Consider the following 1,153,433-nt stretch of genomic DNA (forward strand, 5'->3'; position numbering starts at 1 on the left):
CACATAAAGGCTACCTCTGAACAAAAGTACCACCGATACTAAATTTCAGCTGGCTTAGATGACTGGGAAACCCACTTCTACACCTTTTCTCTTCTCACAGATGATGAACCACTGGACATTGTTAAGTTTTGCAACAGATCAAACTTTTCTGCATTTCTATAACTGCATGGCATCTTCAAGGCTCCCCTATCTCTTATTGTAGTAACAGCAGCCAGGACAATCAAACTCAAACTACTCCTCCATATCTTCCATGGGCTCCCTCAAGACACACTGATGTTCAAGGGGTGTTTTGTAGGAAACTGATAGTATTCAAATCGCTATCACATGTTGGCACCAAGCCTGAACCTAAGATTGGCTTTTGTCCTGGACTCGACATGCATCCTCACTCATTGCCATATAGGGCACTGTTTAGTCAATCATATCTTGACGCCAACCATAACCCCACTTTGTTACACAGAGCCTAAAAACTCGAAATCCATAGAGATGATCTTATTGCTCCTCGTAGAAAATTACAGTTTGTCACCCTCTTACCTGAAAAATCACCTTAATTGAATATCAGAGCACGTGTACAACAGGACTCAACTACTGCACTTCTGTTCTTCCTCATCTACCTCAGCCCAATCTCAAATCATCGTGTAACTGGAAAAAACCGCCCACTTAGCACCCAGTGCCTTTAATTCTGTCAGTTCAAATTGGATGAATGATTATCACTTCAATGTGAATGCAACAGAATGAAATACAACCATGTGACCAATGTACCAAAGGAACTGGAGCCCACCACCTCTCAACAGTTAGGTACCATACCTTGGTGTCATTATGGACTTTGAGTTCTCAATAATCCCTCATCATGACTAGGTTATCAAATCATCATTTTATTCAATGGCTGTTGAAAAGCAGTTTTCCCTCCTGGGAATCCCACTATTGCCTTGAAATCTATCTGCTATGCTACACCAACCAGATCTAACTGGAGGTAAAAGCTACCTTCTCTATTGGCTCCAAATACATTCTCTTTCTCATCTAATACGTGCCATACAGTCTCCCAGTAGCCAGACAGATTACTTTTAAGGCACACAGCATCACAAATTGGGCAGTCAATGGTGTAGGTCCCCTGTTCCTGAAACAAAATTTCGAAATCTACAAAATTAAGGAAAGGCCATAGAAGATATACTGCACGTTGCTAACCATGCGTGAGAGGTCAAGTACACTTTGCAACTGCAGCTCTAATTGCCCAAAACTGGACAATAGTTTGTGGTCTGATTGCATGGCAGTAGATAAAGCAACCATTTGTGCAAGTTTCGGCTTGCACCTGATTTGGACAAGAATTACAAACAGCTACAGAGCCTCATGATTGACAGAAATGCACTTTGCAAATGCCAACTCTATTCAATATGTGTCTTAAATGTGCGGTGTTAGAACTGGGGGTCTCTAGTTGGCTGAAGCAGTTACCTTAGTCCAAATAGAGACCCTTGCTTCTAGGCAGGGAAAGGAGGGACACCCTCTTTGATAGCCCCTGCTCACCCCCTGGTAGCTTGGCACGAGCAGCCAGGTTTATCTTCAAGGCAATGTGTAAAGTATTTGCAACCACGCTCCCAGTGACACAGTGATGACACCACAAATGGACACCACACTGATGTATAAAAATAGCGGTATCTTTATCAAGAAGAAAAATACGGTAAGAGCACACAATAAGGATCCAACATATGCGTATTCGTAATATTTCACTTTGCCGGTTATTAGGCCAATTTACACTTGTAGGTTCTTGCGGTATTAATGAGTAGTTCACGATGTTCAAATGCAGTCCTAATGCAATATTATGCAGTTCGTAATGCAGTTCGTATTGTCAGACTAATGCAGTTCGTAATGCAAGAATAATGCAATCCTAAATGCTAGTAATCAGTTAGTTCGTAATGCAAGAATAATGCAATCCTCAATGCACGTAATCAGGCAGTTAGTAATGCAAGTATAACGCACTCCTTAATGCAAGTAATAAGGCAGTTCGTAATGCGAGAATAATTCAATCCTTAATGCACGTAATCAGGCAGTTCGTAATACAGGAATAATACAATCCCTAATGCAAGTAATAAGGCAGTTCGTAATGCAGGAATAGTACCAGGCCAATCAATGCGATTAACGCGGGCACCACTAGGCCCCAACCACAGATAACAGTCCTGAACCTCCGGGACTGCCGGGCAGGTACGGGCCGCTCGAGGACTCAGCGTGTCTAACGCAATGCAGCAGGAGAGAGACGGGAGCACTCCTGTACTCCTCCTGCACACCTCCCCGGGCCACACACGCTTGCGGCTCCTGACCGGGGTCCAAGCCTTACCTGGGGAACGTGCTGCCTCGCTCTCTCTCTCTCCGCTCGTCTGACATCCTGCTGGGCGCTCCCGATGATTATGCAGCTCCAATGCAAGGCAACGCTGTAGCCGGACAGGTTACGGTGCTGTCCTCTCCGTTGCGGATGATCTTGGGCTGATTCCTCTTGCGAACAACAATCACGATTACCTCTCGACTTCCTTAGCTTTACGAAATCCTTCAGCACGTTGCGGCTCGGGCAGGCGGCGGCGATCTTGATTCGCAGCCTCCGTTACGATGACTGTTCGGCCCACAAACAGCTACACAGCAGCGTGGATGATGATTCACGCTGCGGGGGCACTGCAGTCACGGGGCACTTTCCAACCAGCACCATGGACCCCACGGTAGTCTCAGGCTGCACGCGCACAAAGTGTCGCTGAGACTCGGATGGGCTTCGGGCCACTCAGTCCCTGGGCAATGCTTACGAAGGTCTTAGGCTGCAAAAAGCACACGCACACAGCGCCGCTGAGACATAATTGGATACTTTGATGTTCCTGAGTTTCCACAACAGGGAGCCAGCTCTCCTCTGCCCTTGGAGACAAGTTACTTCGGGACACAGCAAAGTGCTTTCAAGCAGGGGGACACAGCACACAGCAAAGTCTCTTAGCCTCTCCTTAGTTAAATCAGCAAACTGCAGGCCAGCCCCAGAACACACAGCAAGGGTCAGTCCTTCTCTTCAGTCTCGTCAGCTGTTCTTCCTTGGCAGAGGTTCCTCTTGATCACGAAGTAGTTTCAATCCTTTTCAGTCTTGATCAGTCCAATGTTCAGGGGTTTCAGCTCTCATAGTTATACCTCTCAATGTCTTTTAAGTCTTTGTGTTTCAGGGGGCACTGACCCCTGTCCAAGCCAGTTCTGGGAGTCTTCCTGCCAGTGGCACCTTCTTCCTTTGATAGTGAGGGTCTGGTTCCTCAAACACTCAACAGGATGTGGAGTCATTGTTTTATGGCAGCATCCCAGGCCTCTTCACCTCCAGGGGGCTACTGCCCCTCCAGGGGGCTACTCCCCACTCCACTCCAGATGCAGGTCAGCCTGTTGCTGTCTCACCTACCCCTCCCCTGGGTCAAGACACTTCCCAGATCCTATCACATTCAAATCCAGACAGTCAATCCACAACCAGGCACAGACACACAGAATTGTTAGAACAAAAAAACCAGCGTGGTTTCGAAACACACAATTCAAAACCACCCTCACAAAAAGATGTGTTATTAAATTGTGAGTTCAGGCACACTAAACTTCACCTCTCCATCTTAAGCCTATGGGAAGATAGACTGGAAACATATTACACAGCCTTCCCCATTCTGTCCTATGGGCAAGATGGCCTTGCAACAGTGAAAAACGAAATGGAGAGTATTTCACTGTCAGTGTGGAAACGTACCTTTTTAGGGGTACACTGTTGCAGGGTCGCCCTTTTGTCCACGGGTTCAAAGACCAACAAAATAGAGATCGGCACTGGAGTTGGAAATAAATAACAAGTTTAGTAATCACTCATGAGTGGGACCATATCCACACAGCACTCTCAAGTGCTGCCTGAGGTAATACCCTGAATTCACAGAACACAGGTCTTTTGTACAGGTTTTCTTCACTGTAAGTATGAGAACAGAAATAGGGAGAACAAGTTTTAGAAATATTTATCGGCAAACAAGAGCAGATGAATAACCACGTGGTCAGCAAAGTGGGAGGGGGAGCAGGAGTGCTTATGGCCAGTGGTGGCTAGTGGACTTGGAAAGTGGTGAGGCAAAATAATCTGCAGGTGACCATCTCAAAAGACCCTGCCTCTCTACTATTCGGTTCCTCCCATACTGCATTGTGCAGGAATGAAGGACTACTTTTACACGCACATTATAATTGTGCACGCTTAGGCCCAGCCCTGGCATGTTTCTTTCTCACCCCTCTGAACATCGCTTAGGACAGCCCAACTATTTTCACATAAGTTGCTCTCTAGCCAGCAGTGTAACAACTGTGCAGCCTCTTACTAGAAGATGGTAACTGCACATGGAAGCGTAACTCGCATGTCTCTGCTTCATTGCATGTTTAAGCACAGACACAAGTTCACCACGATTGTTTGAAGAGTCTGAACCTCACGCTTGACACCCAAATTCTTTCCATAAACCACACAACAAATCCAGACTTGGCAACCATGCACAACAAAGAGAATAGCCTCTTTCCTAACAATCAAAAGCACCTTCGGAGCCTTGTCATTGATAAAAGGCACTATGCAAGTATTACATTGCAATGAAATACACTGGCTGTCATAGATCAAGCAACAAACCGTTATCCCTTGCTGGCACAGATGTTTTCCCCATCCGAAAGAACGTGAATCAGGTGTTGTTCAGAAACCTTGAAGCTGTGCGCTTTTTCCTTTAGCACATCATTCTCATCATTCTATGCAATCATCTAGCAACCCACGGTACAGCTAGGATAGTAACAAACTATATTTGTTTTATTTTAAATGTGTAGCGGAACAGCTGCTTATTTTGCACAGAATAAACAGCCGCCCAAAAAAATGCAGAGTTAAAAAATCGCATCAACATGTAAATAACGTGAAAAGATAGTACATTGGTCAATCAGTTAATAGTAATTATATTCTTAACGTTTGCCAAAAAGATCACCCAAAACACATACTTGTGCATATACAACAATTTAAATCACTTTATTTAAAAGTATAATCCTATACAGTAAGGAGCTTTACATTTAATGTATAATTTAACTACTTCAAATAAGCTAAATTTGTGTTATGATTGGATAGCATTATTGGCTATCTTCTGGGGCAGTATTTTGAACGTACTGACTGCCATCCGAGTTATACTTCCCCAACTAAAGGCAAACATACACAATCATGCAGCGGCGGCCTGCATGCTTGAGGGAGGGTGGGGGGGTCGCGGGTGGGAAAAAAAACCCAATTAATAGAAAACATACCTGAGTGCCGCTGGGTACCGCACCGTCTCCACTCCTGGCCGGTCACGCTGTACTGGGTCCGAGTGTTCCAGCTGCAGGAACCGGATGCAGGCAGCTTTACCGTTTATGTTTCTGCCTTCTCGCACCACGAGAATGCAGTGAGGCGACGCCCCCACGCCCTAATGGGGGAGCCGCCACTGCTTATGGCAGCAGTAAATGGTTGAGAAGTAACATCTGAGACCAGGTGCTCGGCAGCTACAAACCCTCAGCACGTACATTGCTTTTAGCTGATTCAGGAAGTCAACTAAAATAGAAAGCACAAGCAGAGTGAAAAGACGAAAGAATTACAAAGGAAACTTAAATAGACACCACAGCCGAAATGGCTGTCGCTTATGCCAAGTAAAATATTACACGTTTTCCACAGACGGCCCTTTTGACATAAGCTAAGACATTTTCTTATGCTTTAAAAGGGGTATGATAAATATCATGTATCTCAATCAGCATCATATCGCTGACTTCTCGGTCTATTGCTAAATTGGCATTTACATTTTGGACATTTGTTTTAGATGGTAGACAAGTAGTACAATTGGAAATACATAGGGAACAAAGCATTGGCCTGCATTTGATACATAAACAACAAGAGAAGAGAATTGCAATAATTATGAACAAGGCCAATACAGAAAATACGCTCCAGAACCATCCAGCCCAAGTCCATGTTCCTGAATCTTGACGTATCTCAGTGGCTATTTTATGCATTTTGGAAATAGCATCATAAACAGAAGGGGCGTGGTCAGGGATAAAGACACTACAACTACTACCGATAATGCGACATGCTCCACCACGATCAGCAAAGTCACAATTCTAGTATTTTGGAGTTCTTCTGTAATATTTCCAAGCGCCATTGCTGTCTGATTACTCACAGCCTCTACTACACGGGTTAAGTGCCTGATTTTCCTGCTATTCAAAACCGCACCAACAAAGAAAAAGAGTCCCAAATTGAAGTCAGCATATTGCTGTAATGCAGTGTCAATTTGATCCGATTCATCATTATTTATAGTTATTTTGAATCGGTTCAAGGAAATGTCATTAAACAGTTTTTGATCTTTATGATAAGATGCTGGTGCTAGGAACACAGGAGGAAGCAAGAAGGACACATAGCATGTTCCGGACCATCAGATTGGTAGATGATAGTAGCCTTTACTCCCACAAATGAAATAAGTTTTGTGTGAGGATAGAAAACTGCTATTGTTTGTTCCAGTAATGTTCAATACTGTAGTACAGTCACTTTTTCCCACTGGAATACTACCAAAACTGCTCACACAAAGATTTGTTGGGACTATAGTAACAGCGATAATAAAAGGCCCGTTACCCTTGGCCGTTCGAGTGTTGGGGAAAACATAACATGTGGACGAATTTCCTTTGCGATACTCCTCCATTTCCCATACAGTTCCTTTGGCTTGTGGGTCCCCTTCCTCATCAGTCCTCCTCTATCAGCTAGAGTGATATTAGCAATTTCAGAGGTCCACAACAGTGCGAACCAGGCTCTACAGGAGCCATTATGCGAGAATGGCAAGGGAATGAAAGGCGTTCCTCCCTTCTTCTGATGAGCTGGCATCATACCACATACCCAGCAGTTGGTAGTGTTTGTAGCATTATGAGTATGATGCAACATTTGTATGACAGTGTTATTGAGATACAACATTCGGTGCTTTTGTTCATGGTAGGGAAGAGTAAAATAATAATGTTTGGTGGGGGCAGGAGTAGTAGCAGTCAGTAAGTTTCGAGCCGGAGCTACTTCCTCTACAACCCACATTATGACAGCAATGATGACAACAGTCAAAGTTAGTCCAATAGCGAGCATCATATATTTACTACAGACTTTTGCAGCACTCGATTTCTTCTCCTTCGGCATGTTCATTTCGTCGGTAAACAACAAAACAGATGGTGCCCCAAGGTCCTGGGCAGGCGTTGGTTTCTTCACTAATGTTGAGATGAGTAGTCACTAATAGGCTACCCCCCTTTGTAGTCAGTCTTTAACCACCCAGGACAGTGGCTTAAACAGTCTCTTTCTGTGCTTAAATGTCTTTCTTTCTGGATCGAAGCAGATATCTAGATACACCAGGGATCGTGTGGTCCGGGAAGATTCCCTCAGGTCTTTCAGGTGACACAGCTCGTCCTTTCTTGGTGACCAGGATGTCGCGGTGAGCTGTCAACGATCCTGGGCTCACGAGGGCATTCAGAGCTTTACGACAGTGGGTATCATGCATCCAATTCTGATGGTTGGTCACTCGTACCGCAGTTCTGGTAACCAAAAGGACTTGTCCCAGTCCACGCCAAGGCGCCAAGGAACTGCTCCGCTGGAAGGACTTAGTCAAGACAAAATCTCCAGGCCACATATCATGGCCATCACCCTGCGACCTGTCTGGAAGGGCTTCCCGTACCTGTTGATAAATAAAAGACAAGCTGTCAGTTAACTGGGAAAAATAGTCACTCATCAACACATGGGGTACATCATGCATAGGGCGAGGCTTAGGGATTCCCCAAATATTCATAGGCCTGCCAAACAACCTCATATGGCGTAAGGCAAGATCATGTATGTGGTATTGATCTGATAGAAAGTAGTGCTAGGGGCAGGGCATCAGGCCATTTCAAAGACGTGGAAGCCTGTATTTTAGCCAATTTCAATTTGTTGTAACGCTCCACCAAGCCTGCTGATTGTGGGTGGAAAGCGGCATGAAATTTCTGCTTAATCCCTAACCCCTTCATGACATTTCCGACAACTTGCCCAATGAAATGAGGTCTGTTGTCACTCCATTAGACCCGACAAATGCCGAATTGAGGGAAGAACTCTTTTAGGAGAACTTTCGCTGTCGTGAAAGCTGTATTATCCTTCGTAGCATACACCTCCACCCATTTACTGAAGGCACAAACCACTACTAGGACATATTTTAAGTTATGACAGCGCTCAAACAATGTATTCCATTTGCAGGACCTCAAAAGGTGCAGTTGGTGTTGCAAACCCTCCTGTTGGAGTTTGCGTTCTCTTTCCAGGATTATACAGAAGACAGACCAAACAAGACTGGACCATCTTTTTAGAAGTGCCGGCATTATCAGGATGATCCCAAACTTGCATAAGTTGTTTTGCCATTGAGGATGCACCAACATGTGCCGGCCTATGTGCCATGTGAATCAAGGGGTATAAGTAAGCTGTGGGTAACTTCCATTTGGTCATATCTTTATTCCTCCAGCAGCCCTCATCATCCTCTTGACTGGCATCATGCCAACGTTCAGCTTGTGACTTCACCACATACATGGATGTGGTACTTCGCGGCATTGCGGTTTCACATGCTGTGTAATCTGCAAAGGCATTACCTGCTCCTATTTTATCAGTCACTTTCTTGTGTGCACTACACTTAACAATTGCCACTTTCTTAGGATAGGTTAGAGCAGTAAGTAGATTATGTACTAATTCTCCATGCACTATCTGTGTCCCATGTGAGGTGAGGAAGACCCTTTCTTTGCATAATAAAGCCAAAATTGTGCGCCACCCCGAAAGCATACTGGCTGTCAGTAAAAATATTAACAAGCAAACTGTACTAAGTTCACACATTAGTGCAATCAATTCGGCCACTTGGGCTGACTTCTGTGGGATGCAAGCTGTTTCAACTACTGTCTGAAGTGTTGTAATCGCATAGGCAGCAGATGTGGTGCCATCAGGCAATTTTAGACATGAGCCGTTAACCCATAACTCCCCATCAACGCTAGAGAGAGGTGTATCTTGTAGGTCAATGCGGCCTTTTGCTTGTTCTTCAGTAAGGAATATACAATCACGTGACTCTTGCGACTGTGGCTGAGTAGATGGAAATGGCAACAATGTGGCAGGGTTTAGTGTAAAACACCTTTTCAGTGTAATATGAGGGGCCAAAAGTGTCAATTCATATCCTGTCAAGAGAGCACTAGTCAAATGCTGTGTTTTCATTTGATTTAGCAAAGCATCAACAGAATGGGGAACTAACACAAGCAGTTTATGTGACAAAACTATTCCTTCACTCTGACGTATTGATACAGCCGTTGCCACCACAGCTGGGAAACATCCAGGCAGCGTTTGGGCGACTGGGTCAAGGACTGCTGAGAAATATGCACAAGGACGTTGCTTATCACCGTGTGTCTGTGTTAAAACCGAGAGGGCACAACCTTCCATCTCGTGGACATAGAGTGTGAAAGTCTTAGTGCAGTCTGGAGTTCCTAATACTGGTGCAGAGCAAAGAGCTTGGCGTAACTGTTGGAAGGTATTCTGACATTCAGTAGTCCATGGGAGGGCATCGGAGTGTCTTTAGTCAAAAGGGCCAACAAAGGTTTAATAATGTCTGAAAAACTAGGGATCCACTGCCTACAAAAAGAAGTGAGGCCAATAAGTGCAAGGACATTCTTCTGAGTACGGGGCACGGGAGATCTCAAATAGTCTGAATGCGGTCTGGTGTAAGTGCACGACCCTCCTTAGACAGGAGGTGACCTAAATAGGTAACTAGCTGTCTACAAAATTGCAATTTCTTTCGCGAGTCTTTGTGATTGTGAGAGGCAAGAAATGATAACATTAACAGTGTTCCTTCTTCACACTGCTCAGGGGTATCTGCAGCTAACAAGATGTCATTGACGTACTGGATAAGAGTATCCCCTTTGGGTACAGGAAAAGAATCATGCTGCCTTTTCAATGCCTTACTGTAAATTCTGGGACTCTCTGTATAGATCTGTGGAGCTCTACAGAACCAGTATGATCTATTTTTCAGGGTGAACCCAAACAAATAACGGCTGTCAGGGTGAATGGGTATCGAGAAGAAAGCATTCTTCAAATCGATCACTGAAAATGTAGTGGCAGTAGGAGGGACCATAGTGAGAAGTGTAGTAATATCAGAAACCACTGGATATTGGGGCACTAAAATTTTATTAACTTCTCGCAAATCAATAATGAATCTGTAGATTTTAGTGTCAGTGTCTTTTTTCAAAATAGGAAGGATAGGGCTATTGCAAGTGTTATAGGGGACCTCTTCCACTACCCCCACTTTAATCAACTCCTGAACAATATGTGCTAATGCCTCTTCATCTTCTCAGGATATTTTGTATTGGGGCAGTCGAGGCAATGAGACACCCTCCTTTACTTGAATATGTACAGGTGGAATAACCATTTGACCCACATCAGTATCTGATTTAGCCCCTAAAGTACTGGATAAGGATGCCAGAGAAACATCCTCATTGATAAGACAAGATCTCTCAACCATTGGATAATTGTCATTCAAAATAACACGTACACCTTTCGGAGAACAACGTATTGTGGTACGAAAACATTTAAGCAGATCGATACCCACAATATTGTCAGGTGTGGTAGGGGAAAGCAAAAATGGACATGCTGCTGTGAATTTATCAAGTCTGAATTCAAGTGGCTGTGAAAGTGGGCTAGGTGTAGGTGTCCCATCAAATCCTATCGACGTTATCATTGTGCCAGACAGAGGAGCCCAAGGAACCAGTTTTTTAGACAGTGCACTACGAGTAGCCCTTGTATCAACCAGAAACCGATCAGTAGATCCCAAGACGTTTGCATCAACATAAGGACCCATTTAATCTACTGGTACCTCAACCGGTTCGTTACCCCATCCTAGGCATCCCTATGCATAATCGGAGTCCGCAAGGGCATCAGCACAATAATCAGACATTTGATATTGATTTCATCTATCAAAAGTATTAAAGTAATTTGGTCCTTGTTAAACTGCCTCAAACCTGGGAAGAGCTCCTGTACCTCCCGTTTCCTGAATTCCCTGGGCGTCCTCTCATACTTCCCCTTCCCCGCTGATACTGCTGACCTCGCAAAAGAAGGCACTCAGAACGCCAATGTCCAGTCTCTTTATAATAAGCACACTGATCAGGGGACAAATTCGCTCGAGGGAGAGGGGGCACTCCAGGTGTATACATAGCACGTCCGCCTCTTCCACCTCCCCTAAATGGTGGACCATATATTTGAGCCAACATAACTTTTGTCTTTAACTTCTTAACCTTCTTATCATCCCTGCCTTTCGCTTCCTGTTCCTGACGCTCATAATATTGGACCATAGTCCAAAGGGAAACTGGGGAAGACTTAGTCCAAGAACTCTCACTGGCCTTTAAACGACTAGCTATTTCCGGTAACATATTAGCGACAAATTTATCGACAAACAAATGCTTACCCGTATCATCAGCCAATGACTGACCACTAAAATCATGGAATGTTTCCTCAAACCTTGAAAAGAAGTCAGAAACTGACTCATCTGTTTTCTGTTTACAGGACACCAACGTATCATACAAAATATCCCTTTGCATCATCCGAAGTTTTATCATCATTGGTTCCCGCACCCTTCAGAGGAACATACAGGGATACAGCTTCATGCATAGGTTTCACAGTAACTGTAGTACTACTGGGTGTAGCCTCTTCCACCCGAGCATCTACATTTTGTGCTTGATATTGAACTGCTTTTATACCTCCCCGTTTTCTAGCTAATTCTTGCTCCTTTTGTAAACGCAATGTTGCGACTCGTATTTTAAAAACTCGTCTAATCATATCAGATAGGTTTGAAAAAGGAAAAGTCCCCTCTGTTAATCGTTTGTAATCAGTATTTATATCAGCTGGCTCTAGTTCCTGAGAAATTTGTCTATAAGGAAATATTACCTCCCAAACTAATTTTTCTACAAAATAAAATTGCTCTGCGCTGTTCCACTGTTGAACCATAGTTACAATGAGCAATGCAGAGTGAGACCGACGAGCCTCCTCCCTAGCAGCGGTTTTTAATTTATAGTTTTCTGCTTTAGTCAACGTAGATCGAGTCTGTCGCCCATCTTGTTTATCTTGTTCTTTGTCGTCTGAAGACAAATGCTCATCGTCAGAAACCTCAACAGGGGAACTTGGAGTGGGACATTTATACAGGGTGGGGGGTGTTCTAATAGGATGCAATCATCCTTAGATGTATAAAGTAGGGAATTGAGATGGCGCCTAATAGGATACTGGCCATTTATCTCTAATCAACGTTCTCTATCTTCTTTTTCTGTTTTTTCCTTCTTTTCTTTATTTTTTAATTCTAGCGCTTTTTGATATATCGCTTTTTGTTGTACTTTTTCTGCTATAGCTTCTGTTCTTTTTGCTCTCTCTCGCACTTCTTTCTCCCACATACGCACACAATCAAACATATCCTGTCAACTTTTTCTTTTAAATAAACACTGCTCTACATATTGAACCTTTTTAAAATCAAATTACCCATTCACTGTCCATTGTAGATCAGAATCTTTTTTTGTGTATTTGTTCCACAGTGGACTGTACATTATGGAAGAAATACCATATTTGACATACATATCTCGATTAGACGTCCCTTCTGTGGGAGCTGGCTGACTTTGTGCTAAACTTTCTTTGGTACCTCCAGAGCAGCAACACCACCTACTGAGTGTGCTGAGAGCAGGCATGTTCTACAAATATTAGTAAAATATTACTATTTCAAATAAATATTTCGAAAGGAGAAAAATCTCCACTTTACCTGCCTTCAAACTTTCAAAGATAGAATAACAAATTCAAACAAAAAGCCCAGGCTTAACAAATCAAGAGTGCCGCTTTAGCGATCTTACCAAACAGAAGACTCCAACTCCCACCTGTTGATCTCCGATCGACCTAATGGTCACTCCAAATTGCGCCAAAGAAAACCGCAGTTGAGACCGGCCACCACCTGGAGGCTCAAATCGAGGAAACCGGAAAAGTCACGTCGGCCTGCAAAGACAAAGGTCTCCTCAGCAAAATTTCGGTCCTCCGTCAAGACCGCTCCTCCGGACAGCCACGTCTCCAATGGGGCCCCACGAGTCGGTCGTCAACTGTGGAAATGTACCTTTTGTCAGGGGTACACTGGTGCAGGGTCACCCTTTTGTCCACGGGTTCAAAGACCAACAAAATAGAGATCACCACTGGAGTTGGAAATAAATAACAAGTTTATTAATCACTCATGAGTGGGACCACATCCACACAACACTCTCAAGTGCTGCCTGAGGTAGTAACCTGAATTCACAGAACACAGGTCTTTTACACAGGTTTTCTGCAGTGTAAGCATGTGAACAGAAATAGGGAGAACAAGTTTTAGAAATAGTTATCGGCAAACAAGGGCAGATGAATAACCACGTGGTCAGCAAAGTGGGAGGGGGAGCAGGAGTGCTTATGGCAGCAGTAAATGGTTGACAGTTAACATCTGAGACCAGGTGCTCTGGCAGCTACAAACCCTCAGCACGTACATTGCTTTTAGCTGAGCCAGGAAGTCAACTAAAATAGATAGCACAAGCAGAGTGAAAATACGAAAGAATTACGAAGGAAACTGAAATGGACGCCACAGCCAAAATGGCTGTCACTTATGCCAAGTAAAATATTACACGTTTTCCACATCAGGACATGGTACACACCTCAGTACATGTCCTACCTTTCACAGACACTGCACCCTGCCTAGGGGGGTACCTTGGGCCTACTATAGGGTTGTCTGATGTGCATGGAAAGGGAAGGGTAAGGCCTGGCAAGTGGGTGCACTTGTCAGGACAACATGGCAGTTAGCAAACTTCACGCAGGCACTGCAGTGGCAGGCCTGAGTTCTCTTTTGAGGGCTACTTATGTGGGTGGCACAATTAGTGCTGCAGGCCTACGAGTAGCATTTGTTTTACTAGCCCTGGCACACAAAGTGTACTTTACTAGTAAAACAAATATACCAATCATGGAATCACTAATCCATACTACTTTATACAGGGAGCACTTGCACTTCGAAACTGATCAGCAGTGGCAAAGTACCCAAAGCATCAAAGTTGGCAACACCATGTCAGAAAAAAGGTCTAGGGGGAAGGCAAAAATTTTAGGGAACTTTAGCCAAAAAGGGCAAAGTACAACACAACCCTCTCCGAGCCTAAAGCCAGGGTAGACCAATCAACTACCTTGATGGACTTCCCTACTTGGGGCAATAGAACACGGACACTGGCCCGCTACTCTATGCCGTCCTGACCCTAGGGGGTTCCCTTGGTCACTACTCTCTGGGCCAACTATGCTACTCCACGGGTACTTCCTGGCAGTCGGGGGCCCTCTAGTGGTGCTGGTTCTTTGCAAACTCCCACCTAGAGCTGTACCCCTGGAAGACCCATCGGGCAGGATACTGTCTCCAGTTATCCTGCCCTCCAGGTTAGAGGTGGTTTTACCCCGGTCACTTCTAGGGGACCCAACCCGTCTGACTGGGCCCTGACCCAAGGGTTTTTCCTTGGGGGAACACCCCCCTTAACCTTCCATTTAGATTTCTGTGCCTGCCATTTAGGAATGGCACCCACAAACTTCAGGACTGCGGGAGCTCTGGCGACATACGCCCCACGTTCTCCTGATGCTAGGTGACCTTCCTTACACAGCTGGCAAATAGGCGCTAGGCCTCCAACCTGGTGCTCCTCTAAGGAACCCTCTAGTCACTGGGGTGAGGTTGTGGACCCCCGGGGACGCTGCTCACACTCCCTCCCTCCCTCTCCTTTGAGACAGGGCGCTAGCCCGCAGACTCCCCCCCTACTCTGGGACCTAACTGCTCTACTTTGCTTCTTTTCCCTCCCTAATGCCTCCTCAGACCCTTGGACCCATGACCAGGGGTCGGGCTCTTATGCAAGCTCCCGGGAATCAAAGAGCTCACACCCTAACAAGTGTTGGCGCAACCCTGGAAAATAATTACTGAGCCTAGGCTCCCTGGGGGCCAAATTGAGCAACCCCTTCAAATCATTTGCAATGCTAACCATCACCCAATCATCCAGTGCACACGTGTAGGCATCCCCCCCATTCACCCTGTGGGTAATCTTGCACTAAGCCTTTGGGAATGTATACTTTACCCGCTGGTACTGGCTGTGCGCTGCCACCATTCGAACTGGACTCCATCTGTTTAGCCTTGATGTCCAGTTCCCTCATGCTTAAATCTTCTTCTCTTCGTTCTTGCTCTCCTCTGCTCGCTTTTCACTTTCAATGAGCAGCTTCTTCTCATCTGCTTGAGCCTTCAGTTTCAAAACCTCCAACTCATGCACTCTGACCCTTTTGTTTTCCTCCAGATCCTCTTGGGAAAAACTCCTCCCTGAATGGTTACTACCAGCCCCTAAGGCTGGCCTTCCCATTAGCAAATCCTGTATGCCAAATCCATTCCCTAGGTCATCCTCATCCACCTCAGCATCACCTGTCTCCTGAGCCTCTTTGGCTTCCCACCAAGCCCTCAAGGCCATTTGCACCTCCTCCTTCTTGGCGCTACTTTTGATGGGACATGCCAAAGCTCTGCAGAATTGCCTCAATTGATTAACTTTGTAGGTAAGCAATGCCTCAATGTTGAATTCCAATTCTGCAGCCTCACTGGCTTCTTGACTCTTTTGAGACATGATGTGTGGCTTCAAGGTCGCTCAAAAATAGAACCAAAAATCAAGAACACGATATGTGGTTGCGTCGTGGTTTGCGCTAAACTAGTGATGTACACTAATCACTGTGAGTCAGTTGCAAATACACGTTCAAATCCCACCGCACCCACCAATGTTAGAACTGGGGGTCTCTAGTTGGCTGAGGCAGTTACCATAGGCCAAATAGGGACCCTTGCTTCCAGTCAGGGAAAGGAGGGATACCCTCTTTGATAACCCCTGCTCACCCCTGGTAGCTTGGCACGAGCAGCCAGGCTTATCTTCAAGCCAATGTGTAAAGTATGTGCAAGCACACTCCCAGTGACACAGTGATAATACCACAAATAGACACCACACTGATGTATGAAAATAGCGGTATCTTTATCAAGAAGAAAAATACGGTAAGACCACACTATAAGGATCCAACATATGCGTATTTGTAATATTTCACTTTTCCGGTTATTAGGCCAACAAACACTTATAGGTTCTTTTGGTATTAATGAGCAGTTCACGATGTTCAAATGCAGACCTAATGCAATCTTATGCAGTTCGTAATGCAGTTCGTATTGTCAGACTAATGGAGTTCGTAATGCAAGAATAATGCAATCCTAAATGCTAGTAATCAGTTAGTTCGTAATGCAAGAATAATGCAATCCTCAATGCACGTAATCAGGCAGTTAGTAATGCAAGTATAACGCACTCCTTAATGCAAGTAATAAGGCAGTTCGTAATGCGAGAATAATTCAATCCTTAATGCACGTAATCAGGCAGTTCGTAATACAGGAATAATACAATCCCTAATGCAAGTAATAAGGCAGTTCATAATGCGAGAATAATTCAGTCCTCGATGCACGTAATCAGACAGTTCGTAATGCAGGAATAATACAATCCCTAATGCAAGTAATAAGGCAGTTCGTAATGCAGGAATAATACCAGGCCAATCGATGTGATTAGCGCGGGCACCACTAGGGCCCAACCAGAAATAACAGTCCTGAACTTCCGAGGGCAGCCCCGGGACTGCCGGGCAGGTGCGGGCTGCTCGAGGACTCAGCGCGTCTAACGCGATGCAGCTGGAGAGAGATGGGAGCACTCCTGTACTCCTCCTGCATGCCTCCCCAGGCCACACACGCTTGTGGCTCCCGACCGGAGTCCAAGCCTTACCTGGGAGATGCGCTGCCTCGCTCTCTCCCCGCTCGTCAGACGTCCTGCTGGGCGCTCCCGATGACGACGCAGCTCCGATGCAAGGCGACGCTGTAGCCAGACAGGTTACGGCACTGCCTTCTCTGTTGCTGACGATCTTGGGAAGATTCCTCTTGCGAACAACGATCAAGATTACCTCACAACTTGCTTAGCTTTATGAAATCCTTCAGCACGTTGCGGGTCAGGCCGGCGGTGGTGCGATCTTGATCCGCAGCCTCCGTTAGGATGACGGTTCGGGCCACAAACAGCTACACTGCAGCGTGGACGATGATTCATGCTGCGAGGCACTGCAGTCACGGGGCACTTTCCAACCAGCACCACGGACCCCACGGCTGTCTCAGGCTGCACACGCACAAAGCATCGCTGAGACTCGGATGAGCTTTGGGCCACACAGTCCCGGGGCAATGCTTACGAAGGTCTCAGGCTGCAAAAAGCACACGCACACAGCGCCGCTGAGACACACTTGGAAACTTTGATGTTCTTGAGTTTCCACAACAGGGAGACAGCTCTCCTCGGGCCCTTGGAGACAAGTTACTTTGGGACATAGCACACAGCAAAGTCATTTTAAGCAGGGGGACACAGCACACAGCAAAGTCCCTCAGCCTCTCCTTAGTTATATCAGCAAACTGACGGCCAGTCCCAGAACACACAGCAAGGGTCAGTTCTTCTCTTCAGTCTCTTCAGCTGTTCTTCCTTGGCAGAGGTTCCTCTTGATCACAAAGTAGTTTCAATCCTTTTCACTCTTGATCAGTCCAATGTTCAGGGGTTTCACCTCTCATAGTTACACTCCTCAATGTCTTTGAAGTCTTTGTGTTTCAGGGGGCACTGACCCCTGTCCAAACCAGTTCTGGAAGTCTTCCTACCAGTGGCACCTTCTTCCTTTGATAGTGGGGTCTGGTTCCTCAAACACTCAGAAGGAGGTGGATTCATTTTTTTTATGGCAGGAGCCCAGGCCTCTTTACCTCCAGGGGGCTACTCCTCCCCCTTACACTCAAGATGCAGGCCAGCCTGTTGCTGTCTCACCTACCCCTCCCCTGGGTCAAGACACTTCCCAGATCCTATCACATTCAAATCCAGACAGTCAATCCACAACCAGGCAGAGACGCACAGAATTGTTATAACACAAAAAACAGCCACTTCTAAAAGCGTGCTTTCTAAACACACAATTCAAAAAACATCTTCACAAAAAGATGTGTTATTAAATTGTGAGTTCAGGCACACTAAACTTCATCGCTCCATCTTAAGCCTATGGGAAGATAGACTGGAAACATATGACACAACCTTCCCCATTCTGTCGTGTTGTCAAGATGGCCTTGAAAAAGTGAAAAACGAAATTGAGAGTATTTTACTGTCAGGACATGGTACACACCTCAGTACATGTCCTACCTTTCACAGACACTGCACCCTGCCTAGGAGGGTACCGTGGGCCTACTATAGGGGTGTCTGGTGTGCATGGAAAGGGAAGGGTAAGGCCTGGCAAGTGGGTGCCCTTGTCAGGACGACATGGCAGTTTGCAAACTGCACGCATGTACTGCTGTGGCAGGCCTGAGTTCTCTTTTGAGGGCTACTTATGTGGGTGGCAAAATTTGTGCTGCAGGTCCACGAGTAGCATTTGTATTACTATCCCTGGCACTTTACTAGGGACTTTACTAGTAAAAGAAATATACCAATCATGGAATCACTAATCCATACTACTTTACACAGGGAGCACTTGCACTTTGACACTTATCAGCAGTGGCAAAGTACCCAAAGCATCTAAGTTGGCAACATCATGTCATAAAAAAGGTCTAGGGGGAAGGCACAAAGTTTAGGGAACTTTAGCTAAAAAGGGCCAAGTCCAACATGCGGTTAAATATTTTTCTTTAATTTGTCTTTGACTACATAGAGACGTGAATTTTGGCAGCAAGTAAGGTGGTGTATTTTCATTGCATTGGAATGAACTTTGGAGTCATTTTGCCTTATATCACCTGTAAATTAACATTTCCTTGCTTCAATGCAATCAAGCAAGGAACTGTTACTGTTCTTGACCAAATCAATACCACTGAGGAACATAAAAAAAAAAAAATACAGCACCAACATTCCAAGGTGTTGCCATTTTAACTCACAATAGGATCATGAGAAACAACAGTTTGTAGATTATGATTTGAAAGAAGTTAACATACTTCACTACCAACTTCGTAAACATAAACTGCCCATTTTGGAAAGGAGTTTTTTCTCTCTACAGTTTTCCTGCCAGATCTGAAAAGTCCTCAATGAATTTTAATTCCTCATAGCAGGCAACTTTTCTTTGGAACCCTGACTTTATCACTAGAAAAATCTTTCCACATATATTTTTCTAATGTGCATAAGATAGAAACCAACATTTAATCAGAAACACCATAAGACATTCCCAATGTTTGAGGCCTGATCTAGAGTTTGGCGGATGGCTACCCCATCACCACTGTGACTGATAGCCGGACCGGTGTATTATAAATGCCAATGGTCAAATTCACTTGTAATATGGTGAACAGGATATCCGTCACAATTGTGATGTAATAACCCATCCACCAAATTCTAAATTAGGTCCAGAGTCTGATGATCTGCCTCAGTAAGCTTTTATTTCCTTCAAGATGCTTGTCACCATTCATTCTGAAATTTTTATAATACAAAAAAGAACAAGTTCACCCCAGACTCTTGTCCAGCAAAACCTAGACAAATGTTGTGGGAAATGTTAGCCCCTCCCATATATTAGCTTATAACTGCATCTTTATCAACTGGCTATATGCTAGCTGTGATTTAATATCGACTAATGATGTCTTGATTGAAGACGTATTCTCTGGGCCTGTCATGCAGTAACAGATTTCAATCATTCTCATACTTCCCCTCAACAACAAAGTTGCTGGAGCACACAATGACAGGCAAATTACAGAACAAATTTAGAGGACAAATTTGGAGTCTAGATCACTACGAGGCAGGGTCCGGTCCAGGAAAAAACACTGATTTCATTACTTTACTAGTACTGGATAACCTAAGAATCTATGTGGTTGGCTGTTGTGTCAAAGCTCTGATCCTTTTGAACCTTCCAAAGACATTCAACATAATTGAAAATGCTCTCATGCTTTAACATTTCTCTGAGACAAGCATTAAGGACATGGGGCTTGATTTGGAATTTGGTGGATGGCTCACTCCATCACAAACATGACAGATAACCCATCAGCCTTATTACAAGTTCAATATTTCCTAGGGCACTTGCAATAAGGTGACTAGAGTATCCGTCACCTTTGTGATGGACTGCCCATCCCCTAAACTCCAAATCAGGCCCAGGGTCTTCAATTCCTTTCTGCATACCAGACTCAAAAGGTATCCTCTCACCTTTTAAATCATCCCTCAGGCCTGTTTAGTCGATTGTGGAGTTACTGAGCGCTCACATCTTTCTCCTCCCTAATCAACTACTACCGTCTCCCATCAGCAGCTCTCCTGCACTCTCCTGGAATACATTTCACTCAATTTTAAGGGATTTGTACAAGTAGTCTCAGACAAATGGAAAATGCTGGTAACCCAGGGTTCTAGTAAGAATCCTAAGCAATCTGATTGACACAAGCTTCTTTTACTCAGTAGTTCAAGGAAGTTAATACAGGGTGTTTTTCAGCCAGCGAATCATGTCTTCTTCTTTCGTTCTATCCACCTCTGTGTGATAGTGGTGGATAAATTAGACTATGGCAACAAAACATATCTTGGTCTACCCACCTATGAAATTCAATGGCAGCAACACATAAAACACTAGAGCATGACATATTTGAGCTCAAAACATTTAAGCATGTTTTCTCTTGTCTCTGCTCTCTATACAGCCCACCTATCCAAAATATTATACAATTTAAGGCTAATGTGTAGCTCGTCTAGCCTATTGTAATATGGACCTGTCATTTCTGAGGAATCCAAAAGTATAATCTCGGATGCTCCCAACACTGAAAATCAAAAGCACTGCTACAAATTCCACTAGCTCATTCGAAAGGGAATTTAGTGGCAAGTAATTTGAGTGCAAAGATTGCAAACCTCTGGAATCCTCTCCTGGGCTCTGTCAGAATTGAGCCCAGTTACTTAACTTTTGTCAGCAACTTAGAGCCTAGTTTTATCCAACATGGAGCTCTTTGTATCAGCCCTTCCCTCCCAAAAGTAGATTCTTCCATTGTCAACTGTTAGTGCTGGCACCAATAGAATTGGGGAGGGGGGGGGGGGGGGGTCAGAAAAACAATTCACATTATACAGTATCAGCATTTCTGGGGGTTGGATGACACTATGCTTGCTGCAGCACTTTGTGTCAAAACAGCTGTTATTTGAGCTTTCTTTTACCTTGCTGCTTGGCCACCTAGTGGTAGTACTGTTTGACTGTAGGTGGACAGTATTGTGATCCCTGAAAAGAGACTTAGAGTAACAGTTTATTTTATTTGGCCACTGAATTTATGGTTCATCACTCAATTACCTTCCTGAGCACTATATCTGAAATGAAAGTTTTGTGGGGTTCCTGTCAAAGAATTGGCCCTTCAGAGCTAGCATGTTAGTGTGCGGGATGTAATGAGGAAGAGGGATGAAATGCAAATGCTTAATCTTCATTACAGTTAATTTTATTCTCCCTGGGCGGTATGTACTTTCAAACCAAAGATTTCCTGAGTTTTCTGAGACACTGTTAAATGCAACTATACCTATGTGTTGACGTCCCTTCTTCAATGGGCACTAATCCAAAATATAACAGTTGAATAATGCTGAACTGAATTTAAACTTTTAAGATAGGCCATGTCTTAGTTATCTGGCATCCTCTTGAAAAGTAAAAAATTATTCGAAAAAATGAAAACCTTAGCTAAGCAGTTGTCATATTGACTCACCAGTCCTGATTAAAAAACTGCACTTCTGTAGTAACTTACACTTTTGTAGAATGTCCAGCACTACAGATGGCCAGCTACTGGTACTGTAACACCCTCCCATTGAACATAATGAAAGTATGGACTTAAAATAAAACCCCATATGAAATAATATTTAAAATAGTCAAGAATATAAATAAATATAAATTAATGGCAAAAAAAGAAAACAAATAATACATATTTATTATTTAATTATACATTATCGAGTAACCTATTTTGATTTAAAAAAATAATGTAACAAATAAACATAGGATTTGCACCCTTTATCCAAATCGTCTGATAATCTTAACACATCCTAGACCCCTACACATTACACCAGAAGCTCGACACACCATGTATATTTGTGCAGTAAATGATCATATGTGTTGACCTTAACAACATTACGCATTATGTTACCATATTGTTTATACATGAATACACAGGTCTAGATGTAACCAAGAAGCATTTCTAGTTCAATTAACGGGATTTTATAGTTTGCTTAATGTTGGAGACATACCCAATTACCACTTTACGGGACTTTCACGCTCAACTTTTTAATGTTCTATATGGACTTCGCCAGGATATCCTTGCATGGGTTTCTCCATAATTCCATGGTACAGACTAGGGGCCCGAATCACAGAACTAACTTAAGACAAAAACCTAAACTTACTACCATTTTGGTATTCACAGAAGGCACTTACTCATCAATGAGTAAGTGCCTTCTGTGAATACCAAAATGAGTAAGTGCCTTCTGTGAATACCAAAATGAGTAAGTGCCTTCTGTGAATACCAAAATGGTAGTAAATTTAGGATGTTGTCTTAAGTTAGTTCTGTGAATTGGGCCCTACGTCTCTCTGAGACTATTATGTGGTGGGCGTTGTTTATTTTTCTTACTTGAGTTTCTATTTGAGTTTCCATATGATTTCCTTGTGGGTTTCTGTGTCCCTACTAACGTTCTTTCCAATTTGTTCTTCTACTACACCCTAACATCCGTCTTTCTTCCTTGTTCATCTCTTTGCCCATTAACACGTGGCCTTCACTCCCGATCAAGCAAAGCAATCATAACTTGCACCTCTCCATGAGATACCGGTCACCATTTTATGCATACCATTCTCTAGCTTTCTCACTATGATCAACTTGAAGGTTGCCTCTTGTAAAACCAAAGAACCTTACCTAGCCACTGTTTAAGAGGAGAAAAATCTCTGAATACTGCAATAATCAGAAAGGAGACTTCATCTTCCTTCAAGAAACCAAAATTGATTACGGTAAGCCTTGTCATTACATAACAGTTGGCTCAATGATTTGGCATGCTCTGAGCTAGTAGCCAAAAATAAATACTTTATCACTTTAGTTTTGAAAAGATCTGGCTCATCCATCATCAATGCAGGATAATGAAGGCAGATGTCCTATAACTAGACTTTAAAATGGCAAAATGAACTTTATGTTCTAAACATTTACGCTCCAAAAGGAGATTCCTGCTCAATTCTGCACTTAACTCAGAATTATCCCTCCTACCATCTGATACATGCATTGTGCTTGTAAGTGACTTTAATTTACCTATGGGCATAATGCCATATACATAATCAGCTTCAAATTTAGCCCCCGTAGAGCTCATAAATCTATGCACAACCTATGCACGACCCACGATCTTACCTCCATTTGGAAAGTACACAACTTCAAAGGCAAGGACTTCAACTTATTTTACCGACCCACTCCCACTAAAGTTACTCTCCTATTGACTGCCTACTGGTTATCGTCACCCTTTTCAATCAAAAGAAACATCTTCAGTCGAACCAGTTGTGAGCTGTGATCATGCCGCCATCACAAATTCATTACTATACAAAGGAATAACATTATTCATCCAAGCAAAGACAAACTCAGTCTCTTCCCACTGACCCCATTGATTGCCCAAAAATGCTCCATTAAAGGTCAAATAATAAGTTGTATGTCCAGAAAAACAGGGATATAAAACATTGCCTTGACTCACTTGCCAAAGAAATCAACTCATAAGAGCTACCCAAAAGACACTAAAGATTACAAACTCCTAAAAACTAGCAAATATCTGAAATACGAGTACAACACAATCATTAGTAAATAAGAACACTAATGGTGCAAAAAACCCTCTTTCACCTCAACAACGTCGGAAAAGCCCTTGCCTCGTTCCTTATATTTAGAAAGAAAATAAATCTGATAACTGGCATAAAAGACACAGATGGCTCAACGAAGAACAAAACAAATGATATATTGAAGGTATTTAGGAATGTCTATGCCCCTGTTTATAACTCTACTAGCATTCAGGGAGGCAGACAAATCCTCATGGAACAGAATACTAGAAAGGGAAAAAACAATTTTAACTTTCATCATAACTGCAAAACTTAAAACTGCTTTAAACTAATTCACAACATTGGGCAATGTTTTTGGTACTGGGGTAAAGGCTAGATTTGGGATAATCCTAAAAAATTGAAAAGATCACTTAATTCCAACAAACTACAGACCAATTCCATTAATAAATATGGAACAACAATCTATTTAAAAATACTGGCCACACACATAGAACCCATAATCACCAAACTAATCCACAACTCCTCACATCAAAGGAAGACTTACTAGTGACAACATTTGTAATTTGTCACATCCTTGAATAGGCCAACCTCCCCATCTCTCCTGCAGTGGCCATAACCGTAGGTGGGGGAAAGACCTTTGATAAGGTGGTGCGGCCATATATAGAAGCAGCTTTACACCAGTGTGATTGAGGCGGTGTGTTAATGAAAAATGACCATGGCCCTGCATGCAAGTCCAATATCAACTATTAAAATCAATGGATTCCTATCAGAGCCCTTTGCACACCGTCAATACACACAACAGGGTTGTCTCCTATCCCCATGTCTTTCACTCCTAGCAACTGACTCCCTTTTAGAATTACTAAACAGCTCCTCACATATTAAAGGTGTCTGCTTTAACTATGACCAGTTTAAAGTGACAGTGGACGACTTATTAATAATTACGAAAGATGAAGAAGCAGCCATCCCATCCACTATAAATATAATGCAAAACATCTCCAAATGTTCAGGATGTTGTGTAACTAAAGAAAAAACAGAAGTCATGCAACCCAACTCACACTGCTTCCCCCACATGTATTGGTAACACAGGTCTACACTGGCAATCAAAACACATCAAATTTCTTGGTGTCTAGTCCTGTCAGGATATCAATGAATCAGTCAAATATAATGAAGAAAGAATAAGGGGGAAAAAAATCATCAAGGCCCCATCTAATTCTTGGTCTGCTAAATATATATCTTGGTGGAGGGAAGAGGAGAATACTAAAAATTATGACCACGCCCCTTGCAAACTTCTTATCCAGCATGATAGCCAAAGAACTCTACAATAACGTTTTTCTACAATAGACAAACTTATGTCAGATTTCATATAGAACATAAAATAAAATCTCACGTACAAAAAAAACTCTACCTAAACTACAAGGAAGGAGGGTGCAAATATTTAACTGGCTTAACTACCAGACTACATATCTTGCTACCCAAGGAGCCCTCAATCCCTTTGGTTACACATTGAACAATACCTTTTGCTTCCTTCTATATCACCAATTTTTAATATTGACAATGTCGTACTCAATTTTCCACACTCACAACACATTTTTAGACACAGCTAAAGCCTTATTCATGGTTGACAAAACTAGGTCAACTACAATAACTTACTTAACCTCACATGCCCATGGAATAACAAAAAAATAAACATGGTAAACTCCTCAGCAATTAGTGCAGGCTGGGCATCAAAAGGAACAGGTCTTGTTAAGAATCTCTTTATAGGTCTGGAACCTTTAACCTTTGCTGATCTCCAACTTAAATATTTTCTATCCAAACTACACTTGTATGATTTGCATAAGGGAATTCAATTACATAGGTAGGGAACCCCCTTCGGGGGTGACCTGGACTAAAATATGTATCAATGGCCTACGTAACAAAATTAACCCTTTCCTCACCCAATCCAAACTCTTTTAGCTGTACCTATTACACTGGACTTCTGACAAACTATCCAAGCTGAAACTGCTAGACAGAAGTGTATGCTGAGACTGCAAAGAGGCCTATGGCAACTTGGAACATATATTTTTCAGCTGTAAACTGATTATTTCAGCTTTCCTCTATCTTCAAAACCAATACTGAGCTAGACTTTCCAACTGTAATACTATAGGCCCCTATTGTTGCCAATACAAACATATCTGTCTCCAACAAAGATAATGCACTATTAGATCACTTTGTAACTGTTACATTACAATCATCCTTACAGAATGGAAATCCTCTAACTATATATCATTGCATACCTGGGAGGCCCGGGTTCTCTGCATAAGAAGCGCACACAGCTCACATGACAGCCTCCCTGGGAACTCCAGAATATCTCAAAGAATATGGAAAACTCTGGACTGCTTCACACAGGAATCCCCTTTAGAATTAGATCCACAACACCCTCTTCTCTCTCGACCTACTTGGACGTATAATTAACCCTAACTGTGGAAATCTAGGCACCTGGTAACCTCTCTCTTAACACCCCCTTGCCTATCTTTCCCTGTCTCCCTCTATCTCTGAGAGACATTACTGCTCCACATTGCTCAGCTAAACAAATGGTATAACTCTTTACCCTCACAAATGTTATACCCCAGTATTATCTGAAACTCCCCCTAAACACAAGACTTAGATAGTCCACACCCATTCGTTAGTGAACATTTTATACTTGTTTCATTCAGCCTTTCCAAATGGGTCATATGTGATGCAGGATTTACCTTTTCTTTACCATATGGTTGCTCAACACAACATTGAATACATAAGATTGTACCTCTATGTCTGTTCTGTAATGTTCCTGATTTGGTTTTTGTTCTGCTATAAATTCTCAATGAAAATAAACGGTAATAAAAAAACAGCGGATATTTTTGTTCCCAAGGCAAGAGGAGGGCCAAATATGTTATTAAAATTAAAGCCTAGGGACTTTCCTGGATATGACTCACCATCTCTCTGTTGCAAAAAGGATAAGGAATGGTATATAAAAAAATCAAAGGGCATGATTCACAAAGGTATTAAACTATAAGTATTAAAATATATTTATTAAATAAGGCTATTAAATATTTTTACTAAATAAAGCATATGTAATATTTATAGATGTTGTTTAGCATTAGTTTACATTTGTTTATATTTTTAACTGTTTTTAATAATAAAATCTTATTTAACATCATTTTCTGGGGGTTTCATATTAAGTCCCTACCTTCATTATATTATATGGGAGGGTGTTGCAGTACCACTTGATTGGTCATGTGTAGTGCTGGACCTACTACAAAAGTGTAAGTTTATTACAAATGTATAAGTTACTACAATGTGCAGTTGTGAATACCAAAAGGTAGTAAACTTACTGAAAAGTGCAGTTTGTGGGTCAGGCCAAAACAGTTCCACATTACGAAACAGAAATTGGGTTTAATTTTGGCTTATTACTATCAAATGGAATTGTAACATACTTAGCCATTCGCCATTTGGAAAAACACACATGGGTCTTTTGATGGGTTGTATTTATTTTGCTGTCTTTGGATTTAATTATAAAATCCGGTCACTCCGGGTCTGGTCAAATTCGCTTTTCTTTCAGCCACTGCCGGATGGATAAAAGGCCAGAATACACTCTACATACTATGGCACAGCTCATTTTTAATATTAATCCATTTAATAGCTGCACCACCTTCTGCTTTTAATCCAGGAATTTTATGGCCTGGCTCCGTAAAAACACAGCAAGAAAGATTGTCTATGCAAAGAAAACAACAATCAAATATCAGAAAACTCATTCTTACCATGTTCCTTTCTCCATCTCCGCAAGTCATCCTTCTCCCCTTCTATTTCAGCCATCAGTCCCCGTTATAGGGCTAGGCAATACTAGGCAACTATCACAAGCGATCCCAGCAGAGGGCACACATATCACATATAAGTGGTCAGTGTGGCCATGTGGCCAAGGCTCGAGCTGGTGAAATGTCAATTCATCAAGGGTAGCAGACATCCTTATACTTGGCCCTATGAGCACCACTGCATGTCGGGCACTGTTCTTCAGTGCTTAATTTGAGCGGTGGTTTCCGGTGTTCGGCCCAGCCCTTAATTGGTTTCTGGTGCTCGGCACAGGCACTTAATTGTCAAAATGCGCTTATGACAGTCTGTCACATGGTGGTGCTGCTCATCTTATTTAGAGATGAGCAGAACAGGTTCTTTATCAATGCAATATACATTAAAAGTAACTAATACCTGCCTCCCCAACCATTCCTTTAGCTTTAGGGACCTGGAATAATCTGATCTGTACCACTTGCAGGCGAGGGAGATGATTGGTAGTTGTTTTGGTACTGTCATTGGCAGCAATATTTGCTGCAAGCTGCGGTGGCCTCCTAGTCAGGGCCCTGGCATTTAATATTAGACAAATAAAGCACTGCTGTTCCTAAAAAACCCACCAGCGAAAGAGCATTGCTGCACTGCCTGCTGCTTTTTTTTTGTTTTGCAAATTAGGAAGAATATTTTTACATTTTTATTATTAACCCCTTATGTGCTCGTGACGGAATGGTTCCGTCATGAGCACCAGTGTTTCTGTGCTCATGACGGAAACCATTCCGTCGTGTGCATAGGCCCACAAAATCCCTCTGTTGCAAACAGCAGAGGGATTTCCTATTTTTTGTTTTTGCCTCGTGAGGTGGGGAAGAGCTTCCCCAATCTCCTGAGGCTTTGTTTTTCTTTCAATGTAATGATGACGCGTGCAGACGTCATTACATTGAAAATGAAACTTAGTTTCAGTTTCATTGTTAGGTGTTCGTGGGGCTATCTTAGCCTCCCGAGCACCAAATTACATGGGCGAGGTATTGTTGGAAAGGGGAAAATCTCCCCTTTCCAATGGTACCCTTCCATAGTGGATCCCAGCATGAGGATCACCCCAGGAGGGCAATCCCCAAGCAGGGATCCACCCACTAGGCACCACCAGGGAGGGGTGTGCAGCCCCTTGGGCAAGGGCCTTTGCTCTCCCCATAACAAATGGCATAATCAGTCTTTCTGCCCCACCTGGGGGGCAGTAGCACCCTAGATGCCAGGGATTATTTTTCTTAGGTCAGGGGTGGGGGATGCCCCCACCCTTCCACCCCAATAAAGGCGTCTTTCTGTCCCTCCAGGAGGAAGATGGGGCAATAGCCCCTGAGGTGTACCCCTTTAATTTATACCCAGGGGTGGGGGCTGTCCAGACTGGGCCTGCCAATGCCCCCACCCAAAAAATAATTGCCACAATCCTTCTGCCCCTAGGAGGTTGATAGGGGTCAATAGCTGCTTATCTGTCCCCTGGGGGGAGGGCAGCAAGCCCACTAAGCACCAGGGATATTTTTTTTCACCAAAGACCAGGGGTGGGGACTGCCCAGAATGGGCATGGCAATGCCCCCACCACAAAACAATTGCCACATTTTTCTGCCCCCCCCCCCCGGGGAGCAGATGAGGGCAATATCCACTTATCTGCCCCCTGGGGGGCAGAAAGCCCACTAGGCACCAAGGGTTCTTTTTTTTCAAAGTTCAGGTGTGGGGGCTGCCCAGAATGGGCATGCAGTTGCCCCTACCTCCCTAAAAATTCCACAGTCTTTCTGGCCCTCCAAGAGGCAGAAGGGAGTAGTAGACCCTGATCTGACCCAGGAGGGGGAGGGCAGGAAGCCCACTAGACACCAGAGATTATTCTATTTTCAAAGTTCAGGGGTGGGGGCTGCCCATAATGGGCATGACAATGCCCCCACCCGCCCCCAAAAAATGGCACACACTTTCTGCCCCCCCAGGAGGCAGATAGGGGCAACAGCCCCTGATCTGCCCCCACTCAGGAGACCAGGGGGAACGCGGGGTGATAGGAAATTTGTGCCAGACCGGTGATCTCATAACTTCCCCACCCAGAAATGTGAGAAAGATGTAAAAACAATTCAGCGAAATTTGAGGTGTGCAGGGGATTCTGGGAAGGAAAACGTCGGGGGATCAACGCAAGTCACACCTCATTGGACTCAATCGGGTTTCTAGTTTTCAGAAATGACTAGGATTGGTAGGTTTCCCTAGATGGCCGCCGAGCCAGAGATCAAAAACGCAGATGACTCCCTTGCAAAACAAGGTCTTTTTGTAATCGATAATTTTGAAGTCTCCACAGTGCATTTTGGGCCGCTTCCTGTAATGGGCACTAGGCCTACCGACACAAAGAAGGTACTATTTTTACCAGGAGCCTTGGAGGAATGCTGGGTTGGTTAAAGTTTATTGCTCCCCTTAGATTCCAGAACTTTCCATCACAGAAATGTGAGGAAAATGTGTTTTTCCCCCAAAGTTTGAGGTTTGCAAGAGATTCTGGGTAACAGAACCTGGGGAGAGCCACACAAGTCACCCCATCCTGGATTCCCCACGGTATCTAGTTTGCAAAGATTTACAGGTTTTCTAGGTCTCCCTCTGTGCCGGCTGAGCTAGAGTACAAAATACACATCTAGGCACACTGCAAAAAAAAGGGTCCGTTTTCTGTGAAAAAATGCGATGTGTACACGTTGCATTTTGGGCCATTTTCTTTCACGGGCACTAAGCCTACCCAGACAAGTGAGGTACCATTTATATCGGGAGACTTAGGGGAATGTTAGGCTAGGGACCAAAATCCACAGTTAGGCACATTTGGAAAAAAGGGTCAGTTTTCCCTGGAAAAATGTGATGTGTCCACATTGCGTTTTGGGCCGTTTCCTGTTGTGGGTACTCAGCATATCCACACAAGTAAGGTGCCATTTTTATCGGGAGACATCAGGAAATGCTGGGTGACTGGAAGTTTGTGGGTCCACGCAGAATCCAGAGCTTTCCCTCGCGGAAATGTGAGGATTCTTTTTTTTTATATAAAGTTTTGGGTTTGCAAGGGATTCTGGGTAACAGAACCTGGTGAGAGCCACACAAGTCACCCCATCTTAGATTCCCCTGGATGTCTAGTTGGGTTTGCTAGATTTCTTAGGTGCCGGCAGAACTAGGGTCCAAAATGCACAGCTATGCACATTGCAGAAAAAAGTTCAGTTTTCATGGGAAAAATGTGATCTGTCCACATTGCGTTTTGGGATGTTTCCTGTTACGGGCACTAGGCCTACCCACACAAGTGAGGTACCATTTTTATAGGGAAACTTTGGGGAATGCTGGGTGTGTGGAAGTTTGTCGATACAGGCAGATTCCAGAACTTTTGATCACATAAATATGAGGGAAATGTAATTTTTTTTACAAAAATTTTAGGTTTGCAAAGGATTCTGGGTAGCAGAACCTGATGAGAACCACACAAGTCACCAAATGTCAGTTTTCACTGGAAAAATGTCATGTGTCTACTTTGCGTGTTGGGCCGTTTCCTGCCGCAGGCACCAGGCCTACCCACACAAGTGAGGTAGCATTTTTATCGAAAGACTTAGGAGAACACAGAATAGTAGAACAAGTGTTTTTACCAATTGACTTTCTGTGCATTTCTGCCTTCCAAATGTAAGACAATTTATAAAAAAAAACATGCTTGTATGGGTACCCACAATTTTGGAGATGTGCAAATAACCAATGCTTTTAAACTCTATATTTTGTTCCCATTTCGGAAATATATGGCGTTCCTTGGTACCTATTTTTCACTCCTTATATTTTACCAAATGAATTGCTATATGTCTGGTACACAATGAAAAACCATTGCAAGACGCAGCTCAGTTATTGGCTCTGGGTTCCTCAGGTTCTTGGTGAACCCACACGTCCTATATATCTCTGCAACCACAAGGGACCAACAGATGGAACAGTATATTGCTTTAAAACATCTGTCATACTAAGAAGTTACAGGTGAAAACATTGGCACAAATGGCTTTTTTTTTCAACTCAATATTAAAAAACATTGGAGGATCTAAACAAATGACCCCTTGCTGAATTCAGAATGTTGTCCCCTTCTTAGAAATGCATAGCTTTCCGGGATCAATTATTGCTGTTACATCCATTTCCACCACTAACTTGAAAGGAGCTTGAAATCACAAAAAATAGCAAAAATAGGCTATGTCCCAGTAAAATGCCAAAACAGTGTAGAAAATGTTGGTTTTCTGACAAACGTATGCCTTCCCCATCAAGCTGAGAAGATGGTGATTCCAGCACCACAAATCCTTTGTTGATACTATTTTCAGGGGAAAAAACAGACTCTGCAGCACTTTTTTCCAATAAAAAAAGCTCTATTTTGGCTAATTTCTAGGTCCCCTCCAGGGGAATCCACAAAGCCTGGGTACCTTTAGAAACCTCAAATTTTTTAAAGAAAAGGGCGCAAATTTGGCGTGGATACCTTATGTGGACAAAATGTTACAGGGGCCTAAGCGCGAGCTACCCCGAATAGCCCACAAAAAAGGCTTAGCACGAGGGGGGGGGGGGCAAGGCGTAGGGAGCTAATGGAGTTGTGTTTGTCAAATACAGGCTGTCAAATGAAATAATGCATCTGTTGTGACATATTGGGTTATCACAGTAGCAACATTGTCAGTTCCCCAATGTGATTTTTATAACAGTTAATTATCACCTTCATGCATCACAATTTATGACAGTGCAAATAATCTTTATACCTGACCTGGGAGGTAATACTTCTGGGTTTTATGAAAGGCTCTGCAGGTCACGGTCAGCCTCCGACCTTGGGGTGTGCCGTGTGCCCCCAATTACCCCTCTGCAACAAACATCTGCTACTGTTCTTAAATACAATAATGACAATATTTTTCTCTACTTCTCACATACAGTAAATCTGTTTACTTTCCTCTTTGGAAAGGAAGAGAGTGCCTTTCTGAAACCTGGAACACAGAGCAGGACACAAACACATGCTGACATGCATTGGGTCTGATAGTTGAGAAGAGGGACATTGCTTAGAAGTAGGGGTCGTCCACCCTACCAACCAAGACCCAGTGAATTGCTGGAATGGACGTCTGTATGGGGTCGGAAAGGTGATATACTCTAAGAAGGGTTGCCCGGGGAAGTTCAACAGGATCTTGGGTAGGCGGAGCAAGTTCTACAGCCTAGTACCTAGCTGCTCACAAGCGTTCACGCAGCACCAAGTGAATACTGACTGACAGCGAATAGGGCCTGGATCCCAGTGGGGGATGTGGGGCTGAGCTGCAGGAAGAGGTTAATGGCATTGGATGAGCTCCAGGAACTGCAGAGGGAACTACCGGTGCCCTGAGGAAGCACCCTAGGGTCTGTCCATACACTTATGATTCCCATCACTCATATACCTTTATAAGGTGACATTACCTGAATGCTTTAATTTGCATCCTGTTATGTGCTCTCTTTGTTTGTTTGTAATTAATGTAAAAAAAAATGCTTAGTAAAACAAAGCAAACACATGATGACATGCTACGTTCTGTTTGTTGGTGCATAAAGATATAAAGCATTAATGATATAAAAACAATGATCTAAAAATTATTAATTCAACATAGTTTAAGGAAAAGTATGCATTATTTCCATCCAATATCTGAAGGGGATGAGAGGTAGCCCACTGCTTCAAGCACCAGATGTGTGCTGGCCTATCCAAGTTGCCTTTCTCAAAAAGTGTAATGTTTCACAACACTGGCCCTTTTGTATGTTATAGAGTTTTAGCTGATCAATATCAGTTGAAGACAACTACAGATCTAGTTCAATAATGTAATGTTTTTTCTAGTGAGAGCCAATCTTCCCAATAATTTAAATAAGCATTAGAAAAGCCAATAGGCCTGGCTGTAGCAATATTCCATCACTCAAAATGAAGAGAACCAGAAGTGGGCTGACAAGTTACTCCACACTGTATGCTATGGTAGGCAAAAAAAAAGTGAATGACATCTGGACAGATCAATGGTTGAAGAGGGCTGACCGAAAGCTCTTGTATGTTTATATTTATGTATGGATTTTCATTATGTTATATTTGGGAAGACGTGAGGCTGGGGACCAACTAAACCTGGCTCTAGATCAGACATAAAAAGAGAGTTTGGGCCCCATTACGATGGCGGGCGGACCGCTACAGAAATTGGGACTGACCGCCAGAGGTGCACGGTCCCAAGAGGCCAATTCGGATGCTCCCGCCACACTGGCGGGCGCATTCTGGCCTTTAACATTGGGGACGGTGCTGCTGGTTGAAGCTCCGTCCGCAATGTTAAAAGTGCATGGTTTGCATTGCCATGCATAATGTGACAGGTACCGCGCGGTGCCTGCCACCTTGTGTATGGCAATGTAGGGGGGTACCATAGGTACCCCCAAGTGGAGCCCCCCCACCCCCCCAGGGGCCCATAACGGGCCACCAAAGCTCTTTCCGCTGGCCTTTCCATGGTGGCATCACCACCATGGAAAGGCCTTTAAATTTGCACATCATAATATGGATTGCGGTGCCTGCTCGGCACTGCCACCATATTGTGCCCCAGATCCGCACGACAGGCAATCGTAACAATTGCCTGTCAGCGGAAAAGTGGCAGAAGGTCTCTCCGTCCACCGCGGTACCCCACCATACTAATATGGCGGGGGGTAAATCAAGTACAGATGGCAGGCGGATCGCACCCGTCATCATAATAGGCCCCTAAGGGTCTAGTTTGGCAGCTGAGTGGGAGCGCAAAATCCTTCAATTTGTCTTCTTTTGGAGAATCCTCTGATGGAATTACCTTATAGTATTTAAGAGAGCGGTCCTTCTACTGGAGGATTTACAATTGGTCAGGACATCAGAACATTCCTGAAGTTCTGACAATAAAGGGCTAGGGGAATTACAGATACGGTAGAGTTTTTGTTAAGAAACATCACAAGATGTGGTAGCTTGCCTGCTTCTAAAAATCCCCAAATTCAGCACCACTTCAAAGAGTATTTGGGCTCTTCACTGGTTGCCTGTTGATGAAAGGGTCAAATTTAAGGCCTTGTGTATGGTGCACAAAGCACTGCGTGGATCTGGCCCTCTCTACTTTTAGAAGACTTTCACATGGCATGTCCCTCGACGTGACTGAAGATAATCTTCAGCTAAATTAATGGTCACTCCTAAAATAAAGAATGCTAACTGGGCAGGCAGAAGGTTCTCTTACTTGGACTACAAGCTTGGGAATCTTATGCCCTTTTCTATGACACCTCAAACAAACTGCGCTCTCTTTAGAAAATCTTTGAAGACATGGCTCTTTGTCTCCAGCACTAAGTAGGTCTTTTTTTCTCTGTCAGCACAGCTGTATGACACTAGCGCCAAGACGCCTCGGCATTCGCATGCTTTAGAAAAACCTTAGTTGCTCACGCCCGATGGTCCTTGATTTGATAATTCCTTTACTTAAAAAAATGAATTAGAAAAGCTCTACTGTAGTTCTTTGAAATATTCGTCCAGGTCATTGCATTAAAATTACCACTGGGTGCAAAAGATTTTTCATCACAACTTCCTGAAGATGAGATCATTGTTTGTAACATCAACCTGCTTCTTACCATATTAAACTGACCCTGTAATCTATGTTGCTTTTCGCTGCAAGAAGTACAGCAATGTGTTAAAGGTAGCCCAAGACAAACTAAATCCACATAAAGGTGTGGGTGGCCAAATTCAAAGTGCAGGAGTTTAGAGAAGCACTATCGCAGGGCATGCATTATGTTGCTGCTTGTTCCTTACTAACCTGCAACACTTCTGTGTGTATACGTTGTGTAGCAATAGCATGCATGAAACTACTGGAAAACTATCATCCAGGTAACTGCTATGCAAATAGGTGCACTTCTGAAGCATCAAAGAAGCAAAACCTGGGGGCGTGGCTTGCAGCCGAGCATAATGGCCGCAACATAACTGAGCTACGGCTAGCACAACGACATCCCCTAATAATCCGACCACTAATCCACGACAAAACTGGCTCACAAGGCGATTTCTCGGCCTCAGAACACTGAGGGCTCGTTCCGGCCAAGTTTGGAGCAGAGACAGCATTGATTTATCGATCCGCGGACAGGTGACGAAGAGCAGCCTCATGCGGAGCACCGGTCTCCCGTACTCAGAGAGCCCATGGCCCCACCCGGCCTGGCGAGACACTCGAAGAGCGGTGAAAGGTAGGCAGCGCTGGACGCGCTAAAGAGACTGTGCCTCGACGGCCTCACCGCACGACGCAGCTCAGCACTGAGAGGGCCCCCGCAAGACCCGCTCTAAGCGTGCAAGCTTCCGGCAAAAGAGAGAGGCCCTGCTGCGCCCCACGGTTCCCATCCTGCGGGCCCTCACGGCCCCGTGCGGGAGGATGCCGGCGGCGCTCACAAGCCTGTGGTGCGTTTCGGTCCAGCCAGGACCCGCGACCCGATCCCCTGTGGCCCCCAGGCATTGCGGATGAGAGGGGGCCAGTGGGAAAAGAGATAACGAAGGCCCCTTAGAAGCTATTTTTCCACCCGGCCAGTACCACGGCCAAAAAGGAAGGAGTGTGACGAAGGGGAACGCGCTACGACTCACAAACGGTGAGTACGCAACCTGGCGGCCCGGCCCCACGCATTCTCCGTGACACTGAAGGGACCCCATGTCACCCTGGTGAAACGGGAGGCTTCCAACTAGGAAACAGGATCTCCTGGCACCCCAGGGCCGTTACCACATGAACAGTTACTACACGGGACAAGGGGCACAGAGACACATGGGGGAAGGATTATAACCCCCCCCCCTATAATTCCAACCTTCCAACTACCGCACAGCAATAAAGCGCCAAGACCAGCAGACGGGGCCTGCTGCTAGTGTGGGTGCCACGCGTCCTGACTACTTCAAGGATCCATTTACCTTAGGCTCATCACTGACATTAGAGGAAGCGTGCAGCACTGACGATACCACGTAGATAACCACATCCTGCGGAGCTTGAATAAGGCACTGGTCGGCCCGCCACTGTCCGCAGACTACCACCCCATAGTACCAAGACAGCGCTCAACCTGTTCCGGGACAAGCGACCATCGTAGGCCCCCACATAGTTAAGCAGGAAACCCGACAGGCTGCAAAAGTGACACGCAGTCACGAGGCAGGCGGCGGTGAGTACTGCGCAACACCAGACTTCCCGCGGAGAGGATCCAATGAGGGGGCCAGGGTCAACGCGCGACCCAGTAAGCCAAATTGGACAAGTACACGTTATCCAAAGACGCTACGGACACAGCCACACAGCGGGTGCCTACGGTAGTCAATGTCACGCCCGAGGGCCAACAAGAAGTCACAACGCAAGATATAATGTCCGCTTTGACATACGTCCAAACAACAGTGGGGTCTATTTCTGCAGATGTGTCGTTCCTTCGAGCAGACTTCCAGAAAATGGCTTCTAGATTGACCGAGGTCGAAAACACAATGGCGTCACTCACGAAAGACACTGCCACCCTACAGCGAAAGGTCCAACAATTAGAAGCTCAAAACCGACAGATGGCAGCTAAACTGGACGACCAAGAAGGCAGGTCGAGATGCAACAATGTACGTATTACAGGAGTTCCGGAGTCCAAGGGGGTGCCAGCCATGGACCTCTACATAGAGGACCTCATCAAGACCCAGCTTCAACCAAGGGGACTCTCCAGTTTTTTCTCGGTGGAAAGGGCCCACAGAGTACCGGGCGGTAAACCAAAATCCAGAGCACCCCCGACCGATCCTGGCTAGGATTTTTAATTTCAGAGACCGCGACGCCATCCTCCAAACAGCAAGAGTGGCTCCTCCACTGCACATAGAAAACTCAGTAATCTCGTTCTTTCCGGACTACACGGCGGCGGTCACCAAGCAGAGAGGGAGCTTCCTTGAGGTCAAGAAGGAACTTAAATGCAGAGAGCGCACCTATTCCATGCTCTTTCCTGCAAGGCTTCAGGTGATAGCAGACGGCAAAACCTGGTTTTTTGAAACACCAGAAGACGCCCACGAATGGCTGGAGGGTTGACGGTGGTCAATGGAACAAGAAAAGACAGTAGACAACAACAACGTCCCCCCTCGGAGGCGGCGTCACAGGGCCGGAGACAAGTAGGAGGAGAAGATTACCAGCCTCACACGGACACAGAGCATTGAACCACCAAGGGTGGCTGACACTGACTTTGCATCGACGAGGCCACGTAACAGAGACATCCAATCACCCCACGCCATGATGCACTACCACAACTCGGATCGCCCAAGATGGTCCGGGACTGGCTCACTAGAGTCGTACTATTGAACTTTGTTTCCCCATTTCGATGCCGTACTTACTGCAATGATTTGACCTCTCCAAAGTCTTTAAGCAAAGGGATGTTCAAAGTGCTCCGGATGTCCTCTCCCTCCTTACGCAAGTACTGTTTATGGGACTAAAGCACTCTTCACTGTTGGGGTGGCGGGTAGTTGGAAATCCGTCTAGCAGGGAGGCAAGGAGGGAGATGGAAGGGGGGGTTTTGGTTAAGGTACTGTTTAAGTTTGTAATTTTTATTTTAGGTATGTTTGTTTAATGCTGATGCCATACACTTCAGGGTTAGTACACAGGGAACCCACCGACTCGCGTGCACGACTCCAATGTCCCATTATCGCCTTACAGCCCCGGGAAACATAGTTTCTGACCCCTTGCATTCATGTCTGGAAGACACACACAAGCCCAGCCCGCATCTCACCATCATATCTTGGTATGTTAATGGCTTAGGTAACAAAATAAAAAGAGGGCTGGTACTACAATATCTCAAGAGACAAACTCCATCGGTGGTCTTTCTACAGGAAACTCACTTGGTGGGAACAGCCACCAAAGCACTGGATAGATGGGGGTTTAAAATGATAGCGCACTCCGAATTCACCACGGGATCTAGAGGGGTGGGGATACTGGTTCGTTAAAGTTGCCCGTTGATAATACAGAGCACCCAGACAGATGACCAAGGGTGCTTTTTGGCACTTTCTTGTCAGTGGGAAGGACAAGCTTACAACCTAGTCTCAGTATATGTTCCCCCTGCGGCCACGGTATAGCTTTCCCAGCCTCGGTAAGTTCCTGCTTACTTTACCCCTTGGGGAACTGATCATAGGAGGTGACTTTAACGCCATTCTCAACGCCTCCTGGGATAGATTGCCACTGAGAGACCAAGGGAACCCCTTCCCACAATTACGAGATTTCACGGAAGCGCTTGGGCTGGTGGACATTTGGCGCGCACGTCATCCCATGATGCGCCAATACACATATCACTCAGGAGCCCACAATAGTATGTCCAGGATTGATTATATCTTTTCCTTCCTAACAAGCCTAGAGATGGTCACGGAGATCACGCACCTTCCCAGAGGAATATCTGATCACTCCCCTATATCGGTAACATACACATCACAACACACTGGACGGAGATGCATTTATCCAATATACCCAGGATACTTGAGGGTCCCAGCTATTGGGGAAAAATTACACAAAACCACAAAGCACTACTTTCAAGAAAACACACACTCTGTGGCTTCTCCTAGTACTCTATGGGAGGCATACAAGACAGTGATACGCGGTCAGGCCATATCCTCAATTACTTCACACAAACGGGACAAGGCCCGGCAGGTACAAGAGCTCGAAAACTCAGTGAGTCTAGCAGAAGACGAATACACAAGAGACCCGACTGATGAGACAACTCATAACCTAGCCTTAGCTCAACAAGCTTACAGGGACTATGCATGGGAACACGCCAGGGCAAGAGCTACAAAAACGCAGCACACTATTTATGAAGTGGGAGACAAAGCCAGTAAGTTTCTGGCCTGGCTAGATAAGAAGGAACGTGCTAATCACTGGGTGGCCCGACTGCATTTGGCTTCTGGGGAGGAAATAACAGATCCACAGGACATAGTTGCAGTCTTTGCGCGACACTAAGAGACAGTGTACACACCTACTACAGAAGCCACCGTAGAAGAGAATTTGGCCTTTCTCAAAAACATACGTCTCCCAACTTTGGCTACCCAGGAGGTGGACACATTGGATGAGCCACTTACAGTTGACTAAATCACGGCTGCGATTAGGGGGCTGCAACAGGGCAAAGCGCTGGGTCCCAACGGTATTCCCGTGGAACTCTACAAAAAAGAAGCAGAGAGGCTAGGGCCTCATTTATTAAAGATGTACGAAGACAGTCTAGACAAGGGAATAGTCCCCAGAGACCAGAGGATAGCGACTCTTGTGACGATCACCAAACCAGGCATGCCTCCTCAGGACTGCACCTCCTACCGTCCAATTTCACTCCTCAATGTAGAAGCAAAAATATTAGCGAAAGTACTGGTATCCAGACTCCAACCGCACCTCGCTTCTCTTATACACCCCGATGAATCCGGTTTTATGCCGGGCCGTAACACAGCAATGAACCTACGACGGCTCCACGGCGTAATGGCCCGTATGCCCACTATCCAAGAAGAGGCGGTCATCCTATCATTAGACTCCAGTATGGCCTTCGATCGGGCGGAATGGTCCTTCATGTTTGCAGTGTTACAACATTTTGGCTTCGGCCCCAACTTTTGTGCCTGGGTCCGGCTACTATATACGCAACCCATGGCACACGTAGTAGTTAATGGATGAATATCTGAGGACTTCCCTCTGGGGCGTGGGACCAGACAGGGTTGTCCTTTGTCCCCGCTTCTATTTGCCCTGGTACTTGAGCCACTCACGACTTGGATAAGAAGAGACCCAGTGATACGAGGATTGTGATGGACAGAGGGGTGGCAAGACCGTATATCATTATACGCAGATGATATATTATTGTACATGTCCTCCCCCAGCCGTTCAATTAATTGTCTCTTAGATATCTGTGCGTCCTATGGCAGATTTTCAAGATACACGATTAACTGGGCGAAATCGGTTCTATTTGTTCTCCACGGTCCCCCCCCCCCCGCGCTTACCCAAGTGAGTGACGATACAACTCAGGAGGGATGGTTTTAAATACCTGGGCATCCATATCACACCAGACCATACACAATTCTATGAGCGCAACCTCGTGCCCCCTCTCCTGAGACTCAAAAACGACGTGAAACACTGGCACGCACTACCTTTGACCCTCCTGGGCCAAGCGGCATTATTCAAAATGATGGCTCTCCCAAGGTTCCTACATGCCCTACAATACACGCCAACCCCTGTCCCCAACTCCTATTTCAAAGCCATCGAGGCTGAGGTGGGACTGCTCCTCTGGGACAGAAAGCCACCTCGCATAGCCATATCCAAACTCACTAGGAGCTGCTACGATGGTGGAATCGCCCTGCCCAATGTGCAACTATACTACTGGGCCTCACAACTTATAGTGGTAAATTAATGGGCACACGCCTCGCAGGAAGAACTAGCCCTCCGGCTTGACAGATACACCCTTGCTACTGAAGGAACCCTGTTGGCGCTATACAACAAGGCCAAGAAAAACGCGCTGATTGGCTCCACTGCACATACAGTATATACGTGGTTCGTGGCGCAGCGAGCACTCGGCTGGGAGGGAGCCTTCACCCAACTCACACCACTGTGGGACACACCAAAACTAGGTATGCTTCGCAACAGTAAAGGTTTCGCTCAATGGGACCTTCTTGGTATCTCTAGAGTTTGAGACCTTTGGAAGAAGGGAGAGATAGTGACGTTTGCCCAGCTGCGCACAACGTATCAAATGGTTAATTCGCGATTCACAAATTGAACATGCACTTACAAAAGCCATACCCCAAGGTGCCGCCCTCCCCGAATCACCACCACTCGAGGACCGCCTCCTTACAGACCACCTCACCAAAAAAGCAATCTCTCTCACTTATCGCAAACTAATCAATAATCAGAAAGATCACACACACCTTGCGACAAAAATGGCAGGTCGAACTGGGGGACATGGATGACCAGGACTGGCAGGAGGCATTGGCATTCCCGCGAGAGGTGGCAGTTCCGTCCCGACTACAACTTGTGCAACTGAGAATACTGCACAGGACGTACTACACTAGAACGATGCTTCACAAGATTGGACGGACTGAGACACCTTTGTGTTTGCGGTGTTGTGGGCAAAAAGGCACATTTATCACACGCTGTGGGATTGTCCCAACATAATACACTACTGGGAGACAGTCTTGGCAACAATCACCCGAGTCTGTGGCTTCGAGGTCCCCCCCGGAACCACGGAGGTGCCTGCTCAATATTTGGGAGCCAACAGACCTCAACCATGCAGCGCAGGCCTGGGCGACCCTTGGAATTACACTAGCTAAACGGAATATCGCACAGCAATGGGGCGCACCTACTGCCCCCCCCAACATCAGCACTGGTGTCAAGACCTAGATAGAGCAATGGTGGCAGAAAAGGCAGTATTCATACACAGAGGGTGTCCTCATAAGTGGGTGCGAGTGTGGGGCAAATAGAATTCATTCCGCGGCAAGATTTTTGCCCCCCAGCGGAAGAATCGGACCCAGATTTAAGCGACTAACCCACAGGAACTGTCGTAGAACCGCCTAAATACCCGTAATTGGGGATTCAGAAACTTATGTATGTTGTATTGTGGAGTAAGGCAACTATGTATAATGTATCACCTGACAAACTACCCTGCAATAAGTATATCACGATATTGGCAACTGATATATGTAATCAGCATTGTTTTGAACTTATAATAATAAAACAAATAAAAAATAAAATAAAAAAAGAAGCAAAACCTCATGTTGCTTTCCCTTTCATTTTAAGAAAGTGTCCTGGTTTTAAGCACCCTTTTCCACGTCTCAAACTCCTAGTCCTCATTTATGAAGTGTGCAGCCTGACTCCCGCTCAGCCTTACAAGATTTTGCTTTACGTATGGCGGGTGCCAAGGATAATGGGATTCTGATCTTTTTATCGTATACAAAGCTCTGCCTAAAGCCTACTCCCTAGACTCCCTCTTCACATTAAAAGTATACTGTAGCTCATGGGTACTCACAAACATTTCCCCAGAGGCCATAAAGTTTGGTCTGTGATGTGGCCGAGGACCTCACTGATGTCTGCAGGGTGGTGGTCAGGGGTGGGGGGTAATTGGTGGTAAGGTAGGTGTAGGAGAAACAAAGCATATACATCTAGTTGCTGAATTGCACAATGTGAAACCAGAAAATCTTAAATTAATCCTGGTTTCCCCACTTAACCAAATAGTGTGATCCTAGGCAATAGTTTTATTTCACTTTCCTTTTTCTGTTTCATTATCACGTATCAGAGGACCTCGAAATACGTGAACTTTACAAAACCTTCTCATGTGTTTGATTTAATAAACTATAATGTTGTTCATGTATAACGGAGCTCAGGCTACCCAAAGAGTGCACATAAAAACTGATGTGCGTCTTGGTTCACAGCTAACATTGCTGTCAAGGTGGTGGGTAGAATTAATGTTTCTAAATTCATGTTTGAAAACTATCATTTTTAGAAGAAAATAATATATACAATTCTCAATGCACTGATTTATTCTGGTGTTCTAAGATGAAACGGTTGTGCATGTTAATGAAATACACTTTTCAAATTTTAAAGAGACTATAATTTTTTTAACACTTTTGCCACAACATATCTTTAAAAATGAAAGTGTTCCTCAAGTTAAGTAGTGCAGGACACCCTAGTTTTTTACTTTCCTTAACTTCAATTAACCTTAAAAAAAAAATTCTGTTCAATTAACATTTGTTTTTGTTACTGCTAAGTCAAGTAAATTGCAGCTCAGTTCTGAAGTTAACAAAGGGGGCCCATGTAAAGGTCAAGAGAGCCGCATGTGGGCCCCGAGCAGTGCTTAGAGTATCACTGCCTAGCTGATCCCTTTTTGTTTTGGTCCACACTTAATCACAGCAGTAAGCTTCCATTCCCTTCATTGCCTTAACTTACTGATGCATTTCATAAATATGTACACTCTGCAGAATAGGTACAGTTTAAAAATATGCAGGGAAAGAAAAAAAAGTTGTCAGAGGACATGTGCCAATTAAGCGATTAAACAAATGCACTTCCTATTTGAAGACACCATTTTATAAATGTAAAGACAACAGGAAAGGGGTCAAATGCGTACAAGTGAAACCCTCTTTTTAAATTAGATAGTACAGCTATAAATTCTGTATAATGCTCGTTTGGTCTGCTTAGGATGTAAATCAGAAAATGAATACAATATTTAGCCCTATCCTGAATTCAGGTTCTTATGTTCCACTGAAAGACAAATAACTGTAATTGCAGTGATTAAATATGCCGCCATAGGTTGGTTTTTATGTTGGTGTGTAATGAATTGTGTATATTCTCTATAATGTTTCCCCGTCAAGACTGCCCCATTGAAACTGTAGTGCTTTTATATGTCACTTTTGTGTGTGATGAATTGTGTTTTATTTTATGTTTTATACTTTATATGTGTTCTTAATGTAGTTTTTCTTTTATGTATATTTGATTATCGAAATAAAGATGCTTTTGACTGACTGATAAACTGTAATTGTATTCCTTTTTCCCGATATTAGTGTTATTCGAAACGTTTTGTTAAAAATATGCTGCCAAAATACTGTATACTCTTGAGAACAAACAGATGCAAATGAAACCCCAATACTTGTAACAGTAGTGATTGTAGATATCCAGATAGCATAGTATAAAACAGTACATGTTGTCTTCACAGTAATGAATTACAGAGTTGTGTTACTCTTTCTCTGCTATTCACCTTAAGCATGACCAGTGACTCAACTATTTCTAACCCAATTTGTGCAATTTTCATGTTTGCAATTGTGGATGTTTAATTTGTTTAACCCATAAGTGTTGAGAATCCTTTCCAATGCTGGGGTAGTTTGCGCTTAACCCCTTAAAACATTTTTTACACATAAGATATCCAGGACAAATTGGTGTTCTTTATTCCCCACATGTTGGGGTCTATAACGATTTGCAGTTAATGGACCTGCAATATAGCCAATTTTTTAATGAAAATGAGATAAAAACAGTAATGCAAGAAAGCGCATGGGTTTTTTACTTCACAAAATGGCATCAAGAAGAGATTTGCTGTGGAATGATCGATTCCTTCCCAGCTTTCAAAAGCAAGCAGAGTAGTGGTGGTTAACAAATCCGATATTTGTGGTTCCTATCTATTTGTGATAGAGGTAAAAAGAGTTGTTAAACCCATTGGTGACCTCAGAAAGCCATACATTTCTAAAAACTGGACAAAAACCTTATTTCAACAAATGTTTGTGTAGATCATTCACGGCTAAAAAAACTAATAAGTGAAATAAAAGTATTAATGAAAAAATAGAAATAGTTGATTCATGGAACAGGAATGTTCTTTGCATAGTGCGTAGTCTTGTTCCCCTGCCCAGAGTGCCCAAATGTAAGTATCTGCTATCCTGGTTTTTGATTTTGCTCATAGCCTCACAGAAATCTAGAGCACTGCTTCCCAAACGTTTTAAAACCATGACCCACTTTTCAGTACCACAAACCTTTGCAACCCACCTAACTTTAATAGACCTGACAGAGGGGATTATTTAATGTAATAAAGCATTGTGTGGTAGGTCATTGTAATTTGCAGACAGCACATATTCCATTGAAATGGTCCCAACATTTGTGCAAACAGAGTTTTATAGATAAAACTCTACTGCATGCAAATGAGAATATGTGGAAATCAGATGTCAGTGAATATTTGTTATTTGTGCATCACCAAGTGTCTTGATTTGATCTGATCGGCCCAGTGCTTTAAATGGGCCGGTACTCACCGGTACTGAGCACCAGCACTTCTTAGTTTTAACTCTCTGAGTACTGGCACTTCTCTACTGCCGAGGAGAGTACCGGTACTCATGAAACGCTGGTGCTGGCGGCCGGTCTCTGACAGCCCAGTCACTTCTGTAGACCTGAGCCGAGCCCCTGCTGAACTATTCAGCTTGGGCTCATCTGCATACCGTCGGTGTGTTCACCATCATGCTGTGTTGCGAACACAAAAATCGAGGCAGCCCGGTGACAACGCTATTCAGAAAGCCATGGGAGGTAACCAGGTTCAAATAGCTTTAATCCCACCTGACTCTTTTGTTAAGTGTCTGCTTATCCCTGTCTGCTTGCCTGTGATTGTTTTTGTGTGAGAAAAATACGAGAGAAAGGGGGAGAGAATATAGACACTCATGGAAGGTATATCAAAGGAAATGTGTGGAATGCTTGTGTGTGCACGTCTGCTTGTTTCTTTCTGTGTCGCTCGAGAATATATAGTATTGTGCCAAGCAACAGCAATTAACAGTATTGATGTTGCCCATTTTAAAAAATAAGGAAATGTTAAAATATCACCGCGTTTGGCTTTCCTTGTGTAATGAGTAAACAAACCTTCTTTGAAAGACATTTCTCACGTGTTTTGGTATGTGCTGCAAGTAGTATAGAAGTCAAGAAGTATCGGCATGACTTCTCCCAAGCCCCGCCCACTCGCCACATTTAAATGAGTACCTGCACTATTTTTCCCCCATTTAAAGCACTGTCTGATCCTACTAACATCTTTGTTTCTATCACACTTCAGAATATCAAACAAGAAGCTTAGTAATGTTTATCTAACTGCTGATTATGTACAGTTATATTAGAGGTATTTACATTGTGCATTAGGAAAAGTACCAACCTCCAGCTTTCCCTTCACAGTTCATGTACTCCAGCAGGATTGTCACATAATTCACTAGATTTTTCTTTCTTTGACTGCAAAGGGAGAGGAGTTTGTAAACACCAGTCTCTGTTAAAAAATAAGCAGAAGAGACCATAACCTAACATTTGACCTCTGTCTTTGAAGTGAAGCAAATGTGACGTGATAAATGCAGAATTTAATTAGAACTTTTTTATTGCAGGAACTTGAGCAACCCACCAAAAATAGGCTTGTGACCCACACTGATCTAGTGTGTTTGCAGAGGCTTAGGCCTGTCCTTGAGTGAGGTCTTGACCCCTGTCATGTACCCTGGATAGGAGGGATAAGGGGTCTGCACCAAGTTTGCCCTAATTCTTCTGACAGTGGACTATGTCCTGTTTATAGTTTTAGCTTGTAGATCGGTGGTGGCAGCATAATGTATTTTGTTTATCTACTGTTGTGACCAGACCATTTCATTTCATCTTTGGGCACAGTCTCTTCAGGAGCACAGTTCAGAGCAGGAATTACAGACTGACATCTGCAGAAGGCCCTGCTTGAATCTGGTACCTACAGGCATATACAGAACTCCAGATGGCAGTACCAGTTGCACCATTCTGTTGCAATCTTCTTGAAGTGAAGGCCATGGCTGCCATAAGCATGTCTCCTTCCAGAAGCCAGAGAGGTCCAGAAGGTGTTTGATGGGCATCTAAATTGCCCACCTTTATTCCAGCTGCAGTTGCAACTCTTAATGAGGTACACACTTTTGAATGAGCTGTGCTGAATGATGTTACAGAAGCTAGGTTCCAGAAGACCTTATCAGAACATCACCAGAAGAGATAGAGAGAAGCAATACATTCCTACCGGATAATAGACCCATTACCATAAAACATGCCAATTTGGGTGGAGCAGAGGTGATTATGTTTACTGAAGATTACAAACAGGAGTGCCTTCACTTATTGGGAGACACCAATCTCTACAGAATCATCACCTATGACCCTACTAAAGATTTGAATCGGCAAATATGTTAAATGAAGCAGAGACATGTGGCTGGATAACCAAAAAAAAGCAGACCTTTAGTTTACCTGATGTCCGAAGATTCCTTACTTTTACTTTCTTCCTAAGATCCATAAGGGGAGGATACCCCAACTGGGACACACACAGTGTTGAATATTAATATCAAATTCTGTGATCATTTCCTGCTATCAATGGTGGATACACCCACTTTTTGAAAGATACCAAAGATGTCCTGAATTTGATCAATGCAATAAATCAGGGCGGAACCATGGACCTACTGATAACAATGGATGGATAGGCCCCTTATACCATTACTCCACAGGACGCAACCCTGAAAGTAATTGAAGATTTGTTGAGAACATCATACTAGATTTCTCATACTCCGGTCCACTTTATTATGGAAAGTGCCACCTTGGCTATAAAAGAAAACTATTTTCACTTTGGAAAGACTTTATACTTGGAACTCCAGGGAACTTCAATGGGCAGTATTTTTGTCCCAAGTTTAGCATGTCTTTACATGTACCATTTCGAAAAGACCTATATACTTTCAGACACTACCCCTTCAAAACAGAGATCCACTTGTGGCATTGATTACATCTATGACACCTTAATCATCTTGGGAGGGGATAAACATCTACTGGAGAACTTAAGTGGATAAACTTGATTGATTCAGCTTGGGATTTACCCACGCAGTCTCAGAGCAAGATATTTCTTTTTGGGATTTTTCCATTAAAATTGAGAATGTTTTTTGAAAACTAAAACTCATAATAAAAACAGATTGTTCTTCCTTAGTGCTCACCCAAGAGCACTAAGGATGAATTTTCTACAACTATGCAGAAATTGCAGTGATATTGATGACTATAGTAAACAACTGGAAAAACTAACTGAGAAACTCAGAGGGCAGAAGTGTCCAGAGAACATCATTTGGAAGGTTAAGGAGAGGGCTAGGAATGGGGCATTTTGAACAATGTCGATTTACCTTCCAAACACCATTATTTGCTTTTAAATGATCAAGTAGGGATCTCTTGGTACACACAAGACCCCCAAACAAAATGTCAGATTGAGAAGATCACAACTTGGCTCCTCCTCCCAGTATCCATGTGGACACTGCAATGTTTGTCACCTTGCAATCAAAGCCAAAAAGATTGATATAAGTCTACAGACAAAATTACACATTATATAACATACCAATGGTAATACTAAGAACTGCGTTAATCTGGTTATCTGTGAATGCAAGTCTCAATATATAGGAATGAATCCAAGATCAGTCAAGATGCGTATAAATGAACATAGAAGTACTTTTCGATGCAGATGCAGAACAGCAAAAATGAACAGCAACTTACTTGAACTGAACCATACCCCTGATGACATGACATTGGTCTTTCTGGAGACAATCTATGAGAATGAAAACACCCTGGAGAGACGGTTTGAGAAAGAACAGAGATGGATTTACAAACTTCGTACATAAGTAATGTGCCTGAATGATGACATTCCGTGGTCCCTTTTATCCAAAAGCTGAATCAATACAATAAATACTAGGACAGCATCTGGCACCTATAATTGCTAAGAAGTATGTCGGCTCATAAAGGGACAACAGAACAAATGTTTACATATAGTACTGTAGGCATAAACGGGACACATTAGAGCCACTGGTTACTTGTTTATTACTTTTTTATAGCTTTAGTCTGGGAGTAATGACACATCGAGAAGACCATTTACATAGCGTTACTGCTCCTGAAACCACACCATGCACTATTTCCATACCTCAATCTTTGACATTAAGGTTACTCATGTGCATTGATAATTTGAACACTGAGCTTTGGGCAGATCTAGAGTAGATCCTGGGACAAACATAAAACCTACATGGTACCATGTTATTCTACTCCAGTGCTGTGGCCAAGAAGAAATGTTGTAGCACAGTCTTAATCCAATATTAAAACTCTGTTGATGAACTGACAAAGTAAATAATGAATATTAAAAATAAATGTTTTCAAAATTATGATTACAAAGTAACACAGGTACTTAAAATGGTTTATTATTTCTCAAATCATCAGGATATTGATGTAGGCATAATTTTAAATGTATCTCTAGAACAGGTATTCATGCAACCAAGATGGCGCCCATGGTGGTTTGGGTTGCGGCTCCAGATAAGTTGTAGATTCAAGAACTATGTCTGCGCATTACTCCGACGTGGTGACATTCTGCTCAGGCCCGATGAGAGCTGAGAGACTGTCTCACATTCACAGTTACGTAGTTGTGTCTTGGACCATGAAGACGGGTAGGCTAAATTACACAAAGCAAGTTCTAGGTGGGACATGCTGATTTTCACTTGTCTTTTACTATAAATGTACTTCTTCACAGATTGGCAATTTAACAGTCCTCTTCCAATGAGTTCCCAAAGGGCCTGATTACTTGGGTATTCGGGTGAGAGAAAGCTCTCTGGCAACATGGCATGAGTGTGAAAAATTGATAGCCAACCAACTGTGGCTGTAAAATATTGCAGTGGGGTGATCAATGATGGCACTATTTGTGTGCATTTTTCAACAAAGAAACTTCTTGCATGTGGATAAATGCTCGATGATAATTAACACAATTGTCAAATAAATATGGAATTGGCTATGTTTCTATATGTTGTTTGTCTTGTTTGTATATTAGTTACAAATCTTATACTTCAGTAGAACTTTATCTCCCAAATTGGGGAGTAAGTTGCAACAATTTGTTTTGTATTATGTGGTAAATAATTTAATTACCGGGACTTAATTTGATACAGAAACATAATAAAAATAGCTCAGTAAATAAGAGGCAGAATCCGTGGTATTAGAGGTTCGGAATGGGCTTTATTCCAATGGACGATTCGAATCGGTTGCTCCAAGTTCCGTCACCACGAAGGTTCAGGAAGTGAAGTACATACTTTATTGATAATTAATCACTTTTATACAATAGGCATTACAGTGAAGCAAATGCAAGAGGCGTAACAATTGATAGTGTAGATAAGAGATACATACGTAGCAAAAATAGGCGTAACTGGGTGTGACTAAAGAACGTCATCAGGTGTGATGTCATAATAGGGTGGTTCCATGAAAGAATTTCGCAATGTCAGCAGAAATACTTGGCAGAAATGCGCGCGCAGCAACATGACGTGTGATTGACGTGCAACTAGGGGGTGAAGGGGACTTGACATTTAGCTCTACATGTGGCGACAGAAGTCTGGAGGGTCAAGTCAACCTAATCCCAAATCATATCTAACATCCTATGTTTAAAGAACTATGTTATCCAAAAGAGAGGTCTCTTAGAGTAGAATCTTATTCTATACTGACTATACTGACTGTTAGTGCGTGTACAAGCGTCTAAGTGTCTACACTAGATGCGAGGGCAGAAGTCTTCCATAGTAATAGGGCTATGAATTACTTGCATAAAGACAGAGAAGCCGGGCCTTTGCTCGGTAGCTGGAAGAATGTTTACTTAAACTACTAGACAGGAATGCATTGGGCAGGGAGCGGAGCAGATAATTTCGAAGGTGAAATACAGTTTTTGGCAGGCAACAGGCTGATGTCAGGCTTCGTGGGCCGCGCAGGGAATGAGACAAAGTTCATGGTCACAGATGCAGGCTCAGACTGGAGCTTTCAGAGGCAGAAGGCAAGAAAAGCTTGATGACAGAATCAGGGCCTACTTGCCTGGACTGTAAAATGGCATAAGTGAACCATATAAAGCCGGTGGCCTTTCATACTTAGGAATGGAATATCCGGCATATTCATGGCGGATCTGAAAGAGGACATGTTGACGGTGGACGCACATATGTTTGCGTCTTCATAACTGGAACTGGAGGGAACATACATGTACTTGTGATTCATACATGAAACCGTTGGGGTCCAAGATAGGGGACATAACTGATCAGAAAAATCCATATTTCCACATTCCCTCCTTGTCCCCTACTTGCCCGTTAAGAGATATCAATCTTCATCAATCCGTTGATCTGTTCATATAGCATCATTTGTTCTTCTTTTTTCTTCTGGGATGGATGAAATCTGGATGGTGGAATACACGATGTGGCACACAGACCACAGATCGCTGGTCCACATTGTAGACATAGACAGCAACTGAATAGTATGAGAAGGCCAATACCTAGGAAGGATAGGACCTTCCATCCAAAGGTAGATAATACACTCCAAAACCAACCGGACCAAGTCCAGGTGCCTGGGTTCTGGTGTATCTGGCTTACAATCTTATGAAGGCGAGTTATGGCTTTATATACAGATGGCGAATTTTCTGGTATGAAAATGCAACAACTTGATCCGATGACCCTACAAGCTCCGCCCCTATCGGCCAGGATGACGTCAAGGACAAGACGATTTTGAAGCACAACAATCCGCATAGCAGACTGCTCTTCTGTTAAATTGCCTAAGGCGGGAATAGTTTCGTTCACTACTGCTTCAAGGGTTCTAGTTAATCTACGTATCAGCTTACTATTAGTAACGGTACCTATATAGGGAAAGAGACCTTTATTGAAATCTGTGTATTTTTCCCATGCTGTTTCAGTGTAATCGACTATTGGGAGATCTCTCCTTACTCTATTATATACTAAATGAGTATTTCTGTGATAATCAGGAGGAGCTAGGAAAACAGGTGGCAAAAGAAATCCAATGTAGCAGGTACCATCCCAATCTAGAGGCAAACGTACATATGCCGTCTGACCACATATGAAATAGGAATGGCGGGAAGCTCTAAATGTAGACTTGCCTTGATCACTAAATTCTACTACAGTGGTGCATCTACTATGGCCCATATGTATGGAACCATTCTTTCTTACACATAATTCACCTTTTACTGGAAATATTGACATAGCGGGCAAAATTGGAGTAGCTTCGGATTCGACATTTAGGATCATAAGATTAAGCGTAAAATTACCTAATCCATACACTTCATTTTCTAGATCAGTTCCTGTTCTCCTGGGAAGTCCCTCCTTGTTAGGGTAGCAGACTTTAAGTAAAACTAAGTTCAAATTTCCCCATACCCAGTTATCTTGATAAACTGCAGAATTCGAATCTAGGGAATTAATTAAACTAAACCATGCTCCACAGGAGCCGTTGTGTGTGAACGGGTATGGAAAGAGAGGTAGAATTCCTTTATAATTCTGATAGGGAGGGAGTCGGCCACATATCCAACAATTTGTAGCATTGCTAACCTGATGGGAATGATGTAACATACTAATAAACGTGTTATTGCGCAGCGCAAATCTATAAGACAGCTCAAGCGGAGGTAATTCACTAAAAGAATGTTCAGCAGTAATATTATAAACATGTCTAAAAATAGGATAATATATGTGCAACAATATACTTGCAGTAATTATTAAAAGACTTAAGAAGAACAAAATTAATAACGTCACTGTGCAATGACTACGCAGTGATTTACAGTACGCATGTCGTTTCAACATTTTTCGGGGTTGTTCTCTATTCAGATCTAAGGGATACATGTCAGAGACAATTCAACCGCTTCACCTTGGAGAGGACTTAAACAATCAAATTGCTTGACTGATTAGATCTGAGTTTTAGTTTATAATGTTCGTGATTACTTGTGTCAACCAAAGGAAGTTTTGAGTCAATGGGTGAAGACACACGAGGTGTGGTATTTACATCCGATGGTAGTCCATGAAATTTCTTGATATGACTTGAATGTATCCAGCCTTTCCTGCCCTCGATCTTCACGGCTGTCCTTGTGGTGAGCAAGACCAGTTGCGGCGACCTCCACCTAGGATCCAGCTGAGTCTTCCGATCGAAGTTCCTCACTAAGACCAGGTCCCCCGGGACTACGTCATGGGGTTTCACCTCAGTGTTGTCAGGAAAAGCTGCAGCTACCTGTGAACGACAAGATTGTAGTGCAGACATCAAGGAAGCATATTACAGTCTTCCTCCAACTTTTAAAGGGGTAAGCGGTAGAGTAGGTGGCAGGTGGCAGTTGTCACGGCTTCTTAGACGTATCACGTCCGCGGTAGGAAGACTTTCTTCTGCTTTGTGAATAAGAGGTAGTTGGTTGTTGCCTGAAGGATTGTTGACGCTGAAAAGAGTAACGTTGGTTACTCTGATAGGACTGGTATTGTCTTTGCTGATTATAGTCTCCTCGACCAGAGAAGGATCCACGGCCTCTAGCGCCACGAAAAGGTGGTTTCTGAAATTGAAGAGTACCGAGAGATCTTGCTGTCTCGGTATCCTTTTTAATGGCCTGAAGGGCCTCATCAACATGCTGACCAAAAAGAGACTCGCCGTCAAAGGGCATATCAATTATTTTAGCCTGAAGCTCCTGGCGAAAGGATGTAGCTTTTACCCAGCCCTGTTGTCACAGGACTGCGGCACCTGCCAGTTGCCGAAAACCTGTAGATGCAACATCCACAGCCGAATCAATCTCAGCCGAGATTCGTTCCCCCTTCTGAAGAATTTTGAGCGCCTCAGGCTTAGAGGGCTCAGGCAACATGTCGATGTAGGGAGAAATGTCCGACCACATCTGTCTATCATATCGACCTAGAATGGCCAGTGAATTAGCTGCACGGACGGTCGTTGCTGCCATGGTCGAAACTTTCTTCCCAGTAGCGTCCAGATGTCTCCCATCCCGATCAGGAGGAGCTGACAGTGGAGAGGAGGGATTCCGCGCTCATCGTTTAGCTGCTTGGGCGATAACGGAATCTGCCTTTGGCTGACCTATCAGATATGCTGGCGAATTGTCGTCTGGTGCCTTGTATTTCTTCTCGAGGCGGGGCAAGACCGCAGGAATAGAAGCAGGAGCTTTCATAACCTTTAGTCCTTCCTGCCAAATAAAGTCAATAATAGGAATCGACCGTATCAACTTCCTCGGTTGATCTTTAAAATCGTAAAGGAAACAATCATCCTTCTTTGTTTCCATAGGAAGGAGGATCCGTTGTGTTGCCCTCTCCATGAGAAGATGAAAACCTCCGATGTCATCTGGAGGAAAGTCAACTGGAGCAGGAGTAGATGGAGACGGATTTTTTATCTGGTAGTCGTCCCATTCTGTAAGGATTGATCTGTCATCCAGTTCTCTTTCCTCCCTATCGTCATCCGTGGTTTGAGCATCCTGATAATGATGCGAAGGTACCGAAGAATGTGGTCTGGGCGACCTCAATGCTGATGAAGATTGAGGAATAGGTTTAGGTTGTTATAGAAGAAGCCGATTCAGATGGAGGGAAACTGCGATAATAATCGTTCAAAATGTATTGTAGGTTATTTAGAAGAGCCAAAGGCATTTGGACCGTAGGAATTGGGTCTGGAGCTGAAGCAACAGTCTCCTGGCAGAAATCATCTTTTTGATCCACATCTTGATATTTAATGAAGAGCTCGGAAGGGCTCCTGGCAGTACAAAACCTATCGCCCTCATCCGATTCTTCATCATCCTATTCATATTCCAGCAACTGCTCAGGTAACACAAGAGGAACCTTAGAAGGGGAGGTGTGAACTGGAGAGAGAACCTCCAAGGAAGCTCCACATCTTTGTAGCAAAGAAGGAGTTGCTGTCGACAGAGGCAACCGTGTAGACGGTGCCCCAGACGATGTTGTGGGCGTAGACGGAGACCAAACCTGAAGAGCTGTGCATGAAGACAGTTGTAGTGTCGAGGAGGTAGCCGCCGACGAGGTAGTCGTCGATGAGGCGGACGATGATGAAGTGATCGTCGACGAAACAACACTCGTCGACGAGGCAGCCGTCGACGAGGCGGCTGTCGACGAGGCAGCCGTCGACGAGACTCTCAACTTTCACCGTCGAAGGAACTTCCACGGTAGATCTCACCTCCTTCGTCGACGAGACTGGCTTCACGGAGACGGATACCAGCGTCGATGGTGATGATGCCGACGACCTTATCATCTGCGACTTCGGCGACGAGAAGGTAGCAGTCAACGTCGTTGTCGCGCCGACGGAAGGCTTCGTTGACGAAGACATCGTGGTTGAGCTCGTCGACGAGGGACCCCATTTCTGAGGTAAATCCCTGTCAGAAACTTGTTTTGAAGCCTGAGACTTCACAGTCTTTCTCGGGGGCGTAGAAGGAAGAGTTTTACTCTTAGAAGGTGGAGGAGCCTTTTTTGAAGTAGAAGGCATCTCAGCACTCATAGAAGTGTGCTGTTTTTTCGACACCTTAGCCCCAGGAAAAGATAAATCTGTGTCAGCTGTCCTCTTCCTAGAGGAAGTATCTTGACAGAGGCAATACTCCCAACTTCAGAAAAGGGATTGTCCTGCTCTTTAATCTTCTGTAGCCACAGAAGTAGACGCCCTTCTCTGTCCCTCAGAGTCTTTTGTGGGAAAGTTATGCAGATCTTGCAGTCTCTCACCTGGTGGTCAGGATACAAGCAGTAAATACACTTCCTGTGGGGATCTTCTGAAAACAGCTGGAGCTTCGCACAACATTCACAAAGTCGAAAGAGATATTTCTTTGAAGAAGACATCATAAAATGAAGAATTCCTGAAGAAACCAGAGAATTACTGAGCAGAGCTCAGGGAGACTACCTTCACACGATGTGCAGTAGAAAATCTGAGAGCCTGAGCCTCAGAGGAGAACATTCTATAGGGTGCTGTCGCCTGACTGGCTGTAGTTTGGACTATATATAATGACTTGGACGAGCCATGAAAGTGGAGAACTTGTTCCTTTTGATTTCTGGCTACTTTACTTCCTGGTTCTAGGTTACCTATGATATGGTTTCTATATGCATGTATATTGCTATTTTTATGTACCGTGGGACTCCCACTCCGACGACGGGGAATGATTCAGGCATGTGAATCTATGAAAGATACCCCAATAATGGAGAAACAAAATTACACATGGTCTGTTTTTGAAAAATGTGAAAATTCTGGCTTATGTGTATTAACTGCATTTTTCCAATTTTCTCTGATGCTAGCCAAACATCCCATGAACATTTTCTGTTTGAAGATTTCCTTTACAGGACATACTGGAACTGGACATGATGATGCAAAAGGTTGCAACCTCAAATAAAATACAGGTAGGTGCCTTTGAAATCAGTTGGGGTACTGCCATTGACGGTTCCATAATGGGTGGGACAGCTGGAGGGGTGCATAGGGTACGGCTAGGCTGGGAACAATGAAGGAGGTTAGGCGGAGCTGGGGTACACTTTAGAAAGGTTGAACAGGCGGGCCATAAGTCCCAAAATCAAAGGGAGACAGGCTGGGGGGGGGGGGAAGGTTCAATGGAGGGGAAAGGATCAATGACAACCCCCAATTGTCTTGCATAGCCCCTTGTGTTTTTGTACTAACAAACTGCTACACAATTTTCTTCATAACCATATAGTAAAAGCATACAGAATTATAGATGAGTAACAGTGAATTATGGGATGTTGTTCACCAAGGGGTTTTAAATGACATCAAATAGGCAACTCAAGCTAAGCTAGAGTTGTCTATGATGTCACTCAGACCCATGAGGCGAAAAAAAACCCGCAATTCACTTTTTACCCATCTATAATTTTGTTATGTATGGCCTTCAAAATCATCTGCCCCTGCTTTGATATGCTATGCAGTGACAGAGAAGTAATGGGGGGAGACAAACTAGTTACTTACCTTCGGTAACGCTTTTTCTGGTGGATACAGTATCTGCCTGTGGATTCCTCACCTTGTGAATATCCCCTGCGCCAGCAACATTCGGAAACTTTTGTAGCTCTCCACGCCGACGAGGACGTCGTCACAGAGGCACGGCTCCGCTCACGTCACTGGATCCATTAGAAGACCTCCTCGGCGTGATGATGTCAGTTCCGCCCTTTTTTCCGTGCCTTCGAGGCACGCGGACGGACTGACAGCAATATATATACAGTATATACAGTACATAATATACAAAACGACACACACACAGTGTGGAGATAATATAGGAAGGCAAAAGAAATAACACACTGCCTTTGACAGTAATAAATGCATTTTGAAACACCATCATCAGAATTGTAGGTATACAAGGGTGGACAACGGGGAGGCGGGTGGATCAGTGAGGAATCCACAGGCAGATACTGTATCCACCAGAAAAAGCGTTACTGAAGGTAAATAACTTGTTCTTCTAATGGATGCATCTGCCAGTGGATTCCTCACCTTGTGAAAAGATTCCCACAGCAGTCCCACTCCCGGAGGAGGGTGTCCACCCTTCTATACCACAAAGTCCTGAAGGACGGAACGAGCAAAGTGTCCGTCCCTCCTCACCTCGGAATCCAAGCAGTAATGCTTCGCGAAAGTGTGGAGGGAGGCCCAAGTTGCGGCCCTACAAATGTCATCCACAGGAACACCTCTAGATAAGGCAGATGTAGAAGACTTTGCCCTGGTAGAATGAGCCCGTATACCCTCTGGAGGTTCCTTACCGGCCAAAGAGTAACAAATCTTGATGCACAAGATAATCCATCTGGAAAGGGTGCGCTTGTGCACGGCTCTGCCTTTCCTGCAGCCAACAAAGCCCATGAAGAGCTGGTTGTCCACTCGTAAGTCCTTAGTCCTATCAAGGTAGAAGCTCACCGCCCTCTTAGGGTCCAAGCGGTGAAGCCGCTCTTCCTCCTTGGAAGGGTGAGGGGGAGGATAGAAGGTAGGAAGGGTAATGGATTGCCCCAGATGGAAAGGAGTTACCACCTTAGGCAGAAAAGCAGCCCTGGTCCTGAGTACCATTCTTTCAGCATGAATAGTCAAGAACGGGGGTTTTGAACTCGGAGCTTGAAGCTCACTTATCCTCCTTGCCGAGGTAATAGCAATGAGAAAGACTGTTTTGAAAGACAACAGCCTCAAGGGACACTTGTGCAAGGGCTCAAAGGGAGAACCCATCAAGTAAGTTAAGACAAGATTTAAGTCCCATTGAGGCACAATAAAAGGAGTAGGCGGAAACTTGTTTGTAAGGCCCTTAAGGAATCGTAATACAATAGGTGACTTAAACAGGGAAGGCTGATCCGGCAAGCAAAAAAATGCCGACAAAGCCGACAAATATCCCTCAACAGTAGCTACAGCAAAGCCCTGCTGAGCAAGAGAAAGAGCAAACTGAAGAATGTTGGATAAACGAGTCCTCAAAGGGTCAATAGACTTCTCTCCGCACCAAAGAACAAATTTAGACCACCTATAGGAATAGATAGATTTGGTGGAATGACGTCTAGCAGACAAATTTACATCTACCACATCTGGCGGGAGAGAAAAAGAATTCAGGTTGCTCCGTTCAGTCTCCAGGCATGAAGGTGTAAGCTCTGGAGGTGGGGGTGTAGAACCTGCCCCTCCGACTGCGAGAGGAGGTCTGCCCTGAGAGGGAGACGGAGCGGAGGGCACGAGGAAAGGTGGAGAAGATCTGTATACCACACCCTTCTTGGCCAATCCGGGGCAATCAATATGACTTGGGCCCGGTCTTGGAGAATCTTTCTCAGAACCCAAGGAATCAAGGGTATGGGAGGAAACGCGTAAAGGAGTTGTGAGCTCCAACCCAACTGAAAAGCATCTCCCAAAGCTCCCTGATTCGGATACTGGAGACTGCAGAATGACGGGCAGTGAGCGTTCTCGTGAGTGGCAAACAGGTCCACCCGAGGAGATCCCCACATCCGAAATATGTGCTGAACTACCTCTAGATGAAGCCTCCACTCGTGGCTGGTGGAAAACTGTCGACTGAGATTGTCTGCACGCACGTTCAGAACCCCGGTCCAAGTGATTTGCCATCATACAAATCTGATGATCCTGAACCCAGGACCAGAGATGCAGAGCCTCTCTGCAGAGACAATGCGACCCCACTACTCCCTGCTTGTTGACATACACATCGCGGTAGTGTTGTCCGTCAGGACTTGAACCGACTGACCGCGAAAGGAAGGGAGGAAGGCCTTGAGCACCAAACGTATCGCCCGTAATTCCAGAAGGTTGATGTGAAGCAACCTTTCCTCTGGAGACCAAAGACCCTTGATCTCCAGATCCCCCAGATGCGCACCCCACCCTGTGCATTCGTTATTACCGTGGCCACAGATGGAGGAAGATGGAAAGGCTTTCCTTGAGACAGATTGCCCTCCACACTCCACCAAGACAGATCCGCTGCAACTTCTCTGGAGATCCTCACAGACTCCCTGAGATCTCCCTTGTGCTGATACCACTGCCTGCGGAGGCACCACTGGAGCGCCCTCATGTGCCAGCGTGCATGGTTGACCAACAGAATGCAGGAAGCACACAGACCGAGCAGACGAAGGACCTTCAGGACTGGAACGACCGCTCCATTGTAAAACAAGGGAATCATTTCCTGTATGTCGAGAATCCTTTGTGGAGGTGGGAATGCTCGACACACAGTAGTGTCCAATACCGCCCCTATGAACAGGTTGCACTAGGTGAGATTTGGGCATGTTTATCGAGAAACCAAATTTGTACAACAGAGGAGTTGTATCCTGGAAATGATGAAGCACCTTCTGTGGCAACTCCGCTTTGATCCGCCAGTCGTCAAGATAGGGGAAAACTGGAATCCCCGACCTTCTGAGATGGGCTGCCACCACTGCCATCACCTTGGTGAAGATTCGAGGTGCAGTAGTAAGACCAAACGGAAGGACCGCAAACTGATAATGTTGCGACCCTACCGTAAAACGGAGATACTTCCTGTGCGACTTCAGGATGGGGATGTGAAAATCGATCAACACAATCCAGTCCTCCTGTTGCAGCGCTTGAAGAACCTGCGCAAGGGTGAGCATGTTAAACTTCTCTTGCTTCAGAAAAAGATTCAAGATCCTGAGGTCCAGGATTGGACGCAGCCTGCCATCCTTCTTCGGAATCAGGAAATACCGGGAGAAGCATCCCTGACCCCTTTCCTGCTCTGGAACCACCTCTATCGCACCTTTTTTTAGTAACGTTAGGACTTCCTCTTGCAGGAGAAGAAGATGGTCGTCCGAGCAAGCACCTTGGCAAGGAGGGTAATTCGGAGGAAATTCCCGAAAGGGAAGAGGGTACCCATTTTCTACAAGATCTAGAACCCAAAGGTCTGTAGTAACCGATTCCCAATCTTGTAGAAAATGGGTAAGCCGGCCCCCCACAGGACCAACATGATCCAGAATGGTGGATCCAGGGCTGCTTTGCAGTGGTGGGAGGGACGGAGGAAGAGGAAGAGGAAGAGGAGGAGGAGAGCTGCTGACCTCGAGCACGACCTCTGATTCTACCCCTGTAGCTCTTATACAGGGTGTTCTGTTGCTGTTGTTGCTGCTGCTGCTGGGGCTGCCTGTAGGTCCGAAAGGACGATCTTCCAAAGCCCCTGTACCTCCTAAAAGAACCCCTAGGTTGTGTCTGCAGACTCAGAGATTTGGCCGTGGCTTTGCTTTCTTTAAATCTCTCCAATGCAGCATCTGCTTTTTTACCAAAAAGCCCAGAGCCGTCAAAAGGCAAGTCCAGAAGAGTTGCCTGCACATCAGGGGAGAACTCAGATAACTTCAGCCACGCACTCCTCCTTGTGGCAACAGAAGAGCCCATGATTCTAGAGACAGAGTCCGCAGTATCCAGGCCACTCTGGATAACCTGACGTGCAGCCGCCTGAGTGTCTGATAACACCTCATTAAAGCTCTGTCTATCCTCCTCTGACAACTTAGTGGCCAGTTGTTTAGCTGAATCCATTAGAGCATGGATATATCGGCCCAAAAGACAGGTGGCATTTGTTGATTTTAAAGCCATACTGGCAGAGGAGAAGACTTTCTTGGCTGATTGGTCAAGTTTTTTAGCATATCTGTCACTAGGTGTGAGAAGTTGGCCTGATATATGATGTCACTAATTCTAGTGTACACCTTGTATCAGTCCAAACAACCCTCATGGTGATTGGTTGTAAAGTCAACCTTATAGACCAGCTATCCTAGTGGTAGCATGGACAAGAGCAGTCTTAGGCTAAACTCTGAATGGCATGTGAAGCCAGCTGTTATACCATATGTAATCCCTTGAATACCAAATGAAAGGACATCACAACAGATATATATAAAAATAGAATGTATTTATTCTAGTCAAACCCTCAGCACTCCTTATGAGATTCGAGGTAAGTACAACACAGTCTTATTTAAGCATACATTAAGTCACACAGGTAAGTAATACAGTTAGGCCCTAGGGGCCACACAAATCATATACTAAGTAAGTGATATAAGTACCACTGTCACGAACACAGGATAGGCCTAGGCCTAGGGAATCGCTGGGGCTACACTATACTACCAAAGGTTAGGAAGTGGGAGGCCCACGAGATTCAGGTGCAGAGTGGAAACACTCACGCGTAATGCGTAAAAGTCGATAGAAATGGAAGTTGTTAGAAATTAACAGTTTTAGGACACTTCTGGTATAGCTAGGAAGTCGAGACTCGGAAACTAGACCCTTGGATAGTCAATACCCTTGTGAGCACCGAAGTACTCAAGTTACCTAGCCCACGGGCTGCGGGTGCATAGGTGTGAACTTGCGTCGGGTTTCGTAGTTGACTCCTATGGATGCCTGAAGGAAAGTTGCTGACAGGCGGTCAGTGAAGAGTGTCCGGTGGATCCCAAGGATGGGATCAAGAAGGAAGGAACCTGCAAGCAGAAGGGACACCAGCCTGGAGCGAGGAAGGACCAGGCGATGTTGTGAAGATGCAGGTGAAGAGGTGAAGCTTGTCGCAGCAGCCACGGGGACCAGGAGGCGTCGAGGACGACCAGGGCCAGGAGGTGAGCTGTCCCACGAAGGCTCTTGCTGTCGGCGGCGTCGAAGTCGAGTCAGGACCCAACAAGCCTTGGCAAGCGGAACCCACGCAGGATGGAGGACTTGCTTCTGGTGCAGACCAGGAAGGTCTGGGGTGCTTCTCTTTCACAGAGGAGCGGGTGCCAGTCTGGAGGAGCCGGACCAGCAAGATGAAAACAAAGGTTTGTCGTCACAGAGGTCACTAGCCAACGGGCCAGCAACCGGACAACGCTTCGAGCAACTCAGGTACAGAAAGGCCCCACGCAGAACACGTGAAGTGTGGGGAGCTGGTCTTCTTTGCAGATGGTGCTCGGGATGGGGGCTTCTCAATTCCCCAAGCACAGCCTCGAGGGAGCCTCGGAAGTTGGGCTAGTCAGGTACTAGCCACTTTTCCCAAGTCGCCGGTCCCACGTCCCTCGTCGCCTCCACGGGTCTCAGCTTCGCTGTAGATGTGGATCTGGGTCAGAGGTGTCTGGAAGTCTTGGCGCTGGTCAGTCTCTGCAGTCGTCCCTCGTAGGAACAGTCGCAAAGCAAGCAGCGGTCGCTGGATGGTGCCTGGTTGCCCAGGGTGGTCACTCCTTGGCCACAAGGGAGATTTCTTCAGTCTTCTTCCTGAGGTCGAATGTCGAAGGTCCAGAGTTTCTGTTCAAGTTGCAGATTCAGGTTAATCTAATTTCTGCAGGGCTCAGCTACCTACTAATATACTGGGCTAGTGGGCTGGGCTACCTGCAAGGTCCCTCCTATGGGTGGGACCAGGAAGGGGAGGGGTTACACCCCCTTTCCTTTGTCCAGTTTCGCGCCAGAGCTGGGGCTGGAGTGCCCCAGCGCTGCTTTAAACTGGACTATGCATGGGACACCTTGTGTGCCCCAGGCAGTGTCTAGTTTCTTTCAAGCCTCCCTGCCCCAATACACTAAATCCTGTCTAGGGTGGTGCTCGCACCTCCCAAGGCAGGAAACCTATTGTCCAAGCCTCCCTCGCTGGAAGGACTCCCAGCAGCAGGAGGTCAGACTTGTGTCTGTGGCAGCAGCATCCATTTTGTGATGCTGGGGCTCTGGTTAACTTTAACTGGGTAAGTAGGTTTCAACATGTCTTCTCCCTCTAGAAGGGAGGAATGATATCCTCATGGCCAGAAATGGTATGGGGGTATTATTCCAAAGTGTTAGACACCTTACACGACATGTTTCGATAAATCCAAACCATAGTTACCATAACCGTTTAAGATTATAAGGCACTTTAAGAGTATATGGTAGGCTATATCATAGAACAGCTATAAGGACATGGTTCCGAAAGCTGCAGACAGGCTCAGCTCATGCTAGAGCACCATCTCACATGTTACACAGCACTCTGCTTCCAGGATTGTTAAGGCCTGCCATAGGAGTGGCTGATAGGTACACATGTGTCTATATATAAGGTAGGTATAGGAATACTACACCTAAGCAAGGAGTGATTACACAACCTTGCCCCAGCTGAGTGATCAGCCAGTTGTGTCATAATGGAAGGCCAGGGGTGACAGAATACATGCTGCAGCCCCTGGTAGGCCTAGGGTACACCTATGCCCTGGGTACCTAAGGTACACTGTACAGGGGCCAATAAGGTGACCCTAACCAATTGGGTTATGCACCTAAAGTACATAGTATCAATTTAGAGAGAGAACAGCTGGGCTGTGGGTCTGATTGGCAGGCCCACAGCCACATCTAAGTCGAAAACCAGTGAAGCAAAAGCAAAAAGTGGGGGTGAACATAGAAAGCAGACCCTACTCTCCTACACTAGGGACTTGGGGAAAGGCACCAGAAGATCTTTTAGAACAAGCAGCCTGAACCACCAGACTCTCCGGAGAAGGATGGGAAGTCAGAAAGTCTGGGTCCCCTGGAGCCGCCCTATATCTTCTTGCTACAGTTTTAGAGACCGCAGGAGCTGAAAAGGGCTTATGCCATACCTCCATGACCGGTTCAATATTGGCGTCATTAAATGGAAGCAAGGGTTCCGATACAGAGGAGGGAGAATGTAAAACCTCTGTGAGGATGTTCGGCTTAAACTCAGCAGATGGTAGCTGCAGATCCAAAAGCTCCGCTGCTTTTTTAATAACTGAGTTGGAGGGAGCCACATCTTTTGAAGGAGTATCAGCTGGAGGAGTAATCTCCCACTCAGGTGACAAGTCCAAGCCACCAGCTTCTTTCAACTCCTCAAACAAATCATCAGTCTCCATGAGCTCACCCTCTTCCATCTCCTCAACCTGGTACCTTTGTTCTTCCAGTACCCTTTGAGCTTCTCTCCTGGATCTAATTCTCACCAACAGGAGTCGGCGGCGCCGTAACCGACTCAGACGGCGCCAAAGCCGGCATCGAACCCGGATCCAGAGGAGCAGCCGGAGTCGAACGAGGTCGAGCCGGAGCCGGTGAAGATGGAAGCGGCGTTGATGTCCTCGGCGCCGGAAAAGGCCAAGACGGCGTCACCAGGAAAAAAGGCATAAAAGGAGCTTAAGGGTAAGCTTGAGGAACTCCCAAGTTGAAAGCCATTGGACCCATGGGACCCAAAGGCCCTCCAGAGGGGTACATTGCTCTAGTGAAGACCCCATACATCGCATTTAAATGATGTGTTGGATCTTGACCCGGGCCTGGAAAGGGAAGATATGGCTCAGGTTGAGGCATAACCGGACTTGGGCCGATCGGCGCCGACGGTGGAGCCAGCGGAGTCGAAGACTCGTCCGGAGCCGGAACTTCCTCAACTGGAGCCGGAGAATGAGCTGGCGTCAGAGATGGAGCCGGAGCCAGAGAATGCTCCGGTGAAGCCGCAGGCGAGGTCAGGCCAACAGGAGAGGCAGGAACAGAGACAGGAGAAGGAGACACAAAGTCCTTACGACGTCGAGAAGGTGAGGTCGATCTCGGAGCCACTTCCCTATCCGAACAATGTCGAGAACCATGCCTGTTCTTCTTCTTGGACTTCGAAGCATGCCCCGACGTCGACCTCGACCCCGACCTTGACCTTGATCTTGATCTTCTTCGACCTCTCTTCTCCTTTTTCATTCTGTCAATGAATAACTTGGCCTCTCTTTTCTTCAAAGATTTTGTACTCATCTTGCGGCAGCAAGAGCATCCCTCGACATCATGATCCGACGAAAGGCACCAGACACAGTCCTCGTGCGGATCCGTGATGGACATGTGTTTACCGCACTCCCTGCATGGCTTGAATCCGGACTTCTTAGTCGACATTTTCTAACAGGAAACAAAAAGAAAGAGAGACACCAGCAGAAAAACAAAGTAACCTGCCAAAGCTACGGAGAGTCCCAGAAAACCGTTAACGTCAACGGCGCGGAAAAAAGGGAACTAACGTCATTACGCCGACGAGGTCTTCTTATGGATCCAGTGACGTCAGAGGAGCTGCGAGCAGAGCCGTGCCTCTGTGACATCGTGGAGAGCTACAAAAGTTTCCGAATGTTGCTGGCACAGGGGATATTTACAAGGTGAGGAATCCACTGGCAGATGTATCCATTAGTAATACACAATATGGCCTCTGTTATGAATCCCTGTCCAAAAGAAAAGAAAAACAAAAACGTACCTGCCATCCTTGATCCACCCCCACCACATTCCCTGCCTTATTTCCAACTCCTGCAGCTACGCTTCTTTCAAAGCAGACAAGCACCACTGCGCTGATAGGCTCCGAGAGAGCCCTGTCAGCATGGAAAGCCTTTATGATATCACAACAGTGGGTGTCCAGTTTAGTTATCAACTGTGCCTATGTCATAGCAGTGGATTATGAGATTCAGTAACTGAAATAAACGATAAAGGCTTTTCATGAGAGCCATACATAACAAAACTTTTTTTTAAAGTCAGCCATCATATTATTTGTGCACATTCTCCTCAGCCCTATCACCCGTTATTTTCTTAGTCACATTCAAATGTGCTTTTTACCTTTGAACTCAGATACACTGGTTCTAATCTCAGTTTTGTCAACTGAGCAAAACCATGTGATTGTGGGAAAATTGAGGTCTCCCTTAAATTCTTTTTCAACCCAGTGATGAGACTTTTTTGAGCTACTCGTGGTACTTCACGCTTAGGCCTCCATAACTTTTTTCCAGATAAGGTATCCACGTCAAATTTGGACCCTTTGTTCCCCATCATAGGAATTGGAAAGATACCCAGGGTTTGTGAATTTCCCTGCAGGGGCTAGAGAAAAAAGCCAAAATGTAACTTTTGTCTGGGTACAAAAATAAGAAAAACATTGAAAATACCAAAAGTATTAAAAAGTCGAAGGGGAGATCTCTTCCTCACCCCAAACATCTGAGTAGTGAGTGTGATAAATTAAAAACTTGTTATAAACGTCTCTCAAGTGCAGGCAGGATGTGCTTGTAAGCAATTGGCAAAGCCACTGTTATTCCTCAATATGCAATCCAAAAGGAAAACACAGCACTTAGTTAGTCAACCCCTTAATATATCCAGGCTGTTAAGTGTTCTTGCCAATATCAAAAGATTAAGGAAGATCTGCGCAAAGGACCTGGCCCTGGTCGGTTTCATGAAGGCTGCAGAGTAAAAACTAACTAGTTTGTTGTTTGTGTCTGAGGAGATAAGGAACTTGGTGGGGCCTTCTGCCTCAGCCTCAGCAGCTAATGGCATTAGCCTTTGTGATGGAAGTGAGGCAATATGTGCACCTGCTAGCAAAGCAGGGGAGGACTCATACTGAATCACCTCCATTTTGAATCAAACATGGAGGATTAAAATGTAACCAGGTGTTAGAAATGGGGGTCTCTAGTTGGCAAGGGCTTGCACATTTGTCCAAATAGGGACCCTTCTTCCTAGTCAGGGTAAGGGAGTTACACTCCTAAAATAACCCCTGCTCACCCCCTTGGTAGCTTGGGACGAGCAGTCAGGCTTATCTTAGAGGCAGTGTGTAAAGCATTTGCATATAACCAACAGTAATACAGTGTAAGCACTACAAAAAGACACCACACCAGTCTAGAAAAATATCCAATATTTTTATATACTTAAGACAAGACCAAAACGATAAAAATCCATCATACAGTACTTCAAAATCTTCCGTTATCCAAATAACCTTGTAAAACAGTTCCTTGATGTCGATAGCTCCGTCCGGGGCTATCACGGCGTTGTGAGCAAATAAATCCAAACAGTTCTGGCTGACCGCGGCGTCGGGGGTCAGCTACGGCGTCGGGAAGACCTACACCCAGTACCTTTAAGAAATGCAGGGCGTCGATGGCCTCTCATTGAGCTTCCGAACACATGGCGTCGGTAGGCATCGGTTCTGGAGGTTGGTGCAGGAGTTGTCGGGCCCTCGAAATCAATCACACGCGTTGCAGATCGAACTCCGCTTTGTTGCAGTCAGGAGTGCTGGCGTCGGCCGGCATCGGGTGCTGCGGTGTGAAGTGCAGCGGTGCGGTGTGCGGTGCCCACAGGTCGCGGTGTGAGCAGCGGCTCGGTGGCGGCGTCAGATGGCATCGTCGGTAACATCAGGGTCGCGAAGTGAGATGAAGGTGGTGCTCGCCACGGTGCTGGCAGGTCAAGGTTCAAGCAGCGTCGTCGTCGTTGCTGAAACGCTGTCGTCGGCTGACGAACTGGAGTCGATGGCACCAGCGTCAGTAGGCCAAGGCTGAGGCGCGGGATAAGGGCGGTGCGGGATGAGGGCAGTGCGGCATGTAACTTTGAGTGGTGCCCTCGAACCACGGTGCAAGCAGCAGCATCGATTCCGTTGTGGAGCGGCGGCGTCGGGGTTACCAAGGCGTCGTCGTGAAGCAAGACGGTGCGGCGTGCAGTGCCCACAGGTCGCGGTGCGAGCAGCAGCTCAGGGGCGGCGTCAGCAGGCATCGTCGGTGAGACCAGGGTTGCGGTGCAGCATTGTGGCGGTGCCCTCTGCGGTGCCTTCAGGACACGGAGTCGGCAACGGCATCGTAGACGGCATCGAGTTTGAAGTCTTTGCTGTTCCTGAGACTTCTTGAACAGGGGGCAAGCTCTACCTCAAGCCCTTGGAGAAACTCACAAAAGTAGATTGCAGAAAGTTCAGTCCAATCCTTTCACTACCCAAGACAGAAGCAGCCACTGCAGGCCAACACAGCAAAGCACATAGCAAAGTGGTAGTTCCCCCTCACAGCTTCTCTAGCTCTTCTTCTTGGCAATCTTCTTGATCCAGAAGAGTTCTGAAATCTTTGGGTCTGGGTCCCAATATTTATACTAGCAAATACTTTGTCCTCTGAAGGCAGAGGGTCCTGTACCTAGTTCAAACCAGTTCTGGGTGCATTCTGCCGGTGTGCACCTTCTTCCTTTGTCAGTGTGGGCCAGGGTCCTCAGACACACCACAGGAGGTGGAGCCAGCATTGTGAAAGGCAGGCACAGCCCTATTCAGGCCCAGGTGCTACTCCTCCCACCCATCTAAATGCAGATAGGTCTATTCAGCCCTGTGCTGACTCACCCTGTCTCCTGGAGTCTCCCCCAGTCCCTGTCACTCACAAACCAGACAGACAATACACAACCTAGCAGAGGCAGGCTGGATGGTTAGGCAAGAAAATACCTACTTTCTAAAAGTGGTATTTTAAAACACAGAATGTTAAAACCATCTTCACTAAAAGATGTATTTTATCATTCTGAGTTCAGGCATACTAAACTCAAATTTCTACCATGTTCCCTGGGTCAGTTAGGGTTATAGGATGTTATAATCAAACTGCCCATTCTGGCCTATCGGGAACAGGTAGCCTTGCAATAGTGAAAAACGAAGTAGGCTATAATTCATTATCAGGACATGCCACACACCAGGGCATGTCCTACCTTTCACATACAATGCACCCTGCCCATAGGGGTACCCTGGGCCTACCTTAGGGGAGACTCACATGTAGAAAAGGGAAGGTTTAGGGACTGGCAAGTGTGTGCACTTGCCAAGTCGACATGGCAGCCCCAGGCTCTGCAATGGCAGACCAGAGTTACACTTTACGGGCTGTTTGCATGGGTGGCACAATCCAGTGCTGCAGCCCACCAACAGCATTTGATTTATGGGCACTGGCACTCGCAGTGCACTTTACTAGGGACCGACTCATAAATCAAATAGGCCAATCATGGAAACAACAATCCATAACAATCAATCAAGGAATTTGTAGAGCGCACTACTCACAAGTGAGGGTCTCAAGGCACTGGGGGGGGGGGGCGCTGCTACTGCTCGAACAGCCAGGTCTTGATTAGCCTCCTGAAGGTTAGTAGGTCTTGGGTCTGCCGTAGGAGGATGGAGGATGGCGGCGAGGTAGGAGAACGATCTGCCACCGGAGGTTGCTCTTCGGATGCAGGGGATGGTGGCGAGGGCACAGTCAGCGGAGCGGAGCTGGCAATTCGGGATGTAGAAGGCGAGTCGTTTGTTGAGGTATGCTGGTCCGGTGTCGTGGAGTGCCTTGTGTGCGTGGATGAGGAGCTTGAAGGTGATCCTCTTGTTGACGGGCAGCCAGTGCAGGTCTCTCAGGTGGGGTGTGATGTGGCTGTGTCGAGGGATGTTGAGGATCAGGCAGGCCGAGGCGTTCTGTATGCGTTGCAGTCGTTTCAGCAGTTTGGCCGGGGCTCCCCCTTAGAGGGCGTTTCCGTAGTCCATCCTGCTGCTGACGAGGGTCTGGGCGACCGTTTTTCTTGTGTCGGTGGGGATCCACCTGTAGATCTTGCAGAGCATGTTGACTTGTTTGGTCATGGAGAGTGTTGAGTCGAGGACGAACCCCAGGTTGTGTGCGTGGTCGGTGGGCGTTGGTGCTTCTCCCAGGGCGGTCGGCCACCAGGAGTCATCCCAGGTTGAGGAGGTGGAGCCGAGGATGAGGACCTCCGTCTTGTCCGAGTTCAGCTTCAGACGGCTGTTATTCATCCATTCGGCGATGGCTTTCATTCCGTCATGGAAGTTGGTCTTGGCGGTGAGGGGGTCCTTGGTGAGGGAGAGGATCAGCTGTGTGTCATCGGCGTAGGAGATGATGTTGAGGTCGTGCAGTCTGGCGACGTGGGCAAGCGGGGCCATGTAGATGTTGAACAATGTCGGGCTGAGGGATGATCCTTGGGGTATGCCACAGATGATCTTGGAGACTTCGGAAAGGAAAGGGGGGAGGCGGACGCTCTGGGTTCTGCAGGAGAGGAAGGAGGTGGTCCATTCCAGAGCCTTGTCTCGGATCCCTGCGTTGTGGAGGCGTGTGCGTAGGGTGCGGTAGCAGACCGTGTCGAATGCGGCTGATAGGTCCAGGAGGATGAGGGCTGCGGTTTCGCAGTTGTCCAGCGGGGCCCTGATGTCATCGGTGGCGGCGATGAGGGCAGTTTCGGTGCTGTGGTTGCTGTGGAACCCAGACTGGGACGGGTCCAGGATGTTGTTCTCCTCGAGGTAGCGGGTCAGCTGCTTGTTGACGGTTTTCTCGATGACCTTTGCCGGGAATGAGAGCAGGGAGATGGGCCGGAAGTTCTCAATGTCCCTCGGATCTGCCTTGGGTTTCTTTGGCAAGGCGTTGATGTCGGCGTGCTTCCAGCTCTCCGGGAAGGTCGCGGTCTCGAAGGAGATGTTGATGGCCTTGCGAAGATGGGATGCGATGGTGGCGCTGGCTTTGTTGAAGATCTGGTGTGGGCACAGGTCTGACGGGGAGCCGAAGTGGATGGTGTTCATGATTTTACCTTTTTACACGTTACACATTTTACCACAGGAGCACTTGCACTTTACCACTGATCAGCAGTGAGAAAAGTATGCAGAATCATTACACCAGCAAAAACAGAGTCAAAACCGGGAAGTCAGAAAGCAAAAACTCAGGGGAAACAAGCAAAAAGATGCCAAGTCTAACACATGTCCCCTCCAGCTGAAAGTAGGGAGAGCTACCCACTATCCTGGGAGTTCTCTTCACTAAGGCGGAAGAACCTGGACAGACCATCTGCGTTGGTGTGTTCTGTGCCAGGGCGGTGTTCCACCATAAAGTCCATTCCCTGTAGGGAGATGGACCACCTCAGCAGTTTTGGATTCTCACTCCTCATTTGCATCAACCATCTGAGGGGCCTTCGGTCTGTCTGAACCCGGAAGTGAGTCCCAAACAGGTATGGTCTCAGGTTCTTCAGTGCCCAGACCACAGCAAAAGCCTCCCTTTCTATGGCACTCCACCTCTGTTCCCTGGGGAGTAGTCTCCTGCTAAGGAAGACTACAGGCTGGTCTAGGCCCTCTTCGTTCAGTTGTGAGAGCACCGCTCCCACACCATCCTCTGAAGCATCAGTCTGCATGACAAATTCTTTGAAGAAGTCAGGTGCCTTGAGCACGGGTGCTGTGCACATGGCTGCCTTCAGGGCATCAAAAGCTTTCTGGCAGGACTCAGTCCAGATCACCTTCTTGGGCTACTTCCTAGAAGTCAGCTCTGTTAAGGGGCAACAATGGTGCCGTAGCCCTTAACAAACCTCCTATAGTACCGGGTGAGACCTAAGAAGGCCTTCACCTCTGTCTGGGTCTTGAGGGTCTCCCAAGCCAGAATGGTGTCAATCTTGAGTTGTAGGGGCGCCACCTGGCCGCTTCCTACCTGGTGTCTCAAGTACACCACAGAACCCTGCCCGATTCGGTACTTACTGGCCTTGATCGAGAGTCCTGCCCCTTGCAGAGCCCTCAACACTTTACCGAGGTGCTGTAAGTGTTTTCCCAGCTGGAACTGAACACAGCAATGTCATCCAGGTAGGCGGCACTGAAATCCTCCAGTCCAGCCAACACCTGGTTGACCAACCTTTGAAAGGTGGCAGGGTCATTCTTCAACCCAAAGGGCATCACCCGGAACTGGTAATGACCATCTGGGGTTGAGAATGCTGACCTCTCCTTGGCCCATCAGTTAAGGCAATCTGCCAGTACCCAGACGTTAAATCAAATGTGCTGAGGAACCGGGCAGCTCCCAACCGATCAATGAGCTCATCAGCTCTGGGGATAGGGTGTGCGTCAGTCCTCGTGAGGGTATTGAGCCCACGGTAGTCCACACAAAACCATAGTTCTGGAGTGGCACCGGGTGCAGCAGCCTTTGGGACCAAAACCACTGGGCTGGCCCAAGAACTGTTGAAGGGCTCAATCACCCCTAACGCCAACATCTTAGAGACCTCCTCCTTGATGCTGGCCCTGACCCAGTCAGTCAACCTGTAAATTTTGTCTTTCATAGGAGGGCTGTCACCAGTGTCCACATCATGGGTACACCTGTGAGTAAGACCTGGGGTCAGAGAGAACAGTGGGGCGAACTGTCCCAACAACTGGCGACAGTCCCCCTGCTGCTCTGGGGTCAGTGTAGGGGAGAGGACCACACCTTCCACTGACCCATCGTGCTCTTGGTAGACAGGAGGCCAGGGAGAGGCTCACTCTCCTCTTCTACCCCATCATCTGTCGCCAAGAGCATGCTTACTTCGGACCTCTCGAAGTGGGGCTTGAGGCGGTTCACGTGGAGGACCCTCAAAGGGTTCCTTGGAGTCCGCCAATCAACCAGATAGGTGGCGTCACTTTTGCGCTCCACCACCTCAAATGGTCCAGTCCACCTGTCCTGCAAGGCACAAGGTTCCACTGGGGCCATGCCCACACTTTTTGCCCTGGTTGAAATTCGACCAGAGTGGCATCTGGTCATACCACTTCTTCATTTCTTCCTGGCTTGCTTCTAGGTCCGCCTGAGCGAGTTTCCTGAAGCAGGCAGTTTGGTTAAGAGGACGTCCCACTTACGCCTCATGGGTTCTGTTAGACCCTTAATCATGCCCTTCATGGTCTGGTTGAAAATCTCCACCAGACTGTTACCTTGTGGGTGGTAAGGAGTGGTGAACTTGTAGGTTACACAGGGATGTCATATACTTGGATATGAAATTGGTCCCCCTGTCAGAAACCACCTCTCTGGGGAACCCCATGCGGGAAAAGATCCCCATTAACGCCCGGCCCACCACTGGCGCCGTTGTTGTCCTGAGAAGGATTGCCTCCGGGTACCGGGTGGCATGGTCCACCAAGACCAGGATGTACCTATTGCCCATGGCTGTCTTGGGATCTAGTGGCCCCACAATGTCAATCCCTACCCTTTCAAAGGGTGTCCTGACAACTGGAAAAGGTTGGAGAGGAGCTTTGACCTTCCTCCCACTCTTGCCACTTGCCTGGCAAGTTTGGCAAGACCTGCAGTGTCCATCTGACTGCCTCTGCAATTGGGGCCAAAAGAAGTGGGTGACAAGCCTGTCAAAGGTCTTGTCCCGCCCCAAATGTCCGGCCAAAAGCACGTCATGAACCAGACCAGGTAGGAAGGTCCTGAAGCGCTGGGGTACCACCAGCACACGGGCTGACCCACGCTCAGCAACCTTAGGCTCACTATACAGGAGACCATTCTCCCAGTAGATCAGATGTGACCCAGACTGATCACCAGCTGCCTGGTCTGCAGCCTGCCACCGCAGACCCTCCAGAGTAGGGCACTCTTTCTGCTCCTTGCAGAATTCCTCCTTGGTGGGACCCCCTTCTTGCTGCCAAATGGTCAGCTCAGAGATGTCCCCCAGCTCTGCTACTTGTTCCCCTGTAGGCACTGGGGCGTCCACCTCAAGGTCAGCCTCCTCCCGGACCGTGGGAACCTCAGGGGCCGGTTTCCACCGCACCCTGCCCTTTCTCTTGGCAGGGACTTGGGCCACTGTTTCAGGCTCCAAGTCTCTCTTGATCACCCTTTTTGGCTGCCATTGACTGAGTAGACACGCATGCCCACTCTGGCAACCCAAGTATCTCCAAGAGAGACCTGAGCTCAGCATCCTTCCATAAGGACTGCTCCAGGTCGTTACCTAGCAGACAATCTACAGGCATAATAGGGCTCACAACCACCCTGAAGGGACCTGAGACCCCCCCACTCAAAGGGAACTTGCGCCACCATACACTGGCGCTCTGAGTTGTCCACAGCAACTACTTGGTGGAATGCCCCTGGGACTATAGATCTGCACAACATAGACTAGAAAAGTGCTCCCACGCAATCAAATTGTAGAGCCCCTGAAAATCTGTCACATTACTGCCCTTCACCCAGCCATCCAGTGACCTGCAAAACATATCCACACATTCCAACCAAGTGTCGGCTTCAGACTTTTTACTGGACCTAAACTGATCCCTGTACTTCTCAGGAGTGAGACCATACCTAGTGAGAAGAGCTTCCTTCATATCCGCATAGGTGAGGTTAGGCCCCTTACCCAAAGCTGTATCCCTGGCTTCCTCTGGAAACAGAGGCCACAATCCTGCTGCCCAAATCTTCTCAGGGGCCCCATTCAAGTGTATCGCTGCCTCGTAACCCTGAAACCACCTCTGTAGGTCATCCCTCTTTTTGAACTCTTTGCCCACATTCTTAGGGATGTGTACAATTCTGTCTGCCTGTCCTGATGAGTTGCTGCCATCATCTGAGCTGGGTCTACTCATTTGATCCAGCTCCTTCATTCTGAGCTCATAATCTAACATCATCCTTTTTTCTTCCATGGCTAGTTTGAGCTTCTCTAACTCAGCTGCTACCTTCCTTGCATCACGCCTGTCCTCCAGCTCCTCTGGGGACAAGCTACTGCTGCCTGGCCTGGAGGGTTCCCCCTCCCAAAAGCACACCCACCCTAGAAATCGGCTCCTCCGCCTCTCCATTGAGGATACCAGACTGCTCGCTGGCCTGTCTGGCTGCTACCCAGGCCCTCAGAGCCTTTTGTAGCTTGTTCTTCCTCGTGAGGCCTCTGACTTGGACTTTCAGGTTCTTGCAAATCGCTTTAAATTCTTTCACATTGTAGGATTCCAACCTATCCTCAAAGGCAATTTCCAGGGATGCAACAGATGATGCTCTTGATTCAGGCATGATGAAGTAGCAAGTTTAAACTGGCAAGATCAAAAATAGGCCAAAAAGAAAAAGAACCAGTATGTGGTACGTAGTGATCTGCGATATGATAGTAGTACACACCAATCACTGTAAGTCAAGTGCAAACACAAGTACTATACTCACTGCGGACAACCGACGTTAGAAATGGGGGTTTCTAGTTGGCAAGGGCTTGCACCTTTGTCCAAATAGGTACCCTTCTTCCTAGTCAGGGTAAGGGAGTTACACTCCTAAAATAACCCCTGCTCACCCCCTTGGTAGCTTGGCACGAGCAGTCAGGCTTATCTTAGAGGCCGTTTGTAAAGAACAAGTTACTTACCTTCGGTAACGCTTTTTCTGGTGGATACAGTATCTGCCTGTGGATTCCTCACCTTGTGAATATCCTCTGCGCCAGCAACACTCGAAAACTTTTGTAGCAGTCCACGCCGATGAGGTCGAAGACGACGTCACAGAGACACGGCTCCGCTCGCAACTCCGCTGACGTCACCGGCTCCATAAAAAGACCTCGTCGGCGTGATGACGTCAGTTCCGCCCTTTTCTCCGTGCCTTCGAGCCACACGGACGGACTGACAGCAATATATACACAGTATACACAGTACATAATATATAAAGCAACACACACAGTGTGGAGAATAAGTAGAAAGGCAAAAGAAATAACATAATGCATTTGACAGTAACAAAACACATTTTGAAATACCACTAATAGAATTGCAGGTATAGAAGGATGGACAATGGGGAGGCGGGTGGGTCAGTGAGGAATCCACAGGCAGATACTATATCCACCAGAAAAAGCGTTACCGAAGGTAAGTAACTTGTTCTTCTGATGGATACATCTGCCAGTGGATTCCTCACCTTGTGAATAGATTCCCACAGCAGTCCCCACTCCCGGAGGAGGGTGTCCACCCTTCTATGCCAGAAAGTCCTGAAGGACGGATCGAGCAAAGTGTCCGTCCCTCCTCACCTCGGTGTCCAAGCAATAATGTTTTGCGAAGGTGTGGAGGGAGGCCCAAGTTGCCGCCCTACAAATGTCCTCCACAGGAACGCCCCTAGACAAAGCAGAAGTGGAAGAGTTTGCTCTAGTGGAATGAGCCCTTAAACCCTCTGGAGGTTCCTTACCAGCCAGGGAGTAGCATATCTTGATGCACAAGACAATCCATCTGGAAAGGGTGCGCTTGTGCACCGCTCGACCTTTCCTGCAGCCAACAAAGCCCACGAAGAGCTGGTCATCAACTCTGAAGTCTTTCGTCCTGTCCAGATAGAAGCTCACCGCCCTCTTAGGGTCCAAGCGGTGAAGTCTCTCCTCCTCCTTGGAAGGGTGAGGGGGAGGATAGAAGGAAGGAAGGGTAATGGACTGCCCCAGATGGAAGGGAGATACCACCTTAGGCAGAAATGCAGCCCTGGTCCTGAGTACCATTCTTTCAACATGAATGGTCAAAAACAGGGGTTTTGAACTTAGAGCTTGAAGCTCACTTACCCTCCTTGCCGAGGTAATTGCAATGAGAAAAACCGTCTTAAAAGACAACAGTCTCAAGGGACACTTGTGTAAGGGCTCAAAGGGAGAACCCATAAGATAAGTCAAGACAAGGTTCAAGTCCCATTGAGGCACAATAAAGGGAGTAGGAGGAAACCTGTTTGTGAGGCCCTTGAGAAAACGAAGAACAATAGGTGATTTGAATAGACGGCTGATCCGGCATGCAAAGGAAAGCCGACAAAGCCGATAAGTATCCTTTTACAGTAGCCACAGCAAAGCCTTGCTGAGCAAGAGAAAGGGCAAACTGCAGAATGTCAGACAAACAAGCCTTCAAAGGATCAATTGATTTCTCTCCACACCAGAGAACATATTTAGAATACCTATAGGAATAGATAGATTTGGTGGAATGACGTCTGGCAGAGAAAATTACATCTACCACATCAAGTGGGAGAGAAAAAGAATTCAGGTTGCCCCATTCAATCTCCAGGCATGAAGGTGTAAGCTCTGGAGGTGGGGGTGTAGAACCTGCCCCTCCGATTGCGAGAGGAGGTCTGCCCGGAGAGGGAGACGGAGCGGAGGGCACGAGGAGAGGTGGAGAAGATCTGAATACCACACCCTTCTTGGCCAATCCGGGGCGATCAATATGACTTGGGCCCGGTCTTGGCGAATCTTCCTCAGAACCCGAGGAATCAAGGGTATGGGAGGAAACGCGTAAAGGAGTCGTGAGCCCCAACTCAACTGAAACGCGTCCCCCAACGCTCCCTGCATCGGATACTGGAGACTGCAGAATAACGGGCAGTGAGCATTCTCATGAGTGGCGAACAGGTCCACCCGAGGAGTTCCCCACATTCGAAAGACGTGACGAACCACCTCCGGATGGAGCCTCCACTCGTGGTCGGCGGAGAACTGCCGACTGAGACTGTCCGCACGCACGTTCAGCACCCCGACCAGATGATTTGCCATCAGACAAATCTGATGGTCCTGAGCCCAGGACCATAGACGCAGGGCCTCTCTGCAGAGACAAAGAGACCCCACCCCTCCCTGCTTGTTGACATACCACATCGCGGTAGTGTTGTCCGTCAGGACTTGAACAGACTGACCGCGAAGTGAAGGGAGGAAGGCCTTGAGTGCTAAACAAATCGCCCGCAATTCTAGAAGGTTGATGTGAAGCAATCTTTCATCTGGAGACCAAAGACCCTAGATCTCCAGATCCCCCAGATGCGCACCCCCACCCTAAAGTGGATGCGTCCCACCCTAAAGTGGATGCGTCCGTTATCACTGTGGCCACCGATGGAGGTAGATGGAAGGGCTTTCCTTGGGACAGATTGCCCTCCACGCTCCACCAAGACAGATCCGCTGCAGCTTCTCCAGAGATCCTCACAGACTCCCTGAGATCTCCTTTGTGCTGATACCACTGCCTGCGGAGGCACCACTGGAGCGCCCTCATGTGCCAGCGTGCATGGTTGACCAACAGAATGCAGGAAGCAAACAGACCGAGCAGGCTAAGGACCTTCAGGACTGGAATGACCGCTCCATTGCAAAATAAAGGAATCATTTCCTGTATGTTGAGAATCCTTTGAGGCGGAGGGAATGCTCGACACACAGTAGTGTCCAGTACCGCACCTATGAACAGGTTGCGCTGAGAGGGCACCAGGTGAGATTTGGGCATGTTTATCGAAAAACCCAATTTGAACAACAGCCGAGTTGTATCCTGCAGATGATGTAGCACCCTCTCTGGCGACTCCGCTTTGATCAGCCAGTCGTCCAGGTAGGGGAAAACGGAAATGCCCGACTGTTAGAATCCGGGGTCTCTGGTTGGCGCAGGTATGCACTTGCGACAAGCAGGGACCCATTCCTCTAAGTCAGGGCGTAGGATTACCTCTTTAAAAATAACCCCTGCTCACACTCTAGGTAACGTGGTGCGAGCAGTCAGGCTAGATTTCCAGAGGGCATAAGGTTAAGCATTCCAGATGTCCCACACAACAATCACCAACCCACCACACAGAGACACAAGGCTGTATTTATGTAAAAATAAGGTTCTTTATATAAAAGATTTCTTTAAGCAGGTTTTCAAAAATACAGGTCTTCACTTAAATAAGGTTCCAGTTACTTGTATTACTTTTAGGCAGTCCACAGTTCTCAAAATGGCAATTTTCTGGTCAAAATATACTTCCTTGGGGGTCCGTGCGCTTCGTAGCGCCTCCGGTATGCTTCGTACCGCTGTTTGGACGCGTCGTACCGTTTCCCACGCTTCTCGCGTGAGCACGCGTACGCTGGACTGAAGCCGTACGGACTGTACCCTCGTAGGTACGCGTCGTACAAGTCCGGTACGCCTCTTGCCGAACCTCACGCTTCTTGCGTGAGCACAGTCTATGTATTTAATGCTGTACGGGCCGTACCTTCGTACAGCTGGGTCGCACGGTTCCAAAACTCACGCTTCACGCGTGTGAAGCGTAGCGGGACGATGGCACCGTACACAGCGAAGGAAGCTGCGTACAGGGGCGCTGCAGCTGACAGTACCTTATTCTTCGGGGGCAATGTTCGTGGCAGCCTCAGGAGTCCACAGAGGAGAGTCCCACGTCGCGTTGTCGTCCCTCGTGGTCAGTGGGCGGCGATGCTTCGTGGGGCGCTTCAGGACGTTCCCAGGCACACAACGAGGTTGGAAGCAGGAGGAGCAGCTCCGGGGTGATTTCTAGCGCGTTGCAGCGCGGTCAGCTTTACTCAGATGGCGAACAGTGCGTCGCAGGTCCTTACAGGGATCTCCACGGCCAGGGGTCGCAGAGGCTCGGCGCTTGGAGCCTTGTCAGTCTCTTCCTTACTTTGCGAGCTACGGCTCGGGGGACAGTTGCTTGCTGTGCTCGGGCCAGGCAGGCAGGCCTTAACTGTACTCACAGCAGCCCCGGTGGCAGAAGTCGCGGTGCTCAGTGAGATGAGGGGCACAAAGGTTCTCTGGGGTCAGCGTTACAGGATCGCCTCCAGCAGCTTCTCTTCTTCTTGGGGAAAGGTAGCGCCCACTGTTCCTGGGGCGCAGTTCAGGGGGCAAGTTCACCAGCAAGCCCTTGGAGATTGTTTGATAAGCACAAGTTGAATTTCAAAGTCTTTCAGTCTTTTCCTCCTCTCCTTCAGCAGCAAGGCACCCACCACAGGCCAGTCTCTCAGGCTTAGAGAAAGTACTCCTCCATGCAGCTTTCCCAGGTCCTTCTCTTCAGGCAGAGTTTCTTCTTGGCGCGAACAGGATCTGATTTCTTAGGCGCAGGGCTCCTTCTTTTATAGCACGTTTCTTTTGTTCATTGTCGCCAGGGGGCCTGGGCCTGGCTCAGTCCAGTTTTGGAGCACTTTGTTGTGGTCACTCTGCTCTTTCCTTTCAGCAGCAGGGCAGAGACATCAGCCGCTCCACAGGGGGCGGAGCCGGCATTGTGGTGGCAGAGCACAGGTCTATTCAGAGTCAAGGTGTACTCCTCCCACCCATCCTGGTGTAATCTCTCTACCCACCACCTGGCAGCCAGCCTGTCTCCTGGAATTCCCCAGCCCTGCTCCTTACTGTTACTAGGCGGAACACACACACACAGCAGAGGCGGACTGAAATGGCCAGGTCAGTAAATACTAACTTTCTAAAAGTAGTATTTACAAACACAGGATATTAAAATAAACTTTACTAAAATAAGTATTTTATTATTCTGAGTTCAGGCATACTAAACTTGACTTTCTACCATGCTCTCTGAGTCCCCTGGGATTACAGCGTGTAGTAATTCCAGCAGCCCATTCTGGCCTATGGAGAGCAGGTAGCCTTCAATAGTGAAAAACGAAAATGGCTGCAATTCACTATTAGGACATGCCACACACATCAGGGCATGTCCTACCTTATACCTACAATGCACCCTGCCCTTGGGCCTACCAGAGGGGTGACTAATATGTAGTTAAGTGAAGGTTTGGGGACTGGCAAGTAGGTGCACGTGCGCAGGTTCTGCAGTGGCAGACCTTAAAAACATTTTACTAGGCCGCTTCAGTGGGTGGCACAACCAGTGCTGCAAGCCCACCAGCAGCATTTGCATTTACAAGCCCTGGCACTCCTGGTACACTTTACTAGGGTCTGATAGTAAACCAAATAAGCCAAACATGGACACCAATCAATGTATACATTTTACCATAGGGAGAGCATATGCACCTTAGCACTGATCAGCAGGGGTAAGGTGCCCAGAGTCATAAAACAGCCAACAACAGGTCAGAAAAAATACAGGAGGAAGGCAAAAAGTTTAGGGATGACCCTGCAAAAAGGGCCAAGTCCAACACAACCCCCTTCCAGCCAAAACGCAGGGTATACCAATCACCACCGTGATGGTCTTCCCTGCTTGGGGCGATAGAACAAGGACCTGGCCCGCAACTGCAGGGGCAGACTCCAGTTCTATGCCAATCTGAACCTATTGGACTCCCTCTGTCCATACCCTCAGGGCCCACCAAGCCAGTCCATGGGGAACCCTTCTCCTCACCTGTGGACACCACCTGTGCAGCACCTAACCTTAACTGGCCCACAGGTGTGTCCCAACAGACAGACAGCAAAATGCTACAGTGGCCACTGACAGTAGTCAGGGATGAGACCCAGGCCGTATGCCTCTCAGGGCTCTCAAACCTTTGTGGCCCCAGGGAGCGGGGGGCAGTAGCCCCAGGTGCTTGGCACCCGTTGTCTATTCTCCCTCCTGTCGGGTCAGGTATGACATCCTGGCACTGACCCACCAGCCCCAGGACTGTACCCGGCTGCTGGACCAAAGACTGGGGTGGCCTCTCCCACACCCGGTCCTCCTCCTTGGGGCTCTGTACCCTCCCACCTGGAGTGGTACCCCCTTCCAAAATTGCCAGGGCCCCTGGGGCAGGTGTCCTGCGCAATTCGCCCACCAGTTCAGGGGTTCTATCCTGCAACTGGGCGTCCAGGTCAGGGGGAAAACCCTGAACCTGGCCCTCCAACCTAGGGTCTACACCCTTCAGTTGAGCCGGGGTCAGAGGCGAGGACTCCCTCCCTCTGCACCCCCTTCCAGATGGCTGTACCCTCCCAACTGGAGCAGTACCCCTAGAAGCAACCTGGGTCAGGACACTGATTCCAGTTGTCCCACCCTCCAGGTCAGACAACACCTGACCCTGGCTTCCCAACCCTGGGACCAACCCATGCGGTTGAACGCTTGCTTGGCGCACCAGGACTTTCCGGGGAGCACGCATGCCCGCCCTGAGGGTGACACATAACTCATGTGTCGTGTGACAGTCTACCTGGCGCTGATCTCCCGACCCCTGTCCATCTGACAGTGCCTGAAGATCCCCCAGGACAGAAGTGGTATCACCATGGTCATTCACTGGTGACGCAGCCCTTCTGGTTGGCCCCTGACCCACTGGTTTTTCCACTGGGAACTCTTTCCCCCTCTCACCCCTCAATCTGGACTTCTGCACCCTCCCAACTGGAGCGGTACTGCCAGACAACAGAACTGAGGGAGGCCTGCTTACAGACACTCCCCGATCACCAGACACCAGGGGATCCCGCACAACGGGCAGCCCCTCAGGACAGACTAGGCTCCCCACCTGGTGTTCCCTTAAAGAACCATCCAGGCTCTGAGACGGAGGTTGGGCACTACCGGGACATAACCCATTCTCACTCCTTCCCCTTAAAGACAGGACGTGAGGCCCTACACCCCTCTCACTACTACAGGACCTAGCTGGGCTACTCTGAGCCACTTCCACCACACTGGGTTTGAAGATTCCTGAACCATTCCTCTCTGGATCACTCCCCAATGCCTTTCCAGACCCTCTGGACTCCACCAAAAGGTCTGCCTCCAATGTGAGCTCTCTGCGGTCAGAGAACTCACCCTCACACAGGTGTTGGCATAGCTCTGGAAAACAGGAACTTACAATATGCTCTCCCACAATTGGATCACACAGCCCCCTAGCAGGGTTAACCAAACTATCCTTCACCTTACCATCCAGTGCCTCACACACATACTCCACACCACTCTCCTGAGACTGGCAAGACAGTATCTGACTGTCTCTGTCACACAACCCACACTCTTCTGGGCAGTCTTCACACTCATATACCAGGCCTTCAATTTTGGGGGAACGCCTCTCCCTGCACCTCTCATCTAGAGTCAGTAGAGTGTCCCTCCCGCCACTAGGACCATGAACCCCTGCGCCAGTTACCCTATTCCCTTCAGGGATACTGCGCACTACGGGAGCTACCCCATGCCCTTGAACCTCCTGATGTATGTTAACCCCCTCCTTCAAGTCAGGCGCTACATCTCTGGGTGTGCGTACTACTCTCTCAGCACTAGAAAATTCAATATTGCTGCCACCATCTGAGTTGGATTCCTCCTCCCACTCAGAAAAGCTCAATCTCTGAGCTACGCACCTTCCTTGCTGCTAGGCTGAGACACTCATGGCCTCAAGCCTCTCGAGCTCCATATCAAGTTTCCTCATTATCAAGTCGTGCTCCATCTGAATCTTTCTTTCTTCAAAAGCCATTTTCTTTTCTTCCAGAGCCAGCTTTTTGCTTTCTAGCTCCAATTGGCTTTCTAATTCCAGCTTTGCCAATGTTATCTCATGATCCCTGGTGGCCTGTCTGTCTGCCAGCTCCTCTGGCGACAGGCCTCTGCCAAAACTGCGAACGCTTTCCGCTGGTTTCAATGGTGTAACTTCCTTAGTTGTACCCCTTGATTCAATCCAGGCTTTCAGCGCCTTGTAGAGATCTGTTTTGTTCTTGCAGCCTGCATAGGGAACCTTGAGTGTCCTGCAGAAGTACTTGAGTTCATCTCTCTTGTAGTTGTCCAGCTTTGACTCATCCCATTCCAATTCTTCTCTTTCAGAGGTTTCAGAGGTCATTTTCTCTATGCTGTTTGGACCCGGCATGACTCCAAACACAAGGGATCTTCTTTCTTGGCAAGCGAAGTTAAGCTTTTAAAGTTCTGTGGCTCAAGCTACTGGACTGTCCTCACTGTGCAATGGCTAGTAATCACTGCGCAGACACAAAGAACGCAAATCCGTAAATCCTCACCGCTGCCACCAATGTTAGAATCAGGGGTCTCTGGTTGGCGCAGGTATGCACTTGCGACAAGCAGGGACCCTTTCCTCTAAGTCAGGGCGTAGGATTACCTCTTTAAAAATAACCCCTCTTCACCCTCTAGGTAACGTGCCGCGAGCAGTCAGGCTAGATTTCCAGAGGGCATAAGGTTAAGCATTCCAGATGTCCCACACAACAATCACCAACCCACCACACAGAGACACAAGGCTGTATTTATGTACAAATAAAGTTCTTTATATAAAAGATTTCTTTAAGCAGGCTTTCAAAAATACAGGTCTTCACTTAAATAAGGTTCCAGGTACTTGTATTACTTTTAGGCAGTCCACAGTTCTCAAAATGGCAATTTTCTGGTCAAAATATACTGACTTGGGGGTCTGTGCGCTTCGTAGCGCCTCCGGTACGCTTCGTACTGCTGTTTGGACGCGTCGTGCCGTTCCCCACGCTTCTCGCGTGAGCACGCGTACGCTGGACTGAAGCCGCACGGACTGTACCCTCGTAGGTACGCGTTGTACAAGTCCGGTACGCCTCTTGCCGAACCTCACGCTTCGTGCATGAGCACCGTCTATGTATTTAATGCTGTACAGGCCGTACCTTCGTCGGGACGCCTCGTACAGCTAGGTCGCACGGTTCCAAAACTCACGCTTCACGCGTGTGAAGCGTAGCGGGACGATGGCGCCATACACAGCGAAGGAAGCTGCGTACAGGGGCGCTGCAGCTGACAGTACCTTATTCTTCCGGGGCAATGTTCGTGGCGGCCTCAGGAGTCCACAGAGGAGTGTCCCACGTCGCGTTGTCATCCCTCGTGGTCAGTGGGCGGCGATGCTTCGTGGGGCACTTCAGGACGTTCCCAGGCACACAACGAGGTTGGAAGCAGGAGGAGCAGCTCGGGGGTGATTTCTAGCGCGTTGCAGCGCGGTCGGCTTTACTCAGATGGCGAACAGTGCGTCGCAGGTCCTTACATGGATCTCCATGGCCAGGGGTCGCAGAGGCTCGACGCTTGGAGCCTTGTCAGTCTATTCCTTACTTTGCGAGCTACGGCTCGGGGGGGCAGTTGCTTGCTGTGCTCGGGCCAGGCAGGCAGGCCTTTACTGTGCTCACAGCAGCCCTGGTGGCAGAAGTCGCGGTGCTCAGTGAGATGAGGGGCACACAGGTTCTCTGGGGTCAGCGTTACAGGATCGCCTCCAGCAGTTTCTCTTCTTCTTCGGGAAAGGTAGCGCCCACTGTTCCTGGGGCGCAGTTCAGGGGGCAAGTTCACCAGCAAGCCCTTGGAGATTGTTTGATAAGCACAAGTTGAATTTCAAAGTCTTTTCCTCCTCTCCTTCAGCAGCAAGGCACCCACCACAGGCCAGTCTCTCAGGCTTAGAGACAGTACTCCTCCATGCAGCTTTCCCAGGTCCTTCGCTTCAGGCAGAGTTTCTTCTTGGCGCAAACAGGATCTGATTTCTTAGGAGCAGGGCTCCTTCTTTTATAGCAAGTTTCTTTTGTTCTTTGTCGCCAGGGGGCCTGGGCCTGGCTCAGTCCAGTTTTGGAGCACTTTGTTGTGGTGACTCTGCTCTTTCCTTTCAGCAGCAGGGCAGAGACATTAGCCGCTCCACCGCATTGTGGTGGCAGAGCACAGGTCTATTCAGAGTCAAGGTGTACTCCTCCCACCCATCCTGGTGTAATCTCTCTACCCACCACCTGGCAGCCAGCCTGTCTCCTGGAATTCCCCAGCCCTGCTCCTTACTGTTACTAGGCAGAACACACACACACAGCAGAGGCGGACTGAAATAGCCAGGTCAGTAAATACTAACTTTCTAAAAGTAGTATTTACAAACACAGGATATTAAAATAAACTTTACTAAAAGAAGTATTTTATTATTCTGAGTTCAGGCATACTAAACTTGACTTTCTACCATGCTCTCGGAGTCCACTGGGATTACAGCGTGTAGTAAAATATCCAATATTTTATATACTTAGGACAAGACCAAAACGATAAAAATCCACTATACAGTACTTAAAAATCTTCAGCTATCCAAATAACCTTGTAAAACAGTTCCTGGATGTCGATAGCTGGGGCCATCACGGCATCGTGAGCAAACAAATCCAAACAGTTCTGGTTGAGCGCGGCGTCGCGGGCCAGCTTCGGCGTCGGAAAGACCAGCAAACAGTACCTTTCAGAAATGCAGGGCGTCGATGACCTCTCGTTGAGCTTCCGAACACAAGGCGTTGGTAGGCGTCGGTTCCGGAGGTCGGTGCAGGAGTAGTCGGGGCCCTCGAAGTCACTGTACTGTTATTGGATGGTTCCTGGGACCAATCCCACAGACACCGAAGTCATCTGCGTGGTGGCTGCTACTACAGCTCTTTCCACTGATCATTTCTTTGACAATTTTTGCTGCGCTAACTTAGCTGCTGCTTTCTCTGTAATCTCCTGCTTGGTTCTCTCTTTCTCCTGCTTATTTTTTACAAAATTGATTCTATGTGCTGTATCTCTGTGCAGGGTTTGACTTCCAATGCCAATATATTATCAAGATTATCCTGCATTTCAGAGGGTAAACCCGTATTCACTATATTTGTAAAACAACACAGCATTTCCCTCTGTTACTTCTCAACCCTGGCCTACTTCTTGAGTCCATTTTTCTTTCATACTGCTGAGAAACTGAGTGGGATCCTCATTTGGCTGCACTGAGTGAGCCATGAGGGAACCAATGTCTGGCCTCTCAGAATACATTTTCCTCAACTGAACCCATACTACTGTCTGAACTAAATTAGATGGGGAGCCATCATACAGCGTCTCAGTGATGGCAACATTTCTCACGCCACCTTTCTGAAATTAGTTTGTCTAATTTTCGATTATAGAGCTAAGTAAACTCTTTATGTAACCTTATGCCAGGGTAATACCTTCAGTTTGGTTTTCAAAAGCTCTAATACATTTCCCTGCTCCCTCTGTAAGTGGTGGTAACAATTCTTTAAGATCCTCCTTGTACGTTTGTGGCCAAGGAACATAATGCGTTCCAGGTCGCTTGCGTATCAGGGGCATCTGATATATGGGAGTGACAGAATATTGGGGGTTGTGCTGTCTGGCATATTTTTGCCACATGTGCAAACATTTCCACATGTAGGAATAATCCCAGCGTGGATCCCCCTCACCATAAACAATACAATCCTCAGCATTTACCATGTCACGTGGATCAAAGGACTCTTCTCATGGCCAAAGACTCATCTGTGGAGCTAAATCTTTAGTCCATACTGCTAATTTATCCACATAAGGTACAACACTGTACCAACTGTTTTCTCCTTCAGCAACTATATCAATAAGGGTGGCAATCAGTGCTGTGTAAAACTGATTGAACACTCATCTGCTGCATTGCTCCATTATTTAGTGGCAATCCTCCCATAGCTTCACAAGATCCCATCCTGGGATCTGGCTGGCCATGTGTTCTATGAAACCGCAAATGCTCAAGCTCAGTCACTCTGGGTTTCCTAGTTCTGGAGAACATGTCCTCCTAAAATCTTCACCTCTTCCCTGTGCCATAATAACAGTCCTGTCTACACAGTCATTCCATCTAGCATCATCTGCATCTCTTCATTGTGGCGTAGACATCCGTTCCCCAACGACCCTTCCTGTTACATCCCTCTTCTGTAGTACGTAGGATGTTGCTGTTGAAACATGCAACTGATTGTCACTGTCTCCTGGACCCTGCTCTTCACCTCTATCCTCCTGGGGAGAGGATGGACCAAAATGTAGTGTAAACTGCGTTCCTAGTTGTTCTCAAAATTGAGTCAACCACCCTTACTTGTTGTCTGGGAGATCTGGTATGTCTTGGCTTTGACATCTGTGGGGCAACATTAGGGGATCCTTTTGGGGATTGTGTTAGAGTCAACTTCAGGATTCTTAAGTCCCACTGAGGATTCCTGTAGTTGAGTCAGTGGATAAATGTCAGGTACCTTATAAAAAGTATTTATAGGGCCACATGGAGGTGGGAGAGCAGATGGGGTGCTAGGGGTATCAACATTTGAGGAGTCCTTAGACTTCTCACAAATAACTCACCATAATGGTAAGGTGGCTTCTCGCTTCTGCAATTTAGCTCCTGCATACATACACTCAACGTGTGTAACAATGCGCTCTAATATTTTGTCATTAAATGCCCCTTCCATTGGTCAGGGATATGTGTGACTCTGAGTAGGCTTAGACCACTCCTGACAAAATTTCTGTAATTTTTTTCTGGTTACCTGGAATAGTCCTTTGCATGCGCTCTAATGGAGTCTCCATAATCCCCCTGTATTTCTAACAACTTTTACAATTTAACTTTTATCTACTCAATATTTTTCTTTTAAATGTTGTAACCCTAGTCCTCAAACAAGAATTCCATCAATTAGTCTTTTCAGTCATATGTTAAAGATTATACGTCATAACATTATGCAACAACATCACTCCGTGGCCACATTTCTATGTACATGCACACACATGCTGCATTCACCATCAACGTATTTAAAATACGAACACTTCAACTACTTGTAAATGTTAACGGCCATTGTTTTGACTCCAAACTGTATATCCTGTTGGCAAGAACTGGCCACTTCCCTCCATGCTCAAGAGAGGATAACCCTTCAAACCATCCATCTCAGACCATGAAATGACTTCTGGACATTAGGTTCAGAATGGTAATTTGAGCGTTCAGATGGCATGTGGATGTAAGGTTCAACAACTTGGGCCTTTCAGTCATCCCTCTATGTCAAAATATTGGAACACGTATTAGAAACCCAACTTCAAATAACCCACATTGACCACTTCCAACTTTATATTGGGATAAACACTCTACTGACTATGCACCACCTTAACTTAATATTGTGCAACACATGTACACTATCTTGCATGCAATAACCTTATATTTACATTACATTTGTGTTTACCATTGCCAAAGAGATAAGTCATACAACATACAAAACTGGGAACAAAGTCTGCATTGTCCCCACCTCAAAGACAGCGATCTCTTGCTCCTACCCGCTCTCATGAATAGGCAAAACTTTAGACAACACGGGGCCTGCTTACCTCATCAAAGATGCACAATGATCTATGCAGCAGAGGTATGCGGTATTCCAGTCACAGCAGTCGGTTGAAGGACTCCTATGCCCGCTTGCCAAATTTTGCGGGGTAAATGAGATAAAGAAAAAGCCAAGACTCCTCTAAGAAAGGCAAACACAGCTTTTTAGTGCTGCGGCTGGGAGAGTAGCTATCACCACACAGGTACACAGCTGATCTCAATTTGCTGCTTCGCAGGCAGCCACTTATAAAGCAACATGACCAATGATTATTACAAAAGTTCAATTATTAAGTTACTTAGTTACATATTGGTTACGGAAAATTTCTTGTCACCTGTTCCCCTCACCTCTTAGCCTATTTCCTACACATTCTTGATTGTAATTCTAACAAGTCATGTATTCACTTCTTTTGAATGCATGTGTATTTTATCATTCTGCTTCCAAGACTTCTTATCAGATTCTGTGTACTCTTGGCTAATTCAGTCTCCTGCTCCCATTCTTCAATCATGTTTGCAACTTAAAGGGACAACTGAATATGTGCTCTTGCTGAGATCATAAATTCATTCAAGCTTGCAAATACAGGTTTTCCTTTAACTAAGACCTTGCAGGTCATGTGCTATGTTTTCTAGTGAACCCATCAACTCTTCTTGCATCAGAATGAGATTTGGGCCTGCACTGCTCATTCACCATATATCCTTTTATATTGCTTTCCACTGTTGTTGTCTTAGCATAATTTCTTCACATTTCATTTCCTTTCCAACGCCCTACTAAAGACCCCAACCAACTCAGCAACTACCGGCCCATCTCCCTGCTCCAATTTCCGACCAAGGTCCTAGAGACGGCCGGCCATTAATCAACACCTCACCAGCACCTGGAACAGAACCAGCTCCTCGGCAACTCCCAATCCAGCTTCCACACCAACCACAGGCGGCCCTGATTGCAGCCACCGCCGACATCGAACCCTCCTCGTCTAAGGTGAACAGCGGCACTAATCCTTCTCGACCTATCGAAAGCTTTCGACACGGTTTTCCACCCTACGCTCAACCCACGGCTGCACAACATCGACATTCAAGGGGCCGTCCTCAAATGGATCGCCTTCCTCCTCACTGGAAGAACACAGAGAAACAGCCTAAGACCGTTCCCTCCTGAACCCAAGGAAATCACCTGTGGTGTACTTCAAGGCTCTTCGCTTAGCCCCAACCTCATTAACACCCACATTACCCCACTGGCCAACACCGTCAGACCCCATGTACTCAACATCATCTCTTACGCTGCAGGGGTGTGGAATTCCTATAGCCCTACGCCCAGGACATATTGTTTGGGGTCAATGACAACAGGTTTTTATGTTTATTTTGTCCTTGGGACAAGTAGGCCCAACCCCCTGCAGCAAACCCTTTGGCTTCCAGTTTACGGGAACACATTATGGCTCAGGGAATGGAAATGTCTGCGGCTAAGGTAATATTTGTGTCCCTATGCTAATGCTATTCAAACTTGTATTTATGGTACATCATTACAAAGCCATTATTATTAGAGTGAGTGCTCGGAGGAAATGTTGGAAGCTCAGACTGCACTAATGACACTGGTTTGAGTATTAAAGTGGGTACGCATGTTTGCAAAGTTTAATATTATGAAGCTACTTATAATGCGCCCAGAATGCTCTCTGATAAGATGCAAATATTTGCAGAAGCTTGAAAGCAAGATTGACGATTCCTTGCTTTCAAAATAAAATGCAACTAGGAAAAAAAACGTTTTGCTAAATTACTGTCAAATTTTAGGAGCCATTTAGTTGAAACATCAGTTAGTAAAATGCGTTGATACATGCTAGTATTTCCCCAAAAATAGTCATAATGGAAAATCAATGTCAGTGTAATCAGTTTCAACAAGTTTATGAGAAACATGAAAATAAACAATCATTGGCAAAGTCAATGGGTCTGACATTTGTGGTCAGCCCTTTGGTTGTCAATGCATTTGTTTTGACACAGTGTTTGTAAAACATTATTGTTGTAGGAGATGTTGGGCACTCTCTATTATAACAAACATTGGCAAAGTACACAAATATTTTTTGTCTCAAAAAGCACACACTGCAACAGCAGTTCCATGCAGTGAACAAAACTTTGTGTGCTGATATGCTTCTCGTGAAAGAGCAGAATGCTAATTAGATGTCCAACTCTTAATAAAAGTCACTAAGGTGCATCAATGGTTTATGCGCTTGCATTAGTGCAGGTTTACGGCTTTCATGAATTCACACACATTTATGGAAGTAGGCCTAGACATCATACTCCTAAAAAATATTTGTGAACTCCCTTTTAGCATGAGCAAATATGCATACACAGATTTAATCTGTTGAGCCTTTACAAGTTCACTTTCCCTCCGACCACTTTTTTTTCCAACCCTGGAAGAAGTTTTACTTCTGCCCTTGTCAAGTAGTAGTTTTCCAGCCTTTCCCAGTATGGGAGTAGATCTGGTGAAAACCCCTAAAACATGGAAGTTAGTAGGTTTGCACAGACTCAAAATGGGCATTCCAACTCTGGAACTATTGCTTACTGCTAACTCCAATCCCAGTATGCAGATCTGCAGAAAGGTGGCAAAATAAGGGAAATACTAGTATTCAGACCTTACTATAGAGTATAAGCCCTGACATAATTAGAGAGACTATTATCAGAGCTCTTATATCATGAGAGTGATGCCATAATTTGTCGCTGCACTACATGACAAAGGGACATGTGGATTTTGTTACAGGACAAGTAGATTTAAGAAGCATCCTGTCCCATGGAGAAGTAGATATTTTATTAACTCCACACCCCTGCGCTCACATGCAACTCATCCTCTCCTTCTCTGAGGACTCCACAACCCCCACCAGGACAGTTTCCTCAATGACCAACGTCGCCAACTGGATGAGGAACAACTGCCTAAAGCTCAACTTGGACAAAATGAGATACTGATCTTCGGAAATAACCGCTTGCCCTAGGACGACTCTTGGTGGCATGAGGAACTGGGCCCAGTACCAACCCTGTCTGATCATGCTAGAAACCATGGCATCATCCCGGATAGCAAGCTAACCACGACTCCCCAGATGAACACCGTCTCCTCCTCCTACTACTTCTTCATCCTGCACATAATCTTCAAATGACTTCCACAGAGCTCAACATGCACCATCTCCCAAGCCCTGATTACCAGCCGACTGGAATACGGCAGCTCCCACTATACTGGAATCGCAGCTCGATTGACTTTGTTGCTGACCTTGCAAAGGAAGATGGCGGGTTGAACCGCGCTGAGGGGGGCATTTTCTGTTGCCGCTCACCGGCTCCCGGTTCAGACTGGAGATTCGGCGTGGAGAGTGCTGCAGTTGTTCTTTCTGTGTGGCGTGACATCCAGAAACACTACAGGAGAAGGAAGATGGCAGGGTGAATTGCGCTGATGGGGGCATATTTTCTGCCACATTACTGACCGCCACGGCTCACAGGCTCCTGGTTCCCAGCTCATTCTGGAGATTCGACGGGGAGAGTGTTGCGGCTGTTCTTTTGTGTAGTGCGATGCCCAGAATCATCACGGGAACCACGTTATAATTCTCTTGTGCCCTAAATTATAAGCTCCATACAAGTAACTTTTAGATTTGTTTACGTAGCTGATGGTGAGTTGCTGCGGGCTGATGGAGGCATGGTTTCTGCCGCATCCCTGACCGCTGTGGCTTTTCGGCTTCTGGCTTGGTCTGGAGACTTGACAGTGTAGATCTGTGGGTGTGCCCTGCCCCTTCCGTGAAGTTCCTGCTCTGTGTTCGACAGCTGCCCAACCCACCGGCTGATTACGCAGGCGGGAGGTGTGTACCATCCTCCGCTCCAGCATACTGCTTAGCGGGTTCCTGGCTATCTGGTGCTCTGCTGATCAGTCCGCATAGATTGGCGGAGCGGAGAGCTTTCAACACCGAGGGGCATCCTCCGCTTGGTCTCCTAGCCTTTACTTGGTGATGCTTCTGTTTGTATGCCGCTGCTTTGCATCAGTGGTGCTCTGAGGGCACAGGGCTTCTGGAGATTGACTGGCTGCACACGCGGATCTGCTACTTGTTATCTCCAGTTCCAGAGCAGCTCAAATTTATTTAGTGGTATGACGCCACAAAAGGGGACTGTGCTACAAGGAACATTTGGAGCTACTAAAGGGAGTAATGTGGATACACCAGAACTGGATGGCAACAATGTTGGGTGCCCAATTTTGAAAGCTTTGCATTCCAGAGCAGCGAAGGACTATATGACACCCTATTACTTGATGCATTGATGGCAGCAGCTTTGGCTGGAGGGCATGCGGTTTCCTCTTCCAGTCCCTTAACTACTGATAAAGAGGCCAGTAGACACGGTACAGAGTCTGGGGAACTATCCGCGATTTGTCCAGCTGACGGCCTCCAGCCCCATCATCATGGATCTCACAGCGTGTTGTGCACTACGTCCCTGCACATGAATGACAACGCTATTCCTTTGGCAGAGCATCAGGCAGACCACCAGGCACTGCATGTTATTACAAAATCTGTAAGTACTGTTTCAGATTCTTTCGCATATCAGGAAGTGGTGGTCGGGGTTTAAACTGCGAGGGGCCAGGGCTGGGCTAGGACAGCAGGATGGCATTCTGGATTTCAGATATGTGGCCATGGGCCCTCTCTTGATGTATCTGTTGTTCCTCCTGGCACCGAGGATTGGGTGGACTCCTATATGGGCAATCAGCAGGAAGGGGGCCAGCCTGCCTTAAAGAGCAAAGGTAACAGCAAGAGTAACGGCAAACAGTCAGCTTTAAAGCCGCATGAAATTCTTCAAACTGGCAAAACTCTGAGGCAACGGCAGACTAACGGGTCAAGAGCTTCCGGGGCAAAGGGTAGCCCACTCAGGAATTGGGTTACATCTAGGGGTGAGGTGGAGGCATTTATTTCCCAATAACCACAAAACAACCTGGGTCTGTGCAGAATCAAAAAGATAAACCAGGAGACAATACTCACAGCTGTTCTGACATCTCTTTAGGAGAGAAACCCTTCTAGAACAGGACCCATCATTCACAGAATGTGGTTATTTGTCATCATTTGGGTCTGTGATTCTCAGAGTGACGAACCTAGTCTAGACATATTGACCAGGGAGCGCACAGAGAGAACGCAAAAAAGGGGGTTGCTGTCAGATCTCAATATGTGTCAAAACGACAGTGTACCCAAAGGTTGTGAAGGGGATCCTAGAAAAATCAGCACTAAATAATAATTGGTGAAGATAAAAATGACTAGAGGAAATCAAATGTTCTTTATTAGCAGAGTGCCCCTGTCATAATTAAAAAGCAGTATGGCAACTTAGCAAAAATTCTTTATCATTATGCTATTGTCCATATTAGTAGGGTCGACATGTTTCTGCCCAATTTGATCTATAAGTATCTGGGCTTTCCTTAGGACCTTAGATGCTGCTGCTATAGTGAAAAAATGTGACAAAGAATATGTCAAAAATTAGTTTAAATGAAATTGTTTTTAAATGAAAATCCTACCGCACCGGTCAATTCTTGAATTTCAAGATATCGTGAACCGGATACCCATGATCATTGGGTTGCGCCCTCACCTCAACCTGATCCTTACTCAGGGAAGGGGGCCCCGCTCTCTCCGTCGGTACCCCAGGGCGGTCTTTGAGCCTGTCAGGAGTCCAAGCGGCCGCTGCGGAGAATAAACGATTCTTAGAAAAACAATCTCCTCTCACCTGTTCTACTCCTCACCTTCAATCATCTTTAAATGCATCCTGCAGCACCCTCTCCAAACTTTCTGCTGCTCTGGTATATAAGGAAACTGCCATAGAAGAAGACCTTCAAGAACCATCCTTATCAGCAATCATGCAGATACTGCAGATTCAGCGCTCTGACACAGAGTCATACTACACTCAGTCAAGGGCAGAAAATGTGAAAACACAACAAGCAGTTTCAGATATGGTGGGAAGGATCACTAACCTCACCCTGGAGATTGCTGAGTTAGAGTTACAACAACGTGTTTCTGACGCTGAGGAGTGGGGACAGCTACAGTTAAAGCAGTTGGCAATCACGATCGACAGCTGTGGCCCTTCAAATCAAGATTGAAGATATGGTGAACCGACAGAGGAGAAATTATTTGAGGATATTTAGAATATCGGAAGGAAGGGAGGGGAGCGGCCCCGACGATTCATTGTGCAATTGTTTGGCCAGGGCTTTCCGGACGGATGGATTGGGACTGGGATTCTCCGATTCAATGGGCTCACCGCCTTCCTTTGCATCGCAATATGGATAACTCCAACTCCATGCTGCATTGTCCAATTTTAATCTATGTTGGAAACATTGTTCTTAGACAAACGATCTCTCTTAAAGCTTGCCCAGATACACCAGTTATGGTTGATGCAATTTCGATCCAAGCCTGACCAGATCTCTGCAAATCCACCATGGACAGACGGTGGAAGCTCGTCAATTTATTGATCCTTTGAAGGTCATTGGGGCACAGGTGTTCCTCCAGGAACCTGCCTGGCTCAAGATCATTAAGGATGGCTGAGTACAGATGTGCCACTCGGAGTATGACACTTTGCATGCTTCGACTAGCTTTAAGGGCTCTTCCAATTAGAACTGTTTATGATCGTAATATTACTAATGTATTTTCTTGAACTCTTTTTTCTCTTCTGCCCCTACCACCTCCATGTCCTTTTGTTTCACTTTTGCTCAGCTCATACCCAGTTTCAGATCCTTTTTTGATTTTCATGCTCCTGATTGGGCTTAGGGGCTAGGGCTGGTGGATCGGGGAAGCAGGGACGACATCAAGCACTGGCCCTCATCTGGATTATCAGGGCACGGACAGCTCTGAGGGTTGGGGTGATTTCTTCTCACCATTATCGGGGGTGCGACCAGGGGAGGGGATGTGGTTGGGAAGGGTGGTTAGGTTATATCACTCCGGGATGGAGGGAACAGCTTACAATGTGACTGAGGATGGGGGGAGAGTAAAATAAGTCTTAATATTTTTGAATTTCTCAGATTTTTTTAGTGTATACACAAATTTTCTTTTTTTGGGACCTTTTTGTGTGGTGATGTGGGTGCAGGATTAGGCAGTATAATCTGTTGGGTTAATAGCTAGGATTAAATGTATGAATTGGAATATTTCTGGCCTAAACGTGTGATGTAAGCAACAGGTGGTCAGGGAGGATATATCGACTTACAAACCACATCGTTTGGCCTTAATATAGACCCACTTGGCGTATCAGGATCGTCTCTTACTGAAACAAATTGGATGTGACATTGTGAGCACCACCTCACAAATGGTTTCTGTCTGGGGGGTTGGTTTACTAACAGCAAAGTAGTTTCAATGCAATATCTTGAAAGCCGCGGCTGATCCAACAGGGAGATCTCCCAACTGCTCTTGTATTCCCAGTTATTTGTTATCTGTGCACTGTATGGGCCAAACATTGACGATCCTGAGGTTTTGGATATACTTTTCTTAGAGCTTTTAGACTGGGTGGGGGAACAGATTATTATGGGCAATTTTAACTGTGTAATGGATTATAGTACTGATTCAACCAATCATAAAACTACACCTCGTATGACTAGGATTAGGACTAGATCTGATCCGGCTCCATAGGCTATTTGATACATGGAGGATTTTGCACCCAGCTAATCCTGAATATACTTTCTATTAGTGCCCACATAGGCAGTATTCCAGGATTGATATGATGCTATTCAGAAGGCCTCTATTAGTAAGTGCAGAAATAGATCTTTGCCCTAAGATCGTATCAGATCACAACCCACTTTTATTTGAATTCCGCCTCACTAATACACAAGTTACACAATCTAAGTTTTCATCTCCCCACCATCTGTTGACTATCGATGACTATCAAACATATACTACAGGCTTATTAAGGGAATTCTTTGTCAATAATACAGGTATTGCAATACCCTCTATTGTCTAAGATTCTATGAAAGCTTATATTCGAGGCACCACACTGCGGTTTATCATCAAAAAAAATCGAGTGACTTTGAATGCTGCACGTCAACTGCAGCAAGAAATCCTTCTGCTCAAAATTTCCCATGCCTAGGCAATTGTTCAAGGCAGTATGGACGAACAGGTTATCTGTTCACAACTAATTGAAAAGCGGTCTGTGTTAGGGCAGGTCTTAAAAGAGCAGATTGCCGCAAAGAATGTAAAAAATAAAGCTCTACAATATCAATATGGTGACCGGGTCGGGCGAGTTCTAGCTCAGCAAATCTCGGATAAGCAGTCCAAATGTATGATACAAGGTCTTAAAGGCGTAGATGGTAATCTTCATACGAACCCCGACTCTATTAGCAGTTCTTCCTGTTTTATCAGGATCATTATTATTAGCCTTATACAGACTGCCAGTCAGAAACTCCGATATACATACAGAGGTGTAGGTTGCCCCACCTAGAAGCCGATCAGGTAGGCGAGTTGGATGCCCAATGTTTTGCAGATGAGGTGGAGGCATCCTTGGCAGCACTTCCTTCTTGCAAGGCGGCAGGGGAAGACGCTTTCCCCTCAGAGTTCTAAAAAGCTTTTAAGGATATACTTGCTGGGGAATTCTTAATGCTGGCACAGCATATTTTTGAAGGAGGTCAAATCCCTGACTCTTGGAAGGTAACTAATATTATGGTCTTTCTGAATAAAAGTAGGCCACCAGAGGACATGGGGTCATATCGACCCATCTCCCTGATAAATTTGGATACCAAATGGTTTGCTAAGGTCTTAGTGATAAGACTTGCCTCTTTTGTTCCGAGGCTAGTCTCTGAGCAACAGCATGGATTAGTGTCAGGAAGGGATACCACAAGTCACATAAATACAGTCTCCCCGTTCGATGTTGCAGGGAAAACCGATACTAGAATGGGTATGGTCCTTTTAGATACTGAGAAGGCTTTTGATCATGTTGCATGGAATTTTATTTGGGCTACATTGTCCACTTTTGGGGCTGGGGATAAAAGTACACAAATACTCCAAGAACTGTACAAGATCCCGCGTGTTAGGGTGATACATCTTGGGAGGTACTCAAGTACACTGCAGATAGACTGTGGAACTCGTCAGGGATGTCCGCTGTATTCTCTGTTATTTGTGTTATATAGTGAACCATATTTGAGATCGTTGTTACTGAACCCTGGCATTTTATCACCGAAGTTCAGTGGCTATGATCTCAAAATCACTGCTTCTGCCGATGATGTGACCATACATGCTTCAGATCCGCTTTATGCCCTGGGACAGGTTGTAAAGGAGGCTGCTGAGTTTGGTAAGCTTTCTAGGTAGAAGTTAAATATCTGTAAAACACAGCTTCTTATTAATTTCTAGATAGATGCTCCAATGGCAGGGGTAGTTCCGACCTCTATTTATCTTGGTGTGAAACTTTGTCCGGAGGTGGGGGAAATAATTAAGTTGAACTATGAGCCTCTCTTAAAATCGGTCAGTGACAAAATGAAGACATGAAACAAATTATCACTCACTATAATCGGCCGATGTAATATCATCAAAATTTGTATCCTCACAAAATTTCTTCATCTATTTCGGGCTATTTCTTTGCGGATCCCGGACTCCTTCTTTAGATGCTTGGAAGGAGCTATAGAAAGTGTTTTATAGGGTTACAGGCGAGCGAGACGAGCAATCGACTAATGAAGCTACCATATAAACGAGGGAGTGCTACAACTTCCCGATTTTAAGTTGTATTTCTGGGCTGCATTCTCGAAGCATCTGCATGACCTGTTAGTCTTGGCCGACTCAGATCAAACAGATTTCTGCTATCAATTAGCGCTAGGTGTTGACTATAGGATTTTTTTTTAACCAAATTGGGGACCAAAATTATTACAAAAGGGTCCGCTTTAAGGTCTTGAAGGATGCTATTCGCATCTGGTAGGAAATCTAACAAATATTCAATCTCCTTTTTAAATAATTCAACGCCATTGTGGGACAATCCTGTCTTCCCATCAGTGTTTCAAGATGCAAACGGGAGGGCCTGAGCTCGATATGGGGTACAGACCATCAGACAGGTGTTTGATGTGAAGCGCTTCTGTTCTTTTTCTGGTTTACAGGCTAGTTATGGGCTTCCACATCACTTTTTCTTTAACTATCTACAAAGCAGAGATTTTTCTATACACGTTGCAGCTATCCGATGGATTTTGTAGTTTCAGACCTAATGGTCTGTCTTTATGCAATAGGCAGAAAACCAACGATAAGCTTGGTATATCATGTTCTTTGTCAGCATCTAACGGACGATATGTTACTAGCTTTAAAATGGGGTCGGCAACTTGGTGCAGACATGCGTGTTTCAGATATACGGAGTGCATTGGAGATTGTTGACAGATCAGTCCATTCTATCAATCTGAAGCTGCAACAATTCAAGACTATCTGTCTTTTATATTTAAACAGCACTGGTCCGTGGAGGGAGTTCCGTGGGGCGGAAAGGCGGGGCGGGGGAGGGGCAGGGTGGGGGGTACTAAACACCGGAATAGGTAAGTAAACAATTAAATAAATAAAATGAATTTCGTAGCGCGCGCTGCACCGCATTTTGTGATGCAGGGCGCGCTACGAAATTAGTTTTATTTATTTAATTGTTTACTTACCTCCAATTATCCATGTTCCGGTATTTAGTACCACCCCACCCTGCCCCTCCCCCGCCTCTCCGCCCCACGTAACTCCCTCCACGGACCGCTGCTGTATTTAAAAACCCAAAATAATATCTAAATGGAGGTCTAAGACTCTTTGAGATAAAATTAGGTGTCCTAAATGAAGGCTACAGTCAGCAGATAGGGCTAATATTTTTGTATGCCCTGCTCTTCAGCAGTATTGGTCCAATGTAACTAAGTTAATGTCTCATAGTCTTAGCTTACATATGGTCTTTTCCCGTAAAGAGATTTTGATAGGTGTTAAATACAAATGTGATGGCGGCATCAAGGGTTTAGTGTCAATAGTGATAGTCTGTGCCGGTTATGTGTGGCCAGTGTTTGGATCGCAGAGGCTCTCCCTATAGCAACTGACTGGTGGCTGCTCTTGAGACAAATATACAAGTCAGAGTGGGCCCCTGCTAAATCTAGAGGCCCTTTATCACTCAGGAAATTAGATAAAACCTTGGTGGGTCTCAGCTGGGACATGACACAATTACTAACTAAAACATTTTTGTTAGTATTTAGGAATATATTAGTTATATATTGTTTTATTTATATTGGTGTATGTTGTTGTTTATTATTATGTGACCAAAATGACGCATTCTGTTTTATATAGTTGTACTCTTATTTCTTGAGACTTAGGTTTTGAACATTCTGACTGGAAAAAATGAAATAAAAATTAATAATAAAAAAACAAGCATTGGCATAGCCAATAGTTCTCGCCTTTGGGACCATATAAGGGTTTACCCTGCAGCACATTATTCTGGGTGCAGTACACGGACGAGTTCATTAACCCCTTACACTCCATCCACCTCTGCAAACGGATGACACAGCTGCAAGAGTGTACTTAATTTGCAGTGGTTTCCTATGTAACCCTACAACAGCTGGTGCTCCGATTACAAATTAAAATTTAAATAATGAATACATTTGCTCAGAAAAAAGAGCTTGACTTTTAAAATGCTATGAATATTTCTAAAGACACAATATGTGCAACATAGAAGCCAGCCGACTACTCAGTAATCTTAAAGGTAAGCAAACGAAATGCAGAAGAAGACTCATGCAGCTTCCAAAGTACACCATTTGGTGAAAACAGAACAAAGGATTCAATTTGAAAAGGAGTTGGTGCTGAGATTAGTAGCAGATCGCACCCCAAAAGAAACGCATTATACTGTTGAACTACCAATGAACAAGGCATGTTGTTAATGGTCAGACAAATGAAAAAATAGAGTGAAAGCCATAAGTACAGCAAATGTAACTTAATAAAACAGTCACTTAAGTCACTTGTGAGTTAACACCGGTAACTCGCAAGCAGCCGTTGTGACGGCTCCAAGAAAAACGGTGATGCCCTATTAGCATGATCAAACTAATCAAAGAACACGTTCAGTATAAACCCATCAGGAAGTGAACACTGTTGGTGCGGCACATGAAACTTGTTAAGGCAGAATTAAGAATAAGAGCAAATAAGAAAGAGCTGTTGTAGTGGCTTCAAGAGAAACATTTATAGTCTGTTGGCATGATTTAATTGATTGAAGAGCACGTTTAGAATAAATCTATCAAACCAGAAAAAAAACAGCCATCCTTAAGTTCATACAATTGTGTAATGGAGGCTATATCAATGGCAACGCCAAATTACAGTAAAAACGTAAGCCAAAGACTTCCTTTGTGCGTAATCTATGTCATATGCAGACAAAATCTCACAGATCGGCAAAAGTCACCAAGTGATTACCCATGAAGCATATTATCCTGGGTGCTGCACACGGGCGAGTTCATTAACCCCTTACACCCACCCACCCCCGCTAACGGATGAGGCAGCCACAAGAGTGGACTCAGTTTGCAATGGTTTCCTTGTTACAGTGAACAATTTGGCTTTTCATATTATTTAAAAAGCAAGCGCTTAAGTGCACACAAGAGATGGTATTCCAAATAAACCTTAGAAGACGGACTAAACATGTGAAATCTCTACACCACACACACACTAGAGAATAGCCCAACCCTATGCTTGCAGGGAAAAGCCTAAACAAAATAATGCTAAGCTGGTAATCGTAGGATTTGGCACAACACAATAAATGTAGTATATAAATTGTATTGTTCTCCTGCTCCTAGGTCTCCTCACCTCGGATCCTTTCTCTCTGCCGAAAGAATACGAATACTCGCTTGTCGTGGACCTGGAGCAGAAGCTCCAGAAATGAAACAATGTGTTTTCAGTTTCAGCGTGGGGAGCCTTATTCACTAGAACAACACTGAAAGCCACTTGAGGGAAGGCAATAAAAACTTCAGCCAATGCTGAGAAGCCATCCGGTAAAGGAGAGTCAATGGCAGTAGCTCCGGGAAACGGTGGCTTCTGGGCATAGAGCGGATGAGGTCCGGAAAAGTGAGAAGGTCCATTACAAAATCAGTATCAAAACGAAAAAAGGGGGCCACAAGAGACGTTGGAGCCACTATCACCTACAGATGAAGATCTCTGCAAAATAAGGGCCATTAAGGGAAAGGACAACTCGAACGACACCAACTCCGCCAATAAAATCGGCGACGACACGGGCTGCCTTTGGTCCACTGGCACGGATCCCACTAAAGACTACAACTTAAAAATCGCAACGGACCCATGCAATTCAATAAAACTAAGTAAGCTAACAAAAGGAGCGAAAAGAGAAAGAACCGAAGATCTCATAACCATTGACGGAGAACCAGCTAGGAAAATTTCATATTCTTACCAACCAAAAATCTACACAAAATTTGCGTTCTTAAAACAACCAGGAGCAGCAATTTTCACAAACAATGGAAACCTAGACGGTCTACCAACTCCACTGGAGCCTGGGAAGATAGAATATCCACCATTTCACGAACAAAAAATACCGGAATTAGAAAGAACGCCAAAAGTTACAGTAGTGGATATACATACCGCTAATAACCTTAAGACATCAATTGAAAGCAGCTTAACAATTAACGATGAAGAAGACGGAACAGTATATTCATCAGCAGACCCGCCAGTGGAGCTCAACAGTCAACTAGACCCCGAACTGACAAACCCTCAAGGCATACAGACTCAGCGGAGGAGGATAAAAACAGAAAGCTCCCCAGCTAAGAATATAATACTTAGTGGATCAAGTATGGACAGAGCATTAGATGTCTCCATTATTTTAGAACAACACGACCCACAGGATTGGGGAGATCAACAAACAGGTCCGCCATGGCAAAAACCTCGTAGCGTGCGGGATGCTAGGTTAGTAACATCACGACAAAATAGCAGCCTTTCACCGACGCGGAAGAGTGCAAAAGACGGCCTCCACACGGCCCCAAATGAGCAGAGCGATATGGGCCGCCCCAACACGGCAAAAAATCGGCAAAGGGATACTCCACATATTATAGATAGCGACATGTCTTTCCTTGCAACACAAGATTGGCAAGATCTAGTGGCGGCATACAATCTAAAACCCACTAAAACTCCAAGCACCAGGAGACCAGAGAGCGAGAGTAAAAGCTCGCTCATTACCTTCTGGGCAAATCTACTAAATACAATACAACTATCAGCAGCAGCCTTACAATATCAATCAGAGAAATTAGACATGCAGTTAACAGTACTGCAAGCACTAGCTGAATTCACTTCAGGGATTGAGAAGAAACTAGGCGACTTAAATGGCTTAATAAAAAGGGGTCAGGAAGCAGCAGAACTTTCTGCTATAACAAGAACAGAATGCGACTGCTCCCCAATAATTAACAAATTATCGACATTACCAACCATGCTAGAGAACCTTTTGGTCAATCTGAAGCCAATCGCACCATCGGACTAGACAGATACAGCCAAGGAGGGAATCGTCATAAGGGATTCCCAACCAGACGGAACCACAGAAAAAGCAGAGAACGGGTTGTTCCAAAACGAGAAGACCTGTTCCACTATTGCCAGACAACCGCCAAAGAACGCACTCCCAAACCTCTCACCTCAAGAAATAACCACAACAGAGGTGCCTAGAAACTCACGAATCCGCCGAAAACAAAAAAGGAAGGGCAGGAAAAGGAAAATTACAGCCATTGCCCATGAACAGGAGGGGCACGCAGTGGAATCCCACTGCCAAGTGGAACAAGAAGAGTTGGCGGGACTTTTAAACCAGGTCGAGCAGACCTCGCCCCTGGGCAAAAAAACGTTAACCACAAGGACCCCCATCAAATCCAAAGTCCCGAGATCAACGGAACTATTAGAGACAGCAATAGAACACCCTGGGTACGAGGATGTTATAAAGGCACAAGGCTTACATCAGCAGGAAAGATTCGAAATCTGACACATGCAGCACAGTAAGGAGCCACAGACAGCTGGCCAAGAGCCACGCCACAAAATGTGAAACAGTTGGCCCTGGAGCAGGAATCGGAACAACTTAAAACAAGGGGAACTTCAGCCACAACTGATAATACCAATGATCAACCCTTGACCGGGGCCAACAATTCCGAACAAACCGCAGCCCGAGTATCCAGAGACACTTCAATAAATAAGACAGATATACTAATATTCGCTCCAGAGTACAAATCTAGGGGCAGAATGGACACCTTGAACAGAGGAAATATAATTAAATTAATTACATCTATCAAAGGTCTGGAAGGCATCACCTCAACCGATTTACTTCAAATTGAATTCCAACCTGTACTCGACCAGTCCAAACTAGAAATGACAAAGACAACATGGGCGTCAAATGATCTGGTCGACCGGATTTTAGGAGAACTTAACAAATTCGCTCAATGGGGAATAAGGCTGGAACCAGGTAGAAGGCCAGCCTACCCAACACCGTTTTTAAAGGAGAGTGAAAAAGAACACCCGCTCAAAGCTACATCAATTCTAAAAGGAGCCCTTAGCCAGTCGCCAGGCCGCCAAGGAAAGTCCTTATACACTAAAACGGTACTAACGAAACCCATAGCTTCTAATCTGGACATAATACAGCGAACAATAACAAACAGAGGTGGGCAATGACAAGGATCCCCTGTGCAGCCCTTAACACACACAATATTGAATAACTTTAGAGTATGTATTTAGAATATCAATGGCTTGACTGACAAACTGGATGATCCCGAAACACTAAAATACTTAAGGACATTTGACTTGATATTACTACAAGAAACCTGGGAAGAAGCTGAGATAGCCCTTGAAGGCTATATGACGCAAATCGTCCCAGCTACCAGGACCTCACCCTTTGGCCGTAGCTCAGGCGGACTAATGATCCTTGCCTCAATCCTCACAGTAGGATCAATGAAGGAAATAAAGATTAAAAGAATAGCTCCTAACGTCATACAGGAGACTGAGATAACCATTAACACCAGAAAGCCAGACCATCGCCTGGTAATAGTTAACTCTTAAATACATCCGAAGCACAGACGGAAAGGTGCAAGAGAGCTGGTCAAAGAGATAGCACGAATCATGGATGAGGGGGAAGCTGAAAATGTAATCTTGGCAGGAGACTTTAACCTCTTTCTTTTTGGATCTGCAATGGACGATGATTTGGCACACAAACTTAACAGAGCCTGGGGAATACCAACTCAGGCTCAACCATTTCCAACTAAACAAACTAATTGCTCGAACCAACTGCTAAGAGAATTAGAGCAATTAAACCTCAGGGCGCTGACTGGTCGGTACAAAGAAGATACCCCTCCAGCATCAACATACCATTCGGCAGCAATTTCCTCCTACCTAGACTATGTATTTGCAACTCTCCCTCTATTTGACATCATTAAATCATTTAAGTTGGGTGTTAGTGATCAAAGTGACCATTTGCCACAAGAAATCGTTCTAAGGACAACTAGAGAGAACCCCACGGAAATCAGGGCATGCGCTAGATCCGAATACACATCAGACTTCAAACGTATAAGATATAAACAAAATAACATCGAAGAACTGTCTTTAAACGCGAAGGAGCTTATTCATCAGGGCAATCTGGTTGTAAACCCGATAGAGGGCTGGGAGTGGTACACAAAGGCTCTGGGGACCAAATACGCAACAAACCCAAGGCCAGTCAAAGGCAAAAATCCTAAATCTGTATCGAGCAAGACAAACATGCTGGAGATAAAAAGAATTAAACGGAATATAAAGCAAACTTTAAACCAACTCCGTATACAGCAAAAAAAAAGGGCCTTTACAAGATGCTCTACGCGGCTTAAAAGCAAGCCTAAGAAAGGCAACTTGGGAAATCAAAAGACAGGTGAATGATGAACTCTGGGCAAAAATAAAGTACGATTCGAAACTAAAAAACAGTGCTAAATTCTGGCAAACAATTTACAGCTTGCAGCGGCCATGCCATCAAGGAATAAATTCCTACATATCAGAGGCAACCTGGGCTGACTACCTGCACAATCATTCTAACCAAACCGATGAAGGTAACCCCACAGCCCTGACAATACAAGAAACAGATAACAATCAGAAGGATAATGAAAAAGGAATGACTGAAAAAGTGCCCAGAAATTCCAAGGTAAGCACAACGGAAAAATACGACCAAAAGAAGACTGATGGGGCAAAGAACAACAACAGCACATTAACAAGGACCATAGAGAATAAAATCATTATAACAGCGGATCGGATAAAAACTCAAATAAAGAAGGGGAAAATGGAAGGAGCCCCAGGCCCAAATGGGATACCATTGATGATATTTAAACAGGACATCGGATTCTGGAGCAATACTCTAGTACCGCTCTTCGTGGGCATACAAGAATTAGAAACCTGCCCGGAATCCTGGCAAGGATCGACCATAAGCCCAATTCATAAGCAAGGAGACAGGAGTGATTCTTGCAATTATCGGTTGATCGCTTTACTTGACATAGAAGCAAAATATTATGCTGGCATTCTACTGGATGAATTGACATCTTGGGCAGCGTCAAACCATATAATCCCGGCAAATCAAACAGGGTTCTGCAAAGGACAAGGAACTACCACCAATGTTATGGCACTAACTCTGCTGACAGACGCGGCCAAAGTAGGAAAGAACTCGCTGTTTCTATGTTTTATGGATTAGAGCTCAGCCTTCGATCTTGTGGACCGGGGCAAACTCTGGCGAAAGCTTGACAAATGGGGGATACCGCAACCCCTCCTGAAGCAGCTAGTCTTACTTCACACCAACACCTGGGTTAAGATTAAGCTGGGAGATGGGACGCACCTCTCCAGGCGAATCAATACCTCTACAGGACTGAAGCAAGGGTGCGTCCTAGCCCCTACTTTGTTTAATCTTTTCCTGGCAGATTTACCAGGGGAACTGGACAGCATCAATTCGCATGCCCCACGGTTGGGGGACATCACGCTGTCCAACCTCTTCTACGCTGATGACCTGGTTTTAATAAGTCGAACTTCAATTGGCCTTCAGCAACTTCTAAACACTACCAGCACATGTTCACAGCGTAATGGATTAAAAATCAACCTAAAGAAAACAAAAACCATGGCTGTGAATTATAAGAAGGCCAGGAAAAACTGCTGGTATCTGGACGGACATAAACTGGACCATGTAGCGTGTTACAAATACCAGGGAGTCCTAGTAGACAGTAGAGGCTCGTTCAAACCGCAATTAGAGATGTTACAATGAAAAGGCACCATGAGTTGTCTCGCGATGATCCCCTTGAAGAAAATATTGCCAGACTATACGCTTGACCCGTTTCTACAAGTATTGAGAGCTCGCCTTCAACCGATGCTAACATACGGGAGCGAATCAACTTTTGGAAAAGATGCTCTTACCCTCGACAGAGTGATCAGCAAAACTTACAGATCCATCTTTCGGTTACCCAACTATGTATCTCCTGCGCAAATCCGTTTGGAGTTCAAAAACAGACAGTGGAAAGAAGGGGCAGCTTCATAAAATGTTGGCATAAGATTAGAAACGCACGCAGAGCAAGGCACCCTAAATGCCCATCTTTGGACTGAGCTGCAGCGACGAGAACGATCACACGCAAAGAAGTATCTGATGGAATCGTTGGAAGTACTCGAACTGTCTGACCTCTGGAACGCCCCAGTAGATCACAAAAATTTTAAAAAACTAGTAACAAAGGTTACAAAAATAACATCGCTATTAGAGGATAAGGAAACTCTAGCAAAAAGGGCACACGGATGGACAGTCCTAAACGACTATAAAACACTAAAGACTCAAGCGTACATGGACCACGGATTCAAACAGAAGACCAAAGAGAAATTTTTAAAACTGCGACTTGGCATATTACCAATTCTCCCTCACCTGGCTCCATGGAAAAGGAATCAGGAAGACAAAACTTGCCGTCTCTGCAGTGCAGGACCTGAAGATCTAATCCACATAATATGTATCTGCCCAACCTTAATGGACAAAAGGAGATCCTTATTACGCGCAATATGGAACCAGAAGGGCATTAGAACCTGTAGACATGCAGTCAAATTATGTTTTAATCCGCAGGAGATCCAATTAAACTGCAGATTTATAAAATACCTTGACGTAGTGGCGGAGAGAATTAAGGAGACACAAAATGAGGAAACTGAGTAATAAACAGACAGTGCCTCTGAGTATAATTTATGGGCTATAGCTCTAATGAACAACACCAAAAATGTAAACTATTAACACGAATTTCATAATTTTAACTTCTGACAATTCATTTTTACTTTTGATGTGTATCTCTTTTAAAGCTGTATATCTTAAATTGTAAGTTTTAATTAACTATGCAATAAACTTATCTATTCTATTCTAACTACAAAAAAGATGCATCGCATTTACAATACATTTCTTTTGCACATGCTCATCTCCTAGACCAATTAATCTGCTCTGGAGTTAATCATGCCTGCAAAGTAGAGTGCTGAGGTCGAGCTGTAAGAGGGGAGAATCGGAAAGCATAGACCAGCGTTCAAACTTAGCATAACAGCGGGAAGCTGAAACATCCTGTGATTTAGGGCACATCCCTTAATCTCCCGTGCCTGAAAAATGAATGTGTGTCTGTAGGGCAATGGGTGCTCATGTACAGCGCTCACATACCTGCTGGTTGAGTTTGTACTATATAACACTGCAAAAAAAAGCAGTGTTGGAAGAGGAATGTCACCTCCAGCACTGCCTACCATGGCCTTGACCTTCCAGCAGAATACACATATCTGCTCCAACTCAGCTGATGCTGACAGACTGGTTGGGCTACAACTGACTCAGCTGCCTCTAGTTCTCTGAGGACTCATCTATGTACCATGCCTCCACCATGATTGCAGCTCTGCTGACGCACATAAAAACAAGCCCAATTCCCTTCAAAAGAAAGCACAAACAAAGCAAATATCTTTCCAAAAGGAAGCCCAACTGCAGTGGATATCGAAAAGTTGAAAAAGGCGAAATAAAGACAATTAACAGAGCGGGAGGCACTGCTTGGGAGGCAGCACTAGCACAACTGTAGAATTAAGATGAGATGGGAGGGAGGAATGCTACATTTACATATAAGCAGTGGTGGTGCCAAAGCTCAACAAAGGCAAACAGTAACAGACTAGGAAACCAAGAAAAAAAATAGTCCTCCAAAGAACATATGAAGAACCATTGCGTAATGAGACAGAACTTAGTCCATGATGCTTGGGAGGAACGGAAGAGAAAAAAGAGGGACAAAGAGGCAGGGCTGGCCACTAGCAAGCAAGGATTTTTAAAGGACTCATGTTTGTTCGCAGAATAAAATAATAATAAAAAAAAAAAAAAAGGATTTTTAAAGGACACTGAACCAAACAAATCAAGAGCAGGGGGATGGTTATAAGACCACAAGAGAAATTACAATAGGTCTCAAATGCTCAACCTAAAAAGGAATCACAGCTCACCTCCTCTGCAGACTTCAGGCCATACAGAATGCAGACGCAAGACTTGTCCTACCCGATGAACCTGCATCACCCCTCACCTGAAGGAACGCCACTGGCTCCCAGTACAGAAGAGATGCCAGTTCAAGCTTCTAACTCACGCATACAAAGCCCTTAACAACTACGGCCCTGCCTACATCAACTACCACCTGAACTTCTACCAGTCCAGCAAATACATCCCCACGGCCTCCCTTGCGCTTGCAAAACCCCACCCAGGATCTGCTGATGCAAACGCAGTGGACAGTCCTTCTCCTACATCGCAGCAAAGATGTGGAACTACCTCCCCCTACAACTCTGCACCTCCCCTTCAATACCAGATTTCTGAAAATCATTGAAGACCTGACTCTTCGACTCAACCACGGGACCCCGTTCAGCAACTGGATACCCTACCGGGTGATAAGCAGTGCTCTAGAAATCAGCTGATTGATTGAGAAAGTGCCTCCCCAATCGCCACCACTATGGGCAGTTGGTCGATGGGCACCTGCCAGCAACAGGGGATCAAAGGCAACAGAGTATCCCGTAACGCCGGGTGAACAGTTTCATGGGGAGGTCGAGGTCTACTCGAGTACAGTGAGGCATAATAATCAGCAAAAACATGCTCCACATCAAGGGCCTGTAAAGGAGCCTCCCAGACTTCTCTCCATGCTCGTAAACCCTCTGCATGGAACCCCTCCAGCAACATCTTGCCTCCTCTAGCAAGACGTGACGCAGCTGTACCAGGGTCCGTACCAGCCGACGGTCAAGCTCAGTAGAAGGCCATCACTGGGCCTGGTGTTCTAGGGAAAGGACTCGGCTCTCCAAGGCCATCGCCTACGCCATCCTTTGGGTTTCCTGGTTTCGAACATACCCTTTACCTAAGCGTTGTAAGGTGGGTTTACTGGCCTCCTACATCGTGCCTGGACATTCTACCATTACCCCAATTTGGAACAAAAAGGGGAATGATCCGCATTTTCCCCGTGGAGGGTCTCAATTTCTGAGAGCTGAAGGACATCCACGGCAGGAACACAAAGTTAATATGAGACATGGTTTTGTATGCGGCCGAGGTATGAGCAAAGGTAGAATCATGGGGATGCTACATTAACCATGCATCTTAGAACACCAGGGAAATCTTCCCGGGCCTCAAGCTGACGAAAGTATGTGGTGGCCTGGCCATGAGGGCCAGAGGTATCCAGCTCAGGATTTTAAACAGTGTTAAAGACATGATCCGACCACAGTGACACCATGTGTGAGGGTCAAAAGAAAGGCCCTACGTGACAGCAGCATACTATAGAGCTAAAGCTGCGGAACAGACAAAAAATTAGTGTCAACCCTCCAACAGACCCTCTATCCTCACATACCTCCCCAGGGAGTCCACATGAGAAGCAGACCCCACCAATGGAAATCCCCGTGCAGCAAGATGGCCACTCCTCGAGAGCCACAGGAAAACCCTGCATGGTAGATCCTATCATATCCAAAGCTGCTCAAAAAAAGGCCATGTGTACCCAACAGGTGAGTCTCCAGAAACTCAAGAACCACCAGCTGGAATCGCTGTACTTAATGAAGAACAATTGACCTCTTTATGTGATCCAGCAGACCGTTCACATTCCAAGAGAGGCTCCTAACCGCCACCATCAAAGCAGAGAGGCAGTCGGCATGGCCTGGAGACAGGGACACCTGGGGCCTAGGGAGGGCATAATCCCCGGTGGGACAGCTGTGTCACTGACACGAGGTACGTATGGATGGAAATGTAGTAATCTGGCAAGAAGTTGTAAGGTCAAACTCTTAACAACAAAAAGAAAACCCGAACCCCTCAACTACCCAGCTTCTACCCCAAAAGCATCCGTTATCCTAATCCAAAACGTAAATTAAACAATCAGGCCAAAGGCTAACAGTTCCAACAGTCCTAGATGGCCCCCATGTCAATAAGATGCTAGTACCCGGCAGCAATCAAGAGTGAAGTTCCACATGAAACCTTCAAGGGAAAGCTTCAAAGGGGGGCGGGGGTGTCACAGCTGCGATGCTGTCTGCTACAGTCCAGGACATGCTCAGGTTCTGGTATCTTGTCACTAGCCTCACCACAAACAATCCAGATGAGGAAAGCAGGATGTGTTGCTCCATCAGATAAACAATCTAGGGCAGCCCCCACCAATGGCCCGATCCACAATGGTCGCCGACACAGCAGGTATCCAATAGTAAGGGCCTCTCATCTGGTGCCGCTTCAGCCGTGGTGGGCCGCAGTAATACAATGGGCAGAGGAGTGCCCCCGGCCTCCAAGTGTCACTCCAGTATCTCCCCCAGCAGCAGGAGGGGGTCTCACCATGAAGGGAGATTCCCCTTAAAGAGGCCAATGCAAGGCCCCAGGACCTTCAATGGTAGGCTGATGCAGAACGGCTTACCGCAAGCCTCAGAGGCACCACCAGCATCCACACTCCCCGAGGATCAAGGGGACTACGGCGCTACCTGTCGCCGCACCTGCCTCCAGGCTCCAATCCCACGTCCTGCAGCCCTCCAACACATAGGTTTGATATGGTCACTGCCAGCATGATCTCTGCAGGGGCCGCCATCCTAGAACAGGACCAATGCAGCAGGAGTTACCTTCTGGGTGGTCGTGCAATCCGGTGGCTCCAGCGCTACCAACTTTACATCTGAGGGGTCCCCCGCAGCCCCAAACGCATGGGACGAGAGAAAAGGAAGCGCTGTCAGGCAAGGATGTCTGAAGATGTCAACAAGACCTCAGGAGCAACATCAACTAGCGGCCGTCATCTTGGCTGCCATGCCCTCCCCACCGCTAGGCTGCTGTCTTCCAATTCTGCATTTTGTTGAGGGCTGCGCAAATTAATTCCCTAGTTATTGGGTGGTCCCTCCTGCATGTCCCTCAGTAGACGAGAAAGCTCTGCTGATCTCAAATAGACAGGTACCTGGCAGTGATCTGGTACCACCCTCTGTGTGTACTCATGTTGCAAGTTTAACAGAAAGGCCTCATTGATGTCTGCTTGAGTATGCTGTACGCGTCCAACAGCAGTCTTCAGTCTTGTCTCCCTCCTTGTATAATCATTGTCGGAACCTTGCATAGGTGTATTTATCCAGTCTATAATATGCTTTGTTCAAGTAACATTTTACGTCCACCAGAGCCTTTAGGTCTCCCTCCCACCCACCAACCAATGCTTCCCCTCACAGACCAATTATCCTGCCACTCCCACTATGCTTCCTTTATCAGCCCTCAGAATCAACACCCTCATGGCGTCCCACTATGTTGCTCTGTGGGCAGTTGACCTCCAGTTTTCCTCAGGATACCTAGCTACAGTCTGACGGAGATGGTCAGCGAACTCTGCATCATAGGGGCATGTATGCTCAGTCTCCAGGTGCGTACACACGCTCATATCCTCCTGTGCCGGTGATTCAGAATCACGGGAGAGTGGGCTGAGACACCCAGACACATCACTTCTTCACACTCAGCATTGATCCTGACTGATAAAAAAAAGTAAACCTGTCAACTATACGCACTGCGTGATAAGTAGGAATAAATCCTAGTCTGTGGGTTTTCGAGTCGCCATGGTTTTAGTAGTCACATATGAGTGGTGGCCTCTAGCAGTTGCATAGTCATTTTGGTTTGGAGTGCCTTCCATTGCCTGTCCAATTTTGAGCATACTACACAATTGAAGTCACCTGCCCAGATCACGGGAGTCCCTAGGTGTGGTACTGTCAACTCCTGCAGTTTAGGTATGAAGGTAGTATTGTAGCTTTTTGGGCACTAAACGTTAATAAGATAAACAGGTGTTCCATCCAGGACCCCCACTAATATATCTGGACACTTCCTCTACCACAAAGGGCTCTATTTCACCCACCCAAATTAACACCCGCCGCGACATAAGGGGAATATACCACAGAGTACAACTGTCCTTTCCATTTTGTAGCCAATTTGGCATGTTTCTGCAGTGTTGAGTGCCGTTCCTGGAAAAACACTATACTCGCTAGTCGTCGCCTCATGTAGAAAAAGACCCTATGGCATTTACGATAATCCTTCAATCCCCGAACATTCCAGGTAAGTAGAGTAATCTCAAAGATCATTGCACTGTACACAGACCCTTTTCTCCCAAGCAGCCCAACGATGACGGAGATGTAATGGAAAGCCAGTCCTTCGCCTTGAATGCGTACACATTGTCGTGGATCCCCATTTAAGTGCTATATAAAAGAAACAGGCAGCAATAATAGTCCCCCCACCACCAGACCCAAAAATTGACGATCATCTCTGAATAATCATACGTGAACCTGTCCACCAGATCCTGCATAGTCCTGGTCCAGATAAAACCCCATCCCCCATCACACAAAACCAAATAACCAAACAGTCCCCAACTATGCAGGACAAACCCACAGACAACCAACCTGAGCACCAGACCCCCAGTCTCTAAGGTCATATAGGTATCGTCGTGTCTGGCAAAAAAAAAAAAAGGAGGGGCGCTTACAGGCAACACTCCGAAGGTGCCACCTTGCCCGTCCCACCAAACATTCGTACCTGCATGTTGAAATCTTGCAACTGGGTACCAAAAGTCAGAAAACCTCCAGCCAGCAATAATCCTATTTAATTCTACATCAGGCCCACTGTTCCATGAGTTTTAATCTTTAGTAGCCAGGGTTCCATCAGCAGCCACTTCACAATGCCGTGGAGAGCTCTTTATATATTTGTTTTTATTGATGATCAGACACATAACACACCTCTGACATTACATCACTTGGTAATTATACAATGTTTAAAGTCCATATCTCCTCCATCCAGGACACACAGTTAACACAGTATTGTTGATTGCCATGTTTGGTATCACCAGTAATAATCAATACAAATTCCATCATAACGTACATCTCAATGTCCACGACAATTACTATATTTGCCAAGGCGTGAAAGGGCCTCCAATACACTTTATTTTGCATTGAGCGTTTATTCCTCTGCTTGTACAGATCTTAAGTACTGTATGAGCGGGTCCCAAAAGTCTTTAGGGCAAGAGGCTTCGGCAGCTCTTCTGCATAGCCTTCTAACTGCTCTTTGCAATAAATCAGGTCTGTGATTCACTTTTTTAAATGTGGTAACTGTTTACTTCCCCATTTCACTGCAACTCTTCTTTTGGCCAACAGTAGTGCTACAGCCAGTAATATATGCCTCTGAACCGGTTTTATTTTGTGTATCCCCAATAGGCAAACTTATGGGGTATTGGTTCTGCCAGCATTGTTCCCACGGTACTTGTCACTTTCTGCCAGTAAGGTTGAATTTGTGGGCATGCCCAGGCAACATGTATAAAGTCTGCCTGTGTAGCGCTGCAACGCAAACATTTATCATCCTCCCAGAGGCTATATTAAATATAGCTGCGTTGGTGTATATTATATTTGCTGTAAACATTTAAAATGAATGATCCTAAGATTACAGTTAGGTGTAAGCATTTGTATAAGTGTGCAGCTGTATCCCCAATCTTCTTTAGATAATGGGCTGCCTAGTGCACCCTCCCATCTTTTTAGAGCCCATTCCTGTTCTCTAAATTGCTCCCGCTGGGCAGCATTGTATAGGTTAGTTATGTGACGTTGACGTGTAGGTGATGGGAGTAGTATTTGTACAATGTTATGAGTTGGTAGCTCATTGGGGAATGTGGGGTAGATGTCTCTCAGTGCTGCCCATAATCTGAGGTAGGCAAATAACTTTAGCAGTGCGCGATGTGCTGCTGACTTGGCGTCTGTTTGAGATATAAATTGGCCATTGGGAAATATATCACCCATTGTGTGCATGCCCATGTTGTTCAGGAGTTTAAGCGTTTTATTCTCTTGTTACTGTTATTTGAGTTTGAGGGTGTTGCCGGAGCATATACAGGAAATGTATTGGCTCGTTTTGTCAGTGTGTGCCATGCTGCTGTTGTGTTACGTACCAGGTTAATTTCGGCCCGTGGGGCATACTGCTTTGGCTCTGATAGAAGAGCAGTGAGGGGTGTTGGGTGAGCACTTTCCACCGTAATATGGGGTATATATGCATGCGGGTGTATCCAGTAGTGTGCGTGTTGTGCTTGGGCACAGTAATAATAATAAAGCTGTAGATCTGGAGCCCCAAAGCCCCCTTGTGCATATGGCCTTGTTAGTTCCTTCCACCACACCCTTGGCTGCTTACCTGCCCATGTGAGCGCGGTCATGCATATACGTAGCCTTGTGAAAAACTGTTGCGTGAGCACAACTGGCATGTTTGTGAATAAAGAAAGCAGGGTAGCACCACCATCTTCTGTATAGCAAGTCTGTCAGCCATTGAAAGTGGCAGCCTAACCGATCAGTCCACTTGACCTTCCAACTTTGCAAGGTCCGTGCCATATTTTTCGCGTATCACTAACTCAGGGTCTCGATGTATCCATACCCCTGAGTATTTAACCAGCTCTGTTCACCACTGCAGGTTATAATCTATTGTGGGTTGTTTTGTAGTGGGTGTCAGTGAGATCACCATGGATTTGGTCCAATTCATGCTTAGTGCCAAATAGTGTTCAAATCGTGAGTATTGTCTTATTAGTGGGTTTAGGTTTTCTTCGGATGACGCGTGTAGAATACCATATCATCCGCATATGGCGATATACTGACACACCCGTAGTTTGAACTGTAGTGCTGTGTTTGCGTGTTTTTGCTGGATTTTGCATGCTAATGGTTCGAGTTTCAGAGTAAATAATAGTGGTGAAACTAGGCACCCTTGTCGCGTTCCCCTATAAATATGTATAGGTGCAGCCGTAATGCCATTTACCCAGAGTCTAGCGCATTGCTCTGTATAAAGTAACTTGATCGAGCGCAGGAACAGATGCAGGAATCCCATATTTCGCAAAACAGAGAGCATGAATAGCCATTCTACTGAGTCAAATACGGACTCTGTGCATGAGCTAATTGTGCGAGTTGCTATCCAATACTCTATTCTAGACCATGTATTATGAGTTGTGGAAATTGGTTCCCCCTCCCAACATTCCCCATTTGGCTACAAAAACTTGGTGTGGTGTACACATGTGGGTAGGAGAGGCCGGCCGATAACCCCGGCAATGGGATACCTGGGGGGACGCATATTTCTAGTATGCGTTTGCATCAACATAACATTTGTCAACAAAATTGTCGTTGTCCCTTTGACCAATACAATTTCACTCTAAAACTCTTAATCACATCTGATGCCCTTAATGTTAACTTTGTAATAATGTTCATATGCTTATCTTCTATAATGACACTTATCTGTGGTTTTAAGTTCTCTTATCTGATGCCACCGTAGTTTCGGATATCGTTGAGAGTCTCAGATCGGGCCATCATTCCCTGTCGTCTGGACCAGACATCTGGCCTTGGTCATCAGCTCCGCCTCTTGGTGATTTCTGCTGTGTGCCCCGTTGTCCTCTCCACTGTAGATATTGTAGCAAATCTTTGGGATCATTACAAATGTTATTCTTGCCGTCATCCGAGATCCTGAGGCAGGCTGGGTATAGCATTGCGTATAGTATTTTTAAATCTTGGAGCTTTTTTTTTCCACCACCATGGATTTCTTTCCCGCCTCCTGGACCAGGGGTATGAAATCGGGATACATGGAGACTTCGGCACGCTCGTGTCTCAAAGTCTGTAGCTCCCTAGTGAGACGCACCGCAGCATCTCGATCTTTGTAATTAAGTAACTTTGTTATGATGGGCCGTGGTCTGGCCTATGGTGGCGCCAGAGACCTGTACACTTGCTCTACTATAAACACTTCCGAGAGGGTCTCTCTGCCCGGCAGGTCTGCTAAGAACTTTGATACATTTTTCCATGTTGCCGGTGTTCGTCGTCTGTGCAATCCCTATTATTCTAAGCTTGTTTTGGCACAATCGCGCCTCCAAATCTTTTGTCTTCGCCTGAAGAGCTGTCAGGACTTTCTCCATTTTCTCATATTTTGTACTGAACTGGCGTTGGGTATCCTCAGTGTCCGACACTCTGCGTTCCACCATATCAATGTGTTCTTCATGTTTATCCAGGCGCTCTGACATGCGATCTACACGGTATGTTAACGCGTCTATTTTGCCATCTATGTTAGTTAGGGTGGTTTGCATGGTAGTTAAGCTTTGCTTTAGGTCGCCACACACCTCTGTATCGAGAGGATGTGGCAGTATCTGCATCTTCCTGATCTTCCAAGCACGGTCCCATTGTTTTATGTTGGTCAAATTGCAGTTTAGACTGCATTTTGTCTGCTTTCCGCATGGCTTCACGGGGCGGTGGTCCAGGCAGCTGCCTACCGAGATAGCTGTGGGGCGCACAGTCACACATTCAGTACTGTTTTTTGTTTGTTTTTATTTTCCCCCTGCCTTCTCAGTGATCACTGTGCAGTCTTATGCCTCTGGTGCCAATGTGTGGTACGTGCGTTGTTCCACCTATCAGCAGCTCGTGTTCCCTTTTGTGTGTGCGCGATAGGTTATATCCCAGTGCTGTCTGAGCCCATAGACTGCCGACCCGGGAGGAGGGGGGGGACTTCATACCGCCTAATGGGTATCAGGCCTTCTCCCTCATGGAATATTTTCCTCTCTGCTCTGTCAGCCCAAGCACCGGCTTCCAGACAAAGAGATGGGTCCCCAGTTCACCGTAGCGCAGGCGGGCCGCAACTAGGCCCTGTCCCTGCCCGCCCCACCGACTCACCAGGGTAGCATCTCTTGTGCGTGTCTCTGCCGCCGCATCGCCCCACAGCCAGGGACTCCAGAGGGGCCGAGCCCTCCTGCAACAGCATGCACCAGGGAAGTGCTCTAAGTTCATTCCCTCCAGCTCAGGTCAGCGACTCCTCTCCGGCAGTCGGGCGACCCAGGGGCTTCAGCGACTGCTTCTTTTTTTTAGGGGTTCATGTCGGCCTCCCCCGCCCCAATCGACAGCGCTCGCTCTGGTGTGGGCGCGTGGGAGTCACGAGCAGGCCCAGCTCCCAGCTCAGTCACAAGCCTTTGCAGCAGTGGGTGCCCAGACTTACCGGATGAGCAATGATCCATCCACATTCTTTCTTCCCCCCCTCACAGCTCCACTTAAAAGGTCAAGGCAAGAAGGGCAGTCAGTGGGGCTCGCGCTCCTTCGGCAGCACACAGTATTCTCTGCGGCAGGGGTCGACTCTCCCTCCAGCTTCAGACTCCGAAAGCACCCGGTGAGAGGCCCCAGTCTCCACCTGCATCCGCTAGGCCTCACCTCGTCGTCACAGCTGCAGGCGATGCGAGCGGCACACACAGCCCTGCTTTTCGGGCCGGGAGCTCTTCTCTGGTGGCACCGGCTTCCAGGTGTGTAATACAAATATACGGCACGGTGAGCGTGGCTTTATGATGCAGGATTTTTAAGGATTTTGCGAAGCGGCTAAAGGAGCTCGCTCAGTGAGTGGTCATCTTCAGGCTTGGCAAGCTCCACCCACCGGAGAGCTCGCTTATGATGGCATTGTGGGTTCTTGCTGTAGGCTTTTGCCGGTGTTAGTCGATCGCTGGGAGCAAGGGTATCCTCCGCTCCTACAGCCACAATAACTGCCTAACCAGTTCTATGCGAGTTACGGAGTAAAGAAGTGAGACTACCGTCCTGGATTAACTTACATTTGACCGGGTATCAGAGCATGTACTTTAGCAAAATATAACAATTGCACAGACTTGGATGCTGTGTGCACTGTTGACTCAGAACCGAAGTTCTTCACCAGATTAATAATAATCTGAACATCAATCTGCTGCTCACTCTATTATTTAAGCATTTATTTCCTTGGACATAATATATAATTCATTACATTTGGTACCATACTAATAGTACCAGGTGCTCGATTCCTTACAACAAAAAGTTATTTTGAGCACAGTTTGTTTTGATACAAATTATATGACAGACATAAAAACATAACTTTCTATGCACTACATAAAAACAATTTTTTTCTGTTCATTATCATGCCCGATGCATTTCGGGACTTCAAGATCCCTTCCTCAGAGGCATAACTGAAACCCAAAAGAAAATACAATGTGTGTAGACAGCACACGTAGCGGTGTAGCACCAATTGATTATTGTTTTACAAGCGATTTGTATATAAGAGTTAACAAATGGCCACAGGAGTGCACCTCCACACCAAATACTGCAGAATGTACTTTAGCCCATCCTCTCAGTCTTCTCTTGACACTGTCTCGAAAGGCTTCCTGTCTTGTTGTACATGGCATGTGTAGCCCTTGTAGATAGTTTGACACCTTCATAGTGTGCTGTGTCATTGCAACAAGCCCACAGGAGTATAGCGTCCATCTCTCACAAGTTAAGTAATCATGCTATATTTGTTTGCGGGGTGCTCTGAGGCAGCAAAAGTGCCCTGCAAGCAGCAGTGGCGGCTGGTGACATTTGAAAGTGGTGTGGCGTAAAATGATCACAGTACTGCACTGAGGCGAGCGAGCGTAGCGAGCGAGCCTAAACAACCTACGGGGGGTTCGGGGGTCCTCCCCCGAGAAAATATTGAAAAGATTGTGAATAAATGTGGCATTCTCAAGCAAATATGAGGAAGCAGGAAGGTTAATAATGCAATACACCCAGGTTATTACATTATCTAACCAATGCATTTGTATGTTAAACTGGTACCAATAAGGCAACATCTTTGCAAAGACTGTTAGTATGTAAAACTGTCAAAATAATAAAGTATTATATAATATACTTCATTACGCTGCACTTTTTTTTGCTCCATAATTTCGTTAACACTGCGGCGTAATTTTTTCCTCCACTGCTGCATTATTCCAGGGCCCAAAGCAGGTAGCACACTACTGCTGAAACAAGGCCAATGGAGGTCCCAAAGGGTGAGGTGGACTGGCCTCAATGGTCCTGTGACCTCAGTGACGGAGTCACTGTCGCTCTAGGATGTGCTGCTTAATAGGCCTGCCCGCAAGACAGGAGGCGAACTTCGGAATGGATTGTGGTGGACAGGCCTTCAAGGTTAACCCACACTTGCCTCCGCTAGGGTCTAGGATCCACCTGCAGGTGCTAAGACACCAGGGCTTCTAAGGTCTAGCAAGGCATTCTCAGGTCTAGCATGGGAATGTGCTCCCTCAGGAGAGTGGTCTGGTGGACTGGTCATGAAGGCTGAAACTGGTTCGCCAGTTCCAAATTCAGCAGCTCTGGCCGTAGTGCCACATCCTCTCCCACACTGAACACGTTACTGCCCAACTGAGAAAAACTCACACTTCCTTCAGCTCAGCTACAACCCAATTGTGCCCCGCTATAAACACCTGGATGCGACTCAATTCAAATTATGCACTAGACGACAGTAATATGCTGCCGGGGAAAAAAAGTAACAACATCCTGGAAAAAGCAAACACTCAAAGGGAATGCAAAATTAGGTAAAGTATGTGAAATGCAAGCAGGTACAATAAACAAAATGGTTACCTTAAAGCTTTTACACTCATTCAGAAATCAGTGAGTGATTTTGCCGAAAAGTCAAGGACATGGCTACAAGGCCTAGAAGGTACCGGTTTGTGTCCATTGCGTATATCCTTACAAAACGTAAGAAGTATGGTTTAAAAAGACCACTTCCATGAACACATAGGTGCGGTACACATTTTGTTTTCCAATCCACCCATCAACCAGGTATTGCAGTACCTCTAGGAATGGTGCACTTCCCCACCCAGGGAAAACAATGATGGTCAAAAAAGAGACAAGAAAACAAAGCAGAGTGGCGCTAATGAATTTGGGTGTGAATAAAATCAATCTAACCTATTTGTGACCACTCTGTATTGCTTTATTTAGATGTTTTTCATATATTGAACATTTTATTTCTCTCTGTCCTGAGGCTGCACTTTGGAATAGAATGATATGTCAAGCAAAAGTGTTTTTCTGTTTTTGGATCCATTTCACAGGGGAACAAATAAACGAAAGTAGAGGAAAAAAGAGGGTAAGAGTTTCAGAAAGACAGAAAGAGAGGGAAGAAGAGGAAGAAAGAGAGGGACGTTTGTCGCACCCACCTGTCTTTCTCCAAACTGGCCTCTCCCTAGGTCATTAAGAGAACCTTTCCCCGCCTGTGCTCTGCTTTGGTCCGACACCCCCCTCTCCCGAGGAGACCACCACAGAGGCCACTGAGTCTGCGGACATCCATCCATGCAGCGTTAACAATTGGATATCAGTGGGTGTGGGCATGCGGATTACAGAGCAGGGGTCCCCTGCCTTCTGAGCAGCGAGAGCTACCGCTGGACTAGGACACCTATTGCGAGCTCCTGCCTCAAATATATGGCTTTGGTAACACCGAAGGGCAAGCCGCGGGAACACGGACCTTCGAGCACTCAGTCTTGCTGTACTCAGTGCACAGCATTGATGGCAGAGAGCTGTATTGGGTAAGATTCATCAGGGTGGCTCTCAATGACCAGTTCGGCCTCTGTACTCCGGTTTACATCGAACCTGTGCGGTTCGGGTGTCTCACCTGGGTTTATGGCCTCCTGATCATGCGATGACACCACTCACTATGAGAGCCAGGCCCTCCAAGACCTTCAGAATCTGCCCAATAGCCTTACAGTCCATCAGTTGATGTCCAGAAAGTGGCCCAGTCTTTATACTCAAGATGAAGAACGGGCAGAGGCAGGCTTCACGGGGCTCTACAAGGAAATATATCACTGCAGTCTCCCCAGTACTGGTAAGAATACCTTTGAGACAAACCTGAAACACTAATGAATCAATGAAGTGATTGCTCTAGGAAGGAAATTACCTTTGAAGGAGAAAAGAAAGGAGAGAAAAAAAAAATAAACCAAGAAAGAAAAAGGGGAGCAAGGAAAGAAGGAATGAGAAGCATCAGAGCAGGAGAAGTGGACACTGTCCTCGACTTCTCTGGGCAAAAAGTTAAAAACAGAGTCCTTTTCCATGTCTGTTCACCCGCCCGTCCTCTGACGGCCACAAACGCCAAGCCTCATCTATAAACCGTTGCTATTTTTGCCGTCCTGAGGCGCGTTTTATCACAGAAATAACACCAGTGAAAGAATCAAAACACAACTCGCACTACACCACAGTGCAAACAAAGTACTTAACACATCGAGCACCACACAACAGTTGTGGGCGGCGGGCATGACTGAGGAGGAGGGGTACGCGCGGGGGTGGTTGGGGGTTTAATTTAATGATAAAAATTACTAGGCATCTCCTCCAGTCCCGGGTTGCATCACGTCCCCTCTGCAACGTGGTGGACCGCCGTGGAACAAACTTCTCCCAGCTCTTTCTTTTGCCGCTCAACAGGAAACTGCCAAATCAGGAGACTGGATGCGACGGGGGGCCGGGCGGCTGGCATTTGATAGGGCATGGGGCGACTTTACGAAAAACACGTCACCGCCCGAGCAGGAGCTTATCTCCAGACTCCTGCACTACATTAGGCATGCGCAGCATGCCTAATGCTTTGTTAATGTGAGTGAGGGGCTTTGCTCCTCTCTCACATGTGCAGACAGTCCATCTTCTAGACTCCTGCTATCGGCTGTGTGCGCAGTGCCTTGACACATGCGCACTTTCCCCCCTGAAACACAGGCCGGCCCGGAAATGTAAACAGACGAATTGTAAAAGCTGTCAATTCGTCTGCTTACATTCCTGTTGGCCGAACTGCAGTGAGCAGTGTCTTTTGTAGGGCGCTGCCCCAGCGCCCCTAATGGACCATCCGCCACTGGCAAGCAGGCTCTACTGTAAAGTAGTTGGACAGGCCGTTGGGCTTCAGCACATTCAGGATCCATTCTTCCAGAAAGAGGTCTATCAACAAGGCCTCTGCTCTTTCCAGGGAAACCCAGGAATTGCAGGTTGTTACATCTGGTCCCTACCTCCACGTCTTCAGATCTCTCTTTCAACCCTCTCATCATCTCTTGGACTTTGATCACTGTAACACTTATTTCTGTCATAAAGGGCCTGAAGCTCCGACACCAAAGTCTCCATTGCTGTTGTCCTGTCGGTAAGCTTATGGAGATCCGTGTGGTGGAGGGTCATTTCAATTGCTACTGTGTCAATTTTACGTTCTAGAGCTTAGCGAGAATCTATAATACCTCTCATTAGATCCAGGGTTGATGGCTCCACAAGGCCACCAGCTCACTCCTTCATGACCATGGGGGGTTTCTGGTCTCTCCATCATTGCTGTAGTGTATTGTACTATTTGGCTGCTCCGCGTCTGCTTACTCACTTTGCCGTGCACCATAATGAGTATTGTGCAGACGAAAAGGGCCCCCAAGACACACCCTTCCCACTTCAAGGCAGCAAAGCGTCCCGCTTGCTATGGCAGACTCAGGTCCATTCTTCTGGGGGAATACACCTGCCAGTAATATGCAGGGTAGGCCCATGGTAGAATCCGTCTTGTGTCCTCAGTCCTCACAAATAGTCACAGCTGTAAGATCAGTGCCAAGGGAGTCTCCCCAGCAGGGTGGCATAGATTCAGCCAAAATCCATTGCGGGCCTAAGGCTCCAGCAGTCAGAGATCTCACCAGTGCTTCTGATTGGAGCTTAACACCCAAGAGCATTCCACTGCCAGCTAGGCCCAGTGAGCTCAGCCGCTTTCTCTTGCAGGGCTTTATCCGCTAAGTTTAGAGTCGGCTTGCTGCCTCGGTCTCTCAGAGTAGGGCCGGAAAGGCTTTGGCTGCCCTGCCTTTAATTACCCCCTCTATCATCCTGGAGGGCTTATGGTTATACCACAGTACCTTAACCACAATGGCGAGGCCGACTCCCCCTCAAGCAGTTGTCGCTCCGGGTCCACAGGATACTACAACTGAGGCAGCCGGCAGCAGCAATCTTTGTCTCCAGGTTCTCCTGTGCATGCTGGTATGTTGCTCTTTTTCCTTTGCAACTGCCCATTCGACTCCTCCTCTGGAGTGGGTCTGTCATTTTTCAGGGCCCAGCTGATAGCAGTTCAAAAGATGAAAAGTAACCTGCTGTGCACAGACAGTGCAGGACTATAGGTGCCCCGTACTCATGGCGTAGGTCCAGGGGCTCACATCACAACCTGTTGCAGGATGTAAAAGGATTATCGGGTGGGATAAACGGAGCAGCACAGAAACAAGTCTACTCCGCCATCTTGCCGGCTATGTCCCCATCACAACTTAAACCGGTCTATTTGTGACTTTATGAATTGTTTAAATGGTTCATAATTATCAAAAGTACTCCGATGTACTAGATGTTTGTAGGTCAAACAAGTTAATGTACCTGGACAGCCAAACGGAGTCTGTCTGAAACATCAAGTCTCAGTTTAACTAATGCCCAATAGAAATACAATTGCAAAAAGAACTGTTAATGGACAGAATGCAGAACAATGTCATACATTCACGCCAGTGCAGAGATCTGGGCCTAAATCCATTGTTTTTTTGCTCACCATGCCATTCCAGTTTGGACCCAGCCATATGCAAATCAGTCTTGACCCTGTGCCCCATGGGAACAGTCCAGCCCAAACTGCCAGGCCAGGTCCTACCTGGACCGGAAACAAGCATCCTAGGACCGGTTTCGGGGTTTCACCCCTCTTCAGCCAGGATAGCTTGATTCCAGTGGCATGGAGAGCACGGGACTCACGTCTGAGCATACCCGTCCCACTCGGGGTGACAAATGCAAAAAGAACTGTTAATGGACAGAATGCAGAACAATGTCATACATTCACCCCAGTACAGAGATCTGGGCCTATATCCATCGTCAAGCTATCCTGGCTGATGAGGGCTGAAAGCCCGAAACTGGTCCTAGGATGCTTGATTCCTGTCTAGGGAAGACATGGCCTGGCAGTTCAGTCTGGACTGTTCCCATGAGGCACAGGGTCAAGACTGATTTGCATATGGCTATGTCTGAACTGGGGTGGCATGGTGAGCAAAATAACGATGGATTAAACCCAGATCTGTGATTGGGGGTGAATGTTTGACAATGTTCAACATTCCGTCCATCATCTTTTTGTGTTGCAATAGAAATACAATGCCATGAGAAATAATAGCCATCAGACAATTTTCAATGGTTTGAAGACACCACAAAACAATGTGCCCAAACAAAATATTTCCATCCAAGTGGGTAAAAAGCTTCTAAATGGTACAGTGTAATAGAGAAAGGCCCTAAAACCACTATGGCATGAAACAATGCTCCTCAAAATACTGGACACAGTTCAGGTGGACTGATAACTAGGTTACATAATTCAGCCTCATTCAAAAGTGTGATAGAGTTACTTATGATAATTATCGACTGAAATAAAGAAACTTTTGTAGTACTGTTCTCAGCTCACATCTCAACTGGTCAATAGTTGTACTAGTAAAAATTAAAAATAATAATGGAGGGTTATATTCTGTGAAGATGGTAAAGAAAGGTTTTGGTAAATTCTACTAGTTCGTTTAGCTGAGTAAGCTTAAATAAAGTGGCTAGTCTCTGCATGGTAAGCATATGTCAAGATAATATGCGCACTAGATCCAAAAGCCTTGGGCCACTCACAGCTATACCCTAAATAATAATTTTATTGTTATAATATTCACAGTTACCAAGAGCTCTGCTTTTGATAATTTACAGATTCAATCAAGAGGTCTTTATAAAACCCAGATGCACTCAGTTTGCTCAGGATTAAAAGTGGAAACCATATGCAGCTTAGTTAATGAAGCCACCTAGATTCATTCAATCAGAGGTTTGTTCTTCAAAAACAGCAACATCAGTTCAAAGGGCTACTCATGACAATACTTAAAGTCCAACAGAGAGTCGCCACTGATCACACTAAAAACCACTCACAGCTTCTTAGTTGATACGACTCTTATTGATATCACCCAGAACTCTGGCTTCAAAAAATCCAGTCACTTAAAGTTCAATGGTTGTTAACTGCACTCTCCTGTAGAACTTCTCTTAGTAACACCCATAGTTCTTCTTTTGATAATGCAGACCAAGTATAAACCTTTTACTTAGCAATATCCATACTATCACTAGATCTTATTGAACCCAATCACTAAGAGATCTCCCGGTAACATCCACTGTCACTCAGAGCACAGTCTGAGGCAGAGGCCAGCTACTCTCTGTGGCATAGACTGTGCCAACTGCGCAAAGGTTTGTTCCCCACAGCATACAATTTACAAAAGTGAAACCAAGGCCTTCGTCAGGCAATGACCATACAAAGTACATATGTTACTAAGCAAAGCCCTCTTCAGGATTCCCCCTCGGCAGGCCTACTAATTGGAAACACAGCACAGACTATAGGCGAGTGGCAGCCACATACACAGGGAATACAATGAGAAACTGGTCCCTTCAAACAAAGGGAGCCCTCCCGATCTCTGTGAGCTAAGATAGCAGTATAAATAAATTGCTATTTGTTATTTTGTATGAGGTGCATTCCTTTGAGCTTTTGCTACCTTTTATTTATTTAAGATAGGTGCCAATTTGTGGCACTTAAAATATTTCGTATCCCCAAGTATCCTTTTAAACAAGAAAAATAAAGGTTTCCCAACTATGTCAGATTAAAGGAATTTATGTGCTTTTTTTTTTTGTAGCTCCTGAAAGTGCGTTGTGTTTGGCAAGCACTGTTTTTCTGATTTCTTCTCAATATCACTGCAGGCCGTCTAAACAACGTGAAGGGATCTTTTTGGTAGGGTGTGCAATAAAGATGTTGTTGGTCAATCCGCCACTCAACTCTGCAGGATCAGGAGTGTACTCAAAATCAGTAGGTGAGTGGGTATTACAGTATGACAATTCAGTGCATTCATGTAGCTGCTGCACAGACCCCCCCCCCCCTCCCAAAAAAAAAACTTCAAACCAAGGATATACCAAGACCAATGATGTTATAACCAAATATATTAGATTCTAATGTGTTTTATTTTTGTAGCTCAAAAAGGTGTGTTGGGTTTGGTAAACACTAACTACATCATTCACAAAGCCCCGAAAACCCCAGCACAGGTAGGCTTTAGCTAAGCCATGCATCATAAGATGTTCAACTCCAAAACTGACTCTCAAAGAGCTAAAACATACTACAATCATAGTGATTATAATATGAACTTTAGTGGCTTGTCACCTAACTATAGGACTATGGTTCTTCTGCATTTTGAAAAGCTTTTAATTGAAGGGTTAGCATGTTTGTGAAATGCAGATATTCTGTTATCGTTTCTCTTCTCATTTGTTTCCATTTGAAGATTTTTCCGAAATGCCAAACCACATTTTGCATATTGGAGGATCGAGGAGCTGCATACAGGTTTTTGGACACTGGAGTATACCATGCTGTGGAAGAAAAATGAAAACTCTTCTTGTTAATAAAACACCTCAATGAAACCAAATAAAACCATTAGACATTGAAAACCAGTCACAACGGGAATTAGAATCAGCTATATATTCTTTAACTGGTCAAATGAAATGGGTCTGGCATATACCACTACAAATATGTTAAATGACAGTTACTATTTTGTGATACTGCTATCAATACGCAACATTTTGTAATTCAAAATAAATCAGCACGCCTCATAAGTTCAATTAAGTGTAGAGTTCTATGGTACAGCGTGCAATTTTTACTACACAAGTGTAATCTTGCCTAGACATGATTACTGGACTACCCTAGCTGACACAATTTCCCCAATTCCCTTGAGCAAATACGGAGTGTAGTTTTCTTTCATGCAATACTTGGTTTGCACAGTAATGTATACGCTGAACTGTGAAACTGAATGTGTGCCGAGTTAGCAAGGACCACCATATGACTTATACAATGGATAGATGCAGCTTCGGATGGTGATAATGTTGATCATGGGATAAAATATTTTGTGAAAGTCAAGAAACATGTGGCATATGTAAAACCCATAATTCTTGTGATAAAAAGTAAGACTTCGCCCGCCACTATTCATGGTTATAAATACTTCATATGTGTGTCAGTGGTAGGGAAGTTAACACCTAGCTGAATAAAGGGATAGAAAATAAGGCCCTTATGTATCAACACGTTTTCTCAGACACACTTTGATACTTCTAGCCCTAACTTCGGCTACTTCAAATATGTTGTCAGTAGCAACCCCTACTATAGAGGCAGGATACAATCTATGAGTGAACCCTACCCATCGCATATTACACATTAGACATCCTCACCCACGCTCTGGATCTCTAAACTCTTAAGTTAAAGCGGGTCTCCTGAGAATCACATGCTTTGCCCACCAGGTAAAGTAGGTCTGAAAGCGACTGGCTGGGCTCCCTGAAGGACAATGTCTTCTAAACAGGTCTGTAAGGCAGTGCTGGTTGCTCTCCGAATTTTCCCAAACTTAAAGCCTTCTCTGTGGCCTGCTTAGAAGACTCACAGATGCAGCGGGGGAGGGGTAAGCATGCTGCTGCACACTCTACCCCTTCATCGCCCTGTCCTGGAGCCATCATTGTGCTATCCATTGCTGGCCCCGCAGAGGAAAAACTCACATTAGCAGCCGGGGCACATAGTGGCAAAGTACATCTCTGAATGGGCTGTAGAAATTTCCTTTACTAGACCTGCGGGTCTAGTGACTTAAATAATCTACTCAACCTAATTATAATGCTCTTGACCCATTAACTGGTTTCAAATTATTTAATCTTGGGCAAGTATTTTAATTCACTGAGACGCTATTTTCTTCTTTATCACATATGAGAGCAACTTAAAATACGCACGTTCAGCTGTACAGAAAACGCTCGTTTGATTTAATAGACTAAACATTAGCTCCATATAGAATGCAAATCTAGCCACATATAAGATACACTTGACTACAGACTTGCCTCTTAATTCATTAAATGCATTGTCATCAGGGCTTGGCCAGAAATGTCTCTCGTATCATGTTTAAAAAATATCACTTTTAATAAATACATAATAAAAGCATAAAGTAGCAGCCCACTGTTATTTGCAATCAGCAGATTTTACATTGAAATGACCACAGAATTTGTCACTGACGTGTGGTTTTAAAACTATATAGTGTACAATGTTTGGAGATAAAGTTTCTGCAAATATTTGTCATTTGCACAACACCAAGTAAAGTTTTCCGATTTATTTTCCTCCAATATAAATCTTTGTTTGCACCACACTTAATACAAAAAAAAAAGTTTTCATAATTTCTTATCTACTTTTTCTATTCATTTACAAGCTGTTCACATGCTGTTTTAGAGGGAGAAAAATGACATTTTACTGCATTTTGTTTCACAATTATTGTCAAATAGCTCACTTGACAAAAAGCATTAACTGTAAAAAGAGAAAGAAAAGTAAACACCATTTTCCAGGAACACATGAGCAACAATTAGTAAAAAGCCAAACTGACATTTGACCTCTGTCCTTGAGCAGTTTGTAAATGTGTCAAGCTAAAACAAGATTCTATGTCAGGACTGGAGGCGAGGATTATGCCTTCTTTCTTCAATTTATTCCAATAGCAGCATGAAGTTAAACAAGGACTACGTTTCCCATGAACCATAGGGAAAAAGGTAGTCACAAAAGGACAACATGGTAACGACCAATCAACAAACAGCAGCAACTGTACTCCTGAGGCGGAAGCCGGGAGCGTTACTTGTGTTTTAAAATTTGAGTGTCACTTTGTGTAAATTGTGTTCTTAACTTACCTCACTTCGGCTAATTCCTGGGGCAGTAACCCATATCTTGTCAACCCGCGCAGCGGATCTTAACGCTGTCGCGGACTTTGACAAAACAAACATTTGCTGACGCCATTGGCGGCGTGCACCGAGGCCACGCCCCTTCGAGGCCACGCCCCCCGCCCAAGCTTAAAAGGCGCTGAGAACTAGCGCCTGTCCAGAACTGTACTCCTGAGGCGGAAGCCGGGAGCGTTACCTGTGTTTTAAAATTTGAGTGTCACTTTGTGTAAATTGTGTTCTTAACTTACCTCACTTCGGCAAATTCCTGGGGCAGTAACCCATATCTTGTCAACCCGCGCAGCGGATTTTAACGCTGTCGCGGACTTTGACAAAACAAACATTTGCTGACGCCATTGCCGGCATGCACCGAGGCCACGCCCCCCCTAGCGCCTCCCCTACTATAAAATATGTGCATTTGGCGGAAGCGCAGCGGGCGCGTCGTCAGCGCGCCGAAGGCAAGCCCGTCTGCGCCAGGACGAGCCTAGGGCCAGACACCCTGGAGTTTTCTACTCAATCAAGGCTATCATACTCCAGAGACTTCCTGTTTCAACTAAACCAGCCCCCCCAGCCTTCTTGTACTCATATCTTTAAAGGGGAGAGCTCTTGTGTCCATTGTCCTCATTGCCCATTTAAACTTACTCCAGCAATGACAAGTCAGGCCCCCCTGACAATCATTAATATGGCCTTGTTAAACTGCAGATCCCTGCCCAAACACGCTCAAGAAATCCATATGCTACTAGAAGAGGAGCAATTGGAGATTCTGTTTCTTACTGAAACATGGCTCGCTCCAGACTCAGACTCTGATGTTGTACAGGCGCTTCCTAAGGGCTATCTTGTGCAACACTTGGACCGAGTGAAGGGAAGGGGAGGAGGGATTGAGATTATTCACAAGGACCAATTTTCATGTAGATTTCATGACAGCCCCCTATTGGACTGTGAAAATGTACACTTTAGCATTCAATTGTCCCCATGTAACTCCCTTTCAGGAGTCCTCATCTACCGTCCACCAGGGGCCCTGGGACAATTCTGTAGCTCCCTCTTGGAATTCTCCACGGCTATGACCAGCACCTTACCCAATTTTCTAATCTTAGGAGATCTTAATATTCATTTTGATAATAGCAATGACAACACCACCTCAGAATTGCTTTTATACCTGGCTACTCAGCACCTCCACCTACAGAGCGACCAACCTACTCATACTCTTGGACATTTACTTGATCCTATTTTATGTAACATTGCTGATCTTAAAATAAATGTCCCGATCCCTCTGCCTTGGTCGGATCACCTGCTTATCCCCTTTAGGTGGGAGATTCCGACCATCTCTCCTCCTAACCAACCTCCCGGCAGACCGGCTCGTCCCTGGGCCAAACTAGACACCGAAAAATGGAAGCAGGTCTTGGAATTTTCTAAGCCAAACCATGAAACTGACCCCGTAATAGGGGATGCGGAGTTTTCTTCCTGGATCGAGAACTCTCTCAACACGATCCTCCTAAAAAAAACGTACCTTAAATCCCGCAAAAAAATTCTCTCCATGGTTTACCCAGGAGACTCGCCTTCTGAAAAAGCTCTGTAAAAGGGCGGAAAGAGTGTGGCGGAAAGATTTCGACCCTAATAACAAGAGGGACTACAGACTGGCCATTCTTAATTACAAAAATGCCCTGAAAAATGCCCAAACAGCCTTTTTCCAGGAGAAAATTAGTGCTGCAACTTGCTCGTCGAGGGAGACTTTCCGAATTGTAAAACAACTTTTAAAAACACCAGAGCCCATATGCTCGACTGACCTCTCGGACAACCATTGTAATGAGCTGGCCACTTATTTTGATCAAAAGATTCAAAATATTCTTCAACAACTTCCCCCGCTCACCCCTATGGACCCCTCATCTATGCCCCTAATGCAAGTCCAGAACCTGAATACGGGACTTGACACATTCACGCCCATCAGGAAGGACACCTTATCCCCCATCCTTCAATCACTTAAAAGTGGTTCACCATCTAACCCCGCCCCAGTCAAAATCTTAAAGCAGGTAGCATCCACCATTCTTGCGCCAATGGTAAACTTAATTAATGCCTCTCTAGCAGATGGAATAGTGCCCCCTAGCTGGAAGAAGGCGAAGGTTAGGGCCCTACTTAAAAAACCCAATCTAGACCCCCTCAATCTATCCAATTTTAGGCCTATTTCTCTCCTTCCGTGTATCAGCAAGATGACAGAAAAATTTATCAATGCCCAGCTGTCTAATTACCTGGAATCGAACGAACTACTCAAACCTTCACAGACAGGCTTTCGCCCTGGCCAGGGTACTGAAACAGCGATGGTGACGGTGGTCGAAGAGGCCAGGAAGATCATGGATGCAGGAGGATCAGTGGCAGTGATCCTCCTGGACCTAAGCGCGGCCTTCGACACGGTCAACAACCAGATCCTGGCCCAGCGGCTTAGAGATCTTGGGATCACAGGTGCTGCCCTGTCCTGGTTAAAATCCTTTCTTCATTGACGCTCATTCGAAGTGATAGAGGGTAGTTTCCTCTCCAAAGAGACCCCTATACGTTGTGGAGTGCCTCAGGGCTCGTCCTTGAGCCCTACGCTCTTAAACGTTTATATGTCCCCACTGGAAAAGATTGTCACACCATATGGTATCAAACTCCTGACGTATGCGGATGACACCCAGCTGGTTGTCTCTCTTAGTCAGCATGAAAATCCTACCATCGACCTTTATTCCTGCCCGAGAGACATAGCCAGCTGGATGGACAGATCTCACTTGAAACTTAATAGTGACAAGACTGAGATTCTGGTGATGGGGAATCAGTCCCACTTTCGTCCGGACTTCCTCTGGCCCCCATGCATGGGCAGGCCTCCAACCCCCAAATCTGAGATTAAAAGCCTCGGACTATGGCTGGACCAAAATCTTACCATGCATACCCAAGCAAGGAAAACTGCCGGAGTCTGTTATGGTCTCTTGCGCTCCGCCCGGAAGATTCTACCATTACTCCCTTTCCAATCGAGGAAACTCCTGATCCAAGGCCTCATTCTGTCAAGGTTGGATTACGGAAACGCACTATACCATGGCGCACCAAGGAAAGTAACAACTAAACTCCAGGTAGTGCAGAATACGGCCGCACGGATTCTTACCAACACCAAGAGTCGTTGCTCGGCCAAGCCGGCCATTAGAGCGCTACACTGGCTGCCCGTCTTGGAAAGAGTGCAGTTTAAGGCGCTCTGTCTAACACACAAAATTCTCAACTGGAAAGCCCCCCTATCCTCAAAGATCTGGTGACTCCTTACATCACCTCCAGATCCCTCCGATCTTCTAACGCCCACCTAACTCTGCCACCTAAGATCAAGAGAGCACGATCGGGAGGTCGTCACTTCTCTTACGCCTCCAAACAGTGGAACTCCTTCCCCCCTAATCTCCGTGCACAACCTAATCTTCTAACATTCCGAAATTTTTTGAAGATCTGGCTGTTCCCGTAGGCTTCCCCTCTTGATTTCGCCTGTACTACTGTTCAGCGCTGGGACGCTTACGGGCAGCCATGCGCTCTAGAAATCTTCTAAGATAACATAACAAAGCGAAAGCGTCCCACATAGTCCTTTGCTAGTGTCCTCTCTTCCTCTTTCTTCGCTGCTCCGCAGCAACACAAGTACTCTTCAGTTTTTTATACTGTGTAGTGCTTAATGGAATGTTATTATGCTTGCTAGCGTTTGCTCGGACTGGAATTCATGGATATGTTAATTCCACATTTCTTGTGAAGGTTTACCTCGTGTCTCATTAGTGGTTGGTTTATGGGTGTCGCGCTTCACGGCGCTGCTACCCCCCTTTTGTATGCTTAATAATTGCTGATATTTTGTTGGTGCTACACGCGTTTTCGCGCTGCGGCGCGTGTGTGTTTGGTTCAAAGGCACCGCGGGGTCGAAGATTTCCTCGTCCCTACGCGGCGCGTCGCTGACTTCGCTCTTCGGACCTCCCGCCACTAGAGGGCGTGGGGGATCGCGGACGGCGCGTCGCGGTGTGGGATTCTCTTCAGGGAATTCGAACTCTGCGCGTGCCGTTCGTGAAGAGCCCGGTCTGAGGAGAACGCCCACTTTGGGGTCTGTAACAGCAATCGGCGGTAAAGTTAACCCGCGATCGGCCGTACTTGCACATTACACTCTGTTTTTCGGCTGGATTAGCGTTAAGAGTTTTAAAACAGAGTCCTGTATATATCTATTGAACGCCTCGTGTAAGGTCTTGTACTTTCCGTGTTCAGGGATTCTTGAAGGGAGCCAGACCGGTGAGCACCCCTCTCCTGGCATTGGGGGTGTAGTGTTTATGTGTATCTGTTTCTGCCAGCAGTGGTCCCTTGGGGCTTGATCCCCTGCAATTGCGGCACTTCAGTTCCGCCAGTGAGTTGGTTGACACCCAGCCTATTGTTGAAGGCCTGTCTAAGGGCCATTTAAGTTGCCACTCCATTGTCTTTGGTGATATCATGGAGTATTATGACGAATTCTCAGAGGAGGAGGACCCTCTAGCGGAGATGCCCTAGGGGGATGCCTTTTATGAGGCGGTTGACTCCTCGATTTACCAAGCCGTGGGTCAGGCGATATCCCCCCCCTCGAGGACAGGCTTTCACGCCAGATAAAGGAGGCGTTTTCTCGCCTGGAACAGCGTATAGGTTCCCCGGCCACTCTGCCTACTCCCTCTGTTACCCTTCCCACAGGTTCCCTGCCGAACAAGCGCCCTCGGGTTCCCGGAGTTGATTCTGATGCTTTTGATCGTTTACGGTAGGCTTTCCTGGACAAACAGGCGGTACAGCCAAGTGTTGTCGCCCCCCCTCCACCCCCAGAGATACGGATCAGGACGCATCAGGCGATCCAGACTCGGATCCCAGCCCTTCGAGACCGTGCCTCCCTCCTCGGCCTACTGTTTTCCCTTCGGTTACCTTGGACATGTTGGATCCAAACGATATTATTCATCACCGCTCTTCGGAGTGGGTACCTGGGGAGAAGGTGGCGGCTTATGTCGCAGAACACATCCGTCGGCCCTTAGAGAAAGAGGCCCGTAACTGCCTGCGGGCGGAGTGCCCTCGGCCCTCATTGGAGGGTAAAGTAGCTCTCACCCCCGAAATTGACCCCAGAATGTTCACTTTCTTACAAAAGTTCATACGGGACCCCAAAAAAGGGATTGATAGGTCCTGGAGGGCTTGCCAGGACAAGCTTCTGGACGCCCTGGGACCGGCTACTAAAATTTTAGATATGGCTGAGGAGGCCAAGGAGTCAGGATTTATTATTTCCCCGGAAACCCTATCCAACTGGGCTCAAAGGGTGGTTATTTTTCTGGGTAATGCAAATTGCGCCCTTTCTACAGAGCGCCGTAGGTCTCTCCTTATAAAGATAGATCCCAAGTTGGGAGACCTGGCGGATTCCGAGGCTGGCGCTGTGGCTCAAGGGGGCTTGTTTGGTGAGCCCTTTGTGAAGGAACTGGGCAAGTTTGTGAATACCTTCACATCCCTCGACAGGGCACAGTCCACCATCAAGAAAGTCTTTCCCCGTGTTTTTTGCGGGGCCGGCCGAGGCAGGGGCCGGTCGAGGTCACCAGCAGGGTAACCAGAGAGGGTACGGTCAGGTGCAGGACCAGTACCGATTCGGGAATTTCTACCCTACAAGAGGCCGCAGAGGCAAAGGAAGAGGCTTCCGAGGAGGAACCACCGCCTCAAACTCCGGCGAGTCTTCACATTTTTTCCCCGTCAAAAATAGGGGGGCGGCTGGCAAGTTGCTTCCAGGCTTGGTTGTCTCTCACGCACGATGCTTGGGTCCTCCAAACGGGTCAGGGGTTCCATATAGACTTCATGGGGTCCCCAGTCCAGCGGGTAAGTCCCCGACCCATTCAGTTTTCGGCCCTAGATGCAGCCCTGGTGGACGAGGAGGTCGCATCCCTCCTGCAGAAGGGCGCCATTCTCCCCTCCTTCCACCATTCAAGGGGGTTCTTGAGCAATATTTTCTTGGTGGACAAATCAGACGGCGGCAAGAGACCCGTCATCAATTTAAGCGAGTTCAACGAATGGCTAGTTTACCGCCATTTCAAAATGGAGGGGATTCACCTCCTGCGAGATGTCTTGCGACCCCACGACTGGATGGTTCGCCTAGATCTCAAAGACGCCTACTTGGCGATTCCGATTTTCCGTCCACACAGGCGGTTTCTTCAATTCACCTGGCGCAGCCGTGTTTACGAGTTTGCTTCCCTCCCGTTCGGTCTCGTCGGCTCCGTGGTGTTTCACCAAGGTTCTCAAACCAGTGGTGGAATTTTTGAGAGCAAGAGGGGTCAGGATGTTCGTGTACTTGGACGACCTCCTTTTGATGGCCTCATGCCCGTGCCAACTGGAAGCTCAACTCCAGATGGCGGTGGGTCTCCTTCAGGATCTCGGGTTTGTCATCAACCAGAGCAAGTCTCTCTTACATCCGACCCAGTCACTTATCTTTCTGGGATTCGTGATCGACTCAACGTCATCCACTCTCAGCCTTCCGGCTAAGAAAATCTCCAAGATCAGGTACGAATTGCGTCGTGTCCTAGCAAGGCAGAAGGTCTCTCTCCGTCAGCTCGCTCGAGTTGTAGGACTCCTGTCAGCCTCCATTCAGGCCATATTTCCAGGCCCGCTTTATTACCGGGCCTTGCAGCGCCTCAAGGCTTACTTTCTCAGGAAAGGTTTCCCATACTCTCACACGGTTTCACTCACTCCAGAGGTGAATGCCGAGATCCAATGGTGGCTGGACCATATGGAAGCCTGGAACGGCCGAGCAATCTTTGGGTCAGCCCCGGATCTGGTAATCGAATCAGACGCCAGCAGAATGGGCTGGGTTGCACGCTGCGGGGAATTGTCCACAGGAGGTTTGTGGTCTCCAGACGAACAGAAGTTACACATAAATTGTCTGGAACTGTTGGCCGGCTCGTTTGCCATACGTTGCTGGACGAAAGACTTGGTGCGGTCGTGTGTTCTGCTGAAAATGGACAACATTTCCACAGTCAGATGAACAAGTTACTTACCTTCGGTAACGCTTTTTCTGGTGGATACAGTATCTGCCTGTGGATTCCTCACCTTGTGAATATCCCCTGCGCCAGCAACATTCGGAAACTTTTGTAGCAGTCCACGCCGATGTGGTCGAAGGCGACGTCACAGAGACACGGCTCCGCTCGCGACTCCGCTGACGTCACCGGCTCCATAAGAAGACCCCATCGGCGTGATGACGTCAGTTCCGCCCCTTTTTTCCGTGCCTTCGAGGCACACGGACGGACTGACAGCAATATGTACATAAACAGTATACACAGTACACAATATGCATATCAACACACACAGTGTGGAGAATAAACATCAAAGCAATAGAAATAACATAATGCCCTTGACAGCAAGAAACACATTTGAAACCATCAATAGAATTACAACCATAGAATTACTGGTATAGAAGGATGGACAACGGGGAGACGGGTGGGTCAGTGAGGAATCCACAGGCAGATACTGTATCCACCAGAAAAAGCGTTACCGAAGGTAAGTAACTTGTTCTTCTGATGGATACATCTGCCAGTGGATTCCTCACCTTGTGAATAGATTCCACAGCACTCCCCACTCCCGGAGGAGGGTGTCCAACCTTCTACACCAGAAAATCCTGAAGAACAGAACGAGCAAAATATCCGTCCCTCCTCACCTCAGCATCTAAGCAATAATGTTTTGCAAAGGTGTGAAGGGAGGCCCAAGTTGCCGCCCTACAAATGTCCTCCACAGGAACACCCCTAGATAAAGCAGACGTAGAAGACTTTGCCCTGGTAGAATGAGCCCTCAAACCCTCCGGAGGCTCCTTACCAGCTAGGGAGTAGCAGATCTTGATGCATAGTACAATCCATCTGGAAAGGGTGCGCTTGTGCACCGCACGACCCTTTCTGCAGCCAGCAAAGCCCACAAAGAGCTGGTCATCAATCCTGTAGTCTTAAGTCCTGTCCAGGTAAAAGCTCACCGCCCTCTTAGGGTCCAAACGGTGAAGCCTCTCCTCCTCCTTGGAAGGGTGAGGGGGAGGATAAAAAGAAGGAAGGGTAATGGATTGCCCCAGATGGAAGGGAGTTACCACTTTAGGCAAAAACGCAGCCCTGGTCCGGAGCACCATTCGTTCAGCATGCACAGTCAAGAATGGGGGTTTAGAACTAAGAGCTTGAAGCTCACTTACCCTCCTTGCCGAGGTGATTGCAATGAGGAAAACGGTTTTAAACGATAACAGTCTCAAGGGACACTTATGTAAGGGCTCGAAGGGAGAACCCATAAGATAAGTCAGTACAAGGTTTAAGTCCCATTGAGGTACAATAAAAGGAGTAGGAGGAAATTTATTCATGAGGCCCTTGAGAAACCTAAGCACAATAGGTGATTTAAATAAGGACGGCTGATCCGGCAGGCATGGAAAATCCTTTAACTGTAGCCACAGCAAAGCCTTGCTGAGCAAGAGAAAGGGCAAACTGCATAATGTTAGACAAACGAGCCTTCAAGGGATCAATTGACCTCTCTCCACACCAGAGAACGAATTTAGACCATCTATAGGAGTAAATGGATTTGGTGGAGTGTTGCCTGGCCGATAAAATAACGTCCACCACATCCGGCGGGAGAGAAAAAGAATTCAGGTTGCCCCGCTCAATCTCCAGGCATGAAGGTGTAAGCTCTGGAGGTGGGGGTGTAGAACCTGCCCCTCCGACTGCGAGAGGAGGTCTGCCCTCAAAGGGAGACCGAGCGGAGGGCACGAGGAGAGGTGGAGAAGATCTGTATACCACACCCTTCTTGGCCAATCCGGGGCGACCAATATGGCTTGGGCCCAGTCTTGGCGAATCTTCCTCAGAACCCGAGGAATCAAGGGTATGGGAGGAAACGCGTTAAGGAGTCGTGAGCCCCAACTCAACTGAAACGCGTCCCCCAAAGCACCCTGCATCGGATACTGGAGACAGCAGAATGACGGGCAGTGAGAATTCTCGTGAGTGGCGAATAGGTCCACCCGAGGCGTCCCCCACGTCCGAAAGACACGACGAACCACCTCCGGATGAAGCCTCCACTCGTGGTCGGCGGAGAACTGCCGACTGAGACTGTCCGCACGCACGTTCAGAACTCCGGCCAGATGATTTGCCATCAGACAAATCCGATGGTCCTGAGCCCAGGACCACAGACGCAGGGCCTCTCTGCAGAGACAAAGAGACCCCACTCCTCCCTGTTTGTTTATATACCACATCGCGGTAGTGTTGTCCGTCAGGACTTGAATAGACTGACCGCGAAGAGAAGGGAGGAAGGCCTTGAGTGCCAAACGTATCGCCCGTAATTCCAGAAGGTTGATATGCAGCAACCTTTCCTCCGGAGACCAAAGACCTTTGATCTCCAGATCCCCCAGATGAGCACCCCACCCTAGAGTGGATGCATCCGTTATCACTGTGGCCACCGATGGAGGTAGATGAAAGGGCTTTCCTTGGGACAGATTGCCCTCCACGCTCCACCAAGACAGATCCGCTGCAGCTTCTCCGGAGATCCTCACAGACTCCCTGAGATCTCCCCTGTGCCGATACCACTGCTTGCGGAGGCACCACTGGAGCGCCCTCATGTGCTAGCGTGCATGGTTGACCAACAGGATGCAGGAAGCGAACAGACCGAGCAGGCGAAGGACCTTCAGAACTGGAACGACCGCTCCGCTGTAAAATAAAGGAATCATTTCCTGAATGTCGAGAATCCTTTGAGGAGGAGGGAATGCTCGACACACAGTAGTGTCCAGTACCGCACCTATGAACAGGTTGCGCTGAGAGGGCACCAGGTGAGATTTGGGCACATTGATCGAAAAACCCAATCTGTACAACAGCCGAGTTGTATCCTGCAGATGGAACAGCACCTTCTCCGGCGACTCCGCCTTGATCAGCCAGTCGTCTAAATAAGGAAAAACCGAAATCCCCGACCTTCTGAGATGGGCTGCCACCACCGCCATCACCTTTGTGAAGACTCGAGGTGCCGAAGTAAGACCAAACGGGAGGACCGCAAACTGATAATGTTGCGACCCTACCGTAAACCGGAGATACTTCCTGTGCGACTTCAGAATGGGGATGTGAAAATACGCATCCTGCAAGTCGAGCGACACCATCCAGTCCTCCTGATTCAGCGCCTGAAGAACCTGCGCAAGGGTGAGCATCTTGAACTTTTCCTGCCTCAGGTAAAAGTTCAGGATTCTGAGGTCCGATATCGGACGCAATCTGCCGTCCTTCTTCGGAATCAGAAAATACCGGGAGTAGCATCCCTGACCCCTCTCCTGCTCCGGAACCACCTCTATCGCACCTTTCTGAAACAACTTCAGGACTTCCTCCTGCAGGAGAAGACGGTGGTCCTCCGAGCAAGCCCCTTGACAAGGAGGGTAATTTGGAGGGAATTCCCGAAAGGGAAGGGCGTACCCATTTTCTACAAGATCCAGAACCCAGAGATCTGTAGTTACAGATTCCCAATCTTGCAGAAAATGGGTAAGCCGGCCCCCCACAGGACCAGCATGATCCGGAATGTCGAATCTAGGGCTGTTTTGCGGTGGTGGGAGGGGCTGAGGAAGAGGAAGAGGAGGAGGAGAGTTGACGGCCACGTGAGCGACCTCTAAGTCTTCCTCTATATCCCTTGGAGCCTTGCTGCTGTTGCTGCTGCTGCTGGGTTGGCCTATAAGAACGAAAACTCGCCATTCCAAATCCTCTGTACCTCTTGAAAGTACCTCTCGGCTGGGATTGAAGGCCCAACGACCTAGCCGTAGCCTTACTCTCTTTGAAGCGCTCGAGAGCAGCGTCAGCCTTCTTCCCGAACAGACCAGACCCATCAAAAGGTAAGTCCAATAAAGTTGACTGGACATCAGAAGAGAATTCGGAGGTCTTAAGCCATGCACCCCTCCTGGTGGCAACTGAAGACCCCATGACCCTGGCAACTGAGTCTGCTGTATCCAGGCCACTCTGAATAACCTGGCGAGCAGCCGCCTGGGCATCCGATAGAACTTCATTGAAGCCTCCTCTATCCTCCTCTGACAGTTTTGGCGCCAACTTTTTAGCCGAGTCCATAAGCGCATGGATATAGCGCCCCAACAGACAAGTCGTATTTGAAGATTTTAATGCCATACTGGCTGATGAAAAGACCTTCTTGGCCGATTGGTCCACCTTCTTTGCCTCCCTGTCCCCTGGGACTTGAGGAAATGCCCCTTTTGACCGTCCAGAACAAGCCGCCTGAACTACTAGGCTTTCAGGTGAAGGGTGTGAAGATAAAAATTCAGGATCCCCTGGAGCCACCCTATACCTTCTTGCGACTACCTTGGAGACTGCAGGAGCCGAGAAAGGCTTGCGCCATACATCCAGCACAGGTTCCAAAATTGCTTCGTTGAAAGGCAACAGAGGCTCTGAGACCGCAGTTGGAGAATGCAACACCTCAGTTAAAATATTGGACTTGAATTCGGTGGATGGCAATTGAAGGTCCAACAACTCCGCAGCCTTTCTAATCACTGCATGATAGGGTGTTGCGTCTTTAGAGGGTTCGTCTGATGGTGGAGTGATCTCCCACTCCAGAGACAAATCCAGACCACTTGCCTCCTTCAATTCGTCGAACACCTCATCGGATTCGACCAATTCCCCCTCTTCAGCCTCTTCCATCAGAAAGCGTCTCTCCTCTAGCACTCTCTGCGCCTCCCTTCTCGAACGGATCTGCACCTGCGGCGTCGGCGGCGCTGTGATCGAATCCGACGGCACCTGCAGTGGCGTCGAAAGCGGATCAGATGGAGCAGCCGGCGTCGAACGAAATCGAGTCGGTTCCAGCGAAGAGGGAAGCGGCGTCGATGTTCGACGCCGGCAGCTGCCAAGACGGCGCCACTGGGAAGAACGGCATAAACGGTGCTTGAGGGTAAACCTGCGGCACTCCCAGATTGAAAGCCATCGGACCCATAGGTGCACCAGAGGTATACATGGCCCGTGAGAACACCCCATACATTGCATTGAGATAATGCGAGGGGTCCTGACCTGGAGTAGGGAAAGCAGGATACTGGTCAGGTAGCACCGGACTCGGGCCTATCGGCGCCGACGGTGGAGCAAGCGGCGTCACAGACTCACCCAGAGCCTGACGATCCTCATCCAGGGCCGGAGTCGGAGACGGAGCCGGAGGACTTGCAGGATCTGGAGACGGAACCGGCGCTGGAGATGACACCGGCACCGGGGATTCAGCCGGAGCCGGCGAAGGCACCGGAGAAGATGGAACCGGAGGCGAAGTCGGGACAGGAGAGGGAGACACTGACTCTCTCCGACGTCGAGCCGGCGATTTCGACTTTGACGTCGAAGCTTTATGATGCGACGAATGCCTCCTCTTCTACTTATGCTTCTTGCTCTTAGAAGCATGTCCCGAAGTCGACTTGGAAGCCGACCTCGACCTGGATCTTCTTCTTCCTCTTTTCTCCTTCTTCATCCGGGCGATAAAGAGCTTTGCTTCTCTCTCCTGAAGAGCCTTCGAGCTCATTTTCCTGCAACTCGAACAACCTCCCACATCATGGTCCGAGGACAAACACCAAACGCAATCGTCGTGTGGGTCGGTGATGGACATGTGCTTGCCACATTCTCGGCAAGGCTTAAACCCAGACTTCCTTGTCGACATTTTTAGAAGATAGACAGAGAAATCCAGAAAACATACAAAGTAACCAGAACAGCTACCAGTAACGATTCCCGAAATCCGTTGGCGTCACCGGCGCGGAAAAAAGGGAACTGACGTCATCACGCCGATGGGGTCTTCTTATGGAGCCGGTGACGTCAGCGGAGTCGCGAGCGGAGCCGTGTCTCTGTGACGTCGCCTTCGACCACATCGGCGTGGACTGCTACAAAAGTTTCCGAATGTTGCTGGCGCAGGGGATATTCACAAGGTGAGGAATCCACTGGCAGATGTATCCATCAGAAATGTAAACCATCTGGGAGGCACCAGGTCCAAAGCCCTCTCGGATCTAGCGGAGAGTTTCTGGCAGTATTGCCTGGACAGCCAGATTTCAGTCACAGCAGAGTATCTCCCTGGCCGGGACAATTTGGAGGCGGACTTCCAATCTCGCCACTTCAGAGACTCCAGCATGTGGATGTTGGACAGGGTCATATTTGCGACTATGAACGAGCATTGGGGCCCGTTCTCAGCTGATCTGTTTGCGTCCAGACTGGACCATCAGACACCTCGGTTTTTCAGTTGGAGGCCGGACCCGTTGGCGGCGGCCACGGATGTGTTCCTCCAAGATTGGAGCTTGGAGCAGGGGTACGCGTTCCCCCCGTTTGCGATGATCACGCGCTCTTCAGCGCAGGTTCGCAGGCAGAGGGCGGACCTGGTGATGGTCACTCCCCTATGGAGGTCGCAAGTTTGGTTTCCAGTTCTAAGGGAACTTTCCTGGGATTTTCCAATCCTACTCCCCCAGTCTCCCACTCTTCTCAGGAATCCCGACGGGGGTCTTCACCCGCTAGTGTCATGTGGGATCGCTGTTTCTCATGGTGTGGCGGATTCCCGGGGTAGATGGGAAACCCCAGGACTTTCGCGAGCGGTTGAGAGCCTCATCTCGAAGGCTTGGGCGGACAGCACAGTTAAAAGATACAAGTCCGCGTGGAACCGATGGGCCAGTTGGTGTATGCGACGGGGTTACGATCCCTTGCTCGCAGACGTGGTTCAGGTAGTGAATTTTTTGGCCCAGCTAGCGTCTGAAGGCTTGGCCTATTGGTCCGTTAATACCTTTAGGTCGGCTATTTTGTCGGGTCACGCCCCGGTTAATGGCGCACCCCTTGTGGTTTGCAGGCTGTTTAGGGGGAGTGAGGCTTTCGTTACCTCCGGAACCTCGTTACTCCGCCTTGTGGGACTTGAATCTGGTTCTTAATCTTTTTCTCCCCTGGCAACCTAACCGGTTTCTTTCTCGGAAGGAGCTTTCAGCGAAAATGGCGATGCTCCTTTGTTTGATCTCTTGCAGGAGCGTCTCGGATGTTCGGGCCTTGGATATTTCCGGAAGGATGTTCACCCCTGACGGGGTCACCTTCACTCTGCTACGGCGTACTAAATGCCTTCAGTGTTATTTAGTGCATCTACCTCTCCTGCAGTGCGGGATGCTGAACTTTGCAGTTGGGCCGTGAAGAGGCACTGAGAGGACCACAAGCCCCAGACTGCACAGCCTTTCATACCTGGGTCACATCTTCAGCGCGCTATTCAGTGCGCCTAACTCTCCCACAGTGCGGGACACCAAACTTTGCAGTAGGGCCAGCGGGGGCAATGAGAGGACCACAGTCCCAGGCTGCACCACCTTTCATACATGTGTCACACCTTCAGCGCTAATTGGCGTGCCTATCTCCCCCACAGCGCAGGATGCCCACGGGCCAGGACAGGGCCTGTCTTCACCAGGAAGAAGCTGGGCTGTGTCCCCCCTCTTTAGTTCTTCACCCTTGGTTTTGGTGGCAGATATTTCTCTTTTGACTGCATCCTTGCGGGGTTGAAGTGGGATATTGTCCCCCAGCCATTACCAGCCTTCCATTAAAAGGGTAGCCAGCACGGTCTTCAGCCACCGTTTATGTTTACACTGTTTATCGTCTTTATGGTTTGCTGTGTAATCTAGTGAGCGCCATTGTCTTCTGACTTTACATTATTGTCTTATTAAATTTTGTATATAATGTTTGAATTTGTGTAGGGGTATCACTTGCGGAGTCTTTTTTACTGTATATATTTTGTATTATTTTTTTTCTTTTGTTCGATGTGATTTATATTCTATATCTTCCGTATTCTTTTATATGGAATATACTACTGGAACCCTTGTTAGGATTCCAGTCTTTACCTTGCCTTTGGTTCAGGTAATAAGGCTGCCCCTGTTGGTGGTAACCACTTATGTAAGTGGGCACCTTGCACCAGTCCAGACAACCCTTCTGGTGATTTAAGAGGTTTTAGACAACTTTAGAAAACTCTCTAAGTGGTAGCTGTGGAGAGCTGCCTTCAGGCTTGGTCCAGAAGGAGTGTCAAAGGAGCTTGTTTTACCAGGATGTGGGTCCACTTGAGGGTCACACTAGTTTATTTTAGGCTCCCCTGATGTGTCTGTGTTCGGCAGCAACCATTTTGTACTGTCCGGGTCTAGAAGGCTGGCACCGGGAACACCAAGAGCCTAACCGAGGGCTCTTCCAGTGCTTGGAATCATACCTCCCACACCGTTTACCGTGTGGGGGTGTAATTCCAACATGTTTGATACCAAACATGATAGGATTAATTGCAGCCAGTTTCGAGATGGTCATCGCGTAATTATGCGGTGCCCCTCTAAATAGTATATGGCTGCTTCACTGACAACCCGAGAGAAGGTACTCTGTAGGCTGTAGAGTTGTCCTGCTCATGCAGGGGCACCCTCTCACTTAGAACCAATCACTCTGCCTTAAAGATTGCAAAGGCCTGCTAGAGGGGTGACTTATAGGTTTTAAGTGCAGGAACCCTAGATATAGGAAACCTATATCCTCAGTAAGTGGTGCAAGCACCAACGTACACAGGCTGCAATTGCAAGCCTGTAGTTCCATTTCAGATGGTCTTTCATGGGTGGCATAATACAGGATTCACCCTATGGGAGACCTCTGGGGAATCTATGCCTTGGGTACATGAGGAGGACCAGGAGCTGTGCATGAGCTGCCCCACGAAGGATGTTGAGTGCTAAGGAGGGGGTCGGTGTCCAGCGGGGGAACACCAACATGGTTTGGCAAATGCAACCAACGCAGGAAGTGAAGAAGGAGCAACCTCGAGATCAGCAAGGTCCAGGAGACTCACCACAAGCAGGGGAGTCAGGGTAGGCCTGGAGGAATCAGGGGACCCCAAAAGAAACAAGTGTGACCCTCAAGTGAACCCACAGACCGGAGGCACTGGAATCGCGAGAGGACCTCAAGCAGCTCACAAAAAGATACACGCCACGATGCGGGGTGGCTGAGGATTCTGGTCACTGGCGGTGCCAGAGGTTGGGGCTACTCGGAGCCCGAATGTCTTCTTGGAAGAAAGCCAAAAAGCCTTTGCAACTACAAGTTGATGCGGTGCACAGGGTTCGGTTATTGCAACCCCCACAAGGGATACAGGCCTACAACTTGGTGAGAGGGCAGGGCAGGCCTCGGGAGCAGTGGAAAACCACCACCTGTGTTGCAGAACCTTACGGAGTCTGCAGGAGCACAGGATCAGTAGACCGGTCAAATTAGTTGCATTGCCTGCAAATATAGGGGAGTGACTCCTTCACTCCAAGAGAGATTCCTTCTTTAATGCTTCACAAGCCTTGGAAGGTTCCTGTATGATGCACAGGCACAGACGATACAGCAGACTGGAAAGGAGACGAAGTCAGGCCTAAACGAAGTCCAGAGTACCCAGATGGTAGAAGAAGTGGTGTCTGATCTGAATCCTATCCCACAATGAATCTAGGGACCTACAACCAGGTAAGCCCTTAAGTACCCTGAGGAATGGTTTGGGATGATTAAGGGGACCCTCCCAGGGGAGGGTGACTCCCAGGACTGGTTTGAACTGGACTATGCACAGGGACACTAAATGTGCCCCTCATGCAGACTTTGTGACGCTGGCATGCGCACCCACCCGGTTCCAATACCCTAAATCCTGTCACCACCTCCCTGTGACAGGATGCCTATTGTTCTACCTTCCCCTGCTCGAGCTTGGCTCAGCAGCGGGAAGGGCACACATGTGTCTCTGGTCAGCAGCAACCATTTTGTGCTGTCCGTGTCTAGAAGACTGGCACCAGGAACACCTAGAGCCTAACGGAGGGCTCTTCCAGTGCTCGTAATCATACCTCCCACACCGTTTATGGTGTGGGGTTATGATTCCAACATGTTTGGTATCAAACATTATAAGAATAATTGCAATCAGTTTCGAGATGGTCATCGTCTAATTACGCAGTGCCCCTCTATATAGTATATGGCTGATTCGCGGACAACCTGGGAGAATGGACTCCGTAGGCTGTATGGTTGTCCTGCTCATACAGGGGCATCCTTTCACTTAGAACCAAGCAGCCTGCCTTCAGGATTGCAAAGGCCTGCTAGAGGGTGACTTATAGGTTTTAAGTGCAATGACCCTAGGAACCCTATATCCTCGGTAAGTGGTGTAAGCACCAACTTACATAGGCTGCAATGGCAGGCCTGAAGTTCCATTTTGAATGGACTTTCATGGGTGGCATAATACATGCTTCAGCCCATTAAAGACCTCTGGGGAACCTATGCCGTGGGTCCATGGGTAGCATATACTAGGGACTTACAAGGGTACCCCAGAATCCAACCTGGGGTGTACCTAAGTACCGTACATAACACTTTAGGGAGAAAGCAGATAGACTAGGGTCCCGATTAGCAGGATCCCAGTCAGACTAGTCAAATACACCTTAGCACCAGGCAAAAAGTGGGGGTAACCATAGAAGCAGATCCTACTTTCCCACCGATCATAGCTTAGTTCCTGCTCTGGTTAGTGATTTTGTGTCGGATTGCAGGATAATACCAACTACTGTGAGTGACCACAACCCATTAGTAGTATCTGTGTCTTTGCGTGCTGAAAGCCCCCTGTAAGCACCTGTGTTATTAATGTAGTCCCTTTTAGAACAAATGGCGTCTGGATCAAACGGTTGGGGGTTAACCCCTTATGTGTGCTACAAAAGCTGCATACTCCGAATACAGTGGAGTTTAATTATTGTTTAGGCAACAGGGTGGATATTGTGGGGGTGATTTGTGCATTTGACGCAATAGCCAGGCCAGTCAATGCCTCATTGACAAGACATCCAAGACCTAGGCTTTCGAAGAAACAAGGATGGTTCGACCACTCGTGCACTCAGGCTGCTAAGCTGTTACGGACTGCTTTGCGCAGTTCACCCAGCGACCATTTTGCCATTAAACTACTAAGAAAGGGCTATAATTCAGCACTAGCCTCTAGGAAAAAGATGCACAGGAAAGAGGCATGGTTAAATTTGGCCCAGGCATCTTAGATGAAGGATGCCACCTTATTCTGGAATATGGTCAACGCCCCTTTTTTGAAGGGCAAAGCTGATCCTGAATTCATTTATTTTATTCCCCTCCAAGCCAGGTTCAATCATTTTTCTGGAATCTTTGGCTCCCTTATGGATGATGACTGTATGAGTACCAAATAAATTAGTAGGCCCCTGGAGGGTACCTGGACGAGGTCCTTTCTGCTTTAAACCGCAGCGCCGGGGTAAAGTCTCATGTCCTGATTGCGCCCCATGGGTGCTTTCAGGGAATGGTTGAACTTTAGGGTCTCATCTTGCCTTGTTTGTTCAATGCAGCTGCAGAGGGTACGATCCCTCCTAGCTGGGCTGACTATCATAGTGCCTATTTTCAAGAAGGGTGATAGATCTGACCAGAAGTACTATTGTCTCATTTCCCTTTTAGACTCCTCAGCTAAAATGATGAGTGGTAGAGTTCTACTACAGAGATTAGAACAATGGGCTACCGATAATTCTATACCCTTGGAGGCCCAATATGGTTTTAGGAGGGGCCAAGACATAGCAGAGCAGTGTGTTATCCTGGACCTGCTCATTGGGAAATATACTACGACTAAATCGTGCTTCCTTTATTTGTGCTTCGCTGACCTAAGCAGCGCTTTTGATTTGGTGGATCACTTGATCCTTTGCTCCAGAGAACACTTATCTTTTTGTCTCAATTGTACGAGAACCTGTTGGCTAAGGTACGTTATGGCCCCAATGGGGAATATTCCCCATCATTCAAAACCATGAAAGGACTCAGACAGGGCTGCGTCCTGGCCCCCTTTTTATTTTTCTTATACATTAATGGGGTTGACAATGCCCTCATGTCTCTGTAAGCCAACGCAACTAAGGTTGCTGGCCGGTTGGCTCCAGTGCAACTGTATGCCTATGATGCAGTCCTGATGTCAAGGACCCTAGTCGGCCTGCAGAGACTGATGGACACATTTGCTGATTTCATGAAGGCCAGCAAACTAAACATTAACAATGCCAAAACAGTTAAGATGCTATGTGGGTCAATGACCCAGAAGTGCAGGTGTTTTTACATCAAGGGCTTACCTATTGCGAGGGTCAACTCATTTAATTGCCTGGGAATTATTTTTGCCGGTAGTGGTTCATGGTTCCAGCATATATACACAACGCTAGATCAAAATGAGTAGAGTATGCAAGGATATTTTCAGGTTCTGCCACAAACTAGGCAGCCGCCCTGTTAAAGAAATGGTTAACATCTTTGAAGCCAAAGCACTGTTAGCCCCGATGTATGGAGGGGGCTTGTGGGGATATTCGCCTGGTGGTACTCTGAAGGCCGCGGTGAGTACCTTTCTCAGGCATTTGTTATGTACTCCTGCTTCCGTTTCATCTTACATTATTCACAAAGAGGTTGGACTAACTTATTTGGAGGATTTACTCTGGCGTTTAATCTGGTCCAAAACTGAAACGGACATTCAAAAATCTATCATTATGAACTGTTTAGCACTTGATCATTTTTTGCCTTTCTGAGCTCAGAAACCCACACAGCTTGCTGGCCCTGCATAGAAAAAGGTTAATGCCAAGTTTCTAGATGCTAGGTCTGAAAACAGGGCCCTTACTGAGTCCAGAAAATCCAGACGCGTCCGATACGTCTATTGTTTTGCAGGATGGCTTCCACCCATACCCATGATATCAATTTTACAATACCGTTTTGTTCTAACTAGGTTGTGGGTGGGCATAGTGCATGACCTTGTTGCCGACCCTACCATGAAGCAATGGCCCAGTGATTTGGTGCTGTGCCCATGTGACGGCACTTCCAAACACAAAACTCAGCATTTTATCCTATATTGCAGTTTTTTAGATAGACTGAGGAAACACTATTTGAAACCGCTTTTCTTAGCAAATAAGGTTTGCGATTATTAAGCTGCTTTGAGATTTGTGTGTGCCCTGGTGGGCCATTTTCTATGTCTTAGTATTGCTTCATTTATTTGGGGAGCAGTCTGAACCAGGAAACCTATTGTAGCAGATAAAGATTTTAAACTGAACCGATTTACTGCACAGAACTTCAAAGAGAATAAATTCCACAGCAGGCTTTTCCCCAGTACCTACAGTCCAACAGAACTCTATTCACAGTCTAAATATATATATATATATATATATATATATATTGAATTTCACTTCTCTGCATTCCCCTAAACTGCCTGACACTGAGGAACTCTGGTCTGACTTTTCTGCAAAGTGTAAGCTGCAGGTGGTAGAGACAAGAGATACCCAATGGTATTAAGGGGCCATGGGTGTAAATATTTTGAAGGAACAATGGTCCTTTTTTGTGGTTACCATAAACCACATTACATATAGGTTTAATGAAATCTATGCCAAGTGTCCAAATGGAAAATCAACTGCATTTATTAAAAATCGTAGCACATCAATGAGGTGGGAAAAACAAACAGAAAAGAAGTTTAAAACTTCTAGGCTCAGATATTTTTATAGGACTACAATGAAGGCAAAATAATCATGTCACATATATCCTAAAGTAAAAACGTTCATGTTTAATTACACAACAATAATCTGGGGTAGGCAACTGGGGAAGAGGAGAAAACTGGAAAACGCATGCACTGTCATGGAGTGCTTAGCCAAAAAGGAAAAAAAAAGTTTCCTTAAAAGTAAGCAGCGGGAGGATAGCAGCGAACCAATGAGACAGGTAATAAGAGACTTTGCTCCATGGGAGGGACAAACACAAGATGGACAAGCTGTGGCAAGATAAGCCACTAAATAAAAAGCAAGCAAATGCAAGTCAATGTAAATATTTATTAGGCATGATTTAGTTAATTTAAACCATTACATGATGTAAAAACGTACTGTTTAATTTGTGGGCACTCAATTAAAAAATAAGGACATTCAATAAATGGTTGTACACATTTAAACTGCAAAGTGCCTAAGCTCTTTCACCATTTAGATGTAATCTAATAAGAAAATAAGAGCTATCTAAACTAAGATCATTACATAAAATTGCCTAATTATTCAGATAATTCCCCTTATAAAGTGATAGTACATGCAATCATCAAGTCAGTAAATTAGATGCACTTTGCACTCACTAAATTGATAAAACTCTAACTATTTTTTGCATGCAGCAGTTATGAGAGTGGCCATTAAGTTCAGTCAGGGGGGTGGGGGGGAAGAGACATTCTAACACTAGTAAAGTAAGTCTAAACCGGTTGGATCGCATCCCATAGGGCCAGGCAATCAAAACTGATGTTTGTAAAAGGGCTGAAACCAACAAGTATAAACAGAGCGAGAGAGAGTGATCGTATTAAATGGCAGACTAAAATAGAGTCATAATTAAACGGTTTATATTTCGATAGGACCAAGTGAGCCGAGCTAGATGTTCACGGGTTTCTTGGGGTAATAGTCAATTATTCGTTTTTGAACACTATTCAAGGGTTGGGAGTCCCCTAATGGCATTGAAAGGAATCTCTGAGAACTCTGACGAATTTCCCGCACCTTGATAAAGAAGTTGCATTGGATTGGGAGAAGCATATGGAGGATGCCTCCACACAAGTGCGGACACCATTTGTCAAAATATTGGGTTTAGTACGGCACTCCTTGCGTCATCGAGGGTGGGGCAGCAGCACAGAAGGTGGAGCTTTGCTTCCTGCTTGTTGTTGCATAACCTGCAGGCCCCTTTATCTGGGTTTGCGCTTGCCGGGTTAAAATTTGCTGTTGGCCGGCCGAGCAAACGCATATACATAATGTCTCTGCATGCCCTGCTGTTGTAGGAGACTGAAACATATGACTAAGGTCTCCCAACCAGGTATGATGAATTTAGAGGGTGGACCTTAAAGCAGCAGAGCCTTGTTGGAATGAAGCTAGCCGTAACTGCCTGTTAACGACATTTTTCCACTTCAAAAAAGGTGATGGAGTCAAGAATAAGCACTGCTGGTTCAATTTGAAAAGATGCAATTGCCCTTTGTAGTTGCCTGGTCCATGGGCTCCCTGGGTTCTAAGAAATAGCTACGAGACGGGCCTTAAGAGAATTCTCTGCTGCTTTCAGAGTGCATGTATAGCATTAAAAAAAATCTGACTCACAAGTTAGGGTTTGATTTAACAGGCCAAATTCCAACCAGGATCTTGATCTGCGGAGGTGCCTGGACAACTGAAAAATTCTCTTGTGCCCTAAGCACTGTGCATTCTCAAGACAGCCAGAAAAAGCCACGGGAAAGCCTGGTGGCCACATTATTAGTGCTGGAAGAATAGAGATCTGGATAACTTTGATTAATGATGCCGCAGAGGTACTGTTTAGGGTCTTATGGAGGCTGGATAAACCATAAATAATGGCAGTTGATTTCTTTTTTAGCAAGATTTTATGGGCTGAGGATTGAAAGGACTCGGTAAACCACACCCCCAAAGAGTAGTATTTCACTGCCTTGGTGATGATCTTGGGCCCCATGCTTCATGAGAGGAATTTCTTATCCTTGTAACAGCCAAAAATTACAATTTTAGGTTTTTCCTGATTACTTGTAAGAAAATTCCTGTTGTTGTACGTATGAAGGCTGGTTAGTGCTCACTGTAGACCCACTTTCGTATGATCCATAATTATTATGCCATCAGCATATTGTAAAATATGAAGAGACTGGGGGCCTCATTGAGGGACAGCAAGGCTGATGTTTGCCAGTGCTAACCTCAGATCTCCTGTGTAAAAATTAAAGAGTAGAGGAACGAGCACACAGCCTTGCCTCAAACACAGTTTCATGGTAAATTTGGGGTTGAGTGTGTGCCGGCCCATTCTCACAAGGCCCCCGGTTTCAGAGTAGTGGGAGATTATTGCCCTAAGAAAGTTGGGGAAATACCCCAGAATGACAGCTTCCTCCAAAGCGTCGGTCAGTCCACCTTGACAAAAGCTGCGCATTAATCAATAACGTAGCAGAAGAGAGGTAGCTGGTCCCTTTGTGCTGCTTCGTGGCTCAGGGCAGCAAGTGCTGGGATGTTATCAATGGTGGACTCTCCTCTGCGAAAGCCTGTCTGAAAGAATGGAGGGAGCCGATTGTCTGATACCCAGGCCTCCAGTCTTTTTTTTTTAGTAATAATCAGGCATATGCTTTGGCCTGGAGGTCAAGCAGAGCTATCGAGCGATAGTTGGCCTGCTTTGTTGGGTCACTTTTCTTACATTTTTGGGCAATAAGTAGAACTTCTCCAAGCCTCTGGAATTTGTGCCGAACTAAAATCGTTGTTGAATAGCGGGGTTAAGACCTTTGCCCAGCCCTCAGGAGCACTCTTAAAAATTCCAGCCAGAAGACCATTGGGACCTGGCGCCCCAGTTTTTAGGTCTCGCCTTGCTATCGCGTAAGAGATTGCAAAGCGAGACTATAGAATACGGGTTTCAAAAGTGCTCCCAATAAGCGGATTGCATGGCTAGCACGCGCACAATCACGCGCATCGTGCCGCCATGCAATCCGCCTTTTGGGAGCACTTCAAAGGGTCCGCTTCCCCGCCCCCAAGCGCGCACACGCGAGCGCCACACTCCGCCGGGCTTGTTTTTCTTTTTTTTAAAACTTCAAGCGCGAGGCGCGCGTGCGGCCAATGCTTGTTGGTTTAACATCAATCGTCCTTTGGTTTATCAACCGTGAGAGGAGCGCATCGTTTCACTAGTGTGCCTGGCAGGAAGAGGCTTCGAGCTTTTATACTCGAGAGAAAATGGCATGTAGAAGAGAACATCTCCGACTTTTTACTTTAATGAGCTCGCGCCCGTTAGGGACACCGCGCACACTTTATTGATATTTTCGCGGCACTTTAGGTACCGCGCTTGTTTATTTAATTGATTGGCCACGCGGGCCGCTTTTACCGCACTTGTTACTTTAATGATTTCTCCTACTGCAAGCACGACGACATGCTCTGCTTACATTTAGCGCGCCATGTGCGCTTTCACTTTTAAAACATCCATGACAATGGCGGCGCTTCGTATCTAATGCCACAGGGCATTCCAAATATTTTTTTTCAGGTTTCGACTGCGTTGGCGCAAGCTTTTCAGCTGGTGCGTGGGTGGGTGTAACTTTTTGCAGGTCGGCGTCGATTTCCCTGCAAGCGCCGTTAATTTCACAGCTGCTGCATGGAGTACCATGCTTGTTTATTTAATTGATTGGCCGCGCGGGCTGCTTTCTCCGCGCCTGTTACTTTAATGATTTCTCCTACTGCAAGCACGACGATACGCTCTGCTTACATTTAGCACACCATGCGTGCTTTCACTTTTAAAGCATCCGTGACAATGGCGGCACTTCGAATCTAATGCCATAGAGCAGTTTTCTGCGTTGGCTCAAGCTTTTCATCTGGTGCGTGGGTGGGTGTTACTTTTTGCAGGTCGGTGTCGATTTTCCTGCAAGCGCGGTTAATTTCACAGCTGCATGGAGATCGGCTGCTTTCCTTCAACTAGATGGGACGGGAGGAGGGAACACACCGCTTCCCTTCAGAGCCAGGGCGGGCGCTGGCAGCGAAGGCCTTGACATAGTAAGACCCAGCCCACTATCTCAACGTATTATTTCTTTCAGAGACTAAAGCATGACGGGCCGGGGAGGAGCTCGACGCGCTCAAGCTTTTCAGCTGGTGCGTGGACGGGTGTTACATTTTGCAGGTCGGTGTCGGTTTCCCTGCAAGCACCGTTGATTTCACGCTACTGCATGTATTGTCACCGAGAAAAGACTTTTCGGGGAACAATCGCTGTTTATTCACTCAGTGTTACACGCATGTTCAACTAGAGGCGCATTATCAGAGACCGGGAACACGTGTCTCGCTTTAACTCAGCAAAAACAGAACATCTCGTGGTTCACAGCGCTAACACACAAGAATGAGAGTCTCATTTAAAACTCCAGGGTGACTAATTTACACAATTCATATCCAACCGCGACTCACTGTGAGAAGAAGCGCCGTCGCGACAACACTCTAAGTGACCACGCGTGCTCTACGGGAACTGCCTCAACTGAACAGGGAAGGCTAGAGCGGCCCATCAAGGGCTATGTATCCATGAGGAGCTGTGGAGACGAGGCTGAGTTGCGCCCCGTTTTGCAATTATCAACAAGACAAGAAAGATGTCACGGAACGCGGATAGTCAAGCTCACAGTGAGCAATACTGTAGTACCTCAATGCACCTCATTCTACACTTAGCACTCCCCGTTCCATCACTGGGACCGGCATATTCTGTAGTCAGTACTGCTCAGTCAGTACATACCTGTCCTGACAGTGTCACTGTTCCCCCTGGAGCCCAGGCACAGCTCAGTCAATACACCTCAGCCCAATGGCACCCATCTTATTTCAGCATTTGACAGCCTTTCCATTCGCCTCAGTCCCATCCTCACCCAACACCACCCTTGCGGTGTCTCCTAAAATACATCAAATTTTTTTAAGGTGAGGTTTGTACACGATGTCTGCTTATTTTGTAACTCTGTTGTTGTGTTCTAAGACTTTACCATCCTATCGCATTGAAAATATACACTGTCCCATTTGGCGCTCAGTAAACTCTTACAAAAGGCTAAATGCTTAGTATTTCGTAACATGTGCTTGTGAAATTATTTTATTTTAAGACGTTATGTTTTTGTGTATACTATTTTATCTTTCACTCACTTTATGCTTTTCTTTATTTTTTGTTTGTTTTAACCTCTTAAACTTTTTCCCACAGGTTTTAGTTTATCTCCTTTTAGAAATGGTTTTTGTTGTTTTCTAGTCTTCCTTTCGGTTTTTCTACTGTTTTCCTCTGTCATTCATTCTCTTTCTGTTTAGCTTCTTTCTGTCACGCTCACGAGCTCATCTACCTCTCCCTCCCCTCCCTGAGTAGAGTACCTGAGTGCACTGCCCCAGTCCTCTCCTACCCTCGCTGCATAACTAACCACTTATAAGGTTCCAAAGGCGAGACCTATTGGCTATGCCAATGCTTGTTTTAATAGCCTTGATGAGTTTAGAGACTTGGACTGGTGACTTTAGGTCCTGTCTGCCACGTGGGAGTTGATCGACAGGCACCCGTTTGTCCATACAGCCTGATACTAAAGGGTGGCTGGAGAACAGATCTGTTACATGTGTCAGACTCCATTTTCCCTCGTTGGGTTTGAGGATTTTAGTTTGTTCACTTAGTTCCAGAAGTGAGCAAAGGTTCTGTCCTTAAGCATTTGATGTACTTTTAACCACTCCATTTCTTACAGGGCTTTCTTTGCTTTCCGTATGGCTTTTTAAAATGCCTTCTGGGATTCTGTCACAACCCTTCAATTTGTCATAGTGTTGAGCTTCCATATACGGAAGCCGTTCCTTAGCTGCTTCTGCTTCGTAATCATACCTTGATCATGAGATTGGTTGCGCTGGACTTTCCTTGCTGGCTTAGGGGGATGTTGACAACACCCAGTTTCCAGTATGGAAGTCTGTGGTCAATATACCCAAATTATTTTGCACCATCCCCTGGGTAAAAAGAAGGGCCAATGGTCACCCTCCGTAGCCATTTGGGGACCTGAGAAGTATCTGTAGGCCTCCATTTAATCCTCCTGACTAACTTTCTTGCGTCTACGCTTGTTTAAGTGCCCACTGCATAATATTTTGTCCCCATAGACAACCCAAGGTTAGAGTCGAGGGATTGTGATAACTCACCCTTGTTAGGGATTTTGAAATTGAATAAATGATTCTCTAGCGAATCAGACATTAAAATGTAGTCTATTATTACTTTAAATGTGGAGCGGGCCTGTGATGGGGATCTGAGCCCATTAACACTTGTTCAGCAGAGATTAATTTGAAAGAGGCCAATAGTTTTTTATGCTCCTTGGTTGTTCTAGTAGTAGTAGGAGCCTTTCCTAAGGCCATAATGTTGAAATCCCCTGAGAGCACAACTTCATGAAGGGGATGGCCAGGAGGATACTTTCTAGACTGTTACAAAGGGTGTCAGTTACTTGTTGTTTAGAGTTCTTCTGCGAGTTATGATAGCAGCTAATCAAAAGCAGGGAGAAGTTCTTCTGACCAAAGGTTAACCCTGAAATTGTTGCAACTTGCAGCGCAGGTTGTTTTGATTAAAAGTTACGGCTTCAAATTTGTCCATTTGCTTTATAAAGATTGAGACACTGCCCGATGACCTTCTGAATAGGTTAGTATGTTTGGCAGGCTTCATGAGCTCATAGAAGCCGAGTAAGACTGTGGGGTTGAGTGCCCATATTTCCTGTAGGCAAATGATTTAGCTGTTAAACAAGAACGTCACTCCAGGTTTAGGTAAGAGGTTTATTTTCAAACATGCCACGTTGATTGATGTAATTATGAACTTCTCCAATAACTGTTTCCGCAGTAGGCAGCAGAATGGTTGAAGGTGGTTAGGAGTAAGTATGTCAGGTGCCACTTTAGGGGTTAGCCAGCTGGTTCCATTCATCGGTGTTGCGAGTCTTTGTCAAGCATCTTACATTCCGTTGGTTGTTAACATACAATACTTCTAGAGAGTTTGTGGCTTTCGTGGCACTTGGTAGCCAGTCTAGGGTGGCACCCCATGCACCTTTCAATACACTTCTGTGTCGCACGATAGGTTCCTGCACTAGTAATACATGGGGATATTTTGGTGGATGAAGCGTTTGAGGCACAATACCCCATTCCTCAAAGATTTTTTATTAACTCAGCATGGCATCCCTGATGTCAGCCCTTTCTCATGCAGCAATTGTGGCATCTGAGATTCCTTTTCCCGGGATCTGAACAAACTTCGCAGAGGTTTGATTAGGCAATGCTAAGTCCTTCAATGTTAGAATATGTTGGGTTAAACGGAGCAAGTTACCTCTATTTAATAATAGATGAAGGGGCCCATTAGCAGTATAGAGTGGAATGAAAGCCAGACCAGAGTAGTCCTTATGATCTATGGGCGGGGCTACCCTGGTAAGGTAACTTGAGGTTTCAACCCCCATTATGGCTGGACAGTTGTATGCGTGTTCCGCCTAAAGTACAGCTTGACTGATATATAGTCAAGTAATCTTCAGATACAGATGACTGACAAATTTATATTCTTCAGAAATAACCACCACCAGAATATTTTTGATCCTCTTTGAAATAACTTGACCCACAGTAAATTTTATATGTATACATGAGGTGCGGTAACTGAAGCCAATAACTACCTAGCATTTTATTGTTTTGACTGATTGTATGTAAGCTTGCTGATTAGGCCAGATTGTCTCCAGCTGCTGGGGGGTTGATCTTTTTGTATGAGCCTGGTTGCCCCACCAGTATCATTCCAGCCATTAGGCTGTTGGACTTGATGCTGGCTCTAGTTAGTTGTTTTTGACTCCGTTACCATCACATCAGATGAGGGGTGGGCCTAGAGCTTCTGTGGGTCTGTTCTAAATTGAAGTTCGGTCAGTTGTACGCGGTTGCTTGGGCTAAGTTCTTGGTAGGGATCGGCCAGTGAGCATTTTGACAGGTGTTTTCAAACCAGGGGGGCAGTCGGACTGTTGATAAGAATAACCCTGGAAGTTGCATCGGTTTGGTAAGAGGCTAAGTTGGTACGTAACTGCGCTGTATGTGCCCTAGAGGCAGGTTCAGCTGATAGTTCCCTGAACCACGGCCCGATTAAGGGATGAGCCCCTACAGGTGTAAATTCTGTTGTGGCAGGGATAGCATTTATTGAAGCGGACTCAGCCCGCTGACTGACCCAACTCATGGTGGAGAGGGTATGGGGGGGGGGGGGGGGGGGGTTTGGGGGGTTTCTGGTATAGGTGCTGCACTGTCAACTGTACTAGTGCATTCGTGTAATGTTTTTCATGCCCGATTGTATCTCTGAGACGGTTGTAGGTCTCGTTGAGGGCCGGATATGTGGGAGCTTCCAATTAGTACCTGTTCAGTGTTGCTTTTGAAAAATAATTCCGGCCCGTTAACTAAAATCGGGTCAGCTGATATTTTTGATGAGCTGCCTGATTCAGAGTCCTGGTGGGCAGAAGTACACAACGTGTTTTGCGGGGGTATGAAAGGCTTGTAGACTCCATGGGCCCACTGCTTGGTTTGGGGGGTGAGTTGAATGTAGGGAAAAGCTTTGTGATGCTACCCTCTTAGTTCGTGCAAGTAGCGCTTTTAGACCTAACTATTAGAGATCTTTGTTTTGTATGGCACTGTTTTTCTGACCGTCTAGAAAGGCTAGAAGAATTTGCTGAAGCTGATGGACCCAGTGATTTAGAAGGTTGAGTTAATGCAGACTTGCCAGTCGGAGATTGGGAGGCAGAGCCCATGGTGGAGCCAGAGGTACGTGTGCACAGGTATGGTGATGATTGTTCCTCAATTCAGTTCCTAGGGAAGCCGGTGGTTCCACAGCTAGAGGAGACTTGACATCCATGTTGATTAAATTAGGTAGAGGGATTCTATCCAGGGTTGAGTCGTGTAAACTCTTTTCCGAGGGTATGTGTTGAATTCATAACACTGTCCACAAGGGCAGGGGTGTGGAATTTAATAAAATATCTTTTCCATGGGGCAGGTTGCTTCATAAATCTACTTGTCCTGTAACAAAATCCTCTTGCCCCTTTGGTGCCATGTAGTGCAGCGACAAATTATGGCTGCAATCTCATTATATAAGAGCTCTGATATAGCCTCTCTGATTATGATAGGGCTCATACCATAGTAGTGCTTGAATACTTGCAATCCCCTTATGTTTCTGCAGATCTACATACTGGGGCTGAAGGTAGTGGTAAGCAATAGTTCCAGGGTTAGAATGCCCTTTTGTTGCCACATTTCCGCAGACCTACATACTGGGGCTGAGGGTAGTGGTAAGCAATAGTTCCAGGGTTAGAAAGCCCTTTTGAGTCTGTGCAAACCTACTAACTTGCATGCTTTAAGGGTTTTCAACAACTCTTCTCTAATCTTTTTCCATACTGAGAAATGTTGGAAATTTACTCCTGACAATGGCAGACATAAACCCTCTTCCAGAGTGGGAAAAAAAAGTGGTTGGAGGGAAAGTGAACTTGCAAACACTCAGATTTTCACATTAGCAAATCTACACATGCAAATTTGCTCATGCTAAAATGCAGTTCACAAATACGTTCTAGGAGTACTATTTCTTGCCCTATTTCTGTAAATTCTTGGGAATTCACGAAAGCCGTACAGCTGCACTTAATGAAAGGACATACCATGGGTGCACTTTGAGACTTTCTTTAATAATTGGGCGCCTAATTTGGTCTGGCGTTGGACGTGACCTTTTGGGTTTATTAAAATGTTGTCTCGCTCTCTGTATCGGCTGACTTCACTGAGTGACCGCATTCTGCTCTTTAACAAGGAGCATATCGGCAAACAAAGTAGTTTTGTTCAGTGCCAGTAACTACTGTGGCAGTGTGTGCTTTTTGAGACCAAAAAACAATTTTAGCTTTTGCCAACGTTTGCTATGATGGTGAGGGCCCGGCAACTCACACACGAATAAGGTTTTACAAAAACCATGCCTAAACAAGCCACACATTGACCAAACTAAAAACCTGAACACCAATTTCGGACCTACTGGCTTTGCCAATGCTTGTTTATTTGTTTCCCATAATCTTATTGAAACTGGTTACACTAATTTTCCATTATGAATATTTTTGGAAAATACTAGCATGCATCAACACGTTACTAAATAATGCTGCAAAGAAATGATACCTGACATTTTACAGTAGTTTAGCAAAATGTTTTTTTTCCTGCTGTCATTTTTTTAATGAACATTTTATCTTTCTTTCAAGCTTCTGCAAATATTTGCATCAAACCAGAGAGCATTCTGTGAGCATTATACATAGCCTCATATTGCTAAACTTTGAAAATGTGTGTACACATTTTTATACTGGAACCAATGTCAACAGTGCAGTCGGAGCTTACAACATCTACTTAAAGCGCTCACCCTAATAAAGGCTTTCAATTAATGAACCATAAATACAAGTTTGAACAGCATTCACATATGGGCAAAAACATTACCTTAACTGCAGACAGTGCCCTTCCCTGAGCCATAATGTGGTACTGCAAACTGGCAGCCAAAGGGTTTGTGCTGCAGGGGGTTGGGTCCACTTGTCCCAAGGACAAAATACACATGAAAACTTGCTGCCCTTCACCCCAAACAATATGTACTGGGCGTCGGGCTATAGGAATTCCACATCCCTGACAAGGGACCATAGTATTTCTGGTAGTGAACTTAATTTCTCCATTAGTGGGGAGCATAGGCAAACCTGGTCCAACTCTGGCTGCTCAAATAGACTTTCCAATGACCTTAGCCTACGCTCTAAATCCATTAAGCTGAAGGCAATGGATTAAATTAAATCAATTTGAAGTTCCATCGTTTGGGTTTGCTAAAGATGAGCCTTGGCTATCGTACCTTGCTTAAAGTTAAGGGAGGCCAGTGTTACACATTCATTGTGAAGAGGGGAGTAACAAAACGTTTGTGTTGCAGTGAAAAACGTTCCTCGTTGCCCATGATGTTTTCCTCCAAGAGCTATTTAGCCATGCAGGTGCTGTATTCTCAGTTCGTGGCTGTGTGGGAACAGACAGTGTGAGGATCGGTAGGCAATGTGCCGTACAAAGAAAATCAAGGATCGACCTGTTCGAGAGACAGGACTACAATTCCCATGATTCCTGCTGAACCAGAAGTATGAAAGCAGCTTCTGGGTTCAGCACGCTGCAGATTATTCTTGCCGGATCTCCGAAGGAGGACTTGCTGTGCGTTTGTTATCAGAGTTTTCTTGTGGGTAAGGGTGCAGTAATCTAAGTTTGAGCTGTAAAAGAGTGGCGGAATGAAGGTCAGCTCCGTAAGCACCGCTCCGTTTTAACTTTAACAAACGAAGCGAACATTTATTACTGTGTCGGGAAGTGTTCCCGTGAGACGTTTTAAGGTGAGAAATTTGCCAGTGTTATATTTAAGAATCAATTCACGGTTCGGTGTATATACACTTCACCTTGCCAGGATAACTTGTTCTTGTCTGGATTTTTGTGAGAGAAACAACTTTGAATGTTCCCAAAGAAAATACGAAGCCACTGCATGGAATGAACGTGGCATCCCTGCAATATTTTTATCGATTTTTGGAGTATTGATTTTGTTACTGAGGATAAGTCCTAAGGATCCTATGAACTATAAAAAAGAACTATCCGCTATGAGAATGAATAATCACCGATTACTTGATTGCGAGTATAAGACTCTGTAGCCCATTGGAACATTTATTACTTTTTGTATTTTTTCTTTTTGATATCTTAACAGGGCATTGTTGAGTTCTCGTTGGTTCAATTCCTGTAAGGTTTGTCTTCTTGTTTTATTTGGTAGGTATTCATGATAATAGGAAGGGTGAAGGAAAGCTACCAGTACAAAGTTTTAGATAGATACACCTTCTTTTATATTGCATTATTACTCGGATGAAAAGAGGATAGGGCAATACTTGGCCTATTGTTTTTGGACACAAAGTTATCCAGGGTTATTTTATTTTGCAGGCAATATATACATATATTAGTACAGAAGAATTGTGATGATAATTAATCGTTCAATATAAAAGATCTTACGTTATGTTTTACAAATCTCCTTCCCTGCTGTTCCTTCCCCCACTTGGTCATCTTAATAATCTGTACTGTTATAGCAATCAAATGTAAGGCTATCAAGAGGTGGACCACTTTGAGCAGCAAGATGATCCCGATGGACTTAATTAATGAGACGCAACAGAATAATCTGCCCAGGGAGTATCTGCCTCCTCGTTGGTTCGCTGTCTAAATGGCCACTCTAGCTGATGAACTAGCTACTTTAGCTGTGGTCCAACAGGAGGTTACCACCTCTAGGTCAGAGACAGCAGAACTACAAGCTAGGAGGGATAAAATACAAAGAAATCCCTTTGATGCAAGTAATGTGAGAGGCATAAACCCAAATACTTCCTATTTCAGGAGAAGTTGCCACACCAATTCCGTTAGCAGCCCCCGATATGTTATATGGGGATGTTACTAAGGTACAGGTGTTTTTACACAAATCTTGTTGCATTCCACATACCGTCCCAGACCGTTTCCCACTAATTAAGCTAGAGTAGCTTTTATGATCTCATATTTAAATAGAGATGCTGCTCAGTGGACAGTATCACTGGTCAGACATGATGATCCCTTGTTGTATGACTGGAACGGATTTAGTCAGGAATTTGAAAAGGTGTTTGATAGGTGAGCCATGACGTTTTCAGCAGACAGAGAACTGCTAGAATTAAAGCAAGGTAATAAAGAGATAGTGGTATATTTGAACACTTCGTATCAGAAACCAATTGGCCTGAAGGAAAAAGATCTGCTCTTTTTCCATCAAGGATTGCGAGACGAACTTAAAGATGTGTAAGAGCAAATAGATCCTCAACCCACCAATTACACAGAGTTAATTAATCTGACATTAAGAATAGATCATCGTCTGAGTGAAAGCAGAGGAGACAGAAGAAAAAAATGATAGGAGTGCACCACGATTTGAGAGACAGCACAATGTGGGAGTGGAGTCCAGTTCCACAGTAGAATCAAAGGAGATAGGTTCTGTCAGTGCTTCTCTTACACAAGAAGAAAAAGAAAGAAGAACACGCTTTGTTTATACTGCGGAAAAAAGGGTCATTATTTGAAAGACTATGATTGAACCAAAGAATTGGGTAGGGTGGTCTAGGGTACCTGCAGTCAGTCCAGAAAACAAACTAGAAAATTAGAATGCTCATGGAAGGTGACAGGGAGTACCTTGAGCAATACTGATACCCCTTCTTTGATGGATATATACCAAGATTCAAGAGAACATCTTTTTCTATCAATTCGTTTACAGACTCAAAGGATGGCAATCTATACGAGCCATGATTGATCTAGGAGCCACAGGCATTCATGAATGAACAATTTGCAAAAGAATTACAATTGATACTAATAAAAAAAAAAAAAGACCCGGAACATGTATCAGCTGTAGATAGGAGGGAACTCACCTCTGGTCCCATCAGATGCATCACTGATTTGCTTTTTCTCAAAAGTCAAGAGAACCAGGTAGAGACCATGCAATTCAACATCATCAAAGCACCTCAATATGGTGTAATTTTTGGGTTGCCTTGGTTGAAATAACAATCCCACCATTAACTGGCAGAACCAACAATCAGGTTTACCTCTCCTTTAGGTCAAGAGCATTGTACAAAACAAATAAACTCGGTACACGCATTAACTCGTGGACATAGTATAGCTACAGCTGCAGAAAAAGAAAACCACTTTACTGTCTCAGTATTTAGAGTATCTTGACACGTTTAGTGAGCAACAAGCCTAGGTTTTACCTCCTCATAGACCATATGACTGTCAGATAGACTTGGTTCCTGGATCTGTGGCACCTTGTGGGAGAATATATGTGCTCAAAGAACCTGAGAATGAACACCTAAAACAATACATCGAGAAATATCTAATGAATGGTTTTATCCGACCGTCCAAATCCCCTGCTTTGTCGCCACTGTTTTCTATACCCAAGGCGAATGAAGAACATATATTGACTTTCGTGCTCTTAACCATATCACGGTGAAAAACTGTTATCCACTCCCCCTGATCCCAGTGTTACTGGATCAGGCTAGAAATGCAAAAAATATACACTAAACTGCATCTCAAAAGGAGCATATCATTTGGTGAGAATAGAAGAGGGGAGGAGTGGAAAACAGCATTTAGGACACGTTATGGCCTTATGAGTACACAGTAATGCCTTTTTGGGTTGTCCAATTTTCTCAACAATGTCCTACGGGAATACGTGGATGTGTTTGCAGTTGTATATATTGATGACATCCATATCTACTCAAACTCAATTGCAATTCATTCACATCATGTACGCTTGATGTTGCAAGCTTTGAAAGAAAGCAGCCTATATTGCAATTTCGGGAAGTGCAAATTCCATGTAAATGGTCTATACCCAAGAATGTAGAGGACATAGAATGCTTTTTGGACTTTTCTCATTTTTATCCAGGATTCATAAATCAGTTTTCTAACATGCTGGCTCCTCTTACTCGTTTACTGAGAAAAAATGTTCCTTTTATTTGGTCTGATGAAGCGAATCAGGCATTCAACCAGCTGAAACGAGCATTTACTACTGCTCCCATTTTGGCACATCCCAATACAAAGCTGCCCTTTATTGCTGAAGCAGACTCATCAGAAATTGCCATTGGGGCTATTCTGTCTCAAAAAGGTGGGTTAACCGGTCACATGCACCCCGTGGCCTTCATGTCTAGGAAACTGAATGACTGAAACAAGTTATATCATTGCGGAATAATAACTTTTGGCCATCAAAGATGCTTTTAGCTAATGGGGGCATTACTTAATGGGAGCAAAACATACCATCACTGTGTATTCAGGACAAAACAATCTGCAGTTTATGAATGTTGCTAGGCATCTATCTCCTAGACAGTTATGGTGGATGTTGTTTTTTGTGATAACCTTCAGGCCAGGTGTGGAGAATGGAGAAGCAGATGGTCTTACAAGGCAAGAAACCATGGATGGAATTTCAGAATCCACCCCTATATCTATATTAAAACCAACTCAAGTAATTGGTACCTTACAAACATGTGACTTTTTACAGAAAATAATCAAAGAGGTCAGTTCTAATAATTGGAAGGAGTGGCTTAATCAACATCCCGAATAGCAGATAAAAGGAGGTCTTCCTACGTGTGGGGAAAAATTGTCGATTCCTAACAAATGGAAGTGTTCCGTTTGGGTCATGAGGTACCCAGTGAAGGACATAATGGGGTGGAGAAAACTCTAGACAAAGAGTATTACAACAAATTTGGTGGCTCATGAAATGTGAAAACATACCAGTTAGAATACGTGAATGCCCTATTTGTGCACAAGCTAAATCAGATCACAGGAAACCACATAAATTACAGCCTTTGCCTACCCCTGAGAAACCATGGGATATTATAGCTTTGTACTTTATCGTTGGATTACCTACCAATAAGGGTTGATCGGTCATTTTAGTGGTAGTCAATTGTCTGACAAAACTAGGCCACTTTATGACCTGTACTCAGCTTCCCACGGCTGGACAGTTGCCACAAATACTGTTGATCCATATAGTTAAATTGCATGGCTTACCTAGAATTGTGGTGTCAAATAGGGGATCATAAATAGGGCTCCCGGTTTTATGGTATTTATTTTTCTCACATTTCCGTCTGTATTTATCCATATTTATTTTTTGGTCATTTTATCTGTATTTATCCATATTTATTTTTGTCGCAGGAAAAAAAAAAAGAGGCTGAAACTAGTATTTTACCACATTTATTTAAATTGACATGCACACTTTGAGAGTGCAGGCAAGTTTCTTCCTACCCTGATGAGGCATGCCGCCCTCCCACCACAGATCGATCCACCCCTATGGCCCTACTGAGGGAAAGCATGCTCTCCTGTCTGGTGGCTGATCGGCAAGGGGACGCCCTCCCCATCACTACCCAAAGAGGTGAAACCTCTATAGCGCCTAGGGCCTATGAAGACTAGCAATATGGAATAATTATGGCCCGGAAATCCCGGAATGGAACCACCTTTCTATTATACCCGCAGGATTTCGTCACCATCACATGCCCCACTCTTGCCCGCCCTGTGTGGTATGGATAGGAGGTATGAGTGTTGGGCTCACCTCGCTTGAAAATCGCCAGCGTTGCAAGGCATATCTGAGCTCACTCAATCCGTCTTGGGAGCCACAATCTCAGGTTCCTTTGGTACCTGCCAGGGGTGCCTCACTCCTTCGTAGGACCCATCCCTCTGTTTCATGGGACAGTCGCTCCACCTTCAACAATCTACTATATTTTAAAATAAATGGTGTTCTTAATGCGCTCCCCTTTGACCCCCTCCGTTCCGTTCGAGCTAATAGTTGTTAGAGGCATGTCTGCCCCCTACGTGCCCTGCCACATCAACCTCCTGCACCCTCCCCTACAACAACAAAAACAAAACGTTGCTGGGGCTTCAGTCGATGTCCTGGGGTGTTTTCACACCTCTCAATGGACATCGGCTGCTTGCACTGCTCCAACAATTTACACCTTGCCGGACCACTGCTGTGAGGGGTCCTGGAGCTCTGTAGAGACACGGCGCTCCCAGCTGCACTTGTTCACCCCTCTGTGGAGCGGCAGTTTGAGGGCAGCAGTTTACGATTTCTTTCAGCAGCCTCTGTGCACCTCTGACTCAGATTTTTATAGGAGGAGCACATAGGCGGCAGGAGCATCTGTTTTGTAAGTATTTTCCCGTTTCTATATATAAATACAGACAAAAACCAAAAGGTTTTCCGTCTGTATTTATATGTAAACATCTGTTTAAACGAAAAACCGTGAGCCTTAATCATAAATTACAGCTCATTTTTGGAAAGTATGATGCAAGGCATTACAAATCAACTCTTTCAAGTATACCAGCTTTCATCCTCGAACTGATGGACAGACAGAGACTGAATAAGACTCTAAAACAGTATATTCGCTGTTATGTTGATATAAACACAAACTCCTGGGTGGACATACTCTGGGTAGCTGGAATTGCACATAACCGTGCAATACGTAGTTCCACAAAAGTAGCCCCCCATCTATAGCACATATGGTTTCCATCCACGTTTCATAGATTTTTGGTACCCAGGATCTATATAAAGTGTTCCTGAAGAAAAAAAGAGGATATCACAAATACATCAGACTTTGAAGCAAACACAGGAAACTCTGAATCACTCTAAAGAGAGGTATAAAAGCTATGCAGACAAACATGGAAGTTCCGGACCTGTAGATCATGTGGAAGACATGGTATGATTATCAACTAGAAACATCTGCTTTCAAAGGTATAGTGAATAATCCTCGATTTATTGGACCATACAAAATCCTCAAAAGGGTGAATCCTGTAGCAGTGAAGTTAGTATTAAATCTTTCAGAAACCATCCCGTTTTTCACGTATACTTGATTAAACAATCTTGGGTTGAGTTAAGTCCAGCTTCTGCTCCGATGGTGGTTAATAATGAGTCGGAGTATGAAGTAAGAAAAATACTGGATTCAAAGTTAAGGGGAGCTAAATTGTGGCATCTCATTTCTTGTTAAGGATATGGTGTTGAAGAGCATTCGTGGGATCCTGTGGAAAATGTGCATGCTCCAAGATTGTTAAGGTTATTCCATGCCGCAAATCCAGGAAAACCTGGTCCGGGCACATCACCTTCGGGAGGGGGCTATCCTGTTACACATTCATTGCAAAGACGTCAGGGGAGAATAAAGAAACGTTTGTGTTCCAGTAAAAACTGTTCCTCATTGCCCATGATGTTTTCCTCCCAGTCATTCGGCCATGCAGGTGTTGTATTCTCAGTTGGTGGCTTAGTGGGAGCAGACAGTGTGAGAGACTGTAGGCAATGTGCCGTACAAGGAAAATCAAGAATCGACCTGTCCGAGAGACAGGACTACATATCCCATGATTTCTGCTGTACCGGAAGTATAAAAGCAGCTCCTGGGTTCAGCATGCTGCAAATTATTCTTGCCCGATCTCCGAAGCTGAGCTGCTGTCGTTTATCAGAGTTTTCTTGTGGGTAAGGGTGCAGTGCACCAATCTAAGTTTGAGCTGTTAAAGACAGTGGCGAAATGAAGGTCAGCTCCATAAGCCCTGCTCGGCGTTAACTTAAAAAAGGCGAACATTTATTTCTGTGTCGGGAAGTATTCCCGTAAGACATTTTACGGTGAGGAATTTGCAAGTGTTATATTTAATACTCAATTCACGGTTCGGTGTATATACCTCACCTTGCCAGGATAACTTGTTCTTGTCAGGATTATTTTGGTACTGAGTGAGAGAAACATCTTTGAATGTTCCTGATGGAGCAGGTAGTGCAAAATTTTGTATACCTCCTCTATTTTTGCATGAAAATACTAATTATATAATCTATTAACTATAATATTATTAAACGAGTGTTGCATGAATAATAGTCAACATCATTAATACTTAAAGTACATGTGGGATTTGCATTTTGCATGGCTAAATACCCTTTATAACTAAAATCTGTACGCACATTAATAATAGTATATGTGGTAATAGAATACTGCATAATATATGTTGCTTTGTGATATTGCACCCTCGAGGAGGATCGAAAAAGGTGAATATAATGGCTTTAAATGTTGCTGTATGCTAGATAAATACAAACACATAAAGGGATTAGTAAGGGGTTAACATTAGAATCACTATTTCTATGAATTAATTATTCTGTTGTGTTTGTTTCGCTTAAGTTGGCATCTGGGCCTAAATCCAATATGGCCGCTGTCACCACACACCGAAGTGGCCACTGTCTCATGAGGTGCGAAGTGAGCTGCGCATGTGCGAGAAATCTCCTAAGCCTCGTAGCTATCTTTGTTCATCATGTACCCGGTCAAGGATATGAAATGGGACGTTCGCCAAGACAGGGGAACAATCAACCTTACAATAAACCAGAACAAGCCGACATTTCGCTGACCAATGACCTCACCCCTCGAACTGTACTAAGAATCTGGAAATATAAATCGTACGATCTCAATTAGCCAATCACGACTGTTCTAAAGCTTAAAAATGTATCTTCTTCAAATTGATTGTATTATAAAAAGGGTAGTAGAATAGGGAGAAATTATGACGGCTGCTCTTCCCCTTCTTCTTTTTCATGACTTTGTTCGTGACGCTTTCCCTGATGATCCAGATGCTGCCCGACCGCTTGATGACGGCAAACTTTTTCTAAAATCCACGGGCTATGATAGATGCTTGCACGATCTCTTGTCCTTTGATAAATTGGGGACTGTAACGTGCTGTGCAAAGGACTTTGAGCTTTGGCCTGTTTTTCAGATGATTTACTACAAAATTTGGTTATGCAGAGCCAATGAATTAGAGGACTTCAGATAGCCAGATTAGGTAAATATGATGTTCTGTGATTTATTTGAATTGATCTACAAATTCTAAACTTTGACGAGACAAATGCAAATAAAAATCATTATGAAAATTTAGATAAACAATTATTGATTAACGAGAAATAAGGAGTTTGTGGTTTTTCATTAAGAAAGTTTAGGATTATGAGTCTTAAAATGTGTTTTAGCTGGTTCTAAGTCACCATCAACCAATCCAACTAAATTGGTCCATTGACCAAGTGGGTGGAGTGCCTTGATGTTTAGGATTAAGGATCTATAGGCGAAGGATGTTAATGTATATTTTGTAAAATAACTTTTCTCTCCCTATAGGTTATAAGGTTTCCCCCACACATGTCCAGCGCTTGAATTACTCATCCCTCCTGTGTGTGCAGACTCGTGAGAGAGACGTGCGAGTGTTGGTGTTATGGGCCCCACCAATGACTGTGTGTGTGAATAAGCTAGTGTGACGTCGGGTCTGCGACGCAGGGAGGCTATCGGTAAATGTTATTCCTCATTCTTCCCAGTCTGGAGCTGGATCAGTTTTTCTGGTAGCAGTATGATGGTTTTTATTGTTTTGGTTTGGTGATTTTTGCATGTAAATTGCTTATTGATTGTGAGAAAATATTGGTTTATGTATTAACTCTATGTTGAGTCGCGTCGAGTTCTACGTTGTTTGACGGCTTCTGGGATGTAGGAAGTCGGAAGTTTGTAACAGTTCCGTAGTAGAGCAGAGGTAAGAGCTGCTCTTACCTCTGCTCGTGTGACGAGCAGAGGTAAACGTGTGACGATTGAAGTTGCACGACGCATTGTCTGGGTTTGATTCGGTAACATCGTCATGTGTTGCCATTAGGGACATTTTCTGTATGAGAGAAATGTATGGTAGCGAAGGTCACCTGTGAAATTTTGGTCTTAGGTACCAGGAGTCTAAAAGGCACTCTGATTACGCTTATCACTGGAAAGGTAATAGGTGTTCCCTAAGCTTGCTAGAAGAATAAAGTAGAGGGAAGTGCTACTTTATTAACGAGTCTCATAATTCTGTAGTAGGGAAGACTGTTCGCTGCTCTCGGGAAAGACAGAATTCTGTGCGAATGAACTCATTTTCCGTATGAAAGTGCGTGAATGAAATATTCAGGTTAATTGTGAAACGCTGGTTTTATTTCTCAGGAGCAGAGCGTCTCCAACTAGGTGTCTTAATTCTGGAGAAACGGTTAGCTAATGCTTGTTAGAAGGGTAAGGTAGAGGGATGTGCTACTTAATCAACGGAAGTAACGATTCTGTAGTAGGGCAGAGGTAAGCGCTGCTCTCGGGAAAGACGGAATTCTTGTAAGAAAAGTCATTAATTATTCTTTTGTTAGCGAAACAGATAATGGTGGCGTTTTTATATGATTACTAACAGATTTGTGAGTAAAAAAGAACGAAAGAAAGTTTGCCAATAAATTTTGTAAAGGAGGGGTCAGCAGAAGCAGGAGCAGCGAGAAAAGCTGACGTCAGAAAGACCGCGCTGGGATTGGCTAGTCAGTAAGGAACGTAGACGCTCCTGATCGTTGCGTTAGTGTATGCCGCACTGAGATTAGAGAATTACAGGGTGACGTAGACGTTGCGGATTGGTGCGTTAGTGTGAGTCGCGCTACGATTGGTTAAAACAACAGAATAGTCGTAGGGAAAATCTCGCGATACACGGAAGACAGAATGATGTATTACGATCCACCAGAAAAAGACCTGGTTTGGAAAGATCAAGAGTTTATTCAAAAAGGACAAACAGATTGTGACTAGAGAGGGAGAGTTGCTTCCTCCACCAAAATCGCCCGCATCATTCATGGTAACGAAATACGGCTATCATACATGTATTTGGTTGGACAATTGGGCAAAGTATATAAAAAATGATGGAGTGTTAGCATTTCCGGAACACGGTTCATTTAATTTAGCGGTTTTAAGAAATTTGAGAGAGAGAATGATGAATCTAGAACCGAGACCTAGACCAACACAGTTTGAAGTATTGACAGAATGGGAAGATGAGATGCATGACAGAGAACGGCAGAGTGGTGGAAGGTACAAGTATATGTTTGGTAGATCATATGGACAGGAGAATCATGATGAAAGAATGAGGAGATGGTGAAGCGCAAATATGACTGAGGGTTTATTTCCCGTGAGAAATGCTGAAGAAATTAGCGATAGAAAATGTATGGAACAAAGAAATAATATCGAGTCAAAAGGGTATGGTGTGCATGAATCGGAGGATGATGTTCTTGACGACATGTTTTATAAAAATCCACCCTCTTATCAGTCAGATTCCACATTGACACCAAGTGCCCCAATGAGAGAGACTCCACGGAATATAAAATTTGAATCAGTATCACAAGAGACAGGAAGAAACAATCCTTTTAAAGAAATAGAGCAAACACAACATGGTAAAACGGGTAATGAAAATTCAGCTGAACTAGCGAAAACCACTTTAGAATTAACTGAAAAGATTATGGAATTAACTAAAAATTTGGAAGCCGTAACTGTTCCTGTAACCATAGGACCTGTAATGTCTATTTTTGATAAACAGAAGGATAGTGAGCATTGTCTGACGATTCCTTATAACAGTAATAAACAGAGAGGCCAGAAAAGAATATAGACAAGAACCCATGGAGACAAAAAAAAAGTATTTCAGAACAAAATACACCTAAAAATTTGACAGTAAATCAAAGTTTAGTGGATAGAATAATAATGACGACAGAATCAGTTCCAGGATCACCAGAGAGATTAGCACAACAGAACACTGAGAAAGATAATGTACGGCCTACTTCAGAAGGATTAAGTGAACGGCTAAGGAGTTTACAGCAGAAAGATAAAGAATTCCAATCTATAGATGTGGCCAAGCTGAAGATTGTTTTGGAAGAATTAATAGTAGGGACTATCCCCACGGAGAAGTTAAAAGCCTATCAGGACGAAAAATTATTATTTTTATGTAAAAGTATAACTTAGAGAGCAAGAAATCTACATGAAAGACTAGAAGAAGTAGCAAATGAAATGGGCATAGACTTTGAAAGAGTAAAAGCCTTACAAAAACCCTACAGAGTAGATTTTTCTGAAAAGGATATTGAAAATCTAAACACCGCAGGAAGAACAACTCAGATTAAAGACATAATCATTTTGTTAAGGAAGTGGGGAGATGTAGATAAATGGAAAAGTAGGTGGTTCCGGAAACAAGAAGATGTTTCAGACAAAACCTTTGCAGCTTTCCCCGTAAGAGAAAAGGAAAAGGTAATAACAGAATGTCCCATGAGAGAAATTCCAGGAGGAGGATATGTACATGTCCCTTGGAATAGACAAGATATTTTGTCATTTACCAATGATTTCCCTCGACTACGCAAAAAGCAAGTGGAGTAGTATAGGCAAGTGGATAAGTTCGTAAAATTATCAAAAGTTTTATGGATTGATTTAAATAGTCTTTTTGACATAATAGTACCAGCAGATTTATAGACAGAGTGCAAGATTATGATTAGCTGGCCTACACAAGAATACCCTAGAGACCCAAAAACGGGAGCCCCTGAGCCCGAGGTAATGAAGAAATACGAACAGGTAATTACCTTTCTGAAAAACAAAGTACCTCCCAAAGAGACTGATTGGGTAAAAATTGACAGGACTCATCAGGAAGCTAAGGAGTCGGTATATGCTTATTATGAGAGGTTAATCCTCGCCTTTAAGCAGTTTAGTGGTGATGAAAATTTGAGTGAAAAAGATTGAAGTCATTTTGTATACCGATATGTATATGGGCTGCGTCCAGAAATAAGTGAAATAATTAAACAGCATACAGTGGACTGGCAAAATAAGAAAATAGATGAAGTACTGAGACATACAAAATATTTTAGTCATGAAATTGAAGCCAAACAGCGTAAGTTAAAAGAAAAAGCTATGTGGGCACAGGTCAAGGTGGCAGAAAGACAGGAAGCTCAATTGATTGAACAGGTCAATAGTGCAGGTATGAAACCGAAATTTAATAATGGAAAAGGAAAGGGACAATTTAATATAGAAGAAGCCAAAAAGAAGTGGCCATGTCATAATTGCGGAAGAATAGGGCACTGGAAATCCGAGTGTAAATTTCCCCCCGAGTACTAATGGTGATAATGCATCATTGAATTTGCAGGTGCAGAAAGAGGTGAGTTGTCCACCACAGCGACAGCAGCAAGTTGTTGCCCAACAGAATCAGGCATCAAAACCGCCTTTTCCACAGAGCGTAAATCCTCAGAAACACAGTAATGAGACCGGATTCTACAGCGAAGAACAGGTAACTAAACTGCCACGCGCTAGTGCGGTTTCGCAGTATTGGCTACAACGCGATGAGTGAGTCAGAATAAAGTTATTGACGGTGCCGAGGGGAGGAAGAAGAGTGCGTACTTGGCGCAACTCTAGAAGTAGACCAGACCAGTCCTTTTGTGGATGGAAAGGTAAAGGATGAAAATATTACTTTCCGAGTAGATACTGGTGCTACTCGATCCACAGTCAGGTCAGCTGATGTTAAAAACTTTCCGCTCTCGGACGAAACAATCCAAGTAGTTGGAGTATCCAACAGACAGATTAAAACGTATCTCAATGAACCAGTAAAGGTCAACATTGGGAAATTTTCTGAAATGCACCGCTTTGTCGTGTGTGCTTCAAACCCTGTAAATTTGTTAGGAAGAGATTTGTTGTGCAAAATTAATTGCACCATATTTTGCACTCCCGATGGTATAGCATTTGAGACCCCTGACGAAGATGTACTGTATAAAATGACAATGGCCAATATGGAAACCGAAATTACTGAAGCATTTGCTGTATTTAACCCTGAAGAACTACCAAAAGAACTGAAAAAGACAGTAAAGGCAGAAGTCTGGGATTTCACAGGAGAAGATATGGGATTAATGAAAAATGTAGATCCTGTAAAAGTGACAGTAAAAGAAGGAATATGTTACCCAAATATTCCTCAGTACAAAAATTGACAACCGAAATAATTGAAGGAGTTACTCCTATAATAGAGAAAATTATCAAACGAGGTATTTTGAGAGAAATAATGAGTAGTCCATGTAATTCACCAATTATGGGACTGAAAAAGCCTAATGGAACATTTAGGATAGTGCAAGATTTGAGAAAAATAAATAAGATTGTTGTGCCATGTTGTCCTATTGTACCAAATCCATCTGTGATTTTGTATCAGATTCCACATGATGCAGGATGGTACACAGTGATTGATCTGTGTCATGCTTTCTTTTCCATCCCATTGCATCATGACAGTCAGCAGATTTTTGCGTTCCGTTTCGGCGAACGTATTTTGGCATGGTGCCGAATACCACAGGGGTATACAGAGAGCCCCTCAATATTTAACCAGATATTGAAGAAGACCTTAGAAGATCTAGAGATGTCCGAGAGCTCAGTACTAGTCCAATACATTGACGACCTGCTTGTGGCGTCAAAAACACGAGAAGCTTGTGTAGTGGATACCATAGCATTGCTAAATCATTTAGCAGATGGAGGACTTAAAGTATCCCCATCGAAATTGCAATTTTGTCAGAAAGAAGTACAATATTTAGGCCACAAAATTGAAAAAGGACTGAGAAAAATAAAAGGAATGAGAGCCCCAATGACACAAAGAGAAGTAAGAATGTTTCTAGGAATGGTTGGATATTGTCGTCAGTGGATAAGTAACTTTTCCCTGATTGCAAAACCTTTGGTACGCCGGACGAGAAGTGATGTAAAAGACCCCATTGAATTAAATAGGGAAGAACTAACAGCTTTTAAACAATTGAGAGACAGTTTGCGTGAGGCACCAGCACTTGGTATGCCCGATTATGAAAAAGAGTTAGAACTATACTGCAGTGAAAGGAATGAATGGAAAACTGAGAAGACCAATTGCATATTTTTCAGCTATACTCGACCCTGTAGCTGTAGCATTGCCAGTTTGTTTGAAATTGGTGGCTGCCACCTGTAAGAGTCTGAAACAGAGTGAAGGAATTGTGATGGGATATCCTGTGCGAGTGTTTGTACCTCATGATGTAGCAATCCTTTTAATAAGAAGCCGCACTCAGTTCATGTCGCATAGTCGGCTGACTAAATATGAGAAAGTCATATTAGGTGCAACAAATGTGAGCCTTGTGAGATGTCTGAATGTGAATCCTTCAACGTTATTACCTTATGCAGAAAATGTGGAAGTGAGAGACGATGTGGATCATGACTGTTTGGATGTACTTGATTTCTATACCAAACCACGTCCTGATATAAAAGATGTACCTTTGTCAGAAAGTGACTACGTGATGTTTGTGGACGGGTCATGCTTGAGGACAGACGAAGGAAATCTGAGTGCAGCATATGCAGTATGCACAGTTGCAGCAGTAATGGAAGCATCTTACCTAAAAGGAGTAAAATCAGCCCAGGTAGCTGAGCTCTTCGCATTGACAAGAGCATGTAAATTGGGAAGGAATATAAGAGTGACTGTGATAACTGATAGTCAGTATGGCTTTGGTGTCGTACATGACAAATTTGAGTCACAGAGATGATTTTTTACTTCAAGTGGAACCCCTATAAAGAATGCTGAAGTGGTTGGGAAATTGCTTGAGGCGATACAGCTGCCTAAGCAATTGGCTGTTGTGAAGTGTGCTGCACATTCGAAGTCCGGAGATTATGTAGCAGTAGGGAACAGGTATGCTAACGATATGGCTCAATATTGTGCGAGAAACCAGAATTCAGTAAATTGGGCAAAAGAAAAGGAAATGAATTCATATCCCTTGTTGTTTACTAACATTGTGAATACATGGGAAGAAGTGAGGCAGTTACAGGAAGAAGCAGGAGATGAGGAAATGAGACAATGGGTAAAAGCAGGATGTGCACCAAGAGAAACAGATCATGTGTGGGTTTATCGGGATGGAAGACCAGTTATGCCTGATAGCATGATGTCAGCCATGGCACGGATATATCATGGACAAGCACATGCAGGAAGAGACGCAATGATTAGAATATTTAAGCAGTCATGGTATAATGCAAAATTCAGGCTTGTAGCTGGTCAAAGATGCCTTATTTGTCAACAGTTCAATCCTGGAAGGAAAACAGTTGTAAGTTTAGGAACGATAGGTCGAGAAGGAGGGCCTTTCACCAGAATGCAAATTGACTTCATTGAGATGCCTCCCTGTTTTCTAGATGGGTAGAAGCATATCCCACACGAAGAAGTGATGGAATTACAGTAGCAAAACTGCTTTTGAGGGAATTCATCCCTAGATTTGGGTTTCCAGTTACAATTGAATCAGATAGAGGAAGACATTTCCATAATGAAATCATGAAGCTAATTTGCGAAGCATTGAATGTACAACAAAAACTGCATTGTGCCTATCGTCCACAGGCTTCTGGTGTGGTGGAACAGGTAAATGGCACTATTAAAAACAGGCAACTACCTCGAAACACGTGTCCAGGGATGGCTAACGCAACATATACTGTTCTTTATACATCGTGGCATAGGCGTACCCGCCGTCGCCACTACATCTACCACAGTCCCTTGGGGCAACTTGCTGGTGTGACGAGCAGTGTGCGACCAACCTTTGCATAATTTATTACGGCTCCCTTGAGCCAACGGGCTGACGAGCCTTGGATCTGCACCTGCGCGCCATGAGAGATACTTGACCTGTTTTAATTACATTTTGGCAGTCCACGCGGCACCCCTTTACACTGACCTGCTCCCTGCTGACGAGAGGCAACTACCTCGAAACACGTGTCCAGGGATGGCTAACGCAACATATACTGTTCTTTATACATCGTGGCATAGGCGTACCCGCCGTCGCCACTACATCTACCACAGTCCCTTGGGGCAACTTGCTGGTGTGACGAGCAGTGTGCGACCAACCTTTGCATAATCTATTAAAAACAGATTAGGAAAAATGTGTTTAGCCACAGGACTGAAATGGCCTCATGTCTTGCCTCTGATACTCATGACTATTAGATCAATTCCAGACAGACACACAGGTTTGAGTCCCCACGAGATTGTGATGGGGGAGAGCAATGAGACTTATTCATACCAGTCAACAAGTTATTGCCCATCTCTGATGACTTGGTGTTGGATTACTGTAAGGGGCTGGCTGACGCCGTTTATTCTGTGTTTCATCAGGTTGGATCGGATACCACCACCCTTGAAAAGAAGCCAGCTCATGATCTAAGCCCAGGTGACTGGGTGAGAATTAAAGTGCACAGACGAAGGAACTGTTTGGTCCCACGTTGGGGAAAACCACGACAAGTGATTCCAACTACGACCACAGCTGTGAAGTGTGCAGGAGTAAAGAACTGGATCCATGCCAGTCATACTCTGCGAATTCCAAACCCAGTGGATAACAAGGAAGGAGAATACTTTGAAGAGTTAAAAACTAGTTCCGAATCTGATACTGAGGGCACCAGAACAAGACAAAATCCTGAATTGGGGAGTCAGAACCAAATTTGACCATTGCCCCAGAGAACATGAGAAGAAAGTTTCAGATCTCAGACACCAGCTCAGACTCAGAAACTGAACAAGCACAAGTACATACTGGACAAGAGAAAAGCAGTGAAGAGACAATAAAAGAAATTTTCGATAAGGAAGTCCCTGATGAAAAGGTGAGAGAAATTCCACCTGAAGTAACAGAAGCAGATGGTCAGGTGCCAGATACAGAGAGAGAGGGAAAGATTTTTGCGGAAGACCCCCGAGGAGTTGTAGGGAACTCAAACATCCAGCTAGAGGAAGGGACAGTTAGTCAGCAGGAAGATTGTGTGCAAGAAACACGAGGAGGGGCTGGAGAACATGGCGGCCAGCGTCTAGCGGGTCGCGGAGGTGCCGCCAGAGCGTTGCTAGAATAGTTTCGATTCCCATGCCCTAGATAGCCAAAACAGACAAGCAGAGTTTATAGCGGAGACCCGAATATCCTCTCTTTAGACTCCAGTCCCTAGGTTTACTTTAAAATCTTTTTCTCGTTTTTCTCGTTTCTCGCTTCCCGTTTTTTTTCCGTACTCCCAGCACTCACCGTGGATGTGCCGCTTGGTGGTTTCCGTTCCTGTAGTGAGGTAGCGAGGTAGTGGAGCAGTTGAGCGTTCTCCTCTGGTGGAGGGCCTCCTGGGCCTTTGGGATCGGCGCTTCGTTTCAGGGTGGAGGAGACGGCGGAAGCAGCAGAGCGGCCGTGGAGGAGGGCGGCCCTGGCGCTCCGAAAGGGAAGAGGTGCGGCTGCTAGAATCTCCTTCCGGGGGAAGGGGGGTCACGGAGCCAGTGGGCTGGAGGGTCTGCCAGGGAGAAGAGCTGCGAAGAGTGCAGAGGAGTCTCTGGACATAGCCATTTACGATTCCGGTGAGTTGGCAGACTCGTGTAAAGTTCAGTTGCAAGAGACACTATTGGGAAGTGAGAGCTCCTGTAGCATTAGCACCGGGTTAAACGATTTTCAAGGGAGGTCTCCTTCGGTTCTCCCCCCAGGCTCACATCCACACCCACGATATCTCTTAAGAAAGATTAAGAGAGAAAGAGGAGGTAAGGGAGGTGAAATAAAATTAATATCAGGAGGTGGAAAAGCGGAGAGAGAGGAGGACAAAAATAAAACGGTGAAGAGAACAAAAGAAAGGAAGACTACCATTCGAAAGGAGAAATCTAGGCAGGACATAAGGGTTACTCCCTCCTTAAGGACTTTTTTTAAGGCTATACCTCAAACCAAACAGTTTTCCTTGCAGAGAGCAGGATGGAGGGGGAGAAGAGAGATAAAGGTGAAAAGGCAACAGAAAAAAAAAAAAGAAGAAGATCGTAGAAAGTGAGATTTCTAATAGCACGCCTATAGAGGTCAGTGAGTGGAGTGAAAACATCTCCCCTAACAGATACCAAATTCTGGCTGAGGTTCCTGCTGAGGTGGTGCTCTGCTTGGGTTTTCGGATCAGATAGAACCCGCTCATCAGAGCCTCACTAACCCAGCCAGAACGTTACCCCCTCCCTAGAACCTATTTACAATCCTACAACCACATATATCTATCACCTAAGGACAGGGGATTCCTACTATGCATACCAAGATCTCATAAGTGGCAGCCTCGCGGTCCCATACGAACCCAGACCTCTCTGCCCATACGACAGTATCACAAGTGGCGGCCTCGCGGTCCCATACGAACCCAGACCTCTCTGCCCATACGACAGTATCAGCACAATCGGCGGCCTCGCGATCCCCTACGAATCCAGACCTCTCTGCCCTATACGACAGTATCACAAGTGGCGGCCTCGCGGTCCCATACGAACCCAGACCTCTCTGCCCATACGACAGTATCAGCACAATCGGCGGCCTCGCGATCCCCTACGAATCCAGACCTCTCTGCCCATACGACAGTATCACAAGTGGCGGCCTCGCGGTCCCATACGAACCCAGACCTCTCTGCCCATACGACAGTATCAGCACAATCGGCGGCCTCGCGATCCCCTACGAATCCAGACCTCTCTGCCCTATACGACAGTATCACAAGTGGCGGCCTCGCGGTCCCATACGAACCCAGACCTCTCTGCCCATACGACAGTATCAGCACAATCGGCGGCCTCGCGATCCCCTACGAATCCAGACCTCTCTGCCCATACGACAGTATCACAAGTGGCGGCCTCGCGGTCCCATACGAACCCAGACCTCTCTGCCCATACGACAGTATCACAAGTGGCGGCCTCGCGGTCCCATACGAACCCAGACCTCTCTGCCCATACGACAGTATCACAAGTGGCGGCCTCGCGGTCCCATACGAACCCAGACCTCTCTGCCCATACGACAGTATCAGCACAATCGGCGGCCTCGCGATCCCCTACGAATCCAGACCTCTCTGCCCATACGACAGTATCACAAGTGGCGGCCTCGCGGTCCCATACGAACCCAGACCTCTCTACCCAGACGGCAGTCTCATACGACAGTTCATCCTATGATCACCATAACATACAAAAAGGGAATCAGTCTCACTATTCATCAGATCACACAAGGATTGCCAGTTCGGGCATAGCCTGTTCTCAGGTTTGAGGGGCTCCTCTTTCCCCTATTCAGTTACCACTTACCTGATCAGGGTTAACATCTGTTCATGTAGCCGCAGCTGACTAGAAGAATAGGCTACCCTCTTATACAAGAACACACAGCACATGTTGGTTCACTACAAACTGGATACTTTATTACTCATTGCACATACAATCACATAACATCACGATATAACACATAACCTGCAAAGAAAAGTGAAAGATTAAGTTGTACACTCTAATAAGAAAGGGTCGACATCACCTTAGTAGTATGTAGCCTGCACTCAGTGGTCATCTAGGCTCCCTTCTCATCTGTGCCTCAGCTCGCCTGGAATCACCCTTCTCCGAGTCACTGGGACCTCTTCCTTATCGGCTACTCTCTCCTCTCTGGTTATTCTGTTAGGAAAGCATCTGTCTCTCAGTTCTTCTCCGCCTTCAAGATGGCGTCTGTCTTCCCTGGAATAAGTAGTAGCTTTACTGCTAACGGCTAGATGCCGCCTACGGACTGAACTTGTAACTGCCTCAGACTTTCACTAATATAGAGGGGCATTTCCTCATGGAAAATTCCGGCCCGTAACCTGCCGCCCACCAAATTCTTGTACCTCCCCGTACCAAGGACACGTTCCCAGCCGGCCGGCCTGATGTAGTTTCTTCGGCATGAAGAAAAATACAATCCTTCGATAAGGGCCGGCCTGAACCGGTTCTCTCCAAGCGAATAACACCTCATAACTAAAACACCACATTTGACCTAGAAGCATCCCAAGCTGCCGGAACAGAAAGAAAGATGGAGTCTCTCCCGTTTGAGGCCTACCAGGCCTGCATTCAGCACGGCTCCATGAAATACCCTCACTACAGGACAGGTTATCCCTAATACTAACGAATCTATCCCCTAGGCTATATGTGCAAGCCCTGATCTATGGGGAAGAGCACAGAATCACGTCGAAGTGCCTAGTAAATAGGCTCCATCCACTACTCTAACCCTTAGGCTTGAATGGTAAGAGACTGAAGTCACATTCAATCACCTGTTAATACAAGAAGACCGGGAAAATCGAGCAGAACAGGTGGATATTACTATGAATACCCAGAACCCCCTAGTGCCCCAAAATAAATCACAGCAACAATTAATTCCCAAAGTTCGGGGTCAAGATCTAGACGACCTAGGAGCGTTAGGAGGGGCTTCGGGGGAGGAGTTGATGCTGAACGGGATGTTAAAGGCTCTTACAGTGGAGATAAGGTCTAGGTTTGAGACATCAGAGGAGAATCAGAAAGAGATAAGACAAGCTTGCGATAACTTGGAAAAAAAGATTGACGATCTCAGTAGTAGAACGGCCCAGTTGGAGGAGGAAGTGAAGGAGATGAGGGAGCGAGTAAGCTTAAATACAATTGAAATTACGAAGATGAAGTCCTCTGAGGGGGAGTACTTGGAGAGGGTTGAGAGGTTGGAAAACTTCCAGAGAAGGAATAACATAAAACTTCTAAAGGTCCCGGAAGGTAGAGAGGGGGGAGGATATAAAAACTTTTGTAGTATGAATAATTAAGAAAGAACTACAGCTGGAAGAGTCTGAAGATGAAATAAGTAAAGATATCCAGCGTGTGCATAGAGACCCGTTCAGGTTAAACTCAAATAGGAAACAACCTAGGAAAATTTTGATTAATTTTTTAACATTGTCCCTAAAGGAGAAAATACTTTCTAAAGCACTGAGTTTGAAATCAGTAGAAGTAGAAGGTGAAAAGTATGAATTTCGTTCGGATGTTTCAGCTGCTACCTCAAACAGGCAATGGGTGTTAGGCAAAAGGATGGATCAGCTGAGAGGCCTGGGAGCGGTGGTTCAGTTAAGATTCCCTGCTTATTTAAAAGTGATGATTAATAATAAAATGCTTATTTTCCATTCTGCCGAAAAAGTAGATGAGTTCTTAAAGAACTTTCAAGCTACTAGAAAATAAAAAATAAAAATTTATTGTGGTCATGTCGGCAAATAAACAATACAAGTCGTAAGGGAAGAAGGGGTATGAAAGAGTGATGACATAGCTTTTCTTTTTCAAGGGTGGAGGTGTTAAAGAATGAGAGGGGGAAAAACTTTTTAGAATGTCTGGGGTTTAAAAGGGAAGGAGAAAAATAAAAAGAATATTAAAAAAAAGAAAAGAAAAAAAAAGAAAGAAAAAAAACAAAACAAAGAACTTGAAATATAAAATATAAAAATATAACTATTGTACAGATAGTTGTTGTTCCTCTTTTTTTCCCTTCCCTAAGGGCCTTCCTCTTTTTTTTTTTTTCTAAGGTTCCTAATAGGGCATGGAAAAAATACTTTTTTAAACTTGGGTGGTATACGCTCTGGGGGAAAATCCAGATGACCAATTGGTCATTGAGGATGTGGGGTGTGGGTTCTCTATGGGGGGGGGGGGGGGGGGGAGCACACAGGGTGGGGGGCAGAGGGAAATAAATTTAAAAAAATAAGTCCTCTATAACCTCTTATAATTTGTTCATAGAATTTGGACACTTAATAGCAGTAGAAGATGGGTAGTAAAAAAGTTGGCAACATACAAATATTATCCTGGAACGTAAATGGCCTAGGGGTAAGGAGTAGGAGGATGAAAATACTTCAGTACTTGAAAGATTCTCCAGCCCATATTATCATACTTCAGGAAACTCACCTGACCGAGAAAGAGGCAGTGGAATTATTTAAGTCTGTGAAATGGGTGGCACAGTTTGCATGTACAGCACAGACAGCAGTGACTAAAGGGGTGGTGATTCTATTGAAGCGTGGGGCTCAAGTTAGTTTAGATTCCTTTACATCAGATAAGGCAGGCAGATGGATAGTTGCTAAAGTTAAGATCTCAGTTAAATTATTCATAATAGCAAGATATTATGGGCCAAACCAGGATGATGTGAGACCCTTGCAAGATCTTTGGGAGAGGCTTTTAGACTAATCTGATCCAATTATCCTGGCTGGTGACTTTAATGTAGTGCTGAATAAAACATTAGATAGGTCCATATGCAGCAAAGCACAAATAAACCCTAATATGCTCAGATTAATTAAACAAATTATCGAACATTTAGGGCTGTTTGATATTTGGAGATGGAAAGCAGGTGAGAAAAAGGACTTTACTTTCTTTAACAAAAAATATAGACATCAGTCCAGAATAGATTATTTCTTGGTTGACTAGAAGATTAGAGATGAGGTACAGCAGGTTGAGCATATAGGAGCCCATTTGTCAGACCACTCGGCAGTAATGCTTATCTTAAAGGTTAAGGAGGTTGCGGTTCAGTCTAGATGGACTCTAGACCGCACAATTTTACTGGAGGAGGAGGTGATACAAACACTTAAAAAAGAAACAGAAGAGTTTTTGGAAATCAATTGGGGATCAGTGGCCCCTGGTATTGCTTGGGATACTTATAAGGCGTTCCTGAGGGGGAGGCTAGGAGCTCTAGGAGCTGAGAGAAGGAGAAACTACTATAAAGAAGTAACATCACAGGAAGGAAAGATCCGTTCTTTAGCAAAAGAATTAAGAAACTCTAGCATAGATGAGCAGACGAGGATTAGTATCCTTCAAGAACTGTTGCTACAGAAGGCTAATATGTCAGTGGTAATACAAGAAAGGGTAAGAAAGAGATGGGAAGCAAGTCAAATGGCACATTTTGAGTATAGTGAAGGGTGTGGGAAACTCCTAGCTTGGAAAGCAAAGAAAGAACAACTGAGAAATAGGGTTGAGGGAATTATCAATGAACAAACAGGCAAGCTAGTTGAGGACAGTGAAGGGATTGAGCAAGTTTTCCATTATCATTTTAATAAAGTATATCAGGAAGATCTTAAGCCATCTAAAGATACCCTTAATAAATGGGTAGGATCAGGTATGGGAAATTCCTTGTCAAGGGAAAAAGCGGATCTTCTTAATGATAAAATAAAAGTTCAGGAAGTGGGAAATATAATGGCGCAACTAAAGAAGGGGAAGGCCCCAGGGCCAGATGGCATTCCACAAGAGGTTTATAAAATCTTGGCGGATACTTTAGCTCCCATCCTAACTAAAATGTTTAATGAGCTGTACATTGAACATGAGGTCATGCCAGCCTCCTGGAAGGAAGCCACGATTGCCTTGATACTGAAACCTGGAAAATGCTCAAAAAAATGTGACTCATACCGCCCCATATCCCTACTGAACAGCGACTATAAGATCTACACGAAGATTCTGGCGGATAGATTAAACGGGCTGATGGTGGATTTAACTCATGATTACCAAAAAGGTTTTACCCGAGGGAGGTTTTTGAAAGACCTGACCTTCTCTCTGATCGCCACGATTGATCAAGCATCTGCTTACAATTTACCCTTAGCCTTGGTGGCCTTGGATGCTACCAAGGCTTTTGATTTTTTTTTTTAAAACATAGTTTATTGGTTTTTTGCGCAACCACACATAAAGCCTTACACAATTTGTTTCGCCATACTTCCTGAAAATAAAGCACAAGCCCCCCGCCAATCATACAATACCAAACGCAGGGTCATAGAAATCCCTCCCAGTCTATAGCTACCAAGGCTTTTGATAGGGTAAATTGGATATATCTGAAGGAAGTAATTACATCCTTGAACTTAGGTATACATTTTAGTAACACTTTGGCTGGTCTCTATCAAGCTCGAATTCTAATTAATGGTTCCTTGTCTTAACCAGTAAAGATCTCAAGAGGTACGAGGCAGGGGTGTCCCCTATCGCCTTTGCTCTTCAACCAATATATAGAGCCTCTGGCTAGGAAGATCAGAGAAGAAAAGCGCCAGGATGCCCGTAGGGCGACAGCCGCGCTATACAAGTTTCACATCAATCATCAATCAATCAAGATCCAGAACTTCAGCCATTTAGATTTGCTGGTTGGGAGAAAAAACTGGGGCTTTATGCTGATGATGTAGTGATCCTCTCTACAAATATAAGAGAAACCTGGCCGCGCTTAATGGCCTTAACAACTGACTTTGGGATGGCCTCTGGTTACGAGGTTAATGAAGATAAGTCCGAAGTTATGACTTGGAATATAGAGGAGTCACCTGGGAAGGATGAGATTAGATATTTGGGAGTAATGATACCACATGACATTGACAAGATAGCAAAACTTAATTTTGATAAGGTTCGGAAGGAAATCGTTAAACTTCTAAAATCCTGGTCTCACCTCCAATTAACAATTTTCGGAAGAAGTAACTTAATTAAAATGGTAATTCTTCCAAAGCCTACTTTCCTCTTTGACGCAATACCTCTACCTTTTAAAACGCTATGGCTTAAGAAGCTACAAGGTGACTTGGGTTCTTTTATTTGGGCAAGCAAAGGACCAAGAATAGCGTGGAAGAAGCTACGAAGAAGGTCTGAGAAAGGAGGAATAGCTTTACCAGATCTCCTCTTTTACTCATGGGCTTTTCTTTTGAAGAATGGCAAGTATCTCTTTAACTCACCTAACTCCTCAACCGCAGGAGGCTTGTGGTATACTATAGCAAACCTAGAATTAGGTGGGAAGGAAGGTTTTATTTTTAAATATGCCGACCCCAAATTCTTTAAAAAGGTCAGGTTGAAAATCTTGAAAGGGTTTGCAGAGACCTGGTATAACGTGAGAAGAACTTTGAAAATTCCATACTATAGTCTTCTAGCCCCTATCTGGGACAGCCCCGGCTCTCCAGAGTGGACAAAAAGCTTGGCTAAACCCCTATTACAGGGAGGTCTTAGACAATGGGACCAGCTAATAAAGGATGGGAGACTTATTTCCTGGGAGAGCTGTAGTCAGATCACAAATTTCAGTCTCTCCAGATTCAAATACATACAAATTCAGAGCTGGTTCTCTGATCCACGAACAAAAATAGGGGAACAAAATGAATTAGAGTTTCAACTTATGCTGCAACTACGTCGAAAAAAGGAGGTGGCGATGATCTACTGGTTATTGGTGGATGCTGACGATGGAGATTTTACGCTTCCAATGGAGCTGTGGGGGAAATACTTGCCGGAATCATCGCTGGAAAAGTACTGGCAAGTTTCTATGGCTATGCTAGTTAAATCAGTTAAACCCGCGCACCTGAGAAGAAATCATCTCTTTTCCATCCATAGAGCATACTGGTCACCTCTGAAGTTGTCAAAGTTTGGGAGAAGAGGAGAAGTTCTTTGTCCAAAATGTGGTAAAACGAAGGCAGATGATGTCCACATGTTTTTAGAATGTGAAAAGTTGCAAATCAATTTGAATGAAGTGACTGTGATGTTATCCCAAATGCTTAAGCTGCAAGTTAAGGTAAGCGTCTTATTTGTTATATTTGGGCAATTGGAGCCCGAAGAAAAATTTATTAAAGATCAGGCGAGACTTACCTTTTACATTGCATTGCTTGCACGAAGAGAAATTTGCAAACTGTGGGTGTCTCCTCTCTCCCCAAATATAGATAACTTGCTACATTCTGTTAACTATATAGTCACCTTAGATGCAAAGAGCACTAGAGATGTACAGTTTTGGCTCCCTTTTACTGAATGGTGTAATGAGTTGAATAATAATAGGTAATCCCTCAACGGTCCTATGATTATGCCTACTAGCCTCGCTAAACATTCGGGTTTATGATGTATGTGCCTTGGTTTCTGCTGGGCGAAAAAAAAGAGAAAGAAAAAAGCGGACAAATTGGTACGTTTCCCTCTTCTTTTCTCTTGTACTCTTACACATACCTACCCGTATTGCCAAAGCATAAAGGGGCAAAGGCGTCAGGTGCCCATCGAAATGTGCAAAAGAGGAAGAACGCTGTCTTGTCTTCCTAATAAAGAGGCTTATGAGGACTTTAAGGTTAAAAAAAAATATATATAAGAAACACGAGGAGGGACAGAAGTAGGGAAAATTGAAAAAGTGGTGGAAAGAAAAAACAGTTGAAGGTAAGAGTCAAGTTGAAACAGAATCAGAAGACAGTGATGAAGAGGTACCTGAAGGTCAAGTTCTGAGGAAAAGAGCATGGAGAGCTGAGAAGAATGATAAAGGAAATACATTGAAAAGATCAGCAAAAGATTAAATTTGGCCAAACAAAATAAAGAGATTGAGATACAGATTGACACGAGTGAATTCACCTAGAGCTGAACAAGTGAATGAAGTATCTAGTCAAGAAAAGTTGAAAGACGAGGGAAAAACGACAACAGAGGAAAATAAGAGAACAAGAAAACCTAACCAGAAGTATAAGTCGCCGGAATGGTCATATGTGGCGCTGCCTGAAATAAAAGAAGAGGCGGATAGCCAAGAAAATCCAGAGGTGACTGTACCAGAAGTGGTTGAGGAAAACGAAGAATCGGAAATTCTGAGAGTTATGTTGTCCGACATTGGAGAAGAAACGGATGTTCAGGAAGTTCTGTATCAAGATTGTGAGAGAAAAGTGAAAGACGATCAAATGCCAAACTGAAAAGGCCAAAAGTGATACTAATGGAAAGACAATAAATAGCTGGAAAGGACATAACTGATAGAACCAAGTAGGTGCTTAGAGCCTTTGGTTAGACAAAACTAGTTGTGAAGTAGAAGAGGCTAAGTCAAAAGACACTGATCATTTTTCGAAATGGCAAACACAGAAAGTAGAAAAACTAAATGTGTATTTCTTAGAAGATGATTCAAAATGTGTTGTTGTTGTACAGGATTACTAATGCTTCTGTGGAGCGCGTTAGTGCTAATGGTTTTATTTAAGGTTACACTAGAAACTATGGAAGGACATAGTAAGAATAAAACTAATGTAGAAAAGATTCAGGTTGTCTATCCGACTAAAATAGATAGAAATTACTTACATAAAGACAGGTCCATAAATGATTTCTCCAACAATGCATTTTCAAAATTATTGTATGAATATGTAAAGACAATGGACGTGAGGGACTGTTACGTCTGCATGCAGTTACCTGCATCTGTGTCTGAGGGAGTGACCTATCATCACCTCCCAGTAACGTATGGAATAACATGTAGTGTAATAGCAAGTTTGTTTTACAAGATAGGGAAATTAGAATATTATTTTTCAGATGTAGATAACATTTTCACAAGTGCCTCTAATTAAATTAAATAAAGTAAAACCAGCAAAGGTATTAGGTGAATTTTTCTTAGAAACTAAAGAACTAACATTAGAGTCCATATTTAGAAATAATCTAACTTATAGTTTAAAAAAGGAGGAGAAAGTGTTCTTGGATATGGTTGAAGAAAGGAGATTGAAAATGCAAAAGAAAGCATCTGAGGGAAGAGAGGAAAAGACAGTCTGGGATGTTGAAAAGAAAAAACATTTGAAAGGAGAAGCTAGTCCAACAATGGCTTTAGATTGGCCTCAGAAAGGAAAGTTGCGTATTAGAAGGAATCAAACTGCATATGATAATTATTTTGTAGGTAACAGTGATTGCCAAGATACATATCGAATCATGGGTGGATGGGGATTTAAAGGAGGAACGATCCTGTTTTTCCTGGATTATATTTTATCTGCTGGAACAAAGCATTTTATCGATTACCAGATCACTGGTTTGGAACGTTATGTGGGCCTGGTTTCCCCAAAGATATTCCATGTGGGAAGAGGAAGAGATGGTGTACATGAGTTATGTAGACAACTAACACGTAGAAAGAGAGAATCTTGGTCAGAAATTGTGGGAGACATTTTTGGAGCATTGATACCAGCAGTGGGAATATCTCTGAATGCACATAAAATTAGAAAATTATCAAGAGTAGTGGATCGCTTATCAACAAGCACCGCTGGAGGATTTTTATTGGTAAATACAGAAATGGTTGCCATGCGTGTCATGGTAATGCAAAATCAACTTGCCCTTGATATTATTTTGGCAAAAGAGGGTGGAGTCTGTGGAATGCTGAAAGTTCAACATTGTTGTACTTACATTCCTGACGAAAGTCAAGATCTAAAGTCATTCATTAGAAATATAACTGATTTGCATGAGGAAATTGCACCACTGGAGGTTGAAGGTGTTTGAGAAAAGATTGGAAAGAAATTATCTTCTATTAAAGATTTTCGATTAAAATTAGGTAGTACATTTATAGGTAAAATCTTATTTCCACTAACCTGTGTAATTTTTCTAGTATTATTTTTAAGACTAGGGTGTTTATGTTGCAAAAGAAAGAAAATACAGAATAATTTAATAAGAGAAACTTTGAAAAAGAAAGAATAAAAGACGAGAAGAGAATTTGAAGAAGTAGAATTAGAAGAAATGAAAGATAGTATGTATAGAAAAGCGAGAGGAGAAGAAATTGGGGAAACAAATGTGAACTAAAAATCAATGAATTTGTTTTCTTTTTATAAATTTTACAAAATTTTAGGTATTGTGGTGATAAAATCACCAAAGGGGGGATTGATGGAGCAGGTAGTGCAAAATGTTGTATCTCCTCTATTTTTGCATGAAAATGCTAATTATATAATCTATTAACTATAATATTATTAAACGAGTGTTGCATGAATAATAATCAACATCATTAATACTTAAAGTACATGTGGGATTTGCATTTTGCATGCCTAAATAACCTTTATAACTAAAAGCTGTACGCATATTAATAATAGTATATGTGGTAATAGAATACTGCATGATATATGTTGTTTTGTGATGTTCCACCCTCGAGGAGGATCGAAAAAGGTGAATATAATGGCTTTAAATGTCGCTGTATGCTAGATAAATACAAACACATAAAGGGATTAGTAAGGGGTTAACATTAGAATCACTATTTCTATGAATTAATTATTCTTTTGTGTTTGTTTTGCTTAAGTTGGCATCTGGGCCTAAATACAATATGGCCGCTGTCACCACACGCCGAAGTGGCCACTGTCTCATGAAGCGCGAAGTGAGCTGCGCATGTGCGAGAAATCTCCTAAACCTCGTAGCGACCTTTGTTCATCATGTACCTGGTCAAGGATATGAAACGGGACGTTCGCCAAGACAGGGGAACAATCAACCTTACAGTAAACCGGAACAAGCCGACATTTTGCTGACCAATGACCTCACCCCTCGAACTGTACTAAGAATCTGGAAATATAAATCGTACGATCTCAACCAGCCAATCACGACTGTTCTAAAGCTTAAAAATGTATCTTCTTCAACTTGATTGTATTATAAAAAGGGTAGTAGAATAGGGAGAAATTATTATTATGACGGCTGCTCTTACCCTCCTTTTTCATGGCTTTGTTCGTGACGCTATTCCTGATGATCCAGATGCTGCCCGACCGCTTGATGACTGCAAACTTTTTCTAAAATCCACGGGCTATGATAGATGCTTGCACGAGCTCTTGTCCTTTGATAAATTGGGGCCTGTAACGTGCTGAGCAGAGGACTTTGAGCTTTGGCCTGCTTTTCGGACGATTTACTACAAAATTTGGTTATGCAGAGCCAATGAATTAGAGGACTTCAGATAGCCAGATTAGGTAAATATGATGTTCTGTGATTTATTTGAATTGATCTAAAAATTCTAAACTTTGACGAGACAAATGCAAATATAAATCATTATGAAAATTTAGATAAACAATTATTGATTAACGAGAAACAATGAGTTTGTGGTTTTTCATTAAGAAAGTTAAGGATTCTGAGTCTTAAAATGTGTTTTAGCTGGTTCTAAGTCACCATCAACCAATCCAACTAAATTGGTCCATTGACCAAGTGGGTGGAGTGCCTTGATGTTTAGGATTAAGGATCTATAGGTGAAGGATGTTAATGTATATTTTGTAAAGTAACTTTTCTCTCCCTATAGGTTATAAGGTTTCCCACACACATGTCCAGTGCTTGAATTACTCATCCCTCCTGTGTGTGCAGACTCGTGAGAGAGACGTGCGAGTGTTGGTGTTATGGGCCCCACCAATGACTGTGTGTGAATGAGCTAGTGTGACGTCGGGTATCAGTAAATGTTATTCCTCATTCTTCCCAGTCTCGCGCTGGATCATTCCTAAAGTAAATACAAAGCAACTGTGTGCAATGAACATGGCATCAATATATTGATTGACTTTCGGGGTACCGATTTTGTTACTGAGAATAAGTCCTAAGGAACCTATGAACTATAAAAAAAGAAATATCGGTTATGAGAATGAATAATCAATGATTCCTTGATTGCTATTAAAGACTGTCACCCATTGGAACATTTATTAGTTTTTATATTTTTTCTTTTTGATATCTTATCAGGGTATCATTGAGTCCTGGTTGCTTCAATCCCTGTGAGGCTTGTCTTCTTGTTTTATTTGGTAGGCATTCACGGTTGTGGGAAGGGTGAAGGAAAGCTACCAGTACAAGGTTTTAGGTAGATAAATCTTCTTTTACATTGCAGTATTACTCAGATGAAAAGAGGATAGGGGAATACTTGACGTCTTGTCCTTGGGCACAAGATTATCCAGGGTTACTTTATTTTGCAGGTAATATACACATTAGTACAGAAGAATGGTGATGATAATTAACTGTACAATATAAAAGATTTGCTGTTTTGTTTTACAGATATCCTTCCTGGACGTTCCCTTCTCTTTCTTCCCTCACTTGATCATCTTAATAATCTGTGCTGTTATAGCAGTCAGATTTAAGGCTTTCAAAAGGTGGATCACTTTGAGCAGCGAGCCGATCCCGAGGGACTTGATTGAGACGCATCAGCCAGGGTAGAACTACAGGGCTTGAAGGGAAAGATGAAGTTGGGTCCCCTAGTTAAGCTGGAGTGTCGGGCTTTGTTTTGAGCTCATTCCTGAATGCTGGCGTTTGAGCCAGTGATGCTTCCATTTGGGCTTCTAGTTGGACTTCCAGTGTGGCAAGGAATTGGCCTGATAGGTTGCCAAGCTTCTGGTCGGATATACTATCCCTCCTAGGCATTTTTGCAGGCGATTGATAAAATTATGATTCCGGGATGATTACTGGCTCTGCTTTTGGGGGTGTTGCCAGAGATGAAAGCAAGAGAGTTCTCGCTACCATGCGCATGAACTTGCACTGTTACCGTGACAGCGCCCGGGTGATGCTGCCTAGGATGTTCACTGATCAAGTAGAGGTTTTCAAGTAAACACAGAGTTTACTGATTTCTCCACAGCGTTTGACAGAGTTGATCACCAAACACTGAAGAAAGCTTCTTCTTTTGGAGTTCCGCACCACCTTTTGGGTCTTATAATAGCTATTGTTTTTCTAACGAAAATATGGGAGATGTTTTGTTAAAATTATGAAAGCTTGTGAATGTCATTCCCAGTAGATCCTGTGCAGAGTGACCTGTGAGCAAGACACTCAAGAAGGGTTGTCAACAGATATCAGCAACATGATATTTTTCTGAGCTCCCTTAGCAGATTATACTATTGGGATTGAATGCTTTGACCTGCAAATTGCAAAGCAACCCCCAACATAATCTCTGTATTCTCCCTTTTCAACCCCTCTCTCATCTTCACCAGTGACAAATAATAGGTGGTTTAGATCTTGAATAGATAGCTGGCACAAATCACAGCTTGTTTTCTTAATCCGGGTTTTATCACAAATGCCAGTAATCACCCAAAAGGGAGCAAATATAGTATCACCAAGAGCATCAGCATTCTGATATTACGGGTAGATTCCATACAGTCAAAGATTATCTCAAAGGATGTTTGTAGTAGACTGGAGGCTTTATACTCTGCAAATGCCGCTTTTAATATGCATCACTGTTTTATTATTGTATGGTATGTGGACCTCTGTAGGAGTTCTGTATCATAATAAACTGAACTGAAACAGTGACAATAAACCTAACCAATGTGCATGCTACAAGCCCCTGTATGTTTTTGTGCAGTCTGGTGGGCTTGTCCGAAAAATATATTGCCCTCAGTAAAAGATGGATTACCCAGCTGCTTTTAGATTTGCTGATTAATCAATTGCAGACATTTACATGTCTTTTGGGTAACACGTAATCTAGAGAAATCATTTGTTTCTTCTTTAGCCATCTTTCTTTTCTCTCGCTTCACAATACAACGGACCCTCTCTTTCCATTTCAGCCTGATACATCTCCAGATCAACATTACCCGTTAAGGAGCAGTTGTTTTTTTAACAAAAATATGGGAAATGTTTTGGTGAAATTAAGAAAGCTTGTGAAATGCATTCCCAGTAGATCCTGTCCAGACTGACCTCTGAGCAGGACACTGAAGGGTTCTGCACAGATAGCAGCAAAGTGCACTATTCTTCTGAGCTCCTTTAGCAAATTATACTATTGGAACTGAATGCTTTGACCTGCAAGTTGCAAAACCAACCCCTCGCATAATCTTTGTTCTCTCCCTTTTCAAACCCTCTCTCACCTTCACGTTTCTCTATCGGGTTCTTCCCCTCTCCTGATCTTGCCAATCTTCTCTGCCTCTTTCTCCCACAAGCTTTCTCTCTGTTCCTTCTATCTCGCATTTTGTAAGCCCCCTCTACCTTACCAACAATCTTTCTGTATCTCTTTCTCACTCCGTTCTCTTCCTCTGTGATCCTCTTGTCTCTTTCGCCATCCATTTTCTGTCATATCTAGCCCACCCTTGCTTGCTTTCCTTTTTTTCAATGTTCATGGTCACTGTTCCAATCTTCTGTTTCTCCCAATCAATATGTATCTGTTGGAAATAACCACCTTTTTTGTTGTATTCCCACAGAGTGTTGCCTTCTTTTGCTGAAACCATTTTAGCTGGCCACAGGACTCAGCACACTTTAGTCCTGCTAACTCATGGTAACTTGCTAATCTCTTTAAACAGTTCGAATTGGCATATCCCTAATTAGCTCATTTTTAATTCCTTCGTTTTGGGAACAGCATGTATCCAGTGCCTTAAACGTAAAGGCTGATAGGGGGCTCTAGCTCACTGTGGCACCCACTAAACCAGTAGTGTAATGTCTCCATGCCTGCATTGCAGCCTGGGTGTGCAGTTTTAAATCGTCATTTTGACCTGGAAAACAAACCTTTTGCCAGGCCTAAACATTCCTTTTTGATACTTCTAACTTAATGCCCATAGGGTAGGGTGCATGGAATTTAAAAAGTGGGGTATATTTAATGTTTTACATGTCCTGGCAGTGAAAAACCTCCAAAGATGTGTTTCACTGTGGCAACGCTGGCACTCCCACAGGTTAACACTGGTTTACACAATTATCCTTAATTAATAGCTAAATTCAGTTTGTAAGTAGCTAGAGAGATGGTTCAAGGACTCATTTTAATAGTAATTTAAAATCCGACTTAATTGTCAAGTTGTATTTTATTTTCCTGTTTTGGAAATTATACTTTTAGAAAGTTGTAATTTTCATGCCAGTATCGAGCCGTCACTTGAGTCCTGCGGTGAGATGTATATTGCTCCCAGACAGTGGACAAAAAGAGTGAGCGAGAGCAAGTGTGTATGTGTGTGTGTGTGTGTGGTGGGGGGGGGGGGGGCTGGAGTCCACCATTCAAAGAATGGCCCAGGGTCTGTGCCCAACCCATTCCGGAGCTTTAAAGGATGCCTACCTTGACATTGGAAGATAAAGTTCACACCTAGGTTTGCCTCCCTTTTTGTCTCTCTACTCAGGCCAGAATAGGTTTACAGGGTGAACGAAGGCTTGCCCTTAACCTCCAGACTGCCACAGAACACAAAAGTGGACCCCTCAGACTTTATCTCAGAACACTCCTAGACATGTGAAGAATCAGAATGATCACTGTGTTGAAGAAAATGAAGGAACACTGGACCTGCTCGTTTCTCTCTAGGCGTCATTTAGCTGACCTCCTGTTGAGTTACAGAGACCCAAAAAGCTTCCAGAGGCCGTTTTCCTGCAGCTGCCCAGTACCAACTGGACCTGCCCAGGACCCTGATGCTGGCCTCTGCTGGTGTCAGTCTGAACCTTCAAGAGGTGCCTCCCAGATCCTGGTCCCCTGGCTGGTGTTATAATGTTTCCCTTCTGTAACCACACTGTAGGATCTGAGAACTTAAAAACTTTTTACCAACTTTCTGCCTGGAGAACCAACAGAGACCAGGGTCATTGTCGATTCGCTGGTCAGACTCAGCTTGCTAGTTTGACCTGCTGAAGGAGAGCTGACTTTTAGAAAAGGTTCAAAGTCTGAACGTAGAATGCTTGAAAGCTTCACCAGGACAGACACCAAGTCGAAGCTGATCACGTCAAGAACTTCCTGGGCACAGACTTCGCCCACTTGGAGCTTGACCGCCTTCGTCAACAACCACCCTGGGACCCCACTCTTCAGCAACCCAATTTCATCAAGCCCCTTTTCGGCTCCACCCTGCAGCTTGCCCTGCCGACAACCACTTTCTCTCTATAAAAGTTACCAAGAAAGAAGATACACTTTCCACTGGGACAAAGCTGGCCCTTGTATTTATCTCATGCTCCATCATAATCAGCTTTAACTTTTGACTATGATCCGGTTTAGCACGACTAGATAATCATGGTTGGCACATTGTAGCGCTATTTTTAATTCAAAATTTCAAAACTCTTATCTCTGGTTCTACTAATTGGAATTTTGTTTGCTTTAGTGTCTTTTTATTTATTAAAACATGTCTGGTTTTTCTAAATTGGTTTGGGATTTTTCTTGTGTTGTACTTTCACTTTATTGCCTTTTAAGTTATAGGTTAAATATTTTACATATAGCCTCTAAGTTATGCCTGGATGCTTTGTGTCAAGGTACCAGAGGGTTGAGCACAGGTTTCTTTAGTGACTTTTGTGGTTCACCCTAAAAAGAACTGTGGTCATTATTTGCGGTGAGTTCTCACCCTCCTCAACTAGTACTCCAATTTCTTACAATAACCCTTTCTTGTCCTACCTCATAATTTCTTTCAGTGTAACACTTTCTTCCTCCACCCATCTTCCTTTGCCTCTCTCCTATATTTCACACACTTTTTCTGGGCCCTTGTCATACTTACGTTTGCTTTTTTTCTCTGCTAGAATAGCCTCACCTGTTGAACTTATGAGCTAGGAGTAGAAGGCAGAACTGCTGGTGATGCTAAAATCCCCATAGGACCCTCTTGCACAACAGCCCCTCACCTTTCACTGTCCCCTGTGCACATCTGATTTTGGACATCCCTACATTGGCTTGAAAAACTAGGCACTCCTTTCAGTAAATACTGAATTTGAGCCTACTACCCAATAAGTTTGGGAGTAATGTTGTGAGTGTTTGGGGGTGAAGGGCAACGGGTCTGTCTCCCAGACACTTGCAAGTACAGACTCAAACCTGCAGTATCACGCCCGAAACGCTCTCACAAACAATTGTGTTTACAGAAAAATCGGGGTGGGGCAGTTGTTGATGTTGCACTGTATGCTGGGCATTCTCACCCAAAACTGTCAAAAGCAGTGCTTCCTCACCAGGAGTGCTCTTATAGTAAACGTTTTTTCAAGCATCCAACACTTTCACAACATTAGAGCACTCTGGCACCCATCACGTTCGCCACCCTATCGCTCTTCAACATAAGCACTATCTCACGCTCACTCTTGCACCAGCCACCCTCAACACCTGAACTCTCTGGCACGCTCATCTGCTGGGAACAAATAAGTTGTTAAGTTTGCCAACTCTGAGAAAAAGTACACCTTCGGAAAGAAGAATTAAAACTAGAGCCTCATTTACACAAATATCGATTTCCTCCGCACCCTGTGGACTCCTAAAGCTGTTCAGCGGTGTGTTGCCTTTCCGAGTGCAGCATCGTCCCCTTGAGAGCGCTTCATTCTGGACTGCAGCGCGGTGCCCTTGCCGAGAGAAACTCAGCTAAGTGCGTAAAAATAAGGTGCCGTATCAGTCCGGTCTGCAAAGTTGTGGCCACTACCGAGTGTGAGACTCGCCCCAGTTAGCGAGAGCGCGGTGCCCTGCCAGACCCCGGGCTGCGCTCATGTAGACCCAATGCTACAGCTGGTGCCAAAAGCTTCAGTGTACTGTGCAGCCGCTATCCGTGGTGCTGTACTCGGGCGCTCTGCTTTCCAGGAACAGCGCTGCAGCATCAGTGCCATCGCGCGATGCTGCCTTTGCATTTTTCACATTCTACCGACGACTGCTTCTGAACTGTCGACTTGGAGACGAGCAGTCTTTGGTGGCACTTTAAGCAAAGATATTTACTGCGACTGTTGACAACCACAAAGAAGTGCATTCAAGTCACTCGGCACTGCAGCACCAGGATGGCATTATCTTCCCATTTACTGTACTATTGCTTTGGGAACACGCCTCTTACTTAACCCTCACTTGACATTGCACGCCTTAAACACATTATATAAAGCTCGTTTCTCCACAAATTATCACGTTTTCATTCGACGTAGAAATCTACCGAAATCTAAATCTGTTTACAGTGCATGGCTCTACAACACATTTAAAAACAAAACTGCGTTTCGTCTGGAGACACACGTGCGTTTTTGTTTCCGTCTATACCGAACTATCCCACATCAGACTGCACAAAACTCTTGAAGGAACCTTCTGTGTGACTACCCTCATAAATCATAGGCGATTCCCGGTCTGTGCACATACTGCCAGGAAAATGGGCATCCCTGTCTAGTCTACGTGTATACACAGTATATATACTGCGTGATTTACCTAGAAGTGTGTGTAGCCTGAGGATACCCCAGTAAGAAAAAATACATTAAGTATAAATACAAGGGTGGGGGCTAACACCCTGTCTCGTAAGACGAGTAATGTTTTCCATAAAGTAGCTCTTCCTTGTAAGAGATTTTCATGGCGGAAGACGAATGTGACGTGTCAAGAATTCAAACTTTGTTACATCGCAATGTTTGCTTCTAACAAAATGCGCCCATCTGGTTTGCAGTGTTCCTGGATTTGGGGGGGGGTTTATGGCATTCTAGATAAGTACACCTGTGTTGGCATCTTTAATACACGTGCTCCCACATGCACGCATTCCTGCGGAACACATTCGACATCAAATCCACAAGGCAAAAGTGTATGAGAGGGTTACTTGTGCGCAAACGAAAGGCTGGAGCAGGTGTAGGTGGCAAAGCGCGAAATGTTTACAGAGTTAGCTGAATAGGTACAGGCTGACCCTATCGAAAAGTACATGGGATTAACATATACATGGTACTGTGTTGTGGTTTCAGAGTAAAATATCAATTACGGGCCCGGGTAGCCTCTCCGGGAGAGGACAGCCACCATCCTTGCCACTGATGCGGGCACGGCTTTGCACCCGTGCTACTTAAGCGAGCATCCGTCTCAAGGTCCAAGATAGCGTGTGCTTCCCGACGAGCTACACTTAATGGGCATCTCTACCCAGGTACGTACCAAGGATGGGGAGCTCCGCGACAGCCCGGGGAATCACCCTTACAGCCTATCACACACATTAGATAGCAGTGCCCCCTCGCCACTACTGTAGACTGACAGGGAAACGACCAATAGCTCGGTCCCCTTGTTGCCGTAGCAACGCCTTGCGCACCCCAGTTGGACCTATCACAGCTCCGCTGGTAGCTGACAGCAAGGTAGTTTGCGTTGCGCCCATGCGGAGGAGGAGAATACTGGACGCAGGCAGTGGCTTGCTGTCAGTGAGCGCAGCAGAGGTGCGCTGGCGCGCGGAGGAGGCAGAGGAGGTGCTCTCACGCACACACACGCTAGGCGCCTATAAATCTGCCCGCCAGGTCCAGCCTCCCTCTGCCAGACACCGCCTCCCTTAGCAGCAGCAACCCGCACCCAGAGATGCGGCAGCCTCCTTCGGAACCTAAACACTAAGAGCAGAGCCCGCCGCACCCCTCCACGCACCAGCTGCCATCAGCACCTGCCAACAGTGCCGGGGACCCCCGCGGATGCGTGCCGCCCACATCTCCGTCACACTTCTCGCTTTTCTTTGAAGAGCTTCCCTCTTCCCGGGATTTGCACCCTTGGCTTTTTATTCTCAACCAAGGACTGACAGGTAAGTTGTGGGTTCGGAAGCCATCCTACACAATTACTGTGGAAGGGGCAATGATGAACTGTTTGCATCCATCGGTACTCCGATGTCCCAAAATCCATCACAGCACAGGCACATTGTGTTTAATATAATTAAACTAAACTGTGTGGGACCATGATACATAAAGTAGGAGGTTTTCTTTTCTCTGGCGTGGGATCAATGCGTTATCTTTTTTAAACACATGCTAATTAAAAGTTATACTTAATTATAAACCACTGCATGAAAACTGCTCCTCTATTTTGAAGGCGCTTGCTTTCTCTTGCTGGGCTCAACTCCACAAACTGCATGCCACCGACGCACCGCACCACTGTCTCCCTGCAAACAATTTAGTTCCGACAGTGCATGTGAACTGCAAACAGCAAGGCTTCCATGAAGTTACTGATACCCGTCGTCATGCTATCTTCGCATGCAGTGCAAGTGCACACATTCTCAAAATTGCCCCAGGCTTTATAAATTCGATTCTATGTGTAACGTGCGTGCCATTCTGTAGGGGCAGGCGTATCTATTTGGTCAGTTGTACTGCGATTTGAGTATGAAGTACCTTTCTGCTAAAACTATTGCCTAAATGTGTATGTTGCACAGGAGCTATACATGCATGACGCAGGTATGCTTGAGATCCGGTGGCATGGGACAGATCCGAGGAACATGTTCAGTACCGATACGCCTTTGAGATGGGTGGGAAGAAGGATTCTGCAAAGGATGTCGTCCAATCAGCGAGGGCAGGATTCAGGACCCGGACCAGAAGCCAGCTGGAGACTGCACAGCAGCTGGTCAGACATGGAAATGCCCGAATTACTTAGGACACACAAAAAAAAATGAAAAACTAGGAGCCACCTTTAATGTGAAAAAACTCGGACTAACGGGGAGCACATTTTCTTTGTTCAAGCTGAGCCGAGAGGTGATTAAAACCAGCCAAGGACGCATTTCATCCTAACAGCCCACCTCCCATTCATTCAGCCAGAACGCGAAGAGAGGGATCCGTACGTAAAATCCCAGCTCTAAGCATCCATGCCTTCAAGAACAACCGTCTGTCTGGTTATCCCAGGCTACCGTGAAGGGCGTCCGTAGGTGGAAGTGGGACCACCCGCTACCGACCTCCCTAGCGCGATCGGTGTGAAGGGGATGTTGCAGATTTTAGATCTTCCAGCCTACTTCTAAATTACGAAGAGATAAAAACTCAGAGGATGCGAATCCTTGGCACGGGATTCCGTTTCTCCCAAGCTTGGGACAAACGCATTTGAAGTAACGGAAATGTGAAGGCTGCCTGGGTGGGGCACAGTACCCTCTGGCCAGACTGTCAGTTTTTGCCTTCACCGGGCGTGATGCTGCCACCCCCAGGCCACACTGGAAACAATGCGTTAACGCGAAGCACTGCCCAACAATAGTTGCCTATAACTGGTGTAACATCTCTTTTCAAGGGCTGGAAAGAATGTGCATGTATTTTAACCAAGGAGGCATACTGGCACTTGCTGCATCAGAGTTGTGCAGCAGGTACACGTCCAGTATGGTTTCTTAGTAGTAGCGTTTCCTTGAACTTTTCTTAGAGTACGGTTGCAAGCACATATTACTAAAGATAACTCCACTGTTTTGGGGTTATGGTTTGCATATATGCCCCCTCCCATTTAGGATCCAGACGATTCCCGTTGAGGCAGATAGCTGCAACTATTTTAAAGCTTTTTAGGGTTAGTGAAATTATGCTACAGTTATCAGATAAACTTTTATGTTGGACAATCAACTAATGAACCACGAAATGACCAATTTCCTGCTGCACCCATGAAAAGGTTATCATCACGAAAATGTAGTTAGTATGAGAAGTTAAAGATGGGCCAGAATATTGATGCAGAGAACACTCACTGTAACAGAGAGTTGGTAGAATACGAATTACACAAACAAGCACATCACATTTCCATAGTGACTCTTTTTGGAGGAAATGCTAACTTTCTAACTTTTTATTGACATAATCTACATGCAATATCCATCACTGTAAAGTAAGTTAGTAGAAATAACAGCTTGTATGAAGGATTTTTTAAGCTATTGAGCAAGGAATGTCAAGGGAGCTGATCTTTTCCCCAGAAGAATATATCCCCCTAACTGAGAAATAAAGTACTGAACAAAGGAACAGATGTAAGGATCAAGATGAGATCACTGTTATGTTTGAGGGGAACACCCCCATGCCCATGGAGTGGGTGGTCTAGCCTGTGACCCGGAAGAGGTCAGGGAAATAAATGGGGGCTGGACCGGATGATCCGGGTCAGTGCACCGTAGCACATACACTGCGTAGGTCTGAGTTATTTCCTCTCCCCGAGTCTGGAGATTATGCCGTCCGCCTACCTGAGCGCTGATATCCCCTGGGCCCCTTAGCACACAACAATCACATTTAGAGGCTTTCCTTAAGACACAATTAACGGAGGAATTTTGATGGCTAAAAACGAGTCAGGTTAGGGTTGAAAATCTATGCGGTAATTTGAACACACATCTAGGTAAGTTTGTGCTACGAGATATGATCTCACTCTACTAATTCTGTCCTTGTATAGAAAGAGACGAGCGCCAGATGTGTGGTTGTCAAAATCATATCAATGGCACTGTCCCTAGTTAAGGCAGATCTGCACCAACGTGGATATATTGGCCTAACTCCAATTTGCGTTTCAAAAGCTCTTGAGATGGTGATGAATATTCTGGATTGTCGCATAAAGACACTGATACATTCTTCAGACTAAAAATGAATGTCAGGCTATGGTTGCAAATCTCTTTGACTGGTGTGATTTGACTGTTAACACGGAGACGTCCTGCCATAACACTTTACATTTTATAACCCCAAAAACCCATAAACACCGCCTTGAACATCGCATATCAGTTTGTGCTCAAGGGCAAATCAAACCTTCGCATCCACGTAGCTGCGGGCAACAGGTTATCACCGTTCCAGGGGAATAAATTTAAAAAACCAAATAATTATATATATATATATATATATATATATATACAAACACACTAAAAGCACGCTAGAGGGTTGAACCACCAGCAACACCGTTACGCTCTTCAGTCGTGCGCGGGACTGTAGAGGACCGCCCCAAGGGCGAGCAGCGGGACCTACGTGCAACAGCCACGCCCAGCATTACAAACAGACGGAAACGATACCGTGAGTTAAGGCCTTTCCAGTTCACAGACAGGCGAATGGTTGCAGAAACCCAGCTGCTTCCCACGCAGTATATGATGATGGCGCAAGATTCGCGCAGGCACGGAGCAGCCGTTAAAGCGCAGCACGCGGAAATCACCTGCGCTCATCATCATCCGCTCCGCGAGGCCCCTCAGTCGGTTACGCATGCGCTCTGCGCGCAAGCGTCTCGCCGGTCTTTGCGCGGTCCGGCCCCTCGCCTATGACGTACCCTCTGGAAACTATAAAGGTGGGCAGGGAAAGCGCGCGCGTCCGGTTCCATCAGGAGATACGGAGTCTGGGGCGCGTGGTGAAGGTCCTCGGAGGAGGCCCCGGGCACCCTCCTTCTCCAGCCCACCTCTCTTCCACGTCCGAAGTGCAGGTGAGAGTGCGTAGTACGGGTACAGAAGCGGTGAGTAGTCGTGCTTTGGGCCCCGCGGTACTGTTACCCTGCCGCGTATGGTAACAGCGGTCGCGGCTATCTCTATTGTTGCAAGTAATGTTAATGAAGGGCGCGTGCTAGTAAAGGACACGTGCTCGTGGCAGAGTCCTGCGTCGCGAGCCGAAGGAGAAACATTCACGGATTGGTTTACGCAGTCCTTTCTCGGCCGCCCTTGCTAGTACATGTGACGAGCTCAAGCACAACCGCAGCCAGGACATTCTACCTTTTAACAACATTGATCCGCGGGAGTACACCATTTTAGGCCCCTTCAGGTACACTGTACCGCTTTCTAAATCCCGCAACACCCAAGGCACTCTAACGCACTCGCTTGAGCGAGGTTGACTCGCTTACCCGAGTTTGACGAAGGTGCCGCCTTCGGGCAGGCTTCACCGTTATATCGTGGAATACGAATGATAGGCGACCTGGCCTGAATTTTTCAGTGCGGGCCAGTTAAAAATAAAAAATAAAAAAATATAAATATATATATATATATATATATATATATATATATATATATATATATATATATAGGAAAAAGAACGAAATACGGTTTTCCCTTTTGAAAAATAAATCAAGACGGCAAACAAAAAAGAAAACCGAAAGTTTTGGAAAGCAGTCTTAAATTCTATATGCATACCAAAGCATGGAGAGTTATGTTACAAAGAAATGAGAATGTTTCACGTTTTCCATGTACCAGATCTTGGCCATACCAAAACAGCATAATGAAAACAAATGTTCAGTGTTTTTATTTTTTTAATGATTGCCAACTTAGTAAAGTCCTTCACAGCACACCTACCTGTCAAATTCTCATGTTATGTCAAGTGAGATCTCGAATTTTGTTTAACTTTTAAAAGTAGCCTTCTCAACCAAAACCCTTTATTCTGGTTGGCCAAATGATCAAAGACCTTCTGAAAGCAGTGGCCATGCTTTTAGACCCGTTGACCCCAATAAACTGGGCTGACCGTTAATCCTGGACATGTAAGTAAATATGGACGTGTTCAAATAGGAATAGTCCAACCGCAAGGAGGTAGACCTCGTCCTGATGGTTCCTGCTATTTTGTCAATCAGCGAGGAGCAGTTTGTTTGGTGGTACCCTGTGGACTAGCCGTTACTTTAAGGGTAACCTAGTCTGTATGGCACTGTGAAAAAGATTGAGTTGAATTTGGGCCTGTGACTCACGAGTGGCTAATATTCCTGGTAACAAATAGTTTTTTTTGGGTGAATTCAAAGCCGAGTTTCTACTTGCCTTAATTTCCGTCTTTGATCTTTTTGTTTCTCAGTTTTTTTAGTTCTTGGCCTAATTTTTGTGTCCTTGTCAACTATATTACTAGATCTGAACTGTTATTTAGTACTGAGGTAAGCGAAGGAAACAAGATTATGCCTTCTCTCTGCACATGCTGTACCGGGAAGGCAGTCTTTTAATGCGGCTGGACCTATCGGCAGTGTTCTTTCTCAGTGGGTGTGAGAAGTGTGTATGACCAAGGCAGGGCTTCCTCCCCGGCCAAACTGTGTATCAGGCATAATGAAGCTAATGAAGCCACACTTTTGAAGTTAGCTAAGAAATGAACTCAGATGAGAATTTCTTCCACTTTATCAAACTCCCTAAACAAAAGTTTAAAGAGAAAAGTTAAGAAAATGTGTCATGGTACTAAAAGAAAAATGCAACTGCAGAAATTACCACAATAAGTTGGATCCTGCCTTAAAGCTAGGCAAGGGAAATTTGTTCTGTGCACATATTATACTTGGGTGTATAATGATACTTGTGACCTGTTCATACTTAAGGAATACAAAGGGTATGCATAGCAGAATACATGCAGAAACTTAGCAGTGGTTCTTAAGAAAGCAATCATGTTGATGGAGATCAGCAGAAAGTACTTTACTGAAATTTTTTGACAAGCTTCACAAACCAGTGGTAGACTTTTTCTACGATGAGCTGACATGGGCTTTAGTAACTGTCGACATACGTCATATGTGCAGTGGGAGACATGGAAATGTTTAATTCTCCCAATCTATAGTGAAAATAATGTAGACCTAAAAAACACAATATTTTGTAAATTGATGTTAGTGACAAGATAAAAGAATGGCTGGAAGCAGAATATAAATAATAAAACAGACTAGTAGCTGAAGCCTGATGACCAAAGGTTTCTCTGTGCATGTATATCACATTTTTATTTCTAGAAATAGTATAGCAAGACGCTGTCAAAGCCCAGATCTAAAAATGTGCTACTTTCAGTATTTCTTTAACCATTGTGTGAGAGTGTGCTTAGTCATATTTTTCAAATAAAAGTAATACAGAATGCTATCAGTTTTGAAGAAGAAACCCAGCTCTTATGAACCCGGTTGAGTGTTGGTAAGTGGTAGAAATACATTTTTTTTCCTTTTTCATGCAATTGATATTTAAAAACTGGATTTCTACTTAGAACTGCTTGGATTTCATCTGGCACATAAAGCCATACGTCTATTACTGTGCCCCTATTTGGAATTGCATAGATTTTAAGCGTATATTTTGAAACCTCTTTATTCAGTATATATGGTTTACTTCTATTTGCCAAACTGGCAAAGCAGCAGTCTTTCTCTTTCTAGTGAAGTACGGTTCTCCTTCTGTATACGAACGCCAGGGTGAAGGTGGGCGCAAGGGTTGAGGACTCTAGTCACCATAATATTTATCTAGGTTTGAATGAGCTGTGTACAGCAGTTTTACCACCTTTATTAGAATGGGTTTGGCACCCCGATCGACATAAACTGACGATTTTGCCCTAAACTCCCTGGTATGTTTTACTCAAGATAACTTGACTGCTATGGTCATCAACCTGAGAAAATGAATTCACAGCATATAAAGATAGCAATTTTCTATGGATATTGGGAAGCTAAAGTTGTGTATGCGTTACTTACTTTGGGGGGGACAGACATTTGTATAACTTGAAAGAAGGTAGATTCTCAGAAGGGTGCCTTCACTATATTTATCAAACATGAGTAGATCTATTATACAGCTTTCAATAGCATTCAAAACAAAGGTTGGTCAGTGCCGGTCTATTAGGTTTGCCTTATGTGGGTTGCCGCTTGAGAGCCTATTCTTATTTGCATGTCAAAAAAAGTAAAATAGTTTGACATACTACCCCCCCAGCTTGTGCCTCTGGTTTGAAATGATATATTTTGTTTTGGAAGTGGATGCATGCTCATCTCTGTTCTTGATATAAATGAATACGCTTAAATTACATATTTTCCAATATTCATTCCAGCAAACTGTATCTAAGCAATAGCATTTTATCTTAGGACAGTAATAATTGATAAAACCTGATTAGTTGTTAGTTGTCTACTTTAGTAGGAGGGGAAAGTTTAAGTGGTGTGATTTTTCTAAAAATAAACAGTTGAGCATTATATCTAACTTATTTTCTTTACATAATTTAAAGTAGCAGTTCAGAGGCTATAATGCAGTAGGCACCAAATTGAGAAATGTGCTGCAGTATTTAACTGTTACGGGATTATCACTATCAACTTGGTATGCACTGCAACCCGTCAAACCCCACGTTTCTTAAGAGATGTCTTTGTCTCATTGTCCAAGAGCAGCGGAGATAATTTTAGATCTGTTGCCAAAATACAGCAGCACATTGAAGTTCACAGCTAAATAATAAAAAAATAGTCTTATGGGTAAAGGCCGAGTTAGAAATGATCTATGGGGTGGAAATGTTTACTTAACATGCACAGCACCCTTTTGTAAACAAATTAAAATAAAATGGGATAAAACCACATTTTATCCTAATATAACATCAGTGTATACATAATCAAATTAGCAGATTTCACTCTTTTTCAGTGCCATGTGTTGATCTGGAACAAATGTCTTTGAGCGCCACCCTAATCAATGGGGACAAATGTATAAATCAAGTGTTGCTCTTAAATTTATAAGCAGTTGTCTTCAGTAATCGTCACATTCAAATCTTCAGATTGACTCCTAGTTGATCACAGTTCATTTACATTTTACTAAGTTTTTTAGGTGTTATTATCCGAATACTGAAACTAGTTTTAATGAGTAATATAATTAAGAATGTCCTCACACCAGATTTTTTTTGCACGTCTGATATAGCCGCCTTTTTCGATTTTAGAAGCTAGATGGTCTCTTTTTTTTGGAGCAATAAGTCTTAAATTATAGTGTAAGTGGGCTAATAAGCACAATATCTAAAAGATAGTCCTTGCCAGACTAATTTGTGCCAGTGGAGTTAAGCTGCTAAATGTCAACTCAAATTAACGATTAGTTGTTTAGTTGGGTAGCTACATTCTATGATATGGACAGAAGTTAGTTTTTGAAAGTTTGGCAACCTATTTTTTTTTTAAGGATTTGATTCTAAACTGTCCACTGCATAAAGAGTATAGGGCAAGATCAGATGATTCCATAAGTCCTAAATTACATTCTACCGCACTATCAAGGGCTATCCAAGTTTCTAGTCTTAGTGAGTGATAGATACTTTCAAAGGTGATATGAAGTTGGGATCTTTAGGTTAGCTGATCTTTCATGATCAGTCTTTAAAATCTTTCCAGCAACTAGAGTCTGATCTTCATAAACATGCCCCTGTATCTGCATCTCAAACACTTTCAAAGAGTTGGCAGTGCTTTTTGTGACTTTTAAACACCACGCTTTTGTAGGGTTTGTTGAGCGCCACAACAGTAGATGTGTTCTAGTCTTGTTTTGTCAATGCCTAGCCTAATTCGTTTTTATTTGTCCTCTAAATGGTCTCATTGGCTTTTATACCCTTTAATGTGGATAGAATTGTTACAGTACTTTTGAAGTCTTTCTTTTATTGCTCCTGCTCCACTTGCGGCCCAAGTCTACCTCTCCCTGTTTGATTTTATTTAGACTTCCCATCAATTAACTTAACGGGACAATGAAACTAAAGCTGTCCTATGTATGAAATTGACCCGACAGATAGTAGATCTGCTTGAGACCGATCTTGTATTGCAAGATTTTTGGCATAACTTTAGAAACTTAGTTGCTTGCTGCATTTATATGCCCTGAGCTTGGCACCATGTAACGACTGTGAAGACGTAGTAATTCTTTTATGCTGTAATTTCCTCTTTCTTGCAACAAAAAAACTGGAGAAGTATTTGCCCCTCATTTTTCAATATTGTTGAATAAACCTTGAAGCATATTAGCTGGAATATCAAATAGCTATTGGACTGTGCACCTAAACTCTATTTTCTTTGCTGCTGGAGGCACAAGTGCCTACGTAATATTGCCGATCCTTGTGAACACGCAGCTTCTACTCCTATGTTTTTTGTTGCCTTTTCTTCCGCCTTCTCTTCTCTTCCCATTCCGTTTAGTTTTCTCTTTATAGTTGGTGATATTTTGATGCTTTTAAGACTGTGTAATTGCTGCAAATTATTTGCTCTCCATTTACAGGAAGTTTTTCAGGAAAGGAATTCTGAAACTTTGTATTTCATTCCTTAAGTGTTAAGCATTTGCTCGGAAAGTCACTTGTATTTTAAATGTATAATTAATTTGGATTTGTTCTGGCTACATATGTGAAATAGTTATGAATACTGTTAAATTAAGGCCATTGCACTGTTCTTTGATTGTTTTTTATTTAAACATTTTCAAAACATTGACAACCATAAAAGGTATCGGCAGGTGTGTAGGCATATAGATCTCAAGCATAAAGTTCAGCACATTTACATTAATCTGCCATGAAGAATGTTATTAGAGCAGGCAATAGTATGACAGCAGTAAAATGTAAAAACAAGTTGAGCAGAGCATTACAGTACAGGAAAGGACATCAAACAACATTCATGGTAAGCAAGAAAGAGGTTAGTGGGTCCCATATGTCACGAGGTTTTGAGGCACGGGCCAGTTCTTCAGCATAGCAGGTGAGTTGATCTCGACAGTATACCATGTCATGCAACCATTGCTTATGTGTCGGCGCGGGCCTACCGCACCCGTGTATAGAGACTACGTTTAGCCAATAGCAGAGCCACAGCCACCAGTTTTTTAATAGAGGCTTTAATATTGGCAACATTTCCCAGCAGGCATAGTTGTGGAGTGCATGCTATTGGTGTCCCCACCATCATTGTCAGACTATGCGTGACCTGTGTCCAAAATGTACCGACCTTTGGACATGACCATGCTAAATGGTGGAAATCTGCATCTGGTGCGCTGCATCTTATACAACTGGCAGATTCTGGTAGACCATATTTATAAAGCTGAGCAAGTGTATAATGCATTTGATGTAAATATTTGTTTGCTGTTAGCTGTCCTGTCAACCTGCAGCATTCCCTCCAAACCTCTTCCGACAGTGGTTCAGAGAGAGTCGCACCCCACGACAGTCCCATCCTTCTGTGAGGCGCAATATAATCGTGTGATAAGCTTGAAACGCAACAGAGTGGTCTAGATGATCTGTAGTGCCTCCAGGGTCTGTGGTTCTGCAGGAAATTGTGGGCACAGCGTACGCAAAGTGGAGCGCAATCTAGTGTATATGAATATTTGCATTGCAGCATTCTTTCCATCTTCGAGGAACGCTGAGACCTTTACAAATTGCCCCCCCAGGAAACACATCACCCATTGTTTGCATTCCTACTTCATTAAGGATTTTAAGCGCACCAGTTTCACCTGACACTGAGATCGCAGCATGGTGTAAGAGTGGCATATTTGGCGTGTAAAGCGGCAGTTTCTGTGCTCGCCTCTTAAGTTCCTGCCCGTGCGTTGCACCGTATCTATCTCCTCCTTTTTAAATATGGTGTGCTTGTTTACAATCCTAGCTTTAAGTGGTTATGGATGTATGGCACCTGCTTATACCGCAACATGAGGAATGTAGGCCAGTGCCTGTTGCCAGTAGTTGGCATAATATGCCTGAGCGCAGAGATAGTACAGCTGTAAGTCCTAAGCAGTGAACCCACCCATGTCATAGGGGAGCGTTAAGACTTCCCATTTAACTCTCGGATTTTTCCCTCCCCATGCAAGTCTAATCAGCAAAGAGCGAAGCGTAGCAAAGAAATGGTGCGTTAGATGGACAGGAATATTCATATATATAAAAACCTTGGAAGCACAATCATTTTTATCAGTGCTATTCTGTCGGCAAGTGACAACTGCAGTTTTATCTATCTAGCCACTTCGTCTTCGAGCTGTGTGATGGCTTTTCCATAATTAGTTTGGACAATCACCTGCGAATCCCTATGAATCCATATCCCAGGTATTTTACAGGGTCTGCGCTCCATTCCAGCAGATAGCCAAGCTCTTATCTGTTGGGTGCTGTTGGTCAAGGGTAGGACAATTGATTTAGCCCAATATATACCTAGCCCGGAGTACCATTCAAAACGTATATTTTCTCTGATAAGTTGTTCGGGATCACAAACATAAAGCACCATGTCATCTGCGTACATGGAAACTGCTAGAGATCGCTGATAAAAGCGCAGTGCTGCCTGTGGATATTGCTGCCGTAAGATGCACACCAGTGGTTCTAACACCACAGCAAATAGGGGCGACAGTGGGCACCCTTGCCCTGTACCACGTTTCTTAAATGCATCCGATGTCTGCCCATTGACCCTCGCGCGCGCCTTAGGGTCCGTGTATAATAGTTTAATCCAGTTTGTAAAAATGAAGGGCACCCCATGCGGTGTAAGATTGCACACATATACGTCCAGGAAATAAAATCAAAGGCCTAGCAGCGCCCAGTAGGACTGCCACCGCAGGCAAATTCGGTTCCAACACATGCAGTACTGCAAATAATGTATGTAAGTTGTGTGATGTAGATTGAGCAGGTACAAATCCTGATTGATCAGGAAGACCTATTACAGGGAGTAGCAGGTGCAGTTGGCTAGCCTGCACTTTAGCCAACATTTTACCATCGGTAGTGATCAATTATAGGGGCTCATACGATTCACAACTGTCTGGCGCCTTTCCAGGCTTTAACAATGTTATAATCAGTGCTTCTCGCAGAGTGGCTGGAAGACACTGTCCTTCGTAAGCTTCCATATACATCTCAAGAAAACAGGGAGACAATATGTCAATTTATTCCTTATAAAACTCCTGCTGGCAAGCCATCTGTATCCGCAGCCTTCCCGTTCGGCAGTGCGGTGATGGCCTCCCAAATTTCATCCAGTGTTATTTGATGCATTAGAAAGTCCTGCTGTCTTCGCGAGCCACACAAGTGCGACATCATCCAGGTATTGCGCTATATCTGCCTCCCCTGCCGATTGCACTGTTCTTTGATTGTTGATTAGTATTGGACTGAAAACATTCTAGGAAAACTTTGAACAAAAGTGTGCTATCAGTAATCGCAACGCTTTGTTCTCCTCAGGCCAATTTCTTGGTCATTGTTAATGTTAAGCAAGTAATGTTTTTTATCATGGAAGTTGATTTCCTACACCCCTTGAATTACCAACCTTTGGACATTGGTGTTGCTGCTTTGGTTAATAAATCCAGTCTGTTGAGGTCCTGGCTCTTCCAGTTTTCTTGGGCAGTCTTTGATAGCCTTTCAGGGCACTTAGAAGCACATTTGTAATTCTGCTGGTCAGGACTAAGGCTTGATACTCCAGAGCCTAAACGGGCAACTATGCTTATCATAATACAAGAGCATGCGTCTCTGCCTGGGATTTTAGGTAATCTGGGTTAAAATCTTAGCATTTTACCTCATTGGATACATAGTCTGTGCTGAAGGGCTGAATATCCGTTTCCACTAGAAATTGAGTACACAGGGAATGTTTTGCCTACACAGCTCATACTTTATTTCTGAGCAATTTGAATCTGTGAGTTAAATGTACCAATTCCGACCTTCTTTAAGCCAATGTAAGATCAGAGCGGTTACTTTGATGAATTTATTCGCATCCATATAGCTGTTGGGAAAGGTCGCTGGATGTGCAATATTTTATGTAGCAAATACTCTTGTGAATTAATTTTGAAAAGAATTTGTACTTTTTGGCTCAATAACGTATAGAAGTACTTGGCAGTTTTAGAACCACTGTAAAATATAGATATCTATCTATGCATGCTTTGAGACTCACCACAATTGGAACATGCAGCTAGATTTAAATCATTGATTGTGTAGTACCTTAAGCAGCTTATACCTAATTACGATGGCCTTTTTTAATCTTTTATTGAATGATTACTCTTTAAATCAAATCTAGTTTGTTGTATGGGGCCCTTATTAGACTGATGATGTGTTCAGTAGACACAATTGACGTTTGTTTGACACAAATTGTTGGGGATTACCTTGCCTACATAGTTAGAATGAATTAAAACAGGTAGTTTATATTTGGCTAAGGGCTATTAAGATTTCGTAATTGTTTTGTTATATTCGTAGCGTCTGGCTCTATCAGTTGCTAATCATAAGAGGAGGTGGTTCTTGATCCTGTGAAATTAGTAAATCTAGTTTCTTTTAACTCCTTGTAAATTTTTGTTTTAGGAGTGAAACTGTTTTTATTATTAGACATGTCTTTCATTAAACTAATCTGATTGAATGAGTTAAAATACAGCTTAAATGTAGCATTAGCATTTAGTATTTTTTAGTTTTGATTGCCAAGCTAAAGAAACTTTTAAAATTGTCATCTTTTTACATATACAAATATACTAATCGAGTACATGAGAATTGTTGGTATTTAATATGGTTGCCAATTTAATCATAGCATTCTTTCAGTCCTCTTCCCCTCTTATTTATACAATAAGCCCAACTTTTTCCAACACTTACATGGCACCCCTGGCCACATCCCCCGGCATGAACATAATCTTCTACGCCGATGACTCCGCTCATCCTCTCTCTCCTCAGACCCTGCCAACACCATAGCTAATTTCCACAGGTTCATGACCAGCTTCGCAGGCTGGATGCATTGTAGATGCCTCAAACTCAACACAGACAAAACAGAAATACTAATCTGCGGGAGCAGCAACTCCATGTAGGGCAACTCCTGGTGGCCAAAGAAGCTTGGCCCTGCACCCACACAGCACGCTGGAAACCTCACAATAATACTCCACAGCAGGCTCTCAACGAGGAAGCAGATAAACTGTCTCATCCTCTTGCTTTCTCACCCTGCGCTTACGCAGAAAAATCTTTGATTGGCTCCCCTCTGAAATCAGATGCACAGTCACCCAAGCCCTCATCACCAACTGTCTGGACTAAGGCAACTCCCTCGTGTAGGGATCACAGTTCAACTACTAAACAGAATCTAGACCATCTAAAACACAGCAGGCAGGCTCATCCTTGACCTCCTGAGGCAGACTGACATTTCTCCCTGTGTCTGGTTAGCCTCGGGGATAAGCGGAGCTCTACGAATCATATTTGATTGATTGTAAGACTGATTAGTCTTGTTTTCTTTTTTTTGTTTTTTTTGTTCATAAGCAAGTTTATTCCACTTGTACACATTAGTCAAAGGAATGTTAATCCTTGTATTTGATAATCTTCCATAGTCCAACAATATGCAATAATGTCTCATCTTTATTACACAATCATAACTTCATTCTAAAATGAGCATTTTATGTATCGGACAATTCTAACTGTAATAGCCAAATAAGTATAGCCTTTACCAAATTGTGGACCAAATCTGTCCTCTGTATAGTACTTACAAAAAAATATATAATATGTGCCTACTTTTTGTGAGTAGATATTTCATGTAGATTGTCCAGATCTAATTCTTCTGTTCTGTAAGGGTAATATTAAACTTTAAATCAGTACAGTAATCCTATAATGCATACTTGGTAGAGGCCACTTCTCTTTTGAAATACTTCCAGACATGTTGTAGTGTAGTTCCAGGAACCAGGAAAAACAGTACATTTTGTTTTAGCCAGATTACTTGGTTGTGCATTGTGTGCCAACATTTAAACTGTCCTCTGTAAGCCCACCTCTGAGATGTTAAGGTGACTTTTGCATTGTGACATAATCATGCATTCAAGGCATGCTGTGATTGTTTTAACCAAGCTGTTTATCAAAAAAACTAAATAAGCATTCCTATCTTGATGATGCAGCGACCTTTTCTAAGCATTTATTTTCTTTATGTAGTGTTTTTTTGGATAGCAATTTTCAGTTGCTCCTGATAGACTGGAAACTTCTTTAGCAGCACAATTGAATAGAAATAACTGCACCCTTCCATGCCAGTTCATTTTTGGTTGCAGATTTTTTATAAAATTGTTCTGCATAAAGAACTCCGATAGCAAACCTGTTGTCACAAAGCCAGTTTACCTGATTCCTATTATCCTCTTCCTTTTTTAACAAAAACTGCCAAACATGCTTATCCATTTAGGCTGTTTGACATCATTTCTTAATATAGTCTTGTTCACATGTCGCCTATGATTTGGATTTTTGTAAGAGAACCTGGTGCTAAATCAGAGTTACTTATTCATTTTTCTTTTATTAACTTTTCCTTTAGTGCAGTTCTCATTCTCTGAGATTGTATTTAGTGATTTTCATAGTTGGACTTGGAATGTAATGCAATGTGTACAGGTAATGTACCCATGTACTGTAAAGTGTTCCTTTTTACATGGGTTGCTACTGCCATAGGGTTGTAGTTTTAGCTTAAAATGTCATGGTCCCCTTTGTAAAGCACATTTCATATTATGTCTCTTTGCTCACTCTCCGTTGTAATCTCTGGCCTCTGCTTTGAACACGTGCTCTTTGCATCCTTCCCACCACTATTCTTTTTAACATTGTAGTAAAAAAGCATTGTTAGACTGACTTGCATCAGAGTGGGTGGGAGTTCTACTTATTACTTAATCAATTAGCGAGTAAGAGCCAGTGCAGCAACCTTTTAACCCTTTCAACTGCAGATGCCCCCCCCTAAAAAAAAACTGCACCGAGTTTTAAAACAAATACTTTAGGCAGTTCCCGTATAAGCCTTAATACCTTTTTTCCCCTCAAAAGATATCATTACTAAATTTGTCCTTTTTTTCTTTCCGTATGCTGGATTCTAAAGGTACCCAGGGTTTATGGATTCCGTTGGAGGAAACTGAGAAAATAGTCAAAATGTAGAAAAAATGTGCTGTGCAAGACAGTTTTGCCTAAAAAAATTGCATCAACAAAAGGTTTGTTGTAGTAAGGACACTCTTCCCAGCTTTCAGGAACAGAGTTCTAAAAGCAATATTTTTTAGCTGTTTTTGTAATTTTCTAAGTGATAGTCAATATTTCCTGTTTTTACGGTTTATATGTACTTTCACTTTGTGGGAGGAGCGGAGGGGAGGGGAAGAGATGTGAAACTAATAGTTTTGGATAGTTGTCAAGTTTCTAGACATTCTAAAATCAGCAAGTGCCAGTTGTGTAGATAACTAGTATATTTCCAGAAGAAACTGACAATTGAAATAAAAAAAAAACTAAGTAGTTTGAAATAGAAATGGGCAACAATGATTTAATTGGTAATTTTTTGCAAGCAGCGAGTATAAAAAAGTGAGTTATGTTTTTCGGACCCCTCCAGTCATCAAAATAAATAGCTTGATTATATGAAAATGATACCTTAAGGCATCCAACGTACTTCTGTTTATAACGGTGTACCAACCATGCATCAATTTGTAAGGTAAAATCTGAGGAATGAAAAATAGTTATGGAATCGTGTGTATTTTCTAAATGTGTTCAACAGTTTGAGTTTAGGAAAAGTGGTTATTTGCACTACTTTAAATTTGGGGCTTACCTCTAAAGTCCTGTGACTCGGAGGGTGGTTGTCAAAATGTTTTCTTCAGCATTGACTTAAATTTGCAAATGGATTGACAGTCAATGGATAATGATTTCTAGTATTCTGAGGTATCATACTTCACCCAATTAAAATGGTGCCTGACTTTTGTGGACGTGCTGATCAATTTCAACAGGAATGGCCACCAAATGTAACGTGTAGACATCAAGATTTTTCCTTGGAATGTTTGTTTCTCTTATAGTGGGTAGTTGTGCTATTTGTGCCCAGGGTCTACTCGCATCCAGGGACATCTACCAGACCCAGATATTTATGAAAATTATACACTTGAGTAAGTTAAGTGTCGTATACGTGGCTCCCACTACTTTTTCTTCTCCATATTGCCCTGCAAGTGTCAAAATTTGGCTGTCAATGGGGTCTTGACATGGTTATGTTCTTTGTCTATTTCTATGCCGTATATTGAGTCTAACCACACACAGGGTGGCAGTGTTTCAGTAAGGCAAAGGGTGGTAGGTTGTCCAGGGTGGTGATACTTGCTCATTGGCTGCAAGTACCAGAGTTGTGTTACATAGTTAAGGAAGTGTTTTTGATCTTGACCAATTTCTTTGGGTTTTTCAGGGAATTCTGTGTAAGAAAGTGTGGTTACCCATGCAAATCACAACTTTAAATGACCCTCGTTCTCTAGGTTTCAGAAAGACCCATTATTGATAGGGGTAGCTGGTTGTTGGCTGAAGCAAAGCTTGAATACTGCAGCTATTCCCATTGCAAGTGAAATTCAATTTGAATGTCTTTGGGCGTAGTTTAAAACATGGGGCAATATGTCAAAACTGTCTAAGAAATCCAAATTTCGTCTCCATTCCCATGGTGATAACTTCAGTATTCAAGCTCAAGGTCCCGGAGGGGACAAAGATCAGGTAAAGGCAGACTGGTTGGGCTCTTAAAGTTGGGGTGTGCCGCATGGTGCCAAGATGGACTCCCATCCTCCCTCTCACCTCCCCCAAGAACTCTTTTAAAAGAATGTCAAGGCACATTTAAAAAAATTAATTTCAGGGCCTGTATTTTATATTAGATACACGGTCCCGGTTTGTCCAGCAGGTGATCCATTATTATGCGTCCACTGTAGAGCCGGTCAGTGCACCTGGGTACAAAAAAATGACACCCTTGTCACAAGCACCAATTCTGTCAGTCTGAGTTTGCACTGTGGAGAGTGCATTGGTGAAAGATAGAACAAGTTGAAACTCCAGTTTCATTTTTCACTGAAGGTTAACCATCCTCTCCTGGAAATAGGAAGATGTCTGGGGGTCCTTAGGACTGCTGTACTCCATGACCAAGAGGCACCCTCTTCTTCTGGGACACCATGACTGTGCATGACTTGTGACGCACAGTCGTGCCTCCTTAAAGGTTCACCTGCATACCACATTTTATTTTACAGCACGGGTAACTGCAGTAGCTCCTATCGCGCAAGGAGCAGACACAAATCCTAATTGTGACTGAGGCATTTTGAGATAGGACCTCATGTGTCTAGTGCGCTTTCATACCACCCCCTTCCGTTTCCGGTGGTCAGATAATGGTAAATCATGCAAATGACCAGCTCCTGTATTGATCCACAAACATCAATCCACTAGAAATGTCATTGGGGATGCTAGAATCTGCCCTATCGAATAATGCCTCTTCTGTTGTGCCTTTAAGCACCAAACACAGTGAAACTAAATGGAGCCTAATGTCTACTTACATTGACTTCAACACGCCATGCACATTCATTGTCATTCAGGGAAAAAGCCTCAGGCTGCGGAGGGATCTCCTTTGGGAGAGCACCAATTCCTCTTTTCAGCGAGAGCACAAGACGTTCATTCTAATGCTCTATAAAGGCAGTGCAGAGAACGTGATGGTATTTACTACCTCAGTAAAGATCAGTGGTCTTCAAACTTCTTAATGCCGCCCTTACCCCCTGTAAAAAAAAAAAAAAAAAAATCTAAAACTGGCCCCCTAAAATTTTTTCACAATTCTGCTAAATTGACAACCTTTAAATACATTTAAACATTGCAGTTAAGCTCTGTTACCCCTTTTATACATACTCCTAGACTGGATATAAATGGCAGGATGTTAGTGATGGCCCATTACAAAGTGGCTTACTGACGCTCATTTGTTTTTTTTATCACTTAAAACATGGTGTTCTTCTTGGACAAAGCCTGCTCCCCTAAGATTACTTAAGGCCTCCCCAGCTGGCCCGCTTCCAGTTTGCAGACATCTAGTATAGAGGCGTTTTACAATTAATGGAAAACAAACAAGTTGTGCTTTGGAAAACTACCTCTTTCTTGAGATATATAGTAGCCCAAAATGTGAGGCCTCTGAACATTGCCAGCTTGGAAATGGTGAATCTTTCACACATCAAATTTAATTCACCAATGAACCTTTAGTGTGCAGTAAGAAACGGATCTTCTCTATAATGAGATGTGCTATAGAGGTTATTCCGTTTGGCTAGTCGAGATCCGTATCTTTGCTTATTGTAAGTTTGATTTTCTTAGTGCATAAAAACATACAAGTGGAGTGTAAACTAGCTTCTAAAGCTGTGCTAATCTGTGGTTGAATATGCGGTTGCTGACACTACCCTCTTTTGGGTGCTGGATAAAGTGTAAACCACAAACAATATTTAATTATAATCAGAACTTGAAGTAAAAATTGAGTCGTAAGGGCAATTTGCTTGACATTTTCCTAAAGGTAACTGCTTTTAGCTACTGTGGAAATTAAGCACTGCATATTGATTCATCCTAAATGGATGTTCTACAGCTGCAACAATTTGAAATTGAAATGGGACATATGAAGCTTTTTAAGTAAACGGGAAACCGTAGCATACATACTAATGCGTCCAACTAAACTCAACGTTTCAAGAATGGCATTGTTCAACCACTCATCTATTTCTATAACCTAATGTCAACTTTTATTAGGGACAGTCTCAGAATTTGATCGTCCTGAGCCTCCTATCCATGTAAGATTAGAAATTATTTACGGAATTATTTTTGTCTGCGCTCATTACTCCTTTTCAAAACAGTTCATAATGGTGTTTATAATCACCTATGTCTGACTAATAAGAAAATCTCTATGTAAATCTAATTTGAAGTGTGGTTCTTTCGAATGGGCTTTATCCTTTTTTAAAAAAATCATAGTAATTTGTCAAATCTCTGTTTAGCTACTATGCTGCGTTCTTGAGTGTTAAAAAAAAGCCTAGAATTTCAAATGGACTATTTAATGAATGTTACCCCCAACTGAAGCACTTTATTGCTCGCATCTGAGGATTAAGCAAGTCGTCAAGTGGCATTTCTTGGGATAGCCCTGCTAATACTTCAGATAGAACTTTCAGAATCTAGGTTGGCCCCCACATAACACAAGGCACACTTTATCTAGACATTGTACCATTGGTGGATGCTACCACTGTGAGGTCACATTTGTATATTTCCCCACCACTAGCCTTTTCATGGCAGTAAGCCTGCCACCAGAACAAGACTGGTGGTGGGGAATTCCTCTGCCGCCATGGGGATGCATTCCTGTTTGCGTCCACCCCAAGTTCCAGCCAGTATGGGCTTCATAGTCCCTGCAGTTCTGAAACTTCTTTTGCGTTCCCATTGCGGTGCCTGTTTTCAGGGCACCGCAGTGAGAAAGGCAAAATAAAAGCCCACCAGACACAAGTTGGGCTTGTGATCTGGCGGGTGGGCTATGCATGGCTTTGGTGGTGCTGTGCCGGCGCAAAGCAGACTCAGCACTGCTAAACTCGTAACCAGCCCACTAGTTTCTATGCATATTTCAGGACTTTATTGAGCTTTGCTAAGTTTCTGCAATTAACTTCATAGTTGATAGCATTTAGTCATTAAATCGGTCTTTACAACCTCTTCTAAAAACTCCTTATTTTACTAGTGTACACCATTTATTTATTTTCTTGCCAATAGTTTGTGTAGAGACTGGCCTTTGTTATTGGGTAGGACAACATAACATTGCATGCACAAATGTTTTGCCAAACAAACACGTGCATGTGCATCCTTTCGCCATTTTAGTAGCCTCCAGTTCACTTAAGGCCTATTGGAATGACACCCCGAAATAGTTTTCGTGAGAATGTGAGTACATTCTTGTCTTTTGTCCATTGCCTGTGACCATACCCTTTATAAACAACACTAAAAAAGTATTTATGCCCTTTACAAGTAACTCTAAAGTACTCCAGTATTGCCAGAAGAACGCAGGAAGTTCAAAAAGCAGCAGGTGAGTTAACATGGTCTGTTAAGTTAATTTTCAGACTTATTCTGTTGACACTTATTAGATCTAATTGTAGATCATCCCTCCGTTTTATGACCTTACTGTTACTTCTTAAGTATTGGCTGCTGACAGCATTGTATATACAGTAACTTGAAATGGACAGTCTAGGGATGGCATGTGGGTATTGCGATTATTTCTGATAGAATTTCACAATTTATATCCAAATAACCATGTTCATCTCAGTGAATATACAGTACACGAAGACAAGCGGCAGCCTCCTTTATAAGGAATTAGTTTAAGGTTTTTGTTACTGCCTCAAAAAACTTGATGTAGAAGTCTCTGTAAGAGGTGTTTCAGTTACTGCAGTGGAACAGTTTGCACTTGGTGGTGCTGCAGATGAAGAAGACTCATTTAGCCCCACAACTTTTCCTGTGATAGAAGGCTTTTCTAGATAGTCAATTAGCGGTCATGTCCCTTACGTTAAGGCAAACTAAATACACTGTGTGGAGACTCTAAATGTGCATCAGTCGCTCGTCCGGCTGTAGCATGCTTTTTGATGGACAAAATGTTCTCTCAACAGTGTGATTTAGCCCTGGATCCACTTAGTTTAGCTCTGTAATTGAGAGTGCTTCTCAGTAGGGCAACGCACATGTAAAATGGAGTGATGGGCAAGAATTCCAGTGAGCACTAGCAGCAAATTATTAGTGTTTAGTTTTGTTAAACTGTTTAGAGGGGCAAACACATTACAATTTATATATTTGAAGCTTTAAAGGTTACCTCATTTTCCCAGTAAATGACAGACTGACAGAATTCAGAAGTGTAATCAGATATATTTGAACTTTGGCAACAAATATCTGTTAATCAAAATAACTTGAGAATGTATCATGGCACAATGTACGTGAGATACATAAGGTGAAACTGGCTATAATCCTACTGATAAATAGAGGGCTGCACATTATAGGGCAGCTAAGCAGAATGTTTTCATTCAGATTGCAGCCATTTGCTACTACTTTAACTTTTTATTTTTATTAACTGTAAACCTGTTGATATTGTTACACAGATGAGCCCCTTTAGCTGCTGTGGCTCTTCTAGTCTGTGCTGAGCTTTTTTTGTTATGGTTAGGCCATCATAACTTACTTTCTAAAGTATCCAGGCTAAATGTGGGTCCTATGCTCCCAACACGGGGATTCTGAAGGTACTCAGGGTTTTTTAGTGCCCCTGCAGCTAACCGAGAAAATAGCCTTGATATATAACCCCCCCCCCCCCCCAAAAAAAAAATGGTGTCACCAAATGTATGCTTTGATGGCGATCTTCCCATGTTTCAGGAACAATCAGACTTGTAAAAAAAATCTTTATGTTAACTGGTAGACCATTTTTCCTTGTATCGACCTACTTGCAGTTTAAGGAAACTGGCGTGAACCGGAAGGCTATAAGTTTCTGAAAACTAGGTAATGTCAATTCATCAATCGGACTTTTGTGTAGATTGCTCATGGTTTTCCCATTCATGTTGATAAAAAAAATAAGAATAGGAAAAACTAGCAATTAGTGGCAGTGTATTGATCTGTATTTTTTTGCACCGAAAGTAGATTTACTAACGTAGCATACGATTGTGTCTGCAAGTCCCTTCTGGTCGCAGGGGTATATAGTGTAGGTTGGCCAAAAACGGAGCTGCATTGTGTAATTTTTTGTTTGAGAGTGCAGCAATTCATATGGTAAACTCTAATGGCTAAAAATGGGTCCGAAGACAACCTATGCATTTGTAGGTGTCCGTTGTATTTTTTACACCTCAAAATTTGGAGTTATCCATGCTGTTTTTTTTTCACGAGGCATTTTGCAAAATAGGTTTACTTGCACAACTGCTTACATTTGGAAGCCAAACATGGAGCGAACTCAAATTGGCAATGACAAATATTCTGCTACTGTTTCTGACCTTCTTACGATTAAAAAAAAAAAACCACTGTATGCCTGGCCATAGCACTGGTGACTTTAAAGGCACCAAAACGCTATGTGGAGACAAAATATATTTTGCTTTAAAGCGACCATTTTTGGCAATGTGGGTACCTGCAGAATTTGGGCTTGGGCTTTCCGGCCATCACCTGAGGAAACCTACCAGACCCATACAGTTCCTAAAAGTAAACACCTAGGGATATCGGGGGGGGGGGGGGGGGTGGCGATTTCAGTTTTATTCTTGCCCACTGTGCCCTGCAAGTATCAAACTATGGCAACAATTTAATATTTTTCTCACATGTTTGTGTGGGAAGGTTGTGAAATCTATAGTAATTAATAAAATTCCCACCACCCAGCATTCCTTCTCTTCTCCAGATAAAAACGATACCCTATGATTTGCTGGGCCTGGCTCCCACAACAGGAACAGAAGTTTTCCTCTTCGAGGAACTAAGCTCAGCCCCCAAGAAAGAAAGTTCCCTAGTGCGTGTGCCTAGTGGGAATCCTTCCTTCCTGGTTGAGGTTTGTTGCTCCTTTTGTGATACTACAGCAGGAATCCATGGCAGAGGGGCATCATGTGAAAAGGGAGACGTTCCCCTTTTTAGTGGTGTTTGTTTAATGAATATTGTCCAGGGGTAAGCAGAACATCGTTGGCCATGTCCTATAAAAATCAAAATAGCTGCCCTACTTCTTTTTTTTCCCTTTCGGGTGGGGTTACATTGGCACACCAAGAAAGCAGTAATACTTTAATTTGCCCCTTGGCGAGTAGATTAGTGTCCATCGGGACCAACCCCCCACCTTAAAAAACACCCTGGGGCCTAGTAGTAGTTCATGCTCCGGGACTGCATTGTTATAATTCCTGAGTAGGAATACTTTTGTCAGAGGCATCACTGGAAAGGGAAGTGTCTCACTTGGTGCTGGGCCCTTGCATTGGAGGAAAAATGCTTTTGGAGCGGTGGAGCTAAAGCCACCTGTTGCGGTCCCTGCCGTTGTCCAGAAGGTTAATGACGTCAGTGTGCTATGGGCTGATATTGATTGTGGTGGGAGATAGGGGGATAATGTGTAAGCGCTTTCGTGTCAGCCCCTGCCATTACCTTGATTGGTGAAGCCTTTGGTGCATTTACTGTTGCTGTCAGCTGCACTACAAAGGTAGTGCTGTTGATGGGAATGTGCCAGCAGCTGCATTTAAGAGGTTAATGATACTCCACCGTTAAATGAAGCAGGGCTAATAATGTAGGGACAATTCAAGAATGCGTCGATTTGCCTCTACAAAAGCTGCTGGTCACATAGATCTGGGCAGCTAGTTCTTAGCTTGTCGTATTCTAGTCACATTTTTAGTGTTTGATCACATGACAATTTCTGCACTAGTAAAATGTTAACTCCGAGGAAATGTAGGTTGTCCTTTCAGCACGCATATTTGTTAATGCAAATCTTTTTTCTTCCCTAGCCAGCATTGGAGCATTTGGATTTTCTATGCTTTGGCTCTTCTTTTAACGTAAGTCTTCCTTTTTATTCAGTACTCAGTTATGAATTAAATATGTTGCCACATTGCAATTTATCTTGCAAACTGATAGACTGGTGTACTATAACTTCCTGAAGATCCATATGATTTTTATGCTATCCACTAATCACATGATTACCGAAGTAATTTGTGTAGTGAGTTGCCTATTGCATGCTTTATCCCGGCGCTATCCAATCTCCGAGTTACTTACAGAGAAATTAACCTATAAAGAGTATGGTACATTTTATATCCTCACTCGGATGAATGTAATCTATTTCTCCAGTTTAGGTGCTTTGGCAAAATTCTGGTGTGAAAGCCATTATTATATTTAGTGGTATGTGAAACAATTTGGCTAATCAATAATTAATACATTCAATTTTAGTCCTTTGATCCAGACGTACTATTACAATTTTTTCCAAACAATTAAACAGTACATCGACCCAAACAAGTAAATGTTTCATTACCAGGGGCAATACATGCGGCAGATGATACTTTAAATAAAATGTTTTAGAAGGCATGTGCAATTGTGCAACAGCCAAAAATTGCATTCCTAACGCGCCTCAATTCGTATGTTGCAAATGGCATTTCAAGTGCACATCCTATATTATACATTGCTATATCCCTTTATTTGGAAACAGTATGCAATGATTTATAGTCAATGGTTTAAAAAAATCTTGAACCAATTCTGTGCTGAAGATGTACAGCTTGCTCTGGATATTGCCATAAAGTGACTGTCGGTAAATTCAGCCATTGAGAAAATTAACATCTCCATAATGTGAATATACATATAACTAAATATAAAGAATCCATGTTGAATTTTCTGGACAGGTCCTAGAAGAAATCCTACCTTATAGCCCCTGAAAAGAATGACGCTGTGATAGGTGCATACTAATATTAAAATGCCTTTTGTGTTATGTTGTGTATATAAGACCAATTTAATATGTGTGATAATTCATGGAATTTAAGTCATTCACTCAACCAAGGGATCTTATAGGAGAGCTATTATGTCTGAGAACATGTTGCCCTGGGTATATGAATTTGCAGCAAGTCACAGAAATACATGCGGTTTTGTGAGTTCAGTATGTCATGACACCCAACACAAGCACTCAGTACACCCTTTAGTGTCTAAAACATTCTCTAACAGAAGAGACATTTAAGAGTACTTGAAAAATGTGAGTGATAGGATTTTGCAAAATACTGTATTCAAATGCAAAGCGGTTTCTCTGTCCGTGTTCCATTCTTCAGAAAGTCAGTCACATGAAATTTATTTAAGTTGTTCCCGGTTGACAAGGAAGGAACGTATGCAATCTTGTCTGAAGTTGCTATTTTCCCCTACTGGAAGATTCTATGGTAGCCAATATCGAGTAGTTTTTGCATAAGGTTTTCTGTGCCATGGATGACTGCAAAATTATCTAAATATTACACATTTTATGCCACAAATTTTGCACACGCCCCTGTTAATAAGACTTACCTCTGTCTTGCCAAAGCCACTTAACTAGAGAAATAATTGAAGGTTGTGCGAAATGAGGATGCCAATACACCTAATTTTCATAAAATCTAAATTCTCTATGAATAAATTACCAGAGCCTAACGATCACCGAATATGTACTGATTAGACTTTTACTATTTATTTGTTCATATCCGCTTTGAAGATAATCTGTACAGTGTTTAGCAGCTGTGGTATTTAAAATATTGGCAGTGAAAGAATTTTTTTAAATCAGAAGTGCTTTAGTTGAACAGCAAATTCGTCCTTTCATAAATCTATAAACGCTGTCAAAGACTTACGTTCGTTTCTTGTTCCTAGTGCCTAGAGCTAGAATTGATAGGCTTCGAAGCAGTTTTGTTTCACGTACTAGTTTAGATTGTTCATTCTAATTTTCCTGTGGTGGGGTAGTTGGTGGTTTGTTAGGCCTGAGGCATCACCACTTTGAAGAATGTGGCCCCTTGTTTCAGTGATTTGAAAACCCATTGCTTAGAAAGGATGTTAATTATGCTTGTGACATAGGCTGCACGATCGAAGGAACCATTTCCTATAAACTGTAGTAAATAGCACCTGCAGAGGAGAGGTCTCTGTGCTGGACCCTGTACCTCAGTCTGGGGTTTACATGTAGTGATTGAGTAATGTAGTTCAAAGCCTAGTGTGAGAGCAGGGAGATAATTCCAAGTTTGTGAAGAGGATTTGACTGTGTAGATACTTCAGGTAATCTAGAACAGTTGTGAGCTACCACCAGAACACTGTTGGCTGTGATTGGTATATTTTTGTTCCTCTTAATTGAGCCTCGTGAATCTCAGGGGCATCCGTTAGGGTGGATAGTGGTTTCTCATTACTCTGCTGCTTACTGCTGGCGTTGGTGAACCTCTATTTTGTGGGACTGCAATAGATTGTGGCTCCAATTTGATTTCTTACGTTGTGGGTGCTATGTGCCAAACAACCTTATAGTGCCTCAGTTCTATAGGTTAAAGAAGGAAGGATTACCCTAAAGTGTACTATTGGGAAGGTAATTCTATGTAAAGATTGGCGATGCTTTCGCCTGAGAATTATTGCACTGTCTAAATGTGGTCATTCTTTAAGAAATAAAAAGTTTGGGTTCTGAGGCTGTTGCATTGTGCACAGATTAGATCATAATTACTTATAAATCATTTCTTTCTCATTTGCTAATACTTAAAGCAAAGGGGTGCATTTTTCATTGCTGTTCATGCATGTGCAGTGTAAAGTCTTGTTTTGAGCAGGGTATTTTACACTTGGCTGATTTATTCTGGTTCTCAAGGTTAGTTGGCAAAACAAAGACATTTGGTAAGGTTTTGTAGCGCGTGATAACTCTAGCCTGTCTTGACACTAGTTCTGGGTGCACATTAAGTTAGGTTTTTTTTTTGTTAAACCTTTTTTATTGGATTTCATCAGCATACACGTCATACAGTTAGCACACTTCATAATTGACTGCTGTAGTATTATAAACAACATTAACAGTGTCATGACCATGAGCAGCGAGACAATTGAGCAAGTAATTGATCAGTCACACTATGGAGGGAGATCTCCTGAACCCTGCCGCCGGAGCTGCCGGGAGGGAACGCGAAAGCGGTCATTGGTAAGGTTACCACGTTTCTCCGACCCGTATGACCATCTCTAGTTCATAGTCCCCTGCAAGAGGTTTCAGCAAATGGGTTCCATAGTTAACTTGGGGGTCTGTAACTCGGGGAGTGAGGGGCAGGGGCAAGTGTAGTGGAGCTCCGTGCCATTCCATCACCTTTGGGCCCTTTTCTCTATCCTGTTCAATATAGTGTATCCGGGATGGTGGCCCGGTTAGTGGGCTGGAGTAGCGGGGGGGGGGGGGGGGGGTAGGGGGAGAAGGAAGGAGGTACGTGACCGGATTAACATGTGCTTGGTCCAGGTGCCACCTGGGCTTCTAGCTGACCCTCTGCGCCACTAGCGTGTGTTTGCTTGAAGCCATGTAGGAGCATCACCCATTCTAGTGAGATGGGACACCGTCGTATGCCACGAGCTTCCTCCTAACGGAGGAGGTCTTCTTCAGCTGTGGCCCATTTCTTCACTGCCCCCCACCATGCCGCTATTGGGGGACCCTCTGGTGCGCGCAAGTTCATTGCCACAGCGAATTTGGTCTCAAACTTCTTTTGTTTATTGCATTTAAAGATGCCTAGAGCGCATGCCTCCCATGTGTGAAACTGTTAGGCCTGTGACTGTACGGTGGTGTGCACTGTCGTCCATAGGGTTTGTATGTAAATGTAAATGTCAAGGTACTTATAGAGCGCACTGTCACCAGACGGCCACCTTGCGGTGTCGCCTTTGCGGTTTCCTGGCGCTGATACTCATACCGTTGTGGAACCCCTCCTGGCTTTCCCTGTGAAGTGTCCACTCCTGGGCACCCCCAGGGTGAAGCCAGGCATCCTTAGCGCTGTTGGGGCCGGTGTGGAGGCTAAGCCCAGAGTTGCAGCGTGGGGCCCGTGATTAGAATAGGCACCGAGCGAGGCGAGAATAGACAGGTCCGAGGAAATTGAGCCCGAGCCCCGCCGAGGCGGGAATCGAACCCTGGTCCCTGGCCAGAACTCTGCTTCAGGGTCTGCCACTCTAACCATTGAGCCACACTACTCCACATCACGGGGCATGTCCAAAACATGTGTATAAATGGGGCATCCGGAGTGTGGCAGCGGGGGCATTCGAAGTGGGATGACGGATAAAAGCTTTTAAGCCGCGCCGGCGTGAGATAAGCGCGGTGTAACACGTTACACTGGAAATTTTTGAATCTTTGGTTGCGGGACACTTTTTTGTGGTGTTCTAGGGCTGTCAGCCACTCTCTATCATGGAGGCCGCGGCCGAAGTCCTCCTCCCAACGGAGCCGTAGTCGTGTCAGTGGCACGCGTGTTCCATGATGGATTTATAGATCCATGTGATATGGTGTCTGCCCCCCCCCCATATGTAGTAGTGTGCAATACCTGGTGTGGCGTGGGTTCCCCGTCCCCCAGTTCCCAGATCCGTCTGCAGTCCGCCACTATCTGCCTGTGTAGTAGGAATTGGCCGGCAGGAAGCCCGCTTCCTTCGGCCAAGTCTTTAACTGGAGCAGTTGTCCATTGGAGAATAGGGCTTCGGTTTTGGTGAGCAGGTGTTCGGTCCAAATACGAAGCTCTCCCGTAGTGTAGAATTCATGCCCTTTAGGGAGTCCCGCCAGCGGTAGTAGCGGGGAATATAACGGGGTGCCCTTGGACAAGCGGTGAATCCGCATGGTACAGGTTCTGGCCGTTTTGACTAATAATGGATGCGATGGGTTGGGCTTGGTACCCGAAAGGAGCACTGATACCTGTCCGGCCTGCTTTCGTTTCCCCTAGGTTGCGGTGCGCTGTCCAGTTTGATAGCCACTGTAGCTGCGCCGCTAAAATTATACTTTGAATGATGGGGGCGCCCATCCCGCCCTTGTCGAGCGTCAGCTGCAGGGCCGACAGGGCCACTCTGCGGCGGCCCCTCCCCCAGATCAGTGAGATTAGTAATGAATTAAGCTCTTTGAAGAAGGTCCGCAGTGGGATAACTGGGATATTAGTAAAGTAGTAAAGAAGCCGGCGAACCATGATCATTTTGGATAAGGCTACCCTCCCGATGGGAGCCACAGGTAGAGTCTGCCAAAAATTGATTTGACTCCTAGTCCTCGGAGGGCCCAGTAGTGGTTGCCCTCCAGGAGGTCACGGGGCTCATGGTAGTCTGACACCTAAGTAGCACGGGGCATCGACCCTCCATGCTAGTGAGGCCTCTCCCAGATGAATTTCCCTGTGTGGGGTATTCCGGTGCAGGGGATAGAGGATTTTCCCAGTTCACCCGTAACTCTGCAGCCTTCTCGAATTCTGCGAACGTGGTCCATAGGGTGGTGAGGTCTGCCGTGGGGTCTCTAACATAAATGAGGAGATCATCCGCATAAAGGGAGACGCAATGTGTGCGACCTCCCAATGGGATGCCCCAGTGCTCGCCCACCTCCCGCAGTCGTGCTGACAGAGGCGCTCCATGGCGATGGCAAAAATGACGGAGGACAGGGGGCACCCCTGTCATGTGCGGCGCAGGATCGGAATGGGAGAGGAGACACAGCTACCTATTCGAACCCTCGTAGTAAGGTCAGTATACAATAGCCGGGTGTACGCTATAAATTAGGGCCTTATGGCCCACCCTCCGAAGCACCTGAAAGAGGTATTGCCACGCCAGGGTGTCGAACGCCTTTTCGAGGTCCAGCACTAGGCACGCTGCATGTGGGAACCTGTCCCTCACCCCATCCTGGACCTGGAACAGCCGACGTATATTCTGGGAGGTATTCTTCCCGGGGACAAATCCACTCTGGTCCCTGTGCACTAGCCTGGGGAGAACTTCCGTGAGTCTATCCGCCAGGACCCTCCCCAAGATTTTGCAATCTGTAGTCAGGAGGGTGATAGGGCGATAGGATGCTCGGAGCAGGGGGTCCCGATCGGGCTTGGGGAATGTTACCAACACAGATTCCTGCATCGATCGAGGGAGCAGACCCACATCTAGTGCTTCCCGAAAGACTGTCAAGCTGCGGGACCTGCTGCTGGGAGAATGCCGAGCGAGTACAGTTCTATCAGGAAGCCGTCATGCCCCGGAGCTTTGTTTTTGGCCAAGCGGTGAACGGCGGATTTAATCTCCGCTGGTGTGGGTGGGTCAACTAATGTGCGTTCCTCATCCATGATTAGGACTATGGTGTTTGTGGTGAGTATATCATGAATGTGTCTCCCCCCCCCCCCTCCCCCCCCTTCCCCCCGTCACGTGTCGGCTCCTTGTAAAGCATGGTGTAGTACTCATGGAAGGCCCATAAAATGTCCGCCTGTGTCTAGACCACCTCCCCCGTGGCATTGCGGATGCCGGTAATCTGTTGTGTTTGCGCGTCCTGACGAATGAGCCAAGCTAGCAGGGTACCTTCACGGTTTCCTTCCTGGTGGGACTCTAGTGGTGTATGTGCAAAAATTATATAGCGCCGTAGATTGGCACACGCCTCCTCGTACTTAGTTTTGGTCTCCGCTAGTTGCGTGGGGGGGAGCTCCTGTTGATCCGCCGCTTTAGGTAACTGCGCCATTTGTTCTGCGTTTTGGACCGCCCTCTCTAGTGTGTGTTTCACTCCTGTGATTTGCCTGATGCAAGCTCCCCGTAGGACCACTTTAAAAACGTCCCATTCTAGGGACCTGGTCGATGCAGTGCCCGTATTGTCGACAAAGTAGTGTTGAATGGTTTCTGACTGTTCGCGGTGGAACACAGGGTCTGTAAGGCAGTCTCTGGGGAGGTGCCTAGTAGTGATCAGGGGTACGGGGGTCGCCATGCAAGTGACACAATGTGTGCGTCGTGATCGGAAATGACCCTGCCCAAATAGTCTGAATGTCTGATGTGTGGAAGGAGAGACTGAGTACCCATGAAGCGGTCCAGGCTGACTCGCAAGTTGTGAGGTGTCGAGTGAAACAAATATATTTTGGTAGTAGGGTGGGTATGTCTCCATGCATCCGCTAGGGACCAGTGGGCAGCCCAGGCGCGGAATGCGGCTGAGTGCCCATGGGCTGGGGATTGCTTGGTGGGGGGGGGGGGGGGGTAAGATCTATCCAGTGTGAGGTCCAAGGAGCAATTGTAGTCTCCTCCTAGTATCCATGCAGAAAGTGTGAATCCCGCCAGGGCTGTCGTCAGGGTCCCCCAAAAAGGTGTCTGATCAATATTGGGAGCATAGATGCTGGCGACGAGGATGGGCTGCCCATCTAACAATCCTTCTAGTAGTGCGTATCGGTCCTCGTGATCCACCCTCCTGCCGGTTTTGCGAAAGGGCACTCCTGGCAGAATCCAGATCAGCGCACCTCTCGCGAAGGCCAGGTAGGTTGTGGCGCAAAAAGAGCCACGCCATTTCTTTTGGAGTTTGCGCAATTCCTTCTTAGTGAGGTGGGTCTCCTGGAGGGAAATGATCTGCGCCTGCTGCGGCTTAATATACGCGTATATTGCATAGCGCTTCCTGGCTGTGTGCATCCCTCGCACATTGAGGGTTAAAAACTGGAAGTCTGCGTGTGCCATGGTGGAGACAAGGTCATGCCCTGATAGCGCCGGGCCTCTGGGGGAGTGGAGACTCCTAGCTTATGGGCATTGCGCGTGGAGCTGTGTGGGGTTGTAGGTGCGTGCCCCTGCCCTGTAAATGGGAGGTAACAAGAGATCATGGTAAGTGGGGGAGGTAAACTACGAACTGGGGTCGGGAAACAGTCCCAATACTGGGGACCTATTGCTGGGAGCGATACGTCCAAACAGGCGCTCTGGAGGAAAGAGCGTGCACAAGAAATTAACTATGGGGTGGTGGTACGTGCATGCGAGGGTGATCCTTGGGCGGGTCCGTGAAGGATCATTGTGCGTTGTCTGGTCCTTGGCAGTATCAGAACAGTGTGACATGTATAGCGTGAGAGGACTGCTGTTGTGTCGGAGGCTTCCATCCCTCCGCCAACAGGGCCACCCCTCATTTACGTGCCACGAGAGACTGAGGACAATGTTCCTATGACAGTCCTTTATATATGACCTTGCAGGTTTCCTAACTTATGAGATCTGCTGTCTGGGGGGTGACTCGGGGCAGGGTGATCGAGTTTCCTTTAGATGATGCGATGTCGCTATCGTCTTCCTCGCCGAAAAGAACAGGCGTTGGGGCTCTGTCCATGTCATCTGAAGGCGGTGAGGCCAGTAATGCTGTTACGGCTCGTAGGACGTCTCTGCGTTCCTGCATGATTTGCTCCAGATCCGGGGAATCTAGTGCTGGGCTCTGTGCTTTCTTGTTCTCGTTATTGCGCCCTCTGTTTGGGTTGTGCTTTTCTGGGACGCGGCGCTCTGGTTCTGTCCTCGCATGGTTCCTGATCCGGAGAGTTGTGGGCAGTGCATGTCCGCCCAGTCCCTTGCCTCCTTCGCACATGTAAAGAATAGGGCAGAGTCGTAGATAATTGAGTCTGGCGGGAAATAACAGAGTATTGAATGTAAAGCCCGGCGCCCTGGTCTCTTTTTGCCCAATGTGGTGCCTGACCTCTATTTTGGCCGACCGTACTTGGTCCGGTTCGCCTGCCTGTCACCGGTTGCCGTGGGTTGAGCGGCAGGGGGGCTCCGGGAATCCGTCTGATGCGTGAGGCCCGCCTGTCTGCGGTGCTCTCTCCGCTGAATGCTGCTGCCGGTGCTCAGGGTGCCGCAGTTCGTCACCACCCGGTTCCCCCTGGTTATCAAGTGGTGTCTCAGGTCGCACCACCCTCAGCTCACCGAGACCCTCGTAGATTAGGCGCGGGCTACCGCCATCTTGTCTCTCCGCATCGCGACCTTCAATGACTGTTTTGCCCGCGATCCCAGTCGTCTGCATCAGGGGTCAACGCCTTCAGGTGCTCCGCACCCTGCTTGGCCACGCCCCCATTGTTAAGTTAGGTTAATAGGAATAAAGATAGATCTTTAAGGCTTTTCTAAATTTTGAAGGGTTTCTATCCTGCATGTAGAGGAATTCCTCAGCTGCGTAGCTGTAATTGAAAATTGGCTGCAGACCCTATTGAACCTGGAAATTTTATAATTGCATGATTCCTACCTTAGATCACAGGCATGGAATTGAAATGTGTAAATGGCATGAAGACTGCTGCTAAAAAATGTTTTTTTAAATGTTACTTTTATTAGTAACAAATTCCAGTCATCACTGTTATAAATTGCAGACAGTTCAATCTTAAAATATCAGGCATGGATTACTGAACATAATCATACAATCGTTCAGTCATGCAAAATGTGAAATGTTCCCCCTTAGCCATTTCTTCCAATTCTACAGTCCGAGACATACAAGGATTTCCACGGTATGCATTCCACCCACTCCGTTTTCTGTCCCATTTCTTAGGGCATTGTCTGCATTTGAATACTTCTTTTTCTGCTACCATACATTTGCCCAGCTCAGCCACCCAGACATTTATGGAGGGTCTCCCTGCCACCCTCTGCTTCATCGCGTTGGCTCTCATAACCAACACATAGACCAGGGTAACTAGTTCTACTTCAGTAAGGTTGGTTGGCTCCCAAATGTCGAGGAGCCCCAGTGGTGGCGTGAGGCTGGTTGTTTTGCCCAGTGCATCTTGCATGTGTGTGGTTGCCCCTCCCACATGGGACGCAGGAACGGGCAATCCCAAATACTATGGTAAAAGGTTGCAGCTTGGTGACACCCCCTCAAACAAAATGCATCCTGTTGTGTCCCAATTTTAGCCAATGTCACCCCGGTGAGGTACGTTCTATGCAGGACTTTAGTTGGATCAACCGAAAGCGAAGTGAAATGGCTGCCTTCCCTTGGCGACATTAGTGCAGTTTGCCAATCGTCATAGTCCATGTCACCAATGTCAGATTGCCACCGGCTGCGAAGAGATAGGAAAGGGTCAGGTAGGTTATTACACAACTTGCGGTATGTTAGGGAGATTGCCTTGACAGGAAGTGATTCAGAAAGTAGGCGGTCCTCCAGTGGAGATGATTCCGGAAGGTTACTCAAGTCTGGGAGGAGCAGTTGTTAGAGCATGACGAACTTGCAGGTAGCGAAACACCTCCCCCTGGGCCATTTTGTATTTCTCCATCAGTTCCGGAAATGAGAGGACCTTGCCCTTTTTCACAAGATGCCCTATATTGGAGAGGCAGATCTCGTCCCATTTGTCAAACCCCGGATGATGGCACAGGAGTCCTAATTTCTTGGTGTACCACAATGGAGTGGACTGCGTTAGTACATCTGTCCAGCCCAATCGTTTGGTCGCTTGGTGTCAGAGTTGTACCGTGCATGCTGTGGGGCCCACAAACCTCCCCCTCCTAACCTTTGAGTAGATGGCACCCAGATACCCTTCCCATTTGCGGGGTCTAGCGGAGAGTGGTACAACCAGCGGTTCACCACTACAAGCTGCGAAGCCCAATAGTCGCATGTCTGGGAGGGCGATCCCTCCATCGTACCACCCCTTGGACAGTTTATGTAGTGCAATATGCGGCTTCCCTCCGCTCCATAAGTGACCTCACCTCGCCATCAACGTTTTAAAAATACGAATCGGAGATTGGGCATGGGCAGTTCTGGAGGACATATAGGAACCGGGGAGGGCCAGCATCTTGAAGACGGCCGCTTGGCCCAATAGAGACAGCAGTAGGGATTTCCAGTGGTTGACATCTTTTCTGAGCCTATCTAATGGCGCAGCGAAGTTCCTTTCATAGGAGAGGCAAGGGTCGGGGGGTTATAAAAATCCCTAGATAACGAAAGCCGACAAGGGCCAACTCCAAGTCACAGCTCTGGGGCAGTCAGGGAGTCTGGCCATGGAGAATGTATAGTACTGATTTCGTCTAATTAATGGCGTAGCCTGAGTATTTGCCAAAGTTGGTAGCTAAACATTATTTTGTTGATCATGCAGAGTGATTTAATGTTGAAGTTGTCCTGGACAGGGAAGCCAGTGCAGAAAGGCAGTCGGTGAAATGTGGGCATTTATTTTAGGTTTTCGTGTTCTAGCTGAGCATTCTGAATTTGTACTCTGTTCAGCTCAGATTTAGCAAGAACCAGTCACATAGCATTGTAGTTATCTAGCCATGATAAAATAAAAGCATTAACAATTAAAACTTGATAATGAAATACAAGAAGGATGCATTTCAAAATTCATGTAATAACATCATATTCTAACAGTTAACTTGAGGATTTCAATATTCTGTGATTTATTTGTATCCACATTTGTTTGAAATACAAGAAGGGCTATCAAAAGCCTAGGCCAAAACTGGTGAGACTTAAAAATGCCTAATTAAGCAAATGCATAATCTCAATTCTACCATCTGCCTTGTATGACTTCTGAAAGTGTGCAGTAGTAGAAATTAGATTTTTTTACACCTTTAGTACCTTGGTGTCTGTGCATGGGAAATGAGCCACTAATAGACGAATCGGATGAGCTTATGGACATATATCTGAACTAAAATGATGATAGTAATGAGGGATCCTGTTGCCAATCCAATGTGGATAAGTGAAGTCGGGCGCAATGTAACTTCGAAGGTCTGATTATCATAGAAATCCTGAAAGCAAGCAAGAGCTTTGTCATAAATGCCCATGAGTTGATTGGAAGTTTTGTAAAGCACTTGAATGACCGAGGGCATCTTGGCACTGCTGCCCAGCAAATGCCCGATTGCTACAATGATAGAAGTATTGGTTACTTGGTTATTAAGAGCCAAGTTTTCAGGGCTTTTCTAAAGAGCCATAAATTGGGACTGTTCTTTGTCTACAGGAAGTGTTCCAAATTTTGGCTGTACCTTAAAGAAAAAAAAGCTCCTTCCACCCCAGTGCACTCACTGTTCTGGGGATTCAGTAGGAGATAACGTGCATTTCTAGTGGGTGAGTACCAGATCAAACGGTTCTTGAGTATTGTGGGCCGGAACCAAGCAGTGCCTTGTAGGCTAGACACGGATTTAAATGTAATTTTTTTATCGAATGAAAGCCAGTGCAGTTTTTTCAGGCATTGGGACACACTGTTATTGTGGGATATCCAGCAGGAAGCTTGCATATTCATTTTAAAGCTGCTGTAGCTTTTGAAGATATTTGTTTTAGATGTTTACATAAAGGGCATTTCCATAGTCCAATTTGAGCAAGGCTAGTGCTGTCACAAGTGTCTTTTGTAGGTCTAGCGGTATAAAGGGGTGGATCTTCCTAATCGTCTTTAAGATGGACTGTAGAAGCAAGGGTGCTAATCTGATGTTTGAAGGTCAGTCTATTATCAAAGATGAAGCCTAAGCTTTTCATGGGGGATGGAGGTTGCCCAAAGCTCTTGGCCACCAGCTAGGTGACCAGAAGGAGGTGTCCGTACTCAGGAGCAGCACCTTTGTTTTTCCACCGTTAAGTTTTAAGCAGTTGGATCTCATCGATTGATTTACCTGAGTTATGAATTTATTGAAGCATTCTGTTACTTTGAGGTTGCTGGGTACTGAAACAACAAGCCTTTAAGGTTGCTGGGTACTGAAACAACAAGCTGAGTATCATCAGCATAGGAGACAACTGAGAAGCCGGAGTCTGTAATGATTCTGGCCAGTGTAGTAACAGAGATTAAAGAGGGTGGGCTCAGCGAGGAGCCCTGTGATACCCCACGAGTCAGTCTGAATTTCTCAGATCAGCAGGGTCCCATCTCCATGAATTGAACCCTGTTGGATAAGAATTATTTAAACAGCTTGAGAGCTGTTCCTTGTATTCCTAGATCTGATAGCTGGTTGACCAATAGTTCATGGTTCACAGTGTCGAAGGCTGCAGACAGGTCCAATAAATTCAGGGCAGCCTTTCCTCCCGAGTCCAAAATGGATCTTAACTCTTCTGAGGCCATAGCCAGGCTGGTCTCAGTGCTGTGTCCCTTTTGGAAACTATATTGGAATGGATCTAGTAGTCTTTTGGTAGTTATGAAAGTTAAAAGTTGTATGTTTAGGTCTTTTTCTAATACCTTTGCTGGAAAGGGTAATCTGGAGATCGGCCTGTAGTTAGGTTCCAATGGATCTATATTCGATTTTCTTTTGGGTGGGAGGACCTAGGCTATTTTTCAAACATCTGGAAATATGCCCGATTTGATGATCTCATCATATATGACCACCAATTGCTCACTCATTTCTGAAGCAGGATGGACTATTCTGGGGGACAAGGGTCCAATGGAACCCCAGATTTGGATTTCCTTACTAGCTGTAGAATCTGCTCTGTTTGGTGGAAAGATGCTAGAAAGTTGGCGGCGGAGGGTATTGTCAAGTCTTATCTGGTTTTCAGTTGTATTCACGTTATCGAAAGTTTTATGAACTTCCACTTTACTCTTAAAAAAAAAAAAAATTAGCTCAGGAACAATTTCCATTTAGCTGAAGATACTTACCGAACAGGGCTACTGCGTATGGCTTATAATGTACTTGTGTTACTGCTCGCTGCTTCCAGCTGTTAAATAACTATTCAATAAAGAGTTTAAAAAAAAATTTAGTGAGGGAGTTAGAATTCCTCATTACCATCAGTGTCACAGGGCTCTGGTATTATTTACAACCTTTAATGTCAGTAAGGGTTTTTTTGGTAAAGTTCTTTGCCTGTAGAATTCTTGTGGAGAAATACTTGCTTTACTCCTCAATTACCATTTTTTGTGATCTGTTTGAGTTTAGCTTTTCTTTTCTAGTGGATCATAGTTCGCGCTCTACCGTTTAATTTTTCTGTAAACCAGAAGGTGTTTTCTGACATAGTTTTTGTGGGGGCTAATGGATAGATGGCTGTTTTAATCCAAGATTTGTACAGACAGGCTGCAGTGTTGACTTCCAGGGTGGAGTTAAGCTTGGAGCTGAGTAGGAGTGATTGTAATTTAAGGTAATCAATGTTTGTCTAATGACGGCTTTTTGTTGCTGTGCGGGGTTGAGGTCTCAAAAAAGGCTGAGTGTTGCTGATTCTGAACATTGCTTTGTGGTGTGACCAAAGGATGGGCAGTACTTCTGTGACCTTTTAAGGTTGGGTTAGATGTAAAGTTACTAACTAGAGTGTGACCTGCAACGTGGTGGGTGGTGCTCGACCAGTTGCCTCAATTCAAAGTTAGCCATGGAATCTACCAAGAAGGCCATATCACAGTTTTCTGATTTTTCTAGATACAAATTAAAGCCCCCCCCCACTACTGAAAAGTCAGCTGAATCAATACTTGATTCAATAAAATAGCTTAGAGTTAACTAAGGCGTTTTTTGAGCACAGTGGCCGGTATACCAAGAGGCCTCAAAGTATAGTTTTTATTCAGTTTGATTTGAAAGGATAGAACTTCGTAGTCAGAACCACTTCCAGCTGAGGAGCCAGAGACCAACAAGTTGTTTCTAAACACAATTGACAATCCCCCTCCTCACTTATCTTCCCTGTTGGCTCTAAGTATTGAGTAGCCCCTGGAATTGCTAGGACCAAATCTGGATCGGATGTTTGGCCGGCCTACGCCTTGGTAATACATGCCAGATCCAGCTTGTGTACATAACATCTGCAAATTCTAGTTTGTGTTGTATCAGTGATAGTGCGTTGATGAGCATTCCACAAAATCTGTTAAAAGGTGCTGGTTGCAAAGGCCTAGTTTTTGCAGAGAAGCTGGCTTTTATCCTGTCAGATTTCAAACATAAATTGTAAGAAGCATATTGCATGTGCTCGACCTGTGGGTCTAGTAAGGCAAAATTAATATTCTTACCTGCCATGTTCAATGTCATTAGTTCCTCCCTGAAGTATTTAAATTTGGACACATCTCCTGAGGAAAAACAGGCAGGAGTTGTGGCTCTGGGTGTAGTCTAGGCGCAGACAGGTTTGCTTGCCTTTTGGCATGTGTCCCCTGCATGTACGTGCTGACATGCCTATAAATATCATTCAATTAGTTTAGCTCCAGTGGTGAGCAACAGCATAGATGGCTACAGTACCACTGCACCTCCCAGAAGTCAAGACACGCCTGATATGAGTGGTCAGTTAGTGACTAATGGTTAAACCTGATAAAAATAAATGTAGCTGCAAAAATTGTAACTGATTATTGGCTCTGATAAAGGTCCGCCATGAGTGCAGACTGCCCTTTTCATTAGACTTTTTTTTTTATTTTTTTTTTTATAAACCTTTATTGGTACATAAAGCAGTTACAAACCCGGGCCTGAAACCATCACAGTCGGCCAGTAGTACAGAGTCGATCAAAGCAAATCAGTCAATCCACAAGAGTACAACAACCCGCCTCCCAAATGCCCCGTCGTAACTCAGGATAGTATCGGTACCATATCGGCACCAGGATGAAAGAGGTTTCTTTTAGAGTTTTAAGAAGGAACAGGATCTAATGCCGCACAATCCAATAATACAAAGGACAGGGGTTACCACAGCTCAGGATATTCACAGGCGGGACTACTGTAGGCAGGACGTTGGCGGTGACGCACCTTAAACAGGATAGACAATGAGCTATACAATTCGCCCACCAATACAGATTCATGCCCGCTGCAATATAAAAACGTTAAAGAAACATCCACCCCTGTAATCTGTAATACCAGGACGTATAGAGAGGAACCTGTGAGACAGTTCCCAAAAGAAATAAAAAAGAAAGAGGAGAAGTAAGAGAAAGCCAAGAGAGACAAAGAATAAGAAAGAGGCCCTAGGAACATAAAAGGAAAGAACAGTAGTACCCCTCCCCCCTAACCCCCCACCCTGCACCTCTGCCAATGGCTACGGCCTCCCCCTTAACAGCGTGCCTGTCGCCCGGTGTACGGAACCCGAAATATAGAAGAAAGGAGAAATATAAAGGAGAAAGATATATTGGGGGGTTCACCAGTACAGGCCCCCGGCCCCTCCGCGTAACTTACAGGTATATCCGTTCCGCTGCAGGACAGCCGAGGAACCCATCGACTCAGAATAGCAGTCGCCCCGCCAGCCCCCCCAGTTACCCCCCTGTCAGCATCTGAGGGAAACAATCACTATTTCGTAACCCAGCCCCACCCGGCCATTATCAGAAACATGTCCCAGTCCACACAAAACGTAGCCAACAAAGCACCAAGAGTACAATAGACAAGGATATCCAAAGAAGAGTAGGAGTTCTTCCAATACGCCAGGACACGACACATTGCACAGCCGTTCACAGCCCACAACCGCCTCCCACGCAGCAAGACATAGTCCGGTTCAGGAAGAGTAGGCAGTTCAATTTAAATGGGTTGCGCGACGATGTCTGCCACAAGGGAGAGGGCAATAAAGGAGTCCCCACAGTCTCACATCCGATGGAATCCCCGAACACTCCATTAGTCCATGGACCAAGTTCCATTCCGACGATGCCCTTTGTAGCGATCAAGTAGACCCCAGTCACCAACGTCCACTCATCAGCAACGTATAGGGTCCCGTAGAGATACCCATCCGGGACATACCACAGATCGTAGAGGGAGTCACCAGGCAAAGGCACACAGTGAAAATACCGCATCAGGCTCTCTCATACTTCCACTTATGCCGGGGACTAATCGCCATGCGAACCAAACCCACTCGCTGTGCTTCCAAAACACGGGAAGGGGCTTCCGAACTCCACACTCCTTTTGAAATACGCATCGCCATCGACTCGGGCGGGCAGGGTTCCATGAGGGTATCACTACCAAATGGGGCGCACAGCATTAAAGCCACCAGAGTTCACACTAGAGCCTCCATCATTTGTGCCATCCGGACGTCTCCCCGGTGGCACCCGTTGTGATAGCCATCGCAACTGCCCCCCAGAGGTCTCATCTGCGCCACCCGGTGTCCGAACGACTCCAAATCGCCATGCAGCAATCGGCCCCGATCCGCCGAATCGCGGGATACAGGCAGCAGCTAGCGGGTCGTACCAATCTCCAACAGAGAGACACAGAGCAGCGTCACACGTCCACATTTAGCGAGGCAGCGTTCGGGTGGGTGGGGGGGGGGGCCCGTCCGGCATGAGGGGACTGCACTCAGCAATGGGCGCTAGGATGTTGTTCAGGGCGGGTTCGAGCGCCCCCGCGGGTGACCGTGTTTTCCCGGCCGTTGTTGTTCCACTCACCACCGGCTACAGTATCACGTGAGGTCCCGGCTCCGGGACCCGCGTAGGCCACACCGACCGGGAAGCACATCTTCGTCCCTGAAGCTCTGAGAGCCGCCGGAGCGACTCTCGGTGAAATCGGTCCTTCTCCGACATCCAGGAGAGTGTCGGCAGAGCTGCCCCGACAGCTAGGTCCAGCAGCAAAAAGAGAGAGTCGACGGAGCCGGGAGCCCGGGCGGCCATCTTGGCCGCCGGCCTGGCTCCGCCCCCCTTTTCATTAGACTTGATTGATATTGCAAAACTGCTGATAGGGAGTTGTTGGTCACCATTGCTACTTTGAGGGCAATGAGATTGAGAGTAATGTGCCATTGACCTTTGCTAATGGACACTGATCACTGCTGTTAAACGTACGAGTGGCTGGCAGGGTATTTGTCGAACCTTGAGTCCGCTATCAAAGCTAGACCAAAGTGCTTCTTCCAGAGGGGAAAAGCAATCTAAATAGGAGGATGGTTTGAGTGGTGTATCTGCAAAAGGATAAATGGGTGCTATGCTCAATCATGGAGCACCAGTCTTAGTTTGACAAAAATATGTATTCTTGTATGTGTAGAGATGCCTCAACATTTGCAGCACTTTTGAGTCAGTCGAGGTCAGACTAGTGGACGAGAATATAGCTTCTTCCACATTAGGCGTGCTGAAAATGCTATTGGTATGAATGGATTTGGTGGTTTTAATCATGGTCTTGTAGGTGCTAAATTGTTTTTTGGCTTTGAGGTTTGTATATCCGCTCATAATCTCTGCGTCAAGCACATTAGAATTTCATGTTCTTTTGCAATTAAAATCTTTGAACCATTTGCTTTGTGCTTGATTTTTGTTGAGATGCACTGTTTCAGTTGAAACCATATTAAGTGAGATCTTGACATGATTTAAAATTGTAAAGCATAGTGAGAAAGATTCAGTGTTGGAAGAAAGGGCACTTCAAAGAGTGGTCGAGACAAATCGCACAAATATTTTTCCTGTATCTTTGATATTTGCTGGTACTGTCCTGTTTGTGTGGAAGGCAAGAGGCGCATGAATTGAATTCAAGATTGAAATGTCAAGAGATTGTATGGTGGATTATATCTATAGGTGATCGCAATTAATTAAAGTTAGCTCAAGCATGGGCTTTGCTACGAGTAGGGCAAATCCATTAATAAGCTGTTTGACAGGGAAAGGGTGGTAAACATGGATATTTATGACCCATTATAATAGTCTTACTGACATCAATAGCACAAAAGGTCAGTCCTGCAAACTGATTCAGTGTGCTTTGTGGAAGCCTGAGGGGGCCATAAAACACACTGCAGCTCTAATAAGTGAAAAAATACTGGAAAAAGTACATAGTTTTTACCCACTAGAGATTAGGCAGTCCCCCATGTAGTGAAAAAAACCCATTATGTAGTGGGAAAAAATGTAGGTGGTGTGTGTACAAGATGTACTCCTGTTTAATATGGGAAGTACAGAGACTTATCTGGGTTGTTTTACACCTGTGGAATTAGGTCAGATACGTGATGTCTGTGGACATCTGAGGTCAGCTGGTCCTTGTCTTCAACTGGTTTTATGTACTAGTTCTTGGATGTCGACTGCCGCACTATGGCCAAACAAGAAGGTAGAGCTAATTGATCCAGGTTCCCTCTTGATCTTCCCTTTGCAGTCAGCCTGAACATCCTCTGCAAATACGAGACCCCTAATGCATGCAGCAGGGCTACTGATAAGTGTATAGATGGCAACAAGTAACTGTCTCAAATTGGAGTCTACTGGGACACAGCATCCGAGTTCCTGTCCTATTTGGAGAAAAGGGGAGATTTACAGACTGTCTGAGAGGAAGGTTCTCAACTAGCTGGTGTCATGAGCTTTTGGACAAAGGCTGCTGAAGTGTAATTAAGTCAGAGCACCCGAAATTTGTTTCCATTTCTTGCCCTGTAACGTCTGGCACTGATGACCACATCAGCTATGGACCAAGGTCTAATTTAAAACCAGCTTGGTTGGTGTCCAGGAAGGAACCCCGCAACCCATTCCTAAGGAGTCAGAAGGATTTCTACTTGGTGAAGGATGATGCCATCTAAGAAAACCATATCTCAAAAACACAAGAGCAACCCATATGTCAATGTGAACTGGGTAATAGCTAATAAGCGGACTACAATTGTTCACAAGGATCTCATTTAAAGAAAAGTTTGCTTGTTGCAATGATCTTTCAATGACTCTCACATGAGCATAATAAAAGATCACTTCAATCTTGAGGTTTAAATGAATTTCCACACTGTAGCGTTTGCCTAATGTTTGTGAATGAAATAGCCCAGAAAGAATTAATAGTTAATACTCCTGCCAAAATTAATAACTTTTATTTTAAATGCAAAAAGGCTTAGTAAAGAGGTAAATTAAAAACTACTCTCATAACAAGACATCTATTGATAAAACTTAGGGACATATTGAAAAATTAGAGAAAAGGTGACTTACGGGTTCCCAGTGTAGGGACCATAACTAACATGTAACAAAACACAAGTGACTTTATTGAAAAACTGGTTATTGGGGTAAAAAGATGTCTTCTGTGATTGATACAGTATTTCAGATCAAGGACCAGAGTTATTTTTCTGGGGCTCTCAAGACTATCCTTATTGGTTGCAGACGACGTTTCGACTCCACTAAGGATATGGGGGTCTCTTTAGGATGGAGAATTCTGGGGACTAGTGCTACATAAGTTCCTGTTGTGATTGCCAATTCACTTGGTGGCAATGTCTTCTAATTACCAACAGTCCACACCCTTAGTTCAAAGAATCTGGGTGGCTGTTCTGAAATAGGCAGTCTCGTGCAGATGAACTCTTCAAGCTTGAGCCCTTACGGTATAATGCGTCTGTTGTAGGCAGGTATGTCGTCGGCAACCAATAACCTGTTTTTCAATAAAGTCACTTAACTGGGGTCACGAGTCACCTTTTCTCTAATTTTTCAATATTTCCGCAAGCTTTATTGATAGATGTCGTGTTATGTCAATAGTTTTCAATTAACCTCTGTACTTACCCTTTTTGCATTTAAAATAAAGGTTACTCGTTTCGGCTGAAGTGACTAGTTAATATTCTTTCTGGGTTACAATGTGGAAATTAATTTATACCTCTAGATTGTAGTGATCCTTTTTATGCTCATGTTAGTCATTGCAAGAAATCATATTTGCATCAAGCGATACTTTTCTTTAAATTAGTTCCTTGTGAACAGTTGTAGTCAGCTGATTATTTAAGAAAGCCAAGCTAAAGGCTAAAGAGACAAGACTACTTTTCTCCTCCAGAACATAGACTTCCAGGAGCTTGGAGAGGATACAACTAAAGGTGCTTAGTTATGGGAGTACCTGAATTGAGAAGGGAGAGACACTTCTAATGTTCAGTTTGCAAGAGGTTCAAGGGTCCATGCTTTATATTGAATAGATGATGGCTTCTTGAGGCGTGTTGGAATCAGTGTAGGACTGCACACCAGAGACAACAGGTTGATTTGGCATTTGGACCAGAAACCTGCATAGATGGAGAAAAAACTAGGTGAGCAAAGATTCTGGCGGATGACTTGAGCAGGAAGTCACTGTGCTTAGAGCTACAGATTGCCAACCGAAGGTCCTTCCGGGTTGATTTCTAGCTATTGAATCATGATGAAGCAACTTGACAATACCATGTAGACTGCTGATTACCAAGGATAGTGTTGAAGTAAAAGCATATGGCACTGGAGTACTGTAGAGCAGGCCTTCCCATACTAGTCATGCAAAATTAGTTGGGTAGACAAGAATTCCAAACGGTTAATGAGCTATTGATTCTGGGATATGAAGTGTCCATGTTTCCTACCATCAAGGTCAGCGATGATGAAAAGACTGTTTTTACCTGCCGCTGGCGTAGCTAGAGACTTGAAGTCTCGATGGAGAAATGTTGCAAAGCCCAAGTTGGATGGAGCGGCCTGATTTGCTCTAAGGTTGGGAGAAGTCAAGTTTACACAAATTTGTATTTACTTTAAGGTGTAGAAGGCAATTATGTTGTGGAGTGTAAATTGTTATTGCTTCATTCACTGTTGCAAGCCCTACTTGAAAATGTTATCTGAAAGGGACCGTTGGGTATAGATTCCTTACCTTTGAATTAGCCCCAGGTGTCAGACTGGATCCGGAGAATTTTCTGTAGCAGTACCCCTGCGTGTCAGTAGGTGGCGTTGGTCGACTCTGCGTCCATCGTGGGCGCCGGGATAACGTCGCGGTGTCTACTTAGACACCGCCTCTGCGTGCTGACGTCAGTTTCTTTTTCCACCACAGCCAGCGCTGATCTGGAGAGAGCGTGCCCCTTAGTTATTTTTTGAATAAATCTTTTTCGACTTTTGTCGGCTTCTTTTTTTGAGTCTAAGACTTGTGGTATCAAGAGGAATGTCCCATCGTTGGACCGGCTTCAAGCCTTGACAACTGTTGCAAGTTAATGTCAGTCACAGATCCTCACCTTGTGTGTCTGATGCCTGTTGTACGACCTGAAATCGTGCTCTGACTGCTGGGTCCTGAATCCGAAGTCTTTGTGGGAGCGGTCCCAAAAGCTCTTGGAGGCCCGGCAGTGCGCTCCACGTTCGAGGTCCCGGTCAAGAGGAAGGTCTCGGAACCGTTCGCGGAGCCACCACCACTCGATATTTAAGTCTTCGCACTCCTCTGGTAAGTTTAAGCACAAGAAGAAGGTGTAGAAGCACAGTTGCTCTTTGCCTTCTCCCCGTACTTTGCTGACGCGACTCTGGACCCCGGAGCATCGTTGCTCTCTAGCTGCTGTCAGAGCCTGCTTCTGGGATGGCTCTGCGCTTCACTCCTTTTCCTGGAACTAGAGCGCCCCCTGCCCAGCTTCGAGCCTTTTACGAGGCTCTATATAGTCCCACGGACCCAGATGGGGGCCCTGGGCCTTCAATGCCAGCGGCTCTGGCGACAGAGGGCCCTGCTGATCCAGGTACTGGATACAGATCCATGGCGGTCGACCTCGCGGTACCTTCCGCGGCGCAGATTCTGGTGACTATGCCCGTCGTGCCCCCAAACGGCATCAACCCCAGCCTCACCCCGGACTTGGACCGACGTCGGTAACTGCACCAGAGGGTACTTTTGTACCACTTTTTATCCCTGGCGTTCCCTATCGCCGTGAGTGGCAGCCAGAGGATGGTGAGGACTGGGAGGGGTCTGGCGACCCTTTAGCTGTCCAGCTCGAGGAGCCAGACTGACCAGAGGAATTGTGTGATGCCATAGGTTTGGATACCTCCACAGATCTTGGAATTCTCTCCCCTTCTACTGTGGCTACAGAGGAGGGAGCTTCTTACGCAGTGGTGTTGCATAGGGTGACTGGCGCCTTGGGCCTTGAGCTTCCTACGGTGTCCGTCAGGCCTAACCTCCTGACCGAGGTACTTCAACCAGCAGTGGCCTCTAAGGAGTCCCTGCTGCCTTTTAATGAAGCCCTCACAGACTTCCTTCTGGGCACTTGGTCCAAGCCCAGCACAGGGGCCCATGTGGACAGGATTACTAACGCCTGGCCTCGGGCAACCCACTTTTCCTCTCCCAACACCCTACCCCAGAGTGCTTGGTGGTCCAAGCCTAGTCTTCTAAGGGCGCATTCCCTACTCCAGATAGGAAATCCAAGAAGCTGGACCACCTTGGGAACAAGTTTTTTTTCTGCCAGCTTAAAGCTGCGGTCTGTGAACACCGCATGCTTCTTGAGTCGCTATTCCCATACATGTGGGATAGGGTTTGGGATACAGTTGCGCAAGTGCTGCCAAAGTGCCCGGAGGAGGCCTGGTCCAGCTAAGTTTACCACTTGCTGTGGGCTGGATACCGCCAACTCTCTAGGCAGAATGGTTTCCACGTCAGTAGCCTTGAGGCGCTATGCGTGATTGAGGACGTCTGGTTTCTTTGGGGATGTCCAATCTACTCTTTTGGACATGCCCTTTGATGGCCATCACCTGTTCGGCGACAAGGTGGACTCTGCGCTCAAGCGCTTCAAGAATTTTAGGGCTAAGGCCAGATCCTTATGCTTCACGGCAACCTCTCGCCCCATGCAGTCTGCATTTCGCAGCTACGGTAGGGGTGCCCCACCACGTTCCCCCCCCTGTCTGGCCACAAGACTGCGCATGCTATCCAGCCTCTGTATAGCAGCGGACGTGGGACTGGGGGACGGTGGGCTAGTCCACCCATAACCCCCCTGCAGTAGCCTTCACACTCTCCTAGTCCGACTTTCCAGGGCCACCAGTTGCCAGTGGGCGGCAGGGTCTGCCTTCACCTCCCCCACTGGCAAAACATCGTTGGACAGGTGGGATTTGCAGTCTCTGAAGGAGCTATTTCCTCCCCTTCAAGACTACCCCTCCTTCCATGCCACCATCCTTCCGTTGCATGTAGGAGTATCACTTGGCCCTTCTCTGACAGGAAGTTGCAGCTCTCTTGGCCAAGGGAGCGATCGAAAGAGTCCCTGTGCCAGAAATTGGTTATGGTTGCTACTCTCACTACTTTCTGTTACCCAAGAAGGACCTCGGGGCCCTCAACTGCTTCCTCCGGAAGCAGAAGTTCGAGATGCTCACATTGGCTCAGGTACTGTCTGCCTTCGACTCCGGAGACTGGATGGTAGCGTTGGACTTGCAGGATGCCTACATCCATATCCCCGTCCAGAATGCCCATAGGTGTTACCTGCGGTTCACAGTAGGCCACAAGCATTTTCAGTTTACGGTGCTCCCCTTTGGCCTTACCAGCACCCCGTGGGTGTTCATGAAAGTGATAGCGGTGATCACAGCTTATCTACGCAGATCAGGGGTTCTGGTCTTCGCCTATCTCGACAACTGATTGTTGTAGGCGGGCTCCCCCCAAGCAGTCGTCTCCCACCTCCAAACTATAGCAGACCACCTGCACTTGCTAGAGTTCACAATCAACGTGCCAAAGTCACACCTGACTCCCTTTCAGAAGCTCCTTTTCATCGGAGCAGTCTGTGCTGGATACAGCACAGTTTCGGACTTAGACTACCGAGCGGCGAGTCTGGGATATTTGGGCTATGATTTCAGCCCCTAACCCAGAGTTCGGTGAGAATGACACTGAGGCTGCTGTGTCTCATGGCTTCCTGCATCCTGTTGGTGGATCATGCCAGGTGGCATATTCGCTACGCAAATAAATGATGGACGGAATGCTGAATAAATCATACATTCATCCCCAGTCAAGAGATCTGGGTTAAATCCATCGTTCTTTTGCTCACCATGCCACTCCAGTTTAGACCCAGTCATCTGCAAATCAGTCCTATTCGGGACCTGAAGTTCCAGTGGGCGCAGCATCAGGGAAATCTTTACGATCTCGTCCACATCTCGGAGGTATACTAGCATGTACAATAAGTACTGGTGCTTGAGCTACTGCCCTTTTAGATACTTCCCATCCCTTTACCATAGTGCCCCTCTTAGGTCTCCTTAGGTTTATTCTCTGAGCAGTTCAGGTGCAGATTATTGGAGTTCAGTAGTGATGTTCAGCACAGTCCCTTACATGGTCTCGCTACAGTGGTTGTCTCCATGTTCTCTCACCGGCAGGTGGGGATCCGGAAAAACAAGTCAACTAGCGTCCATGTCTGATATGAGATGCTTTTTAAGGAGCAGGTCTGTCTGAGTGAGCCCTGGCATGGTTTGGCAGCAGAAGCTGCTGTCTTAAGTCAGTTATTGAAGACCTATTGGTTGATGGTGCAGCCCTGGGCAGGCTATAGTCTGAGTTGCACAGCAATGTGTAACAGGTGGGCTACCACATGAACAGGGTCACAGTAGCACAATGGCATTTGTGAGGCACACTCTTGGAATGTAGTAGCATATGCTACGGGCACTGTTCTTGGTCAAGTTCAGCTGCCGATCCAAGATTCCATCTCGGAACCATGATTCTGGAGTGACCATTCTCACCACTTATAGGGTTAGCACACTCCACTCTTCCTTATCCTGGCCGATCCTCTCCACACCGGTATCTTCTGGCACTCCCTGGACAGTAACACAGCCTTTAGGCTTGTCAGGCTCCTTTTCTCTCTAATCAGGCGAGGTAGCTTATAGGCATGCCAGGTCAGAGGAACACCTTCCAGAAAGACTTCAGGGGATGTCCCTTCACATCTGGAAAGCTGGCTGCCCAGCAGATTCCAGCTCTGGTTTTACAGCAGTCCTGAGTACTCTACGGGGCATTTGCTTTTTTTTGGTCAAAACTTGGAATTGAAGTAAAAAGTGGATCTGTGGATCTCAAGTTTATACAGTCATAGCAGTAAGGAGATATTGATCCAGTAGTTTGGATGGTTCTCTTTTCAAGTGTCCCCTCTAGGCTGCAGCTTTTTGTAGTAGGGTGGTGCTTCTCACAGCAGGGTGGTCTCCAGAGTGGAGAACTGAAAATGTAGACAGAAAGGTATGTGCTTTGTGCACCTGGCTGTCACTAGCCTCACTAACTGCCAGGTTAAAGACGAAAGGCTTGCCTTGCCCAAGGGATACAGTTCACCTTGGACAACAGACCCACCATCTATCTTCACCATCTACCAGATGGCAGTGCAATGGAAAGATTAATCATGGCTCCTGTCAGCAAAAGGTCTAATTGAATTTCTAAAGGAGATGGGTCTACTACCCCACCCACTTCAGTTCCTCGGTCCCCCTCCAGCTTTAGTAATGTCAGAAGTGAACTTCCACTGCCTGGTAAAGCAACCTAACTGCCATCTTGTACACAAGAACAGGCCAAGGGCTTTCAAGATCGAAGATAGACATCCATTAAGCTGGCTAATTCCTAAACCCAACACATGCATTACACAGGCCACATTCAGAAACATGCATACAGTACACTTGGGATGAAGGTGCTAGTGTCTGGGTTGAAGCACTCAGGCCTTAATATGAATAACGCAGAAAGTTCTGGTCACAATTACTGGTTCACAAAACATTGTAGGTTCCCACCAACACTCTACACCCCGGAAAGTAGTTTACTGTCAGTATAATGAAGGCATGCTTCGAGTGCCATTCGGGTCACAGGAATGGCCCAGGATCTCACTCAAGTCAAGGGACAAGCCTATTCCTCTGCACGAGCAACCCTAATTTGTGAGAGGCTAGGAAAAATCGGGAACAAGGATGCCAGATAATTGCTGTTGGATACCTGAAGTAGGAGTACTCAACTGCATGCCATGCCGGGGCACTTCCTATCCCAGCAGCCAGAGTGAAAGGAATGACAAATGGTATAGAGAAAGTGAGATACGGATTTAAGAATAAATGTTTTTTTCTCAAGTGTGTGTACATGTTAGATTCTACAATACCTCATAACTTAAGCATTGAGAAAATACCTGTATTTCCCCTATTATTTCCCCTATAATGACTATTGCAAATGTCTGCTGCATCCCTGATCTCTCAAAATGTAGCAAATAGATAAGCTTTTACACCTGCATAGACATATATATCTTCACGAAATACAACTTTTGACCAATTTGAGGGGTACGTTCCTTAGTTAATTTATACAAACAAGCATTGGCAGTGCCAATAGGTCTGACTTTGTGCGCACTCATGCCAGACCTAAAAGTCCATGTACGTTAATGACTGCTTTCCTCCCATCTGTGCTGCCGCCTTGGGAAAGCGCCATAAATTCTGTAGTTACCTAAATAACTTTGATAGCATTGCATGCGTGCCCTTGAAAGTTCGAACTCAGACAGCTGGATAAATAAATAAAGATGATCACAGCTGTGTGGAGAGCAAGCACTTTTTTTATTTGTGGAAGCACACAACTTTTGCCCAATCAAATCATGTACTTTTTGCTCCCAACATGTGGGCAGCTCCCGAGTCCCTCTCCTGGTGATACTAGCATAATTGTCTGGCAACAGCTGCGCTGTCAAGCCTGACCATAAGAAGGGTTCCCGAAATTAATGTATTGAGTGCACACTTGAGTAAGTAATTGTGGCTTGGATCAATGCAGACATGTTCTGTTGATTACATAGATTAAAGGCTCGGAAAACAAACTTCTAATAACATTGCTTTTACCAAAAATGCAAAATGTAGTGTGGTGTGAGAAAGTGCCATACTGTTGGTGAATTAGCAAAACACATAAATCAAAAATTTTCCAACATTAACATTTTTTTAGGTGAAGATAAATAACCCCACTTCCTGTGACTTGAACTAATTTAGTTGTGTGTTGTCTGTTTTGTGCATTTACTTGCCACCAATGCTGCATGTTTATTACTTTAATTTACACAGTGATGTTCTTTATGCTCTAACTTTCTCAAGAACGTTTTTTGGGTATTTTGTTTTGCATTCTGAGTAAGTTTTATGTAGCACCAGAGTTTTTGTGAAACTGGAACCCTGGCAATCTTCTCAGTGCCATAATTTTCACCTTAAATGTGCATTTAATATATTTCCCTTTGAACTCTTATTAATCGGATAATGTACCTAGTTCCCAAGAGAACAGTGTTGCTCTAAAGTATGTATGCTGTTTCCTCAATGAGGCAAATGAAATGTCAAATCCCGCAGTTTCTGTTGAGTACCATTAAAAAGCCATCCCAGTTTGGTTTGGAAAGACCTATTCTTTAGTTTGGATTTTTCACGTTTTTCGATTATAAAACTCAAGAATTGTTGAATTAGTGACTAGTACCAACAGGTTGACTCTGCTCTCTTGGAAATAAATGAATAAATTTGAAGTTTTGCAGGGGATTTCGGTGTAAGAAAACTGGGATCCACGCAAGCCACACCTCTTTGGAGTCCCTTGGGTGTCTAGTTTTCAGACATTTCTGGGTTTGGTAGACTTCCCTAGATGGCTGCTGAGCCCGGGACCAAAAGCGCAGGTGATTCCCTTGGAAAATCAGGTAGTTTTGTGATAGATAATTTTGATATCTCCAGAATGTTTTGGGCTCTTTCCAGTCACATGCACTTAGCTCACCCACACAAATGAGACAGAATGTTTATCAGGAGACCTGGGGGAACAGTGGGTGGTAGGAAATTTGTGGTTTCTCTCTGGTTCTGGAGGAATAGAGCACAGTAATGCAAGGAAAATGTGACTTTAGTCACATTTTGACGTTTGCAGGGTATTTAGGGTCAGAACCTGTTGGGATCCACGAGAGGCACACCACCCTGTACTCTCCTGGGTTTTAAGCTTATGAAAATATCTAGAATTTATAGATATTCTCTAGGAGACAATGTACACCTTGGCAGAGACAGAAACGACAAATGTACTGCCCATCTAGCCATTCCTCAAGTACACACATACTGGTTGGATTTGGCACAAGGGTGAGTGAAAGTTGAGAACGTACATTTTTATTTAGAGATTCCACAAAAATGAAATGCACGGTTAATAATTGAAAAGTTTTAAACCTTAACCCATCACTCAGCTCATGAGCTGTAAAGCTCATGAGCAAGGCACAGACCTCTTTACGGCCAATTCACATTCCTTTCATACGTGACACAAGACCATTCACACTACCAGCTGTGTGCGCTGCACATTACAGCTCTCATCAACAGACAATGTAGAGACCATGTACACCTTGGCAGAGAAAGACAGAAAAGACAAATTACTTCACAACCATCTATTTCTCAAGTAGTCACACATACTGACTGGATTTGGCACAAGGGTGAGTGAAGGTTTAAAGCGTTAAGTTTTATTAACAAGAGATTTAACAAAAAATTAAATGCACTGTTGATAATGGAGAGGTTGAAAACCTGAACCAATGACTCGCAGCTTGTGAGCTATAAAACAGTGGCAAGGCACCAACCTCTTTACAGGTCAATCCATACCTTTCATATGTCACACACAAGACCAATCACACTGCCAGCCGCAGTACCAGCACATTACAACATGCAGATAAACAGACAGCACCTTTCAATGTCCCATCATTTTCATACGCCCACATGAGACCGCAATTACACCGACTGGCGGTTGGAGTGTGCACCGGCATTTGGCTTGCAGTATGTAGTGATCAGCAGCAAGTCGCTACTCGCACACTGCCAGCCAAGCGCCAGTCCATGCACACTGCCAGCCAAGCGCCAGTCCATGCACACTGCCAGCACATTTTTTATACAGAAAGAAAATAGATGAGTTGGAAATAGATCCAAACTAGAACTACAAACAGCTATAACTAAATAAATCACAATAATGCCAACTGTAAAATATGAATGAAAAATATAAAACAATACAGACCAGTTTACTTTTACGTTGACGGATGCCCCAAAAAACTAGGCTGCATGTGGTACAATTTAAAACATGTGGTCACACACAGCCCAGGATTAGGATAATCTGGGCAGCACATGGATACCTCTTCAGGCACTCTACATTTCTTCAGTGGAAACTTTTTTTTTTTTTGCTGTGGGAGGAAAGTGATCAGGAAAGAGGCAATCTAGCCACAACTCAATCACATCACTGCTTCTCTAGGATCTTTTGTCTGTTCTACTGCAACAAGGCTGCCTATCAGACTGCTGAAACTGAACAAATGCCATCTTTGACTGTGGAGAACAATCCTTGAATGCAACAAAAGCATTTCTAAATGGAATAGATAGCCAATTTCTTATACCAAATGCACGCCTCACGAGCAGCAGTGTAAGTTTCCAGCCTTTGATCTACTCCATCTACACCACCCATGTGCTTATTGTCATCTAAAATGCATGTTTGTGCACTTCAGCAATCTGACCTGCATACAGTCACATGTGAAGCACTTAAATCATGGATGTTAGTCAACATCTAGATCTCTCTAGTCAGAATATTTCAGAGCTAGTTAATCGCTACCCAAAGCACTGTCCCTTCTAGAGGTTTTTTAATTTATTTTACTAACAAGCTATTTTGGGTAACCTTTACTGTTAGAGCGAATTGTGCCACAAGCAACAGTGCACACCAGTATAAAAGTTATCTGTGTATAAACAGTGACCTTTGTTAAAAAGTCCTGTATCAAGTTCCCACACAATTTTCTTACTAACTTAAAAAAATGGACGGACAACCAAGGAGGTCAATACTGGAATCCCTACTGGTGTACACCCTGATGTTAGACACATCCAGTACTACTCTGACAGCATATACATCTTTTTTCTTTTCTTTTCCCCATAGTTTTATATAGAGCGAACTTGACCAGAAGGTATCGGCGCTTTACATGGGCACCAGTGATGCTAATGTCGTAAATATTCATTTTTGTTTGGCACGGGGAGATTCGGTGATTTGCCGAGATTCACAGGATGTTGAGCGTCCCTGCTGAGACTCTAGCCCGGTTCCCCAGCTTTGATGTTGACCGCTGTAGCCGTAAGGCCACATCCGCTCTTAAAATCTTAACTCCATAACATACCCTCTTGCTAGGGATGTACTGTCTAAGAACCAATCGGCCCTTGAATAGGGACAAAGACTCAGCCACAGCTATTTCTTTCCCTGGAACATAGATCTCTGAATAGCGATCTAAGAGTGATCAAGGACAGAGCAAACCTTAAAAAGACTGTCGCAATCAGGTTGATCTTGTGGCAACGCTAAAGCATTATCAACAAAATGCAGCATCCGAAGAAGCAAATACCAATTACGACTCATGGTTGCAGGAAATATAGCCGTTGCCATCAGGGGACTAATATGAAGACAGCGACAGCTTCATTATCAAGAAAGTTAACCCAAAAACGTATTCAACTCATCCAGATTTGTGGGAGTCCACAGAGTAGCTCTAGAGTGGGGTTTAAGTCTGGCACTGTCTTCCTTCATATAATGTCCAGCATACATATAAGTCTGCTCAACAATCTCATCCATAAATACATCATCCATAAACAGCTGAACAAAATGTATAGGCAAAAAGCTTTCAGTATTCACTCTACATCCTGCAACACCACTAAAGGCAGGCACAACCGGCTGCACCATGCTTGGGTCAACCCATAGTCCAGCACTTCATTGGGAAGCCTTTTAACACCAGGCTGCAAATCCAGATGCCTCTTGCTGCGCTGTAGGCACATCAGTGTCTACTTCTACAACGACGCTTCATTTGCTATGAGTGTCCTCATCAAGCGATTTTCTCTTGGACAGAAAATTCATTGTCCGAATCCTGGCCTTCCTCCTCTGCCTCAGATGCAGTCTCTCATAATCATGGTCAGAAGACTCAAAGCATACCAACCACCTGCTGAGCGAACATCCTGTGGCTAGCCATGAGCCTTACTAAGAAAAGTAACTTGACTGACAACACTGTATAAAATGAGTCAAAAGCAAAGTGTGGCTTTATCAAACGGAAAGTAAAACTACTGGGATATGGTAAAATCTAGAAAGAAAGTCCATTACAAAGCACATGAAAACCTATCTACTCTAAAACGATACCACCCACTTGCCAGAGATGACAACACTGAGGATAAACTGCACTTACTCTGCACAGACAGCAAACTATAAAGACTCACTGGAAAGAAAGGAAAAAAACTATACACAAGGCAGTAAACAAAGTGCACAAATCAATGTTACTTTGAAAGACAATCCCACAAAAAGCGAATAAAATAAATTATACAAACCGGCAAAGGGATACACAGATGAAAAGGTTACAAAATGAGTAGCTTACCAACCACAACTCCACAAACTAAATATCTGCCAAAGCTTCATCCGCAAACAGGATTCATCAACTTGAGAAAGGAAATGATTGACTCTACAATAATAAAAGAAAATTAAAACACACAAAAATAACAAAATATCAAAATTCACTGATCTTCCCCAAAAGGAAGCGTGGCACAACCTTACCCCAGAAGCATCACATTCATAACCTTATTCCCAGGTGACTCAAGTGTTACCACCCTCTCTGAGTCAACTCGCAAATTTCTCATGGCAGCAACATCATACCAAAATTCATAACAGCACAAAAATTCCCAATCTGCTTTAAGGGGATGGCATAAAAATAAATACGGAACATGCATTCCCAAGGGGGTCGCTCCCCTTCAAAACAGAACTCCCAGGTGTCTAGTGGGCTTCTGGGCAGATCGACCTAAATATTACCCATCTGCCCTCTGGGGGGGGGGGGATGGAGTAACCAAAATAAACTCCCCGAAGGTAGTGCTCAAACAATTGCTGATGGTTTAGTTTTCCCCGAGGGCAAACTGGCCTTAAAAAAAAAAAAAAGCTGCAGAATCAGCCCTGAGAAGGGGGTGTGAAACACGGATAGAATAAGCCCTCAGAGGCGAGACCCTTGCCTAAGGGGTCTTCCCCCCGCCTCCAACTACAAAAAATCCCGTGTGTCTAGTGATGATTCTTGCTCTACGATTGCTGCCCCACCTGCGATCGTGGAGCAAGAATCCATATTCATTTTTGTAAGACGATAGCCTTATCAATGTGAATAGGGCATTTACCAGGGCGTATTCATAAACACTTGTCGATCCCGTGTTGATGGGAATAGTAGCGAAATACATCAGCCGGTCAGTTATGATTGAGCCCGACAATGTGATGTGCCCGTTAATCTCTAATAGAGCTATCTAACTTCAATTCAAGGGGAGTCTGCGCTATGTTTTCCCGCTTAGAATACTAAATATATGGCGACCTCAAAAAATATACCAGATAAAGCGTGCTCCCAAATACCAACTATCGGCCAGATCTGTTGCAGTCTTGGCTGCTGCTCAGGAGAGGTGGGTGGTTCTCTCCTCCTTGTAGCACCGTACTAATTGACCAAATTCTGAATAACTCGAGTGAATATTTCTAGCAGCGCCTTCCCTATGTCCCATACCACTTATCCTCTGTGTAACAGGGCTAGTGGTAGTAGGTGGGGACGCATCAGCACGTTTTTGGGGATAGCACTTTTTATCAACAGAATTTGACCCTGATTAGGAGAATGCAGAAAACAGAAGGAAAGAGACAAAGATGGAAAAAAATGACAAAACCTCTACATTGAAATACACACAAACGAGCAGTAATTAAGCTGGTAGCTTGTGTAGACCTGGTCTGCCATGATGACCTAGGAACAAAGTACCCTGTGCAAGTTGTCTGGTCTCCAACTACTGCAGATGGCAAGTATAATTTGGGTTAAGAGTTAACAGGCCAACTGTCCTCATTGTATCGTCCATTAATTGATTTTCCGATGTGATGACTCTGCTGGAAGGAAAAAATAATACTGTCAATATTGAAGTTTCCTTACTAGGAAATTTCCTTACTACGAAAATGTGACAGTGAGTTAGTACGAGGTGGGAACTGCAGACCTGGTAACACTTTCCTAACATTAGTAGAGACCATGCAAACTAAAAACACTGATACAAGCTCAGATGAAAGATGTGGAGGGAAGGTAATCGAGAAACTATATTTAGTTGCTCTGTGTTCTGAAGGCAGCAGAGGGTCTTTGCACAGAATGGTTTGTTGTAGACATGATGGCAGCAGTACTCCAATCAGTGCTTAATTTGCAATAGAATAACCGCCAGCTTCTAATGTTTGGCAGCAGCATACCAAGAAAGTCTAGTCTTAATTCCACCCTGTACCTCTTTCATCCACCACCATACCCTACCTGTCCCTTTATCATACTTTTGCAGGTTTTTTCACGCCTGCCTTTGTCATTTTATTCCATCATAACTGACCGACTGATGTATTTCGCTACTATTCCTATCAACACGGGATCGACAAGTGTTTATGAATACGCCCTGGTAAATGCCCTATTCACATTGATAAGGCTATGGTCTTACAAAAATGATGTTTCCTATTAGAATAAGCCAGATATTATGTTAAGTTTAGATCTTCGCCACAGACTGCTAGGTCTTGGGATGTTGGTTAGATACTAGCGTCTGCTCATATCTTTATTGTAGCTTTGATACAAGATACTGGATCCAGCACACTGGAAGAAAATTACTCTGATTGCCATCATATACCCACGCCTGAGGGGGTCAGAATTGTCACCACACGTAAAGTAGGTACCTTGGCATTAACGTAGATTATTTGACATGATTTGATGAACTAATAACTATACCATATTCGGGCAAGCAATAATTGCAATTCTCTTTCCTTTGTTCATACATAGTGGTGTTTTGAGAAAAGATTAAGGTCTGTGTGATTTTATTATTTCCCTTTATAATTGTGTGTTTGATAGGTCACTTAGCACATCTATTGAGTTGTTGGTCATGGTGTCTCTGATGGTTAAGCGTCTATATTGGTGAATACACACATTAGATATATCATACACATAACACACCATAAATATCGATTAAGGTCTAATCACTGATGTTTGTGTCAACAATACTAGGATGACTTAGATATAGGACGAATATGTAGCAAGCCAGTTTAACTGGTGTGAAAATGTTGATTTCTTGTTAATACACTTTATATTGGTACTGTACGAGTCACGGTGATTTTGAATTTGTTGATAGGTGTCTTTAATATTTATATACTCTATCAACATGCAATAGGCACTTTATTTTTTAATGCACACAGCTCACGGTGGAGGTCAATGGGTGCAATGTCGTAGAAATGTAAACTCATTTCGCAACTATTACACAAAATAGGGACTGTGGTCTATTTTTCACATAGCCTCGAGAAAGTCTCATTTCTATATTACGAGAAGAAACAAAACGTGTTGGCTTTGGGCTCACAGTCACAAGATTGAACAACTGAAGGAATTTGGCAAAAGAATTAAAGACCAAAGATGCCATGATACTTGTTTTGTGCTGTGGATTAATATTGCATTACTGTTGTTCCTGTACGAATTTACTTTGTTAATTAACAGTGAGAATTCACGTGTGCTAAGGATCTGTGTGAATACTACCACTAGCTCAAATTAAGTAGCACTTGAAACCCAAGAGACTATCACACTACTTCACGGTGGAGATGGCTTGCAGATCACTAGTTTCCCAGTCAAGAGCAGTTCTAGCCTGCCTCCAGTGTCTGCTATGGTGATGAAATCATGCAGGCAAGAACACAAGGTCCAATATAATTCACAAACACCTATTCCTGACTTCACCGAGTCAGCATGAAGTAAAGGTGGAGCTTCTACATGGGGAAGATTTCCTGTAACAAAGGCGCCTACCATGCTTCAAGGTAATTGCAGAACGAGGGCGTGGTGCTTGCTTACCCTAATAGGAGGCATGATAAAGGCTGGAGGCTAGTGAAGTAGCACAGAGAGCAGAGGCAGTGCAGATAGTGGTGAACATGAGCCTCTAAGAATAAGTGATGTCAGTAACAATAGATCAACACAAGACCAAACGATGGACCATAGTCCACCGAAGAGTCACCAAAATGAATATACCAAAGCAGTGCCAGAAACTAACACGTCCTTGAACCTAATGAAGTCTGCAAGGGCATGTCTCATTGGACCCGATGACTAACAGATGAATTAGGTGAAGTATACTATTTAGGGAGTACTGAGTGGCACAGAAGTTTGTTTCCCCACATAAAGAACTGACATTTGTTACCCAGTTCCATGGCGCTATACCACAAGGGGTCCTTGCTTAGCTAGCCATTTTTGGAGCCGATCCACATTTTATCTGGTTGATATTCTGTTAAGCAGGTCTGCCTCCTTGTCGTTTTCTCTCACTCTCTAAGCAACTGACAGTAAAATATTTCATTGGAAACCCCGGCCTCTGCCCTTCATACACTTTTATGTTTGCACCTCACTGTCTTACTTCAAACTAAACCGAACCCTGATACTCCATAAATTCATACAGTGAGTTTTAAACTGCCAACCTCTATCACACAATGTCTCAGGCCATCATTGTGGACTTGTGCTGATCTGGTGGGGCGCAGGATGTTTACATTGTACCAACAGCCTATGGCCTATACAATTTTGAATATTTAGGAAAAAGGTAAATCAAAGTTTTTTTTGCCCCCCACCAGCTGGCATGCCCCTACGTTTCTTAGTATGTTCTTTAGCAGTCTACTTTAGGACAGGTGCATTCTACACCTCCATTTAAAGGGTGGTGATCCTAATTAAAATAAAAATACTACTTTATTTTGAGAAAAAATATGAATTGCCCAAAACAGGAGATATGCTGTATGGACGTGTCATGTGAAACATATTCTTAGACTGTACCTGTCTACCCAGGCCTTCAAACTGCAAATTTGAGCGTCCTGTGTATACTGCAACTAAATTTCCCTCCATTTGAAAACTAGGTGTTGACTTTAATGTGGTGATTGAAGCTTGGGCTAGGTTGCCTAGGAGGCAAAGGAAAGACCAACAGCATCAAAGTGTCCAGGCTTCTCCTGGTTATGGACATGCTGTATAGAGGACAACATGAAACCGTAATGGGTTTCTATTTTGAGGTGCATAGTTCACAGTAAATGATTGACTACATATTCACGACCAACACTGATTTGCTCCTTCATTCTTCTTGGCAAGCGGAATGCCATCACAACCCCACTGAATATAACACTAGCATTCAGAAGGGGAAGACCTACCTAGAACTGGAGGCTACCCACATGGTACTTTAAAGGAGTGATATAGAGGACCTACAAATCTCAAATAGTTACTTTAAAGAGAATGAAAATATTGGGTTAAGTCTGACATCACTTGCAGGCTAATAAAACCCATCGTGAGGGTTTGTATAATAACCACATCAATGGTTGAAGGATGAAATAGGGTACAGAATTATCAGGCCCAAAATGAGATCAGTTCCCTGGAGTAACTAAAAATGTAACTGCAAATGTCTCAGCCTGAGGTAAGAGTGTAGTGAAACGTTCCAAAATGTGGCACAAATGCACCACCTAATAATTTAAGGCAACCTTTATGCACTGGGGGAACAGCACAAGGCAGTTGTTGGCATGGCAAATTAGGAAGGACAAAGGTGCAGGGGATATTGAGGCAATACATGCATTAAACCCCAAATTGATGCTCTGAAACCCAGAGTAGACGGACATGTAGAAGTGAGATTTTGATCAGTCTCACTGGTGCAGGGACACCCTCTGTCTACGGGTTCACAAATGAGGATCAACACTGGAGTGGAAACAAAATAAAAGTTTACTACACTCTTGAGAGGAGTCCCATCATTCAGACCCTGCAAGTGCCCCAGGGAGGGAACTGATGAGCACAAGTTCAAACATGGAATTTATACAGTTTGGTGCCTTGTGAAACACATTGGAAACCACTTCAAAATGATGAAATGCAGACTATTTCCTGATCAATCCCCACCCACGTCATCATTGTAGATAAGCAAGGGAGGTTACAGGCGTTGGTTGGCTTATAGATTAAACATCTGTGTGCTCAGGCATTTCGGCAGGGCAGGGCCTCTACTTTGGCACGCAAGTATTATCAGCACAACCAGCTTTTCAATTAATACTTAACTCCTGACTTTGCAAAAAGTCCCTGCAGGAACACAAAATGGGTGTTCACAGACAAAATGGGGGAGAGCGGAGGCTAACTTAACAGAATACATTTTTTACCGTTTAATAGTCCCTCATTTTAGCCTCTGCTAAGCACATTTTGTCTAATTTAATTAGAAAAAGATAAATATTCCAGGTACAATACGGTTCATAAATACAGAAAACATAAGTTAATAGGCTAAATCAGTGTGTTATACTACAACAGCTTAAATTACTCCATCATAGTTCAGACTTCTCATATCTATGCTCATAAGATAATCCGTTGCTGGAGCATAAGCTCATTAATATCATGAACTTTTTCTTTCTTAGGGATACAAGACATGCATAAAGAAGTGCAGAGGGGACATATTACAGGTATACACTGGATGCAAATACAACAGCCTAGAATAGCACCTACTACACAAGCTACTATAAGCAATTTCCATCCCCATGACGTAATAATTCCCCAGAACCAACCAGACCAGGTCCATGTTCCAGTGTCTTGGTGTATTTCAGTTGCTATCTTAAGTAACTTGGAGATGACCTGATAAACGGAAGGTGTTATCAGGAATGTACACACCGCAACTAGCTCCTATGATTCGGCATGCACCACCACGATCCGCAAGGATAACATCTAGAACCATGTGGTTCTGCAAAACTACGAGTCTTGCCGCCTGGAGTTCCTTGGTGATGTTACCTAGAGCTGCTGTGGTCTGATTAACTACTGCTTCAACTACTCTTGTGAGTCTTCGTATATTCCTGCCATTGAGGGGCAGACCAAGAAAAGATAACTAAATTCACGTCTATGAATTCCTGCAATGATGTATCAGTCTGATCCACTGTTTTGATATCTATCATTCTCTTGGTCCTAACTGGGAAAGAATTGTGAGGCACTAATTGAGTTTTGTAGTAAGAGGCTGGAGCCAAATAAACAGGAGGGAGGAGAAAAGATAGATAGCATATCCCTGACCACTCTTGTGGTAAATAGAAATAAGCCTCATTCCCACAAATAAAATAACCCACAAATAAAATAAGTATTATGGGATGCAAGAAAACTACTGTGATTGGGGCTTGTTAACTTCAAAATGGTACTGCAGTTACTTTTTCCTACAGGAATAGGACCTATACGCCTTATACAGCGAGGGGCTCGTGCTTCGGTTACTGTTATAACCGGCAACCCTTGCTCCGATTTTGTTCCTATTTTCCGTGGAGTAAGAACATACTTAGTGGCATAATCATTATGACCATTGTATTCTTCTACTTCTAAATCTGATCCTTTTGCCTGCGGGTTACCATCTTCATCTGGATAACATGACGTATTTAGCTCTTTATTAAGACTTCCTACATCGAAGCTAAAAATCTTATTAACATGTGCTTCCCATAAGACTCTCCGAACCAAGCTGTGCAAGTGCCGTTGTGGGAGAATGGGAGTGGTATGAGAGGCGTTCCCCCTGCACCCTGCTGTACAGGTAACAATCCACAAACACTACAATTAGAAATATTAGTAATGCTATGGGTATAATGCTACATTTAAATAAATGAATTGTTCTTGTAAGAAAGCCTATGTTTCTCATCTGTTGGTGAAAGAGTAAAATAATAATATTCCGGCGGTGTAGGTGTTGGGCGCACAAGCATATGCATAGGAAATTTCAAATGTAAAAACCAGGCTATTACATAAATACCTATAGCACTAAATAAACTTGCTGCCAAACAAATGTCCATTTAGGTTTAATATTTTTCTCCGTAGCGTGTTGAACATCCAGACGATTTTCCTCCATGATAGGCATTCACAATATCGAAGTCAACAATGTCTCTCACTGTATAGTCTCTTGTGATTTTTTCCAACTCAGTTCATAAATGTTCTTTCGCAAATGTTACCCTAAATTCGATACATAGTCAATAAAGGAAAAAGCAATCATTTGGGCAGACTAACACAATTTCACTTCAACATGCTCCACGCCAGGAGCTGAACAAAAACTTTGCAGTTCAAAGAGGACTATGGCAATAAGTCCGTTTAGCAGGTACTCAAGGAAGGTCATCCACAAGTTCATCTACGACTGCCTGAAGGACTATTAGATATATTGCCTTTTTCAGAGGATGCAGCTCTGTCCCGTGTAATATCCAGTCGGGGACGAGTCGGGGAACTGAAGTTGTGGTCCAAGGTAGGCAACGGCTATTTTACTTCATCGGATTCCTTGGCCAAGTAATGGAAATTTTAGATTCTATTTCCAATCCTGGACTGAGTATTGTAATGCAAACAGTTTCAGTCGTTTTCTGCACAGTAAATCCTCTTATTCTTTCCATTCAGATACTGCAGGACGGATACCACAAATGTAGAAGTGATGTTGAGAATCAGGGTATCTCACAGATTCAAGATGCTCAGGTCACAAACCTCACCTGAACCTAGTTCGGCCGCTTCTGTAAAACACAGCCTCCCACCAAGTAGGCCCTCTAACCGGACCAGACTTGCCAGACCCTTTTTTCTCAAAGTCTTTATTCAGATGGTAGCACAAGGTCTCAGATTGTACCCCTCTCTTCCAGCTACTGTTGGATCCGTAAAGAGAAGTTCCTCAGGTGTGGCACAGTAACACTCCGTCTTTTCCTCGCTGCTGAGAATGTGTGCAATTCCTGCATTGTCAGTTTCCATTGTCTGAAGCAGATCTGCTGGCACTTTCTTACAATGGGTGGCATGCACCCAATTTCTGTTAGTGACTCGAACTGCTGTCCGTGTGGTCAATAGGACTTGCTCAGGCCTCTTCCAGCGCGACTCCAGATTCTTTGAGCGCTGAATATTTCTAGTTAGAACCCAATCACCGGGCTGCAGCAGATGCCTGGTACCGGCAGAATTGTCAGGTACAGTACTACATATCTGTTCGTAAATCGAAGAAAGATTGTCAGTTCTCTCCTATAGTTTAACAAAATAGAATACTCAAGTTCTCTCATTTTCTTAGGTCATGGAGGACCCCATCCATTCATTAGCCTCCCGAAAACAACTTCATAGGGCGTAAGGCCTGTTATACTGTGTGCCACTGCACGAGTCGCCATGAGTGCTAATGGCAAAGTGTCAGGCCATTTAAGTCCCGTAGAGGCCTGCACCTTGGCCAACTTAAGTTTCGGGGTTGCATTATAACGTTCTGCTAATCCTGCTGATTGTGGATGATTGGCAACATGGAACTTGTGACGTATGCCTAGACTCTCAGTAATCAACTTGATAACCTGCCCAATAAAGTGAGGTCCATTATCACTCCCCAAAATTCTACAAATTCCAAATCTCGGGAGATATTCTTTCAGTAATATCTTAGCTGTAGTGAGTGCAGTTCTATCTTTTGTAGGATAGACCTCCACCCACTTACTAAAAGCACATACTATTGCTAAAACATTTTAGATTGTTGCATCTTTAAAAAACTACAAAATCCATCTGCAGAACTTCAAGTGGTGCACTGGGTGGGGAAGACCCTCCTTTTGGGGTAGCTACACCTTTCCCGGGATTATGTTGCAAACAAATCATACAATGTTTAACATAATATTCAGCTGTCTTTTTTTTTTTTATGTCTGGATGTTCCCATACCTGCTCTAGTTATGTAGCTATGCTTTTGGCGCTGACATGTGCTGGAATGTGCGCCATAGTGACAAACGGTAAAACATAGGAACTCTGCCATTTCCACCTGTCACCATCTGGCCCTTTCCTCCAACAGTTTTCACTGTCCAATATTTCTGTCTTTTCCAATTGTTTCACTTCCTCTTTTGTTGCCATCTGTTAGATATATCTAACCTCTTCATGTACATTATACATTTTCTCTGCAGAGGAATACATTCCATACATTTGTCCTTGTTGACTACGTGCTGTTTCTTTTGCTTTGCTGTCTGCAAAAGCATTGCCTCTTCCTACATAATTACTACTTTAAGGAGGCAGTGCTGATCGACAAAGCAATTCTACTGATTCTGAATCCTCATCTAAACCCTTATTAGCCATCTCTCCCCTAGCCACATATGCTTTACAACATAGTTATCTGTCGGGATATAAAAGCCACAAAGCCAGAAATTATAGGGGCTTTCGAGCGAATATGCGCCCAAATATCAAATGATCTGATGATAACTTCTAGTCAGCAAGGCGACCAACCACACAAATGGTTTGACTCAGACTGCTCGAAAGCTCATAGGGTTTTAAAAAAAGCACTGCTATCTACCCCGAGAGATAAGGCCCTTATTGCTAAACTGAGGAAGGAATATAAGTTAACCATTAGCAGCATGAAAAACGCTATTAAAAATGATGCATGGGAAAAACTACTCGAAACAGATGTATTGCGCGATAGTAGCCAGTTTTTGGCTATTAACCAGCCCTTTTTCTCAGAATTAGACAATATGATAATGGACTGTGTAATTAGCGATGCTAAATGGCTGCTCCATTTCCAAGAAGTCTATGGTAACATAGATACTGACTCACAATATAACCCACCATTCGCCCTTGCGTGTGCTCCCCTTCTTTTTAACTGTGAGGAAGTGGAGAAAGCAATTTTGGAGACCTCTAGAAACAAAGCACCCGGGCCTGACGGTGTGCCAGCAGATCTCTACACCTATTCACCAACATTTTGGGCAAAGGTGTTAACTAACGTTTTCTGTGCCGCAAATGGCAATATTCTCCCCTCCACATGGGCTACCTCAATTTTTGTGCCGATTTTTAAAAAAGGGCAGCGCGATGACCCGGGGTGCTATAGACCCATTTCCCTGTTAGACTCTGCGATTAAGATACTGGGCAGAGTCTTATTGCATACGTTAAGGGATAACATAGAGAGCAATGGGGGTCTCTCTAACATTCAATATGGTTTTAGAGAGCAAAGAGGCACCTTGGACCAATGTTCGAATCTCCACCTCCTGATTTCCAAGTATACGGTGGCCAAGGAGGGGTCTTTATTCTTGGCATTTATGGACCTCTCCTCGGCGTTCGATTTGGTAAACAGGTCTAAGCTGTGGCTAATCCTATTAGTTTGGGGTTGACCAAACACTCGTCCATTTCATGGCATATCTTCATTAGGAGCTGTTAGCTGCGGTTAGGGTCACCAGGGAGGGCAGGTGTACGAGACGATTTAAGTCAGAGAAGGGGGTTGCATCCTGGCCCCCCTCCTCTTCACTATTTACATCAACGGCCTAGGAAAACATCTGGTGGAAGTGGGCGCTGACGTTCCGCGTGTAGGAGAGAGCTTAATTTCAGCTCTCCTATACGCGGACGACGCAGTATTACTAGCTCGTACTGGCGTGGGCCTTCAAAGATTGTTGGACCAATTTGTTTTTTTTGGACCAGCTAGACTTGAAGATAAACGCCAAAAAGTCACACACAATGGTGGTTGGTCAGCATAGACGTAGGTTAAAAGTAAAAACCTTTTTCTGCAAAGGGGAGGTGGTATCCAGGGTGGCTGTCTTTCCCTATTTGGGTGTCCTTTTTGACGAAAAGGGGTCATGGGCCCCTCAAATTAAGGCCAAGAGTATATCCATGGCCCGTTTGTCGTCGGCCCTTATGGGATTCTCAAAGAGGCTTGGGACAAGGCCTATGGAGGCTCTTCTAAAAGTTTACAACACCAAATGTTTCCCGATTGCCTCCTACGGATCACCTCTGTGGGGTTATGTACCTGTGGAGAAAATACAAAGAGTGGAGAATAGATTTATTAGATACCTTTTGTCTGTCCCTAAATCCTCGCCGACCTTTTCTATTCATTTGGAGGTGGGTCTGGACTATGTCAGACAGGTTGAAACTGGCCCCATTGATCTTTTGGGTAAAAACATGGCTTAATTCAGAGTTAACCTTGAATCATGCCATTATGGCAATGGATCTGGCTAATAAAATACCCTGGCTGGTTTATTTGAAAAAAACTTTTCAACAGTTGGGCCGTATAGAACTCTTCCAGTCGCCATCTTGTATCAGGAGGGAGGATGTCAACTGGATCAAGACGCAATTCTTAGACAGGGCCAGATTGGCTCGTGAGGAGCAGGAACTTGCGAAACCAGCTGCTAGATCTCATTTTATGTTAACTACTTCTCCCTCACTAGAGCCTTATCTCATAATTGTTACTAAACTCTTTCATAGGTTCCTGTTGACTAAATTTAGGTTTAATTTGATCCATTTTACTCTGGGTAGTTATCCATCATGGGCGAAACCAGAACCGGGCCCCCCCTGTAACTGTGCTACATTTTCTCAGCAAGACACTATGCATTTCATTATGTTTTGCGAGACATACAGGGACATAAGGAAAAAATACCTGTTACCAATCCTGAGAGAGGCTGGCTTTACTCAAGTTATGCCTGCATTAATTTATCTCCAGCTCTTGGGCTCCACCCGCATCATCTTTTGTGTGGCCAGTTTTTTAGTGGCGGCAATTGGGATTAAGAAAATGAAAGCCCCACCTAATGCATTATTTTAACCAATTATGTTTTTAAGTAGATTTTAACATGATCAACTATCCTGCCCTAACTAAAAAATGCTTTTTATTGTATTTATTTTTAGATATGATTGTTCGTTTTAAGTTGTATGTATGTAAATTTTGTCTTTTATGATTTTAACAAATCGAATAAAGTGTATTTGACTGACTGACTGACACATATGCTTTTTAGGTCTTGCTTGACCCAGTGCATGCGCTGGTCTGGCAAGACTTTTTGTGAGGGCTCAAAAAATGCTACCAAGGCCAGCCTAGAGCTACTGTGCATGTGCGTGCGCGCGCGCTTAGGAGCAGAGGCTGGCAAACCTAGTCATGCTCATTAAGCGCCCGCAATCACTTTCACCCGCGATCACTTTCGCGGCGCCCCTTTGTTCTTGTTTAAAGAACATCAAAGAACATGTTGTGTTAATGCTTTGCTGCGCCCGTTTGACTTAGTGTGCTTTCTCTTTCCACAAACTCGATGTTTGTGTGCCTTTATTTTGAGATGCTTTTAGTATTACAGTTTTGTGACTTGAAGAACATTAAGGAAATGTTAACCCCTTCGATGCTCATGACGGAATGGTTCCGTCATGAGCATCGGTGCCCCTGTGCTCATGACGGAACCATTCCGCCATGAGGCCAGGGGCACGAAATCCCTCTGCTGCAGACAGCAGAGGAATTTCTATTTAATGCCTTTGACCTTGGGAGCTGGGGAAGAGCTTCCCCAGCTCCCAAGGCCCCCTCCCTGGATTCTGTGCAATGAAGATCAGCGCGCACGTCGCGCTGTCTTCATTGCATAGAAACCGAAACTGAAATGAGCCTTTAGGCTCATTTCAGTTTCACTTTGTATGTGCTCAGGGGGCTATCTCAGCCCCCCCCCGGGCACATAGTAAGACGGGAGAGGTATCATTGGAAAGGGGAGAATCTCCCCTTTCCAATGGTACCCCTCCCCAGTGGATCCCTGCTTGGGGATCGCCCTAGGAGGGCGATCCCCAAGCAGGGATCCACTCACTAGACACCAGGGAGGGGGGAGCGGCCCCTTAGGCAAGGGCTTTTGCTCCCCCAAAATATTTTTAGTGCCATTTAGTCTTTTTGCCCCCCCTGGGGGGCAGATGGGGGCAGTAGCCCCCAATCTGCCCCCCCCAGGGAAGCAAAAAGCCCACTAGACACCAGGGATTTATTGTAAATTGGGGTGGGGGCTGCCCAATATATGCATGCCCATGCCCCCACCCACCCTCCAAAAATGACTGCCTTTCTGCCCCCCCTGGGGGGCAGATGGGGGCATTAGCCCCAAATCTGCCCCCCCCCCCCCCCCCCCGGAGGGCAAAAAGCCCAGTAGACACCAGAGATTTTTTAGGCAAATTTTTAGTTAGGGTGGGGGCATTGGCCTGCCCGTTTTGGGCAGCCCCCACCCTAATTAAAATTTGCCCAAAAACTCCTTGGTGTCTAGTGGACTTTCTGCCCCCCCTGCGGGCATATGGGGGCATTAGCCCCCAATCTGCCATGCCAGGGGGGCAAAAAGCCCAATAGACGCCAGAGTTTTTTTGGGGCTAATTTGAATTAGGGTGGGGGCTCCCAAAACGGGCATGCCCATGCCCCCACCCCTGCAAAAATAACAGCATTCCTGCTCCCTGGGGGGCAGATGGGGCACTAGCCCCCAATCTGCCCCACCGGGGGGGGGCAAAAAGCCCACTAGATGCCAGGGATTTTTTGGGCAAATTTTAATTAGGGTGGGGACATTGGCATGCCCGTTTCGGGCAGCCCCCAACCTAATAAAAATTTGCCCAAAAACCTCCCTGGCATCTAATGGACTTTCTACCCCCCCTTCCCCGGGGCAGAAGTGGGCTTTAGCCGCCATTCTGCCCCACCGGGGGGGGCAAAAAGCCCACTAGATGCCAGGGATTTTATTGGGGCAAATTTGTATTAGGGTGGAGGGTCCCAAAAAGGGCATGCCCATGCCCCTACCAAAATTACAGCCTTCCTGCCCCCCTGGGGAGCAGATGGGACAGTAGCCCCCAGTCTACCACCCCGGGGGGCAAAACACCCACTAGACGGCAGGGATTTTTTGGGACAAATTTTAATTAGGGTGGGGGCATTGGCATACCCGTTTCGGGCAGCCCCCACCCTAATTAAAATTTGCCCCAAAAACTCCCTGGTGTCTAGTGGACTTTCTGCCTCCCCTGGGGGGCAGATGGGGGCGTCAGCCCCCAATCTGCCCTGCCAGGGGGGCAAAAAGCCCACTCACGGGTACTTGGGCCTCCCACACGAGTGAGGCACCATTTTTATCGGGAGACCCGGGGGAACGCTTTTCCCTACTGATGACGGAGAAATCCAGAAACACGTGTCTAGGGATACGCTTTGAAAATTATGGTATTGAGCCAAGAAACTTTTCGAACTTTGTTCTGTGCCAAAACCAATGAACTACATCTACCACGATGCTTAGAGGTAATGACGCTGCGATGTGAAGTCAGTGTGCTCCCACCCCCTTTTTCATGGTAGGAAATTTGTGTCAGCCCGCTGATGCCACAACTTTCCCACACAAAAATGTGTGAAAAAGGTGAATTTTTTAGCTAAATTTAAGGTTTGCAGGGCATTCTGGGTAAGGAAACGTTGGGGGATCCACGCAAGCCATACCTCCCTGGAAGCCGCCGGGTGTCTAGTTTTCAGAAATGCATGGGTTTGGTAGGTTTCCCTAGATGGCTGCCGAGCACCGGGCCAAAAACCCAAGTGACCCCCCTTGCAAAACCAGGTGGTTTTGCGATAGGCCATTTTGTGTGGGTTTGGTAGGTTTCCCTATGTGCCGGCAGAACTAGGGTTCAAAAACTACAGCTAGTCACTTTGCCAAAAAAGGGTCATTTTTCACTGCAAAATTGAGGTGTGGCCACGTTGCGTCTTGCGCCGTTTCCTGTCGCGGGCACTAGGCCGACCCGCACAAGTGAGGTACCATTTTTCTCGTAGGACTTTGGGGAACGCGGGGTGGGTGGAAATTTGTGGATTCACGCAGATTCCAGAACTTTCCATCACAGAAATGTGGGGAAAATGTGTTTTTTGTCAATTTTTTACGTTTGCAAGGGATTCTGGGTAACAGACCATGGTGGGAGGCACTCAAGTCACCCCATCCTGGATTCCCCTGGGTGTCTAGTTTTCAAAAATGTATAGGTTTGCTAGGTTTCCCTAGGTGCCGGCAGGGCTAGGGCTCAAAAACTACAGCTAGTCACTTTGCCAAAAAAGGGTCATTTTTCACTGCAAAATTGAGGTGTGACCACGTTGCGTTTTGCGCCGTTTCCTGTCGCGGGCACTAGGCCGACCCGCACAAGTGAGGTACCATTTTTCTCGTAGGTCTTTGGGGAACGCGGGCTGGGTGGAAATTTGTGGATCCACGCAGATTCTGGAACTTTCCATCACAGAAATGTGGGGAAAATGTGTTTTTTTAGTAAATTTTTTACGTTTGCAAGGGATTCTGGGTAACAGAACATGGTGGGAGGCACTCAAGTCACCCCATCCTGGATTCCCCTGGGTGTCTACTTTTCAAAAATGTATAGGTTTGCTAGGTTTCCCTAGGTGCCGGCAGAGCTAGGGTTCAAAAACTACAGCTAGACTCTTCGCAAAAAATGTGTAAGTTTTCAGTGTGAAAATGTGGTATGTTCACCTTAGGTTTTGAGCCACTTCCTGTTGTGGGCACTATGCCTACCCACACAAGTGAGGTACCATTTTTATCGGGAGAGTTAGGGTAGTTCAGACTTGAAAAGCAACTGTTATTACCTATTGATTTTTGATGCATTTTTCCCTTCCAAATGAAAGACATTGTGTAAAAAAAGTCATTTTGAAAAATGACCAATAATTGTCATGCAAGTATGAGTATTCCCAATTTCGAAAATGTGCAAATATGCACTGTTTCTAAACTCTGTAATTTGTTCCCATTTCAGAAATACATAGGTGTCTTTAATACCAATTTTTCCATGAATACATTTTCACACTATAATTGCTATATACCCGGAACTAAAAAAAAAAACCATTACAAAATGCTGCTCAGTTTTTTTACTCCGGGTTCGTTGGGCTCTTGGTGAACCTACAAGTCCTATACATCCCCACAACCAGGAAGGTCCAGCGGATGGAACGGTACATTGCTTTCTAAGAGATGTCATAATTAGAAGTTACAGGTGAAAACGTTGAAACAAAAGGCTGCTTTTTTCAACTAATTTTTTATTTTTCCTATATTTAACTGTTAGTTTCTTTAAAGAAACCTTGATGGATCTACACAAATGACCCCTTGCTGAATTCAGAATGTTGTCTACTTTTCAAAAATGTATAGCTTTCCAAGATCCATTATTGCTTTTCTACCCATTTCTACCATTATCTGGAAGGAGGTTGAAAGCACAAAAAATTGCAAAAATAGGCTATGTCCCAGAAAAATGTCAAAACTGTGTAAAAAAAAAAAGTTGGATTTCTGACAAAAATCTGTCATTCCCTAAAAGCTGGAGAAATGGTGATTTCAGCCCCACAACCCCTTTTTTGATATCATTTGCATGTGCCAGCCTACTAGGGAGCTCTCAATCTATTTATATATTATATATTGGGTTCTTATGGTGTGCCTGATGCCTTCTCTTCTGTATAACAGAACAGAATAGGCAGGTAGGTTTGCTATGCTTGTGTCCATTTCAGTCTTCAGGTAATGCATTTGCTGGACCAAAGGCCGTCCAATCGGAACTGGCATGGTTCAGGCCCTGAAAGCAAAACGCTTGACAGTTGCACTTAACTTTGCAAAACGTTCTATAAGGAGGAATGATTTTAAGAGGCTGTGAACATGCAGGGACAAGTGATATATAGCAGTACTGACCACTGCTAAACCCTGCGGAGCACAGATTAGGAACTCCAGCATTGTCATGCACACTACATGCAGTCAGAGGGATTCAGCGACACTTTCTACACTGATTTAACACTGCCAGTAGCACCACTTGGTGCAGGTAAAAGGACATTTAGATCACCATAATTTGCTTCAACCTGTAGTGTCTTGGTCTGGTTAGGAGTGTGATAGCTTTCCATTTTTAAGAGTACCATTTTGGCGTGTTGAAATTGACAGATGTTCCGATTGTGTCCCCAGGTGTTGCCATGCTGAATCTTGTGCTCTTGGCATGGAATCAAAACTGAACAGTAGTTCCCATTAGTGTAGAGTAAAGCACTCACTACGAAAATGTATTTCTTGGGTTTTTAACGAGAAACATGAAACCGGCGATAATGAAGTTTGAATTCCCATAATGTTAACTAGTTTCTCGTTTTATACAAATTGCTAACAATAAAAATATATTTAATCAGTCATAGGTAAGTAAAGAATGAGTAATGAATTGCTGTCCAAGAAGGTGCTTAAAAATGGTTCTCGCATCATAGAATTAGAAGTGTGAAAAAAAACGAACTTGGTATCGTTTTGTATTACATAAATTACAATTACAAAACTGACTTTGAATCAGTCATGTGGGGGACATATGAAGGACGTTCGACAAAATTAAAAAGGGTGCTAAAATTTGGCGAGTACCAGCAAGAAGGTACACTTAACTGGGCTGTATGTAGGCTCACAGTCCTAGGTAGAAAGAAAATAGGGGGGGGGAAAGAGGTTGTTAGTGTATGGGTGAGCACTTGTGTACTAGTGACTCTCCAACTAATTATATGCATTGAATTAATAAAGGCCTACTGGAAACAAAGGACAAATTCAAATCGGGCACTAAATGGAATCAACCCATTAGGCATCCAGCCAAGTGGGAAAGACAGATAAAGAATGACCACTGTTGCGTCAGATAGGGGGATACGCCACTAATTGAATGGAACCAAGGAAAACACCTTGCCAATACAGGTAGTGCTCCCAACCAGTGGTGTGACAGCAGTTAGTTATCCGCAGGAGGCAGCTAGATGAGTGAGAATAGAATTATTAATGGACAGAACTGGAATCGGCTCTGTGCGCATGAGTATTCGTGTGGACAAAGGAAATGGGACCTTTTTTGGCGATGGGCCAAATCAGACGAAACAAACACACCTACAGAGAGATAAACGTTCATAGTTCAAATATCGATTTCAATCCAGTAATAGCTGAGAAATCGAACGACCATGTAGAAAAAGGTAAGTATGACTTCATTGACACTTGAACATGCCAGAAGAAAATTATATAGCAACCATAGTTATACATTTTATTGCACCTTAAACAAATAAGAAATCTGAATTGCAGTTCAGTGAACGATATATAGTTCAAATAAAATGGTTTTTTATGGAGACCAAGGTAATGATTTCACCAGTCTGTACCAATCCTCCCTTTTGTTGAGGCTATTAACACCAATTTACAACAGAGAAAACAGTAGAATTCTTTGATAAGTTTGACAAGGGCCCCTATCTCCTGAATTGAATACAAAGTACCTGTAAATGCTTGTAGTGTATAAAGTAAGACAAGAGGGACATTGGCAAACTTGCACCAGATTCTACTCCGATGTTGGTTCTTTAATTTTGATTTTCCTTTTGGATGGTCTGCCAACTATAAAGGCCATAAAGACATCAGATGCTGTAATGCAGAAGTCATTGAATTTACAGAAGTGGCTATGTGAGAGCTTTAGTTTGGAGTGAATATGCAGTCAGTTTCAACAGTTAGCGTACACACACTACAACTGCATTTATGAATGAAATTACTGACCAGAGGGGATGGCTCCATAACTCAAGCAATCTATTTTTAGCAGTATTGATGGGTAAGTTCGTACAAACCAAGCTGGGCTGGCCTTTGCTCAGTGTCTCCCTGGGCAAAACTCGAATTTGCCCAGTTCCTGCGACCCAATTTTTTTTTTCTACAGAAAAAATACATACCATCCACTCAATTACTTATGCACATAGAAAGCTGCAAGATCTGCAAAGAGGTTCAAGAATGGTGTTTATTTTTCTTCTTTTTGGGATCAAGTAAACAACTTAAATAAAATATACTTTCCAAAAATAGTACGTAAATTTTTCTGTTAGCTTAGACTGGATGATGATTTTGTGCAGCCATTTTTCACCGAAGGCCACATGTATCATAGAAATTTAAATTATCTTCCTTTCTGTTTGCAAATTAATTTATCAGATGGGGAAAAATCAATTTTGTTTGAAGTCCTTTTCAATGGAAAGTACTGCAGGTGTCACCAACCTCTGCTCATATTGGAGTACAAATACGTTGTAATTAGCTTCAACTTGTACGAGATTTGTTTTCACTGGCAAGAGACTGGTGCTACCAGAAGTATTCCTAAAACAACCCAGGCATTAGGGAAAGCATCCTGTAGATTACAGCAGTGAATACATTGAAGTATAAAGTGGTTTCTCAAAGTTGTCTGGAAGCATCTCCTTGAGACCAAGAATCTTCATCTTTGAGGTCCACTGCATCAGTAGCCACATCTCTGGCAGAGGTTAGTGCCATCTTAAAATTACTGCATTACCAAATAGAAGCACACCATCAATTGTTATACAAGAAACCCCATACTGCATTAAGTTCATTCATTAGTTTGAACGTTCTTGGATGGACGTTATTGCTTTATCAACAAACTCTGAACAGTTGCACCCTAAACTCATCTATAGGTTGATGGGGAGCATCATCCTTGCACTCAGTCATATTGGACTTTTGGTTTGGCCAAGTGATCTTTCAGGTTCCGTCCTTTGCAAAGGGAGAACATCGATAAAACCGAGGCAAGGCTTCCAGCACCTAAAACAATCCAGTTTTTTTGTCAAATAACAAAAAAGATATTGCAGAGCACTGCCACCCAGCAACTCATGCAAAGATGTACACAGAAATGACACTGACACTTTCTGGAGCAAAATAGGACAAATTGAGAGCAATGCAGTTGCAATAGTACCCAAAGAAATAAAGAGAATCCTTCCCAGCTGTCTAGATACTGTACCCCTACATCCACCAGGCACTATTACATATCCCCTATACCGGGAGGGATGCCAAGTCTGTGGGCCTGGCTACTTAAACGGGTTCCAACTCCAGGCCTGGATACTCTGGCCATCGCCGCCAAATTTTATAATGTTTAAGCGGGCACTCCCTAGCCAGAAAGCTAGGGATTTCTAGCCCCATATAGAAATCAATGCCATTTTCCCAAAGGGATACCGAGGGCGCCCTCGGAGCCTTCCACGCTTTGGCAATGTCCCGCTTAGCCAAGGTGAACCCCAGTAGCATAAGATGGCGCTTGTATATGTTCCCTCCTAATTCGTCCATCACATGTAGCAGTACCAGCTTTGGGGAGCTCCTATCCCAGCACCTCAGAGGCACGACAAAACTCCCTGCCAAAATTCGTGCTAGGGCACTGCAGTGCCAGATAGTGTGCAGTAGATTGCCCTCCTCGTCCTGGCATCGGAGACACACCGGGGAGGCCACCGATCCTGCCCTCCAGAGCCTGACCCTCGTAAAATAGACCCGATGGCGATATTTAAACAGGATAGGGCGAAGGCTCTCAGCTATGGATGCACCCTGTGGGGAGGCCAGGGCCTCCACCCAGTCCTCTTCCTCCAGCGGGCCTATGTCCTCCTCCCAGACTTCCCTAAGACTCTGTAATGTGGGGGAGCAATGCGTGACCAAGGACTGGTAGATCTTTGTGATTTTGCAGTTGTGAAGGTCCCCCATAAATATCTTAGCCTCTATGGGACTAAACTCAGCCAAGGACCCCAACCCCTCGATATATGGGGTGATAGCATGTCGGAACTGTAGGTATCTGATTGGGTTTTAGGCATTTGAAAGTCTTTTTGGAGATCCTGAAAGGACTTCAGAACCGAGCCCCGCATGACATCCCCACGAGTAGAAATGCCGATATGGTCCCAGCCTCGAAAACCTGACAATGTAGCCAGTTGCGGCAGTCGCCCATTGTGCCAAAGGGGAGTCTCCCAAGTTAGCCTGTTCCACCACCTGGTCCTCTGCAGCGCCTGTCGCCAGATTTGAAATACAAGTTTTGTAGCCGGGGGCAAGGAGCTGCGTATCCATGCCGAATAAAGTATAGTATGTAGGGTGTGGTCCCCCATACAACATCTCTCGACCGCGTAGGCTGGATCCGCACTATCCCCATACCACCACTCGTTGAGGACTAATAGGTGGGAGGCCATATAATAGGACAGGATATCAGAGGTTGCCAAACCCCCACAATACGTGGGCCGAAAGCATTTCCGCAGGGCCACTCTCTCCATTCCACCCACCCACAAAAACTGACCCATGGCCGCATTAACCCGTCGGAACCATCCGGGAGAGATCGGATATGGATGGTTTTGCAATTGGTAAAGGAGGTGGGGAAGGGACACCATCTTAAAGATAGCCGACCGGCCATATATTGATAGGGGCATATGGGACCACACTTTAAAATCCTCGCGCACATGATCCCATACAGGGGATAGATTCCATTCCCATGAGACGAGTGGTGAGTCCGATATGAACACTCCTAAGTACTGCAAGCCCCCAGAGGCTACCTAACAGAGGAGGCCCAGGAACCAGGGCCCGCCCCTCCCCCAATGACCCATAGAGTAGATTTGGGAGGGTTCATCTATAGGCCCGAGGTCTCCCCAAAGATTTGCATAATGCGCAGAAGACGCGGTCCCGTCCTGTCGATATCCGTAAGAAAGAGGACGTTGTCTGCATATAAAGCAATGCGATCCGACAGGCCCGTCACCCACTCCAGACCAGTCACCTGGGCATCAATCCGTACCCAGGATGCTAAGGGTTCCATTGCTAGGGCGAACAAATAGGGGGACAGCGGACTCCCCTGCCTAGTGCCCCGTCTGATAGAGAACGTGGAGGAGACAGAACCCGCCACCCGTACAGACACAGTCAGGTCTGTATATAGGAGAGTGATATAGGACAAGAAGCGTGCTCTGAAATGTAACCTATGGAGGAGAGCGAATAAATCACCCAGTTGAGGGAATCAAAGGCCCTATCCATGTCCGCAAGCAATAGCGTGGCCTGCTCCCCCAACCCCTGGGCGGTAGCCACCGCCACATGGGTGCGGCGAATATTGTGCCGAGTCGCCCGCTGAGGCATAAACCCGGCCTGATCGGGATGAACCAGAGATGTAATAGGTGCACGAAGGCGGTTGGCCAGAGCCTTGGCCAGCACCTTAGCCTCCACATTAAGAAGAGAGATGGGGCGATACGACGCATGTTGATCCGGAGGTCTTCCGGACTTATGAAACACTACGATCTCTGCGTGTCTCCAATCACGGGGCAGGCATCCTCGCTCCCTGACCTCCTACACCACTCCCCTGAAATGTGGTCCCAATTGCAAAAAATAGCGTTTAAAGAATTCACATGGGAAGCCATTGGGCCCTGGGGCCTTCCCGGGCTCTATTTCGCCCAATGCTGCACCCAGCTCCTCCTCTGTGAGCGGGAGATCCAGCTCCTCGCGCACATTGTGCTCCTGTAACCCTTCCTGAAACTGATGTATATCTACTTCTTATGGATACATCTACCCACAGTTTCTTCACCTTGTGACTAATTCCAGAATTTAGATTGGTACAAGAAACAATGCCATGCTTTGACTCAGCGCTGGTGTGGCGCACCAAAAGATTCAGCTGTGACTCTGGATGTAATGCCTCTTTAGTATTTGTTAGTGTACTGTACTGACTTTGGTTCCTGTTTTTCTGCTTGCCAACAAGGTCTAGCTCACAAATTCGACAGTGACTAGGTCAGATATCCTCCCCAAAGGCCCTACGGCTTTGAGCATTATCAACTGTGCAGCAAGAGGTTAATTTCAGGCACTTTTGATGAAAATAGGTGGTGTTGGAACATGATGCAACAGACTACAACATTAGCATCTCCATACACTTGAAGGTCTATTTTTGGTAAGGCCAGCTGGTTGACTGCCAAGCCAGCTACCTCTCCTTATGGTCCCCCACCGTGTCTAAAGACAAGACAGGATTTTCCTGGTTCATCGACTGACCTCCCTTGCAGGTCAAGGTAGTCTGATTTGGTTCCTGGGTCTTTTCAGTACCCTGTGGGCCACTATCAAAGGGTGGAAGCCCATTCCTGCAGGCTTCTCAGCTCCAAACAAACTTCTATGAACTTTGGTCTAGATGCCTGTGGTGCAATTGAAACAGATTAGGGTGCCGTCCCCCTGATCACTCACTCCCTTCTTCAGGGCTGATTTAAATGGTCAATGCGACCTACAGAGCCTGCACGGGCCAAGGAGTCAATAGAGAAAAGTATAATTTAGAACTATAAAAAGTAACAGTTGAAATAAAAAATTGAGTTGAAGGAAAGTCATTTGTGTGTAATTTGTCCTGTAAAGTAAAATGTATGTTGAGGCTAATTTTAATAGCGAACCATATTGCGAACACTTCCTATGGCACAAAGGTTTGCCAATGATTTTCGATTCAGATGCCATTAGCGAAGTATCTTATGGATTATGTCTGGATAGATGCCATCACTTCTGCCACCTTGCAATACAGATAGCAAAATCTACTTGGACATTAAAATTACATTATCCTAAATACTTCACGCGAAGGAGACCTATTCCACTTTGCCCCTGCTTCAGGGAAGGTGTCCTCTTTAACAGCAGTTGTCTGGAAGGCAGTAGAAGCCTTGGAATAAACATTCTTTCTTTGAAAATGAACTCCAACTTTCTGACAAGTCTTGCAATCCTCCTCAGCTTTTGCAGAGCCCTTTGCTCCATTTAAGGAATTTCTTCTAGACCCTATGTCTGCATGAGGGAAACCCTTATTGGGCTCAGTCCACATCCAAATAGCTGGAGACACAGGCCTGCACTGGGTTAATCTTACTTTTTGTCCTTCCACCTATTACTGGAGATAGGTGGCTTAAACATCTTCAAAGCTCGGCTAAGCAGTAAGTCAAAAAAGCATGATGCTCTGGGTCAAAGTTTTTGCGACCAACAGCTTGTCTTTTGGCATGTCAATTGTCCTTTGACGTCGAAATAACCATGCCTTTTGGGTGCTGGTGAACTATACCTTTGTTGGCTTATGAGGCCGTTTGAAGAAGCCATCTCAAGTGACCCCCTCCAATATAAATCCACCAATGAAGGTGGTGTTGGGGGGCAGAAGTCTGGCCAATTGCCTCCCATCCTTGTCACTTCCTCGGAAGTAGCCGCCACAGACTGCTGGGTGATCCAGTTGACCTGCTGAGGTTGTGCCTTTTTCTTGCTAGGAATCCCTTTCAGGGTCTCCTAGCAGCTCATGCCTTCATGTAGGCAGAAGGCCTTGCTTTACTGGACAGAGCCATTGAAGTGGTGTTTCTGGAAGGGCAGGCATGGGAATTTATTCTTTTGTCCCCAAGAAGTAAAAAGGCATAATGCCTATCCTTGACCTCCACCTTCTGAACTTGTTCATGGGACAGGACAAACTGGTTCTAGTCTGTGAGCAATTCGCAGTTGGCCCTTGATCACAGGAGACAGGTTGGTTTCCCTGGACCTCCAAGATGCCTTTATTAATCTTCAATTGTCCCTCCTCGTAGACACTACTTGAGGTTCTTTGGGACTTTACACTTTCATGTTTTGTCCTCCCATTCAGACTGAGGATTCAGAGGAATCTACAATGCTGCTGGTAGTGAGTAATTGCTGCAGAGCTCCCTCCTATCACAGGAGACAACGTCCAAATTCTGTCACAGTACCACCACGGCCCATGCTATCTACAAACAGGTGCCCCATGTTGGAAAGTGATTAGTTTCTGGACGTTAGTACAGGGCAGGGAATGTTTCACAGTAGCGGCCCTTTTCACAAGTGAAAGCAACATCCTGAGGTGAGGAGTCTTCTTAACATTGGATATCCCTTCCTGGACCTTAGTCACCGAAGAGATGAGAACTGTTGCGTGGTTATATAGGCCCTGGGTACAAACACTTCCATTTTAAATGCTCACGTTTAAAGTTGATGTCTTTTTAAACAATGACTTTTAACACACATTTGCTTGCGCAGCCTCAGAAGTTAAAATACTCTGGAATGGTTTTGCTCAAAGTTACCCTTTTTCTTTTTTTTTTTGCACACTATCCGGCGCTGGGTCATTTTGTACAAGGACTTGTACACCAAGCAAAATTTCGTTTGTCTGTTCGGTGGCAGCCCTGGGTGGATAGAATCCACAATGACGAGAGTACCAGGACTTGAGCACGGAACAAATGAGTTCAGTTAATTATATAAGCAACACTGACTTTGTTTAGGCAGAGGAGCATGTTGATGGATTGTCGACGGTAGACCCATGCCTGAATTTTAGCCCAGCTGAGTACCAGCTCCAACCTGAAGAGGATGGCCATCTGTTCTACACCAAGGCTGGCTGCCAAATGCCTGCAGGCAAATGGGAAGTTAGACCACTCTGAGGTATACTGGCAGACCCGTACGTACACTCTGTGTTTTATAGGATAGGCAGCGCTAGGTTGGACTGCAATTATATATATATATATATAGGTCCGTGATGATCAAACCGGCAAATTCCGCATGATAACCACCTTCTCGGAAGATGCCGACAGTCTAAGACGAATAATGAGAAAAAACTGGCACATATTAAAAACTGATGCCATCATTGGCACAGATATTCCAGCAGGACCATTAATCACCTTCAGAAAGGCCCGATCCCTCAAAGATAGCCTGGTCCACAGCCATCTAGACACTATACCATCTAAACAGGGAACCATTAGTGAAATGAAGGGTTTTTTCCCCTGTGGGAGATGTAAGGCCTGTGCGTATAGTAAAAGGGTACTTACGTATGAGATCAAAGGCCTGAAAGCACCTAAAAAAATCAAGAAGTTCATGACCTGTAATACCACCCATGCGGTCTATTGCTTGAAATGCCCCTGCGGGCTAAGATACGTAGGGAGTACGATACATTGTGTGAAACTTAGGATCTTAGAGCACATGCGTGCAATAGCCAAAAAAGATTTTAATTATCCTGTGGCACGCCATTTTGCCCTTAAACACAATAGTAACAGGGATCTGTTACAGTACTTTAGCATAGACTGCATTCCATTTGATGTAAGGGGAGGAGACAGAGTTCTGAAGTTGCGGAGACTCGAATCACGATATATTATAGATCTCCAATCCAAGTCCCCAAATGGGTTAAATGGTGGGGAAGAATTGACAGTTCATCTGGGCAACTAATTGTTGTGTAATTCAAAGTGATCTTTGATCGTGGAAATGTTGACTGGTGAAAACCTGGAACATCGATAGCCTTTGCCGATTCACGGCTAAATAATGACAAACGAGGGAAACATGTAACATAATTTGTTTGATGCAATTAACTGATCTACGGTAAAAATGCAATGAATTGATGGGTCATGGCAAGATTATGATAATAGAATCGAGCATGATTATGAATTGGGTCGTAAAATGCTTAAAATGTTGTATTCAATCAACTTTATTTAAAAAAAGGAGCTTGCACAATTGACCATTCCAAGATGGCGCCTGTAATGGAAATGCGCCAGTCCCCTGTCTGTGTTTAGGCTGATCGATGTAACTCTTTTTAATGGCGCCTCACAGCGCGTTAGGCAAACACTGAAGAAGGATCTATTCTGAAACGCGTCTGTTTGCATTCGGTTTAAATTATTAAAATCTGCTGAAACGAAGCCCCGTGAGTGCCGTCTTTTCCTTCCAGAAAACGGAGGAATCTTTGGAGCCCATATATATATATATATATATATATATATATATATATATATACACACATACACATACATATACATATCATTAAAGCAAAGACACGATGGTTGAATTCATTCTGTTCACTATTTCTGTAATGCTGGTAACATTGCTAGGCTCCATTCTATTAATTGCAGCCCAAATGTTTTACACAAGCGTACAACTGCTTAAATAAATTGTTGAAATGCCAATTTGCCTACTTCTTGTGTCTCCCTCTGTGCATGCTTGAGTTAATCACGAAAGGGTAGAATCTGTTTCCACGATTTCCTTGGGGGAATTAGTGTTGTCATGTTCTGAGTTTGCAGACACCATCCAGTGCTCTGTCAGTTTAGGAACCCAGATGTCTCACTGTTTGCTAGCCAGTAATTAAGTCAACATATCCTGATGGTGTGCACGTGCTCAGTCCCACATAGTTTTGACATTTGTTGCCTAAGCGCACATTCTTACTGACAAAGTAGGAACCGTACGACAAATCCAGGTCACTGATAATTGGCTGTTTCTAGGCCTGCATAATTTCTACGAAACTGGTAAAATAATTTGATTGCCACTTGGGTTATGTAAAAATGCCAAAGCAGCAGACCTACATTTTTCCCAGTTTGGATGCAGGTGAGTTATGTTGAGGCATGTTGAATGTCTTTGGTTGCTGGAATCTCTACTCTTGTCTGGTAGCTGCATTTATATTCGCAAATCTTTGAATTATGGGGAGAGGGATTAAATGTATATGGGGCCAGGACACTGAAGGTCAAAAGTGAGGATGCCACAATTTTATTTTACTTGAGTTGAGCCTAATTATACAAATGGAGAACACAGATGTAATTCCTTTCTCCATAAGCTATCTGACCTAGCTACGAGTTGTTAAAGGTGATAACTCATTTTTTTCCAGTGACCAATCAAAATCAGCTGATTTCCCTGGGAAACTGGAAGAACCCATCACAAGACCAGAAGAAAATGTTTAATTATCCGGTCTCACCCATTGTATTTTATGGTGGCTACTTAGAGTATAAAGCTATGCTACAGACACAATAGATATTTCATTGCTTTTAGTAAGTGTCCATAACCTTGAAATACCCATTTTCAGAATAAGATGTGGCACACTGAGGTGTAAATCCTTTGAGATCAATAATGTGTTTATTGATATTGGCTTAAAATATTAAACTGTAATCTTTGTTCAGATTTTTCACCTTAATGCCAAGGTTGAGTGCTGAGGTACTGGTCATTTGAGGTGGGGGCTATGAAATGGGTTCTGCTGTAAACAATTTAAGTAGTGCCAAAAGTCACAACCACCTGTGGTGTCTTGCGAAATAGAAATGGTGGAACCCTATTGGCTCTTGAGAGACTCAGTAGAACTCTGACGTAAGTGTTAGAGTGGAATGCATCAAAGGCTGGTTTAGAATGTTGAGTTTGAAGTTGCACACAGACTATTAAAGAAGTGTAAAACTAAGCTTCATGTGTGGTGTAGTCATTGGCAGGTCCCCTGGCTGGGGAAGACGCTACCACTGGCGATGAGCTAGTAAACAGAAAAAAATTGAGTGTTTTCCGCGGTCCATGCAAACTGCTCGTGTGTGCCACGTGTGTTGCAGTCAAAGTACTGAATCAACGCTTCACATTTGTGAAGTCAAAGTGCAAGTCTAGTCGCTGTAAAGAAGTTGGAAAAAACGAAAACATTGCAAAGAAATCTACATATCTGAACGAGAAGCTGCTGGTCAGAACGTACATCAAGGTACAGTGCTGCTACTCAGTATAGTCTCATGAAATCCAGAGCATTAAGGCCAAAGGCAGTTATAACGAGGTTTTCAAAGACCAGCTATTAATAATCACAAGTTGCAAGATAATGTTCGAATTTAAGTGGTGAAGACCTAGTGCACGCAAAGATTTCAAATTATAAAAGGTATTTACTTACCTGAACCATCGGAGAAAAGTGAGCCTGTACGATCTCCGCACCAACTGCTGCTGCCCAGGCAAAGTACAGGGTTTGTGCATACAATACTGGTTGGGTAATGTCAAGCGGACTAAAGGGCCGTGAAGGCTGTCTAAACAGGAAACCAGCAGTGGGCGACCATCAAAACGGTCACAGATCTCTTTGGAGTACTGAAGTGCTGCTTTTCCAGTGGAGGCAAAGACTAAGGCAGTCTTTTCAAGAGTCATCAAGGATGATCCAGAGGCCAGCACCTGTGAAGGCCTTAGTGATGGCTCACATGAATGTATTCAAGATGAACTGCCAAGGGACCCGGAGAGAGCTCCACCCTTAATATCAACTTCTCCCAGAAAGTTACAATGCTGCCGCTTTCCTGAAACCACCCTAACGGTTCAATAATGACAAAAGTACAATATTGATGATAGATGGTCTGCTTGGATAGAGAAATTGATTTTGTTGATGCACCTGTTGAGACAGATGATTATAAAGTATGTCAGAAATTATGTTGGTGATGGTGTTCAAGTCCTAAAGTAAATACTGCTAACTGATGAAGTCACATCAAATGAATCCCTTTCCTCCTTCGACCCCCCCCCCCCATCTCTCCCCCTCCCCCCCCCCCCCGCTTTGCTAAGCCTTTTTTTTGTGGCTATTTAGGGTAGTTTGCTCTCAGTCCTCCATAATCTTTTGTCCGCAAGGTATCCACTCCAAATTTGAGTCCTTTTTTCCCCTAACTTTCTTGGGATTCTAAAACTTCCCAAGGTTTGTGGATTCTCCTGGCGGAGACTGAGGAGTTAGCTATAATACAGCTACATTGTTTTTTGGGGGAAAATGGTTAAAAAAGTTCTGCAAAAAGAAAGTTTTTTTTTTTTGTCTTGCAAATGACATCAATCAAGGGTTCACTGTGCTAAAATAATCATCTTTCCATCTTTCAGGATGAGGCAGACTTGAATCAAAGCCAAATTTTTCAGCACAGTTTTGAGATTTTGGTGTGAGATAGCTCATTTTTCCTATTTTTTTTGTGCTTTCATCCTGCTTTCTGTTAGTGGTAGAAGCGGGTGGGAAACCCATGGTGGATCGTGGAAAGCTCTACATTTCTGAAAAGTAGACACAATTCTAAATTCAGCAAGGGGTTCTTTGTGTAGATGGTTCAGGGGTTTTCCTACAAAAAGTAACATTAGAAATATAAAATGTAATTGAGTTAAAGGAAAAAGTCATTTGTCTTGTTTTCATCTGTAACTTCGTACTATGGCAGATTTTCAAAAGCAATATATAATTACGTCCGCTGGACCCTTCTAGTTGCGGGCATATAAATGGCTTGTAGGTTCTCGAAGAACCTGAGGTACCCAGAGCCAACAGCCGAGCTGCACCTCACAATGATTTTTCTTTGTGTACCGACTATACAGCGATTCATATGGTAAATTATAAAGAATTAAAAAACTATCTTGGAAAACTCTGTTTCTGTAATGTACACCAAGTACTGGGTTTAGAAGCATTGGTTGTTTGTACCTCTGAATTTATGGGTTCACTTGCAGGCATGTGTTCAGTGGGCAATTTGTTAAAAGCTTTTTGTTACACATTTCTTTACATTTTAAAGGCACAAATGTAGATCTATTCAGTTGGTAACATATGTTTTACTAGTCTGTTCCCACATGCCTCTCATAAAAATGTTGCCCCACTTTTGTGGCTGGGCCTTGTGCCTGCGGCACAAAACCCCCCAAAATGTGACCTAGGAGACCTCTTTCACCCAGCAGAATGAATGTTTTTTTTTCTGTATTTTGCACTCTGGATTTTGGGCCACAGCTCAGCTGGCACCTAGGGAAACCTACTAAACCAGCACATTTTTTTTTTTAAAACAGATTTTATTGGTCAATTTGCATATAGGTCGCAGAGCTCTGCCCTCCATAGAGCCCCGACCAAATCGAAAAAAAACCATACCTTACAACAACCAACTTTTCCCCCCTCCCTCATAAACAACCAAGCAAAACAGACATTTAACGACCTTGCCCCCCCCACTTCCTCCACCCCCCCCAAAGGTCACACTAGTCCATTTCCCTCCCGCTGCAGCACTCCGCGGGTCTCACCCCAAGCCCACCACCCCCCTTGCTCCTGCCCACTCCTCCCCATAAGCCAACCTCCAGTCTTAATTCAACTGCCTAGTCTCCTCCACCACCGAAGGGTCTAGCCAGAGGCCCCTGTACTCCGCCCATCTCTTCCATATTCGATAGTGTTTACGCGGGCACCCCCTGGCCACGACGGTAGGCTGCTCCAGTCCCATGCAGAAGTCTAGACCATTTTTCCAGGCCGCCACAGAGGGAGCCCTCGACGCCTTCCATGCCCTAGCAATTTCTCGTCTTGCCAAAGTTAGGCCCAGGAGCAGGAGATGACGCTTGTATATATTCCCCCCCCCCCCCACCCCTGCCATAACATGCAGCAGCGCCAGTTTCGGTGCCAGGATAAGTTCCCACCCCAGTACCTCTGAAAGACAGGCAAATACTCCCCTCCAGAAGCGGTCCAATGCCGCGCATTGCCATAGTGTGTGTATAAATGTGCCTTCCGCCCGTCCACAACGAAGACAGTCCGGACTGGCAATCATTCCTGCCCGCCACAACCGTGTCCTAGTGTAGTACACTGTGTAGGTATTTGAACTGGACAAGGTGTAAGCGGATGGCTATAGAGGCCCCCCGCGGTGACGCCAGGGCCTCCGTCCAATCCTCCTCCTCCAGTTCATCAACATCCGCCTCCCAGTCCTCCCGTAGTTTCCGTAACGTAGGGGAGCAGTGTATAACCAGGGACGTATAGATGCACGAAATCTTTTTGTCATGCATGTCCCCCATAAAAACTTTCGCCTCAACCGGACTGAACTCTGGTATGGACTCCAAGCCCTGCACGCTAGGAGACCGCGCATGACGCAGCTGTAGGTAACGATAGAATTGCGCCTGTGGCATATGGAACTCCTGAAGATCCCTAAAAGATTTCAGGGTCGTGCCCCTCAGGACATCGCCCAGGGTGGAGATGCCTATGGTGTCCCACCCCCGAAGGGCCGCCATCTGTGGCAACCGCCCATTATCCCACAGAGGAGTTTCCTGGGTCAGGACATACCACCATCCCATGCGCTTCAGCGCCTGTCTCCAAACCGTGAACACCACTCGAGTGACTGGTGGCAGCTGACTCCGCAGCCTCCCCGAGTATAATATCGTGTGCAGCGTGTGATTCCCCATGAGATAGCGCTCCAGGGCATACGCCGGGTCCCCCCTTTCCCCATACCACCACTCGTTGAGGATCAACAGGTGTGAAGCCTGATAATACGAGAGCAAATCTGGAGACGCTAGACCCCCGCTAAGTAGATAGGAAGCACGTACGTATGGCCACTTGCACCTTCCCCCCCCCCACCCCCCCCTCACCCAGAAACTGACCCAATACAGAATTCACCACCCGGAACCATTTGGGCGGGATCGGATAGGGATGGTTCTGTAACTGGTACAGGAGTCTGGGGAGCGCGACCATCTTGAAGATGGCAGATCGACCAATCCGCGTCAGTGGCATGCGAGACTAGATCTGAATGTCCGCCCGAACACGACCCCATACCGGCGTCACATTACGCTCCCAGGCCACTGCCGGTACATCTGAGAGCACCACCCCCAAGTATTTCAAGCCGCCTGCCGCCGACTGGACCTCGGTCGCCCACGAGCCCAAACCAGCACTTTTTTAAAAACTAGACACCTTGTGGAGTCGAAGGTGGGGTGACTTGCGTGGCTGTCAGTTTTTTTTTTTTTTACCCAGAATGCCCTACAAAGCTCAAACATGGTGTAAAAAGAAATTTTCCTTGAAATTATGTGAGGATAAAGTCTTGGAATCTGCATGCAGCCACACATTTTCTACCACCCAACGATCCCCCAGGTCTCCCAATAAAATGCTACCTCACTTGTGTGGGTGAGCCAGCTGCCTCCCACAGGAAAGGGCCCAAAATGTATTGTGAAAATATCAAAATTATTGATCACAAAATACCTGTTTTTGCAAGGTGGCACCTGCATTTTTCGTCCCTGGCTTGGCGGCCATCTAGGGAAATGTAGCAAACAGTCAATTCTGAAAATTAGACACCCGGTGTAATCCAGGGAGGTGTGGCTTGTGTGGATCCCTTAATGTTTTCTTACCAAGAATCATTTGTGTGGTACTATTGTGGGATCACTGGGCCGGCACAAATGTCCTACCATGCAGCATTCCCCTAAATCTACCGTTTAAAAAAAAACACAAAAAAAAAACCTTCCCCTCGAGTGGGTGGGCCAAGTGTCCGCGACAGGGAAGGGGACCAAAACGTATAGCGATCTTCCTTTTGTATCCACCTTGGTTCCGCCTTAGTTTTTTGTTTAAAACTTTTTTAGGCTGACTCTGCTTTTGGGCACCCACACAAGTGAGGTATCATTTTTATTGAGAGACCTGGGAAAACGCTGGATGGTAAGACATTTGTGATGGCCTGAACATCCCATAACTGTCCACACAAAGTATAATGAGAGAAGAAGAAAGTGGGAAAAACCCACTCGGTACCTCGCACTGTTCACTGAGTGGGAAAAAATCCCTAGGTACACATTATTACAAAACAATTTTTAAAGGATTAATTCTTAATTACAAGCAAAATAAATGTGTTGATAACTTTCAATCAATTTTAGCAACAAGTGAAGAACAGAAGAATTTAATCATCACGTAAATATTGTTCATTTCACAATATGTTAAACAGCACGTGAATGCATAATATTCAAGTTACAGAAGTGTCCAATAAATTGAAAATTCTAATATAATGAAGAAAAAATCAAGTTGTATTTGTCTTCATTGGTGTTGAAGCCCAATGCATTTCGGGATTTGTAGAATCCCTTCGTCAGGGGCAGTCTAAAACATAAGCAGAAAACAAGACATATGTCTGGACAGTGAACTTTTAGGATTCAAACAGAATTTAAACTGATGCCTTAACGGTGGAGACACAAACGTGTGAAACCTTAGTGTTGGTTACCAATGTTAAAAGTTCGTGTGCACATGTTCCAAAAAGGTGGAGTTATTCAGCAGGTATAGTGGGGAAAGAAACCAGTGTACAAAGAACCCTGGTAGAGAGGGACACAGCAGAATGCTGTGGAAGAGGCTAGTACATCTGGTAAGGAACGTGAAAGAATCTGAACGTGAGAGATAATCGCCAGTGCTGTGAGTAAAAATGAACGGGAAGGCGCTCACCTCAATATGACAACAATGAGAAACCATGTGAAAATAGTGAAGAAACGTTCAGCCAGTGGTTTACTGGAAGAAAACTCTTCAAGTTCTGCAGAGTGGGGAGAAAAAAATGAAGCGACGATGTAATGGGTTAAAGGAGGAGATTTACTGCACTGTCCTAATTATTCGTGGGAAAGTGAACTGTTACCTGAAGTCTCAACGAGACTGGAGAAACTGAGTATCCGAGTGGAGCTCGTGGGATGGGACGTTAAGCGAGAACGAGTGCTGGCGCAGAAATGCATCAACAGGTGAACGAGGAATCTGCAAACATGGAAAAAATTAGCCTGCTGGACAGTAGAATGCCAGGCGGTGGTTCGTAGTGAGAACAGGATAATGAACACTGGTGTACCTGGAGGCCGCAGGTTGATGGATCGGGGCGTTCTGTCGTTTGAAGGAGAACCGGAACTCGTCTCAGGGAAAACGCAGTGATGCGTGAATGGATGACAGCAGAGTTAAGTGGACGTGGAGGAATGGAGATAGAAATGAGACGGGGGTGAACCGAAACGGCAAGATTAACGATGGTGAAAAGCGAGCTAGGAAGATTCCAACCATGTAAACCATGAACTCGGGGGTGAAAAAATGGAGAAAGCGTCCAGAAATGAGACGGGATATCAATGAAGATGATCCTGAAAACGTGGCACTGCTGACAGTGAATGGAGACATAAGAATGCTGTGTGTGAACAATAAAGTTTTGTGGAGGAAAAAAAGGAGTGTTCAGTAAAGAGAAACCAGGAGAACCATGAAATACCTGAATGCGGAAGGAGTCTAGTAGTTGCGTATGATGTATGCGTAATTGCGACTAGTGTCAGCATAATGAAAGTGGTATAAACAAATTACATGTATGCTATATGCTCAGCGAACACTGATACAAAAAGCAATCATTTGATGATGGTCAAAATGATGGTTAAGTACAAAACAATGCATGTATGCAACTGTACACAGAAGACAATAATACTGGAAACAGTACATGGATGAACGATAAATACATGATAACCGACGGGATGAGAGTGTAAGTTCAGTGTTGTTAGATAGATTACACAAGAAAAAACGTAGAAGTGGTGTCCACAATGTTTGTTTCAAAGGGGAACAAAACCTTAGAGGTAACAACTCGTATCAATGCGATCATTTAATCCATATGGAATCAAAGTATTTAAAAATTTGATCCAGTGGATCTCTCTTTGGAGAAGCTTTTGGGTACTGTCTACTCCCGGTTTGGGTTTAACAACTTCAATTATCTGAAATCTAAGTTGTGAGATGGTATGTTTAGTTTCATGCCAGTGAATTGATAATGGCGAAGTAATACTGTGGTTCCTGATTTTACTTTTGTGTTCGGTAATTCTGACTTTAATCTTTCTTTTGGAAAATACTTTGATTCCATATGGATTAAATGATCGCATTGATATAAGTTGTTACCTCTAAGGTTTTGTTCCCCTTTGAAACAAACATTGTGGCCACCACTACTACGTTTTTTCTTGTGTAATCTATCTAACAACACTGAACTTACACTCTCATCCCGTCGGTTATCATGTATTTATCGTTCATCCATGTACTGTTTCCAGTATTATTGTCTTCTGTGTACAGTTGCATACATGCATTGTTTTGTACTTAACCATCATTTTGACCATCATCAAATGATTGCTGTTTGTATCAGTGTTCGCTGAGCATATAGCATACATGTAATTTGTTTATACCACTTTCATTATGCTGACACTAGTCGCAATTACGCATACATCATACGCAACTACTAGACTCCTTCCGCATTCAGGTATTTCATGGTTCTCCTGGTTTCTCTTTACTGAACACTCCTCTTTTTTTCCTCCACAAAACTTTATTGTTCACACACAGCATTCTTATGTCTCCATTCACTGTCAGCAGTGCCACGTTTTCAGGATCATCTTCATTGATATCCCGTCTCATTTCTGGACGCTATCTCCATTTTTTTCACCCCCGAGTTCATGGTTTACATGGTTGGAATCTTCCTAGCTCGCTTTTCACCATCGTTAATCTTGCCGTTTCGGTTCACCCCCGTCTCATTTCTATCTCCATTCCTCCACGTCCACTTAACTCTGCTGTCATCCATTCACGCATCACTGCGTTTTCCCTGAGACGAGTTCCGGTTCTCCTTCAAACGACAGAACGCCCCGATCCATCAACCTGCGGCCTCCAGGTACACCAGTGTTCATTATCCTGTTCTCACTACGAACCACCGCCTGGCATTCTACTGTCCAGCAGGCTAATTTTTTCCATGTTTGCAGATTCCTCGTTCACCTGTTGATGCATTTCTGCGCCAGCACTCGTTCTCGCTTAACGTCCCATCCCACGAGCTCCACTCGGATACTCAGTTTCTCCAGTCTCGTTGAGACTTCAGGTAACAGTTCACTTTCCCACGAATAATTAGGACAGTGCAGTAAATCTCCTCCTTTAACCCATTACATCGTCGCTCCATTTTTTTCTCCCCACTCTGCAGAACTTGAAGAGTTTTCTTCCAGTAAACCACTGGCTGAACGTTTCTTCATTATTTTCACATTGTTTCTCATTGTTGTCATATTGAGGTGAGCGCCTTCCCGTTCATTTTTACTCACAGCATTGGCAATTATCTCTCGCGTTCAGATTCTTTAACGTTCCTTACCAGATGTACTAGCCTCTTCCACAGCATTCCGCTGTCTCCCTCTCTACGAGGGTTCTTTGTACACTGGTTTCTTTCCCCACTATACCTGCTGAAAAACTCCACCTTTTTGGAACATGTGCACACAAACTTTTAACATTGGTAACCAACACTTAAGGTTTCACACGTTTGTGTGTCCACCGTTAAGGCATCAGTTCGAATTCAGTTTGAATCCTAAAAGTTCACTGTCCAGACAAATGTCTTGATTTCTGCTTATGTTTTAGACTGCCCCTGACAAAGGGATTCTACAAATCCCGAAATGCATTGGGCTTCAACACCAATGAAGACAAATACAACTTGGTTTTTTCTTCATTATATTAGAATTTTCAATTTATTTGACACTTCTGTAACTTGAATATGATGCATTCACGTACTGTTTAACATATTGTGAAATGAACAATATTTACGTGATGATTAAATTCTTCTGTTCTTCACTTGTTGCTAAAATTGAAAGTTATCAACACATTTATTTTGCTTGTAATTAAGAATTAATCCTTTAAAAATTGTTTTGTAATAATGTATACCTAAGGATTTTTTCCCACTCAGTGAACAGTGCGAGGTACCGAGTGGGTTTTCCCACTTTCTTCTTCTCTCATTAATCTCACATCCGTGGGGACAACGGATGCAGTACCTCAGCACCCTTATTGAAATTTTTCACCTTTACAGGTTAAAAAATTATTTTCAGTACTGCCTACAAATTGGTGTGCTCCTTACACCCATTTTCCCTTCACACACAGTATAACACATATTTCCTTAGTGATCTGTTTCCAAAAAGATGAGGAAAAAGTGTTCTCTACAGATTATACACACAGTAAAAGCAATCACAGGCCTACTGGTTGGATTTGGCACAAGAGTAAGTAAATGGTTCATAAAAAAAACTTTATTCACCAATGACTTTACAAAATAAAATCCTCAAAGTAACTTAATAATTTCAACATTAGATCAAAGAACCACTTACAGCTTGTGAGCTGTAAAGCCACGTCCAGTCCATTCACATGCCTTTCAAGAATTGGACTCAAAATAAATTTGCACTGCCTGCTGCAGCCCAACACAATACACTTGTATTTACAAACAGTGCCATTCAAGGGCCCTTCACTCTCATGCACCAAGAGGACTAACACACCAATAATGACACCAAGCACCCACACTTAGGACAACTTACACACCCACCTCAAGCAAGCCAATAAACATACTGGCTATGCGCACTGCCCGGCAAGCGCCAGCCTGCACACACTACCTGTCAAGCGCCACAGTGCGTGCAGTGCCCGGCAAGCGCCACAGTTTGCGCACACCCCCGGCAAGTGCCACAGAGCGCACACCGCCAGTCTACATATGCCGCCAACCAAACACCAGTGCAGCAAGACCGACAGCCGAGCTCCAGTTCTCACGCACAAACTTCCCTGGTGTCTAGTGGTTTTCTGCCCCCTGGGCAGATTGGCCTAAAAATATGGCCAGTCTGCCCCCGGGCAGAAAACATCCAAAACACTGCCCCGATAAAGGGGATTGACCCTTGCCCAAGGGGCACTCATTGAATTGTGAAAAAAGTTTTCCCAGATGCCTAATGGCTTTCAGAAGATATGACTGATCTACCCCCAGGGGAGGCAGAAAACAAACAAAACATTAACTAAGAGGAGCAACCCTCTCTAAAGGTGCCACCCGCCGAATTGAGAAAACAATTATCCCTGGTGTCTAGTGGGTTTCTGCCAACCTTGGGGGCAGATCCGTCTAAAAATATGGGCGGGGCAGGAACAGCCAAAATATGTGCTCAATAAAAGGGGAGTGACCCTTGCCAAAAGGTCTGCTCCCCTTATTGTGCAAACAGTCCCTGGTGTCTAGTGAGTTTCTGCCCTCAGCTTAAAAATATGGCAGGTAGATACGGCCAAAATAAAAAGGGAGGGGGGGGGGGGTGATCCTTGCCTTAGGGGACCGTTCCTCAGCATGCCAAATACTTCTCCCTGGTGTCAGCCCCGGGGCAGGAACAGTCGAAATTTGGGCACAAATGAAGGGGTGCAACCCTTGCTCAAGGGGCAGCTCCCTAAAACACAATCTCTCGTGGCCCAGTGGGTGCTTTCCTTCTGTGCGGTTGTGGGCCCACCCATGATCATGCAGCAGATATGCACTGTAAATACACCAGGGGAGTTGCTGAAGAAATGCACTGTAAGGACACCAGGGGAGAGAAGAAAGTCCACCCCTTGCCTTTCTACCCTCCCTTCTGGAGGTAACGTAGCATGTTTCTCCTATGCGCTTCCAGCGAGTTTTGGCATATTTTGAGGTCTGTGTGTACCGTGCTACCGGCAATGGAGGCGTTTGTAAGGGGCCTAGTGGGGCAGCACTAGCGCTTCCAATACTGGTAGGTTCCAGGACGGCTTGGAGCTGTCCTCAGCATTGGCCCATTGTGTCTGAAGAAGGCTCCAAGCCATCATGAGCACTTAAGGGGTGTAAGGAGTGTTGAAGCTCAAGTTTAAAACCATTGCCAAATGTTGATTACTAACTATGCGTTGTGAACCAAGAACACCAGAAAGTTGGTCTGACATTCTCTTTGTGGAGAGACTGCAAGTTCAATGCATTTAATGATGAAGAATCTGTCTTAGACTTGATTGCTTGTCAGATCCATTCAAATGATGAATGCTGAGAGAAACTTAGTCGGGAGCGAGTATTGATGGTTACCAGAGCGGAAGAGCGTGCTGATGGACAAGCTGCTTACATGGAGGCTGGAGGAGCTGAGAACGAATCACTCAGGAGTGTAAAAGGAAGCCAAAACAAAAGACTGAAGGACTCAGTGATGTGTTAGATGTGGATTCCTATTTCCACACAAAGCTAAATGTCCTGCTCTTGGACAGCTGTGGAAAGGAGAACTATTTTGTGACAGTTTGCAAAGCAAAGTAAAAATGGCTGCCAGAACATTCCATACGCAACATTCGATGCACACCCACAAGGCCAATGTGTGTCGTCAGCTGAAATTGACACTGACCGAAGTTGATGGTCGTCCTAATCGGCAAACCATTCTGTGTATCAAGTGAAAGTGATGAAAATGATTGTGCTATGTCAGTCCTTACCTCAGAAAGATGTGCACATGTTTGTTTGGCCACTTGTGTAGGAAATTGTCAGTCAAAGTAAGATCGACATGCCGAAGCACCAAAGTCGTTCAAACATTGTCTGAAGATTACACTGAAAGTAAATGGTGGTTAGATGCCTTTCATTATCGACAATGGTGCATCAATGAGCATTATGCCTGAGCAAAAATTTTGAGTTATCTCCATTGCAGCAACTTGGACCATCAAAAGCATACAGCTAAAAAGTCATGGTTCATTTGTAGCGACAATGAAACACAAAACAAATGTACAAGCAAACATCCATGATCTTTCAGGCACGGCGTCAAGTGCTGGTCTTCTCCGTTTTAGCACAGCCGCTGATCTGAGACTGATTTGTGTGAATTGCAACAGGAATGCTCACCCCAAAATAGTAAATCAGTTCCTGTTTATTGGTTTGGGCAAACTTGAGACTATAAATGTAAAAATGCATATTAATGAGGACTTCCGTGCTGTTCCTCAGGGACTTCGACTAATTGCTTTTCATTTGATGGTGAAAAAATGTGAAACGTTATGAGTGTTCAACTGGTCCAACGGCATGGGTTTCTCCCATAGTGGAAGTGTCTAAAAAGGATAGTGAAGGTGCTGTACGCATATACCTTGACATGGCAAAGGGGGCAATTGCACAAGAATGACGTCCAGGTCCACATATTGCTGACATAACCACTTAAATGGGGCGAAGGTCTTCTATCTCCTTTATTTAAATAGTTAGTATCAGAACTTGAATATTGCGGGAATATTACAACCTTTTCTACACATTTTGGTCTGCTTTGATATACAAGACTACGTTTTGGAGTGTCATCTGCTGCCAAACTGTTTCGAGAAATAATTAGACATCATACAGCTTGTCATGAAAGCTCATACAGATGTATGTCATTTGCTTGCTGAAGTAGGTTTTACTTTGAATGCAGAACAAGCGTGAGTTCCATAATATAAAGTTAAACTTTTTTGGCCAGATCTTTTCTGCTGGAGGTATGACACCAGATCTTGCAAAAGTAAAAGCCTTGCCAAATGCTGATCCCCACCCCCAACAAGATTTTTCGATGGTGCGTTCATTTCTTATCACGGCCAGCTACTGTTCCAGATACCCCAAGACTGCCACTTAAGTGCTCTGTTGATAGACTTGGCTATTAAAAAAGTCATTTCTTTGGTCACATGAATGTGAGAAAAGGTTTAAAAGAATTAAGACTTTGAAAATGCTAAAGAATTGACTTACTTAAATACCAAACTTCATACACAGGTTGTTGACGCTAGCCCCGTCGGGTTAGACGCTATCCTTCACAGCCAACGCTCGAAGGCATATTGTGGGATATGAAAGTAGAAGTTTGACTCAAACAGACCGTGCTTACTCACAACCTGAAGGAGAAACCTTAGCTTAGTATGGGCTTGTAAATATTTCCAGGTCTTCCTGTACGGAAAGCCTTTCATATTAGTAACAGATCTTCAAGATTTAATGATTATATTTGGCAATCTAAGGGCCAAAATGTCTCCATGCATTGGACGATGTGGAACTACAGTTCCAAGAGTATAATTACACCATTGTGCATCATCCATTGAAAGATCAAAACCCCACTGTCTACTTTTCTAAAGTACCTATGCAAGTTCACAGTACTCCCTCCAAGACGGCAGAGGCCTGTATTAATTTAATTGTAAAATCAAGCACACTAGGTGCTATTTCATTTGCCCAGATAATCACTGCCATGATAGTGAACTGTTAAACCTGAAGGACATAATTACGTATCAGTTGTGGAACCAACACCCTCGACAGTTCACCAGTGAGGGTGAATATCAAAAATACAAAAATGTCAAGGATCAACTGCCTATAACTCCGGAAAGAGTTATGCTGTGAGGGTTGAGGTTTCGGATTCGGAGGAGAGTGAGACAAAATAATTGAAGTGGCCCATGAAGGACATCGTGGAATTGTTGCAACAAGCTCTCCGAGACTGTCTGGTTTCCTTATTTTGATAGAGTTTAAAGGGAATTAAAGGCCTATCATCTCTGCAACTGCCTTTCTACAAAAACTACTCACCACATTTTGGGCATGTCAGAATTTCCAAAGCATGCATGGGAGAGAATAGCCATTTAATTATTTTTTGGTCCACTCGACAATGGACATCAGCTGCTGGTGATTCTGGGCAAGTATTCACGATTTCCATTAACTGAAGATCTTTCATCTACTACCCAAGAACAAGTCATTGATAGACTAGATGGTATCTTTGCAATATGGGGTGTTCCAGCCATAGTGAAGTCTGTCAATGACCTGCCTTTCAATAGTCAAGAGTTTAAAGATAATGTTTTGGGAGCATTTAATATAAAGTAGAACAGCTCACCTCTTTGGCTGCAAGCCAACCAACTTGTTGAGCGTTTTGAGTACCCTAAAGAAAGTAGTGGAACGTGCTAATCTAGAGAAGCTTGATTTGAAAACTGTGTTGAATTCTACCTTGATAGGTCATCGTTCGACACCCCACTCAGCCGCAGGTGTGTCTTGCGACATTGATGTTCGGGAGTAATGAACACCAAGTTGCCCTAATGGACCAATTGGAGAAAGAGAGATGAGAAAGCAACTCATGAGAGACTTGGTGAATAAACAAAACTGGAGTTTATGCTGACCAGACAACTTTCAAAGCTCACCTTTAGGAAAAGAGTTTGAGTGCTTGCACAACGGAGGCGGAGAAGAAAATCTGATGCTCCATTTGATACTGAACCTTTTCAAGTGGAGCCTACCAAGGGACACATGGTGACTGCCCAGCGCCCTGGGAAGTCTATTACCAGAGACTCTTCTCACTTTAGGCCATTAATCGTTCATCAGATCTTACTGTTGGAGAGATTGGTTCTGAACTGTCAGTGACTGCTTTTACCTCTACACTGCTGGCGCACATCTCGGACATTCCTGATTGTTTCCAGGTTTCCAAGAACAAGATCATTTCGAACAATTAAAGTGCCAAAAAGATTGGTTGAAGAGATATAATTGTGTATGGCTGTCTATTGTGTAAAAATTATTTTTTTATTTTATTTAATAGAAGGGTAGATTTATTGTCTTGCGACTTAGAAATGATGGAACCTTTTGGCTCCCAAGGGACTATGTAGGACTCTGATGTAAGTGTTAGAGCGGAATGCATTGAAGGCTGGTTTAGAATGTTGATTTCGCCGTTACACGCAGATGAATGAAGACGTGTAAAACTAAGCTCCATGTGTGGCTTAGTAATTGGCAGGCGAACATACTACACCACCTTCAGTGTGAAACACTTATTTACATGTGGGTCTGTTGGAATTTAAACCTTTTATACAAAGTTCTCTGATCCCTACGAAAACCTCATTTGCATTTGATTGTACACCTATCCTGATTAATTTACTGTGGAGCGATCTGAGCTAGAAACTTGGATTGTTTTCCCCATAAAACATGCAAACATTTTGTACAAGTGTTACATTTTATTTTTTTAAAGGCTCCGCCTCACTGGCTTTCTGAAATGATTGAACCCCTTGGACTTAACTAATGCTCCCAGTTTTCTATGTATCTGTAAAAATCAATATAACACAAACTATTTACTTATTGTGTATTTATTTTTACATAGAGATTGAAATGATTGAATGTTAAGTTAGAAACGTGCAAGATTTCTAATGAAGCTTAAACAGCTGTAGATGTGCACAAAGCGTAAACTAAAATATGCATATTTCATAAGTGTTTTATCATCTGTGGGTATTCATGTCATTGAAATATGCCAGGAGTTCCAGTAGGAGTGTACATTTATGGTTATATAAGTGGCAATTTACTAGTTTCAACTTTATTTTTTTAAGGAACCCAAGTAAAATATAAATGAAGATAAGTACATTTAGCAAAACATAAATATGGAGTCAAAGATAGTGGTGCAATGCTAATTTAGGAAGACAATTAGTTGTGGATTATTTTCAAAATTGGATGTAACTGTTTCAAAGGCTACATAGCTAGTCAAGTAATGCGCTGTGGAGGGTATGTATCTGCACATTCATTTAAAGATCAAATTATTCACTTAAGTAATTTTCCCCCAGCGCTTCACTTTGTACAACATGTTGTACCACACAAAAGTGAAGTAAGTTGTACACCTCAGTCCTGTCTGAAATGGCAGTGGGGACAATGACATCCTGCCTCTCCTTTCTGAGCTTAAACTGCATATGGATTACTTTTTCTCTGTTACATGAATGCAGTTTGTAACGTGCTGGTCTTGCAATGTCTTCCACAGTAGATTATGTAAAAGCTACTGCTTCTACAGCAGTAAGACTATCAACAGCTTTCGACGTCTTTAGGAAAGACCTCGTTTTCATGGGGTATTCTGATGGACAACGTAAGAGCAGTATGTTGCTAACAGGATGAGGCGGGCAGCCAATTTTGTATACTATGTGCAAGTTTCTCAATTCCAGTTATGTGATGAAGTAGCTGGTAAATTGTATCAACTCCTCCCATGTAGTTGTAATCCGGTATACAGGTGGGTTTTTGTACAACCAACTGGCTCCAAACTGTGACCAGGGAAGTGCTCTGGCTGTGAATGGTAGTGATAACTTGTGCTTGCTGCTTGTCTGCAAATGTGTTGCCTAGCAGTTCATTGCAAACCACTGCTTTTGAGGGAATCCTTTGTAATGACTTAAAATTGTACCCTGAGCCACAGTGCTAGAGTTGTACAGTTTGCATAACAGCTAGACTCCTGTATAGTAGTTGGGCAAAATAAGGTTACATACAACCTTTAAGTAGTGACTGCACAAGCTCCCACAGTCTTTTCACTAATTCAGAATGTAGAAGGGCAACTGCAGTATTTAAACTGGAATACTTACCCGTATATCCTTCCAGGCATTATAAATTACCAGTGGAGCTCTTGCACAGCATGCACAATTTGATGCAGTAACAAGCTACTTTGCTTGGTCTACTTCCTGAACAGCAGCTGCCCTTTGTCACCTGTTGCATTCTTCCCCAGAGTATAAATCTCTAGAAATGGGGCAGAAAAATGTTCTGCAACAGGCCAAATTATGAACCACCCATCAGTCTCATTGGTCCTGGCGCAGTGTAGCAGTTATTCGTGAAATGCAGCATACATTGTAGAATCTAACCACAATCTTTACCCATGACCGATGCAAAGCTTGGTGTTGCTTTGTCAGCGTTGACTATTAACTCTGTACTTTGAGTTTGTGCACTAATACTACACGTTTTCTAACTCAAGTGAAGTGGAAGTAGACAGGTGTGCCCTACAATGAGGTGCCAGAGTGCCTCCATGCTCCGTTAAACAGTTGTGCACATAGATGAATTTGGTGCACAATTTCCTCAAGGAACGTATTGTTAACAAAAAGGTCAAGGTTGTTGATAGGCAATCAAATTGCAGTATTGACTTTACATCCAGCGGCTGTAATAAAGAGGGAATTTGTGGCTGTAATCTATTAAGGGGCTGCCAAGTGAGCATTCTTGTCTGTGCTGTGCAGTACCTGCCTGTATTCTGGATTGGGCTGCACTGCCACGGCGTCAGCTGCACCGATCGTGTTTGTGAATTGTTTGAGGGTGTTTTTTTGGGTGGACTACACCACCTTAATTTGAGCAGGGGTGCTCTATCTAAAATAGGGAAATGCACGTGTGAGATGCAGGAACTGAGTCAGAGTGGCCCCGTTTATTAAAGAACAATTTAAACAATGAATCACCTATTGCTATAGTAGTCCTTGGCACTCAAAGGAACTTTGTGAGGATGCTCTCTTGTGGGTTAATGTCCAACAGTTCTTTCCTGCTTTTCCTTTTTTGCTGAGGCATCCCTACAGTGGGGTGTACAAGCATTTGAAGCAGTACCAGGGAACAGTAGCATGAGGACTGGCACTAAAGGCTCATAAGCAACTATAGAAGGTCTACCGCTGCTTCTGAACTAAGTGGGTGCTAGCAAGCTAATGCAGTGAATGCTTATTTGACAGCCTTGTAATTGCCAGAACGATGCATGTCCTGGTCGTACTGAACACCTGTAGGCAATGCATATGTGTGAACTTATAATAACGTTTTTTGTGTTTGATTGAGAGCTTTTGAATCAGTGTACAGTAGAGCTTTGCAAACAGTTTGTACTTGTGATTACTTTTGAAATTATCAGTAGCAACAGGTTTGGTCTCCTTGAAGCCCTTACACCCCCCACATTTTTGTAATCTCATACAGAGGCTAGTTTGTACAACATTTGTCGTTTGGTCAAGGGATGCACCTCAGGTGGGAGAGGAACATTAGAGGCAAATCAAAGTCCTCACGACAATTCCAAAAACAAAAGATCACATTAACATTTCAAGCTCAAAGATTGGAATCCAGTGCCTAAAAACTCTGATACCCAAGCATCTGCATTTGTGAATGAGCCCAAAAGCCCACCTGCAGAATTTTACACCTATGTATCTAGACACTGCCATATGCCTAATTATTACTATCCTGCTAGTTATCAAGAGCCAAGTTTAATGTTCATTGTTATCTGTAACATGTAAAGCACTCCGTTATTTTGGCTTGGTCGGTCACATTTTTACAGTTCTTGAGAATTAAGGATCTATAACAATTTCATGCTTAGCACAAGACTTGTTATGGAACATGTGTACTTAGTCATAGGATTGCAGTGCTGAAATTTTGTGTGATTGGATTGCTAGAGCTTCCCAGCCTCCTTACTGCCTTACCTGTTGACTTCAAATAGTCTTTGGGTATTGTTGCTGCATCTTCTTGGATGGCCATAATGTTTAATATTTATTCAGCCAACCGATGCACCCCCACACCTCTAACAGGAGGCTGCCACTCAGATTGGATCTACGTTCCAGGATGTGAGACTGAGCATTAATTCAAGTAATGTAATATTTATTTCCTGATTAATAAAAATTACAAAATAGCACAAGATTAAAGAGCCTCATTTCGCCAGTGACATTCACTTTGAGCAAATATAGAACAGAATTAATACAATAGCAAATATGAGTTATTAAAACAGATTGTTCATATCAATACAAAAGAGTTTAAGTGTCTAGTTCATCAATCCATTGTCAATGTATTAAAAATGATTGAGAGAAAATAGCTTTTTATAAGCAGTGTTTAAAACTGTAACTTAGTGCAAAAGAAGTAGATCAATGCCAACAGTTTAGGATAAACATTTAAACTTTATTTCCACCAAAACCACACTTAAAGCGACAAATTATTGGAATTGATTTGCCAAATAGCCAAACCCTAATTAATTGATGACATGTTCTCCTTCCTGCTTTTAAAAACAATGGCTTTAAAAGAATACTTTGTGCCACAAGAAAATAAGGACAGACCCAAACAATGTGTAATAAGGTTACTTGTGCATAATTACAGTCTGCAGCAGTTGGTTGTTCAATGTGGTATTCCATCCTTGGTTGGTTATCTGCCAAGACTTAATTTAAAAAGATATCCCCCATACTTGACAGAAAATATGTAGACATGTAAGGCTGGATTTCCAGTCTATCAAATGAGTTTCACTACCTAAGCATGCGTCTTTGCTGCCAGTGCATCCTTATTAGCTGTAAACAAGTACTTTTGTTTTGTGGTTCTGGAAGAGTTTAAGGATAAACTACTTATTTTCTAAAGCTCAGACTGCAGCTCAGAAGTCTGGAGACAGTTGCATAAATACGATCTCCAAGCACCAGCATGGGTCGAGTGATATTTTTCCTGCCAACACAGGTTCGCCTAAGTGCCTGTATCAGATAGAAAATACATACATTAGAGAACCACCACCTGTCTTACTGAGACTTGGCTTTTGAGACCAAACTCTAGGTGAACTTCAGTTTGACCAATTTCATTTGGAATCATAAACACCGAAGTACATGCTGTGATCTGAAGTCCAGTAATTTGGCATCCTTCCCTTTTAAAGATAACTGAACCATAAGTGAAGCCTGGAATTAGCTTGGCTCTCAATGTTCACCAGATGGTCATGTGGTTAGCACCTAAGTTTCTCTCGTAATTTAAACGCTAGAATATAGAATGATGCCTTAGTTTGTAAAACACTAAAATGCCCTTTAAAATAAACCATTTTCATCAATTAGGATTCCCAAGTACTTAAAGCTCCTAAACGCTTACATTGACATTCCTTTAGCTTGCCACACTCTAGACTTGGCTATCGATGCCCCTATTGACATATCTTGGTTTTAACTCAAGACAATTCATAGTTGTATATTCAAAAGAATGCGTCACTGTAGACCTATAGGGTTCTGACTAAGTAGGATCGTATCGTCCGTGTATTGTAAATATTTTAACAGTTTGCAAATTCAGGCGGATGGCCTTTGTTCTTATCCAAATGCAGGTACAAATCTGCCATAAAAAGAATAAATAAACATGGAGCAAGTACGCATCCTTGTTTTAGACCACTAAGTTGATTCGTCAAGACACAATGACACTATCACCTAACTTTACCTGAACCCAGGTGTTTGTATATAATTGAATTGCGACCAGTAGTTTACGACGAATGCCCCATCCTAATAATTTTTTCTATAGCATGATTTGTGGGACAGTCAAATACTGCTTTTAGATCTACAAAACAGACATATAGATTGTTTTCAAAACTGCATTCTCCAGTATTGGGGTGTCTTTCATAGATTCACATGCTTGAATATTCCTCGTCGTCGAAGTGGGAGTCCCACGGTACATAACATAGCAATGTAGCACTAACATAACCATAGTATAGGTAAGAAAAAACCATAGAGTAGCATTGAATCATAGAGCTTTATAGAAAGAAAAGCTTGTCGCCTTTATAACCTATCAGTCATTGTGACTAGTCCAAACTCCAGCCAATCAGGCGCTAGCACCCTCTGGAATGTTCTCCTCAGAGGCTCAGGCCCTCAGATTTTCCACCGCATGTCGTGTAAAGGGAGTCTCCCTGAGCTCTGCTCAGTTTTTTTCTCATTTTTCTTCTCAAACAACTATTTTGTCTATAACCAAGAAGTCCCTCTTCAGATCCTGTGGGACATGTGGAAAACAGCGACTTCATTCTGAGGACCCTCATAAGAAGTGCATTTATTGCCTCTACCCTGAACACCAGGTAAAGGATTGTAAAATTTGCAGGACTTTCTCACAAAAGACCTTAAAGTACAGAGAGGGGTGTCTTCTTCTGTGGCTCCAGAAGTTGTCAGATGTGGAAAGTGTTTCCTCGGTCCGGACTACTTCATCCTTGAAGAGAGCCAGCGAGTTTGAGAAGGTTTCTCCTAAGACTAAGGTGGTGGAGAAACATCATCAGTCCACAGACCTGCTTTCAACATCAAAAAGGGTGTTTCCTGCCCCTCCGTCGGTCTTCACCCTCTAAGCCCCCGAGATTTGACTCTCAGGCGTCCAAGACTCAGTCTGAGCAGTTTGTGCCTAAAAAACGTCTAACTCGTCGACGAGCTCGTCGTCGCTCCCTCCGTTGACGAGGACTTCTGTCGTCGTCTCTACGACTACGACTTCAACTTCTTCGTCTATGGGGGGCGCTAGCGAGCCCGCAGCAAGATGGCTGCATACTAGTGCAGCTCTGCTGGTCGGGGCCACCATCCGCTAAATATCCTGATTCTCTCACGCGAGAGTGCAGTTTGCTGCGGTGTAGCCGACCTCTGTGACTGGGGTGCGACGATCGCTGAAGGCGCGGGCGCTATCGGTGCACGCTGTGGTATGTGGGTGAAGAATCCGGCCCGCGTCTGCTGCTGAGAAAATGGCGGCCGGCTTTCTGTGACCCCGGGGAGTGCCTGTCGAGCCGCGCTGCGTTGCCGCGGAGTGCGGAGCTCGCTGGACTGCCTGTGGTCTGTCCTGCTCGTGGGAGCGAGCTGTGCAGAGACCGCGGACCACGGAACAGCCGGCGGCGGAGAAGCTCTGAGGCAGCATTCCTTACCGGGTGAGTGCGCGGTGGCTCGGCTCCGGCGCTGGCGAGCTAAGCTTCACTGCCAGCGCTGGATGCTGTGCCGCGGCGGTACCCCGAGGAGGGCGCTGCTGTATGGTGCGTTGCCTGGCCACCTGTTAAGTTTACCGGCGATAAAACGTACCGGAGAACATCTCCAGTGCTGACGGCTCCCGCGCTGCGACATCGTGTGGCTGCCTGGTGGTGGCGCTGTGCGGCTGAAGACCCGCATATTGTCTACTGCTACGGATGCCATCGGCTTGAGGAATCTGCCGGTTTGATATACGGGCACCCGATGAATTGCTGGCGTTGCACTGAAGGTAGTACACAGCGGTGCAAAAGGGGGGTGGTTGTACCGAAAGTGACCAGCTGAACTTGGCCCGTGCGGCTGGCATTTGTGATCAGGCTGACTGGGACTGTTGCTTTCAATACTGCCATGCTTTATAGTGCGGCCAACTCTGGGACATCTTGACCCTCGGGGCATATCCTTGGTTGCTGCACACAGGATAGGCGGTCAGCCAGGTGTTGTGCTCGGGCAGCACGGGGGTGTGCGGTGTGGCATCGCCTTGAATGGACGGGGACACTGGGCCATTGCTGTGCTGATATTTCATTCTTTGTGTTCCAAGCTGCGGAAGTTCCATCCTTGCGTACTGAGTACAGGACAGTGCTACTGGTGTTGGGTCGGAGGCTCCTGACCTGTGCATGGGTGTCTGCACCGGCAGCAGGCGCGTCTGGCTGGTGTGTACGCCTCGACAATGGGCAAGCCGGAGAAGCAGGTGCAATCCACGTTGCCATTTGAATCAAAGCGCCAGAAAAAACAGTTAAACCCCATAGCAACCTCGGACATGGAGACGGAGGTGGAGGCTGGTGGCATCAGTAAGCTTGAACGGATGATGGCCATGCAGCAGAGCTTGCATACTATAGACAGTAAAATTGATTCACTTAATCTGCGTATGGACGGTATGGCGTCTCGGCTGGACAGGCATGACGAACGCATGACCGAGGCAGAACAGCGCATTTCGGCTACAGAGGATACCGTTGGAGGTGTCGCATAGACCTGCGCACAGATGGAGAAGCTGTTGGCAGTGATTAATGCGAAGAACGAGGACTTGGAAGCCAGGTCCAGATGCAATATTCTACGCATTATTGGGGTGCCTGGATCTACGAATATAGGGAAAATGGAGCTATACGTTGAAAATATGCTTAAGACGCTGTTTGGTGCAGAGAAATTTTCTCACCTGCTGGTAGTGGAGAGGGCGTATCGATCTCTTGCACCGCGTCCAATAATCGCCAAGCTCCTCAATTATAGGGATCGTGATGTCGCGCACCAATCGGCGAAAGAAATGGGCACTACAATCTATCAAGGGGTGGAAATTCAGCTCTTCCCGGTTTTCACGACGGTGGTGCAGCAGGCCCGGCGCGAGTTCCAGCAGGTAAAGAAGCGACTGCAAGCAATGGCAATCCCATATGCGATGCTGTACCCGGCCCGGCTCAGGATTCAACATGGCAGCAAGCCCAAAATCATCACGACGCCGAAAGATACGATGCTCTTTATTAAACAACTCGATCGAAAGGGAAAGACAGCTGTAGACAGGTCTGGAACTGATACTGAAGATTAAATTCAATACCTGCAGGGTATGTATGGTCTTTGGTACTGGTGTCTGCGAACTCCTGGGAGGTGGGCCCGCGGGTGATTTATACACTAACTATACTGCACTCTATTTTTTTTGGTAATAGCTGATGATTTGGACCTGTATTAGGCAGCAACTATTGGAATTCTGTGGTCCAGATAAGTCTTTGTGAACTTCAAAGGGCTGGCGAGAGTGGCTATGTACGGCATGTCTAGTACAGGGAATATGTGGGAGCAGGGAGTGGCGCCCAGGGTTTTAACACAGTTATTGGAGAAACCTGATTGTACGGGGTGCGACACTACCTCAGCGATCTGGCATGGTGGTACTAGTCTGGTTCTGAGCGGGAGCTGTCGATGCTACGGAGCCGGCCCGTATTGTGTAAGTGGGCGACAGCGCATACGACTATAGTCTACAAGTATTAAATGTTGCATGTCCTTTTTTGCACTGTTGGAAGTCATCTGGTACAACGGTTGTCGTACAACATGCTATACTCTGACAAGATGAGGGAATTTAGATATGGCCCTGACCCACCCCTCATCCCAACGAGGGGGAAGCTGGGCGGCTGGTGTCCTCCATAAGGGTACGCCCCAAGCAGTTGTGGGTATGCTTATTGGGTGCGGGCGGATTTGCTGCTCACGGTGGGTGGGGGGGGTTTGTTTGATGGGTTGTTTGCACTGGGGATGCTTGGCATAATTGGGATGCTTCAGTGGGTGGGGGGGGATTGTTGGGAGTCTGTTGAACTGCAATAAACTGCGAATCAGAGTGCATTGTGGGGGACGGAATGTGATGTATAATATGCATATGAGTTTCAAATATGATACACACATTGAATACAGGGCAGATGGCATCTGAGATAGGCAAGCTTACATGGATAACGTGGAATGTCAGGGGCTTGAACAATCCGAAGAAGACGAGGCAGGTATTGGCCTACCTAGATAGGCATGAGGTACAGGTGGCGCTCCTCCAGGAGACGCATTTGAATAAGCAGGAGGCAGCTGAAAATGTGGCCACCAGATGGGCTGGGGCAAAATGGGCGTCGTCCTACTCCTCTTACGCGAGGGGTGTCATGATCTTAATCAAGAAAAATATTCCCTTTATGGCCACGCATGTGGATAGCGACGATAGCGGTCGATATATTATAATACAGGGAAAGCTATGTGGCATGATGGTGACTCTTATCAATATATATGGTCCTAACGTTGATGACCCCGGGTTTTATGATACGATCTGGAATAAAGTCCATGATCTGCAGCCAGCTTCCATCATTTGTGGGGGGGACCTGAATGTAGTCCTGGATCCGGCCCTGGACCGACAATCTAGTGGGGTACCCTTAGTCAAAAAAGCTGCGCAAGCCGTTCGAAATAGTATGAAGGAACACTCCCTCATTGACCTCTGGCGGCTGAGGCACCCGGGTGGGCGGGAGGGAACATATCACTCATATGCGCATCGCTCCTGGTCTCGCTTAGACTATTGGTTGGCTACTGCAGAAGTCAACTCCTTCATTACCGAGGTGCGTCACTTGCCTGGCACGCTCTCGGATCACTCCCCAGTGCTGTTTTCAATGCTCGTGCCCACATACGATCTGCCTGCATTCCAATGGAGATTACAGGCAACGGCCTTACAGGACCAGGTGTTCCGGGAGGGCGTGAGGGATGCCATTAAACATTATTTTGATGAAAACGTTGGCTCGGTCGACAATGTGGGTACGGTATGGGAAGCTTTCAAGGTAACGATCCGTGGTGTGTGTATTGGCTTACAGGCAGGTGTGCTCAAATCACTTCGGGGCTCTATGAAACGTTTGGAACAGGACCTGATTGACCTGGAACGTCAATATGAAACCACGTCTGACATGACTACCCTAGCATTGATCAGAACTAAAGTCACTAAATACAATGATTTAGCGGACTCTGAAGTGAAGTATATGTCCCGGCGTTGGACAGCCAGATATTATGGGGAGGGTGGACGGCCAGGAAGGGCACTAGCCAATAAAATTACAATGAAATGGGCAAAAACCACTATGGTGCAATCTATTGTGGATGGTGATGCTAGACATTGTGACAGCGCAGGTATCCTTGACACCTTTGTACGATATTACACGGATATGTATAAATCTCGACAGACAGCTGGGGATTATGACATAGCGCAATATCTGGAGGATATTGCCTTTGGTCTGGTTGTCAAAAAGACAGCAAGATTTTCTAATGCACCCTATAACGGCGGATGAAATAAGGGATGCGATCCGCACTTTGCCTAATGGCAAAGCTACGGGATCGGACGGGCTCCCTGTGGAGTTTTATAAGGAATATATAGACCTGCTGGTGCCGCAGCTGCATACCATGCTTGAAGATGCGTTTGACCAGCAGAAATTGCCGGACTCATTGCGTGAGGCATTGGTAATCACCTTATTGAAGCCGGGGAAGGACTCTGATAAATGCGAATATCGGCCGTTGTCCTTAATGAACACTGACGTTAAAATACTAGCAAAGGTTCTGGCCACCAGGTTACAACTACTATTACCAGTCATGGTGCCGCCGGATCAATCCGGCTTTGTCCCTGCCAGATCCACGGCTCATAATCTGCGGACGCTCTTCGCGGTCCTGCATCTGCTGGAACCCACTTTGCCTGCTGCGGCAGTCCACTTGGATGCCGCGAAGGCTTTTGATTCCATTTCTTGGCGCTACATGATAGCTGTGCTTCATCGAATGGGTGTACCCTTTGTTTTCACTAACTGGGTCAAGTTACTGTATGCTGACCCAGTAGCTCGGGTGCGGGTAAATGGTAGGACGTCTGGCCAATTCCCCATACGACGTGGAACGAGGCAGGGCTGTTCTTTGTCACCAATACTCTTCGCGATAGTGCTGGAGCCGCTTGCTTGTATATTATGACAGCGCCATGCAAAGGCAGCGCTCCGCTTTCATCAGAGACCATTGGTGGTCTCCATGTACGCGGATCACATGGTGTTATATGTACGTGAACCAGTATTGTATCTGGAACAACTCATTAGAGAATATATAAGGTTTGAATGGTACTCCGGTTTGGGAATTAACTGGAATAAATCAGTAGAGATATCCCTGACCGCATGTACGGCAAGGTTTGACTTGGGATTCACATTAGTGTGGAGTGATGATCCAGTTAAATATCTAGGTGTGTGGATACACGGGGATCCGCAATGTGTCATCAGGGAGAATTATGGTGCCGCGATCACCAGACTTGAGGAACAGGTCGCCAGATGGATCCGTCTGCCTTTGACGTTTGCAGACAGGGTGGCTCTAATTAAAATGGTAGTATTACCGAAGTTCTTGTACTTCTTTGTCACCATACCCATAATATTGAAATCGCACTTCTTTTGTACACTTAACGGATTGTTGATCACGTTGGTCTGGGGGGGGGAAAGCCGCGTGTCAAATGGGAGGTCTTGACGCGTCCCTATGAGCTGGGAGGCTTTCGAGTACCAGATCTGAACCTCTACTATTTATGTGCACAGGCGCAATATGCCTTCTTCTGGCAGAACGCGACCCCATACACACCGCATGTAGCGGTTGAGGCAGGGGCTGTGCGACCGCTACCACTGAAAGCGATGATTGTAAACACAAATACGGTGTTTGAAAAGGGTGAGATTGATACGTTACAATGCACAGCTCATGCGTGGAAAACTTGGGAGATGTGCTAAGAGGCTGCCATTGTATGCACCGTCAATGCCGCTTCTGCATTATGAGGGTATATCGGTGACGGGTGAACGGGGCTCACTCAATGTTCTGCAAGGTGCCGGACTGTACACGATGGGTGACGTATATCCTGCTGGCTACTTTGAGCTTCAGGCCTTTGTGGGGATGGGGGGACAGCCTGCAATGGCGACGTTTATATATAGTAGGCTGAGAGCTGCGCTGAGAACATTACACCCAAGTTTTCCGAATGAGCCACCGACTCTTAACAGCGTTACAGATACTATACACCTTACCAACCCGTACTAAATTAATTACTAGGTTGTATAATGCCTCACAGGCTGATGAGGTGGTTGTTGCTTTGGGTCCTAGGGATAGATGGAATGCTATGTTGCCACAGCCGATCACAGTCGCAGAGTGGGAAGCATGTTGTAGGCTAACAGGACAATATGCAGCTACTGGGAACTTGCGGCTGATCCACTACAAATATTTGCATCAAATGTATTATACGCCAGCACAGCTGCATAAATATGGTCTCAGGGAGTCCCACCGCTGTAGACGCTGTGGCACGGATAATGCTGACTTCTGTCACTTGGCATGGACTTGTCCAAAGGTGTCCGTATTCTGGAGCGAGGTCATAGGGTCCTTAGCGGAAATAATTGGTGAACGGGTGACATGCGTTATGACATTATGCCTTCTAGGTAATGTGTTGAAGCTTAAAGCCTCTAATCGGAAGCTGGCGGCAATGCTGTTATTGTTGGCGCGCCGTAGGGTTTCCATTCATTGGGATGGCAGACCTGCACCACAGATAGCGCACTGGCTCAAAGATGTTGCCTATTGCCGTGATCAGCTGGTAAGTTATGGGGAGGAGCTGCCTCAAGCCACGCAACCGAAGGACATTTGGGGACCTTTCAATGCTTATATATTAGCGCATTCTGCCTTCAACTAATGTCTCCAGATATGCCTATGCGGATGATGTTTACCTCACTGCCAGGCCGAGTGTTTCTGAATTGTCATTGAAGTAAATGATACTATTCTGTCTTGTCACTGTGTACTCTGTAATATGGCTGCAAGGATGTACATGAATTATTGATTTTGTTAACTGAAAACTTTTAAATAAAATAATGAAAAAAAAAAACTTCTTCGTCCATGATGCCAGCTATGATCCTGTTATTGGCGACATTGGTGTCTGTGAAGGTGAGACCTCTGTCGTCTACGGTGCCTTTGACTTCATCGACGGCGTCTTCCAAGCATAAGAAGCATTCGTCGACGCGCACTTCAATGTCGACGAAAGGGTCAGGTTCGTCGACGGTGGCTCAGTGACAACATCTCTCGTCGACGGCGACAGCGTCGACGGCTGCATCCATGGATCTAGTTCCTTTGAGGTCTACTGGTTCTCTGCTTCAACACCAACAGTCTTCTTTGGATGACTTAATGCCAATTCAAACGGCTTCTCATTCTCCCGCAGAGCTGTTTTCTTCTGACGCAGGTGACGATGATTCAGAGGAGGATGACTGGTTTCGAGCTGCTCGCAGTCCCTCTAAGCTTCTGATTAAATGTCAGGATTTTGATGACGACCAGGAGTATGAGGACTTTTCAGGCCGTACCAACCTACAATCTCCGGATTTTCCCATGGGGCAAATGCCTATATCCCATATTTCCAACCTTCAATTCATGCTGGATAACTATTACCGTCGTTTTCCGAACTCAGTCCAGGTCTCTCCAGCACCACAAGTGCCTCTTCCACCTCTGCTTCTGGCAGAACCGCTTTCCACGCCTTCTACATCGTTGTCACGGTTACAACACCAGGTCACTGAGGAGGATAATGAGGATGATGCTGACAGAGAGGAGGGTGAGCTGGATGATTCCCTCCTCTCGGAATGCGACAATTATCAGATTCAAACACCGCCCCCCACCGCTCCAGCTCCTCTTGATTCTCCACCGGTGGACATGAGGATTTCATGTTCTCATGGAAAGGGTGGCGAAGCGATTGCACCTCCCTATGGTCACTAGAGAGGAGGATTGTTTCTTGTATGACTTTAAAGATCAGCCACAGAAACAAGTTTGGGCTATTCCCATCATTGATTTTATTTGGCAAGAGGGTCTCAAGCTCATGCAGAACCCTAATTCCATTCCTGCTGTCCTGCCACGACTGGATAAAAAGTACAAGGCCTCTGCAAATTCGCCTGCTTGTCTTATTGCACTGCCAAAACCTGGTTCCATTATTACTCGGGCAGCACAACATCGTGCCAGGAATCCCTCGTCTCCATTATCTGCTCCTCCGGACCGTGAGGGCAGACGCCTTGATGCTATTGGTAAGAAGTTCTTCACTATGGCGGCAACTACAGTCTGGGCGGCCAATTCTTTAGCTATCCTCGGCCGTTATAACCGACAAATGTGCTCGGACATTTCTTCCCTTGTAGATTTAATACTAGAACCTTCTAGGCTGAAGCGCTGAAAATTTCTTCAGGAAGTGGAAAGGATTTCCTCGGAGATTGATTGTGCTGTTGATGTATCTTCTACTGGCTTTCGTCAACTGGTAGGCGCGGCAGTCCTCAGGCACTCCTTTCCGTCAAAAGGTGCAGACGAAGATTTTGGACATGCCTTATGACGGTGAATCACTGTTTGGCCAACACACAGATGGTGCCCTTCAGACGATCAAGAAGGACACAGACACTACTCGTGCTCTCTGCACTCTTCAATTTTAAAAACACAGCCCTTCGGGGTGCGAGGGGTCGTGGCTCCTCCTCTTCCTTTTGGGGAGGTTCCAATCAGTACTGATAGTACAACTCTTTTCAAAGCCAACAACGGTACTCTTCCCACAATCGTACAGACAACCGCCGGCGGCATCTTACAGACAGTACAGAGGTAAATCCTCTTATAGAGGAAGGGATTCCTCTAAGAAACAATGACTTTTTCCATCTGCCATCCTTGATACCTTCCACCCTCTCAAAGGTTGGAGGTTGAATCTCCCGCTTCTTCTCCAAATGTTCACTGATTACTACCGATCAATGGGTCCTGGATATTGTGCGCAGGGGGCACGCTTTGGAGTTAGTAAAGTTCCCTCCCAATTCTCCACCGAAGGAACTTATAGGTCAACTCACAATCTTATTGAGGAAAAGGCGCGATCAAAGTGGTTCCAAAACTACAAAGGGGCAGAGGATTCTATTTGAGGTTCTTCCTTATACAGAAAGAGTCGGTAGACTGACGCCCCATTCTAGACCTACGCTCCCTCAACAAATACCTCAAAAAGCAAACGTTCCGAATGTTCTCTCTTCAGGAGGGGCTTCCTTTACTATTCCAGGACGAGTACATGACCACACTGGACCTCCAAGATGCCTATTTTCACGTCCCGATCCTGTCCAGACACACACAATTCCTCTGATTCAGAGTGGCTGGGAGAGATTTCCAATTCAAGGTCCTTCCATTTGGCCTTTGTTCTCCACCCGAGTGTTTACGAAGGTCCTGGCACCGATGGCAACTTATCTTCGTCTACAAGGAGTACACATTTTTTCCTATCTCGACGACTGCCTTCTGAAGGCACGGCCGTTCAAACTGGCATCCCTACACACTACTTTGCAGGTCCCTCCTCCAGTCTCTTGGCCTTACGTTCAACCTGGAAAAGTCTCAATTTGTTCCCGCTCAACTCAGGACGTTCTTGGGGGCCATCCTAGACACCAAACGGGCAAAAGCCTTTGTGTCACACGAAAGGCGTCCACGCCTTTGCAACCTCCCGGTTAGAAAGGTCCATTTCTGTTCGGAACTTGAAGTCTTTCCTAGGGATGTTGTCCTCGTGCATTCCCCTAGTCCCTCACTGCCGCCTAAAAATGAGACCCATCCAGGAGGAGCTCAACAAGCAATGGGCTCCAGTTTCAAGATCCTTCAACGATATGATCAAGGTCACATCTCTGATGAAAACGGCTCTGTTCTGGTGGACTCTCGAAACAAACGTCTCTTCAGGTCGTCCGTTTCTGGTGGACACCCCAAGTTTCACTCTCACAACAGACGCATCTCTCGAAGGGTGGGGAGCGCACCTTCAGGGCCTCAGTCAAAGGACGGTGGGATACCCACCAGAGGAGTTGGCACATCAACCTTATGGATTTACTTGCCATTTTTCTGGCGCTAAAGGCTTTTCGCACCATCATCCTGGGAGCTTCGGTGTTGATCCGGACGGACAACACAACATGCATGCACTATATAAACAAACAAGGGGGCACATGGTCCATTTTGCTATCCCTTCAGGCTCAAAAAATCTGGGACTGGGCAATCCAGCATCAAATCACTCTGACGGCAGTGCATGTTCCAGGAGCGTCAAACATTCTAGCGGACTCTGAGCAGGTCAACCTCTTCCAACCACGAGTGGGAATTAAATCAACCCACACTAGATCGTATCTTTCGGTTATGGGGTTCCCCGAATCTGGATCTGTTCGCAACCAATCTGAACCGCAAATGCCAGTTATACGCAAGTTGGCTTCCCCAACCAGAGTCGTGCAGGAATGCTTTTTTGATGAACTGGTAAAAAATATATGCCTACGCTTTTCTGCTGATTCCTCTGGTCCCCAGGGTTCTAAGGAAAATGGGGAGAGTTCCTTGCCGCATTCTGCTAATAGCTCCCAGGTGGCCTCAACAAATATGGTTTACGGAACTCCTGCTCCTGTCGCAGTGCGACCCGATTCTGATCCGCTCACTTCGGATCTTCTGACAATGGATCAGGGACAGGTTTGTCATCCCGATCCGGCATCTTTTTGTTTAGCGGCATGGAACCTGAGCACTATGAGTTTGCCAACTTAAACATTCCTTCAGACTGCAGAGGTTCTTGCTAAGGCTAGGGCAGCCTCCACTGTGAAGACATACAAACTCTAATAGAAACGGTTCTGTCTGGTGTGACGCTGCTCAAGTACACCCTGTTCATTCTACACCAGATCAACTTTTGCCTTTCTTTCTACATCTAGCAAAACCAGGCCTCTCGCATTCTAGTCCTGAAGTTTTTCTGGCAGCAATCTCAAGATTTCGACAGGATGGTCCTACCTCTCTTTACTCCTCCAGAGTAATTCAGCAGTTAAAGGGCCTTTTTCGGATGTTCCCCCAATTCGTCGACCACCTCCTCCTTGGCACTTAAATGTTGTATTGAGACAGCTCATGAAGCCCCCATTTGAGCCAATCCATAAGGTCGATCTCAAATTCGTTACTTGGAAGACTTCGCTGCTGTTGGCTCTCACTTCTTCACGTCGAGTCAGTGACATACAGGCTTTTACTACTAAACCGCCTTTTCTTCAATTTACCAAGAACTCTGTCATGCTCCGCACCAATCTGGCCTTTATCCTGAAAGTGCCATCTGATTTCCATCTTAATGAGCCGGTCATTTTAAAAACATTTTTCCCTAATCCTCAAACATCCGCAGAGAGGACACTCCATTCTTTAGATGTCAAAAGATGTCTGAAATTCTTTCTTCAAAGGACGGCTAGTATCCGTAAGACTGGTCAACTTTTTGTAGCCTATGGACGGATGCGAAAGGGGCATCCAGTCACCAAACAGACTATTGCACGCTGGATGCTGGATATCTACTGCAATTTCTTTTTGCCATCCGCAAGCTGGAAAGCCACTTACTGCTACTGTTCGAGCGCATTCTACCAGAAAAGTTTCCTCTTCTACTGCGCGGTTCGCTGGTGTGCCTCTTCAACACATCTGCAGAGCTGCAACATGGTCCAGCAGGCACACCTTTACCAAGCACTACTGTCTGGAAGCTGCTGACAATGCTGAGACAGCCGTGGGGCAAGCGGTCCTACGTAATCTCTTTAAATAAGGTGAGCCTCTGTTGCTTCCCTCCTCCTGTATACAAAGTACTGTTTTCTTTATGCTTCAGTATCTCTATCGTACTGTGTTTTATGATTGATTTATATGTACCTTGTATTATCTTGGTATCACTGCTAACTACTCTTATTCAAGCATGTGAATCTTTGAAAGACACCCCACTACTGGAAAAGAACAAAAGTTACTTACCTGTAAACTGTGGTTCTCCGGTGTTTGGTGTCTTTCATAGATTCACGTGCAACCCACCCTCCTCCCCTCAGAGGCTCGCCTCTTCTCCGAGACTCTTTTGTCACTCTTGTGCTATGAAAATCTGAGGGCCTGAGCCTCTGAGGAGAACATTCCAGAGGCTGCTAGCGCCTGATTGGCTGGAGTTTGGACTATTCACAATTACTTTGATTAGGTTATAAAGGTGACAAGCTTTTTCTTTCTATAAAGCTCTATGATTCAACGCTACTCTATGGTTTTTTCTTACCTATACTATGGTTGTTATTGCTACATTGCACTGTTATGTACCGTGGGACTCCCACTTTGACGACGGGGAATATTCAAGCTTGTGAATCTATGAAAGACACCAATACTGGAGAGCCACAGTTTACAGGTAAATAACTTTTGTTCTTCTCTGCCATCAGGGTTAGTTGCCCCTTACGAAAACCCAGTTGGATTGGAATTAGATGGTTGTCCTCTGACTATTCTTCCAGTTCCTCCAATAAATGGGTGGCAAAGACTTTTGCCTCCACATCTGTTAGGGCTATTAATTGGTCGGATTTTCAGATGGACCACTTTTGAAAATAGGCTGATGGCTACTTCCTTGCCATGTGTCTGGGACTGCATTCATTAGTCACACCTCATTATATAGAGGAGTCAGGACCTCGGCCCACAGATCTGGATGTGCTTTAATAATGGCATTTGGAAGGCCATTTGGGCCTAGGGCCCCATTTTGTCAAATCTGTCATATTAAGGTGGATGCTTTTGTTTATAGGATCCGGTCCGAATAATGCTGCTTAATCAATTTCTCTACTTAGATTCATTTGAAATAGTACACTTTTGTCTGCTCCATTTTCCCGAGCTGTGGAGGGATTATCAGGACCATACAAAGTAGCGATATAATCAGCCTAATCGTTTTCAGTTATTCTTCACTGCAGGCCCCATTCCTAACATTTTCGAGTTCATGAATTAGCCCCCGAAAGGCCTTGCAGTTGTGTGCCTTACTAGCACTTAATCTATTCCATAGTTGCTGCTGTTAAGCGGTTTTAGCTTTCCATATTTCCTGCCTGTAAGCCCTCTTAGTCTCCTCAGTTTTCCTTTAAGTGTATTCTGTTAAAAGATGTTTGACTGTATAATGCTGCTGTTGCTCTGTTGAGAGCCTTTTGTTGGTAGAGTACAGACGTATACCACTTTAAGATCGGAGTGGTTTAGCTTTTAACCCATTTTTGGCAAAAATTTATAAACAAGAGATTTGTAGAAGACCTTCCATTGTCCACCATTAGTTCATTTGCCTTAACCCTACTACATGATCCAGTTAAAGATTCTGCAAATTTCTGAAGTTTATCTAGTTTTATCTGAAAGCCAGACTATTCTTTTTAGATTATAAGCAGATGATAGTTGTTGTAGAACCATGGAGTGTTCCATATGGCGAATAGACCAGTCTAAGGTTAGTTCCTGAGTGTTGTGATCACTTTCTATTCTCTGTATGATACAGCGTACAATATTACCGGCCAATTCCTGCGTAATAAAAGTATCATCTATGGAACTATGTTTCAGATTTTTAAAGTTGGTACTAGGTCAAGTAGGGAAGCAGATCCATCATTAATGCATGACTCTTGTGCAACCGCAGTGGTGTGTTTTAGAAAATCTATGACCATTCTTAAAGAGGTCTTGCCACAATGCTTTTATGCTGGCGAGTGGAAATCTTCTGCAGATTGTAACTGGTCGAGAGCATCAATCCTCCACTATGCCAGGAGTAAACCTTACTTCCTTTACCAGTTTCATCGTAGCATACCGTTTTCTTCCATAAAAGGTCATTTGGATGGCAATATTGGATTACAGTGAATGCACTTTCCCGACATTTTGCCATCCTGCTGATGAGGCCTTTAGTGAAAAGCTCCTTGATACGTGATAGTAATACATGAAGGGAAGGATATTTAGAATCCTAGTTCTCCATCGTATGCATCTTCTAAAATATAGAAACCATTTCCTGATAAAGCCAGTTGAATGGTCACAAATTATCAACCTGGAGCAACATGCTCAGCACTACACTCAAACTCGAAGGGGGGGGGGGAGGGGTATTGAATATTTGTTATGTTTATAAAAGGGTGACCAACAGAGGGTTAATAGTTTTTTATGCCATATTTAATCTAAATATAAAAAAAAAGTCTATTGCAGGAAAGATTTCTTTGAAGTATTCCTCAAATACAGTACACTATATAAAAAGAGAAATACCCAAAGAGCTCTGAACCGCTGATAAATGTCTGTGATGATACACATGCATTTGTGCCCCGTTTATTTTTGCTGGTTTACATCCACATCGATTTACTTATATAATCTGGCAAGTATGGACTAGGTCGCCCCGTTCATACTGGGGCATTTTTATCTACCGGTCTTATTTCAGTTTCTTTCGATTTTCATGTGATTTTGTCCTATTCTTTCACTTGGGTTGGTCAGCTCTGCAACAACACACTGTCTCCTAAGTCACACAAGCAGATTGCAACAGGTAATATGCATACTCCGTTGACAGGAACAGTGTGTCTGCACAACATGAACCATTGAGACGAGTTGTAAAAAAATCTTGTTTGAATGCAAGCAGTGAAACCAGTGTTGAGGGGAGCTCTGTACCGAAATATAGTTCTGAGTAGCTGTCCTAAGATTAAGTAGACCCTGCCTATTTAAGGGTCTGCTCTCCCACCACTCCCAAAGAGGCGATTCCGTCAAATAGTGCGTACCAGCATCACCCGGCCAATAGACCTTGTTTGCATAACCATCTTTTCCACAGTGCTGGACATTTTGTTGCTGTACTTTGTTGTCCTACTTTGTTGTCCTTGTCCAAGGCCTAGGAAATTTCTATTTTCCCAGAATGTAAGAGTGTTCTGATGCCTTACCTCTTTATTCCAGCCACACTTTTAGATAGCCTGTTCTGCCCAGACATGTTAGTCACTGGCTACTGTTGAATCACAAGTTCAATGTTGCCTCTCCTGAATGCAGTGCCACCAGTTTGTTGCCCCAAGAGAAAAATCACAATTCCCTCCATGGGCCTATTTTAGCGACTGCTTTTCATTCCTCTCATCGACTCTGCAGTGGGCAGACTGTGCCTTGAATTGTTTCAGCTAGTCAGTGATACCAGGCTGGAACCTGCATTGCAGACACATTTTTTATCCTGCTGCTCTCTCCCCCTCAGATTGTGCAGATTTAACGTAGACTATTCTCTGGCCTAGTCTGCCTCACCCTGCTTCAAAGTATCTAAGACAGGAACTCTTGTTAGCAGAGACAGTTTTCCACCAGATTTTTGGTATTGCAGCCCCCTTTGGCTGGCCTTGTAGCTGGAGTTAGTTTTTTCATGGAGTTATGTCTAAAATTTGATCTTCTGGGAAGTTTCCAAGGGAATGGAGCGCACCAAGATTATCAAGTCAAGAAGAGGCAAATGGAAAGATCGAGGATCCCACAGCAGAACAGGTTATAAACTGGACAGGATAGCTGGGACCTCAGGAGAACCTAGTAGGCAATCCCAGTGCCGGCCCCATACGGGACTTCGCCTAGAACTCCCCTGAGTGGGGTGAATAGCTGCAGGGGAAGGGACAATGGGTCTGGTCATGTGTTGGTTAGTGACCAGGGAGGCTTGAGGGTGTCGAGCATGCCTGGGGAGGGAACCAGGCAGTAGGAGGGGTGCGGGTCAAGGGTTGCGGAGAAAGGTTCCCCATGTGTCCGAAAATCTATCATAATGATTGAGTCTAGCAATGGCCGCCTCAAAAGCAGCCACCTGAAACAATTCACGGAGTCATTCCTCTGATGTCTGACTCATGGGTGACCGCCAAAGTCTCAGGATGCAGATCTTGATGGTGGCCAACTGTTCGGTTTTTAAATGCTTTAACTAACAGGCTGGAATCTCAAGGCTGCAGTGGTTTTATCACATTATAGCTTTCTGTAGATCAGTTCAATGCTGTCATGGTGTTTGAGGTGTGGTGCCTGTCCTCACAGCACCAACAGTCCTATTAACTATATTTTCCTCACTGGTCGCAGATTCGGCTTTACTTCTCCAGTGGTCCATTGATCTTAAAGGATAGTATAGCTGATCCTTCTTTAAAGCCACCTCCCATCGAGAGAGGTTGTCTGATCCAGATATGGATCAATTGTTTTTATGCTTTTAATCATGAGGATGTGAATCCTGCCCATAAGCGTGTTCCTGTGCTGTCCATTGAGTTCCAGTCCCTGGCAGGTAAATTCAAACTCGTTTTTATGTTAGTTTTCTCAATCCCATCGTCCAATCCCTGTGCTTTTTTTGGAACCTCAAAATCTCAGATAGGCACAAGAGCTACAGAAGATGGCACCCACCAACCCAGTAGTGTGGTTCTCTGGAGAGCAAAAACAGGGTTTATGAAAATATTTGTGTCTGTTAACTCCCAGGCCAGTGAACAGTAATAAGGTTTTCCTAAAACAAAAAAGGTTCTTAACATCGAGGATACTAAATGTCACAAATTGGCTCGATTAGTCAGCCCTGCTGTCTATTGATTTTGCCACGATATAGTTTACAACTCAACCACGATTGGTTGTCCCATATCTCTGCGTTCAAGGACCTAGAGGAACTTTGTACCGTTGTATTGAATCTTGGGAACTGCTCTAAAGCTGTTAATGTCCATCGACCTTGTACACAATACTGTAACAGTCATGAACATCAGTCTTTCCATTTTTAATCGGACCTGGATGAAGGTTTTGGACTAGAGCAGGTTGGCAGGGGAAAGGGAATAAAATGGCCTGTTTGATGGAATAAACCTTTTTAATCATTTGACTGTGCTACGTTACGGCAATATGAAGAGTCACAGACCAATTGCTCAACACATACTCCGTGCTGGTTAGACACTAATCCTGTGGCTATCTGGCTTGTGCTTTGCAGTTTTTGAAGAGGTTCACCAATTTCCCTAATCCTCTGTCCATTCCTTTGAGGAACTCTCAGTAAAAGTTGTCTCTTACAGGGCAGCAGTATTAGTCGGTTGAGGGGGGAGGGGAACAAGCCATCCCTGCATTGTCTTATCTCAATCCTGATTGTTCACACCACATGTATGGCCGCCTTTTCTATTCCCTGAACTTGTCTACTAATACTTAAAGGCTGCCAGTGATCAGGGTTGTCTTTTTTTCTTTAACTTACACATCTGCCTTCATTGCATCAACTCTGCCTTGTTTGGGGTCTACTTCTGGAGGTGTAAAGGCTGCTCTTCTGGACCATAGAAAAGTGTCGCCACTTCGGCTACTTAGAAATTGGCAAGATAGGATTTTTCTTCCTCCATGTTTTCTGGTGCTGTGAAGGTTATACAAAGGTTGGGGTTAGGATCGAAATAAAAAGTAGGATGAATTTACTTTTACTAATTACTGAATGCATGTAGGCATTCTATTCCCAGCACCTTCCCGTGACATCTGTCATAGCCATATTGCTGAGCTCCAAGTATGGTCTTGAGGGTGTTTGAGGCCAAAATCGGGAGACTTTAGATGATTGAACAGTCATCGAGTTTTGTTTCTGCACACTGTTGACATTTCATTTTTCTGCCAGAATTGGGAATGCTTCAGGTCACTTACCGTGATGAGACCATTTCATGGTGAAAGGCCATGTGAAAACCTAGGCATGGCTTATTGTGACTGCACTATTCCTTGTGTTGTGGTAGCAAAACTGATTTGCATGTAGCTGGTCGGTCAGCAGAAGGGGTGAAAAACGATGTACTGGAATGGGGCCTGAGCAATCGCCAGCACTGAGATTAGTTTAAGCATTCTTTCTATCACATAGTTTATTGGAGTATACACCCTTAGTGTAAAGGGTAAACCCATACATGTGGGTCCCTAGCTCAGTGTGCCACAACTCACGCTATATTTTGGGGACAAGAACTTTGTAGGCTGAAACCGGTCTCTTGTTGTCTGTGTTCACTTCCAGCGGGGAACTTGCATAGCAGTTCAGGCAGACTGCCTGAACTGCTACTGTTGGAGCAAGACTGATTTGCACATGGCTGGCTCTGTCTAAATTTGCGCAGTAGACAAAAACTGATTAACTGGAATTCATCCTCAGCGAGCACAAGCGGCGGAAATGAATTCAAGCATGTTTAATCACGTCAGTTTTAATATCCACCTGTGCCTGCATGTGTTGCTTGACATGTCCCTTTATTTGTCTTATTGGTGTGTGCCTCTGTGCATCGTGACGCTTGTATATGTGCAACCACATTGCATGATACACCTTTGACAACAAACAACTGAAATAGCCCAAACCCTTTGGCGTTGTTAATGTTTGCAGTTATGAATGGTTCAACGCTGCATTCACTTATTCTCTAGCTTAGTATACACTTTGGCGGTACTATATTCCTTTTACATCCTTGGTGTTTTTCATCGTTTGGTGGTAGTGTAATCAAAAACATGTCAATTTGTCCAAACAGGTTGTTTTATTTTATATTGGCGTGCCTAGCTATGTGGTTGCCAAGAATCCCGTGTTATGGTGATACATTTTTTTCGCATTTAGGGCACGCTTTTCCTGGACATGGATCTTTTTTAGGTCTCGCCTGACCCAGCGCATGCGCTGGTCTGGCGAGACTTATTGAGAGGGCTCCAAAAAGTGCTACGAGGCCAGCCTAGAGCTACAGTGCATGTGCGCGGGCGCGCGCACCGCTTTTACAGCGATTACTTTCGCGGCCGCTTTGATGTTTGATCGCGATCACTTTCGCGGCCGCTCAGCATAGCCAATAGGTCTCGCTTTTGGGACCTTATAAGTATTTAGTTATGCAACTGTTGCATGGCTAAACACTTATAAGGTCCCAAAGGCGAGACCTATTGGCTATGCCAATGCTTGGTTTTTCTTTTTTACAAGTGTTAGTTCCCAAATCCCAGCAAGCAAAATATTGCTTGATTAAAAGCCTAGGACTAGTTGAAGGTGTCAAATTTCGAAGTGCTCTCTATAAGGTGTCATCTTGTGCTTCCCTTGCTTGCTGTATATATTGGTTCGCAATTGAGTGACTGGTTCGTGTGTACGCATGGGTATATATGGTAGTAGGGTGACCAACTGGCATTGGTGTAAATTCAGGACGGTGAGTGTAAAAATTCAGGACAAAGGGTCAAAATTCAGGACACAAATTCAGGACAGGAGGTCAAAATTCAGAACAAAGCTTCAGGACAATAGGTACGTTTTACAGAAACATCAGAGGAGGTCGCGCAATAGTATATAAGTAAGCCCAGCCATATCCAAACATATTCAACCATTTGCAAACCTATCTATCATTTCACTCATCCATCCCTTCATCCATCCTTTCACTCATCTATCCATCCATCCATCCATCCATCCACCCACCCATCCACCCTTTCACCCTATCCATCTGTACACTCATCCATCCACTCTTCTACCATCCATACATTCACTCATCCATCCAGCCATGTACCCTTTCACCCATCCAGCCATCATTCACTTACTCATCCATCCACTCATCCATCCACTCATCCATCCACTCATCCTTCCACCCATCCACCCTTTCAGTCATCCATCCTCCCTTTCTCTCTCCATCGACCCTTTCACTTAGCCATCCTTCCTTCCATCCACCCACCCATCCATCTACTCATACACTCATGAATCCATCCATTGACCCTATCACTCATCCATCCTTTCTCTCATCCATTTATCCTTTCACTCCTTCACTCATCTATTCATCCTTTTGTCCATCTACCCTCCCTTTCACTCACTCATCCATCCTTACATCCACCCTTTCACTCATCCGTCCATCCATTCACCCTTGCACTTATCAATCCATCCATCCTTTCACTCATCCATCCTTTCACTCATCCATCCTTTCACTCATCCATCCTTTCACTCATCCATCCTTTCACTCATCCATCCTTTCACTCATCCATCCTTTCACTCATCCATCCTTTCACTCATCCATCCTTTCACTCATCCATCCTTTCACTCATCCATCCTTTCACTCATCCATCCTTTCACTCATCCATCCTTTCACTCATCCATCCTTTCACTCATCCATCCTTTCACTCATCCATCCTTTCACTCATCCATCCTTTCACTCATCCATCCTTTCACTCATCCATCCTTTCACTCATCCATCCTTTCACTCATCCATCCTTTCACTCATTCATCCTTTCACTCATCAATCCACCCTTTTACCCATCCAGCTTCCCTTCCACCCATACATCCATCTATTTACCCTTTCTCTCATCCATCCTTCCACTCACTCATCAATCCATCCATCCTCTCTCATTATCCATCTATTCAATCTTTCATTCATCCATTCACCCTTTCACTAATTCATCCAGCCATCCACCCATCCCTTCACTTACTAACTCGCTCACCTTTTCATATTAATTTTGAACAGAGGCTTTTTGAGAAGAGGCCCATCAAGAACTTCACACTCGCTGCAGGAGCCATTCCAGGACTGGGACAGAAGCCACCCAGGGCGGAGACAGGATCCACCACAGGGGGGGACAGGAGCCATCACAGGCGGGGGGGGGGCAGGATCCACCACAGGGGGGACAGGAGCCATTACAGGCGGAGGGGGGACAGGAGCCACCACATGGGGGGGACAGGAGCCATCACATGCGGAGGGGGGGGACAGGAGCCACCACATGGGGGGGACAGAAGCCATCACTGGGGGGGGGGGGGACAGGAGCCATCACAGGAGGGGGAACAGGATCCACCAGGGTGGGCATGCAGTATTAAAGTATGATCTTGGCCCCTCCAGGGTGGGGTAGGGCTCCTCACCCCCTCCTGGACAAGGCAACGAGAAGACAGGCTCTCTTTCCAAAATGTTAGTTTTGCCATCCCCCACTGTGATGTACAGTACTTAAAGGCGATACTCCAAGAGAACTGATTTAACGGATTGTCCTCCAGACTTTGTTAATCAGTGTGGGTGCGATTGTGCCATTTCTTTATTTTATTACATTATAGACTGCATGTTTGAAGAACCGAGGTTTGCTTACAATTTAGTGACAGTAATTAAGCTCTGTGAAGAGAACCACGTGCTGCCTGGGGGTAATCAGGGCCGGTTCTACGATTTTTGGGGCCCTGGGCAGGAAGGAATATGTGAGGCCCCTCCAAATTGCAGAGACTTGAGCATTCAGGGCTGTTTGCATCTGAATAGATGCCCCTGCGCCTGAAGCCGCAGCCCCTCCCTCTCAGTCACCTTCAAGCACCTCTTAACAGCTCATCAAGGGCGGAAGGTGTGAGGGTTGCCATCCCGCTATGCCTCTCCAATGCTGCTGGGTATCTGAGCTTTGGTACTGCATCGGAGTCTGTTACACCCGACCTAAACAACATCGGAGTCAAGAAGGGAGGTGGGTGGAAGCTGTGCCGGCTTTAGGGTGGTGCGACCGGTGCCCGGTTAAAATTACGGACAAATGGCGTCCGTTAAAGAATCCTTCACGGACAGACGGCCGAAATTACGGACTGTCCGTGAAATTTACAGACGGTTGGTCACCCTATATGGTAGAATAACGGTACCGACATCTAAACTGCCCCTGTTAATCGCCGCTGGCATGTCGTGTTCTAAAAGTGGTTTTCGTAAGTTTGTTGGATAGGGAGAATGCACTGAATGTGGAGCAGGAGGTTGCCTGCCTCTGTACATGCACTGTATAAATGGCAAACTTCACCAAGTTTATTTAAAGATTTAAATTGTGAGGGTGCACACCCACGCGAATGAATGAATGAAATTATATTTATATAGCGCATAGCTACCCGGAGGCCTCCTAGCGCTTGTGGACAACGGAGAGTGTAGAAAGAACGAGGGTTACTTAAAAGCTGACAGAAAGAGGTGGGTCTTGAGGTGTTTGCGGAAGAGTGAAATGTTGGGTTCGCCACGGAGCGTGAGTGGGAGGGTGTTCCAGAGGTTGGAGGCATTCAGAGTGAAGGACCGTCCGCCCCACCTCGCTCTTTGGACTTTTGGCGGCGCGGTTAGGAAAGTGTCACTGGAACGGAGAGTCTTGGTAGGTTGATAGGGTACAACCAGGGAGTGCATAATTTGGGGACCATGTTTCCAGAAGGATTTGTGAGCTAGGCACATGGCTTTGAACTGTATCCTGGCGCGGATGGGCAGCCAATGTAAGTATATTAAGGCAGGCTTAGCTGACTGTCTTCGGGGGATCTGTGCCAGGTGACGCGGAGCACAATTTTGAATCACCTGCAGTTTGTTTAAGGTGGATTGAGGAGCGCCTAGGTAAAGTGTGTTCCCGTAATCTAGACGGGATAAAATCAAGGCTTGGACCATGATTCTCCTGACTTGGAAGGGGAGTAGGGGAAGAATTTTCCTGATCAGACGTAAAAGTCCGAAGCACATGGCCGAAAGCTTCGTGGTCTGATCATTAAAGCAGAGGGAATTGTCGAGCCAGGTGCCGAGGCTTTTAATTTGGTGCTTTGGGGTTGGCATAGGTCCCATACAGGGTGGCCAGATGAAGGAAGGCGAAGGGGACTTTACTAGGAACATAAGTTCAGATTTTTCCCCATTTAATTTAAGGTGCGAGTGGTGCATCCAATGGGCGACTGCCTCTAAACAGAGGCCTAGGGTGTCAGATGAACCCTCAGGGTGGTTGAGTGCCACCACCAGTTGGGTATCGTCTGCGTAGGTGATTATTTTAATGCCGAAGGGAAGCACTATCTCGGCTAGCGGGGCCATGTAGGAATTAAAGCGGGTGGGGCTTAGTGAAGATCCCTGTGGGACCCCACAGTTAAGATGCCACTGCTTGGACGGGGCTGTCCCCTCAAATACCTGGTAGAAACGGTCCTCTAAGAAGGACTGAAACCAGGTAAGTGCTGTTTTTGCAATCCCCATGTTAGTCAGCCGATCTAGGAGAAAGTTATGGTTGACAGTGTCGAAGGCGGCACTGAGGTCAAGTAAGATAATGGCTGCTGATCCGCCCTGATCTAGGAGTTTTCTGGCTTCTTCCGTAACAGCAAGCAGGGCTGTCTCGGTGCCTAGCTGGGGACGGAAACCTGTTTGGGAGACGTGTAGCAAATTATTGGATTCAAAGTAATTGACTAGAGTAGAATTGATATGGCGTTCAATCAGTTTACTCAGCCATGGGAGGAAGGAGATGGGGCGATAGTTAGGCAGGTTAGAACGGTCCAGATTAGTTTTTTTTACAAGCGCTCTGACCTGGGCGCATTTCCAAGCCCGGGGAACTCAGCCAGAGGAAATGGAAGCGTTAAGTATGTCCATAATTACTGGACCTACCGTGTGCTGTACCAGGGATAGTTGTGGGGGGGGGGTGGCAGGGTCCGTAGGAGAACCAGAAGTAACCCTGGTAAAGAGAGTATCCAAAGCTTTTGCGTTGAGCAGGGGGAAGTTTTCTAAGGGCTTCGTCAATCTGGTTCTGGAACTGGAGTCCGAAGGATCGGGCACATAAGGGGAGAATGACTGACGAATTAGTTGGATTTTATCATTGAAATATTAGGCCAGCTTGTTACAGTGGTGGGAGGGGTCCTCAATTTTGGGAGGTTCTTGTGGAAGGGCATAGAGGGATTTGGCTATTCTGAAGATTTCTTTGGGGGCAGAAGCAGCGGCATTGAGCTTGTCCTCATAGAAGTGTATTCGGGTAGATTTGATCTCCGCTTTGTAGGACTTTAATGCTTCTTTGTATTCGGATTTCCTATCCTCCTCGTAGTTTTGTCTCCATCTTCTCTCTAACGTCTGCTTGATTGTTTGATTTTCCTAAGGCTAGGAGTGTACCAAGGTGCAGATTTCTCCCTGAATTTCTTGTGGGCTGGTACCTTAGGCAGGAGCGAGTCCAGCGAGTTACAGATCCATGCATTGAAGTTATTATTCGCCATCTCAGGATTAGGGTCGTGGATGGGTCTGCTGCTGGATAGTTTTGTGGACCAGGTAGTGGCAGAGAGCTTCGCCCATTTTCTCTCCAGTGTGATTGTAGGTTGCCGGACGGGAATTGAGGTCGCGGTCTCCCAGACCATGGGAACTAGAAAGTGGTCAGTCCAAGGGAGTGGGATAGGAGTGGCCACTGAAAGGTTTTGTGCGTTACTAAACACGGGGTCAAGGAGGTGGCCTTTATCATGGGTTGGAAGGAGACTTTTTTGGGTAATTTGTAGAGCAGAAAGGCAGGTAGATAGCGAGATTAACAGCTCGTTCTGCCACAAATGACGAAAGGGACAAAAGGAATTGGCCAATGGGACCAGGAGGTTGATAAATCAAAAGACCAGAAAAGGTGCAGGTGGGGGAGAATTCCAGGGCGAACTGCATACTTTCGCAATCGGGTGGGCCCTCTGAGGATGAAGAACGGCAGCTTGTATGCATTTTATATATTATGGCTAATCAGCATATACGATAATCAGGGGGAAGAGTCTGGACGATATCTGGTGCAGAGTTGTTGTGTAGCCAGGTTTCCGTTAAGAATAAAACGTCTGGTTGACGGTCTTCTAGTAGAAGGTGGAGTGCCGTAGAATGTCTGGGGAGGAAGCGACAATTTAGCAGGAGCAGCATTAGAGGTGGTGTGGGTATATGGGGTTCTTTGAGGTTGGGTAACAGTGAAAAGTGGCAGGAGGGGCAGGAGGACTTATTGGTAGGATTAATGGAGTGTGCGCACTTCGCAGGGATGAAGCCCCTTAGGGTTTTGAGAAAGTGACCACTGTAACGAATATGGGTACTAAATCCGCCAGGGGTTATGGCCCCCGGTCGCGGACGGGCGCAGACGGGCTTGCCTTTGGCGCGCCCGCTGCGTGCGTCCGCTGCGCGACAGGAAAAGCATCAGGTTAAGTACAAAGTCAGCGTGAGTGCGAGAGCGCCGATTGGCTGACTGTTAACCTGGAAATGACCTGCCTAAGAGGTGCCTCCGACCAGCCCTCCGCTCAACGGCACAAGCCGAGTCGGACCGGGGCTTAGGAGCACTCCAAAGGATGTAGCAGGTGAGTGTGCAAATATGCAAGACAAAACAGTATTTACAAATAGCAGCACGATGGGTGAGGCGATAAAATGATTAAGAGCAGCCCTAAAGTAATGTTCTTGATAAAAGCGATAAAAATTATGAACAGTTAAACACAGCTAGCGGCAGCACCTCTTGGATTCAGGCTCTGCGCGCGTCCGCTATAGGGTGTTGCCACTTTTGTCTTCACAAACGAGAGGAACTTTCCCGAATCTCTGAAATGGGTTTCAGTTCCATCACTAGATGGTAGGATATCCAAAAATTAGGGATAGCAGTGACTTAAAGTAGGGGCTAAAGGTCCACATATAGTTACATTTCTCGTTTCTGGTAAGTCGCTGTTGCTCAATAAAGCCTGTTTTACTTGGCGCAGGGAGTGCTCATAAGGTAAGAAATATGTATTCAATTCTAAATAAAACCTGCTGTGCTACTTGGGTGCTTTCACCGTACCTTTTGTATACATCTGATTACATTTAATATGAAATGTTGTAGTGCTAATTCAATTGTAATAGGTCTCACGTGGCATGTGTATTTAAAAAGGGTTATTCTTCAAAAGTATCTAGTTCCATCCTATGATGATCCAGTGGCAACATTCCCATAGAGCAAAGCTCTTTGCATGAAGAAACTGTTTTGAAGTTTTAAATTGCATCCCATTTAAACATGTTTTACCAGTTAGAAACAATAGACTGGAATTGCCTCAGTGAATCTAGGAGATATTGCATGGATATGCTGATTGCTGAGAACAATGTATTATAAATGATTTTAAAAAACTTGCTGTTTTTATCTTTCGAATGTGTAACCTAACATTCAGTACTTTCTTGTGTCCATATTTGCAGACGGCAACTCCAAAATAACATGGCAATCAGAATGTGTGATGTGGCTTCTCTGCTTAGAAGTGGTTCGTGGGCAGCAGAGCCTTGGACTGGGGTCTGTGGGATTTTTCTTGAACTTTTGTAGGCTTCCCATGCTTGTTAATGTGCGGAGACCATACCAAACTCCAACATGAACATTAACCATTTTGACTAAAATTGTATCAAACTATATTTTCTTGGCCTTTATAAAATCTGGTCTTTCAATTTGGTTTGCAGCATGGTCTGTATCTTGATAGTGAAGCAGACAGAACGATTCGTTTGGTATAGTCTAAACACAGAATGTTTGTGCTTTGTTCCTTACTGTGAAGTAAAAATACATGTGTTTAAATGTCATATTAATTCAGACTGTTCAGAAAAAATTGTGGTTGCACTAGGGCATATTGTTTATTTTAGTTATTTAGCTCTGCTCTGGAACAGATTGTAGACGTTTTTCTGTGATTGGGATGTTTTATGAAGTTTTCTAAACTATGAACAACCACACATCATGATAAATCCTTTTCTTTCAAAGAGTTCTTAATAAACCCATTTGCGCAAGTTACCTTACTGTATTTTGCAGAAAGTTCTACAGATTGCTTTTTCAACAGCCCCTCATAAACCCTCCTAAAGAATACCCGCTATTTTCCAACACATAATGGGTCATGGCCTCAAATTGTTCTCTAAATGTAATGTATAGCTGCTTGTTTTTCTTGTCACAGCCAACCATTTACCCAAATATTACACTGAGTGAAAGTTAAATCTTTAATTTTCCATGGTATGTTTAACGAAAACTTGGGTGGGAGGGTCTTTAGTGTCAGGGTGCCTCTGTTAAACTGTCCCACAAAACAGCGTCCTTGCCTTTATGAAATGCATTATTTGTTTGAATAACTCCGTTCTTTACACGATGCTTCTTAGGCGCTTGTTATTTATGATTTGCATTTGTTGGCTGTAGTCTTTATAGCACCTTGGATGCTTGATGATTAAACATAGCATCTGAAACCGCTAGGACACCATACTTTATGAACATGTCAGTGCAAAGCATATGTCAAACCTATCGATAACCTCAACCTAGTCTCAGCAAAAATATAGGAATGCATCTAGCAGGTACTGCCAGAACTGCAGATATTTAAAATTAGAGACTGTTTTAATACTAGACTTCGGGCATCTGAAACCTCGCCCTGTGCACTCTGAACATTCTTGTGTGATTTTTAATTTGTCGAATCATTGTTGATCGTTGTGTGGATATTTCCTTGCTTGTGTTGCTTACCTTGGGGCACTTTATCCTTTTGAGCCGACTCAGGTCCACTGCGGTCTCATCAGTAGACTGAGTGGAGAGGCAGCCCTGTCGGTGGTCGATTAGTCAGTCGACGTCAGCCATCTCATGTTGTTCACTTTGTTTGTTACTGGGCCTTGGCCCTCGCACATAAATTAGGCCCTCATGCGGATGCGCAGCGGGCGCTACAAAGGCGCGCCCTAGGCAAGCCCTTCTGCACCCGTCCACGCCTAAATGCTGCCAGCCGCCAGAGAGGCTGCTCCCCGCTCTAAAGAGGTAGATCATAATGCCCCCACTCACTTATTCTAAATCTGTGCTCGTAGAGATCGGAAATGAGACCAAAAGCACATGGTGTAGGTGGAAAATATAATTGAGTAGTGGCCCTCTCTTTGGCAAGTGTTGATACTGCAATCTGTCTCTGGCACCACCTCCTCCTGTGGCTGGTCATCTTCACTCTTACCCCACAATCTCTCAAGGTTCAAACAATCATGCGTCCAGTAAGATGACACATAAGAGAGGGAAATTATACAATCTACAGGGTCTGTACTTCAACGCGACGTCTATTCCTAAACACGCAGCTGAAATCTGGGATCTGTTAGATTCCCTTAAACCAGACATCTGTTTCTTCACGGAAACTTGGTTGCACAGGCTTGCCGCTCCAGCCTGTGCTTTTTCAGGAGAGTACAGAGTCTCTGGACTTGATGTAGTAGGGAAGAGGGGTGGTGGCTTAGCCATTGCTACTCGCTTACCCCTAGGCATAAATTATTTGGACACAATCTCCACCACTAGCCTAGAGTTGATGGCATTCAAATTGGAGCTGGCACATGGCCCAAATTGGTTGGGGGTTGTGGTTTATCACCTCCCAGGTGAAAATAAAAAAGAGCTTTTTGTACTTCACTATTGGAATTCCTTGCTCCTCTCACCTTGCAGTCAGATAACTTCCTACTAGTAGGAGATTTCAAACCACCACTTGGACATTACTTCCGACCCTGATTCGGTATGCCTGATAGCAGCTATGGAATCTCTTGTTCTCTCTCCTAAAGTATTCAGCCCCACTCATACAGCGGGACGTACGTTGGATGCCACCTCGAACATACAGGACCTAGTAGCGGAACCTCCTATAGCCTTGACTTGGACAGATCACTTTGCTCTAAAATTCTCGTTAGAAATTCCTAAGCCTATTAACAAACCTCAGTATCTCCGGGGATCTCGGAGACCTTGGAGGGAGGTAACCCTTGCCTCCTTCACCTCCGCGTTCACAGCCCCAGTCCATCGCGACTGTGTGGACAGTGATGCAGCACTGGAAACGCTGGAGGCCTCGGTGACTAAGGCTTTGGACATTATTGCCCCATGTAAAGTAGGCAAGATCTGGGAAAATTCAGCCCCTGCACTATGGTATACCAACAGTCTTAAAGAAAAAGCCGCCTGTAGAAAAAGGGAAAGGAAATGGAGAAAATCAAAATAGGAGGTGGATAAACTAGCCTATAGAACAGTCCACAGAGCATACTTAAATTTAAGTGTAACACCGCTAGAAGATCTCGCCTAGGGAATATAATTAGCGAAGCTAAAAATTCCTCCAAAGAGCTGTTCAAGATTCTTAAAGAGTTCACCAACCCGAGGGTTAATAATCCTTCTCTCCCGTCAACTCAAAAGTTGTGATAATCTTGCTAATCACTTTAAGCTAAAGATCGATAAAATCTATAGCTCTTTTAGCACAGAGGGGGAACTTAGCGTGGTATATCACAATCCTGAAGATTCCATCTCTTCCCCATTGGAGGTTTTTAACGCCATCTCGTTGGAGCAAGTCCAGTCTTAATTGGCACACATACAATCTGGCTACCCTCTAAACCTTGCCCCTCCTTTAATCATCTCTGCTCTTGCCCCGGACCTTGCGGCTCCGATCACTGAAGTCTGTAATTTATCGTTAGCCACTGCCACCTTCCCTCAGAAATGGAAGAAGGCTCAAATAAGACCCTTATTTAAAAAAAACTGTCCGAACCCATTCGATTTGCAAAACTATAGACCCATTTCTTCCTTTTTTTGTTGAAAATTATGGAAGCTCTGATTAACAAACAGTTAACTGAATATCTTGAACGGAACAACGCACTTGATGCTTCTCAGTGAGGCTTCAGCGCGTCGTATAGTACTGAATCCGCACTAACTGAAGTAACGGATACGATTAAGCTGGCCCTAGACAAGGGGACACCAACTGTTGATTCTCCTTGACCTGTCAGTAGCGTTTGACACCATCTCTCATCGAATCCTAGTGTATAGGCTACGAGAGATTGGTGTCAGTGGAACGGCATTAAATTTGTTTGAAAGCTTCCTTGCTGACAGAACACAGCGAGTCCAACTAGATTCATTTATAACTCAGACCACAGCTGTAGACAAAGGGGTCCCACAGGGTTCCATGTTAAGCCCCACTTTATTCAATATCTGTGTCTTCCCTGGCCACCATTATATGTTGTGGGTTTGATACCATCTCGTATGCGGACTATACATAATTGTTATCCAGTATTAGGGGTATCTTTCATAGATTCACATGCCTGAATCATTCCCCGTCGTCGAGACGGGAGCCTCCGGTACATAAAAAAGTAATGTCCTATAGACATACATAGAGAAAAATAGGTCTAAGGGTCTCCCCTTAGTAGCCTATCCTAGTCCTTATGTAAAAAGGACCAAACTCATAGAGCCAGCCAATCAGCCATCACCTCCCTCTAGAAACTTCCTGGCAGAAGCCTCAGTCCCTCAGATTTTCTACCGCACGTTGTGCTAGGGAGTCTCCAACCTGAGTTCTCCTCAGGATTTCTTTCAAGACAGATTGTTCACTTTTTTGGTGACTTTCTTCTTCAGGGACTTCAACGCAGACTACTTCAGGCCTCTTATTGCTGCAGTGAGTGTTTATTTCATCTACAACTCCTGGCATGTCTGAATCCCAGAAGAAAGCCCTTTTCAGGGCTTGCTCTTCATGTGGGAAGAAGAGGCTTCATGTGGACGACAAGCATGACCTATGCTTGTATTGCCTTTATCCGGACCACGTCCCTAAAGACTGTAAAATATGTAGGTCTTTCCCTCATAAGACCTTGAGAGACAGGGAGGGTCGCCTGCTTATCTGGCTGGACAGGCTCAAGGACAGAGAGAGTGTGGTGTCCTCAGAGGCGAGCTTTTCCGGAACCTCTGAAGTCTCCCTGAAGAGGCCGAGAGTGACATCTCCTGGCCCCTCAGACGCTCCTCCTATGAAGACACACAAGAAGTCTTCAGAGGCAAGATCTTCAAAATCTTCAGTGTCTGACAAGGACTCTCTCACTTTTAAGAAGCCTACTCTGTCGGCCAGCAAAATTGCGACACCTTCCTCGGCGCAAAAAAGGCCATCAGGACATGTCTCCACAGCGACGACGACCGTGCCCACAACGACAGCGTCGTCAGTCTTCTCGTCGACGACGACTACCCCTTCATCATCGTCAGCAGGTACTCCTATCTCGTCTATTATACTGTTAAAACAGTCGTCGACGTCTAAGTCATCGTCGACGACGAAGATTGTCCCGTCGACGACGACATCGATGAGGAGCCCACCGTCGACGGAAGAGTCGACGACTAAGACGTCGCGTCATCGACGACGAAGGCATCATCGACGAAGGCATCATCGACGAAGGCATCATCGACGAAGGCATCGTCGACGAAGGCATCGTCGACGAAGGCATCGTCGACGAAGGCATCGACGACGTCGAAGGCATCGACGACGTCGAAGGCATCGACGACGTCGAAGGCATCGTCTACGACCGCATCGTCGACGAAGACATCGTCGACGAGGACACCGTTGGTGAAAGCCATACCGTCGACAACAGTGTCGTCGACTGGAACGTCGTCATCCATGGGTATTTCTGAACCAGCGCAGAAATCCGTACTCTTAGGACTATCAGCACGGAAGACAGCAGGGGTTCCTGTACAAGGATCTGCTTCTGGCAAACTGGCCAGACCACAGATTACACTGGAAACGACATCTCCAAGCAAGGTGCAAACCAATTTGCCTATGGAGATTCTTCAGAGTGAAGAGTCTGAAGAAGAGCTCTTTGAACAGGCACCTTCCCCTTCTGAACTGTATGTCAAATGTCAAAGCACGGACGAGGAGCAGGAAGATATGAGCCGGCAGGAGCGCCCCGTCCGGGAACAGGTTCGCACGGAGGTCACTCCGATGGTATGCCTTCCTCTGTCAATAGTTAGACCTCAAATTCCTTATCCGGGACTACAAGCAACGTTTCCCAGAATCGCCGGCGCTGGACGCAGGGGTCCCAGTGCCAACTACAAACCCACCAACGACAGCCCCAAGGCAATCACGACCGGCTACGCAGGTCTGCCACGAGAAACCGCCACCTCAGGTGATGGTCATCGGATGAGGAGGCTGAGGAGATGGAAGAAGGAGAGGTCGAGGGAGACCAGTCGGACCAGGATGAGGAGGAGGAGTATGTGGCATCCTCACCACCTTCCCCACAACCGCGCCAAGCTGATTCACCGCCAGTGGATATTGGTGGTTTTCATAAGATAGTTGAACGGGCAGCGACGCGGTTTCATATGGTCATGGAGTCGACGGAGACTGAGTGCTTCTTGCATGACTTTAAGGAGCAGACGAAGAAGACGAAATCGATCCCTATCATCGACTTTCTCTGGGACCAGGGAAAGAAACTAATGCTGACGCCGGCTTCCGTTCCTGCGGTTGTTCCACGCCTGGATAAGAAGTACAAGGCTCCGTCCACGGCGCCAGCTTGCCTGACTGGCCACCCGAAACCGGATTCGGTCGTGACCCAAGCGGCCCAGAAAAATTCTTGTAATCCCTCCTCTCCTCTGTCAGCCCCACCGGACAAGGAGGGCAGAAAATTGGACACAATTGGCAAAAGGTTTTCGACCACTTCGGCAATGACCATCAAGGTGGCCAACTCCATAGCCCTTTTAGGGCGTTATAACCGCCAACTTTAGGAGGATATAGCCCCATATTTAGCAGAACTTCCGAGCACAGTTCAGGAGGAGGTAAAGGCACTACTTTCTGAGGGCCAGACCTCTGCGGCCGAGATCATTGATTGCGCCATAGACGTGGCCATGACAGGCTTTCGTCAACTGGCTGCGGTCCTGCGCCGCCAAGGATGGCTGAAGGCAACATCGTTCAGGCAGGAAGTGCAGACGAAGGTGCTGGATATGCCCTTCGACGGACAACATCTATTTGGAGATAAAATTGACGAGGCGCTCCAAGCTATTAAGAAGGACACTGACACGGCTAGAGCGCTTGGAACCTTGCAGGCAAGGAATCAGTCCTTTCGGGGCAACAAATCTAGAGGCCAGTCCTCCTACAGAGGATCCTTCCAGAATAGGTCCTCGTATTCCTTCCAGAATAAGACCCAGTACCAGCAAAAGCAGCAACAAGGTCGGCAGTCGTCTTATGGAAGATCTAACTTCAGGGGTAAGAACCAAAAGAGGGGCACCGGCGGACGCCAGTGACCAGTTACTCCAGCCAGTCCAGCTACTATCTCCCTCTTCACAAATTGGAGGAAAATTGACCCATTTCCTGGAAAATTGGCGCATCATCACCACAGATCGCTGGGTACTCCAACTCCTCAGATTCGGCCATTCCCTAGAATTTACCACCATCCCGCCTGCAACCCCTCCCCGCAGGTTCCCACACAAGCATCTACGGCTGCTGCTCCGGGAAATATCGGAGATGTTGAAGAAAGGAGCGATCGAGCGGGTTCCATCGGCTCAGAGGGAGAAAGGATTCTACTCCCGCTTCTTTCTGATACGCAAGAAAGAAAAGAAGTGGAGGCCCATTCTAGATCTCAGGGCACTCAACTCTTTCCTGAAGAGTCAGTCGTTCAGGATGGTGACGCTCCAAGAAATCCTAGGCATTCTAGAGGAAGGAGATTTCATGACATCCTTGGATCTTCAGGATGCCTACTATCACATCCCGATACTCAGGGGGCACAGAAAGTTTCTACGTTTCGAGGTGGCAGGACAGCACTACCAATTCAAGGTCCTACCGTTTGGCCTCAAATCCGCTCCGCGGATTTTCACCAAGTGCCTTTCTCCTGTGGCAGCTTTCCTACGTCAAATGGGTCACCAAGTTTTCCCCTACCTCGACGACTGGCTGGTCAAGGCGCCCACGGCTGTAGGCGCAACCAAATCCTCCAACGCCTGTACCAATCTTTTCCAACATCTAGGATTGACTCTCAATCTTCAGAAATCACATATGTCCCCAACAAGAAGCATCACCTTCCTCGGGGCGACCTTGAATACGGAATGCGCGAGAGCATTTCCTTCAGACGAAAGAAAAAACAAGATCATATCGCTGGCCACGGCGGTGGCATCAAGGAAATCCCTAAGAGTTCGCACCTTCAAATCACTCCTGGGAATGATGTCTTCTTGTATACTACTCATCCCTCACTGCAGGCTTCGGATGCGTCCATTGCAGGAAGCTCTCACGAACCAGTGGACTCAGAGTACGGGTTCGTTCGAGGACATTGTGAGGATAACACCGCGAATATCCAAGAGCCTCGAGTGGTGGAAAGATTACAGAAACCTGTCGAGGGGACTGCCGTTTCTGCTTCCAGCAGCGCCACTTGTGATCACCACCGATGCATCTCTAGCGGGCTGGGGAGCTGTCCTTCAGGACCTCAGAGTAAGTGGCAAATGGTCAGATCAGGAGCAACGCCTCCATATCAATCTTCTGGAGTTGAGGGCTGTGTATCTAGCGCTGCAAGCCTTTTTACCACGCATCCAGAACTCCCAGGTGCTCGTCAGAACGGACAACACCACGACGATGCACTATCTAAACAAACAGGGAGGAACGCGTTCGCTCACTCTATCGCACGAATCGCAAAAGATCTGGAACTGGCTTGTTCTCCATGGGATCACCCTCAGGGCGGACTATGTCCCGGGCAAGGACAACACCATTGCGGACGCCCTAAGCAGGCAGAAATCCCTCTCCCACGAATGGGAGCTCGACGAGAGTGCACTAACACACGTATTCTCAGAATGGGGAGTCCCAGGAATCGACCTGTTCGCCACCAGGGAGAACGCCAAATGCCCAAGCTACGCAAGCTGGCATCCCCAACCAGAGTCGCTCGGAAATGCCTTTTCCATAGGCTGGTTCAGCGTATTTGCGTACGCTTTTCCACCGTTCCCGATGATTTCCAGGGTCCTCAGGAAGATGAAGGCGGAGCCCTGTACCCTGATCCTGATTGCCCCGTACTGGCCGAGGCAGCACTGGTTCTCGGACCTTCATCGCCTCTCCATCAGGACACCGATTCGTCTAACACAGCACCCGAACCTGCTGACAATGTCCAACGGGCAGGTGCAATTCCCGAACCTGCAATCGCTCAGGTTATCGGCCTGGCTCCTGAGCACAGAGAGTTCTGTCATTTGAACATCCCGCAGGAATGCAGGGACGTGCTAGCAAAAGCAAGGGCGGACAGTACCAACAAAACCTACTCTCTCAAATGGAAACGCTTCTGCGTATGGTGCTCGGAGAAGGGCCTGAGACCACTTCATATCACGCCTGAACAGATATTGCCATATCTACTGCTCTTGGCACAGTCCGGATTAGCGCATGCATCCATAAAGGTGCATCTGGAGGCAATTTCACGTTTTACCAGGACTTCCAAAGGCCCGTCTCTCTGGTCCAGTAGACTTATCAAACAGTTCCTTAAGGGTCTATATAGGTCTTTTCCAAGACCTCGACGGGTCCCACCGACATGGCACCTCAACTTGGTCCTTAACCAACTCATGAAGCACCCCTTTGAGCCCATTCATCGAGCTTCCATCAAGTACATCTCCTGGAAAACGGCTCTGTTACTTGCTCTAACATCTGCCAGGAGAGTCAGCGAGCTGCAAGCTCTCTCCATTCAGGAGCCCTTCATGCAGTTCAAACAGGACAGGGTGGTGCTGAGGACAAATCCCAAGTTCATATCGAAAGTACCTTCAGACTTTCACCTCAACGAGCCGGTGGTCCTACGTTCCTTCTTTGCAAACCCTACCACGGCAGCAGAAAGGACGCTCCACTCTCTGGATCTCAAACGGTGTCTTAAGTTTTATATAGACAAGACAAAAACCTTCAGAAAGTCATCGCAGCTGTTTGTGGCCTACAGCAGGCCAAGGTTGGGTATGCCTCTAACAAAACAGAGCATCTCGAGGTGGATCTCCTCAGCAATAGCATTCTGCCATGACGGGGCCGGACGGCCTTTAAGAGACAGGGTGGAGGCGCACTCCACCAGAGCGATGTCCACATCGGCAGCGCTGTTCGCTGGAGTGCCGATTTTGGACATCTGTAGAGCGGCGACGTGAAAGTCACCGCACACCTTCTCCAGACACTACTGCCTGGATACTGAGCTTACGAAGGATGCTGCAGTGGGCCAGGCGGTACTTCGCCATCTATTCCAGTGAGGTGAGCCTTCCAACATCCCGCCATCCTGGTATGCACATTCTTTACTAATTTACTGTTTTGACGTATGCCAATGTTTCAACCTGATATGGTAATATGTGTATTATCTAAATATCTATATGGCATGTTGCATCAGAAATGTGCATAATGTATTGCTAACTACTCTGATTCAGGCATGTGAATCTATGAAAGACACCCCTAATACTGGATAAGAAACGTGTTACTTACCTGTAACAGCAGTTATCCAGTATTGGTGTCTTTCATAGATTCACATGCAACCCTCCCGCCTCCCCTGGAAGGTCTCGCGTCTCTATCTATATTACGCCTACCTAGCTTGGTGCGTACGAAAATCTGAGGGACTGAGGCTTCTGCCAGGAAGGTTCTAGAGGGAGGTGATGGCTGATTGGCTGGCTCTAAGAGTTTGGTCCTTTTTACATAAGGACTAGGATAGGCTACTAAGGGGAGACCCTTAGACCTATTTTTCTCTATGTATGTCTATAGGACATTACTTTTTTATGTACCGGAGGCTCCCGTCTCGACGACGGGGAATGATTCAGGCATGTGAATCTATGAAAGACACCAATACTGGATAACTACTGTTACAGGTAAGTAACGCGTTTCTTGGTAGTAAAGGTTAAATAAAATTCCTGCGGGGGAGGGGTGGGGGGGGCGGCTGGCAAACATGAGAGGCCCATCTCCTCGTGTTGTGAGTAGCGCACAATGGCCCTAGAGTGATGTACCTCTTTAATAATGGCTTTCACATTCGTGGTGATACATTCAGGGTTGTCATAAGTGCCCCAGTCCTATCTCTTGGAATTTGTCTCTTGAGAATCGGAGCCATGGGATCGTTTAGACATTGTCCAGATTAGTACAATCTTTAATTAGTTCCCTTGAGAACATTAATTCGTCAACCAGCCAAATCTTTGCCCAAAAGAGCGGAGGGGCGCTACCTATGTGGCCCCCTCTGCAATCTAACCCCAGTTCTTGATGGCAAGAGTGTAGGGACCCTATTCGGGGTCATCAATAACCTTTTTATAAATTTTGTTTTCAAAACTTGTAGTTGACGGCTTTTGTAGTAACCCCATTCACTGCCTTATAAGTTGCTACCGACAAACATTTAGCCTTGTAAAGGGTACCCAGCGCTCTCACAGGCTTGTGTCTTAGTTTGCATGCCAAGCGAAAAAGCCCCTCCACGGCCCTACTTGTGTGTTTCACCCTTGCTGTTATAAGTGGTTCCCAATTCATCTGGTTAATGAATAGGTTTCCTAAGTAAGTGAAGTTGTTCTGCTTATCAATTCCTTTGACCCTTACAGGAGTTGAAAAAAACAGACATGGAGACAATAATAGATCAAGGCGTCTTAATTCACACCACACATGGCAAGTTAGGCCTTCTACTAATACAATCTCCATATTCTGTATTCCGTGACGCGCACAAATGTTTGCAAGCACCATCACACCCTCAGCACTTTTACACATCTCATTGTTAACTAATCCACTAATTCACAGGTGCCAGAAAGCTTGAATAACCAAACTCTTTGCAGCCACTTGAGCAAACTTACTGGCCTCAAACTACGTACAACATCTTTAATATGAAGAACCGCAATTGAGGGTAAGCACCGCATCCTGCAGTCTCATCTTTTTAATATACTGCAATTTACAATTTTAACTGGGGTCTGGATTTTGCAGCACACTCCTGACTTACCATTTCAGAAACATTCTCGTACTGCATTGCTTCCACTCATCAGGAAAGTTAATCGAAGAGTGACCAGTAGCATGTAACTTCGGCATTTATGTACACAGCCATAGCTTCCGAGTCCTTCCACCAACACAGCTTGCATCTCTGAAAATTGTAAATTTTCCAAAATTCTTCTGTTAACTCGCTGCATCTGTCAGCAGGCCTGTAAAAGGCGGTTTACCAATGTTGGAACACATTCTGTTCTCACAAATTCATATATCCTATTAGTGCATAACTCCTATCAGTCATTACAACACCCATAAAAGTACTTTTAAAAAACACATCCTTTAAAGTACAAATTGTCAGTACCTATTTTTGGTGTAGAATCCACTTCTACTGATTTAGACCTACAGACTCAAATCACAAGTCTATTCCAATTATTCCTCTTGTGCACCTCTGGTCCCATAATTTTCCATACACCTGATGAGAACCAAACACAGGTTCTAACAGCATTGTAGCTGTGACTATCATACTGCTGTCAGCCAAAGGTACACAGTTTAACGGCCCTTTCTGTCTGGCTTTCCATCTTTGGTCACCACCCTTCTTTCTCAGCTACTATTGACGTACTTCTTACTAGAGGCACTAGTGTGATATCTAAACAGTACTACACCTGCAAGTATTTGGAATTAACAGATAACCCCTTTAAATATTTGCCTCTTAAGTACTATTTGCCTCTTACTTGTGCTTAGCCCTTTGCATAATCTACGGTCAGATCACCAATTTGTCTTCATTTATCCTGGTCAAGCCTCATAGCAAAATCTGTCCTGTGAAAGTGCACATCCTACAGCACTTTTATAGCACCCGTCACTCAGTTGATACCACCATTTTATCAAATGTATTTCATGATTTAAATTCTGACACTTCACCAAGGGGTCTGTCTGCGATTAACTCAGTATATATGAACAATTCCTCAAATGAACTAAAATGAAGGTTCCCAAATTTAAGGCCGCTTTCAGTAAGGGTATTTCTCTTTGGTTGTTTCAGAGCGCATGAGACTTTATAGTAAACCCACTACCACCAATCCTGACAACAATCAAGTCAGAACTTGGGCCCAGGAAAAGCTAATTTGGTACATCTTCATCTACCTTTTTCAAGAACTCCTAGATCACATTTTATACAGATATGTTGATAGTTTGCTCTACAGATGTAGAATATGAATCTCCTTGCCCATCTGATCCACTAGTAGATAATTTTAGCTCTGGAAGCAGGCATGCACCCTGAGCATAATGTTATTTGCTTGCTACTTTGTTTAAAATGTATGTATGGTGACAAGGAACAGAGCAAGTTTACAATACCCCATGGCAGGGTTCTGCAAAGTCTGTCCTGGAGAGTTGGGTCCAAGCCAGTTTTTTAAGACAACTGCATTTATCTAAAGGGGGATATGTAAACATTTTTGGCAGGGATCTGCCCCTCTCGGTCCAACTGTGGAGAACCCTGCCGCAAGGGAAGAACATTGATATCTTCTTTTAAAGTCTGATTGTGGCTCTGGGACTCAGTCATGGGCAAAAAGTGTCATTTTCCTATTTCAGATGTCCTAAATTAAATTAGTCAGACCCTGACAAAGATTAGATATGTGTGAACCATGGTCCATGGAATTGATCACAGGTCTTAAAGGTTTCCAAACATAGTTACGCCTACTTTCACAAAAAGGTGTTGGAACAAAATCCGACCATATATTACACATGTTCATTTATGTTTGCCAAAACTCCTGTGGGCCTAACTTGAAGACTGGGTCTATTAAGTCCTGAATATTTTTCCCTTCTGCTAGATTCATACAGAATTCATCTCAACAATTCACACATGCCTTTTGACTACTGTTGGCCTGTGATCTAAAAACATCACCAATACCATACCTTGTGGCACACACCACTGCAATATGGTAACCTGCCGTGTAGGTACAGGAAAAAGTAAATCATTGCAACACCCAAGAAATGTAGTGAAAAAACTTGAAATTGATGCATCATGTTCTCCAGAGATCATGGTGAACTATGGTATAAATAAAAAATGACACATTCCCTATGAAAGCTTAAGGTAAACACTTGTTTGCAATTTAAAGTTGGCTGTGCAGCTTACGATCAGTCTCCTTCATGTACTGTTCATGACTTCGAGAATGGGTATGTAGAAGACTAAAGGTGTGATTCATGTTCCTCAGTGCCTAAGAAACTCCAGATTAACAGGGCAGTCCTTATCCTGCAGGGTCTGTAAATTGGTTATTCCAATTTAATGACACTTAAAATTTCCCTGCAGGCAATGGTATATCCATACATGTCTACCTGATGTAAAACACACAAAACAAAGTGCCGCATACCTTCACTAAAATTCACTTCGTATTAAAACTGTTCCTATGGTAGCAAAACAATGAATAAGACTTACTGGCTTAGCATGATTAATCATACTTGACTTTAGCATTCGCAGTTGAGAATAAAATCATTAAAATTCAAATTGAATAAATCACCAGTTCAAATCATTTCTTTAACCACAATATAAATTATTGCATAAGCAGTTACAAGTACCACTGACAGTTATAACTCACTTTACTAGTTTTGTCTTGGTCTTAGAGTTTAACTTCAGGAATTTCTGACAAAATATCAAATCACCCCCCTGGAAACCGACTTTAACTGCTTGCTGACATGTTTGTAAGGTATTTCTAATAACCTGTCTCAGCAGTACTTTGCGCTCGCCTTTAGTGCTGGGCAAGTACATACAATGACAGATGCTTTCCTTAAAATAATTGCAAAGACAACATGACTTCTGAGAATCTTCTCCAGATGGGCAAATTTAAACGAGTTTGCAAATCACCAAGTTGCTAACATAGCAACATAAATTTTGGTTTGACTGTTCAAGCCCCCCCCTCAAGTATGATTGAAATTTTAGGGGGCCATATGATTCTATAATCATCCATGCATGGGCTCTTTTAGACAGTACAGCTTTATCCATTAGGGTTGAAGTCTTTTTTCCTGATCCATTTATGACTATTGAATGTAGTTTGGGAGAAAGGTAAGGCCCTAAGCTCCTCTGCCTAAAAAGTACTTGGGGCCAAATTAAAATAATTGTCCGCTGCGGTATTTTTTGTCACTTATCGCCTCCCACACTATAGTGCCTAACGTAAGGCTTGGATAATTTTTTAGCTGCAACATTTCAGACACGTACCCATACTGCTCATAAACGGTCTCCTAAGGCCAAACTCTAAATGGGTTTTGATGGGCGAGGCCTGCCTAGGTAAATTAAAAGGGCGACGATAAGTCCATACAATCACATTATCTATTATTTTGTCCTCCTTTCCTGTAAGTATCTTGACTCCATACATCAGAGAAAGGACGTGCTTAGCAGCCATTACTTGTAAGAGTGGCTGGAGGAACAAGCCTTTTAAGTAATTCCGTAATTAAGAGAAAGCGGCAGATAGTGTATTTTATTGTTTGAATTGCTGTTCTCTGGTTCTTAAATTAACCTCTTGAGTCAAAAATCACGCACAAGTATTTGTACTCTGCTACAGATTCCATAGCTCTCGTCTACATAAAATGGTGGTGAAGATTTTCCCCTTGACACAAGAATAGTTTTTTTGTTAAGATTGTCTTAACATATGATCTGCAGCGTAGAGTGGTTATAGTAAAGCGCTGCAGATCTACCTTTGTATAACTACATATGAATATTAATTCCAGTTAGGCCTCAGCTGGTTTAAGGGAGTTTTAGTTGAGTTCAATGCGAGACATTAGTAATTAGAACTAAGAGTTATTTCCTCTGCACATTTTAAAATAGGCAATATATTGCCTTTTTCAGTAATTTGCAGTCCCAAAAAAAGGATTTACAGATGAAATGCTCCAAACAAACTTGAATAGTTTATTTTTCATGGAATTTTATTAAAGCTCTGATTTAGAAAAAATAATTTCATTCAGCTTGTAGCATTTTTGTAGTACTCAAGCAAAATGTATGCGATTATGATAATCCATGTTCAAAGTGCCCCAATGGTGGTTCAACAGGGGCTATTTATTTCAATTAGAACATTGTGTACTGGAAAAGCAAACTTTAAAATAAAGAAATAAGTTATAGATGTCATAAACCAACAAATTCAAGTCATTAATGGACTGATGAACATAAAACAAGATCCATGGTTACACAATTATTAGATTATGTGAAGTATTTGAAGAGGTCTCATTGATGTGAATAGAAAGTGTAAAACGTAATGACATGTGAGTTGTAAGGCTGTTGCTGGTATCCACCATCAACAGAATAGATCTTGTAAAGTTCAAATAAATATTAGGTGCACCATCGTAAAATTAAGTTCGTATGAGACGCATGATGAGTGAAATACTTTCATGTAATTGAGCAGTTACTGGCACTATCAATCTACACTCTTAAAAAAAATGAGTAGGAAGTGTCTGTCAGATGGAAGCCTGCATAGTGGGGGCAACCACCTTTACAGCCCTGCTCTTACCTCATAGTCAAGGTGTTGTGTCTTTACCAATCATGCATTTGCTACTAATGGTAAGTATTTGGAAGTGTGTGTTTAGGGCTGGGTCCAAACTGAGGTGGCGTGGTGGGCAAAAAGCAATGGACTGGGATGCGGCCGGAGTGTTTGCCAGAGGCTGAGATTAATGCAAGCATTACACCAATCACCTTGTTTTTGCATTTGACACCCTAAGTGCGCCAGCTATGCCCAGACATTGGTCCCCGTTGCACTGTGGCACTGGAACCAAGCTATAACCAGCTGAAGAGCCCATAATGGTGCAACCGGTCCTATGTTTAGGGAGGGCCTTGCTTGGCAGTTCTTGTTGGACCGTTCCCATGAGGAGCAAGGTTAAGACTGATTTGCATATGGCTGGGTCCAAACTGAGGTGCCATGGTGGGCAAAAAACGTTGAATTGGAATGCGGTTTGAGTGATAGCCAGCGGCTGAGATTAATTCAAGCATTCCATTCATCCGCTTGGCCTTGCATTTGAGGAATAGCAAATTACAGCAGTAATGCGGTATTTGTAATTAAGTTTGCTGCTGTGTTCATAACTTTACTGGGGTCTATTGATCTGCCCCATCATGGCGTGATGCAGGGATTGGTCAAAGGTTAGCCATGTCTATCCTTTCAGATGCATAGCAGAGCTCGTAACACCTTTATTGCATTTTTGAGTCTCAAATGGGTATTGATTGAGGCACAAAGGATATTGCTCTTGTGTATAGATATTGTTTATGATTTTAAATTTTCCTTCGGAGGTGGCAGATTAGAGAAGCGTTAACATGGGCCTTATCAGTATTCTTGAACTGACATTTGAAATTACTATTTCTTGCAATCATAGTACATCTTGAGTAGAGAAACACATTTTATTGTGTGATGCTTAGTAAAGTGATTTTTGCAGGAAGGCTGGAGGTAGTGACCCATTCATCAGTGTAGTATGGTGCCCAATGATAGTTGCTGTGACACATGCAACACCTTTTGATATATCAGATGAGGGTGGTAAGCAAAATGTTTAGACCACTGACTTGGGGTTAGAGTCTTTTTGTGCATGATCCTTTGAGATTAGGTGTTAGGGGGTCACAAGAAGGCATGTAATCCTCAAGTAGGAACTGAGAATAAGTAATGGGTGAAAGCCAAGCTTTTCTGATAGTGAAAACATGCAACCATCAGGGGTTCAAGATGAGTGGTATAAGTTCTGTTACCTGAAAAACCCCTAACATTGTGGAGGTTTACTGTGAACCTGGACATCTACTATTGAAGATAAATGGCATTTTATGGTTGCAGCTAAAATGTTTGAAAGTCAGCTCCTCAGTATTTGCTAGTGTCCTAACTAGCAAATGTTTCCTACAATCTCTTGACATCACAACCCACATTGTGTGGTTCTGGATTCCTGGCAAAGGTTATTTTTAGCTTCATTAAAGATCTTTGGTGCTTAGTTTTGTATCTGATTGTTATGCTGCCACCGAGTTTTGAGATTTCCTTTTGGTACTTTTAGCCTATGCTACATAGGATAAAGTTGAGTAAGATGGGTAATCATCCGTGCCAAAGTCTGGCTTCCAAAAGGAAACTGTGGAAGCTGCTTGATAGAAAGGCATATCCAGTCAGTTTTCTACTCCTACTCTCAGCTTTCCTGTTATTTCTGAAGTGTGTTCTGGGTAGAAGTAGCCCTGACTACTTTTCTTACTGCTCTGATGTTTAGCATTGTGTTGTGCTACTCAGATCTTGTGTGAATGTAGAGTAGTTCCCTTTTCTCCACTTTCATCAAGCTCAACACAACGAGAAGCTTTACTTCCTGGGAGAGAAAAGGTAAGTAGCCTGAAAAACCAATTTTGCTGTAATTCTTCACGGTAGCATATTGTTGCATGAAGTACCGCTGGATATCTCCGCAATCGGCTGGAAAAAAGATACAATTGTTTTTTCTGCAAGCAAATTACTACTCTACTGCCACTGTGCAAAAGGCAGTGCATATACTGTGTGCTAGATATTGGCCATGACCACAAGCCAACCTGTCATAGGCTCTGTATGAAGCTTTGTAGAAACTATACAGTGCCTAGTTGGCCGCCACTGTATGTTTAGTTTCCAGGTTGCCATAAAAATATGGATTTCTTATTTTGGTAATAATTTTGGTATTTGACGAATATTCACAAATCTTTCCAGAAAAATTCATCCACTTGAGCTACTTCGTTTCTGGTAGATCTGTAAAGCGGGCCCCTTGAAAAACAGAGGTACCATAATGCGTTTTCCCCATTCATTTTCTATAGGGCATATAGTCACAGCTACAGCCAAAACAGCTGACCGGAATTACACCAGGATTGACAGAAATCTAGATCTTTGACCAGGAAGTGTGCTTTTTTGTGATTTGGTGTAAATGTAAATCTGTTGGGTAGTTTTTGAGACACTCTGGCTCAAATCATTTTGGTTTCTAGATGGTTTGATAACTGAAAGTCCTGCTGGAGACCAACAGGCAAGCAACATCAAATGGAGCAATCTGATTGGCCAAGGAGGCTTTTTTCCTGTCTGCCCTCTCGCTCCTGCGGAAATGAGGCTCATGTTCTGGCTGGTCACAACATGATGAGAAATAATGCGACTATCACAGGACAGGAGGCCCCCGGGGTCAAATCTTTTTTTTTTTGAGGTTGCCATGATCCTGCAGGAGCCAGTGTGCCTCACATCCGCCAGAGCACGTACTTGCTCCTGTGAGTGTACAGCAGGATCTGACGAGCATCAATAAAGGGGGGATGAGTGTCTGGTTTTAAGCTGCGCATGGTCGGAGGCTGTGCGTGGGGGGTGGCTGCTTGTGAGAAGTTCACATAGTGAGGTATGGTAAAAAAAAACATTGCTTTACACTGAACACTTGAACTTCACTGAAAGTTTAAAGTAAAGTTATAGCTATGTATGGTAATATCATACTTTACAGTAAAAAGCTTAGAAGTTCACTGAAAAAGCCAAAGGTTAAAGTGACCTTATAGATGGATGAAATGGTCAGTTAAAATGTAACATTTTAAACTAGAAAAATAATTTTTCCAGTTATAGTTTACTGAAGTAACTATAACTTACACCCTTGCAAAGCACTGCTTGTGACCTCACATAACATCACTCTTGATGTTCTGGCATCACTGACATCTGAAATTACATCGCTGATGACAAGGGTGCATGGTGGGGGTGCGGGTGCAAGTTAGTTACTTCAGTTAACTAACTATAACAGGTTAATTTCAGGGCTTTTTAGTTTAAAAAGTTACTTAGAACTCAAATTTTCACCTAACTATAGCACTACTTAAGCGTTAGATTTTTTTTCTCAGTGAATTTCTAAATTGTAAATAAGATACTGCCAGATCTGTTGTTTTAACCTTTGGTAGTTTTCAGTGAAAAAAGTGGTGTGTGTGTATATGTGTGTGTGTGTGTGTGTGTATGTATATATATATATATATATATATATATATATATATATATATATATATATATATATAATACATACTCACTGAAAAAAAAACAAAAGGGTCAGTGGGATGTTACAGTTAGGCTGTTATTTCACTCATACAAAATAAGGGAAATTCAGCAGTTCTAGTTACCTTAGCTAACTATTAACTTACGCCCCCGCAATGCACTGCTTCGGACTTCACTTATTACATCTTTTCTTTCATTTTTTTAAAAACATTTTTTGTTGGACTCCTCTTCAAGCAGAGTCCCAAGATGGGTGACAACACTTCCTGGTTGGGGAGTTGGCAGCTAATCCAATTTCAGTAGGATTTTGGCTCCCAGATATCTATAGTCTTTAATCTTCAATATATCTGAAACTACTGAACAGATTTACACCAAATCACAAAAGGTAAGCTTCCTGGGCTAACATCAAGCTGTCTGCCAAATTTGATGTAATTCCGTTCAGTGGTTCGGGTTGTAGTAGTGTTGAAAAAAAATACCCATAGATGTAACATGGGGGAGACACGTTTTGGGTCCCTTTTTTTCTTAGACCTGCTTGAAGGATCACTACAAAATTTACTAAATAAACCTGTACTTCTGTTAGCTCAATCAAAAGGCCAGCCAATGGACCTTTGTAGTCACCTCTGAGAGCCCTTTGTTGAAAGCAAGCAGATCCAGCCTTCCTTCAGACAGCTGGGCAGTCCTTTTTCTGAATCTTCCACAGGTCAAGTAGTGGTCTGAGGTTGTGTAGGTGCCACTTTTATCCTCAGTGCCAGTCTGTGGGTGGAGGATACCCTCCGGGGTTTGACTTCACTGCCTAGGGTCAAAGGGCAGGCAGGCCTAGGTGTGAACTGCATTTGTCAGTTGCATGGTAGGCAGTCCTTAGAAGTCAGCAAGGGGGCGGGCAGGCTCCGAGGCTACCCTTTGAAATTCAGGAGCTGGTGAGTACAACCCCCAGTGACATGCTGGTAATCACTGAGCATCACCTTGTCCCACTAGAGGGGAGCCATTCAGTCATGGGACACTGGCAGAAAGGCACATTTGGTTTAGCCAGGAAAATGCGCTTTCACGATAGTAACATAAAATCACACCTTACCATTAAAGCGATTTCAAATTGCAATTAATTTGAGTGGGTATAGTATTTTCAATCTGACCCCAAACTGAAGTGATCACTTAAGTGAATAATGTAACACAGTGCTAGTCTATAGGTGAGATAGCATTACAACAGTGAAAACTACTTTTTTAGTTTCTCACAGTCACGGTATGTGAAACGTAAATCTACATACATGTCCTACTTTTTAAATACCATGCACCTTGCCTTGAGTGATTGGGGCTCCCTTACCAGTCACTTATAAGCATTAAGAAGGAAGTTTTAGGCCTGGCTAAAGATTTTTCATACACAAAAAGGAGCTACAGAGGGACTAAAGAAATATCAAGGGCGCCTTCCACTCTAAATACCAAAGCCAACAACACAGCCCTTGACAATTTTCACACCCAACACATAATATAGAAGTATATCTAGGGCACCACCCTCGTCCCAACGTCCTTTTTCGGGGGAGTTCAAGCTCTGATAATGGTCAGACCCTGTGCCCAGGTGTGATACTTTTCAAAGCCTGGTGCCAAGGGAACTACAAATCAAAAGTTCCTAAATATATATATTATATAGGAAGTGCCTCACAAGTAACCACTGAGGCGGTGGCTATAACTTTCCAACTGGCTCGCTGTATCAATGGTCACTTACCTATAGTGGCAGGGGGAACCAACACCATGCCAGAAGCTGATGGTGCTCACGGTGTTATTGTTCTATAAACAAAACAATCACCTGATGGTCCTTATTAAGGAAGAAATGACAATGCGGTCTCCTTCACAGAAAACATTAAAAAGGAGTCCTATGCGGAATATCACATCTTTATTCTAAACCTATGCTCAAGATTAAAAACTAAAGTGCATGTTTAGACCATTTTGTTGTGAACAGCCAACATGTTTATTTGCCACACAAGTTGCTGGCAAATTCTTCAGGGCATGAAGACCAATATTCACCCAAATATTTTGCAGTGGACCTTCATTAAAACAAGTGGACAGACACGGTATAAAAACACATTACTCCCCACTATTTTCTTTTGTAACATTGAAAGGTATATTTACCATATGACCCCAAGGTGAACGCCTGCCGATAGGCCATAGGAAAGTTTCTTCACAAAATTTGTGGCTGGCTAAAAGGAAATGTGGTCAATCTGATTTAAATATGCAATAGTTTTTATGGGAAGGGCTACACCAGCAAACAATTCCCTGCAATGAATATGTTGCTCTGCGCAAACTTGTATATCGGCTCTGTGTTGCATGTGTCTCTTAAAAATGCATATCCGGGTATGTAATACCTACCCCACCTCTGCATATATGGGTAGTGTAATAGGCCCCGAACTTGCTCACAGAAGCACTCACTGCATCTATAACTGGCCCCCGTTGTTCTACTCACTGGCCGCATAGCAGGAAAGAAACATCCCCGTTAGAGATCTTATCACCTCCTACAACTTACTGCCGATGCTGACAGACCGCATTTGTGACCACTAGGCCAACACCAGCACTGGGAGGTCATTTACAAGAACGCTCCAAAGTAGTACATCATTGCAATGCGCTCACTAGACTCTTAACCATAATGGTTGCCATATTGGGTAGACCTCAAGCTTCAAAGTGAGCGCTGACTTCTATCAATATTTTAGTATGGCCAAAATACATCCTCGTAGTCTGAATTTTATCATAAGGTTGAAAACGTTTCGTGATGTACTGCAAAAAAGACATTAAAAAGGAGAAACCAAGCAGCTGGCACCACAAACACACTGAGAACAAATTTGACTTTGGAAAACAAATGGGTGCTCGCTTAACATGAAGTGCTAAGTACACTACTTGCCGAATTTTAAACTGAACGCCCGATTTGACACAAAACCCAAAGTGTATATGGAGATATATTCATGGAGAAACTGTCTTCACACTGGCAACTAGTGAGTAGCACATTCACAACGGCAATTACCTGTGCTGTCAACATAATCATAAATCATAAGGGTGAAGAACTTTGTAAATTTACAAAAAGGGGCACAAAGGGAAAAACAAATAGATGGTGTTGCAAGCAAACCAAAGACACGCACGTAAGTGGATGCCATCTTAACACTGAGCGCTCGTCCCACTCCTTGCCCATATTTATTCTTCTTTTCCGTTTTAACTCAATGTATACAGATGAATATACAGGGCAAAGCTGCCTTACCACTGGCCATTGACTAGCAACACATTCACAAAAGTAATTACCTGTGCCATCAATGCACAGGAAGTATGTTACCACACCTAAAAGAGCATATACTTTTTAATGGGTGTGAAAAAATGGTTGAGACACCTCCTTTTCCTCGAGGGACCACTATAAAAATATGGCCATCTTCAAGGTGGTTGTAAGCCTCCCACACCCAAAATGCAAGATATGATCTCAGTAAAGGATTACCCACAGGGCTTATGACATTCAACCAATTTATTCAGCCACACTTAACCTTTTTAGAAAAGAACAAGCATGCGTCTTTTCCTACTAGTGCCTCTTCTGCTCCCACATGTCTCTGATCCATCTTTTCACGAACCGTCCGCTCAATATCCAGAGGACCATGCCCCTATTCCTGAAAATGCTTTACCACAGGTTTTCTCCATCCTTCGGATGCTGATGTGTTCCTGTATCCTGATTTTTACCTTGTGGGCAGTAAGTGAAATATATTGCAAAGATTTATTTTGACTGGTCAAAATTGGCAGTTTAAAACTGTACACAAAGGTTGCAGTGGTAAGCCTGAGATATTTTAAAGCACTACTTTGGTGGATTGCACGACGAGTGCGGCAGCCACTAGTAACATTTCATTTACAGGTCCTGGGTCCATGTAGTATCATTTAATAGGGACATATATTTGTAAATTAAGTGTTCCAATTAGGTATAGTCCAATTTTGCCATGTTTTTATGGGAGAGTTCAATCACTTTACCCAATTAGCAAAGAAAAATTGAACAATTCAAAAAGCCAACAAAGCCGGTTCGACAACCGACGGCAAAAATCTTGGGTCATCCTGAAGTGAGGGCTAGGTTGTTTGTTCCGAAGAAGTTAGTGAGGGCTTGCGAAGCTGAGTCCGACATAGTCTGAGTCGGTCCAAGTGGTTGCAATGTGAAGACCAGCGTTGAGAATGTGTTGCGCAGCGGCTGTTCCGAAGCAGTGCTGCTGGGTGATGCATCATGCTCAGTTGGTTCTGCCCACAGCACCATAGCTGGGTTGGCAGAGCGCCTTCTGGATCACTTCCAAGGGTCCAGGGCTGGGATGGCATCATGTGAGGGACAAGGCTCACAGCAGACTGAGTCCATGTGCTGGGTTCAAGATGGTTGGAGCCTGTTCTGTCCTTGAGGCTTCTTATCAGGTCAGCCAACCATCCCTTGGAGTCACTCAGGTTATCTTGGTATCAAGATTCAGGTCCAGCCCTTCATCCAGGCATCAGGGTATTATACTAGCAGTTCTTCATGCAGAGCAGCACAGCAGTCCTTGTCAGTCTTCCACAGGTCCAAAGTTGTACTGAAAAGTTGGGTCTGAGGGTCCAACAAGTATACCTGGTGTCCACTTTGAAGGAGAAGGTTCCTGAGGTTTCCACCCCTAGAGGTGTTTGGAAACTAATGCCTACCTTCCTTGGCAATATTGTCCTGGATCACTATATACTAGTGTCCAACCTATTTTGAATGTGCTCAGGTAAAGCCTTTTTGCAAGTCTGGTAGGTGACTGCTCCTCATCAAGTCAGAGTTGGTGCTTGTTTCACTGTCTGGGAGCAATGCACGAATACAAACTATACCGAGTCATGTGACCCAGAATGCAGGCAGCAGACAAAACGGGTTGGAACAAGAAAATGCCAGCTTTCTAAAAGTAGGTACTTCAGAATTGTTACTTAAAATCTGACTTCATCATTAAAGAGGGCTTTAAATTGCAAACTCTACATTCCTACCTGCTCCCAATTTAAAGTTATCATTTATTAAATGTAATAAGTTAACCCAATGCTATCTTACGGGGCCGTAGGTCTTGCATTAGTGAAAAACAAATTTAAGTTTTTCACTAACAGGAGATGTCCAACTTTTTGGAAATACTGCACCCTGCCCTCTGGGTTGTTTATTTCCTACCTTGAGAGTGACTTGTATGTATTAAAAAGGAAAGTATAAGCCTGGAAAAAGGTTTATTTTGCCACGTCATAATGGCAGTTAAAAAGTACACACACATGCGGCAATGGAAGGCCTGAAATGTTTAAAAGGCTACTTGACTGGGTGGCACAATCAGGGCTGCATGCCCACTAATCGCATTTAACTTACTGGCCATGGGTATATGTAGTACCCCTTTACCAGGAACTTAAAAGTAAATTAAATGTGCTTCTTTGATAGCAGTTAACTTTACCATTTCTAAAAGGGAGTTCAAACACGTAAGCACTGTTTAACTGTGGTAAGATGCACAAAGTCCTGAGACAAAAAAAACAGATTAGCAAATAAAATGGAGGAGGAAGGCAAAGGCTTTGTGAAAGAACACCCTAAGGCTGTTGAGTCTTTAATATTTATCTGTTTATCTTGATCTCATAATTTGAGTTATAGTTCAGGGTCCTCCTCATAAAATCTCTTGACACCATGCTAGTTATGTTTATCAATTCACTTAATAGATGCCTTAACTCTCACTAACCACCATATTATCTTCATATGTTGTATGTTTGCACCATTCTGAATTGTTATGAGTATGGAAAGTGCCTTGCACTCTCCTCTCCCTTGTCATAGATGGCCCAATGTTGGTTGGCAACAATCCTGTGTCCACCCAAGGAGGGGAAAGGCTGTAGCATACTGTGGTCTTGAGGAGAATTGGGTCTGTGTTGGGGTGGGGGGGGGGGGGGCAGGGATTTTCTCTTCAATTAAGCTTGTGTTCTAAAGGCTTCAGCCTCCCTTTGGGGTATCCAGTGTGTACCCACAACTTAAGGTGCCACAAGATTCCATGCCCACCACCCTGGGGAACGAGGCATGCTAATTGCTGCTGCGGGCTGTTAGTGAACCCCTATGCCACAGGTCAGGAATCCTTTTAACCTACAGACTGCATTTTTTTTAAGACAGATTTTTGCTTCCACATCCTGGACATGCTGCAGTCTTGGAACAGAGAGCAGTGTTAACCCTATATGCTCAATGTTTTCACAGTTTGGTGCAGTCGTTTATTTCTGGATTGCTGTCCATGTTCTTTGGTTAAGGGTCTGTACTAATTATTCGACCAACCAAGGTATACAGTGAGAAGGGGAGAACTCTGGCTTTACCTTTAGAGTCATCCCTTTTGCTCATTTATGATGTTGAGGTCCTATACTAACCACTATAGAGGTAGTGCAGAGGATGAGAACACATCCTTGTCACTGGAGGAGTTAAAAATGTTCTAAGAACTTTTTGAAAATTAATTAAAAATAGGAAGTACTTGGATGAGTAAGAGTCCATCCCATTGCAGTAGTAACCACCTTCAAAAACACACCAAGGTGATTGGTCTTCACTTGTGTTAAACTATAGTGATGTACATGATTTCAGGATGAATGCAGCTTTTTTTTGTTTCTTCCCTCTATAGATGAGTTCATTTCAAAGCAACTAGTAAACCATAATTGCTAAAGAGCTTTCAAATAAGCTGTGGTGGTCAATATTCTGGAAAGGTGCAGACCAAGGAGCTGATGTGGAAAAAGCCTGAACTTTCCAGTGGAGAAATTCCAAGACTACTTGTATCTAGATGTGTATGTCACAAGCAAGATGCAACATCAGGCTCTTTCCAAACTCTGACAGCAAATAGGGGACCACGACTGCAGAGACAACCTGAGGGCACTGGTAACTTTGTAAGGCTCTGTAGGCTTTTTTGGGCCTAGACCAATCCTGGTGTGCATGTCAGAATATACCAAGCAGTCCTAGTTTTTTTCCTAAATGATGAATTGAAGTTAGCAATCGCGCATTTTTAAATCCATTTGATAAATGCACTAAAACCCTGGATTATAAGGATTGGCGTGGCAAAATAATTGAAACTAGAATGGATCTTTTTGGCCTTAATGCACTGGGTATGCAGCCTTCCTGCTGCCCTGCATACTTTTCAATGCATGACTTTTCACTCCATTCTACTGCGGCAAAATAGTGCAGCGGTTGCAGACAGGGACATGTCTCGAGCAAGGAGTGAAGTATGACAACCATGAGTGGGTACCGGAGGGTAGGGTGGGCACCCCTTAAATAAAAAAGCAACTTATGAGGGATGCATGCTGCTGAGCCAAAAACACCCCGTTTGTGTCCCTCCCCGACTCTCAATGATTTACCCCATTACAAGTTCCTCTAGTTCAAAACTGGTAAGTGGGAGAGTTACTCTTCAAGATAAATGGAGCAGCTCGAAGCAGTCAACCATTCTGATGGCTGATAAAACATGGAATCTCCTTTAGCGACCCACTCATTGCCTCTTGATGACCCTTCATCCCATTATCAATTTTTGATTGGTGTTCTTTTTTAGAATGTAGAGGCAGGTTTGCCTCCCAACATGTTTGCATTGCAGTCCTGGAAAAAATTACATTTAAATGTTGCCATGCCTGTAGGTCTAGTAACATATATTCTCCTGCAACTTAATCAAATGCCCTCGACCTTTGACAAAGACACTTTTTACATTATTTGTGGAGTGGGCGTGACCTTCTGTAACATTGGTCAGGAACGAACTCCTAGTTGATTCAAATGCACTTGTACTCAATTTGGGTTCTCCAGATGTTTTGTCATACCCTACTATCTCCAAAAGGTGACAAAAGACCCTTAGTTTGATTGTCTCGGACCTGATTTGCAGACCTATTTCTGTGGAAGCTAGTTGTTAGTGCAGAAGACCTTCCTACTCAATGATCAGTTCAATGCATACAGCACTGCAGGTGTATTTTCACATCTGCTGGTTTAGTAAAAATATGAATGTTCTTTAGTTTTATTCACGTTTTTTGGACAGCTTACCATTTCCTAGTCTCTCTTGCCATTATCGCAAAATTCGAAGGAAGCATAACGGCATAATAGAGAGGATAGTCATTGGTGTAAAATGTATATTTTGAGTCGGTGCATGAGTATTTGTTTTCTAACATTGCCTTAAATGCACCTCCATCCCCCTAACATGACGCAGTTTAACCTCTCCAGGATGTACCTGCAACTTATAGCTGCAGATGATTGCGCCAATTAAGCTGCTATGCTGAAGTCATCAGATGGCTCTGGTACATTAACCAAGAACATGAGAGGTTCCCTTATAAATGGACTGCATTGCTAGTTGTATCGTTAGTTAATATACAAAAGTGCTTTAGGTAAAGGTTGTGTAACTAGCAAGTGGTATAGACTTTGTTCTCTTAACCCATCAATCATAATTATTTTGTTTACTAAAGACAGCATCGCAGTGCTGTTGCCAAGGCATCACCTTCAATCATGTGGGCGTAGCCTGCTAAGATGGCAGAGTAGACGTTTCTGCTTTCACTTCCGTCGATGGCAGTAAAATCCGACAACATCCTGCACTATTCTATCTGTTCCAACCATATGAATTATCATTTAGGACTACTTACACTCTCCTAGTGATGTCTGAACAGGGAGAACGACCACCCACAGGGTGCACGGGATCCCTGAGAAGCAGACCGACTGCACCATTTTCATTGCCATATGGCAGATTGGAGGTGACTTCCTTGTGAGAAAGCGACCCTGCGCTTACCTGAAGAGAGGTGGTTGATGGGGTGTCACCACAATGCCAGAGGAGAGCCGTGAGCATAGCTGTCGAGTACACAACTTAAGGCCTCTGATCATGGGCTCCTCGGTGGTCCAACGATGGCCGAAGGAGTGCGCTGGTGACTGTGTGGAGGCCTGAGCACCTACGAGAGGCGACGGAGTGGCTTTCAGAGAGGGTGTTGCTTCTGGGCGGAGCCGAGGATCTTTCCAGCGGGTAGTTGCAGAGTAGGGAGTCTAGCCTAGCCTGGGCGATCCTGGCGGCGTGGCTTATGGATCCTGGATGATGCCTGCCGGGGATGTGCTGCGCTGCCGATACAATAGGCTGGGAGGCGGAGGCCTTTATTAAAGAGAGGTGGCCAGGGCAACCATGGACGCTGGGACTCTCAGGCTAAAACGGCGAGACCAAGTGGTAGCTCCGTGGTGCTTGTCGCCTGCAGCGGCGGCCTGGTTTGAGAACAAGCGAGTATCTAGGTGGAAGACGGCGGACGAGCCTCCCCCCCCCCCCGTCCCCCCCCCGAGCACATGGTGAGTCATAAGCGATGCTGGGAGGCCCTTGAAGGGGAGCAGCTCAGAGACTGGGCATTGCGGCCTTCATTGAATGAATGCACTTCCTGAATACACAAGACACAGGGAATACCATGAAAAGCCCCGGTCACTGGACAACAGTATCCTCGCAAATAGGGTGCTACAGACAGGCAGCTGCAAGTGGATCCCCCTGAGTTGGCTGTTTGGGGGAGTGGCCCCTGTGCTCCAGCCTGAAAGGTCTTGAAACATGGGAACAGATTGCCTGGGAATTATGGCAGTCCTTCCCCGAGGAGCTTCCTAGTTTTAATGTATCTGAAAGAAACACGTAGTGATAGATTCCTTACCTTAGAATTACCCCCAAGCGGCAGACTGGTTCCGGAAAGTTTTGTCAGCAGTACCCCTGCGCGTCGGAAGGTGGCATTGTGCGGCTCTGCGTCCGTCGTTTGTGTCGTGGTCGCCGAGATGACGTTGCGGCAGCTACTTAGACGCCAACCTCTCGCGCTGACATCAGTTTTCTTTTTCCGTGCCAGCAAGCGCAGATTCGGGAAGAGCAAGTACCCTCAGTCACTTTTGACTGAGTTTTTTTGAGGCCTTTTGCCTCGATCGACTCCTGGTGTCGTAGGGATGCCCGGTTTTAAGAACTGTGGGGACTAACACCGCATGATGTTGGTGACGGACCCGCACCGCGTGTCTCTACTGCCTGGGACGTGGCCACGACTCCAAGCCTTGCCCCGACTGCCGGGCCATGGCGCCCAAGACTTTGCAGGAGCGGTCTCAAAAGTTGCTGGAAGTCCGGCAGTCAGCTCCGTGCCGCTCAAGCTCCCGGTCCCGTGGGAGGTCAAGGGACCGGTCGCGTAGCTGTCACCATCGTTCGTCTGGATCAAAGTCTTCGCACTCTGGTCAGGTAAGTTGAAGCATTCCAAAAAGAAGTCGAAGAAGCGTTGTCGCTCTTAGACTTCCCCTCGCCCGTTGCGGCCGAGGGTGCGGGTGGTGCCAACCCGCAGCTCCGGCGGAGCCTGCGAGGTCGCCTGCTGGCCTACCCACCTTTTCCGGGTTAGTCGGCGATGCCTGCTCAGGTGCAAGAGTTTCTTGCGGCCATGGCTCGACTCTTTGGGCCGTCTGGCCACGCCGGTGTGTCTCGACCCCGCGGCGCTGGTGGCTTCGGCCCCGGCGCCGCCACTGGCTTCGGCCCCGGCGCCGCAGGACCTCCCTGGATCAGGGCTCAGATCCCGGGTGACACCGGTTGACCTCATAACACCTCCACCTGTGTCGACCCTTCCCCCCCCTCCGGCACCACCTCCGACGTCGACCCCGGTTTCAGCCCTGAACCGGACGCGGCGCCGAATCGGCGTCGCACAACGGAAATTCTGACGCCGATTGGGCCTCTCTACCCCTACGTCCGTCCTCCTTATTTTTAGCCTGTTTAACAGACTTCGGAGGAAGGGGAGGACTGGGAGGGGTCTGAGGACCCTCTCACACAAGAGTGTGACTATGATCTGGACTGGGCAGAGAATTTGGGGGCTGCCAGCGTTCCCGACACCTCACCTGACCTTGGCATGCTGTCTCCTCCTTCCGTGGCTACGGAGGTAGGAGCAAGTTATGGAGTGGTGCTGCGTAGGGCAGCTGAGGCCCTCCACCTTGAACTTCCTACAGTGGCTGTCAGGACTAACCTCCTGACAGAAGTGCTTCAGTCGGTGGCAACCTCTTTGGAGCCCTTGCTGCATTTTAATGACACGCTTTCAGACGTTCTTTTGGGCACTTGGTCCAGGCCCAACACGGGCTCCTGTGGACAGGAACGTGGCTCGACCCCATCGCCCGGCTCTGGGCGATCCCCCCTCTTCCTCTCCCAACACCCCACTCGTGAGAGCTTGGTTGTCCAAGCCTCTGCTTCCCAGAGCACGTTCCCTTCTGCACCTCCGAATAGGGAATCCAAGAAGCTGGAGCAGCTTGGCAAAAAGCTGTTTTCATCTGCCAGGTTAGGGCTGCGGTTGGTGAACACCTCATGCCTCTTGGGCCGTTATTCCCACTCTGTGTGGGATAAGGTTGCACAGGTGCTGCCCCACGGTCCGGAGGAGGTCTGGACAGTCCTTTCCCAAGCTATAGCAGCTAGGAGAGACGCAGATAAGTTCACCATTCGTTGTGGGCTCGACACCGCCGGCTTGCTGGGGAGGGCTATTTCCACGACGGTGGCTCTTCGGCGCCACGCCTGGCTGAGGACAACAGGCTTCTTGGGAGATGTCCTGAACACTCTGATGGACATGCCCTTTTGGCCATAAGGCAGATAGTGTGTTGGAGCGCTTTAAGGACTCACAAGCTACGGCCAAGTCCTTGGGCCTGTCAGTCACTCAACCTCCTCTGCCTTCTGCCTTTCGCAGCCGTGGAAGGGATGCCCCAACACGTTCATTTCAGAGCCACCGGCCCGCGCAACAGCAACCTCAACGCGGCAGAGGATATAGGAACCGCCGGGGTGGTTCTGGGGTCCAGCGGGCGGGTCAGTCCACCTCCACCCCCGCAGCATCCACTTCCAAGCCTTCCTAGTCAGTCTTTTCAGGCCCATCAGATGCCAGTGGGCAGCAGGATTTGCCATCTTCTCCCCCACTGGCGCAACATCACCTCGGACAAGTGGGTGCGTCCAATAGTCAGAAGGGGCTACTCCCTCCCCTTCGAGACTACCCCTCCAGCCATGCCACATCAGTACCACCGCATGTCGGGGGACCATCTTGCGCTTCTTCAGCAGGAAGTCACGGCCATCGAGCGCGTTCCTGGGCTAGAAGTAGGTTGTGGTGGTTGTTCCCACTACTTTCTGGTCCCCAAGGAGGAAAATGGCCTGCGTCCTATCTTGGACCTCAGGAATGACAACCGCTTCCTCCGGAAGGAGAAGTTGAAGATGTTGACGCTAGCTCAGGTCTTGTCTGCCCTCGACCCTGGAGACTGGATAGTAGCATTGGACTTGTAGGTCGCATATTTCCACATCGCCGTCCTGCCAGCATTACCTGTGGTTCACTGTAGGCACCGAGCACTTTCAGTTTACCGTGCTCCCCTTCGGCCTTACCAGTGTCCCTCGGGTGTTCACGAAAGTGATGGCGGTGGGCGCAGCTCATCTGCGCCGATCAGGGGTTCCAGTCTTCCCCAATCTCAACGACTGGTTGTTGAAGGCGGGCTCGCCCCAGGCAGTCGTCACCCACCTCCAGACTACGGCCGACCTCCTGCATTTGCTGGGGTTCTCCATTGTGCCGAAGTCACACCGGATTTCCTCTCAGAAGCTCTTCATAGGAGCGGTTCCTGAATCTGCGCAGTTTTGGGCTTATCCTCCCGAACAGCGCGTCCGGGATATTCAGGCTATGATTCTGATCTTTCAGCCTCTATCCCGGGTTTCGATCAGGATGACCCTCTGGCTCCTGGGCCTGATGGCCTCCTGCATCCTGCTAGTGGATCATGATCTATTCTGCAGATCGAATGAATGGCTGGTTCCTCCTTGGATTCTTGTGTTTTGGAAGGGTGGCGATCCAAATGTAGTCTTCTCCAGCTGTTTGGTACCTCTCCCACTACAGTTCACTGATACCAGACAGCTGAGACCGATGTCTGCCAGAGAGTAACTGTCTTGCGTTTTTCTTTTTTTTTTGAGCAGTACTAGTAGCATGCTTTTATTGGCTGGTTCGGCACATTTATGAATGTGGGAATTCATGCTCTTATTCTGAAGTGGTGAAACAAATTCACATTGTTTACTGCCAAGTTTGAATTTTTACACCTTTTTAAGCAGGCTACTGCTACACCCAGGACATCAGGGAACGCGGTTTCCCCCTGATCAACTATTGATCTGCTATCATCCAGTACAGCTAACAAAGTAGACTCAGTGCTTTTATTAGGTCAGGAACCTGTCTGAAAGGAATCCAGCAGCTTTCTCTAAAATATATTCAATTTGGCATGAGTGACCTTCCGGACCTAGAAGTCAGCCAACAAGAATACAAGAGGCTAGCAAAAATCAGCACAAAACAGCTTTCTTCATTAGAATATAAGGCCAGCATCTCTGCACGGAGTCACGATTGGATGACCCTACGCACCTACTCTCAGCTGAAACCCCAAAGCTATCTAATGATTACCTTTAATGCACGTACCAAGCTCCAGTTCCTAAAGCTGAGAATGGGGGTGATTCCTACGATCTGTCACCTCCCAAAAAAGGTAAAGAGACTGCACCCAGGAAATGTTGGCTTTGCGGCCAACACAAGGAACACATAACTTGTGTGAATTTGTTTACCACCAAGTTTGAATTTTAACACCTTTTTAAGCAGGCTACGGCTCCTGCTCCACCCCCACCCACTCCACCCCTCCCCCACCCACTCCACCCCTCCCCCACCCCTCCCCCATTGCACCTATGTATAAGGAAGCATCAATGGCTCTTATGGTAATAACCTCATTTTAATTGTACTTTTCCCTCGTTACAAAAGGTTAAGTGAAACAGGCAAATAGGTAAATCTTACATACAGATAAACATTATGAAGAGGCTGAAATCCGGCGGAAGGCCCCCAGGAGGCACACTGACCAGCCCGGTGAGGCGCACGACACAGGAGGGGGGGTGCCAGATCCGCCAAAGAAAAGCGCGGCTTGCCAGGATAGGCTCGAACCCCATCTGGAGAGGCCTCCCAGGGATTGCGGCAACGTGGAGGCGGCGGGCGCAGGAGCAAAGGAGACTTCGGGCTCAACTGAGTCCTGCGGGACCATGCGGATTGGCTGTACGTGTGGGCCTCACACTCCTGGCAACGGACTATGACAGAGGCCGGGCATGTGGATGGCAAGAGAAGGTCACCAGAGAATCCACAGCAAGGAGAGAGCCCCGATCGTCACAACTCGGGAGTGCGGAACACATAGCGCCCAAGGAGAGGAGACCGGGAGCTTGCCAGTTGAGGCTGGGATAGGAGGCATTCGAGGGACAAGCACTAGCAGCGGCACATGAGCCTCTGCCCGACGGTTCCCCCACTGGAGCCCCTGGCGCGTTCACGTAGTTCACAGTGAAACTTGCCCAGCGGCAGCCGTGAATGCCCTCAGCGCAACAATACTTGATGGGGCGCATGAGGGCCAAAATGCAGCAGGGACCGCCGCGAGCTGGCACCCTGGACTCACAGCGTACAAGGGAGGAGAACGAAATGGAGCTGGCGACCACAGCACTGGCAACAAAAATGGATTCCGTCCTCGCGGATGTGGAGAGAATAGGGACTGCACTAGAGCAATCCAGGAAGTCATTGGAAACGCGGATCGATAAGGTCACAACTGACTTTACACTTCTACATGCGGACCACCGCAAACTGACTGACAGGGTTACTGCTCAAGACCAAATGCTTCAAGATCTCCAGCCGGTTACTCGCAGTCATGCAGCTGCATTGCAAGATATGCTGGAGCGGATACATGCCCTAGAAGACAGGGCGGAGGACGCAGAAGGGCGCTCGCGGCGAAGTAACATTTGAGTGGTGGGATTGCCGGAGGGGGAGGAAGGCAGACACCCTGAACAGTACACAGAGACCTGGCTGCGAGACCTACTCCCGCATGGAATGCTATCGAAGCAATTTGCGGTGGACAGGGCCCACCGGGTGCCAGCCCAGAAGCCTCAACCAGGAGCCAGACCGCGACCATTCCTGTTTAAACTCCTTAATTACAGGGATAGAGATGCGATCCTGCGGGAGACATGGAAATTGGACGAACTGATAGTGGGCGGCAGCCGCGTGATATTTTTCCCTGATTACACTGACCTAGTGCAGCGCCATAGGAGTAACTATATGACAGTAAAACGACAACTCCAGGAGCTTGAACTTCCATACTCCCTGTTGTTCCCCGCCAGGCTACGAGTAATAGCGAAGGGTGAAGCACACTTCTTCGACACACCTGCGGAAACGTGGGACTGGCTGGAGGAATCGGGTCTTTGGAAAGGGAAGAGGCCACCAGAACCGGAAGGTGGTGATACTGTAGGCAGGAGAAGCAAAAGACGACCACGCCGCAGGGCGCGCCGAGGAGCGGCGGCCAGTACGCTGGCCCCTAGTCCAGAGAGGATGAGAAGGGAGTGTCAAAATGTCCTGGAGCGGACACGACTCTAGGCGCACCGAGCTCTCCAGCATGCCGGGAGACCTGCAGACAACTGACGGTGGTGGCAAGTGGAACATAGATGCCTTGGACCGAACTCTCCGAGCTATGTATGCCGGTGGTCATTCTGCAAACAGCGGAGGATATAATATGATGTCAAGGCTGATGCCACGAACACTGCAGATGGACGCGCAAGCAAGTACTACATTGTGGAACTGTGTTGGTTTGCGTGTAATGTGGAAGGGGCGGGCGGGACTGGCAGGGTACCTGGTGCACCAACTGGCGTGCAGCTGCCGGGGCTCTACCTCGGGTACATCAAGCCGCCTGGTGGGTCCTAGAGGGGGGAGCCCTTACGCACACGTAGCTCCTTTGTGCCGACGTTTGAGGGTTGCTAGCTCAGCGAAATAAAATAAACGGATCACGAACGGCGCACCGCATGCGTGGGACGGTCATGACAGGTTGCTTACCGTGCACACACCCCGTCGGGCCGTACACTGGCCTAGTTTCCTTTTCCCCCCCATGCATGGTCACATAGTTTGGACGGACAGCTTCCGGATTTCCGCCCCACACGTTATGTCCTTGTTGGTTCCTAAACTGTTATGGTTATCGCATATCGGTTCGCAAGAAACTGGGCACGCTTGGAGCTCACAAAACCACATCCCACCTCTTGTCCCCCGGCGGATAACATTTCCTAACAATGGCAAGAGTTAATATGATCGCATGGAACATACGCGGTATGCACACACCCTCGTGCAGATATTCCATGTTAGCTTATCTTCAACGACACTCAGTAGGCATTGCCCTACTACAGGAGACACACATAACACAGCTGTAGCTTGATCGGCTGCGTCGGCGTTGTAGGGGCCAAGTATATGGCACTGTGTACTCGGCGCATGCTCGGGGCCTGCTTGTTTGGGTCAGGGCAGGTGTCCCATTTGTTTGCAAAGACACAGTAGTAGACCCAGAAGGCAGATACACCCTGGTGCGTAGAATGCTTAATGGTCAACACATATTGCTGGTATCGATATATGCACCAAATGCTCGCCAAGAGCCATTTCTGACACAGCTGTCGCAGGTGCTCACACCATACGCTGGTCTCCCCTGGCTGCTAGGCGGCGACTTCAACTCAGTATTCGACATACATATGGACAGATCCTTCCCCCCCCCCCCCCCCCCCCTCTCTTCGGGTTACGACTGCGAGATCCAACGCACAGGCACTCATGGACTGGCACTCGCACTGGGCGTTACTTGATGTGTGGCGGGTCCACCACCCATCAGATCGGGTTTACTCCTTCTATTCCGCGACACACGACCTGCATGTCAGGCTGGACAGGGTGGTGGGGTCTCAGTCTCTATTGCTGTTAATCGAGGCCTTGGAATACTTAGGCCGGACACACTCCGATCATAACCCCTTACAGTTTCACATCAGTTGGGTGGCCGATCGACCCCTTACCCCCACATGGCGACTCCAACCCAGGGCGTTGGAAGACCCTGAGTTCCGCTCGTCATTGGAGACGGCCATTCTGACATACTTCGAACAAAATGAGGGCACGGCCAGCACCGCGCTGGTGGAGTGGGATGCCCTCAAAACGACAATCAGAGGTCACTGCTTAGGTGCCACTTGGAATATACGGAAACAGCTGTCGATGGCCATCGTGCGTATAGAATCGCAATTACTGCCATACGAGCGTGAGGGGGAGGGGGGAGGTAGACAGTCGGGCCGCCTGAAGGACCTTCGAACGCAATTAGCGGAGCTCCTAGAACGGCTGCGATGCCACAACTATGCAGCCCATACAACCCGCACGCACGCTACAGCGGACAGGGCGGGCCGCTTACTCGCTTGGCTGTTGCAGCAGGATAATACTTGTGCTCCGATTGCGGCGATACGTACAAGGGCGGGGGAACTGGTGTATACGCAAAGGGAGATCCACAAGGTTCTGGTGGACCACTATGCACAGCTGTACCAGTCACAGATTCACCAGTTCGGACTTCGAGCTGGGGGCCTTCCTGGAAAGGATCCAGTTGGCCACGGCCGAGCACCGGGAGGCGCTTAATAGCCCCATAACTCTGGAAGAGATAGAAGAGGCTGTTGCATCCCTGGCATCCGGGAAAACACCAGGACCGGATGGCATACCGGCCAAATTTTATGAAGCGTATCGGGAGTCCTTTGTGCCGCAATTGCACGTGCTCTACTCCAAGGCATTGGAGGAAGGCGCGCTTCCCCATTCTATGCGCGAGGCATACTTGGTATCCTTGCTGAAGCCTGATCGAGACTTTACGGCCTTGGGATCTTATAGGCCGCTGGTGCTTCTGAATGCCGACTATAAAATACTCGCCAAATTTTTGGCGGAGTGTCTCGCGCCAGTGGTCTCAGCCCTAGTCCATAGTGACCAAAATGGGTTCTTGCCTAAGCGGAGTACGTCCCTGAATTTGAGGAGATTCTTTCGAGTTGCGACAAATTGGGTGAGAGATTGGCCCAGAGCGGGTTGCCTAATGCCGGACTTAGAGAAGGCCTTTGATTGTTTGGAATGGAGGTACTTGGCGACACTATTGCAGCACTATTACCGAGGGGCAGAATTTTTACAGATGGTAGGCCTCTTGTATAGAAACCCCACAGCGCGGGTAAGGTTAGGCCCGTACATCTCTGAAGCAGTGCCGGTGTGCAGAGGCACAAGGCAGGGGTGCCCGCTGTCGCCGCTCCTGTTCGCGTTGGCGATTGAACCTCTAGCGGCGGATATTCGTGGCTTGGTGGGGGAGGGTATTCCGCTGGGAGTCGCAACACATCAAGTGTCACTATACGCGGATGACCTGCTGGTTTACGTGAGAGACATTAAGCATATCCCGGCCCAGCTGGCCCTTATTCTGCTGGATTTTGCAGCTATCTCGGGACTGCAGGTAAACGCCAGCAAATCCTGTATATATGCGTTCGGAGGGGGCAGGCAGAATCCTGGGTACACACTTAACGGTAGAAGAGTGGTGTGGAAGGAGGACACCTTCCGATACTTGGAAATACACATATACTGTCAACCGCTGGACCTGTTAGACGGGAATGTAGGTAGAGCTGTAGCGGCTATTAAGTCGCAAATGCGTTTTTGGGGCACGCTGCCACTGACAGTTACGGGCAGGGTGGCACTGTCCAAAATGGTGATCCTTCCCAGACTATTGTACTATTTTGCCAACCTGCCATTATACATACCGGCGGCCTTCTTTGCCACGTTCTCTAAACTGCTTTGAGATTTCATATGGGGGAGTAGCCGCCATAGGTTGTCCCTAGCGAAATTATATCTGCCCACGGATCGGGGGGGGGGCTGTCGGCGCCCTGCCTAGAGCACTACTACTTAGCAGCACAATTGCAATGGATCGCCCACTGGGTTGCGACTGTGCTACCCAGGTATTCTCTGGAACGGCTTCTTAAGCTTTTCCACCCAGCTGTCAAGAGCGCGACGCCAACACCGATCCTCCTGAAGGTGGCATATAAATGATATCACAGAAGCCTATTTCTCATCAGAAATCTGATCCCCCTATGCGCCGCCGCTGCCATTAGAGGGTTTTCCCAGCGGGATACAGACACTTACCCCTCTAGCTCTGGCGAGTTGGAAAGAGGCTGATATACAGACTTTAGGAGACCTATACAGAGACGGCTCGTTGGCAATGTATGAATCGTTCGTGGAGGAAGTGGGACTCCCGCCAGGGCAATTTCTCATGCAATGCTCACTAGTTGCAACTCTGACTGCTAAATGGGGGGACATGTCAACGGAGCTAAAATAGCACCTTACCATACAATACCTTCACGTTATGGGGCGCGGTAGACACCTGGTCCGCTGGTTCGCAGCGTCTCTACGCATACATGCAGCGATTACACTGGAGCCCCTCCGACACAAGTGGGAAACTGATCTGGGGAGGCCATTAGCTGACAGGGAGTGGGAACAGGTATTGAAAGGGCCAGTATGCATCCTCAGGAATATGAGGCTCTGGCAGATGCAGCTGTTTACAGTACATAGAGCATAACTAACGCCGGAGGCTGTCAATCGGTCTTTCCATCGGGTGGATGCGGTGTGCCCCAGATGTATGGAGCCTGGGGTGGGTCTTGTTCACATGCTATGGAGCTGTCCGAGGATACGCTTTTACTGGAGCGCGATCAGTGAACTGCTCCATGTAAGTACCGGCCGAACTTTGTCCTTTGAATGGGAGGTGTATCTGCTGCACCAGTTTCGCAGAACCCCAGCCATGAAGGTGTCATCTAGGTTCATGGATTTGGGAATAGCGGTTGCCAAACGATTACTCACCAGGCGATGGAAGGCACGGGATCCACCCCACGTGCAGGCATGGGGACACCCGTTTTATGCATCGGCTAGGGCAGAGGGGACAGCCATCAGCAGGGAGGAAAAGTTGGGATTAAGGAAGGAGCCAATAGCAGCTCAGTGGGAAGGGCTACTCCAGGCACTCCAGAGGGGTGAAGAGGAACGTATGAGGGGACAACCTGAGGGGAGCAATGCAGGCCCAGGGTAGACGTCAGAATCAAAAGTGGGGTGTGTGTGTGCGTTGCTCCATGTTTCATGTCTCATGCTTCATTTACGTGTCATTTCACAGCCTCACAAGGGGAGAAAATGATAAGCGCCATTGTGGGGGGATACGAGCCTGTTTGTAATGCTGGGCAAGGCTGCCGGGGAAGACCAGGAGGGTGGGATGGGGACATTGTCATTAGCGCCGATCTGAGTTGGGATTGTTGGGTATTAACTGTTTTTTTTACACTATTAAGTCTGTTAGCCAGTTCAGGAGGAAATACCAGAAGGACTTCTTCATGGGACTCTCGAAACTATGCGGTAGTCGTGTAGGGGTATATCCCACGCAGAGCAAGCACTGAATGTTATTCCTGCATGCCCCCTAGTGCGACAGTTGTGTCGGGGATAGGTATGAGGCTAAGGATATGTGAGATGGGAACTGGTACCTATAATGATTGGGTGACACCATGCATGGAGTGTAATTTGTTTATGATGGCTTTCAAGCAACTGTAACCTTTAAAAAGTTTAAAACTTAATAAAATAGATTTTTTTAAAAACACACAAAAAACGAAGAGGCTGAAATCCGAACACTCAGTTTATACTTGAGCTTTCCAACATTTCCTGTCAGGCTACAGTTGGTAGCTTTCCCAAATCCTAATACTTAAGTGTTTTACACTTTGGATTTTAGAAGACTAACACATTGTATGGGCAAGACTGAACTAATTTGCCAAAGCCAGCAATGTGTGTAGCATTGGTTTTGTGGCCTGCAGTACGATAGGTAAGTTTGACAGTACTGTTGCAAAACCGATTGGAGGAACAATAGTTGTCACTGTTGGAAAAACAAAGCTTCACTCGGCTGCAGGCGCACTCCACTATGAGACGTTTGTTATATCCTGTTAATCATCATTTGTAGAGCAGCAAAATAGTAATCCATTCACATCTTTACAAAACCGATGAACGGAACATGGATGCTTTATTTTTTTTAAAAAAATCCCCAATGAGATAATAGTTTGTCAGTTGTGGTCCTAAGTTAAGAGAGAACCGGCCCAAGGATTCGTTTTTGGCCACCGTATGACAGTGTGGTCAGCAGAGAGCTGGTGCATTCTATTACAGATTTACTTCAAGTGTTGGGAAATAGCTGCACATGAGAAATGTTTAGCAGGACACTACTGGGCTTTGTAACGAATAGGATTCACTAAGTGAGGCATTGCTGTTTCGCAGTCAGGCAGAATTCTTGACTTTGGAGTCAGTTGCTTAAAGAAAACCAGTCCTAAAAGGCAGATGGAAATATTCCTTTTCTGCTAAGCTTCTGGTCTCGGCCTAATACAGGTGAACACCGTTTTGAAATCTCCGCTCTTATGAAAATAATAATCTCTTAATCCCTGGTTGTCCAAAATTGACCTAACGTTTAGCAAATGGTTATTTGACACCAGAGTTGAAAAAGTAGCTAGGCTTCTGACCGCCCCAGTTAGTCTGCAACATAAAGACCAGTTAAAGCTGGGTTGGGGGCTTCCGCTTCAGCTGTTTCAACTCTAGTAGTCTGTAAACCTTACTCCACTCAAGATAGTTTTCATAGGTACTGACTTGGGAAATATCAAGCTTCTACTGGTGTGGTTCTTTTCCAGGTGGGTGCAGTTCATGGGACCCATCTTCACTCTACAGTTATGAGAAAAATGCCATGAGCAGGCAAGTTATCCGGGGCAGAACCTAAACCCCCTGAGTTTACGGACCTGTTACGGTCTTGGTCTTATGGAGCCATTAGAACTTCCAGTTAGAGACGTTTTCAGTCATCTAGGAGGCAGAGAAAAATAAACCCATTAGGCGAGTATTCATGCATATTTTTTAAAAGGGTAGGCCAGTCTATATTTGGCAATAACCACTGGGAAATCAGTTTAGAGTTTCCACAAAATGACACCGTTTTCGTTTCAGAAATGTGTACTGCATCCGGTGTCCCACAGTAGCGTGTACTCCAATAAAAAAACGATCTGCATTCATTCGGACACACTTTTGTCATTTTGCCCAGGGCCAGCTCGTGCCTGACTCACTTACAAGTATCAAACATTTTCACCCCTGCAGTTTCCATCTGCTGCCCTTCATTGTTGGGAAGGACTGTGCTGTGACTGGGATGTCCTTTCTTGACTGATCAATTGTTTGGACATGGATGTGTATGACTTGGAAATGGGGAAGACCGATTTCTACTTAGCCACTGTCTCCCAAAGGGAGATTAGGGGCGAAGTGTGACTATTGGGCTGAATCGCCGTGGCCCCTGCCTAATTGTAAACAGTTGCCAAAGGTCAGGCAGTCAGTAAGTCAACTTGGAAAACTGACACGTTTTTTTTGTTTATATTTTCACCCTTGTAGACTTTTCCTAAGTTGCGAATTCGTTTTCGTCTATCGTCTATTGTCACATTTTTAACTCCGAGGTAGGCATCCTTTTTTCCTTACCTTGTGTTAACCTTTGTAGTAGGTAGTGGTAAATGTCTTATTCATTACTTTGCATCCCACGTTAGAACTTTGTGTAGCTGTACAGAAATGTCATGCACATTTACAGCTGACTAGTGTCAAATATGGAAGTTTAAATAGCCTGAATTTCTTGTAAACACAGGCTCTGTTCCTGCCGATCAAAGTTGCTGACAAGAACAGTCTGTTCTCTATGGATCCAAGTGGTCAAATATTGAATCTCAGATTTAAACTTCATGCAACTGTGCATAAACTTTGCGCAATTATAGAGCTGACTGGAGAAATATAAAGCATGGCATTTTAAATAAAACCGGTTTTCAGTTTTAGGGCAGCAGGAAGCTGATTAGCTGGCCCCAAATTCTGCACATGCCAAATATCGGAAGTCTGAAGTTAAAAAAAAAGAAACATTGGAAAGAACATGGTAAGAAAGATCTATTTCCTACAACTAGGATTTGAGTTCTGCCACCCTGTTACCTCTAGCATCTGTTTACGTTTTTGTCACTTTCTCGGTATAGTTCTCAGTAGCTTCCAAGCTGTTTCTTTGTATCCTTCACTTGGTTTCTCAAGCCTTACCATCTAGAATAAAAACACAATTGACAACGTATCGAGATAAAAAAGGAATGCCTGATGGTAGATGTAAAAATATGCATTTATGACAAACTGCTTAAAAGTGAAATACTAATATCAAAATAAGCTAGAGAAAACATTAAAATGTGGTGTACGCTGGCCCCGTTACAAAGCACAGAATCACAGAAGTTGTGAGGTGCCACTTTGTAAGAGGATGGTGATTGCTAAGATGAACCCTTTGAGTTGGGGCTTTGCAAACAGTATTTTAGGTGGTTATGCAGTAGAAGCATTCCTCTCCAGACACTGTTTAATCTTTTCAACATTTTAATTTTTAATGACTGTACAGTCTAGCTTCTGGAAGGACGTCCCATTATATTGCCCTGAGGTTAAGCTTTTGGCAGAGTTCATGAAATTAGTCCACAACCACTCCATGACTTGCAGGCCTTTGCACAGGATAGCTACATTTTAGCTTGAATATAGGATTGAGGTCAAAATTGGTATGAGTTCTGAGCTGTACTTGTACTGATTTTAGACTAAAAGTGGATGGGACTACAGCATCATTGACGTTGTTCTGGGCCCGATAAAATTCTTTGTGACAAATAGGAGCCAGGCTCATCATTTGAGCTTAGTCCTACGCAGGTATGCTACTGAGGTCCGCAAGTCGAAATAGTATTGCCTTTCCTATTCAGTTGTTACATGCTATTACTTTCAAAACTGTTGAACTTTTATACATTTATTAGGCCCGTGTGTATATATAATTTGCCAAGTAAAAGCACGGTCTGCTTTCTTACTGACGCTTCAGTCAAGCGTTTCTTTGTAGTGCAGTCCATCACGGAGTGACCAGCTGATTTAATATTCCAACAAGTTCACTCATAACGGGGCCAACACGGACACACTTGTGTCGGCGTATTTATCTTTTACTCCACCAAAGCACACAATTACCAACATGTTACTAGGATTACTGGTCTTGTTCACCATTATAGTTGAAACGAACTGGTGATTGTGTGCTTTGGTGGAGGAATAAAAGTAAATACACTGACACAAGTGTGACCGTATACATATTCACTAAAGAACCAAAGGTCACAGGGACGTTACATTTGGGAAATAGAATTTTAAAAAAAGCATTAGAAAATCACTGGAAAAACCCAAGGTTACAGGGACTTTTAGTTGGGCTCAGATTTCACTAGTACAAAACCATAGATATTCAACAGTTACCTGAGCTAACTAGAACTTAAGCCCCCGCCGCCGCTAAGCAATGCACTGCTTATGACCTCACATATTACATCACTGATGACATCAACCAGTGAGTATTTTATGAGAGGTTCTGACACTGAAAGATATATGCTGAGCTACTGCATAGGTTAAATTACTATTTCTGTACTATTTGGTGTTTATATTTCTAACACGTATCATCTGAAATATAATCCCTTTTTTAAAGTGGGTGTATAGTTTGAGTGAACTAGTCTCTATGCTGACATGTCCCCTGTTGATTCATGTGTGTGGTAGTGCTTTGCGACAGTCTACGCGGTTTGTTGTTACTTCACTCCACAGTGATGGCTGAGTAGGGTTGTGTTTCACGACATACTGACCACTTTGCTTAGACCTCTCCTTCATGATGAATGATTGTAGAACTAGTTTTCAATAAATTCATCAGAGCTCTCTAGGGTGATGGTTCATTGTAGTAGTGGTTTGCAACAGTCTGACCTCTCTGCTGGATAATTTTACTAGTGGTTTTTGACAGTGGCCTGTTTGCTAAGACCTCTCTACTGGGTGTGCTGTAGTGGTTTGTGTAAAACTGACGTCTGCACTAAAATCTTTTTTGCAGGTTGACAAATGGTGGTGTGCGATAGCCTAGCCTGTACTGTTAGATGTCTTGGTTAGCTCATTAGTGTTTAGAGTAGTGGTTTAGAAGAGACAGGACTATCCACTGAGAACTCTCTCCTGGGTGAAAACTGAATGTAGTAGTTAAAGTTGCAGTGAGCTCTGCTGTACACCTTTCACCTGTCTTTATTTTTATTTTTAAATTAAATGGTATTTTATGAAGTATATTGAAGTTTACTTTGCTGGATGCAGTAATGTCATTCGAGATGTCATCAGTGCTGCCACTACCCATGTCATGAGTGATGCAATATGTGTGTTCATAAGCAGTGCATTGCATAAGTTATTGTTGGCTCAGGTGACTGTAACTGCAGAATTGTTTTTGTGTGCAAAATCTGAACCCAACTATAACGACCCCGTACCCTTTGGGTTTTTTTCTGTAAATTTAGACTTTTTTTGTACTGCTTTTTCCTGACTGACATCCCTGTAACCTATTTTTTTGTGAATTTCACTTGATTGTTTATGTAAATTGTACTGCAATTTGACCCATAAGGTCAGTTTACTAATGTACATTTCCACAAGTTTATAAAGGCATTTTATTCAAACAATTCATTCTTATGATATATTTTAAAACAAAATGGTAAGGTTTCCTATGTATTATTTCTATAAATGCAATGTACGAAGTTCTTTAAAAGAAGAAAACCATATATATAGCTTAGTATTTGGAAGCCTATCTGTTTCACAACAGATTAATTTAAGAGCAGTGAATCCGCAGATCCGCATCAGTGCTGCTGCAGATGTGCTGCGAATGCAGAGACCCCCAAAGCTCAACTTCTCATTGGAAACAGTAAGTCTCCACATATGCACATTGCAAACTACTCCCTAAAGGAGTTAGTTACTTATATCTCTCCGAACCAGGGCTCCACCTTTTTATGGCTTCCTTTGCTAGGTAGGCATTTTTAAAGTAAGTATGTCTTCTGCTGAAGAAATAGGAGGAAGGACAGGAGAAAGACATGTCGCCTCCAGTGAAATCCTCTGACTCGTAGAACTTTTCTAAAAATCATTGCATATTAAGAATTATGAAGAGCTGAGAGGGAAGGCGGCTTAGCATAAACATGATTGTGGAAAATGCCACATGCCAGTTGGAGTGAAAATGTAATCCGTTACTCAATTCATGGATGCTGTGAACAACCACAATTGTGTGGTTTTTTTTTTACCCCACAGTTCCCCCCCTTCATTCCTGTCCGGCTGAAGCTGGTTGCTTCTTCCATGTTGTCTTCCCTTACTCCTTTTACTGCCCTTGTTATTTTCCTTGCATAACCTAAAATTCTCCCCCCCCCCAAAAAAAAAAAAAATTTACTTTTAGAATCACCATCTGGTTAAAGAAAGGTAACTCAATTTTTTTGTTCTTGTGCAATTGTATGTTTAAGAGTTTGTTTTTCCATTTATACGTGTATCATACCCTCAAATTGAAACCAAGGTAGCATATTGGACTACTTTAATATTTACCAAGGGGAATAAAGCTATAAAGTGGTAGATGACACTAGCAAATATTTTGCAGTGTCACCTAGAATACAACAAATGCAAGTGGATGTTCAAGTGCCTGTGTGGGTGCGTGATTGGCTGTATGGATGTTTGTGTAACTGGGTGTGAGTGGCTGTGCGGGTGAGTAGCTGACTAGATCTGTGCATGTCACTGGCTCTGTGGGTCTGTAAGTGGCTGTGTGAATGAGTGTATCTGGGGTGTTGTGTTTGGGTGTATGGCTGTCAGTGGGTATGAGTGGTTTTATGGGTTGAAGTGGGTGACAGTATGGTGTGTGAATGGGTGTGAGGGGCTTTATAGGTGTGCGTAAATGGCTGTGGGGAGGTGTGAGTGGTTGTGATGCGAGTCCCTTGTGGGTGTGTATGGTATTGTGGGTCTGAGTGGTTGTGTAGGTGGGAGGGAGTCTGGGCTGCAAGCGATTTTGTGGGTCTGAGATTGGGTGTGTGGCTGTGTTGGGGTGTGTTGCTGTGTGGGAATGTGGGTGGAAGTGGATGTGTGGGAGTGACTAAAAGAGGGTGTGTTTAGGCGAGAGTGCCTGGGTGCGTGTGGTTTTGTAGGTGTGGCTGGGAGAGGGTGTGTCTGGGCGAGAGTGGTTTTGTGGGTGAGAGTGACTTTGTGGGTGAGTGATTGTATGGGTAAGTGTGTTTTGGGCTGTGAGTGGTTTTGTGGGTCTGTGAGTGGGTGTTGAAGTGGCTATTAGCATGAGTGTGTGAATAGGTGTTTGGGTCTAAGTGGGTGTATTTTTTTAAATTGGGGACTAGATTCACGGATCCACCACAGAGCACACGGGGTCACGCTGAGCGCCGCAATGAATCAGTGGACCCTTGTGCACTAAGGTATTTGGACAATTTCTTGCCTATGAGTGGTCCTTCAGACTCCATCTGTCCCACATGGTCAGGGGACCTATATCTGGGCCCCTTCTAGCATTTATTTTATTTTTCTGCCTGGACAGTTAGGATGCACAAAATGGGGGCCACAACTTTCCACTCAGGTTCCTGCCAGCCAATCACGGCATTGCTGTTGGCGTGTGGGTCTGCCTCAGTGGGTCCATGTCTCTAGATATACATACATTTTAACTGGAGAACTCTAAAACTACTGAGCAGATTTACACAAAGTTACATAAAGCACTCGTTTTCAACTAAGATCAAGCTTTCTGCCAAATTTGCTGTAATTCCGTTCAGAGGTTCAGGCTGTAGTAGTGTCTAAAATCCCTTCGGAAAATTGCATGGGGAGAACTCGTTTTGGGACCCCCTCTCTTTAATCTGCCCCCGCTTCATGGATCACCCCGAAACTTTTCAGACAGCAGCTGAAGTGACTGGCATACTAGTTTCTAGAATTTCATGAAGATTCGTCAAACAGTGTCAGTTATTAGGTATACAAAATAACGCTCTTCCTATGGAAACTAGGTCCCAATATAACTACCTACTGGCAACTGCAAGTAGGTTGTGTATTTTAGCAATGTTCCAAAAAAAAAGTGCCCCGGTAATTTTTGTTGCACACTAAGTTTCAGGGCGATCCGTCAACCGGGGGCTGACAAAAGTTGAGGGGAGGGTCAAAAAACGTTTTTCCCAATGTTAATGTCCATAGAGATTTTAGACACCACTATTTCCTGAACTGTTTGGCAGAAAGGTAGCTCTTGGTCCAGAAAGAACCCTTTTAATTTGGTGTAAATCAATTCAGTAGTTTTGGAAATATTAAATAAAATCCAAATTTGTATATCTTGTATATCAAATTCTCATGATCTTGTACAAAGATCTGATTTGCTGCCAACACTTCAACCAGGAAGTTTTGTCAGCCATTTAGTACTTGGCTTCAGCAGAGTCCATGAAAAAACATTTGAAAAAGAAAATAGATCACTGTAGGAATACACTGACCCATCTAGCTTTGGTCCTGGGACCCCTCAGGTCTAAAGTTCATTTTTTAAATTTGGGCAGGAATTGTGCTGGATCCGCGGCTCCTGCTGAAAAAAGAAAAAGAAAAGCGCAGGATAAAAAATGGGGGGTGCTCTTTTGAGCCCCAGGGACCACCACCTTTCCGGAGCTTCATTTTAAATTTCGAAGGGGGTCGTACAGACCCCTCTCCTGGTGGCGTGTTCAAGCCCGTGGAACCACCACCTCCCTGGGGCTGAATTAAAGTAATGGGGGCCTATAATGAAATAAAAAGGAAGTGGGGGCCAGTCGGCCCCCCTCCTAGGCCATATACTTCCCCAGGGACAACGACCTCACCAGGGCTGACCCATGCAGATCAAAGGAGAGGGAGTGGCTGCGTGGCCGCCCTCCTTGAGCCATACATGGCCCTGGGGACCGCCGCATCCCCGGTCTGGCTTCTGCTATACCCTGGGGTGCCCACCCCTAGGACATCGCAGTTAGCTTTTGCTTGGTGGGAACTGACCGCTGCCACCAAGGGAGACCATACACTTCGGTTCCAGTAAGCGGGAGCAGTAAAAATGCTCTGGCCCGCTGGAAGTGGAGATGTCATCTCTTTCCCTGCCCGCAGACAGGCAGGGAAAGCAATTAAACATATTGCTCCTGCACAGCTGGAACTGCCTTTCCAGCAGCACCCTCCGTACAGCAGCAATGTTGGCTTGCGTAGGAGGTGGGGTGCTAGCTAGGACCATGGGGGCCTTGAGGCTCCCCCTGCAGAAAAGAAAGGCATAATAAAGGTCAAAGACATGCAGAAAGAGGCAACATAAAGGTGATAAACTAGCAGAAAGAGGAAAAATAATGAGCAACAGAGGAAAATTAAAGGTGAGAAAGGAGCAGAAAGGCAGAATAAAGGTCAGTAGTGTGAAGAGGTAGGCTAAAGGTCCGAAACAAGCAGAAAGAAGCACAATAAAGGACAAATGAGCAGGAGGAGGCAAAATAGAGGTTGGCAACAAAGTTGGGAAACCTACATAAAGAGGCAAAATGCAGCTCAGCAATGAGCAGAAATGCAAAACAGGGTAAAACTGAGGCAGAAAAAGCAGAAGAGGCAAAATGGAGCACCCTAGACAAACACACACTCAGACCCACTGAGGGGCTCTCACACCCATTGACAGACTTACTGAGACAGTCCTGCACTCACTGTAAAAGGTTAGTGGTTACATTTAGGAAATAAAATTTAAGTCCCCCTAATAATTAACTTAAATATAAGGTTACAGGGACGCTGTAGTTTGGAAACATAAAAAATAACTTTGAAATCCACAGAAAAAAAGCCATGGTTAAAGGGACTATATAGTTAGAAAATAAATTTTAAAAAATCCTTAGAAATGCATAGAAAAAAACAAAGGCTACAGGAACGTTATAGTTATGCGCAGATTTCAGGCATACAGCCACTCACACACCCACTCGGTCACACAGCCACTCTCATATGCTACAAATAGTATCACTCAGTAGTTCAGAAAGTATACTATTTCTACTTATGTAGTACCTTGGTATAGGAGTTTCTCTCATCAAGTTTTATAAAACATGCACACACTGTGGTTGATGTCATTAGTGATGTAATTTGAGATGCCATCAGTGATGTCACTGACCATGTCATAAGTGATGTAATATGTGAGGTCATAAACAGTGCATTGCGGGGGCGTAGGTTTATAGCTAGCTCAGGCAACTAAAACTGCTGAATTTCACTGGTATTGTATGAGTAAAAATTGAGCCTAACTATACCGTCTCTGCAACCTTTGTTCTGTTTCCCTGTAGATTTTGACAGTGTTTTAAATTCTATGTCCTGACTATAACCTCCCTGTGACCTTTGTTTTAAAAAAAATATATTTTCTAAGGATTTTTACATTTTATTTCCTAACTATAACGTCTTTGTAACATTTGGTTGTTTTTTCGTATAGAATGCCACTCAGTTGGCGGATTTCGGCTACTGTCACGTGTAGAATGCGTAGTTACCGATAAACTCCTCACATTGGTTTCCTTTTGGCACAATAGTCACTTCGTTTCGCAAGTGCGACGACTTTCCTGGTGCTTGCCAGCAGCCGGGCAACCCTCAGCAGCCAAAGGGAGTTCATTCCCCAAACAGAGTGCCAGGAGGCCCCTGTGCAGTGGTTGAGAAAGAGGGGCCTTCAAAGTTTCAGCAATCCGGCCATGGGGGACTTGCTTGTTGCAACAGTAGGGGTCCTTGGCCCCCAACGTCCTTCAGCAGCCAAAGCGGAGTTCATCCCCCAACCAGTAGTATGCCGGGAGACCCCTTTCGAGAGTGGTTGAAAAAGGGGGCGGGTTCTCCGTCGCAGCATTTCGCAACAAGCTAGTTTCGGAACTTGATTTTGCCTCTTTCTGCTAGTTTCTGACCTTTATTCAGCCTCTTTCTCCGATTCCTCATGATCACGGGCGGGGGGGGGAGACTCCAGGCCTCTGCGGTGCCAGCCTGTTCCACACCTGCCGGAGCTGAAATTTATGTCACACACAAGAAGCTGCTTAACATTCAGGTTCCTCTGTGTGAAAGAAATGTTTCTGTTTTCCTGATCGCTTGACAGCGGGCAAGGTAACTGGCAAATGCTCAGTTAACAGCACGCAAGAGCATTTCTCCGCTCTCACTTGCTGGAAGTGGAGTGTTTGCTGTGGGTTGGCGAGAGTAGTTCAAGCTCCCACCCAGCCATAGTGAACAGCTGGCCCTGGTGGGTGGTGGTCATCAGTGCCATATATTGCTCCTGGAAAAGGGCAATGCAGCCCACCTCCTTTCTTCAGAATGGGTTGCCCTGGGGAGGTGGTGGTCCAGGGGCCGAAAATGGCCCGGTAGGTAGACTGTGCTGCCCCCTCCTTTTTAAAATACAGGCCTGGTGAGTTGGTGGTCCCTGGAGCATGGAGGTCCATGCGCCCCTCCATCTAAATTTAACAAATGGTCCTGAGGAGATGGTAGTTTCCGAGGCCTGGAGTGATCTGCTGTCCAGCATCGTTTACTATGAGCCCCGGGGAGGTGGTGGTTCCGGGGGCATAATTAAGACCCAGGAGAGTGCCCCTGTGCACCCCTTTCTTTTATTTCCCACATTTTCACAGGACCTGACCCACCCGGGGACTAAACCTTACAGAAGAGTAGGAGCCTGTGTCTCTTTTTCCGGCGGAAGCAGTCGAAGATTGTTAAACTTTTTTTTTTGCCTTGGCTGAGTCCTTGTGGGATCCTCACCCCCAAGAGGCCTAGGTGTTCAGGGTATTCCTACCCTTCCCCTTTTCTTTAAAAAAAATAAAAATTGGTGGGACTTCCTGTTTTGAAGCTTTGGCAGCCAGTTGCATCTCAGCACAAGATCGTGACGGTTTGCAGAGCCTTTGCGTCCCTATTTATACAAAAATATATTTTTTAAATAACCAACTACTAAACAGATTTACACCAAATCAGAAAAAGGCACTTCTCTGGACCAACAGATACATTTCTGCCAAATTTGGTGTAATTCCGTACAGTAATTCGGGTTGTAGCTGTCTAAAGTTTCAATGGGAATTAACATGGGGAAAATGCGTTTTGGGCCCCTCCCCGCCCCCTTTTTCATGGCCCCTGCTTAATGGATCTCCCTAAAACTTTCAAGACCGTGGCTGTAGTGGCAAACTAGTTTTGAAAATTTCGGGAGGATTCGTAAAAGTTATAGGCAAAACTAAATGGTTTTCCTATGTAAACTAGGTTGCAATTATAAATACCTACTGGCAATTAATATCTCTCAGCCAGTGACCTGGATTTTGAGCTACCTTAACTCTCCTGTCTCAATCATTTCACCTCCAAGCAAGTCATTGATTTGTTGATAGGTAGCTAGTAATTCTCTAAGCTAATCTTAACCTCTGCGGTTGTAGTCCTTAGCACACTTGCACTCCCATTTGTGAGATGAAAGGTTGCGGAAAGCCCAGGTGGAAACCTGCTCTAAACAGTCTTAAATTTGAAAGTTACGGATCCTCTGACAAAATCGGCACAGTCAATATTAACTGCTTCTGCCAATTAGCGTGCATGAAACCAGTTTTCTAGAGCCAACGTGGCAGTCGGGGGTTTAATGGACTCTGTTGTACCTTGGCCTAAGAGAATGAATTCTGCTTAGAGCTCTTTTAGAAACGCACGGCTTATTGAATAGGTTTGAACATATCTGCTTAGCTCTGCCACCTTAACCTTATGACATGACCTATATTTTTAAATCGCACTGAATTGTCCACTGGGTTCTTCAGGCAGCAACCCCCTTAGTTTATTGCTAGCAAATTGTTTACATTTCTTTTCAAGCTCTTATAGCCTCTAACTCCACTGGATGTTGTATAAACAAAAGTTTCAACTTGTTAACCCAGGCTTTCATTGAGCCCCAGCTAAACCTTGGAATGTTTAGACCATCCAGCAGCTTGAATTTATTTTCAGTATTGAACTTTGACAGTCACATAGGGCTTTAGCTGCCGTGGTAACCATGTCAAATATTGCCCCCTCGTTAAGCACCAAGGAACTTCAGTTGATGTGCATTCCAAACAGTACTTGGATTGGGTTTTAATAATCAATAGATAATGAATATTAGCAGCCAAATATTTGTTTTATTGCGTACCATTTGGGAAAATGCGAGAATGGGGCACTTCGTAACTAGTGTCAAGAAAAAGCACCTTGTGACTGAGTTGGTTCTTGTCAGGATGGTTAACAGTCAGGGGATCCACAGTGAATAGACATCCTCTTGTGGTATCATGGCATGAATCCCCAAAAGCCCTAGGACACAGGTGACATCTGCCTCAGCCAGAAAAAGACTTAACTTTGCAAAATTGCTAACATTGTGTGATATATACTTTCCCCGATGCAAGAGAGTAGCCGATTGTTTTCTCCTTTTATTGCTGTTGTCAAATTGCACCTCCAGAATAATTACCATCACCCACATGTTCAAAAACCTATATTTGGTGGTTTATATTTTACTCAAACCTAGTCAAACACTAGAGTTTAGAAAACGTAGGTCTGCTTTTTATTTAAATTACAAATGTCCAATATTTTTCCTTGGTTCACACCTTTCAGTCCTTGTTGCTCTAAACCTTGGATCTTTTGATGGACTGCCATCTTTTCTCTGTTCTATCTTCCTTCCAGCTTGTCTCATGGGTGTCTTAAAACAATATTCCTGAGTGTAGGGAAAGGCTCCTAATATCTAGAGAAGTAGCAAACCTAGTGAGGCTGTCGGAACTATGTATAAGGATAGGTGTTACGAGTTTTTATTGATCCTATAGAATTCTACTTCTGTAAATCAGAAGGTAGTCTTTGGCTAAGTACACCTTTCAGAAAGGGATTCTGTATACACTGAGTGGAAACAGTGGACAGTGAATTAGGCCAGGGTGCAAGATGAGATTGCTTGATGGCACATCAATAGTATTAGTTGTGGTCAGCCACGAGATGAGGTGAGAGGGGAAGGATTATTGATGGGGCAGATGTGTTTAAACAAAACAACTGACTGTATCCAGAGTTGACGCTTCAGTAAACGCAATTAAGTCTGGATATTCTAGAGAGGAAGGGAGGAGTTTAAAAAAAAAAACGTTTTAAATTACCCTCACACTGACTTGGAAGGATACATAGTATTTTATTGAGTGGTCTAAAATAAGCGCAACAGGATTCCGAATTGTTTAACTTTCACCACATTAGCATCACCCAATGCCACTTTCATTGCTAGATGCAACAGAAGTATTGCAGGATTATGTAAGTCACTAGTTACTATATTTAGATTTGAGACAGTACTTGCAGGTAAACTAAAACCAACGCCTTCCATAATGAAGTAACTCCGCTCTCAACCATGAAGAATATGCTATTTCATAAAGAACACCTTTGCCCATTAGTTATTTTGAAATTAAATCCCAGTCTTGTAAATCTGCTATCACCAGCAGCAGTTCATTATTGGTTGCCTTTAATGTTATAATCAGCACAGATTGACAAGTAAGAGCCGCAGTCCTCTTCTGATCTAGTCTTTTCCACTCTTATTTTGGCCATCTACACCTCTAATTTAAAGTTGCATCTTCCTGCATTCCCCTAATATCCTTTTTAGGTAAAGGAAAACATTGTCACTATAAGGAATCAAATGCATGATTATGGGAGCCAGAAAACAAGGCTACAGTCAGTGTGAGCTGTGACTTAGCAACACTATGGCCCAAATCTGACCCACAAAGTTGACCTGGTTGCTGTAAGTAAACACCGCGGTAACTGTGGTGGCAATGCTCCTTCTGAGAATATGCGTGCAGTATGTGTGCACTAGGCGAATAAATTCAGATGCAAGGAATTTTCAGTCACTAGTGAAACAAGCATTTGCAATGCAATAGGTCTCGCATTTACACGAGTTTGAGCTATTGACATTGTAAATGACATTGCCTTTTATTTTTATTTTCGTTTTTAAAACCTAAATAAAAGGCATTGTCATTTACAATGCAGTAGCTTAAACTCGCCTAAATGCGAGACCTATTGCATTGCAAATGCTTGTTTTTATCAGGGTTAGTTCAGTGCTTAATTTGAGCTGGTAGTTGCCCTTATTTTTCCTCATCAGACATATGCCCAGAGCAGGAGAGAGAAAACACAAAAGAGGGGAAGAAGTAGGACATGAATGACAGAAAAACAGTGACAAAGAAAGAAAGAAATGAAAAAGAATCTGAAAGAGGGAGCTAATGGAGGGGGGTGGATGGTGGTGGATGAAAGAGGTATACGGTGGTTTTAACACTACGTAGCCTCTGTGTTTGGCACCCTCGACATTTGATAGCACCTGCCACGTGCTTCTGAGGAAAACGCTGGGCCCCAGCACTTATTCTCATAAAAATTAAGCACAGGGGATTGTTGCCCAGTTCCATTGCATGTCACTTCAAGCTTGGTGAACAAATAGCCAATCAGGTGTCGCACATTCCTTCAATGGCTTGCTCTTTGGTGCGGGTGCCATTTCGACTCTGGTACATTGACTCATGGTGTTATTTTACCTTCTTCTAATGCGTTTAATTTACCTTGCACAGACATAAACACCCAGTAATAAAATCTTAAGTGGCTCAAGCTTGCTCCCCTGTTCATTTATCATTTCTGTGACATCACCAAGGTGAAACCTAAAGCACAGTGCCGAACGGGGAAGCGTTGGGATCGGAGATGTGCAGTCTGACACTATAGTGAGTGACGCCATCACCACCCTAGGGGATACAACATTCTGTGCCAATCATGATTTCAATAAATACTGTCACCAGATGACAGACTATGAATGTCTCCTCCAAGGGGAGAGAAGTTGGCCTAAGGGCTACGGCGGTCGGCGTCAAGTCGGGGGAACCGGGCTCGAATCTCGGCAAGGACGCGCGACATCCTGTGATTCTGGGTAAATCGTTTAATCTCTCCGTGCCTAACAAAAACAAGATGCTGCTAGAGCGACCATAATAGGATTGAAAAAAGCTCCGGACAGACCAAATAGAATGAACCGTGATGGGCCACACGCTATTCGCTGACATGTTGGAACTTTGCGGAAGATGCAAAACTGAAAGTAATTGCAGAAAATTTACTTTTTTTAAGGAGACCTCTTTAAAAACCTCAGTAAAAACGATGCGTACACAACATTCCTCCCGAATATATACAAAAGCTTCTTGTAAATTAATAAAATACAGATTCATTGTTCACAAATGACATCCTAATATTCCCTTCAGCTTGTGCAGTGGTGTGGAAAGGGCTCCGTTTAAAGATGGCGGCTCCAGTAGCATATCATTGTGGAACAAGTGTAGCATGGCTCCCCCCGCCTACCCATCGGGTGAGTGGTGGTGTAGGGACAGAAGCCACATGACCTCCGCGGGATAATGCGGGTCATGTGCCTGGTAGCTCACTCTCCGATCAGGCAAACGATAAGAGCTACATAGAGAAGAGGAAGGTGTTTCGGAAATATACAGGCAGCAAGCAACGCAGGACTCGAAGACAACTTAAGTTCAAATATGGACTGCGGGGTGATCACCTCCAAAACCAGACTCCTTCTGATCAGCCTCATATTCTTGGTTGGCGTGTTCTTTCTAAGCGGTTAAAATTTTAAACAAGCTGTCTCCGTGGAGCCAACGGGAAAATGGAAAGTGAAAGTGCATGAGTCGGCTGCAGAGTTAAAATAGTTTGGAATAGACCTTTCTCACACTTTGAAGCTGAGTTGAAGAATCTGTATGTAGCTACCTAGCTAGGGTGAAAGAAAGGTGTCGGCTGATTGACATGAAACTGAAGAACAAGACTGTGTGGTTGTCTCAGACTTTAAGTGGCTTGAAAAATTACTAAGCTCTGGGGAAGCTGTGTAAATTCATGGTTGAACCGAGACAGGTCACTAAGTGAGATTAAAACTGTGTGGCCTAACGGCTAGAGTGGTCAACTTCGAAGCTGGGGAAGTGGGTTAGATTCTCGGCAGGGGCGCTCAGCATCCTGTGATTCTAGGCAAGTCACTTAATCTCCCCATGCCTAACAAAATGAACGTGTCCGTCTGTAGCGCAGCTGGTGCTCATGTAGATTGCTCTGATACCTTCAAGTAGAGTTTGCTCTATATAATTTTGAACAAAAAAAATTGATGTCAATCTCCTGGGCTTCAAGAATTTTCCTCTGGGTGCATGCATCTTTTGCATACAAGACTCAGTGTTAGACGGGTAAGATATTTTTCTGCATGTTTGTAGCAAATGGAATCTGCCCATTTAGTCCCCTGGATTTTTTGCCTCTTATTGCTTGTTCTTTAGACTTTAACTGTGAATCTCTACTGGAGTCTGACCCGTGACACATCCACAGAAAATGGCCTGGTGGTAATAGCCGCCAGTGTCTATCTTTTAAGAAGAGGCTGCTGCTGCCCAGTTAATGTAGGACGTTCTGAGCTGATTGCACATGAATGTGAGGGCTGTATGTGAGACTACTGTCTTAAGCAGCTTGAATCTGTGCACAGGTAGCCTGTTGCAGAAGGGTCTCTTCAAGTATTGATTCTGACCTTGGGTAAACCTTATAATGCGAGTGGGCATTCATAGTGTAGATCTGTAGTGCTTACTGAAGGTATGTGATGCTTAAACTGTAATGTGTCTCTACCCGGAGAAGAGCATTATGCTTTCATCACTTCAATGAATGGCAGTCATGTAAAACATCGGAAACAAACACTATCCCGTGACAATTAGGGATCAGTTTCATTGGAGTTAAACAAAGGTCAACCAATCTGGACATTCCGAGGCCATCCTCCTCGTTCTTTACTGATTCTCCAAGCCATAAAATAAGTACAGGCTATGTGCTTTTTTTTTTTTTCTTGTTGCCTATGTGCTGTATTTTTCTGCCTTAATCAATATTCCCTTTTCAGGTTGTTTAACTGGGCCTGCAGAAGCGCTCTCACTTTTACACTGTGCCATGCTCTCTTGGAGACGCGCCGGGACTGTGTGGTCCTCCAACCGCTGGATGGTGCCTGCATACTTTTGAGGTTGGGCCATGATTGCAGATCTGATTCCTCTAAGGTGCGATCGGAACGGTCAAGGCTGCTGACCCCCACGAGCCCCAGCCTGGAGTAGCTTGTTACCTCCCCAAGGCAGGGTGCCCCGTCCCTCTTTGATGATTAAAGTGGCACTTCAGCCAGAAATAGATCCCCACATGACGAAATTCCTTGCTAAATACATGCGTGATCCCAAAAAGGGCATATGATCTATCCTGGTGGTCCTGCCAGGACAAACATTTAGATGTAGCAGTCTCCTGACCAAAATACTTGATGTATTGTTGGAGGATGCCAGGGCCTATGGCTAACTAATTTCATCCGAAGTTATATCGGGTTGGGCGCAGAGGGCGATGAGTTTCCTTGGCAATGCCAATTGCGCCCTATCTACTGAAAAGATCCCTCTTAATAAGAATTGATCCCAACTTAGATCTTGCCACCTCCAAAGCGGGCCTGTTAACGCAGGGCAGCTTATTTGGTGAGACGTTCATCAAAGAGCTCAGAAAGTTCGATGCAAAATTTTGCTCCTTAGAAAAGGCACAGTCTTCAATAAACATCTTTACCCCCATGTTTTCACCGGGACTGGCCTGGGAAGAGGGCACTTGGCCAGCCGTGGACAGCAACAGGCGTCTTTCAGAGGCCCACCCTGTAGAAGGGAACAATTCCAGGATCAATCCCAATTTGGAGTATTTTACTCCACCCGCGCATTTCACAAACATTGCAGCACCAGAGGTAGACACCCACAGTACACCTCACTGTGAGTGTCCTCCCATTTTCCTAACTAGAATTGGGGGCAGACTGGCACACTTTATACACAATTGGAGAACTCTGATGTCCGCTTGGGTCCTGCTGTCTGTCCAAGGATTTCAAATCGAATTCTATGGCTCCTCTGTCCTGGACCCCACAGCCCCTTCATTTCTCTGCAGAGCAATCGCCCTTGGTAGCAACAGAAGTTCAAGACCTCTTAGCCAAAGGGGCCATTGTCAAGACAACCCTGCACCCTTGCTGTTTCCTCAGCAACATCTTAGTGAACAAATGAGATGGTGGAAAACGCCCAGTGATCAGACTCAGTTCAACAAATGGCTTATATACCTTCATTTCAAGATAGTGGATTCATCTCCTCAGATCTCCTCCTCCTCAAAGACTAGCTAGTATGTCTGGATTTAAGACTAGTACCTCGCAGTTCCCATATTTCCCCCTCACTGTCACTTCCTCCAGTTTCAGTGGCTCTACATCCTTTACGAGTTTACTACTCTTACATTCGGCCTCTCCTTGGTTATCCAGTATTAGGAGTGTCTTTCATGGATTGACATGCCTGAATCATTCCCCGTCGTCGAGACGGGAGCCTCCGGTACATAGAAAAGTAATGTCCTATAGACATGCATAGAGAAAAATAGGCCTAAGGGCCTCCCCTTAGTAGCCTATCCTTGTCCTTATGTAAAAAGGACCAAACTCTTAGAGCCAGCCAATCAGCTGTCGCCTCCCTCTAGAACCTTCCTGACAGGAGCCTCAGTCCCTCAGATTTTCTACCGCACGTTGTGCTAGGGAGTCTCCAGCCTGAGTTCTCCTCAGGATCTCTTCAATACCAACTTGTTCACTTTTAAAAGTGAGTTCTTTCTTCAAGAACTTGAACAGGATTACTTCAAGCCACTTATCACTGCAGTAAGTGATTTATTTCTTCAAAATTCTGGCATGTCGGAATCCCAGAAGAAAGCCCTTTTCAGGGCCTGCTCTTCATGTGGGAAGAAAAGGCTACATGTGGATGACAAGCATGACCTCTGCCTATATTGCCTTTATCCTGACCACATACCTAAAGACTGTAAGATATGTAGGTCTTTCCCTCACAAGACCTTGAGGGACAGAGAGGGTCGCCTGCTCATCTGGTTGGACAGGCTTAAGGAGAGGGAAAATGCGGCATCCTCAGAGGGAAGCTTTTCAAGGACCTCTGAAGTTTCCCTGAAGAGGCCAAGAGTGGCGTCCCCTGGCCCCTCAGACACTCCTCCTATGAAGGCACAAAAGAAGTCTTCAGAGGCAAGATCGACAAAATCTTCAGTGTCTGAAAAGGATTCTCAGGCCTTTAAGAAGCCTACCCAGTCGTCCAGCAAACTTGCGACATCCTCCTCAGCGCAAAAAAGGGTTGTGGCGCCAGTCTGTCTCCACAGCGACGACGACTGTGTCAACGACGACCGCGTCGTCGGTCTTGTCGACGACGACCACTCCGTCGTCAGCAGGTAAACCTATTCCATCTATAATACTGCTGAAGCCGTCGTCGACGTCCAAAAGTTAGTCGACGACGAAGATTGCCTCGTCGACGATGGCATCATCGATGAAGAGCCCCCTGTCGACGGGAGTGTTGACGAGGAAGGCGTCGACGAGCGCATCGTCGACGAGCGCATCGTCGACGGAAGCATAGTCGACGAAAGCATCGTCGACGAAGAAAATATCGTGTACGGAGGCACCGTCGCCAAAGGTCGACGGAGGGATCGTCGTCGACATTGGTCATTACTGAGCCATGGAAGAAATCCAAGCTGATAGAAACGTCGTCTATGTCCATACCACCGTCGACAACGCCAATGACGACGGCAGGGGCTCCGGCAAAAGGTTCTGTGTCTGGCAAACTGACCAAGAGGCAGATTACACCAAAAACAACGTCACCAAGTAGGGTGCAAACTCATTTGCCTACGGAGATTCTCCAGAGTGAGGAATCTGAAGAAGAACTACTGGATGAGGCTACTGCCCCTTCAGACCTTCACGTGAAATGTCAGAGCATGGACGAAGAACAGGAGGAGATGAGCTACCAGGAACACTCTTTCCGAGCTCAGGTTCGCACGGAGGTCACCCCGATGGTATGCCTTCCCGTTTCAATTGTAAATGACCTTAAATACCTTATCCAGGACTACAAACAGCGTTTCCCGGAATCACCGGCAACTGGGACAGGGGGCCCGACGCCTACTACAAATACACCAGCGGCAGCCCCAAAACAGACACGGCCAACTACTCAGGTCCGCCATGAGAAAGTGCCACCTCAGGTGATAGAATCATTAGATGAGGAGGCGGAAGAAATGGAAGAGGGGGAAGTCCAAGAGGACCACACGGATCATGATGAGGAGGAAGAGTATGTGGCATCTTCCCCAGCTTCACCCCAACCGCGCCAAGCAGATTCACCGCCAGTGGACATTGGCGGTTTCCATAGAATAGTGGAAAGAGCAGCAAAGCGATTTCATATGGTGATGGAATCGACTGAGACCGAGTGCTTCTTACATGACTTGAAGGAGCAAACAAAGAAGACAACGAAGTCGATCCCAATAATAGACTTTCTCTGGGACCAGGGAAAGAAATTGATGCTGACGCCGGCCTCTGTACCTGCGGTTGTTCCGCGCCTGGATAAAAAATACAAGGCTCCAACCACAGCGCCAGCTTGCCTTAATGGGCACCCGAAACCGGATTCGGTTGTAACCCAGGCGGCCCAAAAGAATTCTCGCAACCCTTCCTCTCCTCTGTCAGCCCCACCGGACAGGGAAGGCAGGAAGTTGGACACAATCGGTAAAAGGTTTACTACGACATCGGCCATGACCATCAAGGTGGCCAACTCCATAGCCCTGTTAGGGCGTTATAACCGCCAGCTTTGGGAAGATATAGCCCCATATATAGCGGAACTGCCAGACACAGTTCAGGAGGAGGTCAAGGCACTGCTTACGGAGGGTCAAACCTCGGCAGCTGAGATCATTGATTGTGCCATAGATGTAGCCATGACGGGCTTTCGACAACTAGCTGGTGCAGCAGTCCTGCGCCGTCAGGGATGGCTTAAGGCAACATCATTCAGGCAAGAGGTGCAGACGAAGGTGCTGGACATGCCCTTCGATGGCCAACACCTTTTCGGGGACAAGATTGACGAGGCGCTCCAAGTGATCAAGAAAGACACTGATACTGCTAGAGCACTTGGTACTTTGCAGGCAAGGAATCAGTCTTTCGAGGCAACAAATCTAGGGGCCAGTCCTCCTACAGGGGATCCTATCAAAATAGGTCCTCGTATTCCTACCAGAATAAATCCCAGTACCAACAGAAGCAGCAACAAGGTCGTCAGTCTTCTTATGGGAGATCAAACTTCAGGGGCAAAAACCAGAAGAGGGGCACTGGCGGACGCCAGTGACCAATTACTCCAGCCAGTCCAGCAACTATATCCCTCCTTAAAGATTGGAGGAAAATTGACCCATTTCCTAGAAAATTGGCATCTCATCACCACAGATCGCTGGGTACTCCAATTAATAAGATTCGCCCATTACCTGGAATTCACCACCATCCCACCTGCAACCCCTCCCCGCAGGCTTCCGCACAAACATCTACGACTGCTGCTCCAAGAAATATCTGCGATGTTGAAGAAAGGAGCGATCGAGCGAGTTCCATCGTCTCAAAGAGGGAAAGGATTCTATTCCCGCTTCTTTCTTATACGCAAGAAGGAGAAAAAGTGGAGGCCCATACTAGACCTCAGGGCTCTCAACTCTTTCCTGAAGAGTCAGTCGTTCAGGATGGTGACGATCCAAGAAATACTAGGCATTCTATAAAAAGGAGATTTTATGACATCTTTGGATCTCCTGGATGCCTACTACCACATCCTGATACTCAGGGGGCACAGAAAATTCCTGAGATTCGAGGTCGCAGGACAGCACTACCAATTCAAAGTCCTACCGTTTGGCCTCAAATCCGCACCGCGGATTTTCACCAAGTGCCTTTCACCTGTGGCAGCTTTCCTGCGTCAAATGGGTCACCAAGTTTTCCCCTACCTCGACGACTGGCTGGTAAAGGCGCCTTCAGCTGCAGGCGCGACCGAATCCTCCAACGCCTGCACCAATCTTTTTCAACACCTAGGATTGACTCTCAATCACGAGAAATCCTGCATGTCCCCAACAAGAAACATCACCTTTCTCGGGGCGACCATGAACACGGAATGCGCAAGGGCATTTCCTTCAAAGGAAAGGAAAAACAAAATAATATCTCTGGCCACGGCTGTGGCATCAAAGAAGTCCCTAAGAGTTCGAACCTACAAATCACTCCTAGGAATGATGTCTTCTTGTATACTCCTCATCCCTCACTGCAGACTCAGGATGCGTCCATTGCAAGAAGCCCTCACGAACCAATGGACACAGAGTACAGGTTCGTTCAAAGACATTGTGAAGATAACACCGCAAATATCCAAGAGCCTGGAATGGTGGAGAAATCACAAGAATTTGTCTATAGGACTGCCATTCCTACTTCCAGCAGCACCTCTGGTGATCACCACCGATGCATCCCTCGAAGGCTGGGGAGCCGTCCTACAGGACCTCTGAGTAAGCGGCAAATGGACAAATCAGGAGAAGCAACTCCATATCAATCTTCTGGAACTGAGAGCCGTGTATCTGGCGCTACAAGCCTTTTTACCACGCATCCAGAACTCCCAGGTGCTCGTCAGAACGGACAACACCACGACGATGCACTATCTCAACAAACAGGGAGGAACGCGTTCGCTTACTCTATCACGCGAATCGCAAAAGGTCTGGAACTGGCTTATACTCCATGGGATCACGCTCAGGGTGGACTATGTCCCGGGCAAGGACAACACCATTGCGGACGCCCTAAGCAGACAGAAATCCCTCTCCCACGAATGGGAGCACGACATGAGTACGCTGGATCACATATTCTCAGAATGGGGAGTCCCAGGAATCGACCTGCTTGCCACCAAGGAGAACGCCAAATGCCCAAACTACGCAAGTTGGCGTCCCCCAACCAAGGTCACTCGGAAATGCCTTTTCCATAGGTTGGTTCAGCGTATTTGCGTACGCTTTTCCACCGTTTCCAATGATTTCCAGGGTTCTCAGGAAGATGAAGGCGGAGCCCTGTACCCCGATCCTAATTGCCCCGTTCTGGCCGAGGCAGCACTGGTTCTCGGCTCTTCATCGCCTCTCCATCAGGACGCCGATTCGTCTGAAGCAGCACCCGACCCTGCTGACAATGTCCAACGGGCAGGTGCAATACCCGAACCTGCAATCGCTCAGGTTATCGGCCTGGCTCCTGAGCACAGAGAGTTCTGTCATTTAAACATCCCGCAGGAATGCAGGGACGTGCTGGCAAAAGCAAGAGCGGACAGTACCAACAAAACCTACTCTCTAAAATGGAAACGATTCTGCACATGGTGTTTAGAGAAAGGCCTGAAACCACTCCATATCACACCCGAACAGATATTGCCATATCTACTACACTTGGCACAGTCAGGACTGGCGCACGCATCCATAAAGGTGCATCTGGCGGCCATTTCACGATTCACCAGGACTTACAAAGGACCGTCTCTCTGGTCCAATAGGCTTATCAAGCAGTTCCTAAAGGGACTATATAGATCCTTCCCAAGACCTAGACGGGTCCCACCGACATGGCACCTCAATTTAGTCCTTAACCAACTCATGAAGCACCCTTTTGAGCCCATTCATCGAGCATCCATCAAGTACATCTCATGGAAAACGGCTCTGCTGCTCGCTCTAACATCTGCCAGGAGAGTCAGCGAGCTACAGGCTCTATCCAAATAGGATAATAGACAAATAGGCAAATAATGGACAATGGATCGAAGGCCGCTCTGATATTACTCGACTTATCAGCGGCCTTCGACACGGTCAGCCACGAAATCCTTATTACACGGTTAAAAACAGCATACATACATGACACAGCATGCGCTCTCACAGCCTCCTACCTAGAGAATAGAACTTTCTCAGTAGAATTAGGAGAAGCGAAATCCAAGCTGTTCAATCTACCATGCGGAGTCCCGCAGGGCTCATCGATGAGCCCTACTCTTTTTAATTTGTATGTAGCCCCACTTGCACAAATAATAAGGAACAACGGCTTCACTCCTATATCCTACGCTGACGACACCCAAATTGTGGTGTCAATAAGCAAGGAGGTACAGGACACAGCAGAAAAATTTCAAATCTGCATGACAAAAATCAGTCAATGGATGAAAATGAATTGCTTCAAACTAAACGGGGACAAGTGAGGTCATGATACTAGGAAGAGACACAAACATATGGTCCCCCATATGGTGGCCTAAAGATATGGGAAGATGCCCAGAGTCGTCAGAAAAGGTAAAAAAACCTAGGGATCATGTTAGACACTAACCTTTCTTTCGACGCTCAAGCCAGCAAACTAGCTTCGTCACTCTGGTACATTCTAAAAATGATCAAAAAGATTCTACCGTACTTACCGTATGATTCACGCAAGACAGTGGTGACAGCACTAGCCTTGTCCAGACTGGATTACGGGAACGGGTTATACGCCGGAGTAAGGAAGAAAATCCTACTTAAACTACAACGCCTGCAGAATGCAGCAGCCAGGTTGATACTAGGAATACCAAAGTTCGAACAAATAAGCCATAAACTAAAAAATCTGCACTGGCTACCAATTGTAAGTAGGATACACTTTAAATCATTATGCTTAGCGTACAAGGCACTAAATGGAATTGGATCACAATTTCTAAAAACACATCTGCAACTATATGAGCCAAACAGATTACTCAGATCCAGCCAAACGAAATGCATCAGGGTCCCTAGATTTCGGAAAACCAACTGGGGCGGAAGAAGCTTCCTGGTACACACAGCAAGAATATGGAACCAACTACCTCTAGACATAAAAACAAGTCCATCCCTGAAATCCTTCAGAAAGGAAGTTAAAACATGGCTTTTCTCCACACATCTGTAGTCAACATCATCAGACCCAGTGGTATATCTCAGCGCCAAGACTCCCTCGGGAAATCGCGCGCTATACAAATAGACAAATCAAATCCATTCAGGAACCCTTCATGCAGTTCAAACAGGACAGGGTGGTGCTGAGGACAAATCCCAAGTTCATACCGAAAGTGCCTTCAGACTTTAACCTTAATGAACCGATGGTTCTACGTTCCTTCTTTGCAAACCCTACCACCGCAGCAGAAAGGACGCTACACTCCTTGGACCTCAAAAGGTGTCTAAAGTTTTACATAGACAAAACAAAGAGCTTCAGGAAGTCATCACAGCTATTTGTGGCCTTCAGTAGGCCAAGGATGGGTATGCCTCTAACGAAGCAGAGCATCTCAAGGTGGAGCTCCTCAGCGATAGCATTCTGCCATGACGGGGCCGGACGGCCTTTGGGAGCTAGGGTGGAAGCGCATTCCACCAGAGCGATGTCCACATCAGCAGCGCTGTTCGCTGGAGTGCCGATTTTGGACATATGTAGAGCGGCGACGTGGAAGTCACCGCACACCTTCTCCAGACACTACTGCCTGGATGCTGAACTTATGAAGGATGCAGCTGTGGGCCAGGTGGTGCTTCGCCATCTATTCCAGTGAGGTGAGCCTTCCAACATCCCGCCATCCTGGTATGCACACCTCTTGCTACTATGATATATTGATGTATGCCAATGTTTTAAAGTTGCATGGTAATATGTGTATTATCTAAAATGACTATATGGCATGATTACATCAGAAATGTGCATAATGTATTGCTGACTACTCTGATTCAGGCATGTGAATCTATGAAAGACACCCCTAATACTGGATAAGAAACGCGTTACTTACCTGTAACAGCAGTTATCCAGTATTGGTGTCTTTCATAGATTCACATGCAACCCTCCCGCCTCCCCTGGAAGGACTCACGTCTCTCTTTAACTGTATTACGCCTACCTAGCTTGGTGCGTACGAAAATCTGAGGGACTGAGGCTCCTGTCAGGAAGGTTCTAGAGGGAGGTGATAGCTGATTGGCTGGCTCTAAGAGTTTGGTCCTTTTTACAGAAGGACAAGGATAGGCTACTAAGGGGAGGCCCTTAGGCCTATTTTTCTCTATGTATGTCTATAAGACATTACTTTTCTATGTACCGGAGGCTCCCGTCTCGACGACGGGGAATGATTCAGGCATGTGAATCTATGAAAGACACCAATACTGGATAACTGCTGTTACAGGTAAGTAACGAGTTTCTTCTTCACCAAGATCCTTAGACCAGTGGTGGAACACCTTCGAGCCAGAGGGGTATGCCTAATATACCTGAACAATCTCCTACTGATGAACCAGGATCAGGGAGCCTTACAAACTCACCTCCAATGGCGGTCTCCCTCCTGCAATCTGAGGGTTATCTCATCATTGAAAAGAAGCTTGTGTTGTCCCCAACACAGTCCATAGTCTTTTTAGACTTTGTGGTAGATTCTGTCAAGCAATCTTAAGTCTTCCCTCTAGAAAAAATCGCCAAGATGCAACAGAAGGTAGCTTGCACCTTGGTGAAATCGGCCACGTCCCTCCATCAGGTGGGCAGAGTGCTCGGTCTTCTCTTCTCATCCATCCAAGCCATATTCCTGGGTCCCATGCATTATAGGGCCCTCCAACGACTCAAGATCTCTCACCTCCGGGAAGGACTAACGTACTCAGTGTGTGCCCCTGTCCACTGACAGCAAAGTGAAACTCCAATGGTGGCTGGCGCATATGAAGCCTGAAACAGCTGCGCTATCTTCAGGTTGCAACCATACCTGGTAATAGAATGCCAGCAGAGTGGGCTGGAGGTGCGATGTGGGGGGGGAATTCTCCACAGGAGGAAAATGGTCTGAACGAGTTCTCTTCACATCAGTTGCTTAGCGATAATGGCAGGCTCCTTTGCAGCCAAATGCTGGACAAAGGATTGGATTAAATGGACTGTTCACTTAAAACTGGAAAATGTAGCAGCATTCCGGTATATCAACCTCTGGGGTGGGGGAGACAAGCAGGTGGCATACTGGCAGTCCCAGCATCTGAGAGGGTCCTCTATATTTCGGGACCTGGTCAGTGGACTGATTTGCATCCAGATTGGATCACCAAGTCAACAAATACTTCAGTTGGACACCGAACCCCTGGGCTCAGGCAACTGATGCATTCATGCTGAATTGGGAAATGGAGAAGGGTTACTTACCTCCTTTCTCAATAATGATGAGGTTGTCTGCTCATGTTCGCGACAGCAAGAAGAGGTGGTAGTGATCACACCCCTGTGGAGGTCTCTAGCATGGTTTCCAGTTCTGATATAACTTTGTTGGGATTCTCCAATCCATCTACCCCTGTATCCGACAATCCTCTGATCCCTCAGGCAATCCCAACTAGTCTCGGAGGGTTCTCTGCAACTCATGGCATGGAGGATTACCAGGAATGGAGGCATTTCACTGGTCTTTTGCGACTCGGTGTTGATCTCCTCTCCAAAGCATGGGCTAATAATACCACTAAGAGATGTAGATCAGCTTGGTCCAGATGGTTGGGTTGGTGTCATCAACTACACTTGGATCCCATGGGAGCCTACGATGTCCATCATGAATCCTTTGGTACTGCATGCTTCGAAGGGCCTGACCTACAGAACGATCAACACCTTCCATTCTGCAATTTCTGCATATCGCTCTCTGATTGACAGACTCTCTGTGGGCAAACATCAGCTGACACAAACGTCCTTGGGGGATTAGACTTTCTAACCCCCTGGAACCGAAATACTCTATCTTTTGGTATGGGAACGTGCTTCTTAATCTGTTCCTCTCTTGTCCAAGAGACGAATACTTGTCTAGGAAGCAATTGTCTGATAAACTTGTGTCCCTCCTTTGTCTGATCTCTTGCAGGTGAGTTTCCAATATCAGGGCTTTGGACATCACCGGTAGGTTGTGCATTCCAAAAGGGCTCACCTTTCACGTTTCCAGAAGGACTAAAACTAATTCCAGGGTGATAACATACTCTGCATTACCTCATGCTCCTAAGTCGTGTAGTCAAATGTATTAAAGCCTACTAGGCAATGACAGAGCATCTTCATCCACATGGAAAGCGGCAACTTCTGATCGCCGTCACTAAGCCACACAAAGCTGTCTCGTCCCCTATCGCCAGATGGGCAATGCAGGAGGCTGGCATCAACACTCACATTCAGGGCTCACTCCTTCAGTGGAGCTATGGTTTTAAAGGTTTTCTCCCTGGGCGCTTGATAAGAGATCCTGCACTCAGCAGACTGGTCCTCCGCATCTGTCATAACTTTAATTTTTAGCTGCTTCACAACTTTGTATCCTTTGTGATACGTTTTGAAATAGAGTACTCTTTGCCTCCAGGTCCTGACATAGAATATAAAACGCAAGTACTTCAGTTTTAAATCTATATGTTGTAATGCCAATAAAGTTTGTACCTACATATTTACTAACATTTTCAGGCACATAGTTCATGCCGTTATGAATGACGACAGCAGTTTCAGAATGTGTTCAACGTTTTTTGTTTCAGGAAATTATTTGGGCAAGCAGGACAAATGGTTGCTTACCGCTGTTTATCGCTCATAGAAAGAGTAAGTTAGGACACTGTTGTGGGACTAAGTGGTTAACCTTTGCTGCACTCCAACAAACTTGATCCCTAAAGTTCAAGGGACTTGTGTTTTTTTTCCTGATGTTTTACATGGATGCTGTTCATTAAAGCGAAGAAAGAAAGCATAATCCTCACCTCTGTGTCCTTAATAGAGTTGAAACTTTCTGTGGTAATTACACATCCAGGGTTGCTTTTCTCTTTCTTCCAAGGCCAGTAGTGTACAAGTCAGTAACCTTAAGCTGAATGCCTAGATAACAGCTTTTCCTAGAACATTCCCCATTCCAAGAGAATTATCAATACATCATAACACATTCCACATTATAATACATCTGAACACATCTCCCCCTTTCACAAACTAAACAAAATATACATTAAACATTTTAGCATTACAAAAAGCATTACAAATTGCAAATATTATGTTCAATACAAAAAATGCAACACATGGAAACCTCAATGTAAAAATACCCTAAACAGAGAGTACTCATTCCCCAGTAACTGAACCTTTAACTTTGCATAAACTTTCCATACGCCACTCTTTTCAATCATCTAATCTCACAACCAACTTCACTACCATGATGACCTTCTGAGGTTGAAAAAACTTGCACTCCTTTCTTCACATGACATGTTGTCTTTAACACCACCCAACCGCCACACTTCATACACAAGTGCTTTACTCCTTTTCAGTTAGCATAATTTTTTTCATTTTTCATATGTCAATCTGCCTCTCTCAGCCTCATGCTCTCGCAATCTACCCACGCCTGATCTTTCCCTTAAAACCACATGGGAGACTCATTTGTTGCTGGTTCCCTGCATTTAAGAGCTATTAATGGAGATACACCAGTCATAGAATGAGGTGTCATCCTATGAGCCCAAATCATTTTATCCAGCTCATCCTTCCATGCCAACCCGTTTTTCAGGGACAATTGAATATTATCCAGTATGATGAGATTCACCCTCCCATCAGCCCATACGCCTGAGGCCAGAACTGTGCCACTCTGTCATATCTGATGCCCAGTTTTGAAAGAAGCTGTCATAGTTGTGGAGACCAATTGCACTCAGTTATCAGTGACCAACACTTTAGATATTCCTTTTTCCAAGAACACCTCTCAAGAACTTCATGACATTACTAGTCGTAATCTGACAAACCATTTGCTGTGGTAATCCACCAGAACAGCCAAGAAATGATCTCTTCTTCCTAGCTTCTCTACAGGACCAAAAAAATATACAACCAGGTTTTCCCACGGCCGAGCAAGAAGCTTCATGCTCATCAAAGGTGACTGCCTAACCATTTTAACCATGTTACTATTACATCTGAAAGAGACACGTTAGTGATAGATTCCTTACCTTAGAATAATCCCCAGGTGTCAGACTGGAGCCGGAAAGTTTTGCTAGCAGTACCCCTGCGCGTCTGTAGGTGGCATTGTGCGGCTCTGCGTCCGTCGCTGGTGTCATAAGTGCCAAGATGACGTCACGGAGACTACATAGGCACCACCCATGCGCGCTGACGTCAGTTCTTTCTTTTTCTGTGCCAGCAAGCGCAGATCCGGTTAGAGCACGTACCTTAGTCACTTTTTGACTACACTTTTGAGACTTTTTGTCTCCCTTTTTCTCCTTGGTGCACATAGGGATGCCCGGATTTAAGCCTTGTGGGGCCTGCTGTTGCAATATGTCGGTGGCGGACCCCCACAATGTTTGCATCAACTGCCTGGAGACTGACCACCATTCCCTGTCCTGCCATGGAAGCTGCTGGAGGTCCGGCAATCGTCCCAACGCCGTTCCAGGTCGAGAGACCGTTCCTGGGAACGCTCGCGGGGCCGCAGTCGTTGCTCCTCGGGCTCCAAGTCTTCGCCCTCCGATTCTGGTAAGCGACGACATAAAAAGAAGTCGAAGCGTGTTTGCTCTCCGACGTCCCCCCCCGTCGGTCCTCGGATGCGGACGAGGGGGACAGGGGTTCTGCCCCTGCGGCTCCTTTGGAGCCTGGGAGTCCCGCTGCCTACCCGCCTTACCCGGGTCCATCGGCGACTCCCGAACAGGTGCAAGACTTTCTTGCCACCATGGACCGCCTTTTTAGGCTTTGGGCTCCCGCCGGCGCGCCTTCGGGCCCCGCGGCCACGTGTCCAAATCCCGTTGGGCCGCCGGCGGATCCAGCTTCGCCACCACAGGATCCTGCGCCGTTGGCTCTGGCCCCGGTGCCACGAGGTCCAGCGCTGCCGGCTCCGGCCCCAGAGCAACCCTCAGCTCCGCCTCCGGCGCCGCAGTGGGTGCAGTTTGTCCCGCCCTTGCCCCGGTTCCAGGACCATTTCGTTCCTACCTGGGATCCTCATTGGGAAGCGGTGCCAGCTCGGCCAGCAACGTTCACGGCGCAGTTTCCGGCGCCGTATGTTCCTTCTAGGGCTCCAGCTCTGCTGCCGCGGTCTGATTCCCCTGCAACAGAGGTGGAGGATGACTGGGAGGGGTCCGAGGACCCTCTGGCCCATCAGTGTGACTCCGAGCAGGACTGGGTGGACGACTTGGAGGACGCCGGCGACCTCGATGTCTCTTCTGACCCGGGGTTTGCCTCTCCCCCGCCTACTACGGAGGAGGGTGCTTCCTACACGATGGTGCTCCGTCGGGCTGCTGAGGTCCTCAACCTCGATCTTCCTACGGTGGCCCTCAAAACTAATCTCCTCACTGAGGTGCTCCAGACGGCGTCTACTTCGTCGGAGCCCCTGCTTCCCTTTAACGACGCCTTCACAGACGTCTTGTTGGGCACTTGGTCCAGGCCGGCCACAGGGGCCCCTGTGGATAAGAATGTCGCCAGGCGTCACCGCCTGGTGACCCTGAGTTGATGACCACTCATCCCACGCCTGAGAGTCTGGTCATCCAGGCCTCGACGTCAGAGTGCTTTTCCCACTGCTCTGCCGGATAAGGTCTGGAACAGTTCGTTAAGCGGTTGTTCTCTTCGGCCAGCCTGGGGCTGCGGTCGGTGAACACCACCTGCTTATTGGGCCGCTATTCCTACGCGGTGTGGGATACGGTTGCTCAGGTGTTGCCTCAGTGTCCTGAGGAGGTCCATGCTGTGCTTTTCCCAGGCAGTTGCTAAGGGTAAGGATGCGGCTAAGTTGGCCATTTGGTGTGGTTTGGACACCGCTGACTCGTTGGGCAGGGCGATTTCTACGACTGTGGCGCTGCGTCGTCACGCCTGGTTCGATCTAAGGATTCTCGCCTGACGTATGGACATGCCCTTTGATGGCACTTGCCTGTTTGGCGATAAGGCCGACAGTGCACTGCAGCGTTTTAAGGACTCGCGGGCCACGGCCAAGTCCTTGGGTCTTTAACAAAAAGCCCGGCCACTACTGGGTTTCGTTCCTTTTGTGGCCACGGCAGAGGCGCCCAGACACGTTCCTTCAGGATGCCTGTGCAGAACTAGCCTCAGTGCGGACGTGGTTTTTGCAGGGGCGGGTCTGGGAATCAGCGTGGGGGTCAGTCCACCTCCGCCCCCGCTGCTTCTACCTCCAAACCTTCCTAATCCGAGCTTTGGGGAGCACCCCACGCCGGTGGGTGGTAGGATCTGCCACCACCTCCCCCACTGGCGTGATATCACATCGGACAAGTGGGTGTTGCAGATCATCCGCAGAGGTTACTCTCCCCTTTCAGTCCTCCCCTCCAGCCATGCCACCTCGGTGCCACCGCATATCTGGTGATCACTTGGTACTTCTCCGGCAGGAAGTCACGGCCCTCTTGGCCAAGGGGGCCATCGAGTGGATTCCTGGGCCGGAAGTAGGGAGTGGTTGTTATTTCCACTACTTTCTGGTCCCCAAGAAGGACAAAGGGGGCCTGTGCCCCATCTTGGTCCTCGAACGTCAGTTGCTTCCTTCGGAAGGTGAAGTTCAAAATGATGACTCTGACTCAGGTCCTGGGTGCCCTCGACCCTGGAGACTGGATGGTAGCGTTGGACTTGCAGGGCGCATATTTTCACATCCCTGTCCTGCCGGCCCACCATTTTCAGTTTGCTGTGCTCCCCTTCGGCCTTACCAGCGCCCCTTGGGTGTTCACAAAAGTAATGACTGTGGTCGCTGCTCATCTGAGCAGGTCAGGGCTGTCAGTCTTCCCTTACCTCGCCGACTGGTTGTTGAAGGCGGGCTCGCCCCAGGCAGTCATCTACCACCTTCAGACTATGGCTGACCTCCTGCATTTGCTGGGGTTCTCCATCAACGTGCCGAAGTCGCACCTGAATCCCTCTCAGAAGCTCCCCTTCATCGGAGCGGTACTGGATTCAACGCTGTTTCGGGTTTATCCTCCCGAGCAGCGAGTCTGGGATATTCAGGCTATGATTCCGATCTTTCAGCCTCTGTCCCGGGTATGTCAGGAGGACCCTCCGGCTTCTGGGCCTGATGGCCTCCTGCATCCTGCTGGTGACACATGCCTGGTGGCATCTGCGGGCTCTGCAGTGGGACCTGAAGTTCCAGTGGGCGCAGCATCAGGGCAACCTTTCCGATCATGTCCAGATCTCTGAGTGCACTGCACAGCAGTTGCAGTGGTGGCTCACAAATCGCGATTGGGTCAATGGCAGATCCCTCTCCCTTCCCCAACCGAAGCACACAGTGGTGACGGATGCGCCCCTCCTGGGATGGGAAGGCCACTTGAGAGAGGCGGAGATCAGGGGCCTCTGGTCTCCGGCGGAGTACCGGCTCCATATCAATCTGTTGGAGCTTTGGGCGATCCGACTTGCACTGAAGGCATTACTTCCCTCCGTCCGGTGAAGTGTGGTGCAGGTGTTCACGGACAACACCACCGCCATGTGGTTTTGCAACAAACAGAGCGGGGTGGGGTCCTGGGCCTTATGTCAGGAGGCTCTGCGCCTCTGGACATGGCTGGAACATCAAGGGATCACCTTGATGGTTCAACACCTGGCAGGTTCTCTGAACGCCAGGGCGGACAAACTCAGCCACCAGTGCTTGATGGATCACAAATGGCGTCTGAGCCCGGACATGGTGTAAGGTCTCTTCCAGCAGTGGGGAGAGCCTTGGTTAGATCTATTGGCCACCGAAGAGAACGCGCAATGTCTTCAGTTCTGCGTTTTGGAATTTCCAAGGCGGCACTCGCTAGGCGACGCTCTTCGTCGCCAGTGGAGTTGCGGTCTATTGTACGCCTTTCCGCCTATACCACTTCTGCCCAGAATGTTGAAGAAGATTCGGCGCTACCAGGCCCAAGTCATCCTTGTGGCTCCAGATTGGGCACGAAGATACTGGTATCCCGAGCTACTCGGCATGGCGATCGATCCCCCGATCCAACTGCCTCTTCGGGAGGATCTGCTGTCGCAGCCGCAGGGGACGGTCCTCCACCCGAACCTGTCCAGCCTCCACCTCCATGCGTGGAGATTGAGCGGCAACAGTTGACAGCTTTCGATTTTCCTCCCGAAGTCTGTGATGTCATTCTGGCAGCCAGGCGTCCCTCCACTAAGACTGTATACGCCTGCAGGTGGAACAAGTTTGTGACATAGTGCACAGCTAAGGCTGTGGATCCCCTTTCTGCCCCTCTTTCTGAAGTCCTTCTGTTCCTGCTTTCTTTGGCCCAGCAGGGCTCTGCTCTCGGCACTATCAACGTTTATCTTTCGGCCATCTCCGCCTTTTTACGGCTTCCAGATCAGCCTTCCCTTTTCAAGTCCCCGGTTGTAACCCGTTTCCTGAAAGGCATTACGCACACGTTTCCTCCGGTGCCTTTCATAATGCCTCAGTGGGACTTAAACCTTGTCCTGACATACCTGATGTGCGCTCCCTTCGAGCCCCTTCATAACTGTCCTTTGCGTCTTCTCACTCTCAAGACTGCTTTCCTGGTAGCTATCACCTCTGCCAGAGGAGTGAGTGAGCTCCAGGCTCTTTCTTCCAAGCCTCCTTTCCTTTCTGTTCATCCAGGCAAGGTGGTTTTAAGGATCCGTCCTTCTTGCCAAAGGTTGTCATGCCCTTCCACCTCGGGCAGACAATCACGTTTTCCACCTTCTTTCTACCTCTGCATCCTTCAGGAGAGGAGGAGAGGCTCCACGTCTGCACCCAATACGTGCGCTCGCGTTCTATCTGAAGCGTACACAGCAGTTCCGGGTGGATGACCAGCTCTTTGTTGGCTACGTGGGCGCCAAAAAAGGTCGGGCTGTGCACAAACGGACCATCTCGCGGTGGGTCGTTCTGTGCATCAAAGCATGTTACTCCTTGGCTAAGAAGGAGCCTCCTGTGGGGCTGCGTGCCCATTCGACCAGGGCTACTGCAGCCACTACTGCCTTGGGACGCGGCGTTCCCTTGCAGGACATTTGTTAGGCAGCTACGTGGGCCTTGCTGCACACGTTTACCAGGCATTACTGCCTTGACAGTCCGGTCCGGAGAGACTGCTTCTTTGGGCGTTCTGTTCTCCGTGACTTCCTGGTGTAATCTTGTTCGCAGACCAACCACCGGGGTTGGTATTGCTGGGGTATCTATTCTAAGGTAAGGAATCTATCACTAATGTCTCTTTCAGATGCACAAGTTTCTACTTGTGTAACGATATATCTGTAAGAGAAATTGGTTAGTGATAGATTCCTTACCACCCCATCCATCCTCCCCGTCCTGCGAACTGATTTCTAGGGTTGTCATCCCCTTTTCAGGGCCCTAGTTTCATGGCACCAGTGGTAAGTTTCTTGCATGGCTCTGCGTTCCTGGCGTGGAAATTCGTGTACAGAACGGGCGTCCGCGCGCATGGGTGGCGCCTAAGTAGTCTCCGTGACGTCATCTCGGCGCTTACGATGCCAGAGACTGACGCGGAGGCGCACGACGCCACCTACTGACGTGCAGGGGTACTGCTAGCAAATCTTTCCAGATCCAGTCTGACGCCTGGGGATTATTCTTAAGGTAAGGAATCTATCACTAACTTACGTCTCTTACAGATATATCGTTGCACAAATAGAAACTTGTGCTGCAGGCATAGCATTCATTCACCACTTCTTCCACCTCTTTATCCATCCTTGGCCACCAAAAGGACTGCCTCACCTTTTTGTTTTTAAGTCCCTCCACTTTTTGTTTGCTATCCCCTCCCTTTACATCTCAGCAACACGCACACCGACCAGAAGAAGATTCGTTGTAGCGATATATGCCACTGATTTAAAGAGGCTGCTCAACAAATTAAGGTTGCGCTATGCTGTTTGAGTTCAGGTAAGGGAACTTCATGACAAGCTCAGTACAGCCAGCAGTGCATGAAGCAGTGTATGTTGGAATCCAAGAAAACGCATGTGCCTACCTAACAATGTGCTCTTGAGCTACAGCGCATGAAGCCAATACCGCGTTTACATTTAAACGCATCGCGTGGCCTCTAAAAATATACACAAGCCGGCTTGATAACGTGCGCTGAAGCCAAAGCGCATACATCTAATACTGCATTTACTCTTAAACGTGCTGCCAACCAAGTCCAACTACTTTATGTGCGCAGCTAGTCAAATCCAATCAATTTATTCACTACAGCTATTAGGCAATTTCCTTTTTCATGTTTTCTCTCCAAAACCTAGAATCGCATTAGTAAAGGATATGCTAAACATGTAAATTTTCACAATTCCTGCACACTTAAAACCTTGCAGGGTACTGCCCACGTACTAAAGCATAAATAACTGAGTTCTCGGTGAATCCTCATTCTCCTGCTCATTTAGCACTGTTCCACCTTCCTGTAAATAGTGCTTATCCAAGGGTCAAGGTTACTCCACTGACCTCTGTCCCTGCGCAGAGCCACTCCTAATATTTTGTAGTAATAATACACATCCACAGTTACTTCTCTCCTTTATTCCAAGACAAGTAGTGGACAAATCAGTAACCGTCAGCTGAATGCCTGGATAACAGCTTTTCATAGAATATTCCCCATTCCAATAGCATCATGAATGCATCATAATACACTCCACATTCGAATACATCTCCACACTTTCCTTTACGAAATTTCGGTAAATTTATATTTCACATAGGTGAATTGTGCACTAAAGTACAGTTTTGTGCTGCCTAGGCATCCGGGTCCAGCGAAGTATCCATGTAGAGGTAAACATGATTCTAAGTGTAGAATTATAGTTCTTGACATCATATCTACACTTCTTATTGCACTTTAAGAATTGTCATATTTCCCTGGATCAGCTAATAACCAGATTCTGGGCTTTTGCCCCACTCCCCCTAAACTGGGCTTAGTTACTCTGCAGCAGGATCAAATGCCTCCCTGTTAACAGTGCTTGATACGTGGGCTGGAAATTCGTTACTTAGCTTGTCACAATCCACCTGGCCTGCGACATCCCGGGTGCTGGAAACAAAGGGAGACAGACCTCTGGAGCCAAACACAGAGGGGGCTCACCTTTGAAGTGTTTGGTGTGAATGGATCATGCCGCTGTCAGCTAGGCCTGGAGCTCAAGCTCTCGTGGCAGCTCTTTTCCACAGACATCAAGTTAACATATGAGATCATCTCAGAATTCGGTGCAGAAGGTTTGAGCACGATTCAGTCGGTGCCCGGTTTCTAGATCTTTTCCTCCCTCACTTAAAATCCCCTGTACAAAGATGAGAAGACACAACCTGGGAGTGACCACAGCAAAAAAAGGCCCAATGGAAGGGTAGACTTTGACCCCTGTTGACCCCCCAGAGCTAGGGTGTGACTCTAATGCCTCATTGAGTAGGGCCCCCTTATGCCCCATAAGTAAATGTTGCTTGAATGGAACTGCTGTTGGATCCTGGATGGGTTTACCTGGGGCTTTGGTGAGCTGGCGCTGGACTCGGATTCAATTGTCCTGCAAGTAACAAAGAGGCTTTGGAACCTGTAGAGTGCTGCAGGGAGGGCGTGTTGCTTGTTGACTGCAAAGCCATCCCCACAAGCAGAAGAGCACCAGGGAGAACAGGTCTTGCACAGAGAGCCAGAAAACCAAGCTCTGTGCAAAAAGAAATGCTCCTGGTGGTTAGGGCTGGCACTAGGAGCAAAACAACCCCTGGAACATAGAAATCCGACCTATGGGACCCATGATAGTGTGATCTCAAAGGAGACCAGGCAGAGGAGAAAACGAATGGAGCTTTGTGGTGGATTTAAAAATCCCTCTGGTGAGTACCAAGACCCAGTGCTTGGCACTAACTTGATTTATTGTTGATGACGGCTGCATGAGTGGGCCCCCCCCTCATTGTTCCAACTTGTAACCCCACTGACCCCTTCACCAGGGGCTGGATGCAAGTCTGGCTGTCTTGGGACCCCATTTCCCAGGTCAAAAAACAGAAGGTAGAGGTCTTCTGAAAGAACAGCCACGGTTACCGCATCCCCTGGGACAACAGTGGAAACTGGCCAAGTATGTTGCCTGCCCCCAAGTGATCGTGTCTGCGGGGGGCCTCCTCTCCCTCATTATCTACAGCCAGCATGAGCAGGGGAAACTGCATAGCTCCCCCTACCACGTGAGCAGAGAGATCCTAATTCTGGCTCACGAGCTCTGCACAGTAAGTGATGCACATCTGTGGGGAGCCGCCTGGGGTCACGAGGGCTTCTGAGTAGCGAGAAATGCGGGTATTGGAACACGCACTATAACAGTGTTGACGAAGATGTGAAATCGTAGCGTGCACTGGAGGTATCGCCCTCTAATTAGAGTGTTACAGCAAATCCATGTGGGTAGTGCCGCTTACATCAGCGACATCCTCCTGGGCACAGCTTAAAACCTGCGAAAAGCAGGGTACAAATGATCAATAAAGGTGATTGAGAAGCATAGGCTAATCAAATGTTCATGCTTCCACTGTTTATTCAAAGATGTTGTGGCTTCATTTAAAAAGTAAATCAATTGGCTGTATACATATGCATCTGTATATTTGAAACCAATCTCCCGATGCATTTCGGGTCGGTCGCCCTTCGTCAGGGGAATTATCTATAAGGAATACAAGCAGAGAATATCAAATGGTCATCAAAGAAGGGCTGGGAAAAATATTCCTACTCTTGAAAAGTGTGTCAACAGAAGTTGAAATCGTAAAGCTGAACGGGTGTCCCCACGACCTGAAGATGAGGTTAGGGTTAATAGAAGATGCCATGTAGAAAGTATACGGCGTGGTCTCGCTAAACAGAGAGTACCAGAAGCTATGAAGTGAACTCGGGGCGTAAAAACGAAATAGGGTGATGCACAAACACAGGCGTTATGTTAAACAAACAAGACCTTGGCAGATCAAATGGTGAGATTATTACATGCGTAAAAACGCAATGCAGTGATGTGCAAGGACGTGCGTGATGTTCAGTGGGTGAACTACTGGCAAATGGAATGGTGAAAACAGCAGATGTGCTGGCGGACTCGAACGTGAAAAAAAAGTTATGTGCTGAATAAACATGCGCTGCTGCGATGAACGACAAATGCAAGTCAGTGTAAGTGGGTTAATAAAGTTAACAACTATAAAAGATGTGAGAAACACAATCTGAAAACTCACGTTTCACGATGAATACAGCGGGCGTGTGTCAGAAGGTTAGTTGCACTCGATACGCGAGTGATGCTGGTTAAGTAATCAAGTATAGCGTGATGTGAAGATAAAAAAGGGGCCAAGTGTATCAGTGAATGGTGTCCTACACATGCGGGTGCCAATTTGGAGTATGGAATTGAAACTGGAATATGTTGCTAAAGTGATGTGGACTAAGATATAAAACAAACCTGTGGTATAAATGTAATTTCAAATCGGAGAATAATTAATATGAAACTTGAGTACTGTGATGCGAAAGCACATATTAAAAAAAACATACAAAAGGAAATGCAAATGACATATGGAGAATAAAAATTAGTTGCGTGGGGAACTGTATATGCAATGGTACTCTGAGTGGCCCGAATAATCGTGAAGAGGCATGAATGATAATCAGAGTGCATAGACAGCGGGGTGCAGCAGTTTTTGGGGATGAGACTGGGTGAGAAACATTGAAAGGAACGAAAGAAAGGTATATAAAAAAGGTGAATTATGTGATGGAATAGATAATAAATGTCAATGGCCGAGGTAATGGATGTGAAAGTTGGAGAAAAAAAAAGAGAATGAGAGAAAAGTCAGGCAATAGAAATCCCTGAATGTGTTGAGAACACATGGCAAGTTTCGCTGGTAAACACGTAGAGGTATATACTGGCAAAACGGAAAGAAAGATCAAAATCCGAATCAATGAACATAAGAGCAACAGCTGCACCAGAAACATCAAATCAGTCATTGCCGAACATTTAATTGAGAATCGTCATAACATCAGCCAACTACAATTCAGTCCTTGAGATAATCGACAAACGCGAAGGCAGAGACAAAAACTTTCTTCTACAAAGAGAAAACCGTTGGATTAGGTTCTTGGACTCCATGAAACTTAACGGTCTCAATGATCGTATGGAATTCCAATGTTACTTGTGAAACTCATACAGTGTGCTTACTTCACACACATTCTGTGACTCCTATTGTCTGATGATTATTCTTTTAATATCTCTACGTGTTTTCCAGCAAAACTTGCAAAGTGTTCTCACAACACATTCAGTGATTCCTATTGCCTGACTTTTCTCTCATTCTTTTTTTTTTCCAACTTTCACATTCATTACTTCGGCCATTGACATTCATTACCTATTCCATGTCATTCCCACAATTCACCTTTTTCAAATAACTTTCTTTCGTTCCTTTCAATTTTTCTCACCCAGAGTCTCATCCCCACAAATTGCTGCACCCCGTTGTCTATGCGCTCTCAGGGTTGTGGAATTTAATTAAAGATCTACTTGTCCATGGGGCAGGTTGCTTCATAAATCTACCTGTCCTGAAGAAAATGCACTTGTCCCTTTTGTGCCATGTAATGTGGCGACAAATTACGCAGCAATCTCATTATGCAAGAGTTCTGATAAAGCCTCTATAATTATGCCAGGGCTTATACCATACTAGGGTTTGAATACTAGCCATTCCCTCATGTTGCTACTTTTCTGCAGGTCTACATACTGGGGCTGAAGGTAGTGGTAAGCAATAGTCCAAGGGTTGGAATGCCCTTTTGAGTCTGTGCAAACCTACTAACTTGCATGTTTTAAGGGTTTTCACCAACTCTTTTCTAATCTTTTCCCATACTGAAAAAGGTTGGAAATGTACTCCTGGCAGTGGCGGACGTTTAACTTCTTCAGGGTTGGGAAAAAAGTGGTTGGAGGAAAAGTGAACTTGAAACATTCAGATTTTCACATGAGCAAATCCATACATGCACATTTGCTCATGCGAAAATGCAGTTCACAAATATTTTCTAGGAGTACTATTTCTTGGCCCACTTCTGTAAATTCTTGTGAATTCACAGAGACTGTATATATGCACTTAATGCAAGGATATATACCAGGGATGCACTTTTGAGACTTTCTTTAGTAATTGGGCCTCTAATTAGGCCTGGGGTTAACCATGACTTTTTCTGTTTATTAAAATTATGTCTCTCTCTCTCCTTCTCTGTCTATCAGCGGGCTTCACTGTGAGTGACCGCATTCTGCTCTACTACAAGGAGCACATTGGCACACAAAGTAGTTTTGTTCAGTGCCTGGAACTGCTGTGGCAATGTGTGCTTTTTGAGACCAAAAACAGTTTTTTGCTTTTGCCAATGCTTGTTAGAATGGCGACGGCCCTGCAGCTCCCACACAGGTTTTACAAAAACCATGCCTAAACAAGTCGCGCATTGACCAAACCAAAAGCCTGACCACCAATTTCAGACCTACTGGCTTTGCCAATGCTTGTTTATTTTTGTTTCCCACAATCGTATTTTAACTGGTTACACTGATTTTCCATTATGAATATTTTTTGGGAAATACAAGCATACATCAACATGTTACTAAATGATGCTGCAAAGATATGGTACCTAAAATCTTACAGTAGTTAAGCAAAATATTTTTTTCCTACTTGCATTTTTTAGTGAACATTTTGTTTTGAAAGCAAAGAATCATCACCGGTGCTTTCAAGCTTCTGTAAATATTTACATATAATCAGAGCATTCTGGGAGCATTATAGATAGGCTCATATTACTAAACTTAGAAAACGCGTGTACACGTTTATACTGGAACCACCGTCAGTAGTGCAGGCAGAGCTGACATTTACTTTTAGTGCTCACCCTAATAATAAAGGCTTTGCATTAATGAACCATAAATACAAATTTGAACAGTGTTAACACATGGAAACACATATTACCTTAACTGTAGACCATGCCCTTCTTTGATCCATAATGTGGTACTGTAAACTGGCAGCTAAACTATTTGTGCGGTAGGGGGTTGGGCCTACTTGTCCCAAGGACACAGACATTAAAACGTGTTGCCCTTGACCCCAAACAATATGTCCCGGGCGTTGGGCTATAGGAATTCCACATCCCTGTGCTCTGATTATCATTCATGCCACTTCACGATTATTAGGGCCACTCAGAGTACCATTGCATATACAGTTCCCCAAATAACTCATTTTTATTCTCAGTCATTTGCATTTCCTTTTGTATGTTCTTTTTAATATGTGCTTTTGCATCGCAGTACTTAAGTTTCATTTTCATTATTCTCTTGTTTGAAATTACATTTATACCACTGGTTTGTTTTATACCTTGGTCCGCCTCACTTTACCAACATATTCCCGTTTCAATTCTATACTCCAAGATGGCACCCGCATGTGTAGGACAACATTCACTGATACACTTGGTCCCTTTTTTATCTTCACATCACGCTATACTTGATTACTAACCGGCATCTCTCGCGCCCGCTGTATTCATCGTGAAGCGTGAGCTTTCAGATTGTTTCACATATTTTGTAGTTGTTAACATTAATAACCCACTTACACTGACTTGCATTTGTCGTTCATCACAGCAGCGCATGTTTAATCAGCGCATAACTTTTTTTCACGTTCGAGTCCGCCAGCACATCTGCTGTTTTCACCATTCCATTTGCTAGTATTTCACCCACTGAACATCACGCGCGTCCTTGCGCATCACTGCAGTGCGTTTTTACGCATGTAATAATCTCACCATTAGATCTGCCAAGGTCTTGTTTGTTTAACATCTCGCGCGTGTTTGCACATCACCGTATTTTGTTTTTGCGCCCTGAGTTCACTTCATACCTTCTGGCACTCTGTTTATCGCGACCACGCAGTATACTTTCTACATGGCATCGTCTATTAACCCTAACCTCACCTTCAGGTGGTGGGGACACCCGTTCAGCTTTATGATTTCAACTTCTGTTGACACTGTTTTCAGGTGTAGGGATATTTTTCCTAGCCCTTCTTTGGTGACCATTTGATATTCTCCGCTTGTATTCCTTATAGATAATTCCCCTGACGAAGGGCTACCGGCCCGAATTGCATTGGGAGATTTGTTTTAAATATACAGATGGATATGTATACAGCCAATTGATTTACTTATGAAATGAAGCCACAACATCTTTGAATAAACAGTGGAAGCATGAACATTTGATTTGCCTTTACTTCTCAATCACCTTTATTGATCATTTGTACCCTGCTTTTTGCAGGTTTTAAGCTGTGCCCAGGGGGATGTTGCTCATGTAAGCGGCACTACCCACATGGGCTTCTGAGTAGGCCCACATCCACCTGAAACTTCTGTGCCTTCATCCTCCCAAAATGCTTTCAGGGGATTCAGAGTGGGACGGAGGCACCCAAAAATGGGACATGTAGCTCAAGGCCACATTACAACAAACGTGTGGCACGAGGCTGCTTCGCAAGGAAACCAACATGTGAGCAAGCTGCTCATTTGTCACCACATTGGCCTTTGAGCGTGTGCCCCATTAGCCACAGTGAGTGCTCATAGCATACTTTATTTCTTTTCTTTTTATGCTTGAAGTGCCCCACGAGGTGCATGGACAACAGTTTCCTAAAGGTTTTGCGGACAGTGCTGGAGCACTGTTTGATGGTCGGTCCTATGGCTGCAGTTTAGTAACAAGTTATTGATTGCAGTGTTTTATTAATAGTGTATGGTCGACTATACAGGGATTTACAGTGTCAAGAAGGTTACTGAATATTGGTACTACCCCCGTTGACGTCAAAAATGGGTTACAACATGTATTGCATTCTGGTACTTTCCTTATTGATTTCAGTGGTGTTGCTACAGTGAAATTTAACATTTGTGGTGTGGTAACTTTTTATAAAGTCAGTAGGCCTGCATTGTTGATAAAATTGTGGTATTTTTTCTAGTTTAGGTGGGAGTTATTGTGTCTAAGGTTCAGAATCCACTAGGGGTGTAATGGGAATGAAGGTGTCACCAAAGTTACTTCTCTCTACCTGATTGTATATATTTGTAATGCTTCGTATACAGTGCCATAAAAGTATTTTTCCTTTTTAAAAGGAAAAAACCCTGCACTAAGTGGACTGTAGCTTGAGAGTTACCTAGACATTGGACTGCTCTCCTTTACTAGCCTGAGTGAACAAATGCAGTAGGTACTTGGTTCCCAGTTGAGACACAATTGTCGACTTACTACTTGTGTAGGACTTGAATCCATCAGTGCTAATAACTCTATCTTACAATGATTATTTCCTCATACTTAATACCCCTTGACCAGCTCCCTCGGAGCACAAGCACTCCGCATCCTCACAGTAATGGCTCCTATTAACAAGTTGCTCCTTGCTGGGGAGCAGGCACCTTCTAGCAATTAGCATTTTTTTTTTAGCTTGCTAACCATATTTTTTGGACCAAGTTATTCGATCTGGCAGGCTCTTTTCAGGCCGAGGAGTTCAAATGTTATGGAACCCGCAATGTAGTTTAATGAGAATGTTGCTGTTAAGAACCCTGTCCTCCATTAGAACATCATACCTGATTATTCTTACTGTGATCTTCTAATTCCTAGAGCTTGATAAAAGTTTTAGAAAGAGGTCCACACTTAACCTTCAGGGTGACCAACCTCAACACAGATTCACCCTTTATTGAAAATTATTCAACAGAATATTTATTGGTAAATCCATAATTATTATATGAAAGAAACATGTAGTGATAGATTCCTTACCTTAGAATTACCCCCCGGCGTCAGACTAGATCCGTAAAGTTTTCGTCAGCAGTACCCCTACTCTCCGGAAGGTGTCGTCGTGCAGCTCTGCGTCCGTCATTGGCGCGCTGACGTCCGTTCTTTTTTTTTTCTTTCGCAACAGCAAGTGCAGATCCAGAGAGAGCGGTACCCCTAGTCATTTTTTGATTGAGTTTTACGAGGCCTTTTCGTCACTGTTTTTTGAGCCGTTCGACTCCTGTTGCTGTAGGGATGACCGGCTTCAAGTCTTGCGGGACTGTCATCGCATGATGTTGGTGACGGACGCGCACTGCGTGTGTCTACTACCTGGAAGAATGTCCACCATGGTCCGCCTCTTTGGGCCGTCGCACCCCACCTGCGTGCTTTACGGCTCCGTGGGCCCGACTGGGGGTCCTCGCCCTTTCCCATCGGCGGCTCCGGCCTCGCTGGTGGCACAGACTCTGGCCCTGGCGCCACAGGGCCCCCAGGGATCCAGGCCTGGATCGATTCCGGTTGACCTTGTGACACATCCACCGGCACCACTGGATGACGTCATCCCCGTTTTCAGCCCCGATGTGGACACGGAGCTGGAATGGCGTCATTAGTCGCCGATTCCGACGCCGATGTGGCCTTTCTACCGCTATGTCCAACCTCCTTATTTTCGGCCTGTACATCAGCCTTCGGAGGAAGGGGAGGACTGGGAGGGGTCTGAGGACCGTCTTAGAGCCCAATGTGAATATGACACGGACTGGGCAGAGGAGCTGGGGGATGCCAGTGGTCTTGACACTTCTCCTGACCTTGGCATACTAACTCCTCCTACCGTGGCTATGGAGGAGGGTGCAAGTTACGCAGTGCTGTTGTGTAGGGCAGCCGAAGCTCTCCAACTCCCTACAGTGGCTGTCAAGACTAACCTTCTGACAGTAGTGCTTCAACCGGCGTCTACCTCTGAGGAGCCACTGCTGCCTTTTAATGATGCAATTTGACGTTCTTTTGGGCACCTGGTCCAGGCCCAACACAGAGGCTCCTGTGGATAGGAACGTGACCCGATGCCATCGCCCAGCCCCAGGCGACCCGCTTTTCCTTTCCCAACACCCCACCCCTGAGAGCTTGGTTGTCTAAGCCTTCACGTCCCAGAGCGCATTCCCTTCCGCACCCCAGGACAGGGAATCCAAGAGACTTTTGGGAAGATTTTTTCTTCCTCCAGTTCACGGCTGCAGTCTGTGAACACTGCATGCCTCTTAGGCCATTATTCCCACTCTGGGCGGGATATGGTGGCACAGGTGCTGCCTCAGTGTCTGGAGGAGGCGCAGACAGTTCTCTGTCTATTGCTGAGGGAAGAGATGCAGCGAAGTTCACAATTTGATGTGGCGTTGACACTGCCGACTCGCTGGGCAGGGCGATTTCCATGACAGTTGCACTCCGCCACCACGCCTGGCTGAGGACTACTGGCTTTTCGGGTGATGTCCAGAACACCATGATGGATATGCCCTTTGATGGCATTCGCCTTTTTTGCAACAAAGCAGATAGTGCGTTAGTGTTTTAAGGACTTGCAGGCTACGACCAAGTCCTTGGGCCTTTCCGCCACACGCCCTCCTCCCCCTTCTGTTTTCGCTCCTTTTGTGGCCACGGAAGGCCCGCCCCGACATGTTCGCTTCAGAGCCACAGGCTGGCGCAGCAGCAGTCTCCGCGCGGACGTGGGACCCACAGGGGCGGGTCAGGGGCTCAGGGGGTTAGCGGATGCCGGTCAGTCCTTTAACCCCGGCCACCACTGTCCCAAAATCTTCCTAGTCCTGTTTTTCAGGCCCATCAAACCCCAGTGGGCGGCAGGATTCGCCATCACCTCCCCCACTGATACCATCGCTACGGACCGGTGGGTTTTACCAATAGTCTAAAGAGGCTACTCCCTCCCCTTCGAGACTACCCCTCCAGCCATGCCACCGTAGTACCACCGCATGTTGGAGGATGACTTGGCACTTCTTCAGCAGGAAGTTTTGGCCCTCTTTGCCAAGGGGGCCATCGAGCGCGTTCCTGCGCCAGAAGTAGGACATGGTTGTTATTCCTTCTTTCTGATGCCCAAGAAGGACCAGGGCCTGCATCCTATCTTGGACCTCAGGGGCGTCAATCGCTAAGGAGAAGTTCAGGATGCTAACTCTGGCTCCGGTCTTGTCTGCCCTGGAGCCAGGAGACTGGGTGGTAGCGTTGGACCTGCAGGACGCGTATTTCCACATTCCTGTCCTGCCGGCCCACAGGCGTTACCTGTGGTTCACGGTAGGTCACGAGCACTTTGTTAACCCTGCTCCCCTTAGGTCTTACCAGCACCCCTCGGGTGTTCAGGAAAGTGATGGCGGTGGTCGCAGCTCATCTGCGCAGATCAGGGGTTCCAGTCTTCCCCTATCTTGACGACTGGCTGTTGAAGGTGGGCTCGCCCCAGACAGTTGTCTCCCACCTCCAGACTACGGCCGACCTCCTGCATTTGCTGGGGTTTTCCATCAATGTGCCGAAGTCTCACATGATTCGCTCTCAGAAGCTCCTCTTCATCAGAGCGGTTCTGGATACAATGCTGTTTTGGGCCTATCCTCCCGAACAGCGAGTCCAGGATATTCACGCTATGATTTTGATCTTTCTGCCTCTATCCTGGCTCTGCAGTGGGACCTAAAGTTCCAGTGGGCTCAACATCCATGGCAGATCCCTCTCCCTTCCCCAGTCAGAGCACACAGTAGTGACAGACACGTCCCTCCTAAGCTGGGGAGGCCACATGGTAGAGGTGAAGCTCAGAGGCCTCTGGTCTCTGGCGGAGTTCAGGCTCCATATCAACCTTCTGGAGCTTCAGGCGATCCGTCTTGCACTGAAGGCATTCCTTCCCTCTGTCGAGGGGAAAGTAGTGCAGGTGTTCAGACAACACCACCGCCATGTGGTACTGTAACAAACAGGGTGGGGTGAGGTCGTGAACCCTATGTCAGGATGCCCTGCGCCTCTGGACATGGCTGGAACATCAGGGCATTTCCCTGGTGGTTCAACACCTGGCAGGTTCACTGAACGCCAGGGTGGACGAACTCAGCCGCAGGTGCATGATGGATCACGAATGGCGCCTTAACTCTGACATGGCGCAAGGTTTTTTTCGACAGTGGGGAGACCCTTGGTTAGATCTATTCGCCACCGAAGACAATGTGCAATGTGAGCAATTTGGCGCGTTGAAATTTCCAAGGCGGCACTCGCTAGGCGGCGCTTTTCATCACGAGTGGAGTTGTGGTCTGTTGTACGCATTTCTACCTATACCACTTCTGCCCAGAGTGCTGAAGATCAGGCGCAACCGGGCCCAAGTCATTCTTGTGGCTCTGGACTGTGCTCAAAGAGTTCGGTATCCCGAGCTACTCAGTATGACTATCAATCCCCGATCAGACTGCCTTTTCGGGAGGATCTTCTGTCGCAGCAGCGGGGGGGACGGTCCTCCACCTGAACCTGTCCAGTCTCCACCTCTTTGCATTGAGATTGAGCAGCAGTTGATTCCGTTCGACTTGCCTCCTGAAGTCTGTGATGTCATTCTGGCAGCCAGGCGTCCCTCCACTAAGTTGGTATACGCCTGCAGGTGGAATACATTTGTGGCATGGTGCACAGCAAAGGCTGTGGATTCCCTTTCTGCCCCTCTTTCAGAAGTTCTTCTGTTTCTTCCTTCTTTGGCCCAGCAGAACTCTGCTCTGGGCACTATCACGGGCTACCTTTCTGCTAGTTCTGCCTTTCTAGGGCTTCCTGATCAGCCCTCTCTTTTCAAGTCCCCTGTCGTAAATAGATTCCTCAAAGGCATTACTCATCTTTTCCCTCCTATTCCTGTCGTAATGCCACAGTGGGACTTGAACCTGGTTCTTACATATTTAATGTGCGCTCCCTTTGAGCCTCTTCACAACTGTCCTCTTCGTCTGCTGACTTTGAAGACTGCCTTCCTGGTTGCCATCACCTCTGCCTGGAGAGTGAGCGAGCTCCAGGCTCTTTCTTGTAAACCTCCTTTTCTGTCTGTCCATCTGGACAAGGTTGTGTTCAGAACCCGTCCATCCTTCTGCCAAAAGTTGTCACTGCTTTTCACATCGGACAAACCATAACTTTGCCAACCTTCTTTCCGCATCCTTCCAGAGAGGAAGAGAGGCTCCACCGCCTGGATCCAAAACGTGCGCTCTCATTGTACTTGAACCGCCCACAACAGTTCCGGGTGGATGACCAGCTCTTTGTTGGCTACGTAGGTGCCAAGAAAGGTCTGGCCTTACACAAGCGGATTATCTCCCGATGGGTCGTCTTGTGTATTAAAGCCTGTTATTCTCTGGCGAAGAAGGAGCCTCCGTTGGGGCTGCGCGTCCATTCCACCAGGGCGATGGCTGCCACTACGGCGTTGGGACGTGGTGTCCCCTTACAAGACATCTGTCAGGCAGCTACATGGGCCTCGCTGCACTCTTTTACTAAGCATTATTGCCTGGACAGCCAAGTCCGGAGAGACTGCTTCTTTGGCCGTTCTGTTCTTTGGGACTTCCTGGTGTGATCTTGGTTCGCAGACCCACCACTGGGGTTGGCATTGCTGGGGTATCTTTTCGAAGGTAAGGAATCTATCACTAATGTGTTATTTTAAGAGGCACAAGTTACTTACCTAAGGTAACTATAGATCTGTAAGAAACATTAGTTAGTGATAGATTCCCTACCGCCTCACCCATCCTCCCTGTTCTACGAACTGATTTCTAGGGTTAAGGTCATCTCTTTCAGGGTCCTAGTTTCAAGGCATCAGTGGTCAGTATCTTGCATGGCTCTGCGTTCCTGGCACGGAAAGTAGTGTACAGAACTGACGTCAGCACGCGAGGGCGGCGTCTATGTAGCTGTTGCGACGTCATCTCAGCGACCACGACGCCACCTTCTGACACGCAGGGGTACTGCTGACAAACTTTCCGCATCCAGTCTGATGCCTGGGGGTAATTCTAAGGTAAGGAATCTATCACTAACTAATGTTTCTTGCAGATATATCGTTACCGAAGGTTAGTAACTTGTTCTTTAGATCAACAGATTTGAAGAGCAGGAAGTTTGTTGAAAGAAAGCCAACTTACTCTTCCTACATTGGGGATGGAAAACTTGTATGAAAATCACACAGGCACAAGGTAGATGTGTGGCAAAAGCTGGCTTAAGTACACCAATAGCAATGGCTTTAATTTCACACAATAGAGCACTCCACTTTTAAACATTGTAGAATCCCTAACAGCCCTGTAGAGCACAGTTATCTGGACTGAAGACTGCTTTATTGCCTTTGTTCCATCTCGAGGCACTCTTCTGGCTGTAGACCTTTTGATTTCACAAAAAGTATGTAAATATACTTAATTGAAGGGGCTTTTCAGCCAGCTTTTATCATCCATTACATTTTGCTTCTTCCCACTACAGCATAGGGCAGCAGGTAAACCTACTTAAGCCACTGGCTAAATCAACTTTGAGCGACTGTAGTTTCCTGCTTCTCAAAGACGCATTTACACACAACGTAGTTCCCTTTTGTGCCATTGTTTGTTTTTACTTTTAGTGTTTCTTTGTGATAGCTGGGTGATTTCTACCAGTTTTTCATGTGAGCTCAGGACTCATTCCACATTTATCAGTTGTGGTCTCTTGCTAATGCTGTTGTAAATACCTTCTGGGGTGGCCTTTATCTGTCTACTGCATACCAGATTGTGTCCATTTGACAATGTTCTTTGTAAAGTTATCCACTTAAGTATGCATGCAAAGAAGTGCATATAGAACTCTCCTCCAGTATGACATGCCCAAATGAATTTTAATTGACTACAGTTATATCTGTATACACTGCTTCTTGAGCTTTCTGCATTGCTTTCTTTCAGTGCTGTTTGTTGTGTTCATATAGACTTATAGTTACTGTATTACTAATTGATGATGTGCTGTTTAACATTTGCTACTCCATCTGTCTTTGCCTGTCTGTTTATATACCTGTTTGTCTACCTTTCTACTGGTTAGTTTTTCTCCATCTTATCTATGCATTCCTACCTATCCCTCTATGCAACCTTCTCTATCTAGCTTTCTATGCAACAGTCTTTGTTGCTAGCTTTACAACTCAAGCTAGGCAGCCCTCTTTCAAGCAATCTAGACATGCCTCTCTGTATTGCTATCTTTACCACTATCTGCTTATCATTTGGTATAGCTATGCGACGCTGTCCCATCTATGCAAGGCTATGTATTCATTTTTGTAATACTGTCTATACAACCCTTTCTTTGCAAGCCCCTGTCCTTTTAATGCTCCCTCTCTATTTGTTGTAAAGATTTATAAATAATATTCCAAACAAAGCATTTGCAAAGGCAAGAGGCTGGCAGTCAATGCCAGAAAGTGTGGCATTTGAGGTCTGGTGTTAGCCAAGACCTTTTGATTTCACTAACATATGTATAACATAGTTAACCTTTTGGAGTTTTCAGACTGCTTTTTTTTTTCTTCCACCCACTCCATCACTCTCCATGAGACCCACATCAACCGTTGGCTGACGTCATTGTTACAGTACGCTGCCCTTTCACAAAGTAGCTTCCTTGCTAAATGATTGGTGGCCAGTGCTATTGGCTTTGGAGAGTTTAAATACTGCACACCACTCACCCAGCTGGTCCTTGAGAGCCAGCACATATTCTCCTCATTGGTTATGCATTCCCAGCACCTGGTACCACAGTGTGCGGTATTTCAGTACTTAAAATCTGAGTCGACTGAGGCAGGGTTGGGAACTAGTTTAGTACGTATACTGGATTTGAGTTATGATGGTTAAGCAGCTTTGGACAAGTTGCAATGATTGTCCTGAGGCCTGTATGTTGTAATACATGGCTTGCCAATGTACTTTACTAGTGATATAGTCCTGTAATCCAACTATTTTTGGGAAACACCTGTTCCCGTCAAGTCATTTATATTAGTCTGAACTACCTGTACTTTAGACCCCTTTTCATTAAGCCAGAACGTTCTTTTCCTTTAGCGTTGCATGAAGCATTATTAATGCATTGTAATTGGTTGGAGAGAGCAATAAAATAAACACAACATCTATGTTGCACTCTGTCAACCTATCATTGGTTTTGGCGCCCATTGAACATTTGTTAGTTGACTACATGAAAGAAATGCATCTAAGCATGTTATGGGCTAACATCTGCAAGTTAAATTTTCATCTGTCACTTAATCTTACTGGAATGGCCATGTTGGACATTTTCATGATGCTCCATAAACCTCTGCCACTCTGGAATGGTATACTTTCCCATGCTGTTTTGGAGATTCTAGCAGCTCAGACCTTGATGCTACCTGACTCCAAGCATCTCTAAGCCCTGCCCGTGATGTCACCATGAAAGCTTTTCTTTACAACCAACCTTTATGACTTCAGTGTTCCTTAAGACTGCATCTCTCATGCCAACCACTGAGGGAATTTTCGTGCTGCTTCCACCCTCAGTCAGTGTATATTATCAGAGTGTTAAATAAAAAGGTTCCTACCTGATTTCATGGCAAACTTTGCACAGCAGCTCCATAGGGCTCTGATTCGCCAGGCTAGAGCAGCTCTTCTCAGATCGTGTCTTTAGTATGTGAAATACATCGTTTGGGCGCATAGAAAATTTGGAGGGTTGCAAGCTCAACTTGCGTCATAATTCAAATGCTTACCTTTACACAAAATGCAAGTAGCCTTGAAATGTTTCAGGAAGGGGACATTCATTAAACCTTTTGCCCATCTTCAGAAGAAGTTTGTTCTTCACCATCAGTGGTAGAGGAAGCTACCAAAAGTATTGCCACTGCAGAAACAAGACACAACATCTTGACTTAAACCCCTTGCTGCCATTAACTGGCAGTAGTTCTGGTTTCCAGAAAACAATGCTTCTCAGTCTTTGCATTCCACAGTTTTGATTTATTCTTTGTTTCAACTCAAAAAAAGAGGCACAATTAAAATACTCAAACCTTAAATCATTAGGGTCCTAATTATACAGAAATATTTTTAATAGATTTCCCCCTCACACCCCGGTTTAAGTTTTGCTATAAAGAAATACATTTTATACTACATCTCTTTAAAACTCTATTCACTGAATGGGAGACCAACCAATATTGGTGTTTTACTTGACCAGGATAAAAACATCTTAAGCGTTAACGTGCAAAAGTTAAGGTTACAACCTGGTCTCGCAGATTGTAAAGGAGAAATTTTAAGCCACTGCATTAGCGAAGAATACATCCTCCTAAAACTTCAAGCTAATGCAGTGTAAGCTGCCACACATACAAAGGTATGGTAGATCAGTTATATGAACCACCCATTGCCTCCGTTCAAAAACTCACTTTGTGGTTTAAAAACGGGGGAAGAAGAAATTGTTCCCTCAAGTAAGGAGTGCAAAGTAGCATGAAATGTTTCAGAGCTTCATGTTCACTTAAGTTGCAAGGGTCAGTAATATCAGTATTTCCACTCCATTTCTTTTATCATAAGAATGGTAGTGTGCCCATTCTGAACATAGCAGTTATTTCTTGGCTTCTGGGTGAATTGTATCTAAATGTGCGGTTGATAGCTTACAGGCGTTTAAATCTAGTTAGAAAGACGTCTAACTCAAGTTCCGTGCTGAGACTTTATTGAAACAAGTTTGGCTTTCCTAAACTTTTCCTTGACGACTTGAAACCACTGCTCGGCTTGTGGTTCTCAGTGAGCTCCACATGTTGTAGCCATTTTACTACTATGCCACTCTTTAATATGGGCATAATTTAAATAAGCAGTCTCTGCCATGTTTGTCTGCAGGATTGACAAATAGAGCATAGTCTTTAGGCATATGTATCATTAAAGATTGTTTAAGCCCATTTCAAGTCTGTGCTGCCACTGGTATGCCAAGGTGTAACACTGACTGTAAAGGGGTTTAAATATTTGGGGTAGATATTGGCCTGATGGAAGCCCCACAGATCTGCCACTAAAGAGCATAACTAGCAGTATTTGCTCTCTGTTTGAAGGATTGTCTTTAGTGTAGGGACTCCAATGTTCCTGCTGAATTGAAGGACACCGTTTGCATTCTACTGAATAATAGTGAACATTTTTAGGTCTCTGCTAGACCGCTCATACGCTGCCTCGAAGAGACATGTATTCAATATGCGGGATTCAGCCTGCCCACAGGCTTCCCATTTGCTGGCTCCAACGCTGCTCTCCTGTTCTTTCACCATATTTGTCCATGGCATGCATTGATCATGCCTCTTCCTGGGTTTAGTACTCCCCGAGAGAATAGACCAATTAGTACTATCCATCAACTGCTCCCATTTTAGGTACTGTTTTAAGAACTACTTTTTTCTTTGTTTGTGAGCACTTCACAGGAGTGTTTGTGTTTTCACTTGCTCCGAGCTACGTTTCTGTAAACAGACCTGTAAATCTTGTTCTCATCTCGTCACATAGGCTCTGCATTGAGACCAAGATTAAATCTCAGACACTTTTCCAGGGCGCCTGTTTATTTTTCTTGACACACAATTGATGGATGGAATGCAGACCAAATAAAAACATTCACCCCCAGTCAAGAGATCTGAGTTAAATCCATTCATTCATTTGCTCACCATGCCAAACTTTTCTTTGTCAGACTTCAAAGTGAGAGGATATTTTTTGTTAATGTCCCGGTGTTGCTTGCCTCTCCCCAATCCCCTCCCGCTTCGCTGCTTGCCCCCTCTGTCCATCTTGCCTGTTATAGTAGTATGTTCTCATTTGCTATGACTTCGCCCCTGTAGTCATTTTTCAGTTTCCACTGGATGTACCATCTCCGCTTTCCCTGCTTGCACACATGCCCCTGTACTTTATTTGTTTCTGCAATATTTGGGAACCACGGTAAGGTCAAATGGAGGCAGCGGAACACTTGAAGCCTGGAGGAGTTCAGCGACTTCATGGAGGTGCATACCCCATCGCAGCGCACCGCTGGGGTCCTGTGGGTCTACGGGGAGAGCCTGCACCACAAGTTAGCAAACATTTTTTAGGGTAGTATTACCATGGGACCAGTGGTGCCAATCTCTGCACACTACATAGACATCCCCTGTGAAAGCCAAAGGGCTTCCTGCCCCTGGCCTGTTTCTCAAGTAGAGAACCTTGTTTGCTATATTATCAATCATCTGTCTGTAGCTCCGGCCCTCATGTGGCACAGAACAGCGCTACTGCCATGTGTATGAGAAATTTTGTAGAAAGAAAGGAAGCCCTAAAGATGTGCATTCTAGCAGAATCTCCTCAGTTTAATCATGATACATTGTGCACTTTTTTTTAGGTAACTGGGCTAACAAAAGCGTGCAAGAGTTCTGCAAATGCTATACGTATTGCCTAGTTGAGGGTGAATGCACATCTCTAAGTAAGGAATTTGTGCTATGCGTCTTCCAGAGTGGCTGCTCAGGCTCCACAATCTGTATCCCAGGTCGGCTCTTGGGCCGTATTCTTTCTCTCAGAGCAGCTACTGGAGCGCTGTCTTATCTATTGGGTCGTTTCCCTTTTAATGCAGCTGCCCTGGCGCCAGTTTTTAAAGTGCTTCAGCTGCACACAGTGTTTATCCTTCATTACTGTGTTGACACGAGTGATGGACCTCCACAATGCTATACGTAACCCAAAAAACATTGACCTATTCGCCAACACCCATACCAATTTAAATAATGTGGGGCCAGGGCACAACTTGGCCTTAACATTTGCTCTGATCGAAAATTGGATGGTACATTTTGCCTTTTTGCTGTATCTAACCATAGCGTAAGTATTATGGTGGAAAAGCATCCCTTGCTCCTTCATAGTAAAGTTCTGTTTACTGAATTGAAGGTGTACTTTAGGTCAATGAAGGTTAGGATCAAAGGGGGCATTTTTATCTAGACATATTTGATCTTTGTAAGTATATTCTCATTGCCTGGTTCACTCTGCAAAGGCAGAAGCTGATGTTCCTTTATACATTTGCAAATGCAATTAAGCCTTAGCCTTCCACAAATGTTGCCTGCCCCGTCCTAGTATGATATTGGCTGGTAGTTCAGGCGATCTGCAGAGGATCTTTTTTAAATATAGTGACTATAACAGCTACCATCCAGGACTGCGTAAATACTCTACTGTTCCAGATGATGTTATATACATCTTTGAGAGTAGATTGTTATAAAACACATATGGTGAAACTGTCTGGACCTGCAACCTTATTGTTAAACTGGCAGCAAATTGCCTCTTCAGTTTTAAATTTGTTACATTGCTTTGATTGCTGGAGATAAAGCTTTCTAGTTTTATCATTTAAGTTACTCACAAGACCATGAAAGTGAGACCATTCTGCAGCCCCCTACGCCCTGGTCTAGGTTTGTTGGCAGGCCACTATGTACCTTTTTTTTTTTTGGTTCATAATCAATATACTTTATTTGGTTTTTACAAAAAAAACCAAAAAAGTGGGACTTAGTTATTCTGTACTTTGGCGCTCAGGAGAATTACCTATAACTGTTAAGAGCATTGCTTCTTTGCTTTGGAGTGTGGTTGCCATTCCATCTCCTTGGAGCACCGTACACCAGAATTGTTTAGACTTCTAAATTAGGAACACACGTTTGTGCAGACATACGGCCTAGCCACTATTTTATATTGTTGATCCCCAGCTACCTACGTTCAATTTAGCACATTAGAACAAAGACACTTGGGTTAAAATGCATCTTCTTAAAGGTGTGTTCCTTTTGTTTTAATGCTTTTAAAATGTTATCCTGTTTTTGTTTCAAATCTGTTTGAGAATACACTGTCCCTTTTAACCATGTCTCACAATATACCTGTCATTTTTCCTTAGTGCTGTTAGCATCTATTCCAAAACTTTGTGGTGGATCTGCTGCTTGTATTTAATTCAACTTATGATTTACTTCAGTTGCTCCAAAAATCGTTCCATCAGGAGCCTTGTGTCTCCATCTGTGAGTTGCCAGATGGAGGCATTTTTTTCATACCATTCATAAATGTTGTTTGAAGGTTCATTAATGGAGTTTAAGGTTGAGTTTAAGTTTGTGTTTTTTTCAATTCTATCTGCTGGATGCTAAGCATTGTTGGATGACCTCACTGTCAGACTATGGATATCCTCAAAGATGTGATTAGCCTGGCCTTCAGAATAGATGCTTTGAAGGTCACTTGTAGTCCTTATTTTTTTGGACCGCCTGCTCCTTGCTTCTTATTGAAGGATTGTGATCGGCGACAATTTGGTTCCCTTCTGACTAATTTTCAGTGTTAGCCAGGCAATCTCTATATTGAGCATGGGCCCAAAAGTAGGTAACAGCAGGTTATGATAGCTTCTTAATCTTGGATAAAGTCACGCACAAACAATATATGTAAAGGCATGCAAATAAAGATGCAATCAATAAGGTTACTCCAATTCCTTGCCCCGTAGGTAATGATTGGAGTATCAAATTGTGTGCCCATTTAGGATCTGTAGACCGCAGGAACCAAACGTGGTGAGAAGTAGTCCTTTGCTGGTAATCCGTGGGCCCTACAAGCCCAGTTCTGGTTTTTGCACGGCAGTGTCTTCTGCTACAAGATCTTGATCAATAAATCAATCCGGGGTTGGTAAAGTGCAGCTACTCAGCGCCAGCGTCTCAAGGTGCTTGGGGGAAGAGGAGGCAGCTCCGTTGTGTGCTGGGGTCATCCAAAGAGCCAAGGGGAGAGGATGTGGCCTAACAAGGATGGTCGACCTCAAATCTGGGGAACTGGGTTCGAGTCTTGGCAACGATTCACAATATCCTGTGATTCTGGGCAAATCACTTAATCTTCCCGTGCCTAACAAAAATGAATGTGTCCTCATGAAATGCAACTGGAGCTCGTGTAAAGCGCTCCGATACCTTCGGGGTCAAGTTTGCGCTATATAAAACTCCGGGGAAAAGGTCTTGGTCCTTCCTGAACTGGAACAGTGTGGGAGCTTGCCGGATGTGGAGAACAGGTCGTTCAAGTCCTTGGCTGCGAGGTAGAAGGATCTTGCTCCCATCATCTTCTTTTGGATTTGTCTTTAAATTAGTATTGCCTATCCCACTTCTGCAGGAGATTACTACATCTTATAAATCTATTATGGTTTCAGAACTACAAGGATGCCCACCTGGGGGTAAATAAACATTGAATATTTCTGTTCTTGAAGACTTATTCGAGAAGAATGTGCCGTAAATTGGTATTTGGAATAGTATTTACTTGAACCTCTATGCAAGTTCCATGGAGATCCAGATTGGTAGGCCACTCTTAGATTGACAAATTTCTGATTTTATGTTGGGCACACAATGAGCTGTGTATCCATCCATGTGCATCTCTTCGAAAGCACAGGTGTACTGAAAAATCATTTTTGTCTTCGATTGATGACGTTCAAGCTGATCATACTGGTCGTCCACGCTTTTTCCACGTTCTTGTATTATTGGAGTCCACTAACAAATCTCACAACAGTCATGAACTTTAATCTCACCCAAGTTTCTCTGCACACCCTTTGCTGGAAAGATTGATGGTACAAGCCTCTTCCACAGAGTTGAATTTGATCACTTTTTCCAATACCTAGCCCTGTCCTCTTGGCCCACGCATTAAAACCTTATGGGAATTGTCTGCAAAGCCTATTACAGGACTTCCTGACCAGATGGAGAATCCCACTTCGGACCTAGTCATGAATACCTTGAACACCACCAGACACACATCAAAGTACGGCATGGACTCTGCTGACACAACGGCTGGTTCTTTTTCCTCTGTTTATCTTACACTGGCATACCTGATTAGTTTCACAGGCTTTTCAGGAGATGTTCGGTGGCATTTATGAATATGCATTTCGGTGGCAAGTGGCTCTTCAGCTGACCGTTCTCTGGAACGATTTTAGAATTGCACCCAAGTGCACTCGCTGGACTTAGTCTCTTGAGTAAAACAGTTCATTAGCATTGTATCTTCTTCCAGGGCTCGTGTAGGTAATATCTCTCATGACATTGGCCTGCTTCCTACATGGTTCAGTCTCCCATCAGGTTTATTTCTCCCTTCAAGGCTGGGTGGACCTAATAAACCGCAGTAACAACTTCAATCTCCCCATCCTCTGCGTTTGCCACATAAAAACCTCTTTGACGCCTCCCCTCTTTACGACCAGATTCTAGTCGAAGGGAAGGAGAAGTCTCGGACTTTATCACCAATTGGGAGGCGATCACAGTGGATCATTAGGATGCTCCAGCTTAACCAGGTCTACACCCTACCTTTCCTATTGTTCCTACTGCGCCACCCTAATGTCTTGAATTGCACCCAAAACTTGCTTCAATTTTGGTGGTTGAGACTCTTAGCGTCTTGAGATAAGACGTCAGGATTTTACTTCCTCTACTACTTGGTCCTCAAAAAAGGATGGAGACTCCTTCATCTGGGGAGCCTTTCATCTATGTGCAGATGTCAGATAGTCATCCCAAACCTCCAGTTGTTGGATGTGCTTCTCCATACTCACAGTAGGTTGTTCCTTCAGTCCTCTGCAGCTGCAAGCAGTTATTAAAGACACTTGCCTCTGGGTTGGAGTACTAGTCCGGGTGTGATAATGGAATAATACATTTTCAGGGCAACATCTGCACATCCTTATGCTTGGTTTTTGAGCAACTGGCTTTGCTCTGATGGCCCTCCCATTTCTTCCAAGTCATCCAGACAATAAAGCAGCTGCCCTTTCCTTGGACATGACCATGTGGGGTTTTGGATCCCATCTTGCCTGTGGTGGTGGGCAATTCAGGAATGTATGTTGGATAGCCACACCTTGTGCTCTATGTCATGGAGAGTGTACATGCACTCTGTCTCCTGTATAGAAGACAAGACGAAGTGGGAGCTTCACCCCAACATGAAGGACATGATTGTCTCCAAACATGGGAGTGCATGAGTGAATGTCTTTGCCATGGCCCTGAACAGGGAATGCCCTTGGTTTTGTGTCATACACTTCTGCCTGAATGTTTCCCTGAAGTGGGGCCTTTAATTTTACTTATAAAAACGAATAAACCTTGGAAGAGGTGACAAACAAGTCAGTTAAGTGTCCAATTTATAATTACAATGAAGGCACCACGCTGTGGGTGGGGAAGTTTGGTTAAAAAAAAGGCAAGCTTAATATAAGTTTTTTTTAAATCATGTTAATTCTTATCATGAAAAAGAAATTTTTAGATTTCAAAATGGAGGTAACAAGAAATGCTACAGCGCGTACTCGTTTGCTGTAGGTTTGTATCGTTTGACCTTCTGCATTTTCTCTTGCCCATCAGGGTTTGGCAGTTGCCAAGCTGTCTTTCTGATCAACCCTCCCAGTTCAAGTAGGCCCTTATGGCACACTTTCTGAAAAGTCTGCCATACTTGATTTCTTCCACACCTTCTGTTCTTCAGGGGAATTTGAATTTAGTGTTCACTTTTTCCACGCCTTTACACAGTTGGCAAGTTTGTTTACTTCCCATGTTATAGATGTTAACTTTGGCCTATTTGGTATCTTATGTCTACCCCCCACAAACAAAACCGAGTGCTTTGCTGGACCCAAGAAAGGCAAGGTCTGTGGTAGGGTTGAGCTAAATCGGACCGCATGTTAAAGCGCTTGAAAAGCATTTTTTAATTGTTCGATTGTTCCTAAAGAACAGTGCTCTTAAAAATCGCGTTTTGCGCACAATTCACTTTTGTATCTGTGTTTTAAAACTACATTGTTTACTTGCCTGTACTCACGTTTCCGGTCCGTCACCTCTGCCTGGTGCCGATTGTACAGAGAAAAGCTTCAGGCTCACTCCCTCTATCCTCCAGACCACCCCCACTTCCCGTTGGTTGGCGGGCTGTTTGGTGGGATTTTGGCAGACATAAAACAGGTTATTTTGCGCCACTCCGCGGATTAAGGTCTGTGGTAAGGTTGGGCTAAATCGAACCGCATGTTAAAGCGCTTGAAAAGCATTTTTTAATTGTTCTATTGTTGTTCCTAAAGAACGGTGCTCTTAAAAATCGCGTTTTGCGCACAATTCACTTTTGTATCTGTGTTTTAAAACTACATTGTTTACTTGCCTGTACTCACGTTTCCGGTCCGTCACCTCTGCCTGGTGCCGATTGTACGGAGAAACGCGTCAGGCTCACTCCCTCTATCCTCCAGACCACGCCCACTTCCCGTTTGTTGGCGGGCTGCTTGGCGGGATTTTGGCAGACATAAAATGTAATGCTTTCCTAAACGAGCAGCAGGCGCGCCAAAGGCAAGCCCGTCTGCTGCCGGCAGGAGCCACTCCTTATGCCCATTCACATAGATATTCTTCTAATGAGCTGAAACTGTGGCAGGGTAAAACTCAAATTAACAGGATTATTAAATTGAACCTTGAACAGGTGAAAATCTTCACACGAAGACACGATTTTCCAGAAGTAATTTTAGAACCCTTCTCCCCCATGAATTTATCCCGGTCCATCCCATCCCCCTCCAAGGGTCAGAAACCAATAGGACACTCAGTCTACTATTTAAATACCCGATCCTTGGTGAAACACCAAGCCGAAATTTTATTGCTTCTCCAATCGGAAAATCCTGATATTCTCCTCTTAACTGAAACCTGGTTGACTGATGATTGTGCCCCAGACATCTTAGCGGCAATTCCGGATGGCTGCTACATCCTTTAGGCTAATCGGCCCATGGGGAAAGTTGGAGGTGAGGTTGCTGCTATAATTCGTAAGGATTATCAATTCACTCGCCTAGAAGCCACTGGTTTGCCCGCCATTGACTTCCTTATTTTAAAAATCTTTTCCTCCCAGCTATCTTTTATTTGTGCCCTTTATTATAGACCTCCGGGGAATAGGCCTGCTTTTCCTCAGGCGTTGGGAGAAATGATATCTCAATTCGTCATCAACCACGTCAGGATAATTATAATTGGGGACTTTAGTTATTGGCCTAGTGACAATCTGGAAAGCCCTAGTTCAAGGGAATTTGTTGACTTGCTCTCTGGGATGAACTGCTCTTATCATGTGAGGGATGCCACCCACATAAAAGGGCATACTTTAGATCAAGTCTGGACCTCTAATTTGGAGATTTCCACTCCTTTGATAACTCTGTGTGCTTGTCCGACCACCATTTGATTAGATTCACTCTTTGATGCACTCCTTCTCATAAACTATCAACTATCAACCTATGCCTGGAGTTGGCTAGTGACTGTCGCCCCCCCCCCCCCCTTAAAAAAAACTAAGCTCTTGAGACCTCACAACGCTCAACGGTGGTTCCCGGAAGATCTTAAATTAAAGAAACTTGAACTTAGACAAGCAGAACGCCAATGGCGTCGTCACTACCTGCGAGAAAAAAAAGGTTCTTTTCTAGCCCTGATGAAAGAATATAAAATTTTGATTATTCAAACGAAGGCTAATTATTTCTCTTTAAAAATAATCAATGCATCTAATAAATCCAAAGATCTTTTCTATAGTTGACCAACTCTCAAAACCAGATAGTCACGCCAAAGCCGGTTCCTTCTCAGTCTTTGTGACTCTCTCAACTCATACTTCTTAGAGAAGATAGCCATCATCAAGGCTAGTATTTCTCCTGTGGCTTGTCCTCCACTGGATCCCAATAATGATCTTAGCCCTCACCACCTTGACAGAATCGCTCGGATTTCGGCAGAGACTCTCCTGAATTTATGAAAAAAAGGTTAGTTCTGGTTCTCCCCTGGACTTTTGTCCCCCTCACATTCATCGGGAAGCATTTACCATATGCCCAGACCCTCCTCGGTCATTTCTGAACAACTCACTTGAGCTTGGCATTGTCCCCGATTCTTTTAAAAGAGCAGAGATTATTCCAATTTTGAGGAGAGCGGGGCGCCAACCCGTCGGCTGTTAGTAATTATCGGCCTATTTCTCTGTTACCCTACTTAGGAAAAGTCTTAGAGGCCCATGTAGCCAACTGCCTCAGCTCTTTTGTATAACACTTCCAGGTTTTGGACACACGCCAAGCCGGCTTTAGACCCGCACACTTGACTGAGTTAGTTATTCTCACTGTTATGGACGTGCTCGGGGGGGGGCGGATACAGGCACCACCCAGGCCCTGATTCTGTTGGATCTCTCAGCAGCTTTTGACATGGTCGCTCATGGTATCCTGATCGACCGTGTCAGCAATGCCGGAATTCAGTGTCTGGCCTTAAAGTGGCTTTCCTCCTTCCTGAGTAATCGGACACAAGCGGTGCGCCTTGTCAATTTCTCCTCTAACAAAAGAGATATTACCTGTGGGGTAAGTTACATTTTTAAACCTAACAATCTGTGGCCTGAAAGTCAGTGATAGTTTTGCCCATGAGGGCTTCACTCATTCATTTTCTTAGGTCTACTTTGAACATAAACATTTTATTAAATCTGACTTGTGTGCATTCGATATGACACACGGGTCTGTTGGGGTGTGAACTTAGCCCGAATCGTTTATTTTGATGTTGGCAGACATTGGATAGGTCTGATATTTTTGCACCCGACATAGATTCTGACCTCAATTAGTGTAAAATTACTATTGTAGAATTTATGAAGTGCTTCATAACCCTGAAGAGGCACCAGAGTACAGATATGGTTCTGTAGGATGTATGATCATCACTGGTTGGAGCTGTGATGTTGCAAGTAGTTTCTCATGTGAGGAGTGAGCTTTTGTACTCCTGGTATTTTTTTTTCTTTCCAGTTAGCTTTGGCGTCTTGGGGAAATAATTGAGGACACTGGTTTGTGTATTGTTAATGTGTGGATGGAGAGGAGTGTACGGCCTATGTCGTGCAAGTGTGGCAGACTATTGAGTGTAGCAAGCGCATGATATCTGCATGTGGTTGTGCCTCCCAGACCTGAGCACCTTGACCAAATATTGCTTTGAATCCTATATCTATTGTCAGTCAGTCAAATCACTTCGATTAATTTAAAATCATAAAAGTACAGTACACAGCTAACATGGACATTAAATACAAACATTCAGACAAAATATGTAAACAATCCTTCTTATAAAATTAATTATAACCAAAATCACAGACTTTGGATTTACATATATAATAACAATTGGATATCTAGACAATATTAAATGACAAATATCTATTTTTCTTAAGCCTCATAGCAGCAACCAAGAAACACGCAATATTAAAAATATCCCATGGAGTATTCAATGTCTGCAGATAGAGTAACGCTGGTCTAGCCTGCAGAAAACTCCTTCCTCTCAGGATGGGAATTAAATACTTCTTCGAATAACAGTATAAAAATGACAAAACCTCATAAAATGGAGGGTATCCTGGAGAGAATAATTATCACATTGACAAGGGTCTGCATTCTCAGGATTACACCACTCCTGGAAATCGCCTAATAAAAAAGGAACCAAATTAAAACGGAACCTAATTAAAAGCCAACGATGAAAGGGCTTATTTACTGTTACCAAATACGGTTCAATACAGGTATTCGTTTTTGTTAAAGAATGGGCCCTAACTAAGGGTTTATGTCCTCATGTTCTTCCCTTTCCACAGACAATAGATTCTTGAAATTTGTTTTCACCCACAACACATCCTCCTTCCGGATCTTTTCAGGGGCTTCGAATAGCTCTGGCCGCCCCAATTTAGTTAACATACGTTTAACATAAGACAACCACTTAATCTTGTTAGAATTATCTAAATAAACACAGTTTCGTAGGATCTGGTGATTCAAGGTCAATTTGGGGTTTAACCAAGTTTTGAGCCAGAAGAGCAACTGAGCTGTACTCAAATTGTCAGAAATATAACCTATCCCCAGTTCCTGATGTATAGAAAAAGTTGGAGTAGATTGTGGGACTGATAAAAGGCTGCGTAAAAAATGTATTTTCAGCTATTTGGATACCAGCCTGTTCTTTAAAACCCCATATAGAGGAACCATAGGCCGCAATCGCCAAACACTTTGCTCTATATATTTTCAGTATGCTCTCAATCGGTCTGGCCCCCAGACTCTTTGCGAACCCCATTAGACCTAGAGAGGATCGAATAATAGCATTCTTTTTAATTTTCTGTTGGGGTATCCAAGAAGACCCATCGTCAAAAACAACCCCTAAATAAGTAAAGGAAGAGACCGAAGTCACTTCCAGCCCATTACAATAAAAAGATTTGGATTTTCTAACTCTATGACCAGATGACATAATATGAGACTTTCCAATGTTTACTACCAAATCCAGCGACTGCATGTGGGCCCCAAAGGCATCTAAGAGCCGCTGGAGACCCACCGCCGTAAGTGCTAGAAGAACAGCGTCATTCGCGTATAGGAGGACCGGGATTGAACATACCGCGTGTAGGAGACTGTCCTAAGACGCCGCCAAAAGTGACTTGTCTAGGTCATTGATGTAAAGGGTGAAAAGCAGAGGCGCCAGGATGCACCCCTGACGGACGCCTCTGGCTGTTTTAAAGGAACTTGAACATTTGCCATCCTGTGAAATCCTGACCGAAGCAGTAAGATCTTAATGAAGATAGGCCAACAAAAACACTAAAGATGGGTCAAGACCTTTATCCATCAGAATAATCCATAGCTTTGACCTGTTGACCAGGTCAAACGCTGAGGCTAAGTCCATAAATGCCATCCTTTAACAGCCTTGTTTTGCCACAGTATATTTACTGATTAATAGGGACAGATTGAGGCACTGGTCGATAGTGCTTCTACCTTTTCTAAACCGGTATTGTAAGACAGAAATAATATTCTTCTCAGTAGCCTAATCCAAAATTTTCGTTAAAATCACTTTTCCTAATATCTTCACAGAAGAGTCAATCAGGGATATTGGTATATAACACCGCGAGTCCCCTCTTTGACCCTTTTTAAAAATCGGGATGATAATCGATCGGGACCATGATGCAGGAAACCCTAATATACCGGAGACATTAAAACGTTTACCAAAATTTTTGCTCAAAATTTGGGTTTGCTTTTATAAAGATCTGCAGGGACACAGTCAGGGCCTGGGGCCTTATCACTAGTAGTCTCCCTGATTGCTTTCTCCACTTACTCTTCAGAAAAGACAAGTGGAACTAAGGCTTGATCAGATGATGGTCTAAAAAACAAGCCAAGAGCCTCAGTAGAGGCATAGATTGCCTCAAAATGAGACAACCATCGAGCCTCTGTGATGTTGCATTCCTGAATCTCATTATCCATACCAGAGAAGAAGGGGGTGTTAATAATTTCCCAAAATTTTGATCTATCCCTTAGTACCTCTACTGATAACAACGCATGCCATGCGTCTGCCTTGATCTCTGCTTTCCGGCTATTAATAGCTATTTTATACTGTTTCCGTAAGTCAGCAATTAAAACCCTATCACAGGGTAGACTTTTCAATGCTAGAATAAGGGATCGATGAGCATGTGAGCATTTATCAAACCATTTTAAGCCACGTAACGTTCTTTGTTGGGAATTGACTGTTAAATCGCTAGCTATTTGGTTACAAATAACCTCAAAGGCTCTAAAAATAGCATCCTACGGGCTAGAGGGGTCAGCATATATTAAGATGTTCGTTCCCTTTGCTTTTCTCGCACAGGTCTGTAAGGAAAATATCAGGCATAACTTTAGACCATCTGAGCCTTCTCCCCTGATCACAGGTAGTCACACTACTAGGAGCAGAGTGCCTACTACCAAAGGCCAATAAACCGCAACTTTTGTCTAGTTCCAAAATGACAGGGTTATGGTCACTAAAAGGCGATTCCCTGGCATTATAGAAAACTACTTTATCTAGTAGCATAGGAGACAAAAATATACAATCAATAATGGTGTCTCTGGCCGCAGATTTAAATGTGGGGCACCGCTCAGTCATTAGCAAAACCGGGTTCAAAAAGGTCAGCTTTAGACAAGAGAGACTCTAAACCCTCCCCCTGCTCTGAATGTTCAAAATGGGGGGTCGTTGCAAAGTTATAACCAAAATCATCTTCAATTTGGCAGTGCAAATCGCAAAGATGTATATTAAAATTACCCATAAAAACAACATAGTACAAAGTGGATTGCATTCCCCTGTAATTTTCTAAAAAAAAGTTTTAAAATGCTCAAATGTTGATTCCTGAAATCATTCTCCCCAGAATTATAAAAATTCACAAGAAGTATCTTTGGATAGTTTGGGGAACATATTTTTACTACCAGACAATTGAAGGAGTCTATCAATCCTTTTTGTGAGACCCCTTAGTTTTAAGGACAAAAGTAACATAAGACCACCTTTTGCTCTTCCAGCCGAAGCAGCTCGGACTGGTAGGAAATAGGAACTGAAACCATCCAACCAAAAATTATCCCCCGTCCCAAGTTTCCTGAAAGGCGATTATATCAAATGTTTTTATAAAATCTAGCCAGTTAGGATCATCTCTCGTAGATCTTAAGCTCGCAATGTTCCAGCTAATAATTCTACAATTGGTTGGATTTACGTCTCCAGTATCCTCTCGAACATGAGTAATGTGAGGCAATTCCGATAAACAGATCTCACTCCCAGTATCAATGCCAGCCAAGTTATTAGCGCTAGGTACAAATTAACTAACCTCTTTCTCCACAAGTCAATCATTCAACTCCAACTGGCTTAATGGAGAGAATCTATTTGACAGTGGTAGGCCCGCCTCCTTGGGTCCTAACCACACACCTGTGATATTAGGAGGCGAGGCTCCAACCCCCCACACAATATTGTCTGTTCCCTCCTAGTGATGCAAGTATTTTCTAATTGTGGATTCAGTATTGAAATCTTCATCAAAATGTCAATACCCCTTTATATTTTGAAAAATGAAGAAAGTACATTGAAAGAGTTCTCTTTCTTAACCAGTGTGGTTGCTCCGAAAGAGGACATTTGTGTTCTAGTATTTCTTTTACATTATCAGTTTTACAGGTTGCGAGTTACGGGGGGGGGGGGGGGGGGGGGGAGATTGCTGGCTTGCATGGTGGTGGTTGAGGCCTTTCACCTCTCGTGTCACAGCGCCCGACCTATTGTTTCTGAAAACGAAGTATTCCTGTGTAAGCAATTGACTCGGAGGTGAGTAGTCCAAGACTTTCCAGGGGAGGTGGTGTGGGGGTAGAGATTCGAAACACAATCGCACTGTGGAGCTCCGTGACAGTTAAGGTATTTAGCATTTTAAGAAGGGAAAAGTACATTTACATAACGTGCTTTGTTACTGAGCTGCAGGCCAGTCTGTTGATACCAAATGTATTAATGGTTAGACACTGTCATTCTCGGTCCTAATCCATTTGAGCCTCATTGGAGCAATGATCACATTTAACTTGTCTCATACAAGGGATGCCAGTGCAAGGAGCTTGCTAGATACGCTGTGCTGGTGAGGCCACCCTCTGTGTTTCCAGTGGAACTGCAGACACCACAGGTGTTCAGTGGGTGCAGCTGCAACCGCTCTGGTGTTTTAAGTCAAGCCCATTTGGCACCCCTCTACCCAAATGGTGGCGAGAACAAACTCCCAAATCACTGCTGGTTGACAGTCCAAAGTTGGTGCCTGCACGCGTTGCAGTTCTTGGGGACGTAGCATGAGTAAAATGCATTGGAGATTACACTTAGTCGGTTCAGTGAACCAAGGTCAGAGGGCAGAGGAAGGGAGAACACTAGTCAGCTCCTGACCCATCCCTCCTGGTTGGTTGTGACCATGGGCAGCAGTCACGGTTGAAAACTACATAGCAGCATGCCAGCTTCATTTAGGTGAGCAGGAAGACCGACAACAGCACTCATAAAGGCAGTCTCTGCTTCTGAAGAACTACAATTGGGTTTCTTCTCTGGGCAGGTTTCTGCAGAGATGCCATCCGTGGATATCATCTTTGCGTTTATTGATTTGAGTGTATATTGTATAATATTAGCTTTATGCTAGTTTGATAGAGCATCAGTTATTGTTTTTACATTATATTGCTTTACAGAATTAAAGGTTCAACAAGATTAATATGTTCTTGCTTTTGACCTCATTCGATAGTAGGCCTACCCTTTTCAAAATCAGATAAGTGTACTCAAGCGGAGTACAGACCAGTAAAGGCACAGAACATTTTAAACTTCCTGTGAGACTGGGTTTGAGCAAGCAAAGCTGTAAACTACCATCACCAACCAGCTTGTCGGTGCGGCATCTAGTGCTTGGCACATCATAGTGCTGGCAGCCTAAGGAAAGACAAAGTCTTGTACACAATCTGAAGCGGATGGTTCGACTTTAAGGAGTTTGTTGGGAACTTTGGTTACATGCCCGGTTCTAGAGGGTGGGCCAGGACCACCCAAAGAAAAGCCCTAGCCCGCACATTCAGAACTGGAAAACCATCTGTAGGAGAGTAGGGTCTGCTTTCTATGTTCACCCCCACTTTTTGCTTTTGCTTTACTGGTTTTCGACTTAGATGTGGCTGTGGGCCTGCTAATCAGACCCACAGCCCTGCTGTTCTCTCTCTAAATTAATACTATGTACTTTAGGTGCATAACCCATTTGGATAGGATCACCTTATTGGCCCCTGTACAGTGTACCCTAGGTACCCAGGGCATAGGTGTACCCTAGGCCTACCAGGGGCTGCAGCATGTATTATGCCACCCCTGGCCTGGCCTTCCATTTTGACACAACTGGCTGATCACTCAGCTGGGGCAAGGTCGTGTAATCACCCCTTGCTTAGGTGTAGTATTCCTATACCTAACTTATATATAGACACATGTGTACCTATCAGCCACTCCTATGGCAGGCCTTAACAATCCTGGAGGCAGGGTGCTTGGTAACATGTGAGATGGTGCTCTAGCATGAGCTGAGCCTGTCTGCAGCTTTCGGAACCTTGTCCTTATAGCTGTTCTATGATATAGCCTACCATATACTCTTAAAGTGCCTTATAATCTTAGACTGTTATGGTAACTATGGTTTGGCTTTATCGAAACATGTCGTGTAAGGTGTCTAACACTGTGGAATAATACCCCCATGCCATTTCTGGACATGAGAATATTATTCCCCCCTTCTAGAGGGAAAGGCATGTTAAAATCATACTTCAACTGTTAGCCTCTGACCAAAGCCTCAGCATCACAAAATGGATGCTGCTGCCACGACACAAGTCTGACCTCCTGCAGCTGGGAGTGATCCCAGCCAGGGAGGCCTGGACAATAGGTTTCCTGCTTGGGGAGGTGCTAGCACCTCCCCAGACAGCCTTTAGTGTATTGGGGCAGGGTGGGCTGAAAGGAATGAGACATGCCTGGGGCACACAAGGTGTTCCTTGCATAGTCCAGTTCAAACCGGCGCTGGGGCACTCCAGCCCCAGCTCTGGCGCGAAACTGGACAAAGGGAAGTGGGTGTAACCACCCCCTCCCAGGTCCCACCCATAAGGCGTGACCTAGCAGGTATCCCAGCCCCCCAGATTAGTATAAGAGTGGGAGTTGGGCCTCAAGACTTTAGATTATCCTGAACCTGCAAAACTGAACAGAAACTCTGGACCTTCGACATTCGACGAAAGAAGAAGACTGAAGAATCTCCCTTGTAGCCAAGGAGTGGCTACCCTGTGCAAACAGGCACCATCAAGAGACTACCCTTTGCTTTGCCCACGTTCTACGAGGAACCGACTGCAGAGCCTGACCAGAGCCTTGACTTCCAGACTTCTCCGACCCTGATCCACATCAGAGCTGAGATCCGTGGAGGCGACGAGCGACGTGGGACCGGCTACCTGGAAAATGTGGCTAGTAACTTAAAGCGCAGCTTCTGAGGTACCCTCGAAGTTGTGCACCGGGGATTGAGAAGCCCCAACCCCAAGCACCATCTGCACCGAAGATCAGCCCCCCACACTCCACGAGTCCTGCGTGGGGCCCTTCAGCATTTTCCTGCTTGCCGCGTCTGTCCGGTTGCTTGCCCGCTGGCTAGTGGCCTTTGTGACGACGCACCCTGAAATCTTCTGCGCTGGTTTGGCTCCTCCAGACTGGCTCCCGCTTCTCTGCAAAGAAGAAGCACCCCAGACCTTCCTGGTCTGCACCAGAAGCAAGTCCTTCGTTCTTCGTGGGTTCCGCTTGCCAAGGCTTGGTGAGTCCTAGTCCAACTTCGACACCGCCGACAGCAAGAGCCTTCGTGGGACAGCTCGCCTCCTGGTCCTGATCGTCCTCGACGCTTCCTGGTCCTCCTGGCTGCAGCGACAAGCTTCACCTTTACCTGCACTCTTCACGACATCGCCTGGTTCCTTCCTGGTTCCACGTGGTCACTGGCTAGTGACCTTGACTCTGTCCCTTCTGCTTGCAGGTTTCTTCTCTTCTTGATCCCAGCCTTGGGATCCACCGGACACTCTTCACTGACTGCCTGTCAGCATCTTTCTTCAGGCATCCATAGGAGTCGACGACGTAAACGACGCATCTTCACCCCTATGCACCCGCAGCCTGTGGGCTAGGTAACTTGGGTACTCCGGTGCTCATCAGGATAGTGACTATCCTAGTGTCTAGTTTTCAAGTCTCAACTTCCTAGCTGCTCCGGAAGTGTCCTAAATCTACCGTTTTCTAAACTGTACTATTGCTATTGACTTTTACGCATTACGCGTGAGTGTTTCCACTCTGCACACGAATCCCGTGGGCCTCCCACTTCCTAACTAACGCTAGTGTAGTGTAGCCCCAGCGATTCCCTAGGCCTAGGCCTATTCTATTTCCGTGACAGTGGTTCTTATACCACTTACTTAGTATATGGTTTGCGTGGCCCCTAGGGCCTAACTGTATTACTTACCTGTGTGACTTAATGTATGCTTAAATAAGACTGTGTTGTACTTACCTCTAATCTCATAAAGAGTGCTGAGGGTTTGACTAGAATAAATACACTTTATTTTATATATATATCTGTTGTGGTGTCCTTTCATTTGGTATTCAAGGGATTATATATGGTATCACAGCTGGCTTCACATGCCATTCAGAGTTTAGCCTAAGACTGCTCTTGTCCATGCTACCACTAGGATAGCTGGTCTATAAGGTTGACTTTACAACCAATCACCATAAGGGTATTTGGACTGATATAAGGTGTACACTAGAACTAGTGACATCATACATCAGGCCAACTTCTCACACAATCTACTATTTCTTCTCTCCCCCCCCCCCCCCCCCCCCCCCCCCTCTCCCCTAATGTTTCACAGGGGCCTTCCCCTGAGTCTGCCTAATCGTAATTTTCATGTTTTACACCATCAACGTGGGCTAGTAGACCTGGGGACAGGTTTGCATTCACGTTTGAAGTCAGCAGTGTCTCAAACGAAGAGCACGGGTAACCTGAATATTTTCACTTTAACGGAATCCAGGCTACCAATCAGTTAGAAGTCGGAAACAGTGATGACAAATGCTCTGCAAATGTTGTGGCCTTCATTAGAAAAGTAAAGGAAAATGTTTAAATTCTTCCTTCTTTTAAGGCATCCCTAACTTGCAGCAATTTATTAAAAAAATTAATTGATCAAAAGAAACATTTCATCCCATCATTGAAGTAAAGAAAATATTTTATGCATTATTCCATTAATTCTCATAACATTTGTGTGTGGCGTGGTTCTACGTGGTAGAATGGTGCGTTGTAACTCACAGGACACCAGGTCCCATCAGTCAACTGAGGATGTCATCGTTCTGAAGCTGTCAAAAAATCTGATAAAATCGGTAAACTTGTTGATTAGTGCTACAAAACGTCATATTATGCAGTAGCAGTTGCCACATAAAGAAAAGTTGTAACGCTATTTAAAATACCTTCATTCGTAAATTTTGCACAAAGATGTATCTTGTATTACTGATTGTTCACAAGATTTGCGTACATTTCCCCTTGAAGCAGACTCTTGAACGTTGTTTGTGTCACAGTGATGGCTACTTTTTGTTTTTCTTCTTCAGAGGATGCACCAGCTTTCCTACCCGCTGGTCTGAGCATGTATGTTTCCATAGGCAACTGCAGTGTTCTTATCCTGTATAAGTAAAGCTTATTTTCTGCTCAATTCAGTGGATGCATGTTAAGCATAATTTACATAATTGCAAATCAAATACAAGTTGGAATACACCCACACATCTAAATAGTAACCGCTCAAGCGTTCTGTTTCGTCTTGCATTAAGGCACTGCTCGGAGTTCTAGAAGTTTCACCACTAGAGGCAGCAGCGGCTTCTCCGTTAAGGCGGAGTTGCGTCACCCCAACTGCCAGCAGCCAAGAAAATGAAAAATACAATGATAAACCCTTGTTCATTATTGTTTTGTTTTTGCTCTCGGAGCCAAGGTTTGGTGGTGGGGCCAGGGGATGACCGGCTCGTTAAGGAATGGTTGCACTAATATTCAGTGTGCATGACTGGCTGACCAGCCATCTCAGGACGGCCAAACCGTCATGCGCACTAAAGCTCTCTCTAACACCTGGTTGGGGAGAGCAGGTACCGGCTCCCAGTCTAACTGGGAGCGCAAATGATAAGCATTCAGGCCAAATCCTGATGCTGCTTTGAGCAGAGTGAAAGCAGCATCAGGATTGGCCGTAGTGGACTCTGGAAGCCTGTGCCTGCAGGGAGAGGAGCGTTATATGGCTATGCGGCTGGTAAGTGTTTTTTCTTTTCATTCTCCCCTCGCCACTCTATCGACACTGGCTGCTACTGACTAGTGGTAAGGCTACTTACTAGAGATTAGAATAGCCCAAAAACACTATTACTGACACTTGCCATCTCAGTTGTCCACACACAAAATGGAACTGGATGGATGGCCTCCAATTCAAATGGAGAAAGAGATATGTTTAGAAAATGTGATATTGGAGGAAGTATTTACATAAACACCAAGAGTTATCAGCAAGATATGCTTGGTTCAATTTAACATTCTCCATAGTGTACTACACTACGGTTCATCTGTGGATTCTTGGATTAACTCATGATAAAATATTCTTATGAGCGGTGCTTAATTTGAGCCGGTGGTTTCCAGTGCTCTGCACAGCCACTTAATCGATTTCCGGAGCTCGGCACGAGCACTTAATTGTCAGCACTACACTTAAGATAGTCTGCCACATGGTGGCGCTGCTCCTCTAATTTAGAGATGGGCATAACCTTTTGCTTTGGGTACCTGGAATCTGAACTGTCGCACTTGCATGCGAGAGAAATGGTAATAGTTTTTGCAGTGATGACGGGGGCAATGGATGGTGCAAGCTGAAGTTTTCTCCTGGGCGGAGTCCTGGCACTTATTTTTACAAATTAAGCACTGCTTACGAGGCTATGGTCCAGAGGGTACTTTTATGTACACATTGTAGAGATGATTGATTAAAGAGGAATACTGCAAGTACTTTGGTAGGAAGCTGAAGGAGAATTTGCCGTTCCTCTAGCTAAGATACAGCACTGTTAAACAGCCCATCACCACCAGCCATTAAGGAGTGGCCCCACAATATGGACTGGTAGTGAGCAAGGAAGAATGCAGAGGGAGGGGCTGTCCGAAGTTATGTTTTTTAAAAACAATTGGAGGGCCGAGAGGAACATACATGATTTGCTTAAGTGAGCAGAGCAAGCTAGATTTAACTGCTTGTAAGTGTACACGTGGATTATACAAAAACTATTTTTTTAATGAACATAAATGAAAACCAATAAAATATTTATTTTGAAAAATTATCTTCACCCTATAAACTAGGAAATCCTTGCTCACGGTTCACTTACCTTTGTTTTTGTGTAACCACATGTACATTCCAAGATGGTATCCTAAATTTGGTAAACTTTATTCAAATATTGTAAAAGGTTAGCCAAAAATGGATTTTGTTTTCCCATTATAAACACTGAAAGACACAGTTGAAAAGAGTTATAAATATGGCTGAAATGCGGAATATCATGGCTATTCATCAGTTATGGTTAACAATGTACACCACTCTCGCAGTCAGCCATGTTCTTTTCTTTGTTTTTGTTTCATTGACAGATTTGTGTGTTGAACACGGTGAGCGATGTGATTTATGGGCTGTGCATGCCGATTGCTAACCATATCGAGTAAAGCTAGAACAGTTTTTTAGTAAAATTGCGCGTAGAAAGAAACTAAATGGCAAACTGTGTGTTAAGGTATTAGCGGTGTGCAAAATAGTTGGAGCTGTGCACCAGATTTCAAAATGCTACGCTATCAAAGTAAAAAGAAAAGAAAAAAGCCCCATAGGGAGCCTGTGTAGCAGTAGCAACGTTTCTGCTGTTGCATATGACCATGAGCTTGTTGCACTCCGGCCTCCTAAAGGTCTGGCGACCAGCACCCCTCCTTCACCAAAGCCCGAAGCCCTGGTGCAGGAGTTCTTGCATCAAGGAAAGCGCAGTGTGTAGCTCATTGGGTAGTTATTGTATTTAAAAAGTTAAAATTTGACCAGTCAGATCACCGAAATGCGTTGGTGTATTTTTTTGGCCACTGCCTTTCATCTCAATGGCCCACTCATGGTTTTTGGTGGCCCTCACGGATCAAAAATCTTGGAGTGACCTGTTTGGATCGCTTAAACTTTTTTTTTTTTTAAACCAACGTTTGGCCTGTTGGTGCGATAATCAGTTGTGCAGCCGTCACCATAAGAACTTCAGTTTAAATAAGGGCATTCTGGGAGAAAGCGGGGCTATTGAATCTCAACACCTTATTTTTTGTTGCCAGCCTCTGTTTTGTAATATCGGGAGTAGACCGCTGAGTGCCAGCATTCCAAGTGCTCCTAACATTTAAATAACTGTTTTTTGATTTCGACATTAGCCAAGTAAGGATAACTGACGAGATAACTAAAATGCTGCATTTCGTATTTAACAAGAGATTATCACCTTACTGTAAACTGCACTATAGGTGTTTGCTTCACTCACGCTTCTGCTAATGAGTTCTGGATGGTTTGCTAAAGTGGAATTGATTGTTTTTTGTACATCTATTCTGAGGTGTTTTTCTTTCATTCTTTAGCAGGTAATTGCTGCTATGGAAACACAGCTTTCCAATGGTCCAACTTGCAATAACACAACAAACGGTCCAAGTCCCATAAATAACAATTGCTCATCACCTGTTGATTCTGGAAACACAGAGGACAGCAAGACCAATTTAATAGTCAACTATCTTCCCCAGAACATGACGCAGGAAGAGCTGAAGAGTTTGTTTGGCAGCATAGGTGAAATTGAATCCTGCAAATTAGTGCGGGACAAAATTACAGGTATGTCATTTCTTAGCTGATGTTCTTGCTTTAATATTTTTAAATAACATTTCATATTGTGATTGAAATAAATTATTGTTTTACAATCTTGTGATACTTGTCAGTGATGTTTCGTTTACAACTTTCTACTGCGGCATTGTGTCATCATGTGTTAATTCTAAGTGGAGGTATCCCAAGTTATCCTTCACCAAGAGATTCTGCCCATAAAAAATGAATTGCAGTTACTAGAGAAAGATATTGTCCGAAGAGCCCCCTTTGTACTTTTGACCTCTTTGTCAACACGAGACCTAGAAACACAATTTTTCACTTTTTGTTTTAAAAGCACTTTCCTCCTTTGGACTGTTTGACATTCGATTTTTCTTCTATGGTTACCAAAGGTTTTTTTGCGGTGGCATAAATTCCCTATGCAGATGAGGCAATTTTTGTTCTGAGGGCTTTGGGACATGGTTTCTACATTTGTTTTGTACAGTGTCCAGGTGAAAAAAATGATTTTTTTACATTTGGTGAGGAGTCCTTTCAGGACGGAGATTAAATTGTGGCATTGATGTTTTTGGTTTGCAAACATTTTATATAAAAAAACTTGAAGAGAGCCAATCAGTATGCATTCCACATTAGGTGCAATTTCCTACGCCAGTTTTCCTGCCATTCTAAAGTCTATTTGGCTCCTAGTGTTTAGAGCTTAGGAAAGCTTTGGTGCCTTCTTTGTACCCACTACTGTGGATTGCATATGTTCTATGGTGTTTTTCTCGTTTGTTTTTTTTAGGTAATCACTGCTTTGGAACGCAGCTTTCTAATTGTCTGATTAGGAATAACGCAACAAATAATTATCTTTGATTCTCAAAAAGTGGAATATCTGAAAATGAGGGCTCCCTGGAACATATTATGAGCTTTTGTTTGAGAACTTTCACAAAAGATTCCCAAACAAGGTAAACATTTTGTATAGCTTTTTTCAATTTAAATTTAAAAATGTGGCCCAATTTGGGCATACATTTGGCTGAAAATGAGTTTTTAGAAAAACAAAATTGAGGAAAATGTATCTCCCAGACATATACTACATATGTTATTACACACTCTTAGCTTAACAAACGATGCAATTTTATTTGCATAAAAGAAAAATTTACATTTTAGAATTTAAAACATAGATAACTTTAAAGACCTTCATAGCTCTTTCCACGTAACCATTAAAGTGGATAAAATTGTGTGGTGCCTAAATACACACATTCTAGAGAGAGGAGAGCCTGGAAAGAAATGCACCTTATTGCAGCTGAATAAAAGGATAAGAGAATGAGCCTATATGTCTCAAACACGGTATCCTCTAGAGACCTGCAAGTCTCATTGTTCAGGTAGCACTTTGAAAGGGCCCTGTCCATAAAAGCAGGTGTATTGCCTAGAGTCAAACTCTGTAGTGGCTCAAAACTTCATGGAATTACTGGTCCACCATATCTGGACTCCTCCTCCCATCCTGTCATATTAGCTAAACTGCTCATAGGCGGTTGCATACAAATACTGATTTGGGGTGCAGTGTATTCGTCAAAGGGCTGCCCATCACCTCAAATGTATATTGAGTGGGTCTAGCTGTCTCGCAGAAATATTATGCATAGAAATTAACTTGAGAATGGGCAGTCAGCCGATGTGCACTATGCTCCATGTAGGGCATTTGAATATAATTGCACTAGGTTTAAAACAATACCTCCCAAACATTTTAGAAACCAGAGACAATGTTTAAAACAAACTTTCACAACCCACTTAGCTTTAATGGGCACGAGGCGGGCGTTTTTTTTAATGTTACTCAAACTTTTTCTAATGCACTGTCATTTACAGAGCACTTTTCCCATTGAAATGGCCACTGAATTTGGATGGACATATATCTGAAAGAGACCATTAGTTATGAGTTCCTCACCTTAGAATTGCCCCCAAGCATCAGACTGCATCCGGAAATATTTTTCCTCAGCAGTAACCCTGCGCATCGGTAGGTGGCGTCGGTGGACTCGGTTGGGGGTTCTAGGCCTTCAATGCGGCAGCTTCAGCTCTGGTACCGCAGGACCCTCAGGGCTCCAAGCCTGGATCCGTATTGGTGCCATTTGACCTTGTGACACCTCCTCCAGCTCCGAATCCATTGGCGACACCTCCGCCCCCTCCGACGCCAGTTGTGTCCCTTACCCACGGCGACCCCAGCCTCCCCCTCGATATGTACACGGAGCCGGGCCGACATTGGGACCGGCGTCGACCGGGATTTGTGTATCCCAGTTCTCCCCTGGTGTTCCCTATCGTCCTGAGTGCCTACCAGAGGAGGGTGAGGAGGACTGGGAGGACCTGTGGACCCTTTGGCAGACAAGTTGGAAGAACCGGACTGGAGAGAGGAGTTACTTGAGGCCATTGGTCTGGACACTTCTCCAGACCTTGGCATGCTTTCTTCCCCTACCGTGGCTACAGAGGAGGGTGCATCATACGCATTGGTGTTGCGTAGGGCCACCGAGGCCTGCTTCCTATGGTGGCGGTTAGGAATAACCTCCTGACCGAGGTGCTTCAACCGGCAGCGGCCTCTTAGAGCCCCTGCTGCTGTTTAATGAGGCCCTCACTGACATACTTTTGAGCACTTAGGATGATTGCCCGATGCCACTACCCGGCTCGGGCGACCCCATTTTCCTCTCCGAACACCCCTTCCCTGAGAGCTTGGTGGTCCAAGCCTCGACATTAAAGGGCGCATTCCCTACTGCACCACCTGATAGGGAATCCAAGAAGCTGGACCCCCTTGGGAAGTTGTTGTAACGCCCTGAACGTCTCAGGATCGTTTAACAGACACGACAATGAGGACGCAACCACTTGTGAAGGGTTAGTTCTTTTAATGAAGGCAAATAAAATACAAAGAACAAACAAAGGTTATAGCCACTGGAATCCTCCAGGCTAAGTACGTTACCAGCCCACAGCACGGATGGTCCTAACCGTCCTCTGCATATACGCCGATCCCGGCGTATGCCAGCAGAGGGCAGAAATGAAATGGCCGACAATGCCAATCGGTAGGCTGTGAGGGGCACGAAGAGTGTTGGGGAGAATCGAGGAGTCAGGGAAACACCCAGCCGGGGTCTCTACCTGAAGGGAGCAGCCGCTCAACCTCTTCCTCAGACTGCACCGGGACGCGGAGTCACCTCCTGGTGATGCGTCACCGATACCCCAATCACAAGCAAGAAGACTGAACCGAGAGCAGCCGCTCGATCGATCCTGTGGACTTCCGAGTCTGTAACGCGGCAAACACCTCCTGGTGTGCGTTACAGCTGGCAGTCCCTGTGTCTCTGGTCGGGCTGGGAGTTACGACTCCAACCAGCAAAAGCGCCACTGCGCTTGGACTCAGCCGAGTCAAAAAGCGAAGCTCAATGGTTGACCGGTAGAGCTTCCGGGTCCTTTACAGGTGACGATGGGGCAAGACACGGCCCAGGGAGTAACGACTCGACCTACCTCCGTTCTTGCCTTACTGGAGCACCACTCCGGAACACTGCTCTTCACGAAGCAGGTACGTCGGTGTAAACACTATATCCGACAGCCTTGTACCTCCCGGTTCCTCCCTTTATAGGGCGTGTTTTCCTTGAGTTATGTAACAGCTCTCCTGTTTACATAAGGGCGTGTTTCCCTTGAGTTATGTAACAGCTCTCCTGTTTACATAAGGGCTTGTTTCCCTTGAGTTATGTAACAGCTCTCCTGTTTACATAAGGGCGTGTTTCCCTTGAGTTATGTAACAGCTCTCCTGTTTACATAAGGGCGTGTTTCCCTTGTATGACAGGAATTCTTGACAGTACATCCTCCCTCTCAGCGGCTCCCCACGGGTCCAGCGCTGGCAGGAAAACGCCGATGGAACAAGGAGACCAAGCGCGGAGCATGAACCCCTTCAGCCGGTTCCCATGAATGCTCCTCCGGGCCATAGCCTTTCCACGCAACCAGGTACCACAGCTTCCCCCTGCGCCATTTGGACGCCCGTATGCCCGACACTTCATACTCCACCTCCGACTCCACGCATACCGGCCTAGGTGTCCCAGACGGCTTGGAGGGTGCTGGTTTGAGCAATGATACATGAAAGACAGGGTGTATCCGCAATGACTGGGGCAAGCACACCTTCACGTTCACGGGACCCATACACTTGGTAATTCGATAGGGGCCCATGTACTTGGGATGGAACACACTGTTCTTTCGAAACCTCATGTTTCTTGTGGATATCCAGACGTAGTCTCCAGTGCGGTACAGTGGCCCGGGCCTTCTCTTCCTATCTGCCGCAGCCTTGTATCTTCTCTTGGCCTCTATTAGGACAGCCCTTGAGCGCATCAACGTGTCTTTTATGTGTGCCACCCTGTCCGCTGTGGCGGGAATCCTGTCCTCTCTGAACGGATGTAGAAATGGCAAGAACCTGGGATGTTGGCCATAGTTGCTATAGAACGGAGATGACTGTGTGGAGCTGTGAGTGGCGTTGTTATAGGCTATCTCTGCAACCCATAGCAAGTCGACCCATTCTTCCCTGCCCTGGTCCACAAAACATCGCAGATACTGTTTGAGCGTTTGGTTCAGGCGCTCGGTTTGGCCGTCCGTTTGAGGGTGGTAGCTGGTGGACAGGGCGGTCTTAACATGCAGCGCAGTGCACCAAGTCTTCCAGAATTGGGCAGTAAACTGCGACCCCCGGTCCGACACGATCACCCCAGGTAATCCATGCAGTCGTACCACATTCTTTAGGAGTAGTGACGCCAATTCCCCGGCCGTAGGGACTCTCTTGCAGGGGATGAAGTGCCCCATTTTCGTCAAGTAATCCACCACCACCAGTATTGCCGTCATCCCCTGGTCTACCGGTAGGCCCACCACGAAGTCCAGTGATATGCTATCCCATGGTCTATCCGGGGTCGGAAGTGGATGTAAGAGCCCTTGGGTTCGGCCATGGTCGGCCTTCATGGTAGCACACGTAGGACACTCCTGTCCCCACCTCCTGACATCCACTCTCATGGTTGGCCACCAGAAATGCCGTCCCATGCTAGCCACCGTTTTTTCAAAGCCCAAATGACCTGCGCATGGAGAGTCATGGCACCAGATGAATGCTTGTTTCCTTAGCCTAGGCGTGGGTATCAATAGGCACCTGCCCTTCAGGGGTATCCCGTCCTTCAGCTGCCATTCTCTGTGACTGAGGAGCCACCTCCGCCACGCGAATGACCTGATCCCTCTCTTTATTCCCCTCAGGAAAGTATCCGGTTGGATAACCCCCAATACCATCCTCGGGGAAATGATGGAACGCTCGGTTGCAGGCAATGGTTCCTTAACTGCAGATTGACGGGACAGGGCGTCCGCCTTCCGGTTTTCCGTCCCCGGCCGATATGTGATGCGGAAGTTGAACCCCGCAAAGAAGATCATCCACCGCAGCTGCCTGGGAGAAAGGTGTCTAGTGGCCGTCATGAACTGTAGGTTCCGATGGTCCGTGTACACCGATACCACATGTCTTGCCCCCATCAACCAATGCCTCCATTCGGTGAAGGCGTCCTTGATTGCGAGAAGCTCCTTCTCCGCAATATGGTAGTTGCGTTCGGCGTCGTTGAGTTTGCGGGACATGTACGCAACGGGATGAAGCACCCCTGTGTCGTGGTTGCGTTGGGACAAGATAGCCCCCAGCGCCACATCCGACGCGTCCGCTTCCACCACGTAGGGGAGATCTGGATCGGGGTGAGCCAACACCGGCGCCTTACCAAAGGCGCTTTTCAGGGCCTCAAAGGCTTTGTTCGCTTCAGGGGACCAGACAAACACCTTGGACTTCCTCAGTAGCTGTGTGATTGGGGCCACCACTCCTGAAAATCCATCTATAAACCGCCTGTAAAAGTTGGCGAAGCCAATGAAACTTTGGACGTCCTTCACGCTTTGGGGCACCGGCCATTCTTTCACCGCCTTGATCTTTCGTTCTGCCATCTCCTGTCCCTCTGGACTCAGCATCACTCCGAGGAATTCCACGGATGTGACGTGGAAGTCACACTTGCTGAGTTTACAAAACAGCATGTTTTCCCTCAGCTTTTGGAGCACAGCTTTGACGTGGTGTACGTGCTCCTCCACACTGGACGAATAGATGAGGATGTCGTCGATATATACGACCACGTAGATATCCAACTCCTCTCTGAATACCTCATTCAAAAAGTACTGAAAGGCTGCCGGGGCGTTGCACAGACCGAACGGCATGACGAGGTACTCAAAAAGGCCGAACCTGGTCTTAAAGTCGGTCTTCCACTCGTCTCCGTCCCTCATGCGCACCAGATGGTATGCCCCTTTCAAATCCAACTTGGTGTAGATACGAGCTTTCTTGACCTGTTCCAGAAGTACACTGATGAGAGGCAAGGGGTACCGATTTTTTATGGTTATCGCATTCAATGCCCTAAAGTCCACACAGGCTCTCAGCTCCCCATTAGCCTTCGGGATGAAGAAGAGTGGCGAGGCGGCCGGAGACTTGGACGGGCGGATGAATCCTAGCTTGAGGAGTTTATCCAGGTACCCCCGGAGATGCACGTTTTCAGGCTCCGTCAGGGCATACAGCCTGCCGCTGGGAACGCTGGCCCCTGGCACCAGGTCGATCTGGCAGTCAAACTGTCTATGTGGTGGTAGCACTTCCGCCTTCACCTCATCAAATACATCCTCAAAACTGTGATAAGCCTGGGGGAGAGCCACATCTTTTTCTGCCGCTGTAGCCACCGTCTGACTCCCGCTCTCATCTGCGTCAAGGGATTCCGTTCTTATTCCACAATGCAGGATGCAATACGGTGACGTCATTTCGATGCGATGTGTTGGCCAATCCACAAAGGGGTTGTGTTTCTGTAGCCACGGCAATCCCAATATGACGCCATATTGGGGCGCTCGGATGATGTTAAAATCGATTTGTTCCAAATGGTTCCTCCCATATCTCATCGGAAGGACCCCCGTGTGCTGTCCGATGGGCCCCGTCACCAATCGCCTTCCGTCTACCGCATAGACGTCTTCGGGTACTGCTTTGGGAAGAAGCACTAGCCCTAGCCTGCATGCCTCGTTGTGGTCCATAAACATGCCAGTGGCCCCTGAATCCACCATGGCCACAACGGGTATCCACTGGTCATGCACTCCCACGTGCACCGTGATAAACAGGTGTCGTTGTCCCTTAGTGACCGAGTTGGAAAGTGAAGGGATGGATGAGTGACTCCGAGATGCCCCTTCTCTGGTCTTGGAGTCCTCTAGTTTTCCGCCGGTATGTCCACCACGGCTGTTACCGACCGGTTGGCCCGATAACGTGACGTCTTCGGTTTGGCAGGGCATTCACGTACGTAGTGGCCTTTTTTGCCACAATATAGGCACAATCCTTGTTTACGGCGTGACTCTTTCTCCGTGGCTGTGAGGCTCGCTCGTATTGCGCTGATGTCCATGGGTTCTCCCTTGTATGCGGTGGAAGTTTCAGGACTTCCCACCGTCACATAGGATGGAAGGGATTTTCCTTTTCTCCCATGATCCCCCTTTCTTTCACTTAGCCTATGTTCCAGCCGTAATACCAGGTTGATAAGGCCCTCACATGTCTTGGGTTGAGGGTCAATATGAGCCACGGCGTCCTTGAGCTCATTGCACAGCCCTTGATGGAAGAGCGCCGTCTGTTTAGCAACAGGCCACTTGGTTTCCGCAACCAGCCTTCGGAACGCGTTGAGATACTGCACCAGGTCGTTGGATCCCTGTCTCAACTCAAGCATTTCACGGTCCGCCGTGTACGAGTCAGCCCTTCTGTCGAATACCTTCAGGAATTCCTCGCGAAAAGCACCCCAATCACATAAGAGGGGGTCGTCCCTGCTCACCAGAGGTACGGCCCATTGTGCCGCGTTTCCAGCCAAATAGGATATAAGGAAAGCCACACGAGCCTGACTCGTGGGGAACGCCTTTGGTTTGCACGATAAATGTAGCGCCACTTGTGTGAGGAATACCTGCACTGTGTTAGGATCCCCACTGTACCTCTCTGGTGTTGCCAAGGGGATGGCTACCGGCATTTCCACTACTACCGCAGGGGTCTGGTTCGTGAGGGAGGTGCTGGGCGTGAGCGGGTCCAATTGGATAGCATCCAGTCTGGCTTTTACATCGGCTGTTTCTTGCCTAGAGGCAGCCACTTCAACTTGCATGGCCGCTAAAGCAGCCAGCACATCATCAAGTGTTGCCATGTCTGTTATCGACCGGGAGACAGTTAGTGTTATTAAGGTCGGATATTTTGTAACGCCCTGAACGTCTCAGGATCGTTTAACAGACACGACAATGAGGACGCAACCACTTGTGAAGGGTTAGTTCTTTTAATGAAGGCAAATAAAATACAAAGAACAAACAAAGGTTATAGCCACTGGAATCCTCCAGGCTAAGTACGTTACCAGCCCACAGCACGGATGGTCCTAACCGTCCTCTGCATATACGCCGATCCCGGCGTATGCCAACAGAGGGCAGAAATGAAATGGCCGACATTGCCAATCGGTAGGCTGTGAGGGGCACGAAGAGTGTTGGGGAGAATCGAGGAGTCAGGGAAACACCCAGCCGGGGTCTCTACCTGAAGGGAGCAGCCGCTCAACCTCTTCCTCAGACTGCACCGGGACGCGGAGTCACCTCCTGGTGATGCGTCACCGATACCCCAATCACAAGCAAGAAGACTGAACCGAGAGCAGCCGCTCGATCGATCCTGTGGACTTCCGAGTCTGTAACGCGGCAAACACCTCCTGGTGTGCGTTACAGCTGGCAGTCCCTGTGTCTCTGGTCGGGCTGGGAGTTACGACTCCAACCAGCAAAAGCGCCACTGCGCTTGGACTCAGCCGAGTCAAAAAGCGAAGCTCAATGGTTGACCGGTAGAGCTTCCGGGTCCTTCACAGGTGACGATGGGGCAAGACACGGCCCAGGGAGTAACGACTCGACCTACCTCCGTTCTTGCCTTACTGGAGCACCACTCCGGAACACTGCTCTTCACGAAGCAGGTACGTCGGTGTAAACACAATATCCGACAGCCTTGTACCTCCCGGTTCCTCCCTTTATAGGGCGTGTTTTCCTTGAGTTATGTAACAGCTCTCCTGTTTACATAAGGGCGTGTTTCCCTTGAGTTATGTAACAGCTCTCCTGTTTACATAAGGGCGTGTTTCCCTTGTATGACAGGAATTCTTGACAGTTGTTTTCTTCCTCCAGCTTAGATACTGCAGTTGATGAACACCGCATATCTCTTGGGCCTTTACTCCCACCCTGTGGGACACGTTCACGCAGGTGCTGCCGCAGTGCCCGGAGGAGGCCCGTGCCGTTCTCTCCTGTGCAGTTGCCGAAGGGAGAGAAGCAGCGAAGTTCAACGTCTGTAGCACTGAGACGCTACGCCTGGCTGAGGTCCACTGGCTTTTCGGGTGATGTTCAAGCTACCCTTGGGCATGCCCTTTGATGGCCATTGCCTTTTTGGCGACAAGGCAGACAACACTCTTGAGCGTTTTAAGGACTCCAGGGCTACGGGCAGATCCTTGGACCTTGATTCCACCTCTTGCAGTCTGCTTTTTGCCCCTTTTGTGGCTACGGAAGGGGTGCCCTGCCATGTTCCACCCAGCGCCACAGGCCTGCGCAAGCTGTCCAACCTCTGCGCAGCGGGGGATGTGGGACCCACAGTCATGGGTCTGGGAGCCAGCGGGCTGGCCAGTCCTCTAGCGCCCCCTCTGCAGCAGCCTCCAAGCCCTCCTAGTATGACATTTCAGGGCCACAATTCGCCAGTGGGCGGCAGGAAGGCAATTGCCTCCCCCACTGGCTCAACATCATGTCACACAGGTGGGGTTTTCAGATAGTCTGAAGGGGCTACTCCCTCCCCTTCGAGACTACCCCTCCATCCATGCTGCCTCAATTCCATCGCATGTCGGAGGATCACTTGGCCCTTCTCCACCGGGAAGTTACAGCTCTTTTGGCCAAGGGAGCCATCGAGCGAGTTCCTGCCCCAGAAGTAGGTTGTGGTGGTTGTTCCCACTACTTTCTGGTGCCCAAGAAGGACAAGGGCCTGCGTCCTATCTTGGATTTCAAGCACGTCAACTGCTTCCTCTGGAACACATTCAAAATGTTGACATTGGCTCAGGTCCTGTCTGCCCTTGACCCTGGAGATTGGATGGTAGCGTTGGACTTGCAGAATGCTTATTTTCACATCCCCGTCCTGCTGGCCCACAGGCGTTACCTACGGTTCACGGTAGGCCACAAGCACTTTCAGTTTACCGTGCTCCCCTTTGGCCTTAGCAGCGCCTCTCTGGTTTTCTCAAAAGTTATGGTGGTGGTCGCAGCTCATCTGCGCAGATCAGGGGTTCCAGTCTTCCCCAATCTTGACGACTGGCTGTTAAAGGCGTGCTCGCCCCAGGCTGTCGTCTACCACCCTCAGACTACAGCCGACCTCCTGCAGTCGCTGGGATTCACCATCTACGTGCCGAAGTCACACCAGATTCCCTCTGTGAAGCTCCTTTTCATCGGAGCGGTTCTGGACACACTGTAGTTTCAGGCTTATCCTCCGAGCAGCGAGTCTCGGATATTCGGGCTATGATTACGATCTTCCAGCCTTTATCCAGGGTTTCTGTCAGAATGACCCTGAGGCTACTGGGCCTCATGGCATCATGCTAGTGGACTATGTCAGGTGGTATATGCGAGCTCCGAAGTTCCAGTGGGACCTGAAGTTCCAGTGGGCACAGCATCAGGGGAATCTTTGCGATTGCGTCCAGATCTTGGAGGGCACAGCATACCAATTTCAGTGGTGGCTCACAAACCAGGATTGGGTCAACGGCAGGTTCCTCTCCCTTCCCCAGCCAGAGTTCACAGTGGTTACAGATGCATGACTTCTGGGGTGGGGCAGCCGCATGGGAGAGGCGGATATCAGAGGCCTCTGGTCTCCAGTGGAGTCCGGGCTCCACATCAACCTTCTGGAGCTTTGGGCGGTCCATCTTGCACTGAAGGCATCCCTTCCTTCTGTCAGAGGGAGAGTGGTGCAGGTGTTTACGGATAACACCACCGCCATGTGGTACTGCAACAAACCTGGCGGGGTGGGGTCGTGAACCCTGTCAGGAGGCACTTCGTCTCTGGAAGTGGCTGGAACATCAGGGCATGTCCCTGGTGGTTCAACATCTGGCAGGTTCTCTGAACGCCAGGATGGACGAACTCACCCACCGGTGCATGATGGATCACGAATGGCGTCTTTACTCAGATGGTGCAAGGTCTCTCTCAGCAGTGGGTAGAGCCTTGGTTAGATCTATTTGCCACCGAAGAGAACACGCAGTGTCAGCAGTTGTGCATGGAGATATTTCCAAGGCTGCACTCGCTAGGTGACGCTTTTCCTCACAAGTGGAGTTGCGGTCTTCTATATGCCTTTCCTCCTATACCATTTCTGCCCAGAGTGCTGAAGATCAAGCGCAGCCCGGCCCAAGTGATTCTTGTGGCTCTAGACTGGGCACGAAGAGTCTGGTATCCCGAGCTCTTGCACATGGCCATCGATCCTCAGATCAGACTGCCCTTTTGGGAGGATCGTCTGTCGCAGCAGCAGGGGACGGTATTCCCCCGAACCTGTCCAGCCTCCTCCTGCTTGTGTGGAGATTGAGCGGCGAAAATTGACGGCTTTTGACCGACCTTCCTCCCTCCCGAAATCTGTAACGTTTTCTTGGCAGCCAGGCGTCCCTCCACCAAAACGGTACGCCTGTAGATGGAACAAGTTTGTGGCATGGTGCGCAGAAAAGGCTGTGGATCCCCTTTCTGCCTCCCTTTCAGAGGTTCTCAACTTCATTCTTTCTTTGGCTCAGTAGGGCTCTGGTCTGGGCACTCTAAAAAGCTATCTTTCGGCCTTTCTTGGGCTTCCTGACCAGCCTTCTCTTTTCAAGTCCCCTATTGCAAATCGCTTCCTTAAGGGCATTACTCACTTCTATCCTCCAATTCCTTTCGTAATGCCCCAGAGGTCTTAAGTCACCTTATGTGCGATCCTTTCGGGCCGCTACATAATTGTCCTATCAAACGTCTGACAATTAAAACTGCCTTTCTGGTAGCCATCACCTCTGCCCGCAGGGTGAGGGAGCTTAAGGCTCTTTCCTCCAAACCTCCTTTCCTGGCTGTTCATCCGGACAAGGTTGTCCTTCACACTAGACCTTCCTTCCCAAAGTGGTTACCTCTTTCCATAAAGGACAGACCATCACTTTGCATACCTTCTTCCCGCCCCGCAACCTTCTTAAGAAGAGGGGCTCCACCGTCTGGATCCAAAATGTGCGCTTTCATTCTATCTGGATCGCACAAAACTATTTTGGGTGGATGACAAGCTTATTGTTGGCTATGTGGGCGCCAAGAAAGGTCAGGCCGTGCAAAAACAGACCATCTCTCGATGGTTTGTTTTTTGCATCAAACACTGCTATTCCTCAGGGAAGAAGGAACTTCCAATGGGGTTGCGCGCCCATGCCACCAGGGCGGCGGCAGCCACTACTGCTTTGGGACGTGGAGTCCCCCTCAGTGATATCTGCCAAGCAGCCACGTGGGCTTCATTGCACACGTTTACTAAACACTACTGCCTGGACAGCCAAGTCCGGAGAAACTGCTGCTTTAGCCATTCAGTTCTCCAGGTCTTTATGGTGTGAACTTGGTTTGCCCACCAACTTCCCGAGTTGGTATTGCTGGGTATCTATTCTAGGTTGAGAAATCCATAACTAATGGTCTCTTTCAGATGAACAAGTTACTTACCTTCGGTAACGATACATCTGTAAGAGACCTATATTAATTATGGAGTCCTCACCGTCCCACCCATCCTCCCTGTTCTGCGAACTGACTTCAAGGGTAAGGGACTCCCTTTCAGGGCCCTAGTTTTGTGCACCAGTGGTCAGTGTCTTGCATGGCTCTGCGCTTCTGGCGTGGAATGTTGTGTAAAGAACTTAAGTCAGCGCGCAGGGGCGGCGTCCAAATAGGTACCGCAACGTCATTCCAGTGAACACTACGCCAATGACTAACGCGGAATCGACCGGCGCCACCTACAGACGTCCGGGGTACTGCTGAGGAAAAAATTCTCCAGATCCAGTCTGACTCCTGTGGGTAATTCTAAGAGGAGGAATGCATAACTAATATATGTCTATTACAGATATATAGTTACCGAAGGTAAGTTTCTGTAGTAGGGGATCTCTGTGTATAGTCATAATCTAGTGAATAGTCCCGCCCATGTGCGTGGACCCCGGAGCAATAAAAAATAATCTCTAAAGGTGACAAATCATGCAGACCTGCATACACCTTTAAGAGAGAATTTAATTTAAAGACAGATAATGCAGCCTTTACTCAAAGGCTACACTGTCCAGTACTTCAACTAGAATTCCACCAACACCCACAAACAGCACTGCCTGTCCAGTTTTTCTCCACATAGGAAAAAACCCTGCCTCTACCAGCAAAAGCCTCTGGAATGATAGAGAGAAAGGAATGGACAGACAAGCCCCATAGGCTGCCATTATGTGGCTTAGAACAGGATACTGTGCCTTTAAGAAAACTTTCCAGATTTCCAGAACTTTCCCCAGTAACCCAGAATGCCCAGCAGGTCCCATTTACTTTCAGTTCTTTTTTCCGGCTCCTGCTAGCATGACCCTGGAGCATTGAGCTCTCCCCTTTTCAAGGGTTTTTTGGAGATTTTGGCAATTTTTTGTTACTTTTTGCTAGTGTTAGTAGCTGGTACTGTCAACATGCCTGGCTTGTTCGACAAGTGCCCGGAATGTGGTCGAAAGAAGGCTAGAACTGATCCACACGAGGTGTGTATAGGTTGCCTTCCCCAGTCCCACGTGCCTGAAAGCTGTACCATCTGCCACTCGTTCTCAGCCAGGACCCTGAGGGACAGAATGAAAATCAGGCTTCAAGTTCTGGAGGAGAGAAGACTGAAGGTATCAGGTGGGTCTGGAGGGGCTGATTTGGCCCATACTGAGGCCCCTGGGGGGCTCCCCAGGGGCAGGAAGACCAGTAAGCGCTCCCACTCCCCGTCGACGTCGAGGGCGTCGACTGCGACGTCGAGGAGGATGACCACCGTCTGTTCGCCGTCTCCCCAGGGCTCTGGGGAGAAGCGGCGTCGACGATCGCAGTCGAGGGACCTGAATAGGCCGCCGTCGACTACATCGGCGTCGTCGGCGACGACACCGTCTTCGGCCCCGTCCAGCGGTCGGCGTCGATCGGACCCGGCGTCGGCATTCGCCGTCGAGGGATCGCCGTTCGCCGTCGATGAAGAAGAGACAGTCGACGTCGCCGCAGATGAGATGGACGTCGAGGCGAAGGTCGCCGTCGAGGCGGAGGTCGCCGTCGAGGCGGAGGTCGCCGTCGAGGCGAAGGTCGCCGTCGAGGCGAAGGTCGCCGTCGAGGCGGAGGTCGCCGCCGAGGAAGAGAGAGTCAACGGAATCGGTGTACTCGGTGGTGTATACGCCTCCTCGGATGCCGCCGTCGCCGCCGACTCCACCTCCACCACCTCCACCAACGCCGCCTCCTCCACCGCCACCTCCACCACCGCCACCCCAGCCGCGGACGCTGCTTCCGCCGCCCCAGCCTCAGCCGCTGCCACGCACTCCTGTGGGACCGCCGCCGGTTCCCCCGCGGTCGGTTTCCCTTCCAAGGTACCTGACTCCGCCGCAGGGGACCTCAAAGCCACGATGCCCGCGGTCGCCTGGACCGGCTAGACCGGCGGACAGGCCGAAGCCGAAGAGGTCGCGCTCCCGCTCTCACAGGAGGAGAAGGTCACGGAGCCGTGGACGGTCCTCGTCGGACTCAAGATGACGCCGTAGGAGGTATAGGTCCAGGTCGCACACGCGCTCCTCGGACAGGGACCTTTCCCCGACGCTGTCGGACTCCCCGGGGACTAGGGTGTCTCCGGTGGACGACTTGGTCTCTTTCCAAGAGGTGCTGTTGCGAGGGGCTGCAAAGTTGGGTATCACGGTGACGGTTCCAACACCCACGACGTCCGTGATATTCGAGACGCTTTATAAGAAACACCTGTCTCGCCCCCTACTGCCTCTTGTACCAGGACTGGTGGAACCCACGTTGGAGCTGTTCCACACTCCCGCGACGACGAAGGCCGCTCCCTCCAGGCTCATGAAAAAGTATAGGGCCCCGGAGTCGGATCCTTCCTTTTTGAGAGTGGACCCGAAGCCGGATTCGGTGATCGTGACAGCGGCTAGAAAACAACATGCGACCGCCCCGTCATCCACGGTTCCGCCTGACAAAGAAAGCCGCTGGATGGATTCTGCGGGCAGGAAGGTGTGTGGGACCGCCGCCACCACCATGAAGGCGGCGAGTGCAGGGGCTTTGTTGGGCCGTTACGACCTGGCCCTGTGGGAGTCCCTGCAGCAATATGCGGATCTACTGCCACGGGACAAGAAGGAGGACTTCTTGGAGACAGTGCGCGAAGGCATGCTGGTTTCTAATCAAGTGATCAGCGCAGCGGCGGATGTGTCTTTATTGGCCGCCCACGCCTACTGTCATGGCGTCCACCAGCGGCGTCATTCGTGGTTGCGCCTGACGTCCCTCAAGCCAGAGGCGCAGCAACAAGTGGCCAACCTGCCCTTCTCGGGGGAAACCCTGTTCGGGAAGCATGCGGACGATGAGATGGCCCGCATGAAGGCGGAGGCGGAAACCCTGACGGCCGTCGGGTTGGAAAAGGCCGAAAAGAAGAAGCGCCCGTTCCAGAGGAGGTTCGGGTCTTCGGGCAGAGGGCGTGGGCAGGGCTCGGGACAGCAGCAGCAACAACAGCAGCAGTTCCGCAAGCACTTCCAGAAGCGCCAGAGGGGTAGAGGAGGCCAGCAGGCTACTACCACGACCAAGGGCCCGGCCGGGTCTCGGCCCTGAGCGGCTACTTCCCCCTCAACCGTTACCCACTCCAGTGGGGGGAAGCATTCCATTTTTTCCGGCAGAGTGGAGAAAAATTACTCCGGACAAGTGGGTGCTGAATATTGTTTGCAATGGATACAGTCTTCGGTTTACCAGCCCGCCTCCAGCGATTCCGCCGGTCAGCTCTCGATTCCAGCTGAGAGAGCTCCAGGCGGAGGCAGACATCTTGTTGAGAAAAAAGGCGGTAGAAGAGGTACCTCTGTCTCAAAGGGGAAGAGGTCTGTACTCTCGGTTCTTCCTCGTTCGCAAGAAGGACAAGAACAAGTTCAGGCCCATTCTGGATTTGCGACAGGCAAACAAATGGATTCGCAGAGAGAAGTTCCGCATGCTTTCGTTGCACCAGATTTACCCTCAGCTGCAACGGGGAGACTGGCTCTGTGCCATAGATCTACAGGATGCGTACTTCCATGTGCCCATAGCGAGGAAGCACAGGAAGTTCCTGCGATTCCAAGTCGGCGCCAATCACTATCAATACACAGTACTGCCATTCGGGCTAAAATCTGCGCCCAGGACCTTTTCGAAGTGCATGGCGGTGGTGGCGGCACACCTGCGGAGGAACAAGGTGTTTGTCTACCCGTATCTGGACGATTGGCTGATCAAGGCATCATCCTTCGCGGAAGCGCAAGAACACTTCCGATGGACGTGCGAGCTCTTGCACAAGCTGGGGTTACACGTCAACATGTCCAAGTCGGTCACGACTCCGGTCCAGTGCATACAGTACCTGGGGGCCTCCATCGATACGCAGTCAGCAAGCGTGTCTCCTTCGGAGGAGAGACGGTTATCACTCCTTCGGAAGGCTCAGGACCTCAGGACTGCTCCATCGACGACAGTGAGGAAGGTGTCTTCTCTACTGGGATCGATGGCCTCCTGTATCTTCCTCACGCTCGGCTACACATGAGACCACTGCAGGAGTGTTTGGAGGATCAGTGGGATCAGAGGACAGGCTCTTGGGACGACAAGATACGTCTGTCGCTGCATGCTCTTCAGTCTCTGAAGTGGTGGTGTTCGGCGGAAAACCTCCTCAAGGGGGTTCCCTTCCACAAGGACATTGCCACGACGAGTGTCGTGACGGATGCGTCTCTCCAGGGCTGGGGAGCGCATTCCGGGGACTTGCAGATTCAGGGAAAGTGGTCTGCTTTGGAATCGACGTACCACATCAATTTCCTGGAACTCAGATCTGTCTTCCTGGCACTGAAGGCCTTCCTTCCGTCCTTCCAGACCAACTCGCTGCTGATACAGACGGACAATACAACCACGATGTATTATCTCAACAAGCAGGGGGGGTCGAGATCGCGCACTCTGTCGCAGGAGGCGCAGGTGATCTGGCTGCTGGCCAGAGGACTGACTATTACGGCCACGCATCTGCCAGGAGTGCAGAATGCTCAGGCGGACGCCTTGAGCAGGCTGATTCAGGAAAACCACGAATGGGTCATAAACGACGAAGTACTAGGAGAAGTCTTCGCAAGGTGCGGGACTCCAGACGTAGATCTGTTCGCCACCGCCGAAAACAGCAAATGCCGAGACTTCGCATCCAGGTACTACCAGCGGGGGACGCTGGGGAATGCGCTATGGATCGATTGGTCGAACAGCTTTCTGTACGCTTTTCCACCCATTCCCCTGATTCCGGCAGTGCTCATCAAGCTGTCCCAGTCCAGGGCGCGGATGATCCTGATCGCCCCGGAGTGGCCCAGGCAGTGGTGGTTCACGGACCTGCTTCACCGGTCTCTCCTTCCTCACATGCGGTTGCCGTGCAGGCCGGACCTTCTCACGAAGTTTGGGGGGCAGATGGTGCACCCCAACCTCTCGTCTTTGAGTTTGGCGGCATGGCTCCTGAAATAGTGCAATATGGCCATCTGAATCTACCAGACGATTGTATGGACATACTGAAGGAGTCTAAGCGACCTTCCACTAGGACATCCTATGCTTACAAGTGGAAGAGGTTCTGTATCTGGTGTAAGTCCAAGAACTTTGATCCGACGACATGTAAGGAAGATGTCATCCTTCCGTACCTTTTACATTTGGCGCAGTCTGGCCTTAATTTCCATTCCATTAAGGTTCATCTGGCTGCTTTGACTGCTTACAGGAAATGCCCTTCACAGACTTCCTTCTTTCAGATCCCTGTGGTCAAGGATTTTTTGGAAGGCTTGAAGAAAGTGTTTCCTCCCGTCAGACTTCCCTCGCCTTCCTGGGACTTGAATGTGGTGCTGTCCAGACTGATGAAGGAGCCTTTTGAACCCATACACAAGGCTTCGTTGCAGCACCTATCCTGGAAGGCGGCGTTCCTAGTGGCCATTACATCGGCCCGCAGGGTGAGTGAACTTCGGGCTTCATGTTGTCAAGAACCTTATACTGTATTTCATGCTGCTAAGGTTGTGATGCGTACTCACCCTAAATTTCTTCCTAAGGTTATCTCTGACTTTCATGTCAACCAGACTATAACTTTACCTACGTTCTTTCAGAATCCCTCTTCGCCAGCGGAAAGGTCTCCATTCCCTAGATGTTCGGAGGGTGTTGAAATTTTATCTGGATAAGACCAAGGATATTCGTAGGTCTGACCAATTGTTTGTTAATTATGGCTCAGTCAGGACTGGTCTTGCGACCTCTAAGCAGTCCATTTCTCGGTGGATTGTGTCCTGCATACAATTGTGTTATCAAAATGCTAATAAGACCTTAGGGGGTAAACCTAAGGCTCATTCCACCAGGGGCAAAGCTGCCACGACGGCTTTGCTGCGTAATGTTCCGATTGCGGAAATCTGCAAGGCGGCCACTTGGAAGTCGGTCCATACCTTTGCTGCGCATTACTGTCTGGACTCGAAAGCCAGGGCAGATGCTCAGGTTGGGCAGGCTTCGCTGCGAAATTTGTTTGCACAGTAGTGGGTTTGTCTTGTTTGTTCTCCACCGCTGCTGTTGTGTGGGGATGGGCTTGCCATTCTATTCACTAGATTATGACTATACACAGAGATCCCCTACTACAGAAGGAGTAGTTTCTTTTCTGTAACTCCAGTTCTGTAGTAGGGGTATCTCTGTTATAGTCATAAGCGCCCGCTCTCCTCCCCGGTGGAGAGATATTTATTCATATGAAGAATGCTACAGGTCTGGCGTGCTGCGCCTTCAAAAAGAACTGAAAGTAAATGGGACCTGCTGGGCATTCTGGGATACTGGGGAAAGTTCTGGAAATCTGGAAAGTTTTCTTAAAGGCACAGTATCCTGTTCTAAGCCACATAATGGCAGCCTATGGGGCTTGTTTGTCCATTCCTTTCTCTCTATCATTCCAGAGGCTTTTGCTGGTAGAGACAGGGTTTTTTTCCTATGTGGAGAAAAACTGGACAGGCAGTGCTGTTTGTGGATGTTGGTGGAATTCTAGTTGAAGTACTGGACAGTGTAGCCTGTGGGTAAAGGCTGCATTATCTGTCTTTAAATTAAATTCTCTCTTAAAGGTGTATGCAGGTCTGCATGATTTGTCACCTTTAGAGATTATTTTTTATTGCTCCGGGGTCCACGCACATGGGCGGGACTATTCACTAGATTATGACTATAACAGAGATACCCCTACTACAGAACTGGAGTTACAGAAAAGAAACTACTCCAACTTGTTCTTTAGTGTAAAGATATATGGGGCACAAACTGTGTGGAAAAAACGGGTTTCACTGACAGTTGTATCATTTGTGTCACCAAGTAAAGTGTGATAATCCTATTAAAATCTTTAGGTCACCACATAATTACAAAGAAAGTTTTATATTAGCTTTCTTTACTGCTGATTATGTGCAGTTCATTTACAGGTGTTTGCATTTTATTGCAAAAAAAGTGCCTCCTACAGCTTTTTCTTTAACACTCCCTGTACCACATCAAAAGTGTTATTTAATTCGATACGCTTTTCTTTCTGACAGCTTAGTAAGAGGTGTTGTTAAACACCAATCCCTATGTTAAACATAAGCTGCAGTTTGTGAGAAGACATGGTGTATGATTTGATCTCTAGCTTTGAAGCCCAGCAAACGTGTTTGGATAAATACAGAATTTAAAGTCACCTTCATATATTGCATAGACTTTTCGACCTACAAGAAAAATTGTGCGGCCCTCTGTTTGGAAAACAGTCGTTTAGACAGTTTGTTTTGCAAGGAATGTAATGAACAAAAAAGGGTGTTATTGTTACTGCCTTAAATAGTAGAAGTAAATACAGGATTATATAAATGTATGAACCATGGTTTCCTCAACCACCTTGTACTGAAATTGTTTGTTGCCATCTGCAAGTCTACCCTGATCGCCTGTGTAAGTTCTTGCATGAACCTGTAATGGACCCATACATAGCGTTAACTGAAAATATTGGCGTTCATACCGCACTTTCCAGGTGCTGATCTGGCCATACAAGATAACAGATTGTAATTGTAGAAACATTAAATATTGGGTGAGAGGGATGTTGAACTGCCTTTGGAGCATGTTGTGCAAATAAATGGGCATTTTCCAAAACTTGACCAAGTGTACGCACTCCTCGCCATTCCCTTTGATGTGCAATAGTATCCTTAAACTGTCTGAGAGGAGCAAATTGTGCCAAGGAAAGGAATAAAAACCAAGGGATGACCTAGAATGCTATTTTAAGGTGCACCGCTCACTTCTTGTGCAAACTAAAGCTACTTAAGTTCTACATTAAGCTTTTCTTCATGCAGTTTTTATTTGCTTTTCTTGTCCGTTGACCTCTTGCGAGTTGTCTATTCTAGCATGAGATTCTTCCTCTAAAAAGAGCTTTCTTCCCAGCCATCTGTAGCACCACCTCCAGTCTACTCTTTCTATACTGTGGATTATTATTGAAGGGAACTGCCATCTTTTACTAAGCACTCAAGAGTAAATAAACGTTGTTTTTACACACAGTGCTTTGAGTTATGGGTTTGGGCCATTACCACTTGCTCCACCATTGTCAGGCAAGTTCTTCCAAACCTTTAGGACTTAAGACAATTAAGCAATCTTTTGATAATTATTGCTCCGGAACCACTGGAGCCAGATACTACTTAAAGCTCATTGATTTGCTAAACACCTCTTTATAGGGCTTTCAGTTCCAGGCTGTAGCAAGGTCTAGTAGCTGGAACTTGACCTTTTATGGGGGATGTGGTATAGGTTACCTAGTTCTGCTAGCACTTGTATGACTAAATATATTGTTAAGCAGTCCTTTTGAAAAAGAAATGAGACCTAATGAATTGCTTCGTAATTCAGCTAGTTGTATGGCAGAGAATCACCAAGTCATTTATTCAATAATTGTTTTTCTTGCGACCTGCTTATATTATCGTCCAGAACTCTGTTGGGACAGCCTTAATACATGCAGCCGAACAGTTGGTTTATGTGGGCACTGCCATCTGATACCTTGATTATTTCTGTCAATGAGACAATGCCATTTACAGTACAGTATTGGCTGGGCATCCTTGCTGCTTGGGCATTCTTTGCCAGCAGTGTTTACTGTTCTCTTCACTGCAGTTCGTGAAGTTAGCTGTTGCAGATTGGTAGAATGAAGGTTTTGTTTTTAGGGGGGGATGGGTGGTGGGTAGTCAGACGAGAGGCACATTTCTCATTTGGATCAGTGCTGTTTTAAGGTGTTACAAATGCGAATAAGTCTAGGGACGGACAAGAGCACACGTTGAATTGATGTCTTGCGGATGTTTTCACAAGCGCAGTTACGGAGACACCGGAGGCCTAATGCCTTGGGTCAGTGTTGTTTGCAGACAGTCACCTATGCAGCAGCAGGTGTAGGGACACTTTTTCTCATCCAGCGGTTTGTCACACTCAGAATGGCAAATGGGGAGACAAGCCCTCACACAAGTCAGGCATGGCAGGGGTTGACTGGCCTTCATTCTCAGTTGTCTCCATTCTCTGTTATGAACTAAGGTGTGGTCTTCACACACAAGTTACTCATCTTTATTTTGATTCATCACAAACCTTGATCTGAATCCAACCTTCGGTGGATCTATCGTGAAATATTTCCTCCGTTATCTATTACCACCATTCGGGCTGTCCTTGTTTCCTTCTTCTTGAGGAAGACTCGTTGTGACCACCTTCAACTTACGCACTCTTCTGGGTCGAAACGTCGATGTGCTTGTCTAAATGCAAACCATACTCTCTTCACTCCGTGCGAAAGGCATACTAAGTCATAGTCCGATTGGAGATTCATGTACTTGTGGATTACTTTTGAATAACCATTTTAACCTAGTTCAATAGCACTGTATATATTGTACTCGCATTCAGCACTTTTGTCACTCTTGTGCCGTTTTCAAAATACCTTTGCCTGTGACAGCCTTACTGTGTCATTTCTATAACAAAAAATGTAAAAAAAAAAGAAAGTGATTAATTGTTTAATAAATTGATTTATTCATGATTGGTGTTTTCGGTGTTTTTTCTTTTTTTCCCTTTAAGTGTAGGAGCAATTGATTTTCCCTACACTGTCTAATATTTAATAAGTGGGAAAGCAATTCTGTACCCAACAGAACCAACATTACTTTACATTATAACTTAAGATGGAAGCAGGACATGACATTTATTTCCACAACACACCATTTTACAGTTCCTGCAACCATTTCGCGATCTGTTAGGCTGTGGTGGCCTCCCAGCTCATTGCGATGTTTTGCTTGCCCAAAAGGTAGGGCAGGATCAAGAAATCAAGGCGTGTAGCTCATTTGGGCCATGTGAATCTTTCAAGTAGTCACACTGTAATTGTCAAGGGCAGCTGTCTGCCCGTCAATTCCATTTAAAAAAATCAAGGATAACCATTAAGTGTATATGTGGGGACAGTACTAGGCCATATAAGTCTGTCTCGCGGCATGGCATCTAGGACACTCCAAAGAAAGTCCCAGATAGATTTTCGCTAGTCGGGCTGGGGACAAATATATGCAGTGTGAGTAGGTAAGTTGGGTGTATTTAAAGCGAGGGTTCCTGTTAACTCCTTTCATGTACGCTAATATCTTATCCCACTCCTTGGTAGTGAGGTTTCTATCCATCCCGTGTTCACTTGGTTTTTATAGTGCAGGTGGGGGTCAGAAACAATGGTATTAGCGCCCTGTGCATACAGGGGACTGCTGTCGTATTTACCCCGTGCGTTAATGTGGATAGGGCATTCACTATATCTGGTTCCTATTTTCCCACTCCTCATGGGTCAACAATTGCTTTTATCAGTGCACCCTACAGTAGGAGCTGCCTACTATTTATCCCATAAGCATCATGCAGAGTTTCAAAGGCCAGTATTTCCCCTTCGTTGTATAAAACTCCCATGGCAGCAATTCCTGCCTGGGCCCCGGCTTTTGTGGTATGTATATCCACCACATGAGCTGTGACAGACATCACTCATATTGGGAGTTGGGGGGGGGGGGGGGGGGGGGGGTGGTATGGTATGGTAGACTTGAACCTGCTTCTTTACAGTATATATTCCAGCATACTTTTATAGTTCTCTAGGATATGAGGCATTCTTTTTGGTTCCGCAATACAAGGCTTGAGGTTTGTCCTCTGTCTAGCCATTCCTAAAAGATCCTGTCTTTCTGGGTCAGTGTCTACCCCCAACCAGTGTGCCAGTCAGACCAGTTGAGCTGGTCTATCGTAGATAATCTGGATTGAAACCCCCCATGCCACCTATATCAAAGGGATTCATTGCTTTTGTAATGGAGAGCAGTTGCTGGTGTCCCCAAATCGCCCCCGAGAATAGGTACCTCAGTTCCCTGAAAAACAACCCTGACAGAGTAAAGGGGCAAAAAAAGTATAGCAGCAAAGGGAGAACAATCATCTTTAATATGGGCATCCTCCCCAAGGGGAGGCGAAGCCAAAAGGGAATTGGATTTCTCATGAGAAACGCATTTGTATAAGTTACCTTCCTTGAGGGCTCGATCCGTGTGGTAGATCTGCACCCCGAGATATCTAAAGGTGATGTGTTCTCATGCCTGAAGGCTACCCAGGAATGGAGAATGTTCCTAAAACAGCATGGTGCACTGCAGGAACAAACAGGTTTGTCCCAATTAACCTGTAAACCCGACACCTCCCCAAACTCGCTTAGCCAAGTGTCCGAGTACAGATGCTGGCCTCCCGGTCCCTAAGGAACAACAATGCATCATCTGCATGCCATGCCCCTGCATGGTAACTGATTAAACTTTGATCTGCCAGGCCCTTGTCACACAGAATACACACAAATGGTTCCAGAGCCAGTATGAATAGATTAAGGGACAACCCTGCCTGGTGCTTCTTTGCAAACTCCACTTGTTGAAGTAAACCCTCTCTGTGCGTACCCAGGCGAGTGGTGGTGTGTACAGCAGTTGCATCCATTTAACGTTGGTCCCCTTTATCTCCAAAGTCTACAGCACTGCAAAGAGGTAAGGCCATAGGAGGGTCAAAGACTTTTTCTATGTCTAGGGAGGTCGATTAGGGAGTGGGCGGGTCCCGACTCGCCATGTCCATAGTAAGGTGCAGCCGGCGAAGACATGGGTTTTTCGATCCCAAGATGAACCCACACTGGTCTTGGGTGTACTTGGCCCGACAGGTGAGGGAGAAATCGATTTGCAATTGCTTTCACCTATATTTTATATTCCGTTTGGAGCAGGGATGACAGTCTGTGGTACAGGACACATCCATGGGATCCCAGCTGTATTTTGGCAGGATAACTGGCAGCTTCTGTTGTGGATTCAGGGACTTCCTCATATTGAAAAGCTCCCTTGTACATAGTGTGCAGTTGGGTCACCTATCTGGACCTGAAGGTGGCATTGAATTTGGAGGGGAGACAGTCTATTCTGGGTGACCTTCCCCCTGGCAGTTGATCTATGGCTATCTTGATGTCTTGCACTCCCAGGTCTGTATTTAAGGCCATAGTTTGGGTGGCCGTGAGTGATGGCAGTTGCGCGGACCCCAGGAACTGGGTAATCGGGCTGGCTGTGGGACCTTATTGGCTGTGTACAGTGTTTGATAGTAATACACAAACACCTGCCTACCTGTTCTGCGAAAACCTTGCCATCATTTGCCCGTATAACCCATATAGGTCTGCGGGTACTGTCAGATGGCTCAAAACACAAAAGGAGAGGGGGAGTGTACACCACCACAAGTGCTCCCAAAGTACTGACCCAAAACACAAAGGTATGCGTTCTACAACGCCATTTTTCAGTGTTCTGGTACAACTCACTGATGCCAAAATTGCCAAGAATTTGGCTTGGATAGGGGTAAGCCCAAGGGGAGAAGAAAGACATCTGATTGGAAGAGGAAGCCTCACTCACATAATGTGACATGCTTCATCATAGGCAACCTCTCCACACCCTGGTTGGAAACACCACCAGGGCTGACTCAAATTATTAAATTCGATGGAGGGAGTTCTTATATAAGATAAATCCATACAAAATTCGATCTACCTATAGGTAACTGGGTTTACATTTCTATTAGTGGTGGTCTCTGGTGCATCTAAAACTATGCAGTGAAATGAGCACAATGGCTCAGACCATAGTCTTATCGCCAACATGTTTCTACCCTATTCATAGTAGCCTATATTGGTCGAGGGCATCTGTCAGGGCTAAGGATACCGAAAGACCTAGAATAACATACTTAATAGTAAAAGGTTAACCATGCACTAGTAGCACCAGAGTGAATCTTACCTGGTCTTAGTAAACCCTCACTAAAGGGATGCCCATCAATCTGGGAAGGGACAATGTCCCCTGAAGTCATTTATTAAGAGGTACACCGTGCAGGGGCGCCTATCATCCTTCCTCTCCCAGCCGCGATGGGAAGATATTGAGTATTTTGTGTGTGATGTCAGACACCATTGCTGTGTGTTCCTTTGAGGGGGCCAAAGGAGGAGGCCGTGATCCTGTTTAGGTTTCCTGGCATGAGACCGGCCGAGACAGAGGGGGCCGTCATCGGGTGAAATTGGAGATCAGAAGTTTTGGTCTCCTGCAGAGAGCCAGCTCCACATTTTGGAGATTCTGTCCATCTTTCAGTCTCAAAGCCTTCCGCCATCCATCAAGGGGATGCTGGTGCACGTCCCCATGGACAGCACAACTGCCATGTGGTACTGAAACGAGCAAGGTGAAATGGGGTATTGGATACTGTGGCAATAGGGCCTACTATGTCCGAGACTGGACCAGTCGAACAAGTTTTGGCATCCAACCATCAAGTTGGAAAAAAAAAAAAAGCATGAGCAGATCAGAAGTCAGCTGGTGTATTGCAAGTGGTGTCTCTGTCCCGGAGATACAAGGCCATCTTTTATTAGTGGGGTATGCCCTGGTTGGCTCTGTTCATCACCGTGAGAATGTGCAGTGACAACTCAACACAACTGAAGCGTCCCCTGAGAAAGTCAGTGGTATTAATTTTGCCTACAATCGGGTACATGTCTACTGTATGTGTTACTGCCACTGCCTCTAGTTCAAGTGGGATCTCCTGTATCAGCAGTAGTAGAGGATCCTGCACCTCAGTCTCTTCAACTTACACCTCTATGCTTGGAAAATGAGCGGCCACAGTGATCAAGCACATTCTCCAGGTGGTGGTGGTGATCACTTCACAGGACAAATTTGTGCGCTGGCCCCAAGGACTTGATTTACTTATTTTTCCGCCTTCACCAGGAGTTGAACAGCACAAGCTCAGTGATGGCACTATTCTGTGGAGTGATCAATAGGAATAAACCGGTCCTTTATAGCCTGCCACTGGAGTGAGGCAGACTGGACTGAGTAATTTTTATACTTCCGCTGCTGTGTGCTTAACTTGCCCCTTGGTTAGATGTGAAGTGCTACAGAATGCAGGAGTGGTGACTGCACTTGTGTATGCGCCTGGGGAGGGTACTGTATAGGGCTAGAGCTGTGCCGTGTGTGCATGGTGAGTGCATGCAGTTGGTGAATGTATACTTGCAAGAAGTAAAATACATGAAGGGTGTAGTATTGTGCAGCGCACGCATGGTGAATGTGTGTGCTAGCTGTTTGTGCCTGCAAGTGGCACAATACAAAAGGGCTACAGTACTGAGCAGTGCATGCAGAGTAAATGTGTGTGCTGAATGTGTGCTTGTGGTAGCACAATTAATTGAGGTAACACTGCGGTGCAGGGTGTGCGCTGTGTACATTGAGTGCAAGCGTGTCTATTGGTACATTACATGGAGGACCCTGATTTTCATATTGGGAAACCCAGGCCTACCTTTTGCCTTTTGAAGGCATGAGGAGGTGGAGGGATTCCCCCAGACAGATGTGTATTGCTGCATTCCTGTGAGCTGGGTGGGTTACAAACTGGAGGGAAAAGACTCCATTTACATTTCAAAAGACTGCTCTTTGATTCAGTGACAGATCACAAAGAAGGGGCCTGGACACTTATGAGGAAGATGAAGTGGATAAGGGAATCGTAAAGATTAGGGCTTGGAGCCTGAGATTAACCTTTTGATGCACATATCACTGTGGAAGACAACCAAGCGTGAACTCTAGTTACTCCTATGGCCTGCGCTGTGACAGGTGGCTTTTCAAGCAGGAGAGAAGGATGTACTTCAAAAGAAGCAGAGCCTCAATATAAACCTTCAAAGGCTCAGACCCTAAATCACATTTCGTGTCTTGAAATGTACTATAAGATGGGGAAAGTTGAAACCCGAACATTTGTCATCCACCAAGCAACCAGATGTGCTTTGTGAGCAAGTGAAGCACTACAAGAATTCTACCTGTGAGGCTGTGATCAGTACTGGGGGCCAATGCCGGCTAGTGTCCTGCTGGCAGTGGGGACAGCACCCAGTGAAACCAAGACCACTTGCTGTCGAGCTTCAGCGCCTGCCTGCTTGCCGAGACCAGTGTGCCTTGTGAGGAATAGGAAAGTGTTGGAGGGAGCGAAGTCCAGCTGGGAGACATGTTGAGTGGACTCCTTGTGCAAGGAGATAGATACTTCACCGGTCAGATCATTACCAGTGTGCATATTCGTCGGCGAACCTTGTATGCCCTGAGAAGGCTGCCGTGAAGATAGCCGTGAGTAGAGTGCCATACCAGGAGAATAAAAGCTTGTACAGCCATGGTGCAGCAACCCTGTATTCCAGGAGGTTCTGCTGTGGAAAATACTGCCAGATACGGTGTGTCTTAGCTGCAACCTCATATGCCAGGAGGGGCTGCTCTGGTATGCCTTTCTGTGTGATGAGGGCTGGCGCCTTGATTGGTAGTGTTACGGCAACCCCATATGCCTTTATCAAGAGTGCTGTGGAGGATCGGGCTGCCATCCAAGAACTGAAGTCATTTGACCTTTAGGTTACAAGGAAGCATCAAAGATTGCACCCAAGTTGCTCTCATGCACTGAGGAATGCAATCTTAACCAGGATAATTGAATTCCAACTCCCTTCTTCCTGCTGGGGAGTGTGGAATTTGCTGTGTGGGAGGAGCATCAGAGCACCTCCGATCGCTGCTGGAGCTGGCCGCAAAGGCTTGAAAGAGAACCTGCTCCTGTCTAGTGCTGCCGTGCCTCCTGCTTGCAGCTGACTCTACAAAAAGGACTAGAGCATTGTGAGTGCCCGCAGAAGGGGTACTCACAGATTCTGCCTCACTGCTGGAGCGGGTAAGGCTGGTTATAGGCTTTTCAGGCCCAATGAGACTTGCTGCTAAGAGAGATGAGGTGCCAAGACACTTTTGACTATTTTCTGAGATCCGTAGAGGACTTGTGAATTAAGGATCACTAGGGAACATTCCCTAGATGTGGCCATCAGTGAATGGGAATAACTGATTGTAGGAAAGTTGGATCTGCGTCTTATGGTTACCCCCACTTTTTTTGCTTAATGTGATACTGTTTTGGACTAGTCTGACTGGGATCCTGCTAATCAGGACCCCAGTCTATCTGCTTTCTCCTTAAACTGTTATGTACTTGGGCAAATTCCAGATTGGATACTGGGGTACCGTTGTCAGTCTCTAGTATATGGTACCCATGTACCCAGGGCATAGGTACCCCAGAGGCCTCCCTTGGTCTGAAGCATGTATTATGCCACCCATGAGAAGCCATGCAAAATGAAAACTACAGGCCTGCCATTGCAGCCTGTGTAAGATGGTGCATGCACTACTTAAGATAAGTTTACTACATCTAAGGGTCATTGCACTTAAAACCTCCGAGTCAACCCTCTATCAGGCCTTTACAATCCTGAGGGCGGGGTGCGTGGTTCTTAGTGAGAGGGTGCCAATGCATGAGCAGAACGCCCCTGCAGCCTACAGAGTCTGTTCCCCTAGGTTGTCAGTGAAGCAGCCATATACAACATATAGAGGGGGAGTACGCAACCCCGTGATGACGAACTCTAAAATGGCTGAAACAAACCCTATTGTGTAGGATGTCAAACAGGTGCGAGAGGTATGATTCCACCCCTCAGAAGCGAGCTTCATGGGGTCCCTGGTGTTCCCGGTACCAGCCTTCTAAGTCCGAACAACACAAAATGGTTGCTGCCGACCAGAGACACATTTCTGCCCTCCTGCTGCTTAGCCAAGCTCAAGCAGGGTAAGGCACAACAATAGGCATCCTGTCACAGGGAGGTGTGACCACCTCCCAGACAGGATTTAGTGTATTAGGGCTGGGTGCATAGCCCAGTTCAAACCAGTCCTGGGAGCAGTTTCCTCCTGCTCTGGCACGAAACTGGACAAAGGACATGGGAGTAACTTCCCCACTGTCCAGACCCTCCCCTGGGAGGGTCCTCTGAATCTTGCCAGCCCTCTTCCATGGGTACATAAGGGCTTACCTGGCTGTAGGACCCTAGATTCGACATGGACAAGATTCTGAACAAGAAACCACTGAACTTCTACCGTCTGGACACTCTGGACTTCGTTTGGGCCCAACTTCATCTCCCACTGACTGCTGCATCGTCTGTGCCCGTTCACCATACAGGATCTGTGCAGACCTGTGGAGCATCAAGTACAACCGAAGATATCTCCCTTGAAGTAAAGTCACTCCCTTGCATTTGTAGGCACCTCAACACTGCTGTCCGATCTGCTGACCTTGAGCTACTACGGACTCCGGCGGCTTCAGCAACACAGAAGGTGGGTTGCTACGTCCCTCAAAGTCTAAGCTGTCCTCTCACCAAGTTTGAGGTCAGAATCCCTCATGGGGGCTGCAATACCTGTACCCCTGTGCATTGCGTACGTTTGCAGGTGCATATGCTTGTTGGCATTTCCTGAACAAGTACATTAGGCTCTGAGTGCCCCAACCTCTGGCACCATTTCCTACCAAGAACTTAGACCTCCTCTCACCGAGTGCTCCGTAGGCTGCTGTTTGGTGAAATCGCGTGAGGTCCTCTCACGACTCCTGTGCCTCCTGCCTGTGAGTCCATTTGAGGGTCAACTTTGCTTTTCTGGGGCTCCCCTGGTTTCTCCAGGCTCGCCCTGACTCACCTGTTTGGTGGGTCTCCTGGACCTTGCTGGTCCGAATCGTACACATCTTTAAACTTCTGCATGGGTTGCCGTTGCCAAGGCTTCCACCAGACACCGACCCCTGAGCACTAGACATCCTTCGTGGGATAGCTCTTATCCTGCTCCTGGTCGTCCTCGACATCTCCTGGTCCCCATAGCTGCAGAGTCAAGGACTCCAACACACCTGAAGCACCTGACATCGATGGGCATTCATCTACTGAGCCCCTGATCACTCCTGAGTGATCCAGACAATGTCCCCTCTGCTTTCAGGTTCTCTTAGACAAGAAGCCACCTTTGAGTTTCAACGGACACATTTCTTCCTTCCAGCAGAGGCTCCTCTTCGAAGTCCTCCATTAGGTTTGACGGCGGTTTCCGACACCACTTCAGATCTGTGCACCTGGCTTTCCTGTGATAGGCAACTTTGGTACATCGGTATCTGCGGGTGGGGTGGCTCTCCAACCTTCTGTCTTCCACGGGGTCTCTTCAAAGTTCAGTGGGAATGGTCCTTAAACTCAAAAACTTAAACCATGACTTTCCCAAAGAATTGTACAGAGCACACAGTAGTGTTCCCACACTGCACCCGTCCTCCGTGGGGTCCCTATCTACTCACCGTGGGAGGTTCTTTGCGGTCCCAGTGATTCTACGTCCTCTTGATACTGTCTTGACTAGAGTCGTGGTTCCTATACCACTTTCTTAGTATATGGTTTGGTCCCCCCTGGGGCCCACTGTGTATTAGTGCTATTTACTGTAATTTCTGTGCTTAAGTATTGTGTACTTTGTGATTATCTCCGTGTAGGAGATACTGTCGTACTAAATAGTGTTATATTAATAAATATTTTTATAACTACTGTGTGGTTTTCCTTTCATTTAACCAATACTATAAGGTTACATTCTGGTAAAACAAGCTGCTTAACATTCCTTCAAGACTAAGCCTTACGGCTGCTCCCCACAGCTACCACTTGGATAGCTTTCTAAGGTTATCTTTGACCTCTTAAATCGCCATAAGGGTTGTTTGGACTGGTGCAAGGTGCCCCCTTTAATTAGTGGACAGCATATACCAGGCCAACTTCTCGCACTGACCAAGTTTACAAAGCGCGGGTGGGACCGGGATTTGCCAGTAAAACACTAGAGCTCCGACCTCTGAGAGAAATGTTTGTTTATCCATGTCGTAACACTTCTGTGAATGCACGGAGAATTAAAATACGTTTCTAGTATTTTATAGGACATTGATTTATTGACACTGCTGTGTGCTCTAAGTTTTGAGTTGTGATCACTAATCTTTTTCTCCCCCCAAGGGAGGCTTGGACTGCTCGTTCACGCCAACCACTTAGTGATAGTGAAGTGCAGAAGGGGTGCTTGACCCAGTTGCTCAGGATCCATAGTAGGTTGGAGCCGAGACAAAAGGAGTAAAAAGCCTCAACCCCACGGTTGGATTAAGTAGCCCCTGTGTGCCTTGTTGCAAGGGGTTCTGAATAGGATTTTCTGCCAAAGGTGTTTACTCCCTTCCACATAGGGCAGTGCCGTTCTTGCTGGCCTTTTGTGCTCCACCTTGTACCTCTTAGGAAGAACAGCTAGAACGGATTCACCGCCTCGACCCTTAGAGGATTTAGTATTTACGTTGATTGAACCAGAGTATACAGGTAAAATAACAAGCTTTTCGTTGGTATCTCTGGAGCAAAAAAGGGAAAAGCGGTACAGAAGAGGACCATCTTACAATAGTTTGTCCTATGCCTAAAGGTCTGTTACCTAGCTAGAAGTGCTGCAGCAACAAATGATGGACGGAATGCTGAGTGAATCAAACATTCACCCCCAGTCAAGTGATCTTGGTTAAGTCCATGGTTCTTTTGCTTACTACACCACCCCAGTTTGGACCCAGCCATCTGTGAATCAGTCTTGACCATTCTCCTCATGTGAACAGTCCAGCCCGAACTTCCAGAAAAGCTTTGCCAATCTGTGAGGTCAGTGTATGAGGCTACTTAGCCACTTTAATAGGTATTGCTGGAAATGAATACAGAACTGCAGCATCCCAAAGGAAATGATGTGGTTGTGTTAACTAATCATTCTTTCCTTACAAAATAGGGTGACCCAGAACATCTTATGAGTGCAGTCATTTCAGCAACCAGGGCCGAAACCAACATTCGTGAAAGATGTATCACTTCACAAATTTGCTATCTGAGGTTCAATTACAGTACTGTACACGTCTTGCTCCATCGGTTTTTGCTTTTAAGGGCAGCCAAGCTAAACCTTAGGGTGAAATTACTCAATCTACAGGGAAAGCAAGCTTGTCTTAAAAACAGAGCATGTAGTCCGGTGTGCAGTGCAGACTGTTTTGTAACAGAGCGATAGAGCTCTGTCCGCATCTTGTAAGTCTTTCAGCACCTCATCAGGATAATGAAATGACAGCGAACCTGGTAAGCAAGATTGTCTTCAGTCAACTACAGGAGAGAGCTTTCTGCAAGTGGAAGCAGGCAATATATTCCATAACTGCCGACCTTCACAGAAATCTTCTATGCTGTCAGATCAAAACAAAGCAACATCTGGTTTCGTGGAATACCCACAGAGGGATTCTCTGGGAGAAACCACACCTCTACTGTGTAGAGTCCACAGTATATTTTTCTTTATCTCTGCTTCATAAGGTGACCACAACTCAGGTTCTTGTTTGCTCCCTCTTCAGCCAGATGCACATTTAAATCTGACTGAGTTGAGTGGAGTGTGACTTCCAGTGGTCTCTTTTTAATAGGCAATTAGTGTTGCAGAGCAAGGAACACTTGTTCCGTCCCAACCTTGTGAACAAGCTTAATGACAGTCTTTAGGTTATAGCTGTGTGGGCTGCTTCATGAAATGCTATATTTTTGGCAGATAGGTTATACAATGAGAGATTATTACTCTAGTCTGTGGTCAGTCTTTGCTTCATGGTGCTGCAGTATTCCTTGGATACTTTGCAGGTGCAAACAATTCAAATTCATTTTTTTGTCAGCTAGCAAAAAGACGTGAAAAGTGCCGCAGAGAAAACAGAGTATTGTGGATTTTGCTTACATCTTTTTAACAGACCAGGCATTAAATTCCCAGTGACATCAAGCTTTTTTCAGGGGTCTGAAAAATGTCTACTCTTACACTTCCCTTCTACTTTGGATCTCTGTCTGCCTGCAGTCTTGGTTGTTCTCCACTTTTTGAGCCCATGCATCACTTCCTTCTGCAATTACTCACCTGGAAGGTTGATCTTTTGTGGCCATTGCATCAACCTGACATGAAAGTCACATACAGGCCCTTTTGACATAAGTAACCATTGATTTTTCTTGTGTGAATCCTTCTTACAGCTGTTGTAAGAGTTCCAAGTGTAAAGGGATCCTGTTACCAACCTGTTTCTCTAGCATTACAAAAGTTAAATCCCAGGAGAGAAATCGCCTACTATATCTGCAGAATGTAGTTATTTTGAGTGTATGTTAATGTCTTAATTGATATTGAAGTTATCACATTGCTGCAATGGCCGGGAAACACAATTTTCAGATCTTTACTTTGGCACCAAAGAGCTGCTATGAAACAGCAGTAAAGTCTTCCAACTATCTGTTTAGTGCCTATTTATCATTGGTTAGGAGTGTCAAGCCAGGTTCTTGCAGGGGTCTTGGTGTAATTGCTTTGCAGAGGCACTATGTGGTGTTTCTCATTTTTTTCAGAGCATTGCTTAAAGGTTGATTAGGCTCCTTAGTTTGCTAGAGCGATCCTTTTTGCTTTAATTCACGGTGATGGTATTCTCAGCCGTCCTCCTTGGCTGCTTTTGAAGTGGTTTGTTTAATAAATCTGCTAAATTTGGTATCTATTAGAACAACTTATTCCGTACTGCCCTGTCTTCCCTATCAAGGAAAAGTGCATTGACAGGATTGCTTAACATTTAGGCATCCACACTTCACAGCCTAAGCATTAGCGGTGGGCAGAACTAGTGCAGTTTCTCTCCTCGGAATTCCACTGAGTTGCATACAAACTCCCCGAGATTCCGCAAGCGGGCAGAATCGGCATGTCAAACTGAATTTTAGCATCATAAGCTTGTTCCGTGCAGCAAAATCCGTGAGAACGGCACCACGCGATGTGGCAGCTTTGTTGCTGCTACTGGCGTAGATTTTCTCACCATAAATTTGCCTGTGATATCCTACATTGAGAATCTCACCTGGTGCCATCCTTGCACCTCAGAATCACTCTAGGGGACACCAGTTCTTACGACGACTTGCTGTAGGGGGCAGAAGGTGTTTGATTTAAAATTTAACACCTTCCCTACTGTTGCACAGACTGGAGTTGGAATAGTGAATTACACTATTCCAACATCCATCGCCCCCTACAGCTAGTTGTTGTAACAACTTGCTTTGTAATGCTATGCTATATAACATTGTAATTGAATGCGTTGCATCACATTTTGTCACATAATCCCGCAGTGTGGTTGGCATGTTTTTGCCAGAACTGTTGCAAGTGTTTGTGGAGTAGGCAGAACTCCGCCAGTGGAGCGGAAATTATCACCCACTCTTACTATGCATTGGTGTGCATAGAACAAATAGACAATACTAACATCACTGATGCATGTGTCACTTTATACACAGTATAGGAACAAACAGGAGTAAACCCAGAGACCAGGTTGAAATCTGGGTAAGGAGGTTTAGAAAAACAAGGTCTCAACCGATATTATTGAGAGAACTAATTATCAAGCATGTACACGACATTACAATAAAAGAAAGTAGGGAGACTCATAATTTGATTTAAATGTGTTCAAGGCATCATATATTTGGATGAGTACAAGTAAATCGTGGAGCAGTAAAATACAATGGTTGTTGAAGACAATTGGAAACAGTTGTATCAGCTCTGTAAGCATTTATTGCATAGGCAACCCGAAGACTTTGTGCACGCAAGTGCTTGTGACACTCCAAGCTGAATGGCGCAGGTGACCAGTGGAAAAAACAGCGAGGGTGCAATGTGAGTAAGTGACCAGTATATACAGAAGAACTTATGGTTCATAGAGTATTATTTACAAAGATTTATCATGTATTTCAGACATTTTTTAGTGAACCATGGTAAAAAGGCGCCAGAAGTAGCGCAGCTATGTCGACAGGGTTTCGATCCTAGTTACTTGGGCTTATCATCAGGACCAGGTTGCCAGTTGAAAGTGCTATACAGGGGAGGCTAAAGGGGAAAATTAGACCTGGGGAGGGGGAGGCACGAAGAGACAGCAGGTGTGTGGCGGATGTGGACAGTGATGCCTACCTGAAGAGGGAGGGAAAGCGATGGAGGGGAAGTGGATAGGGCAGCAAGGCTTGTCCCACCGGGAGGGAAGCTATTCAATGTGAAGAGGTCCTGCGGAGAGCGGGGGTAGAGAGAATAATGAAGAAAAGGATGGTGTTGGTCAGGGAGGACGTGCAGCTGTCAGGGGCAGTGTCCAGAGGTGTACTTACCAATGGTGAAGTACGTGGAATTGGAGATGGTATGAATCCCGGTAGGCAGGTAGTTTCGGCTAGCGGACGGTGCAAGGTTGGGTTGATCCAAACAGTAGAAGTACTGTAAGTCCAGTGCCATAGGAATCCGGAAGGTGACTGCCTGAAATTCAATGGGCCGCCTGAGTCTGAGTGGATAATGGAATGCGGGCAAGACACGGCGCGGAGAGATGTAGTCCAAACTTACCGAGGAATTAATCAGGAGGCGTGTGCCTGGGTGTCAGTGTGCGCTTCAACAGGGTCGGAGCCCTGATCCGCTGTTGGCAGGCTCGGGGAGCGGGTGGAGAGAAGCAGCCGGAAGCGTCCTCCCTAAAGGATAGGAAAACGGGGGTGAGAAGTGGAACCCGGAGGGGGACCAAGTACGGGAGGAGCGGCGGCGGAAGTATTGACCATGAAGTGACTTACCGCAGTGTAAATGAAGCGGCCATGCGGAAGGCTAGGGAGTAGTTCTGTGGGCCCTGGGTTGGGTCCCCGATCTGCAGGAGGCTGCCACGGTGGTGATACTGTGTGGATCTGGAAGTTAGGGTTTAAGCCGGATACTAAGTAAGAATGGCGGGTGTGATGTGCAGTGCATCAACTTCATGCCGCTCCGGGGGGCGGGGCTTGGCAGATCGGCATAAAAGGGGGAGATCTCCGAGACTGACAATGTGTGCCGGATGGCGGGCAGGGGATGAAAATAACATAGGGGATGGGAAAGAGGAGGGGGTTGGGTGGGGGGCGAAAAAAAGGAGCAGAGTATAAGAGGGGAAGGTTTAAATAATCAGTTAGAGAATATCAAAGATACAGAGTTACAGCAATGAATAAATAGAACACAACAGTGCCATGTATTAGAGTGATGTGGGCACACATGGATAACTATGGATCATAACAGATAAACCTTCAATTCGGTGGAAGGACATGTCTATAGTATATTGATCTATTGTGTGTGGCAGAAAAGTTATTTAGTAGAGGGACTTCAACCGGAATCGTGGTGGGTAGCTGAAGGTAACATTAGGGTGAGCCATAGGTATACAGATCTCAAGGATGGGTAAGTCTAATAATTACAGTTGGATGGTACTGTTCCATTCATCGATGGTGTTTAGTCCAAGATTCACAGAATTGCATCTGGTGAACCACTTGCATTCACTCTTATTCAGTAGTAGTTGTAGATTGCTGCCCCTGGTAGGTAGCGCTGGTTGGTCAATGACCTGCCACGTCCTTTCCAATTCACTGTTTCTTCTTGAGGTAATGGGACACCAATGGGGCGGTCATGACTTTGCAGTGAATGCAGCATCTGAAAGAAACACGTTAGTTAGATTCCTTACCTTAGAATATCCCCAGGCGTCAGGCTGGATCCGGAAAGATTTTTCGTCACCAGTACCCTTGCGTGTCGGTAGGCGTCGTCTGCGACTCCGCGTCCATAGTCGGCGTCGTGATTCCCTGGATGACTTCGTCGGAGTACTTAGACGCCGCCCTCACGCGCTGACGTCAGTTTTTCTTTTTTCTGCGCCAGTAAGCGCAGATTCGGGAAGAGCATACCCTTTAGTCACTTTTTGACTAACTTTTTGGACTTTTTTGTCTATTCTTTTGAGTCGACCTAGACTCCTGGTGGCGGTAGGGATGCCCAGTTTCAAGCCGTGTGACGCCTGTCACCGACTGATGTCGATTACCGATCGCCACCGTCTGTGTCTCTACTGCCTTGGGGCCGACCATGATGACCAGTCGTGCCCCGACTGCCGGGCCTTGACCTCAAAGGCTAGGCGGGAGCAGTCCCGCAAGCTCCTCGAGATCCGGCAGTCGGCTACGCGCCGCTTGAGGTCCCGGTCGAGGAGGAGGTCGAGGCACCGGTCGCGGAGCGGAAGTCATCACTGCTCGTCGGGTTCGAAGTCCTCGTATTCAGGTAAGTCGAGGCACAGTAAGAAGTCGAAGAAGCAACATCGCTCTTCTGACTCCCCTCTCGCGACTCGGCTGAGGGTTCGGGTGGCACCACCTGCGCGGCTCCGTCGGAGCTGCGGGAGTCGCATCCGGCCCCATACCCTCCGGTCCCTGGGCCTAATGCGACTTCGGGCGAGATTCGGTACTTCCTCGTGGCCATGAGGAGTCTTGTTCCGCCGTAGAAGCCTGCCGGCGCGCCTTCGGGCCCCGCAGGCCCGACTGGAAGGCCTAGCGAGCCGGCGGCTTCGGTGTCGTCGTCAACTTCGGTCCCGACGCCGCAGGTCCCTGTGGGATTCAGGCCTGGATCCTGGTCGATGCCAGTTGACCTTACGACCCCTTTGCTGGCGCCGACCCCTATGGTGCCGCCCCCGGCGCCATCTTCAGACAACGCCGTCCACAGTTTTAGCCCCGGACTGGCGTCGGAGCGGCGGCGCCATCTCCGGCACCGATGGATGAGCATTTCATCTACCGCCCGGCTCCGTCCTGTCTTCCTGTCTACCATGAGACGGATGACGGGGACGACTGGGAGGGGTCTTAGGACCCTCTGGCACGACAGTGCCAGTTAAGTCAGGACTGGGCAGACGAGCTGGGGGATGCCATTGGTCTCGACACTTCGCCTGATACTGGATTCATCTCTCCTCCCTCCGTGGCTACGGAGGAGGGTGCAATTTATTCTGTGGTGCTGCGCAGGGCTGCCGAAGCCCTTTGCCTGGAGCTCCCTGCAGCGGCTGTGAGGACTAACCTCCTCACTGAGGTGCTTCAACCGCCAGTAAGCTCTTCGGAGGCTCTACTGCAGTTCAGTGAGGCATTCACTGACGTTCTGGAGTGTGCTTTGTAGTGTGTTTTCTAGATCAAAACAAAATGTAATTTCTGTAAATGAACTGTACAGATATTTCAGAATATAGAAAGCACAAATTAAGTAACATTTCTTTGGTAATTCTGTAGTGTTTGAAACAATTTAATATGACAAACAAATCAATATGCTAGCTGATGACGTTTTCTCACATTTTGTGTGCAGTATACTTATCAGTAAAACTGATGTGTTGTCTGTAATGGCAGTGCGCCCCCACACCATGCATACCTCACTTTTTACCCCACTCTACACCAACACTAGACTCCATTCCACTCCACACTGCCATTCCACATCACTGCACTTCACACCGTTGAACTCTACACTGCTCTCTGCCACTGAACTCTCTTCACCACTCTACGCTGCTCTATTACACTAAATCAATGCACTCTATGCCTCTCTACTCTGCACCACTCTACTCTGCCAGTTAACTCTACACCACTCTACCATCTAGCACTGCACTCTACGCCACTGCACTCTGTTCAGTACAACACCACAACTGCACTCTATTCCACGCCGCACTACATCCCTCCACTGTAATCTCTTCTGCAACACTGCACTCCACACCACTCTATGCCACTGCACTTTGTGCCACTCTAATCTTCTGCAGTCTACCCTGCACCACTCCACACCACTTCCCTCTGAATCAATGTACTCTTCCACTCGGTGCCACTTCATTCTACACCAATGCAGACTATGCCACTGCAATCTACTTTAGGTCACTGTAGTCGGAGCCAATGCACTCTATGCCAATCTAGTCTGCACCATTTTACTTTACACCACTTAACTATAGTCCACTCTAAACGGAGTGGGAAAAACTCAATGAGTGGAATTTTGCACCCAGGCCTAGTGCTTATTTCTGTCAATCTTAGTGAGGTAGAGGTTCTCAAAGCGGATACGGACCACAGCAGCTCCGTTCATCAATGTTGACATCTTTGATGGTAGGTTACAGCATGGAAGTCTTCATGGTCTTTGGTACCCCACCCTGCTTAAATTTTGCGTCAGTGACATCTCATCCAATACAGTCTTCAACATCAAACCCTGAAAAAGATGTACAAAGTGCAGAGGTGTATGCTGAAAGTTGCATTCAATATTGTCAAAGAAAGCAAGGTAAAGCACCCCCACCAGCAAAGAAATGTGCTCAGCTGAAGATATTTCTTGTAGGAGTGGTCATGCCTCCACAAGGTATGGAGTATATTAGATTGCTTCTTTGTATACTCATTAAACACGAGAAAAGGCCTGACACTCCAGAGTCAAATCAGGAACTGTAACGGGAAAGTCAACTTTGCAAATTACGCTGGCACCACCTTCCAGGAGGACTATGAGGCATGTGGTAAATGGATGGTATGGGCAGAAAGATATCTGGGACATTGCCCCTTATAAAGCAAATGTCAGTGTGCTCACTAGCTCTGGCCAGGAAAATCGGTAAAGTTGTTCTTTGCAAAGAACTAGAAAGCAGAAAGGATGATTATTGCAGAGCTGCTTCTTCGCAAAATGAAGGCATATGAATGTTAGGGGGTTCAGTTTCACTATTTCTTAAATTATTTCTTCAGTCCGGTCTCCCCATGGAGATTCATTACTTCTGTGCATTTCCACATGTATATCTCTCAATAGAGCCTAGAGACTCTGAATTTAATGTTTGCGTCTTAAAGTTGAGCAGTTAATGCCGCCATGGTGTCTTATGAGCTGGTCAGGAAAATTCACCAGTTTTTTCCTGAAACTTAATTCCATTCCAATTGAAATGTTCTATCTGTAGTTGATCGTGAAAAACAATTATCCCCTCTAGCGGCACCATCTTGTACCAATGTGCTTTGTCAAGTTGCATTCTTTCTTGCATCGGTTACTGGTCTGCTGTTGGAGTGTAGTGCATTAGACTATCATTTCCTCAAAAATAGCATGCTCAAATATCCCTTGGCCAAATGCTACTTTGAAAGTTGCATTTGTTTCCTGATCAGTGATTCTGCTCCTCGGTAATGCATGTATTGAAGCACTTGAGCTTTTTACCATTTTTTTTTGGTCTGTGTTTCTAAACGCACAATATAATTGGTACCTCATCTGAAGAACATTTTACAGTTTCCTCATTACAAGGGTAGATTCTACTTTTATGGCATCTTCATTTGTTCCTAGAATTTCATCTGTTTTTCATCTAAATATTAACAAATGTGTGATATAGCAATGGATAATAAAAAACTTGAATGGGCCAGACCTTTAGGAGATCTTATAACCTTCTGCCTTTTTCTCATGATGGGCTTAATTATGTAAGAGAAGCTGCATTTTGCTCTCATGAATCAAACTTAAATCACATCCATTAGTCTTACCCCAATGGTGCTCCTTTTTCATGCATTTCTAAAATATGACCCAAAGACGTAGGTGCCTTAAGCAATCTTGACATAGGAACCAATGTTTCCCATCAGTGGTGATGCCAGGGAAGTCTGATCCCTTTTAGCCTCTGTCTGTAGATGTTTGTCGCAGGAAAATAGAAGTTGTTTGTGCCCTTTTTTGCCCTTTTTGAGGCATCGTCTCCTGACATTTTTCAGCATCAATACAGATGTACATTTAAGCTGTCTCTTTGGCCTCTACAAATCTCATGTCACATTGTGATCACTATGCATGTCTCACTGGCGCCTTCATATACCAGCCAGTCCCCCAGATTCTCCTAGCAATTTTATTAGTGGCACAGGGATGTGTTTACCACATTATCCAAACGTATTCCTCCCTCAAATTTAATAACACTAATTAGTGTGTGCAGGTGTCCTGGTAAACATTCTAAATGAGCATGTATCCGCGTTTTCTGAAGAATGCCTTTTACGATTATTCATCTGGAGAACATCAGTACATTCACCAGTACATCTTGACTAGCGACCAGAAATTTGTTTAAGAAGCTACAATCATCTCGTTCTCAAACCGGTCATATCGCAAATCCGATCTAGGTCCTGAGTAATACATTGTTCCTTCCAGACCTTGGAATGGTTTTTCTAGGGTTCCTGATTTTAAGTACTTAGTGTATATAGGTTGATTTGTTAGTTGCCAATGAAAAGTCGTAAAGTTGCACTCGTTTTATTTCAGCCACTGGTCTCTAGGGCTTTACGAATGAATTTGCTTTAGACATTCTAGACCTACTAAAGAGCTCTGCACTAAGTTACAGAAGTCAGCTTGGTCATAATGTCGGTTTCTCAATTGAGCCTGCAGTTGACAATACCTGTACTTTTTTGGCATTGTCGATTCTTATTTTTTACATGCACCTGTTGTAACATGGTCAGCTCTAATTTAAGTAGCTGGTTTTGATCCAAACTGGGGCACTGAAATTGTTGCAGAACCTGTTGCTGATGGTAAGCAACATGTTCTGCAACATTTTGTTTTCCGCTATCTTGTTGCAAGCTTTAATAAAATTGTTACCTAGTTGCTATGCTTTGCTAGATTTCGATAGGTACATGAAGTTTATCAGGCTTGTAGACTACCAAATACAACTGGATGTATAATAAATGTACCTATTAATATGCACCATTATGTTCACATTAAAGACTGTTTTCTTACTCCGATTTCACTGTAATCATGATTCCAGCACTATTCCAGAAGCCGATTTGCTGCAATATTTTGTTGTTTAAGTTTTTGTAGATAGCCATGATAAAGTAGCATACTTTTTTGTAATGAAGTGTCCAAAAGGGTCTTGGGGAACACTGCAGATTTGAGGCTCCTGATGCTTTTGGAAAGGAATGCTTCTACTTTGGTGCTTTATTTCGAGGCCCTAAACTTCAGTTATGTCAAAATCTCGTTCTTTTCTACCACTTGCACTAACCTGGATTAAACAAGTCTTATTGTTTGCAGTATCCTGAAAACACGATTGACTCTTTGCACAGGGTACATGTCAGTACTATCCTATGACATGACCAGGCTTAACATCAGTGCAGTTCCACGTGCCTTGCCAAGGTTAAAAGCATAGCAAGGACTGCACTCCATGTCAAATCTTAGCTATGTAAAGTAAGCTTTTTGTTAATGCTTTTAACATAGATTCGAGACCGCAACATATGTCAAAGTTCTATAAGGGTTTAGTTGGAGTTTGATTTATCCTCTGAGACGAATGTCCGTTGTCCATAAAAGGCAGAACTCGTAGCAGAATAAGGACCTTCCTTCCACCATATGTACGGTTTTTATGTATCCGTGCCAACCTGAGGGTGTCACTGGACATGGCGGACTTCTGCATTGGGTTCTCCTACACGATATCTGATCTCTGTAGCCCTTAATGATCTTTGTTCGTATTACAAAGATACCATTACCTGTCTCGATGTCCTGCTCACTGTCCTCCGTCCTCGTTAAGGCCAGTCTCCGCTTCAATAACATCAATTAGTGTTGTTCAGACATTGGTCTGTTGGTCCCGATTAAACAAGCATTGACAACACCCGCTGCTCTGCTCTTGCCGAGTTGTTCAATGGTTATTCATTCATTTTTCAATCCAAATGTCACAGCACTAAAAAGGAAAGTCATCACGTAAACACAGCCATTTCGAACTGACGCACTCAATAAATAAACTCCTAATTTACAATGGTGTGCCGTTTGTCTAAATATTTTATTTTAGATTTTTAAAGCTGTGCCTTTTATGCAAAGGTTTTAAGTAACTATGCTAACTAACTTGACTTTCAGGTTGCAACAAAAACGTCCGCTTTATAAAACATTAACACATGCAGCTGTTTTAGTAGGGATATTAAGCTTTCAACTGCAACGTGCATTTAGGAAAGACTAAACCACCAGCTAAAAAAGCTTAGAAATCACACGAATTTACAATGTTACATTGTCACTTAATTACTTAGTAACAAACTATAAAATGATGGGCAAGCAGAATAAACTGGTATTTAAAGTTGATATAAATAAAAGCACACTCTGGACCACCTTTGCAACTGAAGCAAAAGAAACAACTTTTAAGGTGTATGTAAACAATGTGCGCATTTTTGTGCGTACACTCTAAAATGGAGAGGCACTGGTTAAAGTGGGCTGACCCATTGCTGCATGCTGTGCTCAGTGGAGGCAAAATGTGAGTGACAGTTGAACAGACCAATGAAGCTCTGACAAAAAGCCCATCAATGTTTGTATAATTTGGAAAAATAATTACCTGACTAGACAGTTAAAACAGTTTTAAATGCCAGACCTAAAATTGAGATGATGGAAACAGACTGGGAAGTGAGGAGACGCATCACAGGTAAAGGTAAATCAGATCAGATATGTTTGCAGACAAGCCACAGGTAAATGAATATCACCACAGAACCTAGTTTGTGTTCAAGACTGCTAGTGACAATTTAGCCTTTAATGCTTTTCTTCAACTGTAGGTATATCGACAGACAGTTCGTTCAGGTAGAATACACCGTGTCATTAACAATATTGGTGCAATGTGTACAAGTCCCATTTTGGTCTATGCTTTTTTTTCTTATCATGTCAAGGAGGCAACTGCTCAGATGAGGTTTGTTTTAATGTAGACCAGTTTGTATCCAGAATCCTTAAAACTCTCTTGAAGGAGGACAATGGCCCAAAGTGACTTAACATGTGAAGGACCATGATGTTTCTCTTTCAGGCTTTTATTTCAGTGGACACTGTAATTTATACCCGTAAAGCATAGGGTAGCTTAAAAATTTATTATTATGTAGAAAGACAGACCTGCCCTGCTTTGTATTCTTTCCGGCAGAAAAAGAAGCCCTTGTCAATTCTGAAGCACAAGATATATCTTTATTTAATAAGCTAGAAGAAGTTGTTTATGCAAAAGTTGAAATGGTATACATATCTCATCTGTCTCTATCCGCTATTCTCTTTGACAAGGTATGCAAGTAAATGAGTTCCATTGCGTACAACATGTATATTTTTTCCTCACTGATAATTTACAACATTAAATTCTGTGGTACGCCTAGCCCACTAATTTATCAGATTATAACTGGAAGTAATGACTGTTTTAGAATACACTGGTGGATTCCAATCAAGTCATTAAAAGAGGCCTAAACCTTTTTGATAATATATTCTGTAGTACAGGTTTAGTATTGGCATCCCTTGAACTGTGGGAAAAGCTTTGTTTGCAGGCAAAGGGCTTCAGCTTGCCTTTCGGTTCTGAAGAGATTAGGAACCTTTGTCACATCACTGTGAGCCAGTCATTGAAGGCACTTGCCTTGTACAGACCGATTGACTCATAAGTTCTCGTTTTTAAGATTTAAGCAGCTGGCTATTAAATTATCTTATTATCTGAACCATAGACTTGGAGCCCAAAAGAGCATGCCATTCTACTTACAGTACTATATTTTTATTCAAGAAAAAACTGGTGTAGCAGGGCCATGTTGGACCTGCTGAGTTTCTTTTAAATCTCACGCAGCCAATTTCTGAAGCGGATGTTGGTAAAATAGTGTTCAGAATTAGTAGTTTTTAAAGATACTATCAAAGGAGCTTGAAACTTACCAGCATTTTCAATAGGTCACACAGTAACTATATAGATGCTGTCTCTATGGCCTTTACTTTGCTTTATGTTTATTGACATGTTATGTATTTTGGTCTCATTCCTATTTGGATGATTAACCAATCAAAGCCTGATTGCCCGAAGAAGCCTTCTGAGACCTTCATCTAGTGTGTAACACTTCACAAGCAGAACTTATGTCTATCGAAGCAAGACCGTTTTAAACTTTATAGAAACTCTTAACAGAAGCCTCTGTCTTCCGAAATCAAACAGGTCTTGAAATGCTTCACTTCAAAATGAAAAGGAATGGCCAATGCTGGTTGGTTTCAGTGGTTAGTAGGCTCCATGGCACATTGTACAATTGTTGTTCCTCTACCAGACCTGAAAATGATTCCAACACCTCTTGACCATTCATTAGAGCCAAAGGGGTACCAGAGAACAGTACGTTCGAGGCATATGAGCTGCAGATCACACACTTAGGATGAGATAGCCATCTGGTGTTGGGCTCGGATGCTTGCAGGTTGTTTTCGTCTTCGGAAGAAGTATTTTGGTCACGAGATAGGTGACTCCTCCCTTGGACTACAGTGCGCATGGGCATCCACTCCATCCTCATAGATTGTTTTTTTCCGCCATTGGGTTCGGATTAAACTTTTCCACTCCGGTAGGAAACTTCTAAACCAAGCTTTTCGAAGCGAAAAACCTTCATAATTTTCATCGATACACCTTTACTCGACATCGAATTCATCGGGCCGGTTCCGGACGTCGACGCGGGCGATTAAACCTATCCGCGCCGTGAGGCCTGCGGCTCATGGAAAGGACGCAGTTAAAAAAATGCCCCCAATGTGGAGCAAAATTCCCACACAGTGACCATCACAAGGTCTGCAACCTGTGCCTGTCGCCAGAACACGACGAGTCCAGCTGTCCAGCCTGCGCCGAATTCCGATCCAAGAAGACCATTCGGGATCGAAGAGCTCGACGCCATATCATGGCACACAGACCAGCTCCGGAACCAGAGGACATCTTTGAGGGCCCCGATGTCCCGGAAGAAGATTCCGAGGAACTGCACATTATATCAGAAGCAGACGACTCCGACGACCCCATTACTCCGGGGCAACGCGTGAGTACCGATGCCCCTACCCCAACCCCTCCAAAAATGGCATTGGTCAAGACTTCGCCAGCTGGCCCCAGTCGCGACCGAAAACAACCTTCAGAAGCCCCGCCTTCGGGCTCGGCTCCGAAGAAATACAAGCCTTCAGGTGGCTCGGGCCCGAGCAAACCACATATTATTGTACCCCCAGCACCTTCGGCACCGAAGACACAAGACCTCTCGGCACCGAAGCCGGCTCCGGCACCTTTGGCACCAAAACCATCGAGGCCCATAGACAAACCGGCTCCGAAAGCTCCCAAGCTTAAAGACTCCATTTCGGCACCGAAACCTTCATCGGCACCGAAACCCTCATCGGAACCGAAACAACCGGCTAAGGTCTATACTACACCTCCTAAAGACTCTACCGATCACCCAAAACCTAGATCGGAACCGAAAAAATCGGCGCCAAAGTCTGTTCCTGAAGACCAAGAACTTTTCCACCCAGTTCCAACACAAAAAAGGATCTATATAAATCCAAAAACTGGACATGTCACTGCTGTGCCATGTAAGAAAAGGAAGCTAGACACAACACCTTCTCCAGCTCCTGTAAAGAAGGACTCCGCCACTTCACCCATTCCTCCTTCCTGTACGACCTCTTACCCCACCCCCCCTGCCTCCACCACCATTACCTCCACCATCTCCTTCACATACACCACCTCCACAGGATGATGATGATGACCTAGGGGGAGGGGGTGATCCGGATGATCTTAATGATCCTTTCACAAATCCGGATATTGTACCATTGGACGACTGGGCTTACCCTCTGCCTGATGTACCTGATCCTACTACATACCCTTCAAAACCCTCACCTCCAGATGACCACCTGGGGTTTGGACAACTAGTACACAGAGCAGCACTTTACCATGGCGTCACCATGCACTCAGATGCACCCTAGGAAGACTTCCTTTTAGACACTTTTGAGCAGTCTTAGAAATCAGTTCAAATTTTACCTATGATTAAAAGGGTCATAAAACACGCCACAGAAGTTTTTAAAGACCCCGTATGGGCCAGGGTACTTAACCCTTGAATTTAGAAAAAATATTGACCTGCCCCAGAAGATCCTTCTTATATTAAAGGACAGCTCCCTCTGGATTCTTTGGTGGTTTCCAACGCAAGGAAGCGGGCTAATTCCCAAACAACAGGAAATACACCGCCCCCAGACAAAGAATCCAAACTATTAGAAGCCTCGGGCAAAAGTGTAGCAGCACAAGGAGCTAACAATTGGCGTATTGCCAACACACAAGCCCTATTGGCACGCTATGATAGGGCTCACTATGATCAGTTAGAAGATCTCATACAACACCTACCAGACCAATACAAGACCCAGGCAAATGACCTTATACAAGAGGGAAAGCTCATCTCAAATGCCTCAATTAAATGTGCACTTGACACCGCAGACACTGCCTCTAGAGCAATCAATACAAGCGTACATCTTAGACGCCATGCATGGCTACGTATTTCAGGCTTTAAGCCAGAAGTACAAAGTACCATACTTAGCCAACCATTTAACCAAAAGCAACTGTTTGGACCAGCAGTAGATACTGCACTTAAAAAAAATGAAGAAAGACATCGAGACTGCTAAGTCCATGGGAGCATTGCAGTCTCCACAACCACGTGGCTCCTTTCGACGCTCCTTCTATAGAGGAGCATCCAAAAATATTGGAGCAGACACCTCCTCCACGTTCAAAACCTCTACACAAACATCCCCCAATAGAGGATATTTTAGAGGAGGATATAGGGGAAACAACACCAAGGGACGAGGTCGAGGCAATACCAACACTCGTACCTCCCCCGCCACTAAACAGTGACTTTCCTCCACTCCCCCCAGACCATTGCACGCCAGTCGGGGGAAGACTCAAACAGTTCCTACCTGTCTGGAATTCCATTACAACAGACAAGTGGGTAAGACAAATTATCCAGTATGGTTACTGCCTGGAACTCACAAATGAACTGGTCAGGCAGATTTGCGTACGCTTTTCCGCCTCTCCCACTCATTCCATTCGTGGTACGCAAGCTCAGGCAACAGTCTCTCAAGCTGATACTAGTAGCTCCCAAATGGGCACGTCAACCCTGGTTCACAACACTACTGGAACTCTCTCTAGTTCCACACCAAAGACTGCGCCTCTCCCCGTCCTTATTAACCCAGAACCATGGAGAAATCAGACACCCCAATCCACATCAACTGAACGTAGCGATCTGGCTCCTGAAGTCCTAGAGTTCGGTTACCTCAACCTACCACCAGACTGCATGAATATTATAAAGGAAGCCAGACGGCCTACTTCTAGAGCCTGCTACGCTGCAAAATGGAAAAGATTTGCCATTTACTGCACTAACAATGATATACGTCCACTGGATGCATCCATCCAGAACATCATTTGCTACTTACTACACTTTGAAAAATGTAATTTAGCGTACTCATCCATACGTCTCCACCTAGCAGCATTAGCAGCCTACTTACAAAATCGACAACACTTGTCACTATTTGAAGTGCCTGCGATCAAAGCCTTCATGGAAGGTCTTAAAAGGATTATTCCTCCAAGATTACCACCCTCTCCAGTGTGGAATTTAAATATTGTTCCCACTAGGCTCATGGGTCCCCCATTTGAACCTCTGCATAAATGCGAACTACAATTCCTTACATGGAAAGTGGCTTTCCTTATTGCTATCACATCCCTTCGAAGGGTAAGTGAAATCCAGGCTTTAACCATACAAGAACCATTCCTACAACTACATCGTAACAAACTGGTTCTTAGAACAGATCCAGAATTCCTGCCAAAAGTAATTTCTCCATTCCATCTTAACCAATCAGTCGAGCTACCAGTGTTCTTCCCAAATCCGGACTCCGTAGCTGAAAGAGCTCTTCATACCTTAGATGTTAAAAGAGCCCTGCTGTATTACATTGACAGAACCAAATCTTTCCGCAAAACCAAACAATTGTTTGTTGCTTTCTCTCCACCACATAAAGGCAACCCCATTTCCAAATCGGGGATAGCCTGGTGGATAGTTAAATGTATCCAAATATGTTACCAAAAAGCTAAACGCACTCTAACAGTTCCCCCTAGAGCGCACTCCACACGCAAAATAGGGGCTTCCATGGCCTTCCCTTAGAAGATATTTCTAAGGCAGCCACATGGTCTACAACACACACCTTCACTAAACATTACTGTGTTGATGTGCAAGCCAAACCAGCTTCTGTGGGTCAGGCTGTCCTTAAATCTTTATTCCAAACTGCTGCAACCGATACAGGTGACCACCGCTAGGGGAGACACTGCTGTATAGTCTATTCTAAGTGTGATCTGCAGCTCATATGCCTCAAACGGAATATGCTACTTACCAGTATGCATCTGTTCTTGGCATGTAGAGCTGCAGAGCCACACACGCCCACCCACCTCCCCGGGACCTGTATCTGTTCCAGCATTGTCTTAGACATGACACATGGACATCCTTTCTTTATTCTTACACACTCCATCATTTCCCATCATGCGAAAAATAATCTGAGGATGGAGTGGATGCCCATGCGCACTGTAGTCCAAGGGAGGAGTCCCCTATCTCGTGACCAAAAGACTTCTTCCGAAGACAACAACCTGCAAGCATCCGAGCCCAACACCAGATGGCGATCTTATCCTAAGTGTGTGGCTCTGCAGCTCTACATGCCAAGAACAGATGCATACTGGTAAGTAGCATATTCCTTTCCTAGGAATGTCTAGGAAGTTAAATGTGTCTGCTTATGTTTAGCAAAGACCTTGACACTTCACAAAAATTGTCGATCTCAAAGCTAAAACCTGTGCCATCATCTGCACTTGACAGAGTTCATTGAAGATTCAACCCCCTAATAGTTAGAGTTGTGAAGTGGCTGTGAAAAAGGAAAACTACGCAAAGCAACAAAATATTCATAGGCCTAGGTTAGTGTCCCCTTTGATGGAATAGTGTCTGAATTTGAAAAGATATAACTGTTAAATTTTATCTTGACTAGCTGTGCTAATGCAGGAGCAGACCAGGGTCCATTCCCACTCAATTTGTCTTCCAATTTAACTGGGACTGATTCCCTGTAAAATTGTACTACTGTGGCATTCTGTCTAGAAGAAATCAAAATGCAGAAGTGTCTGCTTGAGCAGACGTTATTGTGATGTGCATATTGGACATGTGGACCACTTCTGTTTCTTTAAAGACCCACATTTTTTCCAGAGAGCTTCATGTTTGAATATTTGCTTTGAGTTTCTGAGTGGGGAGACGAGCCTTGATTGATGCACATTGACTTATGAGTGATCAAAGCATTCTTTATGTAATCATTCCCTGTCAGTTTTTTAAATAGGATTATCCACACATTTATTATGTGCATCAACTAACATGATCAGACTTCCTGTCAGTTTTTTTTTCTTCTACATTTTATTTATATACTGGCCGCTAGTTTGGAGGAAGGGACTGATTCCCTTCTTACAGCTTGCATATTCGAAATAGAGAGCTCATTTTACAAGATTATAGCCTATGCGAACATGCGCATTTCTGATAATTACACTAAGTGTGCTTCCATTAAGAATTTGAAAAGAATAAAGTGCAAAAGCAAACTGCTCTTCCTCTCTAGTCCAAATAAGAAATTGAACTCTTAAAAAGCATTTGTAGATGTCCTCTTGAGGGATTATTCGGGAGACTGAAGAAATTGCAGTAGGTTCTTATAAATAAAATCTTGCATGTAAAGCGCCAGAAACAAGAAGAACAGGAGTGATCTGTTCATAAAGTATTTGTATATCTAGTAGCAGTTTTAATGGTGTACTTCATTTGGATCGATATTTTAGCACTCCTTTTTTTTTTTAAGCCTTGTTCAGCCTCTGTTATACTAATGTTTAAAATAGTTCAGTAGATCCTTTTATGCTTTTGTAGCAAAAGGCTTGCGATGTAGGCTTTGAAGTCTTGATGGACTCCATTTTATCCACAATACTTCAGTTCCTGCTTCATGCTTTCTTGCAGTAAAAATACAAGTCTTTGTGTTCGGAACAATTTGTTCAGAAAGTCATAGCCTGTATTAATTGGATACGATTGAGAGAAACTCGAAACAAAAACTACCAATTGCTGGTGATAGTTTATAAGTCTAAATGTTGTGGCATTAGTCCAGCCTTTCCTGGATTTCATGTGCATTCCTCAAGATCAAATGGGACCTTGTATTTTTTCAAAGCTTGCACCCACCACAGCTGTTTGCAATGTGGGCCACTTACGCTTTTAAAGAAATGCCTTCCTAATAAGTCTTCCACCTTCAATTAATCTTTTAGCTAGGAAGCTCAGTCAGTCCTTTGCTTGAACCTTGGCCAGACATGCTTTTTTTTTTTCTCGTAGCATTTTGGGTTGTGAAGTCAATAGTCAAGCAGTTGTGAAGGACAGAGGGTATGGGAAAAATCTTTATAGTAATTAACATAGTCGTAGTCCTTATTGTTACGCAAAACCCACCAAAGCAACACATCATCAAGTAATGTGTATTCCAGCCTTGTGTGACAGAGCATAGACACTGAGAACAAGTGGTAACTGGGCTGGTGCTGTTTAAAAAATATATATATATATATATATCTATAGTCCATTCTCTGGGGAATGAATGGATGTGCTGGGTCCCCTGCAAAGTTTTAAAGGGGCCTTCTTGTGACTGGAGTCATTCTTGAATGTCTATTGTCGGTGGTTGTTAGAGATACACGACTGTAGAGAATGTTTTTTTCTACACTGGATGGCCCTCTTAAAGTGTATGCTACTTTTAGAGACCTTTTTTCCGGACCACCCAGCAGAGCAAGCAGATCCTAAATTAGGATGGAGAATAAGCAAGGACTAATTTTCCATCAGGTCCATGGAGCTGCACTACTTCTCAACCCTGCACTTAAAAGCTTTAGTCATATTTCTTTCATGTTAACACCCTTAACTGATAACTTGCATCATAACAAAAACTTTATTGAGAGGCCTTTAGCAAGGATGAATCCAGTTGCTTTTGAAGTAGTTTTTTTTCTATGATCATGGCACCGGAAATATGAATTCTATGTCCGGACCAGAGGCGAGGATTATGCTTTACTTTCTCCACTTTATTAACAAGCAGCCATTTTAAAGAACTTGTAAAAGCTAACATTCCAATAAAATGGGCCCAAGGGATTAAAAACCCCTGTGTGACAGACTCCAGGGAGCGTTTATCAGAAAGGCCTATTACTGATCCCTTTCCACAATTGAAGCTGCCTAATAGCAGACTACTGACCCGTAGTATATGGGGGCATAACAAGGGGCGTAAATAGTTTAAAGAAACCTGCCTAATGGCAGTCTACAGACCCAGGCGGGCGTGAAGGCAGACAAAGGCTCCACCGCAGCACTGCTCGTCGGCTGAGAAAAGCACAGAATGCCGTTAGAGCGCACTCCGCGGAATGAAGTTCACACAGGCTCCCTGGAGGAGCGGACCGCAAGCCTGCATCTCATAAACAGCCATTAGGGAGTTGAAGCTCCCACGGCCGGAAACAAGACGGCCCGAGTAGCGGGCGTACTTGTGATGAAACGTAACGTGGCAAAAAGAATTAACAGGGAAACACTGATGTGAAACCATGCGACCAAACGTGCAGCAGTGAAAGTTAACGCGCTAGCGCGTTCGGTCGGGATGGCTGTCACCACTCCCAAAAATACAGTGAAGGGCAATGCACTAGCGCGTTCAGTCGGGACGACTGCTCCACATCAGAAATGCACAGGCGGTGTTAGAAACACCCGCTAAGCGCGCCACAAGGCTATAACGCCAGTTACAATGAAGCAAGAACCGTAAGGAGAGGGTAAAAAAAAGTGCAGATACGGCAAAGTAGTCAAAATATACACAACACAATCAAACAAATACGTGTGAGATATAATTCACAAGAACCAGGTCACAAACCCATTGAACAGAACACAAATAGAACATTGTCTGAGAAAAAAGTGAAGGCACTGATCTGGCTGCAAGCAGCGAAGAAAGAGGGGGAGTAGAGGCTGACATATGACTATGAGGTGTCGGAAGCCCTGTGATTGGTGGATTCCCACGGAGACACTGTACATGGACTGCATACTCTATTGTTCTAAACTCTATTCCATTCCCTATGGTTCATTGAAATGTTAGTTTTTACCATTTCCTTAAAATGGCTGCTTGTTAATAAAGTGGAGAAAGTAAAGCATAATCCTCGCCTCCGAGTCCCTAATAGAATTGAAACTTTCTGTTACGATAGCTAGGAAATTTTTCATTCAAGATTGAATTAATGGATAGCATTGATACTGTTGAGTTACTGGAGCTAGCCGTGCAGTCACATATGCTCAGCAGAGATGTACATTGTTTAGGATATCAGTTAGGATGTTGTGATATATTAGTTGGCATATTCTTGTAAATGGAACTTGAATTTACAGCGTTATTGAAGTCATTTGTGTGCACTGTTTTTCATTAATTGCTCTTTAATACGAATGCTCAACTGTCATATTACATTGAAACGTTCATTTGTACAGATGTGTACCATTTTCACACTTTATTTTTCTTTCCTCCATAACTGAGGTGTGCATGTTTTGATAAATTGTAATTGATTGTTAAATCGCAGTATTCCTGCATGATTGTAGTGCATAGCAGAGATGCTTTGTAGTATTGTTCTAAAAATGTGTGCAGTACGTTTTCACACAAGCTAAATTTTAGTCTTAATTTGTTTAATATCGTCTTTGCCAAGGTAATTGTACCATTTAGAAATGCTGGTGTGTAAAAGGACATATGGTCTGGGAAACTAAACACATTAAGTTTTATATGGGGATGGCAAAGTGACATGAAAACTTAAAACCTGTGTCTGATTTGTTCGAGTCAACATCATAAAATAATTCACGCCCAGTATTCTTCATTTTTATGTAGTTATTGTAAGATACTGTTGATTGTTTACAAGCTTTATCCGAACATTAAGGCAATCACTGGCTACAATGTGTTTTGCCCTTGACAGTAATACTAGAATGTCTCTAGGAATTAAAATAGACGTTTGTAAACAAAAACCAATTATTAACTTGGAAACATATTGACAAAACTAAAAGGTTTGTGTTGAAACGTATTGATCTCTTCATTATGGATATAGGTTTCTCATTAAGGGAAATCTAATGAGAATGCATTTTTGCTTGGTTAAATGGTTTACTTTCCACCCCCATTGCCCACTCCTGCTGATTCACCTGCGTTTTTTTTTCTGCCATGCTTTGCGGACTTCTTACCAATTCTGGCAAACGATAAATAGAAGGTATGTGGAGATTGTTTTTATGCTTACACTTTATCCCACTTGTCTCTGCCCTTGTTTTTCTTCACACTTCCACCTCTTTCCTATTTAAAGCTTGGCAGTTACGTTGGGAATTGCTCAGCTACATGGGATTTGATATCCAGAGGCAGTTAAAAACACTTGCATGTATTGATGTGGCGGCCTTCTTTCTAAAATACACTGTGCTTTAATCACCTGACACCCCTAATTGTTCTTTTTTTATTTTGCGAGTGGTGCGATTTGAGGCATGTAAAAACTTTGGGTTTTGTGTATATTTTGCAATGACAGAGTAGCAGTATCGCAGCATGACTGCAATGGAGCTGAATCAATGATTTATAAAAACAAGTTTTTAAAGTGACACATTACACAAGCTAATTTGGAGCAACCCAGCTATTGTCCAATGACGAAGAATCAATCAGTTGATTTGTAGGGCGCTTCTTGACACCCGTTAGGGTGTCCAGGTGCTGGCATGATCCACTTGATTACCCAAATAGCCAGGTCTTCAGGGACTTTCGGAACTCTGGAAGAGATGGGGAGGCCAGTGGATAAGAGTTGCTGTGCCGCTAGGTAGGGGGAGTGACCTATGCATCTACTAGGTTGTATGTGGAGAGTGAGGGTTTCAGAAAGGGGCACAGAGCGGAGAGGTCTGGTGGGCTGATAGATGTTCATGTGGTGGTTCAAGTAGGCAGGTCTGCAGTTGTGTAGGACCTTGTATGCATGAGTCAGAAGCTTGAACTGGCATATTTTTATTACAAAGAGAGACTGGAGTTCCCCGAGGGAGGGGGCAATGTAGTTTTGTCTAGGGAGAACCAGGACGAGTCTGGCTGCAGCATTCAGTATGGTTTGTAGTAGGAAGAGGTGAACTGCGATTCCCTGCGTAGAGCGCATTGGCCTAGTCCAGTTTTTGGAGAGTAATGCCTGAATGATGATGCCTCTTCTTTGGGGTAACCCTTTGATATCTTATGAAGCATGTGGAGGATGAAGAAGCAGTAGGAGATGCAGTTGGCATGAGTCGTCATGGTTAACTTGTTTTCCCGAATGAAGCCTAGGTTCCGAGCGTCTTCAGTGTGGGTAGGATCAGGTCCGAGTTTTGAGGTCCACCACGATGGGTCCCATGGGAAGCTTTTGTTTCTGAAAATCAGTACTGCTGTCTTGTCCGTGTTGAGAAACTGAAAGAAATCAATAATGGAGTAGTCCATAGTATAAAGGGGCTCTTCAGTTGTCTTAAAACGCAGTGCTGTTGAAAAAGCACTGATGAAACACAGTTCCTTTGCAGTGTCATCAGTCTCTTCACCGAATAATCCCATTTTCTAAATTGCCTTCTAACGGCATTCTTTGGCAAATCTTTAATTTAAGTTTTAATTGAAAAAACTATATCTAAAAGTCAGTTTCCGTCTGGCTTTAAAAAAAAAAAAAATTTTAGTTACAGAACCAGAAAACGTTTTCCACACTGAATGGTTCTGCCATTATTGTTTGTTAATGGTTCTCTGACCAGTGGTAAAGCAGTGATAATAGGGTGAGCTGGATTTGTATGCCTTGTTTGATCCATTGTGTTTTAAGGTATTGTTTTTGCAAAGTTAAGTGGCATATTGGGGTTGTGCTGTTTTTTTTTTCCAGTGAAACTTCCCTTTTTACTTTTAGTGTCTACCACCTTAACGTTTTTGCCCATACACTGTAGCAAAGCACCACATCCACTCTTCAATACCAGAACCTGATGGACATACCTTTTATACATTTAAAATCCAATCCCCTATCCTTAAGAATGAAGCAATATTAGACCACTAAAGATGTAGTGGTCACTGCTAAATGTTTCATAGTGTATGAAACACCTGGGGATAGGGAAGATGCTCTGCTCCAGTTGAATCAGTTAGCGTATCTACCATTCATCCACTAATTGATGTTTAAGGTCTGCTATCCATCTTCCTAGTAAACTAAAGACATGACTATCTTTAAGTTTTCACTCTTCTATGTTACCCATACAAGGATCCTTTTTCTTTGCCAGACATTTTCTGAAGCTAAATGGTCAAAACTAGTTCAAATCAAACATTGTTTTTCTATTCAGAAAGTCAAATAGCTATCTGGAGATGATTTTATTGATAACTGGTTTTAAACTGCCGCCAAGAGGTTGCATTTCTTCAATTAAGACTATGCCGTACAGAGCACACACTGAAGTGTCTCTTGGTGCTTTGGTATTCTTTTATTACTAAGCTAAAAATCTATTACTCGCTTGAATGGGGAAATATAGAACACTAGGATTCACTCCCATAATCTGCACACCATAGGATGGGCACATTACCTACTGAATATCACCAGGACAAGCACATCTAGTCAAGGGCACCTGTTCAGTATATTGTTTTCAGTACATGCAAGAACAGTTCTACTGTCATTTGTAATAAAATAGATTGGCTCTACATAATTTTTAGTAATCTTTTTCTAACCTAATAATCTAAGCAGAGATTAGTTTAACAACATTTCTTGGCATTGTTTGCTTTCGAGCAGGGCTTAAGTCTTCAAATCCCAATCCAAGCATTGCATTCTGATTTGTTTAGTCTTTGCTGAAAACTCGGATATTTTATTGCTACACTTAATGCCCTCCGCACTTACGCAGTCCACTTTTTAGATACTTTACTCAACTTTAGCGAGCTGGATGTAATTCATTCTTCCCCTGAACAGAGGACTTTGGGTTTTTTGTTTCTCATCTTGCAAATTGCTTATATTAGGAACAAGATTTTATCCCATACCAAAGATATTTCTTTTTAAAACCACACTTCAGTGGACCGTCATGGGGGCTGTAATGGTGAAGACAGCAATGTGGGTGTTCCATATGCATGTTAACACATTTCAGGCTTCATTATTTGAGAAAAGATCCTTACCTTTATTTGTGAAGCTTTCGAGAGGGGCTTTAACAGTCATTATGCAGTTTGAAGTTTTGACAACTCCAGCCCCAACCAATATAACTGGGCTAGAACATTCTTTCAACTGACCCACTAAAACAGATGAATCGATCTTTACTACACTAGCCACAACAATGGAAGTCATGCTAGTACCGTCTGTACTGACCCTGCGAAACATTCATTATTTGTTTTACTAGGTCTGTCAGTGCTTGAAAGAACACCCTCCTTTTGGTCGAAGGGTAGAGTAAAAGCCTTTTTCTCACTGAGATTTATGCTGATTTCCATGCATTTGGCAAATTGAAGTGCAGTAAGCCTTCATTGACTTGTACACAGACATATAAGCTGTGCAGATCTTCTGGATGTTGGTCACATTTTGGACCTGCAAACATCTGACGTACTAAGTAAAAACCATCATACTTGAATGAGGCACTGGGCCTTTGAATGAGGGTAATAGGAAGTGTGCCCTACAATACTTAACTGCTCAGCCTTGCTCTGCGGTTCAGAAATCTGGCTCAGACAGAAGAGCGATATTGAGGCATCCATTGACTGAAGTGTAGCAGCTGAGTCTATTATTCAAACATGACCATTCCTTCAAGGATTTGAACGGAGCTAAACCACTCATCACTGCCCATGGACTTGCATGGGTAAGTAATGTTAATCTAATTGTTAGACTTGTTCACTCATGTCTTTCCTTGTGAAGGTAAAAGGACATTACATTTTTGTATTTGTCATAGCTGCACTAACCATTCCTGATTGTAACGAAGTAATATTAAAGAAAGGGCACTGACTTGTCAATATTGTAGTTTGTTGCAGTATCAATACTATATAAATTCAACATCTTTCCCGAAATAAGTCTTGATTGGTAAGGTTTCAAAGTTCTTTTGAATGAGTTGTCTTAAACTGATGCAGCCTTTAGAACAGCTAATTTTGCTTGACTGAGGTACCAGAGCTGGAATGGCTTTAACAGCCTTTTTTATATATTTTCGAACAGGTCGGGGCACACTTTGTCCTGCCTTTTCCGGAGCCTTGGTATATATTAGCTTGATGCTTTTTAAGTTCCTCTCTGGACAACAGGTTTACATTGACTTCAGCCAAATCAGTTTCTGCAAATTTACTATGCTCATCTAAACCCCTCCGGTTACCAGTTTAACTGACACTTCAAATAATAGACCAAGGCCTTAAAGGGTTCTAATACCTCGAAAAATTATGGGTTATTGCTTTCCACATCCAAGGTCACATTACACTTGCCTCTGATGTCTTTAGCTCTGTCCTACAATGGCAGTTAAGGCTACCTGTTCCTTGGGTGATGCTCATTAATAGCATATGAGTCCTTACTGCATGCTGTTTCTTTTTATTTCCCATCATGCTGACATGAATGTGGCCATGATGATGTTTCTTTTGCCAGTATAGTGACAGATGCCTATGAGCAACTTTTTGTTCCTTCATCTGTTCACATGGTTTTGACACCAGAGAGGAAAACTCCAATATCCTGATCTGCAACTGCATTTTTTCATTAGGGTTGTTTTTGGCAGAACTCATCCCAATCCATTATCAAAGATACCAAATGTAGCCAAAATCTTAATATTTCCCTCCATGTCCCTTATACCAAATTAAAGTAGGCAGTCGATGGACCCCTCTAAAGATGCTGTCTCGAGGAAAGTCTGAGCCACAGTGCTCTTCCTCCTGAGATCACGGTTGTTGGTTACCTTTTAGAAATGTGTAAACTGAACCACCACAAGCGAATTAAAGTAGTATAAGTTATGGCAGAATCAGGGGTGTAACAAAGGCCCCCGCAGTGCGGGGGGCCCCGGCCTCCAGGGGCCCCCTCAGCAAAGTATCATGGCCTGAGAGCTCCTGAGTGAGCGGAAGGGGGGGGGGGGGGCTCCATGTACTTTGCAGGCGGGCCCCCTCTACTTTTGTTACGCCACTGCGCAAAACCTGGGTTATGTAAAGGTTCAAGAGAAGCCCTTCATGATAAAAGGATCATTTAGCTAGAGAAGAGAAAAAAATTAGCACAGGGAGGAGGCATCTGGGAGGATGCATTCAGTTAATGATGGCTAATATATTGCAGTTCTAGCTTTAGGAAAACATTTGAGATGAGGGGTGAAGTTTGGGAATGAATCAAAACGCCTCTTTATCCATAATTGGAAGAAGATAACCAAATGCTAGTAGCAAGCACGTACAGCCTATTGTAAGAACACTGGTTCAACACAAACCCGCCCAAGTGGTTGACATTCTTAGAATTAAGCATCATGCACTTTAACAATTCCTAACCCACATCAGCACTTGAAACATGGTAGTGTTTTAAAAGTTGCAAAACATAGCACTTGTAAACCCTCATTCACTTTACCCTCAATGCTCTTTACTTATTGAGCAGAGAGAATGTTATCTAGTTGATACCCAAAGTTAAACATTTTGTGGTTAACCATTTTACAGTGGCTAATACACTGGATTAAAATATGATACACTGCCATTATTGAAGAAAAAAATGGCAAAAATCTATAAAGAATAAATGCAGATTTACATATTTAGGTGCAAAAGTGGACCAACGTGAAGGGTCAATCCAGTGAAGGATAGGGTAATGAAGTGGGAAGTTAAGTGACTGTTTTGATATCAACGTAGTGAGCCTTCCTTTTCCACTTAAAATTATCTAGCGTGTGAGCTGCGCTTAGCTGGTTGGGGATGGTGTTCTAGAGAAGTGGGCAGAGTAACTAAAAAAATCTGAAAGTTTGTCCGCAGGGATGTTAATGCAATTGGAAGGTGCAAGTTGGCTGATCATAGTAGAAAAATAGGAGTATATTATGACATTAGAGCAGATAAGTAATCTACAGCAAGGTCAAGAATGTTTAGAGTACAAGGGTGAGTATTGCTTAGATTCCCCTGTTTGGCAGTCAGCCCTGGTAATTGATGTCTTTGGATGGGTAGACCAGTGATGAGGCATGTTATAAAAAATCCTAGTGACAAAAATTATACTGGGGATCCCTGGTACCAGGGTTCCTCATGGGTGGGGGGGTAGTATGGGTGAGAGTTTGGGGTTAGGTTTGGGTGTGAGTGGGGGAGGGTGGGAATATAAGCAAAACTCATCTTTGTTTTGGCTGCAGGCATGTCCTTTTTTCTTAATGTTGGTTAACTTAGTCAAGATTTGTAAGTTTTTTTTCTATAGTCTTTATCGCAATGAGTAACCTTAAGATTCTCTCCTGGAATGTTAATGGCCTGCGCACCAAGCCTAGGGTAAATAGAATCCTACAATATCCAAGGGACTCGGATGCGCAGGTCATTATTCTCCAGGAGACTCACTTGGTTGAGAGCGAGATATCTGCATTGGTTAAAAATAATAGGTGGATAGATATATCAGTTTCTACCTCACAGCCGCTTAATGTTAGAGGTGTGTCTATTTTCTTTAAGAAAACTATTATTACTAGATTAGTTAGCCAGGTGGTAGACCCGGCTGGGAGATGGGCAATTGCTATGGTAGAGATAGGAGGTTTTCGAATAACATTGGTAGGGTATTATGGGCCTAATAGAGATGACCCCTCAGCATTAGAATCTCTATTTTCACAGCTTTTGCACTTCCCTGAACCCACTATTATTGCAGGGGATTTTAACATCGTGCTTGATTACGCTCTAGATAAAACGCCATCGAGTCGACGGCAAATTTTTTCTAAGTCTAGAGCGCTTCTACTTAATTGTATGCAGCAATATGGGTATATTGATATCTGGCGGGTAAGGGTAGGCCAGCAATCTGGTTTTTCATTTTGAAATTTTAAATATCGCCACCAGTCTAGGATTGATTTCTTTTTGACTAGTCGCAATTTGCAAGGTTCCATAAAGAATGTGTTATTTGCCTTCTCATCTGTCGGATGATTCTGCAGTAAAGTTAGATCTTGTAGGCATCATGGAGCTCCCTAATAGATCATGGTCTTTTGATCGCATTTTTCTTTCATCATCGGATGATGTTGCATACCTTAAATTGGAGGCACGTGAATTTTTGCAGCTAAATAAATACAGCTTGTACAAATACTGTATGGGATTCGTTTAAATGCTTTCTGCGTGGAGCTATTAAAAACAAGGTCACATTTCGCAGAAGGCAATATACCCAGGAAGTAGCGTCTATTGAAGCCAATCTCCTATTCGCGCAGGCGGAATTGGATCTCTGTAGTAGTAGCAATAATGTTAGTTTTATCTCAGCTAAAAAAGCGAAACTGCTTGAGCTGAAAACGCAATTGGCTTCGGTTCTAAGACAACGCCTGCTTTGTAGATGGGAAGTTAGCAAACTGGCCCAATTTGAATTTGGTGAAGGGGAGGGCAAATTGCTTGCCTGGAAATCCAGAGCTGACCAGGTCCGTAATACTATTAATTCAATTACTTCCAGCTCAGGGTCCATAACGTCTGATGCAGAAATCAGAACGGCATTTAAAGATTTCTTCCAGGAGATTTATCAAGAGGATAAAGTCATCTCCCCAGAATGTATTAGGGAGTGGTTAAACAACATATCCTTACCTTCGCTCTCGTCAGACCAAAGAGCCTTCTTAGATATGGCAGTTACGGAGGAAGAAGTGGTAGCCGCAATTTGCGAAAGCAAGTGTGGCAAGGCGGCAGGGCCTGACGGCCTACCGGCTGAAATATATAAGAAGCTGGTAGAAGAGATTTCTCCTCTTCTGGTGCTGCTTTTTAATCAAATATTGCAGGAAGGGGTACTTCCTCCTAGCTCCTGGAATAACGCCTCTATCACTTTGATACTCAAGCCCGGTAAGTCCCCCACAGACTGTGGGTCATATCGTCCCATTTCCGTTCTCAATGCTGACTATAAAATCTTCGCATCGCTCTTGGCTATGAGATTGGGTAAGGTAGCTTCGGACCTTTTACATCCTAACCAGAAGGGCTTTGTAAGGGGTCGACAGCTCTTTGAATTAACCTACGATTTAGTGGGTGCTATAGATATGGCTACTACTAACTCTTTGCCATTTGCTATCCTCACGTTGGACGCCACCAAGGCATTCGACAGAGTCAATTGGTTGTACCTGTTGGGTGCCTTGGCCAAGTTCAACGTGGGTGAGGGCTTTCGTAGAGCTGTACGACTTTTATATCATAGTCCATCAGCATCCGTTCTGGTTAAAGGGGGCCTATCCGAGTCCTTTAATATCACAAGAGGGGCGCGGCAGGGCTGCCCTCTCTCTCCACTGCTTTTTGATCTCTATATTGAGCCTTTCGCCCAGACATTGCGGGATAATGATATTATCAAGCCGTTTAAGTTTAAAGCATGGGAGAAGAAGCTGGCCCTGTATGCGGACGATGTTATGATCTTAACATCAGAGATTAGTACTGCCTTTCCTACTGCCATCAAACTAGCCTTGGAATTTGGGAATGTTTCGAGGTATGAGGTGAATGCCTCAAAAACCGAGATGATGGCTTGCAATACGGATCTAACAGGATTTACTGTACCACTCAGCACAAGCCTGAGATATTTGGGGCTCAGAATTAATCTGCAGTAGCTAAAGAATGTCGGAAATTAATGGAAGCATGGGGACATCTCTCCTTGTCGGTTCTGGGATGTGCAAATCTGGTTAAATGTCTTTTTTGCCAAAATTCTCGTTCTTATTTAATACAATCCCACTTTATTTTGACAAATTTTCTTTGACTAAGTTGCAAGCCAATATTAGTTCGTTTATTTGGAAAAAAAAAGAATGTTAGGATTGCATGGAAAAAAATTAGGCGGCGTCGTGAGAAGGGAGGATTGGCAGGGCCTGATCCACAAATTTTCTTTGACTAAGTTACAAGCCAATATTAGTTTGTTTATTTGGAAAAAAAAGAATGTTAGGATTGCATGGAAAAAAATTAGGCGGCGTCGTGAGAAGGGAGGATTGGCAGGGCTGATCTACAGATTTATGCTTGGGCATTCCAGCTATCTCATGCCCGCATGCTGCTAAAAATGCCACTCAATCAGGGGGTAGGGACAATGTTTTCGGCTTTGTTGGAAGGTGAAGGATTTGGACAGTCTGGTTTTTTACTTAAGTTTGGTGATCCCAAGTACTTTAAGAAGGTTAAATTTAAGATACTACAGAGTTTTGCTAAAACTTGGTTTAATATTAGATCATCTATCAAACTGGGATACCATTCGGACAGAGCACCTATTTGGGATCTACCGGAACACCCGGCCTGGACAAGGGATGCACTATCAGCTCCAATGAAAGAGGCGGGTATATCAACTTGGGGAGACCTATTTGCTGAAGGGGTGATGCTTCCTTGGGAACTCTTAAGCAACAAAATAGGTCCCAATTTTTCTAGGTTTAAATTCCTCCAAATGTCAAGCTGGGCACAGGCTCTTCATAGTCAAAATCGTCGTAAGAACTTTTTAGTTGGGGGCAGCAGTCAACTGTTATCTCTTCTATTGGACAAACCACCTGTCCAAAGAGATTTCCCTGTGGTATAATTTAATACTTGAAGAGATTGACGGGGAATTTAATCTACGTGAGCAACTTTGGGGCCCCGTGGTATCCAGCTGCAATGTGCATGATTTTTTGATAAAATCCTGCACAGTTATGTGGGATATAGTTAAGCCAGCTTGGCTTCGAAGAAATCACCTAGTTACTATACATAGGGCATACTATTCCCCACAGAGGCTGTGCAAGTTTTCTAGTGACAATCAGGTTGCTTGCCCTCGATGTGGCTTGATATCAGCTTCCGACATTCATATGTTTTTTGAATGCCCTAACCTGTCATCCTATTGGGACGCCATCGCCAAGAATCTTACTGTTTCTTTGGGTTTTCCTGTCGTTATTGATCTTAGACTAGTAGTCTTCGGAATGTTTGACTTGGTTCGGAGTCCAGTAAATAATCTACTTTTCTATTGTATGCTGGTAGCACGCAGGGAAATCTGTAAACGTTGGAAAGAACCTGATCCCCCAACTCGATTTGATTGGTGTTTATCCATCTCCCAAATCTCGAACCTCAACCTGGCCAGGTCTGGAAATCCAAGGAAAAGAGCTTATTGGATTGCTTAGCGGATGGGGTTTGTCTCCCCCCCCCCCCCAATCAACACCCAATCCCCCCCCCCCCCCCCCCCCCCGTCCGATGATTATCTAGCCATGATACAATCTTTTTGCCACCTCAAGTAGCTCTCATTTGCCTGAGTGGTCAGCATTGGCGTCATTGGCATATGGTCAGCAGTTGCCGACTTAACTGGGCTCTGGGCTATATATGATATTGGCTGTTGCTGTAGAGTTGGGTCCTCTTCGGTAAGCTGCCAACCTATACCAGTTGAATACTGAGTCAGCACGCCTTTTATCTAATAAGTCCTTGCTGCCTTTTTTTTTGTACAGTCTGGCCTTGCAGTCATGATAGAGATGAGGACAAAAAGAAGAAAAAAAACAAAAAAACTAAAAACAAAAAAATTATACTGGGGATCTGTTAATAAGGTATAATAGAGCTTCCACATCCCTAGCTTATTTTTCAGGCAATTGGCCTTGTGTAATGGAAGATTTGGGAGGATCTTTCAGAGGTGGAAAATTTGAACAATTCAGAAGTGATCTGTAAAGAAGGAATATTATTCCAAGTGCATACAGGATATATTGTGTCTTGCTTTCTGGACAAATAAAAGGAAGATGAGGAATTAGTGAGAGAAGAAAGTAGGGAAGAATGGTGGTAACGAACTTGTTAGGGAAGTATAATACATTTTAGAGAGGTTGAGCCAGTAGTGAGTTGAGGAACACTGTGTCCCAAAGCAGTTGATTTCTAGATTGGAAAATGTATGAGCACACAGCACAGGAAAAAAATATGTTCGAGGCATATGAGCTGTAGATTGCATTCGTTTGCATAGATCACCATCTGGTGTTGGGCTTGGATGTTTGCACTTTATTGTAGAAGTCTTTGTAGTCACGAAATAGGTGACTCCTCCTTTGGTTAGTAGTGCGCATGTGCATCGACTCCATCTCTATATAGTTTTTTCCGATATCTGGTTCGGATGTGATTTGCTGCGCTCCGGGTCGGTGGTGTTCCGGTTCCCCTTCGATGCGCAAAACTCACCGCTCGACAGTATTGTTTCAATCGCAATCTCCTGATGCGCATCTACTTTCCAAACAGATTCTCGAGTCCGGTCTTCGATGTGGGCCGGTAGGCCGATCGGCGCCATCAGCCAGCATATGGAAAGGAGTCCATTTAAAAAAATGCAAGTGTGGGGCTAAATTCCCACACACAGATCTCCACGAGGTCTGCAACCTCTGTCTCTCTCCAAGACACGAGACTCGACACTGCCAGGCCTGTGATTCTTTCAGGTCCAAGAAGACTATACGTGATCGCCGGACTCGACATCACGAAATGTCCAGATCAACTGTCTCGGTGCCGGAAGACATCTTCGAGGCAGGTTCCGACGATCCCAAACCGGAAACAGGAGATGAACAAGCCAGCGTCTCCGAAGCAGATGACTCAGACGCCCAGTCGATTACTCCAGGTCAACGAAACGTGAGTACTGACGTCGACGCCCCGTCCCCGACAAAACAAAAGGCTTCGGTAACCCCTTCACCTTTGATCTGGGTCGACACCGTGATACTGCTTTAGAAGCCCCGCCTCCGGGCCCGGCTCCAAAACCCAATAAGCCTTCAGGCAGCTCAGGATCGAGCCGGCCACATCACGGTACCGAAAAACCCTCCTCTGCACTGAAACATAAGCCCAGTGTACAGTCGACTCCAGACTCTTCGGCACCGAAACCCAAAATGCCAGAAACTTTGGCACCTAAGCAAACTCCATCCAAAACTTCGATCCGAAAAAACTGCTGAAATCTTTGGAGTCGAAAACACCACCTAAGCTGAAGGACACAAAAACTCCTCCTACAGCTAAGGAAGATAGGCCAAAACGCCACTCGGAGCTTAAGTCCTCTGCGCCGAAAAAATAGTGTATCCAAGGAACTTATCCATCCAGATGCACCGGATCCTAAGCCAAAGACATTGTATATTAACCCCATTACTGGGCAAGTCGCCTCTATACCACCTAAAAAGAGGAAATTGGACACCTCTAACACCTGAGATACCCTCAAAGAAACAGCTCAGCCACCTCACCTATGAGGCCTTCTTCACCACCTCCACAGCTTTCAGCCATTATACTTTCTCCAGCACACTCTCCAATACCTCCTCTATCACTTGCAACACAAGATGACAATGAGGATTTAGAAGGTGGGAATGAAGACCTAGACCCACCACATCATGATACAGATACTGATGATGACACCCACAGTATTCCACCTCATGACTCTTGGGAATATTATAATGTCCCAGATATATACCCCGCCAGACCATCCCCTCCAGATGACAACGTAGGGTTTGCGCAACTAATAAATAGAGTTGCACAATACCATGGGGTTCAACTCCGTTCAGACCTCCTGAAAGAGGATTTTTTATTAGACTTTTTCGCAGCCTCAAAAAACAACAAGCACTCTCCCAATGTAAAGGGATGATTAAGCATGCCCCTGAGGTATTTAAAGACCCCGTCCGAGCTAGCGTACTCAATCCTAGAATTGAGAAAAACACAAAGCAGCTCCAAGTGATCTAGTTTACATAAAAAGTCAATTTCCTCTGGACTCATTGGTAGTGGCGATGGCCCGTAAATGGGCAAATTCCCAAACCACAGGTGATGCACCTCTGCCGGATAAAGAGTCCAAATTACTAGACGCATCAGGTAAGAGTTGCGTCCCAGGCGGCAAACTTCTGGCGTATCGCCAACTCACAAGCCTTACTAGCAAGGTTTGACAGGGCTCACTATGAGGAGCTTGAAAAACTCATGCAGCATCTCCCAGACCAATATAAGACCAAGACAAACAATCTTATACAAGGGAAATGAATTACAAACACCTCAATTAAATGTGCTGTAGATGCAGCAGATACTCGTATTAATTGTGAGAGATGCTGTATTACTGTGCAGACATGCATGGCTACGCATATCTGGTTTCAAACAAGACGTATATTCTACCATCCTCAATCAGCCCTTGGATCAAGAACACTTTTTTGGACCTACTGTGGACACATCTTTAGAAAAGATGAAAAAGTACACAAACAGCCAGATCCATGGGGGCTCTACAAGCAACAACTAGTAGAGGTTCCTTTCGTTGCTTCTCTTATACGGGCTCCTCCAAAACAACTGGCACAGAAAACAGCTCTTCAACATACAAAAGCTCCACTCGAACTTCCCCTAGCAGAGGATATTTTAAAGGGACTTTGAGGCAATAACGGGGGCAGAGGACGTGGGTCTAATTCCCGCAACTCCCCCACCACAAAACAGTGACTTCCCTCCACTCCCCCCAGACCACTCCACTCCGGTCAGGGGAAGACTATCACAGTTCTTACCTGTCTGGAACTTACTTCTAACCCCCCCCCCTGCATACCTCCCAAACAACGTCCATGTCAACAGAAAATCTAACGCTTCTCAAGCAGGAGGTTCTCTCTCTCTTGCAAAACATGCAATAGATCCGGTTCCCCTACACCAGCAAGGTACAGGGGTTTACTTACTTTATTTCCTCATTCCCAAAAATACCGGCTCTCTCAGGCCAATATTAGACCTCAGACCGTTAAACCTGTACATACAGTCCGACCACTTCCACATGGTCACGCTACAACAGGTCCTTCCACTGCTCCAACAAGGTGATTTCCTTGCCACTTTATATCTCAAGGAAGCCTACGTCCACATTTCTATCCACCCTGCTCACAGGAGGTACCTACGGTTCGTAGTGGACGGACAACATTACCAATAAGTCCTTCCATTCCGGGTCACAACAGCCCTCAGAGTCTTCACGAAATGTCTCGCAGTGGTAGCAGCCTACTTAAGAAGACAACATATTCATGTGTTGCCATATCAAGACGACTGGCTCATAAAAGCCTAGTCATGCAGCAATTGTGTACAACAAACACACAACATGATTAAGCTGCTGCACAACTTAGGATTCACAATAAACCTCACCAAGTCATATCTCCAACCGTCCCACACCCAACAGTATCTAGGTGCAACAATAGATTATACCAAAGCCCTTGCATACCCCAATCCAGCCAGGATAGCCATAACAAAATTTCAACCGCAACACACACTACCAGCTCGAGTGTTCATGCAGTTAACAGGAATGATAGCCTCTTGCATCTTAATTGTCCCTTACGCAAGACTCCAAATGAGTTTGTTACAAGAATGTCTAGCACAACAGTGGCGGCAGTTCTTAGACCCGGTTCCACAAATAGTACAAACAGCGGACACGTCGCTCACCGGCTGGGGAGCTCATCTCTTAAACCACACCATTCAGGGTATGTGGACCCCTCAACAGAAACTCCTCCACATCAATCACCTGGAATGACTGGCCATATTTCTCGCCCTAACGTCATTTCAAGAATATCTCCTAGGCAAAACTGTCCTCGTCCGTACCATATACAAAAACAAGGGGGGGGACATACTCTCGGCAGCTTTCACGCTTAGCACAGAGCATTTGGAGATGGGCCATTCCTCAAAAGATATACCTTTTATCAGAGCATCTACCTGAGATACACAATCAAATTGCATATCTGCTCAGTCGTCAACAGTAGATTCACGAATGGGAATTTCATCCGCAAGTTCTTCATCAGTTTTTTCAAATGTGGGGCCACCCAGACATAGATTCTGTTTGCCACACATTTGAACACAAAATGCCCAAGCTTCGCCTCCAGGTATCCACACCAGTTGTCCAAAGGCAATGCGATCTGGATGAACTGGTCAGGCAGATTTGCATACGCTTTTCCGCTTCTCCCCCTCGTTCCGTTACTGGTGCGCAAGCTCAAACAGTCTCTCACAATGATCCTGGTTGCTCCAACATGGGCAAGACAACCATGGTTCACAACACTGCTGGAACTCTCAGTAGTTCCACACCAAAAGCTGCACCTTTTGCCAAAGCTTCTCACACAGAACCATGGAGAGATGAGACATCCAGAAACAGCTCAACTGAACCTAGTGATCTGGCTCCTAAAGTCTGAGTTTGGCTACCTCAATCTCCCACCTGACTGTATGAACGTCATTAAAGAAGCTAGATGTCCTACCACTAGAGCATGCTATGCAGCTAAATGGAAAAGATTAGTTATTTACTGCAATAACAATACTATCAATCCACTAGATGCTTCAACTCAAAACATTATCTGTTATCTCCTGCATCTACAAAGATGTAATCTAGTATATACACCCATACGATTACATCTTGCAGCTATAGCAGCTTACCTACAGAACAGACAACACTTGTCATTATTTAGGGTACCTCCCATCAAAGCATTCATGGAAGGCTTTAAAAGAACAATTCCTCCCAGAATTCCACCCGCACCAGTATGGAATCTAAACTTTGTCCTTACTAGGCTCATGGGTCCCCCATTTGAACCTTTACATAAATGTGAGTCACAGTTCCTCACATGGAAAGTAGCTTTCATTGTGGCCATCACATCTCTCAGGAGAGTAAGTGAACTCCAGGCATTAACCATACAAGAACCATTTTTGCAAATACATCGCAACAAAGTGGTTCTTAGGACAAACCCTAAATTCTTACCTCAAGTAGTTTCAGCTTTCCATCTTAACCAGTCTGTTGAGCTCCCAGTATTTTTTCCTCAACCAGACTGAGTAGGTGAATGAGCTATTCTTCACTACATTGAAAGGACAAAAAGTTTCTGGAAAACTAAACTTTTCGTAGGTTTTGCACCGCCACACAAGGGCAATCCTATATCAAAAGCTGGAATTGCCAGGCGGATCATTAAATGCATTCAAATATGCTGCCAAAATGCAAAACGTACGTTATCAATTCCCCCTAGAGCGCATTCCACACGCAAAATAGGGCCATTCATTGCATTCTTAGGAAACATCCCCATGGATGACATTTGCAAAGCCGCAACATGGTCTACACCGCACACTTTCACAAAACACTACTGTGTAGATGTGCAGGCAAAACAATCTAGTGTGGGCCAGGCTGTACTAAGAACACTTTTTCAAACTAATGCAACACATACAGGTAGCCACCGCTAACTGGGTAACTACTGTATGGTCTATGCAAAAGTATGCGATCTACAGCTCATATGCCTCGAACGGAAAATGCGATTTACCAGTATGCATCTGTTCTTGGAATGTAGAGCTGTAGATCCGCATTCGCCCACCCGTCTCCCCAGACACCTATGTGTTGCAGTACTACCTTACTTAGATACATGACACATGGACAACTTTTCTAGTTCTAACTAACTCCATCATCACCCTTTATGGCGCAAACAATCTGGAGATGAAGTCCATGCGCACTACTAACCAAAGGAGGAGTCGCCTATCTCGTGACTACAAAGACTTCTACAATTACGAAGTGCAAACATCCGAGCCCTACAAAAGATGGCGATCTATGCAAAAGTATGCGGATCTACAGCTCTACAGGCCAAGAACAGATGCATACTGGTGAGTAGCATTTGCCTTCACCTTACAGATAAGAGCGAGTGGGTCATGATGCCATGAGCTGCAGTGTGAATTTAGAAAACCAGAGGCGCTTCGAGTGAGCCTTAGCTTAATCCATGCATTGATGGTGTTAATTTTGAAGTTGAGGATTACAGGAGACCTGGAATGAAGTGGTTAAAGAAGTGGAACATTACTACAGTGCATTGCATTTGATTTCTGGAGGCGTTTGATGCAAAGGTAGTAGACTGTAACAAAGGTTGCAGAAAGATTAAGTGTATGAATGGAGGCAAGAGCATTGTGCTCAGAGGTGATCGCTTAAAATGTTATGGCAATGTCGATGGAGTGAGGTTGGTAGTTTTTAAATTAGATTGTAGTAGGTGAGAAGAGGTGAGCAGATTAAGTGCCAGTGCGACAGCTGTAAAGAAAATGTTGTAGAGAGACGTGGTTGTGGTTTGAGAAAGGGGAATGTACAGTATTGCCATTTTTTCATAAAGGTAGAAAAGCTGATTTAAAACTTTTCAATTGAAAACTTGGCCATTGGATTGTTAAAGTTCACCACAAATTTTAAAGTCGTAGCCTCCATCGGCTGAGAGATCATAGAATTTTTCACTGCTAAAATCGTTGACGAAGACCACCACTGCAGCATCTAAGATGTTGACTACCACAACGCTGAGCACACTGTCTACAGCCTTGTCCTCTTCGACAACGACCTCCTCTTTGACTCAAATCCTCATACCGTCGATGATGAAAATGATTCCTGCCAAGTCAACGACCACAACTATCCCTCAACTCCCTCAACCACATCACAGAAACCTCTGTCGACCTCATCAAGTGAAATTCAAACCGCTCACACCAGAACATACAACACCCAGTAAGGTGTCACCATTATCTATCCACCTTGTGCATGATGATGATGCCGATAATACTCCTTTTACCCTCCTCAAGAGATATTCCATCAGCAATATCAAGAGATGGTATGTCTTCCTTTATCACTAGTATCTGACCTACAAGTTATGATGGACACTGAAAACATTTCACACAGTCTCCTTCAACTAGGCAGACTCCTCCATCTGCAGGGTCCCCACCGGTGCAACCATCAACCCCTCAAGCTCCACGGCTGTTACTTCTACCTTCCTCTATGAGGCATACCATACAAATTGTCACCCTCCAGGATTCTCTATCTTCAGATGATGACGGAGGAGGGTGAGTTGTGTGAAGCTCATAATGAGTGGAATGACCATCTTCTGCCAACGTAATCTCCAACGCCACCAACTGTGGAGTTCCTTCCTGAATCAGTAGGGGGCTTCCATTACCTTGAACAGGCCGCAAGGAGATTTCAAACTTCTCATTCCTACAGACCAGACTGTTTTCTCTGATTTTAAAGAGCTCTTACAAAAGAGCATTGGGGCTATGCCCGTTGACTACTACATCTGGAATTAGGCTATAAAACAATGAAAAATCTGGCCACAGTAGCTGCTAACACGCTTCCATAAAAAATGCAAAGTCCCGAAAGACTCCTGCATTTCTCATGTATTTCTCATTGGGTATCCCAAACCAAACTCAGTTATTATACAAGTGGTCAGGTGCTATTCAAAAAACCCTTAAACACCTATTTTGACACCTGCGGACAAAGAGGATAGGCACCTTGATAACATCTGAAGGCGTTTTTTTTCTCTGCATCAGCTCATACAGTGAAGAGGCAAATTCTGTTCCTAGGAGATACAATAATCAGATCTGGTTGGATATCGATCCATACATCTATAAACTTCCTAATGTAGAGGCAGAAGACAAAGATCTTGCAGGAAGGCGAGCGCACTTATCTGAGATCATTGATTGCACCATGGACATTACCAGTAGTGGTTTTTGACAACTAGCAGAAGCGGTGATTTTAAGTAAGGGCTGGCTCAAGGCCACCTTCTTTAGGCCAGAGGTTCAAAGTAAGATCTTTGACCATCCTTACAATGGTGAAGTCCTCTTTTGGAAACATGTGTGATGTCCTTCAGGTCATCAAAACAGACCCTGACATGCCAAATCATTGGGAAATGCACAATTCAGAAAACTGCCTTTTCGAGGCGTAAAGGGAAGAGGACAACCTTCCTATAGAGGAGGCTATAGGTAATATTGCTACCCAGCGTATGCAACTGATTCTCTGCATTTTTTTACCGAATACCAGCAAATACATCTGCCACAGGCGGCCTATACTAGACCACTTTCAATGGAAAAATTGAGATGGCAAGGAAAGACTACAAGCGGACATCAATGACGAAGTACAGGCACCGGCCTCCTCCCCCCCCCCCCCCCCCCCCCCCCCCCCCCCTTTCCTTTAATTTGCCGTGGAGGGAGGATAACCAATCGCCTTCAACACTGGCAAGAGATCACAACAGACCAATGGGTCTTTCACTTTATTCAATTTGGCCATATCTTAGAATTTATCCAAAAACCACCATCAACCCTAACCCAAAACTCCACGCAAACACCTTCAAGCAACTCTTCAGGTTGTAGATCAAAACGATGCTCAGAAAAAGAGCTATAGATTAAGTGCCTGTAGCTCAAAATGAAAGGTGTCTATTCCTGTTTCTTCTTGGTCCTAAAGAAGTCAAAGGAGTGGCAACCTATCTTGTACTTGGGCAGCCTAAACGGTTCTCTCAGGAAGTAGCTGTTAGGCATGGTAACACTGCATGATATACCTCCGCTTCTAAACCAAGGCGACTGTCTACCCTCGATCTCCAAGATCCATATTTTCATGTCCTCATCCTTAAACACAGAAGATTTCGAGGATTCACTGAAGCTGGCAGCCATTACCCATTCAAGGTGCTCCCCTTGGGCCTAAAATCATCCCCTCACGTTTTCAAAGTGCTTGTCACGTGTAGTGACTTTTTCTGAGACAACAAACATGGTGTTTCCTTATCTTGACGACTGGCTAGTCAAAGAACCTCCCCGTCAGGCCATTCAAAGGTTAACAACCGCCTGCATAGACCTCATCCACAAGCTGGTTCTCTCACTGAACCCACAGAAGTAAGTCCTTTCCATTTGCTTCCACAAGTCCCTCTTAGAGATAACCTTTTCTGTTCCTGTAGTACCATTCTGTGCATGTGTCTGCTACAAAAGGAATTAGATGGACAGTGGTACAAACTGCAGGTTCTTTTGACAACCTCATCCAAGTAACCTTGGGCAAGATCAAGGCCTTGTCCTGGTGGACACAGCAAGCCCATCTGTCAATCGGGTCTGTCTTTTGTAAATCCAGCTTCTCCTTTGATCATAATCACTGACGCTTCCCTAGAGGGTTGGGGAGCTGATCTACAAGTCCGTGTCAAATGGCAACCTTCTCAGCTACTTATCCACGTCAATCTGCTCGAACACAAAGCAGTACATCTAGCCATGCAAGCTTATCTTCCCAGAATAAAATTCTGCTGTGCTCATCCACAGACAATGCTACCACAATGCACTACCTCAACAATCAGGGTGGCACAAGATCTCACCTGTTATCCCAAGAAGCAACAAATAGCTGGGAATGGCCCATCTTTCAAAGGGCATCTCCCAGCAGAACATATTCCAGGGAAACAGAATATCATAGCAGACACACTCAGCAGAATAGGACCACTTGCCACGAGTGGGAAATCGATCAGAAAATCCTGGAGAACATCTTTCACCAGTGGAGCAAACCGAATCTGGACCTCTTCGCAACACCCCACAACCAGAAATACCAGTTCTAAGCAAGCTGGCATCCACAGCCGGGATTGTGGGAGAATGGATTTTCAATTGCGTGGTCCGGAATCTTTGCCTATTCCTTTCCTCCGATTCCTCACCGCTCAAAGGTCCTCTTGGAGATGAAAGCGGAACCATGCAGGATCATTCTCATAGTTCCTACATGGCCATGTCCGCATTTGTTCACGGAGTTACTCCTCTCCAGAGGCATCTTATTTGGCTGAAACCGCTACAGTCTCTACAATCAGCCTGTGCTAAGTACTGCACCCAGATCCCAAATCTCTTAACTTGTCAGCCTAGCTCCTGAATTCAATGAATTTGTGAATCTAAACATTCTACTGGAATGCAGAGAGCTCTTATCCAGAGCTTGCGCAGACAGCACAAATAAGATGTATTTCCTCGAATTGAAACTATTTGAAATCTGGTGCCAGAGTGCCAATGTGCATCCACTTTCACCTAAACCAGAAGAAATCCTCCCTCATCTTCTGCACCTGGCCGAATGATCAGGCACATGGTTATGGTCCTAAACACTCGTCAAACAATTCCTTAAAGGATTGTTCAGCCTTCCCCAGTGAGGCGTCCTCCACCTCTTTGACAACTGAACACTATTTTCACAAATAATGAAAGACCCTTTTAAGCTTATCCACAAAGCGGAGATTACACTTCTGTCCTGGAATGTAACTCTACTCTTGGTTTTAACATCAGGCAGAAGAGTTGGTGAGATACAAGCTCTCACTATTCAGGAACCTTTCTTTCAATTTAGGAAGGTTAGGGAAATTCTTTGCATATAACCCAAATTCATTCTAAAAGTTCTATTCCTTTTACGTCAATGACCCAGTAATTCTGAAAACCTTTTTTCCAGTCCCTAAGACGCCAGCAGACTGGGCATTACACTCGTTGAATGTCAAAAATGGCTTAAAGTTCTACCTAGATAAAACAAAAAGCTTTCACAAATCTAACCAGCTATTTGTAGCATTTAGTGTACCAAGGAAAGCCCATGCTCTCGAAGCAGAGTATAGTTAGATGGATATACGGCGGCATTCAATTCTGTCAGCAGAAAGGTAGCACGCCACTGTCCATAACGGTGCGTGCTCATTCTACAAGTACTATGTCTAATTTAACGGCATTGATCGCCGATGTGTCTCCAAGAGATTTGTAAAGCAGCGACCTGGAAGATTAGACACTTTTTACGCAGCACTGCTGCTTGGAAGCAGCAGTGGGCTAAGCAGTATTGTGTATCTTTTCCAGTGAAGGTGAGCTATTAAGTTGTTCCTGCCATCCTCTTACCCCTTATGCACATTTTACATTGTATTTCTATGCATCGCTGGGAAAGTGTTCTTTGTGTTTCTATGCCTACTTGAATATATTCTAGATTTTAATAAAATATGCTATTCAACTGCTATTTAGTCGGATTAAAACATGTGAATCTATGAAAGAGCCAATCCTGGAGTAAAATAATAAGTTACCCTTAACTGTAGTTCTCCAGTATTGGAATCTTTTTGTAAATTCACATGGACCTCACCCCCCTCCCCTGGGAAGCTCACCTTCCCTCTGTAGTTATCTACACTTGTGCCCTAAAATCTGAACGCCTGGCACTTCACAGGAGTGTTCCAAAGGGTGGGGCAACCTGGTTGGTTGAAACTTAAGTTTGAGCTCTATTTAAAAATGACTAGGATATGTTACTAACCTAAAGGGTCTGGAGACTGTACTGGTCTATACATATCATTGCACTGCTTTTGTATGGTATCATGGGACTCCAATCTCGATGAGTAGGAATGATTCAAGCAAGTGCATCTATGAATGATTCCAATACTGAAGAACTAGAGTTACAAGGAAGTAACTTATTTTTTTATGGTTTAAAAATTGTTTTTGTCTACTTAGTATTTCTATGTCTTTGAGCATCTGACACGTGACATGAACAAGGAATGCAGGCTGTATAGTTACCTAGGAGAGTAAGTACAGTAAGTCACTTGTAGAACACTTAAAATCAGGTTACCTAGTTATTGCCCTTTCTTTGAAGATGACATTCACCCAAATATTTTTCATACGATATGTACTGGTGCCATTTGGTTTCTGAGTTTTAATTAACTAAAGTGTTGCACCTTAAATTGGTGTTGTCTATCAGGCTAGTATAATTAAGTGATCGGCAAGAGCAATCAATAACTCTATGCTGGGGGTTACACATAAAATATGGAAAAGGTCGCCCTCCAATCCAGCAGGTTACATGCAGAAACAGTGGAGCCTGCTTCTGCTATGGCACCATATCGCTCATTTTCACCTAGTGAAGAAGAATGTCCTAAAGTAAATGTCAGCTTCTTAGACGTCTATATATGGTTGCCTACCTGTTAAGCAAATACATTTTGAGGAGTTGTTTGTTATAGGTAGGTCCAGTTTGCTACCAGGAGAGTGATAGAAGTAAAATGCACTCATTTTCTGAAAAGACAATAAGCTGCCCCATAAAAACCAGAAGAATGTAAAGGAGCATTCACATCTGTATGGTGACTCTACAAATGCCTTTATCAGCCAATTCACAGTGTAGTAGCACATTCTGCCTTCCATTTGAACAAACTGGCCCTTTTCCATTCAGCAATGGAGCGCACTCCCAGAAAGGGCAGACTGCTATATGTTTTTCGGTTTAAATATTTGTATTAAGTGAAAATGTAAATACACATTCCAATAAACACTACTCCTTAACATTAGCACCATCTTCATCACACTTGCTGCTTTTGTTTGCAGAGTTGGTAGTGATTTTTTTTTTAATGGGAAAAACTGTTTAAAATCTTTTCTATTTCAAATCATATAGCACCAACAGCATATAACCTAATTCTTAACCATCTGATATGCAATGCACATAGACCTGCTTTTTTCGTATCCATGTGCCTTTAGTGTATAAAACTACTCGCACAAACTTTGAAATCTGTGCACATGGCCACTCACTGACTCGCCTGTACCTAATCCTGCCTTATTTCTGAGATTTACTTAGATAAGAAATTTCACTTACTGGGTGAACTCCTCTAGCTTGGTAAATGGTTGTCCCCTAGATTTCTTATAATAATTTCTAGACCTTAATGTGAGGGGTGCCTGGTCTTTCCAAGGTGATTAAACTGTAGTGTAATTGCGCTGTTTCATATAGCAGCTTTTATTGAGTGAGACTGTGCCCTCTTCACTCAGGGCGGCAGCTGATTCAGCAAATCCAGCATATCCTAGATGAATCGACTATTTCTTGAATACAGATTCCACCACTTTAAACATGGATTTACTGAAAACCTTGGTTTCTTTAGTGCTATCTTTTAAGGTTGAAATTTACACATAAAAACAAACACATTTATTTTCAGGCTGCCCTTTACACCACGGAGATAAAAATCTTCTGCATCTTTCATCTGTTATTTTTTGTGAGGAGTACCCCTCTACACCAAAAGGTGGTGTCGGTCTACAATTCGTGGGGTTGTCCACACCGTAACTGATGTCTGTGTCACCTATATAGGCGCCACCTTGGTGTACTGAGTCAGTTCTTTTATTTCCACACCAGCCAGCCCTGATCTGAGAAAAGGGCTACCCTTTTGTCAGCTTTTAACAGAATTTTTGCAACATTTTGAGGATTTTTTTCTCCTGGTGTCGGATGTCCAGGAAAACCGTTTCACACCCTGTGGCGCATTTCAACGACCTTGCCTGTGACGGAACCACACCTTATTTGTTTATGGTGCCTCGTGCTCCGATTGCCAGGATATGGCGCCGAAGGCTTTGAGGGAGCGGTCCCTGAAGCAGCTGGCAGGCCGGCATGTGACTCTGCAGAAGTCAGTCTCGGTCAAGAGGGAAGTCCCGGGACTGTTCCAGAAATCCGAAGTCCTCTTCGTTCCACTCGAAATTGTTGGGCCATTCAGATAAGAGGCACAAAAACACAAGAAGTCAAAGCACTTCTTGTCAGCCGACTGACATGCCGATAGAACATCAGCATTTGAGGCCTGGTTCCTTGGAACCCACACCTGGGCCGACTCTGTGCCTTCCCAGTTTTACACGAACCGGAGTGACCCCATATCAAATTAGTTTTATGAGGCCATATGTCTCATACCCAAGTGGTCCGACCCTTCTGACACGCTTTTGGCCCCCGCGGAGTCAGAGGTGGTCCCTTTTTGTTCCACACAGGCATCTTCGTGGGCCCCCATGAATCCGGACCTGCGCTGATCGTGCCATTGCAACCTTCCCCAATGCTGATACTCCTAGCACCATTGTGATCCCAGAATCAGACACTGCCGATGTAGATTCTGGTGCTGAGAGGACCCCCATGTCCTAGGTAGGGGCTTGAGCCCTATTCAGAGGGACTAGGCTTTGGAGGAATGGGAGGGGTCTCTGGACCCTTTAGAATACCAAACTTGTAATCAGGATAGGGGCTGGTGTGAGGAACTGGGTGATGCCAGCAGACTGGATACCTCTCCAGATACCGGCATGCTTTCTCTCCCTACAGTTTTACAGTGGAGGGAGCTACATATGCAATGGTTGTGCGGAGAGTCGCTGAGGTCCTTGACCTTGAGTTGTCCTCCGTGGCAGTCATGACCAATATCTTGACCTAGGTGCTGCAACTGGGAGTCTCCTCCTGTGAACCCCTACTGCTGTTTAACGAAGCCCTCACCGATGTCCTTCTAGGGACCTGGTCCAAACCCAGCACAGAGGCTCATATGAATTGGATGATTGCCCACTGCCACCACCCTGTTCTCGGGGACTCAAATTTCCTCGCCCACCACCCTAATTCGTAGAGCATGGTGGTCCAAGCCTCTACTTCCCATGGTGCATTCTCTGCTGCTTCCCCTGACAGGGAATCCAAGAGGCTGGACATCTTGGGAAAGAAAATGTTTTCTTCACGAAAGCCTTGCCCAATTGCTGCCACAGTTCCTGGAGAAGGCCTGGGCCATTCTCTCTCAAGCAGTCACAGACTGGAGGGACGCAGAAATGTTCACTATACTCAGTGGATGGAACATGACCGAAGCGCTTTAAGGACTCTAGGGCTACAGCCAAGTACTTGGGCTTCTCATTGTCCCACATGATCCCCAGCCATTTTTGGCCATGGAAGCAGTTTTCAACTGCACCAACCCGATCTAATGATCCGCGCAAGCTTCCCAGCATCTGCGTGGAGAGCGCAGTTCCTACCAGCCTCGTGGACCAGGTAGCCAGCTGACTGGTCCAGCTACCAGCCCAGCTCTGGCAACTGCAGCTTCCAAACCTTCCTAATCTTGCCCTCCTTGGATCAAGGGCATCCAGTGAGTTGCAGGATCCACCATCCTTGACCACTGACAGTCCAAACATTAGACAGGTGGATTGTGCAGATCTGAAGGGGGCTACCCCCTCCCCTTCGAGCCTACCCCTCCCTCCATGCCACCATCTTATAAAATGCAGATGGAGGATCACTTGTCTCTGCTCTGCCAGGAAGTCATGGTTCTCTTGGTCAAGCGAACCATAGAGGGGGTTCCATACCAGAAGTAGGTTGTGGTTGCTATTGCCGCTACTTTCTGGTCTCCAAAAGAACAAGTCTTTGCCCTGTCCTAGATCCCTCAATTACGTCCTCAGAAAAAAGTTCAAGATGTTTACATTGGCTCAAGTCTTGTCTGCCCTGGGCCCAGGAGACTAGATGGTAGCGTTGGACTTGCAATACTCCTATTTTCACATCCCCCCCCCCCCCCCATACCCCCTTCCCCCCGCCTGCCCATCGGCACTAACTGCGGTTTACAATAGACCATGAGCATTTTCAGTTCACCGTGCTCCCTTTTGCTCTTACAAGCGCCTCTCTGGTGTTCAACAAGGTGATGGCGGAGGTCGCAGATCAGGGTTGCCAGTCTTCCCCTATCGCGACTGCCTTCTTAAGGCGGGTTCGCCCCAGGCTGTCTCCTCCCACCTACAGACAACAGTGGACCTCCTGCATTTGTTGGGGTTCACTAACATGCCAAAGTCACACCTGACTCCCTCTCACTCCCTTTCATCAGAGCTGTTCTGGACACCCTGCAGTTTGGGGCTTGTTATATTCAGGCTATGATACCAATGTTTCAGCCTCTATCCGGGGTTTTGGGGAGACTGACTCTGAGGCTGCTGGGCCTCATGGCCTCCTGTGCCCATCTTGTGAAAAATGCCAGATGACTTATGCAGGCTCTTCAGTGGGGCCTGAAGTTCCAGTGGGAGCAGCATCAGGGGAATTTTTCTGACATAGTCCAGATATCAGAAGGAACTGCAAAGGACCTACAGTGGTGGCGGACAAACTGCGATTGGGTCAGAGGCAGAAGATCTCACAGTAGTGACAGATGAGTCACTCCTGAGATGGGTTTAATGAAAGGTCTCAGATCTCCCCTGGACCAAGGTATGTACCGTCACTTTCCCAGGGAGAGACTATCAGTTCCAAACTTATGGAATATAACATATACACAGCACTTCCTAAGGTGGGCAAACTTTCAACACTCCCCCAAAGGCAAGCCAAGAAAACAATATCACATGAGTCTCCTCTAGACCAAGGTAACACACACCACACTTCTCTAGAGCGAGATATACTTTGCACATCACTTGCCAGGAGTAGAACAACTTCCTATAACACAATTACCTGCTAGAAGGGAATTCACCCATCCTTCTACAACAGAATACTTGGCCAAGAAGAGTCCACACCTCCTGCTATAAGGAAAAGACGAATTGGTATATCTGGGATATATTTATTAGTAAATAGCACCACACGGTAAGCCAAAAGCACCTATCATAGCAGACTCTAACATATCAATAGTATGATTGAAACACAATCAAGGCAAACATATATGTAGAAATCTATATATGTATATAAATGTATGGAACCTGAAAATAGTTACAGTAAGCAAGAACAGTAGGAAAACTAGAAATTAGTGGAACACCTCACCAACTGTCTGTCCGGCCCATGACACCTCCTTTAGTACAAGTGGAGACTCAAGACGAAGCTCCTGGTGAGCCTTACCACCTTTTCCCAGTCCGTACCACTCCGCACTAAGGCCACAGCTTCCGCTGGCCAGCCATCTGTTATGGCTTCAGAGCAGAGCGAGCGCATTCCTCTGACAAGATCCAGTTCTTTCTGGTCAGTAAAGTGCGAAAAACAAGTGAAAAGGAAAACATGCCCTTCTCACCTAGTGAAGCTCAGAATATGGCGACAGCTCAGAAAAGAGTCACTCAAGCATAAGCCTCTATTCACACAAAAGAGCAAAATTAGGATGCAAGATGACATGAGATCAGGCGAAAGCCAATAGAAAGCACTGCCGTTAAGCAAGATAGTCAGAAATCAGAATGACATGAAGCCGTGTCAAAGGCAATAGTTCAACACATAATTCACATAACCCAAATAACACTATAGACTTTTTCCCTCAGTATACAACATTGAGCACATGTGCGCACCACCACCCACAACACTGCACCTCAACATCCCATACCTTCTATTCTTAGCAAGACTATTCTACTGAAAGACACAAAGATTACAGGGCAGAAGAGAAGCAGACATATGCAGGGCCATCCTATGTTAAGGCTAGGGTAATATAACACATTACAGTCAGTACAAAATGATGGTGGTTGAGGGTCATCATAGGGTGTCAGACAACAAAACATAAAAAAAACGTAGTTACTACAATGGGACAGCCACCTGGGAGATTTGGGAATCGGAGGACTCTGGTCTCTGGCGGAATCCAGACTCCACATCAACATGCTGGAGCTCCGTGCGATCTGACTGGCTTTAAAAGCCTTTCTATTCTCCTTCAAGGGAAGGCTAGTTCAGGTGTTCCCGGACAAAACTGCTGCCATGTGGTACTGGAACAAACTGGCCAGGTGGGGTCATGAACCTTTTGTCAAGAGGCTCTGCATCTCTGGGCTTGGCTTAAATAGCAGGGCATATCCCTGATGGTTCAACACCTGGCATGTTCCCTGAATGCCAGGGCTGCCGAACTCAGCTGTCAATGCCTAGCAGATCACAAAAGGCATGTCTACCTGGAGATAGTGCAAGGTCTTTCAGCAGGGGAGGGGAGAGCCTTGGTTGGATCTGTTCACCTTCGCCAAGAACGCACAATATCAGCAGGTGCTAGTCTCCAAGCTGTCTCTCACTCGAAGACTTTGTATCAAATGGAGCTCAGGCTTCCTGTATGCCTTTATGCCTATACCACTCCTGCCGAGAGTTCTCAAAACGATCAGGGATTACTGGCCACAAGCCATCCTTGTGGCTCCAGACCGGGCACATAGTCTGGTATCCCAAGACTCTGAACAAGTGTCGATCCTCTGATCAGGCTGCCCCGTTGGGAGGATCTTCTATTGCAGGGGAGGTTCCTCCACCCGAACATGTCCACACTCTGCGTGGAGATTGATCGGCGGCATTTGACAGGTTTCGACCCTCCTCCTAAAGTCTGTAATGTTACTCATGCTACCTGGCGTCCCTCCACCAAGACGGTATATGCCTGCCATTGGAAAAAAAGGTGTAGCAAGTTGTTCATCCAAACAAATTGATCCTTTTTCTGCCCCTTTTTTTGAGGTACTGTTATACATTCTTTACCTTGCCCAGCAAAGCTCTGATATGGGCACTCAAGGGCTATCTTTCTGCTCTTTCAGCCTTCTTGCAGCTGCCAGACCAACCCTCCCTTTTGAAGTCCCCTGTGGTTATTAGGTTTTTGAAGGGTCTTGTACATTTGTTTCCCCCTTTCTTTATGGCTCAGTTGGACCTTAACTTGTTTCTCACATTTTTGATGTGCACTTCTTTCGAGCCTTTGCACTATTGTCCCCTCAGGCTGCTCACCATGAAGACAGTCGTTCTTGTGGCAGTTACATCGGCCAGGAGGGTGAGTGAACTGCTGGCTTTGTCTTCCAATCCTCCATTCTTCTTAGTGTATCCGGACAAATTGGTGCTTCACACTAGGGCCTCTTTCCTCCCGAAAGTGGTAATACCATTTCACGTTGGCCAATCCGTCACCTTTCACCACCGTCTATGCGCATCCACATCCCTCCAAGGAACTGGAGCGACTCCACCCTTTTGGACCCACAAAGAGCATTGTCATTCTACCTTGACGGCACACAAGAGTTCATGGTAGATGATCAACTCTTTGTGGGGTATGTTGGTGCGAAGAAAGGTCAGGCAGTGCAGAAACTGACTTTCTCTTGATGAGTTGTTCTCTGCATCAAGATTTGCTACGCACTGGCCAAGAAGCAGCCTCCTGAAGGCTTATAGGCTCATTCCACCAGAGCTAAGGCTGTGACCACTGCGTTATCATGTGGAGTCCTAGTCCCGGACATCTGCCAGGCAGCAACGTGGGCTTCCATGCACATGTTTACCAAGCTTTCCTAACAGGACAGTCTGGTCCGCAGAGACTGGCTTTTTGCCTGTTCGGTCCTGCATGGTTTCCTAGATTCAATTTGTCCTCGTACCCACTACTGGAGATATGTATTGCTTGGGTATCTATTCAGAGGTAACTAATCTGCGGCTAGAAGTCTATCAGATGAACAAGTTACTTACCTTTTGTAATGCCTTATCTGGTAGAGACTATATCTAGCTGCAGATTCCTTACCCATCTACCCATTGTTGCCGCTTTGCAAGCAGATCTCTTGGGTCAGTGCTTATCCCTTTTAGGGCCCAGTCATAGAAAGTAACTGATGTCAGTGCGTCGAGGAGGTGCCTATATAGGTGACAGACGTCACTCGGAGCGGACTGTCGCCACCTACCGGCACACAGGGGCACTGATCACAAAAAATCTTCTGTATCCAAACCGACACCTGGATAGATTCAAAGTTTAGGAAAGTGCCTCTTTTTTACATGGTTAGCACCCCACTTTTTGCCTGATATAATTTCAAACTAAGTGCACTGGACCCCTGCTAACCAGGTTCGCAGTGCCAGATCTTCTTCCTAACAAACTGTACCACGATTAACGCAACTCCTGTTTCCCCTGAAATCCCAGTACATTGTACCACTCGTACCCAGGCCATGGGACAGATGGTCCCCTAGGGACTCCTCACCCGGACCAGGAGGTGATGCTATTACAGGCTGTGTCCAGGTGCAGGACAAACAAAAAAGTCAACATATGACACAGCCCTGTGGGCCATGCCACCATTACACTGCATACAATATAGGCAAGTCACTCCTACGGCAGGCCTTCAGCTTTAAGGTAATGTGCAATATATATTATTTGTGAGGGCAAATCAGAATGATCAGCTGTCCCCCCTACAATGTCCAGTCCATTCTGGGTGTTGTAAGTGAACAGGGAAGTCATAAAGAGCACATAGGCTGGATACTTGTCAGAACAATATTCCTAGCACCATGATGGCTTCATTGATTTCTAAGATGTTTGGTGCGAAACATCTTGTCTTGATAAATCCTTGCTAATGCCAGTATGGTATTTGTTATTAAATTCACACAGGGTTCCTCTGAAACCTGCCCCTGTCTAGTTTAGCCTGTCTGCCATCACCAGGCATGTTTCTGGACCCCTGGGTAGAGATCCAACGCTTGACAGATCCAGAGACAATGCCTACGCCCCCCCCCCCCAATAACGCTTCCCCATCGCAAGATCTTCCTCTGCAGAAGCGGGAACTTAAGACATGCCACCTTTGAGCTCTGCCTCCAGGCCTCTGCTGTTAGCAGATAGTGAACGTCCCTCCCGCAAGCTGCTCCCCTTCTGGTGGGAGGACTGGTTGGAAAATTAGGTAAAGTAGGAGCTGGGTCTACCTTCACCCCAGACCACCCCTCAAGCGGGGCAGGCAAGCTAGACCACACTTTTCACTGGCCACCATCTTGAGGAGGAAGATAATAGCCTATTGGGAATCAGGGTATGCCACCTCCCACGTGGGGTGACCATAAAGAGGATGTAGGCACCCTACAGGCTGGCAGTCCATTGGCTACAACCTTGCCGCCACTGAAAACGCCCCTAAATTTGGTATTTAAGTGGCTCCCTGAAAACCTGTATTCAGATTTTACGGACACAAGACAACGGATTACACTTGCGGTTCAAAGACTGGAGGCCGATGCAGGGGAAACTGGCACAAAACCTCGCTGCTGCTCAAGACTCAACTCCTGCAACCTGCTGTCCTTCCTGACACATGTGAGGCCTCCAAGAAACCCCAAAGCCCTCCAGCCTTGAAAATTGCCAAGAAACTCCTTTGGGCTAGAGGCTCTAGTCCCCGCAAAATGCTGGTTAAGAACCACAGTAGTTGCAGACCGGCACTTTAAAAGACGCAAGTCACTACTGGGAAAAAAAAAACAAAGAAATTGCAGCATGCCTCCATCACCTCGAGGGATCCTCTAAGCACAGCGGCTGATGCTGGAAAGCCTGTACCCTCCTGCTGGTGGCCCCCATGGCTTAAGCATAGTTGACGCAGCGGCCTCTCCCCATGACTTCTGCCCTGCAACCTACCTGTGGGCTGACCTTTGCTGGAGAACTCCAGCATCCAGCGCCCACGACGTCTGGTTCTCCTGCTCCAGGTGCATCTCGACTCCTGCTGTACCCAAGTCCTGGCCCTCAAAAGCCCTTCATCCAGCCAGTGAAATCCTCCGACCGCCTCTGGTAGTGTGGCCCTCGAAAACCCATTAGCGGAGTCCTCCTTCCAGCGACCACAAGGGTAACTGCGTCGGTAGTACTCCACCATCCAAGACTACACCTTCATCCCAGCATCCGTGACTGCTGGAGTTGGCTGTGCTTCCATAGAATACAGTGTCTTGCTGCCGGCGAAGGGAACGGTGTTGACGGTCTACTGAAATCCATTATAGCTATGCTCATCCCGGGATTACTCCGCTGAGTGCAATGGCAAATATTTGAAGGTTTCAACCACTGTGTGCCTAAATACTGAAAGTTCTGCATACTCTGAACTGCATTGCCTTTTATTCCGAACACCACAATCTACAAAGTATTAGAAGTAGTTTTTAAACTGTGAAAAGTATATCTCCGATTTGAAGTCTTGCTTCTCAAAACATAAATAAAAATGTTATTTTTAGGCAAAATTGGTCTTGAATGTATTCTGGTCTCATTTTTTGTCCTGAGTACAACAAATGCTTAACACTCCTCTGAACCTTACTGCTTGCCCACACCACCACAAAGAGTTTGTATTAGATGCTTGCTGCCTCCATCGTCCTCTGGGGATATCGCGCAGTCTTTAAATAGTATACATAATTTTAGTACACTACAGGGAGACAGTATCCTGCACAAAGACGAGGAATATGCAGCTAGATGTACTCTACCAGATACGGTATTACCAAAGGTAAGTAACTTGTTCTTTAGGCTGCTATGCTCTTGACCGACAAGGTTTTTAGTTTGAAATGCTCTGCTGTCCTTTTTCCCAATCATCTCCTCCATAGTGCTTAAATCCAGTGCAAGCATCAAATCCTGTTTATAGTCCATGAGATAAATGTGGCTTCCAAGTCAAATCATCATGGATGGTAGGCGGGCATTTAGCAAATTCCTTTCTTCTGTTGTGCCAGTATTCCTCAAAAGTTCCTGTATCAATTCATACAAGTATTGCCTGTGTTAGGTATTCCTTTACTGCTTTTTAAACAATCCATGCACTCTGGGTGTGCCAAGCGGTGAACCTTCTCCAGTACACACAAGTCAAAGGTACAAGGATAAACTTGTCTACATTATAAAGCACCGGACGCAATTCATACAATAGTATCGCTATCGGTCATAAATATTTGGAAATCGTCTCTGGCAAGGAGGGTTTTTTCAAAATGATTGAAAACAGTGTTCTGTCACCTAATTTTGAGCAGTGTTTTGACTCCGCTCATGTATTTCTTAATAATGTAGAATATCTTCTCTTGCCCCCTTAAATTCTCATCTGATATATGCACTCCAACATGGATTTATCACAGTTATCTGGGACTTTTACAACACACTTTCAATTCTGGGCTACCTCTGGCCTCCTTTTGTGACTCTAGAATAGCCACCACCAAATTTTAAGATGTTTCAGCAGTCTTTAGTTGAGAACAGTGCACCAGTTCTTAGTCACTTTGATGCCAAGCTTTCACTGGCCACAATTGTCTTCTTTTACATTAATCGTATCAATTTGCCTGCTCTAATCTAATTAAACTATTTGTGTTGTATTTTCCATCAAGCAAACCTCTAAACCATCTTGGCCAGTAATGGTATCCCATTTGTCCTTCACCACACGCAAACCTTTCTAGGAAACAAAGTGCAGGAAGTATTTTTATTTATCTTTTTGCATTACAGAACAAAGTAAAAACTGTCAACCGGGCTTATGAACTCGTATGATAGGTTTGTTGGATGCATAACATGTTTGTCGGTCACAAGACCAGGGGATTTATTTCCCATTAATATTGGACTCTCTTTACTCCATCCACAAAAGGTTCTTTAAAAGTTTAAAATGGCTGTGGCAGCGGCGTTGTCACTTAGTGCCATACATCTTTATGATATTTTTATTTAGATCAGATTGTTAAACTTGAATGGAGTGCTAGTCTTTTTCTCCTCTTTCAGGACGAATTGCCCCTGGAGCAAGCCTTACTTCTGTAGCTACCAATAATCTTAATTCAAATGATAGTAGTAGCTTATGGTAATCAACCAGCATGCTTTCTGCTGCAAGAATTCTTATCTGGACTCAATGTCCAAGTCCTGTATCTCCACAGATTCCTAGATTTTTATTTCTGGAAGATTGTCGTTTAGACTTTTAACAAAACTTAACTTGTTGCAGGCGAGTGAGGCCTCTAAAAGAAAAGAGATGCTGATTTAATTTTAAATTTTCAAGCTTAAGCATTTCAATTTCCACTAGCTGAAGGTAGTAACTACAGGTTGGGTCCTGAAGTAAAGACAAAAAGGATAAGTTAGGTTTTTGCTTGATCTGGGTACCTAATTATTCCTGTCTTTCAGGCCCACTGTCAGTATTTTACATTGATGGAACTGCAACCACATCCCACCAGTAACTTCTCTAATTTCAGTCTAAATGTTTCATTGTATAAGTAAAATTCGGCACATTTGTAGCGCACTGATCCCCTCCAGAACTTTATTTTCCAGGTAGTGTTAAAATAGAATTGGTTTATTCATCTCTTATTTCGAAGTCTTACTTTAGGTTGCTACAGGAGAGCTCATACAGGCTGAGGGTAAGCTAATCACTTACCAGTGTTTAGGCTGAACTTGTCATGGATAGGCTCTATAGGTTTTTGTCCCTTTCTGGATGAGAAGCTCAAAATATTCCAACCTGTTGCTGCACATCATTTTAGCTCTAGCGTCTCTCAAGTACACTCTACTTCCTTCTCACTTAATTCTTGGTTACAAAAGAATTGACATTTTAATCTCCCGAGTCTCCTCATGTGGCCTAATGGACTTCTGCCTCTTAAACACCCAAACAGTTTAGGTCCAGAGACTTGTTGTTGTCATGGCGGCTTAAATCCATATGGTCTGTCAAAGCTATCCATTTTAGCTGTTAGCATTGTGATAAGATCACATAGCTCCAGAACAAATTGCAAAATATTTTGTGGTTTCCCTACTCTTTAAACTTTCAAAGCTCTCTATATTACTGTGATCATATGACAGTTTTTGGGAACACCTTTTAATCTGTTTTCAATCAACTGCCAATGACTGGGAGGATCTTGTGCTTCATGTAAATGTTTTGCAGCTCAAGCCTATACTTTTGTTCCTCAGAGGTTTGCACTAGCTATGCAAGGCAGAGCTTGGGAGGAGCAAAAAGACACCACTGGCTTACACAATATTAGTATTTAGTACAGCAATTCTTACATCTTTTGCCAGGTGGTGCAATAGATGTTTTGAATTGGAACTTTAGTTAAAGCGTTTGAGTTGAATCACTCCAAATGTTGATAGGTAGTGGCTACTGTTGTGTTGGAAAGTGGATCAGGTGGAGGGTGATTCTTTTCCATCTTCCTTCCTTAGCGTCCATCCTGCAGAGTCGTTTAAAATCCAGAAGTAAATCAGGTAGCCCCAACTGTCTTAAATTGTTTTGTTCAGTCTGCATCACCCCAGTAAGGCTTATTTGTTGCCGTAAGACTTTGTCTCTGGAGGTTAGTATTCCTATCCATCCAATTCATCATAACCTACTCAAGACGTTTCTACCAGATAACCATATAGGGATCAGTGGATTCTGGGTAGGTACTGCATTATGGACAAGAGAAACAGCTTTACTCCTTAAATTCTCGTGTCCCAAATGTACTTGCCAGATTCCAGTCTCTCCTTGGACGGCCTCCAGTTTTTTGTGACTTGCAGAAAGTATTTTCAATAAAATGATACCTTCAGTGGCCCTTATTGGAATGCCATCTTACTGATATGTTTGTCAGCGAATGAAACATACTTTTGTAAAAGACCTGGTTATTAATGGATATTTGCTTGTAAAGATTTGTGTGAACCATTTCCAGGCTTCGGACTGTATATTTTGCTCCACATGACATAACTGGAGTTGCACGCATGATAGAAACGTCTCCGCTGCATGAGACGATACAGTGCTGCTGATTGTTCCGTTTTTTCTGCGCCTCTCCATAGGATCCATAGCCATTCCTTGTACAAAGGCACTGGTGTTTGTAGGTGCTCATTTGAGTTGAAACAGTCTTCTGAAGTAATCCATTCTAGAGAGGTATAAATGGTTTCTGAAACCGATGATCTTTAAAGGTCCCCCCAATCTCTGCATTTGAAGGTAATCCAAAAGCAGGGGGTAATTTGGGCTTTGGCAACCCTTATACTTCACTCCTTGATACCATTTTGAGTTGAGGCAACATGTGTTTCATTAGAGGAGTAATAGAAACATTACCCTTCTTTGCATAGGGAACAGTGATACAGATGGTTCTTTTTGGAGCTTAAGCCAAGATTTTTCATGTCTACTCCAGTATCGAAGAGTTCATCCTCTTCAAGGCCATCTTCTGTTTCAATGGCAAGCCATTTGACTTGGTGGTTAAAAAGGTGAGCCAAATACAGACGGGAATGCAAAAGGATGTAGTTGATAAGTGAGCAACAGCGCTACAGTAGAGGCAATTGCATCCCTTAGGAACAGCTTGAGTAGGATATTGAGTCACTCAAAGTTTCTCTGGAATGACGAGGGCAGAAATTAGGCACTCAGGAGTTCACCTAAAGAGATGTGACAAAACATGGTGAGATCCTCTCGGGCGTGCACCTAGACCTCCGCATGGCAGGGTGCTATGAGGAAAAACAGTACAAGAAATAATGCATCTCCTTCCCAGACATGGAACCTGACCAAATAAGAGCACTGGAATCCTATCTATGTTGGCATGCTGGGATTCGATTATTACATCTTCCCCAAGGATGTCCTCTATCTTCACCTCCAGCTGAAGACCGTGCTCACTGGCAGTTTGGTATAACCATTCAGTGTGAGTGCAAAGATTGTTAGCTCTGGAACTGGACCTAGAGAGAACAGTTTTGCTCACTCCTGCCGAACAATACCTGGAAAAAACATAAGGGCTTCCTTCTAGCACGCTGGCTCTGGCAAGATTTGTCATGAGGTAGGATATGAGACTGTGCCAGACACTTTTGCATTTATCTAACCATTATTACTAAACCAGTTTAACTGTTTGCTTTTGCTGCATGCGATCATTCCTTGATCTCTGGAAAAAAGACACCCTGAAAAGAAAGCATGAGTAGGAAGATATCCATTGTATTCATTAGCCTACAAGTCTTCTGTGCATTACTGCTTCTCTTGCATGACTGAGCAGTGGTGGAAAATGGCAAAACGTTTTGTTCCTGACAAATGACAACCATCCATGGCCATTGAGGACAAAGATTTACATCATGTGTGCCACAGGCAAGTCTTCTGCTGCTAGGCGTGGCTGAAGTGTACTCTGTTTTGGCCAGAGGTACTGTGTTCTGTATGCTGAAGCAAATCCTTTTTTCGCTCACCCTGCCTACGGAAGTACAGAACCTCTTCCTGTACAGGAAATTGGGCTGCCATTGTGAAGATCCCCACTAAACTTGCCGGGAATTGAACAGAGTGGGCAGTCTCAGCATGTTAGGGGAATAATCTTGCGTGGAGGCTAGATCAAGCAGAGGAGGATGCTTGATCTTTGGGGCATTGTGATCACTAGAGCATGCTTTTCAGTTAAAAAAAAAACCTTTATTCGGTATGTATAGAACCATAAAAGTATTCATACATTGAAAACTGATTGCATTATGGATAAAAAAACAAGACAAATAGCATCCAGTGTGCAACACAGGGCCAACATTTTCACATCTAACAACGAAGTAAGTTAAAACTAAATACATTACATATAAAAGGAATCGGGTATTAAAAAACGGGGCAGGTAACGCGTGTACTACGACATGGGGCCAAAGTTAATCACATTTAAAACACTTAAAATATTATATTTAAAAGGCAGCACAAATTCTTAAGACGTTGGGGGGGTCATTGCTATAACGATGCAACAATACTCTTACGTGCATTAAAAGCATTTATAATAAGTGCTACATTGAGGCAAACCCTGGCATTGTTCAGTTCGGACAGGTATTTTATTGCAGCAAGATGTGATCCTCTGCTATATTCAAGTAAAAGTGGTTTTAAGTAGTCATTTCTAAAAACCTGTGTAAAAACCATAAAACAGCATAAAGTGCTCTGTTTGCTCTGTCACATGGGCAAGAAATCGTGGCTGGAGGACAAATCTTCATATTAGGGAAGCCACCAAATGGTGAGCAATTCCCAATCTAATACAAATCGGTGCATAAGATTGGGAATGTATGTTAAGTAATCCTGACAGCCCACATTGGAGGGAAGTGATAAATAAAATGTTAGTTAGTTTTCTACATTCACAATCAAGTCGAACTTCCCTCCTATGGTTCATAAAAGTTTCTCTAACGGCCAACTTCCTGAGTAAAGGATTAGTCATATTGACATCTTGAATAATTTACTGTACAATTAACTGATTAAGCTTAACCAGGGAATCTTCATCGCATTATCTAGGGTAAAACAGTCTAAAATAATTGACTTTGTAAAACTGGTTTCTTCCTTCGACCATATGGAGTGCCAGAGCAATAATGGGCGAGATGCAACTATATCTATAAGATACTGTAGCCCCACTTCTTTGTGTATAATCGCAGAAGATGCAGAGGTGGGTAGACTAAGGAGGTGTTTGAGGGAACTATTTTCCCCTGTCTGTAATACAGAACAATTATGATATCCCCAAATACCAGCCCCATAAGTTGCAACCAGTAAGACTCTTGCCTTATAAATAGTTGTCATCTCCTTGACCGGCCTAGAGCCCAGTTGTGCTGAAAATCTAAAAATACCTTGAGTACTTCTAGCTATTTTGCTCCTGACATTGGTAATCTCACGAGTCCACAATGCGCTACCAGAAAAAATAATGCCCAGGTAGCAAAACGGATAAACCGGGTTCACAGGCGATTTATCCATAAAAAATGTTCTACTTTGTTTGTCCCGTGCCCCACAGACCATAGTACGAGTTTTACTTTTATTAAGAATTAATTTCCTGGCAGCAATAAAAACACTAGAAGCATTCATTAAACGTTGCAGTCCCACTGGAACCCTGGCCAGCAGAATGGCGTTGTCTCCACTTGATACGGGTCCCGTTGGTCTGAGTGGGGCAATATTAGTAACACAACTAGGGGAAGTATCAGAAGACTTGTCCCAAAAGAAGACTGACAGGATTATACAATTATGGTTGCTCATGCCCGGGCGTGCAACCGATAAAGGGTTACACCACTTATATACGTTAGATGAGATTAGAGCGTGGTCGATAAGAGGTTGAATTTCTCCCTATAAAGGTTGGAGTGTTTCCCATCACTATCCAGGGCATTTTCCAGTAATTGAAGATCAAACTTAGTGATCATAGAATTTAATAAATAACAATATATTTATTATGGGGGAAATGCAAATATCCAAATCCAGCCTCATCTGTCATCCCACATACCAGAGTGGGGGCATGTATGAATGTTATAATCTCCAACCCTTAATAGTATAAAACTATTTGTAATGGACTGGACAGGGGCCTCCAGACCTCCTTCGAGAGCTAAAACTACCCTCCCCCGGGTATTATTAAAAACATTTTAAAAATTAACCAGGAACTTGCCCTGAACTCCCCAGAATGACAACCATAGGATTAATGAGTGGGGGCCAGTAGATATTTTCCTCTTTAAACTTACAGGATGTTTGTTTGATATTAGGACAATAAGCCCCCCTTTAACTCTCCCTGCTACGGATGGTTCATCCTCCAACTAGTGAGTTGTAAAACCCGCAAAATAGGCTTGGTACACCAAGTTCTCCAGTATAGGGGTGTCTTTCATAGATTCACATGCTTGAATATTCCCTGTCGTCGAAGTGGGAGTCCCACGGTACATAACATAGCAATGTAGCAATAACATAACCATAGATGGGCAAGAAAAAAACATAGAGTAGCATTGAATCATAGAGCTTTAGATAGAAAACACTTGTCACTTTTATAACATATTACAGTCATTGTGAATTGTCCAAACTACAGGCAATCAGGCGTTCGCACCCTCCAGAATGTTCTCAGAGGCTCAGGCCCTCACATTTTCTACCGCTCTGCTCAGTTTTTCTCTTTTTTTCTTCTCAAAAAAAGCTTTTTGTCATGTCTACAACCATGAAGTCCCTCTTCAGACCTTGTGGGACAAGTGGAAAACAGCGACTTCATTCTGAGGACCCACATCAGAAGTGCATTTATTGCCTCTACCCTGAACACCAGGTAAAGATTGTAAAATCTGCAGGACTTTCTCTCAGCAGACCCTTAAGGACAGGGAGGGGCGTCTCCTTCTGTGGCTACGGAAGTTGAGGACTATGGACAACCCTTTGTCAGATGTAGTGTTTCCTCAGTTCGGACTACTTCATCTTTGATGAGAGCCAGTGAGTCTGAGAAGAGTTCTCCTAAAGCTAAGGTGGCGAAGAAACATGTTGTCAAGTCCACTGACCGGCCTTCCACTTCAAAAGGGGTGTCTCCTGCCCCTCAGAGTCTGTCTACACACTCTACGCCCCCGAGATGTGACTCTCAGGCGTCCAAGACTCTACCTGAACAGCTTTGGCCTAAAAAACTGGTTCGCTCGTCGTCGCTTCCTCCGTCAAAGAGGACTGCTGTTGTCGCTTCTACGACAACTTCGACAACTTCATCTATGATGCCAGCTATGATCCTGTCGTCAGCGACATCTCCGTCGACGTTGGTGTCAGTGAAGGTGAGGCCTCTGTCTACGGTGCCTTTGACTTCATCGACGGTGACTCACAAGCAGAAGAAGCATTAGTTGACACGCACTTCCTCGTCGACAAAAGGGTCAGCTTCATCGACGGTGGCTTAGTCGTCGACGGTGGCTTAGTCGTCGACGGTGGCTCAACAACGATGGCAACTTTTCTCGTCGACTGCGACAGCGTCGATGGCTGCATCCATGGATCTGGTTCCTTTGAAGTCTTCAGGTTCTCTGCTTCAACGGCGACGGTCTTCTGTGGATACTTTGACACCAATCCAAACTGTTTCGCTTCCTCCGGCAGAACTGTTCTCTTCTGACACTGGTGACGAGGAATCGGAGGACGACGACGCATTTAGGGCTGCTCGCAGTCCCTCAGAGCTTCTGATTAAATGTCAGGATTTTGATGACGACCAGGAGTATGAGGACTTTAAAGACCGTGCCAACCAGCCTGCACCGGACCTTCCTATGGAGCAGATGCCTATGTCCCTTATTTCCAACCTTCAATTCATGCTGGATGACTATTACAGACATTTTCCAAACTCGGTCCAGGCTTCTCCAGCACCACAAGCGCCTCTACCACCTCTGCTTCCTACAGAACCATTTTCTACGCCTTCTACTTCGGCATCCAGGTTGCCACACCAAGACACTCCTCATGTCATTGAGGAGGAGGATGATGATGCTGTTGATGACAGAGGAGGGTGAGCTAGATGATAGATACCTGTTCTTGGAATGGGACAATTATCAGATTCAAACGCCTTCCCACCACTCCAGCGCCTCTTGATTCTCCACCTGTGGACATAGGTGGTTTTCATGTCCACATGGATAGTTTGGCAAAGAGATTTCACCTCCCGATGGTCACTAGAGAGGAGGATTGTTTCTTGTAGGACTTCAAGGATCAGCCACAGAAACAAGTGCGTGCTATCCCCATCATCGATTTTATTTGGCAAGAGGGTCTCAAGCTCATGCAACATCCTAATTGCTTTCCTGCTGTGCTGCCATGGCTAGATAAAAAACTACAAGGCCCCGGAAAATTCGCCTGCTTGTCTTATTGCACAGCCGAAACCTGATTCCATTATTACTCGGGCAGCACAACGTCATGCCAGGAATCCCTCGTCTCCAGTATCGGCTCCTCCGGATCGTGAGGGGAGACGTCTTGACGCCATTGGTAAAAAATTCTCCACTATGGTGGCAACTACGGTCAGAGCGGCCAATTCTCTAGCTATTCTTGGCCGCTATGACCGACAAATGTGGTCAGACATTGCTCCCCTCCTAGATTTACTACCAGAACCTTCTAAAGTAGAGGAGCTTAAGATTCTTCAAGAAGGGGAAAGGATTTCCTCGGAGATTATTGATTGTGCTGTTGACGTGTCTTCTACTGGTTTCCGGCAACTGGACGGTGCTGCTGTTCTCAGGCGGCAGGGCTGGTTGAAAGCCACTTCTTTCCGTCAAGAGGTGCAGACGAAAATATTGGACATGACCTATGACGGTGAATCGTTGTTTGGCCAACACATCGATGATGCTCTTGAGATGATCAAAAAGGACACCGACACTGCTCGTGCTCTCGGTACACTTCAATTTAAAAAACAGCCCTTTCGGGGTGCGAGGGGTCGTGGCTCCTCCTCTTCCTTTCGGAGGTTCCAAACAATACCATTCTTCTCAAGGCCAACAACGTTACTCCTCCCAGAATCAACAGTCATACAACCGCCAGCCGCGTCTTGCCGACAGTACAGAGGTAAATCCTCTTATAGAGGAAGGGATTCCTCCAAGAAACAATGACTTTTTCCATCTACCATCCTTGAGGCCTCCCACCCTCGCAAAGTTTGGAGGTCGAATCTCCACGCTTCTACTCCAAATGGTCTCTGATTACAACCGATCAATGGGTTCTGGATATTGTGTGCAGGGGGCACGTTCTAAGGTTTGGCAAGATCCCTCCCAATTCTCCACCCAGAGGTGGTCCTCCTGCCCATCTGAAGGAACTTTTAGGTCAACTAAACATCTTATTGAGAAAAGGCGCGATCGAAGTGGTTCCGAACTTACAAAGGGGCAGAGGATTCTATTCGAGGTTCTTCCTAATTCAGAAAAAGTCGGGAGAATGACGCTCTATTCTGGATCTATGCACCCTAAACAAATACATCAAGACGCAAACATTCTGCATGTTGTCGCTTCAGGAGGTCCTTCCTCTACTGTCCCAAGGAGAGTATATGACCACACTGGACCTTCAGGATGCTTATTTTCATGTTCCTATTCTGCCCAGGCACAGAAAATTCCTCCGATTCAGAGTGGCCGGGAAAGATTTCCAATTTAAAGTCCTTCCATTCGGCCTTCGTTCTGCACCCCGAGTGTTTACCAAAGTCCTCGCACCGGTGGCAGCTTACCTTCGTCTACAAGGCGTACACATTTTTCCTTATCTCGACGACTGCCTTCTAAAGGCACAGTTGTTCGAACTGCCATCCAGACACTACTTTGCAGGTCCCTCTTCCAGTCTCTGGGCCTTACGTTCAACAGAGACAAGTCTCAATTTGTTCCCGCTCAACTCAGGACGTTTTTTGGGGCCATCCTGGACACCAACCTGGCCAAGGCGTTTGTGTCACACGAAAGGCATCAACGACTTTGCAACCTAGCGGTCGCCCTCAGGTTACAGTCAGTTTCTGTTCGGCAGTTGAAGTCCTTCCTAGGGATGTTGTCCTCTTGCATTCCACTAGTCCCTCACTGCCGCTTGAAAGTGAGACCAATCCAGGAGGAACTCGACAAGCAATGGGCTCAAGTCTCAGGGTCCTTCAACGATATGATCAAGGTCACATCTCGGATGCAAACAGCTCTGCTCTGGTGGACTCTCGAAACCAACGTCTCTTCCGGACTTCCATTTCTAGTGGACGCTCAAAGTTTCACTCTCACAACGGACGCATCTCTCGAAGGGTGGGGAGCACACCTTCAGGACCACACAGTAAAAGGACGGTGGGATACCCACCAAAAGACCTGGCACATCAACCTTCTAGAGTTACTTGCCATTTTTCTGGCGCTAATGGCTTTTCGCGCCATCATCCAGGGAGCTTCGGTGTTGATCCAGACGGACAACACAACATGCATACACTATATAAACAAACTGGGGCACACGGGCCTTCTTGCTATCTCTTCAAGCTCAACAAATCTGGGATTGGGCAATCCACCATCAAGTCACTCTGATGGCAGTGCATGTTCCGGGAGCGTCCAACATTCTGGCGGACTCTCTAAGCAGGTCAACCTCGTCCAATCACAAGTGGGAGTTGCATCAACCCATGCTGGATCACATCTTTCGGTTAAGGGGCCCCCCCGAATCTAGATCTGTTCGCAACCCATCTGAACCGAAAATGCCCATCTTACGCAAGTTGTCTTCCCCATCCAGAGTCGTGCGGGAATGCCTTTTTGAGGAACTGGTCAAAAATATATGCCTACGCTTTTCCACCGATTACTCTGGTCCCCAGGGTTCTTCGGAAAATGAAGAAAGAACCTTGCTGCATTCTTCTAATAGCTCCCAGGTGGCCTTGACAAGTCTGGTTTACGGAATTCCTGCTCCTATCGCAGTGCGACTCGATTCTGCTCCGTCCACTTCCAGACCTTCTGACCATGGATCAGGGACAGGTTTGTCATCCCGACCCAGCTTCTATTCGCTTAGCGGCATGGAACCGGAGCACTATGAGTTTGCCAATTTAAACATTCCTTCCGACTGCAGGGAAGTTCTTGCTAAGGCTAGAGCAGCCTCCACTGTGAAAACATACAAGCTCAAATGGAAACGTTTTTTCTGTGGTGCGACGCTGCTCAGGTGCATCCTGTCCATTCCACACCAGATCAACTTTTGCCTTTCTTTTTACATCAAGCAAAATCTGGCGCCTCGCATTGTACTCTTAAAGTTTTCCTGGCTGCCAACTCCAGATTTCGACAGGATGGTTCCACCTTTCTTTACTCTTCCAGAGTCATTCAGCAGTTCTTCAAGGGTCTTTTTAGGAAGTTTCCTCCAGTTCGTCGACCGCCTCCTCCTTGGCACTCAAATGTTTTATTGACACAGCTCATGAAGCTCCCATTTGAGCCAATCCATAGGGTCGATCTTAAATTCGTTACTTGGAAGACTTCGCTGCTGTTGGCTCTCACTTCTTCACGTCGAGTCAGTGACATACAGGCTTTTACTACTAAACCGCCTTTTCTTCAGTTTACCAAGGACTGTGTTGCTCTGCACCAATCTGACCTTTATCCCCAAAGTGCCATCTGATTTCCATCTTAATGAGCCGGTCATTTTAAAAACATTTTTCCCTAATCCTTGCACATCAGCAGAGAGGACACTCCATTCTTTACATATCAAGAGATGTCTAAAATTTTATCTGCAAAGGACAGCTAGTATCCGTAAATCTGATCAGCTTTTTGTAGCCTACTGACGGATGCGAAAGGGACATCCAGTCACCAAACAGACTATTGCACGCTGGATATCTACTACTATTGCTTTTTGCCATCAGCAAGCTGGGAAGCCACTTACTGCAAATGTTCGAGCGCATTCTACCAGAAAAGTTTCCTCTTCTACTGCGCTATTTGCTGGTGTGCCTCTTCAACACATCTGCAGGGCTGCAACATGGTCCAGCAGGCATACCTTTACCAAACATTACTGTCTGCAAGCTGCTGACGACGCTGATTCAGCCGTGGGACAAGCGGTCCTACGAAATCTCTTTAAGTAAGGTGAGCCTCTGTTGCTTCCCTCCTCCTGTATACAAGGTACCATTTTTTGCCTTATGCTTCAGTTTCTCGTTGTACTGTTAATTATGATGTTTTTATATGTACTTTGCATTATCTTGGCATCACTGCTTACTTTTCTTAGTCAAGCATGTGAATCTACGAAAGACACCCCAATACTGGAGAAGAACAAAAGTTACTTACCTGTAAACTGTGGTTCTCCAGTATTGGTGCCTTTCATAGATTCACATGCGAACCACCCTCCTCCCCTCAGAGGCTCTCCTCTTCTCCTTGACTCTTTGTTACTCTTGTGCTATTAAAATCTGAGGGCCTGAGCCTCTGAGAACATTCTGGAGGGTGCTAACGCCTGATTGGCTGGCGTTTGGACTATTCACAATGACTGTAATATGTTATAAAAGTGACAAGTTCTTTCTATCTAAAGCTCTGAATCAATGCTACTCTATGGTTTTTGCTTTCCTATCTACAGTTGTGTTATTGCTACATTGCTATGTTATGTACCGTGGGACTCCCACTTCGACGAGTTATGTACCGTGGGACTCCCACTTCGACGGGGAATATTCAAGCATGTGAATCTATGAAAGACACCAATACAGGAGAACCACAGTTTACAGGTAAGTAACTTTTGTTCTTTCTTGGATGCATAATATATCTAAGTTGCTTATAAACTCCATCCATCCTAAGATACCCTGTTTCTTTGCTAGACCCCCTCCATTCCAAGTCTCAATTCTATACCCATTAGCCGTTCCTCCATCACTACTACTATGTTGTGCTAAGTTGGATGGGGCAGTTGCTATATGTGTAAGATCTACTGCACCCTCACAAGGAGGCGGTAGGGGGGCCAATAAGACTACAGTATTGCAGTGGCCCCCAGGGGCCAGATGTGTATCATCTTCCTGCCCTTCATGGCCCCTAGGGGCCAAATGCGTATCATCTTCCCGCCCTTCACAAAGTGAAAGCACCTTCATTGTAGGTTTCGGTCGGTTATCATATAGCCCCATCTCACGTCAATAGATAGCCTGGAGGTCACTCAATGTCTGGTATCTGTTGGAAACCACCACTGATTGGGGGGGGGGGGGGGTGTATGCTCGAACGGGGTGGTTAATTAGTGGGCTTAGCCTAATCGTGTTAGGTATAGAGGACTGGAGGTGCCTATAAAAGAAACCCAATGGCTGGAGGGACATGTTATAATCTGATTAGGTGTGGCGTACCGCCCCATAAGAATACCCTTGGCACACCTTGGGTGCCTGAAATTAATTACTATACAATCTCCATTGTGATTTTTCCTCAAGGGGCCGATCCAGGGTACTCTTCTTACGAACAATATTTGTTGAGCGTCCCTTACCGGAAAAGCATGCTTTCCCTGTAGACCTGGAAGGAGAATTTCTCTGCTCCTTCACACATCCCTCTGCTGCTCATTGTTTTACTCTTGCAGTCAGAGTTTTGTTAGACATCAATAGTTTGAATGCCTGGTAGTCAAAAACATGTGGGTTGCAGCATCTTTTAGTTTATGGACATATCTTGAAAAAGCAAATCTGTAGCAATTCTGTAAAGTTAGCATTTTAATCGCATTTGCCAATCTGCTGTCAGCTTGCTTTGTGAGACTCTGGATCTGAGACGTTTTGGGCTTGTGGAATTTGCAACAGCCTCTTGCTCTTAGGACAGCTGGTGTTGGCTGACTGGGCTGCACCTGAGCACTTTTGAATATTTGACCAAAAGAACTAAAGTAGCTTTTCACACGTTCCCACATAATGCTTCTACTATCTGATAGAGAATTCTAGCTGCATATTCCTTACTTTAGAATATCCCCAGGCATCGGACTGATCCAGTAGATTTCTGAGCAGTACCCCTGCACACTGGAGGGTGGCATCATTTGGCTTCACATCGGCAGCTTCCAAGTTGAAAGTGACCTGAGCAGTACCTGTCTAGTTGCAGCCCCAGTGCACTGATATTGGTTCTTTCCTTTCCGCACCAGATATCACTGATATGACCTGCCCCAGTCATTTTTGACTGCCTTTGCTGTGACTTTGTCAAGTCTTTTTCAGAGTTCTCTCCCAGTGTAAGGATTTTACTGTAGAAACAGTCTTGTTTCAAGCCATGTGGAGCATGTCACAGGCAGATGTTGCTGGATTTTCATGCAACATAATTTCCTCTTGAACTTTGATTCAGCCGCCTTCTACATACCTTTGCATTGTTACTGGTTCTTCTTAGTATCCCATGCCTTTTTCTCTGGATAGGCCTGGAAAGGAATGTTGTGAGGGGTCTGAGGACCCCCTTATGTTTAGCAGTATCCCTTAGATGAGGTGTACTTTTATGAGGAACTAGTGGAGGCCAGTGGGCTAGACATTTCACCTCCTACCATGACTACGGAAGAGGAAGCCTCTTTCGATATGGTTTTGCGTTGGGTGGCTGAGCTATTGGAACTTCAGCTGCCCCCAGTGGCAATCGAGACGAACAACTTGACAGAGGTTCTTCAGGCGGGAGTTGCCTCCCCCCGAATCATTACTCCCATTTCTTGTTTGGGTCCTGGTCTAGGCCATTCAAAGCTGCTCCTATGCATAGGATTGTTGCCATGATGGCCAAAGAGGTCAAGGACTTGCGCCTTAAAATGGGTGAATTGGAACAGAGAGTTGACTCAGTGGAACGCTCCGGAGATGCCAGAGAGGAAGAGCTAGAGGAGTGTTGCAGAGAAATCTTAGAACTAAAAGATCGCAATGCTGACCTCAATTTTTATCTGGAGGGTTTGCAAAAAAGGTCCCGTAGATCCAACATCCGCATTAAGGGTGTCCCACTGCAGGCTGATGCAGGACACCTGGAAGACTACGTTCTACCTTTGTTTCACCATAAAGTCCTGGTTCGAGAAGGGAAGGATCTCCTGCTAGACAGTATGCAAAGAGTGGGCGCCAGACATCGGCAAGGGGCACCCAGCAGGATATTCTTACATGCCTCCCTGTCTACAAATAAATGGAGATAATGACTGCAGTACGTGATCAATCTCACATATTATTCGAAGGAAACCAAGATCGCCTCTTCCAGGACCTGTCTAATATCACTCTACAACGAGGGCGTGCTATGAAGCCCATAATGGAGTTTTTGAGAGACCAGGGAGTGAGATACAAATGGAGACATCTTTCGCCTGGGTTTTGCGTGTCAGGGTGAAACCTGGGCAGTCCGCACACCGCCAGAGGCGGCAGTGATTCTGGGTATAAAGCTTGAACAGGGGCCCTCTCCCCAATGGAGGCCTTCCCCCTTTGCCTCCCCGAGAAACACACCGCAGGAGGCACTTGAGGAAGCGACCGCAACTGCAGCTAAGCAAACCAACCAAAACCATCAGAGAACTGTCAGCTTTACTCCAACAGCTTACAGACCAGCATCAATCCCCAGAGAGTGAAGCCGAGTGACTGTGACCGGGCCAAAACCTGAGATGAAGATGGGAAACGCTGATAAACATTCGTACTGCAGAGAGGTCAGCACCTCGCGGTGCCAGGTCGGGCCTGCAACGGAGTAGGAGGCAAACTCACCCTCCCCCGGTCCGTCTTCATTTTAGTAAGCATCAGCCAGTAGCAGCGGAGGCTACGGTACTCCTCACTCTTCTCTTAGGTACCGGCACAAGCGACCGACGACATGGACCCTCACTACAGAAATGCAAGTTCGGCACCAGTTGGTGCCAGTGTTTCATTAGTTTTAATGTTTGTACGGTGGTTGTATGTTAACATGCTGAAAAGTCAGCTATACTGTCATACTTTAATACGCTCACACGGTACAAGGCCACAGCCCGTCATGACCAGGGTCCAGATAGCTGTTACTCAGTCCACGGTATGGTGCACATAGTAGGATTGAACATGAGGGGCCTGAACTCGCCAACTAAAAGAATCGCACTACTGGCTCAGCTTAGGGCGCGACTTGCTGTGATATTTCTCCTACAGGAGACCCACCTCCTGAAAAAGGACTGAAGTAGAATGCGCTGTAAATGGTTTGACTGGAAGTTCTGGTCCTCCGTGCAGGGGAAGAAAGCTGGAGTCGCTATCCTAGTGGACACACAATTTCAAGGGCAAATCCTTCAAACTCACTCTGAAAACACAGGCCTCATGATGGCTTTGTTTATCCCACTCCAATCAGACCTTTACAATGGTCTGCATCTATGTCCCCAACGACTAAGAGCACTATTCTCACTACACCTGACACCAACCTAGTGATGGTGGGCTACTTTAACTTATTGCCAGATGCTTCTTTAGACAGGATACCCCAGACACATGGAGGACACTTAACCCCACCACGCAGTCATACTCCTTTTTCTCGGCTGCACAACAATCGTATGCTGGAATCGACTTTTTTAATCTCTGCATCAATGCTCCCAATGGTAACACAGGTGGACATTGAGGTAGCATCCATACCAGATCATGCCCCCATTCAGCTTAACTTGGGTCGCGACCAGTAGTCCGGGATGTAAAACGTGGCGTCTCAACCCTAAAATGCATATCCTAGAACGCGGTGGTCCAGGAAGTGGGGAAGGCTATTATAGCCTATCTCGAAATTAACAACACTCCACCCACAGCAATAGCAACACTCTGGGAGACACTCAAGTAGGAGTTTGGGGAACATGTATCGCCATAGCCATGCGCCACAACAAGGAACGCGTAACAAAACGTGCAGGCCTAGAGAAGGCAGTTAAGGATTTAGAGGAAGCACACAGACATACAGGTTTGCATAGAACCAGACGTCAAATGACCATAGCGCAAAAACAGCTCAGGGCCCTCAACATGGATGCTGCAGAGCATGCATTACTGTGCACATGACAAATATTACGCGGGGGAAATAAGGCCAGGAAACTATTGGCCCATAGATTACAAGCTCCGGTACACTCCCGACACCTGCATGGCATGATAGATCAAGCTCAGAAGCTTATAATATGGGACGAAGCCATCGAGGCTGAGTTCGGACGATTCTGTGCACAGATACATTGGCGCGGATGGGCAATCATCGAAGGACTGTCCACCCTATATTGCACAGACCCCATTGACAGCGCTACCAGAGCACACCGCTGCATCTTGAAGGCCGACATAACTGAGCAGGAAGTCCTAGAATCGATGGGGAGAATTAAGCTAGGGAAGGCGCCAGGGCAAGATGGGTACACAGCTGCCTTTTACAAGCTGTATGCAACACTATTGTACCCTGTGCTAGCCCTGCTATATAACTCTTTTAGCACCTCTGGGGCACTTACCGATGATGATGTGCACAGCGATTATAACTGTACTGCCTAAACCGGGGAAGGACCGCCAGCGCTGTGCGTCTTACCGTCCCATATCACTAATCAACGTAGATGCCAAAATCTTTCCAGGGATACTGACATGCAGACTAGGGAGATATATGCCTGATAGATCCTGACCAGTCTGGATTTATACAGAGCTGCACATCTGGGGATAACACCAAGCGGCTTTCCCACTTGCTGGACAAAACCCAGAGTGCCCTAACAGACTTAATTTCTGTCCAGAGACACCGAAAAGGCATTCGACCGTGTGCACTGGCCATTGCTGCGGGCGGTGTTGGAGGCTGCTGGTCTGGGTCCCCGCTTCCAACAATGGATTTGGGCTGGCTACGCAGAACCAAGAGCGCTGGTCCGAGTCAACATTGGCTTTCTCTATCTCTAGGGGGACGTGTCAGGGATGTCTTCTTTCGCCACTCCTGTTTGCGCTCTATATGGAGCCTCTAGTCAAGTCAATAGCATTTGTATCGCGCACACATCACTCACAAGAGTCTAGCGGAATGCTTTCAAAATCACCCCTGTATAGAGCGAGTTTGAATTGGGGGTCGGGGGGGCAATCCCATAAAAAAATCCCTATATGCGGAGGAAGTGTTGTTGATCATCACAAAACCACAACAGTCACTGCCCCCACTACTAGATGAACTCACTGCATTCGGCAAGTCGCAATATCACTATCCCACACGATGAAAAATTACGCCTTGCCATGGACTTTCCCTTCACATGGGCAAAGCCGGGAATCCCGTACTTGGGTATCCACATACTACCTACTATAGATAGCTCGGTATCACATAACTATTCCGAACTCTTGAAAACAGTGCAATCCCTCATCCAATCCTGGCACTGGGCCACATCTCCTGGCTGGGACGTATAGCAGCCATAAAGATGACTCTATTGGCTAAGATTCTTTATCTTATGCAGGTAATGCCCCTGATGCCGCCTGCCTCTACCCTAAAGAAGCTACAGTCCACCGTAGAGGTCTTCATATGGAGTGGCAAGTGGGCTAGAATGGCCAAGGAGCGGACATATCTCCCAGTCGCCAAGGGAGGGCTGGGTATACCCAACCGAACACATTACGAGGCTGCGCTTCATGGTGAAGTGGCAACGTCCACTAACCGAGAAGTACTGGTGATTTTTAGACCAGGCAGTGGCTGGGAAATATATGAAAAATACCATGGCTCCTGCGTAGAAGTCGCCCACCGGGAGTTTACATCTCCCCAGTGGTCGGGCCACAATAGGAGTTTGGGATAAGACTTGCTCTCCTAAACGGCTCTCTACACTGATCTCCCCGCTCAGACCAATCATAGGTAACACGGACTTCCCTCAGGCAATGTAGGAGCGGACTTATTCACGTTGGCAAGAAGCCAATTGCAAACGCTATGTTGATTTATTTGACGTACGGGGCCTGCTAGACTTTGCGAGTGTGCAACAAGATTTCGGGCTCCCAGATTGAGTTTTGCACTATGTGGCAGTTTGGCCCTGTGCAAGCAGGCTACTGAATTTGTTTGAACTTTGGCTTTTGTCTAGAAAAGAGGACTTTTGCATATTGTCGGACATAAACTCATTCCTAATCACCGTAGCTAACTCTCTGCATACACCTGCAAGGAAGTGGTGGGAGATAGTGTGAACGCAAATTCACTGACACGGAGTGGACAGACCTTTTACATCGCAATTGCGCAACGGTCAAAAGTTCCTCCGTGGCAGAAAGATGACCCATGTTGGCATCACTGCACTCACTCAGTCACGCACTCCCATTTGTACTGCACTGCCCCAAACTCCACCGTTACTGGACGGACATTCTAGCGGATTTCGATCAGATGTTTATTACAGAAATGCCCTGCTTCCCCAGCTATGTTTTACTGGGACTGCCCAATGTTCAGACATATCCACTACACTCCAATAAGGGGAAGGATATCACCCCGGTGCTATATGCAGCGATGCAAGTCCTGGTATCCAAATGGGGCACTGACACTATCCCAACGCATGCAGACTGGCTGCAGCACAAACTCTGGGACTTATTAGGAATGGAAAAGTTAACGGCAGTTAAGTCACACTATACCCAAGTTCGAGAAAACGTGGGAAACTTGTATAAAGCACCATTCTAGAGTGTACCATGAACTCACATGCCTCGGATTATTTGCGAGTACTGCGAATTATGCCCAGCACCCATGTCGACAACCAAGATTAATAAGAAGTGTGATGATTAACCTAACAGAACTGTGAACGATAAGCATGGACTGTTCTGTTCCTTTCTTTATGTTGGACCTCTCCCCTTTTTCCTTATCTCCCCCTTCCCTTGATATTCCTTCTTGTGCCTTCGCCGGCCAATGGATGTAGGCGAAGCAAGTTGTGACCCAAAATTACCAAAAAATGATACCATCCTAAAAATCCTCTGTATTTACTCTGACGCCTGAGGATGTTCCAAGGTGAGGAATCTGCAGCTACATAGTGTACCCGATAACTCATTACGAAAGGTAAGTAACTGGTTTTAAAAGTACAAAAAGTAAGAAACCTACATCTCTAAAGGCAAGAGCTGATAAGCAAATGCAATGAAAAAGTAAATAGAAAACTCTGCACTGTTGTGACTTTGATATACTTTAGGCGGACTGTTGGTGGCATGCCAAGCAATGTGTGGCCCCTCTTTTGATACTTCACCAGTCGTTGCTGTTGGGGGCTGGGCACTGTGGCATGCACAGCCTGTCATTCATTGACTGCAGGAGCCACTGAAGGGGAGGGATGGAGAAGCCATTTAAGAGACTTGGGGTTATCATACAGAGCCTGCATCTGCCATGATGGCTATTTAATTAGGAACTTTTAACCTCATAGGGCAAATCTTTTAATAGCCTAACTTAGGGGCTAACCTGGTAGCACAGGGTACAAGAGCTGAGAACTAATCAACCAATAGATACAACAGTGTAGTGCTCATCTTTTATATAAAAGTAAAGTACTTGAGCCGAATTAAATACTACACAGTTCAGTTGGAATTTTCCCCAAAAGGTAATAGGTTTATATACCTTGTAACAATCTCCAGTATGTTACACCCTCACCTTTTTTATACCCTCTACGGCAAATCTAATGTTTAGAGGTATATACGTTAAATATGCAAATTACTACACTTTTACCTCCACTGGTTAGATGTACAACTCAGTTTATTCATTTTCACCCCAAGTATTAACTTGGACAGAAATTCTCAAATCTTTGAGCCATTATTTTCGCAGGTTATGCTCTGCTTGTACATTCTCACAAGTTTGATTGTGTGCTATAGCTGACATAGCCTATGTTCCCACCATTTGCAGTTGGCTGCTCCTTGCTGTGAGAACCACATGGCGGTTTCACTTTGGAATGGGAATCACTGGGCAAGATTAGCATTGCAGTTCCTGCTTGACAACATGTCTTCGGTCCACCCAGCCAAGTGCAGACTGATACCCAGGTAGTCACTAGCATTCTCAGCTGATATCAGTAGTTGCAGCCTCACAGGCAGATATAGTCCACTGAAGCAGTGACATGGCTCCTCTTCTGTGGTGTTGGCAGGTTCACAGAGGCTGCCAGCAGGCACAGCGGTATTTGTGCTTGTGAAGTCTTTGTGCAGTTAACAGGAAATGTGTAGAGACTGGGAGACTCCACACTCATGCCATGGGTCACTTGTAGCTTTGTTCTGTGGTGCTACCCACCGTTTCTGGTTCCTTATGCCGAGAACACTGTTTTTCACCACTAGACTGGCTAACCACTTGCATGCTGTGTCAGGCAGACTCCTTCCCCTTCTGAGCAGGTATGCATGCTTCTAGGCACTGGACAGACTTTCTTCTCCTGGGGAAGAAAGTGTAGACTTCAGGTGATGTCCCTTCACCTCTGTGAGACATGCTTACAGGCAGATACCAGCCCTGGTTGCACATAGGTCCTTTGAGTACTCTGCAGCGTGCTCTTTCTTGGTCACAAAGAATGTGAAACTGGTTGTTTGAATCCCACTTTTTAACATACGTTCACCACAGGAAATGGATCTTTCATTTTCAGAACTGGATTGGGTTGATTCTCTTTCAGATGTCATTTTCAGGGTTACCTCAATTCACTGACTTTGTATAAAGCGATCATCCACACAGCAGATAGCAATTCGCCTTGATTTAGGCTGGAGTGCCCAAAACGTAGACTATGAAGTGTGAATTATCTTCCCGTCATTTCTCTCACTTTCCTGAAGTAGTAATCTGGGACAGAGAAAAGGGTAAGCCTAGCCTAGATATGCTCTCACCTTGAGCAACAAACTGTAGTCCTACTTCTCACTACTGCAGTCTTCCAAATGGCAGTGCTCGAAGAACTAATATGTAATCCCTTGCTTGAAAGCCCTCATGGAATTTCTGATGGGGGTGCTCTCTAGCCTCCTCACTTTAGTGTCTAGGCCTCCAGCCACGGGAAATACAGTCAATATGCTTACACTGACTGGGCGAAGTGGTCTTCACCCTCACTCTCTTGCCATGCTAAAACGGGAGCATCTGAAATGGACCCACGAACCCCAGTTCTCATACTTTCACAGTCCTACTACCATGCATGTGCTACTCACAAACTGTGCTCAGACACACACATACTCAACAAAGGCACAGGGAGTTAATGGAAGGTTTTAAGTTTCGCATAGAGCTTTACACAAGAGGCATCAGATTGTGTGCTCACTGACAGGAAAAGGTCTGGTCACATTACAGATTCACAACACACATGTTGGCTCCATTGCTCATTGTGAGACACCCAGGGAATGGCGAGTAGCCCACTGCCTATTATCAAGGCATGTTTGCTATGGTTCTCAAGGTCACAGGACTGGTCCCTGACCTCACATCCTTAAGAACAGGCCTAGGCCTCTGCCCAAGTGCTAGGTCAAAGTGACAGTATGCCCAAATAAGTCTGTGGCCACAGCTTGCGGGGCCACTTACTGATCACTTTTAGTGATCAGTAAAGGCATTGACAATGACCATTGCTACAGTAGGCACAGTGTTGCGGTAGTAAAGCAGTTTACCCTCATTGTTGGCAAACTCCTAGCTGAGGCATTTTGAAGGAAGCCAGGATTGCCTAATCCCATCCATCTGTTGCAAGTGTAATACTTCAATCTGATAGTGGTCGATTGAGTGTAAAGTTGTCTCCCCACCCCCCAATCTCCCGGTGGGGAAGCTCAGTTTTGATCTAGCAGTTGGTTTTCCCTTGCACCTTTTCTGATTTCGAAGGTTTAACCGCATCCACCTACGGTTGACTGTCTTGAAGGTCTCCCTGGGCGTATATAAAGAATGAGGCCAAGCCAATTTTTAAGGTTTTTTTTAACCAATTTTTATTAGGTTTTGCTCACAATACATATAAAGTCAATCTTTAATTTGAAGTAAGACTTTGCCTCTTCCCTGAGATAGGTAGAGAAGGCCTTATTGGTCATTTTATAGGTGCATGTTCAGACCCCAGGTTAGACATTAAAGCTAGACCATAAAAAGTAAAGTTGAGAGGATTGATGAGGCATCAAAAAACATACGGGTAGACCCTGAACTGGGGAACCCAATAGGGCAATACATCGCAACCCTAAGCTGAGTACAGGAGTGGGGAGGCTAGCTGTGAGTCACTCTTCAGTCTCTCCCAAAGGTTATGTTCACCCCTGAATTCACATTGCAGTCGCTGCCAATGATTGTGGATCCTTGCGTTACCTCTGTTATGAGTGCACCCAGTGAGTCTAAGCTGGCATGTGATAATTGATGAGCACATATACATATAATCATCGTTCACCCCAACATGCCCAATACTGCCATGTCCCGCACTATCCATCTGAGTACGATTTGGTAACCGTAAGAGGAAATTATTTCCTAAAGAATGCTACCCCCATGTGAAGTCCTTGAGCAGCCATTATGGACCACACAATTGTAATCCCTGTTCAAGAAAAGTACCGTTGGTACCCAAATTATGGGTTTCCTGTAGCATAAGGACACTGGGTTAATATATTCTCGTTGACCGCCTCTCCCAATTCTATGCTGGTTAACATTTCAGAACTACTTCTGAAAATATATCTGCAGTCCTCCACAGTCCCTGTCAGCCCATATGAAAGTAGAATATTATGAAGCTGTTACAGGACCAGTGTGCAGAGCAATGCATATGTAACCCGTAGACCCCACCTTCTGCCTAACCCCTCTAGCCTTTCCATCCTTGAAGTAGATCTCCCAATCTGCGTCCCATTCCTAGGGCCATAGAGAGCTGGAAAACCAGAAATGAAACTAGATTCCCATCCTATGTCCCAGCGTTTGCCAGTGTTACAATCACATCATCTTCACCACCACTAACGGAGTGCACAATCAACACCCCGTCCCACAACTCCAAGTAATCTTTTGCATAGTCAAATTCTAGAAAAGAGTGAAACTAGAAAGTATAGTGCCTTACTTTTCTGAGCTAGTGGAAATGGTTAAAGGAAAGCTGGTGAACAAAAGGTAGAGCACTGCTTCACAATATGGACAAATCCCGTTGCATCTCAGGCTAAAAAAAGCCATGCTCAGAGTAGGCATATCCTCAAAAAGGGCCATGAATATGGGCTCCAAGGGTCACCACTCAAAATTCCTTCCCCTCTGCAAGCCACAGTGGAAAGCAGCAGAAATAAAGTATTGACCCCCCCCCCCCACACACACACACACACACACAAATTGTAGTCTCTTGCCTGCTGTACCTTCTGCATACTTCATCCGGTCTTCAGTGTGCTATGAGGAGTCCATCAACTTCACCAGCCTGCCTTCCGTGAGCTTAGAAAGCATTTTAAATCACTTTAATTCAGTCCTCGGCCACACTTGTGATGAGGCAGGGAGACAGAGTGCTGACTACCCAATTTTCCCTTCAGGCAGGGAACCAGTATCTTGAACTTAGTTTCAGTGAAAGTAGCATGATCTTCAGTAGCCACTTCTTTTTTGAGTTCCCACTTGCATGCCCAATCTAAGAGTCTGCCTACTGCATTTTTCCATTTTGTTTTGCTGCAGGACAGAATCAGTTTTGTCTTTCTCCATAACTTCTTGTCAAGAGCTATACAAGTCAGTGGAGTAGTAAGGCGCAGGCAGGTCTCCATATGTTAAACTTCTGAAACCTATGTTTCCCCAAAGGATAGCTCACACACAGCTACTCCTTCATTTGAGCCCAGCACCAATACACTTGTGGCAGGAACAGCCAAGCAGCTTTTGCATTACCTGCAGTCACCTCTGGTAGGACCAGCCATCAGCAAATCCGGAGATTATAAGAAGGGTGCTTTGTTTAGGGTGAAAGAGTTTGCTCAAAAGACAACATAGTCCCAGTGTCAGCTGGCAGAGTAAATTGTAAGCAGATAAAGTGAGAGGCTGGTCATTGAAAACCCCAGACCCCACCGACTATCAACTGCATAGGTGGACTGGCATGGGTGCTGGGGCCCTGGATCACTTCAGGTCTGCATGTTTGAAGATGGGCTCTGCTTATAGGCTGAAGTAGCTGACTAGGGCCAAAGATGCAGATTGTGGGGCCAGCCGCCAGTACACCAATTCCCACTTCGACATTAGCAATCACTCCTGGGACAGGGAGGGAAAGCAGGACAGTCCCAAGATGGAAGGTGGGCCACATACTCTACACAGATCTAAAAAAAATAGGGCCTCAATGCCTTTTGCTTCAAACTCATGGTGCCTACCGCAGTTGCCACCAGCTTTCTCCCTGGAGCCAGACAGTGGTAGGACAGGATCCTCATGCTCATGGTGAATGATAGCGCACATCCATACATAGCAGTTTTGTTGCCAGGTGGCAGTTTCACTTTGGAACAGATGTGGCCCAAGGGGCTTCCCCCAGCAGCACAGTCCTGGGAACCCACAGCTTTGTGCTGCCCACTAGCAGTATGACCCTGGGTAGGCTGTCAAACTCTTAAAGGCCGCAGTGTAGTGTGAGTGGTGTTCTTTGAGGCCCTGGGGTCACCTCATGTAACTCCATCCAAAAGGCATAAGGACTAGCTGTAATCCTGGTACGCTGCCCACAGCAGTGTTTTGGTGTCCTGCAGTATCTAAGGGGAGCTAGCCCTCTTATTTGAGGGTTGGGGTGGCTTCCATGTGGCCTATAGGAGCAGGTGACAAGGACGTGGGGGCAGTGTGACTTTCAGATGAACAAAAGTGATGTTTATCTGGAGAGGTGTGTGCTATAATCCAGATTGCCCCTGTAATCCACACAAGTTGTTGCAATTCAGAATGCTCTAGTCTTCAGAAGGCTATTGGAAAATGTATGGAGTGTGGCACAGGGAGCTCATTTAGAGCTGATATGCCAATTGGCAAGCCAAATCACACCCCCAACTTCTTAGTCATTCTTAATACCCAGAATAACTTTCCTCTATGTTGATGATACACTTCATTTTTTGCATTTGTCATTTTTATTGCCCCTTTCTTTACCTTTATCCCTAAATATGACCTGTCATTAGTTCTTTAAATGCTTCCCATTTTGAACAGTGGCCTACATTTTCCTAATGTAAGCTTTTGTAGCGTTTAATGTTTGGGCCAATTGCTTTAATAAAGCATAGATCATTAAAGCAGCTTCTCTGGGCTCTCTTTTGATGCTTATCCTTGTTGTAGGTTTTGCAGATATTTGCAGCATGATCTGAAAGGTGGAAAGCATTGGTATTTTGTTAGGTAATTAGGTATGTAATCAAATCTCTCCCTGGAGGCTTTGGGCTGGATGCATTGACAAATCGCTGCCCCTCGATTTCTTAAATGACAACTGCCTACTACCTCAAAGGTCTTTAGCTTTCTTCTTCTAATTCTGTTATCGTTCTACTCTCACATCCTTAAATGCATTAAAATAACTTCCAATATAGTAAGGTTCATCAAACCAGCCACTTGCAATGTCTGTCTCCCTAGATGGGTGATCTCATCCTTATGTAGATCATGTCTTGCTACACAAAAGTATAGTCTACCATTGTTGATCAGTTCTGCAGTGACCCATCTTTTTCAGTTTCGGGCATTTTCTTTCACATTTTATAACGGCTACTAAACTGATATGAACCTGAAATAGCCAATAGTATGTGCATTGTTTGTGCTCCATTTTAGCCCAATTCATAGTTGTTGGAAAAGGCAATCCATCTAATAAAATTTAGCTACAAAACCCTTACAGATATTCCTTTTCTGATCTTGCAAAGTTTCGAAATGCCACACTGAAGAATTTATTTATCTGTTTATGATCTGAGGTCAGATTTTGTTCTGTGTTCTGTAATACTGTAGTGAACTTGAATTGTTTCCTAACCTTTCGCCAAGTTCTTTCACTTAATCAGAATGTTGTCTTTTTGATTAATTTCTCTGCCCTTAACTACATTTTTATTTGAAGGTTCCTTGGCATTCATGAATTGAAGGACAGGTAGTTGCTAAAGTTGTCCCTCAAGCGATAATCCCTCATTTGACCCCCCCCCCCCCCCCCCCCGTCCACATTTTCCAGTTTAATTAATCGCAGGACTGCTGGGCTTTCTCTGATTCCAAGATCGACTGTGAAGTGACAACTGCTGGTCAGATTTTAATGGGAAATCTTATTTGGAATTTTTGCCAATTTTAACAAAGTTTGCCAATGTGTTAACTGCATATGAGTCATTATTAGCAATTGTGAAGTATTGTTCAAATATACGATGCAAGACATTACATTTGATGCAGTTAAAACCCAGGACCTTTAGTTTTTACTACCCTAGAGAAACCAGGAATTCACCTTTACAAAGCATAGGGATGATCTTTCTAAAACATGTTTAGGTGTTGGGAAACACTCAACGGGTGCTAGTTTTACCTTTATATGGTGGAGGTATCAGTGGTGTTTTTTGTGAAGCTATTGGTTGCACTGGTGTTTTTTGCTTTTACCTATTATTCATGTAGAGTACAGTGCATATCCCGCTGAAGACCACCTTTTCAAACGGCACATGGATCTGAACACCATGAAGTATAAATAAATTGAAGTGTACATAGTGCAGGTCGTACATGTTAATAATTTGAGTAGTAGGAGACGGTGGTTTGATTTGGCATATATCACTGTAACTGCGTTACATTATGGAGAGATTAGATTTTTACGAACTATATTTTGTTTTAATTAGGACAAAGCTTGGGGTATGGCTTTGTGAACTACGTTGATCCCAAGGATGCTGAAAAAGCTATCAACACCCTAAATGGATTGAGACTTCAGACCAAAACAATAAAAGTAGGTGTCAGTTTTTAAATTGATGTATGTATTCTTCAGTAATTATACATGGAGTCAATTTAACTGGATGGTTGGGCAGAATGCTGTCTTTTTTCAATCTTTTCCTCGAGTCATATAACCGTATATAAATGTGCCAAACATGGGCTGTGCCTGTACCAGTTGTATGTCCTGGAAAGCAGTATTTAACTCGTGAAGGTATTTTTCATCATATTTGGGAAATCTTTTTGTTGTAAAACATTAATTTATCCATGCTTTGCTCTGTTTCTCTGCTTAAGATGGGGCAGTTCGGATTTTGTCTTGGCGTTCCATTTGAGAAGGTCATTTTTGTTGGTTTTTTTTTTTAAATCTTAATTTGCATCTATCCAACTCTGAGCCATAAATGGGTATGGAATTGAATATCTTTTTCCAGGCCTTTTTCCTTTCAAGAAAGTCTGGTCAGCTCTTTAGAGCCAAGGGATATAAAGCACCATTAGAAACCATTTTCTACTGTGGCCGTTGTTTGCTCTTTCAAGGGCCATAGCAACATAGGGTAACTGAATAGCCATCTTAGTTCTCCATGTTGCCGCCTAGAGCCAAAAATACACATGCTTCACCTACGCTTCACATAATCACAATGGGTAGTTTTCTATACTACACCTTTCCGGATAGATCCCCATGCACCTCCCTGCATGCATCCTTGGCTATCTGGAGGCCTCTTATCTAACTACACTCACAAGACGTCCAGGCATATTGTACATGCGAGAACACTAAAAAGCTAAAGCCGCAAAGTTATAGCCCATATATTGCAACAAACTCCCTTGCTGAGAGAAACCTCTTAGGCTTTTGCTCTGCACACAACGGCATGCTGTGTAGCTTTGTGAATTTCTTAGTTTCCTGAAACCTATGTACATTACTTTAACTGCCATACTAAGTTGTTGTCCTGTCCATCTAAGATTGCCTGCTTCTTTTTCTAGTTGTCTTTCGACTTCTGGCCTCTCAGTATCTGCATCTCTTGGACACATGTCATTGAGTGAGCTTCTTTAGAAGGACTGGTCGCTCCGAATCATGCAGTGTGTCAAGTCTTTGGCTGAGAAATATCACCTGTTCTACTGTATATTGGAGTTTTTTCCACCACTCGCCTTTTTGTTCTTTTAGCTATGCTTATTGCTGACTGCATCAAGACCTGAGAACATCTTTAGCTCTGTCACTTGGCATTGGCATATACTCAAACCTCCTTCACAGTCCTGTACACATGCACCATTTGTGAAGCTCCTCATTACCTAACCAGCCACTCCTTAACGAGTCAACTGCAAAAGCAAGAAGGTGATGGATGGAATGCTTTTTTTTTTTGGTCCTCATTTGCCTTGTTCACACAAACTACCATCGTTTCCACCCTGAAGTGTCCCAGACCTCATTCGCTAAAGAAAAATATGGAGGGGATTCGCTCTTATTTGCCTTTACTCGCCCTCCGGTTGCGACATCACTCCTCTTTTGCTTCCAATACTCACACAAACGCCACAAGCCCACCAGCTCAATAGAGAATGGTGCCAGCCGAGGTGGCGAGAGGCTTAATCATTGTACTCCAGATCTAAATCCTTACTTGCTGCTCACAACTACGTAGAAGGGGTGTCCAAAATTCATACCTGTTTTTCCCCTTATCTGAGATATCCGGCCTGGCAACATTCATCACGGATTTTAACCAGTCACTACAGCTCGGGGGGGGCCTCTGATACCCATTGTTTGCAAATCTCTCTACGCGCCAAGAGCATGGCATAAAATATCATTTTTGCACTATTATTATAAACTGTAATTTGCAGATCCAAACCTCCAAAAATGACCAGAAAAACGCTTACCTTCAAAACATTTAAGACATTACTCACGACCTCCCAGAATGGCTGGTTCTTAGGACAGTGTACAAACCTATGCAGGTCATCTTCCCTCTTGCTGCTGCAGTTTGGACATGCCACATCGCCACGAGCCCCAAATTTAGATAACCTTTGAGGGGTGCAGTAAGCCCTATGGATGGTAAAAAGATGGTTCCTCATCAGGTATGCAGGTTTAACAATTTTGTATAGCATAAACATAGATATTTGCCATTGGTCTTCCAGTGTAGTCTCTGGCAAGCATCCTCCCCAGAGATCCTCCAGCAAGGTGAAAACCTATCATCCATCTCGATCATAAGCCAGTACCACAGCACAATTTATTTCTTTGTTACGACCCCCAACAGCAATCTCTCCTCAAGTTCATTGGGTTCCCCTATTTTTACGTTCATGTCTTGATACCAGCTTTGAATTTGGAGAAACTTGAATCTTGAAATCCTTTATCCCATTTACTGTATACACCATTCCCACGTAATCAGATGACCCTCCTTAACTAGATGTTTCCATCTTAGTACACCAGCCTCTTTCAATAGCAATGCCAGTAGATCTTTTGTCCTTTCTGGAGATCCAGGACCCTCCCATATCGGGGCAAACTGACTGAAATATGGCAATTGTATGACTTTTTTAATTTTATACCACGTCTCAGCCATGCCCGCCAAGATCTTCAACCTAACCTTTTTAAAGTATTTTAGATCTGCATATTTATACAAAAAAACACATTCTGCTCCCTTCTCTTTCCTCAACATCACCTCAAACATTTTGCCTATCTCTGTTTTTGTTGATCTATCCAGTAACATTCTGCCATTCGTTAATAGAAAAGCCCACGAGTAAAAAAGAAAATCTGGCAACGTGACCCCTCCTTTCGCCAACAACCTACTAAGCTTCTTCCAGGCTAACCATGGTCCTTTTGGATGACCAAATTAAATACCGAATCTGCCCTTTCAATTGAACAAACCATTCTTTCTTAAAAGGCAGAGGAATTGAGTCCAACGAAAAAGTTAACTTCGGGAGAATTATCATTTTTACGAGATTTACTTGGCCAAATAATGTTAATGGCAAATGCATCCAGCTCTCCAGACAGTCACTTCTTTCCTAACCTTTTCAAAGTTTTCTTTGGTGAGCTTTGTAATATCCTGGGTAATCTTAACCCCCAAATATCTCATTTCCTTTTTACACTTTCTCTCGCCAACCTCCATGTCAGGTCATGACTGCCGTCTTTAACTTATTGATCTCATAACCTGGGATTTTCCCAACATCTGTTAACGTTAAAACCGAACTTACTGTTTTTTCTAAATTGGTGCTAAAAATTAAAATATCAGCCTATAACCCTATTTTCTTGCTCCACCCATTAAATTCGAATGGGGTGATGTCTACATTATTTCTGATTTTCCTGACTAGCGACTCAATGTACAAATTAAACAACAATGGTGACAGGGGGCAACCCTGCCTAGTGCCCCTTGTAATCTGAAGAGCTTTTGTCAATCCTCCATTAACCAAAACCCTGGCTTCAAGTGTAGAATAGATTCCTTTCAGGATTTTGCTGAAATTGGGACCCAAGTTAAGACTTTTGACCACCGCCTGCAAATAAACCCAATTCACCCTATCAAATGCTTTGGCAGCATCTAGGGCCAATACTGCCAATGGAAGCTCATAAGCAGAGGCCAAGTCAATAGGCATTGATGGAATGCTTGTATTAATCTCAGTCACTATCAATCACTTTGTGCCGCACACTAGTCCATGGAATTTTTGCCCTCTATGCCGCCAGCAGTTTGGACCCAGCCATATGCATATCAGTCTGGACCCTGCTCAAGTGAGAACAGTCCACCCTGAACTGGCAGGCCAGGTGCTCTCTGAAAGGGAAAACAAGCAACCCAGTATTGGTTTTGGCCTGATTAGGGCTCATCAGCCATGTATAGTATTGCTGGGTAACTTAAAACTTAAAAAAGACACTCCTCTTTGGCAATGCAAACGCAACCTTTTACTGTTGTGAAGTGGAGATCGACCCTCAAGCAGGCAGTCGGTCTCAATTTGCTGTTTCAGATAGCTTATATACAAAATTAGATAATAATGTATTACAGGACAGCAAATAACTTGATAATTACAGATTGAACGTGGAAAAATACTAAAATGTCTTACCTAATCCTCTATGCATTCTTTATTGCAGCTTCTAATGATGCTTCTTTGTTCATAAATGCATGCATATGTGTGGTAAATAGGATTTTAGAGGCCTGTATGCTTTCATTGTGCACTTAAGAACCCTGTTTCTTGAGTAATTGAATCTCCTACTCTATTGTCTAATCAAGTTTCAATCCATTTGGAAACATAAAATGCGTGCCAGTGAGCCTGTGTGCTAAAGCCATAAATTCCTTCAAGCTTGCTAAACACGAGTTGGCCTTTAAATGCAACCCTTTCAAGTTATTTTTTCTGTTATGTCCTCAGGTGAACTCTTCACCACTCTTGTCGGCACGAGATTTTGGTCTACACTGTTCTTTCATTATGTAATTTTGTACACACATTTTACAGGTCTGTTGCCCCAGGTTTTCATATTTCATGTTTTACCCAACATTCCCCCCTCTAGTTGATATTTCAATTACTGGATCTAAAACTTGGTCTACACTTGGCACTAGATTATATATTACCCTGAGAATCTACTACATATTGGTGTCCCAACTGGAAATATCCATTTTGCCTTTGCAACTATTCTTCTACAACATGCTAGGATCAATTGTGCTGCACAATATTTTGAGACCACAATAGTTGGCAACATGGCTCCGAACAGTCCCTGCATCCAGGATGCCAGTAATGACAACCACCCACTAAACCAATTATCTTGGGCACCTTCTTCATCTACCATTTTCTTTTGTAGGTTATCAGCGGCCATACATACACTGCATAAAGTTCCATTATGTGCATCATTTCGTGGGATAAAAGTACAGCACACAGTTAAGAATTTTGCGCACACCCCTCCTGGCATGACCGTCATAAGTTCATGCACATAGCGGTGCTGCATTAAAATCAGTCTCGTAGCTCACAGCTTTCTTATTCCATTAAATGCATCTTTTGCAGTATTGATAGTCGTGAGAAGCTCCCATCGATTTATCCTCAACCATCTAGCTGTTGCCTTCGCCTGAACAAACCACACAATGCTCCCAAAAAACAACAGCACTCAAAGTGCTTGTACCATAATATTCTCAAGTTCTCTTCCTTTGATAATAATGTAGCAAGGTCGTTAGAAGGCTCATGGGGTGTTCATGCAAAGCTGACATATTAATTCCAGGAATAACCAAAACAGGAACGTGCAAGGTGACCGTTGCGCAGAGGCGCCCCCCGTGTTGTGGTATCTGGGCATACCTTAGCTCTCCACACTGCCAGTAATAGTCCATGAGGCTGGAGGTGCCCCCATACAGGACTGTTATGTTGTAATCCTACAATTAATGTTCTGACCTACATTAACAGTGCTATTTCCTCTGAAATGAACAGGTATCTCATCCCTTGTCATTTCCCTATTGCATTTTGACTAACATGAGTGCCATTCCATAAAGACATAACCCTACAGGGAAACTTCAATGTCTGGATGACACTGATTATGGGCAGAGACTGATCCCGTGACTTTAAATCTTGGCCTATGAACACAATCTAGGGGTAGAGTGTTTACTAAAGAGCTGTTCGACTCAGTGGGTGGGTGTGTTACTCCTAAAAATCCTAAATCTAAGACCTTCTGGATCCAATCTACAGTGGTAGGACAACCTGTCTTAATACGTGATAACTCTTCCTTAATGTCCTGTCTATTTGTAAGAATGTATATCTGAAAGCGACAATTAGTTATGGGTTCCTCACCTTAGAATTACCCCCAGGCGTCTGACTGGATCCGGAGAATTTTTTCCTCAGCAGTACCCCTGTGCGTGGATAGGTGGTGTTGGTTGACTCTGCGTTCGTTGTTGGCATCGTGGTCGCCGGAATGACGTTGTGGTATCTTAGACACCATCCTCGCAGTCTCTTTTTGACTCCACTTTTTGCGATTTTTATCAACTTTTTTGAGTCGATCGACTCCTGGTGCACAGAGAGATCTCACTTTGGACTGACTTCAAAGCTTGCGACTCTTGTCGCAAATTGATGTCGGTCACGGACCCGCACCTCGTGTACCTTTGGTGCCTGGAGCGTGACCACGACCTGAAATCGTGCTCCAACTGCCGGGTGATGAACCCGAAGTCTTTGCGGGAGCGGTCCTGAAAGCTTCTCGAGGCCTGGCTCTGCTGCGTTCGAGGTCCCGGTCGAGAGGGAGGTCACGGGACCGGTCGCGGAGCCACCACCACCACTTGTCATCAAAGTCTTCGTCTTCGGGTAAGTTGAAGCACAAGAAGGTGAAGCATTGTCGCTCTTCACGTTCTCCCCGGCCAACGGGTGAAGCGGAAGGTAGTAGTCTGGCTCCGTCCATGGAGCCTGTTGGGTCGACTCTGGCCTTCCCTCCCTTTTCCGGGACCTGAAGCGACCCCTGCCCAGCTTTGAAGCTTTTACGAAGCCTTACACCATCTTTGGGCATCCAGGCTCTGCCGGTGTGCCTTGAGGCCTTGCGGACTCGGTTGGGGGCTCTCGGCCTTCGATGTCGGCGACTTCGGCTCCTGCACCGCAGGGCCTCTAAGGATCCAAGCCTGGATCCGGATCGGCACCAGTTGACCTTGTGACACCTCTGGCGCCAAATCCAGTGACGACACCCCGTGCCTCCGATGCTGGTTGTGTCCCAGCTGGCGTCAACCCCGGACTCCCTGCTTGATGAGGACACGGAGCTGGCCCAAAGTCGGGACCGGCACCAACCGGTTCTTTTGTACCCCTGTTCTCTCCTGATGTTTCCTACTGTCCTGAGTGGATCACAGGAGAGGTTGATGACTGGGAGGGGTCTGTGGACCCTTTTACAGACCAGTTTGAGGAACCGGAATGGAGAGAGGAGTTTGGTGAGGCCAGTGGCCTGGACACCTCCATAGACCTTTGCATGTTGTCTCACCTTACCATGGCTACGGAGAAGGGTGCATCTTATGCAGTGGTGTTGCGTAGGGCAGCCAAGGCCCTAAACCTCGAGCTTCCTATGGAGGTGGTCAGTACTAACCTCCTGACAGAGGTGCTTCAACTGGCAGCAGCCTCTTTAGAGCCCCTACTGCCGTTTGAGGCCCTTACGGACATCCTATCGGACACTTGGTCCAAGCCCAACACACGGGCTCCTGTGGACAGGATGATTGCCCGATGCCACCGCCTGGCCCCAGGCTACCCAATTTTCCTCTCTTCCCATCCTTCCCCTGGGAGCTTGGTAGTCCAAGCCTCAACGTCCAAAGGCGCATTCCCTAATGCTCCACCTGATGGGGAATCCGAGAAGCTGGACCACCTTGGGAAGATGTTTTATTCCTCCAGCCAGTGGTGAACACCGCATGTCTATTGGGCAGTTACTCCCACTTGGTGTGGGACACGTTGCGCAAATACTGCCACAGTGCCCGGAGGTGGCCCGCGCCATGCTCTCCCGTGCTGTTGCCAAAGGAAGACGCCGCGAAGTTCACCATCCGGTGTGGGGTGGACACCCCCGACTCACTGGGCAGGACGATGTCCACGTCGGTAGCACTGAGACGCTACGCCTGGTTGAGGCCCACTGGCCTTTCGGGGGGTATCTAAGCAACGCTTTTGGACATGCTCTTTGATGGCCTTCGCCTGTTTGGCGACAAGGCAGACAACGCGCTCGAGCGCTTTAAGGATCATCGGGCTGCGGACAGATCCTTAGGCACTGCTTCCACCTCCCGCCCGGCACAGTCTGCTTTTCACCCCTTTTGGCTACGGAAGGGGTGCCCTGCACAAGCTGTCCAGCCGCTACGTGGCCGGGGACGTGGTTCCCACCGCCGTGGGTCAGGTGGCCATCGGCCGGGTTAGTCCACTAGTGCCCCCTCTGCAGCAGCCTCCAAAACCTCTGAGTCTGGTCTTTTAGGCCCATCAATGACCAGTGGGCAGCAGGATTCGCCATCACCTCCCTCACTGGCTCAACATCACGTCGGAGAGGTGGGTTTTGCAGATAGTCCAAGGGGCTCCTCCCTCCCCTTCGAGACCACCCCTCCAGCCATGCCACCGAGATACCACCGCATGTCGGATGATCATCTGGCCCTTCTCCAGCAGGAAGTTATGGCTCTCTTGGCCAAGGGAGCCATCAAGCGCGTGCCTGTCCCAGAAGTAGGTCGTGGTTGCTACTCCCACTACTTTCTGGTCCCCAAGAAGGACAAGGGACTGCATCCTATCTTGGACCTCAGGGACGTCAATTCCTTCATTTGGAAGGAGAAGTTCAAGATGTTGACGCTTGCTCAGGTCTTTTCTGCCCTCAACCCGGAAGACTGCATGGTAGTGTGGGACTTGCAGGATGCTTATTTTCACATTCCCGTCCTGCCGGCCCCCCGGCGTTACCTGCGGTTCACTGTGGGCCCGAGCACTTTCAGTTTACCGCACTCCCCTTTGGCCTTACGAGCGCCCCTCAGGTGTTCACGAAAGTGATGGCTGTGGTCGCAGCTCATATGCGCAGATCAGGGGTTTGTCTTCCCCCTATCTCGACGACTGGCTGATGAAGGCAGGCTCGCCCCAGGTAGTAATCTCCCACCTCCAGACTACAGTGGATCTCCTGCATTTGCTGGGGTTCACTATCAACATGCCGTAGTCACACATGACTCCCTCTCAGAAGCTCCTTTTCATCGGGGCAGTTCTGGACATAACTCAGTTTCGGGTTTATCCTCCCGAGCCGCGAGTCCAGGATATTCGGGCTATGATTCCGATATTTTAACCTACTATCCCGGGTTTCGGTCAGACTGACCCTGAGGCTGCTGGGCTTCATGGCCTCTTGCATCCTGCTGGTGGATCATGCCAGATGGCATATGCGGGCTCTGCATTGGGACCTGATTTTCCAGTGGGCACAGCATTGGGGGGAATCTGTCCGGTTGCATCCAGATCTTGGAGGGCACTGCTCGACAATTGCCATGGTGGCTCACAAACCAGAATTGGGTCAATGGCAGATCCCTCTCCCTTCCCCACCCAGAGTTTACAGTGGTGAGAGATGCCTCACTTCTGTGGTGGGGTGGTGACATGGGAGAGGCAGAGATCAGAGGCCTCTGGTCTTCGGAGCAGTCCGGGCTCCATATCAACCTTCTGGAGCTTCGGGCGATTCATCTGGCACTAAAGGCATTCCTTCCATCTGTCCAGGGAATAGTAGTGTAGGTGTTTACAGACAACAACACTGCCATGTGGTACTGCAGCAAACAGGGCAGGGTTGGGTTGTGGACCCTATGTCAAGAGGCTCTCCGCCTCTTGACCTGCCTGGAACATCAGGGCATATCCCTGGTGGTTCAACACCTGGCAGGTTCTCTGAACGCCAGAGCGGATGAACTCAGCCGCAGGTGCACAATGGATCATGAATGGCGTCTTAACTCTGAGGTGGTGAAAGGTCTCTTTCAGCAGTGGGGACAGCCTTGGTTAGATCTATTCGCCACCGAAGAGAACGCGCAATGTCAGCAGTTCTGTGCATTGGAATTTCCAAAGCGGCACTCGCTTAGCGACTCTTTTCGTCGCGATTGGATTTGCGGTCTTCTATACGCCTTCCTCTTATACTACTTCTACCCAGAGTGCTGAAGAAGATCAAGCGCAACTGTGCCCAAGTCATTCTTGTGACTCTGGATTGGGCACAAAAAGTCTGGTATCACGAGCTGTTGCACATGACCATCGATCCTCCGATCAGACTGCCTCTTCGGGAGGATCTTCTGTCGCAGCAGTAGGGGACGGCCCTCCACCTGAACCTGTCCAGTCTCCTCCTCCTTGCGTGGAGATTGAGCGGCGGCAGATGACTGCTTTCGACCTTCCTCCCGAAGTCTGTAACGTTATCTTGGCAGCCAGGCGTCCCTCCACTAAAACGGTGTACGTCTGCAGCTGGAACAAATTTGTGGCATGGTGCACAGCAAAGGCCGTGGATCCCCTTTCCTCCCCTCTTTCTGAGGTTCTCTTGTTCCTCCTTTCTTTGGCCCAGCAGGACTCTGCTCTGGGCACTCTTAAGGACTATCTCTCAGCCATTTCAGCCTTTCTTAGGCTTTCTGATCAACCTTCTCTTTACAAGTCCCCTATTGTAAATAGATTCCATAAGGGCATTACTCCTCTCTTCCCTCTTATTCCTCAAGTAATCCCTCAGTGGGACTTGAACTTGGTCTTGTCTTGCCTTATGTGCGCTCCCTTTGAGCCGCTACATAATTGTCCTCTGTCTTTTAACTATGAAAACTGCCTTCTTGGTTGCCATCACCTCTGCTCGCAGGGTGAGTGAGCTTCAAGCCCTTTCTTCTAAACCTGCTTTCCTGGCTGTTTATCTGGATAAGGTTGTGAGGGTGGCGTCTAAGTAGATACTGCAACGTCATTGCAGCAACCATGACGCCAACGACGAACCCGGAGTCGATCGATGCCACCTATCGACGCGCAGGGCTACTGCTGAGGTGAGGAATCCATAACTAATCTGTCTCTTACAGATATATTGTTACCGAAGGTAACTTGTTCAACACTTCCACTAAAGAGTCGTATTGTGTAGCGTTCATAAAATAATTTTCTAACTTAACATTTTATTTGCATTTGAGCCTTAATCCTACACAAGTAGAAATGTAATAAACAACGTTGTGCTTCGCACTTTTGTAGAATGTACCCTATCTGATCCTGTGGCATGAGGAATTGGAGAACACAAAATACGATTTGTTGGTACTTTTTGAGCCTATGCCTAACATATGCTGATACCACATTATCTGACAGTCTGACTGGATAGTATCAAGAGAAAAAAATGAAATAAATAACTTTTGTGATGTACTATAAAAATAAATTGTCCAAAAGCTGAATTGGACTGAGTATTTTTACGATGACAATCTTATATCTTGATCCGTTTACATTGTTTGAGGGTTGGCTAGATGCTGGGTTCAGACGAACATCTATAAGATGAAAACAAACTTTCCTGCCATCCACCTTAAGGGTGGTGGGGGTCAATATGATTAGTGTACGGTCCGTCGAATTTTCTCCTTCAACTTTAGAACAGTTTCATATAAAGATTTTAGCTCGTATGTGCACAACTGGGTCAACCTCGGCAGTGGTGTGCTTCTCCTTTTCTTTGGTTACCTGTTTAGAGATGAACTTTGTAGCTTTGATTAATTTGAAAAGATACACGTGCATTTCATCATTCAGGATTTCCGCTGTGCTTTCTCCGTGCACATTACTCCTAGTAGCAGGGACTTGTGTATTCATGGATCACATAGTCACTTTCTGATGGGGTGTCAGGTGATGATCAGAACTAGGTGTATTCCTAAGGGAAAAGAGTGCTATTGGTAGACAATACAAGTACTTGTTGTGCAAAGTAGCACATAGCTCACTGATCTTGCTTTTGAAGAGGCAGTTCAGGCCCTCAACGATACCATTACTTTTTGCGTATTGTATGTGGAGAATAATTTGTTTTAACCCGAACTGTCATAATATGTATGAAAATTGCATTTACAAAGTGGGTGGAGTTATTGAATCTTATCCCATTGGAATTCCCCATTGTGGAATTACTTAATGAATCAGAAGTGTAGCTGCTGACTTAGCGTCTCAGTTGACACATGGTCCTGCTTCAGTCCATTGAGAGAAAGGGCAAACAATTATTATGATGTACCTTTAGTTGCTGCACCTATCAATCGCGTCCACATGGAGGGCTTTAAAAGGACCGTGTGGTTGTGGAATGATGGAATTTATTATGTTCACTGTGGGATTAGGAGAAAACTGATGGCAGCCAATGTAGATATGAAGATGCATGTTAAACATGTTGTGCAAATTGGGAGAAAACCAGTCTTGTATTTGCATAGATGAGTGATCTCTTGAAGTAGGAGCTGGTAAATGCAACTGATCAAGAGCTATTGTAAGAAAAGCCTGTGACAGCCACTAGTTTACCTGTAGATAGTTGTCTATATATTAGGTCGTCCCCTGACTGGGTGATTCCTCTATCCTCCCTTAACAGTTTTTCGTGTGGAGGAGCAGCAGCTTGCGGATGTTGACGCACTATCTCAGCATAATGAGGCGTTACATTGTCTGTGGTAGAATTAGATTCAGCCTCACGCGGTGAGACAGTCTGAGCCACCAGAACAGTGACATGTTGTGAACCTGATGACACGGGTGGGTAGGGGTGTGCCTAGATCCATCTTTAGCGGTCCATTCTACTAGTGCATTACCCTGAGACACTAAATCCTGTTCACTTGTATATGCTGCACATTTCATGCTGCCTTTGGTAATGCAAGTGCCTCTATTGGAGTCTTTAGGTGGTTTCTATGCAGGACAGGACTTAAGGAAACCTCTCCTGCTCCATCTCATAATGCTGGAATGTACAGTGGTTGTCACGTGCTGAATTGGAGTAGATTGTAATGACCGTTCCTGCTCCTTGTTTAAAAGCCATTATTAATGTTATTCTGCTGCTTGCGCTGGTAATGTAAACTGCTCTACTATTTGGAGTATATCGGTAAAATCATGCTGTTGTGCTCTGACTACTCCTGCAATTCCTGTATCTTGGTCAATAGTAGAACAACCATCAACAAAATAGACAATGCTGCCTGGTATAGGATCCTCTTCAGCTTAACTAGATTCATTAGCAATATAAGTTTGTCATGTGCATCATTCCCAGAGTCTAATATTGGATGCGCAAAGAATGTTGCAGGATTCACCATATGACAACTCACAACCTTCAAAGATGGTAGTGACAGTATCACCTTACAGTTTCTGATCCTGCTGTTTCAGGGGTTACTCATGGTCCAGAAGCGGACAATTGTCCTAAATAATTGGACTCCCACCTGACCATACTGGTTTTTCTCTACTTTGGTTCTCTACGACAACTTCAGCGAACAGACTCTGGACACCACCACCCTCTCCACCACCGACAACCAGCCAACCATCACCGCCTGGAAACCTGCCACCACTGAAGACACCGCCATGACCATGGAGAACACCCACTCAGGAGCCTCCACTGACCCCTGCCCACCACACATCTACCACAGAGCCGCCATAGCACCCGAACTAGGCCGGACCATCAACGCCTCCCTCGGATCCGGCATCTTCCCGATGACTGGAAGCAGGCAGAGTTCAAGCCCCTCCTCAAGAAACCATCGGCCGATTTGACGAACCTGAAAAACTACCGGCCCGTCTCTCTCCTTTCCTTCGCAGCCAAAGTCACCGAGAGATTAATCAACGCCCAGCTAACCACCTTCATTGAGCCCAGCTGACCACTTTAATTGAAGAGAAGACCATCCTAGACTCTTCCCAGTCCGGATTCCGCAGCAACCACTGCACCGAGACCGCCCGCCTCGCCGCCACCGATGACATCTGCATGCTACTTGACCAGAGCCACTCATCTCCCCCCCCCCCCCCCCCCTTCTCCCAAACCTACAGAGATCAACTGTGGAGTACCCCAAGGATCCTTTCTCAGCCCCACGCTCTTCAACATCTACATGGCCGCCATAGACAGACAGCATGGGTCAGCATAGTATCTTAGGCCGACAACACCCAGCTCATCCTCTCTCATGAAGAACCCCGAAGACACCAGACTCCGCTTCCAAGAAGGAATGAAAGACGTCGCGGCCTGGATGAGTGACAGCTGCCTAAAACTGAACTCGAAGAAGGGAGAGGACGTGCTTCTAACACCCGTAACTCCCCCCACCGCAAAACAGTGACTTCCCCCCACTCCCCCCAGACAACTCCACTCCGGTCGGGGGAAGACTATCACAGTTCCTACCTGTCTGGAATTCCATCACCACAGACAGGTGGGTGAGACAAATTATACAGTATGGTTACTGCCTGGAACTTACTTCTACCCCCACCCCATACTTCCCAGACAACGTCCAATGTCCACAGAACATCTAACACTTCTCAAGCAGGAGGTTCTCTCTTGCAAAAGCATGCAATAGAACCAGTTCCCCCTACATCAACAAAGTACAGGGGTTTACTCCCTTTATTTCCTCATTCCAAAAAAGGACGGCACTCCCAGGCCAATCTTAGATCTCAGACCGTTAAACCGGTACATACAATCCAACCACTTCCACATGGTCACTCTACAACATGTCCTCTCACTGCTCCAACAAGGTGACTTTCTTGCCACTCTAGATCTCAAGGAGGCCTACTTCCACATTCCAATTCACCCTGCTTACAGGAAATACATATGGTTCGTAGTGGACGGGCAATATTACCAGTTCAAAGTACTTCCATTCGGAGTCACAACGGCACCCAGAGTCTTCAGAAAATGTCTTGCGGTGGTAGCAGCCCACTTAAGAAGACAACACATTCATGTGTTACCTTACCTAGACGACTGGCTCATAAAAGCCAAGTCACGCAGCAATTGTGTACAACGAACACACAACACAATCCAGCTGCTACACAACTTAGGATTCACAGTAAACCTCACCAAGTGGCATATCCAACCGTCCCACACAACAGTATCGAGGTGCAACAATAGATAATACCAAAGCCCTTGCATACCTCAATCCAGCCAGGATAGACAGTATGCAAGCTCTCATAACAAAATTTCAACTACAACACTCACAACCAGCTCGGGTGTACACTCTCTAAAGCTTTCACGCCTAGCACAAAGCATATGGAGATGGGCCATTCCTCAAAAAATATACCTCATCAGAGCATCTACATGGGATACACAATCAGATTGCCAATCTGCTCAGCTGTCAACAGCAGATTCACGAATGGGAACTTCATCCGCAAGTTCTTCATCCATTTTTTTTTCGAATGTGGGGTTACCCAGTCATAGATCTGTTTGCCACACATTTAAACACAAAATGCCCAAACTTCGCCTCCAGGTATCCACACCCACTGTCCAAAGGCAATGCGATCTGGATGAACTGGTCTGGCAGATTTGCGTACACTTTCCGCCTTTCCTGCTCATTCCGTTACTGGAGCGCAAGCTCAAACAGTCTCTCACAATGATCCTGGTTGCTCCAACATGGGCCCGACAGCCATGGTTCACAACACTGCTGGAGCTCTCAGTAGTTCCACTCTGAAAGTTGCACCTTTCCCCAAAGCTTCTCACACAGAACCATGGAGAGATACGACATCCAGAACCAGCTCAACTGAACCTAGCGATCTGGCTCCTGAGGTCTTAGTTTGGTTACCTCAACCTCCCACCAGACTGCATGAAGGTCATTTAAGAGGCTAGATGTCCTACCAATAGAGCATGCTATGCAGCTAAATGGAAAAGATTTGTTTACTGCAATAACACAATCAATCCACTAGATGCTTCAATTCAAAACATTATTTATCTCCTTCGTCTACAAAGATTTAATCTGTCATACACATCCATGAGATTACATCTTGCTGCTATAGCAGCTTACTTACAAAACAGACAATACTTGTCATTGTTTAGGGTACCTGCCATCAAAGCATTCATGGAATTCCTCCCTCTCCAGTATGGAATCTAAACATTATCCTTACTAGGCTATTATTATTATGATTATTATTATTATTATAGTTTGTAGAGCGCACGGCTACCTTCAACGGAGGTGTCCCGGCGCTAACAGTGGGTGCAGAGAAGTAGGGGAAGTCACCAAATGCTAGGGGAGACTAAAAAGCCAGGTCTTCAAGAGCTTCCCGAATTCAGATTTTGACTTGGCCTTCCGAAAGTGCTCAGGCATGGAGTTCCAAAGAGAAGTGGTTCTAACAGGGAACGATCAGCCACCCAGCCTGGCTTTTGCAAAGCAGGGAGTGACTAGAAGTTCCTGATGATTGGACCCTCGACTGATGGTACTTTCGGAGTCTCTTCATCAGATACTGAGGGCCCGTGTTTCTGACTGCTCTATAGTCGAGGGTCAGTGCCTTGAATTCTATCCTCCTCTTAACGGGCAGCCAATGCAGGCTGCGTAGATGAGGGGATATATGGTGTCGCAGTGGTACATTTCTGATGAGCCTGGCAGCCACGTTCTGTATGATTTGCAGTTTCCTGATCAAGTAGGCTGGCAGACCCAAATACAGGCTGCTGGCATAGTCCAGCTGAGACGTGATCAGAGCATGGACCACCGTTTTCCTACAATCCATGGGCAGGAAATGAAGAAATCTCCGTAAGGACTTTATTTTCCAAAAACAAGACTAGTAGACCTGGCTTATCTGGGTCTTGCATGAGAGAGTTGAATCAAATTTAAACCCTAAGTTCCTAGCAGAGGAGACAGGAAGAGAGGGAGGATTAAGTTCCGACGGCCACCAGAGGTCGGTTTGTGGTGGAGATGGTCGATTTAAAAAAAAACGAACCTCTGTTTTATCATTGTTCAGCCTCAAGCAGTTGTCAGTCATCCAAGATGATATGTCAATCAGAAACTGAAGTTGGTAAATGCTGAGAACACAAGCTGAGTGTCATCAGCATAAGAGACAACCCTTACACCATGCTGCTCTATTAGTGGAGCAAGGGGAGCGAGTTAGACATTAAAAAGAGTTGGGCTTAGGGCTGAGCCCTGAGGGACTCCGCAAACCAGGGGGCGACGGGGATGAGATATGGGGGTGAAGGAATACTTTCTGGGACCGGCCCTTAAGAAAAGAGCTGATCCAGGATAAGGTGGTCCCAATCACTCCCAGCTGCCTGAGCCTGTCCAGAAGGATCTTATGTGACACCGTATCAAACGCTGCGGACAGGTCCAGTAGCCACCAGCATTACACAGCTGCCCTTAGCCATGGTCTCCCGTACTGTCTGCTACTTCCAGTAGAGCTGTCTCTGTGCTGTACCCTGACCTAAAGCCAGATTGGAATTCATGGAGTAGTTTGTTAGACTCTGAGTTCAGATAGCTGTTTCTGCTCTTCCTTCTCAGGGATCTTGGCTAGTGCTGGCAGAAGGGAGATGGGCCTAAAGTTTTTCAGTTTTGCCGGATCTGCATCCTCTTTCTTGAGGATTGGCTGAACAAGTGCTGTTTTCCAGGTAGGATATATGCCTGATTTCAAGGATGAATTCCAGAGCATGTTTAAAGAGGGATTAAGTAGTGGTGCCAGCAATTTGAAAAACCTAGCCGTACAGGGATCAGTTTGAGAACCAGATTTCGTTTTGGTGGTGGAAGGTTGGCTGAGGTGCGGCTAGCGGCTCAGTCAAGGAGAATGAAGAATAGATAGCTTGTATTTTCTCCTGAAAGAAGGCAGAGAGATCTTCACAGGGAGTGGCTGAGGGAGCTATGTTGCTTTTCATCATCCCTGGTTAAATGAAGCCTTGGACGATCTTAAAAACTTCTTTGGCAGAATTGTCGGAGGATTTAATTTGATTAGCAACATAATCTCTAATGGACATGCGCTTCAGCCTATGAAATTGTTTTAGTGTTACTCTATATACACTCTTGGACTCTGTGTTGTAGGTTTTCCGCCAAACCCGCTCAAGTTTCTTGCAAAGGCTTTTCTCTAGCCGAAGTTGCGGAGTAAACCAAGGGGCAGAAGGTTGATTTCTAGCCAATTTCATGGTTTTCATAGGGGCTATTTTATCAAGTGCTGACGTGACCCAGAGATTAAAAGTGGCAGCATCACTGTTCGGTTCCCATGTGAGCAGCATAGGGCTGTTTAGTAGTGCACGGCCAATTGCTTCAGGGGTGACTTTCCTCCAGTTTCTTCTATCTTCAAATTTAGGTTTCACATGACTGTTACACATGGTAATGGTCAGGCTAAAAGGTATGAGACTGTGATCTGACCATGTAAGGGGAATGGGATCCTCTATTGTTAGGGGATCCCAATCCCCTTACATGGTCAGATCACAGTCTCATACCTTTAAGGCTCATGGGTCCCTCATTTGAAACTTTACGTAAATGTGAGTCACAGTTCCTCACATGGAAAGTAGCTTTCCTTGTGGCCATCACATCTCTCAGAAGAGTGAGTGAACTCCAGGCATTAACCATACAAGAACCATTGTTGCAAATACATCACAACAAAGTGGTTCTTAGGACAAACTCTAAATTCATTCCTAAAGTAGTCTCAGTATTTCACCTTAACCAGTATGTGGAGCTACCAGTCTTTTTTCCTCAACCAGACTCGGTAGCAGAACGGGTTCTTCGTACACTTGACGTCAAGAGCTATTCTTTACTACATTGAAAGGACAAAAACTTTCAGGAAATCTAAACAATTTTTTGTAGCTTTCTCACCACCACATAAGGGCAATCCTATATCAAAAGCTGGAATTGCCAGGTGGATCATTAAATGTATCCAAATATGCTACCAAAAAGCAAAGCGTACATTATCCATTCCCCCTAGAGTGCATTCCACATGCAAGCTAGGGGCATCCATGGCATTCTTAAGAAACATCCCCATGGACCACATTTGCAAAGCAGCAACATGGTCTACACCACACACTTTCACAAACTACTGTGTGGATGTACAAGCAAAACAAGCTAGTGTGGGCCAGGCTGTATTAAGAACCTTTTTTTCAAACCACTGTGGCACATACAGGTAGCCACCGCTAGGGAGAGTACTGCTGTATAGTCTAGGCACAAGTATACGATCTACAGCTCATATGCCTCGAATGGAAAATGCTACTTACCAGTATGCATCTGTTCTTGGCATTTAAATCTTTTTCTATTTCTTCCTAACTCCATCACCCTTTATGGCGAAAAACAATCTTGAGATCGAGTCGATGCCCATGCGCACTGCTAACCAAAGGAGGAGTCCCCCATCTCGTGACTACAAAGACATCTACAATAACAAAGTGCAAACATCCGAGCCCAACACCAGATGGCGATCTGTGCACAAGTATACGGATCTACAGCTCTACGTGCCAAGAACAGACGCATACTGGGAAGTAGCATTTTCCTTACTGTCTATGCAGAGCATGTGTATCTACAGCCGTACATGCCATCAAATGGATTATGCTACTTACCCTGTAAGCATGTTTGTGGCATGTAGTGCTGTCGATTCACATGTGTGCACCCTCTCTCCCAGACGCCAGTGGCCGTTGTAGTTAAATTATATTTACATTTAGCATGGACATCACATTTGACATATTCCTTACACTCCTTTCTTGCCCGCCTGCTGGAAAACCATCTTAACAAGGAATGTGTCCATGCGCATTATCACCAAGAGGAAGAGTCCCTCTACCTCGTGACTCAAAAGACCTCTTTGGCAAAAAAAACAAAAACTTGGACAACTACAAAAAAATACTAGATGGCAGTATGCAGAGCATGTGAATCTACAGCACTACATGCCATGAACAGATGCTTACAGGGTAAGTAACATAATCCTTATTCTATACATCAGAGGCTAACCCTTTTTTCACTACATGATAAAATACAGCATTTCCTCCTGTTACTTCCCAACCCTGACCACCTACTTGGATCCATTTTTCTTTCATCCTATTAAGGAACTGAGCAAGAGCCTCATTTGGCTGCATTGAATGAGCCATGAGAGATCCAAGGTCTGGGCTATCGGTTGCATTATCCTCAGCTGATCCCAAACCATTGCTCTAACCAAATTAAATGAAGACCCATCATCTCAGTGAGGGTAATGTTTCTCACTCCTCCTTTTTGAAAGAGTGTCCGTTTCATTTCCCACAAGCAGATTTTGTCCTATACTGCCAAGGTGATACTTGCAGTTTGCTTTTCAGAAGCTCTAATCCATTTCCCTGCTTCCTCCGTGAGCAGCAGCAACAATTTTCTAAGATTTTCCTTGTCCATTTGTGGCCAAGGAACATAATGAGATACTCCTGGTCCCTTGTGTATCAGGGGCGTCTGATGTAAGGGAGTGGTACAACACTCGGGGTTGTGCTGTGTGGCATATTTCTGCCATACTCGCAAATATTTCCGCATGTAGTGATAATTCCAGTCTGGATCTTCCTCACCTTAAAGAAGGCAATTCTCAGCAGTGGCCTTATTCATGGGCCCGTCTTTGAAGCTAACCTTTCAGTCCAATCTACGAAATTATCCACATACGGCACACAATTGTAACAACTATTCTCTCCTTCAGCAACTATCTTACTGTGCAAAACTGAATAAACACAATTTTGCTGCACTGGACAATTCTCCGATAACCTCAGGCGATCCCATTCTCGGGTCTGGCTGGACACGTTTCCTGAAACCGCAACCCCTCAAGCCGTCGGTCTAGTTTTCCTAACTCTATAAAACATCCTACTCTTTCTCTGATATCAATGCGTTTAGGCAATCCCCTGGACATTTTTTGTGATCCTAATCGATAAGTTGTCTATCTTGAATATCAACATCATAGGTAGGGGGGCCTAGCCTTTGGGGTTTGAAGCATTTCAACCCTACTATCCACACGCTCAATTGTAGACTCTGTTATTCCCCTCAAAACTTCCCAGAATCTATCCTGAAAAGTCATCACGATACCCTTCTCTCCTCAATTCCCTTGCATATCTCCAACTCTCACTTTCCAGTAGCCATTCTTGAACACTTAATGGTGAGAGCATTATGTTTCCCATCTTTCAAGTTGGTAGACTTCCTTCAGTCCTGTCTCTTTCTTGGGATACTGCCCGCCACACCATACTACAGCCCTATCCACATAGTCACTCCATCTAGAATCATCTGCATCTCTTCGCTGTGGAGTAGCCATTTGCTCCCTAACTACCCTTCTGTTGTCTCCTTCTGTGCAACAGATTCTATGTTGCTGATGAAATATGACTGGTCATCCCTATCTCCAGGACTTTGCTCTTCACTTATTTCCGCCTGTGGAGAGGCTGGATCTAAATCTGGGGTCTCCAATATATTCGCCAGTAAGAGCTACCTGTGTTCAATGGAAATCTAGAGCACCTAATATTTAGCATAGTGAACACATCAAACCAGACTACATTAGTGACCACACTTTTCACGTTTTTAAGCAGTAAACCTGTCTATACATCATTCAAGGTTGCTAGCAGTAATGTAAAAAAGGCTTTGCCAACTTGGGATGCCTTGTCATGGGTAATACATGACAGCCATAGCTGCAGTGCCCCTGGCACCAAGGTAATAATGTTAGTAATAAGTCTCCCCAATGCCAAATTATTTATCAGTAAAGAGCACATTTATATTTATTTTGGAATTTTAACCATTTCCCAAGACATCAGCTTATAAGTTTAAAAATAAACAAATCTGTGCCTCAAATGCTCTTTTCAAACTTGGTAGACCTATTTAATTGAGCCAAGCAAATGTTTCTGATTTACTAGACAGAACTGCACACAGGAAAACTAATTAAAGGTAGCTGGAAAGCTACAAGAAGCTCATAAGCCACTGTTTGGAGAAGCCTGATCTAAATGTAGTGCAAACTGCGCTTCTAGTTGCCCTAACAACTGGGAGTCACCTACCCTTACTTGATGGCTACGTGCACCTGCATGTTTTGTCATTTTGTGGGGTAACATTAGCAGTAACTTTTGGCAATAGTGAAGGACTCAATCTTGGGGTTCTTCAAATCCCACTACTGCTTCCTGTAGGTGCACCAGTGGATAAATACTAGCTGCCTTGGAACAGGTACTCGTAGGATCATAGTGGGATGGGGAACAGACTGGGTACTCAGGGTATCGACTTTTGAGTAGTCCTTAGGCTTCTCACAAAAAACTCTCCATAAGGCCAAAGTGGTTTCTTGCTTTTGTAATTTAGCTCCTGCATATTTACTTCTAAGATGCGTAAAAATACACTCTAATATTTTATCATCAAATGTCCCATCTTTTGGCCCTCGATATGTATGCTTGAGTGGCTTTAAACCATTCTAAACAATATTTTTGTGCACATGCAGAACTTCAGAAAACATGGTGTCTGCTTGCCTCATCAAAAGATGCGCATTCCTTGCAGCAGTAGGTAGGTAGTCTTCCGGTGTCAGCAGTTAGGTGGGGCAAAAGGGACTCCAAGAAACTTAAAAACTTGAAAAATGAAAAAGACAGACTCCTCTTTGGCAATGTAAAGATGGCTCTTTACTGTTGTGACAGGGATGTCAGCCCTCCTCATGCAGGCAGCCAGTCTCAATTTGCTCTTTCACAGACAGCTTCTTTAGACAGCACTTACAGGACAGCAAATAATTGACTTTATAATGACAGATTGAAAGTGGAGAAACACTAAAATGTCTGAGACCCCGTAATCCCAAATCTGGTGAACGAATGACTGCAGCCGTCTGCTTCGTCAGATGATATATGATCTGACGGAGCTGACTGCTGCAGTTATTCGTTCACCAGATTTGCCGCTTGCTAGCCTTTATCAAGGAGGCCCAGGCAGCCACACTGTACACGCTTAGTCTTTTTAAAGACTCATCGTAACTTTATGCCCTGAAGAAGTTCATTGTTATGAAAGAAACGCGTTGGCTGACAAATTCCTGTATTTGGGTTCTTGCAATAAAGGACTGTTTAAGGCAACTTAACCAAGACTATAAGACTGCACCACTCCATATCTTGGGTTCAGCATTTCTCTGCTTTGCAGTTAGCACCAAACAACGGCAGGTGCTGGAGTGGTTAGTGCACACCCAACCTGATTGACTGTGGAACTTTATACAAAGGAAACACAGCAGGGGAGTGTGGTCATTGTGTCCGCCGTTGTCTTTAACTGTACTCTGCTTGAATACAGTACAACAACGCTAAAGGCAGTGACAACCAGGTACAGAGATACTGGGATAGCATAGTGCAAGGAAGTGCTGAAAGCAGAAATACTAATGACACAAAGGCTAAAGGCAGAAACAAGGAATACTGCAAAGAGGAGTGGGGAAGATTCAGTGCAAGAAAAAGCTGCTACTCCCCGCCAAGCATTGCGCATCCCAAATATATATAGCGGGCTTAGCTATCCAAATGTTAACACATGGTTAGTGTTTAAGGTGCCTGCTCAAGGGGTCAGTAGATGATACTGGAGCGGGCTACGCACTCAACAGGATACTGTTGCATCCCTAAAACTACTGCTTCGCTTAGATACCGCCAAAAAGCAGAATATTGGTGACAGATGGACTTCCTGGATTGAATCTTTCGATTTCATTGATTCACTGGAAGAAGTAAATAACAAAAGGATCATTAAATATCTAATGAATTTTGCGGTTGAAGGAGTAAAAAGTGATGAAGAAAATGCCACTCGTGATGAAGTGACGTACCGTTGAATCAAAGAAGTTAAACACCAAGTTCAGTCCAATGCCAAATGTAGACCATGAAAGGTAAGTTTTCAGTTGAGAAAGCCAGAAAACTGGTGAAACGATGGATAATTTTTAGAAAGACTTGATTCGCTAGTCAAGCTTTGCAGGCTCAATAAGCTCAGCAGTGAAAATGCCATGCATCTCAGAGTAATATAGTTGTCTCTCCGATTTCTTCAGACGAATGCTGAAATATACAATCTGTTTGGAGCGAGTACTTCTTGCTGCCAGTGTGGAAGAGCTGACAGACAAGCCGCTAACATTAAGGCAGGAAAGGCCCAAAATGAATATGCCCTTAGTGTGACAATGAAGCTGAAACGTACTGTAGAAGGCCGCAAAGTAATGTCTCCAAAGAAAAAGTTGCTTTGAATGTGGATTTTCCTTTCTACATGAAGGTGAGTGTCCCGCCATTGGACAGATATGCAAAGGCTGCAACAAAGAGAACCATTTTGTAATTGTTTGCAAAGGAAAAAGTGTGTCACGTCGAGAAAATAAAATGTGGCAGAAAGTTCCAGAGACGTTCCAGCCACACCCACAAGGCCAAGCGCCAACATCAGTTTAGGCAAGTAGAAACTGAAGATCTGTCGTAGAATTTTGTCTAAAGTTCGTCAGTCATCGTCAAGCTACAGTGAGAAAGAGGAGATTGCGATGGCAATATCGACCACTGGGCAATGTGCGCATATAGGATTATCTTCTTGCAAGGAAGAATGCCAGTCGAAGCGAGATGTGAAGTGTGAAATTCATACGGACATCATCCCAAAAACGCACTGAAGGTGAATGTGTGCTCCATACCTTTTTTGTCATACAATTGCACTTCGATAAACATTATGCCAGTGGAAAAGTCCAATGAACTGTGTTCAGTGCCCCGTTTAACTCAAAGCTAAAGTGTATATGTGGGCTGCTTCAACGGCACTGCAAAGTTAAGGTTCATTTCTAGCAACTGTGAAGCATAAAAAGACGGAGGTACAAGCACCAATTAATCTTCTGCAAGGCACTTTGAGTGCATGGGGCTGATTTCTGAAAACTACGTCCATGCCCATCATGAGATAGTGAGTCAGCTTCCATCCTTGTTTCATGGACTGAAACGACTTGAGATAATGAAAGTGCAACTTCACATAGATGAGGATATCCATCCTGTTGATCAATGACATTGGCGAATTGCGTTTCATGTGCAGGAGGCTGTTGGGTAAACTTCAGACACTATTAAAGCATGGCATCATTGAGTGATCCATTGGTCACTCATAGTGGTGGTGCCTAAGAAGGATAGTGGACGAGCCGTGCACATCTGCATTGATATGCACCAAACTAACAAGGCTATTGGAAAGAGAACGACATCCAGGTCCACATATTGCTGACATGATTGCACAGCTGAATGGTGCCAAAGTCTTTTCCTGCCTTGATTTGAACAAAGGGTATCGCCAACTTGAACTGGAAGAAAATTGAAGGTACTTTACTACCTTTGTGACTCATGTTGGTTTATTTAGATATAAAAGACTACATTTTGGAGTGTCATCAACTGCAGAACGTTCAGGATGTCATTCTTCGCATAATACAGCCAGTCGCACAGGCTTTCAATTACAGTGATGACATTGGTTTTTGGACCACACAAAAGGAACATTATAAAGCTCTTAAACAAGTGCATTGTATACTGGCTGATGCAGGTCTCATTGTAAGCAGCAAAGTGGGTTCCATAAAATAAAACTCAAGTTCTTTGGTCAAATCTCTGATGGGGGAATGACTCCAGAACCAAATAAGGTACAAGCTTTGTCATCCACTCGTTACCCACAAGATGTAACTATGCTGCACTCCTTCCTTGGTGTGACCAGCTACAGAGCTACAGTTCAAGGTACATATGTGACTTTGCCACTGTAAGTGCCCCATTGAGAGATTTAATGAAACAAAATGCTCCATTTCGATGGTCACATGAATTTGAACAAAGCTACAAGCAACTGCGATTGAGAATGCCACCATAGGTCTACCCCTTCATTTGTCTTTTGCAATTCCCTGCTACTTAAGTGGCTTCTCTATATATTCTTTGCCCCATCACTGTAGCTATGCTCCATTTCTGATTGGATTAGTTGTAACCGTTCACTGCTGCTGTGAAGACTCCAACTTAATTTCCATTTTAGCATTCTATGAGTGAATCGTTTTCTTTATGCCATCTCTCCGGTCTCTGCCTCCCCACGTTTAACCGTATTCTTGAACTTTCTTCTCTATTTCCATTTGGCGGACATCTCATGCCTCCCCCTTCCATTTCACCTTATATTTCCTGCTCCCCTGAGGTGCTCTCTGCTTTTTTGCCCTTCTTCAAAATCTTAGTGCAGTTAAGTAGTCATTACCACAGATAATTACTACTACGAGGGACTAGGCGTACGCACTCACCAGTGATAGTATTTCAGTGATTTATTTTTTCCAAACTGTTAAGTTGCTCGTCCTTGCATGCATGTGAACACACAAGCGACAGGCTTCAAGAAAACTTGAGGACAAATAATTTGCTACATTCCTGCATATTAATCAACCCTATCTATGTCCTGTTAAGCTAAATGGGATCTGGGGGATCTTTGAGCATAAACGTGCAAACATTCATTAAAACTGAAGCAAGAAAGACTCTCACCATCTGCTAATTAGCTGAGATTAGGACAGGCCAAAAACATCACAAATATTCTCTACTTACAACATTTAGAAAGGGCCTAGATGAGAGCCGGTGAAGACAACACATATTAAAGAAAAATAAGGAGTTCTTAAGTTATCGAAAAATCCACAAAAAGAAGTGATGGAGAGGAATTGAGCTCAAAAGGTCTGCGAGGGGATACAACTACTAAGATCATCAGACTTAAAATATAACCTGACAGAACATTTTACATAACTAACTAATTATGGGGTTTGAATTTATCCTGCTACAACATGTCATGTAATACCGGAGTAACTACTGTGGACACACCAGTAATATGCAAACGTTTTCACCTTTCACATCTGCACCAGGGATCATTAAATAATTCATGCTCAATTACCCATCAAAGGATTTTCTAAAATGACCGTATTTTTGGGGCAATCATAAAGATTCTTTCCTCCTCTAGGCAAACCTAGTGGAAATTACAATATTTACCTGCTTATAGTGTTTTTTTTATTGAAACTCGAGCATAACCAACTCAAACATTTCGCCTGTGTAGCTCAAGGCGCCTGGCACCAAGGAATGAGTTGGAAAACCTCACCACTGGATCTCCTTATTTTTGGTGACATTTATGGTACCATTGCATGTTGTGGGGCAGGATGGAGGTATTGTTGGAGTACTGGTGTTTTTCAATATTTGAATACCAGTGCATGGCTCAAATGAGTAAATGGGTGTATATCAAGAGCTCGTAGATATCTTATGTTGTACTGGAATTAAGCAGATGACGCTCTAGTGTGAGACTGGGAAAATAAGCCTCTTTCGATATCTGTTCAGTGCTGATGTCCCAGTCAAATCAATAAAAGCCTGATTAAGGCTCCTTCGCAGCAGTCTTGCTTGTCCTTTCATTAATTTGTGCCCAGAAATCTAATTCCCTAGTAACAATATGCAACTGTCTTAAAAGAAATGTTGGAGGGCAGGATGTGACCTTGTTTATACTGCCAGGTTCATAGGGTTTGAAAATATTGGACATGTGTGGAGTGGTTCCAGCAGAAGGGTAACATGGTCACTCCATATCAGTTTTTTTCTGCCTGTGTAGCAACCTTACCAAGCACCTGTGCAGGGTGCCAATGTAGCTAGAACGTATGACAAATAAGACTTCTCAGACTGTAGAGTTAACACTTTAGAGTTTTCAGGCGCATGAGTGGAGCTTGAGGCAGAAACCCTGCTCAATTACAGACCTGAAAAGGATTATCCAGCTGCTTCTTAGGATGCCCTTCTAATTACTCTTGCTCATTGTCAGAAAATGCACAGTTGTAGGCATGATCACTATCTTAATGAAGTTGCACAACTCCTGCTCATGTTGCCGTCTTTGACTGCTTGTGGAAGTGTTTCCTTTCATGTGGTGAAATGTCACAAATGTATTAGTAACCCTTCCATAAAGATTTAATTGCCTCTGTGCATGTTATCTTCTGGATTACTGGGCCTCCTATGATTACGCCCAGTATGAAAATATATAGTGTTGCACTGCTGATTTTACTAGTTTGGCTCTATGTAAATGTGTATGCAAGAAACCTGAAAGCCTCCCACTCTACTATAATGAATACTAGGGCACAGCTGACAGCAAATACAATCATAACAGCTCTCCCACTTACTCTAAAAGTATAGGACAGAACGTCATGCAGTTAGGCTATCCGGGCACCCTCTGCTCTTATTACAAGTTACCAAGGTGCTTCACTAACCAGCTAGCTAGCCCCTCTCCTGATCCAATGGCATTGATTTTGATTGTGCCCACTGGCTACCTATTTAAACCCCGCTAGAAGAAATGCTGTGCACCACCGAGTATCGCTGTTGACTAGCATAGAATGTTTTACCCTAGTCTTCCTTCAATTGTGGACCATTTTCGTCTTCCAACTATTGTGCCAAATTCCCAAACACTATCTCACCATATGTATTAAATTTCATAAACTCATTTCTGCGACGTCTGAAATTCTTTGTAGTGGTCCTTAACACCATATTCATTGACGAGCCCTGATGGTATTTCATCTATTAATCTGCACATGTAATTCAGATAATCTCCAAAACTCCTCTGTCTACACTGGCATGGTCCCAGGCAGTGCAATTGCTCTTCATTAAACAAACTGCCTAGTTTCTTTGGATCAACGTCAACCCAAAAGGCCGGTAGTGAGTAAGGATTACTAAGATAATGAATCCCATGCAACTCTTTGCACAGGAATACTTGACCTTCATATAGACCTCCAGTTTCTGGCCTATCTGTGGAGTTGCACCAAAAGAGCTCAACTGCCCTCTTCCCCCACCAAGTGCAGAAGATTGCAACTGTAGCATGCTTCAGATACCATTAAACATCTACTTAGCACTTTGGTTTTAGGGATTTCTTGCATATCAGATGGGCACTGGTTCTGTTCCCATTTCTTTTTTATTTCTAATACTACCAAATATTCAGAGCTTTTTCCTCTGCTACTTCAAAAGTTACATCCAGTAACTTCATTAAAGGTTTAATGTTTCATAGCCATGCCTGTTAGAAACAATGTATGTACACCAGTTAACCTTACTGAGATGTCAAGATTTCTCAAAATGATTCTCCTTAGTTAAATGATTTAATATATAGAAAAGCATGTCTTATGTCTTTCCTATAGAGAACAGTTCAATCACCTTAGACTTAATAATGGAAGATGATGGGGTGTGTCCAGGAACCAGAGAGGTTTATTCAGTCATGTCTCATAACTCTTATCAGAGATAGGACAAAAACCATTTGAATTGATTACCATTTACCATTGTTTGCAAGGTTTGATATTGGAAGTGACCGTTCCCATGTGTCTGGTCAAAGCTCGGTGACATCCAGACAAACCTTGTAACAAGTATTGGTGTTGTCCCTGAGCCACAGGAGCTAAATAGAATAGTTAGCGCTTTGAAATGGCAAGACCCTCATTTTTCACTTGGTAGTGAAGTTGAACAGTCTTGGCTTGCTCTTGAAGGTTGGTTCTAGAAGTTATATGTATGTGTGTGTATATATATCTATCTATATATGTGTGTGTGTGTGTGTATATATGTATATATATATTAAAATGTGTGTATGTGTGTGTAAATATATGCTTTTTGGGCTCTCTTGCTAGAAATGACTCTGTAAAACAGAAAAAACTGGAATAATTCTTGTGTAACAGATCTCAGCATGAAATCTGTGGGTTAGGGATTGTGAGTGTTTTATCTCCTCACAAGACTGAATGACACGTTTACAGCTGCTGACTCAGCATTTTTAACTGACAAATACCTTAGTTCTGTGCCACAACCTTGGTCTCTAAAAGCAATGCAAGTGTTCAGTGTATTGGTATTACTCTGTGTGGGAGGTGTGCCCAGTAGGTTTGACTAGGATGACTGCATTCCTCTGACACCTGTCCCAATACAGTTGAGCTTAACCAGTCAGCGAGGGCAGCAAGTGAGGCAGTTTCTCAATAATTCTTGCCTCTTCAGCGCAGTTGACCAATGGGGACCAGATGCTAGAGCAATGTCCGTTGGTAGACGACTGGGTGGTGGGATCAATCATATGGCTCTAAGCACACCTAAGGGAGCGCAGACGCCACAGCTGCTAACTGAAGCAACATGCAACTATATGGGCTACAGATGAAGGGGCACTTATCTGTCAGTACCTACAATCCAAGTATCCACACAATATTGATACCTCTTACTAAGAGGAAGATTTGAGGGGTCCTTTTAAACAGGAAGGACCCACAGCAATTTCCCCATTTGGATTCAGGTTAAAAACTCTGTGAACTACTACTGTAAATCAGTTACTTCCAATCATTCATGTCAATGGGGAATTAATCATCCATATGTTTCCTTGAGTTAACCTTTAAAAGCCAACCGATTCTGATACTGTGTTGGTTACCAAAATCCTGGTTAGCAGTTGTAAGGAGGCATGCAGCAGGATTCTCCTGCTCAGGAAAAGCTACTGGATCAGTTAGAATGAGAAAATGAGGAGCTCGTGACGAGGACATTCAAACAGTCACAATTTGTCCTTTTGTTTTTTTCCACACTGGTTTTTGGAAACCATCAAATTTGGGCAGCTTGCAGCAAAACCTAGGTGTTCAATTTGTTTTCATCTAACTTCTGACGTATTAGTCAGTAATCACGATAGCTCGGTGATGCCTAGGGCATAAATGTGTATGACATTCACGTTTTACACTCCAATGCACCTAGTCCTCATTAAGTCATGGTTACAGATTTAAATCCCATTTAATGTGTGGGCTGACTGTAGGAATTGAGTACACAGATAATGAATATATCCTGTAGTGTTTCACTGTTTTAAAAAGGAAAGGATGGCTCTCTCCTTTAGTTTATTACGCATCGATCAGTAGAGCCAGGTGGTTTAGCCTACACATTTTGCATTCTAGTGTTCATTAAGTATTTTGCTCTCTCAATAATGTGACTAATCTCTGATTCCTGTACTAAATGAATATATTGAGCGTCACCATCATGGGATTTACTTTTGAAATTTTTAAACATGAGAAGTCTGCATGTGTGGATTCTGGAAAATTATTTAAATAACGGTATAATGTAATCTGTTTTACAGAGAAAATATGCCTAACTACAGGGACTGTTTTAGTAAAATGCACTTAAAATCCAATTGTGGTACTGGCAAGCCCCACATTGAAAGAATCTCATTTCAATTCTTCAGTTAAAAAGGGGAGAATAAATTGGCAATTAATGTGGACATTACTGTTCCAAATATTTGACATGCCTACCTCAACGCACCAAGGATCTGTGTCTTAGAATGCACTGTGATATAAGTGCATGGTATTCTAGTGGCACTTTCCATCAGTACCTAAATCTTTCATGGTTTCGAGAGACACTTGTTAAAGAATGCCCTCTTAATAGTTTAGAGTTGTTTATGAATACAGTGCACACAAACTTCACTTGAGGGAGCCGCAGTAGTTGACAAGATCACTAACTATGAGCACTGAAGCTTTGAAATCCACACTGTTTTTTTAAGCTAACTGTGTTCAGTTCAGAGGAACAAGTCTCTAGAGAATGATGGTCCCTTTTTGTAGAATTGCCAAACCGGAAGCGAGAGAAAATAATCCGATATTATGGAAGTCCTATCTGTTCTCACTGATTTAGTTCTGATAGACTACTTCATCCTGTTGATGCTTCACTCCACAGTAGCAAAATGTGAGTTGTACTTTGGTTTCAGGCGCATTCTTTTCTATGATCAACCACGCACACAACCTTTGTACTGGATTCTGCACCCCACCATTCCATTGTTGGGAAACCAATCTTGCTCCTCGCCTTATGAAGCTTCCCTAAGACTAGATGTTATCAAGTAAGGTACTACATCTTTTCTCCGGGGAAGTGAATCAAGGTTTTTAAATTATGTAAACTAAAATTATATTCATGCATTTACTGGAGTCTGTAAAGTCAAAAACCATGCCCATGGCTGAGAACTAGGATCAAATTTGCTTTTATCTGCATACCGGAATGCTCCTTGATATTTGTAAACATTTCAAAAGACTAGAATAGCGATTCTTAACCTGTGGTCCGCGAACCCCTTTGAGTCCGCGACGCCTACTCCGGGTCAGCGACTGGTTAGAAAATTCAACATCTATTTAAAGTGTATATAAATAATAGTGTAAAATCTAAATTTTGAAAATGTAGCGTGAAGGAATTTGAAACTTGCGGCCAAAAATGAAGTTGGTGTCCACAAATTGATTCTGGGAGCAGTTCAGATTAATCAAATAGAATATTTGGAATATAATATGGATGATGGGTTGCCTCAGTTGAATTTAGAAAAGCCCCAATGAATTTGTGTATGTTTGTTTAAATGCATGTTGTGTATTGTTTTGATGTTTAAGTCATCAAAATTACTTGCAGTCCCCAGCTTCCATTAATGGATATGGGAGTCTCCGGATTCCAGTAATGATTGAGACTCCACAGAAGTCAAAAGGTTAAGAACCACTGGACTAGCTCACCTATCTCCTTTAGGCTTTGAGGGCTGCAGGAGATGGGAGAAGGAGCAAACAAAGTACATTGCAAAAAAATGAGTTATGAGAAATCTGTTTATCAGAAAAGATACAGGGAGGCATCCCTATCAAGAGATAATCAGGATTACCAATCTAGGTAAGAAAATTTAGTAAAGGTCTGGTGGGTAGATGAAAGTGTATGCAGCTGTTAATGTTCTGATCTTGTGTAGGTCTTTGTATGTGTGTGTGTGAGAAGTTTGCATTAGCTGTGCTTGTGAATGGGGAGCCAGTGAAGCTTCTTGAGGTGTGGTGTGGTGTGGTGTGATGTGGGTGTGGCTTGGAAGGTCAAATATGAGTCTTGCAGTGGTGTTCTGGATGGTCTGGAGTCTGTGCAGGAGTTGTTTGAATATTCTTGCATAGAGATTGTTGCCATAGTCCAGCCTGCTGGTGATTGCTTGCTCGATGGTCCTTCTGGTGTTCTGAAGCAACCATTTGAACATTGAGCTTTTCTTGTAAATAAGGTGTTTAAAAGACCCTTCATGAGATTCCGGTATATTAGCTGTTTAAGCTAAAATTAAAATAGCGGGAAAATCCAGGACACATTTAAGGATCTTGTTTAAATAACGCAAGTTATTTGGACCCTAACTTGCCAGATCGACTTCTTTATACAGATTCCTTACCTTAGAGTTATCCCCAGGTGTCAGACTGGATCCATAAATTTATCGTGAGCATATCCCTACGTGCCGTCATCCGCGCCAGAAGTGATGTGAATGTTTCCTATATAGGTGCCACCCTGGTGTGTGGTGACTACCTTTCTTTTCTACCGATGCCATTCAGCGCAGATCCAAGGAGAGATACTCGGTCATTTTTTAACTGACCTGTTTTTACTTTTTGGTAAAGTCCCTTGTATGATTTTCTCCTTTTGTGGTAGGATGTCAAGCCTTGCGGTACTAGTCTCTGACAGATGTCTGTGACAGGCCCACACCTTGTTTGCCTCTGGTGCCTAGAGTGTTACCAGGACATGAATACCTGGTTTGATTCTCGCCTTGCACCCCAAGATTTTTGAGGAAGCGCTCCCTCAAGCTCTGTGCAATGCTGCAACAATCTCGTTCCTGGTTGAGAGTAAGGTCGTGAAACCAAAGATCATTGCAATTGAAGTAGTCTTCGAGTAAGTCCCACAAGAGAAATAAAGAACTCAAAGTGGTCTTCTGTTCGCCCCATCCATCAGTTATCTGTCAGCATGGAGTGTCATCATTTGTGGCCTGGCTCTGTGGTTGAGCCTTCACCTGGGCTGCCTCTGCATCTCCCAGAGTTTCCAGGAGCTAGAATGGCACCTGCCCAACTTTGTGAATTTTGAGGCCATGCCTCTCCTAGTTGGGCAGTCTATTCCCACTTGCGTGCCTTCGGCCCACAGGTTCAGGAGGGACCGCCACTGATTCTCCGTGACAGTTCCATCTCCCGCTCCAGTCGCGGACATCACAGATGGATCTGGAAGGGCTCCAGTGGTACCATCTCAGCCTTCTCTGGCCCCAATGCGAACACTCAGTGCCGCTGTCCCCATTCTCTTCACCAACTCCGAAACGGAGCCGGAGGGTTGTCATCCAACACTGGCTCCAACTGGAGCCATGCCATCCAGGTCCTATTGTTATGGTTTGTCACTCGGAGGATTGATAGGGGTCGCTGGACCCTGAAGAATACCAGAACTTAGACCCGAACATGGACTTGCATGAGGAATTGTCAGACGCCAGTGGACTGGACACCTCTCCAGATGCTGGCATGGTCTCTCCTAATGTGATGACTACGGGGGAGGGAACCTCTTTTGCTATAGTAATAAATTTGGCTGAGGCCCTAAACCTTAACCTATCCTCAGTGGCTGTCGAGACTAATGTCTTGACAGAGGTGCTTCAGTCGGTAGTGACACTCTCAGAACAACTTCTCCCATTTAATGAAACCCTCACAGACGTCCTGCTTTGGACTTGATCCAAACCGCGCACAGGGGCTCCTATGAACAAGACGATTGCCTGCAGCCATCGCCCTGCCCCAGGGAACCTCAATTTCTACACAAACCCCAAACCACTATTCACCCCTTTCGTGGCCACTGATGGAGCTTACAGCTATTTCTTCACCCGCTCAGCTGCCACCACGCGCAAGCTTCTCAGCCTCTGCAAAGCTGAAGATGCAGTGCCTGCAGACCCTATGGGTCGGGCAGCCAGAGGTCTGGCGAATCCACCCACCCGGCAGTCACTGCCTCCAAACCCCTTTAGTTTACCCTCCTACCATCATGGACACCCAGTGGGAGGCAGGAAACGTCATTACCTGCCCCACTGGAGGTCAATAACATCAGGCTGTTGGGTTCTTCAACTTGTCCGAAGGTGCGACTCACTCCCCTTGGAGACGTATCCTCCACCTGTACCACCCACTTAGGACAGACTGGGAGGACCATCTCTCCTTGTTCCACTGGGAAGTAGCTGCTCTCTTGGTCAAGGGAGCCATAGAGAGGGTGCTGACGTCACAAGTAGGTCATGGTGGTTGTTACTGCTATTTTCTGATGCTCAAAATTTACTGAGGCCTTTTTCCTATCCTAGATCTGAGCCCTCTCTTTCTTCCTGAAAAAGGAGAATTCAAAATGCTCATGCTCACTCAAGTGCTGTTTGCCTTGGACCTGGTAGACTGTAGGGTAGTGTTGAACTTGCAGGATGCATACTTATACTTTCTTGTCCTGCCTGCCTACAGGCGTTATCTGCGGTTCAGAGTGGGCCATGAGCACTTTCCGTTTGCCGTGCTCCTTTTTGGCCATACCATTGCCCCTCGGGTGTTCACTAAGGTGATGGCGGGGTTGCAGCTCAATTGTGGAGATCAGGGCTGCCATTCTTCACCTTGGCTTGACGACTGGTTGTTAAAGGTGGGCTCGTCCTAGGCTGTAGTTTCCCACCCCAGGCTACAGCCAACCACCTGCACTTGCTGCAGTTCACTATCAATGTGATGGTCACACCTAACTCCCTCTCATATGCTCCTTTTCATCGGAGCTGTTCTGGACACTGTACAGTTTCGTGCCTATCCTCCTGAACGCCAAATCCAGGGTATTCAAGCTACGATACTGATGTTTCAACCTTTATCCTGGATCTCTGTGAGGCTGAATCTGAGGCAGATGGGCCTGATGGCCTCTTGAATCTTGCTTGTAAATCATGCTCTCTGGCATATGTGGGCTCTACCGTTGGACCTGAAGTTCCAGTGAGTGCAACATCAGGGGAATCTAACATGGTCCAGACTAGAAAGGAACTGCTAAAGAACTGCACTGGTGGGTAAGTAACTGCGATTGGATCAGCAGCAGACCCCTCTGCCTTCACTAACCAGATCTGACAGTGGTGACCGATGCGTCACTCTTGGGATGGGACGACTATTTGGGAGAGGTGAAGATCAGAGGTCTTTGGTCTTCGGCAGAATCCGGACTCCACATCAACCTTTTAGTGCTCCGGGCATTCGGGCTAGCATTAAAAGCCTTTCTGCAAACAATTAGGGAAGGCTAGTGCAGGTGTTCCCGGTCAACACTACCTCCATGTGGTACTGCAACAAATGGGGGGGATTGTGGACCCTTTGTCTAGAGGTCCTGCATCTCTGGAAATGACATGGCTGGAACATCAGGGCATATTTCTGGTGGTTCAGTACCTGGCAGGCTCTCTGAATGCCTAGGTGGATGAACTCTGCAAAAGGTGCCTTTTGGATCATGAGTGGCGTCTCCACCTGGAGGTAGTGTACGGTCTCTTTCAGCAGTGGGGAGAGCCTTGATTAGATTTGTTCACCCCCTACCCCCTGAGAACACAAATGTCAGCAGTTATGCACACTGGAGTTTCCAAGGTGGCTCTAGCTCCAAGAAGCTTTCTTGCTTGAGTGGTATAATATAGTCATAATTGTAAGCAAATGCTTTTTTGAAAAATACCTTTTTCTACCCTATAGAAGCTGGGGTGTGCCTGGACTGTCATCATCCAGGACACGGAATGGAAGACTATTTTCCAAAACGTTACCCTCTAGTGACCAGTCCTGAGGGCTTGCCAGTGTAGGAATTTGGGTGGAAGTTTGCCCAGGGGACACTAGGGTTATACTGAAGCTGCTTTAGTCTTCATGGGTGGATGGATGTTGAATCCCTGGCCACCATACCTTGTAGTATAGTGAAGTAAAGGCAGTAGCCTAACATCAACAGGACCAAAGTCGAAACTCTGAGGGATGTAGCAGCCAGCATGACCACTGTGGTGGATAGGCTTGTTTCCTTGCAACAAATTATCCCAGATGTTCTCCTTGAACTGACTTTCTCTGACAATGTAGTTAAGTTCCATCCCATGGCAGTGGTCAGCTGTGGTTGGGAAGGGGTTATTGCCTGAACGTAGCTGTGAGTCCTGCCATCCCATTGTAGTGTCTGGAGGAAATGACTTAGAAATTGGTTTTGTATGAGTTGGAAAGTAAGACCTGTGCAGAAATGCTGGATCTCTTCGAGTGGGTATGTGGCCCATACACCAAGTCTGGAATGGGGTATATGGCCCAGGACCCTACAACCAAGTGTAGAGGCACAACATGAGAAACCAGCATCCAAATGTCCCCATAGTCCAGAAGGAATCTGCACAACCCCCTCTCCTTGGGTGAGGATCTGAAATCTAAAGGGAAGACGCCCCTCTGGGAGACCTGCCAGAGCTTGCTAAACTGCAGGAGGACCCTCCAGGAAAGAATATCAATTCTACGTATGAAATGACAAGGGAATCTGAATTTTGTTAAAGACACGGAGTATAACAATATGCATTCATCCTTTAATGTAAATCCACACAGCCACTTAGGACATACATCATAAAGAAAACTGTTCCATTAAAGAACCTTCTGGCATTAATTAGGCCCATGCACCTCAAAATCTGCCTCTTTGAAATGCGGTGAGAAAGTCTTTCCTTGTTGAAACATAGGTGAAACGATTCCAAGAACAACTGAAGAACGTCATACGACTGAAGTCTCATAGGATCACAAGGATACAAGAAAAAATCAGATGACAACAGTCCTTCAAGGAGAGAATCAAATCCAGAAATGAACTACTGGACATTATCTGAAAGCAAGAGATGATGTTAGTATTTTACCTCTCCTCAAACAAAAGTTTGACAGCCAATCAGCATTGTAACAATAGATAATAAAGATTGCAAAACAAAATATTCCTTATAACATTAACCGATCATAAACTCTACACCCAAATGTTAAATACTTATTCCCATAAGGAACACAACACTAATTCCACTACTTACCCCTTTTTATTTATATATATATTTGGAGCCACCAACACCTCAAAAGTGTTTGGGGGGGGGCGGGTTTATAATATAAGTTACGTCAAGCTTTATAATACCCTCTGTGTCTATAATGAAATTGATATTCTCCTGTCATTTCATTAGGAGAATCGCTATTTCATTACAAGACTGGATGCTACCATTATGAATGTTGGTAGTCCTGCAAAACCACATCTGACGCGTTTGATTGGCTTACAGTAATGCTTTGCAAAGGTAGTAGAATTGTAATAATCAGCGGCTTTAAGAATGTCCTCAAGTCTGCTACCCTTCCAAAAGGATTGGCTTGCCATATCTCCTCTCATAGAATGAGCCTGAAATCGCTATAGGTCAACACCCATTGATTGCATGGTCCATTTAACCCATCTTGCCATTGTATCAGATGTCTCAGCATTAAAAGGTTTCACAAAGGATATTGGGAGTTGGTCTGTACCATCGGGTCGAAGTTCCTTCGTTCTTGAATCATACACTTTCATGCAATTAACAGCACACAATTGCTTGCAAGAGTCCTATTTCGGATAAAATATAGTCAGACATTTTTACTACTTCTAACCAACTCACCTTACGCCAAAGGCGTCATAAACTGTTACTTACTCTAAAGCCAATATCAGATAGCCTGCGACAGGATAATAAACAAAGCATGGAAGCAAGTTTGATCGAAAGTCTTTTGAGAGCCAAGAATTCATGACTTGGCCATGAAGAAAAAGGTTTCAAGACCAAGTTAACATCCCAAAGCGTTTCATACCCAGCTGAAATGGACGACCTAAAGCAATTAATTGTTCTATAGGTAAGGCCCTTATCAAACTGTTCCACCAAAAAGTTCACAACAACAATAGGTGCCTCTGCAAGATCCAGGTCCCTTTCCAAAAACCAACATATCCATGTACATCAAATATCTTTGTATCTACTGCAGGTTCCCAAGGTCCAGGACTCCTCTAGAGTTCCTCAGCTCTCCCTGAAAGGTCTGACATTTCCCTGGATCTCCTGATAGTCTCCGGACAGGAAGGGGTAAAGTACCTGCAGAACTAATAAGTGTGGCGTGGAGTTCTCCAACCACATCTCTTAGAAGGTCCTGCTCGGCAGGAAGAAGGAAGGGAATGTCTCAAGCTAATTCTAGCGTCATCGGAAACTAAGCGTGAGATGGCCAAAAAGGAATTATCAGTACGGGTGAGCATCTTTCCTGTCTCACTTTCTAAAGCACCCGCTGAATCATTGCAAAGGGCGAAAGTGCATAAGCTTCCTTCCAGCCTTTTAGAAAAGTGTTCACTGCCAAAGCACTCCGGTCTGGCATCCAGCTGAAATACTTGTCTAGCTGAAATGTCAGCCTGCTTGCAAAGAGATCTAATCTTTGCAGACTTCCAGTGACAGTAATCTCTTTGAACCTAGAGTTCCAGTCCGCCAATACATTTGTGTCCTCTGGGAGATACTCTGCTCTTAGGCTGATGCTGTGCTCCAGACAAAACATCCAAAGTATTCTAACTAAATCTTAAAGTTTTGAGGATTTTGAACCCCCCCCCATCAGATTTTGTATGACACTGCTGAAACATTGTCAATTTTTAGAAGAACGGCTCTGCCTTGCAAACTGTTTAAAGCTCATAAGGGGGTTAAGACCCGCAGTCAATTCCAGATGGTTTGTGATGAGACCTTTCCTTGTGAGGTCAGATGCCCCCTGTGTTCTGTGTACCTAGACAAACACCCCAGCCATAAAGGCTGGCATAGGAATTCATAAATTCTGGAGAGCAGCCAAAGATCACCTGGCCATTCCAGGCATCAAGGTTCTCCATCCACCATGTCAATTCTGACCTGGTCTCCTGATCTCTCAGGAGTAGTATGACTAACATTTTGAAGTGTCTATAAACAAGATACCTGTTTAGGTCCCTCAGATTTATTACCCTTGTCCTTCTTTTCGATAAAGTGTGCTCATGAAAACCTTGTACTCGAAGGGTACTTCAACTATAGTGCCTTTTTGTAGCATCAAATTCACTTCTTCCTCCTCTACTTCCTCCTGGTTTAAAGGAAGAACTGGGCTTCTAGGAAAAAAGGATTGATGGGGAGTCTCTAGAATCTATCCTGAAAGCTTGGACTGTTTCTAAAATCCTTGGGTCCGGAGTAATTTTTCCCCAGGCCAGGGAAAATAATCTGGGACGGCCCCCATTATTCACAGGAAAGAAGGGACAAGAGGAATCTTTGTACTCACTCTGTAAACTAGTTGATTTTTGACCACGAGACCTGGATCCTCTTGCACGGTAGGAACGTCCTCTCGGTGGGTAAAATGAAGCTGAGGCATTGGACTGAAGCCTCTTCCAAATTTTCTGCACAAATTGGAGCCTTTGTAGGCAAGGCCGGCAGCAAGGGCCCTTCTGCCTTCCCGGCCAAAAACTTAAACACCATTCTTATGCTGGATTTAGCCTTGTCGAGAGCCTTAAAAGTAGCCACATATTTACTTAGCGACTTGATCATATCCTCCCCGAAAAGGAAGCTCCTTGGATTGACACAGGGTTCCTTCTCAACCAGCTCCCCCAGCTTAGGACTTAACCTGGTGAAAATGACATTACGCCATTCTGCTTTTATTCCAGTATAGACATTGCCAACAAGAAATATTGCCCTCTGGCTCCAGCCCCGAGAAGTTCAATATCGACATGGGTCTGACTGATGTAAGCTTCCTCTGCTAGATCCATTATTTTAGCAAGGGGACCTAACACATCAGGAGAGAATTTTTGAACAAAGATTAATATATAGACTCCGGACTAACCTAAACGGGCTCAATGATGACATTCTGTGGGGAAACATGATCTGAAGAGATTACAGCCCCAGCAGAGATTTGTGCCCCTCCTCCCAACTACTGTCAAATACATACACTGATGTATGTACAATTATGCCAGAATTTTGGCATTACAGTAATGGACATATGATGTCCGGCATGACGTTAGTGATGCAAAAGCAGCATTAGTGTTTATTAGCGCATACTAACCCTCCCAGAAGAATGACAACCAACTAAAAACCATTCTTTTTAGGTTTATTATCACCATTGACTGCCCTCGGGTGATGGACAGAACTCAGTAGTGTTATCCCCACTATGGTCCACGCTATTTGTGAACCGTCAGCTGTTCCCATCAACACTGATAAAATATTACAAAATAGAGATATGTATTCATACACCTTTCTGCCAGTACAGTGTCAGTTATGTACACTAATATTAGTCTCATGTAATATGCATAACACACCAATAATAAGGAAACAATGATATCTGCCCAACAAATAATTTGTAGGAGCCCGCTTAGAGCTCCAACAGCAAATGAATGCACTGCCATTCCACAAAAGCCCAGCGAGGCGACGCAATACCAGCCCATCTGTAAACCCAATTTTGAGCCTGCTCGAGAAGAGAACTATACTACCCAGAAGTACCATGTAGCATCCACACGCGACCACGTAACACCCTCACGTTACTCACAAGTCTCCCGAAGCTCCGGGAGGCGGCCAGCCTTTATAAATGGCCAATCTCCGACCGCTCGCTGTACCAACGGCAGAGAGAGTGGTTCGACTGTAGGTGTGAATACACAGTGTACCATTTGACAAAGTGATTCCTCAACCCTGCTGTGTGTGGGCACAGGTCCCTGGTGGCGGGCATTACAACTATGTTAACATGCCATTAGGCAGTAACGCACAAGTATAGTGTGAATCGGGAGTGTGTGAGTTAACCATAAACAGTGAATCGGGAGTGTCTCTGACCCTTGAGACCCGGGTCTTTTACCATATGATCCTCACCAACTGAGATCGGTCTGCACGTACTTGAGAATATAATTGCGGGCTTGGCGCTCTTTCTAGTGGCATGAATGAATGATGTCAACCCTTTCCAGTCATGGATTGTTGTGTCACAGGCCTGGTATATGTTTGAGAGGCCTTACATAATGACATCTAGCCTTTACAATTTTAGATGACCCTCTCAAAGAACCTAAACAGGATATAGTAAACTATGTGGTAGACCTGCTGAGAATATGAAAAAAACAAATCAAAATGTAGAGGCTAGAGAGAAGCTGGCTAAGTACGGATATGACCAGAGAGCTTCCTTATTGGAGTATCGGCATGGTCAAAATGTGTGGGTTGTAGAGCCTGTGTCTGCCAGGGCCCACCAGGACAAGGGTCCTGGGCCCTACATGGTGCTGGAAAAGATCAGAGAGGTTACTTACCAGGCGGATCTGGATACTCCCACATGGGTATCCATGTCAACTAGTTAAAACTCCTCTGTGAAACGGTTGACAAGACGATGCTCATGGTGACTGATGGAGGGGAGTGGGAGAGAATATCTAAACCTCTTAGCCAGTAATGCCAAGGATAAGTCAGTGGAGGGAGTTAGTGTCCTCTTCCTCATTGTCTGAACAGCAGCAAAAGGACCATCCCCAATTACTGGAACAGTTTGCTGGTCTGTTTCGCAGACACATGGCCAGCCCCCGTGTTGTGTGCATGACACACAGTGGTGACAGTTTACTGTCAAAAAATACATCAACAGACTGCCGGATTAGGTCATGGCCAGCATTAAGGCAGACATTAGCAAATTGTTGGACCTGGGGGTGATTGAGCCCCAGCAGTCCCTGGGCCAGCATTATGGTGCTAGTGCCCAAGGCCAATCCAAAAGACAGGGCCCTAGAACTCCAGTTCTGTATAGACTACTGGGGATTCATTGCTGTCACTAAGACTGACGCACACCCCATGCCCAGAGCACATGACATAATAGGCAAACTAGGGTCTGCCCAGTGCCTCTTTGCTTTTAAACTGATTCGGTTACACGCTGATTGCTCTGAGGGAGCAAAGGAGAGGTTAGCATTCTACCCTCCTGAGGGCCACTTTCAATTTAAAGTGATGTTCTTTGGCCTGAAAAATGCCCGGTCTCCTTCCAGAGGCAGGACAATAGGGTACTGTCTGTGTTGGAGACCTTCAGTGCAGCTTATCTGGATGATAAAGCTGTCTTAAGCTCTACCTGGCAGAAGCACATGTACAACCTCTCCAGCTCAAGATCCAAACAATCATTGCTTGGGAGCCTCCCAAAACCTAGAGCCATTCTGGGCCTGACTGAGTATTACAGGAGATTAGTGGAGAAGTATGGCAGCAATTGTATGAGCATAACTAAAGAGAGGCTTTGGCTCTGCCCACATGTTCGGAGCGAGGAGCATGTTTTGATTGGGCCATTTATGGTGTATTTCTCTGGCAGCAGCCCTGATGGGAGGGCAGTCATTAATTTACATGGATGTTTAGGTCTGGCTTGACAGTGCAACTGCCACTTGACCTTTTAACTACACCAATATTCTACAGATTTTTGCTTCAACACAAATGCATATCCTTTCCCGTGGTGTTTCGTGTATAGTACTTGTATGGTAATGCTTCACACTACCATACAGCATTTCTTTAAAGCCAGACCTATTGGCTTTTACTATGCATATGTAATACTTACAGGTTACCCAGAGGTAGGCCCTAAATGCCCATAGGGCGTGGTATTTATTAGAACTGCTTTTCCAGGGATGCACCTCAGGGATGTGCTCCGAGCTCTGCCCAAGGAAATGAAGGACCATATTGGCTTTAGATAGAGAAGAGCACTGTGGAATAGTTTACTACTGGAATATTTTGCCCCCTTAGTTAGGGAGTGGCCAGGATATTCACTTCCCACTCACATGCGGACAATGAGAATGTATCCTCGGTTTCCCCTTTAGAACACCCGGACCTGTAGAAGATAGGACTGTGCCTGCTCTCAAACCTGTGGAGAAGAACCCCAAGGGCTGGACCAACTCCCTTAAGGTATCCAGAACTGATGAGTGGACTCCAAGGGCTAGATGGGTAGCCTCCTGTTAAGCGCCAGGAACACAAACGCTGCAAGAAGCCCAAATCTATGCAGAGCCGGTTGGTGACTTCTGGGAGATTGTGTTCTAACCAACACGTGGTGCCAAAAATGCCCTTTTTTTGCCCACTGAAAGTTTTCTGACATCCTCAAAAGTTTCCAAGTTTGAACGAGGATTTTACTGGGTCCAGTGCTGAGCAGAACCCCGATGATAACTCATTCCTTGACCCAAATGTTGCCTGCTTGGAGTTTTCCGGTCATTGAGAGCCTCACACTTCCTTGTTTCAGCCGGCTGCCATTGATGGGCTCTTCTTTTAATCCAGCTTGCACCATGACCCTATGATTACCTCGTTGGTGAGGACTTTACACCAGAAAAGCGACTGCATATGAAGATGAACTTTACTTTGGATGAACTTGGTCTCTTCATCTGACCCTCACTCCATAACCGTTGACCATGACCAGATATAGCCGCATTTCAAGATACCCAGCCGCGGTTGGCACGTTGTGCTTTTTGGCTCAAGAAACTACAACTTTGAAAAATCATAGCTCCATTTCTGATGTGTGACACTTTGGTATCTAGTTCATTCAATTTTACCCTATTTTTATAAATTGTATTTGGAGTTTTTTTTATTTTTTTATTTATTTATTTATTTATTTTTTAACTGTTTTGGTATTGATAAATGCCCTAAACGTTTCTCCTAGTTTAAATTTGTCTGCTCAGTGCTACATCTACCAAGGGTTGAGCTCAGGTTTACTAAGACATAACTTACCTAGTACGTAATAGCACCATTATTAATTGAAAATAACTCCCATCCACTTCAACTAATAAACTCAATATTTATTTCTGCACTTCACTGCTCCTTGTTTATTTCTAGCAGCCCTACAATTAGCATTCAATAAAAGAAAAAGCATTTTTTTCATTCCTGAATTTTAGTGATAATTCCTTGTATAAAATTGCCTTGTTAACATTTAGGTCCGCAAACACTGGCCTACTGTTCGACCCGACAGTCTTAGGGTGGTCTTCCCCCTACTTTCTTCCTTCCGTCTCCTCTTTTCTCGTTCCTCCTCCTCTTCTCTGTCCTTATTTTTGTTGGTATTAGGACTCTAGCACTGGTTGGCAGTGGTAGAGCACTCAAAGTGCTTTTGTTCTCTCTCCTAAACATGGTAATATTGGTTCATCCCCAATTGGCATATATAATTAACTTATAAGTCCCTACTAAAGGTCTAATATGTATCCAGGGCCTACAGCACTGATTGTGCTGCCCACTTAAGTAGCCCTTTAACCATGTATCGGGCCTGCCATTACAGACTCTGTGTGCAGTTTACACTGCCATGACAACCTAGCATAATAAACCTTTTGACATGCTTAAACCTTCCTAACGTAGGACCTGTACAACCTAGAAGGCAAGGTGCAATGTATTTAAATGGCAGGACATGTACTTTAGTTTTGTGTCCTGGTAATGAAAAACTCACTACTGAAAGGCCCATCTCTCCCATAAGTAACATTGGGATTACTTTATTTAATTTTAGAAGTGTAATTTCCAATTGGGAGGCGAGAAACCCTTCAAGTCTTATGTCTCTGGACTCACAATTTTAAAATTCAAACTTATTGTGAAGTTGTATTTTAAATGGCAAATCTGAAAATGACACTTAGAAAGTTGGCCTTTCTTGCTTTAGCCATTTGTGCACTTAGCGCCTCTGATCGCCACACAACTCGCCGAGTGGGGCATCGGCGTTCAGATGATGCCGCACCTAAAATATACACATGTCCTAGCACCAGTTATTGAGGGCAAGTCACCTTGGTCGGTCCTGCATGGGACAAATCTTGTAGGATCCCGGTGCGGTAGTCGGTCAGGCCCCAGGGACCCATTGGGCACTAGGATCTCATATCAAAACCATCGTGACATTTGGGCACCCCAACCCCCCACCCTTCCCGCATTAAAAATCAGTTGGAGGCACTGTCGAGGAAAATAGATGACCTCTTAAACAAGCACCAAACACACCAGGTCATTCTGGCCAGGGACCTTGATGAAGCTGACTTCCCCTCCTTGGGGACAAGGCAGGGCAGCACATCTCCACGGCCTTCTTAGCAATCATAAGCTGACCTCAACCCACACATTGAAAAAAGCCTGTTCGAATTCTTCGGGATTCCTCAAGAATCAACTACATCATAGCCAGCAAAGGGATTGCAGCCAGATTAGAAGATTTTGAAGTTGAAGATCGGACGGACAGCGATCACAGACCACTAAGAGTGGTGTTCCAGCTGGAAGTCCCGTCAGCCAACATCCTTCAAACCATTGGCGAGTCAAGAGGGGAAGAAAAACAGTGTCCTGAGGAGGATTAAATGGTCCGATAAGATAGGGAACAAACTCTATTTGTGGCTGGAACAGAAACAGGAAGGGTGCTTGTCTCCTTCATTCACACCCATAAACCATTGGGAGAACATTATTAAGGAACTACAACCAAAGTTTGGGAACCCCAAGTCTCGACGCCCCAGGCCCAAAGGGCAAACAAGAACTGGAAGCACTTGGCCAAGCAAAGGCATACAAGAATGCAAACGGCTCCTGCAAAAGGCCCTCACATTAAAGAGGGGGCAGACAAACTGAGGGTCCATCCGTTGCATCGCTGAGGGCAGCACTAAGGAAGAAACTATGGGAACATAAAAAAGCCAATACGGAAAGGGAATGGCTAAAAGTCTTCTCCCTGCTTAAGCAAAAGAATCTAGCGGGACTATGGAGACACATAAATCAGCTGAGCCGCCGAGGGGTCCTGAGAGCAAACGGCATAGCAGATAAGGATTGGATGCTATACGTGACGCGGCTATATGCAACCGCGCCTATCAACACAGACTGCATAGAAGAGACCAGTCGTGGGGCGGGTCGAGCCCGGCAAGCCAGCACAAAGCCAGGAGACACGACCCACAGCCCAGGCAACTCGTCTATGGACAACAGACCCCTGGCTGATGCACATCGCACTCCACCAGCCTGGATAAACACCCAAATGGTCATTAAGACTATAAATAACATGAAGAATGATGGGGCTCCTGGGCCCAATGGGATTCCAGCACGGGTCTTCAGAATGACCCGCCTTCTGGGCAGCAACCCTAACCCCGCTCTATAATCACACCTTCCTGACCGCTATAATCCCCGATTCTTGGAGGGGCTCAACATTGGACCCCATTTTCAAAAAAGGGCATCGCCTAAAGCCATCAAATTACAGGCTCCTCGTCCTGCTTGACCTTGAAGCCATGGCTTACGCCCGCTCACTATTGAAGGATCTGGTGAAGTGGGCCGAAGAGAAAAGTATAATACCCTTCTACCAGACTGGCTTTAGGTCACAGTCATCGACCTTGGACAACGTATTGGCGTTGGTGTACTTATCATCCCAGGCAACTCTGAAGAACCATCCTCCACTCTTCTGCTGTTTTGTGGACTATAGTACAGCGTTCGATAAAATCGTCCGCAAAAGATTATGGTGGAAGCTAGAAAACTGGGGCATTCCACCAAACCTTCTGAAGGCAATTAGATCACTTCATAAAGACACCTGGGTGTGGGTCAAAACTAGTGGCTGCACAGTGACCCCTAAAATAACCACGGAGAACGGGCTGAAGCAAGGATGCGTGTTTGCCCCCATCCTTTTCAACTTGTACACTGTGGATCTGGGGGAGGCCCTAAAAGGAGCTAGTCTAGTAGCCCCTAGACTAGGAATAGTGAGGTTGCCGGTGCTACAATACTCCGATGATACAGCTATATTGTATCACACGAAGGTGGGATTACAAAGAGCCCTAAATGCATTAAACCGTTTCAATAATACCAACAACTTGACAGTTAACCCGGGAAAGACCAAGCTTGTCATTTTTTGGACTTACCACCTGAAGAAGATAACACATTGGTTAATGGGAAATTTGCAAATTAACTTGGTGGCTTCATACAACTACTTAGGGGTTTGCCTGATGGAACTGGCCAAGGACAAGGCCTATCTGAAACAGCAGAGCTCCAAGGCCAGCAAGGTCACACACCTACTAAAACAACTAAGCCATCGCCTGATTAGCTCGTCCGCTCCTCCAATATTAACTGTCCTGAAAGCGAAACGTTTACCAGCTATCAGCTACGGTCACCTGGCCTTCCCCGGGTTACAGGATGCTTTCTTCAACTCAGCCCAAGTTAATGCATACAAATCAGTACTACACATCCCGAGGTCAGCAAGGCTTAGCAAGGCCAGACCTGATATGCCAGGGGGAGATTATAAAGCTATACTTAAGAATACTAAGGGCGCCGGCCAATTCTCTAAAATATCAACTGAGATCTATCTTCGAGGGGTCAAGCACGGCCTGGCACACCAGCCTAAGAAAAGCATTTACAACACTGAAGATCAAGGAAGAAAGCATATCGCAGCTGGATATCCCCCTGAATGCTTGGAAAAGAGCCATAAATAAACAAGTGTGAGAAACCTCTTTTGATCTCGACCTCAAATCTCTCCATTCAAGCTCCCACTTAGATCCACTGAATAATTACTACACGGCAGGTAAAGAACAACCTTACCTAAGCGAGGCTCACTCCCCAAACAAAATCCTTTATATGAGCCTAACCATATTAGGAATTGCTGATTTTAACCCCGCATGGGCCCGAACGGGGGAATCCATAATCTGCACACTGTGCCTCTACACTACGGAATCCTAGCTGCATCTATTATGCTGTTGCCCCAACATTAATAACGAACGCTGGCAACTTCTGCGCCCGATCTGCGTCACCAATGGAATAAAGTCCTGTAGCGAAGCGTCAGCCTTGTGCCTATCTACCACTAACACGACGACTCTAGCTAGATTGGCAAAAAATATCCATCAAATCAGGATTGCCCTAAAAGCTGCGAACGAAAGCTATCAAACTCTGGTGAAAGGTACTGGAGATTCAGCGGAAGAAAGTGGACCGGCTTTCTAAAAAGCTCTACTGCTCTAAGCACCTCTAACACACCCTTTAAGACAGCGCCATTCCAAGATTGTGAATCGGAGCGCCAGGGCGTTCAGTTCATCACCCTGTAACGCATTCTATTTTTCTAGGTTAAAAGGGGACCCTATGGAGGTGCGCAAGGCCAAACGACAAAGACCACACACTCTGAAGGTCGAAAGTGCTGTCACTGGGGTGGGGCGCTAAATTTTATTTAACATAAATTTAAGCTTTTAGTTTCACTGTTTTAGCTTTTATACGCTGATTGTTTTTACTGTAATGATTTTAATGAATTGTACAGTTAAACAAAAACTATCCAGCCTCCGATCACATGACATGTATAATTGGCAGTTGGGCTTTGGTACCTAAGGTGTGTCAGTGGGTAATCTCTATCAGAATGGAACGGAGGAGCTGGGCACCGCGTCACATCTGAATAGGTAGAGTCTTGTCCACATAGAAAGGGCTGTATACCCCCCTGTAGTGGGGCAGGAAGGGAGGACATCTGTGCACGTCAAAAGCAAGTCTTTGAAGAGTTGGAGGTGCATACTGAGAATCTGGTGCAAGCCTCAGAAATTTTAGGTCCTAAGTTATGAAAGGTGCAGAATTAGTTCCATAGTAGCAACTTTGGTGCAGCAAACACATTGGCCATCCTTGGACAGTACTGATGTCAAATGCATCATTGTAGGATACAACTTATGATCCATGTTTGTCACCTTCATTAACACCCTGCAATAAATGATCCGGACTTTCATAAAGCGATTCCCTCATTCATCATTAAGCTTAACAGGGCCGCCTCTATTGCTTTCTCAGCAACATCCTCTAGTGTCACCTTCAACATGACAGCCAGATGGCTAATTTATTACCTGCACCGCCTTGGTGCCTTTTCTTGTGCCCCCAACTCCTCTGGACCTGGTAGATGAAGACTCCCTCTACAGCAAAGAATGCACTGACACAGAAGAGGCCAAAGGTGAGATCTTGGAGAATTAGCCAATGGAGAGTGAGGGCGATCACCAAGACATGGAGGAATGGTGGGATTTCATTGTACCTAAAGAGATCAACCTCTCCATACCCAGATTATTCAGATGACATTACCTAGTTGCATGCTTGGTGGAAAAAATCCTTTAAATATGCTTTAAACGAGCAGCCCAGGAGGAATGCAAACTCATCCCTATTTGGGATCATGTATGCTAAGAGGGGTTAAAGTTCATGACTACACATGCAACAGTACAAGCAGTAGTATTGCACCTTGACAAAATAGAGACCTGACTATGCACCAGCATGCTTAATCAGTCATTCCAAACTGGACTCTATAGTGGCAGTGTTTCATAGATGCTTCAGAAATAAAACCTACTCCACTGTCTCAAACATGTGTATTGAGAACTGGGTGTCCAGAATTAGTTCCATATTGCGAAATTTCATCCCAGAGGAGATGTAAGAAGCTAAAGCCAGAGAGAGCCTAAATTAAGCTGTTAACGCTGGACCATACTTAGCCAATGCTAATGTTTACCATCTAGCTGTTGCCTCAATGCTCAGTGACCAGAATGGGTTAGTCCACGTTTTCACCCAGAGTTCTAAGCCAAGATACTTGACCTTTGACGGACACTTTATTTAGCAAACATGTTAGGAATGTTGGGTGCTGCAGAGCATCAAGACAAACTGTGATACTGTGCTCTTTCTATGTGCTTTATAATACAGATGGGGTCCTTCAATGTCCTTTTGTGTGTCTAGGCTTAGAGGAGCATTAAATTAATAAGGAGGACATGGTTGTCCATACGATCCTAGTCTGGTTACAACCAGGTATATTCCACCGCCATAAGCCAAATTTGCCAGAGCTGTCACAGATGAACAGGATAGAGGGGTGCAGTGGGATTGCACTTCCAGGACCATACCAGGCACTCTGGACAACCCTTGCTTCCTTCCCCAATTACTTTCGTAGACTGTGACGTGGACAATCTCCTGCTTTGTTCCCGAATTAGCTTTCACATTTGAGTTCACCAGACTATGCAGCCGAGACAACCTTTAATTTTTTTTAAGGCTATTATCCAACCAAAGTGTACCACCACCTGTGACTAAGAATGTCGCTGAAATGTATTTATTTTTAAAAAAACTTTATTTTTAGTTTTTCAGATATATAAACACTACAACAAACCCAATGGGATGATGTTCCATACGCATACATCACGTTATCGTGTCATGTGGAGATAATTCACAACTTCTCATCCATATAGTTCTATACTGCTAGTATTATTAGAACAGTCCCGTAGCAGTGCAAAATCATATCAGACTTGATGCATAACATGATCTGTGACAAATAGCCCTCATAGGATTCCTCGGTCGTTCCCTCCCTAGAAGTGTATAAACTCTGATAGTAATCTGCAAAAGAGTCAAGTATAGCTGGTGTATTATCTACTATATCGCCTGCACTATTCAGTACATTGAATATTAAGTTATCCCCTTTCGGAGGTCTGATGGTATTATCAAGTGTGGAACTGGGTCTGTCTCCTTCCGCATAAGACCCGAGCAGTGGCGTATTTCCTCATGTGCTTTACTTCACTGTCTGCTAGTTCGTTAAATTCAGTGATCAAGGATCGCATCTGAGCAAGTGTAGCGGGATCACTTGAGTGTTGGTGCTGCCTTTCTAGATCTTTAATAGTGGTTTCTATGTGCACCATGCGATTACGGATAGATTTCAAGACCCCGGCATGCTTGGAAATAGAGATCACTCTGATGTAAAGCTAAATGCTTCCCAAAGAGAAGCCATTTTAGTCACACTGCCGACGTTAGATAAAAAATATTCATCAATTGCAGCTCCTATCTCAGCTCCAAACACAGAGTCTAATAATGAATACTGCGGAAATCTCCAGTTTTGCCTATGTGCCAAAGTATTTCCAAGTTTTAATTTAAAAGCTACTGGGGAATGATCCGACAGCGAGCGTGCCAGATGTTTAAAGTCTTGTATCAATGTAAGCAGGGTATATGACGCAAACCAATAATCTATTCTCGTGTAGATATTATGATCCTCCGAGTAATGGGTGTAGTCCCTACCCAGGGGCACTATATGTCTCCATACATCTCGCAGGCCTTCAGTCTGTGCTATATCTGCGATTGCTCGAGCTGCTCTGGAAGGGGGTTTGTTATTCCCCCGGGATCTATCTAAATCCGGGTTTTGAACACAATTAAAATCTCCACCCCATAACATTGGCAGATGTGCGCAACTTGTGATCTTCCTATGTAGCGTCTGATAGAATGATGGGTCATCATAATTTGGCCCATATGTTCCTATCACTAATACTTTGTCACTTTCTTTTCAACATTGTGCTATTATATACCTTCCACTAACATCTGCCTCGATTACTTGTATCTGTATCCCCGAGCCCCGTCGTACCCAAAGGAGCACTCCTCTTGAATGTGATGTAAATCCTGCCGCTACACAAGTGCCTCTCATCCTTCTGGGGGTCAACAGCCCAGTGGAGGGAGCTAAGTGAGTTTCCTGCAATATGGCCACATTTGTAGCATGTCTATATAAGTACGCCACTACTTAGGGTATCTTTCTACTGTCGTTTAACCCTCGTACGTTCCATGACACAAAATTAATAGTTCCATGTGTATCTTGCCTAGCCATGTATCATTATTTTCATACAATCCTTACTGCAGGTGTTGTCATAATACCTCTATATTCTGCTGTATGTGACCAACTTAATTTTGTCATGCCTGTCAGTAATGTCCTCCAACTCCCGCCCATCCCCCTCCACCCACGCCATATCTTTAGAACGAGATACGGTCAATAAACTTTCCTTTCCCCGCCCCCCTCCTGTATTTAGGCTCAACAACAAACATGTGGTATACACGTGAGGGTTATGGCGGCCTGACACAAGATATAGAGAGGGTAAAGAAAGACCGGAACCGCTCACAATAGAAATTGCTACCAGGGTGTTGACAGTGTAAACATTTTTAAAATCTATAAATCCTAGCATTCAGACATTATCTTAAAGATGAGATTGTGACTCTCAAACCAGCGTATTGGACATCAAAATAGTAACTTTTCAAAAGTTGCTTCAGGCACCGGGATTCACTTCACGTGTGGTCATACTGTCTCTGGGGAGTTTCCACTTCCTGCTGCTTCCGTCGTATTCTCTGTCCCAGTAGTAGCTGAATCAACCTTTGTCACTTTGACGGCGCTGTACTTAAGGTCTTTTTGTAATTGCGTGGGATCCACATAAAATCTAGGTTTGTCATCAAAGTTAACTTTGAGTTTGGCAGGATACAACATGGCGTAGTCTAACTGATGGTCTCTAAGCTTCCGCTTCACTGGGTCAAACTTTTTACGTGCTTCCTGTACTTGAGGCGTAAAGTCTGGGAATATAGAAAGCTCCGAGCCTTCATACCGGAGTGTTTTCAATTCACGTGCTTTACGCAATGCTGCATCACGATCCCCGTAATTAAGGAGTCTAGCAATCGCCGGATGTGGCGTTGCTCCCGGTGGCGGCCGTGCGGCCAAGAATCTGTGAGCACGTTCAACCACAAAGATCTCTGAGAAAGTCTCTGCCCAGAAGCTGAATCAGAAGTTTTTCGATGAAAAGTTCCATGTTCACTGTTGCTGTGGATTCTGCCAGACCTATAATACAGATGTTATTGCGCCTCGAGAGCGCTTTAATATCCTCCGCCTTGTCTTTCAAAGTTGAGATGGCTTTCTCCATTTGTTTCTAGGTAGTTCCCATGTCGTTTTGCAGATCCTCCGCCTCAGAGATCCCGCGTTCAGCCATGTCGATTCGTTCGGCATGCTTGTCCACCCTTTCGGACATCCTGTCCATTCGATATGAAAGCAAATCTGTTTTATTATCAATGGTGGAAAGACTGCATTGCATTGCTGCTAGGATCTGTCTGATATCACTGTCGGAAGTTGCGGGCTCATCAGTCATTAAGGCCGGCGTGGCATCCAAGTCCTCCTCCCGCAATCTGGATGACTGTCTTTGTGTGAAAGTAAGCTTGGGTTGGTTTTTGTCACCTTTGACCATGTCTGCACGCTAGTTTATCCCCCTTGTACCTCGTGCGATTGTTAGAACAGTTCATCTGTGGCACTGAGATGTATCTCGGAACAGTGCGGGCGCCATGCCACTTCTGCACTGTGCCTACAGTTCCCTGCACAACTTGAATTGTATTATGGCATAGGCAGGCAAACGTGACGTAGGCTAGGTACTTTGTGTGTCTGTGTGTTGAGTGAGGAGCCAATGGCCGCTACTTATTCCCAGATTCCCAGATTTCTGCTGCGTGTAGAGTTAAGAATACTCTGCAGTGTAGGAGTAAACATTCAACGTAGAAGCCCCACTCCGTGCCGACAGTACACATGTAGTTACACTCCGCCGCACACAAATAGATACCACTAAGGGCTCACCACCTTTCGCACTCTACAAGGCCTTTGTTTCTTTATTTAATGGCAGATATTATACAGGCCCCCTGCTTTTCCACAGGATCGCTTCGGGTGCTTCCAACACTGCTCTGTTTATGACTTGCCCCCAGCAGCTACAACTTACGTCCCTTTATGGAGTTGGGCAGTAGGCTGTGTTGGGACTGGACCAATGGGGCAACCTGCGTGGTGGCCCTTTCTGTGTAGAAGTACGCACTTACAGCTCCTAGCGTCACAACTGTGCAAATGGTGGTAGAAATACACTCGTAGATTCCCGCCAACTTGACATGTGAGCCACGGTACCCCAGGGCGCACAGCGGGTAGCCCTCTATAATTTCTGTGTGAGTTGGGAGTTCGCAGCGACGCAGGGCACAGCGTCGTCCTTCTCGGGTCACGCAGCTCCGCACTGTCCGCGACGAGGCGGCTTACCGGTCAAGCAGGCAGCGAAGGCACTTCATTCCACTCGAGTGCGTACGATCCGATTTCGGCCTCTGAGTCAGCAGCTTTCGTCACTCCGCGACCGGACTAGCTCCGATACTCGCGCATAGGGTAAGGGCCAAAATGAGCGGCCTCCGGTGCTCTTCTGTCTCGCCGCCGTGTAGTGTGCTGCAGCAAACTCCACCGAGTCACTCTCGCAGGGTTTCGGGGCGCTTATCTGTAGTCTGGGAGAGTATTTACACCCTGGCAGCAAGGATATTTAAGGATTTATTCAGGCGGATTGCCGGAGCTCACTCAGGCGGCGGCCATTTTTCAGCCAGGCAAGCCACGCCCCCCGTCGCTGGAACTTTTTCTTCTGAAGGGAATGATTGAAACGGTGCTGAAGGTCCAAAGAAACCTGGGCTGCTACTTAAGATCTTCCTAGTGAAGGAGAATTCAGATCCATCATAAAACTCCAAAAACCACTTAGATTCTGAAAAATCAATCCTTCCCGATGCTAACCATGTAAGAGTTCCTTCTGTTGCTACTCAAAATGGAGCAGCTCACTTACCCAGACATACAGGAAATCCATTTGTATGTCCCATATACCAAAACAATAGGCAGTGTTGATGTGGTGGTGGTGGTGGTGCTGCAGCAGTTACAGTTCAGATCCCTCTTCCATTTTGAAAAACTCACACTTCTCCTCCCATCCCAGATAGTCACTAGCTGCCTCTCCCCTGGTGCAGCCAGTGATCAGGCTATCTGGTATACCCTTACTTGAATGACTGGCTTATGAAGGTACTTTCTGCAGTCTGTCTCTACAACGGCTTTCAGAAGTTTTCTTTCATGAGTTAGGCCTGAGACTTGTCTCCCAAAAATCTTCCGACCGTCTTTCTACACATTTTCTTGGAGCAATCCTGAATACAGTTTGGCAAAGTGTTTCTAAACATTGGCTGCAGAAATCTGTCTGAAAGATATTCCCAGTCAGGGCCTCCAATCCTTACTGGGCCTTGGTCATCTTGCATAGGAATAATACCTCCTTACAGGTCTCCCCTTCAGACTTGGACGATCAGACTAGTCGTGAATCCTTCCATGGAAGGTTGGGGAGCACACATGCAAGAGCTATCCAAAGGGGGTCTATGGCCTGAGCAAGAAAAACACTCCATAGAAAAATCTTTGAGCTACAAATCATCGAATTGAACATCCAAGCATTCCTGCCACAGCCTGCAGATCTGGCTGTGCTGATTAGATGACCGCTATCTATTAAATCCCCAAACAAGGAGATGTAAGGACTCGCACCTTTGAGTAGCAGCTACTGTGCAACTGTGCAACCGCGAGCAAGGTTGATATAGCTGAGGTCCAGAACAAACAAGCTGGGACACTAAGCCACCCTATCCGATTACACAAGTGGGATCTTAATCTGGAACAGCTACAGCAGATCTTCGAAAAGTTCGGCCATTGAAGACTATCTTGTCTAATGAAACCACTATTGCATCTTCTTGGATAGTGGCGTGGCGCCCCAATACTCAATGAAGTCTACGCAAGTTAAGTGCAGTGTTTCGATGTGGCAAAAAGCCCGATTGGTCGGGATGGACTAGTTTGGCTATTACTTGCCTTAGTCGGTTCGCCAGTAGCTTTGCAAGTATTTTAGGCTCTACATTTAATATGGAGATGGGTCTATATGAGGAACATTCAGCTTTAGGTTTCCCTGCCTTCGGAATAGCCACCAGCGTGGCAATGCATAAATACATTTTTAAAGAGAAATAAACCGTTCTTAGTCACGTTTGGGTGCCAGAGTAGGGGCTGCCATCTAAGAAGGATATTGTCCACTGGCTTCATCACACACTGCCTTCTTTATGACCAGATAATAGCCTGTTCCACGAAGAGCAGGTCTGACAGGTGCGCTGTAAGTGGCAGTACTACTCCCTGATTCCTGCCTAACATTCTTGTGGAAAAGCAGCCACACATTCACTAAGTGCTACTGTTTGGACTTAAATGCAGCAGCTGACTCTTCAGTGGACAAAGCCTGTTTTGAAATTCAATATGCTATTGGCTCCTCTGATTCAAGTATGTGGACCTATGAAAGATCCAATGCTGGAGAACAGTCTAGTTACCTGGATCTCCAGTTTACCAGTATTGGTATCTTTCAGATTCATACATAACCTCACCGGTCAGAGGATCACTTAATACTCTTGCTATCCTTCATACTTTTGTTCAATCTGAGAGATGGTGACCTCTGTGGGATGTAGTAAGCTCAGCCCTTAAATCTCATTGGCTGAAGTTTAGATTGTTTTCAAATGAGATAAAAATGCCACTAAAAATGATTTGGGGCCAATGGCTATTTTAGCACTGTATTACTAGTAGTGCTGGGGCTTCCCAGCCTGACAGTTGAGAGACATTCAGGCACGTGAGCTGTGGAAGATACCAGTGATGGACAATTGACCTTACTGGTAAGTAATACATTTCTTCAGCAGTTCTTGTACATCAGACCTCCATTAAGTGACCCACCTTCATCGTAATTAATCTAAATGTGCTTACAGTCAGGTTATCTGAACCAAAAATGTAGCGAAGTCCAAGTTGATTCAGGCTATGAAGTGCAGATTGTGATAGGGACTGGCATGAGTGAATCGGTCTTCCTGTGATTTTTCCCTTCTAGTGCAAGTTCTTGTGATCCTTCCCCCTAATTAAATGTTTTTTCCAAAAATAGTAGGTGTTTAGTAATGGATAAAGAGTAGACCTTGCTCAGAGAGTAACTTATACCTAGTCTACCATTTATTTTTCAAACTCCTTACTGTGAAATTTAAATACATTCATATAGTTCTGTTAATTTCAGGTATCCTATGCACGACCAAGCTCTGCTTCCATCCGTGATGCAAATTTGTACGTCAGCGGCCTACCAAAAACAATGACCCAGAAAGAGCTAGAGCAGCTATTTTCCCAGTATGGGCGCATTATTACTTCACGAATACTAGTGGACCAAGTCACTGGTGAGTAGGCATCTGTTCCACAATAGTGTTTTCTCTTTTTCAGGTAGGTATCTTATTCTGCCTCAAAGAAGCAATAAATATACTTGTAGACTATAATCGGTGGTTTTAATATGTACATCAGCATATTTAATTTTAAAGTGGAAATTTTTATCAATATGCATAGGCCATAATAGACGAACGGTGTACTAAATAGGCCTATGTATTCAGTCTAAAGAAGCAATTTCACGAGTGAATGCAGTTGCCATATTCCGTCCAAATAGCTGCAAATTAATAGTTATAATTTCTAGATAAAATGTAAAATGCTTTAAACTGTATAGTCTAGAATAGTGGTTCTTAACCTTTTGACTTCTGTGGACCCCCACGTAATCATTACTGGAGCTCTAAGACCTCCACTGAATAGTTAGTGGAAGCCTGGCTCCCCAGCTTCTACATTTTCAATGATTTGAGCTGCAAAATAATACACCAAAAAAAGAAACCAGCATTCATCAACTACACAAATGACATAATTAGATTTAATTGTCAAATATAAAAAACCTAAATGTTAATGGGAAGGTTGGAGCTTTATCTAAATTTAATTGAACTTGCTCACTTTCCATACCATCTTCGGTTTGATGAACTTAAACTGTTCCTACAAATCCATCGGAGGGCACTGACTTATTTTTTTTGTTTTGCCTTTAGACTACTTTACATTTACTGAACACTTTTAAAAATTACATTTTACATTGTACTTTAGTCTTTATTTTGTTAATAATAATATAATAATTTATGCAGTAGCTCGTCCCCTAAACTGGCTTCACAGACCACCAGGAGTCTCTGAACCACAAGTTAAGAACCATAATTCTAGGAGATACACAATGTTCAGACATGCATGTTTTTTGTTTAGTTAAAATGTTACTACTTTGTTACTAGTCTGATGATTGCTATTAAGTTGCATCGTTGTTTCAGATTAAAATGTGATTCTGGCCTGTATAGTCTTTTAGATCCAGCATGCAAGTTTTGCTAAGACACTAAGCTTACTGTTTTATTTTATTGCGGAACTCATTTAAGTTTGCTTAAAATTGTACTTGAATTCCCGGAGTTTATATTGGTTTGTCCGACACACATATTAGTTAAACCTGTGTCCATTCTGCCGTGCAGACTCTGGCGGGCGCACATGCGCCCGTAGTGCTGAGAACCATATGTCCCACCTGCGAAAGTAGGTTGGTGTGCTTACTAGCGTACGTGCGCCCAGGTAATGAGGACTATCTGTGTTTTAACTACCTGTGACACCTGCCCGTCTCGTAGGTTAAGCATGGGGAAGTGGATGACATTACTTCAGACTGCCATAGTGGATTGCTGTGGAGCAGCCTCATAGTGTTTCGTATCAATGGATTTGCAGTGTAACCCCTTACATTGGCATAGCGGGTTTTGGCATTACTCATTTAGAAATGCCACCTATAGAATATGGACAGTTCGAGGCATATGAGCTGCAGAATTCACACTGTGCATAGATCGCCATCTGGTGTTGGGCGCGGATGCGTGCACCTTGTTGTTTCTAGTAAGAAGTCTTTGTAGTCACGAGATAGGTGACTCCTCCCTTGGACGACAGTGCATATGGGCATCGACTCCATCCTCATAGTTTTTTTTCCGCCATCGGGTTCGGATGTAACTTCAGCGCTTCGGTTCAGTACTGTGTTTTTCCTACCTTTCGAAGTAAACCATCGCAAGCGCGACTGTATTGTTTTCGTTAGCGTGCCTTTCGACGCACTAACTCACAAACTCAATTCCGGTCATCGACGCGGGCCAATGGGCCTATCGATGCCATTCGGGCCTACGGATAATGGAAAGGACTCCATTTAAAAAATGCCCCCAGTGTGGAGCTAAATTCCCACAGTGACCAACACAAGGTCTGTCTCTCGCCCGACCACGAGGAGAACAATTGCCAAGCCTGCGCCTCCTTCCGCTCCAAGAAGACTATCCGTGATTGTCAGGCTTGACGACACGTCATGGCGCAACAGGCTGCTCCGGTGCAGAGGACATCTTTGATGAAGGCCTTGATGTTCCAGAGGCAGAGGATTCGGAGGATCTTGATATCGTATCCGAAGCAGATGACTCCAACTCCGATGAACACATCACTCCAGGTCAACGAGTGAGTACAACTGCCCCTGCCCTAACCCGACCCGAAAAGCAAAAGGCTCCGGTCAAGACTTCACCTGAAGGCCCTATTCGCTACCGAAAGAAACCTTCAGAAGCCCCGACCCTGGGCCCAGCTCCGAAGACAAAAGAGAAGCCTTCTGGCATCTCGGGACCGAGCAAGCCGCACCCCAGTGCCCCAAAAACATCGTCTGCACCAAAAGCAGGAACACATCCTACTCCCGCGGGCTCCAAAAAGGCCTCGGTACCGAGCACCTTGGCACCCAAAGAACACAAGGCCTCGAAACCGAAGACACCTCAAACCTTCGGATCCAAAAAAGATTTTGAACACGACACCAAAGCCGAAGGGGACACAAACCCCTTCTGAGGCTCCGGATCCAAAATCCAAACTGCATTCAGAACCGAAAAAATCGGCGCCGAAGGCTGCCATCGAAGAGGAAGAACTATTTCTGCTGGATCCCATCAATCCGAAGCAAAAAACTCTCCATGTGGACCCTAAATCGGGACATATTGTCGGCATTCCACACAAGAAGAGGAAATTGGACACCCCACACATCCCTGAGGTGCCTGTGAAAAAGACTGTGCAACTTCACCTTTAAGCCTCTTCTCCCATTCTTCCTCCTAAGCCTACCTCCCCTCCAAAGTTTCCCATACTCTTCCCCCCCCCCTGCTATTCACCACCACCACAGGAGGAGAGGATGATGATGACCTAGGGGGTGGGGGAGGAAATAATGACCCTTTCACTGATCCTGATGATGACCATACCACCAGACCCATGGGACAACTACAATGTCCCTGTAGATCCTCCAGATCTTCCGGATCCAGATGCATACCCCACTAGACCGTCTCCCCCAGATGACAACATTGGGTTTAGTCCGCTTATTCTTAGGGCTGCCCAATATCATGGCGTCCAAATGTATTCAGACCCCACATAAGAAGACTTCCTAGTGGACACTTTTGCACAGACACAAAAGACAGTTTAAACACTGCCCATGCTCAAAGGTGTCATTAAACATGCTCCAGACGTATTCAAAGACCCAGTCAGGACCAGAGCTATCAATCCTCGGATAGATAAAAAATATAAACTCGCCCCTAATGATCCCACTTACATTAAAGGACAACTCCTCTTAGATTCCCTGGTAGTGTCCAATGCCAGAAAGCGTGCTAAAACTCAAACCTCCGGTGAAGCTCCACCTCCAGACAGAGTCTAAATTACTAGATGCTTCAGGCAAACGAGTGGCCTCCCAGGCGGCTTATTATTGGAGGATAGCTAATGCACAAGCATTACTTGCCAGATACAATAGGACTCATTATGATGAACTAGAGACCCTCATGCAGCACTTGCCTGACCAATACAAGGCCAAAGCCAATGATCTGACTCAGGAAGGCAAGTTGATCACCAATGCATCCATTAAATGTGCCCTTGATGCAGCAGATACTGCATCCATATCAATCCACACCAATGTGTTACTACGAAGGCATGCCTGGTTGCGCATTTCTGGGTTCAAACAGGAAGTGCAAACTACTATCCTCAATCAACCGTTCAATCAGGAACAACTTTTTGGCTCGGCTGTTGACACACTTTAGAAAAAATGAAAAAAGACACTGACTGCAAAATCCATGGGAGCATTACAGTCTCCATCTTCATGAGGCTACTTTCGCCGCTCCTTTTATAGAGGCGCATCCAAAACCATCAGTACAGACACTGCCTCTTCCTCCTATAAACATCCCACACGAACATCCCCCAACAGAGGATATTTTAGAGGTGGATATAGAGGAAATAACGAGGGAAGAGGCCGAGGTAACACTCGTGCCTCTCCCACTAAAAAACAGTGACTTCCCTCCAGACTATTCCACTCCGGTCGGAAGGAGACTTACAGTTCCTATCTGTCTGGAATTCCATCACTACAGACAGGTGGGTAAGACAAATTATCCAGTATGGTTACTGCCTGGAACTTACTGCAACTCCCCCCAACATACCACCCAAACAGCGACCAATGTCCGAGGAACATCTAACGCTCCTCAAACAGGAGGTTCTCTCACTGCTTCAAAAGCATGCAATAGAGCCAGTCCCCATTACGCATCAAGGAACAGAGGTCTACTCCCCGTATTTCCTAATCCCCAAAAAAGATTGGACTCTCAGACCAATACTGGACCTGCGACCACTCAATCTCTACATAGTCAGATCATTTCCACATGATCACTTTTTATGTAAATCATTTTTATTGATTTTCACAGCATCAATATCAGTGCACAGTTATAACCATACAAGAACTAGTAACTGTAGGGTGTCCCCGGCCGTAAGTGTCCATATGATGCTCCATAGGTGGTACAGATGCTCCATGTCCAGCCACTGGGAATCACCCCCCCACCCCTCTGAGATCCCACCCCACCCCCCCTCCCCGTGGCCTCTGCAAAGCGTCCGAATAGGTAAGTGCCAGCCTGGGGTAGCGCCGGACCACATGATCACTTTTCAACAAGTCCTTCCACTGCTTCAACAAGGCGACTTCCTTGCCACATTAGACCTCAAGGACGCCTACTTCCATATTCCCATACATCCTGCTCACAGGAAATATCTAAGGTTTACAGTGGACGGCCAACACTATCAGTTCAAGGTTCTCCCATTCGGAGTCACCACAGCACCCAGGGTATTCACAAAGTGTCTTGCGGTAGTAGCAGCACACCTGCGAAGGCAGCAGATCCATGTGTTTCCATACCTCATACCTGGACGACTGGCTAATAAAAGTCAAGTCGTACAGCCAGTGTGTTCACCACACTTGCCAAACGATTCAGCTACACAACTTGGGGTTCACAGTAAACTAAACCAAGTCGCACCTTCAGCCCTCCCACCTTCATCAGTATCCAGGAGCCACAATAGACACTTCCAAAGCTCTAGCATACCACAATCCAACCAGGATAGCCAGTATGCAAACCCTCATCACTAAATTCCAACCCCAACGCACACTCCCAGCTTGAGTGTTTATGCAGCTCATAGGAATGATGGCCTCTTGCATTTTCATTGTGCCTTACGCAAGACTTCAGATGCGCCCTCTACAGGAATGCTTGGCACGTCAGTGGAACCAGGCTCAAGGTCAACTTACAGATCTGGTGTTGGACAGCCGCACACATTGCTCTCTGCTGTGGTGGAACACACAATACCTTTCCAGAGGACGGCCATTCCTAGAGCCAGTTCCACAGATAGTGCTAACAGCGGACGCATCACTCACCGGCTGGGATGCCCATCTCCTAAACCACACAATTCAGGGCAGGTGGACCACTCAACAAAAAGTGCTCCACATCAATCACCTAGAATTACTGGCAATCTTTCTAGCGTTAAAGTAATTCCAAGCACATCTTCTGAACAGGATTGTCCTAGTTCACACCGACAATATGACCGCAATGTATTACATACAGAAACAAGGAGGGACACATTCTTTGCAGCTGTCTCATCTAGCGCAAAGTATATGGAGATGGGCCATTCCACAGAACATACATCTTCTGGCAGAACATCTTTCAGGAGTAAAAAATCAGATTGCAGATCTGTTGAGTCGTCGGACTCAGCAGATACACGAATTGGAACTTCATCCGCTAGTTCTTCAGCCCTTTTTCCACATGTGGGGCCACCCAGACCTAGATCTGTTCGCCACACACAAAAACACAAAATACCCAACCTTCGCCGCCAGGTTCCCACACCCGTTGTCCAAGGGCAATGCGATATGGATGAACTGGTCAGGCAGACTTGTGCGTGCTTTCCGCCACTTCCGCTCATTCCACTAGTAGTACGCAAGCTCAAATAACAGTCTCTCAAGATGATCCTAGTTGCTCCCACATGGGCACAGCAACCATGGTTCACAACACTCCTCGAACTCAGTGGTTCCACACCAAAAACTAGATCTCTCCCCAACCCTGCTAACGCAGAACCATGGAGAGATAAAGCATCCGGATCCGGCACAACTGAATCTAGCAATCTGGCTCCTGAAGTCCTAGAGTTCGGTTACCTCAACCTCCCACCAGACTGTATGAACATTATTAAAGAAGCCAGGCGTCCCACTACTAGAGCTTGCTATGCAGCTAAATGGAAAAGATCCGTCATTTACTGCAATATCAAAATTGACCCGCTAGATGCTTCAATTCAGAACATCATTTATTTGCTGCATCTACAAAGATGCATTCTAGCATACTCCTCTATAAGATTACATCTGGCTGCCCTTGCCGCCTACCTGCAAAACAGACAACATTTGTCATTGTTTAGAGTACCCGCTATCAAAGCCTTTATGGAAGGCCTTAAAAGAATCATTCCACCCAGACTGCCACCCTCTCCGGTATAGAACCTAAACATTGTCCTTACTAGACTCGTGGGTCCCCCATTTGAGCCTTTACACAAATGTGAATTGCAGTTCCTTACATGGATAGTAGCTTTCCTTGTCGCAATCACCTCACACAGGAGAGTAAGTGAGATCCAGGCTTTAACCATAGAAGAACCATTCTTTCAAATACATTGTAACAAGGTGGTTCTTAGAACAAATCCAAAATTCCTTCCTAAAGTAATCTCTGCTTTCCATCTTAATCTGTAGAGTTCCCAGTGATTTTCAAAAACCCAGACTCCGTAGCAGAAAGAACTCTTCACATACTTGATGTCAAAAGGGCTTTACTTTATTACATTTACAGGTCTAAACCTATTAGAAAGAGAAACCAACTGTTTGTATCTTTCTCTCCCCCTCATAAAGGCAATCCCATCTCCAAAGCCGGAATTGCCAGGTGGATAGTTAAATGCAGTCGAATATGCTACCAGAAAGCGAAACGCACATTGACATTCCCCCCCTAGAGCGCACTCAACACGCAAACTAGGGGCTTCCATGGAATTCTTAGGGAACATTCCCCTGAAAGACATTTGTAAGGCCGCAACATGGTCTACATGTCTTCACCAAACATTATTTTGTAGATGTGCAGGCGAAGCAACAAGCTTCAGTGGGCCAGGCTGTTTTTAAAACGCTGTTTCAAACCACTGCAACGGATACAGATTACCACCGCTAGGGGAGACACTGCTTTACAGTCTATGCACAGTGTGAATTCTACAGCTCATATGCCTCAAACAGAAAATGCTACTTACCAGTATGCATCTGTTCTTGGCATGTAGAGCTGCAGAATCTCACACACACGCCCACCCACCTCCCCGGAACCTGTATCTGTTCCAGTATTATCTTGCTTAGATACATTACACATGGACACCTTTTCTGTTTCTTACAAACTCCATCATTTCCCTTCATGGCGAAAAACAATCTGAGGATGGAGTCGATGCCCATGCGCACTGTCGTCCAAGGGAGGAGTCCCCTATCTCGTGACTACAAAGACTTCTTCCAAGACAACAAGGTGCAAGCATCCGAGCCCAACACCAGATGGCGATCTATGCACAGTGTGAGATTCTGCAGCTCTGCATGCCAAGAACAGATGCATACTGGTAAGTAGCATTTTCCTTTCTATCCTGCAAGGATCTCTGGGCCGTGGTGTCTATCGCCAGAAGACACCAGGGGGAGCACATCTGTGCATTCCGCAAGCAACAGCCATAAACCATGCGCATACCACAGGAACGGCAGACCTCTGACGTTTGTGGGCCAAATCGGATAGATTGAAGGTGGAGGTTGTGACACTTAGCCTCAAGGGGCCGGATCATGGCCCCATTAAAGATTAAGATCTCTACTTCATGGCTCCATGGCAGACATGCCTACAATTTAGGGTAGACCTCTGTGGTTGAAAGGGAAAACTCCTCTAAACCACAGTCATTCGCGTTCAATCTCTCTCATATGACATGCCGACTGCATGCTCATTGCGTGCGGTGTCCGATTCACAGGGTGCGACTCTCGGAGGTGGGGTGTGTACCCATAGTAGTCCCTCATTCTTCCTCCTGTGGCTCTGCTGAACTTGCACCTGTGTGTGACCGGACTTGTCTGGTGCGACTCTCGGGGGTGGGGGGTGTACCCATAGTAGTCCCTCATTCTTCCTCATGTGGCTCTGCTGAACTTTCACCTGTGTGTGACCGGACTTGTCTAGTGCAACCTGTATCGTCGGGTACCAGACATTGTGCCTCCTTTCCAAGGTGACGTGGAATTTGCAACTCCTCGTGCTTGAAATCGGAAGTGCCTTGTGCGACTAATACCAACACGCACCATGTGCCGTGCCTGGATCGCCTGGTCATGACCCGGATCATTGTGTACCGATCAGGAAACCTCGTATCAAGAGGCTCCCGTGTTACTCTCCATTCATCGATTGTTCCTTTTTTACCCTCATTGGGACAAACTGCCCTCTCCACACCTGGCCCCTCCAGAAGACATCTTGGCGCCAGGTAGTCGAGAGAGAGATTGACTGGATTGAAGGAACGCAGCTGAGACAGTTCCGAAGCGGGTCAGGAGACACTGGGTGAACTTCCCTATGGGTTGCTAAACTCGCCCTTGTCTTGGTCTACCTCCTAATTAAAACTGCTACATATTCCCTCCTGCTTCCCGAGGACCCAGACAGTGCGACTTCGGCCCCGTGCAGCCCAGTGTCTGAGGTTGGTTATCTGCCATCTGGGGTATAGGACAATCTGGGTGAACTAGAGGGTGGTGAGAGGCTTGGGCTATGGAGTCTGCAGAGTGTGAACCATTGATCTGCTGGGTACCAATGGCACTGACGCCCATAAATGGTTACACTGCCGCGACCGAGCCAGCAGTTAGCTCCTGAGGCTTGAGCCGGGAGCAAGTATTACGCCAGTTATTGGTACTGTTTTACTGTTTACTTTGGTGACACTATTTTTAAATCTGTGATTATAACTTTGTTTTCACTCGTTTTTATTCAGCGCGCCGTGTCTTGTAAGCATTTACTTTTAAAACTTACTTGAGTCAGCATAGTGTTGTTGCGGGCGGTGGGTGAGTCTTGGGATTCCGCATAGACTTCCCCGAGACGGTCGGAGTAGCTCCGCCATCTTGGATAGGGGGTAAGTTGGCGGTGTAGTTACCCGGCCGGACCCTCCCAGACGCCCATAAATGGTTACACTGTCTGCGCCCGTCCGCGCCGGACCGGCGCAGGGCGCTGGTACCCTGGGTAATACCGTACCTGATCCCATCAAATATTCACTCGAGGAACTTATTGCCCTGGCCACTACCTGTCCTACATCACTCTGGCTTCCGCATGAACAGTCTTTTCTCTGTAAACTATGCTCGTTTGAACTGACTCCGGCCCAGAGGGTTACGTGCCCATCCGGGTTTAAGGAATTTAAATTCCTGAGCCTTAATTGCCGCTCCTTGAGAAAGCACCACGCGGAGGTCTTTGACCTTCTATCCGATGAGTCTCTAGATGCTCTCTTTCTCACAGAGACCTGGCTTAACCAGGACGTCGTGGCTATGTCTTGGCTGGCTCTCCCGCCTGGATATGTATTAAAAACTCTGAATAGGGAGGTGGGGAGAGGGGGTGGGGTAGCATTGGTAGTCAAGGAAGCTTATAGGGTCAGTTTGGAGAGTGAATCTATAGAGGGCTGCGAATGCGCCTCGTTTAAAATCAGGCTAACAGATCATTTTTCACTGGCCGGTCTCCTGATCTATAGGCCTCCCGGTCCAGCAACCAGTTTCAGGGAAGACCTACTAAATAAAGTGGGTCACCTTGCTAGCAAGGCTGCCAATTTTACCATTTTGGGTGATCTCAACCTCCATTTTGAGAACACTGAAAAAGTGGAGATTGTCAGTGTTTTGGCGGACCTAGAAGCCTTCCAATTAAAGCAGCACGTGCTTGAGGCTACTCATGTCGCTGGTCATTTATTGGATCCAGTTATTTCTAATCTTTCTCATATTATAATGCGCACTCCCATCCCACAGGCTTGGACTGACCATTTTCTGGTCTCCTTTTCCCTGCAATTTCAGACTAAGGCTGAGTCCAGCTACCCCTCAAAGACCCTGAAACGCGCTTGGCATAGGTTTAACCCAGAGATCCTCTCGGTTTGGTTATCTAGCCACCAACCACAGCTACCCTTGTGCGCAGATGCAGCGAATCAGTGCTATCATGATTGGCTGACGGCAGGCCTGGATAATCACATTCCTGCTAAATGGGGAAGGAAAGGTCGCGGGCCATCTAACCCGTGGTTTAACTACGCCCTTTCACTGGCCAAAAAGGGTTGTAAACAGTTGGAGCGCATCTGGAGACGCACTTATGCTGTGACTGCAAAATTGGAATATCAAACAGCCCTCAAGTTATACCATAAAGATATTCTTGGAGCGCGGGCGGATGCTGTGGCCAGCAAAATTCTGGGCAGCTCCAACCCAGCCAAGACTATTTTTTCTTCACTGGGCGACATGAAGAATTCCGGCGGCAATGGGGTTTCTCCGTTTGCCTCCAATCACCAATGCGATGAGCTTGCCCTACACTTTATCAATAAGGTGGAACTGATCTATCAGGGACTTCCACAAGTAGTTCCCCTGTCTGCAGAGGCGGACCTTTTAGGGAGTGAGATTGTGGATGGCTGTAGTCTGGTGGTATTTCCTTCCATCACGCCTTTGGAGTTTGGGTCTATGCTCAAAAATTAAATCTGGCTCCCCTGCTGACCCAGTGACTCCCACTCGCTTTCGTCAGCTCTATTCTTCCATCTAAGAGGTTTGCCTGGACGTGGTTAATCGATCACTGTCTACGGCATCAGTTCCACGAGCCTGGAAACATGCTAAAGTCGTCCCTTTGTTGAAAAAACCCTCCTTAGCCACTTCCGAGCCAGGAAATTATCGTCCCATTTCGCAGCTACCTTTTCTGGCTAAAGTGACGGAGGCGCACGTTAATTACATCTTGGCTGGCTTTGTTGAGCAATATGCCATATTTAACTCCACACAACACGGCTTCCGACCCCGGCACAGCACTGAATCTGCACTTCTGGGTGTGTCGGAAACGATTAAGAGCCATTTAGACGTAGGTGATTCACCGGCCCTGGTCCTTTTGGACTTAAGTGCCGCATTTGATACGGTATCTCCTAAAATACTCCTGAAACGCCTGCAGGATATTGGGTTCAGGGACCTGGCCGTGGCCTGGATTAAGTCATTTTTATCAGACCGATCTTTTCAGGTCTCGGCACCTCCCTTTACCTCACAAAAGTGTGCGCTATACCAGGGGGTACCACAGGGCTCCATACTAAGCCCACTATTATTCAACCTTTATGTCAGCCCATTTGCGGAGCTGGCTAAGGGGAGGGGGCTGTCATTGGTATCATATGCTGATGATACCCAATTGATAATAGCCTTCTCTAAGAAATGTACCACCAATTTAAATAACTTTAGGGATGATCTGCTGGCTATCTCTGACTGGATGGCAGTAAACTGCCTTCAGCTGAACTCCGGGAAATCTGAAATCCTGCTATTCGGGAAGGATAGGGAGTTATGGACTGATCTCCATTGGCCGGACCGTTTAAAACCTGCCCCAGTCCCTATGGATACTGTAAAACATCTTGGGATATGGTTTGACCGAGGAATGACCTTCGAGAAACAAACTAAGGCCGTTGCTGGGGTTTGTTTCGGACTCCTACGGTGTCTTAAGCCACTGCTCGGGTTTTTTCCCCCTCCGATGCGGCAGACTATTGTCCAGGTGCTTCCTAAACTTCATTGGCTGCCGGTGGGTAAGCGGATACAGTTTAAAGCATTGTGTATCTCGCACAAGATTTTAGCAAAGCAGGCTCCGCCGGGCCTTTTACATTTGTTGGAGGCTTATGTACCTGAGCGCTCATTGCGATCTGCTGAACAAACTTTGGTCTGTGCTCCTCGAGTGCGGAGGGCCAGGGCAGGGGGGCGCTCGTTTCGGTACCTGGCGGCCAAACTGTGGAACTCACTTCCGACATCTATTAGAATGATTGCTAACCATCTGGCCTTCCTTTAAGGCTTTGAAGACTTGGATTTTCCCCCCTTCTACCATTTAACTACTGTGACTTGCTCTGGCTCTTGTTTCTGGCCCTTGCTGCTGCGCTGGGACGCCTCGTTGCTGTGGCAGCCATGCGCATTATAAATCTTTTAATAATAATAATAATAATACTGCATTGGGGTGCTGAGTGCGTATGTGAAAGTGCATGCCGTACGGACTGGCTGATACCTGTCGCCCTGTGTAGCAGTGCAGAGTGAGTGTGTAAGAGTGATCCTGTGCTTCCCTCCCGTGATTGACAACACTGGCCAGCAATTCCACTTTATACGTTGTTTGCCAAAAGCACAATGCATTGACATTGGGCTTTCCCGTGTGGGTTTGGCCCACGGTGTTGCTAAGTTCTATTTTCGTGTATGTACATAATTTTGATAGCTTACTCCGCATAAGGGTTCTCTCTTTCTCTCCCTCCCCCCGTACCTCCCTCCCTCCCGGGCTAGGGGGTATGGGGGAAGAGGGGGGTAGATTAGGAATTGTCAACAGTGTGCAACTTTTGGTATCATAATGCAAGTGGGACTAATACTGCTAATAATAGTTCCAAATGTTATGCCCAGAACTATATGATGATCATTTTCGAATTAAATAAGTGTTGAAAATGGCTTTACATTCATCCTGTGTGAAGTCTTTTTTTGTAGTGTCTACACATTGCCTCTGAGTAAGCCTGAATGCTCAGAGCCAAGCTACCCAAGGGTGACCACGGGTCATACAGCAAGTGTAATCACCTTCTCTTGATAGCAGTGATAGCTCGGCCTGACTGGGGGCATCCTTTCAGCCAACCAGACACAGCCTGTTCTAGCATTTGGTGGTAAAGTGGTGGAATTGAACAGCAGCGCACTGTAAATAATTGTACTATGACTTCACAAAGGCAAGTGTTCCTTTGTTTCCAAAGGTGTCACTAGAAAGGACAGAGGAGTCCCGGGGGTTGGGTTTGATGTTCTGCTTCTACTAGTTTGCCAACATGTCTGAGCCTGAGGGTCTACCTGAGGTAGTGGTTGACCTGGCTGAGTTGGACACCTATACAGCGGCACAGCTCAAGGAGGCCTGCGGGGCGAAGGCAATAACTTGTAGGGGGTAAAGCCAAGAGGACGGATTTCAGGGAATCCTTGAGGCCTGAGCAGAGGCCCATCCATGAGGGGGAGGTGACCATTGGAGGAGAATCAGAGCATGCAGAAGGGTTAAAGCCAGTCCCTGATGTACAACTTAGAGGGGAGCACCCTCTTATCCCAGACCCTGGTGACCCCTCTATACCCAGCAGTAGAATGGCCTGAAAGAGCTCGTCTCCGATGAGCTAGAGGACAGGAGGGAAGAAAGGAAATTGAAGTTAGAACTTGCCTGGCAGGACAAGGAGCTGGCCCTAGCCCTTGCCAAATTAGACAGAGCAAGCTCTGGCTGTAATGAGACTAGCCTTAAAAAAGAAAGTTGACCCATGACCTTAGCCTCAAAGATTTGGAACTTGGAGGCCTACAATTAAGGTACAACCAAAGCAATGTTGGTAGTGCCCCACAGTGTCTAACAGTGAGAATAGAGGTTGAATCCCAAAGGATATGGTTCAGAATTACCAGGTGGGAAATGACATCTATAAGTGGTTGGCAGCCTAAGAGGCTGCTGTGAAGGTGCACTAGGTCCCAGAAGAAAGCTGGGGAGGTAGTTTATGGTGGTACATGCCCTCAGGGGGGGGAGAGACACTCTCTTAATACTGGACATGGATGACAAGACTAGCTACCATGCCATGAAGACTGTGTTGGTCAACAAGTTTGGACTGACCCAGGAAAAATACTGCCAACGGTTTAGGGCCAGCCGCAGATTATCCATGCAGTATTGGGTCGACGACTTGGATTACGCAAGTAAGGCACTGAGGAGTTGGGTGTTGGGCAGTAAGGTTAAGGACTATGAGGGATTGTACAATTTAGTCCTGAGGTAACAATTCCTAGAGACCTGCTAAACCAACCTGCGCCAACACCTGGTTGACAGCAAGCTGGTTGATTACCGGAAGTTTGCTGAGGAAGAGAACCTCTGGACCGGCACCAGTGTGTCGAAGAAAATAGCTTAATGGGACCCCCAAAGAGGGGGGGGGGGGGGGGGGGGGGCTAGGTTCCCAACAAAAAGGAGGACAGGGTGACAAGGACTCTTCTACATGCTTTTGGAAACACTCCCCGGGAAAAGGGTCACACCTGAGTTCCAGTCCGGTATCCCAAAGAAAACTTCCCCTGACCATAGTTTGCAACCAAAGACCCCTATGTGCTATCAGTGTTATGGGCAAGGGCACTACAAAGGAGATCCCAAGTGCCAAATCTGTTGAAGGTCTCGGTAAGCTCCTCCATGCCAGTTGCTTGTCTGTTGTGTAGTTACCTGGAGCACACTATGGAAGGAAGTTGAGCTCCGGGCTCATGTGGAGATGTTGGACTTAGCTGGCTGGGTCTGTGGTACTGCACAGTCAATGGCTACCCGAGAAGGAACTGAAGTCTGGAGCAATGGCCCAGCCCCTGCTGCTAAGAAGGGGAGGGACAAGGAAGGTCCGCCTCGGAATGTTCTTATGGTGAGGTAAATAGAGAACCTGCCGAGGTCACACCGGAGTCCACTGAAGAGGGTGTCCTACCAGAGATTGCCGTTTGGCAAGTGGAGAAGGCCCCACCAGAGAGTATTACTGTAGGGCAGGGAGAGAGTGCCTCACCCTTCAGGGCCTATAGCGACAAGCTAAGTCCCATGCAGCTGGTGATGAATCCGGAACTCATCACCTATACTGAGAGGATGGCCTTGTGTACAGTGAGTCTAAGGCTCCTGACCATGGGACTCGCGGGGCTCTGGTGGTCCCATAGTGTTGTTAGCCCTTCCTACTGGAATTGGCCCATGACATCCCCCTAGTAGGACACTTGGGCCAGGAGAAGATCTTTGCCCAGCTCGCACCTCATTTTTATTGGCCTAGACTCAGATGCATTCTGCAAGAGCTGCGTGACCTGCCAGGCAAGTGGCAAGACTCGGTAAAAGCTTAAAGCTCACCTGAACCCCTTGCTCATTGTTGATGCACCATTCATGCAGGCAGACATCGACATTGTCCGGCCTAAGGACCCAATAAGGGCCTCATGGCACAGGTACATCCTGCTGCTGGTGGATCATGCTTCGGTACCCAGAGGCAATCCCTCCGAAGACCACGACCGCGGGGGCGAAGGCCCTGTTGGGGATTGTTTACCAGAGTGGCATTTCCCAAAGAGGTGGTGTCTGACAGGGACATGAACTTCATGTCTGCAACATTCAGGCTTTGTGGAGTGACCTATATGTTCTCCACCCCCAAACCAACAGGCTTGTGGAAAGACTCAACAAGACCGTCAAAAGCATGATCAGAGGCCTGCCAGAGGCTCTTAGGAAAAAATGGGATGTCCTCCTACCATGCCTATTTGCCTACCGGGAGGTCCCTTCAAAGGGAGCGGGGGTTAGCCACTTTGACCTCCTGTTTGGACATCCAGTCAAGGGACCTCTGAGTGTGGTCAAGGAGGGCTGGTAGCAGTCTCCCTAGAGAAAGCCCTGAGATGTCGTAAGCTACATGCTGGCCTTCCGGAGCCAAATATCCACGATGTGAAAGCAAGCACCCCACAACTTAGAAGCCAGCCAGGATGTCATGAAGGAGTGGTACGAAAAGAACCCTACTCCAGTGGAATGGGCACCAGGACAAAAAGTGTGGGTTATGGAGGCTGTGGAGACAGGAGCCCTTCAGGAGACTGATGGACCCAGTTCTATAGGGATTGAGAGGAAGATGGAGAGCACCGACCTGGTGGATCTCAAGACCCCAATGCAGCACCTCTGGGTACTGGTGTTGGATGGGGAGGAGGAAGAAGAAAGTGAGCCGATTCCTGACCACCTGGACTCAGGAGATGGATGGGTTGGTGAAAGGAGTAATCCTTTCCCCACCTCGACTCCTGATCAGCAGAGCTATTGTCACTGAGTGTTGGGACAGTTTCCCTCTTTGTTCTCCCTTATCCTAAGGAAGAATCACTTGTGCTCCGATGACTTGGACACAGGCGTCAACCTCCCTGTCAAGGGCAAATCTCACAGGTTGTTGACTAAGGTGAGAGCTAGAATCAAGGAAGAAACGTTTAAGATGCTAGATTTAGGAGGTCATAGAACCCTCCAGCAGCCCCTGGTCTGGTCCGGTGGTTCTGGTACCAGCGTGCACCACACCTGAACTAAGGTTCTGTGTGGACCAGAGGGGACTCAACACGGGGACCCGGCCAGACCGCTAACCAATTCAATTGGTTGTTGAGTTTATCGGCAGGTTTGGCGCGCGGCCCGGTATCAAAGTTCCTTCGACCTCCGCTCCGGGTACTGGCAGGTAGGCCTCACCGAGGGAGCCAAGTAGAAAACTGCCTTCTCCACTCCAGAAGGGCATTAGCAATTCAGGGGTATGCCATTAGGACTCCAGAATGTTAATCCCCCTGCCCCCTTCCAGAGATGGTGAACCAGGTCCTTGCTGGTATGGCAGTTTTCTCAGCTCCTTATCTGGACATCATTGCCATCTTCACTAACAGCTGGGAGGATCATCTTTCACCTTTATGAAGTATTTCAGGCCCTGCAGCAAGCAGGCCTGGCTATCAAGACCAGTAAGTGCCCTATATGGCAATGATTGGTTGTGTTATTGGGACACCAAGTGGGCTGGGGTATGGTGCAGCCCCTCCAAGTCAAGGTGGAAGCTATCCTGGCTTGGGAGCCCCCCAAATCCCAAACAGACGTGAGGGCCTTCTTAGGCATTGCCAGATACTACCGGAGGTTCATTAAGGGATAAGGCACCATTATGACCCCTTGGCCGAACTGAATTCGCAGAAGTAGCCCAGAAGTGTAATCTGGCTGAGGCCTGCCAAACTGCATTTGACTCCCAGAAGCGCAGGCCATGTGCTCAGCTCCTGTGCTCCGAGAGAAGTCAGGGGTCCAGGAGTTTATCGTTCAGACGGATGCCCCTGAACATGGTATAGGGGCATTACTGTCTCAACTGAACAAGGAGGGCCTAGACCAGCCGGTAGCCTTCATCTCCCTGAGTTTACACCCACGGGAGCAACAGTGGAGCGTGATAGAGCAGAAAACTTTCCCAGTGGCTTGGGCCCTGAAAAAAGTTGCAACTGTACTTGTTTGGCACACACTTGTTGGTTCAAATGGACCACAACCCCCTCGGGTGGCTAATGCAGATATGGGGAGAGAATCCAACTACTGAGGTGATCCATTTCCTTACAGGGGATGGACTTTGGAGTAGAACACCGACCAGAGCTCGACCACTCCAATGCTTTTGGGCGATCTCGGTCCTAACTGGATCCTGGGTAGAATCTCCCCACTTTTGACTGGGTAGGGATGCATGTTGGGCCTGATACTAGTTGGGTAGCTTTCCCTGAACGTTTTAGCTTTTTCTGCCTGGGTTTGCTGATTCTCTGAGGCCATCAGGCTCTGGGCACTTTCATACTGTAAATAGTGTGAAAGTACATGTACTCTTTCTATCGGGGTTGGGAAGTGGTGCTGATTCAGTGTGCTGCAACACAGGCAGAGCTTTCATTGCAGACCAGTGGGTGCACACTGCCATCTATCTTGAGCAAACTCATCGGCACCTTGCCATTGTAGGCTGCTGTAAGTGCTTACCCATACCTTTGGTGCCCGTGATTGTGTGTGCCGCCTGCCAACGCAGGCTTGTGCACAAACATGTATTAGTTAAATCAGTGGGGACACTGTTTGTGCAAGGAGCCAAGAAGGGGGGACAATGTTTGTTTGTGCAAGGAGCCAAGAGGAGAGAGCACGTACCTTGGGGCCCGCAGGCAGACACCGTCTTCACGCGCGCTGGTAATCCTGCAGCCGCGTTCTGCCATTCACGACACCGCACCACCGGACTACATTCCCCAGGCTCCCGAGCGCCACTGGGGTATTTCCGCCCGCCGTTGCGCTAGGAGGCGCTATAAAGCGAGAGGCTCCCTCGGTGGAGCGGGGGACACTGTTTGTTTGTGCAAGGAGCCAAGAGGAGAGAGCACGTACCTTGGGGCCCGCAGGCAGACACCGTCTTCACGCGCGCTGGTAATCCTGCAGCCGCGTTCTGCCATTCACTACACCGCATCACCGGACTACATTCCCCAGGCTCCCGAGCGCCACTGGGGCACTTCCGCCCGCCGTTGCGCCGGGAGGCGCTATAAAGCGAGAGGCTCCCTCGGTGGAGCGGGGGACACTGTTTGTTTGTGCAAGGAGCCAAGAGGAGAGAGCACGTACCTTGGGGCCCGCAGGCAGACACCGTCTTCACGCGCGCTGGTAATCCCCCGATAAGTACACAAGTTCCTCTGATACCTGCTGAGAGCCTGTTGGAACTTGGTATCTGCGAGTCGGCCCCTATAGCTGCTTCCACGGTTACAGCCCAGGTTCACATGGATTCTTCAGCTTCTGATACATTTATACCGAATGATATTACTGATGAAGTCACCTCTGTTGCTAGACCAGTCAGGAACTGTAGGATGCAGCATAGCAAAAGGGGGGGGGGAGAAGTCTAGTAAAAAGGGTTGACATTACCAAACAAGTACAGGTTAATTTTGATGAGCCCCCAAACTCTCTGCCACTATATTTTGTTAGGCGATTTTAATGTGCACTTATGTAGTCATAACTGCTTGTTGATTGACATTGATGGGCCAGATTTCACATCCCCGCAACACTTTGAGCATTCAAAAAAGGGGGAAGCACTGGAGAAACTCTTATCTGAAAATGAATTGTATGACCCAGGCTTCTTCGATCAAAGGTCACGGGTTCCCACTTTTATAGGTAGGGATAGTGATACAATAATTGACTACATATTTCTATGTAGTTTTCTATAATGCTATACAGTCAACTTTTAGTGACCATAATCCAGTGGCAATTGAATTGTTAGATGGTTTCTCTTTTTTAAATACATCCACCCCCTTCATGATGATTGCTGAAGTGAAGACAAAAGATCAGGGGAGGAGGCTAAACTGGAGCAAGGTAATTCCAGAGGAGTTTTTTAACACCATTACATTAGAGGCGGCTATGGATCTAGAAATATGTGGAGATCAACATTCTACGGGGAAGCAAGTAATATCCTCGTATGAAGCTATCTGCCTCAAAGTGGCAAAAGAGCTAACTAGTAAAATTAGACCAGCCACTAACAGTTTAGTTATGGGCTGGTTTGACCATAAATGCACTAAATCCTATAACAACCTCAAAAAAGCCCTTCAGGCACGCCCGAGGAATAAAATTCTGGTGTCACAGCTCAGAAGAGATTATAAAAAAACGTTGGAGGATAGGAAAAAAGAAATTAAATATAATGCCTGGGTTGAACTTATGGACAAAGCTACTTTAAAAGACAGCGCAAAATTTTGGTCAATTATTAACACGCACATTTTTTCTAATATTAAAAATAATGTGCTGGAAACTAATATTGCAGAGGAGGATTGGCTGAGCCATTTTGAAAATATATATGGCAGCCACCTCGAATTAGAAACTTTCATGGAACAAGCCTTGGAACCCACCTTTACGCCAGTTAGGTTCCATTTAGGAGAGGTTACCAAAGCGATTGAAGATTCTGCAGGAAAGAAGGCCCCTGGACCAGACGGAGTCCCAACCGATATGTACAAGGCCAATCCTTTGTTTTGGGCCAACATACTGACTAATGTATTTAATAACTCGGCTTGTGTTGGATTCCCTAAATCGTGGTCCAGGTCGGTTATAATACCGGTCTTTAAGAAAGGTCAAAGGGCAGACCCCAGATGTTATAGGCCCATATCCCTGTTGGATTCCTCTATAAAGATCTAGGGGAAAGTTATCCAAGCTAGGATAACGGGGTGGGCCTCTGACAATAACATTCTGTCAGATGCCCAATATGGCTTTAGAGCTGGGCGGAGTACGGAGGACCAATGTTTGAACCTTCACCTAATAACAGCCAAATACACCAAGGCGGCCAGGGGCTCCATTTACTTGGATTTTATGGATTTGTCCACAGCTTTTGACCTCGTCAACAGGTCTAAATTGTGGACAATGCTCCTGGAAATGGGACTTGATAGGTCCCTTGTGTACTTCCTTGCTGAGCTCCACAAAGACCTGAACGCCTCTATTAGGATGACGTCCGAGGGGAAATGTACGTCCAGTTTTAAGTCCAGCAGAGGGGTACGACAGGGATGTATATTAGCCCCTATGCTGTTTACATTATATATTAATGCCCTGGAACATAATCTGTTGGCAGCAACGCCGGACATTCCGCGCATGGGAGGCACCCCGATTCCGGTCCTCCTATACGCGGATGATGCCGTTCTTCTGGCCAGGACTCCCTTGGCCTTGCAAAAATTGTTGGACTCGTTTGGAGACTTCATGAAAAGCTTGGACCTGGTAGTTAATAACAGCAAATCACATGTGATGTTGTTGGGTCGAGCAAAAAACAATGTTAAGTCCGTCTTTTGTGGGGGAGAAGAAATCTCACGAGGGAGAGTATTCACCTACTTGGGAGTAGTTTTCGATGACAAAAGTTCTTGGTCCCCCCAGCTTTTATTGAAGGCAAATTCCGCGAGAAACTCTTCTGCGGCAGTACTAGGTTTTGCAAAAAGGCTGGGAGGAAAGCCGGTCGAGGCAATATTAACAATTTATAAAGCCAAAAGCATATATATTGTTAGGTACGGGGCATCAATTTGGGGCTACATTAAACATGATGTGATCCAGATGGAGGAAAATAAATTTTTGCGCTCCCTTCTTGGCCTCCCACAATCAACCGCTTCCTATTCAGTCCACTTGGAACTTGGGATTGGTTACATAAGACATAATTAAACTAGCACCTTTATTGCTATGGATGAAAACATGGTTAAATTCGAATCTCTCCCTCAACCATAAAATCCTAAAGGACTGTATTAGATTAGACAATAGGAATAAAATCCAGTGGTTGTCTAATATTGAGATGTTAGCTGCATACATGGGGAGACCAGACATTTTTTCTAATCCAGAATCCCTATGTAAGGCAGATCTTGAGTGGGTAAAATCTAATTTTATCAAATTAAGAGAGGCCGAGCGAGAGGGAGTTGAACTTTGTAAATCCTCGGTCAGGGGGCATGTCTTGGTAACCCCGTTTCCGGGGATGCCACTATACCTGACAATAGTCACCAATTCCTTCCATAGATGGTTGTTGACTAAATTACGGTTCAACCAAATACATATGGTACTATGGGACGTGGAGGGTTGGAGTAGACCAGAAGACGCTGTACCTTGCAAGTGCGATGACTTTTCCCCTCAAGACACCATGCACTTTCTGTTCTTTTGCCCATTTTTTAAATACGCTAGGAAAAGGTTTATCATTCCACTGTTAAAAAGTATGAATTTTATTCAGTGCAAGCCAGCCCTAATGTTTTTAAACCTGTTAGAGTGTCCATTAATTATGTTCTGTGTTGCCAGCTTTCTAGCAGCATCTGTCAGAGAGAGGAGGGCCAGACTAAAAACTGTACAAGATGTTGATCCCCTCTAATAACTGAAAACTGAATCTGTATTAACTGCTTAAGTGGGCTATGGTTAATTATGAATTTTTAATTGTTATTGTATAGTTTTTATTTGTATATTGGTTATTAATTAGATTTTTAATACTTCTGTACTTGTATAGCATACTTTTATGATTTTAAATAATCGAATAAAGTGGTTTTGACTTGACTTGAAATCAGTGTCCAGTCTGCTGTGTAGACTCGGGTGGGGGTGCTTGCACCCCTGGTGCTGGGAACCATGTGTCCCACCTGTCCTCGCAGGTTGGTGTGCGCACTAACCCTCTTGTGTCCAGGTAGTGAGGAATGCCTGTTTTCACTACCTGAGGCTTGCTCTTCCAATAGGTTAACATGGGGAAGTGATTGACATTACTAGTGGATTGCAGTGGAGCAGATTCATGATGTTTCTTATCTGTGGATTTGCAGTGCCAAACCCTTTCCATTGGTAAAGGGGGTTTTGGCATAACTCCTTCTGAAATGCCAGTTAAAGAATATAGACATTTCTTAGCTCCAAGAGTCTCTGGGACCGTGATGTCGGCCTCGGTGGATACCAGGGCATCTTTCATAGATTCACATGCCTGAATCATTCCCTGTCGTCGGGATGGGAGTCACCGGTAAATAACAAAGCAATGTCTAGAAGACATAGAGTAACAGGCCCCAAAGGGCCTTAGCTTAGCAAGCTATCCACGTCCTTATGTAAAAAGGACCAAAGTTTGGCCAGTAGCCAATCAGCTAGCACCACCCTCTAGAACCCTCCTGGAAGGAGCTCTAGTCCCTCAGATTTTCTACCGCACGTCGTGCTAAGGGAGTCTCCACTGAGCTCTGCTCATTGCTTCTGGATTTCCAGTGCTTTCTACTCAAAACTTTCTTGATTTGTCATGGCTGATACTCCTAAGAAAGGACTCTTTAGATCCTGTGCTTCCTGTGGGAAGAAACGGCTTCACGTGGATGATCAGCATAAGGACTGTCTTTATTGTCTGTACCCCAGCCACAGCGCCAAAGACTGCAAGGTATGTCGTACCTTTTCAACTAAGACCCTGAAGGATAGAGAAGGGCGCCTTTTAATCTGGCTGCAAAGGCTGAAGGACAAGGACTCCATGGTGTCCTCTGAGGAGAGTGAAAGTTCTATTATTTCTTCACTCCTCACGCAAACGACCAAGGGCGTCATCTCCGGGCCCTTCGTCGCAGCCACCTCTTAAGAAGACACACAAAAAGTCTTCAGAGGTTCTGGCCTCGCCTCTGCCAGGAATTTCCTCTCCTCCAGATGTCCAGGTTACTTTTAAAAAGCCAGTTTCTGCCCCATCGCCGACGACAACCTCGTCGACGGTGGCTCCATTGACGAAATGACCTCCATCGACGGCAGTCTGTGTAACCTCGTCGACGATATCTACTGTCACGTCTCATTCAACGACCACGTTGACGACGACGACGACACCATCGTCGACGGCAGGTAACATGATCTCGTCGACGCTGAAGATCAGAAAATCGTCGTCGACAGCTAAGCTGACGACGACATCGTCGACAGCAGGATCGTCGACGTCCGCTCCATCGTCGAGGCCCGCCTCATCGTCGAAGAAAACATCGTCGACGAGACCTTTGCCGTCGACGACAAGTACACCGCCTACCATTCTACCGTCAACGGGCCCGTCTACGGATATTGACTCTGAGATGCCCAATAAATATGTGCACCTCAAAATCACCAAATGAGCACTAACTCCGGCCCTTACATCGCCCAGTAGGGTCTCCATCTTACCGCCTGCTCAACTTTTTGAGGAGGAAGGTTCAGGGGACGACAGTATGTTCCCAGCTGCGACAAGCCCTTCACAGCTACATGTGAAATACCAAGATACCTCAGACTGTGAGGACATGGACCAGGATTATCAACAGGTTCCACCTCCACAATAAGTGCGGCCACCACCTTCCATGGTTTGCCTGCCTGCATCACTGGTCACGGATCTCCAATTCCTGGTCACGGACTACAAACAGCGGTTTCCGGCGCCTCCTCCGATGCCAGTTGCGCCGCCAACACCAAGGCCAAGACCGCCGCCATTGGTACTGCCATCAGAGCCTACTCCAACGCCACTTCCTCCCACAACAGATGAGGAAGATGAGGAAAAGCCTGAAGAGGGAGAACTTCAGGAGGTCCATTCTCATCATGACGAATGGGATGATTACATCCTTCCCTGCCCGACTTCTCCTGCCCCTACCACGGCCGACTCGCCTCCAGAGGATATTGGCGGCTTCCATAACATTATAGAGAGAGCGGCCCAGCGCTTTCAAATTCCAATGCCCTCGCATCAACAAGACTGTTTCGTTTATGATTTTAAGGAACCCTTTAAGAAGTCCGTACGGGCAATTCCACTTATAGACTACATTTGGGAACAAGGAATTAAAATTATGCAAGATCCTTCCTCTGTTCCTCCAGTGTTACCACGCCTGGACAAAAAATATAAAGCGCCAGACACAGCTCCGGCTTGTTTCACGGGCCATCCGAAGCCGGATTCGGTCATTACGCAGGCCGCACAGAGGAGGTCAAGCAACCCGGCTGCTCTATTGACAGCTCCACCTGATAAAGAGGGCAGGCGCTTAGACACCATAGGCAAATGTTTTTCTTCAATGTCGGCCTTAACAGTGCAGGCCTCTAACGCCCTGGCACTTTTGGGGCGTTATAATCGTCAAATGTGGGCAGACATTGCACCATACATGGCAGACCTGCCAGAGGAATCCAAAGACGATGCAAAAAATCTTGCTCGAGGGAGAAAGATCTGCCTCTGAAATAATAGACTGTGCAATGGATATTGCTTCCACTGGTTTCCGACAACTAGCGGGCGCAGCAGTTCTCCGACGCCAGGCTTGGCTAAAGGCAACCTCCTTCAGACCGAAGATCCAGACCAAGGTGTTGGACATGCCGTACGATGGGCAACTTCTTTTTGGCACCCACATTGATGAGGCATTACAGGGGATTAAAAAAGATACGGATACTGCCAGGGCGTTGGGTACCTTACAATTCCGGAACCCTTCCTTTCGGGGTTCCAGGGGAAGAGGTCAATCCTCTGGTAGGGGAGAATTCCACCAACGCTCTTCATTCTCCTCCTCCCAGCAACACCGTCCGCAATATCAACAGCGACAACAATCCGCATACTCAAAGTCCTCCTTTCGTGGTAAAGGTGGACGCCAAAAGGGAACCGCCCGACGGCAATGACTTCCAACTACGGCCGGTCTCCACCTTCTCGCCACCCTCCAAGATTGGCGGCAAAATTTCCCACTTACTCCACAACTGGCAAAGAATAACTAGGGACCGTTAAGTTCTACAATTAGTACAATTCGGCCATTCCCTGGAATTCATACAAATCCCTCCTCACACCCCTCCCCGCCCAACACTTCACAAAAAACCTACGTCTGTTACTTTTGGAGGTGAAGACTATGCTCCAAAAAGGAGCTATAGAGCGAGTTCCCCCCCAAACCAATGGGGGAAAGGGTTCTACTCCCGCTTCTTCCTCATCCGGAAAAAGGAAAAAAGAATGGAGACCAATATTGGACTTACAGAATCTAAACAAATATCTGAAACAGCAGTCGTTTCGTATGGTCACCGTTCAGGGGGTATTACATCTACTCAATGCGAACGACTACATGGTGTCGTTAGACCTGCAAGACGCCTATTTTCATATTCCGATACATCGCAACCACAAGAAATTTCTACGATTCGTGGTGGCTGGCAGACATTACCAGTTCCGGGTTCTGCCGTTTATCCTCAAATCGGCACACCGCATTTGCATCCAAATGTCTAGCTCCAGTGGCGGCCTACCTACGCCATCACCATCATCAGGTCTTTCCTTATCTAGACGACTGGCTGGTCAAGTCTCCCATCTCTTCAGGGCGCGTCCAGGTCTTCCAACGCCTGTCTAACGCTCTTCGATTCACTAGGGCTAACTCTCAATCACGAGAAGTCCGTCCTTCAGCCGTCTCAGCGCATGAACTTTCTGGGCGCTACTCTGGACACGGTACTACGGAAAGCTTTTCCATCGCAGGAACGCAAAGACAAGCTGCAGTCGTGAGCTCTCCGGATAATGTCCGAAAAGACGCTGTCAGTGCGTCTCTTCAAATCCCTTCTCGGGATGATGTCTTCTTGCATTCTCTTGGTTCCGCAATGCCGTCTCCAAATGCGACCCCTTCAAGAAGAACTGTCGGATCAATGGGTACAGTGTACAGGGTCCTTCGACGTCATCCAGGTCACCCCGGTGATCAGGAAGTCTCTACGATGGTGGGTGTGTCCCCAGAACCTTTCAAAAGGCTTGCCTTTCTTGCTTCCTGCAGCACCTCACATAATCACCACGGATGCTTCCCTGGAGGGCTAGGGGGCTTTCCTTCAGGAGCTTCAGATAAGCGGGAAATGGTCCCCTACAGAGAGGGCACTTCATATCAATCTCCTGGAGCTGCGCGCAGTCTACCTGGCTCTGGTGGCTTTCCTCCCAAGAATCAAAAACTCCTTGGTGCTTGTCAGAACAGACAACACAACGACAATGCACTATTTGAACAAGCAGGGAGGAACACGCTCGCTGACACTCTCGAGAATCGCAAAGAATTTTGAGTTGGCTACTCAGTCACAACATCTCTCTTAGAGCAGATTATGTGCCAGGTGTCCACAACGTGTTGGCAGATTCCCTCAGCAGAAGGCAGTCAACATGCCACGAGTGGGAACTGGACCAGCAAGTCCTCAACAGCATCTTCGATCAATGGGGCACCCCTCTTCTGGACCTATTCGCCACCCAGAACAACGCCAAATGCCAACACTTTACAAGCTGGCATCCCCAACGAGGGTCTCTGGGGAATGCCTTTTCGATAGCATGGTGCAACGTCTTTGCGTACGCCTTTCCGCCGTTTCCCCTGATTCCCAGGGTGCAACGGAAGATGAAAGCGGAGCCCTGCACTCTGATATTGATAGCCCCAGCTTGGCCACGCCAGCACTGGTTCACGGAGCTTCACCTCCTCTCCCTTGAAGCTCCAATCAAACTGAAACAGTTTCCATCTCTGCTAACGCTCCACAATCAACAGGTTCAGCATCCGGATCCGGCATCTCTCAAGTTATCTGCATGGCTCCTGAGTTCAGAGAGTTCCAGGGCTTAGACATTCCTCCGGATTGCAGACCAATCCTAGCTCGGACTCGAGCGGATAGCACCAACAGAACATATTCATTGAAATGGAAACGATTCTGCATATGGTGCAAAACAAACAGGTTACACCCTCTTTCTTCGACCCCGGAACAGATTTTACCGTACCTCCTGCACCTCGCAAAATCTGGTCTAGCTCATGCCTCCATCAAAGTACACCTAGCAGCGATATCTCGCTTTAGGAGATCCTCTAAAGTTCCATCTTTGTGGTCTCACAGACTTACCAAACAATTTCTTAAAGGACTGTTCAGAACTTTTCCTCCAGTAAAGCCTGAACCACCGGCTTGGCATCTTAACACGGTTTTGGCTCAGCTGATGAAACACCTGTTTGAGCCAATCCACAGAGCAGACCTTAAGTATGTATCCTGGAAGATTGCACTTCTACTGGCCCTTACCTCGGCAAGACGAGTTGGAGAACTCCAGGCGTTCTCAATCCAAGACCCTTTCATTCAGTTCAAACGGGACAGGGTCATTCTTCGAACAAATCCGAAGTTTATTCCTAAGGTTCCGACTCAGTTGCACCTCAATGAACCTATCATACTACGTTCATTCTTCCCGAATCCACACACAGGGGCAGAAAAGGCTCTTCATTCATTAATTGTTAAGCGCTGCCTCAAGTTTTACATTGAAAGGACTAAAACATTTCGGAAGTCTAATCAACTTTTTGTGGCATACAGTAGGCCTAGAAAAGGGCTTCCGCTCACCAAACAGAGTATCGCCCGCTGGATCTCTTCAGCCATCACCTTCTGTCACCAACAGGCAGGACGTCCACTGCAATCAGCAGTTCAAGCCCATTCCACAAGGGCGATGTCTACTTCCATGGCACTGTTTGCAGGAGTGCCCATTGTGGACATTTGTAGAGCGGCCACATGGAAGACGTCGCATACATTCACCAGGCATTACTGCCTGGACACGGAGATCATGAAGGATGCTGCAGTGGGTCAAGCGGTACTCCGTCATCTATTTCAATAAAGGTGAGCCCTTTCCTTTTTTCAGCCCGCCATCCTGGTCTCTTTACACACATTTCGCACTATGTTTACATTACCTGAGTCATGGTTCTCTGATACTTTATCTTTCACATGTATATGTTATTATCTAGTGACTGTATATTTACTGTACCTGCCGAAATGTGCTTTGTATTGCTTACTATTCTGATTCAGGCATGTGAATCTATGAAAGATACCCTAATACTGGATAAGGAACATGTTACTAACCTGTAACTGCGGTTATCCAGTATTGGTATCTTTCATAGATTCACATGCAACCCACCCACCTCCCCTGGAAGGGCTCTCTTGGATCTCTCAGTGATACAACTACTTAGCACTGTGCTTACGAAAATCTGAGGGACTAGAGCTCCTTCCAGGAGGAATCTAGAGGGTGGTGCTAGCTGATTGGCTGCTGGCCAAACTTTGGTCCTTTTTACATAAGGACGTGGATAGCTTGCTAAGCTAAGGCCCTTTGGGGCCTGTTACTCTGTCTTCTAGACATTGCTTTGTTATTTACCGGTGACTCCCATCCCGACGACGGGGAATGATTCAGGCATGTGAATCTATGAAAGATACCAATACTGGATAACCGCAGTTACAGGTAAGTAACGCGTTCCTTTCGCAGGGGGGGATATGGAATGGGGGGGGGGGGGGGACGACGACATGTGTGCATTCCCCAAGTGACAGCCAATAACCATGAGCATCCCTCAGGAACAGCATACCTCTATGCGTTGAGAACCAAATGGGATGGATTGAAGATGGAGGTTGTGACACTTGGCCTCGGGGGGGCGTATCATGGCTCCACTAAAGATTAAAATCTACATTCCACGGTACCACTTCAGACAGGCCTACAATTTTGGGGAGACATCTGTAGTTTAAAAGGAAAACCTTGTAAACCACCCCTAACTTGAGACACAACAGTATACATACAGGTGCCGTCCTTCAGCAAAGGATGAAATACGCTTGGGGGGTCGTAGGACCAGAGAGCCTGGACTGCACGGTGTACATTGCCAGAGGAGTCTGTTGCACACATGGAGGATAAGTGTCTGAATAGTGGCTGGCCTGGGCTGAAGACCTGCTGAAGGTTGTAGGAGTCTGTTGCACACATGGAGGATAACTGTTGGAATAGCGGCTGGCCTGGGCCGAAGACCTGCTGAAATGTGCTGTTCGGAAGTGTACTCTCCAAGGGCCTGACTGGGGGCTTCCTGTTAGCCCGGAGATCTCCGGGACATCAAAGATCTCCAGCGAGGGACCTACACCATCTACCTGTCTCACCTGGAGAGCAGTGCCCTCTGAAGTGCCTACCTTGGCTACTGAATCCCAACGGGAAGCGTGGTGTGCGCATTGAACTAAGACTTCTGTCTGGAGACTGTATTACCTAGTACAGGGCCTCCAAAATATTGCAGTTTCTAGGACATGTGGTTCCTGTACTGCGGGGACACATCTAATTGTTGGTGAGCAGATACACTGATTCCTGGACCGGTCGTAGTGCCTCACTTTACCTCATGTGGCTCTGTTGAACTTGCTCTTGTTTGTGACCAGAGACTGGTGTGGTGCAACCTGTATCAACAGGCACTGGACATTGTGCCTCATTTCGAGAGAGGTACAAAATTGCATCTCTTGTTGTGCATGACTGGAATTGCCTGGTGCAACCATCTCAATGTGCACCGGTCCTTTTGCCTCCTTTCCAGGGAGGCGTGGAATTTGCATCTCGTGTTTGAAATCTGAAGTGCCTTGTGGGACTCGTACCAAGGCGTACCATGTGCTGTGACTGAAGTTGTGTGAGCACGACCCGGATCATCGTGTACTGATCATGACGCCTCATTTTGAGGCTCCCCTGTGTTACTCCACATTCATTGGTTGTTCTCTTTTTGGCCCTCATTGCGACGGACCAACTGCCCTCTCCACACCTGGCCCAAACCCCCCCCCCCCCACCCCCCCCGAACACATCTTGGTGCCAGGTAGTAGGGAGAGAGATTGACTGGGTTGAAGGAACACGTCCAAGACCATTCTGAAGTGGGTCAGGAGATTGTTTGACTCCTTTGTGTTTTGAGACCTGTGGGTGAAATTCCCTAGTGGCTGCTAAACTCTCCCTTGTTTAGGTCTACCTCCTAATTTAAACTGCTACATTTTCCCTCCTGCTTCCCGAGGACCCAGACAGGGCGTCTTTGGCCGTGTGCATGCCCAGTATCTGGGGTTAGATATCTTCCATCCGGGGTATAGGGTAACCGGGGTGAACCAAAGGGTGGAGGGAGGCTTGGGCCACAGTCTGCAGAGGGTGACACTTTGACCTGCTGGGTACCCGTGGCTCTTCATTAGAGTGCTTAGTGCAAATGTTTGTGTAAGCGCGTTTATAGATTGGCTGATACCTGTTGCCCCGCGTAGCGGTGCATTGTGTGTTAGTGATCGTGTGTGGCTCGCCAGTGATTTAAGACACTAGCTAGCGGTGTCGCTTTATACGTTGATTGTTTGCCAAAAGCACAATACATTTGCCATTGGGTCTTCCAGCGTGGCTTTGTCTCATGGTGCTGCTAAAAAAAATTCTATTTTCGTGTATGTACATAATTTTTATATCGTGCGCCACATAAGGGTGCGCTCTCTCACTGGGGGGGGGGGGGGGGGGGGGTGAAATTAGGAATTGTCCACAGTGTGCATACTATTGGTATCATAACAGGAGTGGGCCTAGTGCTGCTAGGGATATTTTGGGTGTGTTTTATGCCCAGAAGAATGATGTTAATGTTATAATTAAATATGTTGAATATAAACGTTCTTACATGCATTTTATGTGAAGTCTTTTGCGATGCTCTGCCTGGCCGGGTGTATCCCTTCTGCCAACCAGACACTGCCGGTTCCAACACAGATGATGAATAATATACTTCTGCACATGCCTGAAGCTAAGCATATCCAGGAGTGTTGCTATGATATTTTTCCATGCAGATTCAAGAAACTTTAGTAGCTTGTTTTTACTGTGAGTTGAAGAATGGTTGTGAGAAAGGGAGCACATAGCATCAGTCATTGATGGATTGTTTAGGACTCCCTCGCACCTGGACTCTAATCTCTACTCTTCATACCTATGAAATCAATATCCTTGTGTATTTTTAAAAGTGGCCACACTTGAGTCTCTGCACCCTGGGGTGAACATCGGACTTTGAGAGGATCAATTAACAAAAGCAAGCCTTGGAATGGAGGTGAACCTTGGACGGTGCCAACATACTGCCTGCCATACACCTCCGTGAAACCACCTTTGCAAATAAGGACTAAAAGGGATCCCTTTACCTCCTGCAGCACCAATCCTCAGTCCAAGACCAGTACAAGTCGATGTTAACTAGCCTACCCATGTGACTGTACATCTGTTGCTTGACCAGAATTTGACTGAGGTCTGCCAGTGGTTTTCAGGTATTTTGGCTAACTATAAGCCCATTTCCTTGCCACCTGCATTCTCTCCATCTCAATCAGCTTTTCTCCTTTGTCATAGCACAGAATCTACTATGGTGGTAGTCTCTGACACTATCAAGTTGGCGTTTGACCAATGGAAACAAGTTGCATTACTGCTTTTAGATCGGTTGGCTAAATTCAATACAGTATCTCAACCTATTCTTCTTCAACAATTGGAAAATATAGGGATAGGTGGAGCCGCCTTGGTCTGGATCTGGTCCTCTCATTCCAATAGAAGCCAATCTGACTGGATGCTGCCTTCTGCTTCGCAGTTTAAGCTTCTAAATGTCGGTGTTCCTCAGGGCTCCCCCCTGAGTCCAACGCTGTTTAATGTCTATGTGACTCTTGGTGGAATCATTTGGGTTAGAGGTGGTACCCTACGCCGTCTCACCTGGGACAGCAATATCCCAAATGCCCAGTGTAGATTTAAGGCTTGCCTGTCAGCAGTATTTCAGTGGATGCGTCGGAGCAATTTACAATGTAACGCGAGCAAAACAGAAATAAGTATTTGGCTCGGCTCCACCCCACCATCACCACTTCGCTTGTAATGGAGCATACTGGCCCAGTTTTGCTCCAACTCCTGCCTCTGTCATATGAATTGAAGTTTGATAATCGAATATTCTTTCGTCCCCAGGTAGACAGTGTGGTTGCTGTTTGTTTTGGACTACGGTGATCTATTTTTTATTTTTTTTTAATTTTTTATTCTTCGACAAATATTGATAAACAACAAGAAATATCAAAAGAGCAGCATCAGAAATGAAAGACCCCCCAGCTTGACCGATTAAGCATTTTCCCCGATTTAAAAATAAGACATTTTGCAAACATACACATCTTCGAAGCAATTTTAATAATCCAAGCAAATAATAATCTTTGCACCCATACTTGAACAACAGTAGAGGGGAGGGGTTGATATTAATCACTATTCAATTTAGTACAGTACAACGGAGAGACTAAATAATAAAAAATACTTCATTGCATAAAAAAAGACAGTGGTATTCCCCGTTTAGTCAACAAGATTTGCAATTGGTGCCCAAATTCGTAGCCCTCTCTCTCTTCTTACGTCCTTTTAGTTAATAAATTGATGACTCGATATTATATACTGCAAGTAAACGTGCCCGCCAGTTAGAGAAGGTCGGGGATCAACACTGATCCATTGGGAGGTTATATACAGGCGGGCAATAGCCATAGCAATAAACACTAACTATCTCTGATCTTTCCCAGCAGCCTGTTACATTATTGCTAATTCCGGCGATGAGAAAAGCAGTATTGATTGGGACTGAAATACCCAATGTCGTAGATAGGAAGGTTTCAATACCGTAAATGAATTCTTTTAATTTTGGGCCTGAGTAAAACATGTGAACAGTGTCTGCTGCCTGAAGATTACATCTATTACATTTTCCTCCCCTAGTACCCCACCATTTAGCAAACTTCGCTGGAGTATAATATAAATCAAATATTGACATAAAATGTTGGCTCCTTACACTTCCCGTAATCAAAATCTGGTTTGCTAAGGACATGGATTCTTCAATATTCATTTCTTCCTCCCCCAACTGATTGGCCTACTTTTCTGTTTGAATCAGTAAATCATTCGGGAAGGAGTCAAGCATTGTGGAATATAGCTTTCTCAGCCAGGCCTTTTTTTGCACCAATTCGATCAGAAGTATTTTTTCAAAATTGGAAGCCTCTCGATAGGATCCTTTTCCCAAAAAGCTCTGGATTTGCAGATATTTAAAAAAATCACCCCTATTCAACCCATACTCTTCCTGTAGATTTGCAAAAGATGCCATTTGTCCATTACGATAAAGATCTCCCAATACATGAATACCCTTACTGCCCCACTCAGGTGTAACCTGATCCCGAAAAATTAGTTGTAAGAGAGGTGTAGTCACCAATGGGGTATAAGCATTAAGATTCGAGATCTTTAGTTTTCATTGAACCGGTCTCCACACCTTGAACGCTGCTTTCACAATTTTAAATCTTGTCTTTTTATAATATCTGGGTTCGAAAATCGACACAAAGCAGCACATAGCTCGATTCCCCAATCCAAGTTGATAAATAGATGGGCGGCACGCCATTGGTATAACAGTTTTGGCGGACTACTGTGATCTTTAACAAAGTTTTCTGTTTTCGTTGCCCATTCAGTACCAGAAGATGGGGTTACATGCTGTTAATTCTTCTTAGCTAGACTATGCTATTACCTGTATTGGGATCTAGCAGCTTACCAGCTCAGACTCCACCTGATGCAGAATGCTGCTGCTTGGCTCTTAATAAAACTTCAGAGAAGTCAACATATCAGACATCTTAAAGAATTGCACTGGCTGCCAGCCAGTGAGAGAGTTCGGTTCAAGGGGCTTATGCTGGCCCACAGAGTTTCATCATACAGGTCAAAGGTATCTGGCTAATAGGCTTACACCTTACCTTCCTGAAAGAACCTGCCATGTTGGTGGTTGTCCCTAAAATGGAAAAAAATAGGTTGGTTCATCCTTCTAGTCTCTTGCCCCCTCTACATGGCATTCTCTCCCCTGTCACCTGCGGGCCTTGAAGGATGAGGGCTGTTTTAAATCCCGCCTTAAAACCTGGATATTTGGGCTGGCATATCCTTCATGTCCCAGCTTCAGATAGTCAGTTAGCCTTAGCTCTGGGCACACTCCGAGTAGCCTTGCACTGTATAAAAACCATGATTAGTTGAGGGGAGAATCTGTGGCTTCTTGGGCCACAGCTACTTTGTGACTAGTTGGCCAGCAAATCATGATGGAAAATAGACAGTAAGGCACTAATCCAACACTTCGGATCCAAATCATCAGCCAATGGTTGTAAGCCAAGTGTGAGACCTAGCCCTTTTTCTAGGGTCTCCACCAGATGTTTTCCTCCTTTAGCTGAGCCCATTTTTGGTGGCACTAGGATTCTCTGCACTTTTTAACTGCTAACCAGTGCTAAAGTGCTTGTGCTCTCTTCTTAAAACATGATCAAATTGGCTTATACCTAATTGACACATTTAATTTTCTTGTAATTTCCTAGTAGATGGTACTACATGTACCCTAGGCCTGTAACTTAAATGCTACTAGTGGGCCTGCAGCAATCCTTGTGCCACCCACTGAAGTAGCCTTTTAAAACACATCTCAGGCCTGCGGCTGTAGCCTGTAATTCATTTCTCATCTGCTGTTTCGACCTGACAAACTAGACCTTTTCTCAGGCCTAATCCTTACTTTTTAATCCCTATAGACACACCTAAGGAAGGCCCTAAAGGCTCAAAGGACAGGGTGCATTGTATTATAAAAGTAGGGCACATGGATTTAAGTTTTACATGTCCTGGCAGTGAAAAACTCCTAAGGTCTTTTTTCACTGTTGTAAAGCTTTTCCATTGACTTTCACTAGGTTAATTTATTGCATTCAGTTGGTGATAGCTTTCGATTGGGAGCATATAGAGATATGGTGTTTACACCGAAAAGAATTGTCATTTAAAATTCTCTTTAATACTAACATTTGCTTTTAAGTAAATCCTGAAAATGCTACTTTTAGCAAGTTGGCATTTTATTTCCTAACCATGTGTGCCTTCTGCCAGTATCTTGGGTCACAGGACTGTGAATGGCTTTGCTGTTGGGGTTTTTGTATTCCTTTCCGACAGTGACACAATGGGGACTAGGTGTGGACAAGTTGGGCTTCCTGCTTGAATGGGTGGGGCAGAGCTGTACTTAGCCTGACTTATATTTCAAAGACTTTGCCTCCAGCACACATGAACCTGACACAGATCTTTTTTCACCCTTAAATCATTGAGCCTTGACAGGGCAGTGTGGATAGGCCAGGATGTCTCCTCACTTCAAAGACTGGTACCAGGTATGAATATTGTACCCTCAGAACACCTCCCAAATGCACTCCTGGACCTGCAGACATTACAAGAGGAAGAACTGCCTTGTTGCCCAGATGACTGCCCTGCTGCTTGAAGCCTGTCCTGATCTCAGAGAAGAAAGACTGGACCTGCTTCCTTAATCCCAGGCTACTTGAATGACTCCAAGGGTCAGTAGGCTTACCTCCCGTTCTGAGCTACAGGGCCACAACAAGCACCAGAGACTTCCCTGCAACTGCCCAGCTGACTTGCTGCGACTAGGCCTCCCTGAATCCTGCTGGTCTCTGCTAGAGTACGTCCCTGATCCCTAAAAGGTGCCTCCCATGTCCTGCTCCTTGGACATCAGATTGCACTCCTCTTCAAGAAAAGGAGGCATCCTGAAGCTTTGGGTCTTCAGGAACCGTCCTGTTTATACCAAGACTCTGCGAACCCTTGACAGCTGCTGAGAAGCTCCGCTGAACCAGGCTCTTTGTGCTGCAGCCACAGACGTCAGATCTGCAGTTTGCACTACAGCAACGTCTGCCAATGCGAAGCTCTAGCAACAACAGTCTGCCAGGCCTGCTGGTTGTTTCAACAATGACCATCCGGAACGCTATCCCTGCTCCTCACGTCCTCGTCCCCCGCAAAAAGAATTCTTTGCACGATGTCGAGAAGGTAACTTTTGGCAGGACTAACATATTCCCTGCATCTGGCTCTCACTCCATCAGTCAGCCTTGACTTGTGACTTTAACTGGTCTTGCATGACCAGATGACCGCGAGTGGCTCTTGGTGCTATTAGGCGTTATACTTCAACCTTTGAAACTGCACATCTCCGGTTATAATAATTGGGTTTTGTCATACTGATATTATTTATTATTTACACTATTTTTCTAAATTGGTTTGAGATTTCTCTTGTGGTGTTTTGACTTCATTACTGATTGTGTGCTGAACATATGCTTTATACTTTGCCTCTTAAGTTAAAGCTACTTTGTGCCAACCTACCAGAGGGTTACACACAGATTTATTTAGTGACTAAAGTAGTTCACCCAAACAAGTATTGTGGTTTTTGCCTGGGTGGGGCTTCCACTCCTCTCAACCAATAACCCAATGTCTGACAATAAAATACTAATTTGAGCTTCTTGTTAAGTCCTCCCTCGTATGGAACCTTGCACCATGCCCAAAAGAGCAGAGTTGCCTGGGATGTGTGGTTAACTGACACTGCTAATACTATATGCTGCTTGGCCGAACTCCCTGGTCTCTGCTGAAGGGTACTTAGCTTTGCCCTACTTGATGTTCCTAATTTCCCATTTGGCCAAATATGGCAGCTTCACCAATTTATTCATTTTTTTAAAAACTGGTACCGAAGTCTCCCTCAAAGAGCATGTCGAACTGTGTTAAATTAAATCCAAGCTTTGTTTAACTGACGCACAGGCCTAAGGGCAAATTAAATCTGCTTTATGTACAACAATCAGGAATAAGTAATTTCTAAATTAGGAGCACTGTGCCAGGTGGCGCCCATACCCTGTACAGTTTCTTGTACAATTTGAAGTATTGCTGGTTTTTCTTCATTCTTGTTATTTAGTGTGATCTGATTCTTGGCTCTAAGTTATAATGACGTCATTGTTTTACTGCTTCCTGGGCCCTAGACTATTAAATGTCACTCGCTTAACATTTCATACACCTAGATGCAAGGAATTAAGCCAACATTTATTAAGGGGTACGCCAAGTTTTTCTCATGGCATGCTGCATTGCATTCCTTATTCATGGGTTGGAAGGTTGGCTGTGATGGTCACCACGACTCATTAGCTTTAGTTATATGGAAAATAAATGTTGGGTTGGTGTCCAAGGGTGTGTGTTGGAGGTGAAGGGCAATGAGGAAGCCCTGTTGGTGGGGTGTTGGACATAGATGGCAATCAAGATAATGTTAAGCATTTTCATAGTGACACAGATATTGTAGGGCCTTTATAATGACAGAACCTTTTGATACAACATAAAAGAATCTAGGCAGGGTTACAGTTTCCTAGAGCAGCTTCTGATCAAAAATAGCTGAGCAATAGCAAATGTCCCATTACACTACTGAACAGGTATGGCAAAAAGTGTAAAGCATTTGAGCAAATGGCCATCTAACTGCACCATTCGCCTTACCTTTTACTCAGTCCAGTTAAATGAGATTCTGGCCAAGTTTAGCCAGGCTACGTTCTTTAAAGAAATGTTTGCACGCCCTACTCCCACTATATTCCACGGCAGAAATTGCATTATTTTGAGTTGAACATCACCACAGAAATGTAGTTAGCTGTTAAATTGCATGAAATTTGAAATATATTTTACACTGATTATATTTTGATTATCTTCTTTAAGGTTTATTATTTTAACTGTAGTGATAGGACATTCAGGGCTATGTTGTGGTGTAAAACCTGCATCAATACCTATTGCATCTTGAACTTAAATTGAAAGATGTCGATAGATATATTTAAACATTTTTGCCCAATATTTTGTTAAATATCGGAACTGGAAAAAACCTAAATCATGTGTTGCTAAAAAGGAAAGGTTACCCTTTAAAGGCTGGAAATGCCAGTTATTTGCAGGTTTTCCTAGGAATTATAGTCTGCAGAGTGAATTGTGTAATGTAATCCCAGATCATTGATTTGTGGCAAAATGATGGGATGAGATGGCAAATAAAGTACTATAGGAAAGTATAACTGAGCTTTTGAATTCTGCACAACTGAAGCAATCTAGTAATGCACTCCAGACCTCCTTTGCCCTGACTCATTGTTTCTGAAAAAGTGATGTATGTGATAATTGTGAAATTTCGAATAAATCTTTTACAGAAAGTTCTAATTCCCTGTTGTTTTTCTTGCTCAACATATCCCTGCCGAGTCTTGATCAACATTTGTTCTCTACTCTGATAGACTTCTAGCCACAGATATCTTACCTTAGAATTATCACCAGGTGTCGGACTGAATCTGGAAATTGTTCTTGAGCAACCCTGCGTGCCTTTAGGTGGCGTTGTTCGGCTCTGCTTGGCGTCATCCACGCTGAAAGAGACGAGCACAGTGGCCCTGTAGGCGCAAACCCCGGTGTGATGGCTTCTGTTCATTTCCGGCGACAACGCAGATCCGGGTAAATAAAACTAACCCTAGTCAATTTTAGATTTTTTTTTTTTTTTAAGTTTTGTCGAAGTATTTGAGGTATTTTCTTCCTGGTGTTGCTGGTATGTCATCCAAAAAGGCTGACTTCAAGCCCTGCGTACCTGTCACTGCTCAAAGTTGGTGACGGACCCGCATCTTGTGTGCCTCTAGCGCAGCCACGATGTGAAGGCCTGTTCATATTGCTGCTCCATGCTTGATAGAGCGATTCCTCAAGCTCCTGGTGGCTCGACGTGCAAAGTAGTGATGATCCAGATCCTGGTCGAGGGAAAGGTCATGGGAGCAGTCGCTGAGTCAGAGAAGCTTGTTGCACTCAAAGTCCTTAGGCCATTTGTATAAGTTTCATGACAAGAAGATATCGAAGGGTACGTCGACTTCACCTTGGCCAATGAGACAAGGGTGTGTCCCTCGAGGCCTGTCTCTGCGGTTGTGGGTCTGGTCAGTCCACCCCAAATCCCTGTCGCCCTCCCTCCATCCCTTGACCGCCAAAGCCTCCAAACCCTCTTATCTGCCCTTTTACCATCATGCGATACCAAAGGGGATGATGGACGGAGCGTTTGAGAAAATCAAACTCACCCCTAGTCAACTGATCTGGGTTTAATCCATCATCATTCTTTAGCTCACTCCACCACCCCAGTTCAGACATGGCCATATGCAAATCAGTCTAACTCTGTGCCTCATGGGAACAGTCCAGCCCGAACTGCCAAGCCAAGTCTTCCAAGTACTGGAAAAAAGCATCCTGGGACCAGTTTCGGGTTCATAACCCTCATCAGCCAGGCTATCTTGAATCCAGTGGCAAAGTGAGCAAGGGACCCACGTATGGGCATACCCTGCCAACTTGAAGGCGATCAAAGCGATACCAAAGGGAATGATGGACGGATTGTTCCCATGAGGCACAGGGTCAGACTGATTTGCATATGACCATGTCTGAACTGGGGTGGTGGAGTGAGCTAAAGAATGATGATGGATTAAACCCAGAACAGTTGACTGGGGGTGAGTGTTTGATTTGCTCAAACGCTCCGTCCATCATCCCCTTTGGTATTGCTTTGTTCGCCCTAAGTTGGCAGGGTATGCCCAGACGTGGATCCCTTGGTCACTTTGCCACTGGATTCAAGATAGCCTGGCTGAGAGCCTTGGTTAGATCTGTTCGCCACAGTCATGAAAGCCCAATGTCAGCAGTTCTGCACGTTGGAGTTTCCGAGGAGACCCTCACTCTGGGATGCTTTTCACCTCGAGTGGCACTCAGGCCTCCTATACATGTTTCTGCTCATACCACTCCTGCTCCTGTGCTCGGTCTGGTATCCTGAGCTAATGAGCTTAGCAATTCGTACTCTGATCAGGCTGCCCCTTCAAGAGGTCTTTTGACACAGCAGCAGGGCAGGGTTCTCCACCTGAACCTGTCAACGCTCTGCCTTTTTTCGTGGAGATTGAGCTGCGACAGTTGAGAGCTTTCAACTTTCCTCCCAAAGTCTGTAATGTTATTTGGCTGCCAAGCGTTACTCCACCAAGACCGTTTACGCCTGCCGTTGGGCAAATTTTGTAGCATGGTGTACAGAAAGACAAATCGATTCCCTTTCACAGGTTTCCTTTTCATCCTTTCACTTGCTCAGCAGGGCTCTGCCCCGGGTACTCTGAAGGGCTTGCTCTACGCTGTTCCAGCTTCTCTGCGGTTTCCAGCCTTCCAGTAAAAGGACAAGTATAATCAATTGAGGACTTATAAAGCGCGACTACTCACCCGTGAGGGTCTCAAGGTGCTGGGGGGGGGGTAGGGGCTGGGTCTATGGTTAAGTCCGAGGCAGTTCTTGAGGTCCTTTTCTGAATTGCAACAGCAATGGTGATTGGCAGGGAGTTCCAGGCCTTTGCAGTGAGGTAAAAGGATCTTCCTCGAGCCGTGGTCTTGCGGATCCGTGGGATGGTGTCCAGGGCCAGTTAGGTGAGCAGAGATGTCTGGGGGTGTAGAAGGAGATGCAGTGGTTGAGGTATGCAGGTCTGGCATTGTGGAGGGCTTTGTAGGTGTTTGTGAAAGCTTGAAGATGATTCTCTTGTTGACAGGCAGCCAGACAGTCAGGCCGGTGATGTGGTTGCCGCGTGAGATGTTCAGGATGAGTAGCGTAGGCGTTCTAGATGGTCTGCAGTTTCTTTTGGAGTTTCTGGGTAGTGCCAGCGTAGAATGCACTGCTGTAGTCTGCCACTGATGAGTAAGAGGCTCTCTGATCCAGGGTCTGTGCACCCTAGACCTAGGAGACTGGATGGTAGCATTGGACCTCCAAGCACGGTTTGCTTTGCTCCATTTTGGCCTCGCCAGTGCTTCTCCTGTGGTCCATAAGGTTCTCAGTTTCCTAATGTGTACCCCTTACAAACCAATGCACAGATGTCCATTACACCTCTTGGCGTTCATTACACCTCTTGGCATTGAAAAAGGTCTTTCTTGTTATAGTAACATCACATCTTGTGAGTGAACTTCAGGCCCTCTGTCCAGCCACCCTATGCCCCCTTTTTATCCAGAGAAACTGATGGATCTCAGTCTAGCGGAATCTACCATAACTGCTGTCAACCCACCTTGAGGCTGAAGTTTTAACCACAAAATGAGCTTTGATAGTTTGTTCAGTCTCTTCTCTTCATAGTGTTGGAAATGGGAGTCTCTGGTTGGCAGGATTTACTCTGTCCAAGCAGGGAACCTTCTAGTTAGGGGAAGGGGGATTACATTTCTAAAATGACTCCTTCTCGCTCCCTTGGTAACTTGGCACGAGCAGTCAGGCACATCTCGGAGGCAATGTGTAAAGCATTTGCACATAGCACACAGTAATACAGTGAAAACTCTACAAAAGAACACCACACAAACTTTTTTTTTTAAAGCAATATTTATCCATGTGAAACAAGACCAAAACAACAAAAATCCAACAAAGTTATAAAGATATGTATTTTGCTAGAATAAACTTAATACAGTTCCTTGAAGTAGATGGCTCTGTCCGGGACTATCACGGCATCATGAACACACAAATCCAACATTTAAAGCCGGCTGCGGCATCACAGGCCAGCTACGGTGTTGGAAAGTCCGGCAAACAGTACCTTGGGAAATGCGGGGTGTCATGGACCTTGCGATGAGCTCTGAAAAGGCGTTGGTTCCAGGGGTCTGTGCAGGAGTCATCGGGCCTTCAAAGTCACACACGTTGCAGATCAAGCTTCGTGAGGTTGAAGTCAGGAGTGCTGACGTCAGGGCTGCTGTACAAAGTAGTGCGCTGCCCTCAGGTCGCAGTCCAGCATTGTGGGTTAGACTAGAGCTGCGGTGCAGACATGTCATGGTGGAAGCAGTGGTCTCGTTGCTGAAGTGCTGTAGTCTGTAGACTACCTGGAGTCTATGGTGTCGGTGGGCCAATGCTGCTGTGTGGGACGGAGAGGTGCATCATCTAACTTAGGAGCAGTGCCTCCAGGCCACAGAGCAGGCAGCCACATCTATGTTGGCGTGGAGCGGCATAGTCAGGGATTCCAGGTTGTCAATGTGAAGCAGTGTGAATTGCTGTGTCCCCAGGTCACAGTGAGACCTGGGATGCGGTCTATGCGATGCACTCTGCGGTGCCAACAGGTCACAGACCCGGCAGCAGTGTTGTTGACTGCGTCAGGTTACTTTTTCTTCTGTGGCAGCACAGAACCGTTTCCTGTGCTGTTGGCAGGTGAACCTGAAGTCTTTGATGGTCCTCAGACTTTTTGAACAGTGGGCACGCTCTACCTCAAGCCCTTGGAGAAACGCAGGAAATAAGTTGCAGAAAGTTCATCTTAGTCCAGTCCTTTAACTGCCCAAGAGAGAAACAGCAAGCCAACCCAACAAAGCAGCACAGCAAAGGGGCAGTAGTCCTGGCAGCTCTTTTGGCAGGTCCTTAGTCCAAAAGAGTTCTAAAGTTCTGGGGTCAGGACCCCAATATTTATACTACTTTTCCCTTTGAAGATTTAGGCAGAAACTCCTTCTTGCTCAGTAAAAACAAGTTCTGTCCTGCCTGGTCCAGCTTGACTACAGGAGGTGGAGACAGCATTGTGCAGAGCAGCCACAGCCTAATCAGGTGTCCGTGACAACTCCTTCCACCACTTTATCCAAGGATGACCCATTAGCAGATAGTGCAGACACTCACAAAGGAAGTTGAGGTGTGCCCTCTATCAGCCCTAGTCAGTCCTAAACCAGACGGGCCAAGCAAAACCAAGCAGGCAGAGGTACACAGGATGGTTATACAGGAAAATGCCCACTATCTAAAAGTGGCTTTTTCAAACGCCTAATTTAGAAACCATCTTTACTAAAAGATTGCTATTAAATGATTCAATGATCAGCTATGGGAAAGACAGCTTTTCATTAGTGAAAAACTAAATGCATAGTATTTCACTATCTGAAAGAAACAAGTTATATATATATATATATATATCAGCAAATGCTCGCTCTACGCCTCCATGCCACACCGCTGGAACAAAGCGAGAAAGGACCCAGATAGGTGCTTGATTAGTTTATTTTGCAAGCACACATTCCACCATGACGCGTTTCGGCAGCTCCTCTGCCTTGATCACATGACAGCGCTTACACGGAAGGAATCCATTTTTAAAGTGAAATTGCAAGGTCACATGGTACAGTAAACATGGAAAACACTGCAACGTTACAACAATGTGTAATTTAAAAGACAGACATCAGGTTTTACAATTTTATCGCTAAATGCCTATTATAAAATCACCTAATTATCATGTCAGTTATTGGTAAGATCATTCAATGCTTCATATCTGTAGAGTCATTTTTAAGGTTGAATACTGGCTTAAATGAATAAGACCTACATGTTTTCCATTTGTTAGCGTAAGTTGTTATACATGGGACCTAAGTGAAAATTAAATGTACCCGTGTATCCAATAACTATTGAACAAAGATTTAAAAACTAGTAAGAGAGCCGGTGTTAAAAAATTATTTAAAGTGCAAGTGCGTAAAAAAGTGCTTAAAAAAAGTGTATTGAGGGACTGGTTAAAATATAACCTCCCTCTGTTCATAATTAGAATAATAGTTACAAGGATTTTTTCTAATATCACAGACTTTAAATGTCTGAGCTATGTGTTCTGACTAAATATATCGTAGGCTGAAGTTGTCCATGTACCATGTGTTTACTAGTTGTGACAATTGTGGTCTTATGAACAGACAACACATGTGTTATAGGGGATTAGATGACTGCCAATTGCCTCGGGTCACTATTTGAGTATACTTAGCCGAAGAGCAATCATAGATACATGTATGGACTTTAAATATATAAATAGATACATTCTTAAAATATACACGTTATCTGAAAAAATCTCCCCTTACAAAGTAGGTAAAATACCAACATTGTAACTTTATTGTTGTCTGCAAAATTAGATGAGTCGAACAACCTTAAATCATCAAACATTAGATCAATCAAGTTGAAAGGAGAGACATAGATTCATACATCGGTAGTAAAATATGTTGAACATAAAATGCGGGTATTAAAAGGAGATTCCTTTCACATAAATATTAAATATTATATATTAAATATTAAACGAATATGATGTTAAAAATAATTATACTTATTCATACATACAAATCTGCATCCTAACATATAATACTACCTACTGACTGTTATTCATCTCTAATAATGACTATAGAAGGAAAAAGAATGCCAATTTCAAACTGATGCAAAATTTCTAGTCAAGGTATGTGTGCAAATCCTCGCTAGTATTCAGACCCCCCGGATATTTAGTATCTAATTCTAAAATGTAGCGTGTTTCAAGGCGCCGGAGTTTTTGTTCCCGATCCCCCCCCCCCCCCCCCCTCTGCCAAGTGGAGGTATCGCATCATTAACAAAGTATTGGAGATGTTTTAGGTTATTGTCATGATGTGCCTTAAAATGCCTAGCTACAGGATAGCTTGGGTCACTATTGGTGATGGCTCTAATATGCTGCAATATGCGCTTATGAACTTGTAACTTCGTGCTACCTATATACAATGGGTTACAGGAGCACTGTAACACATATAGTGCAAAATCAGTGCGACAAGTCAAGTGTTGTTTAATTTCTCTTGTCGCACCATTAAACGCTGTCTGATAAGTAGTTCTGTTTAAAGCATAGTTACATGCTTTACAGACAGAGCATTTAAAAAAGCCCTTCCTGGCCACCAACCAACCCACTTTCTCGCTTTCCTCAGGGTTTTTCTTAACTAGGACATTAGCCATTGTAGCCGCTCTTCTATATGTAATAGCAGGCCGCTTAGGCAACAGTGTACCAATTATAGGGTCATCATGAACTATTGGCCAGTTCCTTCTTATTATAGTTCTTATTTGTTGCTCCTGCTTTGAATAGGTCAGAATAAGTCTAGTGGGTTCAGCAAGAGTCTGTCCTTTTTCCTTACTCTTTTTCACGCTTTGTATGAGCTCATGTCTTACAAGTCTTTTTGATTTATCAATCGCATTTTTGATAGATACATTTGTGTATCCCCTATCAAGAAATCGCTGTTTACATTCCTGTTGCTTAATATTGCAGTCCTCTTCCTCACTACAAATTCTGTGGATTCGAAGCATTTCCCCATAGGGAATGCTGTGTAGCAGATGCGGAGGGTGAGCACTTGAAGAATGTAACAGCGTGTTACCTGCTGTTTCCTTGCGATGTAGTGAAGTGTTCATACTGTTTGTTATATTAACCTGAACATCTAGGAAAGTTATGCTTGTATTGCTTATAGTAGATGTGAACTGTAAATTTACATCATTATCATTCAATGACTTAACAAATTCAATGGCTTTGTCCTGGGTTCCCTGCCATACAATAAAGAGGTCATCTATGTAACGTAACCAGCATATAATATTCTCTTTGTAAGTCTGCTCATACGTTTTCATAAGGACCAGCTTCTCCCACCAGCCCATGAACAGGCAAGCGTAGCTCGGGGAGAAGCTGGCCCCCATAGCTACGCCTTGAATTTGCTGGAACATCTTATGTTTGAACATGAAAAAATTATTCTCCAGGCAGAAACCCAACATATCCATTATCATCTTGTTATGCTGTGCATAATACAATGGTCTATTTGTCAAAAAATGATCAACTGCTTTTAACCCATCCTGATTCCTGATACATGTGTACAGTGAAGATACGTCTAAGGCCAGGAGAAAATACCCTTCTTGCCATTGGATATTGGCGATTTTCCTGATGAAGTCCCCAGTGTCCTGCACAAATGATTTTAATTTTTTCACATGGTCTTGAAGAAAAAAGTCAATATAACGTGACATGTGTTCAAGTGGCCCATTGATGGCTGATATTATTGGTCTTCCGGGGGGGCTTGTGAATGTTTTTATGGACCTCGGGGATAAAGTACATAGATGGAGTTTGTGGATGTTCTGTTTTTAAATATTTGAACTCTTCCATAGACAGAAGCCCCACACTTTTCCAGGCCAATAATTTTGAATGGAATTGGTTTATCATAGCTTTATACTTCAATACTGTACTTCTACGATAACATTGCACATCATTCAACTGAAAATAAGCTTCTTCCAAATATTCATTCATAGGCCATAGTACAATATTTCCCCCTTTATCAGAGTTTCTGATAACTATTTTGTTTTCTTTTTTTAGTTTTGTCATCAGTTTATTGTATTGTCTTTCATGATTGGTTATTTTCCTTTTTTGTTTGTTGATGTTAATGTTAAATTTTTTGATTTGAGCCACGACCTGTTCATTAAAGACGTCGATGGAATCACGGGGCATAATGGGCATAAATTTAGACTTTATTTTAAAGGGAGTAGTTGGTTTTGAATTAGTGTCGATTTCCAATGATCGATCTGTGGCAAAAGATTCAGAAGAGAGGCTTTGGCTTAGTGTGCCCACGGATGTATTCGACTCCTTTGCCAAGTCCTGCAGGTTTTCCAGGGTCTCTAAATCTGCGACCAAAAGCCCACAGGTGTCATTTGTGTTAATCGCCATATCCGTATTTTCCACTCTAGACCGGGATTTGAGTTCATGGAATTTTTTAAGTTTCAGCTTACGGATGAATTTATAAACATCCACGCGGGTCGTCGGATAATCGAAGTCAGATTGCGGACAGTATGACAACCCTAGGGACAGTAACTGCTTTTCGGCCTGGGTTAAGTTGATGTCAGCCAGGTTGATTATAGTTTTGGCCGTCGATGAAGTAGGAGGGGAATTGTTTACTGCCTGTTCCTCCATGCTCCCCGCCGTCCTCTCTCCCTGTTTGGATGCTTGTTGTAAGTGGCGTTTCCTTGCTTTTCTCCTTTGCCTTCTGGACGTTGTTCGTCGTTTTTTGCCGGTTGACTACGTGGCCTTAGTGTTTCCCGTCTGCTTCTCCTCATGTAGTCAAGTTCCTCCCCCAGGGTAGGTTTGATGGCATTCAAATGCATTCGATCTGTTCTTCCTTCCGCTTCTGACTCGCTCTCCACTGCTGAGCTCAAATCAGAATCTGTTTCATCTTGAATGTTGGGTACCGGGGCGGTTTTATGAGATTGTCCGTGTTGACCTGCCGCCGTTGATCTGTATACATCGAATTTGCGTGAGAAAGTAAAGATCTGTCCGCTTGCATAGTCATCTTTGTCCCTTTGGAACTTGAAAGCCTTACGTTGTTTGATTTTTTCTTCCTCTTTAGATAGTCTGTTGACCATTTCCTCATGTATTTTATTTTGGTGGGGGTCACCCAATGCCTTTATTTCTGCTTCCAGGGCATCTATTTTTAGTTGTAAGACATCACGGTCTATGGCAGCATATTTAACCAATATTTGGACCAACCTCCTTGATGATTCTAGGTTGGTTTCTGCCCACTCAGCCATCATTAGGGGGTTCGGGGTATCATAACTGGGGGCTATCATGATTCGTAGTCCCCTCTGTATTCTGCCCACATCCAAATATCCCTGCAGGGATTTTGATTCCCACCATTTTGACTGTTCCTGCCGCATAAGTTTCTCCAGTATACGATATTTGTCTTTTATTCCTTGTTCATTAGTTGTTTCCTTGTTAGTCCCCCTGATTGTTTGGGATTGTGATGTCGAGGGTGTCAGTAAACATCCCTTCCGCAGCCGATTCTCTACTGCGTAGCGCTGCGGTGGACATGATATGATTGCAATGCGTGTTCCTATATAGTGACCCATAATGGAGCCTGCCCTCTTTAGATTTGAGTCAGGAGCAAGTCCCTCGGGTGCACGCCTCCCCACCTGTGCTCAATTATATTTATATATATATATATATATATATATATATATATATATATATATATATATATATATATATATATATATATATATATATACACACATATACATATATATATATATACACACATATACACATATACTTTATTGTTGGATAGTTAAAACCCTTACAATTTAAAGTCTTGCAGCATGACATAAAATTAAGAGACACTATATAAAGTTGCAGATGAAAACAAAATTTACATTTTACTTAAAACTCTGCGGCGCGTCATGGCAAACAGTGTTTAGTTCGGAGGAGGGTTTAAAGTCTGCAAATTATTGTTAGTCAATAGCAGTTGCTAAACCCGATGGTGGGGTTTCACGCTGCCATAGTGAAAGTTAGTTGGGGGCACCAGTGGTTAGCAACAGTTTATGTGCCTTTGTGACTAGTTTAATTAGGCCGATGTTCAACTTCGTGTTGGCCGGATTTAAGGCAGCAATTATGGCTTGACGGCTGATCCATTCTACGCACAGTAAAATTAGTCTGGCGGTGAGCAGTTCGGGACATATGCAGACTGTGTTCCTTGTCTTCGGTATGGTAACCACACATCCTACATTGAGTTTGGCAGTTGGGGAGGCGCCATTGTGGTAGATTCTTTAAAAAGGCCATTCACCCAACCTTAAAACCAGGTACTTTCTTTTCCAATAAAGTGCAGACGTGCTTAACAAGTAGGGCAATGCGACTCCTGGCTTGTAGTTAGTAGTGTTTGCCTGGAGGGTTGTGTTCAATACCCTCCAGGTGCGGGTGGGAAGCAGAGCGTGAGTGCGAGTGGCTAATGAGATTTGACGATATTTGTTTATTGCCTATTTTTCGTTTTTGCTATTTTGCACATTGTCTTCTGGCCTCATTTTAATCCGCTTTATTTTAAAAATACTCAGTTTTTAAAGATCTTACCCCCTGGCTCGTAGTGGAAGCTGGGTTCTGCCGTCACTTACTGTAGGCGGTTCCGGTGAACGGCAGCCAGTGCTGAGGCAGCAATCTACTTGCTAATGTCATTTAAGCACACCCGGACGCGCGCAGCGGGCGCGCCAAAGGCAAGCCCGCCTGCGCCCGTCCGCTCTCGTGCCGGGCTCAGGGCGAGGAACTCTGCCTCTCCAATAGTGATCACCAGATCCTACACGAGGGACATGCTTTTGAAGATGATTCCTGCTACCAGCATCTCCCCCTGCCCTAGATTTTCTCCTTTTACGCAAGCCAACTCTCTGCCGGCATGCTGCGAAGGCTGCCTAGGCCCACTTCCATTAATTTTGGATGCCCCCATTAAATATTTATCACCAGGTTGCACGATACTTAACCCACCCAGGACGGCATCTCCTTTTAAATGTCTTCTGGTGAATGCCCGTTCCCTAGTTAAGCACAGCCACGAATGCTCCCTCCTGATTGAGGAGCAGGATGTTAAGATGGCCTTTATCACCGAATCCTGGACAGACAAAACATCTGGACCAGAGTTCGTGAGGGCCTCCCCTCCCGATTTTCTCAGCTACAGCCTTGATCGCCCGTTAAGGAGAGGTGGCGGCTTGGCAGTGATTTACCACAAAGATCTCAATCCCATTTTTGAGGGCGCGTCCAATAGCGCGTGCGAAGCTTTATCTATAAACGTACGCTTCGGCCCTCATGACACACTTAAGGTGATGCTTATCTACCGTCCCCCAGGTACTAAAGGGGGTTTTCTTAACTCCATTGGCCTATTATTGGAAGAAGGTCTTTGTGCTAAAACGTTCACCACTATAGGTGATTTTAATTTTCACCTTAACGACCCTCTTGACCCAGATACGGCTCAATTGATTGACGTTATGAGTGCAGTTGATCTTCGGCAACAGGTACTTGGTCCCACTCACAAAGCTGGTCACACCCTGGATGGGGTCTTTACTAACTCACCATGTCTGTCAATTGTTGACATCATGCCTCTACCTTGGACTGACCACTCGGCTATCCTCTTTCAGATTTCCCAATCAGCTCCTTCACAAGCACATGTAGTACTGACTAGTTCAGTCCCAGACTTCCTCCCTAATATAGAGGAAGCGGCTAGTGCCTATGATGACTGGATTAACTCAGCTTGCCTCAAGCTTGCCCCTGTAAAATGGTGCTTACCTAAGCGCAGGACACCCTCTGCCCCTTGGTTTTCACAGACCCTCCAAGAGCTGAAATCTGAGTGTAAACGCCTGGAGCGGCTTTGGCGAAACGGCTATCTCTCCATTAACAAAGAGAGGTATAGATCTCGCCTCCTAGATTACAAAAATCAGCTGCTGTCGGAAAAAAAGGCCTACTTTTCTAAAAAAAAAAATCAATGAAGCCAAATCCTCTGTAAAAGAACTTTTTAAAACCGTCACAACTCTTATCTCCCCCCCTAAATCCATCGTACACAGCAGTGACGAGCTCTGCAACACTTTAGCGCAATTCTTCCTATCTATAGTGGATGGTATTTTTTCATCCTTTAACAAACCCACTAGACCTCTTTTTGAGGCAAGCTCGTATCAGTTGTCCTCCAACTTCACATCCATCCTTGATAAGTTCACGCCACTTTCCACTCAGATGGTGGCTAATCTGGTGCGGGGTTGCAGATCCGGCTCTCCGAAAGATCCCTGCCCTGCTTCAATAATTAATCTATCCCTTGACATCATTGCAAATACCCTTACTCCCTTACTCAATCAGATATTGGGCTCAGGACACTACCCTCTGGCCTGGAAAACAGCTTCAATCCTTCCTCTCCTAAAAAAACCCCAATCTTGATCCCAAGGACCCCACTAATTACAGGCCTATCTCCCGTCTTCCTTTTCCTGCTAAGATTCTGGAGAAGGCGATGAATATCCAACTCAGCCTGTTTCTTAACACTTACAACTTGTTGGACCACTCACAATATGGGTTTCGAGCTGGGCACAGTACCGAGTCGGCCCTGCTGAAAGCAACAGAGATTAGGGAAACCGTTGATCAGGGTGGCTCAGCCATCCTGATTCTATTAGACTTATCGGCGGCCTTTGATACTGTGCACCATGAGATACTATTGGAACGCCTATCCCAGATCGGGATTCAGGGCTCTGCCCTAACCCTCCTGAGGTCCTTTTTAACCCACAGAACTCAAAATGTAGAAATGGGGACTTTTTCTTCTAAGTCATTCGTTTTGCCTTGTGGAGTCCCGCAGGGGTCATCGCTGAGCCCTACGCTCTTTAATGTTTACGTGAAGCCCCTTGCCCCTCTGATACGATCTTTTGGCCTTAGGCTAACATCCTACGCCGACGACACCCAGATCGTGATATCCCTAAACAAAGGGACGGAAGCAATTAAAGCGTCCATCTGCCAGAATTGTATGATTGCCATCACTAGCTGGATGGCCAATAATTGTTTGAAACTGAACGCTGGCAAAACGGAGGTTATCCTGTTTGGAAATAAACCCCGTTTTTGGTCTCAAGCCTGGTGGCCTAGTGATCTGGACCCCCCTCCCCTGCCTACTACCAAAGTAAAGGACCTGGGGGTTATTATTGACAATAGGCTTTCTTTTGAGAATCAGGTAAACAGAGTGACCTCTACCTGCTTCCTAACCATCAGGACGCTGAGAAAAATCAAACCCTATCTATCTACTGATAGTTTTAGATCTGTGGTGTCTGCTCTAGCTCTGTCCCACCTGGACTATTGTAATGGTCTCCACCTTACTGTCCATAAAAAAACATCTTAGTAGACTCCAGATGGCCCAGAATGCGGCAGCTAGATTGTTGACTAATACACCCAAGTTTGTATCCGTTAGTAAAGGTCTTCGAGACCTGCACTGGCTTCCCATGAAACATCGGGTGCTCTTCAAGGCCCTCTGTATAGCACACAAATCGCTACACGGAGTGGGACCATACGATCTTAGGAAACGTTTCCAGTGGTATCACCCGCAGAGAGCTCTTCGCTCCAGTGAGGCAAAACTGGCAGTCATCACCAGGATAAAAAAGGCCAACTGGGGCGGTAAAAGCTTTGTGCGGAAGGCATCCTATGCTTGGAACGAACTGCCTCCTTCTCTTAGAGCCACTTCTGACCTACTCTCTTTTAAAAGAGGCTTGAAGACCTGGCTGTTCTCTACCAGGCCTTGACACCGCCCCTGGTATTGAGTCTTGTTCATTTCTCCTTCAGACACTCTGCTACAGCGCCAGGACACCTTCGGGTATTAGCGCGCTCTACAAGCTTACATAACGTAATCACTGCTCAGGCGTGCTTCCTTTTTGACAATGTTGCCCTGTCCGAGTGAAAGGACCACAGCCTGACACTCTTCTTGATGACTGTTTTTAGTGCAGACTGCAAGGGATTTGATGCCCAGAATTCCTTGATACCCAACAGTTGTAAACTGTGGTTCAGGTGGTGCCGATATTTGTTGGTGGCATGACTTTTCTGGATTTCTTGCCATTGAATGGCCTCCAATGAACCCTCACGAGCTTGACGCAGCCTGTTGCAGAACTTAATAAATGCGCCTGCTTCTATGCCGTGGTGGTCGAGTAGACCTAGTTCAAGGCGGACTTGTGCTGGTGATGCTGACTTTGGTAGGTAAAATGCACATTTAAAAATTGTGATTGATAGTTTGTTTAAAAGAGTATTTGTGGTGCCCATCATGATCTCATGGCCGTATGTCAGTGCGTTCGTTATCTTTGCCTTCATCACTTTCAGCATTAGCGAAAAACTAGAGCCTAGTAGCTTCTTGGACAATTTCGCAGCAGCGACCTCTATGGCCAGGGCTTTGGTCCTCAGTGCTTCTTTCTGTTTAACGAAAGAGCATCTGGAGTCGAGAGTTATCCCCAGATATTTGTATTGAGATGTTGCGTCAATTTTTAGTTTGTTGAAATACCACCCTCCACGCATCTTTTGTTTCCGAAAGGAAATTTTTTTTTTGGCTAAGTTCAGCTCTAGGAAGTTGCTTCTGGTGTAGTGGAGCAGCTCGTTGTGTAGCTTCTGCAGGCCCACTTTCGTGTGGCCAAGCAGCACCAGGTCGTCGGCGTATAAAAGATTACTGATGCGCACTCCGTCTAGTTTGGGTGGGTGGCAGTTGACCCTGTCAAGAGTTAGTGAGAGGTCCGATATAAACAGGTTGAATAGAAGTGGAGCTAACACGCAGCCTTGTTTTACTCCACTTCTTGTCTTAATCTTTTCTTGAAACGTGGGAGCCTGCACCCAGCTTGATTCTGATCCACGTTCCAGAATGAAGTTAGACTATGGCAAGGAGCAAGGACCGGGGTACGCCCCATGATTTTAATATCTTAAAGAAACACGTTAGTTAGATTCCTCACCTTAGAATATCCCCAGGCGTCCGACTGGATCCGGAAGATTTTTCGTCAGCAATACCGCTAGGCGTCGTCTGCGGCTCCGCGTCCGTCGTTGGCGTCATGCGCCGGAATGACGTCGTCGGAGTACTTAGACGCCGCCCTCGCGCGCTGACGTCAGTTTTTCTTTTTTCCGCGCCAGTAAGTGCAGATCCGGGAGAGCTACCCCTTTAGTCAGTTTTTGACTAACTTTTTTGACTCTTTTTGGTCAATTCTCGACTCTGGTGCCGGTAGGATGCCTGGTTTCAAGGCCTGCGACGACTGTCACCGACAGATGTCGGTGACCGATCATCACCGCCGGTGCCTGTACTGCTTGGGCCTCGACCACGACGCGGCGTCACGCTCCGATTGTATGGCCCTGACCTTGAAAGCTAGGCGGGAGCGGTCCCGCAAGCTTCTCGAGCTTCGCCACTCGGCTCCGCGTCGCTCTCGATCCCGGTCCAGGAGGAGGTCCAAGGATCGGTCGCGGAGCCGCACTCGACATCGTCACTCGTCTGGCTCGAAGTCTTCGTGTAAGTCGAGGCACTCCAAGAAGTCCAAGAAGCGACACCGCTCTTCGGACTCCCCTCGCCGGTCGCGCGATTAGGCAGAGGGTCCGGGTGGTTCCACCCCCGCGGCTCCGCAGGAGCCGCGCAAGTCCCCATACCCGACGGTCCTTGGGACTGACGCGACGCCGGCCGACGCGACCTCGTTACGCCTCCTCCGCCGACACCGATACCACCCCTCGACGCCGGCTCCGGTCGACGTCGATCCCCGGTTCAGCCCCTGTCCCGGCGCCGCATCCGTCGCCGCTAGAGACACATATTGTCTATCGACCGGCGCCGATCATTCCTCCTGTTTACCAGGAATCGGATGACGGGGGCGACTGGGAGGGGTCTGATGACCCTATGGCCCTTCAAAGCCAACTTGCACAGGACTGGGCAGATGAACTGGGGGAGGCCAGTGGGTTGGAAACCTCTCCAGACACTGGATTCATCTCTCCTCCGACTGTGGCTTCGGAGGAGGGTGCAGCTTTTTCTGTGGTGCTGCGCAAGGCGGCCGAAGCCCTTGGGCTTGAGCTGCCTGCCGTGGCTGTGAGGACTAACATCCTCACTGAGGTGCTTCAGTCTGCCGCATGCTCCACTGGGCCTCTGCTGCCATTCAATGAGTTCCTCACTGATGTTCTGCAGGGCACCTGGTCCAAGCCCTCCACAGTCCCTCCTGTGGATAGGAACGTTGCCAGGCGCCACCGCCCTGCTCCGGGCGACCCCAGTTTTCTGTCCCAACACCCCACCCCGAGAGTCTGGTTATCCAGGCCTCTACCTCCCAATCCTCCTTCCCGTCCGCTCCTCTGGACCGGGATTCCAAGAGACTGGAACAGTTTGGTAAGAAGCTGTTCTCTTCGCTCAGTTTGGGCCTGCGGTCTTTGAACACCGCCTGTCTCTTGGACCGTTATTCCCACTCTCTGGGGGATGCGGTGGAGGACGTGCTGCCACTGTGCCCGGAGGAGGCCCGTGCGCGGCTTTCCTCGGCCCTGGCCGATGGGAGAGATGCAGCGCGCCATGCAATCCGATGTGGACTCGACACTACGGACTCGCTGGGTAGGGCAATTTCTACCACGGTGGCGCTTCGACGTCACGCCTGGCTGCGGTCCACGTCCTTTTCGGGGGATGTCCAGAGCACACTCATGGACATGCCTTTTGATGGCGCTCGCCTTTTTGGCGAGAAAGCGGACAGTGCGCTGGCTCGCTTCAAGGACTCCCGGGCTACGGCCACGTCCTTGGGCCTCTCGGCCCCGCGGCCACAAACTTCCGCTTTTCGCTCCTTTCGTGGCCAAGGAAGGGGCACCTCCTCACGTCCGCCTAGCCACCGGCCGCAGAACCAGCCTGCACGCGGTCGCGGACGTGGTTTCCGCCGAGGCGGTACCGGAGGACGACGCGGTCAGTCCACATCCACCCCGGCAGCATCCGCCTCAAAGCCTTCCTAGTCCGAGCTTTCAGGCCCATTCCACGCCAGTGGGCGGCAGAGTTCGCCATCACCTGCTCCACTGGCGTTCCATCACGTCGGACAGGTGGGTGCTGCAAATCGTCCGAAGGGGCTACTCCCTCCCCTTCGAGACGACCCCTCCAGCCATGCCACCGCAGCACCACCGTCTCTCGGGGGATCATTTGAATCTTCTCCACGAGGAAGTTTCGGCCCTCTTGGCCAAAGGGGCCGTCGAGCGCGTTCCGAGCCCAGAAGTAGATCATGGTTGTTATTCCCACTACTTTCTGGTTCCCAAGAAGGGCAAAGGGGGCCTACGCCCTATCTTGGACCTCCGGAATGTCAATGCCTTCCTCCGGAAGGAACGGTTCAAAATGTTGACTTTGGCTCAGGTTCTAGCTGCCCTAGACCCTGGAGACTGGATGGTAGCGTTGGACTTGCAGGACGCATATTTCCACATCCCTGTCCTGCCTGCCCACCGGCGTTGCCTGCGGTTCACGGTGGGTCAGGAGCACTTTCAGTTCACCGTGCTCCCCTTCGGCCTTACCAGTGCCCCTCGGGTGTTCACGAAAGTGATGGCGGTGGTCGCAGCTCATCTGCGCAGATCAGGGGTTCCAGTCTTCCCCTATCTCGACGACTGGTTGTTGAAGGCAGGCTCGCCCCAGGCAGTCGTCTCCCACCTCCAGACTACGGCGGATCTCCTGCATTTGCAGTGGTTTTCCATCAACGTGCCGAAGTCACACCTGAGCCCCTCTCAGAAGCTCCTCTTCATCGGAGCGGTTCTCGATTCGGCGCAGTTCTGGGTCCATCCACCGGAGCAGCGGGTCCGGGATATACAGGCCCTGATTCCCATCTTTCGGCCTCTATCCTGGGTTTCGGTCAGGCTAGTGTTGCGGCTTCTGGGGCTGATGGCCTCCTGCATCCTACTAGTGCATCACGCCAGGCGGCGCATGCGGGCTCTGCAGTGGGACCTGAAGTTTCAGTGGGCCCAGCATCACGGCAACCTGTCCGACCATGTCTTGATCTCGGAGGGCACTGCACAGCAGTTGCAGTGGTGGCTCACGGACCGCGATTGGGTCACGGGCAAGAGCCTCTCCCTACCCCTACCGGAGCATGTCGTAGTGACTGATGCGTCCCTCCTGGGATGGGGTGGCCATATGGGAGAGGCGGAGATCAGAGGCCTCTTGTCTCCGGCGGAGTCTCGCCTCCACATCAACTTGTTGGAGCTGCGAGCGATCCGACTTGCACTGAAAGCCTTCCTTCCCTCTGTCCGGGGAAGTGTCGTGCAGGTGTTCACGGACAACACCACCGCCATGTGGTATTGCAACAAACAGGGCGGGGTGGGGTCGTGGACCCTTTGTCAGGAGGCTCTGCGCCTCTGGACATGGCTGGAACACCAGGGCGTCACCCTGGTGGTTCAACATCTGGCGGGCTCTCTGAGCGCCAGAGCAGACGAACTCAGCCGCCGGTGCATGATGGATCACGAATGGCGTCTGAACTCCGAGGTGGCGCAAGGTCTCTTTCAGCAGTGGGGAGAGCCTTGGTTAGATCTATTCGCCACCGACGAGAACGCGCAATGTCAGCAGTTCTGCGCGTTGGAATTTCCAAGGCGGCAATCGCTCGGCGACGCTTTTCGTCGCGAGTGGAGTTGCAGTCTGTTGTACGCCTTTTCGCCTATACCACTTCTGCCCAGAGTGCTGAAGAAGATCAAGCGCGACCGGGCCCAAGTCATCTTGGTGGCTCCGGATTGGGCACGAAGGTACTGGTATCCCGAGCTACTCAGTACGTCTGTCCCTTCGGGAGGATCTTCTGTCGCAGCAGCAGGGGACGGTCCTCCACCCGAACCTGTCCAGCCTCCACATCCATGCGTGGAGATTGAGCGGCGGCAGTTGATGCCATTTGACTTGCCTCCTGAAGTCTGTGATATCATTCTGGCAGCCAGGCGTCCCTCCACAAAGACAGTATACGCCTGCCGGTGGAACAAATTTGTGGCATGGTGCACAGCAAAGGCTGTGGATCCCCTCTCCGCCCCTCTTTCTGAGGTTCTCCTCTTTCTTCTTTCTTTGGCCCGGCAGGGCTCTGCCCTGGGCACTCTGAAAGGTTATCCTGCTGCTCTCTCTGCCTTCTTACGGCTTCCAGATCAGCCCTCTCTTTTCTAGTCCCCTGTAGTGTCACGCTTTCTTAAAGGCATTACTCACACGTTCCCTCCTGTCCCTTTCGTAATGCCTCAGTGGGACTTGAATCTTGTCTTGACATTCCTGATGTGCGCTCCCTTTGAGCCTCTTCACAATTGTCCTCTTCGTCTTCTAACTCTTAAGACTGCTTTCCTGGTAGCCATCACCTCGGCTAGACGGGTGAGTGCGCTCCAGGCTCTATCGTCCAAGCCTCCTTTTCTATCTGTTCATCCGGACAAGGTTGTCCTTCGGCCTCGTCCTTCCTTTTTACCGAAAGTGGTGACCCCCTTTCATCTTGGGCAATCTGTCACCTTGCCCACCTTCTTTCCGCCTCCGCATCCTTCCAAAGAGGAAGAGCGGCTCCACCGTCTGGATCCAAAACGTGCGCTCTCCTTTTATTTGGACCGCACTAAACAGTTCAGAGTGGACGACCAGCTTTTCGTTGGCTACGTGGGTGCAAAGAAGGGCAAAGCTGTACACAAACGGACCATCTCCCGGTGGGTCGTTTTGTGTATAAAAATCTGTTATTCCTTGGCAAAAAAGGAACCGCCTGTTGGGCTGTGCGCCCATTCTACTCGGGCCACAGCGGCTACTACTGCTTTGGGACGGGGAGTCCCTTTGCAGGACATCTGTCAGGCGGCAATGTGGGCTTCGCTGCACACGTTTGCCAGGCATTATTGCCTAGACAGCCAAGTCCGGAGGGATGGCTTCTTTGGCCGTTCTGTCCTCCAGGACTTTCTGGTGTGATTTTGGTTCGCAGACCCACCACCGGGGTTGGTATTGCTTGGGTATCTATTCTAAGGTGAGGAATCTTAACGAACGTGTTTCTTTCAGATGAACAAGTTACTTACCTTCGGTAACGATGTATCTGTAAGAAACATTAGTTAGTTAGATTCCTCACCGACCAACCCATCCTCCCCGTTCTGCGAACTGACATCTAGGGTTAAGGCTATCCCTTTCAGGGCCCTAGAATTTTTTGGCACCAGTGTCGGTCTCTTGCATGGCTCTGCGTTCCTGGCGCGGAAGGCTATGTACAAGAACTGACGTCAGCGCGCGAGGGCGGCGTCTAAGTACTCGACGCCAACGACTGACGCGGAGCCGCAGACGACGCCTAGCGACGCGCAAGGGGTATTGCTGACGAAAAATCTTCCGGATCCAGTCTGACGCCTGGGGATATTCTAAGGTGAGTAATCTAACTAACTAATGTTTCTTACAGATACATCGTTACCGAAGGTAAGTAACTTGTTCTTTTGCCATAGTAAACCCTGGGGAACTCTATCAAAAGCCGCTTTGAAATCTGCAAAGCAGCAGTGGAGTTGGGTTTGTTGGACTTTCGCTTTCTCAATCAGGACGGAAAAGTTAGTTATGGATTCCTTACCTTAGAACTACCCCCAGGCGTCAGACTGGATCTAGAAAGTTTTTTCATCAGCAGTACCTCTGCGCGTCGTAAGGTAGCGTCGGTCGGCTCCGTGTCCGTCGTTGGCGTCGTGGTTGCCGGGATGACATCGCGGCAGCTACTTAGACGCCACCCTCGCGCACTGACATCAGTTATTTCTTTTTCCGTGCCAGCCAATGCAGATCTGGGAAGAGCGGTACCTCAGTCATTTTTAGACTAACTTTTTCTCGACTTTTGTCTACGTCTTTCTCGAGTCATCGCACAAGGGATGCCCGGTTTCAAGGCTTGCCTTTCCTGCCATCGCATGATGTAGGTGACAAATCCGTACCGAGTGTCTTTTATGCCTGGAGCGCGACCACGACACCAAGTCGTGCTCCGACTGCCAGTTGTTGACGCCAAAGGCTTTGTGGGAGCGACCCCGAAAACTGCTTGAACATCGGCTCCGTGCCAGTCGAGGACCCGGTCTAGAGGGAGGTCGAGGGACCGGTCGCGAAGCCATTGCCATTTCGGCTCGAAGTCTTCGCACTCTGGGTCGGGTAAGTCGAAGTATAAGAAGTCGAAGAAACCTCGTCGCTCTTCGACTTCTCCTCGCCGGTCAGCCGATACGACGAGGCGCGCGGGTGGTGCTACCCCCGCGGCTCCGCATGCGGAACCCAAAGGGTCGACTCTGAGCTTCCCTTCCTTTCCGGGACCCAGAGCAACTCCAGCCAAGCTTCGTACGTTCTACGAGGCGATGCATGCAGTCTTTGGGCAGACCGACCCAGCCGGCACGCATTTGGGCTCCGCAGACTCTGTTAGGTGGCCTAGGTCTTCACTGACGGCGGCTCTGGCGCCGCACGTCCCCCTTAGATCCAGGCCTAAATCTGGATCGGGCCAGTTGACCTGATTATACCTGCACGGGTGCCGCTTCCGACGGCACCACTCCTGTGCCAGACGCTGGTCAGCCCCCCGCCGGCGTCGACCCCAGCTTCCTTCCTGACGTCAAGACGGTGCCAGAACGGCGTCGGTTGACGCCGGATCCGGTGCCGGATGGGTTTTTCATGCCCCTGTTCACTCTTGGGTTCCCTTTCCAACCATAATGGCACCCAGAGGAAGACTGGGAGGGGTCAGGTGACCCTTTAACTGACCAGCTAGGGTCTGAACAGGACTAGAGAGAGGAACTGGGGGATGCCAGTGGTCTAGACACTTCACCCGACCTTGGCATGCGGTCTCCTCCTACCGTGGCTACGGAGGAGGGAGCATCATACACTGTGTTGCGTTGGGCGGCCATGGCTCTCAACCACGAGCTTCCTACAGTGGCGGTCAGGACTAACCTCCTGACTGTGGTGCTTCAACCGGCAGCGAGCTCTTCGGAGTTCCTGCTGCAGTTTAATGAGGTCCTCACTGACGTCCTCTTGGGCACGTGGTCTAGGCCCAACACGGGGGCTCCCGTAAACAGGATGACCGCTCGACGCCACCGCCCGGCTCCGGGTGACCCCACCTTCCTCTCCCAACACCCCACCCTGGAGAGCTCGGTGGTCCAAACCTCCACCTCCAAAAGTGCCTTCCCTACTGCTCCACCGGAAAGGTAATCCAAGAAGCTGGACCATCTTGGGAAGATTTTCTCTTCCGCCAGCTTAGGACTGCGGTCCATAAACACCGCATGTCTCTTGGGCGTTATTCGCACTCAGTGTAGGATACGGTGGCGCAAGTGCTGCTTGTGTCCGGAGGAGGCCCGGGCAGTGCTCTCCCAGGCTGTCACCGCTGGGAGAGATGCGGCCGGACAACGCCGACCCTCTGGGCAGGGCTATTTCAACGTCGGTAGCGCTTCGCAGCTACGCCTGGATGAGGTCCACTGGCTTTTCAGGGAATGTCCAGAACACCTTGATGGACATGCCCTTTGATGGGCATTTGATCGCCTTAGCGAAGCTGTGTGCAATGCTCGCTGGTGGTGTTATTGTGAATTGGAACTGAGCAATCACTGTGAGCTACGTATTTTTTTAAACAAAATACAATAGTATTTGGTTTTGCCTGTTTTTACATCCTTTTATCTTGCTCGGAGTGGGGAGTGGGAGTCTGCTGCCATTTTCCTATTTTGCACTGCACTTTCACGGAGCCTCGCTCCGAAGAGGATTGTTCCACTTCCGCCGGTTAGCGGTCTAGTGGCTCTTGGGGGAGTACTTTAGGAGCATGCTGTTGCGCCCGCACAGCGGGCGCGCCGGAGGCGCGCCTAAGGCATGCCCGCCTGCGCCCAGGCAGGGCCCAGGGCCAGACCCCCTGGTCCCCCTATACCATGTAGACGACAAGTTTATACGGTGGAGGAACTACAGTTGTGGAATCATGCTGACAAAGGCTTACTCTGTCATAAACTGTCTCTGGACAATATTCCTAAAGCTATTGATGCAGTAGGAAGAGCTGATGGGGCTTTAATGTGTAACGAGTGCATGTGTTTGATCCCAACACCGCTTAATCTTCCTATTAGACATAAGGAAACCTCTCAGGTTGCGGATACTAACACTGGAATGGCTAATAACCTGAAATGTGCCCTATTTAATGCCAGATCGCTTGTTAAGCATTCGGTCGAATGTGCTCTGTTTCTGGAAGTCAATAATAATATTAAATTGGCCTTTATTACAGAGACGTGGTTTGACAGTACTTAAGGTCCTGACCTGGTTAAAGCCACGCCTAACGGTTTTTGCTGCTATTCTCTTGATCGTACTCACAAAAGGGGTGGAGGACTAGCAGTGTTATATCATGATTCACTGACACCTCATTTCCTCCCTATCTACGACCTCGGATGCGAGGCTCTGTCTTTTAACATTTGCTCCACACTCTACAAACCTTTTAAAGGGATTTTAATTTACCGCCATCCCGGAGGCAAGACTGACTGTTTTTAATTCTTTGAATATATTATTTGAAGAACGCTCGAGTCAACAAACATGTGTTGTGCTAGGTGACTTCAACTTTCATCTAGAAAATCTGGATGATCCTAACACAGCCAGGCTTATTCACACCATGGCCCTAGGGGGACTTGAACAATTGGTCTCCTCCCCCACTCACACGAAAGGTCATACCCTTGACGGGATTTTTTCAAATAACTATGACCTAGGTAACATTTCCGTTCTCCCTATTACCTGGTCTGACCATTTTGTTGTTATTTTTGATCTTAAGTATGCTATGAGGGGTCCTTCCGGCCCTAAACATAAGAAGGAGATTACGATTAGGGCTTGGAGTAAAATCGATGCCAAACATCTTGATTCTTCCCCCTTGGACTCAATGCCTACATTTTCGCATGATCCTGAAGTAGCTACAGGTTTGTACAACAGTTGGCTAAAAGATGCATGTTTTTACGCAGCACCCCCCCAGAAAATTGATCCCGAGAAGGGCCTTACCCCACCGCTCCTTGGTATTCTGGAGAGCTGAGGGATATCAAATTAGTTTGTAAACGGGCCGAAAGGTCCTGGCGTAAAAACTATGCTATAGCTGATAAATTGGTGTTTAAATCAGCGATTGCGAATTATAAGCAATCCCTTTTGCTAGCTAAAAAAATAATATTTCTCCTCTCAAATTATGAAAGCGAAATCTGATACAAAGGAGCTTTTTTAAACTGTTATTAAACTATCCAACCCCAGGACACCTAATGTACCTATTAGCCCTGATTTTTGTAATACTGTTGCCGTTTTCTTTAAGTCTAAAGTGGAAAGTATTTTTTCCTCCCTGTCAGACTTGGTTAACAAAAATAATAATGATCCTATTACCGCTGGACACCGAGGATACGATGAAAATTATGAACAATACTAAATCAGGGTCTCCGAGTGATCCCTGTCCTACTTGGATCATTAAGCAGATTGCAGACACTACCTGTAGGGTTTTAACCCCTCTGTTTAATGATGTATTTCTCACAGGAATTTTTCCTAGCTCTTGGAAAAAAGCCTCAGTGCTTCCACTGTTAAAAAAAAATCGCTTGATCCCAAAGATCCATCTAATTATCGTCCTATTTCCAGACTTCCCCTACCAGCTAAAATGCTCGAGAAAGCCATTACCAGTCAACTTAGCGATTTTCTTCTGTCCAACAATTCCCTGGATCACACTCAATTTGGCTTCAGAGCGTATCATAGCACTGAACTTGCGCTTCTCAAATCTACTGAGGAGATTCGGGAGGCATTGGACAAAGGAGGGAATGCGATGCTGATCCTTTTAGACCTATCCGCGGCCTTCGATACCGTGCATCATAAGGTTTTGCTAAATCGGTTGTCAGAGATCGGGATAGGAGGACAAGCATGGAATTTGCTAGCTTCCTTCCTGAAGGATAGATCACAAATAGTCGAACTTAACGGTGACTCCTCTGATCCTTTTTCCCTGCCTTGCGGGGTGCCACAGGGCTCATCCCTCAGCCCTACACTTTTTAATATTTATGTGGCACCCCTGGCTGGCATTATCAGATCCTTTGGGTTTCAGCTCACTTCCTACACAGACGACACGCAAATTGTGTTGTCTGTGATGGAAGGAGCCGAAAAGGAAACGGGCATCCGTTTCTCCGAATGCATGGTGTCCATCTCCAAGTGGATGTCTGCTAATTGCCTCAAGCTTAACTCTGCTAAAACAGAAGTGATGTGTTTTGGCAATAATCCTCGGATGTGGACACCTGATTGGTGGCCTGACTCGCTTGGTCTCTGCCCCACACCCTGTAGTAAAGCTAAAAACTTGGGAGTTGTGATGGATGTTAAACTTAACATGGGGGACCAGGTGAGCAGGGTTGCTTCTGGATGTGCCTTGGTTCTTAGAATGATCAGAAAAATCAGGACTTATCTATCCGAAGGGTGTCTCCGCACGGTGGTGACTGCTCTTATATTATCGCGTCTTGATTACTGCAATGGCCTTTATGTTAATCTGCAACTTAAACATCAAAATAGGTTGCAGGTCATTCAAAATGCCGCGGTCAGGCTCTTGACCCAGACGCCCAGGAATGTGTCGGTCAAAGGAGACCTGAGGAATCTACACTGGCTTCCCATCCATCTGAGAGTTCGTTTTAAAGCAGCGTGCATAGTGTTTAGAGCCTTGAACGGAAATGGACCCAAGTTTTTCACAGATAGGTTTTCCTGGTACACCCCCGGCCGAATGCTTAGATCTGCCGGGGCCAAGCTAGTGAAAACTTCCTGCATTAAAAAGGTCAACTGGGGAGGAAGGAGTTTTATTTATGGAGCTTCAAAAATCTGGAACGAACTTCCCCTTAAGCTGAGAAATGCCTCTGACCTCGGCTTTTTCAGGAAAAATCTTAAAACATGTTTTTTCTCTCAGTGTAAGGTTATCAGTGCTCAGCGCCAGGACACCGTAAGGTAATCGTGCGCTTTATAAACTTTAATAACATAACATGGGCGTCGTCTTTTTGGCGACAAAGCAGACTGCGCCTTAGAGCGCTTCAAGGACTCACGGGCTATGGCCAAGTCCTTGGGCCACTCCTCCCGTCCGGTGCAGTCTTATTGCCCCTTTCGTGGCTATGGAAGTGGTGCCCCGCTACGTCCCATCCATGGCCACAGGCCGCAGCAAGTTACCCAACCTTCGCGAGGCCGGGGACATGGGAACCAGCATCGTGGTTCAGGGGGCCAGCGGGCGGGCCAGTCCACCACCGCAGCAGCCCCCAAGCCCTCCTAGTCCGACCTTTCAGGCCCATCAAACGCCAGTGGGCGGCAGGATTCTCCATCACCTCCTCCACTGGCGCACCATCACTTCGGACAGGTGCGTTTTGCCGATCCTGCCACTTCGAGGCTCCCTCTCCAGCCATGCCACCTCGTTACCACCGCATGCGGAAGATCATATTGCACTTTTCCAGCAGGAAGTTACGGCTCTCTTGGCCAAGGGAGCCATCGAGCACGTTCCTGTTCCATAAGTAGGTTGTGGTTGCTACTCCCTCTACTTTCTGGTTCCCAAGAAGGACAAGGGCCTGCGTCCTATCTCGGATCTCAGGGACCTCTATCGCTTCAGCCGGAAGGAGAAGTTAAAAATGTTGATGCTTGCTCAAGTCTTGTCTGCCCTCGTCCCACAAGACTGGATGGTAGCGTTGGTCTTGAACGCTTATTTCCACATCTGCGTCCTGCCGGCCCACCAGTGTTACTTGCGGTTCACGGTAGGCCACGAGCATTTTCAGTTTACTGTGCTCCCCTCTGGCCTTACCAGCGCCCCTCGGGTGTTCACGAAAGTGATGGCGGTGGTCGCAGATCAGGGGTTTCAGTCTTTCCCTATCCCGACGACTGGCTGAAGGCTCCCACCTCCAGACTACGGCCGACCTCCTGCATCTGCTGGGGTTCTCCATCAATGTGCCGAAGTCGCACCTGATTCCCTCTCAGAAGCTCCTCTTCATCGGAGCGGTTCTGGACACGGCGCAGTTTCGGGTCTATCCTGCCAAACAGCGAGTCCGGGACATTCGGGCTATGATTCTGATCTTTTAGCCCTTGTCCCGGGTTTCGGTCAGAATTACACTGAGGCTGCTGGGCCTCATGACCTCCTGCAGCCTGCTGACCAGTCATACCAGGTGGCATATGTGGGCTCTGCAGTGGGACCTGAAGTTCCAGTGGGCGCAGCATCCAGGGAATCTGTCCGACTACGTCCAGATCTTGGAGGGCACTGCTCAACAGCTGCAGTGGTGGCTCACGAACTAGGATTTGGTCAGTGGCAGGTCCCTCTCCCTCCCCCAACCCACCCACACTGTGGTGATGGATACCTCCCTTCTGGGATGGGGGGCCACATGGGAGAGGTGGAGATCAGAGGCCTCTGGTCTCTGGCGAAGTCCGGGCTGCACATCAACCTTCTGGAGCTCCGGGCGATTTGTCTTGCACAGAAGGCATTCCTTCCCTCTGTCTGGCGAAGAGTAGTGCAGGTGTTCATGGACAACAGCACTGCCATGTGGTATTGCAACAAACAGGGCGGGGTGGGCTTGTGGACCCTATGTCAGGAGGCCGTTCCACTCTGGACATGGCTGGAACATCAAGGCATTTCCTTGGTGGTTCAACACCTGGCAGGTTCTCTGACCGCCAGGGCGGACCAACTCCGCCGCAGGTGCATGATGGATCACAAATGGCTTCTTCACTTGGAGGTGGTGCAAGGTCTCTTTCAACAGTGGGGAGAGCCTTGGTTAGATCTATTTGCCACCGAAGAGAATGCACAATGTCAGCAATTCTGCGCGTTGGAAATTCCAAGGCGGCACTCAATTGGCGACACTTTTCGTCGCGAGTGGAGTTGCGGTCTGTTGTATGCCTATACCACAGAGCAAAACCAAAGGAAATGATGGACGGAGTGTTGAACATTGCAAGCACTCGCCCCCAGTCAACTGATCTGGGTTTAATCCACCACCGTTCTTTAGCCCACTCTGCCACCCCAGTTCAGACATGGCCATATGCAAATCAGCCTGACCCTGTGCCTCATGGGAACAGTCCAGCACGAACTGCCAAGCCATGTCTTCCCTGGACCGGAAACAAGCTTCCTAGGACCGGTTTCTGGCATTTCAGCCGCCTTCAGCCAGGCTTGCCTGAATCCCCTTTTCCCCTTTTGGTTTTGCTTTGTTCTCCCTAAGTTGGCAGGGTATGCTCAGACGTGAGTCGCTTGCTCACTTTGCCACTGGATTCAAGCTAGCCTGGCTGATGACGCTGATTAGCCAGAAACTGGTCCCAGGATGCTTTTTTCCCGGTCCAGGGAAGACATAGCTTGGCAGTTCGGGCTGGACTGTTCACATGAGGCACAGGGTCAGACTGATTTGCATATGGCCATGTCTGAACTGGGGTGGCAGAGTGGGCTAAAGAACGGTGGTGAATTAAACCCAGATCAGTTGACTGGGGGTGAGTGCTTGCATTGTTCAACACTCCGTCTATCATCCCTTTTGGTTTTGCTTTGTATGCCTATACCACTTCTGCCCAGAGTGCTGAAGATCAGGCGCGACCCGGCCCAAGTCATTCTTGTGGCTCCGGACTGGGCATGAAGAGTTTGGTATACCGAGCTGCTCAACATGGCCATAGATCCTCCAATCAGACTGCCTCTTCAGGAGGATCTTCTGTCACAGTAGCAGGGGACGGTTCCTCTACCCGAACCTGTCCAGTCTCCACCTCCTTGCGTGGAGGTTGAGCGGCGGCAGTTGACGTCTTTCGACCTGCCTCCCGAAGTCTGTGACATTATCTTGGCAGCCAGGCGTCCCTCCACTAAGGCTGGATACGCCTGCAGGTAGAACAAATTTGTGGCATGGTACACAGCAAAGACTGTGGAACCCCTTTCTGCCCCTCTCTCTGAAGTACTCTTGTTCCTTCTCTCGTTAGCCCAGCAGGGGCACAACTCTGGGCACTATCAAGGGCTACCTTTCAGCCATCTCTGCTTTCCTTCGGCTGCCAGATCAGCCTTCTCTTACCCCAGTAGTAAACCGTTTCTTGAAAGGCTTAACACATCTCTTTCCTTCAATTCCTTTCGTTAAGACTCAGTGGAACTTGAATCTTGTACTGACTTACTTAATGTGCGCTCCCTTTGAGCCGCTTCATAACTGTCCTTTATGTCTCTTAACTCTTAAGACTGCTTTCCTGGTAGCCATCACTTCTGCTAGAAGGGTGAGTGAGCTCCAGGCTCTTTCCTCAAAACCTCCTTTCGTGTCTGTTCATCCAGACAAGGTGGTTCTCCGAACCCGTCCATCCTTTCTTCATAAGGTGGTCACTGCCTTCCACATCGGGCAGACCATTACTTTGCCCACCTTCTTTCCTCCTCCGCATCCTTATAAGGAAAAAGAGTGGCTCCACCGGCTGGACCCAAAACGAACGCTCTCCTATCTGGATCACACGAAACAGCTCCGGTGGATGATCAACTTTTTGTTGGCTACGTGGGTGCAAAGAAGGGTCGGTCCGTACCCAAACGCACCATTTCTTGATGGGTCGTGTTGTGTATTAAGGCTTGTTACTCTCTAGCTAAAAAGAAGCCTCCAGTGGGGCTGCGCGCTCACTCCACCAGGGCGATGGCAGCCACTACTGCCTTGGGAAGAGGAGTACCTCTGAATGACATCTGTCAGGAGGCCACGTGGGCATCACTGCACACGTTCACCAAACACTACTGTCTGGACAGCCAAGTCCGGAGAGACTGCTTCTTTACCCGCTCTGTTCTCCAGGACTTTCTGGTGTGATCTTGGGTTGCAGACCCACCACCGGGGTTGGTATCGCAGGGGTATCTATTCTAAGGTAAGGAATCTATAACTAACGTGTTTCTTTCAAATGCACAAGTTAATTACCTTCGGTAACGATGTATCTGTAAGAAACATTAGTTATAGATTCCTTAGCACCCCACCCATCCTCCCCGTTCTACGAACTGATTTCTAGGGTTAAGGACATCCTTTCAGGGCTCTAGTTTTGTGCAACAATGGTCAGTGTCTTGCATGGCTCTGCGTTCTGGCGCAGAAAGTTGTGTACAGAACTGACGTCAGTGCGCGAGGGCAGTGTCTAAGTAGCTGCCGTGACGTCATGTCGGCGACGACTGACGCGGAGCCGACCGACCCCACCTTCCGATGCGCAGAGGTACTGCTGACGAAAAAACTTTCCGGATCCAATCTGATGCCTGGGGTAATTCTAAGGTAAGGAATCTATAACTGTTTCTTACAGATTTATCGTTACCGAAGGTACGTAACTTGTGCATAAGGACATGTAAAACACTCCACACATGTCCTACCTTTAACATACAGTGCACCCTGCCCATGGGGTTACCTTGGGCCTACCATGGGGTGACTTATGTGTAATAAAAGGTAAGGGTTAGGCCTGGCAAATGGGTGCTTTTGCCAGGTTGGCATAGCAGTTAAAAACTGCACGCTCAGACACTGCAGTGGCAGGTCTGAGGCACTTTGGAAAGGCTACTTGTACGAGTGTTTTTGAGTGCTGCAGGTCCACTAGTAGCATTTGATTTAAGGGCCCTGGGCCCACACAGCACACTTTACTAGGGACTCAACAGTAAATTAAATCGGCCTATCATGGAAAACCAATCATAGCACAATATACAGTAGGAGCATTTCTGCCCTGAATATCAGTGAAAAAGTGCGCAGAGACACTAAACCAGCAAAAACGAAGTCCAGCATACCATCAAAAACAAGAGGTCAGAAAGCAAAAATACAGCAGAAACCTGCAAAAATATGTCATGTCGAACATACAGCTTCCCTTATAGGTGGCTGTGATTTAAATTTAACAGAAATTTCATGATTTCTCTCCGCAAGGAACTTTACTACAACTTCCGTACTTAATCAGGCCATTCATAGTAAGATTCAGCAGTATTTTGCAAACTTATAAATTATGGTTTTCAGTACAGTGTGCTACTATTTGCATGGACAATGATTGGCATGCACCAGTTGTTAAATACATTTTCTACTTTCTTTTTGTATGTAGTCAATTACATACCCTTAAGCAAAGCTGCAGAGTATGATATGTTTTGAGGTTTTTCTTTAACCATCTTTCTTACCCATCTTGCAACTTTCAGGGGTGTCAAGAGGCGTTGGATTTATCAGATTTGATAAAAGGATTGAAGCTGAAGAAGCCATTAAGGGTCTCAACGGCCAGAAACCACCAGGTGCCACAGAACCAATCACCGTAAAATTTGCTAACAATCCAAGCCAAAAAACAAATCAGGCTATCCTTTCTCAGCTATACCAGTCCCCAAACAGAAGGTATCCAGGACCGCTAGCTCAGCAGGCTCAACGTTTTAGGTAAGGACAATATTAGTAATTTTGTTTTCAGATTACAGTGCTTGACTGTCAGCATCTAAAAGCTTGAACTCTCAATCCGATAACAACAACCCTGTATTTGAGGTTTATGGATGGTGTATTGTGAGGTAGCAGAACCTGTGTATATTAAATTGTAATAGTTTTTCTCATTGAAATAGCAAAGTTCCCAGATTACTTTACCCATTCTTTTTCAAAACCTTTCTTTCAGAAATCAGTTAATATGATTTGTCTCACTCATGCAAGATGTTGGCTCAGGGATTGTGCACAGAGACTTCAAATTAGCACTACATTGACTCCATTAAAAACAGTCACCCTTGGATACGACACATCCTTAAGTCTTACTGTTCATAAATAAACTTGAATGCACTACCTCAATCCATTCTTAAGTCTTTGCTGATGACAACATCCCTGTCGCCCATTACAGATGTTTTGTTATTCCCCAGGGTTTTCACTGCAATAGTTGTGATTGCAGTTTTAGAGAACCTTCGATTCAATAACATGCTGCGTTTTTGATGTTTGATTAGTCCACTGACTACAGCATCGTCAACCAGCCCAGTCTCTTTCAAACACTTAACAGTTTAGTATCTGTGCATCTGTTATGTTTTCATAATCTAACCACTGATTTGGGAGACAAATGCTGTTCAAGACATCAACCAAGGTGTTTAAAAGTGATATACTTAAAAGCTCTCTGTTGTATCCTCTTTTTAGCCATTTTTTGCAAATATTGGTTAGTCCTTTAGCCTGCCTTGAGGCAAGCAGAAGAGGAAAAAAGATGAACACTCAGCCATGATAAATAATAAGTTTCAGGACGCCTTAGAGTGGAAAAATCATAGGTGAGGGGCCAAGATGAGCATCCTAAACATAAATTAGAGATAAAATCTGAATGTTCTCCACATTCTCTAAAATCTTTAAGGCTTGGTTTTAAACAACTGTCTTTCAAAGTTGTGGATAGCAAACCTTTCATGTAACCATTTTTTCAATTACATGTAAAGAACTTTTCCATTCCTGTGCAATAGGCAAATTTAACACCCCTAGAAAGACAGGTTTCCAAATTGATTTACTAAATCCCATCATAATTAGCACAGGATCATATGTAGCTTTATATTGTGTGGCTGCAGATACTGAGAAAACGCCTGAATCCAGTAGGGGATTAAACTCTGACAGGTAGCAAACCTACATCCCCCGTTGGCTGGTAAAATTGCATTTGGGGCATAGATACCTTGAGTTGTGATCCCATTTATTTAACTTAAGGTAAAATAGAAAGCAAACCAGTTAAGGTAATGTAACAATATCTAACATTCATTGCTCTGGGGCCCTGAGGGAGGTCACACCAAAAAAAAAAATATTGACGATACAGGAGCGTTGGGAGGCACAGATTGAACACTACATATATTTTCACCCAATCTTTTTCTGTCCTATGTGTTTCTAAGGCACATCTATGAAAATGAAGTTTAAGCTCCTCCAATACAATGGGGTACATAGAGTGTATTTAACCCCCAGAAAATTGCAGTCTTCATACCCGGAGTGTTCACCAGAATGTCTGGGGGGGTTGGGGCAGCCGGTGGATTTTTTACGCATGTTATGTAACTGTCCCTATATTGATGAATAATGGCAGACCGTCCATTGAAACTTAATACTGCCACGGGGTGGGAGATACCTAGGGAACCATTGCAGTGCTTGTTTGGGTTAATACCGTTTCGTAAGAAAAGAAAACTAAGCAGGCGATTTTTGGTGCTGGGACTGTTGCTAGCCAAACGCAGGATTGTAATAAGATGGTTGTCCCCTAGATGCCCAAAGATAGAGGACTGGGTGAAAGGCAGGTTTGAATGGATAAGCGCTGAAGAATGCCATATGAAGGCAACCAGAAGGGATGAAAAAGTGAGTGACGACTTGAGAGTGTGGGCAGCAATGCTTGCGGAGCTGCTTACGCCACCAGATGAGTTGCCTCCGTAGAGCGTAGGGGGCGGGTACAACTCTGGGCCAAAACACAGGGTCACATCACACCAAGAGTATCTGGGCGGACAGAAAGCATGTGTTAAATATTCGTATATGTAGGCACATGAACGGAGAATGTGGTCCCTTTCCTAATCAGGAATCTGGAGTTGCCCGCATAGCTTTAGTTTACTGAGCTTCGGGTGGGAGAGGTTGGGTGGGGAGGGGCAGCTAAATGGTGTATACATTCGTATGGTTAAGATAATAGTTTGATGTTTTGAATGTAACGTATACAATATTACTACTTATTTGAAATGCCAATAAGTATATATATATATATATATATATATATATATATCTCATTCATTGCTCTAAGGCTCATTTTAATTAAATGCACCAAAATGTTAGAGATCTCAGCTCTAAGCCATCCAGAACATTTTAATGCCTGATCACAGAGATGATCCTCTATTAAAAAAAAGGTGAATGAGAAGTTTTCTTTGTCAAACCTTGCAGGTTGAGGGCAGGCAGTACATCTGATAGGGTACCTATATTTTTGGAGATTGAAAGCGTTCTAAGTTGTAGATAACTATATCAGGTAGTTATTTCAAATTCATTGCTAAGTTGATGAAATTATTTGAATTACCCTGGGAGAAGATGCAATGTCCAAAAGTTACTTTGAGCCTCAGGGACTCCCTGGATAAGTCAGTCTATCTGAAAGAGACTATTAGTTATAGATTTCTTACCTTAGAATTACCCCCAGGCGTCAGACTGGATCCGGAGAATATTTTCTTTCGTAAGTCGACTCCGCGTTCATTGTTAGCATCGTGATCGCCGGAATGACGGCGTGGTATCTACTTAGACGCCGCCTCTGCGCTGATGTTCTTCTATCTATTTCCGTGCCAGCCAGCACAAATCCAGAAAGAGCGGTACCCTTAGTCATTTTTTGACTAGTGATTTTTCGACTTCTGTCAGCATCTTTTTCGAGTCCTTTGACTTGGGTGCACGTAGGGATGTCCCATCGTCTGACCGACTTCAAGCCTTGTGACTCTTGACACAAGTTGAAGTCAGTCACGGACCCGCACCTCGTGTGCCTTTGGTGCCTGGAGTGCGACCACAACCCTAAGTCGTGCTCCGACATGAACCAAAGTCTTTGCAGGAGCGGTCACAAAAGCTTCTGGAGGCCTGGCTGTCAGCTCCGCGCTGCTCAAGGTCCCGGTCGAGAGGGAGTACGTGGGAACAGTGGCAGAGTCACTATCATCACTCCTCATCAAAGTCTTTGTCTTTGGGTAAGTGGAAAAACAACATTTGATGGACAGAATGCAGAACAATGTCATACCTTCACCCCAGTACAGAGATCTGGGCCTAAATCCATCGCTTTTTTACTCACCATGCCATTCCAGTTTGAACCCAGCCATATGCAAATCAGTCTTGACCCTGTGCCTCATGAGAACAGTCCAGCCCGAACTGCCAAGCCAGGAATTCCCTGGACTGGAAACAAGCATCCTAGGACCGATTTCGGAGTTTCACCCCTCTTCAGCCAGGATAGCTTGATTCCAGTGGCATGAAGAGCACGGGACTCGCGTCTGAGCATACCCGTCCCACTCGGGGTGACAAATGCAAAAACAACAGTTGATGGACAGAATGCAGAACAATGTCATACATTCACCCCAGTACAGTGATCTGGGCCTAAATCCATCGTTTTGTTGCTCACCATGCCATTCCAGTTTGAACCCAGCCATATGCAAATCCGTCTTGACCCTGTGCCTCATGGGAACAGTCCAGCCCAAACTGCCCTGGCTATCCTGGCTGAAGAGGGGTGAAACCCCGAAACCGGTCCTAGGATGCTTGTTTCCGGTCCAGGGAGGACCTGGCCTGGCAGTTCGGGCTGGACTGTTCCCATGAGGCACAGGGTCAAGACTGATTTGCATATGGCCAGGTCTAAACTGGGGTGGCATGGTGAGCAAAAGAATGATGGGATTAACCCAGATCTCTTGACTGGGGGTGAATGTTTTGATTTGTTCTGCATTCCGTCCATCAATTGTGTGTCTTTTGCTTTCTCGCCCTTAGGGTAAGTGGAAGCACATGAAAAAGGCGAAGAAGCACCATCACTCTTCGCCTTCTCGTCGGCCGGCAGGACACGCAAGGTAGTTGTCCCTCAGCTCCACCCGTGAAGCCTGCTGAGGCAGCTCCAAGCTTTCCTCCCTTCCCGGGAGCCGGAGCATCCCCTGCCCAACTGTGAGCATTTTACGAAGCTCTCCACTCCATCTTTGGGCAGCCCGACTCTGCGGTTGTGCCTTCAGGCCCCGCGGATTCAGCTGGGGGCTCTAGGCCTTTGATGCCAGCGGCTCCGGCCTCGGCGCCGCAGGACCCCAGGGATCCAGGCCTGGATCAGGAAAGATCCAGACTATCTCACGATGCCTCCTCTAGCTCCGATACCTCTGACAATGCCTCTGCCACTTCCGACGTCGGTTGTGTCCCCAGCCGGCGTCTACCTCAGCCTCCCCCTCGACTTGAACATGGAGCCGGACCGGCGCCGACCAGTACTTTTGTACCACTGTTGTGGCAGCCAGAGGAGGGTGTGGAGGACTGGGAGGGGTCTGGTGACGCTTTGGCAGACCAGCTTGAAGAGCCGGACTGGAGAAAGTAGTTGGGTGGGGCCAGTGGTCTGGATACCTCCCCAGACCTTGGAATGCTTTCTCCCCCTACTGTTGCCACGGAGCAGGGTGCCTCCTACGATGTGGTGTTGCGTAGGGCAGCTGAGGTCTTGGGCCTTTAGCTTCCTACTGCATCAGTCAGGACTAATTGCCTGCTTAGGACTGCAGTTGGTGAACACCGCATGTCTCTTGGGCTGTTACACACACTGTGTGGGACACGGTTGCGCAAGTGCTGCCACAGTGCCCGGAGGAGTCCTGGGCCAAACTCTCCTGTGCGGTCGCAGAGGGGAGAGACGCAGCACAGTTAGCCATCCGTGTGGGCTGGACACCACTGACTCGCAGTGTAGAACGCTTTCTACGTCAGTAGCCCTACAGCGCTATGCCTGGCTGAGATCCACTTGCTGTTTTTCGGGATGTCAAATCAACTCTTATGGACATGCCCATCGATGGCCGTTGCCTGTTAGGCAACAAGGCGGACAGTGAACTCTAGCGCTTCAAGGATTCTAGAGCTATGGCCAGATCCTTGGGCCTCGCTGCCACCTCTCGTCCTGTGCAGTCTGCCTTTCGTGGCTACGGAAGGGGTGCCCCACCATGTTCCACCCAGGGCCACAGGCCGGTGCAAGCTACCCAGCGTTTGCGCGGCCAGGGACGTGGGACCTAACTCTGTGCATCTGGGGGCCAGCGGGCAGGCCAGTCCACCAGTGCGCCCTCTGCAGCAGCCTCTAAGCCTTCCTAGGTCAATCTTTCAGGGCCACCAGTTGCCAGTGGGCAGCAGGATCCACCATCCCCTCCCTCATTGGCACATCATCACGTTGGACAGGTGGGTTTTGCAGATAGTCCAAAGGGGCTACTCTCTCCCCTTAAAAACTACCCCTCCATCCATGCAACCTTAATTCCATCGCATGTCGGAGGATCACTTGGCCCTTATCCAATCGGAAGTTACAGCTCTCTTATCCAAGGGAGCCATCGAGCGAAGTAGGTTGTGGTTGTTATTCCTACTACTTTCTGGTGCCCACGAAGGACAAAGGCCTGCTCCTATGTTGGATCTCAAGAACGTCAACCGCTTGCTCCGGAAGGAGACGTTCAAAATGTTGATCCCTGGCTTCAGGTCCTGTTTGCCCGCGACCCTGGAGACTGGATGGTAGCGTTGGGTTTTGAGGGCGCTTATTTTCACATCTGCCCACTGCCAGCCCATCTGCGTTTCCTGCGGTTCACAGTAGGCCACGAGCACTTTCAGTTTACCGTGCTCCCATTCAGCCTTACCGGCGCCCCTCGGGTTTTCACAAAAGTGATGGTGGTGGTCGCAGCTCATCTGCGCAGATCAGGGGTTCCAGTCTTGCCCTATCGCGACGACTGGCTGTTGAAGGCGGGCTCGCCCCAGGCGGTAGTCTCCCACCTCCAGACTGCAGCCGACCTCCTGCATTCGCAGGGGTTCACCATTAAAGTGCCAAAGTCACACCTGATTCCGCGCAGTTTCGGGCCTATCCTCCCGAGCAGCGAGTCCGGGATATTCGGCCTATGATTCCGATCTTTCAGCCTCTGTCCTGGATTTCTGTCAGAATTACCCTGAGGTTACTGGGCCTCATGGCCTCCTGCATCCTGCTGGTGGACTATGCCGGGTGGCATATGCAGGCTCGGCAGTGGGACCTGAAGTTAGTGGGCACAGCATCAGGGGAATCTTTCTGATGTCGTCCAGATCTCAGAGGGCACTGCACATCCATTGCAGTGGTGGTTAACAAACTAGAATTGGGTCAACTGCAGATCCCTCTCCATTCCCCAACCAGAGTTCACAGTGGTGACAGACGTGTCACTAATGGGATGGGGTGGCCACATGGGAGAGGCGGATATCAGAGGCCTCTGGTCTCTGGCGGAGTCCAAGATCCACATCCGCCTGCTGGAACTCCTGGCGATTCATCTTGTACTGAAAGGATTCCTTCCTTCTGTCAAAGGAAGAGTAGTGCAGGTGTTCACAGACAACACCACCGCCATGTGGTACTGCAACAAACAGGGGGGTTGGGGGGGTTGTGGACCCTATGTGAAAAGGCTTTCCGCCTCTTGACATGGCTGGAACATCCGAGCATGTCCCTGGTGATCCAACAACTGGTAGGTTCCCTGAACACCAGGGTGGACGAACTCAGCCACCGGTGCATGATGGATCACGAATGGCATCTTCACTCGGAGGTGTTGCAAGGTCTTTTTCAGCAGTGGGGAGAGCCTTGGTTAGATCTGTTCGCCCTCGAAGAGAATGCTCAATGTCAGCAGTTATGCGCGTTGAAATTTCCAAGGGGGCACTCCCTCAGCGACGCTTTTTGACGCGAGTTGAGTTGCGGTCTTCTATATACCTTTCTGCCTACACCACTTCTACCCAGAGTGCTGAAGAAGATGAAGCGCAACCGGGCCCAAGTCATTCTTGTGGCTCCAGATTGGGCAAATCTAGTCCGGTATCCGGAGCTCTTGAACATGGCCATCGAACCTCCAATCGTACTGCCTCTTCGGGAGGATCTTCTGTTGCAGCAACAGGGGACAGTCCTCCACTGAACCTTTCCAGCCTCCTCCTCCTTGCATGGAGGTTGAGCAGTGACAGTTGACAGCTTTTGATCTTCCTCCTGAAGTTTTTAATGTCATCTTGGCAGCCAGGTGTCCCTCCACTAAAACGGTATATGCCTGTAGATGGAACAAATTTGTGGTATAGTGCACAGCCACTCTTTCGGAGGTTCTCCTCTTCATTCTTTCTTGGCCCAGCAGGACTCTGCTCTGGGCACCCTTAAAGGCTATCTTTCGGCCTTTCTATCAGCCTTCTCTTTTTAAGTTTCCTATTGTAAATAGATTTCTTAAGGCAGGGATGTGGTATTCCTATAGCCCGGCACCCGGGGCATATTGTTTGGGGTCAAGGGCAACAAGTTTTCATGTCTATTTTGTCCTTGGGACAAGTATGTCCAAACCCTTTGGCTGCCAGTTTACAGTACCATATTATGGAGCAAGGAAAGGCATTGCCTGAAATTAAGGTAATATTCGTGCCTATGTGTTAATACTGTTCAAACTTGTTTTTATAGTTCATTAATGCAAAGCCTTTATTAGTGTGAGCTCTCCAAGTAGATGTAAGCTCAAACTGCACTTCTGACAGTGGTTCTGGTATACAAATCTGTACACACGTTTTCAATGTTTAGCAATATGAGGCTAGGTAGAATGCTCCCAGAATGCTCTCTGATCAGATGCAAATATTTGCAGAAGCTTGAAAGCAAGATGGATGATTCTTTGCTTTCAAAATAAAATGTTCACAAAAAAATGCAAAAACATTTCGCTAAACTTCTGTAAAATTTTAGGTACCATTTCTTTACAGCATCATTAAGTAAAGTCTGTTGATGTATACTAGTATTTCCCCAAAATATTCATAATGGAAAATCAGTGTAGCCAGTTTTAATAAGATTATGGGAAACATACAAGTAAACAAGCATTGGAAAAGCCAGTAGGTCTGAAATTGTTGGTCAGCCTTTTGGTTTAGTCAATGCGTGACTTGATTTGGCATGGTTTTTGGAAAACCATATTGGTGTGGGGGCTGCCAGGCCCTCACCATTATAACAAACCTTGGCAAAAGCAAACATTGTTTTGGTCTCATCATACATTGCCTCAGTAGTTCCTGGCACTGAACAAAACGACTGTCAATATGCTCCTTGTGAAAGAACAGAATGCTATCACTCACAGAGAAGCTAGCCGATAGACCGAGAGAGAGACAAAATTTTAATAAACACAAACGGTCATTGTTAACGCCAGACCTGATTAGGGGCCTAATTATTAAATAAAGTCTCAAAAGTGCACCCATGTCCTTTCGTTAATTGCAGATATACAGCTTTCGTGAATTCACAAGACTTTACAGAAGTAGGCCAAGAAACAGTACTCGTAGAAAATATTTGTGAACTGCATTTTAGCAAGAGCAAATACGCAGGAGTAGATTTGCTCATGTGTTTGCATGTTCACTTTGCCTCCAACTTTTTTCCCAACCTTGGAAAAAGTTTTGTCTGCCGTTGTCAGGAGTACATTTCCAACCTTTCTCAGTATGGGAAAATATTAGAGAAGAGTTGGTGACAAACCTTAAAACATGCAATTAGTAGGTTTGCAGAGACTCAAAAGGGCATTCCAACCCTGGAACTGTTGCTTACCATTACCTTCAGCCCCAGTATGTACATCTGCGGAAACGTGGAAACATAAGGGAATTGCTAGTATTCAAACCCTACTATGGAAAGAGCCCTGGCATAATCAGAGAGGCTATTTCAGAGCTCTTATATAATGATAGCTCCTATAATTTGTCGTCACATCACATGGCACAAAAGGGACGAGCGGATTTTGTTACAGGACAAGTAGATTTATGAAGCAACCTGGCCCTTGAACAAGTAGATATTTTATAAAATTCCACACCCTTGCTTGAGGGCATTACTCACCTCTTTCCTCCTATTCCTTTTGTAATGCACCAGTGGTCTTAACTTACCTTATGTGCGCTCCTTTCGAGCCACTACATAATAGTCCTCTCAGTCTCTTGACCTTAAAGACTTCTTTTCTGGTTACCATCACCTCTGCTCGCAGGGTGAGTGAGCTTCAGGCTCTTTCTTCTAAACCTCCTTTCCTGGCTGCTCATCCGGACAAGGTTGACCTTCAAACTAGACCTTCTTTTCTTCTTAAAGGGGTTACCTCTTTCCACATAGGACAGACCATCACGTTACCCACCTTCTTTCTGTCCTGCACCCTTCTAAGGAGGAGGAGAGACTCCACCGTCCGGATCCAAAACGTGCATTATCCTTTTATTTGGATCGCACAAAACAATTCCGGGTGGACGATCAACTCGGTTTGCTATGTGGGCACCAAGACAGGCCGGGATGTGCCAAAACGGACCATCTCTCGATGGGTCGTCCTTTGCATTAAGATCTGCTACTCCTTGGTGAAAAAAGAACCTCCAGTAGGGCTGTGCACCAATTCCACCAAGAGGACGGCAGCCACTACTGATTTGGAACGTGGAGTCCCCCTCGGTGATATCTGCCAGGCAGCCACGTGGGCATCATTGCACACGTTCACTAAGCATTACTGCCTGGATAGTCCGGTCCGGAGAGACCGCTTTGGCCGTTCAATTCTCCAGGACTTTTTGGTGTGAACTTAGTTCGCAGACACACCTCCTGTGTTGGTATTGCTGGGGTATCTATTCTAAGGTAATGAATCTATAACTAATAGTCTCTTTCAGATAAACATTTTACTTGCCTTCGGTAACGATATATCTGTAAGAGACCTATATTAGTTATAGATTCCCTACCGCCCCACCCATCCTCCCCGCTCTACAAACTGACTTCTAGAGTAAGGGACGCCCTTTCAAGGCCTTAGTTTTGTGCACCATTGGTCAGTGTCTTGCATGGCTCTGCGCTTCTGGCACATAATGCCGTGTAAAGAACTGACAGTGTGCAGGGTGCGGCGTCTAAGTAGATACTGCGACGTCATTCTGGCGACCACGGTGAACGCGGAGTCGATGGACGCCAGGGGTACTGCTGAAGAAAAAATTCTACGGATCCAGTCTGACACCTTGGGGTAATTCTAAGGTAAGGAATCTATAGCTAATATGTCTCTTACTTATATATTGTTACCAAAGGTAAGTAACTTGTTCAATTGGTAATCCGGTCCAATATAGAGTAGAAAAACAACTTGCAGACATCTGAACCCAACACATGATGGCAGGAGTATGCATAGCATGTGAATTTGCCACACTACATGCCACAAACATATGCTTACAGGGCAAGTAAAATTTTCCTTGCCTAACGAGATTGAGTAAATTCTATCTCTTCTACGATCCCTGCGACATTTTTAGACTCCACCTCATTTGTCCGTGGTTGGGGAATGTTTACACAGGTTAAAACCAATGATGGCTTTTGGTTAAAACTTTAGAAAAGATATGGCCGTATAATGAGTATAAGCCTAGTACTTTAACAGTTGGATCTATAGTGTCAAAATTTAAAGATGGATTTCGATATCTAAAATCCATAAAGATTCACCATTGTGTTGTAGGGCTCACTTGGATAAGTGTAAGGCTGTTGCTTCAACATCGTGTCCCATGACCATGTCATGAGTGATGTAATATGGGACGTCATCAGCAGTGCATTGCGGGGGCGCGAGTTATAGTTAGCTGAACTAACTATAACGGGGAAATTTCAATAGTTTTGTACGAGGGAAATGTCCGGCTAACTATAAAGCCCCTGAAACCTATGTTTTTTTCAGTGAATTTCTATGTTTTTTTTAAATGCTAATTCCTAACTATAACATGCCTGAAACCTATGGTTTTTTCAGTGAATTTCAAAGGTTTTTTAAATGCTAATTCTTATCTTTAACTTATCTCTAACCTATAGTTTTTTTACTGAATTTCATAGGATTTCTAAATCTTTACTTTTCCGTGTATCAATTGCTTTATTTGTTTTTATACTGTTTTTCATCATTTTTTTAGTTCTTTTTTTCATATTTTTTTTAAAAAAATTACATGTTTTTAATGAGAATTTAAAAAAAAATATTTGTAAACATTATTTAAACTCTATTTTTTATTTTATTTTTATATATTTTTTAAACTATATGGTTAATATTTTTTTTTCAATTATTTTTTGAAGTCGCACACCCTACGCGAGAGGAATGGCGCACCCTACGCGAGAGGAGTCGTGCACCCAACCCGTGCACACCAGGATGCGCGACTCCTAATTTTACCGTAAAAAAAAAAAAAAATAGGCCCTATCACTAATTTTTATTATCCCCGGGGCTTATAAAAAACGTTGGGGACCGTGGGGGGAGCCCCAACGTCCCCACGGTCCCAGTCGGCTCCCCGCGTCCTTCGGGAGCCGGCATTGCTTTTCCACATGGGGAGCTGCTGACATGCTTCTCCCTGTGTGGAAAAGCAATATGGTTTGGATTTTGAAAGAGTGAGCAGGTTTCCCTGCTCTCTCTCAAAATCCAAACGAAGTTTGCTATGGGAGGGCGTGAGACTCCCGCCATCTCATAGCAAACAAGTGTCCTGGGGTGGGCGCCCCAGGACACTGCAGGAGCCGGCCCTGGAGGGTGGCGGTCCCCAGGGCCCTCGAGGGCTTCAGGAGGGGGGATACGCAGCCCCCCTCCCTCAATAAATAAAGCCGCGGGGCTTGGAGGGCCCCCCATTAAATTTTACGGTTTTTGCACCTGGGATTTGGCCCCCCCAGGGGATAATTATTAAAGAAGCGTGGGAGCCCGCGCGTTGTTTCTTACGGCCAGATCCTCACATCCAGCGCGCATTTTGCTGTTAAAAAAAAAAAAAGGCCCTGGGAGTCCTTCTGTGACCCCTAAGCAGGTCTAGAGGGTCAGACTATTTCTACCCTGCCCCCTTTATATGTTTTACACACTTATTCCACAGACTTCTTCAGCCTAGCTTCTACCGAGGCACAAAATGGCTGCCAACAGTTCCTGGTTTCGAATGTTGACAACCCCTTGACAGCCAATTAACATTCAGCGCGTGAACGGGAGGGTGCACGCAGGGTGCGCTCAGGTTGTGCATAGGGTGCGCGGATCCTCCGAGGCCATAGATATATATGTACTTTTAACTGTACTTTTCTCAGGAACTACTCAACAGATTGACACCATTTAAGCAAGAGGCACGAGTCTGAGCACTACCTCTTTGCCAAATTTGGTGTAATTCCGTTAAGCAGTTCGGGCTGTAGCTGCGGCTAAAGGTCCTACGGGAAAATGCATGGGGAAGACACGTTTTGGGACCCCCCTTTTTTCTCGGCCCCCGCTTGACGAATCACCCCGAGACTTTCAGGATAGGAGCGGAGCGGACCGGAGCTGGCCAAAAGTTTGGAAAATTTTGCGAAGATTCGTCAACCGGCGCCAGACTTATTGGGAATAGAAAGTTGCGGATTTCCTATGGAAAATAGGTCCTAACTATAACTACCTACTGGCAACCGCCAGTAGGTAATGTGTATGTATATATGTGTGTATTTTCTCTGACATCCTTTGCTTATCAGTACTGACATTACTTTTTAGCACAATCATCATCTCATGTGTATGTGATGCTTTGTATTTGATCCCTGATGTCATGAACAATGGAGCTTTTCAAATGTGTATGTAACTGGAGTAATGCTTTAGCCGAGATTTGATACTACTTTAGGAAAAGAAAGTTTCAAGTTTAGTTTGGCACTCAAATGGTGCACCTGATAAGTCTGTATTAAAATGCATACAGTCTAAGTATTTCCCCCAAGATGATTAATCTTTCCTTTAGGTTGCTGCATTCTACCTGCCCTTTTTATTGCTGCTGCTGTTTCAATATTACAAGAAATCTTGTTAAAGATGAATGAGAAATTTCCTAGCTATCGTAACGGAAAGTTTAAATTCTATTAAGGACTCGGAGGCGTGGCTTATGCTATCACTTCCAATGCTTTATTGCACAACAGCCATCTTCAACAACTTATCCCTTAGACCACATTTCCCAAACATCCTTGGGGGAAAAAGGTCAATAACAAAAAACAAAGAAGGGACAACATATACCACAGTCCATCTAGGCCAATCACAGTCCAGTGACCCTCTCTTAGTCCGCCCTCGCTGCCTTGCTCATCTTCTTTGTTTGCGGCGAAGCAACATCTTCCTGATCAAGTGTCCTGTTTCCTGGGGGGGGGGGGGGGCTGGGGGTTCTGGTAATCTCTCGGAGATCTGCGCTGGGATAATCCCCTCCTCCGAGTCCTTAATGGAATTGAAACTTTCCGTTACGATTGCTAGGAAATTTCTCATTCTATGGCCGGACCAGAGGCTTCGGATTATGCGGCTTCAAAGCTTACTTACCAACAAGTGGGATATATCAATGACCGGTTTAAAATAGAATCGTTTAAAAGTGGAGTTTGAAGACCAGTCCGCTGCATTCATAATGTCCTCTAAACGAGCTCCCAGAGAAAAAGCTTTCGAGGCCATGGCGCCTCTGGCTGAGTGAGCTCCAAACTGCCGTAGGCTAATGCCTGCCTCCTTCATAACCCAACGCAGCCAGCATGCGATAGGTGATGAAACTGCCTTGTGGGTCATTTTAAGCGCAATCGAGAGGATGGAGCTCCTCCGACATCTCCTCATATGCCTTCAGGCAGCGCACCATACAGAGAGTCTGGGAACGCTGGGTACTCATTAGTCCGCATGTGTGTCTTAGTCCTGCGACTAACAGTGAAACAAACACCCGAAGGAGAAAAGATTCTGCCTGTGATATCCAGTGCGCGCACATCCGAAACTCTGCTGCATGAAATCAAACAAAGCAACATCGCCAACTTCGCAGACAGTTCTTTGCGGGAAAGAAATTCATTGGGCTGCCATGAAAGAAACAGATTAAGCACTCTGACATCCCAGAGCTCCGAGTACCTGGGTTCCGGAAGAAGCGATAAACTCAGACCTCGCTAGAGCCTGCAAACGAAAGGATGCTCTCCCACTGGCTTCCCATCCAGTGGATAATGCCCCACTGCGATCGCCGAACGGAAAGCTTTGACCGACCAGTAAGCGAGACCCTGCTGAGCTAGGTGTGCCCAAAAATTCAAAACGTGGACTAAGTCTGCGCCCACGGGTTTACAACCCCATCGCACACACCGACACCATCTTGTCCAGGCTGAGCGATAACGCTTGACGGTACTCTATGACCAGGCCCTGGACAAGAGGTTCTCAGCAGACTGCGAAAGGCCCGGGATCGACCATCGTCCCCTATAATCCACCACGCCATGAGATGGAGAGAGCCTTCGAGAACCATCTGATGAGGAACTCCGTCGGGATTGAGGAGGAGCTCTGGAAAGAGGGGGAGTGGGATTGGCGAATCCCAAAAAAGTTCCAGAAGAACCGGAAACCACACTTGAGACCTCGAAATGGGAGTGATGAGGACCATGTGGGCTCTTTGTCACCGTATCTGGGCAGACACCCGAGTGTTCATGGCGAAGGAGGGAAACGCATACGGGTCCTCCTGCGTCCAATCCTGCAGGAACGCGTCCGTGGCCGCCACCAAGGGATCCTGTCTCCAGCTGAAGAAACGAGGAAGCTGGTGATCCAACCTGGAAGCAAAAAGATGCACAGAACAAGGACCCCGAAGGTCCTGCACCCGAGAAAAAACGTCCGGATGTAACTTCCACAGACGGGAATCCCGAAAATGACGCGACTGCCAGTCGGCCACCAAGTTCTCCCGACCCGGGAGATACTCCGCTGTCAACGAGATCCGATTGTTGAGACAAAACTGCCAGAGATTCGCAGCCAGGTCCAAAATCACACTGGAACGAGTACCTCCCAGGTGATTTATTATATACCTGACCACCGAGACGTTGTCCATCTTTAAAAGGACGCAACACCGGACCCTTTCCTTGGTCCAACAACGCATGGCGAAAGAACCTGCCAAAAGCTCTAGGCAGTTGATATGAAGCCCTTGTTCCTGAAGGGACCACGAACCGCCTGTGGAGAAATCTCCCCACCTGGCGCCCCAGCCCGACCTGCTCACGTCTGATTCTATGAACAGGTCTGGGGTTGATCCAAAGATCGCTCTCCCATTCCATGCTTCGATGAGGGAGAGCCACCACTGAATCTCTTCTACCGCTTCCCCCTTAAGGGAGACTGGATGGGAGTAAGAGAGCCCTTTCCGTAAGTGCTTGGCTTTGAGCCGTTGCATTGCTCGATAGTGAGGAGGTCCCGGGAAGATAGCCTGAATCGAGGCTGACAATAATCCGACGATGCACACTATCTGCCGCAGGGGAACCCTGCCCTTGGCCAAAGTGCGCCGGAGCTCGTGGCGAATCTTTGCCACCTTCTGCGAGGGAAGACTGAGTCGCCGACGTAGAGTCCACCACGGAACCTAGAAAGATGAGTCGTTGAGCAGGCACTAAGAGGGACTTTTGGTGTTGATGACAAACACTAAGCTCTCTAACAGAGTTACGGCCTTCTGTAACTGGTCCCGAAGCGTTCCCCGATCTTGGGCCAGCAAGAGCATACGTCCAAGTAAACGAGGCGCGTGCCTCTCGCCCTGAGGTACTCCACCACCGGTTTGAGAACCTTGGTGAAGCACCAGGGGGTGGAGGCGAGCCCGAAAGGCAGGGTGGTGAAGTGGTACGCCTGGCCGCGCCAGAGGAACTGCAGAAACTTCCTGTGAGGAGGGAAAATAGGGATGGCTAAATAAGCATCTTTTAAATCCAACCGGGCCATCCAATCCGCGGGCCGGAGCATATCCTGAAGGAGGTGGATACCCTCCATCTTGAAATGGCGGTAAACCAGCCATTTTGTTGAAATCGCGCAGATTGAGCACCGGGCGTTGCCCCCCGTCCGTCTTGTCCACCACGAACATGTTGCTGAGGAACCCGCAAGGATCTAAGACTGTGTGGCAAACCGCATCTTTGTCTAAGACCTCTTCGGACCAGGAAAACCGAATGGGATTGGGTGGGAAGGGCTGACTGGGTTTGCCACAGAACTCTATTTGAAACCCTTGCACAGTCCAGGATCCAGGCGTCTGACGTGATCGACCCCCATACTCTCCGAAAACGGGCCAAACGACCCCCCACTCTCACCTCAGAAGGGGAAGAAACACTTAAAGGTATTAGCGAAGTTATCCCCGCTGCGGAAACCTCTGCCCCTGGAGCGTCGACCTTGGGACGGGTAAAAGTTGGAGTACCATGCCTGCTTTTGGTACTGCCCTTGTCTGGAGCCTTGTCCCCTGGCAGAGTTGGAGTTGGGACCCTGGCACCTGCCTCGACCAGCCCCACGGAAAACCCGCGAGGGAAAAACCTTTTTGATGGAGGATTGGGCCCGATCTAACGAAGTGAAAGTATTTACAAACTTCCCTAACTCCTTGAGCAACCGCTCCAGCCTCCGAATCTGCCAAATCCCCCAACTTCGGGTCCACCTTAATCAGGAATGACCTCCTGCATTCTGTTGAGAGCGCACAATTTGCACTGCCTAAGAAAACGATCGCCCGTTGCGCCCATCCCGAAGAGGGCCTCCGGCAAAATCAGGGATCCCGAATTCTTGGCATCATCCGCCATATCTAATATCATAGTCATGGGACCGAGGGCGTCCAGGAGTTTTTCCAGGCACGCCCTCCAGGAACGATCTATCCCTTTCTTGGATCTTTAATAAATTTCGCGAGAAGTCGCCATTCACGGGTCAAGCTCAGGCGTTTGCGCGACTTTCCCATCAAGGGTGGGTCGAGGGCATTCGGCCCGCAGGCCGCTGCGAGCCTCCTTGCCCATCGGCGTGCGGATCCTACTGGCCACCTTTACAGAAGGCGTCCATTCCGAGGACCGTGGATGCATGACAAGTTCTGGGTCTAGCATATCCGAATCTCCAGTAGGAGCCCGAGTGCCCGAAGGGGTCGGTAAAGCGGCTGGCCGCCACAGTCTGGAAGGACCCGGCTCATCATCTGTATCCCCTTGCTCATTATTGCCTCGGGAGCTGGGCTAGGAGGATCAGCGGGTGTTACCGGGGAAGAAGGGATCACCGGAGGGGGTTGCGGAGTGCTGCGGACCATAAAGGCCTCCCGCAGACGCTCAAAGGCATCTTGATCAACGCCCTCCACCCTGGGACGTTTTGCGGGAACCGGGTCGCTAGTAGGGACCGCTGTGAGGGCGCCGGCGTGGTCCACTGCGCACAGAACTGCTAGAGTTTCTAGAAATCGTCATCCCAAGGCAAATTATCAAGGGTATCGTCCCCCAGTTATTATCTCCCTGTTGGGACATGCTAAAATGCCCAGAGACCACTGAAGACCCCAGAAAAACCAGTGGCGCCCCCTACAGCATATTGAGTGCGATCAATATGCTGGGGACCAGTGCAAATTCATAGGGTAGCACCCTAATAGAGGAGAGGAGGAGCGGAAAGAGCCCCTGGGACACCAATACTCTGTGCAGGGAGGACACACAGAGTCTGCCCTGGGACGTGTCCCTCCCGGCCCCAATTCAGCCTGAAAACGTGTGCCAGAAAATATGCTCAAGCAAAGAGAAAAATACACCTACCAACTCGAGAATTCGAGTGTTCAAGGCATGAGCAAGCTCTACAGACCCTCCAAAGAGGGTGTAAGTCTCCAGGGGACGATTAGGAAGGCAGGCAACGGCAGCGGGCGAATGTCAGCAAGAGGAATTGACGTGCTGAAACTGTGACAGCGCCCCTAGCGGTTGGGGGTGGCAACCGCGCCTGCAACTGCACTAGCAACTGCAGGGCTTGTGTAAGACCAAAACCGGACCCATAGACTGTAGAGAAAGAGACCAATGAGCCGGAGCTCACACCTCCATACACGCCCAGAAATCCTTCGGCATGGGAAACAGCGGGAGCGTGTTGAGGCGGCCACCCGACCAGGCCGAAAGCGTCAAACAAGAGGTGAGCTGCCGCAACGCGCTAGGGCTGCACTAACAGATGAAAAATACCACAATGAGCAAGCGAAAACACAAGAGACGGGCGGAACGCGGTAGGCAGTCCCGCGGCCGCCTAGGCAATAGCAAACCAGTCAACAATTGAGGAACAAAAGAAAAACACTCCTCTCAGGCTGCTGAGCAGCAAAAAAAAAAGGATGAGCAAGACAGCGAGGGCGGACTAAGAGAGGGTCCCTGGACTGTGATTGGCCATGATGGACTATGGGATATGTTGTCCCTTCTTTGTTTTTTATTGATCTTTTTCCCAAGGATGTTTGGGAAATTTGGTCTAAGGAAGTTGTTGAAGATGGCTGCTGTGCAATAAAGCATTGAAAGTGATTGCATAATCCGAAGACTCCAGTCCTTCCATAGAATTAAAGCATCTTCATTATTACCACTAATTGCTTTATGAGATCACCCTTAGTATAGTAATAGTACAAACAAGAGTTGATGCGTTTGATTTTTCAGTCCTTGAAATGGGGCCATGGTGTAGAGTAGGTTTGTCATTGCCATACAATATTGTATCCATTTCAGAGTATTCTTGCTTATATTCTCCAACATGCAAAATGGTCAGTGATCTTTCACTATATTACGAAACAGCTCTGATGGCTTTGCTAACCATCAGTTGATTGCAGGCTTATTACTATAGTTTTAGTTTCTGTAACTGTTCCTAATGAGCGATTATTGCCATATGAATTCCGTAGTTTCGAAAGGGTTGTTTCTATATTTGAACATTCTAATTGGTTCAGCATTAGTGTGAGCTCAGTTACTTGAATCAGTACGTCTTACTGGGTTTTCACATTCTAGTTAACTCTCCCTGGCAAAAGCCCTTGTGGTAGACCCTTATATTCTAGCCCTTCTGCATGGAAGTAGTGGTTCCAATTTGTTTTTAATTACGGCTTAAAAGCAGAACCCAGTGTGCTATGTGATTAACTTACTTTGTGGTTGATATTAGTTGTGGCCTAAAGGACAGTGTAGAATTCTACCCAATATCTGTGGTATCAAGTTTTCTTTGGGTTCACAGAGCTCCAATATCTAGGCAGCAAATCCGTATATTTTTGAGCAGACTGTTGTGTGTTCATTGGACTGACCGGAAGAAAGTTTAATTTTTTACGGGGACTAGTATGGCTTGATCATATCACAGCAAGAGTTTAGTGTTGAGGTTACATTCTTTCATACAGATACCTAGCACTGGAGGTAAACCTTAGACTATGGCTTGATCTATGACTGTACCCATGTTTCCTCTTTTTTAGGAGGGATATAGATCTTGCAGTTTTTCCCCTGGCCTTCATGACAAGTACACAATGTATTTAAAAACCGTAATTAAGATCTGAAAGTCCTTCATTTTCCTTCAGCAGTCAAAGATTGACCGGTTACAATCATAAGTGTTTGACATTTTCAAGCTCTTAGAGGCTCTACCTTTACAGAAAACCTTTGCCTTACTATGCCAAGAATACATTTTTAAGTCTTTCTACTCTTATGTGGACACACCTAAGCTTAGAGGTGGAAGATTGTCAGATGACATTCACAGTAATCTAGAAAGAATTGTTTGCTCTTTTAAACCATCATACTTTAAGACCCATAACTGAAGGTATACAGCTTACTGGTTGGAGATTTGAATCAATTGCTCATAGCTCCAAAAACCTTGCTTGCAGCATCTCTCATCCTGAAGGAGTGGGGCGTGGGTAAATGTACGTTAGTGACTCAGGAAGCATACATTTTAACATACCACGTGTATTTGTAAAGCGCATGTTCACGCAGGATACCTTGACACTGAATAGCAGTTGCTTTTTGTTAACCAACTCCGTTGTACTCATTTGATTGACCTCAGAAGGATGAAAGGGGGAGTAGACTTGCCGAGATTTGAACCTATAACCTTGAGGTCAAACACAGCCCCCTACAGGGGACGCATTAGTCCATTAAGCCACCAGACCCAGCTTCTTTGCTCAAGTATGACTAACAGTCCTTTTTTGAAATTTTAGGTGAAATGTCAGTCTTATTTTATTAGGTCAGAAGCCTTTTCAGAGGGAAGTTGCACAGTGTGCACTCGAATGATCAGACTGTCCCAATCATCTGACTGAGCCCATTCCTAATTTGGTCTTGACATGTTTAGAAATGTTTCCAATTCTGTTATTCAACTGTCAGCAGATGGAGGCCTTCAAGGAGTCCGTGCTGCAACTCCTCAGGATGATTCCCGGTTCCTCTAGCATGCCTTGCCCCATAGATTTTTCAGGGCCCCTAGTCTGATTTCATCAGGACAGAGCCTTCAACTGATAGACTGACCCCTTTATGCCCCCGCCTGTCCCCCATCCGGCAATGGCTGTACTTAAACATCTGCTCCGAAGGCAGTGCTGGTTCTAGCTGCTCCAGCTCCATTTTCTACTCCTGTGGTGCAGATTCCTAGATCTGGCAGAGTCCAGCCTGTGTCTTGTTACGGGATACCCAGATATCCACCTATGGTCTGGGAGAATTCCCCGGCAATGCCACTACCTGGAATTGAGTACTCTGGAAGGCTGAAGTCCTTATTTGAGTCTGATGCAGACAATTTCCTGAACCTTCAAAATGTTTTGAATTATGACCTAATTATGTCATATGCCCTAGACACTGCCGACACAGCAGCAAGAAGGATTAACATAGGCATCCTTCTCCGCTGCTGTGCATGGATGCGTATTTCAGAATCTCCTAAAGTACCCTTTGATATGGAGCATCTCTTTGGGACCCAAGTCGACTCGGCCCTGGCGAAAATTAAAGACACAAATGGGAAGGCCATGGGGACCCTTGAGACACCTGTACCTCAGGCTCCTTTTGCTGCTCCAGCTATCTTGGGGGTTCCAAAACCACAACTTCGGAAGCCACCACCTCCTACCAATGTAGCCAAAATCAGTATACCTTATCCAGAGGTTACTATAGAGGCTCCTACTGGGGCGACAATGCCATGGGTAGAGACAACGTTGCTTCCCCATGCAGTGAAACATCCACCCCTAAACAGTGACTTCCTTCACCCCCACCTCCCATACAGTACCTGTTGGAGGTCGCTTACAGAACATTATAGCCACATGGCAGTCAATAGCATCCGGCCAGTGGGTGTTGGACTTTATCCGACATGGTTATTGTCTGGAACTTAATACCACGCCTCCCAACATCCCACTTCGAAGATGCAGGTTCTCCAGTATTGGGGTGTCTTTCATAGATTCACATGCTTGAATATTCCCCGTCGTCGAAGTGGGAGTCCCACGGTACATAACAAAGCAATGTAGTAATAAAACAAGCCTATTAGGCCTACAGGAAAGAAAAAACCATAGAGTTTTCATGGATAGACAACTTGTCACTTCTATAACATATCACTGTCGTTTTGTTCTAGGTCAAATCCAGCCAATCAGGTGTCTGCACTCTCTAGAACCCTCTCCCCAGAGACTCAGGCTCTCAGATTTTCTACCGCACGTCGTGTGAACGGAGTCTCCCTGAGCTTGCTCAGTTTTTTCATCTCCTATTTCACAGAAGATTGAGTCTAGGATGTCTTCAACCAAGAAATCCCTCTTCAGACCTTGTGGGAGCTGTTGTAAACTGAGACTTCATTCTGAAGATCCTCACAAAAAATGTATTTATTGTTTGTATCCTGAACATTTGGTAAAGGACTGTAAAATTTGTAGAACCTTCTCACAGAAAACTTTGAAGGACAGAGAAGGGTGTCTCCTTCTGTGGCTACAGAAGCTGAAGACTTCAGAAAATCCTGTTTCTGATGTGGAAAGTGTGTCTTCCATCCAAACTGCTCCCTCTTTGAAGAGGTCTTCTGACTCTCAAAAAGTTTCTCCTCGACCTAAGATGGTGAAGAAACATCATGGAGAACCTTCAACTTCAAGAGGGGTGATTTCCCCCCACAAGAGTCTGTTTCCTTGACGACCCCGAGATCTGATTCTCAGGCGTCTAAGACTCCGTCTACGCAGTTTTTACCTCAAAAACTGCCTCTTGTCGACTAGTTCATCAAGCCTTCCTCCGTCGACGAGAGCTGCCGTCGTCGCACCTACATCGACAACATCGGCATCTATGTCTCTGAAGCCAGCAATGATCATGTCGTCGGCGTCTTCACCGTCGACGCTGGTATCTGTGAGGGTGAGACCCATCTCGTCGACGTTGCCTTTAACTTCGTCGTAGACGAGTATCAAGCATAAGAAGAAGCAGACGTCTTCGACGAGTGCTTCGTCGTCGACGGTGGCTTCGTCGTCGACGGTGGCTTCGTCGTCGACGGTGGCTTCGTCGTCGACGGTGGCTTCGTCGTCGACGGTGGCTTCGTCGTCGACGGTGGCCTTGTCATCGACGGTGGCTTCGTCGTCGACGGTGGCTTTGTCGCTGGCTTTGTCGCCGACGCTGGCTTTGTCCCCGACGGCAGTTCAACGGCGAATTTCAGCACCGGCAACGACGGCTACAGCTCCAATTCTGGATTTGCTACTCTTAGACACTTCAACCTCTCTACTTCAACGACGGCAATCGTCTCTGGAGACCCTAATGCCACTCAAACCACCTGTGCAACCTCCTGAGTTACTGTTCTCATCTGACAATGATGAATATGAGGATGACAGATTTCGGGCTGCTCGCAGTCCTTCCGAGCTCTTAATTAAATGTCAGGACACAGATGATGATGATGAGGAGGATTTGCAACAAGATGATTTCTCGTCTTATGACACGCCTCCACTTCCGCAACCTTCTATGGCACAATTGCCTTTAAGTCTGATTTCCAATTTGCAATATATGCTCGATGATTATAATCGCCGTTTTCCACGGTCTGGGCATACCACTCCAACACCGCAGACACCTCAACAATCTGTGTTTCATAGAGAACCAGGAGTCACACCGACGCCTGTGACTAGTGAACAATGTCTTGGGGTTCCTCTTATCACGCTTGAAGATGTTATCAAGGAACAGGATGATGACGCTGACAAAGAGGAAGGTGAGCTGGATGATGCTTCCCTCCTTTCCGACTGGGACAACTATCAGATCCAAACTCCTTCTCCCGCTGATCCCGCTCCTTTGGATTCTCCCCCAGTTGACATTGGTAGTTTCCATTTGCTCATGGAGAGAGCAGCTAAGAGATTTCACCTCCCTATGCCAACTAGAGAGGAGGATTGTTTCTTATATGACTTTAAGGACCAACCTCAAAAGCAGGTCCGCTGCATTCCAATCATTGATTTCATATGGCAAGAGGGCCTTAAATTAATGCAAACCCCTAATTCGATTCCAGCAATCCTTCCTAGAATCGACAAAAAGTACAAGGCTCCTCCAAATTCTCCTGCCTGTTTGACTTCGCAAACAAAGCCTGATTCCATCATCACTCAGGCAGCCCAACGCCGATCCAGAAATCCTTCATCTCCTTTGTCGGCACCTCCAGATCGCGAAGGTCGAAGGCTGGATGGTATAGGGAAAAAAATTTCCACTATGGCGGCGGCAACGGTACGAGCAGCCAATTCTTTGGCGATCTTAGGCCGCTACGATCGCCAAATGTGGTCGGACATTTCATCTCTGATCAATCTTATTCCCGAATCATCCAGACAAGAGGCCTTGAAGATTCTCCAAGAGGGAGAAAGAATTTCTTCGGAAATTATAGATTGCGCCATTGATGTGTCCTCTTCTGGCTTCCGTCTTTTGGCTGGCGCTGCAGTCCTCCGGCGTCAGGGCTGGTTACGGGCAACGTCCTTTCGTCAAGAGGTGCAAACGAAGATTCTGGACATGCCTTACGACGGCGAATCCCTTTTCGGCCAGCATATAGATGATGCCCTTCAAGCAATCAAGAAGGACACTGACACAGCTCGTGATCTAGGGTCTTTACAATTAAAAAAATAGCCATTTCGGGGCGCAAGAGGTCGTGGTTCCTCTTCTTCCTTTCAAGGGAATTCCAACCAGTACAGGCAAGGACAAGGCCGCTATTCCTCGCAAAACCAACAATCTTATCGGCAGCAAAATTCCTCCAATTACAGACAATACAGAGGCAAATCTTCCTACAGAGGAAAGGATTCCTCAAAGAAACAGTGACTCTCCTTACCCTCACTCACGGACTCCTCCAAAACTTGGAGGTCGAATCTCCCGCTTCTTCTTCAAATGGTCGCAAATCACCACAGATCAATGGGTTCTCGATCTTGTGCGCAGGGGACACGCTTTGGAATTTATAAAGATTCCTCCAAATACTCCACCAAGAGGTCCCCCTCCTGCACATTTGAAAGAGCTTTTGATTCAGCTAAACATATTATTGAGAAAGGGTGCGATCGAAGTGGTGCCAAAACTACAGAAAGGCAGGGGGTTCTACTCAAGGTTCTTCCTTATTCAGAAGAAGTCGGGAGAATGGCGTCCCATTTTGGATTTGAGAGCCCTGAACAAATATATAAAGAGACAAACTTTTCGTATGTTGTCCCTACAAGAGGTCCTACCTTTTCTCTTTCACTGAGAATTCATGACAACGCTAGATCTCCAAGATGCTTACTTTCATCTTCCCATATTGCCAAGACACAGAAAGTTCCTCCGATTCAGGGTTGCCGGACAGGATTTTCAATTCAAAGCCCCTGCCATTCGGCCTTCGTTCTGCTCCCCGAGTGTTCACAAAAGTCCTTGCACCGGTGGCAGCTTACCTTCGCCTTCAGGGAATTCAAATCTTTCCCTACCTAGACGACTGCCTTCTAAAGGCAAAGTCCTTCGAACTGGCGTCAACGCAAACTCTGGTCTGCAGCTCCCTGTTCCAATCTCTGGGCCTCACGCTCAACTTAGACAAATCTCAGTTGCACCCAGCTCAAAGCAGACTGTTCTTGGGTGCCATTCTGGATACAACTCTAGGGAAAGCTTTTGTGTCGCACGAACGACGACAACGTCTTCGCAATCTAGCGGCCTCTAGCCATCTAAAAGAGTTTGTTTCTGTCCGACAGTTGAAGTGTTTCCTAGGGATGTTGTCGTCCTGCATTCTTCTAGTCCCTCACTGCCGCCTGAATATGAGACCTGTCCAAGAAGAACTGGACAATCAATGGGCTCAGGTCTCAGGCAATTTCAACGACCTAGTCAGAGTCACTCATCGCCTCAAAAAGGCTCTTTTATGGTGGACTCACGAAGAACATGTCTCCTCTGGGCGTCCTTTTCTGACGGACTCTCCACAATTCACCCTTACCACCGACGCCTCTCTCGAAGGTTGGTGCGCTCACCTGCAGGGTCTTACTGTGAAAGGCAGGTGGTCTGTTCATCAAAAGACAAGACACATCAACCTGTTAGAATTACTGGCCATTTTTCTGGCTCTGAAAGCTTTTCGAAGCATCATTTACGGAAGCACGGTATTGATCAGGACGGACAACACAACGTACATGCACTATATCAACAAGCAAGAAGGCACGAGGTCCGTTCTGTTGTCCCTTCAGGCCCAAAAGATTTGGAAGTGGGCGATTCAACACCACATCGCCCTCACTGCAGTCCATGTTCCGGGAGCGTCCAACGTCCTTGCGGATTCCCTAAGCAGATCCTCCACGACCAATCACGAATGGGAATTGCACCAACCCATTCTGGATCGCATATTCCAGCTATGGGGTCCCCCGAATCTGGATCTCTTCGCAACCTATCTGAACCGGAAATGCCAGTTCTACGCAAGTTGGCTTACCCAAAATTTATGCTTACGCCTTTCCACCGATACCTCTAGTCCCCAAGGTCCTACGGAAAATAAGGAGAGAACCCTGTCGGCTCATCCTAATAGCCCCCCGATGGCCTCGACAAATATGGTTCACGGAGCTGCTGCTACTGTCTCAGTGCGAACCAATCATGCTTCGTCCTCTTCCAAATCTCTTGACCATGGAACACGGTCAAATTTGCCATCCCGATCCTGCGTCTCTACACTTAGCAGCTTGGAACCTGAGCACTCTGAATTTGTGAATATGGACATCCCTTTGGAGTGCAGAGAAGTATTGGCAAAGGCTAGAGCTTCCTCTACTGTAAAAACTTACAAACTCAAATGGAAACGCTTTTGTTCATGGTGCAGTGATGCCAAAATTCATCCTATCCATTCTAAGCCTGAACAACTACTACCTTTCTTTTTGCACCTAGCAAAATCAGGCCTGTCATATGCTACCCTTAAAGTCTTTTTAGCGGCAATCTCACGATTCCGCCAAGATGGCTCGAACTCCCTTTACTCGTCAAGAGTAATGAAACAATTCTTCAAAGGACTTTTTCGTATGTTTCCTCCGATACGTCGGCCTCCTCCTCCTTGGCATCTAAACATGGTATTGGCGCAGCTCATGAAATCGCCATTCGAGCCAATACATAAGGTCAGCCTCAAACATGTCACCTGGAAGACTTCTCTTCTCCTGGCGCTTACATCCTCACGCCGGGTCAGTGACTTGCAAGCATTTACCATTAACCCACCTTTTCTTCAATTTACTAAAGACTCTGTTCTGCTTCGCACCAATCCGGCCTATATCCCTAAGGTGCCATCTGATTTCCACCTCAATCAGCCGGTTGTTTTAAAAAAATGTTTTCCTAATCCTCAAACTTTTGCAGAAAAGTCACTTCATTCTTTGGATGTCAAGAGATGTCTCAAATTTTATCTTCAAAGAACTGCTGCCATTCGTAAAACTGACCAACTCTTTGTCGCCTACGGGCGAATGCGGCAAGGTCATCCTGTCACCAAACAATCTATAGCACGTTGGATATCCTCTGCTATTGCCTTTTGCCATCAACAAGCAGGAAAACCTCTCGCTGCTGCTGTGAAAGCGCACTCCACGAGGAAGGTTTCTTCTTCCACTGCGTTTTTTGCTGGAGTCCCTCTTCAATCCATCTGTAGAGCGGCGACATGGTCCAGCAGACACACCTTTACGAGACACTACTGTCTGGATGCTGCAGACAACACGGATACAGCTGTAGGACAGGCAGTCCTGCGTAATCTTTTTAAATAAGGTGAGCCTCTGTTGCTTCCCTCCTACTGCATACAAGGTACTTTTATTTCTTTATATATTTACGTATAAGATGTATATATATATATCTATATATATTTATATATCTGTTATATAGTTAGACATCTATTTTTTTTGCATATAATCTTTGCACTGTCTATACTACTATCTGGCTTCTTATGTACCTTGTATTATTCTGCTACCACTGCTCACTACTCTTATTCAAGCATGTGAATCTATGAAAGACACCCCAATACTGGAGAAGAACAAAAGTTACTTACCTGTAAACTGTGGTTCTCCAGTATTGGTGTCTTTCATAGATTCACATGCGACCCACCCACCTCCCCTCAGAGGCTCTTCCTTGTATTTGACTATGTGACTCTTGTGCTACGAAAATCTGAGAGCCTGAGTCTCTGGGGAGAGGGTTCTAGAGGGTGCGGACACCTGATTGGCTGGATTTGACCTAGAACAAAACAACAGTGATATGTTATAGAAGTGACAAGTTGTCTATCCATGAAAACTCTATGGTTTTTTCTTTCCTGTAGGCCTAATAGGCTTATGTTATGACTACATTGCTTTGTTATGTACCGTGGGACTCCCACTTCGACGACGGGAATATTCAAGCATGTGAATCTATGAAAGACACCAATACTGGAGAACCACAGTTTACAGGTAAGTAACTTTTGTTCTTATCACTGGGACATCACACACTGCCCAAACAGGAAGTTCAAGTTCTTCTCAAAGGAGCTGTAGTACCCATCCCTCTACATCATCATGGGTTGGGAGTATACTCCCTATTCTTTCTAATCCACAAAAAGGACAAATCTTTATGGCCCATTCTAGACCGAAGGCCCCTAAACCACTACATCTATGAGAGTACCTTCATATGGTCACACTCCAAAATTTGATCTCTCTCCTCCAATAAGGTGACTTGCAGCCCTCCATTTTTTCACATTCCAATACTCCCAGTACATAGCAAATGTCTAAGATTTGTGATAGCATGAAAATGCTACCAATTCAAAGTCCTACCCTTCGGGGCTACTACTGCTCCTCCGGTGTTGCACACATGCCTCACAGTAGTAGCGGCACATCTGTGTAGATGCATGTGTTCCCTTATGTGGACAACTGGCTCATAAAAGCCAGTACTCATTATCTATTCTGGCAACACACACAAGTTACCATAGATCTTCTTCACCAATTAGACCTAAGCGACAGTATGACCAAATCTCACCTTCCAAGTCAACAAATTCAGCCGTATCTGGGTGCAATCCTGAACACCCAACTAGGATTAGCTTATCCTAATTCTGCAAGTAAAAATTTCCAAACAATGTCTTATTTTTAAATCAATCAACATCCCACAGTAAGGACAGTCATGCGGCTCCTAGGCATGATGGCTTTCTGCATTGCTGCATTACTCTATGCTAGTCTTAAAAGGCCTCCATTACAGTAATGCCTAGCGCAACAGTGGTCGGTCACAGAATCATTTAGAAGATCTATTGTTGATAAACGGCCACAATCATCACACTCTGCAGTGTTGGAACACCGTTTAAACCCCTGTTTAAGGGGCAGCCTTTTCTAGGCCCTGTTCTCCACATCACTCTGACAATAGACGCGTCCCTCACAGGCTAGGGTGCACACTTACATGACCTCACAGTTTAGGGTCTTTGAGATTCCAAGCACCAGACTCCCCACATAAACTACCTAGATCTTCAAGCTGTTAACATAGCATTGAAAAGGCTCCTACCTCACCTTTTCAGCAAGCTTGTCCTTGTCTGGACGGACAGTATAGCAACAATAAGGGGAATGGGCGCGCTCACGCCCATCTCAGACCATTTGGCGCTGGGCCCTTTATCACGGCATTCATCTGTTAGCGGAACACCTTTTGGGAACAGACTGATTTTCTGACCTCAGCAGGATGCGTCAAGTCCACGAATGGGAACTCCACCTGCAAGTCCTCTGGTTCATTGTGACTGTAAATTCTTATTTTTTTACCAGACAAATTTGTGCAGTTAGCGCACCACAACTTTTATATATCTAAATCTATAGATCTAGATGTTATAGCAGCACCAGCAAACATGAGATGGTGCTCTGCTTCACATTAAATTAACATATTCTAATTATTTTTTCTATCGGTTGACGTTTTCCAGTTTAAAATAGACTTAATATTTTGTAACCCTCTATGCCATTTGGTTTAGCACCGAAATTCCCAGTTCTTAAACAATATGTTTCTGGGTTTCCGTGACCCCAGAGTCTGCGCTCATAGGTGTCAATCTTTTTTTGCTCTGCTTATGTTCCAGTATAAAATATTTTTACATCGTGTAGTGTGCTTAAAATGTCTTTATTTGTATGCTTACTCTAACTGTACTGGGCCCTTTACTATTAGACTGAAGTGTTGCCAAGACCACGGAGGCAATGATCCTCTGACTATTCCTCAGCCGACGGGCCAAGACCACGGAGGCAATGATCCTCTGACTATTCCTCAGCTGACGGGAGGGGTGGAAATTAGTGTGACCAGGCTCCATGTTAGCTGTACAATGAGGACCATTAATTGTCAGCTAAATGACAGGTTTGAAATCTACTTTAGATGCACCACTCAAGACATACTGTAGAAATAAAGAATAGCAACTTTAAGAGCCAACCGCCTAAACAAGTTAAGTAGTGAGGATGATGCAAACCAAGAGCTCCACAATAGCTAAACAGAACAAAAGAAGCAAACTTGATGTTCTGACAGAGCTTGTTGATTCTCCCTACAGCACATTTAAAACATCAGTACAATAGCACAGTTTCAACAGAAGAACCAACACGACTCAATTGACTCGAGACCAATTTAGATTAAATTGGTTATTGTATTAACGAAGTAAAATTCATCAAAATAATAGGCAGTTTCCTAAGGACTTCAGTCAAGAATATCACAGCTTGTATTAGAGCACCAAGCATATCAGTTAGTCCAACCAAGACAGAAGAATGGTTCAAATTTCTAAATGCTCAGGCTCTATGGAAGCAAGGGGGAAAGTTCAGACTCAGTCCATTAGGGGTGAGTCCATTAGCTTGAAGCTAAAGATATATTGAAAAATTTGAAAAATGGTTCGGTAAAGGTCTGTCCATCAGCTACAGATTGTAGCATCGACAAACAGTCCAAAGCGAAAGATAATTCAGCATAGCATCCTCTCCTACAGTAAAAAGAAAAGTATGGCGTTCAATGCCCTTCTTTTAGAGTTTCTTCTTTTATAGAGTTAACAATGTCCAGTGGCATGGCATCACATTAACATCGAAAGTCTATCAAATGTCCACACTCGACCTAAAATGATTGTAACATTAAGCTAGTTTCCCATGCTTGTCATGAGAAATGAACATGGAGTCCACATGAGCCTAACATTGGTGGAGAAGTAATGCAAAGTTGTGACTTATAGCCGTATCTGAAATTCTATTCCCACAGGAATATTCCACTGGGAACGTTAAAAAAGCATTTAAAGAATGTTACGGTGTAGAAGGTTACAGGACAAACGAGTAACATTACTTGCAAAGAAGGGTCTATTATATTAAATCAGGGTAAAGGTCAGCACAAGAGAATCATTTCATAAATTAGCGTTGCGCTATGCTCTTCACACAGCAGAACAATTTTTATCATGCATTAATAAGCAACATATACACTAAAATTCCATTATCTCAACTCTTTTATATGTATTAGTGTTGGCTTATAAATGTTTTTTCTTCATCCCGCCTTTTAAAGGATGCTTTTACGATTCCTCTACTACACTCGTCTGTTTTGTGTTTCACTGAGTAACATTTGCAATGTGTACGTTCAACCTTTCTTCTCTTCTATGTTTAAGCATCTCATGTATTATGATTTCAAAAATTAGGCTGGATCAATAGTATATTTCCTTTTAATAAAACCAGTCGCCAATTCAGGGTATGAATTATTTTGTGTTGCCCAATTTGTTGTCTGAAGTTTACTCGACTTTCTTTTAGGCATTACTTACTTGCCAATAAAATTTCAATCGCTGGTAATTTATTATTTTCTTTTAATGTAAAAAGACTAAAGGTATTTTACATTGTCTTGTTAGCAGAATGATGTGTTAAAGATTACTGAACAGCTTGCTAAATGTGTTTTGCAGGTTGGACAATCTGCTGAACATGGCGTATGGAGTAAAGAGGTAATACATTTATGTAAAATTTGGCTGTAAAATGATGCGGTAGTCTTTGTCATTTGTCAGTGTCCACAGCAAATGTCTCTACTGTATATCTGCCTTTTGTCATTGTTTGTTTGCCTTCAGTGGAATACTGACGTCTTATCACATATGATCATTTGTTTAAAGAGACATTCGCAGCGTTAGCAGATTCACGACACAAGTATATTCCTCAGATTGTAGGATGGTCACCATAAACTTGGAAATTTCTAAAATAGTACTAGTTGCAAGCATACACCTAATCAGTTGCATTTACTCAAGGTCTTAATGTAAATCTTTTGAAAATCTTCTGAAATGTTAGTCACTCTTGCATTTACTTATCTTGCAACCTTTATGGATCAGAACTATGCCCCTCATCTGATCTTGCTTTCAAAATGCTTGCTTTAAAAAAAAAAAATGTTCAACATTTATATTATATTATTTCTGTATAAATCAAGTGCATTACTGTTTTTCCTTTTTGTAGTCTCCGTTGTACGATTGTTAGGCTGGCCATAATTTGGAAAGAGTTAACTATGTTCAAATTTTATATAAAGCATACTGAATTTATAGCAATTAATTGATAATCTAAAAAGGAGTCCTGTCATTCACATCACTAGCATAATTACTTCAGAATTCGTTCTCAGGGTAGTTTACAGTAGTTTATTGGTTGATCTTGCCATATTCTAATTTCTTAATTTCCTGCCTTTTGTGCAGTATCACTCCATCTTCCGCCAACGTGCCTGCACATTTAACCTGCTGTTCATATATGTGCCTGCTTTCCCAGCTAGTCTTTTCCACCTCATAATAGGAAATATGTCAGTATCATTGGAATGTTCAAATTCTGGCCGTGTATTAAGCAGAATTAATCTGTACAGCAACCCATTATATTTGTGTGGTATTGTTACAGCCAGCTCAACTCTTTTCGCATGTCATAAGATATTGTATTGAATGATTTTTGGTTCAGCCCCTTGCTCATAGTTAGATGGCTTTCTTGCATATCTGTTTTAGTCTCTTGGTTGTACAGTTTGATTCACTTCTTGGACCACCAATGGAAGGGTATACCTTGTTTATGGTGGTGGTCCAGAGTGCAGCTGAGGCATTAGATTTGCAGCTACCCACCATAGAAACAAAGCAAATGTCGTAACTGATTTAAGGCCTGGGTCAACTACTTCTGAACCCTTGCTTCCCTTTAATGACGTCCCCTCAGTGATACTTTGATGGCTGCGCAGTAGAAGCCTTGTTCTTGACTGCCGGTGAATAGGCAAGTGGCCAAATGTCTCAAACTGAAGCCTGGTGACTCATATTTTCTCACCTAGTACCACATTCCAGAAAGCCCTATTGTGCAGCCCTCAATCAGTAAAGTGATTCAGAAATATTTTCTAGCTACTCCTCTGGAGAGGAAAGCCAATAAGTCTGAGGTCTTTAGAGCGCTCTGCTACAGCAGTGTTTTTCTCTCTCACATTGGGATTTGTTGATGATTGCTGGGTCAATGCTCATACCTTGGGACCTTGCTAGCAAGTCCTTTTCAACAATTATGGAACACCGTATAGTATTCTTGGCTCAGACAAGTTATGATGGGCAGGATGTGTCTAAATAAGTCATCTGCACAGGTGTGGATACTACAGATTGCATTGGAAGGGTAGTTGATACTACTGTTGCACTTCATTGACACTTATAGATAGTTTCCACAGTATTTTCCAGCAATGAACAGACCTCCCCCATAGATGTGCTCTTTGGTTCCTGCCTTTTCAGTGAGAAGGTGAAGACTCTGTTGGAGTGCTTTAAGGACATTTGAGATACGTTGACCCCTGCTAGATATTGCCTGCATCACTTTGAACATTTAGGGACTGTTCCAGAATATTGACTTCTGAAATAGACAGTTAGGTTTAGATTCCTTACCTTAGAATTACACCCAGGCATCAGACTGTATTTGGGGAAATTTTTTCTTAGTACCCCTGGGCCTCGGTAGGTGGCGTCCGTCGACTCCGGTGTCGTGATCGCCGGGATGACACCATTTTCGAGTCTTCAACTTCTGGCACCCGAGGGATGTCCTATCGTCGGGCCGGCTTTAAACCCTGCGAGGCCTGTCACAAACTGATGTCTGTGACCGAATCTCACCTCGTGTGCCTTTGGTGTCTGGAGTGGGAACACGACCCAAAGTAGTGCTCGGACTGCCAGGCCATGAATCCTAAGTCTTTGCAGGAGCAGTCCCTAAAGCTCTTGGAGGCCTGGTAGTTGCTCTGCGTCGCTCCTGGTCCAGCTTGAGGGGAAGGTCTCGAGACCGCTCGTGTAGCCATCACACCTATGCCTATGAAGTCCTTGGGTAAGTTGAAGCACAAGAAGAAGTCGAAGAAGCACCGGTGCTCTACACCTTCTCCCAGTCGGTCGGCTGACGCAAAATCTGGAGCGTTGCTGCTGTAATGCTCAGTCTTCGGTCTCTGCCTTTCGGTGATTCCTTCTGGGACGACTCCACGCCTCCCTCCGTTTCCTGGAGCCAACGTCCCCTGCCCAACTTGGTGCATTTTACGAAGCCCTCCATAGTATCTTTGGAGCCCAACTCTGCTGGCGTGCCTTCGGGGACTGTGTAGCCAGTGGCGAGTCCTGGGCATTCAATGCCCGGGGGCGGGGGGTCAGATCCAGGCCTGGAGCTTGATTGACGCCGGTCGACCTTACTTGACCTTCCCCGGAGACGATGCCCCTGTCGTCAGTCGTACCCCCCACCCCAGGCCAGTGCCGTCCCCATCCTCACCCCCGAGATGGACCTGGACCGATGTTGAATCGGACACTGGAGGGTAGTTTTGTTTTCCATTTTATCCCTGGTGTTCCCTGTTGCCCAGAAGGTATTGATGAGTATTGGGAAGGGTTGCTGGACCCTTTGGCAGACCAGCTGGAAGAGCCGGACTGGACAGGACCTGGGTGACGCCAGTGGCTTGGATACTTCCCCAGACTTTAGCATGGTTTCTCCCCCTACCGAAGCTACGAAGGAGGGAGCAAAAGGCAGCCGAAGCCTTGGGCCTGGAGCTCCCTTCAGAGGCGGTCAGGACTAATCTCCTGACAGAGGTGCTTCAGGCTGCGGCAACCTCCTCTGAAACCCTTCTGCCCTTCAACTAAGCCCTCACTGATGTACTTCTGGGCACCTGGTCCAAGCCCAGCACAGGGGCTCCTCAGGAAAGGGCTATTACTCACCGCAACCGACAGGCTCTGGGCGAAGCAGTTTTCCTCATCCCAAAATCCTTCACCCGAGAACTTAGTGATCCAAGCCTTTTCTTCCAAGGGTGCATTCCCTTCTGCAACCCCAGACAGGGAATCCAAGATGCTGAATCATCTTGGGAAGCGCATGTTCTCGTCCTTCAGCTTCGCACTGTGGTACGTGAATACCGCATGCCTCTTGTGCCGATACTCCCATATACTATCTATGGTACGGTCACGCAAGTGCTGCCTCAGTGCCCGTAGGAGGCCCGGGCCATTCTCTTTCAGGCAGTGGCGGATGGGAAAAACGCAGCCAAATTCACGATAAGATGTGGACTGGATACCACCTACTCACTGGACAGAACGATTTCAAAGTCAGTAACCCATAGGTGCTACACCTGGTTGAGGATGTCTGGCTTTTTGGGGATCTCCACTCAACCTTGCTGGACATGCCCTTCGAAGGCCGTCGCCTTTTTGGTGATAAAGCAGACTCTGCACTGTAAGGATTCTCGTTCTATGGCCAGATCCTTGGGCCTCGCTTCCCGTCCACACCAGTCTGCTTTTCCCCCCTTTCGTGGCTACAATCCAGCCACTGCGTGGACGCGAGACCCATTTACCTCGCAGGTCTGGGTGCTAGCAGGCGGGCCAGTCCACCCTTTCACCCCCGCAGCAGCCTCCAAACCCTCCTATTTAAAAACAGTTGATGGACAGAATGCAGAACAATGTCATACATTCACCCCAGTACAGAGATCTGGGCCTAAATCCATCGTTTTTTTGCTCACCATGCCATTCCAGTTTGAACCCAGCCATATACAAATCAGTCTTGACCCTATGCCTCATGGGAACAGTCCAGCCCGAACTGCCAAGCCAGGTCCTCCCTAGACTGGAAACCAGCATCCTAGGACTGGTTTCGGGCTTTCACCCCAATTCAGCCATGATAGCTTGATTCCAGTGGCATGGAGAGCACGGGACCCACGTCAGGGCATGCCCGTACCACTCTGGGTCACAAATGCAAAAACAGTTGATGGACAGCATGCAGAACAATGTCCAAACCCTCCTAGTCCAACCCTTCAGGACCATCAATGGCCAGTGGGTGGCAAGATTCACCATCAACTCCCCCACTGGCAATCAATCACATCAGACAGGAGGGTTTTGCAAATAGTCCGAAGGGGCTACTCCCTCCCCTTCGAGACTCAGCCCTCCCTCCATGCCACAGTCTTTTGATCACATGTCAGAGTATCATTTGGCACTTCTCTGCCAGGAAGTCTCAGCTCTCTTGGCCAAGGGAGCTATCAAAAGGATTCCTGCGCCTGAAGTAGGTCATGGTTGCCATTCCCGCTACTTTCTGGTGCCCAAGAAGGACAAAGACCTGCATCCTGTTCTAGACCTCAGGGCCCTCAACTGCTTCCTGAAGTTCAAAATGCTCATGTTGGCTCAGGACCGGTCTGCTCTCGACCCTGGAGACTGGATGGTGGTGTTGGACTTGTAGAAGGCCTATTTCCATATTTCCGTCCTGCCTGTCCACAGACGCTACCTGTGGTTCACGGTATGCCACAAGCCTTTTCAGTTTACCGTGCTCCCCTTAGTCCTAACCAGTGTCCCTCCGGTGTTCACGAAAGTGATGGCGGTGGTTGCAGCTCATCAGCGCAGATCAGGGGTTCCAGTCATCCCCTATCTCGACGACTGGCTGTTAAAGGAGGATTCGCCCTAGGCGGTCGTCTCCCACCTCCAGACTACACGGACCTTCTGCGCTCGCTGGGGTTCACTATAAATGTGCCGAAGCCACACCTGACTCCCTCTCAGACGCTCCCTTTCATTGGAGCTGTTATGGACATAGTGCAGTTTTGGGCATATCCTCCCAAGCAGCGAGTCCCGGATTTTGGTAAGAATGACTAGTCTGGGCCTCATGGCCTCCTGCATCCTGCTGGTTGATCATGCATGGTGCGTCTGCACGGCATCAAGGGAATCTTTCAGACTACGTCAAAATCTCAGAGGGAACTTCATAACAACTGCAGTGGTAGTTAACGGACCAGGATTGGGTCAGAGGCAGATCCCCTCTCCCTTCCCCAACCAGAAGTCACGGTGGTGACTGATGCATCACTTTTGGGATGGGGTGGCCATCTGGGAGAGGCGGAGATCGGAGTAGTCTGGTCTCCGGCAGAAGCCGTGCTCCACATCAACCTGATGGATCTTCGGACGATCCGCCTAGCACTGAAGGCATTCCTTCACTCCCTCAAGGGGAAGGTAGTACATGTGTTCAAACAACACCACCGTCAAGTGGTACTGCTACAAACAAGGGTGTAGTAGTGCAGTGGTCTTGCAAAGATTGCGTGTAAATTTTGAGGCCCCCAATCCCAGATTGATGGCATTTTTTGTGCTACGAGCCCTTTTCTCAGTTTCTTCCTTATAGAAACTATCCCCAGAAGCTCAATTTGCTTCCTGGGCTCCAGTCTCGCACCTATTTTATCAGACATCTCAGATCCTCTATCAGGCCACCTTTGAGAACAACCCTTCTCTAGTGCCTTTAAAATAATGATTTCTTCCTCAGACATTCCATGACCAGCAACAGAAGCTTAAAAATAAACTCCAAGGGGGCTGACAACAGGCCAAGCAAAACACCTTGAGGTAATGGACTTGACCCTGCCAGTAAAGATGGATGGACTTTCTTCAGGGTGACCATTGATGTCCCTTAATTTCAATATCAGCTATAGGTCCTGCTCAATATTCTTCACTAAGATGTTGCTTCAGAAGCCTCCTGAAGTTAAAAACTGCCATTCCCTCCTCAGTGTTGTGGGCCTGCTTATCTACAAGAGATTTCCTCCTGGTTGAGTTAGAATGTACAGGCTTTAATAATGTTCTCCAAAACTGTACTCTAAGCCTCTGTATTGTCTGAAGGACAGTCATTGTTTAATCTTTTACTATTTTTTTAAACACAAGACCCTCCCCATCTGCTAACACTGGGAGACGAGACCAATCTCACCTTTTGAAGGATCCAGAGCCTCTGTCAGGTCTCATGTTGAGGCTGATCCAGTTGCACATAGACCTGAACTGTAAGAGCCCCGATACTTTGCAGCTGTCCCCAGCCTAACGAGTGCACCTACCAAGTTGTGTCCTATACAAATCTTAGGTGTGAAAATCTGTTTCAACGTATGTATCTTTGAGCTTGTTTTGAAAGCGAAGGCTAGCTGAGCAATCTTACTAGGTCAAAGAGGGTGGTAGGGGTCATGTTGTCAATCTTACTTAACATGAGCACGTTTCCAGTTTCCTGCAGTGATGGTGGCATTTCCCAGGCAGCAAGTTTTTTGTACTGAAACCTCTGCTTGGTTATCATGAAGTTCTGTAGAGAATGGAGCCAGCTACAGCTTATTAAGAAGCCTAACTTGGGGCCCTGAATAAAAAAGGTGGCCTTGACTTCGCTTTCAAGGTGTGATGAGTGATGTTCCTGCAACACTACTTTACTGTAAAAGGAGGATCAGGTTAGGGTCAACATCTGGTAGAAGGTAGGGCTTACCAAAAACTGTATGCCTCTGGCATTTGACCTGCTGAGTAAATCTGTGATCTAAATAAGAGCAAGACATGAGCTGATAAATTGGGCCACATTTGGAATGGAAGACCACAACGCTGCTGAAAGGTGCTATATCTTACGACTCCGGTAAAGGTTTGGATGAGCCTGAGCAGTCCATATCATATTGCAGCTTTGTTAAGGAGCCTAAGCCCTTGTACTTGCTGACCACTAGCTGTTTCTATCGGAAAGAGATAATTAGTTATAGATTCCTTACTTTTTTTACTTACCCCCAGGAGTCAGACTGGATCTGGAGAATTTTTTTGTGAGCAGTACCCCTGCACATCGAAAAGTGGAGTCGGTCGGCTCCGCGTTCGTCGTTGGTGTCGTGGTCGCCAGGATGACGGGGCAGTAGCTACTTAGACGCCGCACTCGCGTCCGTTCTTTCTTTTTCTGCGCCAGCCAGCGCAAAACCGGAGAGAGCTGTACCTCGTCACTTTTTGACTGACTTTTCGGGCGATTTTTGTCGACACAGTTTTTGAGTCTTTCAACTCATCGTGCATGTTGGGGATGCCCGGTTTCAAGACTTGCGGTCCCTGACAAAAACTGATGGTGGTGACGGATCCGCACCGCGTGTGCCTGTGGTGCCTGAAACGCGAGCACGATCCAAAGACTTCTTCCAACTGCCGGACCATAAACCCGAAGTCTTTGCGGGAGCGATCCCGAAAGCTTCTCGAGGCCCAGCAGTCTGCTCCGCGCTGTTCGAGGTCCCGGTCACATGGGAGGTCGAGGGGCCAGTCGCCAAGCCACCACTCGTCTTCAAAGTCTTTGCACTCCTCAGGTAAGTTGAAGCACAATAAGTCGTCGAGGCATCATCGCTGTTCGACTTCTCCCTGTCCGTCAGCTGACGCGGCGAGGGATGAGGATGGTGCCCCTCCCGCGGCTCCGCGTACGGAGCCCGAAGGGTTGGCTCAGTTTCCCTCCCTTTACAGGAGCCGGAGCGACCTCTGCCCAGCTTCGAAATTTTACAAAGCAATGCATGCTATCTTTGGGCAGCCCGACTCCGCTGGCGCGCCTTCGGGCCTCACGGACTCGGCTAGGGGCCATGGGCCTTTGACGCGGGCGGCTTCGGCCGCGATACTGCAGTGTCCCCTTGGATCCAGGCTTGGTCTCTTTCGGCAGTGGGGAGAGCCTTTGTTAGATCTATTCGCCACCGAAGAGAACTCGCAATGTCAGCAATTCTGCGCGTTGCAATTTCCAAGGCGGCACTCGCTAGGCGGCGCTTTTCATCGCCAGTGGAGTTGCGGTCTTCTATACGCCTTTCCACCTATACCACTTCTGCCCAGAGTGACGAAGATCAAGCGTGACCGGGCCCAAGTCATTCTTGTGACTCTGGATTGGGCACGAAGAGTCTGGTATCCCGAGCTGTTAAACATGGCCATCGATCCTCCGATCATACTGCCTCTTCGGGAGGATCTTCTGTCGTAGCAGCAGGGGATGGTCTTCCACCCGAACCTGTCCAACCTCCACTTCCTTGCGTGGAGATTGAGCGTCGACAGTTGACAGCCTTCGACCTTCCTCCCAAAGTCTGTGATGTTATCTTGGCAGCCAGGCGTCCCTCCACTAAAACGGAATACGCCTGCAGATGGAATACATTTGTGGCATGGTGCGCAGCAAAGGCTGTGGATCCCCTTTCTGCCCATCTTTCTGAGGTTGTCTTGTTCTTCCTTTCTTTGGCCCAGCAGGGCTCTACTCTGGGCACTCTTGAGCGCTATCTCTTAGCCTTTACAGCCTTTCTTAGGCTTCCTGATCAGCCTTCTCTTTTCAAGTCCCCTGTTGTAAATCACTTTCTTAAGGGCATTACTCCTCTTTTTTCCTCCTGTTCCCTTGGTAATGCCTCAGTGGGACTTGAACTTGGTTCTTACTTTTCTTATGGGCTGTCCCTTTGAGCCGCTCCATAACTGTCCTCTCAGACTTCTCACTTTAAAAACTGCCTTTCTGGTTGCCATCACTTCTGCTTGTAGAGTGAGTGAGCTCCAGACTCTTTCTTCTAAACCTCCTTTTCTGGCCGTTCATCCGGATAAGGTTGTCCTTTGAACTTGTCTCTTTTCTTTCCACTTTGGTCAAACCATTGCTTTGCCCACCTTCTTTCTGCATCTTTCTAAGGAGGAAGAGAGGCTCCACCATCTGGATCCAAAGCATGCGCTTTCCTTTTATTAGGATCGCACCAAGCAGTTCCGGGTGGATGATCAGCTCTTCGTTGGCTATGTGGGCACCAAAAAATGTCGGGCCGTGCACGTACGGCCCCATCTCCAGGTGGGTTGTTTTGTGCATCAAAGTTTGCTACTCTTTGGCAAAGAAGGAGCCTCCAGTGGTATTGCGCGCCCATTCCGCCAGGGCGACGGCAGCTACCACTGCTTTGGGACGGGGAGTCCCCCTCAATGACATGTCAGGCAGCTACGTGGGCATCTCTGCACACGTTCCCAAAGCACTACTGCCTAGACAGCCAAGTCCTGAGAGACTGCTTCTTTGGCCATTCAGTTCACCAGGACTTTCTGGTGTGAACTTGGTTCGCAGACCTTCCTCCGGGGGTTGGTATTGCTGGGGTGTCGATTCAAAAGGTAAGTTATCTATAACCAATTGTTTTTTTTCAGATGAACAAGTTACTTACCTTCAGTAACTATATATCTGTAAGAGACATAGATTAGTTATAGATTCCTTACCGCCCCACCCATCCTCCCCATTCTGTAAACTGACTTCTAGGGTCAGGGAATCCCTTTCATGGGCACTAATTTTGTGCACCAGTGGTCAGTGTCTTGAATGGCTCTGCGCTTCTGCCGTGCAATATTGTGTAAAAGAACTGAGGTCAGCGCGCGAGGGTGGTGTCTAAGTAACTACCGCAATGACATCCCGCCAACGACTAACGCAGAGCTGACTGACGCCACCTTTTTAACTCGCAGGGGTACTGCTGACAAAAAAAATCTCCGGATCCGGTCTGACACCTGGGGGTAATTCAAAAGGTAAGGAATCTATAACTAATCTGTGTCTCACAGATATATAGTTACTGAAGGTAACAATTTCTGTCTCTGCTTGGCCAGTCAGGTACTCCAGGTGTTGACTTTAATACACCAAAAGGAGTAGGGAGTGGTAAAATATCTCTATATGTGGTGGCACGTGCTGTGTGTCCTAATTCTGCCCTCACTCACACAGTTGTGTGTCATGCTTCATCATAGGGCTGCTTCAAAACACTCCCACGCCCCCAACGCCTGGGGTGGAGCAATAGGGAGGGGAAGACCAAACACAACACATAAGAGAAAAAAAATGTATAGAGTGACTGGGATCACTGGAAGTGAGAGTGCAGTGTAAATGAAAACTAGCTCGGAGGTGTCGCTGTGCATACAATTTATTCCTGGACCCTCCGGCCAGGATTAAAAACATGAAGGATGGTGGTGATTGGAAGATGTTATGGGCTCCTTAAACCCCTCCTTACTGCCAATTCGTCAACCTTATCCAGTATTAGGGTATCTTTCATAGATTAACATGTCTGAATCATTCCCCGTTGTTGGGATGGGAGTCCCCGGTACATAAGAAAAGTAATGTCTCACTAGACATATAGAGAAATGGGCCAAAGGCCTCACTTAAGTCACATATCCAGGTCCTTTTGTAATGAGGACCAAACTCTAGAGAACAACCAATCAGCCATCACCACCCTTTGGAACCTTCCTGGAAGGAGCTCTAGTCCCTCAGATTTTCTACCGCACATCGTGCTAAGGGAGTCTCCACTGAGATCTGCTTTGTTTTTCCTTGCTTCTGGAATTCAAGTGGGTTTATCTTCACAATCACTTCTTCTGAGTGAAGTCTACTCTGTCTTCATGTCAGACACGCCTAAGAAAGGCCTTTATAGGCCCTGTGCTTCCTGCAATAAGAAGACTGCATGTCGACGACCAGCATAAAGACTGCCTCTACTGTCTCTATCCGGACCATTCCTCCAAAGACTGTAAGGTATGTCGTACCTTTTAATCAAAGACTCTTAAAGACCGTGAGGGACAGCTTTTAATTTGGCTGCAGAGGCATAAGGACAAAGAATACCCCTTGTCCTCTGAGGAGAGTGAGGGCTCAACGAAGTCTTCAAAAACCTCACAGAAAAGGTCCAGAGATGCTTCTCCAGGTCCTTCTTCGCAGCCCCCTCAAAAGAAGACGCAGAAAAAGTCTTCGGAGGTACATCTTAAGGCTTTGCCGCACAAGGATCCTCCGCTGAGGATTGTACACACCTTTAAAAAGCCTACTTCAGCCCCGTCGATGACCACCTCGTCGACGGTGGCCTAGACGACAGCAAAATCTCCATCTACAGCTGTGGGAGTAACCTAGTCGACGACGACAATCTCTACACTCTTGGCGTCGTCAGCATCAAACTCGACGACGTCATCGTCGACTGCGTCATCGTCGACGGCTGCGGTTCCATTGTCATCGACTATCAAGATAAAATAATTGTTGTCCAAGTCAGTGTCGACGCCACGCTAGACGACGAGCGCATCAACGATGGGTGTTCCATCGACGTCTCTCCCATCGTCAACGATGGTGACTTTGTCGACAACGACTCCGTCGACGGGTACTTCGTCGACGCTACCTTCGTCGACGCGATCATCGGTTCTGTCCATTGGTGTTTCCTCGTCGGCAACGACTACACTGATGACGGCCTCGTCGACGACACCAAAATCAACGGTGGACAGTGCATATGTTCACCTCAAGGTCACTAAAAGAAAGCGGACGCCTTCACTTACATCACCAAGCAGGCAGGGTCCAGCCATTACCTCCGTCACACCTTTTGGACAAGGAGGAGGATTCAGATGAGGGCAGCATGTTCAGGGCTGCAACAAGTCCCTCTGAACTTCATGTCAAGTACCAGGAGGACTCGGACTATGACGAGCAAGACGCAGAAGATCAGGCATATTATCCGGACGACACCCATCTTCGCCAACAACCCATGGTTTGTCTCCCTGTGTCTTTGGTTTCTGACCTCCAATTTTTGATTTCTGACTACAAGCAGAGGTTCCCTACTTCTGCTCAGTCTTCAACTACAGTTATCTCTTCGCCTCCACGGTTACAGGTTCCACCTCCGCCTCCACCGGCTATGCCTGTTATAATACCACCTCCCCCTTTCACGGATGATGAGGAGGATGACCAACAAGAGGAGGGAGGGGTTCATGATTCCCAATCAACTCCTAATGAGTGGGACGACTATGTCATCCCTTTTCAGGCGTCTCCAGTGCCTCCTCAAGCAGATTCGCCTCCTGAGGATATTGGGGATTTTCACAATGTCTTGGAAAGGGCTGCACAGCGTTTCCAAATTTCTATGCCTTCACACCAACAGGACTGTTTCTTGTATGACTTCAAGAAACCTTTTAAAAAATTGGTGAGATCTGTGGCAATCATAGACTACATCTGGGATCAAGGCATTAAAATCATGCAAAATCCTTCTACCGTCCCCCCAGTGTTGCCTCGTTTGGATAAAAAGTACAGAGCTCCAGACACCGCTCCAGCCTGTCTTACCGGACATCCCAAGCCTGATTCCGTCATCACTCAGGCAGCTCAGCGAAGATCTAAAAACCCTTCTGCTCCGCTTTCAGCCCCTCCAGATAGGGAGGGCAGACGCCTGGACAACATTGGGAAGCGTTTTTGTTCCATGTCTGCATTGACGGTGCGTGCGTCTAATTCCTTAGCATTGTTGGGGCGCTACAACAGGCAGATGTGGGCGGACATTGCACCATACTTGGAGGCCCTGCCGGACGACTCTAAAGCGGAGGCAAAGAAAATGTTGTTGGAGGGCGAACGATCGGCTTCCTAAATCGATTGTGCAATGGATATCGCCTCTACTGGTTTCCGCCAATTGGCTGGGGCTGCGGTCCTCTGCCCCCAAGGTTGGCTTAAGTCTATGACATTCCGACCGGAAATCCAGATGAAGATTTTAGATATGCCTTATGATGGCCAATTGCTTTTTGGCACTCATATCGAGGCCCTTCAGGGCATAAAAAATAATACGGACACAGCCAGGGCTTTGGGTACCCTTCAATTTAATACTACCCCCCCCCCCTCCTTCGAGGCTCATGGGGTACAGGTCAGTCTTCAGCTAGGGGAACCTACCAGCAGTATCGGTCTTCCTGTTCTTCTTCCAACCAGCAATATCGGCCACAGTTTCAACAGCGCCAACAGCAGCAATCTCAATACAATAAGTCCTCCTTTCGCGGAAAGTGCAGACGACAGAAGGATTCTGTCCGCCATAAATGACTTTTCTCTACCGCTGGTCTCCATTTCCTCTCCACCCTCCAGAATAGGAGGAAGAATTTCCCATTTTCTACACAATTGGAAACAGATCACAACGGACCGTACAATTTGGACACTCAATGGACTTCATTCAGATTCTTCTGCAGACCCCTCCTCGACCTATGCTTCACAAGAATCTGCGCCTTTTACTCCTGGAAATCTCACTAATGCTCCAGAAAGGTGCTATAGAGCGGGTTCCTCTTCGCCAGCGGGGGAAAGGTTTTTACTCTCCTTTTTTCTTGGTGCGCAAAAAAGGAGAAGAAATGGATGCCGATTCTTAAAGAAACAATTGTTTCGCATGGTTACCATTCAAGAAGTGCTCCACCTTCTCAATGCAAACTACTTCATGGTGTCTTTGGATCTTCAAGATGCCTACTTCCATATTCCTATCCACAGGAATCACAAGAAATTTAAGGTTCGCTGTGGCAGGCAGACATTACCAATTCCAAGTCCTGCCCTTCGGACTCAAGTCAGTGCCTCGCATCTTCACGAAGTGCCTTTCTCCAGTGGCTACATACCTTGGGCAACAACGTCACTAAGTTTTTCCCTATCTCAACGACTGGCTCGTCAAGGCACCTTCTCTGGACGGCGCAAGCAGATCTTCCAATGCCTGTTTGCAGCTTTTCAGTCGCTTGGGACTCCCTCTCAATCCAGACAAATCCAGCCTGCAACCGTCTCAACGGATAACTTTTCTGGTTGCTATTCTCGATACAAACCAGAGGAAAGTTTTCCCGTCACAAGAGCGACAGTGCAAACTTCTTCACTTGCCGAACCGCATAAAAATCCAGGAAGTCTCTCACAGTGCGCCTGTTCAAATCTCTTCTCGGGATGTCATCCTGTATTCTGCTGGTTCCCTACTGTTGCCTCCACATGCGCCCTCTCCAGGAGTCACTATCCGATCGGTGGATTCAAGCCAAAGGATCCTTCGAAGTCGTTCAGGTGACCCCCCAGATGGTCACTGCTCTGCAGTAGTGGACTCGTCCACGGAATCTTTCTCGAGGCCTGCCTTTCTTGCTTCAAGCCTCTCCACAAATAATCACAACGGATGCGTCCTTTGAGGGTTGGGGACCACTCCTCCAAGAACTTCAGATCAGCGGAAAGTGGTCTCCTTCCGAACGGAAACTTCACATAAACCTCCTCGAGCTGCGGGCTGTTTATCTGGCCCTCCTGGCGTTCTTTCCCAGGATCAAAGGTTCTCTGGTGCCTGTCCGGACGGACAATACTAAACAATGCACTACCTGAACAAACAGGCGGTACTCGTTCACTGCCACTCTCTCAAAAGATCTGGAACTGGTTACTTCAGCACAACATTTCCCTCATAGCGGAGTATGTTCCAGGAACAGACAATGTGCTGGCCGATTCACTAAGCAGTCAACAAACATGTCACGAATGGGAATTGAACCAACAGGTTCTCAACTGCATATTATCTCAATGGGGCACACCTCTCTTGGACCTATTTGCCACCCAGCACAACTCCAAATGCCAAAACTTCGCAAGCTGGCATCCCCAACGGGGATCTCTAGGGAATGCATTTTCTATAGCATGGTTCAACGTCTTTGCTGACGCTTTTCCACCGATTTTGCTGATTCCCAGGGTCCTCAGGAAGTTGAAGGCAGAACCCTGCATGCTAATCCTGATCGCGCCAGCGTGACCTCGCCAGCATTGGTTCACGGAGCTCCATCTTCTCTCCCTGGAATCGCCACTTCAGTTGACTACTTTTCCTTCTCTAACAATGTACCGGGAACAAGTCTGATATCCGGATCCAGCATCTCTCAAATTGTCAGCTTGGCTCCTGAGTTCCGAAAGTTCCATGGCCTAGACATTCCTCCAGACTGCAGGGCGGTTCTGGCTCGAGCCGACAGTACACACAAAACATATTCCTTGAAATGGAAAAGATTCTGCATCTGGTGTAAGTCTGCGAATATTCATCCTTTCACTTCTTCTCCAGAACAAATATTGCCTTATCTTCTCCATCTGGCGACTTCAGGTCTGGCTCACGCCTCCATTAAGTTTCACCCGGCAGCGATATCCTCTTTCAGGAGATCGTCTACGGGTCCTTCTCTTTGGTCGCATAGACTGATTCAACAATTTCTCAAAGGTCTGTTTAGGACTTTCCCTCCTGTGAAGTCTCCAACTTGGCAACTCAACATCGTTCTTGCTCAGCTTATGAAACACCCTTTTGAGCCGATGCACAGAGCCAACCTCAAGTTTCTCTCCTGGAAAACGGTGCTGCTTCTAGCCCTTACGTCTGCAAGGCGAGTAAGCAAACTTCATGCATTCTCAATTCAAGACCCTTTTCTCCAATTCAAACATGATGGGGTTATACTTCGGACTAATCCCAAGTTTGTTCCCAAGGTCCCGTCAGACTTTCACCTCAATGAGCCTCTATAGTCTTACGAACCTTTGTTCCGAATCCTCAGACGGCGGCAGAAAGGGCTCTGCATTCACTGGATCTTAAACGCTGCCTTAAATTCTACCTTGATGGGACAAAGACGTTCCGCAAATCCAACCAACTCTTTGTGGCTTACAGTCTACCTCAAAAAGGTTTTCCACTTACTAGACAGAGTATATCTGAAAGAAACACGTTAGTTAGATTCCTCACCTTAGAATATCCCCAGGCGTCAGACTGGATCCGGAAGATTTTTCGTCAGCAATACCCCTTGCGCGTCGCTAGGCGTCGTCTGCGGCTCCGCGTCTGTCGTTGGCGTCGTGCGCCGGAATGACGTCGTGGGAGTACTTAGACGCCGCCCTCGCGCGCTGACGTCAATTCTTCTTTTTTCCGCGCCAGTAAGCGCAGATCCGGGAGAGCTACCCCTTTAGTCAATTTTTGACTAACTTTTTTGATCCTTTTTGATCGTGTCTCGACACCGGTGCCGGTAGGATGCCTGGGTTTAAAGCCTGTACGGACTGTAACCGATTGATGTCGGTTACGGACCATCACCGCCGGTGCCTTTACTGCTTGGGCCTCGATCACGACGCGGAGTCGTGCTCGGACTGCAAGGCCCTGACCTCGAAGGCTAGACGGGAGCGGTCCCGTAAGCTTCTCGAGATTCGCCACATCACCATCGGTCGTCGGGATCCAAGTCTTCGGGTAAGTCGAAGCATTCCAAGAAGTCCAAGAGGCGACACCGCTCTTCGGACTCCCCTCGCCGGTCAAGCGACTCGGCCGAGGGTCAGGGTGGTTCCACCCCCGCGGCTCCGGCGGAGCCGCAGGCGCCGCGCATGTCCCCATACCCTCCGGTCCCTGGGACTGATGCGACGCCGGCGGAAGTCAGTGCCTTCCTCTCGACCATGAGGAAGCTGGCTCCGCCGTCGGCGCCCGCTGGTGCGCCTTCGGGCCCCGCGGACCCGACTGGGCTGCCTTGCCCGCCGGTGGCTCCGGCCCCGGTGCCGTTGACGGCTCCGGCCTCGACGCCGCAAGCGCCCGTGGGACCCGTTCTCGAGTCCCCGTCGACGCCGGTCAACCTCGTCACGCCTCCTCTGCCGGCGTCGACACCGGTACCACCCCCGACGTCGACTCCGTTCGACGTCGAGCCCCGGTTCAGTCCCACGCCGGTACGGCGTCGATGGACGCCGCGATCGGCGCCGCTAGAGACACACTTTGTCTACCGCCCGGCTCCGTTACTTTCTCCTGTACACCAGGAGTCGGATGATGGGGACTACTGGGAGGGATCCGAGGATCCTATGGCCGCTCAGGCCCAACTGTCCCAGGACTGGGCAGATGAACTGGGGGAGGCCAGTGGCCTGGATACCTCGCCAGACACTGGATTCCTCTCTCCTCCGACTGTGGCTTCGGAGGAGGGTGCTGCTTTCTCCGTGGTGCTGCGCAAGGCGGCCGCAGCCCTTGGGCTCGAGCTACCTGCCGTGGCTGTGAGGACGAACGTCCTCACTGAGGTGCTTGTCTGCAGCAAGCTCCACTGAGCCTCTGCTGCCATTCAATGAGGCCCTCACTGACGTTCTACAGGGCACCTGGTCCAAGCCCTCCACAGTTCCTCCTGTGGACAGGAACGTCGCCAGGCGCCACCGCACTGCTCCGGGCGACCCCAGTTTTCTGTCCCAACATCCACCCCGGCAGCATCCGCCTCAAAACCTTCCTAGTCCGAGCTTTCAGGCCCATTCCACGCCAGTGGGCGGCAGAGTTCGCCATCACCTGCTCCACTGGCGGTCCATCACATCGGACAGGTGGGTGCTGCAAATAGTCCGAAGGGGCTACTCCCTCCCCTTCGAGGCGACCCCTCCAGCCATGCCACCGCAGCACCACCGTCTCTCGGGGGATCATTTGAATCTTCTCCACGAGGAAGTTTCGGCCCTCTTGGCCAAGGGGGCCGTCGAGCGCGTTCCGAACCCAGAAGTAGGTCGTGGTTGTTATTCCCACTACTTTCTGGTTCCCAAGAAGGGCAAAGGGGGCCTACGCCCTATCTTGGCCCTCCGGAACGTCAATGCCTTCCTCCGGAAGGAAAGGTTCAAGATGTTAACTTTGGCTCAGGTTCTAGCTGCCCTAGACCCTGGAGACTGGATGGTAGCGTTGGACTTGCAGGACGCATATTTCCACATTCCCGGCCCACCGGCGTTACCTGCGGTTCACGGTGGGCCAAGAGCACTTTCAGTTTACCGTGCTCCCCTTTCGGCCTCACCAGTGCCCCTCGGGTGTTCACGAAAGTGATGGCGGTGGTCGCAGCTCATCTGCGCAGATCAGGGGTCCCAGTCTTCCCCTATCTCGACGACTGGTTGTTGAAGGCGGGCTCGCCCCAGACAGTCGTCTCCCACCTCCAGACTACGGCGGATCTCCTGCGTTTGCTGGGATTTTCCATCAACGTGCCGAAGTCACACCTGAGCCCCTCTCAAAAGCTCCTCTTCATCGGAGCGGTTCTCGATTCGGCGCAGTTCCGGGTCCATCCACCGGAACAGCGGGTCCGGGATATACAGGCCCTGATTCCCATCTTTCGGCCTCTATCCTGGGTCTCGGTCAGGCTAGTGTTGCGGCTTCTGGGGCTGATGGCCTCCTGCATCCTACTAGTGCATCACGCCAGGCAGCGCATGCGGGCTCTGCAGTGGGACCTGAAGTTTCAGTGGGCCCAGCATCACGGCAACCTGTCCGACCATGTCTTGATCTCGGAGGGCACTGCACAGCAGTTGCAGTGGTGGCTCACGGACCGCGATTGGGTCAAGGGCAAGAGCCTCTCCCTTCCCCAACCGGAGCATGTCTAATGACGGATGCGTCCCTCCTGGGATGGGGTGGCCATATGGGAGAGGCGGAGATCAGAGGCCTCTGGTCTCCGGCGGAGTCTCGTCTCCACATCAACCTGTTGGAGTTGAGAGCGATCCGATTTGCACTGAAAGCCTTCCTTCCCTCTGTCAGGGGAAGTGTCGTGCAGGTGTTCACGGACAACACCACCGCCATGTGGTATTGCAACAAACAGGGCGGGGTGGGGTCGTGGACCCTTTGTCAGGAGGCTCTGCGCCTCTGGACATGGCTGGAACACCAGGGCGTAACCCTGGTGGTTCAACATCTGGCGGGCTCTCTGAACGCCAGAGCAGACTAACTCAGCCGCCGGTGCATGATGGATCACGAATGGCGTCTGAACTCCGAAGTGGCGCAAGGTCTCTTTCAGCAGTGGGGAGAGCCTTGGTTAGATCTATTCGCCACCGACGAGAACACGCAATGTCAGCAGTTCTGCGCGTTGGAATTTCCAAGGCGGCACTCGCTCGGCGACACTTTTCGTCACGAGTGGAGTTGCGGTCTGTTATGCGCCTTTCCGCCTATACCACTTCTGCCCAGAGTGCTGAAGAAGATCAGGCACGACCGGGCCCAAGTTATCTTGGTGGCTCCGGATTGGGCACGAAGGTACTGGTATCCCGAGCTACTCAGTATGCTGACCGATCCTCCGATACGTCTGCCCCTTCGGGAGGATCTTCTGTCGCAGCAGCAGGGGACGGTCTTCCACCCGAACCTGTCCAGCCTCCACCTCCATGCGTGGAGATTGAGCGGCGGCAGTTGATGCCATTTGACTTGCCTCCTGAAGTCTGTGATATCATTCTGGCAGCCAGGCGTCCCTCCACAAAGACGGTATACGCCTGCTGGTGGAACAAATTTGTGGCATGGTGCACAGCAAAGGCTGTGGATCCCCTTTCCGCCCCTCTTTCTGAGGTTCTCCTCTTTTTTCTTTCTTTGGCCCGGCAGGGCTCTGCCCTGGGCACTCTGAAAGGTTATCTTGCTACCATCTCTGCCTTCTTGCGGCTTCCTGATCAGCCTTCTCTTTTCAAGTCCCCTGTAGTTACACGCTTTCTAAAAGGCATTACTCACACGTTCCCTCCTGTCCCTTTTGTAATGCCTCAGTGGGACTTGAATCTTGTCTTGACATTCCTGATGTGCGCTCCCTTCGAGCCTCTTCACAATTGTCCTCTTCGTCTTCTGACTCTTAAGACTGCTTTTCTGGTAGCCATCACCTCGGCTAGACGGGTGAGTGAGCTCCAGGCTTTATCTTCAAAGCCTCCTTTTCTGTCTGTTCATCCGGACAAGGTTGTCCTTCGGCCTCGTCCCTCCTTTCTTCCAAAAGTGGTGACTCCATTTCATCTTGGGCAGTCTGTCACCTTGCCCACCTTCTTTCCGCCTCCGCATCCTTCCAAAGAGGAAGAGAGGCTCCACCGTCTGGACCCAAAACGTGCGCTCTCCTTTTATTTGGACCGCACAAAGCAGTTCCGGGTGGACGACCAACTTTTCGTTGGATACGTGGGTGCTAAGAAGGGGAAAGCGGTGCACAAACGGACCATCTCTCGGTGGGTCGTTTTGTGCATCAAAATTTGTTACTCCTTGGCAAAAAAGGACCCTCCTGTTGGGCTGCGCGCCCATTCTACTCGGGCCACAGCGGCTACTACTGCTTTCGGACGGGGTGTCCCTTTGCAGGACATCTGTCAGGCGGCGACGTGGGCTTCGCTACACACGTTTGCCAGGCATTATTGCCTTGACAGCCAAGTCCGGAGGGATGGCTTCTTTGGCCGTTCTGTCCTCCAGGACTTTCTGGTGTGATCTTGGTTCGCAGACCCACCACCGGGGATGGTATTGCTTGGGTATCTATTCTAAGGTGAGGAATCTTAACGAACGTGTTTCTTTCAGATGAACAAGTTACTTACCTTCGGTAACGATGTATCTGTAAGAAACATTAGTTAGTTAGATTCCTCACCGACCCACCCATCCTCCCCGTTCTGCGAACCGACATCTAGGGTTAAGGTTATCCTTTTCAGGCCCCTAGATTTTATTTTTGGCACCAGTGTCGGTCTTTGCATGGCTCTGCGTTCCTGGCGCGGAAGGCTATGTACAAGAACTGACGTCAGCGCGCGAGGGCGGCGTCTAAGTACTCCGACGTCATTCCGGCGCACTACGCCGACGACTGACGCGGAGCCGCAGACGACGCCTAGCGACGCGCAAGGGGTATTGCTGACGAAAAATCTTCCGGATCCAGTCTGACGCCTGGGGATATTCTAAGGTGAGGAATCTAACTAACTAATGTTTCTTACAGATACATCGTTACCGAAGGTAAGTAACTTGTTCTTCTAGGTGGATCTCTGCCGCTATTACTTTGTCACCAGCAAGCAGGCCATCCCTTGCACCGACAGTTCATGCCCATTCCACTAGGGCGATTTCTACCTCCATGGCACTCTTTGCAGGTGTGCCTATCAGAGATTTGCAGAGCCACAACATGGAAGACACCGCATACATTTACCAAGCATTACTGTTTGGATACGGAAATCATGAAGGATGCTGCAGTGGGACAGGCAGTGTTACGTCATCTATTTCGATAGAGGTGAGCCTTCTTTTCATCCCACCCTCCTTTCCTTTACATGCACATTTCTCCATTGTGTTTTCTACTGTTTTCTTTTGTTTGCACTTTGTTACTTCTCTGCTTTCGCATTGATATTATCTGATGAATTTGTGCATTCTGTTCTCTCCGAAGTGTGCCTATCATTGCTTGCTATTCTGATTCAGGCATGTGCATCTATGAAAGATACCCTAATACTGGATAAGAAATGTGTTACTTACCTGTAACTGCAGTTATCCAGAATTGGTATCTTTCATAGACTCACAAGCAACCCACCCACCTCCCCTGGAAGGGCTCACCTGGTTCTCTCAGTGATACATCTACTTAGCACTGTGCTTACGAAAATCTAAGGGACTAGAGCTCCTTCCAGGAAGGTTCCAGAGGGTGGTAATGGCTGATTGGTTGTTCTCTAGAGTTTGGTCCTCATTACAAAAGGACCTGGATATGTTACTAATGTGAGGCCTTTGGCCTATCTCTCTATATGTCTAGTGAGACATTACTTTTCTTATGTACCGGGGACTCCCATCCCGACGACGGGGAATGATTCAGGCATGTGAATCTATGAAGGATACCAATACTGGATAACTGCAGTTACAGTTAAGTAACGCATTTCATCCCTGTTGACTACCAAACCTGTGCCCGTAGTCCCAGGGATGATCATCTCTGGTTTGAGATACAACTCCTTAACTATAGTCTCTAAAGTTCTAAATCTCTCAGGTTAGAAATCTTCCTCTCATTTAAAATAGCACAAACCCCATTTTGTTTGGTAAAAATGTGATTCAAGGTACAAGGGTCTTTCTCCCAAATGTCCATAACCACTAGGTTGAGTGCAGCAGGGGCCTCTGTTCCCTTTACAGTAAACACACTTGCTATCATGGGTGCAGCAGGGTTTTTTAGGTGATAGTCTCTTTTGTAATGCCCCTCCCTGTGACTCCTAAAACAAGTACTCTATGGACTTGGAAAAACCTTCCTGTTCTCCTTGCGTCTTGTGGTGTTCCAGACTTGCAAACCATTTCCTTTCTGCTCCTGTCTGCTGTTTGAACCTTGGCAGTTGCTCTGATCCTCACCCTTTGGTTTTGAACCAATTTGATATCATCTTTTCCTTTGGCTTGGAGGTAGGCTACTCCAGTCCTTTAATACTGTTATCTAAGCACTTTACATTGCAAGTTTTTCTGGCTCATTCAGATCTTACAGGTGTTGCGTAAGAGGAGTAGAGCATTCCTCCTTGAGTGTATCTGCCAACATCACCTGGTTCAGGGCATGGAAATCCTTTACCTCCATCCCTAGCGGCCACGCATTCCAAATCATGCATCATTCCTTCAATTTGTGAACTAAATGGTACACCATCTGCTGTTTTAATCTTTAAACCTCTGAAGGTTACCGAGCTGGCTTCAGCCCACACTGAGTAATTTGAGCTTCTTTCATTTGGTTAATTTATTTGCTCAGTCACGGGTATTCTTCCAATGTCTACCATGCCTTTCATTAGCAAAAACTAATTTAGTGCCTTCCTTGGGCACATCGACATGACAAACATGGGGACTGCATCTACTGCCTCTACCCCAAACATGAGGCAAAAGATTGCAAATTTTGCCGCTCCTTCCCTACAAAGACTCTTAAGGATAGGGAGGTGAGATTGCTTTTGTGGCTTAAATCCTCTTTGGCTGAGTTGGATGACGGAGCCTCTACTTCTAGCTAGAGAGCTAGGTCGCATGACAGCTCTTCCAGTGAGGGGAAGAAAAGCCATAAATCTTCCCACTCTACTTCTGGCTCTTCTCAGAGGACTCCCATCATTACCTCTGAATCAGCGCACTCTCCTCAGGACTCTGCTCTCAAGGACTCTAAGACGCAAACAGTGAGTAAAAGCCTTTCAAAATCTCTTGCTTTCCCTCCTTCGTCGACTATTTCCGTCACTTCTCCTGCTCCTTCGTTGACGGAAACTATCTCGATGTCTATTACCTCTCCTATTCTGTTGACGAGGATTACTATCCTGTCAAAGAAGCCCATCGTCGACGAAGTCCGCGTCGAAAACCATATAGAAGACGATGCCGTCATCGTCGACGAAGTTCCAGTCCACCCCGTCAACAAACGTCCTGTCGACGTCTAGCACGTCAACGAAGGTCTAGTCGACGATCCCGTCAACGAAAAGCCTGTTGACGACGATAACTAAAAGCCTGTTGACATCAAAGGTTTCCACTGAGAGCCCCTCGACGACGATGCCAGGAGATTTGCCTATTCCGTATATGGGGCCCTCTCATTCTACTCCCATTTCTTCCAAGAGTTTTCAACTTAAAACTTTTCAAAGGCATGACTATAGCGATATATCACCGCTTACTCCCTCACATCTCCTGGAAACATATGTGCAGGATAAGGATGATGACTATGAGGATGACTAGGACTAAGGGCCCTTTGGAATTGCTCGCCATCCTTCCGAATTGCACGTCAAATTTCAAGATGACGATGATGAGGAGGACGACAATTATCAAGAGCATTACTATCAGGAGGACATTGTCGTCCCGCATCATAAACTTACTATAAGCAACCTTGTCGGAGCGAGATGTCCCATCTGCCTCCAACTCTGATTCAAGACCTGCAAGCCATGCTTGCAGATTATAGACCGCATTTTCCCCTGCAGCCAGTCATTCCGCAGGTTCCACCACCTGCGCCGCTTCCGGATCCTTTGCCCTCACCTGATGCTCCTGTTCCAACGCCTCAACTTCCTGATCCTCCACAGGACCCGCGTCGGGGTCAAGATTCAACCTCTGAGGAAGAATTTGAAGAGGGTGAATTACCAGATCCAGCAGATCCTTGGGTTTCATATATAATCCCTATGCCTTCGCCACTCACCCCTCTACCATCTGATTTGCCCCCAGAGGATATAGGGGGATTTCATAATCTTATGCAGCGGGCTGTGGCCAGATTCCACTTGCTGGTTACCATTGAACAGGCCGACTGTTTTCTCCATGATTTTAAGGAGGAGACCAGGAAGGTCGCGAGAGCTGTCCCCATCATCGACTGTATCTGGAAAGAAGGGCCCAAAATTATGAAAAATCCTGCATTGGTGCCAGCGGTGCTTTTGCGGATAGACAAGAAATAACGTGCTCCGGCCAATAGTCCATTCGGTCTCATTGGCCATCCTTGACCAGATTCGGTCATCTCACAGGCAGCCCAACAAAAATCTAAGAATCCAGCAGCACCTATTACTACACCGCCGGACAAGGAAGGGCGTCGTCTGAATTTAATTGGCAAAAAAAATTCCACGATGGCAGCTGCCTCCATCAGAGCAGCTAACTCGCTAGCGATAATAGGGCGTTATGACCGCCAAATGTGGTTAGAAATGGCTAGCTTTATTGAGCTCATTCTGGAGGACAAGAGACAAGACGCTCAAAGTTTTATTGGAGGGTGAGCGCGCAGCGTCCGAGACTATCGACTGCGCATTGGATATTGTTAATACCAATTTTCGCTGGCTGGTGCAGCGGTACTCAGACGCCAGGGTTGGCTTAAGGCCACCACTTTCCGACCAGAAGTCCAGACAAAGATATTGGATATGGCCTATGATGGCGAATCGTTGTTTGGAAAACATATAGATGACGCACCCCAAGCAATAAAGACTGATACCGATACCGCAAGATCCTTGGGTTCCTTTCAGTACAAACGCAGTACCTTCAGAGGTGCAAGAGGCCGTGGTTTTTCTTCCAGAGGAGGGTATCAAACCCAGCAGAATAGGTACCAGCCTCAATATAGACAATCGTATCAGTCGTCGTACAGACAATCCAACACGTCTGGTTTCTCTCGTCAAGGCGGACGAAAAAGGTCGCAGAATCAAGGACAAGACACCACAAGGAAGCAGTGATCTCTGCAGGGTGCCTTCCACTCCCCTTCCCCCTCCCTGTGGGTGCGAAAATTTCAGCTTTTGTGAACAAGTGGCAGGAAATTACATCGGACCAATGGGTTCTGGACCTGGTAAACAACGGTCATACCTTGGAGTTTGTCACCAAGCCACCCACCACTCCACCCAAGGGACTCCCTCCACATCGTCTTAACTTATTATTCAAAGAAGCTTTAACGATGCTCCTCAAGAATGCAATCAAGACTGTTCCCGCACTTCAAAAGGGGACGGGTTTCTATTACCGCTTTTTTCTCATCAAAAAGAAATCAGGGGAGTGGCGTCCGATCTTAGACCATCGCAACCTGAACAGATTCCTCAAGAAGCAGGGATTTTGCATGGTCACACTGGCAGAAATTCTAGGTTGTCTCAACGAGGGAGATTTTCTGGCTTCTTTGGATATGGAAGACGCTTACTTTCACATCCCAATACATCCGAAGCATCGTAAGTATCTTCGCTTCACCGTGGCTGGCGCCCATTATCAGTTCAAAGTGCTCCCGTTTGGGCTAAAATCTGCTCCAAGGATCTTTACGAAGTGCCTAGCTCCTGTGGCAGCAGTGTTACGATCCCAGGGAATCCAAGTATTCCCGTATTTGGAAGATTGGTTACTCAAAGGCCCTTCGGAAAGCGCACTCAAGACTGCTGTGACAACGTCTCTTCGTCTGTTCCACTCTCTGGGGCTTACTGTGAACAGGAGCAAATCTCAGTTACGCCCAATGCAGGTCCTTCCTTTTCTCGGAGCTCTGCTGGATACCGTCCGCTGCAGGGCATTCTTATCTCACGAACGGCAGGTTTGTCTTCAAAAGCTGGCAATCCTGATTTCCAAAAGAAAGTCAGTTTCTGTCCGCATGTTCGCGTCACTCCCAGGGATGTGCTCTTCTGCAATACACCTCGTCCCTTTGGCACGACTTCGGATGAGACCCCTGCAGGAGGAGTTACACCTTCTGTGGCAACAGGCTGTGGGTTCCTTCGACGACATCATCAGTCACACCACGCATAAAAAGCACTCTATGTTGGTCCCAGATACCCAACCTAGCAGAAGGACTCACTTTCATACAAAAGGTTCCAGATTTTGTCCTCACTACGGATGCCTCTATGGAAGGATGGGGAGGTCATCTCCAAGATTTACAGATACAGGGGAAGTGGTCTCCAGAGTACAAGAACAAGCACATCAACAGCCTGGAATTGCGAGCAATTGTCCTGTCTCTGCAAGTTTTCCTTCCAAGGATTGCAGGTTCTTCGGTACTGGTTCGGACCGACAATACCACCAGCGTATTTTACGTGAACAAGCAAGGAGGGACAAGATCAGCAACTCTTTCCACAGAGGCTCAGGAGTTGTGGGAATGGGTCACACTCCACAACATAACCCTCAGAGCAGAACATGTCAGAGGTCGCTGCAATACATTAGCGGACACGCTCAGCAGGTCCCAATCGGACTGCCACGAATGGGGAACTAGAGCAGTCTCAAGTGCTCAGGGTATTCAGAGCTTGGGGCAAGCCAGCACTGGATTTGTTCGCAACAAGAGAAAACAAGAAATGCCGTTATTACACCAGCAGATACCCTCAACAGGGGTCAAAGGGGAATGCCCTGTCCATGCGATGGTGAGTGATTTGTGCTTACGCTTTTCCCCCCGATACCTCGAATACAGAGAGTCGTATGCAAAATGAAGTTGGAGGGCTGCCGTCTCATCCTGATTGCACCCAGATGGCCACGCCAGTACTGGTTTCAGGAGCTTCTGCTATTATCCCAGGACCAGCCGATCCGTCTTCTTCCGACGCCCACAATGCTGTCAAGGAACAGAGGTCAGGTACTCCACCCGGACCCTCAGTCCCTACATTTACACGCATGGCTCCTGATTTCCTAGAATTCAAGGACCTGGAAATCCCTCAAGACTGTAGGGACATATTGACAAAATCACGAGCTTGCAGCACGATAAAAACTTACCGTCTAAAATGGAGATGTTTTTGCTGTTGGTACGAAGCTAACCACGTTCACCCGGTGGAAGCTCCTGCTGAACAGATCCTCCCTTATTTGTTACATCTGGCAAGATCTGGGCTCTCTTCCTCTTCAGTCAAAGTCCTTTTAGCAGCACTTTCCAGATTCAGAAAGGGTGCTCATCGTCCTTCTCTATGTTCATCCTCTTTAATTAAGCTGTTCATGAAAGGACTTTTCCGGGAGTTTCCTCCGGTCAGGCTTCCTCCACCGGAGTGGGAACTCAACACGGTCTTAATGCAATTAATGAAACATCCATTTGAGCCTATCGGCTGAACTCAAATTCCTTACCTGGAAGGTTGCCTTACTTCTGGCTCTAACGTCAGCTAGAAGGGTGAGTGAAATTCAGGCTTTCGCTGTAAACTAACCATTTCTACACTTCACTCAAGACTACGTGCACCTCCGAACTAATCCGACATTCATCCCTAAAGTACCGTCACAGTTTCATCTTAATGAACCTGTGAACTTGAAAACTTTCTTTCCTAACCCATCTACTCCAGTGGAGCGAGCCTTACATTCTCTTGATATCAAGAGATGTCTCAAATTCTATCTTCAAAAGACAAAGAACCTTAGGAAGTCTGACCAGTTGTTCGTGGCTTATGGCCAAGCTACTCTGAGGAATGCAGTTACAAAATCCACTATTGCCAGATGGATAGCATCAACAATCCATTTCTGCCATGACAAAGCTCACAGGCCATTGTTAAGGTAAGCCAAGGCCCATTCCACAAGAACAGTAGCAGCGTCTACAGCATTGTTTGCTGGGGTGAATCTGGAGAATATCTGCCGTGCTGCGACATGGAAGAATGTCCACACTTTTACGAGACCTTACTGCCTCCAATCTATGCATCAAGACGATGCAGCGGTCGGACAAGCTGTCCTACGACATTTTTCTGTGAGGCCGTTTCAGGTACCTTTTTTCTACTTTTCACATGTTATATATGTCTATATGTATATATATCTTCTATCATGACAATGGCATTTTCTACGATAATGACATGTTTCACTTTGAATGTTATTGCACTACATGTTGCTTTTCCCTGTGTAGCTTGCATGTTTTGAATTTTAAGATTGGTTTTTCTTATACCTCTTATTAACGAGTTGTGGATGCAACTGGGAGTGTATCAGCACTAGTCTTCCACCATCCGCAAACGACTGTATACTTGATATACTGCTTGCTATTCTGATTCAGGCATGTGAATCTACGAAAGATACTCCAATACTGGATAAGAAAACAAGTTACTTACCTGTAACTACAGTTATCCAGTATTGATATCTTGCATAGATTCACATGCACCCACCCTCCTCCCCGTAGAGTCAGTTCTCTATGTTTTGGGACTTTTACTTCCCACTTGTGCTAGGAAAATCTGAGGAGAACTGGCTCTGCTGTGAGGGTTCTAGAAGGGTGCTGATGTCTGATTGGTTGGTACCAATTCTTTGGTTCTTTTTGCATAATGAGGTAGATAGGCTGCTAAGCTCTAGGACCTAGGCCTTTTCTTTGGGCCTCCTCCTACTACTACTAACACTTTTGGCACTACTTTTTTTATTTACCATGGGACTCCCGCCTCGGCGACGGGGAATGATTTCAGGCATGTGAATCTATGAAAGATACCAATACTGAATAACTGTAGTTACAGGTAAGTAACTTGTTTTCATATTAGCGCTTGGGTTGGCTGCTCCTCTACATGCTGCTTTCCCCTGATCTCCCCCTTTCCAGTTAAGGCAGTTACCCCAGGACAAAGTTGATTGCATGATTAGGACCTAGTTACATTGAAACTGTGCTCAGCCTCTACCAGCTCAGTTGTTTTTACTGAGTGGGGATTGGCTGTTAAGTTCATGGTCCCTTTGGCCTGGCCAGGTAGCAGCCAGACTTCACTTTTGCTCTGCTTCCATGCGCTGAAGGGCTTCTAGCTGCTGTGGGAGCTCTGCGATGCCCTGCCACCTGGAAGAAAAAAGTGTACATAGTGAAGTACTCCAATTTTTGAGACTCCAGAGGTGCTAGGGGTAGCACCCTATGACTTCGAGTACTTCCTGATGTGGTATTATAAAAGTCTGCATATCTTGATAATATCACAAAGAACTTGGCAACAGAAGCTGAAATATGAAAAGACATCTTTATTAAACTACAATGAGTGAGACTACGTCGCACAGAAGCCTTAGCAACTGAATGAGGCAGTCTGCCGAACAAAAACCAGTGTTCTCTTTTATAATGCATATTACGCTCTGGGCAACACCGCCCTTCTCTTGCAGTTGGTCATTCACATATTTTACTTCAAAGAACAAGCAGAGTCATGATTGCAATCTCACATTTCAGTTCAGCCAGCCCGCAATTATTTACCCAGCAAGGCTCAGATCCCACATCTGACCCCAATAATCATGAGCATCTCCTGTTTTGAGAAACAGGCCATAAAGCAGGAACAAGCAGGTGCGAAAGTGATTAGCCGAGGCTTGTGTGCGATGAAAGGACTTTATGGTGTGTCAAGCCCTGATGCTAATCACGGTGGCCGGAGGAAGGGGAGCTCGTGAGACCGGACTGACCTGGGGCAGCGGAGACCAGCTGCCCAGGTCATGGAGAAGTCAAGCAGAAAGTACATGTATTCTAAAGGCCCGTACTTGCTTATAATGTGTTTGTCTATGTGAGGGCAACTTATAAGATGGCCACCGCTCCAAGATGGAACCCACGGAGTCAATGTATAATAACGTATACATAGTGCATTTGGCAATGGGACGTTATGCAAAGCGCTTGTAAATACCGCATTGACCAATCGCGGTTTGCTAATACATGAATAAACAGGGGTAGGGCCCTGTCTCCTACGTGGTCCCAAATACCAAAGTACGACAGACCCTCCTTTTGCCCTTACATAGGCAATCACTATACTCATACTGATCTTAGTCCAGGTCTACAGACATGAAGTCATGGAGATGTTGCTGTAGCATCATCCTATTACTTAGCGACTCTCACGGGACACATGTAGTAGCACAAAGGCCACATATGGCAGGACAAAATAAGGAATACCTCTATCTAGGTGACATAAGATCACACCCCCAACAATTAGTGATGTTTACTACTAACTAGTGTCGATGCAGAAGCTGTATAGAAGAATTGCTTACGAATTCTGATCTTTTAACCTGCTCATGTTCAGGAAAAGGGTGAAAAAGAGTGCAAAGAAACAGTAGTGGGAAAAGACATAGGTTGAGAAGCGGGTGCAGAAGTCAATTGGGTAGAGAGAAACAATCCCACCCATAAATGACAACGTCATGTTTAAAAAACACTAGAAAACATAGAGACAACGGGAGAAAGTAGTAACCACTATTACAAATGAAACAATAATTTTTATGTTCAGGTGAAACAGTGGTGACCCTCATCAATGCTCTGAGGTGAAAAGGGGGCACCTTTCCACAGAAAATGGATTTTATTCTGCTTATACTAGACAATGCCAGCAAAACAAACAGTCTTCTAACACCTAGTCTATACAATCACACGGAAACCTCTCGTGAAACCACCTATGCCCAGAGTCCGTTCAAAAAGCCTCTCTGGCAGGATTCTATTGTCCATCAAATCTTCTTCTGTTGTTTTCTTTTGCATGGGCCTATTCATTCAAGCCTTTCATGAGAAAAGGAAGTACTGCTCAGTTGGAGTGCCCTCCTGGCAAACACTCACAGCTCACGGTCTCAATGTTTCAAGGCAGTGCACCTGTGTCTTTCCTCTGCTGCAGACACTACAATTAATATGCTCTTCATTGGTCATGGGCACAGATCATCTTGTGCAGACCCGGGACCATTCTCAGGATCCAACACTCATCATTCGGTGTCAGAGGATGCTCTTTCATGGGCACTGGAATGTAGTGCCTTCTGTCAATCTTGGATCCGCCGGTGCACTGCACTTCCATTGAAGCAAAGGAACAGAGGGGGTATGTGTGGCCAAAAACTCAGGCCAAGGGGCTCAAGGGACTGCGCACTGTCAGAGGTTACCAGCACATGACAGGCGCTCTTGTGTACTGAAATTCTGGTTCTGTGGCAAAACCAGCTCCTCCATCTTTTCTGATGTTGAACGCCTTATGACGAAGCAAGCGTGATGCTTTAACCAGTTCGTTGTATAACAAGGGGACTGTAAACAGGTGGCCTGCGGTCCTTCAAAGGAGTGGCCACACGCCATGGGACAATTTTGGTCCAGAATACACTGTCTTTCTTAGGAAGCAATACAAATAAAAAAAGGCAGTAGGCAAAACAGTGCCTCTAAGCTTTTCAATTGGGTTTCCGTGTGAGAGCCTTCATCATCTAAAGGTAGATAACTACACGAGAATTCTATCTAAAATGGATGTCTTCACATATGGTGGCATTGTCTAATAGGGCAAACACACATTTTTTTTCTGAATGATTACTAATAAGTGTTTCTAAATTCCTTATCTAGGACATTTCAATAGAGAAATCACATGGTACAGATTATCATAGGCATGTAGAAACCTTTCATATCAGGTGCACTAGGCAATACACAGGCTAATAGTCAGATATGAAAACAAAAGACAAGAACTAGAGGGTCCTGATATTTGCATGATTAGAACACATCTGATCCCACCAAAAATTAAAGCAGCAGGAACAAAAAGGGTAAAAACCACATTAAAAATAGACATTGAAAATTCGTCATGTTCAGAAGGGTAAACGTAAGATATCTCCTATTGGTATGGAAAACTTGTCTTACTATAATATTGAGTCAGTTAGCCAGGCTATCGCTACCCTGACAGTCAGGCTGGAAAACATTGCAGCAGGCCTAAGGAAAATTCTTGGAAACCAGTCTGGTCATGCAAAAGGGAATTGTACATAATATGGGGGTTCCTGGTGCATCACTGCAGTCTGGAAGTATGTACCTGAACAATACACCTACAATAATAAATGGGCTGACTGGTGAAAGGAATACGGAAAAGGGAATTGGAACTAGGACACAACTAAAATCCCCAATCACTAAGCATAATGCGACATTGGGCAGGGAAGAAACAAAAGCAATAAAAAATAAAAATCTATAGGAAGGACAAGAATTTACTTGGGTGGTAGTCAGGCATGTGACATCACCAAGAGTACGGGTGATACACAAAAGGCCAAAGTCACATACGTTTTAACTCTACCGCTGGCGACTACACCATATACGGTAATCTTAAGTAATGTTCCAGTTCCTTCTGCAGGGAAAAATGAAAACCTAGTTTCCTTTTAAGAAGCAAAGGCCATATGCTACTTAGGAGACAGGACACCATTACCTAATGTAATATAGAAATTAGGCCACCTTGAGTCACAGATCTATAATTTCATCCTTAGGTCCAATCAAGGATACATAAATGTAGGGCTGCCTGTTCCTTTAAGGGAAGGGCAGTATAACGTGACAGGTGACACACTTTGATCCTGTAGATCTTTTAGTTTTCTGTAATACCATTATAGCCAATTTAGACATGCACTGGTGAAGTGTTGCCTCTCATGTTCACAGCATGAAATATCATTAGCTGTGGAATTTAGTAACCAGAACAAGTTCAACCAACTGTTGCGTAGCGATGGGCATCGTCATGACCATCCCCATGCAATATAGGTAAACTTGTAATAGTATAAAAAGCAGCAACAAAAACAACGAAAACATGCAAAAAATAATAAAACCGCACAAAACGTAAAGCCATCAGATATACTTGCTGTATATCAAGCACAAAAAAGCATAGACAAAACAATAGCATATGTAAAAAGCGGTGACACACAACACCATGTCATGTACTTTATGCACTGTAAAACTGCAGCCCAAAACCCAATATTTGGGCCTGTTTAATTTGTCAGGTTTAAAATACTTACCCTCCTTTTTGACAGTAGATCACCAGGCAATGGAAATCTGCTGTCAAACATAACTCTACTGTTTCTCTTCTAACATACAGGACCAGCAAGAACAATTCATGATAGAACCAAATACACAAAAATAAATTGCATTACTTAACTGTTACCCTCTTGTCAGTCCTTTCAACATCCAGCCACTCAAGTTTTACATTTCTAGAAATAAAAAATCGTTACACTGACACTCCATAGTAATTTGGCACCTACAATTTCCACTGTGAAAAAGAAGTCTTAATTGGCAATGCATTCTCACGTAGGCATGTAGCCTTAAAGAAATTTTAGAAAAAGGCTGCATCTTGTTTTCTGTCTAAGACTTAATGCAACACTTCGTTTTCTGTTAAATAAGAGCAACTATAGCAGGCATCATTCTATTTTCTTTTTTTTTTTAGAGCACCAATGTATCAGCAAAGCATTTAACATGATGTTTGGACTTTCAAAGAAAACCCCTTTTCCCGGTGGAATTAAGTTCTTTAGTTTTAGTGATGCTATGGAGAAACCAGAAACCCCACCTTTAGAGGCCCGTTTAGCAAGGTCATTCTGCATTCCACAGAGGCAAGGCCCTAATTTAAAAGGTCATAAAAGTCAACGTGGCAGCCTACTCATTGTTTACACTAAAGATAGCATCTCAGCAGCCTGACCGAGCCAGCCTCTGCAGCTCCCAACCCCCAGCTTCTGACACTCTGAATTCGTCAAAGCCAGAAGGCCTTCCTAATCCCCCCTAACTTGCAATAATTCGCTCTATGTTGAAAAATAATTTCTCCTTTTTAGGTGCAAAAAAATTATCCCTATTCCCAGATTGTTAAACTACATGTACTGTGAATAATTCACAAAACTTAATAACACACATACCAGTTTTTAGAATAAATGCTTGTTGTAATCCTATGCAATGGTATACATTTCATCAACCTTAAGTGAATTGTATTCACAATGAGTTTTGATATTTTCTTCATCATTTAGTCATTTGCCTTTATTCGAGCTCTGTTAGTCCCTTTTATATTAGCATATGAAACTCAGTGCCTCCCGCCAGGTAATTACAATATTTTCACCCCTACTGCTAGAACCTGCAATCTCATCTTTCCTCTCCTACTTACTCAATACAACCTTCCTCACGCTACTCTTCATGTCTTTATTACTCCCCTTCATCTCTCTTCCCTCCACGGCATTGTATTTTCCCAATTGTTCTTCTCCTTCCTACGTATTACCCAGTTCCTATAACCGTAGTTGTACATTTCTCCACCCCTCTATCATTACTGACTTCATCACGTACCTGCTCACAAACATCCTCTTTTTCCTTCATCAAAAAACAATTCTCCATTTCTCTTTCTCTATGTGGGTGCTAACTCCATTAAGGCCGTTTTTATTAACATCAAATAGTTGCGGGTTGTGACGCCATATTTTATTTAATTTCTCCAAGTTTTAAAAAGGTCTTGTTTTTCATAGCGTGTTCAGTAATATCGTGACAGACACAGCTAAAGTTAGAACCTTCAACCCTGATATTAAAATAAGCCTTTGTACTGGCACATTGACTCATTGAATCATAAGAAGGCACAACCTGTAAATATATATCAAAACCTAGACGTATGCATTTACTGAAGCCTGGAACACTTTAAACAGTACTCTGAATGAAAGAAAATGCAATTGAAACAGTCCTTTTTACCCAAATTCGACTTTGATATTTTAAGCATTAAAAAATGAATATCCTACAATTTTCTTGCATAATATGCATTACCAGAATGTCTATTACATAACCCATGAGTCAGGCATTGGAAATAATAACTTATACTTTATAAAAATGAGCTTGTTTGCGCCTGCGCCACGGGAAAATTGTACGCGCGAATGCTTGTCATTTTAGTGATGCAACACAACTTAAATCAAATTTTAATGCTAGGAGGTCATAGTATGAGTATTAAGCTTTATAAATATCAAAAAACGATTTTGAAAAGCACTTATTTTTTAAAATAATTTTTCCCATGATTAATAATTTTCTTTTTAAAAAATCCCAATTATTCGTTTTTGTGATAATTCCATGTATAAAAAACAAGCTGCATCCCTTGCCTATCATTTTGGACACATTTAACTCACAAGCCTAAGCGCATAAGCCCAATTTGAAACGCGTCACATTTTTGCGCCACTTTCATTTAAAAAGACGGTTCTGCCAAATTTCACCCGTGTTCAACTGGGAAGGTGCTGGCTGAATGAACATTTCTATCAAATATACTGCAGCTGAAAAGTTTGCCTGTGAACATCTAATATAATGCATCTAAGGAAAATGCTGTAAATTTATTTACTTTTGCAAAAATAGATAATTTCGTTTTTGGGGCCTGATTTATATCTATCGAATGTGTTTCTAATTTTATCCTTTAAGCATTTAACGGCAGTTTTGTATATGTGCACAATTGCTCATTCTATAAATTAAAGAGCAACACATAGCTATTGTAGCACATCACATTGTTTATTTCTGGATTTTTGTTTTAAGTTTCTACTTGATATTAATTAACCAGCAAACTACTTAACAGACTGGAAACATCAGAAGACCCACAAACACATATTGAGCTCATTTCAGACATAAACAGAAAGGGGTCAAACAGACAATACAGCGCGCTTTAGCCATTTTTCATAAATAGCGCCGTCGCAATTTACTTACAGAAGTTGCACTAATGATAAAAAAACCACAGACATTTAAACACACAGTTGACTTACAAATCAATACGCATGACAGAAAGAAAGAACAGCTCACAGACTATACTTGAAACAAACCATTTGCAAATACTGTTGTAGGTCATATTTACAAGCAACGCTTTTCAATAGTGTTCCAAAAGGCTGCATGAACAGCCCCACAGACAGATGCATGTCCAAGAAGTAGTGAATGCGCTCAATTCACTAGCTCTGCCTAGCAGAACACCACACAAAATCGTTGTGCATATCTTCATTCGTGAAACTGCGCAGAACGAAGGATCCTTGTTTTGTATTATGTCATATTTTAATTCCCTGGGGATACAAAATCACCAAGGAAGAAATATGTTTCTAAATCTAACCTATTTAGATATTTCCCACACTATGGTACCTTTCAAAACAAAAAGCAACACATTTTTCCATGTGAGCTTACAAACAGGCATGCCAAAAATATTGCGGAAAACGCAAGTATTATAATCAAAACCAAATGGAGAAATATCTCCTCATTACCTGCCTACACAAATTGCAATTCGCATATCCAAACCTATACAAACCAAAAGCTACATTTCCAAATTTGCTAAGATCAGGCATCTTATAGCTCACTAATCTAGCTTCAAACTTCAAGGGTTTATCTCTACCAATAAACTCGCAAATATGCGAGACCCTCGGTTTTGGTAATTGCAATGACCAAATCAGAAACCAAGAAACCAACCCCTCGGCTTTGGTAATTGCGATAACCAAATTAAAGACCCAAAGAACCAAAGGACTGGGAGCGACCCACTTATACTTAATTCTTATTCTTAATAATCAAAAGGTTATCCAAATTCTAATTGTCAAGTTCTACATGCCCAAACGTCTTTTATAATACTCACGCCAATTGGGTTCTTTTTCTCACCTTTTGAGTGACATCATGTGGAGGATCAAAATCAGGAAGAGCAGAAATATACCGGACTACATAATCAAAGAATCTCCAGAATCCCTGTGCACAGAGTACCTTCTTGGTAGAATCCCGTTCTGTCCTTCCAGTAGATTTCAGTCTCCTGACCAGATCACTCCCACAGAAAGTCACTTCTCTGATGAGGCCGCTGGTGGGCGCCAAACTGAAGTACTCCAATTTTTGAGACTCCAGAGGTGCTAGGGGTAGCACCCTATGACTTCGAGTACTTCCTGATGTGGTATTATAAAAGTCTGCATATCTTGATAATATCACAAAGAACTTGGCAACAGAAGCTGAAATATGAAAAGACATCTTTATTAAACTACAATGAGTGAGACTACGTCGCACAGAAGCCTTAGCAACTGAATGAGGCAGTCTGCCGAACAAAAACCAGTGTTCTCTTTTATAATGCATATTACGCTCTGGGCAACACCGCCCTTCTCTTGCAGTTGGTCATTCACATATTTTACTTCAAAGAACAAGCAGAGTCATGATTGCAATCTCACATTTCAGTTCAGCCAGCCCGCAATTATTTACCCAGCAAGGCTCAGATCCCACATCTGACCCCAATAAACATGAGCATCTCCTGTTTTGAGAAACAGGCCATAAAGCAGGAACAAGCAGGTGCGAAAGTGATTAGCCGGAGGCTTGTGTGCGATGAAAGGACTTTATGGTGTGTCAAGCCCTGATGCTAATCACAGGTGGCCGGAGGAAGGGGAGCTCGTGAGACCGGACTGACCTGGGGCAGCGGAGACCAGCTGCCCAGGTCATGGAGAAGTCAAGCAGAAAGTACATGTATTCTAAAGGCCCGTACTTGCTTATAATGTGTTTGTCTATGTGAGGGCAACTTATAAGATGGCCACCGCTCCAAGATGGAACCCACGGAGTCAATGTATAATAACGTATACATAGTGCATTTGGCAATGGGACGTTATGCAAAGCGCTTGTAAATACCGCATTGACCAATCGCGGTTTGCTAATACATGAATAAACAGGGGTAGGGCCCTGTCTCCTACGTGGTCCCAAATACCAAAGTACGACAATAGTAAAAAAGGCAGCAGCTTGAACAACAGCTTAAAGTCAGGAAAGGCCAATTGTGTGGAACTTCACCTCAATTTCCTGCCAATTACTAGAAGGAAATAAGATCAGTTAAGACTATTAATAAACTTAGGCAACCCTGTAGAAAGATTAAACGGCCAGCATCAGGCCGTATTTGAAAAGAAGGAATATATTTGGGAAACAGTGCAAAAGGACAATATATACCAGGCCTTCTTCTTTTCTTTCCTCCAGTGACTAGCAGCCACAGTCCAAACCAGTCCGCGTATAGATGAGTAAGAACGAATTAGAAGCAAATCAAGTGCAAGAACGAGACTTGATGAAATAAGGGACAGAGAACGGGAAGGCTCAAGATTTTGGAACTTTTGCATTTCCCCAAAACTTGTGAGACAGAATTAAGTAATCAATATCCCTGTCTCAAAAACGTATAACGATCTCTTTGGTATATTTAGCAGAACCTGCAGCAGCTCCTCTTCCACTTCTGGGAGAGAGTGAGAACCAGCAACTCTGGAGAAGGTTCTTCTTGTCACAGACGCTGTGGTTGCTCTTCAACAAGGTAGCTGTCTCATTTTCTAAACAGATGGCAGGTATTTGTGGCAAACCACATCACTGGTCTTGACGTGCCCAGCCCAAAATCAGAGGCAGCAATGACTCCCATAGGCCCCAATTCTTGCAGCAAGGTGGCTTGGGCGACACTTTTCTCTTGACCACTGCAGTGTAGTTCAGCCCTATTTGTTCTGGTCAGAGCGGTGCAGGTCAAGATCTGTTCATGTTTTTTGCCTTGAACTGCAGACCATGATTCCCACTGACACTCAGGGTATACAAAGCTCTCCTCTGTTGTCCTCAAGCAGGCCCCACCAGCACTGGGGTCAAGCACCTCAGTTCCCCTGGGGAGTCACTCATACAGAGTTGGAAGTATCTATCCCTCACTTAGCAGGAAGGATGGCTTCTAGATAGTATCTTTCAGCAAGGGATAGACTCCGGTGATGTCCCTTAACCTCTTGGGTGCTTGTTGCAGCATAATGGCAGCAGTGCACCACTGCCCCAAATTGTGTTGGGTTTGAGACAGGGCACTAACATAACACATTTTACTGCCGGTAGACCTCTAATGCAAGCACCAGTGTTCCCCAGCTTTTGTTGCGACTTGGCCTCAGTGTTAGGTCATAGATAATAAAATACTGATCTAAAAATGTTGTCCACTGTAATAAATTGTGGTGGTCTTAGGTGAACATAGATCGATATTTTCTCCTTTTGTGACATAGCGGTATTAATTTAAGTGATATTGGTAGGTGTTTATGAAATTGTGGCATAAAGTACTGTTTTTTTCCAAATTTGAGTTGAAAAAGAATGCCACTAGTTTGGCACTTAACTGGCACATCAAAATGGCAGATAATGCATTAATGTTGGTTTACTCCATTATGCCAACTTCTTTTTTTTTTTTACCACATCCGTGTAGTCTTAAATACTGCAGCCCTTTAGTACGCTTTTAGCTTGTAAAGTTGACAGTACACTTAATGATAACGCCTGCTTATTTCAAATGTTTTATTGGGAACCATTCAGTTCAAATACAAAAAAAAACCTAATTGTCAAAAGGTCCCCAACAAAAACCCTGCCCTTCTAGCCTTATTCCCATTTGTGCTAGGGAACCTCCTTCAACCAAGCTTATAGGCAAGAATTTGAAGGATGATAATTGATATCCCACTAATGGAAGAATAAATGGAGCTGGTAAACATTAGGTGCACCTTAATCAACAGGAGCCTATGCTAATGCATCTTCTCTATGGAGCTACTGCTCCTTTGGTGTCTCGTGTTTACAGGACTCAAGTGCATCTGTAAAATAACCACCTAATATGAAGCTATATAAAATCTTGTCACTGTATCAAACTGCCTGTTTTGATTTTACTGTTTTCATAATGCACAAAATCCTGACCTACCCAGCCTTTAGCTCTAATCGGGGGGAAAAAGCATATATCCTACTCTGCGATTTGGCCCTCAACTCCTTAGCCTATGCCTGCATTGCTGTGTCAAAGAATGTAGATTAGTCGTTGTAGATTCCACAGTCTGGAACAGGCTCCCGGTTGATATCCGTATCTTTAACTACTAACTTTTAGCAGTTTACAGTAATACTTCCTGACCTAAATAATTCATCCTTTCTAAAAATGTATCCCCTTTATTCATCCATGGCTTGATGTACATACTGTCTGAACATATAATTGATAATGCCTAGACCGATTTTCCAAATTGCAGAGTACATTACCAAAAGGTTTCATGTTGTAGAACATTGCATTTATGCTTACATTGTCTTTGTTTGCTTAGTAGGTTCTCACCGATGACCATTGATGGCATGACAAGTTTGGCTGGCATTAACATCCCTGGGCATGCAGGAACGGGGTGGTGCATTTTTGTATACAACTTGGCACCTGATGCAGACGAGAGCATCCTGTGGCAGATGTTTGGACCGTTTGGAGCAGTCACCAATGTGAAAGTTATTAGAGACTTTAACACCAACAAATGCAAAGGTTTCGGATTTGTGACGATGACCAACTACGATGAGGCAGCCATGGCTATTGCCAGCCTTAATGGATATCGCTTGGGGGACCGGGTATTGCAAGTCTCCTTTAAAACAAGCAAATCGCACAAAGCCTAATGGTTTCTCCTCAGTCTATTTGTATGCAGTATAAAAACTATTGAACAAAGGCCAATTAAGAGAAACTTTATACATATTTGAATGCCTTTGTAATTCAGTGTTGAGATGGAGAGGGGGTCAAATAATTATTTAGCATCCTAAGAGTATGTGAGATTTTTTTATTACTAGTATTTGAATTAAAATTACTTCAAAAGCTTTTTTTTCTTTGAACTATGGACAAATGGCAGGGGTTCGGCCTGCCACTTAAGTCGATTACCTTCTTTTGAGAAGGTGAACCTTTTAAAATGTTTCTGCTACACACCTTTTGTGTTTTCATAATTGCCTTGAACTTGTGAGTAAATATTAAGGCTTTGTATTGTAATTCTTCAGTTTGTGTATGCATCTTATTTTTCCTAAGTTCAGATGTTTTTGTTATTATGCATTGCTGTAACATTTGTAAGAACCTGTTTGTTTTGAAGTTTACATTTATTTATATTGTTATATCTATATTTGTTTTATAATTGTAAGTTGGGAGGTGAATATAGAATTGAGTTGTTAGAATACTGGAGAAATTTTCATAAAGCAGTAGTACCTTACCAAAGAGATAACCTCTTTGATGTGGGTTTAAACAAAAAACATCTATTTTTATAAAAAAGAAAAAGAAAAAAATTTGAAGATACTTTTTACTGATCCTGGAACAAATATTTTCACTTGAATACTTTGAGAAATCTACTTCATATAACGCCTTGTGAGCTTTTAAAACTTACTGGGAAATTTCCAAAATGGTTGGCTTTCGAGGGAGTTTCGATTTTGAAAATGCTTTTGAGATCTTTGTATGGAAGTAGAATCAGTGGGCACAGTTGGTTCCATTTGTGCAATCATCAGTGAAGTGTCGGATTGTTCTGGTTATTATGTGATGACCAGCTCACATTAATTTGTGATTTTGGAATAAAATTATAAAATATAAAACAATATGAAATAAGAGCAGGCAAGCAAATTAAATTACCAAGAGATGGGGATAAAATCTGTTCTTCCTAAAGAATTCCCTTCAGATTGAGCTCATGGTGTTTAGTGATGTACTTGCAGTATTGTTTGAAGAATTGTTTTTGTGTTGAAGAAACAAATGAAGTTGCACACGTGAGTTTGCACTGTAGGGCCTGCCAAGCAGCGCCCGAGTTGGATATTTTTGGACGTATTTTGGAAGTTCCGTTCCAGGCGAACACCTGAGCTTTGTGTATTGTAAATATATCTTGCGTTTATTAAACTCCAGCTATATTTTTTTCTAACATGCTGAGTGATGTTTAAACTTTGAATGTTTCTTGTATTCATTATTTTTTTTCTGATTTGTGAAGAGCATTAAGACTTTTGTTTTAGAGGTCTGCTTATTTTTCCTGTCCTGAGGACTTGAATTACAGTGCATCAAGTTTGCAAATTGACTTAAATTATAGTTTAGTCTGTATATAGTCTACATTTAACTGTTTGTATTGATGCTACATTTTTTTTTGTGGAGAATAAAATATAATTTTTCAAAGTTGATTACATTTGTGTTTTCTTACAAAGCAAACACAAATACTTGTATGCTGTTGAAATTTAACTTTGTGATCCTTTGTTTACTATTGGGGGAATATACATTTGTCTATCATATCTAAAGGCATTGTCAAACGCTTTCTGATTTGCATCTATCTTATAAATTAAAAATTTGGAAGGGTTTATTCCCATCACTAGGGTGCACTGGCAACTATATTGTCCTATTGTAAAATCTAATCTGTTCCTATGCTTTCCATTAGAGCACATAATGGTCTGTATGTGTAATTTAGTTGTATGTTGAACTTTGCAGATGTTTTGAGTTTTTCCTTTATTTTTCCAGTTTGTAGTATATACTTTAAATATAGTACAGTACTGATATTGTGGAAAGAACGTGATAAAGTGAGTTTTCATGCTACCCTCACTGACTGGGAAACCCAAAAATTGGGAGGAGTAAAAATGCTTCATTTCTTTAGCAGTTAAAGTATATCCTAAAAGTTGGCATATCTTTTGAAAAAAAGATATGCACTTTAATAATGCAAAATTGTCATACCTGGTGTAATATATTATGTTTTCTCTGCTGCTCTTGGCACTGCAATATAATGCATTGAGGTGGCATGCAAATTAAGGTTCACTTTACACTGTTGATCAGAGCACTTAAAATGTAAAGCAGTTATTTATTTAAAATTGTACAGTACAACTTTATTCACATTTGTTGGAATAGAATGTATCTTTTTGGGTATTTAAGAGACTGTACATGTTTTCTTTTGTGTTTTGGATCTTTTGTATTTTTTCATGTTCAGTACATCAATAAACAAAGTTGAAGGGAACATGTCTTGCTTGGTTATTTAAGCATGCTTATTTCTTTACTTCGTTGTAGTACGCAAATGAAGTTCCTATTTATTTGGCTAATTTAATTATTGATCAGGCATGTCATCTGTGTCCAACCTTTAGTCTGACTGCTTTACTTTGCCTAACATTTACTTCTGCTGTTACTTAGACTGCACCTTTACCTTGTCTCCATTTTCTTAGTTTTGCCAACTGTATCAGGAAAGGACATTAAAGGTAGCTAAAAAATGTAGTACTGGATCATTTGGAATGTGGACACTTTTGTCTCCAGATGGCACTGCGGGTATGCTGCCACCAACATTGCTGGGCTCCACTTGGCTAGCTCTAAGGGCCATGTCTTTGAGGCTCCTCTGAGGCATTATTCTCTCCTCTTCCACCATCGCCAGTTTCTCTCTTGTCAAGGCTCTCTCGGCATCGGCCTTCCTCTTACTTGCTTCCAACTTAAACTTGACCATTTGCAGCCTGAACTCCCTTTCAGCCTTCCAGTCTGCTAACTCCTCTGGAGGACAGCCTTGTGAAGAGACACTGGTCTGGTAGGGAATTCTAATGCAGGGGTTGTCACCCCCTTCACTTGCATGCTGCATTTCAGGATCTGCACTCTGGCCCGCTCCTTGCTGTTGCATATTATTGCTCCTTTCCGTTGCTGTAGCTAGTGACTTGTGGACCTTTGCACAGACCGGCCTTAGTGTCTTTTGGAGCTCCAGCTTTGTGGTGTTGCTCTTGAGTGGAAGATTCCTCTCTTTGCTGAACTCCTTGACCTCTGCCATAGTGTAGGCATCCATTTTGCACTCAAACTCCATCCTTAAAAGTAAGTAAATGTTTCATGCACAAGAGTCAACTACAATGAGAGAGAATTTGGAAAAGCAATAAGCCAATAAAGGATTTTTTTTTTTAAACTCGAAATGGTCTCACATTATGTATCTGGGATTATTAGCGTAACACACTGTATGGCACTGCCTAACACAAGTCCTAAACCCACCACTGCCACCAATATTGGCAATTGGGTTACTGGTTGGGGGTGAAACCCTCCTTAAGCAGCAGCCCTAATTTCTGTTTGTGTGAAACACAAGCGCACCCCAGATAAACCTGTGCGTAACCCGCCCTTTCCTTTACGAGTTTCAGAAGATAAGAAATGACTAGCTCTAAGTCCTCTTGGTGGCCCCAAACTAGGCTAGGAAAGTGCGAGACCTGGAACATTAAGCATTGAACATTTATCCTTCAATCAAACTGCTGCTTCAGGACGATCTTCTGTTACACGATAAGGGCAGAGTCCTGCATCCGGCCTGTGCAAGATACATCTCCATGTGTCGAGACTAAACAAACAGTAAATTGCTTTTGATCTCCCTTGTGAGGTAGATGTTATTTTGTCTGCTATGTGCCCATCTTCTAAAGTAGTCTATGCCGGAAAATATTTGTTGCTTGGAGTACTTTTCAACGTAGGCAATATTTAAAAGTGAAACCATCCAATGTGGTGGTGGTTCTGCCTCTATCTCAGCAAGACTTGCGACTACTGTCAAAGTTAATTTGTCACCCCTTTCAGCTTTTATGCAGTTACTGGATCAATCATTTTTATGCCACAATGGGATCATAATTTGGACACAACATTCTTGATGTGCACCCTATTTGAGCCAATGCATAGCTGTTCTCTGCATCTCCTAACTCTGAAGACCGTTTTTCTCATTGCGATAATGTCAGCTTGTCGTGCAAGTGTTTTGCAAGCCTTTCTGTTCTGCAACCATATACCACCTTCATCCCAGAAAAACTGGTGCCCCAAGCTAAGGCCTCATTCCTATCAAAAGTTGACACTATTTCTTGTTGGACAGTTTTATCACCCATCCAGATCTCTTTCCTCTATCTCATCCTTCCAAGTAGGAAGACGGGCAGCATTGTTTCTCTCAGACGTTTCTATGTTGATCATAACACCAAGCAGCTCCCCACCTTTGTCAGACACTGTTGGAAACGGCTAGCGTGGTGCAGAGCGGGCGGGCCAAACTCCGGAGGAAATGTGCAAAGCATCCACGCAGTACACACAGGCGACACACAAGGCACACTACAAAAAGAGACACTACACCAGTTTAGGCAAAAAGAACTTTTGTATTGTCCAAAACCACAAGGGGTCAATAGGCAATCTCTGTACTGCGCCAACTGGCGCTCGGTTAACATTTACAGGGGGGGAATTATGTACAGGGCAGGGCCAATCGGGCCCCTGCCGGAATCATTGCGATTTTAGAAGATAGTAAAAGTAAGTCCATTAGCTGCAACCTGCAATAAAGTCAACTCAGGGCATAACCTTGGGCGTTAGTCCGGACCACCTGTAATAAAACACATCATGACCTGACCATATCCCTTAACAACCTGGAGGTCCCCTGAGGCAGGAATCAAAATAGGCAGTTCATTCACCTTTAAACCTGGCATCTAGACATAGCGCTGCATACAACACATGACTAGCACTTTAAATCATAGCCATTGACATAGCGCTTAAGAGCATGACATTTGAATATAGCGCTGCACATATCACGGCGAAAGCGCTTCAAAACATAGCCATTGACATAGCGCTTAAGAGCATGACATTTGAATATAGCGCTGCACATATCACGGCGAAAGCGCTTCAAAACATAGCCATTGACCTAGCGCTTAAGAGCATGACATTTGAATATAGCGCTGCACAACTAGCATTGACCATAGCGCTTTAAATATGGCATTATAGCATAGTGCTACACCTGGCAGATCAATGGCGCTTCAGATAGGGCCCTCACTGGGAGCATTCAGCATAGCAAGCTCTTGGGGCAGTAGACTTGGCAAGCTCTGGGAGCATCAACCATGGCCAGCCACTGCTGCGCTAGGCATTGCATTTAGTCCGGGCAGGTCCGTGGGCCCTCCGAGGTGTCCACCTCCTCCAGCATCCCTCTAGGCCGTTGCAGCTGCCCACTGTCCTGTGGGGCAGCTGTGCAGGCTCCTGGCACCAGGGGCGGGCACCGGCAATGTACCCCGTTGCCCCCCCTCCTCCACTACCAGTCCCACACGACGCCGGGGACGGGCACCGACAATGTGCCCCGACACACCCTCCAAGTGCGCCCCCACAAGGTCCCAAAAATGTGAAGGGTCCCCGGGGCGGGCACCGATAATGTGCCCCGTTGCCCCCTCCACGCCACTGGTTCCCCCAATGCCCCACTCACCGGGCTCTCGGCTGCAGGCGTCTCGGCGGCCTCCCAGCAGCAGGCTGTCACTCTCTCCGGCTGCAGGCACAGCCACTTCAAAGATAGCACTCACCAAATCCAGCGCTCTCCTTCCAGGGGCAGCTTGGAAATAGCGCTCTCCTTTATAAATAGCGCTCTCCTTCCAGGGGCAGCTTGGAAATAGCGCTCTCCTTTGTAAATAGCGCTCTCCTTCCAGGGGCAGCTTGGAAATAGAGCTCTCCTTTGTAATTAGCGCTCTCCTTCCAGGGGCAGCTTGGAAATAGCGCTCTCCTTTGTAAATAGCGCTCTCCTTCCAGGGGCAGCTTGGAAATAGCTCTCTCCTTTGTAAATAGCGCTCTCCTTCCAGGGGCAGCTTGGAAATAGCGCTCTCCTTTGTAAATAGCGCTCTCCTTCCAGGGGCAGCTTGGGAATAGCGCCCTCTGGTTCCTGCCCCTTGCTTGAGGGTTTCTTGAGGGGGGAAATTGCGTTGGTGGCTGAAGGCGGACTAATTAGTCTCTGCCTGTCGTCCCTGGATTCTCCTCTCGCCGGGCCAGATCAGTGGGTAGTTCAGGATCCCTCACTCACTTAAAGGGCAGCGCCTAAACCCTGTCACCTTCAGAGGCATAGGTCCCTGACTGATCCTACCGCCTAAAACTCCTGCGAGGGCTTCTCCAGGTTTGCGTTGCCCCAACTATATCTTTCCCTCGCCCTGTGGACAGTAGGGGGGGTAGGTAGGCTCAGGGCCCAGCACACAGGCCTATGTGGCGGTAACCCCTGGCAGCAGGTCCCCTCTCTCCCTGGTCCACCCTCTGACTGACTGCATGGCATTGGCAACCCAGCTCCTCCCTTTAGACGCCCCTCACCCCACCTTCCAGACAGTGCCAGAAGCTTCTAGAAGCGTCTGGGGAAACTGGCTCTAACTGGCCTAGGGGGAGGGGTAGAGCACCCTGGGTGCCAGGCTTCCCTCCAAAAGCTGGGGCTGCTGGGAAATAACGCCTAGACTGTCAACCCAGCTCAGTCAAACGGCGCAACCACACAGCTTTGGCATCCATCTTAAATTACATTTTTAAAATGGGGAAACTCAGTCTGCACACATTCAGTCTTTCCATTTACACATTTATTTTCCCAGAAAAGCGAAAAATTTCTGGAAAAAGGGCCAAGTCCAACACACACAATCCTCCAATTTTCTGTGGCAATGGACCCCAATATACAAGGTTCAGAGGTAGGGCATAGCAACAACCTACAAAGCACAAGTACAGAGCTTTACCCCAACTTGAGCGAGGCGACAAAGAAAACACACTTGGGGGATAACATGTCTCTGATCAAAGTTGCCCCTCCGGTATCTTGTCGCTGCTCGCTGGCGTGGCAGGTGCCATTGACCGCTAAGGAAGGGGTTTGGCAACAAGAATTTGTTGACATAATCGCACTGCAGATGCATGGGAAAGACAGGTCGACATGAGGCAGATTGGCGATAAGGAGGAGGACAACAATGGGAGATACCAAGCATGGCTAGATAAGACAATTGAAAACTGTCTGGAGGCTATCTCCATCCCGTCAGCTGTGGTTATGGAGAAATAATCCAAATATGGTTGGTCAAGGGCTCTTCCAGTATTCGCACATGATCCATAACGAGGCTATCAAATCGGGGGGTATTGGGTGGTATAACTATGACGAGGAATTCAGATAAAAGATGGCCATGTGCCCGAATTGTGCTGGGACCAGAAAAAAGTCCAACTTTGGATGGAGCACATAGACAAGTTCACCCCTCTCCAGAAGGATTCATACAACAGGATATGAATTGGTTGTCCGCATTTAAGGGACAGAACAAGCCTCGGGGACACCCCTTCAAGCAGTCCTTTTGAGGCGTACCGGGAGCCCCAGGGCAGAGGAGGGGGTTCAGAAGGCCTCCCCTGCGTACATGCAGATTATTCAGCGCCGGATCCTGCTCCTGGAGTAAAGCCTGCAAATTCGCCAGCAGCTGCTCCAAGTGTGGTGCTTCACACCCAGCATTTTCCTACAATGGAATGCATAAGGCACCACCAACTCCCAACAAGAAGCAGGATAGTTGACTGCCAAATGCACAAGGCCCTTTCTCTCCACGCCCCCCCCTCAAAACTACCCCTACAGCAGCACAAGGTAGTACCCATCATCGTTAATCCTGCTGCACCTTCTCCCACTGCTCAGAAAATACCACAACACCAAAGACGACCTATTGTTAGCGAATGGGTTTGTGGAAGGCTTCAGGATACCCTACGTATGCACACTTGGAAGCAGGGATGCAGACAATCTGAGGTCTGCTCTGGAACTTCCTTCAGTGGTACAGGAGAAGATCTCGAAGGAACTAGTTTTAGAGCGGATATTGGGCCCATTTCATTCGCCCCATTGGATAATTTTGTCTCTTCACCCCTAGGTGGTCCCCAAGAAGGAACCAGGGAGTTTTAGACTGATCCACCACTTGTCATACCCTGAGAACAATTCAGTTAACTATTGACTGGAGGTTGGACTTTGTTCCGTCACTTACTGCTCTTTTGATGTGACGGTGGACATGGTAAGGAGAGCTGACAATGGGGCATGGTTATTGAATCAGCGTTCCGCCTGCTGCCCGTACATGAAGCAAGCCACCACCTGTTAGATTTCAAGTGGGCAGGCAAGTTTTATTACGATATGTGCATGCCAATGGGTTTCTCAGTGTCCTGCGCCTACTTTGAGGCCTTCAGCTGCTTCCTGCAGTGGGCACTGCAATGGTCACACGGTGTGAGGGAAAGGACACACTACTTGGATGATTTCCTATTCATTGAGGAGGAGGAGATATGGGACTGCACAGTGGCACTGTTAAAGTTTCAGGGCCTTACTGACCAGCTAGGGGTCCCCTTGGTGCCCTGTAAGACTAAGAGCCCTGCGCAGGTCCTGACGTTTCTGGGCATAGAACTAGACACTGTGAAGAGTGTGTCCAGACTTCCTTTGGGTAAGGTGAAGGCACTGATTCAGGACATTCAGACAGCGTTGGCAAGACAAAGCCACCTTGGGCACCATTCAGAGCCTACCGAGTAAACTGAAATTTACTGCAAGGGTGAGCCCAGCATGTAGAGTTTTGGCTAGAAGGCTGGCCAGGGCTACAGCTAATGTGACACGGAAATACCACCCAATCAGACTCAGCAGTGGTTTGAAACAGGACGTCATAATGTTAGCGGGATTCTTGGCCAACTTCAACGGTACATTAATATGGAGCCTTTCTCCTGACACATAGGGTAGGTTTTGGCGCAATAATAGGTAGTGAGGGGTGCGCGAAGAAATGGCCCAACTCTTAGAACAAAAGAAAAATCACAGCCAATGTCACGGTCATGGAATTATTCCCTTTAGTGGCGGCACTTCACCCATAGCCAGAGGCATTGTCTGCAAAAAGGGTTTTGTTTTGGTCAAATAACATGGCGATGATGCAGGCTATAAATTTGCAATCCGCAAAGTGCTCACTGGTACTCTGCTGAGAGAACTAGTGATGGATTTCCTGCATAGCAATGTTGAATTTCGGGCACAACAGATTCAAGGGGTAAAAAACGTGGCAGCTGATGCTTTTGTTTTCAGTGGCTCTGTTTCCAGGAGGCTTGGCCGCGAGAGTAGAGTTGCCACACCTTTGGCACCTATTGCAGTGGACCAGTGCCTAATTGAACTGGGTGAGCTGTTAATCCCGGGACTAGGGGGCGGTACAAGACTTGTATCTCCACTTTCTGCAAGGTGTCATGGACATGGGGCTAGGATACAGCAACGCTCAAGTGCAAGATGCAACATTCTGTTCTATGGGCCAGGGATCAGGGTAAGAGCCGCTCCTGGATAACTGGACACTTGGCAGTTGGCCACCATGCAAACATTGCAGTTCACCATGACCCTACCAGGGTGTTCCTCATAAGGGTGGCACTCAAAAGCTGGACCAGAGGAGAAGCACGGGCAACAGATAAAAGGCTGTCCATTAAATTCAACATCCTACAGGCAATGATGGATTGTGTGCACATACTTGCATATTCCACCTAGGAGGCCAGCCTATTCGCAGCAGCATTCAGCCTGGCTTTTTTGGGGGCCTTCAGTCAGCAAGTTGGTAGCTAGATCAAAGAGATGGGTCAATGGGTGCCATATGCAAACAGGTACATCTGTATGCTAGGGGGCACCCTAAGAATAACTGAGAAGATCCAAGACTAATCAAGTGGGGCATGTAAAAGGCATAGTGCTCCAGCCATTGGGCATCAAAAATTACTGCATGGTCGCGTTGGTCTCAAACTACACTGCCCTACGTCCCAACAGGGGGTTACATGCTATTACATGCAGATCTTATGCCCCTCACAAGATAACAGTTTGAAAAAGTGATGAGGTTGTGTTAATAATTGTCAGGAAATTCAGAGACTGGCGAACTATATTCTAACCATTTCTTCCGAATTGGAGCGGCCACCACAGTCTTCAAGGTGGACCTCCCCCCTGATCACATCAAGGTGAGGGGGTGGGAATAGGCATTATTTTCGCCCATGAAAAGCAGAAAAGCAACAAGAAGCAATCAGTGTGAATAGTTTGTGGGTTGAAAAAAGGTGTATTCCTTGTTTGTGGGTTGTTTCTTTCATTTTCATTTAATTGTGTGGGGTCTTAGTGGTGTAAACCCCGTAAAGAAATAGCCCAGGGTTCAGGTTAGTGTATTGTGTGCAACATTTAAACGGTGTGTCCAAATGTGCATTTCTTTATTTTGTCAGGGTTTAAGTTTTGGAGGATTGGCTACTCGTTTATCGCTAGGGTGGCACAATGGGCAAAGACCAGGTCCAGGAGGCACGGGTTCAACCACACCCAGATAGAATGGCTTGGTTTCCCAGGCATGCGATTGCACAGCTTGCTCAATAACTAACATGTGAGGAGGAGACCCCTTCCTTATATCTTAGTTATTCACCTCTGTGGCAATGACCTTGCATCCATAGGGCGCTGTGCACTAATAAAGGCTATGAAAGCCACTATCTGTGAGATCAGCAAATGCATGGGGCACTGCGAGTTATGGTTGTCTGAGATTATCCTGCAGATGGTCTGGTACCGGGCCAGGTTGGGGGAGTCCATTGAAATTCCCGCAGAAGGGTGAATAGCGATATCCTCAAGTTCACAGAGCAGAGGGGTTTTGGCTTCATAAGACATGAGCTATTAAATGCTAGCACCAAGGGGTACTTCGAAAAGGAGGGGGTACACCTGTCAGGATGGCATGGACATGTTCCTCTTGGATCTGGGGGAATCATTGGTAATTGCGGGTTGTAGGTGAATCAAATTTCCTGCCTTGGTGGGGGAGCCCTGGATGTGACGTCTACCACATCCAGAGCGATGGAGTTACAGGGCGATCCGGAGGCTGATTGGTACATAGGGGTACACTCACAAGACAACAGTTGGGGTGCCCTATGCCTAAACCCAAGAATCTTTACAGCAGGACCCTGTATGAAAAACCTCAGCACCCCACTAATCCTTCCGGCGGTTGTAAACCTGAGCAACAGGATTGCCTTGCAATGCTCTGCCGCTAACAACACTTGAGTAAAGTCATGGACTAGTGCTCCACTGTAATTAAAGGAGGGGGAGGAATCGCCCAGATAAATGGTAGCACAGATTGGGTTGGCCAAGGTGCTGTTTGGCTCATGAGGTGGGTAGGCAGCTTAGGTTACCGCTGCCTGCCCGTAGGTCGCCTGCAAGTTAACCCATTAGATTTGCATATTTCATGTATGAAATAAACCTGCAGCAAACTGTTTTCCAATAAACTGTGGAGTGATTATTTATTGCAGCGCGTACGGAGTACCTTACTATGCTTCGAGGAGGTTTGCCGATATCGAGGCATTGCACTGTAGCATCTGTTCTCTCCATGCCAAAATGTAGTTAATGCATGAGGGCAGCAAAAAGAATGTCAGACAGTTAACTCGACTCCTTATGTGCCTCTCCAGGGGTTACTTTATGATTAATAAGACAACTGACCATCCTGTTTCCAGGCCTGGCTACTGTGACTGATATATTTGGGTTAACATTGATGCTCTCAACGAACCGTGTGCGCTTCGCAGTTTACATGATTGATTTTTTTATTATTTGGAGGATACTGGACCTTCTTGCTATAGGGAGTGTCAGTGGCATTGGGTAATTGGATTTTGCTTCTTGTTGCATATAAATACCCCCTTCAAGAAAGATATTTCATTGTAACTTAATTAGGGTGGCGATATCCTACTTGTTAGAGGTAATTTTTGTTTTCCTTAAGTGCAGATTTCCAGCATAATGTCTCCTCTAAAAAGGCAATGCAATCGATATCGCTTGATTTAATGTGTGAGAGGGCTGTAATGGCAGTTAATAGACGCAAGATCATTTCCTGATTAAGTATGTCATGTGGGCCTTCACTATTATATAGGGGTATGAAGAGAACTGTACAGTGCGTTGGAACACAGCGATGATTTTGTAGGGTTAGGCTTTCATAAGCAGGCAAATTGCTCTGAGCTCCCTGTGCCAGTCGTTTCAAGTGGCCTGCTATTTCAGTGCCAGGGATTGCTGATGCTTGATCATATTCATGGTTTGCAGTTAAGACCATGTTCTAACAAATCTTTATTTAAGCCTGTGGATATCATAGATTGTGAAAGCATCTTGAATATTGGGGCCTGTTATCTGGTGGAGGGAGTATTGAGCGCAATCTGTTTTTGACTGTATCACATGATTGTGCTCGGGACATTCCATCTACTTGCGTTAGTTTAAATTGTATTTCATAGTCTATTGCTTATTCTATCGGGCAGTTGCTAGATTGTCCAACGTGAGTATTATCAATGTTTCCCCTTACTCTTGGCTCGAGTTACGCAGATGTCATTGCTGTAAGATTTATCAGTTTGGAAGATGTCACATTGGTGGGTAGAGCCCGCTTTTGGAGCCTCCAAGCGAAGCGTTGCTTGTGATCACACAGAGTAAGCAGAGAAATGCACTGTAGGTTGGGGACCATCTGGGGCTTTGTCCGATTTATTTGCGTGATTTGGGAGTTGGTCGCCCTTACCGGAGCGGTTTGTGTCCTCAAGGGTTTGTATAATCATTTTTTTTTTACAATGAAGAATGTTACAGTATTACTAATAGGTTTACATTTGTCCTTTTTGAAAGTTGCTTGTCTCTTGTTTTTTCTTGATAAGTTCCCAGGACACTTCTGTAATATATCCATTTCCTGGGATGGTCGCCAAAACCTCCTTGATCTGGACCCTTCTTTCTGGCCATTCGGTGCCATAGCCGCTAAGGTGGTAGGTGATGATTGAGGTAGCAAATATATTGGGGAGGTTATGTTCTGCCATTTTAGTAGATGAGCTTGATGAGAAGAGATCTGCATTGCTGGTTTGGGTATCAGAATAATTATAAATGGTGCCTATGAATTAACTGTGGGGGTTAGGTGCATATTTGTCCAGCCCCAGGCTTGAGGGAATATGGGCTGTTCCATGTACGCAAATTTCGTTTCGATCTGTATCCAAGCTGTGATCAATGTATGAAAGATGCTAGGTAATTTCCTCAATTTCTTAATGATAACTCCACAAACTGTGTGGCAGAGGAAGGACTTGCCATATAACAAGTCACCTTTCGTTGAGACCCAGCAGCTGATTCGCAGTTCTTGAGAAAATGCCAATTTGTATCGCCATTTTAAGGGACTGCTGTTTTAGGTCTTCCACTAAGGTATTCAGTAGCATACCCATGGAGTTCAGTGTGCTAACCGAAGATGCTGAAGTTGAGTTGAGGGAACTATGTTTCTCTTCTGAGGTCTCCATGTGTGTCTTATGAGGTCTCCGAGGCATTTGGCAAGGTGGTTGTATTTAATTACCACCTCTGGTCACGTGGGTTCTATGGTTTGATCAGGGTGTTCTAGTTTGACCTCTTTTTGGGTGATGTCCCAGTCTGTATGATTAGAGTTTCTCCACTCTTTTATCACTTTTCTGCCTCGAGTTGGTCTTCTTTGTCCTCCGCACTGATTGAAGCTCAGAGTTGTAGCATCTTCAGGAGCCATTGTGTCTAAAGCTGGTGTTGAATGGATTGAGGAACTTCTATCGAAATTGGGTTGCATTTTTCCCCAATGTATCTCAGCCTTCGCTGTTCCACAGATCATAACGCTATTCGAAATAGGCAATGATCCGTAAGGTTCTTGGAGCATATGTTGCATTTTTATAGGCTCATGGGGCAGTATTATTGGCGAACTATGTAAGCATTTTGCAAGTTCATTTGTGTCAGTTGCATCACCGTCACTTTAGTGCACCTTTATAGGTTTCATATAGGCCTTCATTTCCCTGATTTTACTGGCAGGATTTTATTGAAGTAGATTTCCATTTGTTTTTCAATGAAGATTTTGTGGCATTAGGCCTTGTCATATTCACTGCCCTTTCCGTGTTCTTGTTTGTCTCATCCTTCCTAAAGGTATTGGGATGGAAAAAGGAGGCTATGTAGAAGCCGATGAGTGACAGTTAAGGATGAGGTTGTGGATAGGAGGCCTTAGGCTGCTGTTGTTTTGGAAGATACACAGCATATGTGTGGAATTGTGCTGAGCAACTGAGAAAATTAAAATGATTATTAAAAGTTTTTCGTTACCTAAAATTATAAATTCTGATGATGCTTGTTCCCAAGTGATACTTGATTATTGAGTGCCTATGCTGCTGGGCCACGAAGAAGCCTATCCTGGGGTCCTGTATCACTTTTCAGCTGTGATGTAAGCATAGAGGTTTCTACAGTGCTGTTGCGTCACTCATGTGTTTCTTGCCTTCCACCTTGCACTTGCTAGCATAGGCTACGTTGGGCTATTTCGCTATTGTGTCTAAAGGGGGAGTACGTTGATGCGGAGTTGCTCAGAGGAAGCAAGGGCGGGAGGGAGGCACCAAGGCCAGGTGAGCAAGCTGCATTAATCCCTAAAGTTAACCGCTTCTGCAAAAACCAGACTGGGGGCCCTGGCTGTACTGGGCCTAACCCCTGCCGTAGAGATGCCCCCCATCCCAGACTGTATCTTCCCACACGCCACTCCTCTGAGTCGGAGAGTCATTCGCCCTGCCCAGCCCTGCGGCTGTTCCTCGCATTCTCCCCCCTCACCTCCCGGCCAAAAGGCTTCCTGTGCCCAGTGGCAGCTTCTCCGCTAAGGCGGAGGAGCGTTGCCCCACTGCCATAAAGCAGCAAAGAAAGGAAAAAATTAAATAACGTTATGTTATCATTTTATTATGTCCTGCTGCAGCAGCTTGCGTGAGCAGGTGAGTAGGGGCTGCAGGGGAGGAGTGGGAGAAGACTCCTAAGTGCGCAACGACTTGCCGGCCCGCTCTGGCCGCCCAAAACAGTTATGCGCACTTTCACTGTTCTCCATGCAGGCGTATTACAGCCTGCATGAATAATATGCCACCCCTCCAGCTCTTGACTGAGCGCCATTTTAGGGCGCTCAGACCAATCCCAACACTGCATGTTGTGATTGACTGGAGGGAGCGTGGGAGTCCGGGTGCTTGGTTCTTCCTGTTTCCCGTTTCTCCTTGGGAGAGGACACAGAAGAGGCGGCTGTTGCCGGCCGGGAGGTAAGTGTGTTTTTTTGTTTATAACCAATTCCCTGCCCCTTCCCCCCCCCCCCCCCCACACCTGCCCCATTGCTGCTTTCAGGCAGCAATCATGACTGCCCATGTCCCCCCTCGAGGCCCAGCCCCACCCCACCTGTGCCAAGATCAAAGGACGCTGAAGACGGAGGGTTCAGGGAGGGAGGATTTAGCCACACTAAGTGAGCCGAGCGATGCACTGTGACATGCAGCCCACTTCTCACAGCAGGCGTTGGCGGGCATTCGCGGAAAATCACATAAGGTATCTCGGGTGGGAGGTCTGCTCACTGTTCGCGGTTTGGAGCTCGGGGCTTCAAGCTTCATCACCAAATGGCCTGGAGAGTCCAGGGGAAATTGACGTATTTTCCTCAATGGTCTGTCTCCCCAAGCAATTACCATTGCTCTTCATCATGATATGAAGTATGTTTGCAAGGCTGGCAATTAAAAGCTCTGACTTCGTTAAGAATCTGTATTTTTTAACAATCCCTCTCTTTCTCAAACTGCTAGGATGGCTGCGGGACAAATATTGCATTAAATAGTCTTGACTGGTGCGCCGGGTCCCTGGGAAGAGTCACATTGATGACATAGGTGTGTTGTCGTGCTCTACAGTTCATGGGAACTGTAGTCCGTACCTATGCAGAGGGCAATTTCAGGATTCTTAGAAAAATGGTTCCATACTGTAGTAAAAAAGTTTATCTATTGGAATACAAATGTGCATTGATGTAGAGGTCTTATTTTTTCACATAAATCAAAGTATCTGTACAGGTAGGTCAATTCTAAGGTATAACACACTGTTCTTGTACATGCTGGTACACACAAGGTAGAACACATCAGTATATGTATCAGATTACAATGATTCCTGAGATTTCACAATGATATCGAATAGTGATTTTTCACTGTGCATGCTTTGTTCTTACATATGGCTAGCTTAGTGATTAATATTTGTGCAAACAAACTAGCATGTTGAAAAACACACACATTCAATCATAATCACCAGACACTAGGGATTAGTCAGACTGTAGTGCCAAGGTGGTGGCTATTCACTATTTCATGCTGGGAGCAGGGTCTAGTATGCCTTGCCTAAGAATGACCTGTAGGCTATTCATACCTACTACACTAGAGCCCTGTATTCTCCTTCAGATCTCTCCAGAGCCATCCCAGTTGCTGACCACTGCTTCTTACCAATGTGGTCATATTTGCATACTTTTGCTAAACACTCATGACAGCTTATGTCCAGTGTGCTGCTTTCCTTTTTCATCACAAGGACACTTATTTTCCTTTACTGCATACTTTACAAATAGAACTTGTTAAGCCACTGTATAGCAAAACACAGGAAGTAGACCAGTTCAGATTGTAAGTTGACATTAAATCCCTCGCCTTCTTAACACTGCGAAATGGAAAAAATATGAACCACCAGCAGAAAATGTCCAAACTGTTACATAAAACGTAATTAAGAGGGAACATACTTCATTCCAACAAACCTATACATCCTCTCATTGGAGTCAATAACATGTACTGAGAACAAGAATATATTTGCCAATAACCAATTCCATAAATTGTTTTGCGCCACCTATTAAATGTCTGAATCCTTAAAAATGTAACAGAGCAACACTCCTTCATTCTTTAATTGCCACATGCTAGTCACCTTTTATACAGGATAAATGGGGTGGGGTTTAACTTATTACCTTAACTGGTCAACTTCCTGTCTTTTGAGTTTTTGTTTTGTGGTGATCATCACCCATCAAGTTTTTCTTTCCTTGATTTTTGTTTGTGTCAGATAAATGTCACGGAGCATCAGTGGACCAACATGTTAAATGAGTATCTAACTTCCTTGAAAGTAATGTGCCGAATGTACCCATGCTTTAATAAGGAGTAATGGCCTCAGTCAGTAGTGGCCGTTTACTGCCTCTTGCACAGAATATCTGTGTGTCCAGTTAGTAAGGAATCTGAGTTGACCACTGTGATTGAAGAGCATGACTGGTCCCTGGTCTTTATTGGCATTAATTACCTCCTGCTGTAGTAAGCACAAATCGCTTGAGACATGTCCACAGAACCTAATTAACATTAATATCCTGATGATTTAATAACTATCATGCCATACCAGTAAAGCCCATCTATATAGGTTAGAGGCTGCAATGAAAATCAATGTTTCCAGGGAATAATAAGTCTAAATTGGCCAAACTATTAAGTGTCAGTGGTCCGACTCATTAAGTGTCAATGCCAAAGTGTAATGATGAGCATGAGTGAGCATAAACGGTAGGAATTCCACTAGTTGAATTAATTAATTTAGACTTGTAAAAGCGTGAACTTAGCCCAAGGGCGTCAAGGCGCTGGATGCAAAACATCAGGAGACGGTGAGAAAAGGAACATGCTCATACTGAAGAATCGTGAAAAAGCCAGGTCTTTAAGGCCTTGCGAGATAGTGGCAGCGAGACCTCACTAGAGATTTCTACTGGAAGGGAGTTCCACAGTTTGGGCACTGCAGTGGAAAAGGCTCTGCCACCCCATTTAACCTTCTTAAATCTGGGAACAGTGAGTAGGTTTTTGTCCGAGGACCGAAGGGATCTGGTGGGAGCATAATGATGGACAATCTACTTGCTGCCCTCGGATCCAAGAGTCCTAGAAGGCTTCATGAGTCAGGCAAAGGATCTTAAAAATTATGCTACAGTCCATCGGGAGCCAGTGCAGAAGCTTGAGCGAGGCCGTAACTGAATGTGTAGGTTGATTCATTACCAGCCTGCCGCGGCATTCTGCACCATCTGTAACCGATGAATAAGACCTTTACTAATGCCCAAATAAAAGGCATTGCAATAGTCCAATCTGGACGTTCCCAAGGCCATGACGGCCTGTTTGCGTGCTTCGAAAGAAAGGTAGTGGGAGATCTTTCTGAGAACCCTGATGATACTGAAACAAGTGGAGACAGTCCTGTTTACCTGAAGATCCAGAGAGAGGGCATTGTCCACAATCACCCCTAGGTTCTTCCCATGAGAAACTGGACCGGGGCAGACACCAAGCGTGGCCGGCCACCAGTCACTGGACCAGGTTTCCCGATTACTCCCAAAAATCAAGACCTCGGTCTTCTCTCCATTCAGCTTAAAAAAAAATTCCAGCATCCAAAGGGAAACTGCCTCCATGCATCTCCTAAAATTGAGGGCAGAATCTTTTACAGTATGCGTTATGGAGACCATTATTTGGGTGTTGTCCGCATAGGACAACACCTCCAGCCCAAAAGATCTCACCACTTTTGCGAGCGGGGCCACATAGATATTAAAGAGTGTAGGGCTCCAAGAGTAGCCCTGAGGGACACCACACTGCAAAGCTTTAGGGGCTGAAAAGAACTGGCCCGGTAAAGAAGCCTACTAAGCCTTCCGGCAGCTCGGGCTCGAGCCAGCCTACCAGCAGTGCCGAAAAACACCCTTCGGCACCGAAGAAAAAATCGGCCTCCACACCGAGCTCAGCACCAAAGCCCTCGGTGTCGAAACCCACCCTCCCGGTGCCGACCAAACATCATAAGGCCCTCGGCGCCGACACTCCCGCGCGGAAGCCTCTCTCGGCACCGAACAAAAAATCGGAGGTCCCGAAAAAGCACGGCAAAGACAAGCCTAAAAAGCAGTCGGCCCCGAAAACCTCGGCGCCGACCGAACAACCAGTGTCGCAAGAACTTTTCACAACGGATCCTATGCAAAAGACACTTACCAAGGATCCAAAAACTGGACATTTGACACTGTCTTAAAAAAAGAGACAGTTGGACAAACCAGCTCCACCTCCAAAGAGGAAAGACACTGCTACCTCCCCTTTCAGAGTGCCTTACCCACCTCCTCCACCCCCTCCACCTTCCCCACCTCCACCTTCTCCACCCCTGCCTCATCGCTCTCCGACCCTGTCTCCAGACCATGATGATCAAGGGGACCCTTACTACGATCCAGCAGATGTGCCACAAGACCCCACCCCTACTGGATCCCCAGACCCATGGGATGACTATAACAATCCGGACATCCCAGATGTCCCACAGGATGACCTTTATCCATCTAGGCCATCCCCACCAGAAGACTCGTTAGGTTTTCACCACTTACTACAGAGGGCGGCACATTATCACGGGGTAGAGCTACATACTGACCCAGTAGAGGAAGATTTTCTCCTAGACACCTTCGATACTGCACATAGGTCTACTGCTATACTACCTATGCTAAAAGGAGTAATCAAACATGCACCAGAGGTTTTTAAAGACCCAGTCAGGGCTAGGGTCCTAAACCCACGTATAGAGAAAAAATATAAAACCACCCCCACAGATCCTTCATACATTAAAGGCCCTGCACCACTGGATTCCTTAGTGGTATCTACAGCTAGGAAGCGTTCAAATTCTCAGGCGACAGGCGAAGCACCACCACCTGACAGAGTCCAAGCTCCTAGACGCGTCAGGGAAGCGCACTGCGTCACAAGCCGCCAATATATGGCGTATCGCCAACACTCAAGCGCTATTGGCCAGGTACGACAGAGCGCATTATGATGAGTTAGAGAACATCATGCACCATCTCCCTGAAAAATACAGAAATAGGGCTAATGAATTGATTCAAGAGGGAAAAACTATAACTAATACCTCTATACGATGTGCTCTAGATGCGGCAGATACAGCCTCCAGGGCCATAAACACCAGTGTCGTCCTTCGTCGCCACGCCTGGCTAAGAGTTTCAGGTTTTAAACCCGAGGGGCAAGCCTCCATATTGAACCACCCATTCGATCAACAACATTTATTTGGTCCAAAAGTTGATGAAGCCCTCGAAGATGAAGAAAGACACTGATACGGCGAAATCCATGGGAGCCCTACAGTCACACACTCTAGGCGCTCTTTTCGCCGCTCTTCCTTTCGGGGCACGGGTAGAGGCTACTCCTCAGATAGCGCATCCACGTCCTACAAATCCCCTCCTCAGTCTACCTTCACAAGGGGTTACCAAAGAGGCGGCTACAGAGGCAATAATAATAAAGGCAGAGGCAAGACAAATACCGCCCGCTCTGCCACACCGCCTACCCAATGACTTTTCCCCGCTCCCTCCAGACCATTCCACTCCGGTCGGGGGCAGAATACTGGGAGACCATCACCTCAGACAGATGGGTGACCCAAATTATTAATTCAGGGTACTGCCTAGAATTAACATCTACCCCCCCAAACATTCCACCCAGGCAACGCCCAATGTCACAAGAACATGCCACATTAAAACAGGAAGTAATCTCCCTCCTGCAAAAACAAGCCATAGAGCAAGTCCCCATCAATCAGCAAAATTTAGGGGTCTACTCCCTGTACTTTCTGATTCCAAAAAGAGACTAGACTCTACGACCTATTCTAGATCTCAGACCTCTAAACACTTACATACATTCAGACCATTTTCACATGGTAACCCTTCAACAGGTTCTTCCACTCCTCTCCCACAACGACTTTCTCGCCACACTGGACTTGAAAGACGCATACTTTCACATCGCAGTACACCAAGCTCACAGAAAGTACCTCAGGTTTGTAGTGGACGGGCAACACTACCAGTTCAAGGTGCTCCCGTTCGGGGTCACAACAGCACCAAGGGTATTCACCAAGTGCCTAGCAGTAGTGGCGGCACACCTCAGAAGACATCACATTCACGTCTTCCCATATTTGGACGACTGGCTAATAAAAGCAACGTCCTACGACCAATGTGTGCATCATACCGCCGCTACAATCCAACTACTTAACCAGCTAAGTTTCACGGTGAACCACCGAAAGTCCCACCTGGTACCATCACACACAAAACAATACCTCGGTGCCACCATAGACACCTCAAAAGCCATAGCCTATCCCAATCCTGCCAGGATTGCAAACATACAGACTCTGCGTCAAAAATTCATACTTCAACACTCTCTCCCAGCAAGAGTGTTAATGCAACTTATAGGGATGATGGCCTCTTGCATTTTCATAGTGCCTCATGCAAGACTTCAGATGCGTCCACTCCAAGAGTGCTTAGCGCGCCAGTGGAACCAGGCCCAGGGGCAACTGACAGATCTGGTGTTGGTGGACGGTCGCACCCATCGCTCTCTGCAGTGGTGAAACACCACAAACCTTTCTAAAGGTCGACCGTTCCTGGACCCAGTTCCACAAATAACCCTAACAGACGCATCGCCCTCCGGCTGGGGAGCTCATCTGTTACATCTCACAGTACAGGGCACATGGACGCCGCAACAGAAGTTACTCCACATCAACCACTTGGAGTTACTGGCAATCTTCCTAGCCCTAAAATCCTTCCAGACGCAGATTTCAGGCAAGGCAGTCCTCATTCGCACAGACAACATGACTGCCATGTACTACATTCAAAAGCAGGGGGGCACACGCTCTCCACAGCTCTCTCAATTAGCACAGAGCATATGGAGATGGGCAATTCCGCAGAAATTTTTTCTCCTGGCCCAACACGTCCCAGGAGTCCAACACCATGGCAGATCTGCTCAGCAGACAAACGCAACAGATCCACGAATGGGAACTTCACCCACAGGTTCTTCACCCATTCTTTCAGAAGTGGGGGCATCCTCAGATAGACCTCTTTGCCACCCACGAAAACAAAAAATGCCCAAGCTTCGCCGCCAGATATCCACACCCATTGTCCAAAGGCAATGCAATATGGATGAACTGGTCAGACAAATTTGCATACGCTTTTCCACCTCTCCTACTAATTCCATAAGTGGTGCGAAAGCTACAACAGCATTCCCTCACGCTCATCCTGGTAGCTCCAACATGGGCCAGACAACCGTGGTACATCACACTACTGGAACTCTCGGAAGTACCACACCAAAAGTTACACCTCTCACCATGCTGCCTAACCCAGAAGCATGGAGAGATCAGGCACCCGGACCCAGCTCAGCTCAACCTTGCGATCTGGCTCCTGAGGTCCTAGAATTCGGATACCTTAACCTTCCCCCTGATTGCATGAATATTATCAGAGAACCTAGACGCCCTACTACTAGGGCATGCTATGCTGCAAAGTGGAAAAGATTTGTTGTTTACTGCCATAACAACACAATCAACCCTCTAAATGTGTCCATACAGCACATCATCTGTTACTTGCTCCATCTACAAAGGTGTAACCTAGCATATACATCAATTTGGTTACACCTCGCAGCAATTGCTGCTTACTTACAGAACAGGCAGCACCTATCGCTTTTCAAGGTGCCTGCCATCAAAGCGTTTATGGAAGGCCTCAAAAGAGTAATTCCACCCAGAGTACCACCCTCACCTGTCTGGAACTTGAATATAGTTCTCACAAGGCAATGGGACCGCCTTTTGAACCATTACATAAATGTGAGCTGCAATTTCTCACATGGAAAACAGCTATTCTAGTGGCCATCATTTCTCTTAGAAGAGTTAGTGAAATACAAGCACTCACTATACAGGAACCTTTTCTCCAAATGCATCAGAACAAGGTTGTACTCCGCACCAACCCAAAATTCCTACCCAAAGTCATTTCTCCCTTCCATCTCAACCAGTCGGTAGAATTACCAGTCTTTTTCTCACAACCTCAAACCGTTGCGGAAAGGGCTTTACACACACTGGATGTTAAAAGGGCCTTACTTTACTACATCCAAAGAACACAACCTTTCAGAAAAACCAAACAGCTATTTGTCTCTTTCTCTCCACCACATAAAGGAAACCCTATTTCTAAATCAGGGATAGCTAGGTGGATTGTAAAATGCATACAGATTTGCTACCACAAGGCAAAACGAACGCTATCTGTTCCCCCTAAAGCCCACTCTACAAGGAAGATAGGGGCTTCTATGGCTTTTCTAGGGAATATACCATTAGATGACATCTGCAAAGCAGCGACATGGTCAACACCGCACACTTTCACAAAACATTACTGTGTAGATGTGCAAACCAAGCAACAAGCTAGTGTGGGCCAGGCTGTACTAACAACACCATTCCAAACAACTGCAACGGATGCCGGTGGTCGCCGCTAGGGTTGGGTTCTGCTATATAGTCTATGCACAGTGTATAATCTGCAGCTCATATGCCTCGAACGGAATATGCTACTTGCCAGTATGCATCTGTTCTTGGCATGTAGAGCTGCAGATCTATACACGCCTCCCCGGCTACCTGTATCCGTTCCAGTCTATCTTATTTAGATACAACACACATGGGTTTCTTTACTGTTATTACTACGCTCCATCTTTCCCTGCTGGCAAAAAACAATCTGAGGATGGAGCCGAAGCCCATGCGCAATACTAACCAAAGGAGGAGTCACCGACCTCGTGACTTCCAAAGACTTTCCAAGAGGAAAAACAAACTGCAAACATCCGGGCCCAACACCATATGGCGATCTATGCACAGTGTATAGATCTGCAGCTCTACATGCCAAGAACAGATGCATACTGGTAAGTAGCATATTCCTTCCTACATAATGGCCGCTTTATAATCCTTCAGACATTGCTTATGTCGTTCCCTCTCAGGGGGTTCTAAGTGAGCAAGCCACAACATCTCCTGTTAACGACAGCCCTGTCGGAGTTTTCTGAGTCTCTCTGTGAACCAGGGAGCTGAAGGCCTTATTCTTGCTGAATAATGCTTCTTGACCGGCGCAAGGGAATCCATTGCTACTGTCAATATTTTAGACAGCTCCACAGCAGCAGAATTGGCATCAAGCTGCTTGGGGGCTCCAGCTTATTGAGGAAATGCGGAAGCGCATCCTTATTTATAAGGTTAAAGTTCCTTTCCTCCAGTTTCTTGTCGCTGGAGGTAGGCGATACTGACGTCTGAACGTAGAAGTCAAACGGGACAGCAAAGTGATCAGACCAGGCTAGGGGGTTTGGCTGCCCCACCTATAGCCTGGGATCATTAGAGCAAACCCCGTCGAGGGTATGCCCCGCAAAATCAGTGGAACTTCCGACCAGCTGCGCAAAACCACGGCAGCCCAGAGTTTCCAGGAGGCCTTGAGTATCCCTACAGGAGGTATTCTCTAAATGGAAATTAAAATCCCCCAGGATAGTTATGTTGGATCTCTCCAGAAAAGGTTCTACCAGTTTGCTAAAGTCCTGACTGAAGGATGTCCTAGGGCCCGGTTGCCTATAGCATACAATGCCAGAAAAGCTTTCCGTGGGGTGAAGGTTGATTGAAAAATAGTAAGCCTGGTAAGGATCAGAGGGAGTAGTCGGAGCCTGTGTGCGACCAATAAGGGCATCTCTATACAAGATTCCCAACCCTCCTCCCTACCGGCAAACTCTATCCAGTCTAGACAAGGTGTACCCAGAAGGGATAGCATCTACCTGATCAGGGCCCGACGCATCCGTTGCCCATGTTTCTGTAACAAAAACCCAAGTTGGTTTTCTAGCTGAGACAAAGTCTCTAAAAGCGATTTTATTTTTGATAGTAGATCTAGCATTTAAGAGAAAGCCATGTGCAACCATCTGATTAAAGGGGGGCTTAATGGCAATAAATTCTGCGCACTTCTTACTTTCTTGCTTCCAGCTAATATTGCAGCCTATGCACCCTCTGTATAAATTCCTGGAGAGAAGCTCAGGGTCCCATATGTGGTGACAGGGCAGCGCTGCCGGTCAAAGATCTAACAGACCCTCTCTGGTGTGGCAAATCCTAGACTGGATATCTAAGGTGAGACGGGCGGCATCCTTGGCACCTGGCACTGACGGGCGCAGACCGGCTCGCCTTAGGCACGCCAGCGGCTTTCCCGCTGCGTGAGTCTGCTGCGCGACGAACCGGCCATGGTTTTTAAATAGGGAAAAGCGCTAGAGCACTAAAACATCTCCTAGCTCCACCCACTAAGTCCAGAAGGAGCCTAAGTATATGCCGGCGCTTTCCACAACAATCGGGAGAACCCGCGGTGGAACTGGGCGCTGGCAAGAAGGAAATAGCAACAGGAGGTAACTAAAGTAAGATTAACATATGGACACAATGACAACTTTAATAAAAGTTAAAAAAAAATAGCGTGCAATTCAGACTGAGCAAGTGATTCCAGCGCGTCCGCTCGCGGCGAGCCGGCAATGGTGTTTAAATAGGGAAAAGTGCTAGAGCGCTAAATTATCTCCTAGCTCCGCCCAATAAGTTCTGAAGGAGCCTAAGTATATGCTGGCGCTCTCCACAACAATCGGGAGAACCCGCGGTGGAACGGGGCGCTGGCAAGAAGGAAATAGCAACAGGAGGTAACTTAAGTAAATTTAACGTATGGGCACAATGACAACTTTAATAAAACAGTTAAAATAACATAGCGTGTAATTCAGCCTGAGCAAGTGATTCCAGCGTGTCCCAGCATTAATGGTCATCAATGGCCTTATGAGATATCGAGCAGTATGAACTTAAATGTCACCTGGGTGCAATGAGCATTAAGGGTGTCAGTGAGCTGTAGGCCTGTTAACAAAATCAAGCCATTGCTCTCTGGTGCTTCTCCCAACAGAGCAATGTTATTCAAACGACTGAATGAAATCCATAGTTGCCACTTAATGCCTTTTAACGCTATTTTCACTAATATCTTAAAAATGTAATATCTGCGGTTCTACAAAGTGGATTTTCATTGTTTTGGTCTTGTTTTATTTATTAAAAACAAGTCTATTTTCTAATTCTGTTGTGGGCTCCTTTTGTGGTGTTTTATAATCTGAATCTCTGGTGGCGCTGGACCGGGACAAATTCACAAGTTCAAGTCAACCGCGATGGAGCACGGGCCGGCTACAGAGACCCTGTTAGGCCAGCTGAACAGAGAACCTTAACAGAAACCTTAAATCCTCATTTGTGCAGTGTTGTAAGGATCCATGTCGAATATCCATTGCACTGCCGAAACGATTCTTCGATGCTGAGATGCTGCAGGCGAGGCCCTGATGCATCAATGACGAAGATCCAAGGGCTTGCAATGCAAAGTCTGTAGTCGAGGATGCGTCGCATAGTCCAGGTGATTGTCGGTTCAGAGGAGCTACGATGCAGAATCCAGCATCGTCATCAAGGCTTTTGTCAACAAATGATGAAAGGGCTGGCGCCAAAGATGTGGTGCAGCTGCAATTCCTATACAGCAACGGGCTGTAATGTGGATTTATGCAGTGGTTCCAATCCGCACAGCAGCAGTGATGCCCCTGTTTTTTGGAGGGGGTTTTGCCCCACAGCAGAGGAGATGTCAGCTCCACTGGATCCACAGAGGCTGGCAGAGCACCATAGGCCGACTTCCAAGGGTCCTGAACTGGTGTGGCACCACTTGGCAGAGTAGATTCACAGATGGCAGAGTGCAGGAGCAAGGTTGCTGGAGCCTGCTGTCTGAGGCTCAAGTCAGCAGCCAGTCAATTCGCCATTGAAGTCACTTTGGGGGGGATCTGGGTTCAAGAGATGCAGGTCCAGTACTCCCCCCAGATCAAAATGTCAGCACAGCAAGGCAGTAGTCCAGTAGGGAAGCAGAGTGGGAGTCAATCAGCAGCTCAGCTGTCCTTGGCAGTGTATCCACAGGTCAAGAAGTGTACTGAAGTGGTAGCCTGACATCCAGTATTTATACCCAGTTGGGATTTTGAAGTGGGGGAGAAGCTTCTTGAGGTTTCCCTTTGAAGTTTCCAGGCATCCTGCCTTCCATATCCTGGCTCCAGGCTAACTACATGGAGTATGCAGCCCTTTGTGGTGAGGCAGGACACAACCTATTCAGGTGTTAGTGGGGCTGTGCCCAGCTCCTGTATCCCCCCGCCCCCTTGCCAACGATGCCCCTTCCAGGCATACCTACGCTCCCTATGGTGTGTGTCTGTCCAGCAGGAATACACAAAGCTCAACTGTCAGCTACACCTGCTCATGTGGGGGTCAGGGTCAAGACTGATTTGAATATGGCTGGGTCCAAACTGGAATGGCATGGCTAGCAAAAATAAATCATGGTTTTGGTCCTGGGGTGAATGGTTGGCAATGGACAGCATTCAACCCATCATCTTATTGTGCTGCTAACTTTCTAAAAGTGGGATTTTCCAAATTGTAATTTAAAATCGGACTTCACCATGAGTTAGGATTTTTTATTACAATTTCAAAGACACCAAACATGAACTTATTAATTGTAATAAGGTAGCACCAATGTTAGTCTACGGGAGAGTGAGGCCTTGCAGTAGTGAAAAACAAATGTAAGATTTTCTTTCAGTAGCAGGGTATGTAAAACTTAAGTGTTCATGACCTACTTTTTAAATACATTGCACCCTGCCCTCTGGGATGTACCGGGCCTAACCTAGGGGCGGCTTGTATGTTTTGAAATGAAGGGTTTGGCCTGGCAAAAGGGTTACTTAAACAGGTCGACATGGCAGCTTAAAACTGCACCTACAGGCTGTAATATCAGGCTTAAGACATGTTAAAGGGGGCTACTCAAGTGGGTGGTACACCAGTGCTGCATGCCCACTAGCAGAATTGAATTTACTAACCCAAGGCACATGTAGTACCACTTGAATAGGGCCTTACAAGTAAATTAAATGTCAATTGGGGATAAGCCAGTGATAACTATTTTTAAGGAGTGAGCACATGCGCTTTACCACTGGTTAGCAGTTATAAAGTGGGTAGAGTCCTGAAGTCAGCAAAAACTAGATCAAGGGGGAAAGACCACCCTATGGCTGAAAGGTCTAACAGCCAGGTAAACTAAGTCTGTGCCTGTCCTAAATGATGTCTGGAAGTTGGCGATAAAGCTCATGACTAAACCATCCACAGTACAGCACAGGACACCTGTCTCCTAACCAGCTTGCTTAACCGGCCTCCATAAACCAGACACATTCAGAACTATGGTAGCTCAATGGTGTTCAAAGAATCTTATAAAACCTAGCTCCATTGCACCAGATCAACGGTAGGTGCACTGACAACTTAGGCCATAATGTCTGCTCCATGGCAGCGACATACATAAAGGCAGCAAATGCACTGGCCATCTTCGGCCACTATGAATTCCAGATGTGTCACACCATCTTGTCTCTGCTAGATTTGAACATGTCCAGTGAAGATGGAGGACTAAATAGTTCATCAAGGAAGGGTATACAACCTTGGCTACCTGTATCTATGTGGCAATAAATGTCTCAAGCGCAGGTATTTGGCAGCTGCAGGTGATTCAAAGCTCTGGAGGCAAGGTTGTCTGAAGTCTACTTTGCTGCACCTGCAGGGAGATACAAGCGAAGAACTTCCGAAAACATTTTGATGATGCACTACATTGTATAAAGCCAGGTACAAATACAGCACACTCGCTAGGAATACCACTATAGAGATGAGCTTCTCCCACTTCCTTTCATGGTTCAAGAAGTTGACAGGCTTACAGGGGAGCCCTCAAACAAAATGGCCGACAATGTTGCCAATACTTCCCCTCTAGTTAGTCTGCAACTACCAAGATTATTGCTCAGTCATACATAGGCCAAAGCACTGGAAGTTACCACAGGTCTGCAGGTAAGAAAAGGCGTACCCCACAATTGTGACCCTAGGACACTACCAAACAAGCCTAAAATGCTAATGCAGCTCTCCTCGCCCCCAAACTGCAATTAATGCCCAGTCTTTAGGAGGATTTATCTCCTTCACTCCTGAATATACTAAGGTTACCACTAATTACTGGGTATTCAGTCAGTCAGTCTCTGCATACTCTGGAGTTCATACAAAGACCACCCACCCAGGAAGAAACACCATCTGCATTTATGGAAACTTTGCCAGAAACTATTCTCAAAGAAGCAATCGAAAAAGGTGCTGAAGTCCCAGAGAAATCTGTCTACTGAAGTTTTCCTCATCAATAAGAAAAAAGGAGAATGAAGACTTATCCTGGATCTTTGATAGCGCAACACGTTTTAGAAGAAAGTCATTTTGGATTGTCACCTGGCAGGAGGTTCTTCTATTGCTGCAGGTAGGGAAGTTCCTTTCCTCCCTGAATGTACAGGACTCAGACTTACATTTTCTCATACACCCAAACTACAGGCAGTAACCAGTTCAAACTGCTCTCTTTTTGTCTGACCTTTCTGGATTTTCAAAAAGTGCCTAGCCCATGTGCAGCCTTTCTACAGAGACAAACAGACTGAGGCTACCTGTTTGTGGACGACTGGTTTGTGTAGGCTTCTGCAGAAGAGGCGGTTCCCACCTCGACAGTGGCTGACATCAGAATTTTTCATCAGTAGAGCCTTACGACAAATGGTCAAAAATCCTCCATCCATCTTGTGACAAGAATTCTGTTCCCAGGAGTAATCCTAGATATACTGTTTTACAGAGCATTTCCCTCAGCAGAACATTTTGCAGAAACTCAAACCTTGGAAGTGAGCCTCTGCTGCAAGGAGTCGGTCTAAGTCAGGACTTATGAATAACTGCTTGGCCTAATATCCTGCATATAGCTAGGTCTTCTACTGGCTGCAGATGAGAATAGATGAGATTAGTTCAAAAAGAGCTGGACCAGCATTGGCAGCAGACGACAGTCATTGGACAACAGGGTGGATGTTTTTAGACACATCAGGAAAGCTCTGCTGTGGTGGTTTTCTGAATGCAGGCCTTCTTTTCCATCCTACCTCGTACAGAGCTGCCAAGACAATGGATGAGTCTGTGGAAAGCTGGAGGGTGCTAACCTGCAGAAGCTGTCTGCCAGGAGTCTCCTGTCAGATAACGAAAATCAACTCCACATAAATACCTTAGGGCTTCAAACTGTCAGACTAGACCTCCAGATGCTCCTACCACAAATAACAGAGTTTCCTGTTTTGATCATAATGCCAACTATGTACAAAATGGCTAAAAAGGGGTGCACAGTACCTTAATCTGTCAGGTGTTTTAGCTCTATAAGACTGAGACACAGCAAACAAAGTGGGCATCTCTCTGGAACATGTTAGAGGAGTCTAAAATGAGGAGCCAAATGCTCTCAGATTGCCACTGGTTGGTGCTCCATCTGGATCTGCTACAACGTCTTCTGGAAATGGGGTCACCCAACACATGACCCTGTTTACCACCTTGCGGAACAAGAAATGCTGATACTAGTGTAACTGTCCCAATACCCAGTGATTCAATTTAATTAAAGAACCACCTCAGACTCCTCTCCAGACACAACAATCACATTCTCCATCGCAACATGAATTTATGGAACCTGACATCTGTGTTCCTGACCACTTAGAATTTGCCCATTTTTACATTTCTGCAGATTGGAAAGCAATTCTGGCACAGGCACGCGCACCAACTATGACAACTTACTATACTAAATAGAAATGCTTCTGTCTGTGGCGCAAAAATAATTAAGCCAATCCCATTTTGATGCAACCCCACCAAGTGCTGCCATACCTGCTGCACCTAGCCCAGGAAAGTCTCAAGTATTCCTCAGAGTTCATCTGACTTCAGTATTAAGATTTGGAGTGAGAGAAGATGCTCAGTAAACAGCGAGAACAAGCTTAGGGTAAACTTGGACAGACTAATAAGTGTATGATCATTAAAGTAATCTCCCTTACAGAAAACCCGTTCGTTTTTTAAAAGAAGCCTCACCCACCAACCTAGTTGGCGGCATGCTTCTTCATTGTGTTCCCACCTAAGGGGCAGAGTGCCTCCTAGGTGTGCCTCGACAGCATAATTACAGCGGAGCGTGTTTTTTTGAAGTGAAGAGGTGAATAAAGTGAGAGTGATTCTTGAAAACGACCTCCGGGATACTAAGATAGATGGTGTAAACCAGATTATTTATTATGCAGTTCCTGGGGTAGGGTTAAAAAAGTTGTTGGATGTGAGTGAGGAGAAATTATCTCACACAGTCCCCAAAAAGGTGAGATGGTCTTCATGTTTCAGCTAATTTGTCACAATTTAATTGGCTTTCTTCAGGACCAATGTAGCTCAAGTTAATTTGTACCTAGAGCTTGTGTGGTCTACCCACACACGCTAAGGTGTGCGTACGTGCAAGAGTGGTTGCGTTACTTTTGATTTCTACCGTCAATGTAAAAAAAAAATAAGTTATGAGAATTTTTCGTAACCTGGATCCCGGCGGGAGGCAGTGCCTGTTGTGACACTTGCGTCAAGATCAGCCGCCTGCCTGGTTACCTGTGGTTCGTCTCTTCTGGGATCTTGGAAAAGATGAACCACAGGTAACCAGGCAGGCATTGAGATAATTTCTCCTAACTCACGTCCAACTTTTTTAACCCTACCCCAGGAACTGCATAATAAATAATCTGGTTTACACCATCGATCTTAGTATCCTGGAGGTCGCTTTTAAGAATCACACTCACTTTATTCACCTCCTCACTTTAAAAAAGCCAAGCTCTGCTGTAATCGGGTGTCGAAAAACAACTAGGAGGCACTCGACCCCGTAGGTGGGAACCCAATGATGAAGCATGCCACCAACTAGGTTTAAAAACCTAATGGGTTTTCTGTAAGGGAGACTACTTTAATGGTCATACATTTATTGGTCTGTCCAAGTTCAACCTGATCTTGTTCTCGTTGTTTATTGAGCAAGTTTTGGGTAGACGAACAAGCCCTACCGTTCCCTCTTCTCTCTTTCTCTTGATGGATATGTGAGAGAAGATGCTTCTTCATTGTTTTTCCAGAGAACCATTAAACAGTTCATGAAGGCCTCTTTAGGGAGTTCCCATCTAGGCACCCTCCGTTGCCTTGAGAGTTACACAGTGCACTGTAGCTGCTGTCCTCTGAGGCAATCCCTTGGGGCATTTCAAATATTGCTCATGGAAAATTGCATTAATACTGGCTCTCACTAACTATCCGGACTCACTACGGGGCCGACCCCCGGGAACCGACTGCAGCTTTGATAAATGTATATTTCATTCTGTACTTAGCGGCCGGCCCTGGTGGTTGTAGGCCCGTGCTTGTAATCGAATTATTGTTCAATAAAAACTTTTAAAAACAAAAAAAAAAAAAAAAAAAAAATACTGGCTCTCACTAAGAAAGGAGAGTTGGAGAACTCCAAGCCTTTACAATAACGCAACATTATATTCACTACACATGGAGTAAAGTCAACTTGCCCACCGACCAGAGTTGCACGTCAAAGATCACTTCTCACTATCATCCAAGCAAATCTCTAATTCTTTCTAACCAAAATTAGTTTAAATCAGTGGATAGAGCTTTCCAGACATTGGATGTATGCAGGGGTTTTAGATGGTTAGAACACATGACATACATACTAATGACCAGTTATTTGTTTCTTTTGGCCAAATCAGGCAGGGGCCATCCTCTGTCTAAGCAGATCATTCATTGCCTGCTTACGGTCAGTCTGCTTAACCTTTTGCTACCATAAAATTAAGTGCCTGCTTCAGTAAAGAGTGAAAGTGGATTCCAATATAGCAGGTCAGTAACAGTAATGCTCAGTGCAAAAGAACCACTTCCAGATATCTACCATGCAACAGCAGGCACACTTTCCTCAAGCACTAATGCATGAACTTGAATGCTGTAGCCGAGTCTTCAATGGAACAAGTAGTTCAGCAACCAGTTTTCACTAAAGGTGGGCCTGCTTCCGGCTCATTTTGAATTTGATGTAATGCATGCATTTCTAATTCAAGCATGTGTATCTATAACCTCTCAAGCTGGAGAAGAAAAAACTTACCTCTAAATCCAGTTCTTCACCATAGGTATATTTCTTAGACATGCCACCCTCCATCCTCACTGGTCAGATGCATGTGTATCACATTTGTGCTATGAAATTGAAATTCTAGTGGTCTCTCAGAAGAGTGGAGCTCTTCCACCTCATTTGCTGAGGTGTGGGGTGTTTTAAATTAGATGGCTGTGCTACTAAAATACGTACAGGCCTACAGCTATTTTAGCAAAGTTTATTGGGATTTAAAAAGTAGTGGGGATTCATAGCACAATCATAGGGAATCATTCAAGCATATGAATCTGTGGAAGATAAGAACACTAGAGAACTGGAGTTAGATAAGTTACCAATTTTTTAGCTGTTTTTCATGTTTAAAAGTCCTTTATGGGAATGTCCCTGTTAAAATGTGATACTTTTCATGGGAATAGAACTTGCACACATTTGATCAATCACCACCAAATTTGGAAGTATGCAAGTCATTATTTTTTACATTGTTTCCAAATTTTGGTGTAAATTGGACAGGTGGGGTATAAGTTTCCTGTGGGTACATATCTAAATGAATGTGTGTATTAGATTAGTGGAGACTACACTCTAGTTATAGTTAGGGTGACCAGGGAGAGGGATTTTTTGTGCTTTTGTCCCTTAACAGCTTTGCACCCGTTTGACGAATGTCTGCGAAACTTTGCAGACCTGCTGCATGCATTTCATTCTTGGAGTCCTGCAAGTTTAGCAACATTTGGTCAAGAGGGTGCACAGAAAAAAGATGGTAGGGTTCCAAAATAGGCTTGAAATCCAATGCATTTTCCATAGATTTTTGCATTTCGCGTAGCGTGAAAGCAGTCAGCTGGATTTTTGTTTAATTTGCCAGTAATACATATTAGGGGGTGTGGATAAGTCTGCGGGGTATTGCAGCTAAGTAGATAAGAATCAGTATATCTGGCCGTGATAGTACTACAGTAGAACCTCTGTATATAGCGATGACAAGGAATTATCCGATTGGCTAATGTGTACTTTTCCAAAACCTGAAGGTATTCATGTTGCTTTATTCAAAAGGCTCCTGGTTTGCTATTTATATTGATTCTTACACATAAATTCAGACAGAAAATAATTCGTTTCTTTGTATTTATGTATAGAATCGCAATTTCTTTTAAAAGCATGACCCCTGCACTGTTCCTTAGTTGCGAGTAGCTGGCACAAAACAAAAGTATTAGAGGAATTATCTGTTCAAGTGTGAGTACCACTAAGATAAGTTAATGGCAGTAAGTACAGCTAAATGTTTGTAATGGGGCCCATCTGCAATTCTTTTCCCTAGCTGGCATCCGTTTCTTGAATGGTCATGGCCTGAAGTGGAGTGAAGCTGTATGAAAAGTTGGATTTTGAGTGGCCTTAGAGCATCTAGTTTTGAAAGGAAAGATGTGTTTTACACTGTTGCAATTAAATTGGCATGGATGCTTTGGTATGTTCACTGCCCCAGCCCCTCTGGCCTTTCTGCTGCCTCTGAATGTAAATTGCAAAGGTTTGTAAGAAGTAGATGTGTGCTAGTCCAAACTTACATTAATGCACATTTTTTTCATGGAGACCCGGAATCTGTTTTAATGTAATATTCAATCACATTATTTTCATTCTAAAATAACAAAAAGGGAACTAATTTTGGATGCACGTCAAGGTGTTTGTGCTAGTGGTGACACTCCAAATAAAAAAATGCTACTCATCTTTATAAAACTTGAATGTTAAAATGTGCAGTCAGCCTTGCTGGGTTTCATCTGAACGTGGAACTCTGATATTAGCAAAACAAGCTCTGCCCAAGAGTGTGTGTATCAAAGCAGATTAGGCTCCCTTTCCAGATTATAACAGATCTTGAACAACGAAAAAGTAAGTTAGGCACTTGCTCTTAAGGTCTTTATTTAACCTGATGGATTCAATGTAAATCAAGTATAGCAGACTTGGGTTTTCATCCTTGACTAGGTAGATGCAACAACTGCCATTGAGGTAAGTAATAGAAACCCCTGTTATTTTCAATGTTATGGAATGGCACAATTACTTCAAACTCTTTATCGAAAGATGTTCTTTGCTTTGGTGTTTTTACAAGGAACATAAAGAAAATGATTTTTCCAAAGTGTTGAGTCAAATTTACTTTGGTATGGAATGCTTAGTAGGGTGTACATTTATATAAAGTTATCTGGAGCGATTCTGTTCAATGCCGAAATGTATGCCCTACTATGGAATGTGGAGCTTTTTGCTGGCTAAAAAATTGACGTCATGAATGGTATTGAAGAAGAGTTCAACAAATACACAATGTGCAATATTCCAGAAAGAAAAAACAGTGATATGACATACTGGCTTTCTCAGAAGTAGGAATGGCTAACATTGTATATTTTTGCTTGAATCTCATGACCCTACTACCATGACATGGAAATGCAGGTTTTCAGTTGCTTTCATTCCATGAATAAATCAGAAAGAGCCTCAGTGCCTGTAAAGTCTCTTGAAATGCATATTCAACTATTTCAAACTTTTCAGATTAGTATGGTGTTTCTTCATTGTGTGCCCATATAAATATATTTACCTTTCTAACAATCAAGTGCAAGTATGCATTCTCTGTTTAAATTAATGTGGAAAAATACCACCTGCAGCATCTTATTTTCCCAGAACTCAAAAGAAACGTGAATAAATATGGATAACATTACTAAAAAATAAATTTGGATAAATACAGATTGAAATGTCATAAAAATACATACCTTAAAACCTAGAGCCTTATTTATATAGCAGTTTGAGTGTGTTCTGCAATACACCTTAATGTCTTTCTAAAGAACTCCAGCCTTCTACTTGTAAGTATTGTGGTGATGTGTAGGTAATAATGTTTAGAAATGTAAAAATGTCTTGATTTAAAATTATGAAGTCCTGCGGTACATTCAAGCAGGTCTCTACAGAGTACCGCAGTGCCGTAAAAGTGTCTTAGGAAAAAAACAATAGATTTTTATATTTAACTATGTTCCTTTCTTAGGTTGGCTCTTAAAAGCTCCTTTGATATGTGTATACCTTACATATCTCTGAGTAAGAATTCCTGGATGTTATTAATGTAGACATTATTGTCCTCTGAGGTAAAGTGTACACAATCAGCATGATATAGGTCATCTTTTGAAAAGATAATGTTTAGGTGATATATTGAAGACATTGTGCGATCTCTTAGAAAGCCAGACACCATTTTGTTTTTGTCTGTGCTTTTTCCTCATACTTTCCGGCATTTGCTAATGAGCACTTCCATTTTATCCTTTGACAAATATTTGAATATACAAAATGGGTGTGAGTTAATAGTCATAAAAGATGTAAATGTCCCTTACATCCCTATTTGAATTCGAACACCAGTGAGGTGACCAATATTGTTGCCTCCACAATGAATACATATAAAATGGGTAAGCTCACAATCACTAAAAGAGGAAATGAGAGGTATGATGTTATTCCCCCTCAAACCACTTTCAGTCACCCATGTTATTTCAACATTTGCCAAACCTAAATTATGCTCAATTCCACGCTTCTTGGAATACTCTTGAGACCAAAAGTTATAACTATGTCCAATGATCAACACAAAAACCATATTTTTGGCAAAATACAACTATTTTTCAAGAAACACTCACAAAATCTAGGGAATTGAAACATGAATCTACTGGCCCAGAACACATTTCTAAAGAGGTAGTATGACATTCAACCTCCCATCTCAGTCTTCCCCTGCACCTATTTTAAGAGCTTTACATAGGTGCCCATCAGACAACATGTCATTTTCAAGCTTTGTTTGACTCATGAACCTCTGGCATGCACTACCTCCTTTTGTTATCTGACTCATAAACCGCTCGGGCATGCACTACCGGACTATCTTTATTCTAGACTCCTCCACTACCAACCCTCCAGGTCACTCAGTTCTGATAATAAGGCATTCCTAAAGATTAGCATATCTTCACAGTCATATTTGGGGGTAGATCTTTTGCCTACCTCGTCCAAGTTTACTGGACCAAGCTTCCCCTCCATATTCGCACCTGTTCCGACCACCCCCTTTTAAATAAACTCATAAAGCATGGTTGTTTTAATTTCCACTGAGGGACTGTCCAATAGCAATACCGAGATACTCCTTCAAGAGTGAGTCGCTGCGCTATATAACAGTTTCTTACATAACATATTGCATGTATGAGCAAAACATTGTGATTGTTTATATGTTAAATTGGGTTACAAACATACCCCAAACAGTAGTAAAGAAGCACTTTTCAGCTGTAACACAGATTGCTGTTGGATTTTTTTTGCGATTAGGCTCCAAACGTAGACCAATACTACTACACATGCAAACAATATTTACATTAGTTGTGAAAATGGCATGAAATTTGGCAACACACTTTGGATATAAAAATCTAAAACTAATGATGACATTAATGTTGGTATTGGAAATGTTGACAGTATTAAGGAACCATCACCTTTTGTGTATTTTTGGTGATACATTAAAGCTTACATTTGTAAATAAATTGTTTATTCATTATGTCTCTATGTGAACAAATCCGAAATAATGTTTACAATTTAATTGTTTAAACTACATTATAAATGCAAATTTTTATTTTAGGTTCTTAAAGCACTACTTTTTTTCTATTTGTACCGTCATTTAGGGCCATATGTCCAAAAGTTTGGTTTTGTAATTTCCAAGTTGCAAATTCATAGAAATCACAAAACGGTATGTATATTCCACCAATGCCACTAATACTGAGTCCCACGGATTCACATAGATCACAATTATGGAAATCTCTAAATTTGGATTTCCTAATAAGAAATCACAACCTAGAAAAAGGTGCATTCTGGATGAAGAATGATGAATTCAGACCACAAAGTTTACAAATACATGTTGTGGCCACAACCCAGAAGCCTAGGAAAGTGCTGGCTGTAAGGAGTTCCTGCATCACTACTGTCAGTGTATTACACCTTTCCTGGAGAACACCATGTCCAAAGAAGATGGAACAAGGATTTAGGGAGTAGGAAGAGAAAGGTGACATTTTCAGAAATGGAGCTCAAGATCCTGACAGAAGAATGTGTTTGGACCAGCATCTTGGAGAAGTTGAACTCCCTAAGTGTCACCCGGAGGACCATCCCAGAGATACGCAAACACTGGTATGACCTGAGTTCTCGCACAAAAGAAAAGGTGTCCAGCAGGATGTCTGAGGGTCATGGAACAGGTGGTGGAACCTCAAAACATCCCCCTCCCTCTCCCATGGAGACGCTCATCGAGGGGACCTTGGAACAGGAAAGTGTGGTGGGAGTGTCTGACATTTACATCTCCAATCCTACAGCACCAGCCATGGTATGTTATCTTCCTTTTCCTTACTTAACAGGACATAATGTTTACAAATCCATAAATCATACATTACAGCATGAATAACTCCATTGAGATGCTTGTCCTACACTGGCAATGCATCATGGGAGTTGTAGTACACATACGTTGCTAACTGTACTGTGTGCTGATGACTACACCGAACATATCTGTACAACATAAACATGTCACAAACATATGTAGCACACCTAAAACAATATTGTGAACAAACATTTACCATTTTTTTTACCCTAACTATATACATGCATTTCCACAGATCACACCCTGGTTGTGTCAAACAATTGGTGCCGAAGGGGCTACTGACTCACGTGGAAATTGAGGACACAACATCACCATCTACTCAGTCTATCACCCCAACTGCTAGAAGAGCACCGATCTCACCACTACCAGATTTTGTGGACAATCACAGAGCAGGGACAGCACAATATCTGTGGTCAGGACACACAGACAGAGCGGAAGCCCACTATCAACAGTCCACAATGATAATGTGTCAGATGACGTCAGCGCCTGCAAACAAAAGAAAGACTGTCCATAGGCATCTGCTATGAATGTCTGTCGATGCAGTGATTAGAGAAAGGGCAGGACCAGTAGATTGCTGCCATGGAGAAGGAGCACCGTGTGCAGAGACAGAGGCACAGACAGTATCTGGCATGCTTTGATTCCATGAACCAATTGGCAGGTGCCACAACAACAGAAGCAAGGCGTACTGTCAACATGTAGACATAAATGGGGCACTGCTGTCAGGATGTTGCACGTGGGCTAGTGCAAGTGACTCCAGCCCTTTAGAATATTCAGACCCACAACCTCTGTATCCCCAACATCCTACCCTTCCTCGAGAGCAAAGAGGTCTCTACCTTAAGTGACGCATCCATTTAGGAGGCATGCTGTTCCAGGCGTTCATGCCGAAGCACATCTGAGACTGCCATGTCAACAGTTTCACAGCCCAGTGTTGCTGACAAGGCATCCAACCCCAGACGCCGGAAGAAGTGAACCACTGAATACTCAGTCATGAATCGACTTTGTTTTGTACGTCATCACAGACTTTGTTGCTTAGTTGAAACAATGTTACATCCACAATGGAAGCAATTGATTCTTGAGAGAAACATTGTTATCACTACCTGAATAAAAGGTGATCTTTCAGTTATGGACCATGCATTACCATCATGTGTGAAGTCCATTTCTTACATGTTGTACTCACTCTTACCTCAAAAATAGTTGTTAGTGAACTCTGTGCATTGTGCATGACCCTCTGCTGCATGTGCCCCATCCTGCTGCACCTGTAGTGGTTTTAATTCATCATCTGAGTCAGATTCGTCCTCAATGGTGATGTTGTGCAGATCCTTCATCATTGCACTATTGTGCAGGATGGTACATGTGGCGATGATCTTGCAGAACGTCTCAGATCTGTACAGTAGTACTCCGTCTGTCTTGTGGAGGCAGTGAAACAAGGACTTTAGGATCCCAAAGGCTCTCTATCCTGTGTGCCCTGTTGTACTGCCTTTCACTTGAACATGAAGGCATCTGGGGTTATTGTTGGGAATCTGGTCATAAGGTCTGTTATGATACAGCAGGGATCACACACTACTTGCACATTGAATGAGTGTGAGCTTTTCCTGTTTCTGTTAATGAACTCAATAGCTGAGGGGGGACATATGGCAATATGTGTGCCATCAACATAGTCAATGACATTGGGGAACTGTGCTACCCAGTAGAACATTAATTTGTTCTGATGCAATTATTAAGGGCTATTTGGAAAAACATGTATTGGTTACTATGATGTCCAGGAACTTATAAAAGAACCTGGAAAAGGCACTTTGTGCCCCCCACCACCACCACCACTGCTTTGACCCCGTGGTAACTGCCAGAAGATAAGGGGTGTAGGAAACACAATACCTGTGCATGTGGTAGGATTTAATGGCTCCTGTGTGTTGGGGTCTGAAGCTGGGGTTATAATTCAGCTATTAAGTCTAAGATTACCTCTCTACTGAGCCTGTACTTCTCAAAAATCTCCTCCTCCGTCTGTTCAAACAGCGTGACTTTACCCTAAATATCCTCTCCTGTTTCCTCCTCTGCCTACCAGCTAAAATCCTCATCGCCAAAACATACAGGAATACCATTTTGAAAGAGCATGATGCATTTTGGGTGCCTTTTTATAATTTGCACCTTGTTACTACCTGCTCTGAATTGATTTTGCAACTAGTCACAATTAGGAAACCCTTTGTAGAGGCGGTTAGCGATTTGCAATTTGGAAATCCCTATTTGCCATTTCCTATTTTGCGATATCCAAAATGTGATTTCTACTATGTAGAAATCACATTTACCTCACTGTAAATGCCTTTCGTACATGCAAGATTCATATTTTGCATTTCTGAACGCCCTAAATTGCTATTCGCACCGTTAGGAAATACAAAATGCCTTTGTGCATATGGCCCATAGTAAATTACCCTTCACTTGCCTTTTGCTTTACTCTTCTTTTTATATATATATATATATATATATATATATATATATATATATATATATATATATATATATATATTCACTGAAAAAAACCATAGGTTTCACACAAGTTATAGTTAGGAATTAGCATTTAAAAAACCTTGCAAATTCACTTAAAAAACCATAGGTTTCACACACGTTATAGTTAGGAATTAGCATTTAAAAAGCCTTGCAAATTCACTTAAAAAACCATAGGTTTCATACATGTTATAGTTAGGTGGATATTTCACTCGTAAAAAACCAATGAAATTCCCCCGTTATAGTTAGTTCAGATAACTATAACTCGCGCGCCCGCAATCCTGCTCATGACGTCACATATTACATCACTCATGACATGGTCAGTGGCATCACTCATGACATCATCCTTGTGATAGTGGCGGTCGCGCGAGTTATAGTTAGCTGAACAGGACAGGATTCAGGGCAGATTAGTTGACACAGTGGCGTAACAAAACTTGAGGGGGCCTCCCTGCAAGGTATGTGGAGGGGCCCCCTCCAGACTCAATCGGGAGCTCTTCAGCCAGAGTACTATGCTGAGGGGGGCACCTGGAGTTTGGGGTTGCGGGGGCCTGTGTTACACCACTGCAAACACCCCCAGAGACCAACAAACACTATCACACAATGACTAAACCCACTATCAATCACCCGAAGTTAAGATACCCTACCAGCTACCCAGAGAGCAACAAACAATATTAAATAATGACTAAACTCACCATCAAACACCCAAAGGTAAAATATGCTACCAGCTACCAAGAGACCAACAAACACTGTCACACAATTACTAAGCCTACCATCAAACACACCCAGAGATAACCAACAAACACTATCACAGTAATATATGCTACCAGCTACCCAGAGACCAACAAACACTATCCCACAATGACTAAACCCACCATCAAACACCCAAAGGTAATATAAGCTACCAGCGACTCAGAGACCAACAAACACTATCACACAATGACTAAACCCACCATCAAACACCCAAAGTTAACATATGCTACCAGATACCCAGAGAGCAACAAACATTATCACACAATGACTAAGCCCACGATCAAACACCCAAAGGTATACACGCTACCAGCTACCCAGAGACCAACAAACACTATCACACAATGACTAAACCCACCATCAAACACCCAAGGGTAATACGCTACCAGCGACTCAGAGACCACCAAACACTATCACAGAATGACTCAAACACCAAAAGTTAACATACGCTACCATCTACCCAGAGACCAATAAACACTAAAGCACAATGACATCAAGAGTTTAGCCTTTGATATTAGAAATCAGCAGTAATGTCAGACATCCAAATTGCAACGTGTTCTACAAGGCACTCAGTCAATAAGACACACGGTCATACAACTAGACATGACTGAGACTATCAAACACAAACAAGCCAACTCAACGCCTACCACCAGATGCATAGACAGCAGTGGATACTATCAGAAAATGGGAGACTAAGACACACACTGTAGAGTAAAAACAGATCAATAAGCAGATCAACAAACAGTATTAGACAATGCAAAGAATAACAGACATATTTAGAGTCAAAGATCAAATTAGACACAGACCACTAGAAACTATGAGACAGTTGGAGGTTAACATTCAGCAAAAAGTCAGAAGACACGCATTGAGGCACCCTTGGCATCCATCAAACACACACACTGAAAAACACAGCACTCAGGCAGCAAGGACCTAGCAGACACAATCAAGTTCAAAGAGACCCAAACACACCATCAGACACTCTGAAAACAAGGCACGCTTTCAGTTACCCAGAGACTAATCAATACTAACACCCACCCATTGGAAAACAGACACTGTCAGAAGCCCAGAGACGAACCAACACTGTCAAATAACCATAGACAAACAGACAAATTTACTCATAGAGAAACTGTCGCTATCAAATACCCATTGACAAACAGACGCTGTCAGAGACCCAGAGATGAACCGTCACTATCAAATGCCCATAAACAAAAAGACACTGTCAGACACCCAGAGACGAACCAACACTGTCAACTAACCATAGACAAACAGACATGGTAAATTACTCAGAGATAACCATCACTATCTAATACACATAGACAAACAGACGCTGTCAGACACAGAGATGAATTGTCACTATCAAATTCACATAGACAGACACTGAGACACCCAGAGATAAACAGTCAATATCAAATCGCCATAGACAAACATACACTGTCAGACACCCAGAGATGAACCGTCACTACCAAATACCCGTAGACAGACACGGTCAGACACCCAGAGATGGTCTGTTACTATCAACTACCCATAAACAAAGAAGACACTGTCAGGCACTCAAAGATAAACCATCACTACCAAATACCCATAGACAGACACTGTGAGACACCCAGAGATGAACCGTCACTATCAACTACCAGGAAACAAACAGACGTTGTTAGACACCCAGGGATGAGCCAACACTATCAAAAGCCTCAAATATTGTGCAGAGGAGGGTTGATGATTCGGGGATAGTGGAGGAGAAGGGAAAGGGTGGATGGTGGTGTGTAGAATGGTTAGTAGACCAGAGGGTTGACACAGGTCCCTGTAGCTCCTTCGGTGCAGAGGGGGGGGAGCTTCAAGGGCCCCATTCAGCCCAAAGCCGATGTGTGTTTGTGAGACTTTGGTGACTTGAGTCCCTTATCACATTCAGGAGGGGAGGGTGTCATTCTGCATTGTGCCCCTGGGGCTGAGGAAGGGGCAGAGATGAGGGCAGATGCTAGGTGTTGAGGCACAGACTTCAGGGGCTGGAACCAGGGCTCTGTGAAGAAGAAACTGTGAAAAGGACCAACAGAGGCCATTGGCTGCTTGTCTGCAGCAGGGGGGCTTTAGGAATGGCAGAACGTCAGGTGTCATTTGCTTCTTCTGACTAGCTGTTGATAATTACTTAAACCCTGTTTACTTTTGCTGACTCCAAGGGAAGGCATCTTGTGACTTGACCCCGGTGACGCTAGTGACGCTCTTGCTGGTGGACAGGAGAGGATGAAGGGAGAGGCGGCAGTCAGTCCGTGTTTTGCAGCACACTCGTGTATGGAAACATCTGCTTCACTTACAGTGCAAAACATTTCAAAACGAAACAGCAACATTGAAAGAAGTGGTGTGAGGAAGAGGAGGTGGAAGAGTGAGGTGGAGGAAGCAGCGGGCATGACGTTTGGGTTGGGGAGGGCAGAGGAAGAAGAGCGAGTGACCCGGGTGAGGGCAAGGTGTCTCTCACAGCTCACTCACCATCTCCTCAGGTGCCTTGAGGCCCGGGAGTGAGGGCAGGGTGTCCCTCGCAGCTCACTCGCATTCTCTGGGGCTCTTCTCGGTAACTGGTGATGTCCGCAGAGTGAGACCCAAAGCGGCCTGCACAGAGCATCCCTCGGCTCTGAGGATCCGAAGGGTGAGAGTCCACTCCGGTGAGTGCAGCACACCTGTCCTCAGAACGAGGGTCCGTGTGGCTCAGTGATCCTCAGTTATCCCTTGACCCCTCACCCCACTTTCTGGAATGGGTAGAGCTCTCTGGTGTAGCAGTCCCGGCTCCAGAGGCCTGGCCGGGGCCTGCGCGTGCGCAGCAGTTGCACACCATTTAATTAATGATGAAGTGAGGGGGCCCCTGTGTCCAGGGTCTGTGTTACGCCCCTGGACACAAAGCCCCCCTCTCAGTGGTTTAGCAAACTGTTAACACTGTCAAGCCAGCCAGAAAAAAAGGAATTCTATGTACCATTATAGCAAACTCCGCTGAATAGTGCCCTGCGTTTTAGCAAACTCTGCTGATAGCAAAGTCTGCTGAATCGTAGTGCACTGCTTTACAGCACAAATTGTGCTGGATTCAGAGTTCTGTATCGAAAAAACACGTACATGATTTGCTTTGCCGAATGTTTGTGGAATTAGAGTGAACTTTGAGAGTATTTCTCAAGCTACCGAGTTATGTGTAGAAAACACATTACTATGTGACGAGAACTTGATTTTGGAAACCGAGAAGTATTGCAAACACTGCATATGGTTATTCCTAATTTACTTGAAAACATGCAGCAAACAAATGAATAAATGAATTTTTGCGTGGGCCCAGTGGTCAGCACTCAGCGAACCTCCAGAACTTACATTATTGACTCGCTATTTAATTTTAGTGTACTTTCAGTTTACATAAACACGTTTAATGGAACCCTCGTACTTTTCCTATAGCAAGTCAAATATAATTTAACTAAATGTACTTTGCTAGTGAGAATGCCAAAATGTTGTTAAACCTTCAGCTGGGAATAATATGTAAACAGAAAAGCCATTTAATTAATGATGAAGTGAGGGGGCCCCTGGAGCGCTGGGGCCCCCCGCAACACGGGGGCAGCAGGGGCCTGTGTTACGCACCTGAGTTGACCTCTAAAATACCGACGATTGCGCCGCACCCCTCTCTGAAACTTTCTTCCTCCTCAAGAGTCTTCTGTGATCTTCTGATCTAACCTAATTAAATTAGGATAGAAAGTTCTGCTTCAGGCTCTGCATTCGATTCTTTATCAGCATCTCTCCCAGCATCAGCATCTCCCGCTACACAGACAGCATCCCGAGCTCTGTAGCATTCAGCAAATCTTCATCTGACTAACTAACTAAAGCTATGTTAATTATACATTTCGCTTTCCATGTTCCACCCACTAAAGTTTCAATTTCATAAAAATACGAACTATGATTGGTCAGGCAATTAGCGTTAGTAGAATAGCTTGTTTTCTTTTCAGCTAAGCAGATGCCATGCACGCGAGTATTCAAGACTCCATTTTAGTGTTTTCTGCTCATGCCCAAGAATTGCCCTCCAAGAGACTGCTTGTCATCCTACGCAGATGTAGTTGACGCATGAGCAATAAAGATTTCCGGTTTAAAGCGGTTTTAGTCCTTCGTTAATGTTATCCACGTTAGTAAACACAAAAGTAATCTTCACTAAACCACGTTTTTATGTGGTGCGCATTAGTTTTACACAAAACACTTTTAATAACTTGTTAGTGAGTTAATGGAGCAGATTACTTCTGAACAAGTCTCGTTTCTACGAGTCCTTGCTCCATCAGTACAATGGCAGATGGTTCAAAAGTGCTCCCATGTGGGAGTACTTGGGTGGCCAAGGCTGAAGTGGAAGGTCCGGCTGGTGCAATAGCCCCAGGTCTTGCAGATGTCCTCTCTTCCAGTTGTGCCAACTTCAGCTCTCTTTGTCTTTCTGCCAGAGCCAAACAGGTAGAATGCATGGTGAGAATGTGTTTCCACATTCCTGTCTTCCCTAAGGAGTACTGCTGGCTGCATCCACAGGACACACCTTGACACAATGAGCATGTCAAACGCCAGTTGTTCAATTTTTTCTCACCCACCAGAAGAGTGAAGAACTGCCAAACCACCAACTCTTTAAGTAGTTTCAGCCCCTCCAGTTCTTTCTCCTCAACGGTAATGGCTTTCTCTTCCTCCTCCACTGCAGTGGGTTTTCCTCCTTCTGCCAGGATCAAGATTTTGACATAAACGCAGCAAAAGCAGCAGCAGCAGAACTGTTGCACTTCTGAGCAGGTCAAGAGCAGATCAAGAATGATCAGAAATAAAAAGAAGCTTTCTAGTGGTCGAAAAACAAATGCTTCCAGTCTATCAGAAGCTATCTTGGTATCGGGAAGTACTGGAGTGTGTCCGGGATAGTTCCGTGGTACTGGAGAAATTCTAAAAAAAAAAAAGAAAACCAATATTATGCACAGTTACACTTGACAACACCCCACCACCCAATTACGAACACTATTTTTTTGATTATAAAACAGTACTTAACAATGTTTAGCCAAAAACACATAGATACAATACATTAGGATACACTGGTGTAGCCCAATTCTACTAAACCAAAAAAAAGCAAATCCTTTCAACTATTAACACATATATATATATATTTTTTTTATGACATTCATAATATATGAACATCTGTAAAAACAATTACAACTTCTAATAACCCATTACATTTACAATAAAAAAACAAAGGTTACAGCAAAGGTATTGTTAGGTGTTATTATAATACCACCCTACTACAGAACACATTTCGACTACACAAACATTAGAAATTCCATAGTTATAGTTCAATTTTTACACTTTTTATTAAAACATTATTTGGCACGCTTAGACTACAACCCATAGCATTACCTCAAATTTACACATTGCTCATACACTCAAGCAACTATAACTTGAGAATTGTATATGCATTATATATTATTTGAAATGACGTGTTCCAAACGGGACACGTTTTGGGAAAGAGCCTGGGTCCCTGTGTGCAGGATAAATATGCCCTGACAGGGAATAAACAAAAGTGGGTAAAGAAGCACCTGGGCAGGGTGAATAGCAACATACGCGGGCATAACAATTTCAATTCAACTGAATCATTGACAGTCAATCTCAAAATTTATATTCAAAATAGATATTTATTTGATAAAAGTATGTCTAAAAAGAGGATATTCATATATATTTTTTTTACATTTTTTATGCATGTCAGCAGCTCCTGACCGGCTCCCGCAAGAGGTGGGGAGCTGGCCGGGATCGCTAGGGCCCACAGGCTCCCCTCGCAGTCCCTTACGTGAAAAATGTGGGTGCCCTGGGCACCCACACTACAGGCCGGACCCCAGGGGGTGGAGTCCCCGGGGCCCATATTAGCCCGGTGGAGGGCGGCTGTGCTGTACCCCCTACTCATTTAAAAAAAAATTATAAATACCTGGCCCCAACGATGAGGTCTCCAGGGCCGAAATTGGCCTCAGGAAGGGGGCTGCACGGCCCCCCTCCCCTGTAAAAAAAATAAAATAAAGGGCAGGCTCCAGGGGTGGGATCCTCAGGGCCAAAATTGGCCCTGGGAAGGGGGGGCCATACGGCTTCTTTCCTTTGTTTAAATTTTTTTTTTATAAATGTCCAGGCCCTGGCGAATGGGGTCCCCGGGGCCGTAAACGGGGTGATGAAGTCCACTTTACTCCTGAGGAACCTTGGGGACCAAGAAGCCCACCTGGTACCTCCTGTAAGTGCTACACAGCGGGATTCCTGAGAGCTGGTCGGAGGCCCAGACCCCTTTCTCCACCACTCTGCAAACACGACTACTAGTTAAAAAAACATAGAAATGCACAGAAAAAAACAAAGGTTAAAGGGACGTTATATTTAGGAATTCCCATTTAAAAAACCTTAGAAATTCAAATTACAGAGACGCTACAGTTAGGCTCCGGTTTCACTCGTACAAAACCAGAGGAATTCAGCAGTTATAGTTAGCTGAGCAAAATATAACCCGCACCCCTGCAATGAGCTGCTTATGATCTCACATATTACATCACTCATGACATGGTCAGTGACATCACTCAGATCCATCCTACTAAAGGTCACTAATAGCTAGTTATAGTTTGGACCATGTTTTCACAGGAAAAGCATTTTTAGACTTTGGTGCAGTTTGACGAATCGTCACAAAATTTTCAGAACAAAAGTCCCTGTGAATCATGTTCTGCATGGAAAGTTTTGGGGGGATCAAGTGGGGGCTGAGGAAAGCGGCGGGTTAAAAAAAGTGCATTTCCCATGTTAATTCCCATATAGTATTTAGACACGCCTGCAGCCGGAACCGCTGGACGGAATTACACCAAATTTGGAAGGATGGTAGATTTTGGTTTGCAGATCATGCTTTCAGTTATCCGGTGTAAATCTGTTCAGTAGTTGAGCAATTTAAGGGAAAGAAATAAGGATATTTGTGATTGTGGCTAATTCACGGCGATTTCACGATTATTCTTGAATTTGCGTGCCAACAGGAATGCCGTGATTGGCTGGCCACAACCTGAGCAGAGAGTTGTGGCTGCGATTTTATCTCATCGCAACAGTCCCCGGGGTTGAAACCAAGTGGCATAAAGTGGTCAGGTTGCATGTGCCCTGACCTCATGAAAGGGATATAGGGGTGTTTGAGAAACCCCTTATAAGTAGAATATGTCTTAAGAAAGGCTTTTTTCCTCCCACTCGCGATATTCGCCATGACCATTAGCATGGCCCCCCCATGTAATGTTACAACGAATATGCGAATATACGTTGTGACGAATTCGCAATTACTGTAAAAACAAAATTAATATGTTTATAAACCCACCTTCAGTTTCACTTACACACCCACTGAGCCACCCACTCCAAGACTGATGCTCCCACTGAGAGATCCACTCAGATATTCATGATCCCACTCACAGACCCACTCAGACACTCACACACACAGACCCACTCAGAAACTAATGCACACCTGCAAAGACTCACTCAGAGACTCATACTCCAGCTCACAGAACCAATCAGAGACTTATGGATCCACTTACAGACCCATTCAAAACTCATAACTATATGTGTTTGTGAGAATGTTAAAAGACAGTAAAAGCTGTTTCACATGCCTCTAACCCATGTTTTAGTACACTCAAGTGACTTCTGAGATGTTCTATTGGTATCATATAAAGAATAATGCTTTGTGTTTTTGAAAGATGAGACTTCTTTTTGAGTTCAGTTAGTTACTTGTGCACTTGGAGGCCCCTATCCCAAGTACTACATAAGAGTATCTCAACCCTAATGTTCAAAAAGTATAGAGCCTGTCTCTCACCTAGTCAGACATCTACCGAAGTAAATATACATTTAGTCACTTAGCAGAAACTATTTATGTATGCAAAAGAGTCAAAGGCAGGTGTAGACACACCTACATAGCCCTGTATTTCCTAACACAGGCACTGAGGTATTTGGTCAGCCACTTACATATAGGTTTAGAGAGCCGTAAAGGTAGCAAAACAGGCAGTCACATACTGGCACGTTGACTTAAACAATTGATGGTACTGCTACAGGTGTACCCATACACTCATTCTGCTATGTAGGCAAGTGCTGATGCAACCTTATCATCTATGCAGACAGATAGCCCTTCAAACATGAGTGATACCTACTAGTGCAGAACCAGTCTGTGTAGTCTCACCGCAAGCTTCACTTAGCAAGTAACAGCTGTTTTCAAGTGTCAAACCCACGTTTCAGTACACATAACACACCTCTGAGATATGCTGCAGGTGCGCTATAAAGCATGGCGCTTTTCGTTTAAAAGATGAGAGATGTTTTTTTGAGTTCATTAGGTTACCCGTGCACTTGCAGGCCCCTATGAAAAGTACCCCATAGAGTATGCCACCCCTAAAGCAACTGACATACATGTTAACAAATCATAGAGCCTTTCTCCCACCTACTGAGACTGTTTTCCCTAACACAGGCACGGGGGGTATTTTTTCAGCCACTTGCATACACATTTGGTTACCCAAAAACAGACAGTGACATACGCTCACAGTTACTTAAACATGTCATGGCATTGCAGTATGTATACTGCTACACTCTGACAGGTATTTAGACAAGTACTCACACAATTTTCTCATCCATCCAGAGAAATAGTCCTTCAAACATGGGTGATATCTAGTAGAGCAGACCATGTCTGTGCACTTTCTCTGCAAGGTTCACTTGGCATGTAATAGATGCCTCTCAAGTGTTAAACCCACTGATGTATACATTTAGAGAGCCATAAAGGTAGTAACGCAGACAGTCCCATACCAACACATTTACTTAAACATTTCATGGCATTGCTACAAGTGTACTCTTACACTCACTCACATATGTTGGCAAGTAGTGACACAACCTTCTCATCCATGCAGAGAAATAGTCCTTCAAACATGGGTGATTCCTACTAGTGCAGACCCTCTGTGTGGACTTTTAATTTGAAGCTATATAACCTGATAGTACATAATAAAAAAACTAAATGTACTTATTTTTCCCCCTTCTCCGGCATCAATTTCTACTTAACTGCAGTTACAATGGCATCAAAAAATGAAAGAAAGAAATTGGAGCAAAGATACTATCCCCTCACAACTGAGAAACAAAAAGGGGCAAAATGTGGAAAAACTGGTGAAAGAGAAAATAGGTACTGGTAAAAGGATATTTCTTATAATTGTATCTACTGTACACAACTAGAAAGAGTGGAAAATCAAGTAAACAAAAAACAAAGTTTAAGACCAACTAAAAAAGGTGAAAAAGTCAATGATTTGAAGAGTAAAAAAGCAGAGTTTAACCAGATGGTAGACCCAGTTTAAGGAAATCAGAGTTAGGATGTCCTGTACTAGAGTAATTTGCAATCTAATAACTATGAAAAGATATAACAGAAGAAGAAAAGCTGTAAGACAAAAGGAACATGTTGAGGTTGTAGTTGATAAAGTATTTGGTTTGAAGAGGAAGCTATTTATTTTGATTCTAAACAGAATAAAGATACTAGATAAAATATTGTTGCATATGAGGAGAAGAACCAAAAGAAAGGACTTGTGAATAGAAGTAACATTTGCAAAGTTTTCTGGGGTAAATGGAGATATACTTTTAGTACTGAGCCTTCCTTTAATGAAGAAAGCTACTTCCAATAGAACACATTAGCGCATGCAGTGGAGGAATCTGGACGATGTTATGAGATGAAAAATGGTTCCCCACTTCAAAAAGAGGAAATTGTAGCTCGAAATGTTGAGCAAGTGAAAGCTGAAGAGGTTCAGGGAAGGGATAGACAGGCCCCTGAATACAAATGGGACTGTATTTGCTGTCTTCAGCAGGAATCTATTTATATAGTGAGTTCTTTCCTATGAACGTTTCCAAACAGAAGTCGAAAACAGAAAATTGTGGCTTTGAAAGGATTAGATCCATGCAAGATAAGTAAACAAATTGATAGGGACATTCCCTAGCATGTCTATCACAGAAAGTGTGCCAAAGCAGCTTTCATCATTTCAGAATGTTAGCTGTACACTACTAACAAATGTGAACATTATTTATGAGGCTTTACTATGTCAAATCTCCTGCCCTATGTTTAGGAGAAATAAATGGAGCTCTCTTTTTTCATGGTACAGTTGCAGATAAAGAAAAAGTTTGTAATTATGTGTAGTTTTGTTTCTTTGTTCCAGAAGAGGAGTGTAGAGAAAATGAAGACTTGGCATCTGCAGGTGTAGAGGAACAGGAGACCGGTATTACTGCTAATAACTTTCAAGAAGAGATTATGAAGTTTAACACATTCTCTTCAGAGAAACCAGACTGTGTTTGTACATGTTGTTGACGCACACTACAAAAGTCAAACTCGTTGTGTAACTGTCAACAAAAACAAAAAAAGACAATAGAGATAAGTGGTGAGAATTTTCAGCTTATTTATTTGTAGAGGAGCGCTTTGATTGTTCCACACAACACATTATATATAAATATTGTTATAATAAGGACAATAAAATCCAAACTAGAGCAGTCCACCACAAGTTAGAATTAGTTCCAATCCCTCAAGAACTACAAGATTTAAATGTTTGTGAATCAATTCTAATACAGTCTATACATCCATTACAAGCTATAGTACGTGTGGAGCCAAAGTTAGGGAAGATACCTACAACCAAGTTACAGAAAGGTCTTAAAGAAAGAGTTGTGTTCTTGCCATTAGAGTTGAAACAGCGTATTGAACATGTAGGGGTGCAGAAAGATTTGGAAGAAGCACTTATTATTCTAGTCAGTGGTGTCCCAATGAAGAGCAAAAAAATATGACAAGAACTAGTAGATGTTAGTAAAGTAAATTAGAAAAACCAACATTATAGCTGGTACAAAATAATATTTATTAGAAAGATGTTCTTAAAAATGTAGCACATATGGAGGATGACATATCAACATCAATGTGGATCGATACTGATCAGAAGAAATGTATGAACTCTGCAGCATCCTTCCTCTGCATTCTAAAGAGATTATTGGTGATACAATTGATCCTTTAAAATGAAAGAAGCAAGAGGTGCTGCCTTGAGTGTGCAGCAGAAAAGTTTAGAAGCTCGATGTTTTCTGCATCTCCCCCCCCCCCCCTCCCCCCCAGGAAGGGGTGCTAAGTATGATGCCTGGCCTGTGCAGATACTAGCAGCAGAGTACAGATCAACTAGACTATATTCAGAGGATCATAGATTTCGCCATTGTATTCCCTATATATATCACCTTTTATTTGAGAGCAAGTTGTCAGCCCTATTTTATGCAGCAAACCACATTCTCAGAACAGGAGTCAATCTGCGAAATATCACTGGACAAAGTTGAAGGAAAAGATGAGAACCTGAAATTCAACTTAACTAATTTGATGGCGCCCAATGTGGCACCAATGACTATTTGTATCATCACCACAGTGAGCTGAAATGTATGTTGTGAAACCTAGGAACACCAACTTAGTTCCTAACACTCAGTTGTGCTGAGTATGCATGGAATGATCTGCTTGAATTCCTGCGAGAACAGGAGCGGACACATGTACTGTGAAATTGTGGGGCAGGAGGGTAACACAAAAAAACAAGCGAAAAAGAAATAAATAGAACTGCACTTACCTGCTCCAACGGCCGCTGCCTTCATCCCGATCCTCATGTTCATGTCAGGAACCTGGTGCACACTGCGCAGGCTCCCAGTTCCCAATCCCAGCGCTGCTCACATGCTGGGAATAGCATTCCCAGCATGTGAGCAACACTGGGATTGGTCTGAGCACCTCGGTTCTGCGATTTGACTTGGACTGGGAGCCTTTGGTGGTTTCTCCACCCAGCTAGGTTGAGAAAGGGTAAGTATGCATGACGGTTTGGTCGGCCCTTCTGGGGCCGGTCAAACCATTATGCATACTTAGCAGTGCCCACCACTCTCCCCTCCTCCCTGGTGCTGCAGCTGCAGCGTCACTGTTGCTGTCCTCGCCCCTCTCTCGGCTCGGCTGGCAGGACGCACAATAAAATGATTGTTAGACCTGGCACCTTGGCGTGGGTCTCCCTTCCATTTTGTGCTGTTGCCTCATGTGATTTTGCTGGTGTTAGATGCTTTGGGCACTGTGCCACTGCTATCCAGTGAAACAGTGCAAGTGCTCCCTATTGTAAATTGATGTATGGATTAGTGATTCCATGATTGGCTGGTTTGGTTTACCTGTCAGACCCTAGTACAGTGCACCAGGAATGCCCAGGGCTGGCAATCCAAATGCTGCTGGTGGGCTTACAGCACTGGTTGGGCCACCCACAGAAGCAGCCTGTTAAAGTGTGTCTAAGGCTCGCCATTGCAGAGCCTGTGTGCAGTCTGGTACTGCCATGCTGACTGGGCAAGTGCATCCACTTGCCAGTCCCTAAACCTTCCCTTTTCTTCATATCAGACACCCCTATGGTAGGCCCAAGGGCAGGGTGCATTGTAAGTATAAGGTAGGACATGCCCTGGTGTATGTGGCATGTCCTAATAGTGAATTACAGCCATTTTCATGTTTCACTGTTGCAAGGCTACCTGTTACCCATAGGCCGAATGGGCAGTTTGATTATTACGGCTTATAATCCTAACTGACTCAGGGAACATGGTAGAAATTCGAGTTTAGTGTGCCTGAACTCAGAATGATAAAATACATCTTTTAGTGAAGCTGGTTTTAACATTCTGTGTTTGAAAATACCACTTTTAGAAAGTAGGTATTTTCTTGTCTAACCATCCAAACCTGCGTCTGCTAGGCTGTGTATTCCTTGTCTGGAGTTTGAGTGACAGGGGCTGTGAAATTCCAGGAGACAGGGTGAGTCAGCACAGGGCTGAATGGAGAGATCTGCATCTAGATGGGTAGGAGGAGTTGCACCTGGGACCTGAATAGGGCTGTGCCTTCCCTCCACAATGCTGGCTCCACCTCCTCTGGTGCATCTGATGTCTCTGCCCTGCACTATGAAAGGAAAGAAGGAGTCTTGTCAACAAAGTGCTCCAGGACTGACCAGAACTGGTTTGGACTAGGCAAAGGCCCCTCTGCTTTCAGAGAACAAAGAGAAACTGGGTATAAATATTGAGACCCAAAACCAAGAACTTTAGATCACTTGGGGAAACAAGAAAAAACCTTGGCTGAGGGAAGGAACCAGAGAGACTGAGGAGAGACTATCCCTAAGCTTGAGGGACTGGCCTGCAGTGGTTGCCTGACTGCCAAAGAGAGGAGAAAAGGAACTTTATGTACTTTATTCAACTTGTGAATGATCTCCAAGGGCTTTAGAAAAGAGCTTGCCTCCTGCTGAAGTCTCAGGGACAACAGACTTCACCCACCAGCTCCCCAAGCGTTCTTTGGAAGTGCCTGCTGTTTTGTGAGGCTTTCTGAGGGACTGCGTGTCGCAAGTAGCTGGAAGCACGACTCATGAGCAAGAAACGTGTCGCCGCACTACCGCTGCCGCTTCACAACACGAAGTGCCTTGCATCGCCGGAGAAGAGGATCGACGTCGCAGCAGACACCGCCGCATCACTGGGTAGCGTGTCGCAGGGCCTTTCACGGCTCATCGCAGGAGACGAGGATCGACATCGCATCAGATGCCGCCGCATCTCCGAGAAGCGTGTCGCAGGGCCTGTCGTGGCTCATCGCCGAAGAGGGTCGACGTTGCAGCAGACGCCGCCACATCACCGGGAAGAGTCTCGCAGGGCCTGTCGTGGCTCGCATTGTTGTGGAAGCAAACGCCAAGGGAGAGGATCGACGTCGCAGCAGATGCCACCGTATCACTGGGAAGCATGTCTCAGGGCCTGTCGCGGCTCGCATCGTGAGGAAACATCTCGCATCACCGAAGAAGAGAATCGACTTCGCATCAGGTGCCACCGCATCACCGGGAAGCGTGTCGCATCAAGAAGAAAGTGCCATCTTTGTTTATTTGCACCGGATCTTCAACGCATCACCGTCCTTGCAACACTTTTGTTGTCCTACGTGTTGCATCTTAAGGTACATTGAACTCTGAGTGTCGCATTTACCATCTTAAGAGAACTAAGCTAAATTCTACCATTTTAAAGTAACAGTATTGTGGATTTTTGTCGTTTATGGTCTTGTGTTAAACCTATATAAATAATAATTATTTTTGATATAAAACTGGTGTGGTGTCCATCTGTAGTGTTGTCACTTGATTACTGTATGTGTTCACAAATGCTTCACACACTGTCTCTGAGATAAGCCTGTCTGCTCGTGCCAAGCTGCCAAGTGGGTGAGCAGGGGTTATTTTAGGAATGTACCCCTTTACCCTGACTAGACGCAAGGGTCCCTATTTGTAACAGGTACCTACCTGTGCCAACTAGAGACACCCAAATCTAACAATTATAATAAAAACGTTCTAGTATGATTTTATTTCTCCTTGCCTCTGCTGGCTTTTAGCAGGGGGCAACGCTCCTCCACCATAACGGAGGAGCCGCCCTTCTGCTGGAAGCCAACTCAAACATAAAAGACATCAATCTGAAGACACCAGGAGAACTTTGCTCACTGAAGCCTGCAAATGTTTGCAGATATTGAATACACAGGTTTCAAGCTATGATGCCTTTCATCTGAAACAAAACTAATACTCCTCTTGGCCAAGTAACCAATTTCTTTTGGTGCAAAGAGTACTAAGCTAGAGGTGTTCCACATATATAAAATATGGAACAGACACTCATGAGTCTGTCTTGACTTTCATACAATAGTATGTCACATGCGCCGTCCCAAAAAACGGTGCAGACAAGGGCTTCAGACAACAAAGTCTACGGTTTCATACACATAGATGTGAAAAGTACTGGAGTTGAAAATAGCGATGCAAAGGAAAAGTTTACACAAGATGTTGTCTTGTATTCCCATGACCTGTCATCTCAGAAGGAAGAGCCAATAGCTTTTTGTCTGCAGTCAGACATACGGGAATCAACAGGAGAGGAAGGGAACAAAACAGGGAACACTCCTATTCCCCTCAAATAAGTCAAACAATCAACAGAGGAGTGTTTTGGTCCATGTGCACAAGTAACGTTTTATACTAGCAGGTGAACTAGGCCAACATGTAAGCGGCCAAACGTCAAAATGCTACTGGGCGAAACGAAATTACATAAGGAAACGTAATATTCTTACAGAAGGTGCAAAGGTTCGAAGCACCATGGGTCACGTGAGGGGGGTGGTGGCGGAATGGCACACCCTAAGCAAGAGAAAGAAACAAAGAAATAACAAAGGAAAGTAAATGCCGGGACTAAATATAGCAAGAATGAGTACTTAGCTGCTGATCGAAGAGTAACTCACGCCTACAGCGCCAGGCACCCGTTATGGAACTAAGCACTCCCTCATCATAAACGGATCCCGAAGATAAGGAGTCGGCGGTCCTGTGCGGAAATATAAAGCCAGGTAGGATGAAGACACGGTCACATGGAACGTCGCGTCATGTCCCGGTAACGTGGGTCGTACAGCACAAGCCGGTGCTAAGGCTGAGCCAATCAGCAGGTGGTATCTAAGAACGCGTCAGGGTGACGCTGGGGAACTAAGCCAATAGCGGGTTGCAGCTTTGCCTGAGATCCGCCTAGCTGGTTGTTATGGTGAAAAAAAAAAAAACAACAAGGAAAGTGACCACGAATAAAGATAAAAGACGAGGAATGGACGTGTGTATCCAAAGGCACAAGATAGTACCATGGAATCGCATCTTAATAAGATGAGAGTGCCAAAGTGTTCACTGCAACGATCGGATAAGAACGAGGGGGAGGGAAAGGAAAGAGAGAAAAGAAGGAGGGGGAGAGAGAGAAAGGCAGGACACATGAATAGTGGTAAGCAAAGAATGACACGGTGGTCAAAAGCATAACATATAAAAAATAAAGTAGCCACAATATGAAGCTCAGAGTAAGATGGTAATTACAGCGCCAAACTATGGTTGAAAGAAGACTGGGTTAAAACAAAACAATTAATAAGAATGGCAAATAGGTTAAGGGAGCACTACAGGCGATGGGAACGGCTTATAAAATTGTAGTCCATCGAATATTATCATTCAGTCCATTATGATGTGTCCCGAGGCGGTAAACCCATCTCTGCTCTTTTTCGTAAAGTATTTTCTGGGTGTTCTTGCGAGTGAAAACCTGTTCAATTACTGTCCATCTCATGTCGTTGGTTGTGTGATTGGATTGTAGAAAATGTTCGCTCAATTTGGTGGTGGCCCTACCGCACCTGATGTTACTATGGTGTTCGCATATACGTAGTTTGACTTTGCGAGTGGTCATTCCTACGTATCACAGATCACAGGGGCAAGTTATCAAATACACCACATTCGTAGAGATACAGTTAGTATGGAACCTATGCGTCCATACTTTGCCTGCTTCAAGAGTCAAGGTTTTTGTATGGGACGTAAGATGGCAGATGCTACAATTTGAGCATGGAAAATGCCCTATGATTTTGGGTAGGCCCCCGGCATCAGTAATGGATGGAGGCCCCGTAGTGGGTGCCTCTATTGGGCGAGTGTTCACCAAAGAGTCACGAAGACTGCGTCCTTTCTTGAAGGAGAAAAGGGTTTTTTCCCATTCTCTATTGTTGCTGTTGATAATATGCAAGTGTTTGTTAATGGTCTTCTTCACTGTGTCAGACGCAGAGCTGAAAGTAGTGACACGTGTCAGGGAAATGGCATTTCGCTCTTTAGGATGTTCTTCAAGAAGAGCCTCTCTGGGCTGATTTCTTGCTCTTTTGAAACCTTTATTCAGAATTGAGGTGGGGTAACCTCGATTCTTGAGTTTGGTGGTCAAATCTGATGATTGCTTGCGGAAATCTGCCAAGTGGCTACAGTTTCTTCTTAGCCTCAGATATTGACCGTAAGGAAGATTTTCCCGCAAGGGTCTGGGATGAAAGCTTGTGAATTCCAAAAGGTTATTCTTAGCCGTAGTTTTGTAATGTGATTTAGTGGTAAAAAACCCGTTTTGTTTTGAAATCACTACATCCAGGAAGACAACTTCTTGTCTATCCACTGTATGTGTGAATTTTAGATTAGGATCAAGGGTATTGATCCAGGATAAGAAATCCTGCAGACATTCTCCTGTTCCTTGCCATATCATAAAGATATAATCAATGTATCGCCTCCATAAGCCTATGAAGGAGATAAAAGGGTTACGGGCATTTTGTATGAACCTGTGTTCAAAATCATGGACATACAGCCCCGCCACACTAGGGGCAAAGGTGCTGCCCATAGAAGTCCCGGTAGACTGGAGGAATAAGGTCCCTTCATATTCAAAGAAGTTCTTCTTGAGTGCCAATGTTGCACACTTAATAATAAATTCTTTGGGGGTGTTATATTCCCAAGTGATGGTGTCAAGAGCTTCAACCAGGACTTTGATTTTTTCGTCCTGAGGTATGCTTGTATATAGGCTCTCAATGTCTAATGTCACTAGTATGGTTTGATCCAATTCACATTGCAAAGTATTGAGGAGATTTAGAAGGCTTTTAGTATCTTTAAGGTAGGAAGGTGTTTGTTGGACCAATGATTTTAGAAAATAATCAAAGAAACATGGCAGTGGTTCCAAAAGAGAGCCAATGCCTGACACAATCGGGTGCCCAGGTGGAGGTATCTCATTCTTGTGTGTTTTAGGCAGTGTATAGAAATATGGTATGGTGTTATCTGTCTCTGTCAGGAAAGCAGCTTCATGTTTCGAGATGTACCCATTCGATTCTGCCTCATCCACCAAGTTTTTTATGCAGGTCATGAGCTCTGGGGAGGGGTCCCTGTTGAGTTGTTGGTAGTTTTTCATGTCGGCTAGGAGTCGTCGACATTCACGATGTTTGACTTATTTTAGGGGAATAGGAGTGTTCCCTGTTGTGTTCCCTTCCTCTCCTGTTGATTCCCGTACATTAGCAGCGCACAGCTGTGAGAGATTTTTCTTTCATAAAGGAGTAGCTTGATTTCTAGCCGACTACTTCTTTTCTTGAACTTACTCTTGTGGTATATTATTTCACGATGGAAAACCTGGGCCTATCTTACCCAGAATCTGAGGCGGATGCCATTTTAGCACGCCCTTCTCTCTTTGCCGACCTTTCTATTTCTTAGGCCATCACTCACACGAGTGAATGGGACAAACTTTCAGAGCTCGAAAAGAACAGAATTCGTACTATCCTACATGGTACCATTCTGACTGAATATCTTCGGACGAACACCGCACCAAAAGGCCTGCTTGTAACCAATGCACCTCGCATCTTCCTTGAAGATGCTGTTTTTAGGAAAGAGTGGGCCATGATTGCGTGGCATTGTACACGCGACTGGCTGGTGCTTATGATAAAGACAGCAGTGAGACTGTCTGAAGCCTTGATGATCGAAATAGTACAAACCGAAAATCATTTTAAGATCACATTGACTGGTAAGAAGAAAAGGCTGGATGATATAAACAAAGATATTAGTGAATACAAAGACAGCCTGACTCAAACCAAAGTTACACAATTTCAAAAAGATCTGAAAAAATTTGCTTTCAATAAAGTGTACCCCTATGGTGACACAACCTATACACCATCTAGCAGGACTAACTCCTACATTGACAGCTCAGATGAAAACTCCTCGAATAGCAGTGGATCGAGCAATAACAGCTTCAGACAAAGACAGAGAGGTGGGACTAGGGGAGAGCCAGGTCCTTTTTTCCACAACCAATTTGGCCCCCTTACCCAATTCAAGGAGGTGGAGGTATGCACCCTATCCATTACCAACAACCTCAAATGCCCCTTATGGGTTGGCACCCTGGGTATATACCCTCTGTCCCTTTTCAGTCCAACTCTTACCGACCTCCTTTTTTAGAAAGGGGCAGAAGAGGCAGAGGCAAGACGAGAGGACAGACACAAGTACATTGGGAACAAGACGACCCAGTGGGCAATCACACTCAGAGCAAGCAATAACAAGCGAGCACAAGTGCACAGGGAGTCTGATTGTAAACCTCTCTGATGTAACTCTGTCCCCAGTAGAAACAAAGGTTTTAGAGAAGGGTTTGGGATTTGTTCCTACTGCCCGTCTAGACTAGTTCCGCCTTCATTGCAAACTTTCTAACTTTTTAAGAAAATTGAAGCTTAAGGTGTTTTTTGAAGGGAAGAATCTAAATACCCAGGAACACATTACAGGCGATACCCCCCTGAGGGGCACATCCACTTTCAATCCACCGCCATATACTGTGCCAGCTGAGATAACTGCCTTTGAACAGGCAGTTTTTAATGACATTGAGAGTTTGGAGGAACCGATCAAGTACAAAAATCTAAGTGTCCAAGAATTCAGGGCAATAGAGGATCTTAGGTCTAACACTGCAATAACTATTAAACCAGCAGACAAAGGAGGAGCAGTAGTTATTCTAAACACCACAGATTATGATCGTGAATGTCAACGACTCCTAGCGGACACGAAAAACTACCAACAACTCAACAGGGATCCCTCCCCAGAGCTCATGACCTGCATAAAAAACTTGGTGGATGAGGCACAATCGAATGGGTACATCTCAAAACATGAAGCTGCTTTCCTGACAGAGACAGATAAAACCATACCATATTTCTATACACTGCCTAAAACACACAAGAATGAGACACCTCCACCTGGGCGCCCGATTGTGTCAGGCATTGGCTCTCTTTTGGAACCACTGTCACGTTTCTGTGATTATTTTCTAAAACCATTGGTCCAACAAACACCTTCCTACCTTAAAGATACTAAAAGCCTTCTAAATCTCCTCAATACTTTTCAATGTGAAGTGGATCAAACCATACTAGTGACATTGAGAGCCTATGTACAAGAATACTCCAGTGCGACACAATCTAAGTCCTGGTTGAAGCTCTTGACACCATCACTTGGGAATATAACACCCCCAAAGAATTTATTATTAAGTGTGCAACATTGGCACTCAAGAAGAACTTCTTTGAATATGAAGGGACCTTATTCCTCCAGTCTACCGGGACTTATATGGGCAGCACCTTTGCCCCTAGTGTGGCGGGGCTGTATGTTCATTATTTTGAACACAGGTTCATACAAAATGCCCGTAACCCTTTTATCTCCTCCATAGGCTTATGGAGGCGATACATTGATGATATCTTTATGATATGGCAAGGAACAGGAGAATGTCTGCAGGATTTCTTATCCTGGATCACTACCCTTGATCCTAATCTAAAATTCACACATACAGTGGATAGACAAGAAGTTGTTTTCCTGGATGTAGTGATTTCCAAACAAAACAGGCTTTTTACCACTAAAACACATTACAAAACTACGGCTAAGAATAACCTTTTGGAAATCACAAGCTTTCATCCCAGACCCTTGTGGGAAAATCTTCCTTAAGGTCAATATCTGAGGCTAAGAAGAAACTGTAGCCATTTGGCAGATTTCCGCAAGCAATCATCAGATTTGACCACCAAACTCAAGAATCGAAGTTACCCCACCTCAATTCTGAATAAAGGTTTCAAAAGAGCAAGAAATCAGCCCAGAGGCTCTTCTTGAAGAACATCCTAAAGAGTGAAATGTCATTCCCCTGACATGTGTCACTACTTTCAGCTCTGCGTCTGACACAGTGAAGAAGACCATTAACAAACACTGGCGTCAACAGCAACATTCGAGAATGGGAAAAAACCCTTTTCTCCTTCAAGAAAGGACGCAGTCTTCGTGACTCTTTGGTGAACACTCGCCCAATAGAGGCACCCACTACGGGGCCTCCATCCATTACTGATGCCTGGGACCTACCCAAAATCACAGGGCATTTTCCATGCTCAAATTGTAGCATCTGCTATCTTACGTCCCATACAAAAACCTTGACTCTTGAAGCAGGCAAAGTATGGACGCAGAGGGTCCATACTAACTGTAACTCTACGAATGTGGTGTATTTGATAACTTGCCCCTGTGATCTGCGATAGGTAGGAATGACCACTCGCAAAGTCAAACTACGTATATGCGAACACCATAGTAACATCAGGTGCGGTAGGGCCACCACCAAATTGAGCGAACATTTTCTACAATCCAATCACACAACCAACGACATGAGATGGACAGGAATTGAACAGGTTTCCACTCGCAAGAACACCCAAAAAATACTTTACGAAAAAGAGCAGAGATGGGTTTACCTCCTCGGGACACATCATAGTGGACTGAATGATAATATACCATGGGCTACCATTTTATAAGCCGTTCCCATCGCCTGTAGTGCTCCCTTAACCTATTTGCCATTCTTATTAATTGTTTTGATATAACCCAGTCTTCTTTCAACCATAGTTTGGCGCTGTAATTACCATCTTACTCTGAGCTTCATATTGTGGCTACTTTATTTTTTATATATTATGCTTTTGACCACCGTGTCATTCTTTGCTTACCACTATTCATGTGTCCTGCCTTTCTCTCTCTCCCCCTCCTTCTTTTCTCTCTTTTCTTTCCCTTCCCCACCCCCGCTGCACTCCTTCTTATCCGATCGTTGCAGTGAACACTTTGGCACTCTCATCTTATTAAGATGCGATTCCATGGTACTATCTTGTGCCTTTGGATACACACATCCGTTCCCCGTCTTTTATCTTTATTCGTGACACTTTCCTTGTTGTTTTGTTTGTTTCATCATAACAACTAGCTAGGCGGATCTCAGGCAAAGCTGCAACCCGCTATTGGCTTAGTTCCCCAGCGTCACCCTGACGCGTTCTTAGATGCCACCTGCTGATTGGCTCAGCCTTAGCACCGGCTTGTGCTGTACGGCCCACGTTACCAGGACGTGACGCGACGTCCCGCGTAACCGCGTCTTCATCCTACCTGGCTTTATATTTGCGCACAGGACCGCCGACTTCTTATCTTCGGGGTCCATTTATGACGAGGGAGTGCTTAGGTCCATAACGGGTGCCTGGCGCTGAAGGCATGAGTTACTCTTCGATCAGCAGCTAAGTACTCATTCTTGCTATATTTAGTCCCGGCATTTACTTTCCTTTGTTATTTCTTTGTTTCTTTCTCTTGCTTAGGGTGTGCCATTCCGCCACCAACCCCCTCACGTGACCCATGGTGCTTCAAACCTTTGCACCTTCTCTAAGAATATTACGTTTCCTTATGCAATTTCGCTTTGCCCAGTAGCATTTTGACGTTTGCCCGCTTACATGTTGGCCTAGTTCACCTGCTAGTATATAACGTTACTTGGGCACCTGGACCCCCCTTTAATCAGCGAGGACACCATTGGTAGTCCTTTTCATTTGCACTAGTCCACAGATAGCAACACCAGCGTTCCTGTTACTGCTACCATAAGTGCACCTTGAAGAGCACGTATGCATGTCTACCATTTGTGACATTCTCTAGAAGCATACTGACGCAAATTTGTTTGTCTTTTGTGTTTCTTGATGTTGTACATCTTTGTTTGTCACAACCTTCCCCCTTTTTTTTGGCTAGAATAAACTCGGTTCCTCTCTACGCCTGACGGAATCTACTCTAAGTGTTTTTTGATATTTTTAACACTTGTGAACCCTTGGTCAGGGTGGGCCTTAGTGCGCCCATACCGCCGGGTTCTTCACATTTTACACCTTTGGTCCTGACGAAAGCCTGATTAATATTCATGTAGGCAGAAACATGTTGACCGCACCTTCAGGGATAATATATGAACTTCTAATGTCAGTTCGTTATCCCACACAGATATTTTTGCCTATGTCTGATTGGCTATATTAATTAAGTTTTTTTGACACAATTGGGCATTTTTAAATTTCACTAAATTCACCTTCACCTCACACGTTTTTTACCAGCTCCGCATTAAACTGGCGTTGCAGCACACTAAGGTGGCATTCGGCCACTCCTGGTGGGGCCAAATGATGAAGCATGTCACCAACCAGGTTGGTGAGTGAGGGCTTTTATAAAAAAATGAGTGGTTTTTTCAACAGTAATAATTTACTGCGACTACCAGCATGCTTGCTCTTCTATTTTGGTATTACTTTAATACACTCCTCTGTTGATTGTTTGTAGTCAGACATACCCTGACACGGAAATCACCAAAACACACATATGACTTGAGAAGAACAGACACTTACAAGTATATCAATGACTACAACCCTGTGATTCTGAAGATGTGTAATGCAAATATGGATCTACAATTTGTTGTAGACAAATCCATCGCTGTTGCTCGCTACGTGAATTTATAAATAACAAAATCAGAAAAGATAGAGATGAAAGAGATGTGGGAGGAGATTTCTGCAGAAATTAGTCTTACCAAGAAATTTTACAGCTTCAGCTTGAAAATGCTACCCACAGAGAAATAGGTTCTTATGAATGCTCGGACAGGTTGAGCTTGGCTAGTTTGTTCCCCAAGTCAAGAGGAATTGTATGGTTAAGCTTAGGTCTTGTAAGCAGTCAAAATAGAGTACTAAAGTCTTTCCCAGAAATACAGTATCTCGCAGAATTCGATCTAAAAAGTAGCGATATTCTAAAAAATGACATGTTGGATATGTGTTACCCAAGAGCGAGTCCTCATCTTCAAAATATGTGTCTCTGTGATGTACTTCAGCACTACACATATAGAAGTAATGTTAGTGAAAATATAGAAGGAAGGTATGGAGTAGTTTGATGTGACGGTTGTTTGGTCAGAAACAACAAAGGAAATCTAAATAACCACTGAAAACTATAGTTGCTAAACAGGCAGAAGAGAGTTTTTCTACTTGACACTTCGGTAGTTGTTCAAGCTATGACGCGCAGGATCAGAATTACTTGGATACTATCACTGTTACGAAGACTCTTTAAGCACTACAAAAGACGCCATTGAGTGATCAGTCTTTAAAACCTACCTGCAAATGGTGAAAGATGAGATTGAACAGGAAGAAACCATTGCTGCTGAGATAGCCAGGGAGAGTTCACAAAGCAGCCAAAGTTCTGCAGCAGTGAGTCAAGATCCTCTTGGAGAACCAATTATTCAAAATGAGGCAGCTATAGCTATGAATAAGGTGAAGACTGCAATGCAGCATGCAAGAGAGGAAACTGGATTTCAAACGCTTAGTGGAACAACTGAAAATGAGCAAAAAGAAATTTTCAACGAAGATAAAGGTAAAATAGAGGATGAATTTCTCCATGAGAAGAAAGAGGTTTTTCCTCATAGAAACCAATATTACTATACATCAGCAGTCAAGCTGGCACTGGAAAAAGCTTCCTAATTAAAGTTCTGAGTGGTTATCTACAGAATACTACAGAATCAAATGTGTCGTGTAGTAACAGCACACGATTAGCTGCGCATAACATTAAAAGTATTATGTTACATTGCCTACTTATGCTACCTTTTGAACATGAAAATAAACTGGAATACCAGAAACTATTTGGTGAAACTTGCCATGAGGCATCAATAGTATTGAAGAAACCAAAACTTTAGCATGGTATCCTACGTAGTGCTTGCTTTCATACTCTTAACAATGCAGCAGATTAATTGTCCATATACCTTTTGTTTCTGTGCTGATTTTTGTTCGTTATACACCAATAAAAAGAATTATAAAAAAAAGAATGCAGCAGATTTTAAGAACAAACTACGATGTCCCACTTTACCAAACAGAGATGAGGTTGAATACTTGACTTTAAATTTTGATCAGAATGATGGTTTGAAGCAGTTTGACTGTTATGTTGTACGTTGTTTACTCATGAAAGACTTACAATACTCTGCCAGCTGTTCCCACTGTCTCTTGTGTATGCTGTGACTGTACATAAATCACAAGGTTTAACTGTAGCTACAGCTTCTGTTAGTATCGGAAGTGCTGTATTAAAGTAGAAATGTCATATGTAGCATTGTCATGAGTTAGAACATTGTCTGGTTTGTTTTTGATTAGTTTTGATGAAAAGAAAGTTAGTGCTGATGAAAGCTGTGTAAGAGTACAATCGATTGAGAAGTGTATACTCTCCTTGTTTAGGCCAATAGCCTGTTTATGAGAAACGAATAATCTATCCAAAATGGAAGGTTACAAAAGAGTGTACAGATGCTGAAGAAAAGAAAGGACATATTAGAATCTGCCAAGAAGAGAAAACTAGAAAATTATGTAGATATTGCAGGTTACCAGCTGGAAAACGGTTCAGGTATCAACTGCTATGCAAATGTTGTTCTCAATATACTTTTTCATTCACCACATCTAATGAACCAAATTGAACGAAGCCAGATAAGAGATTGTGTGCTGCACTGTATCATTTGCTCCAGTGGTTAATGACTGACAGAACGATGACACATTCTGCTTCAGGTATTTTAGACCTTTTGGATATTTGAAGTGGATCAGTAATGTTTACTCAACAGTCATCAAGATGCACAAGAATTTATTATGGTCATCCTTGGAGTTTTAGAAAAAGAATATGTAAATATTGCTGATTTATTTGGACTGAGTTACACATGCAACTGTCACTGTGAAGATTGTGATTATTCATCTACCACTAAAATAAATTCTCAGCGTTTTCTCTATTTAACATTACGAGATTCCAAAACTGTGCCTTTTGATCAATTGTTGAAGAATGCTAACCAAAATATGATCTTCCCAAACTGCAGATCAGATAGTATCTCTACGTTAGTCCCAACAAGAACTCAAAAATACCTTATAGCAGGGACCTCCTACAGGTCGATGGTGAGCTAACAGTAGCTCGCTGCCTTGCTCCGAGTAGCTCATACTTCATTGCCTGTCAGATGGTGCCAAAATATGCGGCTGCTCTTTTACACAGGCAGAAATTTAAAACAATGTGCACTCCTTACTGTGAGGGTTGGGAAGCCCTCAGTGCAAAGTACCCTCTTCTGAAAATGTTCTTTATTTCTTTTTCTCCTCCTTTCTTTTTCTCAGCTCCCTTTCTTGGATCTTTCTTTTCTTTCAATACTTTTTTTCCATCTTGATTCACTTTTAGTCCCCTTTCTTGCTTTTTTCCTTTCTCATTCTATCTCTTTTGTCTTATGTCTTTCGTTCTTTACTTCTTTCCTTCGTTCATGCCATTCTTTTTCTTCCTCTCTTTCCTGCTGTTTTTTTCTTTCTTCTCCTTTCTTCCTCTACAATTTTCATTATTGTTTGTTTTTTCTTCTTTCTCACCTTTCCTTCATTCACTCAATTTTCTTCTTGTTTTCAATTCTTTCTTTTTCTGCTGCTTTCTTTCCTACCTTTCTTCCTATCCTTTAATTCCCTTTTTTGATCTTTGACTTGTTTCTTTCTTTTGTTCTTCCTGTTTGTTTTCTTTTTTCTTCCTTTCTTTATATTTTGCCACTCCTTTCTTCATTTCTCTTTCTTCCCTAATTCTTTGGTTTCTTTCCCCCCCCCCCCGAGTTTTAGCATGAACTTGACCCAAAGGTATAGGGTATTACAGCGCTTCATATGAGCACCAGTTGCGTTACATAAGAACACATTCATTTTTGTTAGGCACGGGGAGATGAAGTTATTTGCCCAAAATCACCCAATGATTGTGCGCTTGCTGACAAGATTTGAAACTGGTTCCCCAGATTTAAGGTTGACCGCCCTTGCCATTAGGCTACATCTTCTCCCCTCTTTTATCTGCTCCTTTTTAATTTCTTCCTTCCTTTTTCTCTTGTCTCCCCTTTTGTGATATAGTTACTGCAACAATGCTCTAATGCTTTTTTTTTTTTTTTGCAATGCTCACTAGAGCACAACTGCGGGTACTTGAGTCATTATGCTTAAGTTGTGTAAACTTTGGGAATCCTTATGTTGGGCAGTGGCTCAGAAAAGGTTTCAACGATCTAAAGTAGCTCTCACTATAGAAAAGGTTAGAGAACCTGGGTAGTCTCCATCTGTGTCCTATCTCTCTTTTGACCCTTCTGTCGATGTTGGCGTAGTCTTCACCCTTTTTCTCACTTGTTGCTCTTGGTACCTTTTCAGGTGGTGTTCGGCATGGACCTTCACTATGTCCAGACTTTTTAAAAGTAAATATTTGCAGTTAAATCCTTCCCTTACTTTCTTCCAAGGAAGAAGTATGTTCCAGGGATAACGAGAAGGAAAGAAAATCAGCATTTGTCAGCTCACTGCCTTTTTGGTGAAAGGTGTTATATCTCAAATATTGTAGGGCCAGAAACCAGCGCAATACTCGACGGTTGTTACTTTTGTTTTTGGATATCCACTCCAAGGGGAATAGGTCGGTATATAAATCAAATTCCCTTCAATCTAAATAATAGTGGAGACTTACAATTGCCTATTTTATGGTTAAAGCTCTTTTTGACTATAGTACAGTTGCGCTCTTTGGTAAACAGTATACAGCTAATGTGAAGAAGAGGTTTTTAACATTCCTCTTCAACCCTCTGTGACAAAACTGGCTCTAAAACCACCCCAGAGCCATCTATCTGCAAAATAAATCTTTTTGAGAAATTTGGCGATCGCAAAATGGGATCAGAGGAGAGCAGTTCTTTTTATTTTTTGAAAACCTTTCTAGGTGTGAAAGGTTGCTTTAATTCTTTGTCAGCTCCTGGGGTTTTGGTCAATAGATCGGTTAAAGGGGCCACCCAGTGTGAAAAATGGGAATAAATCTGTGGTAGTATCCAATAAGACTGAAAAAGGCCCTAATATCCATTTTAGTCTTTGGGTAGGGGACTCCTGTTGTAGCTGCTATTTTTCCTTTTGGGATCAGATGCTTGCTCTTCATAACAAGTGGCCCAGATATTGGACTTGTCGGGCTGCCAAATGACTCCTTTTTGGATTGACCTTTAATCCAGCTTCTTTGAGAGTTTGTAGTACTGCTCCTGTTTTAAATGTTTTCCCCAGGATAAGCTATGTATCACAATATCATCTATATAGGCACCCGCATATTTCTCATGTTTCCTAAGTAGGTTTAGTCATCGTTCTTTGGAATATGTCCGGGGCTCCGTGCAACCTGAAGGGTAACACTATGAACTGATAAATTCCACCAGGAGTGGAGAAGGCTGCTTTTTCCTGGTCTATTGGGTTGAGTGGGATTTGCCAGTACACTTTACATATGTCCACAGTACTGATGATTATGCTTCTCCTAGTCTTTCAATCATCTCGTCAACTCAAGGGACAAGATAGGTGTCGAATTTAGATTAGGTTATTGTCCTCTCTGAAATCTACACAAAAATGCACTGGTCCATTTCGTTTGGAACAAGCACCACAAGCAAATTTCATTCACTTAGGGATGGCACTATTACCCCTAATTGTAACATATTTTGTACTTCCTTGTGCATCACTTCTGGGTTGGCCTTCTGGGAGAGGTGACAATCAGAGGACTCTGGTGTCTGACAGTGTCCCATCAATCTGAGGGCAATTCTCTTGGCATTAAAAGCCTTCCTCCTATCCATCAGGGGAAGACTGGTTTATGTGTTCACAGACAACACTCTCACCATGTGGTTTGCAGCAAATAGGGTGGGGTGGGGTTGTGAACTCTGTGCCAGGAGGCTCTGCACCTGAGCCTGGCTAGAGCAACAGGACATCTTCCTGGTTGTACAGCACCTGGTGGGGTCTCTGAACTTCAGAACAGACACACTATGCCGGCAATGCCCTGTGGATCACGAATGACATCTACACCCGGAGGTGTCGCAAGGTCTCTTCCAAGATTGGGGAGAACCTTTGCTTAATCTATTTGCCAGCACTCAGAACGAGCAAGGTCAGCACTTCTGTGTGTTTGAGTTTCCAAAGTGGCTCTTGCTCCCAGACATGTTCCACTTAGAATGGAATAGGGGACTCCTGTATGCCTTTCTCTCGATTCCACTCCTGCCCTGAGTTTTCAAGAAGATCAGGAATAACCAGACCAAAGCCATCCTAGTGACTCCAGACTGGACAAGGAGAGCATCAGCATCTGTCCTTCGATCAGGCTGCCTCTTTGGGAGGACCTTCTGTCACAGAAGCAGGTCAGGGCACACCCCGCCTTCATTTTTTTAAATCTCTTTATTGCATTTTGTTAATTATTTTGTTCGTTGACAACTTATACAACAATACAGCAGCAGTTAATCAATACAGAGTGTATAACTGATATTTCAAGGTCAACATTTGACATTTACAAAGTAAAGCCAGGATTAATGAAAACGCACACTCCACCTTCATGCATGGAGATTGAGCGACGACAGTTGAATTCCTTTGAACTGCCTCCTGAAATCTATGATGTCATATTGGCAGCCAGGCACCCCTCAACAAAAATTGTATATGCCTGTCATTGGGACAAATTTGTGGTTTGGTGTTCCTTCCATGATGTTTACCTGCTTGTTGGAGATTTTACTGTTTGTGTTGTCTTTAGCCTGGCAAGTCCTTGCCCTGGGTGATTCAGTTTACACCCACCTGAACTCCTGGTTGTTCCTTCTTTGATGCTGACTGTTCCCTGCTCCCTCCGGAAACTACCAGAAAGGCAAGGAAGGTATGCGCTTACCGTCCTGACAGTTCCCTGGGGAAGGGGGAAATGGGAGTGAGAGACAAGAAAAGACAAGAGACTGGATTCCTGTTGGACTCTCTGGTTGGCAATGTCTCTTCGTGGTCTCTCAGGGGACTATCAGGAAAATGACGAGCTTCAGATTTCTATCTGTGGTTGACTAGGTACATAGATCTACAAAGACAATACAGTACATTTACTAATTCTAGTACTATAGAATGAATGAACATTTAAGCATTCACTAACCAAATGTGAAACAACCTACCAGAGCAATAAGTGTACTCTTAACGAGCTTCTTCTATTCAGAAGTATCTGCAAACACACATTCTGTACATAATCATCAGATGATTAATCTAAAAGATAAACAATGACCATGAATTTCAATAATCAATTAACTGTGCCACAACCTTCATGCAGGTTTAAACAATTACACTTAAACTCACATACCTTGCTTTTGCTCATGCTTGTTGTTAAAATGATCCAAAAACTAAAGGAAAGAAGAAATAAAGAAAACTACACAAGCACAAATATTGGATGACTGATTCTCCAGTCAAACAAACAAAAAATACAATGCCTTTTCTTTGTTTTATATTATGAAGTCCTTTTCAGTACTTTAGATTGTCTTTTAATTGTAAAGACTGAGTTCTTTATTTTTTTTTAAAAGTTCAAAACGCTTTTACACGATGAAATAACTCCTCTTGGATTGTCCCATATGTTTTAAACGCTTCCTCACGTTTCAAATATGCAAATTAGTCTGACACGCGATAATGAGTCTCCTCGCATTCAAAATATGTAAATTAGTTTCACTCGCGATGCAGAGTTCCTGATTTAAATGATAGCTTAAATCATCAACTAACTTCCTGGAAGGTTTGCCGCTTTAACATACAACTTGTCCATAATCCTTAGAAACAAATAATGACTTTTGTCTTACCATGGATCTCCTCATGAAAGATATCTTGACCGGGTCTGTTGCTAAGCAACCCTTGTACACATTGCTGTTTCTTCTTTTTGGTAGGAGCGTCGGGGAACAGGACTCTGTGACGGACCAGCGTGGACCGGAACTGAAGGGAAGGACCTGATGCTTCTTTGAAGACTGCTGCGATGAAGAGCTCTAGGACGCGACTGGAGTCAGGTAAGATGCGGAGCAATGAAGCGAAGCATCACAGTGAATGCAAGTGCGCTTTAAATACCCTGCTACTGGATTGTTCCAGAATGCATGTGTGCACCAGTTGACTGTTAACACGTGCGCATGTTTCCCTGCTATAACAGTATTGAACACAAGTTTGCTGCTACTTAAGTCATCATCAAGCATTGACACAGTCAAAACAAGCATTGGTAAATGTAAACAAGCATTGATAAAGCCAGGAATAAATACTTGTATAAGTGTATACATAAGTTGGGTACAGGAACTGTTGGTCATTTAAGTTAAGGGCATAACAATTATACACCTACCAACCAATTCTGAAATGGGGCATAACAATGATATTCCTGGCAATCATGATAAAGCTACACAATTCCGCTTACCCATAACAGTTTCCCCCCCCAAAGGTCACCTCAAGGGACGGGGTTTGTTGGGATGTTGAGCATAGAGAGCCTTTACTAATCTCGGGGCATGGACGTGCGATTCAGGCTCCCATGATCTTTCAGAAGCATCGTAACCCTTCCAATCAATCAAGTAATGTAAACGACCTTGTATGCGTTTAGCATCCAAAATGCGCCCTACTTCATACTCTACATGATCACCTATGACCACAGGTGGAGGTGGTTGATCTTTTCTAGTGGAAGGGTCATGGGGTTTCAGAAGGGCTACGTGAAAAACAGGGTGGATGGAATATTCATTCGGCAACGTGAGTTTCATAGCGACCGAATTCAAGACTTTGTTAATGGGAAATGGGCCAATATACCTTGGTTTTAACTTTTTTGGACCTTCCAATTGAATATTTTTTGTGGATAGCCACACAAGATCACCTACTCTATAGGGTGGTTCTGGAGTTCTGTGTTTGTCGGTAAGCAGTTTGGAATGAAGTTTATTCTTCGCTAAACTAGTTCTGGCTTTGTCCTGTAACTCTTGCAGCTGAGCTAATCTTTAATTAACTGATGGCATTAGTTCCAAGAAACTGGGAAGATCAGTGGGTAATGATCGTGGATGTAATCCAGTCATGAAATAAAATGGAGAACAACCAAGAGCAGCATGAACAGTATTATTATATGTAAATTCCGCAAGTGAGAGAACAACATCCCATTGTGATTTTACCGTAGTAGTCAGACACCGTAGACTCTGTTCTAGGTATTGATTTACCTTATCGGTCTGACCATCAGTTTGGGGGTGACAGGCTGATGAAAGTGCAATTTCCATTCCTAAATGTGAGCACAATTGCTTCCAGAATTTTGACACAAATTGCGGGCCTCTATCAGAAATAATTTTACTGGGAAGGCCATGAAGTTTTACAATATTGTTGATAAAAATTTCACTGAATTCAATTGCTGATGGTAATTTCTTTAAGGGAATAAAATGACTCATTTTTGACAAGAGATCAACAACAACCAAAATTGTGGTATAATTGTTATATTTTGGTAGATCTGTGACAAAGTCCACACTGATGGTGTGCCAGGGAAGCGGGGGTATGGGTAATGGTTGCAAAAGGCCAGTTGGAGCCAAATGAGAAGCTTTCTGTCTGGCACAGACAGGACAAGCTTTAACAAACTTTTGTACATCTTGTTTCATGTTTTCCCACCAAAAGTTTCTCAGACATAACTCTAATGTTTTATGTATTCCTGGATGGCCTGCAGTGCTTGCCTCGTGATTCCATTTTAATACTTGTTGTTGTAACCTCTCATGAGGAATATACAATTTATTTTTATGGAAGAAATAATCATCCTGTATAGTACGTTGTCTATGAGATAACCATTTTTCGTGACTCAGAGTCTGCACTTCCTGTTTAACTTCCTGAAGAAGGTATCAGTGTGGGTAACTGCCACTATCTGTTCTGGAGGAATTATGTGTTGTGGATTTCTATGTTCTTCTATCTGATTTTCATTACCCATTCTAGACAAAGTATCAGAAATTAACTGTTTTTGCCCTGGACGATAAGTTATTAAGAAATCAAATTCACTGAGGAAATGCAACCAGCGCATTTGTCTTGGAGTGAGGGCCTTGACGGAGGTAAAAAATTGAAGATTTTTGTGATCTGAAAATATTTTGATGGTGTGCTTGGCCCCTAATAAATGGTGCCTCCATTCTGCAAACACGGCTTTTATTGCTAACAATTCGCGTTCCGCTATAGTATAATTCTGTTCAGCTGGTAGTAATTTGCGTGAATAAAAAGCAATCGGGTGTAAATGTCCTGTTGAATCGTCTTTTTGCATGAGCACTCCTCCTAAAGCATTTTGAGAAGCGTCTGCTTCAACAAAAAATGGTCTGTCAGGGTCTGGGTGAATTAAAATAGGTGCTGAGGTGAACGCATGCTTTAATTTGGCAAAAGCATTTTCGGCGTCCACGGTCCATAGAAACCGCTGTCCTTTACGAAGCAGTTGTGTGATAGGCGTTACAATGTCAGAGAACCTAGATATAAAACGCCTATAGAAGTTGGCAAAACCAAGTATCCGTTGTGTTTCTTTTTCTGAGGATGGGCCAGGCCAATGCAAGATCGCTTCAACCTTCTTGAGGTCCATGGTTATGCCCTCAGGAGAGAGCCAATACCCAAGAAATTCTACTTTCCTGGTATTAAATACACATTTTTCAAGTTTGTCAAATGATGAATACTCTCTCAGACGTTGTAAAACAGAACACACATGTTGAACATGTTCCTGTTCAGTTTTGGAAAAAATTAGTATGTCATCGATATACACAATGACACAAACATCAAGTAGATCATGAAGAACTTCATTTAAAAAATATTGAAACGCAGCCGGGGCGTTACAGAGACCGAACGGCATGACCGTATATTCGAACAAACCAAATTTGGTACGAAATGCGGTCTTCCACTCGTCTCCTTCTTTTATACGAATAAGGTGATATGCGCCCCTCAGATCAAGCTTTGTATAGATGGTGGACCCTTTGACTTGGTTTAGCAGGACTGGAATTAACGGCAATGGATAGCGATTTTTTATTGTTGCCTTATTAATTGCGCGGTAATCTATGCACGCTCTGAGATCGCCAGATTTCTTAGCCACAAAAAAAAGTGGCGATGAGACTGGTGACGTTGAATGACGAATAAAACCAATCTCTAATAATTTGTCAAGGTACGTTTTCAAATATTGATTTTCGGGCTCAGTTAGTGTGTATATTCTGCTGCAGGGTAAAACTGCACCTGGAATTAAATCTATCCTGCAGTCATAGACTCTGTGTGGTGGTAAAGTGGTAGCCTTAACCGGATCAAAAACATCTGAATAATCTTGATACTCTTTTGGTAGCTGTGGTATCTCAGGCTGCAGAGCGGCACAGAATAGAGGATCTATGGGATCATGAGTCTCCTTGTAACAATGTGTCCGACAAAATGAGGAATCTAAGGTTACTGTTCTTTTAATCCAGTCTATTTTTGGATTATGGACCACCAACCAAGGAACTCCAAGTATTACACCAAATGTTGGTGTATCAATAAGATCAAATACTGTTTCCTCGGTATGTCCATTTTCTCCTGCTAATGTCAGAGGTACAGTGTGATGTCTAATGAGACCAGAAGAAAGAGCAGAACCATCGACTGCTCTAACTGGCTCAGGTTCCATTTTTTGTACTTGAGCAATTCCTAGTTTTCTGGCTAATTCTAAATCAAAAAAAATTCCAGTTGCACCAGAATCGAGTAATACTGCCAAACTGTGTCTCTGTTGTGTGGTGGTAATAAATGTTAGCCTGATCGTGAAATGTTTTGGAAGGCGTTTCAGAACATTTGTGGCATATTGTGAGATCTGTAGATTAGTATTACTCGAAGAGACGATCTCGCTCTTCTTCGAGACAATTAGTTTTCCGACTCAGGTAACACTTTGTCCATAGAGGCGACTGATTTCTTTTTCTTGGGTTTGACTGGACAATCTTTGGCAAAATGCCCACTCTTGCCACAATACAAACACAAATTTCCTTTTCGCCTTCTGTCCTTTTCTTCTAAAGACAGCGGGCCCCGTACACTTCCAATTTGCATTGGTTCTACTGAATTATTCTTTTCCTCAGTTTGTTTTTTATCGTGTTTAAAATGTAAAAACCTAACATCACCTCTGGGCCTTTCACTCTTGCGTTCCCCTAATCTGTGATCAAGCTTAACCACAAGATCTAAAAATTCTGTATAATCATTGGGTAAATCCACTATGTGTGCCAATGAATCTTTTAACTCATCTCTGAGTCCTCTGTAGAACAAAGAGATTATTTTCTCTTCTGGCCATCGTGTCTCAGATAATAGTCTATTGAAACTGGTCATGTAAGTAAGCAAATCCTTAGATCCTTGACGCAAATTAAGTAGTTCGTTGTCTGATGCTTGAATAAAAACATGTTTTGCAAACAACCGTGTCATAGCTGCCTTAAAGGCAACTAGATTATGTAACAAAGGGTCGTTCGTATCCACTAAGGGCATGGCCCAGTTAGCCGCCACCCCGCCTACGTATGAAATAATAAATGCTACCTTAGTAGTATCAGTAGTAAAAATCTGAGGTTTGCACAAAAAATGCAACTGACACTGACTCATGAATGAGGCGAAATGATTGCTATCTCCGGTGAAGCGTTCTGGATTAGCTAGGGGTACCGGACTAGGTGAAACCACAGTCACTTGGAGATTCCGATCAGTATTAGCAGTAGATGCTGTAGTGGAATAAAAGGGACTGGTACCAAATTTTGAAGGGGCAATAATGGGCCGGGTTTCTGTAGTGTGTGGATCCCTCCAACTGGTAAATTCTGTTTTGTTGCAAGTATTTTCCTTCATAAGTGCCTGATTTTCTTGTCTGAGTAACTGCATCTCTACATTCAATTTCTGAATCAGTGCAGTCAATTGGGTGGAATCCATGTCATCTTGTTCAAGCTCCATAATTTCAGGATCAAAGAAGGAACAAAGTGTGGCTTCGCTTTCTGTTACAGTTTACACCCACCTGAACTCCTGGTTGTTCCTTCTTTGATGCTGACTGTTCCCTGCTCCCTCCGGAAACTACCAGAAAGGCAAGGAAGGTGTGCGCTTACCGTCCTGACAGTTCCCTGGGGGAAGGGGGAAATGGGAGTGAGAGACAAGAAAAGACAAGAGACTGGATTCCTGTTGGACTCTCTGGTTGGCAATGTCTCTTCGTGGTCTCTCAGGGGACTATCAGGAAAATGACGAGCTTCAGATTTCTATCTGTGGTTGACTAGGTACAGAGATCTACAAAGAAAATACAGTACATTTACTAATTCTAGTACTATAGAATGAATGAACATTTAAGCATTCACTAACTAATGTGAAACAACCTACCAGAGCAATAAGTGTACTCTTAACGAGCTTCTTCTATTCAGAAGAATCTGCAAACACACATTCTGTACATAATCATCAGATGATTAATCTAAAAGATAAACAATGACCATGAATTTCAATAATCAATTAACTGTGCCACAACCTTCATGCAGGTTTAAACAATTACACTTAAACTCACATACCTTGCTTTTGCTCGTGCTTGTTGTTAAAATGATCCAATAACTAAAGAAAAGAAGAAATAAAGAAAACTACACAAGCACAAATATTGGATGACTGATTCTCCAGTCAAACAAACAAAAAATACAATGCCTTTTCTTTGTTTTATATTATGAAGTCCTTTTCAGTTCTTTAGATTGTCTTTTAATTGTAAAGACTGAGTTCTTTAGAGTTCTTTTTTTTTTTTAAAGTTCAAAACGCTTTTACATGATGAAATAACTCCTCTTGGATTGTCCGATATGTTTTAAACGCTTCCTCACGTTTCAAATATGCAAATTAGTCTGACACGCGATGATGAGTCTCCTCGCATTCAAAATATGTAAATTAGCTTAAATCATCAACTAACTTCCTGGAAGGTTTGCCGCTTTAACATACAACTTGTCCATAATCCTTAGAAACAAATAATGACTTTTGTCTTACCATGGATCTCCTCGTGAAAGATATCTTGACCGAGTCTGTTGCTAAGCAACCCTTGTACACATTGCTGTTTCTTTCTTCTTTTTGGTAGGAGTGTCGGGGAACAGGACTCTGTGACGGACCAGCGTGGACCGGAACTGAAGGGAAGGACCTGATGCTTCTTTGAAGACTGCTGCGATGAAGAGCTCTAGGACGCGACTGGAGTCGGGTAAGATGCGGAGCAATGAAGCGAAGCATCACAGTGAATGCAAGTGCGCTTTAAATACCCTGCTACTGGATTGTTCCAGAATGCACGTGTGCACCAGTTGACTGTTAACACGTGCGCACGTTTCCCTGCTATAACGGTATTGAACACAAGTTTGCTGCTACTTAAGTCATCATCAAGCATTGACACAGTCAAAACAAGCATTGGTAAATGTAAACAAGCATTGATAAAGCCAGGAGTAAATACTTGTATAAGTGTATACATAAATTGGGTACAGGAACTGTTGGTCATTTAAGTTAAGGGCATAACAATTATACACCTACCAACCAATTCTGAAATGGGGCATAACAATGATATTCCTGGCAATCATGATAAAGCTGCACAATTCCGCTTACCCATAACACTGGGTACCGTTAAAGGTTTCCTTTCTGCCATCTTGACTTTTTTGGGTTACTCGATAAGCCCTTACTGTTTAAGTGACCTGTGACTTGTTACCTTAAGGGCTTGCAGCATTTGTTCCAGCCTACCCCTTTCTTCATGTCTCAACGGGACCTTCATTTGATCCTTTCGTTTCTCATGTTGGTACCATTTGAGTTAAAACAGTAATAAGTCCAGCACCACACATTGCCAACCTCTAATACTGCATCTCCCTTGCATTGAAACTAATGGAGCTTGAGACTTAAGGCCTGATTATGAGTTTGGCGGTTTTACCACCTGAACACCGCGTCTGCCAGTAGACCACAGCACTAGCAGTCTTCAGACTCAAGATTCCCATGGTGCCGGCGTTGTGGCTACAGAGATCTTCCCGCAGAGGAGACTATTCTTCCCTATGTATCAATGCTTGTGTGAACATTTTGACTGCATATGTGTCGAATGTACACATATGCATGGCACAGTTGGTAAAATACCATCTACTCATTGCCGGAGTCTGGCCCATATGTGGGCTGTTCAGGCAATTGGCATATGGCATAAAAAGGTCTCACCTGTATATCGCCACAAACAGGGTCATAATCCTCGGGGTGATGATGCTGCTGTGAAGGGGGACCTGAAGAAAGGGATCCACGTGGAACTTTGATGGAAAGAACAGGAAGGGGTGAGTATGCACCCCAAATCCTTTGTTTCCGCCAACTTGAAGCTAGCTGTCCCACCACCACTGTTGGCTCATTGGAAAGCCAAATCGTAGTACGGATGCAATGAAACTCCTCTGTATAGCCCTATGGCAGCTGCCTTTCCCTGACTGCGACCCGGTGGTCTGCGGTGTGCTGGCAATGTTGGTGGTTCAGCCATGGACCATGACTCCGGGTACCGCGGTTCACAGACTGCCAAACTCGTAATAAGGCCCTAGAAATAAACCTCCATAAATTGTTGTTTTTTAACATATTAATAAATATAATTTATTGTTAAAAATAGAACATATGTATTATTTAATTATAAAATATTTTAATAAAATGTTTAGAATCTGAAAATTGATGTAATGATACATTTCATTAAAATGTTAAATTACTATTGATCAATTCTATACAACACTTTTAATAATTATTAATGCACAGTAAAAATATTTTTTTACTTTAGTTGGGGATTTATTTTTCAATTTAAACTTCAGCAAATTAAGTTTAATTTGTCTACATTAACAATGATGTTATTCAAAATTATGTTAATAGTTTTGTAGCAATTTTTCCTTAGTTTTGCTTTTAAAATAAATATATACAATTATTTTACATTAATATGTATCATTCAAATATGTTTACAAACTTTTTCCACATTTAATGAACTTTTAAAAAATGTTCTCTATTCCTTACCATGGGGAGAGCCCTGTCTCGACTGCGGAGTCTCCCCATGGAAAAGTATGGTGAAAACTGGAAGTTTTTTTTTTTTACATACAAAAGAAGTAAAACACACGTGCAAAGCATGACTAGATTATGGGATGCAGCAGTGCAACAGAAAGAACTTAAATACATGTATATGCCGCAGTTAACATTGTGGTGCACTACAGTATGTCCTACACCACCCAGATACATGAGAAAAGATAACATTGACATGAAGCCTCAAAGATTAGAGGACATTTTTGATGGGAGTGACTAATAGGTTTTTCAGGCATCTGCACCAACTGGGAAATCATTTGTGCCAGCTTTCTAACTTAAACAAGAATTCTGAAGACGAATCAGAAAAGCTGACCTAACTTTCAAAAGAATCAGAAATACGCAAAATTAACTGGCCAATTTTGAATCTGGGGGAAGAAGGGAAGCTAATATCCAGGTTATATGAGGAAGTCAATTAAAAGGGAGCAAAAACACTTGAAAGCAGCTTGGAATGCAGATATGGGAGATTAAATAAGAGATCATGAATGGTGGCGGAAATTTACATATGATACACAAGTGCTTGGGACTTTTAAATCAAGGATCCATCTGTGTTATCCTCTTACACCATGCAGATATCCAAGGATATTTGCAGAAATCATCTCACCCACTACATATCGTGACATGCTTCATCACTGGTGAATTCCCTATGTCAAGGTAGGTACATACCACCTTGATGGACTCCAGCAGCCCTGGGAGTTGCTGATAAATTTCAACTGGATAGATGCAAGGATCCAAATGTTTTGGGGTATACCAAAAGGAAGTTCCTTTTATTTGGTGGGTACTCTAGATTTGAAGAAAAAGGAGTAATTTGAATAACAAAGACTCATATATCCACAATGTTTTGCCAACATGTTTTGGCCTGATTAAATGCCCAACCGGGCCATTGGCCTTTTTCAGGGCTCATAAAATCTCTGCCTAGTATACATTGATACCATGCGCTCTCATACTGTATAAAGCTCTCATATGTGTTCTGGAAATGGTTAACCTACTGGAGTATATGATTTCAAAACAAGGGGGGAAACAGAACATATGTGCATTTAGATAAGCTTTATATTCTTATTCTTTAAAATGTCAAAGTTGCACCCCAATCAATGTGGACACTGCAAATCAAATACACTCAAAAGGGTTCCAAGTGTGTGGACTGTTTCACTGCAACCCAGCAAATGTGATCATGCAAGTGTCGAACAATCATTCTTCACATCCTACTTTAGATTAGGGTAGATAATTTAACTTGGTCATGGAGTAGTGGCACTTGCCTGCAGTCACACACTTACAGACACAATGAAGTAGTATTGTGGCTTTTAACAGAAGGTTCTCAATGGTCATTTGAATATTATGATATCCAACATAGAGAACGACACAAACACATTGGCATGCAAAAGTACTCACAAAACGTATAGGCTTGTTCATCCATTTCAAATAAACAGTTGCCCCCCACCACTTCAGCTCCATATCTATTGCATATCTTCAGGGTACCAGTTGCTTTGCAAATGAGTACTGTACATCTACCTCTGTATAAAAGTATCATATCCAGTGTTTCGGGGTGGCCTAGACACAGACACATGCTGTGCAATTCTAGGCTATCTCGCGCAGTGCCTGATGTTATCAACAATTGCCCAATGGAAATTTCATGGATTTTTCGATTCCGTAAAATCACAAGTAAAAGTAGTTTTTTTTTTTACAAGAACCATTACTATCAATTTGGTATACATCTCCTCATATGCGGGCCCCCTAGACATATACGGATATTGTGTGATTCAAGGCCTGCTCATGCAATGTCTAATCTTATAGACCTTTATTTTGCAAAAAACTCTTCTTGTTTTTTATTTTTTTAAAGAGTGATGCCAAAAGACCCGGAAAATTACCCCTTGCTGTTGGAGTAAACATAGTAGTTTAGGAAATCAAGGAAATAAGTCGCTCTGCCCCACATACCGCAAATGGTCAAAAGAAGTCTCAATTCATCTAGGTTTTTGTGAGGAACAAAAATATTAATATTTATTCCATGAAATTGACAAGCTTCTATGTAAAATGAACTGAGTTTACTTATCTTAGATAATAAAAATGTGTATCCGTTGGTGAAATGCACATTTCCATAAACTGTTAAGCTGATATTCTACAAACTGACTGCATTTCTGAAATGATTATCTTTGAGAACCTGTTGAGTTCAGGAGACATATCTTATTCTTCAACATTAGAGGGCTTTTACTGTTGAATTACTTGCATGGTGTGGCATTTCAGCATCTGTATTCATAAATATGTTTTGCATGTAAGCTACTGCTGTTGGAGCCCTGAGCACCTAAGACTGATGTGACCTGTCTAGTGCTCTGAGCTCCATGTAATTGAGAAGTAGCTTTGCTGTATGAACCCTAAGATTTGGCTGACAATGACCTGCGATTGTGAGGTCATGTGTCTGCCATGCCTCTTCCATTTGGAGTCTCCGTCATAAAATAGACTGAAAATCTACATCGAAGGGGCTGGATCGAAAAAGGAAGCAAAGAAAGACCTTGTATACAGGATTTTCTTAACTTCATGTGATACATCTAGGCCTTTATCCACTTATTAGAGGAAATTATGTTGATAAATTCATTATTTGGCCAATGTTTTTCAAAAGATGAGTCCCACAATCACGGGAGGAGGTAAGGCGTGCCGAGCACACCAGAGATTTATTAGAATAGTTAATGCGTGCCCTCACCAGAACTTTTGGATTTGTAGCCAGTTGATGTGAAAATTGTTCTGTAAAAAGCACCATTATACTGTGCTTTTTCTAGATCTTCTTTGGGGAAACCTGCTGCATGAAACTTGGTTCGCTCACTGTACTTGCTCAGTTCAATCGAAGACCCTATTTATGTGCCACCACTTTTAAAGTTCACAAGTTACCATTGCAAATCCCAGGACTTGAGGGACTCTTGAAATAGATCATGGTGGGCATATCTTGTCTGATGGGAAGCAGAATGGCATTGTTACATTTTGTAAATATGAATATTTATTTAAAGAGACTGGAGCATAGCATGAGGAGGAAGATACAATCTAATGAGGTTTACCAGGAGGGTTAGCCGGACGATAGAAAATCTGTTGAGCAAAGACATCAGAACCAAAATGTAGAAAGCGTCAGAGCATCTTACAGACGTGTGGCTAGTTACATTAGGCTTGAGACATACTGTAGAGATCCACCGAATGACTGGAGAAATTGCAGACAGTCCAACAAAATAGGATTGTAAAATGAAGTACTGGAATAGAGTGGGGACCAGCCTGAGTCCACTTCTGGAAGCTATTCCTAAGCTTTGTCCGGGATCTGGGCCATTTCCACTGAATATTACGAATGTGTCCTGGTCCACCCTGAGTGGGCTCATGCAGCCGGCACTGGAACGCAGTCCAGCAGTAAATGACTCACTTCATGGACAATCACTAATCTCTTTAGTCAGAGTTGTGTCCCATCCTGGGAGTGGTGGGAGGTCAAATGGAGCAGCACAGCTGGAAACTTGTTTCCAGATTCAGTAACAAACAATGGTACGCTCAGGTGTCACTTCACAATTTTGTAGGCAATAAAGTGAATTTTAAAAGTGTTTTTTGTCTAAAGCCTCTTGTATTAGAAAGAATGTGTGGTACTTTTGTGTATGTAATTACAACACTCATTCATATTGCGCATAATAGAAAGAGTATGTATGTATATGTAATTACCGCCCAAATAAACATTTTAGCAATTTTAAATTATGAAAAATTTAGTTAAAACCTGCATATTCAAACTGTCTTCCGTGTAACATGCAGATGTTTACAGTGGGATCATCATTTATGAGCCACTTTCTCATCAACTCTTTGAGCTAATGATTTAAACCTATGGCCAGATTATACAGGTATCTCTCCAAAAAGTGCTTTAAGTCCCTAAGCTATTTTACAATGCTGGCTATTTGCGACCAATTAAGATAGAATAGCTTTGCTGTCACTTTTTTCCACTTTGCCAATTTTTTGGGAGTTGAAGTATGTAAAAAGAAAAGGAGGACTGTAAGAGATCTGCTCTTTGTGGTTCTGCCCCCTTTCTGCCAAAATACCCAGGGGTTTATTTACAAGGTGGTTTGCGTCACTCTTTCAAGATGGTGCAAGAGCGACGCAAACCTTCGGTCAGATTTATGAAGCCATACATGGCCAATGTGCATGGCCTGGAGTGGCTCAATAAATCTGGAGTAAGGCAACGTAGCACAAATCGCTGCGTTGCCTTATTCTGCCATGGGAAGGCATTCCATAAGCTTTGCATGGGTGTTCCCACGAAACTCCCATCGTTTTTGAGGCATTCCCAGATTTACCAGAACTGGTAAATCTGGGAATGAGCCAAAAAGATGTGCCTTCCCAAGAGAAGCGTAACGAGGAGAAAATCCTAATTCCTCATCGTTCCATTCCTCTTTCTATGGTGGCTGTATTCTGCACCACACATAGATAAAGGCAGGGCCGGACTGGCCGTAGCGGGCACCGTGCAATCCCCCGGTGGGCCGCACGAGTGAAGGCCAGTTTTGGGCCCCTGGGGGCCATTTTTGTTACAGGGCCGTAGTTGCAGCATAGCTGCAAAATCTGCCCTGTAACAAAATCGTCCGAAAACCGGCCCTGGCAAAGAGCTTGGCGGCACCCCCAACCCCCCCACGGCGGCCGAGCACTTTGCCAGGGCCGGTTGTGGCTCCCAGTCCGGCCCTGGATAAAGGAATATGCCTCTCAGGATTGTTTTTGTACTGTAACATGCCCCTTCCTGCAGAAAAAGAATCCTGCATGCACCGCAGGCACCCTTTCACCTTGGTACAAGGGTGCGTGCATTGGCGCTAGGATGTCAAAAGGGCGCAAGTGCAGGGGAAATGGACAGGATTGTGCCGTATTGCCTTAAATACGGTGCATTCCTGCCCTTTCCCTGTTACGCAGCGCAGAAAGGTGTCTTGCTCCCCTGCAGTGCGTGACTATTTCACAATTAAGCCCCCAGTTTGTATTTTTCCGCCAAATTCTTTTTCTATTTCCAGCACATCAAGCCATGCCCGAGTTGCTGTGTCACATTAATGCACAAGATGCAGGGTCAGCCGCGAAGACTCCGTTTGCTGGCCATGGCCTCAATGTGTTCACCAGGGTGAACATTTATTAAGAATACACTGGGAAGAACAACGTGTTGACTTTCCGAAAATAAAAAGCGCGCATGTAAAGCCATTACACACCCCCAGGGGCTTTCTGCCGTCGAGTCATATTGAGCTGATGTGCTCTTCTTGACACTGCAGTTTCTTCAGCACCGAGTTGACATCAGGACAGTTGAAAGGAGAAAAACAGCTTTTAAGGAAATGTCTCACAACAGGGGGCTTGGCTGCCTTTTCCCCCATTTTGTGAAAAGCCATCTGTACTACCCAAGAGTGCTTTATTATACCACTAGAATGTTTGGTGCATCGAGGAAAGATATGCATTTTCACCGTAGTTGTTGTCACAACAGACGCAGGAAAATAAATACATGTTTTTCCACAGATGCTATTTTTAGGTTTGGCTTTAAAGGCAAGTTGTATAGGTGAAAGTAACCTCAAATAAACAATGTGGTTCTACCCAATTGTGATATAAAAAAATATTTTTCTGTATTTTGTTACTTTTAAATAGTGAATAATACAGCAGTGCCTTATGTGATGTCAATGAAGGCACTAAATGTTTTTAAAATACCCCTCACACACTATGAATTCCCATAGTGTCATGCTTCATCATGGGGGTCTTCCCGTCCCTCTACGGGGCGGGGCGTGCTTCGACCAATAAGTATATGGGAGCACTGTTGTTGGATGAAGGAATAATCTATGTGAAGACTATGTGTTAGGTGATGGTGAGTGTGATAGGGTTAGTGAGTGAATACAAAAAATTAAGAATCCTCTAGCTAGTGGAAAAAACAGACTTTATTCAATTCCCTAGCTGAGAATGTTAAAAATTGGGGTTGCGTAGGGGGTGTATGTCAATTAGATACTCCCTACTGGGTCAACATGTTTCGTAAGCAGTCCCCACTGCTTTACTCATCAGGACCTAAATATGTCCCTACTACACTCAAAATGTTGATAGGATTGTATGCCTATTCGCTTAATTTTAAGTCCTCCAAGAATGGAGAGTAATTAAAGGTACATTGACCTTTGTTGATTGGAAATAGCGTTTCTTTGGTATCTGCAAAGATAAAAGCATGAATGAAAAACAACCCGTGAGTTGTTCATGTAAACACATCTCCATACTGTGAATTTTATACTAGCTGAAAGAGAAATGGTGATATATTTTTCTTTTGCTGTAATCGAATGATTCATATTTCATTGGTTATTCTGGCTTCTTATTTGGCCAGCACATGCGTTTACACATTTGCATTCTTTCCTATTCCTTTGCCACGGAGCGTGATATATTTTCCTGTGAATAAATGTTGGGTTTGTTCCGCCAACAAATTATCAAAGACCAAATCGCAATGTGCGAAATATACTCGCTTTTTCATTCATAGTTGCCAACACACACATTCATACATCTACTTTCAACAAAGCTCATCGTTTTTTGTATACATAATAATAGCCATCTGACTCAGTTGTTTGGTAAGAAAACGGTTATTTTGCAAACTGGTAGCACATATGAGTTCGCAAGGACATACTGACAATCATGTTGCACTCCGTAAACTTGTGGTAGCTGGTTACGTGTGGTATATTTACGTAACAAAATGAATACATACTTCGTTTGGGATGATTATCCGATTTCATGAGCTGGCATCGGGGAAAGGGGGGGGCCTTCTACCAAACACTGTGGGTAAGGTGAAATACATTTAGAAGGGTGATTGCCGATAACGTAATGTTGTTATTACTTTCGCTGGAGCGAAAAGGGGGTATCTCAAGCGATGCCTTCTTTAGAGACTTAGGCTGGTTGTACTTACATTTTGGAGAATCTCTCCTCACCTCAGCTTCCCACCGTGCTGCTCCGTTCAGCGCCTGCTTAGTTCTGAGGTTTATTTAAACCAAACATGTTGCCGGAAGCGGCGCGTCGAACAACAAAATGAGCTAGTGCGCGTTCTTTTTACAAAATGGCTACTCGTTTTGGGATAGTTGTTTACTAAATGTGTACTCACTTCCTGGTATGTCTCTGTTACTCATACCAGGTTGAGAAAACGAAAGACTAGAACTAGTTTCTCCAAAATAAATATCTACCAGATATGTAGGATGTCACTTAGGAATGTCAGATATCTACCAGATATGTAGAATGTAACTTAAGAAAAAGTGGTAGATTCTTTGAGAAATCGATAAAGTTTTGTTTGAGTTGACTGTAATTCTTTTCTAATAGTTCGTGTTTTCAACTCGGTTAGTCTCTATTGATTGGCTGTATGAACAAAACGGGGGAGTGGTTGTTATAGGGCAGAGAACCTGTTGTGATGAAAACCAACCGATATTTATGAAGTAGTTTTTTAGGAATAGTAATTTTCATGTGTGGAACGTTTTCACAAGGATTTAGTTGTTAATTGAAAGTAACCTCAGCCTTGTCAGGATTCAAAGGTGTGTCCTACAGATCACTACATGTAAAGCACCAAGCATTCGACTTTTTTGACGTTGTGGTGGTGATACGGGCTTCGTCTTATTTACAAGACAGCGTTAACCCACTTAACGTAGCCTTAAGCTGCCTTGTAATTAAGGCCCCTTTTCATGCAATAGTTAGCGTGAAACGGGTGGGCAATGGATGTTGCGGGGGGGGGGTTCTGCCGCAAGAACCATTGATTTTGACGCTGCCCCATATTTACAAGGGTGGCGTAAATATGGGGCAGTGCCAAAATTAAGACTAGGGAAAACCTAGTCTTTAAAGGGCGCAACGAGGAGAAATGCATTATTTCTTCTTGTTTTTGCTGTTTTTTATGTGTGCTGCATTGTGCAACAGCAAAACGCCATACATGACAAGCCCGTAATCACATTGCCGTGAGGGGAATGGCCATCAACACAGTGAACTCCGAGTCCCACCACCACCCACGCACTCATCCTGCGCCCAGAGGCGCATAAGTGCAGCGGTGGGCTCCCGCAGCGTGGGACGTGCGCAGGCGTGCCCGGACGATGCCCGGGCCAAGGGCGGGCCCGTCTGCGCCCGTCCAAAACCGGTCGAGGTTGGGCTGGGCCACCCCTCTTCGAAGCAGCATCTGGAATCAGTGTCAAGATGGGTGAGTGACCCATTTTCTCAACAATAACCTCATTGGGTTTATACTGTCTTGATACCTACATAACCCCACCACGACCACCAAGTATGGGAAAACGCACTACGCTACCATCAGCACACCCATTAACTGCTAGCATCGGCAGTATGCTTTAAAGGGTGTTCAGTATTGTTTCAGGTGAAATAGAACTTACAGAGCGGCGCCTGTCCTTGGATATTGAGGGGAGGACGGCTATTTGAAATCTTAGAGGTGCTCCTGTAGACCACACTCCAGAATTACCTTTGCCCCAACTCCGCGGGCCTGAAATTGATAAATCCTCTACTGCAAGTGGGAGCATTGGCGAGCCGGACACAATTGAATCAGCCGAGCTGCAATCGGTCATTATTAGTGCCACATCTGTAAGAATCCCTGCAGCTAAACGGAAGAGAAAGAATTTGAAACCCTCTAGCACTAAAAGGAAGCAGCCCACTCGCACCACCACCGCACGAACATGTCTTTCTGCTTGGATACAACCATCTTTAATTAATGACAATGACAACCGAGAAGTTTTTGACTCTCTTGTGACATCACTAACAACAAAGCTGAGCTGTTCAATTAGCACTCAGACTGAGGCAACACCTTGTATAGAGATCTCCGGGGACACTGTTGTCGCACTAGCTGATAAACAAGTTAATTAACTCTTGGAGAAAAACCTTGCCTCACTTAAGGCTTGCATAGACAACTTGGCTTTAATCATAGGAGGGGTTGGTCATCCAGTAGGGAACGTACAAATGTCCACTACTGCCAAGGGAGGAGGTGGGGGCACTAAGAGTGTAACAAAGAGCACACGACTCACGTCCCACTTGGAATTCAACCCCCTTTAGTTAGAGCTATCCCCTCTGCAAGTAACCCACGTGTGTCACCAGATCAAACTCTGACCTGCCCCAAATTAACCCTAGGCAAGCATGGCAGTGTTCCTACTGGTATTCACTCCACCACCACACATACCCATCTTAGACAAGAGAATGCACATGGCCTGAGTAGACCTAACAGAGCAGTTCAGAACCAATTGATTGGCAGCTCTAGTAGTAACGTTTTATCCATCACAAATAGTAATCCCCTGGCAGCAAACCAAGATGTTCTGAGCCTGCCGCCTACTGCATGGCCCTATGTGCTGGTCTTGGCAGGAGTACCAACATTAAAAAAGGACCAGCATGAGTCATGGGTTCAATTACACAATAAATGCGCAGACTGGCTAACATGGAATAAGAGCTTCAAGGTATCTGATCTGAAGGATATCATTATGGTACGCAGAGTTGGGTGGGTTGGCGCATCTATGAAGAACATCGAAGGTGACTGCATTGTAATTAATTTCCGCAGGCCAGCTTTGGTGAGACACTTATTAAGGTCCTGTGAGTTTGAAACATTTAAGAGCTCCAACATATGCTCACTACCTCTTGGTTATTTTTATAAGCCAATCCACAAGCCCTGTCAATCAATCAATACATCAGATCATTTGTAAAGCATGCTACTCACCCGTGGGGGTCTCAAGGCGCTGGGGGGGGGATGCTGCTACTGCTCAAATAGCCAGGTCTTGAGTAGTCTTCTGAAGGTTAGGGGGTCCTGGGTCTGCTGTAGGAGGATGGGGAGGGTGTTCCAGGTCTTGGCGGCGAGGTGGGAGAACGATCTGCCGCCAGAGGTCGCTCTTCGGATGCGAGGGACGGTGGTGAGGGAGAGGTCGGCAGAGCGGAGCTGGCGGTTGGGGGTGTAAAAGGTGAGATGTCTGTTGAGGTATGCTGGTCCGGTGTCGTGGAGTGCCTTGTGTGCGTGGGTGAGGAGCTTGAAGGTGATCCTCTTGTTGACAGGGAGCCAGTGCAGGTCTTTCAGGTGGGGTGTGATGTCGCTGCGGCGGGGGATGTCGAGGACCAGGCGTGCAGAGGCATGCAGAATGCGTTGTAGTCGTTTCAGGAGTTTGGCTGAGGCTCCTGCGTAGAGGGCATTTTCGTAGTCCAACCTGCTGCTGACGAGGGCCTGGGTGACCGTTCTTGTTTCGGTGGGGATCCACCTGTAGATCTTGCGGAGCATGCGGAGGGTGTTGAAGCAGGAGGACGAGACGGCGTTGACCTGCTTTGTCATGGAGAGAGTAGAGTCGAGGATGAATCCCAGGTTGCGTGCGTGGTCGGTGGGTGTCAGGGCTGTTCCCAGTGCGGTCAGTCACCATGAGTTGTCCCAGGCCGCGGGGGTGGAGCCGAGGATGAGGACTTCTGTCTTGTCCGAGTTTAGCTTCAGGCGGCTGTTCTTCATCCATTCGGTGACGGCTTTCATTCCTTCGTGGAGGTTGGTTTTGACGGTGAGGGGGTCCTTGGTGAGGGATAGGATCAGCTGGGTGTCGTCGGCGTAGGAGATGATGTTGAGGTCATGCAGTCAGGCGATGTGGGCGAGTCCCAATGTGACTCCTTCAACTCACAGCTCTAATAGGTTTCAGGCACTATCTGGTTTAGACACACAAGACTGACTACCTTCTCCTGCGGTAGCATTCATCCCCACAGACAGTTCTCTTCGTACTACAGAGGCGGAAGCGCCTGGCTCTGACATTAGTCCCTCCGATACCACTGATGTTAGTGCCCCCAAACCCACTGCACCCTGCCCTCAAACTCACTTAGCGTGGGCTAACTTAGTTAATTCCTGCTCCACTCTGACCATCGCTGACGATGCTATGACAAAGGTTCTTTCTTGGAATATAGCTGGCCTAAGGTCAAAAAAGGGTGACACTTCCTGGGAACATTTCCTTGCCACACACCACATTATTGCCCTACAAGAAACATGGGAGCCCACTGACCATTTCTATTTAGACGGATTTATATCATTCTGCAAACTTGCTACTTCATCAAATAAGGGTAGAGCTAGGGGTGGTCTTCGTTTAATGTTTAGTTTCAAACTTTCTTATAGTGCCAAATTGAATGACTCTTGTTCACCCCATGTTCTAGCTGTGGAATTGTCAGGGAAGAACTTACCAACCCTGTTAGTGGTACATTTTTATAATTCTTTCACTAGAACCCACAAGATTGAGCATCTAATGGCACTAGAGGGTTTCTTAGCATGCTACGGTGAAGGAACAGAAGCTTACTATGATATACTAATTCTGGGAGATTTTAACATTCTTATCTGCCCCCTTAATTGTTTAGCAATGCTGTAGGAGGAAGACGGCTTGCAGGGGCATAATCACTTTGATCATACTCCATCTGGTACCTTCCTAGAAGGCCTCCTATCAGCTTACAACTTGAATTGCCTACAACAATCAGATAGGTCAGCATTGGAATCCACCAATGTGGGGCATGGCTGTCAAGGCATAATTGTCCATATTCTGCTTTCCTCCCCGTTAACATCGGTGGTAAGGAGCCTAAGTGTCACCTGGAATTGCTTTAGCGACCACAATCCATTGATATTGGATCTTCACCTTCAAGATACCCTCAAGGGAAGGGTCATGAGTCAAGCTACTAACATAAACCTTAGCCTTAAAGACCAAGCACATAGAGTGAGGTGGGAAAGGATAACTCCCATAAGCTTTATTGATAACCTGTACGCTACCCGTGCCTCGGAGTTCAAAGTGTGTCTAGATCAGGAATCTCATGTTAGATCCATTTTAGATGCCTTTGAACTAATCGCTAAACAGGTTGCTTTTAATGTATCCACTACGACTAGAGCAAGGTCTCCAAAACTACAAAGGTGGTTTGACGATACCTGCGTGGCTACCCATAAGGAGCTCATGCAGGCCCTTAAGCAAAAACTGAGGGAGGCAACTTTAATTAAGAATAGCAGGAAGGCCTACAAACTTGCAGTCCAGTGCAGGAAAACACAGTTGAGGGAGATGGCCTAGGAGGACCTTACATCATTTGTGGAAATGGGATGCACACCATGCTTTCTCTTCTATTCAAACTTGTCATGTAAATTCCTTACTTAGCATGCAAACAGGTACAGTACCTGCCCTTGTGACCCCAATCGAATACAACATCATAGAAAGGGGTGTGAATTCGCCCCCACCTGTTGCACAACTCTACTGCGCTGTGTTGGTTTTCGTTATACTTTCACTTTCAACCATCTTTTCCTTATATTCCTTCTCTTTTATTCCTCATTTTCACATCCTTTTAATTATAGTTCATCCACACGTGGACTTGTATTGCAATTTTGCAAATTTCTAATGTTTACAATGTGTCCATCCGGACCTCTTTACATGAACACGACTGCTGCACAGTTCGTTGAAGGCAGTGTTTATTCACAAAAAAAACAATGCATTTCGGGCTAAAATCGCCCTTTGCCAGGGGTCTCTAAAATCACAATGAAACAATAATCACTTTAAATTGCATGATTTTACTTCTGGCACAAAATATTCATCATCACATGTTACTGTGTACTTTATCAGCATTACCTCTTCACATCACGTTATACTAAAGTGTTCCCTCCATAGAACAATAGATAGACGCCATGAATAGTCACCCTCCATTCACTTAGCAAGTCGATGTTTCCCTTTCCCTAGAACCCGTAGTTCCCTCTATTTTTATAAAAACAATCATATTTCCCCACTTGATAACAACATTCCTCGCTCGCATTACCCGTAGTTTCTTCATTCTCTTCCCCTCACATCCTTCTCCCTTATTTCCAACGCCATTCCTACCCTCCATATTCCACACAATCCAGCTCTCACCCACAAGACTTTCCCACTGACTGCCTCCTTGTATAAGTTGATATCCTCAAGTTCTTATATTCACACGCTGTCCTTAATTCACCCACTTTCTTTATACCCATAGGCAAACTGTCAACCTCACATATGTATTCATACCTGCCACGAGCATTTAAAATCTCCCATCCATGTCTTCCAACCAGAAGTCTTTCGTATCGGTCCCCCACCCTAATTTAACCAAATGCTCCCGCCCTAGGAGGAGCTTAGCCAAGCCAGCGTGCTGGCCAATAGCTCTAAATTCGGGTCTGTTGGTAAAATTTACAGTGATGCCAATTTAGGGAATTCCGTGAGACAAACCGTTCTCGGATTAGTATGTTCCCCCCTTATTTTTAACATGGACGAAGTCTACAAAGCCATCATTTCAACCTCAGGTGGAAAGGCACCCGGCCCTGATGGATACAGGCTGACCTTTATAAGGCAGACCCAAAAGTTTGGGCCAAGATCTTATCACACGTTTTTAACGCAGCTTGTGTGTCCAGTTTTCCTTTATTATGGGCAAAGGCGGTCATCTTTCTCATTTTTAAAAAGGGCGCAAGGGATGACCTGGCATGTTATAGAACAATTTCGCTCCTTGATCCTGCGGCAAAAAATATGCGAAAAGTAGTTTTGGAGCGCATAACAGCCTGGCTTGATCATGTTCACATCGTCTCTAACCTCCAATATGGCTTTAGTCAGAGGAAAGGGACCTTGGATCAATGCCTCAGCCTTGGCGATTGGGAAGTATACTGTTATGTAAATGTCAATGTCAAATGTTTTTGTAGAGCGCGCATATCACCAGACGGTCTCAGGGCGCTTTGCAACCAAAGACAAAAGGAAAGTACAGTAACTATAATGCTCAAGCCTGAATTTAATGGGCAAAGAGCCAAGTCTTAAGTTTCCTACGGAAAAGTAAGTGGTTAGTTATAGACGTTAATTCCAAGGGAAGTTTATTCCACAGTAGAGGGGCAAGATAAGAGAAAGATCGGCCACCATTACGTACCGTCCGGATGCAAGGCTGAGCAAGAAAAAATCTAGAGCTAGACCGCAGAGAGCGTCCAGGAACATACCATTGAAGTTTTTTAGCAAGATACAATGGACCTGCTCCATGCATTACCTTGTGGGTGAGACTAAGAATTTTAAAACGCCCTCTTTGGCGAACAGAGAGCCAATGCAGGATTTCAAGAGTAGGGGCAGAGGGAGACCAAGGGGGAAGATTAAGAACCAGTCTGGCGGCCGTGTTTTGAAGAATCTGAAGCTTGCAAAGCAAGTCTTGATTGAGCCCAGTAAACAGGGCATTACCATAGTCCAGACGGCTTATTAGAAGACCCTGAACCAAAGGTTTCCTAGTTTCCAAAGGTAGCCACTTAAAGATCTTCCGTAGCATACGCATAATCCCAAAACAGGTCCCAAGCACCTGATTTATATGGGTCTTCAGGGACAAAGAATTGTCAATCGTAATGCCCAGATTACGCACTGCTTGCTTAGGCTGGGGACAGATGCCCAACTCTTCCGGCCACCAGTCACTGGACCAAAGCTGTTTTGCTTTTCCGAATAGGATAACCTACGTCTTACCGCCATTTAGTTGAAGCTTATTCAGGTTCATCCAATCATTGATCCGGATCATACAGCTTTTAAAACAGATTTGCACATCAGCTTGATCCGATTTACAGGTGACAAGCAGCTGAGTGTCATCGGCGTAAGAAATAGTTTCAAATCCGTAAGTCCTAATAATGTCAGCTAAAGGTGTTAAGTAGACATTAAATAACATAGGGCTAAGAATGGAACCCTGAGGAACCCTGACTGTAACTGGGTATGTGTTGGAAGCAATACCGTTGACAGATACCGTAGTAAAACGGTCTGCAAGGTAGTTCTCAAACCAATTGAGGGCCTTCCCTCTGATACCCACCTCCCACAGACGAAGTTTAAGAATGCTGTGGGAGACGGTATCGAAAGCTGCAGACAGGTCCAGAAGGACCAGAATTGCAGATTCTTGATGGTCCAATGCTAGCCTGATATTATCCACTACTTAGATAACTGCAGTCTCAGTACTATGAGACGCACAAAAGCCAGATTGTGAGGGATCAAGTAGCCTATTTGTCTCAAGAAAGACAGTCAAACGTTTATTCACTAAAAATTCCAAAACCTTCCCAAAGTAAGGGAGCAGAGAAATGGGATGATAATTAACAGGCAGACTGGGGTCAGCTCGAGGTTTTTTAAGTATGGGCTTAACCAGTGCATTTTTCCATTTACGAGGGAGAGTGGCTTGATTCAGAGATAAATTAAAAACTGTTGTAAGAGCATCCGCAAATAGAGGTAAAATTTTAGCACAGGCGCGAGGGGGAAAAGGATCGGCAGGGGAGCCAGATTTAATCCTTCCTAGACTTTCAGAGACTTCACAACTTGTTATGGGTTCAAATTCAGTAAGGAAGAGAGGACTGTTGGGTTCCATAAGCGAGAGCGATTCACTGGTATTTATAGTAAGGCAACTATGGGTGATTTCTGCAGACGGAAATGAAGCATAGATAGCTTTAATCTTATTATCAAAAAACAGTGAAATAGAATCAACCCACTCCTGAGTAGGCACACAAGAAGATTGTTCAATCGTAGGAACGGTGAATTCCTTTAATATTTTGAATAATTCTTTGCTCGAGTGTTCCACATTGTTAATGCGCTGTGTGAGGTAAGCCTTTTTTGCGGATTTAATATTGTTAATATAAATTGAGTGGAGCTGTTTGTACTTCCTACGGTGTTCTTCAGATTTGGATTTCCTCCACTGACGTTCGGCTACCCGACTTTGTTGTTTATAACCTTTTAATGAGGCCGAGAACCAAGGAGAGGCTTTGTTTTTTATTTGTACCTTAGTGGCTGGAAGGACTATATCCAAAGCTTTTAATATAGAGGACTCCAAATTGCAAGCAGCGGATTCTAACGCATCAGCCTTCTTGCCACGTAATAAAGGCTCAAAATGGGACAAAAAGGTATCCATAGAAAGTTTGCGCCAAGGCCGAATCCAAATACTACCTTTAGGGCTCATTTTGCTAGAGGTCTTTATGGGCATGCTAAATTGAAGAGTAGAATGATCAGTCCATAGGACAGGACAAGGAGATTCGATATTAAAATTCAGAGAGTTAGTAAATACTAAGTCTAAAGTGTGGCCCGCTAAATGAGTAGGTCCAATCACCTGCTGTATGAGTCCCAAAGTGAGCATTGCATCGAATAGGAGGGCAGAATCTGAATCTGACAATAATTCTGCGTGATAGTTAAAATCACCAAGTAAAATAAAATAGTCTGCTGCTAAAACATAAGGTACGTTAGCTTCTAGCAGCCGATTAGCAATATCCGCCTTGGGACCAGGGGGTCTATAAATCAGGGCCCCATTCCATGATTCCGGACCAGGCGTATCAATAGAAAAAATTAAAATTTCTAGCTTGATAGAGAAAAGGGAATCTAATACGCAAATCTTTAAAGGGGCCACTGTTGCAACCGCAATGCCTCCGCCTCTTCCAGTTTTCCTATTGAGTCGAGTCAAATGATATTGGGAGGGAAACGCAGTGCCTACACTCACTGACGAAGAGTCCTGGAGCCAGGTCTCAGTAATAAAACATATCCCCGGCTGTTACCAAGGGAAGGGACTTACATCTGGCTTTTATGGACCTAACCTCATCCTTCGACCTTGTCAATAGGTCTAAGCTGTGGTTGATCCTTCGCAACATGGGGCTAGATGCTGATCTGATCTCCTTCCTGGCTACCGCCCATGATAACACAACAGCTGCGGTACGATTTAATGAAGATGGGAGCCTGAATGACTCGTTGGCAGTAAGAAGAGAGGTTCGGCAGGGATGCATATTGGCTCCTTTGCTGTTCACCCTCTACATTAACAAACTGGGGGACTCCTTAACATCTTGTTGTAAAGATACACCAAGAGCTGGCACTAAAATGATTCCCGCACTTCTGTACGCTGATGACGCGGTTATAGCGTCCAGAACAGCAAGGGGGCTGCAATTACTTTTGAACTGTTTTATAGATTTTATGGACTCTTTGGACTTAATTACCAATTTAAAAAATGACATGCCATGACCATAGGCTCCCGGAAGGCGGCCAAGGCCAAATTCTACTGTAAGGGGGCTGAGTTAACAAAAGTGTCTACGTTCCCATACTTAGGGGTACTATTCGACGACCAACGCTCATTGTGCGCCCAACGCGCAAAAAAAATAATGTTTTAGCCAGAGCAGCAGGGGCTACATTAGATTTTGCAAAAAGCATTGGGTCGAAGCCGTTTCCTGCGCTTTTGAAGGTCTATAATGTGAAGTGTATCCCCATGGCCACATACGGCAGCGACATCTGGGGCTATATGGATGTGAAAGAAATCAAAGTGGCCGAAAATAATGTTATTGGCAAACTTCTCTTGGTCCCTGTAGCCACCCCGATTTTTAATTTACACGAGGAACTGGGGGTGGATTATATCTCAGACCAGATTGTGGTTGCGCCGCTCTTACGTTGGTTGAGAATCTGGGCTCAACCAACCCTAAATTTAAATCAACTGATCATCTTAGACTGTCTAGTCCTAGAGAAGGCCTTACACATTTCCTGGCTGAAATATATTAAGGATCAGACAGAGAATCTTGGCTGCCCTGTTCTGTTTTTGACCCCCACGCCTCTGGGTAAGACTGCTATTAGAGTTTTTAAACAGCAGTTTTCAGATAGACGCCAAGGTCTTACGGAGGGGAATGAACTAATCAAACCCTCAGTGAGAAGGTTTGTTACACTGAGCCTGGGCCAGCAGATGCAACCATATTTATCTTATGTAAACAAAGCTTACCATCTCTTTGTTCTGACCAGATTTCGATTGAATATAGTTGCCTGGTTACTGGCTTTTCCCAAGGGCTACTCCAAACCTGATTCATTAAAACCCTGTCCATGCGACAATTTTTCTGAGCAAGACACTCTCCACCTAATGTTTTTCTGCACTCATTATGATTCTCTGCGCAGGAAGTTTATTCTCCCCTTGCTCAGAGGCTGCAATTTTGTTCAAGTGAGGCCGGCTCTGATTTATTTACAAATGCTAGCCTCACCTATAGTCTGTGCCGGGGTGACAAGTTTTTTTAATTGGGGCTATTAGACACAGGAATAGGCTGCCGTCAAGCTAGCTTTTCTAGATATCGTGGCAGCGCAAATATGTCTCTTTGCTAAATACTGTAATATAATTTTGACGAGACAATATGTTTGCCTCCAAGATGCTCTCGTATTATTCTTATCATCTTATTAACTTACGGCTACTATGGAAGGTGAATGTATGGCTACTTTACCATGCTATGTTGTAATCATGCATTCTCACTACTAAGATGAATTGTGTTATAATGGGTTGTCCTATTTTTAAACGAATACTCCTCTCATGAATTTTATGATGTCTATTTTAAACTGAATGTTTCCTTTTTTGTTGTTGTTGAATTTTCTGTTAACTTGAGTTTTAGATCGATTGTCCCTCTGTGTTATGGAGAAACTGTTTATTTAATTCTTGCATATGCTTGCACATAACTGTCAAAGAGACGGACGACTGATCCTTTTGCTAAGGTTTTTAAGATTATTGATCATGGTATAGGCTTTTATGCTGTTTTACAGAATGTTTTGCTGTGTACTTTTACGGCTTTAATCAGCCGAATAAAGTTGATTTTGACTTGACTTGATTGTTTATGTGCAGGAAGGTGTCCCTTCCTGCACATAAACAATGATTTAAAAAAAGGTGAGTTGCAACTTCTATGTGTGCTGCACAAAGCAGCACACATAGAAGTTATAAATCGCCATTTGAGATTATGTGCAGGAATGGACACCTTCCTGCACATAAACAATCATTTCCCACAAAGCAGGCACCCTTGCACTATGGTGCAAGGGTGCCTGCAGTGGGGCTAGCCAGCTCAATTTAGTGCCAGCGCAGGGGGAAACGCAGGGCTGCACTGTATTGTTGTGAATATGGTGCAGCTCTGCGTTTCAGAAGTGGCGGAGCTCGGAGTTAAGCCATGAAGGCTAACACCACGCTCCGTCACTTCTTTCTACATACACCCCTTAGTTTCTTAACCCCTTCGGTGCTCATGACGGAACGGTTCCGTCATGAGCCACGGTTGAGCTGTGCTCATGACGGAACCGTTCCGTCATGACCACGCCCGCGCAAGAAACCGTCAGCACAGCGGCGGAATTTGCGCAGCATGGAAGGGGTTAAATGTCTCTGCTCACTTTTTTCCCCCTCTGGCACTCTTCTTTAGAGATTTTGATTATACTAAAATTCTCTCTAAATATTTTTTTAATTGCAGTTTTATATAGCGCAGACTCAGCCCGAAGGTAATGGAGGTCTTTACATGAGCACACGTTACATTATACAAGGACTCATTCATTTTTTTGTAGGCACAGGGAGATTATTTGTTTTGCCCGGAGTTTATCCAACGCCGACACTCGAACCTTGTTTGCCAGTTCCAAAGTCATCAGCGCTGGCCTTTTACACTATATATATATATTAATTAATCAGGAACAGATGAGGATACTAGAGCATCAGAGGGCGATTGCCAGCAACGATGCCAACTACCCAGTTGCGCGGCACTTCGCGAGCCATCATAAGAGCGATAGGGCGCTCTTGCTGTATTTCTCCTTAGATCATGTTCCCAGAGATGTGAGAGGAGGTGACAGAGAGAGGAGATTAAGGAGGCTTGAGTCAAGATTTGTTATAGACCTCCAGTTCAAATTTCCAGGGGGATTGAACAGCGGAGAGGAACTTGCTGTTCACTTAAGGTACTGATAGATCTGTAGGTACTATACGGGCCTGTCACTGATGTGATAAGAGACATGTGAGAATGTAACATCTTATGTTGAGAGCATATGCCCATTCAGGGCGGGATAAGATACGATACAGCATGATAAAAAAAAGTGGTCACCGCTGCAATGACAATTGATTGCTGTAGAGGTGCTGGGTATCGCTTGCAGTGTCGGCCTGGTTCAGCGCAGGACAGAGACACAGACACTCGGTTTGTAGCCCGGCCTTAAGGTCACATGCAACCTTGGCCCTTTTATTATATACCCCCCGGACCGGGGGTGCCGTGCGTACGCACAAAACGTGTAGGGGCCGTGTGGCACTCTACATCCCTCCTTGCCTTTAGCTGAAACTGAACCATCAGAGACAGTGTAGTGAAATGGAGAAACAAAGAGAGAGAGAGATAGAGAGAGAAGAAGAAAAATAAGAAAAGAAGGTTGGTAAAGGATGGAGGTGTGTGAAAAAGTCAAATGTTCATTTAGCCTCTGGTCTGTCCCCCAGGGGATGTTCTCGCCGGTCCAGCCACTTGGCATGCATAGCCCCGCAACTTGCGGGTTTCGGCCTCAACTGGTACCGTTGACTGCGTGATGATGTCTCACCTTGTTTGGGAGTGGCTCTGTTCTGACACCCCCTGGGGTCGGAGTCTGCAGCTGGTCTGGTCTGGCTTGCTCTTGGGTGTTCCTCGGTCTCCTGGCGGGGTGACGGCGTTATGCTCTCTTGTGGAGTTGGGGCACCGATGTCGGGGAAGTCAGATAGATCCTCGTCTCCCTCGGGTGCCGCCTGTTCCGCCTGTGGGTGACCTAATACCTCCTTAAACCAGGATATCTTCCTCACCACCGTGTGCCGTCCTCTCTGGGCCGTGACCATTGTTCCATTGACTTGGGTGACGATCCACTCCTCAGGTTCATAAGGCATGCGTAACTTACAACCGGGATGGCGATCCTTTAGGACGACACGTGATCCGACTTGTATAGAGGGTGCATTGGCTCCTCTGCTGAGGGTAGGTTTGTGTTGGTCTGCTGGCACCTCTGTTGAGCTTGTTACTGGTCGAGGTCTTACGGTGTCCAGCTGGGGTCTTCAGGGATGAGATCCCTGGGCGGTCACTTTAGGAGGAGCGTGGCAGGGGCACATCCCGTCATTGAGTGAAGCGTCTGCCTGTAGGCGAATAGGAACTGGTGAAGACAGGTCTCCGGGACTTGATGCTGGTCCACCCCTATGCGCAGCGCCCTATTCAGGGTCCTCATAAACCGCTCTGCCTCACCATTGGCCTGAGGCCACTGGGGTGTGATCCGCCGGTGTTTGATGGCCCGTGTCTGAAGAAATTCATGAAACTCTTGACCCTGGAACGGTGGTCCGTTATCCGACTTCACCTCTTCTTGCAGACCAAAGGTTGCAAATATATTTTCGAGTGCGGGCTGTACGTGTGTAAATGCTGTGGACTGCACAACCTCGACTACCGGGAACTTGGAGCACGAGTCAATGACGACCAGAGTGTGTCACCCGTCGGGAAAACTACCAAAATCGGTGCCCACCTTGGTCCAGGGTGTTTCGCATGGCCCTTCCGTGATGACGGGTGCTGGAGCGGGATCAGCTCCTGTGATGGTGCAGGGGTGACAGGTCCGTACCTCTTCATCGACCATGCTGTCCATCCCTGGGACCCATACTTTGGTCCTGAGCCTGGCTTTTGTCTTTGACACTCCTTGGTGGCCTTGGTGCGCTATGGTCACTAACCGACTGTGCAGACTTCTTGGGACCACGATTTTCTGGCCCCGGAGCACCAGTCTGGGCTCTCCGATGCTGAGTTCGTGCCGCACTTTCCACAGCTGTCTCCAGGAGTTTTGCTCTTCTTCAGTGAGTTCTGCCACGCCATTCAGGAATCTATGCCACCTTCCTGTGGTCAGGACTTCCTTGACTCGTTGAAGCGTGGGATCCGACACTGTGGCGCTACACAGGTTCACTTTGGTGACAGCCAGCGGACGGGCATTGTCCTCGATCATTTGCACAAACGCCTTCGTGTTCTGGCTGTCATCATGTCCTTGACCAGCTTCGGCTTGCAACGGGTGTCTCGACAAGAAATCAGCGGGGTTGTCTGCCCTGGGGCGATACAGCAGTTGAAAGGAGTACGCTTGCAGCTGGATTGCCCACCGCTCGATCCTTGGCGGTGCTAGCCTGTTAGACCCGCTGAACAACGGTAGGAGGGGTTTATGGTCTGTTATGACTCTGAAGGGGTGACCAAAAAGGTAGAGGTGGAAATGTTGGCATGCCCAGCTAGGGCTTCACGCTCTATCTGAGCATATCTTGTCTCTGTTGGCGACAGCGCCCGACTGGCGTAGGCTACGGACACGTAGATTACTTGCCGATCTTCTTTTAGAAGCACTGCGCCCAGCCCCACCGGGCTTGCATCGACCACCAACTCTGTGTTCTGTTTGGGGTGGAAGTAGTCCATCGTTGTTTGGTCCAGCAAGGCCTTCTTGATCCCTTAAAACGCTGCTTCCTCACGTGGTGTCCAGACCCATGGGGTCCCCATTTTTGTTAGTTGCCTTAGCGGTTCTGAGATCGTGGCCATATTTGGGACAAACCGCCAGCAGTAAGTCGCCATACCTAGGAAGCTCCTGATCGCTGTTGGAGTCTGTGGCACCGGTGCGTTCCTGATCGCTGCTGCCTTCCGAGGGTCCACTCGAAGACCTTCCCTGTAAAACACGTACCCGAAAAAGTCTATGGATCCTTGGTAGAAAGCACACTTCTTCCGATGTAGGGTGAGACCACAGTCGGCTAGCCATTGCAACGTAGCTCTCAGTCGAGCGTGGTGTTCCTCAAGGCTTTGAGAGTATATCAGGATGTCGTCGCTGAGGTTGATTACACCGACAAGGCCAGACAGGGTCTCCTGAATTGCGTTTTGGAAAACTTCGGCCGCGGACGACACCCCAAAACTGTACAAAAGGGGGTGGTGATGGACGGAGCATCAGTACCAATCAAACACTCACACCCAGTCAACAGATCTGGGTTTGATCCATCACCGTTCTTTAGCCCACTCTGCCACCCCAGTTCAGACATGGCCATATGCAAATCAGTCTGACCCTGTGCCTCATGGGAACAGTCCAGCCCGAACTGCCAAGCCATGTCTTCCCTGGACCGGAAACAAGCTTCCTAGGACCGGTTTCTGGCATTTCAGCCGTCTTCAGCCAGGCTTGCTTGAATCCAGTGGCAAAGTGAGCAAGGGACTCACGTCTGAGCATACCCTGCCAACTTATGGCAAACAAAACGGTTCAAAAGCCGTGTGTATCCTCTGAGGCCCACGTGTGTTGAAAAAGTGATTATCTACCTACTTTCTGGAGCCAGCTCTAGTTGATGGTAGCCGGAGTTTAGGTCAAGTTTTGAAAACCATTGGGCCCCGTTTAAGTTAGCCATGATGTCGTCCATCGTCGGGGTCACGTGTCGCTCTCTGCGAATGGCTTGGTTGGGGAATCTCATGTCCACACACAGGCGAATGGCGCCAGGTTGTTTCGGCTTTGGCGCCACCACCAGGGGGGACACCCGCGGAGTGTGTCCCGACACCTTCTCAATCACTCCCATGTCTTCTAAGTTCTGCAAATCCTTTCAGTATGTCTTCGGCATGGTGTTCGTGTATCTGCTTGGCGAAGAACACAAGCTCTAGGTCCTCTGCCGTGTGACAGCTTATCAGTGTGCCTGTTCCCCCTTCTGTCACGTGGGACATTGTCGTCGTCGTGTGAGTGTCGCTCGAGACCTCAACTTCTATCATACCTCTCAATGGTAGGGGTTCAGTGCTTCCGTACGTGAAGATTCTGGCTTTGCTGGGGATCAGCGGTGGTTTGGGTCTTAGCTGATCATACTGATTGGAATCCATTACATTCACCGACGGTCCGGTGTCAATGAGAGCTTGTATGGGGAATCCGTTGATGCTGACGTGACATAACGGTGGTGGGCGACCTTTTCTGCCTGTCCGTCCAGCGAATGAAATGACGAATATGTCATCGTCGTCTTCATAGTATGCCATGTTGGCTGCATTGGCTGTGGCGTCGGACTCCTCCCGATCTTCCCGCGTGATGTTTCTGAGACTCATCTGGCACCCTCTGGGTTTGCCGCCACGTGGTCTTCCTCCACGCCCTCAGCATACGCTGGCATAATGGTTGGTCTTTCCACATTTGGTACACACCTGTCGGGCACTTGTCTTCTTCTCTGTGGTCAAATCCGCAATCCCCACACTTGCTGCTGGGCCTGGACCCCGTGCCCCGATGCTGATTCCCCACTGGTCGTCGTTGGATGGCTTCTACTGTTTCCTCCTTCACACGCACCTGCTTTGGTGTGGCGGTGACAGACGTGTTTCGAATCCGAACTGCTTCCATCTCTGCTGCGCGCTTGTCGGAGAGTTCATGGGACCGGGCCAGTATCAGGATTTCATCCAGCAAGATGCCAGGTTGTCGCAAGATAAGGCGCCGCAAGGCAACGGATTTGCATCCCAAAATCAGTTGTGCTCTGATCTCATCATTGTTGTCTATTCCCGTGCACGTGGCTGCAAGTTTCCGGAGTCAGGCATAGAACATATCCATTGTTTCAACTTCCGTCTGCCGAGCCTGGTGCAGTCTGAGCCGCTCGTAGTCTGGGTTCATCTGGGGATCTAAATACTTGTTCAGGGCAGTGATCGCGGCCTCATAGTCGTCGTCAGCGCCGGTATTGGGCAGGGACTCAAAGAGTTCGTATAGCTCATCCCCTCCGAAGTGCATGAGAAGTGAGCGCTTCACTTTTCCATTATTTTCGCGGGTCCCGGTGAAGTAGTGGTTTAGGTGCCCTACCCAGTGCTTCCACCGTGGCGCTGCTGTGACTGGATCCGCTAGCTGGCTGAATGGTGGCAGCGATGTTACTGAGGCATGCGAGTGGGGAGCCATGGGTGCCGGAGCCTGCGCTGCTGGTTCGTCCTCTATGATGCTCCTGGGATATGTGGTATCTCTGGGCTTCTAAGGTTCTCACGTCGCTCGAGCACTTTGCGACCTCACTGCGTCGTGCACGACTGGTGGTGAGCACTGTTGCTGGCCCCTGTCAGAAATGCCACTCTCTAAACTGCCACCCAGCCGGGCCTGTGCTGCAAAGCTAGAGGTACTCACGAGGCCCTCCTGCCGGGCGCTGAAAATCTCTGATGCCTGGTAATGGACACCGGTTACGCGCTGGGGTCAGGAATGATGTAGCGTGCAGTTACCGCGCTGGGGTCCACACGCGATGTGTGCTGGTGCAGAGGATCTCCCGTGGCAGTGGACCGGTCTTGCGCGTGTCTCAACGTCACGCTGGGGGCATACTCTAACGGTATGCGCAGCGGAAGCACAGCCACTCGCAGAGTTTCTCCTCCTCGATGGCCGGCTCGGTGTGAGCACGGCCCACCTGTAGTGGCGCTGCCGTAGCGATACGCGTCTACAGAGGCAGGGCGCGCACACTCTTCCAGCCTGCGTGCGCTTGACACACAGTGCACCAACTGCAGGAACGGGCACAGTAGTCAGCGAACATCAGACGAGGGTTCAGACACAACCCTCGTCGCCAGTGTAGAGGTGCTGGGAATCGCTTGCAGCGTCTGCCTGGTTCAGCGCAGGACAGAGACACGGACACTCAGTATGTAGCCCGGCCTTAAGGTCACGTGCGACCTTGGCCCTTTTATTATATACCCCCCAGACCGAGCCCAGTTACGAGGGGTGCCGTGCGTAGGCACAAAACACGTAGAGGCCGGGTAGCACTCTACAATTGCCAAGGAGCCCGATATGGAATTGATCCTTTCGAAGCTTGAATGAGGCATTTGAATTTCATTTAGATTTACTAAGGCATTTGATTGCAAGGTTTAAAGATGGATATTACGAGGCCTGAGAAAACATTTGCAATGCATCATGGACACTGAAGTCCAATTAATGACAGGATTGTGAACCAGAACTGACAAACTCGAACATTTGTGAGTAGTGGGCATTAGCCAGAGAATTTCGAGAGTACTGATGAAGTAAACAGTTACCTGGTCCCTGATATTGAAGAACATTTTTTTTTATTGTAAAAGACGTGTATGGCACTTGCAGTCCTTCCTCACTGTTGAAGACCTAAGTGTATTTAAATCCTGTTGTAACTGCCCCTTTCATTAGCATATAATTAAGACCCACCTGGGGTTGAAACGCTTAATGCTTTACCTGCTGAAGAATAAACGTACTTACCTGATGTCCGACTGAAGGGTTTGTTTTCGCGCTGCGGATGGTGCGTGAATTTCTTGTGTAATATATATTATATATATATATATGTTTTTTTTAATTTATTTTATTAACGTTTTCCAGTACCTCATACACTAACAATGCAGTATATTCGTATTACAAAGAATTCCAAGAACATTGGCATCCGTTACCAACCCTCAGCCCGTTCGTACTATGTTGGTAAGTCTCCCTGTTTGAAGCAAGGATTGCGCTGCGTATGTGGAGTGACGGGGGTGGGGCCAGCCCGCGCTTTCATAGAGGCTTAGTCCAGAGGGGTCTGCATTCCGTGACATCTAGCTGCAAGCCTCAGGGACAGCACACTTTAGTGACATTAACTTGTGTATGTGGAGGGAAAAAGGGGGAGATGAGGGTGTATTTCAAGGAAATGTATTCCTACGTTTGCGTCCCCGAGTCCATCTGGCCTAGTCGCCAACGGTAAGGGGTCTCCCAGCAGCTCCAGCCTCTTCTGGGTGTGTGAGTAGGATAAACTCTGGGCAAAGCATCTTATCTTCACAAAATTTTCCCAAAAAAGTGTGCCAGTGATTCTAGTTGAGCATGGAATATTTTGGGGCAATCCGTCAAGCAGAGCTGAGAAAAAGGGGTGGGTCATAAATAGTGAGTTTCCCATGTTAATTCCCACAGGGATTTTGAACTAGACTACAGCCGGAACTGCTGGATGGAATTACATCAAATTTGGCAGAATCAAGGGGGTGCGTGGCCAAGAAGCCAAGCAAAATGGCGGCGTTTTAGGTGAGCTCTGTAGCCCGGCTCTGTAATCCCCACAGAAATTCGTTCATTCATCCGATCCTGCTGACTATTTGACCTGGTATGGTGACAGAGACCCCAGAGAACTGATTTGGGGTAGAGTGCAACCCCAGAGGCACTGCTGAAAAGCCGCCACCACAGCGAGACTGCCGCGGCGTAGACGGGGACTAGTGACGAAAGGACGAGAGCTAGGATCGCGTACGTGACATCTGCCTACAGGCTCCACAGGTGGGGGAGCTTCTGCGCGGAGCGGCAGCCTACGGTGTGACTCAGCCCTGAGGGAGAACAGCTGCTGTAACGATCCAGCTGGATCCTGGTGTGAGACTGTGAGGTGCCCTTTGGAGATATCGGTGTGCAGGTGGGGCGGCTCTGACCGGAGTCTCATAATTGTGACCCTCCGCTATAGTGCGCGGGATCTGATTGTGCCCAGGCTTCTGGCGCTGTGGCTGGATCCAGCAGGCAACCCTCCTCAACCAGAGTGTGTGAGCTGCCCTCCCTGAGAGGCAGGAACTGTCTGTGGGATCTCCTGCGGCAAGCCCAGGGGGAGACTGGCTGCTGCCGCGGGCCCTGAGGTGCCCAAGTGTGGCCTGATCTGAGGCACCGTCCCCTACCTGGGCCAGACAAGCTGAGGAGAGACCCTGAAGATTTTGGGTGTCACTGAGTGGATAAGCAAGCCAGTGATTTGAGATACCCAGAGAGAGGGTGAGTGTGATCCTGCAGCCCCCCTCCACGACATGCACTAATTGCTGCGTACCAATAGTGCAGTGCCCAGTAGGTGGTGACGCATAGAGCCTGAACTTTTTAGAGTGCGGATCTGTGGAGTGCTTGGCATGAGAGGCCATTTTCAGTGCCCAATGTCAGGGTGCCTACCAGGGAAACTAAGGGTAAAGACGCTGGGCCCCTCGGATGAAGCCTAAGGTACAGTCTGTGACGTGGAAGAACAAAATGGATAAATACGGTGTCCCTAAACCGGCAGCCGGCACTCAGGAGCAGCGATCGGAGGGTGTGGCAGAGCCATTCATGGGTGCAGTAGTGGCGGCGATTGGGGATTGCAAGGGCTCGCTTGAGCCCAAATTAGACTCCGTAACGCCGGAGGTGAACCTCCTGTGGGCCGATTTCCATAAAGTGGCAGATAAAGTGGCTGCCACAGAGAAAGATGTCACACACCTACAAACCAGTACAAAAAGTCTTGAGGAGCAGGTCCGGACTCTCACGAAGCAACTGGAGGTGATGGCGGCCCGGCTTGAAGATCAAGAAGGGCGCGCTCGAACAAACATCATTCGAGTGGTCGGAGTCCCGGAGGGGATGGAAGGACTAAGCGAGTATCTGTTTCTGGAAGATCTTATTGTGAATCATCTGAAGCCCCCAAGACTTTCTATGCATTTTACAGTCGAGCGTTCACACAGGGCGTCCGTCCCTAAACCAAAGCCTGGTGGCCCACCCCAGAACAATCATTGTGCGTCTCCTCAACTATCGAGAGAGGGATGACATTCTACAGACGGTAATGGCACCGGGGGGTCTTGCAACACGAAAATGCAGTGATTCTTTTTTTACGGACTTCACCCTCCAGGTCCAAAGATAGCGACGTACCTTCGAGGGTGTTAAAAGAGATCTACGTAACAAGGATATCAAATACTCTATGATGTTCCATGCAAAGTTGAGAGTCGTCACCGAGGGGAAGACGTGGGATTTTGGTACGGCTGAGGAGGCTTGGGAATGGCTGGATGGCTGGTGCACAGTGGGCCACACTTCTCCACGCGAGAGAAGACGAGGCCAGAAAGATCGACAGGAGGGCCCTACGGAGCAGGGGACTCAGGGGTGTGACTGAGATATACGTGAGATGGTGTATCTGACGATGATAGGTAAAGCGACGCGGTGGGTTTGGTGCCTTGAGACAGGCGGGGAGTTGTTCCTCCACCGACCTGAGGATGAGACTGTGCGCGCAAGACTTTACCCACAGGGCACTATTAGTGGCTGATGACCAGATGTATGGTCGTCAGGATTGAACCAGAATTATGAGGGGTTTGGGGATGTGCGGGAAGTCGGGGGCAATGTGCTACTTGCTCGGCACCTACCACCCTCCTAAATAGTTATTCAGTTTAGAGCGCCAGGCCCTCTGCGAGTTGGGGAGGTGGGTGGCTGTTTCTCCTGCCTTCAGGCTATGGGGAGTTATTCTAGTTTCATCAGGAATGTTCATTTTTTGTTTGTCGTATATTGCTATGCAGGATTTACGCAGTACTCAGTGGCTCTGCTGATGTGGGTGATGGTTGAATGTATGGGTTGGGGTGGTTTCCTTACACATGGAAGGCCGAAGTGTAGATGAGACGTGCCAGGGGGACGACGATATTTCACTAACCTCAAAGTTCTTTCCTGGAACATTAATGGCTTGGGTAATCGTATTAAATGGACTGTTGTCTTACAATATCTTCACAGACATGCCCTGGATCTGGTATTACTCCAGGAAACACACCTCAAAGGTAATAGATACAAGGCGTTAGACAGATATGGCTATAAACTTGCAGCACTGTCCGGTTACACATCTGGTTCTTGGGGGGTGGGAATCCTGGTCAGGACAGGCCTCCCTTTTGTGGCGGGGAACATCTGGCATGACCCCTTGGGTAGGTATGTGGCACTCACTGGGAAATGGGAGAATCTGACGTTGAACATAGCGTCAGGCTACCACCTGCATTGCATACCGAAGCACTGTCACCATTAGGGGCTTTGCTGGTGGACCTTCCATCAAGTATTTTAATATTGGGGACGAACATGAATTCCACAGAAAGCTAGGGTGACCAAGGCGGCAAGGGATGGAGCTGTTGCTCGCTTTTACGGAGGCCATGGATTTAACAGACATATGTCATCTCCATCATTCCCAGGAGCAACAATACACCTTTTATTATGCTGTGCATGGCAGCTATTTCTGTCTCGATCATGTCCTGACTCTTCGGGGTGCTGAGGGTTGGTTCCGCAATGTCAACATTAAATCACGAGGAATCTCAGACCACTCACCGGTAGACGTGACGCCTCAGGGACCTGTGCGAACCACTGTCCTGCTGCCCAGGATAAACAATTGGGTGTTTACAAATAAGGGCTTGGCGGACCAAATGAGGGAGAGAGCTAAATTGTACTCTGAGGAAAACCCGGGATCTGCTAACTCAGTTTGCACCCTCTGGGAAGCTTACAAACCAGTAATACGGGGGCACATTCAAGCCTACTTAGGGGGGTGCAAAAAAGAGAAGCGGATCCAGAGGGATATGTTGGAGGCCGAGGTTGCTGCCTCGGAAGCCAGAATCCTGACTGGGGAAGAGGCAGATCCGCCGCTTACCCACCAACTTGAACTTAAATGGCAGGAGCTTAAGAGCCTAGCTGATGGCTCCGCAAGGGCAGCAGCCCTAGCAACGCAGCGACGAGTATACGACTTTGGTGATAAAGCCAACATAATGATTGCCTGGCTATAGAGGAGGGGTAGAGAATGTAATTGGGTGGCAGAGATCTGCGACTCGCAGGGGACAACGTAGATGACCGGGGTGGGATTAGCGGAGGCATTCACGCAGTACTATGAGGAAATGTATTCCTTCCACCCCGTCCGAATAGAGACTGATTGCCGAGTCTTACTGGTGGACGTCAGGCTACCCACGATGTCCAAAGAAGATAGAAACAGCTTGGATAACGACTTTACTCTTGAGGAAATTGAAGGGGCAATTCAGGATCTACAGTCTGGGAAGGCCCCAGGGCCAAATGGCCTTCCAGCTGAGTCATTTAAACACATGATAAGCGTCCTGGCGCCGCATATCCTCTCTATGTTTGAAGAGGCCAGGGAAGTGGGCTACCTGCCAATTGATCAATGCACGGCCACCATTGTGGTCATATCCAAGGCGGGTAAACCACCGAACCGTTCTAGCTCCTACAGGCCCATATCTCTATTGAACATGGAAGTCAAGGTCCTCGCTAAGGCCTTGGAGAATCGCCTTACCGGAATGATTTCCTCGTTAATACACCCTGATCAGTCCAGCTTTATGCCACATCGGAGCACCAGATTGAATCTACGACATCTATATGGCGTGATGCACCTGACTGGGTTCCAACCGGCAGTAGACGCAGCGCTCCTGTCCTTAGGCGCACACATGGCATTTGACAGCATCAAGTGGCACTACCTGTTCGCTGTCTTGGACAGGTTTGGGTTCCGCCCTTGATTTAAATCACGGATTAGGCTGCTCTATAGCAGTCCTTCGACCAGAGTGCTTGTGAATCGTTCCCTCTCCCTATCCTTCGACTTGCACAGAGGGACGAGGCAGGGATGTCCACTGTCCCCAGTGCTATTCGCGCTGGCACTGGAGCCGCTTGCGGCTTGGGTGCGGGCAGACCCAGTGGTGTCAGGGATTGATGGCGGTGGGCAATGGGAGGAGAAAATCTCCCTATACATCGACAATGTTCTTTTATATGCGACCAGGCGCCGCTTCACAATCAGCAGACTCCTACAAATCTTTCACTTGTTCGGGGGATACTCCAGCTATCACATTAATTGGGATAAATCCCTCTTGTTTATGCTTATGGGTGACCTGCCGCCTGCCCTTTCAGAGGGGATCCAGCTGCAGGTGCATGACCATTTCAAATATCTGGGCGTGGTTGTGACCAAGTCAGAAGCAGAATTAATGGCTTGAAATTTGTTACGCCAGCTTGAACGCCTTAAGAGAGATGTGGCGCACTGGAGGACATTACCTATCTCCCTGATGGGGAGAGCTGACCTGTTTAAAATGATGTCGTTACCACGGATGGTTTATATACTCCAGACCACCCCATATAAGATACCTGATGGCTTCTTTAAGGAGGTCGATAGTGAACTGTGAATGTTACTATGAGATGGGGGTGGTGCGAGGATAGCGTTAGCAAAACTACAAAGGGGCAGTATATGAGGGGGGCCTGGCAGTGCTGGACCTTAGGAAATATTATTGGGTGTCGCAACTGTTGGTGATAAACGACTGGGCCTTCGGGGACACGAACGATCCAGCATGTTGGGTTGATCACTTGGTGATGGGTGCTGGTGGCTACCCTGCCACTTTATATCGCAAACGCACTGGAAAGTCTATGCCCCCCACACACGAAAGTGGTGTTGGATGCATGGAATGGTGCAAATAGATTCCTGGGGTGGGATAATAAATTGACCGAACTCACTCCACTATGGGATAGTGATCTACTCTGGGTGGTTGGGATTTGCAGGGCTTTGGCAAATGGACGTTTCTGGATATTGCCCACTTAGGGGATGTGTAGAGGGGTCCAGCGATTATTTTGTTTGATAATCTCCAATCTGAGTTTCTAGCGGAAACGGAACGATATAAATATATGCAGCTGGGGGCATGCACTTCATACACATATCCGTGAGGGGGGAACGTATTGCTGAATATGGCCCCTTGGAAGACTGACTTCTCCTGGATCCAATGTCTGAAAAAGCACTGTCCCTAACATACAGAAAGATCGATAACAACTCTCCAGACCCCCGGGGGGGTTAAGGGCAGCCTGGGAGGCTGATGTTGGGTTGCTGGAGGATGATGATTGGATGGAAGCAGTGCGAAGCACGAGGGAGGTGGCAATTAGGGCAAGATTCAGGCTTATACAATTGCGGATCCTCCATAAGTCCTACTCCACGAGCACACTCATGCACAAACTTTGACGTATACAAATAGATGCTTGTGTCCGGGGCTGTGATAGTAAAGGTTCCTTTATTCATATGCTTTGGGACTGCCCGCACATACACCAATACTGGGAGAGGGTAACACGGGTGATGTCGAAGGTTCTGGGTCAGGAGATTCCCATGGATACCAGATGGCATATATTGTGTGCAACAAGGGAACAGACCTGGCCAAAATATCAAAAACTATGGCTTATGGTGGCGGCTATGGTGGCCAGGAGAAACATTGCCCGCGAATGGGGTGTTGCCCTGCTGCCGAGGGTAAGTCAATGGAAGACTGATTTGAACTAGTGTAGTGCAGTCGAAAAAGTAGTATACGAAGGCAGAGGTTACCCTAAGAAATGGGAGAAAGTGTGGCACCAGTGGGTTACTTACAGGGGACTATGAAGTAGTGGGAGGGGATGAGAGAGTGGTGGGCGGGCCACTGGATTGTGTGGGAACACTCGAATGAGAGTTATTGGTAAGGAATGTCCTGCAGTCCATATATACTGGCTGTTTGTAATTTGGGACTGTATATTATATTCTCTTTACTATTTGCTTCAGTCGGTGACTGTACTGTATACTGCATTTTTGTTTGTTTAAAAAAAAGATCTGTTAATAAAAATTGGCAGAATCTTGCTCTTGGTCCAATGAGAGTACTTTTTGTTTTTAGTTGGTGTAAATCATTTCAGTAGTTTCCAAAATATCAAAAGAAAGCCAAATATGTATATATAGGGACGCAAAGGCTCAGCGAACCCTCCCGAAATCTGATTGTCTGCCAACACTTTAACCAGGAATTGTTGGCAGCCATTTTGGGACTTCAGCCGAGTCCCCCAAACAATGCGAAAAAAGAAGAGAAGTGGGCAGGGTAGGAAAACCCTTGTCCTATTCCCTTGGACCCCACCGGGACAGAAAATCATTTAAAAAACAATTGCCATGGAATCGCGACAGAGTCGCGAATCCGCAGCAGAATTGTTTTTTAAAAATGAACACGTGCACTTTGTGTTTACCCTTTTTGAGCAGCAGACAAGGGACAATAGGACATAACTCATGTGCGAAAAGAGCTGTTATTGCCCCCTCTTGTACCACACCGACTCCCTCTCACATTATCTGGAGCACTTGGCAGGGGTTCGGGGGAGACAAGACATTCAGAAAGCATTTAATGTGTTGCTAAATATTGTGAGGAAGTAAATGAAGTGAATATTGCAGAAGGCCCTTCCTGGCCCCGTCTACAACAATCACCTTTATGTGCACCAGTGATATAGATTTATGTCTGTGTGTGGAGGTGTTGAGGCGCACCCTAGAGTAAGCAATGCTGGAAAGTCAAATCTTTAATTTTGAGCGCTTTGCTCCTGGAGAAGCGCTGGAAGGTATGTGACCCTCACTTCCACGTGGTATGATTTCATCCAGAGTGCAGATGGCGACAGAGGCAGGAGAGAGCGCTCTGGACAGGAGAGAAGAGAAGTTCTGCGACAGGGGCAGGTGAACAGAGAAACGAGCGGGAGCAGAAGAGAGAGAGAGAAGTGAGGCAGAGGCAATAGAGAGCGCTTTAGAAAAGAGAGAATAGAAGGGCACTGAGGAAAGGACAGGGATAAGAGATAAGAAAACAGAGCCGGAGTAGATGGGGGACAGAGACAGGCAGCAAAGAAAGCAAGAGATAAGAGAGGACGAGGAGGCAGTTGCAAGAGGCCTAAGAGACACAGAAAAGACCAGGAATGAGGCTGCGACAGGGGAAACAGAGGGAGTGACTGAGAAGCTGCAAGACAGAGCAAGAGAGAAATGAGAGGGGAAATTGGACGGAGAAAGAGACAGACGCATAGAGATAACAGCAGAGAAGAGACAGACAGTAAAGGAATGAACTTGATTGCGGAGAGAGTAAGACAGAGAAAGAGACAGGCACAGACGGACTGGTGGCAGTGACAGGGGAGAGCAGAAGAATGAGCATGAGACTTTGAATAGAGGGAGGAAACAGTTGGAAGCAGGCATACTACAGACAGATCCGAGGCAAGGAGGGAGACATGGGCAGGAGAGAGACTGCCAGGGAGAGAGAGAGAGACAGTGCATTGACAAGCTGCAGGGAAGGGTAGCGTGAAACATGGAAGGAGAAGGGGGCATATGTTATCAGCAGACAACAGTACACAGTAGAGCAGTTGAGAAGAGAGGCGTGAGATGGAAAGACACCAAAAAAGAGAGCGTAAGAGTGGCTTGGAGAGAACGACAGATAAAGACAGATCGGGTAAAAAGAGAGAGGCGGGCGAAAGAAAGAAATTAAGAGCGAGAGTGCTTATACGGCTATTTAGAACAGAGAGCAAGAAGTGACAGGGTATACAATGAGAGAAATTAAACATAGAGACACTGAAAGAAAAGAGGGAGGGAGAGAGACACGGTGACACAGGGAGGGGGACTGAGTGAGACACAGAGTAACCGAGACAGCGCACTGAGGCAGTCTGGGGGAATGAGACAGTATCTGATGTAGTAAGAGTGAGACCCAGATAAAGAGAGAGCAAACTGGAGTGAGAGGCAAATCTGAATGAAAGACTGTCGCTGGGGATAGAGAGTCTCAAAATGTAATTTAAAAAAATATTTCAATAATTAAAATATTACTTTTCTCAAGCGTTTTGAACAGATTTCCACACTCGAGAAACTGGAATCATATTTAACTTTCAACTTTTCACTTTTTAAGACAATAATACCTGCAGGCAGTGGTTTTTTGGATTACGTTCCATCAGACGCTCATATAACACTATTTCTCCTACCTCTATTCACGAGAACTGTTTTGTTGATTTTTCTTTTCCCTTTCAGACGTTCCGCTCCACAGTGTGGTTCTGTTGCCAGTTAGGAGTGCGGCTGTTTTTTTTTTTGTGTGTTTTGTTGTTTTCTTTCCTCTGGATGGATGCCAGCGACACCCTGAACGGTTCACATGCCCGGGGCATGTATGTGAGACGCAACAGCAGGACACGAGATCCTGGGGCAGATTTACAACCCCTTCTGTGACGCAGCAGCGTCGTAAACAATGCGCCACGTTGCGACATATCTACAACATGATGCATCTAGGGAGATGCGTCACATTGTAACGCCCTGCGCTACATGAAACCTGCGTCCGGTATAATGTATGCAGGGTGGGCGTTCCGATGCAAGAAAGCCTCGTAAAAGTGACGTTGTGAAATCTACAAGATTTTACTGAGTCACTTTTACGACGCCACTGCGTCAAAACCTTGCACCTGCTTGAAGCAGGCATGAGGAGTGACGCAGCATGATAGGAATAGGCTTTCCTGACCATTGCTGGCGTGGCGTCGTGCTTGCGACATGACTCCAGAAATGCGCTGCCCTTATGCCAAAAGATGCGTCATGCATCTGTCTATCCTTGTGCCACGGTGCGCCGCATTGTAAATGCGACGCATCCATGGTGGCGCAAGGGTTTTTTTACGTGTCGCAAATTAACTGGCGCATCTCTGCTAATATGTAGAGATGCACCAGTTCTTGTAAATCTGCCCCCCTGTTTCTGAACGCTTCCAGTTTCTCTTTCAGTATCCTTGAGCGACAAAACAGCCTCGCTTACCACTGGCATTGTTGAACTTTTTCACAGGATTTTCAGTCAGAATCTCTGTTTGTTATAAAATGTACATCCGTACCAAAGTATAAGATTTTATAAGAAATTGTGTCTCATTGTTTTGATTACAGTCGGTGCAGACTGGTCCTCTTTTGCAAGCACGTTTCCCATTACAGCCCACACTCCTTTAATAGTTGCAGCATTACACTCAGGTCATCCCAGGGCACAGCTTGCACCTGGTGATGGAAAAGGGCATCAGCTGGCAAAGCAAGGAGCCACCTCCGACCTCTGAATTGCAATTGTCTCTGAAATGAAAGGCCACTTCACCCCAACATCATGTACAAACTTCCAGAGGTTGAAACGCTGTTCATATGTGCATTCACACTAGTAATCAAAAACCCTGGCCAACCATGCAATGGCCCGACCACTCACGTCCTATTCCACTCCGGATTGCAATCCAACAAACATTTTGGGGGTTGATCATGTTTCTTGCTATGCAGAGCATTTTCTTTTTTCACAAACATGAAAGAAACTGAGATCAAACAAACAACTTTAAAGTATGTGCAAGTCTGCTGTTCATAAACTGATATTTTGCATGTACATTTGGTTTCATTCTTGTTGAACTATAACTTTCCCTAAAACTAATCAGTGAATATATATATATATATATATATATATATATATATATATATATATATATATATTCACTGAAAAAACCATAGGTTTCACACACGTTATAGTTAGGAATTAGCATTTAAAAAACCTTGCAAATTCACTTAAAAAACCATAGGTTTCACACAAGTTATAGTTAGCTGTACATTTCACTCGTAAAAAACCAATGAAATTCCACGTTATAGTTAGATCAGGTAACTATAACTTGCGCGCCCACAATAAACTGCTGATGACGTCACATATTACATCACTTATGACATGGTCAGTGACATCACTCATGACATCAATGATGACATCTGAAATGACACATTGTGCATTGCGGTCGCGCAAGTTATAGTTACCTGATCTAACTATAACGTGGAATTTCATTGGTTTTTTACGAGTGAAATGTACAGCTAACTATAACTTGTGTGAAACCTATGGTTTTTTAAGTGAATTTGCAAGGTTTTTTAAATGCTAATTCCTAACTATAACGTGTGTGAAACCTATGGTTTTTTCAGTGAATTTGTACGGTTTTTTAAATGCTAAGTTATGTATTTATTTTTAATTTTTGCGCGCACGGTGCGCTTCGCTGTGGGCACTCGGTGCGCTTCGCGCACCGAGCGCCCACGTTGTGCGTTTCGTACCGTGCACACCTCGGCATTTTTTACAAAATATCAATTGTTTTTTCTCCCTTGGGGGTCCTTAGATTTATATATTAAATGTGATTGTTAATTCTTTTTTTTTTTTTTTTTTTACCGTACGCGTACTGTAAGCTTACCGTACGCGCACTCCGCGATTTTTTTTTAAAATGATTACATTTATTTTTCATACTTTTTGGTCCTTCGTGAACCCCCTGACGAACGCTAGGGGGTCTGCAACTCTCTTCGTTGCCCCCTTTTCATGTTATCAACCTTTGTTTTTCAGTGCGAGAGACAGAAAATGGCGGCCGATACTTTCTGATTTCGACCGATTCGAATGTTTACAGTCATGTAACCACCAATCAGAATTGAGCTTGCGCACGGCACCGTACGCGTACGGTAAGCTTACCGTAAGCGCACGGAGCGCGCTTACAGATATATATATTGATTTAAATGCTATTTTCTCAGGACCTACTGAACAGATTTACACCAGACCTGCAAAAGGCACATCCCTGACCTGAGGACTACCTCTCTGCCCAATTTCAAGTAATTCTGTTCAGCCGTTTGGGCTGTAGCTCGGACTAAAGGTCCTATGGGAAAATGCATGGGGAAAACGCGTTTTGGGACCCCCCTTTTTTCTCAGCCCCCGCTTGACGAATCCCCCCAAGACTTTCAGGGTAGGAGCGGAGCGTAGCGCCCCATTAGTTTTGAAAAATTCGCGAGGATTCGTCAACCGGCGCCAAAGTTATTCCAAATAGAATGTTGCGGATTTCCTATGGAAACACGGTCCTAACTATAACTATCTACTGGCGACCGCCAGTAGATAATATATATATATATATATATTTATATATATATATATATATATATATATATATATATATATATATATATTTATATTTATATATATATGAGTGACTGTATGTGTGTGTAAGTGTTTTTGTGTGTCTGTTAGTGGATGTGAGGGTGGCAGATTTGGTGTATGAGTGGGTGTGTAAGTGTCTGTGCGTGTGGGTCAGTAGCTGTGTGAGTGACGGGGCCACAACGGAACCTCACCTGCCCCTTTATCCAACAAGAGTACACAGTTTTGCAAAAAAATATACACCCAACTGGAGTACTCTCTACTGGTTAATTACTAAGTGCTACCTCGTTGGGTAAATGTCCAGTGCATATTCTACACTATATCTGCGTAATGGACTTTAAGGAAATGTCTTCAGTGACCTTGTGTGCATTTCAGCAATATGATTGTTCCTTGTGCATCTTTATCCTGAAATCTGTGATCACATGAATTCTATGGAGAAGACAACAAGACTACAAAGAGGTAAATCTCCACCAAACAGAGGTACTTCCTCTTAACTATACAAGGTAAGTGCTTCATTGTTTGGTGGAGAGGTTCTCAAATTTCTCTGAATCTAGAAATCCTCAGAAAAATTGACCGAAAACGCACTCAGGCCTCTTGGAAAGTTGACCATCAACGTAGGAAAAGGCGGCGAGACCTTTGCATACTACAATGGGGTGGGGCCAAATGCCTGGAGCTTGCAAATTATTTTGGCCATTTGGATACTCAGGGTAATTTAAAGGGAGAACCATTGACTCTTACCAGGAGACAATAAAAAAACCACTTGTCGCAGTCACTACAGATCAAATTGCGCTCCAAGAGATCAATGATGCTTTTTCTACCATTCAGGATTTCAGTTCATTTTTCAATGTGGAATACAAGAGGAAACACACTTGCTTTGCTTTCCCCCAAGCCCAAGAAGTTAGGATCCTTTGTGGTTTAAGGAAGGGGAGGGAGGCCATGTGGCCCCCCTCCCCGGACTGATTTTGGCACCGGGGGCCCCATCCCTTAGGGCCTAGCCATTTGATCGCAGCAAAAAACATATTGCTCCGTGTGTGTGGGAGCAATTCTTTTATCTATTTTCCTGCCCGCCTAACAGCAGGCAGGAAAACAGATGAAATCTCTGCTCCCAGCGGGCTGAAGCAGTTTTCCTGCTCCCACCCGCTGGTAGCGGAGTTACTGTTTGCTCCCGCTTGGCAGGAGCTGTCAGAGCTCCCGCCAAGCAAAAGCAAACTGCTATCTCCCTAGGGTGGGCACCTCAGGAGAAAGGGAGGCCCCCTGGGGGGTGGCAGTCCCCAGGGTCATTAATGGCTCATGCAGGAGGGCCACGAGACCCCCCCCCTCCTTTCAGCTTGCATGGGCGGGCCCCAGGGAGGTGGTGATCCCGGGGTCGTATATGCCCAAAAGGGGAGCCTCATGACCCCCCTCCCCCTTTATTTATATTTGTTGCACCGGGGAGTTGGTGTTCCCTAGGGCTCCCCTGAACAACAGGGAGTCCGCACAGCCCCCCTCCAATTTCCTACTAATGCCTTAGGGAGGTGGTGGTCTCTGGGGCACTTACAAGCAAAAAAGAGGTGGTCCGTGTGGCCCCCTTCCATTATTTACATAAAGCCCAGGGGAGGTGGTGGTCCCTGGTGCTCAAAAGAGCCTTATGAGGAGGGCTGCATGTGCCCCCTCCCAACTTTAATATATTCACAGTGCCCCTGGGACCGGGCCCACCCGGGACTGAAATACAAAGAAGCACGACAGACTGTACTTGTTTTTAGTTTTTATTTTCGCTTGTATTTGCAAACCCGTCGCAATTTTCACACCGAAATGTAAAAAAAGAATGCTTTTTAGGCCAGGTGAGGTCCCAGGGGGCCCCAGCATCAGGAATAGGGAGTCGGGGTATTCCTACCTTGCCCCGTCTTTTCTTTTTTTACGACTTTGTTTGGTACTCGGTTGAGCCCTAGTCTCAAAATGTTTCCAATACTTCCTGGTTGAAGTGTTGGCAGCCAATCGGATCTCAGCAGCAGATCAGGAGGATTTGCGTAGCATGCTCGTCCCTAGATATGCAAATGTGTTTTTCTTTTAATAGCTCTAAAAGCATTTAAAGGATTTACACCAAATCACAAAAAGTGTGTGTAATACATTTTTAAATTAATGACTTAATAGTGATTCCTGTCACAGGCGTGGACCTCTTAGCACTATTCCCACAGTGCATGGACGAGGATTCAAATCAGTGGCCGTCTGATTACACATACAGACATCTGATCGCATTAACCAACAGCTTTCTTACAAGAAACACGCTTTTCCCACAGATAAATGTAAGTCACATTTATTTTTCATTTAAGGTGTTTACATTCTATTTTGCATGCAGGCCAACAAAATAGTTACGGAATAATTTGTTTTTTTATCTACCTCTCTTACCTCGCCTCCCAAACTCGCTGGCTCTGCCCTAATTGTACCCAGGATCGAAGTCCCCGTATTTTTAGGTCTCGTCTTGGCAGCTCATGCGCTGTCTCTCCGAGACCTAAAGTAATCTATATGTTGAGTGAAACTCCGCCTATTGGCGGCTAATATGTCCTGCTGCTTGCCATTTGTTTAAGGTTGGCATACCTTTTGTTATCTGGGTTTTAACTGGCTGTTGATCCGATACTGACTTTCATTTAGTCCGGAAGCAGCAATGCCTGAGTACTGGTTTCATTCGCTTTTCTGTTTGATGTGTGCTTCAGGGGAACTTTGTTTTACGTTTTCTGAGTCGCAGTTAATGGTTCCGCTTTCTGGCCGCTTAGTTTACGGTTTATGTTTTTTCATGTCTTTGTATGCGATGCTAGGGACCGTCTTTTTTTGTCTTTTAAATAAAACATAGTTTGCGCTTTTCAGAAACGCTACAGTTTACGTTTCTAGACTCTTCCCTTCTATCCATCTTTTTTTTCTGTGTCTTTGTACGCGATGTTAGGGACCATCTTTTTTAGATAAAATATAGTTTGCGCTTTTCAGAAACGCTAGATACAATAGGACAATGAGTTACAAGAAGATATCGTTCTTGCAGTCAGGTCCATCAGTGTTGCCAAGTGCATCTCTCCCTCGACTCCTGGGACTTTCACAGAGGGATCAGAATCCTCCGTGATGCTGGTTTTTCTTGCACATGTCAGTAAGTGAGTACTTACATCATAACCTCCAGATTAAACCTTATGGACACATAATGGGATGGATAATATAAGCGGGCATTATCACAGTAAACAACCCTCAGCTCTTAAATGCAACCCTTGTTGCCCTCTCAGTTGAGGGGCAACAAATAGAATGGGACTCAATCAGCATCTTTATCACCATTGGTAGTGGCATCACGTGTGTGGGCTGTGGCATTCTGGGTGCAAGGAAACAGAGGGGAAATAGTGAGTTTCAAATTAATTGTAGGAATTGCATTATGGAGTTAAGTCTGGTAAATTCGCCTTTATGTAGAAAACGCTGCAGCCGCACAAGTGTCTTTTTACAGTAGCCTTCCTAGGCCTCTGCGTCTCAAGCAGTAGCCACAGGCACGCCATTCTTGGCCCTGCTGCGAGTCTCCGTTAGTGCCAGGTGTGTGCTCTGCAGTGCTCAGCCCTTCTATTTCACCCATGAATGGGGGGCCCAGTAAGGCCAAATCATGTTTCTTTTCCCAGAGGATGGCTCCTAGCAACCCAGACCAGCACCAAAACTTTTGATGCCACGGCTGATTTGCATATGATTGGTTCTCTGCCTACAAGCCTTATTTTGCATATGGTTGGACCCCTGCTGTAATGACTCATTGCGAGCTAAAAATGATGGAGCAGAATACTGACAGGTGATTGCCCACTAGTTATAATTCATTGATTCGGGCCTTTCCAGCCATCAATTTTTTGCTGCTTGCTTGACATCTTTGTATACCCTGAAGGGCCGACTCAGCAGTTAATCTTTTCGAGGTAAATACAAGTACCATTGAGTTGATTCTTATTAAGTGTTACGCACTCGCAAGGGAATTTTCTGTGTTTGCTGCAGTGAGTGTGACAGGCTTCTCGCTCCCTATAAGCCCAGTGAACATACTTTAATTGCAGCTGCCGTTTCAGGAGCGTCTTGCTTAGTTGAACCATCATCTAAGTTGGCAAAGTTTGTTTATGTAAGTAAGTGTAAATGCTTAAACGTACACTAGAATTGCTACAAAGCTCTTTTTTTTTTTTTTTAAATCATTCAGTAGCGCTAGTACGTTTGCAAACATGAAGAAGTGCTCTTTATTTTTCCCCGGAAATGGCATGCTAAAACCTGTAGTTCCACCCGTGATTTGGTTTCATCCTGTCGAATGTTCTGCTTCCCTTGGGTGTCGCTGCGCATTCTCAGTGGTTGTCTGTACTCCGGGTTCTTAACCCCTTCGATGCTCATGACGGAGCGGTTCCGTCATGAGCATCGGTTGAAACCGCTCCGTCATGGCACCCACCCATGGGGGAAGCGCTGGCGCTCCCCCCATGGGCAGCCCAACATGTTGCCACAAAGGGGGATGGCAGCTGAAGAGCTTCCGCTGCCACCCCCGATCCCCCCTCGGCGTGCTCAGCACGCACCGACATCATCAGGATGCGCTGGGACGCCTGGAAGTCATTTGCTTCCAGGCGTCCCAAGGAGAGGGTGAGTGTTTGTGTGCTCCGGTAGGCCGGGGGGCCAGATGCACACGCATTGAGGCATCGTAGGAGAGGAAAGAGTATTTCCTCTCCCCTGATGTCTCAATGCAGGGCATTCCTGCTTCACCATCGCGCACAGCGTCGCGATTGTGCAGCAGGAATGCCCCACTGGACATCAGCGATATCTTTTTGGGAAAAAAGGAAGCAACCCCTTGGGCAAGGGTCGCTTCCTATGGGGGCCAATTAATTTTAAGACTTTTCTGCCCCCTCCGGGGACAGATCGTCTGTTTCTTTGGCTGTTTCTGGCACCGGGTGGGGGGGGGGCAGAAAAGCCCACTAGAGCCAGGGATTATTAGAAAATTTAAATTGAAGCGACCCCTTGGGCAAGGGTCGCTTCAAGGGGGCCAATTTTTTTAGTATAGGAATTCTGCCCCCCCCCCCCCCCCCGGGGGCTGTTCGCCCCTTTTTTGGCCTTTCCCCACTAGACACCAGGGAATTATTTTAAATTGAAATGGATGCGACCCCTTGGGCAAGGGTCACTTCCAGGGGGCCAATTTTTTTGTAATGGGCATTCTGCCACCCCTGGGGGCAGATTGGCCCGTTTTTTGGCCTTTCGGCAGAAACCCCCACTAGACACCAGGGTGTTAGGTACAATTTTAATGGAAGCCACCCTTTGGGCATGGGGTCGCTTCCAGGGGGCAATATTTTTTAATGTGTTATCTGCCCCCCTGGGGCAGATCGGCATTTTTATTGGGCCTTTCTGCCCCCAGGGGGGCAGAAAACCCCACTAGACACCAGGGACTAATTTTAAAATTAAAATGGAATTGACCCCTTGGGCAATGGCCACTTCCAGGGGGCATATTGTTTTTGTATGCGTATTCTGCCCCCCTGGGGTCAGATTGGCCTGTTTTATTTGCCTTTCTGCCCCAGGAGGGGGGGGGGGAGAAGACTAGACACCAGGGACTTCTTTTAAATTAAAATGGAAGCGACCCCTTGGCCAAGGGTCGTTTACAGGGGGCAGATTTTTTTTACATGTGTATTCTGCACCCCCCCCCCCCCCCCCCGAGGCAGATCAGCCCATTTTTTTCCCTTCCTGCCCCGGGAAAGGGGGGTGGGGGGCAGAAAACCCCACCAGGGATTTTGTTTTGTGTGTAATGGAAGTGACATGGTTGCTTCCAAGGGGGTAACATTTGGTTAATGTTTTTTCTGCCTCTTTTTTTGGCCTTTCTGCCCTAGGCGGGAGGGGGGGAGGCAGAAAACCATTCTAGGCACTAAGGATTTATTACTTTTGCAAGAGGGGCACATTTCTGTGTGCTGTTTTCTGCCCCACCTGGGTGACAGATTGGCCTGGCAGACAACCTCACCCGATCCCTTGGGCAAGATCACCCCCCATTTTTCTCAACCCTATTTGAAGGCCCATCTGGCCGATTGATCATTTGGGTAGTGACATAGCGTGTTATAATGTTAATTGTTTTATTTCTTGTGAATTGCAATTGTAATGCTTTATTTCTTCCTTTTTGTTCTAGTTCAAGGCTTTTGCTCGTTAGACTGTTCCAGGTTGCGGTTTCGTTACTGGTGGTTCTGCTGTTTGTGTAGTTCCATGTGTTTGGTAAGAGACTTTTTTTTTGTACAATGTAAATGAGTTTCATTTCTCTGCATGAATGTGTTTTTTGCAAATGGTGTAATAATAGCAGTATGTTTGGCTTCTGTGTTTGCATTTGTGCTCGATGTGTATTTTGTTGTCTTGTGAGTAATTGTTTTTGTTTTTTTCTTTCTAGTGGGATATCGTTGTTTTTTGCTGTGTCTCTGCAGAGTAGGTGCTGGTGAGTGCAGCTGTCTCTTGCAAGTGAATCGGTTTTTGAGTATATAGATCTTTGTGATAAAGGCACACATGTTTTTACTTACTTATTTTGCACAGTGTTGGTTGTTATTGACTTGTTTGCGCAGTCTCCTTTCTTAGTATGGATAATGGCTAGCTGCAGAATGACTGCTCAGCAGGTTGTTGGTATGCTTTTTGAGTCTTCCTCTGACCATGGTTCAGAGACTGACTCTGCATCTGAGGCAGAGGAGGGAGGGGAAGATTCAGGCAGTGAGTTTTCTCTCCACTTGGAATCATCAGATGATGAAGCTACTCTCAGTGCGGATGAAGCTACTCTTAGTGCGGAAGAAGTGCCTGTGTTAGAAGAGGACATTGATGTGCCGATAGGGCGGCAAGAGGCATCTGGGCTGCAGCCTGGGGCTGCAAGGCTTCCAGTTGAAAGTGCTGACCTATGGGTTGCCCCAAGTGGACACTGTTGCTTGTGGCACAATCTGCTCTAACCGTAAAGGTTTCCCAAAAGAACTTGTTTGTCAAAAGCTTGTGCAGGGACAGTGCAGTGCGTTGCGAGGAGCTTCTAGCTGTGAAGTTTTCAAACAGGAGAGATGTCTACATGCTGACTACCATCCATGATGAAAGAACTTCACCTGTGACTGTTTGGGGTCAGGCTTGCTAAAGTGTGCAAACCTGTGTGCATTTTAGACTATAATAGGCACATGTGTGGAGTTGATAGAGTAGATCAGAGGTTGGAACCTTATGCTACTCTTCGTAAGGCTTACATTTGGTATAAGAAGTTGTCTATCCATCTTTTCCACTTGGCAACCTTTAATGCTTTTGTTGTATTCAAGGATTCTTGTCCTGAGTCAAAGATGAATTTTGCTAAGTTTCAGGAGTCTGTAAAAGGGAACAGCCTTGTTCTAGTGGAACAGGTAAGTGTTCCTTGAGTTGGAGTGGTGGAGGATGTGGTTAGATTGAAAGATCGCCACTTTCCTGATCACATTCCTCTCACACCCTCAAAACACTTTCCCAGTAGGAGATGTAGAGTCTGTTGGCGAAGAGGTATGCGGAAGGAGACTCGTATGTACTGCCCCGAGCGTCCTTCTAACCCTGGGCTGTGTGTGCCTGCATGTTTTAGAATGTACCACACACAAAATAATTTTTGGGAGCATCCATGAGTGGTAAAGTGAACTGCCTGGCCTCTATTGTTTAATAGTTTTTGTTCAGTTTCAAGGTTGGCATTTGTGTAGTGTATTTAGTTTAATATTTTGTGTTAGTAGATTTGTATCTATTTGCAATTTGTTTGTGTTGTCTTATTTGTATAAAAAAATCCTAAATGTGATGGTGGTGTGCGTGGAGTGGCGCTTGTCTGGTGATGTGCGTGGACTGGCGCTTGGGTGGTGGTGTGCGTGGACTGGAGCTTGGCTGGCAGTGTGCATGGACTGGCGCTTGGCTGGCGGTGTGTGTGGACTGGCGCTTGGCTGGCGGTGTCCGTGGACTGGCGCTTGACTGGCTGTGTGCGTGGGCTGGTGCTTGGCTGGCGGTATGCATGGACTGGTGCTTGGCGGTGTGTGAGTAGTGACTAGCTGCTGGTCACTACACACACTGCTAGCCAAACGCCACTCCATGCAATCCATGAGCTGGTGTGGTTGCTGTGTCAGATATGTGGGCGTGTGAAAGTGATGGGCCTTGTCTGCTGGTGTGAGTGTTGTAATGTGCTGGGCCTGCGGCTGGCGGTGTGAATGGTTTTGTATGTGTCACCTGTATGAAAGGTGTATGAATGGCCTGTAAAGAGGTTGGTGCCTTGTCGTGGCTTTACAGCTCACAAGCTGTGAGTCAATGGTTCAGTTTCTCATCCTTTCAATTATTAACAGTGCATTTCATTTTTGTGAAATCTCTGGTTAATACAACTGTATATACTGAACTATCACTCACCCTCGTGCCAAATCCAACCAGTATGTATGTGTGTTTGAGGAATAGGTGGTTGTGCAGAAAATGTTGTCTTTTCTGTTTTTGTCAAGCAGGGTATACCTTGTCCCTTTTTGTGAATGTTGTAATATGTTGGTTTTGTGTCTGGTGGTGTGAATGGTCTTGTGTGTCATCTATGAAAGGTGTGTGAATGGCCTGTAAAGCGGTTGGGCCTTGATGTGGCTTTACAGCTCACGAGCTGCGAGTCACTGGTTCAGTTTTTGTCCTTTCAATTATTGACAGTGCATTTCATTTTTATGAAATCTCTTGTTAATAAAATGTTATATACTGAACCATCACTTGCCCTCGTGCCAAATCCAACCAGTATGTGTGTGTGCCTGAAGAATAGATGGCTGTGCAGTAATCTTTGTCTTTTTTTGTCTCTCTGCCAAGGTGTACATTTCATTTAAGAATAACCTACCAACTGTAGATTTTGTCGTAAACTAAACACCCATGGGAGTACATGGTGATGTCTCTCTTGTGGATCCCAACAAGTTGTCTTACCCACAATGTCCTGCAAACCTCAATATGTCTGTCACATTTTCCTTGCAATATTGTGCTAAAATGTTCAAGCTGCAGAAAGAAACAACAAATTTCCTACCCCATCACCTTTCTCCAACTATCCCAATAGAAATGGTACCTCACTCGCATGGGTGGGTCAAGGACCCGTGACAAGCAAGGGCCCAAAATCTTCTGAGGCGACATCAAAATTGCCTATCACAAGACAACCTGGTTTTGCAAGGAGGGGTCACCTGGGTTTTTACCCCCGTGCTCGGCGGCCAGCTAGGGAAACCTACCAAACCCACACATTTCTGAAAACTAGACACCCGGGGGATTCCACGGAGGTATGGCTTGTGTGGATCCCCCAATGTTTTCTTACCCAGAATCCCCTGCAAACCTCCATTTTTTGGGGGGGAATGTATTTATTTGCATTTTCTTCGGTACATTACAAAACCACATCAGATATTCAAAACATCTCATTTCTGTTTTCAATACAGGCATAGCAGAGTCCGGCAATAGTAGCACATAAGGTATCAATGACTTCAAGTAGTTACTGTCAATGAGATCTTCCTTCCCGCACCCTCCCCTGTGTCCCCCCATCCTACTGCGAGTCCGTGAGTGCAAGACGATAATAATTTAGCCACGGCTTCCATATTTTCCAGAATTATTTAGGGCACCCCCTCGCTGTATAGGTCGTTTTCTCCCCCAGCATGTACATGTCCATACCTTTCCGCCATTCTTCTATCGTTGGGTTGATCGCAGCACCCCATGCCCTTGCCATGTCTCTTTTAGCTACCAACAAACCCAACTGGAGCAACAACAACTTCACTTTGGGGAGATCTACCTCTGTAGGTATACCCAGCAAGATAAACTTAGGGTCTGGGGATATGGAGTCTTGCAATATAAGTTCCAGCTCCTTCAACAGCGCGCCCCAATACAATTGTACCTGTGTGCACCCCCAGACAGTGTGAAAGAAGGTCCCTTCCATGATCTTACACTTCAGACAGGTGGGTGACTCCGGTCTGCCTATCCTATGCAATAGAGCTCTGTCATAATATATCCTGTGTAAATATTTGAGTTGAATCAAGCGCAATTTGGATCTAATAGCTACTTCCCTAGGATGCATCAAAGCCATCTCCCAATCCAGGTCGTCTATATCCCCCAAGTCCGCCTCCCAGTGCGATCTCAGGGGGTCCGGTGTGTTATTCATTATTGTCCTATAAGTCCAGGACACAGCCTTCCCTCCAATTTTGTCCATCAGGAGCCTTCCTTCTAGCGGGGCATATTCTGGGAGGCCCTCCATGTCGATAGATTGTGCCCGCCAAGCATGCCTCAATTGCAGATATTTGAAATATTGTGTCTTATTCATTTCGTACTCACTCTGGAGGCGTGAGAACGTCATCATCTCCTTACGATATAATATATCTTTGAGCTGAGATATGCCAACCAAATCCCATTTCTGAAAACCTTTCAGTTTGGCAAATTCCCACCCAGAGCGGAGTTTCCTTGGACACCCTGCCATCCCATCTCATTCGCCTCTCCGCCTTTTTCCACGCCAGTATCACAATTTGAGTGTCCGGCAGCAATTTTGCGATTCCAGCGCCTCCATAAACATAATGGGAATACGTCCTTTTGAGGAACTGCGTGTGCTCAGCGGCATATGCGAGGTGTTCCCTATCCCCGAATGCCCATTCATTGACCACTATCAAATGGGATGCCCAGTAGTATACCCGGAGATCCGGCAGGGGAATGCCGCCGCTGTATTGGTTGCATTGTAGCTTCCTCAGGGCCACCCTAGGGGGTCTCCCTCCCCATAGGAACTTTCTCAGGATATCATCGATGTTAGTGAACACCTCTTCTGGGATAGAGTGATAAGTATTTTGCAAGACATATACAAATTTCTGTAAGATTATCATTTTGAAGAGTGCGGCTCTTCCAAGCAGTGTCAAAGGTAGTGAGGCCCATCGATCCGCGTCTACACGAAATTCCCCTAGCACCTTATAGAGGTTCCGCTCCAGTGCCAGCGGCTTATCCAGCGTAATGTAGATACCTAGGTATTTGATCCCAGTGGGTGCGACTTGTAGGCGTCTAGGATAAACAGTATTTCCAAACACCCTGCCCTGCCGGATAAACACATGATTTTTCCCAATTAATTCTATACCCTGCATACGTGCCATAATCCTCACAGCTCAACATGATATTGGGGAGCGTCATTTCTGGACGCGTGACATATAGCAGTATGTCATCAGCATACAGAGAAATGTGCTCATCACGGTCATCATCGTTGTTCACTCGAAAGCCAGAGATGTTCGGATGCGCTCGAATAGCATACGCAAGGGGCTCCAGAACCACTGCGAAAAGCCTGTGGGCCCTGTAACTCCCAAGAGTTCAATTTCCATTCCCTAGATTGTTGTTGTGTTCGAGCCCCTACAGTCAGCCATGACGGTGAGTGGTCTGAGAGACCCTTCGCAAGGTATTCAATCCTTTCTACTTCCCCTACTTCCCCGGCCAGGGCGAATATGTAATCTAATCTAGAGAAGGCCTTGTGGGCCCCTGAATAAAAGGAATATGCTTTTGTCTGGGGGTGGTGTCTCCGCCACAGGTCAGTGAGTGTCAGGGTATCTGCGAACCTTTTGAGTGGGGTTTCCATGGGGGCCCCCTGTTGGGCTGTCGTGCGATCCCATGTGGTATCCATCACATCATTAAAATCCCCTCCGATAATTTGGGTGTGGGAACCGGCTTCAAGAAGAACGGCCGCCAGTTTGTCCATCGTTTGCTTCTGTAACCAGGGGGGTGCATAGACACTAACAAGGGTGATCTGTCGTCTGTCCCAAAGCCCTTGTACTGCCACATATGTTCCATTAGGGTCACTCCAAGTGCGCTCTATCCTAAACGGCGGATTTTTCCTTATTAATATGGCAACACCCCTTGCCCCAGTGGAGAACCCCGCATGTGCCAGTGTGGTGTATGGTCTACGACACAGAAAGTTACACCTCCTGCCCCTCAGGTCCGTTTCTTGTAGGAGAATCACGTCCGGCTTTAGCCGTTTACAGAACGACGCTACCAGTCCACGTTTGACCTTACTCCCCATCCCGTTGACATTCCACGATAAAACAGAGTATGGGGCCTGATTAGCTGTCATCCTTGCTAAATCCCATCGTGCCGTGGTCATCCCTCTGCCCTGTGTCCGCCTCCCTCCCCCCCTCCGAATGGCCGCAACCAATACATTCCTGCTTTTTCAAAACAAACCATCGTGTTCCCCCCCACCCTCCTCCCCACTCACCCCTCACCCAAGTGACTCTCCCTCGGGTCAACATGACCAACTTTGTCATCTGGATCAGGAGAGGTCTGTCGCCCACCCCTCAAACTTTAGGCCCGCAAACTCCCCCCTCCCTCCCCTATGAGCTACCCCTCACCCCCTCCTCACCCCCAAGTAAACAAGATCTCAGTCACTGACAATAAGAACAAAATCCCCCCACCCACCCAAGCTCAAAACTGTGAAGAAAATCCAAAAGAAAACCACCGACCAACTAAGAATCCTAGGGAAAGAAGGAACAGATACGAACAACCAACGGGGGGGGGGAGGAGGAGGAGGAGGGACAAAGGGAAGCACAGAGGGAAATAAAGTAAACTAAGCTCAAATACACCAAAGGAAAACTGCACTTGTGGGGAGGCGTGGGCGCCCTTCCGTCTGCTTACTGCCCATCCAGTTCTCTGCGCCCAGCACTGCTCAACATTTGGCTACATCTTCAGGCCTCCGTTGCGTTTCTGCGCCGGTTGTCAAGTCTTTCTCTCCGGGATTTTCCAGAAGAGTAATGTTCCGCATCAAGGGATGCTCACCCTCCGAGTCTGTAGTAATATCCTGATCCGTGCCATCCACCGACTTCCTCTCCTCTCGTGTCATACGGTGTTGTCCTGTTGTGGCTTCTTTGTAGCTTATCTCTTTCTCTCCATTCCCTTGTCTGTGCCCGGAGTCTATTACTGCGTCAGCTGAGTCCCAGGGGGTCCAAGCATAGGGCGTTCCTCTATCCAGTGCCAAGCCTCCACGGGTGTAGTAAAGAACAGCATTTTGGCCTGATATATCACCTTAAGCTTGGCAGGGAAGAGGAGCATGTAGGTGATCTGCATCTGCCTCAGCTTATCCTTGACCGAGTCAAATTGTTTGCGTTGTTTCTTGACCTCATTCGAGTAATCCGGGAATACCATGATTTTGATGTTGTTTAGTCGGATTTCTCCTTTCTTTCGGATCCCCTGAAGGACAATGTCGCGGTCCTGGTTTCGCTATCAGTGGCCTTGGTGCTGCCCCCACCGGAGGCCGAGCCCCTGGAATACGGTGCGCCCTTTCAATGATGAAGCAGGACGAAAAGTGTATCTCCGGGAGAGAGTCCAGTATCCACTTCTTCAGAAAGGCACCACCATCCGTCCCTTCAATGTTTTCCGGAAAGCCAATAAAGCGTAGATTATTTCTCCTCGCCCTGTTCTCAGCATCATCCACCCTCCATAGCACATCCTTCATAGCCGCTGTGAAGTCTGTGACCTCCTTCTGAAGTGTGTGTGTGGTATCTTCCACTTACGATATTCTCTGTTCCGCTTGCATAACTTTTTCGGACACATTCCGCAAATCCTGTCGAAGCAGGTTGACATCTACCTTGATGCCATCAATTTTGCCTTCCAGCGCCTCTCTAGAGGAATGGATCGCCTGGAGAAGAACACTATTGTCCGGCGCTTCCATGGCAGCTGGCACAAGGGGATCAGTTCCTTGCAGGGGTTTGACAAATTTATCCAGCTTCCCCTGTTTCTGTGTTTTAGGGTCTTTGTCTTTTGCCAATGGTACTCGTTGTCTACCACTGGTCGGATTCCGGAGAAGTGCTCCTGGTGTTCACCTTCCTACCGCTTTCTAGGTCAGGAGGTCACCTCCTTCAACAGCTCTTCCTCGGGAGGCGGTGTGGCACCCCGCAGGGCCTGCCACCCCAGATCTCCCGTCTGCACTGATTTATATCTCTCAGTTCTTATCTACCACCTTGGCCACTTCCAGTGCCTACAGACTGTCACTGACGTCATCCGTCTTCACCTGCCTGGTGATGCGTCTGGATATCTGTCACCCTTTTCCAGGTAGTTCCTGCGACCCTTAAATTAATGTCTCGCTCCCCCTGATTTTGGGGCAACAAGCGCCTTTCACTGAGTATAGGTCCTCGGTGGGTATCCGCACCGCCACCACCGCCGTGTGTCGTCTCCGCCAGGGGAACCCTCTCTCTCGGCCCCACACACTGTATTCCTCACCTCGTTGATGCTCTCGAAGGACCAGGCTTTACACACCTCTCCTATCTCACTCCACCGAGTCTTCCAGTGCCTGTTGAGGCAATCTGCTGTCTTCCATCATAGGGGCTGACTATGTCTCTCTCACCCTCTGCACTGGCCGCAGTCTACAGCACCTCAGTTGGAACCGTCAGTCTGCCCAGCATCAATCCTTCCACTGGTAGGGCAAAATCATTTCCTTCCCCCTGTTCCACCCCAACTACACCAGGCAAATCTGTATCTCTCTCCCAGCCATGCTCGGGCCGATCCCCCCGCTTCCAGCCCTCGCCGGCCAGCTGACTCAGCGCTTCCGCAGATCTTCTCCTCACAGCCAACATCAACGTCGTTCCTCAGCTTTCAGTGCTTCCCCCCCCGGCGGGGGTGCCGCAAGTCACCGCGGCTTCCTCTCCTCACGCCGCGCCTGCATCTACGCGGCCGTCTCCGTGCCGCAAATTCAGCCCTTCAGCTTCTCTGGGCTTACCTCCTTCTTGTCAGCACCTCGGCAGGCCCGGCGTCGCCCAGTGTGATCTCTACCGGGCATCTTTGCCTGGATGCTCCGTTGTGTTTATCCAGGAGTATCTGTAGCACACTTTCGCTTCTGCCGCAGTTGGACACTGCGTCCCCCCGCGCTTCCTTTTTCGCCTACTCGCATCTGCCGCTACGGCGTCAGCCTCGGTTTCCACGGCAGCCGCTCGGTCGCCACCAGAGGCCGCGGAGGTCACCTATTTCCACCGCTCCGCCGATGGTCTCCAGCTCCTAGCGATCTCACCCAGCAGACCGCTCAGCTGCACTCGGTCAACCTCCAGGTGCTTTCGTTTCCGCGCAGTGCCATCTTGCCTCCCGGGCCGGGCCTTTGTCACTTGGCGATTTTCTGTCCGCCAAGGAGCCTCATAAGGTACGGATGCTACCTGCGACCGGCACACCGAATTCCCCGACACTCGGATCGGGAGTGCAGTGCGGGGAAGTGAATGTGAGCTCAGGATTTCAACAGGATCTATTGCAGGCTTGCAGAGCTCCGGCGGGACACGTCTAGTCCACCATGCAGCTGGCCATGCCCCCCCAACAAATCACTTTTTTGACACATTTTTGTGTGGGAAAGCATTTATTTTTTTTAAAAGAGGACAAAGTGGGATGATAAATAGGCAAAAGATGCCCTGGGACAGATATGGAAAGGGTAACATTGTGTAAATGTCGCATACTGTGTATTATGGAATATGGTTGTGCATTTTTAGTAACAACGTCTGGGGGGCTAGTAGTACTTGAGACCATTTGTGTATTAGACATATATAAACATATTTCTATATTTATGTTTGCCTTATACAGGACAATAACAGAGAAAAATTAACCTACAGTCTTGATAAAGATGGAATGAAAAGCTAAACCATCGAAACACGTCGACGCAAATTGATTGACATAATCTTAGGGCTAATCCGATCCTGGAGTTGCAAAACGAGGAGTGCAACCGGGCTGGGTGCTTAATATCCTACTTGATATGTTATACCTAAAGACAGAGTGTATTGTCTAGAAACGTTTTCTCTTGAGTTTATATTGTGACGTATGTCCTGTATAAAATTGTGACTATTGTATGATTTGTCTATATGAAGTATGAGATATATGTCAGTGAGATTTTAAAAAAGGAAAAAAAAGTTTTTAATTAGATGGTTTTTATTGTGATATTAACAATGAAATAAAAATGTTTTGTATTTTTTATAATTTAATGAGTCTGTTGATGATTTGTATTTCTGTATAGGTTGTTCTCTGAATAGAGTGTAGGTTAAATTAGTTGCATTCCAACCTAGCTGTGGACTTGGTGGTGTCATATGTACTGGCGTCCAAGGGATTGTTTGTTTTAACTTGTTAAGAGTACCCCATTCCCATGGTCGTAACAAGGGGTCCCTCTCTGTCTAATATATAAAGTAGGGGCATCACTAGGCTGAAACAAATTTCCTACCACCCAGCGTTCCCCAGGGTCTCCTGATAAAAATGGTGCCTCACTCGTGTATGAGGCCCAAGTACCCGCGACAGGCAGGGGCCCAACGCGTATTGAGGCAACATCAAAATTGCCTATCACCGAACAATCTGGTTTTTCAAGGGGGGTCACCTGGGTTTTTGGCCCTGTGCTCGGCGGCCAGCTAGGGAAACCTACCAAACCCACACATTTCTGAAAACTAGACACCCGGGCATTCCAGGGAGGTATGGCTTGCGTGGATCCCCCAACGTTTCCTTACCCAGAATCCCCTGAAAACCTCAATTTTAGCTGAAAAAATCACCTTTTTCACACATTTTTGTGTGGAAAAGTTGTAGTATCACTGGGCTGACACAAATTTCCTACCACCCAGTGTTTCCCCAGGTCTCCCGATAAAAATGGTGTCTCCCTCGTGTGGGAGGCCCAAGTACCCGCGACATGCAAGGGCCCAAAACGTATTGAGGCAACATCAAAATTGCCTATCACCAAACAACCTGGTTTTGCATGAGAGGTCACCTGTGTTTTTGGCCCTGTGCTCAGCAGATATGTTGGGAAACCTACCAAACCTTCACATTTCTGAAAACTAAACACCCGGGTGATTCCACGGAGGTATGGCTTGCGTGGATCCCCCAACGTTTCCTTACCCAGAATCCCCTGCAAACCTCAATTTTAGCTGAAAAAAATCACTGTTTTCACACATTTTTGTGTGGGAAAGTTGTGGTATCACCGGGCTGACACAAATTTCCTACCACTCAGCGTTCCTCCAGGTCTCTCGATAAAAATGGTGCCTCACTCGTGTGGGAGGCCCAAGTACCCGCAACAGGCAAGGGCCCAAAACGTATTGAGGCCTACCCATGCAAGTGAGGTACCATTTTTCTCAGAAGACTTTGGGGAACGCGGGGTGGGTGGAAATTTGGGGATTCACGCAGATTCCAGAACTTTTCACCACAGAAATGTGAGGAAAATGTTTTTGGGACATTTTTTTTTAGGTTTGCAAGGGATTCTGGGTAACAGAACCTGGTGAGAGCCAGTCAAGTCAACCCATCCTGGATTCCCCTGGGTGTCTAGTTTTCAAGAATGTATAGGTTTGCTAGGTTATCCTAGGTGCTGGCAGAGCTAGGGTTAAAAAACTACAGCTAGGCATTTTGTAAAAAAGGGTAATTTTTCATTGTGAAAATGTGGTGTGTTCACGTTGTTTTTTGAGCCGTTTCCTGTCGTGGGCACTATACCTACCCACACAAGTGAGGTAACATTTTTATCGGGAAACTTAGGGTAATTCAGGTTTGTAAAGCAACTGTTATTACCTATTGACTTTCAATGCATTTCTGCCTTCCAAATGAAAGACAATGTGTAAAAAAGAAGTCATTTTGAAAAATGACAGATAATTCTCATGCTAGTATGAGTATTCCTATTTTGGAAACTCTATATTTTGTTCCCATTTCAGAAATACATAGGTGTCTTTCATACCAATTTTTCCATGTATACATTTTCCCAGAATAATTGCTATATACACGGTACATAATAAAAAACCATTGCAAGTCGCTGCTCAGTTTTTGGCTCTGGGTTCGTCGGGTTCTTGGTGAACCTACAAGTCCTATATATCGCCACAACCAGTAAGGTCCCGCGGAAGTAACGGTATATTGCTTTCAAAGAGCTGTCATAATTAAAAGAAGTTACAGGTGAAAACGTTGACAAAAAGGCTGTTTTTTTAAAACTAATTTTCCATTTTTCCTATATTTAACTGTTAGTTTCTATAAAGAAACCTTGAAGAATCTACATAAATGACCCCTTGCTGAATTCAGACTTGTGTCTACTTTACTAAAATATATAGTTTTCCAGGATCCATTATTGCTTTCATACCCATTTCTACCATTAACTGGAAGGAAGTTGAAAGCACAAAAAATAGCAAAAATAGGCCATGTCTCAGAAAAATGCCAAAACTGTGTAAAAAAATGTGGTTTTCTGACAAAAGTCTGTCATTCCCTAAAAGCTGGGAAAATGGTGATTTCAGCCCCACAAACCCTTTTTGATACCATTTGCAGGGAAAACCCAGACGCTTTCATTTACAGCACTTTTTTCGCATTTTCCCCCCAAAAAACAAAATGTAGCTGTATTTTGGCTAATTTCTGGGTCCCCTCCAGGGGAATCCACAAATCCTGGGTGCCTTTAGAATCCCCAGGATGTTGGAAGAAAAGGACACAAATTTGGCATGGATACCTTAAGTGGTCAAAAAGTTACAGGGGCCTAAGCGTAAACTACCCCAACTAGCCAAAAAAAGGCTTATCACGGGGGGGGGGGGGGGGAAAGGCCTAGCAGCGAAGGGGTTAAAGGAGGCAAACTGGTCTTTTCTGCACTAGGGAAAGTAAAAAGAGTGATTTTTTTTATCATTAGCAATGTTTATTGTTTATACCAGCACGGAGGATGGTAATGAGGGACTTCAAACGGTATGAGTTCTGGACATTTTTTTTTGGTACCAAGGGCTCAAATTATATTCTCAGCCGTGGATCAAAATGGAGTGGACAGCCATGGTGAGCAGGTTTCGGACGTAACAATACAGACCTTAGCAGGAGCTTTGTCAGTGAAAAGTAGATCTCCCCTTTCCCTCCAAACAGTCCTGCTGTTTCTTCTCATCCCATACCCCACCCTGCTCATTCATTTCATTCTACCGGCTAGCTTGTTGCCAGCATTCCTTTCTGTGATGGAGCTCCTTCTGCAACGGATCTCTGTAGTCCCTTTACGAGCATGGCGGCTAAGCTGTCCATGGTGGAGCCTGCTTCTTTCCATTCCCCACTCCTGCATCCCTATCCTTCCACAGGCTCCGGTTTACAAACACACTCTTCTACTTCCTTAAAATGACTTTAAGAGCCACAGCATCGGACTGTAATGTGGCAGAGCAAGGTAATTAGTTGGCTGGTGCATTCATAACAAAAGGTTAAGAAACAACCTCAATGTACCACCTATTGGTGATAGTAATGTGATACAAAATACCAACAAATTGCCATGTCTAAAGTTTTCGAAAGTGCTCTAGGAGGCAAATTTCTATGCTGCCTGCAGTGCTAAAAATCCTTACCCTGTTCCTGGTTATTGATGTGGCACATTAAAGCAATAGTAGGCAGGTGCTTTATGGTGCTGCCTTAAATGGGTGCTACGATTCAGCTCGGGCTTCACACATGGCCCTGTTGCTACGGCAGAGGAGCACCAAAACAAAGCCAGGGGCTCTGAAAATACCAACAATGCCAGGTCATAAATGTAACGTGTATGATGTTTCTATGGCGGGTGTCTTGGTTCTATTGAATATAATAAAAAGATTTTTTTTTAAAACAATGCCAGGTCATGCTCATAACATAAGCATACCAATGAATCACCTCAAGATTGTTTTGTTGTTTCAATTTATAAAATCATGTAGACAGCACACACAACAATCTGCTGTACCTGTCGCTACATTACCGGCAGTGTACCTTTTTTTAATGAGGAGAAAAACCCTTATCTCGGTTGCCCAAAGGTTGCTTCTAAACTTGCATGGGGTGAAATGCGGTAGAAAAGAAATAACCAAGCTGGCAGTTTTCAAAAAATGTGGATCATGCTTTTGTTTTTTGCACCATGCCCACTAAGAAGCTACATAGATGTTAATTAATGCTATAGAAAAGTGTCTTGCTTGTGACGTATATAACAAGCATTTGCAATGCAGTAGGTCTCGCATTTTTCAGAGTTTGAGCTATTGGAATTGTAAATGACAATGCCTTTTATTTATGTGTTTTGAAAACCTACAAGCGGTGCATAAACTCGCACTTTGCACTTATAATCCTTGCCTAGGAGAAGCAAAGCTGGCAGTAACTGTGCCTCTTTTACTGCCAGTCTTGCTTCTCGTAAGCAAGGACTATACGTTTAAAGTGCTTGTTTGTGCATCACTTGCTGGTTTTCAAAACACTTAAATAAAATGCATTGTCGTTTACAATGCCAATAACGCAAACTCCCTCAAATGCGAGACCTTTTGCATTGCAAATGCTTGTTCTTTATGCGCTTCGATCGCTGTATATGACTATAAAAAAAATAGGTGGCACGGGAATGCCCCAAAGTAAGCATCTCTTTTACAGTCGTCATATTCAGCTGCATGCTCTGAAAAACGCCCTGCGGTTCCTTCAGTGCAGTCATTATTTTTAGGTCTCGCCTGAGACAGCGCTTTAGCGCTGCGCTCGCGAGAGCTTTTGTTAAAGGGGGATCTGGAAGTGCAAACGAGTGCTTTTCAGGCCTCCAAATACAGTGCATGTGCGCCGGGCGCGTGCACCATTTGGCAGCCTGAAAAGCACTGCCTGATCACTTTCACTGCCGCTTTGATGTCCTCAGTGAGCCGCGCGGCCACTGAGGACATCAAAGTGGCCGCGAAAGTGCACACCATTTGCCACCCCCTTCCTGCTTGTTGCCTTTGCTTCCTGTCACGATACACTCCCTTACTCTCCCACCCAGACCTCTTACACAAACTAACGGGGTGTCTTACACTTTTTTTGTCATTTCTCATTGTGATGCCCTTTTCCCCCCACTTTTCATCTGGCATAACTCAACCCCCCCCTCCTCTCTCTGATATAGCTTTCAATAGTAGCGATTTTTTTTTTCCTTCAACCGCATTTCAAAGGTAGTTCCAAGGGGCCCATTTGAGGCCGAAAAGCGATCTATAAATGACTCACTTTTCTCTGGGGTTTCTTCAAATTCTGTAGGATTTCTTTCACCTCCTTCGTCCACGTCCCGTCTCTATGTCCCATACCTCCTTCATTCATTTACACCTCACACCCTCTACTCCCTGACTCATCTTCACTCCCTCACATTTTCTGTCTCCCTCTTTCTCCCTTCATTTCTGCACTTTCTTCTCTATTTATCAGCAAGTCTTTTTGTGTGTGGCTTTTTTGCAGTTTTATTTACTGCTGACTCGACCCGAAGGTATTGGAGTGCTTTACAACTCCCCCACTTCTTTCCTCTGTAATGATCTTTCGCCTGCCACTGCCTCCTCTATGATGTGCCTCCCAACTTCTCTGCTACCACCCTTGCGCCTTCTCCTGACTAGACACCCTTACTGTCATTTCCTATGTTTCTCTCCCCATCCTTTCATCTCCTGTACCCAGCACTTCTACTTCCTTTCCCCCTTCCCTTCTCGTGACCTCCACCAGGTCAGTTCCCTATCCCCGCACTCCTCTTTCTTTTTAACTTTTTCCTACCTCACTTACCATCCCGCCTTCTTCTCCTCCACTACTCTCCCCCTGCATTAGTCCATCCCCTCGCTACCCATTAACGCTCCCTCCTTCCCCTGCTGTCCCCTTTTCGGAGAGTTCCAATGTTTTCATCTCTCCTTTTATCACCTCTACCCTCAGCCCCCTCTTCATCTCTTCCCTCTTCATCTCCTTCCCCCATAAGCCTCACTGACCTGCACTCTCCCTCGTCAGCATACTTCCCTCCTTTACTCTGATTTTATTTATGCTTTTTGCATTGTCTTTATTGCGATTAAAGTCTAAACTCTTTAAATCTGGGGTGATGAAAGACGGCTTGTCGGCCTACTTCAAAGCGGCGAACTCCCTGCACGCATGAGCGGCTTCACAATGGAAACAGGCAGCATTTTTGCCCAGCCTTATTTCAATATAGCCTTTCCCCTGCGCCTGCTATGGCACTCTTCTGAAGGGCACAGTACTACCCCAGCAGTCCATAGGGAATACATTCGACACTTGTATGCACCTGGAATCGCTTTTAGGCGCTTCTCCTCGGGACAGGCTCTTTTTTTTTCTTTTTACGTACATTGCATACTTACTAATTTTACATTCTATATCCTCCGACGTTGGCAAGTTGTATAATTGGGGCAGAGGGAGTCAAAAACACACGCTTCTCGGCGCTATTCGGGGGTATGTAGCGCTATATAATTTAAATCTTGCAGCGCTTCGAACAAGCATTTGCAATGCAATAGGTCTCGCAGTTATACGAGTTTGAGCTATTGGCATTATAAATGACAGTGCCTTTTATTTATGTTTTAAAAAAACCAAACTTAAATAAAAAACATTCTCATTTACAATGCCAATAGCTCAAACTCCTATAAATGCGAGACCTATTGCATTGCAAATGCTTGTTTATAAATATTGCGTGGACGCTTTCCCTCTAGCCTTAAACTCTCCAGGCAGTACTCTGCCGCCACGCACTAATTGTGTGGATCGATACGTAAATGGCGGCGCCATTGACTAACGGTTTGCCTAACACAAGAGTTTTTCAACCAACCCGTAACGGAGTGTATGGCAGCCATTTGTTGTGACTGAGTGAACAGCGCAAGTGTGCAGATTCCAGGCAGATTCAAGAAAAGCACTTCTATAAATGTGTCTTTTACATTACATGCCAAAAGACCGGATGGATACAAGAAAGGGAGATCCGATGTCATTTGCACCTTTGATTCTGTGATCACAAATAGGGATGAGAACATTGCTTTAAAAATACCCCGAGCTCAAGAAAACACAGGTTTAGAGCGTGGTGAGAATGTGATTAATGCTAGACGCTGCTTGGCGTTTGCAGCTTGTCGCAACACTTAGATTCTTACTAGGCCATGAGTCACTGAGCGAGAAATTAGCTTTGCCCCAGACTTGCTGACTACCTTGGATCTCTTCAGCTGGAGTTATTTTAGGAATGTGTTCACAGGCGTAGGCACACGAAGATGGATACTGTACTTACATGTAATTTGCAGAAATGTAGACAAAACAGAACACTGCGTTTTTATTTAAAGATCATCTTGCTCCGTTACATTTGAACTTTGATATTACACTTTACTGTTAAAAGTAGCTTGACTACCGTTTTTTTGTTAAAAAAAAGAAAAGAAAAAAGTTGAGATACTTAGATAAGAATTTAAGTGCTTTAGTGTCTGGATGGCAATGGCAGTATTTGGGTGTTGTACCATTCAGGAGCAATTGTGTGTATTCGCACATGCATTTATAGGGATTTGAATAGTTCAAACATAACTACAAATCCACGCTGCACTGAACAATGGAGGGAAAAGATGGAAAAAGGAGTGTGGCGTAGAAGTGAAAGAAAGGGTCGGGGTGACAGGATGAGGAAGTAACCAGGAGAGAACAATTGTGATAGGCAGGATCCAACCCATCGTCTGCCACCTTCAAGAAAGTGGTGAAAACAATTTTGATTGATAGATTATTTCCACTGTGGACCTCTTTAGCAATTGAGATCATTTCCCAGTCGGCCGCTCACCTGGACCCCTGGAACACTGGAGAATACAGAGATGGACTAGTTCAGGGACGGTCGAAGTGAGTCCCACCAACAGTTGGAATATTGCTGATACACGGCCCCTACAGAGACCTTTTGCTTGCTGATCTGTGCCACTCTGTCAGCAGTTATGAACATGCTAATCTCAAATCTACTTTATTGTACTACTGTTGAACACATATTGTTATTAGACTGATTGCCGTGTAGGCAGGGTAGAGGATGGTTTAGTGCCATGCCGCAGGTAGAGGGCGCTTCTTGTACCTAAGCAGCTGAGTGATCATCTTTTGATAATGTATTGTTTGAATATAATGGTCTTGAGATTTAGTCTAAAGTGGAGGAAGGAAGGAAGGTGCCTGTTTGATCTTTACTGGGTGTTGCTTAATTCTGGTCTGTATAGATAAATGTAAATTTAGATTATGCTGCATGTACTCAGTTTTCCCTGTGCCTGGCACAGTATTACACTCGCAATTTCCACACAAAACAAGTGCTCATGTACCATGGCTGACCTCCACTGCACCATGTGTATTCCAGCACAATGCTTAATAAACTTACAGCCCCACAGCCATGGCATCCATGTCTCTGCTGAAGTAAGTCCTCAATAAAAGAATAACTATGTCTATGTCAATATATTTTTACATCTCTTCTTTTGGGACTGAAATGTCCCTGACATGTTAAATGGGCATTTACCTCTGTCCTAAGTGATTAACTGCATTTGGAACTGGTATCCTGACATTCTGTTGGCACAGCTGATGCACTAATATAGCTTGTACACTGAGAGCAAGGACTGTCCATGTTGAATCCAGTGTCTGGAGTGGTGCAACAACCATGCCCTCTTTATTGGCTTAAGACTACTGTCCGTGTCTTGGGTTGTTTACATGAACTGCCAGTGGCACCACATCAATGTGTATGGATTAATAGCACTAGAGAAACCTTTCGCCCGGTTCAGGAGGAAATTGGTGCCTACTGGCCCCATGCATGTAGCCTTTTTATTTTGTTTAATAACTTTTTATTTCAATTAACAGTAGTAGTCATGCATTCCAAGTTGACAGCAGCTTGGAGAAACTCACAAGTTCTTTCTTCTGCAGCATATTCACTATTGTTTTTGGCCCTGTACATGTCTTCTTACATTATGTTGTCAGTTTTCTCCTTGGTTTCAAGGTACTAAGCTTCTCCTCACTGTCCCACCCTGATGTCATGTGCCAGAGCCAGCACAGTAGAAGCTCGTGCCACACACTTTACTCTCTGTCTGTCATTTAGCTACCATTCCTCCAGCAAACTATGGGCTGGCAGGATTCCGAAGACCTTCACATTCCGCATTGGAGGGATCATCATCTGGAGATGCATTCCGTAAGAGATGTGTCTAGAGTGGGCCCCAAACTTTTCAGGGCCTCGATTGACTAGAAAGCAAGGTATTGCAAACCTCACTTTGGTCATTACAGTACGTCAAATCCCCTCCCCATTGATCAACCCTGGGTAGAGACCCCCTTTCCCAATGTCAAACAAAATGTCGTCTAGCTCACAATAGGGCAAAAGGTCTGTACTATCTAAATTTTACAGCACCCTCTGTGTATATTCCAGCATTGCCATCTGGGAGGAGGGTGTCTGCGATTGAGTGCTTATGCTGCTCTCATTTCGCATTTGATCTAAGCACTCTGTCCATTGTTTTTTAGGTGTCCAATAGCTTCTGTGTAAGAATTTATAGTGAACTGCTCTGTGATTTCCATGTGTTTATGTTTCCTTTAATTGTTCATAACAATATCTCCATACCCATGCTGTAATAAAGTCGCCACACTGGATATTGATGAAGATAAGGAGAGAAGCTTTATTATAAAACCCCATCCATCGGTGTCTTCCGCCAACTGCCAAGGTAAGAGCACTCTCATTCAACACTCCATGTTCTAACATGGAACGACGCTACATCACACTTCTTCCTCTTTACATTTTAAACAAAATGGCAAAAGAAACCCAAACAAATTACTTCCTACAATTGAATCACAGAGCAATAAGAACCCAAACCTTTCCCCCTTATAACACAAAATTAACAATACACTTTCCAAAAAACACTAATTTCTTACAAAATCTTTGAGATATGCAGGAATTTTATGCAAGATCTTAAACTTTTATGTATAGGTTCCAAAGACTGCTTTCCTGAAAAAGGTGCTTCATATGTTCACCATTTTTTGTTCCAAAATGAACTACACGGCTATGATTCCAAAAGCGACTATCATTGGTCTTCACAGCATTTTTGAACAATTTTACCACAGACTTAACACCAGTGAACTTAGACCAGTTCAGACAGCCCACTGGCGCTTTGATTTTAACTTTGTCTCCAACTCTGAATTCACCAGTTTTAACCGATTTGTGAGAGTCATAAGACATCTTCCTTTTCATTTGTAAGGGCAATTCTTTCTCTCTCCACTGACCAATGTCATTATCCTTAACACCTTTGGCCAAACACATCCAGCCAGGACAAATAATGGTATTTGCAGATCTTCCTTTGAATAGCTCAAAAGCTTTATTTAAAAAAAAAAAAAAGTGTAAGAAGAGGTAGTAGAATGCAAAATGTAACTCCTCCTCCGTTTTTCATGACAAGTCCAGGGGAACCACCAGTAAAGTGGCAGAAATGGAAGAAAATATTTGAAAATTATGCCAGAGTGTGTGGGACAAATTTGAGTGCGGAGAGGAAACAGGCAGTTTTGCTTCATTGTCTATGCGGTGAGGGTCAGGAGGTGTTGGAGAATTTGCCTCAATTAAGCACCGTGAGTCAAAGAGAATTAAATGAGTATGAAGTATGTATAAAGCAGTTAGATATACATTATCTACCTAAAGTGAGTACCATCATGGAACGTTATTATTTTGGATTAAGAGAACAAGGGAAAGAGGAAACTGTTGAGGAATATGTGACTGCACTCAGGAAATTAGCCTCAAGTTGTAAATTTGGAGAACTAGTGGAAGAGCGAATACGTGACCAATTGGTGTTAAAAAGTTGCAGTGACAAGATTAGAGAGGAACTTTTTTTAAAAGACGAACCACCATTGGATGAAGTGATGGTTATTGCAAAGCGTGTTGAACACATGTTGAAATGTGTGAGTGAGTTAAGTAAGGCAAGGAAAACAGGTAATGCTGCAGAAAAAGTAGAAGAAGTTGTGTGTCAAGCAATACACAAGTCTGACATATCTAGTAACAAGTCTGGGGAGAATGAGAAGAGAAAGAAGAGTTGGGATGAAGGAAAGAATAGTATTATGGTCTTTCAAGGAACTTGTTATCGTTGTGGTAAAGTTGGTCACAAAGCCAACACAAGTTCTTGTCCTGCTCCTAGAGTGGTTTGAAGTTACTGTGGAAAAAGGGGTCACTTTTCAAAGAACTGCAGTTTCTTTAACAAAAGAGATGGCAGGAATGAGGTGAAAGAAGTATGTTTTCAAGCGAATGAGTGTGGAGTACACCTGTAAACTGAAATCCTATTTTGCAATTCATCCCTCCAATTCAAATTGTTGAATCTTGCGAGTTGAATGCTTTCCTTTATAGTTTTATTCAATCTTTCAATGACACCATTGCTCTCTGGATGATAAACAGAGATTTTTTTTATGTTTAATTCCACACTTTACTAAATATTCCTCCATTTCACCTGAACACAATTGTGGACCATTATCTGAAAGCAAAGATTTAGGAAAAATGTCACGCTTGAAAAGTGCATCAAAAAACTTAATGACAGACTGTGTTGTGATATCACGCACTGAGCTAACTTCAATCCAACATGAGTACAAATCAATTAACACTATTAAGTATGGAGTTTGATGTTCACCAGGAAGAGGACCGACAATATCAATTGCAACTTCATCCCACGGACATAAGGGTAATCTCCTACAAACCATGGGAGATTGTCTGGTCTTGAGAATCTTGTCGCTCAAAGAGCAAGGGACAAAATCAAAATCTTGAAGAGTGATCACCTACCTTCTGATCCTAGAAGAAATAGAGTCCAAACCCTTCTTCTCAAAAATTTCTTTAAGAGGCTTGTGATCGGATCTAACAATGAATCGAGTACCCCACACAATTTTTTTTAACGTATTCAAAACCCAGAAGATGGCAAGCGCTTCTTTCTCAATGACTGAGTAGTTCACCTCAGCACCTCTTAAACATCTTGAAGCACAAGCAACCAATCTCTCTTGATGATCTTTCTTCTGACTCAACAAAGCCCCAAGACCTTTTTTATTTGCATCAATTACAATGTAAGTCAGATCACCAGGTTTGAAAGCCTGTAAATTTGGAGCATTCTTGAGATAACTTTTGCAAACTCTTCTTTGCACACTTCATCCCACTCAAACTCAGATTTTTTACACAATAAACTTATTAAATGACAAGTTTTATCTGCAAAATTCATTATAAACTTGCTGTAAAACTCAGCCATTCCCAAGAATGATGCACGCTGTTCCTTTGAATATGGTTCCTTTAGATTCGCAACGGCAAACTCCTATTAATTTTCCATTATTCCTCTTTTAAATTGCACCCGACGTAACAACTTAAAGATTGATGCCTGTTTCCTTTGTTGTTTTGATCTATTTCTTCCCCGCCGTTAAAACTCTTTGCTCTGATTAAAATCCAATGCTGATCCTCTTTTAAAATGGCTGCCCACATCGCTACGTCAACATTAATAATGCCAGTTTCCACAATTGATCTGGCTTGTTTTTATTACGGCCTGAAAATCCTTACCGTTGGTCTTTTTTCATTGGGAGATTGGGCTAATACAGACGCAAGCTGGATTTTCACCACGCTGGATGTGAAATGCAGCCGACTTGTGCGTTCCAGCTACCTGCGATTTCCTCCGCCCACACTCTCACCATCTAACTACGACAGCGATGCAGACACCATCCGCAGTCTTCCGTTTCACTTATCTTGCTTTTCCATGCTTCTGCAACGCTCAATTCGCGTGTTCCGTTCCTTAAGCTTACCACGATGTTGGGGTTTACATGTCCAGTAAACATGCAATCGGCGCCAGTGTAATAAAGTTGCCACACTGGATATTGATGAAGATAAGGAGAGAAGCTTTATTATAAAACCCCATCCATCGGTGTCTTCCACAACTGCCAAGGTAAGAACACTCCCATTCAACACTTCATGTTCTAACATGGAACAACGCTACATCACATATGCCTGTAAAGATCTGCTTAAATGTAAAACCCCAGACCTTTATCCTGACACCCTTTGTGGATATTGAGTGAAAGGTATGCATTGTAACAAGACTTCATATTGTAGTGGGAGTATGCTTGCTGGGACCAGTAGGATCCATTTTGAATTGCCTCTAGTTTAACCTGGCACAAGATTGAGGATGGGGCTCCTATTCCCCAGACAGAGGAAGTGTATTGCCATATTTCTGGAGCTGAAAGGAGGGACCCCAGACTCTGAAGTGGGATGATGGAGACAGGGCTATCCTTAGACATTCTATGAAGACCTTTTAGCAGGCGATTGCTGATTATCTCATCCTGAGAACTGCTATTTGATGGATGGTAGGCAATTGAGGAGTGTGAGTAAACAGATCCTGGCTTTAAGGGTTAGGAAGTTTCTAGCTAGGGCCTGCACTTTTGTTGTTCAATGATTGCTACTTCAGGAAGGCTGATGACAGCTACCTGCAGAAACTTCACACTTTTTTGTGCACATATTTTGGACACTGCAGCCTGGAGCCAGCATCACACTGCCTGTTGTTTGAGCCATCACATTGTATAAAGGTTGTGTCTGCACTACAGACAGAAAATAGAAATTGAAAAGGAGCCACCCTAAACCTGTCCCTGGACTACGGAGTATAGATCAACATCCCGCACATGGAAAATGATTATAATGCGTGGCCTCAATCATCCCACTTTGAGTTCTAAGGATGGGACTAAGAAAGGGAGTACTCCGCAGAGTGCTCTTCAGAGTACTGAAAAAACTGCTATGCCCCGGGGCTGGAATCTTTTCTAGCAGTCAGCCTATCAGAGGTGCTTGGACATAGCCCGAAGTCTGTGCAATGGTGTGGCGCCGCGGCCAGGGCAACTGACGCTGGATCTCTGGGGCTCACGGTTCGATCCCCGGCACTGGCAACAGGTCAGCCCAGCACCATGTGACTCTGGGCATTAGCTCGCTTAATCTTCCCGACGGCCCCCAGCGCCGGGATGCCTTTGGGTAGCTGTTCGCGCATTACAAATACTGGATTCGCATTTTTTACATTTACATTTATTTTTATAGCTGAGAGTGTGCCTAGTGCTCAAAAGTTTGTCTGCCTGCCAATGACGGGTAGCAATGTGGCCAGCTCGGCAAGAAAAGCGACTGTCTAGGATGCAACACCCAGCTGTGTCCCCAGCTTGTGAAACACCCAGCATAGCTGACATACCCAGAGTTTACCGGTGGCAACCGAAGCTGTGAGAATTTATCTGTCCTACCTTTTTGCTTCACAGGGTTTGAAGCATCAGCAATGACCAAGTAAGAGCATGCCATCCGGCATCACTGGGGTGTGACCAGAGGAACCGATTTGTCCTGTGAAGCCCAACAACAGTATTATAGTGGAGGACCCCACAATGAGCTGAAGACCACAACTGCCATAGAAGAATGATTGCTGCCAAGGCCTGTCGTGCTCACTTTCCTGCCCCCAGTGACAAGGAGACCGACTGTGTGACAGCAAACATCGCACTACTGAGCAGATCACACAAGACATGAAACCACAGACTGAGACACTGTATCTTGACCGTGAAAAGATAAGCGTGCATGTTAGGGAGATTAGTGATTGCCAGCTTTCTTTTGCTCAAGATCTGAACAAAGTGGCCCTCTGGTTACCATACATGGTTGTTGTTTTCACAGGTTAATAATGAGCTTACACTGATGTTGATTCTTACCTGTGAGCTTTTATTACCATTAGGATACTGTAGTTATTGTGAGCATCCATGGAGCTGAATTAGACTCCTGTATATGGTATAAGAATTGTTGTACTTGGCTAGAGCCCCATAACGGTATTTGTATAACCCTGTGGAATACTGTAGCTGGACTCCCATTATAATGTGTAGTATTTCGTTTTGTTTTGATAATTAATTTACTCTGTTTTTATTAAACCATTTCCTGGTCTGGTCAGCAAATGATTGTATCTGTGGTTTGACTTTGTTATGAGTCTTTGCCCCCAACATTTCCTTCTTGTGAAGTCTTGGACTTCTCGCCCTCACTACCCTGAATGTCATGTGCGGAAGGGTTGTACTTGGCCCAGTTTGTACAGCCATAGTAGGATGGGCCCCTGGAAACCAGAGGCAGACAACGTCATCCACCACTGCTGTTGCTGAGTAGCCCCAGCTTGGCCTGTGGTCCCTCAAAGAGATTCTTATGACTACTGTAAACAGCAGTTGCTTGCATGGTCAGTGACATATTGACTTAATTCGTTGGATATGTCAGAAGTCCTTGGCACATTATGCATATGCTGGTGCACTCCTGATTTAATAAATTCTGTCCCGTCACCCATTTTCCTATTCAGAGAACATACTATTACGGGTCCCCATCTACATGATTATGATGTTTTCCTGTGCAGAATGCCTCACTCAGCTGGAGAAGGACATGGATCCAGGTGTACTCACTTTTAACATTGGAAAATACTGTTTTCAGTCAGCCTATGATATAATGGGTGGTTGATGTTGGCTGTTCATAGGTGGGACACCAGTTTTTTTTATGGCACCATAGATGGAAGGGTCATGTGGCCTACTGACTGTTCGTGGTACGTGTGTCCAATCCATCATAAACGCAACTACTCAAGAATGCAATATAGATAAGATTAGCATGTCTGTGTGTACATGAGTGGATGGGCCAGCTCTCTGTCTCAGAGTTTCTCCCCATCTGTGGTTAGCTGCCAATCAGGTCAGCTGTAGACCTGATCCAGAGCTATTTTCTCCCTTCTCCAAGCATGCCACAGACACATGCCAAGCCCCCTACTCAGCAAAGACCAAAGGCGCATAGGAGTTTGTGCATGGGGGTTGGACCAAAAAAATCTAAAATTGAGAAGAGGAGAGCCCTTTGATTTGAACTCACCAGTTTGAGCAAGGTCAAGTAGGTTGGCCTTTGAGTTGTAAGTATATGACAGTCAACAATGAAAGGCTAAGTGCATGGCCATTTCTTACAACTGTAGCAAAGATGATTTTTCTACCTTCATACCAACAGCCTGTGTTCACATTAGCTTCAGTGCCAGAAACACGCTCCAGTTGGCTAATGCTTATTTGAAGTAAATTGTAATTGCACTTATATAGCACTTTCTACCCCAAACCAAGCATTGATGAGCTTTACGGCAAGTAGCACTCTACTCCAGGACCCAAGGTTAGTGGTTAATCCAGTGGTATTGTTGGTTATTGGGATTAGTCATATGTTCTCGAAAATATTCCATGCATATATCCAATTTTATTGTGTAGATTCAAATTATTAAAAGTTGGGTGTGATCATTAGCAGGGACTTTGTGATTTACAGGCAAATGGTTGCTGAGATTGTGAGATAAGTAGACTGCTGGAGGTTAGGTATTGTTAGGTACAGGGATAAGGTTGTGATCTATGAAATGAGGTGTGAGGCAGTTGCAGAATTACAATAAGTAAGATTAAGGCCAACAGACATGAGCATAATAGAAGACAATACTCATCAATTCCAAAGAAACAAATGAGCAATGGACTTATCGAACAGACTACATAAATATAATCTATCACAAATTGATACACATAGACAACCACCTAATTACAAAAGATTATAAACAAAAACTGATAATGCCACAAATAATCCACATATTTGAACATTTAGTATAAAATTCTTTATATATAACTTATTACATATTGGGGACACTAAAACAGACATTATATCACCACCTAGTCATATTCACTATCTCTATTGTCAAACTTATAGTTATTACCTCACTTACTGCTTTAAAGTAACATAATTTGCACAGGGATGTAACATTATATTACTTAGATTTAAAGTATCAAATTGTAATAGATTATATTTATGTAGTCTGTCAAAATGTTATGATTTTGTGTGTCTTATACATGTTTTGTGTTCTTTTGTCTGCAGCCCTGAAGAAGTTCTCATGGCAGCTTGCCAATTGGAACGAAACACGTTGGCTGCTTTTTTTTAGAGAAATGCGTAACCAGAAATGAAAATAAAGGATTAAAAGAAACTATAAAGAGACTCAAAGGGTTTCTGTTCACGTGCACTGCTCTTTGAAAATTAGAAGACAATACTCATGCTTAAAAGGCATGCAGAGAATGGAAGGTAAGCAGAGGGTCAGTTTGAAGAAAGAAATTTGCGCAATTAATTGGAAGTAAGTTTAGGTACATTTTGTATGTAGGTTTTATAGTGGGTAAAAGCTTTCTGAAATAGCAAGCAATCTGTAGATGTAATCTGTGGAACGAAGCAACATTATGTATAGTGCTACATGGCCGACAGGCACCTGAAACATGATTTAGAACTAATAAATAAAGTGTTAAACAAATGCCAGTCCGAGTTTATGGATCATTTGAAACATTTAGAGCAAGAGCCTGCTGTGCAGGGCTGTCCTTTTAAATATGGTTTGTAGTATCCCAATCTTGGTACAGGCCTGTACACTGCATAAATGGAAGTGGTGTAGAAGAAAGAAAATGTTTCTTTTATTGTTTCTTTTAATGATCTTTCCTCTTCATTCTGTATTAAAGGTTGTTTCACTCACTCACTAAAAATGACTTATTTGGCACTGGTTGAGAGCATGTTGTCAGTGTGCAATGAAAATTATATCTGGTTTTGTTACCTAATCACATTCTAGGTTGTTTCTAAGGCACAGCAGAGCAACGGTAGATACAAATGATACAGAGTATTGACATCCTAAGTGTATGCTGCATGTGTTTGTGTATCTGGCCAATGTGGTACATGCATTACACATAATTAGCAGTAGATTAAATGAAGGCCTGTGGCTTCCATTTTGAAGACCCTTGCCTGTCCATGTAAACCATATGTCCCCCGTGAGGTTGTTTTCCCAGACAGTGGAAATGCACTGTTGACATTCCTGAAGCTGGAGGGAGGAGACCTAGACATAGAAGTGGGGACAGATGACACAGGGCTCCCATAAAACTTTGATTAGGTACTTTTACTGAGAGTTGCTGCTGATGGTAGTGGTAGCAGTAGCACAGACACTCTGTACTTGGGGGGGGGGGGGGGTGAAGGGTGTGACTGCAGTCTCTATTGTTCAGAGTGAGAAGGATCCTTTAGGTGAGGCCTGCCTTTTGTCTCTTTCCCTGATCATTGTCTGTGTGGCTGTTGATATCTAGGTGGGGAATATCCACACCTCTTTGTCCTTGGGTTGTGGGTACTCCTGGCTGGAGACTACCCTACTGTGAGGAGTGTCACTCCACACAAAGGCTGTGTCTGTAGAACAGCCTGAAGAGGTGCTTGAAAAATGGTGTAAACATAAGAAACAGGTTCTTCATGGTTTAGTAAGTGTAAAATATGTGGCAAAAATGCACTGCACAAGAGCAAGTATGCAATTGTGACCAGGATTTCTGCAAACGGGGCTTTCAGAAGACAGGGTAGGTGGCAAGGTCGACCTCCATCACTCTGTTAAATCAGGCGACTAAGAATGAATGTTCAGAAATAAAATAGCAAAGATGTCATCTGAATATGCAGAGCTGAAGTTCAAAGGTTACATTTATTCATGTTACAGGAGAGTAATCCTTCACAGTACCATCTGGAAACTGCCTTCAAATCAATAGGCACCTTACTGGAACTTATGAAAGCCAATATTTGTGAGTGCGTTTGTATGTGAAAACAAGTAATAATCTATTCTATACATTGCCTGAAAACATTTTTTGATGTCTCAGAAGATGTTTCACTCTTTTGCACAGCCTAGCCTTGGGGGGTGGGGAGCATTTATAATGAACCCGCTTTACCACAAAGTTTATTGAGTTTTTTGCGTATCTATAAAGTTCTACTGCCTTCCAATGCAAGAGCATAACAGTCAGACACAATTAACCCCTCCACTCCCGAACTTTCTTTTAACCTTGATATTTATACTGTTTCCCTCCCTAGTATTCATACAAACTGTAGGTGTGCAACTTAAAGTAAATTCGGACAACTCTACTCCCCTTTACGTTCAAATCAAATTAATATAAGTGAGGGTTCTGGACCAAGGAGGAGACAACGAGGGAGAAAATAAAGTACATCCCGGCACTGCTTCTTAGAGGACCGGTGGATCTGCCCTCCCTCCGCACCCCCACGGACAGTAACTGGCTGCAGGCATCAGTAAGTTCCATCCGCAGACGTTCCTGCTTTCCACGGGTGTTGACATATTTATAGAAACCTCTATATTTTTAACTGCTAATGCACAATGCTATAGCTATATACTTAGGCCATAAATTGTACCGCATTGTGAGAGAGTGGATTATTCTTTGGGTAGATGGGAGTCCACCACAAGTAATAATGGCAACATTATTTTTAGATCCAGTAAAGGTTCCAATAATTTAAACCTGAGCTCCCCTTCTGTTAGTTATGGCACACAGCAGACCGGCTTAACTTTAGGAAGGTGTGTAAAGCACTTAGAAGAACCAAACCAGTTAAAAAGTCAAAAATACAACATGATAAAAATCCCATTCCAGTTTATAAAGATGGAGAATAATTTAATGAACAATGTGATATCAAAATGACAAAAATACAATAAGGGGAAATGGTGATATTACATTTTTAAATTTTAATTGAAAATAATGCCAAAAAGCATTATGCACCAACTGTGGTCATCTGGTTGTACTTGATCAGTACCTATGTGCGATTTTAATGCTGACCGCAATGGAGTGGGAGTCTAATAGAGAAACCAGATTCAACTCCGTTGAACATTTTACCTTCTGGCTTAGTCTCTGAAATGGAAGTCAAAAATCCTCAGCAGGACTAGACAGCAGGCTGTGACCCAGAGGGTCTCCATGAGGCGGGATAGGTGTCAGATGAAGTCCCCGTAAAGCCATTGACTTTTGGCACAAAACCTCAGAGTGGAAAAAAATTAACATTTATGCCCAAGGAATGGTCCCTTGCCACCCGGATACTTTTAGTGTCTTCACCCAGTGAAGATTTCTATCTTTGGACTTGGTCACTTTTTTGAATAACGGAACCTTCCAGCAGGGCAAGTTTGTAAGCTGTAGCTAAACAGGGCTCAATGAGCCGAATACTGTTTCTGCAACGTCCCACTGTAATGGATTTGTTGCTGTTGAAGAGAACTGAGCGGGATCAAACTGAATCTTTGGCCCAGTGGCAATGCGCATTCGTTGGATTGACTTGGCAGGGTTGTCTTGGTCCTCTGGAAATCTTTGGAGCAAAAAAATTTCTAAGTCCCTGGTTTTTCAGGATGTTAGGAGAAGTAAACCTGGGGAGGCCATTTGAAGGTAATTAAGTTCTTGGGCACTGCCCAGATTGTCATGTTGTCAGAGGAACAGAACACCTTGCCCACTCAAGGCTGAAAAGGATGGCCCCGTAAGTTCTGGACCTATTCTAGAATCACAATCCGATGGTTCTTTTTAGCAGCATGTAAGCGCAGAGGGGAGAAAGTCGTTATTATTGCCAATCAATTTTACAGGAAATTCTCTTGACACATAATAACCACGGACAACTATGTAAGGTTAGTTAATGTATTACGAAGCCAAACAAACTGAACATAACGACACCTCAAAATGAAAGTGTAGAAATACATCGGAACAAGCATAAAGCCAAACCTGCGCATTCAGTTTAAACAATGAAGAATAAATAAAACAAATAATTCAAGAAGCAGAATACAGAGGATCAGAAAGCAAGACTCCAAGTTTCCCTGCATTGAGGCTTGATAAATATAAAGCATTTATCTATCCCTATGCTAACTCTAAAATGGCATCCCTACCTAAGCATCTTCAGATAGGAAAGTTAAAAGGTGTCAGTCTGTAGAGTCTCCCTAAAAAGTCTCTCCACAATAATGGGTCATGTGGCATAAAGCTACTGAGACAGAGCTTGCTCTAAGATGATCTCTCTCCGAAGGCAGATAAGAAGTGGGGCACTTTCCCTACTGTCAACATCGCATTATTACAGATATCTTTCCCAAGAGTCTTTGCTGGTCGCGCCATCTGCTCTGAATACAATTTCAAGGGTAGTTTTCCATGAGATATTGGTGTTCTTGGTTTGCAAAAAGCTGACCTTAATTCCCAGGACTTCTCCAGTGTGAAACACAACAGCTTTCTTTTTTTGGCTCAAGTGTACGATGTAAATCCTTCTCTCCTTGCTTGACTAATAAAACAAAGACATTTTTCTAGCTAACAAGGGTGCTTCTTCCACCTGCAACACAAAATGTGAGCAAGAACAAATTCCACAGCACACAGGAAATTTAAACTGTTAATTCTAAAGCGAGAATTTCAAGGGAAATGCACTTCAGACCTTCAAAATTCAGCTAACATATGAAAATGACATGTGAGCTTCACATAATTACATAGGAAATAAGGCACAATCAATTAATGCATTACCTTCATGTACAATTACACAATTATTACAATTTTAGTACATGAATGATGATCAGTTACACAACACGAGTTTCTTTACATTACTAATTATTCTAGTTACATTCACTTTCTACATACATTTTCCAAGTTACTATGCAATATCCTAAACACATCACGCTTCATGTTATTACTTTTGAAATTCTAACACTTCACGTTAATAAAAAAAGGATTATATGTGGGTGCCCTCTACACATGTAATTATAATGCACCCCTACAAATAAAATGTGATTCCCGCTGCATCAGTTCCACCCCTCTGATGACGTTGAGGTATCACAAACCACCATTAAATCCCTGTAGAGTAGACCGATCTAAACATATGTCGTAGCTAGTCTCCTCTGTCTGAACTCTTCCAACCACTTAAGATTCTCATAACGACTGTCCCGCAGTCTTTCCACCCTTCTATCTCTTTTCCTAAAGGAATCCTACATTTGCTTTGCCTTATGCCATTTGTACGCTCTTATTATACCTAGCAAGATGATAACACAGATCACAACAATTATTATTGGCTTCAAGATATATCCAAGAATTACATTTCCTAAATTAGTGAACTAACCTCTGACTGCTCCAAATCCCTTTCCAATCTTGTCCCAAACTCCCTCAGTTGTCAAGTCATGTATCTCAAGATTGATCTCAGTGATGTTACTTATATATACTCCCAGATCTCTACTTTTATCTGGAATGTAAGTGTAACAATGTTGGACCTTCAGCATCCGACTCACTCCACCTTACTTTGCCAATAACGCATCTAAAGAAAGATGGTTTTGCATCACCATCGTCCTTATCAAAACTATCTCTCCATCTACGAGCAACAGTGACTGAGCTGTGTTAACTGACAACTTATATACAATGGTAGATAGCTTTCTGAACTTGATATCATTGAGCACAACCCCTAAACTAGGTATCATCGCTCTAAATATGTCTCCCACTATTTCACCAGCACTCAATCCACGTTTCTCTCTATGTTTCGATTTTCCTTCCGAACTTTCCAAATCGTCTACATGATATATCTTGGAAATACAGCTGCCAATTAACAAGTACCATACCAATTGATCGGAAGCCGAACATATGCATTCTTCCCACACACAAAATATACTCACGGCATCACTTGCACTGCTTCTTGGAGGAACGTTTTTGAAGAAACACCAATTAGGAAGATGTAATCACACACACTCTGTCCCACAAAAATAGTGTTGTAACTGGTCTGTATCTGTCGAAGGCAAAGCTTGCCTCGTTTTTCCCAATCTGCAGCAATACTAGCATAGCTTCCCTTACTCTTGTGAGCTAACTCCTCCTTGGCCCAATCAAAGTTTCCCTCCCTATTGTTAAATTTAACAGTTAAGCCTCTATGTGTATCCTCTACGTGATATACAAATGTATTTTCTATGTCTGGTAATGTGCAAGTTAGACTATGTCTATGTGCATAAGCAGTGTCTAGTGTTACTGTGGTAACAAAATACTTTCCCATTCTCTCTTCTTGCTTGTAAGAATCATATTTGTTCAGGTGTTTGTAGACTGGAACTTCTGAGAGTACCAGATCATAATTCGAGAAAGAGTACTTGTAATGACCCTTTCCATAAAACCTATTAAGGAACAAACCACATGTCAAGGGCAAGTGCGGATACTTGATCCCCACCTCAACTGAAGCAGGTGGTTGCATACACACGTAACAATCTCGTACATCCATAGTATTCACATATTCATACAACAGCTTCGCATAAGCATTCAACTTTTAGACAAATCTACATGCAGAAAGCGGCTAGTTTGCTCTATTAAGCCTTTATCAGTTCCTAATTTTCCCTCTTCTGAGGCAGAAGTGCTAGGTGTGGTTTTCCCATGTACCCCTACTACTTGTTCGACAACTTTGTGTGCATTTAAAATGGACTCAATAATGACTACAGCTATCACTATGATTACTCCTTCAATAGGTGTACCTAGCATACATTTGTGCCTATGATTCGAATTTCCAGACTATATTTTCAAAATGACTCAGGTTGTAGCTGTAACAGGATCAACGCACAGGCTCTTTTCTCCACCTCCTATCCACTGGCAACAAAGTCTTTGAGCAACTTCTTTTTGGATGTTATAAAATTCTTACAACAGTCTTTATCATAATGTTTACACAGGTAGGCCTCGTTCTTCTTCTAAATGTAAAGTCCCTATTTTTATTCTTCTTCTACTCGGGCCTAGGTTATCCTTCAAGCAATTGTTATTTACAGTTCAAAAGTTCAATTTACATCCATTATGAGATCAGAGGCAATCTCCCCAATGACTCGCTGTAACAGTTCTGCTCTGAATGCTGCAATCTCTTAAGGAGGCAATTGAGTTCCGAAGCTCAGGAATTTGATGTCTTCCAGAATTAGAGTCTGTAAACCATTCAAGCTTGGTGGATAAGGCACAGTCAATGACAGCACTGCATAAGCCTCGATTCCAGGAACTCTCAGCAGAATATCAATAATCAGTGTCGAAGTCTCAGACCTCACTCTTGATGTTATTGTTAGCTAGATAATTCCACTCAGGAGAGGAGTATCTCTGCCATGGCACTCTTGCTATCTTGGATCTCCTTAAACTTCCTGGGGCTTGCTCGAACTCGCTGAAATCAGACTCAGATGATTCACTTATTGGTGAAAGTTCTTTTACAGATGCAAGTCTCAAGTTCCTACTTTTCTGTCTCACAGATGACGTTCTGTTTGCTGCCTCTTTCTTCCTTGACTGCACAAGACCAACTTTCATACCAGTTTCTTTCGCTACGTCCGACTCTACGTTAGCAACGTTACCATCTTTCTCTAGAGTCTATTCCTGGTTCTTGTGTAGCTCAACCCCTCTCAGCTTGACCTGATGGGTATCCAGCCTCTGCAGGAACCACCACAACTTGGCTTGCCCCATCCTGTGACCCCTCAGTCATGGCTGGAACTACTTCTGGGAGAGGAGCTGTTTCATCAGAGGATCCTGTGACTCTTCGGGTATGGAAAGCGTGGAACCAGTTCAGCACTCCTCCACACTTCACAGCAGTATTCATCACCAATATCACCTGATATGGTCCACGCCACAGAGAGTCAAGACGGTTCTTCCTTACATGCTTTCAGATGAGCACCCAGTCCCTGGGGCTCAGGTCGTGGCAAAGGTCTTTCGATGTTGGTGCAGTCGTCACTTCAATTTGATGAAACACAGAACGAACCACATCAGCCAACTCTTTGCAGTTACCAAGAAACCAAGTCATCTGTGATGTTTATTAGAGCAGTCGCCGGCACTGCAGGTAAGTGCAGCACCCTTCCCATCAGAATTTCAGGCGGCGATAGCCCAGTTCTCCTGTCAGGAATACTGCGCAAGCTCATTAGAACCAAGGGCAACGTATCAGGCCATTTCAATGATGATGAAGCACACACTTTTGCCAGCCTCGCCTTTAAAGTCCCAATAATTTGGTCCACAATGCCTGATGCCTCTGGCCGGTAACTACAATGCAGTCTCTGATCCACAATCAAGGCGGTACATAACAGGTTCATGATTTCGCTGTGGAAGTGAGTTCCTCTATCCAACTCCAATGTAGTTGGAAATCCAAAACGAGGTATGAACTCTTTTAACAACAACTTTGCTACTGTGAAACCTTCTAGTTGGTTAAGCTTTCACCCACCAAGAAAAGATGCACACAACAACTAAGGTGTATCTCAATCCATTACATACAGGCATCTCAACAAAGTCCAATTGAATCCGATTGAAGGGACCCCCTGATCTGCAAATGTGACTCAGAGCAACAACTGTCTTTTTCCCAGCATTCATCTGTTGACACGTAACACACTGATGACACACTACTTAACATATGAAACCGGATTGAACTAAGTCTACCTGAACAATCCAACCATTGCACCTCTTCCTATGTGAACTGCTCCATGAATCTGCCTTGCCATTGGATTCAGCAGACAATCCGGCAACACCACTCTACCATCAGTTGAAACACATATGTCACTTTCTCCTCTCTCACAAACTGCTCTGATGCAACCCGCTTGTTTCTTATCTGTTGTATCCATTTGCTAATGCCTAACTTCATTCCATGTGTCTGCAATAGCTAGCATAATACTGAGTTCTGTCTTCACTGTACTCTTGCCAACATATTACCCATTAAAAATGCATGCATGTGTAGCACAAAAGCAAGCAATTTTATCGACATAGCGGTTTCCCGTCGTGACAAAGTCACCTCCTTTCCCATGGGCAGCACATTTAATGACCGCCACTTCATTTGGTAACTGCAATGCTTCCAACAATTGTCTCACATATTCCCCGTTCCTAATGGGAGAGCCTGGTGATGTTAGGAACCCTCCCTGCAGCCATAACTGTCCAAAGCCATGAACCACACCAAAAGTATACTGGCTATCGGTATAGATGGTGACTCGGATCTGCTCAGAGACTAGGCATGCACGGGTCACAGCAATGATCTCGACAACTGGCATCAAGTGTACTCCCTGTAGACAAGCATCTTCCATAACGCCAGAGATGGTACAACAGCAAATGCTGCTCTTAGATTAGTTTCATTGTGTCTTAGACATGAATCATCGACAAAAAGGACTTGATTAAGTTCAGACAATGTTCCATCGACAATGTCAGGTCTCAGCTTGGTGCAAAGCTCAGTAATATCCAGACAGTTATGGTCTTCACAATCTTCCCCATCAGCATTTGGAGCAGGTAACATGGTAGCAAGATTTCACACAGAACAGCGCTTCAAAGTGACATTCTTGCAGTGAGCAACACTTGTTCATATCTTGTCAGCCTGTTGTTAGTCAAATGCTGTTTTGCTTTTCATGATCTTCTGCTAAGTCCGACTCTAAGCCACTAGCAACGTTACCCTCTTCCCTAGAGTTTATTCCTGGGTCTTGTGTAGCTCATCATCAGAAGCTCAACTGAGTGTGGTACATATACAGTAAGTGGATGACCCATCACAATGCTTTCACATCATTCAATACTGACACCTGTTGCAACAACGGACTTGAGGCACCCGAGCAACACTGATGCTACAGGTTCTAATGTAGCTGAGAAATAGGCCACTAGTCTTTTAACATTGGAAGCTGAATGCACCTCCATGTGTCTGGGTGAGTGCAGAAAGAGCACAACCCTCCCTTTCGTGTCAGAGCAGCAAAAACACTTTGGGGCCTATGCATCAACAATGCCATTTGCGATTCCTTATTAGCGAAAAATAAGGAATCGCTAATAAGGAATAGCAAAAGGCTATGCATGTAGGAATCGCTATTCAAATAGCGATTCCTTAATATTCCTTATTACCGAATCGGTAATACCGAATCGGTAATAAGGAATACCTACCCATTCATTCCTATGGGCTTGGAGGCCCATAGGAATGAATGTAAGGCCAGTCTGTATTAGCGATTCGGTATTACCGAATCGCTAATAGCGGGAGCACTTTCAAGGGTGCCAGGGTGTCAAAAGGACACCCTGTTGCACCCCTGAAAATGATATGTGCACATATGTTGCACACACACATGCTCTAAGGGCATGTGTGTGCGCAACGTGAAACTTTGAAAAATGCACAAAAGTGCATTTTTCAAAGTTTTTGCAAATTACCATGCAGTTCATCTTCATGGTAATTTGCTCCCCCTATTAGCGAAATCGCTAATTTTTTAACTTTGATGCATTGCATTTAAGGAATCTCACTTTGGGATTCCTTAAATGCAATCGCTATTTAAGGAATCGGTATTTAAGGAATCCCTATTTAAAGAATCGCTATTTAAGGATTCCTTAAATAGCGATTTCTGCTTTTGGGTTGATGCATTGGGATTGGGTATTTTTTACTTAATACCGGGAGCTATTACCGAATCGGTATTTTACCGACTGGATTTTGGGTTGATGCATGAGGCTGTTTGTTGTAATCAGGAATTCCTAAAGCTGGAGCGCAACATAGGCACTCTCTCAGCTCCAAAAAGGCAAGTAAGCAGTTGTTATCCCAAGGTACCAGATCACTCACATCCTTGTGGGTCAGCATCTGCAAGGGCTTTGTTATCAAGGATGAATATGGAATCCATTGTCAGCAGTAGCCAACCATTCCCAAAAATATCCTGACCTCTTTCTCGGTAGTAGGCAGGTTCATTTTCATGTTCTCCTTCACTCTTTCTGGTGACACCTTCCTCTTGCCTCTCTCAATTCAATGACCCAAGTACTGAACTTCAGTCACACAGTACTGAAGTATGCTCGGAGACACTTCATGTTTATTGTCAGCCCCATGGTTTAGTAAGGCAATAGTATCGTCTCTACAAGCCTCCTGTGTTTCAGATTCAATGAGGAGGTTATCAATGAACTAGCACTGAGTTCTGGGGCTAAATCAAGCTCTCAAGGTTCTTTTTGAAGACCTGATTGAAGACACGATTTTCCAGACAGAAAGCAAATAAAAATTGGCTTTACTTGTGCAATGGAATGGAGAAAAATGCCTGACAGAGGTCAATCATGGTGAGCCAGACAGCTTCATAAGGGTTCAGGAATAGGATCACAGATGGATTTGGTACCACAGGACAACATGGAATCACAATGTTATTCACCTTTCTAAGGTCCTGAACTATGCGATACTTTCCTCTCGGTTTCTGCAATCCCATGATGGGCGAATTGCACAGGCTTTCAATGATCTCTTTCAATATGTCCTACGCAATCATGGACTCAATCACAGGTGTAATCCTGCCACAGTTTCCGGAGTCAAGTTATACTGAGGTGTTCTCGGAATGTCTGCATTAAGCTTGATCTGTATGTGGACTGGCTTGACTCTTTGAATCAGTCCGATTTTCTCTCCTGTGAAGTCCCATACCACTGGAGAGACGGTGTCTCTCAAGCCCAGTGGCATATCTTCCACCGTCAGTAAAGGAAACATGGCTACCCAATGATTTTGGTTTGCCAACTTGAAAGCGATGTCCTCATCATTAGTCTTTAGCTCAATTCCCTTTGGCATACAATAGATGGTACGATTCAGTTTACACAAGAGGTCAGGCCCTAGTAAACAGACCGGACTCGAATCACAAACCACAAATTGGTAATGATCCTGAAAGGTTCCGATTTCTCACCGACACCTCTTCGGTCAAAGGGTTTGCCATTCTTTTGTTAGCAATTCCTACAACTTTGATCGAGTTTCCCGAGAGGGGTAGGTTTGGGAGTACTGCAGATCTCACAGTAGAATGGGTAGAACCAGTATCAATCAGGAATGTAATGGGATAACCATCTATGTCTGCCTCTGCATATGGTACGCTCTCATCTACCTCTAAAACTGTGCCAAGTGTACAGTGTTCCTCCCCCTTCAGGCACTGTCACAAGGACGGGTCCTGATCAGATCCATCCAGCGCTTTCATTAGGGGCATCTGATGAAGAGGTTCGATTGCCCTGAGATATTCTCGGAGGCTGTGGTACTTGCACTGACAGGTTCTGATTGGCCCCTGCATTTAGGGGTCTCGGCCTCGCCACTGCCGGTAATTGATTTACCACATCTGTCACTTGCACAAGTTTTCGTTCCTGCAACTGATTTGCCAGAAATAAGCTCCACTCGTGCTTCCAAAGCATGATCTTGTGGCAACAATGACAGGCAGTGGCCTTTTTCAGAGTCACAACGTCTGTCCCTGTTTTAGGATCTATAGGGACACCTCTTCCTCTTCCATGTCCTGTTGGACTTGATGTACCCTGAACACCTCATGGGAAATTCCCTTGATTGCGAACTACTGTTCCTCCAGTTGCCTTCACCTGCTGTCCCTTCTGTGTATTTCGCATTTGATCCAACATTAACTTTTTGTTTATCCTCCTCTGTTTGAATCCACCAAATCACTGCAATATCTGGCATACCATATAATTTGTCCACTGACTTATTTTGCTAGCAGATCAGATGTTGCTGGATCATGAGGCTGATTTCCGGCCTCAGACCTGTCACACATTTTGAGACGAATTGGCCCATGTCTTTAGGGTTGAGTGTGTCTAACCTCCTCTACTGCTAAAAGGCTTGTAAGAGCCTTTTATTATAGGCATGCACTGACTCTTCAGACTCCTGGGTCGTTTGATCTATCTTTCCCCATCGATGGCTTGAGGGGATTTTTTGGTCTTGTAGTAAGGACTCCCTTAATACGTACATACATTGTTAAGTTAGCATAACCACGTCAGAAGTTAGAAAGCCATCTTGCTGCTTTTGCACACGACACTGCGTTCACATGTTATTGCTTAAACGAACTGCTGACTCGAGTTTTGCCTCACACGAGAGCAATCTGTTGTTACCATCCCGAGCTCTGCGAAGCGACCTTGGTCTGCACACGATGTGACAAACAGTCTGAGTTGTTAGACAATGCATGTTTTTCACTCTAGGTTGATCGACCCACTATTTAGTCATAACACACGAGCAGCTGCACATACCTGAAAGTTGGTGCTTTTAATATCACGGACATCATGTTTATTATTCAGACCGAAGACGAGCCTTCCTGCGAGAAGACTCCTGATGCTCCTGTGATGTGATTTCACTAAGCTGATCTTTGAGGTGTGGGGTCCCCTATTCAAGCCTAAGAGACCTTCTGTTAGACTAATAATAATATTAGCTTCTTAGTAAAGGGAAGGTGGTAGTATCCACTGTCATTATAACATGATCACCCCTTTTATATTCTATGGAATTGTAACTATGTTGATGGTTTTGATTTTAATCATTTGTCTGCTTGTATTAGCCAAAGTACTGCATATTAGGACACGTGGTCTATAAAAATAAACTCTTTTTATTTTCACCGTGTCTCTGTTGATTCTTGTTGTGGACTGATGTGAGAATAATATACGAACAGGTATTTCCGATTCCCACCATTACTGAGAGTATGTACTGAGTCGCTTGTTCTGGGTTGTCTTTTCATTGGGACCTCCGAGCTAAATCTCGGATAACGAATGGGACACTTATGCTAGCCGGATACTGGGTTCTGGGTTCTGAGGTGAGTTTCTGGTACACCACAACTCACTGAGGTCCTGGGGTTCTACGCATAGTTCTGTGTATAAGCAGAATCCCTGCAACATGGCGCACCTAACGTTTGGTCTATGAGTTGAAACGCCTTAGTAGTGCTCGCGTTTGTCCACAACACCCTCATTCTTGTTTCCGGATAACAAGTCTGACGGATTTAAAACCTACCTAGGTCTATTGATATAGGTTCTTTCAAGCTTGATAATTAAAAAGGTTATTGAACCCTTGTGCTACTGATAGTTTCAGTGTGTGTTGTCCTAATGTCGGTGGAGATTGCGGCGCACAGCCGTGCGGCTGTGAAACGTCATTTGACGCAGTATGGGGTACCGGACACTGGTATGAACGTCATCTTTGTAGTGGGAGCCGATGCGGCTCATCCCTATGAGTTGTTCTACTCTTGGGTGACGATTCCAGCGGTGGGGGATGATGATACCTTTCATTCTTACACTGCCGCTGCAGTGCCGGCGAACTATACGCCGTATAGTACACAGGAAATACCAATATCTGCTTGGCAGCACCATATTTGGTTTAATGGCGCCCTTCCCCATGTGGTTATACCGCAGAGAATGGGCCCTTTATCAATTGCAGGGGCCACTTGGCCGGTACTAGCCGGATTTACGCCTCATCCCCGTTACCTCACGGTGACGGTGGCTGAGTTGCGTGTACTACACACTGCCCTCATTACGGTATATAGGGCGTTAGTGCAGTATGTGTCGCGCAATATGCAGGCGGGGGCACCTGCTGTTGCGGGACAGCCTACTGATCATCACGCGGTGGTCATTAGTCCTGTTATGGTTAATTCTGTTATGGGCAAGCGCCCCCAAACTAGGGATGATTTCCCCTTTTGGCTTGCTGAAAAATTTGACCAAATAGAAGCGGTTTACCCGAATACTACTCCTGTGGAGAAACACAGGATCCTCACCATTAGTTTGCCTAAAGACTTGGTCCCCCACATTGATGATTGTGTAAATTGGGGCAAGGTCTTTGCAGCGACGTACGCGCAGTGCTTTGGCACTCCGTCTATGTTGCAGCTGCCCTCCGTTATCAAAAGAGTTCAAGAGAACCATGGTGCGGAGTCTGCGATAGAGTTAGGGATGCGGCTCCTCGGGCAATTTGACCTGGTGGCTACCATGATAATTGGTAACCTGAAGGGTGATGCTTTGCATTTCCAGGTTCGTAATGAACTGAAACGAGTTGCTGAGGAGGACAAACCGCAGGAATTTGCGAAAATAATCGCGGAGGCATATCGGGATTTAGGTCGTAGCTCTTTAGGAGTTAAGCCTGTAATAAAGAATCCCGATCTAAAACAGCACGGTAAGGCAGAAACGTCTGGTAAGGACGAACGGCCCTTTTTTCCTAAACAAAAATGGCAGGTTAAACAACAGGGAAAGCAGCAGCAACAGAAACAGGGCTCTCGGCCTGCCTCTCCCGTACAGTCTAGTAGTGAACGCACTTATGATCTGCGCGATCGTGCTGCTATAAAGTCTCCTGATAGATTTCAGGTTTCTGAACAGCGCTCTCCTCGTTCTTCACAGGAAACATCGGCTACACAGTCCGGTGGCGGAGGCGGTCGCAAAGGTCGGGGTGCTCCACAACAGCGTGACCAGCCCCGACAGACTGAGGGTAAAGGCAAGCAGGACGAATTTGCACGACCCCCGTTTCAGAAGAAGAAAGTGGCGGCTCTGATGGCAAGGTATGCCTCAGATAGTGCGGACACAGCTTCGGAACCGGACATAGGCGCTGACGCTCCTGGACAGCGCAGCGGAAATTACCATAGTCCGTCAAGCTCTGCGTCCATTTCTGGCGGTGACAGCAACTGATATATCGGTTACTGTTGAAACAGCTGACACCAGAGTGGCTCCCCCTGACAGACTTTATGAAATAGTCTTATTAATAGAGGGTGACATACAACGTACAATAAAAGGGATTTTTTGGGATAATCTGACCACCACCTATGATATCCTCCTAGCGGAGGCAGATTGGCCCCCAGCTTTCATTTTAGAGGCTCCTAGAGGGGAGGAAGTAATCCTCCCGTCCTTTGCGCACACAGTGCCTAAGGACCAAGCTGAAGTGTATGCTGGGGAGTGGGCGCTTGCGCTTGCGCCGGCGGTGTATCGTACTCAGGTGGGATGGGACAGATTGTCCCCCTGCCATGAGATTCCATTGCGGTCTATGCCCCAGCCTCAACCTCAATATCCTATGCGTCGTGAAGCGAGACCCCACGTCGCGGCAATCCTTGAACAATTGGAATATCAGGGTGTTATTGAAACATGTGTGTCCCCTATGAATAACCCTTTATTCACTGTAACGAAGCCTGACGGCTCGTACCGTTTAGTTTTGGATTACCGGCACCTAAACTCCCATTGCCGGACCTGCGCGGTACAAAATACACATAGTTCGGCTTTGGTCGACAGTCTTGTGCGTAAAAGGTTTAAAACGACACTTGACATTTCCAATGGCTTTTTTAGCCACAACCTGTCCACACTGAGTAGCCAGTGGACAGCGTTTACTTCGGGCGGCAAACAAAAACAGTTTAAAAGATTAGCCATGGGTTACAAAAATAGCCCTGGCGTCTTTTCTGCTCGCGTGGTTTCTCTCTTAGAAAGAATAGACCCCGACGCATACTCCTATGTTGACGATATCTATCTTACGGATGATGAGCTGATGCCGCATCTGTCTCGAGTCGACAATATTATCGTGAGTTTTGCTGACTATGGCTACAAATTCAATTTTGCGAAGTCACACATCGCAGAATATACGGTGTTGTTTTTGGGCTACGAGCTCAACAATGAAGGTAAGGGGTTAGCCCCCCACTTTCTGGAGAAGTGTGCACGCTTAAGTGCTCCTACGACACTGAAGAAATTACAATCTCTGCTGGGTTTTCTGAATTTCGGCCGTACGTATATTCCTGATTATGCCCAGCGTATCAAGCCGCTTTACGCCTTGGTACAGGCTTCGTTTTCGAAATCTAGCTGGCAGCTAGAACACTCTGCAATTTTACAGTCTTTACAGGCTGACCTTCTTGCTTCACAATACTTGCTGACACGTGATAACCGCACTAACCTGGTAATCAGAATAGTACCGGGCGCAGTGGGGTTCACGTATTTGACGTTTAATGAGGGCGACACAGTCCCCATTGCGTACAAATCCCACTTGTACACCTCTGCTGAATTACGTTTTTCCACGGTCGAAAAGGTTCTGACTGCTGTGCAGATGGCGATCCTCAAGGAACGCGCACTGTCGCATGGGAAACAGATTCTGGTTGTAACTCCATATCCTGCTTTAGAGGCAGTGACTAAAGCAAGTGTACCAAATTCTAAAGCTTTGCATCCACGGTGGATACAATGGGCCACAACACTGACGTCGCCAGACGTCACTTACATCTTTAATGCCTCATTACAGACTCAAGAGTACTTGCAGTATGAATTCGTTCATCCGGCACCTCTGTCTTTGCGCCCGCTCGAGGAATACCATTGTGTCATATACACTGACGGGTCTGCGCAACCCGCAATTGGATCGAAGCACGCTTATTCTGCGGCTTGCGCAATTGTCGTAGGTACATTCGTAAATGGTGAATTCCAATCTGATGCAGTGCATACGCAGTCATTGGGTGATTGTACCGCGCAATTGGCGGAGCTCCGGGCTCTGGTGCTTGCACTGGAGTTTGCTGATCCCCGAGTCACTACTCTTATAGTAAGTGACTCCTTCTACTGTGTCCAGTCCTACAATGACAATTTACACTTCTGGTCTCAGAATGATTACCGCGACACTAAAGGTAGCACAATTAAGCATAAAACGCTTTGGGTTCGAGTGGCAGACTTTAAAGAACGTCTCCCTCTCGTGAGTGTTATTCACACTCTTGGTCACCAACGGCTTGGTGTCCATGCTGTCGGCAACAGCTTAGCTGACGAGGCAGCGAAAACAGCAGTGGCTACATACTTAGTGGCAGCAGTTACAAGATCCAAAAGTAAGATTGATGATGACATCTTGGCAGCTATTGCTGCTACAGAGAAGGGAGGAGATTACCCGAAGGGTTTTCCCTCTCGGTATATTTATCATTTAAGTCCTGATAACGTCCCATTAGTGAGGATTAACGACGTTGGTGATAGAATTATTCCCAACGCGGACTGCAGACCAGCACTGATCTTGGCTGCGCACGAGGGGTTGGCGTCAGCCCACGCCGGTGTGTCAGCTACAATATCTCTGCTACAACAACGTTACTGGTGGTTTGGTTTATATAAACAAGCGCGCGCTTATGTTCTTGATTGTGACATTTGCCAACAGATTAAACCTTCTACTGTTGCGTGCCCACCACAGACACAGCTGTACATCTCTAATAAGCCATTTGGTTGTGTTTATTTAGATCACTGCGGTCCTTTTTCTTCTGATACTGCGTACAAGTACATCTTGGTTGCAGTCGATTCGTGCACACGTTTTCTATGGGTATGGCCACAAAGGAGTGCTGACTCGCGGACTGTCATCAGGGATTTGCGTGTCTTTGTGGGAACTTTTGCGTGTGGTACCTTCCATTCTGATCAGGGCCCTGCGTTCGCCTCTAAGGCTTACAAGGAGGCTATGAAAAATTTGGGGGTCCTAGTCAAATTTTCGTCTCCCTACCGACCTGAGTGTAATAGTGTGGTGGAGCGAATGAACCGTGACTTAAAGCAATCATTGACAGCACGTGTTTTAGGCACAGGCCGGAACTGGCTAGCCCATTTGTATAACGTCCAACGTGCACTAAATAATCTCCCTAGAAGGTCTCTGGGTGGGCGGACCCCGTACATGATGCTCTTCGGAATCAGAATGTTGGTTCCAGACCTTGATGGTCTAGACATTGCGGCGTCGACCGCACCCTTTGACGTAGATGATCACTGTGCTGTTTTGCAGACTCTACAAGAAGCCAGAGACTCTCTTTCGAAAGAACATTTGCCCTCCACATCTGAAGCTGAGGTTCAGATTCCGGTAGTCGGCTGGCTACCCCGAGTTGGTGATCTGGTCCGTGAGAAGGTGGAGAACAAGAAGGAGTTCGGCCCCTCTTATCGTGCACCAGTTCCAGTGCTTGGAGTGCAGGGTACAAGAACAGTCATTTTACCTCCACTTCCTGGTCGCAAAGAAAACAGGTACATCTCTATTGACAATGTCAAACTTCAGCGAGTGGCCGATACTTCTTAGTATGACTCCGGCAGTTTCATGCCAGACGATGCAAAGACATTCAATGTCGGTTCCTGCTTCTACCACCTTGTCTGATGTTGCCATCGAGTTGCATTCAGTTACTGATCCCTTGCTGATACCACCTGCTGGTGGTTTACCCGATGAGACTGAGTATGCTTATCCTACACGTGGACCTTCGCCTGTTTTACAATCTACAGCACTTGGCCAGTCCCGTTTTTCCTTTGACACTAACTCTTTGCCCTCAACTCCCCCGTCAAACATTGCTGTTTTTGTGAGCTGGTTTAAGAAGCATTTTTTGATAGCTCCTTGGACATACATCTGGTTGATGCTTTTTGGTATTTTTTTGTTTATGTCCATTGGATTTGTTGTAGTTTTCTTCCGTTTGGTGGATGGCCATTATCTCAAAGAGAGATCGACAATTAGACTTATCAATGGAACTTTGGCCCCCCACTCCTCATCCCACATCATGAAAAGGGACCAGACTTTTGTGAATATTACTGCCTGGCCCGTCATGGATGGAATCGCATGGGATGCAGTTAAATTTCAAATTCATGGGCCTACAGAGGTCATTAATGTGCCTAATGTATTTCGTGTTTCTATGGGTGATGTAGTTAAACAGAACATACGTTCTGATGATTGGGATGTACACGCCATTGAAGCACTGTTTTCAGATTTGAAATATTATGCCGCCTTTGATGCTGAGGATTTGTATGAAAATGCGGCTAATTATGCGGAACAGTATTGTTTTCAACATTATGGCAATCACTTCCTGCATAAATCGAATTCGTTTAGAAATTTTTTAAATTTTACCCAGTGGGAACATTGTCCCACCCCCTCGTTTGGCAGTTCACATACATTAGTTGATAAGTTTACTTATTTTACTGATTTCAGTGTTTCGGCCCCGGCATCCTTTTATTTTAAAGTTAAGCCCGAGTCTGCCTCCAAGGTTAGACTGACACACACCAAATTGCTATATTCTAAGTCCTTTATGGATGAGTTGTCAATCAAAGGTTATGATCTATGGAAGGCTACTATTGATCTTAAGTCGGTTTGGGGTTCCAAACCGTGGCAGGTTCAGGGAACTGAAGCTTTACACCGTGCCTGTCTAGTACCAAATCATATGTTGTTTTTAAATGCAACCATCTTCCAAACCACCTGTTTCGGATTGGCCACTTCTAAAAAACTAAATTCGCCTTCTGTGCCGGATCTGGGTGCTTACCCAAATTGGTATAATCACACAGATCTGTCCCTTCCTGCTTTGCAGTTATTGGTTTCCAATTCGTCTTTCAATATTTCGAAATTTAATAGTGAGGGATGGTTAATTTGGCAAAGCAGTTCTGATACCTGTCAACGTCGTTTTCTAGGACTGAAACCGGGGTATACTCAAGATCGCGTGGACCCCCGGTTTGAGTCGTCACATACAGTAACTACATACTCTGTAGGGAAATTATGTCAGTCCTGGCTGCGACATTCCACCTTGGCATCTGTCAAAGTTCATTTATCAAAGTTACATGACAAAATAGATTTGAATGATTTTGTTAAAGGTCCTGTGGGTGGCAGATCCAAGAGATGGGCGTATGCTATTTACAACGAAGTATGGAAACTGTCGCAAATTGAGGCAGCTTCAAGATTGAGAGCTATTGATCAGGCTAATATGGAAAAAGTATTAGCAGTTATTGATAACAGCATTAACACTCTTTCTTCTCGCATTTATACATTAGATAATATTGTTTCTTCAATTGTGGATATTGTGCAGGATGATATGTCTGTGTTGTATCATGGTCAAAACCAGTTGCGTTCTGTTATGCAGTTTGCATGGACATTACAAACATTGAAGGCAGGGAAGGTCCCTTGGGACTATCTGAATACAACATCGTTATTTCTTCCCTTTAACCTTACTGACAAACAGCAGTTCATGTCCATGAAAGATGCTACATATTCCTTGCTACATATTGAAAAATTGGAGCCGTTACCTTTCTCTGTAGCGGAAGTCGATTCCGCTGTGTGGCTCTTACACGGATTGATAACTCTCCCGTTCGCACTTTTTAAGTTTACCTCTTGTATGAAACACTATGCTCTGGGTAGATATGAACAGCTGGGTACCGCTTTCATACATGAAGTCTGGTCCCTCCCCTTTACGTATAGATGTACAAGGGACGGTACTGAGGTTTATCTGAAGGGTGAAGAATGTACAACGTCACCTGATCATTCTGTTGTATGTAGGCACATTCAGTTGCACGGAGCTTGCAATGTACACGCCCCGAATTTGGCCTGCGTCCTCAAAGGTATCCCGGTACCAGTGATTACGCCATCTTTCACGCTGCTTGCAAACGGTAGTTATTTAATTTTAAACAATGAAGCTTGCTGCGGGATGTTAGTAGGGATCCCGTATATAGTAACTGTAACACAGAGAGTTGTCTGCTGCAATAACGTCCTGTTTCCACCCCCGCATGGGAGGCTGGATGCTTCCATCTGGCCTTCGATTCCAACCTTGAAAGCAGAGTTCAACAAGATGAGCAGAATAAGAGCGCTATTGTCCCAAAAGGAGGTGCCATTGACTTCCTCCCGGGAAACATTTGTCCTTCACGTAGCAAATACGCGCACCGAGGTACAGGCGCTTTTGAATACTGACCTCCCCCTGCATTTTGGAGCTTTGATCCAAACAATTTTCAATGCCTCATCCACGACTGGCCTGGCTCATTTTTTTAAACTTGTGGGCTCGGGCCTCGTGACCTCTTTCCAAACTATTTTTGGTGTGATTCCGGCATTTTTTCATTCTATTTTCTCCAGCGTCTTTGGAGGTGTCCCGTTAATTCTGGGTCTAGTGGCAGGTGTGCTGCTTTTACTTTTCGTCTTGCGGAATGGCTGCTCTTTCTGTGCCACACGACAGCCTGTCCCGTCTGCAGCTTCTTCGTGACAGGATGCTTGATTACTATGGTGTCCTGCTGTTGGCGACTTTGAGCCTGGCATATGGATTATCCTTCCGGTATTCCTACTTCACCTGCGTGCAACCTGTCTTCCACTGCCTAAATTGTCCCTTTGAATGGCCTATGGATTTGTGCTTAACCAACATGGTGTCTCCGGACCCGGATTTTGATCGACTGATGAGGCCCTTAGTGTCTCACGAGTCTGCCTGTTCTGGTGTTCGGATTATGGCCTGCGGTGCGGCGCATGGTATCCTGGGTAATTGGGACATCGTGAGAGCGGCATATGACTTCTTTATTATGAGTTACTTGGAAGTACACGCTGGTTGCCCTCTGATGGTGCTAGAGGCTCCGCTGATAGAAGAACACATATGTTCCTTTTCTTTACTTAACTGGATGGCTGAAACCTTCAGTGGCCGTGCCAATGATTTTCTGCTGGAGGCTGTGGCCACATATGCTGCGTATACTTTCATGGATTGAGTGAACTATCGTCCACTGTGTTTTCCTCACGTGTCTTGAACTGCCCCTGTACGTCTGCACTTCTGCCCGGTGAGGCGTTTTTTCATTTTTTCACCCCCCACGGCACGTTTGAGGTTTTTTGTTTTTTCTTTCCATTTTTGGTTTTTTCCTGTTCGGACTTTGCCTGAACTGATCAATGTTTTTTAAATTGGATACGCCTTGTTCTGCTCTGTCGCGCTTGAACTCTGCGTTCTCTCTTTTCTTGCATACTAAGTAGTGCTTCGATCAAGGGGGCATGTAGTAAGGACTCCCTTAATACGTACATACATTGTTAAGTTAGCATAACCACGTCAGAAGTTAGAAAGCCATCTTGCTGCTTTTGCACACGACACTGCGTTCACATGTTATTGCTTAAACGAACTGCTGACTCGAGTTTTGCCTCACACGAGAGCAATCTGTTGTTACCATCCCGAGCTCTGCGAAGCGACCTTGGTCTGCACACGATGTGACAAACAGTCTGAGTTGTTAGACAATGCATGTTTTTCACTCTAGGTTGATCGACCCACTATTTAGTCATAACACACGAGCAGCTGCACATACCTGAAAGTTGGTGCTTTTAATATCACGGACATCATGTTTATTATTCAGACCGAAGACGAGCCTTCCTGCGAGAAGACTCCTGATGCTCCTGTGATGTGATTTCACTAAGCTGATCTTTGAGGTATGGGGTCCCCTATTCAAGCCTAAGAGACCTTCTGTTAGACTAATAATAATATTAGCTTCTTAGTAAAGGGAAGGTGGTAGTATCCACTGTCATTATAACATGATCACCCCTTTTATATTCTATGGAATTGTAACTATGTTGATGGTTTTGATTTTAATCATTTGTCTGCTTGTATTAGCCAAAGTACTGCATATTAGGACACGTGGTCTATAAAAATAAACTCTTTTTATTTTCACCGTGTCTCTGTTGATTCTTGTTGTGGACTGATGTGAGAATAATATTCTAACAGGTATTTCCGATTCCCACCATTACTGAGAGTATGTACTGAGTCGCTTGTTCTGGGTTGTCTTTTCATTGGGACCTCCGAGCTAAATCTCGGATAACGAATGGGACACTTATGCTAGCCGGATACTGGGTTCTGGGTTCTGAGGTGAGTTTCTGGTACACCACAACTCACTGAGGTCCTGGGGTTCTACGCATAGTTCTGTGTATAAGCAGAATCCCTGCAACAGTCTGTACCATGTGATCACCTGCTTATACTTCTTCATAACCAAAGGTGAAAGACAATGAGTTACAGGATCCCTCTGGCTCTGCAGCAGGCCAACTCTTAAACAAGGAGCATCAGAGGGATACGTAACCAGGCCGCCCTTTACTCACAAAATTACTCAACAAAAAGGCCTGGTTGCGACTGACACACAATAAACATATGTATTCTTAATCCATTAAGTATCAAATGTACCTCCTGGGTTTGGCTATGGTTATATTATTTTGTCATACCTCCCATATGTGTACAATTATTTTGAAAAAACATGCAACCACAAACGCATCCCAATTATCATAAACAATTGAGGATGATACTGGAACATTGGTCGTGAAAAATATGAAAAAATGTGAGGTGGGTCAGAAAGTGCCTCACGTAAGCAACGTCCACAGAGCTGCTGGTAGGTACTCACCAGTGTGCCCCTTTTGTCATCCTCTGCACTTTCATGACACGAAACAAATAAATGTGACCTAACTCAAAGAAATGTGAAAATGTAACCCATAAATGAGAAAGGTGTAACAAATGATGGTGTAAACTATCTACCATCTCCACCCCGTAACGTGTAACAAAGAGTCAACTGCACTCCCTATTAAAATAGGTTGAGAACACCTATCATATGTATTTAATTTTTATCTAGTGTTCACATCCAAATAATAAAAACGGCATGTTTAGACCATTTTAAGCTGAACGGCCGACATGTTTCATTGCCTTAGAATTTTGTGGCAATTTCATCAGGGCACGGGGACACATCTCCACCTCATGTAATACTGGACCGGGAGGCTGCCAGGTGGACGTCTCCCTGCAACTCACCAGGGAGGGCCTTCCCCTCACACAATTTAGACAGCAAGGAAACACCTACACAACTGAGACCGGGCGTTTACGATTCACTACTCAAGTCCAGCAGCAGGCCACTCAATAGCAATTTTGCATGAGGAACCACAATTTCAGAGTATTCAAGTCAATCTACACCACCAGATTTTAATGAAACGATTGACTTGCTTGTACCATTCACCCGGTTTCTCTCTCAACCTGGGGAAATCATTTGTAAATGCAGGTAGGTCATCCCTACTCCAAGGGACGTGGATGTATCTTCCACTAGGCACCTCCCATAACAGATATGCCTCAACTCCCGACGTTCCCCCTCCTGGAGGTGGTGTTCCCCTGTCACCTTCTTTGCACTCTTCTTTTTGACCACCTTTCCTCACACTTTCCAGCATGCTCCAAGCTCGTATTCCTATAACCAACTCTCAGATATGTGTTTTCAGTCCCATCACTTTCTTTTCCTCCAATTCCTGGTCACTGTAGTTAAGCCTATGATTTCCCTGTAACATTTGTGTCTGTGACAGGTCTACTCCATACCTCTGACCTAGTTCTGAAAACTTCTCATTGTCTTGTCTCGCTTTGCGGGTGTCATCCTTCGTTATAAACAACAGGTCATCTGGTTCATAGGTCTCTATTCTTTCCAAAGGTAAATTCCCACTGATGATCTCGTTTACCTCAGCCTTCAACCTCACTGCATCCAATAATGTCACCTTTACTGCTGCCTTGATGGTTCCTTGACTTGCTGTACTGCTCTGACCTTCCTTGCTGCTATTATGAACTCTCATCCAAATCTCTGAGGGACTCATTTATGTGGTTTTGCTGTAGGGCAGCTCCGCATGCCTTTCTGACATCTAAATTGTGGGTGTTTTTTTAAAGTCCTCTCCACTGCTGCTTCCTCATTCTTGGCAGCAGTGGGCTGAAAGAACATTTGTTTTACCTTCCTGTCTAGCCCTTGTTAGTGTCCTGACCTGGGGTCTTCCTGCAGTAACACCGAAAAGTCCTCAAGGCAGACCACTCCGTGCATGTACTCTCCAAGCACCCTAGGTCTTCTGCCACTTAGTGGGTGCTTGTGTGTCCATCAGCCATGTAGGGTACCCAATCCTAGGGCATCTGCAGCCAGGAGCAGTCCACAGAGTTCCAAGGGGACCATCAGCCATCAGGGCCCCCAGCAAGGGCACCCTTTTCTTCTCCAAGATAGATTTTGGGCAGTAGTATCACTAGCTCTTGAGACAGATTCCAACAAAAGTCCTAGAAGGACAAGTTCAGAGACCTTTCACTCAACACAGGGGTTCATCCGGGTTGTGGGTCCATCTTTCTTCTTCGGTTTCTTCTCTGTTCCCAATTTGTCTTCCAGTGCAATGGTTAAAAGATGAAAGTGGAGAGTTCTCGAAGGTGGGCGTCTTATCGACTCCAGAAGAAATACACATCACCTCTCTACCAAACACCAGCCTCATACACAGAATTCTGCAAAGTTTCAAAATGAAGGAATGTTGTAAAAATCCTTTTGACTGAGCCATGCTCCTCCCATTTAGGTTGGATTGCTTCCCTCTGGACCGCAAAGAAACTCCACAGTGGATACTGATGTCAGAGGTCCACCAGGTCAATCTTTATCCTCTGTCTGAACATTCTGCCAGTAATTGCCTTGTGGCTATTTAAACCCTACCTGTTTCCTCGCCCAGGAGAAGGCTATTTTCCCAGAATATGTCTGTGGTTTAGGGGGAATTTTGAACTACCAGCTGGCCAGCAGAATAATTAACTTAGTCTGGTTGGGTTACTCATAGCATTAATTCAATTAAGACAGGCATAGTAAAATACATCCAGTTTTCGAGTATATAAGCAAGCATACACGGAGTAAAAATAACTCTGAATCTGGATTCAGGGCCAATAAATTTGTAGGAAAAGCCACATGAATGACTTTCCTATGTCTTACCAACCTAAATTTATGATTTAGGCATACTTTGTTCAAAGTATAAAAACAGTTTAAACACCACAGATTTTACACTTCTGTCAAATAGAAAGGAAACTTTTATTGGATTGCCACTTGATTATAAGGCATTAACAGGGGATAGGCAATTTATTTTAGGTCCCATTTACCACAGTGTTACATGTGCACAGATTCAAGGCAGAATCAGACAACAATTTTCCTCTCTTAGCTTGCACATACGTGCACACATCTGCGTACATGGGTTCATGTATAAATATCCAGAGCGTTTTCTGCCAACTTCACAACAGTGAACCTTATTTAAAAAGGTGGGCACCGGCAGTTAGAGCTCAAAAGCATTTTAGCAGCAGTTGTATGATAGAATATTGACAATAACATCGCCTTTAACAGAATATTGTGTCAAAAATACCACCTACAAACATATATGGAGCTTAAGACGTGTGCGCTCTCCCTGCGAGGCCACCACCCACCAATTGGCCATTAAACAGTTGGAATACAGATCCTTGGCTGGGGAGAAAACTCGGGCCAGGCTGTTACGCACCCAGCATAGGGTTTATAGGATGGGAGACAGAGCGGGCAAGATGCTGGGTTGCTTTGAGAGACGGGAACGGGGTGGGCTCTGGGTACCCAAGCTGACCCTGCCTGCGACGGGGCCGGTTACGAACCCTCAGGGCATTGCGGAAGCCTTTGCCGATCACTTGGAGAGGGTTTATACCTCCTCCACTACATATAGGACCGAAGACTCAAGTCAACTGTTAGCCGACATGACTTTACCTGCCTTGTCGGATGTTGATAGAGAGAGGCTGGAGGAGGACCTTAGAGAGGACGAAATGTGCAGTGCCATAAACAATATTCAATCCGGGAAAGCAATGGGGCCTAACGGCTTTCCGATTGAATTCCTTATGACTGTCCCCACACGGGTCGCCTACGCACCTCAAAAACATGTTCACTGAAAGTTTCGATAAGGGTATCCTTCTACACGATCAGAGGCTTGCTTTGATTGTGGTCATCCGCAAGCCTGGGAAACCTACAGACAGCTGTGGTTCCTATCGATCGATCTCTTTGATCAATGTCGAAGCCAAAGTCCTGGCCAAGCTCCTGGGTAATCGTCTTCTCCCACTTCTTTCATCCCTAGTTCACGCCGACCAGTCTGCCTTCATGCTGGGGTGGAACACAGCTCTGAACATTCGCCCTCTCCACAATGTTTTGGCTCGAAAGCGTTACATACAGGAAGACGCGGTGGTGCTCTCTCTGGATGCCTCAATGGCATTTGAGTCCATAGAATGGCCCTACCTCTTTCAGGTGTTGGAGCGTTTGGGGTTTGGCCCGAAGTTCTTGGGTTGGATTAAATTGCTATATACAGACCTGAGAGTCCAAGTTAGAGTTAATAACCGACTATCTCAAACGTTTACACTGGGCAGAGGCACCCGACAGAGCTGCCCGCTATCCCCCCTATCTTCTCTTTGATCCTGGAACCATTGGCCTCCTGGGTGCGAAGAGATGTGTCTATCAGAGGACTGAAATGAAGTGAAGATCTTGAAGATAGAATCTCGTTGTATGCTGACGACATCCTGGTGTACCTGACATTTACCCGCGCATCTCTAAACAGCCTCCTACATATCTTTACCAACTTTGGCAAGTAGTCAGGCTACGCCATTAATTGGACGAAAACAGTACTATATGTTCTCCATGGCCAGACTTCCCAATTGCCCCCGGGCTGCGACCTAGAGGTGGCCGCTGACGGTTTTCGTTATTTAGGGATTTTATTTACCCCCGACCTTCGCCTCTCTTACGACAAGAACTTAGCTGCCCCTTTAGACAGACTCAGGAAAGATATCACCCACTGGAAAGCCCTACCTTTGTCCCTACTGGGCCGAGCGGCCCTCTAAGATGCCGGCCCTTCCCCGGTTTTTATATGTCCTTCTGAACATCCCATATCCAATCTCTGATTCGTATTTTAAAAGTATTGATAGTGAGTTGAGATCACTATTATGGAGTGGAGGGAACGCCGCGCATTGCTTTGCACAAATTGTCTAAGGAGTGGTACGACGGAGGGATTGCCCTCCCAGACATGCAACTCTATTATTGGGCTACGCAATTAGTCGCGGTATACCACCGGTTGTATCGTCCACTGGACCCCGCTTACATGCTAGACAGGTACCAAATGGGTTGGGAAGGGTATTTAGGTGCCCTCTACACGAAGGTCTGGAAAAGGAGGTTTGTGGGCCCCACGGCATGTACAGTGCAAATCTGGCACCAGGCGACCAAGCACCTGGGTTGGACTGATGTACTGACGCAGTCTACTCCGTTGTGGTACACACAGAAGCTGGTACTCTTGTGCCATCACCAAGGGTTCGACAAATGGGACGAGATTGGACTGTCCAATATATGTCACCTCGTGAAAAAGGGTCGAGTCCTATCGTTCCCGGAACTACTGGAGAAGTACGAAATGGCCCGGGGGAGGTGTTTCGCTGCCTGCAGATTTGTCATGCCTTAACGCCTGCTCTCCCAGACATGAGTAACCTTCTGGAAACATCTCCTCTCGAGAATCTATTACTCTCTGAGTCACTCCCTGACAAGGCCATTTCCTTAACATATCGAAGTTGTGTAATAACCTGCCTGACCCTTTCCTAGCTCTCCGTAGCCGGTGGCAAGCCGACATTGGTGACGTTGACGACGACGATTGGCAAACTGCGCTAATGGCAGCCATATCACTTCACTTCAGGCTGATCCAATTAAAAGTCCTGCAAAGGACCAACCTCACCTGGGTTACTTGCTAAGATTGGGAGGCGACGGGACGCATCTTGCCTGAGGGGGGTGTCATCAGGATGCAACCTTCTACCATACTATTTGGGATTGTCCATCCCTGCTTCCCCTATGCTAAGGGGCTACCACATATGTGCAAGACGCACTAGATAAACAGATTAACCTCACTCCATCAATGGGGCTCCAAAACATTTGGGAACCGTCCGACCTTACTGAATTGGAATAACAACTGGTTAGCTTGGGTTATGTGTTGGTGAAGAGAGCCATTGCACTGAAGTGGGGGGTGGCAGGGCGACAGTCGATAAACGCTTGGGTGGCTGTGCTCGATAGATGTATGGTGGCGGAAAAAGATGCATTCACAACTAGAGGATGCCCCAAGAAATGGGACAGGAAGTGGAGTGGGTGGAATGCTTATCGTAGAAACCTATGTGTGTCTCCGACTGTAGAATTGGAAATGGCTAGAGGGAAACATCTTACGTCTGACACAATAGAATGAAGGTCTAACTGTGTTTCTTACTCTGTACCTAATGTTTTGAGAGCGAACTGTCTGTGATTTACATCTGTGATAATTGGAATTTTCTTATCTATAAATAAAACAGTTAAAATATATATATATATATATATATATTGGGCTTACATACTTTGAATGTAAACAACTAAAATATTGTGTCAAAAATATAGAGGACCATACTATTGCCAAAAAATGTAAAGTATATCGAAATGTTAATATACATTGTATTAGTAGTAATTTATTTATAATATAAACTTACAGAATAATAATGGAATTAAAAATAAACAGTTTTATTAGGTAATTTAAAAAAATATATTTATATATGCTTTAAAAAATATAAAGACAATAAACAATTAACTTAAATCTTAAAATATTATCACAGCTTAAAAGTAATAAGTAACAAACCTACAGTTTTTTTTACACTTTAGTTTTTTGATTTGACATGCTATAATCATATGCAAATGTCATATAACATCCGTTCCTGTGATGTAAAGAAGGTCAAAGTCCAGCTAATGCGGCTTCTGCTGTTCTCTTATTCCTTTATTTTAGTAAACGGTCATCGCTGACAGTATTACAATGCAGTGAGTGTAATAACACACTCTTTCACGTCATAAACACTCTTTCTTTTGCCCCTTCTTCTTTTCTTTTACTTTTACACACCTTGCTGTGACTCGCAGAGCAGATGCTAGTACAGATCATCACTAGAAAGTGATATCAATTTAATTTTACTTGACATGGATGGATTCCATTTATTTGAAAACGTCTCAACATTGTGATCAAACGTTTCCATATCACCTGTTTAGAAATGGGATTTCTTGATATGGGGATTTCTACCCATAGCTGTAAAGCAGCTCCCACGGAATAGCAATGGCCTTGTTGCTGCCGCATAAGGGACACTAGGCCATTACAGAACACTACAGACCACCTGACCACAAAATGCCATTGCAGTTTGTGTTAATGATGGTTAGTGTGCAACTTCCTCCAGGCTCACCCTTCCACTGGTATCTCAGTTGCTTTCACCTCCTCACTTAAACTACCTTTACCCAGCCCCCTTCTTGTTCATCCTAACTAGAAATGTTTCATCATTAATAACCCCCCATTGCTATACTTTGTCTTCACTGTACCCTCCTCATTAATTTCCACAGTGCGTGCAGTGATTAGTTAGTAAGGAATGAGCCTAGAGTAATTGTTTAATAGCTGAATCGCAGAAGGGTTCAGAAGGCATGCACACACAAGTTCGGTAGAAATAGAGTGTGGAAATGAATTTGGGATCTGGGATGGACTTGGCATGGCTTACCTAGAACCGATAAGGGAAAATGAGGAATCTGTGTGTCTCAAAAAGGGATGAGAAAGTTAAGCTCTGAGGTCTTCATTTGGTGGTATTTTAAGCAGCCATGTGCAGATATTGCGGTCCAGATCCGTGGTATTAGAGTCCACAACAATGTGCTTGGTAGGACAAGTGCTGGCAGTGGTGCTGTGGGGTGGACAGAGATACTGGAAGTTGACATTGCAGCATAGAGTGCATAGAGCATTGCACCGAGCTGCGCTAATGCTGCAGCCCTGGAGGAATGGGGAGATGGCTGCAAGGCCTTTCCTTAAGTGATAACCTGTATAATTACTGTCACTGACCACTGGTGTGCTAAGTCCATCAATAATATTACACACCAATTGGATAAAACATTAACTACATTTAAATGCTTGATGATCAGTCAAGGCTTACTCCAGAAGGTGCTATTTGGTTTGGACCTCAGCTATTGTTTAATACCGTAATTGCTCTTAATAAACTCAGTGTCCAGTGAGAGTTACTATTTTCAGCTAGCACTTCTTTATTTTGATATATGAGATGCACTGTAGATAAAAAGTTCGAGCACACAAAAAAGCCAATTTTAGACCAGCCTGAATCCAAGATACAACTTTGTAGCAGGTTATTGTTAAGGTGCAACAATACAGCTAACATTGAGGTGTGTGGGAAATGTAGGTCTGTGGACTAAAAATCAAGACATTTTTAAAATTTAGATATTTTCAGGTTTTAGGCCTTTTCTAAGGACATTCTTTTCAAAACAATACTAGAGAGGTTCCATATATATTGTACACTATATTTATATGCCTTGTTCCCTATTTTCTTGGTGGCCCTAGACTCACTTAAGAACATGCAGGTGGATTTGAGCCCATGTGGCTGAGAATCTGTATAAAAATCTAAAGGTTTCCTAAATACCCACCACTTAAAGAGAACCGGGATTCTAAAACCATAATCTGAATGCTAAAAAAGGAAATTGGTTCCAAAGTCAGAGTTCCATTGCCAAGTTAACAGGACTAACAGGGACCCAGCAGCCAGTTATAAGGGGAAGTTGGAAGCAGTTGAGCGTGTGAGAACTTAAAGTTCCAACTGATCTCGATGTAAATGTTGAAATCGGGAAACTAATAGTTCTTGTGTATGGCTTAGGAACTCAGCAGACCCTCGGGGTTGTCACATACATGTTACATAATTACTGAATTATGTACAAACGCATCTTTCATGCTTGCAAACGTTTTTCCGTTGCCATAACTCAACTCCAAAATGGCCTCTCCCCTGCTGAAAGGCAGATGAACCAGTGGGTCTGCTGCTCATAATCCTCGGTCAACCTCAGTATATCACAAGACAAGCCTGTTTAAAATCACTCAGCTTCACAAGCACCTCAGGACCGGTGGAATAGATCCTCACAAGCTCATTTTCACATTGGGATGAGAGCGAGAAGTACTGACAGAATATACAGCCGCAATGGGATCAGAGGTCACATTCACTCTTCCCAGGACTAACTCTTTAAATTTCAATGTGTTTTTTCGTTTTCTTGTTTTCTAACATCTTTTCTCTTTCCTTTGCTGCTTTATGGCTTTCCTGTACTTTGTCAACCCTTGCCTCATCCATTTTAAATTAAGCTTCTTTAATGTGAACAGTATCTGGGCTTCCTGCACCTTCAAATGCAGAATCTTGTTATTAGACACAACTTCATGTGATGGAGGACTCGTGAGCTGAAGCTAGAGATGACATTGCGTTATTCTATGTGGTGTTTGATGTCCCACTGACCCCCATTTGGTACCTGTTGCTCCACCTGTCAAGTTAGCAACAACATTGACAAATAGCTCATCATCAGAAATCCCTGGGTTTACAAACATTTATGAACATCTCTGCAATCATGACGGCTCTTAGAATTGCCTCCTCTGCCAGTTGAATACCCTGCCTGTTGTAAAGGGGTTCCTTGTCTAACTGTACTGCACATATTGCATGGTATTACACGTCTCATTTAAGTCTTGAACCAAAATCTACAAAGCTAGCTAACCAATGTAGAGCCATTTCTATGAGGCCTAGAGGCTACAGCATAGTGTCAGTGGCTAGGTATAGTTGGTTACCAAAAGGGTCCGAGATCCTTAGGTAGTATTGCACTTTTATTGGATGACCACATTTTGGACACTTGACTCTTCAAGAGTAGCTTAATTGATCAGTGACCTCTTAACACAGAGGGTGGTTTGTAACTTAGACACAGTCCACACAAGATCAAGGTTCTAGCACTTGTTAGGTTTTATATATATCCCATAATTAGTACTGTAGTCTCTATTTGTTAAACCAATACAGTAAAAGTAGTTTGTGGGTCCTACAAATCTATAGACCAAAGATCGTCAATCCATGATTGTCTCCAGGAAATCTTTGGGTCTCAGGTCATTCCCATTGGTAATTTTCCTGAATGAATAAAGGTGCTACACATAATTTTAGAAGTTATCTAGAGTGATACTCTGAATTAGACTTTAGCCTAATTTTTCAGTGGTGCTGGTTTGAAAGAGACTCCGTGTATCTGAGCCTCAACAAACCATCAGTCAAACTGAACTGGGTTTCCTAACCCACAGATTTGATTGAATAAATTAGACTGCTTCAAAGTCAAAGTTCCTCTGTTCAGGCTAAATAAACTACCAGGGATTCGGTGATTTATGACAAGGGATCTGGACTCTTTTCAATGGGAAATCAGTTCCAGTCCCAACTGGTCTTCAAGATAATTCACCAGCAAGAAATTATTGAATAATATTTAACTGAGCAACTTCACAATTTAAAACTATAAAATATGAAAAAAATAGTGGTACAATAGAATAATAAGATAACATTTTACATATAAATAATGAATGGTGTGTTTGGGTTCATGTTAGCTTGAACGCCTGCAAACCATTGTAAGTCAGTCATTGGCTTGTTGGCTTAATTCATGCAGATGAAGGAAATGGAACAATATGGCCCTCATCAGCTTGACAAATCACTTAGTAAATGGTCGCTGAGCAATTAGAACAGTGGCAGATAATTTCAGGTTGAGGTCAGGGCAAGATGCTAATAATCTTGGGGTTTGGTGATGTTAAACTCACCAAAATCAAGCTACGGTGACACCTTTTTTCAAAAAGGTCAATGTAATTTGCAGTTGAAATAAGCAGGGGCAGCTGCTGTCAATCCGAGGTGGGAGGGGAAAGAAAAAATAATAACAAAAATAGAAACTTACCATTCCAGCCCGTCCCAGTGATCTTCTCCTCCTGTGCCACGGTGCTCCACTGCTCCCATCCCGACAACACTACAATTCCCACGGGCACAGTCTCCCAAACCCCACCCAATCCCAGCACTTCTCCCAGCATGAGAGAAACACTGGGATCGGGTGAAGCGGGCCCGTTTTGTGCTCCAGCAGGGTCTTGGTGCCTGTGCCCCTGGAGATATCCAAGTTACCAAACCCACATGCGCACTTTTAGTGCCTGCCTACCACCAGTCCGCCTGCTGTGTGACCCTGCTGCCTGGCCCTTCCTGTCCCTGACTCAGCGGGCTGGAAGTAAAAATAAAATGACAGTAAAATAGATTTGCAATTTTATTTTTCTTCTTACTGCAGCTTTTTAGCAGTGGGGCGCCGCTCTGCCACCATAGCGGAAGAGCCGTGCCTGTAAATAAGACTGACTTGTTTTTTCAGTTCTATTTTGAGCCAATGTATAACAATTTCTGATTTCAGGGCAGCTTCATGTTGAGATGCTGTTTCACATTGGTGACAGCTTGATGCCTGGGCGTATCAAATTCTTGCCTTATAATTCCTTTAAATGACCTTAGATCTGCAAGTCTTAGCATGAAATAATATGTAAGGATGGCAGCGTTCTGAGCTAGTGCTTTCTCCTCAAGCTTAAATTTCAGCTCAGTTGCCTCCTGGCTAGTTGATCGTAGGAGACGAAAAATGACTGAAAAAATGACACTGTTTTGTTCAGCCAGGCACTAAATATCAAGGGAAGATCCTCCAACTTGATCAATCGGAGTGAGTAAAGCCCACACTCACCCGTGAGGGTCTCAAGGCGCTGTGGGGATGAGGGGCGCACAGCAGATCAGACTAAGTGCTGAGTTTATCCAAAGAGCCAGGTCTTGAGGTCCTTCCTGAATTGCGTCAGAGAGGGTGATTTCCTGAGGTGGATGGGCAGGGTGTTCCATCTCTTGGAGGCAAGGTAGGAGAAGGACATTTCTTCCGGTTCTGGTCTTGTGGATTCATAGGACGGTAGCTAGGGAAAGCTAGGTGGAGCGGAGGTGTCTGTTGGGAACGTGGAATGTGAGGCTGTGATGCAGGTATGCAGGTATGCTGGTCCAGTGTTGTGAAGGGCCTTGTATGCGTGGTTGAGGAGTTTGAAGGGTATTCTTCTTTCAACTGGGAGCCAGTGGAGGTCGCAGAGGTGTTGAGTAATGCGACTGAGACAGGGGATGTTGAGGATTAGTCTTGCTGCGGTCTTTTGGGCATTCTGGAGACTTCGGAGGAGTTTCTGGGTGATGCGGGTGTAGAGTGCGTTGCCATAGTCGAGTCTGCAGTTGATGAGGGCATGGTAGACTGTCTTCCTGGATTCTGTGGGGATATACCTGAAAGTCTTTCGAAGCAGGAAGAGTTTGATAAAGACGTGTTTATTTGGCAGTCCAATGTGAGCGAGGAATCCAGTATGATGCCGTTCACAGTTCAGTGTTGGTAAGAACTTTGCTCTTACTACATCTAGGAGTGTTTTTAGAGCTGGGCCTAGGAAATTCCCAAGATAGTTTCTGAAATGTGAATGTACTAGTTGTGCAATTTTGCTTTCGAGGGAGGTAAGGAGTACTGTAATTTTATAAGTTGTTTGGATAAACACCTGGATCAGCTTAATTTTAGCTCCACTCTTACACGTCACAAACGTGTATTGATTGTGTGCAGTTAGCACTCTGTGTACTCAGTGTGATCTAATTTCATTAACAACATAATGGAGTTTCAAATGTATTTTTGAAAATTTCCATGTTAGAACAATAGAGTCAAATAACGTATGCCTACTAATTTTTAGATTTCTCATGAAACTTTAGTTTTCCTTCATAGGTACACATGTTTTAATATGTAACTTTCAGTCTTATGTTTTGTTCATATGTAACCATGATTTTTCACGTAAAGTGTATTCATATTAATGCATTGATTGTGTGACCATACTTGCACATACATCTAAATGCCAAAGTGCATATTCATTATTGTGCTAACTTAGTGTGACCAAAGGTCTTAAACTCTAGGGTTGTCAATGTTTAACCTTTAACGTGAGAATTGCTTGTTTGCATGTTTTCTCCTCTGCAGGTGCAATTCAAGGCTTCATTAGCAAGTGAAAAGGCATTGTGTATTGTAGTGATAGTAAGGTATGGGATGAAAGTTTGGCAAGAGGAAGAGATGATAACAAGATTGAAGACAGGTTCTCATGGTGGAGAAAAGGATGCTCAAGGTTGATAAAATGTTCTAATTTGAAAGTGTGGGAGAAAAGGAGAAAGTTGCCAGTTGTTACTGTGGAAGATGGAAATTTACTGGAGACGATGATGTGGGTTATCTTGAATGCTTCGTATGATATTTGGTGTTGCATAGCTAGTTAGGTGCATATTTATATTTAGGGCTTCATGAGGTTCAGACCACTTTGTGATACCTCTCAGCATGTGACTTCATGCTACACGTTCTTTAGAATCGGATCACTTGTACTTGAGTCTCCATTATACTAACTCCTGTCCTTGCTTCTCTAATTAATTAGCGGTTTCCCTTTAGTATAGAGTAGAATAAGTTTGATTCCTTTATAATTATTAATGACCAGGCAGGATGCTCAGATTCTGCAGTTTAATCTTCAAATACTCTTTCCCATCTTTTGCATCGCAGAGACTAAGTTTCTTGCATGTTTTTTTATTGTTTAGACTGCATTTCAATAGGAGATTTGGATTTATTTTGATGATTTTGTAATCTTACAAATGCTTCTGAGACCCATTTATATTAGTTTGTTTCTGAGTTTGTAATAAACCCATTTAACTTCACTTGTAGTTCTGGCCTTATTGTGTGACAATCTGTCACACTGTTATTGCAATTTGAAATTGATGCTTACTCCCTTTTACCTCTCAAGCAGCTACAAAGATTCATAGACCAGAGAAAAAGATAACTGAAGGGCTCGGAGCTTTCTCACACCCATGATAGCTCCCCAATGGGCACAAACTTAGGGACCCCTATTTCATAAAGGGCTGTACGTAAATGGATAATTTGAACTGTCTGCAGGACACAACTTAGGACCTAAAGTGAAAGGCATAAACCATTGTGAACCTCTCTGGCAGAGGAAAAGTTGATGGTGACTGTAAAAAAGTCAGGCACGTGAGGGGGTAGTACATGTTGTCAGAACTATACCACTAACCTGTCAATCATGAAACTGGCAGGAGCAACGTGAAATCCCTTTAAACCTTCATTCAAAAATAACTTTGCCCAGAAGTTTGACCTGGGAGTCGATGTTATCAAAGAAAGTGGTGGCATGAGGGAAGAAAAACTCAGAGACAGTCGAAGCTTTGGTTCCTTCCTCACCATCTGCTCTGGAAGGTCCTTCACAGGTCTGCAACAGAGTTTTTAGGTTGATGACATTAATTAAGCAATGGCACAATATTAATAGCAATAAAGTTGCTATAGGCTTAAGTACAGTCTCACCTTTTCTTTACATCAGACCGAAAATCATTGCTTCATGCCTATGATACCTCATCTTTACTTCTCCAATTTTTATTGCTCGATTGATTTCCCAAAAACATGTTCCTTCGTTCATCTATAAACAGATATACAACAATAGCATTTCTCTATTTAAAAACAGTCCTGTACCTTAGGAGTAACAAATTGATTTTTTGCCTGTGGGAGTTTTGACTGTTTCTTTTTTGTTGTCACAATTCCTTTTATTCACATATTGATGGAATATGTGTTTTCATTCTGAAATCGCAAATTACTTTCTTTCAAGAGTCTGTATTTGTGTTCAAGTGCCTTAACCGTTCATCTTTTCAAGGGTCTTTATTTTTCCCTAAATCAATTTATGTGCATTCTTTTTTCTATGCCCTTTGCCTCTTAGACCTATTGTCTGGATGTGGAACTGATCCTAATTTTTTGTTTTTACCTTTCAACTAAAATACATTGTCCCTCCGACGGTTCAACAAGGCTTGCGAGAAATCAAATTAAACAAAACAAACAGCCGATTTCTACATATTTAGATAAGTACATTGTTTGCTTTCTTTTTAACTAGATTACTCTTTGTTCCTACCTGAAAGTTGATTCTTTTATGAATGCTCTCGGTGCAGGATTTTGATGTAGCGCAGACCTGAAGCTCACTGGACTACAGACAACTCTCAGTTAAATGTAGTGTGTCGGAATTTCTTCCTTAGAAGTTTTTCGGACTCAAGAGTAAGAAGCATGAAGCTATCGGACTGGGTTCAGTTAGGTGTTGCTTGGTTGTGGCTTTCACACAAAGTGCACGCCCCAGATGACTTCTGAGACTACAAGATCTTGTGAGTGTTTGAGTGAGATCTTGAGAGATTTTGGCATGGATATGCACTTTTGTGTATTCACTAACTTATGCGCTGGCCCGCTGCACAATCCTAATGTCACAGGAAAGGTAGCAGCAGCAGGTCAATTTCCATGTGGGAGTGAAGTGGGGTCCTGGTAATTGGGGGCATATCTGGACACACACCATCAGCCATGGATAGACCTACAAGGCATTTGTGGTGCAGGTACTCTGACTCTGAAGTCTTCCTAGTTATGTGTAGGCCTATCCTTGTGGGTCAGAGTATCACAAACTTCTGATCAGGCATCATCCCCAACTAGTGAGTCAGACATTCTTCCAACATTCAGACCAATGCATCATAGTGTCTCTGAAGGACCAGCAGTTATGGCAAACTGTGGCAGTGAAGTGAAGCTGGTAAAGCTAGAGACAGTGAGGAAATATGGAAAGTTAGATAATCCATAACTCCAGCCAACCAGCACAGCTACAGTTAATGCAACAAGTGTTCTCTAAACTATAGAAAAGCTTTATTTATGTTGTACATTTTTATGGAAAAATAAATCATTTATTTTATTTGCACCGATGTTCTTATGAAAGTCCTGATTTTGCAGTCACTTTATCTAGACAAATGATTTTTCACTGAAGCAAGCATGGCCAGACCATTGTTAAAGAAGGCTGATCTGTACATTACAAATCTAGTAAACTCCCACCTAGTGGCAGAGTTGTTATTCTCCTTCAAACTATTGAGGGCGGGGTATAGTATCTCCCTCAGAATATATAGATGCCTAGACAGCTGCCTTCCAACCCAGAGTAACCAAAGTCTGACTTTTTAGTTTTTTTAACCTGTTGGACATTATTCACTGTGGAAGAATGTGGGAGCAATTCAATGCGGAGCTGGTATCTGTGCAGGGTGTCGGATGGGAAAAGGAATAGAGCATTGGGGCAAGAGGAATGGTAAAATGCGTGTTTAAGTCGTGAAATACACCATGCTAGAAAATGCAAAACCAATTCTTTGTTGAGCAGGAGTATGTGTGAAGGGTTGGTCGGAAAGACATGAAATATGGTTGCAGAGAGGAAAGGCGACATAGTGATGAAAAAGAAGAGAAGGAAATGTAGAAGGATTTTGGTAATCAAAGACACCAGTGTACAGAAAAGGTGAAGAAGAAGATTTTACTGTTCCTACTCCCTTCTTACGTTAGATGGATTAACTGACTGATGCATAATGCACAATGAATGCCTTTGCCAGGGCATATCTTAGACTTAAAAATGGGTTTGTAATAATGCTTTGCAGGGGAATCTCAACAACTCCCTATTGAAACAATCGAGGAATTATAGAAGTAGATACTAACATTAAGGGGTAGTGGACAAGGCTAGTGTTGGAGACCTTGCACTCACTCCCAGTGAACAAAAGGTTTCACTGCAAAATGCAAGCAGTAATAAGACCACACATAAGAAGACACCACTCTTCTTAACATAACAGATTGTGCAGAGCACTCCAAAGAGGACCTTCTACTGCAACAGGAATACAATTTAGTCCCACCTCACCAATCATTCCACTTGAATTCTAAAGGCAGGTCAAGATTGTCTGCGAGACAATTGCCAGGTTGAACATTTTGTTATAAGACCACAGGTATACCTCTGATCTTCTGCCATGCATACCCAGGCTGAAGTAAAGCAAGCTTTGTTCAAAGACCTTTGCTTTACTACCAAACCGTTCCCTCGGCCGCAGATCATCTTCAGAGGCCTAGCATTTGTGGCAATTTGCTTATCTTATAAATTCCAAATATAAATGCAGTTTTTAAATGAATATTTGTAAATGATTGGTTTATACATCCAGACTTAAAACTCTAACACATTAAACAAAAATACGCACCAGTATTGGACTTTAGTAACTTAGCAAAGCTGTTACTAATGGACAAAGATGAAGGGCCATATGTAGGAAGCCAAATACCGGTCGGTAACGGCCGATTTTCGGTAAATATCCCGTTACCGACCGGTATTTAGGCATTTGCTATGTAGGGGGCACATTTCAGGATTCGGTAATTTACCGAATCGGTAAATTTACCGATTCGGTAAATACCGAATCCTGAAATGATATGTAGGGGGAGTGTATCGTCGGTGTGTGGATTCGTTATTTACCACCAACTAAAAGTTGATGGTAAATGACGAATACCTTTACAAAAGCATTATTGTGCCATTTTTAAAGTGCAATGTGGCAGACATAAATGCCCTTAGGGCATGTATGTGCGCCACATGTGCACACATGCACGAATCAGGGGTGCAACAGGGTGTCAATGTGACACCCTGCCACCCATGATGATGCCTCCCCTATTACCGATTCGGTATTTACCGAATCGGTAATGGCAACTGGCTTCCCATTCATTCCTATAGGCCTCCAGGCCCATAGGAATGAATGGGAAGCCAGTTGCCATTACCGATTCGGTAAATACCGATTCTTAAATACCGATATTTACCGAATCGGTAATAATTTACCTACATTACATTTACCGATTCATAAATACCGAATCGGTAAAATTCGGTATTTAAGAATCGGTAAATATAATTTACCTACATATGGCCCGAAATGTGGTAAAGCTACAAACAAAAAAAAGCATTGTGCATAATTTATAAGGCTAATGGTGGGTGTAAATGTAGCGAACACAGGCAACTAGCCCTTTGTACGCATGTAAGAAGACTTTTGCAGTTCACAAAAGATGGTTTTTACACTTGTAAAAAGTTTTACTCATCCAAGAAGCAGGCCACAAATATGGCAGCTCGCCTACTTCTTCATTCACTCAGGTTTACCTCTTTAGCCAGTCTGCTACATACCCGGCATTGGCTGCCTATTGAGCGACGAGTCCATTTAGACCTTGTGCTATATGCTCAAGTGTCCAGCTAAAACAGGGCCAATGTATCTGAGACCACTAGTGTCTGGTTACCTTCCTAATCGCACACACCAATCCAGCTATCAAAATCTGGACATGGTTCCTAGGATCAGGAAGTCTCACCAGGGCAGCCGGGCATTTGCTTTTCTTGGCCCTAAACCTTGGAATGATTTGCCACAGTCTTCGAGAGCCTGTAAATCGTTCAAATTTTTTCAGAAACAGCAAAAAACCTGTCTGTTTCCTCCTTATCTTTATAATTGGCACTTAGACTGTGATCGTCCTTGGTTTGGTGAGGAAGCTAGTGCTGGGAAAACGTTTTTGGTAGTCATGCGCTTTATAAACACCCTATAATAATAATAATAATAATAATAATAATATATTAATTATTTTTGCCCTACTAGTCAAATGTTTGCTAGAATTACCTTGAAAATCCTGCCTCTTTGGACAGAAAATCATCTCCTTTCTGATTTCACAAAAAGGCTTTTGTAACAATATGTCCACCTTCTTCAGAATACTGGCTGTTGGAAAGTTGGTTTTTATACGCATTAACAAAAATGTTCCGTTCTACATTACACACATATTGATCTTAAATGCATTTTAGACAACATAGGTAGATCTCTGTTTTTCAGTAAATGTGAAAGCTAAATATTCCTATAGGAATTTTAGGTGTGTTATTATTTTTATATGGGAATTCCTGGACTGTGGTGTCAACTAGACAAGATAAGATGGCTATTTTACAGGAGTGAAGTAAGGTTGCTTGCCTGCTCCAATGATGTTTAACATCTTGCTTGATAATCTCCTGAATGTGAATTGCTTCACATCTAAACCTGGAGGTGTGCACTTTATTCCATTGTTTTACGCAAATGATCGATTCTAACTAGCCATAACAATGGTAATTAAATCACGTAGAGTTATTGTAATGTCTACAGTCTTCCGGTGAACCTGAATAAAAGCAGAATTATGCATTTTGGAAGTTATAGCAAGAAACTACACTGGAAATTTGAATAATATTTTTGCAAATGTGCCTCAATCAGATTGTCTTGGATTCATAATTGATAATGAAATCAACTGGAAAACTAGGGGAACAACAGAAAGCGATTATCTGTGGAATCATAAAATGGACTTATCAGCTAGAGGAGAGATCATTAGTCCCTGTATTATTAGCATGCAGTGCCGAGATAATATTTTACTGTCATATAGCTCCTCAGTATGAGAGCCAGCTCATCTTCTTTGGCTAGATAAACTGGAGGGGATCATCCTCAGAAAAACCATGGGGTTGCACAATTCCATAACCCTCTAATCTGTTAGTTAAATTTGCCTTATCATTTGTTAAAACCCATGGAATTCATTAGAACATCCGTCCTTCTGGTGCAAATCTGAAGAGCGGAGAGCATCTGTTATTGGGGTTGAATGAAAAAAAAGTGTTAAATTATTTGAATTGTTGTGCAGAAAAACGATTGACTATTTTATTTGATTTATGATCCTAAAATAGCATATCCACATCTCAAAGGGGTGATGAAGCAATCATGTTGCAATGGGCTAGGTCTGATGAAACTGATTATTTAAAATATAAGAAATCTTTCAGAAAGCATGAATTCAAATTTCATGTTGTTGCCTAGATATTGCATTTTCTCAATGGATCCCAAGATCAGAAGATTTTTTTATGCTGTTTTGTCTTGACCAATTACCCCCAATGCATATTTTGGGATTATGGTGCACGTTAACCGACTGCTCAAAGGCGATGCGGCTTCTGCTACTTCACCCAAGATATCCCTGAACATATGTTTTTTGAATGAGGCAGGATCAATGATGAAATGACTTATTAGCTATCAGGTGGTATTAGTATAAATGTTGAAAGTTTAACATTTTTAAGCAGGTTGTTTGTGGTTGATTTTGCATATATCAAAATCTTTATGCTTAATATTCTCTAAATATATAAAATGTTGTTATTTTATATCTATTTATAAATGAACCAAATAAACCATTTTCTAAAGTGAAAAACTAAGTCAATATGAACACACAAGGCAAAAGCAGATGGGATCTCTTTTGAGAACAGTGTGCAACAGGGCACAATGAAATTGGAATAAATGGATGAATGGGAAGAAATACAAAGGTTTCAATACTTTGTGCCAGCTCGTGATTGCTGATCTTCTCAGCAAACATTACACAATATTTGCTTGAGCATAAGGGAAACTATCCCACATACCTTGCTGTAATGGAGGATAAGTAGATTGCTTACAGGGCAAAGAAGGGGCTGGCTCAGCAGATTTCCAAGCCAAAGGGGTAGGAGAACTCCCATCAATATGTCCAATAAGCTGAGAGATAGGGCTCAGTGATTTCTATGTCTATCACCAATGACAAAAGCCTGAGAGGAATAGGTTGTCTTGTTGGCACCACAAGGGGAGCAGTGGGAAAAATATTTCCTCTACATCCAAAGTAGTCAAGTGCTTCCACAAAAAGTGGCACTACCAGTGCTGCACGGTGAAGGACCTGGCGCTGGCAGCTTCCCTGATAGCCAGTGTTCATCAAAGTGAGAGTAAGCATCAGATAGGGAGCATAATTGCCATGGGCTTTTGAGAGTGAGCTCCAGATGTGCTCAAAGGCATTACAAGTGGTTTGTGCCAATGGCTGACCTCAATGGCTGAAAAGTCCCCACCCTTCCTAAACATACCATTCTGTAGGATCAGCGTGCAACAGACCTATCTCTTCTCCCATAATATCATCCCTGACGGCTATGATCTAATTGCCAATATCGATGACACCGTCTACTCTTCACTCAGGGTGAATATGGAAGTAAATGGCAGGACTGCTGTGGTGATTGAGGGCATTCAGAAGAAGCAAGGCATTCCTTGCCTTTTTGGGGATTTCCTACCCAGACTTGCGTTGGTGTTAGGCGTTGGTGTTAGGGACTGATGATGTCAGAATCCCTCCACTTGCCTAAAGTGCCACCCGCTAGGTCCCCCAGTAACTCAGAATTTCTTTCTTGGGGACAATCTGGTGCTCTTTCAGTTGTGTACATTGTATAACCCGCCTGATTCACACAGATAAACATACACCGTTATGTAAGTTTATCTTTGTTTTGCTATTCACAAATATGAGTTAACAGTAAGTTTACGACTGTAGAGACTCTGCAATCGGGGTGGAGAATTACGCACATGAAAAGATAGGCTTGCCTTTTCTTTTTATGTGCGGACTTCGTCCAGGCATAGAGGTGATGGATCCCAGGACCTGGCCTCTGGCCCCACCCTGTGCACGTGCCCAACCCCAGTTGTGCACAACCTGGTACGTGTGCAGCATGGGTAAGTCGTAGGGCCAGCCCTCTGATCAGTCCCTGCACCCCACTCAGTGTGGGCGCTTCATCCACACACTCATAGCCTTTGGCTGTGGGTGGTGTGCATAATCCAAAGTGTCTGGCTGTCAGGATCATCAATACAGTATGCATCACATGTGGTTTGCATAGGAGAGGAATAGTCACAGGACCCAATCAAGGCATATTAAGCACTGTTCAATAAACTTGTTATGTCTTATACTTAGATTTTCTGGAATATTTACCTTCTTGTAAAATAGAATGCAGAATTGCTAATGATGTATGCTACCTAGTTGGAAACGGAAATCATAAGCGTCTGGTATGTCTTTCCAAACCAAGATCATGCCCACATTCAGGCAGGAGTTAATATTACAAATTAGAAGAACGTGAACTGAATGTCGCCGCCATTTTTTAAATTAACAGATGAAGACATTTACCGTAAAGATCTTTGCTTTCCAAGAGCCATTCTTCATCTGCTTGGTTCTCCCTCAGTATGAAGATTGAATTTTTCAGTGTTCTTCATTGGATGATGTTCCTCTATGCTGTTGCTGAGAGTTGGGTGGGACTGATTGTTACCAGATAGCTGCCATTAGTGTTTGTATTTATTTGGGCATTCATTGAGAGATGGTATCGTTTTCAGAGCTAATGAAATTTTTTGTTGTCCTCATCTCACCAATAAGCATTAGCAGAGGAGGCCGTCATATCATACTGTGCGCCCTGCAGCCACTGCCTTCGCTTAGGTCTAATCAGACCAGCCCCATTGATGTAGGCTTGGTGTAATCATAGGACCAAGGGGGGTACCAGGTACACATTATACCAGTCTCAAATTCAGGCCTGCCAGATGTTCACCTAACTTTCTCTGCCTCCTCCCTGGTCCAGGCGAGCCATAACAAACACAGCCTTAAGCCAGTCCTCACACCTAGGAGGGCACAGATCTTTCCACTTCATACATGTCTCTCGTCGGGCTAGTAGTATCAGGTTTAACAACAAGCCCCTCTGTATCTGCGATAGGTTTTCCCAGGCACTCTATCTTCTCCAAAAATTACCAGGGATATGTTCATCACGATGTTAGATTTAAAGATACCACATAAGGCGTCCCCCACTTCTCTCCAGTATCTAAGGACAGGGCACTCAAAAATGATGTGTATATAATTGGCACTTAGGACATTGCATCTTGGGCACTTGGGGGAAGATGTGGGGCGAACTTAGCGATTTTAGCAGGAGTCTAGTAAAGTATGTTAACCACATAAAAGTGATTCTTCTTTAAGCTGGCCGGTTTAACATATTTATATAAAAGTTTCAAAGAGGGTTCATAAAGGTCTGCTGCGATCGACTCAAGGGGGGACTGGTTCCAAATTGCATGTTGCAAAGGAAGTTCTATATCATCATCTTCCATAAGCTTCCTATACCAGATGGACACTTCTTTCTTTTTACAATGGGGAGTCTGCAGGAGATGCTCTATTTCCCAGTCTCCAATTATGTCCCCCTTTTCCACTTTAAACCAGGAGATCAGCTGCAAGTATTTAAACCTAGAAAAGTAACTTCCAACCCTGGTCCTCAATGCCTCCCAGGGATGAACCCCCTCCTCTGAAATAAGATCTGACCAAATAGTAATACCTGCCCTTTTTAATGGGATTGCCAGGCTATCCTTCAGACAGATCAGAGTTCCCGGTGAATCCCATATAGGTGCAAAATCTGAATAATACCCAATCCCCCATCTACATCTCACCTTGAACCAAATATCCAGGGCAGCCCTAAGTACCTTCAAGCGCACTCGTTTAAAAAACCTTGGCACCCCAAACTTATACAAAAGCCCTCCTCCCCACAGCTGCCCTCTGTCATGACCATTTCACCCAATAGTCTCCCCCAGGATGACTCCTCCGACTTTACAAGTAGCATCCTAATATTTTTAAACTGGAAAGCAATAGAATACCACCTAATATCCGGGAGGGCCAACCCCCTCCGGCAAGCCTACGTCTCAGCTTTTTCCAGGACAATCTGGCACCCTTGTTGGCCCAAATGAAGCTTCCAATCTTGCTTTGAATTTTATCAATTTCCTTACTGAGAAAAGCTAGAGGAATTGTATTAAAAAGATATGTCAATTTAGGCAAGATGACCATCTTCACCAGGTTGACCCTACCATAGATTGTCAATGGGAGATTCCTCCACCTGGCAAATATACGATCTATCGCATTACTAGTCCTAGATAGGTAATCTGGGGAATTTTGTCCAGGTTTTTAACGATAGTGACCCCTAAATATTTTAATTCTTCACTTGCATGCCCCTCCCACCCATCAATATTCCAGCACATTACATCAGTTTTAGAGGTATTGGCTAAATAACCTGATAATGCGCGAAATTCGACCAGCAGTGCTTCGACTCTTGGTATGGTCTCCCCTGGATTATTTGTGTATAACAGCAGGATCTAAAGGGGGTAATTGAGTCATCTAGTCTTATTGCTTGCGCCAATGGCTCGATAAAAATGTCATACAGCAGGGGAGAGATGGGACAACGCTGTCTTGTTCCTCTTTGGATGTTAAAGATAGTTGTCACCAAGCCATTCAACAAGGTCTTTACAGAGACCCCCTGGTAGCAATTTATCATGGTCTGTACAAAAATTGGTCCAAAACCCATCTGCCCATGGACTTCCCTCAGGTACACCCAGCACACTCTGTAAACCGCCTTGGCCGCATCAAGAGCGACTACGGCCAAGGGGTTCGACCTAGCCACCGCCAAGTCTATGTTGCCTATTAGCTGTTGCATCTGCTCCTGGATGTATCTTCCAGGTACAAACCCCTTTTGGTCTACATTGATCAGACTGGGAACAAACTTGGCTAGTCTCCCTGCCAGAATATCCATAAAGATTTTATAATCGGCTTTCAGCAGGGAGATCGGTCGAAACGAATCTGCCTTTAGGGGATCCTTCCCCAGTATTAAAATAATAACAATAGTAGCTTTTTTTCAAGTCCCTGGGACCCTTCCTGTTGTGCTGTATACTGAATTAAATAACTCACACAGTATCGGGACCAACTCGTCTGAAAGCAACTTATAAACCTCGCTTGGGAGTACGTCTGTACCCGCAGCCTTATTATTCTTACATTTATTAATTTGATCTTTGATCTCTTCCTCTGTAATTGGAGCATCTAAGGAATTACTGCCATCGTCCGTTAACGTTGACAGGGATTTACTTTTCAGCCAGGTGTGCAGGCGTCCAGGGCTAGGGACCGTTTCCTCCTTATAAAGCTCGGCGAATAGGGAAAGGAGACAGACCTGCATGCCCTCTATATTGGTTGACTTCTTCCCATCTTTATTTATAATTAATTCATTAATATCATTTTGTGAACGGTCGACTCTTGCTTTCCAAGCTAACAGCGCACCTGCCTTCTCCCCATACTCAAAATTCTGCATGTTTTTACTCATCCATTGAGCTCTGCACTTTTGGTCCAATTTTCCCCTATACTCCTGCCGAGCACTCTCGAGGTCCCTCAAAACTTGTACTGACCTACCAGGGCTCCTTTGATTGAGCAGATCTCTCTCCCACTCTAACTGTTGGATTTTCCCCTCGATATTCTGTAATTCCCATACATCCATCCTATTCCTAGAACAGATGCGACTATGTAGCATGCCCCTCAGGTAAGCCTTAAAGGCATCCCACACGAAATTTAAAGAGGTCGAACCAATGATCGTGGAGACATAATCCAGAGTAGCTGCTTTAATGTCCCTCCCTATCTCAGGATCGGCCAACATGGATCTTTTGAGCGTCCATCTAGGTTGTAAATTGTTAGAGTTAGAGTTAAGAAACAGCACAGGGGCATGGTCAGATAGATGGCTGGGCAAGACTGATATATCTGTCATATTATCTATAGTGGACCTATTGATTAAAACATAGTCTATTCTTGAGGAATGACCATGTTTCTTGCTATGAAATGTACACTCCTGTGCATCGCCCATATTTTCCCTCCAGGCATCAAAGAGCCCCAAATCACGCAGCATGTTCTTCATACCATGACAAACTCTTTGTGCCCCTATGTAATAACTCTGATTAGACCTGTCTTTTTGAGGGTTAAAAAGGACATTGAAGTCTCCTCCGATTATTAAAGGGGTAACGACTTCCATTAATTTGGATTGCAGTCTACAAATATAGGCCGGGCCGTCTGTATTAGGACCATAAAACGAGGCACAAGTCAGCTCTAGCCCCCCAAAATCCAACACGGCCACTATCCACCTCCCAGAATGGTCAGACTGGACAGATTTTATAGTACAGCCTGCCCCCTGTTTCGTCAATATAGCCACTCCCTTACTGTGGGCTGTCTGTTCAGAGGAGCAGAAATATTTCACCCAGTCACACTTTGCGAATATACTACAGGATTCTACGTAACTTAGATGAGTCTCCTGGATTAAGCAAGTTTGGGCGGGGGAAAGCTCCAAATATTTTAGTACCAGTCTTTGTCTGCGAGGAAACCTTAAGCCATTGACATTCCATGAGATACATTTTACCTCACTTATCATACCAATTCCTGCCATCCAATTTCAATTCCCAAAAAGAACGGTTTAATATTAACATGAGAATGAGGATTTGTTTTTTTCATTTTTAACCCACTGCTCCCCAACCTGTGATCCCCTCTCCCTCCCACCACCCACCCAGTGACCCCCTCAACCCACCCAGTGACCCCCTCAACCCATGGGAAACCCTCCCTACTATTAGGCCACGCCTATTTGGCCTCAACCCGCTCGGGCATTAAAAAGAAGAGAGAAAATAATTACTATAGTCTCGCTGGTAGGAGTCTCTCCCCAGTGCCACCCCTCCTTACACTCCACCCCCATTCTTGATCTTAACAATAAGGGCATCTACCTCCTCCACTGTGCGATATTGGTACATGTGGTTGTTCCACATTACACACAGTAATGCGGGAAATCTCAATTCAGCCTTAGCCCCCAGACTATTCAGTTCTTCCAATCTCCTCCCCATTTCCCACTGCCTTGTTGCCGTACTGTGGGATATGTCTGATCTAATGGAGAAGGAGAAGGGACTGGGGGAAGCTTTAGATGTTAATGTTCCCTCCCTGAGAGCTGAAGATAAATTTTCCTCCTTCACAGTATATGTCAAGAAATTGACCAAGATCTTCCTGGGCTTCTGCTTAGCCAAGTTCCTCTTACATGGATCACGGTGTACACGCTGTATCTCGTTCGCTAGGTCAACACTGGGGGAGTTCCTCAACACTGTTTCTTTCAGTAAAGATATTACAAACCCCTTAAGATCCGTTCCTCCAGCGCTTCAGGAATGTTGAAAAGCCTCAGGTTATTTTTCCTTGAATGATTTTCCAAGCGCTCAATGTCATCTTTCAGCTCTTTATTCTGGGCCACTAACTTTGCCACATCTGCCGTGGTGCTATGAAGGGCCTCCTTGATTTTTGGTACCTCTGGCTCTAATGCATCAGTTCTCAGAGAGACATCCTCAAGTTTTTGGGCTAAATCCACACAAGATGACTGAATCGCAGCCTGGTTTGTCTCTGCAGCAGTAAACCTACTTGCCATCTCTGAGAACCTACTAGCCATCTCATCTTTAAGAGCCAATACTATATCCGTCAAGGATCTAGACATGGCGCCCGCTTCAACAGACACTTCCAGAATCTTTTGTTGCTCTTCTTGTTCGTCTTGAGATACCAGAGGTGAGAATCTATTAGTTAGCGCCACTGCAGGGTGAATAGTAGCTGCCCATTTGTACTTTCGGGGGGTCAGTTAACTTTGTATTACTCTGTAGGATACTTGGCATTACGGGCATGTCAAGTACCTTACTCTGAATGGAATCCACCTGGATTTCTCCATGCGATCTACTAGTATCCCCCCCAGAGCGCCCAATTGAGAACCTCCCTTTTTGGGGTCCCTTGTAGTCGAGGAAGACATCACTTTATAAAATGTTTTCAATGAGGGAGTTATCTTCACTTTTGAAGCAAGTGCTCTCTTACCCTTGCCCCTGCTTCCCTTTGCGACAACACTGGAGTCTACGTTTCCCCCCTTATGATTAGGAAGTCTGGTTGAAACTCTAACTTCTGAAATTAGGGGGGAAACTCTGAGGGGCAGGATAGGGTGGGTTATAGCAGTGTTGGAGGAGGAGTGGGCTGCTCTGGCTCACAGGGTGTATCTAATGACTATTGGAGATACTGTAGGGGGTACAATAGCTACAGTCTGTGCCTCACTTGTCTCCATGCAATGATAGTGAATCAAGCCTGCTTCTTCCTTTATTTTATTGAGCACGCGAGAAATCTCGAATTTCCCAAGCACATGGACGCCAACACACTCTTTCAACTTGCCAAACTCACCAAACTTTCCCTTCCCTCCTCTCCAAGTGACTACCGCGACCCTGTCAAACAAATTGGCGTCTATACCCCCTACCTGGGTAGCAGCCTCTTCATTCACTTCAATTTTGCTGTTGCGATTAAACTGAACTACGGTTTGCATATGGAGTTACAACCATCACTTCCTTCAAAGATTTTAATGTTCTTAATTGATTTGGTGTCTCAGTACCCATTGCAAGCTTAAATAGATATCATTCAAGGTAGTTGTGAAATTATGTTCTGCCTGCATAAAACTTTACATTATCATACAATCAGTCAGTCAGTCATAGTACTTTATTTCGATAAATCAATATCATAAAAAGACAAGGGATAAAATTAAATACACTCAGACAAAAGAAAATACAATTAATACAAAATAAGAACATTTCTCGTATGCAATTGATCATTATATACACATAAATAATGCTAAAATAAATACATGCTATAAAATGCAATTCTATATGTACGTTAAAAAGAGGTCAGTTAAGATAAAATGAACTATACAAAACATTTACATAGAATCGATATAAAAAATCTTCCATCAAATGACCACTAGCCGTGGGCAAAATACAGTACAACGTTTTTAAGAGCCCAAGTTTGGGGTGATATCTATCACCATCCTTTTCTTGACTCTAATCGCCCCCACTAAAAAATTAGCGACGTGAAAGGTAATCCTCGGGGTCTGTAATAACTGTAAGAATAAAAGAGCGGGCTTGACCTGTATAAACCCAGCCTCCCTAAGGATCGGGAGCAAGTATTTCCTTCTTAAGGCCATAAAGTGGTCACAGAACATCAAGAAATGCAAAGTGTTCTGTGTCGAGAAATTGTCACAGTTACAGGGTAGGGCGTTTTCGGGAGAACACCAGGTCGGGAAATGACCCAAGGATAAGTGGATTAAATTCAACCGAAATCGGGTTAGGAGAAAGCGATGATAAGGCAGGTTGACGATGGATAAATATGGTTCAAGACCAGCATGAGAGCTTAGAATAATACCCGCCCTTACCATAGGTTTCTCATGTTCTATTTGTTCCCTGTCAGATCGTAACCTATCTCCCAACAGTCCTTTAATCTGAACTAGATCTTGTACAGTTATTGTAGACGGAGATGAATAGAGATCTCCTCTCCCTATCTTAAGGAGGCTATTTTTAATGTAGACTAGCCACGGTATTTTACAAGCTCTATCTAGCTGCATGCAGTCTTTTATAATGATATGGTTGAGGGGAATATCCTGATTCAGCCAGGTCCTCAACCAAGCCAAAACAGGGGCCATTTTAATCTGGTCAGTAATATAACCCAAGCCAAGTTCAGAGTGTACGATGTAAGTAGAAGTTGACTGGGGAACGGAAAGGACAGATCTTAAAAATTTATTTTCAGTGATCTGAATACATTCCGTCAAGCAATTGCCCCAAATAGCACTGCCATATGTTGCTATCGCTAGACTTTTGGCTTTGTAAATTTTTAACAGGGTGACTATAGGTCTTGCTCCTAGTTTTTTTATAAAACTCTGGATGGAAAAAGAAGATCTAGCAAAAGCAATATTTCTGTTTTTTATGTTGGGCCCCCAAGTGCCTTTCTCGTCAAACATGATCCCGAGATATGGAAAGGTGGCTACTCTACTGAGCTCATGGTTCCCACATGTAAAAGTTTTTATTAGCCTCTTTTTCGTACCCCTCCCCATAATCATAATTTGAGATTTTTTAGCGTTAATCTTTAGATCCAAGGTACTCATAAAGGCTTCAAATGCATTCAATAACCTTTGGAGACCTACACCGGTGCGTGAAAGCAAAACAGCGTCGTCTGCGTATAGGAGGACTGGAATACCAAGTTCACCTATACGTGGGACATCAAGAGTTGCCGCCTTAAGGAAGGGTTCCAAAGCATTTATGTAAATGGTAAAGAGGAGGGGAGCCAAAATACAACCCTGCCTCACCCCTCTTTCTGACTTAAAGTGGCTGGTGCAACGCCCTTCCGAGGTGACTCTAACCGCGGCTGTTAGATTAGAGTGGAGGTCAGCCAAAAGATAAACTAGTGCCCTATCCAAGCCTATATTGAGCAGGATATTCCACAATTTAGAGCGATTAACAAGATCAAAGGCTGATGAGAGGTCCATAAACCCCAGGTATAGGAACCCCTCTCTGGCCTTCGTATATTTTTCGGCCAGTAAATGTAGATTAAGGCTTTGATCAATTGTACTTCTTTTGGGTCTAAAGCCATACTGGATATTGGATAGTATCCCCTTCTCAGTAATCCAGTCGTTCAACCTAGATAGGATGACCCTACCCAATATCTTCACCGATGAATCGATTAGAGATATCGGTCTGTAACAGGATGGATCTTGTCTGTTACCCTTTTTAAAGACCGGTACAATAATAGACTTTTTCCATGAGTCCGGAATCTTATCGGTGGTAAGAACGTTAAAGACATTGCATAGGATTTTGGACCAGAACTTGGGTGCATATTTAAAGACGTCCCCTGGCACCCCATCAGGGCCTGGGGCTTTGTTTTTTGGAGACAATTCAATTGCCCGTTCCACTTCTTCCGGGGCAAAGATAACGTTTTGCTTGACAGGGCACGGGATCCCTTCTTCCACTAATAGAGAAACAACGTCAGTATCAGTGCCAGTGGGATCCGTGTAAATCTCACTAAAATGACTAATCCAGCCCTCGTCGGGAATGTTGGCCTCCAAAGGGGTATGTGAGTCCTCTAAAAAGAGTGGCTGGTTTATTATTTTCCAAAACAGGCCACTATTTTTTAGTGTTGCTGGATCCAATAACTGAGCCAGGGCATTGTCTTTTAGAGCCCTCTTTCTCTCTAAAAGTGTTTTTTTATATATGGACCTGGCACTCGCTATATCCTCCCTATTTTTGGGGGTTGTCTTTAATACTTTTAATAGGTCCCTGTGGGCATTAGAACATTTCTTGTCAAACCATCTGTTTCCCATGCGGACCATCGGACTAGATTTTGTCTGAAGGCTACAATCAATTTCATTACAAATGTTATCAAAGGCTACTATGACCTCGTAACATTCAATTCTATTTGATAAACAAATTGCAACTTCGTCCTCCCTCCTGTGCAACACCTCATTTAAAAAGGTTTCGGGAACTATTTTTGCCCATTTCAACCTGCGATTTTGGTCTTTTACCACAAGGTCTGCTCCCCCTCTAACTTTTACTGATTTAAGAGAGAATACATTAACAAGCATAAAATCTATGACAACCGGATTATGATCGCTAAAAACTGATACCTCTGTGTAATATTTGAAAACATTACTTAACAAACAAGGAGTCAAAAATATATAATGTATGATAGAGCCCTTGTCATTTCCTTTAAACGAGGGGATTCTAGTATTTCCATCCCCACAGGCTGATTCATATAAATTCCAGCTAGCCAAAAAGGTTTCAAGCAAATCACCACGCCTGGTATGTTCTAAATGCACTGGGGATGAGAACGGGGGGACATCAACATCCTGACCAGTGCATAATAAAGGGCATGGATGTATGTTAAAATCCCCTAATAATATTAATTCATAAGTGTGTGCGTTAGTACTATAGGTTGACAAGAATTTGTCCAGTACATCTAAATTGAGACTGGTACAATCATTGGCGTTAGAGTTATAAAAGTTAATAAAAAGAATGTTAACCTTTTCCTGAGATGCAAGTTCTACAATCAAACAGTTATCAGAGCCAGATGAATGTTGACTAAGTGACCCTTTGATGTCTAGTTTAAATAGGGTTAACAGGCCCCCCTTGGGGCGTCCGGCCATACTACTGGAAGCTGGAATAAAAAAGCTGCTGTACCCATCCAGAGAGAAGTTGTTCAACAGGTCCCATGTCTCTTGCAGCGCGATAATATCATAGCCTCTTAATGACAATAGCCAATCCATGTTCCCCATTTTGTTCTTTAAGCCGGCAATGTTCCAAGTGGCAATTTTAAGAAATGGTGCTGGTGACTCGGGAGGCTTCCTGGTTGTATCAGAGAGTCAATCATTTTCCTCCAATGAGGACAAGGCAGAGAAACGATTAGAAAGGGGGAGAATATAATCCCTCTGCCTGCTAGGTGGCTGATTTCCATGAGTGTCCCCACCATTAAAATGCATCGGGGCTCTCGATGGCATATTAGAAAGGCAACCAACCCCACCCCTAGTTGTACCAAATTCATAATGCTCGGGCTGTTGGGGCCGTCTCTGTTGAGTGCAATTAAAGTGACTATAAAAATAACCTAGAGGTCTAACAGAAACTATGTTATCCTGGTTGGATAAGGAGGCAGCTCTTAAGAGGACGGTAGCCACATGTTGTGGATATTTGAAATTAACTATAATACAGTCCCCTCTTGTAGTTTTCCTGCCGTCCCCTATCCAACCAACTCTACGAGTGGATAATATGTCATTAGAAAATGCCAACGGAAAGCCGCAGTTTTTGTTAAGCCAGGCAAGTGATTTATTTTTTAGAGAGTCATGGGTTTCCTGCCTGGAGTTAGACATACAGGAGTCAACCTCAGGGACATTAATCAATACTACTGTGTAAGGAGCGCACTGTGGTGGAAGGTTAACAACATGGTTTCTCTTGTATTTGGTAGGCCCAAAAACTTCTCCCTCAGCTACAGGCTTCTGGATATTCTGAGAACGTGTTTGTACTAAATGTGATTTACCTGAGGAGGTGGCTACAGTAGAAGGTGAATGTACTGGTAACGTGGTAGATGAAACGTTTGTGGGCCGACATGACTGACTACTACCCCCCGGGCCCCCAGGACCTCCCTCGCTGTAAGTTCCAGGCGGATGCAAAATGGGGTCCGGGACGCTATCCAATAGACTATGGCCCGCGGAGGCCGGTAGGGCCAATTGAGGGGTTATCAGAGAAGAAGGTCGAGTTAAATAGGAATCCAGAAGGCCTTTCAATCTGTCTACCTCTAAAGAGACTGAATCTAACTTCGCCAACAAAGCGCTAATTAGTGCCTCCAGTTTGGACTCTAAGATTGATACCAAGTGACCTAATGAAGCTGGGTGAAGCAAACCCCCCTCGACATTGTCATTAGACACTAACGTTTCTTTTAATGAGTCTGGTGTAACCCCCCTGCTTGATTGCGGTAGACCTTGCTTTTTTGACTTTCGAGTTACCACCCTCTTCACTGGAGCCTTCCTACACGCCCGCACTCTTCTCTGCATGGGAGAAGGAGTTGGGATGGTCTTTAGACAGGGTACTAAAACCTGTGAGGAAGTTGAGTCATTTAGAGAAACATGTTCATCCATGCTTTCAGCATTTACCAACTCATGAGGTACATCAATGTTAACGTCTGCAGTGTTAGTATTTGCGCTACAACTTTCAGGAAAAGGTGTTTTAGTATTAGGAGCTGTTGAGTTTGATGGAGATGCTTCAGGGCTCAGTCTACCCAAGGAGAATCTCCTGTCTTTGTTGATCTTGTTAACAACTTTAACGAGATAATTATCCATGGTCCTCATTTCACTTGTACCGGATAAATTGGATGACCTGGACTTCGACATCAGGGTTGAAAAAATGCGAAAACTAGCAGGACAGGGATTTAACAGTCAAGCTGCTTACTTACAAGTCCGTAAAATACAAGATCCAGGGCCCGGCCCGGCCTCTTCCGGCCCCTGATGGCCACAGACGGCCCGCCCTCTGCCCGGGCTCAGCCCGGCGCCGCCCGCGCGCGTCCCGCGACGCGGAGGGAGCCTCAGCTTAAGTAGCGCCTCCGGGCGCGCTGGTGACCGGCCGGATGTCCTGCCAGAAGCAGGGGATGGCGGGAGCTGTAGTTCCCCCCAGCTGCGGCCACCGGGTGAAAGTGGCGGCGAGGGGAACAAACAGCGTTGGTATCCCGCGGAAGTTGCTGGCTGGTTGCAGGTAGGTACGCTGACCTTGGATGCCATATGGATCGCCCCCCGCTCCACCGAGGGAGCCTCAGCTTAAGTAGCGCCTCCGGGCGCGCTGGTGACCGGCCGGATGTCCTGCCAGAAGCAGGGGATGGCGGGAGCTGTAGTTCCCCCCAGCTGCGGCCACCGGGTGAAAGTGGCGGCGAGGGGAACAAACAGCGTTGGTATCCCGCGGAAGTTGCTGGCTGGTTGCAGGTAGGTACGCTGACCTTGGATGCCGTATGGATCACCCCCCCATACAATCTAGAATTCATACTTTTATTAATGTTATATATTGATGTAGAATAAACAGAATTCACAAGCACACTTATCTGCAGAGTGTTGCGTAGTAATAAAAGGTACATTTTGTACAACATTCTAAGATAGGTGAGTCAGGAGACTGCATAGCTCATGTTGCTGTTTACCTTCTTCAGAACTCGACTCTATGAGTAAAATTCATACCAGGTCCGAGAGAGGGTGCTACTCAGTGACATGAATCTTTCTCAACGCCCTTTTCCTCTTGTGTCCTCAAGAGTGACCTGTTTTAGCTTCTTCTGAGAACAAGGAGCCTGAGAAGGAAAAGCATCAACATCTAGACATCTCTGCAGTGGAACTGTGCTCTGACCAGGCCATGCACCCTCCGGTTCACAGTGTCTGCCCCCAAAGGCAGTTTACAGAGGAGATGGGATGCACAGCCTGGTCAATGGCCAAGCCCTCTGCTCCACTGTTCACAGGTATCAAACCCCTGCTGCACACAGCCCTTGGCCGCGTGCAACAAGAGGGCCCTGCAGGAGGGTAGCACACTGTTGCACACATCAGTTGCCCTGAGCAAAGGCGGTTTAGCTACATCCTGAAGCCAGATCCTGCAGACAAAACATTATGGGAGGCACATCGTCTTTAAAAAAATTGTTTCTTGTTTAAAAAGGTTCTCATTTTGAACCTTTTTTGTGTTTTTTGTTAAAATGTGTCAATCTTTTTATGTTTTTATTCAAAACTATTGTTGTAGCTATATGTTTAAACTTTTTTTGAAGTCTTCATTTTTTTAAAGATTAATATAAACCTTTATGAATTTTTTTCAAATGGGCATCATTTGCCTGAGAGATAACAGAATTGTTCATCTGCTCTAACAGTTCACATTCCTACACTAATTGAAGTAAGTGGAGAGATACTGCAATGGGCGAACTTCCTCCTACTATGCTTGTTGGTGTACTACTGAGGGCAGAATGTCTTCTCTTCCTTCCCCATGCCACTGTCTCTGAATCTCGGCTTGGGAGTTCTTGTTTGGATGCATGGCACTCATGTTCTTTATCATGCCACAGGTTCTGAATAAGAACATCCCTGGATGCCCAAGTTGTGTCACATAGAGTTCATGTGACTCTGCAGGTATTGACCTTTTGTTGCCAGCTGGGTGTCTGAAAAACTTCCACACCAAACTTTCTCTTTTTGGCTTAGGTGAGTCCGGAGCGCTTAATGTGGCAGGCAATACCCCAACATCATCATCATCCTGGTGTGCAGAAAAGAGTCCTTCCCAAAACTTGGGTGGGTGCTTCCTGGCTTCTCCATGGGCCTGAAATGCCATGATGACAACAGATAATCTTTATTTTGCTCTTCCTCTGAAGAAACAAAGGCAACATGGTGTCCTTCAAATGGTGAGATCCTTGTCTCTAGAGGCTTTGAACTTATTTTCCAGTTTGTGTGTATTGTTTAGCCAAACAGATGGCTCCTTTGAATTTGTTTATGGTTCTAGCTTCTATGGCTGGTTCTTGCTTTTTTTGGGGGGTTCTCGATGACGTTAGTAGAAAAAATGTTTTGATGTAGCAGTAATCTCAGGAACTTTCTTTCTGGAATCCGCAATGCTAAAAACCTGTATCATTTTCACACAGTTGAGTTTGCTAAAAAGCAGACACATTTTTATTGTTTTGAAACTTTAGCCTATCGTGGTAGATTTCAAATTTTCCAATTTCTAAACATTTTTGAACCACAGTACTGAGAACCGTTACCATGACTCCAGGGCATGTCCTTGGTACCATGGAAAATTTGCAGATGCTTGCACACCATTGGAAAAACATCTACCACACCCATAGAGTTAGGGTACCGCTACCCTGACCTCTTTGATCAATATGAACTCAAATTTTGTGGGCCCAATGCCATGAAGGAGTATTTTATCCAAGTGTATGCTGGAAGGTGAAGTATTTTAGAACTGCTAGGCACATCGCAGCCTGCACATAAGTAAGTGGTTAAGATTGTAACCTGTCTCACCTGTGAACAAGGCTCGTGATTGACCCAAAACAGCCAGGACTATGAAAGGATTCGCACACTGCCACATTTATTTATGGAAATAAACCATGGGGTACCATTGGGAACTTTAATACAGGCTTCTACGCTTCTCTCTCTTGTTGAAATATATATATGTGTGTGATCAAGGCAGTGAATGCCGAAACACGTCGCAGCATAATTGCGGAATGAACACCTTATTTCCAGAAGCCTCCCCGTGTCGGTGTTCGGTTCATTGTGTGGAAAATCGAATGTGGCGTGTGTGTGGGTGTGTGTATATATATATATTCACTGAAAAAACCATAGGTTTCACACACGTTATAGTTAGGAATTAGCATTTAAAAAACCTTGCAAATTCACTGAAAAAACCATAGGTTTCACACAAGTTATAGTTAGCTGTACATTTCACTCGTAAAAAAACAATGAAATTCCACGTTATAGTTAGTGCAGGCAACTATAACTCACGCGACCGCAATCCTCTGCTAATGACATATGTGTCTTTATGAAAAAAAAATATTTGTAATATATGTATAGCTAAAATTTAATGGAAGAAGACATGAGCAAATAAGTGTCTAAATACAGTATTAGCATCAGCAGAGGATTGCGGTCGCGTGAGTTATAGTTGCCTGCACTAACTATAACGTGGAATTTCATTGTTTTTTTACGAGTGAAATGTACAGCTAACTATAACTTGTGTGAAACCTATGGTTTTTTCAGTGAATTTGCAAGGTTTTTTAAATGCTAATTCCTAACTATAACGTGTGTGAAACCTATGGTTTTTTCAGTGAATTTGTACGTTTTTTTAAATGCTAAGTTACTTTACGCCGTTCGTGCCGTGCGCGCCCACTTCACGCAGTTCGTTCCGTGCGCGCCCACAGTGCTTCGCGCACCGCGCGCCCACTTAACACAGTTAGTGCCGTGCACGCACGGTGGGCACGTGGTGCGCTACGCGCACCGCGTGCCCATGTTACGCTGGATGGGCCATGTACTCACGATGCCCTTCGCGCACCGTCCGCACACGGAGGACATATTATGCGCTTCGTTGTGAAAGGTTATCTATTAAATGTTCAGTTGACTAATATGCCATTGCACAAAAGGTGCACTGCGGGCACCTTTTGCACACGGGGGGGGAAAATATGGATTTTGGTTTTTTTTATTTATTTTTTGCCGTACGCGTACGGTAAGCGCATTCGGCGTTTTTTTAAAAAAAAATACAATTAATTTTTGGCCTTGGATGGCCTTCTGGGACACCATAACCAAGGCTAGGTGGTTAGGAGCTGTCTAGCCTGCCCCTTTTCATGATATCCAACTTTGTTTTTCCTCCCCCCCTCAGAGTGCGAGAGAGAAAATGGCGGCCGACACTTCCTGGTTTCGACCGATTCGAATGTTTACTAAGATCTAACAGCCAATCAGAATCGCGCTCGCGCACGGCACCGTACGCGTACGGTAAGCTTACGGTGCGCGCTCGGAGCGCGCTTACAGATATATATATTGATTTAAATGCTATTTTCTCAGGAACTACTGAACAGATTTACACCAGACCTACAAAAGGCACTTCCTTGACCTGAGGACTACCTCTCTGCCAAATTACAAGTAATTCTGTTCAGCCGTTCGGGCTGTAGCTGTGTCTAAAGGTCCTATGTAAAAATGCATGGGGAAAACGCGTTTTGGGACCCCCCTTTTTTCTCGGCCCCCGCTTGACGAATCCCCCCGAGACTTTCAGGGTAGGAGCGGAGCGTAGCGCCCCATTAGTTTTGAAAATTTCGCGAGGATTCGTCGACCGGCGCCAAAGTTATTCCAAATAGAATGTTGCGGATTTCCTATGGAAACAGGGTCCTAACTATAACTACCTACTGGCGACCGCCAGTAGGTAATATATATATATATATATATATATATATATTACCTACTGGCGATAGCCAGTAGGTAGTTATAGTTAGGACCACGTTTCCATAGGAAAACCTCAACATTCTATTTTGAATAACTTTGGCGCCGGTCGACGAATCCTCGCAAATTTTTCAAAATAGGTGGGGCGCTACGCTCCGCTCCTACCCTGAAAGTCTCGGGGGGATCCGTCAAGCGGGGGCTGAGATAAAAGGGGGGTCCCAAAACACGTTTTTCCCATGCATTTTTCCATAGGACCTTTAGAACGAGCTACAGCCCGAACGGCTGAACAGAATTACTCAAAATTTGGCAGAGAGGTAGTCCCTAGGTCAAGGAAGTGCCTTTTGTAGGTTTGGTGTAAATCTGTTCAGTAGATTCTGGGAAAATAGCCTTTAAATCAATATATATATCTGAGCCAGCTTACGGTACGCTTACCGTACGCTTACGGTAAGCGTACGGTGGCGTGCGCGAGCGCGATTCTGATTGGCTCTTAGATCTTAGTAAACATTCGAATCGGCCGAAACCAGGAAGCGGCGGCCGCCATTTTGTCTCTCGCACTGAGAGTGATTTTTAAAATATCAAGCCCAAAAACATGTAAAGGGGCTGTTTTGACAACTCCCTCCCACATAGTCATGTTGAGGGAGTCCCCAAACATCCCCCAAGTGCAAAAACGGTTTTATTTTTTTTTCGGCAATTTCGCGGGGTACGCTTACCGTACGCTTACCGTAAGCGTACGGTAAAAAAATAAAAATAAAAAAAACACTATCCACACTTACCCCACCCCCTGTGCTTTTGGTGGCCGAAGGCCACCAAATGTACAGGGCTTATGTTAAGGGCAAAAAACACTATCCACACTTACCCCACCCCCTGTGCTTTTGGTGGCCGAAGGCCACCAAATGTACAGGGCTTATTATAAGGGAAAAAAACTTAGCATTTAAAAAACCGTACTAATTCACTGAAAAAACCATAGGTTTCACACACGTTATAGTTAGGAATTAGCATTTAAAAAACCTTGCAAATTCACTGAAAAAACCATAGGTTTCACACATGTTATAGTTAGCGGAAATTTTACTGATAAAAAACCAGTGAAATTCCCCCGTTATAGTTAGCGCAGGCAACTATAACTCACGCGACTGCAATCTTCTGCTGATGACATATGTGTCTTTATGAAAAAAAAATATTTGTAATATATGTATAGCTAAAAATGTATGGAAGAAGACATGGGCAAATAAGTGTCTAAATACAGTATTAGCATCAGCAGAGGATTGCAGTCGCGTGAGTTATAGTTGCCTGCGCTAACTATAACGGGGGAATTTCACTGGTTTTTTATCAGTAAAATTTCCGCTAACTATAACATGTGTGAAACCTATGGTTTTTTCAGTGAATATATATATATATATATATATATATATATATATATATATATATATATATATATATATATATATATATATTACCTACTGGCGATAGCCAGTAGGTAGTTATAGTTAGGACCACGTTTCCATAGGAAAACCTCAACATTCTATTTTGAATAACTTTGGCGCCGGTCGACGAATCCTCGCAAATTTTTCAAAATAGGTGGGGCGCTACGCTCCGCTCCTACCCTGAAAGTCTCGGGGGGATCCGTCAAGCGGGGGCTGAGATAAAAGGGGGGTCCCAAAACGCGTTTTTCCCATGCATTTTTCCATAGGACCTTTAGAACGAGCTACAGCCCGAACGGCTGAACAGAATTACTCAAAATTTGGCAGAGAGGTAGTCCCTAGGTCAAGGAAGTGCCTTTTGTAGGTTTGGTGTAAATCTGTTCAGTAGATTCTGAGAAAATAGCCTTTAAATCAATATATATATCTGAGCCAGCTTACGGTACGCTTACCGTACGCTTACGGTAAGCGTACGGTGGCGTGCGCGAGCGCGATTATGATTGGCTCTTAGATCTTAGTAAACATTCGAATCGGCCGAAACCAGGAAGCGGCGGCCGCCATTTTGTCTCTCGCACTGAGAGTGATTTTTAAAATATCAAGCCCAAAAACATGTAAAGGGGCTGTTTTGACAACTCCCTCCCACATAGTCATGTTGAGGGAGTCCCCAAACATCCCCCAAGTGCAAAAACGGTATAAGAAGACATGGGCAAATAAGTGTCTAAATACAGTATTAGCATCAGCAGAGGATTGCAGTCGCGTGAGTTATAGTTGCCTGCGCTAACTATAACGGGGGAATTTCACTGGTTTTTTATCAGTAAAATTTCCGCTAACTATAACAAGTGTGAAACCTATGGTTTTTTCAGTGAATTTGCAAGGTTTTTTAAATGCTAATTCCTAACTATAACGTGTGTGAAACCTATGGTTTTTTCAGTGAATATATATATATATATATATATATATATATATATATTATATATATTATATATATATATATATATATATATATATATATATATATATATATATATATATATATATATATATATATATATATATATATATATATATATATATATATATATATACCTACCTGCGACCGCCAGTAGGTAATATATATATATATCTCTGAGGAAGGCTCATATATATATATATATATATATATATATATATATATATATATATATATATATATATACCTACCTGCGACCGCCAGTAGGTAATATATATATATATCTCTGAGGAAGGCTCATAGGAGCCGAAATGCATTATGCCACACAAGCTGCTGAATAAAGAATTCCCACCAAGTTCCCTGCTGTGTCCTCTTGCTTCTTCGACGGAGAGGTAGTCTGTGGATATTTTACGCACTTTCCAGTGCGCATTCAAAGGACCCGTTCTTCAAGTATCCTGCGGCATACCGGCAAAGTGGCAATTTTTTTTTATGAGGTATCGGACGCTGCAGTACTGCCTCGGGATCAGGCCAGGCAAGTGGCCACTGTAAGACACAGCCCGTGACTTCATGGGGAAGAGCGATCACTGCAATCACCGATTCACGGCCCAGCTTGACTGTGTATTCAGGGGAAAGAACGTTGGGGACTCAAGGGAATTCAGGATTTTAGCTTTGGGGTTTGGCCACAACATGAAACCTCCTCCCTTACCTGACAATTAAGCGTCCACTGCAGGATATTACTGTAGCTCTGCATCTGGTGTTTACTGGAGAATTGGATTCTGGGAGCTGGAGTTCGTATCACCAGACTGCAGCTCCAACCAATTCAGCTGAGCTAGCTGACCTCACGGCATTGGGGGGGGGCCTTAGGAATATAAGGGAGGAAGTTGGACTAACCTCGTTTTCAGCCACGGCATCTGAGGAAGGCTCATAGGAGCCGAAATGCATTATGCCACACAAGCTGCTGAATAAAGAATTCCCGCCAAGTTCCCCGCTATATATATATATATATATATATATATATATATATATATATATATATATATATATATATATATATTATATATATATATATTTATATATATATATATATATTTATATATATACTTTCTCTCTCTCTCTCTCTCTCTCTCTCTCTCTCTCATCAAACACGGGACTGCCCATACCACGATTCACACTGGGGAAGGTGTGTACACATCCAGGTGCGGGTCATTTGATGGACAGCCCAGGAGCAGAATGTTACAAGCGGCCGTCCTGCCGCTGAGCCTGCACCATGTGACTCGTGAGCATCAAGAGTCCAGTCTGTGGGGCGAGCACGATGGATTAAGGACAATCTCGAGGTTTGAGGCTCATTCCAGAGCCTTACGTTGCATATATTTTAAAAGCGCATCCATTCAGGGTAAATAAACGGACTTCCTTTCCCACAAGGCAACGTGTGTTTCATACTGAACCGCCCATCCGGGTGCACGATATTGGCCGAATTAGGAAAGTTATGCATCGCAATGCGCTTTTCTGATTGCCTCTGAGGAAGTAATGACACGAAACGCGTCAGGCAAATCAGGTGTTTTAAAGTGAACAAACACGGGACTGCCCATACCACGATTCACTTTGGAGAAGGTGCGTGCACGTCCGAGTGTGGCCCATTTGATGGACACCCCAGGAGCAGAATATATATATGATCAAGTCCCCATGCAGGGATGAAACGCGTAATGGCTGCTGTGGATGTAACCCAAGGACAATAAAACCTATCGGTATTTAAAGGATTGTGGTCCGTGCTCTTTTTGCCGTGGCTGGTGGCAGAATCGCGGAGTGGAAGAGTGCTTGTGGATATATATATATATATATATATATATATACATTATCTACTGGCGGTTGCCAGTAGATAGTTATAGTTAGGACCGTGTTTCCATAGGAAATCCGCAACATTCTATTTGGAATAACTTTGGCGCCCGTTGACGAATCCTCGCGAAATTTTCAAAATAGGTGGGGCGCTCCGCTCCGCTCCTACCCTGAAAGTCTCGGGGGGATTCGTCAAGCGGGGGCTGAGAAAAAAGGGGGGTCCCAAAACACGTTTTCCCCATGCAATTTTCCATAGGGACCTTTAGTCCAAGGTACAGCCCGAACGCCTGAACAGAATTACTTAAAATTTGGCAGAGAGGTAGTCCTCGGGTCAGGGATGTGCCTTTTGCAGGTCTGGTGTCAATCTGTTCAGTAGTTCCTGAGAAAATCAAAAGTAAAATCATATATATAGGTGGGCAGAGCCTAACCACACATCTCATCCTGAGATCTGATTGGCTGTCAGCACTTCATCCAAGAAGTGTTGGCAGCCATCTTGGGACCAATATACATGATAGCACCTCATTAAAAAGCATTGCAGTTAATAGAAGGTTTTAAGACTTGAGTTACATTATAAATCATTTGTTGATGGTACCATACTCATTTTAGGAATTGTGGTATGTTCTAAGGTGATTTCACCATGTGAAAAAGCCTTCTGCTGGGATATCATGATTGAGAGAAAAATATTTTCTCATGCTTTTCCCACAGAGGTTTGGAAGGTGAATTATCAGCTAAACTGAGAGCTTATTTTCTGTAAATTCACATCATCTTTCTCAGTCATGTGAGAAAAAATTCTGACATTCTCAGTAAAACATGTACATCCAACAAGGGCAGAGACTGTCAGTTGATTCCTTTGTGTTCTACTGCAGCTTCCCAGAGTGTTCCAAAGAACAACTAGAGCGCTAACAGTCCTACTTATGATAAACGTATGGCACACCTGAAGCCATCTTGCTTAGATTAAAGTGGTAACTCTTAAAACATTTAATTTAAAAAGGAACAAAATGAGGGGGTTCATTTTTCCATAAAAAGTATGATTAGTGCTGCAGAAAGAAAAATCAGGGCACATTTTGAGTGACTTCTCAAATCCTCTTCTATTTCATTAAAAAATTCTGACATGCAGACTGAAACATGCACTTTCAATACCAGCAGCAGTTTTCCCTGGTGAGCAGTAGCTTTACTACAGTGATCTAATGAGCACAAAGAGTGCTAACATTCTGAATTTATGGCAAATGTGTGACACATCTGAATGCCTTCTTGATGGAATCAAAGTAAAAACCTGAAAGTATTTCCTACTGAGGAGACTGCAGTAAATGAGGAAATTAGGAAACTTCATAACAAATAAGTCTCCCAAGATGGCCACCAGAGACAAAAGAGCCCAAATGTAGCCCAAATATCACCCAGATGTAGCCCAAGTATAGCCCAATGACACTGTCCCAGAGTGTTCTTAAAAACAACTAGAGTGCTTACTGTCTTCATTATGACACAAGTATGGCACACCTGCAGCCATCTTGATTGGAATAAACTGGTAACACTTAAAACATTTAATTTAAAAAGGAACACAATGAGGGGGTTCATTTTGCCATAGAAATTATGATTAATGCCGAAGAAAGAAAATGAGGGCACATTTTGAGTGACTTCTCAAATCCGCTTCTATTTCATTAAAAAATTCTGACATGCAGACTGAAACATGCACTTTTAATACCAGGAGCAGACTTCCATGGTGAACAGTAGTTTTACTACAGTGATCTAATGAGCAACTAGAGTGCTAACATTCAGAATGTATGGCAAATGTGTGACATATCTGAATACCTTCATGATGGAATCAAAGTAAAAAACTGAAAGCATTTCCTACTGAGGAGACTGCAGTACCTGAGGAAATTGGGAAACTTCATAACAAATAAATCTCCCAAGATGGCCACCGGAGACAAAAGAGCCCAAATGTAGCCCAAAATCACCCAGATGTAGCCCAAATATAGCCCAATGACAGAAGTGTGCAAAACACTTATTATTTTGTGTTTTCGCAGTGTTATATTGTGCAGACTTGTCAGGTATTGGAGTGCTTTACATGAGCATTGGTTACATCACACAAGAACAAATTCATTTTGGTTGTAGACATGGGAAGACTAAGTGATTTGACCAGAATCACAGAATGTCGAGCTGAAGCAGAAACTCCAACCTGGTTCCCCAGTTGCAAAGTCTGCAGTTCTGGAAGTAACACCACATCCTCTCCCCTAAGTGCAACATTTAATCAAGTGGTCAACTGGATAAAAAAACATAAAGGTAACAAATAATTTAAAAGTGCTTTATCGCTATTTGAAAACTCAGAAAATATGTCCTTATTTTAGTCTTTTAGAGCACTAACCATAATTTTGATGCCAATAAGAACCTCTCATATATGTAATTTCTAAAGGAAATGCTCTAGGTATTACAGTTTTGATTACATCAAGATGACGTCAGGCGTTCCACACTTTTGTAATAAATATAGAATGTTAGCAATCTAGTTGTTCATTAGGATACTGTTGAGAGGCAGGGGCCAGGGGCACGGACTCTGAAAATTGAAGGCAGGTAGGAGAGTGCAAAGGCAACAATTTAACCACACTGAGCAGGCAGGAAGGGCCGTGGCAGCACAACAGACTATGGAGGGCAGTGGAAAGGGGGGCAGGGGCAACAAACCAACAATACAGGACTTGCAAGAGAGGCTGTGGCAATGTAATAGACCATTGTGGGCAGAAGGAAGAGGCAATGGTAGTACAACCATACATGCCAACAGACCCGATTCAGCCAGGAAACGTCCAATGTTTTTAAGCTCAAATGGGCTTTATTTGATCTGTCTCCTGTCTACAATCTCCTCTTTTTCAATGTAACTCAAAGGGGAAAATCAATACCCCAGTTTTTTTTCAAAATCTCCCTCTTACCAAGTTCAAAATGTTCGCAAGTATGGTACATTGGATCATGGAAGGAAATGGTGTAGGGGCATGGACTTGGATAACAGAGGACAGGAGGGACATGGAGAGGTGCACCAAACTGACCCTGCAGGGCAGGCATCAGGGTTTGCAGCAGCACAATACACCACACAGGGCATGCGGGACGGGAGTGCAGCACAACAATCCATAGAAAGCAAGAGGGAGGGGACAGGGCCATGCACATGGACAACAGAGAACAGAGGGGCAAGAGGCAATGGTAGCTAGCTGACCATAATGGACAGACAGGAGAGAAAGCTGCAGCATAACAGACCATAAAGGGCAGGAGGGACGGATCAGGGGCATTACAATGGAACAGACAAGCCGGGAGGGAGTAGGGGTCTGCACATGTAAACAGTGGGCTGGGGGCAAGGGGGCAGGGCAGGAGCAGCAAGATAGCCATGGAGGTCAGGCAGGATGGGCACTAGAAGCAAGACACACCATGAAGAGCAACAGTGAGACTGTGATGGCATACACACAGACCATGGAGGGAAGGTGGGAGGGGTTCAGGGGCAGCTAACTCACCACACAGGGAAGGTGGGAGGGGCCATGGAAGCACAGAGGACCATGCATGGCAAGTGGGAGGGTTAGTGGCAGCACAATTGCTATGATGGGCAAGAAGGAGGGTGCAGGGGCATGCACAAAGGACAATGGAGGATAGAAGGGAGGGTCAGAACCTGTGCACAGACAAGAAAGTTCAGGGGAAGGGGCCTCACAACAGACCGCACGGGGCAGGCAGGAGGAGCAGTTGCAGCACAACAGACCAGGGAGGGCAGAAGGGTGTGGCAGTACAATGGGCCATGTAGGACAGGAGGAAAAGGATAGGGGCATGGCATGTGGACAGGCAGGGTGGAGGTGGAAGGGACAGGTTACAGTCATCTGACAATGCTAGGCAGGTGGGAGGGGAGTGGAGTGGCAGCTCAACAGAACACTCAGAGTAGATAGGAGTGGCAGGTCCATGGAACATGGTGGGCAAAAAGGATGGAGCAGGGGCATGCACAAAGACATCGGAGGGCAGGGGGAAGGAGAATAGGGGCAGCAAGCTAAGCACAGAGTTTAAGCAGGAGGTCAATGATGGGGCATAGAATTGGGCAATGGAGGGCAGGAGGAGTGGACTGGTACATCATACTAAATTGAGGGCAGTGGCAGCACATCAGACCATGCATGGCAGGAGGGAGGAGGCTAGTCCATGGATTCACACAACAGAGGATAGGGAGGAGGGGGATGGGGCAGCAAGCTAACTGTTCAGATAAGGCGAGTGTTAGGAACTTTATTGTTTTTAAAACGTGTGTCTGTGCGAACTACTTAAAATATGAACAAGTATGCAGCATAATCTCACTTTTATTCAGGAAGAAGAGGACGTTTGTGACTGTGAGTCCGGGCTCACTTGGCAGAAACACCCCCTGACCCTCCACCCCCTATCGCAAAATGTAATGCCCGTGAAAAGGGTAGGTGAACACAGTGTTATATAGAACATAGTCCTGAGAGCACGATTGAAAATGAAAACTAGATATAGTGTATGGTATAAACTATGCACCAAAAAGTGTGATATAAGATGAACCGGGCGTGAAATATAATATGCAATACATTGTGCGCAATGACAGATTCATTGGAGAGCGCGAGATAGCACAGGCACTAGCGCGTGCTATGCGATATGCGCCTTGGAGTGTAATATGCACAGGGCAGTGTTGTGTAACCTAACTAGTCTCTAAAGTTGTAATATAAAATATGTGCTGGGGAGTGTAACGTTGCATATGCACTGTGACAAAGATATGGATCCCAGATTGTAATATGTATGGCATAGTACTGTGTGTTATAACATAGGCATCGAGGAAGGCACGTTAGATGGGGCAATATAACCCGTGCGAAGACAAGTGTGGCATGACATATTCACGGGGTGGTGTTACAGTGCACATGGGCTAGAGAGTGTCATAGCATATGCACTAGCTAGTGGAATACAACACAGAGGTGTGTGGCACTCAGCAGGCAATGGTGGGTGTAACACAGCATTGGGCTCTGCCAGGAGCGTGCTGTGACTCAAGTGATGTTCGTCCCCTTTCCAGAGAGTAAAATAAAAAGTATTACACATCCGGCAGTGGATGTGTGTTTTATTAACCATGAGGGGGGTTTCTTGCATAGTTTTGGTCGAATTTTTGTCGAATCCCCTTTGAATAGCTTGGTGTGCATGTGTATTAAATGTGCCCGTCAATAGCTACCCATGTTTGTATAAATAAACGACAAGGGTGTCTACCGGGATTAGGCACGGTAGGGCATCAGACATGTCAGAGCTTCACTAGTGGTGTAAATACATTCCACGTGGATTCATTGTATGCATAGTCGCCTTTTAATGAATATCAAGCAAATTGTCATGGTGATAGGTACGTACGGTTTGTCCAGCATGTCCTAGGTGTGTCTATAAATATATATTTTTTGAAAATAATAAAAAACAGTGGCCGGCCCTGGGGATTGGGGTCAAAAAAATATAATTAGGAGACAGGCCCTGGGGGATGGGGTCATCAGGGCCAATAAATTAGAATAAGAAGGGGAACCACACAGCCCCCCTTCTTAAAAATGTAAAATAAATAAAAGACTGGCATCGTGCCGGAGGCCACGCCCCCTCCTTGCAGCACTCTGCAAACGCGCCCCCTGGCGAGTTGTAATTTGGGGAATTAATTCCTCTTCAATACTGAGGGTGCCTGAGGGCCAACTAGCCCAACAGGCATCTCCAGTATGCGCCAGGGAGCTGCGCTGCAGACAGGTGTTCTGAGGCCAAGCCCCTTTTTACCCCTCTCTGCAACGCAGCTCTGTGGCGCTTACTGGAGGTACCTAGTGGTCTAGTTTGCCCCTAGGGACCCTTAGGATTCAAGGGGACTTAATCTCTCAACTTAGAACAGCCACAGGGCGCGTTTACACAGTGGTGAAGGGAGGGGACGGGGCCTGAGGTGACGTGTGCAAACACGCACCAAGGCACGTTTTAAATTGGGGATATAATTTTCCTTCAATACTGAGGGCCCCTGGGGGCTAACTAGCCCACCAAGTGCTTCCAGTAAGCGCCACTGAGCTGCATTGCAGAGAGGTGGTCCAGGCCGTGCCACTTTTTACACCTCTCTGCAACGCAGCTCTGTGGCACTTACTGGAGGTACCTAGTGGGCTAGTTGGACCCTAGGGACCCTCAGGATTCAAATGAACTTAATCTCCCAACTAAAAACGGACACAGGGCGTGTTTACACAGTGGTGAAGGGAGGGGACAGGGCCTGAGTTAACGTGTGCAAAAACGCCCTGTGGCCTGTTTTAAGCGGTAGTTGTAATCCCCCTGCCCTATTATATACTAGGGGCTTACAGAGGAGGTCATGCTCATCACAGGGGGACCCCAACGCATAATGTTCCCTAGTGTATGTAGGTGTTTTCACTGTATTCTAAGTGTCTTTTAACATAGCACTGGCTCTAGGACTAGTTAGTCAGACTCAGTTACCACCAGTATCCGTCTGAAAAAGTTGAGGGTACAGGATGATTTTGCAACAAGGCTTCTTTCTGCTCTTCTATTTGTTCTTTCTGCACGTTATCCTTCTTCCTGCACTTTTCTTAGTCTTTGAGGACTTCTGTTGCTTCTTTCTGCACTTCTTTTTTTTCTTTCTGTGCATTTTTTCTTCTTTCTTCACATGTCCTATCTCTGTAGGCATAGTTAGAAATTAGCATTTAAAAAACCTTTGAAATTCACAGAAAAAACCATAGGTTTCAGGCACGTTATAGTTAGGAATTAGCATTTAAAAAACCTCAGAAATTCACTGAAAAAACCATAGGTTTCAGGGGTGTTATAGTTAGCTGGACTTTTCACTTGTACAAAACCATTGAAATTCCCCCGTTATAGTTAGTTCAGCTAACTATAACTCGCGCGCCCGCAATGCACTGCTGATGACGTCACATATTACATCACTCATGACATGGTCAGTGACATCACTCATGACATCACTGATGACATCTCAAATGACATCACTGATGACATCATCCTTGTGATAGAGTGGCAGACCTCCTCTCACCCTAATATAACCTTTGATACACACATTTAAAAATAGAGACTAAACTTTTCAAAACAATGGACATACCAATACCAGTTACAACAACCTCTTCAGTAATTCTAAGATCCACATACACATCCACTCATTCACCAACAGTCCTATACAGTCACTCATACATGTACTCACTCATCATATGTACTCATACACCTATACATCCTGTTACACAATGCCACTCATCCATAGAGTTACTCACACACATAGTCACTCATGCTAATAAAGAATCAAACATACATTTACTTGCATATACAGTTATACACACACCACCACACTTACTTCTACGGAAACTTACACATACTTAGTCTTTTAAACAATCACTTATAGAAACACATACTTATTCATACAGGAACTCTTTCAATCTCTCACTCTCACATATACTCTCTTATATACACCAATAGTCACATATACTAGTTTAAAACATATGTAGTTACTCATAAAGACACTATTGAGACAGTCATTCACTCACTAACACACCCATACACACACTCATCCACCCATACAGTCCTGCACACATGCTGTCTTCAACACATACAAAGAGTGAGTCACTCATTCATACACCTATGCACTACGTAATACCCCCCACCGAACCATGCAGACACTCAGACTGATACTCAAAAAACCAACTAATAACCTATATAGACACCCATGTAGCTACTCACCAACCCATGCAGCCACGTATACACAAAGTGAGAGACTGATACAGATATTTACAAATTTAAACATTACTCACTAAGCCATGTATTCACTATGATACACTTAATCAGTCAGTTACACAATCAATTTTTCAAAAACAAATCATCCATTTAGACACTTATATACCCATTTATTCTTCCATCGACCTTGATATATACATATATAAAACATATTTAATTTTCAGAAAAACACACATTCACTGGATGATGTCATCAGTGATGTCATTTGAGATGTCATCAGTGATGTCATGAGTGATGTCACTGACCATGTCATGAGTGATGTAATATGTGACGTCATCAGCAGTGCATTGCGGGCGCGCGAGTTATAGTTAGCTGAACTAACTATAACGGGGGAATTTCAATGGTTTTGTACAAGTGAAAAGTCCAGCTAACTATAACACCCCTGAAACCTATGGTTTTTTCAGTGAATATATATATATATAAAACTTTTTTAAAGAAAAAAGGTTAAAGTGACGTTATAGTTAGGTCTTGTAATAACATAAAAACGAATGTTTAAAAAAAAAAAACTGAAATTCATCAGTCGTACTTTGCTGAACTAACTATATGTGCACTCCCACCAGGCACCACTAATGGCCTCATTTATTATATCTTTTATGATATTACTTTAGGTGAGATTTTTTTTAAATAAACTTCTGAGAAATAGTTTTATTTTTAACTTAAGATATTTAATGACTTTTGTTATATTATTATATTATTCCGCCTTTAAAATAAATCTATAAGATTAATATTTAGCACGAAAATATTTTACAATGTAATTTTTTTTTTTAATAAACTTCAAAGCTTTTCCCTATACTCCATCAAAGGGAGCTCTCTGCTCTGGTGGCGGAGATCTCCACCTGTTTTGTTATAAGTTACAAGTAGTACCTTTATATTCATAAATTAGGCTCTACCACCTGAATTCAATGGGTGGGTAGATGTAAGCATACACCTTTGAGTAACTTTACACTCAGAAATGGTGAATACCCAAAGAGGTAAAGTTACTCAAAAGTTTAGAGTAAACAAATGTGTAAATTTAATCGTGTGTAAGTTTACCTTAGTGAATAGGTCCCATACTGTGGCTATCACTAACTGATGATCTGATTATGTGCTGCTTGAAAGACAGAGAAATCCTGGAAATTCACAAACGTCCTACCAAAAATCAATAATCCGTCACACACAGTTCTCCGTCGTTACATTGCAGATGGCAGAAAACTTTAGAAATCACAGAGTATAAACGTGCAATTAGGAAGGTAGGGAACCAAGGGGGGAGTTTACTAACCCTTTGAGCTTGATTTGCATCCCAATAGTAATGCAAACCTGGTGCAATGTGTTATGTTGAGATTTAAAGTCGATCGCAAATCCTGATTTGAGTTAGGAAGTTCCTGAAGAGATGGAAAGTTGCTCCAAGCACTACTTTGTGCTTTGTGAGTAACAGACTTACATCAGGACATATACTTTTACAGCTGTCATACAACATCACCTTCATCTATCACTCTTTGTACTGAATTATGATTTTCAAAATATTTCAGACTAGTATACAACTAAAATGTAAGTAAGTAATTAACTGGAACATGCATCAACAATGCCATTTGCGATTCCTTAATAGCGAAAAATAAGGATTCGCTAATAAGGAATAGCAAAAGGCTATGCATGTAGAAATCGCTTACAAAATAGCGATTTCTAAACATTCCTTAATTGCTACTCGCAAATTGCGAGTCGCTATTAAGGAATACCTCCCCATTGATTCCTATGGGCCTAGAGGCCCATAGGAATGAATGGGAGGACTTTCTCAATTTGCTAATCTCAATTAGAGAATCGCAAATTGCTCATGCTATTTCAAGGGTGCCAGGGCGTCAAAAAGACACCCTGTTGCACCCCTGAAATCTGCATATGAATACATCTTGCACACACACATGCCCCAAGGGCATGTGTGTGTGTCAAATGGAACTTTGAAAAATGCACTTTAGTGCTTTTTTCAAGGTTTTTGCAAATTACCATGAAGTTCAACTTCATGGTAATTTGCTCCCCCTATTAGCGAAATCGCTAATTTTTAAACTTTCATGCATTGCATTTAAGGAAACTCAATTTGGGATTCCTTAAATGCAATCGCAATTTAAGGAATCGCTATTTAGAGATTCCTTAAATAGCGATTTTTGCATTTGGGATGATGCATCCCAAATGCAAAAATACCGGTCGCAAAGGGGCAGATTCTGCTAATCTGCCCGTTTGCGAGCAGTTTTCTCGTTGATGCATGTGGCCCTAAGTCAGTTATCCGAAAAAGAAAAAAAGGGCACCTTACTCTTACATCTCATTACATTGGCATGCACCGCGGTCATTGTGATTCCTGTCAATGTAGGAACATTTTGATGGACAGCTCTGTCAAGCATAAATTAAAGGTTTTTTTATTTTTCAAATCAATCCCTTAGCACCAGGATGTGCCTGGCTGTGATGGAAGTAAAAAAGAAAAAAAATTGTTTTCTTCATATTGCCCAGCATGCAAGTCACAGCTTGGTAGCCAGGGGCGTACTGAGATTCAGTCAGATTTTTCAACCAACAAACAGTGGGCCGCAGGGAGAATGGGTGAAAAGACCAAGGTTCAGGATGGACTGTTCTCATCAGGAGCAGGGTCTACTAATATGGATTAGGTGGGCCTCTGGGACTGATTTAGAGTTTGGCAGATGGGTTCCAATGAGGATGAAGTACCTGTCAACAAGCTCAAGGTCGGCACGCCTGATTTTGAGTCAGGTAGACCTCACGTTTTACATCGATGGAGTAAAATTTGCTCCACTCGTGTAAAACTTTCCCATACAGAATAGGAGGTGTCTGAGATAAGCCATTCAACTGTTCACCCTATTTAGAGTAGAGAGTAAGGTGCCCTTTTTTTCTTTTTTACTTCCATCACAGCCAGGCACATCCTGGTGCTAAGGGATTGATTTGAAAAATAAAAAAACCTTTAATTTATGCTTGACAGAGCTGTCCATCAAAATGTTCCTACATTGACAGGAATCACAATGACCGCGGTGCATGCCAATGTAATGAGATGTCTGTGGTGCCAGTGGAAATCGCTATATTTGGCTGGCAGACCAAAGACACAGTGATAGACAAAGTCCTCCGCCACTCTGTCTGCCTTTACTCTATCTGCCAAACGTTTCGAATGCTATCCTGAGGGTTGTTAGAGGCTAGACTATTTGCAAGCATTCATCCCATCGTCTTTTGGCTGTTTGATTGGTGGCAGTATGCCTGGAAACCTGAGACTGGTGAAGATTTCCATACCTACTAATGCCAAGGTTTGTAAATTCGAAAAAGTGGTAAATTTGAATCCATTCAAGAAATACTGAAATGGGTGCACATTTTGCCTCTTTTTAGTTAACTGGCGATTGTATATATTCAAGTCCGGATTCGAAAAATGATCACGATAAAACCACTTAGTGAAAACAGGAGCATGCAAAAAACCAACACAGCAGACCCAACCCAGACCCAATCACCAAGCCTAAAACAGATTTATTTGGGGGGTGTCACACCCCAAATCCCCCCAACCCCAAAGCTATGCCCCTGGAGAAAATGCAGATTGTGAGATAACTGCACAACTTGTGATCCAGATTTAGCGGCGAACCCCTTTCAAACCCATGACTGAGTTTACACCGCACCTTAGACTTAGAGCCACACTCTTCAATAATGTGAATCATTTTACATCAGAAACCTTCATTTTTTGTCAAAAACACAATGGCTTAATGTAAGACAATTCTGCTAGTGTGAGTCAGGATGGATGGGGTTCATGTTCTAAATTGTTTGCACCAGTAGCAGTTGCTCGTATTGTGAAGTAGTAGGGCAGGGGAATACAAACTTAAAAATAATTATAAATATATAAAATTTAACTTGCTTCCTACGACAGCCGTCGCCTTGCTGCCGATCCTCGCCTCCCAGATGTCCAGGAATTGCTGCACACTGCACAGGCTCACAGATGCCAATCCTAGCGCTGCTCCCATGCTGAGAATACTATCCCAGACTGGTCTAAGCGCCCTGGTTCGGCGCTCAGACATAGACTGTGAGCCTTTGTTGGTTCTCCACCCGGCTGTACAACACAGCTCGGGTAGGAGAAAGGCTAAGTCCGTATGACGGTTAGGGCCGGCCAAACTGTCATGCGCACTTAGCAGTGCCCACCACCCACCCTTCTCTCTGGTGCTGCAGTGTTAGTATGGATGGCCCCACCCCTACCTCGGCTTGCAGCCTGCAGAATGAAAAATAAAAATGATAATAAAAATGTTTTGTTATTTTATTTTTGGCGTTTGCCTCTGCTGGCTTTCAGCAGGGGAGGCGACGCTCCTCCTCCATAACGGAGGAGCTACCCCTGGGGCCCGCACACATCAATATTTCTAGCACAGGCAGTTTTTAGTTTATTCTGAGCCTCCTGTTTGGTAAATTGTTGTACACACAGAAAGTCTCATAGGGTTTACAGTCCCTCTAAATTATTCTAGCACATGTTCATTAGGGTTAAATTCCACATCAAGGGCTGAGCAGCGGCACTGCTTGTGAATTAGGTTTCTTGAAGTGCCTGGCTGTGAAGTGGAGGAGCTTCCATTAAATCAATTGGATTTTCAGTGAGCACCACGCAGAGGTTTTGAAAATATTTTGCTCAAGTGATGTCTTTTGAAGGAGATTCATTTGTGCACGCCGTCTCTTCTAATCTCCCGTGGAAAGTCCATCGTTTTTCAACAGCGAGGCAATGAAAACAGCAGGACCAAGATCTGAATGTGTTATTTTAAACAAATAGCAAGTAACAAATGTGCTCAGACAGGCAATGGATTTATTTTCATTTGTTTTCTACACGTACACAATTCGATCACAGTTGTTTTTTACGTTGCTAAGCTGTTTAACTATATATTCTCGGCCTTCACATTTCTGAAGTGAAAAATATAGGAAGATGATAAAATAATACGGCGGATGCCTAAAGTTTTGGTTATTGCGAATTTAACATTATACATGAATTTAGGATGGGCCTGTAAAGTTTTTTTTATAGATTTCTTGGAGACAGGCAGGTGGAAAGGGTGGATGATGGCTGGTGGAATTTGGGGATTTATTGATTTAATTCTGTATTATTCATCTCCCATTCATGTTCCACAGGAATTAGCACTCGAACGAGCTTCAAAAGTTGTAGACAAAACTAGACATTCAGAAGGAACTTTCAGGCACATACATCAAAGGTTTTTCCGAGCGCAAACGGTGCGATTCGCAAAAATCGTCCGTTTGCGATTGCAAAATGGCCTTTTGCGATGCATCAAAGTGTTGGGAACGCGCAATTTAGGTAATCACAATTTTTTGCGATTTCCTAAATTGTTATTGCATTTAGGGAATCGTAATTTGCGATTCTTTAAATGCAATGCAAGAACCACTTTTAAATAGCGATTTCAATATTTGGGCCTGCAAATTACCGAGAAATTAAACTGGTCGGTAATTTGCAAAAACTTAAAAAAATGCCCTAAAGTGCATTTTTCTAAGTTTCATGTTGCACACACACATGCCCTCGGGGCATGTTTGTGCGCAACATGGGTGCACATCACAATTTCAGGGGTGCAACAGGGTGTCCTTTTGACACCCCTGCACCCTTGAAATTGCATGCGCAATTTGCGAGGACCTTTTGGTACTCACAAATTGCACATGCAATTTCCTATTCATTCCTATGGGCCTGTAGGCCCATAGGAATGAATAAGGAGCTATTCAATTTGCGACTCGCTATTAAGGAATGTTTAGGGATCTCTATTTTTATAGTGATTCCTACATGCATACACTTTTGCGAGTCCTTAATTGCGATTCCTTAATAATCGCAATTGAGGACTCGCAAAATCCTCCCATGATGCATGTCAACATTAGTCTCTTGTTTTTTCGGTGTACATTCATTTAGTAGTTATGCAGAAATTAAAATAAGGTAAAAGAAGAAAATGACAAATATCTGGACTGTTGGGTCCACGAACCACTTCACTAGCCAAAACTCTCAATGTTAGTAGAGTCTGATTGGCTGACATGCTTCTTTTCTCTTGCCAACTGTTTCGCATTTCACTAATCGCCACATGAGATAGGTGGATGTTGGTGTGGAATACCTGGTGGCTTGAGTTAATGACTCTGGTGGCCGGCTTCTCCACACCTATTTTGAGGTAAACCCCTGCCTGTTCTGAGAAAGTGGAAACAGGAATGGGGTGCAGGTAGGGGCGGTGGGCCTTCTGATGGGGGCAGTAGACAGGGAATAATGCAGCCTTAGTACTTCTCACCTCACCTATACCAGAGTACCTCCACCCCTTTCTGAACCCTGATACATGTGCTTATGCCTAGTACCTCTAATCCTCTCTCCATCAGTATCTGCTGTTTTTCTTTAACTTTACCCAGCTTCAGAATATGCTTTAGCACGAAAACAGCCACATTACAAATCATAAATCATACCCACTTGACCACTGATAAAGGGGACCCTGCCTCCTGACTTTTCATCCACCTTCAACTTGTCAATCCGCACTATGAAGTTTCAAATTGTATTCACTGGAAATTACCTTCACAGATTCTCCTCATACTATCCAAGTGACACCAGTCTGTTCACATGAGCACTACCAGATCAGAGGAGATTCCTCAGGATTTCATCTTGTTCCCTCCAAAAGAAGCCAAATTCACAAATTTGCAGATGATACACAACTCTACTTGAAAGTCTTTGCTGCTCAAGACATTCAATGTTTGCCTGCACTTCATCCAAATCTACCTGAAGCTCAACCCCACCAAGACAGAATGTCTTCTATTCACCAAGAACAACAAAAAACAACTAGTCCAAACATGTCTCATCGACATGAGCCTGGAGGGATGCAACCCCACTTTTTTTGCCAGTTCCCAGGCACTCGGATTCACCCTAGACACCGACCTTAACCTTTATTCCAAAACCTACATTTAATCTAAATAAAGAAGAATTTGTAGCATTGTAATCGTTATCCCAGAATAAAACAGTAACAATAAAAAGCTGTGATAAAGGAGGAGGGATCGTGGTCATCAACACTGATGACTACAAACAAAAAATGATATCGATGTTAAATGATCAGACATTTTATTCTAAAATAACATCTAACCCTTTGAATAGAATATCTAAAAACATTCAGATTTTAACCAATCAAGCCTTGCATGCAGAAGACATTGCAACAAAAGCATATGACTATTTAAACAACAATAAAGGGAAAACAGCTTGTATTTATGGTACGCCCAAAATACACAAAGATCTGAAAGACCCTCCTTACAGACCAATAGCATCTACTATTGGTACAGTCACAGAACCGTTGTCAAAATTTATTGATCATCAGATAAGACCATATATTCCTAGAATTCCTTCTTATATCAAGGATACGAAAGAAATGATTAATAAAGTGGAAAATATTAAATTTCATCCAAATGCTGACATTTTGTTACTTTAGATATAGAGTGACTATGTAGTAATATTCCGCAAAAAGAAGCACTAGAAGCAACTGAATGGTTTATTGATGAATTTAACATACCTTGCCCAAAATCATTTATACTTGCATGTTTAAAAATAGTTTTAACAGAAAACATCTTTGAATTTGGCCAAACTATGTTTCGACAAATCAAAGGTGTTAGTATGGGGGATTCAGTTGCGCCATCCATAGCAATTATTTACATGGCGCTATTTGAGGTTAGATTTATATACAATGAAATCGCTCCATTCTTTGAGTCCGTTTCCCATTGGTCCAGATACATAGATGACATCTTTTTTATTTGGACCAATGGGGAAGAAATCCTCACAGAGTTTCTTGAATGGCTCAACTTGACAGATAGAAACCTCAAATTTACGGGACATAGGAGTTCTACAGAAGTGGAATTCTTAGATATTTTAATTAGGCACTATCAAGGCAACTTGGTAGTGGACCTATTTGTAAAACCAACTGCTAAGAATACCCTCTTGCATTTTAAAAGTTTACACCCACGTAATCAAAAACAGAGTATCCCTTTTTCACAATTTTTAAGAGTACGAAGGAATTGTACAAATATACAGGATTTTGACAAACAAGCTGCCATCATGAAAATTTAATTTTTAGAAAGAGGTTATCCCCACCAGCTGGTAAGGGAATCTTACAAAGGAGCTAGGTTCTTTGATCGAGATCATCTGTTAAGATCAAACACAAAATCCCACACTACCCAGTTGGTTTGTGTTACAAGACACTCTACGGTTGACGCCAAAGTGAAACAAGTTATAAATTCAAACTGGCATATTCTAAACAGCAACCCTGAACATGAAAAGAAATTGGTGAATCCTTTATTTGCTCATTGTCGCAATAAAAATATCAAAGATATGTTTGCCCACTCACACTTTGATATTCAATGTAATAGACAATTGTTTATCCAAAAATCCATTGACGGCAATGTGCCAATTAATGGAACAATAAAATGTTCCTCATGTAAATCTTGTGATATGGTAATGGAAGGTGAAACTTTGATCCACAATGGATTTACCATTAAGGCAACCCAGTTGTGGAACTGTAGAACCCAAAATGTATTATATTTTATTCTCTGTCCATGCGAATTAGGTTATGTTGGAGAAACCTCCAGAACCATTCAAACAAGAATCACCGAACATCGGTCTGCTATTAGAACAGCAAAGTTGACTGCACCTTTGGTGAAACATTTTATTGAACAAAATCACAAACCTGAAGAAATTCGATGGCGTATTCTTGAAAAGATTAAGACAGCAGATGATAAAGGTGGTCTAAAAATACGTAAAAAACGAGAAGTGTATTGGATCTTCTCTTTAGACACTTTTAAAAATGGATTAAACAGTGAATTACCATGGGAGAATGCAATAACTTGATGCTCCAAATTTTAACTATTTTTACTGAGGTTCACATGAGAGAAACAAGATACCTAAATATATACCTCAATATGTAAAATGTATATCTCTCCTGTAAAGTGTATCTTTCCCGTAATAAAGATAAGATTTATATATATATATTTTTTTTTTTTTTGTCCAAAGCATCCTCGAATGAAAGCGCACTCAATATCAGCAACATTTCAAGGCAGAACTGCATTTATTTATGTACAAGGTAAGTACGATAGCCTTACGCGTTTCGGGGCTCCAGTCCCCTTGATCACAGGCAGGTGGACATGTAATGGGGCAGATTATTTGAGCAAGCATCTCCAGCACGTGACTTTTAAAAGCTCTTCAATTGGCCACATTAAATTACAACAGAATGCTGCATGCTGGTAACGGAGGTCCATGACGTTTTAGTAACGTTTAAAATGTCTTGCTCACAGTAATACCTGTAGTAGGCTCGGTCCCATTGCATTAATTCGTCCATTTCACAACCCTCCATTGGGCCCTCAACAGAAATTGCAGTCTCTTTTTAGCCAGCTGGTATTCCATAAACCGGAGACTTCGAACATTTCCTGTGTCTCCAGATGGCCCTCAGACATCAGAGGCGGTGCGCTTTCGCAGCTGAGATGCAGCCGCATAAATCATTTTTTTGTCCAAAGCATCCTCGAATGGAAGCGCACTCAATATCAGCAACATTTCAAGGCAGAACTGCATTTATTTATGTACAAGGTAAGTACGATAGCCTTACGCGTTTCGGGGCTCCAGTCCCCTTGATCACAGGCAGGTGGACATGTAATGGGGCAGATTATTTGAGCAAGCATCTCCAGCACGTGACTTTTAAAAGCTCTTCAATTGGCCACATTAAATTACAACAGAATGCTGCATGCTGGTAACGGAGGTCCATGACGTTTTAGTAACGTTTAAAATGTCTTGCTCACAGTAATACCTGTAGTAGGCTCGGTCCCATTGCATTAATTCGTCCATTTCACAACCCTCCATTGGGCCCTCGACAGAAATTGCAGTCTCTTTTTAGCCAGCTGGTATTCCATAAACCGGAGACTTCGAACATTTCCTGTGTCTCCAGATGGCCCTCAGACATCAGAGGCGGTGCGCTTTCGCAGCTGAGATGCAGCCGCATAAATCATTTTTTTGTCCAAAGCATCCTCGAATGAAAGCGCACTCAATATCAGCAACATTTCAAGGCAGAACTGCATTTATTTATGTACAAGGTAAGTACGATAGCCTTACGCGTTTCGGGGCTCCAGTCCCCTTGATCACAGGCAGGTGGACATGTAATGGGGCAGATTATTTGAGCAAGCATCTCCAGCACGTGACTTTTAAAAGCTCTTCAATTGGCCACATTAAATTACAACAGAATGCTGCATGCTGGTAACGGAGGTCCATGACGTTTTAGTAACGTTTAAAATGTCTTGCTCACAGTAATACCTGTAGTAGGCTCGGTCCCATTGCATTAATTCGTCCATTTCACAACCCTCCATTGGGCCCTCGACAGAAATTGCAGTCTCTTTTTAGCCAGCTGAGATGCAGACGCATAAATCATTTTTTTGTTCGAAGTCTCATGTCCACCTGCCTGTGATCAAGGGGACTGGAGCCCCGAAACGCGTAAGGCTATCGTACTTACCTTGTACATAAATAAATGCAGTTCTGCCTTGAAATGTTGCTGATATTGAGTGCGCTTTCATTCGAGGATGCTTTGGACAAAAAAATGATTTATGCGGCTGCATCTCAGCTGCGAAAGCGCACCGCCTCTGATGTCTGAGGGCCATCTGGAGACACAGGAAATGTTCGAAGTCTCCGGTTTATGGAATACCAGCTGGCTAAAAAGAGACTGCAATTTCTGTCGAGGGCCCAATGGAGGGTTGTGAAATGGACGAATTAATGCAATGGGACTGAGCCTACTACAGGTATTACTGTGAGCAAGACATTTTAAACGTTACTAAAACGTCATGGTCCTCCGTTACCAGCATGCAGCATTCTGTTGTAATTTAATGTGGCCAATTGAAGAGCTTTTAAAAGTCACGTGCTGGAGATGCTTGCTCAAATAATCTGCCCCATTACATGTCCACCTGCCTGTGATCAAGGGGACTGGAGCCCCGAAACGCGTAAGGCTATCGTACTTACCTTGTACATAAATAAATGCAGTTCTGCCTTGAAATGTTGCTGATATTGAGTGCGCTTTCATTCGAGGATGCTTTGGACAAAAATATATATATATATCTATATATATATATATATATATATAAAATGAATAATTTCATCTATACTCTACAAATAATTAAATTAGCGGATTAAAATTTAGGTAGCTAATCAAAATAGGATGGTACATTATAAAATTGAAATATTGGAAGTATTGAAATTGACATTGTAATACCTACCCCGATAAAATTCAAATAGAACTATTAAATATATATAAGGAACTTACATTAACCTATAAATATACGAATTAAGAATGTAAGAGTAACCTGCAAACATAAGCTATAGGAAGGTAAGGTTAAACGCTATCCCTGTCTGAAGCAATCGGGTAGATAAGGATTAAGAATAGAGACATCATCCTCACATGAACTGAGTTTTAAAGATATTGACATAAATTAATGCATTGTGATTATCACTGATATAAATAATTAAAATAGTCATATATCGCTCACCATATAATGGGTGATGTCAATAACATCAGTATAATTAAAGCTATTGACAGAATACTGACTTTCGTGAATATATATACGATATCCTACACCCACCAACCACGCACGAAACCTAGGGGTCATCCTCGACTCCACACTCTCCATGACAAAGCAAGTCAACGCCGTCTCCTCCTCCTCGCAGGATCTTCAAGTGGATCCCCACTGAAACTAGAAGGACGGTCACCCAGGCCCTCTGCAGCAGACTGGACTACGGCAACGCACTCTGCGCAGAAGCCCTGGCCAAACTCCTGAAACGACTCCATCGCATCCAGAACGCCTCCGCTCGCCTGATCCTGGACATCCCCCACCGCAGCCACATCACACCCCACCTGAAAAACCTGCACTGGCTCCCCATCAACAAGAGGATAACCTTCAAGCTCCTCACCCACGCACACAAGGCACTCCACGACACCGGGCAGGAAAACAACAAAGTATACTCTACCCCTATGATTGAAAAATGTACAATGTATCAAATGTTTGAATGCAGACAAAATGACACTCAGGTTGGATTAAGGTAATGTGGCATACAAACACATAAAGGCACCCAAAAAAGAATACATAGGTGGAAAGACAGAAAAACAATCAATATAGCAAAAGTATTTTTTCTTTTTTATTTCATTATAAATATCACTTTTCTATAATACATAAATAAGTTTTGTTAAATTCTTTACAGAAATAATCACAATAAATAAATCATGTAGTATATTGATACAATAATGAAAATGTTCAACACACACAGTATATATGAAAAATTATTACAAAATAAGATACATCACAAAATAAAAGAAAACGCAAAGGAAAAAACAGGTTCCTAATTAGGGGAGAGCAAATAAATGTTTTTGATCAAACATACATTAGAATTCGAACAGCTCACATTCATACAACATCACAAAAACACATAATTCATTCAACAACAGATCAAAAAACAATTGTAGGCCCAACTCAAAAAGATGGAATGGATGATCCCAGGGTGCTCTGATGGTTAGTCAAGATAAATGTGGAAACACTTATCTAAGGCACATAGATATAATCAGTGGAAGTGAAGGGGGCCTAAACAACAACGCCGACGCGCGTTTCGGTGAGACAACTCCAAGTCAGGACTACCACCTTCTTCAGGGCGTGACAAACAACCCCACAGAATGGGACCTGCATTGATGCCAAAGAAAAGGAGAGATGTTCAGTGTAAATATATTCTAGATGAGATTTCCGCAAAGATATAGACAAGCCAAAATGGACCAAATCTTAAACCTAGATTTCACGGGAGCTGAAAGATGCAGGAGTAAATTAATCGACTAGATATTGGCAGGAGATAGATAAAGTTCTGTCCTCACTCCCCCTCTTCTGGTTAGGTCAACGAGGAACAACTCAAACAAATACTCTCCTGGAGCCTGAATTTAGATAACCTTCCCGCGAGCCCACTTCGAAAGGTAAATAATAACAGGATCAAAACGTCGGTTTTCAAAACGGCAGGGCTATAGGGGTCAAAGACTAGATGGTTCGGCACAGCGTCAAAACACGATCAGCCAAAGTCCAAAAGACGCAAATCATACGAGGATGGTCGCAGACACCGGACCAGCGTACCTCAACAGACGACTCAGCCTCTACACCCCCGACCGCCAGCTCTGCTCCGCAGACCATGCCCTCGCCACCATCCCCTGCATCCGAAGAGTGACCGCCTGCGGCAGATCATTCTCCCACCTCGCCGCCAAGACGTGGAACACCCTCCCCATCCACCTACGGCAGACCGAAGACCTTCTATGCTTCAGGAGACTCCTCAAGACCTAGCTCTTTGAGCAGTAGCAGCATCCCCCCCCCACTAGCGCCTTGAGACCCTCACGGGTATGTAGTGCGCTTTACAAATGCTATGATTGATTGATTGAGTAAAGATAAGTTCACTATTTTTAGTCTTCTGTTTAAATCATTTTTGTTATCTGTTGGAATGTCTGAATCATATAAGCGGGAATGTAATAAATGGAGAATAGTTAATAATACAGAGAGCGCAATGCGATGCAAATAATTAAAAATGGTCACACATTGCGCACCAGATAAAGTGAGTTATAAGTATTATTAGTATAAATAAAGTTATTGACAAAATGTATACCTCCGTAAATACACAGATAATAAAAACAATTTTGGAATCCAGTCTTTTGTTTAAATGACTTCCGTATTCGACTGGACCATCTGAGTCATGTGACCGAAGATGAGCGAGACAATAGAGTATTTAATGCCGTAGAGAGTGTAATGCGGTTTGATACCTGAATCCTGATGTGAAAGACGCCGGTAGCCATTTTAGCACGGGACCCCGAAGCAGTGATATATCTTAATACAGGTGAGAGGACGACATTAATAATGTTAAGAAATGACCGTGTCCGCTAGAAAATATTAAACTTAGATAGAAGCTAGCATACACAATTACCTCTTTGTACTCTATACCCTCTGTAGAAGCCGCACCTTCTTAATTACGAAACCGCCATCCATGCAGATTCAGTGGACGTTTACCGGTCCCTCTCTTTTGACCAGGTAAACGTTTATCCTTCAATATGGACAGATATCCAGCTCTTTTTTAGAGACATATTTAATGAAAGTAATTATTTTACATATGGTGTTTATATCTGTAGATTATTGATTCACACAACTAAAGAAGGAATAAGTGAAGCTGTGTGGCCCACGGGGGTATTCTTTATCACTGTGAACCAAGCAATCAATATTTGGATTCACTATTGATTATCAGATATCTCATTTCAGATAACTCTGCCATACTATAAACAATTCTGTCATACCATCATTACATTTTTAATAAGAAGACCGTTAGTAATCTAGAAGATCGTTAGTTATCCAGAGTATCTGATAGTACAATTAATTCCATAGTATTGAGTCAAATACAAGAAAATTATTAGAGCTTATGAAAGATATAATATCTAATCTAGATACATGAACTGTTACAGATTTTACACCTCAGAATTAAGAAGAGAGGTACAACATTATTATCCAACGTAACACTATCAGTTGAACGACTAAAAGTAAGTTTACATAGATTGAAAGATTATAACATTCAGGCATGAATGATATTAGGAATTTTCTCTATTTTTATCTTGTTTATTCCTCTTCATTTTTCTCTTTTGCTTTATCCATTCCTGCATCTAAAAAGTGGTGTCATAACTTGTAGTACGTTGTTTAAATGAGGGCACTTATATTGACATCAATGTTTACATACAAAACAGCAACAGATTTCGAATGTAATAGATTGAAATGTTGATATAATGTTTTGTTATAAATATTTTTGTAAATTATAGATAAATGATTTTATTTAATAATGTGTTCAGCATTATATTAAATTTTGGCATTGAGTATGCGTTCTTTATCATTTTCAGATAAAGTTGTGGCTACTCCTGACGAAGGCCTTGTATACGCCGAAACTCGTGTAGAAGACCTAAATCATTGCCATGTTTTGGTTTTTAATGTGTTTTCATAAAAAGAAATCATGTTTTGAATAATATGTATTTTTTATAAAATGATGATGTTTTTAAAGAATTGATTATTAAATAATTTGAAATATATCCTAACATTTATTGATCTGTTGCGTTCTACATAGATACATTTATTATGTTTTGTTAAACTGTTCAATTGCCTAGGAGCTCTTTTTCCTACACACTTAACCTCAAGGGAGACATTGCCAATAAAACAAAGAAGGCTCAATACCATCTCCTGTCGCTGAAGAAAGTAAAAATATTCCTCAGAAAAAAGTGATACATTTTATCTTAACACTATCAAATGTACCACATGCATAGATCTGCTTAATTGTGCCATTTTTGCCATCTCTTTGTATTGCTTTTAGTAAACTTCTTCAAACTTCTTCAAAGTGAAATGGTTTACCTCATTCTGGAAATTCTCCAAAATTGAGCTTGACCAGTTTGGGTTATCACACTGATGTACTCCATTATTTTAAAATACATAATGAAGAAGGGCCAAATATCTGCTCCTTGGTATGGATCATAAGGGGAAGCAGTCTAGGGCTATATTGAACAAGAGTGGAGAGCAATTATAATCAACCAGTCCAAACTATTCTCTTACTAAAGTTTATGTCAGCCAAAAGAGTCTCATCATGCTCATCAGCAATCTTATCAGACCCCTAAAATTTGTGAAAACTTAACTAACCTTTATGAAGCTTGTTTGAATGGAATAAATAACTGTAGGAATTATTTCATCAGGTGTTTTTGTAAAAATGTCTAGTAAGGGGTCTAAGGTTAACATTAACAGGAAAGGTGATCTGTAAGGAGTACAGTCAGATTTGTCTTCACACCTGGTTTTGGTGTTAGAGATATGATTACATATTATTTATGTAGATGATTTCTGACCTCTGGGCATTATATGATTAATAATCTTGCACAACTCAATGGATGATAAGATAAATTATTTCTCATAAAATTCAACAGGTAATCGACTCAGGACACAAATATTGCATTCTCCTTCAATATTTCCAGTGGAGTTAACTTTGCTTTCACATTTTGGTTTACTGCACTGAGTTACAGGAGGCTGCCTTTCTTCCTAATCTTATTTACTGTAGGGCTGGTGTCTTCCTCTTACGCCTTGCTATAAGAGCTTTTAAATCTTTCAATAATTGGTTCATTTCAAAGTAGAGTCTTCCTTATTTGAATTCTTCACCAAAATATTAAGACTGATACCTTCTATTAGGTGAAGTTTATGCTTCAGAAAATTGCTAATCTTGTTACCCATTCCTCCATTTTTCAGTTGCACTGTTTTATCAAGACAAAACAAATCTAGCGTTTCTATTCAAAACGTCATTCAGTTTGAAGGTACATTTATTTATATTTTGAGAACTACTGACCCTCAATTATAAGTGATTCATAAAATTCCAGCACTAGTGCATACAACTGTTTGCTCAGGTATCAGAATTATGAGTAAGTGGCAAAAAAAATGACATTTGGTTGTTTAAGCCAATAAATTGCCAAACTCGACTGGTCGAAAAAGACTAAGACCCACATTTACTAAGCCTGTGTGTTGCACAGGGCAATGTAGGGCAATTCTAAGGCTGATTTAGAATTTACAAAGCCATGCAAGGCCTTTGTAAAGTAATATAACCCAACACAGCTGCTTTCAGGAGTTCCATGGATGAAGGATGGGCATTCCCAGGCATCCACCCATGGATTTTGGCGCATTCCCTGATTTACTAAAGCTAGTAAATCTGGGAATGCGTCAAAATGCTATGCCTTCCCAGTGAGGTGTAACTATGATGCAAGGGTGCATGCATTGGTGTTAGGCAGCACATAGTGCACCAGCTCAAGGAGAGAGCAGAAATACTCCATATCTGCTATACGGAGGATTTCTGCTCTTTAATTTTCACGCAACACAATGCAGCAATTTTGCTTGCTGTCCTGCGTAGTGTGAAATATTAGTAATTATGCCCCTAAGTAAATAACAGGACATGCTATTTTTGGTGAAGTAGGCATTACAGTCTGCTTGTTCTGCCTCATTTTGAGGGTAAAACACATAAGTGCCGTTATATATCACATCTGATGAACAACTAACTCAAGGTTATCGTTATTTATCTGGTCTGATAATAACGGTACAATTAATAAGAACTCATAAATGAGGCAGGATCTGAGCATTTTTCTCTCAAGCAAGGAGATGAGTTCATTTATTGATGTTTCTAATACAAAGTTAGCATCTTTCATCTGATGACTTCAAGCATGCCCAAGTCTGTAGTGCTATTATGTGACTAAGGGCCCGATTACGAGTTATGAGGTGTTACCAATATCCCACCACTGCGGCGGGACGGAGTACTCCACCAAACAGTCTGCCTCCCCGCCTGCCGCATTATGAGTTTCCCGCATGGCTGGCGGTATTTCACAGTGACGGAGTAATGGTGGCGGTACGTTTTGCGCTGGAAACAAGCCGGATTCCTATTCAGCCCACACTGCTGACTGCTGGACACACCCAGAATATGATCCCAGCCAGTCGGGCATCTGTTTGTTTTTGTTTATTTTCCTGCAGTTTTGTTTAGCGAGAACCTGACCTGAAGGTATTGGAGCTCTTTCCATGTGTACCAGTGACATTACACAAGGGCACAATCACCCTTGGCACAATTTTAGGACACAATTACTGCCTTTCCTATGACTCTCACAGGGTGGTGTCTGTTCCAGGAAAAGGTCGGTGCAAAGGCAGGTCATAATTCGCATGGTAATATGCCTACATTACCGCCTCTGCCTCTCCCAACACGGGAGCTCTGATATCAGTGATGGTGGCGGTCTGGAGGCAATGTTTCCCCTCACATCCTAATTGGGCGGTCAGACCACCAGGAAAGTGGGCGGTCAGACCGCCGAACAGTGACAGCGATTCCCTTACCTCCAAAGTTGTAATCAGGCCCTAAGTCTGAGGAACTTCTATAATAAATGTATGCAATGTGATGTTATGCTAAATATTGTTCTGTACCGACAAATCCCAAATAAATAAGGTTATTAAAAAGAAATTGTTTGGAAATGTGTGTTTATCTTACATTCCATTTTGACAAAGTCACTTTGGATACCAAGCAGTGAGAGATCAAGAAGAAATCAACCCCGGAAGCTATTGAGGTAACAAAGAAGAAACCAAAATCTTCTTCTGCTTAGAGTTCTCCATGTACTGCCCACTTCACGGTCAGTTTTAATAGCCTCAATTTTTTCTAGTGGTTGTTCTTAATACACTTACCTGAGGCCCTGTTACAGTCACCATCAAAATGACCTTACCGACCGCTCAAGTTTGAGAACTAATATGTTCCAGAGGTTTGCTGCCTTATGGCCATCTGAGAAAGCAACAACACAGACACAATTGGTTTAGAAAATTTAGAGAGTGCTGTCTGGATGGCAGCATTTTCCCCTGCTGTTAACGTGCGCACTCATAAACAAAATGTTGAACTCTTGTGCCATGTGCACATGTGGATATTGAGATTTTCTACTTAGACTGTCAAAGCCATCACTTCAACAGCTCTGAGCAAGATACTATCTGAAGAACTTCTGTTTCACTACTAAATCCTCTGGGAAAAAAGAGTCCTATCCCTTCTGGTGGAGCAAGACAGTCTCTCGAAGAGTACCTTGCGTCTGGACCTCAGAGAAGCATGTCTTGCCCCTTGCCTGTCTATTTGTGCCTCCTCTCCACCTGGTCTCAAACATTGCAATCTGTCTCTGCCATATGATGACGGATCTCTGATGTATCCAAGAATTTCATGGGAGGAGAAGAACAGTAATGTTAAATGTCACATTCGTTAGGAAAAGGTGCAAGATATCATGCAAAATGAATCTATAATGAGTACATCAATACACTGATTTAGCTATTCATTCTGTGTGCACATCAAAGTTTGTCATGTTTTCTTATTGTTGGAAAATGTCCCTCTCTGAAGGGTCATCCCAGATGTTTTACCTTCCTCCGCCTCTTTTTCTTACCTTGTTTTTGTTGGCTTTAGGACTCTGGGCACTTTACCACTGCTAACCGGGGCTAAAGTGCATGTGCTCCCTTACATAAACATGGTGACATTGGTGTATACCTGATTGGCATATTTGATTTACTAGTAAGTCCCTTGTAAAGTGGTATAACACATACCCTGGGCCTGTAATTCATATGCCACTAGTGGAACTGCTGCCATGATTGTCCCACCCACATCAGTAGCCTTCAAACCTGTCTCAGGCCTGCCATAGGCAGTGACCTGTTTCTCACAAAGGGATGATTACACCCCATAGATGGCCTGGCAGACAGGACAAGGTTTAAAGCGATACTTGTGCACTTCAGAGAGCTGCTTTAAGTCACCCCCACATAAAAGGCATTTTTGGGTATAAGTAATGGGTCTCTGACCCCCTAATATCAGACTGAAGCTCTGTCAGAAGAACTGCTGTGCTGCTTAAAAGACTCAACTGGATTGCTGATCCGGAAGGCCTGCTTTTCTGTTTGTTTCCCTGCTGCCTTCTGCTCTCTGACTTTGCTGAAGGAGAACTGGACTTTGCCTTCACTCCAAGTGATCTCCAAGGGCTTGTTGGCTTGCCTCCTGTTGCTTGAGACTCAGGGATATCACATCCTCCACATCTGCTCCTGTGCCTGGCTCACTGGAAGTGGCCCAGATACTTGCAACACAGATTTCGACACCTCTCCTGTTTGTGTGTAGCTGAACCGGCGCATCGACCCAGTTATGGGAGTAAAATTGGCACATGAGTCAGAACCAGCAATTGGCCTCCAGAGAAGACTACATCGGACAGCGTATTGCTGCCTTTGCAGCTTGGTGATTTTGATGCATCCCCTCAACGGTGGGACAGAATCTGGAACATTGCTCAGTGCCTCTCAACTCCAACACCCGTCTTCGGAACTGACGCATCGTCTTCACTGCGTGGAAAAGATCGATGCATCCTCCACCTGGGGGCCTCAACATCGATGCCTCTCACTATTTGTGACCAGGAAAAGTACTTTGTTCACTGGGACCTGTGTGAGTCCTGTAGCTGGCTGGGGCTCCATCGTGGTTGGCCCGAATTTTGACTTTGCCCTGGTCCAGCATGACCTAAAGTAAATTTTTTAGGACTACTTCCTTCAAAGTGCTTTACTGCATTTATTCCTTTAAAATTCAATATCTCAACTTCTATAGATTGGATTTATTGCCCTTTTGGTCTTGTATTTTTTCAGAATATAATAATCTATCGTTCAAAACCTGTGTGGTGTTTTTTTGTAGTGTATTCATTGTGTAACTGTGTGTTGCACATATTATTTACACATTGCCTCTTTAGATAAGCCTGACTCTTCTGTGCCAAGCTACCAGAGGGTGAGCACAGGTTATCTTTTAGTGTGTATCTATTTTACCCTGACTAGAGTGGTGGTTTCTGCCTGACTTGGGTGCATACCTCAGCCAACCAGGAATCCCATTTCTAACACTTTTTATTCAAGGCTGCAAATCTTTTCAGAAGTCCGGACCCATGCCAGATTTTCTAGACATCCACAACAATAGAATTCTATTCAGTGAATCTACATGGATATTATTTACATGGTCAGAGGTTATCCAGATAACCTAGTCTGGATCTGTCCCTCCTAGACCTGAGTTTGGCACTTTTGATATAAATAGACTGCTTGAAATGCTCTCTTTTTTAGATGTCCGTTAATAGCATCTAGCAACATAGACTTCATAAGGAACAGGGTTTCATGTTCTTTCAAAATAATTGTTACATACTCAGTGGGTCTGTCTAAGGCATGGACACTCACAAACATTTTCCCAGGTGCCAAAACATTTGGTCTGTGATGTGCCAGAGAGTTTAATTGAAGCCAGGGGGATGGTGGTCAGGTGAGGAGGTTGGGAGTGATTGCTGGTAAGGCAGGTGTAGGCGAAGCGAAGGATATACATCTAGTGGCTGAATTGAATACTGTGAAATAGAAAACCTGGGATTAATCTCAGCTTTCCCACTTTTCTAATTATGTGACCCTAGGAAATTGTTTAATTTCACGTTCCCTCCTTTTTCTTCATTATCACATATAAGAGGACAGCAACATACTTTATTTCAGGGTGTGCGCTGTACGAAACCTGCTCCTGTGTTTGATTTAATAAACTATGTTGTTGTTCAGGTATAATACGAAGCCAGGCCACACCAAAAGTGCGCGTAAAAACTGACTTGCCTTTTTAGTTCACTATTGGCGGTGTCGTCAGGGTAGGGGAAATAATTAATATTTCTAAGTTCATATTTGAAAACTATCACTTTCAATTATTACTTCTCAATGCACTGATATAATCAATTGTACTAAGATGAAAAGGTTCTGCTTGTTAATTAAATACATTTTTTTAATTTTGCAGAAGCTGTCGTCATTTTACAGCAAAAGTAAGGTGTTTCTAAAGTTGCCTGTCTATTCAACATCTTTTTATTGTTAGTGCTGAGTTGAGTAAACTGCAGCCCAGTGCTCCTGTTGACCAGGGGGCCCACATGTACTGGTCAGGGGGGTGCACATGAGGCCCCACGGGGACATAGTTTGAGCATCCATGATCATTTAATCGGCAAAATGTAAGCTCATCTAGAAGGAACTGTCCATTTTAGGTCTCGCTTGACAGTGCAGCTGTCTGGATGACATATTTTAACCCAATTCTTTAAAATATACAGATAGTGTGTTTTTTAATCCACCCATGAGTCTTCCCTCTCCATTATGCTGTTGCCATTTTTGTGTATAATTCCACCTTTTATGGAGTGTCTGCATTACAATGAATGTGGGACTATTTTGCACTAGAAAAATACACTAAATAATCACACATTGAATTATTTATTTCATTCAAGCACTGTAGACTAAAAGCAATTTTATTGCATTTGGTAGTAGCAGGCTTTTTAAGGTTTTTGTCAATATTCGAGTGCAGTCCTGAGGTTTGGACAACCTTCTAATAATTTTTTTCCACACAGGTCGTACCATTTTAGATCATTGGCAGCACAACTACAACCTCCACCATTACAACCAACAAAACCATTACCATCAATACCATTACCACTGCTGCCAGCACCATAGCATACCTAGTTTTATCACCATTACCAGCGTGAGTTCCACAAACGTTTATAGGTCTGACTTTAATGAGCTAATACATGCAAATATAGAGATGAGCAAGTCCTATTGGAATGCAAAGCCAGGCCACTATCCTTTACCAGTACGGTGCTATCAGGATGTCGAACAAAGAAAATGGCTATTCTTGCCTTCCTAAAGTCATCCAGAAGTCGATCACGTTTTTATGTTTTTTCACTGCTGCTTTTCTTTTGTTTTTAAACTTCCAACTTATATAGTGCAACAAACAGAAAATAACTGCGCGCCACAGAGGGTAAATGACCCAATACAGGTGAAATAAAAAAGGGACAAATGTTATTTATGTCAGTTGTCTTTCAAAGAATTTTTCATTTTAGGAACAAAAAAATGACATCTGAAGCTGGCGACCAAACGAGTTGCAGCTACAGCTGATACAATAAAGGAGAACCTTATTTTCTTTTTTCGAATAATAATATGACATTTTTAACTTGACTGACTGACGTGCTGGCAGAGCAGGGTCATAGAAGGGCAAAGAAGGCAATATTGAGTGATGGTGCAGAAGTCCACGTCAAACAAACCTCAATCAATGTCAGGCTTTGGGAGACAGGAAGAATCAAAGAATCGCCGCCAGGCGAGATGTGCAGAGGGCAAAAAAGGAGCAGTTACAACCGGCTGAGCATGGAGATGCAAATACTTATTATGATATTGTTTTTGAAGCCTGAAAATTCAATTTTGAACAAGAGCAGTACATATCGTTTCTCTGGGACACTGGAGTGTTTCACACTCTCTTTTTTGTCTCTCTGTCATCCTCCTTGGTTTCATTAGAATTTTCCATTATTTTGGGTCACGCTCCAGAGGCGCACACAGCACATTCTGAAACACAGAAATGAAATCAAGCGTGGCAACTGATGTTTTAAACGCACTTTCCTTGAGTAGCCCGTTTTGTAACGGCATTTCAACATTTTCACGCGGTTAAAGTCAAATTGATCTGACAACTCCACAGAAAACAGTTGTGGGCTTCGCATCTCTCACACCTGCATTGCAAATGCCTTATATCTTTAGGATCCGTCGCCCACTTGTAAACACATCTTTGCCACTTAGAGGCTGGTCACAGAGCTGGCATTTACGTGTGAATCACAGTACAGACCTACCGAAAAGAGAATGGCGTCACTATCCGTCTCCATGCCTGGCTGGATTCACTGGTTCATTGCAGGGGCCGATAGATTTATACAAGAAACTGCACAAAAACACTTCGATAACATTTCAAGGGTGGGCGGCGAAACAAAGAAAAGGACAACATCCACTGGGAAAGCCAGTTGCTTTGGCCTACAGCTGAATGTATTTCTTCATTGCTAGGTAGGTTTAGGCACTCGGTAACTCCTTATGCCTGCACTGTGTAACACTCACCCTTACACTTATGCATTGTTTTATTTATTCGCCCATTGACTAATTACTTTCCTCTATTCCCTCATTGACTGTGATCCAGCGCTACTCAATACCTGATCTGTGATCAATACTCGACAACATGCAAATAGCCCATACACATACACTCAAATCCCTGATGCGCTGGCGGTCAAGTTTTAATGACGCAGATTTGGTTTACTCACAAGTTTATTATAACAATTTATGATACATAACTATACCCTATACATCAACTTCGTTTCCTCTCAGTCGATAAACCAATTAGTTGAATAGTTGATGGTAATGATAGCACATTATCTAACTAATTTATCTAGTCTGCTAAATAATCACAGACTCTCGGTGAGATTAACAAAGCTTTATCTCATAATAATGCAAGATATCGTGCTCATTTGCAAACAGTCACAGTGCAAAAAATGAAACCCACAAGAGAGAGAGAATAACATCAGCATCTGCAAATAGTGACAGTCTCATCATCAATTCAAAATGCACATGAAGAGTGGATAGATTAAGAGACATCAGATTCAGAAGTAGAAATACATTTGCAAATAATTATGCAATGTACGAGTCAGAATAATACAAACCCAAAGGATCTGTGAAATACCACCCCCTTGGCCAAGGGGACAGTGGGGGCTCCCTGAGATAGAGTCAGGGAACAAAGATTCAGGACCCAGAAGTGGGACAGGACAGGAACAGCTAGGCCTCTCTGCAAACCGACGAACAGCGACGCATCACCCCTTTTGAACAGCTATCTGGAAAGACACACACCTTCCCACACCCCCAAAGGCACCGCAATTTTATGGCAAGACCGGAGGCTCCTATTATGCTTACTTTTCTTGCTTTATTCTAATAGCAGCAAGATAAAACCACAATTCCCAGAAGGCTTGGTGAAACAACTACCAACCAATGGGAAACAAAGAAACAATCATTATCCAATCAGAACATAGATAGTAGTATAAGGTCTATCGTGACTGCGACCAGCCCTCTTTTCTTGCTGCTCGCAGTCAAGATAAGTACCTTTCCACCTTTTTATATTCATTTAATTAAGTGTTTAACTTTGACATGCTGATAGCGTTACTTTAATTATATGTTGGCTTATCGTTCTATGAAGCTTCGTTGCTTCTTTGTGCTTCGCGCTCCTGCACACGTATGTGGGCTTTCCCTTCCCTCCCCCCCATGATTCACACGCGTAGCCCTGTCCGCGCGCGCCTCTCACCGGCCTCTGAGTTTTCCTCAGCTGGTGGCGCAGCGTTCTTTTAGCCAGGCATTAATCTCTCAAGTGACGCTCCTCGCTGCCCAGGCCTGTTGGTCTTTCCGCGCTCCGTTCCCCTCTGCTCCGTGTCTTGGGACAGACGCCTCCTGTGTTCACACGCCCCTAGAAGGAGGAGTTTTCTCTTTTACACGCCTATTGGTTTTTCTTCAGGCTTTTAACCCTTTCTCTACTGGTTTCTTGCCAGTTTTCCCTGATTTTCGCAATTATGCCCAATTCAGAGGAGTACAATGACAATGAAGGGGAAGTTTTTAAGGAGGATTTAAATTCTTTTATAAATACCTCTGTTGAAAATGCTGTTGAAACATCAATGAAACGTTTTTCTAAAAGCATGGAAAATTCTAATTTGAGTATAATGAACAAGGCAATGGCCCAATATAAGGTGGTACACTCCAAGGTTCCTTCTTTGGCGTCAAAAGTGGTTGGTGAGTCTTCCTCACATATGACAGAGGACGCGGTACCTCCCAGGCCTCCTTCCAAGGAGGGGTTAAAATGTTTAGATGGCAAACATAAAGCCAAGGCCAACTTCCTGGAGGTACCTCAGAAATTGGTAATTTCTACTATTTATGATACGGATGACCATTTGGGTGACGCCACTGATCTTTCTGATCTCTTTGACATTGTGGACCCATCGTCTCCTCCTTCCAAGAAAATGAAGTTGGATGCTTTTGCATCTGAGCCAGTGCTTGACCCCGAAGGTACTCCTCTCTTTGATCCTGCTTCCATCAGACACCCAAATTCAACAGAATGGTTTCCCATTGATCACGTGGGAGAGTATATCACTGCAAGGCTTCGCCTTCCCCTGGATAAGACTGTCAGAGCAAAGCTAAAGCCTGAGTGCCCGAAACCCTCTCTCCCTTCGCATATCACTTCTACTCCCGCTATAGATCAACCACTCATTACCTTTTTCTCCAAATTTGGCAAAGATCCACGTAAAGGGGTTGATAGGGCATGGTCTTCCTGCCAAGACAAGTTGCTTGATTTAGTGGGTCCCCTTGCCCGTATTTTTGATTTGGCAGAGACAGCACGCCTGGAGGAGCTGACCTCAATCCGGAGGATGTTTCTATGTGGGTCCAGCGAGCCTTTTGTCTTCTTGGCAATGCCAACGCGGCCATGACTCATGTGCGCCGCAAGGGCCTCTTAATTAAGTTAGACCCAAAACTGGCCAATCTTGCCCCTCTTGATCCTGGCGTCAAGGCTGACGGTCTTCTTTTTGGGGAATCATTGGTGAAAGACTTGAGTAAGTTCGTTACCACTTTTGCCTCCTTGGATAAAGCGCAGCAATCCATTAAGAAAGTCTTTCCATCTCGGGTTTTTGGCAGGGCCGGAAGAGGCAGGAGCCGCTCTACCGGCTGTGGTTTCCAATCTCAAGGCTCCCGTGGCTCCTTCAACTCAAACCAACAGGACTTCAAGCCCCAGTTTTATCCCCAGAGAGGGCGGGGGTACAGAGGCAGGGGACAACGTGGCTTCCGCCACAACTCCTCTCAACAAGGTAGGTGCAGCAGCTCCTGTGGGGGGCCGTTTATCCCTTTTCCTTCACAGATGGCAGTCCCTTACTGCAGATCCTTGGGTACTCGACACCGTCCAAGGTTATCGTATCGAGTTCTACGCTCCACCTTTTCAAAGGGTTCTTCCTCCTCCTCTAGTGTTCTCCACAGAAATGTCTCTTCTGGTGAACTCGGAAATACAGTCCCTTCTAGCCAAAAAAAGCTATTCTCGTTTCTCCCTTCGACCCCTCAGGTTTTCTCAGTACCCTTTTTCTCGTTCAAAAGAAGAACAAAAAGATGAGGCCAGTGATCAATCTCAGATTTTTCAATCAGTTTGTGGTTTATCGCCACTTCAAAATGGAGACAATTCTACATCTACGGGATACTTTGCGTCAACACGATTGGATGATTCGCATCGATCTCAAAGATGCTTATCTTTCTATCCCCATTCACGATTCGCACACGAAATTCCTTCAATTTCAATGGCAAAGCGCCACCTATCGTTTTCGCTCTCTGCCTTTCGGACTTTCTTCAGCACCTTGGTGCTTCACAAAGGTCATGAGACCTGTCGTAGCTTAGCTACGATCTCTGGGGATCAGACTCATAATTTATCTCGACGATATCCTCATCATGAATCTAGACAAACAGGCCTTATTGAACGATCTCAACACTACTCGCTCTCTGTTACTCGAATTGGGCTTCCTCCTCAATTTGGAAAAGTCCTCTCTCATTCCGGCTCAGAGTATGGAGTTCCTGGGTTTTCGCATAGATTCCCCCACGGCTCCCTTTTCCTTCCTCAGTCCAAAATCTCCACTATTCATACGGAAATATCCCAGGTTCTGCGCCGTCCCTTGATTTCCCTCAGATCCCTAGCAAGAATTGTCGGCCTTCTCTCGGCCTCCATTCAGGCAATCTTTCCAGGTCCTCTCCATTATCGGGCTCTTCAACGCCTAAAGATCAGACATATTCGACAAGGCCTCGCGTATTCCGATCACATAGAATTAGATCTCGAGTCCCGCCTAGAACTTCAATGGTGGATGAACCATTTGGAAGCTTGGAATGGACGAACCATTTTTGCTTCCGCCCCAGATCTTGTATTAGAATCCGATGCAAGCCTGTCGGATTGGGGCGCCCGTTGTGGACCAATATCGACTGGAGGTACATGGTCAAAAGAGGAGTCCAAATTGCACATCAATTGTTTAGAGATGCTGGCAGGCTCCTTTGCAATTCAGAGTCTGGCAAAGGACAAAGTAAGTTGTACCATCCTCCTTCGCATGGACAATGTTTCTGCGGTTCGCTATATAAACCATCTCGGTGGCACCAAGTCAAAGGTCCTAGCGGATCTGGCGAAAAGTCTTTGGGAATTTTGCCTCTCCAACAAACTCTCGCTCTCTGCGGAATACCTCCCGGGGGATCTCAACGCCGTCGCCGATTGGCATTCTCGGTATCTCCGAGATTCCAGCGATTGGAAGCTTCTTCCCTCCGTGTTTCTCTCCCTCTCTCGATTGTGGGGTCCTTTCTCAGTGGACCTTTTTGCTTCCCCACTCAATTCTCAGTTACCCCTCTTCTTCAGTTGGCGTCTGGACCCCTTGGCTCTGGCGACCGATGCCTTCCTTCAAGACTGGTCCCTTCACCTCAACTATGCGTTTCCTCCTTTCCTGTTAATCAACAGAGTCTTGTCGCAGGTACGTCGACAAATGATGTCTCTGGTGGTAGTAACTCCCTTCTGGCAGTCCCAGATTTGGTTTCCATCTCTTCTGGAATTGGCTGTGGACTTTCCCGTCCTTCTTCCCCCATTCCCCAATCTACTTTTGGACCTTCTGGGCAATCCTCACCCTTTAATTATCGACCAATCCCTGGTGTTGTCCGCCTGGAAAATTTCCAGCCTTCCTCTTCTGATCTCGTCATTTCGCAGGAAGCTTCGGTCTTCATTAGTCGTGCATGGGCCCCAGGCACCTCCAAGGCTTACAAATCCGGCTGGTCTCTTTGGTCAAGCTGGTGTCTGCAAAAATCTGTCGATCCCTTTTCAGCCTCTTTAAACTTTATTGTTAATTTTCTGCCTTCTGAGGCCAGCTCTGGCAAATCCTATCGTACCATCAACCTGTACAGATCAGCTATTTCTCTTAATCATGCCCATATCGATGGAAAACCTGCGGGAGCTCATCCCTTGATCTGCAGATTGCTTAGAGGAGTTCGTTTTTCCAAACCTCCGTTGGCTAAGTATTCTAATTTATGGGATGTTAATCTGGTTTTGCAATTGTTTTCTAATTGGCCTGATAACTCTGCTCTTTCTTTGAAAATGATTTCAGCTAAACTCACTATGTTGTTATGTTTAATTTCTATCAAACGAGTATCTGATGTGAAAGCCATGGATGTCTCTTCTCGCCAGTTCACTCCTACTGGTGTGCTGTTTCATATTCACAAACGCACCAAGACTAATTTACATACTGTCTTCTATCCCTATTTTCCCTCCAATCCCAAGTTGTGTGTCGGTCAATGCCTACAAGTTTATGAAAGTAAGACCTCTAATCTCAGGACTTCCTCCAGCTCCCAACTCCTTATTTCTTTCCGTAAACCTTTCCGTCCTGTTTCTTCTGCTACTCTGGCCCGCTGGGTTCGTTGGGTCATGTCCCTGGCCGGTATTGACGTCTCCGTTTTCGGAGCTTATTCCACTAGGGGAGCAATGGCTTCTAAAGCCTTTTGGGCTGGCTCCCGTCTGGAGGACATCCTGAAATCAGCTGATTGGTCTAACAATACAGTGTTTCGTACATTTTATTGCAAGCCTGTGGTTACTGCATCTTCTCTGGTGGTAGATATGCTTTAAACAAGCATAATAGGAGCCTCCGGTCTTGCCATAAAATGTAGATTTTCCTAATATACTATGACGGAAAGTCTTAATTTTATTAAAGACACAGAGGCGAGTATTATCCCGCCGCAACACTTCTAATTGGTGTTCTCCCTCCCTACAGGCACTCCAGCGCTTCCACCTGCATCATCCTGAGGCTATCCCGGATTCTGCCACGATCGTTTCTTCTGCTCCATCACCTACTGTGCCTGAATCTGACCTTCTCTCCGAATCTCCTCTGGTGGTCTTTGGGAAAGAGTTTTTCACGTGGACTTTGACTTTATGCATTTTGTTATCTGTTACTCCTTTGTTTTTGAATTCTCTGTAATTGCTCGCACAAGAAAGAGGGCTGTTCGCAGTCACGATAGACCTTATACTACTATCTATGTTCTGATTGGATAATGATTGTTTCTTTGTTTCCCATTGGTTGGTAGTTGTTTCACCAAGCCTTCTGGGAATTGTGGTTTTATCTTGCTGCTATTAGAATAAAGCAAGAAAAGTAAGCATAATACTCGCCTCCGTGTCTTTAATAAAATTAAGACTTTCCGTCATAGTATATTAGGAAAATCTACATTATACCCTAAAACCTAAATGTCCTTCCCACATCAGTTGAAACATTTTCACGAAATTAGACAGTTGATTGGTGGACTCAGGAGGTGGTCTGTCACACCACTGCGATTGCATTCATTTACTTGCACGTGCCCATTGTAAGACCTCCCTTCCTATTACATCAACTTTGACTCGTCTCTTCATTACAATGCCCAATACATTCATAAATGTTCTCATATGGCTTCTTCTACTACATACGCGGAAATGGTCTTGAATCCCATGGTTAGTCTCTTTTCTTAGCAGGAGAACAACACATTCTGTACAGTCCAGCTTCGAACCTGTGGTGCTCAACACTTTCGTCTGTTTAGGTCACATGCTCTCTTTCTTGCTCATCTTTCAGAGCGTCATCTTATTCTGCTAACTTAAGAATAATGGCTGATTATTCGACTCACTATGGCAAAAGTAAACATAACATTCATTAATTATATGATAATGCACTTCTCACTGTTTACCACCCACCTTTGCACTGATCCCTGTTATTATTTTCCTAGCAGAAGCTTAAAGCAAGCACAGTGTTAATTATTATTTTAAAGCGAACTGCAATATGCAGACTACTAATTGCACATGTGGCCTAGTCATGCATTTATTTCTCGTTTCTTTTATAGCACAAATGTGAATACGACCTAGTCTATTCATGTACTAGTTTACATTAGTGTACTTATGCGTAAAGCAGCTTCCCTCGTTTTCATGTGTAATGCATGTTAGACCGTCACTGCACACTGTTAGTACGTGTTATGGGGTTGTTAATCCGAGCAGGTTTCTTTGTTAGGACACTGCTAGATGCACCATATGTTAAAGGTAGGTGATGATACGTCACCCCCCTCTGAGACAGACAAATGTAATTGCATGCACACATAACAATCACTCACATTCATTGTATCAACGTACTCATACAACACATTTAACGAGAATTCACTAATTGATTTATCACGATGGAGAATGCTTCCATCCAATTGTTCTACATTAGTATTAGGGGTTCCTTTAGTAACATCACTCATTCTTTCACTTGTGATTTCATTAGTATTATTTCCGTTATTAGTTATCATTAGGATAGGTACAAGGACAGTTAGTAATATCCACATAAATGTTAATTAAAAAACACTACATAAGCAAGCTTTCATGCATCTATGTTTTAGACTAGACTTTGGATGTTCAGTCACTTCTGCTTCAGCCATTTTATATTCTAGCAAAATCTATCTAAATGTACAGACTCTAAACTTACTATAAGAATTAAAATTCTAGAAAAATAGTGTAATCCTACACTTCAAAGCTTTCTTCTTTACCCCTTTCTTTTCTTTTCTTTTGATCTTCTGAGTCGTCCAGTTTTTCTTTTAGTTACCACATTTTGCACCTTAATCTTTCACAGTTCTCTTAAGGTGGTCTTATTTTGCTTTCATCAACTTGCTCAGTGCCAGAACTGTCTTTTCCTTCACTTGGATCAGAACTTTCAATTTCCTCCAAAATGACGTAAGTCGATTCTGGTGCTGTGTATTTCCTGCTTGGAATTCTTACTCTTCTTGGTTTTCGTACTAATTCTTCTCCTGACTCTTCTTGTTCTGTTTGACTTGAGACCTCGTTACTTTGCTCTGGTCTTCCCTTTGACTTTCTCCTTACGAGAGTGTATTTAAGTATTTTCACTCCACCTGGCCAATTGTCACCTTTTCTTGGTTTCTTAGTTTGACCTACCCTTTCACCTTCTGTATCTGGTTGATATGTTCTTTTATTTTTCCTTTCTTCTACCTGTTCTTCTTCTTCTTGATTTTCAACAACTTCTCCTTCTTCTGATTAGATTGCAATCTCACTTTCGTTTGGCTCATCAGTATGCTCACTTTTACCTTGTTTAACAGCAAGCTCACTCTCTTCTGGCACTACAGCAGACTCAGGTATCCCAGTAGCCGGTGCCCACTCTACTTGACTTGTGCTTGGCTGTTCATCATCAGTTTGTTCTTCAGAATCTGTCACTCTAGATTCTTCAGCTTCACACACTTCAGCCTCTGGTCTTTTGCTTTGGTTTACCAGTTGCTGCCCTTCTGGTCTTTCAAGTGGACTTGGGACTCGCCTGGTATGGCTGGCATGTATCCAATTTGGTAAGCCACCGCACTTCACTGCTGTTGTCGTCTCCAATATCACCTGGTAGGGTCCATTCCACCTGGGTTCTAAACATGATTTCCTCACGTGTTTCTTGATGAGAACCCAGTCACCAGGACTCAGATCATGAGCTTGATTCGGCTGTGCTGTAGTGGCATGTTCTTCAACCTGGTGAGACACAGAACGCATCAGATCAGCTAATCCTCTTCAATAATCAAGCACTAGATCATCAGAAATATTTATCAGTTTGTTCACTGGTATGAATGCTTGTCTCATTGTTCTTCCTATTAGGATTTCATGAGGACTCAAACATGTCTTTTTGTCAGGAATGGTTCTAGGACTCATCAATACAAGGGGTAAGGCATAAGGCCATTTCAGTGTTGTGGATGCACACACCTTTCCTAACCTAGATTTTACAGTGCCATCAATCTGTTCAACCACTCTAGATGCTTCGTGTCGATAGGCCCAATGCAGCTTCTGTTCAATTTGTAGTGCTGCACAGATCATTCAAATTATCTCATTATTAAAATAGGTTCCACTATCTGTTTCTAAAGTGATTGGCAATCCGTACCTAGGGATCAGTTCTCTTAGTAGAAGCTTTTCGACTGTCAAACTGTCATTCCTTCTCGTTAGATAGGCTTCCACCCAGCGAGAAAACAAGCATGCAACAACCAACACATATTTCAGCCCATTACAAGGGGGTAGCTCTATGAAGTCCAACTGGAGTCGGGTGAATGGACCTGCTGCTTATCCAATTCGTCCTAAACTAACAACTGTCTTTCGGCCTGGATTTTGTTGCTGACAAGTAACACACCTCTGGCAAAGGCTCTCTGCAATGAACCTGAACTTTGGGTTGTACAATGACTGCTTGAAGATCATGGCATCTCTTCCAACCTGCGAAATTCCATGGTACACCCTGGCCATATGGGATAGTAAACTTTCTGGCATGACTGGTCTCTCGTCTATATAGACCCACACCTCATTTTCTGCTCTTTTCCTGCAGCCTGAATTTGTCCAGATTTCCTTTTTCCCATCACTTGTTTCTTCCTGAAAATGTCTAACTTCCTCCCAAGTTTCATAAGTTGAAGATGTGAACATAAGATGGTAATTGGTATTTTCTTTTTCAATCCCTCTGTTTACGGCCATTAAATTTCATGCACAGAAACATGCTACTTGGTCGGCATATCTGTTGTCCTTCGTCACAGAATCATCTCCTGATTTATGTGCGCCACATTTGACCACTGCAATTCTTTTGGGCAATTGCAAAGCATCCAATAATTGTTTTACAGTTTTGCTGTTTCCGATAGGGGAACCTGAAGAAATCAGAAATCTCCTTTGCATCCATACTTGTCCAAAATCATGGACAACCCCGAACCCATATTGGCTATCAGTAAATATGGTTACCCTCAGGCTTTTGGCAATTTTGCACGCTCTAATTAGAGCTATCAATTCAGCAATTTGGGCAGAGTTTACCCCTTGTAGACAGGATGCTTCAAGAACTCCCGCTATGGTGCAAACAGCATAGGCAGTACATAGTTCACCCTTTTCATTTCTCAGACATGACCCATCAACAAACCTCTCACAATCTGATTCTTCCAATGGTTTGTCTTCTATGTCTGGCCTAGGCTTGGTGCATAGTTCTGTCACATCCAAACAATCATGATCAGCTTCTTCGCTCACTTCCTCACAATAGGAATTTGGCAATAGGGTTGCCAGGTTCACAGTCGTGCATCTCACCACAGTCACATTTTCAGCACACAGGATCACTCTCTCATATTTAGTCAGTCGACTAGAGGTCATATATTGGGTCCGGGTATGGGTCAGAAGGATCTCAACTGAATGTGGCACATATACCTTGATTGGATGTCCCATTACATTTGCTTCACTCTGTTACAGACTTACGCAAGTAGCAGCTACTGCTTTCAAACAGCCTGGCAATGCTGCGGCTACTGTATTCAAATTAGCAGAAAACTATGCAACTGGACGTCGTGCCATTCCATGTTTCTGAGTTAGGACTGAAAGTGCACAACCATCTCTTTCACAGTAGTACAACGCAAAATCCTTTGCATAATCTGCCATTCCCAATGCAGGTGCCCAACAAAGACTGTTTTTTAATTTAGTAAAAGCTTTCATCATCCAACACAATCGGATCTTTCACATATGTTCGTGTCAACCTCTGTAGAGGTTTTGCAGTCAGGGAGATTCCACTGATCCATTGCCTACAGTATCCAACCATTCCCAAAAACATTCAGACTTCCTTCTGTGTTTTAGGCAGGCTCATTTGTTTAATCACCTCAATTCTTTCTGGTGTCACTTTCCTGACTACCTTTTCCATTTTATGTCCTAGGTACTGGACCTCTTGTTTACAAAATTGCAATTTTGCTGGTGACACTTTGTGTCCCCCTTCTGCCAAATAGTGGATTTGGCACTGTTGGACAACAGGGCACTACGATTTTATTAATTTTTCTTAAATCCTGCACTAGTCGTTATTTCCCACTAGGTTTCTTAATACCTATAATAGGCGAATTAAAAAGAATGCTTGGTATTTCTTTCAAGATTCCCTGTTCAATCATTTGGTCTATCACAGGAGCAACTCCTGCAATTACTTCCGGACTCATTTTGTACTGCGGTGTATTTGGATATACAGCTCCTTCCTTTACTGTAATTTGAATTGGGTCTACATTTGTCATTAGACCAATTTCCTTCCCTGTGAAGTCCCATACATCCGATCTCACTGCACTTTTTAATTCTTCAGGCAAATTTTCTTCAGTGAGAAATGAAAACAACTCATCCACTTCTGTCCCTTGCTTTGCTAGCATCATCTTAAATTCGACATCCTCATCAGGTGTCTGAAACGCAATACCATCTGGCGTACAATAGATCGTGCAGTTCATCTTACATAATAAATCTCTACCTATGAGATTTACTGGACTCGAGTCACATACCACAAACCGATGCATGTCTCTGAAGTTTCTAATATGAACTTCTATAGGATTTGTGACTGGTGTTCTAATATGTTTATTCGAGACTCCTACAACTTGGATAGTTTTCCCGAGAGGGGTAGGTTTGGAATTTCTGCTGCTCTCACAGTAGAACTGGTAGCACCAGTGTCCACTAAGAATGTAACATCATTCCCTTCCACCTTTCCATCAACAAATGGACCTGACAAATATTCCGCCAAAGATGCGCCAAGTACCCATTCTTCCTCCCCCCTCAGGCACCATCATTGAGATGAGTCTGAATCACTCTCATTTCAATGCCACCAGTATTGCGGAACTATTTGCACACTTTGATTCTTACCACTTTGGTCACCTCCATGAAATCCAGTGTTCGCACTGTACCTCTGCATCTGAGTATTCACATTATTTGGCATGGGAGCTTGTGGCACCCCTAACTGTGGTGTAACTGTCTGCTAATGCTGCTGTTGATTTACCCCCACCTCATTCTGCATCTGTGGAATTAAATTTTGATTTGCCCCATTATTCTTTTTAGCAGATCTACACTTGTTCTTCTAATGTCCATGCTTTCCGCACACATGATAAGGAAATTTCTTCTACTCATTTTACTCCTTCCTTTACCTCCACTAGAATTCTGCCCATGTTGAGTCTGACCATTTATCTGAATACCTGTTTGGAAATTATTGTTTGTTTCTTGCTGTTCTGTAACTTTCACTTGCGCCCACATCATTTTCTCTTTTAACTTTTTATGTATCGATTCAATGTCATCACTACAATACTTTGCATACCTCAGAATTTCATCAATTGTTTTGCTTTGCCAACAAATCAAATGCTGCTGAATCATATTACTAATTTCCGGTTTTGATCCAAACACAAAACGATACACAAAATGTCCCATATCCTTGTCTCCAATATTCTTAAACCCACTATACTGTTTAAATACCTGCAACAACCTTTCATAGTAGGCATGCACTGACTCCTTTGGTTCTTGGGTCGTTCTGTCAATTTTAACCCAATCCGTTTCCTTAGGGGAAATTATTCCCTTCAAAAACGAGATTACCTGATTATACTTTTTCATCACCTCGTCAGACAGTGCACCTGTTTTAGGATCTCTAGGATATTCTTCTTTTGGCCAATCGACAGTGATTTTACACTCTGTCCATAAATCTGCAGGAACGACGATCTCAAACAAACCATCTAGGTGTTTTAACAACATCTCTACCTGTTTGTACCATTCAGCCGTTTTCTCTCTTAAACTTAGAAAATCGTTTGTAAAAGACAATTCATCCTGTCTGTACCATGGAACATGTACATATCCACCACCTGGTAATCTCTCATTGGACACGCCCTTTCAACCTGTTTGGTCTCTTTTAATGAAAACATGGACACTCCTTTACTAGCTGCTTCTTCCTTCTTTCTCATCCATCTATTTTTCCATCGATCAACATCTCCCCATTTCTTCAATATGTTCATCAACTCTTTTATCTGCAATCTTTTTCCACACGTATTCAAACTCTCTAAGTCCTTATCAGTAAAAGCCAATCTGTATGACTTCTGTAGCACCTTCGACTTTTCTATGTCTATCCCGTACTCACTAGCACCTCCTGATCATGTCTCATGAAGATTTCATGCTCTCCAAGTAATACTTTTACATAAAAACAACAATTCATCATCTCTGGTAGGTTCCTAATCTATCTGGACTTATTGTACCACTAATCATCTCTTCCAAATCTACTTTCAATTGACTTATATTTATACTCTGTGGTTGCGGTTTTGGCTTCACCATTTCTTTTATCCAATTATTCAAATCCTCTGGTGACGGACCTGCTGAACTCCCTGCCATTTGAGTGACATTTGGTCCTATTCTCCTTGGGTCGATTTGTACACTTCTTTTTGGGGTCTCCGTTATCAACTCACAAACTGGAAGGTCTAACAATGTAGTATTCTGATCATCCTGTCCACTCTCATTCATTACTGTCACCACTACCCTCCTGCTACCACTTCTCGGAACTGCCAATGAATGCACTTTTGACAAAGTCTGTCTTTCACCATACAATGGAACTACGGGACCAATTGTTACTGTACCGTCAATGCTTCCACATTCAAACTTAAATGATTAATTTTCTGGACCTGCTCTAGTCTTGCGTTGTTCAAGAAATTCGCTTTATTTTCTCGCACTACCCTAGCTATTTCGGTGACTGGTGGAGTTCATGGGGTTCCCATTTGTGGGGCACTCGGAGTCACCTCCCCTGAATTTTCTTCATATGGCGAAGGTCTTTTAGCCATTATATCCTCTAACAACTCATCATACTCTGAGTTATTCGGATCATCTCTTAAACTTGAAGTCTCTAAATATTTTCTTTTTCTCTTTACACTTGCCTCCTGTCTGATCATCCGCAACTATAACTAGGTACAATCCTTCCGTTACCACATTTCTCCTCCATCTTTTCAACTTGTCTTCCCTACTTTCAAATGGATATCCAAACATCATATTTCTGTATCTTCGATTACCTCTATATTTCTCTCTTTCAAATGCCTCAACTTCCCATTCTTCTAAGGCTTCGAACCGTGTCAATCTAGGATTCGGTTCTAGTGAATTCATTTGATTTCTCAGATTCTGCTATATCCTTACATTAAACGTACCATGCTGTGGAAAGGCTATAACACCATCATTCTTCGTATATTCCACCCAATTCTCTAACCACATACACGTATGGTATCCTCGCTCCAACATCATATAAGAAGCAGGTGTTTTTGCAGGTGGAGTAAGAATTCCCTCTCTAGTCACAATTGGTTTGTCTTTTATAAAGAAATTCTCTATTTTCTTAAGTAACTTAATTTTTCTGACTCTTTACTCTAATGTACCTCACCAAAACAAACAAGAAAATGATTCCATAATTCTGCCAATTCTATTTGTCTGTTCTTGTCCTATACCAGTGCGACTTACACCAACTGTCCAATCAGTGCACTGCTACGTAAACAAGGTCTCTACCAATACTAGGGCAGCTCACACCAATCAATCACAGCTCAGTACACGCCCGCTGTCTGACCAATGCCAGCGCGACTTTTTCTGACGTCAGTATTACTCCTGCAACTGACTCCCCCTTCACAAAATAATACGGCAATATTTTTCTAAGTTTTCTTAATCATAATTTCTGTTAGTAACAACACAAAACAATGCTACCTTGTCTGTTCCACTAAATAAAGAGATAGTTTTCACTTTTTTAAGAGCTTCTCTTCACTACGAGTAATAATAACAACCAGCGCTATTTTGCCCTTCAAACAAGCTCCGGGAGGACCTATTACTCCTCTAGAGATAAGGCTAAAGTTTCACAAGAGGACTTTTTGGTGTGAAAAGAGGTCTTGGTACTCCCCTGGGGATTAGGCTAGAGTGTCGGAAGTGGACCCATCGCTATTTCAGGCACTCTACTCACATACAAAATTATCCCTAATATAACACCTACAGCCCTCCATAGCTTCGGTATTATTTCAACAGACAAAGTACTTCTGCAGTGGGATTTCTCTATACCCACTCTTCTTCTGCCTACTTCAGGCTAAATTCCATGCCTGGGATCCCTCCGGTAGCTCGGTACCTGAACTTCCAGACAACACAGAACACGAAACTAACTTTTCATGTTAAGAACATATAATCAATATAAATAATCATTACCAAACTAATCAATAATTAAACCGACCTCTGCTACCAGAAAACGGATCCTGTGCTACTCAATACCTGATCACGGATCAATAATCGATAACATACAAATGGCCCATACACATACACCCAAAACCCTGATGCACTGGGGGTCAGGTTTTAATGACGCAAATTTTGTTTACTCACAAGTTTATTATAACAATTCATGATACATAATTAAAGCTATACATCAACTTTCTTTCCTCTCGATCGATAGACCAATTAGTTGAACAGTTGATGGTAATGATAGCACATTATTTAACTAACTTATCCAGTCAGCTAAATAATCATAGACTCTTGGTGAGATTAACAAAGCTTTATCTGATAATAATGCAAAATATCTTGCTTATTTGCATACAGTCACAGTGCAAACAATGAAACCCACAAGAGAGAGAGAATAACATCAGCATGTGCAAATAGTGACAGTCTCAACATCAAGTTCAAAATGCACATGGAGTGGATAGATTAAGAGACATCAGATTCAGAAGTAGAATACATTTGCAAATAATTATGCAATGTACCAGTCAGGAGAATACAAACCCAAAGGATCTGTGAAATACCATCCCCTTGGCCGAGGGGACAGTGGGGGTTCCCTGAACTAGAATCAGGGAACAAAGATTCAGGACCCAGGAGTGGGACAGGACAGGAACAGCTAGGCCTCTCTGCAAACTGATGAACAGCAATGCATCACCCCTCTCGAACAGCTATCTGGAAAGACACACACCTAACCACACCCCCAAAGGCACCCCAAAAATGGCTTGTCTCTTTATTACAATGCCTGATACATTGATAAATGTTCTCATATGGCTTCTTCTACTACATCCGCGGAAATTGTCTTGAATCCCATGGTTAGTCTCTTTTCTTGGCAGGCGAACAACACATTCTGTACAGTCCAGCCTTGAACCTGTGGTGCTCAGCACTTTGATCTGTTTAGGTCACGTGCTCTCTTTCTTGCTCATTTTTCAGCGCTGCATCTTAAGAATAATGGCGGATTATTTGACTCACTATGGCAAAAGTAAACATAACATTAATTAATTATATGATAATGCACTTTTCACTGTTTACCACCCACCTTTGCACTAATCCTTGTTATTATTTTCCTAGCAGAAGCTTAAAGCAAGCACAGCGTTAATTATTATTTTAAAGCGAACTGCAATATGCAGACTACAAATTGCACATGCGGCCTAGTCATGCATTTATTTCTAGTTTCTTTTATAGCAAAAATGTGAATACGACTTAGTCTATTCATGTATGTACTTATGGTTAAAGCAGCTTCCCTCGTTTTCATGTGTAATGCATGTTAGACTGACACTGCACACTGTTAGTACGTGTTATGGGGGTGTTAATCCGAGCAGGTTTCTTTGCGCGAAATCCTGCTCCATCAACAGCGTCCCCTACACATACACTTTTTACTTCAAAGTCAATGATGAGGCACTTTAAGTGTGTCAGAGGATAAATCTGCACTTTGGAGCACCACAACACAAGTTTCACTGACCGCTAACACCACGATAACAACAAGGCCACATTGTGGGAAGGCCTTTTAAAGTATGTACCACAGCAGGCTCTGCATTGTGTCAAAGGACGTGGATGCATGGTGGCGAGGCCACACTGTGTCCACTGAGCACTTGCACAAGGCGGTCCTGTTCATGCTATGACGTGGATGCATGTTGGAAAGACTGCTATGTGTGGTCCTCTAAGAGGAACACATGTGGCCGTGCAGTGTGTTCAAGAACACGCACGATGCTAGGGAGGCCCTAGTGTGGGCTCCATTGTAAGATGGCTCCACAGGCAGCAAGCACTGCGTCCTAGGACGTGCTGCATGTTGTTAAGGCCTTCTTTAGATGTGTGACAGAACAGCAAGTAAACACACGTTGTGCATTTCTAAAGGCCAATTTGATGGATTCTTTTAATGTTTGATTTTCCACTGTCATTGGTATAATTCACCATCAGTGGAAGCTTTTAAGTACAATGCACAGCCCTTAGCTCCTTTTTTTTCAAAATTTGATGACGGTGATTGATTTACTACTCTGCATAATGCAACATTTGTATCATTCAGAGCCACACTGGATCCTCTTTCCCTGTATGAAAGAGCTCTTTTTTTCAGTAAGTTTGAAGTCCAAATTATTTCATATGGTTGTTGTTGCTTGATGTGTATGAGCTGGGAGCATCACCGACTGTTAAAAAGAGTTGCAAGGGGCTGTGTCGAGGCTGCGGGGAATACAGGGAGACTATTGTCCACCAAGGAAGTATGTGTCCCATGTTGCTATCCACAAGAAAGAAATGGTTAACACCATTATTCTTAGAACAAGCATTTGCAATGCAATAGGTCGTGCTTATATTAAAGCTAGAGCTCTTGGTGTCGTAAATGACTATGGGGCTTATTTACAAGCACGTTGCGCCGCTTTTGCGTCATTTTTAACATGGGAAAAGTGACATACGGGTGGAGCAAGGGGTTTGTAAATAAGCCCCTATGTTTTTTATTTAGTTTTTTTATATACAGTGGAGTAAAATGATTATAGCACTATTAATGAAAGCAATCATGTCACATATCATACAGTACCAATGATTCTCCAGTATTGGGGTATCTTTCATAGATTCACATGCCTGAATCATTCCCCGTCGTCGGAGTGAGAGTCCCACGGTACATAAAAAAGCAATAATTATGCACATAATAACCATAACATAGGTAACCCAGAACCAGGAAGTAAAGTAGTCCTAAACTACAAGGAAAAAAACTTGCATATCTACGACTTGTCCAAATCATTATATATAGTCCAAACTGCAGCCAATCAGGCGACAGCACCCTCTAGAATGCTCTCCTCAGAGGCTGAGGCTCTCAGATTTTCTACCGCACATCGTGTGAAGGGAAATCTCTCTTTAGACCTTGTGACTCTTGTGGTAAGCTCCGGCTGTTTTCTGAAGATCCCCACAAGAAGTGCATTTATTGCCTTTATCCTGATCACCAGGTGAGAGATTGTAAGATATGCAGGAACTTCCCTCAGAAAACCCTCAGAGATAGAGAAGGGCGACTACTTCTGTGGCTACAGAAGATTAAGAATCAAGACAACCCCTTATCTGAGGTGGGAAGTATTGTCTCTAGCTCATCTATGTCCTCTAGGAAGAGGATCCGTCTTCTCCTGGGGCTAAGGTGTCGAGAAAAACGCAACCCTCTAATGGTTCTGATTTGCCTTCCACCTCAAACAAGGCTCCTCCACCTTCTAAGGGTAAGCATCTGCTTACTACGCCCCCTAGAAAGACTGTGAAGTCTCTGGCTTCAAAACTACTTCCTGAGAAGGGTTTACCTCAGAGAAAAATCTCATAGTCGACGGCGTCGTTGACGGCTCCTCCGTCGACGAAAATCGTTGTCGACGCGACTTCGACGTCGGCTGTTACCTTCTCGTCGCCGAGACCAAAAATGATCATGTCATCAGCTTCGTCTCCGTCGACGCTGGTCTCTGTCTCTGTAAAGCCCATCTTGTCGACGAAGGACATTATATCTACCGCCGATGCACCGTCAATGGCGAAGGCTAGAAAGAGCTCGTCGCCGAAGACTGCCTCGTCGGCGAAGAATGCCTCATCGTCGAAGATTACCGCGTCATCGACGACGATACCGTCAACGGCCCCCTCGTCGACGCTTCAATTGTCCTCTTGCACAGAATTACAAGTTTGGTCTGCATCTACGGCCACGGCCTCCTCTGCAACGTCTATGACAGCATCTTCTTTGCTACAGAGACGTGGCTCGTCATTGGAGGCTTTCTCTCCATTGCATATCTACCCTACCAAGGTGCCTATTGAGGTACCAGAGCAATTACTGGACTCCGGGGAGGATGATGAGGAGTCCGAAGAGGATGACAGATTCCGCATTGCCAGGAGCCCTTCGGAATTGTTTATTAAATATCAAGAGGATGACCAGGAAGAGGATCCTTACCCGGAGCCTGTAGCTCCAGCTCCTGAGACGATACCTGCAGCGCAGATGCCTCTAGCTCTGCTAAACAATCTACAATATATGTTGAACGAATATTATCGCCGTTTTCCTCCATCTGAATCGGCGGAGTCCATTCCATCGACACCTATGCCTCAACCTTCCGGCTCTTCTTTAAGGTCTCCCAGACCACCTTCTTCAGTACAGTCTCACCATTCCCATGATGTTAACACCACTGATGATGATAGGGAAGAAGGAGAAGTGGACAATAGATCTCTTCTTACGGAGTGGGACGACTACCAGATTCAAACTCCGTCCCCTTCAACTCCAGCTCCAATTGACTGTCCTCCAGTCGATATCGGAGGCTTTCATCTCCTTATGGAAAGGGCAACACAAAGGATCCTTCTACCGATGGAGACAAAGAAGGATGAGTGCTTCCTCTACAATTTTAAGGATCAGACAAGAAAACAGATACGGACCATTCCCATTATTGATTTCATTTGGAAGGAAGGACTGAAGGTCATGACAGCGCCTGCTTCTATTCCTGCGGTCTTGCCTCGGCTAGACAAGAAGTATAAGGCACCAGATAACTCACCTGCTTGCCTAATAGGCCAGCTGAAAGCTGACTTTGTTATTGCCCAAGCGGCACAAAGACGAGCTAGAAACCCCTCCTCTCCAATTACAGCTCCTCCAGACAGGGACGGCAGACGACTGGATGCTATTGGGAAGAAGGTTTCCACCATGGCAGTGACAACCGTCCATGCTGCTAATTCACTGGCCATATTAGGGCGGTACGATAGACAGATGTGGTCGGACATCTCTCCCTACATCAACATGTTGCCAGAACTATCAAAGTCTGAGGCCTTAAAGATCTTGCAAGAAGGGGAGCGTATCTCTGCTGAGATAATAGATTCGGCCGTGGAAGTTGCATCCACAGGATTTCGGCAGCTAGCGGGTGCTACAGTTCTGCGAAGACAAGGCTGGCTAAAGTCAACATCTTTTCGCCAGGAGGTTCAGGCAAAGATTATTGACATGCCATTTGATGGAGAATCACTATTTGGCCAGCATGTCGAATAGGACCTTCAGGCCATTAAAAAAGATTCCGAGACAGCAAGAGCTCTCTGTACTCTTTAATTTCGCAAGCCGGCCTTTCGGGGTGCTAAGGGACGTGGATCCTTTTCCAGTAGAGGAGGCTACAACCAACAAAGGTCACACCAGTCCTTTCAAAGCAATCAGAGATATCAATCCCAAAGACAACAGTCATATGGACAGCGAAATACCTCCTATTCGCAAAACAAAGGATGGCCCTCCTACCGTGGACGGGATTCAAAGAAAAAGCAATGAAAACCGTCACCTGCCACCACTTCTACCACCCACCCCTTTAAGAGTTGGAGGAAGAATCTCACAATATTACTAGAACTAGTCCGCTATCACATCAGACAAGTGGGTCCTGGACATCGTGGCCAGAGGCCATGTTCTAGAGTTCATAAAGATTCCTCCATATTCTCCTCCCAAGGGCCCACCTCCTGCTCATCTCAAGGATGATTCGAAAGGGAGCGATCGAAAGGGTCCCTTATTTACAAAGAGGAACAGGATTTTATTCGAGATTTTTCCTGATAATGAAAAAGTCGGGAGAATGGCGCCCCATCCTCGATCTTCGCTCCCTCAACAAATACCTGAAAATATTATCCTTCCGAATGTTGACACTTCAAGAAATCCTTCAGCTCCTCTCGTGGGGGGTTACATGGCCACCCTCGACCTCCAAGACGCCTACTTCCATGTGCCAATTCTACCCAGACACAGAAAATTCTTGCGGTTCAGAGCGGCTGGCAGGGACTTTCAGTTCAAAGTCCTTCCTTTCGGACTACGTTCAGCACCCCGTGTATTTACCAAGGTTCTGGCACCAGTGGCCGCACACCTTCGTCTGGAAAGGATTCAAATCTTTCCGTACCTGGACGACTGCCTTATCAAGGCGAATTCTTTTCCAACCGCAAACACGCACATTCAAAGATGCCTGTCACTTTTCCAATCTCTAGGTCTCTCCATCAACCTCGACAAGTCTCATCTTGTTCCATCACAAAGAAAGACCTTCTTGGGAGCCACGTTAGACACTCAGCTTACCCAGGCATTTGTCTCAAATGAAAGACAACACAAAATCTGCAAGCTAGCCCACCTTTAATGATCAAAAAGGCGCATTTCAGTCCGGCTGTTCAAGTCTTTTTTAGGGATGATCTCTTCCTGCATCTCTTTGATACCCAACGGCCGTCTCAGAATGAGGCCCCTGCAAGAGGAGCTCAACCACCAATGGTTACAGATTTTGGGGTCGTTCGACGACATCATTCGCATCACTCCTCGGATGCGAGAAGCCTTACTCTGGTGAACTCTAATAAAGAAAGTGGAAAAAGGGTGTGCATTCCTGGTAGAAGCCCCAAATTTCACCATCACCACAAATGCATCCCTCGAGGGATGGAGAGCACACCATCAAGGGATGACGGTCAATGGCAAGTGGAATGTCTAGCAAAGAACGTGGCATATCAACCTTCTAGAGTTAAGAGCCATCTTTTTAGCCCTAGAATCCTTTCAAACCATCATCCTGGGATCTTCAGTACTAATTCGGACAGACAACACTACAAGTATGCACTACTTGAACAAACAAAGAGGAACAAGGTCTCCCCTTCTCTCTCTTCAAGCCCAAGAAATCTGGGACTGGGCGATACGGCACAGAATCAGCCTATCAGCGATCCATGTTCCAGGAGTCTCCAATGTCCTAGCGGATTCCCTCAGCAGATCGACAGTTTCCAATCACGAGTGGGAGTTACATCAGCAAACATTGAATCGGGTCTTTCAGGAGTGGGGTCGTCCCGACCTGGACCTGTTTGCGACCAATCAGAACCGCAAATGCCCATTCTTTGCAAGTTGGCTTCCCCACAAGGAGTCACGCGTGAATGCGTTTTCGATGAATTGGTCGCAGATATATGCTTACGTCTTTCCTCCGATGCCGTTGGTTCCCAGAGTTCTCCGGAAGATGAAGAGAGAACCTTGTCACCTAATTCTCATCGCTCCCAGATGGCCTCGCCAGTTCTGGTTTACCGAACTTCTCCTTCTATCAAAATGCGATCTTATTCAGTTTCAACCAATACCGAACCTCCTATCCATCCAGAACGGACAGATCTGCCACCCGGACCCTGCTTCTCTGAAATTAGCAGCCTGGTGCCTGAACACCTTGAATTCGCACATCTGAACATTCCTACGGATTGTAAGGAAGTGTTAGCCAATGCTCGAGCGCCTGCCACTGTTAAGACGTACAGGCTTAAATGGAAGAGATTTTGCATATATATCATGTCAATCTGCCAATATTCACCCAATTCATGCAAAACCGGAACAGATTTTACCGTTCTTTTTACACTTGGCAAGATCAGGCCTGTCCCATTCTACTCTGAAAGTATTTTTGGCAGCTATTTCAAGGTTTAGGCAAGATGGTTCCAATTCTCTCTATTCAGCTAGGATCATTCAGCAGTTCTTCAAAGGATTGTTTCGGATGGTTCCTCCTATCCGACGCCCACCTCCATCCTGGCCTCTTAAAGTGGTGCTTGCACAACTCATGCGGCACCCCTTTGAGCCTATTCATAAAGTGGATTTGAAATTTCTATTGTGGAAAGTGTCTCTGATATTGGCCTTAACATCAGCTAGGAGAGTTAGTGACATTCAAGCTTTTACTGTTAATCCACCTTTTCTTCAATTCACCTCGAACTCAGTAGTGCTACGCACTAACCCCAGTTTTCTGCCTAAAGTGCCTTCAGACTTCCATCTTAACGAGCCTATCATTTTAAAAACTTTCTTTCCCAATCCTCAATCACATGCGGAAAGAACCTTGCATTCCCTTGACATTAGAAGATGTCTCAAGTTCTATTTACAACGGACTTCTGCAATCCGTAAATCTGACCAGCTATTTGTAGCCTACGGAAGGATGCGGCAGGGACATTCAGTATCCAAGCAGACTATAGCTCATTGGATTTCTGCCGCAATTTGCCTCTGCCATCAGCAAGCAGGAAGACCATTGCAAACAACTCCGAGAGCACATTCTACAAGAGCTATCTACTCTTCTACGGCTCTCTTTGCGGGTGTGCCTCTTCATCAAATTTGCAGAGCTGCAACTTGGTCCAGCAGACACACTTTTGTCAAGCACTACTGTTTGGAGGCTGCCAGTGATGCAGATATGTCCGTGGGACAAGCGGTTCTCCGTAATCTTTTTAAATAAGGTGAGCCTCTGTTCTTCCCTCCTCCTCTGTACTATTTCTCAGACGCATTTCAGATATGATTATTATATATCATAGCATTGCCCTGTATAACCATATATACATGTATTTATGCATAGTATAGCATTCTAGTTATGTTATTGCATAATGTCTTTTGTACATATGTTTATGTTACAAATAGCGTCTTACGAGCATTATTGGCGTACTGCTTTCTATTCTGATTCAGGCATGTAATTCTATGAAAGATACCCCAATACTGGAGAAGAACAATAGTTACTTACCTGTAATCTGTGGTTCTCCAGTATTGGTGTCTTTCATAGATTCACATGCAACCCACCCACCTTCCCTCAGAGGCTGGTTTATGCTCTTATCACTTGGTTCACTCTTGTGCTAGAAAATCTGAGAGCCTCAGCCTCTGAGGAGAGCATTCTAGAGGGCGCTGTCGCCTGATTGGCTGCAGTTTGGACTATATATAATATCTTGGACAAGTCGTAGATGTGGAAGTTTTTTCCTTGTAGTTTATGACTACTTTACTTCCTGGTTCTAGGTTACCTATGTTATGGTTATTATGTGCATAATTATTGCTTTTTTATGTACCGTGGGACTCCCACTCCGACGACGGGCAATGATTCAGGCATGTGAATCTATGAAAGACACCAATACTGGAGAACCACAGATTACAGATAAGTAACTATTGTTCTTATGTATATAACAATAGTAGATATGATGGCATCGGAAGAAGGCACTCTGCAAGGGAGGTTGAGTTTCAAGTAATGGCAGGTGCCCTCAAAGGTGCGTTGAGAAATATTACCAACTGTGTGGGGAAATAGTGCAAACCTTAAACTACAGCTTAGTGTAGTGGGTGAGAATTTGAAATGTTAAAAGACTTTAACTTACATAAAACGGAGCGGCGTAAATAAGTTGTCCAGGGAGCCAGTCAGGGCGGCTCAAGAAGATAAACTCACCAACCTGAAAACGGACCAAACGGGGTAAGGTGGTCAATTGTAATTGTAATTTTATTTATATAATGCTTACTACCCCATGCGAGGTATCAAAGAGATTTTTGGCAAGTAACCCTCTACTCCGAAACCCACGGTGAAATAGTGGTGGATTAGTATAGGGAAATGTAAGCTGTTAGTTGGAGCGGTGGACATGTGAGTCAGTTTGTAGGAGGGACAGAGGAGGAAAGAGTTTTTAAAGGGTTAGTTGGGAGATTATAGTAGTAAAATGAGGTTTGGGATGAGCCAAAGGAGGGATAGAGGAGGGGAGAATCTAGAAAGGGTTATTTGTAAGATTATAGGAGTTAAATGATGTTTGGGATGAGTGGGGAGTAGAGGATATATTGAAAGAGGTATAGCTGAGATATATAGCAGTAAATTGGAGATAGGTGAATTAAAAAAATATCTAGAGTGGGAGTAAAGTAATAAATATATAAACACAGGAGAAGCCCTTTAATGACGGATAGACTTGGCAGCTGGCTGTAAGGCTATATTGATTTGCTATAGCAAGAGAGCTTTTCAGTCAATTTCAAACAAAAACATGATTCGTTTTGAACCTGGAACACTTTTGTATGAAGATGTGTGAAGAGGCTTAAGTACCCTCTGCAACCAGAGCAGATCCCGTGACTGGAAAGCAAGTGAACCCAAAAGATAATATTTTAGCAACATGAGCCATTCACAAAGGGCCACAAAGTGCTAATGCAATATGGCAGACACTATTGCTAACCAACTCACTGCTACTTATTTCACTCCTCTCTTGTGGATGAAAACCCGCTGCCCTGTTGTGGCTGATTTGGATCTCTGACTTGCAGGGTAAATACAGATACATGAAGAAAATGGTGCCTGACATGTTTTTAAGAAACAGCATCAATTCTTCTACGGCCAGCTTTTTGCTTTAGGTCTAGTAATTTTAAGTGTCACATGTAAACTAAGTAACAGAGAAAAATCCATCTTTAGTAACTCAAGATCTTAGTTTAGCATCCAGGCAATAAATATGCACCTGTTTAGCAAATGTGTTTAAAAAAACACAACAATATTTGCCTTCCTATTATTTCAGGAGTTAACAGTGGCCCAGAAGGAAGGCTGAAAGATAGTTGGCTTATTTTTAACCTTTTTAAAGTTGTGAGGTGGGTTCTTTAGTTTTCAATGCGAACCTGGTTTAACATTTCAATCGACATGCAGTAAAGAAGGTTTTGGAAGCCACTGCCTTTGTTGATGACGAGAGAAAGAGGAATCAGTAAAAAAAACAAATAGGAAAACACAAGGGGAGAGATGAAATGAAACAGAGTAGATGAAAGGGAAGAGAGTAGACAGAACAGCCAGAAAGCTTAATATGACGAGAGAAACAGAAAAGGGAGAGTGACAAAACAAAAAATAACAGCAGAAAAAATAGGAAATGTAGTATTTTGTAAGTTAAGCGTGAGTGATATTAACTTTGCCTGGGTCCTCTGATTCGGAATTTGTGCACAGTTTTTTGCAAGAGCGTTAGAGAGAGGGTAGCATGTGGCCGGATTCTTCACAGTGAGTCCCTTGCCGCTCATGTAATTCACTTTGCCCCACGCCTCAGTCCGAATTTTCTGTTTACACTGCACAGCACACTGAAGAACTAAGCAGTGTTGCTAAAAGATAACCGCTCCCGATTACGCAAAAACACATGGTTTACCTCCTCTGTAGAGAATGTGTGTGACAGAACACATACAGCACAAAGGAAAACGAAGCCTGCCTTAATCTGCCCGAAGTCGAAACTGAGTTAATGAGACACCAAGAAATTGGAGCGGGGTGGGGGAGAGCAGAGGGGGACGGATTATGTTGCTGCAGTCAGTACAGGATTATTATGCAGCACTCAAATTTTGCAAGGACATAGTTGTTGTTACCACGAGTCTCCATGGCATGTATGCATTAACCGCAAGCCCGAGATCTTTGCCCCACTACTTTCACAGGTCACTAGCCGCCACTGGGATTGTGTAAATTAAAAGCAGTAAAGGTGTCTCTAATAGGGAAATTTCTGAGCATGTGTGCAGCGTGTGGGCTGAAAAAAAGGCAAAAAAGGAAAATGAAAGACCATGGACAAGGGCAGCCATGTTTGAGTGGTATCAAGTCACTTGGGAGAAAGCACATGGGCCAGAACATGACAGCAAGATAAGCAGAAAACACATTAGGACAGGACACTACAGATGCATCATATTAATTATTAATCCTAATTTGGAATTAAACATTGTCTCAAAGCGCTTGAGCAAAATTATTTTCTTACTTGTGGAAAAAGATGGGCTTCTCCTTGTTGTACCTGTTCCTGCGACCGTAAGCAGAGCAGGACTGCACCATCTTCACGCCAAGCACTAAGACTGTTGCACCTTTTTAAGGGAGCTGCCATTTAATAGCATCCTAATTCTTTTTGGCCATTGCCACTGCTGGATAGGGAAATGTTTTCATCAGCAGACACGAGAGGGAAAAACAAGGCCAATCCCCCTTAGAAATGAGCCCAAACAAAGCAATATCCTATCAAAAAACACCCAATGGATGGCGACATCGAAAATTGCAGATAGGATAAACAAATACAGCCAAGGGAGGGGGAGACATGGCGTGTGAGGCAGCACCAGCACAACAGTAGCATTAAGAGGAGGTGGGAGGGAAACATTCTATAGTTAAATCGAAGCAGCTCTGGCACCAAAGCTGAACACAGGCAAACAGCAACAGAGCAGGATACCAAGAAAAAAGTAGTCCCCCCCAAAAACAGATGTAGAATCTTAGTGTAATGAGACAGTACTTAGTCCCTGCTGCATGGGAGGAACAGAAGGGAAAAAGGAGGGACAAAGAGCCAGGACTGACCACTAGCAAGCAAGGATTTTTAATGGACACTTAAACAAACAAATTGAAGGCAGGGGGATGATTTTAAGCAAACAAGAGAAGTTACAACAGGTCTCAAGTGCTGGACCTAAAAAAAGGAATTCCCTTTGCTCAAGAGGGCTTAGTATTTTTGTTGGGAAGCCAAAGTTTAAGGGCGACTATGGTGTTTTTTTTCAAAAGTATGTCAAGTTTATTTACCATTCTATGCTTTCTGTATTTTATAATTTGTAATTTATTCATGGAGTTTGTTTTAATCTGTGTGTTGTAAAGATTTTAAGTAGTCATCAAAAAGAGGCGTTAATGAATGCAACATTTAAATACACTGACTGCACTCAGGTTATGACCACAACTCGCTGGCTGGAAAGTGATTAACCCAAACACAGTCTTACAGAAAGTTTAAAAATGTCTGTTTCCTCTCCCTGCTTTGCTTAAATCTTGCTTAAATCTTTGCATGGGCAAGGGTGGGTGACACATTAAAATGTGTTGAATTCAAGGTACGCAAGATAGTGTTTGCATCAGATCAATTTATAAAAATGGTCCAGCTTTTAGGAGTCCAGCACATCGCAGAACAACTGTTGCCTGCACTACCCAAATTCACAATAATACATTTTTTACAGTTTCAGAGTCACCCTTTATCAGATCAACGTAACACAGCTGCCCTCTATCCACCCCTAGCGCTTCCTGTGATGGAAAAACTAGATATGGAACATCCTCAAACACGCCTGGAAGAATGCAGCAGTAAATCACATATGGCCCATAGATCTAATGCCTAAGAAATGAGTCTGATGCACACACTCTTAAAAACAAACAGAGGCTTAGCAGGGAGGCTTTCATTTGGCCTAAGGACAAGACACCAGAGCAACTGGACAGTTGCAGTCATCAGATAAAGCCCAAACAATGCCTAGTAATAGGCGTCACCCTTGATTACACACACACGACACACCGGGCCACCTGGACTACCTCAGAATGCGACCTCCAGTTGGTATTTATTGCCCCTACCATCTGGTTGGGATCAAGCATCTAATACATAACTTATGGCTCACTGTACCAGTATTTCCTACCCAAAGGGGATGAGCTTCTCTTTATTGCACCCCCTGTACAGTATAAAGCATGCCATGTACCTAATGGAAGTTGAATTTCAGCACACAACTGTAAGAGATGCTATTCCCGGCCGATATTGTCTAATTAAAGGTAACTGTTCCTGATTGCAAAGCCTCGCTGTTCTCCTTTTTGATAGAACCTGCTTACAGCATTTGGCGAGTCAAATAGGAGCTGATCATACCGGAAACCCAGACTGCAGCCTGTGGACAGGAGGATCCAACCGGCCGAGCCCACTCTTCGCACATTTCTGAAGAAAACGGTGCCACAAGCACCTTTCTTTACTGCAAACCTGCTGGCCCATGGCAGGCTGGATATGTTCACTTGTAGCTATTGGAAAAGGTAAGAATCTGCGATTAGCTTTTCTTTCCTAAATAATATCAACAGCATAGCGTGGCAAACAGAAGCGGTAAGTGTAAAAAATAGATTCACCCAGCCCTCATAGATTCGAGGCGCTTGGAGGTACTTTTTTGTATTATAATTTATTGTGGACTACTCACCCAGAACTCCTGATCAGAGTGGCCTGGAGTACTCTTTCAGTTTAAAAATAGATTCACCCAGCATTCCTGATCAGAGTAGCCTGGAGGTACTTTAAGCGTAAAAATAGTTTCACCCAGCACTCCTGATCAGAGTGGCCTGGTGGTCCTTGAGCCTTAACCTCATATTTTTTAGTTAACTGTGAGCTTAGCGCAGGAGGGTTTCTTTCAACCCGCTGTATCTGCAAGGAGTATTGAGAGGAGAAAACAAAATGGAGTAAACAGTTTTTAATGCCGACCAGAGACAGTGAACCTAGGAGACTAGGCCTAAATCTAGAAGAGCCCAGGGGGGACTATACGACAATTGTGCCTAGAGTTAAGGTAATTATGTACATATATGCCGTATGAACGAGGTATGAGTGCTGTCTGAATGAGAGAACCCTGCACTGCAGGAACACATTGATATTGTGTGCAATGCTGTTGTTTGAGGGACAGGACATTCTCATTGTTTACATTATTGTTGTCTGTGGTCAAGAGGAGTCTGCTTAACATGATCGCATTGCTGTTGTGACTCGTTATTAAGTGTTATCGTAATCAGCTGTTTACATTGCCATGTTCATGTCCGGCTAGCACACGTCACCCTTTGTAGACCACTTTTCTTATGTGCCATGCACTCTCAGTGGGTTCGCCACAGCTGACATAACAAGCACTCTACAAGCAATTACACTTTTTAACCAGCTCTCAAAGCTTGCTTTTTCTCATATGCACGTTATTCTTTGGGGGTGCTCCATATGTGAATTATGGTCAATAGCACACTCTCTGCTCTCTTATGCCTACTTGCTCATAGTTTGATTGTTGTCTCACTGTTCACCCCACTCTCAAAATGTGTGTTTTCTTGTGCACACGTTATTCTTTGGGAGTGTTCCATATGTGAATTCTGGTTATTACACACACTCTCTGCTCTCTTGTCCGTATTGATTACTTACTCATAATTCAATTGTTGTCTCACTGTTCACCCCTGTGAGGAAACACTTCCTTACAGGGGTGAACAGTGAGACAACAATTGAATTATGAGTAACCCCCCTTACTTACCATATTTCTGACTGATGGCTCCCTCAGCTGACTCTCGATTCCACCACAAGACCTGTGAAAGCAAAGAAAGGACAATCAGGAAAAATAAACCACCAATATTAACACGAGACTATTGTTATCTTGGACAGAGAGGCAGTGTCCCCGGGATCAACAACCAATCATCGGATCCTGGAGGGAGTGAAAATGACATTGAGGCAAGATGGAAGGAGAGTGAGGAGAAAACAGAAGCTGTATTGGGAAGAAGGAATGAACTGAAGAGGGAGTCGCCCGCCGGGACTGCTGATCCAAGGGAGGAAGACAGCGAGCCTGACCAGGTCACCGACGCGTGGCGCGAAGAGTGGTGGACCCCCATGGAGGGAGCAGATGAGCGGCCGTAACTCAGGAGCGTAGCTGGTACGTTGCAGCAGGAAGGGTTGGGAATGTATTGAAGGAGGGAGGGGAGGCATCAGGGACAGGGAAAAGGGAAGCACCATATTGTTTTGTTTTTTCTCTGCATCGTGTCACGGAGAGAGTCTCCCGGCCATCCCTTTTGGCCTCCATACTACAGGAGCCCCGACAGTGGGTGGAAGCCTTAATTAAGATAAAACATTGCCACCATGGTATATAGATAAAATCCTAAGCTCCAAAAGGAAGGAACTTATACCCTAAAACCCTGTATAAGGACTACTCAAACTCTGAGAGGAAGAGCTGGGGTATAAACTGCCTAAAGCAGGAGAAAAGTGAGCAAAGGGAATTAAACAAGCATTGGCATAGCCAATAGGTCTCGCCTTGGGGACCTTATAAGTGTTTAGCCATGCAACGGTTGATGTTGTTGCACCAAGGATATTGTGCTGCATAACTAAATACTTATAAGGTCCCAAAAGCGAGACCTATTGGCTATGCCAATGCTTGTTTTCTCATTGCTTTCTTCATTGTTGACAAAGGGGGTGGATATACAGCATCCCACTGCTCCAGAGATGAAGAGGGAAGACAGGCAGGAGATGAAGGGATGCAGTCAGCAGTGGGCGTCGGTCACTGACGTCATTACAGGGGCGGGTCCCTTTTGGTGCGCAGCTTCCTAAACAAATAGGGGCAGATTTACAAGCCCCTTGCGCCACTTTTGCGTCACTTTTCCCATGTTAAAAGTGACGCCTAAGTGGCGCACGGGGCTTGTAAATCTGCCCCATAATATTTCACATCCCATGTCAGATGCTTCAAGTTTCTTGCCCTTGAACAGTGAAGTTGTCGGAATCTGGAATTCAAATCTGAATTTGACCCTTGCCTCCGATGCTTCTTGGCATCGAGGGGGCAGCAGGTGCCAGGGACGGGGGCCTCGAGGAAATGATAACCGATGGAAGCTCGATGGCTGTTGACACTTCATATGGCAGCCCCGGGGCGAGCCCTGGAGGAAACTGATGAATCTTCTTATGAGTTCTGAAAGTCTGAAACTGCGGGGGTAAACGGTGTGGAAGGCTCTAATTCTAGACCCATTTAAGAATGCAAATTCCATGCTTAAGAAAGGCAAGAATTTGTCAAACGAAATTGGTTTTCACTTTAAAAAAAATCAAAAACACAAAAGCCCTGGTAAGGAAGTGACGTGCACATCCCCTGTTAGACAATAATCGTTCCAGACATTAAATGTATTTTTGTTGGAAATGAATCATTATGGACACTAATAGGTGTTTTTCCTGCTGGATATGATAAAAGGACACATGCCTGATGCGCACATTAACGACATGAACTGAGAGGCGGAGCGATTGAGCGAATATGAATATAGAAGTGTAATTCAGACTGAATTATGAGCAGGGTTTGGGAATGAAATAGACCATTTAGCTCTAGAGGCACCTCCGATTTGTTACATAATAGTTCCCTGCTAAATTTAGCTGCTGGTAACTGCATTCCATAATTTGGCAGCGCCGTATATGAGCCGATAATGCTCCCAGTAAACAGACAAGCATTGGTCGCAGGAATGCAAAGATGGGGCCTGCAGCGGGAGAGAGAGGCGCGCGCGCGCCGGCAAACACGCGAGTGGTGCGCGCGCAGCAGCGCCCAAAGTTAAAGTAATTGCACGTTCACGCGAGCGTGAACGCAAGCATTAGGCCAGCAAATGCCGGTGGGAAGCACTTTTAAATCCCACTTACAAAAGTCGAGCAACAGCGCATGCGCTGCTGTAGGCTCGACCTAAAAAGGGAAAAACTGCATGATATTCTGTCAGGCACTTTACTACTTAGATAGCGTTATGAAAAAAAACCCTTTCTATTTTTTTTTAACATCCAACTGTGGGGTGTGGTGACGGTTCTGGAAAAAGGTATTTACAGAATGTATACTTACCGCTGCTCTCTCTTTGTCTTGAGCCTCCGGGTGGAGTCCACTTGACAGACAGTCTGAAAGAAGAAAAGAAGGTGAAGGAAGTCCAGTGAGGCCAGGCTGAGCCCTTCTAGATCCATAGGGTCACGCTCCAATACTCTTAGTGATAAGAACAATAAAAACACTCATCATTAAAAAATATATACAGCCTCGTCTCCTATTTTTCTGCCCAGCCCTCCCACAACCACGCTTGCAAAACATGCATTTTCTTCTGCACATTTTTCTTTGGGCGTTCTGACCTGCCCACTCCAAGCCCTACTCATTCAGACCACAAGGAACAACTGAATGCCCACAGCACCACCAACCAGGATTAAACCCACACCCCTCTCTTTGCCCCTTAAGCCATAAAAATATGCACTCCTCTGGAGCACAAGCAGGGAGTTTTTCCCAATGAAAAGGAAAACATTAGTAAACATTTGCAAGAGTGGCAGCACTTGCAAGCCAAAGCACATATGTACCCATGGCCTAAGGAGGGAACATTCGACGCCAAAAGAATTGAGCATACCAAACCACACATAAATACCAAATATAAAGGACATAAAAGGGAAAGGAGGGAGGTAATCCTTCACCTCTAGACTCTTTTTGAAGAAAGGATAGGAAAAGACCCCGTAGTTCAGCCCACTGTCGAGGCTTCAGCTCCTCCTCATCTATACACCGGCATGTGTGTGGTTACCCCTGCAACACCAGTTTTGGGGTACTGCAATCTCCCCGTAGTGGAAGCAGAGGAACCCCCCACTAAAAGGTAATTCCAATCACCCTCACCGTCACCCCTAACTACTCCACATAGCCTAGGCCTGCCACAGTCTAAGGCCACCTGGCACAGGAAACCAACTCGCAGCGCACCACAGCAGAGCTGAACCTCAGCCCATCCAGCATCAGATTTGGCAGGGCGGCTATCTGTGTGATTCTTAGCAATCCTAGATAGCGATCCCACAAGCTCAGGTTATGAAGTAAATTCTAGCTTCCTGAGGTCAGAAAGCGAAGGTAGAGACACAAGGGGCATAAGAGTAACAAAAGAAGAAACAGCCAGTGGGGAGAGCAGCGGAAAGTCTAGGACAAGTGTAGGCAGGTCCGAACACAGGGACGTTGCAAGGAGACTCAGAGAGGAGAGAACTACCCGCAACCTGGAAGAGGAAGAGAGAAGTATGGCCAGGTGCAGAGAGCAAGGGGATCAGGAATTGGATGATGAGAGGCTACTTACCAGCCTAAGGTCACCACGCAGCAGACCACCACCCATGGCCAAATCCCTGAGACATAGGGCAGATCAGGAGATCAGGAGGCAAGATCATCTGATCCTCACTGAACCTCGATGCTCCAAAAATAAGATACTGATACCCACCTCCCCAGAAACAGCAACTAATGGTACAGGCACTTGATAAGGGTTAACGCACCCCAAAGGAGATATTTGCACTGAAGGAAGACGAATTCTACTTGAACCCTTTTTGTAGTGTGCTAGCCCAATGGGCAAGGGGAGAGAGTGGGTATGCTAGGCCCTGGCCACAAGAAGGATCTTTTGAGTCAGACACCTTGGCAGAGGATTGCATCAGGCAAGAGGGGGGAAACCTAGATTGGGACTTCCTCTACATGCCGCAATGTCTCGCAGAGTGGGAAAAATACATCGAGAACAAGCCCATCACCCCTCCACCAGCAGGGCAATTTCCCTTGCTTCAGCAGGGGTCCGCAGGGATTGTTTATGCCCCTTGTGTCAAGGTGGACAAGGAAGGGCTTAGGACTAAGCTTCCGTCCCTTCTTGGGGGGCAGAGAAGTGGATAATCTGCTTTGAAAATAACACAGCAGGCATCATGCTTACAATAGAGGACATTAAAAGCCTACTAAGTAGCCTGATAGGTGACCAGACTAATGCAGTGTTTACCCAAGCTTGCATACCAGCAATAACCCTGACCAATATCCAACAGGATGGGGCAGTGTTTAACATATATAGACATAAGATCTAGACAGCTCTGAGAGAAATGTCCTCAGACCACCCAGACATAGGGGGACTGATGGCAAAGGCTATTAAGCCTGAAGAAGGGATAAACGCTCACCTCAGCAGAATAAAAGAAAGATGGGGCCAGGACACAGGACAGTCATGGTCAATGCAGGCCCACAGCCCATCTTATTCTTCAATATCTTTAAAAAGGGACTTCCCAAAGAAAGTGCAAAACGGACTAAACAACATAGTTGCGATGGTCACAAAACCATGGCCTGAGATACAGGCTCACATCATACATTATTACAAGAAGAAAATGGAAAAAGACAAAGCCAGGCAGGGCCAAATACAGATAGATACAAAAATTATAAAAGGCATTGTTAGAGGGAGCAGTTGTAGCCGCAGCCAGGCAGATGGCTGCAATCCCCATGGGAAGAGACACGCCGAACTTCCAGTGATTCCAAACAAATGATCGAAGGGCAAGAGGGGGTTTCAATGAAAGAGGAAGGGGAGGTCCAATGAAAGACAATAGAAAATGCTTCTAGTGCCATAAGATGGGACACCTTGCAGGAGATTGCAGGACCAAACTGTATCACATCAATAGAGATCCAGGTAGGGGCAAGGAACACATACAACACTCAGCCCCAGCCCAATAGCAACCCACAGTACCCTCAGATGCAAAATACATATTACCCCAGGTGGACCCCACCCCAAGGATGGCAGCTAGGTGCCCCCTCCTCACAGCAAACATGGGTGGATGGGCCACACCTTTGCCAGGAGCAGGGAACCCATCCCTAACACTAGCAAAGGGCCCAGGGTTCCCTGCTGCACAAGTAGGAGCAACAAGTATGTGGAGGGAGAACACTGTTCCAGCCCCAGAACCCACACCGGGCCTAATGAAGGCACCCAGGAAATCCAATATATCCCGAATTGTGGGTCATGCACGGATCAGATGAGGAACCTACTGTGATGGTGGTCATCAATGACATACCTTAAACCTTCCTAGTGGACACCGGAGCCACAAGATTGTGCCTCAAGGAAGGGAATGTTCCCCTATTGCGGGACACTATGGACATACAGTGGTTTTCTGGGATCGTGAAAGGGATTCCCTTCACCGAAATACTTGACTTAGAGATAAGTGGAAACCAACTCCATGGTCAGCTACTATATCATCCTTCACCTCCTACCAACCTTCTGGGGATCAATTTAATGGGCAAACTAAACCTGGCCAACCACTTTTCTGAGGAACGAGCCAGGACTTGGTCAATCCACGGGGTCTCCCTCTTACGTCTTATGACCCTAAGACCCAACTTTGGTAAGGGTGGCACATTCCGGGCCTCACCAACAGAGCAGGCCTCATTCTCTAGGGCAGTCCTGACCCTCATCCCCAATGCCCCAACACTATCAGGGAGACAAGTACAGCTGCCATCGGAATTCTTATTCCATAGGGAATGGCACAAAGAGTGAGAGCCCGAGCAGGAGGAACTAGTGACAGCCAAGGCAGTTGACTTATGCTACAACATCCCACAGCACGGCCACCGAGTCGTAATCCGCAACTTCAATCACAGGCAGAGAGACAGTTTTTTGAATGGTTCTTCAAAGTAATCTTTTCTATTCCTACAGCTGTCAAGGTTGAAGGGAAAGGGTCAAGGATACACCTCTCAGACATTCGCTTGGAACATCGCTACCACCACCACCAAAGAAGTCACGATCACAGAGTTTTCCAACATGAACTATTAACACTCTGGGGACAGAAGCGCCCATAGGGCTTCCCCGGGACTTTGTAGATAGGAGCGCCCAATCATATATCTATATATTGTCTTTTGCCCTATGTGCTTTGATGTTTATTTCAGCTATGTATTACTGAACAGGAACAGGTCAAGTTTCAGTCAAACTCACCAGGTAAAGTGGTCCAGCGTGAGTCCCGGGATCTAACACATTTAACATACAACTTCATGGTACACAACAACAGCTTCCCATATCTATTACACAGCACACTACTACACAACACCTGGTACCAGCGCATGACATCAGTGAGGAGCCAAATATCTACCAACTCCTACAACATTTGGTCATTGATACCCCATGCAGTAGGCAAATATAGACTACATCTGTCTCAGGAAGTACCACCCGGCAAAACCTAGTGCCTCATACACTTGTACCTATGCAGAATATTAGCCAAACTCCAGCCCAACGCTACAACACCACGGGAGGTCACAATGAACCTAACCAAGTATGACATCATACTCAAAGTTTTTACATCCTGACAGAGCAGGATGAGATCCAGTCCGAGCCAGATAAACTCAAGAAAATGGACCAGAGATGATATTTGAACACAGGTCTTAAAACCAGCTCCGACAATGGTTTCTTGAAGGTCCCCAAGCCATCAGCCCAGTGGAATAATGTCCACACAAGTCCCATCCTGTGGACCAAGGCTAGCCCTTAGTGTAACTGGAGCTGTATTTATGAACAAAAAGTGGAAACCCAACCTTCAGTTCATCTGCAGGTCCATCAATTTGGGGAACAGAAGTAACAATAGGTCCCATAGGGGTGAGTTGAATGACACCCTACTGTAACAATGCCAAGACACCTGGAAGTCAGAGGCTGGAAGGTGCACATGGATAGAGAGTAAGGAGAAACCCATAGTAGTCAGGAAACTACCAATGTATTGCTTGCATTCTAGGGGAAAGGGACTATATTTGTCAGGGTGAAAAGCAATTGCAGGAGTATAACCTATTGTAATGATATGCCGTAGGGCACCTCCACCTTGATGGACTATTACTAGCAATGCTGCGAGCACTCCTTCAGAAAGCTCGCCCCAGACTGGAGAGGGGTCTGCTCAATGGTCCCCCTCTACATACCCACCTTGGTCATACCCGGAGAAGGTCTTTCTGTACTGCATCACCTCCCCATGAGCAGAGGCATGACGCTTATATATCAAGTATGCAAAAGAAGGTCAGCCGAATACTTTGGTTTGAACAGATTCAAGGACATTCCTGAAGAGTTTCTTCTCTTCCCCGGTGTAGGAGTGTCAATCCCCCTCTTCCCCATGCAAACCAAGGCCAACGCCCAGTGGCTAAAAATCACTGGGTGAGAACTGCTGAAAATAATGAACACCACCGAAAATGGCCTCAACACAATAAAAAGAACATGCTCACCATCCGACTCATGGTGATGCAGCATTGGTATGTGTTGGACTTAATGAGAGCAATAGAAGGCGGCATATGTGCCAAGTTAAGTACATCATGTTGTACCTTCATCCCCATGAACGATATAGACAATGGCACGCTGTCAATTGTCATCCAAGCACTGCACAACCTACAGCAGATAATGGTTGAAGGAGGTGCCAAAAACATAGATTGGTTCACCGACTGGTTTCCCTGGGTACCAAGGTGGATCAAAGGCCTATGAAAGCGTTGTTACCAGGGGTTATAATCTTGCTCTTTCAGGGCTGTACCCTGCACTAATATGTGCACTGCATGAAGAAGGCTACTCTGAAAATAGGGGGAATACATCTAGCTAGGATACCCAAAGCCAAGGGAAACACGCACACCACAAACCAGAAACAGGGAACCTCCCACACTCAAGACACAGACACAACCAGCCAGGGCAGTAGTTGATAACTCAACTAGAGGGGGGAACGTTGGCATCAGATCAATTTATAAAAAGGTCCTGCTTTTAGGAGTCCAGCATACTGCAGAGCAGCGGTTGCCTGCGCTACCCAAATTCCCAATAAAACGCTTATTACAGTTTCAGAGTCACTCTTTATCAGATACCCATAACACAGCTGTCCTCTGTCTACCACTAGTGCTCACTGTGATAGAAATACCAGATAAGGAACAGCTCAAACACACCTGAAAGATTGCAGCAGTAAATTACATATGGCCCACAGATGTAATGCCTAAGAAACAAGGCAGATGCACACACTCATAAACACAAATAAATGCTTAGCAGAGGGCCTGCATTTTGCCCAAGGACACAATACCAGGGCAACCAGCCAGTTACATTCATAAGATAAACCCAAACATTAATGCCCAGTAGTAAGCGTCATAGCAAAAATGGGGGGACCCCCTCTAAAGGGTAATTATGGCTAGGGAAAAGTGGGGAAAAAGACACAAACAACTAAATATATTCCCTCGTAGCCTTAACACTTTCAAAACAATCTGGTTATTATCAATTTAACTCATATGTAAATCCACAATAGTGACCAAAGACATGAATATTTCATTAATTTATTATTTTCATTTTCTTCAATATTTTTCATAACATTATAATTTTATCTTTTATATATGTTTCTTGTTTTACTTTTTTAACTTTTCTGACAAAAAATGATCACAGTTTAAATACAATACAAAAGACAAACATGATTATTTGCAAAAAATATATATTTTTTCCATATCCAAAATTACATAAAAAATAGAAAAATGTCCCTATAAGTGACTCAAATAAATACAAACATACTCCATTCATTCAAAGCATTCGTACTCTCACAAAGATCATACCATCAACATCTGTAATTAGGAAAAAATAAGGTACGATAGATAACACTTCTGCGACCAATCAGATGTAATATTGCAGAGCAAAACAGCTCAATAAAAAGGTCGACGCGCGTTTCGGTGGTATGGAAAGATGATATGACCACCTTCATCAGGACCTATACAGAGTTCAATTCCGTCCGTAACATAGTAGTCAAGGGACACGATCAAATGGTAGAAGATGTCTTCCAAAGATATGTATGGCAATATCTCTAGATGGCGTGCCTCCACTGCGTTTAACCAATAGGACCCTTGTATCTATCAGAGATGCATTCCTCTAATATAAGTATGTTAATACGTTTTCTTGTTTTGAGACTCCAAAGTACTCAATAAAGGGTCCGAACTGTTCCAAATAATAGGAAACGAGATTCACTTCTGATTCCTCTTCAGTCTTTCTTAATCCTCAGGCTGTGCTCCATTACAATGCCAAATTTTGGCTTGGATGTTGTAAATATTTTAATCTTCGAAGCGCGTTTCGGCGTAAAGTACGCTTTCGTCAGGAAAAGCCACAAATCCTTTTCTTTTTAGATGCAAACAGGATGTAGTGACGCTGGAAACTTCTAGAAATCTGATACAATCACCCGTCTGTCTTGGAACCAGCAGGTTCCAAGACAGACGGGTGATTGTATGTGGCTGAAACAAAAGCGTGAGGAAAAATAACCCATTTTATCAGAAACCCGCCATCGATGCTGAACGACATTTTGGGCTTCAATCCTCGTGATTTATAAATGATAAATCAGATTCTTATCATGCCACAGAGTACTGCCCAATATATTTAAGAAACTATATCAGATTTCTAGAAGTTTCCAGCGTGGAGCACAGCCTGAGGATTAAGAAAGACTGAAGAGGAATCAGAAGTGAATCTCGTTTCCTAATATTTGGAACAGTTCGGACCCTTTATTGAGTACTTTGGAGTCTCAAAACAAGAAAACGTATTAACATACTTATATTAGAGGAATGCATCTCTGATAGATACAAGGGCCCTATTGGTTAAACGCAGTGGAGGCACGCCATCTAGAGCTATTGCCATACATATCTTTGGAAGACATCTTCTACCATTTGATCGTGTCCCTTGACTACTATGTTACGGATGGAATTGAACTCTGTATAGGTCCTGATGAAGGTGGTCATATCATCTTTCCATACCACCGAAACGCGCGTCGACCTTTGATTGAGCTATTTTCCTAATTACAGATGTTGATGGTATGATCTTTGTGAGAGTACGAATGCTTTGAATGAATGAAGTATGTTTGTATTTATTTGAGTCACTTATAGTGACATTTTTCTAATTTTGTATGTAATTTTGGATATGGAAAAAAATTTTTTTTGCAAATAATCATGTTTGTCTTTTGTATTGTATTTAAACTGTGATCATTTTTTGTCAGAAAAGGTAAAAAAGTAAAACAAGAAACATATATAAATGATAAAATTATAATGTTATGAAAAATATTGAAGCAAATGAAAATAATAAATTAATGAAATATTCATGTCTTTGGTCACTATTGTGGATTTACATATGAGTTAAATTGATAATAACTAAATTGTTTTGAAAGTGTTAAGGCTACGAGGGAATATATTTAGTTGCAAGTAGTAAGCGTCACCCTGGATTACACACACACACACAACACACACGGCCACCTGGACCACCGCCCAATTGTGATCTCCATATGGCATTTATTGCTCCTATTATCAGGTTGGGATCAAGCATCTAACATGCAATTTGTGACCCACTGTGCCAGTATTTTCTGCCCAATGGGGGATGAGCTTTTCTTTATTTCTGCATGCAACTGTTAGAGATGTGGGTGCTATTCCCTGCCGTTATTGTTTAATTAAACTCTTCCTGATTAACCAAGCTTTGCTGTTCTACTTTTTGATAGTCAGAACCTTCATACAAGAATAGCCTGATGCATGCAGTAGAGATCTCAAAAACATTTCCCATGGTACAGAGTCGCATTGGGACAGAAAATAGACCTGGGCACCAAAATAAAACTATCCCACTTTAGTGAATTAAATAGCTAAAAAGTGGCTCATATTTGCAAATTGAGGCAATTTTTTAAACTTAGAAAGACTTGCTGTATAAGAGTTTTGCAAGGTATGGGAGAGTGCATGTATTTCTGCTTTCTGCAACCATTGTTTGTGGTAATAACAGGGAAATCCACAGTAAAAACAGGCACACCATACCCTAACCTGGAAACTAGTTTATACACTGGCCAGTCATACTAGCCCTTCAGGCACTGACAGATTGCCCTATATGCCAGTTCACCCTTGATTGGTTAATATTAGTAACCTCATCCCTGGTTGAAAGTAGTTATTCAAAAAAGTTAAGAAGATATTTAGGGGCAGATATACAAACATAAAGAATGCAGATCTCCTAATTGAGATTCTCTCCAAATCGCAATTAGGAATTCGGTGTTCCTAATGTATGAAACCCATTGAGCTACATTTAGGGATTCCTTGTGGTTCACAAATTTACCTATCTCATGAATATTAATGAGGTAGATCGCAGTTTGTGACACATTGGGAATCACAGCCATCACTGCTATGGTGTCCTGCTTAGGTCAGCAAACCACCATGTCTGTGATTGCTTTTTAATAGAACAATTTTATTTTTTTAAATGCAGCCCATTTTCCTTACAGGAAAACAGGATGCATTAAAAAATTAAGCCTTGAAGTTTCATTTTTTAAGTTCATGGGACCACTGCCTGCTCTTAGAAAATATAATTATTACCATTCTCATGGGTGCAGGGGTCCTTTGCGAATGGATTATAACGAGTTTTGAACTGGAGGTAAAGTATTACTGTTTTGCGACTGGAATTTGTTAGCAAAACAGTAATACATACCTTACCGATTTATGCTCCTCAAACAAGCCCCTTCCAAATACCAAATTGCAAATGCAAAATGCATTTTGCACATTTGGAAAAGCATTTTTGCAGTCTCAAATGACTCAATTTGCAAAATGTTTTTTTCATGTGGCACTTTGAAGCTTGCATCTATCAATGATGCAAAAGATGTTGCTGTTCAACATCTTTTTTTCCAGACACATGTTAAATTCATGTATTTTGCGGGAACGTGTAAGGCCTGTAACTTGTTGAAAGGTCTGTATTTCTCTTTTCCAGTCAACCTGCTTCAAGAAAAGTAGTGACCAGTTTGTATTAGGTCTAACCTAGGCAGTGCATGCACTTTCTCTCGAGACACGCTGTATCTACTGTATGGGCTTTTAGCACGCCCATCTGTTTCGATTCATTCCTGCATGTGCCTTTTGAAGTTCCTTTGTTTTTGTTGGTGAAGAGTTTACATTTGTGCCTCGTTTTGCTGTTTTGGTCACACCCTGGAGACTGGCCCTGTTACATGGATCACTTCACTATCGGTCATATAAGTTAGTTTCGGCGCACTTGAATGCGCTCAGCCGAGGGCTGCAAATCATGACCTTATCTTGTTTTCCACTGTCTGGTTCCACAAGCGCTTTTTTAGCCGGAGACTCTGTTGTTTTACATTCCATAACATTTTTGGTTTCCTTAGCTCAAATGTTCATACCTTAAATACTATACTTACTTAATAGAAGTGTAGTTTAAGAAGACGGCTGACAATAGGATCAACCTTTTTGCATAGTGCTTTTGCCAGCATGATTATTTGGATATGATTAAAGAGGGAAACATGCTGTTACTGCTCTGTTTTATGGAAATGGAAGCAGCTTTCAACTTTTGCTGCTTTCTTTTAGGTTTCAATCATTGGTGAAATAAAACTCATATTAGCATGTAATATGAGGATACTTAACAATGTATCCTGCGAGTAGACTCAGCACCACACAGCACCACCTCAGCATCAGTGCAGCACCAGTCAGCGCCACTCAGCACCTCTTCTGCAGCACCACTTCAACCCCACCTGAGCATCACTCAGCAGCACCTGAGCACCACCACAACACTATCACAGCATCACCCTGCCTCACTCAGCCCCAGTGCATCATCACCTCAGCCCAAGTGCAGCACCACTTCAACACCAGCGCAGCACCAACTCAGCACCAGTGTACCACGTCAGCACCAGCAAAGCACCACCTCTGCACCGGTCCAGCACTACCTCACTACCAGCACAGCACTACCTCAGCATCAGTCCGACATCACCACATCAGCATCAGTGCAGCACCAGCACAGCATCATTCAACACCACCACAGCATCACTCATCACCAGCGCAGCATCTCTTCAGCATCACTCAAACCCACCGCACCACCTCAGCATTAGCACAGCAACACCTCCACATCAGTGCACCACCACCAGCACAGCACCAACTGAGCACCAGTGCAGCCCAACCACAACTTCAGCGCAGACCTCCTCGGCAGCAACTCAGTACCAAAGCAGCACCACTACAGCATTAGCGCAGCACCTCCTCAGCACCAGTGCAGTATCACTTCAGTACTAGTGCAGCATCACCTCATTATCACTCACCACCACCTCCACACAAGCACACAACAACCTCAGTATCACGTAGCACCATCTGAGCACCAGCACAGCATCTGCACAGCACCACCTAAGCATCATTGTAGCATCATCTCGGCATCAGCACAGCAACACCTGAGCACCACCACAGCATCACCACAGCAGCACCTCAGCATCAGCACAGCACCACCTCAGCATCAGCACAGAACCAACTCCCCATCAGTGCCCCACCACCACTGCAGTACCAACTCAGCATCAGTGCAGCACCACCTCAGCACCAGTGCAGCATCAGCACAGCACCAGCTCAGCACCAGCACGGCACCACCTCAGCATAACCTCAACATCAGCACAGCACCATCTCTGCATCAGCACAGCACCACCTCTGCATCAGTGCACCACTACCAGTGCCGCCCCACCTCAGCACCAATGCAGACTCACCTCAGCAGCAACTTATCCCCCACACAGAACCACTTCAGCATCAGCACAGCACCACCTTAGCATCAGTGCAGCAGCACCTCAGCACAGCACCAGCTCAGCATCACTGAGCACCACCTGAGCACCAACTCAGCACAACCTGAGTACCAGCGCAGCACCACCACCTCATGATGACTCAGCAACACCAAAGCATCACTCAGCAGCATCACTCAGCACCACCTCAACACCACCTCAGCATCACTCAGCACCACCTCAGACTGCCCTCGGAATGTGGCATCTGTTGATTCTTCCCTAGTGTCCGTCCACTGCTGTTGTTGTAATTCTGGTACTTTTTCCCAACCTCCACCCTCCTGTTGATTATGCCTTCCCATAACCAATAAAAAGGCTATAACAAACAAGCATTAGAACAGGCAAGAAAAAGTTGACAGCATTGCAAAGACAAAAAACCCAGAAGACATTTTTATGTTAACTCTTTTTAAAAAAAAGTCCGTTGTACATAGTGTATTCTTGGATATATATAAGGTAACACAAATGCTTCTAAAAAAATTTTATTATAACTTTTCAACATGCTGCACATCACCACAATGCTTTACAATATAGCTTAAGGACATTGGCAAAGCCAATAGCTTTGGCTAAACACTTATAAGGTCCCAAAGGCAAGATCAACTGGCTATGCCAATGCTTGTTCAGAAACATTGTTGATGAAAGCATCCAATGTGCAAAGTCCAGCCCATCAGCCAGAAGGAGGAAATGAAGTGCAAATAAGCAGAACCACCTCTAACTTGCAAAGCAAGAGGATGTGTGACGTCTTGGGAAGTTGCGTACCTCAGGAACTCAACTCAAACTGAAAAATATATTTATATTGTTCACATATGTTTGTGCAATCCTGATAATATTCTGAGCAAATGAGAAACTAATCGGCAGTAACATAGCAAGGATGTCATGGGACCTGGTGTAAGCATGGAAAATTACCCTTTTGACTGCTGTTAGGGAAGTAAAATACTTGTCAGGGTTTATTGAGCCGTGGCATCACTGCAACTGCTGCACCAATGGTAGCTACACCCCTGTCAAGTGATCTACCACAAATGTAAAACATTTCTTAACGTTTGAATTATGAAATATATTTTTTTACTGACATTTATTTTAGATATGCAATAGTAATTTGAATTACTCCACTGTATGACTGGAATTGTATCTGAGAAGCTCTGTTGAACAGTGGTTGCCAACATCATATGCATCTTATGTGTCGGATTCAGAGGGACTGTCATGTTGGTGTGTCTGTGATGTTTTTGTAGATAATGACACGAGTACAATGACATTTAGCGGGACCTGGCGAAGTACGAAGCAGAAACTGCACATGGGCACTTTGCAGCAGCAAGGACTGAGGACCGCTTTTCCAACAATAGCTTCCCTACCATACTAAGGGTCATATTTATGAAAGGCTTGCCTCACGTTTCCACATTGCAAGATGGTACAAGCATGACGCAAGCCCCGTGCTTAATTTGTAAAAGAATAAATGCCGGGGCTCTCGTAGGGAAGCCACTGCAGCTTGCACCTTACATAAGGCATGCCAGCGCTGCCTATGACAGTACATGTACAGCTACTAACCTTCACACCCCTACAAGTGTGACAAGTCAGACTATTTCAGGCCCCTAAAGGCAGAAGAATGGCTTGGGAGGCAGGTATTAGTCATTATTAATGTAGATTGAACCAATAAACCGCTGTTGTTGTGTTCATACCGAAATTAGCAAGACAGCGCCACCATGTGGCAGACTGTCCTATCCTCGGTGCTGACAATAAGGTGCCGGTGCAGAGCACCGGAAAGCACCGGCTCAAATTAATTACTGCGCAGTCAGACCATATTGGATGAATACGGCACATTCTTGTCCTTTTCCAGTTACACAGGCCAGTGCAGCAAGGTGACTTGCTGGGCTGCCCTGCACCACCATTTTCATAAATATGCCCCAAAGCTTTTACTCCAGTACTCCAACGTTGCACCTGAGAGGACTGATTGTCCGAGTCCCCCAGCCCCTTGAAGTTTTCATCACAGTTGCGGTACCTGCGATGGTTTGAACCCGTTTACCTCTTGGCACTCTCCTCTTCCAATAGGCAGACACTGAGGTAAGTCGGCAAAATGACATCACTCACACTGCCTGACACTGCACACAGAGAACGGCTAATGTGTGAGTTTGTCCAAAATGTGAATTATCATTGGAACAAAGTCAATGGCATAAAGGGGCTGACCTTCTTCCTCATGTACATATGCTGCTCTGTGGGCTAATTTACCATGTGAAGTGACATTCCACCTGTAGAATGACTAAAGGGGGTAACCAGAAAAATCGCCACTTTCTGTGTTTTTCTAATATTTTATTGCTAGAGCTGTCAGGTCTCACCTAAAAAGGACTTTAGAAAGATGTAAGAATATACACAACCATTATATTGGTCATAATAGAGAAGATCTCTTGATTACATTTAATTCCCATGAAATGAACACTACTAATGAGACTTACAACAGATAGCGCCCCAGTTTGGGCTCCTTACAAGTACTATTTATTCATGATATGCCTTGCCCTGGCCCTGAACAACAATAAGAGGAATATGGGCCTACCGATGATTCTCTTCCATGGCCCCTCATCCAGGGGAATATCTCTTTCTGTTGGACTCCACCAAAGAATAAATTGACAGGCAGAATTCTCCTGGTAATCTGCCACCCTATCTGGTATGTGTCATTTCACCTGGGAACCACAGAGACCAAGCAGGGTACCTGATTATCTTTCTTTTAATTTATGGAATCTGATGCAATAAAGCAGGACAAATTCAGTTTGCACTAACGTGCTAATAATGGAGGCAAGACTAATCTAATTTTGCTGCAGTCCATAGTACAGCAAGATTTCCGCACCACGGTAAACATGGTGGCAATCAATCATGGGACTATTGTAAACAAATATATTAGATAACTCAACATGAATAATACAAATTTGATGAACTGGGGCTGTTATGCATTATCAACATGTGTATTTCTAAAGCACACGTTCACCCAGAAGGGTATCTTGGTTCTGAATAACAGATGTTTATTGTTACGTAACTCAATGGTACTCATTTTATCAACCTCAGAAGAATGAAATGCCAAGTGAACCCACTAGGATTTGAACCTGTGACCATAAGGTCAAACACATGCCTCTACAGTGGATGCATGAGACCACTAAGCCACCAGACCCAGCATGCAGAGTACCAATGGATGCAAAAGGCGTGTGCATCCGGTTTGTGTGCCCCTGGAGCACTACTGTATTATGGAAGAGACCGCATAAAAAACGTGTGCGCCCCTTCTGTAATACTGATAGTGCTGGTGCACATGTAGTACTAGCTCTATCTTGAGAGGACGTTCTCTTACTTGCTTGATGGCATGGTCCCATGCAAAATGAGGGAATTACTCTGCCTCTGCGACTGCATCTGTAACAGAGTGCGGGAGCCCTTAGGAGGCACACTGAGAATGTGCCACAAAGAGGGCGCCCACTGTCAGTGCACCCCATGGGGGCAGCCCTCTGGAGAAGGGAAAAATGATTTCATAGACACCAAGACATCCCCTGCTGGCAGGTGGTGTGAGAAACATTTTATAGGAACAACATGGATGCAAATGTAGAGTAACCCACCCAGTCACCACTGGCTGATCACATCCTCGAATAAAGACTACAGAGGAGAGTGAGTACGCTAAAGAGGAATAGGAGGAATAGGAGAATTAGACTTAGATGAGTGACAAAACACTGCTTGTGTCTAAGGCTGTTGTGAATAAACTGAAGCGCATGTTCCAGCAAAGACTCAAGCTTTTGTCACACAGTTATTGATTTAATTGATACACTGTTAGCGTGTGCAGGGGACTGTTGTTCAGGATTTAAGTTACTCTTGTTCAGCGGTTCTAGCTGGGTCCTTGTAGCTGCCCCCGCTCCTCTTCGATAAGCCTGAACTTGTGACTTTGTCACAGTCCTACGTTACCAGATATCCACAGCTGGTACTTTGTGCTTTTTGGCATTGTGTGCACTGAACTCTTTTACATTGCATATCTCTTGTTCTACTATTTGGATTTTTGTAGTTTAATATTGATTAATTTATTAAAATATACTCTATTTTTTCGAATTGGTGTAGGATGTTTAGTTGTTTTGTGTTTTCACTTTATTACTGTTTGAAGTGTTGCATAAATACTTTACACATTGCCTCTAAGTTAACCCTGACTGCTCTGTGACTGCTCTGTTCCAAGCTACCCAAGGGTTGAGCACAGGTTAATTTGGGGTCTGCTTATGCCTCACCCTGAAAAGAATTGTGGTGGCTGCTTGAGAACAGTTTCACCTCCCTCAACCAGTAACCCAATTTTGTATACAGTTGTTAAACCCAATAGGCCTGTAGTGGTTTATTGTTATCTCACTGTATTACAGGTTGTAGACGTACTTGGTCAACACAGAAACCTCACAGATCACTGTAGTAGGCACAGGTTTTGATGTTGGTAAACCCCTTTTCCAAACCATGTTTTTCACTGTGATTATCCTTGTCAGCTCCTTTTGAAGAGGGTGTATATTGTTTTTCCGGCTGTAACTTCGTACACATTTGTGATTTAACAACTGTATGCATGGTGCGTCTTTCAGTAGGTCTGTTGTGGATATGATTCCAAGTCAATGGTAAAGGCTCTAAGCCTTATTGGTTTATTGGGAAAAGTTATCTCAAATTCCATAGGTTTGATCTGTCAATTGTGAAAAATGATGACAAAGCCATTAGAGACCAGGCTTACATTTATTGTAAAGCATGCATAAAAGGCAATAGGATTTAAGTGTGGATTGCTACTAGACTGCTAAAGCCTGCAGGAAGTTGTTTTGTCACATGAAATATCACAGACACCTATAGAAGTCAAGGCTATTGGTGTTGATGACTCACTCAAACAAATCATGGGGTTAGAAGATTTGCACTATGATAATCCTGTTTAGGCCCTCTTAGGAGGGACTTTATATTGCTTTTACTGCTGTAATTCTAAATATATTTGTAATTTTGTTACAGTATACCTGATAGTTGCCTTGTGGGAAAGTTAAAGCTCAAAACAGTAGGCTAGAGTTGGTTGTGGTGACAGAAATTTGATAAACGATATAGGTCTGTTTGGTTCATTGGAAACAGTTATTTCAGATGTGATTTATTTATTATGAAACACATATGTCAAAGATAATAGGTCTTCAAGGGTGAATTGTTATTGCATTGTGTGAAAGCCTGTAAACACATTATGTAATATACAATCTTACTGATTACCTTTGTAGGCAAGGATTGTGGTCCCAATTTACCCCTTTGACAAATGCTAGGTGTAGAAGTTTTTCATTTTAAGAATTCTTTCTAGAATCTCTTTAAAAGGGTTGACAGACTTAGTTGTCTGCTATGATCTTGTAATAAGCAAATAATTAAAAAAACACATCAATAGATAAATACACTTACATGTGCATACATAGAGGGGTTTTTGCTCAGCCCTCTCTTCCATAGTCTGTATGAGTGTCAGTTACGCTCTGCTTCTATTCATGACAACATTGGTCAGCCAACTTCGGCTATTAGCTCTCTTGCCCTGTAAGTCACTGCATTTGTGTGATCACATGTGTGCATCTGCCTGAATATGAGTGTGCTTCAGTGCCAGGGCTAGCAGGCCAGCCATTTAGTTTTCCATTTTGATATAGGCACACCTTCATTTCTTTCCCAATTCTCTCTCTAATTTCATATTTAGAGCATGCTACTGGCTCCCCAGAAAGTGATAAGGAGCAGCTTGCTTGACGTATATTTCATGTGCAACATGATGCATCCCTTGCAGCCACTGGCTGTAATCCAGGTGACCATCAAGGAATGATATTGTCCATAGAGTTTCTTTGTCTTTACCATTCCAAGATGGTCAACATTTTGATTCAAAATGTGTTGTCCTCAAAGGAGGAGCCAAGATGGCGACCGGGACGGCAGCGTAGGCTCCCGGCTCCGTGAACCTCCGCACCCCGCACAGATATCCTGCACGAGATCCTTAGCCTGCGCTATCTACCCGTGTTGGTGAACGCGAGCGGCAACCGGCCGTGTGACCCCGAAGTTTCTGGCAGCGGTACCGCCGGAGAAATGTCCGTCTGAAGTTTGCGGCCTGTGCAGCCCCGGAGCCAGGATCTCGAGTGAACGCCGTGGCCGGGCGGCAGTGCAACAACAACGGCCTTTGGTGACTGGGTGGGGTCGGACTGCCGGAGTGGTGCGAATGTCGGACTGCGCTTCGCCGTGGTCGCTCCTACCACTAAGCGTAGCTGAACGAGTGCGTGCCTGAGGTGGCAGCTACAGGACTCTCCGGTGATTGCTTCTGCCTTCGCCGGTGAGCTGCCCGGACGCCGCCCGTAACTTGTCCCGATTCTTGCGGGCTGCTCCCGGATTTTCGCGGGCGCTGGTCCGTGGTGGGGACGACTGTGGCCCGTGACCACACACCGGACACATTGCTTGCCTGCCCGCGGAACCCAGTTACCAGTGCCATGGAACCCGAGGCGCTTGTGTCTGAGCCCCGGTCCCGATCTGGGATGGACCTACCCAGCGGCCATTTTGGTATGCCAGAGTCCACCATCCTGTACACTGGGTTGCAGCAGGATTGGGAGGGTGTGACTCTGAGGAGCATAGCGGAGCGAGCGCCGGGAGCTTAACTGGGGTACGGTGACCTTCTCGAGGCTCTCGGTGCCCTTCACTCCACCCTGATTCACGGAGCCTGGGTGTTGGGGAGCAAGCTCGATGGAGTGACATCAGCGTCGGAACAGTTGCCGCCTGCCTATCCCCAGGTACACTGGGACTTCTCACGCCGCGCACGGGGGGACAGTGTCGTGGCCGCCCCTGTGAATAGTGCACACCTGGACTCTCCGGACAGTATATTAACGTGCGATCAGCTGGCTGTGGATTTGGTCTGTTCCGGAGGTTTCGGACCTGAGCGGGGGGGGTGGCCTTGTCCCGTGCGCGGTCTCCGACGACCCAGGCAACGTCCAAGCAACGGTCGCCCGCCCTGGCTGATTCTGCCTTCCTGGGCCTGGTGTGCAGTGTAAATCCTGGCTCGGCGTCGGGAAAGACGATCCCCCCTAGAGCTGACTGTGTCGATCTTCAGAGCCCTTTACCCTGCCTGTGTGTGTCGCTTCCTGAGTTTCATTGGACACTTCTCTTCCTGGTAACATTGGACATGGCACTGGGACGAGGGGAATGCATGGGTGGGTTTGCAAAGAGTGGCCAAGGATGATGCTGACCCTTCCGAGGTGGTCACCTACTAGGCGGGCGGGCTCGGGAGTTGTGTGCTCTCATGGCATAATTGTTAGTGTACCAAGTGCGTAATGCTCCTTACTCCTCTTTGACAGGGTCGATTTTGTGTTCTTTATTGTATGCTTTATGGGAAACCGTGTGGTGCGGGAGGGAGAAACCGGGGGCGTGTTTTGCAGGCCCTCCTCCAGTTTATTAATACTCTCTCTACCCCTCCGTCTGGTGGGGGCTCCTTTCCCACTTCTTTTCTCTGTTCTTCTATATTTCGGGTCTGGTTCCGGGGCGACAGGCACACTGCTGGGGGGGGGGGCCGTACTCATCTGCAGAGGTGCAGGGTGGGGGGTTGGGGGGGGATCCTTTAGTCTTTCACCTCCTTTTTCTATGGCCTCCTTTTCTTCTCTTACTCTTCTTTGTCTTTTTCTGGGATCAGTATGGTAGTACTCCTTTGTTGTTAATCACTGCTGTTTCCGGAGTGCCATAATTTCCGTGGAGTTTCCTGGGTCTTGGGGCAGGGGGTTGCAGGCGCAAAGGGCCGTGTCATTCTTCCACATCCTGAACTTACTGTTTCAGCGCCATTGCTTAGATAGACTGCTGTGTATTGTTTACGTTCATCGTTCTGCCTGCCATTTTTCGCTGCTGGGAAACTGTTTGGCACCTGATCCTTCCATCCTTTTCTATTATAAAATGTAAACCTTTATTATCCTGGTCTCCTATCTGGGCTGTTCAGAGACTGGGAGTATGCTAGTGTCGAGATTTTGCTCCCCGAGGTACTGACTGTGATAGACCTGCTTTCTGTTATTCTGATTGTATAGCGGCCGGCCCCGGGGGTTGTAGGCCCATATGTGTAATTGCTTGAAATGTCAATAAAGGTTTTCAAAAAAAAAAAAAAATGTGTTGTCCTTGCTGTAACTTCAAAGCAACGACACACTATACACAAACCATTGCAAGACAGTCACCTTGTGTTGTGTTTAATTGTATTTGCTATTGCAAGCATATGTTTACCATGCATATGTTGTCGAGTTTGTGTGTGTGATTTATTGCAGGTGTGTGAGTGGGTGAGTGCAAGAATGAGCCAATGTGTGAATGAATGGACAGATGAGCGCAAGTGAGAGTGACAATGTGCATGTATGAAACATTATTGAGTGCCTAAACCCATCAATGAATGAGAAGTACTTTCATTTATATGGCAGAGCTATTGACATTGCCAGTGCTTGTTAGTTTGTTCCTATTCGGGACCGCTAGGCTTTTCCTGCAGTTCCAGCATTTAAGAAGTATGTGAAAATGTCTGAAGTATATGGGGGAACAATCCTATGTTCTTAGAGTGACAGCCCAATGTCTGTGGGGCTGTTGGTCTAAGACTTGGCTGGCGGAAGCATGACTGTCCGCTCAACTTTAAGCAGAGAGGGCAAATCAACGTCAGTCGGACAGGGTGCTCCGCCACATTTGTGGCAGAGCACCCTGTGCACTATACTCTAGATAAAGCCATTAGTTTCTGTCAATGACGCCACTGCATGGTGCTGTCGTGATGTAGGATGCCTCCAGGTTAGAAACATTACACTTCTCCAAGTAGGAAGTGTCGGAAGGTCTAAAGATTAGTAAAAACATGAATCTGGTCTTTGGGGATTGAAAAGTATTTTCAGCTTTGGTAGACCGGTAAAAAGCAATACTCTTTCACAGAAAAACACACAATTTGTGCAACTCATTTTGCAATGAAACAGTAGTAAAGATTTGCAAAGCCATGAAAACTCTGTACCTAAAGTACTGACTGTGGAGATGGACCCTCTACCAGTGTTCATGCTTAAAGCATTGAGTGAGATAACAAAGAACTCTACACTGTAGGTGTCAAAATGATGCCTCTCTGCCTTCGCATATAGGGTATTTTCAGACATTGTCCACAACATATGGAATATGTGATTGGTTGTTGCTTATGAAAATATGAGGATAGCATGAATGTAGACAACTATGACTACATTCATTTATTCCCAAAGTCATTTTGTCGAAGAATCTATTGCGTTCCCCATTAAAAGGGCACAATTCTTACAGCAGATCACTATCAGAACTGTCCCAGCTCCCGCATCTGAAGTTAGATGGGAGAAAACGAAGTCTACTCTGGACTCTTGTCGAAAAAGATGTAAGTCTACAAAACAATCCATATCAGCTTACGACAAGAACATATTTAACTTCTGGTGATGTCCTACATCCCACTATAGAGTAACCAATGCTATGGGCAAGTATTGTAAAGACTCAATGAGCTCTGCTGTGACTGGTGAGCACGCAAGATGCCTAGTACCTCTAAAATCTCCATTAATATTGTAGCCATTGTAGGTTATAGAACATGCATGCTCTTTGCTGCCAGAGCCACTGATTTTCTGATTTTGAACCTCCTCTACTTCTTGTTGCAAGCCCTACAACATCTTTCCTAAATTGGACAGGTTAAACCCTCTTGAATCTGGTGCTTTAGTAGGGTGAAAATCAAGGCTTATTTAACTGTCATGGAGTAACCTAGTTTCCATTGCAGGAGTTCTAGAAACCCTAGTTTTATTTCGCACATTGCCTCTCAGAACTTCACCTTGCCACCAATATAGACACAGGGCACAATGTGGAATCCTGGCGAGAGGAGAAGAGAATATGTGTAGGACTAGCAAGAAAATAATTGTCTGTGTCTGGTTCTTGGTCTCCTGCAAAGGTGCATCCTCGAAAGAGATAGAGAAATTATGTTATGCATGGCTAGCTATCTCCTATCTGGTTCTATAGAATGAGAGCTACAGTCGTTCTACTTCTCTGAGTTGTAGCTTGTGTTTCCCTTGCTAGGAAGAATCCTGTGTTCTCCTAGGTAGAAATAAACAATACAGAATCAAATTCAACCATCCCAGACCCATTTGCTCTAAACCCACAACTACAACTGAGTTACTTGGCATAATACGCCCTTCAAAAAGCCCAGTAGGAGATACACATCATCAGAACACTGTTTTTTCATTAGCAAAAGGTATGTCCAATTCTAGAACACTGATTGTGGTTGGTCAGAAGCACATCATGTGCATATCAAAGTCTTGGGTACGTTACACATTAAACATATTCAACTGTGTACGTGTGCTTGCAATGCTCATTATATTGTTTTGAAGGCACCATATCCCACAAAACATTTGAAAGCATATGGTGTTCTTATGTTCATTATTTGTTTCTTTCTTGCAGGTTTGAAGTGGCTCACAGAAATGAAAGCTGAAATATGCTGCACATCGAAACATCTAGAGTATTTGACTCAAGTAGCAGGCGATGCAGTGTTCGCCCATGACTGAAACCATGATGAGATGATACTTCCAGGCAATGGGACAATGCCTTCATGCAGAACTGCTACTCCTATGTGACCGCCTAGCCCTTATGAGAGGACAATCTGAACTGAGAGGTTAACATACTTCTGCAAGAGGCACATAAACTCCATCAAGGCGGAACTAGCAGTGTAGCTCAGTGGGTGAGAGCCCTGATTATTTTGAACCACATCGTTTTTGTGAGTCAATGCAAACTTAAGCACTAACATATTTTCTTTCCTTTTACTACAGTTTCCCATTATAATAGCTGCTAAATTCACATATTTTCCTCACCTTTCCTATCGTTTCCCTCCCTTTTCTCTCACTTCTCCACTGCTTCCCTTCCTGAATATCACAGGCATATGCTTACCAGAATTTGTTCACAAAGGGCCACATGCATCAACGAGAAAACTGGTCGCAAACGGGCAGATTAGCAGAATCTACCTCTTTGCGACCGGTATTTTTGCATTTGGGATGCATCATCCCAAATGCAAAAATCGCAATTTAAGGAATCTCTAAATAGCGATTCCTTAAATTGCGATTGCATTTAAGGAATCCCAAATTGAGATTCCGTAACCTCTTCAGTGCCCATGACGAGATAGTCTCGTCATGGAGCACGGTTGCGCTGTGCCCATGACGAGACTATCTCGTCATGAACCCCGCCCGTTAATGTAACGCCCGGCACAGGGCGGGGAAAGGGCGGGGCACTGAAGGGGTTAAATGCAATGCATTAAAATTAAAAAGTTAGCGATTTCGCTAATAGGGGGAGCAAATTACCATGAAGTTGAACTTCATGGTAATTTGCAAAAACTTTGAAAAATGCACTTTTGTGCATTTTTCAAAGTTTCATGTTGCGCATACACATGCCCTTAGAGCATGTGTGTGTGCAACATATGTGCACAGATCAATTTCAGGGGTGCAATAGGGTGTCATTTTGACACCCTTGCACCCTTGAAATAGCATGAGCAATTTGCGAGTACCTACTGGTACTCGCAATTTGCTCATGCAATCTCCAATTCATTCCTATGGGCCTGGAGGCCCATAGGAATGAATGGGACGGCATTCCGTAATTGCGACTCGCAATTTGCGAGTCGCAATTAAGGAATTTGTAGGAATCGCTATTTTTATAGCGATTTCTACATGCATAGGCTTTTGCAATTCCTTGATTGCGATTCCTTAAAAATCGCAATTAAGGAATCGCAAAAGTCTTTGTTGATGCATGTGCCACTAAGTGTCATAAGATTGCACAAACACGTACACAGTTTTAGCTATTATCTCTTTCTCTTTTCAGTTTCAACTTGTTGACGATAGAACACCCCCTACCGGATTCAAGTCTTAATAATAGTAAATGTACTTCCCATTATTAATTGTGTGCGCGCGTAACTGTACTTGGTTTTGGAGTGTTTCTGCTTGTTGATTTTGTTGTTCTTTTTTGTTTTTTTCAGGTCATTGTAAAGTTTGCATTCAAGAGGAGGTCTAGATGCTGGCAAAGCTGCTGCAGGAGACAGAACACCAGAAAACCCCCAAAGGCTCGACCTGAATCAGAAGGTGGAGCTTTCTTCAGGAGAGTGCAAATAAGAAGTTGTCATTCATGGCACAAGCATGCCTTTTATAGCCAGCAGTGCCCATATGGACACCCTTCTCATTAGATTTGGAATTCTCACTGGAACACAGTCACACGTTCCTAGGGTAATCATGATGCACACACACACCCTGCTTACTCCTCTCTTGCTCTCGATTTTGGGGGTCCTTTGCCTCCCTCGATTCTCCCCTGATTCCTACACTTGGGGCTATATTATCAAGAATGGCGATAACATTATCGCCGCTTTAGTGGCAGGAAACTGCTGCTAAAGCGGCGATAAGGGGCTTGATAATATGCCCTTGTGAATTCCAATAGAAGCCCAGGTTCTGGTGTGAAGGACATCAAACTAAGTGTATCTTAGTGAATACATGGCTTAGTGAGTAATGTTTAAATATGTAAATATCTGTATCAGTCTCTCACTTTGTGTATAAGTGGCTGCATGGGTTGGTGAGTAGCTACATGAGTGTCTATATAGGTTATTAGTTGGTTTTTTGAGTATCAGTATGAGTGTCTGTATGGTTTGGTGGGGGGTATTACATAGTGCATAGATGCATGAATGAGTGACTCACTGTTTGTATATGTTGAAGACAGCAGGTGTGCAGGACTGTATGGGTGGATGAGTGTGTGTATGGGTGTGTTAGTGAGTGAATGACTGTCTCAATTGTGTCTTTATGAGTAACTACATATGTTTTAAACTAGTATATGTGACTATTGGTGTATATAAGTGAGTATATGTGAGAGTGAGAGATTGGAAGAATTTCTGTATTAATAAGTATGTGTTTCTACAAGTGATTGTTTAAAAGACTAAGTATGTGTAAGTTTATGTAGAAGTAAGTGTGGTGGTGTGTGTATAACTGTATATGCAAGTAAATGGATGTTTGATCCTTTATTAGCATAGTGACTATGTGTGTGAGTAACTCTATGGATGAGTGGTGTTGTGTAACAGGATGTATAGGTGTATGAGTACATATGATTAGTGAGTACATGTATGGGTGACTGTATAGGACTGTTGGTGAATGAGTGGATGTGTTTGTGGATCTTAGAATTACTGAATAGGTTGTTGTAACTGGTATTTGTATGTCCATTGTTTTGAAAATGTTGGTTTCTATTTTTGAATGTGTGTATGAAAGGTTATATTAGGGTGAGAGGAGGTCTGCCACTCTATCACAAGGATGATGTCATCAGTGATGTCATCAGTGATGTCATTTGAGATGTCATCAGTGATGTCATGAGTGATGTCACTGACCATGTCATGAGTGATGTAATATGTGACGTCATCAGCAGTGCATTGTGGGCCCGCGAGTTATAGTTAGGGGAATTTCAATGGTTTTGTACGAGTGAAAAGTCCAGCTAACTATAACGCCCCTGAAACCTATGTTTTTTTCAGTGAATTTCTAAGGTTTTTTAAATGTTAATGCCTAACTATAACGTGCCTCAAGCCTATTGTTTTTTCAGTGAATTTCAAAGGTTTTTTAAATGCTAATTTCTAACTATGCCTACAGAGATAGGACATGTGAAGAAAGAAGAAGAAACGCACAGAAAGAAAAAAAAGAAATGCAGAAAGGAGCAACAAAAGTCCTCAAAGACGAAGAAAAGTGCAAGAAGAAGGATAACGTGCAGAAAGAACAAACAGAAGAGCAGAAAGAATCCTTGTTGCAAAATCATCCTGTACCCTCAACTTTTTCAGACGGATACTGGAGGTAACTGAGTCTGACTAACCAGTCCTAGAGCCAGTGCTATGTTAAAAGACACTTAGAATACAGGGAAAACACCTACATACACTAGGGAACACTATGCGTTGGGGTCCCCCTGTGTTTAGCATGACCTCCTCTGTAAGCCCCTAGTATATAATAGGGCAGGGGGATTAAAACTACCTCTTAAAACGCGCCACAGGGCGTGTTTGCACACTTCACCTCAGGCCCCGTCCCCTCCCTTCCCCACTGTGTAAACACGCCCTGTGGCCGTTTTAAGTTGGGAGATTAAGTCCCCTTGAATTCTGAGGGTCCCTAGGGTCCAACTAGCCCACTAGGTACCTCCAGTAAGCGCCACAGAGCTGCGTGGCAGAGAGATGTAAAAAGCGGCATGGCCTAGACAACCTCTCTGCAACGCAGCGCAGTGGCGCTTACTGGAAGCACCTGGTGGGCTAGTTGGCCACCAGGGTCCCTCAGGATTCAAGGTGAATTATTTCCCCAACTTAAAACGCGCCACAGGGCGTGTGCACATGTCACCTTAGGCCCCGTCCCCTCCCTTCCCCACTGTGTAAACACGCCCTGTGGCCGTTTTAAGTTGGGAGATTAAGTCCCCTTGAATCCTGAGGGTCCCCAGGGGCAAAATAGCCCACTAGGTATGTCCAGTAAGCGCCATTGCAGAGAGGTGTAAAAAGGGGCCCGGCCTGCACCACCTCACTGCAATGCCGTGCAGGCCCTGTCCCCTCCCTTCACCACTGTGCAAACACTCCCTGTGGCTGTTTGTAGTTGGGAGATTAGGTTCATTTGAATCCTGAGGGTCCCTAGGGTCCAACTAGCCCACTAGGTACCTCCAGTAAGCGCCAGAGAGCTGCATTGCAGAGAGGTGTAAAAAGTGGCACGGTCTGGACCACCTCTCTGCAACGCAGCGCAGTGGCGCTTGCTGGAAGCACCTGGTGGGCTAGTTGGCCCCCATGGTCCCTCAGGATTGAAAGGGAATTATTTCCCCAACTTAAAACGCGCCACAGGGCGTGTTTGCACACGTCACCTCAGGCTGTGTTGCCCCCCTCCTCAGGCCACTTATTGCCCCGGGGACAACATCCCCTGGGGCCGGCCTTTGTTTTTTATTATTTTTTTTATATATATTTATAGAAACACCTAGGACATGCTGGACAAGCCGTACGTACCTATCACCATGACGATTTGCGTGATATTCATTAAAAGGCGACTATGCATACAATTAATCCACGTGGAATGTATTTACACCGCTAGTGAAGCTCTGACGTGTCTGACGCCCTACCGTGCCTAATCCCGGCGCCCCTGCTGGTGGGTACTCTCCAAGTAGACACCCTTGTCGTTTATTTGTACAAACATGGGCAGCTACTGATGGGCACATTTAATACACACGCACACCAAGCCATTCAAAGGGGATTCGACAAAAATTCGACCAAAACTATGCAAGAAACCCCCCTCATGGTTAATAAGACACACATCCACCGCCGGATGTGTAATACGTTTTATTTTACTCTTTGGAAAGGAGACGAACCTCACTTGAGAGTCACAGCGCGCTCCTGGCTGAGCCCAATGCTGTGTTACATCCACCAGTGCCCGCCAAGTGCCACACACCTCTATGTTGTATTCCACCAGCAAGTGCATATGCTATGACACTCTCTAACCCATGTGCACCACCCTGTGAATATGTCATGCCACACCTGCCTTCGCACGGGTTATATTGCCCCATCTAACGTGCCTTCCTCGAAGCCTATGTTATAACGCACAGCGCTATGCTATACATATTACAATCTGGGATCCATATCTTTGTCACAGTGCATATGCAACGTTACACTCCCCAGCACATATTTTATATTACAACTTTAGAGACTAGTTAGGTTACACAACACTGCCCTTGTGCATATTACACTCCAAGGTGCATATCGCATAGCACGCGCTAGTGCCTGTGCTATCTCGCGCTCTCCAATGAATCTGTTATTGCGCACAATGTATTGCATATTATATTTCACGCCCCGGTTCATCTTATATCACACTTTTTGGTGCATAGTTTATACCATACACTATATCTAGTTTTCATTTTCAATTGTGCTCTCAGGACTATATTCTATATAACGCTGCGTTCACCTACGCTTTTCACGGGCATTACATTTTGCGATGGGGGGTGGAGGGTCAGGGGGTGTTTCTGCCAAGTGAGCCCGGAGTCACAGTCACAAACGTCCTCTACTTCCTGAATAAAAGTGAGATTATGCTGCATACTTGTTCATATTTTAAGTAGTTCGCACAGACACACATTTTAAAAACAATAAAGTTCCTAATACCCGCCTTCTCTGAACAGTTAGCTTGCTTCCCCATCCACCTCCTCCCTATCCTCTGTTGTCTGAATCAATGGAATAACCTCCTCCCTCCTGCCATGCATGGTCTGATGTGCTGCCACTGCCCTCCATTTTGCATGATGTACCAGTCCACTCCTTCTGCCCTCCATTGCCCAATTCTATGCCCCATCATTGACCTCCTGCTTAGCCTCTGTGTTTAGCTTGCTGCCCCTATTCTCCTTCCCCCTGCCCTCCGATGTCTTTGTGCATGCCCCTGCTCCATCCTTTTTGCCCACCATGTTCCATGGACCTACCACTCCTATCTACTCTGAGTGTTCTGTTGAGCTGCCACTCCCCTCCCACCTGCCTAGCATTGACAGAGGACTGTAACCTGTCCCTGCCACCTCCACCCTGCCTGTCCACATTCCATACCCCTATCCCCTTCCTCCGGTCCTGCATGGTCCATTTTACTGCCACACCCTTCTGCCCTCCCTGGTTTGTTGTGCTGCAACTGCTCCTCCTGCCTGCCCCGCGTGGTCTGTTGTGAGGCCCCTTCCCCTAAACTTTCTTGTCTGTGCCCAGGTCCTGACCCTCCCTTCTATCCTCCATGGTCCTTTGTGCATGCCCCTGCACCCTCCTTCTTGCCCATCATAGTCATTGTGCTGCCACTAACCATCCCGCTTGCCATGCATGGTCTTCTGTGCTGCCACAGCCCCTCCCACCTTCCCTGTGTGGTCAGCTAACTGCCCTGACCCCCTCCCACCTTCCCTTCATGGTCTGTGTGTATGCCATCATAGTCTCACTGTTGCTCTCCATGGTGTGTCTTGCTTCTAGTGCCCATCCTGTCTGACCTCCATGGTCATCTTGCTGCTCCTGCCCTTCCCCCTTGCCCCGAGCCCTCTGTTTCCATGTGCAGACCCCTATTCCCTCCCTCCTGGCTTGTCTGTTCCATTGTAATGCCCCAGATCCGTCCCTCCTGCCCTTTATGGTCTGTTATGCTGCAGCTTTCTCTCCTGTCTGTCCATTATGGTCAGCTAGCTACCATTGCCTCTTTTCCCTCTGTTCTCTGTTGTCCATGTGCATGGCCCTGTCCTCTCCCTATTGCTTTCTATGGATTGTTGTGCTGCACTCCTGTCCCGAATTCCCTGTGCGGTGTATTGTGCTGCTGCAAACCCTAATGCCTGCCCTGTCATGTCAGTTTGGTGCACTTCTCCATGTCCCTCCTGTCCTCTGTTATCCGAATCCATGTCCCTACCCCAATTCCTCCTGCCTTCCATGATCCAATGTACCATACTTGCAAACATTTTGAACTTGGTAATAGGGAGATTTTGAAAAAACACTGGGGTATTGATTTTCCCCTTTGAGTTACATTGAAAAAGAGGAGATTGTAGACAGGAGACAGATCAAATAAAGCCCATTTGAGCTTAAAAACATTGGACGTTTCATGGCTGAATCGTGTGTGTTGGCATGTATGGTTGTTCTACCACTGCCTCCTCCTTCTGCTCACAATGGTCTATTATATTGCCACAGCCTCTCTTGCCAGTCCTGTATTGTTGGTTTGTTGCCCCTGCCCCCCTTTCCACTGCCCTCCATAGTCTGTTGTGCTGCCACTGCCCTTCCTGCCTGCCCAGTGTGGTCAAATTGTTGCCTCTGCACCCTCCTACCTGCCTTCAATTTTCAGAGTCCGTTCCCCTGGCCTCTGCATCTCAACAGTATCCTAATGAACAACTAGATTGCTAACATTCTATATTTATTACAAAAGTGTGGAACGCCTGACGTCATCTTGATGTAATCAAAACTGTAATACCTAGAGCATTTCCTTTAGAAATTACATATATGAGAGGGTCTTATTTGCATCAAAATTATGGTTAGTGCTTTAAAAAACTAAAATTAGGACATATTTTCTGAGTTTTCAAATAGCGACAAAGTACTTTTAAATTATTAGTTATCTTTATGCTTTTTTATCCAGTTGACCACTTGATTAAATGTTGCACTTAGGGGAGAGGATGTGGTGTTACTTCCAGAGCTGCAGACTTTGCAACTGGGGAACCAGGTTGGAGTTTCTGCTTCAGCTCGACATTCTGTGATTCTGGTGAAATCACTTAATCTTCCCATGTCTACAACCAAAATGAATTTGTTCTTGTGTGATGTAACCAATGCTCATGTAAAGCACTCCAATACCTGAGAAGTCTGCACTATATAAAACTGCAAATACATAAAAAATAAAAAGTGTTTTGCACACTTCTGTCATTGGGCTACATGTGGGCTACATCTGGGTGATATTTGTGCTGCATTTGGGCTCTTTTGTCTCTGGTGGCCATCTTGGGAGATTTATTTGTTATGAAGTTTTCTAATTTCCTCATTTACTGCAGTCTCCTCAGTAGGAAATGCTTTCAGTTTTTACTTTGATTCCATCAAGAAGGTATTCAGATATGTCTCACAGTTGCCATAAATTCTGAATGTTAGCACTCTAGTTGCTCATTAGATCACTGTAGTAAAGCTACTGCTCACCACGGAAGTCTGCTGCTGGTATTAAAAGTGCATGTTTCAGTCTGCATGTCAGAATGTTTTAATGAAATAGAAGAGGATTTGAGAAGTCACTCAAAATGTGCCCTAATTTTTCTTTCTTCAGCACTAATCATACTTTCTATGGCAAAATGAACCCCCTCATTGTGTTCCTTTTTAAATTAAATGTTTTAAGTGTTACCAGTTTATTCCAATCAAGATGGCTTCAGGTGTGCCACACTTTTGTCATAAGTAAGACAGTAAGCGCTCTAGTTGTTCTTAAGAACACTCTGGGACATTCTGTCATTGGGCTATACTTGGGCTACATCTGGGTGATATTTGTGCTACATTTGGGCTCTTTTGTGTCTGTTGGCCATCTTGGGAGACTTATTTGTTATGAAGATTCCTAATTTTCTCATTTACTGCAGTCTCCTCAGTAGGAAATACTTTCAGTTTTTTACTTTGGTTCCATCAAGAAGGCATTCAGATGTGTCACACATTTGCCATAAATTCTGAATGTTAGCACTCTAATTTCTCATTAGATCACTGTAGTTAAGCTACTGCTCACCAGGGAAGTCTGCTGCTGATATTCAAAGTGCATGTTTCACTCTGCATGTCAGAATTTTTTAATGATATAGAAGAGGATTTAAGAAGTCACTCAAAATGTGCCCTAATTTTTCGTTCTGCAGCACTAATCATAATTTCTATGGCAAAATGAACCCCCTCATGTTGTTCTTTTTTAAATTAAATGTTTTAAGTGTTACCAGTTTATTCCAATCAAGATGGCTTCAGGTGTGCCACACTTTGTCATAAGTAAGACCGTAAGCGCTCTAATTGTTCTTAAGAACACTCTAGGATATTCTGTCATTGGGCTATACATGGGCTACATCTGGGTGATATGTGTGCTACATTTGGGCTATTTTGTCTCTGGTGGCCATCTTGGGAGACTTATTTGTTATGAAGTTTCCTAATTTCCTCATTTACTACAGTCTCCTCAGTAGGAAATCCTTTCAGTTTTTTACTTTGATTCCATCAAGAAGACATTCAGATGTGTCACACATTTGCCATATATTCAGAATGTTAGCACTCTATTTGCTCATTAGATCACTGTAGTAAAGCTACTGCTCACCAGGGAAGTCTGCTGCTGGTATTGAAAGTGCATGTTTCAGTCTGCATGTCAGAATTTTTTAATGATATAGAAGAGGATTTAAGAAGTCACTCAAAATGTGCCCTAATTTTTCTTTCTGCAGCACTAATCATATTTCTGTGGCAAAATGAACCCCTCATCTTGTTCCTTTTTAAATTAAATGTTTTAAGAGTTACCACTTTATTTCAATCAAGATGGCTTCAGGTGTGCAATACGTTTGTCATAAGTAGGACTGTTAGCGCTCTAGTTGTTCTTTAGAACACTCTGGGAAGCTGCAGTAGAACACAAAGGAATCAACTGACAGTCTTTGCCCTTGTTGGATGTACATGTTTTACTGAAAATGTCAGACTTCATTCTCCCATGACTGAGAAAGATAATGTGAATTTACAGAAAATATGCTCTCAGTTTAGCTTATAGATCACCTTCCAAACCTCTGTGGGAAAAGCATGAGAAAATAGTTTTCTCTCAAACATGATTCATGATATCCCTGCAGAAAGCTTTTTCACATGGTAAAATCACCTTAGAACACACCACAATTCCTAAAATGAGTATGGTATCATCAACAAATGATTTATAATGATTTATAATGTATAATGTAACTAAAGTCTTAAAACCTTCTATTAACTGCAATGCTTTTTAATGAGGTGCTATCATGTATATTGGTCCCAAGATGGCTGCCAACACTTCTTGGATGAAGTGTGGTTAGGCTCCTTCCAGATATTTATGTGATTTTACTTTTGATTTTCTCAGGAACTACTTAATGGATTTACACCATTTAACCAAAAGGCACGACTCTGAACCAAGGGCTTTCTTTTTGCCAAGTTTGGTGTAATTCCGTTCAGCATTTCGGGCTGTAGCTGCGATTAAAAGTTCCTATGCAAAATTGCATGGGGAAAACACGTTTTGGGACCCCCTTTTTTCTCGGCCCCCGCTTGACGAATCACCCCAAGACTTTCAGGATTGGAGCGGACCGGAGCGCCCCACCAGTTTTGAAAATATCGCGAAGATTCGTCAACCGGCGCCAAAGTTATTCCAAATAGAATGTTGCAGATTTCCTATGGATAATAGGTCCTAACTATAACTACCTACTGGCCTATATCGAAGATCCTATGAACAGGATGACAGGCGGGTTTTAATCCTTCTTTGCAGGTCCCTTCAAGTTCTACTGGCAATGCGTACTCCTTCATGTCATGATAAGTATGCTGCAATAAGATCACAATCAATTCAGGTAACCATACATAAATGCTTTATAGTGAGCCTGAGGTGTAAGTTCTTAATGAAACATACCAACCAAGAATTACTATAAGAAATTCAAGTCTATGTGAAGGGCCCTTAAGCACAGACCCCCTTACCCTAAATCCTGAGTGCATATCCTTTAGCCTTTGCTCAGATAATTTTGAAAATGTTATCTGTCCTTAACATTGTGTTACTTCACACAAATAGCCTTTTTCCTTTAGCGAAGATGTTTTTATTCATACTCAAATTGCTAGGGTGTTCTTGAAAAAAAGGGGATACCAAAACTAGAACTACCCAGTTAGTGCACTAACCTGATGTCTGTGTAAAAGGCTGGAATAGTTAGAGGATCTAATGGTGATAAGATGGCTGTAGTCAAGGCAATGGGGGGATGGCAATGCCAGCTGATCGACTAGGTTCTAGGGTTCAAGTTTGCTGGAGGCTGTTTCAAAGGGACAGAGTTTTAAGAGGACTTGCTGAATTATTGACCAGGTTCTAGGGTTCAAGGTTGTTGGAGACTGTCTCGAAAGGATGGAGCTCCAAAAGGGGTTTCCGGCTGAATGCCCAGGTTCAAGGTTGCTGGCTGATCAACCAGGTTCCAGGGTTTAATTGTTTCGGAAGCTGTCTCAAAGAGACTGAGTTCTAGAAGGGGTAGCTCGTCCCCAGCTTCAAGGCAAAGATGTCCAGGTTGTTCTTGTTGCAGGCAGTAGGGTTCAAAACCAAAGGATGGTGCTGACGAGAGATGCAGTTCTCTCCCAAGACAGCTGAAGCTGTATTTATAGCTTATCATGCAAGTATTTATCTGAAGCCTTTTAGAGTAGTGGCATTTAAAAGTGTTTGGGGTAAAAGTTAGGGATGATTAGGTCTCGCCTGAGCCAGCGCTTTAGCGCTGCTTTGGCGAGAGCTTTAGAAAACGGGGATTTGGAAGTGCAAACTAGTGCTTTTCAGGCCTCCAAATACAGTGCATGTGCGCAGGGTGCGCGCACCATTTGTCAGCCTGCCTGATCACTTTCGCGGCCGCTTTGATGTTCTCAGTGAGCCGCGCAGCCACTGAGAACATCAAAGTGGCCCCGAAAGTGCTCACCATTTGCCACCCCCTCCCTTATCCCACTTCCTGCTTGTTCTTTCTGGCATATCTGCTAGATTGCAGGTTTTCAGAACTTTATGCGAGGACACCAATTAATTTGCACTTGGGGGAAAGTAGTGTAGTAGAGAAGTCACCGATATTTCCAATTTATATACTGCCGCACACTACATTAGTAAATCAAATGAACGATGTATAGTCTTGGTACATAAATCCAGCACATAATTAGTAAACATAAACACATAAATAAAAGCCACTGCATAATATACGTTTTAGGAGACTGCTGTAGTTGGCTTTACGCACTCACCTTTTTGACAGCGGAGCTGCGTGTCAGTGATCACGCTTCAGTTTAGTGTATTTTATGTTTTTGTTTTAACTACAGTTGTGCAATACATTATGAAATTCATTATGGAAAATAACTTTTCAATTTGGTTTTCAAATGTACTATACACCTCAGGTCAGAGAAGGGTTCGTAGAAATGTGCCACCTTTTCTTTTTCTGCTAAAATTGTAAGTTGCATCTAACCCTTCTGCTTGTCCATGAAATATAGGTGGAAACATATTGCTTTGGCGTCTGCAGCTCTCCCGCTTCTCGCTGTTACACACAGCTGTCGATTTTCTCGCCATCCTGTTCCTCCTCACGTCCCGCTGTTCCAGGAGGTCGAACATCAGAAACCTCGCGGTAACATCTGTTCTGTGTCAGCAGCACCGACGGACGCCCTTGAGTGGACGTGCACCAGGCAGGCAACTAGAGCCAAATTTCGGGGGGGGGGGGGCTAAGTCTTCCAGCCATAGGCAGAGTGGCTGTAAGAAGGGGCGAAAACACAACAAAAGCCTCATTGCCGAGTAAATGGTCTTTTAAAGACCTGTGAAGTACTCGGGTGCGGCTACAATTAGACGGACGCCAGCCCGCGAGGCTGTCTCAGCCGGGCTGACACACATGACGGGGGGGGCTGAAGCCCGGTGAGCCCAATGGGTGTTGCGCACCTGACGTGCACTGTACAAATACTGCGGTTATGTAACGTCGGAGCTGTGCAGTGCACCTCACCCTGCTTGGCTGCACACTTGAGCTCGCGAGCTTTACTGGCTCGCCTCCGTGCAGCTCTGCAGCTCTGAGCCCGCACACTCCCAGTGCAGAAGCAGCACCAAGAGCATTGTGTACTTGGCCCGGCCTCGCCTGCTGTTCCAGTTCTCGTCTCTCTGCCCCCTCTTGCTTTCTTTCCCACAACTACAGTCCCATGCAGGGCCGGACTGGAAAACATATCAACACTGGTGCAGATGCATAGCTGCCAAATTTTCAAATTTCTTATGTCTGACTTTTCCATGGTTTCAGTGCACGAATGAGCGACTGTGCGGCCAAACGAATGACGCTTTCTTGCAGGTAAAACTAAGCAAATGAATTCCGTTAAAGAGATAAGTATCAGAAAGTGCCCCCTTTTGAGGAAGATGAAACTCTCAAAAGCCTTTAACTGTAATGGGGGTCAGCAGTGCTTGATTCGTTAAAAAAAAAAAAAGTGCGGGGCTCTCGTCAGGAGGCGGCTACAGCTTGCATCACGCATTGCCCCTGCCATGCTGCCAATGATAGTGACAGCACAACTGCTAGCCATCACACTCCTGGAAGTGTGAAAATAAGGACTATTTCAGGCCCCCAACGCTATACGAATGCTTTGACGGCATGTAATAGTCACTTGTAATGTATATTGAAATTATAACTAACTGTTGTTGTCATCTCTAAATTAGTTAGACAGCGCCACCTATGTTGACAATTAAGTGCTGGATTTCAGCACCGGAAACCGCTGGCTCAAATTAAACACTGAAGGTCAGTAACCTACTTGTCTGTGCCAAGCCCTGGCAACTGACTTCAATTCGGACTCTGTCAGCCGTGCTGACTGCCTGCTCTCTTCAGATGAGGCTGGTAGAAAAGGCAGGCCAGGGCCCCTGGTATAGTGTGGCGCTCGATAGACGTGAGCGAGCCTCTGTAAACTTGAGCCAGATGTCTGGCTCTGGCTCAGCTTGACATCCTGTTGGCAGTGCTTATTTTGTAAAATATTAAGTGCCAGGGCTCTGACCAGGAGGCCACTGCAGCTTGCACCACCCATCGCCCCTATCACCACTGCCAAAACAACTTCTGACCATCTCTCGCGCATGTAAATGCGACAGTTCAGATTATTCCAGTTCCCCAAAGCTAAAGAAATGGCTGGGGAGGCAGGTATTAGTGATTTTTTTATGTACATTGTTTTCTTAAACAACTGTTATACTGCTCATCTCTAAATTACATGAGCAGCGCCACCTTGTGCAGACTGCCCTAAGTGTGATGTTGAGAATTAGGTGCTCAGCACCGGAAAGCTCCGGCTCAAATTAAGCACTGCCTGTTGGACCTTTGAGCCCAAAACAAGTCCCGCTTTCCTATGGTTTCTGTCCGCCACCCACACTGTAACATCATGCCCCAAGAACTGAAGATTAAGCACTAACCTGTGATGGGAAACGGGAGAGAGCTAGAGATACCATCTAGTGACTGACTTGCACATGTAAACCAGGAAGCCAGTCTCGGCTTCCCCTCTTCTCTAAACTCTGGAATCCCTGGTGAATATTTTATTTCACAGACCATCCATTTGCCTCATTATCAATGAGAGTACCTTCAAATATGTGCATTAAGGATGTGCGTGGCACAAAAACCTCTCTGTGTTTGATTTGACAGATTATAACGTTGTATCATGTATAAGAACCTAGGCCAACTATAGGGTGCACATGACAACAGACACGCCTTTCAGCTTACCAGCGGCATTGCCATCTTATCAGGGGCATGAATGTTTCTAAGTTCATTTTTTAAATCTTTCACTTTTAGGAAATGGTTCTCACATGATGTTTGTTTCATGATTTACAGGGCTCAAATTGTGCACGGGCTGTTCTAAAAACCTAGGTGAATGTTGTACCTTTGTCTGATTCTTCACCTTAAATGTTTGAATCAGAAAATGCTGTGTATTTAATTGTAATTGAAGGATGTCCATTGCTGAGATTGTGTGGTACACTGGCTTTACGAAACTTGAGGGGGGCCCCCCCGGACGGTAAAGGGAGGGGCCTCCTCCAGACTAAATTGGGAGCTCTCCGGCCAAAGTTCTGTGCTGAGAGGGCGTCGTGGAGCTTGCTCCCCCACCCCACCCCCCCACAGGGGCTGCGGAGGCCTGTGTTACGCCACTGAGTCAGATTGCGTACTGGAATGCCTTCTGTATAGGCCTCTGTAAATAGCATCTGTGTAAGCCATATCTTGTCTGCAGTGCAAACTCGTGCTTAATTTGTGGCGCTAAAGGACTTGATAATGGCACTTCTGTTTTGGCTATCCTCCATTGTGTGCAAGTGGATGTAGAGGCCACATTTACTATACTGTGTGGTTAAACAGGCCACCTATTGTATGAGGCTTTGAGGAAGATATTGAAACACGGTTGACCCATTGCAACTGTTGGTTTTTAATCTCGCTACGTTCTGAGAGTCCTGCGATATATGCTTTAAAGACTTTAAAACATAACTTTGTCTCTGCATACACCAACAACAACTGTGTGTTTCTTCGTTCAAAAGAGTAGATGCTCAGCTGATTCAATCACCAGATGTCCATTGATATACCCTAACTTGGTTATTCCTCTCTGAGATGCGCTCTTTCGCTTTAACACTGTCCGACTATATACTAGCCTAAGTGGTTGGCTAGGATCCAACTCCATTTACCAACACACCATATTTTTGTTGTTTAAACAAACTATTACAAACTAGGCCTGGGCGGTAAATTCCGTTCCGCTCGCGGAATTTGCGAAATTAGGGTAATTTCACGTTCCGCGGAGAACGTGGAATTGCCAAAAATTCTGCGATGCGTGGCTTCGCGGAATTTTTAGCTTGTTCGCGCTTTCAAAATGTGTGTTTGCGAGATATTTCCCCTTGAGCATGCAAACAGCGTTTGCGAACAGGAAAAAAGCATCGCAAACGGGCGGAACAAGCAATTCCGCGTGTTCGCAGAACTCTGCGTGCTCGCAAAGATTTTTTACCGTTTCACGGAGCAATGAGTAGCGTGACTATGCAAATTCCGCCCATGATTATATAAGACACCATCAGTTGAGTTAATGCTTGATGGAAGCAAATAAAGCTTGTTGGGATAGGTCTGTATCAACTTTCAGCGCCTAGATTTTACAATATTTGACCAGTCTTCTTTTGAAGTTTTAAAGCTCTCAGGCTGATTACAAACATTCAGAAATAGCAATCTTCAGCTGAGGCCACAGACTTCTGTTTAATCTAGGCTAAGGCTTGGGCCTGGCTGCTGAGGTACATCTACACTCCAACCATCCGAAAGGCTTAGGAATTTGCAAGCGGTATTGCCGGTGCAGATTTAGAATGACGGGCGCTGCCACCCACAGCTGTTACTTTGTACAGTTCATTTGGACTCGGGCTGTCTGCTGGGCCTGCTGATTGTTGTACATTTGCCTCTTTCCAGGTGAATTTAGTTGTAACCTTCGGTCCCAGGCGGCCCCATGATTAGGAGGTAAATGGGCTGATATCATTAAAATCACCTGTCTTACACCAGGGGACACCGGTTTAGATGGACACTGAATTACAGTATTTTTTGTTTTATTGTGAAAGTGCCACCCATCAATTTAGTCCCTTTGCATCGGTTAGTAGTAATAAGAATTCACGGATTCTTTTTGTTTAAAATTATCCCGTATTATGGACTGTAAAAGGAGCGATTAGCGCACTTTTTTCTAACTCATGGTTTGTAGCAACACTGTACCTCGTGGTCATAGCAGCACAGAATATTAGCTTCTGCTGGTGAAGCACAACAGGATTTCTTTTCAACTGAGCCTTTCTAACTTTATTTTGACGAAGAAAATAAATGTATGATTTGGTGGTTTAGTTACGAGTTTATTCTACTGCTTCCGATCGTTTACCTTCTGTGCCTTAGAAAAATACTTTTCATTTTATACAGTTAAACAGTTGTTGAAACCCCTAAAGAGAACTGCTTTTAATTTTCTTTTGCACATTGATGGTTCTTTGTGTGTAGTGTTTTTTTACAAATCCTCTCATAACATACCTGGGAATAATGTCACCGAGTATCAATTCAAGCACAGAGGTGATCCGGCATGGATCTAAAATCGGTTTTATTGAGGGTTTTCAGCGAATAATAATAAAGCGCAGTTACTCTGAAGTAGAAGTTTGGAAGAAATGTTACCTAAACCAACTCAGATTACTTGATTACAATTTTTTTTCTCCTTGCGCTGGGGAGAAGCTGAGCACAGACATCACATACAATTTATTACCATTTGCCGCTTCCTTGCTTTGGGTTCCTCGGGATGGACAGGGTCTAACTAGTCTATAGGGCAGGCAGTGCCTGATGGGTTGGCCTGACAGGTCAGTATGTGGGTCGAATTTTTGACTGTTTGTGGGCCTGTTTTATGGTCAGCTGGGCCTGGTTTTACTGTTGGTTTTCCAGATATTAAATCAAACCTTGCCTTAGCAAGCTTAAATCCATGCAGTCTTCCTTACCTTGCAAAACAATTATACAGCATCTCTTAACAAGTTCAAAACTGCCTCAGTTTGCAAACATGGGCCTATTTTTTTTTTTTTTTAGCTTTCTAATCAACAAATAGGAGCCAGTTTTATTTTGGTGCCAGGGCCTATATTTTGTCCCAGTCCGACCCTGGGTATGGAGGGACTCGCTCACTAAAGAGATAACTGACCACTGTTAGTGTCAGCGCTCCGTATCCTTTCCTCTCACTCACAAAACTATACATTGTCCAGATGTTCCAAATTAGTAAGTGTATTTTAGGTCTGGCTTGATGGCACAGCTGTCTTCATGATCTATGGTTGTCAACTCCTTAAGCGTGGGATTTGGCTATGCCTAGAGCATTTTTTACTCTAACCTCATGGTACTGGCTATCAGATGTATCATTTCCCCTTCTATGGAGTGCTGGCAAGGCAAAATTTCAATGCACGAGGGGCCACTTTACATCTCAAAAATACACTGAATCATCACTTACATGCTATGTAGGCAGAAGACAATCCTCTTTTTATTACATTTTCGCTGCTGAATGCTTTTTTAAAAGTTGTGGTAAGAAGTTGTATTCAAGTCACACAGAAGTATATACACACAAGTGCACATACATTGGGGCATACAAGTCAGCTGCTTAAAACAAAACCATCATTACCCAAAAAATCCATTAAGCCTGGATTGAGTGTGGTAATAAATGGAAACAGAGGCATGCACATTAAAGCAAGACCTATTGGTTTTGCTAATACTTGCTGATTTTGCTGTACAGTTAGCCAAACAGGCATAGTGCCTGTGGTCATGTGGTGTCATGGACGGAAGGCTGAAGCCCACTCAGTACTGCTGAAATATTTAGTTAGTTGAACATGGCTTATCCTAAATGCACTTCTGAGGGTCCACACATGGTAGAGCTATTCCCCTACAGGCCAGAGCGTCTCTCTCTTCTTCATGGGTCGGCCTCATCATTGGGCATATCCTGTCTTGTCCTTAGTCCCTTCAGGAAGTAGTGTTGACCAGTCTCTGGTCTATCAGGGAGTGGGACATTCATGTCGAATAGACATTACCCAAACTGGGCAATGGGCTAAGATCATGATTCCTTTGTATATTTATGTATTCATACTGATAAAGAATTACTGGCAGGAAGCATGATCGAAACAAGGTACCCAGAGATGAAAGTCTTTTAACACAGAGTAAATTCTTATTGAGTCACTATTGTGTTCCACTGATTCACCTATATCAGTCTATACCCATTTAGGTCGAGTCTGGGCAGTACATGCGCTGCTCTGCAAGACATGCTGTATTCAGGTATGGACTTGAAACTCCACCCACTCTCTGCCCATATTTTTCATTCGCTTGTGTCACTGTCCTTTGTAAATGTTGGCTTCTGATTTGTTGATAAGATTATTAGTCCCTCCTTAGTACCTCCCTGTCTTCTGTTGTTACCCCCATTAGGACTGGCCCTTTTACATGTGTCCTAACTTGGGAGCTTACATTAGAAGTTTGGAAAACTATTTTATGTTGTATATTTTGATATAGACAGGACTCATGGGACGCCAGCAATGACGGCCGCTTCTATGTATTAGCAGTGTGCCATGCGCACTTTCACTGTGGCTCTCCCCCTGCACTCGCGGGACGCCGGCAATGGCGGGTGCTTCTATGTATAACCAGCGTGTCATGCGTGCTTTCACTGTGGCTGCCCCCCAGCACTTGCGGAACACCGGCAATGGCGGCCGCTTCTATATATGAACAGCGCGCCATGCACACTGTGGCAGTGCAATAGGTCTCGCATTTGCGAGAGTTTGAGCTATTGACATTGTAAATGACAATGCCTTTTATTTATGTGTTGGTTTTTCAAATATAAATAAAAAGCATTGTCATTTACAGTGCCAATAGCTTAAACTCTCTATCAAATGCGAGACCTATTGCATTGCAAATGCTTGTTTTTAAGTAGTGTGCAAGTGAGCACTGCATTGTCTTTTACCTCATCATTATTTTGAAAACAAGTGTACCCCATCACACCCATTTTCACAGAATCACAATTACGAGTGGAATACGTGACCATTGCCCTGTACGCTCTGCCGAGAGGCCAACGATTAGATGGCCATCAAGTTTTCACTCACTGACAGGCACAGCTAGAAACTCTCAGTGCCTTCAGCCTTAGCTCCTGAACTGTCAATCTTTGCCGGTTATAAACATGCAGTGCTACACAGATCAAAGTATGCACTATACCAGAATAATGTGCTTCATAAAAAATAAAGAAACAACATTCGTAAAATAGATGAAACATTTTGGCAATGCAACTATGCAAGATTAGCACATGCAAAATAAACAGGAACTCAATCGCTGAACTTAACGCTTTCAAGTTACAATTTAATTCCATTTTTATTTTTTACATTTACTTCCCTCAATGTAGCTGCATTCAGGGCACCCTCAGTTTGCCTCCTTTCCTGTAGTACCTTCACTCCAATACTAACTGCACTCTCTGCCCATGTGTGCATCACACAGTGTGGACTGTGCCCCACAGGTGTTGGAAAATGGCCCACTCTGAGGGGTCATCTCCAATAATTTGCCTTCCTGCTCCTCTTTTTTGGACATTTAGTTTGTTGGCTTTAGGACTGTGAGCACTTTACCACTGCTGACTAGTGCTATAGTTCATGTGCTTCTCCCTAAACGTGGCACCAGTGGTTTATATACAATTGTCATATTTAGTTTACTTGTAAGTCCCTTGTAAGGACCTGTAAATTAAATGTAGCTAATGGTCCTACAGTACTGATTGTGCCACCCACACAACTAATCTTTGAAACCTGTCTCAGCTTCTCACTGCAGAGCCTGTGTGTGAAGTTTATTGCCACTTTGACTTGGCATTTAAAACCCTTGACCAAGCCTTAAAAAACCTTTTTATTACACATAAGTCACCCCTACAGGAGTACGTAGGTAGCCCATAGGGCAGGGGGCTGTGTAAGTAAAAATTAGGCCATTTTCTGGTACATTCTGCATGTCCTAGTAGTGACAAACACCCAAATTCATTTTTCACTACTCCTCTCGTAGGTTAGGATTGGGAATTCCTTAATACACTTTTAAATGTAATTCCTGATTAGAAAGGAGTAGCTGCATCATGTATTATATCTTTGGAATGGTAATGATAAATCCTCTTCACTGGTAATGTTGGATTTAACATTACTGTTTTAGAAATGCCACTTTTAGAAAGTGGACATTTCCTTGCTCTTACTGCTCTGTGTGCCTGCAGCCTGTCTCCAATACACATCTGGGGTGGAAGATAGCTACACTTTGTGCATTCCCTCTAGACAGCCACAAACACAGGAAGAGTAGGTGTGACAGAGAACTCATCTGCATTCATCTGCATTCTGATAGCTCTTTCTGGGCAGGAAGAGAGGGGGCTCTGACACTTACACCTGATTAGGCAGTGTCTTGTTTCCCACACAAATTGAACATTACCTCCCCACTGGTAGTCTGGATCCAGGACTAAGAAGAAAGGACCTGTGTTTACTTCACATACCCTTCTTTTAAGTCACCCCCACTTCAAAGGCACAACTGGGTATACGTACTGGGCTCTAACCCTACCAAGACAGTACACTATTGGACCTGTGAAGAACTCTGCCAGGAGTAAAGACTGCTATGTTACAAGACTTGCCACTCTGCTAGACTGCAGCTCTGAAAGAACTGCTTTTCTCCTTTGCTGTGCTGCCCTGCTGCTTGCAGATATCTGCTCTGCTGAGGACAAGGACTGGACCCATCTCACTTGAACCCAAAGTGACTCCAAGGGCTTGCTCCCGTGCCCCCTTTTCTGAAGTCTCAGGGCCATCACAGACTTCCTTTAACCCTGTAACAGCACCTGGACTCTGCCATCTGTGAGTCCTTTCCTGCCAAGTGGTGCCAATCCAGTCCTGGGCCCTTGATAGACAATTTCTGCTATGCTAATCGTTCAAAACCGACGATTTGATTACTTTGCACCATTCGGATCCGATGCATCGCCCTTCGATGCCACAGTGTCTACCACTCGACAACACTGCTTTGAATGACTGCGCGGCTCGATGATGACGCATTGACAGCATCGACAAGGGGTTTGCCGACAAAGCTTTCACCAACTGCAAGGATTGGAATCAACGCACCGCCTCCATTCACGAGATCGACGATGACGCATCGCCTTCTCTGCTCCTCGCATCATCTCTTCATCGTTGACACTACCTCCAGCCAAGGAACTTTTTCAGTGGAACCTGAGGGAGACCTGTTGTTGGCCTGCCCTCCATCATGGTCGGTCTGAACTATGGATTTACGCCTGTCTAGCATGACCAGATGTCCTCGGTTCTTGCTTAATGACTCTAAGCACTATAATTTCATTTGATCTTTGAAAATTCATAACTCCGGCTTTACTTATTGGATTTTTGTCATCTTGATCTTGTTTTGCTAATTGCTATTATCTATTTGTCTAACCCTGTGTGGAGTATTTTCGTGATGTTTTCATTGTATTACTGTTTGTGTGTTGCACTAATACTTTACACATTGCCTCTCGGGATAGGCCTGACTGTTGTGTGCCAAGCTAACAGAGGGGGAGCACAGGTTATCTTTTAGTATGTAGCTAGCTTACCCTGACTAGAGTGGGGGTTCCTGCTTGAACAGGGTGCATAGTCTGACAAAGAGAAACCACATTTCTAACAACAAGTCACTTAAGTTCCCTCTGGCTTGCATCTCTTTTCTGTTATGTGTTTGTGTGCTTTATAACTTAAATGGTTTATTCTTCCAATTGCTCTTTATGCATTACATTCAGTAGGATTCTTCCGGGGCCATGCACAAACAAGCTTCAGATGTTGCTGAATAAAATTAGGAGCTGAACTGCTCAGCTGAATGGAAGGACAAGATTCAGTGTGCTTGAAGGGATTTATGTGGCATGCCAGTCAGTCCTGGTTTCAGTTTTTCTTGTCTTTGAACTGAGCTCTTACCGAGTCAAGAGCCAGAAGATACGACATGACACAGAGTCCGGCACCCACAGCGAGAACCATGGGAGAAGACAAGCAATTAAAAATGTATGAAGACGTCAGGCTATGTCTCTGAGTGTGGGTCCCAGAGTAGAGCCCCATCCCCAACCCAACCAATCCAGGAGCTGCTCTCACGCTGTTTATAATAGGAATCAGCATAAGAGAATTGACAAGATTGGTTGGAACAGGCTAACCCAGCGCTCCTCTTGAGACTGGTGCCTTGTGTCTGTAATCCAGTCGACTGAATAGCACAGCTCTGGTTAGAGATGCCTGAAATGTGCCTGTTGGGCCAGCTGTCACAAGACAGCCGGCGAGTACGACATGCGCACTTTAAACTTTAGGAAGAGTCGTCCCTGCTGTCAATCAGCAGGAAAGGCCCCACCCTTGCCTTCACACTAGCATCTGTGCGCTTTATGATGACATGGTAATAAAACAATTGTATTACTATTTTATTTGTGTTTGCTGCACTCACAGCGGGGTTGGGAGGGATGCTCAACTGCCCTAAAGGAGGAGCTGCCACTGTCTGTAAGATTAAGGAGTGTTTCCTGTCAATTAGTAGGTTGTCTCCAAGGGAGAATGTGGCATTAAACTGAAGGGTAAGTAAATAAACACATTAAGCACTGAAGCAGTGAGGCTTAACGTAGAGGCAATGTGTAAAGTATTTATGCTGCACACCAACAGTAATAACGTGAGAATACAACACAAGAAAAATCCCATACCAATTTAGAGAAAATAGTACATTTTCATAAACTATTTGACCTCAAAATGAGAAAAAATCCAAAAAGAACTAGAAAAATGCAATTTTAAAGGTTTAGGTAAAAATTGTGCTTAAAAGCCCAAAGTGCCAACTGTGGTTATCTGGTCGTGCTGGACCGAGACAAAGTCAAAAGTTTAAACTGAACGCGATGTAGCATGGGCCGGATACAAGTACCAAGGTAGGCCTGCTGAGACTGGTACCTTATGTACTTTATGCAGGGAATTGCACTGCACAGCTGCACTTCAGAGGAGCGATGCTGGATTTGGATGGAGCTGCATCGCACATCATCAGCTCCTGATGAGGAGCTGCAAGGGCTACAATGCGATGTCTGTGTCGAGTTGCTTTATGCTGCGTTATTTCCGATGGGGAGCTACGAGAGCTGCGATGTGAGGTATGTGTCAAGTTAATTTGGACAGTGTTCAATCAATAAATCAATCAGGGGCTTTTAAAGGGCGCTACTCACCTGTGAGGGTCTCAAGACGGTAGGGGGGATGCAGCTCTGGGTCAGCCAAAAAGCAGGGTAGGGGACCGTCTGATTTTGACTGGGAGCTCATTCCTGGCTTTAGCTGTGATGTAGGAGAAGGCTCTTCCACCTGCTCTGGCTCTGCGGATGCGTGGGGTCACTGCCAGGGCAAAGTCGGCAGAGAGTAGGTTTCTTTTGGGTGCTTGGAAAGAGATTCTTTCATTGAGGTATTTGGGTCCGATGTTGTGGAGGGATTTGTAGGCGTGGGTGAGTAGCTTGAAAGTTACTCTCTTCTCGACGGGGAGCCAGTGGAAGTCTCACAGGTGTTGGGTCATGTGCTCATGTCGTGGGGTGCCGAGGACTCGTCTGGCTGCGGTGTTTTGGATGGTCTGGAGTTTGTGTAGCAGGGATTTGTTGATTTCAGCATAGAGGACGTTTCCGTAGTCCAGTCTGCTAGTTATGAGTGTGTGGTTGACAGTCTTTCTGGCTTCGGAGGGATCCACTTGAAGGTCTTGCAGAGGGAGTTGAAACAGGTGGAGGTGACGGCGTTTATCTGGTGCGTCATGGTGAGGGAGAGGTGCAGAGGTTTCGGGCATTGTCCTTCGGGGTGGGTGGGTTTTCGAGGGCAGAGGGCCACCAGGAGGTGTACCAAGCGGTGGGGGAGGGTCTAAGGAGAGGACCTCTGTCTTATCCAAGGTGAACTTTAGGCAGCTGTTTCTCATCCAGGCTGTGACGTCTTTCATTGTTGGGGGCACAATAGACTGGTGTGAACTCCTTTGTGTGTGAGCTGAGCCAGTGCTTTGAAGTACAAGTGTGGTAGATGACAGCTCCACTGCCAATAAAATCAGAGATGGCCCATACTACAAACACCCAGACCCTCCTTTGTGATACTGTCTAGGAGGAATACACAAAAGGCCAACTGCCAGCTATACCTGGTCATGTGACTGAGGAACATGTTGAAGGCACTAAATGGTTGAGTCAAAAAATGCCAACTTTCTAAAAGTTATACCAAACAAAGGGGTTGGTCTCATAAAGTCAGTAAGGTTGAGCTACCAATTGCACAAATATACAATGCCCAAACTGACTGATCCTTTTCAATTCCAATTCATCTATGGCCGCTATATTCAAGAAAAGCAAACACCATTTATTGTTTTATAAACATCATACACATACTTTTGTTTTTTGTCACACACAGAAGACCAAATACAAAATTGAAACAGAAATATTCTTCCTTCCCACCAACATGAATTAATACACAGCAGTGGATACCAACACAATTATATAATCAAATAAATGTGAATACAACAATAACAAACAAATACAATAATGAATCAGTTGTAATTTTACGATTTCCAAAACAAGAGCTAAGAATGAGTAACATATATATACATGTATATGACACTTCAAATGTATTCAACTGCTCTTTTTTCATATGGACAATGCACCTCTGACACATTGTGACTTCTGAAGCCAGGTTGAATTTTTTTAAAATATAAAAACCGCAGTTGCTGACAGCCTTTGAGCAGCGATTGATTAACAAGGAACGTAGTGGGAATACTGCAACAAACATATAAAAATTGTTCTACTTTTTTCAAGCATGGAGTCTGAATAAATCAGAAGATCGCGATACAAAGGAGCGGTGTCGGTACTTTTTTCTAGTAAACGAATTTGACCAGCAGACTTGTGCCAATACTTCAAGCTACATGAGAGTGGATATTAGTTCTGTGTCCTGAGGAGAACCCCAGAAAGATGATGTAGTGGGTTCGAAACGCGATGACCAGAATTTTGTGTGCTTACTGTCTTAAAACAATTATATAAAAAAAAGAGTGACACTGAAATCCAGAGAACCATCAATTGTTATATTTAAAAAAAATTCAACCTGGCTTCAGAAGTTAGGATGTGTCAGAGGTGCATTGTCCGTATAGAAAAGAATAGCTTAATTAATTTGAAGTGTCATATAAATGTATATATATATGTTACTCATTCTTAGCTCTTGTTTTGGAGATCGTAAAATTAGAACTGATTCATTATTGTATGTGTTTGTTTGTTTTGTGTGTTGTATTATTCACATTTCTTTGTTTATTTAAAGTTGTTTGTATCCACTATTGTGTATTAATTCATGTTGGTTGGAAGGAATAACATTTCTGATTCAATTTTGTATGTGTTCTTCTGTGTGTTACAAAAAACAAAAGTATTTGAATGATGTATATAAAAGAATAAATGGTGTTCGCTTTTATTGTTTTTGTATATTGAATATAACTGCCACAGATAAATTGGAGTTGAAAAGGGTCAGTCAGTTTTGGCACTATATGTTTGTGCAACTTTCTAAAAGTGGCATTTTCAGAATTGTGACTTAAAATCCGACTTTAGCATTAAAGGGGGTTTTAAATTACAATTCTCAAGATGACAAACATGACTTTCCTACTTGCTCCAAAAAATAAAAGTTATCACTTAATAAATGTAATAAGGTAACCCAATGTTATCCTATGGGAGAGGTAGGTCTTGCAATGGTAAAAAAATTAATTTGAGAGTTTTCACTACCAGCACATATAAAACTTAAAGGCACATGTCCAACTTTTTAAATGCAATGTGCCCTGCCATATGGGCTGTTTAGGGACTACCCTAGGGATAACTTGTATCTATTAATAAGGAAGGACTAAGCCTGGCAAAAGATTTCTTTGGCCAGGTCAAAATGGCAGTTTAAAATCACACGCATAGGCTGCAATTGCAGGCCTGAGACACGTTTAAGAGGCTACTTGAGTGGGTGGCACAGTAGTGCCGCAGGCCCACTAGTAGCATTTAATTTACACATAAATTAAATGAATCATTTGGATGTAAGGCAATTCCAATATGTTTAAAGGAAAGAGAATAAATACTTTTTTACTGGTTAGCAGTGTTAAAGTCTGTAGAGTCTTAATGCCAAAAGATTTGAATTCAGCAAAAAGGAGTGAAAGCATATTGTTTTGGAAAAGACCACTCTAAGGCTGACATGTCTAACAGGCCCTTAAATAGATGGAGGACAGCTGAACAAATAAACAACAAGCAAGCATACCAGACGACCGTGAGGTCACCAGAAAGCTTTTAACTAAATAACACCACCTTTTAGGGCAGTTGAACTTATAAACAATAGCCAACCATCAGGTGACCCTGAGGTCAGCAGGAAGCAGAAGCTTTTAACTAATCAGGGCAACATTTTTGCATTCGCATTTATGAAAACAGATCTTGAAACAGTACCCTCAAACTAAAGTACAGGGCATGCCTAAAGTGCACAGCAGAGTATTTTACACCTGCCCAACTAGATAATAGTGAAACGTGCATAGCAGAGTACATGACACTTGCCTATCTAGAAAACAGTGAAAGATGCATAGCAGAGTATATTGCGCCCGCCCAACTAGAAACCAGTGGCAACAGATGAGGCAGAAACAGCACAATTAGATAGTGAATATGACACAGACAACATTGCCATGTCCTCTGATTTAACAGACTTACTTTCACAGGTACAATCCACATTGTGGTTCACTGGGACTAATGATGTGTGATTTGTCTCCTCAATGGAACCTGTAATGGTGAAGGTGGACCCACAGTAGAACCTATCCAGAATGCCTCAGCACTCATTAAAACCTAAGGCAGACCAAGTGTCCCTCCCAATAATAGCCAATCCAACTAAGCACAAAGTTTTATTCTTTATTGTTAATAGGTGTAAAACTCTGATTTTCCTGGTACTCAAGATGGCAAAAGCCAGCACTTACAGATTGGTGCAAGAAGTTATGGTTATTAACAATGTGGTTATCTCTAGTATAAACTATCACCACTCACCCCTCCTTGGCACTGCTTGTTGTGCTGGTGCCCAATGGCTTCCTCAGGTATGTTATATTGCTTCATCTGCAGGTACAGCAACATGTCAGGGGGTGGTCCCTGTGGGACAAAAGAAAACTCATGTCAGCAAAGCTATTCAATATACAGATAAGCAATGGTGAGGAGCTCCGGAGCTTTCCGTGGTATAAACCAGTGTGTTCAGGCAGATTCGTGAGTCGACGACTGTGGCTTGACTCTCGAGATCGAGCCAGTCTTCTCCTGGAGCTTTTCTGAAAAACTTTTCAGAAAGTTTCTAAACTTTGAAACCTTGTTGTTTTGTAGTTTCTTTGGGGAAAATTACTGTGTCCACCATCTCAGACCAACGGTTCAGAAATTCTGGTTTGTCTCTTGGGGGCTAGGAATCAATTTCCCACAATCCGCCTGCATTGTCCATAAAAATTCCAGTGGTCGGCTGGGGGGGGGGGGGGGGGGTGTTACCCTTTTGGCTTTGCAGGTGACTTCTTCCAGTTCTATTGTGCCTGTTGCTTATCAGGTAGTCCACTCCTTTTTCTTTGAGCCGGGCACAGCCTTTTCTTGGTGGAGCCTGGTGAGTGTAGCAGGTGTTGTCTTTCAGACTGCTGGCCTTTTATGGTGCAGTCCAGAGGTCCAGCAGGGCAGTCCTTTTTCTTATGTTGTCCCAGGCAGTGATATGAGGAGCTCCTGCAGCTTTTCCATATTTATCCTCCACCCTGGGCTGGCAGGAGGGTGGACACCTTAACCAATAGGGGTAAAGCTATCTCCCTCTGCTATGACCACTTCAAAAGTGTGTTATATTTGTGGCCCAAAATGCACTATTTGCCCAAAAATCTAAATGGAGAAAATCTTTCCTTGGTGTGTCTGTTTAACCCAATCTAAAGGTGTGGCGAACAATTGACTACACTCACCTTCCAGCCACTCTCCTAATCTAATTAAGGGGGCTCCTATCTGGCTGGGGATCAAGGAAGTAGAGGCTGTTTTGGATCTTGTAACATCTGTTCTCCTGCTTTTGAAGTGCAGCTTACCTCACCAGCCCCCTTTCTCTCCCTATCTTCTCCAGGAAGCAAATCTGTTGCCACCAAATGGCTGTATTGTTGCAGCCCCAGGCCTCTTTACACTTACGCATGGAGCAGCTTGGCTCAGGCTGTCAGAGGCTGACCAGTCAGAAGAGGCTGCTACAGGGCTGCTTTAATTAACTTCAGGACGGTAAATTCTAAAACTACTTTCCTGTAATTAGTTATATTAAATATGACTTTGGCAAATTCTTGGATTTATTGTAAACATTATTGTGATACTTTGAATGGTATTGCCAACTAGCTCCAATGCAAAGATTTATTAAATGTAACAAAGCCTTCCTTATGTTAGCCAATGGTCCTAGCAGCATTACAATAGTGAAAAATGACTTTGGGTGTTTTTACTCACCCAGGCATATAAACATATTTTATATGGTCCCTGCTTTTTATAACAATGCACACTACCCTTGTGGCACCTAGGGTAGACCTTAGGGGTGACTTAAAAGTAATAGAAGAGATAGTTTTGGACTGTGGAATCAATTTTAATTCCAAAGTTGAATTTGGACGCAGTTTTCTTTTAAAACCAGCATACAGGGCGGGCCTGAAATTAAAATGACAGCGGGCACTACAGCACTGCACACTTAACCTACATGCTCTCTTATATACAAGGGACTTAAAAATAGGTTGTATTTGCCAATTAGAATTACATCAAATACTATGTATCTTTTAGAGGCTAGAGCACTGACCAGGGTCTGGTTAGCAGAGCCCAGGGCACTTTCAGAGCCCCTGGCATCAGTCCCAAAAAATGGGGGTGATCGGGGCAAAAAGGATGGCTTTCCTACAAGTATCTTTACAGTTTCCATTCTCAGGTACAACTCACCTTATTTTGAATGTTCCACTGAGGCCTGCTATTCCTTCCAGCTTGGTGAGTGGGTCTGCGTTAAAGTGTACCAGAGGAATATTGCACAACAGACTCTCTAGCGCACACCATATCAGATCCTGCTCATCACAAACACAGCAGTTAAATGTTATCATCTGTGGACTTTCCTGCTGCAAACAAGTTGCTTCTCCTAGAGACAATGATGCTCATGCTTCTGCCTCAGGGACTTGGGTTGCTCTGGAACATTCACTGAAGCTATTCCCGCTGTCGCCCTGTCATTTGGCAGTGTGTAAAGGTCTTCGTGTCAGCTTTTTTTTCTGCCCCACCACTGCTACATGATGGTGAGCCAACAGCTTCTCACTGTTACTACCTCTGTCTGAGGTATGTGGCCTCCTCCTTCTGAACACTGGATTCTCCTGTGGTTCTGGCCTGATACCCTCATTGCTTCTTTGGGCATCTGACTAGTGGTGGTATACATTGTATCACAGAATGGGGAGTTATCCCAAAATTGAACTATATACTCTTGCACCTGCTGCATTTGCATTTACATTGATGTTGGAGATAGCATTCTTGTGATTGGAGTGCCGATTAGTTTTAATGAAACTTGCCTCCATCTTTTCCACTTTGGGCATACCCTGCCAGAGTGTGCTGGCATCTCCCCTGTTAAATCCCAGGCCTTGAAAATTTTAACAATCCTTTGACTACAATATACCAGAAAACCTCATCTTGCAATAACTGAGCAATATTTTATTGTGAACACCAAGGAGGAAGTGTCTCTAGTGTTTTTGTTGGACATGGCAAATGTGATTTCGCTTTGGGGAAGTACCGCCTTCTCCATGGACTGATGTTTCTTAAACGTCCCCCACAAGAAGGTCATGCATATTTTATTTGTGGGTCACAAGCATAACCTTGGTTGCCCTTAAATTGGACTGAGACTTTTTATCCAGGGACATCATTCCTGCTATCAGACGCTTTGGTGACTATCCCTTAGAATGGAACAGGGGTGGGTCGGCCATTTAAGCCATCATTAGATTCTTTTCTGCTTTAATTCCAATGTATGAGATGACTGTTTCTTTAAATGGAATAGGAAAAATGCAGACATTTTAGAAGAAATAGCAAACTCAACCCCAATAACTTAAGGATTAGTAACAAAACACTTAGATGTCTACTCCAAGATGTTGATTCAACATAGAATGGCTTTAGATCATCTTTCAGCAGCCAAAGGGGGTAGTTCTGTACAATGGGAGGGACTGACTGATCTACTAATTTTCCCTACACTTCTCTTATCATAGATGAAGCAATAGATAACATTAAGGGAAGTGTACAGGAATTACATGAGATACAAAGCGGCCCTGACCTAAGTCCCAATAGCATCTGGGCATGATTGGTGGAGGATTTTGGCCCTTGATGTATGAAAATATTTGAACCCATTATTGGTATTGTTATAATTGTGGTTGTCATATATATCACCATTAGATTATTATTGTGTATCATCCAGCACTTTTGCAAAAATACGGATATAGCCAAATATTTCATGCTTGCTATGTCTAAAAATGGATGAGGAAAGTGACAACTAAGAGATTAATAAAGAAGTGATGAGATTGTACTCTATTAAATTGTTGTAAACTGGAATGTTTCCTCTCAGTAAAAAGGAGGGGTGTGAAAACTTTAATCCTGCTTGTATCATGTCCATATACTCCTTCGATGTACAGAACCAACTGGCATTACCGAAAGCCAAGGGCGATTGTTTATGAAGAGGAGGAAAGAACCATGTTTTGAGCAGTTTACGGAATGCTGTAAGTGATTTGCAAGCTCTCAATTATTGTGGCAAGGTATTCCACAGTTTTGGTCCCAGACAGGGAAATGCCTGACAGTCTTGACAGGTTCTCTTGATTCTGAGAACTACAGCCAGCTCCAGATAGCTAGAGCGGAGTGAGCTTTTAGGTGTATACCAGGACACCAAAGATCTCAGGTACATGGGCTCTGTGTTGAAAAGACACTTTATGCATATAGCATAAGGCTTTGAATTGAACCCGACGTTCAATTAGGAACCAGTGAAGAGTGTGTAACATACTGGCTGATAAGGTCAATCTGGGTGAATGTAGGAGGAGCCGAGCATCCGCATTTTGTACGGTCTGAAACCGTTTGAGCAGCGATGTAGCAGCACCTAAGTATAGAACACTGCCGTAGTCCAGTGTGGACATTACCAGGGCCTGGACTACCATTCTCTGAGCAGGGGCTGGAAGGTACATCAAGATTTTTCTTAACCACTTAAGGAGGCCAAAACAGGTAGCTGCTACTTTGTTGATATGATTGATCATGCACAACTTGTCATCGAGCCCTACCATCACATTTTTTATCACATGGACCAGTGAGGGAGTGATACCCATAGCAGAGGCCCCCCAAAGGTGACGTTGGTTACCCACCAGCAGAACCTCCATCTTGACCCCATTCCATTTTACTTAGTTCCCATTCATCCAGGACGAAACTTGGGCAAGACAGGTGTTAAAAGATTCTGTCTTGTGGTTATCCTGAGATGATAATAATACCACAATTTGGGTTTAATCTCCATGAGAACAGTGTAAGCCCATGGGATTCTACATTCTCAGCTAATGGTCTCACATATAGGTTGAGAAGAAGAGGGCTCAGGGTCGAGCCCTGCGGCACCCTGGAAACTAGGTGGTGTTTAGACCAATGATGATGTGAATGCACCTGAAAGGTGTGGTCATATAAAAAAGAGCTCAACCATGCCAGGGCTGCGCCCCGCTCACCCATATCTACTAGTCTGGACAGCAGAGTGGAATGATTCACATTGTCGAATGTGGCACTAAGATCCCAAAGGATCAGTGCCGCTGCACCACCTTTATCTACCTGACAGCGCAGATATTCAGTAACGCTGAGAATGTCTGATTCAGTACTGTGACCAGATTTGAAGCCTGATTGTGAAGCATGCCATAGACCATGTAATTCGATGAAGGATGGGAGCTGCACATTGACATGCTTCTCCAGCACCTTAGCCAATGTGGGCAAGAGTGATATAGGCCTATAGTTTGACCGTACAAGAGGGTCCAAGTTTTTAGTTTTTTTTAAATAAAGGTGTAACCAGAGAAAGCTTCCATGCTAGACGAGCAATGCCTTCTTCAAGGAGGAATGTAATCGTTGAGTAAATTGCTCCACAACTGTTAATACAAGCTTGCCCAAAATTGAGGGGGTACAAGGGTGAAGTTGAGAGCCTGATCTAGTAGTTGCGAGCATTGAACTAAATTAGGTCACATCTAGAGGATGAAAGATGTTCAAAGCACAAGTTTTGTTGGAAGGAACTTCAGAGGAGCTAGCCAAAGAAGTGGCTAAAAATGAGAACTGAGTATTTGTTACTTTCTTTAGAAAAAAGTCTTCGATTTCGTCACATTGAACTTGTGTGAGAGGAGTAGTAGGGGCAGTACTAGCCTGATCCGAGAGATTCTTGACTACCTTAAATAAAGTTTTAGAGCAGTTTTTGGCCACCGTAATTTTATCTGAGTAGAATTTGGCTTTAGCAATGCTTCATTCTTTCTGATAATTTTTAGGGCCACTTTATATCTCAATGTGTCCTCATGACTGTAGTTTTGTCGCCATCCTCTTTCTAAACCTTTGCACAATTTTTTAATTTGGTGCAATCAATCATTGTACCATAGGGCAGGGGGGAAGTTCGATTGATTTTTTGCTAGAAATTTGAACTAATAAGCAGAGTGAGGATCTGATCCAAGAGCCTAAAGCGTGAGCACCAGATTCTACTCAATCGGTCAATGTGGGCCAATTGGCTTCAAATAAAGAATTAAGAGCTGGCGCATTAAGCTCAGACCAGCTCCTACCATTAGTGTTAATAATCATGTATTTACCCAAAAATGTGCCAATATTTTATAATTGAATATGGATACCATGTTATCATAGTTTGGAGCTTCCTGTCGCTTTGCATATGCCTGCTATTTTTTGTGGTTCAAGCAGGCCTGGAAGCCAGAATTCTCAGAGTTTTGTACATTTCCTCATTTCCTAGAAACACAACCTCGCTTTGAAACTTGGTAAGTGGAAGCAGGACTTCAAGAGAATGATTAATCTATATGAATGATATTTTCTCCTCTGGGACATTCAGTGCTTCCTTGGGTAGAAGATCCTGCCACCTACTCATTAGATATCTTTTTGCTCTTCCCGTGATTAAGCTCCATTGACTTGTTTTTAGAGAAGGCACATACATACTGGTCTAAATTTCTGTGTATTTGAGCACTATTCTAAAACTGTCATTTTAATAGTGAGAACCCGGGTCAGTTGAAATGACAATTGTCTTTGGTTCGTATGCTCTGCTGATTGCTATTTTGCATTGAATGCAGTTGGATATTAGGCTCCCTGAAGTGTTATGTTTTATTTTTAATACACGTTATGCACATTTTCTTTAATGGTATTATTATATCATAATGTTTGTCACACAGTGAGCATTATAGCCTGACAATGTTGCTTGCAGTGTAGAGCCTTTAAGGGGTAGATTTACAAGAAACTGATGTATCTGTAGGGATGCGTCATTTTCCCTACGACAGCCTACGATACCCTTGCGCCACCATGGATGCGTCGTATTTACAATACGGCGCCCAACAGCGCAAGGATTGACAGATGCGTCAGACATTCTGACGCCTCTGTTGGCCCAAAAGTCACTCATTGCTGGAGTTGTGTCGCAAGCACAACGCAACTCCAGCAATGCATGTTGAGGCCTATACTTATTATGCTGTGTCACACTTCTAGCAGGCATCAGGTTTTGATGCAGTGGCATCCTAGAAGTGCTGCAATGAAATCTTGTAGATTTCACTGCAGCACTTTTACGAGGCTTTCCTGCTTGGGAACGCCCACCCTGCATACATTATACCTGACGCAGGTATAAAGTAACACAGGGCTTTACAACGTGAAGCATCTCCTCTGATGTGTCACGTTGTAAATTGGCTGCATTGTTTACGCTGCCGCTGCATGACAAAATTGACACAAAGGTGGTGCAAAAGTGTTGCAAGGGGCTTGTAAATCTGCCCCTTATTGTTTATTGATATAATGTTAACCATGATGAGAGGGCAGGTACCTGTTAAAAATATGCAATAAATATTCACTATGGTAGCTTTGCTGTTTCCTTTGTCCTTGAACTGTTCGAAATGTCCATTTATCTGTGTGTGTCCTTCTGGAGCTACATTCACCTGTAACCTCCCCTCATCTTGAAGAAACACATCTCCCACAAGACAAAGATTACTTAGTACAGATTACCACTTTTCCACAAAAGGAAGGTTTTCTTGTCAGAAACAGATGCTCTAGTTCTACCCCACCTCGACAGAAAATGTCCTTCTGTTTTCATCCCCTCCCACTGAAGAATGTCCTCCACACTTCAGTTCATGTAATCTAGTTCTTCATCCATATCAGCAAATGCCATTGACTTCTCCTTAAGGCCTTCAACATATTCAATTCCAGCTCCATTATCTTCAAGATCCCACCATAACTAGCAGCCAAGGTCACCCCGCGATTCCTGCAGAAGTAACACTGAAACACTACAGAGCACTAAATGCAAAAATGAGAAAACCAGATAGCATGTCTTTTACTGCTATGCCCCAGGAATCTAGAATGAAAACCCAGTACAGATCTACAGGAGCCACCTTACTCTTCTCTTCTCTTCAGCAATATCGCATATCCCGCTGTGCCCTCTGTGAACTTTTATTCATTCTTATCCTGACAGTCTACCCTTGACCATAAAAAGTATTTGTACCCACCACAGTCTGTACAGTTCTGATGATTATGGCTAAGTTTCAGTGTCAACTGGTGAACGTATCTTTCTCGAATATCGCTGTGCAAGCAAACCTAATGTACACAACTGTTTTGGGAGGTGCAGGGAAGGAGGCTATCCTCATGAGAATTTTAAAAAAAATATTTAGGGCTATTTAGTGAATACTGCAGCAGAATTTTCAGTTCAATTGACTAAAACGGGGGCATGGCCTAGCAGCCAACCGTGGTGGCCGCCTAACTCCACGGCTCCGTGATCCTTGCATCCCCCACGTCTATCCGCCACACTGATCCGTTTCCCCCGAGGGGTGAAAGCACACCGGAGGTCCTGCGGAGTAGTTTCCCGTTCACCCTGATCTCGACCGACACCTGCGGACTGATTTGACGGGGTTGACCGCCCGAGGCCTGTATGGCTTCCTGAAGCCGGGGCCCACAGTACCGATAGGTGCCGTAGCTGAGGCGAGGTGGACCCGTCTGAGGCCTGCGAGAACCCGGAGCCTGGACGGCGGCCCCTCGGGATTAATTCCCTGCTAATGCGGCAACGATAGGGACTTGATGCCTGCAGCTGAGCCTGAGGAGAGAAGCCTACTTCAGCCTGGAGCCAAGACGGAGGCTGAGTGAGCAGCTACTGGCCGGGACGCCATTGCTCCGTGATGTCGGCTCATTAGACTGTGATGCGAACTGGAAGGCGCGGTTGAGCACCGGCAGGGTCCAGGACTTAACTGAGTGACGCACACTCTGATCGGGCAGAAGGTGCTACCCTGCAGGAGGTGGTGGCCCCCCCACACACATTGAAAGCTAGCACTAAAATCCAGGGGCCCCCTGAAAATCGAAGTTCCTTGACCAGTGGACCGGGATAGTGGATGTGTCAGCCTGCCCTATACCCTGAGATTGTGAGTACCTAGAGCCGTAGTGTGACTTAGCGGGCCCTCGACCTCCGCTTCGACCGGTTAACTGCTCGTCACCTCCACACCATTTCTTGCGCCGAGGGTCGGGCGCGGGTGGGTCGATCAAGCGCACTAGCCCACCGTCCCTTCCCCCCTCTCTCTTTGAATTGCTGGCCTCCTTTGCTTGTCTAGGAGGGGAGCGACTCATTCCCCTCATATCTCCCCCATTACAGTCAGACCTAGACACTATTGAAAACCTGCAAAGGAAGGACTGGCTGCAATGGGGAGGAATAAGCCCTCAGGCTCCAGAGGGCCCAAAGTAACGCAGACCAACAAACTTGACCGCTACACTCTGCCCAAAGACATGATACAGAGCCGCCAGTCTAGAGGTGCATCCCTAGGGGAACAAGGTGACGAGGAACAGGAACGTTCACTCAAAGATGTCATGGACGCTATTACAAGTGTTAAAACCTCCCAGGAGCACAAGATGGACACTATTGCTATCGACATCAATCTGATCAAAGCAGACCTTACCAAACTAAATGAGAAAGTCAAACAGGCTGAAATCGTTACAACCAGTCTGACGGGAGATGTCACGCAGCTTCAAGGGGAAGTCATAGACCTACAGAACTTTTGCAAATTCACCGAAATGAAGCTAGATGATTACGAAGGATGCCTTCGGCGCAACAACCTATGCATTTTGGGAGTCCCAGAACAGGCGGAGGGGCAGTCTCCTGACCTCTTTGTCGAGGACTTGATCCTAAAGCACCTCCAACCCAAGGGGCTTAGCAAATTCTTTGTCATCGAGCGGGCCCACAGAGTGCCGGGGGGGGCGTCCTAAGCCCGGGACCCCTCCGTGACCGATGCTTGCGAGAGTGTTAAACTTCCGGGACAGGGATGTTATTCTCCAAAATGATAGGGCGGGGGCCTCACTCCGATATGAGAATGCAGGCGTCTCCTTCTTTCCAGACTTCACACAGAGGGTGCAAAAGTAGAGACGAACTTTCCTTGCAGTGAAGAGAGAGCTTAGGGAAAGAGGCCTGAAGTACTCTATGTTGTTTCCTGCACGTCTCCGGGTCGAGGCAGAAGGGAGAACCTGGTTCTTCGAATATCCTGAGGAGGCAGCAGACTGGATTGAGAACAGGAAGGCCCGAAGCCCACAGGATCAGCGCTCCAGGAACGGCGAAGCATTGCAGTCTACTGGATGAAAACACCGTGACGATGAGGTGATACCAATCCTGGCTTTCTCGGCCCAGAAAGGGACTGTGTCAGGTACTGGGTGGACACGCTGTTAATGATCGGGGAGGAACTTCTCCATGACTGTTGAGATCCAAGACTTTGATGTGTGTTTTTTCCCTTGAGGTTCTACCATTTACTTTGGGATAGAGGGGCTGGAGGACGGTGAGCTGCACCCTCCCTTTTTTTCTCCTTTTATTTTTTCACTAGGGCGACAAGCACTCTGCAAGTTTAGAATGGCCAGTTTCATGCCCAGAGTTCAGGGCAGCAGGGCGGGGGGTTGTTAGGAGGGGGACATTTTATTTGTTTATTGTTGTATTTGTTACATCGGTGCGATATATGGGTTCACCCACAGAAGGGTTGCCGAATGTGTCAGTATGGAGGATTCCGGGACTTACGAACTGAATGGCAAGTGCAATGGGGAACAAAAATTTTAAAATTTTGAGTTGGATTGTCGACGGGCTCGGGGACAAAATCAAATGTAGTGTGGTTCTCCAATACATTAAGCGGCAGGCACCGGATATCGTTCTGCTCCAGGAGACACACCTGATCGGAAATCTGTGTAAGGCAATGCATAGGGGGGATACAAGATGGTTGCACATGCGGGGTTTACCTCTGGTTCAAGAGGTGTGGGTATCATGGCGAAAAACCCGCTCCCACTTGCCATAAGGTCCACATGGGTAGATGATCGAGGTAGCTATGTTGGTGTTTCCGGGATGTGGGAGGGCCGTCTCATCACCTTTATGTCCGCATCCATCCCAACAGGAATGCAGGGCACTACTTTCGCTGACCTAGGTGTGGTCATACCCACCATTCTGGATGGCCTTTTAATTCTAGGGGGAGACTTTAATGCATGGTCTCGGGCACATTAGATAGATATCCCCCACGGGAGGTGGGGCCCTCTGCCTGTTGGCTGCCGGATTTGCTTGAAGCGATGGGATTGGTTGACGGATGGAGAGTTTATCATCCAGACCAGATACAACACACCTTTCATTCTGGGGTACATCACAGCCTCTCCCGCTTAGACTATTGTCTTATACCAGCTGCACAAGTCACTTACATACACAAAATCAAACACTTGGCTGGAGGCATCTCCGATCACTTGCCCGTATGGGTTCACATGATCCTTAGTCAGAGCACAGTAGGAAGGTTAGCCCCAATTATCCCTTGGCACCTCCGTAACCCTAAAATCCGGAAGGACCTTATCAAAGCCATGGACAAATATTTCTCCGACAATGTGGGGTCCGGATCCTCTTCCCAGACCCTGTGGGAAGCATTCAAGAAAGTAATTCGGGGGCAGGCTCTGTCATTGATTTCCGGCTCCAAAAAAGATAAACACAAAGAAGTTCTCGAAACTGAAATTTATAGACTGGAGAGTGACCTAGAATCTGGGGTGACGCCAGAGAAACTCCATCTACTGAGCCTAAAACAACACAACTACAAGGCTCTAGTCTCCGATAGGGCCAAGACCCTGAGTAGGGACAACAAGGTAGGATCTACGACCTGGGAGATTGTGAGAAGTTGGCCTGGTATATGCTGTTCACTAGTTAAAGTGACCACCTTGTACCATGCCAAGCAACCCTTATGGTGTGGTTGTAAGTCAACCTTTTCGGACTAGCTGCCCTAGTGGTAGCGTAGGCTAAGCAGTCTTTGAGGCTAAACTCGTTAAAGCGTGTTAAGCAAGCTGTTTTACCATATGTAACCCCCCTTTATACCAATGAAAGGACACCACACGGATATATATTCAAAATATATATGTATTTATTACTCAAAGTATCCCCTAGACTCTTTATGAGCACAGGAGCACTATCGTTAAACAAGACAATGTTATAATATACAGAAGTTGCACTTTATATGGATAGGCCCTGGTGGCCGATCAAACCATATACTAAAATAGTGGTATAAGTACCACGAACAGGAAAGGGAAAAGGCCTAGGGCCTCTAGAATCGCTGGGCCTACAAGGAGCTAACTTCAGTTAGTGACCAGGAGGTCCACGGGTCGCGTGTGCAGTGAGGAAAGTTACACGCGTGCTCCCATAGGTTTTCAATGGGTGCGTAAAAGTTCAAAAGTTACTGCTAGAAGGATTACGAATTTAAGATTCAAAACACAGACACTAGAGATGTTTCTCTACACTTGGGCACCGGAGTGCCAGCTTTACCTCACCCACAGGAAGCGGGTGCATAGGTCTCGAAGTGCGTCGGGTTTCTTCTATCGATTCAATGGAGCCTGATGACAAAGATGCTGCAGGCGGTCGGTCCAGAAGAGATGCGGTGGATCCAAGAGTGGATCGGAGTTGTAGAAGACCTGAAAGCAGAGGGGACAGTGTTCACAGTCACTAGCCAGTGACCGGCGTGGCACCAGGTAGGTACCAGGCGATGTCGGGTGAAAACAGGTGAGGAAGGGTAGCTTGTCTCCGCAGCCACGTGGTCCCTGAGGGTCGACGACGTCCAGGAGTCGGTTCACAAGCTGTTCCACGTAGGCTCTCACTGTCGGCGGTGTCGGCGACTCGAAAGAGGCAAACAAGCCTTGGCAAAGGCAGGAGTTGTGGAAAGAGAAGTAAGCTGATTGTCCTGACCAGCAAGGTCAGAGGGGCTGCTCCTTTGGAGAGCAGCTGGGGCCAGTCTGGAGCAACCAGACCAGCATCGTTGATTTCAAGTTAGGTTGCCAAAATGGCCACTAGCCAACGGGCCAGGGACCGGGCAGGCACGTCGAGATGCAAAGTGCAGAGGGGCCCCACGCAGATCATGGAGATGCTGGAGGGCTCACCTTTGGTGCAGATGCTGCTCGGATGTTGGGCTTCTCAGGACCCAAAGCACAACTTGGAGGGAGCCTCTGTTGTTGCGCTTGCAGCTTGTCGTCGGTCTTTCAAGATGGCTGGCTCCACGTGTCTCGGTGCCTCCACGGACTCCCTCTTTGCAGGGACTGTGGATCGGGCTGTGAGAGGTCTGGAGGTCCAGGTCTTGTCGGGCTCTGGGCTCGGGCTCCGGCGGGAGGCGGCGGCAAAGCAGATGTCGAATAGCTGGTTGGTGCTTGCGTTAGCAAGATGGTCACTCCCTGACCATAGGGGAGATTTCCTTCTGTCCTCTGTGCAGCAGAGCGTCGAAGTTCCCATCTTCTTCTTGTAGTTAAGTTGATTCCAGGATGTCTGAAGTCTTAGGACACAGCTCCTACCTTTAAGCGGATTCTAGGGGCCGGACTACCTGCTAGGTCCCTCCCTAAGGGTGGGACCAGGAAGGGGGGTGGTTACACCCCCAATCCTTTGTCCAGCTCGCCCCAGGTCCGGGGCTGGTGTGCCCCAGGACCGGTTTGAACTGGCATATGCACCGAGGCTCCTTGTGAGCCTCAGGCATGTCTGTTTCCTTTCAAGCCCTACCTGACCAATACACAAAATCCTGTCTGGGGTGGTGCTCGCACCTCCCCTGGCAGGAAACCCTTTGTCCACGTCTCCCAAGCTGGAAGGACTCCCATCAGCAGGAGGGCAGACTTGTGTCTGTGGTGGCAGCATCCATTTTGTGGAGCTGAGGCTATGTCTGATTTTACCCGGGTTTCAGGTACTGTACATGTCGTGTCCCTCTAGAAGGGTGGAATGCTAACCCCGTCGCCAGAATTGGCGAGGGGTTAGTATTCCAATTCGTATGACACCTTACTCGACATGTTTTGATAAAGCCAAACCAAAGATAGCATTTAACCGCGAGGTTTATAATGCACTTAAGAGTATATGGTATGACGATATCTGGAAACGGTAGAAGGAAGTTGTTCCGACCACTGCAGACAGGCTCAGCTCATGCCAGAGCACCATCTCACATGGAACCAAGCAATCTGCCTTCAGGATTGTCAAGGCCTGCCATAGGAGTGACTTATAGGTTACCAGGTGTCCCATTTAAGGTTAGGTATAGGTATACTACACCTAAGTAAGAGGTGGTTACACCAACGTACCCCAGCTGAGTGATCATCCAGTTGTGTCAAATTTGTTAGGCCAGGCCTGGGGTAGCATAATACATGCTTCAGCCCCTGGTAGGCCTTAGATACACCAATGCCCTGGGTACCTAGTGTACACTGGTACAGGGGCTCACAGGGTGATCCAATTCCAATTGGTTATGCACCTAGGGTGCATAGTGTCAATTTAGTTAGAGAGAACAGCAGGCTGGGGTCTGATTAGCAGGCCCGCAGCCTCAATATGTCAAAAACCAGTGAGACACTAGGTAACATTTTTGGGGGTAACCATAGTCAGATATCCACCTTCCTACACAACCCCCCCCCCCAAACGAAGGGAGATAAGGCTGACCTTGACCAGGTAAGCCTATATTGCCCAAATGGCAATATAAGGAAGAACCAGCACTGGCATGGTTACCCCCTGTCTCATGGTCCACTAAGCAATCCCTCACCCTAAAGGTATCATAGGGTCTCCACCATAGGGAATCTCTACCTTTGGTGTGTCTTTGCAAAGAAAAAGGCTGGTGTTGAGATGGAGTACTGAAGTGAGTGTCCTCAAAGTGAGGCCTCCGCTTCCTCCAATCATCCTCCACCATGGATGCCTTTCTTTCCTTAACTGAGTTGCACTGTGCTCTCAGGGTCAGCCTCTGGCTACCTAAAGCTGGAGGCTGGGTCCCTTTTGTGGGCTTACTGGAGGGACAGGTCAGGTTTGGGGCCCTAAGGTCCCAGGTTTGCCTGTGCCCATCAGAATCCCTCTGGAGGAGGTCCTTAACTACCTGTAAAGGGGATCCCTCAGGAATGTTTTTAACCATCACCTGGCTAGGGCTACTAGCCAGGCAATCCTCATTCTTTTGATGGGGGGGTTCTGGTGGATAGGGGCCCTCTTGGGGGTCACTGGCCTCCCTGACCTCTGCAGCCCTGGGCTGACTGAGGCAGGGTAGAGAGAGGCAGGCTACCTGCACCAGACTGGGTCCCACCTTGGAAGGGGCCACTGACATCAGAGGCTCTGCCAGGCCAGGCCTGGCTACCTCTGGGGCAGTTCCTTCACAAGGGGTGAGGTCAGATCCCTGAGAAGGCTGACCTTTTCCTAATGTCTGGGGAGAGCGAGACTTTTCTTCCTCCCCACTACTCTCTGTTTGTGTGGAGTGATCCATAGTTTCAGGCTTCACTACACCTATGTCAGTCTGAGTATAGGCTGAGACCATTACAGCCTTGTCAACCTTTTCAGGGGGGCACTCAGTTTGTGTTTGAGCTGTGACTGTCACAGCTCTGCCAGTCTCTACAGGGAAATCTGTCTGTGCCTGGGCTGTGGCTACCACTGCCCTTCCAACCTTTCCAGGGAGGAAATCTATTTGGACAGGGGTTGTGAATGGCACAACCCCACTACCCTTTTGTGAAAGGCCTACCATTTTAGAATGGGTGTCTTGTTCAACTCCAGCCCAAGCTGAGAGTTCTAGGTCATTCCCAGTAAGCAGTCTATAGGCAAGGTTGGGGACACTGCCACCCTTTTAGGGCCAGTGACACCCCCCCAGCTGAGAAATACCTCTGCCATGGGATGACTGTTCTGTTTGCCATCAATGTTAGTTACCTGGTATGAGAAACCAGGCAAAAGCTGCTCAGAGGGAACTAGCCTATGGGCCACCATAGTGATGCTAGCTCCAGTGTCTCTGTAGGCCTCAGCTTTTGTACCATTGATGTAGGGCTCCTGTCTGTACCTACCCAAAGTGTTGGGACAGGCAGTGAAGTTGGCAAACCCCATGCCACCATCACAGACAAGAGTAGTTGCTGTAGGGGAATTGGCTAAGCCAGGGTCCCCCTGTGTTCCCCAAGTAAACCCACCCAGATTTCTGGGGGCACTCCCACCACCTGGGGGATTACTGCTGACAGTAATAGGTGGTGTGACAGGAGTAATTGGAGGAACAGTTTTGTTTTTAGCCTTTGGGCAACTGCTGTCAGTTTTACAATGCCCAGGAATTTTACATTCATGGCAGTAAGGCTTTTTAGCTGTGGTAGAGGAGGGAGCTTGGGACCCACCACCCTGTGTGGAGTTTTGAGGCCCTGAGGAAGATTTCTCTTTTGCTTTATCCCCACCCTTCTCTTGAGGCTTGGTGGCATCTTTCTTTTGGTCACCACCCTGGTTTTTAGGCCTGATCCTGGTCCTGACCCATTTATCTGCCCTCTTTCCCAATTCTTGGGGAGAGGTCAAATCTGAGTCTACCAGGTGTTGATGGAGAAGCTGGTTTTGACAATTACTTAAAATCTGCTCTCTCATCATCAAATTGTACAATCCTGTATAATCAGACACCTTACTTCCCAGCAACCAACCCTCCAAAGCCTTAGTGGCACATTCCACATATTCAGACCAGTCCTGAGTCTGTGTCTTCTGGGTATCTGTGAACATTAACCTGTACTGTTCAGTGGTTAAGCCTAACCCATCAACCAGGACACTCTTCAGGGCTCTGTAGTTTCTGACATCCTCCTCTCTAACAGTGAGGAGTCTATCTCTGCCTCTACCTTCAAAGGAGAGCCATAAGATTGCTTCCCACTGGTCTTCAGGAACCTGCTGCACTTTGCAGGCTCTCTCAAGAGCAGTCATCCACTTGTGGATATCATCCCCACTTTTGTAGGGGGGCACAACCTTGGACAGGTTCCTATTGTCAAAGACCCTATCTTTGTCCCTAGGGACAGTGCTGCCACCAGTGGGTATAGACCCACTCTCTCTAGGTTGCCTAGCCTTGTTCAGTTTCTCTTCCATCAGGGCTACTTCTAGCTCCTGTCTCCTGATCCTCAGCTGAGCTTCCTTCATTCTGGCCTCATGCTCCCTCCTCTGAGGGCTGGTCATCCTTCTTCTGGAGTGACCTTGAGAGCCTCTAGAGGCATGAGAAGCATTAGATTCACCTGAGTGATTCCTTTGCCTCCCAAACCCCTGGTTAAGTCCACTAGGGAGATCCAATGGGATGATCCCATTGTCAGTCCCCAGTAGCCTTAGGTTAGCTGGGCCACGTATAACACTTGGCACTGGGCTAGTTCTCCCTTCATCCCCACTACCTTCTGTATCAGTACCCTTATCACTTTCATCCTCTGCAGTATGATTCTCATCTAAGGGGTGACTATTGGAAAGGGGTACCTCAGTAGCATCTTCAGAATGGGGGCCTCCTGTTCCAGTCCCTAAGGGGCCTAACTGGGAGGCTTTCTTGAGAGCTTTCTGATCTTCATTAGCCTGTAAGAGCTCTGTGAGTTCAGCAGAGGTAGGGTTCTTGGGCTGTTTAAGGCCCCTGATATTTGCCAACTGACTGAGCTCATTTTGGTTTAGGGTAGCAAAGATGGATGGTGCCCTCTGGGGGTCACTCTCAACAGAGATGGGTACATTGGACCCCTCTGCCCCAGCCATTGCTCTTAAGTGTGAGTGGATGTGTTGCAACTACCTACACTTGGGTTTTCCTACTAAACCTATCTAGTAGTTGTAGTCAGGGTGTGCTACTCCCTTTGCTCTACAAAAACTAAGTTCAGTAGAACTTAAGTATATCTATCTTGTTTTATTTGTACCTAAAGGTACCTGTATGATCTTTCAATTGGTAACAAAGAGATTACAGAGGTAAAACACAGCAAGCTCAAATCCAACCGCTGCTCACCAATGTGAGAAGTTGGCCTGGTATATGCTGTTCACTAGTTAAAGTGACCACCTTGTACCATGCCAAGCAACCCTTATGGTGTGGTTGTAAGTCAACCTTTTCGGACTAGCTGCCCTAGTGGTAGCGTAGGCTAAGCAGTCTTTGAGGCTAAACTCGTTAAAGCGTGTTAAGCAAGCTGTTTTACCATATGTAACCCCCCTTTATACCAATGAAAGGACACCACACAGATATATATTCAAAATATATATGTATTTATTACTCAAAGTATCCCCTAGACTATTTATGAGCACAGGAGCACAATCGTTAAACAAGACAATGTTATAATATACAGAAGTTGCACTTTATATGGATAGGCCCTGGTGGCCGATCAAACCATATACTAAAATAGTGGTATAAGTACCACGAACAGGAAAGGGAAAAGGCCTAGGGCCTCTAGAATCGCTGGGCCTACAAGGAGCTAACTTCAGTTAGTGACCAGGAGGTCCACGGGTCGCGTGTGCAGTGAGGAAAGTTACACGCGTGCTCCCATAGGTTTTCAATGGGTGCGTAAAAGTTCAAAAGTTACTGCTAGAAGGGTCTTCTGGATGGACTACGAATTTAAGATTCAAAACACAGACACTAGAGATGTTTCTCTACACTTGGGCACCGGAGTGCCAGCTTTACCTCACCCACAGGAAGAGGGTGCATAGGTCTCGAAGTGCGTCGGGTTTCTTCTATCGATTCAATGGAGCCTGATGACAAAGATGCTGCAGGCGGTCGGTCCAGAAGAGATGCGGTGGATCCAAGAGTGGATCAGAGTTGTAGAAGACCTGAAAGCAGAGGGGGCAGTGTTCACAGTCACTAGCCAGTGACCGGCGTGGCACCAGGTAGGTACCAGGCGATGTCGGGTGCAAACAGGTGAGGAAGGGTAGCTTGTCTCCGCAGCCACGTGGTCCCTGAAGGTCGACGACGTCCAGGAGTCGGTTCACGAGCTGTCCCACGCAGGCTCTCGCTGTCGGCGGTATCGGCGACTCGAAAGAGGCAAACAAGCCTTGGCAAAGGCAGGAGTCATGGAAAGAGAAGTAAGCTGATTGTCCTGACCAGCAAGGTCAGAGGGGCTGCTCCTTTGGAGAGCAGCTGGGGCCAGTCTGGAGCAACCAGACCAGCATCATTGATTTCAAGTTAGGTCGTCAAAATGGCCACTAGCCATCGGGCCAGGGACCGGGCAGGCGCGTCAAGATGCAAAGTGCAGAGGGGCCCCACGCAGATCGTGGAGATGTTGGAGGGCTCACCTTTGGTACAGATGCTGCTCGGATAATGGGATTCTCAGGACCCAAAGCACAACTTGGAGGGAGCCTCTGTTGTCGCGCTTGCAGCTTGTCGTTGGTCTTTCAAGATGGCTGGCTCCACGTGTCTTTTTGCCTCCACGGATTCCCTCTTTGCAGGGACTGTGGATCGGGCTGTGAGAGGTCTGGAGGTCTAGGTCTTGTCGGGCTCTGGGCTCGGGCTCCGGCGGGAGGCGGCGGCAAAGCAGACGTCGAATAGCTGGTTGGTGCTTGCGTTAGCAAGATGGTCACTCCCTGACCATAGGGGAGATTTTCATCTGTCCTCTGTGCAGCAGAGCGTCGAAGTTCCCGTCTTCTTCTTGTAGTTAAGTTGATTCCAGGATGTCTGAAGTCTTAGGACACAGCTCCTACCTTTAACCGGATTCTAGGGGCCGGACTACCTGCTAGGTCCCTCCCTAAGGGTGGGACCAGGAAGGGAGGTGGTTACACCCCCAATCCTTTGTCCAGCTCGCCCCAGGTCCGGGGCTGGTGTGCCCCAGGACCGGTTTGAACTGGCATATGCACCGAGGCTCCTTGTGAGCCTCAGGCATGTCTGTTTCCTTTCAAGCCCTACCTGACCAATACACAAAATCCTGTCTGGGGTGGTGCTCGCACCTCCCCTGGCAGGAAACCCTTTGTCCACGTCTCCCAAGCTGGAAGGACTCCCAGCAGCAGGAGGGCAGACTTGTGTCTGTGGTGGCAGCATCCATTTTGTGGAGCTGAGGCTATGTCTGATTTTACCCGGGTTTCAGGTACTGTACATGTCGTGTCCCTCTAGAAGGGTGGAATGCTAACCCCGTCGCCAGAATTGGCGAGGGATTAGTATTCCAATTCGTATGACACCTTACACGACATGTTTTGATAAAGCCAAACCAAAGATAGCATTTAACCGCGAGGTTCATAATGCACTTAAGAGTATATGGTATGACGATATCTGGAAACGGTAGAAGGAAGTTGTTCCGACCACTGCAGACAGGCTCAGCTCATGCCAGAGCACCATCTCACATGGAACCAAGCACTCTGCCTTCAGGATTGTCAAGGCCTGCCATAGGAGTGACTTATAGGTTACCAGGTGTCCCATTTAAGGTTAGGTATACTACACCTAAGTAAGAGGTGGTTACACCAACGTACCCCAGCTGAGTGATCATCCAGTTGTGTCAAATTTGTTAGGCCAGGCCTGGGGTGGCATAATACATGTTTCAGCCCCTGGTAGGCCTTAGATACACCAATGCCCTGGGTACCTAGTGTACACTGGTACAGGGGCTCACAGGGTGATCCAATTCCAATTGGTTATGCACCTAGGGTGCATAGTGTCAATTTAGTTAGAGAGAACAGCAGGCTGGGGGTCTGATTAGCAGGCCCACAGCCTCAATATGTCAAAAACCAGTGAGACACTAGGCAAAAAGTTTGGGGGTAACCATAGTCAGATATCCACCTTCCTACAGAGATAAAGCAGGGAAGCTCATAGAGTGGCTAGAAAGGAGGGAGTGGGTGAGCAGGCTGGTCCCAGAGCTTAAGGTGGGAGGAGGCATCTCGATTATGGGGCCACAGGAAATAGTGGACAGGTTTTCTCGTCATTTCCAGACTGTCTATACAACAGTGACTTCACTCACTGAGGTGGACTCTCAAGAATTGCTGCGAGACATTAAGCTCCACTGCCTCTCCCTTGAAGACCGTGACGATATGGACAGTACCTTGTCAACGGATGAGATAGCGCAAGCGATCCGCTCTGTGTCCTAATGGCCTCCCCATTGAACTATACAAACTACGACCGGATAAACTCGCCCCATATTTGAAATCTATGTTTGAAGAATCCAGGGAGGCAGGAGTAGTGCCCAGGGAACAGAGGATAGCTACCATTGTCACTATTCATAAAGAAGGAAAACTCAATACAGACTGTGCCTCGTACAGGCCAATCTCTCTCCTAAACGCTGAGCCTAAAATATTAGCCAAACTCTTAGCTAATCGCTTGGTTAAAGTGATCAGTGGTTTAGTGCATCCAGATCAATCTGGATTTATGCCTCATAGAAACACGGCCCTGAATCTGCACGGAGTCCATGGAGTACTAGATAGGGCCCACACCCTCCGAGAGCCAGCTGTGATCGTGTCTTTAGACGCGACCATGGCCTTTGATATCATTGAGTGGCCCTACCTCTGGGCGGTTTTGGCAAAGATGGGATTCGGCCCGAAATACATCCAATGGGTGTATCTTTTATATACTGAACCTCTGGCTCAAGTGGTGGTAAATAACAAATTATCGGCTAAATTTCTGCTTAGTCGGGGAACTCGTCAAGGTTGCCCGCTGTCCCCTCTCCTTTTCTCCCTGGCCCTGGAACCGCTTGCAGCCTGGATCCATTGGGATCCGATGATATGGGGATTGCGATGGTCCCCCAACTGGGAGGACCACATTTCACTCTAAGCAGATGACATTTTACTTTATTTGGCCTCCCGTGAGAAATCGCTTGTAGTGGCATTGGACATTCTCGCAGTGTTCGGTAGATTCTCTGGGTTTTCTGTCAATTGGGGAAAATCCCTGTTATTTGTTTTGATGGGAAACCCACCCGTCCCTCCGAGAAACTGCCCAATACAAATCAACACTGTTGGGTTTAAATATCTGGGGATTTTTATTTCACTTGAACCCTTGATCCGTTATGCCCAAAACCTCCTTCCCCCTCTCCGCAAACTCAAAAAGGACATTGCCAGTTGGAAGTCGCTTCCCCCTGTTCAAAATGATGTCCTTACCAAGGTTCCTTTATGCCATACAGAAGACCCTTGACACAGTTCCGGCACGCTATTTTCTGGAGATTGAAGGCCTACAGAGGGACCTGCTATGGGACGGCAAACCTCGAATCGCCCTGAGTAAGTTAACGCTAAATTGGTATGATGGAGGCATTAGCCTCCCGGATATCAAAAAATACTATTGGGCATCTCATCTTGCAGCCGTCAACCATGGGACGTATGGTCGCGCTGATGATCCCGGTTATGCCATGGATAGATGGCTTCTTCCAGGTGGTAACTACAATAGAGCATTGTATTCCCGACCTAAACCATTTACTTTAACTGGCCCCACTAAACACTTGGTTCAAATTTGGCACAACGCCACTAATTCTCTTGGATGGAGACATAGATTGACATTAGCCACCCCTCTTTGGGACTCTGAAAAACTGGGTGATTTGTGGAAAACGAAGGGGTTCGGCAGGTGGGACCTTATTGGGATCTCGTATATTAAAGATGTCTGGGGAGGTGGAGGGATTAAGTCCTTCAACACGCTTCAGACTGAATATGAGCTGGCAGACACAGAACGCTTTCGCTACATACAGGTCCTACACTCTCTCCAATCTTCTCTGCCTAAAGGGACTGTTCCTCCGGAGGCTTCACCCCTGGAGGACAGAATTTTAGACAATAACCTTCCCGACAAAACTATCTCCTTAATTTACAAGAAGTTAATCAACCACATGATGGACCCCCTCCAAACATTACGGGATAGGTGGCTGCAGTATGGGGTCGAGCTAGATGACGAGGACTGGCAGGTGGCAGTGTCTTCCCCCAGAGTGGTGGCTATCCCAGCACGCCTGCGGTTGGTGCAGCTTAAGATTCTTCATAGGATATATATTACGGGGCCCCGATTAGTACACATGGGGTGGTCAGACACTGGAGAATGCAGACGGCGCTGTGGCATTAGGGGAACATTCATGCACATTATCTGGGAATGTAATCATATCAGCTCGTTCTGGCTCAAGATACATGACACGATCAATGAGGTGGTACATGTATGTCTCCGCCCGGAGGTGAGACGATGCCTCCTAAATATTTGGGAGCCCACAGACCTAAACACTCACCAGACACAATCGGCCACGCTAGGGTTCATGCTGGCGAAAAGAAATATTGCCAAACTATGGAGCGACACCCACCCACACTAGAAGCCTGGGAAAGAACCCTTGACTGGTGCATGTTTAGAGAGAAGACAGTATACTTGGCAAGGGGATGCCCCTAAAAGTGGTCTCGTATATGGGGCCCATGGAATGCCTGCCAAGGAGACATCTGTGCACCGCCTCGATGCATTAAACAAGATGACCCATCCTCCCTGTGATGTTCCTCTCTTATGTAATGATTGTATACCATTTCCCAAAATGTACCTCGCATCTTTTTTCATTTAATTTTTCTTCTCTGGGACATACACTAAGGCCCTGATTAGAAGTATGGGTGTTATTTAGGACACCTGAGAAATAATGATGCCACGAGGTACAGTATTTATCAGGTGAGATAAATAGTACCTATTACAAGTTTGTGGGGAAAAACCTACAGATTTTGGTGTTCACACACACAAGTTCCCTATGGTATGGTACATCTCTGGAAGTGTTTCATGATTGCCTGTGAGCCACAGCTCAGTGGCTGAGGGAGAACTCATTGCAATTTAATGCTGATAAAACCGAGGTTCTCTACTGCTCAGTGGGGAAGGTCCCACCAGCGTTGCCCGTAAACTTTTGGCCTCTAGTTACATCCACTGCACTGAGGCCTGTTGAGAAGGTACAAAATCTGGGCATCATGTTCAATAACAAACTGACGTTGGAGTCACAGGTTAACAAAACTGTGGGAAGCTGTTTCGCTATTATTAGAGTTTTGCAGAAGATTATTCCTCTGCTGCCCGCTCACGCACGAGCGCTGGTAGTACAAAGTACTATATTAAGCAGATTGGATTACTGTAATGCGCTGTTGTTGGAGTCCCCGAGATATCTAATAGATAGGCTCCAGAGGATTCAGTCAACAGCAGCCAAACTAGCCTTGGGGAGGTCCAGATGTTCCTCGACTTCGTCGGCTTTGGCTGAGCTGCATTGGCTCCAGATAATGCAAATAATTCAGTTAAAATCCCTCTGCATAGTCTTCAAGGCCCTGCATAGGTTTGGACCAGTACCTATGCAGAGGAAGTTTGCTTGGTATGTACCTGAGAGAAGCCTTCGCTCCTCCTCGGCCAGATTGGTTAAGTTACCAAGATTAAAAAAAACGCAATCTGGTGGCAGAGCCTTCAGTGTCTCGGCCGCCCGACTATGGAATAAACTCCCACTAGAGCTGAGACAACTGAGGGATCTCCTCCCTCTCAGGAAGAGACTAAAAACTTGGCTCTTCCCCAATGCATAACCTGTTATCAGTTTCCCGTGTAGCATTACTCTCAATGTGCACTTTTGATGTCAGCGCCAGGATGCCAGTGAGGTGAAAGAGCACTTTATAAATGAGATAAATAAATAAATAAACATATTCCCCTTGTTAAATTTCAGCAGGTTTGAACTGCTGAAATTGAATGAAGCTTGAGGTATTTAACGCATCTGATAACTATCTGATCTGTAAATACCTGCAAACTGGTAATTCCAACCCAAGCGTAAACAGGGATTTACTAATGGGCGAAAATTAACTGACCCACTTGTAATCAGGCCATCAGTCATTAGTTATATGTAATCACTGAGAGTCTTGGGCAGGTGTGCTAAACACCTGTCCAAACAATTGGTGATTTGAGGTAAATTAACGATGAATGGTCTTGTTCCCACTAAATGTGCTGTGAGCACAGAGCGCTGCAGATGAAAGAGTGAAACAAGGCCCGCACTTTGGGCACTAGGCCTGCGCATGCTGTACAGCAGCAATGACACAGGCAGGGCTGGCTTTAGGGAGGTGGTCATGGGGTGTAGGGGACGCCAAAAATGATTGTCGCACTGGGCGCCACCAGTGCTAAAGCCGGCCCTGGACACAAGCACAGACAGAGTGTGAGCCATAAGACCACGTGCTGTCTCCGCCCATTTATTATATAGCCTCTGGCCATGTCTGGCCAGAGGATGCATTGGGTACAGTTCTGGGGCATGTTGTCACCGTGGGGGTGCTGCCTGGTGGTTGTTATAGAAGTGGAACTCTGCTTCAACTTGTTGAGACGCCCACTGACGGAACGCCATACAGCCTCACTGTGCATCTCTGTGTTTGAGGGATCAAAACAGTGACCTTGAATTTGTATTTCTTAAAACAGCTGTCAGTCGGAGGCTGCCTCACTTGAGTGCTGGTATAAAACATATCCCCAGGTCGCTGGCAAAATGGTGCTTTCATTAAAGATTATGAACTAGAAAAGGCGCTGGCAAAGCCCAAACCTAATTATGTTTTGCTCCATCCCCCCTCAGCTAATAAGAGGTGAGTTGATTTGCTGTCAAAATACATGTATTATTGCTCTATACCCAGAGGTAATATTTTCTCTTTGAAGGAATACTATAAAAGTAGGTGCGAAAAGAGCATGCATAAGGAGAGTATCTATGGCACCTGCGATCCAAGACCACAAGCAATTGTATTATGTGCAGGAATACTGGTTCTGGTCAGCATGGAAATTCTAGGAGGGTTTATGTCAAAGATGTTCTTAGCTGGTAGTTCTTGACGTTTTTTGTACAATTTTTTAAAATACCTCTTAAAAGACCATTTGGCATTTATTCTCTGTCTGGCGCAGGTGGCAGCGGTAGTAGGCGAGGAGTATGAACTGATGTCTTCTCATGGTGCAAATAGTGAGCTAAACTCATGCCCACAGAAATTATGCGTCACCAGAGGAACTAATTATGTGACAGGTTTAAGTAAATTATGTGTCAAGAAAAGACAAATTATTTGGTGTAATGTACCACATTCTATGGCAGTTTCAATTCACCATTTTGTCATTTTTAAAGACATTGGGCCAAATGTACGACCCTTTCATTTAGCGCCTCGCAATTTGTGACACATTGCGAGTCGCAAATTGCGAGGCACTAAATGAAATGTACAACAGTGTGTTAACACTGTTTTGCGATTCCCAATGGGGTCGCAAATTGCCAGGATGGTGGCCTGCTGGGCTCAGCAGACCACCATGTCTGGCACTGCTTTTTAATAAATCAACTTTTTTTTTTTTTAAATGCAGCCCGTTTTCCGTAAAAAAACTTCACTGACAGGGAAAGAAAGACCTTGTGGAATGTCCAAGATCACACAACCTGCTAGTAGAGATCAAAAATCACAATTTGTGATTCTGTTCCAGGGCCTAGGCACCTACAGAGAGATGCTTAATGTGGTTTGAAGGAGATTCCTAACGACCAGACAGACTGTTGAAATGTCACATTGTGACAGCGACTAATTAAGTCTCCCTGCTGTTGTAGTTTCTCAGATACCTTTCCTGGAAAGCTGTGATGGGCTTTTCAGCATTAGCCATAGGGCCTGCAGAACAATCTCTGCGGGTCATCGTACAGAGCAGAGGGCCTGGAAACTTCAGATAGCCTTAAAATCAATTGCTAACTGAGCTGAAAAACTGTCTTGTCCGCGGTTTCCCTCAAACACGGTTTGGTGTGTGTGGTGTGTTTGTTTGCAGTTCGGAGAAAAAAATGGTCGGCGGTAGAGCTGTCATCTAACAGCATGAAAGCCAATTGTGTTTGTCACATCTCTGAATCTGTAAATGTGTTCCCCGAAGAATCCAGGTTCCGTTTTTCATTCACTCGAAACCCCATTTTGCAGCCTTTACATTTTTTAGTCCATCTCACTAATGTGGGAACGAGAGGAGGAGGACAGTTACCATTTTTCATAGAACCACTTTCCTGGAGAAATAAATGGCATGCCTATTTGCATATAGATTGCTGTGTACATCTAAGTAACTGCTGGCTTAAAAGGAAAGGCTACCTATTAGCAGACCATGACTTCCCTAAATACTCTGGCTTCTTAGAAAAAGGAGAACTGCTCTGTTATCTCTCCCCTCAGCAGCTTGGAATAGAAACTTGCCGTACAAAAGGAACATCACACAACACAGTTGCTGGGCAGTTGTTAGCATAATTCAATGCTTTACTGCGCTGTCAGGGCTATGGAAGCGTGCAGGTTATTTCTGGAGTGTGAGCAAAAGATAGGCCGCTCTCACATGAAACAACGCATAAAAGCAGGCCTTAACCATATAACAACACAGGAAGTGTTTTTATACATTCTGGTGCGGGAGGTGTTGCAGCACCCTCATAAAACCTGAAAGATCAGGGTACAAGTTCTAAAAATAGAATTGGGGGGACTAACCAAGTTAGGCAGTAAGCAAGTGACATGGCACGTGGCATCACAGGAAGTGACATTACAGGAAGTGGCATAACAACCCATGATCTTCCCGGGAGTGACATCACAAGAAGTGACAGATCTTAACACCCCACACATATGTTTAGCATGTCTATCATGAGTACATTTGAGCGCATTATGAGATTTAACCAATGAGATTTGGTGTTGGGGTTGTGCCAAAAAAGTGACGCAATATGCGGGCCTCTACTTATAAGAATGGCAAGATAACAATGGAGGTTAACGTATTTCCTGGAGAGATTTCTGTTTTGTCTAGTCCGAGTAGTTGATTTCTGTTTTCTCCAGTCCTAGTTTTGAATCACAGTAGCACAAAAGGGTTAATGTGTCTCATATAACATGCAGGTGACAGATGTATATTTTATGTAGCTAGGTAAGTGAGTTACTGCATTTAACATAGAGATCCTTTTGTAACTTACAGTTCATAAATTGTAATCTTTCTAATATAGCACAGCAATCTATGAAGGACACGTGACTCCTACACATTGTAACTCCCACTGTCTTATGTAACAGATCCTGTACATTGATTTACACATTTATATGATTTTTTGGTCAACATTATCTACTGGCGGTCCGCAACATTCTATTTCCAATAACTTTGGCGCCGGTTGATGAATCTTCGTGAAATTGTCAAAACTTGTGGGGCGCTCCGGTGCGCTCCTATCCTGACAGTTTCGGGGTGATTTGGCAAGCGGGGGCTGAGAAAAAAGGGGGGTCCCAAAACATGTTTTCCCCATGCAATGTTCCATAGGAAACTTTAGACACGGCTACAGCCCGAACTGCTGAACGGAATTACACCAAATTTGGCAAAGAGGTAGTTCTTGGTTCAGAAAGAACCCTTTTTGTTAAATGGTGTAAATCCGTTCAGTAGTTGTTGAGAAAATCAAAAGTAAAAACACATATAGATCTATGGCCGCGGAGGATCGGCGCACCCTCCCGATCACGAGCTGTATACTAATTGGCTGTCAACACTCCAAACCAGAAAGTGTTGGCAGCCATCTTGTGCCTCGGTAGAACTGAGGCACAAGAATTCAGCCATACAAGTGCGCAAAACGCAAAAAGGGGGCAGGGTAGAATCACCCTGACCCCCTAGGCCTGCTTAGGATGTCCCACAAGGCCCCAAAAAAAATATATATTTTTTTAAAACAGGAAAATCCGCAGAGGATCCGCGGATCCAGCCGCGGAAAAAAAAAATATGAAGCGCGGGCTCCCACGCTTCAATACTATTTAGCCCCCAGGGGGGCCAAGTCCCGGGGGCAATATTTTTATGTAATGGGGGGCCCAGAGGGGCCCCCCAAGCCCCAGGGACCGCCACCTCCTGGGGCTCTACTTAATTGTTATTGCGGGGGTACACTGCCCCCCCAGCCCCGGGGACCGCCACCCCCCCGGGGCTTTAAAAAAAAAATGAAACCTGTGTGTGTGGGGGGGGGGGGGGGGGGGTCCAGGTGGGGGCAGTCCCCACACGCCTCGGGGACTGCCCCCACCTGGGGCTCTAAATATTAAAATTGGGGGGTCCGTGACAGACCCCCAGGCCCGGGGACCACCACGGGCTTTGTAAATTGTGGGAGGGGAGCCTTGTCATGGCCCTGGTGACCTCCACCCCCAGGGCTGGCTCCTGCAGTGTCCCGGGGTGCCCACCCCCGGGACTCTGTAGTTTGCTATGGCAGGGCGGGAGACTCGCGGCTCCCGCACTGCCATAGCAAACTTGGTTTGGATTTTGAAAATGCAAACCAAATTGCTTTTCCACACGGGGAGCTGCATCTTAGCAGCTCCCCATGTAGAAAAGCAACGCCGGCTCCCTAGGGCTACAAGTGGCCCGGGAGGGGGGCCACACCGCCCCCCTCCCCAAAATGTTATTACAAAAATAAATAAATAAAAAGCAAAGGCCGGCCCTGGGGGATGGGGTCCCCAGGGCCATAAGTGGCCTGAGGAGGGGGGCAACGCAGCCCCTCTCCTAAAGAATTTTTTTTAAAAAAGGCCTTGCCTCGGGGGATGGGGTCCCCCGGGGCCAATAAGGCCTCGGGAGGGGGGCCACGCGGCCCCGTTCCAAATGTTATTTTTTTGTAAAAAAAAAATTAGGAGGCAGGCCCTGGGTGTTGGGGTCCCCGGGGCCAATAAATTAGAGAAAGAAGGGGGCCACACAGCTCCCCGTCTTAAATAAATAAATAAATAAAAGACCGGCATCTCACCGGAGGCCACGCCCCCTCCTTGCAGCACTCTGCAAACGCACCCCCTGGCACGTTTGTAGATGGGGAACTAATTCCCCTTGAATACTGGGGGTCCCTGGGGGTCAACTAGCCCACCAGGAACCTCCAGTATGCGCCAGGGGGCTGCGTTGCAGAGAGGTGTTCTGAGGCCATGCCCCTTTTACACCTCTCTGCAACGCAGCTCTGTGGCGCTTATTGGAGGTAGCTGGTGGGCTAGTTGCACCCCAGGGACCAAGGATTCAAGGGCAGTTAATCCCCCAACTTAAAACATGCCACGGGGTGCGCTTGCACAGTGGTGAAGGGAGGGGGCGGTGCCTGAGGTGACATGTGTGCAAACATGCCTTGTGGCATGTTTTAATTTGAGGTATTAATTCCTCTTCAATCCTGGGGGTCCCTGGGGGCCAACTAGCCCACCAGGTACCTCCAGTAAGCGCCACGGAGCTGCGTTGCAGAGTGTTGTAAAAAGGGGCATGGCCTCTGAACGCCTCTCTGCAGAGAGGTGGTCCAGGCCGTGCCCCTTTTTACACTTCTCTGCAACGCAGCTCTGTGGCGCTTATTGGAGGTACTTAGTGGGCTAGTTGGACCCTAGGGACCCTCAGGATTCAAATGCACTTAATATCCCAACTAAAAACAGCCACAGGGCGTGTATACACAATGGTGAAGGGAGGGGACGGGGCCTGAGGTGACGTGTGCAAACACACCCTGTGGCACGTTTTAAGTTGGGGAAATAATTCACCTCCAATCCTGAGGGACCGTGGGGGCCAACTAGCCCACCAGGTGCTTCCAGTAAGCGCCGCTGCGTTGCAGAGAGGTGGTCTAGGCCGTGCCCCTTTTTATATCTCTGCAATGCAGCTCTGTGGCGCTTACTGGGTACCTAGTGGGCTAGTTGGACCCTAGGGACCCTCAGGATTCAAGGGGACTTAATCTTCCAACTTAAAACGGCCACAGGGCATGTTTACACAGTGGGGAAGGGAGGGGACGGGGCCTGAGGTGACGTGTGCAAACACGCCCTGTGGCGCGTTTTAAGTTGGGGAAATAATTCCCCTTTAATCCTGAGGGTCCCTGGGGGCCTACTAGCCCAAAAGGTGCTTCCAGTAAGCGCCACTGCGATGTCATGAGTGATGTCACTGACCATGTCATGAGTGATGTAATATGTGACGTCATCAGCAGTGCATTGCGGGTGCGCGAGTTATAGTTAGCTGAACTAACTATAACGGGGGAATTTCAATGGTTTTGTACGAGTGAAATGTCCAGCTAACTATAACGCCCCTGAAACCTATGGTTTTTTCAGTGAATTTCTAAGGTTTTTTAAATGCTAATTCCTAACTATAACTTGCCTGAAACCTATGGTTTTTCAGTGAATATTATATATACGTGTGATGTAAAGCGCTCTGACACCCTGCATTGGGACGAGTAGCACTATGTCAGAAGTAAAACAAAATAATGATATTTAAATTGGTACTTGTGTAAATACTGGGACAGATCAACACATCTGACATTTTTTCAGTAAATGCACATCTCTTAAATATAGGGACTGAAGAAAGTCAGAACCTTGCCTCATTTAAATACTTGTGAATAATAAGTTATTGTTTCCACTCCATTTCCTTTGCATTTAGGTGTGAGGCACCAGATAGCTCCAAGCCAGCATACTCTAACAAAAGGAGGCCTGAGGGCCCTTTAACTTAGGCATTTGTTTTGGGCCCTGCATGAATTTAAAATAACAAAGCCCCATCTCCGCCTGCATATTGCTGCCCAGAAAGGAAAGCAGACAACATGCAGGCACTGCTGAATGTGTCCAGGTGTCAGGAAATGACACCGGGACGAGTTCAGCATAATTCAGTGGGGCCTAACATCTTGGCAGGATGGACCGTGTCCACCCTGGAAAAATAGTGGGTGGAAGCTGTCTCTCCTGCGTATACCCGAGACTTGTGCCCTGTGAAAGAGTTTAAATAGAATGAACAGTAAAGGGAGTCTTCAAATGTTTTTCTTCTGGCAGAATTTTGTATTTTTAAAGAAACCCTGTCAAATATCCCCTATGCCTTTCTTGAAGTGTGATTATTGGCCAGCACCCCTACTCTAAAAATCGCTGCAGTGCCACTGTTTAGCTGTCTGGTAATCACCTTTTGAATGCTATAGCCCCCACTCCTTCTTTTAAAGCAGAATGGATGCTGTATGGTAACCATCTAGTATGAGCCGTCCATCATGATTCTGCCTGTGTCCATCAGCTTCAGCATCTGAAAACAGAGGCTTGGATGAGAGGGCGTAAGCTTGACATATTAAAAAAGTCTTTCACATTCATCATCAACGAGAACAGGTACTGGCACTTGACACTTTGCCTCACAACTAATTAACCCGCCTCACTGATACAAACACCAACACACTCCTCCACCTCTAAGCTTCCCTATACGCAACAACCTGACCCTACACAAGCACATGACTATCCCCTTTATATCAGTCTATTCACGGACCTAGTCAACCGATATATATCGCCCGATTACCTACTTGTTTAAGCCCCATTCAGGAAAACCCTTACAAAGACGTTTTTCTGCTCCGCCACTCACCTATTCCACTCTGCCCAATACCAACTCTTCACCTCTCCAACCTCTCATCCAACATTCCCACTACCTTCTCTTTTATCCCTAACAAGCACGATTTATTGATATTTCACCTTAACATCTACTGAAGAATGTAATCTTACTAAAATCATGGACAAAATATAGGGGACCCAAACATCGACGAGGTAACTGGTAAGTATAGGTTTACTTTACTTAACACCACGTATGTTTACATTGAAGCCATCTAGCTCTCTAGCTAGTGATTAGAGTGGCATTATTGTTAAGTGTTTAAATGAGGTTAAAACTAATGTTTAAAACCCAATATACTCTGAGATTTACCTATTATAGTTTATTGATGTAACTATAACTTGTATCCTCACCATACACTGCTGATGACCTATCATATTACGTCACTCATAACATGCTAAATTATATTATATATGGATGACATTACTGATTACATCATTGATAACATCAGTGATAATTCCATAGTCATACACAGCATACAGGGACCAAGTGTACACATTTGGGCCCTGCCCTTCAGGAAAGGCTTTACATTTAACTGCTATTATTCCAATTAAATGGCATTCAGATGTGCCTCACTTTTGTCTTGAGTACAAAATATAAGCGCTCTAGTTGTTCATTAGAACACCGTGGTGATACAGCAAGCGAATATTTGGGGAGTTAACTGACAAACTACTGCTGGTGTTGGAAGTAGATGTTTGACTCTACATGTCAGAATCTTTTACTGAAATGGATGAGGAAGATATTTGAGAACTCATAAAAAATGTGACCTACTTTTAGCTTTCTAGAGCACTATCCATAATTCCTCTCATAAAAAAGAAACCTGTCATTTCTTTATTTACTGCAGTATCCTATGTAGGAAATGCTTTCAGTTCTATAGTTGTGATATCAACAAGATGGCGTTCAGGTGTGCCACACATTTGTCATAATTTAAGAACTCTAGTTGTTCATTAGAACATTGTGGGAAACTGTAGTTGATTACTAGAAAGTTAACAAGCCAAGTGCTGCTGGTGTTTGGACTGCATGTTTCACTCTGCATGTCAGAATGTTGTACTAAATTAGGAAGGTATTTGAGGAACTCATAGAATGTGTCCTCATCTTAGATTTCTGGAGCACTAACCATAATTTCTATGAAAAAGAGAACCCACTCATTTTCTTCATTTCTAAATGAAATGCTTCAAGATGGCTCTTGGTATCCTACAGTTGTGTCATAAACTTACAATGTTAATGATCTAGGTGTTCTTTAGAACAGTAAGTGGGACTACAATAGAACACTGGGAAATCGACAGGCTGCTGGTGCTGTTTGAATTACATGTTTTCCTCAGAACGCAGACTGTATTCTTGCCGAGCTCAAGAAGTTAGTGTTCATTTACTCAAAATGTGCTCTCATTTTATCTTCTGGAGCTCCTTACATAACCTTTATGAGAAAACAGTTTTTACTCAAAAATGATTAATCTAGCATAGGATCAGAATTTTTCACAGGGTAAAATCACATTAGAACACACCACAATTTCTAAATTTAGGGGCATATTCACAAATGTTTTGCATGGGTTGTCATCACAAATGTGAAGTTAATCAGTACAAAATGTTTTTTTCCTAATTTACTTTCCAGTGCAAAACTTGTTTTGCTCTGAACAGTAACATAAAGCAGTACACAGCACTGCTTTGTGTTACTTAGAGCAAAGGGGGGAGTAACATGGGTTGCACATGGGTGTTCCCATGCCACCACTCATGCCTTTTGACACAAAACCCTATCTATAAACAATTGTAGACAGGATTAAGTGCCAAAAGTTAACCCCATTTGAAAAGAGCCATTAAAAGACATAATTGTCTTATTTCTCCTATTGTTCAAACTTTGCATGCATGCTGCAGTGTGCAGCACACTTACCCTGTAGAGAACGTTTTAACATGTGTCTAAGCATAGTATTTTGTACTGGAATGGTACCCTTCCAGTACAAAACCTTTGGTAGACTCAGGCACGCACCCTAGCAGTATGGCGCTAAGGTGTGTGCCAGGCGCATAGCAGATGAAATCTGCACCAGCGCCAGGGAGAGGGGAGGAGAGAGCCATATCTCTGTAGATATGGCACTCTCCTGTTCGCTCCCTGTCACGCAATGCAGCGCATCATTTTTGGCTGCTGTGCTGCGTCCCATGTTGTTGTTGAGAATCTGGTTCTTAGTATGGTACCAACAACAAATTATTTATATTGTGACTATAACCTGTGCTTCTTTTTGTGAGCCTCAAAAACAGGCTTTCTCTTAAATGCATTTCAATGGGGACCATGTGCCTGAGTCCTGTAATGGCTGCTACAACATGATGTCCATGGTGTGGCCAGCCAATCATGGGGGTCCCTTTGGCACTCCCCAACATGCCTCTTGGGTTCCAGGTGTGGTCATCCCGCCCCCTTATATATTTTTTTAATTCATTTTCAGGACAGAGTGACCGTGTCCTTGAGTCCTGTAATGGCTGCCACAACATATTGTTCAGGATTTGGCCAGCGACTCAGGCTTGACAAGTCTCTCTAAAGTGTTGTATCGGAGCATATCTGGACACCAACACTCAAGAAATACACATTTTTAATCCCTTCATGACCACCCTGATCATCTCTTCAACACAAATTTCTTGAAAATGGCTGAACGGATATACACCAAATCACAAAAAGCACCCCTTTGGAGTAAAGCTCTAACTTTTGACCAAATACATATTTAAATAATACCACTGGAGTACTACATTATGTACTAAAATGTTTTCATGAATAGGCCCCAGAGTTCAAGAAGTATATTCGTTTAAAGTTTTGGGCTAGACCAATCACCTTTCCATCAAAACCGCTGAAGGTGGAACTAGATTGACCATGAGATATCAGTACTGCAACTATGGAACCTAAGGACCCCTGTAGCCCTTAAGCTAGGAACAAAGAAACCAAGGTTCATGTTTTACATTTTATTTTTGTAAGTGTTTTATTAGGTTTTATAACAAATATGATGTTTATTTTTACATTGCAGTGTGTTTTCAACATTGCAATAGGACTCAACAGATTTTGATCCACAATAAGTAGTCAGATCCTCTTATCTACGGTGCCACCAGCATATTGTTGATAAGAGATGCGATTGTTATCCATAAGTTTTTTACAACGGTGGATATGAAAGAGCACAGTGAGTGATTGCACAAGCAAAAAATTGATTGTTAGTACAAGTTAACAGTATTTGATTTTAATGATTTGTAGATTTGTGAATTTTGATTTCTTACCATTTGTTTTCTTGTGACAAGTGTGATAATTAGAAGGTATTGTTAAAGTATTCTTTCTCAATAATATTCTTTTTCAAAATATCCTTTCTGGCTGGAAATATCATTTGTATTGTTTTTGTGATAACTGCATTATACTTTAATTTCAACCTTTGGACCACCTCTCATGAGTTAGGTTGCTTCACAAAACTATCTCAAACCAAGTACCTAGCATACTGGTCAGTACAGAAAACATTATGTCCTGATCTTTGATACTTCTAGGTGGCCCCTGAAACATCAAGCTTATGGGACAAAGGCTGACAGACAATGACAAGTAACCCACTGCCGTGTACGTGCAATATCAACACCAGTACGACCACAGGTAGCTAAGTAACCCCCTGACATTTTGCGAGAAAATATTCAAGAATATGGCTACAATAGCAGACATTGACAAGTCTGCTGCAGTGATATGACAATCCAGGCTTCAAATTCAAATTCAAATTTCAATTTATTGTTTGGATACTAAAAACCAAAACAAAATGTTTAAACCATGTAACTCACAAATACATATACAAACATTTTTAAAAAGACTAAAAAGGACGCCGGTTAGTGCAAAAACAGCGCAGTAATCTTGCGATAAAAATGGGTTGAAATTAAAAAGTATACGAATATTCATTTGTCTTTACAGCTCAAGCTCATTGGATAACATAACAGTCACGGAATGGTTTTAAGAAAGTCTAAAAGAAGGGACAAATAAATATGACAGCTAGGTGCCGATTCCGATCCGGTAAAAATAATTTGCGTACGACCCGTATCCGTATTTTATTACGTACGAGTCGTACAAGTACCGTACAAACTGGCAAGTACGATTCGTCTGTGACAAATAACTACGAATAGCGTCGGGAAAAGTCTACCAGAGTGCGTCGGAAAGTGTCCACGTCCGAATATCGTCGGGAAAAGTGTACGAAAGTGATCCGGACAGGTTCACGTACAGATCGTAAAACACAAGTCCGAGCGCGCAAGTACGATCCTGACCGTCCGTCCGAATACACAATCGCACGTAAAAAGGCCCGTACGGAGCCAACGCAGTAGCACACATGTACATGGGTAAACTCATGCCCGTGTACGAGCCGTACAGCCCCCCCACCCCCAAATATGTCAGCACCGTACACCACCCTGTCCGCACTGCACCCCAGCCCCGCAACTGTACGCCCCGTACCCCCCCATGTACGTGCAGCACCCCCTCATGTACGCGCCGTACCACCGCATGTACGCGCCGTTCCCCAGGGCCGCACGTGTACGCACCGTAACCCCACCGCATGTACGCACCGTACCGCCACCGCATGTACGCACTGTACCCCCAGCCCCCCCACCACATGTACGTAACGTACCCCCACCGCATGTACGCACTGTACCCCCAGCCCCCCCACCGCATGTACGCACCGAACCCCCACCGCATGTACGCACTGTACCCTCAGCCCCCAATGAATGTACGCACCGTACCCCAGCACCGCATGTACGCACTGTACCCCCAGCCCCACCAACTCATGTACGCACCGTACCCCAGCACCGCATGTACGCACCGCACCCCCCACCGCATGTACGCACTGTACCCCCAGCCCCACCACCTCATGTACACACCGTACCCCCACCGCATGTACGCGCCGGACACCAACACCGTACCCCAGCACCCTCACCCAGCATCGCGTATGTACGGATCGTACCTACGCGAAAAAGACTCATACAGAACCAGGACACTGTAAAACAGCACAAGGAGGGTCAAATCGACTCGCACAACAACACAAAACACGTCTACACGACTAAATACATCTCAATGACTGACCTGCCACATCCAAACAGGCCAACAGAGGCCCCAAACACAACCACCTCTTCTAACACACCCACCAAAATTCAAACACAGCCACACCCAAAAATTGACCAATAAAAAGGGCCCACACACACAAACCATGAGCCTTTGCAACAGACCTACTGCTGACAGAGCCCACACACAAACAACCCCACATTACTCATACCTTCGCTACACCTTCACTCACACACCTTCACACAACCTCCTCCACAAACATCCCCCTCTTCACATTCACACACACACACTCACATTCACACCCACACACCCACAACCATCCACACCCACACCCCACACCATGCCCACAGACAAGAATCCAAAGTTCACAACGGCGGAGCTGGACCTCCTTGTCAACGAAGTCATCAGAGTCGAGCCACAGCTGTTTGGAACATTGGTCAGACAGACCAGCATAGCTGAAAAATCTGCCATGTGGCAGAGGATTGTCGACAAGGTGAATGCTGTTGCGCCCATCCGAAGAACCAGGCATGAATGCCAAGCCAGGTGGTACGATCTGCACAGGGCGGTCAAGAGGAAAATGAATGAAGAATATGCCCAGACTAACATCACTGGAGGTGGGCCGCCCTGCAGACCCGTACACTACCATCCCTGGGAGGAGAAGGTGATGGCCATGCTACCGCCGGTGGGAGTACACGGAGTCGAAGGAGTCGCAGAGCCTGGTGAGTACACAAACAACTCACGTAACATGGGGGGAATGGCATCCACACCCCAACTACAACAAATGCACGCACCTACCCCCAAGCACTTACTGCACACAACCACACTCAGACACCACGCCCATGCCACTAACGTCACCATGCACCCTTCACAAATCAAGGCAAGGCCATGTCCAAGGCTACAACAACCACAAACAAAAGACTGGATGTCCAGGAGGCTGGGAGGGTGGGCCCCACACAACACATTGTGAAAATGAGACGCAGACAACAATGCCCTCAGCCCATATGGCATAGGTACATACCCATGCACAATGCACAGGGACTGGCAAACTACTGACAAGGTAGCTGACACTGGGCCCTGCTGTATGCAGCACAAGGCCCTCCTGGGACCAGGCTTGCATCTGAGGGTCCCCGGAGGAAGGTGGGTCGTCCACGGAAAAGACCGTGAGAGTCAGTGGACCATCCACATCTCCCAGGTCACCTGGCCTGGCACCTGGCCCTCTGGCGCAACAGCAGCACCTCATCCAATGACATTCTCTGCCACATGGACTTGCTGGTCACAGTCTGACCAATGATGACCAACACTGTGGTCTGGACTCTGATGACTCCAACTGACAAGGATGCCATCTCCCCCTGTGAACTTTGGATTCTATGCACCCGGTAGAGCACCTTAGCACATCTACCAAAAGACTCACCCCACCAAAAATAAATTCTTATTGTTCTGCACATGAGATGTTGCTGTCATTTGTCATTATTCAACGACATATGTGTGTGGAAATGTCTAACTATGCCTGAGTGTTGAACTAACTCCAGCCATCCATACCCTGGGATCAGAGTCTGGTACAGGACACACATGGGTCACAAGGTATCATTCAATGTAGGCATGGAGCACAACACTCATCTGTGATGGCCTCTGGCTGCTGAGGGGGTGCTTGCTAAACTGTGCGGACAGACCTATTTGGAGAGATTATCATCAAGGCGTAGAGGTCATGGCCCATGTGGAGGTACCCGGGGAGGGTGTCCCAGGTATGTGTGGCCAGGTGGGAGAACAATGTCCTGTATGCTGGAGTACGGTGGCCAGGGCAAGGTTGGATGCACGGAGATGGACCAACGGGTTCTAGGATGACAGACGTACAAGGTTGGTGTGGGGTCGGGTTTGTGGACTGCCTCCTGAGTGTGGGTGGGGAGTGTGGAGGTCACCCTGCAGCAGACAGTGATCCATTGCAGCTATCTATGGTGGACGGTGAGGTGGCTGGGGCGCAGGGTGTTGAAGCTGAGGTGTGCAGATGCCCCCTGGAAGTGGACCAGTTTCCTTGGAGTTTGGATGTACTTGCTCCGTAGAGGGCAGGGCAGTATATGAGACGGATGTTGTCATGGACCTGGGGGATAGTCTGTCGTAACTTGGAGTGGATCTATCTGTGGATCATGTGCATAATGCAGAGGGTGTTGCAGCATGAGGTCCAGATGCTGTGGACCAGCATGGCATATGTGAGTGAGCCAAACATGATGCACACCATCTTGTCTGTGTGGCCACTGGGTGCTTGTGCAGGGCCCGCAGCAGCAGGCGCCATCTCCCTGCAAAATGCCCCATTTTGCACACAAAGACTAGGATGTCAGAAGGACAACTGCAACAGGCGCATGTGTAAAGTAAGGAGTGTCCAGTGTCACATGGCACACCCAGAGACAATGCATGCACAATCACCAAAGAGCCATTACACCTGATCAGGAAACTGAAGGGCGACCTGCGCACAGGAGACACACCCTCAGCAGCTGTTGATGGCCCATTGTGTGGTCGACCTTGCTAAAAAACATACACAACCATGTACTTCATGCCCAATAGGGAGCCTAATCCATGAGCAACTGCATGCATGTCGCTAAACTACACATGGACTCCTATGCATTATCTACAGCAAGTATGCCAGAGATGCCGCATGCAAACTGGCAAGAGATCTGCATTGACAGAGATGAGGCACCTTGGAGTGTGACGAACACCTTTATTACTCAGCCTCACACTAATGGAAATGCATCCATTGGAACAGACTCACAGGTCATTTGGCTGAACATGTGTGACCTACACTGGACACCCCCTTCAACACACAGATGTGGTAAATCCTACTGAGCTGGCACACAAGTGAAGGGGTTGAGCCTCACACCCCTTGCTGCACACTGAGAGGCTGCAATTCCCCATTGAGGCTGTCATAGGGATGTCCCACACCTTGTCCACCATTAGCATCCCGTATGTTCCTGAGGGACGTTATACACACATTGATGCCTTCATCAGAATCCACAATCCATGACAGATGACTGTCAGGAAGGGTGACTATCAATTCATGGGAGCCATGCAACACGTCATGTGGCCCATGGTGAGTGGACATGTATGAATGGTAACACAACATGCACAGGAGCAGTCCCCACATATCACAAACACGTACCGCCCACAAAACGCCTTGCTGCACTCCTTACCCAAAATGACTTTTCACCATGTCTGTGCATGTAACTCAGATCCAGCACACGTTGCAATACTCATGAGGAATAGCAGGAGGACAATGATGACATGAGCAGACGACAGCCGCAGGAACCTGGGGAGGACAGACACACAACAAGTCAGCGAAGAGCTAGTAATCCGCAGACATGTACATGTACTCTACAGGAATGATGTTGTTACCATGCTATTAATGAATTTTGTGTTCCCGCAAAAATTTGTGGAATGACATCATCACTTGAATGACACATCAGAACACACCTCCAAGTCACTTAGCACACAGTCAGCTCGACACATACATTGCAACACATGCCACACAAGGCTCTAAGCGTGCACACTCAGACACAGGGACTCACCATCATGAGAAGAAGTTGCGGATAAGCTGACTCCGAATGTCCTCATCCTCATCCTCCTCCTCATCCTCACTTGCCCCGTGCCCAAGCCCTTCATCCTCCACGGGTGGATGATCTTGCTCATCCGGATCCAGGATGAGTGGCATGGCCTTCTCCACTGCCATGTTGTGCAGCATGCAGCACACAAGGAAGATTTTGTAGACCTTCACCGGGGCATATGGGAGTGTGCCGCCGGTCTTGTGGAGGCACCGGAATCTGCTCTTCAGGAGTCCAAACGTCCTCTCAATCACGCGCCTCTTCTGCCCATGGGTGCCGTTGTACCGGTGTTCTGCGGCTGTTCTGAGGTTGCGAAGAGGCGTCATCAGCCATGGCATGTTGGGATAGCCAGCGACCCTACATGGAAATATCATGGACAGAAGTGGGTCAGGAGAAGTAGTAAGATATTAAGATACCGCTAAATACAGGAATAACAGAGTATACCCACCAACAAGACATGCACGTTCGTTGCGCAGCTGCAGCATCATTTCAGGCACCCTGCTACGCCTCATGATGTAGGCATCGTGTGCTGATCCTGGAAAACGGGCACAGACATGGGATATCAGCATGTTAGCAAGACATACCACAAGGGCATTGATGGAGTGGTAATGTTTGCGGTTACGGAAGGCTACCTCCTGTGCCTGTGGTGGTACCAAAGCCACATGTGTCCCATCAATGGCCCCAATGACATGGGGCATTCCTCCCAGGGCATAGAACTCACCCTTGACACCTGTCAACTGCTCACGAGTTGGAAAATGTATAAATTCATCCAGGTGTACCAACATGGCCTCTAACACATCATGCAGGACACGGCTGAACATGGTCTGGGACATGCCACCTACATCAACTATGGTCAATTGAAACGTACCCGTGGCAAAGAAATGTAGGGCTGCCATAACCTTCGTCTTGGGTGTCAGTGCAGTAGGATACCTGTGTAGCGGTTGGAGGTGTGGTGCCAGCCTTGCAGTCAAGTTGTCAATCAACGGTTGGGAGAAGCGGTAGCGGCGTATACAGTCACGTTCCCTCATGGCAGCCAAGTCTGTCATTGGTCGGGGGAGAGGCGGTGCCCTGCAGAAATTTGGAAGGAATAACGAAGATTGAGTACAGCACTACACCAATGTCAATGAACTGAGCACATGTTCAACAGCTAATACACATATGCTACATACAGAGTCTGTTGTGTGCAATGCATCCAGGACACGTATGCCAGCCAGGTGATACTCCTACCAAGAGTCAGCTACATACGTGGGTGCTCAAGGTCAACATGACATGCCATGAAACTAGCTGTGGGCCAGTGTAAGTGAACAGGCAGACGCATTACAGGAGTGACAGACAACCACATATGTTCAAGAGAAGGATGTTTTATCATACAGACAGGTTGCGGAACACTAGAGGCACAGGTCACATGTCCTTGAAATAGGACAGTCCACACACCTTGCCATGAAGGGGTACATGTCAAGACTGATCACACATACATTGAGACTACACAGATATGTCCTTGTCTCGCAAGTCCATGTGCGATGCATACATACACCCGTTACGTCTGATTCCACATGTGGCCTGGTGTGCGTAATAGTGTGCCATGCCCATCGACACACAGACACATGTTGGATGCAGCAACTGCAGATGCATGTCACGGAACAACTACAGCAAGCTCATGGGAACACATGACACACACATGACATAGTCACATCGTGCAACACCGGTAGTTACATGTCAGGTGTCATTATCCGTGTCCCTGGCATCAGGGGACAGTTGCGGGTGTAGGTGACTGTGCCATGCCAGTGATGCAGTGCTCTACTGTCCCCAGAGAGTAGCTCCTCTGTATAAATTGATATCAAGTAATTTGCTGTTGTGTCATGCTCCCCATTGTTTCCCAGTGGCATGGTGGGTAAACCAACTGTGTGGTGCAGGGCCTACATATGTTTGTAGTATTGCAGATGTTACTCATGTTGCTGTTCATGCTATGCGCTGTGTCCTATGTAGTTTGGACTCATGTGTCATATGTATACAGGTGTCTGATCATTTCCTGTCACTTCACCTTGCCCACAGCATCGTCGGGGGAAACCGAGGAAGACACTGGCACGGACGTGGGGGAGGGATCCAGCACCGGGGCCACCAGTGCTGGGGAGTCTGGCGCAGCAAGTGGCACGTAGGCCGAGGGGAGTCAGGCGGAGGGCCTGTCCAGTCCCAACACCGACTATGATGCTGACGGGTCCGAGGCAGAGCTCCCAGAGGGGACGGAGACTGCTCCCAGAGCTGAAAGCAGCACTCCATCTCTTGCCGCACCCTCCATTCCCATCACCGCCCACCCACTTGCTCGGGTCCCTTGTGTCCGTGCTAGGCGACAACAGGTGCGTGAGAGACGGCAAGGAGGTGTATTTAAAAGGTGAAGGGTGCACTTCCACTCCGGATCATTCTGTGGTGTGTAGGCACATTCAATTGCATGGTGCTTGTAATATACACGCTCATAATTTAGCTTGTATTCTGAAAGGGATTCGTGTGCCAGTTATGACCCCGTCTTGTATGCTGCGTGCTAACGGTAGTTATGTGCTATTCAATGATCTAGCTTGCTGTGGGATGCTGGTGGGAATTCCTCACATCGTGACTGTATCACTACGAGTGGTTTTCTGTAATAACGTCCTTTCCCACCCCCGCATGGCCGGCTCGATGTATCCATCTGGCCTTCCATTCCAACCTTGAAAGCAGAGTTCAACAAGATGAGCAGAATAAGGGCTCTATTGTCTCAAAAACAAGTCGTGTTGACTTCATCCCGAGAAACATTTGTCCTTCTGAGGAAATATGAATTTTGTGATCAGTTATGTCCCCTATCGTAGACCCCAACGGCTCCATGTGCATGTTACAAGTACATGTATGTTCCCTCCAGTTCCAGTTATGAAGACGCAAATACATGTGCGTCCACCGTCAACATGTCCTCTTTCAGATCCGCCATGAATGGGTCAGATATTCCATTCCTAAGTATGAAAGGCCACCGACTTTATGTGGTTCACTTTCCACATTTTTACAGATTCAGGTGAGTAGGCCCTGAATTCTGCCATCAAGCCTTTTCCTGCCTTCTGCCTCTGAAAGCTCCAGTCCGAACCTGCATCTGTATCCATGAACTTTGTCCTACTACCTGCGCGGCTAACGGTGCCTGATCCAGCCTGTTGCCTGCCAAAAACTGTATTTCACCTTCAAGATTATCTGCTCCGCTCCTCATCCGATGCATTCCTGTCTAGTAGTTTAGGTAAACATTCTTCCAGCTACCGTGCAAAGGGCCAGGCCTCACTGTCCTCATGCAAGTAATTCATAGCCCCTGTTACCATGGAAGATTCCTGCCCCCTCGCATCTCATGTAGACATTTAGACGCTTGTACACACACTAACAGTCAGTATAGAATAGATTCCGTCCGAGAGACCTTTCCTTTTGGATAATACAGTTCTTTAAACATAAGATATTAGATATGATTTGGGATTAGGTTGACATGACCCCTCAGACTTCTGTCTCCACATGTAGAGCTAAATGTCAAGTCTCCTTCACCCTCTAGTTGCACGTCAATCACACGTCATGCGGCTGCGCGTGCATCTCTGCCAAGTATTTCTGCTGACATTGCAGGATTCTCTTATGGATCCACCCACTTGTGACATCATGTTTAATGACGTATTTAGTTACGCCTATGTTTACGCCTTTTTTCATTACGTATGTGTATCATTATCTGTATTATCAGCTGTTACGCCTCTTGCATCTGTCTTAATGTAATACTTTTCATATAAATATCATTACTTGTCAATAATGTATTGCCTTCCCTTCCTGAACCTTCGTGGTGATGGAATTTGAAGCCTACAGTTCGAACTGTAATTCCTTTATAGAGGAATAAAGCCTTTTAGAACCTCTAATACCACGGATTCTGCCTCTTATATTTTCTGAGTTATTCTTACTAGACTTTACCGCATAAAAAATAGTACCGGTAATGAAATATTTACCACATAAATTGGCGCCCGAACAGGGACACTTTCTCATCTCACGCGCCGGAGGTGCGTTGCAGGCCCGGTCTCCTGCCACAGCTGAACGGACAAAAACGCGTACCTGCAGGATTTCCTGTATCTCCCTCCGGCCAAGCGGGGGCGACTGAGGCTGCGATCAACACCCAGACGAGGCGGTGAGAAGTGCGAAGTATCCCGACCAGAGCCTAGCTGAGAGAGCAAGATCCGAGGTATACAGAGGCCCACCAGGTTCCGAAGTTCCGAGTCCAGTCCAGTCGAGTCCAGTCCGGTCCAGTTTCAGTTCAGTTCCGAGGCCTTCCGTTCCGCGCTACCCGGTGAGTACCATTGCCGGGGAGGCATCTAAACGTGCACATAGGTTGTGCCGGTCAAGACGGGTTTGGGTACACAAATCCGGTCTGCACTGTTTTAGCAGTGTATCTGTACTGTTTAGCAGTATATCTAGTATGTCTTGCATATAATTCAGTATTATTTAGTGTCAGTATTATGTCAGTAACTAGTTTTCTATTAATTATCATCGTTCATTAAATGTTAAATGTTTTAATACGTTCTACATATTGTGGTGTGAATGATTGTTCATTATTGTATTTATTGTATTAAGTGTGTTCAAATAATAAGGTCTAAAAATGCCGCTCTTTTCAAAACTAAGACAGATCAAAACCAGAAAAGGGGTACTCGAAGAAGCTGTTCCCATTCCACCTAGGGACACTCCAGGATACTTTATGTATCATAAGCATGGCCTAGATGCCGTGTTATTTCTTGATTTATGGGTGGACTACACCAAAGAGTTGCCAGAAAGTCAGAGGTGGCCCGCAGCGGGGACCTGGGATGCAGATTGCATCATGAGAGTAGAAGAAGAATTATGGAAAAAGAAAGCCAGACAGTCACAGAAAGATGCCATTGAATTATGGCGTAAAGAATCATATAGACGTACAGAAAAAGCGCTCAGACAAGAAGAGAAAGGTAGGGAGAATTCGAATAAAACCCGAGAAAATTTATTAATTGAGGAAGGTACCCGAGTAAAAGCAGAACAAGTAGACAGACAACGAAACACTCTTATGAATGGTATGTATCCTCTTTTGGCCGAAGGGTTACCTCAGGCCACCCCGGAAATACCGAAAAACTTGACACCCCCATTGCTCCCGATAAAAGCACATCTCAAAACAGCAAAAGATATTTTCCTTTCTTCCTATTTAGATGATGTAGCTCCTGAATATGCTAATGCTCCGCCACACGCACAGCCCACCGATGGTGCTCAACGCCAAGATCATCCGTCTGTATCCCCGCAACAACAAACTCCTACGCCCATTCCCACAGGTCCGTCCGTTTCTACCGTTTTTCCCGCATCTACAATTTCTATCTTACATCCAACAAATCCTTTCTTGCCCAGCACCTCAGATGGTCCTACAGGAGGTACGACAGACATGTTTGCCACCCCGCCGCGAAATAAACAGACCCTTAGAGATTTAGCACTCCAACGTACACCCCAACTAGCGACATCCGACATGTTTAAAGAACACCTTGTGGATTGTAGATACGATCCAGTGCCAGGTAAACAGGACAGATTGCTACTATCATCACTACGTATACGACGAGCTACATTGTATTTAATGACGATACCAGGAATGGTTGAACACCTAGACAATATATATCACTTTGTCCAAACAGGGCGAGGCCCAGAAAGTATTAACAAAGCTATGGAATACCAGAAAGTGGATGTACAAAGACAACTACTACGTTTTTTCATAAACTGCGTGATCAGGAACCAAGACAGGCCTGAGGCAGATCATGATACCATGCAAAAACTTGCCAAATGGGGTCAGAACATATCAGACGAGAAACATGATAGACAGGCGTGTATAATCGCCATGTATCGAAAGATCCGCAAGGAAGTAGAACGAATACATAAAGAAAGACGAGAAGCAGACAGAATTGAATCAGAGGGAGAGGAGGAGCAAGAATCAGAACAATTAGATACGATAGCTTACGTAGGTAGAGGAAGACCCCATAATAATACTAGAGGCTTTAATGATCCGATACGTCCGATACGTCCAGAATGTAACGGACATTTTCAAGCCCCTATGTTAAATACAAGGTCCCCTGAACACCTATTCCAAGCCGCTGATAAATTACTCCGAGATCGAAGGGGGTACCATATGCTCGATTCCATGGATGAACAAGAATTAGCCAGGTCAGCAGTACAATGGGCTGACAGTCCCAGCAAATACAGTGATGATGCACTAGCACACACGTTTCTGAATCTTGCCCCAGACGAACAGCGTTTAGCTAGTATATACATGATTCAACACCTCCTTATATTATATAAAAGCCAACACTCCGATCCTGGACCCTTACCTGACATATTGACAGAACTACTCACGGATAAATGGAGAGGGTCAGGTACTGATTTGATTAAAGAAATTCTAGAATTTCGAAACCAGTATATAGTTTCCGCATACCCAGAACACGTTCCAAATCCCACTATGGGAAGAAAAATGTATCACATAGATAGACAGAATCCGTTACGCGAAGTACACCCAATCAGAGGTGAAGATAATAACTTTACACGCGTGTTTGTGTACACGCCTATAACTAAAATTGAATTATTAGAAATGAAGAAAGTAGTACCCAGCCATGACAAGGATCCAGCAGGTTTCCACCGTGAGATAAAAGACATGTTGCTCATGGGAGAGTATACCTACCCCGACATTATGAAAATATTGAAAGTGTTAATGCCTGCCGGTGTTTACGAGAAACTCAAAGAAAAGGAATGGGAGGTGGGAGACCAAAAGATAGATTGGACAGCATTAGAAAACGAAGAAAAGGCCCGAGCTGCAGGATCAGGGCTTGGGGAAAAGACTACAGCACTACCAGGATTACTAGTACAGGTACTGCCACGTTTATTAACTACGAAAAAGGAGGACTGGGGTGCAATCTCAGCCTGTAAACAAAAGCAAGATGAAGACACTAGTGATTTCTATTCCCGATTTGAAAAATGTTTTGGTATCAATAGTGGCATAAAAGCAAGTAGCGAGTCATATCCACATCTGTTTGTGACAAAATTAGTTGAAAATTCCCTGCCGCAAGTTAAGAATAGAGTATTGAAATTTGAGAGTACCTGGCAAGGTAACACCCCGTCACAGATGTTACAGATGTTACAATATCACCACAATAGAATTAGAGAAGAACAAGAACATGAACAAAGACGTATGAAAGATACGAAAATGAAAATGCTTGTTGCCCAGTCAGTTCCAGCTGATGGTCATAAAAAAGGTGATTCCGCAGGTCCGACGAAAGGGACATGCAACTATTGTAAGCAACAAGGTCATTATATACACGATTGTCCAGTTCTGAAACATAATATCGCCACGGGTAGAACACAGGAAAGACCACGTCCACCTAGACAGGATCAGAATCAACAACAAATCCCTCAGCATGCACAACCTAGGTCAGCTCCGCAACAACTAGCTCCGCAACAGGCAGCTCTACAACAGACCGTAGCACCACCACAAGCGCAGCCTATTGCTGCCACACAAGCAACAACGCAACAGATGTACCAGTATGCACAAAATGACTATCCCGATTATCAGCGATACACATGAAATAGCCTAGAGAGGGAAGTTGGCTTACCCCTTATCGAGGTTCCTGTAGATCAAGAGGGACCTTATGTACATAGTGAACTATTAGGGGAAGACAGAAAGTTTTTACTTGATACAGGGGCAAGCAGAACAACTATACGACGCAGTGAAGTTCCAGGGGCACCCCTCTCAGGCTCACAGAATATTTCCCTTGGATTCTCAGGAAAGCCTATCATTAATGAAGTAACGCAACCCCTTCCACTTACGGTTGGTCCATTGACACGAACCACAGATTTATTGCTTACTAAATCATGTCCAGAAAACTTGTTAGGTATAAAACATTGAAAGCTCTAGGAGCTATAATATGTTGTTCTCCGGAAGGAGTACGATTATTTTTACGTGATTTCAAAGGTCACTACGTGTCCAGAGACATGGATCACCGGCTGCAGAATTTACCTACACATCTATGGGCACAAGGCCCAACTGATGTTGGTTGCATGAACATTACACCATATCGAGTCACACTAAAAACAGGAGTAGTACTACCACGAATGCGACAATACAAGTTACCACCAGATGCTGTTGTGGCTTTGCTGCAAATCATTGACGAGCTCATTGCACAAGGAGTGGTTGTAGAAACCGACTCCAATGTATGTAATTCCCCGATAATTCCGATTCTTAAAAGAACGGATCCAAAAGCATCACCAGTATATCGATTAGTTATTGATCTGCGCGAATTAAATAAATGTATTGTACCACAATACCCTGTGGTCCCAGATATCTCTTCATTACTAACAGCTATTGACTCAGAAGCAACGTTCTTCACTGTAATTGATCTCAAGAATGCCTTCTTTAGCGTCCCAATAGATCCGGAAAGTCAATATTTGTTCGGATTCAGTTTGAATGGACGAAGTTTTAAATTCACACGCGCACCTCAAGGATTTACAGAAAGCCCCAGCATCTATAGCCAAGCACTGAAACGAGAACTTGACAGTATCCACATGCCAGTTAACACTACCTTGCTTCAATATGTCGATGATCTGCTGATCACCGCCCGAAGCGAACCTGAATGTGAAAAAGCGTCACTGACGGTTTTAAGATTTCTGGCCGACAAGGGGCACAAGGTGTCCCCTTCTAAGCTGCAATTCTGTGTCCAGCAAGTTGTTTACCTTGGGCACTCGCTGTCCAAGGAGGGAAGACAGCTTACACCCGACCGCATCCAGTTAATTGCTAACATGTCACCACCAAAGACACAAAAGGAGGTGCGGGCTTTTATAGGTCTCACTTCATACTGTAGGCAGTGGATCCCTCAATATGCATTTCTAGCAAAACCACTCATCCAGTTGACAACACAGGAGGCAGCCACATCGACTGTCCTCCCTTGGACTCAAGAACATACACATGCCTTTGAAAGCTTAAAGAAAGCTTTATGCCAAGCACCTGTTTTAACAACACCATGTTACAGTAAGCCTTTTACACTCTTTGTTACAGAACGCGAAGGTACTGCCTTGTCAGTACTCACTCAGGAACAAGCAGGATCACACAAACCATGTGCTTATTTCTCTAGTACATTAGATCCAGTAGCTCAGGCTCTTCCTGCGTGCCTGAAATCAGTGGCAGCAACAGCTTTAGCAATCAGACAAAGCGATGCCATAGTGTTAGGACATCAATTGACAGTACAAGTACCACACGCAGTAGAGGTTCTCTTGAACCGCACACAAACACAACACTTGACTATAGCAAGACTCACCGGTTATGAATTAACATTGTTTCAGCCACATATAGAAATCAGACGTTGTAATACGTTAAATCCTGCCACACTTTTGCCCGTAAATGGAACAGATCCATTAGCACATGATTGTATTGAAGTCATTACTATCACAACGAAACCCAGACAAGACTTGACAGACATCCCTTTATCAGATCCAGACCTGACATTGTATGTAGATGGTTCATGTATGAGAACAAGTACAGGAGAGTTAGTGGCCGCTTACGCAGTCACAACAGACACTGAAGTCATTGAAACAAATTGTATTAACACTTTGTCAGCTCAAGCAGCAGAGCTCATCGCTCTGACACAAGCCTGTATTCAAGCCAAAAATAAGAAAGTCAACATATACACAGATTCACGTTATGCATTCGGAGTCGTCCATGACTTCGGCGTACTGTGGCGAGAGAGAGGTTATTTAACTTCTCACGGTGCCCACATCCAACACGGACCCCTCATTCAAGCCCTATTAGACGCGATTCATCTACCTATTGCAATATCGATTATGAAATGCAAAGCCCATACAAAAGTTACCGATATCATTTCTCAGGGTAATGACCTAGCTGACAGAACAGCTAAACAGACTGCTCAGAATCAGACCCATACAACTGACACGACAAAGACAATAGTTCCGACACCAACACATTGCATGACAGTTAAGGATCCCGCCCTTGATGTAATTGACATACAGACACATGCTACACCAGAAGAAATAAAGAAATGGACTGAATTAGGAGGGATCCAAACGGATCAAGGATGGATGACGAAGGAAAAATCTATATGGTTTCTTCCCGACTCCATGGTTCAAGTCATCATTAACACAATACATAGTCCAGCGCACCTAGGAGAAAAAGCTATGCTAGACAGTATTCAACACATTTGGTTCAACAAACACTTGCGAGCAGCAGCCAAACAGAAAGTACGTACCTGTATGATATGTTGTCAGTTTAATCCAGGTAAAAGCATCCCCGTAGAGCAGGGTGGATTTCAACCTCCCGATCATGCTTTTGAAGTCCTCCAGATGGATTATATCCAGATGGAACGATGTCGAGGATTCAAATATGTTCTCGTAGTTGTCTGTGCTCTTTCCCGTTGGACAGAAGCCTACCCGGTTTCAGATTACACTGCCCCGACTACTGCCAAACAGCTAGTTCGAGAATTCTTCCCACGATTCGGTTTACCACGTGTCGTGTACTCAGATAACGGCCAGCCGTTCTCATCTGAACTAATGAAACACGTTTCACTTCTGTTAGGTTACCAATGGAAATTCCACTGTGTTCGACATCCCGAGGCAGCAGGTCTTGTGGAACGTCATAATCAAACTCTGAAAATTAGATTGTCCAAAATATGTAGAGAAAAAGGTGTCGATTGGATAGTAGCCTTACCAGTTGCGCTCTTTTATATGAGAATGGTAGCACATTCTCGAACAGGGCTATCCCCGTACGAGGTGATCTTCGGTAGACCACCAAATATGTGGGGGACGCCTATACCTCGCAAAATCACTGATGTTGACTGTAATATGCTGACAGATTACCTGGCTTCCTTGATGTCTGCACTACAATCTTGTCGTTCACAGGTAGCTGCAGCTTTTCCCGATAACACTGAGGTGAAGCCCCATGACGTGGTTCCAGGTGATCTGGTTCTTGTGAGGAACTTCGACCGGAAGACCCAGTTGGAGCCCAGGTGGAAATCGCCCAAACTCGTCTTGCTGACAACAAGGACAGCCGTGAAGGTTGAGGGACGTAAAGGGTGGTTACACTCGAGTCATATCAAGAAATTTTATGGACTACCGTCCGATGTGAACACTCAGCCCTGCATTCCCTCACAGACAGACTCAAAGCTCCCCTTGGTTGAACAGACAAAAAATGAACTCTATAAACTGAAATTAAGGTCTAGCAAGTCAGACAATTTGATTGTTTAAGTCCTCTCCAAGGGGAATCGGTTGAATTTGTCTCTGACATGTATCCTCTAGACCGAAATAGAGAGAGAAATAGACAGATAAAGCTTAAAAAACATGCGTACTGTAAATCGCTTCGTAGTCACTGCACAGTTACATTATTAATTTTGTTTTTTCTAAGTCTTTTGATCATCATTTCTAGTGTATTGTTACATATGTATTACCCTATTTCTAAGCATGCTTACAATGTTACCGCAGAACATTCTTTTAGCGAATTACCTCCGCATGAGTTGTCTTATAGATTTGCGCTGCGCAACAACACTTTCATTAGTGTGTTACGTCATTCCCATCAGACCAGCAATGCTACAAATTGTTGGATATGTGGCCGACTCCCTCCCTATCAGAACTATAAGGGAGTTTTGCCCCTCTTTCCGTATCCGTTCACACACAATGGCTCCTGTGGAGCATGGTTTAGTTTGATTAATTCCCTAGATTCAAATCCCGTAGTTTATCAAGACAACTGGGTATGGGGAAACCTGAACCTAGTTTTGCTTAAAGTCTGCTACCCTAACAAGGAGGGACTTCCCAAAAGAACAGGAACTGATCTAGAAAATGAAGTATATGGATTAGGTAATTTTACACTTAACCTCCTGATTCTGAATGTTGAATCCGAAGCTACGCCAATCTTATCCGTTATGTCAGTATTCCCAGTTAAAGGGGAATTATGTGTAAGAAAGAATGGTTCCATACACATGGGCCATAGTAAATGCACCACTGTAATAAAATTCAGTGATCAAGGCAAGTCTACATTTAGAGCTTCCCGTCATTCCTACTTCATATGTGGCCAGACCGCATATATACGTCTACCTCTAGATTGGGATGGTACCTGTTACATAGCATTCCTTCTGCCACCTGTTTTCCTAGCCCCTCCTGATTATCACAGAAATACCCATTTAGTACACAATAGACAGCAGAGAGATCTCCCGATTGTCGATTACACTGAAACGGCATGGGAACAATACACAGATTTCAATAAAGGTTTCTTTCCCTATATAGGTACAGTCACTAATAGTAAGCTGATACGTAGATTAACTAGAACCCTTGAAGCAGTAGTGAACGAGACTACTTCCGCCTTAGGAAATTTAACAGAAGAGCAGTCTGCGATGCAGATTGTTGTGCTTCAAAATCGTCTTGTCCTTGACGTCATCCTGGCCGATAGGGGCGGAGCTTGTAGGGTCATCGGATCAAGTTGCTGTGTTTTCATACCAGAAAACTCGCCGTCAGTATATAAAGCCATAACTCGCCTTCATAAGATTATAAGCCAGATACACCAGAGTCCAGGCACCTGGACTTGGTCCGGTTGGTTCTGGAGCGTGTTGTCAGCCTGGGGATGGAGGATCCTATCCTTCCTAGGTATTGGCTTTCTCATACTATTCAGTTGCTGCTTATGTCTACAATGTGGGCCAGCGATTTGTGGTCTGTGTGCCACATCGTGTATCCCGCATCCAAGTTTTCGTTCAAGATCCCGGAAGAAGAAAGAAGAACAAATGATGCTATATGAACAGATCGATGGATTGATGAAGATCGATATCTCCTGAGGGTCCGTAGGGGACAAGGAGGGAATGAGGAAATATGAATTTTGTGATCAGTTATGTCCCCTATCGTAGACCCCAACGGCTCCATGTGCATGTTACAAGTACATGTATGTTCCCTCCAGTTCCAGTTATGAAGACGCAAATACATGTGCGTCCACCGTCAACATGTCCTCTTTCAGATCCGCCATAAATGGGTCAGATATTCCATTCCTAAGTATGAAAGGCCACCGACTTTATGTGGTTCACTTTCCACATTTTTACAGATTCAGGTGAGTAGGCCCTGAATTCTGCCATCAAGCCTTTTCCTGCCTTCTGCCTCTGAAAGCTCCAGTCCGAACCTGCATCTGTATCCATGAACTTTGTCCTACTCCCTGCGCGGCTAACGGTGCCTGATCCAGCCTGTTGCCTGCCAAAAACTGTATTTCACCTTCAAGATTATCTGCTCCGCTCCTCATCCGATGCATTCCTGTCTAGTAGTTTAGGTAAACATTCTTCCAGCTACCGTGCAAAGGGCCAGGCCTCACTGTCCTCATGCAAGTAATTCATAGCTCCTGTTACCATGGAAGATTCCTGCCCCCTCGCATCTCATGTAGACATTTAGACGCTTGTACACACACTAACAGTCAGTATAGAATAGATTCCGTCCGAGAGACCTTTCCTTTTGGATAATACAGTTCTTTAAACATAAGATATTAGATATGATTTGGGATTAGGTTGACATGACCCCTCAGACTTCTGTCTCCACATGTAGAGCTAAATGTCAAGTCTCCTTCACCCTCTAGTTGCACGTCAATCACACGTCATGCGGCTGCGCGTGCATCTCTGCCAAGTATTTCTGCTGACATTGCAGGATTCTCTTATGGATCCACCCACTTGTGACATCATGTTTAATGACGTATTTAGTTACGCCTATGTTTACGCCTTTTTTCATTACGTATGTGTATCATTATCTGTATTATCAGCTGTTACGCCTCTTGCATCTGTCTTAATGTAATACTTTTCATATAAATATCATTACTTGTCAATAATGTATTGCCTTCCCTTCCTGAACCTTCGTGGTGATGGAATTTGAAGCCTACAGTTCGAACTGTAATTCCTTTATAGAGGAATAAAGCCTTTTAGAACCTCTAATACCACGGATTCTGCCTCTTATATTTTCTGAGTTATTCTTACTAGACTTTACCGCATAAAAAATAGTACCGGTAATGAAATATTTACCACACTTCACGTAGCTAACACGCGCACAGAGGTGCAAGCGCTTTTGAACACTGATCTCCCACTACATTTTGGGACTCTGATTCAGACTATCTTTCATGCCTCGTCAACAAGTGGCCTGGCTGTTTTTTTCTAAATTGTGGGCTCTGGCCTCGTGACCTCCTTCCAAACTCTGTTTGGTGTGATCCCCGCATTTCATCATTCGATTCTTTCAAGTGTCTTCGGAGGTCTCCCTTTGCTTCTCGGCCTCGTAGCTGGGGTGCTATTATTGATCTGCGTACTACGCTATGGCTGCACAACTTGCGTTACAAGACAGCATGCACCGGCTGCTCCATCTTCGGAAACAGATGCTTGAATTCTACGGCACTCTGCCGCTGGCGACCTTAAGCATTGCCTATGGATTGTCCTTCCGGTTTCCCTTCTTTACCTGCGTGCAACCTGTCTTTCATTGCCTAGATTGTCCATTCGAATGGGCTCTGGATTTGTGCCTGTCTAACTTGGTGTCTCCTGACCCGGATTATGATCGACTGATGAGCCCCTTAGTGGCTCATGAGTTGGACTGTTCTGGCGTCAGGATTATGGCCTGTGCTGCAGCACATGGAATCCTAGGGAATTGGGACATCGGAACGGCTGCAACTGAATTCTTATCCAGAAGTTATCTTGATGTCCCCACCTGTTGTCCACAAATGGTGCTGGATGCCCCGATTGTTGAGGAACACGTGTGTTCTTTCCCCCTGCTGAACTGGATGGCAGATACTTTTGCGGAACGTTCAAATGATTTCCTCTTGGAAGCTGTTGCAACTTATTGTGCTTATACCTTGATGGATTGACTTTAGCCCTGCTCATTTCATGGTGCATCCATCGATGTTATATTTTTTCCCCTTTTACATGGTTAATTTCCCTACAACATCGTTTATTATTGAAATTTCTTTTCTGACTTTTTCGCTTCCCTTCTATGGACTTCCAGTTCATGCCCTTGGTTCCGTTCTATCAAACTTGAACTCTGCGTTCTTGAATTTGCGCCGCTAGTGGTTAGTGGTACGAACAAGGGGGGGTGTAGTGATGATTCCTATCTCCCTATGTACAATACTAAGTTGGCACCACCGCGTTAGTTGTTAGAAAGCCATCTTGCCAATTTTGCTGCTTTTGCACGCGACACTGTAGTTGCGTGTTATTAATTGAAAAATGCCTACTCGAGTTTGCTTCACATGAGAACTGTCTGTTGTTTGACATCCTTCACAGTGAGCAGCGAGCTTGTACTGTACATTGTGTACACAAACAGTCTGGGTGACTAGACGGTGCATGTTGTGTGCAGGTTGATCGTCCCACTATTTAGCCATTACATGCACGCAGCTGCAGATACCTGATGGACGAGTGCTTGCCATAGTGCAGTGCATCACGTTTTAGTTTCATTGTGATGGAGAACTTTCGCAGGAGAAGAGACTAGATGATCCTGTGATGTGATTCCACTGAGCTGATCTGTACAGTGGGGGGTCCCCCATTCAAGCCTAGAGACCTTCTATTAGTCGAATGATACTACTATTGGTTTACTGGCGACAGGAAGGTTGCAGTTTCCACTGTTATTTTCTTATGATTGCTCCTTTCATTGTCTATGATATTGCAACAATGCTGATGCATCTGAACTTAACCATTTGTCTGCTTATGTTAGCCACAGTACTGCATCTTAGGACGCGAGGTTCATTGAATGAACTCTTTCAACTTTACCGTGTCTTTGTCTATTCTGTTGTGGACTGATCTGAGAATAATGACGAACAGGTATTTCTGATTCCCACCATTCCTGAGAATATTGTCAGTCGCTTGTTCTGGGTTGTCTATACATTGGGACCGCCGAGCTCAACCTCGGCTAACGAATGGGACACTAAGCTAGTCGGATAAGGGGTTCTGGGTTCTGAGGGGAGTTTGTGGTACACCAAACATGTCTCCTTCGTGCCAGGCGCCGAACCCCCTGCCCCTGTCTCCCCTGCTGCCGTCAATGCAGAGTCTGTGGACATTCAGCGCCAGTTGCAGGTTGGTCAGACATCGCTGCTGCGTGTCCACCATGGCCACACCAGTCTGCTGACACGGATGGTGTCGTACATGGAGGGCATGTCATCAGCGATGTCTGACCAACGGATGTTGCTGAGGTCCATGGACTCGCCACTAACGGCAGCAGTGGGTCTCCTGCAGCGCTCCGCCCCCCCTACCCCGGCACCATCCACACTTCCCACTCCCATGCCTGTCCCATGCACACCCAGACGTCCCCAATCACGCACCACACCAGACACAGGCAGCACACCACCAGGGAAGGCCAAGCGCACACCTCCTGTCACGCACACACAGGGGGGAGTAGGCACAGCCACTGGGTCGGGGGGCAAACAGCAGCCACGCTGTCACAGTAGGAGTCCGCAGTCCTCACGACCCACTACCTCCAAAACCACTCCCCTTGGCTCTCCTGCCCAACAGTCGGACAGAGAGTCCTTCATGGCCAGTCTGTGCCTCAGCCCCAGTGTGACACCACCCCGCAAGCGTTTGAGGGATTCCCCGGGCAGGGTAGTTGAGTCCCCCCCTGTCCACACCCTCCCCCAGTTGCGCTGCGACCCATCCCTCCGACCCCCCCCCCTCCTTGAGACCTGTGGTTCCTTCGGGTGCAGGGGAGACACTGGAAGAGCTTGCGGCCATGTGCAGCGCCATACTGACCTCCTCCTTTGGCGCTGCCCCACCCCCTGTGGTGGAGTCGTCCGTCCCTGCACCCACGACACCTACCCGTGCCCCTCCTGTCCCTGCAGTGCCTGGTTCTTCCCCCCCACATGATGCCCCCCCCTTCTGTAGATGATATGGTACAGTGAACTGTGCAGGCAAGCTAGGGGAGACGCGGCCCAACGTTTCCCCCCCAGGACTTCGCATCTGGCGTGGCCTCTGGGCTTGGTGAATAGTGTACTGTAGCTAATTTTCTTCGAAATGCTGAATGTGGTTTTTTGTTTTTCGCTTGCACACTATTGCTTTTCTGGTATTGCTGTTGGTTCTGCTGCTCCCTGAGTTGGGGTGGTGATAATGTGTTGGGTGTCTGGGAAATGTTGTAGTGTGCTGCTCATGGGGTTGACCCTGGTATCTGCATGCTGTCACAAGGTGTCTGCATATATTCGTAGGTCATGTTAGCTCTTACTGCATGGTGACATTGTCCCAAGGTGTGTTCCTTCCTCTGTGGCACCTGACATCTTCCCTGCAGGGTGTTTCCCAATTGTTGTGCTGAGCTGTGTCAACATTTCCTCGGTGTGTGACACATCCCTTCGACTTTGGCCATGCATGCTCTGCAATGTCTCCACCTGACAGCTGACTCGTTGAAGGAAATTGTGTATGCTTGACAGAAACGTTGTAGCTGCTCGTAAAACTGCAGTAAATCTGTTTTAACTATTCTTAGCCTCCCTCCCTCCCTTAATGTGTAGGGAAGGAGCTTGTAAGTGTATCTGTTCGTGTTTTGTGTACTTCAGGCGAAGTGCACTATTTTCTGTTTTAAATATCTACATTTTATTCTTGTGTTAATTCCTCTTACCTGCACATTAAAACTTGACTCACTCCTCGCTACTTCGCGAGTCTTTCGGGGTTTCTGAGGGACAATTACATTTCACGGCGCCATTTTGGTCAGCGCTCTAGCGTTCGCACTGCGGGGGCTTTAAGAGCACACCCATGCCAGCGTGCAGCGCAACAGCTGACTCATTGAAGGAAATTGTGTATGCTTGACAGAAACGTTGTAACTGCTCGTAAAACTGCAGTAAATCTGTTTTAACTATTCTTAGCCGCCCTCCCTCCCTTAATGTGTAGGGAAGGAGCTTGTAAGTGTATCTGTTCGTGTTTTGTGTACTTCAGGTGAAGTGCACTATTTTCTGTTTTAAATATCTACATTTTATTCTTGTGTTAATTCCTCTTACCTGCACATTAAAACTTGACTCACTCCTCGCTACTTCCTAGTCTTTCGGGGTTTCTGAGGGACAAGTACATTTTACGGCGCCATTTGGTCAGCGCTCTAGCGTTCGCACTGCGGGGGCTTTAAGAGCACACCCATGCCAGAGGCAAGCCTGTCTGCGCCTGTCCGCGCCAGGACGCCGCCAGCCGCCAGACACCCTGATAGTTTGCAGTTATCTAGACCTGCGTATAATCCAATGCGGATATTCTCACGTGAGCATTTGCTATCTTTAAATGGGGTGTGCTGTAAGGGTCTATGCTACAATCCTTTTGAGGGCCCCTTCTCATGTTTGCTTTGTAAGTTTCAAAGCATGTATTGTCACTGCTCTATCTCACTCACCTCATCTTCACTTGATTGTATTTGCTTACCTAACTCTTTGAGGTCGGAGCCCCCTAGTTATTCGTCTCCTATTGTGCAGCACCAAGTATGGAACTGTATCCTAGCCAATGTTAGATCTTTGGTTAGGCACTCTGCAAATGTATGGGATGTTTTAACCGATCAGAAGCCTGACATAGGTTTCATAACTGAGACCTGGCTTAAACCCTCTTCCACCCCGGCTATTGCTTTAGCTATACCTGAGGGCTATCGGATTCTTAGGCGGGATAGAATAGGCAAAATGGGTGGGGGCATAGCCTTAATTTATAAAGAGGAACTGGTTGTTACCATCCTTGATCAGATGGGGAAGGAAGCATTTGAATGCATTTTTTTTAGATTGGACCTCTCTACATGTTGCATTTGGAAAGGCGCATTAGTTTATAGACCCCCTGGGTCAATATCAAAGTTTACCAATCAGCTGCTCGAATTTATCTCTCCCCATTTAATTGCTACACGTAAATTTCTCCTGCTTGGGGATTTTAACATCCATAGTGAAGATGCCTCTAATCAAGATGCCACTCTATGCCTACAAGATCTAGCTGCAGGAGGTTTAGAGATTATTAATACCGCTCCTACACAGATTGCTGGGCACACCCTGGACCTTATCCTTTCCAACTCCTTGGATATTAAATGTGGTGAAACTTTACCGCTTACATGGTCTGATCATTCCATGATAAATTTCCAAGTGTTGGGTCATAGGGACTCTTTTCCGGTGACACAAAATACCCCTGCCACTCGTCAGTACAGACCTTGGCATAAATTAGCCGCCAATCATCTTTCCCTACTATTTGCTGAGTGGGATTGGAACAGTACGCAAGGGGATGTAGATCAACAGCTCGATCTTTTTGATTTGAGAGTTAGTAATCTACTGGATAAAGTAATTCCTCTTAAACCTCTTAGATACTCACCCAAAAGCTCTGCTACTGGCTGGTATACGGCTGACCTGCGTGCTGAGACAAGCGCTTGTAAAAAATTGGAGCGGACTTGGCGTCGCTCACATGATGAGCGTGCTAAAACTATGTATAAAGCAGCTATGGTAATTTATCATAAAAATGTTAAATTGGCCCGTAAATCCTATATTGCAGTGACTTTGGAGCAGGCAGGTAACAATGCAAGATTACTTTTTCAAATTGTACACGATTTTACGAACCCCAAATCTTGCCAGACTAGGGATAGTTTTTCTCAGTCACTATGCGATAATATCTCCTTTTTCGTACAAAAAATTGAGAAGATCTATCATAATATCACCTTATCCAATACTTTTGCTTCGATTCCTGCAGAGATCACGTTACAACCCACTACCGATGGACCTCGTCTGACTACATTTCCTGCTACTACCATCACTGAAGTGCAAACACTTTTGGAATGTACCAGATCTGGATCCCCTTTGGATACTCTACCTGCTAAAATCTCTTCTAGATTTGCGGCCCAGCTGGCATCCCCAGTTTGCTCTATAATCAATGCCTCTTTAAAATCTGCCACTCTCCCTCAAAAATGGAAACACGCTCAAATTATCCCCATCCGCAAAAATTCTAACATCTCCCCTGAGGAAGTGTCAAACTATCGCCAGATTTCATTGCTCCCGCTACAGACCAAGATCACAGAGAAACATATCAATTAACATCTATCTGCTTTTCTCGAGTCTTCTAAGGCTCTGGATGTCTCTCAGTCAGGCTTTCGTGCTAAACATAGCACTGAAACCGCTTTGGTGGAGGTAGTGGACAATATCAGAATGGCTCTGGATCGAGGCCAAGCGGCACTTTTGGTGCTGCTTGACCTATCAGCAGCTTTTGATACTATCTCCCATCAAGTTCTCCTACATAGACTTCTGGAGATTGGTGTGGAGTGATCTGCATTAAGCTGGTTGTCAAATGTGTTGTCTAGCCGTACTCAGGCAGTGTCAATGGGGCCTTTTTCATCGGCTCCCACACAGGTCACCAGAGGCGTCCCGCAGGGCTCATGTTTGAGCCCTACTCTATTTAACATCTATGTGACGCCTCTGGCTAAACTGATGAGGGATCTGGGGTTTAATCCCATTTCCTACGCAGACGATACCCAGCTCCTCCTCACCTTCGATAAAATGAGATCTGATATACAAATCATCTTTTCTCAGGGTATGATGGCTATTGCCTCCTGGATGAAAACTAACTATCTCCAGTTAAACTCTGAGAAATCTGAGATCCTGCTGTTTGGAGGTGCAGACATCTGCTGGTCACCAAGATGGTGGCCTGAGGAGCTGGGTAAAGCCCCTGCTCCTAAAGAGGTAGTCAAAAATCTAGGCATTAAGCTTGATAAGAAACTCACGATGCAAACCCATGTTAATATCACTGTTGGGTCTTGCTATCACATCCTAAGTTTACTTAGAAGAGTTTTTCCATTGCTTCCACTTTCCACCAGGAAGACTTTAATTCAAGCATTGCTAATGAGCAAGATTGATTATTGTAATGCTCTCCTCCTCTCTGCTCATGCCACCTCCTTGGACAAATTGCAGGTTATTCAAAACACGGCCGCTCGCCTGGTAACCGATTCTCCTGCTAGGACCCCCTCGCTGCCTTTACTGCATGAATTACATTGGCTGTCAATTAGGAAAAGAGTAAAATTTAAAACAGGCTGCATGATTTTTAAGGCTATAAACGAACTTAGTCCTCACTATCTCACTAGGAAACTGGAAATGTATCATCCCATATCCTCTCTTAGATCAGGATCAAAAAAACTCTCTGTTCCTAGAATAAATAAAGCCCGTTCAGGTGGTAAGGCATTTTCGTACTTAGCTCCTACATTCTGGAACAGTCTTCCCCTTTACCTCCGCATGGAAATGCCCCTTCTCCGTTTCAGAAAGCTCATAAAGACATATCTTTTTTAGTTTAAGACTAGCTTGCTGTTGCTAGCGCAGAGATACCCCCTGGGGTGATTCAGCGCTGTATAAAATTATAAAATCAAAATCAAACCTGCATCGTTTGTGGCATCCTTGCTGGACACTGTACTTGTGTATGGAGTATATTGACATGACTTCATGTGGACATTTTCCCTTTTACGCACTATGCATGTGTGTACTCCCTGCCTCACACACATGTGTTACGTGTTCTGCAGGGTATTTGGGCACCTGACTGACAATTGTGGGCATTGTATCTGTGTGTACTCCACCCTTTTCCTTCCATGGGAGGCTACAACTTGTTGGCTGCCCCGGCACCTGTACATTCCTATCAGTCCTGGAATGTAGGTGACAGTGTGTGTTCCCTTATGCTCTCTTAGTTTAGTGGTGTTTGACATGAGGATACAGTCTTGTTGCATGATCTCAGTGTGTGTATTGTGCTGCCTCCGCCAGGGGTGGGTATGCATGTGTAATTTGTCATCACACCCACATGTGGTGTGTCATGCAGTGGGGGAAGGACATCCATCCTCATGGGAGTGGGACACTGCTGTCAGTGATGTGTTGTCATGGCACTCTCAACATTGTCGGACATTGTGGATGCCTTCATGCACCCATGGAGTTTTACTCATCGGAGGGTGTTGTACACACCCCCATGTCTCTGTCCACTGCTGGGGGTCCTCTGCACCCACCCCTATGTATCTGTCCACTGCTGGGAGTGATAGGCACACACCCCTCATATGTCTGGGCACTGCTGGGATTGATAGGCACACAACCCTCATATGTCTGGGCACTGCTGGGAGTGATAGGCACACACCCCTATGTATCTGTCCACTGTCGTGGTACGAGCCATACTGACTTGTGCCGGAGATGAAGACCTCGGCAGGTGCCATGCTCGCTTAAAGATTCTGGTGGTTGATTTATTTAATAAGATGTTTGTTGAGCCCATCATAATCTTGTGTCCGTATGATAAAGAATTGGTGATCTTGGCCTACATCACCTTTAGCAGTGGAATTAGGCTTGGCCCTAGTAGATGTTTTGAGAGTTTTGCCAACACAACCTCAAGCGACAGTGCTTTAGCCTTGACGGCATCTTTTTGTTTGGTGAAGGAACCTCTGGAGTCAAGGAAGATTCCCAAATATTTATAGTGTGACACTGTATCGATGCTTTTATTATTGAAAAACCACCTACTTTTCTGCTGCTTCTGTTTGCTGAAATGAATTATTTTTGTTTTTGACAGATTCAATTCGAGAGCATTGTCAAGTGGAAAGGAGTTCGTCGAGAAGCCTCTGCAGGCCTACCTTTGTGTGGCTCAGTAACACAAGGTCATCAGCGTATAACAGGTTGCTGATGCGAGTTCCGTCCAGTTGAGGCGGATGGGAGTTAACCTTGTAAAGTATGGGGGATAGGTCCGAGATGAACAGGTTAAAAAGTAGGGGCGCCAAGACGCAGCCTTGTTTAACACTGCTTCCTGTTTGGATCTTTTTTGAAACATGGGACCCATTGCCCAACTTTATTTTTATCCAGGTCCATGTGTGGAGTTGGATTATGGCTTGAAGGAGGGCGGGGTTATACCCCAGCGCTCTAATTTTAGCCATAGGCGGCCGCGTGGCACCCGGTCAATAGCCGCCTTGAAGTCGACGAAGCAGCAGTATAGTTGGATACGACGAACGTCTGCTTTCTCCATCAAAACAGTTACTGTCAGTAGATTGCTGGTAGTGCCTGAATTAGCTACGAAGCCGGTCTGGTTGAAGGGGAGACACTGTGTTGATTCGGCCCAGATTGACAATTCTTCTAGTAAAATGCTGGCGTAGTATCTGGATTCGATATCAAGAAGGGCTATCATTCTGTAATTATTTGGGTCATTTCTTTTACCACTCTTGTAGATGGGATGAATGATAGCTCCTTTCCAGGAATCCGGGATGTGGGTATTGAGCCTGCAATGTAAAAACAGAGGTGCAAGGAGACCCGACCACAACGTTTCGTCTGACTTGAACAAGCCCTGAGGTAATCCATTGGGGCCAGGGGCTCCGTCTGACCTGCCTTTCCTACTTATTCGGGCGATGGTGTTTCTTAAGACTCCGTGTGTCGTCAGCATCTCTGGGGTTGAATCGTTTCTTGGCTCTTTTCTCTCAATTGTTGTTGCATCCGGGGTGCCTTCAACTGTGGTAGTGGACCTGGTGTTGCCTGTGCAGCAGCTTTCAGTGAGTGGTGGCCAAGATTTGGATGTCGAATGGGGGCTGGGGTGTTCTGTCCTGCTTAAATGTTCACTGAAGTGATTGAATAGAAACTTGGTCCTGTTGTCAGCACTTATGTTTGCGCTACTGTGTCCTCCGCCTCCTAGTGGGTCTCTGTTCACAAGGGACAAGAATAACTTTGTGCTAGACCTTTTGCTGGCGTAGACTAACTTCAACCAGAACTGGTCTGACGCTGATTGTTTGTCTCTGTGCACGGATGCCTTGAAAGCTTTTTGAGCTTGCTGGTAGAGGTTAAATAAAATTACATTTCCCTGGCTTTTTCTGGCCCGGCGTAGAGCAGCGTTTCTTTGAGATTTAAAAAAAAATTTCGCAGGTGAAAAGCGAAGTTGTGGTGGGTCTTGTGGGGGTAAGATTTGGGTGGAAATTCGTTTAATAAACTATTCACAAGCGCTTCCCAGCTGTCGATGATAGGGACATCTTTTTCGCATTGTAAACGTAGAAAGACACCGCATTTCCCGGTAACATTGGGGGACACGCCGGACGACCATTTCATTTGCCTTAGGTTCTCCGAATGACTATCTGGTATCCTATGAGCGAGTGCCTGATGGTTAGGCATGTTAAGAGATAATGTTATTATTTGGGGTCCATGGTCACTTTCCCCCTGTGCTGCGATGTAATGGCACTCAATTAAGGTGAGCATTTCACTGTTTCCTAATGGAAAGTCAAAAAATGAATAGGTTCGGACGCTAGTTCTTGTCCAGGCCAGGGGGGTATCTGTGGATGAGCGACTGTTTGTTACTATATAACCTATTCTGCTGAATTGGAGGACTGCATATTCACCCAATTTAGATGGTCTGAATCCTGATGGTAATGTGAGGGGACCGCTGGAAGGATGATCCCTAGGTCTTCAAACTGGTTGTGAAAGAGGTTGGTATTAAAATCTCCAGATATTAAACATGGTATACTGCCATATGTGCTTAAGATGTTGCATAATATTTCAATCAAGCAGTCCAGTTTGGATTTTTTCTCACTGGTGCATGGAGAAATGTAAACAGTTAGCAGTAGTATCTTGCTCTCTGAAGTGGGATTTTCAACCACAATGCCAGCGACCCAGTCAACTTCAAATTTTAGCTGTTTGATACGTGCTGACAGTCTGGTAGCCGCGTAGAGACAGCCCACCGCACAGTCTGCCGAACTTGCTCTGTCTTGTGGCGGGCGCTATAAATTCCAGGTACCCTTCAATTGGGTTGCTGGTTTATAGCCAAGTTTCCTGGAGAAGAATTATGTCGTGTTTTTTTAAGAATCCAAGTGTGTCTGGAGATTGCAGTTTCGACGAAAGAACGTTGATATTCCAGGAACAGATTATTAGACCATGTTCAAAGTTATTTCAGTTGATCCTACTTTGGGATAGGGCTGCGGCAGCCATGACCAATTGAGGACTATGAAAGATGAATGTTAGGACTGTCTAGACATGAACATATGGAAGCACTACACATAGATGCCTGGAATGGTAGAGGTGCACATATACTATGTGGAGAATACAAATGGCATAGTGCTTTCAATGGTAGCAATGGTCACAATACATGCTATCCTCATTCAGCCAACACCAATATGTTCCTCAAATGTGGCTCATGTTTACCCCTCAAATGCACACGATTCACCACTGTGCCATATGTGTATATATATCTAGTTAAACAGAAACAGAAAGTCCAAACAGCACCCTTACAAACATACTTTGTAACTCTTCATATTACATTCTACATTACTAAATACTGACACATCTGAGTATGTATCCACGCACATTCAAACTCCTGCACCAGAACCATGTGTACAATCTTTACAACAGCTTCTTGTTACTCTAAATTCACAATGTTGTAGCACATACATTTTTTATCAAGCAGAAATTTAATTTCCTGAGGAAAAGGCAAGAGTTCTGTTAGAGATTCACTCACATAGCAGGGAGATTGTATGTCAAAATAGTGACAGCAAGAATGTCGGGCTACCACAATATCATTTCAAGAAGGCTTGTGAATATAGATAAGTATGAATTTACTATTCGTATTTCTACATCACATAATGTGAATTTATATCTGGAGAAACCAAGTGCCATAGGTAAGTGTAGATTTACTATTCGTTACACCACATCAATCTTCCTTGAATATACATATCAAAAAGGTAAGTACATATTGGTAAGTATAGATTTACTTTTCTTAACTCTACCTCAACATATGTTGAATATATATATATCAAGAAGGCAAGAGCATATAGGTAAGTATAGATTTGCTATTTTTAACTCCACCTCAACGTACCTTGAATAATTATATATCTGTGGTAGGTGGTTTTGCCATGATATTCTGATAGATCGCTATTTTTGCAGTCAGTGTTAAGGGGGAATATTACCTTGCAGGATAGCACCTCAGTGCTATATCTGGTGCAGGGGGTCGTGCATCAGCGGCAGTAGGTGTGCCACTAACATTTTAATTATGGAAAATGTCAGTTACCAGTGATGTCTCAGGACCTTAGGATCTGTTAGGATCTAATTGAATAATCAAATTACTCTATATACATGCTTACATTTCCAGTGTTTGCTAGGACGAGCAGCCACCTTATCCTGGATGCGAGATGCAGAACTCATGCATAGTATGACAAAGTGATCACACGCAATCAACTGAATGTGCATTACCTTGGTATATCATGCTGCACGCAACCAGTTTTTTGCACTAGGGTCAGAGGTCAACGTGGGCGAGAACAATTGGAAACTACGTTCCAATGCTTTTTTTTTTTATTTTATGAAAATAGTTCCCATATTTTTGTCAAGGAATAACTGTTCCTGCACGGATAATGACAACCTAGTGTTGCGTCAGGTTGGAAGGAAAGGAGTGGGTCTCCTGCACTGTTTAGTTTTTCACTTAAAGTATGTGTATTATACTTTATATGCAGTTACTCTCGAGGAATTCCCAACAATATAACTATAGAATATTTTGTTTTTAGTTATCTGATCTCGCCCTGACTTTCACTGACTTCACCCTTATTTGTGCTCAGGATCACAGTTACCATGCTTTTTTTTTATGTACTAGGGCTCTGTATCACAAGAGTTCGACCATCCCTGCATGAGCTCATTCTGTTAGGAAAGAAAACATCACTTTGCAACAAAGCAGCATATGAGTCACGTGACTGGCGTTGACCTCAGTCCGATTCACCGCAATAACGCGGTAGAACCTTTCGGGCCGATTTTTACCTCTAACCCCATCCAATGAGCAGAGACAGAAGCATGAACTTTTATTATAGGTGAAAACACACTGACCAGTATTTATGAAAGTGCATGAACCGAACGCCCTGTTAAAAACATCAAGCAAATGTTTAAAGACAGAGGTGAAAAGAGCTTCAGGAATCTCTTTTTTGATTTTAAAATTGTTCACCTTGATATGAAGTTCACAGCTTCACAATTTGATCCGCTTGGTCTATAAATAGTGAAATGCTGTACAATGCACCTGCAACAAGGCAAGTCTCCATTGTGAGTTCAAGAAACAAACATGCTAAGGAAAGCTAAAATTCACAGCGGCCATGTCTGATGGAAACCATGGGTCAAGTGAATTTTCATTTAACTTATAAAATTAATCTATCATTCCAATGCCAAGAGCCACCTCCAATAAAGACTGCCTCAGAAGTATTCTTAGTAGACAACCGATCAACAAAAACAAAAATGTACGGCAATCCAAAATGGAGACAGCTAATAGAAACATAAAACAGACAACTTCGTCTGATATTGGTGTAGAGCGGGTGAAGGTTGAACTAATAAAACATATTGATGGCATGGGAGAGTGATTAATGTGGCAAGTTGTTACATAAAGTGCTTCCTTGTTGTGACGGACAGTACCCTAAAGTAATAGGCCCATGTTACAGCCATTGTAGAAGATTACATCCATGTTACATTCATGGCAATGGCAGAAGATCACGGCTAGCATTCCTTTGCGCTTTGGTTACTTACAGTTCTTTGCAAGTAGGGATGGGTGGATGGAATCAGTGTTGACCCATGCCAGGAATTCAGGTTCTTCCACCCTGTGTTGTGCTGTCAATGCTCCTGGGGCACACACTCTCTTGCAGAGCTGACACCTGCTAAAGTAACCAAGCATCAACGCTCTCTAAAAGACCTGCAAAGGGCAATGCACATTTCTGCCACATTTTTTGTCATGTGGATTTTTTGCCTTATAGACAATCCTCAGGAATACGCGTTGGGGCGGAGCGGCGCTTATAAAATATAGCAGAATCAGTTTCAATCAGTTGCACAACCGAACCATGTACTTCATGAAGATATTTAAAGTCCATCACTTCATGAATTTCCAATCAAAGAAATACGACAATGGGGAGTGGTCTACGCGCATGAGAAGATGGCAACGTTCAACTGCGCTCCGCTCGAGCGCAGAGCTCTTTCCTCGTTTGCAGCCTTTCGGTTTGGCTTTGGGGCTCTGCTTGCTCCTGCGATGTCCTTGGTGGTCAGAACAGCATTTTGAGCTGCTCTGACCATTTCTGCAGGTTTTCCTGACCAGGAGCTACGGCAGTAAGTTTGCCTCTTCAGTTGCGGGCGGCCGCCACTACATAAACCTGCCGCTCATGTCTTAATGGTCCCCTACTGAGGAGAATCGGTGTTTCAACACTCAAACGCTTGACAATGTTTTTTTTTTTTTGTTTTCTTCCTCTCATGCTTTTTTATCTTCTAATGGCAATTTTCATTACATTTCCCTTATATAATGTCAGTTTAATGCATTTTTGCTGTAGTTTCACAGCATTTTATATATAAACAGTGCTACCTTTTTCTCATGCTGACTTTTTAAGTATATGTAAATGCCTTCTTTGCTCAGGATATTGGACTTAAAGCTTCTACATTATTTTACTTCACGTCTGCATGCTTCTGAGTGTTGTTCACACAGCTTATTGGCAGACTCAGAATGTACCAAAGCTGATTTATTGTCCTCTTTGTCACGCAACAATGGCCAGTGATCCATTAGCTTCTGCTAAACCTTCCTCCTCAGGTACAAAGCCTAAGCGGGTGAAAAATGACACCCCTCTCCCATTCTGTCATTGCATAACCCTGTTCTTGGCACTATTCTTGATGAGGTGTGGGGATTAAAACCCTTCATGTCTGCTACTAATGAAATGTTTCAACAAATTAAGGATAGATGGATTACTATGGAAGCAAAATTGTTTGACATGGAGCAACGTATAAGAGATTTACACCATGCTACTACCAACAATCTCATCTTGGAAAATCTAAATAGACGTAATAACCTGCGTTTATTTGGTCTACCAGAAAATTTGGAGGACCTGGACCATCATATCTTATTGAAGAAGTTCCTGCCAGAACTTTTGGACCTTCAGCATGATACTCCATTGAATATTCAATGTGCACATCGTCTTGGTGGTTTCCAACCTCAGTCTACCAGACCCAGAGGAATTATAAGGTTCTTTTGGGAAGTTAAAGCTCTCGTGTGTGTTGAAGGCAGTAAAAGTGAAACGTCGTCTTATCTGGTCTAGTCACGCCATTTATATCTCTCAAGATCTCTCCAATACCACCTATGCCAGAAGGAAAGAATTTCTTGCTCTTCGTCTCCTAATGAGACAATTACATATCCGTTATGGCATTTTGTAACATTGTTTATGTAAAATTACTCATGAGGGCGTTACACGCTCCTTTGATGATACTGTCTAATTAAAATCTTTTCTCCAAAGTATCTCACAATACTCTGTGGATACACCTGCCCAGCGCTCCTAACTTATTCTAACTTCTAATAATGCCTTCCACCACTCTATAATATTTTTATATGGCTGTTACTTCCTTCATATCTTAATTTCTCTCCCTCTGGTGCTCTTCTTTTTCTTGGTGTTGTTGTGTATTTGATCTGGATTACTTTCCTTGATCTATCTCTTTCTCCTACTATCACTTTTTATCTATCTCCTTCTAGTTGTTTTTTACTCGTTTTTTTTACTGATTTATGAACGATCTTTTCGTTTTCTTTTTTCCTTTTTTTTCTGTTTACATTATGTATTTGTTATATATTTATTGACTAAATGGTGTCTTTCTGTTTTCAACAGTGACAATGAAGTGTATTACCTGCATTCCTGTATCTCTCATCCCACTCCCTAATTATGTGTAACGTTGTCTCATGGAATGTTCGTGGTCTGGGCCATCCTGTCAAAAGACAAAAGGTACTCTCTCACTTGACCAGATTGAACTCACATGCTTCTTTTTTGCAGGAAACTCATTTTAATGAAGTAGAATCTCTTAAATTGAAACGACAATGGGTAGGGCAATTGATATATTCTCCTGCGATTAACCGTAAAGGTGGTGTTGCTATTCTTTTTTATAAATCGTTGCGTGTACAAATTTTATCAACTCAATGTTATCGTGATGGATGCTGGGTAATGTCTAAGGTTATCATTTATAACAGGGAAATCTTTTTAGTTAATATTTATGGCCCAGTTAAAATGGACCAGATTTTTGGAACAGCATCAAGATTTTATTAACCTCTCCCAACAATCTTAACATTATTGTTGCAGGATATTTCAATCAGTGGTTGGATCCATTTACTGACAGACAGTCTAAATGTAAATTTAATCCTGACAAAGTTCACAAAGCATTTCAATCTGCCATTACCACTTGTCCATTATTTGATGTTTGGAAAACTTGTAATCCTGATTCTTTTGAAATCAGGTTTTTCTTCAATGTTTACCATACTCGTTCCAGTTTTGTTTTTATTTTGGTTCGCAAACTTCTACTTCCCTCCATCCAATCCTAAGAAATCATCTCTATTTTTATTTCTAATCATGCTCCTGTTTTTTCTTCATTTGACTGATCTCTGAGCAATTCTAAAACTGGCTGATGGAAATGTAATAACTTTCTCCTTTCCGAAAATAATTTTTTATCTGAAGCTACTACCTTTATTATTGAACTTTTTAATCAATCAACCTTTGGACACGTCTGTTCCTAACACTTGGGATGTCTTCGAGGCCTCTTTTCGTGCCTTCACTATAGCATATGCAGCAAGGAGGAAAAAAAACAACCATGCCAAATTTGCTTCTTTATTGCAACAATTCAAAACATTAGAGCATACTTATTTTTTCTGTAAATCCTGTTCTGTACTACATGAATTAATCAGTTAGGTCTGCTCTTAATAAACTTGCCACTGTTGAGGCTTGTAATGTTAAAGTTAAATCTATATATCATAGAGGTCAAAACAGGGGGGGGGGGGCAAGATGTTGGCCAGTTTAAAAAAAATCTAATCTGAAAGTAAAAATATTGGTTCCATTCTAAATGGACGTTCCAACAAAATGGTATCTTCTGATGTAGATATTTGTACTATTTTTCAAGAATATTACCAGTTATTGTACTCTGATGACACTAATCCCGCAGAAAAAAATATGTACACCTTTTTTAGTGGCCTACCTAATCCCCCATCTTTACCTGATAAATTTGATTTATTAGAACTTGAGGTAACTCTCCAGGAAATAATGGATGCCACCAGATCCTTAAAAAAAGTCAAGGCTCCTGGTCCTGATTGCCTTTCTGTTGAATTTATTTCTGCTTTCTCCTCCAGTTTTGCCCCTAAACTACTTCAAATTTTCAACTCTTTTCTTGTAGAATCCAAGGCCACTGGTTCCTTTCAAGAAGCCTTTCTTGTTTTTATTCCCAAACTTGATAAAGATCACTCACTTTGTAAAAATGATTGTCCTATTTCATTAATTAATTATGATTGCAAAATATTTGCCAAAATCCTTGCGTCTTGTCTTGATACTATTGTCCCGTTATTGGTCAACAACGATCAATCTGGTTTTGTTAACGGCAGACTGGCTACTGATAATACTAGAATGTTTTCTAATGTTATTGCTTTTGGTAAAAAAAGTAAATTTCCTCTAGCTGCATTGTCTCTTGATGCCGAAAAGGCCTTTGTTGTATTAACTGGCAATTTATGTTTTCTACTCTTCGATGGTATGCTTTTGGCCCTAATTTAATTTCATTTGTAAAATCATTATACTCTGCTCCACGTGCTAGTATTTTTGTTAATACTCATTTCTCCCAATATTTTCAGTTACATAGACGTACTCAACAGGGTTTTCATCTGTCCCCTCTGCTATTTGGTTTATGTTTCGAACCTTTCTTATAAACGCATCCGAGTTAACTCACTCATCAAAGGTTTTGTACATAATTCCACTGAACCTAAACTGTCGGCCTATGCTGATGATATTTTGATGTACATGTCCAATCCCCTTTCCTCCTTATCTCCCTTTTTACAGGAAATTAATGTATACTCTATCACTTCTGGATATAAACTGAACTTCTCCAAAACTGAAATATTACCCTTAAATCCTTCATTTTACCAATATATGTTTGCTAATACAAAGTTTACTTGGTGCCGCGACAAAATAAAATACCTTGGAATTTGGTTTTCTCCTCTGTTTCCAACACAATCAGTTGTATGTTTAATGCATTAACAACGACACTCAAAAAAATACTTTGTTTATGGTCTCTTCTCCCAAAAAGTATTACACAATGTATTTTCTGCAAGTTTCGACTCACGTCCATGTTTCTTTGCCTCCTCTATTTGGTATAACAAATGTATAAAATTTCAGCACAAGTCATTCTATTATACACTGGAAGGAGAACGGTAATATGTTTATTTATCAGCTTGTCCAGCATAATTCAGTTATTCCCTTTTCCCAACTGCAATTAGATTATAATTTACCAAGTTCGTTTTTTCATGAAT

The 1,153,433-nt window shown here is 45.2% G+C and overlaps 1 protein-coding gene and 1 pseudogene across 9 annotated transcripts; both read left to right on the forward strand.

Moving 5' to 3' along the window:
• The first annotated feature begins 198,129 nt into the window (after positions 1 to 198,129).
• Positions 198,130 to 756,372, forward strand: ELAVL2 (ELAV like RNA binding protein 2). Of its 9 annotated transcripts, none has more exons than XM_085641341.1 (9): positions 198,130 to 198,497; positions 222,348 to 222,395; positions 328,393 to 328,483; positions 443,177 to 443,420; positions 557,802 to 557,905; positions 614,168 to 614,321; positions 682,886 to 683,111; positions 714,116 to 714,154; positions 753,709 to 756,372. In XM_085641341.1, exons 3-9 carry the CDS (start codon positions 328,412 to 328,414, stop codon positions 754,037 to 754,039), a joined length of 1,170 nt encoding a protein of 389 aa, XP_085497467.1. In that variant the 5' UTR covers positions 198,130 to 198,497; positions 222,348 to 222,395; positions 328,393 to 328,411; the 3' UTR covers positions 754,040 to 756,372. The 9 variants fall into 9 exon arrangements, with proteins under 9 accessions (XP_085497467.1, XP_085497473.1, XP_085497468.1 ...); XM_085641342.1 differs by lacking the exon at positions 198,130 to 198,497 and adding an exon at positions 201,611 to 201,669; XM_085641339.1 differs by lacking the exon at positions 198,130 to 198,497 and adding an exon at positions 201,959 to 202,066.
• Positions 756,373 to 1,001,515: 245,143 nt separating this feature from the next.
• On the forward strand, positions 1,001,516 to 1,005,967 carry LOC146862163 (uncharacterized; annotated as a pseudogene).
• Positions 1,005,968 to 1,153,433: the final 147,466 nt, after the last annotated feature.

Source organism: Triturus cristatus, chromosome 2_2 (genome assembly GCF_964204655.1).
Source record: "Triturus cristatus chromosome 2_2, aTriCri1.1, whole genome shotgun sequence".
Taxonomy (NCBI): domain Eukaryota; kingdom Metazoa; phylum Chordata; class Amphibia; order Caudata; family Salamandridae; genus Triturus; species Triturus cristatus.

Coding starts and splice junctions, on each gene's coding strand:
- ELAVL2 (XM_085641338.1), top strand. CDS start 201,908: ATGACGTACCCTCTGGAAACTATAAAGGTGGGCAGGGAAAGCGCGCGC. Junction 222,396..443,176: donor GCTTTGGCTCTTCTTTTAAC/GTAAGTCTTCCT, acceptor TTCATTCTTTAG/CAGGTAATTGCTGCTATGGA. Junction 683,112..714,115: donor CAGCAGGCTCAACGTTTTAG/GTAAGGACAATA, acceptor TGTGTTTTGCAG/GTTGGACAATCTGCTGAACA.